The 993,144-nt window shown below is 46.4% G+C and overlaps 29 protein-coding genes, 3 long non-coding RNA genes, 5 other non-coding genes and 1 pseudogene across 144 annotated transcripts; 17 read left to right on the forward strand and 21 right to left on the reverse strand.

The window, feature by feature from the left end:
* Positions 1-83,151: 83,151 nt before the first annotated feature.
* On the forward strand, positions 83,152-133,356 carry DCP1A (decapping mRNA 1A). 2 transcript variants are annotated; one of them, XM_010969038.3, is made up of 10 exons: positions 83,152-83,324; positions 85,784-85,824; positions 88,088-88,215; positions 107,708-107,774; positions 113,322-113,460; positions 116,492-116,605; positions 124,364-125,116; positions 127,084-127,149; positions 128,849-129,067; positions 129,372-133,356. In XM_010969038.3, the coding sequence occupies exons 1-10, from the start codon at positions 83,190-83,192 to the stop codon at positions 129,450-129,452; spliced, it is 1,743 nt and encodes a 580-aa protein (XP_010967340.2). In that variant the 5' UTR covers positions 83,152-83,189; the 3' UTR covers positions 129,453-133,356. The 2 variants fall into 2 exon arrangements, with proteins under 2 accessions (XP_010967340.2, XP_010967341.1); XM_010969039.3 differs by lacking the exon at positions 116,492-116,605.
* Positions 106,248-106,350, reverse strand: LOC123612579 (U6 spliceosomal RNA). Its single transcript, XR_006719867.1, has one exon. It is a non-coding gene; the product is annotated as a U6 spliceosomal RNA (small nuclear RNA).
* Positions 133,357-141,733: 8,377 nt separating the features above from the next.
* Positions 141,734-164,237, forward strand: TKT (transketolase). The gene is made up of 14 exons (XM_074344664.1): positions 141,734-141,975; positions 150,684-150,801; positions 151,377-151,490; positions 152,229-152,326; positions 155,835-156,026; positions 156,923-157,041; positions 158,379-158,572; positions 159,258-159,422; positions 160,805-160,961; positions 161,085-161,215; positions 161,771-161,854; positions 161,963-162,056; positions 163,130-163,252; positions 163,942-164,237. The coding sequence occupies exons 1-14, from the start codon at positions 141,869-141,871 to the stop codon at positions 164,115-164,117; spliced, it is 1,872 nt and encodes a 623-aa protein (XP_074200765.1). The 5' UTR covers positions 141,734-141,868; the 3' UTR covers positions 164,118-164,237.
* Positions 164,238-183,626: 19,389 nt separating this feature from the next.
* On the reverse strand, positions 183,627-212,258 carry PRKCD (protein kinase C delta). Of its 3 annotated transcripts, XM_074344666.1 has the most exons (19): positions 212,002-212,139; positions 208,643-208,751; positions 196,077-196,210; positions 194,713-194,912; positions 193,423-193,483; positions 193,088-193,250; positions 192,927-192,958; positions 191,711-191,796; positions 191,332-191,461; positions 190,594-190,694; positions 189,830-189,926; positions 189,563-189,660; positions 189,226-189,399; positions 188,831-188,922; positions 188,235-188,297; positions 187,101-187,239; positions 186,757-186,945; positions 186,011-186,139; positions 183,627-184,142 (listed from the first exon to the last, which is right to left on the reverse strand). In XM_074344666.1, exons 3-19 carry the CDS (start codon positions 196,189-196,191, stop codon positions 183,984-183,986), a joined length of 2,028 nt encoding a protein of 675 aa, XP_074200767.1. In that variant the 5' UTR covers positions 196,192-196,210; positions 208,643-208,751; positions 212,002-212,139; the 3' UTR covers positions 183,627-183,983. The 3 variants fall into 3 exon arrangements, with proteins under 3 accessions (XP_074200767.1, XP_074200768.1, XP_074200766.1); XM_074344667.1 differs by lacking the exon at positions 208,643-208,751 and having other exon boundaries at positions 212,002-212,258; XM_074344665.1 differs by lacking the exons at positions 208,643-208,751; positions 212,002-212,139 and adding an exon at positions 199,171-199,191.
* Positions 212,259-212,929: 671 nt separating this feature from the next.
* LOC123612569 (uncharacterized) lies at positions 212,930-216,910 on the reverse strand. The gene is made up of 3 exons (XR_006719856.2): positions 216,638-216,910; positions 213,991-214,166; positions 212,930-213,244 (listed from the first exon to the last, which is right to left on the reverse strand). It is a non-coding gene; the product is annotated as an uncharacterized LOC123612569 (long non-coding RNA).
* A 20,085-nt stretch (positions 216,911-236,995) lies between these two features.
* RFT1 (RFT1 glycolipid translocator homolog) lies at positions 236,996-273,095 on the forward strand. Of its 2 annotated transcripts, XM_010969043.3 has the most exons (13): positions 236,996-237,115; positions 240,694-240,779; positions 242,482-242,598; positions 243,714-243,903; positions 244,478-244,579; positions 248,216-248,353; positions 254,640-254,718; positions 257,948-257,998; positions 258,696-258,826; positions 259,902-260,046; positions 264,675-264,780; positions 269,638-269,887; positions 270,221-273,095. In XM_010969043.3, exons 1-13 carry the CDS (start codon positions 237,053-237,055, stop codon positions 270,386-270,388), a joined length of 1,626 nt encoding a protein of 541 aa, XP_010967345.1. In that variant the 5' UTR covers positions 236,996-237,052; the 3' UTR covers positions 270,389-273,095. The 2 variants fall into 2 exon arrangements, with proteins under 2 accessions (XP_010967345.1, XP_045361928.1); XM_045505972.2 differs by lacking the exons at positions 254,640-254,718; positions 257,948-257,998; positions 258,696-258,826.
* A 17,903-nt stretch (positions 273,096-290,998) lies between these two features.
* SFMBT1 (Scm like with four mbt domains 1) lies at positions 290,999-389,606 on the forward strand. Of its 11 annotated transcripts, none has more exons than XM_074344668.1 (24): positions 323,834-330,177; positions 330,631-330,770; positions 331,320-331,618; positions 334,053-334,205; positions 339,947-340,101; positions 346,825-346,919; positions 357,486-357,726; positions 364,801-364,889; positions 367,714-367,960; positions 368,627-368,721; positions 369,226-369,327; positions 370,577-370,727; positions 372,653-372,735; positions 375,075-375,201; positions 376,249-376,362; positions 378,139-378,181; positions 380,256-380,326; positions 382,494-382,633; positions 383,353-383,462; positions 384,211-384,386; positions 386,560-386,738; positions 386,920-387,165; positions 387,999-388,127; positions 388,940-389,606. In XM_074344668.1, exons 5-24 carry the CDS (start codon positions 340,074-340,076, stop codon positions 389,078-389,080), a joined length of 2,607 nt encoding a protein of 868 aa, XP_074200769.1. In that variant the 5' UTR covers positions 323,834-330,177; positions 330,631-330,770; positions 331,320-331,618; positions 334,053-334,205; positions 339,947-340,073; the 3' UTR covers positions 389,081-389,606. The 11 variants fall into 11 exon arrangements, with proteins under 11 accessions (XP_074200776.1, XP_074200775.1, XP_074200773.1 ...); XM_074344669.1 differs by having other exon boundaries at positions 331,497-331,618; XM_074344670.1 differs by lacking the exon at positions 331,320-331,618.
* LOC123612580 (U6 spliceosomal RNA) lies at positions 342,034-342,137 on the reverse strand. The gene has a single exon (XR_006719868.1). It is a non-coding gene; the product is annotated as a U6 spliceosomal RNA (small nuclear RNA).
* A 6,384-nt stretch (positions 389,607-395,990) lies between the features above and the next one.
* STIMATE (STIM activating enhancer) lies at positions 395,991-447,516 on the forward strand. 2 transcript variants are annotated; one of them, XM_010969053.3, is made up of 8 exons: positions 395,998-396,297; positions 429,792-429,840; positions 431,634-431,729; positions 435,101-435,222; positions 439,852-439,964; positions 441,053-441,130; positions 441,884-442,033; positions 443,833-447,516. In XM_010969053.3, exons 1-8 carry the CDS (start codon positions 396,138-396,140, stop codon positions 443,947-443,949), a joined length of 885 nt encoding a protein of 294 aa, XP_010967355.3. In that variant the 5' UTR covers positions 395,998-396,137; the 3' UTR covers positions 443,950-447,516. The 2 variants fall into 2 exon arrangements, with proteins under 2 accessions (XP_074200849.1, XP_010967355.3); XM_074344748.1 differs by lacking the exon at positions 443,833-447,516 and having other exon boundaries at positions 395,991-396,297; positions 441,053-442,024.
* LOC141573777 (NADH dehydrogenase [ubiquinone] flavoprotein 3, mitochondrial pseudogene) lies at positions 404,768-406,458 on the reverse strand (annotated as a pseudogene).
* A 1,400-nt stretch (positions 447,517-448,916) lies between the features above and the next one.
* On the forward strand, positions 448,917-450,889 carry MUSTN1 (musculoskeletal, embryonic nuclear protein 1). Of its 2 annotated transcripts, none has more exons than XM_010969052.3 (3): positions 448,917-449,239; positions 450,291-450,423; positions 450,611-450,889. In XM_010969052.3, the coding sequence occupies exons 1-3, from the start codon at positions 449,231-449,233 to the stop codon at positions 450,715-450,717; spliced, it is 249 nt and encodes an 82-aa protein (XP_010967354.1). In that variant the 5' UTR covers positions 448,917-449,230; the 3' UTR covers positions 450,718-450,889. The 2 variants fall into 2 exon arrangements, with proteins under 2 accessions (XP_010967354.1, XP_010967353.1); XM_010969051.2 differs by lacking the exon at positions 448,917-449,239 and adding an exon at positions 449,937-449,978.
* ITIH4 (inter-alpha-trypsin inhibitor heavy chain 4) lies at positions 450,765-500,307 on the forward strand. 18 transcript variants are annotated; one of them, XM_074344729.1, is made up of 28 exons: positions 452,582-453,372; positions 454,553-454,713; positions 456,754-456,858; positions 456,995-457,157; positions 457,288-457,398; positions 457,890-458,018; positions 458,710-458,826; positions 459,097-459,265; positions 459,366-459,491; positions 459,643-459,824; positions 459,922-460,107; positions 461,671-461,810; positions 462,035-462,192; positions 462,461-462,487; positions 462,769-462,822; positions 462,960-463,013; positions 463,243-463,380; positions 463,899-463,964; positions 464,161-464,187; positions 464,274-464,390; positions 465,476-465,650; positions 467,269-467,423; positions 467,560-467,656; positions 468,100-468,279; positions 474,706-481,088; positions 489,506-489,619; positions 490,675-495,811; positions 499,414-500,307. In XM_074344729.1, the coding sequence occupies exons 1-24, from the start codon at positions 452,665-452,667 to the stop codon at positions 468,167-468,169; spliced, it is 3,435 nt and encodes a 1,144-aa protein (XP_074200830.1). In that variant the 5' UTR covers positions 452,582-452,664; the 3' UTR covers positions 468,170-468,279; positions 474,706-481,088; positions 489,506-489,619; positions 490,675-495,811; positions 499,414-500,307. The 18 variants fall into 18 exon arrangements, with proteins under 18 accessions (XP_074200839.1, XP_074200838.1, XP_074200836.1 ...); XM_074344738.1 differs by lacking the exons at positions 489,506-489,619; positions 490,675-495,811; positions 499,414-500,307 and adding exons at positions 450,765-450,903; positions 481,938-483,431 and having other exon boundaries at positions 453,247-453,372; XM_074344737.1 differs by lacking the exons at positions 489,506-489,619; positions 490,675-495,811; positions 499,414-500,307 and adding exons at positions 450,793-450,930; positions 481,938-483,431 and having other exon boundaries at positions 453,247-453,372.
* Positions 471,870-488,392, reverse strand: ITIH3 (inter-alpha-trypsin inhibitor heavy chain 3). Its single transcript, XM_010969046.3, has 22 exons — positions 485,247-488,392; positions 484,604-484,624; positions 483,515-483,681; positions 483,327-483,431; positions 482,898-483,060; positions 482,244-482,357; positions 481,111-481,236; positions 480,681-480,797; positions 480,294-480,462; positions 479,567-479,692; positions 479,113-479,294; positions 477,693-477,878; positions 477,396-477,535; positions 476,510-476,664; positions 475,873-475,890; positions 474,787-474,810; positions 474,530-474,565; positions 474,259-474,372; positions 473,566-473,770; positions 472,713-472,885; positions 472,430-472,541; positions 471,870-472,115 (listed from the first exon to the last, which is right to left on the reverse strand). The coding sequence occupies exons 1-22, from the start codon at positions 485,337-485,339 to the stop codon at positions 471,986-471,988; spliced, it is 2,676 nt and encodes an 891-aa protein (XP_010967348.1). The 5' UTR covers positions 485,340-488,392; the 3' UTR covers positions 471,870-471,985.
* On the reverse strand, positions 488,534-501,990 carry ITIH1 (inter-alpha-trypsin inhibitor heavy chain 1). 3 transcript variants are annotated; one of them, XM_010969056.2, is made up of 22 exons: positions 501,834-501,989; positions 501,590-501,610; positions 501,170-501,336; positions 500,675-500,779; positions 500,160-500,322; positions 499,493-499,606; positions 498,004-498,129; positions 497,802-497,918; positions 496,930-497,098; positions 496,715-496,840; positions 495,612-495,793; positions 495,179-495,364; positions 493,977-494,116; positions 493,227-493,381; positions 493,115-493,129; positions 492,720-492,740; positions 492,179-492,259; positions 491,947-492,060; positions 490,697-490,898; positions 489,678-489,850; positions 488,968-489,079; positions 488,534-488,812 (listed from the first exon to the last, which is right to left on the reverse strand). In XM_010969056.2, exons 1-22 carry the CDS (start codon positions 501,933-501,935, stop codon positions 488,683-488,685), a joined length of 2,721 nt encoding a protein of 906 aa, XP_010967358.1. In that variant the 5' UTR covers positions 501,936-501,989; the 3' UTR covers positions 488,534-488,682. The 3 variants fall into 3 exon arrangements, 2 of the variants coding, with proteins under 2 accessions (XP_010967358.1, XP_074200840.1); XR_006719859.2 differs by lacking the exon at positions 489,678-489,850 and having other exon boundaries at positions 488,674-488,812; positions 501,834-501,990; XM_074344739.1 differs by lacking the exons at positions 500,675-500,779; positions 501,170-501,336; positions 501,590-501,610; positions 501,834-501,989 and having other exon boundaries at positions 499,493-499,643; positions 500,160-500,298.
* LOC123612573 (uncharacterized) lies at positions 501,330-513,774 on the forward strand. 2 transcript variants are annotated; one of them, XR_012499983.1, is made up of 4 exons: positions 501,330-501,753; positions 505,682-505,806; positions 510,763-511,020; positions 512,532-513,774. It is a non-coding gene; the product is annotated as an uncharacterized LOC123612573 (long non-coding RNA). The 2 variants fall into 2 exon arrangements; XR_012499984.1 differs by having other exon boundaries at positions 505,685-505,806.
* LOC123612572 (uncharacterized) lies at positions 504,230-506,238 on the reverse strand. Its single transcript, XR_006719860.2, has 2 exons — positions 505,789-506,238; positions 504,230-504,841 (listed from the first exon to the last, which is right to left on the reverse strand). It is a non-coding gene; the product is annotated as an uncharacterized LOC123612572 (long non-coding RNA).
* A 39-nt stretch (positions 513,775-513,813) lies between the features above and the next one.
* Positions 513,814-552,986, forward strand: NEK4 (NIMA related kinase 4). 2 transcript variants are annotated; one of them, XM_074344741.1, is made up of 15 exons: positions 513,814-514,353; positions 515,910-516,176; positions 517,108-517,305; positions 517,489-517,596; positions 518,843-518,997; positions 520,335-520,476; positions 522,435-522,842; positions 526,940-527,110; positions 527,885-528,031; positions 528,502-528,568; positions 529,316-529,425; positions 530,629-530,717; positions 532,088-532,293; positions 532,899-533,032; positions 552,946-552,986. In XM_074344741.1, exons 1-15 carry the CDS (start codon positions 514,261-514,263, stop codon positions 552,949-552,951), a joined length of 2,301 nt encoding a protein of 766 aa, XP_074200842.1. In that variant the 5' UTR covers positions 513,814-514,260; the 3' UTR covers positions 552,952-552,986. The 2 variants fall into 2 exon arrangements, with proteins under 2 accessions (XP_074200842.1, XP_074200841.1); XM_074344740.1 differs by lacking the exon at positions 552,946-552,986 and adding an exon at positions 543,535-544,735.
* On the reverse strand, positions 546,813-548,538 carry SPCS1 (signal peptidase complex subunit 1). Its single transcript, XM_010969243.3, has 4 exons — positions 548,381-548,538; positions 547,969-548,028; positions 547,802-547,888; positions 546,813-547,307 (listed from the first exon to the last, which is right to left on the reverse strand). Exons 1-4 carry the CDS (start codon positions 548,414-548,416, stop codon positions 547,182-547,184), a joined length of 309 nt encoding a protein of 102 aa, XP_010967545.3. The 5' UTR covers positions 548,417-548,538; the 3' UTR covers positions 546,813-547,181.
* On the forward strand, positions 547,383-558,745 carry GLT8D1 (glycosyltransferase 8 domain containing 1). Of its 5 annotated transcripts, none has more exons than XM_074344744.1 (10): positions 547,383-547,405; positions 552,946-552,999; positions 553,085-553,183; positions 555,036-555,249; positions 556,586-556,703; positions 556,935-557,019; positions 557,183-557,295; positions 557,683-557,849; positions 557,965-558,077; positions 558,217-558,745. In XM_074344744.1, exons 2-10 carry the CDS (start codon positions 552,984-552,986, stop codon positions 558,405-558,407), a joined length of 1,116 nt encoding a protein of 371 aa, XP_074200845.1. In that variant the 5' UTR covers positions 547,383-547,405; positions 552,946-552,983; the 3' UTR covers positions 558,408-558,745. The 5 variants fall into 5 exon arrangements, with proteins under 5 accessions (XP_074200845.1, XP_074200847.1, XP_010967360.2 ...); XM_074344746.1 differs by lacking the exon at positions 547,383-547,405 and adding an exon at positions 548,728-548,873; XM_010969058.3 differs by lacking the exon at positions 547,383-547,405 and adding an exon at positions 548,932-549,082.
* A 258-nt stretch (positions 558,746-559,003) lies between these two features.
* Positions 559,004-565,686, reverse strand: GNL3 (G protein nucleolar 3). Its single transcript, XM_010969059.3, has 15 exons — positions 565,522-565,686; positions 564,798-564,856; positions 564,233-564,370; positions 564,000-564,113; positions 563,685-563,765; positions 562,797-562,929; positions 562,062-562,174; positions 561,703-561,820; positions 560,950-561,037; positions 560,268-560,442; positions 559,997-560,139; positions 559,779-559,915; positions 559,508-559,689; positions 559,205-559,268; positions 559,004-559,110 (listed from the first exon to the last, which is right to left on the reverse strand). The coding sequence occupies exons 1-15, from the start codon at positions 565,532-565,534 to the stop codon at positions 559,025-559,027; spliced, it is 1,644 nt and encodes a 547-aa protein (XP_010967361.1). The 5' UTR covers positions 565,535-565,686; the 3' UTR covers positions 559,004-559,024.
* Positions 560,502-560,578, reverse strand: LOC123612577 (small nucleolar RNA SNORD69). Its single transcript, XR_006719865.1, has one exon. It is a non-coding gene; the product is annotated as a small nucleolar RNA SNORD69 (small nucleolar RNA).
* Positions 561,935-562,017, reverse strand: LOC123612578 (small nucleolar RNA SNORD19B). The gene has a single exon (XR_006719866.1). It is a non-coding gene; the product is annotated as a small nucleolar RNA SNORD19B (small nucleolar RNA).
* Positions 562,679-562,755, reverse strand: LOC123612576 (small nucleolar RNA SNORD19). The gene has a single exon (XR_006719864.1). It is a non-coding gene; the product is annotated as a small nucleolar RNA SNORD19 (small nucleolar RNA).
* Positions 565,687-565,741: 55 nt separating the features above from the next.
* Positions 565,742-666,466, forward strand: PBRM1 (polybromo 1). 42 transcript variants are annotated; one of them, XM_074344679.1, is made up of 33 exons: positions 565,777-565,913; positions 568,771-568,896; positions 570,554-570,706; positions 571,689-571,786; positions 579,914-580,061; positions 584,605-584,748; positions 587,322-587,438; positions 590,801-590,869; positions 591,898-591,996; positions 594,310-594,395; positions 598,498-598,593; positions 599,389-599,480; positions 604,279-604,492; positions 607,985-608,126; positions 609,265-609,362; positions 611,624-611,668; positions 616,518-616,794; positions 619,123-619,228; positions 622,446-623,088; positions 626,695-626,906; positions 635,056-635,241; positions 636,135-636,292; positions 636,919-637,182; positions 642,045-642,205; positions 644,243-644,400; positions 649,954-650,137; positions 650,704-650,914; positions 651,536-651,737; positions 655,108-655,272; positions 658,633-658,788; positions 661,776-661,846; positions 661,958-662,174; positions 663,633-666,466. In XM_074344679.1, exons 2-33 carry the CDS (start codon positions 568,849-568,851, stop codon positions 663,803-663,805), a joined length of 5,193 nt encoding a protein of 1,730 aa, XP_074200780.1. In that variant the 5' UTR covers positions 565,777-565,913; positions 568,771-568,848; the 3' UTR covers positions 663,806-666,466. The 42 variants fall into 42 exon arrangements, 41 of the variants coding, with proteins under 41 accessions (XP_074200791.1, XP_074200819.1, XP_074200780.1 ...); XM_074344684.1 differs by having other exon boundaries at positions 642,060-642,205; XM_074344681.1 differs by having other exon boundaries at positions 635,059-635,241.
* Positions 666,467-670,257: 3,791 nt separating this feature from the next.
* Positions 670,258-673,588, reverse strand: UQCC5 (ubiquinol-cytochrome c reductase complex assembly factor 5). Its single transcript, XM_010969063.3, has 2 exons — positions 673,167-673,588; positions 670,258-670,362 (listed from the first exon to the last, which is right to left on the reverse strand). The coding sequence occupies exons 1-2, from the start codon at positions 673,315-673,317 to the stop codon at positions 670,271-670,273; spliced, it is 243 nt and encodes an 80-aa protein (XP_010967365.1). The 5' UTR covers positions 673,318-673,588; the 3' UTR covers positions 670,258-670,270.
* A 2,147-nt stretch (positions 673,589-675,735) lies between these two features.
* NT5DC2 (5'-nucleotidase domain containing 2) lies at positions 675,736-684,557 on the forward strand. 3 transcript variants are annotated; one of them, XM_074344743.1, is made up of 15 exons: positions 676,016-676,034; positions 676,193-676,278; positions 679,772-679,956; positions 680,140-680,214; positions 680,477-680,532; positions 680,642-680,735; positions 680,955-681,083; positions 681,195-681,255; positions 681,337-681,439; positions 681,557-681,658; positions 681,856-681,937; positions 683,663-683,749; positions 683,835-683,975; positions 684,061-684,125; positions 684,214-684,557. In XM_074344743.1, exons 2-15 carry the CDS (start codon positions 676,260-676,262, stop codon positions 684,473-684,475), a joined length of 1,461 nt encoding a protein of 486 aa, XP_074200844.1. In that variant the 5' UTR covers positions 676,016-676,034; positions 676,193-676,259; the 3' UTR covers positions 684,476-684,557. The 3 variants fall into 3 exon arrangements, with proteins under 3 accessions (XP_010967367.2, XP_074200844.1, XP_074200843.1); XM_010969065.3 differs by having other exon boundaries at positions 675,736-676,278; XM_074344742.1 differs by lacking the exons at positions 676,016-676,034; positions 676,193-676,278 and adding an exon at positions 676,385-679,538.
* On the reverse strand, positions 684,450-713,123 carry STAB1 (stabilin 1). 4 transcript variants are annotated; one of them, XM_074344678.1, is made up of 70 exons: positions 711,774-713,123; positions 710,819-711,087; positions 706,693-706,829; positions 706,258-706,373; positions 705,980-706,065; positions 705,817-705,886; positions 705,318-705,413; positions 704,927-705,037; positions 704,483-704,679; positions 704,094-704,224; positions 703,817-703,944; positions 703,443-703,522; positions 703,090-703,227; positions 702,810-702,950; positions 702,597-702,659; positions 702,185-702,298; positions 702,053-702,106; positions 701,730-701,810; positions 701,203-701,361; positions 700,776-700,838; positions 700,446-700,541; positions 700,112-700,198; positions 699,503-699,614; positions 698,857-699,043; positions 698,663-698,756; positions 698,394-698,552; positions 696,984-697,079; positions 696,219-696,314; positions 696,038-696,085; positions 695,741-695,871; positions 695,457-695,568; positions 694,981-695,058; positions 694,794-694,892; positions 694,565-694,663; positions 694,295-694,426; positions 693,953-694,081; positions 693,722-693,778; positions 693,319-693,402; positions 692,627-692,822; positions 692,408-692,503; positions 692,272-692,317; positions 692,084-692,160; positions 691,756-691,881; positions 691,481-691,554; positions 691,269-691,343; positions 690,886-691,008; positions 690,552-690,599; positions 690,262-690,339; positions 690,018-690,164; positions 689,490-689,630; positions 689,342-689,401; positions 688,812-688,988; positions 688,642-688,728; positions 688,378-688,527; positions 688,219-688,275; positions 687,926-688,127; positions 687,413-687,562; positions 687,215-687,319; positions 686,960-687,067; positions 686,678-686,871; positions 686,438-686,582; positions 686,224-686,357; positions 685,969-686,134; positions 685,780-685,889; positions 685,570-685,689; positions 685,339-685,488; positions 685,158-685,262; positions 684,933-685,079; positions 684,727-684,843; positions 684,450-684,643 (listed from the first exon to the last, which is right to left on the reverse strand). In XM_074344678.1, the coding sequence occupies exons 2-70, from the start codon at positions 710,897-710,899 to the stop codon at positions 684,587-684,589; spliced, it is 7,710 nt and encodes a 2,569-aa protein (XP_074200779.1). In that variant the 5' UTR covers positions 710,900-711,087; positions 711,774-713,123; the 3' UTR covers positions 684,450-684,586. The 4 variants fall into 4 exon arrangements, 2 of the variants coding, with proteins under 2 accessions (XP_074200779.1, XP_074200778.1); XM_074344677.1 differs by having other exon boundaries at positions 702,810-702,953; XR_012499979.1 differs by lacking the exons at positions 684,450-684,643; positions 684,727-684,843; positions 684,933-685,079; positions 685,158-685,262 and having other exon boundaries at positions 685,348-685,488; positions 685,969-686,058; positions 702,810-702,953.
* A 149-nt stretch (positions 713,124-713,272) lies between these two features.
* NISCH (nischarin) lies at positions 713,273-746,027 on the reverse strand. 3 transcript variants are annotated; one of them, XM_074344720.1, is made up of 21 exons: positions 745,755-746,026; positions 743,528-743,611; positions 742,673-742,855; positions 734,436-734,484; positions 733,292-733,455; positions 732,827-732,922; positions 731,483-731,578; positions 730,110-730,262; positions 729,394-729,462; positions 728,707-728,892; positions 728,413-728,541; positions 727,190-727,303; positions 726,754-726,865; positions 722,521-722,645; positions 721,350-721,399; positions 719,123-720,529; positions 716,822-717,188; positions 716,221-716,377; positions 715,590-715,718; positions 714,908-715,069; positions 713,273-714,508 (listed from the first exon to the last, which is right to left on the reverse strand). In XM_074344720.1, the coding sequence occupies exons 1-21, from the start codon at positions 745,848-745,850 to the stop codon at positions 713,898-713,900; spliced, it is 4,539 nt and encodes a 1,512-aa protein (XP_074200821.1). In that variant the 5' UTR covers positions 745,851-746,026; the 3' UTR covers positions 713,273-713,897. The 3 variants fall into 3 exon arrangements, with proteins under 3 accessions (XP_074200821.1, XP_074200822.1, XP_074200823.1); XM_074344721.1 differs by having other exon boundaries at positions 716,822-717,182; positions 745,755-746,025; XM_074344722.1 differs by lacking the exons at positions 713,273-714,508; positions 714,908-715,069; positions 715,590-715,718; ... (3 more) ...; positions 721,350-721,399; positions 722,521-722,645 and adding an exon at positions 725,149-726,214 and having other exon boundaries at positions 745,755-746,027.
* Positions 746,028-747,888: 1,861 nt separating this feature from the next.
* On the forward strand, positions 747,889-750,865 carry TNNC1 (troponin C1, slow skeletal and cardiac type). Its single transcript, XM_010969067.3, has 6 exons — positions 747,889-747,984; positions 749,446-749,476; positions 749,698-749,844; positions 750,128-750,242; positions 750,450-750,586; positions 750,672-750,865. Exons 1-6 carry the CDS (start codon positions 747,961-747,963, stop codon positions 750,701-750,703), a joined length of 486 nt encoding a protein of 161 aa, XP_010967369.1. The 5' UTR covers positions 747,889-747,960; the 3' UTR covers positions 750,704-750,865.
* A 4,923-nt stretch (positions 750,866-755,788) lies between these two features.
* On the forward strand, positions 755,789-767,128 carry SEMA3G (semaphorin 3G). Of its 2 annotated transcripts, none has more exons than XM_074344749.1 (16): positions 755,789-755,963; positions 757,735-757,895; positions 758,010-758,072; positions 758,298-758,417; positions 758,684-758,774; positions 758,893-759,009; positions 759,243-759,388; positions 759,523-759,637; positions 759,730-759,799; positions 760,061-760,205; positions 760,503-760,734; positions 760,830-760,921; positions 761,561-761,602; positions 762,327-762,555; positions 762,867-763,006; positions 764,343-767,128. In XM_074344749.1, the coding sequence occupies exons 1-16, from the start codon at positions 755,855-755,857 to the stop codon at positions 764,790-764,792; spliced, it is 2,322 nt and encodes a 773-aa protein (XP_074200850.1). In that variant the 5' UTR covers positions 755,789-755,854; the 3' UTR covers positions 764,793-767,128. The 2 variants fall into 2 exon arrangements, with proteins under 2 accessions (XP_074200850.1, XP_074200851.1); XM_074344750.1 differs by having other exon boundaries at positions 764,346-767,128.
* A 7,678-nt stretch (positions 767,129-774,806) lies between these two features.
* PHF7 (PHD finger protein 7) lies at positions 774,807-786,597 on the reverse strand. Its single transcript, XM_074344751.1, has 10 exons — positions 784,594-786,597; positions 783,798-783,850; positions 783,334-783,425; positions 778,936-779,037; positions 778,437-778,561; positions 777,808-777,967; positions 777,138-777,244; positions 776,563-776,679; positions 776,140-776,264; positions 774,807-775,942 (listed from the first exon to the last, which is right to left on the reverse strand). The coding sequence occupies exons 1-10, from the start codon at positions 784,635-784,637 to the stop codon at positions 775,716-775,718; spliced, it is 1,152 nt and encodes a 383-aa protein (XP_074200852.1). The 5' UTR covers positions 784,638-786,597; the 3' UTR covers positions 774,807-775,715.
* Positions 786,598-786,852: 255 nt separating this feature from the next.
* On the forward strand, positions 786,853-795,857 carry BAP1 (BRCA1 associated deubiquitinase 1). Of its 2 annotated transcripts, none has more exons than XM_045506018.2 (17): positions 786,853-787,019; positions 787,118-787,147; positions 787,257-787,311; positions 788,285-788,417; positions 788,801-788,920; positions 789,559-789,620; positions 789,702-789,844; positions 790,113-790,191; positions 790,654-790,777; positions 791,080-791,215; positions 791,715-791,899; positions 792,348-792,481; positions 792,986-793,464; positions 793,578-793,738; positions 793,991-794,083; positions 794,213-794,285; positions 794,464-795,857. In XM_045506018.2, the coding sequence occupies exons 1-17, from the start codon at positions 786,983-786,985 to the stop codon at positions 794,595-794,597; spliced, it is 2,178 nt and encodes a 725-aa protein (XP_045361974.1). In that variant the 5' UTR covers positions 786,853-786,982; the 3' UTR covers positions 794,598-795,857. The 2 variants fall into 2 exon arrangements, with proteins under 2 accessions (XP_045361974.1, XP_010967373.1); XM_010969071.3 differs by having other exon boundaries at positions 786,854-787,019; positions 791,080-791,227.
* Positions 795,858-796,406: 549 nt separating this feature from the next.
* On the reverse strand, positions 796,407-866,790 carry DNAH1 (dynein axonemal heavy chain 1). 11 transcript variants are annotated; one of them, XM_074344756.1, is made up of 77 exons: positions 866,455-866,790; positions 865,305-865,377; positions 862,944-863,118; positions 862,359-862,515; positions 861,271-861,403; positions 858,586-858,747; positions 857,767-858,019; positions 844,488-844,645; positions 843,436-843,647; positions 842,443-842,741; positions 840,836-840,986; positions 839,894-840,087; positions 839,574-839,799; positions 838,972-839,091; positions 838,512-838,594; positions 837,265-837,406; positions 836,776-836,931; positions 836,210-836,408; positions 835,877-836,130; positions 835,074-835,286; positions 833,389-833,553; positions 832,789-832,910; positions 832,553-832,658; positions 831,809-831,988; positions 831,044-831,184; positions 830,274-830,437; positions 829,919-830,032; positions 829,058-829,246; positions 828,665-828,770; positions 827,828-827,941; positions 827,267-827,416; positions 825,685-825,771; positions 825,408-825,594; positions 823,575-823,666; positions 823,219-823,373; positions 821,983-822,160; positions 820,938-821,132; positions 820,731-820,850; positions 820,326-820,484; positions 820,069-820,176; positions 818,805-818,945; positions 818,494-818,654; positions 817,920-818,077; positions 817,401-817,574; positions 816,588-816,626; positions 815,243-815,421; positions 813,956-814,186; positions 813,085-813,281; positions 812,494-812,629; positions 811,787-811,995; positions 811,411-811,582; positions 810,445-810,636; positions 809,994-810,104; positions 808,954-809,139; positions 808,337-808,528; positions 806,956-807,123; positions 806,674-806,865; positions 806,349-806,480; positions 805,731-805,856; positions 804,970-805,089; positions 804,699-804,848; positions 804,446-804,606; positions 803,383-803,608; positions 803,041-803,236; positions 802,565-802,716; positions 801,704-801,900; positions 801,311-801,455; positions 800,905-801,063; positions 800,690-800,821; positions 800,131-800,301; positions 799,859-800,038; positions 799,607-799,783; positions 798,693-798,863; positions 798,401-798,531; positions 797,691-798,042; positions 797,134-797,368; positions 796,407-796,571 (listed from the first exon to the last, which is right to left on the reverse strand). In XM_074344756.1, exons 1-77 carry the CDS (start codon positions 866,788-866,790, stop codon positions 796,450-796,452), a joined length of 12,801 nt encoding a protein of 4,266 aa, XP_074200857.1. In that variant the 3' UTR covers positions 796,407-796,449. The 11 variants fall into 11 exon arrangements, with proteins under 11 accessions (XP_074200857.1, XP_074200856.1, XP_074200855.1 ...); XM_074344755.1 differs by having other exon boundaries at positions 811,411-811,995; positions 825,408-825,486; XM_074344754.1 differs by having other exon boundaries at positions 803,140-803,236; positions 811,411-811,995.
* GLYCTK (glycerate kinase) lies at positions 866,691-896,212 on the reverse strand. Of its 4 annotated transcripts, none has more exons than XM_074344765.1 (5): positions 891,952-892,641; positions 891,559-891,710; positions 890,767-890,942; positions 889,969-890,448; positions 866,691-866,824 (listed from the first exon to the last, which is right to left on the reverse strand). In XM_074344765.1, the coding sequence occupies exons 1-5, from the start codon at positions 892,326-892,328 to the stop codon at positions 866,777-866,779; spliced, it is 1,233 nt and encodes a 410-aa protein (XP_074200866.1). In that variant the 5' UTR covers positions 892,329-892,641; the 3' UTR covers positions 866,691-866,776. The 4 variants fall into 4 exon arrangements, with proteins under 4 accessions (XP_074200866.1, XP_045361915.1, XP_045361914.1 ...); XM_045505959.2 differs by lacking the exon at positions 866,691-866,824 and adding an exon at positions 896,135-896,212 and having other exon boundaries at positions 889,211-890,448; positions 891,952-892,367; XM_045505958.2 differs by lacking the exon at positions 866,691-866,824 and adding an exon at positions 894,463-894,527 and having other exon boundaries at positions 889,211-890,448; positions 891,952-892,367.
* Positions 896,213-907,174: 10,962 nt separating this feature from the next.
* On the forward strand, positions 907,175-923,747 carry WDR82 (WD repeat domain 82). The gene is made up of 9 exons (XM_074344769.1): positions 907,175-907,606; positions 911,670-911,767; positions 914,336-914,402; positions 918,521-918,620; positions 919,115-919,231; positions 920,010-920,165; positions 920,613-920,682; positions 921,342-921,484; positions 922,531-923,747. The coding sequence occupies exons 1-9, from the start codon at positions 907,446-907,448 to the stop codon at positions 922,558-922,560; spliced, it is 942 nt and encodes a 313-aa protein (XP_074200870.1). The 5' UTR covers positions 907,175-907,445; the 3' UTR covers positions 922,561-923,747.
* Positions 923,748-927,293: 3,546 nt separating this feature from the next.
* PPM1M (protein phosphatase, Mg2+/Mn2+ dependent 1M) lies at positions 927,294-932,086 on the reverse strand. Of its 2 annotated transcripts, none has more exons than XM_074344768.1 (10): positions 931,738-932,086; positions 930,973-931,096; positions 930,577-930,831; positions 930,021-930,133; positions 929,554-929,638; positions 929,339-929,457; positions 929,113-929,176; positions 928,785-928,892; positions 928,526-928,674; positions 927,294-928,069 (listed from the first exon to the last, which is right to left on the reverse strand). In XM_074344768.1, exons 1-10 carry the CDS (start codon positions 931,971-931,973, stop codon positions 928,042-928,044), a joined length of 1,281 nt encoding a protein of 426 aa, XP_074200869.1. In that variant the 5' UTR covers positions 931,974-932,086; the 3' UTR covers positions 927,294-928,041. The 2 variants fall into 2 exon arrangements, with proteins under 2 accessions (XP_074200869.1, XP_074200867.1); XM_074344766.1 differs by having other exon boundaries at positions 927,294-928,186; positions 931,738-932,070.
* A 7,978-nt stretch (positions 932,087-940,064) lies between these two features.
* Positions 940,065-959,523, forward strand: LOC105080186 (twinfilin-2). 3 transcript variants are annotated; one of them, XM_074344772.1, is made up of 10 exons: positions 940,065-940,263; positions 943,794-943,871; positions 946,154-946,332; positions 946,727-946,822; positions 947,031-947,135; positions 947,284-947,409; positions 948,164-948,314; positions 948,450-948,571; positions 949,995-950,001; positions 953,476-956,693. In XM_074344772.1, exons 1-10 carry the CDS (start codon positions 940,239-940,241, stop codon positions 956,559-956,561), a joined length of 3,975 nt encoding a protein of 1,324 aa, XP_074200873.1. In that variant the 5' UTR covers positions 940,065-940,238; the 3' UTR covers positions 956,562-956,693. The 3 variants fall into 3 exon arrangements, with proteins under 3 accessions (XP_074200873.1, XP_074200872.1, XP_074200871.1); XM_074344771.1 differs by lacking the exons at positions 949,995-950,001; positions 953,476-956,693 and adding an exon at positions 949,006-949,607 and having other exon boundaries at positions 940,089-940,263; XM_074344770.1 differs by lacking the exons at positions 940,065-940,263; positions 943,794-943,871; positions 946,154-946,332; ... (3 more) ...; positions 948,164-948,314; positions 948,450-948,571 and having other exon boundaries at positions 949,169-952,615; positions 953,469-959,523.
* Positions 959,524-962,319: 2,796 nt separating this feature from the next.
* ALAS1 (5'-aminolevulinate synthase 1) lies at positions 962,320-975,280 on the reverse strand. The gene is made up of 11 exons (XM_010969077.3): positions 975,123-975,280; positions 973,945-974,163; positions 970,568-970,795; positions 969,607-969,756; positions 968,964-969,186; positions 967,897-968,081; positions 967,181-967,360; positions 966,663-966,827; positions 964,678-964,946; positions 963,814-963,976; positions 962,320-962,629 (listed from the first exon to the last, which is right to left on the reverse strand). The coding sequence occupies exons 1-11, from the start codon at positions 975,271-975,273 to the stop codon at positions 962,469-962,471; spliced, it is 2,094 nt and encodes a 697-aa protein (XP_010967379.2). The 5' UTR covers positions 975,274-975,280; the 3' UTR covers positions 962,320-962,468.
* Between the last annotated feature and the right edge of the window lie 17,864 nt (positions 975,281-993,144).

Below are 993,144 nucleotides of genomic sequence, written 5' to 3' on the forward strand. Positions count from 1 at the left end.
TGTGAGACAGATAGTATCTGGTGCAGCCACGAACCCAGATTGCTAGATTCATCTTCAAGATGAATAGGGCTCTGGCAGATCAGATCTGCCACTGGATATGTGAAGTGATTCTTTCACATTATTTTTCTCAGAAAGGTCTTAGGTATGAGAAAACCTTGAGAATAAACATATTTTCCCAATGCTGAACTTTAGCACTGCTGCAAACCTCCTACTCATACACCGTTTAAAAGGCTTAAAGGATGATACTTTTCCTGAAACCAAGGAGAGCATTCAGCCTTGCCTATGAAAAGATTTTCATCTCTCTCTCCGGATGATCTACACATCCCTGAGAAAGCACAAAGGGTAGCTAGAGCCCTGTAAGAAAACTGGCTAAGTGGGCCAAGAGCAGTGGTTCCAAGAAGGCAGGAATGTTGAAGTCAGTTTCTTGGACAGCAGCAAGTCAAACCAGCAAGAAACACAGACACCTTTCGGAGAGCTTTGTGTGCCCAAAGCACCTGGATTTCAACATGCACTTTGTTAATGTCGCTCCTATAAATGCACGGTGTTGAGAGAACACAAAATAGAGACTGTCCTTGTCCAAGAAGAATTTACAATCCAAACATATTTAAGAATAACTCAAGAGACTTCAGGTTTCAAGAGGACCAGGTAAAGATATGCTACCTTCATTCTCCTCCCAGAAATTACTATAAAAATAATAAGGAAAAATATTCAACTTCGATGAAACTTAAAGACATTTGTAACCCTGAATCACAATACATGAAGAGAGAAAACATAACAAGAAAGGTAAATGACTGAGCAGAGCAGAGGAAGGTAAAAATTTGGTACCTCCAGAAAGACATTTCAACAGGAAGCAAACTAATACATACAAAAGAACAGAAAATCACAGGAATTGGGTTACCAGGTAATGTAAAAAGCTATAGTTGAAGTTCAATCTGATTACAGTAGAAGAGCTTGATCAAAGTGTTCCACCTACAGATAACTCCTAGGAAATGAGGACCAAAAAACTGTTTTTGTAACTATGAAAATATTGGAGAGTGACCAAAAGGAGGCAGAAACTGGAGGAAAGTCAATCCTTGAAAGATGGGAAATGTACTGGCTGAGATTTGATGTATGTGGCTTTTTGCCTGAGGACACTCCTTATCTGTGCAGTCTGGGCTGGCAAAAAGCTGTAGTCTTACTGCCTTGAGGTTTTAAAGGACAGAGTTCAGAGAGGTTGGAGAATTATAAGGGAAACCCCAGAAAGAAGGGCTCCACAGAGGGTACAATCCCAAAACTGAGTATAAACTCTACCCATATCCTTTGCTGACACTGTACTATTATTTCATGAGGGAGACTCTAGGAGAATAAATGCTCCCTCAAAAAAAAAAACAAAAAAAAAACCACCTAGGTATATCATGTTTAAACTACAAAAAAAAAGTAAAACTAAAGAAAACATCCTGAAAGAAGCCAGAGGAAAACTACACCTTCCCTATAGGGGAGCAAAAATAAGAGTTACAACTGACTTCTAAGAAACCATGAAAGCAAGAAAAGAGTGGAGTGAAATATTTAAAGTGTTGAGAGAAAAAACTACTAACCTAGAGTTCTGTACTCTGTGAAATTATCCTTCAAAAGTGAAGACGAAATAAAGATTTTCTCAAACAAAATTGAGGGAATTTGTTGCCAGTAGACCTGCCTTGCAAGAAATGTTAAAAGAAGTTCTTTAGAGAGGAGGAAAATGATATAGGTCAGAAATTCAGCTCTATATAAGGAAAGGAAGAGCAGCAGAGAAGGAATAAGTGAAGGTACAATTAAAAGTTTTATTTCTCTTATTCTTAATTGACCTAACAGATAAAAGTTTCTTCAAAATATAATAAAAGCAATGCATTTGGTTATGTATGTTCATGTATCTGTGTATGCTTAGGTGTAAGTAAAACAAATGAGAGCAATGACACCAGGGATGGAAGGGAGGAATCAAGATTATTTTGTTATTACAAGGTACTCATGCTGCCAGTGAAGCAGTGTAGTGTTATCTTAAAATGAACTTAGATTAGTTATAAATGTATATTGCAGACTCTAGGGCAGCCACAAAAAAGGGGTTTTTTAAGGTATATCCGATATTCTAGGAAAGGAGAGAAAATGGAATCATATAAAGTGACCAATTAAAACCACAAAAAGCAGAAAAAGTATGGAAGACAAAATTATAACAAAGAACAAGGGCAACAAATAGAAAACAGTAGCAAATATGGTATCTATTAAGCCAATTATATCAATAATCACCTTGAATGTCAACAGGCTAAATGCACCAATTAAAAGACAGATGGTCAGAGTGGATCAAAAAACAAAACCAAACTATGTTTTCTACAAGAAGCCCACTTTAAATATGACACACATAGATTAAAAGCAAATGAGGCTATATACTTAAATAAAAATATATTAATAAAAAGTAAATGAACAAAAAAAAGTAAATGGATGGACTTTCTAAAAATACAATATAGTTCAACTAAGAAGCAATGACATAATTGGACCCCCCAAAGATCATACATTAGAAAAATAATAAAACACATGTGTGAATAATTAATAAGTTTTTTAAATTATAATAAATGTCATTAAATAATTAGAACTACTTATAAAATACAGCTAAATTAATACTTAAAGGATGATTTATAGGCTTGAATGCGTATATTAAAACATGATAGGTATTAAGAATTATGATCTACACAAGCAATTCAAGAACTTAGAAAAAGAATAGACTAAACTGAAATAGAAGAAAAGAAATATTGAAGGTAATATAAATTAATGAAATAGAGAGTACTATCAAACACAGAAGATGTTTCTTTAAAATATCAGTAAAACAGATAAATCTCTACCATGGTTGATCAATATATTTTTAAAAAGGGACCAGATAAATTAACAATATTAGCAATGATAAATTTATTATTTAGGTAATGCTAAATGCTAACTGCTAGTAAACTTCAAAATGTCAGTGACTTAGCCAAATAAATGTTTATTTCACATTCATCTAACAGTTAAGCATAAACATTCTGGTTAACAGGAGGTTCTTCTCCACTCACTGATTTAGGGAATTGGAGTTGCCACATCCCCTAGGGCTTAAAAGTCTTCTTCAAAAAAAAATAAATGGATGAAGAAAAATAAACCATACTAACAGTAATTTTTAAAAGCTAAATTTATTCCAGACAGAGCAGACTTTAAAGGAAAGATATCAGGGATAAAGAGGAGCACCATATAATGATAAGAGTCAATTCTCCAAGACATAACAATCCTTAATGGGTATGTATGTGACAACAAAGCATCTAACTATATGAGGCAAAAACTGACAGAATTGCAAGGGTAAATAGATAAATTCACTATTATAGTTGGAAATTTCAACACCCCTCTTTCAGCAATGGACAGACTCAGCAGACCTATCAGTAAGGACATTTAGATCCAACAACACTGTCAGTCAGCTGATATAATGTACTTCACCCAACAGCATCAGAACACACATTCTTCTCAAGCTCACATGAAATATTCACCAAAATAGACCACATTCTGGGACATAAAATACATCTTAACAAATTTAATAGGAAAGAAATTATACAATGTCTGCTGTCAGACTACAATGGGATTAACTAGAAAGATAGGTGGGAAATCCCAAAATAGTTGGAGATTAAACAATGCAATTCTAGGTAACACATGGGTTACAGAAGAAATCTCAAGAAAATATTTTAAAATAATTTGAACTAAATGAAAGTGAAAATACAACTTATCAAAATTTGTGGGATGAAGTGAAAACAGTGCTTAGAGTGAAATTTATACCATTGAATGCATATTTTAGAAAAGAAGAAAGGTCTAAAATCAGTCATCTAAGCTTCTACCTTGGGAAACTAGAAGAAGAGACAATTAAATCCAAAATAAGCAGAAGGAAAAAATAAAAATTAGAGCAAAAATCCATGAAATTGAAAACATGAAATCAATAAAGAGAACCAATACAATCAACAGTTAGTTTTTAGAAAAGATCAATAAAATTGATAAGCCTCTGGCCAGGCTAACTAAGGAAAAAGAGAGAACACAAATAACTAATATCAGAATGAAAGAGGGGCCATCACTTCGTGATCCTATGGACATTTAAAGGTTAATAAAGGAATACTATGAACAGCTAACTCTATGCTCACAAATTTGATAACCCAGATGAAATGGACCAATGCCTTGGGAAGGAAGAAATAAAACTGTCTTTGTTCACAGATGACATGATCATCTGTGTAGAAAATCCAAAAGAATAAAAAAATCTCCTATAGCTAATAAGCAATTATAGCAAGGTTTCAGGATGCAAATTTAAACATAAAAGTCAATCATTTTCCTATATACCAGCAATGAATAAGTAGAATGTGAAATTGAAAACACACCACCATTTTCATTAGCACCCCAAAAATGAAATACTTAATTGTAGGTCCAACAAAACATGTACGAGACTTATATGAGGAAAACTATAAAACTGTAATGAAAGAAAACAAGAGGAACTAAATAAATGGAGACATATTCCATGTTCATGATAGGAAGACTCAATATTGTCAAGATATCAGTTCTTCCCAACTTGATCTATAGATTTAATTCAGTCTCAGTCAAAATCCCAGCAATTTATTTTGTAGAGAACAATGAACAGATTCTAAAGTTTATACGAAAAAGCAAAAGATCCAGAACAGCCAACACATTATTGAAGTAGAACAAAGTCAGAGGACTGAAACTATCTGACTTCAAGACTTACTAGAAAACTACAATAATCAAGAAAGTGTGGTATTTTAGTGGAATATCAATGGAGCAGAATAGAGAATCCAGAAATAGACCCACATAAATATAGTCAACTGATCTTTGACAAAGAAGCAACAGCAATACAGTGGAGCAAAGATAGTCTCTTCAACAACTGGACAGCCACATGTGAAAAATGAATCTGGACACAGATCTTATATACTTCACAAAAATTAACTTAGAGTGGATCATATACCTAAGTGTAAAACGCAAAAATACAAAACTCCTAAAAGACAACATAGGAGAAAATTAAGATGACTTTGCACAGGGTAATGGATTTTTAGATAGAATACCAAATCCACAATCCATGAAAGAAATAATTGACAAAGTGAATGTCATTATAATTAAAATTTTTGGCTCTGTGAAAAACAATGACAAGAAAATGGGAAGACAAGCCACAGACTGGGAGAAAACAGTTGCAAAAGATACATATGATAAAGAGCTGTTATCCAAAATATGCAAGGAACTCTTAAAACTCAACAATAAGAGAAGAAACAATGTGATTAAAAACAGGCCAAAGAACTTAACAGACATCTCACCAAAGAAGATATACAGATGACAAAGAAGTATATGAAAACACGCTCCACATCATATGCTATCAGGGAGATGCAAATTAAAACAACAATGAAGATACCACTTCACACCTACTAGAATGGCCAAAATCTGCAACACTGACAACACCAAAAGCTAGCAAGGATGTGGAGTAGTAGGGATTCATTGCTGGTGGAAATGCAAAATGATACAGGACTTTGTAAGACAACTTGGCAATCTCTCACAAAACTAAACATACTCTTACCATACGATCCAGCAATCACACTCCTTGGCATTTACCAAAAGAGTTGAAAACTTATGTCCACACAGAAACCTGCAAATGTATGTTTATAGAAGCTTTATGTAGAATTGACAAAATTTGGAAGCATTCAAGATGTCTTTCAGTAGGTGAATAGATAAATAAACTTTGGTACACCCAAACAATGAAATATTGTTCAGCACTAAAAAGAAATGAGCTGCCACATGATGAAAATACATGAGGGAAACTTAAATGCATATTACTAAGGGACAGAAGCGAATTTGAAAAGGTTGCATACTGCATTATACTGACTATACAGCATTCTGGCCAGCTCCTTCTTGATTGCAATTGCATGAAACACATGGACTAGAACCAGCCAGTCAAGCCCTTCCCAATTCCTGACTCATAGGAACTGTGGGAGAAAATAAACTGACTGTAATTTTTTTAAGCCATTAACTTTTGTGATGATTTGTTAAGCATCAGTAGATAACCAGAACATTGACAATAAAGTTAACCAAAATTGGTTATAAGTATATCAGATTACAGGAGGAGGAGAATAGAGGAGTAAAAAAGAGCTTAAAAAAAATCTTCATCTACCAACGTTTAGGTTAGTATATAATGTATAAAATTGATAAACCAGAAGATAGTGTATTTGTTTGTTTGTTTATTTGTTTATAACAATACCCAGGAGGGGGAAACAGTTAAAGATTTGAGAAATGGTTACTTCTAGGGAACAGATTCTAATGTGTGGTTGACAGGGAGTACTCATTTTATAAGTTTTACTACTATTTAACTTTTTAATGTATCTTCACTTATGACTTTGTTAAAAATAAAAAAATTTAGAGAATAACAGAACACATACAGAAGACACTTCTTTCTAATCTTCAACAAAGAAAAACATGGTCCAGCACTGCAATACCACACATTTCTGGTGCCAACCCGGTACAAATCAAGATAATATGCTATCACTATGGGATAAAAGACATGCATGATATGGTTCCAGACTTTGAAATACTTGCAATTTGGTAAGGGAGAAAGAATGTGAAAATTAAAAACATAAACAGCATTGATTACCCTGATTTAATCACATAAGTGGTATGGATAGCTAGTGCTATAGGAAATGAGAAACTGCCAATGGGCTTTAAGATGAGGGAGACTGGAGAAGGCATGCTAAGGAAGACAGAGGGTCCTAACCTTGGGCTAAAGATAGGACCTAGTGTCCGAGTCATTATATTCATTAGCATACTCACGTTCTTTGGCACCTCGTGTACCTCAGCAGTACTCTGTCACTCTGTCTCTCTCAAATATTCTATCAGTACCTTTCCTGTGTTCCAGTGAGCCAGTCAATCTCAGGGCTCCATAAATACATTATTATGATAATATTGATGGTAAACTCCTGGAAAATCAGCGATAACTAATAATGCTGACAAAGATCACTTACATGTATATAGAGCTTTACATATCATAAAACATTTAATTTCATCTTTGTAACTGTGAAGTAGGTAAGAAATTATTACATCCATTGAACAGTTAAGGAATCAGGAGACTCAAGAGAAGGTAAGTGAACTCCCTGATATCCCACAGCAAGTAGATGGCAAATTGGAATGAAAATTCATATTGTGTGACTCCACGATTGGTAGATAAATTTCAATCCATCTAAAACACAAAGTGGTATAATTCTATGCATGCTACCAGACTCCCTGGTCAAGCCAGAGCTATAAGGTTAGATATGGAAAGAAAGGGAATAAGGCAACTCTTAAATTTTCATGACGTCAAGAGGGTCGGAACTGAAGTAGAGGAGTTAGGCTATAAATAATGCATGTTGAAAGAACCATGGTGTCCAGTACTCACTGGATCTAACTAAAGGTGAAGGGGATTCTTGATGGAAGCAGCAATGGTTATAAAATTAGACTAATAGAGAAAAGAAAAGGAAAATGCAGAAAATGAAAGTCAAGCAGTGTACTCAATTCTGAAAATACAAAGAAAAGCCTATCTAGGAACGAGCAAGCAGTCTCCTTAAAGATCTTGGAGGAAAAACAGAACTCAAGAACACTCCCAGCTGGAGATGGGGAATTAAATGAGTTTTCAAACTTAAGAGGCCTCAAGGGAGAGCAGAAGTAGAAAGTCAGAAACATCAACACCACTTCTGGGAGAGAAAAGCGGGAAAGATCTGACTCAGCAGTAACTTTTAAGCATGGGAATTAGCTTTCAGGAAGATAGCATGGCCAGAATAAAAGCTCATCAATGGTTTTAATTCTGCCCTCAACCACCTGGAACAGGTACAAAAACCAAATGACCAAAAGTAGCAGAAGTCTGACCAGATTCCAAAGCAGCTGTGAACTGTGGGCTATTTACCAGGATTCAAACCACAGCATGAATGATGCCATCTAATACAGCTGTTTTGAAATCATCAAGTAATTAATATACATTAATTGCATGAATGCAGTCTTTCTCGTGTTTGATGAGGAAACTGTGCCCCTGAAATAAAATAACTCATCCAAGGTCATATGGCTATTTAGTAGTAGAGCTAGAAATAAAACTCAGAGCTTTGGAATCTCAGTTGACTTCAGCTTGAAAACAATTTCTTGAAAGACTTTACTTGTTTTAAAGCTCAGAATTCCACTTTTCTAAGCATTGGAACAGGTCCTGTTTTAATTGGATGGCTGAGTAGTGCCTATGTAAACTGGCTCATTTGTACACATAGGTCATAAGAAATAGCTGAAAGAATGATCTGGAACACATAGAGAGGAAAACTAGGCAGATGTAGAATTCTCAGCCATTTGAGGAAATGTAAACTTGATAAGCCAGATGAATTCTTAGAGGAGAGAGTGAGTGAGCAAAGCCCTATAGGGAGGTGAATGTTTCCATGGCCTCAAAGTCATTCAGAGACCACTACCATGACTTCAGAGCTCATAAACCATATTCACCAAACAAAAATTTAAAAAACAGAACCTCAATTAAATAGTCAGGAGACCAGAAGGGGGAGCTCTTTTGCCCTATCATGAAGTAAAGCCCAGGAGAAGAAGAAAGACTTTTTTTTCCTAGTAAAGACTCAGCCAATGAGAAGCCATGGATTCTGTTCACTATAACCCTCCCAGCCTCCTTTCCCCTCTATAAAAGTGGTTTCCTTGCCTTGTGTAGGGGAACTTGAATGTGATCTGTCATGGCTGCAAACCCTGAATTGCAGTTCTCTGCTACTCCCCTAATAAACCTATCTTTGCTAGAGAAGTATCTGACAATCTTTGTTTTAGGTCAACAACCACTGAACCCTGCAACCCAGAGGCTCATAGGTGGCAGAGCCAGCACCAGGCAAAAAGCTTGGATCCTGCATCTCAGCTTCCCCTGAGAGCAATTTCTCCCTGTGCCCATGCCATCACTGTCTTCTGACCCTCCTCCCCTTTCTCTCAACAAAAGATATATACCTTTCTCTCAGAAAAGACTCTAGCTTCAGTGATTTGCACCTTACTGTTACATAGAGCTTTGTTATCTTCCCCCAGGAGTTTGCATTTTAAGCCTTTTCTTTTATAGAAGAAAAACATTATACTATTGAAAGGAATTTTCAGCATTAGCCAACCCCTTTTAGGAAAGTCCTCTCCACATGCCCCCCAGCAGAAACACATCCTAGCTAAAGAATTTCTTGGTGCCCCCAAAATCAAAGCTATCCTGTTTTCTGTGGAAGAAGAGAGGAAGAGTAACAAAAATTTGTAACATAAGGGGAAAAGATATATCTGTACAGGCTCTCCTTGGCATTAAAAATAATGAACCAGACACTTGAGTACAAGAAAAAAAAAGTAAGTTTGGAAATAATACACAACAATACCTCTGTACCGATGCTATGTTCTGGTCATGTCTCCTGTTCCCCAGGCACCCTGCCAAATGCAAATAAATCTACCCTCTATAGCTGCTCCTTGTGGCCTTGATACAAACAGTAACACTGTGTCTGCCAACAGGTAAATGCTTCAGTTTAAATAGCTCTTGCTCTTATGTCTAGAATCTCATGTTGATCTTTCCTTGTGAAACGTAAGGTCTCAAGGCTGTTCCTCTCATACATATACTGAATTCCTACAATGGGCTCAACACTGTGTCTGGTGCCAAATATAAGAATTTGGAGTCTATTAGGGAAGACATACACCACGATGAAATTTACAAGAAATAAAGAAGAATAGTGTATCTTCTAATTTTAAACAAACTCTTTCCTCTATTCCAATGCAGCAACCTACCTACTCTCATGATGACATCCTGGACCTCATCATTACACTCACACACTCACACTCACACACATTGCTTCTGTTTTTCCAAATTCAAACTCCAATCCCCCAGTCTTTTGATCTACTTGCTCAAGTACCTCAACTAGAGCAATTCTTCAATATCACTTTGGAACTGCAATGCACTTTCTCACAACATTCCATTGTTTTTCTCTCTCTCCCTCACTAGTTTCCTCCTATACTCTTTGGATTCCATGTTCCATCTTAATAACCACGTCCTTGCAAACGCCCTCAATATCCTTGCCCCTCTCCTTGTATTGTTGTACTCTCCCCACCTCAGACAAACCTCCCTGCTTGCATATATTAGGCACCTTCCTTCACCATGTCTGCCCCTGTGTTCTGGAAGCAGCATATTCCACATCTGGAAATACTGTTCAAACTCATTTCCTAAGTGGCACGAAGACCACAAGTTTTACGTAGGTCCAGAGTAGGAAAGGACTCTATAACAAGTCCAAGCAGTGATGCATTCAGTACTGTAACTTAACCATCCGACCTGGCAGAACCTGTGATTCTAGAGGTGTATTTGGTAGGGGGAAAAAAGGCCAGGAGGAATTTATGGTAAACTCTTGCAGGAGAATCACAACAGAAATCCCAAGGGTTCTGGAGCAAGACCATGATATCTGCAGCAGAGAACTATATGCTATCTTAAAATTTTCTAATGTGCTAGTGGGCTGTGAGAGAGATGGAGTGTCTTGTCATAAGACATCAAGTGACCATGTAGCTGAAATTGCCCAGCATATACAGAGTTCTGTGAGATCCACCAACTCATAGGATGGGCACAACAGTGACACATCGTAAGACTGAAGTAGTATCTCTAGGGTTGAGCATGGGTAGGGACAGAGGACACAAAAAATGAAGCAGGTATAGTGAAATAAGTCAGAAAAAGAAAGACAAATACTGCACAATATCACTTGTATGTGGAATCTAAAAATAAAACAAACTAATGCATATAACAAAAAAGAAACGACTCACAGATGTAGAGAACAAACTAGTGACTATCAGTAGGGAGAGGGGGGGGGAAGGGGCAAGTTGGGGTAGGGGATTGAGGTACAAACCACTATGTATAAAATCAATAAGCTACAAGGATATATTGCATAGCACAGGGAATACAGCCAATTTTTTAATAATGAGTATAAATTTATTTATTTTTAAGTAGATGTTTTAATTTTTTCATTGAAGTATAGTTGATTTACAATGTTTCAGGTGTATAGTAAAGTGATAAAGTTTTATATATATATAACTTTTTCCAATTATTTTCCTTTATACGTTATTACAAGATACTGAATATAGTTCCCTGTGCTATATAGTAGAACCTTGTTGTTTATCGATTTTATATATAGTAGTGTGTATCTGTTAATCCCAAATTCCTAATTTATCCCTTTCTCCTTTGGTAACCATAAATTTGTGTGTGTGTGTGTGTGTTTAAGTATAGTCAGTTACAATGTATCAATTTCTGGTGCACAGCACAATGTCCCAGCCATACATATATATATATATATATATTTGTTTTCATATTCTTTTTCATAAATTTGTTTTCTATGTCTGTGAGTCTATTTCTGTTTTGTAAATAAGTTCATCTGTATCATTTTTAAGATTCCACATATAAGTGACAGCATATGATATTTGTCTTACTTTACTTAGTATGATAATCTCTAGGTCAATCCATGTTGCTGCAAATGGCATTATTTCATTCTTTTTCATGGCTGAACAATATTCCATTTTATATATGTATCACATTTTCTTTATCCAATCATCTGTAGATGGGCACTTAGGTTACTTCCATGCCTTGGCTATTGTAAATAACTGCTGCTAAGAACATTGGAGTGTGTGTATCTCTTCAAATTAGAGTTTTCATCTTTTCCAGATATATGCCTGGGAGTGGGATTGCTGGATCACATGGTAACTCTATTTTTAGTTTTTCAAGGAACCTCTGTACTGTTTTCCATAGTAGCCAATATTTTATAATAACTATAAATGAAGTATAACCTTTAAAATTGTGAATCACTATGCTGTATACCTGAAACTTACATAACATTGTAAATCAATTATACCCCATTAAAAAATAAATTTTTAAATTAAAAAAATGAAGCAGGTAGTCCAGACACCCATGTGCTCCACCACTGTTGTAAGCATTTCTCCCTCAACTCACACCTATGGCCACCTGGGAGTCCTTTGTGAACTGCTGACAGAGGAGGAAAAAGGCAGAACATGGTTCACAGGTAGAATGACTTGATACGTAGCTACAAGCCAAAAGTGGAGTGCTTTTGCACTCTGGGGTGACACTGAAAGATAGCAGCTATGTGTGTTGTACCTGGTCATCCACTGTACGCGGAAAGAGAAGTAGCCTGCAGCACGAATACATATAGACTTCTCAGCATCAGTGAATGACTCGACTGGGGCATGGAAGAAAAATGGAAGGTCAAGGACAAGGAGGTCTAGGGAAGAGGCATATGGATGGAACTATGGGGAGAAACAAAAGTGTGGAGATATTTATATCACATACTAATGCTCCCCAGATAGCATCCACCCCAGAAAAGATGTTAAGCTATCAAGTAAGCAGAAAGATGTAGCCAGCTGATATCAGCCAGCCTGTCATTGGCTACTCCAGGGCTGGCATGATGGGCTCACAAATGGAGTAGCCATGGCTCAGGGATGAAGGATATACGTGTGTCCAACAGAATGCATTCAACAAGCCTAATCTTGCTACTGAATCTGCCAAATATCTAACTTGCTAGCAACAGAAATCAACACTGAGTGCCTGATGCAACATTATTCACTGGAAAGACCGACCAGCCACCAAGTTGATTACACTGGACCCCTTCACCTTGGAAGGGGCAGCAATTCATCTGTTGCAATTTGACAGTTTACCTTTGTCTTCCATGCCTACAAGGCCTTGGCAAGCATCACTATCAGAGGACTTTCAGAGTGTTTGGTCTACCAATAGGATCCTGCACAACAGTGCACAAGACCAAGGGACTCCTTTTATAGCTAAGGAGGTGATGCAGTATGGCACAAAATCTTGAAATCCACTGGTCCCACTACGTTGTTCATCTCTCTAGAAGCTGCCACATTGACAGAGTGACAGAACAGCCTATTGAAGGGACAACTGAGGTGCCAGCTTGGAGATGATACCCACAGGTATATATATATATATACACAGCTTATACTGAAAGCAATGACCATTACATTGTGCTGTGTCCCCAAGAGAAAGAATGCATGGGTCTGGGAACTATAGGGGAAACATTGAAGTGTCCCTCTTTGCTTTCAGCTGAAGAGTCCCCAGCGAACCACTAAGGGTATATGTTTTGCTTTTCCCTGCAACTTCAGACTCTGTGCGTCCTGAGGTCCTGTCTTGAGGACACTTCTGTCGGGGAGACATGAGAGTTCCATTACACTTTAAGCTACAGCTTCCACCCAGTCAAAGACCAGCAGACAAGGGAAGGTGTCACCATACTGGCAGAGGTCACAGATCTTGCTCATCAGCAGGAGGTAGGACAGCTACTACACAAGAGGGACCCAGTGACCATCATCTCACCCTTGGTATTCCACTGCCCAATGTGATGATACATGGACAAGTACAGCAGATGTGGATCTCAGATATTTCAGGAATGACCAGGGGTTCAGCCCTCCCCACATAAAGTAAGCCAGCAGCTGTGCTAGCCAAGGGGGAGGGGAATTTAGAATGAACACAGAGGAGGGACACACTGTCAGTTGCAGCCTTGAGACCAGCTACAGTAGAAAGGTATTTCATCCCTCTAACTTCACTCTTAAAGGTTTTCCCAGGAAAAGAGGCCAACCAGAACCTCTTTTCCCAGGAAAAGAGGCCAACAGAAGTACCACATGTAAGTGGGGGAGGAGTTTACTTTGAATTAGATGTCAGGTTGACTTGTAAGCTTGCCTAAACTGTATTTTAACCACTCAAATTGATTGGAAATTTATAGGATCTGCCAAACATTCACTAAAGGGTAGGAAGCTGGGTGAACAAGATTGAAAGCAGTCACTAGGAGAAAAAATTAAGCTGTTTCAAGGTTATATAAATCCAAATGAACTGAGAATCCACGAACTGTTTATTCTTGTTACTTGTTTATTGCCTGTCTCGCCTACTCCTTTTTAACATCCAGGAGGGCAGGAATCACTATGTCTGCTTTGGTCATCTAGCTCCTGGTACAGCCCTGGTAACAAAGCAGTTACCAAAACAGAGCTGTGGCTATTGTACTTATGAATGGAGCCATAAATTTTGTGCAGAGGCTGTAAGATCTGAAAGCCAAGGGAGAGCAATGAACACTCAGGTGAAAAGAGAAGCCTTCACAGGATTGAGCTGGGCTCTGAAATGTATCTAAATCTCCCTTCTTTCTCCTTGTAGAGTAGGGCAGTCCCTCTTTGCTTTCAGCTGTAGTTTGTTTGTTTGTTTTAACTGAAGTACAGTCAGTCACAGTGTGTCAATTTCTGGTGTACAGCACAATGTCCCAGTCATGTATATACATACATATATTCATTTCCATATTCTTTTTCATTAAAGTTTATTACAGGATATTGAATAAAGTTCCCTTTGCTATACAGAAGAAATTTGTTTTTTAATCTATTTTTATATATAGTGGCTAATATTTGCAAATCTCAAACTCCCAAATTTATTTCTTCCCACCTTCTTTCCCCTGGTAACCATAAGATTGTTTATTATGTCTATGAGTCTATTTCTGTTTTGTAGATGATTTCATTAGTGTCCTCTTTTTTTCTTTTTTTTAGATTCCACATGTGAATGATATCATATGGTATTTTTCTTTCTCTTTTTGGCTTACATCCCTTAGAATGACAATCTCTAGGTCCATCCATGTTGCTGCAAATAGCATCATTTCATTCTTTTTTATACTGAGTAGTGTTCCATTGTATAACTATACCACAACTTCTTTATCTATTCATCTGTCGATGGACATTTAGGTTTCTTCCATGTCTTGGCTGTTGTATATAGTGCTGCTATATACGTTGGGGTGCATCAGCCATAGTTTTTTGATCCCACATAGCTGCACAAACAAGTTGTTCAAAAAAGGTCAATGCTTTACAAAATATATGGGAATTCTTTGGAAATATAACAGCATTGCTCCCAAGAGATTCATCCGTTTAGGAATCACTATATATTAAACTCTTCCTATGCATTTAGTGTTAACTGCCTTTCAGTGACCAAACCTCCTTGTGAAGGTCCAAAACAAACTGAGTTAATACTGAACTCAACTTTACAGTTGTTGTAGTGGGGCTCTAGGATGATCTGTTTTATATTTAGAGATCTGGGAACAGGATTTAATAACAGAACTACGGAAATGCTACTGTCATCCCAAACCTCCCCTTTCAAATAATGGCTACTGCCACATGGATCCAAGAATATTAAAGAGATGCTAGATCCTTCAAAGTCAAGTCAGAGAATTAAAAGGTCTGGAATATGGAAGCTCTAAGGTGACTAATTCAGAAATTTCACTCTGATCAGTAAAATTTTCTCAACAAAAAAAACAATTTCAAGTGTTTGAAATATATAAAAAGAGAGAATATCACCCTTTTTAAATTAGTCCATTTCTATATTTTTAACTGAAGTACCTATGTCTAATATTTCTACCAAACAAATCCTCCCATTCTTTGGAAATGCAGGGAAATTCCTCTCTCCAAGTGTGCAGCAGTCAACTTCCAACTTTCTTGGGCAAAGAAGTCTGATACAAAACCATGGTTGTAACAATAAAATTCAAGAGGAATTCCAAAGGAGGAAAACCCCTCTATTCCAAAAAGCTAAATGCCCAAAGCAGAAGCTCTTTCCTATGGCACCTACCCATAACTTTATGCACTCTCTACATGTCGACCTGTACCACAACATGGTACAGTGAATTACCCTGAGTTGTGAGCTCAATCATGAGCTCCTTGGGGCCATGAGTCTCACATGATGCCTTAAATACTAAGATGCTCAGTACTAATATAGGAGAGAGGAAGGGTGGAAACAGATAATTGTCAGGCCATGGGCGTGTGAGAAGCTCCTCTGGAACTAGAACAGCAAATGCAAACAGATAGTATATATCTCCCTACCTCCATTTTTAAGGATAGAGGGGAGTGGAGCTTGGAGGAGAGAAAGAGCAAAACGAACAAGAGAAAGGAAAACAAGGACAAAAAAATCCTAATATAACTTTTTCTTGTTTTTGCTTTTGCTTCCCCCAAGGGCAAAGAAGTACTCCTAGAACATTCTTAGTTACTATGCCTGTGAATTGGGCAGATGAATGCAGGCTGAGCATGAAAGTTCATTGTGATGATTATTTCCTGAGCCATAACACTTCCCAACATCCATTTTATGTAGTGAAGAGTTTAGGTTCAAGAACTGACATCTTCGCTAAGTAAATAATTTTCCCCTGAATTAAACTCTTCAAGCATTGATAACTAATATTAGAGTACTTGTCATCTGCATACTCTAAAACTGTCCTACATGCTGAAGAACTTTTCTATGAACTTAACGCACTGATTTTCTGTGCAGTGAACATTGATGAGCTTTTCCAAATTTGGTTAAGAATAGGGCTTTTTAAAAAGTTTAGCAGACTATTGGAAAAAGTCATTCTTTTAAAGTATGTACAAAGATTACTTTGGAAAGCTGGAAGGTAAAGGCTTATAAGTTTATCAAATAGTCTGAAGGAAAGGTAATTGGTTTCCTTGAAAAGGAGCAACTGCTTTATTCCCTTTCACATGTATCTGTAGGAGCAATAGGTACCTAAGAAAGAACAGATGCTTTCTGTTTTTGGTATTTTCTGGTGCATATAACATTCATTTTGTGTATCTCATTAACTGTTTTTCTAAAATCTTTTTAACTGGTTTAAAATAAATTAAATGGCTTTTCATTTAATTGTACCTTTCAAAGCTCTCTTAACAATAAACATAATGTATATGCATCTTGTTTTTAATCATTTAACATATTGTGAGCTCTTTCTTATGTCATTAAACAGTCTTTTAAAATCTCTTTTCTTGACTTTTTAGAAGTATCTTCAGAAATATCTCTCTTAATGTCTGAATAATATTCCAGCGAAAGTATCATATTTTATTTTGCTCTGATTTCTATCATTTTGACAGTAAGACTAGCATTGTGATGAACATAATTATATTTTTTAATCCAAGTTTCTGATATTCCTTTAAGACAGAGTCCTAGAAAGGCAATTACAGGGTCAAAAGGTATGAATTATCAGAACTGTTGACTGTAGAGAGTACTTCTCACTTTCTCCTCCAAATCCATTTAACACTTAGGTTATCTGGTATATTCTGGAATATCTGGAATGGGTTGTATGGCTCAGAGTCACTTCTACATAGAGTTAATTTTTTGCTTTCACTTCCAATTTAAGAAAGACTTCCAGGAATGTTCCTACTGTCCACTTGGCTGGCTGATCTGGTATCTCTCATGGTATGGAGGTGCAGAAGTAAGGCCATATCATGATATGAACGTGTCCTGTATCCTCCAGCCCCAGAAGTATGTGAGTAGTGGTGGAGAAGCAAGGTTTGAAATGTACACAAGTAGAAGCCAGCCTATGGAAAATTCTCCCAACCACCAGTCATGTGAAACTGTGAACAAAGGATAAAGTTTTCACTGATGCCAAGTCAAAAGAGAAGTTCTCTCCTAAAAGAAACATACTTGATAATAAGGCCAATATAAATACAAAAGACCCATTTTTCCCCCTCTTTTGGTGGGAATCATACAAAATAGAATTTATCAGAATTCTTGTCTTTAAATTTTTTGCTGACTTAACATGAACTATGACTTTGATGAAGATAGTGCTTATTAACATTAAGCCACTACAACAAGAACGTCAGTGACAAAGTGGTTAATGAGTATTGTCAATTTAAGGACTATTTATGATTGGTTACTGTATAAGCTATTGGTTATAGCTTGCATATAAAAGAAACTGGAAGTTTCCTGGATTTGATAACAATCTTAACAATTTACATGGTAACCAATAATGAGCTATGAAGTTAAAAGAAACTTTTCTAAATTATCACTAATAGAAACAAAACTTGATCAACCATGTTAAGGGAAAGACAGAATTATCCTTCCTTATCTCTATAGAAAATAATATGCATTGTGATGGGAAGAGATGACCAGAGTACATTGCCCAAAATGTAGGGAAGAATTATTAGGTGTGACAGGCAGTTTATTAATTTAAAAAAATACTAGGTGCTTGTGATATTTGTGACACTTACCAGCTTTAAAAATTTTTGTATGTTGTTGCTGTTTCTTTTCTTATTGTAAATAAATGCCCAAGTTCTACCTAATTTTGTAATTTTGATTCTTTGTTTAAAGAAGGGGACCCCAAACTGAATAAACTCTGTGCCCTACAATAACTGGACCTGCCCATGATAGAGTCTCTGCAGACTTAGAATATCATCTAGTTCAGTAATTCTCAAGGAAGGTAGTACTGCCATCCCTTCCCCACCTCCAGCATGTGTTCTAGAAACTGTGGTGAGTGTTTCTGTTGTTTTTGCAGGAATTTGGAGAGAAACTTTGGTGGCATTTGGTGGGGGCTAGTGAGGAGTACTCAACATCCTGCAATACAGAGAAAAGTCCCACCCAGAGGGAATAGTCTCACTTCTCCCCTGACTCCCCAATGTCCATCCAGTAAATTACCTAAGTGAAAAGTGTGTATGCAGTTATCTGAGCCTAAAACAAAAGCTCCTTTCTACATATAAACACACGGTTTTTTGTTTTTAGAGGTTTTTTTTTTTTTTTTTGCACAGTTTAAACATATACTGGATTTTTTTAGGATAACAACCCAGAAGGGAAGATCATGCTTTATTTTGTTTGGAACTTTACCAAGAAACTTTCACATTTTGGAAAATCACATCACTGACAACAATGCCACTAGTTGTATTTGATGGCCAATAAAAATGATAAATGAATGTCAACACCACACACTCATAGTTGTAGCATTTGTAGCTGTCACATTTATGGTGATTCTATATATAGCTGCAAATATCTGATGAATTTATATCTTCTGGTGTATGTGGGCCTGAGCACTTAAATATTGAAATACATATTAATTTATATAAAATACTTTCCCTTTATTTTTCTGTTAAAGTTAAGGTACTGTATTGATTTTTTAAATCATGGATACAAGTAACATGCTATCTATGAATTTCATTTCAGAATAGTAAAAGAAGAGCTTCAAAAAGGGAAGACATTGATATGGCTGAAAATCACTGATTAAGTTTAACTGCCTCATTTCATAAATAAAGAAACTGGGGCTCTACCCATTTAATCTGTACAGGTTTCAAAGTCTGTCAATCACAGTGTGAGGGACAGAACCCAGGACCTCTCTCTACCTTCAGGGGCCATAACACTGGAGCAAGCAACTTTCCAACATTCTCAGATATTACTAAGAATCTATTAAAATAGGAATGCCACAGAGAAGAGAGGTAAGATAATGTCCATCATTAACAGCTCTGTTTGAATGGTATGATCTTATTCTTGTCAAGTAGCCCAGAAGTTTAGAGAAGGTTCCTGCCCAGATCAGACACTGGGGAGCATGTCTAAGTGGGGAAGGCCAATAAGAAAGGATGTGGAGAGAAACAGTGACCAAAAGTAAAGCCACAGACAAACGTCCTCAGCAGTACTCTTTAGCCAAAAGTTAATCCTGACAGCAGTCCTACTAGAGAGGACATTTCATTTGCCGTCTGACCTAGCAGTGGCATTGCCATGACCGATGAGTCCCACTTCTGCAGTCTCAGCACACATATGACCCAGGATGCAGGGAAGGAAGGTAACATCACCAGTCAATATCATGACACTTGAGAGGACTCTTATGGCAATGGGCTAAATTCCAACACCTTGAGTCAGGCTCACAACATTAACTTCCGGGGGAAACTAACCATAAAATTAGCTTTAGTAGATAATATTAAACATGTGTTTATCTAAAAATCAAACTTTTATCCCCCTACCACTGCCTCCTAAACCAGCTCTTCCTTCTGACTTCCCTCGTTCCATTCAGGGTGCCATTATTCTTCCAAGCTCAAAACCTCAGCCTTTAGAATATTCCTGGTCCCTCAATCAGTTGCTAGATTTCCTCTGAAATTTTACGTCCCCATTTTGTATTCTTTCTGCTACTAATTTAAGCCTCCTCCTTTTCCCTCTGGATACCACAGGAACTGCCTAACCCATCTTTCTCTTTTCTCCATTCATCTTGCCAGATAAGGTTCCTAAAGTACAGGTCCAATTATATCATTCCATCCATGAATTTATTTGTTCATTCTTTCTTTCATTCTTATATCAAATACTTGTGTCATTAGGTGCCAGGCAATGGGAATACAGTGGTGAGCACGTCACAGTCCCTCCTGAATGGGCTTACTATCTGGAGACAGATACAGGACATTCAGCAAGTGTTAGAGTTCAAAAACAGGTGGTATGACAGGGTGACCATGGGGCAAGGGGACACACAGGACCAGTGTCCAACTCAGCAGGGGAGAGAGAAGACTTTTGAGGCAATGATAGGTGAAACCTCATCATAAATAAAGGGATGGGAGAGAAAGTAAGACACAGAAGCAATAGAACAGGGACTGCACGTAGCTTATCATTTCACTGGGTGTGTGCCTGCGAGTGGGGATGTATAAGGAGTGAGGCTAGAAAGAACTGTAGAGAGCAGATCAAGGATATTATAAACTCTGCTAAAACTCCTCAAAAACTTACCAAATTAAATGTATTTTCCTTCTCCTGATACTCAAGGCTCTATGGAATGTGACTCAGTATTCCTCCTGGTCTTCCTTCTCACTTGCTAGCCTTTCACCCTGACACTTCCTGTTCTGTGATGTGGCTTGCACTTCTTCCTTCTTCCTCACTCCTGGGCCACTCCAACCTTGGCATTGGTTCTCAACACACACATACACACACACACATACCTCAAAGGTGGGCTTCACTTTAAGAAAATTCAATATGGGAAACCCAGGAGTGGTAAGTAGATACATAATAGGTTGAGGAAAGAGACAGAATAAATCATGCCCCAACGTACTAAAAGTTAACCACAGTGACTCTAAGTAGCAGTTCTTTAGTATACTACAGTGTTAGCTTTTATGCTATGAACTGCTTTGCAAAGTCCTGAGCTGGGAGGGAAAAACTTAAAGTTTAAAATATAAGGAATTACTTTTGAATCAAGGGCAAATTAAAAATAAAGATAGTCATCTTTCTTCTTTGAATGGGAAATCAAGAAGAAAGTCACATTCTATTTGCTGAAATTCATTTTACACACCACTTTTTAGAAATGCATTTCTTGCAAAAGTAAGATGTACTTAAATTATTCACTAATACCTTCATTCATCCAACATTTAGTGGATACATCCATGTGCCAGGCAGTACAGTAAACAGTGAGGATACAGCCTTAAATAAGGTGGGCTTTCAGAGCATTTTTTTAGTGGGAAAATAGTCCCACATCAGAAAATACAGTACTGATCTTGGCAGCTGGTAAGGGTCAAGGAGAAGCCATTTCAGATTAGATGGTGAAATCATGTGGTGGGAGTTGGGGAGACTATCTGAAACTCAGGTTCTAGTCCTAATTCTGCCAATAAGTTACTATAAAGTTTTAGGAAATGACACATATTTTGGGCCTCAATTTATCTACCTATAATGTAAAGGAGTGGATCAGATGATTCTAAAGTCCTTTTAATTCAACAGGAATCAAAACAGAGAATAATTATCAGAAGCTTGGTTTTAAACAGTTGGCAGACCAATGAATTATGCAAGTAAAACTAAGTCTCATCACTGGAGTGTGGAAATGATGATGATATTGTGTTTGATGTGATTGTGTGTATACACATTATGGAACATGAGCATGATGAAGAGATGAAGAAGCATTGCAAAATCAAATACCCAAGATGATACCAGAGATATGCTGCAAAATGCACAAATAATTTGCATGAGATTGTTTACTATATTATTCTCTAATTGGTCTCCACTCATTCTCCAAAATGAATGATTGATTAAGAATTTACATGTACTCAAGACTGTTCTTATCACTTACCACTATCTGATATTAGATTATCCATTTGTTTGCTTTATATATTGTCTGCCTTTCCCACTAAAGTAGAAGATCCATGTGGGCAGGAACTGTATCTCCCATGCCTTGAACTGGATCTGATACAGAATGAGTATAAATATTGTTGACTTGATAGATAAATGTTAAGTGCCCTAAGAGAGACAAGCAACCTAAGATATTTTCTCAACTCTGAAGGAAACTATCACAAGGCAGTTGGAACTATTGAACAATACAGAATAATTTATAATCAAGAACCAAGTTCTCTGCAGACATAGAAAACAAACTTACAGTGACCAAAGGGAAAAGGCGGGGGGAGAGGGATGAATTGGGGATTACTACTCAGGAGATTTTCCACAGAACTAGAACAAACAATCCTAAAATTTATATGGAATCACAAAAGACCCAGAATTGCTAAAGCAATACTGAAGAAAAAGAACAAAGCTAGAGGAACAACCCTCCCAGACTTCAGACAATACTACAGAGCTACAAACAGCATGGTATTGGCATAAAAACAGACATATGGATCAATGGAACAGAATAGAGAGCCCAGAAATAAACCCACAGACCTATGGTCAATTAATCTTCAACAAAGGAGGCAAGAATATACAATGGAGAAAAGACAGTCTCTTCAGCAAATGGTGTTGGGAAAACTGGATAGCAGCATATAAATCAATGAAGTTAGAACACTCCCTCACACCATACACAAAAACTCAAAATGGCTTAAAGACTTAAATATAACTCAAGACATGATAAATCTCCTAGAAGAAAACAGGGAAAACATTCTCTGACATAAATCTTAGCAATGTTCTCCTAGGGCAGTCTACCCAGGCTATAGAAATAAGAGCAAAAATAAACAAATTGGACCTAATTAAACTTACAATCTTTTGCACAGCAAAGGAAACCATAAACAAAACCACAACCTATGGAATGGGAGAAAATATTTGCAAATGATATGACTGACAAAGGCTTAATTTCCAGAATATATAAGCAGCTCACACGACTTAATAAGAAAAAAACAAACAATCCTATCCAAAAATGGGCAGAAGAACTAAAGAAGCAATTCTCCAATGAGCACATACAAATGGCCAATAGGCACATGAGAAAATACTCAATATCACTAATTATCAGAGAAATGTAAATCAAAACACAATGAGGTATCACCTCACACCATTTAGAATGGCCATCATTCAAAAATCCATGAACAATAAATGCTGGAGACGGTGTGGAGAAAAGGGAACACTCCTACACTGTTCGTGGGAATGTAGTTTGGTGCAGCCATTATGGAAAAGAGTATGGAGATTCCTCAAAAAACTAAAAATAGACTTACCATATGATCCAGCAATCCAATTCCAGGTATATATCCAGGGGGAACTCTAATTCAAAAAGATACATGCATCCCAGTGTTCATAGCAGCACTGTATACAATAGCCAAGATATCAAAACAACCTAAATGTCCATCAACAGATGACTGGATAAAGAAGTTGTGGTATATTTATACAATAGAATACTACTCAGCCATAAAAAATAATAAAATAATGCCATTTGCAGCAACACGGATGGACCTACAGATCATCATTGTAAGTGAAGTAAGCCAGAAAGAGAAAGAAAAATACCATATGATTATCACTCATATGTGGTATCTAAAAAAAAAAAAAGAAGAAAAAGGACACTATGAACTCATAGACATAGTAAACAATCTTATGGTCACCAGGGAAAGGGTGGGACAGGATAAATTTGGGAGTTTGAAATTTGCAAATATTAGCCACTATATAAAAACAGATTTTAAAAAAAAAGTTTCTTCTGTGCATATAGCACAGGGAACTGTATTCAATACCTTGTAATAACCTTTAATGAAAAAGAATATGAAAATGAATATATGTATATATATGCATGACTGGGACATTGTGCTGTACACCAGAAACTGACACATTGTAACTGACTGTATTTCAATAAAAAAAAAGTTTTTAATAAATAAATAAATAATTTTTAAATAATAAAATAAAAATTTAAAAAGGAGTTGGGGATTTGCAGATATAAACTACTATATATAAAATAAACAACAAGGTCCTGCTATATAGCATGGGGAACTATGTATTTAATATCTTGTAATAACCTATAATGAAAGAGAATATGAAAAAGAATGTATATATGTATAACTGAATCACTATGCTGTACACCAGAAATTAACGTAACATTTTGTTTTGTTTTGTTTGGGGGGGGTAATTAGGTTTTTAAAATTTATGTATCTATTTATTTTAACAGAGGTAATGGAGATGGAACCCAGGACCTCGTGCATGCTAGGCATGCCATCTACCACTGATCTATACCCTCCCCCTCAACACAACAATGTAAATCAACTATGCTTCAGTTTTAAAAAGAACCAAATTATTTAACAGAGACTCCTGCTGTAGCGTTGAGAAAATAGACTGAAATGATCAGGAAATGCTATAGTGATCAGAGAAGCTTCCAAAAGAAGTGAAAGCTACTTCTTTGGAGTCCGACTCTGAAAGATGGAAAGCTTGGGGTCTGGAATGCAGGAGCTAGAAAGCAATGAGTGAAGGTCAGTGAAAATGACCCAGAAGACCAGACAGATTTTAGAAGAGTTCCTTTGGGGGAAGAAAATGGGAAGTAAAATTAAAATGGCAAGTGAATCACAGGTTACACAAGCTCTCCAAGCAAAGAGAAGGATTCCGACTTGATGTGACAGATAGGAAGCCTAGAAATAACAAGATTCAAATCTTCCCTCTCAGATTAGATTGCAGCAAGTCTTTTCTGGGGTCCTCAAAAAACAATGACCAGGGCTGGTTATATAGTAGGTATTAATTAGCACTTCTAATTAGAAGAATCTCAATCAAAGACCTGGGTCTTTCATCAATCCTTTATTACTCACAGACCCTGTGAGTCCCTGTGAGGAAAGGGAGAATTGCATACTTTTGTTTCCCATCCATCTTCTGTGCCTTTTTACATGTCTGCTGCTGTTTACAGTCCAGGGGAAAAAAATGTGTTACCAACTAAGTCGTTGCCTCATTAGGAAGCAGGGTCTGATCTGAAACCAATTTTTCAGAACAAAGACTTGTTAAGTGCTGAAAAATGCAGTGTTTAGTCATGGAGAAAATAAAGACAGATTCACTATGCAATTTGGGGTTTTTTTATTACTAAAAGATGAGAATTTTAACAAATGGAGGGGACGAGTCCATTATCAAGTCTCTGCTCCTTCAAAAAGGGATACAGAACACGCTCCTTAGTGCACAAACAGAAAAGGCTTTCTTCTCCCCCACTCCCCATATTTTCTTACTTAAAATTCAAAATGAATGTCATCCTCGTAAGAAGGGGAGGGAGCTCAGAGAGGAGGGTGTGTAAGGTTCAAAACAAATCTCTCCGTGAAGGACAAATTGGGTGAGCAATTTCAGGTGAGAGTGTAGGTTAGCAGAGCCCTCTAGGGCTGCCAGCAGCTGCTGATTTCCTCAAGGAGAACAGCAAGGTCCAGATGCTGAGAGGGGGATTAGGAAATTCAGTGAGTGGGAAATCAACTGCAAACATCAACATGAAATGGACCAGAGGTGATGCCAGTCCTACTTAATAAGTACCTCAGAATAATTCAGTGGGAATAACTCCCATCCTATCAAGTATTTGGTCTCTGAAAAATAAACAAACAGCAAATGGAAAGTATGAGACCCCATCCATTAAGAAGACCACTGAAGGAAAGGAGGTAGAATACTAATGCTCCAATACTGTTTTAGCATGAAATAGAAAACGTCCCAAGATATTTCTTAACATGGCCTCGGGTTCATTCCCTCTGTGAACTAGTCACTTTCTTCTGCTCCTCGCCACAGATTTGAACCATAGCTCTAACAAGTGAGTCAGCAAATGTGTACCATGCGTCACAAGGGAGACCAGATCAGAGAGTGGAAGTAGTTTTACTCAAATTTATGTTCGCTCTTGAAGATAGTATCTAAAACATAAGTTCAAACTACATCCACCATATCAGATTCTTATCTTAAAAAATTATGTAAAACGAAGAAAGCAGGAAACATCCCTGACACAGGGCAGTCTTTCTAGAGTTTGGAATAGTTGCCACTTCTTTGTCTCAAGTAGTCCCAGGCTGATCTTGTTGAAGAGGGTTGTGGAAATGCAGGCTTTCAGGGGCATAGCCCTTTAATACACATGCATCCTTCCCTTCCCGCTCTAAAAGTGTGTATCACTGTAGAGCCTCTTTTAATTTAGTGCTGCATGGTTTGGCTCTTAATTATAAGCTGTATTATAATTATGGTTTAATGTATGGAGGTTAATCTCATTGCCTCATCCACTGTAAATTATAAATTCTTTGGAATGAGGGATTATCTTCACTTTCGTATCTTCCAAAATGCCTATAAAAATGTCAAGCATACATTTTGGAAAACAGCTTGGAAAACGGTTCTTCATAGAGTTAAACATAGAGTTACCTTCTGACCCAGCAACTCACTCTTCTCCCAAGAGAAACGAAAACATACATTCACAAAAGTGTGTACACAAATATTCAGAGCAGTATTATTCATAATAACCAAAGAGTGGAAACAATCCACATGACAATCCACTGACGAATGGATAAATCAAACATGGTATATCCATACAAAGGACTATCATTTAACCATAAAAAGGAGTGAAGTACTGATACTACAACATGAATGACCCTTGTAAATACTACGCTCAGTGAAACAAGCCCCACAAAAAAGGCCATGTATTGTGATTCCATTTATATAAAATATCCAGAATAGGCAAATCCATAGAGACAGAAAGTAGATTTGTGGTTGCCTGGGATGAGGCAGAAGGGAGGAGTGGGGAGTGATTGCTAAGAAGTATCCAGTTTCTTTTTGGGGTGATGAAATGTTCTGAAACTGTTGTGGTACTTGTACAACTTTGTGAATATAGTAAAAACCACTCAATTGTATACTTTAATAGGTGACTTTTATGGTATGTGAATTATATCTCAATTGTTTAAATGTCAGGCATATAGGAGAATTTGTATTTGAAAGTGAATTTTCCAGAAATATTTTAGGGAAAAAAAAAAAAACAGAAACTATGCCTAGTGTCTTGGGTACAATTGTTCCTTCCTGTTACCATGTTAAACTAGAGGCCCTTTCCACTCCTGGATGCTTCCTGAGAGAGGCTGTGCAGCAGCCAGGAAAAGTGCCGAGGCCCCCTGCTGCAGGGAGCATCACGGACTGACGGCTCAGCTACTCCTCCTCTAGATTTGCCACCACATTTGTGCCAGGCTTCTGCTGGCCACTCCCAACCAATGACTGAGCACAGCAGGGATACTAAGGCAGGCTCATTTCAGCAAGACAGACAGGCAGCTTTGGCTTGAGGACTCCCCATCCACCTGGCGTCACTAAGAAGCTGAGTGATGGTTCTCCTTGGCAGGTCAGATCTCATGATAGGAAAGGCCATCGCATAGGCAGGCTCATTAATATCTATGCGAAGGATGAGGCCCAAAGTAACAGTGGCTGCAGGGACCAGACACGCAGAGTTTTAGGGACAGTTAAAGGACCTAGGGACATTTTCTCATGTGATTATATAGTGAGATATGGAAATTTCCAGACTTTCTGAGAACTATTGGACACAGAATCTGAGTTAACATTGATACCTAGAGACCCAAAGCATCATCACTCCGCCCGTTATTATTTTAGGTGGGGCCACATAGTAAATAGAGTCCTGGCTACTGTCCAACTCACAGTGAACCCACAGGGTCTACGGACCCACTCAGTGCTCACTCCCACAGTGCCTGAACATATGAGTGGAACTGATATACTCAGCAGTCAGAGTAATCCTTACATTGAGTCCTTGACCTGTGGGGTAAGAGCTGTCAGAGTGGAGAAGGCCAAGTGGGAACTCTGAAAGTGAGTCCCCGCAAGCCGAGATAGTGAATCAAACATAATATCACTTGGCAGGGATGGAGATTAGTGCCTTCATTAAAGACCTACAGGATGTTAAGACCTATCATTTTTTCACTCAATTCACCAGTCTCACCCCTGCAGAAGCTAGATGGCTCCCAGAGGATGCAGGTAGACTACAAGCTCAACCAAGTAGTTGTCCCAACTGTAGCCACTGTGCTGGGCTTAGTGTTAATGCTAGAGCAGACGAATAAGGTCTGGAGTATGGGACTTTATTTAACTAATGCATTCTTTTCCATTCAGCATTCATGTGAGACCAATGACAATACAATATTACACTTACAGTAATGCTTCAGAGTTATGTTCATTCTCCCGCCTTCTATTGAGATAAAGTCTGAAGAGATCTGGCCATCTGGCCATCCCACAGAACATTATGCTGATCCATTCTATCAATGACAAGATGAACAAAAGGTCACTAGTACACTAGAGGTCTTGATAAAACACATGTGTGGCACTGGTGGAAGATAAACCTTTGAAGCACCAGTGGCTTGCCACTTCAGAGAACCATTTAGAGGTCTAATAATAAGGGGGTGCCTGATTGGGTGGAGCTCAGAGCAGGAAAGGGCTACAGGACAGGTACAACAGACCTGTCCTGCTATTTGGGCCATACTATCCAGCAGATCCTATCATGTAGTGGGTGTTAGCAGGAGAAAAAAAGATACATTGTGGAATCTATGGCAAGCCCCAGTTGGAGAATCACAAAGCAGGTCCCTGGGATTCTGGAGGAAGGCCATGCCATCTGCAGTGGAGAATTTTATGCCTTTGAAAAATAGTTCCTGGTGGGACCCTGACAGAGACAGAATGCTTGGCCCTGGGGTAATCAAGTGACCACACAGCTGTCCACTAAGAGCTGCATGCTATTGGACCTGCCAAGTCGTAAAGTGGGACAGGCCCAGCCACGGTCCGTCTTCAGATGAGATGGTACATCTGTGACTGAGCCGGAGCAGGAGCAGAGGTTATAGACGCCCGATCACCCACCATGGCTGCACCAATGCCTCTCTCTCAGCTTGCATCTATGGCCATACAGGGAGTCCTACACCACCAGCTGAAGAAGCAGGAAAAGACCCAAGTTTTGCTTGCCAATGACTCACAAATTTGTATTGTACATGAATTATATCTCAATTTTTAAAATGTTGGTCACAAGCTGTATGTAGATACAAGCTGAAAACGGATCGCAGCTGCGTTACAGGCACATTCAGAATTGTCCTAGAAAGATAACAGAGAAGAAAAACCTTCCCAGTGGGTGAAGATACAAGCTGAGCTCTTGGTCATGCACAGGTGTCAAAGTGGCCTGAAGTGAGAATAGATTCCAGAGCTGTGACCAGTAGCTGGCTCTTTACTTCAGGAAGGAAGGGAGTCAAGTCGTGCTTACTGGAACTCCCTTGCCTTATAACTGTAAACAGATATTTGTAGCAACACCAGCCTGAGAAGGGTATGATTACTAAGAGCTCAGGCCCCTTGAGATGAAGGTTTGGGTCACAATACTGGGAATTACCATGACCTGCCAAGGTGATGGCTGAGAGTGAGGGGAATTTGGATGGATGGTGGAGGAGGGAGAGGATGGGCCATTAAACTCTTCTAGGTTTCCTCTCAGGAAGAGAGGCTATGGGGAACTATGCAGAAGCTGCTCCCTGAGCTATGGAAAGAAGTAGATCTGTGCAGTGCATGGCCTGGACGCTTGTGGTGACGAAAACGCACAGCTCAGAACTCCTGCTGTGGGGTGTGTAATTGACAATGATTAAGCACAGTGAGGAGATTAAGGTAGGCCCAGTCCAGCAAGATGCAGGACTTCCCCAGTGTATAACCAGCTTGAGGACTCCCCATTGGCCTGGCTGAACCTCTTTTGCAACTGTGCTGCAAAGACTCTTCTTACCCAGTCTTGCTTCCTTCCCTTCTTCCTTCCTCAGGTGTCAGACCTGCATCACCATGTCTGCCTTCTCCTGCTCCCCACTGCCCCCTCAAGAAATCACTTGGGCTTCTCATGCCACCTTGGAGTCTGCTTCTCCATGGACTTGAACAGACACAGGCGGATTTTAGTTGGGCTCTGTGAGCAGAGAACAACGTTGCAAACAGTCTCTTTGTGGATGCAAAGGATTTTTATCATTATCCACTCTGCCAAAAATAGGTGTCATTATTACCTCCTGCCAGGAGTTGAGGAGTGACTGAATGGAGTGCACTAGCTGTAATCTAAAACATTAGAAATGATGAATGAGGTAAATTTTGAGACTGTGTTTTATCAGTTTGCTTTTTCCACTCAATTTCTACTGAATAGACAGTGAGCAATTCCTGTCTATTCATACCTGCCCAGTCCCTTACACACACTGCCAGGATTGCTAGGATTTGGAGATCTCTGAGGGACTCTGGGTTCCTGCAGAGTTCAGTAGACTTGAATGAAACTTAGGTGAGTTAGAATCTAACTGGAAAAATGGGCAAGCCCTTTCTTGCTGTAGGAGGGCTCCAAGCTTCTCATCAGAGCAAACCAATAAGTGACAGCCCACTCATCCCAGCTAACCCAGCCAGCAATGCAAGTGTTGATGCAGAGCCAGGGCCAGGCAGCATATTTTCAACATTCTCACATATCTCCTTCTTGGGACCCCTCTCTTTACATGGGGAGGCTCCTCCATACATCCTAGGGTGTGAACCAGCGATAGGAACTTAATATGCTTTCTTTCTCAAGGGTTTAGCATTCTGAAAAGACTTCCAATGAAATAAAATTTTAACTGTACGGAAACCCTTTTGGATAAGGGGGTCCTGCCACCACTTATTACTTGTAACAGGTCCTACTATGCACAGGGAACTGTGCTAGGTTGGCTGAAGTTTTGAAATCAGAGATCACGTTCAAATACATTGTCTAAAATGGTTAATGAGACCCTGAATCAACAGAAGACAAGCAGGGCAGGGACTGGCATTCTAGTTTACAGAGAGGGAAAGAGGCTCAAAGGTGAAGTGATTTGCTCAAGAACATAGAGTCCAGTCCTGCTCTTATCACTTCCAACTAGCTTGCCCAACCTTAAAAGAGCATTTAGTCTATAAGTTTACTATTTATTCTTTACTATTAAGACAATGACATCTATTTCATCAACAAAGGCAGATGAGGTCTGGGGATGTCACTTGCAAGATTTTAAAAATCCTAACTAGTGCCTATATTTAAATAGTGTGATGCTCCACACGGATCTCCCTTCTGGGATGAAAGTCACTCCCAGCTCCTAGGAGTGCTGCCAGCACAAAGCCCTCAGCTGTCAGGCCCTACACGCATCACCGTGGCCAAGACAGATGTATTGCCAAGGTCATGGGCCCTTACAAACCATCCTGCATCCAATGACTCTTTGATATGTGGGGTTTAATACTAAACCCTATTACCCCAGCTTGGGGTAATCATAAAGGGCCATGCCATCCCAGCTTCTGAACTCACTCTGGGATCAGCTGAAGCTTCCACTAGGACTGCACAATTTCCCTACTTTTCCATAGATTTTGATCCTAATAGCAATTCCTAGCAAATCCCTTGCACGCTAATCTTCAGTTGGTACCAGGGGTAGTCAGAGAAAGTGGACGTTAGGATTTTGAAACTGGATCACCTAGTTGGCAATGAGTATCCCAACACTGGTGGGGTTGTATGGTACTGGGTGGCATAAGGTAGCAGTGTAATTCTTACAATTTTTACCTGGGGTGAACTGGGGTACTATACTGGTGGAAAGAAAGGCATCGGCTGGCATGATGTATCATGCATTGGAGAAATTTAAACAAAATAGTAATAATGGAGATAACGAAATTGTGAGGCTGTTGCTAAACACAATGGACACTGTGGGAAAAGATAATAAAAAGCTGAAAGTAATTAATCATCAATGAAAGGCTAAATGTAAAAGCCAGATGGCATCTTTCATAGTGTATGAAGAGGCTGTCATCACCTGCAGTGGGAGGGCAGAAAAGGCTGAGGGTCAGTCCCAGAACTTATTAGTAAGAGCAGCTGAACACTGAGTAGATTAAACTCCCCACCCACGTAGAGAGTCCTGGCTGGAAAAGAACCAGATCACAACACATGGGATGGAGGCATCTGGGTTGATCCACCTGAAAATGCCAAATTCCTATACTTCCCCTAACCTTCTGAGCCTGCAGGAGTGGCCCACTCCTCCTTCTTAGGGGCTGGTACCCTCCTCTTGCTTGGAGGTAACACTGAGGCTTCTCCCGATCAAAACAACGTGTGTCCCCTTCAGGACTGACCCTCACCTCCCCTTCCAATCATTAGGCCAATAACAAGGTTGAAGTTACAACATAATCCAACTGTGTAATCATAAATAGGAAATGCTGTTTAAGTGTAGGCAAGCTGGGAAGGAAGGGAGAAAAAAGGATCTGGCCCTGGAGCCTGGTAGGAAGGAAGGGGCCACAAAGAAGCTGCAGGGCCCAGTCCACACGCAGCAGCAGGGGTGAGGAGGGCACACAGGGCCTGGACCCTGAGCATGCTCCATCAAGAAGGGCAGAACGTGAGGGTGAATAATGCAGAGTGTATCACTTTGGGAACACACTCTTTGGATACATGATATAACACCCTGGCAAGGATCCCAGGAGATGTGCAGACACATTCCTAGGATGGTTCCTAAAAGCAAAAGAGCAGGTAGGGTAATAGCTCAGTGGAAGAGCACATGCTTAGCATGCATGCTAAATGGTTCAATCCCCAATACCACTATTAAAAAAAAATTCTTTGACATAATTGTAGCAATATTTTTTTTTGAACCAGCTCCTAGAGTAATGGAAGTAAAAGCAAAAATAAACAAATAGGACCTAATTAAACTTAAAAGCTTTTGCATAGCTAAGGATACCATAAACAAAAAGAAAAGACAATCTGCAAAATGGGAGAAAATATTTGCAAATGATGCCACTGACAAGGGATTAATTTCCAAAATACACAAACAGCTCATACAGCTTAATTTAAAAAAAAAAAGGCAACCCAATCAAAAAATGGGCAGAATACCTAAACAGACATTTCTCCAAAGAACATATCCAGATGGCAACAGGCACATGAAAAGATGCTCAAAATCACTAATTATCAGAGAAATGCAAATCAAAACTACAATGAGGTATCACCTCACACCAATCAGAATGGCCATCATTAAAAAGTCCACAAATGATAAATGCTGGAGAGGCTGTGGAGAAAAAGGAACACTCCTACACTGTTAGTGGGAATGTAAATTGGTGTAGCCTTATGGAAAATACCATGGAGTTTCCTTAAAAAACTAAAAATAGATTTGCCATATGATCCAGCAATCCTACTCCTGGGCATATATCTGGAGACGACTATAATTCAAAAAGACACATACACCCCAATCTTTATAGCAGCACTATTTACAATAGCCAAGACATGGAAACAACCTAAATGCCCATCAACAGATGAATGGATAAAGAAGATGTGGTATATATTACTCACTCATAAATATTACTCAGTCATAAAAAAAAGAATGAAATAATGCCGTTTGCAGCAACATAGAGGGACCTAGAGATTATCATATAAAGTGAAGTAAGTCAGACAGACAAAAACAAATATCATATGATGTCACTTATATATGGAATTTTAAAAAAATACAAATTTTGTTTATAAACCAGAAATAGACTCACAGACATAGAAGACAAACTGGGATTACAATGGGGGAAGGGGGTAGGGATAGATTAGGTGTTTGGTATTAACAGGTACACATTACTATATACAGAATAGATAAAGAACAAGGACTTACTGTATAGCACAGGAAACTATATTCAATTTATTTTAATGAGCTGTAATGGAAAAGAGTCTGAAAAAATATATATATATATGTATAACTGAATCACTTTGCTGTACATCTGAACCTAACATTGTAAATCAACTACACTTCAGTAAAAAATAAGAGTTAAAGACCAAAAAAAAGCATAGGAAAGTCAATGGGCCACACTAAGTGAAGTAGAAATACCAGAACTTCCATGGCAGATCATGGAAGAAGGGTTGAAAGGCAGGGGTGAGCCATGCTAGACAGATCTACCACGGAAGGCCAGGAAACCCCAGAGGGTACAGCACTTACCAAAGCTGAGAAATTCAATGGTGGCTGCCTTCTGTGAACCAGGGCTGATGGTACGGATGCCATCACAAAACCACTCATGGATAACAATGAGAATGAAGATGAAAGGGCCCACGCCCAGCACCTTCCCCTGCCTCCATAGCCAGGTAGCAATGCTTAACAGGCAGAGGTCAGGTGGATGTAATTATCACAGTGACGGGCAAGTTGGGGGATAGCCAGAAGGCCTGAGACACAGAGTTACGGAGACGATTAATAGAACAAACAATCCCTAAGGACAAAATAAGTGGAATGGTGACAAGGGTATTACTCAAACTATAAAACTATAAAATCAAAATAAATCAAGGATGGATAATCAGGAAGCTGAGGTCCGAGGTCCCAATAAAACGTCATGGTCCTTTGCTTGGTTTCTGAACCTGAGCCAGTGTTCAGATACAGAAATACTTGCCTGAAAGAGAAGCCAGATTCCCAAATGGAATGCTCCTGTAACATAACAGCAAGCGAACACATAATGTTTCCCCATGTTTTCTCCCCACGTGGGCCTCTGTAGCCATTACTCAGGTAACCATGCACTGAGGAAAGGGACTTTCCAAAAGGACTGCTGGACACAGGGTCAAAACTGACATTAATTTCCGGAGACCTAAAACAGCACAAGGTCCCCCATTACAGTGGGGTCATATGGGATTTAGTAAAAACTGTCCTAGCCCAGATCCTATTCACAGAAAATCCCCTGGGTCTGCAATACCCACAGCAGTCATTTCTTGGATCCCCAAACGTAAAACTGGAAGGACACATTTAAGATTTGGTAGATCCTCTGTATCAGTTCCTTGGCCTGTGGGGTAAGAGCTATCATAATGAGGAAGGCCAAGTGAAAACTCTGAAACTGACCCCCACCCCTTGGCTTACAAACAAGCCAAGATAATAAAGCCAAATCAATGTGGCATCCTGGAGAAATGGCAAAAAGTAGTGCTACCCTTAAAAGATCTAAACAATGCAAAGAGGGTGGTCTCCATCATGTCTTTGTTTAATTTACTAGTCTGGCTCCTGAAAAAAAAAAAAAAAGGCAAGTCCTGGAGTATGAAAGGAAATCAATGCAAACCCAACCAAGTAGTATCCCCAACTGCAGCTGCTGTTCCAGATGTGCTGTCTTCGGTAGAGCAGATTAAGGTGGTTATGAGACATTTATAGCCTTGTCCCAGAGCTATATTAACTCTCCCACTCTCTGAAGAAACCTGGTTGTCTGGCTGAAAACCCCACAGAACATCACACTGATGCTCTATATAGATGATGATTATATTGATAATAGGATCAGATGGACAAGTGGCTAGCATATTGGAGGACTTTTAAGACATATGCTTTCCACAGGTGGGAGATAAAGTCGACAAAAATTTACTGTCACACCCGTAAAATCAGCTTACCCAAGAGGACAGTCTAATTAGAATCCTGGGGGAGTTTCTCCCAGACCTTACACACAAATAAAATGGATCTGAGCAGCACAGAGCTAGACTCTTGTGAACACTGAAAAGGAAGGAATTACACCATTTTTTGTCCCTCCCTACCTGACCCTTGCCCCTGGAACTACCTTAGATGGAGATGGCCACCTCCCCCAAGGTCATTCTTCCTCACAGGGGCAGTCCTCATCCAATCACTGAACAATGGGAGGTGCATAGGCCAAGCCTCTGGCCCCAGCTCAGGAGACAAGCTTCAGAACTCCCTGTGTGATCAACCACAGCATCCTCTGAGATGGCACTAAAATTTCTCCCTCTGTCCAATCCTGCTTTCCTCCCTCCCCTTTTACAAGTGTTAATCTCAGAAGCACTCCCTAATAAACTTCCTAAAGGCTATTATCAGTTGCAGAATCTGCTTCCCAACCTAACCTGTAGCAGTGACAAAGCTGGAGCAAGCCTTGAGAAGTGATTCCAAATCCTGACCGCGACGTCATTATTTGAGAAGGAAACGAGCCCACCCCTACCATAGTCCTGGAGTCTGGATGCAGATGGAATACAGAACTCTTGCCAGTAATTTTTAAGCTTTGGGGGGAGGGAGGTGGCTATAGACTCCTTTGAGATTCTGATGAATGACCTAGACCCTTCTGCCCTCCCCGCCCCAGAAAAAAAAATACTACTGCATGAATTTTAGACAGTTCCTAGAATTCCTAAAGATCCCAAATTAAGAATTCCCATAAAGAAGTTGTGGTATGTATATACAATGGAATACTAGCCAGCCATGAAAAAGAATAAAACAATGCCATTTGCAGCAACATGGATAGACCTGGAGATCGTTATACTAAGTTAAATAGGGCAGAAAGAGAAAGAAAAATACCACATGATATCACTTATATGTGGAATCTTAAAAAATAACACATGACACAAATGAATTTATTTACAAAGCAGAAACAGATTCACAGGCATAGATCACAAACTTATGGTTAACAGCTGGGGAAGGAGGGTAAAGGGATAAATTGGGAGTTCAGGATTTGCAGATACAAACTACTATATATAAAATAGATGAACAACAAGGTCCTACTATGCAGCACAGGGAACTATATTCAATATCTTGTAATAGCCTATAATGGAAAAGAATATGAATATACATATATATTCATACCTATATATATAGAGAGAGAGAGAGAACTGAATCATGATGCTGTACACCAGAAACTAACACAACATTGTAAATGGTCTATATTTCAATAAAAAATAAAAACCTTTTTAAAAAGAATTCCCAAGTTATATCATCTCTAATAGACCCTAAATTTCTTGAGATTAAACCATACATCCCATAGTGAGACATATTGTAGGCATTCAGTAAAAGTTTGCTGATTTGCACTTTGTAGGTACTCAGCAAATACTTGCTGACTTGTGACTTCAGATATAAGGTGAAAGACTAAAACTAAAATTTTCTTTCTCTAATTGTGCTGCCTGCCTCCCATTCAACGGTGGTAACTGCTAGAAAAGTCCACTATCACATACCTTTATCTCTTCAGCTTGAAGCTTTGCTTTAATCAAATGAATATGCTTCTGAAAGCTATCAAAATGGCTTATCATAAATCAGTTTACCCTAACATGCATCAGTCACATTCAACCTTGAACACTGGTGTTGCTTAAGAGTGAGGGAGAGTCCTGAAGAGGGCACTGGCTACCAGACGGGACTCAACGATTGAAGAGTTAGGGATAGATGAAGAAAGGGAAACTGCTGGCAGTGAGAATTAACTTTAAAACTTCAACTATTTTGCTTTGGAGGACTAGTTCTGCGCCCAAACCAATGTTGTGCCAAATGTAAGCCCAGCAAATTTTGCCTGATAAAAATATACAAATACTTCATGACATTTTTTTTAAGGAAAAACAAGCCTGTTATAATAGAGCCATGGTATCAACATATTGATTCTATATTAAATTTAATTTCCTAAGAGGTATGCAAGATTTTTTTGAGGCCATGTGATTCTTATCTGCCACTCTTATTTTATTTGCTCCCCAAATCCCCTCTTCAGGCCCCCTAGCTAAGTCTGCCTGGATGCTAAAAGCTTTACACAGAGTCTCAAATGAAGCAGCTTGTCCTGATTCCTGACACACTGTGGGTAAGGAAAAAGGCACATGGATAACACAGACCTCAGTTCCAGGCCTCCTGGATTTCTTTTATATGAAACAATTCTTATATACAGAGAGATAAGGGGATACAGGGGAGAGAATTCTGGACTAGAAATAGAAGATTTGGTCCGAAGTTTCAGCCTAGCATTTACAAACAGGATTCTCAGGCAAATCACTTTCCCTCTATGTCCCCTAAAATGCTACCCAGTAGTATTCTTTGAGGACCAAATGAGATAATATATATGAAAGCACTTTGTAAACGAATATGCATTAACACTCAGGTTATTTTTATTTCTATCACCTCTGAGAATACCTCTCCTTCTCTTCCTCTCACCCTTTAAGCCCTACCCTCTTCTCTGAGGTCTCACTAATCTCTCCTACCTTCTTTATCCAACTCTCTTCTGGGCTCCTCCTCTACATCTAACACATTCCAAACAATACTGCACTTTACATACCATCTTATGTTCTTCAATGTTTCATGAATATTAATCCTCTCTACAATTTGAATGTAAGCACATGATAAATAAAGACCGTATCACATATTCTTAAACCACTCTTCTTCAGCTGAAAACATGATAGGTCCCTCATACATAGGAATTTGATGAGTGAGCTGATTCTAATATATATATATATATAAATATATACAGAGGGAGACAGAGAGACAGACACAGAGACACAGAGAGAGAAAGAGAGAGAAAGAGAGAGAGAAGCAAAGGTCAAAGACCAGCCAGGACACTCTTGAAAGAGAATCATAGTATGAGCAGACTTTCTTACCATATAGCAAGACTTGGAAACTTATAGTAATGAAAACAATGTTTATTGGCACACAGATAGACAAAATAACCAGTGGAATAGAACAAAACAACCTGAAAGAGTTAGATGCATATGTCATATATCTCAAAACTGACATTGGAGAAAAGATGGACTGTAAATGGAGCGGACACAACTGAGTATCCATATGAAAACAGGAAATTGAATTCCTACCTCACACCAGGTATAAAAATCAATTCCAGATCCCTTAAAGACTTAACAGGGGAAGGTAAACTTAAATTTTTAGAAGAGATTATTTTTATGACTTTGTGATAAGAAAAGATTTCCTAAAGAAGTTGGGAAAAGCACTATCCTTAAAAAAAGAAATGAAATTTTACTGCATTACAATGGATAGAATAACTTCTATCCACCAACATGTCATAAAGAAAATGAAAAGGCAAGCCATAATCTGAGAAGATGTATTTGCAACACATTCGAGGAACAAAGAATTTGTACCCAGAGTATATAATCTAAGAAAAAGACTACTTAATAGCCTTGATAAGATCTGAGAGGAAGACATAGTTTTGGAGTTTGAGTCCTGCCAAGTTCAAGGGGCTGGGTGTGGGCTTGCCACAGATACGGGCTTTGTTCTAAGACATCATAAAACTAATTTTGCACAAATTCAAGGTGACCTGCCAGTAACTGAAACACCTGATAGAACAAAAATCATCGCTCTTCAGATGAACACAACAGTATTCAGGGTCTCTACAATGTATCAGGAACAACTTCCAGTATGCAATTCAAAAGTATTAGACATGCAAAGAAACTGGAAAATGTGACCCCAAGATGGCACAGATGTTAGGTTTTGCAGACAACTTTAAGAAGCTATAAGTATATTTTATGACTTAAAGGAGCATATGGTCTTACTGAGTGAACATATAGGGAATCTCAGTGATAAAACAAAATATTTTAAAAGACCCAAATGGAAATTGTAGAATTAAAAGGAACAATAACTGAAATTAAAAATTCACTGGATGGACTTGACGGAAGAAAATGTTAGCAAACTCAAAGACAGATCATAAAAATTATCCAATCTTAAAAACAAAAAAATTCTCATCCTTCTCTTTACCAAGAGACAGGAACAAGAATGTTCTAACAACATTGTTAGTAAAAAACTGGAAACAACCAAAATGTCCATCAACAGAAGAATGGTTAAAACGCTGCAGAATATTCACACAGTGGTATCACACAGCACTAAGAATAAGTGAACTACCAGGTACACACAAGAACATTAAAGTCTGAAAATCATAAAGCTAAGAAAGATACCAAAAAACAAAAAACCAACCTGTATGATGTAATTTATCTAAAGTCTAAAAATGTAAAACTAAATGACACATTGTTTTGTGATATATGCCTATGTATTAAAATTACAAAGAAAAGAATTCAGGATAGTGATTCACTGGGGCAGGGTTGGGAAAGCAGAGAAATAAAGTTAAGGAGAAATGCAAAGGTAGTTTCAAAAGTATTGGTCATCTTTTATTATTTAGTTGAGTATCAGTTTCATTGATATTCATTTTACTATTAACCTTCATGACTTTCATGTAGGTTTGTGTGTATACATGCATATATATATATACATATACACACATGTAGGTATATGTCAAATATTTATAATAATTATTTCAAAAGACAGAAAACCATGTTTTCTAGCTGGACCTTAATTCTCTGCCTTTCCTTTAGGTGTTTCAAAGCCCCTACAAAAGGAAAATAGTTCCTTTCAATTAGAAGACACAAGTAAGAGACTGTCCCAAGAATAGCCAATCATAACTGTAATATAGACCAAATGTGTCAGAATATCACTCTTTCTTACTCTATGAGACATAGAAAAGCACAGATACATTTTGCAAGGGAAAGTGGAGAAGATAAAAAGTTATAAAAGTGTTGTATCTTAGCACATTGTGCTACACTCTGCTTGAGAGAAAAGAAGCCTACAATTCAGTTGTGGAAATGAGACACAGTACAAAACTGTGTGACTTGAGACCTTGAAGGCTGGGTTCCATAGGGAAGAGGTGGAGAGATCAGGAGTGATTGGGAACATGAAGAAGCCTTCTCAAAGGAGAGGAGACTGTCAGGACCTTGAAGGGTGAATGAGATGAGCCTCCCTTTCCTAGAACCTGGGAGCCCCAATTCTGTTGATGACTTGCTACTTGATTCAAGCTGGCCAATTCATATCTATATTTCAAGTTCCACCTTATAGGGGAGATAAAGCCTGTCTGTTTTCAAGAGGTGTTTAGGAGAAAATGCCTGGTGACATGGAAAATTAAGAAAATCCTTTATTGGGAATCCTCCTACACTGTTCATGGGAATGTAAATTGGTGCAGCTACTATGGAGAACAGCATGGAGGTTCCTTAAAAAACTAAAAATACAGTTACCATATGATCCAGAAATCCCACTCTAGGGTATATATCCAGAAAAGATAAAAACTCTAATTTGAAAAGATGTATGCACCCCAATATTCATAGCAGAAATATTTACAATAGCCAAGACATGAAAGCAACCTAAATGTCCGTCAACAGATGAACAGATAAAGATGTAGTGTGTGTGTGTAATATATATATATTTCCTCTTGGTAACCAGAAGTTTGTTTTCTATGTCTGTGAGACTGTTTCTGTTTTGTAAAAAAATTCATTTGTACCATTTTTTTAGATTCCACAAATAAGTGATATCCATGTTGCTGCAAATGGCATTATTTCATTCTTTTTTATGGCCGTGTAGTATTTCATTGTGTGTGTGCAACATGGATGGACCTAGAGATTATCATAAGTGCAGTCAGGCAAAGACAAATATCATATGATATCACTTATTTGTGGAATCTAAAAAAATGGTACAAATGAATTTTTTTATAAAACAGAAACAGACTCACAGACATAGAAAACAAACTCTGGTTACCAAGAGGAAAAGGCATGTGAGGGATAAATTAAGAACATGGGATTAACAGATACATACCCCCATATATAAAATAGATAAGCAACAAGGATTTACTGTATAGCATAGGGAACTATGCTCAACATTTTGTAATAACCTATAATGGAAAAGAATCTGAAATACACATACAATTGAATCACTTTGCAGTACATCTGAAACTAATACAACATTGTAAATCAACTATACTTCAGTTTTTTTTAAAAATGGGAAAAAAAAGAAATCACATCTTTATTGATGTGATCAAAAGAAAGAGAAAATCATATACCAAACACTAAGAACCAGTGACCTTGTTCTCTGAATTCCTGGGAAGTCATTAAAGCAACTCTAGCTTTGCTAGGGAACAGCGGCTTTTGTGCAGGGTGAGGCATCCTGCAAGGCCTCCCAGGGAAGTCCCCTGCTTCTGTCGTATTGATGGCAGTAAAGATGATAGGGAGAGTGCTTTTAGATCTGGACTCAAGGCACAGCAGAGAACCTTGAATATACTAACTGACTAATGCTGAATGAATGAATGAATGAATGATCTCCCAGCTGGCAATACACAGTATGAGATGCTTCCTTGGATACAAACTGCATGGGATTCAACACACCCAGATAAATTTAAACCATAGTAATGTCTAGGAACTTAACTGACACATTTAATAATTCAACGTAAACACATGCAAAGTGTGCAGCAAATGTTTATATAAAGGATCTGGTTCTTGAAAATCATATATTTAATGCTTCACAAGTTATATTAATGTTCTCTTCTTTTTTTTTTTATAGGCTAAGGCCAAATTAATCTTTCAACAGCCAAACTTCAAAGATAACTCAGTCAATGGGCCATCAAAACAGCCTTATTTGTGCAACCTAAGGGGCCCTGGGAATCTGGGTCTTGGTAAAGGAACGCAGCTCATGCGTTAGGTCACTGAGAGTGTGACACACCGATCCCATGGTGAAGTGGAGTCTGAGCATTCCACTTTACTGAGATGCCAGGTGGCTCAAGGATGGAGACTTAATCGATGTGGGAACACAAAGGGAGTGGAGTCAGATCAGGCCAACATGAGCTTTTCCAGTAGCCCTGGCTGTGAACACTGAGCCCTTTCTTCTCTAGATCAGCACATCTGCTTTATCACTCTGCAGCTGGTAATCAGATTTGTACTTGAAAATCACAGGAGGGAAAATAAGTGAGGCAAAGCTCGCCTCACTCACCTGTTTACACCAAGATCAGCCAACTTTGTGGGTGAGAACTGACATTCTACTTAAAGATCCTCATACCTGACAGTTGAGAAAGTAGCTTTTCTAAAATACTATCCCTTGTCTTAATTGCTTAAGATTCCACTAAACACAGGCTACCCATGAGACCTACCTGGAGCAAAGATCCTCTACTCCAGGCCAGTAAAGGATAGTAATAACTTACATGTTTCTTCCCCCTTACCAGCCTTCACCAGTGGGCTACAGGAGCTGCATATTGTAACTACATTCTTTTTATTGTGGTAAAGTATATACATATAATATTTATCATCTATGTCATATATCTGTATATATAAAATACTGAATTTGCCATTGTAATCATTTTAAGGGTACAGTTCAGTAGCATTAGCTATATTCACAGTCTTGTGCAACCATCACCACTATCTATTTCCAGAAAATTTTCAACACTCCAAAGAGAAAACTCTATACCCATTAAGCAATAACTCCCAATTCCCTCCTCCCCCAGCCTCTGGTAGCACTGCTCTACTTTCTGCCTTTATGAATTTTACTTTCTAGGTACCACATTTAAGTAGAATCATACAGTACGTGCTCTTTTGTATCTGACATTTCACTTAGCATAGTGTCCTCCATGTTGTAGCACATGTCAGAATTTCTTTCCTTTTTAAGGCTGAATAATATTCCCCTGTGTGTATATACCACATTCTGTTTATCCATTCAACCACTGATAGACACTTGGGTTGTTCCCACCCTTTGGCTATTGTGGATAATGCTGTGAACATCAGTGTACAAACATCTGTTCAATCCCTGTTTTGAATTCTTTTGGGCATATATTCAATTCTTTTGGGTACATTTTTGTTTATAATGTTTTTAGTAATATATATATATATATAAACATCACAGCCTCTTAGTGTTGATATTTTCAAGTTAAGAGAAGTGTAGAAAACTTACTTCCATTAGATGGCTTTACTCTCCGCATTTTCAAATACTAAGTATTTCCTCTACGTATATCAAGCACCATATCAGATGATGTTATAGCATATTCTATTATCTTTATATCTATTTTTACCCGTTCTACTGTTTTTCTATCCTTTCTGAAGGTCTTCTGTTATCCTTTGTTGTGTTTGTAGAGCTTTCTTTATCCATTCTTTAAAGGCAGTTCTGCTAGCAACAAATTCTTCAAGTTTTCCTTTGAGAAGGTCATCATTTCCCTTCATTTTCTGAAGAATAATCTATCTGAGTATAGGATTTAGGGTTGGCAATTCTTTTCCCTCAGCACTTGAAAAATGTGCCACTTCACCCTGTACCCCAAGGTCTCAGATGAGAAAACTGCTATTATTTAAATTAGTGTCATTTTATAGGTAGTGTGTTCTCTCTGGCTGTTATAATTTTTTTTTCTTTTTCTTTTTCAGAATTTGGTAGATTTCAGACGTTGGTGTGGACTTTTTTATTTATCCTATTCAAGTTCACTCACTTTTTGAATATGAAAGTTTAAGTCTCCTACCAAATTTAGGACATTTACAGCCATTTTCTTTCAAATACTCTTCTAACACTACTGAGTTCCTCCTCCCCTTCTGGGATTGTGATGATGCAAATGTTAGTTCTTTTGTTAGTGCCCCACAGATCTCTGAGGCTCTGTTCATTTCTTTTCAGTCCATTTTCTCTCTGTTGTTCAGATTAAGTAAATTCTATAGCTCTGTCTTCAAGTTCACTGATTCTGTCCTCTGTTTGCTCCACTCCACTATCGAGAATATCCAGTGAGTTTTTAATTTCAATTATCACATTTTTCAATTCTACTATTTCCATTTGGTTATTTTTATAACTTTTATCTCTTTGTTGACATTTTTTTACTTTCTCACTTGTTTCAAGAGAATTTGTAATTGATTGCTGAAGCATTTTTATGACAGCTGCTTTAAAATGCTTATAATAAATTCCAGCATCTGATTTGTCTCAGTATTGGCATCGGTTGTCTCTTCTCATTCAAATTGTGGTTTTCCTAATTCTTAGTATGATGAGTGATTTCTTTAATCACTGGACAATTTGGTTATAGTGTTGATATTCTTGATCCTATTCAAAGCTTTTTTTTTTTTTTTTTAAGTTTCTCTTTAAGCAGACTGTCACTCTGTTTAGGTTTAGCCTATAAGTGCTAGCCTACTTTGTGGGCTTTAGATCCAGTGACAATTCAGTTTTGAGAGCCCTTACAATGCTATTCTGGTTTTCTTGTTTCTTCTGGAGCTGCTAGGGTTCCTGCTCAATTCCTTCTGGTGCCATGTGCAGGGGCAGAAGGCACTTCCTTCAGCCACTTCTGTCACCGGATGATCTTCTGGGGGAGGAGCTGGAGCAGAAACAACTGGGTTTGGGTCGTCTTATGCTGATGGATAGAGGGCAGGGAGACACTTCACTGCTGTGCTGCTGTGCTGCTGTGCTGCTGTGCTTAGATCAGACTGCCTCCAGTGCCCTGCTTGTGGAACAGTGTCTAGAATGGCTGGGGATTTTGCTACTGGCATTGTTGCCAACAGATTAGACTGCCTACTGGTCCGAGATGTAAAACAGAGATTGTGACTCCCCATTGGGTCTCTGTTGGGCTTCCCCTTTCCTGGACCTTTGGCCAGAGAGGGCAGGCTTTTTTTGATTTCTTTTGTCTAACCTTGTTGGTGGTTCCAGATTGCAGGCCCCTGTGGCACCCAGGCCAGGAGTATATAGGGAATAAAATGAAAACCCCAGGAACTCATCATGTTGTCCTTCCTCATGTCGTAACGTTTCCTACCAGTCTGCTTCTTCTTTCTAGCTTTCAGAGTCTTGTTATCATTGTCTGTTCAATAACTCCAAGTGCGTTTAGTTGTATTTGGAGGAAAGAATCAGAGAAACGTGCATTTAACCCCCCACCCCTACACCGTCCCGCATCTTGTTCCAGAACTAGCAGCCCAAATCAATTTTAATAAATTTGTATTATTGAATCAAGATATCACCTCTCAATTACATAAGAAGTGATTAAGTTATAGGCAGAAATGTCAACACAGAGACAGTGTCTATAATAAAAAGCAATGACTCTATGGAGTCAATCTAGTGTTTTCAGAGTGCTATTTAGGTAAAACCAAGACCTTCAATATTACTTTACTTAGAATCAAAAAAAGAGACTCAACTAAGACAAGATCAATTGCTAGCAAAATTCCAACATGATCATAGTCAACTTCTGGATGCCGTACTGAGTGGTACAGGAAAAAATTGAACACAGCCACTTAAAAATACTTCTGGGTGCAATCTCTTCTAACCCAGTGGAATTGGTACAATTCTCTCCAGAACCATAACTTTTATGTAGCAATATACATTGATTTAGGTTCCCAAAAGTGAGGCCTCATTCATGAGATGGAAGAAAACTAGGAAGCCAAGAGATAGCTAGACTCTTCTGCCCAGAAAATAAAGAGAAACTTAGGGATGAGATTAGGTGGAGAAGTAAGAAAAGAGAAGTGGCAGAGAGGGCTAGGAGCAGCGCTAGCAATGTGATGGGAGAGAGGGAACCCCCAGGGAGGAATGGCAATGAAGGACAGCAGTCTCTGAAAACTAGTTTTAAAAACTGCCATGTAATTCTAAATCTGTGATACACAATGCTTTTTGCATATGGCATTTGGGGACGTGCAAAGAAAAAGTGTTGTGCGCCATGTCTAGGCAAGCATCAAGGAGAGAGAGAATATCTGAAAGGAGGCAAGAACTGAGTCAAATCTAGAGTTCAAAGGAACAACCTAGAGGTGGCCACGAGAACATAACACCTGGAAATTCACAGGCCAGATGGGAGATAAGGGGTCAGGATAGTTTTCTGCACATCACTAAGGATAAGGTACTCTTGGCTGGTACGCTTCTGTGCTGTGTGAGCTCATGCAGTTGGAAGACAGAGAAGCATAACTTCAGTAATTTAGACTGGCCCCAAAGCCACAAATCCATAAACCAGCTGCTAACATATGATGCGGTCTAGCATAAAATATCTGCTCACTGGGCCAATGGCTATTGAGTAGGTAGACACTCAAAAAGAAGCAGACTGAGGGAATAGAGGAGCCAGACTTCTGGGCTACAGAACAGACTTAATAGAGCAGAAGCTCTTGCTCTTACTTTGAACACATAGTAATGCTGACTAATCTACTTTAAATAAATTAAAAACAATTAGAGCATCTATAAAGCAAGAAAGGAAAACATCCAGATGCCAGAAGTGAAAAATAATCCCAGAGCCATAGCAATGAGCAAGAGTTGAGCCATGTTGCCTCTGGGAGAGTAAGGCTATATGCACTTGAATTTTTAAAGCTTCATGCAAAAGTTGGTTAACAACAACAAAAAAGGCATAACTGACAATCCAGTTGCTTTTCTCATATATAGCATGGTCAGCCATGAGACTGTAACCTGAAGTATCTCACAGATACAGATAATAAGGAACACAACAGAGACAAAGGGCAGATTATTTGGACAGAAACAACAGAAAGGGAAGGAAAAGTGTAATCTTTCTGCAGACATGACACACTTGAACTTCTGTAGATTGAGGAACATCACAGATTGTTTTGGAACCTTCTTAAGGCTTGTTTCCTGTCAGTTTTCTAGAGGTACTATGAATTCATATTTTTATATATTAGACACTTTAAAATTTAATGCAGAAATAAGAGTCTACTGAATCTTTGAAATTTTTAACATGAATTTGATAGATCTTTATCATATATGCAGAGAACATGAAATGCAAAAATTAAAATTCAATCTGCTTAATAAGACAATAAATATTGACAGCTTTGATGTGGTTTTTAACTTTAAATGTAGGTTCTTGTCTGAGAGTAAGGAGAAATTAAGAATTATTTTAATATTATCCCAAGAAAATCCATCTTGATGGAATAAATTTTCTGCTGCACATTCTGTCAGTAAACCTCAGCAGTGTGATCACATAGGAGGAAACATGCACCAGGTAAAAGTCAAACAGAATTCCAAATGACTGCCCAAAATTCCATAGCTGCAAAGCTAATTATTTCAAAGAAATGGTAGAGATATTCCTGCACAGAAAAAAATGTAGATCTGGCCTCTAGAGAGTCCTGGATGGACTGGAGTTGTTGTAACGGTGGCTGACCTTGTCACATAGGAGAAATGGCTGAAAGGTGGAGGTGGAGTGGGAGGGGGGCATGACTGGGGAGAATGACGCAAAGAAAAAGAAAAATGGAGGCACCAATAATGGATCATCTGCAAGCTGACCCTGTCTGCTAATGTTAGTACTGCCTGGGTTGATGAGTAGGACTGACTCACTTGGAGAATGATAAATAACAGCAATCACAAATATTTGTAAGAGTATTGACTTCCCAGAGACTTCCACAAGTTTTCATATGAATTATCTAATTTATAACCAAGCAGTTCCTGTGATGAGTCTGATGAACCTCCTGTATGAGTCTATGGTGTTCCTCACATCTCATAGAAAAGGAAACCAAAGAGAGAAGAAGGTACAAGGCCTCCTCAAGGCCACATGGGACCTATACTAGAAGAATGGTCTCTGAAGGATACTAGAACAAATGGTTCCAGATTATAAAGATGACCTATAGTTAAGCAATTGGATGCCTCCAACAGACCTCAAATCTAGTTAAGTCTGAATAATTCTTGTTAATATAATTCTTGTTAATGTAATTTTAAATCTGAAGGCAATCATCAAAATGGTTCTTGAATGGAATAATACACAGTGTAAAATGATGATTTAATAACAATAAAGTAAACACTTATATCTTGTTTACTATGTGCCGGGTACTGTTGTAAGTACTTTACACATGTAATTGTCCCTTGGCATCCATGGGGCATTGATTCCAGGATCCCTGAGGATACCAAAATCTATGAAGACTCAAGTCCCTTATATAAAATGGCTTAGTATTTGCATATAACCTACACACATCCTCACATACACTTTGAATCACCTCTAGATTACTTATAATACCTATTACAATGTAAAAATTATGTAAATAATTGTAAATACAATATAAATTCTACACAAATAGTTGCCAATGTGTGGCAAATTCAAATTTTACTTTTTTACTTTTTGGAACTTTCAAGAATTTTTTAAAGAATATTTTTAACCTGTTGTTGGTTGAATCTGCAGATATGTAACCCACCAATATGGAAGGCCGACTGTACTACCTCATTTAATCCTCAAAACACCCTTTGATAAAGGTATTATTATTACCTTCATCTATCAAAGGAGGAAACTGAGGCAGAGAATGTAAGTAAGCAATGTCATCACACCGTTGATAAGGGAAAGAGCTGGAATTCAAACCCAACTGGTCTGGTTCCAAAATCTTAACCACTATTCTAGACTTCCTCTCAGTACTACTAACAATAATCCAAAGTGAGATTCCTGGAGTATATCTACAAAAATTAGTGATATCAGGGGAAGGAAAGAGAAAGTAAAACAGGCTTTATTTTTTCATTTTACTCAAAAGGAAATCAATTTTTTTCTTGAATTTAATCATTTGAGGGAAAATATATTCCGATTTTAGAGAACTGGAAGGAACATAAGGGCATTTGGGGGGTGATGTTAATGTATATCTTGATACAAGTTTGAGCTCCACAGGTGTATGCACTTCTCAAAACTCAGTGAATGTACACTACAAATTTGTGCATTTCACTTTATGTAAATTTTACATCAAAAGAAAAAATTGTAAGTCAATATTAAACTCTGATTAATGGTATCAGAGGACTGAAGTACTTAGGAGGAAGTATACAAATACCTGTAATTTACTTTGAAATCATCCAAAATTAAGATGGATTGATGGATGGATGGAGGGATAGATTTGGCTACATATACGATAAAGCAAGTATAGCAGTATGTTAATAATAGAACACTGCATTGAAGTATGCCCCAGGTGCCTCAACTCCCCCTGAAAATATAATCCCCTTCTTGTTACTTTATGGTTTTATCACCCAAGTGGGCATATTAGTTTAGTCTACTTCTCCTTTTAACTTGGTATATCCCCCTCTGTCCCTTTCTTTCCCTTACACTATATTTGTTGAAGGATCTAGATTGTTTCACCTGTACAGTTTCCTCCAATTTGGACTTTTATGACTGCTTGCTGATGGTGCAGGTCAGCATGTTCCTCTATGCTCTATATTTCCTGCAAACTGACTGCTGGATCCAGAGGATTGAAGACACTCAGATTCTGTTTCTTTTACAAAATGAAGTGGTGGTGTGTTCTTTCACCAGGGGGTACATAATGTCTAGTTTTCATCTTCTTTTAATGTTGGCTGTTGTTAGTGCTCAATGCCTGGGTTAATTAGTTCCTTTGAGATAGTTAGGATGGTGATATTCTAATTCTATCATAGTGTTTTCATTTATTGGCTGGAACTATTTCATAAAGAAAGACTTTCCCTCATCTTCCATTTGCTTACCCACTTGGTTGCACAATTCATAAAAGAGAGGCAAGATGAACAGTCAGTTTTTTGTTTTTATTCGTATAGTTTTCACAATAATGAATTGGTTATCTGCCAGCCTCAAAAGGTGACCTAATTAGTTTTCTTTTAAGATACTATTATGAAATCATGGATTTAAATATATATAAACATTATTCTCATTAAGGCTCAAATTGTTTCACCTTTGACCTGTGGGAATCTCTTCAAAATGGCCCCTGAGCCTTCTATCTGCCCCTCTAGTTGACTTTGGTAGTCTTCCTGCAACATGGTAGGTCCAGATGTCCCAGTTCATCTTGTACTTTTCCTACTCCAGACCTAGAACTAGCCATTTCTCCAGGAAACCCTAATTTCTTTTAGTGGAACATAGTATTTCAAGGCCATAATCTTGGCACTAGAGCTACTCATTGTTACTAGGGGATTGAACACTTTCTCCCATACCAAGAATCCTAGTTCTCAAGGACCCAGAGGGTGATAGAACTAGAATATTACATCATTTTCTCTAAGCTATAATAACTGTACACTAATCTTGGAGTAATAACAACAGCAATAATAATAATACCACCATAAAATACGATTAGAGAAAACACTTTAAAAATATTTTTCTTGGGCTAACCTCACTTTCCCCTTTTTTAATGGTTGTACTAGTTCAGTGCTGAGAGATCATATAAACTTTACAGATTATAATATCCTTCTTTTAACCCTAATTAAGTCTTAGTTCTACAAGCAACAATTTATTTCAGGTTCACCACAAATTCTTGCATCAGTGTCTCTCTAATGTTTCTGGTGGACTTGATCTCTAGTAGACACTTTAACAAGGGCCCATGAGAACAATATTCCCTGAGTTCTTGCATGTTGATCACAGTTGGTGTCAATCTTACTGGATACAAAATCTTTTGCTCACATTTTGTTTCCTTGAGTATCTTAAGTATATTATTCCATTTTCTTCTGGCATAAATCTTTGCTGTCAAAAAGTCTGATAATAATCTAATTTCCTTTCTTTCATAAGTCACATGCTATGTGTGCCTTAAGTGTGCAAAGAAATTTTTTTATTTTTCTTTAAAGCCCAGCAATTGTTCTAGAATGTGTCCTGGTGTTTGTGGTTCTGGGTCAACATATTTAGGTACATGGTGTGCTCTTTCAATCTGTACTGCAAAATATTCTGGGAAATATTTCAGGAAAGTTTTCTTGACTTTCAGGGGTTTTTTTGTTTTTTTTAACATTTTTTATTGATTTATAATCATTTTACAATGTTGTTTCAAATTCCAGTGTTCAGCACAATTTTTCAGTTATTCATGGACATATACACACTCATTGTCACATTTTTTTCTCTGTGAGTTATCATAACATTTTGTGTATATTTCCCTGTGCTATACAGTGTAGTCTATTCTACAATTTTGAAATCCCAGTCTATCCCTTCCCACCCTCCACCCCCCTGGTAACCACAAGTCTGTATTCTCTGTCTGTGAGTCTATTTCTGTCCTTTATTTACGCTTTGTTTTTGTTTGTTTGTTTGTTTTTGTTTTTGTTTTTTAGATTCCACATATGAGCGATCTCATATGGTATTTTTCTTTCTCTTTCTGGCTTACTTCACTTAGAATGACATTCTCCAGGAGCATCCATGTTGCTGCAAATGGCATTATGTTGTCGGTTTTTATGGCTGAGTAGTATTCCATTGTATAAACATACCACATCTTCTTTATCCAGTCACCTGTTGATGGACATTTAGGCTGTTTCCATGTTTTGGCTATTGTAAATAGTGCTGCTATGAACATTGGGGTGCAGGTGTCATCCTGAAGTAGATTTCCTTCTGGATACAAGCCCAGGAGTGGGATTCCTGGGTCATATGGTAAGTCTATTCCTAGTCTTTTGAGGAATCTCCACACTGTTTTCCATAGTGGCTGCACCAAACTGCATTCCCACCAGCAGTGTAGGAGGGTTCCCCTTTCTCCACAGCCTCTCCAGCATTTGTCATTTGTGGATTTTTGAATGACGGCCATTCTGACTGGTGTGAGGTGATACCTCATTGTAGTTTTGATTTGCATTTCTCTGATAATTAGTGATATTGAGCATTTTTTCATGTGCTTTTTGATCATTTGTATGTCTTCCTTGGAGAATTGCTTGTTTAGGTCTTCTGCCCATTTTTGGATTGGGTTGTTTATTTTTTTCTTATTGAGTCGTATGAGCTGCTTATATATTCTGGAGATCAAGCCTTTGTCGGTTTCACTTGCAAAAATTTTCTCCCATTCCGTAGGTTTTCTTCTTGTTTTATTTCTGGTTTCCTTTGCTGTGCAGAAGCTTGTAAGTTTCATTAGGTCCCATTTGTTTATTCTTGCTTTTATTTCTTCTAGGAGAAAAATTTTTAAATGTATGTCAGATAATGTTTTGCCTATGTTTTCCTCTAGGAGGTTTATTGTATCTTGTCTTATGTTTAAGTCTTTAATCCATTTTGAGTTGATTTTTGTATATGGTGTAAGGGAGTGTTTTAGCTTCATTGTTTTACATGCTGCTGTCCAGTTTTCCCAACACCATTTGCTGAAGAGACTGTCTTTATTCCATTGTATATTCTTGCCTCCTTTGTCAAAGATGAGTTGACCAAAAGTTTGTGGGTTCATTTCTGGGCTCTCTATTCTGTTCCATTGGTCTATATGTCTGTTTTGGTACCAATACCATGCTGTCTTGATGACTGTAGCTCTATAGTATTGTCTGAAGTCTGGGAGAGTTATTCCTCCAGCCTCTTTCTTTCTCTTCAGTAATGCTTTGGCAATTCTAGGTCTTTGATGGTTCCATATGAATTTTATTATGATTTGTTCTAGTTCTGTGATGAAATATGTCCTGGGTAATTGGATAGGGATTGCATTAAATCTGTAGATTGCCTTGGGCAGTGTGACCATTTTAACAATATTGATTCTTCCAATCCAAAAGCATGGAATATCTTTCCATTTTTTAAAGTCTTCTTTAATTTCCTTCATCAATGGTTTATAGTTTTCTGTGTATAATTCTTTCACCTTCTTGGTTAGATTTATTCCCAGATATTTTATTACTTTGGGTACTATTTTAAAGGGGATTGTTTCTTTACTTTCTTCTTCTGTTGATTTATCGTTAGTGTAAAGAAATGCAACTGATTTTTGAACGTTAATTTTGTAACCTGCTACCTTGCTGAATTCTTCAATCAGCTCTAGTAGCTTTTGTGTGGACCTTTTAGGGTTTTCTATATATAGTAACATGTCATCAGCATATAATGACACTTTTACCTCTTCTTTTCCAATTTGGATCCCTTTTATTTCTTTCTCTTGCCTGACTGCTGTGGCTAGGACTTCCAGGACTATGTTGAATAGGAGTGGTGATAGTGGGCATCCTTGTCTTGTCCCAGATTTTAGTGGGAAGCTTTTGAGTTTTTCACCGTTGAGTACTATGCTGGCTGTAGGTTTGTCATATATAGCTTTTATTATGTTGAGATATGTTCCCTCTATACCCACTTTGGCAAGAGTTTTTATCCTAAATGGGTGTTGAATTTTATCAAATGCTTTTTCTGCATCGATTGAGATGATCATGTGGTTTTTGTCCTTTCTCTTGTTGATGTGATGTATTACACTGATTGATTTGCGTATGTTGAACCAGCCTTGTGTCCCTGGGATGAACCCCACTTGGTCATGATGTATAATCTTCTTTATGTCTTGTTGGATTCTATTTGCTAAAATTTTGGTGAGGATTTTGGCATCTATGTTCATCAGTGATATTGGCCTATAATTCTCTTTTTTTGTAGTGTCTTTGCCTGGTTTTGGTATCAGGGTGATGGTGGCTTCATAGAATGAGTTTGGGAGTATTCCCTCCTTTTCAATCGTCTGGAAGAGTTTGAGAAGGACTGGTATGGATTCTTCTTTGTATGTTTGGTAGAATTTCCCGGTGAAGCCGTCCGGTCCTGGACTTTTATTTGTAGGGAAGTTTTTAATTGCTATTTCTATTTCCTTTCTAGTGATCGGATTGGTCAAGTGTTCAGATTCTTCTTGATTCAGTTTTGGTGGACAGTATGTTTCCAGAAACTTGTCCATCTCCTCTAGGTTATCCAGTTTGGTTCCATATAGTTTTTCATAATATTCTCGTATGATATTCTGTATTTCTATTTTGTTTGTTGTAATTTCTCCATTTTCCTTTCTTATTTTGCTAATTTGTGCTCTCTCTTTTTTCTTCTTTGTGAGTTTGGCCAGAGGTTTGTCAATTTTATTTACTTTTTCAAAAAACCAGCTTTTGGTTTGGTTGATTTTTTCTATGGTCTTGTTAATCTCTATTGTATTTAATTCCTCTCTGATCTTTATTATTTCCTTCCTTCTGCTGCTTTTTGGGGCTTTTTGTTCTTCTTTTTCTAATTCATTCAGGTGGTGGGTTAAATTGTTTATTTGAGATTGTTCTTCTTTTTTGAGGAAGGCCTGTATCGCTATAAACTTCCCTCTTATCACTGCCTTTGCTGTGTCCCATAGGTTTTGAGTGGTTGTGCTTTCATTATCATTTGTCTCAAGGTATTTTTTAATTTCAGCTTTGATTTCCTCACTGATCCATTGTTTTTTCAATACCATATTGTTTAATCTCCATGCTTTCCTTTTTTTCTCCTTTGTTTCTCTGTTGTTGATTTCCAGTTTCATGGCATTGTGGTCAGTAAAGATGCTTGAGATAATTTCTATCTTCTTAAAATTGTTGAGGTTTCTTTTGTGTCCAAGTACATGATTGATCCTGGAAAATGTTCCATGTGCACTTGAAAAGAATGTATATCCTATTTTTGGGGGTGTAATGCTCTGAAAATATCCACCAAATCTAGTTTTTCTATTGTAGTATTTAATTTCTCTGTTGCCTTGTTTATTTTCTGTCTGGAAGATCTGTCTAGTGATGTTAATGCAGTGTTAAAATCTCCAACTATGATTGTATTCCCATCAATATCCCCCTTTATCTCTGTTAGTAATTCTTGCACGTACTTAGGTGCTCCTATATTGGGTGCATATATATTAACGAGTGTAATATCCTCATCTTGTATCACTCCTTTAATCATTATAAAATGTCCTTCTTTATCTTTCTTTATGGCCTTTGTTTTAAAGTCTATTTTGTCTGAAATCAGTACTGCAACACCTGCTTTTTTGGCTTTTCCATTTGCATGGAATATCCTTTTCCATCCTTTCACTCTCAATCTATATGTGTCCTTCTCCCTAAAGTGGGTCTCTTGTATGCAGCATATTGAAGGTTCTTGCTTTATTATCCAGTCTGCCACTCTGTGTCTTTTGACTGGAGCATTTAGTCCATTAACATTTACAGTAATTAATGATAGATGTGTGTTTATTGCCATTTTGAACTTATCTTTGCAGTTGAATTGGTATATCCTCTTTGTTCCTTTCTTCTTCCTTTTGTGGCTTGGTAATTTTCCTTTGTATTATCATGGATTTTATTTAATTTTTGTGACTCCTTTGTAAATTTTTGGCTTGTGGTTACCCTTTTTTGTAAATCTATCAACCCATTACTGTAACTGTTTTTATTAAACTGATAGTAACATGATCTCAAACCCATCCTACTGTTAAAAAATTTTAAAAAAGAAAGAAAAAAAATATTCTATATTTCCCTGCCTCCCTCTCCCACTCTCAGTGATTTGTATGTCTTCTTTTATAATTTCATGTTTACTTTATTTGTAATTCATGAGTTATCACCTTTCCAGTTGTGTGTTTCTCATTTCTGTAGCATCCTGCTACTTTTCTATTTAGAATAGCCCTTTCAATATTTCTTTTAGCATGGGTTTAGTGTTGCTAAACTCCTGCAGCTTTTTTTTTTTTTTTTTTTTGTCTGTGAAACTCTTTATTTCTCCTTCTATCCTCAAGGATAGCCTTGCTGGATAAAGGATCCTAGGCTGCATCTTTTTTTCATTCAGGGCTTTGAATATATCTTGCCACTCCCTTCTGGCCTGTAGTGTTTGTGTAGAGAAATCAGCTGAGAGCCTTATGGGGGTTCCCTTGTAACTTACTCTTTGCTTTTCTCTTGCTGCCTTTAGAATCATTTCTTTATCCTTGACTCTGGCCATCTTGATTATGATATATCTTGGTGTGGGTCTGTTTGGGTTCTTCCTGTTTGGGACCCTCTGAGCTTCCTGTACTTGGATATCTGATTCCTTCTTTAAGTTTGGGAAGTTTTCAGTCATGATTTCTTCAAAAACCTTTTCAATCCCCTTTGATCTTTCTTCTCCTTCTGGGACCCCTATTATGCGAAGATTGGGACGCTTTATATTATCCCATAGGTCCCTTATGCTATTTTCATTATTTTTTATTTGCTTCTCTTGTAGTTCTTCTGAATGGGTGCTTTCTATTGCCCTGTCTTCTACATCACTAATTCGTTCCTCTGCATTATCTAGTCGGCTTTGCACAGCTATTAGATCATTCCTCATCTCTGTCAATGAGTTTACCCATTCTACTTGGCTCTTCTTTATAGCTTCAATTTCATTTTTGACATATTTTACATCTCTAAACACTATCTCTTTTAATTCCTTCAGCAATTCGATCACTCCTTTTTTGAAATCTTGATCTAGTAGGCTATCGATGTCTATTTCGTTGATCTTTCTTTCAGGGGATTTCTCTTGTTCTTTTAATTGGGAAAGGTTTTTCTGCTTCTTCATCTTGCTCATACCTCTTTGGCACTGTGGTTTATGGATTATCAGTTGTTTATTTTGGTCCTTAATGATTTTATCTATCTGATGACTATTTAGGAATAGAACTTAGGAAAAAAAGAAAAAAAATAAGAGAGAGAGAGAAAGAATTTTAAAAGAAGGGAGAAAGAGGGTTTGAAAACAGTGTATAATGAATAATAGAAGAGTGAGTTGAAGCAGAGTATTAATCGGGTTGAGACGTCCTTTTGAAACCTTTACAAAAAAGGGGGGGGGGAGATGAATAGATGTATTTGAAACCTGTGTGTAATCAATAGCAGGACATCAAAACCCAAGAGAAATAGAAATGAATTAAGAAGTAAAGATTAAGAGAGTAATAGAAAATAGAACAGGTAAAAACAGATTTAAAAAAAAAGGGAGGGGTGGTTTGTCGGTGTTCTCCTGGAGTCTGTGTGCTTTTAATGTGAAGTCTTTCTGTCTTCGTCCTGTTTTGGAAGCTCAGCTTGCTGTTTTCAGAGGCCCTCCGTTGGCGCCCTCTTCTGTGCTGCTCCCAGCACCTGTCGGCAAGCAGATCGCGCCTCCTCCTAACACTGGGTCAGGTGCAGGTCTCTGCTGTGGGCGGGCGGGTCGCTGCCCCTCCGGATGCCGCAGTCAGATGTTGCAGACTGGCCGGGTAGGAGGGCGGGTCGTGCCCCCTCCCAGCACCTCGGCCAGGGGCTGTGTTCCTGCCCGAAAGGCGGGGGCCGCTCTCGCTCTACCTGCGCCGCCGCCGGTAGCTCCGCTGCTCTGTGCGGCTGCGCGCTCCGCCCTGGTCGGCGCTCCGCCCTGGTCGGCGCTCCGCCCTGGTCGGCGCTCCGCCCTGGTCGGCGCTCCGCCCTGGTCGGCGCTCCGCCCTGGTCGGCGCTCCGCCCTGGTCGGCGCTCCGCCCTGGTCGGCGCTCCGCCCTGGTCGGCGCTCCGCCCTGGTCGGCGCTCCGCCCTGGTCGGCGCTCCGCCCTGGTCGGCGCTCCGCCCTGGTCGGCGCTCCGCCCTGGTCGGCGCTCCGCCCTGGTCGGCGCTCCGCCCTGGTCGGCGCTCCGCCCTGGTCGGCGCTCTGCGGGTGGGCTGGGGAAGACCGAGGGACAGCCCTGTCCCTGCTCCGAGCCAAAACCCAGCTCCTTGTTTGTCTTTGTGGAGCAAGTTCTCTGAGGGACCAGGATGGAAGGATCCTATCTGCCACGGGCTGCAGGCCAGTCTCAGTCTGGCCTTTGAGGCTGCTAAGCCCTTCGGTGGGGATCCAGGTTTCGCCCCCGCCCCCGCCTGAGTGCTCAGCGCGGAGGATATGGCGGCTGTGCCTGAGCCCCGCCTCTCTTCCCCCGAAAACTTTCCGCGGGTTTTCAGAGATGGGGGTGTGCACCCTTCCCCCGAGAGCACATCAACCTTGCTGTTTTATGGAGGGCTCAGGTTGTTCTGCCCTGTGCACCCACAGCCACGGCGCGCAGCCCCTTGCGTTCCCCCGGGGCTGCCTCCGTGCAGCCACTTCCGTCCTCCGCCCGGCTTGTGCAGCCTGGCCCTGCCCGCGGCTGCCGGCCCGCGTCTCAGGCTGGGTGTCGGGGGGACGCTCTGTGCCCGTTTAACTTAGTTCTGTTAGTCAAGGGCTGCTCTGTACAGATCCGAGCCTCGGAGGCTCCCCCTCCGTGCCGCTGGCCTCTCAGTTGGAGAGGGGAGACCCAGCGAGCGAGCGCCAGTCTTCCCCTGCCGCTCCCTCCCCGCGGGACCCGTCCCGCGCTGCTTTGCCTTTTGTTCTTTCTTTTTTCCTTTTCTCCTACCAGATTTTTGGCGTCTTTATCTTTTGAAGAGGGCGATGTTCTGTCGGAGTTCCACAGGTGCTCTGGTTGGCTGAGTGGGTCTGTAGTTGTGGGTCTTGGTGTATCTGTGGGAGAGGGTGACCTGCGAGCGTCCTTCTACTCCGCCATCTTCCGGACGACTTTCAGTTTTAACACTTCTTTTTTCCCTTCCTTTGGTCTTCTTCCCCTCCTATTATCTGGTATAGACAGGTAAGTCTCAAGTCCTTTTCATTTCTTTCTTCATTTCTTTTTTATTGTTAAATTATACTTCTTTTTACCTTCTATTATCTCTGTTCTACTGTTTCTTCTATCTAACTGAGTCTTTTTTCTAAAGTGATTTTTTTCCCTTTTATTTCTAGTTCTTTTTTGAATTCTGTCACCTCATTTGTAAGTTTTTCTAATTCTGATGAATAAGGTTCTTTTACATCTTTTATCATTTTCTTAATGTCTCTTAGTCCTTCTGAAACAGTATATGGCTCTACTTGACTATTCTTCCAGCATGTCTTTCTGGTACACTTTCATTGTCTATACTCCCTTTGTTTTTGCATAAAAACACTGAGGCCCAGAGAGTGGTTACTCACACAAGTTTACTTTCTGAAGCATGAAAACCAACTTAATTTTAAAAACAAATTTGCACTGTAGTGTTTTCTTTGAAGAAGAATAAGGAAAAGCAGTTCACAACACCCTGTCAACAACAGACTAAGAACTCCCAGAGTCAGGTCATCTTTGCTCCTGAGATGGGAAGTTTCTTTCAGGTAACTAACTGTTTTTCCCTTTCATACTTCAAAAGCAAATAAACTATCAATTTAGTCAGAAGAAAGTGCACCCACACAACATACCTTCAAAAAGGCCTGATAAATTTTTTTTCATTTCTTCTGCAGTGTCAGTTCAGTTTTGCTTTTGAAGTCCTCCCTACAGAAAAGACTCATCTCTGTTCCTTTGTGTGAGTCAAAGAGAGAGATTGGTGACATATTAAATTAATATGAAAGGGAGTTTCAGATGCAGACACCATCCAACAGCAACACTGGACATAAAACTGTCTTCACTGAGATATTAGATCAATTGTTTGATGTCAAGGAACATTATTTAATTAGATACATGTCTCTCTTCACGTAAAAAGACCAATTACTGTATTATACAGAGGAAGGAGTTTAACAACTTCCTACCAATAAAATAAAACTTTGCCCTGAAAATGTTTTAACCTCTTGAACTTTAACATGCAAATTGTCTCCACAGTTGTTTTCTATTTTCTTTGCATCAATAAAAATAATTTAATATTAAGACAAATACCTTTGAAAGCTAATTATCTTGCACAGTAGTGTAGAAAACACCCAAGCATTCCTTTGATTAAAGGACAAAAATCTCTGAGCATTTGCATCTAAAAAAAAGAAACTGTAAAACTTGGAAAATTATGGTTGAAAACCTCACATTAGGTTCTGCCACCTGGTTAAGAGCCCTAAAACCCAGAAAAATCCTTCTAGATTTTTTGCAGCAGTAATTTCCTGGCCATCACCTAACATGCTCCCTAGGCTTAGTCACTGTCATTCCCAAAGAGTAACAGACTGTGGCCCTGTCCTCAAGCTACCAAGTGCTAAGACATACATAAGGGAACCACCAATAATGTTAAGATATGAATTGGAGTTGGGGGAGGGAGAGAAAGGAATACAGAAAGGAGATAAACTTGCAGCAACCCTATAAGGTAACTATTCCCGTTCAAAACCATAGACTGATTTGTAAATGAGTGCTCATGGCAGGGTTATTCATACTAGCCAAAAAGTAAAAACAACCCAAATGTCCATCAACTGATGGACAGACAAAATTTGGCATATCCAAACAGGAATGGTATTCACCAGTAAAAAGAAATAAAGTATTAATACCAGCTACAGCCGGATGAAAGTTGCAAACATTATGCTAAGTGAAAGAAGCCAATCACAAAAAGACCATATATTGTATGATTCCATTTATGTGACCATTCCAGAATAGACAAATCTATAGAAACAGAAAGTAGATTAGTGATTGCCTAGGGCTGGGGGCTGGGGCAGGGGGAAAATTGGGAGTGATGCTAATGGGTATAGGATTTCTTTTTTGGGTGGCGAAATGTTCTGACATTGATTATAGTGATGGCTGCACAATCTGCACATATATTAAAACCATTAAATTATGCACTTTAAATGGGTGAATTGCATTGTATGTGAATCATAATAAAGCTGTCATTTAAAAATCACAAATTGAAAAAAAAATCATAGATTGATTATACCAATCACATCTTGAGGGAGACAAGGATAGATCTGTTTAAGTATAACAATAGGCCCATTTCTGAGATATTTAAGGGGCCCTAAAAATACGGTAGAAAAAACTTCTCCCCACCTGGGCTGGGAGCCAGGGCTCTGAGTTCTAGTATTCTTCACTAGTCTGCTGGTATCTTTGAAAAAGCAAAATCTTGAAATATAGGGAGGCACGAAATCTGGTGTTACTAATGAAAATATCATGTATGTACTGCCTTGTAGGTGCCTTAGTTTGTAAGTCCGACTTCCACCTAATCATCAAGTACTGGACAGTCTGTTTCCTTAACTCCTCTTCCATTCATTTCTTTTTCTCCATTTCCACCACCCACTGTCTTAACTTGGGCTTTCATCATTTCTGGGTTGCCATAATCACTCCTAACGGGATCTCTCTGCCTCTACTCAAGGTCTGCTTCCATTTCCCCAACACTGGGTGCAAAGGTGATCTCTTTAAAATTAAAGTCTTAATCATTGGGGAAATGAAAATCAAAACTCTGATGAGATACCACTTCATACCCATTAGGATACTATTATTAAAAAAAAAAGAGAAAACACCAAGTGTTGGCAAAGATTTAGAGAAATTGGAACACTTGTGCACTGTTGGTAGGATTGTAAAATGGTATAACTGTTGTGAAAAACAGTATAATGATTTCTCAAAAAATTAAACAAGGAATTACCATACAATCTAGCCATTCACTAGATATATACCCAAAAGAACTGCAAGAGTGTCTTGAATAGATATTTATATGCCCAAGTTCATAGCAGTATTATTCACAATAGCTAAAATGTGGAAGCAACCCAAGTGTCCATCAACAGATAAATGGATAAGCAAAATACATTTACACAAAACACTGAATACATACAAAGGATTCAGCCTTAGAATGGAAGGAAATTCTGGCATGTGCTACAACACAGATGAACCTTGAGGACATTATGCTAAGTGAAAAAAGCCAGCCACAAAAGGATAAATACTATATGATTCCACTTATGTGAGGTATCTAAAGCAGTCAAAATCATATGGAAAGAAAGTAGAATGATGGTTGTCAGGGGCTGGGAGGAGGGGTGAATGGGCAGTTATTGCTTACTGGGTAGAGTTTCAGTTTTGCAAGATGAAAAGAGTTCTGGAGATGGATGGTGGTGATGGTTGTAAACAATATGAATGTATTTAATACCACTGAACTGTACACTTTAAAATGGCTAAGAGGGTAAAGTTGATGGTGTGTGTGTTTACCTCAATAAAAAGATGGGTAATTTTTTAAAACTTTAATTAGATAATAATAATAATAATAATAATAATAATAATAATAATAATAATAATAATAATAATAATAAATACACTGGTCTTAGTACCACTACCCTGCCTGAATCCCTTCCATGCTACTTTGTCTTATAGGATGGAAGTTGTTTGACTGCCCATCCCAAGTGACCCGGCTCCTAGCCTCACCTCTGTCAAACTTCCATCCAATAAAGATGATATGGCTTCAGCCCCAGAGATACGATAACCAAGGGACAGGAGGTCCCCTACAAATAACACAATTTCTCACATCTCCATGCCTTTGCAAACTGTTTCCTCAGTAGAATTGCCTTTCCTCCCTTATTCTTGGTGTAAATTCCTAGATCGAAGGCAATTCATCTGGTTGCCTATGAGGTGGTGGTTAGGACAGGGGTGCTAGCTGGAAAGGAGCACAAAAGAACTTTCTGTGGTAATGAAAATGATTTGTATCTTGATTGGGGTGGCATTTCCATGGATGTATGCATTTGTCAAAATTCACTGAACTATGCTACAATCTGTACATTTTATTTAAATTGTTTATAACAGGAAGCAACAAGAAAAGATTTAATTCAAAGTGTCATTTCCCTAGGAATAGACTTACCATATGACTCAGGAATCCTGCTCCTGGGCATATATCCAGAAGGAACCCTACTTCAAAATGACACCTGCACCCCAATGTTCATAGCAGCACTACTTACAATAGCCAAGACATGGAAACAGCCTAAATGTCCATCAACAGATGACTGGATAAAGAAGATGTGGTGTATTTATACAATGGAATACTACTCAGCCATAAAAACTGACAACATAATGCCATTTGCAGCAACATGGATGCTTCTGGAGAATGTCATTCTAAGTGAAGTAAGCCAGAAACAGAAAGAAAAATACCATATGAGATCGCTCATATGTATTTTTTTCTAAAAACAAACAAACAAACAAAGCATAAATACAAAACAGAAATAGACTCATAGACATAGAATACAAACTCGTGGTTGCCAAGGGGGTGGAGGATGTGAAGGGATAGACTGGGCTTTCAAAATTGTAGAATAGATAAACAAGATTATACTGTATAGCACAGGGAAATATACATAAGATCTTATGGTAGCTCACAGAGAAAAAAATGTGACAATGAATCTATATATGTTCGTGTATAATTGAAAAATTGTGCTCTGCACTGGAACTTGACACAACATTTTAAAATGAATATAAGTCAATAGAAAATGTTAAAAAAAAAAAAAGTGTCATTTCCTATAGGAAGTTTTCCCTAAGCCCCACTTCTAATACCAGCTGATTCAGATACCCCTGCTCTGTACCCGCATAACACTCTACAAATACTTCTGTCACAGGACTTAACTTACGACACTATATGCACACAACTGTTAAATTTATTTGTCTCTCTTCACCAGGACATAAGCTTTAGTGGGCAAAGACCATATCTTAACAGCTTTAATTCTCTAGCACCTACTGCACCTTTGTGGCTTCTCCAGCACCACCAAAAGCACTCAGTAAACAAATGTCTATTGAATGGATCAAAATGAGATATGATGATGGGCAGAAGATGGTGGAGGAGACAAGAGGGAGACAGGAAAAGATCTCTGAGGTTGTAACATAACTAAAAAAATACTATATCACAGTAAAATCTAATCACCAACTACAGTTAGGGTCCGCTAACAAATCACCCCCACTACTGGCTACCATCTTCTACCTGCAGAAGCACGTAAACAACCCCTCACCTTCTTTATCATTCCTTTTAAACAGTTCACACCAAGATTAACATGTTTGAGGTCATAGAGGACACTTTCCCAGTGTGATGTGAGACTTAACTGTTTATTCCCCTCCAACCTCTATCGACAATCCTGAAGAAAGACATTTAGAAGCCATTCCCACAGTAAACTTACATGCTGTTGAATGATCAGCAGGACTGATGGCAAATCTGCTTTCCAGGAAAGGCTCCTCATTTCCTGCTCCTCATTTAGGGAATTCAACTCTAATCTCCTCAAAACATATGTCTAAGTGAGCTTTATCATCCCTATAATTAAATTGATTTAGATAAATATTAGCCTCCAGAAGTTTTACATCATAAACTTAGCTACAGCTGAATGCTCCAGGAAGGCCCTAATGGGTTGCAGGAATCAATGAAATGTTAACAAGCATTGACAGCTCAACAGGTGCCATGGAGGAGAGAAGAATCCAAAGAAGGCTTGTATTCCACCAGTCATCTCTGCTCCACCTCATCAAGGTTACCTTCTTGCAACTCTTCCACCTCCATTTACTGACTCAGAGGCACAGCCTCAACCTAAGCAGATTGTGACACCCCCTGCATCTGATACCTTCGCCCATTCCCCTGACTACTCAGCACCTCTGCCTACTGAAACCTCTGTCCAGAAAGAACTGGGACTCATTCACTTAATGGTAACACTGACTGATACTGATCCATGTTCTCTCATGAGCAACTCCACATTCCCAAACTCTGAAACCAAAAAAACCTTTTGAGCTTTGATGCAAACGCTTTTGACAGCATGTCCTGGCCTGAACTGACATGACACCGTTTGTAGTCCTTATCCTACTCAGTGTAAATATTCATCATTGTCTGTTGCAGAGAGCTTCCCCAAGCCATGTTGGCAGTATTACATAATATACGGTGTATGCAACTCTTATTACATAATATATGGTGTATCACCTTTCTAAAACCCCCAAATGCCTGGATGTCAAAATACATCTGGCACCAAGTATTTTAGGTATGAGATTGTGGGCTCAAACCCATTAACAAGCCAATCAGATCTGCTTGTAGTGGGCACCCATAAGGACATTTCTGGGCCCAGGTAGAAAGGGCAAGCACTATGGTGGGTAGCTTCTGGGTGTCTGACATTGATGACAGAGCAGGGAGTGGGGCACGCCTGCCTGGCAGCTCCATCCCTGACTCAGAGCATCACCTCGTCTAGGGGTCTTATATTCCAACAGCCCCAATGCACAGGAGCCACAGGTTAGCCATGACCTTGCTCTTGAAAACAATGATTAGGAGATGGTGAAGATACACTCACTGCCTTAGAGACAGGGCTCTGATGCAGAGCTCAGAGAGCACTTACAGAGCCCTATCCATGGAAACAAACTTTCAGAATGGCTCTGGCTAGATGTCATCTCCAAGGCAACAGGTCAATTCAGTGACTTCTGGTCCCCATTTAATCACAGCAGTTTGTTGATATCATAAACACATATGGAGGTTAAACTGAATTGTTCTCTTGTTATTGAAATACTACAAATATGCAGAACAGGGCACATATTATCAGTGTACCATTGGATGAATTTTCACAAATTGAACATACCCATGAACCAGCATCCAAATCAAAAATTACAATATCTACAGTGCTACAGAAACCTTCCTCATGTTTCCTTCTGAGACACCATTATGCCTTTTCCCCTGGTCATCAAGGGCAAAAAACCACAATCCCAACCTCTAAGAGCCTATTTTCTCCAGCTTTAAACCAAATCCATCAAATGTTTTGCCACTATGCAGACCCAGTTTTGGTGATGTCCAGGTTTCCCCCTACCTTCTGAAGGTTGTACTATAGAACTAGCCTGGCAGGAGTTGAGGCAAAGCAACCACAGTAAAAGCCTGATACAACTCAAGTAGCACATGCCCTAACCCCAACCTGGCATTGCCTTAAAATCAAACTCTGACAGATATAAAAAGAAGCAAAGCTTGCTTGCAATAAAGAGCACAGAAACCTAATTTCAATAAGAAGATTCAAATATGTGAATCACTTAAAGCTTGTAAAATGCCATTTGTTTCAACTGAGATAAAATTCACTTGACATAAAAGTCACTGTTTTAGCCATTTTTTAATGTATAACACAGTGGAATATTCACAGAGTTGTACAACCATCATGACTATCTAATTGCGGAACATTTCCATCACACCAAAAAGAAACCCCTTATCTGTTAGCAGTTCCTCCTAACTTCCCCACTCCCCCCACCCCTGGAAAACACCAATCTACTTTCAGTCTCTATAGATTTGCCTATTCTAGATATTTCATATAAATGAAATGATACAATATGTGGCCTTTTCTGCCTGGCTTCTCTCACTTAGCATAATGCTTTCAAGGTTCATCCATGGTGTAGTACGTATTAGTATTTTGTTCCTTTTTATGAGCTGGATAATATTGCATCATTTGGACACACCATATTTTGTTTATCTAATGATCAGAAGCTGGACATTTTCAGTCATTTCCACCTTTTAGCTATTAATGCTGCTGCTATGAGCATTCATGTACAAGTTCTCATGCACTTGTTTTCATACGAAAACATACATTTTCAACTCTCCTGGGAATGAAATTGCTGGATCATATGGCCACCAAAATAGTGCTTTAAAGCTTCTTGCCATTTGTCTCTGTGAGGGAAAGACAAATTCAGACAATTCATTCACTTATTCCATGAAAATATATTGAGAGCCTATGATATGCCAAGTACAATTCCAGATGCTGGGAATATAGCAGGGAACAAAATTAAGCTTCCATTCTAGTGGGGAAGACAGGCAACAGACAAACAAGTACACAAGTGGATGTACATGTGTGCACAGATGTGAGCATGTGGAAACATATACTTATGAGTGTGTGTATGTGTTAGTAGGTAAGTGCTTGGGAAACAAAGGAAAGCAGAGAAAGTGGCATAGGGAATGGGAAGGGGTTAGGTGCAAGTTATTATTTTAAACAGAATGGGCTTTATCAATTAGGTGACATATAAACACAGAACTGAAAGATGAGGAATTGAGGTATCTGGAGGAATAGCATTCTAGCAGAAAAACGGTAAGTGTGGAGGCCTTGAGGTGAAAACATGTGAGTTGTCTCTGAGGGAGAGCAAGGAATCCAGTGAGGATGAATCAGAGGAATCAAGGCAGAGAGTAGCAGGAGGTGAGTGTGATGGGGTGAAGGGAGGACACATCACATAGGGCTTGGAAGACACTGTAGGAACTTTGGCTTTTATTCTGACCAACGTAAGGATCCACTGAATAATTTTGAGCAGAAGAGACACATGACTTAGGCTTTAAAATGATCTCTCAGGCTGCTAAGAATACACCATAGAAGGGTGGCAGCAGGAACAGCAGTCAGGAACTTATTGCAGTTATCCAGCAAGAGGTGACGGGGGCTTAGACAAGGGGTTTAGCTATGAAGTTAATGTGAAAGAGCTGAACTCTGGATGTATTTTGAAAGAAAGGCCAGCGGGATTGCTGACAGAGGTGACGTGGGGAGAAAGAAAAATAGTCGAGCACGACTACAAAGTTTGGTTTAAACACCTAAAGGGAAGATTGTGGGAGGAACAAATTGGAAAGCAGGAGGGTGTGGTGACTCAGGAGTTCAATTTTGGACATGTTGCTTTTGCAATGCATATTAGATTATCCAAGAAGAGATGAAGATTTAGCTCTGGAATTCAGAGGAAAGTTCCTGGTTGGGGATCCAGATTTAGGAGTTGATGGCATACCACATGGGATGTAAACCTATGAGACTGGATGAAGGCGCCAGGAGAGTGAGTACAAAGAAGAGGTCTGATGTCTGAGCGCTGGGGTTCACCAACATTAAGAAGACTGGAAGAAAAGGAGGAGGCATCTAAGTAGACTAAGAGATGTAGGCAGTGTAGTAAGAAGAACATAAGAGAGAGGGTGCTCCAGAAGTCAAAAGAACAAAGAAAAGTGATCACTCGTGTCAAATGCTCCTGATAGGTCAAGATGAGGACTCATGATTCATGCTAGAACATGGATGAACCCGGAAAGCACAGTAAGTAAAAGAAGCCAGTCACAAAATGCCATATATCATATGATTCCATTTATGTAAAATGTCCAGAATATACAAATCCATCAAGACAGAAAGCAGATTACTGGTTACCAGAAGCTAGGGGAGGGAGAAGTGGAGACTAACTGCTAATAGGTATGAGGTTTCTTTTGGGGAGGTGATGAAAATATTCTGGGATTAGAGAGTGGTGATGGCTGCACAACTTTGTGAATAAACTTAAAAACCCACTGAATTGTATACATTGAAAGGGTGAATATTACAGTATGTAGATTATATCTTCATTTTTAAAATATCTTTTAAAAAGAGAACCCAGAATTGACTATTGGATTTTGTGACATTTAAGCCAGTGGTGACATTGACAAGAGTGGTGGGGATTACTGAAATGAGTTTAAGAGAGAGTGAGAATGGGAAAATTTGACCATCAATATGGATAAAATGTAATGGACTAAAACACATCTAATATGTTTAAATACAAGAAAGAGTTCATAATGATTCTTGAAAAAAATCACACACACACAAAAAAATCCAAAATCAAACTGGGGATGCTAGGTAACCAACTCATTATTCTGAGACTAGTGATTAAAAAAAGAATCGAGAATTTATCCTGATTTTCTTATATAAATTATACCATTGGGTATTCAAATAGTAAATGAAAGTAAATTTCTCTTTTAAAAGGTACTCCAACTAATAAATAAATGAAAAAAGAATGATAAAAGTAGAATATCACCTAATATATTTTGGAACCCCTAATGAATTAATAGAAATAGGCACTGATCACCAAGAGAGAAACAAACAAGACTTTATAAGCTTCCTGATGGAAGAACACACCAGCACCTATGAAATCGTCCTAGCTCCACACCCCCAAAATCAAACCTGTGTCTGATCAAGGCTCTAGATTCAGCTACCAATTTTTAGGAAATACAGAAGGCACATTAAACTACACCACAGGAATGCAATTGGCAAGATCCAGACTATCTACAGGATAAGGATCATGATTTCTTCAAAAGACAAATTACAAGGGAGGGAGGAGTGAGGAAGAGAGAAGAAATACATTAAATGGACATTATCTGAATCCTGTTTCAAACATCGTAAAAAAGTTATGACATAGATGAAACCACTAGAAACTTCAACACTGACTGGATATTTAATAATATTAAAAAATCATTAATTTTTAAGGTATTGGTTATAATAAAAGGGTCCTTATTTTTTAGGAACACACACTAAAATATTTACAGATGAAGGAATATGATATATAAAATTTGCTTCAAAATATGGGGAAGGAGAAGTGAATAGGATATAGGCGAAACAAAAGTGGCGGTGATTGCTCACTATTAAAGCTGGGTGAGGATATCTAGGGGTTTCTTCTACTATTCTCTCTGCAATGACATCAGTTTAAAACTCACTCACTCACAAGTTGAAAGAGAGAATGGGAAGAGAGGACCTGAAGACAGCAAGTACGGACTACATTTTAGAGAAGCTGGGAGAGAAGCAGAGAAATGGGGTAGCTGCCAGAAAAGAACTTGGGATCGACGTTTTCTGAAAATGGCTGATGTTAGAGAAGGTTACTATTCGATGAGAGAATGATCCAGAAGGAAGGGAGAACTCTGGGAGATGGGACAATTGCTGGAGCCGTGCTCTAGTGAAGGGATCAGGCTGTTACCTGCAAATAAATCCAGCACAATTCTCACAGTCACTTTAGGCAAGGACATACCGTCTATATACAGGTTAGAGAGGAAAACCTGTCTCCAGGTTCATCCTATTTCAGGGACCCAGCGAAGTGAGTCTGAAGTACTTCTTCATCCTTGGGAAGCATCTTCCTGAAAACACCCAGACGGGTGATCAGGCCTTAAGTCAGCCATGGTTATTCTTCAGTAATAATAATTTCACCTAACACCTCCAGAGCACTCTCTTCCCAAGGGTCTTTCATCTTCATTTTTTAAATTTTTTTTAGTTTTTTAAGAAAAAATAATAATTTAAAAACACCTCACAATTCCATTGCTCAAATAACCCATTTATATTTTTAATTGGGTGGGGGTGGGGCAGGGAGGCGGCGTGATGCAGTGCAGCTTATAGTGGTAGAGTATATACTTAGCATGCACAAGGTCCTGGGTTCACTCCCCAGTACTTTCATTTAAAAAAAATTTTTAAGGTAATAAAAAATATTTTAATACAAATAATAATAAAATGAAAAGTAGACGCTTCCCTCCCCATTCCTAGTTCTATTCCCCCAACAAAACCAGTTTTTTATCTTTCTAGTAAAAAATAATAATGCTGTATATTATCAGCATATGCGTGTTTGAATAAAAACTCATACATGAAACCATTATACTATAACTCTGCACCTTACTCTTTATGCTTAATAGCACATCTTAGCAATCCTTATCAACACAGCTATTTTAATGGCCACAATGCACTCCTTTAAAAGCGCTTTGCTATCTATCATATCTTAGTCTCACTGAACACACTGAAGCAGAATTCTCTATTTTGCAGATAACAAAACTGATCCAGGGTAAGACTAAATGACCTGCTCAAGGTCTCACTGGTGTTGGAAGCTGAGGCCTTATCAGACCGGGGTTCCTTTCACTCTCTGTGCCACAGCGCCTCCTAGTGGCACTCAGGTGACATTTTCCACCCACAACACCAGGGCTTCCATCTTTTCAGAGTCCACCAATTCCCAGGAAATTTTTTATTTGAATTTATTAAGACCATCTCCCTAATTACCCCCTAAAACAACAACAACAACAAAGACCATCTCACACCTTAAGACAAGGCATCTCTTTTTTAATCAAGCTTCTCTGTGAAATAATTTTATAATTATTGTATTCGGATTTAAAACTCATACTAGAATAGTAAGTTGTATATCCTATAATATATAATTTCTAAGCCTTTAATGTAGAAAGAACGTATAGATGCCCAGAGAAATTTCTTTTTCTCAGTTTTTAAAATTTAGTCCAGTGTACTGAGCATTTTTTATATTTGTGGTTCTTATTCTTTTCGGGAGATATGGCCCCTTTTGAGAATCCGATAGGAGCCACCAATCCTCTCCTGAGACAAAAACACAGATACACAAAACATTGTTTCTAATCCCAGGGCAGTCACAGAATTTCTAAAGGCCATCTAAAACACTGCAATCATGATTTCCTCTCCTAGTTTTTCTACACCCAGGTATGTCTACAACATTTTAGTCAGTGTCACAACATGCTTTTAATTCAATTTAACATATGTGCCAAATCTTCTCAGCCTGACTGGATATTTAGGGATATCTCAGTATAAGCTCAACTACCTCAGGCTATCTGAACACTGAGATGTTTTATTTCAAATGTTTTTTAAAAGAACAGAATTACATTTCAATTTCAATTTCCAATGAAAAAGTTATTCAACAAAAAAGATATTGAAATTAAGGTCTGACCTACATTATACAGTGATAACTTGATGCTGAGTCTTCACTTACACTGAAAACCAAACCAAAACAAACAAAAATCCAGACTCTGGATATGGTAGGAGGGGTGGAGGGAATAGAGGATTCATTATAACATCAATTAATCATTAACTTCAGAAATATGACCCTTAGGGGCAGAGAAAGTGTAACCTACCTATGACTTTTGGGTGGAAAAACACCTCCTAAAGAAAATCTTTCTTCTACCACGTTTCAAATCCTCTTCTCTCCTTAGGGTTCCCTTTTCTGAGGGGTCTTATGGTATCGCTCTCCTGAGGCTCAAATCCCTATCGAAATGGAGTCTGCATATAACAACATCAATAAGTAACAATAAAGGATCATATCCATTTTTTCTTCACATGGTTAAAACTACCTTTAATTTCCCTTTTCCACAAAATGACTATCCAATTTTCCAGTCCAAAGGCCACTCAGAACAAGAGTTTAGCCAGCTGCCTAAAGCATTAAAAGGCTATTTTCAAGCATTTCAAAAAAGCAACCCTCTTTTCACTATTTAATAAGGTGAGAAAAAGAGGGAAAGAGGCCAATAACAATGACATCATTTTCTCACCTCTAAGAACTTCTCTAAGGCCCTGTCCCCAGCACCAACTCTAACCTCATCTCCCAAAGAATAAATACTTTCTTAAACATGAATCCAGTCCCTCTCTACCGATTCTCTGAGTGTTCAGGGGAGAAATAGAGAATAGAGGCCCCTGCAGACTTGGAAGATGGTGGCCTTGCTATGCCAGAGATGGATTCCCAGTAGAAGCAATTCCCTCAGAGCCACAAAAGGTCCTCCCTTCCTATGTTAGTAGTAAACGCTAAAACTTTTGGGCTTTGAGGGGGGTTTTTTCTTGGATCTGTTTTTCTGACTGGAAGTATTTTGTCATTTGTTGTTATCGTTCTTGGTATTATTGTTAATACAACAGAAACCCTGGAGCATAAAGACACAGGACTGATAGTGTGCACCTGATTCACTCTGAAATTATATTTAGCTTTCAAAGGGATGTTATTTAGCTTGCTGGGGTGCCTGTGCTAACGCAGCCTCCCACTTTCTAAGCTCCCAAACCAGATTCTCCCCTTCATAACAGCCACTTTCCCAGTAAGATGTTTTAATTAACTAAGACGATCACTGAGGCCATTTCTCCCTCTCTGTCTGCTAATAGAGAGCAGGGTTAACCACTGCATCTGCCCCATCTGATGGCACTACCACAGGATTTTAGAAGGCTGCCCAGAAAAAAATCTATGCAAGAAAAAAACCACTGTAGCTCTGTCCTGTGCTAGCTCACTGGGAAACTTCTAATTACCCAGCAATATGCACCTGTCCTTGGCTAACAGCTGTCCACACTTTACCATAAATGCCTGGCCTCAGCACTTTTCAGTCCTAAACTCGCCCTTTAATCCTCTTGACAGTGTGTGTGTATTCCAGGGGTCTCAATGGTTGTGGATGGCAAAGTACCAGGAAGTGTGAAGCATTGTGCCCCCACTTATTTTCCAGACAGGGATAAGGGTCTGTGGGCGGCCACCTGCAAGAGGTCAGCCTTAGGTTTCCAAGAAGGCTGACCAAAATTCTAGAGACAAGCATTTCAGCAGAGGTATCACATTCTTCACATGCTGCCAGGAACTATGCTGGTTGTTCCCTACTCAAAAAACAAATCTATCGTTTATGGCCTACGAGGAGGAAGGAGCACCTCGTCACTGACTGAGCCCTTATCATGCGTTAGGCACTATGTTAGTTAATTTGCCCACATTTTCTCAATGTGGGCAAATTTCTCAATTTCTACAAGCCTGGGAGGTAGGTATTATTAACCCTATTTTTTCAGATGAATAAACAGATCCAGAGAAGTTAAATGACTTCTCCGGAGGCGCCAGCCATTGGGTGGTAGAGTCAAGACTGGAGTTCTCATTTGACTTTCTGATTTAGAATGCTCTATGTTGGGTGTCTTAAAGCTACTGGTGAGATACTGCTTTAGCATATCCCAGCAAATAGGAGAAAAGGAGAACATTCTTTCCAAGAGTGTTCCAAGAAATATTACTCGAGAATGTAACCACAAAGAGAATCCATATGGTTTTCTTTGTAACAAAATATGTAGAAAAAGAAGGGAGTTGGCATCTCCTCTCTCTCAGCCTATCCTAACCCCACCCACCACCAAGGTTCGGTGCCAGTCTTGCCTCCTCCGCTGGCTCCTCTGAGTGCCCTTCATCTGGAACTCAGCCCTGGCTAGCAGTACCACTCATTTGGCACTTACCATATACTGCTTTATGTTACTACTTTCCTTTCTTCTAATTATGTTCTGAACTCTTAGCTACCTAATGGAAATTCTAATAAGCAGAGAAATGCTAAGAAAAAAAAAGTAAATCTCTATTGATGGATGAATGGATAAAGACAATGTGGTATATATACACACAACAGAGTATTAGCCATAAAAAGAAGGATGTCTTGCTATTTGCGACAACATGGATGGAACCTGAGGGCATTACATTAAGTGAAATAAGTCAGACAAATATTGTATGATCTCACTCGTATGTGGAATCAAAACAAAACAAAAACAAAACTTATGAATACAGAAAACATATTGATGGTTGCCAGAGGCAGGGTGGAGGAGGGGTTGGCGGGGTGGTAAAACAAGTGAAGGTGGTCAAAATGTACAAATTTCCAGTTATAAAATAAATAAGTCATGGGGATGTAATGTACAGCATGGTGACTACAGTTAAAAATACTGTATCGTATATTTGAAAGTTGCTAAGAGAGTAAGATCTTAAATATTCTCACCACAAGGAAAAAAAATTGTGACTATATATGGTGATTGTTGTAATACTATTGTTGTAATCATTTCACAATATATACAAATATCAAATCATTATGTTGTATACCTAAAACACAGTATGTCAATTATATCTCAACTTTTTCAAGGTTGAAAAAAAAGTAAAGATCCTGGGCATTCCACAGATTGTATCATCAGCCCCTGTACCCAGAGTTGGACGGGCCCTGTGGCGGTGGATGCCGGCTCCACCTTTGTGGAGGCAGGCTCTGTCACTTCATTTATCAGAGCACCCATTTTCCCCTAAATGAAACAAGGATAAACATCCTTGCCTTGTCCTGGGTTGAGTGTTAAAGGAAATAATATGTATGGATGTTCAATGGAAGAGACAAATGTTTCTCTGGCAGTGATAGGGTTCAGGACATGCTACCCCAAAATAGGGCACCTTGAATATTTCAAGCTGAAGGAACTTGAGAAATGGCAGGTGTAGGAAGAACTTTCTGACCTTTCCCTAAAGCAGGTCATAAAACCCTCATGTGAGAGGTGCCCTCTCAATGCCCAGAGGAAAGGAGTATCAGTATCTCAGCAGACAAAGGGACAGAGAGGAATTTGAACAAACAGTTCAGAATTTGCTGAGTTTCCTCCAGTTTACAACACTTAGCTCATACTCTTCATCCCATCATCTTTCCATGGCTTCCATTCTTCCTCCAAACTAGCACAAAAACACTCAGCTTTAATCATTTCTTTGGGTCCTCATTTCATTATGAAGTCTCTTGTGTCACATAAAACTTAAATAAATCTGTACACTTCTTCTCCCGTTAATCTTCATCAGTTTAATTTTTAGACCCAGCCATGGACCCTAAAAAGGTTGAGGAAAACTCTTTCCTTCCCTACAGCAAGGAGCATATTAAAAGACCAAAGTGCCAGAATTTGGTGCTATTTCATCACGGCAAAGTTCAGATGTAGCTTATCAATGTCCTTATCCTGGAACTGTCAGGTCAAGGTTGTTTGGTCAAATAATTCTATACAAAATCAAACTGCTTAAATATTTATTGGAAGCAATGCAACTGAGTCCTCAAAAGTTTGTTGTTTATATTTTCAGTTTAAAGTTAAAAGTATTTTAGTGTACATACATCTCATGGTTATGGTTTTAAATAAAATTGGATTCGAAAGCTAGATAGAAGAGTGAAACAAAGCCTTATCTGTGTTTTTCCCTCAGCTTTCAAAATGCTCTTCTCACCCCATTTGCATCTTGGAGGACAGGTGACCCTACAGCAGAAGGCTCAGCCACACCATGAGATTGCACAGTCAGCAGCTAGTTTTGCTCTGCTCAGTCCTATAAAATACTTAGGTCTAATAGATGCAAGCCTAACCTACCTTTTCATAAAAGGTCAGTTCTCTTCTGTTTCACTCTGCCGGACTTAAGAAGAATGGCATGAACTCATTGGCTTTGCCTCTGAAACCTCTTTTGCACTACCCATCTCCAGTTTGAAGGATGACATCCAAAGACTGCTCCTTTTTCATGGTCAATGATAACTTTAAAAAAAAAAAAAAACTTTCCAGCTCACACCAGTAAAGATCCATGCTATTCCAAACACTTTAAAAATGAGTTGACTTCTTTGAGGGGAAAGAAAAGACTCCTGGCTTATTCTGAGAAGGCATGCCAAAATATGACATTGAGATTACCTGTCAGTTTGGTTCAGCTGATGTATTTCTAGCAATTGCAGGCTACACGGCTCATTTCTCTGATGTGCTATGCCTTTCAACAGATCTCTTGGCTGCTCTCTAAGGATGATGTACCTCCATTCTCAGGGATTCACTGACTAAAAATTTTGAGATTTTTATTCACATATATTCTATTGGCATAAACTGTAGATGGGCATTTTTTCTTCCCAAGTCTCAGTTTTCAGTAGATTAAATGCAGAAATCTGTGGCAAGCAGAAAATGCCTGTGCAGTCATGTTTCACCTAAGTAATCATATTTCCACTACCTTTACTAAACCATAAGGCGATTTAGCTCAAAACAGATCAATGGAAAGTTTGAAACTGTGTATGTTCTCATGTGTTTCATTATTGAAGAATAAAAGGCCATCAAAGGAAAACAAAGATAGGAAAGGAGTCACTAAATAAAAAACAAAAAACCTTCTATATAAAAGCGTCTATCAACACTTAGGAATCATATGATTTTTAGACATTTGCAAATAAAATACCCCAGTTTCCTCCCGAATCCATTAAAACCAAGTTATGTCTATCACCAAACAAGCCCACTTAGATTATTTTCCAGCATTAAATATTACACAAATATACCTGCTTTAAGGAACTCTAAACAACAGACTTAGAAGTATCTGAAAGGTTAAAGAAACATTAATAAATAACTTTTCAAAACTAGGTATAGCTCTTTTAATAATTAATTTTGCCAGCTTTTGCTACTGGAAGATATCACATAAAAATAATTCTATAGTATTTTCATACTATCTTATCCAGAAGGATATTTATATTCTAAGATATTTTAATGCCATTTTTTATTTCTTCTTCACTTTTTTTGTCTTGTACTTATCAGCAATATAAGTAAAATTAAATTGTAAGTATATAGAATATACACAAAATGAAATTCTATTTGGTTCACATTTTAACATTACCTTTCTACACCATCTGCCTCTGGATTTTCAATAAAAAATCCTTTGCTCTGAAAATCATCTTTGCCAAAAGACAGTTTGGAAAGAGCTTTGGAAAGTTGTCACACCAACACAATCACAAAATGAAATGGCACAGAGCAGCTTAGGAAGATACAGGAGAGTTGGGTGTTTTATTACATTTCTGTACCAGATCATTGTTTCTAGGAGGTAATCTATAAATTTTTAATTCTTCTAGTGTTCTTTAGCAATGTAAAAAGAACTGTTCCTGACCTAGTTCAACCTCTTTTATCACAGTTGTGGCAATAATTTTATTGTGCAAGAGAAACTGGTTATCCTATTATCTTTTGGGTTAATGCTTATTGAATGGCAAAGTGTAATTTACGCCCTTCTCTTTAGATAATGAATTTTGAGATGGCCTTCAAAGCCCAGAACAGGTAATATTCCTTAAATTCAAGGCTGCAGGCAATGTATAGATAAGTGAATGGCTTTTCATATTGTGACAGTTAATCTCCATTAAAGTTAGAGTGCTTCAGTTGAAAATTCAGAGTGATTTTTAATGTATCCTGTTTAACATCAATGTCTATCTCATAAGAGCAATCGAATGGGGAAAGAGAATTTCCTAGTACTTGAGGCTTTAGGACAAATGAATTCAGGTTTAACATAAACTGTATCTGGACCACATTTATTATTCCACAAATCATATAACGAGTGGTTTACACAAAAAAAGACTCCCAATGAATCCTCCATCAGTTTTGCCTCAAGTAGACCACATGTTAGAGACTCAAATTAAGACAACGTGTAAACAGAAAAACAGAAAGCATTGAACGATTTAAGTATGTAACACTGTGGTTTTATCTCAAAGTGGGAGGGTAGAATGAAGATAAATAATTCATTCCTACAGGTATTTCTGTGCAATTTCAATCCGTAGGAGTTCTACAACTTGTTAATATGCCCTAGCCACTGAACAGTCAAATTTCAGATTCAAGGGAACTAAAGCTTATTAAATGAATTAAATGCACAGGTATAAATGATTAGGATGTTAATCTTGCCAGATAAATAAATATTAGTAAATAAATAATGGTAATATAAGACTAGAAGCAACCCAGGAGTAAAATTGGGAGCTACAGAAGAGAATTCATGAAGAGAATCTATAGGTTCTGTTATCAGTACTTCTTGAGTTTTCATATTTATCTAGAGAGTGAACAACAAAGCTTTCAGGTTTCAGAGTTGACACAACAGATAGCTACCTAACTCAAACTCCTCACGATGTTGACTTAAGAGACACTTGTATTTTAAGGGGGGGGAAAAGGCAAAATTAAAAGAAATCTGAGAGTATCTGTGGAAATTCCCATGTAGAAGTGCATTTTACATGGAGAAGGACAGTTTCCCACTTGGCTTAGCAGGTTACTTCACGATGCAATTGCCAAATCAATTGCCTAATGGTATACATAAAAATACTTTTGGTCTTTAGCCACTTTGTGACTCTGCAAATCTGTGCCTATAACTGACTGTAAATGCAGAGCTCTGGCTGGAGTTCTTTTAAAATCTTGACTTGTCAAAGCACTAAGCAGTGTTCTAGCAAATCATATGCTTCCTTTTAATTTTACTTCAGAAGGCTGAAGTGTTACTGCTGACTTTCTAAACAATGTGGAGGAGTAAAATTAATTGGGATAGGCTAGACTGAGCTAACAAAAAGACTCCAAAGTATACAATCCCTCAAACCCAATAGAGTCTGCTTCTCATTCATACAATAGTTTGAGAAGGATGCCCTGAGCAGCAGGCAGCTCTCCTCTTTGTGATTCAGGGTGTCGGCTCTTTTCATTCTGTGCCTCTGCCACTCCTCTTGGTCTCCCAGTGGCCTGCAACCCAGTGCAGGGGGAGAAGAAAGTGAGCAGAATCAACGTGCTCCTTTAAGCCTTGGCCTAGAGAAGACACCCAGCACTTCTGCTAACATTCTACTGGCCTGACTTGGGTCATAGAGACAAACCTAACTCAAAGGAGCTTGGGAGATGAAGCCCAGCTATGCCTCAGTCAATGGAAAGGGATAAAAATATGGTTGGTGAACTGCAGAAAATCTGCCACAGGCAGGTCAATTAATTTTGTGCCTCTGACTCCTTTCACTTACAAATGGGTGACAATGATCTATATCCAAATACCAATGTTGAGAGCTTATGAATATGTATCATCGACAAAAAAAAAAAAAAAAGGCAGAAGGCAGAAAACAAGAAAAGAGTTTATTTGAGGTCTGGAGAATCTAGGAGACACAGATTCAGGAAAAACTGAAAGAATGTTCCATGGAAAAGAAAGAGTCAGGGGCTTATGAAGACAAAAGCCACAACGTTGTTAAAGTTGCCTGGTAAGAACTGTGATTGACTCTGACGCAAGTCATGAAATATTTGTCCTTAAAGAATAATGAGTTATTTTAGGGTAAGGTTCTGATAAGTATCTTGAGTTCCTGGCAGATGTTTCAGATGCTTGCATTAGGACAGTAAGTGGTCAGAAGGTCAGATTCCATACAGTATGAGAAGTGCATAAGTCACAATTGCTCAGTGGCCTCCAGGCTACATTTTAGAGAGCTTTCTTAGCAATAGTGACTCATTTTCATTTTCCTTTCAAGGTCTGCCTGTGAAGCACTTTGAGTTCCATGGATACATACTGCTACAGTTTATGCCACTGCTATGCTATTGTCAGTTTAAACATTACATTGCGTAAAGTAACAGTAAACAACATAGAATTTTCTACCAAAGAACATTATCAAAAACATTATGTTGAAAGAAAGAAAGAAACAGGAAAGGGAGAGAGAGAAAGAAAGAAGGAAGGAAGAAAGGAAGAAAGAAAGACTATTTAAATGAAATCTTGCCTGGCCATAGAGGGGTAAACTATATGGTGTTCTAATCCCACGTTCTTGTATTCTCGTTACATTACTCCATATGGGACAGCTATTTATTTCTTCCTAGATGAAAGTATAATTATTTCTGCTTCAGAACTGACAGACTAAACTAGTTCAACATATCAGAAATATTGTTCTAGAAAACATTTAGCACCACTTAAAATACTTCCATAAAGTAAAAATACAGAGGAGTGAGACCTTTCTGGAGAAACCAAAGAAAAGAACTACCATCCTAACCACGTGGTAAGGACGAGGTAATAAGTTTTATAGTAAGTCCACAATCTTTCGGTATCAATCATGTAAAATAAGTATCAGTAGTGACACAGTAGCACAAGGAAAACAAGTTTCCCTAACGTGTAGACAGTGTAATTTAAGAGTGTACCTGGCAGGCTAGAAGCAAGATACATGATCTACCTGAAAACCAAGGCTGGAAGATGCTAATAACCAGCTCAGCAAATGAATCATTATATGACCTTGAGAAAATTAGTTAGCTTGGTTTCTTTGCCCAAAAAGGAAAGCAGTAATAAGCAGATACTTCTAGAATAAATCTTTAAAATCTGAGAGAGAAAGGGAGAGGGAGAATGGGGAAGAAAGGGGAGACAGATGGGGAGAAAACAGATGGGAGAAAGTTGCAAGACTGAAAAAGTGTTGAATGACTGTTCTGAGCTATACTAAAAGCAATAAGCACAGAGTCTAAGAATCAAATATATTAATACAAGTAAATCAGGCATGATTATTTATTTAGCATTTATGACAAACGAACGCTTTGTTGGATGTGGAGCTGAAACCAACCATCCCTTCTCTCAGGTTTAATGTGACAGATAGACAATATCTTAACATTCTATTTAATCCAACAAATATTTGTTAGGCCTAGCCTCTGTGCCAGAATGTGATAATAAATAAGACAAACATGGTTCCTGCTTCTCTGAGCTGCTGAGACAGAAAAAACATAGGTAAACAAAATAATTATGGCTCATCTGATAAGTGCTATGAAGAGAGCAAGGATATGAGCCATCATTAAATCACAGGGATATCAGAGAGAAGAACGTTCCAGAAAGGGAGAATGACAAGTGCAAAAGCCCTGGGGCAAGACTTGTTTGGCACATATAGGTCAATGGGCTGGGATGGAAAAATTGAAAGAGCAATTCACAGAAAAGATGAAAAGATGAAAAGATGGAAAGATAGCAGATGACCAAGCCCAGCAACATCTCCTCCTAGGCCATGACAAGGACCTGGGATTTTACACTGGAGAAGTGGGAAGTCTGAGATGGACAAAGCTACACAGCTGGCAGATTTGGAACCAAAACACTGATCTTCTGACTTGGTATTTTAGTATCCTTTACCTTAGACCCCACAATTTTCAATGGCAAGTGTTATTTTTTACCACAAAGCCACTCAGAGTGGAAGAAACAGGGGGTTGGATTGACTGGGTTTTAGGTTTTCATATTTTATTTATTTATTTATTTTTTAAAAAATTGTCACTCATGGGACACAACTTAAAAGTGACTGAAGGTTTTCCAGGGCAGTGTAAGACTCCTTCCCACTCCTGATCCCATGATTCCAACCAGGCACCTCCCCTCCCCTCCCATTAGTCTTCCTAAAGGAGTTGGGTTTAAGATGACAATCTTTCACCTGTATGTATTGTCTACGCTGTGCCAGATACTATGCTAGGTACCAGAGACATAACAGACTAAGATGCAATCTCTGACCTCTCAAAGCCTGTTGTCTAAAATACACAAGAAAGGTCATAAGGTTTGATTCACAAATATAAAGTTAGGCCTCCAAGTAAATGAGAAACATTTTCAATTCCAAAATATTCACATTCTTTTTAATATATCTTAAGAGCTGTATAGCACATTAAAGTCAATGTTAACATGTTTGGAGCCATGAAAACATGTATTTTGAAGCAATTTTCTAGTCTGAATATGAAAAATCCCTAAAATACCTTTGTGTTCTTCATTAGTCTGGCCCTGTTGAATCAAAAATAATAAATAAAAAAGGAAATGTCTTAGATGACTTTAGGTAATCTATTTAAGAAAAAAATTAATGAATAACTCACAAGGATGTAACATACAGCATGATGACTATAGGTAATAATACTGCACTGCATATTTGAAAGTGGCTACAAGAGTGGATCTTGAAATTTCTCATCACAAGAAAAAAAAAGTGTGTATGTGTGGTGATGGATGTTAACTGGACTATTGTGGTGATCATTTTACACTATGTACAAATATCAAATCATTATGTTATACACCTAAAATTAATATAATATTATGTTAATTATGCCCCAATTTTAAAAAAAATTTAAAAATTAATTCAGTTTCAGGTGTGCCTTTGAATTTTGTACCAAGGGAATGTATTACCTATTCAAAAAACACATTAAAAAAAATCAGGGTACATATTGTTTAAATGTTGAATTGAAAGTACATGAAGGGGAGTAAGGCTCTGTCTCCGGGACAAAGAAATGCAGACATGGTGTGGAGGAAAGGACTCAGGTAGAAGGCAGTAGCCCTGGATTCTAATACCAGATCCCCAGGGAGGAGTGTCGCACTTTTGAACCAGTGACTTCTCCACCCAAATTCAATTAAAACATCTGTCAAATGAGAACGAACACATTTTCTCTACCATTAAACTGAAATGAAAGGGAGCACTTGCCTTTCTTCTCTGATGAACTCCTACTCATCCCTGGAATATTAATTCAAACACCACCACCTCCATGAAGCCTTCGTGCCCCTTCCTGACCAGATGGAGTTAGTGACTTCATCCCCTGGGTTTCGAGAGAAAGGTCTCTAGCATTGCCCCAGTTTCCTTGCATTATCCTACTTCTTTCAGTTTCTCCCAGGGCCAGGAAGTTGTCTTAAACAGTCTTGGAAGCTTCCCAGGGGCTACCAGTTCAGTAAACACGTGCTTAATGAACGGTCAATGAGTGATACATGTTTCCTTGTCTGCATCGTGCACGGCTTCTTCACAGGATTCTGAGAAGAACGTTAAGACATGAAGTCTCCTCCCATTAACAAATGGTCCTGGGATGTAAAATCATAAACAATACAAATTTATAGCCGTCTTTTTCTTTCAAAAAATTTCAGTTCCACTGGGATATCTTTTCAATATAAGAAAATATTTTTAACAAGTCTGGTGGGAGGGGTCGTGGAAGGGGCCCCATATTATAGACTCCATACCTTGTTTCACTCTTTAGCTAGTAGTTGGCTCTCGAAAATCCCTTAAAATGCTCAACAGATGTTTGCTAAAAGAATAAGTTCTCTTTTCAGAGCTTTAAACAATGCACGACAAGTTCAAGCCTTCACCGGCTCGTCCCAAGACTGGATGAAATGATTTACGTGGAATTCAGACGAGGAAAATAAGGAGCAAAAATGGATAGTAGACAACACTCCCGAGTAGTTACAGGTGGGTTAGTTTGGCTTTTTTCAAAAATTTCCCTCAGAAAAACACCAAACTTCTAATGGTGGTGATCTAGCGAAATCCGAGATCTGAGGTAATTTTCGGAATTCCCTCTGACCTCTCCGTTTCCCTGCTCTTTCTAAACGGCCAGTGGAGCCCTGCCTTGCCACAGCGAGATTTTCATTCTGTGGCCCCGGGAGCCTCCACGGAGAAAGCTCCTGAGTAGCCTTGATCCTGGCGCCAGGACCTTTCAGCCCGCGAAAAGGAAGCACAGGGCCCCGCATGCCAGCTCGGACGCGCAGCGGCGAACGCTGTCCATGACCGTTGAGACAGTGGAACCTGACGACGCGGAACCTAGCGCCCCGGACGTGGGAACAGCGGAGCATAATAGCTACAGTACCAACCCGCCGCGAGGCCCGGCGAAGAGGCGGAAGTGGAAGGCCTGATGCTGCTGGGGGAACTTTGCCTAGATGGCACCTTCCTGTCCACGACTCCGCCCCCGCCAGAGGGGCTCGGCTCCGGAATTCAAGATGGAGTCTCTGAGTCGAGCTGGGCAGGAGATGAGCTTAGCGGCCTTGAAGCAACACGACCCCTACATCACCAGCATCGCAGACCTCACGGGCCAGGTCGCATTGTACACCTTCTGTCCCAAGGCCAACCAGTGGGTGAGTGCGGCCAGGCAGCTGAGGTCGCCCGCCCGTCCGCCGTCTCTTAAAGGGGCCGTGCAAATCGCCCTGGGTGGGGGGCGATGCTGGAGGCCAGGGCGGCGGAGGCGAGATCAGGGACTGGAGGAGAGCTTCTCCCGCTTCTGAGGGGTGTCGGGGGCCCCGGGGAGCCGGAGAGGGGAGCGAGAGAAGTAGGGCTGAACATCCGGGGGAAAAGCCGATAGAGGGGAGGATTGGAGGAGGATCAGTCCCATGGGGTCGGGTCCGAGGACGTGGGCGACCTGCCTTCTTTGCAGGTGTGTTCGAGAATTTGAGACTGGTGGAGTCAGAAAGATGCCTGAAAGATTGTGTTTGATGCTTTGAGGATTATTAGATAAATTATATATACATAATCTATAAAGCAAACACTCCTCCCCTCAACAGACACATAAATAAGAGCCCCCTTCACAGAGGTCATTTAGATTTAAAGCTTGAAATCCGGTGATTTAAATTCTTGGAAGAAAAGGAGTGGCGGTAAGTCCCGGTTTTCTCGAACTACACAGTATTTCCAGAGTTTGGAAAAGACTTCAAGGCACTTAGTTAAAGGGCTTCCATGTTAGTTGGATTACCTTGAAGCCTTTGAAAAAGAGACCCAGTAAATGTGTCCGTTCCGACTATGCTAGTGGTGATGTCACGTCTGAATACTCCCATCAGACTAAGTACTTTCGGACTTTTTTGCAAGGGAGGGGATCCGAAAAGTTACATTCATTCTGTTCACTGACTTGTTGGCTCGTCTGAAGCTTCGTTTGTTGTTTAAATGACATAATTTCCCTTTTTTAAAATAGTTGAACCTTCTTAACTCATTCAGCTATAGGCATTCCTTAGAAAATAATCCATGTTTGTTGGGTTGAATTAATAAATGACTGACGTTCACGTTTCAGTAAGAAATGAAATCTTTATAATAACAGAACTCTGAAAGATTGTCATCATAATATGTCCTTTACAATGTAATGCAAGATACATAGATTATATTTAATCAGTAATTTAGTGAAAATCATTTGGCATTTATAAACAGTTAATCCAGATGAAGAGAGTTTTCAAAATCATCTTGCTTTATTTTATCTTCTTAAGTGTAGCTGTTTTAAGATATCGCTCTATTTCGAATTGTTCTGAATCATTTTTCTTTTCTTGCTCTTTATATAGATTTGTGGAATATAGATGGCAGACAAGTGGTGAAGATTTGCGGCAGGGACTTATTATTAACAAGCTTTTATTTCTAGTTTGTCACAGACTTGAAATATTTTGGAATCTTAATTGTGGAGTTCTCCTTTGAATATGAAATACAAGCTATAATAATCTGAATTGAAAAATAAGCTGCCATTGTTCATTTGGATTATGGCACGTGGAACATAACCAAATTTTTTTCCTTTATTATTTCACAGTGAGTTGTAACTTTTGCACAATGGTTTATTTCTTTCATTGTGAAACAGTTGATTAGCAATTTCTTATATTAAAAACTTAGCATTTGAAATGCAAGAAAAATCCTCTGAATTTTTAGGAAGGAAAATTTCCATGATGTTATTTAAGCTAGGGCAATACTGTAAGAAATCAAGATGGTAAATATTTAAAAAAAATTTTTTTTTTCATCTCAGCAAATTCAATTTAATATGACTAATATTTAACTCTCCTGACTGTTGGTTACATTAAAATATTTAGGTTCTGTCTGAGCTTTGAACTACAGACTAATGTTTATTTGGTTTTTTTTTTAAAACACTGTAGCTTTGTTTAAAGTCTAGATACACTCTAGTCACAGCAAATGAAAGATGATACGAGTTGTACTTTTGATCAAAACATTCACCTTAAGCTAAAAAAAAGTTTTTAATTATTTGTAAGCCCTACAAGAATTACACTAAGACAGAATACAGTTAAATATTCATGATTCTTCAACAGAATTCTAAAAAATAACTAATTGTGTTTGATAGCAATTCTTAACTAACCACAATATTTGCTGCTGATAAAAATATACCAAAATACCCCAATGATGAAACAAAGTAGACTATAAGGTAAAATTTCTCATTTTTTCTATTAACTTTGATAAATTTTAAAGATGAAGAAATTGCTGTACACAAGACCTTAGCTTTAAAATTAAGAAAGTTGGCTAAAACATTTCAGTTTTAAAAAGTGAAATCTAATCCTAGGATTTTCTTCTTTAAATTTTAAAAAAAGAAAAATGCTGCAGACATAGGCATGTTGCTGGATTGAACATTGCATATCCATTAATATGCATCAATAGACTAGAAAGGATACAAAAGAAACTCGTAACTCTAGTTTGTGGAGTAAGAGAGACTTACTTGACCTGTTCAAAGTGATTGATTTTAATATAAATAAGTTGTTCCTAATCATGGAGTATTTCTTCTCCTTTGGGACTATATGGGTTGGATTATGGGAAAAAAAACTAATTGACTCATTTTCTATTATAGGAGAAGACAGATATAGAAGGGACCTTATTTGTATATCGAAGGTAAGCTTTTTTAAAAAGCTTTTTTTTTTAATGTAATGATGAACAGTGTCATATGGAATGATTCAGCCCTACTGTATGTTTGTCTTTGGAGCTTTACTGCTTTACCATTTGAGTATTCATCCATCCCTAGCTGTGTGATCCTAACCAAGTAATGTCCCTTCTTTGACCCTTCCTGTGATTCAGAATCAGACAGAACTAGAACTTACTTAGAAACCTAACAGAATCAAAAACATTTTCTAGTAATAAATAAATCTAAAACAGATGCCTTCTTCCCCCCATTTTAGGAAAACAAAGATACATAGTTGAGACAAATATAATGCCTGGACTAGCTGTTGTGTGATTACTGGATGAGAGATTATCTTCTATGACTCTGGTTCTGTCCCCTTTCCAACTCCCCCACAAAGTTCTGGATTGTATACAGTGTCTTTAGTAGTGTATATTTTTAGTTTGAGAGTCCTTTAGAAAGCCTAGATTATTCATAATTGCACATTTTTTATTTTTTACTTCTCTGAGAATTAATTATCATCTTAAAATATGATTGTTTTGTAAGTTGCAACTTTTGTTTTGTTCAGCAACTTTCATGGCCTAAAGGCAGCTGACAGGGTATATTTGTCATTGGAGTTCATTGTTTTCCTATATCCCTCTTAGGTCTTACTCTGACTGGGGCAGATTCCTTCCCATGGTTTCTACAGCTTAGGGAACTCAGCAGGAGTTATTAGGGACATCTGGTTCTGTGTGTGTGTGTGTGTGTGTGTGTGTGTGTGTGTGTAGTTATGTTTTTAGGATTGCCTTCCTTCATTTCTTCATTGATGGTTATTAACAAGAATTTGTCAAATATTCTTCTAAATTTTGTTATATAATTTTGAGATCTTATCTAAAAACACCAATCTTTTTCCTCCTTTATAACTGCTTTGATATTACTCTTTATTTTTTGACAATTTGTCCCTTGTTAGTCATATTCTCCTTTTAAAAGAAAAAAGGCCTTTACCCTTTACTTACTTCATTATTGTTCATTACCAATATAAATCTGTAGAAACTCTTGTTAGAACCTTGGTATTTGGAAAGTACTTTCCTGGTGTTATTGTTACAGTAGAGTACAGATCCACTGATTGTAAAAAAATGTGAAATTTAGCTTAATGAGTGACTTAAAAAAAATTATGGAGGCTTACATAGTATTAATTATAATAAAAGGAGACTAAAGAAACTCTATTTGGGAAGTGTGTGAATATTTTATGTTCTTTGGATAAAGATATATCAAGATGTCAGAAAATCGCTTTGGAGACCTTAATGAAGCCTGGATTTGGAATCAGAAAACCTATAGCTGAATCCTGGTTACATTATTTATGTGACTTTGGGTGCAGGCCTGAATCATTCTGAGCTTATTTCCTAATCTAGAGATTAGGATTCTAAAATCTCCCAAGTACACGGAATGAGAAACCATGAAGTGTCATATACAAGTGAAGAATTTCTAAAGGATCATGTACTGAATCACCCTGATGTGAGAACTAGGGATGTTCTGTATTGTAGGATTCCAGGCATTTTTTTCTAACTCAAGTCTTTCCATAGTTCTCATATTTGATGCAATAAAAATCATTGTCATGAGGGGCAGTAATTATTATAACCAAACCTGTACCATATTGTAAGTAAATGATATTTTCATTGAGCAAATGGTTATTAAACATCTACTTTGTGTCTATCTTGGGACATATCTGGAAAAATAAGGCAACCATATTTGCATGGAGCTTATTGTCTAGTGGAGAAGGACAATAAATATAAAAATAATAAGTGGTATGAAAAAAGAAAAGAGGTTTAGAGGTATTGAGGTTGGGAGCATTAAAAAGGATAGTTCTCAAGTAGGCCTCAGTGAGAACGTGACATTTGAGCAAAGGCTTATGGTAAGTGAGATAACTGTAGATACTGGGCGAGTAGTCCAGGCAGGGGTCTTTAGGTCGAAGCATACCTGTGGGGAGAATGGCAAGGAGCCCAGTGTGGCTGGAGCAGGAGGAGTGAGGGAGGAGGCACAGAAGATGAGGTCAAGGGGCTGCACATCAACTAACGCCTTGGTGGCTTTAATAAGGACTTTGGCCTTTACTCTGAGGGACTGAGTCCCTTGAAAGCTTTTGAGGAGTGGTATGATCTGACTTAAATTTTTTGTTTACAATTTTAAGTTCTGTAACATACTCATTCTTTGAAATGGAAATAAAGAGGTAGATAACATTTCTGCAAATAAAACAACACATTTTTTTCTTCTGTTAAATCGAAGGTCGGCTTCACCTTACCATGGTTTTACCATTGTGAATCGACTGAATATGCACAATCTAGTTGAACCAGTGAATAAAGATTTGGAATTTCAGCTCCACGAACCATTTCTTCTGTATAGAAATGCAAGCTGTAAGTATCTGTTTATTACAGTTCATATATTTGCAGTTAAAACTGAGTGACTAGTTTCTATCAGCACATTATTCTTGGCAGTTGAAGGTACAATAAAAAATATGGTCTGTATACTCATGGTTATAAATGAGTCTCTTACTAAGATCAAAGCTTTTAAAGTGGGTTTCTAAAATTGAAACACTCTTGTATACAGTGACATTACTTTGGTTAACTATACTATTCCATGTAATAGCATTACATTATATTCTTGTTGTTTGTTCTTTGAAAGTTCCATCCTTTTTTTCTTTGTTATGATGTGAATTATTGGCTGCCCATGCCCCTGAGCTACAGAACTTAGTTTAAGAGACATGGAATGGGGACAGATACTAGTATTTCTGTCCACAAAGAAAATACTATCTTTGTCCTGACTATGGTATTTTTCAGTCTGTTGAGTGTCTATTGGGTATGAGCATTGGGCCAAGAGCTATTGTACTTTAGTTTTAATGATGCAGTAACCTATGTGGAGTAGACAGGAAGTTAAGCTGAGACTCAGGGGTTAGTGGTGACTACTCAGTTGGAGAGTGAGGATTGTAATGCTTTTTTCTGCTTCCTAGTCCAGGGTCCTTTCATGCATTTTACAGACTCTTAAAAATGGTTGGATGTGGCCAGCAATTCTAGAGTGGCCCTTTCAAGAAGTAAAGTACTAAAAAGTATATGTGGTTCCAGTATTTTTACATGGATATTGAAGGTATGAGTATCTGAGGACAGAAGACAGAGGTAGTAAAGAGATTTTATTTCACTTAGATACTTAAAAGTGTGCTAGGGAGAAGAATTTGGGGTTTCTAGCTTCAAAATGACACTTGTCATTTCTCATTCAGGGAATTAAAAGATGCATAATTTCTAGTAGTTTTTTTTTGTTTTTTTTTTTACATTTTATACTTACAATCCCTTCATGCCAGTTACCTTGCAGCCAAGTGAAATTCAAATACCATAACTTTGAAAGTTAGAAGCAATGTATCTCCTTAGAGGCTAGTTCCAGTACAATTACCCTACTACTATAGCCAGTTTTGATATCCCTACCATCAATGCCAAACAAACTGCCTGTCTTCTGACTAATATTTACTACCTCTGTGTGGAGGTTGAGATGGATTTATTTAAACTAATGTTAACAGTAGAGTTATTTCAGATGGCTGTTTTCCTTTTGCTGACTTTCTGTTAAAGGGGAAATTCTGCAAATGAACATAGATTTTTTTAAAGGAAAATTTGCTTAATTCTGCTCTTTATTATTTGGAAACTTAATCTAGGTGTTGTCTCTAAGAAAAGTTTGATTAGTAGTCAGTAGCGAAAATTATCAGAGGCTCGTGAACTTAATTACCATTTAGCATAAGCTGAAGTGAATCATTGTATTTCTTTCACAAATAAAGTTCATGAAGTCGAAAGTGCAAGATAACACAAATATAGCTGAACTATGATTAACCAAAATTTAACTAACCAGAGCCTGAAATATCTGGAAATGTTTCTATAGTCCATGTGTGGAAGAAATGAAGGCAAATTATAAGGAAACAAGCTAATGTTTGGTTTTATTTTGTGAAAATTTAGTAAATTTTTCAAGTGTTACTTGGGGTCAATATTCTATAACTTTAACCCCACTATAGTATCATAGATTAATTTGTTGTAAAGATGAGGTAAGACCTTAAATCATCAGGAGAGTTTCTTATGTTAATTAAAATATTCTTCAGCAGAAAAGTGCAGTAATGCATTTTATTTTAGAAAGATTTTCAATAAGAGGTTGAAACAAAGGTTTCCTTAGTTAAACAGAAGACACACTTAACCAGTCATTCCGTTCCCCAGTTAATTGAGGCACTGAATCATTTCCTAAGGATCATACAGTTTCTAATATTGCTAATTAGAAATTCAGGAGCACGTCAGCTTGTTTTCAGACCAGAAAAAAAGCCTGAAAAGGTCAAGTACAACACTCTGGGTATATTAGAAACAGTCTAGAAGAGGAGCTTGGGGAAAGTATTTAAAGGAATAGGTATATAGGGGAGAAGTGGCAAGACAGCATATACTGATTCTGGAAGTGTTAAGACCTCTCTTGAGTATATGTTTTGTCTACCTAGTCTTAATAGTAGAAAGTAGTCTTGTCAGGTCAGCAAGCTGTAGAGTTATTTAGGGATTTGTTCTTTAAGTAAAAATTTAATTAGGGTCTGATTGTGTATAGGTAATTATACGTGATTCTGTAGCTGCTCTTCTGTCATTTTCTTGTGGGAAATACCACCAAGACACCTGACCCATTTTACTCAAGTTACAACCTTCAGATCCAGCTTCCTCCACTCAAATCAATTTTTAGAGTTAATATAATAAAATATTGAGCTATAGCTTTTTCCAGTTCTAAATTGTTTGTTTTGCTTTACTTTATTTTTATTTTTTTAGTTTTTCTTTATACAACCCTCCCTCCCCCTAAACCAAGCAAAAGGTGAAATCTTACAGAGGAAATGCTTACACCCACCAGAGGCTTAGGTTTGGATTCTCTTGAACCTTTTGGGAGCAATCTATTTTTATACACTGTGCAAGGACCTTTTGGTAGCCACAGGACCCCAGTGAGGCTTCAGTGAGGGTTGAGGAGACTGCAGATTCTGTAGTTATTAAACAGAAGTGATATTCCCAGCACCTTTTTTCTGATTCCCAATTTACAGATGAGGAAACAAGAGTCCCAGAGAAGTTAAGAAACTTGCTCAAGAGTCACAAAGGTTATAAATGACAAAGACAGAATTCAAATCTAGGTCTGTTGAGCTTCAAAGCCAATGTTCTTTCTACTTTATTGCAACTATAAAATTACTTACTTCATCAGTCCACATTCTAGAACAATGCTGTCCAATAGAACTCTGTGATGATGTTCTATATTGGTACTGTCCCATATAGCAACCATCAGCCAGCCACATGTGACTGTTGAGCACTTGAAATGTGGCTGGTGCAGTCAAGAAAAAAAAAATCCGAGTTTATTTAATTTAAATAGCCATATGAGACTAGTGGCTACCATATTGGACAACAGAGGTCTAAAGCATGGATCTGTGCTGAAATACACCCTTTTGTTGTACCATACCTGAACTGAATAAGCACTTGGGAAGCTTTGGATTAGATTTTTGTGCTTCCCATTTAGTCATTCCTTTTTAAAATTTACAAATGATTTCTAGATACAAAGGCTGCAGAAGATATCCCTGAGGGTGGCTTTGCCATGGTAACACTCTTTGGCGTGGAATTTAGTTTGCAGACAAGAATTCTGTTCTAGGCTTTGCCATTTTACCAACTGTAACCTTGGATAAATCACTGAAACCACTGATCTGACCCACTTATCTTTAGAGAGCATCATATGTGAAGGTATTTTGTTAGGCATTTACAAATACAAAATATATACAGACTGTGTCTACACCTTGGACGAAAGCCAAATAATCTTATTAGTGAAAGAGTCATAAGGACTTTAATATTATCTGGGCTCTCTTATAACCCAGGCCCATAGTGTGCTTCTTCCCATCCATTCTGATTAGCACCATGACAAACTGGAGGTTTGTTTATCTTTACAAATATTATATCCAAATGTTGTAAGGGCAATTACTAGACAGCCTGAGATATGATAAGTTGAAAATATGTTTATATTAAAAAGAGAAATCTTAAAGCCTTCAAATTTTTTAAAACAACAGAAGCAGTTCTGATCTGTGGGTCATGGTATTCGTTTTCATCACAGTGCTGGAACACAGCACACCCCTGGGGCAAAAATTTGTTGGATTAATGTATTGTTGTTTTAATCTGTGGGCACGTCTCCCTAAAAAACATTTATGATAGTTTTAATTTTACCTGTGATTAGTTGAAAAACCATAGTTCTTTTGCTGTGTAAACATGCATTACTACCAGTCTGCTGATCTTCTATTTTCATTTGTGAACAGAACCCATTTTACTAACTGGATTATAAAATCATTCTTTGGAGACTGTGAACTTCTAGGAGTTATGGCATAGGCACTTTAAAGAAAATATTCTTCAACTCCTGTCCAGCAATACGATGTCAGAAAACCTTCCTCCTACAAACACTTAGAAATCCTATATAAAATATTAACTGTGTAGCATAGCCTAAAAGGGAATCGGGGACATTTCAGTGGATCAGCATCAAAGTGGAAACTGAAAGCTAAAGTGGGAAGCTTGTATGCTGGCATTTGCTGCCAGCTGGCTATGGGGTTCTTGGGGATGGGGAGCTCTCCTTAATATGAGGACTCCATTGTAATTTCATGGGATCAGGAGGCAAGACCTTGAACCCTCACAAAGTGGCACATTGGAACTGAGATGCAAATACCAACATATAGCCAGGTACCCTAATGGGTTATATATTAATAAATTAGAAAGATATCAGGCCACTAACCTAGGGAAATGACAAGCAAGCTTATCCATCTCAAGGTAGGCTACGAGTTAAAAGAAAAATGTCTCTTCTGCAAATGTAAACCATGAGCTTTCTCTTGTACACATTTGGGGTTCAAGTTATACCATTCATTTGGTATAATTTCTTACCCAGACCAAAAAATTAACATAAAATTAATCCTTAACTGTTGGATATTCTAGGACACCTGGCAAAAGCGAATGCAAAACCTTTCTGGAGAGAAATATCCTTAATCCAGATTGCCCAGGGATCTTGTTGCTAAGCCTTCTGATCCAAAATTACTATATGTACAAAGAAATAATTCACAGTCAATGAAAGATAAGGTACAACAAACAGCAGGAGTAGCCAGTGCTTCCCCAAAACTTTAGTTAATGAAATGATCAGATAGAGATGTTAATGAATATAAATATCAGGTGTAGATTGTAAAATAAAATGACAGATTTGAAAAATAACCAAGTAAAACTTCTAAAAATTAAAATTGTAATTATTGAAATAAACTCTCTACCTGGAGTCAACAGTTATTTTATAACAACTGAAAAGAGAATTGGAGAACTGGAAGAGACATCTGAGAAAATTATCCAGAATGCACCCTAGAAAGGGGAAAAATGGAAAATATGACAGAGAGGATAGACTTAGAAAGTCTTAGAAAGTCTAACATATGACAGAGAAGAATTTCAGAATGATAGAATAGATTTAGAGAGGGAGAATATTTGAAGAAATTATGACTGAGAATTTTCCAGAATCCATGAAGGACATAAATCTCAGACTTAGGCAGTAAAATAAGGCCCTAAACAAAATGAATAGAAATAAATACACACCTGGACACATGGTAAAACATCAGAAGCAAAGAGGCAGAAGCAACCAAAGGCTGCTTGAGATTGATTATTTACAAAGAGCACCAGCTAGACTGACAGCATATTTAGATGCAGCTACTGAGCTTGGAAGACAAAGGAATAATATTGTCATAGTATTGAGGAAAAAACAATAATTCAGTAATTCAAGAGAACAAAATAAAGACATTTTTCAACAAAAACAGAACTTTTGTGTCCAGCAGACCCTTGCTGTAAGTGCTTCCAAAGCAGTATTGCCCAGTACGGTAGCCAGTAGCCACATGTAACTGTTGAACACTTGAAATATGCCTAGTGCAACTGAGCTTTTAACTGTATTTAATTTTAATTAAACTAAGTTAAACTGTTTAATTAACTTTAATAGTGCAGTTCTAAAGGCTATCATTCAGAAATAAAACAACATAGACGTAATGAGATTTAAGAAACAATAATGAGCAAAAAAAAAGGAGGTAAATCACAATAAGCATTGACTGTATAAAATAATAAAATGACCAGTTTGAGTAGAGGTATTAAAAAGATGAAGCAAAAATACTAGACAGCAATAACCTAACATAAAAGCTTTCCAAACCTAAAGCATCCCAAGACTGAAGTGAGGGTAAATAAATTGATTAATTTAACTAGACTTAAATCAAGCTATGTATGTTCAAAAGATTCAGGGTAACTACTGCAGAACAAAAATAGGATGTCTTAACTTTTAAACCGGTATAAAATTGGGATAGAAAAAAGGTAAATAGAAACCATGGGAAATAGCCCAGAATAAAATGGCAGAAACAAATAAATCAGTAATTAGAACAAAAGTTAAGTGAACTATACTTGCTAGTTTAAAGAGATTCTGAGATTGGATACAGAGTATGGCAATAATGCTGTTTAAAGAAACTTAAAACTCAAAAACCAGAGTAGGTTGAAAGTGAAGAGATGGAGACATATCAAGCAGCTATTAACCAAACAAGGCTAATGTAGCTATATTAATCACATATGATAAATTCTAAGGTAAACAACATCAGGAATAAGTTACCACATAATGATAAAAGGAGTAAATTACATTGAAGATCAAACAATTCCCAAACTGGTATATACCTAGTATAGGTCAGAATTACATACCCAGTGTTTAAAATCTGTAATTATAGAGGGAGATTTAAACAGGCCACCTCAGTAATTAACAGATAGAGCAGACAATTCGGTAAAGTTATGGGATATTTAAACAATACAGTTAAGCTTAATCTAATGGATACATAAAGAACCCTGCTTCTAGCAATTCAAGAATTTGCATTTTTTCAAGTACACATAGAATTGTATAAAAATTACCATGTGTAGGCCACCCAGCCCCAAAAGTTAAAAAGAAAAAAAAGAGAAATCTGAGTTACATTGAAGGAAAATATAGATGAGTAGAGATTAATTGCAGAAAGTAGGAATTGCCATAGAACAGTAGAGCAAATCAGTAAAACAAAAACTCCCCTATAGCCTGATTGATCCAACAGCAAAGAGTAAGGAGAGACATAATAGGCAATATTGGGAATAATACATATTATATATATTGCAACTAAAGATGATACAGAGTTTGTGAAAACAAATTATAATGAAGAACGATTATATGGACAGTTTCTTGGAAAAAACATGCTGTAATAAAACTTAGGAATAAATGGACTCACAGTAAAATAATTGGTTTAAAGTCTCCACTTCTGTGGGTACCTCTCAGAGTAAACGTGGTAACCTGGATCTGTTATTTATATATATGCTTACTTGTGACTTAATTATGAGATGCCTCAAGAATATTTTGTAAGATTGGTTCTGAGCAGTTCTTTAAAAATCCAAAATTTAATGTGTGTATCAACAAGAAGATAAAAGCAAGCAAAACTGGTTTTTCTCTTTTCAGCTAGACAGTCTACAGTATAACCTAGTTAATCAAAATATTAAGATAAAGATTTGTAGGACCATTGAGCTCTGTAAAATCAATTCTGGCATTTAATGACTTTCTTTTGCAAAAACTATTTGTTTTGTCCTTTACTTTGTTTTTAAACAAACAAGGTAATTATTTAATTCAGATACACACCCTAATTCATTGATGTTTATTAAATGTCATTTGCTAAGCACTTTACCACGTGCCATGTCATTTTGATTAAAACTATTGTGTACTTTCAAAGAGTTTTATTTATGTTTCTAGTTCTGAGGTTCTGTTGTATTTTCTTAGAAAATTATAAGCAAAAGTCATTAAATTGCTTTAGAACTTTTCACGTCAGAGCTCTGCCTGAAACAACCCTGTTAATTAATGGTAAAAATTAATGATTTAAGATCTGTGATTTGAGATTAATCAGTAGCCAGTTTGAATGACTAAGCCAGTTATAGTGAAAATGTGATCCACTGGAGAGATTATGAGGGTATTTATGTGGCTTTTTTCCTGTTCATTTTTAGCAACAGTACTGATCCATGAATTAGAAGGAGTAACACAGTCTAGATTTTCTCTTCTCACACCTAACTATTCTGTCCTCAGACAAGTGTGTGGTGGTGGTTTTAGCCAAAAGAGAAGTGACTGTTTTACTTTGTTTGCATGTTAGACTTGATATCTTTTTACTGAAAGAAAATGATTTTAACAAGGACAGCTCTTTATGTTTCCCTCACCCAACCTTAAGGCATGGATCTCTACTAAACACCACTTTTTTTTATATTTTAAAATGTTTTCTTTAGTCCAAAAGTACTTTTGGGAAAGTCAACAAAGTTTCACTCTAAAACCTGCTTAACAGCAACAACAAAATCATCATAACAAGACCAATTGAAAATAAAAATATAATTGCTACTGAATATTTTTAAAAACTTACCTCCAAAAACCTGCGCGAAGTACCCCTTCGTTTCCGCTTCACTTACAACTTTTCCTTTGTATCGAGCATCAGTCTTTTGATATAGAGCATTTTTAATTAAAATTAGATCACTAGAAAAAGAGAGATTCATTTCCATAGTGTTGAAAATGCAGCTGCCAAATGGAAGGTTTTAGCAGAAGAAGTACTGTAGTGTGTGCTTCCCCCCTCCCCTTAGTCTCTGCTTGTCCTTTCTCAATTCAAGGGCAAAATTCAGAACAGTAGAGATGGTAGGTGGCTGTTGGCATGTGGCATGAATCTTCAGACTTAAAGCATACTGCAGGAAATTTCCTTGCAAGAGAAGTTTATAATTTGTCAACTCAAAAAAATGTGAGTTCTACCTCCAAACTGAAAGAGGAATTTATAAACAATTTTTAAAGTTCCACAGTTCATTCTTTGTGATGTTTGAATCAAGCACAATGCTTCTTACTTAGCCTGAAGAAAGGCAGGCAGTCTTCCACCATCAGCAGCAGCAGGATTGCTGTGGTTGGTATGATTCTGCAATCAGTGAAAGAGAAAGGATCTGTGGCACTGCATTAGTCTGGCCTTCTGGACCAAGATAAGGAAAGAGCCTTGCTGTTGTCACATTTGTAGATTGAAGAGGTAAAAACACAATGAAAACATAGTGACTTAGACTCCAAGGCTGTCCTGGTGACACTGTTAGGTCAGACATTTCAAAAATCTTTCATGCTTTCTGTCATAGGCTGCTACTGAGTATTCTAGTAGAACCTCCATCAGGTACTCTCTTATTAACTTTGTGAGTTCATGAACATTTCAGAATTTCCAAAGCAGACTATTTTCATTATGCCTCATTAATTACAGGCTTTTCCCGCCTAAGGCAGTGTTGTCAGGTTTTTATGAAAGATAAAAAAGAATTTTTATCTTTTTTGTGTGTGTGGTGTTATCTTAATTGTAAAGATTTTAAAAGTTAACCATGCGTGCTCCATTTATCCCTTTTAGATAATTAAAGTTTTCTCTTTTGAGAATTCACAAAGGAAAGCAACGATTACTTGTATCTAAGTGGCAGAAATGTGTTCTTAATATGTATGTCTGTAGGTTTTCACCTTGTGTTAATAAAGTGAAGTGCATTGTGGAGGTAAAAATTGAAACACAGAGTAACCACTAGTCCAAGAACATTTGAAGCTGCTCTGGAGTGAGCAGAATAAACCGCAAGACAGCCCTCTAAAGAGGGTCCAGGCAGATCTGAGCTACTTACAGAATCAGTGCTTCCAGGCATGTTCAGCTTTTCCTTTTTGTTAAAGGAAGGCTTAGGATAAGCATTTGCTGCCGACATTTTAAAATTAGGGTATTTTCACACACACATCTGGATATCTGCCTTTTCTTCTTGTGGCAAAATGGCATGTATGGCCACACAGCACCTGCATTCCTGCAAGCACTAATAGCCATTATGCCCACCCCAGCCTCTCTGATCTGCCACTGCCTGAGGTCTCTTATACCCCTGTCAGCATTTGCCTTACAACCCTGGTTTGGATGATCCCTTAGTAAATTGGTAGAAAACCATGTAGGAGAGAAGTTAGGGAAAGGAGAGAAAAGAAGTTGCCTTTTTTTCTTACACCAGTGTCTGACCTATTTCCCAAAGCCTTAAGTGTAGGTTTTTGGAAGCCTAGGAAACAGGATCTCAACTGCACGGAGGCCAAGGGCCATGCTTCCCACCCTTTGTTGTCCCTCATGATACATAGAAATGATAATACGAATCTGTATGGGACACTGGGGTGAATAGACCCCTAGTAGGGATTGGGTAGATCCAACATTTGGCACTCCCCTAATCACTTGCAGCATACATTTAGGGGAGGCTCTGTCTTAAGGAGTGGCAAGTGCTATGTGACAAGAGTGGCAAGAAATCCTAACAGCAGAGGTAAACCCTAGTGTCATTCACTGTTTTTTTTCAGGGTTGCCCATGATTTAAGAATAAAAAGTTTATAAATAGGAATCATCAATTGTGATATTTTGAGGTTTATTTTCCTACTCCCCAAAAAAGTTTAGTGGTCATTTCATGTGTCTGAATCCTATACTGAAATTACAGGATTAAAGGAACTGTGGAAGCAGCATTGCTGATGAATATTTTCAGACTTGATTTAATTTGGAGGTGGGGTACCAAATTTAAAAATAATAAACCAAAGAACTTGCAGAATGCATTTAAAAAATTCCCTAGCCTGTCTTTTGATCAATTTTCACTAAATAGACATTATAATTTAAATTTTAGAAAATAGACTTTTTCTCTACCATGTTAGTGTTCAGTACTGTTTTAGTATGTGTGTTCTCATATCCAGAAAAGGTAAGCTGCTGAGGTACCCAAGTTACGTTTACCAGCCTTAACTTACAGATTCACGGCATTTCCTCACCTGCTTGTTTGCTGTCTACCACAGTCTCCTGTCGTAACCCCAGGTCGGTCAGTCTTTGGCTCTGTCCTTTTTTGCTGTAAGTGTGTATTCTAACCCCCGCCTCAGAGCCTTTCTCTTCTCTTTCTTTCCCAACATATTGATGTTGATGTGGAGCCACCAGGTTTATTCTTGCCTTAAAGGAAATGATCTGTCAAGGCATCTGCTTTTTCACTTGTGAGGGCAGGCTTCGGTTTTATCATCCATTCCATTCTTATAGTACTTTTATAATCAGAAAGGTCTTCCTTGCTCTAGAGTAAATGTTTTTGGCTATGTTCAAAGTGCATTTTCATGTTTGTGTTTCCTGGTCTAGGGGATCTTTGTTGGTATCCTCCTTAGAAATTGTATAACTCTTAAAACCATTGCCAAAAAGCTTTTATCAAACCCCCTTTTCTGCTTGGCACCATAGTGAGAAAATCTCCAGTCTCCTCTAATCCTTTTAGAAAGTAGGTCAGATCTAAATAATAAATGAATCAAAAAGACAACATGTGCATGAGAGTGATTCCCAGCTCTTTTTTTGTGACATTTCACAGGATGTCTAGAAATCTCAAGGGACTTTACAGAGGCTCCAAATTAATTTGGATTTTGTGTGTGCCATATACCACTTGATCTTGATCTTGATCTTATGTGTGCCATATACCACTCAAGATGAGAAGCAGAGTGAAGTATAACGTCAAATCATAGTAGGCTGCTGGAACTTCAGATGGGTTCTCTAGGGAAATGGGAAAATCTTGTTCCTCAGCTTTTCAAAATTTCTCGATATCAAGTAATCCAATAATTTTAATCTTTGTCAGTCATATTTTTTATACTTTCAAAAGAAAAGGGCAGTCATTTGAAAAGCAATGGAAATATTTAATTTTGATTATACTTTCTGCATTTAGTATTTTTCAAGGAAATACAGCCTAAAGGTAATTAAATGTCTTGCCACACCCCCTGACTCTTCAGTGACTTGCCAATACAGCATGATTTACTTGGGACAACTATTAATAGTCATGCTATATGACGGGTGTCCAATAACTGGATAATTTCCTTTTATCTTGAGAAAAGCCGTTTATAAAACAGGATGCCATCATTACTATAGCAAAATAATACTGTATTGCCAAATCCCTAAGTCCTCTGTGATATAATTAGTCAAGGAAAATTATTTGAGGATGTTTCAGCAAGCAAATTTTTGGCAGAATGTGTTGGGCCTTTGAGTGTGAGTTCTCTTGAGGGAAAAATACTTAGCTTTGGTTTGGAGACAAGGTCCTCCATGGTTTTAGCTATCTGGTAAACTTGTCTGTCTTTCCTCACCAGTGACAGTGACAGGCTCAGTGGCAGCTCCCTGGCCCTCCTTGCCAGTTGCATGGACTGAGCGTTTGATATGTTGGCAGACAGAGCTGATTCTTGGATGCGTGTCTGAACCTCTACAGGTCTGCTTTTGGCAGAATCGAGTGTGACTCTTATCCTTTACCCATTAAGCTATCATTATGGCTTCCTTATCTTTATTTCTTCTGCAACATGCCTTTGAAAGTGTTTGGCTCTTTTTTAGCAGTTTACTTGATAATGTACAAGAGTGGAAAGCATGTGTCTTATTTCTAAATTATACTGTGTTTCTTCAAAGGAGCAGGACATGGGGGCTTAAGTAAAGATTTGTCAAAATAAGTTGATAGGTCTGACGGGTTTATTTTGATTATCAATGTGGAATTCTTTCCTAAAATTTGGCTTGCAAATCCCATATGAAAACATACCTAAATAACCTCTGTTTAGCTCCCTAGAAATGTTGTGTCCTCTCTGAGCCTGGTGTATTGCATATCATCATTTTTCTCATTCCTATAAGTTGTATGAGGTGTCCATTAGAGAAAAATTGGAATCTTTTGGTTTTGGTCTCTTACGTTTTGTATGTTCTTTAGCCAAGGTTGGAAGAAGCATACTTACAGAAAGGTAGTTGTATGTAATTGCCATATATGGAGTCTTTTCAGAGCCCCAATCTGATACACTCTAAGTTGGAGCAATCCTTAGCTGCTAGAAACATTAACTAAGACCCTGCAGTAGATAATGCTAAGTAATTATCTCCTCTGTAACAAAGCTTCTTCTGTGCTTCTTCCATTGGGATGTCAAAACTAAATTTAATCTGTTGACTTGTGTCCCATGTAAAATATTCCAGAATTATCCATTATTAATTGGACATTGATTCTGTTTGAAGTATTGGTAGTGTTCTGAAGTTCTGTGAACAGAAGAGGGGCTATAAAAATGGATTCTGAACACAGGGGACTATTAGCAGTGTGCTGAAGACTCAGAGAACAGAAGCAAGCATGAGCTGCTTCATGGTAGTACATGCGGTCACCTGTAGGACACATGGCCAGACGTGGGGTCAGAAAAACCCCCTTGTGAACAGGATAGAGAAAAATATCCATGTTTTTGATCTTCATTGATTAAAATGAAGTCATTTACTCACTCTGTATATCAATAATGTTTTAACTCTACAGTGACAATAGAAAAAGCCAATTAAACTTTTATTTCCATTGAAAAGGAAACTTTTAAAGTTGTGATTGGCCATAGTGTCTCCTGAGGAATATAATGACCTTAATTCAGGGTGAGACAAAAGAAATTCACCCTTAGGATTTTTCTTAATAATAAAAGGTTTTTACCCCAGCATGAAACTCTAGTTTGGATTAGTCAGGGGACCTAAACACTCAAAATAAATCTTCAAATTGAATTTTAAAAAATCACCATTAAAATAGCTTTTAGTGTACCCTGGAAACTATAAGACATTAATCAAAAAAATTGAGGAAGACAAATAAATGGAAATATTCTCCATGCTTATGGATTACAAGAATTAATATTGTTAAAATGTCCATACTACCCAAAACAATCTACAGGTTTAGTGCAATCCCTATCAAAATTCCAATGGCATTTTTCACAGAAATAGTACAAACAATTCTAATATTTGTATGAAACCACAAATACCCTGAAGAGCCAAAGCAATTCAGAGAAATAGCAAAGCTGGAGGTATTAACACTCCTTGATTGCAAACTATATTTTAAAGCTATAGTAATTAAAACAGTGTGGTATTGGCATAAAAACAGACACATAGATCAATGGAACAGGATAGAGAACCCACAAATAACATACACATATGTGGCCAATTAATTTACAACAAGGAAACCAAGAAAAGATAATGGAGAAAGGACAGTCTCTTCAATAAATTGTATTGGGAGAACTGGACAGCCACGTGTAAAAGAATGAAGCTGGACCACTGTCTTACTCCATGCACAAAAATTAACTCCAAATGGACTAAAGACTTGAATATAAGACCTGAAACCATACAACTCCTAGAGAAAAACAGTCAGTAAGCTTTTTGACATTAGTCTTGATCATGACTTTTTTGATTTGACACCAAAAATAAAAGTAGTAAAGGGAAAAATAAACAAGTGGGAATATATCAAACTACAGAGTTTCTACACAGCAAAGGAGATCGTCAGCAAAATGAAAAGGTAACCTGTTGAGTGGGAGAAAATATTTGTAAATCATACCTTTGATAATATCTGACAACTTCTCAATAGCAAAAGAACAAAAATTCAAGAAAAATGGGCAGAGGATCTCAGTAGACATTTTTCCAAAGAGGACATATAGATGGCCAACAGGTAAATTAAAGGATGCTTAATATAGCTAATTGTCAGGGAAATGCAAATCAAAAGCACAATGTGATATTACTTCATATCTGTTAGAGTAGCTAATATCAAAAGACAAGAAATATTAAGTGTTGTCAAGGATGTGGAGAGAAGGGAATCTTTGTGCACTATTGGTGGGGATGTAAATTGGTGCAGCCACTATGGAAAAGAGTATGGAGGTTCCTCAAAAAATTGAAATTAGAACTACCATATGATCCAGCAATTCTACTTTCTGGGTATTTATTTGAAGAAAATAAAAACACTAATTCAAAAAGATTTGTGCACCCCCATGTTCACTGGAGCATTATTTACAATAGCTAAGACATGGAAGCAACCTAAATGTCCATTGATGGATGAATGGATAAAGAGTGTGTGTGTGAATATTATTCAGCCATTTAAAAAAAAATGGAATCCTTCCACTTGAATGGACTTTGAGGGCATCATGCTAAGCACAATAAGTCAGACAGGAGAAAAAAAATACTATATGATCTCACTTATATGTGGAATCTTCAAAAAAAAAAAAAAAAGAATAGAGCTCATAGATGTAGGGAACAAATTGGTGGTTGCCTGAGATGGGGAGGCAAAAAGGTGAAATCGGTGGGTAGGTGAAGGAGGTACAAATTTCCAGTTATAAAATGAATGTCATGGGGATGTGTAGTGTACAGCATGATGACTGTGGTTAATAATACTGCAGTGTATATTTGGAAGTAGCTAAGAGGGTGAATCTTGAAAGTTCTCACCACATAAATCTTCTTTGTGATTATAATATGGTGATGGATTTTAAGTGGGCTTATTGTGGTGACTATTTTGTAATATACACAGATATCAAATCATTACTCTATACACCTGAAACTAATATAATGTTATATCATTTATACCTCAATTTTTTAAAAAAAAAAAGCTTTTATTAACAGTGGCTTTCTAAATTAATGTATACTGGTAGTATAAATGTATATTAATATGTATTGATGGAATTCAAATTGTAATTATAAAAAGGGGATTTTTAATTCATTTGAAATTTCTTGTGCTTGCATTTGTATTTTCTACATTCTGTCATTATTTTGGTGTATAATTTTTAACTTCTTCAATTATTTATACTTTATGTGTTGCTTTAGCCTTCAAACATAATTGAAGGTTACTAACTTCTTGTTTCTACCAAAATATTTTATGTTATTTCAACTAATGAGGCATTGGGTATGTAGTGGCAGGATTACTGGCCTAGGAATGAGAAGGCTGAGTTCTAGTTCTTCTCATAAGACTGTTTTTCTCTGGTTTTGTTAATTAATAAGTCTCAGTTTTCCCATCCTTTCAAATAAAAATACATAATAAGACTTCTGATCCAAACAAAATGGCATAGGTTTTTCTTCCCTTGCTTCTCCCCTGCTAAGTACAATTATAAAAACCAGAAATAACATAAGAGCCAATCAGGAAAACTCTGAAAGGTAGAAAGAAGACTGGCTCAGGACCCAGAACTAGCAGAACACAGCAGCAGGTTGTCTTACAGCCCTCCCACCCAGCAGAGGATGGGGACCCAGGCCTGGAGTTTCTTGACCTCCAACATAGCAACAGAAGGTATCCCAGCTAGGCTCATTCCTCTCCTAGACCGAATGGGAATCCTGCCGACAACACCGGGTGAGCCCAGCAAGATTGGCAGGAAGGAGTGGAAGTCCTACTGACAGTAATGACCACTGGGGTAGTATCTTCCCTCCTTTTCCATGAACGGGAGGTGGGAGTAGGGGAGGAATCACATCACAACTAGCCTTGCCTGGGAAACACTCTTCATTTTTGAGGGTCAGATCCTTCCTTCCCCACTGAAGGCACACCTGGTGACCTAGCCATGGGAAATTCCTCCCATTCCTTCAGGCAACACTGACTGAGAGCCTACTAAATTCCCCCTTGAAGAAATTAGAAAAAGAAGAGCAAATAAACTCAAAGCTTACAGAAGTAAGGAAAGAACAAAGATGAGAGCAGAAATCAATGACATTAATAAGAGTATGAAAATAGAGAAAAAATTAATGAGACAAAAAGTTGTCTCATTGTCTCAAAAGTTCTTTGAAAAAGTCACTAAAGTTGATAAACCTTTAATAAAGACTAACAGAAGTAAAAAGACGGCACACATTACTAGTATCAGGAATGAAATAATGGATATTGTTACCCGAAAACTGGGTTCACCTCTTGGTGGGTATTGAGCCAAAAGACACAACCAAGCCAAAGACTGGAGAGAAGGAAGATTAGGAGAAGGAAGGATTTATTATTACTTGCAGCAAGTAAGGAGAATACCAGGGCTCTTTCCAAAAGCTGGGTCTCCCCAGCAGCAAAATTGGGGAAATTTTAAGGTAAGGATACATGCATATTCATGATGGGGCTTGGGCAGTCAACAGAGTCCAAGCTTTTAGTTGATTGAAGTCATGAGGGTCAGAAAGGGTCAACATCATCATCCCTTAGGTTCCAGTCGATTTGGTGGTTGAGTGCTTCAGGCTAATCTTTTCATTGAAACAGAATTGGGAGGCTTTACAACTGATATATTGTCTTTCCTGTTACTTCTCTTGCCTGATAAGAGTTTGTTTCTGCATTCTTTTATTCTCTTAGGGTCATTAATAACTGAGACCTCTTCAAGGGCAAGCATTGTGGCCAGGCTTAGATCACAAAATGGCTTAGGCCAAAAATGGCTTCTCTTCTGTCAAGAAGCTTGGTTCTCTTTCTCTGGGAACCCTCTACTCTATCTACTTACAATGTTACTATATGTCTTCTGTAGTAAGAGAATGCTATGAACAACTTTACACTCATCAGCTTGACAGCTTAGAAGAAATAGACCAATTCCTTGAAAACAACAAACTAAAATTCAACCAAAATAAGATAGATAACACGATTAATCCTGTAGCCATGAAAGGAATTGAATTCATAATTTTAAAGCTCCCAAAAAAGGAATCTCCAGGCCCATATGGGTTTTACTGGAGAATTCAAAGAATTAACATGAATTTTAACACAGTTTCTTCTGGAAAACAGAAAAGGAGAGAACTCTTCTCAACTGATTCTGTAAAGCCAGTATTTACTCTAATACCCAAACAAGACAGTACAAAGAACTACAAACTAGTATCTCATGAACTTAGATGAAAAAAAATCCTTAACCAGATATTAGCAAAGCCAACAACATATAGAAAAGAAATATAAATTATGCCTTAAATGGACTTTATTCCATATCTGCAAAGCTGGTTCAGTATTAAAAATCAATCGGTATAATCCACCATTTTATAAGTGAAAGGCTGAATGTTTTCCCTCTAAGACTGAAAACAAGCTGTACTTTTGGGCATTTAACCCAGAGAAATGAGAACTTAGGTTCACAAAAACCTGTACGTGAACATTTATAGCATCTTTATTCATAATAGCCCAAACTGGAAACACTCCAGATGTCCTTCAGTAGATAAATGGTTAAATGAACTAATACATCCGTACCATGAAATACTTCCTCAGCAAAAAATGGGAACAAACTATTGATGCAAGCAGCAACTTAAGATGAATATCCAGAGAATTGTGTTGAGTCAGAAAAGTCAATCTCAAAAAGTTGCATCCCCTGTAATTCCATTTATATTGCGTTCTTGAATTGACAACATTATTATAGAGATGGAGCACAAATGTGTTTGCCAGGGGTCAGAGAGGGGGACGGGGACCAAGGGAGATGGGTGTGACTATAAAGGGGCATCAGGGATCCCTGTGGCTATGGAAATGTACTGTATCTTTTTTTTTTTCATAGTCTTTGTCTCTATAGGTTACTACAAGATGCTGAATATAGTTTCCTGTGCTATACAGTAGAAACTTGTTGTTTATCTATTTTATTTATAGTGGTTAGTATCTGCAAATCTCGAACTCCCAATTTATCCCTTAAAAAATATGGACACTTCACAAATTTTCATGTCATCCTTTCGCAGGGGCCATGCTAATCTTCTCTGTGTTTTTCCAATTGTAATACGTAGTATATGTGCTGCCAAAGTAAGCACTATACTGTATCTTAATTGTATCAGTGTCAGTAGTCTGGCCTGATATTATGTTATAGTTTTACAAAATGTTACCATTAGAGGAAACAAATTAAAGGGCACACAGGGTCTTTTTATTTTTTACAGTTGCATGTGAAGCTACATTTCAAAACTAAAAGTTTAATTTAAAAAAAAAAAGCATAATTATACCTGCCCTTCCTGTGCCAGAGACTCATGGTAAGTATAGAAAGGAGTGCAGTCTAAGATGCGCTTTGAGTGTCATGGTGGGTGCACATGGTACCAATGAGCCATGCCTATCCATATATCTGTTTTGATGTATATACTCAGTATTATAATCTGCCTTATCCAGAAGCTATTTACAGTGGTTTTTATGTATAGTTATCTTTAATAATAACACTCATCTATCCATTCACGAGTGTTTTGGGGGGCTATCTATGGTGATCTCCATATTGGGAATAAAAGATTGGTGAAGTGTTACACAGAGCTCAGCCTTGGCACTTCCATTTCACGTGTGATTAGGGTTCATCATAGGATGAGTCTGGAGCTTGTATTTGTTTTTAAAGCTTTGTTTTTACTGTAATATAGTATCAATTTTATACTTTTAAGTTTCAAGAGACTCGTAAAAATTCTGATGTTTGGTTTTAAAACTTGGTTTTCAACGATTAAGTCATTTTTTCCCCCATATTTGACTATCAATTTGGAAGTTACCTTAAAATTGTTGACTGAAGAAAAACACACAACCCAAAGGTTGCAGGTTAAGTTTTGTTCAGGGACCTTACTGGGGACTGTAGCACAAGAGACAGCCTCTCAGCTCTGAAGAACTGTTCTAAAAAGGTAAAGGAGGAGCAATGATATATAGAAGTTTTTTTACTGAAACATCAAAAGATGATCACAAAAAAACAAACATCTCAAGTATGGGAAGATTTAGGAGTCTAGGCTCATTGAAATTATTCCTTAGATATGCAACTATCTAAGGCCAGTATCCAGAGCATGGAATGTTTCCTGTTTGTCTCTATCCTGAATTTGTCTTATAGTGCATTTTACACTTTAGTGGCATCTTAAGTTCAATGAGATCTGGTAATGATGTCTGAAACCAACTGTTCTTACAGTTTTCATCTGAAAATTTTACCTGTCCTAAATGTATTAATAATTTTATTATTATTAAACAGTTTGGGGGGAGGATTTTGGGGGGGTTGTGTTTTTTTGTTTGTTTTGTTTTGTTTTGTTTGAGGAACTGTTAACAGTTTGAGGATCTGATGGTAAATTCTGTGATATATAATATATTACTTACATATACCCAAATACTGAAACCTCATTTCCCCTTATCTTGTTTTCCTTTGTTTTTCAAGTGTCAATATACAGTATCTGGTTTTACGACAAGAATGACTGTCACCGCATAGCCAAACTCATGGCAGAGTAAGTATTTCTATTACTCCATAGATTTAACTAATTATATATGGGAGATGAAAAAGACTCCCCCCCCCCCTTTTTTTTTTGTTACTAGAGTCTACTAACTCATGTATTTTCCCTCAATTTCCTATTTATTGACAAAAATTTGAAAAAGAAAAGCTTAAAGAAATCTAAAATTATCTATAATCCTACTAATACCAGTATTGTCATTTTTGTCTGTTTCATTCTAGTCTTTTTCTTTGCATGTACTTTGGTTGAGGTGTGTGATTATTTCTTACATCCAGAAAGAAAAATGCACATAAAAGCTGTGAGTTAATTTTTATTCAGTGACCTTACTATAACCTGGGAGACAGCCTCTCAGATAGCTCTGAGGAACTACTGCTCCCAAGAGGTAAGGAAGGAGCCAGGATACACATGAACTTTTTTGATGAGAAAAACACCTAGTCAAACATCAAAAGATTACTGCTAACAATAAAGGACAGATATCTCAAGTTAATGATTTTAGTGCTTTGCTTTGAAGATGCAGGGATCTGAGGTCATTGAAATCATTCCTTTATGCATCTTAATTATCTAAGGGCCAGTATATCCAAAGCACAGAATGTTTCCTATTTTTATGCATACTGAATTCCTCTCAGGGTGTATTGTCAGTGGGCAACTGCAGTGGCCAATGGCTTGATCCTTGTAGAATTGGAATTGATGGGCAACACTTTTTTCTTTGCACTTACAAAAAAGGATCATACTGTACATCCTACTTTTCATGTCAACAGCATTTTTCCAGGGCATTATATAGTCTTCTCTAGTATTTATAATGACTACATTGTATCCAATCCTACAGACAGATCGTAACTTAACCAGAACCTTACTGTTAAACATATGGTTAGGGCCATGGAGCTGCCTAGCTCCAGAGGGTATCCTGTACATCCAGTGCACAGCCTAACTACCACATGCAGTGCATCTGACTTGGGTTCTTTTCAGATTTCCACCAGAGCAGGTGGAGCTGTGTTTAGTGGCTCATCTCACACAAATCCATGACTGCTTTCTTTAAGTGAACTTTTTTTTTTGTCCCCAGGTGTTTTTTTTTTTTAACATTTTTTTTTATTGAGTTATAGTCATTTTACAATGTGGTGTCAAATTCCAGTGTAGAGCACAATTTTTCAGTTATACATGAACATACATATATTCATTGTCACATTTTTTTCCGCTGTGAGCTACCACGAGATCTTGTATATAGATCCCTGTGCTATACAGTATTATCTCGTAAGTGAACTTATTTTTGATACAGATTCTACGTTTAGTAATCCCCAATCATCTAATGGATTATATTCCAATTGAGTTTTTCTAAATCAGAATCTTGAAATTTGGAAAGTTAATTGTCATTGGATTGATGTTCTAAGGGATGGTTCAGGTTCATTGTCCTTTCTCAGAGTGGCCCACAGAAGCGCCCATCCCCATCTCCCACCCCTGTGGCTTATCTGTATTGCTGGTACTGCCAGTCTGCAGTCCAGTTTCTGGGAGCCCAGGCCACTTATATGCTAGAGGGGCCCTGAGGTGCTACAATGGGCAGTGAATTCTGGTGCACTTATGTTTCCTTTGCAGTTTTTGCCTGAATCACCTCAGAAATGCGGACCTCTCTTCCCCTTCTGTCAAATCAAGATTCCCTTTGCTTACAAGGTTTTTACCTACATGTTGGGAGAAAACAGTCTTTTTTTTTTTTTTTTTTTTAACAGTGTAATTTTTAACTAGTTCCTACGGAAGTGTAAATAAATGATTAGGCCCCAAATCTCAGTTCCAGGTATTTTTGCATTTTAAAACATGTGTACATGACTACAACCAAGTTTTAGTCCAGGACTGCTCGTATGTCTCAGTTGGATGTTCATCAGCCTCCTGCTTTGTTTGCTCACTGGCAGGCCAGATTTATTACTGTGTGCACCCGGAGGACATTGTTCCATGTGAATTTGTATTGTTCATTTGAAAATATATTGGCTTTCTAGAACCAGACTTTCTTTTTAGAAGGTTTCTCTAAAAAAGATAAAAATTACTTCTTTACAAAGACATTTATTTGCTGACTGCTTTTTTGAAAGTGATAGTAGAGGCAGCTTACTTCTGATTACACAGATTACTTCTGAAGACACAGATTTGTTGAATCTTGGTTATCCTGAAATCCAGAATATTTTTCTTAAATATCTAAACTTTGGAGTATATTAATATATAGACTTTCTCCTGCAGATTGAGAGCTTTTGGAACCCAAATGAGAAAATATGGTAACAGCTATTCACAGGAAACTATTTTGAGCTTTTTTCTCTATCAGGACAGGTGGTATACCCCTATGGCAAGGCTTCAGATGGTAAATGAAGCAGAAATCTGAAGACCTATGTGAAAATATTGTATTGAACCTAGAAATAGGATGAGAAATTAGAAACAGGAAGCAGAGAGGAAAAAGAAGGGCATTCAGGATTCCTTCACTAGAAATGCTCAAAAAAGAGACATTTGCTTAAGCTTTTAGCTTGTATTACTAGAAGCAGGGGTGGTATTGAAAGTGATTAACAAATGCCCTGTGTAAGTGTTGATAGTGAGTTTTCAAGTGTCTGGCCTATTTATGGCAGAAGAGAATACCTAATATGTTAACATTAACTTTGTGATAAATGACATTCTGGTCACCAAAGATAAAAACGTGTACTTTATCTTTCTTTGCTCTAACTTTGCCTGCATACAGCTTCTGTTTGCTACATATTTCAGAATATTACCTCTGTTAACCTGAAATACAGGCAGAATTGTTTTTGGCACATTGTGTGTCTAAATGAATGTGCCTGTCATTGCCCATTCTATTAAATTTAGTTCTTCCCATCACTGTTTTGACAGCTGCAATAAAATAAAAATTCTCCAAATAAAAAATCGATTTATTCCAAAAGATATTAATAAGAACTGAGAAGCTATATAGGAGAACAAGCAAACTTCTAGACCTGTACTTTATCTAAATTTGGAAATTCTCTTTGATCAGTGGCAAAGTTGAAAATCCACTAAACTTGGAAAATGTTGACTCTCCTAAAAGAGGAAATTCAGTCTGCCAGAAACTTATTTTAACAAGAACTTATTTGAATGTTTGCCTATACATAGACTATAAAATTTGGAGAACTCATGGAAGTGAGCTTTATTCCTGATCTTACAGAAGTCTTAGGGGCATATTTAGGGATTCAAGAGGAAGGAAGAGAGGCAAGATTACTCTTCACAGGGTGTGAATTGGAAGAGGCCTTAAAGTCCAAGCCTGGCTCATGCTATGGTCCCTTCCACACCACCCAGTTTCTGCTTTCAGCAGTGGTGAGGTTTTTAAGGTGACCTTTTCCTGAGTGAATAGCGGTGATTATTAGAAATGTTTTTCTTTTAAACCAAAATCACAGATCCAGTCCAGGTCAGGGGAGAGGTGAATACCAACATGGGCAAGCCAGGCAGCATGGCAGGTGTTGAGTAGAAACAGGCTATGTGACCCATCCTTGATGAAGGTGGATGCAGGTTGATGTGGCCTGTAACTGAACATTAAATAATAAGCTATTTTAATAGTACTCTTTTTTCCTAATTATTAAAGGGGAGTGCCTGTTAATTATGGAAAATGAAGAGAAGTACAAAAAAAGAAAGTGAAATTGCTTGTAATCTACCATCAAAAGATAACCAGTGTATATCTCTCCAATCTTCTTTTCCTTTGCAGCAGGCCTCACGGTCGTCACATACAATATTTCTTTCCCAAGAGTTGACTACCAGTATGAACAGAAAAGAAGCAATATTTATTGTAATCGGTCTGGTCCTCGTATCACATGCTAGTCTTCGTTGAGTCTGCCATTAAGTCCATGATTCTACATTTGTTTTAGAAATAATAATTCTACTAAGAACTGTAAGACTAAACAGAGAAACGATGCCATTATCTTAAAGCAGCATTTTCCAAATATGAATCCTGCTTCAAGAGAAGATTCTATGGTCAAATAAATTTGGGGAAATCTAGAAACCTATCCTTAGAGAATCATAATACATTTTAGCATGTTAAAAACTCAGAATGATTTTGCTGTTTAAAAAAAAAAACTGTTTACTATTGTTTAACCTAGTGTTTTCAAATAAAAGAACCATCCCACACACACTGATGGGAGTTCCTGGACAGGCTGTTTTAAGGCAGTGAGCCCACACTGGGTGGCCTGTTCTTGTCCCGTTCCTCTTATTCCCTAAGAACAAACCTTTTACTACTGAATTATTTTATTGCCTGTCATCATCACTGTCTGGAAAGTTCTCAGTTATTTATCAAGTTGTGACTGTGCCCATAATATCCTGTGGTAGGTAGGCCTCTTCATTACAGTTGGGATTGAAACCTAAATGGATCTTTAAAAGAAAAAAAGATTAATTGCCTTATTAAAGTTAATTGTTTTTATTTCAAGCGTAAAGAAAAGTATAAGAAACAAGAAAATATCCATGTACTCACCACCTAGCTTTCAGTTTCTCACATTTTGCTACAACTGCTTCAGCTCTTTTATGCTGGGGAGAGAGGATGTTCCTAAGAAATGAAACCCCTCAGATAGATTTGAAGGCCCCAGCCCTCAACTGTGCTTGCTTCATATGTTTTCAAGTGCAGAATTTAGCTTCAGCAGCACCAGTCAGAATAAAGAGCATTGCCACAATCACGCTGACCTCAGCCACCCACTTAGTGATTTTTAAGGCAAGATCAAGGGAAATCTTTAGTTTGCTTGCAGTGCTATCATTAACTTTTTTTATTATTATTAAAGTATAGTTGATTTACAGTGTTGTGTTAGTTTCAGGTACACAGCAAAGTGATTCAGATATACATATACATATGTACATATCTGGGTTTTTTTTATTCTTTTCCATTATAGTTTATTACAAGATATTGAATAGTTCCCTGTGCTCTGCAGTAGATCGTTACCTATTTTATGTATGGTGGTGTGCATCTCTTAATCTCAGTTTATCCCTCCCCCCACTTACCCTTGGTAAGTTTGTTTTCTGTGTCTGTGAGTCTGTTTGTGTTTCGTAAATAAGTTCATTTGTACTATTTTTTAGATTTCATTAACTTTTGAAGACTCACCAAGACCTCCATTTTTTCTTTCTCCTTGTGCCAGCCCAATATTGATACCCACTTTCCACAGAGGTTGTTCAGCTGTGCAGCCCTCTTTTATCTCGGTGGCATTGTCTATTTCAAATTTTTTTCCCAGTTAGTTTGACTGGTTTTGAGATACTTTTGAAAAAGAGAGAGAGAGAGAGAGATGATGATGATATAATTTAGTAGAGTTTTTAAGGTACCTACTTCTACCAACTCTGGAAAGAAATTTGGAATTTTGGGCCTTCTGATAGTGAAATATATTGTTATTGTTGTGAATGAGATGGTGAAATAGTTAGTCATCTATTCCTGGGATGAGATAACCAAGCATTGTGTTTTGTATTGCAGAGACGGTGTTATCATTTGGCATTCTTCCTGTAGCCTTGGAAGATGGACACCAAAAGATTTCTTAGGTCAGATTGTGTTGAAAGTGGTCTTTTTAACACCTGGTTCTCCTCCTCTAGTGTGGTAGAAGAGGAGACAAGGCGGTCCCAGCAAGCAGCTCGGGATAAGCAGAGTCCCAGCCAGGCCAACGGCTGCAGTGACCATAGGCCCATCGACATCCTGGAGATGCTGAGCAGAGCCAAGGATGAGTATGAGAGGGTGAGAATGCATGCTGACTGGGAGGACCAGAAGGGAGGAGGAGACCTGCAGGGGCTTTGTGGACTTGGGGAGCCAGCTCCAGGCCAGCAGAAATAAGTAGTTCAAAAAGAAATAAGTATATGTACCTTATAGTTTTAAGCCTAAAAGATAGGGAAAGAGATTTTCATACCTTAGAAAATTTAGAATGTTCTTTTTCTATTTCTGTAAAATTACTATGGGAGAAAATGATTTTGGACTGCAGGAGTTAGTTCTGGAAAAGTTTCACGCCTCTTCTTCCCCGCTGTAGGCTCTGCTAGGTCTTAGAAATGTTTGTAGTCTTTGAAAAGTACTCTAATAATTTGCACCCTGTAATACTAAAGCATATATCTACAGTCTGTTGTTGGTGTTGGATGCACAGCCTTCATTTAAGCATCATTTGGAATTTTACCCAAATGAGAGGCTTTTCTAGAATTCTTTTTTTTTCTTTCTGTTTTGTATTTTAATTTAAAGTTAACTGATAACATCTCTCCCCAAAGTTGAATAAAATGGAAGTTGTGATGCATTCATTAATTTATTCAATACATATTTATGAACTGTCCGCTACGTGCCAAGCTTCTCCTCAGTGGTCTTCAAACCTTGTGGCTTTGGAACTGTCCTGGCTTTTCATTTGACATCAGCCCTTCAAAGCTTCACTGAAGTGGGAGTGAAGGTTTCCACTGCTGCAATTTGTTTCTGCATAATTATCATTTTCATTTTACTCTTTACTGACATTGGTAGTTAAGCTTTTCTTGTTTAAGCCTCACCACACCCAGTGTTCAAGGAGCAAGGTGTATTAATTAGTATTAATTTCCTCTTAAGATAAGTTACTTGAAGTGGAATTGGTAGATCAAAAGATTTTGACATTTTTAAGATTTTTACCAAATATTGCAGAATTATCTTCCAGAAAGTTTGTTTGTGATTGTCCGTTTCCCTCAATCCTTATAAACACTGGTTACTCTCATTAACAAACAAACACACAAAAAAAGCCTTCCAAGAATGGCCCTGCAAAACTGTAAGAAAATATTTGAAGTTCTGGAAACCTTTTTTTGATTGGTTGGTTGGGTTTTTTGGGGGAGTGTGGTAATTGAGTTGGTTTATGTATTTGTTTATTTATTTATTTAATGGAGGTACTGGGAGTTGAACCCAGGACCTCATGCCCACTAAGCATGTGCTCTCCACTGAGATATACCATCCCCCACTGGAAACCATTTAAAGTACAACCCATCTTCTAGCTCCTGTTGAATTAAGTATTGCAAACTCCAATGTCCTCAAAACCATGTGGGCCTTGATGGTGCCCACAGTGGGCCAGGGTGGAATTGACTCGAATGGAGAGCCTGCCCCCTGTGTCACTGGGTCAGTTGTAGCTCAGTTCCAGCCAGTTATTACCAAATGGGTTGGTGTTGCCAAATTATCCAGCTTCTCTCTGAAAATGACAAGCAGGGATTTTTATATGAAAATTCTCATTTTTTAAATTTTTCCTAAACATGTACACCTTCCATTTTAAGAACAGTGTTTTGAGTTTATATTTTCTCTAATATAATTCAGTTACAAACATTCCTCATAAGGTATTGATACTGGTTGATGATTATGTTTCACAAAGAGGTATGTTAAAAGATAAGATGTTTCATAAGCTTTCATAGACGATTTCACTCCTATTTAAATGGGGAATGTTAAATAAATAATATTCTAATACAAGGATTAACTTATTTGAATAGGAAAAAATGCCTGTTATCCATTCATTTAGCATTCAGTACCTACTCCTATACTAAGCATATATCTTCATAATATGGTATCAAGAAAGTTATGTGTCTCTGAAGTTCAGAACTGCTTCTTTTTTCTTAAGCCACTTAAGCCAGTCTCTTAAGTGTTCTAAACTGTTTTTGGTGTCTGTTTTGACACAGATAGTGCTCACTAGATGCTCGGTCAGATAGCCCAGATATAACTTAAGTTTCTAAAAATCCCATGTCCATCTAGTGATCTTTTTTTAGGATTCTTCTTAAGAACAAAAATACAAGTTAACAGGAATTTTTGTACACTTGACAACTGTTTTGTCATCTGTGATAGTAATATTTAGAGACCTTTTTAGTTTAGTTTTTAGCCATATATGGTAGTGTTAGAGTAATTAGATATCCACATATCCAAAAAAAAAACCTCAACTTAAATGTGACACTTTGTACAAAAATCAACATAAAATGGATCAGTAGATCTAAATGTAAAACATAAAACTATAAAAATTGAGGCAAAATCTCTATTTACCATATGACCCAGAAATACCACTCTTTGCAATTTACTCTAGAGAAATGAAGCTTTTGTCCACACAAAAACCTGTACATGAATGTTTGTAGAAGCTGTATTTAATCACCAAAAACTGGCAAAAATACAAATGTCCTCCTATGGGTGAAAGGTTAAAAAACATAATGCAGTCATATGGTAGCACACTACTCAGTAATAAAAAGGCATGAACATTAATACCATACAACAGCTTGAATGAATCTCAGTGTCATTATGCTAAATAAAAGAAGCCAGTATTCCATTTATCTGACATTCTCAAAAAGACAGAAATGTAGTAATAGAGAATAGATCACTTGTTGCCAGGAGTTGAGGGAGGGCATGACTGCATTTGGGATAGCACAAAGGGATTTTTTGGGGTGATAGACCTGTTTTATATTCCTGATTGTGGTGATGAGTACACAGAACTGTACACTCCTAAAGTTAACTTCACCATATGTTAACTTAAAAAATAAAATGGAAAAGAATACATGATAAAGTAGTGCTGTTGGTTTTTCCTTAAAGGGGTTACAAAAATAACAGTTGTTACTAACACTGTTGTCTGAAATCAAGTGTTCAGCTTTCTAGAAATTTTATTGTTTGTGTTATTTACACGGGGGTCCAAAGCAAACATTTTGGAGGATTTTTTTGCTTGATTTTTAAAGTAGTGTTTCTAATAACCTTGAATACTCTTTTTTTGTAAGCCAAACTGTTTCACGTGATGTATTTTTCCTTTTAATTTAAGAATCAGTTGGGTGAGTCACATATCTCCAGCCCTGGGTTACAGCCAAGTACTCAGATCTCTAATCTGGGAAGCACTGAGACTCTGGAAGAGACGCCATCAGGGTCACAGGATAAGGTTTGTACAGCTAAAGCCCTAGCTTTGTCCGAGGTAACCAAACACAGAGTTAACATTTTGTAAGGATTTTGTTAACACAATGTAAGTTTGATTTGCCATTCATCTGTCAAGGTATATATTTATGTACAAACAGCAACATAATGTCATCCTTTCATGTCATATCCCCTGGTCCATGTAACTGCCTTTCATCTGGATTTTGCAGTAGCCTCCTATCTGGTTTCCCAGCTTTTGCCCTTGATGCTCTTCCCTGTTCTTAACCCAGCAGCCAGCATAATCCTGGTATAGCGTAAGTTAGATCACGGCATTTCTTTGCTTAAAACCCTCAAATGGTGTCTTGTCTCACTCAAAAGCCAGGGTCATGGCAGTGTCCACAAGGCCCTTCCTGATCTGGGTCCCCTACCCCTAGCCTCATCTACTTCTCTGCCTTGCTCCCAGTCTCATTGTCTTTTCTGCCTTTCCACAAATGTGCCAGACCTGCCCCTGCCTCAGGGTAGGCCTTTGCACTTACTGTCCCGTTGGCCTGGAGGACTTCCCTCCCAGAGGTGGCTTGCTCTCTCTTCCTTCAGGTCTCTGGTGTCTTCCATATAGGTGAGGGCTTCTCTGACTACCCATTTTAAATAACAATCTTCCCCTACCCCTGTCCTCCTGTGATTTATTTTCTCCCAAAGACTTCTACCCGGCTAACAGGGTTTGTGGTTTTCTTGTTTACTGTCCATCTGCTCCCCACCAAAATGTAAGCTCCTTGGCGGTATGCAGCTTCATCTACCTTGTTTGTTGCTGTATCCTCAGCATCTAGCATTGTAAATATTTGTTGAGTGAATTAGTTCTCTTCATAACTGATGGCTTGATACGTGAATAGATATTAAAAGAAAATCATAATTTTTCATTAATTTTTTATTTTGAGATAATTGTAGATTCATATGCAGTTGTAAAAAATAATATGGAAAGGTCCATGTCACCTTTACACATTGACCACACTGGTTATAGCTTGCAAAATTGAGTACACTGTCACAACCAGGATATTGACATAATGTGCCCATCTTGTTCACATTTCCTCAATTTTATTTATATTCATTTGTGTGTGTGTGTGTGTGTGTGTGTGTGTGTGTATCAAGTTCTGTGCAGTTTTATCTCATGTAGAGCTTTGTGTATCTACCACCACAGTCAAGATACAGAAGACTTCCATCTCCACAAGGAATCCTCCGTGTTGCCCTTTGTTACCACGCTGACTTCCATGTCACACACCCCCATCCTTTATCCCGAGCAGCGACTGCTCTTTCTCCAGGTCTAAAATGTTGTCATTTCAAGAATATTCTATGAATGGAATCATATAGTATATACCCTTTTGGAATTGCCTTTCTTCACTCAGCATAACTCCTGGAGATTCATTGAAATTGTGAAGTATGTCAGTAGTCCCCTTTTATTGCTGAGTGGTATTAATGTTTTAACCATTCACCTGTTAAAGGACATCTGGGTTGTTTTCAGTTTGGGGCTATTATGAATAAAGCTTTCATGAACATTTGTATTCAGGTTTTTGTACATTAATTTCCTTTTCTCTGGGATAAATGTACAAGAGTGCAAATGTTGGATAATCTGGTAATAGCATGTTTTAGTTTAATAAGAAACTGCCATAGTGTTTTCCAGAGAGGCTGTACCATTTTACATTCCCATCAGCAATGTATCAACAATGTCTTCATGTGTGTAAATGATAACTAATTTAAACCAAATTTTATACAATACATTCCTGTGCTCCATTTTTACTGTATTTGGATTTAGAATCTTGAAGGTCAAACATGTATTAAAAGCAGTGCTATGTAAAATTTAATTTTTAAAAAATGTATTTTAAGAGAGGCAGGGATGGAATGGGCAGAGTCGCCAGATTCCTTCTGGTCTGGTTTTTCAGCCATGAATGTTCAGTGGGCCAGTCACTTCCCTTTCCTTTCTGAATCGTGGGATTAAGGATTCTTGCACTGCCTAACTCAGACTTACTGTGAGGCCCAAATGAAGAAATGGACCCACAAAAACTCCATTTTGTAGGCTAGACTGACAACATTTCGTAAAATATTGAAATCAAGATCTGGATATTGTCAGATCGAGATCTGGATATTGTCAGAGCCATGTGATCGAGTAAAATTAGCTTAAATCCATAATCAGCCCCTGCACACAAATAGTACATTGGTTTAGTAACACTGCCATCTAGTGCTGAGGAGCAAATATTGCTGTCAAGCCTTAATAGTATTACATTTTATTTCAGTTTCATAATTCATGTATTAAAATTCACTTGGGACTAGTTCCCTAGTTTGTTTTGTATTGTTTTTTGGTTCCTGTGGTTAAGAATAATCTTACCTTCTAGTGTGACCAGTGTACTTACTGTCAGGTAGGAAATCTGACCTGGAAACAGTAAGTCCAAACAGAAATAGGAAATCCTCTGAACAGCAAGAGCTATGGGGAGAGGAAGGAACAATGTAACACCTGATGTAGTTTATTAGAATTTTTTGTGTACCAGATGTGCTGTCACTCACTGAACTCCATTTCCGAAGGGAATGGTCAGACTAAAACTTGATAATCAAGTGAGGCATTGCCTAACTCAGAATCCAGACTTTAAGCATGTTCAGACATGAGTAAAGAATAAAATTTCAGCTTTTCTGTGGATGATGGAAGATGAATCCATGAATAAATAAGCTCAACTACTAGAGGAATGTGGCCAATTTTTCTTGTCAGTGTGGAGAGAGTCCTCTCCAACTTCCAGGCTATGAAGCTTTGGGGAGCTCATGTGGACACACATGCTGTGCTCACTCAGCCTCTTGTGACTGATTCAGCCAGTTAACATATTTCCAAAAGTTGGTACATTTTGACCTATATTTACCTCTTCATTATTCAAGCCTTAGCTGCACCTCTGTTTTCCAGGGGATCATATCACTGGTTGATTAGGTAGCAGTCTAATCTGCTTCATGGACATCTCAGTGTGGTGGCATAGTGGTTGAGAATGTAGACTGTCTTGTTAGAACTAGGTTGGAGTCTGGTTCCGTTGTTGTTCTTGGGCATCATCTACAAAATGGCAATAATAATAGTACTGCCCTCACCAATTAGTTGCGTAGTGCATGTAAAGTGTGTAGCATGGGGCCTCCATATAATGAGCTTTCTGTCTGTGGTAACTTACTGCCTTTGCAGCTTCACTTACGTGAGATACCTCTGAAACCCTAATGCTTTGCCACACACCCTATTCCACAGAAAGTCTGAGAACCTGTTTCTGGCCTGGCAGAAGTTGCAGGGAGACAGCATGGAGAAATCTGGAAACTTTCTGCTGCTTTTGTAGTCAGGGTTCAGTATTCCACCATATGTTTCATTTTTAATATGAAGTAGATTTTAAACCATTAGAAATACCTGTTTTTAAGTATAAGTGTAGGAACATTTCACATGTAAATGTGGGTGATTTTAGTTGTTCAAAAGTTGATTTGTGTTCCTCTGGACAAGTGAAAATTTCTACATGGATCATGTCATTTTTGAAGCCTAAGGTGTATTTTATGATGAAGCTTCTCCATGTCCTGTTGTTTGATAGCTCCTTTTCTTAAAACATAAAGTAGTATCCTTACCTGGAAAAGACTTAAATTTCTGCAAAATAGTCCCATTATGGTCCATGTTTTTGTTGGTTTGTGTGTGTGTGAAAATTTTCTGTAAATAGATAGTGGTGGTAGTTACACAACATTTGAATGTTTTGAATGCCACTGAAGTTTACACTTAAATATGTTTAAAGTGGTAACTTCTGTTACATATATTTTACCATAATTTTTAGAAATGGGAGGGGGAAGAATTATCTCTGTGCTTATCAATAGACACTTATGATGCTAGGGATCTGAAAGTGAATAAATCATAGTGTTCAGCTTTGGATAATGGAACCTATGCATTCTACTACAGTTAATGTGGCCTGGACAGAGAAAGAGACCTCTGTCCCAATTGAGGATTCATTGTCTATTTTGGATTACGTTGAATGGATTTGAAATGTTACCAGTGAGTTTTAAACAAACAGCTGTCTTTAATGACTCCTTGTATCAGGGAACAATGAAGGTGATTTGTAATAGTACAGCCTCAATATTCCATCAAGTGGTTTTGTTGTTATTATTTTGCTTTATGGGGTATGACATTCCGGAAGGATTTGATGGATTTTTTGTATTCCAGTATATTACTTGATGTTTCTTAAAATGTATTCAGTATAATGATGATAATAGCTAACTTCCAATTATTGAATGCTTGTCACGCACCAGATTTTATATTGAGAATTGAATGTTCACAACAGCTCTGTGAGATGATTAACCAGTTGCCCCCATTTTTGAATAGAAATCCTGTTATTTTCCCAGTTAACAATTGTGAATTGAACCTAGGTATTTTTTAACTATTTTTTTTAATTGGAGTATAATTTACAATGTTGTGTTAGTTTCAGATGTACAGTAAATGATTCAGTTATACATATATATTTCCCTTTTCAGATTCTTTTCCATTATGACTTATTACAAGATACTGAATATAATTCCCTGTGCTATATAGTAGATCCTTGTTGTTTATCTGTTTAATATATAGTAGTATGCATATGTTAATCCCAAACTCCCAATTTATCCCCACCCCTCCACTTTCCCCTTTGGCTATTTTCTATATCTTGAGTCTGTTCTGTTTTATAAATAAGTTCATTTGCATCACTTTTTTTTAAGATTCCACATATAAGTGATATAAATTTGTCTTTGCCTGACTTCACTTGATATGATCATCTCTAGGTCCATCCATGTTGCTGCAAACGGCATTATTTCAATTTTTTATGGCTGAGTAGTATTCCATTGTATATATATACCACATCTTCTTATCCATTCATCTCTCAGTGAACATTTAGGTTGCTTCCATGTCTTGGCTATTGTAAATAGTGGTGCTGTGAGCATTGAAGTCAAAGTATCTTTTCAAATTAGGGTTTTCTCTGGATATATGCCCAGGAGTGGGATTGCAGGATCATGTGTTAACTATATTTTTGTGGTTTAAGGAACCTCCATGCTGTTCTCCATAGTGGCTGCACTAATTTACACTCCTACCAACAGAGTTGGAGGATTTCTTTTTCTCCGCACCTTCTCTAGCATTTATTATTTGTAGACTTTTTAATGATAGCCATTCTAACTGATGTTGAGGTGATACCTCATTGTAGTTTTGATTTGAATTTCTCTAATAATTAGCGATATTGAGCATTTTTTCATATGCCTGTTGACCATTGGTATGTCTTCTTTGGAGAAATGTCTGTTTAGATCTTCTGCCTATTTTTTGGTTGGGCTGTTTGTTGTTCTTTTTGCTTTATATAATAGTTTGTCTGATTTTAAGCTGTACGAGCTGTTTGTGTATTCTGGAAATTATCTCTTGTCAGTAGCATTGTTTGCAAATATTTTCTCCCAGTTCGTAGGTTGTCTTTTCATCTTGTTTATGGTTTCCTTTGCTGTGCAAAGCTTTTAAGTTTAATTAGGTCCCATTTGTTTCTTTTTATTTTTATTTCCATTACTCTAGGAGACGGATCCAAAAAAATATTGCTGCGATTTATGTCTTAGAGTGTTCTACCTGTGTTTTTCTCTAGGAATATTATAGTATCTGGTCTTACATTTAGGCCTTTAATCTATTTATTTTTGTATAAAGAATGTTTTAATTTCATTCTTTCATATGTAGCTGTCCAGTTTTCCCAGAGCACCACTTAGTAAAGAGACTGTCTTTTCTCTATTGTGTATACTTGCCTCATTTGCCATGGATTAATTGACCATAGTGGTTGGGTTTATTTTGTGTCAGGGTCTTTTGTGTTTCCATACAAATTTTAAAATTTTTTGTTCTTAGTTCCATGGAAAATGCCATTGGTGATTTGATAGGGATTGCATTAAATCTGTATATTGCCTTGGGTAGTATGGCCATTTTAACAATATTGATTCTTCCAGTCCAAGAACACAGTATATCTTTCCATCTGTTTGTGTCATCTTCAGTTTCTTTTATCAGTGTTCTTACAGTTTTCAAAGTACAGGTCTTTTGCTTCCTTAGGTAGTAAACCTAAGTATTTTTGATTTCAGACCCCAAGCGCTACCATTTTTCCAGAAATAAAAATGTAAGGAAATTAAACCATGTAAGATTTTTTGCATTTTTTTATATCCACAGTTTATAGTTAGGTATAAGTGCTGCCTAATATTTGAAGTGAGAGTCTGAGTCTGGAAAATCCCTGGAAGTGCTAGGAAGTGTTGTGACAAGATAGTCTTGCTAGTCTCACTACAGCATTATTAGTGGGGGGGACCTAAATTTGCCATTTGAGAGTTCCTTCACTTAAACAAAGCCTCTTGTCACATTAACTTGCCAAGATATATTATGTTAGCTTTTTAATATTAAAAGAATTCTCTTTATTGAATATTTTCTATGCTATGATGGTCTGGTGTGAAGTTTAAATTTTTTACAACTGGAGGAGACTTCTGCCTCTTCCACAGTTATTTCACACCATCTACAATCTCTTCAGACCTGCTCTGCTACGTCTCTCTCACCCCACAGGTGATGCTGTCCTCACACCAGAGAAAATATACAAAATCCGCGAAACTTTTCTGTCCTTCACCTGTAAAACTCCTTTGCATCCTTAGTCCTCAGTGCTGACCTCCTTTCCCTGTTGTTTCTCTTCAACAGAGGGGATCCCTAAGCCCCCTTCCCTTCCCTTCCTGCTGCCCAAAAGCTCCCTGTCTCTTCTTTTCCCCACTCCAGCCCTTCACAGTACAGTGGTACCTGGTTAATGCCACAATTAGTTGTCAAGAGGGTGCAACCAATGTTTGGGGGAAAATGAGCTTGTTTTCCTGTAGAAATGTGATCATACCATGGTGCTATCATTATTACATTTCAGATGCAGTGTACTTTAGGACCTTTATAGACTTTCTGAGGCCCTGAAAATCATGTGTTTCAGTGAATTTTTTTTCCATATAAACATATATATAAACAACTAAGTACACTTAGTCCACACACTTCAGGAGTAAAACCGTAAGTTGAGGCTACTTGTGTTCTCAAAGTACTTAGGTTTGTCTCCCCCCAGAACATAAGCTCTGTCAGGGTGGGGCTTTTTTTTGTTGTTACTCCCTAGTATGTCCCTTGGGCCCAGGTCAGAGCAGGACCTGTCATTCTGTGGGTATTCAGTAAATGTTAAATGAATTTGGCAATACTGCTTGAAAGGAAGGTGCAGAAAACTTGAACATTTCTCCTTTGAATCACTGCAGTAGTATCAATAAGCCAGATCACTAAAATATATATAAATTAAACATTTTTAGGCTTAAATGCTTTGCTTTTTCTTAAGAATTCTGTGATTTGGGAGTAGGAAGGAAGAATGGCCTGCAATTTAAAAACATGGTTAAATTGTGAGGGGCATAATAGGGGTAGGGGATTAAGAGGTACAAACTACTATGTGTAAAATAAATGAGATACAAGGATATACTATATAATAGGAAGTATAGCCAATATTTTATAAGAATGTAAATGAAGTATAAGCTACTTGACCTGGAATCCCTGACATTTGAATGTTATGACTAATGCATATTTCTATCCATCAGGTAGAGGGGACTAGAGGCACCTTGGCCTTAATCCTGAGGACATCTATAGTTCCATTTCCTTATTTTCAGACTCCATCCGTCCTTGCCTCAGCAAATTGTTTTGGTTGATAGAAAAGAAGTTTAGTTACACTAGTTTGCAAGAGATTTCTTTCATTGAGTGGTTTGATTTGTTTTTCAGTCTGCTCCATCTGGACACAAACATCTGACAGTGGAAGAATTATTTGGAACCTCTTTGCCAAAGGATCAGCCAACAGTTGTGGGTCTGGATTCAGAAGAAGTGGAGAAACTGCCAGGAGATGCCTCCCAGAAAGAGCCCAGCTCGTTCCTACCATTTTCCTTTGAGCAGTCAGGAGGGGTCCCTCAGTCAGAAAACCTGGGTGTCCATCCTGCTGCCCACCACTCAGTCCAACCTGAAGTCACCACCCCGGTGCTAATCACTCCTGCCTCCATCACACAGTCCAGTGAAAAGCAGGCCCCAAGCTATGCGATCCACGTACACCCTGTGCTGAGTCCCACTCTACCAGCAGAAGCTTCTACTGCACAGGCTCCTCCCAGCCTACCCCGAAACACCACCATCATGCAGGCAGTGAAGACCACGCCTAGACAGAGGTCTCCACTCCTGAGTCAGCCAGTCCCTGAGCTGAGCCACGCCAGTCTGACTGCCAACCAGAGTCCCTTCAGAAGCCCGCTGAGCATGGCAAACACAGCTGGGACACCCCTCCCAAACGTTGATCTTCTCCAGAAACTCAGGTTGACCCCACAGCATGACCAAATACAGACACAGTCACTTGGGAAAGGTGCAGTGGCACCCAGCTTTTCTCCAGCAGCTGGCCAGCTGGCCACGCCTGAGAGCTTCATAGAGCCTCCCCCTAAGACAGCAGCAGCGAGAGCCTCAGCCTCCCTGAGCAACATGGTGCTTGCTCCCCTTCAGGTACTGGCGGGAGGGTGGGTGACCATAACTAGACGGAATGAAACTATAATAACCTAGATTTTGACTGACATGAGACAGTCATTCAAAGAGACAAATGTTGAGTCTGGCAGGGGCTAGAAAAAGGGGGAGATGAGAACCCCTGCAGTGATTAACCAGATGGTTGATTGATGGTGTTGTAACGCAGTTCCACTTCGCAGAATTACTTCAGCTGGTAAAAGCTAAGACACGGTATTTGTATTTTCCTTCCAGGGTATGTATTTTAGGGGTTTTGTTCATTTTTACCTGATAGTTCCAGGAGTCCTTATTTGACTCAGGGCCATGGACCCAGAGTATCCCAAGCTTTGTTCCACTCCCAGCTCCCTCAGTATTCTCACTGAGTGCCTGCCTTGTGCCCAACTCCTTAGGGGTGCCCTGAGAGCATCTCAGATTTGGAGCTGTGAGGTCAAGTAAAGCTTCCTGGTGAAACTGATGTTCAGCTGAGATCTGAAAACTCAGTAGAAATTAGCCAGCGGTAGGAAGAGTGTGTGGAGGAAAACAGTACATGCAGAGGCCTGGACATGAGAAGGTGTTTTCTGAACTTAAAGGACTGTAGTGCTGGTGGATCTATGTGGTAGGAAACTTGAAGGAGCAGGTATTTGGTTGATGAGCAAAACTTTGTAAACTGTGTCAAGGAGTTAGAGGTTTCTTCTGAGGGCTCTGGGTAGTCTTTCAAGGGCTTTGAGCTGAGGGTGGCATGCTGGGAAAGGAGAAGACGGAAGTGGGACAGCTCTTAAGAAGGAGACTGGAACAGTCACCCAGGCTTGAGCTGATGGGGCTCTGCAATGGGGAGTGTGGACAAGTGGATTTGTTAAGTGTAATCGATGGGACTTGGTGGTAGGTTGGCTGTGGGGGTGAAGGAGAGGTTTGCCCATGATAATTTATAAGGTTGTTGAGTTTACAAATGAGGAAATCAGGTCAGAGTTGAAGTGACTTATGCAAGATCACAATATTCATTGCCTTCATTCAGGGTTTCATTCTCATGCCCTTTAATAGTAATAGTCTCCAACTCTTAACATTTTGCCAAATAGTATTATATAAAAGAGCCTATCATAATAATTGAACATTATTTCTTAGTTAAAGGAGTATTTTGTTCCATTCCTTTGAAATTCTGTACAGAAAGAGAAAGAACTTAATGTCTTAGCTTCATCATTAAATTGTCAATTTTTGCCATTTCTGTTGAGGCGCTCTGCAATGTAAGGAGGAGAGAGAATGTTCTGTGTAACAGATAGGAATCCCACCCCTGAAGTGTGCCTGCTGCCACTGTTCCTACTGTTCTGGAAGTACAGCCAGCAGTCTTGAGTGCCGCCCCCTCCAGATTCTGACCTCTGGGTCAGCACCCTGCTCTCCGGCATGCCTCCTTGCACGGAAGCTTGCATACATGTATGTTTTCATTTACATGGCAGTGGTGAATTTTAGGACCTGGGGCTTCATTGAGTTCTAGTGTGTTTGCTCTACAACAAGTTCTCTGTCTCCCAATGAATGAGGATAGAATTTAGCACATGGAAGTGTAACACTGGATGAAGACTATTTAGTGCCACCTGTCCAGAGCTTAATCACCTTATCAAGAGAGATCATGCTGCCAGTATCTTGCCAGACTCAACAGCACAAACGTGCTTGTGCTGTCCCTAGCTCTTAGAAGAGACACAGGTTTCAGGTTTTTCCTTAGAGACGCCGTAAAGGCTTTGCACACACCCCTGCTCTCAGGTGCAGCTGGAGGAGGCCGGGGGCTGTCCTGAGGCTCTCATCCTGCAGTCCAGTCAGTGGTTGCGCTGTCACAGTTCTTGTCGGCCTTTCCCCTCAGGAATCTAGGATCTAGTTCATGTCTGAACTGTTCCTTACTGCTGCTAAGCTCAATTTTTCCCCAGTAACTAAGAAATCTTAATTGAAGCTTGCTACATCTATTTGACTTTTCTTTTTAAACATTGCAGTCTATGCAGCAAAACCAGGATCCTGAAGTTTTTGCCCAGCCTAAGGTGTTATCCAGTGCCATTCCGGTAAGGATTCCCTTTTCCTGAAGAGCACATTATGTTTAAATTCTTATGCTGTGTATGAAGTAAAACATTGTCACTTGAGGGAAAAGTTTTAGCTTTCAAGCCTAGACCTGTCTTAGATGCCCGCTCCTAGAGCAGCGCTCCTTGCCTCCCCCAGGCAGTGTTCATTGCTGAGGCCTTTGTTGGCCTCAAGTCATCTCTGTAACGATGTCTTTCCTGACTATGTGTGTGCGAGGGCAGGGCCATTCACAGGGTGGGCACTCATCAGTGTTCACGAGTGGGCCACGGCTGAGAGCATGTCGGCCTGGTTTCTGTGAGTAGCTGTGGTGAGAGCTGTGGTGTCCCGGTAAGCAGAGGGCAGTGTGGCTGCCCTGCTCTGGTTGGCTTTCCCATTGCTCTGATGGCAGAGCCTCCCAGGCCTGTCCTCTGTCCCTTGCTGCTTCTCCCCCACCTTGTTTTTTAAAAGTTGTCCCCATCCTCCATTACCTACCAGCCTTGACATGCACACTTCTTTTCTTTTTCAGTTCCTAAACTTTTGTGTTCCATTTGCCTTTGAGTCTTTACACATCTCCTCAAGTCTCAGAATTTAAACTAAAGCCAGCTCTCACTGGCCTTAACTGGTCTTTTCTGTAACTTGTCCTGCTGCTTGGTGATTGGTGGGAGCGCTCAGCCTGGCGTTGCACCAGAAGACAAACTACATGGCTCAGAACCCAGAAACTACGCTTTTAAAACTCTTGGTTCTTTGTAGATGAGGAGGGTGGCAGGAAAAGAAAAATTTAGATCTCTGTTGATTGTATCAAAAGTGAGGATTATTTGTTTAAAAACTCATTACGACTGTTTGGTATCTTTTGATGGTTAGCCATTATTAGCCTAGAAGTACATCTAAGTCGGGGAAGGAAGTAGATGTTAATTTTTTTTAATTGTATCTTTGATATCTGTATGATGTAATAAATATATTGAACACCACAAAAGAAACTAATTCTTCATATAACTGGGTTTTTTAAAATTCCATTTTTATTGAAGTAAAACTTACATACAATAAAATGCAGGGGGGGAGGGTTATAGTTCAGTGATAGAGTGCATGCCTAGCATGCACGAGGTCATGGGTTCAATCCCCAGTACATTAGTTAAATTTTAAAAAATACTAATAAATAAATAAACAGTTACTTCCACCCCCCCAAAAAAATTTTTTTAATAAAATAAATTTTAATGAATAAATAAATAAATACAGGTTTTTTTTTGTTTTAACATATGTATATCCCTTGGGTAACCATCCAATCAAGATAAATAACATTTCCATCACCTCAGAAAGTTCCTTCATACCCTCTTCCAGTCATTTCTCTGCCCCCTCATAAATCAAAAACCTTACATTTTTGATTTCTCATAGGACTGTTCTTATTGTGCATATCCTGCTCTTATTTATCAGATTCCCCTTCTGTGATGATCAGACTTGGCTTCTGATAACAACTGTAGAGTGTCCTCATCATACAAATGGGCTCTTCATCTTTTAGCTAACAGGCTTCCTAACCAGATGTAAAATACTCAAATGCTGCTCCTGAGTGTTTATCTGAATCCCAAATGGCTAGCATTGGACTCTGCGCTCCAGTCTCCTACTGCTCAGGCTTGTTGTCAGGTGTCCCACTGTAGGGCCTGGCTGCTGGCTTCCACACTTCCGTGCCGAATGACTGTTGTTCCCCTGCAGGTGGCAGGCCCCCCACTGGTTACTGCAACAACCACAGCAGCGTCCTCAGTCCTGCTGTCCCCAAGTGTTTTTGAGCAGACAGCTACAAGGTCCTCAGACCTTGAGAGGAAAGCAAGCTCCTCTTCTCCTCTCACTGTTGGAACATCAGAAAATCAGAGAAAGCCTTCTATTATCCTCAGCAAGTCTCAGCTCCAGGATACACTGATACATCTAATCAAGGTATGTAGGATATCAGTTTAGTCTTTGAATTTTCATTCTTTAAAAAAAAATTGTATGAGTTCTTAGAAAATCAGTTCATAAGGAAAATTCAAGACTAGCCAGGACTCATGTTTCTCTCTTCCTGAGCATATGCTCCTGGTGGAAAAATACCCGAGTGAATTCCAAAATATTAATCATGGTTGTCTCTGGGTGGTGGAATTCTTTGGGTAATTAGTTATACAAATCATTTATACAGCTTTTTCCTAAGGTGTTATTAAGGAAGTAAGTTCTAATGAGGAAAACGTGACATTACCATCTCTTCCAGAATGATTCCAGCTTCCTCAGTACACTTCATGAAGTCTACTTGCAGGTTCTGACCAAGAACAAAGAAAACCACAACTTATGACTGGAGCAGAGTAAATCTGAAGGCAGTGTTGACCTCAGAAACAAATAGGCCTCATCATGGAAACTTCTAAACAGAACACTGAGTTTTGAGAATCCTGAAATTGAGCCTATGAGAGACTCATTCCTTAAGAATGTTTTCCAAGTGACGTTCTCAGTGATAATGGAGATTTCACTGTGAAGCATCACCAGCAGACCTTTGTTTTGACAAAAAAAAAAAAAAAAAAAAAAAGACCATTGTGTTAAGTTAAGTTGTGTGGGTGTTTTCATCAGCTCTAAGCAAGTTTGTGAAATAAGAAATCTGATTTTCAGCTCGCTTTTACATTCAAGGTCTTGGGGAAGAGGGGTCACCACCAGCCTTGCAAAAGAGTTCAGCCCAACCCACACTCCTCTCCCCTCCAGTCCCCCCTAAAAACTTGAGTGTTAGGCTGGTAGTCAGTTTCTGAAAAGAGCAGAAGTCAGCTCTGTGCAAAGTAGCTTCGAGTTTTAAGGATCAGAGGTTAAGTTGAGAAATTCAGACTGCTTTGTTCAAGTGAAGTATATTTTATGTGACTGCCCCATTTGGGCCTTAAAAGTTCTGAAATTTCTTAATTGTGTTTTGTTTTTAAGTGTTCCCAGTGCTGCCATGCAGCGGGCTCCCAGTACAGTGATAGCATTAGAATTGGGCCCTATTGGGCCATGGTGGTGTGGGAGCAGGCATGGCACACCTTTGAAGTAAATGCTGGGTTAAAGCCCAAATTCTATCAAAAATCTTCACTATAAGTTAGACTCTCCAGTAGTTTTGAAAATGTTAAGTTTGTGTGTGAATCATAGCCTTATTTTCCTTTTCTGTCTAAACACAGTTACAAGTCATTGTTAATTGTTTTCCTTATTAACACTTGGACAAAAAGACCAGTGGACCAATCTGACAAAGCCATTCTGGTTCCATTTCTCAAGTCTACTGAGACTAGTTTTAAAGCTATGCAGAAAAGGGAACTGTTACTCACACTGCCCTTACGTTATTGTAGAATATGGAGTTAAAAACAAAGTGTAAAATTCAGAACTTTACCAATGTATTCCTAGGCTGAGTACTTTTGCAGCCCAAAGTGTGAAAATATGTAAAGATGCTTTGTTATGCTGCTATTGATCTGCCATGATTTATATTTATTCTTTTATGGCATGTAATGGTGATTAGTAATATTTTAATGTAGATTTTGATTTATTTCAGCAATAGTAATTTTAAGATATTCTTTGAATGAAAGTGTCTTCATTTCTATGATACAGGTCATTTTGTAGTATTTAACCAATTAAGATGCACTGCTTACTTTTCTGAGCACTATTTAATGATGGGGTCAAAACCCAATTGGCTCAACCAGCTAGCGTAAGGATTAGCTGTGAATAATGCTGACAGATGTGATGGTTCCTCGGGAACAATCATTTAAGCTTTAATGGTAACTCAATCATAAATCCATAGATTTTTTTTTCTAGCTGAGATTTTAGAAAATTACTTGTGAATGACATACTTGTTTGAGTTTGATCTTAGTTTTTTAGCATAAAGAATACTTTGATTGGATTTTGTTAATCTAAACACACTTCCTGTACAGCTTCTCTGCTTCCCTATTTAGTGTCTTTTATTGCTGTCTGCCTAGTTATTTGTGAATTGTGCAGATGTCAGGGAAGCTTCTAAGTTCTCATATTCAATTAGGAATAGTTTGTTTTCAAAGGTAGTATAAATATTCAGCAACCAAAAATGAATTGCTCGTGCATCAGCGGGGAAAGAGAAAGTTACAGTAAGATAAGGAGTGTTGCTGACGCCAGGAGGTGGTGTCCATGTAGTCACGTGACTGCTCTCAGAAAACAGTTGCACTAGTAGGTTTGCTCACCCCCAAGTGTAGTCTCACTGGGCTTTGGTAAATGGAAGAATCAAAGGGTTCTGTTTACGATAGACATTTGAATTGAAATGATGATTTGAGTATGTGTAATAGTATGATAGAGTTAAGAGAGAATATCCTGAAGGGGGTCTGTAATCAAATCTGTTTAATTCCACCCTCTAATCCAAGGAATGAATATGATAGACAGTAAAGAGAATCTGTGATAAGTTTTCCTTAGTGTGAAAGTAAACTTTTAAGTGCCCGAGTCATGGAGGCTTGAAAAGGGTAAACCTGTTTCAACTCCCAAATTTATATATTCATTAGGGAAGCATTTAGGGAAAATTCAGGAGCCAGAAGTTCACCGTCATTATTACCAGGAAGTTCAGGCCAGAATGAGTCCCTAGAGAAGTCAGGCCAAGCCTGAATAGTTGCAGTTGGATGACCCTGGCCCGAAAGTTGTGGTTCAGTTGCCTTATTCCTTTTTCAGGCTTCTGTCCAGAACCTCATGCTCGTTTAGGTTGCATGTTTACATTACTGCAGTGACTTTACTGGAATCTTAGTTTTAAACCTTAGTTGAATCAAAATGTACACCAAAACAGATGCTTCTTGCTGGGTTTGCAGGACTCCAGGTGACCGGCGTTTAGGCTCCCCTATCTGTACACCCACCCTCACCCCTGTGGATGGCACTACTCTTTTGTTGTAGTAAATGTGATGTCTTTGAATGGACTCTCACCTCCCAAACAACCTGTTCCTTTAAGGCAGAAGCTCCTCCTCATTGTGCATCTCTCCCAAGGTTTATAAGGTTTGACTTTGAATCTGAAGTTTTCAAGTGACTGTCAGTGTCAGGAGAAGCATTTCATGCCATCTGCATGTGAGCGTGAATGTCCACAGCTTAGCATCGAAGGCTTTTGGGTAGCCATCACCAAGGGGTTTTGTTAAGAGCCCTAAGTTGACCTGGGTCCTTACTTGCCAGAGGATGCACAGGCTTAGTTTAGAATATGACCCGATTTTGCATGTGAAGTATTTGTTCTTTTTCCACCTATGTTTTCTTGTAAAAATTGTAAACCCCATCAGATCTTCTACTAGGTAAATATTTTTAAACCATGCAGCTTTATTACTCTCCTCCCCAAAGAATGTAGTTTGAAACTTTCTCATTTTGGTAGTACAGGCCATAACTGCCATTGTATTACTAACAATGCAACATGAAATTGAAGGTGCCTACCTGCTTAAAAAACAAAATCAGCCATCATACTGTATCTCTGGGCAAGACGTAGAACACAGAGGGATGAGAGGTGGCACAGGCACAAGTGGGCTCAGCCCGCGTGAGCGAAGACGAGGAATCACAGAGACGTGCGTCCCACGTTCTTGCTGCGCATTTGCTGCTGAGCATGTGTTTCTTTCTTACCTGTCTTTGGTTTTCTTCATTTGTATTCAGAGGGCCCTCTGGAATCAATGGTGCCCTGTGTGTTCAGGTGTCTAAAATGTTAAGATCTGAACCAAGTAAAGCAACTTACACTGGCTTTTTAAAAGCTGTGCTTGAGAACATTTCTCTGAGTGGGCCGGGGCCTCAAGGAGCCTGTTTTTCAGCAAATTCAGCAGGAGAGATGTGTGCAATGTTTCACTCGGTTTTGTATTTGACATCTTCATTTGAAATGCTGAGATGCAATATCGTTCACTTTGAATGGGGAAAATGCACAATTGTGTTTCCCTTTTATCTGTGTGATTCCTTAAGAAACGTGTTTTTAAAATATGTGTTCTAAATGGTTTTTTATTCTGTATTATTGCTTTGGCCATGTGGCTCCCATGATTTTCAGTGTACCAGAGTCTCAGCTCCCTGCAATGTGGGGGTGAGCAGCTCTGACTACAGCAAGATTTCTGTTCCATGAGCGCAATACGGCATCATTAACATTTTTAATGGTATGGATTTTATACCATCTGTGTATGTTTGCAAATATTAAGTTATTACCTGTTTTCAAATGAGCATTTTTCATCCTAAATTTTATATGTTTGCAAATATATTTTTTTAATAAAAGTTCAAAACCAAGTTTTAGCACCTACTATATTTTCATTGTGTTTTTATTGCATTTACAGAAACAGGAACTTTTGGATGAGTTGCTGCACTTTGCCAGAGCCTCATACTGTGAGGGGGTGTGGGGTAAGAGAACAAAACCAACAAACTCTTGTCTCCCTGTTTCCAACCTGAGCCCCAGGGTTTCTGCATTACATGAGCACTTCTCTCCCTGGTAGCTAAATTTTCAGTGTGTAACTCAAGAGGAGACATCTAGAGAACTTTATTTATTCCTCTAAGGTGTCCCCAGATCGAGGGTACAGTTCTAATTACGGCCCAAAACACTGTTTTATAGGGGCTTTCCAGCCGGGTCATTTCCCAGATTCACTCAGTTCATGTGTAATGAGCTGTCATATGTGCCAGGCATCCAGGATGAGAAGGAAGGAGGAAAAGAGGGTGGGAAGAAAGTAAAATATGATTATTATGGGAAATAGAGGGGGAAAAAAGCGTTAATCCTGTCTCCCTAATAATTGTTCACATTAAGTATGTTTCCAAATACTTCTCCCTAAAATATTTGCTATACCTGCCTGCTTTCTCGGGGCAGAGCATAGGCTTAACTCTTGCTGTGTGACTATGTTGTACACACATACCAGTCATCACTAATGCAAGCTCATTCACCACTGAAGGATTGCTGTCGTTATTTTCTTGATCTTCACAATAACCCATGTGAGGGAGAAGGGAGTTGAAGCTGAGCGTGACTGAGGACGTGCCAAAGGCAGCTGCTCATTAAGCCAGTGGTGAGTGGAGCACCTAAAGCCCAGCAGACCGGAGAGCTGGTCTAGAATTTTTTCTTGACTCTGTTGCCTCCATGACAGATATTCTAGATTGCTTTTTATAGTTCCTTAGGTCACTCGTTACCACTGTTTATTCGAAGCTAGAGTGACTTGCTCACCTGCTACTTTTCAGCTGTCATGAGCTAGGAAACCAGGGAATCATGTTCATCAGGATTTCATGAAAAACTAAGGTGACCGGGTCCTAAACAAGAGCTGTAGGGGTTGGGATTTTAGGCTTCCTGGTTGTTTCTGGTGATGTTTTCACTCACTGTTTATGGATCCTGCTTCATAAGAGCAGGAGGGCCAGCGGGGCTCAGAGGCATCCTGCCAGGACACCGGTGGAGTGAGGAAGCCGAGGCCCAGGGCAGAAGGTGGGTGCAAATCCAGCACTCCTTTCTCCTCCACCACCATTGCTGCTTTCCAAGTCAGGGTTTTAAGATTTGAAACAAGTTTATTGTCTCAGTCCCTCTCACCCATCCCAGCTTGACACAGGTACAGTTTTGTGACAAGGAATACTGTTATTTCAAAATGTGCTTTTGATGGTCACCTCCTCCTTGAAGCCTTCCCTGATCTGCAGCCTTAGCAGGCAATTCTTTGTACAGATCACAGGACAGGGCCGCAGGACACACAGCCCCTGCTGACCTGTGACCTGTGACCTATGAACCAAAAACCGAGAGAGGATCATCTTCCCTGAGCATCTAGCACAGTGCCAGCACACAGGCCTTGGTAAATGGAACGAACAAGTGAATTAATGAGTGAATCAAAGGGTCAGTGATGGCAAAACCATGTCACTGTCTTGCCTGGGTGACCAGCACCAGCAGTACGTTTCTGTCTGGCTCAGTAGCATAGAGCAAACGCTTTTTGGAGGCCTTGGAGTCTCTAAGTCACAAGAACAGGATGGCTGGCTAGATGTCATTGCTAATTCTGAAGGTGGGGGTGGGCTGAGAGATAGTAAAAGCCATTGTGTTTGGAGGGTAACCCTCCTGAGCTTGGGCCTTCCCAAAGCTCCTCCTCCTCCCAGCCAACCTATGAGGGAGGCGCTGGTATGGCTTCACGTTTCCCAGGAGGAGCTATGTGGCTCAGAACAGGGAAACAACCATGCCCTTCTCCAGAGTGCTCCAGCCCTACCCTCAGTAACCATCACCTCAGCTATTCAACAACTGTGCAGGAGAAAATCCACTTCATCTCCCCACAGCAAAGCAAAAACGTTCATCTTTAATATCCAGGGGAACAAAGGCCACCTCCACCACGCCAGCTTGCCCAGGGAAACCAGGAGCTGTCAGGAGAGGGAACAGGATGGTGATCTCTCTGCACTCCCTCCCGCAGGTGGTGCAAGTGGGACCCAGCTGGCCTAGAGGCGCCAACAGGGCTGCCCTAGCCAGCCTGGCCTGGCGCCCCTAGGCAGCAGCTGATGGGGGCTGTTGAGGCTGCTTCCTGCTCCCTACCCAGGGAGGTGCCCAGGCTCCACTCCTCAAGTTACAAGCTACAGTGACTAGGCACTTTTTCTTTGTGAGCCAGGAAAGCAGGCCCAGCATAGCTTGGCCAGGCTCCATGCTGGTGCTCACCTTTCAGGAGTGCCAGGTGTCTCCAGCCTTGGCCCTCTGAGATGACTCGGAAGGTCAGCCACTACACCTGGTCCTGGGACTGGCCAAGGGACACACAGTGGTGTGTGACCAGAAAAAAGTCCTCTTTTCCGGAAGCACAATGCTTGGTGGAGTGAAAGCATGAGTGATATTTGTTACCATACAAACACGATAGCAACACAAATGTCCACCCAAGGTGGGACACTGAGTGACCTTCCTCTTCACCAGTCATATTCCTGGGAGAGAAAAGCACATGGACTCTGTAACGAAGGATTTAAGATGCCCAGCAATGTAAACTGGCAAGACGTACAGAAGGGTCATGACTTCATTTGAAACATTCATGTTCATGGATAGAAAGGGGGAAAAAAGACTAGAAGGAAAATAACCAAGATGTCCGTGATGACCCCTGGATGGTGAGATTATGGAGAATGAAGTTGTCTTCTTTGTGTATCAGTCAGGGTCCAACCAAAGAAGTAGAACCTGCAGACCTCAGTTAAGAGATTTGTGGCAAGGAATTGGATTGCTCCATGGGGGGGCTGCAGGGCAGGCTGGACCCTCAGGTGAGCTGCCACAGGCAGAATACCTTTTCTTCTTCAGTCTTTCAGCTAACTGAATCAGATCCACCCAGGTTATCTAGGATAATCTCTTTTACTTAAAATCAACTGATTACAAACTTTAATCACACCTACAAGAGATACCTGCACAGCAACATTTAGGTTAGTGTTTGATCAAACTGTGTCTGTAGCCCAGCCAAATAGACACATAAGAAAGACCATCACATTATTTTTGTTAAATTCTCAAATTTTCTACAAGGAACATGTGTTACTTATATAATTTTTTTTTTAAAAAAATAGCAGTAAATGACAAAACCACCATGAGATACCAATTTGCACCTACAAGGCTGGCTAAAATAAAAAAGATGAATGTTAACAAATATTGACAGCCAAGAAATCAGAACCCTCATCCATTGCTGGTGAAATTGTATAATGGTGCAGCCACTTTAGAAGACAGTTGATCGTTCCTCAAACAGTTAAACGTGAAACCATCATATGATCCAACAATTTCACTCCTAGGTATATACCCAAGAGAACTGAAAGTATATCCGCACAAAAATGTTTGTGTCAACATTCGAGCGGCATCGTTCACAATAGCAAAAAGGTAGAAACAACACAAATGTCCAGCAACCCATGAATGGATAAACAAAATGGATGTTATCCATAGGATGGAAAGTTATTAATCAATAAAAAGAAGTACTGATACAAGCTACAATATGGATGAGCCTTGAAAACTAAGTGAAAGGAATCACTCACGAAGACCACACATCATAGATGAAATGTCCAGAATAGGCAAAGCCATGAAGACAGAAAGCAGGTTAGAGGTGGCTGGGCCTGTGGGGGAGGGGGAAATAGGGAACTACCACTAACGGGTATGAGTTTCATTTTGGAGTTACGAAAATGTTTTAAAATTAGATCATGGTAATAACTGCACAAGTCTATGAATATACCAAAAAATCACTGAATTGTACCCTTTAAAAGGGTGAATTTCATGATATGTTAATTATATCTCAATAAAGCTGTGATTTTTATTTTTTTTTAAGCAATAAATGAGAAAGGAAGGAGGAGAGAGCGCCGCATGTACCTGGGTGAGTTGCTTCCCAGCAAAGTCGAGTTGCTGTTGAATTATCCTGTCTCCCGGTTCCTTTTCTCACCCTTACCTCCCTGTCATGGAGCTCTTGCCCAGGGCCCAGGACCCCAGAGTCTGCAGCTGTCCTGAAGAAAACCATCTACAAAACTCATCCCAGAATACTCTCTTCTCATTGATTTTCCCTTTGCTCACTGGCCACGGGGGTTTCAATACCTTCCGCTGCCTACATACCACTGCTGGGAAGAGCTTCCTGTCCTGTGAAAATGACGGCAGCCTTCCACCCTTGAATTTGGTTCCCTCAGGCAGAGAAGGGAAAATGAGAAAACACCTCTGTGTGTTTCTGAGAACATTTTACAGATGTGATGAAACAGCAGCCCAAAGACATGAAGGGATTCCACCCAAGGCCTCCCCTCTCCCCCAGCACATGCTGGGACCTCTCTACTAAGGCAAAGGTCACAGAACCAGACTTTCTAGAGAGCTCATTGCCAAAGATGGATCAAGGGCATTAGAAGGGTCGCCACCCTCTGACCCAGTAGAACTCTGATTAGGAGATGACCTGCCAGGAGGACAAGGATTTAGGTACCACATGTTAACTGCAGGATAATATATCCTGGGGAAAAAACTGGAAGCCCTCACTAAGGGATGGTTAGGAAATGAAGACACAGTTCCATGATGGAACAATAAACGGCTAGTAAAAATGACATCTTTGAAAAATTTTGGCATGCTAATGGGAAAATGGAAGAGAAAAATTATAAATTGTATCTGATCCTGACAATGTGCCCCCAAAAATCCCACAATAGCAAACACATTGAGAATAACCCCACTTCGCTCAGCCCCTGACCTTTGACCTTGTTTTATTGTTTCATAACAATTATAATAAGTTGATCTTTGTCAAGTGAACAAATGACTTTAACAGTGGTCCTCTTTGGGTAGGATTTGGGATCAGGTACAATTTGAATTTACTTTTTTTTTTTTTAGTGGAAGAACTGGGGCTTGAACCTAGGACCTCATGCATGCTAAGCATGCACTCTGCCACTGAGCTATACCCCCATCCCCCAATTTGAGTTTACTTTTAAATTTTCTATACCTTTCAGGTTTTTACAATGAGCATATTTTACTTTTATGTTTAAGGGGGAAAAGTGCTTTTTAAAAAACAAGAACAAAAACAAAAGTCAAATCAAGAAAAACAGGAGGTTCTGTGAGTTGAACTGTGTGTGTGTGATCTCACTTTCCTGGAGACAACGTTATCAAAAGAAACATCTCCCCCAAAATGCCTCTGGAAGGAAATTTCAGGCGTTGAGAGGAGAAATGGGTTCATTAAAATTCAATCATGGGAGGGTACAGCTCAAGTGGTAGCATGTATAAGGTCCTGGGTTCGATCCCCAGTACCTCCTCTAAAAATTAAATAAATAAATAAAATTACCTTCCCCCCAAAATAAACAACAACAACAACAAACGAAAAACAAAAGAACAAAATAAAATTTAAACTCAATTAATCAACCTACAAGCCTATACAGAGTGTCCAAGAACAGGCCCCTGCAGGCCTTAAGCCTTGGATATGAGTTAAGAAAAGTGTGTTGAGGACCCAGACTGGGATGTTGGCTCCACTGCAAGCCCAGTGCTGGCTTGGGCCCCCAGTGCCAGCCCAGGCGTGCCTCAGCAGCACACAAATAGGCCTGACCTGCCAAAGTGATGCCCAGTGCTGTCACTCAGGGACACAGCTGCTTAGGACCCGTTCACGCCTCATCGGTGTCCACTCAGGGAACGTGCCGGGGCACATTGGGATGGCTTTGCCCTGAATTTCATGCCATTAGCAAAGCAAGGGCAGGAGGGGCCCTCACTGGTGAGCGCCCACCGCCTGGGGGTTTGCTCGCAACCCGAAAACATCCAGGACAGGCAGCAGCCTGGCTTATAAAACACAGGGGCATCCTTACATAATCATGAGAAATTACAAGAAAAAAGCACATTCATAAAAGTGCACCTCCCAATCTCAACAGTACTTTTTTCAAGATGGAATTTCATTTTGCTTTTTTGGGGATTATAAGAGTCAACAATGTTCAGTAGCACTAAATTCAAACAAAAGAAATTTGTGAAGTAGAAACCAAAAGTGCCCCTCAACCCAACCCTGCGAGTCCCCCATGGCTTGGAGCTTGTCTTGCAGCCTCTGTTTAGCCCGGGCACACTTACAAACATGCACATGCATGGGTGCACACGCACACAGGCATATGTGCACATGCACACACGCTTTTATTTATTTTTAACAGAAATAGGATATCACACTCTACCTGCTGTTCTATACCTTGCTTTTAACTCATTAACATCACAGACATCTCCCCACCACATGCTGAACTTTCAGCTCTTCATTCAGCCCACGGGGCACCCAGCAAGGCACTGATCTCAGGTCTGTCCAGCTCCAGAATCCAAGTCCTAATGGTCTTCTAGTGTTTTCCTCTGAAGAGTTCTCAGAACCCCAAACAGAATTGCCTGAGGATCTTCTTAGAAACGCAGAGTCCCAGGCCCTGCACCGAGATTCTGATTCAGAAGGTTAGATGTGGTGCCCCGGGATCTGTGTGTGGAATAACTGCTGCAGGCAATTCTATGACCCAGCCAGCTAGGGGACTGTCATGTCTGGTGATTAAGGACACTAGGAGCTACAGTTCCCCGCAGATCCCTCCAATATACTTCAGAATATACCCATGTCTCAGGAGGTATGTTCTTCACACTGATTGGGTGAAATGACCAGGCAGGTGGCCACAGCCCCTGCCTTCTGCCATCACAGACATGCTTGCAGGCGGAGCTTCCCTCAGCATCATCTCCCAGGCACAGAGTTCCCAGTGGAAGTACACAAGCATGGTGGGAGCCTTTGTGTCCGAGGGTCCGACAGGTTCCCAGGGCTGAGCAACAGGAGGAGCTGGACCTAAGCTCTGCCCTGTGCCTTAGCTGAGGCACCCAGGCTTTGTGGTGACACCAAACTGGGACTCATTCACCTGGAACTCCAGGATGAGAATAAGCTGCCTCAGGGGTTCCTAGAGCCCCAAAGTAGGGCAGGTGGTGGGGCATCTTCTTTCACCACTGCTGGGCCCTCAGCACCATGGAGAGACCTGTACCACCATTAGAGACCAGGGTGGGTGCAGAGTGGCAAGGATTAGTCCCACTGGGCAGATGGAAGAATTGAATTTTGGAATAGGAAGCTACTGCTCTAAAGGCCAGGTAGGCAGGTCTCCGTGGGCTGGGCCAGCAGGAGCCAAGTGCTATGGGATGCACTTGGCTTAGGGTCTGGCTGGGCATCTGGAAGCCAGGCCAGCAGAGGAACAGCCGAGGAGCACCCGGAGGTGGGGTGAGGCATTCATATTCAGTCCATTGTCCCTCATGACCCATGGCTCAGAGTGTGGGTGATGCAAAGGACGCAGAGGGAGCACAGACAGCGCCTGGCCACGTGCCTCCCTTGGTTCTCTTAGTGCTCCCTCAGGGGCTCTCTCTGATGCAGGCCCTGCTCAGCCACTGACTTGACAGGCTGTCTTTCTCTGTAAAATGGAGCTTCTTCCTGTATGTGGTAAATGGTATCAACCTCATGGGGCCTGTGGGGTGGGTGGACTCCACCAATGTGTCTGTGATGACAGTGCCCTCCCTACCCCTACTCTGGGGACCTTCATCCCTTAGAGGCCAGATCTGGTAAGAGCAGAGGTAGGTGCTCCTGGAACCAGACCTGGAACCAAACCCAGTAATCTCCCTAAGAGTCAGCAGGGCTATTAAGCCCTAGTAACTTTCAAAGGGCCTGACTCTAGTAATTTCTTAGTTAACACGAGCTGGTATCACCATTACTATTATTCTGTATTCTCATTTTCGTTATCTCCATCATCCTTACAGGCCCCTCGAGCCCTGGGTTCCTTCTCTTGGGGCTGGGACTTGCGGATGGGCGCGTCTGCTAGGGCAGAGCCTCGCACCCACCAGGCCCGTGATCTTAATTGACCTAGCCAGCCTCAATTTGCTCGTCCATAAAAAAGGATTGTCAGTGAAGCCTCCGCTCTCAGTTCCACCCAGGCCTGTGTGGAGGAAGGCGAGTGGTCTGCAATGAAGATGCGAGTCAACAGACAAACCCTGAGCCAAGCCTAGAACCTGGAATTACGGTCACATTATTAGTGCGTGAGGTTAATCCCGGCAGGACAGTCACTCACAGAAGCCTCGCAGCCCGCAGCTGCCCCGCAGATTTCGGGGGAGGGAGAAAGAGATTAGGACAGGCTGAGTCCGGAGACGCCTAAACTCACAGTTTCCTTAACAGCGCGGGAGGGCTGGGGCGGGGCGGGGAGGGAGGGGCGGAGCAATCTGGGGTGATGCGAACACCCCGCCCCGGCGGGCGCTTGGGGGAGTGTCTTAACGCGCGTCCGCGCGTCGCCGGCCCTCCGGCGCTGTCCTTTGCTGCTGAAGCCGCCGCGCGGCTCTGCGTCTCCACGTCTTCGTCCCGGTCCTCGGCGTCTCCACACGCCTGCTCGCCCGGCCGCGCCATGGAGGCCTATCATAAGCCTGACCAGCAGAAGCTGCAGGCCCTGAAGGACACGGCCAACCGCCTGCGCATCAGCTCCATCCAGGCCACCACGGCGGCCGGCTCCGGGTGAGGGGGGCGCGGGGCGGGGGCGTCAGGGCCGCGGGCTCCCCGGCTCCGTTTCGCGCGCTGCACGGTGCTACCACGAGGGAGGCTGCCGGGGGCGCGGTCAGATGGCGGAGCACGCGCCTCGCAGGCCCGGGCAGGAGGCGCCTTCCGCCGCGCCGGCTCTCAGCCCGGCTTCCGCCCGCTGGGGCCCGGCTCCTGGGCCGCCTCAGGCCGGCTCGCCCCTGTTCCCCACTGCTGTAAGGCGAGGGGTACGCGGCTAGGGCATCGCAGAGGCCCCTCGCCGGCCGTGCCGGGAAGGTCACCATGAGTGCGCTCGCTCTCGCCGAAAGCCCGGCCCAGTGCCGTGCGCTCTGCACACGCGGCCCCAAGACCCGTTCCACCCACACGTGGGGAAACCGAGGCTCAGAGTTGGTTATTTGCCCGAGGTTGCACTCGTTGAGGTCTGGAATTTGAACTCGTCCTGCCCAACTCGAGATTGCCTATTTTAACGTCTCATCTTGGAGGGAGCCTGGGGCCCGGCCTTCTCCCTACTTCAAACTACCCCTCCCCTTCGCCACTGCACATTCCTGCCACCCTTGGATTGGGGGCCGAGTTTGGAGCAGGGGTGCTGAGAAGCCAGGCGATGGGGAGTAGTCGTGGGGAAGAAGGTGACCACGTGGTTTCAGAACTCTGGCACCTGGTGTGAAAGAAAGGTCTAAGATCTCTAGGGCGGGGGCGGGAGGTGGGCGAGGGGTGGAGGAGGGGAGACTTGCGAGGCCAAGAGAACCGAGGAACGAGTCCCAGGGTTCTGGGGTGAAAATGCAGGGCGTGCTTCCAATACAGCTTTCCCCAATACAGGAGCCCAGCTCCAAGCCAGCCTTTCTGGCTCAGAAGGTAGAGAAAGGCTGTTACAGATCCCAGGAGCCTCCTCTGAAGGTGGCTGGTGACAGGGAAAGTGATAATAACCGGCCACCATGCAATGGGGGTAGTTTAGAGCGTGAGCCACCGAGTTACTTCGGAACTTGTTTCCCTTTCTGTAAAATGGGAACAACGGTAGCTCCTACACACTGTATGGTTTCAAGGATCGAGCCCCTCCTTTGGGGCCTGGCATGAGGCTGCCAAGACAGTGATGTGCTGGGTTCATGAAATGGTTGAGTTCTGGGTGGGGGATGGTTTCCAGGAACCTTCCTAACCGAGTCTTTTCCTTAACAAAGACTAGGTTCTAGCCTCTGGCTAATTTCATACAGGATATGTTATTAATAAGTAAACCTCCTTTGACCTTCAGAGTAAGTAGCCACTCACTCTGTGTGCCTTTAAGACACCCATTCTCAGAAGGGATTAGACTCTCCTAGCAGATCATTGCCCTCTCATCCCCCCAGCACCCCCCTCCCCATGCACACTTGGGAACCTTTATCTCCATTGGGTTTATGTAGTCCTACCCATTGTGTGAGGAATACCCTGCCCCGTTGGGAACGTGGCTTACTCTTTGTGCCCTGTCCCCCAGCCTGTCACACAGAGGTCTGCACACCTGTATTGCTTGATGAGTGCTCCTTGGTCCCCTTGACTGTTTCAAGGGATCCTTCACACTGCAGAGCCTTGTTGAACCCTACTGTGTGCTAGGAGCTGTCTGGCCAGATTCCTGAGGATCTAGCTAGAGAGACACAGCAGTTACCCAACTAAACAGTGTTACACGTTTGAGTATCTTACAGGGCTAGATACAACCTATAGACAATTACAGGGTCACTGAGTGACCAAATAGGAATCCTGGTGTGACATAGAACATCCTTTGTTGCTAATATTGTCTAGTGCATTTTGAGAATAACCCTATGAGACAGAGGCTGTTATATCCCATTTTATAGATAAGGAAACTGAGGCTAGTGGGTTAAGTGACTCGCCCAGGCTGGTCATTGGTGGCTATTCCATGCTGTCCAGTTCACATCAAGGAAGACTTCTTGGGCAGGTGGGCAGCTCCAGGTGGAGCCAGTTTGAAGTCACTTGGTAAGATATACAATAAATAAATGTAGGGAGGGCCTCCAAAGGGAGAGGTTGTCCAGTGGGTTCGCTGTATTTTTTTTTCGTTAAACTTGGATTTCTATGAGAGTTACACTCAGATTTACATTGTAATGCCTTGGGGAAGAACTCACTGAACTCAAAAAAGTGTCCATTTGCAAAAAGGAAATGTGTAAAATACAGTGATTCCTGTGTGTTGTGAGCATGTGTCAAAGATGCAGAAAAGAAATACTTAGGAAAAAACCTTAATTTTTCAGAAGGAAGTAACATTGCTGTGCAATCCCTGTCACAAGAGGGATTTTGAAAGGTATGTGCCAAGAGCTCTGTGTGCACAAAAAACAGTAAAGGAAGACTTGAGAACATGGCAGTGCTCCCATTGCCAGATGTTTGTCTTGAGGCCCTGGTGCTGTTCAGTCATAGCCAAAGTGATCACCCTGTCAGGATGTCCCCGTTCTGGGGGCACTTACTCCTAGTGGTGATACAGCACTTTGGCCAAAGTCTTTTCACAGTCACTGCCGAGGCTGGACTCAGACACTGGATCAGTGAGGACCAGGCCATAGGGTTCAGGATTTCTCGGTAGCTTTCCCCTCCCTGTGCCATCGCTGACTGAGTGTCAGTGGGCCTCACCAGGCCCCAGGAAGTGAAGACACTGGCCTCTGTGTCACAGAGCTGAGGGACAGAGCCCGTACAGAGGGCTTATTGTGGAGGCAGCACCCACAGCGGCCAGAGCTGCTGCAGGTCACCTCCCTCTGCGTGCTGGGGAAGCTGTGGCAAGGGTCCAGCTCATCCAGGCTTTAAAAAGATGAGCCCTGATGGCCTTGTCAGAGGGGGCCTGACTCCTGGGGCTCGTGGTGAAGATTCCAGGGCTAGACTGTGGCATTATCCAAACAGTGCTAAGTGTCATCTGAGGACGCCATCAGAATCAGGCCTAAATCTGGAGGTGCCAGCTGTGCTTATAGGTCCCCAGGGCTCTGACCCACAGTGTTGGGGTTAGAGACATAAGGTCTGGCCAGACCTGACTCGTGGGCACAGGAAAAGAGATCTAACTCCGGCTCTGTTCCAAGTGTCTGTGCTCTTGTCAGAAAGGCCCTTCCCATCCCAGCACCATAGTTTCCCCATCTTTAAAGAAGAGGTTCATACATATGTGGTTTTCAAACTGGGTCCCTTGGAAGTGGGGCTGGAGGATCAGAATGAGCAAGTTCTGGGGTCCTGCCACCTGCTATTGTGGGTTTCACATCCTGGGAGTCCACGTAACTTTGAAGTGGCTGGAAGTGCATCTGTGCTGCCCAGCTCTGGGTGCAGGGAGGCTTTGTCTGAGAGCTCAGAGGGCCCCTTTGGGTCTCTGGCCCATGTAGGCCAGCCTCTCTGGACAGAAAACCGCCACCTCAGCCTGCTTCTCCATTTGGGCTTTCTTCACCCCAGCCCAGCCCCGGCTGAGGCAAGAGCAAGCCCGTTGAGATTACCCCAGCAGCAGCCTTTCCCAACTCGTGCAGATACCTGACTGTCCTGAATGACCAAGTTCTTTACCTCTGATCGCAGCAGGCCCGATGATGGGCAGTGTTTCCTGAAGCTGGGATCCTGGTGCCACCACCTGGTTAGGGTCTGGCAGAGACATTCCCGTGAGCTGACCACACTGTGGCCCCTGTTGCAGCTCTGACCCCCTGGACTTTGCCCATTTAGGCAGGCCGGTTGTCACTAGTCCCAGTCCCACAAAATCAGGAACTCCTTTTATTGCTGCAGACCACACACAGCTTCTTGCCCTGAACAGTGAGGCAAAGCCCACTCAGTGGGGTGGGTTGTGGGAGCTGACGATTCTACCAGCAGATGGATCTGGCCAACCAGGGCCTGCGCTGTTTGGCTTTCTTGCTCAGAAGTCAGCTGCACCCATGGCCTGGACGTAATCTTTGAGGGCTGCACACCTGGGCAGGGGAGTGTGGACAGTAAAGAGCACCCTCTACTGGGCTTTCAGCACCTTTTTCCTCCTTTTAAAGACAAATCTTTTAACAGCTCTAGTGAGGTCTGATTTCTACATGTATGTTCAGTGGTTTTTAGTAAATGTATGTTGATGGTGATTTACAGTAAGTTTTAGTGAATTTGCTACATCCCATTTTAACTCTTCTGGCTATTTCATGTTAATAGAATCCTACAAAATGAGGTCTTTGGGGTCTGGCTTCTTTCACTTAGCACAGTGTTTGGAAGGTCATGTTGTAGCATGAATTAGTGCTTCATTTCTTCTTGTTGCTGAACATTCCATTGTTTGGATAGTGCTGCATTTTGTTTAGCCATTCTTTACTTTCTCCTAGCGTTTTGCTTTTATCCTAGCTGATGGCAGACTTGTGACCCTAGGCGAGGCACTTCCTTCTGTGGACCTAGGTGGTCACATTCTCAGATGAGGAGGAAGTTAGACTTCATAGCCGATATTTTACAAGCGAACGCTTATTGAGTAATTGCCATTTTTCTGTGCACTCTGCCCAGCTCTGTTTTACACAAACACTACCTCAGTCAGTCTGCTTCTACTACTATCTCCATTTTACACTGAGGAAACTGAGGCTCAGAGAGGACACATCCCTAGGCTCTTGGAGCCAGGTTACATCATTTATTCATTGGTGCACTCTTGCTTGTGCCAGGAGCTGTTCAGACTCGAGGCTACGACAGTGAAGAGGCTCAAACTCCTTGTCCTCCTATCCTAGATGGAGCTAGAGTTGGCACCTCGGATAGACAGGCAACAAATCGCCATATAATGTTAGGTGGTAAGTGTGAGTGAGGGAAAGAAGAGGCATTTTAGATAGTACAATCAGGGAGGCCTTCTCGGAGGAGGTAGCTTGGGACCTGTTTCTTCGCAATCTGAGATGTGGAGACTATCATCCTAGGCGCTAGCTAGCACAGGTGGTTCCAGGAACAGGAAGAACAAGGACTGCTTCTGAGGTTACTCCCTGGCATCCTGGGGTTCTCACCTGAGTATTTCTTTTTATGGTAGAATATATGCCTTAAAAATAATATGAATGATGTACATGTTATAAATAATGAACCTGGGTGTATCTACCACCAGGTTTAAGAGCTAGGACATTATTGCACTTTAGAACCTCCTCTCCCTCCTCATAGAAGGAGGGTTTCTTCCAGAAAGAACTATACCCTGAATTTTGCATTTTATTGTTTTCCTTATAGTTTTATATTGTTTGTATATATTCATCATCAGTATGGTCTTCCGAACTGCCGTACAGATCCTTCTGTGATGTGCTTTGTCCACATGTCGCATTTGTGAGATCTTGTTGAGGTTGGGTCTGTGCAGCTCACTCATTCTCGCTGCTGCATAGTATTCCACTCTGTCATCAAATATTCTCTTGTGGTTTCACTGTGGGTGTGAACCCACCCAGGGGTCGAGTTGCTGGGACTGCTCATTTGCAGTCATTGGTTTGGTTTCTTTTTAGCAGTTACAAGATGTTTCAGGTTTCCTACTTCTTAAGCTGATTTTGGTACATTGTTTTTTTCCTAGACATTTTCCTGTTTTCAAATCTGTTTGCATCAGGTTGTTTGGAATATTTTGTCATCTATTCTTATATTCCTCCTTCCACTTCTAATACTATCCTTTTTTTGGATCCTGCCTTATCAGAAGTTTGCTAAATTTTTAGTCTTTTTTTTTTTTAAGAGCTTCAATTTTTAAAAATTGTATATTTGCTTTCTATTTCATCAATTTCTATTCTTTGTTATCTTTCTACTGTCTTTGAGCTCACTGTTTTCCTAACTTTTTAAGTTGGACCTTAGCTATTGGTTTTCAACTCTTGTGTTCCTTTTTCTTTTGGGTACTTATTTCTTTTTCGTAACATTATTTGTCTTTGTATTTTTAAGCATTTTATCGGAGGCTGTTGTAGGTGCTCACCTCCCAGGTTTGTTCATTTGTTGGGGCCTTGAGACTCCTCATGATTATTATCTCTCTTTTATTTTTTGATAATGTAGAGGAGTCCAGTCAGAGGGGTGAGGGATCTGCATTTTTTTTCTGTGGGGCAGCCCGTGAGCAGGTGGAGTGAGTGCTGTAGGGAAGAGGGCGAACATCTGGAAGAGTATGTGTCCTCCCCTGGGTGGGGGGCCTTTGGGAGACTTGGCCCAGCTGTAAGCCCTCAGCACCACCTTCATAGATTGAACTAATTGGGAGTAAGTAAGGCAGGGTTTTGGAACAAATTGGTAGCCCCCGTGCATCACAAAGAGTTGCAGATCAAGTTCCCCACAGCCTCCCTCCCTGGCCCCACCCATCCCTGCTCTAGGGTGTGTCCTTATGTCCTTATGCAGCACCTTGGGGTGGGGCCCCCACCTGCAGTTTTCTCCCGGGGCAGGCTAGGGCTACAGGAGAAGCTCAGGCCCTTTGTGATGAAGTCCCTCTAGTAGGTTGAGCTTAAAGGTAACTGTCTCCCGTGTGTTCAGCACTTGGAGTTTGCAGAGCCCTGTCTCAATCCTCAGCTCATTTCTTCCCTCTTGCTGGCCATGTGGTCAGCAGGGGGTCACGGTCCCAGCGTGCAGATGAGGGGTTGGAGGCACTGAGAGGGGTAGCATCTGGTCTTCCAGCAGATGATGGTGACTGATGGACCTGGGCACTTGGCATTGTTTTAGGGACTCCTGGGCACTCCGGCATGGCACCCCATTTACCAGTAAGGAAGCTGGGCCTCAGGGAGGTGAAGCACTTGCCAAAGTGGCAAAGCCCATGTGGCCCCTATTCCCACCCTGGGGTACCTCGCAGAGGTTCCCTGAAACCTCTGGGGTGGGGCAGACAACTGGCTTCCAAGGAGCCCTAATTCTGTATGTTTTTTTTTTTTTAAGTTTTTTTTTGTGGGGGGGGGGATGCGGGTAATTAGGTTTATTTATTTTTAGAGGCAGTACTGGGGATTGAACCCAGGATCTCATGCATGCTAAGCATGCGCTCTACCATTCAAGCTATACCCTCCCCACTATTCTGTATGTTTTTATTTGGCGGATATGAAGGTAGGGCCAGCAGTATGTCTAGGATGCAGGCTTTGAAGGGAATCAAATATTGTAGGCTTCCCTGCCCAGCAAGGAAGGCCTAGCAAGGAAGGGTTAAAATCGACTGCTTTTCAACTTCTGGGGTCTCTTCCTGGCTGACCTCCCTCCCTCCACCTTGCCCAGGCTGGGATGTGCTCCTGCCACCTGCAGAAAGTGCTTATGCCACGGCCCTTTCTCCCTGAAGCCTCTGACCTGGGCCTGCCTGCCTTCTTTCTAGCAGTTTGGCCCGCTCTCCACCCACATCCTTCCCCTGCTCTTCTCCTAACAGGGTCATGACTTTTGTAACAGGATTCCTCGGGGATGGGGCTGCTCTGGGAGGGAAAGGGGAGGAGGTCAGCCTGGCCAGTGTTGGATGTCCCCCAGCCAGCCGAGGTTTGGCCCTAGGGACCAGGGAGTTGGGTCCCTGCCAGGCAGGGAAAGGTTTCTTGTTTACGTTTCCTCACCTCCCTTTTTCAGGTCTAGTGTCTTTCCCCATGACCAGGAGTTCATAGAAATGGTTAAGTATAAGACAATTGTGTGCTGGGGACGTGGGTACTAAACCAGCATGGACAGTTCTGGATTTCTCTACTAATGTGTCTGCTCTGGAAGTGACTCACCCCTAACCCGTGCGGGGAGCCGGCTGGCAGGGAGGAGGGAGGCCCGCGTGAACTCCACGTGGTGCATGTGCCCTTGGGTTTGGCAGTGGGCATGTTTTAGTGTGAAGGACCTCAGCAGCGTCAGAGGGCTGTGCTGAGCTGCATGGAGGGGGCGGCTGGGAGGCACGTGCCCTGAGGCTGAACCAAACTGTGGGCCAGAGGGCTACAGGAATGTCATTCCAGGAACCCCAGTCTCCAGCCCCACTCTTGGGGGCTGGAACAAGATTAATCAAGTGGGTCCTAAGAAACCTGAACAAGTCTCACCTGTAAGACGTAATCCTTATTCTATGGTTAAGTCCTTTGCCCATTAGCCTTTCAGATAACTGTGTAGTGACTAGAACAAGAGCCTAAGAAGGGGAGACCCCTTGACCCCACCTGCTCCAGGGCTGGAAGGGCAGGCCCTTGCTCTTGTCAGCCCTATCCCAGCCCTGGTCTCTGGCAGAAGGCATTTTTATTTTTTTCATAATTGTAGCCTTTGTCGAAGATAAGAAGTTGCTTTGCCTTTTAAATTCTGTGCAAACGCATGGTTTCTAGTGGCTATACCAGCCCTCAGAATGCCCACTGGAAAGCTGCCGTGTGGCCCAGTGGTGCTCTGGGAGAGCCCGAAGCCCCAGTTTTCAGACCACCAACCCTGTATGTGGAGGCTGCTGGGAGCCTCAGCCCCTTACAGCCCCTGCCTGTGTCCTTGAGGCCCAGCGCCCCTGGGGGCATGAGAGGGCAAGTTACCCCAACAAGTGGGCAGAGTTCTGGGCAGTCTCATTGGGACTTAGCTCATTGGTCACGAGGGGACCCCTCTTCCTTTCTTCCTCTAGTCCAACCCCAGAATTGTTCCATTGCCGTGACCCTGAGGGTCCAGACTGTTGGCCCCTGGGAGGGTACAGCCCCCATGCTGCCAGTGTGGCCTTGAGACCCCATGCAACCCTCTCGGGGCCAGAGCACATGGCTCTCTGACAAGCCAGGCCCATGACTCCTTGGGACGTGCGCTCCTAGGTCACTGTCCGCGGGCCTGAGGTGAGCCCTGTCGGTCAGGGGCCCAGAGCCGTGACGCACATGTCTTTCTCTCCTGGGCCACAGCCACCCCACGTCATGCTGCAGCGCCGCCGAGATCATGGCTGTCATCTTCTTTCACACCATGCGCTACAAGGCCCAGGACCCCCGGAACCCTCACAATGACCGCTTTGTGCTCTCCAAGGTAGGAGGCCAGCCTGCCACCCTTCACGTAGGGGACAGTGGGAATGCTCTGGGTGTTCCACCCACTTTTGGTGTTGACAGGCAGGACTGGGTACAGCTTGACAGCTCTGCACGCGTCTGTCTGTGCTGAGCCAGTACCCTGGGCCGAGGCTCGCTTCCTCAGGAGTGCTGGTGCCCTGTCCCGCCCCTCCTGCACAAGAACCATGGCCACAAACCCCCGGAATCCACCTGTCCCCAGGCCTGGCTCCATGGCCTCTGGTTTCTCGAGGCGGGCATGAGCAGTTAGAAGTCTATCCAAGTCTGCTCATATGCCAGAAACCAGGGATTAGGGCAGCCGGCTGCCTGCTGGGGTTTTGGCCTCAGCGGCCTCACAGCTGTGCTCCCCCTGCACCTGTCCTAGGGCTCAGCCTTGGCTGTGGGAACCTCGGGCTGGAGGGGGATCAAAGCTGAGGAAGTAGCCTTCTCTTGCTTCCTTCCTTGAAAGGGATACCCTGGCCAGCAGGCTCAGCTGGGCTCTGGGTCTCAGTGTGCAGCTCCTCATCTGACCCCCCCTCCGCCGCTGTCTGTCCCTGGCAGGGCCACGCAGCGCCCATCCTGTATGCCGTCTGGGCTGAAGCCGGCTTTCTGCCCGAGACAGAGCTGCTGAACCTGAGGAAGATCAGCTCCGACTTGGACGGGCACCCTGTCCCGGTAAGTGTGCCCCACCAGGAGCCCCGCCGGGCCTCTGCCTCCACTTCCTGTTTCCTGAGGCATGCGGGAAGGAGGGCAGGGTACCCACCAAGGAGTCGAGGTTGCTGGGAGTTGGAGGAGCGCACTGATGTGAGGAAGGAAGAAGTGGGTGTTTGGGGGGCATACTCTATTCACCCCAAGCACCAGAGACCCAAGTTCTCTTCCACACTGGGCCTCCCTGGCCACTGACACAGCCTGGGAGGGGAGTTCATCAGGGAATGTCTAATGAGGTCACAACAGGTTGCTGGTGACGCCCCAGGGAAGGGGTCCAGTGTGCTCCTCAGGGCGCTAATCCCTGCAGTTGTTTGGAGTTCATGTGTCACCATGAAAACTCACCTCTCAACCCCCATTGGAGCACCCCCTAGGGCCAATTACTGAGTTTTGTCATGAATTCTCCCAGCCACTGTGTGAGGTGGATTATATGGGCTTTGTTTACAGAGGAGGGAACTGAGTTTCAGTCCCCAGCCAGAGGTCGCACAGCTCCCTGGTGGGCAGAGCTGCTATCTGAACCGCACCCACAATTACTGCAGTGGGAGAATGGGGAAGTCACACTCTGCCTTCTACAGACCTCGCCTGCACCCCCAGGCCTGGGTCGGGTATGGCTGTGTGGCTCCCACAGGACCAGGATCTTGGGAGGGGCCTCTGGGAAACACTGCTTCCTCCTGCCCGTGAGTTAACTGGGGTCTTCTGTCGTGACAGAAACAAGCTTTCACCGATGTGGCCACTGGCTCCCTGGGCCAGGGTCTTGGGGCTGCTTGCGGGATGGCCTACACGGGCAAATACTTCGACAAAGCCAGGTAACACTCCCACTCCCCACCTCCAGCCCACCCTGGAAGGGGTCCTGACGACCCAGCCTTACCCGCCTCCTGCAGGCACCTCCTCTGAGTAGGGGCTGAGTAACTAAGGTGTGGCCTGAGGCTGGTGCCAGGACCAGCCCCGTTTTCAGATGAGGAAATGGGCTCAAAGGAGTGAAGGGACTTGCCCAGGTTCCCTTGATAGTGACTGGCAGGGCCAAGTTTGCATCCAGAGTCCGTGCTCTTCAACCAGAGTGCTTTGGCTTGAGTTCCCCCTGCCTGGTGCCCGGACCCTGAAGTCTCAGAAGGCCCCACCCCCAGTGCCTGATGAAGCACCGTGAACCCAGGCCTGAGCCCCTCGCCTTTACCTTGGGAAAGGAGAAGATGGCGTGTTCTGGAGGGTTCTGGGCCTCCCTGAGCCCCATCTATCAGCTAGGGAAGAAACAAACGCTGAAGAACTTGGCCTGTGGAGGGTGGGTGAGCAGCCTGATCAGGAAGGTTTGCTGCTCCAGCACCAGGCAGTCTGGACAAGACCCCGTTGAGGCAGATCTCAGCCACAAGGCTGTCCCCTACACCTGCAGACAGGTCTCTGTTGCAGAGGGAGAAGTGTTGGCTTCAGGCTGTTAAGGAAAGCAGATGGTTTCCTCATTCCTTTACTGTTTGGGGCTTTATACTCACACTGCTCAATGCACTGTGGGCTGAGTGGTGTTAATTATCCCTCCCACAGGTGGGAAACTGAGGTAAAATGCTTGCCTGGTGGTGGAGGCAGGATCTGAATCCAGGGTGTCCATCCAGAGTCCATGTTCAGAGTCCCCATGCTGCTCTCAGGGGCCCAAGGGAAGCACAGGAGGCCGGGGAGCCCAGTGGGTAGGAAGCTTCCTAGAGAGATAGAGGGAGCCTGGCCTGCAGGCAGCGGGAAGGGCCACGGCGAAGGCAGTCACAGGGGCCCACTGAGGACAGGTGGTTGTGGGGAGCCTGACTGGATGCTCCACCCCAGTGAGCGCCTACTGAGTGCAGGGTAAGCAGCTCCTGAGACTGCTTTCCAGGTGGGCTGGGGCTGGGAGGCCTTCCAGGCTCTCCGGCCAGTGTCACTGGCAGCACAGCGTTTGCCTTCCTCCCGGGCTGGGCTTTGGGGCCGGGCTCTGCTACACCCAGCAGTGATTCACCACGAAGTGAGAGAAAGTCACAGAGAACGGGATGTATGTTTAAGAGTATTTTATTTGGCACAGAACCAGAGCTGTGAGTTAATTATTCCCTACAGTTGCTTGAAATAATTCCTCGTGAAGAGTCATTTCCTGACCGTAACGCGATGGAACAAACCAGTGTAGGGAGAGGGGGTTCAGCTGGGTTCCCAGCGGCTAGGGTTGGCTAAGGCTCAGGCCCTCAGACTGTACCTTGGGGTCAAGGGAATTATTAGGCCATGCCTGCTGCCAGAGCTGGCGTCCTGATAGAGCAGAGACGTCCAGTCACGTCTCCCAGGCAGCACCCGTCAGATTGGCTCTCTTCCGTTTCTCTTTTCTTTCTTTCTTTTTTTTTATTATAAAATACCTACTCATTTATAATACAGAAATGCATTACAAAGAAACAAATATTTTTCTTATTCTTAACCATTTCCCCCCATTTCATTCTCACTTAACAGTGTATATCATATTTCATCCATATTATTGTGAAGAGAAATTTATGGATTTGTAATCCTAGTATTTGTATGATTTTACTATATGCTTTTTAGAAAAATCTAAATGTGAACACTTTCTCGCATCGTCAGCTGTCAAACTAGTTTGAATGAGTGCATGCTATTATGTTTTACGGGGCTTCTTCCACACATTTAGACCGTCCTCTGTTGTTGGATATTTGAGGTGGTTTCCAAACTCATAGGCAGCAAATGTTGGCCGTCTCGTTAGAGTCTCTTTTCCTGGTGGTTCAGGACTCTGGGTATTTGCAGCCTCCAACCCCATATCTAACAATAGCTTCAGGCAATGCGGCTTCTGTGGGGCCCCCTTTTCTGTTCTCAGGCTCCCCCAGGGTCTCCTCAGGATCCCAGGCTGCCCTCCAGACCTGAATCTGAGGCTATGCCCGGACTCTGCTCTTGGACCCACTTCAACTTCCTTGGAAGTGGGTGTAGGGTTGGGAAGGCATCCAGTCTGCTTCTCAAGAATCCCTTTCTGGGGAAGTCGGAGTTCCCTATAGGCCTTTCTGGCTCAGCCCCATCAAGTTGGTCACTTCTGGGAGCTCCTGTGCCAGAATCCTCCCACCCCCTGCAGCATCTCTGGGCCCCCCTTGCAGCCTGCAAGGCCCAGCTTCAGACTAGCCTCTGTGAGTGTGGGTGCTGGGACCTTCTGCTCCTGGCCAAGGAGCCAGTGGCCCGGGTGCTGGAGGCCACAGAAGGGAAGGCATAGCACTGGCATGGCAGGGGAAGGAGGCCGGAGCCCTCCCTGACTGGAGGCCTGCGGGGGTGCTGAGTCATGCTGACGGTGCCCTGGCTGTCCCCGCCTCTTCTCCACCTCCTCCTGCCTTAGCCTGGTGGCCCAACCCGCTCAGCTGCACAGCTCCTGTGTCCCCTCTGAGCTGTCCAGGCACCAGCCTCACTCCCCCCGCCCCACCATGTGCGATCCTAGGCAGCAGGGAGTGGAGTCTGGGCTGGGCAGTCAGGCCTGTGTTTGAATCCTAGCTCAGCTGCTCCCCAACTGCGTGGCCTTCAGACAAGTCCCTTGACCTTTGAGCCTGTTTCCTTGTCTGTGGTTTTGGGGAATAACAACTGCACTCACCTTCCTGAAAGGATTACTCAGCACTAAGCAGAGGTGGAGGGGAGAGGGGGTGGGGGGTCAGAGTCCCTGAACTGGTCTCCTGGCCTCCAGCCAGGGAAGGTTCTGTTCTGCTAGATAATTTATCCCAGCTTCCTTATTCTTTCTACCATGTCACACTGCCTTGGAACCATCATGGCTGCCTGTGTTGAATGCAGGAGATGGCCCCTGGGGTAGAGAAAGCCCAGGCCCAGCTCCATTCCTGGTCAAGAACCAGCCCTAGGACCTTGAGAGGACCTTCCCCAACCCTGGTCCCAGCCCATTCTTCACCTGAAGCTTTGGGTGCTGCCTGGGCCTCCCCCGCCCAGCTCCTCTGAGCAGAAGGGTCCCAGGGCTCCCCCAACACTCCTGGTTCATGGTAGGGCAAAGGGATACGGGTGCACCCCTGCAGCAGGCAGCTCCAGGTCCCCTCTACCCCCCTGCCCATCGTGAGTAGTTAGTTCCCGTGAACGATCACCATTCTCTTCACGTCCTGACAACCCCCAGTTTTCTGGGTCTGTTGTCTCGGAGCTCTGTTTCTTGGCAGCCAGTACTTCTTTCTGGAGCTCCTGACAACTTTCTTCACAGCCACTTTCTCGCAGAGTGTGGACCTGGAGTGGGCACAGCTGATGCTGTTGCATGTGCGTGTCTGCTCCTTTTCCAAGAGGGAAAGGCCAGGGGCTTGTGGGCCAGGGGAGGGGGCCGGGCTCTAACCCACCCTCTGTCTGCAGCTACCGCGTCTACTGCTTGCTGGGAGATGGGGAGCTGTCAGAGGGCTCCGTGTGGGAGGCCATGGCCTTCGCAGGCATCTACAAGCTGGACAACCTTGTCGCCATTCTTGACATCAACCGCTTGGGCCAGAGCGACCCCACCCCGCTGCAGCACCAGATGGACGTCTACCAGAAGCGCTGTGAGGCCTTTGGGTATGTACGAGGCCGTGGCCTGAGCACGCACATGGCACGGAAGACCTCTGCGCTAGAGGCCTTGCAAGTGCAGGGGCTGAAGCCATCGCTAACTTGCTTTGTGACCTTGGGCAGGTTACTCCACCCTCAGTGTCTCAGTTTACTTGTCTATAAAATGGAGGCAACAACAGGCTTAAATTGGTTAATATGTGCAGTGTTCAGCCCTGTACCCACACAGAGTATGAGCTGTTACTTCTGTTACTATTAATATGCCAAAAAGAGTCCAAAAAGGGATTGCCTTAAAGCAAAAGGCTCCTTCTGGTGGGGGGGTAAGGTGTAGCTCAGAAGTATAATGCATGCTTAGCATGCATGAGGTCCTGGGTTCAATCCCCAGTATCTCTTTTAAAAACAAATAAATAAACCTAACCCCCCTGCTCAGCCACCCGAAAAAAAAAAGTTAAAAAAAGAGAAATGCTCCTTCCTCTGGATATTTGACAACATGGCTCATTTTATACAAGTTTCCAGCACCATGTTCAGCTTCTGTGGAGTGATCAGTTGTGTCCCTTAAATAAAAATTGGACAAAAAATTCATCAAGAATCTAGTAGGAGATTCCAAACCCAGTTCATTGTCCCCAAAGCAGCTTTCAGAAGGAAATGAATAGCTCAGGAATGAAAAACAATAAGTGAAGTAAGCTTTGCATTACTTAGGAGAGAGAAAGAAAGTCTGTTCAAAGGCAAACAAGAGGAAGTGAAACAATGTGAAAAGAGAAAATTAAACCCAAATTCGAAACAGGCACGTTTGAGGCTTCCCAGCCCCTCCAGCTCTTCACCCACTCACAGCCCTGCCGTGGAGCAAGGGCAAGACTTTCCCCGGGCCTCCCCTCGGCCCTCACCCCTCACGCCCCCTCTCTCCCCAGCTGGCACGCTGTCATCGTGGATGGACACAGCGTGGAGGAGCTGTGCAAGGCCTTCGGGCAGGTCAAGAACCAGCCAACAGCCATCATTGCCAAGACCTTCAAGGGCAGAGGCATCTCAGGTCTGTTTGTACGACCTCCCTTCCCACCCCACTCCCAGGACTGGGCCCTGCGCTGATTGAAGAGGTGGGGGCTTCCAATGGTGGGCTGGGGGTGCCTCTGAAAGCCTGTGTCTGGGAAGCACCAGCCCTTTGTTTCCTCTGCAGAGTGCACCCAGGCCAAGGAACGGCGGTGGGGGGGAGGAGACCCTGTGCTGCCTGCAATGACTGGGCAGCGTGGCTGAGCCAGGATTTAGACCCTGGTCAGCTAGCCTGGACTGGGGGGCGTGCATAGGCAGGAGAAGAGGAGGGACTTGGTGAGGCCTGTGGATAAGGCAAGAGGACACTTTCCCCAGCTGGCATTTGTGGAGCATCCTTGACAGTGCCAGCTGTCTACTGAGCCTAAGGGTTGATGCAGAGAGTCCCAGAGAGCCTGGGGAGACCTCGATCCTCCCCTGGGAGGTGAACAGGGTACCACCTCGTGCAATGGAAAAGTGATCCCAGAGGCCTGTGTGGGTGGGGAACCTAGAAGGGTCTGAAAGTTGGTTCCTGCACCTGGCCTGAGAGCCATGCAGGGATAAGTCCCTCCCTAGTACCCAAACACGTGCTCCAGACCTCAGGACCGGGATGGCCCTTGCCCATTGTAAAGATGGGGAAATGGGCTAAGAGTGGCCAGGAACTTGCCCAGAGATATAGGGAGTCTGGCACTGGAAGGGGCTAGCTGCAGGCTCCGGGCCGGCTCCATCGCACTCCTTGCCCTGGCTGTCCCCTGCCCACTGGGGGGGCACATCTCCCTCTGCCTGTGTGGGCTTAGGGACATTCTCTGCTATCTGGGAGCCTTCTGGAAGAGGACTCTGGGATACTGTCACAGCCTCAGCGCTGCTGCCTAACACTGACCCCTCAGGTGTTAACCACTGCCACCTCTAGGGGCTGCCTGGGACGGTTAGTCCTTGGTTCTCCCTGGGCTGTGGTGACATCTGAGGTGACCTTGGAGGAGAGGAATGTTAAGCCTCGCTGGTCCCCACATAGCAAGACACCAGGGCAGGGATGCACCTAGAGGCTCACAGAGCCCCATCTGCTGCTCGCCCTGCCCTGGGCCTCAGGGCTTCCCCTCCCGACCAGTTCAACAAACTGATTTCTATAGCAGACAGACCATGTAGGTTGGGGTGAGGAGGTGACGTGGGGGAGAATGGGATGGGGTGGCATGCCCCCTCCCCACTGGGAGTGCCTAGAGGACTGGGCAGCTACTCAGTGGGGGCCTGCAGTTGGGTGCTGTCACCGTGGTCCTCCTTTCCTGACCCCGTCGTGGCCTGCCTTCTGGGAACTTTTATCTTACCTGCCCTCCTGCCTTGTACCTGCAGGGATAGAAGATAAGGAGTCTTGGCATGGGAAGCCCCTCCCCCAGAACATGGCTGATCATATCATCCAAGAAATCTACAGCCAGATCCAGAGCAAAAAGAAGATCCTGGCGACTCCCCCACAGGAGGACGCCCCCTCAGTGGACCTCACCAACATCCGCATGCCCACCCCACCCAGCTATAAAGTTGGGGACAAGGTACCCAGTTGGCCCTCACGTTTCTGGACTGGCTGGGCTGGGGTGGCAGTGGTTCTCCAGCTCCTCAAGGGCTGGGAAAGGGAAGAGAGGGGTTAGTTCAGGGTGTTCCTGCTGGCTCGTTATCTCTGGGATTATTGACCTGAAGAGGCTCAGAGAGGGCAAGAGACTTGCCCACAGTCACACAACAAATCTCTGGCAGCACTGGGATCACAGCCCACAGGTCCTGCTTCCCCACGGCCCTGGTTCATCCTGGCCTGGACCTGAGCTCAGGACCTTCCCACATCTGGCAAAGGCTCAGCAGGGCTGCCCGGTTCCAGGCCCTTCCCTGTGTGGACCCGATGCCACCTTAGTCAAGCTTTCTGACTCCCAGGCCCTCAGTGCAGAGTAGGGCGAGACCACAGGCGTCTGTCATGGAGCTGGGGGAAAGGGGAGTTAGGACATCTTTTGAAGCTTAGATGGTTCACAGCCCGGCTGGGGACAAGGGCCTGTGGGGACTCCCTAGACAGTCATTGTACCAGTTCTTGGCATCCTCACAGAAGTTTCTACAGGGTCATAGGCTGCTGGCCTTCCTTTTTCTTTCCCTAATTTATTCTTTTCCTCCCTGAAAACTGTGGCCCGGGGGGCTGAGCAGGGCTGCAGGCCACAGGCCCGCAGAGGTGCTCAGCCTTCCCACTTTCCTCCGCAGATAGCCACCCGCAAGGCCTACGGGCAGGCCCTGGCCAAGCTGGGCCATGCCAGTGACCGCATCATCGCCCTGGATGGGGACACCAAGAATTCCACCTTCTCAGAGCTCTTCAAAAAGGAGCACCCGGACCGCTTCATCGAGTGCTACATTGCCGAGCAGAACATGGTGGGTGCGGGGCCAGTAACAGCTTGCGGCTGAGGTCTGAGGGGTGCAGGGGCAGGGCTGAAGCCCTCCTGCTGCTTTGAGGGGTTGTGGTGGCAGTGCTAGGTGCCTGTTCGATCCCAGGAACAGCTAGGATCCAGCACTGACTCTCGACCTCAAGTAACCCCCCGTGGTGAGGGCAATGTGTGTGTGATACCCAAGCGCTGGGTGAATGCAAATAGGGGAGCTGAATGGAGCTGCGGGTGCATGCAGGGGATGCTGCACACAGGCCAGGCATGGTGGACTGGCTTTTTTGGGGGATAAAGGGCCCTCCAGGTGGAAGGGCAGGCACAGGCAGGAGGCTGGAACATGTGGGTCTAAGCCAGAGTCTGCTGAGCCCTTTCACGCACAAGGCTCTGGCCCTGCTACCCTGCGGGGTGCAGAGATAAGAGACTCTGTGGGCCCCTGCCATGCACACAGTTGGGTTAGCAGTCCTGTGTCAGGAACTGAGATTGTGAAATAACGAAGGATGTTTTGTCCTGTTTTTCAAAATATCTGTCCCTTCTGGCCAAGGAGCCCAGCCTGGCCTGCAGGCCCCAGGGACTCTGGGAGGCCACCAGGCTCTACTGCATCCAAGGTTCTTCCTCCAGCTGAACCTGAAGGTGTCTGGCTTCTAGCCTTGGCAGCTGGAGGGTCCAGGCAAACTGGTGGGGTGTGGGGCCTGGGGAAGGAGGCCTTATGTCAAGTGGCAGGGTTCAGAGCCCAGTGCTTCTGGGTCAGGGATTTGGGGCCTCCTCAGGTATACTTGGGGTGGTGAGGGAGATGGTAGAGGGACCATCCACCTGGGAAGGATGACCATCTGTGCCCAAGCTTAGCCCACTCTGTCAAAGGCTTTGCAAGTTGCTAGAAGTGTTCCCCAGGGAAATGGCCTTTTGGGGGGGGTAGTAATTAGGTTTGTTTATTTATTTATTTTTAGAGGATGTACTGGAGATTGAACCCAGGACCTCCTGCATGCTAAGCATGCGTTCTACCACTTGAGGTGTACCCTCCCCCAAGGAAAATGATCTTAAGAAGACTTTTTTTTTTATTTTATTTTCCATAGTCTGTTTCCGAAGTCCTTCACCTTGAAATAGCCATTTCAAAAGTTCTCTTAACTACTAGCTATAAATATAAAAATAAAATACATAGAATAGTTATGAGAACTTTTGAAATGGCTGTTTCAAGTCAGAGGACTTTGAAAACAGACCGTGAAGTCCGTGGGCACACAGGACGCTTGCATGGGAAGAGGAGAATGAAGCTCCCAGGATGACTGAACCCCCCACCCTTGAGAAGTGGCCCTGGGGGGTCCTGGGCTCCCCGGCCACCCTCTCCTGCACCGGGGCTGACACCGCCCACTCTGCCCCCAGGTGAGCATCGCCGTGGGATGTGCCACACGCGGCAGGACCGTGCCCTTCTGTAGCACTTTTGCAGCCTTCTTCACGCGGGCCTTCGACCAGATCCGCATGGCAGCCATCTCCGAGAGCAACATCAACCTGTGCGGCTCCCACTGTGGCGTGTCCATCGGTGAGTGGGGCCGGGGCGCTTATACCCATAATGTCCTGAACTTTGGAGGAGCTGGGGGGTAGGGCCAGGAGTCCATTCCATGGATGAAGTCTTAATCTCACCATGTCCTTTCCCACACCTCAGGGGAAGACGGGCCCTCTCAGATGGCCCTGGAAGACCTGGCCATGTTTCGGTCCGTCCCCATGTCAACTGTCTTTTACCCAAGTGATGGGGTGTCTACGGAGAAGGCAGTGGAATTAGCAGCCAACACAAAGGTGGGTCACATGGCTGTTCTTTCTTCTGCTGGCAGCTAGCACTCCCCTAGAGGGACAGGAGGGGAGGCCAGCAGGAAGGCCCAGAGCTGGTCATTTGCTGCCTCAGAGTGGTGTCCCCTGACCTGGCCCCTGGTGTTCACCTGCAGAAGTTAGACCAGGAAAAATGGAATACACACCACCCTTCCTGCTGCTCAGCAGACATGCTAACTGATCAGCTCACTCTTTCCCCTCTGAACATCTTACCCTGGCAGCCCCTGCCAAGCTGGGGGTTGACGCCTCTCTGCCATACCTGACAGTCGGTTTCTCCAAGACAGAACGAGCGGAGCTACGTGGTCCTGACAGGGGTGGGCTGCCATAGACCAGAGTGCCCTGTGTGGGCTCCTCCCACTCCCCAGCCTGAGGGCAGGCGGTGGGCCCTCTTGGAGACATCATCTTCTGTCTGGGGCTTCTGTCTAAGGATGAGTGTTTGGAGAGGCACACGCTACAGAGGAAACACTTCAGTCTTCGAGACTGGACGTGCTATGTCCTGGATCCTGTTATTCTGTTTCATTCCAGGGCATCTGCTTCATCCGGACCAGCCGCCCGGAAAACGCCATTATCTATAACAACAACGAGGATTTCCAAATCGGACAAGCCAAGGTCAGCGTGGCTGGTGCCCCAGTGAGGCCCCTTAGAGCGAGCCCGAGGTCTGTTCCCACCCCAGGCCACCAGTTCCTAAGCCGCACTGATCCCCCATATCACCCCCAGGTGGTCCTGAAGAGCAAGGATGACCACGTGACTGTGATCGGGGCAGGGGTGACCCTGCATGAGGCCTTAGCTGCAGCTGACCTGCTAAAGAAAGGTAAGGAGGGTGGGACCCAAGAAGTCTTAGATGGTGCACTGGCTGTGGACCAGGTCTTGGGGGTGAGAAAGAATCTCGTGTAACTAAATGATGACAATATTAATAAGAGCTAGGCTGGGAGCCCTTCCCAGGTGCCCGGCGTGGTGCTCAGTGCTGGGGCTGCAGTGGCACAGCCCCTGCCCCACGGCCTGGGGATGACATGCCCGGCACCTGTCCAGATCAAAGGCCCTGGGGCCAGCAGGGCTCAAATCACCACTTAGCGGGCCACTGGTTAAGTGTGCTTTTCAGCACTGTGGTGCCTCAGTTTCCCCATCCACAATGGAGGTACTATCACCTTCGCCATGGGGCTGCCCTGAGGACTTAATAAATGTGACTGGCATTGTTACCATCATTTCAAGCTTCATGTGGTAGCTAGTGACAGGCATTCGCCTCCCGTGCAGAAAAATCACAACAGATGCCACGTTTCAGCCATGCTGAGTACACAGGAGAGGGCAGACGTGGGTGTCCTCAGTGTGGGAGGGAACTGATGCCCAGGCTAGAGAACCGGTGCATACAGAGCTCTGAGGAGCTGGGGGAGGGCCAGGTGGAGATCCAGGCTGAGAGTCTGAAGCAGGCGTGGCCGTTTGACCTGTCCCCCTGACCTGAACCCTTAGTGCCTGCAGCTGCAGCTCCCCTCCCCATCTCCCCACCAGCCTTACCTTGGGCCAGAGCCTTGGAGCCTTCCCTGTGACTTCCCCTTTATCTTCAAAGGCACCTAGGAGGATGGAGGGAAGTTCTCTGACAATCTGATGGCTGAGATCCCGCAGCCCAGGGCGTCCGGGAGAGAGGGGCTCTCTTCTCTCTTCCCTGAGACGAGCTGCTCCTAAATCAAGCCAGGGCAGGCTCCCAGGTGGAGGGGTGGGTGCGGAATCCCAGAGGACGCGGGCATCCCAGGTCAGCAGGGAACAGGGTGAGCCATCAGGGTGGGCAACCATGAGCCCAAGGATGGGGACAGGCTGCGGGCTGAACTTATAGCTGTGCAGGAGGGGGGCACATCAAAGGGCAGACCCACAGTGCATCTCCTCCCCTCACAGAGAAGATCAACATTCGTGTGTTGGACCCCTTCACCATCAAGCCTCTGGACAAGAAACTCATTCTCGACAGTGCCCGTGCCACCAAGGGCAGGATTCTCACTGTGGAGGACCACTACTATGAAGGTAATGGCCAGAGAGCCAGGGCATGGGGCTGGAGTCTACAGGCTAGACATCCTCCCTTTATCCCAGCCCCAGGAGGACCCCGCAGCCCAGGAAACCCAGAGCAGCTGGGACTTGGCCTCTTAATTGACCTCAGGCTTGGCCTCAGAACTCAGTTGCTGGAATGGCTCCTTGCAGCCCCTGCCACCCAGGAAGCCTATGAGGCTTCTGACCTTGCTAAGAGTGCAAGGTGGCTGTGTCCCTGAAGTAGGTGAAAATTAAGGCTGTTGCTCAGAATCAAACTGGGAAAGCAACCTAAACTCCCGTCTTGATGAGTTCTTCACAAAGCCGCCATCCCCCATCACACATCGCCACTTCCTCCAAGGCAGGCCCCAGGGGAAGAGATGGGCTTAGACCCTGATGTCATGTGCAGATGCTCATTGGTTAACAACAGCTGCCTGGAGGATAGTGTTAAAAATGATCTGAGGCCACATTTGAGCTTGTGAAAAGTATAAGTACTGTGATTGGTGGTGGTGTTTGCTCTGGCCCCAGGCACAGGCAGGTTGGAGTATATGCTGTCCCTCCGTCCTTGAGAAAGGGAATAAACTCAGACTGATTTAGGACTGCAGGGCCAGCTGGGGGCTCCAGGGGGCACCCACCCATCACTCACCCTGAGGCCGCATCACCTCACTCACCTTCTTTCCCCTGTGCAGGTGGCATAGGTGAGGCAGTGGCCTCTGCAGTAGTGGGCGAGCCTGGTGTCACTGTCGCTCGCCTGGCTGTCAGCCAGGTGCCAAGAAGCGGGAAGCCAGCGGAGCTGCTGAAGATGTTCGGTATTGACAGGGATGCAATTGCACAAGCCGTGCGGGGCCTGGTTGCCAAGGCCTAGAGAGGGCGCGGGGTGCAGCAAGGGAGTTCCACACATTCCTAAGATCCTGGCAAAGGTGCTCAAAGATGTCCTGAGAGGAGTGGTAAACATGTTTTCAGTAAAATGAATTGACCCCTGAAATGTTTTTCATTTTCATTCACTGAAACCCTCACCCTCAGCTGGCCTGGCCCCAGGGGCTGGGGAGCGGCCTCACCTTCCCCAAGGCCCCTAGGCCCAGTGGTCAGAAGTCTCCTGGGGGAAGGAGGGCACTTGCTTATTATCCCAGCTCCTCCCCACGCCCTCTTAACCAGTGACCTGGGAGAAGCAGAGGAAAAGAGGAAGCCCCATCCTGGGGAAGAAGGTGGCTCTCAGGTTGGCATCAGAGCTGCACAGCGGCAGGAAAACCAAGAAGGTCCAGCTCTACCCGGCACCACAGGCCAGGAGTCTTCAATCCCAAATGTACAGAACTGCCTCCCCTCAACGTGTCCAGTGCAGCTCTTCCAGGAACTTCTGGCCACACCTAGAAAGCCGTGCAGGCCTAAGCTCCAGCCCCTACCCACTGCTGGCTCACTCCACTGGTTCCCTCACTCCTGTGACCACAGCTTATTTCACCCCTGCTGCCTGGGATCAGTTGGGGTGGGCCTTGCTTGGAGCCAGATGCATAGAACTTTGTCCTGGCTTAGGACAGAATAACACTGGGGAAAGAGGGCTAGGTGCTCTCAGCCACTGGTGGGGTTCCCAGGAAATCCTCAGAGTCCTTGGGGAGGATGAGGCATATTCACAGACATGTCTGTTTGTCCATCCAACAATCTGGACAGTGAACCAGTCACACCCACAGCCAGCAAACCGCTGCTCACACAGCTACGCAGCCAGGTTTGGCTGTCCTCTGCATTCATCCGCACCATTTCCAGAGGGTGCCAGAAAGACCAGGGCTGGGGAGGAGGCCTGGGCCAGGGCTGCTCAGCCTACTGGCACCAGCTGGAGGCGACCTCAGCACTAGAAGCTGAGGTCCAGGCAAACACCAGGGAGGCTGGGGGCACCGGGCACTGTAGGAAGCCCAAGTGGGTGGGGGAAGAGAGGGGAGCAGGCAGGCCCTCTCTTCCTGCCCAGGACCAGTGGGGTGGGGGTAAGAGGATAGTTCTCAGCCAGAGCCCTGGGTCCTGACACAACTGTGATGCCTCTTGTATAGTCCAAAATAAAAACAACAGGAATCTAAAAAAAGATAAACTTATTTACAAAACAGAAACACTCAAAGAAAACACTTATGGTTACCAGAGGGTAAGGGGGTGAGAAGGGATAAATTGGGAGTTCTGAGATTTGCAGATACTAACTACTATATATAAAACAGATAAATAAGTTCATACTGTGTAGCACAGGGAACTATATTCAATATCTTGTAGTAAACTATGGTGAAAATATGAAAATGCATATATGTATATTCATGTATGAAGCATTATGCTGTGCACCAGAAATTGACACAACATTGTAAACTGTACTTCAATAAAAATACATATATACAAAAACCAAAACAAAATAAAAACAGTAAACTAAAAGGAAAGTAAAAGAAATCCCTGAAGTTCTGCAAGCAGCAGCCTGGGGATGGGGAGCTGGGGGCAGGCGCCACCTGGTGGTCACCACTGGTACTGTGATGCCTGGAACCGAGCCTCTATGTGGAGCTGAGCCCGGGAGTGAGGCGGGGGCTCGTCTGAGGACTGAGGGGCCAGCCAGGGACGGTGAGGAGTGGGAGGTGAAGGTGACATTGCTGAACACCTGCAAGCCAGTGCTTTATGTGAACACGTCTATTTAGCCCTCCCAACAGGATTATCCTCATAAATGAGGGAGAACTGAGGCTCAGAGGAGACACCAGTTACTCCAGCACAGTGAGTAAAACGCAGAGGTAGGATTGGAACCTGGGTCTCTGACTCCAGCCTCTGCACCCTACTGCACCGCAGTCCCCTGGAGAAGGGCCTTGGGTCCTGCAGGACAGTGGCCATGGGGAGTGTACAGGAAGCAGCTTGGAGCTCGGATTCTATACAACTGTCAACGAAGCCACCTGTGGTCCTAGGGGCCTACAGGCCCATGCAGAGAGGTTTCTAGAAGCAAATGGTGGTACAAGGACACCTGAGCCATGGGCACAGGTCCAGGTCTGCAGAGAGGCTGGGGTAGGCCTGCTGGGCCTGACAGCATCAGCTGTGGCCCCAGGGACCTGGGCAGCCCTGGCTCATCCACGCAGAGGGACAGGAGAGGTGGCTGACCTCAGCCCAGCCTGCCCAGCCTCTCAGAAGCCCACACATCTTGTGAAGGAGAAGACAAAGGCCAGGTTGGGCAGGATACGGAGGGAGTGACAATATTCCCAAGGTCTCAGACCCAGTCCTAGGACATCAAGGACAGAGGAAACTGGGACATTTAGGGATCCAGGGGCCATGATGAGCCACTGGAACCCCGCTTCCTCTCTTTCGCTAAGAAGACTTAGTAAAAAATGTGGTTGGTAACGATCATGCAGGAAGCCCAGGCACCTGGGCCCTCTTGGGAGCCGGAGGAACCATTTCCCCCTCAGCCCTTGGCCTGGGGTATGAGAAGCCAGGACAGTGCCCAAGTCTCTTTGGCCCAAACTCTCAGCCAGAAAGTCCTGGCCAGGACTCATGGCTTAGGTGTCAGAGTGGGAGGTCAGCATGGCCTAAGAAAGGCCAAGGAGGCAAGTCAGCAGGGTCCCCCAACATCCTCAGGACAAATTTCTGGTACCAGTGAAGGGCCCCCCAGCCCAGCTGGTAGGGGGGGAGGCCAGAGACCATGTGTCTTCACACCACACCACAGCCATGCTTGTGTGTGGGCTTTGGGGATGAGGGTGCCCTGGGGACTTCTCAGTCCTCCTACCATTCAAGTGAGGCTGAGCCTGACAAAGGGGCAGGAAGTGCCACACAAAGCTCCACAGGCCAAAATGCTCTGGCCTAACAGGTCTGGGTTCTGATCCCACCTCCACCACTCTCAGCTCTGTACCATCTCCCCAAGCCTCAGTTTTCTCATCTGTTAAGTGGGAATAACAGTGACACCTCATAAGGCTGCTGTATTAAAGAAGGGCAGCATGATGCTGGGAATCAAGGGCTCAGAGGACAGTTGTGATTCTCAACAAGTCACAGCAAGGGTGCCTGGCAGGGTGAGTGAGTGGCATTTGGCACTAGGCTGTGTGGCTGCGATGCTTAGGAAGAATCCAGATGTTGAAATTCTAGTCCCCAGTATGCTGGAATTTGGAGGTGGGGCTTCTGGAAAACAATTAGGGTTAGATGAGGTCATGAGAGTAGGGCTCTTATGATGTAATTAATGCCCTTTTCAAAGAGAAAGAAATCTGTCTCTCCTGTGTGCACACAGGAAGGTTATGTGAGGGCATCACTAAAAAGGCATCTGCAAACAAGGAAGAAGGCTTTTACCAGACACCAAATCTGAGGGCACCTTGATCTCGGACTTTCCTGAACTGTGAGAAATGAATGATTGTTGGTCTAAACCACCCAATGTACGGTAATTGATTACAGTAGTCCAAACTGACTAAGACAAATTTTAAGAGCTCTTTATATATTCCAGAGACACGTCCCTATCAGATTTATGATTTGTAAATATTTTCTCCCATTCCAGGGGTCTGCCATTTTAAAAAGTCTTTCTCATTTGAAATAATTGTAGACTCAGAAGAAGCTGCAAAAAAAAAAGGTCTCACCCAGCTTCCCTCAAGGGTGGCGACTTACATGAACCCTTGTGCATTACCAAGACCAGGACATGTGCATTTGCACAGCGTCTCAGATGACCACAGACCTCACTCAGATTGCACCAGTTCCTGTCTTACCATCTTGTCCTTTCTGTGATGAGGACACGGCGGCAGAGTGTGGGGTGCCTCACTGCAGCCAGGAGGTTAAGCACTCCTTCCCCCTGAACCCCGTGAGGACCCTTATGATTCCAGAGGGCTGGGGTCACAACTGTGCCCTCATCCCACCAAAGACCCCCCCTTTGCCCATCGTGTGCGTAGAGGGGGATCCAGGTTCTGCCACAAAGAGAGCCAACACCTGCATCCTCAGGGGGGTTAGAGGGTATTAATAATTAAAGCATTTCAAAGGCAGGTTCCAGTCCTCCTCCCCAAGACAAGGCCCTGCCTGGGGCTCCCCTGTGCCCTTCAGTCCCTCTCTGGGAAGGGGGAAGAAAATAGGAGAAAAAGGGGACACTGAATGGCAAGTGCCCTGGACAGGATTCCAGAAATCACTGATCCTCGGGGATCTAGGTGTTACAGACATGTGGATTTCAAATATGAATCTGGGAAAATACGTAAGTACAAAAAGTAGCAAAGGATGAGGCAATAAAAGGATGAATGACAAGGCTCCTTCCCCCACATATGGTGGCTTAGTGGGACCCCCAAGCCAGGTTTCATGTCCCCACTGTCCTCCAGAGAAAGGAGGTCATGTAGATGTGTCCCTAAGGGCAAGAGGAGGGATGTGTCTCCTTCGAGTCTAGTCCTGGATGGAGGCGCAGGGTCTGCAGCTGTGCCGGGCTGGTGCTGCCTCCCTCTAGGTCAGGCACAGCCTCGACAGAGTGAGGCTTTGGTCCAGCTGGCAAGGCAGGTAAGGGCTCTCGGGGTCAGGGGTTCTGCTACTGGCCCTACAACCCAAGCCTGAGACAGGAGGTGTCCTGTCCCCAGCCCCCTGGGAACAGGGAGGGACAACGTCAGTAAGGAGGGCCCCAAGAGCTGCTGACACCCGAGTCTAAGCTCGGGCTGCCATTAAAAAAAAAATACCCCAGGCTGGGTGGCTTAAACAAGACACTCAGTTCTCCCTGTTCTGAAGGCTACAAGTCCAAGATCAAGGTGCCAACCAATTCAGTTTCTGGCAAGGGCCTGCGTTCTGGCTTGTAGACGTGGTCCTCATGTGGCCTTTCCTTGGTGTGCCAGTGGAGACAGAGCACTCTGGTGTTTCTAAGTAAGAGGATGCTAATCCTGTCAGTCAGAGCTGCACCCTTATGCCATCATTTAACCTTAAATACCTCCATCTCTAAATACAATCCCACTGGGGGTTAGGGCTTCAACCTATGACTTTTGGGAACAACACAATTCAGTGCATAGCATCCTCCAAATCTGCCAAGTTCACGGTTCACCCATCATCTCCCAAGGGCACACTCATCTGGACATTAGAACTTGATGTTTAAGAGAAAAAGGAAAATATTTGGGATAAATATATAGGGGAAGAAGGAAGGTTCTTTAAAAAGGAAGAAATTCATCGACAGGTCACTGACCACCCCCAACATACACCTGGGCCCAGGGCGAAGGAAGCCCAGAGGCCCCATCCTTCATCCAGGACTCACTTAACTGTTGCAAAAAAGAGCAACAGTTTCCAACATAAGTAAATGCTTTTCTGGGGAAAAAAAATGTCTCTTTCTGCCTCAGTCCTCATCGAAGTAACAAGGATAAATTTATTAGTACATAAATTGTGCATGGTGCATTTTTATGTTGCCATCAGTGACTTCAGAGCTGAACATGCAATAAATACGTTTTTCACATATCTTCATGGGGCAGGGGGCAGCTGACCAGAGTTTTACCAAAAACTTCCTATCCACATGCTGCACCTTAAATTCAGGAAGTTTCCATCTCTACTCCACAAGGCTGAACAGTCTGGGGGAAAAAATGACTGGGGAAACCACCCCACAATTCAGAACTGGATGAGAAGCTCTACAAGAGGTATTTGGAGACAAGCCAGAGGCTCTGCACCTGCTTAAGCCCGGGTCCACCAGGCTGGGGGTGGTGAGTGGGACTGAAGTTTAGAACCACCAAGAATTTCATCTGAGCTGATCCCAGGGACACAGACCTCAGCAACTAGCCTGTCTCTTCATCGCTTCACAGAGCCCCAAGTTGCATCACTGGGGGAAGCAGTGGCCCAGGTGGGAGAGGAGCCTGCACCCCTACCTGTAGGGCCAGGGAGGGGCTAACTTACGGACCAGAGACCCTGGCTGCAGCAATGCCTCCCAGTAGTCACACCACACTGACATTGCAAGATGCAAGCTGGGGCGCAGAGGGAGCTTTGGGGCAATTACTCAACCGCATGGGCCTGGACAGACTCTGCCCCAGTACGTCCAGGCCCCATTGGTTTAGCTTCCTAAATGATCCCAAATATGCCACCTTCTGCCCTCATCCCGGCCCAGACCTCCACCTCTCCCTGCACGGAGCAACAGTCAGTGGCTTCCAGATGGCTTCCAACCTCCACCCCTCTCTCGAAGGGAACCTTCTAGAACTTGACACAAGCACATCCTCTCCCCCATGACTCCACCTGGATGAAGCCCAGCCTCTGGCCCCAACGGCCTCCTCCTGCCCAGCTCCAGCCTCACCCCACACCCGCTCCCCCTGGCTTCCAGGCCCTGGCGCCCCACTTTGTTGCTTCCTCCGTGGTCTCTCCCACTCCCTCTTCTGCCTCCCAACCCTCCCCAGTCCGGGTGAGTGATTGAACCCTTAACACCAAGGAAAATAAGGCAGTTTGGCAAGAGGAAGAAAATGCTGACTGAAGAGGAGGAAGAGAAAGCTTGGGGGGGAGGTGGGAATCAGAGAAGACTTCTGGGAGGAGATGGTGCCTAAGCCAGGCATCAGGGGCAGATTGGGCTTTGACTGCAAGTGAGCTGGGGTGGGGGCAGTGGTGAAGGCCTCCCAGGAGGACAGTGCAGGCTACTTGGGTGACAGTCCACGTCTAGCTTGACTAGAGGGCACATGGAGAGGGTGGAAGGATGCAGCCTTGAATGCTGACTTCACTGATTTAGATATCAACGATGCCTGAAAAGACTTCCAATTTTACCTTTGTAGGAAGAGGAATTTCTTTTTACGTCTCCAACCAACATTTTACTGAATGCTTTCCACTGACCCGGTCCTGTGCAAAGAGGAACCCAAAGATGGACCAGCCCTAATTCCTGTGCTCCAAGCCAGTGATTCCCCAAACCTGGCTAATGAACAGAATGGGAGATTTCCACACACATCAAGCCCCAGGTCCAAATCATCACCTTTCTGTGGCTTTCCTGAGCAAAGACAAGACAGGCTGACATTCTCAAAAGAGGGTTCATTAAACCAAGAGAAAACAAAGGGAAATAAACTCAGAATACTTGAAGTATAAAATGAATCAGAATTTTCCACAGGTTCCAAACCTCCCAAACTAAAAGATCATCTTTCTATTCACATCCCCTGCACATCTCAGAAATCTTCCAGCCCAAATTGCAGTCATAATTTCCAAGGCCACTCACCCTCTTACCAGCCACCTCTGGAGATAACTGAGATATTCTGGTGGTGGAAACAATCTTCCTCCACTTTGCAGGCTCTCCATTCATTATCTGTTCTCTCTTCCCCTCCTCATCCTCTCCCCTCTCCAGTTTAAAACCTACTAGGGCAACAGAAGGCAAGAGGATGAAGCAGGAGGAGAAATTTTCTATTTTAACCATAAGTTTAATGTTTTAATCAGAAGTTGCCAACAAATGACAGATAAGAGGCAACCTTTCTTAACTAAGTATTTCTAAAGTCTCATGCCTTGGAGGGTGACGTAGGAAATGGCCTTCCTTAGCTCCTTGGGTGGGAGAAATCCCTGCCTGCCCTCTTCTGTATTTCTTCCTTTCATAAGGGAGTTGTATTTGTTACCTTCTTTTATGGCAATTTGTTCTAGATTGTGAAATCTGTAAGCCCGGGTAATTTTCTGGTTCATCTTTGAAAGACAAACGAGTAGCAAAAGAGTATTAATGAATCTGAGAAACTTCATCGCGGTGGTCAAGGAAGGTGCACATACAGATGCGTGGCTAAGTTCCTGCCCTTCATTATCTGCAAAAACAGTTTTCCTGCCTTGTGTCCACCCCTGAGAGCAGTAATGATGTTTTTATAAAGAAATGTTAAATCATGTGACCTCTGAAACTAACTGGCCTGGCCTGCCTTTGCAATTCCAGATAACAGTTCCCCTAAACTTCATTACTCTACCAGGCTGCCTGTAATGGTACTATTTCTACTAGTCATTGTTCCTTTGTGTTCCAGCTGGAATAATTTTCCTTCTGATTGATTGATGGAGTCTTCTAATATTTTCTATAAGTGCTGGAGATGAATTACTTTAGGTTTGGATGTCTGAAAAACTCCTGACCCCATTGGTGGCCATAAAATTCTGTATGTGTGTCTTTCATTATTTTAAAGACTTGCCCCATTGTCTCCTCACTTGCATTGTTTCCAAAGAGAAATTTGTTGTCATCCTTGTTTTTTTTGTTTCTCTGCCTATAACATGCGTTTTTCCTTTGCATACTTTTAAGGCTTTCTCTTTATCATTGGATTTGAGCAGTTCAATGATGATGTGCTTTGGTGTAATTTTCCCTGTGTCTACTGTGCTTTAAGTTCACTGAGCTTCTCAGAGCCATGGATTTATAGTTTTCTTCAAATCCAGAAAATTCCCTGCCATCATTTCTTCCAATATTTTTTCCTGTACCATCACCCCCTCCTCCCTCAGAGATTCCACTTATATATATATTAGATTGCTTGAAATTATACCATGAATCACCTGTGGTGGTAATTTTTTAAATCCTTTTTTTTCCCCCTCTGGGTTTCATTTTGGATACTTTCTATTGCCGTCTCTTCAAGTTTACTCATCTGTTTATCTTTATTGTCTAATCTGCTATGAATTCCAGTCAGCATATTTTTTTAATCTCAGACATCATTGTGTGACTGGGCTGTTTTTCTGTATCTTCCGTATCTCTGCTTTTTTTTAAAAAAAAATAGGCCTTAAAAAAAAAGTTTTAGGTTCACAGCAAAATTGAGTGGAAGGTAGACTTCCCATATACCCCCTGCTCCACACATGCATAGCCTCTGCCACTACTGACATCCCCCACCAGAGTAGCACATTTGTCACAATTGATGACCCTATATTGACACATTATTATTGCCCAAAGTCCATATTTACATTAGGGTTCACCCTTGGTGTCATACATTCTATGGGTTTGGACAATGTGTAATGGCATGCATCCATCATTACAGTATCATACAGGGCAGTTTCACTCACCGCCCTAAAATCCTCTGTGCTTCACCTGTTCATCCTCTACTTAATTTTTTGAACATACATAATACAGTTATAATAACTGTTTTAATGTCCTTGTCTTCAAATTCTAATGTTTGTGTTGGTTCTGGGTAAGTTTCAATCGGTTGATGTTTCTCCTGTTTCTTTTGATGCCTGATAATATTTGATCGGATACCACAAATTGTGGATTTTACCTGATTGGGTGCTGGATACTTTTTATATTTCCATAAGTATTCTTTTTTTTTTTTTTTCTAGGGTGTGGTACCCTCTCAGTACTCTACACAGTGACTCTGAGGGGCTGATCATGAGGTTTTCTAGTCTGGCTGCTGGGAATGGGCACTGTTCCCAAGCCTGTGTGAGTTCTGAGAATTTCTCCCTCTCATCCACTCAGATGATCCTTTCCCCTGCCTTGGTGTGTTTCCTCGCACATATGCATGGAAAAGTACTTCGCTGAGTACTCCAGAAGGATTCTCTGCAGATCTCTGGGCTTTTCTCTCTTGTCTCCAATAGGCTGCACTGTGAATTCTAGCCACCTTGGTTTCACTGAACTCCTAGCTTTGTCTTCTCAACTTGAGGAGCCCATTGGGCACCACCTGGATTCCCCTCCCTGAGCCTCAGCCTGGAGACTGACTGTCTCCAGGCAGTGAAGCTGGGCAATCACAGGGCTCACCTCCATGTTCCCCTCTCTCAGAGAGCATTGCCCTTTGTTGCCTCATGTCCAGCATCTGTAGAACTGTTGTTTCATTAATTTTACCTTAAAAAAATTTTTTTTTCAGATAGGAAAGTAAATACAGTCCCTTTTACTCCATCTTCGCAGGATGAAAGCAGGATTCTGCATCAATTATTTGGATAAATAAAGTGCGGTAAATTTATGTGATGGAATATCATATGCCCATGAAAAGGAATGGTGTAACCAGTCACAAAAGACTACATATCATATGAGTCTATTTATATGATGTGTCCTGAGTAGGCAAATCTATGCAGTCAGAAAGTAGATTAGTGGCTGCTAAGAGCTACAGGTCTGGGAGAAGTGGGATGCTGATGGCTAAAGGATATGGAGTTTCCTTTTGGGGTGATAAAACTGTTCTAAAATTGACTGTGGTAATGATTGTATGACTCTATGCACATACTGAAAACAATTCAATTGTACACTTTAAATGGGTGAATTGTATGGTAATATGAATTACATCCGAAAGCCCTCACAAAAAGAAAGAAAATACACTTGAGCTACAGGGTTAGTAAAGGTCAGTTTCAAAAGCATGTGGGGCGGGGTTGGGAGGAGGGAATCGGGCAGCAGAAGAATCCTCTGCATCAATACTGTTTATAAAGAAGATTAAAAACGTGCAAAACAATACTCTAGACAATGTTCAGGGATGCCTATGGCACAGAAATGGTCCACATACTAAAAGCAGGTGCTGGTTCCCTCTGGAAGGATGCAGAGGAAAGGAGGGGGTGTCGGGGAGGGAGGCACAAGGGGCAGCACTTTTATCTCTAATGCTTCATTTCTTAGTCTGGGGCAGGATCATTCTCTACACTGTTCTTTAAGAGTGCTCTTAGTAAGATGACTTGTCAGATAAATCCCCTACATTTCCCGCGATGCCAGTGCCCCTCCTTCCCTGAGCAACCCCACGGGGTCTGACTTCCCATCGCTGATGCAGAAGGAACGCGGGAGAGTTTAAGAAATAACTTTTCCCCTTGAGGCTTGTTTTTTGCTTCCGCTGGGAAAACGTGACAGTCCCACCATCCTTGCTCGCGTTGCGTCTCCCCTAACCTTCCCAAAGCCCCGGAGAAGCCTACCGAGCTGGTGCAGGCGGCCTCAGCGGAACCTCGGGGGCTCAGCGGCAGCTGCTCCTCGGCGCCTCCGCCCCGGACGCTCAGCCCTCTCCCCGCCGCGCGGCCACGCTGCCACGCGCCCGCACCAGCGCCGCCGCCTCCTGCCAGGCTTATAATCATCCCCACCTGCAGGCCGCACGCCCGCTTCTTACCACACCTGGAGGGGGTTAAGCCACTCCATCAAGCCCATTGCCTCACCTCCAGCGGACTCCCCTACCCTGAGAGCTCACTTTCTACAGAGCCTCCCTCAGGACTGAATCAGGCCTCCCACCCCCGACCCCCACCTTCCTGTACCAGGCGCGGGGCGCGGGGCGGGGGGCAGGCCACCCGACCACCCGCAGGACAGGCCTCCCCATCCCTTGTACTGTAATTGTCTGCTGACCAATCTGCCTCCTCCAGGAGACCGCAAGTCTGTTCCCTGTTTGCACAGTTCCCCACCATCCTGCAGAGCCCCAGGCACGCAGTCAGAGCTTGCTAAATGCCCACAAAGTGAACTGACGAGTCTAGCCTTCACTTCAGAGTCACCACCACAAATGTACCAGAAAAGCGTCCAGTGCAGTATGTGACCTTAGTAGCTGCCCAAGAAACATCGTTACAACCCACGTGTCTGTGCCCCAGATGCTACCAGTAGGGGATACATTTGGGGGGCCCCCTGAGGGTCCTCCAGCTCTGCCTCTGGAACATGCTGGGGAAGGTTCTGGGGGTCGAGGGAGAGATTTCAGTGTGGCCAGAAGAGCAAACAAGAGGGAGCATAGGAGGGGCCCCACTCCAGGCATCTGTCGCTCTGTCTGCTGTTGTGGCAACTTCCAGTGAAACCTTGTGACAGTGGGAATTACTGCCTTTCATATCATTTGTTTTTAGTTTGTGCCAAGAACTGAGGCATCTGACATTCAAATATTCTTTTCTATAATTTAAAACCATACAAGGCCCACCTGCCATTCATATCAGCCTTCGACACTTAACTTTCCTGCTGTGGCTCTGGCTGGTGGCCCCAAGTCCGTGGCGAGGGAGGGCGGGACACACCCTGCTGCTGTGTCTGGAACCCACTCCACTCCCACCCAGGAAAACTGTGTCCTCTTTCTACAAGATTCTGGGCACTAGCCTGGGCCCCGCCATGCCTTGTACTTACAGCACAGTGATGCGGCAAACGTGCGTGAAGACAGAGGTAAGGTGTTCATAGAGTTAAGAATGAGAACAATCATCGATTTCATGAGTACTTACTGTGAGCCTTAGCCTCATAACCATCCTGTAAAGAGGGTACAATTATGCACAAGCTGCAGGTGAGGACACTAGGCTCAAAGAGGTGGAGTAACAGCCTGGGATGCAGCGGGCAGGTTTAGCCCCACATCCAACTCCAAGCCTGCATCCCACAGCTTGTCATCAGTGCTGCCATCTCCTGACCTACGCTGGGGTGAGTCTGAGTGTGGGTGCACTATGCACTTGTGATACCCAGCTATTGCAAGCCTGAGCCAGGGTTTAAAGACAATCTTTCTTTTTAACATACCTTGTTTCCACAAGAACAATTAAGCTAACAAGATCTGGGGCTGGAAAGGGATAGACTGGGATTTCAAAATGTAGAATAGATAAGATTCTACTGTATAGCACAGGGAAATATATACAAGATCTTATGGTAGCTCACAGAAAAAAATGTGACAATGAATATATATATGTTCACGTATAACTGAAAAATTGTGCTCTACACTGGAATTTGACACAACATTGTAAAATGATTACAAATTAATAAAAAAATGTTAAAAAAAAAGCTAACAAGATCCACTTTTCATGGAGTGCACACCTTCTGTGAAGTGAGTTATTTTTTATTTATTATTGATGCAAAGTGGGTCTAATTGGCTTAATTGTTTCTGAACTCCTGATTTAAAACCCAGGAAGTGGCTCAGAGAGGTCTAGCTGATACTACTAATGGCGGGTTTCTAATAGGCTGTCTTGCTCTGGAACCAGGTCCCAACCCTCAGCTGGGGCAGTGGGCCAATGCCACCCACCAGCTGGAGGACATGGACTTCTGAGTTCCTTGGGTTTAGTCACCTGCTACTGCTAAAGCCACAAGGTAGGATTGGCAGCTACCCCTGTTTTTACCTACTCCTTACCATTACCAGAGCAAGGGGAGGCAGGCAGATAGCAAGGGGCAGGAGTAAGCACTGGGGGTGCTGGGAGCTCAGTAAACTCTCAGTGGACATATCCTGTCTGTCACTCACTTGTGCTCATTCATCAGCGTTTAATGATCACCCACCGTGAGCCTGCAGTGGGCAGAGAGGAGAGGGAGCCAGGCTTGTGCCTTATGGCAGGGAGGATGCGGAGGGTGGACCTCACTGCGTCCTCTGAGGGTCTCCCTGTGCGACCTGTTCCAGCCTCTCCCCCTCTCTAGCCTGTTTTTCCCTGTGAATTCACAGAGATCCCCAAAGGCCCTTCCAGCTCCAAGATGGCCTACCTGCACCTCATCCAAGCTGCCCTCTGCCATCCATGCCTTCCACCAGGCTCAGCGTACCTCTTCCTGGGGCCCATTTGCTCTCTCCCTGAGAGCGCCTGAACAAGCCTGGGGAACTGTGGGAGGTGCTCATCTCTGGAGGAGCATCACAGGGGAACCTCCAGCCCAGAGCCGCTGGGCACCTTCCTTAACCTCTCAGAGCCTCAGCTCCCTGACTGGTAAAACAGGGAGACTAACTAGCATTTCTTTTCCTCACAGGGTTGTCATGAGAATTAACAGCAGTCCACACCACAGGGGTGGCATCAAGCACAGTGTGGACCCAGAGGGTCACTGTCATGATCCGTTGAGCCACACACAGTGATCATGCCTGTTGAGTGACAGTTCCAAGTGATACCCACCAGGCTCCTGGCACAGCAGGCACCTGATCTACCAAGGGATGTACGAATTTGGAAACAGAGCCCGACATTGCTGCCCCTCCCGCAGTGCATGCGCCTCTCATCCCAGGTGAAATCAATAGAAGGCTAAATGTCCCTCTTGGAAGAAGAAAAAAGAAAAACAGCTTCCCCAAGAGGCCTTGGGCTTTGTACAGTGCTTCATGTGGGCTGAGCAGCAAGTGTCAGGGCCTTCAGAGTATGTGTTTCACAGCAGAGGGGTCTTCTAATGCCTCTCTAAGAAGCCTGATTTGGGGACTGGTGTTAAAGTTTCAAACACAAGTCACGGAGGCTACAGTTGGTGGGGGTTGCATTCAATCATATGAGAGACCCAGGGAGTGCCCCCAGCCCCCCAAACCAGCTCTCCAGCCTCTAAGCTCACAGAGGGCAGTCTGAGGTAATCTGCTGGGCACAGTCAGGGTGCAGGAACGAGTCGGAGGCCCCATAAGTTTAGAGGTGCCTGAAGAGGAGGCAGGTGCACAGTGGGCTGCAGTGGTGGAAACCCCAACCTGCTGGAATGAGGCCAAGGGCAGTAGTGGGGACGATGTGCTGGAGTCCAAAGCCCCTCCCACTCTGGCAAATAAATGTGGCACACCCCCTCCTGCTATTAACACCTGTGGTAAACGGAGTCCCAGTTCATATCCGTCATTCACACCTTAATAAGGAATAAATTGGGGAAATGTGACTCTAGTAGTGTGATGGATGCTAGGGAAAGGGGTTGAAATTTGGGGCAGCCCAGAGACTCTCTAATGACAAGGGAGCCGTCTAGATGTGTAACCTCCACATCTCTGAGTCTCTGAAAAATGGTCTTCAGGCATCTTGCGGGAATATTTCCCCAGGGACTAATGACAGGGAGTAGGTTGGTTAAGAACCCAGTACCATACCTAGCACAAAGTGGTCCTCCCTGGGTCTGCAGCCGCTGCCCACCAGAGGGCGCTGTAATCACCAGGGCCGCGGGCTCCTTCCGCCTTTGGTCCGCGCTCCAGCAGGGTTCCCGGGGGCCCACGGTGGGGCCTTCCATGAGCTGGGCGGTACTGGCTGCTTCGCCTTCCAGGGTGTGAGCCGCTCAGAGCAGCATCTCCCTGCTCCACCAAGACTGGGCAAAATGCAGTTTTCCGGACCTCAACCATCTGGCTTTCAATGCTGGTGCACGCATGTTGTACTGTGGTGAGCTTTAACAGTACTGATGTGAGGCCTCCTCCAGAGATCTTAGAAATAGACCTGGGCAGCATGGGCATTGGGTTCCAATGCAGCGTCAGGGCTGAGACCTGCTGGTTAGAACTTGGCATAGTGGACCTTATCAGTATGCTTAGCACACGGACTACCAGTCACTGCCTTAAAGGGATTGGGGTCTGGGCAGCCCATTCATTCACTCATTCATCCTTCATCTCAGCAGCCCTGCCCTGTGCTCCCAGACCTTTGGGTGTCCTCACAAGCTGGCACATGGAAGCACAGGGTGGAACCACTCTGAACTTTGGGTCTCTAACCTGCTCTTCTTGATCTCTTGGCCCTGGACCACTTTCTACAACAGGAAAATCAATCACCTCTGCAACTGCTGGATGTTCTTGCTTCCAGTTTTTCTCAGTTAATCCGTGCGGTGGTAGATATCCTTGGCCAGCCTTCTGGGGCCTGTAGGGGAGGTTCCTCTGGGTAGCTCTGTCTGGGAAGGGGGATTGCTGGGCCATGGGGTGGGTGCATTTTAGGTTTTAACTGAAACTGCCAAGGTGCCCTCCTGCAATACAGTTCAATGTACAGTTGGCAGGCCCACTACCCTGAACATTTTCATCCCGTTGAGGAGATGCAGTCACAGTGGCTGCTGTTTACTAAACGTCTACTGTGTCCTGAGCCAGTGAGGTGTGCTTACAGAAATCATCCTAGTCCACAAGCAGCAGCATGGTTAAGGCACATCTCGGAGATTTTGCAGGTTTGGTTCCAGACCACTGAAATAAAGCATGATTTCACATGAAATTTTGGTTTCCCGGTGCACATAAAAGTTATGTTTACACTATACTGCAGTCTGTTAAGTTTGCAATAGCATTAGCTCTAAAAAAAAAAAAAAAAAAGTACAGACTAAGCCCCCTGTTCAGGAGAGAGGAATTCCTTTTGCACTCCTGAGAATAAAAGCTTTTTTCACTGTATGTATGGCTTCCATACTCAGGCCAATAGTAGCCAAGACTCTCGACGGTGATCACCATTAATCCTCTTTGGGTGGAACCAGATCTCACGAGATTTGCCCTTTTCTCGCAGGATTCAGGCCGCTCTTCAGGGGAAAGTAATTCCCGTCATTGGAAATCAATTCTGATCTTTTTGCAAGGTAAGAACTGACTCCATTTCTGAGTGGTGTCCTTCATCACTCCCGAGACTAATTCCTTTCCTCTGTGAGGATGCGTTTTCTTCTGAAACGAGCATGGATCCAGTTTCCCTCGGCTTCATAAACACAAAACTTCTCATAGAGCCTCCGAACTCTCGCGAGATTAAGTCCCCTGTTCAGGGGAGAGGAATCCCTTTGGCAGTCCTGGAAACAAAACTTTTTTTTTTTTAAACAGTGTATTTGTCTTCCCTTCTCAGACGAGCACTAGCCCAGCCTCTCTCAGGTGATCACTACTAATCCTCTGCAGGTGGAGCCAAGTCTCGCGAGATTTGCCCATTTATCGCGGGATTCAGGCCGCTCTTTTGGGAAAAGTAATTCCCCTTACTGGAAGTCAATTCTGATCTTTTTTGAAGGGAAGAACTGACTCCATCTCCAGATGTTGTCCTTTATCCCTCCAGACACTAACTCCTTTCTTCTGTAAGGATGTGGTTTCTTCTCAGACGAGCGTGAATCCAGTCTCCCTCAGCTCTTATCATTCTTATCATTGGTATGATCATGGGAATAGCACGTTTAATTTCCCTCAAGAACTTTTCCTCTGCATTCACAGCTTGGCTAACTGGCACAAGAGGCCTAGCTTTCCGCCTGTCTCAGCTTTTGACACGCCTTTCCCACTGGGCTTAATCATTTCTAGCTTTGAATTAAAACACACAACTTTTCCTTTCACTCACTTAGCGGCCATTGAAGGGTTATTAATTGGCCAAATTTCAAAATTGTTGTCTCAGGAAATAGGGAGGCTGAGAGGAGAGCGAGAGAGATGGGGGAACGGCCAGTCAGTGGAATAGTCAGAACAGACACGTTTATCGATTAAGGTTGCCACCTTATATGGGCGTGGTTTGTGGTGCCACAAAACAATTACAACATCAGAGATCACTGATCACAGTTCACCATAAGAAATAGAATAATGATGGTAAAGTTTGAAATACTGCAAGAATTACCAAGATGCAACACAGAGACACGAAGTGAGCAAGTGCTATTAGAAAGATGATGCTGATGGACTTGCTAGATGCAGGGTTGCCACACACCGTCAATTTGTAAATAACACGATGTCTGCAAAGTGCAATAAAGCAAAACACAACAAAGTGAGGTCAGCCTGCATCCCCATTTTACCGTAAAGGAAACGAGCCGCAGGAGGTTGTCACTGAGGTCACACAACTAGGGACATGCAAGGTTTGAACACACGGCCATTTGACAGCAGTGTCCTGCTCCTGCCCCCTAGGCCCTCCTGCATCTGTATTAGTCTGCCTGGCACTGAGTGAGGCCTGGCACACATTTCGGGCAGCAGGGACCAAGCTCATTGCTCTGCTGGCACGTTTACTTGGTGGAGGGCTATTTGCCTGCTTCCAGACCCCCAGACCCCAGTGCAAGGGTGGCTCTGGGCCCAGCCCAGGTATGATAGGCATTTCCTGAGGCCACCACTCAAGCCTGGCACCTACCCAACTCTGGGAACAGGCCTGGAGCTGCACAACCTCCCAGGCAGTTTGGCAGTGTCCCCGGCAGCTGCTTCCCCATCCCCCAGGTTTTGCCCAGCACCACGGGGTACCCAGCATCAGTCCCCAAGGGACTCCCTGGAGCTGGGAGCTCAAGGCAGCAGGGAATAATGGTCCCGTTTTACAGATGAGGGAACTGAGGCCCGATGAAGAAACCATGGTGACAATGTGTGGGTGGCAGAGTGGAACTCACACTCCAGGCCCTCAGTTCCAGGCACTGTGTTCTTCCCACCATCCTCCACTGCCTCTGGCTAATAAACTGTTTATTCCCTCTCTCCACACAGGAGGAAACTGGGGCTCTGGGTGCAAGGCTCTGCTTTGGAGCTGCAGGATGATGGTGAGAGGCTCTGATTCAAACACCAACCATATTTCTCTTCTAAACTCACACTGGACAGCCCAGGGGGTTCTGGGGCCTGTGTGTTGCAGCAGAGGTACGGGACAGGGATCCCCAGGCACCTCCTGTGGGCTCCCACAGCCCCAGCGCCCCCCCAGCACAGCCCACGCCATGCTGTGTCTACACCTCATCAGACTGTGAGCCCAAGGGGACAAAACCCCACTTCTGGGATTTTCACTGCTGTATGCACAGCACGGATTCAAACATTTCCTGAGAGGGTGGCAGTGGAGAGGGGAGGGGGACACTTGTTCTCTCTGGGAAAGGTTCGGCCCCCATCCCCCAGCCCCCTCCCCTGGCCAGCACCAGCCCCACCCCACCTCACCAGACTCCTCTCCAGCTGTGGAAACTTGTACCTCAGCCCAGAAAAATGAACTTTCTGGAAGTCAGCTGCTTGGCTGCCAGAGCCAGCCAATCAGGCGCTGGGGCACCTCACCTACCACCAGGGACCAGGGCGGAGGGCTGGACCAGAGGCGCTGGAGGATGGGCCCGCCTGAGGCCTGTGCCCAGAGACAGCCAAAGAGAAAGAAACAGGAAGCTGAGAACGGGACATTGAGGAGGTGGGGACAGAGAGCTGCATGAGCTCAGGGGGACACCAGCAGTCTCCTCACTGCAGGAGGGCACATGGGGAGCTCGGCTCCCAGCCTCACCCAGCCAGGTGGCAACTTCTCCCTTTCTTCTCCTACCCTGCTCCTTCCCCTTCCCAAGTAGGCAAGGGCTCCTGAGAAATACATTCTAGAACTCAGACACAGACCCCTCTGGCAAGGAGGGGGATAAACAAGAGATGAGAGATAGAGTTACACCGAGTACCATGTGGCCTCATCCCCATTTTACAGATGAAACGGAAGTTTCAAATGATTAAGTGACATCTTTAAATGCCACATTTTCTGGCTACTCTGCGATTTGAATCTAGATCTGCCTGAAGCCTGAGCTGTATTTCCGTCCTCCTCCCCAGGCTGGGCCGCCTCCACGCCTTGGTGCAGGTCTTCTGGCCAGGCCTTCCAGCAGCCTTCCCTTGCGCACTGAACCCTCTCTCTCTTTGGAGACATACTCTCTGAAGCTGGTCCCATCTCCTCCTATCACCCCACAGAGACATCTGGGGCTCCCTCAGCCACCCAAAGGTTTCTACTTTAGGCCGAGGGCCCTGGAGCCAGAGGAAACCCATAAATACAAACACATTTGCATGAAAGCCCAGGGGTCTGCATCTGCCACTAACAGCTCAGTGAGTTTCCAGGACAGTTACCAGGGGTGGGAACAGCTGCCACCAGCTTCCTGGGGCAAACATGTCCCAACAGCCAGGTTGGTACCAACTGGTGTTTATTCAGACACACAAATAAAAGAACCTGGTGGTTCAAACAGCTTGTGCTCCTTTTTTTTTTGACGGGGGAGGAGTGCAGGGAGGGGTGACACATCATATATATAATATATATATATCTTTAAAAGATCAACATACCACCAGTCCCCCACATGCTTTTCTCTACTGAGCAATATATACAGCCTATTATATATATATGTGTGTGAGTATATATATATGTATATATAAAATATATATTTTTTCAATAGATAACTACATTCAAGTAATGAAACACAGGATTTACAATTTCCCTCTGAGAGCAGAGGAAAAGCAAATTCACACACAATTCACAGAGGAAGTACCACAAAAGCCCAGCCAGATGGGAGCCGAGGCCTCCTTGGGGGACGGGGGGCATGGGCCACAGCAGAAATCACAACCATCACGCTGTTGCTTATCGTGGTGGGCAGGTGGGTGCCGATGACGTGGGGGGGTCCAGCCTGCTCTGCCTGGGCTGGGTCGGCAGGCCCTGCTGGCTTAACCCAGGCTCCCTGGCTGGGGTGGGTGGGGCGGGGGGAGTGGCATGTCTGGGAACCTCAATTTTCCAGGAGCCTCTCGAATTTGGGGTTCACAAAGGAGAAGCCAGCAAATGCTGTTTGGTCCATGGAGTCAATGAGGTTCTTGTCGCTGTAGGAAAGGTGTGGCTTCTCTTTCAGGAACTCCTGGTCGAAATTGCTGTAGTCTCCAGGGGACTTCTGCAAGCAGAGGGCAAGGATGCATTAGCAGGACCCAAGGGGCAACCTTCTGAAGGTTCCTGAGGTTGCGGGGACCTGCCCCCGGGGTCAGAATCCCTGCTGGGCTGGGCCAAGACAGAACTGTCTTTATTGAGAACAGAAAAGGGAGTCTCTCCTTTGGAAAGTAGATGCTGTTTTCCCAGGGGGCTGAGGGATGCGGGCTGGGGGGTCTGGGTCTGGAGGAGGAGAGGTGAGTACCCTCCAGAACCAGGTTCTGGCAGCCTATGGCCCGGGGCAGAAGCCCACCTGTCACCTGTTTGTGTAGGTCCCACAGGCTGAGACTGGCTTTTATATTTTTTAATGTTCAAGAAAAAAAATCAAAAAGAGTACCATTTCAGGACATGTAAAGACTAAATGAAATTCAAATTTCGGCAACCACAGTTAAAAATTTTATTAGTGCACAACCACACCCACTCATTGACATACGAGCTATGGCTGCTTTGAGACTATCTGGCCTGCAAAGCCTGAAATATTTACTGTCAGGCTGTTCACAGAAGTTTGCCAACTCTCTGCTTCTGAGGGTACAATGAAAGGGTGACAGAAAGAGGTCTCAAGCTGGTGGCCCTCAGGCCAAACCCAGATGCAGGTACGACCATTTTGACTACCAGTGGGTTTTAATAGCATTGAGCCAATATTTTTAAATTGGGCAATTTAACATACAAATCCCGATTTCTGGCTTCTTTCAGGCTGGTAGAGCACAGCAGCCTTGGGCCTGTTTCCTGACATGCCCATCCATTCTTGGTGCTGAGACCCCCTTGGCCAGCTCACCCCAGGCTGGTCTGCAATCTCGATAAAATAAGTCTATCCCTCCTTCTATCAAAAGCGGCAGACTGATTTTTCCTACAGCCAGTCTGGCATGGTAGTCACACGCCCAGTGCATGAGGCACCCAAGCTGAAACCCCTGGAGTAGGGTGGGGGTGCTCTGTAGCCTCAGGACCCGAACATGGGGGCAGCTCAGCAGGAACAGCGTGTCCGGACAGAGGACGGGAAGCAGAGGAGAGAAAGGGAGTGGGAGGGAAGAGCTGTGTTCAGAGAAGGGCCACAGAGTCCAGCTTCTGAGGTGTTTGGGGTGCCCTGAATTCTGGCCCCGACCTGTATCTACTTTCCTGCTGGCTTCTTGGTGGCCTCTCTAGATTCTGGGCCTTTGTGCAAACCATCCCTCTTCTACCTTGAATGCCTCCCATCTGCCTTATGCCTGGCCAAGTCTCCCCAGCCCTGCCTATATCCACTTTCTCTCAGAACCCTGCCCTTCTACCGGCCAAATCTCTGTATCTGGGGCTCCTGCCAACAGACCCTCCCAGAGGCATGATCATGTGTGGCCTTGTGACATCTCTTGTACTGCTGTCATTTATCACAAATGATCATCAGTGTGCAAGTTTCTTATCTCTCTGAGGAGCCGGGGCTCCTCCAGCTCTGAGACTGGGCCTCCTACTTTGCTGTGCAGCTTGGAACAGTGCTCTGCACCCAAAAGGCACTCAGCATGTTCAATGTTTATGGGAAAATGGATTGGATGGATGGATGGAAGGAGGAAAGTCTTAACTCTAGTTTCCAAATCATAGTCTCCTGCACAGTGGGTGCAAAAGAACATATATCAAAGGATGAGTGGATCCACAGTCCCCCCATTTTGCTGAATGACTGAGTGAAGAGAGAAAGTGAAAATATAAGGATAGAGGCTGTGACTGTGCCAGGGTGGCTGGGGAAGCAGGTTTGCTAGAAGAGGGGAGAGGAGGAGAGCATTAAATGATGTAGGAGAGAGGTAGGACAAGGAGGAGAAGCCACCCTGGAAGGCAACATCAGGTGGGCAGCCCCCACCGAGCAGGATCACATACCACTCTGGGCTTGAAGGGCGGCTCCACGCCACGTTTCTCCAGCAGAGTCCAGTTGATGGTCTTGAAGAAGGGGTGGATTTTGATGTTCCCTGTCACTCCCAGCCTCCTGGTTGTGTCCCTTTCAAGCAGCTGCAACCCAGCAGGGGCCCCAGTTAGCAACCGAGGGCTGTAGGAAATCGGAGCCTCAGAAAACCCCTAAGCAGGCCCAGGGGTGCCCAGGCTGGTCTGGCCCAGGGGTGCCCAGGCTGGTCTGGCCCAGCCTAGCATCACAGCCCGGGGCCTCTGGGGCTGAGGGATCCTCTCTGGCCTCTGTGCTCCCACTGGAGAAACAAGGCGTGGACTGGGCTGCTGGGACTCTTGGCTGCTGAGACTCATGAGTAAAAGCAGTGGCCATTTGTTGGGTGTTTACTTACTATTTGCCTGGCACAGATCTGAGCATCATGTTTATGTTTTTTCCCAAAAACTCTGTGAGATAGGTTCTCTCCTAGTCTCACTTTGTAGATAAGAGACAGACTCAGAGTTTAGCCTCAGGTCCAGCTATCTCCTGACTCCAAGCTTGTCACTGCTGGGCCAGATTGATTCAGTGCAGGGAACCCAGACAGGCACAGGGCAGGAGAGTGATGCCCCAGTGTGTTAGGACTGGAGCATTAGTGAGGCCCCCTCCCTCAGACAGGAGGCTTCTGGCATTCCCGTGACCTGGTGTCTGCCAGCCCCTGCCCCAGCCAGCCCTGCCTGGGGCCTTGCACCTTCTCCAGGATGTCCTTGGACTCCCTGGTGATCCAGCGGGGATAATATGGTGTGTCCATACGGATGGACTCGAAGAGTTCGTCTTCATCATCACCATGGAAGGGGGACTGACCAATGAGCATCTCGTAGAGAAGGACTCCAAAGGACCACCAGTCCACGGAGAACGAGTACTTCAGGCCCTGCAGGATCTGGGGCAGAGGGGGTGCCGGAGCTGAGGGGGGCCAGGAGCATGAGCCCTGGCCAGGCCTCCTCAGCCTCCTGGCTGTGGCTCAGACATCTCTGTCCCCACCCCGTTGAGATAAGGTGTCTGACTGAGCTGGTGGCCGGGAGGGTGCCCGCTCACCTCAGGGGCTATGTAGTCAGGGGTGCCACAGAAAGTGCTGGCCTGTTTGTCCCCTAACATGTTCTCCTTGCACATCCCAAAGTCGGCGATCTTGATGTGGCCATCTTGGTCCAGCATCACATTGTCCAGCTTGAGGTCCCTGCAGGGAAGGGACAGGAAATGGAGTCAGCAGGGGCCAATTACACTCCTGCCCTCAGCCCCCCATGCCCCATTTTCAGCCCTGTAGGCATAGGACTCCTCCACGGGGACGAGGGAATGAGGAAGAGGAGGGGAAAGAGGTGCTAAAAACAGGTGCTTCCTGTGAGCTGCCTACCGCATGCCGTGTGTTGGACACACTGTCCTACTTCCTGAAGCCCAAAATGAGACTCAGAGAGGTGGCGTCCCTTGTCCAGGGTCACCCAGCTGGAAGTGCCCCAGGTTCAGGTTTGTCTGATTCCAGAAGGGCAGGGAGCCTATCTTTTATGGAGTTAGTTGTTTGAGTAGATAACTTAGAACGTGGTAACAAGTACCAGAAAAGGTAAATAGCACAAGGCCCATCTTCCACTAACCTCGCTCATCAGGCCCTCCCTAGAGTGAATCCAGGCAGGGACGGCACATTATGATGTGCATCACTCCACCTTTTAAGGCCTGGAGCCTAATATTCAGTACACATTGTCCCATGGATTGGTTTCCCACCTGACAACATACCCTGGCATCACCCCACTTCAGTACATAGAACACGGCCTCAGCTTTTTGATGGGTATATATTAATCCACTGCAGGATGGGGCTGTCATTTATTGGGTGAGAATTTATGGAACCAGGCCCTATTGGTGGAAACTCTGCACTTGGATGGGGCTTCAGAGGGAGCTCAATGGCTCCAAGGGAAGGAGACACCATACTGGTCAGTGCTGTGCTCCCACCAAAGGCATCAAATATGGGCAGGGAGTCCCCAGGCCCCAGAGCTGTGACAACCTCAGCCGAGGGGCCACAAGGAATTCTAGTGGTAGAGTAGGTGGTTTAGGCAAATACTGAACTGAAGACCAATTCCAAGCAGAGATGGAGCCATAGCTGGACCGGGCCCCACTCAGAGCATTTCAGAGATGATAGGGTAGGGCCCCTCCTCCTAAGCACCCCCGACCTCCAGACCCCCGCACCTGTAAATGATCCCTTTCTGGTGCAGAAACTGCAGTCCACAGACTATCTCAGCTGCATAAAACCTAGATGAGAGAAAGACACACACAAAGAGCTCTGAGATTTCTGTAAGGGGCCTCAGCTTCTCTCTGGGTCCTCATCCCTACTCCTAGGGGCAGGAAATGCTACAAACAACTCCACAGATAACCTGGGCCTGATCAAGGCACATCTTATATCAGGAAAGTAGAGGCTAGCAGCCAAGGCGGAAAAGAAAATTATGAAGATAAAGCTCTAAATGAGGCAATTCTCTGTCGTAGCAGTATACACATCCATATAGATATACCTGTACACACACACGCAGTTTGGGGGTGCATGCTAGTCTGGGGACCACACACCAGGGTCCTGCATTGTGCAGGACCACCATCTGCAAGGCTGCACTGGCTGAGGCCCAAGGAGGGGACAGGACCCAGCATGTCTGGGCGGTATTCCCAGCCACAGCTCACCCACCACCCCTGGATTCCCACCCAGGGCAGGCGAGAGCCCTGGCTGGCTTCTCCAGGGAGGGAAGAAATGGAAGGCAGACCAGCAGAAGGCCCTTTCCCCACAGGGCCTCACGTACGTGGCACGGTAGAGCTCAAAGCGGCCCTTGTCCTGGATGTGATACATCAGGTCGCCCCCATTGAGGAACTCCATGACGAAGAACAGGTGGTCCTGTGGGGGAAGGAAGGTGAGCAGAGGCACAGAAGCTGGAGGGAGGCTCCCTCACTGAGGGCCACAGAGGGATGGGCAGGGGGGAGTTGTCCAACAAAAAGCAGGGACAACTCTGTCCTGGGGGATGTGAAGGAGGAAGAATGGCCCTGCCTTGAGGAGTCTGAGGAAGGGGACACAGCCGTGCTGTAAGTGATCAGAGAGGGCAGACGGGCCCTGACCTTGTGAGTCTGAGTGGGAAACTTGGCCCTGACAGGAGCAGGTTGGGGTGGGGGCTGTGGCAAGGACAGTGGGAGGGCCAGGCACCTTGGTCTGGAAGGTACAGAAGAGGTGGGTGAGGAAGGGATTCTCCCCGGCGAGCGCCAGCACCCGCTTCTCCACCATGGTGCACTCCACGTCGTCATCGATCAGAACCACATCCTTCTTAAGGGCCTTGATGGCGAAGAACTCCTTTTTACCCTTCAGCTCTGCAAGCAGCACCTGATGGGTGGGCGGGGGTGCTGAGCGGGGAAGGGCCAGACCAAAGGCCAGGTCGCACAGCCCCACCCAACCAGGAAGCAGCCAGGGAGGGTGGGAAGCAGGTGCCCCTGGGCTCCCTGGGCCTGGGATCTTGGGGCTACCCTGAGGGTGGGGGGCCCCTCACCTTTCCGAAGCTGCCTTTGCCCAGGACCTTGATGAAGGTGAAGTCCTCAATCCTGCACTTGGTGCTGCTCTCCCAGATCTTGCCGTAGGTCCCAGTTCCTGCCCGAGAGATGGCCCTTCAGGCTCAGGTCTCTGCCCTGGAGCCCACAGGGTGGCTCTCCCCTCCCTAGTCCTTCCCCACCAGGTCTCACTCGACTGCACAGGGAGGCCAGGCCCCATGCTGGTGTGGGGAGTAGGGGCTCTCCTGGAAGGAATCGGCATAGCTTACCTGGTACATCATCTCCAGAAACTCCTGGTTTCTTCTCAAAATTCTGGTAGATCCCAACAGCCTCTGGAGGCTCTGATTCTGACTTGCGGGAAGGTCTCTGGAGGAGGGATGGAGGTTGGGGGCCCAGAGGTCATTCCATGGTCAGAACTCCCAGCCCAACCATCCATCACCATGCCCTCAACACCAAAGGGGCATAGCAGGGGCAGAGCCTGGGACCCTCAGAGCATGTGCATGCATGTGTGCGAGCGCACACACACACACACACACACACACACAGTTCCAGCAGCATGGGGACACTTTGGTGGTCTGGAAGGCACTGATTAAATACAAGTTTTGCAAATTGAACCCCACCTTCTCAACCACTTACTCGACAGATTTTTATTCATGTTGCCTTCACTTGTGATCAATTCTAGAATTTTAAAGTTCTGTGGCATCCCTCGAGCCCCACCCATTCCCAAACACACACACACACACACACACACACACACACACACACACAAATATATATATACACATAAAGGCTTTTAGTTCCAAGTGTTTCAACCTTGCAGTCCTCCAGGTTCACTCTTAAGAACTGCTTGAATAATTAATTTCTCAGGAGAACAAGCCTACCACTCTCTAACGCCTAATTCTTGAGCAGGATCTTCCAAAAGTGCCATCTTGTATAAACACCCTTCACTGCTGTTCCCCAGGAGTTGGAGGTGAGCCCTGACTGGCCCCCACCTCACCACCGTCTATCTAGGGTTCCAACAGCACCTTCCCACCTGAGTAACTTGGTTCAACGCCTCGGCCAGGAGCTTCTGGTTGATGCCGCAGAGGTTGGCCACCTTCAACTGGCACTTGTGGTGCACGTTCATGCCACAATCTGGGGTGGGGGAGAAGCAGGGCCATCAGGACCCCTGCCCAGGCAGAGCCAGACATGCAGTCAGGAGGCTCCAAGAGAATTGTGCCCCTTGCCTTGGGCCCAGCCAAGGGCAGGGAGGCATGCAGGAGAGAGGAGAGAGGGGAGGGCTTTTGGAGGGTCTGCTGGGTTTCTTGCCTTTAGAAAAAAAAGGTATCTGAAGCCATCATAAGCACCTCAAATCTTTCATTTTTAAAGAAAAAGAAAAAGCAAAGAAGTCTGGGACAATGTAGACAAGTCACTTTTTCTCCTGCATCAAGAGGTCTCTTGATTCAGTGAGGCCTAGGGTGGGAGATGGCCTGTGAAGAGCATTTGCTGAGCTGGCATGAGACAGGCCTTGACTGAGCACCTTCTGCCCACCTGCCCCTCAGTGACTCTCTGAGGTCTACTCTACACTGACCCCCTGTTTCACACTTGAGGATGGAGCAGTGGGGCCACCTTCCAATAGTCACATAGCAGGTAAATGGTAGAGCCAGTTGGGCCAGTGGGGAGGGGCCATGAGGCCTCACCCACGTGAGAGCCCCTGAGCAAGGGGGCCAAGCAGGAGTTTCCATAGTCCCACCCCTGCCCCAACCCCGGCTCCCGTGCTGGGGGCACGCACCTTCACACTTTAATCCCTGCTTCACCAGCCCCCAGAGCAGGCTGCCACAGTGGTCACAGAAGGTGGGGCTCATGTAGTTGTAAATCTTGAACCGGTGTGGCATGTCGATATTGAAACGTTCTTTCTGGAACTGGGGTGGGGGGTGGTCATAGGGCAAGGATTACATGCCAGCTCCAGCCTCTTTCTCACCCCCAACCCTCCCCCACCCAAGCGCATGTGTGGCAAGATGCCCAAGAGGGCTCCACAGGGACTGGGAAATCCAAGGGTCCCAGGGCCAAGCCAGGAGAAGGGTGGACAAAGAAAAAGGGGGGAAGGGTGAACCACCCCAGGGAAGGGGTAGGGAGAGCCAGAATCCCTCCCACCCTGCCCCAGGCCTCACTATGGTATCCCGGCTGTTGGCTGCAGTGCCCGTGCACCGACCGATGATCTTGTCGATACATTTCTTGTGGATGGCAGCGTTGCATTCTTGAGGAGGCGCAGGCCCGGGAGGGGGAAGGGAAGGCCCAGAGGAGCAGAGTATGTGAGCTGGCGCCTGCAGGCCAGTCCAGCCCTCTACACAAAGCCACCGTTCTCACCGACGCCCACACCCTCATCTGACACAGGCCTCGGCCTGGAGCCTGAGTTTTCCCCCCTCCAGCTAGGGGCTCTCGGAGATGAGGGAATGCTCCAGGAGTCCCAGTGGGCATGAAGCAGGGCAGAAGTGAGGGGCAGGGGGTATGGTGAGAGAACTGGAGGCAGGGGAGCCCCCCTTTCTCTTTGTGGTCCAGGCAGCAAACAGCTCCTGAGCTCTCTCTCACCTTCATGTGCACAAACATACACAAACACAAACACACACACACACACACACTCCAACACAAAGACCCCTAGACACACATACACAGCATATGTGATAGTGACAAGGCTTCTTACACAGAATGCTTACCTTGCACCAGCCACACTTAAAATACAGCTTTATGTGTTTTATCCTATCTGATCTTTATAATGACTCTATCATCCCTATTCTATAAATGAGGAAACTGAGGCCCAGAGAGGTTGAGTAACTTTGCCTAAGGCCCTATAGCGAGGAAACGGCAGAGCTGGGATTCACACTCAGGCAGGCTGGCTCCAGGGCCTGCGCTCATCCCCACCAGTCCATGCTGCCTCGTGCATGCACCGCCGTGGAGAAGGGTGTGCTCAGATATACACACATCTGAACAGAAGCACGCACACAGCCAGGGGTGGCCTGGTAAAGGTCTAACAGCCTCTCTGTGGGGGAAGAGCCCTGATGGGTAGCACTGGGTGGGTTTCTGTGTAAATATTCCACTGAGGCCTATTTCAGGCTGACAGTGTGATGTCGCTGAACATGAAAGGTTGGGAAGAAACACATACAACTGGCTTTTGTGAGCAGAAGCCAGCCAGCTCCAGTGCTCAACAAATGCAGCCACCGCACACACAGGCACTGCAACGTGGAAAACCTCACATGCACACTCAGGCACACACAGGCTTCATCCAGACATGCCGTCCCAACACAGGGACATAGGCTTTGCTGTAAATGCACACAGGCACTGGCAGGCGCACACGTGTGTGCATACAAACCGGGCTGTGGGGACACTTACGCCTGCACTTGTATCCTTGCTTGTTGAGACCCCTGAAAGGCAAGCGCCCAGGCAGGGTGAGTGGGGGGAAGCACCAGGGTGGGGGCCTCCCCTTCCCCTCCGCTCCCGCTATCCACCCCACCACCCCTCTCCCCCACAGCAGCAGGCACAGCCAGCCTTACCAAACAAAGTCCTTGCACACAGAGCAGAAGGTGGGCTGCCCAAAGAAGGTGGCGATAAACTCGTGGTTCTTGATGTAGTGGATTTTGGCCTGTTTGATGGCTCCACGGCGGTTCATCGTTGGGAACTTGGCCTCGTCTTCACCCCGCAAAGACTGCTTGCAATCTGGGGGCCAGGGAGCAGTGAAGTCAGCCCCAGCCCCTGGAAGAGGCCACACCCTTGCAGTCCCTTCCACGGTGGCCCTGAGCAGATGGCCAACGGGGGCTGCTTCCCTAAACCTCCATTCTGACTCTGGCCTTGGAACCTCCGTCCCCAGCTCAGGTAGGGAGGGGCTTACCTATGTCTTCCAGGAAATACTGCACAGACATCAACACCTTGGCCTGGGGTTGCAGGTCCAGCTGCAGGGGTGAGGGTGGGGGAGTCAATGAGGGCGGGCCTGGGCCAAGCCAGACTCAGAACCCGCCCCCATGGTTGGTTCCTCAAGGCCCTAGCTGGACACCTGTCTGCCCAGAGTGGGCAAGGCCCCACCCCTGAGCCCCACCCCCACCCCTCACCCAGGGGTATTATTACATTTGGGGAAGTGAAAGGATCCAGCCCACACCCAGCTCAGCCACATGGCCCCGGGAAGAGAGTGGGAAAGGAAACTCCCCACCCCCAACCCCAGCTGCCCCTTCACGAGGATCTTAGAATAGAGGCACCCCTGCACATGCAGACAGACTGACACCGCCATGCTGGTTCTCTCTCTGTCGGGGGCCCTGTACGTCCAGTCTCCTCACACAGACTGGCTGGGTCTGAGGGGAGGATCCTTAGCTTCCCCAGGGCCGGGGCCTGGTGACTGACACTGCCCCTTGGGATAGTGGACACAGAACACATTAAGTGTCTCTGCCTGACTGGCTGAGGATTAGGACAGCAACTTCTCTCTTGGCCCAGCCCCTTCAGCACTCATTGGAGGCTGAGCACAGTTCCTGTGGCCAAAGGGTTTTTCCCGGCATGGATATTTTGGCTGTGGGAGGCCACATGTAACCCCAGGGAGCAGGGGCTGCTCTGCTAGCGCTGGACTCCTATGGACACAAAGGGCTCATGACCACAAGCACGTGCAGTCCTGGTTTCGGCAGGTGAGTGGCGGGCCATGAGGCTTCCCCTTCCTCCCCTCCTCACTGTGGAAGATCGTAACTGTTGTCCCCAGTGTCTGCCTGGGCCTAGAATTCTGCAGATTCCAAACAGAACTGAGAACAATAGGAGCCCCTGAGAAGGGGGCCTGGGGCCGGGTGTTGGGGCCAGGACCCACCCTTTCATACAGCTGGAGAAGTTCTACTATATGCAAATCCTCCCTTTTCAAAATTAAAAGGGGAAAAAGTAGCCACAATCCCACGGAGGGCTCTCTTTAGTGCCTCCTATATGCCAGGTTCTGCAGTGAGCCCTTCACATCCAGCTGCTCATTTCATTGGAACGCCTGACCCTGAGGTAGGCCTTTTAGTAGCTTCTCCTTTTACAGATTCAGAAACAGGCTCAGAGGGGCTGGGGATCTGATGGATCACAGAACCAGGACGCAAAGCCAGGCCGTCAGCTGCAGAGCTGCACCAGTGCCCACACACACGCATGCGCACGACCATGGCTATGCCCTCACCCAGAACTCGGCCTTGCCGTTGTTCTTCTTGCAGCGTTCGGCCAGCACTGACACACCCACTGTCACCTCGCACATGGGCTCCTCCGCGGCTCGCATCAGCACGATCTGGATGACTCGGCCCTCATAGATGTGGGCATCAAAGGTGGACTTCCACTCCGGGTACATAGTGGGCTTCTTCTGTACCAGCGTCTTCCCGCGCTCTGTGACAGGCCAGGCAGGCAAGGTTGGGCTAGGGCCCCTCTGCCCCTCCCTCCCTGGTCTTCCCACAGCCTTCTGCTCCATGGAATCTACCTGGCTCTCTACCTGAGGGCCCACTGTGGCCTCCCAGTGTCCTTGGGCCCAAGTCTTCAGTCCTTAGCCCTCACAACCAAGCTCTGCTCACCTCCCCAACCCCATCCCACAACATGCTCTAGAACACAGACCTGCCAGCAGTGCCCCCAGGGCTCTCTGCTAGGTCCCACCCCCAGGCCTTTGCTCTTGCTGTTCCCTCTTCCTGTGACCTTCTTCCTCCAGCCCCTCTTAGATGTCACCTTCCCTTATTCATTCACTCAGTGAATGCTGCTGCAGGCTCCCACGGGCCAGCCACCATACTGGAGGTGAGGAACGTGGCAGAAAGAAAAATTAAACCCAGTATCTGTCTTCCTAGAGCCCCAGTCCCAGGTGGAGACATGAACCAGTTCATCCTCAAGTGAACATTAAATCACAGCAGTGATGAAATTGGAAAGGGCAAGGCCAGTGGTTCTAGAACTGCCTATGGTCAGGTGGCCTGCCCCAGCCTAATGTTTGGGGGAGGCTTCCGGGAGGAAGGGACAGCTCAGCTAAGACCTAAGGATGAGCCAATAGTTCACCAGGTGAGGGTAGGAGCAAGGACTGGTGTGAGATGTTTACTTCTTCTAGGAAGACCTCCCTGACTGTGGCCTGGGATGGTACCTCCTCCGGACTTCCCTATCACAGGCTTCATTGTCTGGCTCTCCTGCCTGACTGTGAGCCTCATGAGGGCAGGGCCAGGTCAGCCCTGAAGCAAGGCAGTGTCCTCAATGCCCAGCATAGGGCCTGCCACAGATGGACACATGGAGCTCCCATAGGGAGACCACTGTTGGGTGAAACAACCAAAGGCAGAGGAGCCAGGAGCCCTGAGCCTCAGAGAAGGTTCCATGTAGCCAATGAAGGCAGCCCTATGGGCACTGGGTGACTTCTGCTGTCCTCCATCACCAGCTGGGCTGGGCAGGGAGATGAGGAAGAGAAGGAACCCTCAGAGGTTCTAGAAGAACAAGGCACAGCTTCCTCCACTGTCTCCTCCTGGCTTTGAATTTCCAGCCCCACTGGCTGCTGCAGCACAGGTAGGATCTAGCCTCCAGCCCTACCTGTGCTGAGCGCTTCCTTCATCTTCACAGCACAAAAGGGCTGGCTTGCTTCATCCTCGGTCTGCAGGGACCCCAGCTCATAGGAGTTGAAGGCAATGCGCAGGAATGGTGCCATGTTGGGACCTGCAACAGGGCTGTGTAGACAGAAGGTGTGAGGTGGGGCAGCAGGGACAGCCCTGGGAGGTGGCCAGGTATCTGCTCCCCCCAGGGCTCTCACAGCATTGAGTTGGTGCTTAAAATGCACTAGTCCTAGTTGCTGTTAGAACTGAGAAGTTTTATTTAAGTCTGGATTTGTGGTATCCCTGATAAAACTGGAAAATGTGACATCAGGCCCACCAGGCAACATCTGGCTGGTACTACCCGCCTTGTGGGACAACGCTGCCAGTCCACTCCAGGCCAGGGGCCCCCTTTCACTCCTCTCCAAATACTACCTGAGCCCTGGAGGTATTTGAGTCTATGATCCCTGAGTTATTCAATGCCTCCTTTAATACCCAAAGGCTGGGCACCTACTTCGTGCAGGTACCTAGTGTGTGCTGGGCTCCAGAACTTCAATGCTGGCCAAGATGGATGGGACAGCACCCCTACCTCCCCATACCCTGCCCTGTGCAGCCCTCCTTGGTTTCCACAGTTTGGTTTTTGCTCATAACTACCCAGGCAGACAAGCAGGGCCAAGAGGACCACCCCATTTTTCAAATGGAGAGACTGAAAGCCTGAGGCTGAACCAGAACCTAAAGCTGGGATTCTACTAATTAAGCACCCACTCCCTCCGGGGACCAGCGTGGTAAAAGACCCCACCCAGATCAGTGTGCCTTACTCTTCTGAACCCCAGCCCCCTTGGGGTCAGGTACCTCTCGCCTACCTGGAAGGCTGCCTGTACTTTCAAACTAATTTTTTCCAAATAGAAAACTATTTTAATGTTGAATGCATGCTGAATTTGCTTTTAAAACCACACAGGTTGGCCCCACACACCCCCGTTACTCATAGTTCCTCAAATCAAGGGTCACTATGGGAGGTGACCCCAAGGGTCTTTTGGGTTATCATGCAGGACGCTCACCGGTGCAAGCCCACAGGCACACACTCATACAACTACACAGACACTGGCTCCAGGTCTAGGCCCCACAGCAGGGAGCTCCAAAGCTGTGGCTGCAGGAATGCTCACTCACATACATGCACATATGTACTCTCTCCATCCTGAACATTAACTGGCACAGAGGCAAACTCAGACATGCACCCCTACCTACCCACCCATACACATGTCTGTGTGCACATGCAACAGCCCCCCTGCCCCTGGGACAGCTACCCCCAGCTCCCCCATAAGGCTGCCAGAGCAGCAGCCAGCTCTGCCGGGAGCTCCCAACCCAGATGAGCTCACAGGAAACACTGACCTCAGCCTGAAGCCCAGCCTAGTAGCCTGGCCAGTCCTCTGAGGCCAACAGCCAGAGTAGAGGGGAGGGATCAGGCGGGACAGACTCCACCATGACCCCTGCCCAGGCCTGGCTCTTACTCGGAGGGAGTGAGAGCGGATGTGTGAGCTCACGTCTGGGCCCAGGCACCCAAGCCTTCAGCTGGAGACCAGCCAGGCCAGGGAGGGAAAGCCAGCTGTGGGCAGCTGCTGTCTCGTCCGTGGGCCCAAGCAGGCATGAGTGTGGAAGCTGGTGCATGTGGTGCGGATGCATGTGGATGTGACTGCACACCAATGGAGATAGGTGCCTGTGAGGACGTGTGGATGGGTGGCAGGTAGTGGGCACTCAATCAGCGCTAAAGCGGAGAGGGAGCTGCATGGGCCTGGCCGGGAGTGTGCATAGGAGTATGGGGGAATGTGCTATACACCCAGCAAAAGGGCATCATGTCTTTCCTGCCACTCTGCCTGACCTGGGGGTCTAGAATGATCAGCAGGGCCCCTGCACGAGCACACACTTGCCACATGTCTGCACCCACATTCCAAGGGCCTGGTCCCAGCAGATGTGGCTCAGCCTCATGCTTCCCAACAAGATAACCTCGAGACCCAGGTGGGGCAATGACGGACTTCCTGAGTATCTCAAAGGAAGAGGTCGAGCAGGCAGGCAGGCAGGGACAAAGGTGGAGCAGCTGTGCTGCAGGGGTCTGGGCTCCTGGGGGAGATGGGGTCAGGGCAGCCCCAAGTAACAAAATGATGGTCAAGCTTCCTGGGTGCAAGACCCTGATACCCACACCGCCTTGGCTGTGGGACTCTGCAGGTCACTTGGCTTGAGCCTCGGTCACCTCCATCTTCCAGATGAGGAATGGTCCCTTGGTGCAGGGCTGCCATGATGATGGAACTTGTGTAGGACAAGAACCAACACCAACCCCACAGGCCTCGGTGGGGGGTCTTCTTACAGCTATCACCCCTTCTTGCTAGCAGCACCCTTCTTTCACCCATACACCTCCCTTCACAGTTTACAAAGTACACTCACATCCCCATCACATCCACTCCACGTCCCAAGAGCCTGGGGAGGCGGTGCTGATAACTGACCCCATGCCTCAGATAGGGAAACCAGGTTCCCAGGAACAGAGCTGCTCATCCTGGAGCAGCGGGTGTGCTCAATGCCTGCCGGCCAGCTCTTCCTCACCACCTCCCGCTGGGGCTCAGTCCAGGTGACCCACAGGCTCCAGGTCACCCAGAAGGTGTCCATGGGACCGCCCGGGGCTGCACAGTGGAGACAGGGTCACCAACCTGCCCTCCAGCTCTCTATAGGCACACTCAGAGCAGCTGCTGCTCACAGTCAGTTAGAAGCCACCAGAGGGAAAACCACAACCACAGCAGACCCAGCCCTGGCCCCAAACCTGCACAGACAGGCCACAGCGCCATGAGGAAAGGGACACATGGGCGGCTCTGGGGCTACTTGACAAAACACTAGGGTTAGGTCACTAGCCCCAACTACCCAGGCCTAAGCCTAGAGCATGGGCCCTGGCCAGATTCTACCACCTCCTCCACACCAACTGCACTGCCCAGACCCCCGGAGGGAAAAAGACACTGTGAGGCATCTTCATCCCTCACCACATGACCCTGGGGGAGGTCCTGGGACCCTGCACACTAGGTCCCCCCTGCACAGAGGAGCCAGAGTCACCCACCTACCTTGTAGAGCATCTAAACACCGGCGGGAAGGCCAGGGGGTGGAGTGAGCACAAAAGTGAGGTGGGCCAACTATTTATAGCCCCCATGCAAATTGGCTCAGGCCCATAGGCCGCAAAGGAAGGCCACTGGCTCAACCTCGTCACCACTCTGCAGGGCCATGGAGGTGGCAGGGGCTGGACCCCACACAGGCCTCCAGGGGACCAGCTCCTTGGAACCAGCTGAGGCCAGCCAGGCCTTTCCCAGCTGCCTGTGGGCTTCTGGTCTCTACTCCCTTCCTTCTCCAGCCTACAGCAGAGGCAGCCCCATGAAGCAGAGAGCACCAGACTTAAAGTCAAAGGGCCTGAGTGTGAATCTCAGTGCCTTCACTTATAAGAAGGATTGTCCTTCTCTGACGCCAACACGCACCAGACTAAGCTTGTTATGGCATTAACTCACTTTATTCCTGTGCAGGCCCCAGAGGTGAGTGTTTTACTGATGAAGAAACAGGCTCAGAGAGGCTAAATGACTTGCCCAAGATCACACAGCCAGTAAGTGGTAAAAGGATCTGAATCTGGGCCTGCCTGATGTGGCAGCCCACGTTCTTTCTGGTTTACCATGTCAGGAAGAAGAGACGAAGGGCAAGAGGGGGCAGAGGCAGAGACAGATAAATGTGCCAGGAGCAATACACACAAACACAACCAGGAGAACAGAGAAAACAAGGAAAGGAGTGAAGGGACCAGGAGACAGTTTCCCTGTGCTTGACCAGAGTCCATCCCCACCAACCTCCTTCAGGCTGGTCCTAGACCTGACCTTGGGGACTCCCCTCCTCCCAACTACTGTACAAAGAGGGTGGTACAGACCCTGAACTGCTACTTTCCCTCCTGTCCCAGCCGCTTGGGCCAGACTACAGTTCTCAAAACCTGGGGAACATCTGGCTGGATCCCAGCCCTTGGGGATGAGGACTCGCTGGCCCTGTTACCCACTGTGCCCAAGAACAGCAGCCTAGGGAAAAGGAAAGGCAGGGCCAGGCCGGGTGGGATCAGGCGGGCTTCTTCCTCCAGGCAGTAGAAACCTGCTCCTAGCCAGTCCAGGGTAGTGGGCAAGGCCGATCTCGAGGTGACCAGAATGACTGCACCAGTTGAAGCTCATGGTGCAGAGGACAAGTGTGCACGTGACACATCCACGTGTGTGTGTGTCCCAGTAAAGCAGGGTGGGGAGGCATGGCCTGGGGGGCGCCATCAGGAATAAGAACGCATTTTCTCGTTTTTCTACAACAATCACATGTAACTTGTTTGATAACAATTTTGTTAGAGGTAAAAATAAAACCCATCAAGCCAAAATGTCTCCCAAAAGGTAGGCCTTCAGAAACGGACATGCCCAGCCCCTCTCTGTACACAGGGGAAACCAAGGACAGGGCCCTGCAATGAGGGTCCCCAGCCCCTTTATCCGGCCTGGTCCCCTGAACCCCAGCCCTTCCCTGGCATTTGATTCTGTCTTACAGGCCACTGGGGGATGACTGCTGGACACAGGAGCAAAGTGGGGCCCAAGAAGAGAGGCCTTGGCCAGGCTCTTGGGGAGAGCGTGAGAATGGGGAGGGAGGCTCCCTCAGAAAGCCTGCCAGGTCTGCCTGTAAAACAAGAGGCAGCAAGCTGAGGTCAAGCAAAGCAAGGGTGAGTAGGATTAGCCGAGGCCCTCAGGGTCTGGGGTCTGGCTCCCTTAAAAAGACCACTGAAGAGTGGGGGACGCACCCCTCCCTTGCAACCCTCTCCCACACACACCTGCCCAGCCCCGGGCTGGCCTCTGCCTTCTGCCCACGGAAGGTGCCACCTGCTGCCAGTCAAGGGTGGTGGTGGTGGCAGCAGAGCAAAGTAGGGCGGTGTGGACCTAGGCCCTCTAGGGATGCAGACACCACCTAGAGAGAACTCAAGGTCCAGCCCATATCGGTCTTCAGAGATGAACAGAAGGATGAGGAAACACGGAGGCCCAGGCAGTGAGACGGAAGGACAGTGAGAGGCAGCGTGATCAGCAGGAGGGAGCAGGACTAGCCCTGGCAGGGTTGCAACAGGGCAAGGGGGCTGGGCATGGCAGAAGCTGCCGGGCTGGGCAGGCAAGCGGGCGGCAGCTCAGCTGTGAGGATGGCTTCCCCAGATGGCCTTGCCAGACAGAAGCAAGTCAGCGAGGCCACGGGGGTTTCACAACCCAGGAAATAGGCTCAGCAAGAAAAGCAGGAGGTAGGGGAGGGGAAGGGCTAGAAAGACCCTTCCAAGGCCTTCCCCCAGGGCCTGTGCCACAGCCCTCGTGTCCTGGGAGGAGGACCAGCCACGGTCTCACGTCATGACCAAGTCTCAGCACAGGGGATGCTCCCCACACCTGCTTTCCCCTAGCTGAGACTGCCTTCTCACCCTCTCCCTTGCCACACACAGACCCTCCCCTTCCCCAGTGACCCCTTCTACACGTCACCACTCTTGGTCTCTCCCCCTCCATTCTCCTTCCAGTCTTCTCATAGCTTGGAACCTCCTGGGCTCCCACTGCCCTTGGAGAAAGCCCATATGTTAGCCTGGCCCTGGCCTGCACACCACCTCAGATCTCACCCCTGGCTACCCTGTGAACATGTGCCTCACTTTCCAGGCTCCCTGCTTTTGCACATGCTGGTCCCTCAGCCAGAATGTCCTCCTGAGCTCCTGCATATCCTTACAGATGGCTCTAAAGTCCAGCCAGAGAGGATCCTTCCCCACTTGCCAGAAAGCCAGATGCTCCTCCAACTCACGTGCCTCTGCCAGTAATCTGTGCAGGTGTCTGGGATCATGCTCACACGGAGGACCTGGGTATCTCTGCTTGTAGCTCAGCCTTCTCAGCCCCGGCCACACATCTGACTGTCCTGGGGACATTCAAAAATTCCACTGCTGGCCGATCTGGCCCACTGGAATCCAATGAGAATCAGAGGTGAGGCCCGGGCAGCAGAATTGAAACTTTTGCTTTTGCCATACACTCAGAACCAATAAAAGACCTAGCCCCTCCCCCAGGAAAATCCATGCCTGTGATGACATGATTCCGCACATGATAGGGTGGGGGCTGTAGGTCTCAAAGGCCCAGCCTGGCCTCAAGTGGCCCCTAGCCTCATCCAGCCCAGCCAGTGGGCATCACAGTTAAAAGACATACCAGGTCCATGGAACTCACAGCCCAATGGGGGACAGTCACTAAACACGTAATTACAAAGGAGGACATGACCACCACTTGGGCGTGAGCAGAATGGGGGCTGGAAGGGCCTGTCGGCTGGGAGTGTCAGAAAGGGCTTCAATCTGAGAGATGCCCAGGAGTGCCATGGTCCCACTGGGCCAGAAGGTCTGGAAGGGTCTGAGGGGCAGGTTGGGACCTTGGCTGTCACTGGCTCACGCTCATCTCTGCTAGCACATGTGTGGTGTAGAACTTCCCTGGGGACACAGTCCATACCAGGCACAGGCTTGAGTCATTCAGCTGGCCCTAGTATGGGGGAAGCCCTGGGCTCAGCCAGAAGGAAGACTCCAGGTACCCCAAAGGGAGGAACAAGAGCCCCTTCATGGCAAGACTGAGGACAAGGGGGCCTCTGTGAGAAGCATGGGGCGGGGGGACTTCAAGGCCTTCCCCAGAATAACCACACATGTGTGCACACATGGGCACACCCACCAACCCAAACACACAGTGACACGTGGGGAGCCCTGCTTGCAGTTGGAGACAAACACACAGCTGTAACCACAGGCACACACACTCCTGTAACAACTCAGAGACATACACTGAGAAACACACCCCTGCTCACTGGCTCTTGCCTGCTGACAGACATCCAGGCCCACACAGATCACACAAGACATCCACACCCACATGCATTCACCAGCACAGAGAGATCTGTGTGCATACAGGGAGCTGCGAGCACATAATGTACGAACAGGCGCAGAGACACTCCAGGCAGGCACCAAGATAAACTCACAAGCCTGGAAGAACCCACACGTGCCTGACTAGGGTCTGGCACCAGAAAGTCCAAATGTAGCTTTTTCTACTGCAACCCCTGGGGCACAATGGCAGAGGAGGGAAGGGCAGCTGGGCATTGGGCAGCTGGGCCTCCTCACTGAGGCAGGTGGAACAAGTCCCTCCTGGCCCAGGGCAAAGTCCAAAGTGCACAAGGGAAGGAGTGGGCCAGTCAGGCTCACCGTTGGGCGGCCTCCCCATCTGCAGGGAAGTCAGCGGAGGCTGAGGCTGGGGCCGGGGGTCAAAGGTGCAGTCACAGGAGGCACACACGAGGAGGGGAGGGCTCACACCTGTGCAGGTGGAGCAGCCACACGTGCACCCCACACAGGACATCCACTTAGCTCCAGACTTATTGGGCAGAACCTGACAAAGAGGATGGGTAATTCACCCAAAGCCATCAAGCCAGTGGGGCAGCCCCCAGAGGGGCAGAAAGGGACACTCTGGTTCCAGCCCCAGAACTGCTCCTCTGGCCTCCAGTAGGACAAGGGCATGTGCTTGGGGGAGGGGACGGCTCCTCCACCAATCCCCACAGAAATGAGTCCCAAGTCCACTCCTCAGCCCTCTCTCTGGGCCTCACATCCTAGAGTCCCTGTGACTTTCCTAATTGCCAACAACAGCCTTTGTGTTTGGGAAGAGGAGAGATGGTCACCTGAGGCCCAGATGATGCCTCCCCACTTTAGGATCAGGAGAGAGCTGGAGAGAGGCAGGACCGTGGTGTGCCAGCCCACAGTGGGCAGTGAACAGAGGATCTGGAGAGCAGAGGCCTGGGTGTGGGCTGGACAGGTCTAGTTCAGGTCTGGCCTGTCCAGGGTGCCCTGTGAGCTTGGCCAAGGTCATCCAGTGTCATCTATAAAAGGGATGATCTTGCCCTGTCCAGGAGGCAGTGCTGAGTGCAGGACCTGGCCCCATCGTCCTTATTATCACTGTCATCCTCACACCTGACCCTCTCCCCACCTGCCCACTGCCCATTTCCAGCTGTCCTACAGTCATAGGGGCCTCCTTCCTTGGATCAGTGGTTCCAAGGGCTCTCTCAAGCTGCACAGCCCTGTGATGCCCTGCTCTGGTCTGCTGCTGCAGGAAGAGACTGGGCTGGGCAAAGGCAGCCCAGGTTCACTGACAGACCCCAGGCCAACTACTGTCTTTCTTGGGGCCTCAGTTTCCTTGTCTTGACAGTGGAGACCTCTCAGCTTTCTCCAGCCCTGATACTTACAGACTTTGCAATTCTCTTCCTATCTCCCCCAGCCACAGCCCCTAGTCTCCACAGCTCACACCAAGTGGACACCTACTCTGGCCTCGGGTCTTGGTGACTGCCTACTCCACTGAGACTGTTTACCCAAAATAGCCAAAGACATGATCCAAAGCTTCCTGGGTTGTTGTGAAAACAGCAGCTCAGCCACCACAAGCCTGCCCTCCCAGGCACCTTGGCAGGGACCTCTGAGGGACAGCCAACCTAGCCCTATACCCCAGGGCCTCTCAAACTCCCCACCAAAGGCCTGCTGAACCCTCTTGTCCCCAGTCTGGGCTTTACATGATACTTCTTGCCTCTCAGGTCTCCACTTTCTCCAGAGCCTCCTGAACTCCAGGCTCATGAACCCACCTGCCACCCCAACCTCACCATGTTCTGGAGGTGCTCTAACATGTCCAAACCAGGCCTACTGATGTTCCCCACACAAGTGCCCCTCACCTCCTAGCTGCCCCAGCACTCAGGCCAGACACCTGGGGGTTGTCTTCATCCTCCCCCCATCTTCCCCACACAGCAATGCTATCATTTCTGCCTCCTGTCTATCCTGAAGTCCTCTCTTCTCTCCATCACTGCCCCATCCCGGCACCATCACCTTCCCCAGGCCTGCACCAGCCTGCTCACTGCCCTCCAGCCTCTGCTCTGGCCCCCACGGTCCCTCGGCCCCAGCAACTAGACAGATCTTGTCAACCTCTGCTCAAGTCCCCAGTGGTTCCCACTCCCTTCTGATGAGCCCAGACCCCTCTCCCCAGTCTTCTGACTGCACCCCACCCTGCTCCTTGGCCCTGCCACAGTGACTCCTTTCAGTTCCGTGAACAGCCGAGTTCCCTTCTGCTCAGGAGCCTCTGAGCTTGCTGTTCTGTCCTCTTGCTCCTCTCCCAAAACACACACTGGCTCTTTCTCATCTTTCAGGTCTCGATGGACACCCTGATCTGCCCATTTCACAGATGAGGCAACTGAGGCTCAAAGCAGTCCATTCCCTGGCTCAAGAGTATACAGTAAATTTGAAGGATTTGAAGCCAGATCCATCTCATGTCCACAGAGATCTTGCTCCTAACCCTTCAGGATGCCCTCACTCACACTGCTAGCCCAGGGCTCTGCCAATCTCCAGCCTCCTGGCCCCTACCCACTACACTGCCATCACTATTACTCACCACCCGAGGCCCCAAGCCTCTTGGCCCTGGATAATGAAAGCCAAAGTTCTGCTCCACCTCATTGGGCTGACCTTCTGTGTGTTCCCAGGACAGGCAGGTCCTTGCCACCAGCTGCCACATGTCAAGAATGTATATATGGATGTGGGGTGTGTTTAAGGGGGATTTCTAGCTCTCCCCACTCCTCCAGCCTCCACAGCCCCAGATGTCTGCCCCTTCCCCAGCATAAAGGCTGACTCCAGGGGTCTGAAGGGTAGACAGGCTAGCAGGAGGGCTCACCAGCCACCCCCTTACCGCCAGCCTCAGCTTCTCCAAGCCCAACGTCCCACAGGGGGCCAGAGCGGGGGAGGGGCCCAGGGGAGGCCTAGCAGGGCAGCAGGCAGCTGCAGCCTGCCTTTCCCTTCCCTGCATCCATTTGTCAGATCTATTTTTCTCCCTTTGAAAGGGAGTGAGGGGGAGAAGAGCAGGAGGGGCTGGGCTGCTGAGTGGGCACAGCTGCTCCACTGTGTAGCTCCTCTCCTCGGAGGACGCAGAACATACTGAAAATACGGAACCCTCTCCACCCTGCAGCGTCGCTGCTGGAGGCAGAATCGAGACCTGGCTTCTCAGTTGGGCTCCGCAGCCACTTGGCCCTGTGACACTGGGCTAGTGCCCAAGCCGTCAGACGATAATAACCCCATCATCAGCACCACTTGCTGTTCTTTGAACAGTTACCATGAACCCAGTGCTAAGTGCTTTATGTAACTACAGTTTCTACTCCCTAAACATGAGCAGCATGCCAGGCACTGTGTTAGCTACTTTGCACACGTTATCTGTCGTTTCCAGCACAACCCCGTAAAGATGGATGCTGTCATGGTCTCATTTGTCATAGGGCAACACTGAGGCACTAGGTGTCAAAGCCACTTGCCTAGGTTCATTCATATGGCTGCTTGGAGCTGCCAAATCCCAGAACCACTCACACACAACGGGCCATCCTTGCCAGAGCTCATGTTCTGAGCCTTGGCTTACAGCTTGGAGGAAGGGAGGAGCTCCGGTCATGGGGGCTGCAGGGGACTTTGTGGCCTCAGCGTCCCCACCCCTCTCCTTGAGTCTCTGTCAAGACCTGGCCAGCCCTGACTGTGGAAAGCCTGTTCAGTCGGCCTAATCCACTGGCCAGACACTGCTCCCCTCGGAGGCAAGGCTCAGGCAGAGCAAGCCACAGATGTAGAGCTGGTCAGTCCCATTCTAAAACCACTTCCTGGGCAGCCCAGAGGAAGTGAGCCTCCGGAAACACCTCGGACGGTCTCTCCTTGGGCCCAGGCCTTGGAAAGTGCACAGACCACCCCAGGAGAAGTACCCTGGCTGCCTCCCAGACCCCAGAGCCCAGCAACTCCACTTGCACCAGGCATGGACACTGCAGGGGACAGAGGAGCTGACAAGACCCCCGCACCCGCCTGTGCGCACCTTGGCCCCATGCCCACAGGCAGCCCACTTCCTCCTCTCTTGCAGCCACAAACGGTGCTGGCACAGCTGACAGGGTCCCTCCCCCACACTCATGCCCTCCTCTCCCCTCCAATGCCAAGCCCTGGTCAGCCCAGGGGCCTGGCCCAGATGAGCAGGATAGCTGGTGAATGCCTAGGCAGAGCCCACCTCCCAGTGTGATCCAGTCCCCTGGAGTGCCTGTGGTCACAGCCACAACTCAAACCTCACCCTCAGTGCCAGATGCAGGCTGGGCTGTGACCCTGACCAAGGACCCCCCCTTTCTGACCCAGAATGCGCACAGTGTGGTATGTGTGGGCAGGCGTCTGAGTGCATGGATGACTGGGTGAGCATCTGTGTGCGTGTTTGAGCGTGCCTGTGGGTGAGTGTGTGTGCACATGTGTGGTGCGTCTGCAGGCAGTCACGGGTCTGTGGCTATGGGTGCTGAGTGTAGCTCCGTTTCTGTATCTGTGTGTGAGCGTACATACATCTATGCTGGAAAGGTAGGTGATGTTTGAGAGCTGAAAGTAGGCTGGCTCCAAGGCTAATTAATTGAACTTCTCAGGGAATGAGGCTCTGTGGTGGGAGGGTAAGGCCCCATGACTTCACCTAGCAGAGGCCCGCAGCCAGTCAAGGATACATACCTCCTCCCCACCAGGTTCGGGGGTAGCTGATCCAGTGTAGACCCTGCCCTTGTTCAGCCCCAACTCCCACTCCAAGACTGAGGGCCCTGACCCCTTGCCTCCACTCCCCTCCCCGGAGTTAGGCTCCAGGACGCCAGCTCCACTGTCTATTCACTCTCAAGACCTGTAGGTGCCTGACCGTAGGGGTGGGAGTGAGGGGTTGATTTGAGAGGACTCCTGGGGGGAAGAACACTTTTTCCACCCTCAGCATCCCCCCAGGGCCCCCAGAATCCTGTTCACTGGACTTCAGATACTCACTGGCTAACTCTTACCTACCTATCATAATGAGGGCGGAAGGAGGCAAGTCTGGCCCCAAAGGAAGAAATTTTCAGCTTTATAAGGGGCCTGAGAGGGTGCAGACTTCCCCAGAATTCCTTAGAGACTCCCCAGCTCACCCTGAACCTGGGCTGGAGAGGCAGATTTAGAGTCTCTCCTCTGGCCCCAGAGAGGTTGGGGAAATGGGAAAACTGGGGTGCGGAAGAGAGCTTCGTTGTGCCAGAAGCTGAGAGACCTTGTTCCATTTCCCGTTCAGTGTCCAACCCCTACAGGGCCTAGGGCAAGCCTCAGTTTCCCTGCGTGATGATGAGGACAGCCTGAGGCAGAGATAAGGGGCCATAAGGGAAAAGCTGATACATCCACCCTCACCCTTGGCTCAGACACCACCTCCTCTCCAACTGACCAACTCCATGTCATCACTCCTGGCACCAAACCACTGGTGGGCCCCAGGCCTCTGAGCTCCAAGGCCAAAGCCTTCCCTGGGCCAGAGGCCAGGTCCAGGCAAGGAGCTCTCAGGGGCAGGGAAAACTGCTATCCTCTCTGGGCGCCCAGGCCCCACACCTAAACCAAGGACTCTGTGTGCCACCCCTACTCCAGTCCCAAGGCGGAAGGGGAGGAGCCCAAAGAGGAAGACCATCCCTGTACAGAGAACATCTGTCCATCTGCCTAAGGGGACCCTGTCTTACCTGGGGCTCCCAGCTCCCCTTTGCCTTTAATCCTGGCTCCTGCTGCCGCCACAGCCTCACAACAACCACCAGGAGAAGCAGGCCTCACTTGGGCAGGTTCCCAGCACACCTGCAGGAACAAGAGAAAACAGCTGAGCCGGGAGGCGCCACCAAACAGGCTCTCCCCATCAGTCAGCCCCAGCACGGCTGACACAGGCCAGGCTCAACCTCACCTGGCTCTGGGACCTTGATCTCTTTGGATATGGCTTTCTCTTTTGTGAAATGAAGTGTTGGGCCCAACTTTTCCAGGGCACCAGCTATGTGTCCACTCCATGCTAGGGGTCAGAACACTATGTCTTAGCCCTGGGAGCATTTCTGCACTACAGACACAGCAAGAGAGCTGTCCCTAATCCTTCTGTCTTTAAGAGCCTGCCCTGTGGGCTTGGAGACCGAGGGTGCAATGAGGTACCACCACTTTCTGGCCCAGGGCAATTCCTCTGAGCCTCAGCTGAGACAAACATCTCATCTTTAAATTGGGGAGAATACATCTCCCCAGGTGGTTCGGAGGCTCCAGTGAGGAGGTGTGGCAGTTGCTGTGCTGAACTCCCACTGGGAGTGCCAAATGAATAATGACACTTTTTTACTTCTTGTTTTGCACCTTCTAGTTCAGGTGATTCACACATTACTGCCCATTTTACAGCTAAAACACCAGAGGCCCAGACAAGTCCTAAAAGGAAAGAACAGCAAAGGCAGCAAGGTGCCTTGGGTCTCCTGGCTGAAAGACCTGAGCACTTTCTCTGCAGGCCACGCCAGGCCTCCACAAAGACTCTCATCCCCAAATGTGAGGCCCTCCTCAGCTGAAGACCCCCATCACCATTCTCTGGAGGCTGAGGCATCCTTAAGCTTTATCTTTTTGTCTGCACTTTAAGTTATTCTCATTTTAATTTAAACTTCAATTAGCTGCACCAGCAAAATGGTGTCAGTGCCCTGCAGTCACAACTCCAAATTACCCCCACCACTCTCTCCCCATCTCTGCTACTGAGATTGGGCGGGGAGTGTGTCATGTGGGCTCAACAAGGCTGGATGTTGGCAGGGGTCTCTGTCAGCTGCCTTCCCTTTCAGGCAGGAAACTGGGTTGGGACTATCTGGCCTTTTATTAGCTCCAGCTCCCAGGAGGATGGGGACTATACAGTTTGGGGGGAGGTGAGTGGTCACCAAATGAGACTTATCATGTGCTGAGCATTCACTATGGGCCAAGGCTATGCTAAAGGACTTTTGACACAGGACTCACAGCTTTCTCCATTTTACAGATAAGGAAACAGCCATAGAGAAGCTAGCTCCCGTCTCTTGCTCTTAAAAGGCACGGGGAGTATTTGAGCCCAAACCCTTCTCAGCCCAGAGCTCTAGGTCTTGGTCACAACACTGCAAAGCCCAAGACTTGCCCTCAGGTGTCTGTGAACTTGGGGGAGTGGAGGAGGGTCAGAGATGAGGCCTTTCCAGTCTCCCCAGGAGTCAAGGATGGGCTTGAGCATGCTGTTGCCTCCCACATGCTCACACACACATACACACTGGGCCATCACCTTCCCTCCCAGCACTGCCACCCCAGGGCGCAGGCACCACACACCTTGTTGCATCTCCTTCTGCTACTGACACCCACGCCCAAGCATTCTCGGTTCCCCACAATCACAATGACTCCCCAAGCACACAACCTCAGTTTCATACAGTCAGACCGTGATTCTCCCACCAGTCATACCCTCAGTCTTGCCCCCAGTCACACACTTGTCACACCCCAGATCCCTCATACTACCCTTCAGCCAGGTACAGCTGTCCAAATACCTCCACATCACACACATGCGCGCACACACACACACACACACACACACACAAACTGCCCTCTACCGGCCAGCCCACCACACCCCAGTTCAGTCCACAGCAGGAAGGAGGAAGCCCAAGGGACCAGTGCCCTCCCTCAGTGACCAGGTCAGCCCAGTCACAGCAGCTCAGTGGTAGAAAGAGAGGAAGAACATGTAAGTCCACACACAAACACACACTCATACAGACACACATGAGCCTAGTGGGCTGACACTAATACTGTGGGCTTCCACAATTAACAGTCTAAATGTACTCATGGCCAGTGGGTCACCATTACACACCCAGTGTGCAACACAGGACCCTCCAGGCACACAGGGACACACATACACCCCTCAACACATAGAGGGGAATCTGGTGACAAAGAACACAGTACACACATAGCTCCAAAGGGCACACAGAGACTCAGGACACCCACACAGAGATACACACACACACACAAAGAGGCAACTCACACATATTTAAAAAGACACACAGGGGCAAATCCCAGAAACAATGACAAAGAACACACAGGGAGATAGATACACAATGTATCTACATGGGGCAACTCAGCACAAGACAGGGTCCACGGATATAGGGTAGGGGCCAGAGGAGAAAGGGACGTCCCCCAACTTATACCAGATCTTTCTGACCAAGTTTAAGTCGGGGGCTCAGTAGGGCTCTCCCCTCCCTGACAAGGACAAACAGGGGGGTGGGGAAGTGAGGCAGTTCTGACGGTGCCTACCTCCTGCCTCTTCAACCCTGCTTTCCTCCACCCCCTCCCCTCTCCTGGCTGGGCCCCCACAGGGGTGGCATCTGGATTGGGAAGGGGCTACCGGAGGAGGGGGCTCAAAGAGGCATAGGCGCGGGACGGGAAGAGGGGGATGGTGGAGACTAGAGCCACGCCCAGCCCGGAGATAGATGGGGGAAAAGACTAAGAGGCTGAAAGAAAAGAGGGAGCGAGGAGGAGGCGCCGCTCCGGCTGGGCCAGGCAGGGTCTCAGGGGCGGGAGGCGAGGCCCGGCGGGAAGCGTGGCCTCAATCCCGCGGTAGAAAAGAAGAGGCGGCAGGACAGGCAGGGGGCGGCGAGCGTGGGCCCGGAGTGCCGCTCCAGGGGGACGGGATCTAAGGGACGGCAGGAGATGGGGGTAGGGTGATGGGGCGCTAGCGGGGCGAAAGACAGACGGACGGGGACTAAGGAGAGGCGGACGGGGGAACACAGGGGGTGGGGACGGAGGGCCCCAGAGGTTCGGAAAGGACAGGCGGACCCTCGGAGCGCTGAGGACATAGGCGGGTGGAGATGGGCCAGGGACAGACGGGAGAGAGGCCCTAGGCCCCTACCGCTGGACAGAGAGACGGACAGACTGACGCGGGGCACCGAGGCACCGGCGGGTCTCGGAGCGCGGCGGGACTTTCGCCGGCCGCGGCTCAGCTTCTCAGTTTCGGAAACGGGAACCGGAGCGGGAGGGGAAGGGAGGGGTGGCGCTCCCTCGGGACTGCCCGATCCCACGTCTGGGCCCGGCCCTCACTCACCTCCGGGCGCCGGGCCAGGCGCCAGGGGTCGCGGCGGCTGAGGGCCGGCTCCCTGCGTGGCTCCCGGGAGCGGGCGCGGATGGGGGTCGGTGCGCGCCCGATCGGGACGGGCCCGGAGGTCGGCGAGTTACCACCCGAGCCTCGGCGCGGCGGGCAGACGCCGAGGGTCGCTCAAGGGATTCCCGGGCCACCGCCTCCCGCTCCCGCGCAGAGGCACACGGAAGTGCAAGGGGGCGGGGCGGGGCGACCTCACCCAGGTGCCGGCCCGACCGCCGCCCCGCCCCGTCCTGGGCCCGCCCCCTATGAGGCCCCGCCTCCGCCAGCCGCTCCCCCGGGGTCCTGAGGCTCAGCTTCTCCTGGCAGGCGACTTAGAGTCTGGGCCTCTTCGCCCGCCCCAGCACACCTCGCCCCCGCCCGCCATTAGGGCACATAGAAGCCCTCGAAAGGGGCCTCAGTTTACAGAGGACGCTGAGATCCGGGAGGCTCTCTCCCAACCCCACGCCCCGCACACCGAGCCGGAGAGACGTCGGCGGGGGTTCCCCAGCTCCCAGCGCTGGCGCCCGGGACTCCCCGCCCGCCAGCTGGCCCGCCCGCCTCGCCCGGCCCTCGCTCTTCTCTTCCTGTTGGCTGGAGTGCGGACGCAGCCCGGCTTGGTGCCCGCAGCCAGGCCAGCTGGTCCCGGCTCGCCCCGACAGACGAGTGGGAACACTCCAGGGCGAGATGCTCTAGCTGGCCCACCGCTGCTGGTCAAACGATTCTGGAGTAGCCCCTACCCAGATCCACAAGTATTCCTCTCTCCTGCCCCGCCTTTCAGAGTTCCCCATCGCCCCTGGGAGGCTCCTGAGCTTCCTTTCCAGACTTAGAACTGGGTTGTCTGGTATAACTCATTAATTGATTCATTCATTTATTCACCAAGTAGCCTCTGGACTTCAAATCTGGGGATAGAGTAAGGCCCAGGGAGTACATTCCCTTGCCCCCAAGCTCAGAAAAATCAAGCCAATGACTCCATACTTCAAAAAATGTCACTTTCCGTAGGCAAAGAAGAGGGTTCCAGGTCCCTAGCCTCCAGGGGGACCACCTAGAGGTGATGAGGACTGTCTGAATAGCTCTTCCCAGCTGAGACCTGCTTGATGAAAATGGGGGGCAATCCTCAAGGAGGCCTGAGCTGATAAAGGGGGCCATGGCCAGGACTTCATTCTTCTCAAGGAGCAGGTGGTGACAGCTGTTACGATGGCGTGGGCTCCTGAGAGGAATGGATGGGAAAGAGTGGCTGCAGAAGGGAGGGGCTGGATAGGGGCAGAGGGGCTCTCATGTTGTCCAGGTGGGAGGACCCTAGGTTGGGGAAGATGGGTGGGGAGAAGGGGCCAGACCAGGTGGGTTACAGGGCTGCAGGAGTCGGGGGACAGGGTGTCCACTGAGACCTCCAGGGTTGGAGAGCCTTGGTTGAGATATGGATTCTGAAATTGTTTTAAATGTTTGTGTGTGGAGTGGTAGGTGTCTGGGCTGAAAAAATAAAAAAAATGACAATGATTCTTCCCAGCACATGGAGGGTAGGGGGAGTGGCCTGCTACCCTACATTTCAGAAGGAGGATCTAATTTGAAAATTGGCTAATGTCTAGGTTCCCAGCCCTGATGCCTGTCCCCTACCCCATTGGGGTAGGCTCTTTCGACCAAGATGGACCCTTCTGGTCACACTGGACTACCATTTGGGAAATAGGTCTTATGCCTTACTCCTTACAACCAGGCTTTTGTACACACTGTTCCCTGGTCTTGAATGCCATCTCCCACCCATCCCTATATCTCTACCTGTCTTGGTTGTGTCCATTCAAATGCCTGTCCTCCCTGACGCCCAGCTGTGAATCCCTGGCACTTCCCTGAGCTGTGAGACTCTATTCATTAGTGTGTTTTGTGTCCTAGTCCCCATGGCTTCCCTGGGGTTGGGCTGGAGGGAAGGGTGAGCAAGATAAACTTCAAGTGACCTTTGCTTACCTGTGATCAAATTTCCTTTCTGGCTTCTCCATCCAGGACCATAGTGGCCAACCCATCCTCTCCTTCTATATTCACAATAGGCCCAGCTTGTGCCAGGGACCACCAGAGGGAGGGCTGCCCCTTTGCGAGCTCCAAGTCCAGCCACCAGAACTTTGCTCCCACACCCTGAGGTTCACCTTGAAAAATGGAAAACAATAATGGCTGTCACTGATAGAGCTTCCTCAGTGCCAGGCCCTGTGCTGGGTAGTTGATGTGTGCAATCTGATCAGTCCTCAAGACCCCTTAAGGTGAAGGCCACTGTTAGTGCCACTTTTGGTGATGAGCAAACTTGAGTCTTAAAGAGAGGTGCCCAAGGAGACACAGCTAGTAAACAGCAGAGGTGGGATTCAAACCAAGGTCAGCCTGGCTCCAAAGCCCATGTTTTACATCAGGGGTTCTGATTCTCAGAACTACTGACCTTTGGGTCAGATAATTCTTTGTTGTGGGGGCTGTTCTGTGCAGCATCCCTGGCAGGCCAGTAGTACTCCCCTCCCTCAAGTTGTGACAGATCAAAATGTCTCCAGACACTGCCAAATGTCACCTGAGGGGCAAAATTACACCTTGTTGAGAACCACTTGCTTTAGAGGGGGCTGGTGTTGCAGGAGGAAGAAGAACTTAAAGTAGACACCAGGAAGCATCTTCCTGGCCCCCAGGATTATGTAGACTCATGAGCTCAAGAGCTACAAGTGCACACTGGCCTCAGCCAGTTTTTCTCCTCTGGAGACTCCAAAGGGGAGCAAGATGTACTCAGAGAGAGGCAGAGAGGCTGAGGCTGTGCAGGCCACACTGTGGCAAAAGAAGAGAAGGGATGCGGGTGGGCTTCCCTCCAGAGACAGGCCCTGGGACCAGGGGCTTCAGGGAGAACAGGCTTATGTAGGGTCCAGGGAATCCAGGCCAAGCTTGGCTGGAGTCACTCTGAGTGTTGGAATTGCCCTTTGGTGCCACATTGTGTGGGCCAGGCCATGGTCCAGATGAGCTTGCTTCTGTGCACCCACAACCTGACTGGTACTGACCTTAGAAGGGCCTGCTGAGGCATGGGAGTAAGCCTTGGCTGTGTCACGTGCTAACAGTATGACCCTGGGCAGGTGACCACACCGCTCTGATCCTGAGTTCTCACCTGTGAAATGGGCTGATGACAGACCCATGCCAGGAGCTAAGTGTTGGGTGAGATGATGTGTGTGGCGCCTCAGCCAGGATGGACACCTGGCAAGCCTCAGTTCACATTAGCCAGGGGCACAGGTAAGGTTACTTTGCTAAGTCACAGGCTGCAGCCTTGGAAGAGCCTTCCATAGCATCTCATGGCATGGGTCATAAATCCCTAGGCAGGGCTGGGTCCACAGCAGCCACCAGAAGTGATACCTTCCCTTCTTCCCTTTCAAGGTTTTTAGCCAAGGAAACAGGTCCATCAGAGGTAGTGCTGAGCAGTGTCCAGACTCCTGCCCTCAGCAGCCACCCAGGGCTGTCCCCCTGCAGGCTCCCTGGAGGGTTGGTCCAGCCTGACCCCTGCAGCCCCTACCCTACCCAGAGTCCATGAACTCTGGGGGCCCTCAGACCCCTCCACAGGAAATCCAGGACTCAGCCAAGTACCCTGGAAAAGGCCTGGACCTCCCTGTCTCTGGGGCCGCCTGTTGAGGGGACAGGATTGGTTCCTATACTTGATCCCTGCCAAGAGTTTGTCCCTGTTCTGGCTTCTTTACCTCTTGCTCCCTCTCTGTTTCTGCTTCTCTGTATTATCATCCCTGTCCCTGAAGCTTTGGCTGCCAGTACCATCCCCATCACACCTAGAGCACTGGCCTGGCCAAGGGAGAGTGGGCTCATGTTTCTGGAGCAGGAGGCCCCAGCCAGCAGAGATGGTACTCCTGGGTAACTGCTCAGGATGGCAGCGTCTAGGAGAGTCCTGTTGGGGGCGGTACAGGCGGGAAGGGCACTTGGAACATTATCCAACCTTCCGCCATGCTTCAGGTCACCAAGATGATCATGGGCAGAGATTTCAGCCTCAGGCACTGGTAAGGGGCAAGTATGGGCAGTAGCCTTGGGGCCACATGGTGGGGAAGAGCTGGCCCAGGAAACTAGAGGGTCCGGGTTTATATCCTGGCTCCCCGCTGGACCTGTGACTTAACCGTGTCTCAGATTCAATCAGTGTTGGTGTTAATTGCCAAAGAGTTGGTGAAACGGGTCTGACAGTCCACGAGTTCTGCCCTCAATACCTTTGTGTTTGGGTGAAACGAGAAATGCTTGGGGTAGACAAGGGGAAGGTGCTTTCTGGGAGTTCAGGGCATAGGGCTTTCCTGGGGCTCTCACAAGGCAGGCAGCCCCTGGACTGCCCCAGTTCTGCACTGACCACCGCACAGCCCTTGTCCTGAGTCCCCTTTTCCAGCTCCTCTACACCTTGGTCCCTCAAAGGGCACGGATGGGCACTGGTGTTGTCAGAGGCAGTCACAGAGTAACAAGGATCCCCTTGCACAGAGACCCAGGGGACCCCCTAGCTCTCCAACACCACCTCTACCTCCTCCATTACCCGCCCTCAGCAGCACCCCCTCTGCGAAGATCTGCCAGGTCCCACACTAGGCTCTGACACCTGGGGAGTCGGAGGGGCTCAGTCACTCACAGGGCGGGAAGGGCCGCGGGCCTCACCAGCTCCCTCGCCTCCTCGCCTGCCTCAGTCTCCCTCCACAGCTGGCAGCTCACTGAGTTCACCTAGGCCCGTGGGAAATGGAGGGGGGCGGGGAGAAAGGCGGGTAGGGGTGGCCCGGAGCTGAAGAGGGTCGGGAAGGATTGCTAGGCACACCCCTACCCCACCCCACAGTCTCACTCCGCATCCGCCGTCTCGCACACGCCCCCGCAGGCACGTCTCCCGCGCACGTCTCCTGGGAACCCTTTCCCAACCCGGGCCGGAGGCGTCCGCCCAGCCACGTGACTCAGGCCCGACTATAAAAGATCCGGCTCTATTCCCGGGTCGGGCCGCCACCTGGAGGTTGGAGTGACGCTGCCACCTGGGCCGGGGCTTTGGGCGGCGCCTTCTCGCCCTTCGCTCTGGCACCATCCAGGAAAGTCTGGGAGACTTGAGCACGCCCATTTCATGGATGGCGCAACGGAGTGCCTGTGTGTGAGTGTCGTCCACAGCACCTCAACCTGCCCCCTAGCTGGGAGGATAGGGGGAGGGATAGGGGATGAGAGATGGGGAGGGAGAGCCAGAGAAACCTGGAAAAGTAATGACATACATTGGCTGTCTGATGAAAAACAGGGCAAATAAGGAAAATAAAGACAAGTTTACAGAGAAAAGTAGAAACCTCTCCTAACTGCACGGGTAATTTCATCTCCTCAGAGAGACCTATCCTCCACACTCATTGTATTTTAGAAGTTGTCCTGTTGGAAGGCACAATCATGTCAGGCTTTCTGAGGAGGTGTAAGGAGGTGGCAGAGCATTCGGGGCTCAGGACCCTTTAATCATTTTACCTTGGGACCAGGTTAAGGTTTCCTAGGCTCCTGACCCAGACCTCATACAGGGTTTACCGACAAACTCTTGGCTGTGAGCAGGGGCAGTGAGAAGTGCCCCCAGGAGAAGTGGTTGGGCCAGTTGGACCAGCAGAACAAGGTTCCTGCACAGCCAGCACTCTCCATCTCAGGTCCTCCAGGGGTGTGAGAGGCGCTGGGGCGCCAGGACACCCTTGCCAACCCACCCACCATCCCTCCACATGGTGGTCCTCAGAGCCCCTATCTCTGTTTAGGTCATGCTTTGCTCTTGGAGTGCAGCCCCATCAAGCTCTTGGCCGTCTAACAAGGCCCCATGCAAAAAGTCCTCCTCCAGGGAGCCTTCCAGGTACCTGCCCCTAACTAATGAGGTCCTCTGCTTCCTATGAGCCCTCTCCTTAATTCTAATCTACCCCCACCCCCAGTGTCCAGTGCTTCTCCTGAGGCACTAAACACATGTGCAGAGGCTCCAGAGTAGGAAGAACTAGCATGCAGCTTCCACACTAATTGGCTGCGTGACCTTGAGCTTCAGCTCAGCCCTCTCTGAGCTTCAGTTTCCTCATTTGTAAAATCCCCAGCCCTTGGGGCTGCTCTGAGGGTGGATTAAAATGCTGAATTCAGAGGTTCCAGCCTTGTGCCCAGCACTGGAAGCAGGCAGCTGGGCTGTTCAAGTCCATCTCCCCCAGACTGTGAGCTCCCGTGGCAGAGATACGCCTCCTCCCCAGGGTCCAGCAGCCTGTAGTGGGCAGAGGCAGAAGTTGGCAGGAGAGGGGCCTCCCCAGGGAGCTGAGTCTCACCCTCAGGCTACTTGCCCACCCCACCACCTTCACATGCCTGGGCCTTGCCTCTGCCCACAGGATTATGCAGGCACGGGCTGTGACCATGTTGGCCACAGCAGCTAGGCAGGTGGCCAGGCTGCTGGGCAGGCCTGGGCAGCAGGAGTGGTGAGCCCTCGGGGCCAGAAACACAGCCAGTTCCCAGGCCAGCCCCTCAGGGCCTGTGGGCACCAAGTAGTCATCCTAGGGCAATAGAAAGAGGGGTGGAAGAAGGCTGGAATTTCTGGATGGAGATGGCATTTGGGTCAAAGTTTGGGCTATAATCTAAGCCCGCAGGTGGGGCCTACATGGGGCCCTTTACACCCTCACGGTAGGCCAGTGGGGCGAGGACTCAGGCCAGCCGAGTCCAGCTGTACCAAGTTTCCCCAGGTGGGCATGGGAACTGGAGCCTCAGCTTTGGGCACCAGGCCTGGGATCACAGGAGCTGCCAGCAGGGAGACCTGGGACCCTACCTGGGGGCCTTGCAAAGAAGATGAACTAGTTTCAACTTGGCCTCAGGTTTCACAATCTGGAAGCCTGGGAAGTTCACGCTGATGTCTGCTCTAGCTCCATCATGTTGTAGAGCAACATGCTGCTCTGTCCTGTGGGGTGGAAGGGTAGCTTCCTTCTGTGGGGGCCACTCTTTGCCTTGGGCATGTCTCTAGAGGGAAAGCAAAAACATTGAGGAGGGAACTTGGGGGAAGTGTTAGTGAATTTGAGAGCTGGGCAGAAGGGGCTGTGGTGGGAGTGTTCTGTGGAATCTGCCTTCGGGTTCTTGTGTGTGCATCCAGGTGCCGGCTGGTGTATGTGCCGGAGGAGGGGCGGGGGGGGGGACAGGGAATGGAGTAGCAGAGATGTCCAGTCTTCCCTCCTGTTCCTCAAGCTCCCTCCCTCCACACCACCCACATGAAGCCACTGGAATCTAGAGAAAGCCCCAAGGAAGCCTCCACTGTCCCCCAGGCTTTGGAGAAGGCTGGTGATGGCCAAACCACAGCCACCGTGGGGGGTGTTGTGTGGGTGTGCATGGCACAGCTGTGCTACAGGGAAGAGAAATGGACTTTCTTTCCTCAGGCAGAAGCTTTGCTCCAAGAGAGGAGGAGGGAAGAAAGGCTCCCCAGCCCCTGGGCTGGATCCAAGTGGGCCTGCACTGGGTAGCTTCCTGCCCTTCCCTTGCTGCTCACCCTCCCCACTACACAATGTCACCATCCTGGCCAGGCCCCAGGTCACTGTGGAAGCTTGTACAGGTCTTTGTCCCCTTGGTGCCTCAGTCTCCCCATTCTGAATTCTCCATTCATCTGTCCCCACTGCTACCATCCTGGCCTGGGCCGCCAGCATCTCTTGTCTGGCCACCTGCAGTCCTATTTACTCAGGACCCCACCTCCCCACCCCCCAACAATTCTTTCTTTTCACAGTAGCCACACAATCCTCCTAAAGTGTCAGGGACTTCTCACTCCCAGTCCCAAAGTGACCATGGAGCTCACAGGATGAAAGATAAAATCTGAACATGGTGATCAGGCCCAGCATGGTCTAGCCCTGCCTCCCCGGCCCCTGCCAACCCTCCAGCTCCTGTGAGAAAAACTTCTTTTACTTCCTACCAGACAACTTCCTGCACTTTCTCACCTCTGGGCCTTTGCCTATGCTCTTCCCTTTGCTTGATATACCATGCCTGGCTAACTCCTTCTCAGTCTTCAGGTGGGTCCTAGCTTAGTTACCACCTCCTCCAGGAAGCCTCTCCTAACCCCTTGTAGCAGGTTAGGTAGAGCTCAGAGATCAGAGCAGAGCGTGCCCTCTATCCCCGGGGAACATCAGCACCCAGGGATGGGGGGATAGTCCTCCCACCACCTCACCCATCCCTGCCCAGCCTACATGCCCCAGCCCAATTGTCCACCTGAGCCCTCAGGTCTCCAAGGAAGAGAGAACAGGGTGACCAGGAGGAAGTGAGAGTAGGGGACAACCAGGGGGTTTCAGGATGACTCCTGCAGCTCTGTCCCACCTGCCCTACAGGGCCTTACCTGGGAGCTGGTACCTCCAACTGTCCCCCAGTCTGCCTCCCTCAGGGCTTCTAGGACTTGGGGTGCCTGGACCCTCAGGCTCCCCCACTGATCAGGTCCCTGAGCTGAGCTGCAGCTCAGAGGGAACCCTTGTAGGAACCCGGTGGGCCCAGCATCCTGGGTCTGTCTGCTGGAAAGTAGGTATGAGATGAAGCTTCTGGAGGACGAACCACAGGGCTGGGTGGGCACACAAGGGAGTGAGTTTGTGTCAGGGTGGGGGTTGTGGCAGAATGGAGGTGGGCTCCTAGTGGGCATGCCGGAGTAGACACCTGGGCGAGCCCCACCAGGCAGGGTGATTGGCCTGTGGTGGCTCTGACTTCCTGCAGGATCCGAGCAGGCCCCTGCCCATCCCTGCAGGCCTCGACAGCTCCAGCGATACAAGAGAGGCGACAGGATGGGCCATATTAAGTAAACACTAGGGTGATGTTGGCCCCTGCCAGGGACAGGCTGAGCAGTTAAAAACAGCCTCTCGTTTAGTGCTCCAGACAGCTCCAGTTTACAGGCGAGGAAACTGAGGCTCAAAGAGGTGAGATCTTGCCCAGCAGCCACTCGGCAGGTCAGGAGGCAGGCAGGCCCCCAGGTCTGTGTGAGGCTGCAGCCTCTGGGCTTTCAGGAGGACGACCTGCTGCTTCAGAGGCGGGGGCATCTAGTAGTTATGCCTGGGCCCCGGGCTGCTGGTTTTGCCTCGCAGCTCAGCCCTCACTGGTGTGTGACCTCAGCCAGGTAGCTCAGCTTCTCGGAAACACGATGAAGGATGAAAAGAGACCCAGCCCTCGGTGGCCACAAGAATTAACTGACCCAGTGAGAGTAAGGAGAAGGACCCCTGCCTTCCCTATTCCATCTCCCCTCCTTCCCAGTATGCATGAGGACCTGGTGGGAGCATGGATGGGCATGGACCACTCTGAGGGAGGCAGGGAGCAGGTCCTGAAGCTCCACCCAGACACACTCCTCTTTACCCCTTGGCTAGGAGACTCCCTCAGGCACCAATGGTGAGCTGCCCAATTACTGTCTGATTGCCTACACCTGGGTAGAGCAAGCATTCTGACCCCATCCCACAGATGAGGACACTGATGCTCTGTCAGAATCAACTGGAGGGCAACAGAGCCAGCCCCCACCACAGCATCCATCCTTTGTCTAGGGAAGGGGCCAGGGGTCCTCTGCAGGACATGTGGACCAGCCAGGCCTTGGACTTCTACCTCAGTCTCCTCCAACACTTTTGTGGCCTGTGGGGCTGGAGCATGGGGTGCACAGAGTACCCCAGGGGTCAGTGGGAGACCTACATTCTCAGTGGCTTTGAATGCCATGCAGAGGCCTGGGCCTGCATTTGGGCCTGTGCTGAAGATCATAGGAAATGACACCTTGGAAAAGGGGTTTTCCAGGCAGAAACTGGAGCAAGAAGGTTGGGAGGACTGGCCTTCTAGGCAGAGGACAGGGCAAAGACCTGGAGGCAGGCATGACGGCAACAGGCACCTTAAAATGAGTGGAGGAGTGCAGTATGGGCTTCGTCATTCGTGTTAGTGACGCCTGGCTCTGTGGGGCAGGTAGGGCGGAGACAGGAGTGCCCTGCCCGGGGCTGGTGATGCAGGTGCAGGGGTGGAGACACCGAGCTGAGGGAGACCTCCACCTGCCCGCATGCCCAGCTTCAGCTTCCCTCCCCCTTTTCAGTGCCCAAGGCTGATTACAGCCTGCTCCCTGAGCACAGGGTTTGTCCACATGGAAGGGCATACATGGGTGTGAATCTAGAGACATTTCTCCAATCTTTGCCCTTCTGACTTTTGCTCTGTGAGCTCAGCGGCACAGCACTGAAGGGTGAGCTGCTAGGACTCCAACCAGCAGACTCGGGGGGGAGGGTGTAGGTGTTAGTGTAGGGGGCTCCTAGGCCACCTGGAGCACCCTTCCTTTCCTTCAGCATCAGTTCTAGACCCTTTGCCTGTGGGTCTCTAGGCTCCGTGGTGCAATCATTCTGGCACGTGACCTTCTTGGGGCCGGTAGGGATGAGCTTTAGACGCTGTATGTCTTTGTTCCTTCCCTAGCTGCAGGGTCACACCTCCTTGAGGGCCATGTCCCCTCCTCCCAATACCCACCCCTGCCATGCCACCACACACATGGCCAGCACTTTGCGAGGGTCAGGTACACCGTAGGCACTTAGTGAAGATCAGCCTTCCCAGGGTGGCACCCCGTGCTCAATGGCAGTGCTCAGTGCCATCTGTTCATTGCATGTTTGTTGGTTTCCTCTGTGCCCTGAGCCTCTACGTAGCAAAGGGCCAGGGAGCGCCAGCACCCAGGAAGTCAGGCTGCAGGGTTGGCCTGAGTCTCTGGGGCCCCCTGGACCATATGGCACTGCACTGCTGGCAGGCCCTGCCCTGGAAGCCCCTAAGAGACACCTGAGCCCTGCCCTGGGGAGAAAGATGCAGTAGGCGGGGATGTACCTAGAAGAATCAAGAGCAGCAGTGCATAATAAAGCAGCTCCAGGCAGGCCTGCCTGTACTTGCACCCGAGTGCCAACAAGCGCTCAGACGCAGGATCCTTCCCCCACCTGAAGCGTGACTTGTGGAGTCCCCAACTCTTGCTGCTTCAAGATGGGGAAGTTTGGGTGAGAAGTCACCATTACTTCCTCCATCATCACCCTGGCAGTTGCTGACATGCTTGAGTGTACTGTGTATGTGCATAAATTCTTGTTTATGAGAGGCCTGGAGTGGCGGCAGCAGGGCGGGAGGACATGAGGGTACAGGTGCATGGGGGCAGTGAGAGGAAGACCTGGCTCCAGCCAGCAAGGGTGCATGACCTCCAGAGATGGCTCCGGCTCAGGGTTTGCCCTTGTGGCACCCTCATTCCCAGCCACCCCCATGGCCAGCACCTTCCCTCAAAAGCCAAGGCCTGGGTGCCTGAGAGGAGGACTGAAGGGGGACAGTGGGGAGGAGGACAAGGATGGAGAGTCCACTGTGGGTCCTCTGGATCCTCCACACTCTGGCTTCACACTGTGTCCCAGAGGTCCTGGAGTGCCCGTCATCTACTCTCCTGGCAGCTCCAGGCTCCCCAGAGCAGCGTTTGCCCCCAGGGCCTAGGCAGAGGTGGGTCCGTGATGACTGTGGGATCCTGAACTCTTGTATACTGCACTCAGAGGTCAACTTCCTTGGATGGACTTCCTTCCCAAAAAGCTGTCTTTATCTGTGTCTGGCAATGGCCCCCCGACATGGGGCTGCCCAAGGGGACTGACTGGGCATCAAAATAAAACTTGACAGTTGCTGCCTCCACCCAGTGCCACAGAGCTCTGCCAGAAGGTGGCCTGAGATGGCAGACTCTGCCCACAGCCCAGAGCTCTTCAGGCCCAGGGGCAACAGGGCTGCAGGGAACCCCTGCCTGCCCCATCTTGCTTTGCCCCAGGCCCTCAGGTTCACAGCATCTCCAGTCCCCAGTTCCAGGGCCCTCCACCAACCTACTTGCCCACAATCTCAGAAGAAGTCCCCTGGGAGTACAGGTAGAACTAGGTCTCTGCAGAGGATGTGGTGAATGTGAACTTGGTCTCAGATTAGAATCATAATAAGAACCGCCCAAGGCCCAGTGAGAATGCCTGCATCTGCCAGGCATAGGAGCCTTGGGCTTGGCCTCCTCAGCACAAAGCCTCACTACCTGGGTCCTTGCCGAGATTTATCTCTGAAATTTGCCTTGGAAATCTCCTGGTTGCTGCTGACTGGTGAGGGCAGAGCTGTGCCTGGGTTCAGGGATCTCCGTCCACACTGCCAGGAAGTTCTCAAGGGCATCTGTCTTCTCCCTTACGGTCTGTCAGTCTGTCATTCTTTCCCACTACTGTCTCCCTGTTCCCTGTCTGGTTCTTGCAGACACGATAGTAAAAAGGCCCTGTGTTCTCATGTCCAGCTCCAAGAATGACTAACCCCAGATGACTTCTGCACTGACCTTGTCAACGATGAACCCTCGTCAGTGATGAATCAGTGATGAACCTGCAGACCTGTATTTGGTCCCTACTCTGTGCTGAGAGCTGAGGAGAGGTAAAAGGGGGGACTGACAAATTCTATGCCCCGCTTTGTGCCTGTAGCCAGTATTGCTAATTGATCACAGCGCTTCTAACAGAGCCCGGAGGGATACAGCTCAGTATCTTTCACACAGCTTCAGGGAGCCATTGCCACCAGCTGGAATTGACACATCAGTCCAAACCCATTTACCCTCCCTTCTGCAGCCCACCTCCTGCCGAGAATTGAGGCCGGGGTCAGGCCAGGGCTTCTTGTGCAATGCTGTCCTTGTCCTGTCCCACCTCACACTGCCTGTGTCCTGATTTCTTTGTCCTCATTCTCAGTGCCTGACACAGGATGGGGCGAGGGCAGACAGGATCATCTGTCTTTGCGTCTCAGGTTCCTCCAAGGCTGCAATGGCCTGGTTAGGGATTTGACCCCAAAGTGGTGTGGTGCCTTTGGATGGAAGACATCTATCTGGGTTGCTGCATCTAAGCACCTTCTAAAGCTGCCTCCACCTGGGACCTGAGACCCTCCCCAGACATGCATCTTCTTAGAGCTTCTCTGGGGCCCAAGGATCATAAGTCCCCTCGCCTGGCCTCCTGCTCCCGAGTTGCTCACTGTGCATTCCTTCCCAGGTCAAGGCGAGATCCTGGCTGCTGCTTTGCCTTTTGTAGCCACACATTCATGTGGATTAGCATCCACCAGGTGCCAGAGCCTATGGCAGGGGTCAAGGGCCTCCCTGAGCAGAAACAGAGGGTCCCTGATTCAAGGAGCTTGAGGTCTGCAGGGGAGAGAGATATGCTCCCAGATGGGTTATTGAGAGAGCGTTAGACTCAGGATCAGACAGGCGGGAGGTCAATCCCAGTACTGCCACTGGGCCTCAGGTTTCCTGCCTGTAAAATAAGGATAATAGTAATAAGAAACACAATAATGCCTGCTCCACAGACTTATTTAAAGATGAAACAAGACAATTTATTTTACCCTTCAACATTATTTTTTGAGCACCTACTATGTGCCAAGTTTTACTTTCAGCTCCAGGGATATGATTGTTCTTTCAGAGCTGACAGACGGATGGAGAGTAGACAAGTCACTAGGAAATAACCACACCAAGTGAGCACATGCAGGAAGCCTAGGCACTATGAGAGCCAGGACTCCTGACTCCACCCAGGAAATCAAAGAAGGCTTCCTAGAGGAGGTGACTCCTGAAGGAGGAGGATGAATTAGTCAGCCTTGTGGAGAAAGGTGTTGCAGGCAGAGGGAGCAGCCTGAGCAAGGACTAGGCAGTGAAGATGGTACATATAAAAGTGCCCAGCACTGGGCCTCAGCATTTGTTTAAAAAATACAAAGCAGGAGAGAGGCCCAGACAGACTTGCCTGGGTACTGGATGTGGGGCAGATGAACTGGATTGGGTGTATCTAGGGAGCTGCATTATTTACTGTCCCAGCTACAAAATATTTATGCGGTCTTCCTGATGATTTATGGTGTTGTTTTCCTACCTCGGGGCTCCTGGCAAGTAAACCATGCGCTCTGCAGCTCACCCTTGGGAGGAGATCCGTGGTGCCAGCGCCCAGCACCTAAGTGGTCCAGGAGGAGGGCTCAGGTCCAGCAGGCCAGGCCATTTAGCAGCTCTGAGCTCTTCTAATGAGGCATGAGCCCCACACGGCCTGAAGTTCCTGCCCCAGAGTCCCCAGGGCAGAGCTAGGAATCCAGGATGACAGAGGTCCAGGCTGTGGGGAGAGGATGGCACAGTGATCCCTGTCTGTGTGGTTTTTAGACAAGGTACTAGACCGCTCTCATCCTGTTTTCTCCCCTGTAAAATGAGGTTCACTGTAGTGCGGTGTTTTCAGGGACAGATTGAGATCACACAGCACAGGGTGTGAGCTCAGTGACAGGAAGCTTGAAATTCTTACATGTTTCACTAAACATCTGCAGAGGGTAATATTAGGACAACGTGTCAACTGCAGCACACCTCAGAGGTGAGCACAACTCATAAAGTGATTCAAAAGTGTTTTATGTGGGAAGTAGGTGTGTTTTAACTTACTCGGGTTGAGAGCCAACAGTCTGTGGAAACCTTAGAAGGGCCTGACCTCAGCCTCCAGCGGAGGGAGACCTGTCATCCCCTCTGCTCGGTGCCTTTCTTGGAGTGTTTCTAGAAATCTTTCTTACAATCTTTCTAGAAACTGCCCTGGTTTCCTGTTCATTTCTGGAATGGAACAAAGGAAAATCCCCGGATAGAGGGAAGGGTGGAGGGCTCAAGTGAACCTCTACCCAGTCCAGGTGGTGCCTCCTACTGCTCTGAGAGGGAGCAGCCCTCGGCCAGGCGAATGTGGAGCCCTGACAGCAGGAGTGGGAGGTCTGGCCCATGGCTGATGGACTGGCAGGCTCATAAAGACTGGACTACAGGGGAAAGTGAGCACAGGACTGGGGGCCTCCAGCATGGGATGGCAGGATGGACAGGACATCAGATGGGCAGGGAAGGTGATGCCAGCATATTCCTGAGAGGGGCTTCTGGAGACTTACAGCCTGGATTTGAATGAAAAATCAGCCCACACATCCAGGGTCTTCTTCCAGGGCCCTCCTGGACCAGCCTGACCCACCCCTCCATTGAGCAGGTGGCCACACTAAGGCCAGAGGGAGGAGGGATCAGAATATCACACAGGATCTGAACTGGGACCAGAACCCAGGAAAATCCATGCCCTTGTTCTGAGAGTCACAGATCCATGGAATTTCAGAGAGGAGGTATCCCCAGGAACCATTGGGTCTGACCCCTGCCACAGCAGACAGAGGGGGAACGTGCCCATCCTGGGCCTGTTTGCCTCAAATCATTCCTCACCCTTCCCCTGCTCTGATCTTTGTCTACAGCAGAGGGGTCATCCTCTTCAGGCTGCATTCCTCATACTTCTGGGGCTTGGTTTAGCCCTTGGGGGGCACAGGGGGAAAGGTGAAGAGAGATGGGAAGACAGATGCCCTAGGCAATGTTTCCAGGGTGACTGCCTCTCTTCTGTGGCCTCAGATTCCCCTGGACAGGCCCAGTGAGGTTCTAGCTTCTTCTGGATGACCCAAGTATCAGTCAGTAATGCTTTAGTGAGAATCAACTGATGAGGTTCCTGAAGTTCACTGCAATCCCAGGCAGCCCTCCGCAAAGGAGAGGGAAGCTGACCCAGGCCTAGGGTGAGGAAGGCAGATCTCCAAAGGGAGAGGGGGCTGAGGAAGCAGAGGATGGGTGACGCAGGCAAGCCCTTTGATTCTGGACAAGTGGTTTTACCTCTCTGGACTTCAGGGTCCAACAGAAAAAGAGAAGCCCCTCTATATATGTCAAATAGAGGGAATTGATATAGGGAATCCATTACAGCTATCAGGGAAGGGAAAGGCAGCCTAGAGAGTTGCACCAGCAGGAAGCCACCACTGCCTCCAGACTAAAGGGACAAAGGAGGAGGGAGTGTGTCCCTCTGCCATCCCCGGAGGCCCTCCTCCCTGGGGCCCAGCAGCCTGTTGGATTTCCCCCACCATGTTACTCAACCGGGTGTTTGCAGCAACAACTTCCCCATTGAGCACACATTTACCTCCCTCAGCTGCAGCTCTGGGGCACAGCTCTCAGGAAAACCTGTGGCTTCTTCTGCCCAGCTTGTCTGAACTGGAGAGGCTGGGCCTGTATATCACCCCCACAGTGCCTGGTGGGAGAGCTTGGGAGCTGCTGGGCCCAAATCAGGGACTGAGGGAGAGAGCTCAGGACTGAGGCCCTCTGAGCAAGGCCCTGGAAACCCAGGAAGCTGAAATCTCGACCCCACCATCTAGACTCCAAACAGCACCCCCACTGCCCTCAGGATCTCAAGGCCAATGCCAACCAGTGGACCCACAAATCTTTACTGAACACCTACTGTTTGCCAGGCACTGTTATGTCACCTTGGTTTTATCTGAATCCAAACCTATGAGGTGGCTATTATGATATAACCCCATTTTACAGATGGGGAAATCAAGATTCTGAAGGGTTAAGTCATTTGCCCAAGGTCCCTCCACTAAGATGGGACTGTACTATTTCACACCTGTTCTTTCAGAGCCCTGAGTTATAGATATGGAGAACCCTTGGCATTCACCATTTCAGCATAGAGGTTTCAAGTGTTTGAGAGTGACCCCTAAAGTTGGGGATTTTCTATCATTTGTAGCATTCCTGAGGCATGAATTTGAACCCTGCATAGGTCAACACTGGTGGTGGGAAGAAGTCACTGATTTTGAGGCTTAAACAGAGTGAAGCAGGCTAAACATTCCACCAGTACCCTGGGTAAAGGCATGGGGCCATCAGGCTCTGGGATCAGGTTACCCACCCATCTCCATAGCTGCCTGATCTTCAGCCCCAGCTGGAAGATGAGATAGATAATCCTGACCCTGAAGAGTTCTGGTGAAGAATGCAATCATGTAAAGTTTCCAGGACTCCTGACACTTAGTAAGGGCTGTTAGGACAGTGATGTTGATTGTGGCCTTTGCAGATGGTGGCATAATTCAGGGCTGTGTGGTAGGTAGTGAGGCCTGAATTGGTAGGAGCTTCAGGAGCAGGCAGGGTAACCTCGGGGGGCAGGGTGGCCAGGAGGGTCCACATCAGTGTGATGTGGCAGGCGGGGTTGGAGTGTGTGCTCAGGGGCTCGGCCTTTGGGCAAGTGGCCAAAGGCCTGGGTGCAAGTGGCAGCTCTGCCCCTTGCTGGTGGTGTGGCCTTGTGCAAGTTACCTCACCAGGGACCCACTTTCTTCACCTGTAATCTGGGGGCAACATCAATGCCCACTTCTGAAGGTGTGTCGAGGAGGCTAAATGCAGCAATACACCTGAAGCACTTGGTATGTGCCTGGCTCATGCTAAGACCTTAACAAATGTCAGAAGTTACTGTTATTTAACATCAGCGGTGACTATTAGCTTCATGAGGGTTGGCCCAGCGCTTCAGGGTATAAATGGAGTTCATGGTTCCCCCAGGGCCCTGACGGTGATTCCCAGGCCCCAGCAGCCTTGGGCCCCTTGCTTCCCAGCCCTGGCCTTCTCTGAGGGAGGATTTCTCTACTTCCCATGGAGAGGAGGTTTTTCTCCATCACTTACTGTCAGAGTTGGACTGGGGGAGTGGTCAAGGCCTCCCAGCCTGTGGCACTTCTGACAGCTCCACCTAAGGTCACTTAGAAAATAGGTCTGGAGCCCCAGCTGTGAGGAGCTGGCTCCCTGACCCTCACCTCAGCTCCAGTGTCGCTCCTCAGAGGCCCTCCCTGACCACCCTGCTGAAGTAGGCCTCGGGATCACATCACGCTGCCTGTTTGACTTCGAGGCGCTTATCGGGATCTGGAATTATCTTACCAGCTTGGTTATTGGTTTACAGTCTACCTTTCTACACTGAGAGGAAAGCTCCTTGAGGTAGGGTCCTGGGCTGTATTTTAGAGCTCAGTTTGGCACCTAGTTCTTAATAGGTACTCAGTAAACATTTGCTGGATGAATGAATGAATGGTGGTGACCAGGGAGGCAGAAGGGGTATTTTGGTGGGAGCCACAAGAAGAACTGGACAGAGAGGCAAAAGCCCAGTTCTGTCCCCCAGCAGCTGTGGGCCTCAGTCTCCTCACGGGTACCATGAAGTCTTCAGGGACAGGAGCTCCAAGTCCCTTCAGTTTCCAACCCTCTGTGCCTCCGAGAGGTCCCTGCCAAGCAGCAATTCTAAGAAGCCTTATTGCCCCTCCGGGTAGCAGGAAGTCTCCATGACAAATGCAGCTGGGTCTGTTTTGAAATTTGTGCTTGGATTGGCTGAGAGTGACTAAGCCCAGAGAATTATCCTTTCCCTCGGGATCACCTCCACTAGTCCGTGACTTGGGGCACCGCCCCCACAGGAGCATAGGCACACACACTCCCCCCCACACTTACACACTGTCACACCTCCTCATATACACTCAGGTACACTTGCTTACATGTGCACACCACACAACACAGGCAAACACACACACATGTACTCAGACACGCTCACATACACGCTCACACACACAGATGCTTACTCACACATTCACACATATGCACTGGCGTGAATACATGCACACAGTCACACACATTTGCACTCACAGAGGCTCAAGCTCATTTGCACACTGTCATGTGCACTCATTTGCACCCACTCATGCACACACGTGGACTCACACAGTGCTTACACACTCATACATGCACACTTGCAGGGGCTCACAGACTACACCTTACACACAAACGCATTCACACACTTAACCTGCATACACACACTTATACATACACTCACGCACATTCAAACATACCCACTCACACATACTCACATTTACTATCACACAGGCTCTGTTGTGCAGTCACTCTTAAATTCAGTCACACGCACGTGCACACACCCCTTCTGTTGCACAAGCCCAACCAAACCCATCTGCAGCTTGGCCTCCAATGATGGGTGCTCTCTATGCTCTTTTCCCTCATGGTTCTATTTATTTTTCGTGGCCACAATGAGCATATTTGGAGAAGGCTCTATTTTCACCCTATCTGGAAACATACTTCCCCTCAGCCCTGAGCTTGGCAGATCAGCGAGCAGGCGCCTGGCTGCCATGGGCTGGGACGGGTGGGGAGGGCTGAGGCAAAGCCACGATGGAGATCAAAGAGCCCCAGAGGCCAGAGGGCTTCCTAGGATGGTCTGGCTGCCCCAACCTGGGCCACTGCCTCTGAAATTCTTTTTGAGTAACCCTGAACTCAGGGCAACTGTTCCCCATAGAGGTAGCTGTGGCCCGGAGTGTCTGGACCCCCTCTTTGCTCCTTTTATCTGACGGTGTGCTCCTGACTCCTTGTCACTTCTCTTTTCTAGGAGAGAGTTGAGCCTTTAAAGATCATCTTGTCCCTCTCAGTTTTCAGATGACAGAAAAGTAACATGAATTATATTTAGTAAACATTTCCTCTGTTCCAACTTGTGTAAACCCCTTTGCATGCATCATTTCATTTCAGCTTCATAACCATCTCAAGAGATTGTGCTATAAGTCTCTCATTTCACCAATGAGAAAACTGAGGCTCAGAGAGGTCAAGGGATAAGCATAAGGCACACAGCAATGGGGAACCAAGCAAGGTCCATCTGTCTTCCTATTGTTTAGGCTCCAGCAGCCTTGCTGTCTCCAGCAGTCACCCTGCAGAGCTATTTGGAGATAGCTAGGGATTGTGTGGCTGGTCCCAGTTGGGTGGCTGTGGGTTTAAATTGGGACTCTCTGAGGGTGCTTACCCAGGGGTGCCTCCTCTGTTGGTGACCTGGGTGGCTGCCACGCCCAGTCACCTTCTGGCTGCCAGTTATGGTATCAATCACACTGGTGTCAGGTGTGGCAGGGCAGCCAATGGGCAAGGCAGGCCCCTGGGAGGGTACATTGCACAGACAGAGCCTCTGAAACCCAAGGTCCTTGTCCAGTCTGTGCCTCCTCCCCTTTTGGACCAGTATCCCTTCTATCATACACATGCTCCAGTGTGACAGCCCTGGGAGGCAGAGCAGGGCCGCTTTCATACCCCAAGCAGAGTCCATGGCTCTTTGTATCCCTCCCAATTCCAGGACATCAGCACGCAGGAGGTGCCCAGTAAATGTTGGCTAAAATAAAAACAATTTTTAAATGAGCAAAAGATTTGAAGACACATGCCTCAAAAAAAGATACACAAATGCTAACAAGCACATGAAAAGATGCTCAACATCATCAGTCATTAGGGAAATGCAAATCAAAACCACAGTATCACTTCACACCATTAGGATGGCTGTGATCAAAAATATGGACAATAATACATCTTGCTGAGAATGTGGAGAAATTGGAATCCTCATACATTGCCGATGGGAATGTAAAATGTTACAGCCACCGTGGAGAACACTGTGGCAATTCCTCAAATGGCTTAACACAGAGTTACCACAAGACCCCAGCAATCCTGCTTCTGGGTACATACCCAGGAGAACTGAAAATGTATGTCTGCACACCTTTGAGTCCCCACACGTTCACATGCTTTGGGCACTGCACGTGACTTTACATTCATGCTTTCACATCCATACTCACATGTAAACTCACAAGCATGCATGTGTTCATGTACATGTGCACCTGCACCCACACCCAGACTTTATGTGTCTGAAGGCAGGCCCTGGCAGACAGGCCTGCCCACACATACAAATGCACGCATGTCTCTCTCCATGCATATGAACACATGTTCCTGAATTTGTGTTCATTCACATATGCATGTCCGCACCCATGAATTTGCTGTTCTCAGGGCCATAAGTCTGGCACTGGCTACAGACCAGTGAGGAAAGAACTCCTGCACTCTTCAGCAGTCAGAGCCAATTCCTGGGTCTTCCAAAAGGCTCAGGCTAGGTAAGTTTCCTCCTCTGTGTTCTCTCTGCCTGCAAGTCCCTCTGTTTGACCACACCCTCTCGCCCTTCAAGGTGTAGCTCAAAAGCTTCCCTGATGCCCCAGCCAGAGAACTCCAACCCCCACCCTGAGCTTCCCTTGCCTTCCTGGGATCAATCTCATGTTGTCCAAGAGGGACCGTGAGCTCTGAGAGGGCAGTGATTGTGGCTTTTTCACCCTTGTGCTCCCTCCCGATGCTCAGCAAGGGTGGTGACTCTGGAATAGACATGGCGTTGAAAGGAACCAGGCTGATGAATGGGCATCGCAGGTTACTTTCTTATCTCTGCACTGACTGATTCCCTGAGGAGCCAGCTGAGGTCTAAAGTCCTGCTTACCATTGTTTCCACCCTGCCACCCCGCCCACCAGCAGACTCCCTCCCTCTCTTGATGCCCCAGGAGTCTAACTGGCTTGGCGTCAGCCCTGGCACTCCCTCCAGCTTTGTAATAAAATAGCCAGCTCAGGTCGGCTTTCCCTGGCAGGGAGGCTACCTGGCACAAAGAGCAGGAGGGAGAGGAGGAACGCCTGAGGAAATGGCTCTTTCACTGACCACCAGTCACAGTCCAGTGTTCTCTAGGGGTCACATGCTCCCCAAACCAGTGACCCCCAGGAAAGAACTCTTATCATCATCATTAATCATTTTGTTTCCTGCCATGGGCTAGTAAACCTCTTCAACTCTTAAAAAAAATTTTAACTGAATTTAAAATTAATTAAAAAATTCATTTATGCATGCATGCATTCATTCAATATAGAAATGTTTACTGCATCAGGCACTAGGGCTCAGTGGTGATCACCAGGATTGGCCAGCTTTTCTTTAAAAGGCCAGATAGTAAATAGTTTCAGTTTTTTAGGCCAAACTACTCCACTGTTGTAGCTGAGACTGAGCTGTAGACAATAAGTAAACAACTAGGTGGATGTGGCTGTGTTCTAATAAAACTTTATTTGTGGGGAGGAGCAAGATAGGGGTAGGACATTAAGAAGTACAAACTACTATGTATGAAATAAATAAGCTACCAGGATAGATAATACAACACAGGGGATAGAGCCAATATTTTAGAATTATTATAAGTGGAATATAACCTTTTAAAATTGTGAATCACTATGTTGTTCACCTGAAACATCTAATACTGTACATCAACTATACCTTAATTTAAAAAAACAATAATGTGAAAATACAGTAGAAAAAAACACATATGATCCCAATTTTCTAATTTAAAAGACCCTTTATTTGCAGACACAGAAATTTGAATTTCATGTAATTTTCATGTGTCATGAAATAGTCCTTTTGATTTTTTCCCAACCATTTAAAATTTTAAAAGTTATTCTTAGCTTACAGGTGGTATAAAACAGGCAACAGCCAGTGGGCCACAACTCACCAGCCCTCCACACCAAGACCACGAAGTGTGCCAGGCCCTGTTGGTGCCAATACCTCTAACAGAGACAAAGCCTTTGGAGAGGCTCAGTGCACAGGTGAGGGACGTCTCCACTGCAGCTCAATCACAGCAGCCCTCCCAGAGTCCACTCCCTCATAGGTCCTCTGGGGTCAGATATGGGAACTCTTAGGTCTCCATGGGGAACAGAAGCTCTTTGAGGGCAGGACATCGCTCTTCACCAATCTAGAGTCAGAAAGCACCTCGGTTTGAATTCCAGCTTGACCACTCCCTGCCGAATGGCTGTGGGTGAGTTACCTAACATCTCCTCGCTGTTCTCACCTGTAGTACCTACCTCATGGGTTTCTGAGAGGACAGAGGAGTTGGGACATGAATGTGCAGTGCTCACACAAATGCCTGATGTGGAGTCAGTGGTCACTGCTCTTTGACTTTCATCACAGTTCCTTCTCTTCCATCCACTCCTGCACCCAGCATGGCTCTGGGCACAAAGTGCTTGTCCTGTCTCTCCTTGCTAAATCCTCCCCTCCAGAATAAGAGGAAAAGATCCTTGACTCCCTGCCCAGGAGCCCCTTGGGGGTCTATACCCTGGACTCCTGGGAGGCTTTGCCTTTTGGACTTAGGTTGGAGCATTTCCCTTTTGGCTTCTTTGCCCCCAGTGAAATGATTCCCTTTTCCTTCCCAGGCCAACCCACCTAGATGCCTAGGGTTAGAGTGTGTTGATATGAAGATCTTTTGACTGGTTATGCTCCAAAGAGGAGCTGTGGAGGAGGCAGCTGCTTTGCCGGGGATAAAGTGGGCCAAAGCCTGCCTTGCCTGCCAGCCCAAGGTCCATGGGGGCAGGCAGGCAGCCTAGGTCACGGCCTTGGGCATCCCAGCCCATAGGCCAAATACCTGGACCCTCTAGCATTTTGCTCTTCTCTCTCAGGTGGATGCCTAGTTTGCTCTGCCTTCCAGAACAGCAATCCCTCTTCCCCTTCTAAGAGCCTCTATTATCTTATCTGGCTTAATTTTTGCATAGCACTTAACATTATGTGAGATTTTAATATTTGTTTACTAGGGTTCTTTTTTTTTTTTTTTTCAGTTTCCCATTAGAATTTAAGCTCCTGAAGAGCCAGACTTTTGCTTACCTTAATCCTTATGATTGCCATCACAGGACAGATAATATCCCCTATTTACTAGTTGAGCATATTGAGGCCACCTGGTTAGTAAGTAGCAGAATGAGGATTCAGGGCCAGGTCTGTCTGACAGTCAAAAGCTTACATTATGAACCTCTGCCATAAGACAGAGCTTGATTAAGCTGGCAAGTTGGGGCTGGGGTTAGTGCATAGGCCTTGAGCCCAAGTCTGTTTCCAGCAGCAGCAGCAGCAGCAGCAGAAGCAATATAACAGGTCAGGAAGCATTTATAGGGAGTCCTAGGATCTTCTCTATCACTGCTGCAGGAGACAAAGCCAAGTGGGCTTCATTTCTGCCTTCTTGGAGTTCATGGGCTGCTTAGGCAGAGACATATTCTAATCTCTTCACTGTAAAGCAGACTGTGCTAAGAGATTTAAAGGGTTACAAAGTGCTTTACAGCTTCTGTCTTTGTCTACTTAAGCTGCTATAACAGAATACCATAGATGGGCAGCTTAAACAACAGGAATTTATTTCTTGCAATACTGAAGGCTGGGAAGTCCAAGATAAAGTGCTGGCCAATTTGGTTCCTAGTGAGAGCCCTCTTCCTTCTTGCCTTAGCCTCACATGTCCAGGAGAGAGTTCATTTCTCTCTCTTGTCTCTTCTTAGAAGGGCGTTAGCCCCATTCATGAGGGCTCCACTCTCATGACCTAATTACCTCCCAAAGGCCTCACTTCCAGTTACCATCTCATTGGAAACTAGGGCTTCAACACATGAATTCCGGGAGGACACAGATATTTAGTCCATAGCAGGTGCTTTTGTACTCACAAAAGTCAGGAAACTAAGGTCTGGCAGGATAGGCAATGTTATCAGGGAAGGCACTTTGGGAAGAAATGGCAGCAGAGCAAAGGCCAATTAGGGGTTGTTTGAAGAACAGTAAGGGCTCCGAATGGCTAGAGCCTAAAATGTATTGGGAAAGGGCAGTGATAATGTGAAAGGTGGTTGAGAAGGTAGGTTGGGGGTCAAATCACTGAAGGCTTAAAAGAGATAGATGGGCTTCCTATGGCCTGTAGAGCAGATGCTAAGAACGTGGACAGAACAACTGCTGATTGTGCTGGGCGCTTTACATTTTATTAAGTGCTTCCCTACTATTTTTCTGCTCTGTCCTCACAATGGGTAGCATGAAGGCAAGAGAGGCAAGTTTAGGATCAGGAGCCTGGTGTCTGCTCCACCCAGGTACAAGTTGTGTAGGTACAAACAAGACACTTAACGTCTCCAAGTCTCACCTTACTTATCTCTGACAGCAGGGTCCAGTTTTCAGTACTTTAGAAAGGATTACACAAAACTACACATGTGAAAATGGTGTATTTAACTTCTGGTCCTGAATTCTTTCTTTATAAAATTGATACAATCCTTATTTAGGCGGCCGTGACTGCGATTTTGTAAGCGAAGACCGAATGGCAAGAATCGTATTACAGAGGCCAGTGAATAGTTTGTTCCCTTTGGCAGATGTGGCCAGGAAAGTTAGTGTTTCTTGGTTGGTAGACTGGGAGCCTCAGGGAAGGGGCTTTGGCTACTTTAACAGCGTCTTTTAGTGTGGTCACAGTATTTAGCTTACTTGGCATAGGAAGAGAGAACCACAAAGAGAGAACGAGACGCCGCGCAGTTACAATGACGTATCCGAACCCCGCCCGCTTTAAAGGCCAGAACGCCTCATGCCCCGCCTCCGCCGTACTAATATAGCCAGTCAGCGAACGAGTCGCTCTGTGACGATATCTTCTCGCGACCACGCCGGCTGGCGGCTGCATTTCTTGGGGACGGAGCCTGGGCGCCGAGGCTATGAGGAGTCAGGAGGTGCTGGGCCAAGCGGCCCGCTTGGCCTCCTCCGGTCTGCTCCTCCAGGTACTCTGCCCGGCCGATTCCAACCCGTCCCACAATCGGGTTTCACGGGGAGGCGGCCATGGGGCCTTTGAGAACCCACCTTGGGGCAGATCCAGTCACGGCGGGGACTCCGCAGATACGGAGGGTTTCGGCAGGAGGGGCTGGCGGCGGAGAGGGGACACCTGGGCCTAAAGTTGAGAGCCTACGTTCAGAGCCATGGCTGGGAGACTGCAAACAAGCCATTCTCCTTTTGAGCATTGTATTTCCCATATGGCAGTAGGAAGGGGTTAGGTCAGGTCGCAGGGGTGCCTCGCATTCTAGAATCTCATACCCTTTGAGTCAGAGGGTTTATTTTCTCTGTGTTCTACCCCTACCCTCAAACACTTAACTCAAATTCTGACTCCCACTGAGTTCAGAGACACAATATGGCATAGCTAACAACAGGGACCTGGGCTCAGGCTTGAATTGGAATCCTGGTTCTACCCCATGGTTGCTGAGTGACCCAAGACAAGCAACTTCACCTGCTAGGCCTCAGCTCCTCATCGGAAAATGGGGGTAATAATAGTACCTAGCTCATAGAAGTTGCTGTGAGGCCAAGTTAGGGTTGTTGGATAGTTGCATTTAACACGGTAGTATGCTCTGGCTCTTAGTGTACACTTAGTACACGTTGGCTGCATCTTCCTTCTGGCTATGTGACCTTAGACAAGTCACTTCCCCTTCTTGGCCCTAATTTTAATCATTTGTGAGATGTACATGCCACGTGGTCCAAAAGGTATCATAAAGATTCTTTTAATCCTAGGACCTCTCACTCTTGAGCTGTTCAGCCCTTCCTCACAAGTCCTGAATCCACCCCCACCCCTTATATTAGAGAGGCAGCATTTCACATGGGAGTTATGAGAAAGAATCAGGCTGACTAGGGCTCAAGTTTGGGCCTTGTCACTTGCTAGATGCCTGCCCTTGAGAAAATCTCTTAACTTCTCCAAGCATCAATTTTCTCATCTTAAATGGGAACAATAATGCAACCTCATAATGTCATTAGGGAGATTAGATGAAATGTCTGAGTGCCTGGCATAAAAATATGAATTTTTAAAGTGGTCATAGTAGGGATGAAATGAGGCAGTCTATATGAAGCTGTAGAAGAGTTCCTTGCACAAGATATGTACTTAATAAACATTAGCCATTCATCTAACCCTAAATTAGGTGAACCCCAAGTTACCTAGTTGTGTTGTTTTTCTATTTCACAACATAAATAACTGTTTGAATTCAGTGCTTTATCCACAATGTTGATTGTTCAACCTTTGACTACACCTTAGTACTGAGATTGGCTTCATGAAGAGAAAACAAGTCATAGCAGAAAACACACTATACTAGGAGGCAGGTGGCCTTACCTGTAAGGTCAAGCCGGGTCATTTGCTTGCTGTGGGGCAAATCATTTTTCTCTGAGTCTTACCTTGCTTCCCATGCATTTACCCAATTGTTTTTAGGGGTCAAATAATTAACAGATGTCAAAGAGCTTTTTTTTTTTTTAACTGTCAAGTCCTTTACAGAGTAAAATGAAGACTGTTAATTACCTTTTAAAAACAGTCAGTGGGATTGTTACTCGCCTCTTAAAAACAGTCAGTGGGCCTTTTGCACTGAGCCATCAAGAAACGGCAGAGTGAAGACACCGCTTTTGGCTGAAGTGGCAGCATGTTGTGTTGTTTCGCTTCATTTGGTGGTGTCTGATCTGGGGGAGGACTAACTGTTGGGGAGTGTGAGTGAAGGGGAAGGCTTTGGAAGTGTTGGGGAAATGCAGAACTGCCTCATAGGCCCTCAAAAAAATCCATTTTTGTTTACATCCTTTAAAAAAAGACTTACTAATAAGGGCCACTCTGTGGAGGAAATACTGGGAGTGTGAGCAACCTCATAGCTTCATTAGTTCAAACCTTTATTCAAACCAATTAGCAGATAGGGTTATGGCCTGAGACATTAAGTCTCTTAGGCAATGATAACTTTGAAGTTAACATAAATATGTGTATGTGTGTATGTGGGTTTTTAAAAATAGCCATAATCTTTAGATTTCTTGGAATGTTTTAATTCAGTCTTGTGTGTTTTCTTAGATTACAGTGCAGACATTTAAGGTTGCTTTGCAATTACATTGTGTCCTGCAAGGATTTGAGAGCTTATTCTCTAAACTCTGAGTCAGCCATAGTGAAAGCGTTAATGCCTTTCAAAACTGCTTTCACTTCTGTGATGTTTGACCTTGTTATCAACTCTGTTTGACCTTGTTATCAACTCTATGACGGTAGCCTCACTTGGCGGGGATGAAAATTGAGGCTTTTAAATATTAGAAGATGATGGGTTTAGATAAATGGTGAAATGAGACTCTCAGCTGAGTACTTTTTCCATTAAGAACTGTGCAAATAGTTTTCAGATCTCTAAAATTGAGTGCGTAATTTGGTGTGTATGTACATACCTGTGTGTTTCTAAGGAGAGGCTGCAGGACTTTGATCAGACTTATGGAAAGTCACCTTTGACTCCATAAAGGTTAGCGCTGTGATACGTTGGCTTTGGAGACCTTGCTGCTCTGTTATGCTTCTGGAGCAGTGTTAGACGGCAGTCTCCTTTTTGGTCATACCTTGCCCCAGAGATTTGCAGACTGCTGTGATCCGCTGATGTACCTAGATTGAGTCTTCCAGATTGCAACTGTTCACGTGTAACTCTGAGGGTGTTTGACAAAGAAGTGATCTGTCATTTGCTCTGGAGTGACCCTGAGTTACACCTGTGGTGCTTCCAGGATGCAAGGGGGAGTCACTTGGTGAGTGAAGCTTGCGCCCTAGCCAGTAGCCCCATTTGGCAACCTCACTTAATGGCAACCTGTTTTTCTCTGTCTAATGGGAAGAATTCTTTGCTCAGGTGGTGTTCTTGAATTGGCAGGCTTGAAAGTCTCAGGATATACCCTTTTCAAATGGCATTAGTTAGCTTCTGTCTTCCCTTCTCCCCTGTTTTATATTGTCTTATTATTACAGTTGTCATTTAAAAGGTATTTCAACTCTCTGGAAAGTGACAAATATTCGGCAAATAAATATAGCCTCTTCTTTTTTTTAATCGAGAAAACTGAAGTTCAAAGAGATGAAATGTCATTGTTGGATCCTTAGCTATTACTAGGCAGAGAAGAAGGAGAAATTAGATTCCATGATTCCTAGTAAGTCTGCTCTGTCCTGCAGGCTCCCACTTGCTGAGTGTGTGCTATCTCTAAACAGGCTGGAGGGAGGGCCGACGTGAAGCACTCACCAGAGTTCCCTTTCTGTTTCCTGGAGTGCCTAACTTTTAACCTGAAAAAATTGGGTGAATCTCTCAAGGCCTTCCTCTTCTCATCAGTAAATTAGGGAGACTTCCAAGTGCCCTCCAGGGTTCCCTGACCATTGCACAAGGGTGCCGAGAGACCCCAAGAAATGAAATTTCAGAAACAGTGCAGACAGGTTAAGCATTTGAGAGAGAATCTCCCTGGCAAAGCTGCTGTATGTTGTTACATTAAAAACAGCAACCACCTTGTGTTCATTTCAACAAAGTAAACCCTCCCAACATAATTTATTCCTATGTATTTTCTGGTTCTGTAGGTGGTGTTTCGATTGATCACCTTTGTCTTGAATGCATTTATTCTTCGCATCCTGTCAAAGGAAATTGTTGGCATTGTGAATGTCCGGTAAGAAGCTACGTACCCTGGCATTGTCTACCACTCACTCCCCTAATCGGGTTTTCTTCAGACTCTGTACCTTTGTGTCACCCTTGGATTTTAGAAGCATGGACCTTTACCGGAAGCTGAGTGTTTTATCAGTGGGCTGAGGAGGAGCGGGCTGGGGATGGGGGATGAGCGGGCAATGGTGCTTTTAATGGACCCATGGAGTGTTTTCCATTAATAGCCTCCAAAGGCACATTTCTCTGCCGGCTGTTCTGGTGTGCCTGCTCTTAGCACCCAGGAGAGGAGTGGGAGTAATTCACTGCAAACTCCGTCTCAGGTATAATCGTGTGTTCTTGTCCTGCTGACAGCAAAGGAAGAAGGAATTCTGTGGTTCGTGAGGATGTGCTTCACAATTGCAGGGCTGGGCCAGCCACCTTCCTTCCCTCCTCAGTGAATTTTATAATTGCAAAGTGGTCGTGGGATGAGAGCTCGAGTCCTTGTCATTAGTTCCTTGGAGGCTCTTAGAAAGCCAACTTGCTTTGTCTTTTAGATTCAGTTTGTTTATTCGACTCTCCTCTCTGTTCAAGGACACCCACACATATTCTGTCTTCACAAATGACACAAAAATATACGAAGTGATGTGAGTCTTCAGTATAGCTCAGCTTCTCAAGTGTACCTTCATGTCCTGGTAAACAAGACAGTATGATCCAGATAGCATTTCACATCTAATGCTTACCAAACAGATGCTCTTGACTCTATTCTTGGAGCTTATTGAAGGCTCTCGAACTTTGGTGAACAAAGAAATCATCTGAGGAGGTTAGCACTAGGTTGGGCTGAGGAGGCGCCCAGGAATATGCATTTTGATAAGTTTTTCATGTGATTTTGAAGTAGGGACCATACTTTGAGAAATGCTGTTACAAAAGCAGGAAGGAAGAGGGCCAAGTCCCCTTAGGTACTTAGACTTGAAAGCAATTTGGGTCTCTCCAGCTGGCCTCCCCCAGATTGGCAGGTCCCTGCGCTGACAGCCCTTGTCTGGCCTGCCCACCTGCTTAAGGTACAGTTCAGTCTTCTCATTTGGACAGAGGCACTGGGTTGCAAGATGATTCTTGACAACCTCAGATACCTTAGCCCTGGACCATCCCCATTCTGGCTTCATCCATGCCACTGCCTGTTGAGGAGGGGGAACCTTAGCTACTCTTTGCTGAGGTGCAGGGGGGTCCACCTAGGAGGAACACAGGCAAGCCTTGCCCATCTGGGCTGCAGCAGCCTCTGAAGCGACTGCCAGCCTCATTGTCTGTGCCAAGATTCTCCACTCAGCAGAGTCTCAGCTTCTCTCAGAAGGGCCATTGGGTCACCAGTCTCAGGGTGACCAAGAGGCCCCCTTGCTGTGTAGAGTCATAGCTTATCCTTTTTTCCTCTTTATACTCAGAGCCACACCTCTGCCTGTAGCCACAAAGGCTGCAGGCTTTGGGGGCAACTGTGACAGTTCTGTCCTGGACATAACACTGTAGGCACACACTTATATGTCTTTTGTTTGATTCCTAACTTTGTTGTTCACGTGGATTGGATTAGTGGCGGGGGGAGTCCTATAAGAAACCATTGCCTCCCACATCACCACAGTGCTTTATGACCAAGACTTTTTCTCTTCCTCATTGCTGGCAAAACCCCAGAAGTTCTCTCTGTGAAAAAACTAAACATCATATTGATTTCCGTTTTTCCCTTACAGGCTAACACTGCTTTACTCAACCACCATCTTCCTGGCCAGAGAGGCCTTCCGCAGAGCATGTCTGAGTAGGGGCGCCCAGCGGGACTGGAGCCAGACCCTCAACCTCCTGTGGCTAACGTGAGTTGTGCTTTGGCAGAGACAGTTTCACAGAGGCAAGTGTGATGAGTGTGACAAGCTAAACAGCAGCACTTACCTAAAGCTGAATAGTCTCTACACTTTGGTTATCGGTGGGTTTCTGGGCCCTTGGCGTGGGGCGGAAGGGGAGTGTCTGTGAAGGAGCTTCTCGGCCGTTTCCCTCTGGATGGCCAGGAGCCAGGAGGAGGTGCTGGGCAGCAGTTTCTGTGCCAGGTTTCTAGCCCCACTTCTACCCCCTCTGGAGGTTGTTCCTGCTGTTTTGATCCCCACTGGGTCTGAACCATCTTTTTTATTCCTAATCTTTTCCCTTGCAGTGTTTTCTGCACTTTTAACAGCCACTTACTATTTTTTGAAAGCTTTTCTTCACATCTTTCTTCCATTTTGTTATGCTGATTTCAGTTCTGAGCCTTTTAGAATTGTCTTGAAGACCAAGTATATCAGCTAAAAATTGTAATGGCTTTTCTGCAGTTAGATCCCCTCCTGGAGGGCTGGTGGTTGAGGTGATTCCTGGTCCTGCCCTTACATAACTCCTCATTACCTCACAGAAATGACTGTCATAAGGGCTGGTAGGTGTGCATTTTATTAGAGGAATGACTGTTAAGTACCCGGTCATATTTAAGTGCTCTCTGGTCACATGTGAAAGAATACTGTGTCCTGGACTCAGATATTTGAGGTACAAGAGCCAGCTGTATACTGTCCTTCAGTCATTCTAAGTGCAAACAACAGGTACCTTCTGGGAGTTTTACTTACAAGTCAGTGTAACACAGTAGTTGTGAGTGCAGACTTTGGAGTTAGATTAAGATTGGGTCCTGCCTCTCTCCTTGACTAGCTGTTCATGACCTTGGCCAGATTCCCCAGGGCCAATCAGCCTTAGTTTCCTCATCTTTTAAATGGGGGTAATGCCAGAGGATCACTGTGAGGAGTCAGTGAGATAAAGGAGGTGAATCATAGTGCCCGGCATGTAGCAAGTGCCTTAATAAGTGGTAGCTGTTTTTATTATGTCTGTATTTTCTGTTCTAATAGTGTTACTATTTTAATACATATTTATTTTTATTTTTATATTTAGCATATCAAGAAACATTTTTCCCCTCTTCTAGAGTCCCTTTGGGTGTGTTTTGGTCCTTGTTCCTGGGCTGGGTCTGGTTACAGTTGCTCGATGTGCCTGATCCTAATGTCATCCCCCACTATGGAACCGGAGTGCTGGTGTTTGGTCTCTCAGCAGTGGTGGAACTTCTGGGAGAGCCCTTCTGGGTGTTGGCACAAGCACATATGTTTGTCAAGCTCAAGGTCAGTGTGCCTTCTGCTGTGAACGAGAAATGTGAAGAGTAAGACAGAGTGGTTTTTTAAAAATGCTTTTATAGGAGGGAATGGTCTTTTCAGATTTGCATCTAAAAAGATACTTGGAAAAAGGTAGCATGATCAGTTCAGTTCATTCACTTGAAATTTGACAGATGAGCTTGGCTGAAGTTCACCTAATGCTATGCTATTAAGGAAGAACAGGTTTGCTAATAGGAAAATTATTAGATTAAATAAGAATTTAAGAGGACTATAAAGGTTTTTTTAGATTTTTATAGTGATTATTTAGTTGTATACTAATATTTTCATCTTTTAAGATATATTATCTGATATGTACAAAAGAATATATTATCTAACGTATATGTAAATCTTAAAGCATGATAATATGCTGAAGGTCCATGAACCTACCACCCCACCCAAGAAGCAGAACATTATTGATAGTATGTCTGAATGTATGCCCCCCTCCTCCACCAGGGTATCCACTATCCTAGGTTTTCTGGGATTCCTTTCCATCTTTAGTTTTTAATAATGTTTGTAAAATACACCCTTTACCGTGTGTTTGCAGGTGATTGCTGAGAGCCTGTCAGTTATACTCAAGAGCATCCTAACAGCTTTTCTTGTGCTGTGGTTGCCTTACTGGGGACTGTACATTTTCTCTCTGGCCCAGGTAAGAGTTACGGCTTTTAACTTTTGTATAATCTGTGTTCCTCCGTCTGTTTTTCACTTCTTGCTCCTATTACTTCACAGTTTACATATGCATGTGGAGAATCTGGAAGCTCTAGAGAGATGTTCTTGGCACTGCTTCTCCTCTGGCTGCCATGTCCATCCTGCTGCATGCACTGACACCACTGGTGTACCCTGGGGACCTTGTGAGGGTCACATCTTGGGCTCATTGTCAAACATAAAAGCTCCCTTAGACATTCAGTGGGAAAGCCTGCCTCAAACTGATCTTTGATTGTCTGACAACAATCTTGTGGACGACACAAAAAGCAGTAATAGGGTGGGGTGGGAATCAAATTGCATGTGTGTTATTTTCCCTGGATTTCAATCAGTTCTTTTCAGAATAGCAGGAAATTCTGCTAACCCTGTTTCAAACTGAGATTGAAATCTCTTGTAATTCAGAGGGCATGAATCATGTCATAGCAGATACATTTTCGGTTGTAGCAGTTTTGACTTCAATTTATCTTTTAATTTTCTACTTTTAGTTCATGTTTCTAGTTCTGTTAAAATATAACTAGAGTACAAGTGCTAATTTTAAAAACGAAACCTAAGATCAGATAGTTGTCAGACCATTTTATAGTAGAATATAATTTGTAATTTTTCTTAATGTATAGGAAGACAAGTTAAAACTCTTAGCAATGATTTATGTGAAAATATTTCCCATGTCCTAGGCAAAAACTACAGATATTTTTGTGAAACACAGAAGAGCTAAATTTAAAATTATAAAGAATGAGATTTGCTTCCTAAAAGCCATTTCCTACAATTGCATATTTTAGAGAAGTTACCTGTGACTATTTCTGCCATGTTTTATTAGATCTAGAACTACAGTTCTCAGCATTCATCATTGTTTTTGATCCTAATAAGATAGGAGGGCCATGAAGATGCCCAGTCATTGGTTGATTCTTATTGAGAAAGATACTTGCATTATGACTTTCTGTCATAGCTCCCACCCAGGATAAGTCATAGATCATAGGTCAGCTTGGCCAATTCTGAGTGTGTTTGCATCCTTATCATAAGACTTCTGGGAGCTCTTCTCTGGTACATTCTCTGTCTGTGTCTGTGGGAGAGGTCTAAGAGCCAACAGCACTCCATATCAGCAGGTGAGCCACACCTACAGCCCTGGGATTCCCCTTTGTCCAGCCTCCCTCCAGGTTCCTCCTTGAATTGGCCTCCTGCCCCATTGCATCATATCTCAAATAAAAGAGTCACTCTAGATATATAAAGAACTCTTCCATCTGAACAACAAAAGACAAACCACTTAAAAAGTGGGTAAAGGATTTGAATGGACATTTCTCCAAAGAAGGTATACAGATAAATGGCCAATAAGCACGTGAAAAGATGCTCAACATCATTAGTCATTAGACAAATGTGAATCAGAACCTTAGTGAGATATCACTTTACACCCATTAGGATGGCTGTTATCAAAAAGATAGAAAATAACAGGTGCTGGTGGAGACAGGGACTAATTGAAACATTCATACATTGCTGGTGGGAATATAATATGGTGCAGCTGCTGTGAAAAACAATGTGACAGTTCCTCAAAAAGTTAAATGTAGAACTGCCATATGATCCAGCAATTCCAGTCCAGAGTACGTACCCAAAAGAACTGAGGACAGGTGTTCAAACAAAAATTTGTACATGGATGTGCATAGTAGTACTATTCACAATGGCCAAAAAGTAGAAACAACTCAAGTGTTCATCAGTTGATGAGTGGATAAACAAAAATGTGGTATATCTATACAACAGAATATTATTGAGCCATAAAAATGAAATACTGATACATGCTACAACATGGATGAACCTTGAAAACATTCTGACTGAAAGAAGCCAGACACAGAAGGCCACCCATTATACAATTCCATCCATATGTAATGTCAAGAGTAGGCAAGTCCATAGAGGCTAAAAACAGGTTAGTGGTTGCCAGGGAATGAGGGAAGGGAGAATGAGGGCTTAATGGGTATGGAGTTTCCTTTTGGAGTGATAGAAAATGCTCTGGAATTAGATAGTGGTTGTACAATATTGTGACTGTTCTAAAAGCCACTGCATTATATGCTTCAAAATGCTTAAAATGGTCAATGTTATATTATGTAAGTTTTTCCTCAATTAAAAAAATCAAGAGGAATCATCTAGTTAGGAGACTCTGCATGAAGAGGTGGTTGTTATTCCCCAGGCTCTGGTCAGCGGGAAGGTGGAGAGAGGCAGAGAACGGAGCTAGAAAAGTGTACTTGTTACAGAGGACGTTGGCATCAGATGGTGTGGCTTGCTGCAGTGCTGCTGTGTCTTAAAGGCCTTGAGGAATGAAGGAGGAAAAAGTAGGGTGGATGGTGGGTGTGTCCTCAGGTGTGGCTGGGTGTGGAGAGCAGAGGAGCCTGCACCTGCCAACCTGAGACTCCTCTCTGTCCCTGCTCTGTGCCTTACTGCAGGGTAGCCTTGGTGTTTCCACACTGAAAGTGGGGCCTGGAGGTCCCACTCCTTCTTAAGCTAGTGTATACTGGTCTTATGGGAGAGGAGAGAAGGGAGCTCATGCAAAAGGGCTCTTTGGCTACTCCTCTTCAACCTGCAGACAAAATGCCACACTGCTTCTCCTGGCCAGAAGCCACCTTTGGTCCCACATGGGAGGAGAGAGGGGTAGGGCTTCTTATCTCTCCTTCCCTCCCCATCCTGTAGTAGCTCTCGTCCTGCCAGTGTACTGGGCAGAGGAGAGCCAGCAGCTCAGTTCTGCTTTTTAAATCATAATGTCACAGGTTTCCAGGGTTCATGGAAAATCTCTAGCCCCAGATGATGGCAAGTCCCTGCATACTAGCACAGCTGGACCCGTGGATCCTCACTGCATGCTGTCTAGGCGGGAGAGCCATTCCTTTAGCCAAATACAGATCTTTTGAGAACGTATCTGACATTGCTACGGTGGTTGCATGAGTGAATGTCTGTCATGGAAGTTATGTTCTGCCTGCCTGGAAGAATTTCTGTTCTCCCCGTGAGGTGAATTTGGAATACCTTCCCCAGAGATGCTGCAGTGGAGCTGGGTCTTAGTGAGTAGTGCTGTTTTCCAGAGGGTGAGGCATTGCTCGGTAGAAAGTACAGCTAATTAAGACAGTTATATTTCTTTATTTTTTATTGAAGTGTGGTTGATTTATAATGTTAGTTTCAGGTGTACAGCAAAGCAATTCAGTTATACATATACTTACAAATGTGTACACATATATTTTCAGATTCTTTTCCATTATAGATTATTACAAGAAATGGAATATGGTTCCCCATGCTATACAGTAGGTCCTTGTTGTTTAGCTATTTGATATATAGTAATGTGTGTCTGTTAATCCCAAAGTCCTAATTTATCTGTCCCTCCCTTTCCCCTTTGGTAACCATAGTTTGTTTTCAGTGTCCATGAGTGTATTTCTGGTTTGCAAATAAAATTTGTACCTGTTTTTAGATTCCACATATAAGTGATATCATATGATATTTGTCTTTCTCTGTCAAGACAGTTCTGTTTCTTGACTGGACTTTGAGGTCAAATTTATAGGCGTGTTTTAATTATGCCTCTGTTAAAACAGTGTAATTTAAACCCATTATTTTCTTTTTTCAGCTTTCCTATACCACAGTTCTGGTGCTCTGCTATGTTATTTATTTCACAAAGTTACTGGGCTCCCCAGAATCAACCAAGCAACAAGCTCTTCCTGTCTCCAGAATGACAGATATGTTACCCAGAATTACAAGAAGTAGAGTAAGTAATGCATTTTGTCTCTTTTCATTTTAATCACAGATGCTGGTTACCCCCAAAGGAAAGAAACGACAGCTTTACTGTTTATTGTTATAATACTAAAGATAATTTGATGGCTCATGTTTATTGAGTGCTTGCTGTGTGCTCAGCCAGGGTTTCTAAATCTTGGCACTATTGACAGTTTGGGCCAGATAGATTTTGTTACGGGGGCTGTCCTCTGCATCATAGAGTATTTAGCAACATTCTTGGTCTTGACCCACTAGATGCCAGTAGCTACCACCCCCCAGTTGTAACGACCAAAAATATCTCCAGACACTGTCAAGTGTCCCCTAGGGGACAAAATTGCCCCCAATTGAGAACCACTCTGCTAGGCCCTGTGCGGGATGATTTACATGCCTTATTTAACACTTATAACAACTCTTTGGGGCTGGCATTATTATTTCTATTTTAGGGTTGAGGAACTGAGGTTTAGAAACTAAATACCTGCCCAAGACGAGGGTCAGAGTGAGGACAGGAGCCTGGAGTGGTGTGAATCCCAGCAGAGCATAGGCTGTAACCACTGTGCTCACTCTCTCTGTTCTGCTGTGTCTCTTGGTTTTTCCCAGGACTGACCTTCAGCACAGACAGCCCAGAGGGCTGACAAAGCAGAGATGGCCCCTGTGTGGTTCCTTTCTATCAGGCCAGTCTCTCAGATGATCCCCTTCCCCACATAGACCAGTGAGGATTCCAGAGGCTGATGTGTAGGAGTGAGCCATGAGCTCTTTCTACTTAATCCTTCAACTCTCGGTACATTTGACTTTTATCTCCTGACTCTTGTGGGGTCAGGGCTGTTGCCTCCAGCCCAGGGCCTGCACACGTGATGTTTTACCACATCACCTCTGCACGGATGCTCTGTGCCCTGCTCCATCTGGGCTGACCCAGTTTCCCTTTCTTCTGTTCTCATTTGCTTGCTGGATGAGGTGCACTTAGTTGAGGTAAGGCTTTGACTGGACTTCTTACTACTTTTTTGTGATTACTGGAAAATGTAAGAGAATATTTGGGCCTTAATTCTCAGAACGTAAGGAATCCTGTTATACAACTTTTCAAGAAAAACCAGACATTACATAACCAAGCCAGATATGTTCTCATTTGTTAGATGAGAGTTCTCCATTCTGATCAATTAGATCTTACTTTTAACCTAAATCAGCATGACAGTTTTTGGATACCCTGATGCCTTATCTGCAGGCTTAGATAGTTCAGAACTCCAGATCACTTCTCTTGCCTGGAGCTTCTGCCCCTGCCCACAGAGTGGGCCTGAAAATGCAGAAGAGTCCCCTTCCCTGAGTTCTCCGCAGAGCCCACCTGTGTCAGACCTGGCCACCTTTTCATACTGGGCCAGAATCTGCGCCCCAGCAGTGTTTTGGAAAGGAGCATTTGGATCATTAATTCAGTCAAAGAGGGAGGATAAGGAAGTCTGTCGAGAGTGTATTTAACCCTATGATGGGCTCAGAACTCCGACCTTCAGCTTCCTTATCTGTCAAATGGGCATAAGAGTACCTCCCTCCTAAGGTGGTGGTGAGAGTGAGATGAAATGGGGTATGTAAGGTGCTTAACAGTGTGGCCTGGCATAAGTGGGCATCCATAAGTGACAGCTCATACCATCACCACCACCTCACTGCTGCTCTGAGAGTAGGAGTAGCTCCACTGGAGCCTCCTAGCCAGGAGGACACTGATGCATTGGTAGGAGAGCTCAGTGGTTTAGTTTGGCAATCTGTCCCAAAAGTGCCTATGCGCATTCTGCTGGGACATAAGCCTTGACCATGAAAAGGCTGGGTATACCTGTCACATGCAGTGGCACCAGTCCTGCTGACAGAGCGCAGCCCCTCTGTCCCCTAGGTGCTTTGTGGGATACGGACACATAGGTGACTGCCAAGCCTCAGGGAGCTTCCTGTGCCTCTGGGAGGTGGTAGGGACTCTCTCCAGACCCCAGAGTCCTCATTTTTAAGGTGAGATTGTTAGTCCACATGACCCTTGAGGTCCCTCTGAAGACTTAGGGAATTCTGTGTAAGTATTTGAACTTTGACAAAGAACCGTTGATAATAACTGCCATTGACGGCCAGATGACTTGGTGCCTGGCACTAGGCTAAGCACTTTACTTGGACTTCTGTCCTTAATCCTCAGAATAATCCTGTGAGATAAATACTATTGTCTCCCATTTTACAGATGAGAAAACTGAGGTTCAGAGGAGTTAAGTGACTAACCCCAAATCATACAGCTGGCTTTGGACCCCCTTCCCTCTAACTTTTGTCTGTGAACTAACCTTAGTCTATGTGTCTAACTTCTATGCTGTGAAGTCTTCCAAAAGAAATGGGCTTATTGCCCAGAGTAATTCTTTATTTACTTGAAGATTGGGAGGTTGCAGGTAGAGCAGTTAATTATTCAAGTTTATTTTTTAAAAAATAAGAAAGAAATGAGATGACTCTGAATGCAGTGGATGACGACACCGCACATGCTTGACTTGAATCTCCGGGACAGCTTTCTGCCCTGGGGGCTTCTCCTATGAAACTGGTCAAACAATTACATTCAAAATTACCTTGACCAAATTGGGAGATTTCTTTCCTCCTCTTGTAGAATTCCATCTTCTTTAAAGATACTTATTTAGCCTTAAAATGATACCTGAAATATTGGTTTCCTTTTACATCTTTTCTACTCTTCAACACTTCTGAGTGATATAGTATGAGAGATCGGCTAGTATTCAAGTACAGCTGAGGAATTTAACACAGCAAACATGTATTAAGCAGTATCCTGTGTTAAGCACTGTACCAGGTGCCCTGGGTGGGATCCCTGCCCTTAGAACTTGGATTGTGATGGGGAGATAAGATGTGGACTCTGCTAACTACACTGGAGTGTATATGTCCAGTTAATATAATAGAGGCACAGAGAAAGAACTGATGAATTCCATCTGCAGGTGTCAAGGGAGGCTTCGTGGAGGAAACTGCTTGGGTGGGCAGAGGTGAATGTGCATGTGTGGTGGAAATGAGCATTCGTGGCTGTGGGGAGGAAGAACATTTGCTCGGGGCCTATTATATGCCCACCACTGTGTTGGAGTTGGGATTGCAGAAAGGACTGGGTTCTTAGGTTGGCTGGATAGTTGGGGAGGGGAGAGGAGAAGAAGCAAAAGGGGGAAGGAGGTTCTGGCCTGCTGGGTCAAGCCAGGGAACATGGCCTCAGTGCTGCAGGGCGTAATTCAAGGGCATTGGAGCCTTCTGAAGGTTTTTGACCAGTACCATGATCTAATTGCTTGTGTTGAGGAGCTTATCGTCTGTTAGAGATTTATTGTGTCTCGTTTTCTCTCATTCAGTCCTCATACCAGCTCCAGGAGATAGGACTTATGCCATTTTGCAGTTGAGAAAACTGAGGCCTAGCAAAGTTAAGTATCTTGCCCATGGCCTCCACACTCCATAAGTCAGAAGCTGCAGTTTGTGCCCTGGTCTCTGAGCTTAACTCTAAAGCCTGAACCCTACCAGGAGGAGGATGGGCTAGAGAAACGGTTGGAAGTGAAGGAGATTGAGAAGCGGTGGGGCAGTCATCCAGTTGAGAAGTGATGAGGAAAGTGGGAGGTGGGTGGAAACGGGAGCGTGGACAGAGCCGGGGCAGTCTATAGCCCTGAAACAAGAGGGAGAGGGAGGAGTGCTGTATGGGGTGTGGAGGTGATGGGAGGGCAGGCGACAGGACCGTGGCCCCTGTGACTCCTGATGTGGCAAAACAGCTGGTTGGACCATTCTGAGTCATAAGAGTTTGGGAAGTGGAAGAGTGACTCAGATTAAAGCATAGTGAGCCCCGAGTTCTGATTCCAGACCTTCTCCAGAGATACTGCCTGTCACCTTTCCCTATCCACGCCTCAGTTTCCCCATCACAGGAAGGCAGTGGAGTGAGTGGCTTGTTGGTCAGGGGATTCTGGAAAAATTCATAACCATGTAGACCAGCTCAGCAGTACCAGCCTAGCTCTTGTGAAGAGGCCTCTTTTGACCTTCCCAAGGGACAAGTCCTTTCAGAACAGAATGGTAAAAGCCCAGAGAATGTGCTGCTTTTTCCTCTCACTTAGCAGTCACCTCTGAGAAGAAGCTCAGTCTCTAATCAGACTTCCTGCCTCTGTGTCCTTAATGAGCATTTAGAGTTAGTAAGTGGTGTGGCCATTCCTTCCAAACCATGAATCCATTGAAATTGAAGCCATTAGGAGAAAGGAATGCTCAAGTATGAGCTTTCAGATCAGATACACTGTCATGATTTCACCCTCCTAAAGAACTTTTTTTTTTTAAGAGCTCATCTTCCCAAACCCATTCACAACCTACTGGCAAGTAGACTTCACAGAAGCCTGTGGGCCAGCCATAACCGTTCATTTTCTTTGAAAAGAGCACAGTTACTGCTTTGCAGACCCCTTCCTCCTCCAGAGGACCACCTTGCACAGAGGAAAACAGTGAGAGAGAGAATGTGCTATGAGGTGGCTCCCTGAAGCTAACTATGGGTGGGCTCAGTGAACGAGGGCGACATGGTCTACAGTGCCCCCTAGTGGTGTGTGCTCCGGGAAAAGGAGATGCCCAATTTCCTTTCCCATTGGGGAAAATTTACTCCTGTACTAGAGCTACCCCTGGCATCTGCTCCAGGTCCAGTGATGACTGAAGGCAGCGTAGTTTGGGAGGATTCAGACCTGTCCTCCAAATCTGGAAGAAAGAGGTGAGGAGATTGAGGACCGGAAATTGACCTATGCTTTCAAGGAGTACTCTAGACTTGCCCTGTTCTAAGTGGTGAGCACCAGCCACATGTGTCTGTGGAGCATTTGGAATTGGGATGAGCTACAAGTACAAAATACACACTGGATTTCAAATATTTAGTATTAAAAAAATAATGTGAAATGCTTCTTTCTTTTCATGTTGAGGTGATATTTTAGATTAAATCAAAATTAATTAATTTTAAATCAAAATTAAAATATTAAAATTAATTTTAGGGCTTTTTTTGTGGGGGGGATAGTCAGGTTTATTTATTTACTTACTTTTTTAAGAGGTGGTACTGGGGATTGAACCCAAGACCCTCTGCATGGTAAGCATGACACTCTACCACTTGAGCTATACCCTCTCCCTGTTAAAATTAATTTTACGTGTTTCTTTTTACTGTTCACTGTAGGCTGCTAGGAAGTTTAAAATTACGTATGTGGCCTGCATTATATTTCTACTGAATAGCATTGCTCTACACAGATAGGCTTTGAGCCAAGAGCTGGGGCCTATGTGCCTGGGACAGGTTTCAAGCCTGCCCTTGGGCCAGCTTTCATTCCTAAAGCTGACCTTTTGGAGAGGTGGGATGGGTTTGGCCTTGTGAGTCACCCCTTTCCTCCTAAAGAACCGCCTGCAATCCCACCTTTCAAAAGTCGTCACTTTGGTTAATAAGAACTTTTCAAAATGCAGGTACCCTGAGATTAAGAACCTAACACGTAAAGGGAATTTTCTGGAATCCAAGGATACCTTCATAAGAGAGGAAAGGCCCCTCGAGGAAACTAGGAGGAGGTAGAAAAAAAAGAAGGCACATGCAGCTAGCTGCCCTACTCCAGCATTTTGTGGTCAGCTCTCTTGCTTCGAGGCTGCCTGTGTCTTACAGGTTGACCTCTGTCCTTCCTAAGTGTTTAATTCCTTCTTACCCTCCTTGTCCTTAGGAAATGATCAATTTGGTGCTACCCCAAGAGTTCTGAAAAAGCTGTATCAGAAGTTTGGGGTTTGTTTTTTTCTTTCCTCTGTCTTACCAATTCTGAGTGGTTTAACTGACCTGGAAGGCCTAGCTTGCTTTTGAAATCTACAAGCAAAGCTCATATACTTTGTGTAAAGGGACCCTGGATAGCTAAATAGAGCGTTAAGATGTGGAGTACCTGGAGCAGAATTTGTCCTGTAAGCTTGGCATGCTTTAGACCTCTTTTAAGGAAAGAAGTGACTGTGAGCTGTGTGTGTTCGGTGTGGTCCACTTACTCTCTGCACAGCAGCAAGGAGACAGCACAGTTCTTTAGGGGTCTCAGTGAACGAATCTTGAGCAGACCCTTCCAGGGAGGCTCTTCTACCTAGAGACTTTGCCTTCATGTTTAGGAATGTAAATTCTTTGCCAGCATGTGTCGATGTCTTCTGCATGCTTAGCAGTAAATGAAAAATTAGTGGGAACTATCTAACTTGGGATTTGGAGACCAAACTGAGTTTGCCTCTCATGTAGTGTTATTGTATTCTGAGACTGGCACCACCTGGGAGGTTTTGTTTTGTTCTGTTTTTTCTTCTAGGCTTTTGTAAATTGGGAAGAGGCTAAACTGACTTGGAGTTTTTTCAAACAGTCTTTCTTGAAACAGATTCTGACAGAAGGTAAGTAAAAGGTTGCTCTGAGCAGTCAGGAAGTCATAGGATAAGTGAGGGGATTCCATCTAGGATGGAATGCCTCCATCTAGGCCACCTGGCTCTCTAGAGCCCCCGGCTCAGAGGACCCTCAGAAATGGGAGCTTCTTAAATAAGGGGAGGAAAAGTAACATTTATTTAGTTTGATACTTAAGTTGTCTAGTTTAAATTTCTCCACAGCCTTGTAAGAGAGATTTATTATGGATGAGGACACTGAAGGTCAGTGAGGTTACATAACTTCTGCAGGGTCCTATAGGGATGAGGCACAACTTAATCTGAATCCAAGTCTAACTCCAGAGTCCCATGTTATGTCATTTAAGTATTCTATCAATTACTGAAAGTTTGGAAAATACAGAAAACTATCTGTAACCTCATTATCCTAACTTTTATACACTTTCTTCCCTTTTTTGAACTTTTTAAAGAACCAGATTTTCATTTTATTTTCTTAAACAATAAGATTCACCTGTGGGACAGTTTGGTCGGCCTTCTGACTTCTCAAGGCTTTCCAGTTTCACTTTGACAGTGACAGCTCTCGATGCAGAGGAGCTGAAAGTATATCTAGTTTTTCTATACGTATATATTGGTTTATTTATACCCAGCACTGTTTCAAAAAATGAAATTGGATGCAACTATAAGCTGCTGAAGGTGGTAGTTTCTCTCTATATATAAATTTCACATGTCTATACATCTATATATATTACTGAACATATTTTAAAATATTAAAAAAATTCTTTTAATTATAAAAATAATACAATCCCATTACAAAAATTTTGGAAAATAGAAAAGTTTCCTGTGTTTCTAGCTTTCTAATACAACTGGCATTATTATCTTGTTATTTTTCTTTTTTCCATCTTCTTTATTTTTATTCATTGTACTTCCAAAGAGAAGTAACTCCCCCTAAGACTCACTTTCCTCATCTGTGAGTTAAAGGAAAGGACCAGGAGGCGTCTGAGGGCTCTCTGAGCTTTGAGAATGCATGTTTCTAGCCTGAGCCCTTATAAAAATGAAACTGTTCCCAGGACTTCTGGAGGAAGTAAGGGTCAGAAGCCTTCGGAGAGCTGAGTGAAGCTGCTTTAAGTTTCTTGAGAGCAGGGAAAATGTTCACCACTGTCTCCCCCAGCACCCTGCTGGGCCTGGCACGTGATAGATTTTCAGCAAGTATTTGTTGATAAAGAAAGGTAACTGTAATGAAACCGTATATCGTGATAGTTCATATTATTGGCAGGACAGACAAATCAGTGTAGGCAGTTTGTAGGGAGGGTAGTTGCTTAAATGCACTTTTTTCCCTCTCAGAGTTTAAAGGGCAGTTTGGATGAGTTGAGGAATGGATGCAGTCCAAGCAGTGGTCCTAAGTTAGTTGTCAGGATTGCAATGGCTCAATGTGTGTTTGCAGCAGCAGGTGTCAGCCACACCCAGCCACTCGAGCTCCCGAGCTGGGTCTGCTCCAGTGTTGGGCCATCCTAGCCTGGCCCTCACAGGACCCTTAGGAACTTCCCAGGGCCTCCATGTCCATGGCTGTGAAATAAGGATGGGGCTTGACAGGGACCCCTAAATTCTTTTTATCTAAAAACTATAATTCTAAAAAAGTTGAAATCAGTCATTGTTATGGCAAAAATGTGTGTGTGTGTGTGTGTGTGTGTGTGTGTGTGTGTATACCGTTACCTTCTGCCCCCACATTTCCTGAACACTGTACCAGGTGCTGAGAATACACCGTTGAATGAGGAACAGGCTGCGGCGTCATTCTTTCCCCAGAGACGCAGGCATTTGTGTGGTTAACTCTGATACAGGGCAGTGAGACCTGTACTTGGAACATCAGCTGATTTGCCAGACATCTCTCTTTTTTAGGGGGGAGGGGGTAATTAGGTTTTTATTTATCTTTTGGTGGAGGTACCAGGGATTGAACCCAGGACCTTGTGCATACTAGGCATGTGCTCTATCACTGAGCTATACCCTCCCCCCATCGCTAGACATCTCTTGAGTGTATTCTCATTTCTCAGAGCTCTGCTGGGCAACCAAGGATAGAGAGATGACCGAGACATGGTTCCTGCCCTCAGGGAGCTCACAGAACTTGAGAGGGAGAGGCCTGGTGTGCCAGAACCTAGGGCAGCCCCTGTAGAAAAGCCTTTGTAAGTGGTGGGACTAAAAGGCTCCCTGTAGGGTGTAGCAGAGGATGATGATCGAAGGTGGGAGGTGAGGGTGAGTTTGGTGAAGGGACGCAAAAAGATAGCTTGGAATCAGTTTCTAAAAGGCCTCAAATGCAGAATCAAGGCACTTGAACTTTTTGCAAACACTGCAGAGCCATTTAAAGATATGAAAACATGTATTGACTTAAGATATATATTTGCAAAATCTAGAACTGTTATCAGTGAGGATGGAGCAGAGCAGAGACACAGATGGGAGCTAGTGAAGTCCTGTGGGTCCGTGCCTGGGACAAGCTGCAGAGGTCCCTGTCACAAATGCAGTGGCTGGGAGGTTGTAGGGAGGCAAGGATGGAAGAGAGACTTGAGAGAAGACCACCACTTGCTTCTCTTAATACTGCTTTCCTCTTTGAGCAAGGTGCTAGGAGGTGAGAGTGGCCCCTCAGGGCTGTGGGCACTCTTCAGTGCTTCACCTCCATAGTGGTCAGTGTTTTCCACTCACGGGTAAGTGCATTCATGGAAGCTAGGGGTGGACAGTAGGACTCTGGGCCAATGTCTTCACCTTGAAGACACTAGATTGTCTTAGACTTGAATCTTGAATTTGGGCTCCAGAGCCTTGCCAGGCTCCACAGACCTTTCTCCACCCGAGAGGAGAGTTTTGATGACTGTGCACTTAATCATGGACCTTTCATTTCGCAGAATTTACACTCAGATTATCTGACTTCCCTGAAAACTTAAGATAATCATTTTCATTATTAACATTTTAGAAACAATCCATACTTTTAAAAACACTTATTAGACTGGTTTTACTGATTTTTGTTTTGTTTTTAATTTAACTAGTTTGGAGATTTGCTGTCAATAAAGTCCCCAGCACTTTCCAAATTGGTATTTTGAGATTATTTGAAATCAATATTAGGACAAGAAACATGTCTTTAACTGATTATCTAATTTTTCTCCTTTAAGAGCATTTGCCAACTGGAAGTTGATAGACAATAAGAGAAAAGGAAATGAGAAAATAATGTGCATTTGAAGTGCTAATTATTTTGCTTTTCCATTCTTAGGCGAGCGATATGTGATGACATTTCTGAATGTGTTAAATTTTGGCGATCAGGGTAAGATGAAATTCTGTAGTGTTTTAATTAAAGAACTATTAGTAGACACTTTCTAATATTTTTCTCCATAGTTTGACAGATTCAATGAAAAAATGAACCTGAAGTTTGTAAGAAATGAATCCTGAAGATTGAAAATTATAGATCTTTGTAAATATATATCTGACTATCCCGCCTCATGTGTCTTGCGTGGCAGATTCTCTCTTGAGATCCCCTGCCCTTACCCTGCTTTCTCCAGAGCTCCAGTCATTTTGGGGCTCAAAGGTCGCTAAGAGGAAAGGGAGCTCATCCCAAGTCACAGAGATTTGCCCCATGTTTGTGTGGTTCAATAGGTCTTAATACTCTTTTCAGATTTTTTTTTAATATAATCCCAAAGTAGTGGAAATAAAAATAGAAAAAAATCAACTCGACATTAATGACTTTTATGAAGTGCTGGTGAAGGAAATGTTCTGTATTTGACTGTATCCAAATCAGTATCCTAGTTGTCATACTGTGCAATAGTTTTGCAAGAACTTTTTATTTGGGGAAACTGGGTAAAGTGTACATGGGTCTCTCTCTTATTTCTTACAACTACACCTGAATCTATAATTATCTCCAAAAGTTTAATTTAAAAATTAAATTAGAAAAAATTTTAATAGTGCTGTGAAAATTCAAGTTAAAAAACCATTGAAATTGTTATTTCTTCCTTTTTGTTTTGTAGGTGTATATGATATAGTGAATAATCTTGGCTCCCTTGTGGCCAGATTAATTTTCCAGCCAATAGAGGAGAGTTTTTATATATTCTTTGCTAAGGTGCTAGAGAGAGAAAAAGACGCCACACTTCAGAAGCAGGTAGTCCTGGTTCTCATCTCTCAAGTGAATTCTCTCTCTATGTGCAGGATAGACAGACAAAAATATGGAGATGTTTCCCTTCTGTTTGATCTGAAATTTTCTTCTGTTTTCATTCTTCTATCACATTCTGAATGATAGCAGGACCCTGAGTCACTTCTTCTTTAGCACCTTCTCCCTTTCCCCTGGACTGGCTCTTCCTTCTCACCCTTTGTCTTTCTATGTGACATTATTCTTGTCCCAGCCCTCTCTGAACTCTCTACGGCTGTCCCCAGTGCAGCGCAAACCCCCTCCCTTGGTCTAGTCTTAGGTATAAGAATGAGATTGCCTCTCCCATGCTTAGATTCTCAAGAACCAAAGGTGAGTCCAAGGATGCAGAGACTGGAGCAGAGCTCACCAAGGGCGTGGGAGGAAAGCTCTTATTTGGTCTCACTCTCCACACCAGTTGTGTACATCCTGACCATGAGAATCTACATACTCCAGCTGATAATACAGAAGAGATTTTAATCCAGGAGTATTTGGTTGTAGAAACTTCCTTTTTTCTAAAACCATTGAAAATGTCTGACTTATCTTAGAATTAAAAGCAAGCTGAGTCAGCCTCTTACATGTCTTAGAAAACATTTTAAATATAGTTTATGCACAGTATCTCAAATGAGCTAATCTGGTTTTCAGTCTGATTTCGGAATGTTTTCCTAAGTGTAGATTGACAGGAACATTGGCATTTGGCGTCATTTGTCAAGAAGAGCAGGCTGACAGAGCTGGCTAGCAATGTAAAAACTTGTCCACGTAAGAATAAATGTCAGAGGGGAGAGTGAGTGTTTCTTAGGCAACATTTGAAATAGTTTATCCTACACGACTTAAAAGCTAACCCTCCCCTGCACTGCCTGAGGAGGCACACATTGTCTTTTCTCCCCCATTTGCTAATTGACGTGGAAACAAATCCAGGCTACAGAAAAGCAGTGATGGCCCTCGTCAGTTGAAAGCATGACCAGTAAAACAGCAAAGGGAGAAGGCCTCATGTGAAGTTTTTCTTTAGCTCATGATTCATCCCACTTCCTTCCCTCTTCCCTGGCCCCAGGAGGATGTTGCTGTGGCCGCTGCGGTTTTGGAGTCCCTGCTGAAGTTGGCCCTGCTGGCTGGTCTGACCATCACTGTTTTCGGCTTTGCCTATTCTCAACTGGCTTTGGACATCTATGGAGGGGCCATGCTTAGCTCAGGATCAGGTATGCACAAGAGGTTTTTCCAGACTTGTTCTAAGTTCCAAACTGAAATAGAAGAGTCTTATGAAACTCAAACACATGGTTGACATCTGTGTCAGTGTAGGGAAAATTGCCAGTGGCTACGGCTGTGGGACAGTTCCCCTCACCTGAGGTCAAACCAGCTCAGGGCACAGTTGGGTCTTTGGCACCAGGTGGATCAATCCCCCAACCTCACTTGGAGAAGTTGTTGGGAACCTTTGGCTTTCCTCTCAGGCCTAAAATGTTTTGCCAAATGCTTCCCTGTGCTCCCTCTGGGGCAAGCGAGGAAGGCAGAGGGCAGGCTCTAATGAGTCTCTGCTTGGTACTAAACACATCCAAAGATAGTCAGTGCCACATAAATCTCACGGCCTGATGCATAAAAGCCTCTGAAGGGTAACCCAGAGCCATTTGCAGAGAATGAAATTGATCTCAGCAAATAAAATGGTATATTTAATCCAGTGACTCTTGGGTTTTGAAAGAGAAAAGTATTGAATGTGTCTAACTTTGAAACACCTGGTGCCCAGGACACTGAGCATCTTACGACATTACTGGGCCCTATGGACTTCACTAGTTTCAAAATGTGCTGGATTGTGGGCTGGCAGTCCATATGTAGTGTTTCATCTTGGGTAAAGCAAAGATGTTTTTAATTCGTCAGGTCACTAGACAAGAACCCTGAAGACTTTTTTCTGCTGCCCTATCTCAAATGTAAAGGGCCTTGTCAAATGCCATTTTACATGTTTTAATCTCAACTATAGTGGGCTCAAACTTTTGGTATTAGGAGAAGAAGGGCCAGGTTTCTACACTAGAGCAAACACTAGGTCATTAAGTTTGAAGAAACACCTACCATGAAACCAGTGGTGTGGTTTGTGGCTCCCTGGGGCTTGTGCCATGAGAAGTACATCTCCATCAGGCAACTGCAGGGAGACCTCATTAGAAGGCCATTACCAAGTTAGGGTGCAGAGATTGGTGGCAGTGGGGGACAGACTACTTCACAGCAGCTCTGCACCTTTGGAAAGGTAATCACCAAGGAACAGCCTTTGGAACGCAGTCACAGGACAATGCCATAGGCAGAGAGCTGTCCCATCGATAAAATGTTCATTTGCTGGAGTTATTAATCATAGAAGATATATAAGCAAACCACTGTCACCATGTGGTCTTCTTACTCAAGTGAGATGCTGGTGCCAATCTTGATAAGTTTGTTGCTTAAAAAGGTCAGTGTTAGTTGACTTCTAAGGTAATAAATTCTATCTCTAATGGTTTGTGTCCAGAATCATTAATAATTTTAGACTCAGAAAGATAGTCTCTTGGTATCATCTTCAGAGAGAGCGGAGTCTTGAGAATGATCTGGTTTCTCGGTCTCTGGAAAGGATGTGCGGTTGGTGTGCCGCTGAAGGATCTTTCGAACCGTTGTGGCCTCTCACCTGGCCGGGCCCCCTTTCACGTCTCCTGTCCCAGCAGGGTCTTCAGCATTTGTCTTCTCATTGCAGCTGCCTCTCATTTTGACCTAACTTCCAGCACTCTGGAAAGCTCGCAGTGGCTTCTGGGAGGGTCAGAGTGTCTCCCCAGGGTGCCCGCCAGCTCTCCTTCCCTCACCTCCACACCACCCCTGTTCTCCTTGCCCTGCTCCCGGCTCTTCAGACTAGTGCTATGTACTTGAAGCCTTTCCTGTACCAGAAAATATTAGCACTGCTGCTCTCCGCCCCCCACCCCCACCACAGTCTTTTTTGTTTGCTGAAATACCTCCCAAAACTTGACTTTCTCCAGAAAGTCTTACGAATCAGAAAAGAATGGGAACTTTCCATGGCTTAGCCCAACCACTTCATTTTGAAAGTGGAACTTGCAACACTGCTGTCCTCAGTTGCCCCCGTTGCATGTTGGTTTTTGTCCTCACCCGTGGAGGGGCTCACCTGTGCCCTGAAGTGGCCTCTTAGAGTCTCCACGCTCTGTGCTGCTGTCTCCAGACGTGGGACTTGGATGCAGCAGAGGCGGCCTTCCGTGGGGCACTGTGGTTTTGCTTGCATTACTTGGACTTAGCACTGTATGTAATTAGGGGCTTTGTGAGAGCTTAGACTTTTCTCAGAAGTCTTCCTCAAACCTCGCTTTTCCACGCTAAAGAGAAAGAGAAACATTGGATGAACTTCCCTGAGATTTGTTACACTTATCTCCTACATGCTTGTCTTTTGCTCTTTCTTTTGCTTTTTAAAATCTCTTTTTCTCCTCTGTCCCCTTACATTAGTTTCCTAGGGGTGCAGTAACAGTGTACCACAAGTTTGTCTCACAGTTCTAGAGGTCAAAAGTCCAGACTTCTGGTGCCCCAGGGCCGTGCTCCCTCTGAAGGCTCTAGAGGAGGAATCCTTTGCCTCTTCTAGCTTCTGGTGTTTGCCATCAACTCTTGACTTGTAGATGCGCTGCCCCAGTCACTTGGCTGTCTTCTCCCTGTGTGTCTCCACATCGTCTTCCCTCTGTGGGTGTCTGTGTCCAAATTTCCCCTTTTTATAAGGACACCAGTCATAATGGATAAGAGCCCACCCTAAGGGCCTCCTTTTACTTGATTACATCTATAAAGAACCTGTTTCCAAATAGTTCATACTCTAAGTTATTAGGGGTTAGGACTTCAAATTACTTTTTAAAATTTATTTATTTATTTATTTGGGGGGGGGGCAGGAGATAATTAGGTTTATTTATTTACTTATTTTCTTAATAGAGGTATTGGGGGTTGAACCCAGGACCTTGTTCATGCTAGGCATGCACTCTACCACGGAGTTATACCGTCTCCCTCAAATTACTTTTTGGGGGATATAATTCAACCCATACTGCCACTCAGTTCAATCCATAGTTGAAGGTTCTATCCACGAATTCCTCAGTTTCAACCTTTTTCCCCAAATTAACTCAAAGCCCTTATCCTTGAATCATTGTTTCCTGTGAGAATTTGTGTTTTCCATGTCGCAGAGCAGCTCACTATCAACCTTCAGGTAGACCCACACGTGCCATCAGCTTTCAGTTACCAGATGAGAGGTGCAGGTGATGAGGGGAGCATTCCTCCCTGCCGGGGAGAGGAGGATGGAGAGAGGCAGGAAGCACGCTGAGCCGAGCCTCCAGCCACCCCAAAGCAGAGCGTGTCCCTGCCTCCTCAGCTGCTGTCATCCCCCAGCTGCAGTGGGGGCCAGGCTACTTTCTGCAGCAGCTTGGGGAATGAGATGCACATGACATGATGGAATGTGGAACCCAGGAGAGGGTCATCTGTGGAAAATAGTTTTTTGTTGGGCATTAGGGCTGCCCTGTTAGTATTCCTTTTGGTAACTTTTGACTGCCGTAAAACTGTTCAAGGATCCCGTGGCATGGAGATATTTCAGAGGAAGCAGCTTTCATAAACCATGAATAAGTTTCACATTCTGAGACTCTGGAACTTCAGCCCTCCCCACCGTTCTCTTTTTGTGGTTTAGTTTTTTCTTTATTGAAATCTAGTTTACATAAAATGAAATGCTGTTCTCTGAAGAGTACAGTTTGATGAGTTTTGACAAGTACATATACACTCAGGTAACCAAAATCCAGATTAAGATACAGAACATTTCCATTACCCCAGAAAGTTTTCCTAGGACCCTTTCCAGTCAAGTGCCCCCCACCCTCACCTCAGAGGTAACCACTGCTCTCATTTCTTAGTATTGCTTTTAAAAAGGATTTCCTATAAATGAAATCATACAGCATGGGCACTTTCCTGTTTAGCTTCTTTCCCTCAATATAAAGTTTTTGAGATTCATCCATGTTTTTACATGGATTGGTACTTTTCTCTCTTTGATTGCTTCTCAGTATTTCTTTGTATGGTTGGCCCACAGTTGGTTTATCCTTTCCCCTGTCAGTGATCACTGTGGGCTATAATGAATAAAACTGCCGTGGGTGTTTTTGTGAAACATGTTTATTTCTCTTGGATAGATACCTCGGAGTGGAATTGCTGGATCATAGGTTGGGTATATGGTTATTTTATTAGCAACTGCTTGGCTGCCTCTTAGTAATGGTCCTTCTTAAGAGAGGATCAATTCCATTTTGAGGCTCCCGATCTTTTGTTAGCAGATCTTCCCGAAGCTTGTTAGTTAGTTGTGGAACCACATCACTTTGTTTTAGAAGAAAATAACCTTGTGGGCTCTGATCCTCCCTTCAGGGTTGTGGGTGTTCTGTCTCCGTAGTTTCCTGCTGCTCCTGAGCCCTGGGCTTCTCCCCAAGGTCTTTTCTTCAGGGCCTCTTCAGCTGAGTTTCTCTGAACATGCAGGGCCACCTGTGTCCCTAAGTGCTCAAACTAGCAGACTTCTTCAAGCTAATTTAAAAAGCAAGAAATTTCCTTTCTGGACAGATCAGCTTTTAGTTGTTAAGCCAGAGATCTGTACGTTTATTCGTAATTGTCCTTTTGTTTGTAGCTGGTTTTTTTTTCAGTCAGTGCCTGGCACATTGAGAGTCCTTCCAGATAGTTAAGACCATAGGCTCGAGCATGCATCTGCCCAGTGACAACACCAGCAGGGCTCATGACCCAGTCCCAGTGTTCTGTGACCACTCAGCCCAAGTCAGGGTGCATGGGGGCCTCCCGTTTGGGCTCTGGAGTCTCAGTGGTTGTTTCCTTGTAGGTCCCATTCTGCTGCGTGCCTATTGTCTCTACGTCCTCCTGCTTGCCATCAATGGAGTGACTGAGTGTTTCACATTTGCTGCCATGAGCAAAGAGGAGGTTGACAGGTGGGTAATCGTTAAGGCACACCTTTAATCATGGCCTTCAGTCAAAATGAAGTAACTTCTTTCTTTTCATCCTGAACATGCATTTTCAGAAGGCTCTTTTAGAGCTAGGAGTGTGGCTTTCCTCGGGCACCATTCAGTGAGTCCTCCTCACGGTAGGGCTGGGAGTTGGGGGCAGCAACTGCTCCTCACCTCCCCCTGTGAAAGACGAAATCTGGGCCCTGAAGGGTTGTGTCGGTCCGGGTGGCAGAGGCAGACACGAGGCAAACTCCACTCCTGCACTCCTTGCCCAGTGCCTCAGAGGGTTACCAGAAAGCTTCTCCAAGCTGCGCAGCTATAGACTCTGATGTGAAGGTGTTGGAGAATCTCAGGGATCTGTGACATCTCTCCTCAGAGAAAGGCCCAAGTGCACATACAAGTTTTGCCACATTTTTTTCCATCCATTGACCCAGATCAGGACCTCTGCCCTAGAACTTCAAGGAGTAGTTCTTAACACTGGTTATGAATCAAAATGCCCCATAGACTTTGTTAGAAATGCAGATTCCTGTCCACCCTGCTTCCCCCACTCTCTCTCCCGCTGCACCTGCAGAATCAGCAGGCCCCAAGCACTGAAATGTCTTCAAAGCTCCTCAATGACTCTGACGTGAACTTCTGATAAAAGCCTCTGACCCACACCCAGGATCACTCATTTCTCGTGTCTCAAATGCCAGAAGGTAGTAAGGCAGTAAGTGAAGGCATCACTGCAGTGAGCGTTTGAGGAGAAGAATTAAACTGATAGGGACAAAGAAGAGAGAGGAAGGAGGAGAGAGGAGGAGGAGTGGGTGTAGGTAATGAGGTGAGTGGCCCTCGTTTTCCCTTTGCTCCTGAGGCCTGGGCCCCCAGGGGGTTTCACGCTGCCTCGGCAGTTCTTCGAGTGCTGTTGAAACCACTCAGAGGCCTGGTGGTGGTGGATATGAAAAGGGGAGCTCAGAGAGCTGGGGACGCCTTCCTCTCATTCAGAACAGCCTCTGTCTGCTTCCTACCTGGGCTTGTCTCACTCTTGGTGACTTGGCTTGGTGACTCTTTGTGCGACACCACAGGTGAGACCTAGAGTCTAGAGCAGCAGTCCCAGCCCGGACTGATGAGACTCCCCGAGGGGGTCCTGGCCCCCTCCCACTCCAACTGAACTAGAATTTTAGGGGTGTGGGCCAAGGAATCTTTTATCACACAGTTCCAGGAGATTGCTGAGGATAGCTAGGGCCTCAGAAACCACTGGTCCAGACCAGTTTTCAGAGTAAAAACTACACTGAGCACTGTGACCCAGGGCATACTTAGCTGTGGCTGAAACAAAGCTTTCACAAAGCAACAATACCCCAGTTACATGCAGGACACACTGATGGTTTTTAATTCTGTTCTGTTTCATTTTTTAAACTGCCATGTCATGACCCACTAAATTGATTTCCCAGCCTACTTTCAGGTCACAACCCATAGTTTTCAAATAGTGGTCTAGACAATGGTTTTTGCTTCAGACAGTTAAATTTGTAGCTATAAACTGCTTTGAGTTCATCCTTTTTTTTTTTTTTTAATGGATGAAAAGGTCTCTTTAAGTTTAATTTTGAAAACACTGTGTTTTTACTTGAAAGGTGCTTCTAACATGAAATAATTTAAAACTATAATTTGAAGCCTACTAAATGAGGTACTGAGGCCTAGTGGAAAGAGCTCTGGACTAGGAATCTTTCTCTTTGAAGGGAATTTTGTTATAATTTCAGCATTAGTGTTGAGGGGGAGAGTCAACACTAGGCCTGTTTAAAACATTAAAAACATGTCTTATAACCAACTCATGAGGGAAAACAGGCAGTGGCTGGTTGCTTTGGTTCCTCTTATTGCATTGAACCGAAGGAAACAACTTTCTCAGTTAGTTGTAATGGGATCTTGGCAGTATATTAAAATCTGGAAAATTATTTTCGTGGTATTAGTAGTTAACGCAGAGAAGAGACAGAGACACTTTCTCATCTGGAGTAACTCACTCCCCTTAAGAGTAAAATGTGACTTTAAGCATGGTCTTCAGATCTATATTAAACATATACCAGCCCCCTTTCTGTCTGGGCCCTTGGCCCCAACCCCTGGCCTCTCTGAGCCCGTGGGCTCATCATAGACCCCAGCGTTTTTTTCATCTTTATGAGTTTAGCCAGATAGAAACCTCTAGTAAGGCTTCTTATAGTAGATTTGAACAGTTTAGTGAAATGTTATGATTTATTTGCATTGGATGTTTTAGATTCTGAGTTGAAGAAAAAATATTTATAAACTCATGGGTTTTTCCTTAACCAATTTCAGGTTAATTGGTGCTTTTCTAAATAAAAATAGGGCATTTGGTTGGATGTGAAATATTAGAATGTCCTTTGAACTGCAAGTGGCCTTTTTGTTAATAACCTCATAATATATATAGGATAAGATTGATGGATTTTACATTATGTCCTATTGAAGAATTTTCGTACTGTTTTGTTAAGGGTATCTCATTTCTTTTGTTCATTTGACAGATACTTTTTGAGCATTTACTCTCTAATGGGCTTTGCTTTAAGCTCTAGGAAAACAGCAATGAACAAAAAAGATCTCTGCTCTTCCAGAGCTGACAGTGCAGGGAGCAGATAGCAAACAAGTAAATAAGAAAATATTACGCTTTGCAGAGAACTAAAATGGTTATGTCATGAGAGTCAGGGCCTTTTAAGTTCGGGGGGCCCCTCTGAGGAGGTGGCATTTAGGCTGAGGCCTGGATGACCAAGAAGAGTCTGCCTTGCAGAGATGCTACAGAGCCTTCCGAGCAGAGGGGACAGTGATGCTGAGGCCCACAACTTAAAGCTCCTTTGTCTGCTTTGTTGACCCTTAAGTTCCCAACATGGAGTCAGACTCTGTAACCGTTGAATGAAGGGTGAGCGTGATCTTCTCATGTTGGCAGATTAGAGACATGTGCCATCCTCTCCATGGCTGCAGAGGCTGCATGACATGGCTTTGTCTTGACATATTCAGCCAGCACTCTGGGGGACGCTTCAGTTGCTGCTGCAGTCAACATCCTTGACCGTCCATCTTTAGATAAGCCTGATCAAATGACTTACTGTTTATGTCAACCAAACCTTGGAGAATAGTCATTGTCACTGACTAATTTTACATTGATTTTAAAAAGTGGTATTTTAATTTTATCTTTAAAATTCTCATTTTTTCCTAAAGTAGATTATGCCTTTAAGGGTATAGATTTGTGAGTTCTGGGAAGTTCAACAGCTGCAGACCGCTCTTCAAGTGAAAAACAATGGACTTGGTCATCATCAGCTCCTCCCAAATGGCCACACCAAAGAAGCTACACTGTGGAACTTGTCCCTGCTTAAATGAGCATAAATTATCTGCTGGTTTCATTCATTGTTTCCATTCTACTTGGAGTTGGGAGAGGATGACTTTGAAAGTTTGTGAGCCTATGGCTCTAAACCATGGTCTTGGTAGACCTTTCTGAGATAGTTTCTGAAAAAAACACAAACAAACCAGATTACATATCTCTGCTTCTTTTTGGAAAAGAGGTCAGAGCACTGGCGTATAATGGGTCCCACCCTCAGTGATTTTTTTTTATGAAGTTGGACATTCTGATCATTGATAGTAGTTAGTGAGGAGACTTCCCCTGTGAAGATGTGGGCTCTTATATTTCCATTACTTATTAAAAGAAACAAATAAATTCTCTCTCTGGAATTCTGCATGAAAGCACACGTCCGTTGTTGGAGTACAGTTGTATGCGTGTGTTAGTCTTACCACCCACTCTGATGAATTGTATCTCTATTACACCTTGGCCTTGCTCAGCCCCAGGACCAGAACCTGGGCATTTTGGGGACACAGGAGCTTTCTTACCACCTCTCCCTCATGCACAGAACCTTAGTGGTGGCCTCTGAGGTTTCCTAACCCAGCTGACACAGCTTGGGGACCTAAGGGGTTTGGTTCCCTCAACAACTATATACTTAGAATGCTTGCTGTGTGCTAGACAGATACTGAGGAATTTTGTTTGTGGCTGTACCACAAGCCTTTTGGAGGACTGTGGCAGCTATTTTATCTTTGCTGAGACTCAGTTTCCCTTGCTAAGAACTGAAGATAACTAAGAGGCATGCTGCTCTGAAAAAGGGAAATGAAGGGAGCAGAATAAGCCATCCAGTCATAGAATCCGGAGAGCTCTGGAGAGCAGAGAGCAGAAAAAGGGACATGTAAGAGTCTGGGAAGCACTGAAGTGGGGCCTGGCCTCTCTCCCAGTTTCCATTTCATCTTGGAAGCTGGCCACTTGCTTTGAGTGAAGTCCACTGGCCAGGGTTACAGGGCTTCTTCCTTTTCCAGGGGAAGCGATGTGAGGTGTTAAAGTTTAGGGGTCAGGGGTTAGGTTGGGGTGTCAGCTCACTCCTTAGGCAAATCACTCACCTCTCTGTCCTGGTCTCCTCATCCATAAAACAAATCCAAGCTCCACGGGGCAAGGGCCGCATGTGTTCATCCACCAGGGCATCCTCAGCACCCCTTACAGTGAGTGAGCGTTCACCTGTGATTGTTACCTGAGTCATATTCTTGTGCCTCACGTTGAAGTCTTGGGCTGAACGGGATTTTCATGTGTTCTGATCACAAAGCGTCACTTAAACTGGCCAGTTATTAGACTTACCTTAGACATGATAAATATCTTGAGTTGTTCATTTTCTTTCTCTTCTGTAGGGGTGAGGGAAACAGTGACATTTCCCTGTTATCCCTTTAGCATCCTTTTATTGTGAAAAATCAGCTAGGTCGTGGGAATGCAAAGGTGCTTTCTGTGAATTTGTGTTCATGGCCACTTTCTTGGCAACTGCCCTGTGTCGCTTGCCTCCCCCTCCCCAGGTACAATTTCATGATGCTGGCCCTGTCCTCTTCGTTCCTGGTGTTATCCTATCTCCTGACCCGGTGGTGTGGCAGCGTGGGCTTCATCTTGGCCAACTGCTTCAACATGGGCATTCGAATCACACAGAGCCTCTGCTTCATCCACCGCTACTACCAGAAGAGCCCCCACAGGCCCCTGGCTGGCCTGTGCCTGTCGCCAGTCCTCCTCGGGACATTTGCCCTTAGTGGTGGCGTTACCAGTCTTTCAGAGGTGAGACTCCCAGCTGTCACACCACGTGCTTTTGCAGCCTGCCCGCTGTCCCTCATTCTAGGCGTCCCCTTCCTGCTCTGCCTGAAGCAGCCAGACAAGTACTTGCTACCTCTTCCCCCTCCCATTAAGCTCTGGGACATCATCTTATGATAGACATGGCTGAGCAGTGTTACTCATGGGAGCAGAGTGAACCCTAGTACGTAGCAGCTGGCACGCCTTCGCTTTATCTGACTTGAAGCTGGGACAGTAGGCCCTCTGCTCTCCCTGGCTTGCCCCTGAGGAAGGAGGTACAGCTGGAGGGGCTGGGACAGTGATGGTGGTTTCTTTCTGCAGGTGTTCCTCTGCTGTGAGCAGGGCTGGCTGGCCAGGCTGGTGCACGTTGCTGTGGGGGCCCTCTGTTTGGGAGCCACTCTTGGGATGGCATTCCTCACAGAGACCAAGCTGATCCACTTTCTTAGGACTCAATTAGGTATGTCCAGACTCGCTGACAAAACGACGTGACCTCGGGGCAGCATTGGCACTTGGACCAGCTGTGGGGCGGTTTTGTGGGTGGAACACATTTTCTATGCAGAAGAGCCAAGCTGAGGGGTCTGCAGTGGAATGAGACCTGCCCAGGCAGGTGAGACGTCAGCAAACCACCGGACCAGACACTTACATCCATTTGAGGTTTTAGACAGAAGGAGGAGTTCCATTTTCAAGGGAAGACCAAAAAAGCTCTTTTAAAATAGATGTAATTATTTTTTTCACCATTTTGTTGTAATCAGCATTTTTCTTTTGAGTCATATGTTAAATCCTTTTGGATGTCATTGACCTTACGAGCTACGTCCTCCAACAAACTATATCTTGGATGTTCATAGTTAATAATCATCTGGACTAGAAGAAGAGATGTAGCCATTTTACCCTTCACAGGAATATTTCATGGATCCTGTGAAAGCCGGAAGGAGACTTGGTGTTACGTGATGTCATGCACCAAACAAGAACAAAGTTGGCCCTGGTTGTGTAACTTTCCCCACATCAGCACTGTGGCCTGGGTTTTTAGAGAAGGAGAAATGTTGCTCAGTGAGAAATCCAAGCAATGAAAGCATAAAGTCACATTTCCCACAGTTAGCCCGGAGGGCCACACCTCTCATCTCAGTGCTGTGACCCCCAGGCCAGCACGTGCCTTCCCAGAGCAGGTGTGAGCTGGCTCAAGACTTCTAGCCTGGCCACCTGAAAGGGGGGCTTTGAAGGACTCTGTGATCCAGTTTGAGCTGCCTTGTACCCTGAAGGGAACACTGCTTTGCAGCTGGCTGACAACTTCTCATGTGGAGATTGCACAGATGACAGCTGAAGTTGAAGAGAGATATCTTTTTTTCCTCAGAATAAAATAGAGTGAATTCTATCTGGCAAGTGTCACTCAGTCACATCCCTCCCACTGACCCATCACTTCTAGCACTGGTCAGTATACCTGAATTCCAGCCCCAGAACAAGAGTGACAGGCCTGTGGGTCTGGTCCTCTGGGCCATGATGTGAGCCCCGGCTAAGGTGTTTATGTCCCTGCCCTGCACCCAGCAGGTGAGATCACGAGGCATGGTTCTAAGGCAGCAAAGCATTTTTCTCCTCATTAATGTATTAATTAATTGGACGATTGACCTTTGGAGCTATGTGCACAAACTGTATCTTGGATGGTAATAGTAAAATCATCTGGCCCCAATGTCCCTGAACTTCCTATGTTTAAACCAGAGAGCAGAGCAACTTGTATCAGATGGTGGTTTGGCTAAAATGTATGTGTTTAAATCCACTGGCCCAGAGCCAGGAAGTCCAAAGGTAAAGACCCACCAGCAAACTGAGACTAGGACCCAGTCACCTTGACACCTTTTTTTGTTGTCAGAGAGAGAATGCTTTGTATTAACTGAGGGAAAAGTGGTTAAATACAAGATGTCACTGGGCCCTCAGAGGCCCTCCAGAAGCATGACCTTGATCATGTTTTGTAAGGCAGGGCCAGCCTAGCTCAGAAGAACTGATCTCCTTGTGGGGTAAGGTAGGTGGTACCCACAGGAGGCAGCGCTCCCTCCCATGTACTTTTTTTGTTTCTTGAATGCACAGAAATGGGCTTCCAGCCCTCACAAGTTCCCTCTCTACTGCCCTTGACCACTCCTCCCTCCCCTAGAACCTTGTCACCCACCCCCTGCCCACTTGACCCCAGACTTAAACTGTGGTCCTGGGACTACCTGTCTCAGCATCACCTGGATTGCAAGTTAGAAATGTGGGTTTCCAGGACCCACTCCTGACCTCAGGTGCCGGGCTCTGGGACAACTTTTTCAGCAAACCAAGATTGGTGCACCCCGTGGCCCTTAACCGGGTTTAGGGCCCAGGCCCTGTTGTGCTCACGTTCATGGTGTCTGTTGTGGCTCATGCTCTGCAGCCTGGAGAGGCTCTGTCTGACAGCGAGGGCTCAGGCTCATCTCAGGCGCTGCTGTGGGCACCAGGCTGCCGCAGTCAGGGCCAGCCTCTCGAGAGACAGCCAGCTGGGATGGCAGCCTGGGGCTCCCTCCTGTGGCCTGCTTCCCCATTTCTAGGAAGAAGAGTTCCCATGGCCCAGGGTTTGGGGAAGAAAAGAAGGTGTTTTCCCCTTACTAACACCTGCCTCCTGGACTCTAGCATGTGGGCAGGAAGCCCTTTGCTACCCACGGCCTCTGCCACTGCCCCTGGCTGCTCCCTGAGCCCAACCACTGCCTCTGGGGCTTTCCCCAAAGGCCCCCCAGAGCCACACCTGTGCCTCAGGGTGCTTCCATCCATGGGTGCTGAGCTGCCCTATGTTACCCATTTTAAGGGGGAATCACACTTTGAGCTTTCAGACCACTTAAAATATAGTGTGGCTACTTCATGGAAATGAGTCTCTAAAGCACATCCATTGATGATACAAAGACACTTCTGGTGCTGAGAATAACAGCATTTCTTCTTTCTGTGCTGCTCTGGCCACACGTGTGTTGGTGACTTTAGAGCTGGCCTGTCAGGGCCCCCCTTGAGGCTGCTGCGCTATCTAGTGCTTCCTCAGTGGTGCCTCCTGGCCTTGGAGGTGCTCCCTACTCTGCCCTGCTCCCTGCCGCTTACCAGCCTAATTCAGCAGGGAGCCTCCTTCCTCCTGTATTTAAAAAAAAATCATGTATTCATATTGCTAGTTTCATGTCAATTCCCTGGTTTTAAAATGAATAGATTATTTTCTTCACATCTTTGTAAAGTGCTTTCTTTCTTACCCCTTCTCCTTCCAAAAAAGAAAAATTCTTACATTTCAAAAGGAAGGTGGGCAGGTGCCTTGAGTTGTGTGACCCATTTTTGGTCCTCATCAGAATGTTTCTGCCCATGCTGACATAACTGGACCGTGATTCTGACTTTGAAAGGGGGCTGGCTTCCTAGCGCCTGTGATGGAGCCGTCTGTGTCCGGGCCTGACAGACCGGTGGGTCATCCACTGCTCTTCCTTCTGCCTGACGCAGCGTTTCCCATTGTCAATCGCACTGTTCTCTCTCCTGTCTTCTCCGCCCCACCTGGTCTTTGTCTTGGCCTGTTTATAAAATAAGCAGCCATTCTTTGGTGGGTCAGGACTAGTATCAGGGCAAGGAGAGCAGGTGTGTGACTTTAGGCATGTGGTTTTTAGGGAGTGCAGGGTGTCTTGCTTCACTTTCATATCTTCCTCAATCAGGTACTTATGTTCAATTTGGAAATGAGACTTCTGAACCAATCACAAGCAGGTGGAAAATTATTTGTTTTATTGTTATTTATTCCACCTAAGTGAATTAGCCCTTAATGTTGTAACTATTTCATTTGTTAAATAACTTTCAAGGGCAGCAAGGAAGATGTTTTATTTGAAGAGTTTGAGGGGTAGGTCACCTCATCAATCTGGCTCCAGTTACCTTGGCAGAATTCACCCTACAACTCAGTGTCTGTCAGTCTTAACCAGAACTGTCCGGTATATCAGAATGAAATTGGGAAAATGGGCTCCTAATGTAGTTCAGCCTCCTTTAAGGGCCTAATAAAGGAAGTCTTATAAATAATTCTTAATTATCCTCCAGGTTAATTAGCAGAAGTTGCTGGGTACCCCCATCCCAAAGTGCAGTCGCTCTTGGCTTGTCAGCTTCTCCATCCTTCTGGGGCAGTGTGGCTTAGAGGGAAAGTGTGCAAGGTGAGCAGTGGGGATTTGGGTCTTTCCCCTCATGAAATAGGTCCTCACGAGAGAAGGTGCACCCAGAACTCTGTCCCCCATGGAGACCCATCCCCAAGCCTTGTCAAACCTATCCCATGTCCCACACTGGACACAGCAAGTATGTGAGTATACCAGAGTCATGTTTGGCTAGTTGGTGTGGTGTTATGTTCTGTAGACATTTGGGCATCAATTTTGAAGCTTTGTGTTTTGGAGCCGGTAAATTTCATTTCCATTTCAGTCATTTCTGTAGGTTCTGGGAGAGCTGAAGGGTCCTGAATGCCGTGCCTGTGAGGCCGAATGAACAAGGGTCCCGGGGGCTTGGGAAGACAGTGGGCAGTCTGGCTGGTGGGCAGTGAGAGGAGTTCCCAGAGCCAGGTGCTGCTCTGGGGATAGAGGCCCAGGTTCTTCCACTGATGAGACAGCCTCTTTCACCACTTTTATCCCCTGCCCCAATCTCTCCTCTCAGCTTTAAGCTCCGTTCTGAATGCAAAGCCCCTGAGAGGAAATGGAACTGGCCCAGGTTACTGTCACAGGGCTGCTGCTGTGGATGGAGGGTCATACGTGAGCCAGTGGATGGGCCACCCTCTCGGGGCAGGTGAGCACCCCATTCAATCAGCTCTTGCTGGGCAGGAGCTGGGCAGGGTGGCATGGTTCATCCAGAGTTGCCCCTTCAGCCTTGGAAGAGCTGCATGAGGGCCTGTGACGTAACAGCTGACTTGTGAAGGAATCTTCTAGTCCACGATTTACTGGTCTCATTACCTCCCTCCCTCCAAAAAATATGTCCCAAATTTACAACCCTGTTGACTCTGCTGTCAAAATGTGGCCCTTACCTGACTGATGGCATTTGACAGAGGCCACCTGGGTTCAGAATGCTTAGTGGGAAAGGGACCTGAAAATCTGGCAACTCTCGGCCCTTTTATCTCACCTGCACCACAAACTGGGGCCTTGAAAGGGGGCTCTGATGCTGTCAGTGCAGTGAGCAGTGACTAATTAAGACACGACTGCATCAGTCATGTTGGAGGTGACAACTGAGCAGCATGTTTCTGGTTCGCATCTGGGAGATCCTGACACACTTTTCAATTATGTGGAACTAATAGTGTGTGGCTTCCATGCGGCCTCATCGGGCAGGAGAGAAAGGGGGAGTCTGAAATGAAAACATGACTCATGGTGGCTCCTTACTCAGTCTTTGGGGCTTCCTTTTGAAGATCATGAAAGGAGACCCCAGGGAGAATGGCATCAGGGGTACCAGAGGGCATCTTTCAGAAGACCTTATGGTTTCTGACTGTTCCTCGGAGAACAGGGGACACAAGAGCCTCAGTCGTTTTAATAGGTGCCTGTTGCAAACCCCGGCATGGACGAGCTCCAGCCTGCCCTGTCTTGGTTGTGTGGGCCAGGCAGGGAGGGCCATGAAGACCCAGGAGGACCAAAACACTGTAGCCATGAGAAAAACAGGAATGTTCTCCTCCACACAGAAGCCCAACCCAACTAGGGAACATTGCTAAAATAGCTTTTCTTTTTGTCTTCCCAGGGCATTAACACAACAATTTTATGAAAAGCCAGATTAGTGTAGTATGATTTTAATGTTCCCAGGCTAGAGCCAAAGATTCTTTTCTTCCTAACATGGCTTGTGAGACCCCCAAGTGGCATCTCTCCAATGGCAGGAGAACATTCTTGCAGGTGTGCAGATGTCAGGCTTGCAGGGCAAGAGAAGGGATGGAGCTACTTGCATTTTTTTCCCTTATATCTTTTGTAGCCATGAGTGACATCGTGCAGGGCTGATGGCATGATGCCCAAGCTTTGATGGGTACTTGTCCTTGCCTCCTCTCAGCCTTCCCTGTAGAAAACCTGCAAATGCAGGGCTGACAGCCAGGCTCTGGGTGGAAGGACCCCAGAGGAGTCCTGCCGGCCATGTTTCTTCCATCTGCACCACTGCTGCGGAAATCCGCTTGCGTCCATGTCTGCCTTCTGGAGTACACGAGCCAGGTTTTGCTTTCTAAGTGGCCCATGGTGTTGCATACGTGGTTATGCCCCAGCCTGCCTGCCCTTTTCTGACTCCTGTGTGACCTTAAACAAGTCTCCCTTGGTCTACCAATTATAGAGCACTGAGCATGTGCCAGGCACCATCTACCTCTGGGCTCCGTTCCTCCCTCATTAACAAGGAGCTGGATTTGATCTGTGGTATTAACATTGAGCCTGAGAGGATAGAGGGGCCATCCTGCTCCTACTCCAGCTGTTCTCAAAATTGGGGGTCAGTTTAAGAGTTTGCTTGAAAGAAGGGTTGTTTTTGTTAAAAACCACCAAATTTGAAGTCCACAGGACTTGAATGTTTTAAACCTCCTTCCTGACCTTCCATGACTTTTTCTCCCACAGTCTCTCCCCTGCCTCAGTCTTCATCCCATCTTAAAGAATTTAAGGTAATCGTTTTGCACTGGTATTAGCACAAATAAATATTTGGGAGAAACAAATCCAGCCAAAAATTATGTTGCATTACAAAAAAAAATTATCTGTGCAGCTTGGCAGCCCAGTCTGTGGGTGGCCTTGACCCCAGGTGACCTCACCAAGGAGTGGGAAAGCAGCAGACTGGCTTCTCACACCACTCCATCGCTGTAACAAGAGGCAGGAGATCTTGCCTCCCTGTGCCTCAGTTTCCTCATCTGCTTCCAGCTCACCTCACATGGCCCAGGGAGGATGGAAGGAGAACAGAGGTAGGACAGGCAAACAGCTCAACACAACCCATAGCAAGGCTTCCTAAAGGTCCTGTGTACCCGCCTCCCTGCCAGCTTTCTCTCCTGCTTCTCCCCCTCAGCCAGTCCGCCTGACGCCGTCCACCCAGCCCTCCCTGGCCCAGGCTCTGCGCTCCCCACCCCCACCCCTACTGACCCAACTCTAGGCCTTTTTATGGCTGGACTGGGGAAGGAGAGAGAAGCGCAGACGTTAGAACTACTGGTGATTTAACCACTCTTCTTTAGCCCTGTCCCCCACAGAAGGCACTAACCCAGAACACATGGCCTTTGTAAACACAGGTCCTCATCCCTTTCCTTGGCTTCTGCCCAGTCTGGTTCTAAGGGTGCCATCAGGAGCCCGGCACCACCTGCTGTGGAGTCTCCAAACTCATCTCTCTCCTCACCACCTCTTCCCTGGGCCCTGGGCCCTGTCAGACTCAGGTGCCTAAGCTCTTGACCCCACCACGTGTCCTTCCCTTTCTTCCAACAGCTCAATCTTCCTTCTCCCCTGAGAATTAGGAAGGCAGGTGGTGAGGAGGGTTCCAGAGAGGGTCTTGGAGCAGACACAGCACCACGTCAAATGGTGTGGCCTTGAACAAGGTGATTAATCCTTTTGAGGCTCAGTTTACTTGTCCAAAAATGGGCATAAGAGCACTTGCCTCATAGGGTGTGAAAGGAATATGTGAGAGGATGTAGGGGCATGAGCAGGGGTGCCTCGCACCAGCCCAGTGTTCTCTCCGTAAGTAGTGAGTAGAATTATAAATCTGCCAGAGAGGAACGGTGGCCCCTGGGAACATTTGTTTCACCCCTACCTGCTCCCTCCTCCCCACCTAACCCCAGTCCACAGACATGCTAGTGGTTAAGTCTTTTTTCCTTCAGTGGAAACACTTCTTTCCCCTTTCCTTGAAGGCAAAACTGCAGGTGAAGAGAAAACGAAAGTTCCTTTTCAGCCTCGCTTGCCTGGAGGAGCTTGGATGGTGAGGTCCTGGGTCAGGGAGACTGCCAAGGCCTTCTGACTCCTGGCAAACACGGGGAGCCGAGCCTGGGGAAGTAAAGCCGCACTTTACCGGGAGAGCCACTAGCGGCCCGCCCATGCCCTCTTTCAGGCTCAGTCTGAGTGGCTCCCCAGATCAGGAAATGATGCTTCCAAAGCTTATTAAATGATTTTCAGCAATTTCAGAAATTGCCTCAGCTGGTAGTTTAGATTTTCCTGTAGCCTTAGATTAAAGCAGAAAGGAAAAAGGCCCCTGGTGATATAAGACAGTGTGGCTTTGTCCAAAGAGGGCCAGCTATTGTCAGCAGCTTCTGAAGAAAAGGGAAAGGTTTGAGTTGGTCCTGCCTTGCGGGTGGGCAGCTGCAAGTGCTGGCTCTCCTGGCCTCAGCTTTTCAGCCTGGGCCGTGGTAGGCACAAGGTCACTCATGCTCCAATTTGCCAGTGTCTTCACCTTGAACCCACTCATCATAGCTAATCTGAAACTTGTTGAGTTCTTCCTCCTCACCCTCAAAAAAACCCAACAAAACCCCATCATTGTCTCTGCAACTGGCCTCCCAGACCAGGTAACATCTATCAACTCTTCTAATTACAGTTTTGTTCATTGTTTTTCCTTCTCTGGACTGGGATGAAGGACACGAGGTTCAGGTCAACTGGCTTTCCGCTTCCAGAAGCAGCTGGGAGGAAGAGAAAGGCCAGAACCTAGGGTGTCCAGAGGGTGCTGTCTGGAGTGCTACTGTTAAGGTAGGATTTTTCTAAGAAGGAAAGTGTGTTCTGCCCACAATTAGGACTCATGGACAGCAGGGGGACACCAGATGCATCTGGATCTGGCACCCATCCTTGGGGAAGGAGAAAGGCTGTTGACCTTTGGTGTCTGGGTCATATCTGTGTGGTGGGGGAGTCCATCAGGTTTTCCTCTTGTTTCCTTTTCTCTTCTTGCTCCTCCTCAAAAGGCTGTGACCTGGGTGTGTCTGATTCTGATCCACAGAGCCTGTTGCTCCAGGCCACCCGACTCCCATCAGCCTCTGTGGACCACTTCCCTGACTCTGCCAGGGCTCCGGTTGCCTTCCCAAATTGGGAGAAGGGATCCAGATAAAGCAAGAGAGCCAGAGAGCCTGAATATCATGTTCTAATTCCAGCCCTGCCCCTGTTTCTTCATAAGATCCTCTTCTCCATCTACACAAGGTACTGACCCTGCCCACTGTGACTCGGGGGCCATGGCAGGGACCCAAGGAAATTCACTGTGCAACACTCTTTGGGGCTGCAGTGGAGAGTGGGAGGGTGGTGGGCCTGTGCACTTCAAGGCTGGACCCTGGAGCCTGGAGCATGAAGCCTGAAGCCTGGAGACTGGGCCTGCGTTCAGGCAGGGGAGTTAGGCTAGAGCAGAAGTCATCACGGAGTCTAAAATATCTCCATGTATTGTTCTGCCTGATAACGATCTTCTCTCCTGATGTATTATGTATCTTATGTATTTCTTATATTAATTTATAAATTGTGAATCATGAAGTAAGTGTTCTAGGGCAGCCAGTACCCTGTGAATGGGCATTTCTAACTGGCCTTTTTTTTCCCTTTGTATGTGGTACACACATCCTCCTGTGCTTACACTGCCCTCTATATTGTTCTTTTTTTACTACACTTTGTCCCAGTCCAAGTTGTGTCCAGTTTTTTGCTATGTTGAATACAGTGTGGAAGAGAATATCCTGATACCGAGACCTCTGAGTGCGGTCCTGCTTCTGCATTTTGCCTGCCTGTGACGCCTGAGAGCGCTCCTGCTGTGTCAGAGCAGGGCACTGCCTCTGGACCCAACTTCACCCCAGAGGGAGCTCGGGGTGGAAGGCAGCCTGCCCGGGTTACACCATGTTAATGACCAGCTGGCCCGGAGCCCAGACTCAGGACCTGCTGGCCAGTGGGCCAAACCCCTCCTTTCACATGGGTTCCACATCTGAAAAGGGCTTTGCAAAATGCCGGGCACCCAGGCAATGGTCAACATTCACTGTGAGGTCACAGCAGCCTGTTACTGGGTCATTCAGTTGACTGTCTTCCCACTGCAGATACTGGGAAGGTCCTGGGGGAGCCATGGACCTTGGTGTCCCTGGTGGGCACAAGCTGGCAATGAGGACCTGACCCTCTAGGCTCCACTGCCTCCTCGGCTGCAGGCTGAAGGATGCGCCCATCTCAGTGCTGAGGGTGTGTCTGACACATGGACCTGCTTCCCAAGAAGTATCAGGAAAGGCATTGATGCCCCAGGCCTTGCCCTGAAGAATCTGATTCATCAGCCTGGTTGGGGCACTGGAAACAAAAGCTACCAGTAAACAGAAAGGAAGTGAAACAACCTGGGCAGGCATCTCCACCCGCTGTTCCTGTTCCTCCTTCGGGGTGACATGGCCTCCTCTGGGAAGTGGCTTTGGACTTTGTTCCCTTGCCTGAAGGCCTGGTGTGCAGCCCACTAGGTTCAAGGCCCATTTGTGCCATCTTGGTGGGCGCTTGGTGAGCTGCCAGCCTGTAGGTGGAGTCCCGTGGTCTTGACAAGTTCACTCCAAGTTCTTGTGCCTTCGGCCACAGAGCTGACTGTGGAACCCCCCAGGCTGTCTCCTGACCCCGCAACCCTGGATGAGTTACTCCACCTCTCAAGCCTCAGCCTGCTCTCTGTCTAAACTCGACTTATTTTTATTTTCAGATTTTCTTTTGATCAAAAGAATACAGGTACCTAGTTTTAAAAGCTGAATGACCCCTAAACGGCAGGTTCTGTCCACGTACCAAGCTTCCCCTCTCCCTCGCCCATCGTTTTAGTTTTTTGGTCATTTATTCTTCCATTTCTCTTCGTATTTCTAAATGATTTGCTTATATTGCTGTTTCTTGATCCCCCACCACCACCACCTTTAGAACATTGACCTCCTGGTATGGAGAAATGAGCTCAAACAGCCACCTCTCCACACACTTCCCTCCCCCATCCTTCCAGTGTTATGATCTGGAGTAAGTTGATACTCAGTGTTTACATGTTTCAAACTATAGAAACATTGTTCTCTGCTAAACCAAGTAGTACCCTATTTCCTTTCTACTACAATCTGTTGTTTTTCCTCAAGCTATTAATTATCTCATTATTTTATTTGCTTTTTTTGATACTTTATCATAAAACTCTGAGTCAACACTATAAAGCTCTTATCAAGATGACTAACCTCAGCAGGTATCATGGATTCTGGGTTTTCCCTGGAGACCTTGCTCCGGGAGCCCCTCACCCACCTCCTTCACTCCCACCATCCCATCTGCAGGCCCCTCCCTTCCTCAGAAGGAAAAGGCTCAGAGAAATTAAAGAACTTTGCCCAACATCATAGCAGTAGTAGGATGGGGGCAGAGATGCAGATCTAGCCAAGGAGATGCAGTTGTGATCAAGAGCCACCATCCCCTCGCTTGAGCTTGTTGTAGTCCAGTGGGGGTAGAGACAGCATAAACAGGACCATGCCATGGGTTTAACCTGCAGCAGGATTGCACATTCTACAGAGACCTCAGCCCTGACTGCAGAGGGCAGAAGCTGGTCTCCCTGCTCATCCTGTGTGACCCTTCCTGAAATGTTCTTTCATACCCACATCCATCCCTGTCCTGGGCAGATCTGAGAACAGGCTAGGCAGTAAGTCTGCCTGAGAGACAGCTTTGCTCTGACCACCCGTGGCTACCTCCCCTTAAACATGCTAACGGTCCCTACCCAACTGCCAGGCGGACATGTGCCTCCCAGGACCACCAGCCACCCCCTTATCGCAGACAAGACACTCTCCCACCTCCCCAGGTCTCCGTCACCAGAGGGCAGCCAGGGTGCTGAGTTCTGACCCCAGCTTCTACTCTCTGCACTGGAGACTACTCCTTTCCTTCACTGATCAGAGTCAGCTAAGGTCAGCTTCAGGGAAAGCGAGGAGGTTATGGTGGTTCTGAGGAACCCAGGGCCTGGGGGCCTGTCATCCATTTGTTCACACATAGGCAACTCCTGGCTGTGGCCGCCCAAGTCCCTAAAGGCAACACACACCCCTGAAGGGGACAGAGAACCTCCTGCACCCAGAACTCTTGCTGGAAACCCTTTTGCCTTATATAGAAGAGGTCTGAGCATCATCTGGGGCCTCCGATGACCAACATCTAGCTTGCCCCTGTGGCTGCACAATGGAGTGTCCTGCAAGCTGGAGGCCAGGCCAGCTGGGGGTTCTGCCACTGGGTTGAGACCACCCCAGGGGCACAGGCACTGGTGCAGGACACATCTCCCTGGCCTCAGCCATCAGAAAACAAGGAGTGGGTATCAGAGGCACTTGGGAAACATAAGATGCATAGCTCTCTACAAGCAGCCACATCTCTTCCAAACAGACATCTAACCAGGATTTAATCTGCAACTCAGATTCAATCTGCTAAGTAGGGAAGAAAGTGTGTGGTTGTCATGGCAACACCGAATTGCCCCGGACTGTTGGTCTCTCGGGTGGAGATGGGAGGGGAGCAGAGCCAAGCCTCTGCCCCCTGATGGGATGTTCTGGGGCGTGGGAGCCAGGCTAGACATACCTGCTTTCTTCCCACCACCCCAGCCTGGGGTTGAGGGCCTGAGCCGTGTGTTGTGGTGTAGAGGGGGCTGCTGGGCTCAGGGCCTGCACCCTGGGGTCTAGGGCCCTGGTGGCTCAGGCATGTGTGTTCCAGCCCCACCTCAGAGCAGCTTGGGCTTGGAGCCCCCTGTTCCAGCTGCCCCCGAATCCTAGAACTTCCTAGCAGTGCTGGGCCCACAGTCATGATTATGGACGTTGGCACAGCTGGCCTATCCTGAGTCCAGTCTGAATGGCTGAGGAAACAACAGCCTCACTCAGAGAGTGCCAGCCAGGGAGGGGAGGTGCCGCAGGGAGGAAGATATAGGGCTGACCCTTCTCTTCTCCTCTCCACCAGGAATGGAATGAAGCCAGCCCAATAGGTTGCCCCCTGTGGTCTATGCCAACCTGGGCCCAGGCCTAGGTAGGGGTAAAGCAGTAGAGGAGGAGACTGCTCAAGTGGAGGGGTTAAGCCCTAGGAACCCCACCTACCCTCAGATCCACCGACCCCCCTTCTCACTGGCCTGCCTCTGACCAACCAGTGCCCCCAGGACAAGGTCTGGCCTCCTCAGCAGGCCTCCAAGGCCCTGCTGACCAGCTGCATGTCCATCTCTGTGGTCCCAGGGCCTGGCCAGAGGAGGCTCCATGGACACTTAATGCATGAATGAATGAGTGAGTGGATGACAATTAGAGTGAGGACTTGGAGCAGAGGAAATGGAGAGGCCAGGTTGGGGTGAGGAGCTGGTGGGAAGACCTCAAAGGGACGTGTTTGTCAGGGGCCCCATCCCCAATTTGGCCTCAGCCCTGGGGAAGCCTTGTCTTCCAGAGGGACCACAGAGGTCCCTGGCAGATGTGGCCCTGTCACTTGATCTCCCTTCAGAGAGACAGGGACCCCAGGGCCCACCCCCAAAACCTAGCTAACCTGGTCCCTGCTGGGGGCTGCCTCCTGGGGACCCTGTAGACCTGACTGCTTTTGCTACATGGTCTCTGAGTTCTCCCGCTGTCCAATTAGTGCTAATTGGGAGCAGGAAGTGTGTGCATGTGTAGGGTTAGGCCTGGAGCTCCGATGTCCTTGTCAGAACCTAGAGACTTCCTGGGATGGGCTCTTGCCAGGGCCGTGGGGTCTTTGTGGGACCTGGGTGGGATTGACTGGGCACTGAATCCTTCTCTCTAGGGACTTGTGCTGTCACAGGCCATCTCCTCCCCCAGGCACCAACTGCCCCAGGGCCAGTCAGGCCCACCTTGTTCATGCTGAATTCCCCAGTGCCTGGCACAGAGCCACGACTCTTCACAGTTTCAGCCTCCAGAAATGAAGGGAAGAAGGCCTCAGGGCTTGGCAGGAGAGGCATGGAGGGGCTGGGGACTGACCTGGCCCCAGCCTCAGCCCATGGTTCAGTAAAGGCGAGGAAAGACTTGCTTATCTGATGGGTTCACACTTGGGCCTCCCTTGAGGGACAGAGGGTGCAGAGGCCCTGGATAGAAAGGTGGAATTTCCCCTTAGTTTCCCCTCCTCCCCCATGTACCTACCTCCTTTCACTTGGGGCACAGATGGGGGTGTCCAGAGGTAAAGCACCTTTTGTGTCAAGCCCTAAGCTAAGTTTTCAAGTCCTGTGGTTCTCCCCCCACCCACAGGCACTGGTCACAGCCTGATACAGAGGCTGTAATGGGGGGAAGCGTGGGGTGTGAGCATTTGGGGAGCCTGGGTTAAGGCTCTCCCCACCTCCTGTGGTGCTTGTGTTGACCATGGTCCCTGAGGGCCCTCATCCTGGGCACAGTTAGGCCTCCTTCTTAGTAGACTCAGACCTGGTGACCCTAGGATCCTGAGACCACTCAGAGCCTCGGGCTCGGGGGCTCACGTCTGGAAACAAGGCCCTCAGGGCTCAAAGGTGCTCAGAGGTGAAGATTGCTTGGTGCCAGTTCCTAGGAGTAGCCTCAGTTTCAGCTTGTTCTTGAGCAACAGAGGGGGGGCACCAGGATCCTCTGAGGCCGGAGATCAGAGAGAAGAGGCCTTACCGCCAGCAGCCACTAGAGGGCAGGATCCTCCCGTGTGTTTCCTCCAAAGGGCAGGTAAGCAGGGCGGCTGGGAGACAATGGGGTGGCGGGTCCTGGACTTGGTGGCCAAATTCTGAGCAGCTGCCAGTCGGGTCCAGCGGAGGCTGGAACACTGAGCAGAAGTCTACGTGGGCCCTAGACCCAGAAGCCCTCGCTGAGCCTTTCACTTCCCGACAGCCCGGTTCCAAGCTTGCCCAGCACCTCCCCTTCTTAGAACAGCAGTGGCAGAAGAGCCGTTGGGATTACTCCAAGCCTGCTTGGAGGAGCGAGGCCAGGCAAGGGCTCAAAAGCGGGCCCTTAACTCCTTTGGCTGCAAGCACAGCCTCAAGAGGAGGGCAGGGCCGCCATTAATCCCCTTAATTGGCACCCACTTCCCCAGCTGTGCCAAGTGGCCCTAAAGGAGGTGTGGTCACAACATGGACAGCTTCTTACACAGGAGTGGGGTGGGCATCCTCACGGAGCATGTACCCCAGAGGCAGCCACTCCTGGGCTTCTCTGCTGGCCAGGTCTGGATGAGGCAGAAGCCTCTGGCTGGGAGAGGCAGGGTGCAGAGAGACACCCTGCAGCTACCAAGGGCCCCGTGGGCACACACACATTCATGTCAGGAGGGTTACGGGAGGTTTCTCTGCACGAGTGATGGCCACGCTGTGTGGTAGCTCAAACACAGGCTCTGCTGTCACCCTGCCCAGGCTAGAGTCCCAGTACCACCCTTGCTAGTAGGCCTCAGGCAAACAAATGTTCTCTAAGCCTCCGTTTCTTAATCTAAGAAAGCTGCAAGAGTCTGGCTGACGTGGACAGGTATGGGTTCTACCCCCTGGGAGTCAGCTGGGGAGAAGGGAACTCACATTTGGTGAGCCCCAACTACAAGTTGGGCATCACACTAAGGCCTTTACATGCATGTTCTTACTTAATCCTCTGGGTGCTGGGGTCCTGCCAGGAACAGCACACAAGGCATTTGCTGTCTGCAGAAAGCCTGCCCCCACCTGCCAAGGCTGCCTGTCCCCAGCAGTGCCTCCCCGGCTGCCATATTGAATCTATCACAGGACCCAGCACAAAGGCACTTGGGAAGGTCTGTAGAGCCATTTCCCCATCCCCAACTGCACAGAGGAAGAACCAGGCCCTGGAAGAGAAGGGACTCCACCCCTACAGTTACAAGCAAAGTTGGGCTAGACTTAGGTTTCCTGCTCCCAGCTCAGGAGAGGAAATCAGGCCTCCTTTCTTGGAGAGAGTTCCTTTCTATGACCCCCTTTCATGGAAATCACCCTACGGAGAGCTTCAGTCAGCTGGGAGCATTTCTGGGTTGGCCATATAACCGTGCTATCTGTGAGCCTCATGCCCACCTGTGTAGGCACACAGCCCGTATCAGCGAGAGGAAGCATGTGTGAGTGATTTCATCTGGCTCTGATGCTTGGAAAAATGCTAGAAAACTCCTCTAAAATATTCACAACTGTGTTCACAGCCCAATCCCACATCTCAGAGCTGAAAAAACCTCTAGCCATCTTTGGATGCATTGCTGTGCTTTCAACAGCCAAATGCTACTAGCCAAATTTTAAGGATAAAGTAATTGCTATCAGGAAGTTAAGTAACTATCTCAGGTTTTGTGCTTCAGACCTGTCTGAAGACAGTGAAGAGTGGAAATTGGAGGCCCTTAGGAGCAACACTTGACAGGAATGAAGATCACACATCTCAGGAATTATAAAGTAAGTAATGAGAAAATTAGAATTCAATTGGCCACACTTCATTTTTTACAAAGCTACTGGGTAAAGCAAAGTCCACTGGCATTTTCCCTGATTTTGTCTGTACTATTCAGAAATCTCTTTCCTGCCAAGTCCACCCAGTGCTGACAAGCAGGGACCAACCTGGGGGCCTAGAGGTGGCACCGCACATTTGGCTAGAAGCTCAGCCAGGTAACTCTGAGGCTCTTGTTTATCAAGGAGATTAAGCTTCCCTGTTGCTGTAACAGCATCAAGCAAACATATTAAATGTCCTTGCTAACATTTTATAGATTCATACCAATATCCCAATAGTTATTGAATATAAACTATACCTTAATAAAAAAAAAGGAAAAATGGCAGCCTGGGAAGAGGCAGGGAGTGCAACTGAGGGCACGGGACAGGCAGGGACTGTGGTGTCCAGTCATGGCAAGCAAGCAGGGTATGGAGGGAGGACTCTGAGCATCAGAGGGACAAAGGCTGTGCTTGCCCAAGCCCAGCAGGTGGCTTTGGAGAGAGACTGGGAGGGTCCAAGGTCATTTTCTCCCTCTACCCTTTCCTTTCCTGCAGGGCTTGCCCTGCCAATTCCCTTCCAAGAGCCCAATGGCCAGCTCTCTTCATGAACCTCCTACCCCTGACCCTCCAGGAGGAGCACAGTGGGCTTGGAGAATGTTCTATACCTGAGCTGGCCCTCCTCCCTCCTCCCTCCTGGGCTGCAAGTGGCCAAAGATAGGAGCCTGTGGCCAGAATAGTAATCCTTGGTGTCTTGGTTCTAAATGTCAGCCCTTCAGCCCCAACCTGACCCCCAGGTCTTGAAATTGGCCTCTCTTTAGGCTGCTTCACTCAGGGGTAAAGCCTGGCTGACTGCTTTTTTTCAGTGTGGTGTCTAGAACAGATGGATAGAGGACCACAGGGAATGGGGACTAAATGTCCCATCAAAGGCATACACATTAGATAAAGGTGTGTATGTGTATTTATCTATTTACATATATATGTCGATGTGTGATATATATATATGTACATATACACTTTTTAATGTGTATGACTGTTGATGGGTCATTTATTACATATGTTCAAATATTCAAAATATTTAATACATGTCATATTAATTATTTTATTATATATTGAAAATTATGTTTACTTACATGTTACACATTTCATATCACACATACATTTACTATTTCATATTATGTTTTATTATGTATATTTTCATAGATCATGTTATATTACTAATTCATTTGAAAATTTCTAAAACATTTAATATTTAATATATTATATAATACATATGCTGTTAAGAGGAATGAAAACATATGTCCTCAGAAAGATCTGTGCCTAAATGTTCATAGCAGCATTCTTCATAATAGCTCTAAATTGGAAAGAACCCAAATGCCCATCAAGAGAATGGATAAATGAATGTGGTATATCCACGAAGTGGAACACTATTCAGCAAGAAAAAGGAATAAGCTACTGTTACATGCAACAGCATGTAACTCTGACCTCTTGGTCAGTGAGGACAGGGGGTCATAACCTCCACCCTCCAGAGCCAGTAAAAAGTGAGTTGGGAATGGCTGGGATACCTCATGGGTGTGCCAACCTCTGGTCTTGGATGTTGCCAGCTGACCCACTAGCTACCCTCTGGTCAACCTGCTGCCTCTCAGGGAAAGGGCTAGCCCCATGGTGACTGAGACAGGCCCACAGGGCGACTGATGTCTATGGAGTTAGATTAGGGTGACAGAACCCCCCAAAATGACCAACAAATACTAATATAAATTATAAATACCAATCATGAAGGAAACAACTGCAGGAGAGAGAAACCTGTTCAGATGGAGTGGGCAGGGAAGAGTTCTCTGAGGAGACAACCTCCTTCAACAGATACTGGAATAATGAGGTGGTACCACCTACCTGAAGGTCAGTGCCCGCGGTGGGATGGAGAGAGTGCCGGGCGGTGGGAACAGCATGTGCAAGGGTCCTGAGGTGGGAAGGATCTTGACATAATTATGGGGTAGAAAGGAGACAGGGACAGGTAAACTGCAGCAAGTAAAGTGGGTGAGTGCCTATTGAGTTTGTAGGGTGGCCAGGGCCAGTTTTACAGGCCAAAGTAAGTCTTTTGCCTTTTTCAAAGTGCAACAGGAAGCCCTGGGAGGCTTTTAGGCAGATGTGTTCTGAGACCAGAGATCAGTTCTCTCTGTGCTCCTCAGGGGGCTGCATCTTCTGTAACTACTACCTGAATTTCTAAGCAGCAGAGGTGTCAAGGAGTTAGCACACCTTGTTTGTGGTCTAGCTCTGCCTCTCACTGAGTGACCTGGAAGCTCCCAGTTTGCTCTTTGTCCATAGAGAATGCGATGACCTACCCTGGGGGATGTTGCAAGGGGTAAAGATTTCCTGCCTGTGCATACATGCCCACACCCACACAGGGCCCTGCACAAGGGAGACTCTTAAATGGTAGTTTTCAACTGTTCCTTGTGGCTCTCTGCTCTTCTTCTTCCTCAAGGGTCACGAAGGTGAGCAGTGGAGAGAGGCTGCAGTCAATGAAGGACCTAGCTTCTGTCTGAGGTTTAAAATATTTGAGTAAATTGAAAGATAGCACATGTCCTGGTTGGGAAAATAAAATATTATAGAATATTTGATCTGTTTAAATTAATTCATAGGTTTCATGTAACTCCATGCAAAATCTTTATTTTTTTTGAAATTAAAGTATCAGTAAAAACAGCTGACATTTACTGAGTTTACACTGAACTTGTGAGGCAGGTGTTACTCTTACCCCATTTTATAGACCAAGACTTTAAGGCCTTGAGGGAATAAGCAGCTTGGCAAGTTCACACGGCTGGTGAGTGTTGAACCTGGATGGTTCCCATTTCCAAAGCCAGCACTCTTAACCCCTGTATGATGTTCCTAGAATGTGTCTGCTCTTAAACCAGTTTGGATATTAAGTGATATTCTGAACTAAAGAAGACCTCATAAGGGGATTCTATCCTCGCCAGATGTGAGAATCTATTTTAAAAAGCCAATATTTAGAGCCACGTGGTATTTTCTCAAAGTCTATGAGAGGAAATGGAGAATTCGGAAATAGACCAACCAAAATCAAAAGCATAAGAGTAGATTTTACTAAACAAAGAGGAAGAACTATTTAATAAATGATGACTGCATAAGCAATAAAAATGGTGAGGGTTGTGGTGAGTTAAATTCATATTTTACCCTACACAGCAAAATCAACGTGCCATGGATAATCATCGAAGAATTAAATTTAAATGAAACTTTAGGAAACAAGCAGAAAACAGAGTATCAGATGGGTGGAAGAAAGCTCACTTTGTCATCACTGAAGCCATATAAAAAAATCACAAAGGACTAGAATGACAGATTGAATAAAACAAAAAAGAACAATGGACTGGGAAATATTTGGATCAGTGACGACACAGGAACAATATCTGTAATATAAAAAATGCTTATTCAAAGTTAGAAGAGGTGCAGGTCCCCAACAGATGAATGGATATGAACAGATCATTCACAGAAAGGGAAATACACATAGTAAATGCAAGGTAAAACATTTAAAGTCATCTAAGAAATACTAAAGTAACCTTGAACTACTAATAGATACTATTAATATAGGGGAGAAAAAAAGATGGCACCAACTCTTAGAAATGTGTATTGAACTCTTTACACTTGTTCCTGGGAAGCGTGGAATGAGTGGGTCAGCTCTTTGGGAAGTCCTATGGCAGAGTGGGGCAAGACCATCCTGTTTCTTAGCCTTCTGCCTGGTTATTTAACTGCCAGTTATTTGTCCCAAGTGCAGAACTAAGAAATATGTTAGCAATTTTATGGGAACAAAATATGCCATATTAGGATACTGAGTGAATGTATGAGGATACCAGTACACATTAAAAAAATGACTCACGTGAACAAAAGAAAAATGTTAGCAAACACAAGAGTTGTGTGTTTGCAACTATGTAAAGACGTGTATATAGGCGAATGGTTTCACCTGAGGAAAGTTGCATTCGGTAGTAGTATCACGGATAGTAGTTTATTCGTTTTCTATTTTTCTTTCTCTCTGGTTGCTACATTGTCTTTTCAGCGGCAGCTTAAAAATGTATGTATCTGGATTCAAATCCAGCCAGCAGTGTGACTTAAAGCAACTTTGTAAAGTGGGATAATAGCTCCCAGCGCGGTGGTGAGGTCAGTGTGGGAAGTGACTGGGGTCGTATCTGGCACCCCAGACCTCCTTCTTGAGGTGGAAGCGCTTTCTCCTCCCTGAGAGGCAGGAGGCATCAGTGCCCTGTCGGAGACCTCCTCTTTGCCCGGAGTCCGGGCACTCCTGGTCTTCGTGGGTCGGGGACTCCCTTCTGCAGGGAACTCTCCAGAGCAGGTGGGGAGGTGGGGTGTCCCATCGGCACCTGCGTTCGCTGGGGAAGGGGCGACCTCGAGGAAACAGCACCTCGGGTTGTTGGGCCGGCTTGTAGCCACCTTCGAGTTTCTGTCTCGACCCGCCCTCTCCCCTCTAACCTCCTCCCCTGCTCTCCTGCCGGAATTCGGCAGCCGTCTTGTGCCCCCTCGCCGGGGCCCCGAGCTGCAGGAAAACTCGGATTTACAGGGCGCCTCTTGCGGAAGCCTGGAGACACCGGGTGTGCCGGGTGGGTAGGGGGAAGCGGGGGTTCTGGGTCTGACTTCGTAGACAGGGGGCATTTGGGTGCCTTTCTAGGTCTCAAGGGTCGCGCCAGATCCCCGATGTGGGCGAGGCGGGCGGACGCAGCCCTTTCCCGCTGCGACACGCGCGGATCTGGGATGGAGCCGCCGCTCCGTCGGCTCCCCAGCTAACGCTACCTTGCCGGAGGCTGTCACGTGCGGACGACAGCAGTGCGCTTGGCTCCGACCGGGAAGCCAAAACCGACCCAAGGACGCCACCTGGTTCCCTTGGCTCTGTCCACAATCCGAGGTGAGGCGCGGGGGCCCTTCCCTCGTGGGTCGGAGCAGGGACAAGGTCGGCGCTGGGTCCCTGGCGGCGCTTCTTCCCGTCGGGGCCGGTCCGCTCCGGGCCGCAGCGCCGTCGGGTGCCGGAGGCGCAGCCGCGTGCCCTGCGCCACGGCCTCTGGGGGAATCCTCGGCAAGTTGTGGGCTAGGGGCACGAGGGGAGGGGGCGGTTGGAGACGCTAGACCCCCAGCACCTCAGTCTTGCGTCTCCCTTGCCTCCGGCACGGACCCAGCGGGGCGCGCAGACTAGCGGGCGAGCCCAGGGAGGCCCTGCCGAGGGGCGCCACGCGCGCCGCGCGAGGGGCGCGGGTTGCCGGGAGGAGCGCTGGTGGGGGGGGGGGGCGCGGGCGCATGCGCTCTGCGCCCGTGCCATATTGGAATGAGTCGGAGCGCGGAGCGCCGCCACCGCCGCCTCCGCCGGAGCGCGGGTGGAGGGGGGCGGGGAGAGCTGCCGGCCGCCCCGCTCCGCCGAGCCCAGCAGGAAGGAGGGCGCGAGCGGGCGAGCGCGGGCGGCGAGAGCGGAAAAAGCGCCCGCTCGGAGGAGCGAAAAGAAGGAAAGAAAGAAAGAAAACGAGCGCGAGAAGGGAAAAGAGAGCGATCGAGGGAGCGCGCGCGCGCGAAAACTCCCGGCAGGTAAAAAAGCGGGGCCGCCAGCTGGGCCTTCCCGCGCGGCGGCCTGAAGGGGCGGCGGCGCCGCCGGGGCGGGGGACTGCACAGCGGCTCCCTCGAGGTGGCCGCGCAACTTTGCCAGCGAAAATCCGCCAGGAGCGGGCGGGCGGCGGGCACCCGGGCTGAGGCGCCAACGGGCGGCGGCGGCGGCGGCGGCGGCACGTTGGGGGCGGGGGCAGGGCGGGAGGGGGTAGCGCGGCGCCCGCGCGCGGCCTGGCGCGCCCCCGCGGCCCCGCGCGCCGGCCGGCCGGGCAGCAGGAGCGAGCCCGGGCGCCTCGCCGCGGCGGCGAGCGGCGGCCTGCTGCTTGGGGTGGGCAGCACGGCGCGCGGCAGCCCCAGGGCGTGAAAGGAAAGTGGCGGGGCGGCGGCACCGCGGGCGTCCAAGTTCCTCGGCGCGCTGGGCACGCTGCGCGCCCCTCCCCGCGCGTCCAGCGCTCCCGCCCGCCGAGCCCCCGCGGACCCGCCCCCCGGGCTCGCTCCGGGGCCGGGGCGCGAACCCGCATCAGGACCCGGGGGCGCGCCGCCCGCGCGGCGGTCCGAACTTCGCAGGGCCAAGGCTGCTGCTGCGCGGTGGCGGAGCGTCTAGCGGCCGCCGCAACCGGTTGCTTCGGGCCGGCGAGGTGGAGTGCTCCGGCCCTCCCTAGCGCCGCGCGAACGGGCCGTGGGCTCGCCGGGAACCCGCCGCCCGACCCCGGCCGGACCTGCCGCTCGGGAGGTCTGTGACCGTTTCGATTTCTATTCTTAAAAGTCTCGTTTTGAACCCTGAGAAGGAAGCTGCGGAGAGGCGAGCAGTGTCCTGAGAAGCCAGGCCTGCTCTGTGGGGAGCAGAAATGCCTTGTGAGAACACAGATTCCGGCGGAGAGGATGTGTATTATGTTAAGTTTTTCACAATATGTCAGCTGTTCCTTGGGGTCTAAAACTGAGCCGTAAAGCACAGGTCACCTGCACGCCTTGCTATGCGGCGGGAGTTGGGTAGGACACGCTCACCAGGGACAGGCTTTTTATTTAGGGGGGTTGTTCCCAGCCGGTAAGTCAAAGCCTTGCGGGTGGACTGCTCCGAGCGAGGTTTCGAGCGAGGTTTCGTGAGTCCTCCTTAGCAGTGATATGGTCTTGAGAACCAAAACACCGCCAGAGATTTGAAAAAAAATAAGATGGGTTTTTGTCAATCCCTGCATATGCCTTCTTCTCTTGAACCACATTTTTAAGATGTCACACTTCATTGCATCGCAGGTAAAATGCCTGAAAATGTAATTGTTCACTTGTCAACTGTCTTGAGAGGAGGAAGGTGAGTGTCATCTTGTGTACACTTTGGGGCCTTGTGTTTTGAGGGACATGTTGAATCTTTCTAGGCCACAGGTAGATCCAGAGTTGATATTTGCTTACAGTGTCAGAAAAGTAACGGCCTGGTGGAAACGGGAGTGGCCCAAGATCAGGAAACAGTTTTGTGACTACTGTTGTCATTGACTAGCTGTCTTATCTTGGGTATGTTTCTTCCCCTTTATAGATTTGGTTTTCCTTGTTTGCAAAGTTAGAGGATGAATAGATCATCATTCTTTGTGCTTTCAGTTTTAAAATTCCATGAGTTTTTAAAGTGAAAGATTAAAAAAATCTTGGTCTGGACTTTAAAAGGTTCTATGTAAAAGTGCTTACAATGTGCGTCTTTATTAAAATACATTTGGAAAAGATATTTTGGGAGCTCCATCTAGGATGATTTTAAGTAATTTATTATCTGGAGAGATAGTTACAAATGTATTGCAGTGTTTTTGAAATTTTCTATATATATTTATTTGTTTATTGAGGTCTAACTTACAGTAAGATCTTAAGTACATGGAGTTCACTGACTTTTTACATACATATATGCCCTGATGGCTACACTCAGGTCAAGATAGAAATAGAACATTTTCAGCCTCTCAAAGGGTTCTCTTTACATTCCTCCTGTTCAGGAAACACCTTCCCTCTACCAAGGTGACCACTGTTCTGACTTCCATCAGGACTGCTTGTGAGTTTTGCTTCTCAAGAAAACCCTTTTGAGGGTGAAAGGGGGCAATATTAATAATTAAGCTGAAGGACAACGGATGTTAAAAACCTGGAGTTACAGTCATTTTCGGCTTGATCTTAATGCTTTTATAACAATTCTTAGGATTTTTACTGTCTAGAAAAACTGAACATTGTGACTTGAGAGACTTCTTAGTCAGAAGGTCACTTTTTAGCTGAGGCAGTACTTTGCAGGTTTGGATCTGTCGTTCTTGGGAGTCCTTGTGAACATAGGCCTGATACTAATCTGTTACTTCCCCTTTTTGGAATATAAGTATATTTCCAGTCAGTAGGTTTGAAGAATGAATCATGCACTTTCCCAATAAGTCGAGTTTAAGGTGTCAGTTGAATCAGTTCTTTAAAGCCTAGAATTTGCTGACAAAGTTAAATAAAAGTTAATTTTTTGAATTTCAGTGAATTAAAGAATGTGGGCATAAGGCTTTAACAACCTTTTAAATGACAGCAGATGATTTATATATGCAAGATATTCTTCGTAGTTTATCATATCATTAAAACTCTAGTGATGAAAACAAACAAAAGGTAACTAAAAATTATGTTAAGTGTGGGTTTTTTTGTTTTGTTTTGTTTAGATTTCAACATGTTTAAGGTATCTTTTTGTGTTAGACTGCTAGGAAGTTGGTTTTTTTGTATTTCCCACTGAAGTAAGTACTTCAGCAATTTGTTTATCTTTCCCAAATGCCTTTTGAGATATTTTTGTACTTTTTCTTGTTTCTGTTGCTTAAGGCGAGGAGTTAGAGGTTATAAGCGAATTCTTGTTCTCACAAAGGCCTGTGTTTTTACTGCCAGGCCATCTGTGTGGGATGGGTTGGGAACTGTCTAGGGCCTGTGGTAGGAATGTATGGAGCATAGTCCACAAAGTTCAAAGGTTTTGTGAAATGATTCTGCTGAAAAATTCTGTTTTTCTGTGACTAAATCAGTCAGTTGGCCAAAAACTAAGCTGGATTTGGTCACTCTACCCCAAGTTTCATAGCATTATTAGCAAAGAAGGTAATTGATCACTTAGTTATTATTGAACCTCCACTCTTTCTTCCTTCCTTCCTTCCTTCCTTCCTTCCTTCCTTCCTTTCTTTCTTTCTTTCTTTCTTTCTTTCTTTCTTTCTTTCTTTCTTCCTTCCTTCCTTCCTTCCTTCCTTCCTTCCTTCCTTTCTTCCTTTCTTTCTTCCTTCCTTTCTTTCTTTCTTTCTTTCTTTCTTTCTTTCTTTCTTTCTTGCTCTTTTTAGATATCTTAGCTTTTGTATTATCAAATTTTAACTTAAAATTTGTTAAATTTTTGAGAGGTACAACTGAAGAGATGCCAAATGAGAAACAAAATACATATGAAAGGAAATTCCCTCTTTTGCTGTTTTTTTTTTAAATAAACCCTGATATTTCTCTTTAAAAATGCTTTTCTTATCTGTAATCTTGCTGCTTCTGTAGAGTAATTTTGCTTTCACAGTGGTAATTAGACTGGGTGTAGTTATAGAATGATGGTGTAGAAGCTGCTGTCTTTTAACTCTGAAGTCTGTGGACAGTGTGAACTGCCAAACCTCATTGGCCTTTTTATTGTGACTTCGTGTCATGTGCACATTAAATAAATGAAAACAATCCAAAAAGCAGAAGACCATAAGGCAGGTATTTTGAATGCTAAATATTTTTATATTAAAGTTTTTCTAGATTATAATTTTTTGAAACTGTTCTTTCTGGAATTATTTGGCTGTTAATACTTCAGAACAATTTAAATGAGAATAAAAGAACATGTAATCAGTAAATATTATGGCAGGGTATTTTTCTTTCAGTAAATAACATTTGTTTTGTAACTGTAATATTTTGTAATTGAAAAAAATGTTTCTTCTTGTACATAGTTGTTAAGTTGGATGAAAGTCTCTGGGGATGTTGGTTACCTGGGAGATTTTGAACCATTAGACTTCAGGGATTGGGACTTTGCTATGACTGGATTTCAAGTGGTACTGGCCCCACTGGAATACGTTTAAAATAGAAAGGATGTGGTCAGGTTGTTACAAGTTCATTTTTAAACTTTTCAAAAGTGGGAGAGAGGATAAGAACAAAGACAAGTTATTAATAGAAAAATTATGACTTCACTGTTAAAGTTTTAACAAGTTTGATTCTAAACCTTTGCCTCTTGCTCAAAGGTACCTAAGGATTTGTAATTATTTTCTAGTCACTTTTATTCAAGAGGATGTTTATACATTTATTCAGCTGTCATTAGATCGTCACTCAAGGACATAACTAAAAAAAAAATAATGTCTATATATTGTGCTAAAAGTATTGAGTCCCTACTGAACTTTATGGTTTGATAGTCAAAACTTCAGAGCCAAGCACTGGACTGTGCGGGGAAAGGCTATTCAGTGGCATTTCTAACATGATGTAAAGTGCTGCATACAAGTTCCTTTCTGATGTTGCTTAATCTAGAGAAAGGTTAATCACTAGACTGATTTAGGGTAGATAGGGCAATTGAGAGTACTTGCTTGGTCTGGGAAAGTTGATCATGGGCTGAGATGACATTTGGAGAGTGGGGTCTTAGATGAGAGATGGAGGCTGGTTTGTTGGCAGCTTCACGTCCAGGACAGTTGTATTTGGAATGACAACATGAGATGGAATGAGAACTTTAGCAATCATTAAAATACCTCAAGAGTTTTCCTTGCTGAAATTCTGTTAAAAGTGTTAACCAACAAGTCCTTTGATTTGAATTCCAAATTATTATAGTTTTTTTTTTACCCAGAATGGTTTTAAGTATTTGAGGTGGCTACTATGTAATACTTGCTCAGTGGTAAGGCTGCCTGTGAGTTGTCACTAGTTTTTTACATTAATTTCAGTTAATTTACTACCCAGACTAGAGTGCTTTCTTGTCTCTGAATTTTTGCTAGGGTTCTTTCTTATCAGTCAGTTCCTATAAAACATGTTTTTTTCCATGTTAAAGATAATATATGATAATTGTGAATCATAGTTTTAAACCACTTTGGCTTATTTTTACTTATGTCATTATAAAATAACCTTCTTGGAGTGATAATGATAACACAGATGTACTTAATATATCTTCTAGAACATGGTAAATAATGAGAAAGTAAATTTTCATTATTTTGAAAATTTTTAATTTTTTCTGTTGTAAAATATACGTAACATAAAATTTACCACTTTAAGGTGGACAATTCAGTGACATTAAGAACATTCACAGTGTTGTGCAGTTATCACCACTATCCATTTCCAGAACTTTTTCGTCTTCCTAGACTGAAATTCTGTACTATTGACAGTAATTCCCCATTCCCGCTTCCCCATAGCCCCCGGCAGACCACTTCGCCTCTGTGAATTTGACCATTCTGGCTACCTCGTGTAAGTGGAATTGTACAGTATTTGTCCTCTTGTGAGTGGTTTATTCACTTGACATGATGTCCTCGAGGGTCATCCATATTACAGCATGTGTGTCAGAATTTCTTTTTGAGGAAATGCATTTCCACAGCAGGTAAAATAGGTCACGGAACCCTGTACACTAGGACTCATTTACCTCCTTTGGAAGAAGTCTGTAGGTGCCAGCAGAGCTGTGACAACGAGGTACCTTTTCCTCAGAGGTAGTTCTGACACATGTGGTTATTGGAACGAAAGAGAGAGATGGAAGCAGGATGTGACAGCAGGGTAGAAGACAGGGAAAGTGTAAAAACAAAGGTTCCTACAGTCTAGGATCCCATTTGGATTGGGACAGAGAGCCGTGTGGGTCTTAGGATACCACCTTATTGTGTAGTCACTGATGTTAACAGTTATTGGTCTGAGTCAAAGCATTCTACCCAGAATAATTAACCAAAAAAGTTTCTGTTCGAAAGTTGTAAATAAGCCTTCAGTCATAGTTATACAATGACTCATTCCCAGCTGTTCTGGTTAGTTGAGGTTTTGCCATATATCACTTTTGTTTCTGTATTAATGGAAAACTAATGAGTATATACAGCAGCTTAATAGCTTACATAATAATACCGCCACATAATTAGTGCTTTGTATTTTAGCTTTATTATTATATTACTTTAACTCTGTATTTGGGAAATATCCAGTCATAGAGAGAAAGCAGGTTTGACAGAACTATGGAGTATGGGTTGAGCAGTTAGCACTTTCAGAATAGCTGAAGAAGTGGAAGGCTTAAAAAAATTATTATTGTTTTCTTTACTATTATTTTTGATGCCTGTTTTGGTTAGTAGACATGTGGTGAGTTTCCTGAATACTGTTTGTTCCCATAATGGTAGAGGACACCTTAGAACATCTCTTTATCATCCCCTCCCCCCGTGCCTTCTTGCAAGGGTACTTTTCACTATCTTCATGACAGTGAGTGTCATGAAGCCTGATTGTGTGTGTGTGTGTGTGTGTGTGTGTGTGCGTGCGCACGCACGCCTTAAATTACTGCTCAGTTCTTAAGAAAATCAGAGTAGTTAGTTTTCCTAGAGTTAGTAAGGCTTTACTGAAAGTATCAGTTTCTTTGCCAAGATATTGTCCCTTGGGCACTAGGGAGCACGTATTTTACACAATCCTGTCCCCATTGTGTATCATTGAAATTCCTGAATTGCCAGTTAAACATTCTGAAAATTTCAGTTTATATACCAGAGTCAGTTTGTTAATTTTTAATGTAAGAATTGGTGGTTTTAAGTAAACTGTTAGAAGAGATACTCTTTTTGTAAAAAAAAAAAAAAAAAAAAGGTAGCTGTTCTTTCCAGGAGTATGGTTCCTTTTGGTTAGTTTTCATTTTTATTACTGAGCAAAATGGACAGGGGTAAGTGGTCTAGTAGCTAAAGCTAGAAATATGAAAAACTTTGGGTATTTGTTGTTATGGTCATTTATGATATCTGAACCCTTTGACCTTTTTAATATAGTTAATGTTTATTATTTTAATTTTGTTTCCCTTTGGAAGTTGATTTTCTAGTCCTCAATTTTGCATTGTATTTGCATTTAAAATATACTTAAGTTTTTTTTATTGTTAATATGAGTAACACTACACAAATTGGGAAACAGACTTAATCTGCTCTTAGGGATTATCTGCAACTGGTTTTCCTTAAGGACACAGAGGAGCTCCTGGGTGAAGTGAGAGAAACTCTAAGTGACTGTTGCTAGACCCCACTGCAGAGGGCTGAGTGGGCTCTTCTGACTTTGCCTTCTAGGGTGGACCTCCCTTCTCTGCAGTGAGTTCTTGAGGAGGGCTCTGTGGCTCCAGCAGCCAGATCCAGGGCCTTAAGGCACAATGGAATTCTGAAAATGCTGCCTCTTCTCCCTACTCACCCCTTGACCTTTACCCTGATTTTGGCTTCCTATTAACTTTGAGAGGAGCTCTTTCCAGAACATTCTACGAGTGAAATCTTAGGTTCTGGTGTGGTTTTTTTTTTTCCCACAGCCTTCTTAAGAGGCTTCCCTACTCTCTGTGTCTCATCTTGTGACCTCATTGCGACCTTTCCCACTCAGAGAGTTTCACCCCCTTTAGGCCCGGACCCATTCATTGTCCAGTCTTTCATTTGCTTCTTGGCCAGTACACTTTACTCTGGTCCCTTTGCCCTTCTACAGCCTCTGCTCTGTAGAGCACTGCCTCCACCAGTCCAGCCTGTGCCCTCTCTGCTGTGGAGAGACTACCCCAAATTCAAGGTCTCCTTCTGAAGTGGCTGTGTGTGGGACTGGCTCCACATGGTCCTGTCTTGATGCAGACCCTTTTCTTTTTGCCTTCTGGGACCGTTTCCGACCCTCTGTTGTTTGTACCTTTCTTGTTGAATCCTTTCCTGGTGGATTCACCCACATTTAGACTTCATTTAGCTCTTGTGTCCCCCTAAACTTTTCTGCTGAGCTTCAGATCCGTATATCCTCTGCTGTCTGGACCTGTCCAATTTGGATGCCTCACTGGCCCCTCAAAATCCACAAGTCCCAAACAGACCCTCACAGTCTACCCAAAAGCTGCTACTTCTCTCGCCAGCCCATCTGCCTAGGGCACTTTTTTTTTACGTTCCTCCTCAGTGATGATGTCCATTTTGTCCCCGGCAACTTTCCTCTGGAACACAGTCTTATTTTTGAATTACCAGCCTCTGACCATAGAATATACAGTTCTGACTCCTTGGTTTTCAAACATTTTTAAAGCTGTGGAGCCCTTTGTTAAGTAAAATCTTTCTGGGAAGCCCAATATATAAAATAAGTAAAAGTAGCATCCTGGTGGAGGGGGAGTGAAGGGCTGGCATCCTTTCCTGCCACTTAGACCTCCCGGTGCTGCTATCTTCCTCCTCTGAGGCAGAACTGGCATCTGGTCCTTAGGCTATAAGTGGAGTTCCCTGGAGTTGCTGTCAGTACTGTCCCAAGGCACTCGAACTCTGCATTTCTGAAAACCACTTGGTCTTTTCTGCACCCCACCTCTCTCCCATTGGTTTTATTTTAATTGTGACTGATAAATATAAAATTAGTGCTGTGATGAGTCTTGCCAGGGAAAATGAGAGCCACTTTTGGAAGTCAAACTAGATATTAAAAAGAGCCAGCTCCATTAAATGCAGAAACCTTTGAAAGTGCCCAAGAGTTCCTTTTTTACAGAAGTTTTTATTGAGTCTTATCTTTCTTTAAAAGTACTCTTCTACAACATGAACAGTCAAGTAAACTTAGTTTTACTGTTTTTGTTTTGTTCACTTACCAGTATAGCAGGTTTGTTCAACCCATAATGTAACTTAAATGTTAAGTATTTGCAGTGAGAAGTATGTTCTGTTGCCTCCAAATGGTTGCCCAGCCCCTCCACCCCCTGCCCTCCCCCTCCAAACCATCCAGCGCACTGTGGCCAGATAGATCTTTCTAAACAAACGATTTTATCACAAAACATCCTGCTGCCAGCAGGGTAAAGTCTGGCTCTACAGGAGTGTGCACAGAATCCTTGAAGAGCTTGTGCCATCACTTGCCCCGCTCATCTCTCTCTCACAGGTACCCTCCCTCCAGCCATGCTGAGACCCTGCCCTTCTGTACATCCTCTCATGCGCAGTCCTGTGGGTCCTCCACTATCTCACGGCTCTTCTGATGTCAGTCTTGCATGTGCCACTTTCATACTTTTTGCCTCATTTGATTACCATAATTATTCTTTTACTATTTTTAAAAGTTACTTTTTTTTAAGTTTTTTTTTTTAAATGGAGGTACTGGGACTTGAACCTAGGACCTTGTGCACGCTATGCATGTGCTCTACCACTGAGCTATACTCCCCCTAAAATTTTATTTTTAAAATTTGATTTTTTAACTTAATTTTTATAAAGTATTATTATATTTTAAAAATAAAAATGGTGAAATACAAGTAATAATAAATCTAATCAGTTTATTAAAATACATTCCTTCAGTAAGGTTCTTGACGAAACCTTTTGTGCTTAAAATTTTTAAAAACTATGTATAATAGGTGATATTAAGGAATTGATTTTTTTTTTAAGGTGTGATAGTAGCATTGTGATTATATATGAGAATGCCCTTATTTTTGGGAGAAGTAGGCTGAAGAGTTTAGAGGTGAGCTGTGATATCTTCACTTCCAAATTGCTCGTAAAGTATACATATATGCACATATATATAGAAAGAGAAAGCAAATCAGAAAAATTTTTAATAACTTTCAAATCTTAAGTGGAGAATATTTGGAATTTTTTCCAAATCTTTATATTTGGAAATTTTGATAAAAGCTTCTTTTGGCACAAGTTAAAATGGCTGCAAAAAAAGGCTGCGAAAATAGTTGGTATTAAAAATATTTTTAACCCCAGTTGAAGTAAGATGATGTTGTATCTGGATAAGGACCTGGGGTCCCTGAGACCAGGGTAGGCATCCACAGAGGTGGAAGAGGGTGAACCAGGCCTAGACTTGGCCTATAACCCCTCTCACCCTCCAACCCATGTTTGCTTGGAAATGGAGAAACTTTGGAAATTTTGAAGCTATGGGGGAAAAACTCTCTGGTTTTTTACCTAACTGATTTTTGGCTGGAGGAAGTTTAGGAAATTTGGGCTCTTCAATAATTCTAAAGTTCTTTGTTAGTTTAGAAACAAAAAGATAATTATGTAAAATTTTTTACTCATAATATGATTAGTATATGATATTAACATATAAAATGTAATTGAACTTTTAGTTGCATACTTATTAATATGGTTGAATCATTCAAATTTTGGTTACAATGGAGCCAAACATGTAAGAGATTTTTCCATCTTGCTTTGAGGAGCAGATACACTTTTTTTTTTAACTGTTATGGCGGAAAATTGAAAGTTACTGTGAGTAGAATGGACCTCTTCATATCCCACCCCTCCACCCACCCCTGTTTCACTGAATTCAATTTCTGCCGCAAAGAATTTAGAGATAGGTAAGAAAGATGAGATTGCTATTAATAGGCAACACTTTTTCATGCATTGCTTTATATTTATCATAATCACAGACTCAAGTACTTCTTAATTTATTTTTTTGAGACAGGGATACATGTACCTAGTAAAATATTTTTTGAATAGTGAAAAAGAGTATACTCCTTTACTGAGACTCCTAGTCCCTCAGTCCCTTCTGCAGGCTGCTGTTATTCCTAGTTTCTTTTGTTTTCTTCCAGAAAAATTCTGTTTGAATAAAGATATGTATTTCCCCACCCACTTAAAAAAAAACAATTGGTAGTGCTCTTTTCATTTAAAATGTCTTGGATAAAAAGAATATGAAAATGAATATATATATATATATATATGCATATGTATGATTGGGACATTGTGCTGTACACCAGAAATTGACACATTGTAACTGACTGTACTTCAATTAAAAAACAAATATACCTTGGATATACCCGGTACCCAGAGATCTGCCTCATTCTTTTAATGATTGCCTAGTATTCTGTTATATGGATGCACCATAATTTATTGAGTTGGTTCCCTATATGTATACATTTTGGGTTATTTTCAATTTTTTATGCTATAAACAGTATCATGGGCTAATGATAACTGAACTTGCTTGGATTAAGACAAGCTTTCTAATACTTAAATTAAAAAAATATTTTTAATGAATTAGTGTATTTGTATAAGTAGACCATCCTCTGGCACTGGCTGCAGTAGAGTAAGAGGAGTTGGAGGTAAAGGTACACAGGGGCCTTCCACACATCCCACCACTCCTTCCCCTTCCCATGTGGCAGGAGTGGGAGGGGGCAGAATTCCCACCCAGCGTGATAAGCTGTGATGTGTTAACCATGCCTTTAAAGCTCGAGGCCTGCTGCTTGTTATCAATTTCAGTAATTTGTGTTTGTGTTTCGGTTTTGAGAAAATCGCAGCAGCATAGATTGGCTAACAAATTATATCACTTTCTGGAAATTTTTTTGTATTTTGTTTACTGGCAATTAATACTGCTAAAGTTTTTAAAAGATTGGATAAAAATCTTGATAAGGAATTTTAAACAGAGTGCTCTGGTTCCAGTGCAGTAATTTCTGAAGAAACTGTATTTGGAATCCTGATGCATTCTGTAGTTGAATCCTACAGTGTTAATATATTTCAGTAATCCAGGTTCTTAGTTCTTACCCTTTTTGGAAGAACTTCAGAACACTCCTAAGAGCACACATCCATACGCACGTCATTATATCATTATATCCTCTGCATACTGCCATTGCCTGTAAAATACTTTCCTCACAAAATGTGTAACAATTCATGGTAACATATTTCTAACCCAGGCTGTTGTGGTTGCTCAGAGGGCACGCACACTGCGCCAGCGGCCGGGGTGCTGCCGCTCGGGGAGCACTTGTGCACTCCTTGCAGGGGCTCACAGCCACTGAGTGCACTACTGGGCTTTCCTGAGTCAAGTGTGTTTACTCTGCTGTGGCCTTCTTTCTGCCATTTATGTTGTGTTCTAGTGAGTAGGTTTTTTTTTCCCCCTAGTGAGTAGTTTTGACCCATGAAGGCAGATAAAAGGATGCAACTTGTAGACTTGGACTTGTGGCAAAGGAACAGTGTCACATGGTATGTCAAAAAGCAAGTTTTATGGGTTGATAAGGTGCTTTCAGAAAGTGATCTGAGAAAAAGAAGTATAGAAATCTCAGGCAGTTATGGTGAGTCAAGTTCCTTGTATTGTGTGATGTGTTAGAAACAGCAGGGCTTCCTGGCAAGTTGGACCATTCAGTGTTTAAAGAACAGGTGGAAGAAACAGTGATTTGAAGGCATATTTTAACTTCAGAGGATTTGAAGAGGCCTACGGAGCAAGCAAGTTGCCTATGGTTAATGCCTAGTAAATTTACACAGGAGTTCTGCCTAATGACCTCTCAAGTGAAAAAAGCACTCCTGATTGGCAGTGTGCACACAAGGGCTAGTCAGAGAAACTGACCTCAAGGCAGATGGGGGGGCGTGGAATTTCCTTCTCTGCTGAAAATGACAGTACCCCTCTCTAGAGGCAGGAATGTTATTGCTGCGCTATAAAGCTGTCTGTGGGTTTTTTCCCTCTTTAGTGAATTGGAGGTACCGTGATCTGATACCAGAGAAATTTATTTAGCAAACTTTATAAAGCAGTGGTGCTAGGAGTTTAGGGAATGCAAATTTGAGTAAGTTTTCTGCTCTTAGGAAGCTTATAGTACTGGGATAGGATGAGATACAGAATAGCTAGTGTTTAGGTACCATCAAAAAGGCACAGAGTGCCTCCTATGGAAGATGTTTTGACAGGGATGGGAGAAGGGGCTAACATTTTTGTAGGGTATTATTTTTTGAAGTGGTTTTTATGGGAGTAAAGGTCAGAGAGTGAATGATCTCTGAATAATTATTCATGTACCATATTGTTAGTGTAAGACTTTCTAAAACAAAAAAATTTATTTTTTAATGCAGAAAAGACCCAGTGTAAAATAAGAAAATAACCCTGAACTTTTCCTTTTCAAATCCCTTTCCAAGCCTTTATCTTTAGTACTTCATCCAAAACCTTTGGTAAGGTTCCTGCTAACTCTTCTTTGAGAGTAGTAGAAGCAAAGAACTAGCTGCAGTGATCTGTGGGCTCTTATATCTGGAACTGTAGGCAGTCCCATTGGGACCCACCTAGAACTGGAGTGAGCAGCAGTCAGGATGTGGGGGATGGAGGGGAAACTGTTATCTTGTAGCCATAAGCATGCAGCTTGGCAAGAATTATGGTATATCCTAAATGGGCCTCAAACTTTTTACTTTATATTATCTGTTCAGCTTCCCTGTTAGCTCAGTAATTGCTGAGAGAGGTTGTTATGCTGAGTGCTTATATGTGAGTCATTTGGTATTTTGATTTATTAAAATTTTTATAACCCTTGTATGTTATACATTATTTTTCATTGAGTTTTACATTGACTATTGCAGAATGTTAATTTGCAATTGTAATATTTTCTTTGGCTAATTGTATGCTCACCTGGTAGGAGTCCTATAGAAATTTCTATTGGTGTGAGTTTCAGCAAGATTCAGGGACCAGTTCCTGAGTTTTTAAGGATCATTTAGGAGTTGAAGATATATTCAGGATTTGCTCAGCGTCCTCACTGTCATTGCTTTGGTCTTAGCTATCATCCAGTCTCATCTAGATTATTGCAGTAGCCTCCTAACTGATTCCCCTCCTTCTGCCCTTGCCCCCTGCAGTCTACCCTTGATGTAGTGAGATCCTGTTAACAGGTAAGTTGGATAATATCACTCTTATGCTCAGAATCTCCTGCTGTCACTCAAGCCTTTGTTGTGTCCTGCAAGGCTACCTATGGCCTGGTCTCCCCACCTCTCAGACTTCCTCCCCCCATCTGCTCTCCAGCAAGCCAAGGGGGCTCCCTCCTGAGGATTTTTGCACATGTTGTTTGCTCTACCTGGAATGCCTTCCTGTAGTATGTGCGTGACTAGCTCCCTCACTTCCTTGGGGTCTTTTCCCCCACATTACCTTAGTGACCCATGTACTTAAAATTTCAACCCTCCTGGTATCATGCTTAGTGAAGTAAGTCAGACAAGAGAGGCGAATACTGTATGATATCACTTCTGTGTGGAATCTACAAAATAAAACAAACTAGTGAGTATAACAAAAAAGAAACAGACTCACAGATATAGAGAACAGACTAATGGTTACCAGTAGGGAGAAGGAAGTGGGGACAGGCAAGATAGGGGTAGGAGATTAAAAGGTTCAAACCACTATGTATAAATTAAATTAGTTACAAGGATGTATTGTATAGCACAGGGAATATAGTCAATATTTTATAATATGTTTATGTTTATATGTTATAATATTTTATAATATGTTGTCTACCTGAAACTTATCTAATGTTATAAATCAACCATACCTCAATTAAAAGAAAAGAAAGAAAATGTCAGCCTTCCTCCAACATTTCATGACCCTGCCCATTGCTTATTTTTTTTCTCCTTGGCATTTATTATCTAACACTTTGTATTATCTCTCTCTCCTACTTGAATGTTATCTCTTTGAGGACAGGAATTTTTGTCTGTGTTGTTTACTGGTATATCTCCAGCACCTAGAACAGGGTCTGGCATATAGTAGGTGCTCAGTAAAAATTTGTTGACTGAATGGATGAATAAATATTTTATTGCATAGTTCCCCACCATGGTTTGTGAATTATGTAAATTCTGAATTTGGTAGGCTATCAGTCAGTGTCTAGTCAGGAAACCATTCCCAAGTGCTTCAGTCAAAAGGGAATATAATTCTAGGAACTGGATACAAAAGGAAGGGCTGGAGGAGCCAAGGGGGAAGATGGTATTACCCAGAGCCCACAAGCCCTCTTTTTCCATCTATGCTGCTGGAGTTCATTATAGCCAGGCAGGAACCAGTATGCTTGTCAGGGCTGCTGCCAGAGGCGGCTTAGAACACGGCTTACTTGGGGGCTGAGAATGCACATTTCACTCCTGGTGATTCAGGGAGCGTCTGGAAGGGTGAGAGTGGGGCTGAGCACCAACACGAACTATCTAGCACAGGTGGTACTTATTTAACTCATGTGTAGAGACAAACTTAGATGTAGGACAAACCAAATTAATAGCACAGGGTAAGATCTGAGATCATGAGTGAAACATTAGAAAGCTAAGAATCAAATCCCAGCGTAGGTTATTCACATCCATGTGTTGAACCAAACGTAAACTCAGCCTCTAGAAATGGAACATGACAGGAAACATATCTTCATTGTGGCTGTGATCTCTTAGTGTGATTAAGTGCTCATTTCCCTGAGTTCAGTAAATCTGTGTTGAGGCCCAATTGTGTCCCAGATTAGATCTCTGTCACCTAAAGGATCATACTTGCCTCTCCTAATCTGATTACAGAGTCATTGCTCAGGGCCCTGCTGTCAGTTATGGGTCTAAGATGTGACAGGCTTGTATTTATGGTACCTCTGACTAAATGCTCCTCCCTTTACTACTCAGATCATCCCTATCTCTCCTGTCCCCTAGGACGCATTGCCAGCAGCACCTTGTTGCTCCTCCTCTCCGTTATGAACAAGGACACCAAAGTCTACATATACTTGATTGCAAACTATATTTTTGTTCAGTGCTCATCAGTATTTGTGACATGAATCCATTATCGATAAGCTTATTTTTGATTAGGGGTGGCAACATTTTAATCTCTCAAGATAGGGAGGGAGATCATAGTGGAAATGGTAGGAATTAGTGGGACTTCTGTTTGCCTTGCCCTTTTCTCTGTTTCCCCAAGCCCCAATTAAAATTGGACTAGGGATTTAGATTGAATGTCTCTTTCTTGGATGTGAGGTCTGTCATTGATAGACCAAAAAATACTTCCTCCACCCACCCCCTTGTCCCCCCAAAAAAGGCAAAATGAAATCCTGTGCAGTGATTACATTTATGGATTTAGAATTCTGCTGTAATTTATTTATTTATGAAATTCACATCCTTGCTTTTTTCCTTAAAAACTGAAATTGTAAGGGCTTTTAATGTTAAAAGTTATCTTCAGGGAGTAATTTAGCATGTTTTTGATGAGAAATAATTTATATTCAAGTACCAGCTTATTTCATTCATCGGGTTATTTTGAATTTCTGTAATGTTAATTACTTTTCTTAAAGGATAATCCTGTGCTACATGGAAACATAAATAAATGGATCTTTCATGTGCTGGTTTGGATCCACATGTAAGGATATAATCAATTTGTTAAATTGTACCTAGCTGCAGTCCCTTACTTTTTTGATAGGATTATTTTCTTCAGTCCAAATAAACTGAAAATAAACTTCTATTTTTTCCCCCATAGACTAAAGTATTTCTGTAGCAAAAAAAATTAACAACCACCAGAGCAGCTTAGATTCTTTTCTCTGTGCCACCTAATAAATGAAGCCTTCATATTGGCATCTCCAACACTGATGGCAGCAACATTTTATCTAATGCCATAGAGAAGGAGTCCTGGGGAGAAGGGCTGCTTTCAGTGGGGATGCTGGCTTCTGGCGTATTTGTATTTAGTTTTCTGTAAGTCTCTTTCAGAATCTGATGTGCTACTTTAGAGAGAAATATTACGTCATTAAAATTCTAGGAGAAAAATGTTTGAATTTAAGCAAAAATCGTTTATTTTCCACTTCTTTGTGCTTCCGCTACTTTTCCCTTTTAAACGATTTTATTTCTCCCCTAAAGTTGCTCTGTTTTTGAGCTGTGATTATTGGAGACTCTCACCAAAAGATTCTGGGCTGGAAGGCTGACACACCAAACAGGTGGGAGGGCCCCCAGATACTCCCAAGGAGCTGATGTCTTATGAAAACAATGGTTATCAATTCATTTAAATTAAGTCTCCAGATGGCAACAGAGTACACTTGAGCCAGGAAAATATCTGTGATCTAGAGATACTTATTTGCTTTTGACTTCTTAGAGGGATTTACTTTTATTTATTTAACTTTTTATTATGAGAAATTTTAAACATATACAGAGATAATAACATAACTCCATTTACTGATCACTCCTCTTTAACATTTTGCTTTTTTAGAGGCATTTTCTAATGAATTTAGGCATAAAGCACTTAAATTTTATGATTATCTTTTCCTCTTTTTGGCATTATGTTCTAAGAAAATTTTTTTCCTTTTTCTTTCTTTTTTTTTTTAATGAAGTTACCTGGGATTAGAACCCAGGACCTTGTGCATGCTAAGCATGTGCTCTATCACTGAGCTGTTACCCTCTCCTCTAAGCAAATTTTTCTCCTCATTTACATTGGCAAATTAAAGTGTGCCTAGTAGGGTGGGAAGGGATAGCCTGGGATTTCAAAATTGTAGAATAGATAAACAAGATTACACTGTATAGCACAGGGAAATATACACAAAATGTTATGATAACTCACAGAGAAAAACATGTGACAATGAGTGTGTATATGTCCATGAATGACTGAAAAATTGTGCTGAACACTGGAATTTGACACATTGTAAAATGATTATAAATCAATAAAAAATGTTAAAAAAAATAAATAAAGTGTGCCTAGTAACTCCCAAGACTAGTTGTAGAGAAGCAGTAACTGAATTTGATCTTTTGATAGAAATGCACTGAGTATAAAATAAACAGATTGCTGCTAGACCTGTACTTTACGAATAGGTTAAGTTCTATACTGAATAATACTGTTAGGCTCAACTTAGCCAATGGCGAACCTCTACTTTCACTTACAATGTGGAAAAATCTGTATTACAAAACTCTGATGGAAACCTGGGTATAGATTAGAAATGTTTTCTTCCCTTCTCTTTCTCCTTCCTCCATCCTTGATTTACAACTTCTTTTCTGCCATTCATTCTACAAATATTTATTGGCCCTGCATATACAACCTAAACAGAGGGAAGCTTTTATAGTGGGAAAGTAGGGAGATAATAAACTATTAAGGAAATAAATAGAACCTAGTATTTGTGATAAGTACCTGACTGGTAGACTGAGTGATATGTTAGCGAGTGAGATGAAGATATGCTCAATAGGGTGATGAGAAAAAAATCTTTTTGTGCTAGTGACTTTAGACTTAAGAGGTGAGGGGCAGGAAGCAGCTGTGTGAAGAGCACTTTGGGCAAGGGGATAGTATTTGCAAAGGCCCTGAGGTAGGAAAGAATCTGTGATGAGTTAGGTAATACAGGGAGTATGAATGGAAGAAAGATGGAGTGATAAGTAGGGATCACATCCTCCAGGGCTTTGTAAGGAGTTAGGAGTTTATTAAACTCCTGGTAAGGAGTTTGGAGTTTTATTATTTAGGAAGCTACTGAAAGTCTTTAAGTAGGATTGTGACAGGATCTGCTTTGCCTTTTAAAAAGATGTCTATCTGCTGTGTAGAGTCTAGACTTCCAAGTGTGAAAGGGGAGGCAATTTGGAGGCTACTGCATTAATCGAGGTGGCTTGGATTAGGATGGTAGCAGTGAAGATGGAGAGAAGTGATTGATTTCAAGATATATGGTCACAGTACACTCAGTAAGATTTGCTAATGGATAGAGTAAAGGTGAGTGGGCCATCAGTGTGGTTTCCAAGTTTTTGTCTTGGTTGGTTGTGCAGTACTGAGATGGGGAAGCCTGAGGAGAGTTGGATTTGGAAGCAAATATAGAGTTCAGTTTTGGCTGCCTGTGTGGCATTAAAAAGAAGATTCCAAATAAGTAGTTGGACATGTGTGTCTGGAGCTCAGGGAGTAAGTCCTTGTAATATCGGTCGTATTTATAGCCATGGACTTTCATGCTATCATCTTTGAAGAGAATGTTGATTGTGTATGGGGAAAAGAGAGCTCAACACTCAACTCTGAGGATTTCCAAAATTTAGAGTTTGTGTGATTCTGGAGGAGCCAGCAAAAGAGACTGATATGGATTGGCCAGAGGGGAAGAAGGAAAACCAGGACAGTAGTGTAGTAGTAGTAGCTGAGGGAGAAAATACTTTGAAAAGGAGGATTTTACCGTGTAGATGGGGGACCTGGTAAGATCAGAGAAGAGACCCTTGTATTTGGTGATTGGAAGGTCGTTGGTGACGTGGCCAAAAGCAATGTCACTGTGTTAGAATAGATGGTAGCCAGGTTGGGTAGGAAGAGAGGAAATGGCATGAGATGAGACTTCTTACTGTGAAGGGAGAGTAGAGAAATGGACAAGTTCTTGGAGGGCATGCAGGGGTCAGGAGAGGTTATCTTTTATTATTGAGATGGAAGCATTGGAGCATATTGTATGCTCTGATGGGACTAACCCTGGTGGGGAGAGATGTTGTACAGAAGGAATAACTGATGGTGTTATGTTATTAAGTGGGTGGTGGAAGGGGTGGGAGGGAGTTTCTTTTGCCTGAAGGATGGGAGCAAATGGGGACAGGTGGTGGGAGAATAAAGGAAAGTCTTGGCCCCTCACAGTGTTCTTCATAATTACCTTTATTTCTCTCCTAGTTCTTGTATTCTTCAATTTTCTGAATATGCACAGACATCCAATTTGTATTAAAGAAATGAAGCAGAAGTTTATTACTACTTATTGTACATTGAAATGCATCTTCTTACAGAGAGAAGGAAAAGGGTGTAGAAATAGCACAAGATGTATATGGATGCTTACAAGAAGTCACACTTTGCTAAGGTAATTACTTTTGAAATATTACTAATATTTTTTGAAAAGTGAAGGTATAAGCTGCAGGAAGCGAAGAGGCATGGGGATGCTTTATTTCGTGGGGTTGTGTCAGTATGAAATGCTAAAATTTCCCCAAGTTGCTATTTAAGTTCACCCCTAAACTTGATAGTGCAGCATGTTGCAATCCTGTCACTCTGCTATTTGAGATGGTTTTCTTTATTAAATGTGTAAGACTGAGTCATGTAGAAGGAGCATGGGAGACTACTTATGATCAGGTTAGACTGTAAGCCCCCAAGAGGTTAGGGACTTTGTTTTGTTCATCATTTGATCCCTAGAGCATGGAACAATGCCTGGCAGGTAACAGGCACTCCATAAATATGTATTCCATGAATGAGGAAACTGTTAAAGTAAGCATCATTGTGTTAGTGGACCTGGAGAGTAAAGTGGCTATAGCATCCTCAAAATGAAAATGTTTTCTCTTTTATGCAGAGTTTAAATTCTTACCTCAAACAGTGTGGTATGGTAGAAGGAACACAGGCATTAGATTACACAGATGTGGATTCCATCTTTGTGTTTGAATGCCTTGCACATATTTCTTAACTTCAGTTTCTTCATTTGTAAATGGGAATAGTAATAATGTACTTGTGCAGAATTATTGCATATTTGTGTAAGATATATAAAATATTCCTGTCTGGCATAGTAGGTCCTCAGCAAAAAGAGGATCTTGTTAATTTCCTGTTTTGCTCAATGATTGAATCTAGGTACTAGAGTCAGATCTGGTTCCCCATAATCAGTTTTCCATGTGGGGAAAAAAATGAAGTTGAATCTTTCCCTCATATCAGATGGATTAAAGAACTGAATGTAAAAGGCGTAATTAAAAAAAAAATTAGGCGATAAGAGATCTTTGTGACCTCAGGGTGGGACCTCAGGTGTTTTTTTTTTAAAAACAAAGTGCAAAAAGCATTAACTACAATGAAAAGATTGATAAATGTGACTATATTAAAATTAAAACTGTTATCAACAGATACCATAAAGAGAGTGAAAAAATGAGTCACAGAGTAGGAGCATACATTTTAATCACATATAGTTGCCAGAATAAAGAAAGAGCTCTTTCAAATCAATTGGTAAAAAAGACAGCCCACTAGAAAAACAACTTCAACAGGCACTTCCCAGAAGAGGAAATCCAAGTGATCAGTAGACATAAAGATGTTCAGCCTTATTTTAACTGGGAAAATGCAAATTAGAACACAGTCAGATACCATCACACACTCACTAGGTTTGCAAAAATTAAAAAATCTCACTGTGGGAAGTGTGTTTTTGGAGCCCTGGGAGCTCTGTTCACTGCTGGTGGGGTTGAGATGCGACAACCACTTTGGGAAGGTTGGACATTGCTTTAAATTGGATATAAGCTCATCCTGACCTCAGCTAGACTGACAAGTCTGGCCTGCAGTTGGTACTGCGATGATCAAGATCAAGGCTGTGACTGTATGGTTACTGGAGCTCAGAGTGGGCCTTGGTGCCTGATAGTGAGCAAATTGCTCCTACTTTGGAGGTAGGAGTGTGAACTTACAGTTCTAATGGTTGTTCTTCCTTTGTCCTTTAATTATTAATGACTGTGTTCTGGATCAGAGTAAGCCCTGTATTTTCTTTTCTTTCACTGCTAAAAGTAGGGTGCTAAACAGACAGCAGTCTAAATAAAAGAAAAATGATTATATTTTCATCAAATATTTTTGATGTAGTAAGTCTTCCCTCACCACATATCTCACCATCTGAGGCAGAAAATTGAAAAACAACAATTGTAGGCCTTACTTATTCTCTTATTCTATTTTTTAAAAGATATTTTTATTTTTAAATTTTAAAAATTTGGGGGGAAGGAGATAATTAGGTTTTATTTATTTACGATGGAGGTACTGAGGATTGAACCCAGGACTTCATGCATGCTAAGCATGCACTCTGCCCCTGAGCTATACACTCCCCCCTCTCATTTTAAAAATAGCTTTATTGAGATATGATTTACATATCAAAGTTCACCCACTCAAAAGTATACAATTTAGTGATTTTTAGTATATTTGCATAGTTGTGCAACCATCATTATAATTTTAGAACAGTTTCATTATTCCAAAAAGAAATTTATGCCCATTAGCAATTATTCCTTATCCCTATTTCCCTGCCTCTTCATCCTAAGGCAACCGTGAATCTACTTTCTGTCTCTAGATTTGCCAATTCTGGATATTTTACATAAATGATATATAATACATGATCTTTTGTGATTGGCTTCTTTAACTTAGCATAAAGTTTTTGAGGTACATCCATGTTGTAGCATGCGTTAGTGTTTCATTTCTTTTTATCACTAGATAATATTCTACTGTATGGTATATCACATTTTATTTATCCATTTGTCAGTTGATGAACATTTTAGTTGTTTCCATATTTTGGCTGTTTTAAATAATACTGCTGTGAATGTTCATGTACAAGTTTTTGTGTGTAATATTTTTATTTCTCTTGGGTTTCTATACCTTAAGAGTGGAATTGCTGGGTCATATGGTAACTCTATGTTTTACTTTTTGAGAAACTGCCAAACTGCTTTCCAAAGTGGTTGCACCATTTTACATTCCCACCAGCAATCCTTGCCAACATTTGCTGTTCTTCCCCCCACCCCTTTATAGCCATTCTTTTGGCTTTAATTAGGGAAATGGAAATTAAAATACAGTGAGATGCCATTACACACTAATCAGATATGCAGATATTTAAAAATCCCAACTGCAGGAAATGAGTATTTGGATATCTGTTACTTTTTATATGACTCAAAGATGGTTTTGGCTTTCTAAATGACCTTTGTAGAGATGAGGTTGCTTTATGCTCTCATTTTGAGGGTCCTCCAGCTTCATAATTTCTCTCTGCTATATATATTGAAGTTTAGGCTAGCTGTCATTATTCACTCACTCCATCAGCACTCATTGACAGGGCCTGTCTGTTTTCAAGGATCCAGTCCTGAGAAAACCTAGGACACCTGATTTTGTGATGAGAGTAAAGAATATTGTAAAAGAACTGTACAATTGTAAGGTAGATTAGATATGCTGTTGTTCCCCAGAGCTTTTTACAAAGGAATACCTGTTACCAGCAATAGCTCTCAGAGATTTTATTTATTGTTAGCTGATTCATTGGGTGGTGATTCTAAAAACTTTCTAAGAAGTGGTCTGTTTTCTTTCCTGAACTGAGGCTTTAGAATATGCAGTAAAATGTCTAACAGGAAATGATAGAAGATGAGGAAGTCTATTTTGGTAAAAGCTTATATGTAAAGATTTTGTTTTTGAATGGAGCTCAGTATTGGGGAGACACAACATGGGTTTTGGGTTTTGCTGTCCTTATTAGTTTTGTAGCCTTGGGCAACTTAAATGCCTTCTCTGATCGTTTCCTGGCCTTTAAAATGGGACTGTTTGGAAGGATGATTATCACATCACAGAGTGCCTGGCATGACAAGCACTCACATGTCAGCCCTCTCCTCCGTGACCACAAGACTGTTTTTGAGGAAGATGATCCTTCATTAATAAACCATGGTCCTTCTTGAAGTAATTAAAGCTCTCAATTAACTGATTATTATCTAATAGTAACAAAACTATGAGAGCATTTTGGCAAAAGAAAAAAATAAGAGTGAACACACACACACACACACACACATATATATATATATATATATATATATATATATATATATATATATATATATATATATATATATATATATACTTAGTTATAATCATTTCCTAGAATGTAACAAAGTTGATACAATTTTAAATCACTCTTAATTCTTAGAAGTTACACTGTTTTTAAATCAATTCTAGATTCTTCTGCTATTTCAAGGTATAAGTAATTAATTCTTCAAAGGAGAAGATTTTTAGAAGTCATGATTACATTCTAAAACAAAATGTACTTTTTTTTGCAATAGTAATTTGTAAGAATGTTTGTAATATAAGGCAGAGGGAAATGATTATAAATGCAATGTTTTATCTTCCATCTTTTGTTGAAAGTCGTATGTCCTTAACTGAAAAATCTGGTTTTTTTTATATAAGGTATAAATGGTATATGGAGATGGTATCAGGTCATGCTTTGTAACAGATGAAGTTTGCATCCAGAGTTAATGGCTTAGTTAAGTGTAGTACTGTTACACTATGAATTAATTTAAGAATCCAAAAGGAATCTGTTGTCCAGAATTCTTTTATCTGGAAGCATAGTTCTTGCATTGTGTTCAGTATTATTAAATTCTAAAAGAGAGAATTTTAGCAGAACACTTGCCTCTGGTCAGCTTTGAACTCAACCATACATTCCACCAAGAATTGTATTCAAGATGGCATATTCTTCCCATTTTAGGTTTATCTGTTACTTATGGTCCCCAGTGTAGAAGAGTTTATTCTTCAGAGGAAGGATTGAAGAATGAATGCTTTTATTATTTCGAGTACAACCTAATGTGTAAGTTGTAACTTAGCAAGTTTTATAATTGGGTTGGACTATCTCCGTTTAAGGCTAAGTAAACACTGGAAGCAGATGGAAAAATATTTTCCATTGAACCAGTGAGTGTTTTTGCCGACACTGTAATCCTATAGCGCTACAATTCCTATAGCAAGTTTCTGGATGATTGTGATTGGTCTTTCAGGTGTTTTATTTATAAAAACATGGCTTAGGACTTGGGAAAGGTAGTATGAAATATCTGTAATTTTTTTATAGCTTAATCTCTTTGTATTTTTTTTTTTATTAGTCTCTAGCACTGAAGGCTTTTCAACTGTAAAGCAGGTGGAATATACTCCAATCAGTATATGTTAATTTGCCATATTTGTAGCTGAACTCTATTTGTTGGTCATGGAATTGAGCCTCCAAAGACTAAAATGTGTCTGTCGTTTTCCTTTAATTCTAGCACTTTAAATGATAAGAAGTATGGTTCGTAACCTTTGACTTTTGAATTTCTTGGTCAGTGTTTTCCTAATTACTGCAGTGAATGAAGGATTGTGAGAACCACTCGACATTGCTGCCCTTTTTAAGTGGCCATTAAATCTTGTTCGCTTGCTGCTTGTTCATATTATATCTAAATGTATGCTTACTTTTCATTCATTGCATCTCCTCGTTCTCTTCTCAGCCACCCATATCACAGCCTCTGCTTCTATCACATGACTGGATGGCTCTCCTAGGCATTGCCAGTGGTTTTTGCATTGGCAGGTCCTGTGCCTCTTTCTGTCTTCATCCTCCATTGAACTTCCTTTCATATTTGGCTTTGTTGATGGTGCACTCTCTGTGAGAGGACATTTTCTTGACTTCCTGCCTTTAGATTTAATATATACAAAGTGACTTGAGCAGTGGATAGCAAAAAGCATTAACCTTTCCTCCTCAATGTTGCCTCCTTTTCTTCTCCTTGGTTTTGTTTTTTTTTTGGTAAGTAGCTTCCTGTACTTGCCAGTTGACTTGTATCTACAGCCCAGCCTGTCTAATACTGTCATCTGAGAGCAGCCTGATTTTCACCTACTTTGGGACTCTTCACCAGATGGCCCAGAACTCCATCTCAGTCACAATGGATATACCAGTCTTTGACATGTCCCCTACCCCCAAATCTCAGTTCTTCATCACTACTGTTTGGCCTTTCATGTGATAGAATTTGGAATCATCTTTGATTTTTCTCTGTTATTTCCTACTTTGAAATGTCTCTTAGGTTTAGTCTTTCCTCACCATTCTGACCACTACTTCTCTGTGCCAAGCCCTCAGCCTTTCATCCCTGGGCTAACCAGCTCCTTTCTGCTGGTTTGCCTCTAGTCCTAATTATCCTTTAACTGTGTATATGTCAGCTGACAGATAAACTTTAAAATGTTGTATTCCTCAAGTCTTTCCCATTTGGTGCCTTTTGTGTAGTATATAACTTCTGCGTGTTATGTACACCCTTCTGTGTGGTCCTTGTTCTCCTGTGCACCAGCAGACTGATCTCTCCTGTCACCTTGCGTGCAACCCCCCCGCCGCCACCACCCCACCACTGGCTTATGCCAACCTCATGCCTGCCTTGCTGCCTTTTTGCATGCTGCTTACCCTGCTAGGAATATCTTCTACTCTTTCCTCTACCGCTCCAAGGTCTGTCCATCCTTCAAGAAGTTCCTTTACTTTTGCATGCAGGGTTTTTGTTTGTTCGTTTTTTGTTTGTTTGTTTATTTGTTTGGCAGCTATCTTGACCTACAGTTAACTCTCCCTTCTCTGTGCAGCTAATTTTCTAATGCCTTGCATTTCAGAAATTCCCCCAGTGGCTCTGTCCCTAACTGTAAAATACTTAAGGGCAAGGCTGACTTTTTGTATCATGATCTTCCATCCCTAGTGTATTGCTGGGAATGAAGGAGGTGCTCAGTAGTGAATGGAGGTCAGTTTTGAGAATGATCAAGAAAACATGGTAGACATGTGGGCTTGTAATTGTAATGGTAAATATTGGAAGACAGTTCTAAAGATAAAGATATAAAACGATGTTTGTAAGGTTAGTGGTCTTTCCCTAGGACGGTTTTATCTTTCACCTGGTGTCGTTTTGTTGATATGGTATAGCAAATATTGTGGAATTAAAATTCAGTGGGGGAAACTTTGAGCAAATTATTTTATTTAGACATCTTGTTTTATAAGTTAAGTTCTATATACAAAGAGACATTTGCCACTTTCTCAAGTCAGCTACTGTAAAACAAATACTATGCTATAAGTAAAGTGTCTTTAGCCAGACATACTGTATTTTGCTTGTACAAATTAAGTGAATGTTATCTTTGAAACATGGCTCGACTTTACCCCCTTGTATATTTTCCTATCTACATTATGTAAAGAAAATAAATATTTCTTGCTTAATTTCTTCTCCCAAAGCTATCTCTGGACTAGAAAGGGCTTACCTGCTCTACAGAGGGTTAAATCTGGATCCATGAGCTACTTTCCCCTGGCTGGGCAGCGCTGTCCAGTCACTGCCGAGCTGCTCCCTCTTGATATCTGTCTCCCTTTGCTTTCCCCTGGGCTAAGGAGGGGCTTCCACACACACATCCCCACGTGCCCCCACCCCTAGGCTGTAAGAGCAACTGAGAGCTAGAATAGTTGCCTGATTCTTCTCCCTTTACCCAGATGAGCCTTGTTTCTTTAAAGCGAAAAGACAGAATCTCTTCCTTGTTTGAGTTCAAAAGTTTCTTTTGTCCTCCTTTAGTCCTTAAGACATTCTAACCTTGTTACTTGCTTTTGTCTCCTTTCGCACTAGTTTGAGGCAAAGGGATAATGTTTTATCTTTGTTGCTGCTTCACAGTACAGCACAGTACAAGAACTAAGTAAATATTTGTTGCATGAATAAGTGATTCCTGTATTTAAAAGCCATACTTCCCCCCTAACCCCCCCACCCCGTATTCTCTCAAATTCTTAGCAGATTAACAGCTTTGTTGTTCAAAACCAGGGGTTCTTGAGCTTTTTTCCCCCATGTACCCCTTTGGTAAGCCATTGAAGTCTGTAGACCATTTAAAACCATTACTGGTTTTAAAGAAATGAAATACATAAGATTAAAAAAGAAATCAGTCATATATGTGTGTATCAACTATAATGTGATAAGAAAATATGTTCTTTCTGTCATGACAAAGATACAGCACTGTTAATATTGCTGTGATTTGTTGCCTAAACTCATATTTGACGGAAATCTTAAATTTCAATTTGAGGTTTATGAAAACGGATGTAAAAACTTTCTCTCTTTCAGATGCACCCATCCCTGAATTCTCTTCATGGACCCCAGGGCTCCAGGTGAAGAATCTTGCTCTAAACAGTAGAAATAAGAGAAACTACTTAAAGTAGGAAGACATTGTAAGAAATTTGGCACATGCTGATTTTTAGTGAAGAAGTCTATGATAGAAGAGTGGATGAGATTATTGTAAATTGCTGAGGATGTTGATGGACAAAGACTTAGGGGTTAAATAATATCTGTTTTACAGTGATAACGTAACAAACGGGGAACTATGGGAGTAAGGGAGTAACTTCTTGAGTGCATAGAGTACAGAAAAACCTTTAAACATGCATGTGGTGTCTTTCTTAATCACGTTTGGAAATAATAGGGATAGCATTTAGTGGGAAATTCATGAATTTTGGAGTCAGAAATGTGAATTCTGAGTAAGTTTCTTAATCTTGCTTGAGCCTTGGTTTTCTCATGTGTAAAATCATTATAATGTCTGCTTCCAAGTTCTATGAAGATGAGATGAGAGCCTGTCCTAGTGCTTGGAGCTCCCAACCAGTGCTGGTTTCTCTGTGACAGGGGTGGTTCACCATTGCCTTGCCTCTTAAATCCAGGGTCTCATTTCTTTATCTGTAAAGCAAGGGTACTGGAGTAAATGAACCTTAATATCCCTTTAGCTTGAAAAGTTGCTTGATATTAGGAAGCTTTCTTTTTTTTTTTTAAATGCATTCATGTAATCTTTTTTAATTGAAGTATAGTCAGTTACAATGTTATGTCAATTTCTGGTATATAGCATAATGTCCCAGTCATGAATATATATACATATATTCGTTTTCATGTTCTTTTTCATTAAAGGTTATTACAAGATATTGAATATAGTTCTCTATGTTATACAGAAGAAATTTGTTTTTTATCTGTTTTTACATACAGTGGTTAACATTTGCAAATCTCAAACTCCCAGATTTATCCCTTCCCATCCCCTGTCCCTGGTAGCCATGATTGTTTACTATGTCTGTGAGTCTGTTTCTTTTGCAGATGAGTTTGTTATTGTCCTCTTTTTTTTTCTTTTTTCTTTCTTTCTTTCTTTCTTTCTTTCTTTCTTTCTTTCTTTCTTTCTTTCTTTCTTTCTTTCTTTCTTTCTTTCTTTCTTTCTTTCTTTCTTTCTTTCGATATCACGTATGAGTGATATCATGCTATTTTTCTTTTTCTTTCTGGCTAACTTCACTTAGAATGATAATCTCCAGGTCCATTCATGTTGCTGCAAATGGTATTATTTTATTCTTTTTTGTGGCTGAGTATTATTCCATTGTATAAATATACCACAACTTCTTTATCAGTCATCTGTCGATGGACATTTAGGTTAGGAAGCTTACTTCTTCGGCTTACTAAGATGTAAACATATTAATTAGATGCAGGCTGTAAGATTGCTTGGAAGTGGAAGAGAGTTAGTTTTGAGTATAATTTGGAAGCCATTCTCAAAAGCACCATCTTATTTCATCCTCAGAGCCACTCTGTAAAGGTGGTATTCCCACTTTACAGATTAGGATATTGAGACCCAAAGAGTGAAAAATCTTCCAAAGTCATGGAATTGTATGTGATGAACTCGAGTTTGAAGTCAAGGTTACAACATGGAAAGCTTGTTTTTTGCTTTTGTTTTTTGTTATGCAATACTATTACACACTACTTTCCTAGTGATCAAATGCAAGCCTCTTTTAGTACTTTTCCTGCAAAGACAATACTCTTGCTAGAAGGAATACATTTGGTAAGTATTAAGATTATATTCATTACATTAATTTTGGAGAGAAAACTAATCATTTAAAAATATTTTTTAAAATTTGAAAAAAAGTCAAAACCAGAGAACAATTATAAGTACAATAGAGAAAGCCTTTTTTCCCCCAAGAACCCTAGAACCCTTGGCAGTAAGTTGTCCATCTGATGCTCCATCACTCCAGAATACCCTAGTGTGGTTACCCTTGTTCTGTGGTAAGGACTTTTTTTTTTTTTTTACATAAGTAGAATATAATCATCAAAATCAGGAAATAAACATTGGCACATTATTACCATCATATATGCCTCAGACCCCATTCAAGTATGACCAGTTGCTTCGGTAATGTCTCCCACCTTCCCACTGCCCCTTTTTTTGGTAAGAGCAAGAGGATCCAGTTGAGAATCATGCTTTGCAAATAGTTGCCAAGTCTTCTTCAGCCTTCCTTCTCATTTTCATGGTCTTGATGTGTTTGGAGATTATAGTCCTGCTGTTTTGTATAATGTTCCTCAGTTTGGATTTACCTGATGTTTTCTCAAGATCAAATTCAGGAACATCACAGAAATGATGCTGTTTCTCATTCTACCGTGTCTGGTGGCATAGATCAGTTTGTCCTGTTTCTGATAATCTGCTGCTTATGGTGATGTCTGCTAGGCTTCCCCACTGTTAAGTTACTCTTTTTCCATTTGTGATTAATTAGTATTTTGTGGATGAGTACTTTGAAACTATGTAACTATCCCATTCTTCATCAGACTTTCAGTTTATTGATTCATTAATTTATATCAATATGGACTCATGGTTTCCAATTTTATTCAATGAGCTATAGTCTTGTTATTTTTATTAATTTTATTCATGTTTAAAATGTTCAAGATTTGGCCAGTGGGAGCCCTGTCAAGCTGGCTTTTGTCCTTTTGATATATTGTCATCATGTCTCCATCATTCTTTGGAGCATTTTCTCACTTACTGGCACCAAATGTTCTAGGCCAAGATTTCTCATTTTTGGCCCTGTAAGTGCTCATGTGCATGGCTATTAATTTTAGTATCCATTCCATTCTGGAAGAAAATAGAACATTTTTGAAATTTTTTCAAAAATTTCTACTAAATGTCAACTTTTTTGTGTCCTTAGTAATGTATCATTTAATGTGACTTTCTGATACTACTGTGAAGGTGTTAGAGAACTTGATATTCACTTTTGTGCATTTTTCCTTTCTCCTACCTAGGGGTAAAAAGAGGTCTTCTTGTTGAGGGACTGCCAAAAAGAGGTATTATGATTGTCTAAGCTTTTCTGTTGTCAGAACAATCATTAAACAAAGCAAAACAAAAAACATTTCAGTATCATTTGCACAAGAGTGGAAGAGGAAATGTGCTCTTCAGTTATTTCATTGCTCATCAATCACATATTTAATGAATATCTCCTGGGATCAGGCACTGAGCAGGCCTCTTTGCAAGGCAGCTGCGATTCCAGGGCAAACAGGAATCAGTGGTCCCTGCATGCTCTTGAGGAGCTAACAGTTTAACTCCTGAAAGGAGACATGGACTGACAGTCATACAAGGGAGTGCCCTGAGCAGCAGTTCCTTACTTATGAAATGTGACAGATACTCTACTTTACAAATTGTTCTGAGGGTAAAATCAGATCATTTAAGCGAAACTCTTTGTAAACTGTAGACATCTTATATAAATGAAGTATTCCTTTCCTGTCACTCATCTTGTGTTTCTGGTGTTCCTTTTAGAATGACTAAAGCAAACATCCCCTGAACTTGCTTCCAGGCTCTTCCTCCCCACTCCATCCTGAGCATCATTGCCCATCTCTGTATGTACACTGCTGTTTACTTTCATGGCACTTAACCCTGTTCAGAAATTCTGAGTGTTCCTGTATTTCCTTCAGGTTGAAATGTAGACCTTTGATAAATAAGGCCTCCAGGTTAGCCTCAACCTTTTTCCAGTCTTGTCTTGTCACTTGTGTTGAAGCCCTCAACCTAAACCAAATTTGTCTAGTTGCTGTGTCTTAGACACACATTGCACTTTTCCATCTCTTTGCTTTTGCTCTTAACCTTCTGCCTGGAATTATCTCCATCTTCTCTGTTTTTTACAGTTACTTCCTCATTCTGGACCTCTCTCAAACCCAGGCGTTCCTCCACTTTACTCCCATGGTGTGTGGTCTGTCCAGAGCATTTGGTAGTTATCATTTGCTCTGTTAGGTCGCTATTAGGTTTTACCAGCTGGCATTACATGCTCTCAATGTATAGGGACCATATTTAGCATGTGTTTACATTTCCCATGTTTATGTAGTGTTCAGTAAATTTTTTCTAATAGAAAAGTGACTAATTCAACTCAACTCCCAAGAATTTAAAACCAAAAAAAGCCTGAGTTTTCAAAAACACAAACTGAATTTACATTGAAAATAAGTTACCACTCTTACCAACTTTGCATTTTGTTAAAAATTATTGCACATCTGACTTAACTTGTCCCATTCCTCCACAAAAGATGAACACCTTTGTGCTGTGAGTACACTGTAGTCAAGAAGGAAGCTTCAAATTTTTGTCCCTCTCTTTTGACCCATTTTGGTACCAGGGATGCACTGCTTCAGCTTAGCAGTAGATATGTTGGCTGGGATCTAGCTGGCTGCCCAAGGTGACATAGGTGACTGATGGTGCTGCTGAAAGGAGCTCAAGACAAGACCAGCATTTCTCTTTTGTACCTGAATGATAAAGAAGTTGTGTCTCAAAATCTCAGAAATCTGCCATCTGATTATCTACCATAATTAAATGAAATTCAGACTAAAACTACTGAAGTGATTAAAAGCAATTCTTTCTATTTAAAAAGAAAAAGGAAAAGAAATGCCCCTGAGAGTGCTATGAAGGAAAATATCTCATACTATGAGCACATGAAACAGGAGAGACCATGAATTTAGGTTTCAGTAACCAAATGTGAGCTAACAATGGTTGATATTGCTGCTTTTTGAGTTAAAATTCCATGTTATATCTGTAACTTCATAAGATGATTTTTTCAGTGTTAGACTGTTTTTTCCCCCTTACTGCTCTAGCTTCAGCAGTCACTGTTTAAAGAATGGGTTGTTGAAGAAAAGAATGGGTTATCAGAAGCTGATAATATCCAGGTAACGATCTTTTAGTCAATACATACTTGTTAAATATCATTGATTTTCCAGAAAGATCTCTAAAATGCAAAATATATTGTGGATATATATTGTGTTTTGGAGGTGATGTCATGTAATTTGGGATATTAGTTATGGGAATCACCTTACTCTGCTGAAAATACAGCAAGCTTTTTCACAGTGGTAGTATCCATGAATATCAGGATGTTACTGTGCACAACTTTTATTTGTGTTTGAAACAGTCAGTGCAGCTGCTTCTGCTTCTTCGTTATAGCCTCTTAAGAAGGCTGATTTATCACTATAATTTTATTTTATGATTTACTTTTTATTATGATAGTATTACACAGAAAGACCCATTACTTGGTTTCTACAGTTATCAACATGTAGCTAGCTTGTTTCAGGTGTACTTTTCTCTCTGATACATACACAATTTTGCCTCCTGTATTGTTTTACAGCAAAACTTACTTGGGTGTTATATCCCTTCATAAGTAATTCAGTATTTATCTTTAAAATGATAACTTTTTAAACCATAATATATTTATCACATGTAAAAATCAGTTAATTCCTAAATATTATTAAGTATCTGGTTGGTATCACTATTTTAAGTTCTCCATGTGAAGTTTAGGATTTGATTTGTGGTATTGGCTGTTATGCAGAACCTCTAGAGGTTTTTTCCTTTTGAAATTGAGATATAAAAAGAATAGCTCTGTTTCTGAAATGAAAATTTAAATGCCATAATTTTGTAAAATATTTTGGGCTAAGACCAAAAAAATGAAGAACAGTCAGCCATCAGAAATCTATGTATAAATAAAAATTTTGATTAAATTAACTTGAACCATTGTATTTTCCCGTTGCTTTGGTACTTCATGAATACCATATACCTTGTTGGAAAAAAGAGGAGGCTGTTTTGAAAATTTGTGCTCCAGGTTTAGCAAGCTGGTGCTGACTAGGTGATAAGTTTGTGAGCTCTCGAGCCTGTTGGTTCTGGGCGGCAGTCACTGGTCTTGTACTATGGGATTTAGAGGGCTCAAGACAGGCATCCAGTTATTCAGTACAGTTCACTTTAGCTTAAATGAGTCTGTGCAAATTAAACTGAGGACAGTACCTCCTAACTCCTGAATGTTGAGTTAATTTGAAATAATTCTCTTTCTGTTGTAGTTCAGAAATAACACAATACATAGTGCAGATAACATTTGAACCTTTTAAAGAGTAAGTGACTGCTCCATAGAAAACAAATTTTAAAATAGTAAATGATCTTTTCTGTGCTCGTTTCTTTCCTTACCTAGAGCAGTGTTGTTCCTATATTAGAAATGAAGAACTGCTTGCTGGTGAGAGCATAGTGTGAGCTGCCATCCACTTTGTATTGGATGTTTGAAAATGAGAGATTTTTCTGCTCAGGATGACCTTGATGATTTAAGAAAAATTAAGCTTTCTGGAACCTTTATATTTATTTATATTAACTCATTCGTGTAGTATTAAACCCCTCACTCCATGCTGATACTATTAATTTAGGAAAGAAAGGAGGTAGAGGATCACTTGTAAAGAATTCTGTCCTTGGCAGTTATTACCTCACACACATCAGAATGGCCATCATCGAAAAGTATACAAATAACAAATGTTAGTGAGAATATAGAGAAAAGGGAACCCTTGTACACTGTTGGGGAGTGTAAATTGGTCCAGCCACTGTGGAAAACATTATGGAGGTTTTTTAAAAACTGGAAATAGAACTACCACATGACCCAGAAATTCCACTCCTGAGTATATAGCTGAAAAAAACAAAAACACTAACTTGAAAAGATGCATGCACCCCAGTGTTCATAGCAGTATTATTTACAATTGCCAAGGTATGGAGGCAGCTTTAGTGTCCATCAACAGATGACTGGATAAAGAAGATGCCTATATATACAGTTGAATACTAAGCTATGTAAGAGAGATTTCACCATTTATAGCAAATTTATAGCAACATGGGTGGACTTGGAGGGCATTATGCTAAGTGAAATAAGTCAGAGAAAGTCAGACATCATATGATATCACTTATATGTGGAATCTAAAATGCGACACAAATGAACTCATTTGCAAAACAGAAACAGATTCACAGACGTAGAAAACACCCTCTCCAGTGTGTATTATTTGTAAACTTTTTAAATGATAGCCATTCTGACTGGTGTGAAGTGTATAGAGGCTTTTTTTTTTTTTTTAAGGAAACATTTAAGAATTCATTGCAGACATCATGACACTTCTAATACTTCAGCTTGGATCTCTTAAGAATAAGATTTTCCTACATAACCCGTAATACATTCATCATACGTGGGGAATTTAACATTGATATAATACTGTTATCTCATTTGTCCATGTTAACATTTTTCTAAGTGTCCTAATACTGTCCTTCATAGTTTTTTTTTTTCTTCCATCCGTTATCTAGTTAAGGATTGTGCATTACATTTGGTTGTCATGCACTCCCAATATTATTTCAAAACTAATTCCAGATATCAAGTCAGTTCATTGATAAGTATTTCTGTATGTACGTCTAAAAGTGAAGGACTTTTTGTTGTTAATATATAAGCACAATACTATTATTGACCTACTTTTTTTTCACAGTCTCATGACATCAAAGTCCATGTAGAGCTCAATTCCCATTGTATCAATATGCTGGTTTTTTTTTTAATGTGTTGCACAACAATGTGAATGTACTTAATGCTGCAGAACTATACACTTAAAAGTGATTAAAATGGTAAATTTTATGTTATGCATATTTTACCACAATAAATAATTTTTTAAATATTGTTTGCAGGATCCAAAAGGCATTGGCAGTTGGTCTCCTAATTCTCTCTTCTTTTAAAAAATTAAGTTTTATTTGGACATATTTTATACTTTTAAGTGAACACCTTGATACATTTTAGTAAGTTTATACAATTAATTGTACAACCATCACCACAATTTAGTTTTCGATCACTTCCATCACCCAAAGGAGTGACCTTATGACCATTTACTGATAATCCCTGCCTCTGTGCTGGCCTCAGGCAACCACTGATCTGCCTTTTTCTCTGCAGTTTCTCCTTTTCTATACATTTCATGTAAATAGGGTCATTCAGTATGTAGTCTTTTGTGTCTGGCATATTCATTCAGTGAGATGTTTCTGAGACTCATCCTTACTATTGCTTGTATCAGTAGTTCCTTTTTATTTTGCTGAGACATATTCCACTTTATAGATATACCATATTTTGTTTATCTATTCACTAACTGATGGACTTCTGGGTTCTTTCCAGCTTATAGCAGTGCATGCTTGTGTAAAAGTCTTTGTATGAGTATGTTTTCATTTCTCTTTGGTGGATATTCAAGAGTGGAATTGCTGGATCTAATGTTTTATAGAAACCACCACGCTATTTTCAAGCTGGTTGTACCATTTTACATTCTTTTATATTCAGACCAGTACTGTGTGAGATCTGCAGGTTCTCCACATCCTTCTTCACTTGTTGTATTGTTAGTCTTTCACTTTAACCATCTTCGTTGGTATGTAATGATATTTCATTGAGGTTTTAATTTACATTTCCTTAATGACTACAGAGGTTGAGTATCTTTTCATGTGCTTACTTGCCATTCATGTATCTTTGTTGAACAATCTCTTCACATCTTTTGCCTATTTTAAAAAATTGGATTGTTTATTGAATTTTAAGTTTTTATATACAAATCCTTTATTAGATATACATTTTGCAAATATTTTTCCCAGTTTGTGGCTTTTCTTTTTCTTAATGGAATCTTTGAACAACAAAAAATTGTAAACTTTGATTCAGTCCCAATTTATTGATTTTTCTTTTATTGTTTGTGCTTTTTGGGGAGTCACATCTAAAAAATTTTTGCCAACTAGATCAAAAATATTTTCTCCTGTTTTTCCTAGGTGTTTTATAATTTTAGCTCCTACGTTTAGCTTTATGGTTTGTTTTAAGTTTTTATGCATGGTGTGAGGTAAAGGTCAGGGTCACCATGGTTCTGTTTACCATGTTCCTTTGACTTCTCTGTTGGATCTAGAAGCTCAACCCAATTCAGGTTTGATTACATTTTTGTTGTTGTTGTTTAGACTGTTTCATAGTTGGTGGTGTGTTTTTCCGTCAGGAGGCATATAACCTTTCAGGTTATTTTTTGTTTTCTGATTAATGTAAGCTGTTTATTGATGGTCAACACTTAGATCCATTAAATGATTTTATTAGAGATTCTGCCATTCCTTCATTTGTTAGCTGGATTACTTTTATTAAAAGAACTCTTTATCATCTGTTTTGCTTCAGTAGTATAGTTGTGTATGATCTCTCTGGTTACAAATGCAGTGACTTATTAACAAGTCATTTGGGGTAGGTATTTTTCCTAATGTACCATTTCCCAGTTGACTTGGCAGACAAAGAGTTTCAACTGATTAGCAAGTTGAGGGTTCTTTTTTGTTTTCTGTCTGCATTAATGGCTTATGAACAAACTCTTCTGTTGGAAGCTCTGTATAAAACTGTTCTCCTTGGCTTCTTTGTAGGTAAAGATTGTGTGTATACTAAATTATTGCTTTATAAGAGCAAATTGCAATCTTGACCTTATCTTTTTCCAGGATAGCATTTTGTAATGAGTATATAGTAATTGCTTGCTTTCTTTATAACCTTGATTTTTGATGCTGCTGCTGTCTCTTATGCTGCTTTATGGTTATGAAAAGATTTTCTGTTCTTTCCTTGATCCTGAGTATAAAGAAAAGTTACAAAGTTGACATAAATCCTGTTGAACTATTACTATTTTTTTCATTGTATCTTAGTTATTAACTCTGTTTTCAGAATTCTTCCCTAATAGGATTTTTTTGGCTATCAGTGTATCTGTTTTAAATACTAATCTTATGTCACAATAAGTTTGAAGTGTTTTGTGTTTAATGAATGACTGGACAGAAGTCAGCCTCCCAAGACAGCTATGTGAAGGGCTCTCGTGAACGAAGGCACAAACTCATTCTGAGTGGACAACACCTATGGGTACAAACCATTGGGACTTGGGGGCAGTTCCAGGACAGACTGTGTTGTGGAGCTGCTCAGAAGTAGAATGGATTGTCACGGGAATGGATATTCATGGGGATTTTCTATACTGTATCATTGATGGTATTGGAACACAGAATGGACAACTTCCTCCTCAGAGATGGGTGGGGAAGAACTTGCTAGAGAAGGACCACAGGTTAATGGTGAGTTATTTGTGGAAATGTTGGGGCATGAGAATGGTGTATAGCCACAAAATGATGAGGACTGTTGGACTAGATGTGACCTATTAAAGTTTTTTCTAATTTTTGGATTCACCCATCTCATTTAGTGAAACAAAGAAAAATTTAAAAAAGATCACCCAGGATGTTGACTTAATGTATTATAAAAGTGTAGTGCTGGGTATAGTTCTTGATGGCACTAAGGAGATGTTTGAAAATGAGGTAGTGATGTGAGCATAAGGTATTTAATTATTTGGGGAGAAAACCAAATAAAGGGAAAAAGATTTGTATGTTGAACTTCATCATTTGAGTAGAGTGGGAAAACTATTTTATTCTTTTCTTATTTTACCCCACTCCATCAATATCCCTCCAAAATTGCAAGGTTGACTGGGCAACCCCATAGTAATAATTTTTATTTATTAGTTTTATTCACTTGTTTTGCAAGGTGTGCTGATGTCTAAATTCTCAAGGCCAGAATTCCATGATGTTTAGTTCTCATCATAGACATACCAAGTTGGAATTTCATGCCCACCATCATAGTATTTGTTAAAATGGGGAAAACTTTCTATCCTTCCTTTTCTTGACAAGACTTTTTCATGAAAGTGGCTCTTTGAAGTCTAACTGCCAATCTGAATTTGTTTGACATTTTGTTAAAGATTCAGGCCAGAGTAGTACTCTGGTATTTGAATGACTTACTGATTTCTTTTCCCCCTTAAAAGATCGCTTTAAGAGGAATTTGAAGTAAGCTAATGACTTTTTGGTAGTTAGATTTAACAGTAAGCCTCTTCAAGCATTAGATTTTGGTTTCCAAGTCAGCAAGGACTGACTGAGTGTCCTGTCTGTCATCTGACTAGTGGACATGAAATTCCAACTTGATATTGCTAAACCTGGGATAATCTTCAGATTGTTGTTTTGGAGGAATCTAATGTGAGAAACAACTGAATTGAGTTCTCTTTTTTACTTTAATAGAGAATAATACTGTATTTGTAATCTCATATCCTGTAAGAAAATACTGAAGAAAACATGTTAATGATACATAGGGTAGGTGCTTTGAGTTGTTATCTTTGTGATGATGTTTTTCTGGAGTAAGTGGCTACGTTTTGACTAACTAGCTCATTTATTTTCTGAACAGTTTAAATACAGTTAAAATAATAACCTTGTCTACCACCTACCCACCCCCATCCTGAAAAACAACTGGCCTTTGGAATGTAAGTAAGAACAGTTTTCGTAGATGGTGCTGGAAATTTTTTCCCTCAAAAAGAGATACTTATAACCAATTATTTGCCTCAAACCTACCTTTTGTTAATTTGCAAATAGCAAAGTTTTGATTTCTTGTCAGTTTGTTTTGATGACTTCAGGCACTTGTTTCTGTTTCAAACTGAAAGAAGTTTTATATTTTATAAAAGCTATTTTTTCTTTTAAAATACGGAAATTAGTGTAGCATAAATCAGTGTTTTTAAGGATTTAATATTATGTAGATAATTTTGTACTACACACTAGAAAGTGGAATTTGTAAGTGCTTATCTTAGAAAACTGGCAACCAATAGTTGAATGGTAGGAAAAATAACATTTTTAGGGAAAGAACAGAAAAGGAGAGGAGTCATTATTTATGTTTAAAATATTTAGATACTTAACCAAGAATTTCTGTATATTTAACACAGGCACTTCTAGTTTTTAGAGGATGTTCACTGCATAGATTAATATTTGTGGGTAATGAAGTCTACAAAAGCAAATAACAAGGTGCAACTGATTTCTAGTACTGACCAAACAAAAGGCTGCCAGGCCTCCTGCTGAACAACAGGTAAGTAGACTGTTCTGCCAGTTAGGGTGTTGGTTTTACATCTTGCAAATGAGTTTAATTGTTGGATTCCTAATTAATTAGCATAATTTAGGCTGTTTTTCTTTTGTCTAATTAATATTTTATACTGAATTATTTTATAGATTTCACGTGTTTGCAGCATATCTCCCATAGTAACCAGAGATTTGCTCCTTTCTGGAAGCACTTATTTTAAAAGCTACTGAAAAGTTATTTTGTTTTCTAAATAATTTATGCTTTTTCTAAATAACTTATACTTGTTCCTTGTATCATTCTTATTAAATGTGCAGCATGCTTCTTTGGTTTATAGACCGCGACATAACCGCCCAGTGTTTTGCAGTAGACTGTCGCCATCACGCTGTTTCCTGGGGATGCCCCAGGGGGCAGCAGCATTGCCCTGGAGTTGGGACGCATACTTAAGAGACTGTTTTTTTTTTTTTTTCTGATCATGCTATGTAGGTGCATATAGTGATTTTGAGGAGTTGTAGCCTATCCAGAGTTCCTTGGCATTTACAACTGATAATCTTTTTTTAGGGCCTTAAATTCTTTTTAAAAATTCCAGTGAATTAATTGCACAGCACATATGATTATAGTCCAGGAGACTGCAAATCTGACATAAAGCTTTTAAAAATACCTGTGAGCTTAATATAACAAACAAAGCAACAAAACCCCCAAAGCACCCTGCCTTTTAATCACGCCCTCTGTCGAAAGCTTTGAGGACAAAAATTGAAAGTTGAAGTTTGTTGACCGATTGGACAGAAGACAGCCTCCAAAAGGTCTGCAGACATCAGTCATTACAGCTTGCCCTTGGTTTTCTTCTTGAGGCCTCTGGGGTAAGGTCAAAGCCTGTTACTCTCTTGGGACAAAGGTTTTGTTTGTGTGCTTACCTGCTGATTCTAAGGTTTTTGGTGTTGCCTGTTGATCACTAATTCTTTTTTAGCCTTTTGACTGTTCTCTAAATTAAGTGTCATTCCATTCCATCAAAGAAGAATTAATAAAGGAATATAATTTTTAAAATATATACTATGTATAACTTTGCTAGGAGGAGTTACGATATTTGATAAGAAGAATGAAGAGGGTATTTCAACTACTTATGGACTGGGAGTTATGTTAGAAACAAAACATATCTTCATTCTAGTAAGAGGCTTGTTAAAGCAATAATAACTAATATTCTTTGGGGGCTTACTGTGCTATAAACTTTACATGCATTAATTGATTGAATAACCAAAGTAGCTTTACGGGCTAGGTACTCCTGTTAACAACTCCATTTTACAGATGAGGATCCTGAGGCATAAATTGCTTCTGTAACTTGCCCAAGGCCACACAGCAAGCAGCTGTGTAACTGGGGCTCAAGCCCTAGCAGTCTGGCTCCTGAGGCCACATGCTTCCTCACCAGGACTGCCCAATTACTTTTGATATGGTATTGATCTTTCATACATCTTGATTTTCTTTCTTTTAGAGGCCTAAATTAATCTCTTAAAATATTTTGTTAAACTTACTGTACTTTTGAAAGTTGTAGTGTAGGTTCATTAGCCTCTAAAATTTACAACCCCTAACTTCCTTAACTGGGAAGATGTGGTTGTATGGAAACATGAGGGTGTAAACATATTTCTAATATTCTAATGGGTAGGATTTATTAGAATTATTTATTTATTAAATTATCATTTAATCTTCACAACAGCCCTTCGCCGTATGTATATTCTCTATTTTAACAGGTGAGGAAACTGAGCTAGTGAGTGGGTAGCCTGTGGAATTTAAGCTGGGTCTCAATGTAAATTTGATCAAGTGTCTTGGAGTTTTAGGCCACCTTTACCAGATGCCTAGATTATAGTTATATGACCCATTCTTCTCGATCCTGGTAATTGGAGGGAGAATAGGGGAATAAGGATATCAGAATCCATAAATAATTTAAAATATTCATTATTTTGTTCCCAGCTCCATTTTCCCTTTTTATCTCTTACAGTAGTTTTTGTTTATTTTTTGCTTTTGGGGGGCCAGAAATCAGATTTTGAATTTTGACTTAAATCTTCATTGAGTACTTCTCTGTGTTTAGTGTACTCTTTAAACTTATTCCTTAGAGGTATAGCAAAATTTATACTGAAGGAACACTTTCTCTTTCAGTTTACACACATATATCTTTTTCTTGAGAAATTGGAAATTTTCCAGTTTGCTTAAAAGTATGATTTGCCTGCCAGGTCTTTTTACTTAAATATTCTTTGGGATCAAAATATATAATTTATTAGCTATATAACAAAAACTGCTTGCTGTAGAGGTACAGTATATGAAATTATCTGAATATTAGTTTAAGTTAAATTTATTCTTTTACAGTTTAAAAATAATTTATTCTATCAGAGTTTTAGTTCAGTGATTAATCATTTGATTTTGTAATTCATTAATGTTATTCATTGCAGTTCATAATTAATGTTAGTATTGATTGAGTACCAACTATGTCTTAGGAGCAGAGATTTTTGTCTGATTCATTCATACTCTGCTCTGGTGCCCAGCACAGAACCTGGTACATACTAGATGTTCAGTAAATGTTAGTTGAATGGAACAATGCATATTATTATGGAGTTTACTTTCTAGTGTATGTTTATATATAGCATTGCAGGGACCCTAAAAAGTAGAATACATAGTCTGTAATCATTGTAATGGGATATGTTTGCTGACCAGAGCTGTGGCAAGGTGAACACTGGGAGATATTAAAGACTACAGCTTTTGAAATTATCTTGCTTCTCTTAATTAGGAATGAAAATAAATTTCCCAGAAGCTTCCTAGTAAACTTTCTCTTTTTTTTTTTTAGCCAGGACTGGGTCACATAGCCATGAGGAAGGCTCAGAGCAAAATAGTTGTCTGACAGAGAGGAATGAGACTGCCTAAGCATGATGTATTATGTGGAACAGGGGGCTTTTCCACCCTGAACAAATGTGGGTTTGGTGGCGAGGAAGAAGGAAAAGCATATTAGGCTGTATAAGTAGTGACCATTACAGAATTGGAGAGAGTCGAATCTGGACTGGGCATAACTTTGTGCATTGCTGTGAAAAAAGTAGTTTCTAAGTGTATAAAGGAGTAAAGTGGGAATTTAAACCTGTTTGAGAAAAAACTTTAATCTTAACACTTTAAGCAAAAGTCTCAGTTTATCATTCATTTAAATAAGTTTATCATTCATTTAAAGACTAAGAACATTATATTTCTTTTTACATGTGTTCATTAATTTAGAGTTTTTGTTTTAATTAGGCTTTTATTCTTTCATATGACTTAATCTAGGTAAGAGCCTACTAGAATAATGTTTTGGAAGAAGTTCATTAATGGCAGCACCTATCAAGATACCATCCAGACTCCTGGTTACTCAAAATTCTAATACAGCAGTGTAGAACCTTGAAGTTAAATAAATGAGTAACCAAAGAACCAAGAAAGAGTGTAAGTCATTTATGGCCATCACTTTGTGGTACAGGATACAGACACCTCACAGTCATCCTTACAGTCATCCTCAGCTCCAAGAAAAACCAGGAAAATTAAAGGAGTTCAGGCTCAGGAATCAAGACTAGGGTTTAAACACTGCCTCTGGTGTTTTTCTAGCTATATTTAATTTCTCTGAACCTCAGTTTCCTCATCTGTAGAATGGGGTTATCATCTGTGGGGTAAGTAGATGGTTAGGGTTAAATAAAATATAATTTAAAAATGGTTAACGCTTATATTATGCTTACCATGTATCGTTGGGCAGTTTTATTTACCGTAGAACACAAAAAAGTGCCAGGCACACACATAGTAGGTATTCAGACATTACTTCTTTCCTTTTTTTTTTTTTTTAAATAAATGGTTAACAAACATTTGTTGAGTTAGAATGAAGTTTCTGGTCTGTCATTTGACATGAGAAGGCTGAGAAACAGCAACCATGAAATTACAGTTTCAAGGCTTTTCATAACCAAACGTAGTCTGTTCCTGTAATCCTTTTATAAAATTAATGAAATTGGTAAATTTGACTGTGTTTGTGTTGGTGAATCAGTTACCTCTTTATTTAATCAGAATAAAGACATATTGACTGTTTCAACATGTGCTTATGTTACTGGCTCCTTTAAGTAAAGCCAGTAAATCAATGAAAAACGTGATAATATTTGAACTCTAGAAGACCTGCTATTTCTGCAGCTTACAGGATAATATAAGGATAAGTAAATGATTTTTAAATGCCTCTGCCATATTTTGATACAGTGAAAGATAATTTCAAAACCTTGGTTTAGCATTTCCTCGATTGCTGAGGAAACAGGACTGTGAAGTGGCCTTACAGCTGTGAACCAGGGATTTATAAATTGGTTTACATGAAATTTCCAACCTCATAGTATGATTGATTCAGTTTAAAAAATTATTTATGTCTGAAATTTTTGAAAGATGCATATTTAAAAAGGTTTAGAAAAATAGACATTTAAGTGCTTTTAATGGAAGATTTGTGGATGTTGAAATTGGGGTTTTAAAATAAGACAATAAGAGAGCGTAAATTACTAAACTGGTATGAGGAAATGTGTTCATGGAGGATTAGTGAACCTAGTAAGACAGGTGAAGTGTAAGAGTGGGACTGAAGCTGCTAAGAAAGTTCCCAAGGTGTGAAGTAAGGATTGAACCTCTTCTAGGTGTCATAAAGAGTTGTTATTTTGCTCAGATGAAGGATAGCATATGAAAATAGCTTATAAATTGGAAACACTGTACATAGTGATAATTATACTTTTGTTGATTGAAAAAAAAACTTCCCTGAAAACAGAAAGAGCAATCCTTTAATAATGAAGAAAGCAATCATACTGCTGTTTCGCACTGAAAACCCTAATTTTTCTTCCTCAAACAACCTCTCCTTCAGATCTCCCTTTTTCCCTAAGTAACAATTACATCCTTTCTATTGCTTAGACCAAAAACTTAAGAGTCAGCCCAGATACTGCTTTCTCTCATACCCCACATCCAGTGTCTCTTCTCCTCTTCTCAGCATTTCTCCTGTTCCTGTTCTGGTTGTAGAAAATGCAAGTTAAAATTTCTCTCTAAAAGGTCTGTATCTATTTGTGGTCTTCAACTGGTGATGACAACATTCATATCTCCATATCTTTACCCATATTGGATGTTATTGATTTTTTTTTGCCAATGACTTAATTTTGGCTGTTGATGTTAAACATTTTCATATGTTTGTAAGCTATTTGCATTTCTACTGTAAAATTTTTGTTCATATCTGACTTTCTCCTACTAGATTTGGTCTTTTTCGTTATTGATTTATAAGTGCTTTCTGTGATTATGGCTATTTGTATATTATCTATGCTGGAAATGTTTTCTTCTAGTCTATAACTTGGCTTTGAAAGTTGTTAATGGTGTCTTTTTCTAGAGTTCTAAATATTTAAGTAGTCAAATGCATCCATTTATAGCTTTTTTAAGAAAGTCTCTACTATACCAAAGTTATAACCATATTCTCTTATGTTTTCTTTTAATTTATTTGGAGTCTTGTTTTTCATGTTTTGCTCTTTTAATTCATCTGGAATTTATTTATTTTGCAGCATGAAGTAAGGATCTATTTTTTTTCTTCCCAGAATGGATAGCTAATTCTTTAACATTATTTATTTGTTCATCCTTCCACGTATGATATGGGATGCCATTTTATCACAAACTATACTCTCATATACATGGATCTATTAACTTCATTCTATTTTATTAATGTGTTTGTCTTTTCTTGCACTAATACCACACCATTTTAATATTTTGATAGAAGAAACTAGCTTCATCATCTGTCATCTTTTACAAAAATGGAGCTGGATTGTACATTTTTCTCTTTGGATGTATTTTAAAATTAGCTCATCTAAGTGAATGAAATGGTCTGTTAGGATTTTGATTGGGAAGGAGAATATTTCTCTAACAATTTCAATGGCTATGTAGTAATCCATGTGTGCCATATTTTACTTAAAAATTTCTCATTGCTAGTCCAAAGTAACCCTTTTAAAATAATGCCTCATAATTTGACTTTTATTTCTCTTTTAAAAATTTTTTTGTTTGTTTTATGAGGGGGAAGTAATGAGGTTTATTTATTTATGTATGTCTGGAAGAGGTACTGGGGCTTGAACTCAGGTCCTCATGCATGCTAAGCAGGCACTCTACCGCTGAGCTACACCCTTCCCTGTAAATAGTCCCATTTTAATCTAATTTTTTAATCTACTGTTTTTTATTTTGATGCCTACATAAGTGTAAGTGTGGCGAGCACACAAACTATATAACCTTGGAATTAACTGCATTTTCATTTGATATGGTTTTTTTTTTTTAATTTTAACTCAATTTATTTGCCTTAAAAGCAAATGGAAATGGAATTACACTTGAAACAAGCAAGAATTAGAACACTATACACGGAAATAGAAACCCAGATACGATGGTGTTTTAAACACTGTGCTTCCCTCCTTCCTGAATGGATTAAGAGCACGTTCTTAGGGGTTTGTAGCTGGCATTGTATAGTGACCATGCTAGTCATACTCTGTTGGCTGGCCAAGTTTGGGTATCATTCCTTTTCACAGAAGAGGGGACAAATCCTGGTTAGGTTCAGCCACTAACGATAATCCCTTTCTCATCGCCAGCAATTGGTTTGGAGTGGTCATTGGAGGACTCAATTCTAGAGAGATAAAGGAATAACTAATGGGTTACTACTGGAAAAGGTTTCTTCAGAGATTCAAGGAGTCCTGCAGGGTGAAGTGGAATCTTCCTGAACATTTCTTTATCTGGATGTGATTCCTGGCTCTGTCTTTCAACAATGAATTATGATTTGCGTGTGGCAGAGCAGAAAGATGGGAAGAGTCTGGGACCTGGGTGATGCTGTTGAGTCACTGAGCCAGCTAGCTGTCTCTGCACTGTTTCTTTTGTGAAAGACTAAATTTATTTTTAAGCCAATTTGATTTAGGTTGCTCTTAGTGATAACTGAAGATACAAAGTTGCACTTTTATAGGAGTTAATGCAGTTGAGAAGTAGATGTTAGGCAAGTCATTTATTTTGAGGTGTTGATACAGAGATTATCTTATTTTCTGTAAATTTTTGTATAAATAGTTTGAGCATTAGGAATCAACCTGAAACAATTAAATGTGTATATTTTCTTTAATATTACTGAGCCAAGAATGTTTGAAACTGATACAAGATCAGGTGTATCTTTCTTTGATGATGCATGACATAAATTTTGTTCAGGTTAATTTATGTTATTCACGGATCACTGTTACCCATCACTTTCCTCCATGTTTGTCTTGACGATCGTGAGTGTGCTGCATATCAGGAATTCAAATTTTGGTAAAGTGTATAGTTTTGTGTAGGAACTATATATTCATAGTATATTTGTAAATATCTTTTCAACAAAGGTTTCCCACACTAGTGGGAAGTGGCCTAAATACACAGTATGCATTTTAAGTAAAATATTTGAGAAGTTAAAAAAAATAAGCATCATAGTGCGGGAACCATGTCTCTCTTGATTGCTTTACTTTTATCTTCTAGAATAGTGGATGGTAATGGTATTTATTTGGTAAACGAGGAGGGGTGAGTGAGTTAGTAGATGGAATGGTACAGTTTGAATGTCTTGGGCTTGTAGAAAAGTAAACTGAGAGAAGAGAGCATACTTAGAGGCTTTAAATCTCATTACCAAGTTTCTATTCAATTGTTACTATCTGTGAAAATGTGAGTTTCAGTGCTTATGTTACATGAAGAGATTTGGAATAACTGGCAGTTACCTCAAATGGGATACCCATAATTTAAGTTATTAAAATATTCTCTATGCTTGTTATGAAATGTAATTTTAAAATCTGAAAATGATCTTACACTCATTTTACGGATTTTAAAAATGGACATAATAGGGTTTATATAAGATTGCAGTTAGTTAGCAGTAGAGCTGGAACTAGAACCTGGATTTTCCTGTTACCCAGCTCACTCTGTTGTACTTTAGGTAGCTTATACCTTTTCAAAGGGTACATTAAAATTTAAACTAACTTTTTCTTACTGTTTAAAAGATTTTTATGAGACTCTATTGCTGGAGGTCTAATACACGCTCAGAATCTTTTTGAGAGGTTCAGTGGTGTTTGCTCCTGTAGGTATCACCCTTGCAGCTGTGGCTGTTGAGTTCCTGTCCCACCTTGACAGTTTTCTGCACTGTCCCCCTTGCAGTTAGTTCATGTCACCCTTCCTGCAGCAGTTCCTTCCCCCCTTTCATTTACTCATTCTCATCTACGAGGCATATGTATAGGCCTTAGATTGTTTCACATGTATGTAAAGCAAAAATAAATAGATTCATCCATGCTGGAACATGGATAAACTTCAAAACATGCTAAGTGAAAGAAATCAGATGCAAAAGACCACATATTGTATGATTCCATTTATGTGAAATGTCCAGAAGAGGCAAAATCTTTAGCGAAGGAAAGCAGATTAGTGGTTGCCTGAGGCTAGTGATGGAAAGGGGAAGTAGGAATGAAGTTTCTTCCCAGGGTGATGGGAATCTTCTAAAATGGGATTATAGTGGTCGTTATACAACTCTCTTAATTTACTAAAAATTACTGAATTGTACACTTAAGATGGGAAATTTTGACACATGAATTATATCCCAATAAAGCTGTTTAAAAAAAGAATAGTTGGTTTCAGAGCTTATTATGAAGGGTTTGGGCTCTCTTTATAAGTGTAATTTTAGACAAATGTAGTTGATACTTTTTGGTTCTGCATAATATTCTTGGTAAATGGAATGGAAAGCTAGATAAAGTAGTATGCTGTATCCTGAATCTTATTCACTGGGGAAGACAGATCATTGAAAACTAACTTCTCCCCCAACCGGAATTCATTAGAAATTGAGAATAGGAATTGTGGTAGTCAGTATTATAATCTAAGTTGAAAGGGTAGTGATTCATATATCTTTATTTGTTGTGATTTTTGGATAACTTATCAAGATCTCGATAGCCCTTTCTCTCTGCCTTTGTCTCTCTCTGTCTCTCTCTCTCCCTCTCTCCACACCTGCCCCCCACCACACACTGAGTCTTTAAAATTAGAAAAGGTGTCAAATTTTTTTCTCTTAATTCCATCTATTCTGCCCGTATGTTTTTGTTTCATCTACCCTCTTAACCCACTGTATAACCCAATATATAAACATTGGGCTGCAGCCTGTTTTATGTGTTTTTTTTTTTTTTTTCCAGCTCTTTCATTTGGACCCTTGGATGCCCACTGAAGAGATGCTTGAGACCTGCAAGTAATCTTCAGATTGTATCGGAACCATAAGGCCTGTCCTTTGTGTGGGGAGGAGATAGCCCATGTGCTGTGGAAATGAACGGGGAGCAGCAGACTGATGCAGGTATAGGCTTTGCTGAGCAGAATCCATTCAGATGCAGGATTACATTACTTACCTGTGTTATGCTGTCTGGCTTGTCTTTTCTGCCACTAAACAGGGAACTCTTTGAAAACAAGAGTTGTCTTTCTTTGAACCTGGTAGAGAACCTGGCACTAGGTTCTCAAAATGTTTGCTGAAAAAGTAAATAACTTTTATGAACAGGCTTTGTTTAAAAAAAAGTTACAAATGTTAATTTATTTTGAAATAATTATTGATCCATTAGAGCTTGCAAAGATACTGACAGTCCTTATGTACCCTTCACCGAGTTTCTACCATAAGTTACATCTTACCTAAGTATAGTACAATATAAAAGCCAGGAAGTTGACATAAGTATAGTGTGTGTAGTTCTCTGTCGTTTTATCACATGTGTAGATTCCTGTAACCACCACCTCAGTCAAGACACAGAACTATTCCATCACCACACAGCTCCTTTGTACTGCTCCTTCGTAGTTAAACTTACTCCTCTTCCCCAGTGTTCCCCAAACCCAGATAACCGTTAAAATGTTCTTCATCTCTATAATTTTGTCATTTCCAGAATGTTACATAAATAGAACCACACAGTATGTGACTTTTTGAGGTGGACTTTTTTTTCACTTAAAATAATGGCCCTGAGATCCATCCAAATTCTTGCCTGTATCAGTAGTCTGTTCCCTTTTAGTGCATGGCAGTATTCTGTGGATATACTGTGGTTTGGTTAACCACTCATCTACTGCAGTGCATTTTGGTTGCTTCCAGTTTTTGGCTTTTATAAATAAAGGTTCTATGAAAAATCCTATATGTAAGATTTCATTTTTCTGGGATAAATGCCCAGAAACACAATTACTGGATCATATGTTTAATAAAGAAACTGCCAAACTACTTTCCAGAGTGGCTGGCTGTTCCATTTTACAATCTTACCAGCAATGTATGAGATACAGTTTCTTCACATTCTCACAACCCTCTGGTATTGTCACCATTTTATTTAAGTCATGCTGATAGATGTGTAATGACCGCTTATCCTGGTCTTACTTTGTATCTCCCTAATGGCTAGTGATGCTGAAGAGGTGTTTGCTTGCCATCCCTATATCCTCTTCAGTACAATGTCTTCATATCTTTGGCTCCTTCATTAATTATATTGTTGGCTTTTTAATTAATAATGAGTTTTTAAACTATTGAGGTTTCTTCAAAACAGCTTTTCGAAGTACTTTTTTTGAGATATAATTCACATACTATAAAATTCACCCTTTTAGAGTACCAATTCAGTGGTCTTTAGTCTATTCACAAAGTTGTGTGACCAACGCTACTATCTAATTCCAGAATATTTTCATCACTCCTCAAAAGAAACCATTAGCAGTCATTTCTTACTAATCCAGTCTCTGGCAACCATCTCTACTTTCTTCCTATGTAGATTTACCTATTCCTACTTTCTTTTTATTTATGTTTATTTGGTACATCTTTCTTATCCTTTTGCTTTCAACCTGTCTAAATCATTGTATTTGAATTAAGTTTCTTATAACAGCGTATAGTTGTTAAAATTTTTTTCTTTCCCATCTTGTAATTGGTGCATTTAGACCCTTTACACTTAATGTAATTAATGATATGTTTGGGCTCAAGTCTGCCATTTTTGTTCATTTGTTTTCTCTGTTTTTTGCTTCTCTCTTTTCCTGCCTTCCTATGGGTTACTTGAACATTTTTTTTAGAATTCCATTTTGATTTGTCTGTAGTGTTCTTGAATGTATCTCTTGGTATAGCTTTTTAGTAGTTGCTCTAGGTATTACATTATATATACCTAACTTGTCACAGTCTGCTGGTGTCATTTTATTAGAGTGTAGTGTAGAAACTTTACCTAATTTTTTTTAAATTATTTTTTTATTGAAATATAGTCAGTGTACAATGTTGTGTTCATTTCTGGTGTACAAAAATATGGAATGCTTCACGAATTTGCACGTCATCCTTGCACAGGGGCCGTGCTAATCTGTATAGTGTTCCAATTTTAGTATATGTGCTGCCGAAGTGAGCACAAAACTTTACCTACTTTTATATCTCTTTACTTTCTCTTATTTGTAATACAATTGTCTTAAATATTCCTCTGCATGCTTTGAGAACATCAGACATTGTTAAAATTTTTGTTTCAACTGTCAAGTATAATTTAGAAAATTTAAGAGGAGAAGGAAAATGTGTCATAGTTTCCAGTATTTTACTCTTTCCTTTGTTCTTTATCCCCTCCTGATTTTCCACGATTCCCTCTTCTGTCATTTCATTTTGGTTTATAGAATTTCCTTTAGCCATTTTTTTTAGAGTAGATCTGTTGGTAATAAAATTTATTAGTTTCCCTTCATCTGAGAATATCTTGATTTCACCACTCATTATGGAGGGATGTTTTTGCTAAATATAGAATTCTGAGTTGAAAGTTCTTTTCTTTCATCTCTTGAAAAATATTGTGCCTTCTGGCCTCTGTTTCTGGTGAGAATCCTGTCTCCTGCTACTCCCCTTAAGAGAGGTATTGTTTCTCTTCCTGCTTTCAAGATTTTTTTAGCTTTCAGAAGTTTGACACTGGTGTAACTTTGCACAGATTTCCTTTTGGGTTCCCTTTTGGGTTTACCTTTGCAGTTTTCTTAGCTTCTTAAAACTATATAAGGTTATGTCTCTTGACAAGTTTGGAACATTTTCAACCATTATTACTTCTAGTACTTTTTAATACCCTGTTCTCTTTCTCTTCATTTGGGAGTTTTTTTGATGACAGTTTTGTTAGATCTTTTGTTACTGTTCCAACAGCTTTGTGAAGCTCTTTTCATTTTTTTTTTTCAGTATTTTCTCTTTGTTGTTTAGATTGGGTGTTTTCTGTTGCTCTTTAATTTTAGTAGTTCTTTTCTCTGTCTTCCCCATTCTCCTGTAGAGCTTATCCATGGAGGGTTTTGTTGTTGTTGTTCCGGTTATGTATTACCAGTTCCAAAGTTTCAATTTTATGCTGGGAAGGAATGAAGGATGGGGATAGCTCCAACTTAAAGTGCCACAAACCTGACTTTTCTAACAGAGGTTTAGTAACTTGTCTTGGGTGGATGCTTTTCAGTTTGTTCTGTGCCTTCAGTTAATTTCAGAACTTTGAAATGGTCAGTTTTCATTGTTAAGCTAGTATTTTGGCTGCTTTTCTGGAAGAGTAGGTTCACTGAAGTACTCTGCCATTTAGGAAGTTGATTTGTTTTCCTTTGTTTTAAGTGGTATTATTAACTCATATATATTATTTATATAGATGTATATCTATAATGTAAGTATATGAGTTTGAATCCATTGCTGTCATTGTTTATTTGATGATAAATGCCCCAGTCTAGAGCAGTGAGAGTTCTTTTAGATTGGTTCCTGTGTTCTTTTGATGTGATGCCATGTATCTTTGATAGTTCTAGTCCTTGCCTTCCGGTGTGATAAGATTTCGAGGTTCCTCCTGCATGTTTCCTGCCCCCAAACTTGCAATCTGCCATTTCTCTGAGGAGCTCTTTTTTTCCCCCCAAAGTTCATATGATATTTAGAGACTACAACCCAGGTTGTGGGGTGCCCATTGATAGCAGATTGCCATTTCTTCTACGTATTATCCATAACCATAGCTGGAAAGTAACACATCTTTTGAAGAGCAAAGAAGATCGGATGGTTTCATCTAACCTTTACAATTTTAATTTAAAATTACAGGGTTTTTATTTCTTTGATATTATACTTGTGTCTCTTTTCTTTTGGAAATGTGTTGTTTTGTAATTGTGTTAATATCATTACTTACTTGCTTTTATCCTATAAAATTCCTATAGTTTTTTCACAATAATGATACTAACATTACAAATACCAATAGAATAATAGTGTGCAGTTTAAGGTTTCTTTATGATTTTTGCCTTTAAATATATTCCACTGGGGTTTGCAGTCACAATTTTGTGTTTTAAATATGACAGCTTTTCTTTGTGGTTTTGCCACCAACTGTTAAGGATATTTGTTTAAGTTCATTTTCAATTTTTAGAATTTATTTGATTTAAATATTTGATTTAAATTGTGTAAGTATATCCAGAGTACAAAGTCAAAGTGACATAACAAAATTCCTACTTTCAGCCTGATAGTATTCATCCTTTTTATTCTTCTCCATATATATAACTAGTTTCATTACTTTTTATGCTTCTATTCATTTTTTAAAATGTAAAAATATGTTCATATTGATCTCTTTCTCACCTTATACAAAAAACAGAAGCTATAATGGAAGCTGCTCTGTATTTTGTTTCACTTAATATATACTGGAGATTATTCCACATCAGTATGTGGAAATCTCATTCCTTCTTACAGCTGTGTGGTAGCCGGTTCCTTATTGATGTACCCCTGGATTGTTTCCAGTCTTGGTATTACAAATAGTGCTACAGTGAATAGTTCTGTACATGTGTCTTTTTGTATTTTTGCCAGCATACCTTTGGGGTAGATTCCTAGAAGTGGGATTGCTGAATCAAAAGGTAAATACTTATGTAATTTTTCTAGATATTACCAAGTTCTTTCACTAGGGTTGTATCTTTATGCTTTACCTGCTTAATTACAGCCTCACCATGGAGTATGTTGCCAAACTTTGGGATTTTTCCCAATCTGATATCTCAGTGTAGTTTTCATTTGCATTCTTCTAAAATGAATAAATCTGTACATCTTTTCATATGTTTAAGGGCTGTTTGTATTTTTTTAAATAAATTATCATTTCATGCTCATTTTTCTCTCATAATTAGTCTTGTTCTCAGGTTTTAGGTAATTTTTGATGTATGAGAGATTTTAGTCCTTTAACTTACTGTTTTTATTGTCATTGTTTTTTTATTTTTAAATTAGTATGCTGTTTGATGGAATAGGGTTCTTGCTAAGGACCATGACTGTCCAGCCCTGTTATGTTTTAGTGATGGGATAATTTACTTCCTGCTGGCTCACACCTCAGGGATGCTCCCAGTAGTCTTTGTTGGCTTGTTGTATTTCTAATGATAATGTATTTTTCTGCTTTTTTTGATTATAGCCATCCTAATGAGTGTGAGGTGGTATCTCATTGTAGTTTTGATTTGTATTTCACTAATGAGGTTAAACATGTTTTCATGTGTTGTTTCATTTTTGAAAAGAAATAAAACATAATACAGTTTAAGCCTCTTTTGTACTTTCCTTCTAATTCTCTTCTCTCTGTCCACAAAGGTAGCACTGTTAAGGTTGATGTATATTCTTCCCATCCTTGTTTTTATACTGTTATTGATATGCATGTATTTATAAATATTATACTGTAAAGTTTTGTCTTGAAGCCTAAATTGTATCTTGTGCTTTTCATTCTGCATCTGCCATTTTCACTCGATGTGATTTTTTTTTTTGAGATTTATCTGAGTCAATATAGTTCATTCATTTCAGCTGCTATATAGCAGTACTCCATTGTAGGGTTGCCATAATTTATCTTTTCTCCTACTGATTGCTTCTGTCTGTTGCTGTTAGAAACAGTGCTGTGATGAGCATCCTTGTATTTGCCTCCTTGTGTTTGTGTGAAGCATGGGTTCCCCAAGGGTATACTCATTCAGCAACTGTTTATTGCAGACTTGCTAGCGCCAGGCATTGTTTTGGGCAGTGGGGATACATCAGTGAACAAAACCCCACTCTTAGGGAGCTTATGTGAATTGGGATTGTTGGATTCCAGTAGATTATCTAATGGGGAAGATAAAAAGACATGTGGTATACTGTCAGGTAGGAATGAATGCTATGAAGATAATGAAAGCAGAGGCTGCGAGTTTCTACTTTAGATGCATACTTATGGAGGCCTTTCTAGTAGCCTTTCTGGAGAGGTGTTTGAGTAGGGCCCTGAAAAGTGAAGCTGTGAATAACACTGGGTAATGAGTCTTTTATTTTTTTAATTGAGTTATAGTCATTTTACAATGTTATGTCAAATTCCAGTGTAGAGATAATGAGTCTTTAAGCTGAGGAAATAACAAATGCAGAGGCTTTGAGGAAAGAACGTGGTTAGAGTGAGCAGTGTCCCTCAGTGCCCCTCAAGTGCAGTGAGCAAACGAGGCTGTTTGGGGTGCAGCAGCAGGGTGTGCAGCTGGGGTCAGATCACATAGGGCCTTTGCAGTCTCCCAGAGATTTTAGGTTTTATAACAAGATGTGTAAGGTGATACTGTGGTTAGGCCTTGGACTAGAGAGACAGCAGAGAAGTGGTAGGAAGTCATTAGATAAAGGTAATAGGTCTAGAATTTTCTGATGGATTGGATGTAAGATGTGAAAGAAAGGGAAGAGAAAAAGGGTAACTCCACATTTTTTGGATTGAGCCAAAGTATCAAAGTATCTTTTACTCAGTTGGAGAGTACTAAGGAAGAATCAGATTGAAAATTTAAGTTTGAAATGCCTATTAAGTATCTCAAATATTTGGCATTATATACTAAATTATAATCCAAAGTGATGTGATAGTTATACTCTCACTAGCTTTTTGTGATCCATTAGGGTGAATCCCAGACGGATCCCAGCAGGAGACAGCATGTCACACTTCTGCAGTGTTGAGGTTGACTGATAATCAGTGCACAAAGGGAATGTATCATTTAAACAGGACAATTATTTTGTGTGTAAAATCAATAACTTGTGAAGTAAATTGTACATTGAATTTACTAAGTTTATGCTGTTACACCTTGAGTTTTCATTAATTAGATCTTACCTGTTTTTGTTTTGTATTGTTTTTAATTCCAGATGCTGGATCCGGTGTGGAAGAAGTGGAATTAAGCTGGGAAGATTATCTAGAGGAGACAGGGTCCACAGCAGTTCCCTACGGGTCTTTTAAACACGTGAGCAGTAATTTTATTTGCTTTACTGACTATATCTCTTTTTCTTTGACTCACTGTACCATCGTTAGAGAGTTTAGAGTTATTTTAAGGTTGAGTACTTGAAAGAATCTGAGTGCTTTTTCTTTTTTCTTCCTTTTACCACTCTTATTAAGAAAATGACTTATTGTAAAACCCTTTTTGGTGTTGTGTATTTTCTGCCACTCAAAGTGAACTTGTCTTTTTGGCCAGTCATGAATATTCCTTTATTTTTGGCCAGTCATAATTTGAAGAAAATGGTTTATATTCTTGTACAGGCATGCCTTGGAGACATTGTGGATTTGGTTCCAGACCACCACAATAAGGCAAATATCTCAATAAAGCGTGAGTCACATGAATTTTTTTGGCTTCCCAGTACATATAAAAATATGTTTAAACTAAACTGTAGTCTTTTAAGTGTGCAGCAGCATTAAGTCTTAAGAAAATATACATACCTTAATTTAAAAATATTTTATTGCTTAAAAATGCTAGCCATTATCTGAGCCTTCAGCAAATTGTAATGTTTTTGCTGGTGAAGGGTGTTGCCTGGATGTCGATGGCTGCCGACTGATCAGGTGGTGGTTGCTAAAGGCTGAGGTGACTGTAGCAGTTTCTTAAAATGTGACAGCAGTGAAATTTGTCACATGGATTGACTCTTCCTTTTATGAATGATTTCTCTGTAGCATGCAATGCTGTTTAACAGCATTTTATCCATAGTAGAACTGCTTTCAAAGTTTGAGTCAGTCCTCTCAACCCTGATGCTCTTTATCAACTAAGTTTATGTAATATGCTAAATCTTTTGTTGTCATTTCAGCAGTCTTCACAGCATCTTCACCAGGAATAGTTTCCATCTCAAGAAACCACTTTCTTTGCTCATCCATAGGAAGCAATTCTTCATGCACTGAAGTTTTATCTTGAGGTTGCAGCAATTCAGGCACATCTTCAGGCTCCACTTCTAACTCTAGTTCTCTTGCTGTTCCATCTCATTTGGCAGTTACTTCCTCCACTGAAGTCTTCAACTCCTCAAAGTCACCCATGAGGGTTGGAATCAACTTCTTCAAAGTTGTTGTTGTTCTTCTTCTTTGACCTCTTCCCATGAATCACAAATGTTCTTAAAGGCATCTAGAATGATGAATCCATTCCAAGAGGTTTTCTATTTTCAGATCCATCAGAGGAATCACTATCTATGGCAGCTATAGCTTTATGGAATGTATTTCTTGAGTAATTAGACTTGAAAGTTGAAGTGACTCCTTGATCAGTGGGCTGCAGGATGGATGTTATGTTAGCTGGCATGAAAACAGCATTAACCTTGTTGCCCAATTCTGTCAGAGTTCTCAGGTGACCAGGTGCATAGTCAATGAGCAGTACTATTTTGAAAGGAATCTTTTTTTCTGAGCAGTAGGTCTCAACAGCAGGCTTAAAATATTTGGTAAACCATGTTGTAAACAGACGTGCTGTTATCCAGGCTTTGTCGTTCCACTTATAGAGCACAGGCAGGGTAGATTTAGTATAATTCTTAAGGGCCCTAGGATTTTCATAATAGTAAATGAGCATTGCTTCAGCTTAAGGTCACTAGTTGCATTAACCCCTAACAAGAGAGTCAGCCTGTCCTTTGAAGCTTTGAAGCCAAACATTGACTTCTCCTCTCTCACTATGAAAGTCCTAAATGACATCTTCTTCCAAGACAAGGCTGTTTGCTCTACACTGACAATCTGTTATTTAGTGTAGCACCTCCATTAAGTGTCCTAGCCAGCTCTTCTAGACAACTTGCTGCGGCTTCTACGCCAGCACTTGCTCTTTCACCTTGCACGTTTATGTTACAGAAATGGTCTCTTACCTTCAACCTCGTGAACCAGCTTCTGCTAGCTTCAGACTTTTCTCCTACAGCTTTTTCACCTCTTTCAGCCTTCATACAATTAAGGAGAGTTAGGGCTTTGCTCTGGGTTAGGATTTGGCCTAACCATAAACCTGAATCAGCATATGGTGAAGGGCTACCAAACATAGTAAAGATAAAGCATGGGTATAGGAAGATACTGAGAAGGGATGACTGGCTAGCAGAGCATGGACAAAACTGGTAGAACTCAGATCTCCAGAACAATGGAAATGGATGTACAAGCCACTGGCAAGAGTTTTACAGGACCAAATTTGGCATAAAGGAAGGAGGGAAGACAAGGCTGAAAAAAGAATTAGATATAAACCACATTTGCAAAGAAGAGTCTAAGATAGTGAAAAAGCCTTCTTCAAGGTGCATGTCTAGTGGAGAGAACTGTACCCACTATGGGAAAGGCATAAAGCTTTACCTGGGGCTTCTAGAACAAAAGCTTCAAGCTGATAGGGGAAGGGATGTAAACCCTATTAACCTCAGGGTACAGATGAGGACTCATTGCAGCCTGGGGACAGAACAGAAGAAATCCCACCATCCCTGGCAGACAAGCAGGAATACATGCTGTAACATCAGAGGTCCTCTACAGTTGGGGGAAGGGTAGGATCACTGAGAAGTTTCCACCCTCAAGACCAAGGGACACAGAGTCTTGCTAAGACTGAGACTAAATCTCAGAATGCTTGTCTCCCACTAATGAGTTAGAAAATTGTGGGTAACAGAGGTCTATTTGTGGGGGAGAGTGGAGAGACCGTCATTAAGAAAAGTGTAGTCACAAAAGAGGTATAGTCACAAAGAGAAGATCTAAATCTGAGGGTGGAGCATCAAACACTGAGAGAAAATACTCTATGGTGTATATGAGCTTACACTTTAAATACTAGAATTACACTAGAAAATCCTAGTGGAATTTGAAGACTCTGGTATTTTGTGAATAACCATAGCAAAAACAAAATCCAAACCCAGCTCCACTCCTAACTAGATTGTTTTAACCTTTTCTCTTGAACTTAAGACCTGAGAAGAAATATGCTAATTTCCAGGCGTAAATGCTATTTGCCTCCGTCTTGATTGTTCCACACAGGTTGTCTAGCTTTCAACCAGAAATTGTGGGACACACAAAGAAGCAAGAGAGACACAGAGAAGCAAACTGTCAAGAGACAAAGCAGTCAACGGAATCACTCATATGACTCAGATGGTGAAACTATCAGAGAGAGAGTTTTAAATAACTGTGATTAATTTAATATGTTAAAGGTTTCAGCAGAATAGGTGGACAACATACATGAACAGAAAAGGAGTTTCAGCAGAGATGGAAACTATTAGAAAGAATCTAATAGAAATAAAGAAATGAGAAACATGGTAACAGATGCTGAATGCCTTTGACAGGCTTGTCAGTTGCCAGTTGACTTGACACAAATGAGGGAGGAATCAGTATACTTGAAGGCAACTCAGTAGAAATTGCCCACACTGAAATACAGAGAGGAAAAAAAAGAGTGGGGAAAAACTAGACTAGAATACCCAACAGCTGTGGACAATATAAAAAAAAGTCTAATTTGAGTGTTACTGGAATCTCAGAAGGAGAAAGGAGAGAAAGTGAGGAAGAGATAGTGGCAGACAGTTTTCCTAAGGAAATACACTATACCACAGACCAGAGAAGCTCAGGCAGTGCGAAGCAGGGTGAATAATAAACAGCAAACAGAATGCCTCCAGGTACATCATATTCAGTTTACTGAAATCTGACGGGAAACAGAAAATCTTGAAGGAAGCAAGAGGGGGAAAAAGAGAGGCACGTTCCATATAGAGGAACAAATATAAGAATTATAGTGAAATTCTTTTCAAAACTGTCCAAACTAGAAGACAGTAGAGTAAGGTCTTTAAAGTAAAGTGTTGAAAAAAATAAACCTATCAACCCAGAATTCTAGACTCAGCAGAAGTTTCTCCCAAAAGTGAAGGAGAAATATAGACCTTTTCAGGAAAACAAAAATTGAAAGATTTCATTACCTAAAAAAATATTAAAGGAAGTTCTTAAGGCAGAAGGAATTTGATTAAGACAGAAGCTTGGGTCTACAGAAAGAAATAAAGAACAATGGAAATGGCATACATACAAACTAGATATAAAGTTCATTTTTTCTGTTTTTTTATGTCTCTAAAAGTTATCAGTTTGAAACAAAAATGGTAGCAATATATTATGTTTATAGCATGTATAAGTACAGTAGCACGAAGGATGGCAGGGAGGATTTGGGAGTGTATGGTTATAATGTCTATGCAGCACATGAAGTGGTATGGTATTATTTGTAAGCAGACTGCAGTTAATTAAAGATGTGTATTAAAACTCCTCAATTTTAAAGATTTTTTAAAAATTAAGTGCTTCCTCAGTGTTGTATACTAGCATTCTGCATTTCCAGAACTTTTGCATCGTCTCAAAGAGAAACCCTGTATTCAGGGTTTCTCCCCCTACTCTCCTCCTCTCGCCCCTAGTAACCTCTGTTATGTTTTCTGTCTCTATGAATTTGCCTGTTGCACTTAAGTGGAAGCATACAATATTTGTCTTTTATGTCTGGCTTTCCTCTTCCATTTAGCACATCTTTGTACTTGTAAAGACTTTTTTTAGTGGTTGCCCTTGTTTTTGCAGTATTATTTTACAACTAATCCAAGTGCTCTTTCAAGTAATATATTCCACTTCATGATAGTGCTAGTGCCTTATAGCAGAGTATTCCCAATTACTCCCTCCTGGCCTTTATAACATTAGCATTCATTTCACTTATGCATAAGCTATAATCACCAAACAGTTTGTTGCTATCATTATTATTTTGAGCAAACAGTTATCTGTTAGGTCAATTGAGAATAAGAAAAATTAAAGATTTTATTTTGTCTTCATTTATTCTTTTATATATTTATTCTAATGCTCTTCCTTTATGTAGATCTAGTTTCTGACCTAGGTCCTCCTTTCTGAAGAATTTATTTTTAAATTTCTTGTAAGACAGGTCTACTGGTGACAGAGTTTCTCAATTTTTATTTGAGAAAGGTCTTTCTTAATTTTGCTGAATGCAGAATTCTAGGCGGTGTCTTTTTTCTTTAAGTAATTTAAGTATTTCATTCCACTATTTCCTTGCTTGTATGGTTTCCAAAGAGGAGTCTGATGTAATTTTTATCCTTGCTTCCCTATTGGTAAGGTGTTCTTTCCTGTCTTCTTTCAAGAGTTTTTCCTTAGTCTTTGTTTTTCGGCAGTTTAAATATCATATGCCTTGGTATAGATTTTTTATATTTATACTACTTGGTATTCTCTGGGCTTCTTGGGTGTGTGGTTTGGTATCTGTCATTAATTTGGGGAAATTATCAGTCATTATTGCTTCAAATATGTCTTCTATTTCTTTCTTTCTTCTTTCAGTATTTGCATTACTCGTATGTCACACTTTTTATAACTGTCCCACAGTTCTTTGGTATTCTTTTCTGTTTCATTCTTTTTTCTGTTTGCTTTTCAGTTTTGAAAGTTTCTATTGACATTTTTTCTAGCTTACTGATTCTTTGCTTGATGAGCCTAGTCTTGTTGAACCCATTGAGGCATTTTTAAAAAATTGAAGTATATTTGATTTACAATGTTGTGTTAGTTTCTGGTATACAGCATAGTGACTCAGTTTATATATATATATCTTTTTCATATTCTTTTTCATTATAGGTTATTACAAGATATAGAATATAGTTCCCTGCAGTATACCATCAAGGCATTCTTCATTTTTGTTACAGTGTTTTTAGTGTCCAGCGTTTCATTATTATTTTTCCTCAGAGTTTCCATCTCTCTTCTTGCCTTATCCATCTGTCCACTCTTTTCATTTAGAGTCTTTAACATATCTCTGCCATATCTGAGTCTGGTTCTAATGTCTGCTCTATCTCTTTAAACTGTGTTTTTGTCTTTTAGTAGCCCTGTAGGTTTTTGTTGAAAGCTGGGCATAATATACTGAGTAAAAGGAATTGAAATAAATGGGTCTTTAGTGTAAGCTTTGTGTTCATCTGGTTAGGAGTTGGGCTCATGTTACTGTTGTAGGTGTCAGAGGCTGAAGTTTACTTTGTGTCCTTTATTTTGTCTCCTCTGTTGTACAGGAACCCTCTTGATGTGGTGGTAAAGGTATAAGGGGGAGGGAAAGCATTCTCTAGTCCTAGGATTTGGTCTTAGTGTTTTAGTGAGCCTGAGTTGTACAAAGCCTTTCCCCTGTTTCAGAGGCTAGGTAGGGGCTGAAGTTAGGAGTTCCCTTTACCCTAGAACAGTTAGGCTCTGGTAAAAGTATTGTTGGTTAGGGTCTTGTAAAATAGTTTCTCTTGTGGATTAGTCTTGTTAAGAAGAAAAGAATGCTTTGGGTGTATTTCAGAATGCTGCTTCCTCTTCTTTCTGCCAGAAGTACAAGGAGATTTTTCTCTGATCTTTACTATGAAAACCTGATAGGACTCCCAGAGGAAAACTCACAAAATTGTGTGGGCCCCCTAAGAATAGGCTTCCATGGAGTTTTCACCTCTCAGTCTTGTCCATACTGAGCCTCCAGCAATTCATTCATTACAGTTTGAGTTTTCCTACCTTCGTCCTAGTCCTGCGGGGGTTTCTGCTTTCGGTCTTCTACTTGGTCTGGTATGGTGTAGTTTTCTGTATTTGTCTGTCTGTCTCTCTCCAATTTTGAGGACAGCAGTTTTGCCTGGTGACCTCAATTCTCTGCTAGATCTAAGAAGAGTTCTTGATATATAGTTCAGGTTTTTTCCTGTTAGAACAGGAGTTCCAACATCCAAAATCTTTAAGTGTCAAGTTGAAAACCAGAAAGAAGTTCTATATTGCTTCTCTGTTCTCTATTTCATTTATCACCACTTTTAATCTTTATTATTTCCTTCCTTCTGCTAGCTTTGGGTTTAATATACTCTTTTTCTAGTTCCTTAAGAAGTAGTTAGGTTGTTGACTTGAGATTTTTCTTTTTTTTTTAGTGTAGTCATATACAGCTATAAATCTCCCTCTTAGCTGCTTTTACTGCCTCTCATAAATATTGATGGATTTTTGTTATCATTTGTCTCACAGTGTTTTCTAATTTCCTTTGTGATTTCTTTTTTAATCTGTTGGCTATTTGAGTGTGTTTAATGTCTACATATTTGTGAATTTCCTAGTTTTCCTTCTGTTACTGAGTTCCAGTTTTATTCCATTGTAATCAGAAAAGATATTTTGTATGATTTTTGGTTTTTGCCATAACATTATGGTCTATCCTGGGGAGTGTTCTTTGTGTGCTTGAGAGGAATGTGTATTCTCTTGTTGAATGGCATGTTCTCTATGTCTGTTAGGTCTAATTGGTTTATAGTCTTGTGCACATCTTCTGTTTCCTTTCTGTCTGATCGTTCTATCCGATATTGATTGTTGGGTACCCATTTGTTTAGAGATCACTGCAACCTTGATACAAACCTGATAATATTTCAGAAAAGGAAGATTACAGGGAAGTGTCAATCATGGCAACTGATGCATAAATAGTTTCATACAGAATAATGCCAAACTGAAAGTAGCTATATTTTAAAAGGATAATACATCAATAAGAAGTTGATTTTTCTAGGAATGCAAGGTGGTTTAACATTTGAAAATCAACCAGCCTAATTCACCATAGTAGTAGAATAAAGGAGAAAAATCACATTATCATCTCAATATATAAAGAAAACTATTGATAAAATTCCACATCCACTTATGATAAAACTCTTAGCAAACTATGAATGGGAATTTCCTTATTTTGATGGAGTATATCAATAAAAAAATCTACAACAGACTTTATTAATGGTAATGGTACATCTTTCTTTTTAATATGAAACAAGACAAAAATGCTGCTTGACATGATCTGTTTGATATTTTTTGGAGGCTCTAGCCAATACAATAAGGTAAGAAAAACAATGAAAATGTATAAGAATTAAGAAGGAAGGAGGAAAAGTCATTATTTGATGAATAAAATAATTTACAGATATATTATTAGAATTAATAAGTAATTTAAGCAAGATTTTTAGATACAGGGTCAATATAAAAAACTCACTATACTTCTGTATACTAGCAACAAACAAAAATTGAAATTGAAAGATGTGATTTACAATAACAGAAAAAACATCAAATGACTAGGAATAAATGTAACAAATATTTGCAAAGAAACTTCAAACCTTTATTGATACAAGTTAAAATAAAGGCATATACCTTTTTCATGTAATGAAAGACTCACTATTATAAAAATGTCAGTTCTCCCCAAATGGATTTGTAGATTTACTGCAACCCAAGTCAAACGCCTAAAAAATTTTAGGTAGAAATTGACAAACTGATTCTAAATGTTTATGTGGAAAAAAGGAGCAAGGATAGCCAGACACAGCTAACAAATAAGACAGAATGAGAAGACTTAAAAAAAAAAAGGAACAGACTTGCTATACTAGATGCCAAACTTAAGACAGTGTTGTGCTTCTCTAAGGAAGGGCAAATCAGAAACATCCACTTTTGTGGGACACTTGATTTAACAAGGTAACAATTTACAGTGGTGAGGAAAGGTGCTGGGTCTTGAAACAAGTAAAACCTGACCCCTACCTAATAACACACACTGAGATTAACTCAAGATGGATATTAGTTCTCAGTATGAAAGGCTTCTAGAAAATTATATACTATTGTATCTTATGACCTCTAGGGTAGGGAAAATTTCTTTAAAAATACAGAAAAAGCATTAACTTTTTAAAGGAAAAATATCGGTGAATCAGACTATTAAAATTAAGGCCTTCTGTTTATCACTGTCAAGAAAGTGATATTTGTACTACAAGTAATTGATGAACTGAAATCCAAAATATAGACTCAATAAAAAATTGACAATAAACATAGGCATTTCCCAAAAGGAGAAATCTAAATGGCTAATAAATAAAAAGGTTCTCAACTCCATTAATAATCAGAAAGTGCAAATTAAAATCACAGTGAGATAATACATGTTTCAAAATGGTTAAAAAGAAAAAGGCTGAAAATCAGTAATGTTGGTTAGGATGTTGAAGCAACAGGATTTCTCATACACTACTGGAAGAGTAAACTGGTGCAGCACATTGGAAAACAGTTTGGCTGTATATTTCTATTACAGGAATCCATGCATCAGGTGACACAAAAATACTCATATAATCATGACAGTATTATTAGTAGTCTTCCAAAGCTGAACTACCCAAAGTACCTACAACTAGGAGCATTAGAATGGATAAATTATAGCATTTTGTATAATGGAGTGAAATATACAGGAATATATACAAGAGTGAAAAGAGATAAAATACTGTTACATGCAGTAACATGAATGAATCTCAAAAGCAGTGTTGGGCAAGAAAGCCCCATGCCGAAAAACAGTCATACTGCGTAATTCTAACATAGTGATAAAACAGAGGCAAGGTTAAACTGTAGTGGTGTAACTCAGGTTAGTGATTACCTCTCAGGAGTACAGCAGGTAAGTGATTAGAATGGGGAGGTGGTTTTACACAGAATGTGGGACTGTCCTTCTCTGTCCTCTCCTTTCCAGGTTCCCTCACTTTCCAGTGGTTGTGATGGCCACGTGCATTTAGTTGTCATTTCTCCGTAGTCTCCTCAATGCATGACAGTTTCTCATTCTTTTTCACGGCCTTGACACTTTGAAGTGCATGTCACATACCAGTTAATTTGTATAAAGTTTGTCATTTTGGGTTTGCTTTTTCTCATGATTAGCTTGAGTTTATGCATTTGGCAAGAATGTTATAGAAATGATGTTCTTTTCTTATTTAATATCAAGGGTATATGATATTGGTGTTTTAGGACTGTTGATGTTAACTTTGATCAGCTAGCTAAGGTGGTGTCTGCCAGGTTTCTTCACTGTAATGTTATTGTTTTCTGCTTTGCAACTAATAGGAATTTTGTGGGGAGAATATTTGAGATTATGCAGGTATCATAGTCATCATGGTCACTTCAGCATCCATACCTCTTATTTCAGTGCGTCACCACAAGGTTCATTCTCATCTTCTCCTTTTCTTATTTTTGCTTCTTCCTCCCATAGTGAGAAACTTGGCTCTCACTATCCATAATACATTTATTTAGTTTTAGTATACACATCAGTAGTTTCAGAATTGCAGACCCATACTTTTGTGACCATATGATTTATCATGTATATTAAGACACTTTTGAGAGAGATAAAAGGTGTTAATATTATTCAAGGATAACAGGTGTAAACACAGGCTGTTTGAGGGAAACTGGGAAGTATGGCTCCCTTGTATAATAATAAATATTATACTAATTTATTACCAGTATAACTTATTTTTGTCCTTTACCTTTTCTAGCTTCATAAATTTTCATTTTAATGAACCAAAAGTCACTCTTGAAAACTTAATGTGTTGAAGGTTGTTAGAATGGTAAACATTCAGTGATTTATATACTTAATAGAAAACATTTTCTATAATCATAATCGACTGCTTTGGTGAAAATATTGAGTTCTATTAAAACTCCTTCAGGTCAAATGGAACAGAGCATTATTACTGTTTGTCCCCTGTTTTGTTTGGATCACTCCTATGAGTTAAAATTGAAATTTCTCAAGTTTCTCTTGAGAAGAGTTTTTTGCATTTAGTGTTTCAGAATTGTGAATGTTGATCAAAAAAATGCTCATTTGAGATGCTTTTATGGTGGTTAATAACATTTTCCTGTTCAGGTGGACACACGTTTGCAAAATGGATTTGCTCCTGGGATGAAACTGGAGGTAGCTGTGAAAACAGATCCTGAAACCTACTGGGTTGCCACCATCATTACCACCTGTGAGCAGTTGCTCCTCCTCCGCTATGATGGCTACGGGGAGGACCGGAGAGCAGACTTTTGGTGTGATATCAGGAAGGCTGACCTCTACCCCATTGGGTGGTGTAAGCAGAACAAGAAGACCCTTGAAGCCCCAGAAGGTAATGAGATACTTCCCATGAAGACGTGGTATGGTACTGCTGTAGGAAAATTTGGACTGTCCACAATCTTAAGGTTTTTAGTCTCCCAACCACAGAGGTCTCCCTAACTTCTTTGGGTTAGCATTTTGGATGAAAATATTTATAAGGAATTATGTACGTTTCCCTATTTTAAAAAATTATTTTCGGGGAGGAGGGTATATATAGCTCAGGGGTGGAGCACATGCCTAGCATGCACAAGGTCCTGGGTTCAGTCCCCACTACCTCCACCTAAATAAATAAATAAGCCTAATTACTTCCCCCCAAAACAAAATAAACAAACAAAAAACTCAAAAAAAAATTATTTTCTGTGCTATGTAAGCCTCAGGCTTTTATGACAATCATAGGGAGCATCAGTTGCTTATTACCCCATAGGACTGTGAGGTTCTCTGAGTTGGAGACTTGCAGGTCTGGTTGTCTTTTAAGTACACTGGGCCAGATTGAGTCTCCTTCTGGTTTTATTATCCCTCCTTCCTATCACTCACAAGTGATCTGGGACCTATGAACTATTAAAATAAACCAGTTGAAGCTCCCTTTTGGGAAAGAGCAGTACTGGGAATAGAATCCAAATTAAGCAAGACAGAACAATAGGACAAAAGAAAGAAGAGTGATATAAATGCAGAGAAAGGGAATAGAGGCTGCAGATTTAAGAAAACTCAGGACCTTACATATTTTTCTTTCAAATTCTTATTTTGATATAATTTCAGATTTACAGAAATATTTTAGATTTGCAAAAATAGTATAGAAAATTCTTGGGGACTTATTGCCAAGTTTCCCCAAACACTGACATTTTACCACATTTACCTTATCCTTCTCCGTCACTCCCTTTTCTCTCTCTTTCTCTCTCTCTCTCACACACACGCACCACACACATGCTTTTTTAATGAAGCACTGAGAGTCAGTTGTAGGTATGATTCCCTTTTACTCTTAAATACATAAATATACTTCTAAAACCAAGGACCTTCATGAATACAATAAAATAACAAAATCAGGAAATTAACTTGATATAATACTGTTATCTAATCTATAGACCTTGTTCAGTTTTATCAATAATGTTTTTATAGTAAAATGTTGCTACAGTAAAAGAAAATCCCAGGTCATGTGTTGCAGTCATTTGTTGTGTCTCATAAGATTCCTTTAATCTGTGATAGTTCTGCAGGCTTTCTTTGTCTTTAATGACTTTGACATTTTTGAAAAGGCCAGTTTTCCCAATAATATTCATTATGTCCTGGGCCCAATACTGTTCATTATTTCCCATTTCTTTTCCTGGTCCAGGATTTAGTCCAGGATCATGTATTGCATCTGGCTGTCATGTCTTTTTGGTTTTCTTAGCCTTTCTTTTCTTGGTGTTGATGTTTTTGAAGAGTACAGACCAGTTATTTTATAGAATCTCTCACAATTTGGGTTGGTCTATTTCCTTAGATTCAGATTGTGCACTTTTGGTAGGAAAAATATGGAGTGATGCTGTGTCCTTCTAGTGCAGCATACCAGGAGACAGATGCTGTTGGTTTGTCCCGTAACTAGCTGGTTATATTAACTTTCATCACTTAAGTTGGTATATGCCAAGTTTTTCTACTGTAAAATTGCTTTTATGGTTTTTAATTAAGTATCTTGTGGGAAGATACTTTAAGATTATTACTCTTCAAACTTTACCTACTCTTTTTAGCATCCATTGATAATTTATATCTGAAACAATTATTACTCTAATGATTACCAAATAGTATTTTATAATTCCTTCTACATTTCATAATTGGCTTTGTACTATAGAAAGAGCATTCCCTTTCCCCCCATTTACACACATACATTTACATATGCATGTATGTATTTAGATATATATGTCAGTGTAGACGCATGTCTTACTTTATTCAATATATAGATTATTTATAATCCTTTACTATCATTTATTTATTTATTTACTTACTTACTTACTTACTTATTTTTCTTTAACATTTTTTATTGATTTATAATCATTTTACAATGTTGTGTCAAATTCCAGTGTATCATTATTTATTTTGATGCTCATACTGTCCTAGACTTGGCCAGTGGACACCCCTTCAGGCTGGCAGATGTGTCCCTTGTTCTCTTCCCGTTATTCTTCAGTAGTTTCTGGTTCAGGAAACTTTTCCCTGCCTCAGCCCTGAAATCAGCCATTCCTCCAGGAAATCTTGGGGGGTTTTTTGGTGAAGAATCGTATTTAGAAATGCAGATCTGGGAGTTAGGGTCCTGGGGCATCGGTGGGTTTCTAGTTAGCTAGCTAGCAACATTTTGTGAAGAAGCAATGTAAGAGGAAGCTCTAGAGACAGGATGCTGCCTGGCCTCTCATCTCACTTTAAGAGTGTAGGAGACTTCACCTCATTTAAACATGTTGAAAATGATTTCAGTTGAGTCTTATACAATGTAGGTTAAGTTATTATAACAAAAAAAGAGGAAAAAAAGGTAGAATAAAATCCTTCCAGGGAAACATAACCACAAAAGAGATGAACAATATGTCATATGAACAACAATATGAACAAAAACATTTGAAAACAAAGTAAAATAAAGTAGTAACAATGATAGAGCAGTGAGAAAGTCATAAGTAAAATATAAAAATTTAAAAATGAGATAATTGGAGAAAAGGAAAATTTGAAAAGAAATAAAAGTAGAAGGTAGGCAAGAACTAAATATTAAAAAAAATACTAGAAATAAAGACTAAGTTAAAATGAACACAGGAAAGAATCAATCATGAATAATATCTGAAGAGAAAAAGGTGAAAAGAGGAAAAAATTTAAATACAAAAAGAAATGAAGAAAGAAATAAAAAGGACTTGGAAAAAATAACATAGGTTGGCAAAATTGGTTCAAGATTCATAAAATAGAAATCCCTGAAGATGAAAATGAAAGCAATGAAACAATAAAATATTGTAAACTAAAATTCAAGAAAACTACTGAAATAAAATAGTACTTAAAATGCATATTGAAACGGCTCATTATGTACCAGGGGAAATCAAAGGAGGACAGCTGCATCAAGGTGTGTGTTGGACTCTAAAGCAAAATAAAAATCCCTTGGTTATGTAGGCAAAAATACTAAGTTTCTTGAAAAGGAAAGAAAACAAGATTGTCATCAGACTAATTGACAACACTGCTTTATGCCAGAAGACAATAGGGTAACACATGTAAGAAATTCAGTGGAAGAAAATATGAAGCCAGGATTTTATGTCTTGCCAAACTAAACTTCAGGTGTAAAGGACACATATAAACTGTTAAGAAGATGTCAGGATTGAGGGAATGTTGTTCCCATGAGCCCTTCATAAGAAATTCACTAGAAAATGAGCTTCAGGAAACCAAAGGAGTAAAGAAGTATTAGCATAAGAACTGTTAGTGAAACACTAAATCTATATACATTGTAGAACTTAGAACTAAATGGTGGTTATTAAGGAAGACAGTATAGTATGTAATGGCTACCTGGTCTGACAACATAAACACTGTATACCTATAAAAAATATGGGACAACAGTAAGGAGAACATGTGAATAGTGGTATAAGCTTACTCATTGCTCCTTCTTTTGTTTGAACAGGTTTATTGCATAGTAATTTAACTAATTGCCTTTTAAGTGTTAACTGGGATAAAAGGCTATTACCTGAAATGAGGTGCTGAAGAAGAGGAGAGGTTATAGCTAACTTTAGTATTGTTTATTAAAGAAAAGAAATAGAAAATAGTCCAAAAGTAGAAGAGACTAAAATTGTTATATAAAGATATTACTGTAAAGGTAACCAGAAGAATAAAACCTTTGTAAATGCCAGAAGATTGATTTTTAAAAAGAAAAATTATATATTCAAATAAAATAGATCATATAGTGAAAGACTGTACACACACACGAATAATTTATATAATATTTAACAGTATTACAGAATTGAGGCCTGACATTCTGACAATGTAAAAAAGTTAATGGGCTTACTCTTCTATTAAAAGTATAGAAACAGTCCAGGTTGTCTCACAGAGTAAAACTCACTTCTCTGCTTTGTACAGTAGACATACCTAAATGGAGAGATTCTGAAAGAGTAAACATAAAAGGAAGGACTAAGATACACAGACAAATGCAAATAGAAGAGAAAGTAGGAGCCTCAGTCTTGATATCTGACAAAGGTAGAATTCACATCAGAAACCATTATAAGAGACAAAGAAGGGTACTTTATAATGATAAAAGTTGCCATTGCTGATTTAAAAAAAAGAAGACAATCCATCTACAGACAGCCAAGGAATGTTCTCCACACATCTTAACAGTATGAATAAAATGTGCATAGAATGAGGGAGGAGGAGAACGTATGAATGTGTGTGTGTGTTTGTGAACTTCATTTTTTAAAAATAAAGGAATAAACCATTTAAAAAAGTTAACCTGTGGGGAAAGAAGGGAACAGAATGAAGGGGACAAGGATAAAAGGCAGATTTTCTGCATGTACCTTATTTTGTAGATTTTAATTTTGAACCCCATATTTTATATAACTTATAAAATAAAATTTAAATTTAAAAAAGCACTTTCTAAAACACAAAAAACAGATAAGCCTAACTGTGTATGGAGCTTGTAAAGTAACTACACAGAGAAGAACTATTTCAGTGACTTTCAAATGCAGTTATTTAAAAATATATCCCTAGTAGAAATATGCCGGAAGGAACCAAAAAAATGCCAAAACAACAACTCAAGCTGTTTTTAGTAATCATATTGTTGATAGTAGAGTTGATGTTATTTTGGAATTATTTTTTGTATATTATGGGATAGAGCATATTAATAATACAGTATATAATTGAGAACTAGGATTTTCAGCATGAGAGAAAGGAAACAAAACTTAGATGAAGTTAAGTGAAAACATTCTCTTCCTGAATTTGTATTGAAAGTATCTTAAGATATAATTTAGGGAGGGATGGTGTAGCTCAAGTGCTAGAGCCTGTGCTTAGCATACACAAAGTCCCAGGTTCAATCCCCAGTACCTCCTCTAAAAATAAGTAAGTAAACCTAACTGCCTCCCCCCACAAAAAATAATAAATAAAATAAAAATTTTAAAATTTTATTGTTTCTAGACACTGAAATGGCTTAAAAACACTAAATAGCATTAAGCACCCTCAGCACCCCAATTATGATCTCTAAATACCATTTTCACTGAAACCAACTAGGACTCCTAGGAGGAGTCTAGGAGCGGATTCCTGGACTGGGTCAGGACATGTACAAGATGGTATATCTTTTTATACCAGAAGTGAAAAAGAGAGCAATGACTGTTTGCTATGGTTATGTAAAGGACTCTGGAGCCAATCTGAAGAATCTCCTTAAAGATAAGACACTTTTTTTTTAATAGAATGCAGTATTTTTTGAAGTTTTTAAAGAGGGAGTGGTAATTAGGTTTATTTATTTATTATTATAATAATAATTTTTTTAATGGAGGTACTGAGGATTGAATCCAGAACCTTGTACATGCTAAGCACATACTCTACCACTGAGGTATACCCTCCCTCTCAAAGATAAGACAATTTGAGCATCAATAGGACAATAGCTGCAGTGGCCTGGAACATATATGTGATTTAATCTATAACTTCATCGTGAAACTTCTAAGCAAAACCCTCATTGATCACCTTTGGAGGATGCTAGGGAACTGACTGATAATTTTGAAGGCTGGTAAATACAGAAAAAGAATAAAGAGAATCAAGCAAATATCCTGTCTTCTTTTTGTGATCAAATAGTTAAAGAAGAGAAAATTTTCTTTGTGAAACTATTTCGGTTAGTAAATGAAGAAGGGGGATAGACTATCAGTTTTTAGCCTGCAATTAATCATTGTATCTATGTAGTGACCATTAAAAGCTGCTAACATCACAGAAGAAGAGATAACAGGACTGAAGTGCCTCTTAATGAAAAGATACAACTCTACTTATGAAGTAATCTTGTGGTTTCCCCCTCCCACCAAAGAGTTGAGTCTGAACTCGATCAAGCCTCTCGATCTAAATTCTGAGTTATAAAAAATGTAGAGGACAGTAGAGCAGCTGGTTACCACAAGGAGTGAGCAGTAAAACCAGACTGAAAAGTTCTATATAGGACAGAAGGCTAAGCCTCTTAAATATTGTGATAAAAAGAGGGAGCGTGAGGAGGAGAAAGAATGTACATATTAAAAGAGATTTAGTTGCTATTTTAACCATTTGCAATAAAGAGATCTCATTTGAATCATGATTTGACCAAACAAATTGAAAAAATCATTTTTGAGAAATTGAGAAAAGTTGAACATGGACTAGATATTTGATATTAAGGAATTATTGTTAATTTTTTAAGGTTGATGTTAATTTGGTTATGTTAAAAGTTATTTTCTTTTAGAAATACATACTGAGATTATATTAGATGAAATTAACACAGTATCAGGAATTGGTTTCTAAATAATCCATGGTTGAGTGGGGGTGAAATATGTGAGAATATAGATCAAGGTTGGTAAAAACAGCTGTAAAAGACCAGGCATTAAAGTATTTTAGGCTTCCCAGGCCCTGTGGTCTCTGTCACAGCTGCTCAACTCTACCTTTGTAATGTGAAAGCAGTATGTAAACAAATGACCATGCCTGTGTTCCAATAAAACTTTGTTTACAAACATAGACAGCAGATTGTAGTTTACTAACAACTCCTGATCTAGATGGAAGGATTGATTATGAAGTGACAGTTGTTGATGCTAGTGTACGTGAGGATTTATTATACTGTTTTCTCTACTTTTCTGAATGCTGGAAATTGTAATGAAAAATAAGTAGGTACCTTTTGGATAAAATTATACTCACAGGGAGTTGGAATTAGTCTCTTTGTTTTGGATACAATTCTTATTAAACTAACCAGGAAATAGCCCTAACTGGAGGAGGATTTCTTTTTTTTTTTTTTTAAGCTTTCAAAGAAGCAATATGTTGGACTCTTATTTAAATATTAAAATGACAAATGCATGTCTAAACCATTTTCACTTGTTTAGTTTCTCTGTATTCTGTTTCATTTAGTTTCTCTGTGTTTTGTGACTGACAATATGAGTAATAGCTCATTTATTTCTTCTTGTAGGCATCAGAGATAAAGTGTCTGATTGGGATGCGTTTCTGCAGCAGACCCTGATGGGAGCATGTAGTCCTCCTGTTCCGCTGCTAGAGGGCGTGAGTATTATTGCTTCCGCAATCAGTGTGGAAAACCCTTCTAATCTTCAGTGATATATCCTGTCCGAGGAATCTTAAAATTCCTCATTGTTTACCACTCCAAGGCAAATAAACATTATCACTACAGACATAGGCATGGGTATTGGGAGGTTTAAACTTACTCTCAGAGGTTGCAAACTGGTGGCTTGTTCAGTGCCAAAATGTTTTTGAATTAGTTGCGAACACATAAAAACTTAATTTTCCAGATTCTTTCATGCAGTGAACCTTTTTGAGCTCTCACTTGGAACTGAGCAAGACGTTGACTCAGCTTCAGGATGGGCATATTTAACTCCCTCACCAGGTGACTTGAGATCCCCTTTTCTTTTGCTCAGAAGATACTGGACCACCACCTACCTGCTTTCAGAAGCTCTTTTAAATTAGTAGAGCTTTTGAGCTTGTTGGTGAATATAGATTTCTTGTTTTGTGAAATTGATTATTGATTATGACATTTCTAAGTTATTTTGTTACTTTCTGTCATACCAGCTACATTTTTTGTAGCATGTGTTAAATGCAGTTTATGAAGGTTCCAATTTCTTTACATCTTTGCCAATGCTTTTTTTCTCTTTTTGGTTATAGTATCCTGGTGGGTGTGAAGTTGTCTCTCACTTTGATTTGTATTTCCCTAATGACTAATGATGCTGAGCATCTTTCTGTGTGCTTCTTCTCCATTTGTATATCTTTTTTGCAGAAATGTTTGCCCATTTTAAGATTGGGCTTGTCTTTTTATTACTGAGTTGTAAGAGATCCTTATAAAATTCTGGTTAAAAGTCTAGAATGGGGCGTCAGCTTTATTGACAGACACGTATATGTACACGTGTGTTACAGAACAGGACACACCCATAGGGAAGACTGAATGCTCATGATTCAAGGGATAAAAAAAAGCTCTGTGAACCAGCATCGGGGGGCCAGGGCCTGGCATACACTAGCTACAACAGAGAGGCCGCGCCCTACCCTTCCTCAGGGCTCGGTGGCAGGAGTTCATATCCAAGATCAGATATATGATTTTCACATATTTTCTCTAATTCTGTAGATGGTCTTTTTACTTTCTTGATGATATCGTTTGCAGAACAAAAGTTTTTTATTTTGATGTAATCCAATTTATCTGTTTTTTTCTTTTGTTGCTTGTACTTTTTGGGTCTTATTTAAGAAGGCTTTGCTTAACCCAAGTCATGAAGATTTGCCCCTTTATTTTCTCCTAAATGGTTTATCATTTTAGCTCTTCAGTTTAATTCTATGGTTTATTCCCCTTTAAAACTCGATTGGTGAACACTGTTTTGAGGTGATCTTTACGTTTTATACAGGCATACCTCTATTGCACTTTGCATTATTGTGCTTTGCAAATACTGCATTGTTTTACAAATTGAAGGTTTGTGGCAACCCGATAAGCAAGTCTGTAGGTGCTATTTTTCCAAGAGCATTTGCTCACTTTGTGTTTCTGTTATATTCTGTTACAACACTTTGTGGTACATTTTGGTAATTTGCGCTATATTTCAGTCTTTTTCATTATCATTATATTTGTATGGTGATCTGTAATCAGTGATCTTTGATGCCACTATTGTAATTGTTTTTTGTTTTGTATATTTAAATTAAGGTGTTTGCATTGTTTTTTTTAGACATAATGCTATATTGCACACTTAAAGGACTGCAATATAGTGTAAACTTAACTTTTAGATGCACTGGGAAACCAAGAAACTAGTATTACTCACTTTATCGAGATATTTACTCTATTGTGGTAGTCTGGAATCTAAACTACAATATCTCGGAGGTACGCCTGTACTCTGACTTCTTTATGTTTAATCAGGGCCTGGCTAAACACTCAGTAACTTGAATAAATGAATGAAATCATGATCAAAATGAATTAATAAATATTCTGCTCTACATTGACCTTGATTCTGCCATCCTAATCTTTAGCTGTGAATATGTTCCTTCATTTGTTCATGTTTTGTGTCATAGAGTAGTTCTTACTAGGAAAAAAATGTAAGTTTGAATATTAAATATTTAAGTGATGATATTAGAATCAGCTTTTATTTTTATTCTTTTTTGTAGCTTTTAATATGTATCTAGAGAGAGAATTAAACTTATCATTTCCATCAGTGTAATCAAAATGCTTACTGTGTTCATAAGAACGTTGTGAAATGAGTAAAAAATCAGAAATAACTGAAATGCCATCAGTAATAAGTAGATAAATTACTGCCCATTTATAATATAGAATATCAATAAAACAGATTAAAAGAATTTATATCTGCTATAATAGACAGATAGCTATGAAGTATTAAGTGACAGACACACGTTGAAAAACAGTATATACATTTTTCAAAAAATACAAGAGAAACAGACACTGGTGGATGTTGACTTGTATGTAGAAAATGTGTTCTCAAAGAGCATATGCCAAAGTGTTTATCATGATTCTTTCTTGGAGGTAAGATTGTTGAGGATTGTGATTTTTGTTGTGTTTGATTTTTTTAATGATGATCATATTTGGTTTTACAGAGACTAAGTAGTAATGATATTTTGAAAATTCTTTCTAGGTGAAACTGTATCACATAATCATAGAGATCTGTTAGAATAGTTTTATTGCATTATTGGTAAATTTTCTTTAAGGTAAATATTTTTGTATCACCAGAAATAATAAAGACTTGTATAATATTAGGCGATTCACTGTCACTGGCTTTGGATGAGTAAAAATATAAAGGCTAGTTTGAGTTCATTTAAAACTTGAGTTTTAGAAATATGTTTCCTCTCTTATTTAATCATTTCACTTTTTTTTTTTTTTTTAAACCTATAGCTCCGTAATGGGAGGAATCCTTTAGATCTCATTGCTCCAGGTTCCAGGCTGGAACGTCAAGCTTTCCAGGACTCTTTAAGCACTTGGATTGTTACTGTAGTAGACAACATTGGGGGAAGGCTGAAGCTGCGTTACGAAGGACTTGAAAATTCTGATAATTTTGAACATTGGTTGTATTACTTGGATCCGTTTCTTCATCATGTTGGTTGGGCTGATCAACAGGGATATGAGCTTCAGCCCCCATTAGGTGAAGAGCAGTTTATCTTTTAGTATTACATAATTGTTGTATTATGTTTTTATTAATATCTATGAGACTGAAAAATACATTATTCTATATATTACAAAAGCCTTTGTTAGTTTGCATAATAGATTGGTAAAAATGTATATGGAGTAGTTAAATGCCTATTTCTCTTTCAGTTTTGTTGCTTTAACTGTCATTTGCCACGCATATTGATATTTCCTTCAGCCCCAATTCATACTGACCCCTTACCAAAATTAAAGAAAAATTCTCTGTGTAACATTCAGGTAGAGGAGTAGGACAGGCCTTCAGTTCAAAGCAAATTGTTGATTAAAAGAAATTCCACTAACATTAAATCAGGAGTTATTGTTTAAATCAACTTACATTCACTATGTGCCCCAATTTGGATGTTACATTGTTTTGTGGACTACAGCAATCCCTGTGATCTTACTCTAGGTGTTTTCACCAAACTTACTACCCTGACTCGGAACAGAGGAGACAAAGTACTGAAGTTAAAGTGCAGGTTCTTTGAGTAAAGATGATAAAAGTGGGCTTGAATTCTTTCCTTTTCCCAGTGGAAAGTGACTTTTTTGTTTATGTGAATGCTTTCAGAAAAGTTCTAAATTGCGTAAGTTCTTGCATCATTTAAAGCATCCTGTCTTGTTTTGACTAAAGCCATCAGACATCTGAAAAATGAAGCTGAGTGGCAAAAGGTCTTGGCCAAAGTGAAAGAGGAGGAGGAAGAGCCATTACCATCTTACTTATTTAAGGTAAGAACAAAAACATGATGGAGGGGTGCTCATCTTCTCATAGCAGGGTAGAACAGTGTGGGGAGGTGCAGAGTGTAAAACAACCCCTGGCGTCAGTGAGAGCCTGTCATGTCTGAATGTCTGAGGGAGGGAAGAGGTTTGAAGGCCAGAGTGAAGATCATCCTTTTCTTTTCTCTCCCTAAAAGTAATCTAGGTTTTCTCCCGAATTGCCCTTAAAGTATTTTGAGGCTTTTCTACTCTTAACTACATAGCCCTGACTTGTAATAAAATAAACTTATTTTTCCTCCAGATGGTCCTTGTGTCCAATATGGAGAGTAGGAGCACTTCCTGTGGTTTTTTTCCTGAATATTTTCTTCCAGTCCAGGAAGAAAATTTTAGGATTAGACTATTTACTAGAAGTTGGACAGTTCCATTGTTTTAATTGAGTAGTATTCAGCTGTATATGAGTATAAAAGTAATGTGCAGTTAGTATATTTTTATTCCCTCTTGGTATTTGCATTTTAGGACAAACAAGTGATTGGCACTCATTCATTCTCTATAAATATGAAATTGGAAGCTGTAGACCCTTGGTCTCCTTTTGGGATCTCTCCTGCTACAGTTGTTAAGGTAAAATGGAGGCAACTCTCTTGGTAAGAATTCTTGTCAGGATGACTGGTGTAGGAAATTTGTAGTGTTTTGATCTTGAGGCTCTACTACTAATTCAGCCCATTGTTTCTCCCAGGCTGTGAGGGTAGAATTAGTTCTGTGCACATTTTACATTTTCAGTGTCCAGTTCTCTGTGGCCCATTCCTTTTTCAGAGATTGGTCACCCCAGTCAGCCAAAGCCTGGGGCACACATTCTTTGGGGCAGCCTCGCTGTACATAACTAGAGGAGATTTAACAGACAGGTAGCCCATGGTATCTGGAAACTGTGGAGGCAGGCAGCATCATCAGTGTGCACCCAGGAGCAGGGCTCACTCAGTGAGCAGATGTGTGGGAAGCATTTGATAAGTGTCCCAGGATTGGCCAGTAGGGTTGTTGTAGCTGTGGATTCCAGATCCAGACTTTAATCTTTTGGGTCACTGTCCAAAGTAAGGCTCTTGTTAGAAATGACCACAAGAACTGGGCAAGTTGTCAAAGCCCAGTTACTCAGTTACTTAGGACTGAGGCATAAGGGAGAAAATTTTGTTTTAGGACTAGAGCAGAAGCCCATTTACTGAAAGTAGAACCAAATGTGTGGTAAGAGGGATAGTTACTTGGAGGCTGAATCTTCTGACCTGTTGAGATTTAAATTTTTCATGCCTTAGAAGATTATCCTTAGATGAAGGAGGGATTCTGAACCTGTAGCGGGGCCAGAAAGTCCTTTCTGGAGTCTGAAGGGTGGGTGGTAAGGAGCCAGAGAAGTTCATAAAACCTCTTTGGCATTTGAAACTAGGCTAGAGTCTGAAAATCTAATAAATTGGTATAGTTGACTCCTCACTCAGCATAAACTAAATTTCTTTTGGAGCTCAACTACTTGGATTTGAATCTAGGTTCTGTTTCTTCCTGGCTGTATAACATGGGGCAAGTTATTTAACTGCTTTTTAAACTCTTGTTTTCTTATCTGCAAGATAGGATTGATAATGGTACCTCATTAAATTATTAGGAAGATTAAAACTGAATTAATACATGAGAAGTATTTAATTAAAACATTGCCTGACACAGAGAGAACATTTATTGAATGCTTAGTAGAATTACTAAAACACACTCAGTGTTACTATTAACGTGGCTATGAGTTTTTATAACATGCTCAGCTATGCCGAAGAAATGACGTGTGTATGTGTGTATGTATACTCAAAACCATTTATCTATATTATGTGTTAAATTGTACATACAGGTTTTTGATGAAAAGTATTTTCTGGTGGAAATGGATGATTTGCGACCAGAGAATCGTGCCCAGCGATCCTTCGTGTGTCACGCTGACAGTCCTGGTATCTTCCCGGTGCAGTGGGGTCTGAAGAACGGTTTACACATCAGTCCCCCTCCTGGTATGTATTCGTTTGTTCTGATTTGTTTGCTTCAAAATGAGAGTTATCAGATGGCGTTACCTGGATGTTTTGTCCCCCTCTCTCCTCACGCCCCAACCTGTCCTTAATGTATTAGGGGCCCAGGACATAAACGAAGGCCTAGATTCCATATATCTGCAGTTTAAAAGTTATAAATTTAGCTTAGAAACTAGTAAATAAAGTGTGTTCTGTCCTACTGCCTTGATAAATGTCTTCATAACAACCTGGGGTTCCATGCAGCCTCTTTTTAGTCCATTCCATCTGTGTCTGTTGAAAGGTGGCAGGGCTAGGAGGTAGATTGTTGATAATTTTTAGGTTTCTGGGCCTCCTTTTGGAGGGAGACTCTTTGGACTTCAGAGGAAGGTTTATGGTCAAGAGTAGAACTCAGCCTGTAGGTAGGAAAATAAGCAGCTCGTTTTCCTTGTGTTTGCAACTTCGAAAAATGTATTCTTTGACCCTTTAATCAAGGCTGTTAACTATGACTTCACTGAGCTGAAATTTTAAATATTTTTAAACATAGGCTATCTGTAAGTATAAGGTGTTTATCTGATTTTTATGTCAGCAAATCAGATTATTTGATTGGCAGCGTATGTACATTTTATCGGTAGGCTTTTGGTAAAGCATAGCTTCAGTTTCTAAATGGTGACTGCTGGAACACTGAACTGGAAGTATTCTTCTGTTAACAAGAGTCACAGACTCAGAACTTTTGTCTTCCATTCAGCCTTCATTCATCCAACATTTGTGGAATGTTTGCTTCGAGCCAGGCATTGGGCCTGTCACTGGGGAAATAAAAGTGAGAATGGCAGTTCCTTCAATGAGCAAATGGGGAAAACAGTAACAGAGCCCCCAGGTTCTTCTTCATCAGTGAACAAAGTGGGAGTGCCTACCTGATGCTGATGGTGGTGAGGGACACATCTGTAGGAGCAAGATCTTGCTTTGCAGGAATGCTCTGGACATCCCAAGTTCCTTTTCCTGCCTGCTGCCTTTATGTGAAAAGACAATTTTATTTAAGATATTGGAGCTTTCAGCATTGTTATAGACAACTCAACCATCTTGGTAAAACAGAAGGAAAATAGTGGGTTATAGAATTGAAAATGGCAGATAATTTACTATCAGGAATTGAGGTGGAAGCAGAGAGAACATGGTGCCAGTCTGAGGTGGGCAGACAAAGTGATTACAGAGGCTGCTTGGCTGTGGGATAGAATGGTCTTGAGAGTGCGCCTGTGGAATATTGAGCTCTGGGGAGCAGGGAAGAGCTCAGACACAGTGGGGCAGCTGGACTCGGTTCAGCTCCTGGCACACAGATGGTGCTGTCAAGATACCAGATTAGTGGGGCTTCTATCAAGAACTTTGTAGACGTAAGTGGGGAGTTAAGCTCTATTTTTTATCTGAAATGAATTCGTGATTCAGATTATAAGAGCATTGAGATTCTGTAGATCATGAAGACTGTGCTGGGAGTATTGTATCAGTAGTAGTTAACATATGCTTAAGGAAATAGTTTTATGAAAGAAGTCTTCATTGATTAAATAGTGCTGTAGGTTATTTGCTGTCTCTTTTCCTTTAGAGCCTAAGTCAAAATATAATGATAATAAGATTGGATTTATTAGTACAGTCAAATCCACTCATAACTGTCTTAAATTCTTTTTGTAAATTATCAGCAACTAATTATATACAATATTGCTCAAATAAATGCTTGATTTGAAGTTTTAAAGTTTTAAAATTTATCTAGAGTTGCTCTATTTTATAAAGTTAACAATGCTTTAGATTTATAGGGTGTTTTTTCCCTCCTATAAAATGACCAAGTCCTCAAATTAGTGAAATTAGAAGTTGTGGGTGGATACCTGGCAGGGTGGTAAAGCCAGATGAGCACGTGTGGTGTGAATCATTGCTCTTTCGTCCCTACCCAGGCTACCCGGGCCAGGACTTTGATTGGGCCGACTACCTCAAACAGTGTGGTGCTGAAGCTGCTCCCCAGAGGTGCTTCCCTCCGGTGAGAGTCCTGTCCTCTCAAGACCACTGCTTGGGGCTTCCAGGCTGCTGTGCTTTCATAATTTTTACTCTGAAATCAGTTCTCTCATGCAACCCAAATAAGCCTCTTGTTGATTGTAATAAAATGATACCAGGAAAATTTCATTTACTGTGGAAGTTAATTAGTTTAAAAATTTTTATCAGTTTATTTCGTCTTATTAGCTGAAATCATGTGAATTTTAAATTTTGGTTTATGATTATTTTTGATGGCTCATTAATCTGAAAAAAATTGAAATATTAAGGAGAGAAAAATTATTAAACTTACTTATGGTTTACCAAAGCCAAACAGCAGCAAAAAGCTTAGAAAATAAAAACAACAGTTTTCTGCTCTGTCCCTTTTCATGGCTTCCCTTCCCAGAAGTGTTCAGGTCCCATTCTCCACACTGTTATTCTGATACTTAATTATAGTTCCTCATTTTCAAAATAATATGCTATCTTTTGAGTCATTAACTTTAGACTTATCTCTTGATTCTGTATTATGGTAAGTGAGCAATCTAGCTATTTTACCTTACCTTTCTCCACCATCTTACCTATCTCCTCTTCCTTTTAGAATGATACTACAATTTTCGGTTAAATCTGAATATGAGTATTTATATTATGTGCATTTAGATATTATTGACAGGTGAGCATTGCAGTATTGTATGATTGTTTTCTTTTTTAGTTTGTCCTCAAGTTAATAATTGCCTTGTTTTTCATAGCTTGATTTTCTTTGTTTCTATTGCTAGCTCTTCCTACAGCTGCCAGTAGACTCAAAAACTACTTGCACTTTAGGAAATCTGTGATTTCTAATATATTTATTTAGAGACAGCCCTCTTAACAACCTCCATTCCTTCTTTCCAGATGGGATACTCTCTTGGCTTGCTGTGTAGTTTTAATTCTGGAAACTTCCCTTCTGTGTCACCCAAGGAATTACTTTTCCCTATCTAAGGATTTGGGGATCCCAATTTTGTATATTCCATGGCCTCTTTTTTGGTTTACTCCCTTGTTTTGATGGAGCCTGTCTCTCAGTAGCTTCCTGAAATGGGATGCAAGGAATGTAAATTTTTGTGGACTTTTTGTGTTTGAAAATATCTTCATTGTACCAACTTGATTGATAGTTTCACTCATTGTGGAGTTTTAGGCTGGAAGTTATTTCATTTTAGAATTTTGAAAACATCAGTTTTCTACCTTCCAGAAAACATTGTTTTCTACCTTCCAGTATTGCTGTCAAGCAGTTGAAAGCCATTCTTACTCTTGATCTTTCGTACATGAGCTGCCCTTTTTTCTCTCTCCCTGGAAGATCCTAGAGTCTCTCTTGTCACTACATTTCAGTGTCCAGCCGTGGCACGGCCCACGGGCGGGTGCATGGCGAGCACATTCTCTCTGGACACTTGTGCCTCGCTACGCTGGGAGGGTCTCTTGAATCTCTTCTTTCGTTTTCTTCCTTTTCTTTTCTCTTTCTAGAATTTCTCATTTTGTTGGCCCTCTAGATCAGACTTCTAATTTTCTTTCTTTTCCCTTTTGTTTTTGTTTCTCAGGGTTTTTTGGTTTGCTTACTGGAAGATTTCCTAAACTTTATCTTACAACACTTATTTTGAATTTTGAATTCTTGATACCATGTTTTTAATTTTTTAAAACTATTTCTGTTCTCTGAATATTTTAAATAACATACTGTTCTTGTTTTAAGGATGCAATAGTTTTTTCACCTTTCAGAGCATGTTAATTACTCCTGCCTTTGAGGACTTTTCTCCTCACATAATCTGCTTTCCCTAAGTTCCTTGTTGTGTCTGTTTTGATCTGTAGTTTTCATATCTTTAGATGTCTGGTAGTTCCTTGGTGGAATTTGTTTGTTTATATTTAAGAAATAGGGGATTACAAGAAAAAGCTTTGAGCACTTGGGTGGGACTTGTTAACTTTGAACTTCCCTGTGGGGCAAGATCTGGCTGGCCATTTGTTGGGTAGACCTTAATCTGTACATTTATGTGTTCCTCCTTGTGCTGTCATATCACCACAAGAAGTCTCTTCCAGGCCCTTCATGGAGGGCAGAGGTAGGGGCTGGGCCTCTTAGCATTCCGTATGCTAACCCCTGTTCTCAGCAGCACGCATGCCCTCAGCAGTTCCTGTGTCCTCCTGCCCGGATATTTCCTCCTCCCTGGAGGATAAATCCCATCTCCTGTAGGACAGGGAAGAGACAGCTGTCCTGGGGTGTGGAATGGAGGGAGGAGTTACTCTAGGGTTAAATGTTACTTGGAAAAGTTCTCTCAGTTGAGCACATGAGTTAATACTGAGTATGTATTTAGATTTGATTGACTTATTTTCTAGTCGATTTCTGAACATGAATTTAAGGAGAACATGAAGCTTGAGGCAGTGAACCCCCTTGTCCCTGAAGAAGTGTGTGTTGCCACCATTACTGCAGTGAGAGGCGCCTACCTGTGGCTCCAGCTGGAGGGTAAGTGCTGACACCCCTGCAAAGCCTTCCTCTGACCACTGTTCTTTGCTTTCCTGCTTACCCCTGTAATGTGGCTTGTTAATAAAATTAATTGGTTAGCTAAATAGGGGTCCTGTTCTGAGACTTCCAGTTTGTCATATAAGACTCTAAGCTAAAGATTTTATCTTTCTGTCTTTGACTTTCAAGTTCTAGGAAATGAATGTTAATACATAGCTTTCACTATAGGATCCCCTATTTTCTTGAAAGGGAAAGTATATGTCAAATAGCATATATTTTGATGTGACCAAAATATACAAGTGTGAGCGTTAATACCTAGCTTATTTGAGAGATTATATTTTGGTACCAATAGTACCAAAAGTATGTAAAATCAAAAAGATACATTATACTAAAAGTAATATTCAATGGTGGAACAGATTTGCGGACAGAAAGCACCATGTGAGTACTCAGACTACAGCTAACTGTATTTGGCTTGGGTTTCTTTTTCATTCTGCTGCCAAATAGTCAAACATGGTACCTACTGTTGTTCGTGGTGTGTAGACTTGGCCTTTAACGTAGACATCAAGGACAGTGTTGGATGTAGATGTTTATGCAGCATCTGCTGAGCAACTTGTCTACATGGCTCTCTGAATTGAGCTTACCCATCTACCTTCTAGGTTGTTCCTGAGTACGAAAACTAATGTTTTTGTTGGGTAAAACTGTCACTTTTGCCTTTTATTTTCCAGTTATTTCATGGAGTTGACTGTCATATTTTGTCAACCATTTGAGTGATACTACTGGTAGTTCCAATTGCTTGTTTGCTATTCCCTCACTAAGGGTCACCCTGTATATTCACTCCCCGTTTTAGTCTTTATACAAATATGCATGGGTGACAGTTGTCTTTTTTTTCTTAGTGTTTGTCACACATTAAGAAGTATGACTTCTGTGTAAAGGAAACTAGCTTAAGAGACTTGTGTCTGTATTATTGTAACCATAGAACATTGTCTAGGAAGTAGCTTGTGAAGAAAGCTATTTAATGGTCTTAAATTTTTTTTTTTTAAAACTAAACAGGTTCTAAGAAACCCATACCTGAATTTATTGTGAGTGTGGAATCCATGGATATATTTCCTCTGGGCTGGTGTGAAACCAATGGCCATCCCCTCAGCACTCCTCGCCGAGCACGAGGTAGCTGCCTATTTCTGGGTCAAAGGATTGATTGCTAAATTAATCTGTTGTGTGGCTGTACCAAATAGGATGAATCTCGACATTTCAGAGAAAAATAAAATGATCTAGTTATTTGTTCCCACATAGGAAATTATTTATTATAACAAAACATTTATTATAGTTTCTGTGGATCAGGAATCTGAACACAACTTAGCTATGTCCATTGGGTCTGAATTTCCAGTGAGGCTGCATTCAGGTGTCTGCCAGGGCCCTCGTCATCCCAGTCATCTTAAGGCCCAGCTGGGGGAAGATCTATTCCCACGTTTATTCAGATGGTTATTGGCAAGAGTTCATTTCCTCTTGGGCTGTTTGACTAAGGGCCTCAGTTCTTTGCTGGCTGTTGGCTGGAGGCTCCCCTCAGTTTCTTGCTGTGTGGGCCATTTCATAGGAGGAACCCACAGCCTGGCAGTTGTATTCAATCAGAGCCAGCAAGCCGGAGAGTAAGAGGTTGAGCAAGACGCAAGTCAGCATGTTTTGTAACCTAATCTTAAAGTGACATCCCACCACCCCACCACACCCTTTTAAAAATAGCTTTATTTATCATTTATATACTATAAAATTTGCTCTTTTAAAGTTCAGTTGACCCTTGGACAGTATGGGTTTGAGCTGTGTGAGTCTGCTTAAACATGGATTTTTTTCAATAAATATGTACGACAGTACTACACGATCCTGGTTTGGTTGAATTCACAGATGGAGAACCGCATATGCAGAGGGTGGACTGTAAAGTTATTCGTGAATTTTCTACTGCACAGGGGTTAGCACCCCTAACCTCTGTGTTGTTCAAGGGTCAACTGTATTTAAAACCTGGTTCTGTGTATATTTAACTAGCCAGTACTATAAATAAGTATTGATGTATCTTTATACAAAAACCCAAAATAATATTTTCAGGCCTCCCTGGGTCAGTCAACTCTTACGAACATTTTCTGGTGGGGATATAAAATGGTTCAGCTGCTTTGGAAAGCAATCTGGCAGTTCCTCAAAGTGTTAAACATAGAGTTACAGGCTCATGAGAAGTGAAAACGTATGTTCACATAAAAACCTGTACACAAACGTTCATAGTGGAAGCAGTCCAAATGTCCATTAACTCATGCATGGATAGACAAAATGTGGTGTCTATACAACAGAGTAGTCCTCAGAAATCTAAAGGAATGAAGTATTGATACACACTGCAACATGGATAAACTGAGAACAATATGCTAAGTGAAAGAAGCCGGTCACAAAAGAGCATGTGTGGTATGATTTCATTTATAGGAACAGGCACACCTAGAGAGGGGAAAAGTAGATGAGTAGTTGCCTAGGGCTCGGGGGTGGGAAGAAGGTGGGAAGATGATTGCTTCAGGTACCAGGTTTCTTTTTGAGATGATGAAAATATTCTCAAATTGATTGTGGTGATAATTGCCCAACTCTGAATATACTAAAGACCAGTAAATTGTGTGTAGTCGTCCCTCTGTATACGTGGGGGATTGGTTCCAGGACCCAGCACAGATACCAAAATCTGCAGATGCACAAGTGCCATAGCCAGCCCTCTGTCTCTGCGTTTCTGCATCTGTGGATTCAACCAACTGCAGACTGCATAGTACTACAGCATTTACTGCAGAAAAAATCCACGTATAAGCAGACCTATGCAGTTCAAACCCATGTTATTCAAGGGTCAACTATGTGCTAATGTTAGCTTAATGTGTAAGAAACTTTTCCTTTGTTTATTTTGTTATTTATATTTTTGTTTTCTTTTTACAGTGAACAAACAGAGGAAAATTGCAGTGGTTCAACCAGAAAAACAGTAAGTAATATAATAGTATGTTTGAATAATTGACATTTGAAAGTTAGATTCTAGAAAAAGAAGTAACTTTTTCAGAGAGTGTATCTCCTCATCTATTTTCTCAGATGGAAGCAAAATCCTTTAATTCAGCTTTTAATAGTTTACATACTTCTCCTTACAGTATTGCATTTTCTAAGGTAGTGTTATATACAGAAGGGTAAAGTGCATTCTCAGGATATTCCCCAAATTGAGTTTTCTTTGGCTTTTGGACCCTGAAGACATTTGAGTAAGAGAGGAAAGTCTCTATGCTGGTATTTGTTAAGAAAGAGCAAAGATTGTGAATCAGGATATGATTTGTCACAGTGAAAAAACAAGATGAAGACAACAACTCTGCAAGAAAAGCCACACCCAGAGGAGTGCCTCTGTCCCATCAAGGAGCCCTTTGCAGCATTCCTTCATCCACGCTTTGGAGAAGCAAAGATTTAGTGGTGCCATAAAAATACAATGGTTCTGTGTGTACATGTGTGTTTTTAAAAACTGGGTTTTCAATTCTATCTTAGCTCAGGTTGCCAGAACAAAATACCAGAGGCTGGTGGTTTAAACAACAGAAACATATTTCTCACAGTTCTGGAGTCTGGAAGTCTAAGATCAAGGCACCAGCCCAATTTGGTTCCTGGTCAGAGCTCTTTTCCTGCCTTGCCAATGGGTGTCTTCTTGCTGTGTCCTCACGTGGCGTGGTGAGGAGGAAGGAGATCTTCCTTGTTCTTCTTGTAAGGCCACCATCCTGTTGGATTAGAGCCCTACCCTTATTTACTGCCTAAAAGCCCCATCTCCAGACACAGCCAAGGAGGAGGGCAGGGTATTAGGGCTGCAGCATATGTATTTAAGGGGACTCAGTTCAGTCGGCAGCAAATTCTGTAGAATTTATAGCTGCTTTTGTGACTATGTGAATAATAAATATGATAACTGATGTGGAGAGAAAGGCTACGGAATTCTGTCCCAGGTAGAGAAGTGAGAAGATAGTGAAAAAATACTGGCTTTGGGTTTTTCCTTGACTTAGTTGTCGAGACTAATCCAACGTTTTAGTCAGGAAGTATTTTAAAGATGAATTAGCCATTTTCAGTGATTGCTGCATATGGAGTAATTCTGTATTTTTATAACTTAATTTGTATTTACTTTTGAAACTGTTGGAAGAAGGAAGCAGGCCTGAGAAGTTTCTGTTCTTCATCTTAAAAAAATGAATACAGATCTTCCTCAACTTATGATGAGATTATGTCCTGATAAATCCATCTTAAGTTGAAAGTATCTTAAGTTGAGAATGTGTTTAACACACCTAACCTACCAAACATCGTAGCTTAGCCTACCTTAAACATGGTTGGAACGCTTACATTAGCCTATAGTCAGACAAAATCATATAGTACTAAGACTACTCATGTAATTTACTGACCACTGTATTGAAAATGAAAAGCAGAATGGTTGTAAGTGTATTGGCTGTTTACACTTGTGGTCTTTGGCTGACTGGGTTGCTGCCCAGCGTCATGAGAGAGGATTGTACTCTACAGCGCTAGCCAGGGGAAAGATTAAAATTCAAAATTCATGAATATATGTATGTATATGCATGACTGGGACATTGTGCTGTACACCAGAAATTGACATATTCTAATAGACTATACTTCAATAAAAATTTAAAAACAAAAAATATTCAAAGTATGGTTTCTACAGAATGAATATTGCTCTTGCACCATCATAAAGTTGAAATATTAAGTCGAACTACTGTAAATCAGGGACCATCTGTATTTTACTTGTGGTTTAAGAATCCCACAAGGAATTCTATAATTTGTTGCTCACATGGATGAAAGTTCACTTGAACGTGCATTGTCACAGCACTGTCTATAGACTTGTCCCTGTAGAATATGCACACAGTTTTAAAGACAGTTGCTGGTTTGTTTTTTTAAAAAAAATGTGATCAAGGAAGCACCTTTTGTTATAGATTTTGCAATCTGCCACATTTGCTTTCTTCTTAGACTTGAAGGAAACTAATCCTCACATTTTACTGACTTTAAGGATTATCTCATTATTTTGTTGTATTTTCTTGGCCCAGAATACCATCCTCGAGGACTGTCCATGAGGGTCTGAAGAATCAGGAGCTGAACTCCACAGACTCAGGTATAACTGCTTGTAATCTTATGGAAAAGAGGATGTTTAGTTTCTTTTAATGGACTGTCTCTAAAAATAGATTAAACAATATATTTGATTTATGGGCTATAGCTTTATAGAGGGGTCTCTTAATTGTGATTTTAAAGAATTATAATGGTCCAAGATGTGTTTAGCTTAATAATTATCTTTAGGCTGTTTTTTCTGTCCATTTATAATAATTTAGCTATTATTTACTGATAACTTGTCAGTGTTAAAGGCTCTGGAGGCCAATGTTATCATCCCTGTGTTTAAGTAAAGAGGCTTTCCAGGTCATGCTCTTTTTTTAAGCCTGATGGTTGAGAAGTAGATATTTATTCTTCTTTAAAACCTTTGTATGCTGTACACACTTTGTAAATGTATTTCACAATTAAAGAAAAAAATAAAACACTGGAAAAAAAGATTGTCCCAGAGACAATGCCTGATAAATAAGACAAGGATCCTTGCTGGAGGCCTGAGACTTTTGTCCAGGAGTCTCTCGTTGGAACTGCTTTTGACTATCATTTGCTGGTTTTATAATGCTTAGCATCTTGGCTGTTACGTATTTTAGCATGGATTAGGCATTGGGGTGGTATTTAGTAAATGCCTAGAAAAGAAAAGAAACCAAAGCTTGGAGAGGTCACACAGCTTATGAGTAGAAGAGTCAAAAAGGGAACTCAAATTTTTCTCAAGTTCAAAACCTATCATTTTATCTCTTCTATACCCACTGCCTTTTATTTATGTCATATATAGAGGATCAGGGCTGTAAGACTCCCTATTTTTGATGTATTACCATTCTAATACCTACTGAAACTACAGAATTAAGACATTAATATCTTTTGTGACCATAGCCAAATTCTTTTTGGTTTGGGTTTTGTCATAGGTCAGGTTACCTTGGAAATAGAACCTGAGACTCTGATGTTTGCATGCAGGAGTTTCATTGAGGTGGGGAGCTTTGGGGAACACTCCTGGGAAGAGCAAAGGACACAGGATTGGGCAGAGGGAGATGAGCCATGATGCAGCTGTAACAGAAGTCCCGTCCAGTCCCACAGGGAGCCTTAGCACTGGTGTAGAGCCGTTCTCCCGTGGCAGTGTGGTGGCCGCACCCCTGTACTCCCTCACGGGTTAGTTCTTGGAAGTGGGCTGCTGCTCCTTCCCCATCTCACAAAGGGACCTTGGGCACAGTGGCTGTCTCCTACAGAGGGGCGGTTCTGGACTAAGGGTAATTCTGGGATAGACTTAAAACTGAGAACTGTAAACTGCCAACATTTCCAGTAGCAGGGAGCCTCCCCAGAAGGGGATCTGGATTTAGAGTTCAAAATGGACAAGTGGGTGCTGACATGCTGACTGCTGTGCTAAGACTGAGTTCTTAATTAGAGAGTGAACAGTGTGTGCTGTGGGGTCCTAACAGCAGTGGGCAGTGAACACATCTTTCCTTTGGATTAACAGGGCAGTATCCATCAGAAGAGCTTCTCTTTGCTTATAGGAAAATGAAAACGAAGATGTTTTAGTTTCTGAAACTAAAACAGATGTTTTAGTTTTTTACGCTTAGTAGCTCAATTGCCAGCTACTTATATGAGAGGATTTAAAAAACATTCTGTTGGAGTACAGTGTTCACAGTTATACCCCATAATAGCTAAAGAATTTAAAGATGTGGTCACAGCATACTTTAAGCCCTCTGAGGAACCCCAGAGGTGGGAGGGTTCCCACATCATCAAAGGCTGCCAACACACTAGTTCGGTGGTTTTAACAGGACAAATTGTTTTTCTGGATAATATTCACCATTACTCCCTAGAGATACTCCAGAATAGATTATTGAATAGTTAGTTGGTCTTCAGGAATCATCATGAATTCTTGAAGTAAATCCTCCACTTCCTGTAGTGATAGAAGCCTGGGGCTCTGGAACAATGTTGCATTAACCAAGAGTTAATCTGCAGTAATTAAGAATGTTGTTTGATTTCAGCAAAGTGATAGCTCTGTAATAGACTTGTTGTGAGTATTAGGTATTTCATGCTCAGACAACGTGTTAAGCTTCAAAATAGGTAGTTCATAGCTTTATATAATGGTGAATATCTGTGTTTTTCCTCCCACTAATCCAACTTTGGAAACATGGAGTAAAAGATGATTCTGTTCTGAGTATTTGTTTCTCTTCATTTCTTAGTTATGATTAATGGAAAATATTGCTGTCCAAAGATATACTTCAACCACCGTTGCTTCTCAGGGCCATATCTTAACAAAGGAAGAATTGCAGAGCTGCCTCAATGTGTGGGACCCGGAAACTGTGTCCTGGTCCTCAGAGAGGTAAGGTTCCTGTCTAGAGTAGAAGAACTTGGGAATTTCACAGCAGTCTCGTGGATTCATTCATATAAGGATCTACATGCCGTGGATGTGACGGCTCTAGGTGTTATCAAATGTGACTCACTTTCCTCATGTATTGGACAATGAACTGGGCACGTAATTATTTCTGCTCTGTAGAGGGCAGTTCTTCACCTAGCAGGTTCCCCTCTGTCAGTGTAGAAAAGTGTTCCATCAGAGACCTCATGAGGACCGTGCAGCAGTGAGCGTGTGAGAGTAGTCTTAAGCCTGAGAGGCTATGTGGCATTAACCCAGGACCACGCTAGAGCTGTGTACGCTTCTGCTGGACTTCCAGGGCTGCCCAGCCGGGTGCCGCACTGGGTAACAGATGTGAGGTTATTGAACTTTTCAGAAGCCTTAGGTAGGCCGGAGCTTCTGTGTGTACCTTGAAGGGGGAAGGATTTGGAAGCATATGCTAGAGTAATTTTTAATTTGTGGTGCCTATTTCTCTTGACCATAATGTTTAGAATATTTAAGAGGGTCTCATTACTGTCTTACTTGCAGCTTTGGTCAGCTGTCGTATCTTCAGTATTTTTATTTATTAATTTTTTTAATTAATATGACTAGCATTAACCACCTAGGTGACATTCTAGGGGATGGCAAGGTTCTAATGGTCTGCTTTTCCCCTTCCCAACCCATATTTCTGCTTTGAAAATGGAGCGCAGGTCCTCACTTTACTCATCAATGCAGCCTATAAACCCAGTCGTGTCCTTCGGGAGCTGCAGCTGGACAGAGACTCTGTGTGGCATGGATGTGGGGAAGTCCTAAAGGCCAAGTGAGTGGGCCCCTCTGCCCTTTATTCTTATTTGTCCTTAACAGGTAACAGAATTGGTTCTTTTATGGATAATATTAGGATATTTATGTTCCCTTGGACAGTGCTGCTTCAACTATTTGTGGTAAGGGACCGGATTTGTTTTTGTTTTTGTTTTTGTTTTTGTTTTTGTTTTTTACATTGCCATCCTGTTGGTGGCCAATACTGTTATAAAATATGGTAAAAATGGGTTATAAGAAATAAAGAATTTCAAAGAAAATACAGGAACAAGTTTTTTGTTATCAGATTTAAGAGCCATAAAATCACTTATGCAAGTTACTGTGAAAGATTATAAACATTTACTTTTGTTTTCTGACCTGATCTTGTCATGGACGGGTGACAGGTTATACTGGTCCATGGACCACACTCTGCTCATCACTGCTCTAGGGGAAAGACAGATTTAATGAAAGTCACTTTTCTTTTAGTAGTTAGTGTAGAATTTATTACTTGAAAACCTTAAACTTAGGAACAGAAAGCAGGAACCTTATTTTGCTAATATAAAAAACTCAGCTTTCAGTTGTCATAACTTACTAGATTATAAATTTGACTTAAGTACAATATAAATTCTTTATTTTTTTCATAGTCTTCAAACTGTAAGGGGCATAGACTATTCCAAGAAGTAAAAATATTTTTCGGGACTGTTAATATACTTGATTTTTCTCTGTGTAATCACTAGCCCAATAAACTTGTATCTGATGTCTTCCAATGGCAGATACAAAGGAAAGAGTTATCGAGCTACTGTTGAGATAGTAAAAACAGCAGATCGGGTGACTGAATTCTGCCGGCAAACCTGTATCAAACTGGAGTGCTGTCCTAATCTCTTTGGTCCACGGATGGTTCTGGATAAATGTTCTGAGAACTGCTCTGTACTTACAAAGACCAAATATAGTGAGTCAAGTTTTACAAATTTGTTAACTATAGCAGCTGATCATACCTTCTATCCTGGAAAGTTTTTATTTTGCAGACATTCAGATATAGCAGAGGTACACAAACTTTTTCTGTAAAGGGCTAGATAATTAATGATATTTTAGGCAACAGGTCAAATAATCTCTTTTGCATATTCTTTTTTGTTTTGTTTTATTTTGATTTTTTAAAAGAACACTTTAAAAAATGTAAAAACCATTTTTAGCTTGAGAGCCATACCAAAACAGGCCATGGGCCACATTTGACATATGGGCCATAGTTTGCCAGCTTTTATATATAACATATAAAACATAAATTAGTTATTGTACCTCATAGGTTATATAATTTATTTATACAATCTGCAAGTATTTATTATGTGTCCACCATGTGCCACCATTGTTCTAGCACTGAAATACAACAGTAAAGAAAAAAAATCCTATCCTCTTTGAGTTTACATTTTGATGTGGGAAACAGATAATAAACAAGTGAACAAATAGAGATAAGTACTGTGGAGAAAAATGAAGCCAGGTGAGTAAAGTAGGAGAGTGAGGAAGGCCAGGAGGAGGGGTATTGTTCATACAGGTGGCCAAGGAGTCTTCCTGACAAGTAGCAACCTGTTAACAGCAGCACTATTTATAATAGCCAAGACATGGAAACAAGCCAAATAAGCCAAATGTCCATCAACAGATGACTGGCGCACGCGCGCGCGCACGCACACACACACACACACACACACACACACACACACACACAATGGAATATTACTCAGCTGTACAAAAGAATGAAATAATGCCATTTGCAGCAACATGGATGGACCTAGAGATGATCATACTAAGTGCAATAAGTCAGATAGAGAAAGATAAATATCATATGATATCACTTATATGTAGAATCTTAAAAAAATGATGCAAATTCTATTTGCAAACCAAAAACAGACTCACAAACATAGACAACAAACTGGTTACAAGGGAGAAAGGGTGGGGAGAGGGGTAAGATAGGGATTGGGGATTAACAGATACACATTACTGTATATAAAATAGATAAATAACAAGGATCTACTGTATAGCTCAGGGAACTATATTCAATTTCTTATAATAACATATGGGAAAGAATCTGAAAATATATAAGTATAACCGAATCATTTTGCTGTGCACCTGAAACTAACATTGTAAATCAACTGCACTTCAATAAAAAATTAAAGAAACAAGAGGAAAAAACCATTTTAAAAAATGAGTAAAAGACTTGAATAGACATTTCCCCCAGAAAAGATGTGCAAATGGCCAATAAGCACATGAAAGTGTGCTCAATAGCATCAGTTGTCCGGAAAATGCAGATTTAAACTATGGTGAGAAATCTCTACACATCCACTGAATTGGCTAAAGTGAAAAAGACTGACAATCCCACACTTTGCAAAGGTGTACAGAGCAGCTAGATCTCTTGTACATTACTGACAGGAATGTAAAATTATATAACCCTTTTGGAAAACTTAGCAATTTTTTAAAAAGTTAATCATATGTCTATCATATGATCCAGCAATTCTGTTCCTAAGTATTTACTCAAGGAAAACAAAGACATGCCTACTAAAAGCCTTGTACAAGAATGTTCACTGCAACTTTAATAGTAGCTGAAACCTGGAAACAGCCCAGGCACTTGTCAACAGAACGGATAAACTGGTATATTCATACAATGGTATGCGCTTCATCTGTATAGAGAAATGAACTCCTTAGATGTTCATGCTTAGAACACAACAGCACAGATGAAACTCAGAAACATGATGCTGAGGGAAAGAAGCTTTGTTGAAAAAAGTGTTTACTGAATGTTTCCTTAGATGAGGTAAAACTAATCTATAATGATGGAAATTAGAATAATGGTCACTTCTGGTAAGGGGGCCTGACTAGGAAGTGACCCTGGGGACTTTCTAGTTTGATAGGGATGCTCTGTATCTTGATAGGGGACGATTATTCAGGTTTAGCATTTGTCATTACTAATCAGACTGTACATTTAGAATCTATACAGTTAAGATTCTTCCACTGTATGGAATCTAAACCCTAATTAGGTACAGTGTACCCATTTTCCACTATGGTAGTGGAATCTCTTGTGGTTTGAGGTGCATAAAAATAATGAAGCTGCTTCATTTTTCCTTGTCATTCACATTTAGCACACTACTATGGAAAGAAGAAAAATAAAAGAATTGGGAGGCCACCTGGTGGGCATAGTAACTTAGCATGTGCCCTGAAAAAAGCCAGTAAGAGGAGAAAGAGGCGGAAAAATGTTTTTGTTCATAAGAAGAAACGCTCCTCTGCGTCTGTTGATAATACCCCAGTGGGCTCCCCCCAGGTATGAGATCTGTGGTGTACCTATAATGTCTAGAAGCCAGGAGATCCTTGCCTTACAGTACAGACAGAAATAATACCTGCAGGTCTTTCTGATTCGGATTTCTGGCCAATAGAATATGGGTTTGTGGTCCAGGAACTGATTTGCCCTGAATTTCAATGAGACTTCTCTCCTTGTCCTGTAGGGAAGTGGGGGTGAAGATGAGGATGACCCAGATGAAGGGGATGATGATTCCCTAAGTGAGGGCAGTACATCTGAGCAGCAGGACGAGCTACAGGAGGAGTCAGAAATGTCAGAAAAAAAGTCATGCTCCTCCTCTCCTACCCAAAGTGAGATCTCCACATCGCTGCCTCCAGACAGACAAAGAAGAAAAAGAGAGCTTCGCACTTTTTCATTTTCTGATGATGAGAATAAACCTCCTTCACCAAAGGTAGACATTTTAAAACAACAGTGTCATTTTTCCTCTCTTGACATCATTGCCCTCTAGAATCTAATTGTTAATGATGTTGGCATTACATTTATTTCAGCACAGGCTTCAGTTGAATTTCCTGGGTCTCTTTTTAAAAGATTCCAAATTCAGTGATTTATTTGTGTTTCAAGGATGATTTGGAGATCAGCTACTTACCAGGAAGAAGGTCTCCCTCCGAATGGCTTCTTGGTTTAAGAAAAAAAAGTTTCATTGGTAGTTTATTGATAGCCTGTCATTTAGTTTAGGAAAAACTGCCTTTTTTTGTATTTTTCATAATATATATGGTTTTGTAGAAATAAATTATTTATCCTTTTGGTTCTGGTTAAACCAATATGTTTAGTATATTCATATATGCATATTATATATACACATTACAAGAATGGCAGTTAAGTTAGTGTTTTAAAATTGGATTGCAGTAAATGATTTCTCCTGATAATTTAGTTGTCTTCTCTCATTGGAAATACCATCCCATTCACTTCTGCACTCTACCAGATAGTGTGCTGAACTACACCAAGGAACAAATGGGAGATTTAAAAAGTATGTTTCTCTGTTAAAGTGTTTAAATTATTTGTGCTGAAACTTTGAGATAAATTCTTGTCCACTGATATTTATTATAAAAGACAAACATTTCCTGAGTACCTAATGTGTACGGGCCTTTGCCATCTTTGCTGGGAGAAGTCATGTCCTAAACCACTTTAAATCCTGCCTTAAAGGGTTATGACTTCATGTAGAGATTTTCTTAGAATGGAATAGCTCTTCCACCATTTGATTTGCTTTTGTTGTGGGGAATAAAGGAAATAAGGATTGAAGTTGCTGAAAGGCTTCACCTGGACAGTAACCCCCTGAAGTGGAGCGTGGCAGATGTTGTGCGGTTCATCAGATCCACCGACTGTGCTCCGTTAGCAAGAATATTCCTAGACCAGGTAATCACAGAGACCTTTACTTTTTAGTAATGTGTCTTTTTAGCATCCATTGTCCTATGGATGTAATAGCAATTTATTTACAAGTCATAGGAGAAATATTTCTATCAAAAAGGAAAAAATTATCTCCCTTTTTAGGAGTAGAAATATAATAAAAAGTTATTTATCTGACTTCCTTCATAGTTGAAGCAGATTATCATTGCATGCTCATTTTCCCAAAGAGTTTGTTTCCATCCAGCATTAAATGGCTTAAAATCAAGCATGCCATGCTTAATTGTCCCCCTCTTTCCCAAAATTAATGATTTGCTTATTTTAAAAAATAATTAATATCTGTAATGTGTTAGGCTCTAATGGAAATAGTCTCTGGCTTTAATACTGAAATAAATTTTGTTTTGATAATTGAGGAGATTCAAAACTGAACATCTTTGAAGAGCTTGTCAGGCTTTTGTGAATGTTACAGAGTAGGAAAACATAAAGTTTATATGCAATATTTTCTTTCAGATTTAGAAAGACTCCTCAAAAAACATGTTTCTTTTGGCACGTTTAGTTGCTAGTTACAAGGCATTTACTAAATTTCTGCTGAGCAAAATGGATTCTTATCCTTGATAGAACTTCTGTTACTAATTCTGAAGATTAGTATGGTGGATTATGAGAGGCTTTTAAAAGGAAATGTGTGATATTTATTTAAAGGGAAAAAGTAATGAAAGGTGAAGCACAGGGACTGATTTTGACAAAGCAAGGTGAACAGGTGCTGTCATGATCAAGCTGCCAATAATGTGTACACCATAGATAATTTGTATTTTATGTTTTAACAGGAAATTGATGGGCAGGCCCTGTTGCTCCTTACCCTTCCCACTGTTCAAGAGTGCATGGACTTAAAATTGGGCCCTGCCATCAAACTTTGCCATCACATAGAGAGGATCAAGTTTGCTTTTTATGAACAATTTGCCAACTGAGAAAGACAACCAAAGTGGGCTGTATCTTTGAAGCACAAATGCAGCATATCCTTTGCTCTGCTTTACAAGTGGAGCTGAAATAGTCCTGGGGCTCTGGGCCCTGCAGGTGTCGGCTTGCTCTCTTTGCACTTTCAGGGAAGGAGGACCCACACTGAGGAAGCAAAAACTGCACAGAAGTGCTCTCCTGCCAGTGAAAATGTGGGCATCTCTTGTTCAGCAGATTGCAGTTTAAAAAAAATTAAGATTGTGAAGAAAAGACTCATATAAGAAGAATACACATTTCCACTGGTGTGGCCTGAAAACGAATAATCTAGGCTGCTGGAAAACACCCTTCTGGTTTTCTTTTTGTTCTTTCTGTTCCTTCCCATTGTAGATTGAACTTTGTTCTCTGCTTTCTCTTTCTTGGAAAGAGAGGACATAGCTTTAAGTCAGCACTGATTGGGGACTGAGCCTAAGGCACATCAGTGCTTCATTGTCATTGTGTTTTTAAACTTTTTAAAATTAAAACAGTTCATTTTGGGGATGATTATGTGGCTCTAGGGTTTTGAATGTACAGTCACACTTTGATCCATTTTAAAATCTATTCTTAGTTCCTTTGTTTTACTACCTCTGTTGATAATTGAGCTTATAGCCATATATGAGGTTTTTTGTATGATACCATTTTTAAACTACATGAACACTAAAACTATGACAGAAGTTGGAGGGAGGAAAAACACTGTTTGCTTTCTTAGAAGCATTGTGTGACACTTATACCAATTCTTTAACTGATGTGATCTAAGAACTCTGTCATTGTTTTCCATCTTGACCTCAGCTTGGGCTACCTGTTGCAAGTAGTATCGCAAAGATGGTTGCTATTTCAGTTGAAATGCTCTCTTCCCATTAGTTCTCAGAGAGACTTCGGTAGCTTTTCTTTTTGTTTGCTTTTTTCTACAGTTGTTTGTCTACTTTCATTCTGAGAGTCCTCATGTTGGTTAAAAATCAGCAGGTGTTCCCTGGACCCACAGGAAAGCCCATTTCCCCTTCTTTTGTGGTGTCTCCAGGCAGATAGTTTAGAAGCACAATAGAGAAAACGTGTTTTGGGGGTGATGTAGAGCATCAGGTTTCTGTGACGGTGTGTCCTCAGTGGCTGGGTGAAGATTAAAAGGTGGTTAGGATTCTAGAAATGTCTTTGCCTAGTCACGTGGACACTTTTCTTTGGTCAAACCTTTAGATCAAATGTAATCTACAGTCAATTCCCACTTACTAACTTGCTTTTCTTTTAGGTGTTTCTTTTAACCCAGCTCAAGTTGACATTAAACTGCAGATGAATTTTCACTTATGATTGCACTGCTAGCTACTATAGAGCAACAGCATTTGCTGTACTGTTCCAGACATGGGGAATGAGGAAAGATACATACATAGGGGGTTCCTTTAAATGGTTTGCTTTGCTGAGTGGTGGTTTTTTTTGTTTGTTTTTTGTTTTTTGTTGTTTTTAATTATCCTAGTCATTTAACCAGTCATTCCTCTTCAAGATTTGAAAATGTTTTAAAATCACAAATTGGGTAAATGCTAAACAGCTATACAAATATAAGGTAATATTACAAATTTAAACTGATGGAGATTTCTTTCCTTTTTTCCCTCCCCCACCCCACCTGTTTTTCTAGACCTTGTCAGACATTCTGTAGCCTGAATCCTCTCTTCATTCGACAATTTATGAACCATCTTAACTCAAGACCTCCAACCAAACCATGTATTAACACATCAACTCTTTGCCTAGATTACTACCAGATATACCTGGAAATAAGCTTCATTTAAGTAAAAGTTAGTATGTTTGAACTCATCAGAGAGCCAGGTTTTAAATTTTTGATTGAATCTATGCCCATGGGAGAGAAGCATATATAAGATACTTGGAAACAGTTAGCACTAAGTAGACAGAGGGGCAGATCTTGCGTAGTAATATTCCTGAGAGCTTAGCAGTGAAGGCACTAAGGCAAATAGTTCCTTAAAGATCAGTGGAACGAAAAACACCCAGAATTAGTTAACATTGTTTTCTTATTTAAGAAAATGAGATTTTTTTTTCTAAGAGGGAATTTATCAAATGCAACACTGAGTATGTTACATTGTCTCTCTCTTGACTTCTTCAGAAACCATAGAATTTAGAACACCTCCTTTCACAGGTGAGGGGGACAAAGCCCCTGAAAGGTGAAACACACAGCCCTAAGTAGTAGTCTCTGATCAGGTGGAATCAGGCCCAACTATGATTATTCAAGCTCAGCTTTCTCCTAGAGAGAATGACTCTAAATTGGACAGATGATTAGGGTTTCCCTTAATAATATTTCCTGCATTCTCATACCAAGCTAATAGTTTATTAGGTAACTACATTAAAGAAGTATATACCCCCAGCTCCTACTCCCAGATGTCACATAAAAGAGGATAATTGAGAATTTGGCATAGGGCATTTTTTTTTTTAAGTATAAAATTTAGACTCCATTCGCCTCATCATGTTTCTGGGGCTGGACTGGACAGCAGTGACAGGCTGAATCTTGTGATTCTGAAACAGATTTTAAGCCTGATAATAGCTCACCATGTTGGGGTAAAATTGTATGTTGCACATAGGTACATGAGATTGTTTTTCAAAGATATCAGCCTCTTAAATTTATGAGAGGTACATTGTAAGGGACTGCATTTGTCTAAATTTCACCTTCAGCTGGCCCCTAAGGTCAAAGTTTTCCGTAATCCATTTTTGACTCTGGATTGACAAGCTTGGAAACAGGTGACTGGGTTATATCATCCTCCTGGACCTTAAAGTTGCCTGACCAGTATAAGCCTACTGCTTAGTGTTAATGTGTTAAGGAAACCTTTTATTGTACGTGAAGATTTGCCATGACGTTTTGACTATTTTGTGGGCTTGTGGGAATTATGCTATTTTCCTTTATAAACTACTTTCATCCCTCTTGTTTGAAGAAGAGTTGAGGAGGCTAATGCAGGGAATGTATTAATGGGGGCTTTTATCCTAAATGCCTTTGTTTAGTGATGTAGGTGGCTCCTAGCATCTACATTAAAGATATGAGGTCAGGGAAGGGTAGTTACCAACCTCTGGAAGAGATGGGCTTCTTGGGTAAATGTATTTAATTATGATAGAGGCAGACATAGAACAGTTCAAAACTTGGCCTTTACATGCTGCTTCTCCTGGAAGTAAAATTCTCACTGTGAGAGAGAGGACATTGGACCAAAGCTTCCTGAGGACTTGAATACATTTTACTTGTTCTCTTACACTGATTCGGTCACTGATACAGTACCTGAATACAGAGTAAAACCTTTAGGAGGCCCTAAGTTGAATAGGACTCAGAACCATCCCCCTCACTCAAGCCAAAAAGTATTTCTGGGTGATGCAGAGAACATCAGGGAATTGTAGGTAAGGTTTATCTAAATGGGGACATTGGGAAAACTATCGTAGTAGGCACTTACATTTACTTGGCATCTATCACCAAAGACTATTGATATTTAAGTCACCATGTGCTGGTTTGATTGATTCCCACAGATGCTCTGAGAAAGTTGTTACGATCATAGCCTCAGCAGTGAAAATACACACTGGGTTTGAAGTCTGGTCCTGTATATTGGGGATGGTGTGTGTGTGTAAGTTCAAAAGTAGTCTGTATTATCAGTTGGCCTTACGAAAGTGAAGGAGAAGGCATCACTAACAAATGGAAGTATAAGTCTTGGAGGGGACTGGGTTCCCCCTTTAAAAATGTGAATGTCTGATCCTGCATCCACTGTAAGTAACCATGTGACATGCATGGTGCTGGCTCAGAAACCCTGTAGGACAGAGCCTCCTGCAAAAACAAAAAGAAATCAGTCACTTGCACACAAGTATAATTCTTCCTTGACTTTATTCACCTTACAGTGTTTTGCTAGTGAATTTTGATAATCCCCAGCCATTGTATGAGAATGTGCATACTTTGGAAATTTGAATTTATCTAAATAAGTCATCCGGGGACTTAGAGCTTTGGCAGAAGAGTTCTAAACTCCAAGCGCAGTCCAAACAGATCTAGTTCCAAGCCTGCTGACCTGGGGTTTCCTCTGCACTTGTTCCAGGTTACACAGGTAGTTCTGTTCCTGAGGGCAGCCTTAGGAGTGAAGTTACAGAAGGTGGTAGGCCATAAGTGCACTGGAGGTTGACTTTCTTGGATCTGGTGTTTCCAAAATCTTAGATTTTCACAAGAATCAGCAAAACCTAGAGTTAAGGTTGGGAGGATGGAGAAGTAAGCTTAAAACTCCCTCCCTTTGTGTCTTTTCTGACTTGACACACCATTTGGTTCCATCCTGGTGTCATAATCTATCACAGAGGACTGTCTTAAAAGGGTAAGAAGCCACAGCCTTGCTGGACACATCTTTTTAACACCAGTAGTTAAGTGTGGACCTGGAGCCCTGGGAGACAATGGTGTCGGACTATCTCTGGAGTCAGCTGATGATGCTGGCTAGTGAAATGAAGCTCCCATTTCTAATGGGGGTGCCTATTCTCAGGATGTGTGAAAACACAGTCCTAAGTGTTTCTCCATGTATTAGTTAATCTAACTGCATGCCTAGCTTGGCAGAATGGACATGGGCAAATGGTGCTGAAAGGATGAGGGTAGGTCTTTTGGGCAAATTAAATTACAAAGCGGATGACTGAGGGAGGTTACAAAGTTAAAACTGGGCAGTTCCTTTGCTCATTTTGCAAGAAGTCTCTAGGGAAGTGTAGTTTGAATGTTTCTCTTGAGATTTTAAAATGTGCATTTCTTTTCCTCTTCTTTTCTTCTTCTTTTTTTTTTTTTTTTGGTTGAATATTCTAAAGACAATCAGGCCTGCCAGGGCAAGACTTCTGGCTGGTTCCAGCACTGTCCTTGGGCCTTTTTCTAATACTAGCTTCTTGGAACTGATGCACTTTGTTTAATGTGTGTTGTCCTTTTTTTTTTTTTTTTTTAGCTGCTTGTTTGGAACAAAATGAAATGCATATTGCATTGTATCCCCCCTGCTTGCTGTTTTTCTCTTAATTTTAAAAGTTATGCATTGAGGATAAAGTATACTTAAGGAGAAACATACACAAGAATACCTATTAAAATAACTTCCATCAAGTTTGATGGTATAACTTCTAAGGATTAAAAAAAATATTTTGGATGAATATTTTGTTTAGGCCTTAGGATTCCTCCATATCTGGATGTGCAGAGCACTGCTTTGTCAAAAAATTCATTTTTTAGTTCTGTGTGCAATTTTCCTTGAACTGTCTGTGTCTTCAAGCAATTAATAATCTCCTTATGCCCAGCCAATCTCATCTGCTTTAAGTACATATCCTCTTGTTTGATTCTCCCCGAACGTGGACTGTAACTGTTGAGCATACCCATGAGGGACCTTCTTAGATTTAAAGACAGTAAAGCAATTTTCCCATACCTATTTATTTTCTAAACTTGATTTTCTGTATTTTCCCATGGTCAATACTTGTGGAGAGTTTTAAATTTTTATAAATTAAACATTAATTTAATTTAAAAAGCATTTTGTTGCATGCTCTCTGTGCCCAGCACTATGTTGGATTCAAGGGTGAATAAAAATCAGTTCCTTCCCTCAGAAGGCTCACACACAGCTGGGAGAGAGAGGTATGTATGCCCGTCTAATTTAGCAGTCTGAAAAGTCCTAGTGGAACAGCACACAAGGTAATGTGGATGCACGGTGGGGAGAGGGAGGTCAGGCAGGCCTTGAGGCATGAGTAGCAGTTCACAGAGCAGGGAAAAGGGAACAGCATTCCATGCAGCTAGAATCCCACATAAAGGCACAGAAGCATGGAAGGTGTGTTATAAGAGAACTGCTGGAGAATTGGCTCCAGGGAACCAATAGCATTTTTGTTCTCCTGATAATCAAGTTAATATTTCTTGGTTAATGAAACCTTTTGGATAGCATTTAACCCTTTTATGTAGTTGGAATTTCTTTTTATAATTGGAATTTCTTCGTGGTTATCTTCAGGGAAAATTTCCTGGGATATGGTATTTATTATACAACAAATGTATCCCAGTGTCTACTGGAATAATAAATACCGTGAGGGCACCGGCATTAAGTGGATGCTGCAGTAAGGTCAGGAGCTTGAGGGCACCAACAAAAGATGTCTGGAGAGGATGCTGAGAGGGTAGATGACAGAATGGGGACTAGCGGCCACGGTAGAGGCAGAGAGCAGGTTCCAAGGAGTGAGAAAGGGTTAGGTGAGAGTAAATTGTGTGTGAAGGGAAGGAGGCTCTGGAGACTGATACCAAGAACTTGGTTTTCTTTTATAAATCATGTTCAAAATGAACGAGATGGGGATATGTTAACATATTTACAGTATAAACCCTGTATATTTTGAAGTGAAGGCGACTGAATTGAAATATCCGTTTAAATTAGGCTTAGTAGGGGAAAAGTCCATTAGGGGCCTGAATAATGATTCTAAGATAAATAAGTCTTTGGCCAGGATATTAGTACTAACAAGGGAAGTACAAGGACGCCAAACGTCTGGATTAGAAGGAATCTGTGTGCAGATTGTTTTCCTCAACGACCTGCTTCAGAGAAATCCAGCCTTATTGCCGAAAATGCAGACTATTGGCCACCCACTCAAAACAACTGATTTGGAATCTGAAGGTGGAATCCTGGATCATTTATAATAATTATGCAGGTGATAAGGACTTTATCTTCGGGGGGGAAAGAATTTAGTTACAGACCCCCCTGTTCCTGCCCTCTGGACCTGAGCTCGGAATCCCAGGGCCCTTACTCCCTTCGGCACAGCCGGGCTCACCTGGTCTGTTACCTGTAGTCTGGACCACGGCCCCGCCCCCTCACCGGGCCGGGGCCCCGCCCCTCTGGCGGGGGGAGAGCGGGAGAGGCCAAGGCCCGCCCCCACGCCGGGCCGAGCCAATCAGGCGCTGCGATCTCAGACGTCGGGTTACGCGCCGTGCCGAGTCGGCCGTGGGGCGGAGGTACCGGCTCCCGGCTCGGACTCGGGGTTCGGCGGCGCGGCTCCCGCAGCCAGCGAGGCCGGGCGGGCGGGCGGTGGCGCCCAGCGCCCCTCGCCAGGCCCGCCATGCAGGGCCCCGCCGGGAACGCGAGCCGCGCACTGCCAGGCGGGCCGTCCTCCACCGTCGCGTCCGGGGCCGGCCGCTGTGAGAGCGGCGCGCTCATGCACAGTTTCGGCATCTTCCTGCAGGGGCTGCTCGGCGTCGTGGCCTTCAGCACGTTGATGCGTGAGTCCGAGACCCCCGCCCCTCCTGAGGCCTTGCGCCACGAGCCCGCGGGCCCTTCCCGGCCTCGGGGACCCTCCTCCCTGAGGAGTTCAGGCCTTGGGGACCCGGGCCCTTTGGCGGGAGGTGTCCTCCTCCCGCGAGCCCAGGCTGAGCATTTCCAGACGATGGGGAGCTCTGGCCCCCAACCCAGGATCCTGAGCCCCTCGCCTTATCGCTGCAGTCTCTAGCCAGGGGTCACCCATGCTCCGCTCCTACTACCCGCGCACACCTGTCTTCTGAGATTCCCTTCTCCAACCGTGTCATTGCGAATGAAAGCTACCTCACTTTTCAGCTTGCGGCCATGACCCCCCCCCCCCGGTGGCATATTCCCTTCTGCCAGATCTTAAAGGCTCTTCTTAGCCTCCACTTCGCACTTTGAATCCTCATCCCTAAATGCCCAGTCTGATTCTGAGCTTTCTTCTTCACCTTCACTCCTCCAAGATTTACTCCCGTTCTCATGTAAAGCCTGCCACCTTGCAGTATGTGGCTTATTAGGCCGTGCATTCGGTTCCCAGTACTATCCCCACTCTCGACATCCCTACCCCGACCCCTCCCGCCCCGTCCCTTCTCAGTTTAATTTTCTGTTTTGGTCGGAGCAGGACCCACCCAGACTGCCTTCTTCCCCACATCTCCGTTTTCCTCTCCTCTTCCTAAACAGGCCCACCTTTTCCGTCTCTGTCCCAAGCTTTCCTAATTAAGTTGTATCTCGTCTCCCCTGGCAGTTTCCTTTCCCAACCCACTCCACCTCCCCCCCAATCACTTTTATTTGTATTTCAAGTATCCTTCCTTTCCATAAGACTTGGGCAATTTAGGAGCTTAAAGGAGAAGGAGACTCAAGAGTCCGAGGAGGTCTCAGAATCCTTGTGTTAAGTCACCAGTGACCCTTCCTTGAGAGTTTCATGATGAGGAAGAAAGCCCCAGATGGCCCTTCTGGAAAACAAGAAGTTCCAGTGTGTTATGTGTGCCACATGGTGAGGGGTTATGTTGTTTTCTTAGTGCATCCTTCCCTTTATTAGAAGTAACAAGAAACTTCAGTTGGCTTTTAGGCCTAGTGCCCCTGTGATTGCATTTTAGGGGAAGGAAGGGTTATAACTATTTTTACAGAGGCATTAATTCCCAAATGACAAGTTCTCAAAACTTCCCCACTGTGCTCACATGGGCAGAGTGGGAAGTTCCTGCAGGAAGTATGCTTCTTGGCATTCGTGAAGGATCCCGCAGCTGGGTGCATGTGTCTTGTAGGGTCCAGTAGCTGGAGTTACAACTTTGCTTGTTTATGATGTGGGACTTGTTTTGGTCAATTCTCCCAGGCTTTAGGTAACCCCAAAGAAGCTATTATTGGACACCACTTTTTTTCTGGTTGCCTGGCCTTCAGAAGTCTTGTAACAGGTCCCAGGCTGTATATGTTTGCTACTTTTTCTCTCCTTTTCAGTCTTTATTTGCCTTGCTATTTTCCCTGCTGAACAAATACTCACTTGTTCCCACAGTAATAATTTGTGCCAGCTTAGCCAAAATCAGCTGCTGATTTGGGTGCATGAACTGTATGTGTGTGTTTTCGAGACATTGTGCGTGGGTCTGCACTCCCCTCCCCACTTCTCTCTCCTCCAGCTGGCCTTTCTTTCTCTCTGAATGAACTCTAGGCTTAGTTTTTATCTGTTCCCTAACTTAAGATTTCTTAGCATATCCCTGGCTGTTTTCATGGGTTTGATGCTGATGGCCCAACTTATTCCCTAGGGCTTGATAGGTGTGATTCAGAGAAGGAAATGTGATTATGACGGGGCAGAGTTGCTCACAGCTGAGAAGTGTGCCGAGTTGAATGTGTTCAGAGTGACGGTGCTAGTCCTGACAGTCTTCAGGGACAATCCCTTTAATCTTCAGTGAGAGCACAAGTGCAAATCTTGCTGTGGTCGGTATTTTCTGTATGCAAAGACAGGACTAGGAAGTGGTCTCTTGCTCAGTGTAAGGCTAGATGTGGAGGGAACTTGTGGCGATGGGTAGTAGGTCCTGGGACAGTGATGAATAGGGGTGTTAGGGAGGTGAGTTGGAAAGGCTAGAACTATGCCTGCCCTGGACACTGACATGGGGTTGAGCCCTATTCCCCCACCTAGGAGCAGACAGCAGGTCAGGGAGAATCCCACTAACTGGGATCCTTTCTCATCTCTTAAACTTGTTCTGATGAAGTAGGACAGTGGGGCTTTTCCATTTTGCACTGCTGGGAAGAAAAGAAAATCTCTAAGGAGCTGCTTTACATTTTGGAATGGACTTTGTGGGGAAAGGGAAGAGGATGGAGGTGGTCTCCAGGAAGTGTACCTGCAAGCTCTTTGGCTTTGTCTGGGCTTTTGGTCTTCCCAGTCACAGCACCTGTTCCTCAGTCTGGCAGAGCTGCTGTCAGGAGTGCCAGGCTCCCAGACAAGACTGTTCACTTGTAGCCCTTGAGGGAGGTCTGGGTTTGTTAAAGTTAGGCCACTCCATTCCGTTGTTAGTTTCATCAAGTATGTCTTAAATACCAGTCATCTCTCCTGAGCAGTTGAAACTAACAGTCCCTGTGTCCTCTTTGGAATCTCAGTCTTTTCCCTTCCAGGCATTTTCGTTCCCCTGGGCAGTGGGCTCGTACACTTCCGACACTTACTCAGTTTTGAAAACAGCAGATACTGTTCTGTTTTCCTGTTGGACCAGCTCTGTTCTATAAGATAGACCCATTTTTCTGCCAGACAGGCCGTGTAGTATTTATCATCACTTAACATCCTGATTTCGGTGAATCCTCAGACCGCTGCCTTTATGTTTCTTTTTCTACCCAAATAATCACTTTTTTCTCCATTTACAAGTTGCTGTGTTTTGTTTTTATTTTTTTATTGAAGTGTAGTTGATTTACAATGTTGTGTTCATTTCTGTTGTACAAAGTTGCTGTGTTTTTTACCTGGAGATAAAGGCTCTTACACATCATATATCTCAGGAGAGGATTTTGATTCTCAGGGTTTCTTATCCTGGCACTTGGTTCACTGTGTGTGGATTTTCAGATATCTCAGTCCAGGCAGTTGAGAGTTGGTATGCAGGTTGATATATCTAGCTGATTCTTTATGCTACATAAACATACAGACTATTACAGGCCACTGTCCGTGGGCATGTCCCAGTGTCAGCTTCACCTTGTTCAGGTGGTGAGCTTTCGAGAGGCTTCAGCTAAGGTACCCTTTGTGTGTAAGGAAAGCCCAAAAAACCCAGAGGAAAGCTTATAAAGAGACTCTCCCCTCTGGGTTTTCTAGAATGTCATTTGAAAGGCATTGGGTGTCTAAGTAGAAAGAAATGCTTTAAGCGAGGGACCTTTGTCATGATCTCCGTGCCAAGCGGTTCTCTTGCTTTGGTGGCTTTATCAATAGTCTCTTGACTCCACGAAGTCACAGCAGACAGAGCCAAGCTATCCTGGAGCTTGTAAACTGTCCCAGCGCTGGTCAGTGGCTCAGCCGTCAGCCAGAAGTCAGTGTTGGCCAGTATGTGTGCTGCCATTTGTGGTTTTTTACTCTCAGGACCTGTGAAGGCAAACTCAAGCCCCCTTCACCATGAACCATCAGTCCTGGGCTGAAGTGTGGATAGAATTGGCTTTTAACAAAACAAGCATTTTGAGAGCTCAGGATAAATCTACCTATCTATTTTCATGTTACAGATTTGAGGATTAGCCAGCTGGGAGAAGGTGTCAGTGTTTTACAAGAACACTGCTGTTCTTGAGAAATGATAGCTTTTTTCCTGAGGCCCCAAAGTAACATCACAAACCAGTCAACCCAGCTTTGAAACCTTAATCTCAAGTAAGAGTCCCTGCTGTTTTCTCCCGTGGTGAACTGGCCTCCCTCTGTGTTCTGCACAGACATGTTCTTGTTGGGACAGCCTTTCCTGGGATCACCTCTCTCCACCTCATCCCAGTTTTTATCTTTAAAAATGTCAGCAATACAGAAAAGCTGAAAAATAATGCAGTGAATACCTATCTGTCCTCCACCTAGATTCAGAAATTGTTCACATTTTGCCACATTTATCTCTGTATACTTTTTTGGGTGGGGACAGGGGGAGGCTGATGCATTTGAAAGTAAGTTGCAGCCAACATCACACTTTATCCCTAAAAACATCAGTTATCTCCTAAGAATAAGGACAGCTTTCTGCATAACCAGTTTTGTGATCACACCTAAGAAAATTTATAACTCTACAGTATCATTCCAATCCATATTCCCACTTCCCCAGATGTCACAGGAGTTTGTTTTTTAAATATGCTCTGATCAAGGTCTACACATTGCATTTGGTAATCTCTCCTAAACACACACGCAAACACACACTTTTTTTTTTAAACACTGCCTTTTGAAGAGTCCTGGTCAGTTGTCATGTACAGTGTCCCACCTCCTGGAGCCGTCTGGGTGTTGCCTTATGGCGTTTAGGTGGTTTCTCTGACCCCTGTACTTCCTGAGTTTGGTCTGGAGAAGCTGTTAGATTCTAATGACCTTTTTTTTTTTTACACCGAGAGCACTCCATGAGCCGCACTGTGTGCTTCGTATCACACTGTTCCAGGTGGCACGTGACATCAGGCAGTCCCACTATTAGTGATAATTAATAAGGCTGATTACTGGGCTGAGGAGGCAGGACTCCAACTCTCTCCCTTGTAAATGTACATTTTCCACTTTGCAATTAATGATTATCTTTGTGGTGGTGATACTTTGAGATCTTGTCAACATTCTGTCCATCAGTAACTTTTCACTCCTGGTTAGCTAATGAGACCCAGTGATGGCTGAAATGGAGCTGGAGCTTGTGGGCCTGGCACTTAACACACACTTAATAAATGTCGCTTTCCTTTTCTGCCCACTGAGTGCCAGCCAAAACACAGGCAGAACATCCCTTTTCTGTCCCTGGCTGGTCTTGTGTCCACAGGGGAAAGGAATGTGGCCGACATTAGCCCAGTGGCTGGTTAGGGAGTTTTGAATTTTAGAAAGTTTTCAGGTTTTCTAAATGCTGACTTTTGTGGTAGCATTTATCCATAACGGTGACTTACTTCTTTATTTATGATAAAACTTCTTTAATTTGGAATGAAATCAGAGCAAGGGGAAGCTGTCTGAGTTATGGGACAATCTGAGTTGTAGAATAAAGCAATGAAATGCATTTTTTAGCCTTTTAAATACCTCTGTTTGTCAAATGTTGCCCTGTAAGGGCCTGCCAAGCCTCTGCTGCTTTAATGATCCTGCATTTAAAATCCTTTGCAATTAGTATAACATTTGCATGAAGATGAAGTCCTATGAAGGAGATTTACAAGTGGTTAGAAATAGCAGGATGCCTGGCTCTGGAACCGATCGACCTGGCTGTCATTTCTGCTTCTGCCAGCCCCCAAATTTCTTGAAGCTTTGGTGTTCTCCCCAGCAAGATGGGGATGATGATTTTTCTGAAACTGCAGGGATTAGAAAGATTGTCTGTAAGGAAGCTGGGTCAGTGTCAGGCACACGTTGGGCCCTCTGTAGTGTGTGTGTGTGTGTGTGTGTGTGTGTGTGTGTAGGCGGTGGTGAGTGGGTGTCATCACCTCATTGTTATTACAGCATCTGCATTCATGAGTTCAGTTGGAGAACGTTTCACTAGTGCTTGAGTAGCTTGTTTTCTGAACTAGGTTAAACATTTCCCTTTCTATCTTATTTGCTCAACATCTTTACCTTTAACCCTCTTCTCTTAGACCGTGTAATAGTAAAAGAAAGAAACAAACAAAAGTAACCCAGCCAGTGTAGCCATTGTCAATTCCAAATTAGCATGCACCCAAACCAGGTGGCTTTTGGTGTAAGTAAGAATCTCCTTCCTTCACCTGACCCTTCCTTGTGTTTTTGCCTGCAGAGTCTCACATGGGCCTTGAGAGAACAGTGAGTGGACTGGCGCAGCCCACTTATAGGTGATGAACCCGCATCTGAGTGCCTGGCTTCACTGGCCCCAGGTCCCGTGGTAGTGGCTGGTGGCACCGTCCACTCCAGCCAGCTTTCCTGCCACTAGCTCTTTACTGAGTCCCTAGTGTGCTGTCTCTTGTCCTCAGTACTTGACGTGCTTCACAGGAACCTGGGAAAGAGGGGTTATTTTCATTTTACAAACAGAGACAGTGAGCAGGTGAAGTGTCTAGCACAGGGTCCCAGTCGGTTGGTACAGAGCTGAGATGTCAGCCTGTCCCTCAGATCCCAGTCGTCCTTAGCCACTTTTTCACCCGTTTCCACAGATATACTTCTGATTACTCTGTATAGCTGGCTACTTCATCTCATTTTTTTTTCTATTTGAACAATTCTGATTTTCTTTCTTAATAATTATTTTTTATGTCCAGAGACAGTCTGGTACCTCAGACTGATTTGTGGCTATTGATAACATTAAACATATAAATTTGAAATGACCTACCAATCATTTCATGCATGTGTGAGTGACATCGTAGGTTTGCTTTTCTGGCCTAGGTCTTTGTGCAGGTTTTCCCTGGCTGTGTGGGGATGTTGATCCCACCCTGGGACTGAGGTCCAGTGTCTGAGGTAGAGCCTCCCAGAGCAGCAGGGGTGGGTGTACCTGAGTCCATTCAGTAACTGTGAGGAGGGATTTCCAGGGCCCTCAGTGGTTTTAGGTTACCTGCTAGTTTTCACAGAATTTGTTTCCCTGGTGCTCTTTGACTGTAAGGATAGTAGTTAATATTCTTAAGAGGTAGGGATGGCCCTTAAGAGTGACCCTTCTCTTCATATTTGCATAGAAGTGGTCCATGTGCCTCTTTTATTAGATCATTCCACTACTAGGAAGTTGTCCATCTAACCCAAGATTTTTCAGCTTGACACCACTGACACCTTGAGCCAGATAATTCTTTGTACTGGGGGCTGTCCTGTGCATTGTAGGATGTTTTGCAGCATCTCTGGCCTCTACCCACTGGATGCCAGTAGCTCCCCACCCACTCCTCCCATCGTCCATTGTGACAACTCAGACTATTTCTAGACATTGCCCAGTGCTCCCTAGGGGAGGAAAATCACCCCTGTTGAGAACTATGTTTGTTCAGTTTGTGGATTAGTCGGCAGACTCTCATATGATCTCTAGCAGAACAGATCAGAAGGTCAGTATGTTGCCCAGAAGGATGAGAACGGTGAACTGTCAGGATCTGGGTGCCAAGCATGGTGCTGGGTGCTACCTTGTTAAAGAAGAGCCGAGACCTAGTCCCCCATCCTTGAGGGGCTCACAGTTGGAGTGGGCTGCAGGCATGCTGACAGATTATTCCGGTGCAATGTGAGGAGGACTGAAGATGCTTGAAGACACTTGAAAGTCAGGAGAGGGATTCTGCCAGGAGACCTGGGGAAGCGCCCTGAGGAAGCACTGGTAAATCACAGCACTTTAGGTGAAGGAGATATGAGGGGCTCTCGACAGAGGTGAGGGCAAAGGTCCATGTAGGAGGCCATGGGTGTGGCCATCGGTTCTGGCGACTGGAGAGTGTGCGGCCAGAGGCTCCCAGGGCAAGAGGCAGTGTAGGGATTCCAGAGAGCCTTCTCTTTCAATGGTGGTACTAGGGATTGAACCCAGGACCTTGTGCGTGCTAAGCATGCGCACTACCACTAAGCTATACCTACTCAAGCCTCAAGCCTTCTTTATTCAATTTCAGGCCTATTTTCTACAACTTGCACTTAAAAGGATGGTAAGTTAAATTAATGGATGGCAAGTCAGGTTCTGCATTTACCTCAGACTCCTTTTGGATTGTTTCTTTGAGAACCTTTGTTTTAAAGCAGTTTCATCACGTCCCTTTAGATGTCATAGGGTCCCCCTGGGAAAGGCCTGCTGTTTGTGTCTTTGGGGCTGCAGGAGTATAAGTGGGGACCCAGTGACCTCCTCCCAGCCTGCATCCTGTTGGCATTGCCTCCTGAGGTAGGCGGTGTGACAGGAACGGCTTGCCGCTGGGTGCCAGGCCTTGTGTGTAGCCTAGCTAGTCCTTGGCCACCCTGAGCAGTGGGTGCTCATGTTATCTCCATCTCATAGAAAAGTTCAGGGAGGTTGAGTGACCTGCCCAAGGTCACACAGCCAAGTGAGCGGTAGAGCCAGACCGTGTTGCTCTGGAGACACTGTTTTCAGCTAATGAGGGAAGCAGCCGCTTGTTGTCACCTGGCTCCCGTTGACGGTCGCCACACTCCACTGGAGTGCAGAGGAAGTGGAGGTGCTTCCACCGTGGGTTTTTGGTTCAGCCTCGGTTGTGAGCAGCTGTCCGTTGTGGTCACAGAGACTAACGCCCAGGTGGACGAATCCTGGGAACCTCCAGCCCCTCGCTCTGTGAGCGTGGCTCCAGGCTGTGGTGGAGCTGGGCTGTGCTGAAGAACATCGCCTCTGAGAGCTCCAGCCATCAGCACAGCACATTCTAGAACTCCTGCACCATCACAGCAGGATTGTCAGCCCCAGAAATGGCCTTGCCCGTGAGAAGAGGGCTTCTCGCTTGAGTTACCACAGTCCCATCTTCCCATCCGACATGGCCTCCCCTGTGTCCTCTCCGTGGTGAGGGGCATTTTGCGCCGGAGCCAGTTCCCCGAGCCGCTCTGTTGGGGGGAGGGGGGCGGCGGCAGGAGCTGGCGAGGCCGGGCCTTCCCAGGGCGCCGAGTCCCACGGGGGCGGCGGGGAGGAAGGGTCGCTCAGCCAGTGTTTTCCTGGGCTCTAAAATTTCTTCTAAAGGCTTGGTGTCGAGTATCTGTGGTTTTCCCTGTCACCAACAAGTGACGGGTGTCAAGAACTTTCGTGCTTTTCCTTTGTTTTAATCCTTCACGGTGCGGCTGTATGCACGGTAGGCTGGGACACGTCAGGACCAACCTGCGTTTTCATGTGTTCACCTTTCTCAGGGTGCTTTACTCCCCGCCCAGCTTTTGTTCCTGGGCTTTTCCCGCCTCTGAAGTGCATCAGTGTTCTTCGTGGGCTTTTCTGTTTTCTGAGGAAACGTTTTCACTCAATAACATGAAAAATGATGCAGAGAGACGAGGCAGTGACAACGCCTGGGTTAAAGGACACAAGCTGAGCGGCAGTCCTGTAGAAAGAGATGAACCTTGCGCACCACGCCTCCTCCAGCCCCGGCTGCATGAACGCCTTGGTCCAGGTGACATCAGAGTAGGGAAGTAGTTTTCAGTCTGGGCAGCGGGTTGGAGCTAAAATGTTTGCAGGTTGTTCCAGCAAGCACGGCCGCCTGCACCCACGTGTGTGCCTAGTCTGCACATGGAGCCGAGACTCAGTAGGCGCTCCCTTGACCTGACGTGCAGCACACATGGGCTGCTCCTGTCTGGCCTGGGTTTGCTGTTGGGGATTCCAGGCAGCAGATCTGAGGACTGCAAGTCGACTGTTTCCACCACTTCCCCACCCTCAGTCTGAGCTCGGGAGCCGCCTGGGATCCAGAAGCACAGGAAATGCTGGTGATGAGAGGCAGGTGTTGGGGTCCTGCAGGCACAGTGCAGGGAGGCTCAAATGAACCTGTCAAGAGTCCTCCCTATTTCTTTTGTTTTTGTTTTTGTTTTTTTTTAACTGGTGAGCAGATTTTATTTTTGCGGCAAGAATGCAGGACAATGGAAGATTTATCTTTAAACTGGGCTCTCAGTGGTGAGGTGACTCCCGTCCTGAAGAGGGCTGAGGCATCCTAAATTTCAAGAGGTCCAGGTTGAGATCTAAGATGCTGTAGTCATGATGCTGGAGATTCTTGTGGGTGATGGTGTCAGATGGCTCAATGGGTAGGGCCATTTGCGGCGACCTGTAGAGTCCTTTTTGGTGGACTTTGCTTCTTGGGATCCGGTGGCAGTCCATTTTCATTCTTTCCTGATTCTGCAGAGAGAGAAACTGTAGAGCAAGTCCTCAAAATACTCGTGCTTCTAGCATGATCTTCAGCGCCCCAGCTCATCCTTGCCGCAGCAGAAAGGAGGCCACCATGGCTGCGACTTGGTGAGGGCCGGGCTCCTCTCTGGTTTTACAGTTCTGTCCCCAAATTGCTCTGTGAGAAATTTCATCAGTTACTGGCAAAAAAAAAAAAAAAAAAAAAAACTAATTCTCTTACATGAAATTAGAGTAAACAGGAATGTTAAATTGCCTCTCAGTCCACTTAGCAAAAACAAATACTGGTTTGTTTTTCTCAACGTATGTTTAAATGAATAATTTACCAATAACCAAAATGGGTAGAAATCTCCAGAAAAACATCAAACAAACACTGTAGTCTTGCTGAGGGCCTGCCTGAGTTTGCTGCTGCGGCTGGGACAAGTGTCCTGGGCACAGCCATTTCACAGTGACCTTGTTCTCCCAGCAGTGGAGGTTCTCTGGCTGGGTCAGTGTGGACCTGACTCAGGCTGATTTTGAGGCATGCAGGCGAGGAGAGATGGGGTCAGGGGGTGCTATCTGACCCTGCTCACAACAGATGAGCCACCAAACTGTACCAGGAGCTCCTGGGTCCTTGCTTCCACTGGCCATGGCTGCCAGTGGTGTTATGTGGTGGGTCCTTCTTTGCCTGGGACTATGGTGGGGTCCTGGTGTCCTGAAGGACAGCCAGGTTCCTGCTCCTGGTGCCTTCATCCTCCTTTTCTGAGATCTTGCTGTGCTGTGGACATTGTAGCCACCACGATCTGCCCTGCAGCCCGGGCCAAGGGAAACAGCCATGATAACAGACCCTGTGCTGCGGGAGGATGCCACCTGCTGCTCTTCTCTCATCCCCTATACCTGCCAGACCTGTCCCCGCTTCCTCACTCTTACCACAGTCCTCTTTCCCCTAAATACTTTTCCTTCTCCTCCCCACGTGCTCTGCATCTTGCAAGAAGCACCCTCTAATGATCTTAGCCCATACTGCTCTCCTTTGAAGCTATAGGACATGCAGTCTGTCCTGTACAAGTTAGGCCTCTGCATGGCTCTGCTCCTCACTCAGCTGGGCTGGATTGGCTGCCAGGCTGGTAGCTGGCGGTCTGGCTGGGTGCTTGAGGTCACCACAACTTTAGACAATTTGTCAAGCTGGAACAGCTGGTCATCCTTTCTTTGTCTTCTTATTGATGCTTTTATAGAATTCAAGCCAGAATGTCCTAGATTGGGTTTGTCTGATGTTGTCTCATGATTATATCCAGATAATATGTTTTGGTAAGGATGCTACATTAGTGATGATGGGACTGCCTCAGTGTGTCAGACCCAGAGGCAGCTGGTGTTGGTTTATACCAGCATTGGTGGTGTTCCCTGACAACTTGGGTAAGGTGGTTCCTCCAGGCCACTGTGAAGTTAACCCTTTTCCCTTGTAATTAATAGGTAAATTGTGGGCAGATGTTTTGAGACCATGTAAAAATGTAGGATCTGTTTTCAGTCTTCCTTGTAAAGCCTCCTCTGGTTGGGAGGTCAGAGCCACAGGTTCTGAAGGTGCTTTGGATCTGGTGACAATACCGAGTCACATTTGTAGGGTGATTATTACATGCTGAGCCCTGTTAGTGCCTTACTCATTTACTTCTCACATTAGCCACATGAGGTGGGTACTCATGTTTTTCTATTTTATACCTGGAGAAACTGAGGCACAGAGAGGTTAAGTGAATTGTCTAATGTTGCAGTGGCCACTCAGCGGAATTCTGGAATTCATACCAGATGGGTCTCACTCCAGTGCTGGGGCTTTCCAGGGCTGTGTGTGCAGTGTTCACATGCAGTTCGTGACTCAGAGATACTGCCCCTTTCACCTCTGTGGGCTTCCCATCTCCTGTGTATCTGGAGTTCTTCAACACCATTTGGTTCTCCTTGTCCCTCATCTGCTTGGTTTTTCAACAAGAGCATCATTACGATCATTTTTCTAGGCATAATAAGTGGACCAGGAAGAAGCCCAAGGTTTTTCATTTTGAGACAGGAATCCAGTAGGGCTTGTCATTGAAGCCGGAGGAATCTTTCCTATGTGGATAAATTTAACATTTGAGCCTGTGCAGAAGTAGATGAAGAGGTTTTTGCCAATGAAAGGGCCACTGGTATAGAACTCACCCTTCTCTCAGCAATCAGAAAACAGACCACAATATCATGAAACAGCTGTTTGCAGAAACTGGACAACAAGCAGCTCAAGAAAATAATGAAGTGAGCCCTCTGGTCTTCCCTCCCACTTTCTGCTGGATGCAATTTCCAGATCTCAGAATAGTGAGGAGCAACACAAGCAGAGCCTGGCAGCCTTGCTGAGTTTAGAAGACAAAGTTGAAGAAGCCAAAGCAGTTAGAATTTTCAGGGACAGTGTGGAGAAAAAAGAGCTATGTAGAAGAAAAGCTCAAGACATTTGTTCAAGGGTCTCCTCAAGTCCTTTCCTAGACAATAATCTGTGCGTGCATAGGTGAAACTCAGGCAAAGGGAAGAACAGTGCTGGGAATCTATGAGCCAAATTATTTAGCATGGGGAGAGGTTTTTATTTCCAGTTGGAGTGAGAGACTTTGTTGAACACCAGGGGCATTTGGTAGACACCTCAAAAGAGTCACGTCTTATCTAGCCCTAGAGGAAGGGGTACATAGTTTAAAAACAAGCCTGATATCATATATAGAAACTGAGTAGAAATATAAATCACAGATCTAGATGTAGAAGTAAAAACTATAATACTTCTAGAAGAAAACCTAAGAGAAAATCTTTGTGACCTTGGGACAGGCAAAGATTTCTTACAATACAAAAAGCTTGAACCATTAACAAAAAAGATAATTGGAGTTCATCTAAAATGAGCATTTCTGGCCTTCAACTATAAAGAAAACGAAAAGGTAAGCCACAGACTGGGAAAAAAAAAATTTGCAGTATGAATATCTGACAAAGCACTTCCATCCAGAATATGTAAAGAATGCTTACAATTCAGTAAAAAGACAAACAGTGCCATATAAAAATAGGCGAAGAATCTGAATAGACATTTCTCTAAAGAAGATACACAAATGACCAATAAGCACATGAAAAAATGTTCAATATCATTAGTCATCAAGGAAATGCAAATTAAACAAGATGCCACTGTACACCCACAAGAATGACTAAAATTTTAAAAATTGACAATACCAAGAGTTGAAGAGTATGTGAACTTTGGAACTCTTACAACACTGCTAGCAGAAATATAAAATGGTACAACCACTTTGGAAAACTGTTCAAAAGTTTCTTACAAAGAAAATTACCTCTATCATACAACCTAGCAATTTCTAAGAGAAAAGAAAACATATGTCCCACAAAAGGGCTTTCATAGCAACTTTATTCATAATTACCCCAAACTGGAAACAGTCCAAGTGTCCATCAACACATGAGTGGATAAACAAATTGTGGTATATTCCTACAGTGGAATACATATTAGTAGCTAAAAGGAATGAGCTACTGATACACAAAACAACATGGTTGAGTATGCTGAGCAAAAGAATCCAGATAAAAAGAATACATACCATATGACTCCATTTGTATGAAATTCCAGAAACCAAAATTCTTATCTATACTGACAGAAAGCAGATTAGTGATTGCCTTGGGGTGGTAGAATTGGGACCAACTGCAAAGGGACATGCGACTTTTTGGGGTGATGGAAATTACTATATCCTGATTGTAGTTAAGGGTGCACACTTCAAAACTCATTGAACTGTGAATTTCATATGGGTGCACTTTTGGTATGAAAATTATACCTCAAAATTTGTTTTAAAAAGAAAGGAAAGAAAAGACTTAAAATGATCAAGTTGTTCTACAAACATAACTGCCTGGCTAAACACACTTCAGGACTCATTAAAGGAAGACTATTAAATCCAAATACTTTGACAGTGTAGCAATCATAATGTATAGCATCTAATCAAAAAATTACTAGATATGTGAAGAAGCGGAAATTGTGACCTATGCTCAAGAGAAAAATCAGTCGATATAAATAGACCAAGAAATTACAGAGATGATAGAATCACCAGAAAAAGAGTATACAACAGTTATGATCAATATGCTGAAGATTTTAAAGAAAAACTGGGTCATGATGAGGAACACAATGGAAGATATAAAAATGAACCAAGTGGAATGTCTAGAACTTAAAATACAATTTCTGAAGAATTGACTGGATGGACTTAACAGGAAATTAGACTCTATGGAAGAATAGATTAGTGAAATTGAAAATATAGCAACAGATGCTTTGCAAATTGAAGACATACCAAAAAAATGAACAGAGCCTCAGAGACTCATGTGAAAATATCAAAGGTCAACATATAATTGGATTTCTAGAAGCGGTAGGAAGAGGAGACGAGATAGTAAAAATATTTGAGGAGTAATGCTGAACATTTCCCAAAGTTGATGAAAATTATAAACAACACAGATGCGAGAAGTTTAATAAACCCCAAGCAGGATAAACACACTAAGCCACATGATAATCAAATTGCTGAAAAACAATGATTAAAAAAAATTTGTAAAAGCAACAAGAGGAAAAGAGACATTATATGCAGGGAAATAAACATAAGAACTAATACAGACTTTTCATCAAATTATTCAAGCCAGAAGACAATGAAACAACATCTTAAAAGTGCTGAAAGTAAAAACCTGTCAACCTAGGATTTTATATCCAGGGGGAAATACCTATTATAAATGAAGGCAGAAAAAAATAGATGATGCTTCCTTACCCAAAGCAAGTGGCTCCAGTCCTTACATACTGCCATAGCAACTCAGCTCCCAGGCCCTTTTACAAGTTTTGTCATCTTTAGCTATAATCTCCAGACTTAAATCTGATGGTAGCAAATTACACAAATTGGGGGGAAACTGAGTTATTTTCCTAACTTTAAGAATTACTGCCACCATATTAACAACAAGCAGTGCAGCAATGTGGCTTTGGGCTCCTGGAGGCCATGATGGGAAATCGTGTGATCCCAGTGCCTCCTCTTTATTGTTGGATCCTCTGCCCTCCCCTGCTCTGCTGAGGCATGCACTGAGTGCCAGGCTCTAAGCCCTCCCTGGTGCCCATCCAGGGCATTATTTGGGTCCATGCTGCCCTTGTCAGTAGACTTCTAAACACTGAGAGGGCACCTCCTGGTCTGGGTGAGTGAGAAACTGAATTGAGCTTCAAACACCTTGGTTGTTAAAGTAGAATAGGGGAAGGGAACGCTCCTGTAGGGATGAGCAGAAACACTGATCAGTGCATCTATTACCTTGTTCTTTTTTCTTGCCTTGGAGGCTGCTAGCCAGCTAGGTCAGCAGAGAGCATGAGAGTGTCAGCTAAGACTAGATTGAAAAGTAAAGCAACAGCTTCAAGTTCCCCCTTGAAAGGTTCATCTGTTGCACGTTCACTAAAAATTTCCTGAGGACTTAGAATGGCAAATGTGGCTGCCAGCCTCCAGACAGACCCCTGTGATCCCAACTCCTGGTGGTCATGCCCTTGTGTAGTCCTCTCCCACGCTGTACCAGGATTAGTCTAAGTGACCAGTAGACTATGGCAGAAGTGATGGTGTGTCGCTTCTGAGAGTAAGCTGTTAGAGACTGCAGCTTTCGTCTTGGGTGTGCTCGCTCATTTGCTCCCTTTTGGATCGGTCATTCTGGGGAAACCCAGCTGCTGTGTCTTGAGGACCCTCAGGTAGTCCTGTGGAGAGTCCTGAGGGCTCCAGCCAGCAGCCGTGCTTGTGAGCCTTCTCAGAAGCCTATCCTCCAGCCCCAGTCAAGGCTTCAGTTGGTTTGTAAGTTTGTAAGTCTTACAAGAGACCATGAGCCAGAAGAGCTAGCTAAGCTGATAGTAAATATTCATCGTTTTAAGCCACTAAGTTGTGGAAGAATTTGTTGCACAGCAGTACGTAACTAATATAGTGAAAGTGAATACAAGAAAACTTAGGAGACTTGATTCCTATTCTCTAAGAATCTGTGATCTATTTTAGGAAGACAGATCACTTAAATCAGTAACTAACGATGCCAGGCTTGTATGCTGAGTGGCCAGAGAAGGTTGATTCGGGTATATCTACGTATTGGGTAGATAAGTGAGCACTTACTGATTGGATTTCATCTTGGTGGGCAGGGCTGCCAGAATCCCACAGAGTGTGCTTAGAGCTCCACTGTTCCTTCTGAGCTCTCAAAGGTGGTTGAAACAGGCTTAGAGACACCAGCGTGCATCTCAGCTAAGATGGAAGTTGGCTGCTGCCTCAGTCTAAAAGGCCTCAGAGAGGCAGTTTGTCATACAGGCAGACCTCAGAGATATTGCAGGTTCAGTTTCAGACCACAGCAGTAAAGTGAATATGGCGATTAAGTGAGTCACACAAACTTTTTGGTTTCCCAGTGTGTATAAAAGTTATGTATACACTATACTATAGCTGATTAAGTGTGCAATAGTATTGTCTTTAAAAATGTACATACCTTAATTAAAACATACTTTATTGCTGAAAATGCTATCACCTGAGCCTTCAGTGAGTTGTAATCTTTTTGCTGGTGGAGGGTGTTGCCTCAGTGTTGATGGCTGCTGACTGATCAGGGTGGAGGTTGCTGAAGGTGGAGGGGGGGCTGTGGCAATTTCTTCAAACAAGAAAACAATGAAGTTTGCTGCCCTGATTGACTCTTCCTTCCACTTGAACACTTAGAAGCCTCTGTAGGGTTATTAATTATTGGCCTAACTTCAATATTGGTGTGATTCAGGGAATAGGGAGGCCTGAGGAGAGAGAGAGATGGGGGAATGGCTGGTTGGTGGAGCAGTCAGAATGCACATGACATTTATCAGTTAAGTTTGCCATCTTATATGTATTCTGCTCATGGCCCCTCAAAACAATGACAGCAGTAACTTCACAGATCACAGATCACCATAGCAAATATAATAATAATTTTAAAATTGAAATATTGAGGAAATTACCAAAATGTGATACAGAAACACGAAGTGAGCAAATGCAATTGGAAAAATGTCACTGACTTTTCTCGACAGAAGGTTGCCACGCACCTTCAGTTTGTAAAGAATGAGGTATCTGTGAAGCACGGCAGAGAAAGGTCTGCCTGGATTCTTTTATTTGCCTTGCCTTTAGCAAGCCAGCTTATTTGCTCACTGCTTGTATTTCAACTGGTAGGAAATCAAAGTTTCTACATTTCACACTGGATTGTTGATACAAGATACATTTCAGGCTAATTTGCTGTATAATGAGCCTTGGAGTTATGTGTGGGAGTCAAACAGCAGCTAATAATTGAAGTGAAGCCTGCTCATTCTGTGCACGGGGACTTTTACACATTGTCAGTCTTTTCAGTACCTTTTTTGTAAGGAGGCAGTGGCTGGATCTTCCTTTTCCTTCCTCTTTCAAAGAGGAGCTCAAATCTCAGTGCAAAGGGAGAGGAAGCACTTGAGTTCTGACTCGTATACAGTATAGAGCTTTGTTAGATAGTCTGTTTGTATAGAATCTTGTTCACTGCCCTGAACGCTCAGTAAATCTTACCCCAGCCACCTGCTCTTCCTTAGGCACAGTCAGCACTACCCTGTCTCTTGTTTGAGGTCGTTTGGTCATTTCTGGAGTGAGTAAGTGGGTCCTGTGCTTGCCCACTCACATCAGGGGTTCAGCCTCTCACTCCTCTTGTACAGAGTCGGGTGTGGTAAGATGCCTAGCTGAGTTTCCTGCAGGTAGCTTGGTTGACAAGCAAGCCCAAAGGCAGCATTTTCCCAGCACTGTTGCTGGGTTGGAGAGTGTCGGGACAGGTAGGCAGGCCCGACCTGGGCCCTACGCCTCCCTTTTCCCCCAAGGTCTCATGAATTGTGCCTGGCCTTTCTGATCAGGACCTGGCATAGGCAGGCCTGTCTCAAAAGAGAAGTAGTAGGGCCACAGCCTGCTGTTTCTCTTGGGTTGGTTTATGTTCATTCTAGACTTTTAGGAAGGCTGGAACCAAGGAGGATGCAGTTGTGAGACAACCCCAGAACATCACCAGACAGTTACTTCTCCAAAACACAGGATGCTCAGGCAGTTTCCCTTCGCTGCCTGAGGTGTGGTTCGTGGCCCTTGAGGAAAGAGATGGAGGCCGACTTCCCTTTCACCTTTCTTTTCAACCAAGCTGTCAGCCTAACCTTCGTCCCTGAGGCCACTCACTCTCCATCCTCACAGTAGGAAAAGGGATGCAGAAAAACTCGATGGCACCTCTCATGACCACCATGCCACGTGATGTGAGTTTTTCCAGCACCCTCATGGAAGGGAAATTGGAGGGATGGATCCCAGTAGATAGACGAGCAGAGAGAGCACTGGGAGTTCAGGAGTCCTAATTTGATTCAGTCTCGCCTTTCCTAGGGCAGCCTGGGGCTCCCGGTCCTGATGGTCGTGGTTTATTGATGTTGTCTCTCCCCCTGTCCTGGAGGACACATCTGTCATTTGTCACTCCTTCCTATCACCCAGGCCACCTGTTCTTCCTAAGTGGAGGAGAGGCGAAAACAGCTGTGAAGGGAACCCAGGGTGCCCAGAGCACCTGTCAGACTGCTCTGGATGGGATTCCCACTGCAGCCAAGGAGGACTTACAGATATTTTAGCTCATAGGGGACTGATGACTTCTTCACTTAAGGTGCCAAGGCTCCCTGGGTTCAAGCTATTATTGTAAAGTTAAGGCTTCCTCGGCTGCTCTCTGCTGCCCTGCCACCTGATTCCCAGGCTTTGGGACTGAGGAAATGAACTCTGCTGCTTCTATTCTGCTCAGATTCTGGTTGGTTATGCAACCTGTATTGAAAAAGAGAAGACTCTGGGTGCCAACTGCCCTGAGTTGAGAAGCTAGGGAAAAGGTCTTAAATGTAGTCTTTAACTGGTTTCAAGACAACAGCCGATCTTCTACTAATTTTTCTGCTAAAGGTGCTAATTAATTAACTTCTGTCAATAAAATTCGAAGGTGACACCCCAGTGCATTCTCAGAGGAAGAGTCGTCCACTGGGTAAATGCATGGGACTCTCACAAAGCAGCACCCCTTATTTGCACAGGCAGTGGGAACCTCTTTGGAGTCTGGCTAGCCGCCACTCTGGTGGCAGCCCCAGCAGCTCCCTCTGATGGTACAGCAAGTGCCACATTGGCTCTTGTCTGTTCTTCTCAACAGGTGAGATGAGGCCTTTTGAAACACTAGGGAACTGGTCATTGGAACACCAGGTTTTCCTCCTCTTTATGTAGCTTTGTAAAAGCCAGTTTCTCTTGGGTTTAGATGTATACCCTTGGAAAAGCAGTGGAGGTTTCTATCCAATGCTGTCAGTACACAAGTGCATTTAGGGAGGCTGTCAGGACAACCAGGTAGCCGAGTGCGTGTCATCCAAAGGGAGGACTCCTGGACCAGGGAATGGAGGAGGAGGTACATCTGGGAGCCGAGGGTTCCCAGACCAGGGACAGCAGTGGTAAAGCTGGGAATGTAGGGTTCCAGGACCAGGGAACAGCAGCGGTATGGCCTGGTGGTCAGGTGCATGGGCTCTGGCATTGAGCTGCCGGAATTTGAGCCCTGGTCTCTCATGACCACCATGCCACATTGTGATAGTCTTTCCAGTGCTGTGTGACTTCCTCCCAGGTGACTTTATCCCTCTGAGATTGTTTCTTGTCCTCAAAATGAAGGAGGTGATTCCCTGTCTTAATGGGTTATTAGGACAATTAAGTGAGACAAGGTGCTTAGCCTGGTGGTGCCGGGTAAGTGTCAGTTGCTGAGGCCCACCTTGGCTCACCAGCCTCTGTAGTAGATGATCCTGGGGAGGTGGGCCAGTTCACACCATATCGTCAGTTATTTGAATTGGAAAAATACTGGTAACTTAATCTGAGACTCCATGTGCGGTAGAACTGGAGGGATTGAAGAGCTTGCCTGGGACTTCCCAGCAGGTCAGAGGCTGAGCCGGGGCTAGAACCCAGTGTCCTGCCTCTCAGGCCTCAGTTCTTTTCCCACGACCACTCAGCTCAGTCTTGCTTCTGTTTCTTTGCCTCCTCACATCTCCCTGACACATGTGCTGATGCTCATTGGTTTGTGCAGGGCATTTGTTCTAGAGTGTGGCTGAGAAAAGGAGCTCTTCTTGTGAACCGACCTTCCTAACCATGCCACTTGGCTGTGACAGCCTCAGAGCACCGAGCCCAGGCAGCAGTGGAGGCAGGGAGGGCCATCGTGTTGGTGGAGGGATGCTGCACAACTGGGGAAACCTGGGGCTTTCCTCCTCCCGACTCTGGCCGCTTGGGTTGGTCTGAGACACAGGGCTGCCCAAGAGCCTGAGCTGTGCTGTGGAAGGCGGAGTGGTGGCAGGAGCAGCCAGCCATGGGCAGCACTCGTCAGAGGGGCCTTTTGTAGCCTTAGCCGGTGGGGCCTTTTGCAGTACTAGCGAACTTCAGTGGCCAAACATTCTCACCCGCTTTAAGACTCGAGCTGATTTCTTACCATAAGCCTTGAGATTTTGGATGATGCATGTGTTGTAGATATAAGCACTACTAGCTACCTTCAGTGTAGAACAAAGTTCTTGAACTATTTTTCTATCTAGCCTTAAGTTTTCTGAGCTAATTCTCTTTTGGGGGCTCTTCTTGACTTTTGATAATGTATGGATTGCACGTAGAGGTTTACATTTCACAGGCTTTGAGATTTATACCAAAAGGCCAAGCCCAGTCAGTCCTGATGCTGAAACTCGTTTAACAGGGGGTGACGGTCCGCAGTGGCCTGGGTTTTGGTCCTGACCACTACTTGCTGCCTGTGGGACTTTGGCAGGTTCCTGCGCTGAGATCCCATTTCTTCATCTGAAAATTGGGATGATACTATCCACCTTCCAGGGTGTATATGAGGAGTGATTGAGTAGGTCTGTTGCCAGTCTTCAGTATTGCAGTGATGCTAATGATATCTCATCTGATTAGATTTTCTCAGAAACCCTCCTAGGAACTCAGGTGAGTAAGTCATGCACGGTGGCTTTAGGTATGAGAGGAGCCTATTTTCCTTCAAAGGTGAGGCAGGGTGTGATTGGAGACCCTGCTGGGTGTGAAGCTATCCTCGGCCAGTTGCCCTCCTGCGGGCTGCTGGATGAGGGAGGTGCTGGGCTGGGTGGACCCTTCACCACTGCCAGGGAGTGGCACTGAGTGTGTGACCTGCAGAAGGTCAGAGGGCAAGTGTCATCTTTATGAGAGAAACACAGCACACTGGGGTTTTTATCCTAGTGAGACTCTTGGAGTTGAGTGGCCCAGCAAAGTGTGTTGAAAGCTTGTGTTCAGTCCTTTGGCTTCTGTGTCTAACTCTAGGTGGTGGATGTGTAGCCGGATCTCCACCCTTTCCTTCCAGGTTCAAGGTGTCAGCATGACGTCCACATCCCCATCTTCTGCTCTCTGCCAGGTTTGGATCACCCTAAGCAGTTGGAATCATTTCAGAGCCTTGGGCTACAAGGATGAAAACCCATCCTGCAGCCTGCAGCTCATCCCTGCGCAATGGGGCAGTGGGTTCGAAGCAGTGGAGAGACAAGTTTCCACTCTGCCTGAGCCAACCATCATCTTCTGTGGTGGAGTTGGTCCATGACTGCAGATGTACCTCTGAGAAACAGACTCTGGGGCCGCCACGCCTTTTTCTGTCTGGTTAGCCATGAGATTGCGGTGAAATGCAGTCCTTTGAATTAAGAATGTTTGCAGTCAGAGGCCTCTTATCCAGCACAATCAGGATTGATTGTTGGTTGGTCAATTTTTAAAAGGCAGGGAATCTGGGGAATCCTACAAAATACAAACACACGCAATAAACATTTTATTTTAACTTATGCATGTGGGCATCAGCTGTGGAGGGAACCCCTGGCCTGGCTGGCAGGACACGGTGGGACATCTTATCCACCAGGATGGTAACTAGCTCAGCAAGGATCCTCTGCCTGACGTGGGCTAAAAGGGCTGACATGACAGTTTCCATCTCTAGTGAGTCCTGCTTACCAGAAGTTTTTCTGTCAGAAGGAAATTTTCTGAATGAGTTAGGTTTGAGGAAGGCTGTTAATTACCTAATGAGCAAAAATTGTATTATTGTCATTTTTTAACTGTTGTTTTTCGGCAGCAGAAGCTTTTTTCCCAAATAATCTTTTTTAGGCTTTTTTACTTCTTACCACAAAAGTAATACATGCTCTCTGTAAACAACTAAAACGTTAGGGAAATACATAGTATAAAAAGTGAAAGTTCCCTATAATTCCATCCTCTAGAGGTTAACAGTTTTGTGTGTGTGCCTCCAAATTTCTGTATGTACGTATATCATTTTTAAAAAAATTGGCTCACATGACATATTACTGTTTTGGTGACCTGCTTTTTTTTCCCCATTTAATATAGGCTTTTTTCCATGTTAATGCAGATAGATTTACTTCACTTTTTAAATAGCTTTATTGAAGTATAACTTACATAGCATAAAATTCACCCATTGCGGGTGTACCGTCTCTCCCTCTCTTTTTAATAGGTGAATTCCATTGTGTGATAACTTACCTTTAACCCTTCCCCCATTGATAGACATTTAGGTGGTTTTTAAATCTTCCACTCTTACAGAGAGTGCTACAGTGCATTCTTTTACACAGACTTTTGGATATTTGTATGAATGTAACTATAAAAGAAAATCCTAGAAGTGGAGTTTCTGGGCCACAGTGTATAAATATTTAAAGTCATAACAGATATTCTCAATAACTATGTGTTAAGTGACAGACTAGATGAATTTCTTTGTTCGACAAATATTATATAGTAATCTGTTAAGGGCCAGGCCCCCTCAAGGTGCTAGGAACATGGGGGTAAACAGAACAGAAGTTCCTGGTCTTACAGAACTTACTTTCTAGTGGGGAGAAAAAAGACAGTAATCAAGAAAACACATCAGAATTACTGAGATGAGAAGCGTTTAACGCTGTGAAGAAAAAGAAACAGGAAAATGAGACTGAGGGCTAGGGCAGGACAGGATGCACACAGCAGGGGGTGAGGTGGTCAGGAGAGGCTTCCAAGGAGGTGATCTGGAAGCTGCAGCAAGAATGAAAAGGAGGTCGGGGCAAACTGGGACGAGAGTAGAGCCAGAGGTTCTATGGCAGGATGGAGCCTGGTGTGTGTGGTGCAGAGAGAGGAGGCAGGTATGGCTGGAGGGGATGGGGTCTGAGCAGTAGACAGGGCCGTGAGTCCTGGGGCTCCTTGGCCACAAGAAGGAGACGGACGACATGGTATTCTAACTGCTGTGGGAAGGCAGGGGAGGGCTTTGCATTTGTTTTATTTTTAATATGTTTATGGAGGTATCATTTACACAAAGTAAAATGCACAGCTCTGAAATATGAAGTTTGACTTTAACAGACTTATTTGTCTTAGGAGTTTTAAGTGGCGTGGAGGGTGACCTAATTTTATTTATATTTTGAGACTTCCCCCAAGAGCTGTGTGGAGGGTGGATAGGTGGATGGCCGGATGGACAAGCAAATGAAGAAGCAACGGTCTTATTCTGTGAAACATAGTGTGACTCTGAGGGGTATGTTTTGTGGTAAGAGCCGTTGCAGGTGGCCTTCGGCGTGTCCCCCTTCCTCTGCCCCCGCGAAGGCTAAGGGGTGGGCGGGGCAGTCCCTGCGGGCTCCCCGCAGCCCTCGGACGCAAGTTCCGCAGTTCCCAGCAGCCTTTGCGGTGGTTTCTGCCCCGACGAGCTGTGTGCTGGTCGCAGTGAGCACCCCCAGCCTGGGTCCTGCCCGCTGACCAGGCCCAGCTGATGCTCTGAGTCGTGAGGTCAGAAGGGTGATGGCGTTCACCCACGGGGTGTGATTTCTGAGGGTGTTTAAAGAGGTCTCTCTTCATAGAGCTTTTCCAGCACTCTTTTTTGGTTCCTGAAATTCCGCCACTAAAATGGGATTTTGAGAGCGTGGGGCCACCCAGGAATCGTTCTCCCGTGGATGACAGGAGGTGAGAGATTTGATTCTGTTGCTTCCTAGTGTAACAGAGGTGGGAACGGGACATCGGGCAGGTGGGTTTGGAGGTCGCTGGAGGCTGGAGAGAGACGCAGGGCCTGAGGCCCTCTGCTGAGTGCCCGGGTCAGGGAGAGGCTGGCACGGAGGCCTGGTGACCTGCGGGGAGTGCGGGGGCGGGGGGCAGCGGCCGCAGGGAGCACCGGAAAGACCTGGGGCCCATTTCCCCATCTCCCTGTCTCCCAGTAGCTGTTCCCCCGCCAGCTCCCCAGCCAGTAGCGCCGGCCTGCTGTTCCTCCTGGATCTGAGTGTGATAACCGCGGTCTCATTTCACGGTGTTTCTTGATTCGGTGACGTGTGGGTTCAAATTTTTCCCTCATTGATTATAGAAGTTCTACGTCCCCGACGATTTCACAGTGCATCTCCCATCCTCAGCTCAGAACAACCTGAGATGTCTTGATGACAGCCAGCCCTTGTCCCTGGTGATCTTCTGAGCCTTCCAAGTTGGTCTAGAGCCCTCTTTCCTGTCAGCCTTTCAGCATCTTTGAGCCCCTCCCATGTTCCCCACCTGCTGGTGGTGAGACAGGACCAGCCCTGCTGCCTGCCCAGGCTGCTCTGTCACCACCCTCAGCTCTCACCTTCCAGACCACCAGCAACTGGAGAGTTCTTCCAGCTGCCAGCCTTTGGGGCTGCTGGAGGCTGACTGACTAGAGAAAAGAGAGCACAGCCTGATGCAGCTTTGTTCTGGTCCCACATGGGACATCCGGGCCAGAAGGAGATTTGAACCAATGATTTATAATCTAAAAGAAAAAAGGAAAACTTTAGGGAGGCCCTGGATCCACAAATTATAATCAGATGAGTGCTTTCTTGCTGTCTGTAGCTGGGGTTTCCTGAGGATTTACTCTTCCTCTAGCAGTAAGTCCTCTGCTCCTTCTTGCTGTGATGTGCACAGTACTTGCTAAGTAGAAAGCACAGTTTTAAATACTCCAAATATATTGTCTTGTTAATGCTCCAGTGAGATGGGTGCTGTAATTTCTTCCATTTTATAGAGAGACAGAGTGAGGCCCAGAAAGGTCAGTGACTAAGTTGCCGACACGAGGTTATGAGCCCAGAGCTCGCACCCAGAGTGTTAAGCTGTCACCTCCTCTGGCCTTTGACGGAGTCCAGTGTGCTCTACTCCTTTATTCAAGTTAGTAGTTAGTGCCTGCTTCCTCCCAGGTGCTGGCTGGGTGCTGAGTGTGTAAACGTGAATAAGAACAAGGTCCCTGTCTGCCTCCTTAACTAATTGTCTGCTGGGAGAGACAGGCAAATCCTTAGCATTGCATGGGAAGTGTTAAGTCTCCAAGGGTGTGCATAAGAGACTTTGGGGAGCCAGAAGGAGGGAGAGAGACTTAGCTTGGTTACAAAGGAGGCAAATCTTAAGAGTTGTCTGAACTAAATCTGGAAAGATGCCAAGAAGTTATTCAGGAGAAGAAATGTGGCGGCCCTCCCAAGCCAGAGGGACAATGTGAGTGCTAAGTTGGGAGATGCCAGGCCACGGGACCTTGTTTGCCAACTTTAAAAGTCTTAATTGTGTTTCCTGAGGAAGGAGACTTGGGGGACTCTGAGAGGTTTTAAGCAAGGCGCGGCATGCTCAACTCACTCCAACTCCAGTGCAGGAGGATGTTTAAGGGAAGAGGACCAGAGTCAGGAGGACGTGTTGAGGGAGGAGGTGAGCTCTGACCTCGGGGATCCTCTCAGCCCTGTGGTCCAGCCCTACCAGAGCCAGCGTTGTCTTGGATTAAGTTTCTTCAAGGTGGCAGGGGGGAAATGTGAGCTTTGGAATCGGGTAGATGTAGATGTACATGTTGGTTGTGCCGCTTTTGGCCTTTGCCAGCTCCTCTGACCTTATCTGTAAAGTGAGGATGATACGTTTCACGGTTGTTGTGAAGGCTGGAAGTGATGATGTAAAATACCTGGATTAAGTTCCTGATGAAGGGTGGCAGTGAGGCAGCTACACCGCTCCCCTACTGCGGCTGCTTTTCTCCCCACGTTGACCCTATTAAATAGAAAACTTAGACCCAGAGGAATTAAATGACTTGCTTAAAATAATAAAACTTTTGATAAAGCAGGGACTAGATTTCAAGCTACCCCTAGCTGGACTGCCTTTATTTCCTTGCCATAGGAATCACCTGGCTTTTCATTTCTCCTTGAAACATGGTCCAGCCTGAGTGTAAAGCTCTCCGAGTCTAGATCTTGGTCACATGGCTGTACCTTGCTATGGGGGAGGCTGAGAATGCTGTCTGTGACTTCCTTAGTCAGAAAGAGAGGTGCCAGTGGGTCTGGGGAGGCAACCAGCAGGCTACCTCAGTGTCTTCCTGGAACTTTTTCCCTGCCCTGAAGATACTGAGTGTCTCTGGGGTTTTCACATCACTAGGGGGCATGAAGGAGGCTTGGGATGGGGCTTGCCTGTTGAGATGATCGTTTTTAATTTAGGGAAAGTGCCGAAACACTTCTGGGTTTTTCCTTTACTGCTGGTTTGGTGTCGGTGAGGGTGGATTTACTCACCCCCTCAGGAGTTTCTGTCCTTTGGGATTGGGGTCCTAGGCTCATAGAACCAGTAAAATGTGGTTTGATGTCACTGTCCTAGCCAGTGCCAGCTGAGGAAAGAGGCTTGTCTCAGGTAACTCAGATTTCATCCCAGCTCCACTGTCTTCGTGATCCTGGACAAATCACCTCTTTCCCCACTGATTTCCTCACCCTTTACACTGAGAGGGTTGGCCCCTCAAGGCCCCTTCTGGTTCTGACTCAGAGTCCAAACTGCCTTGTTCATGATCTGACCCCCGGCTGGCACTGGTAGGGGTTGCTTGCCATTTGCCCTGGTAAACAGTCTGTTATGCTCAACAGAAAGCCTGTGTTGCATGAGGTGGTGGCCCGTGATACAGCTTGAGAAATGAGGCCATCAGGGGTGTGGTCCAGGTCAGCAGTCTCTCACTGGGCAGAAGGCTCCAAAATTATGGGGGTTTTTTTCTGGCTGCAGGTCACTGGAAGGAAAGTATCCCCCCCCCCCCAGGGATGAACAAATGCATACAGACTTCTATAGAGAGTTCATGGTCTCTGGAGCTCCCCTACCCAGGAGGTGGAAGCCTGCTCATGTCCCTAGGCCCATGATCGCACTCAAGGACCAGTGGTTTTGTGATCCCAGTGAAGAGCCTGTGACTCTGATTTCCCGTAGCCTGTGAGGTGACACCATCCAAGGTGTCTTCTGTTGTATTACTCTTTGAAATGCCAGACACTAGAGTGGCCGTTATGTGGCCTGTGATCAGCTTCCAGCCTCAAGATTACAGTTTGGTCGTAAGAATACAAACATTCCACACATTTTATATCATAATCGAATTGCCTCGATGGATTTTCACAGCAAAGAGAAGCTCTCTGCCAAGAACCCTCCAGGTTCACGAGCCTCTTCTTGTACCATAACTGCAGCAGGGAGTGATTTTACACCCTCATCATGCTGGTTTGGGAAATGCTGTCAGATAAAGAGGGGCACGGGGGCTGCCACTCCTGACAACCACATTCACAGAAGCCCAGTGTGCCCTGTCTTCATTCAGCCTCAAGCCCTTCTTTCTCTTTATCCCACAGTTCTGAGCCTCTTACTGCCTCTTATGTTCCTCGTAACTGCTTCTCTCAGGCCACGCCCAATATTGGCCAGACAGCGCTCTTAAATTGTGTGATTTAATTCCAAAACAGTTGGGCTTTTTATGACTCAGTTTCAAAGTAGGGCTACAGTGGCTCTGTGGAAATTATTTCCCTTCCAATTCCTATGATTTGGCTTTTAATGCCACCTCTTATGTCTTTTTTGTTGTGCCATAAAAGGAAACACCTGTGTAACATCCGAGCTCTCTTCCTCCATTCAGCAAGTCCCCAGGGAGCATCAGTTGGGCAAGGCTCTGAGGAGGGCAATGGAGTGGGGTGCTGGCTCAGAGAGGTGTCTGCAAAACCAGGTGACAGCGTTAGGCATGCAGTCAGTGACGTGGCTAACCATGTGAAACAGGTAGAATCCAATCATCCACATTGCCTTCCTGTTGTGTGGCACCAAAAGCACAGAACTTCTGGAAGAGTGAGCACAGTGTCCCGGTACCCTCAGGGAAGGGTGTGAGCTGAGGCCCAGTGCCGGAAGGGTTGAGGGCACACATCAGAGAGGAGGGCAGGTGGGAGCCTTGCCAACCCGCTTGAGCTGGTGCGGGGCGTACACATGACCTGGTGAGGACACACTGTCACCACACCAAGGCTTCCTTTTGAGTGATCAAGTTGTCAGGGCAAGAAGGTTCGCTCAGAGCAGTGCTGGCAAGGACATGGGGAAACGGGCACTTATGAGTTGCTGCAACCTCTGTGGAGGACAGTGTGACAAAGTCAGCTGCACAGAAGCTTTGACACGCAAGTCCACCATAGGAATTTACCCACACAGGCAGAGACGGCACACCACAGGGACATTCACTGCAGTGGTGCTTGTAGAGTGACTCAGAGATGACACGGCCACACCGTGGGATACCATGTAGCCTCTGATATAAGAAGGAGAGCCAAGTGTACAGTAGCTGAAGCTCCAGGGGGCTTTTCAATGAGAGCAGCAATGGCCTGTGCTGTAAAGTCTGAGGCCACCTGTCTCTCTCTTTAAAGAGACATTTGTCCATCTTTGTGCTCACTTAACACATCTTTGGAAGGACATACGAGGTCCAGGTGACAGTGGTTGAGAGGGGAAACTGAGGGACTGGGGTCAGTCTCAGTTCCATCTGAGGGTTTCAGATGGAAGGGAGTGTTTTGAATTCTGAATTTTTTCCTAAGAAAAAGAAAGAACTTGCCATATTAGTTTTCTAGGGATGTCAAATAACCATAAACTTCTTGGCTTAGCACAGCAGAAATGTAGTCTCTCACAGTTCTGGAAGCCCAAAGTCCAGGGTCAAGGTGCCAGCAGGGCCACAGCCCCTCCAGTGGCTCTGGGGGGGAACTTTCCTTGTCTTTTCCACTTCTGATGGCTTCACAGGTTCCTAGGCTTCTGTCTTCACAAGGCCTCCTCCTTTGCCCCATGTCTTCCACTCTCCTCTCCCTCCTAAGGATACTTGTAATTAGATTTAGGGCCTACCTGGTTCATCCAGGATGATCTCTTCTCAAGCTCTTTAACTGAATTACATCTGCAAAGACCCTTCTTCCAAGTAAGGTCACATTCACAGGTATTGAGGATCAGGATTTGCACATATCTTTTTGAGCACCACCATTCAGCTCACTATAGTTACCAACCAGATTTGGGGATGGGGGAAACTCACCTGTATTTTGCTTACAATAGACCTACCTTAAATATAAAGTTGAAAGGGGATTAAAAAGAGACAACATACAAACACTAACCAAAGAATATACTCTCTGAATTTTATACACTCTGTATATTTACCTCTTTCAAAAGATGTATTTTAATTCAAAAATGAATAAGATTGGAAAAGAAGGTAGCTATGTTTTAGGAAAGTTAAATTATGTAAAGTGTAATTAAACTGAAAGTTTCTTGAGGGCAGGGACTGTGTCTGTGTGAGAGTAAATGCTCAGTGTAGGTGGGAGGGAGGGAGGAATGGGTGGATGAGTGGAAAGATGGATAGATGAATGGGTGGACTCGGTGGGCAGGCGGATGGGTGAGGCAGTTGGGGAGATTGGCAGCAGGGAAACGTGTTAGGAGGCAGTCTCCTTAGCACAGGAACGTAATCATGAGGGCCTGCACTAGTTTAGTGGCAGAAACGGGGAAAGGGGCACATCTGGAAGACTCCTCAGTTGCAGGATTGGCGGGGGGACTTGAGGGGGAGTTGACTGAGTTGGAGGAGGAGAATAAGGAGCCCCAGAGGTGAGGAGACATCCATTCTGTGAAGAATGGGGAAGCCAGGCAGGAGTGGCAGGGTGGGCAGGACATACAAGTGTGCAGGGCCAGCCTGCAGTCGGGTCACAGGGCCGGGGCTAGGGGAAGAAGCTGATGAGCCCACAGCATAGAAGCCCTGAGAAGGGGGTTTCTCCCCAGAAGTCAAGAGGAAGAAGGGGAGCCTGTGGAGGGAGGATAGAGCCATCCAGAGGTAGAAGGGAGCCACAGAGGAACTCTCAGGACATGGAGGGGATGGCCCAGGGAGGAGAGCGAGGTTGGGGAATCCTAGGAGCCTCCTAACATTTGGGCCCCTGGGCTGCCTGGAGGCACAGGAGGGAGGCTGGTGGGGATAGGTCAAGTTGTAGCTGGCAGACCCAAGGCCCCACACTTCCCAGAGACCAGGACCAGGACCGAGGCTGGTACGGAGTAGCTCAGCCCCAGGACTGGGAAGTGTGGACACAGAGGGGAGGAGAGGGAAGACAGTCCAGGGCAGGGCTGGCAGAGTGCACTTTGCTTTCCTGAGCACATGTTCAGTGCTGACCTCTTCCACCTGTTTTCCTCATTTAATCCTGAGGTCAACCTGGTAGGTCATAGTTCTCCCTCTTTTTTTTTTTTTTTTTAGCACAGAGTTGCATAGCTAGTAGCAGAGATAGGACTCAAAGCCACGTCTCTCTGGCTCTTGGCCACCACTGCTTTTCAGGTGACAGGGCCCCCCATCTGCCTTCAGGATCATGTACATAAAGGCAGGGACCCTGCGTGGGAGCCCCTGCAGGCTACACACCCCCACAGCCCCCTTTTCTGTCTCCACTCCCCACCCCCAGTCTCCTCTTCCTTGTCCCCTGAGGGCCTCTGTCAGGTGCTGCTTCGTCAGCCTTGGATTCCAGCAATGGTGTGGCTGCGTATCCGGGGCCTGACGTGCACTTGAGATGGGCCTGCTCCCCCTCCACCAGCCCTCCCGCCTCAGAGGACATTGGTAGATATGTTAGAAAGGGTAGATTGCCCTTTGCTTTGGCTTCTTGCTCTGTCTGAGTTCTCTCTATCCTGCAGAAGCACCGTGAATTAAAAGATTAGTCGTCCTGGGGCCGTGCCTGAGCCGCTGTCTGGAGCTTCCGGTGGAGCAGCTGCTTATTTCCATGGGGCTGGTTACAGATCTACCTTGTTGTTTTTAGGAACTGCCCGATGTTGCAGTGTACCGTATGTGTATGTGTATGTATATACCCAACCCCATATTGGTTGGTGTTGCTTTCTTTCTGGGTTCTTGTTAGGACAGTTTTACAGTGAAGATCTATACGTCTTAGCACACGCTGGAGTGAGACCCGTAGAACAGGAACCTGGCAGTGCACTGCAGGTTCAGGGGCATCACAGTTATGACAGATACTGCCAGATTGCCCTCTGAGCGCTTGCTTGCACTGGTCCTTTCTTCTAGAGTGTGTTTTCCTCCCAACTTTTTATTTCAAAAAATGTTAGACCTACAAAAAACCTCTAAATAATGATTTCATGAATACCCAAAGGACACTTCATCTAGGTTTACCAGTTACTGTATTGCCACATGTATTGGTGTGGTAGGGGCTGCCATCACAAAGTACCGCAGAATAGGTGGCTTAAACAACAGAAATTTGTTTTCTCACAGTTCTGGAGGCTGCAAGTCCCAGGTTAAGGTGTCAACAGGTTCAGTTTCTCCTGAGGCCTCTCTCATTGGCTTGCAGACCACGGTCTTCTCACTGTGTCCTCACTTGGTCGTCCCTCAGTATGTGTGTGGCCTCTTCTTGTAAGGACACCATTCATGTTGGATTAGGGCCCATCCATATGACGTCGTTTTACCTTCATTACCTCTTTCAAGGCCCTGTCTGCTAATCATCACATTCTGAGGTATTGGGGGTTAGGGCTTTACCATATGAAATGGCCAGGGGTGGTGTGGGGGAGCTACAGTTTGGCCCATAACACTACATTTGCTTCTCTTGTAATATGTATCATGTTAATGTAAATAATAGATGTATTATGAAATTACTTTGTTGTATTTATTATTTATAAGTATAATGTAATTATATATAGATTATGCCATTTATAATATAATTGTACATATCCCCTGAACCATTTGAAAGTAAATTGCACCCACCCTGATACTTCAGCATCTATCTCCTAAGAATGAGGATGTTCTCCTTGGGTTATGTTTTGATGTCCTATTTCATGCCGATGGGGACAGACTCCCCATCATGAGGAGTGGCTTCAGCTCCGCTGGGGTTCTTTCCCTCCAGACTGCTTTGTCCTGGCCCGAGTACCTTCATATCTCCCTCCTGAGCCCCCAGCACCTTAGTGAGCTTTGGATGCTCTGGGGAAGGAGACTTCCTGCCTTGAGAGCCATTTGGGGGAGTGGGACTCTGGGCCTCAACTCCAGATCCTTGGTCTTGTTGATGTTTTGGCTGTGCGATGGGTCAGCAGAATGACAGACGTTCTCACAATTTCACCTGCTTCTTAGTCTCTCTCTGTCTCTCTCTGTCTCTCCCCCTCGCCCCCTCTCCCCCCCTCCCCCCTTCTCTCTCTCAAAATGTCTGTAGACACCAGACGTTTCATTTATGTGTATAGACAGTTCTTGTTCTGCAATCTGGGGACTGCTTGTATTTATTTAGAGAAGCGGGGTTTATTGATTTGGGCACCGTTTTCTTCCTCCCTATCTCCCTCCTCTTCCTGCATCCTCATCACAGCTTGGGGGTCTGCCAGATGTCAGGTCTTGCCTGCTGCCATCCTGTCTGTTTCTTCTCAGTACTTTTGTGTGGGAAAAAATCACACCTGTGGCACTATCATGGTTTTAGTAGATAGAGCTGTTCTGCAAACAGTCTGCCTGGGGCTTCAGTGGAGGACAAGACACTTAGAAACTTTTGTTTCCTTCTGTTTAAATGTCAGTTGGGGAGCCCTTTGCTGTCCAGTGTTGTCAGGCCGTTGCTGAGTGGGCAACCCCCGACCCCCACTGTTGTGCAGCTGGGAGTTCCACAAGGATGCCAGCATCCTTGCTCAGTCCTCTCCACCCCAAACCCACCATGTACACGATTCAGAGCCGCTTTCCACCATTCCACCTATGTTCTTGACTGTTTAGTGCTCTCCTCTGGCTCTTCCTCCCCTGCAGGATTCATCCCAGGCTTGGCTTGGCACTGAGGACCCTCATGTGGCCCCTGCTCCATTTGTTTCCCTTGTTACCTGCTATATTAAAGCCAAATCAAATCACGCCACACACACCCTGCCACATTATGTCCCTGGACCCATGAGCTCATGGTGTGTGCTCTGTCCGAAACATGTCTTCTCTCCCCTCCCTGGTCCACTTACTAAACTCTCCCCAGCTTGCAGGACCTGGCCCAGCCACTTCCGCCATGGCAGCCTCTCCTGACTGGTGGGTGCCCTTCCTCCAGGCTTGTTAGCCTTCCCTGTGCCTTTGCTCTGCCTTAGGCTTCTCTCCTCGAGCACTTGCCACAAGCGTGCTTCTGTGTCTGCCCCCGCCCCCCAACAGTACTTCGAACGTTTGGGTGGGTGGACGGATGGATTTGTCGTTGGATCCTGAAATTAGAAGTAGGTACGTTCCCCTTTGTGGTTTCGAGTCCCTCTCTCAGAGAGCCTTGTCACAAAAAAGAAAATAGTTTTGCATGCACTGTGTAGAGTCCTTCTTCCTAAGTGTCCAGTTCTGAAGAGTCGATACTGGTCGGTAGCAACAGGGCCTCTGTGACCTTCGTGGCTTATTGTACATCGTCACGTGTTAAAAGAGCACGTACCTACCTAGACATCAGTATAAACACCAAGTGTAGTGATAACCCCTAGCTTGTTAAATGCACTTTGCTTTGCTGTTGCTGTGCAAAGTTACTGATTATCTGTCTTTTCTTTCAGTCAAACGCTTCAGAGAACCAAAGCATGAAAGACGTCCGTGGAGGATATGGTGTGTATTTGAATATTAACTCATTCCTAGAATGCTTTTGACTACCTTGGGCTTTTTAGGGGATGGAATGTGAGCAGTTATACAGAAAGTGTTGGAATCCATTAGTCAAATTAATCATCAGGGACTGTGTAATATGAAAGCACTTCTGTTCGTCCAGGTAACTGTTGAGTGGTAGTGATAACCAGGTGGCAGTGAGTCTGTCATCACCCCACTGTCCAGTTTTAGAAGACAGAAAGTAATACAGATCCATCAGTCCATGCTGCAGTCTTCCTTAGTCATGTCTCCCTGTTGTTAGACTATGTTAAATCCTTGGATTCTGTAGTCTATGTGTGTAAACAAAAAAAAACCTAAATTTGGAGATGAGTCAGCTGTACCATGTTAATGCTTCTCTCCCCAAAACTAGTCTTTTTGGTCCTAGGATGATCTTGGGCAGCAGTTTTTCCTTCATAGAAATCGTGGTTAAAGCAGCTTCAGACATAGCTTCCAAAGACAAAACTCCCCAGAATAAATCACTTAGAGGGAGACAGCCAGCTCCTTAGGACAGCATGATCCTTGCACCCATCTAGCCACTTTCTCTTCAGAGGAAACTTCCCATAAATCTCTGTGATGGAGACCCCTTCATAAAATTTTAAGCGTATTGTTGATTGATCTTCAGTTCTTTATTTCTGAATGTTGATCATCTTCATTTTTCTTTTCCCACAGTTGGTTTCTCTCAAGCCTGAGTATTTAGCTTGGGCAGGGGACCTGGAAGGACCCAGAGTCAGGTTTTACACACGGTCCCTTTTGGTGACTCCTACTTTGCCATGATTTGAGGAAATCATTTTCAGGCTTTGATCCCAGGGTTGGTCTGGATCTCTAAGGCCCGTTCCAGCCCTGAGACCCCATGCCTGTGTGCCCCTTCTTCACTCCTGTCAGTGGCCCGGCCCAACTCTGGATGCCTAGCCTGGGAGGCTGAGAGTGGTGGCCAAAATCCACAGGTTCCTGGGCTGTGGACTGTGAGTGGTCCCCAGGTGTGACGGCAGAGGAGAAATTGAGGGCCCATGCCATCTCCACCACGCTTCTGCCCCATGGATAGGGGACAGGGTATCCCAAAGACTAACAACCTTGTTTTATCTTTTTTGAAACCCCTGTCCTCTAGCGCAGGAGATGGCAAACTGTATCCCACAGGCCCAGTCTGGCCAGTGTCTGTCTCCATGGCTAAAGTGTTAGTGAGATGCTAGTGACTGGCTGCTTACACAGTATGGCGGCAGAGGACGATGGCCCACAAAGCCTGAAATACTTACTCTCTGATGCTCAACGAAAAAGTATGTCTGCCCCGATCCAGCCTGTTGTTTAAACGGCAGCAGGTGAAGGTTGTTAGGGTCCCATGGGCGGTGCTGGGCCCGTCCTTGTCTCCTCAGTCCTACACATCTTTCAGCTCATGCACAAAGTTGGGTAGGAGCTTTTTAAAGTAGAGGCACCTTGGACATCATCCAAAGCTGTGATCAAGCATTTTGTTTTGAAGTAACAAAAAATGAGAACGTAAAAACACACTTTAAATGTGTTTAGTGTGTTTAAGTCTGTGTTATTAATCAGTGGCCTCTCAGGCATGTGGTGTTTCTGAAGGTTTTGAAAGGTAGCTGAAATGCCAAGCCTGAGTTAGTACTGATGCCCCAGGAAGAGGTGACTGGTAGTTAGAAGACTGGGGTCTCCCCAGTGGCTTTTCTTTTTCCTTTTTCAGATTTAACATTTTCCCAAGTTGGTTATGACCCTTCTGTCAGAGTGGTAACAAGTGCTGGTTCTATTCTGTACAGGTTTTTAGACACTTCCAAACAAGCCATAGGAATGCTGTTCATCCACTTTGCAAATGTGTACCTAGCAGATCTCACTGAAGAGGACCCTTGTTCATTGTAAGTGGCCCATATTTGAGTGCAATCATCACCTGCTCCTCTAGTCATGTTCCATCTAGCTTGGGGAGGGGGCAACTCCCCTTTATCCCCTGTGCTCCTCTGAGTAATCGTGTGCATGCCGAGCGTTAAGGCTTTGCTTGGTGACAGTTGCCCAGTACACTGGCTCTCTGCTGATGAACCTAAGTTCTGCCCCTTGGCTTTCTAGTACCCTTGTCTCTCCCCGTTTCGAAGCAGCCCCTGGCAAGGCAGCATAACATCCTGAAGGGTCACCTGTGCTGGAACAGGACATATGAGGGCTTCTCTGTGGTGTCAGCCACTCAGGGTCCAAGCCATTGTTGACACCATCAGCCTCTTTGACCGGAGGACTGTGGGTTGTTCCGCTTGTCGATGCCATCAGTGCGCTGTCCACACAGCCCCTGGAGCCATCTGCCTCAAACCCCATTTGGGTCATGATACCTGTCCTCCTGGCTAACAGCACCTGAAGAGCCCCTCTTAGCAAATGGAGTGGAAAAGTACCTGCCTTATCCTGGCTCCATCTGCTACCTTCCTGGCTCAAACTTGGTGCTCCAGCCGTACCAGGCTATTCCCAGTGGCCCTCAACCCCACAGGCTGTCTCCTGCCTCTGTGCCTTTGCTCCCACTGCCCTCTGCCTGGAATGCCCTCCAGCCTCTGAGGTAGAGAGGGGCAGAGGTCTGGTGAGTCCCTTGCCAAGAGGTTTAGTGTATAATTAAGATTATTTGGACTGGAAGATTCCTTTAAGCTTCTCTTGTTTGGTGGCAGTGTACCATTTTGAGGTTTGGTCCAGGCCCAGATTCAGAAAGAAGTTGTAAAGTCTCCCTCCCCAGGGTCTTTCCTTGAGACGTGGGTAATTTTGTTCTGTTTGGATATGATCCTAAAGCCGGGGACTGGAAGAGGGATCCTCCCTTAGGGGAGATGGTTAGGAAGGGGCCTTATCCTCCCAGCCCTGAGTCCAGCAGCAAGCTTGCATCATCACTGGTGAATCCTCTTGGTTGGCCGAGATAGGCTGAGGGCCAGCTGCTCCACGGAGGTGAGGAACCCTATCTCCTGGAGCCATCTTGGCCACTCCACTCCCTGTGTGGCTCCATTGCCCATCTGCAAAAAGAAGATGATCTGGCTCTAAGGGGGCTTGACAAATCCTGGGGGATGGAGAAGGGGCTGCTGACAGTCTCGCGTGCTCAGCCAGAGGAGAAGAGGCCCAAGGTGGAGCTAGTGTGGTGAAAGGAGCCCTCGACTGAAAGGCCCAGCTACAGGAAGGCGGCGTGATGTCTCTGAGCCTCCATTTCCTCATCTGTCCTGTGTGTCCTGCCAGATCCCCAGGATGACCTGAAGGTTTCACGGGATGATGAGCATCTGCACCGTTGGAAGCCATAGGGCACTTATCAACGAAGAGGTTAACAACTCAATCAGAGGGTATTGTCGTTAAAACTTAGGAAAGACGTGAGAGCTCCAGCAGTGGCTGAAGAGCTGCTGGGGGCAAACTCGGAAGGCAGGGCAGGCCTTGCTCCGCAGACAGGAGAGGTCCTGGCCCGTGGAAGACCCAGTGCTGCACTGAGATCCACTCCAGCTCCACCATCCTTTTTGTGCCCTGTGACTTTTTACAGATGGGAAGGGTTGGGCTGGACCTGGGGCATCTTGGGAGTCTGCAGACTTAGAAGGGAAGCCCCAGTCAGTTCAGGGAGAGGGGACGCTTACAACCAGAGGGGGGCAAACTGCTTCCTGTGGCTGCAGCCGTCCCTTGTACTGGGAGTTCAGCTTTTGTGATGTCTGAGGGGCTATGATTCTGACATGTATAGCTTACTGTGTGGCAGTCACTGTTCAGGTGCATTGACTCATTTGCTCCTCTTAACAGCCCTGCAGTTTTCTTTGATTATCCTCATTTTACAGTTAGAGGGCTGAGGCACAGACGTTGGATAACTTAATCATGCTCACTCAGCTCAAGAGTGATGAAACTGGGATTTGAACCCAGCCGATCTGGCCCTGGGGCCCACATGATGCCCTGTTGTCTGCCAGTCTCACCTGTGTTGAATACAGGGTCTAGAGCTTTCTGTCGTCATTCCCAAGGCCTGGCGCACAGTAGGCTTAAATCAGTTTTTGATAAGGGAATGAATGAACTAATGCAGGAGTGTATATGAGATGTTGTTGATATTTTCAGAACAGGCCTCATGTCAGAACCACTTGAAGCCAATGTGATTTAAGCATCTGAGAGCATTATTAGCCTAGGGCCAGAGCTCGACCTTGAACTTGGAGAAACTGCCTGGGAAGCGGTTGCTGTGCCTTCTTTGGTCTCCAGTCTCTGGAATGAGAGTGACCCCTTGTGATTTTAAAGAGGAAGGGCAGGCGGGAGGAAAAGGCCATCCCCTCTGTCTGCTTTCCCTGCCACCCCAGGGCTTTGGCAGGACCATGAGCACAGTGGAGGTGCTCCCTCAGGTTCCAGAGCACTGTGTGCGTCACTGAAGCCAGACCTTGGAGTGGGGGCAGTGGGTCTAGGGCCTCAGCAACTCAAAAGGTCTGGCTGTGGTATCCAGAACTTCTGAGCCCTGTGGTGTCCTGGAGGACTGACATCAGACCCCAGGCCTGTGTGTCTCCTGCCTTGTCTGGAAAGCTAGGACCTGTGGGGAGTGGTACCCAGCGAGATTCTTCGAGGCAGGGCCAGTGGGCAAAGGCCTTTCCTTGGCGAGGGAAGAGGTGTGTGTGGGACAGAGGGAAACAGACCCCACAGGAGTGGGGGGTCAGGGTGGGTGTGCTCTTCCAACCCTCTCTGCTCTCCACCATCTTGCCTTCTCTCTCGGGGTTTAAGCTCTCTCTTTAGAGATGTTTACTTGCACTGACCTCCATGAGGGGCTCTGAAACATGGGGGCTGAGCAAGGGCACGTAGCCCTGCCCTCTTGAGTCTTAGAAACCTCAGGCCGTTTCCTGAGCCGCTCTGGTGCAGCAGCACTGTCTCAGGACCTTGGGAAGCCTAGGCCGTCAGGAAGTCAGCAGTCACTGAACAGATTTTGTTTATCGGTTAAGTTCTGTTTTCCCATAAAGCCTCCTTGGCTGCACCCAGGCACTCTGTGTCAGCTTCATTTGGCAGGAACACTTGAGGTCTTTTCAAGTTTCCCTGTCGATCCCCCACACCTTCGAGCTTTGCAGGCTGACAAGTGTCAGTGCACTGTCCTTGGGAGGGGGCCTTCCTGGGCTCCCGGAAACAAGCCCCCTTCACAGGCTCACCTGAGTCTCCTGCCTCCCCAGGACCAAAGTGCTGGGTCCCTAGCCTTGACCTTGGCTCTGGAAGCACATGAGCCCAGCTCCCTGGTGGGGGCCCCGGTGGTGCTTCCTAACAGTGCCCCCATGCCCTCTCCTCACAGGTACCTCATCAACTTCCTCCTGGACGCCACTGTGGGCATGCTGCTCATCTACGTGGGCGTGCGTGCCGTCAGTGTCTTGGTGGAGTGGCAGCAGTGGGAGTCCCTGCGTTTTGGCGAATACGGTAACTTACCACGGACTTCCTGGAGGGGGCTCTGCTCCTGCCGCATGCAGCCCTCTAGGCCAGTAGGTTCAAAGAAGGTTTAGGAGCTGGTGGCTGTGTCCTCTGTGTGGTGGAGGGACTGGTTCTGGGGCCCGAGCTCCATCCTCCTGCCACATGTCTGAGGTGGGTGGGTGCCCACCTCACTGCCAAGGCTCCCTTGATGCAGGGCGGGGCACAACATTTGCCTCTTCCACCACAGAGCACTGGTGGCCCCACCTGCAGGGCTGTCAGGCCACCTTCCGCTGCCACACTTCTCACCAGGGTCACCCTCTGCCCACCTCGCCAGAGAGATGGGGGCCACTCTTGGTTTGGGAGGTACTTGGTAGGGAACTGCCCCACTTTCTGCTGCGTGTCTGTGCTTGTCCTGTTGCTGGGCCATTCCATTACTGGGGCACACAGGGTCAGGACGAGGGTCCATTCCTCCACCCTGGGGCGAAGTCACTTTGTTGTCTCCTGACTGTGGGCTGGCGCCCCAACCCAGCATCTGGCATATATGGTCACCAGAGACACCAGGTGCATCCTCCCTCCCAGAAGCATGGCCTAAAACAAGCAACTCATGGAAGCTTTGAACTAGGTTTGACCCATACAATCTTGCCAGACCCCATGGGGTACACTGTGGGTAGGAGGCTGACAAATGCAGTGGCTTTTACATTGTACCCCCAGAGAAATGGTGGATGTGGCCTCAGTGGGGCTGCTGGTGAGAGGGGCTTCTTTGGGCCTTGCTGCCCTCTGGGAATTTAGCGCTCTGCCACTTCACAGCAGGCTCTGCTGCCTGGAGCCTGGAGCTCCTGTTCATGGGAACAGCATCGATGGAGCCTTTGCCATAAAGTTGGCACATGGGACAGAAGGGAGCGTTCTGGTCCCTGCTCTCCTTTCCTGGTCACACCTCCCAGAGAGCTCACGGCTCTGGGCCCAATGGCTGCTTACGCCTACATGGCTGAAGACCACCAAGGGACTGATATTTAAAAGGGGAGCTGGTTCGTGGAGCTGGCTGTGAGTGCCTTGGGTATTTCTAGAATTCTTAAGTAATTGTTTGTCTCCATTGAGGGGAGATGAGCTCAGGAGAGGGCTTTTCTTAGCCTCGTTACTTGATGCCTGATGAGTCACTGACTTAAGATAGTGTCCAACACACGGTATGTGCTCCTGTGGCTCCAGGGAAGGCTTTGGAGACGCTCCAAGTCATTGACTCCTCAGCTTGAGGGATGGAAATGGACCACGGCACACGTGGACCAAAGTGGAATCATCCTCATTTATAGAAAAAGCACCCAGAGGGGTTAAGTGATGCAGGAAGCTCACCCAGACAGTACACAGCTTGGAGGGCCTCTTGGCTGCTATGCTGGGATACCCGATCCTCCCACCATTTCCAGAAACAGGGCTCACAGCTTCTTCTTTGCTGATAAGATCCCTTCTGGAAGGCAGGGCTCTCAACTCAACTGTAGCTGACTAGTGCACAGGAGATGCATGCACAGCCAGCCATGAGCCATGTCACTCGGTGACCTGGGAGTGGAGATCATCCACTGAGTCTGGTCCTGATACACCGAGCATTTATGATACCACCTATTTCCAGCATGTTTTGTTTGTGTCCCCAAAGAGATTGAAAGGAAGAAGGCAGTGGTTGTTTGAGCCTCTTGTTTCCATGCCACCCTCTCCACCCACGTAGCCTGCCTCGGCCCCTGCCCTTGGGTCATCCCACCCCTGCCTTTGGGAACCAGAGTCTTCAGACCAGGGTGTTTCCAGATGAAGCTGCCCTCTATCCAGGACCACCCAGAGTCCTCCCTCCCTAGGCTGAGGAAGGATAGTGTATGTCCTCAGTTACCTGGTTTCTATTTCTATCAATTTCTATTGTTATAACTGCTATAAAAAAATACCACAAAATTTTAGTGGTTTGAAACAACACAAATTTATCACCTTAACAGTTCTGTAGTTCAGAAGTCAGACATGGGTGTCATAGACTAAAATCAAGATGTCAGCAGGACTGGTTCCTTTGGAAGTCTCAAATGGGAGAATCCACTTCCTTGCCTTTTCCAGCTTCAGGAGGTTGACTATGTTCCTTGACTCTTGGCCCCTCCTCCGTTTTTAGGACCAGCAACAGAGGTTGAGTCTGTCTCACGTCATTATCACTCTGACCTTCTGCCACGTCCTTCCACTTTGAAGTGATTACACTGGGCCCACCCGGATACTCCAGGATATGCTCCCTGTCTTAGAGTGAGCAGATTAGCAACCTTAGTCCATTTGCAGCCTTAATTCCCCTCTGCCACGTTACCTACCTAGTCACAGATTCTGGGGATTAGGATGCGGACATTAATCTAACTACTGCTCCTGCTAACTGGCCCATCTGCTTGAAGCAATAGTTCTAGGCAGACCCCATAGCTCTCCTCTCAGGTGAGTGAAGAAGAGGGTTTTTTTCGGTGCTTCCATGGTTCCTAGAAGAGAAAGTGAACTTGCTAACAGGTCCTGGGACTTGAGGAGTAAGTCCACACAGCCCTGAGGGGCGACGGAGGGTCCAGGTGGTATGTGGCATCTGCAGTCGGAAGACCAGGCTGCTCTTCCCTCTCCCTGTGTGGAAGCCCTGAAGGCAGGGTCTCTGTGCTGTGGGCATCAGTGGTGTGTGGGCTTTGCCACCCGTCCCTGTCCTTATGACCCCTCTGGAGACCCCTGTAGATGCAGACGTGTTCGTCCCTTTGATCCCATCCCCGTGATTTATCCTGAGGAAATAATCCAACAAAAACAAATGCCCACGTACCTGAGGGTGTCTGGTGTGGTAAAAAGCAGGGCACGCTAGAATGCCTGGCTTGTCTGTCCTTCAAAGGTGAGACCGTGGGGAATGTTAGAAAGACTCTCACGTGAAACAAACCAGCACGTGTGTGGTCACTCCAGCCCTGGCCATGCAGGAGGACATGGGGTGTGAGAGTGGTGTCGCATGACTTACTTTGGACTTTATTAGGCATTTAATGATAGAAGAGGCAGCTGCTGCTGAGCAGGGATTCTGCAGCTCAGAGCAGTGAGACGCAGCAGGGCAGCAGGAGGTCAACGGGAGGAAAACCTGTTTTCCTCTTCTGTCAGCACCCTAAAACTACGAGCAAATGGAGTGATCGTACTCCAAGCAAGTAGATTTTCTTCTGATATTAAACGTGTTACCATTCGTTCTGTTGACTTTTAAACGCGCTAGTCCCAGTTCAGAGAGAACGTCCTACAAGTGCTTCTGACTGGCTGTCCCCCAACTTAACGGTTTTAACAAGGACTTCGATCTGTTGTTTCTGAGAACTTTTCTCAATAATGTCAGGTGGTTTACTGAAAGGATTACAAAACTTCATTAAAAATCTAGCTAGGAGAGATTGCTTTTCTGAAATGGCACTTTGGCTCAGATGTGTCTTATCCCAGAAGTGAAAGTAAACAGATCAGCGCAGAAAAGGCAGTGGTACCGCTCTGCATGCTTTCTGTGCAACTCTCCCAAGTTTTCCAGAAAAGGGAATGGCCTGAGCTTGTGTCCGTTACAGCTGCAGGAAGGCATCCAGTAGGCCTCCACTGCGTACAGCTGGCAGCTCAGGCAGGGCTGGGGGCCTCCAGCACCCATGCCTGGACAGGGGTTGCTGCAGAAACCATGGAATCGAACGAGAAGCTGGAGGTTCCTTTTGAGGCCAAATGGTCCTCATGGCCTGAACTTGGGTCTCTGCGCCCCTGCAGTGGTCCTCTCCAGCCCCTCTTCTGGCCCAGAGCAACCCCTGGTGGCTCCCCCAACCCTACTGGTCACCTGCTCTGGAGGCACGTGTGGCTCCCCAGGAACCCATCCCATGGGTTCTGCCTGTCACTGAGAATGTAGGACATTCCCTCGAGGGGTTGATCCTCCACCCCTTCATCAAGTCCCTTTGGAAACACCTTGGAGGCACTTGAGGGGCTGAGTATCCCCCAGCGTGGATTGTTGGGCTCTTCTGTTTCGCAGGCGTTGTGACTGATGGGATCACAGATGGACCTTTGTCTCAGCCCCTTACTGCTTGCCTGGAGGGCTCCTCTCTTCTTCCTTGTCCCCAGCCTAGGGTGTTTGGGGTGCCCCACCCCCCAGACAGAATCTGAATTCCTCCAGAGCCAGATTACTGCTCTCAGGGTTGAGGGCAGCAGGAATGAGGGTGGGGAGTGGGGTGGGAGATGGACAAAGAGGTGGTTTGCTGCCTTCGCAATTCAAAAACCTCAGTGCTCCTGGACAGGAAAGGATGGGTAGCACCACAGCCACTGGAAAAGTCAACAACAGATAATAATAGCAGTCTTGCTTCACACGGCTTTGGCTGCCAGTGGACAAGACGAGCCAGCTTTTCTGAGCTCCAGCAATGGGCACTTACTAACTTTAGTGCTTTGTAATTATATCTTAGAATCTCTTAAAAGAAAAGCCACTCTGGTATCTCCAAATTAGGAATTCTCTGATTTTGCTTAAAGCACCCACGTTTGTCTGTCCGGGCTGAGCTGATTCTTGGTGTTCTGGAGGGCGTATTTAGTATCTCTGGGGTGGGGTGAGTGTGAGGGCTCACAGGAGCTATGGGCAGTGGTGGGGGCATTGATGTCTGGGCCCTTACATGACCAAGCCTGCTGTCCCTGCAGGAGACCCTCTGCAGTGCGGAGCCTGGGTCGGGCAGTGTGCTCTTTACATCGTGATCATGATTTTTGAAAAATCTGTCGTCTTCATCATCCTCCTAATACTTCAGTGGAAAAAGGTTTGCCTCTTATTCCCTTCTTTCTCAGCTCCTCTAGATGCTAAGCAAGACAGTCCCCCACCCCGCCAACTAACCCCAACCCTACTGGGAAACAAAATGGTCCCTACTGAGAAACAAAATGGTTCCTTTTTTTTTTAACTCCATGAAATACACTAGGACTTGATCCGATAGAACAGCTACTGGCCACCTACCAAGAGCAGTAACTTGTCAGTTTTTTACGCAGCATTCATCCACTTCAGTTACACATGTGTCTGCTCTAAGATTAAGCCTTGGTGTATGTAAAGCCCATGAAAATACAGTCCCTGCCCTGGGGTTGCTTACGGTCTGGTATTATGAGACTTCAGGCCTGTAAGTGTCAGGACTGTTCTCTGCACTTGCCAACAGCCTCCTCACACACCTCTCTTGGCCAGTGGTTTAATGGAGCCTTTTGGTGCTCCAGGCAGCAGCTGGTCACACATTCCCATGGTTCCCTGGCCCTGTCCTCTGGCCCCACGGCTGTGTAGATAAGCCTCCACCCACAGGAAACTAGCCAAAGAGCCTTTGGGAACAAGTAGCTCAGATCTTGCCCTGCTTTGGTTTTATTTGTGGCCAAGTTTTATTTTTTAAGAAAATAAGCCAATGCTTTGGGGAGCTGTAGTCCTTCAGAAGGTGGTTGGGTGTGGTATTTCTGTTAAAAAGTGGTCAGTGCCTCATTGCTAGTATCTGTAACGAGCGTCCACCAACCTCACTATCTTAGACTCTCCAAAGCCCCCACTCCATCCACCCTGTGCCTCCAGCAGGCGGAGGGCCCTGCTTTGTAAAGTGCTTCCCACCTTTCATCCCCTCACCCTTCTTCACTTCTCAAGTCACAGGGAAAGCTGCTAGAACACTGACTGCTCCAAGTAGTGTCCAAGGGGTCCCTCGTTAGCAGGCAGATCTGGGGACTGTGCGGCTCTGGGTATGAAGTGCTCTTCTCATCAGCGCTCCACGGCAGTGTGTAATCTAAGCCCCCTCTCAGGGCCTCGTGGGTGGTTTCCCCTGCTGCCCCTACCCCCATGCACTTTCTCTGTGGTCTCCCCCCACCTCACTGAGTTTCCTTCTCTTCACAGGTGGCCCTGTTGAACCCCATTGAAAACCCAGACCTGAAGCTGGCCATCGTCATGCTGATCGTCCCCTTCTTTGTCAATGTCAGTGCCTTGTTGCATTTTTACCCCCATTTGCTCCCTGCCTTCCAGTGTTCCTGTCCAGCTCTGAGTCTGACAGAGAAAACACTTCTAGCCCTCAGGTCCCTCCGTGTGAGCATTTGCCACCCCCCTCCCACCCCAGACCTGGAAACGGCAGGATCACTTCCTCAACAGGCAGATCACTGCTCCAGGGCCTCTGTGCAGCATGGAGGGTCCTCCCTGCCAGGGGACTGCCCGCTGAGGAGCCCCACCCTGTATGTAACAGCGACTTCTAAATTAAGATCATTAGGGATTCACTCCCATCATTTATTCCTGACCACAGGGCTTCAAGAGAGACTCACAAGCACACTGGCTAGAAATTAAGAAATTAGATGAGAAATGGTAGAAGAACCTGGGTTTGATAGATGTGGTGGGGTGTGCCTACCGACTGCTCGACCTAGGGAAGGAGCCCCACCAGGAGTCTGGAGACCTTGGTTCAGGCCCCACTCTGCCAGCTGCTGGGGCAGCTGGGGCAAGCTGTCGTCATCAGTCACCACCAGAGAACCCCTTAGGATGAAACAGAAGCAAAGGACTTAGAGTTTGGGAGTCTCTTCCTAGACTTCTAAGAGAGAGCGAGGGGCCCAGATGAGGTTTTCCCTTCCCTGGTTCTAGATGCTGTGATCTGGAACGAGGGTGGGAGGGTTGGATGTGGGGCCTGCTCTGCTTTGCTTTCACAAATGGCTCATCTCAGACTAACCTGCACCTTCCTTCCCACAGGCTTTGATGTTTTGGGTAGTAGACAATTTCCTCATGAGAAAGGGGAGGACGAAAGCTAAGCTAGAAGAAAGGGGAGCCAGCCAGGACTCAAGGAATGGGAGCAAGGTCCGCTACCGAAGGGCCGCGTCCCACGAGGAGTCGGAGTCTGAGGTAGGGCCAGGCCCTCGTGCCACTGACCCCAGAGGCCTTTGGTCTTGTGTTTGTGTCTGGCCTTCTCTTGAGTGCTGAGTCCCAGCGCCGGCCGGCGGGAGGGAAAGGAGGCTGACAGCTGCCATCCAGCCGGGAACCCATTCCTCCAGCAGGGATGTGGAGCATCGGGTGGGGGTGGCTTGCCTCCAACAGTCCGTCTGTCGATGGAGAAAGACAAGAAAGTGGGGAGCTGCCTTGTTCTGGGGTAGCTGGCAAAGACGCATGGGCCTGATCGTCGACCTTCAAGCATAAAGGCATTTGAATCCCTGCCCCATGGCTAAGGAGCAAGGGAAGTGTTGGCTAAGCCAGCTACAAACTTCTAAAGTGTAGGCGTGGCCAGACCTCCCAGGGAGAAGCTCATCTCCCCCTCTCCCCGTATTTTCAAGTTTCCTAAGCTCAGAGGTCTGGACTTCAGAGAGGATGGTGGTCATAAATGGGAGCCTGGAGGCAAGATGGTGTGTCCCAGGAAGTCCGCAGCACGCACTCTGCACCTGCACTGGGTCGGGGTTGCAGAACGGCTGAGGTGACGTCTTCCAAGAGAGGCCTTCAGGCTTGTGGATGAGGAAGACGAAAGCCTGAGCAGCCCCCTGTAGCCTTCTGCGATGAGTCCTGACAGAGCCCTGCAAGGGCTTGGAGCAATCTGTTTAGCTCCTGGGGAGTCCTGGAGGGAGCTTTGAAAGCCGACTAGATGGAGGACAGAGGGGAAGTTCATCCCTTCTCTAGGTGGTCCTGGAATCTGGCATGGGGCCTGTCATGTTGGAAGAGTGCAGTGAACATGAGGTGAATGACAAACAGCATTACAGGCAGAAGCAGCCGCTCCTGAGCAATCGGGGTCATGTGGTTTGGTGTTTGGGTGATAATGTGACATTCGCTGTGGCCAGAGCAGCGTATATTCTGAAAGGTGGGAGGGAAAGACAAGAAGTAGGTACAGGCAAAGGTCTGAGCTCACTGGGCAAGGTGTTTGTGATCCAGGGCATGGAATGGGGGTGCACTTGTGCAGGCGGCAGGGAGCCAGAGAGTGTTTAATCTGGGGACAGAGACTAGAGGCAGGAAGCCCTGCGGCAAGCGGTGGTGAGACCGCCCCGTCCTGGAGTGGAGTGAGCCCCCCTGCACAGGTGCGCCTTGGGCCTCTCCATCGTGACATGGGCTGTCCCAGTCCTTCCCTGGTGCTCTGGGGTCTGAGGAGCCAGGCGTGTGGGCAGTGGGTGAGTGTTTGCCCAGATGCCCTGGCTACACTGCTGAGGCGTTCCGGAGGCTCAGAGAGTGAAGGGCTCTTGTTTGTCTTCAGAAGTTACCAGGCTGGTTCTGAGCAGCTACTCTGAAATCACTCTGCCTCACGTGTGCCCCACAGAAAAGGGCTTTTCACTTTTGCTTTTGCTGTATTAGAGACAACATCAGGGACCTGAGACTCCATGTGTCAAGACTGGGCTTTTTTTCCAGAATGATCGTAGGCTGAGTTTGTTCTGATGGGGATTCAGTCCCAGCTAGAGGCTGGGTGAGAATCAGGGAGCGCAAGCGGAGGGGAAGGTGTTCGACTCAGTGCTGGTGTCGGTAGCCTATGAAAGCATCTGGCGTGAATGAGATCTGGGGTGGACAAGCTTGTTTCTCTCTGTACAGGGAGCCTCCCTGTATCCTCTTCTAAAGAAACCTGAGACTCAAGGCCTCCTAGACAGGCTGCCATCCCATGCAGGGGTCCAGGGCAGGCAGGTAAAGAGGGCACTGCTGGTGATGACTCAGGGCCATGCCTCTCCGCCATTTAGATCCTGATCTCGGCCGATGATGAGATGGAGGAGTCCGATGTGGAGGAGGACCTCCGGAGACTGACCCCCCTAAAACCCTCAAAGAAAAAGAAGCACCGCTTCGGGCTGCCCGTATGACGCATTCCCAAGCCGGGGTTGGGTCGGCAGAGGGTCGCTCCACTGCGTCCTTCCTCCCCTCCTCTCTCTGCCCCCTTCTACCTCCTCTCCTCTCGCTGTCTCCGCCTGCCCCCAGACTGCTGTGACTCTCGAGGGAGGTTGCCAGCCGGGCCTTGGCAGCTGGAGGTCCCCACGTTGCACTACAAACACTGACCAAATATGGAAGCAAGGCGTGTTGTTTGTTTGTTGTTGTCCGAGCGGTGTTGTGAGGGACCCAGAAGCCCTGTCCTGCGTCCTGCGTCCTGCTGGGTGGCCTCGAGGAGGAAAACTCTTGTGCACACAACCAGTGGGTGGAGCCTTGCCTTTCGGGGGAGTGTGAAGACATAACGTGTTTGGGGCTAAACGTTACTCGTTGACCAAGTTGGAACCGCGACGCTTTCTTAATCAAAATGGCTTTTGTAACTATTGATTTCTATAGCAGGTTTTATGAGCTGTCACAGTGTTAATGTTTTTTGAGTATGTGTTTATTTCCTATGGGACTAATGGGCAAAACATAGATTTTTAAGTCTTCCGTATGCTGTTGACTTTTATATTTTTAAGTTATATTTTCATACTATTGTATTTAAAAACTCTTTTTAATCCCCAAATAAATGGGTTTGTTTGCCTTTCATGGGACATGGACTGGTGGGAGGAAAAAGTCGGGAGTCTTTTATTTGGAACACTGTTAGGTAATCTATAATCAGATGAGGTAAATGATTCCGGTAGGAAGGGAAATGGGTCCTGTCTGATCTCAGCAAACCCAGTGGTTCCGCGAAGGTCAGTCCTGAGCAGGAGGCAGCTGGTCTGGATGTAGATTCAGGGGCCTTGTGTGTGTGGAACAGGAAGGGCCCTGCCCAGGACCCAGCAGCTCCTTGGCATTTCTGCTGGCAGGTTAGAAGTCTTAGTTAAACGTGACCAAGAAAGGAGTGTGAGAGGACGTTGCTGAGTCTGGAGAAATGGACATTCCAAAGCCACTCTTGTTTGTCCCCCTCCCCCCCGCCTCTTTTCAGAGCCTCCAAATCTGAGTTTAAAACGCAGCCTGGGCCTCCTCGCCTCCCACTGGTGCAGCCTTCAGAACCGGGCTCTGAACCCAGCTCCGGGGACCTCCTCTCTGGCTCCCCAGCGCCTGTCATTCTAGTGTCATTGACTTGTTTTGGGCAACAGTCTAGAGATTGCCTGCCTGACCAAGTGATCCTGTTTTTCACAGCCTCCAAAGTTGCGGGGTGGCTGGTGGTGGAGGTGAGAGAGCTCACACTCTGCGCCTACAGGCAGGACGAGGTGCATCTAAGCTTGTACCCCCATTCCTCAGCGTGGGCACAGGCCCCTGTAACTTTGGGAGTCTGCTGCCCGGCCATGGAGGGGGCTGACCCAGGGACTTGCCCTGCTGTGGTGGAGCAGCCCAGTGTTTTGTCCCAGCCCAGAGGCAGCCATGGAAGTTTAGGAATAGAAAACTGTACCACTAAGGTGCAAGCTGGAAGTGAGACCAGTGCAGGGAGGCCACACCACTCAGAACCTTCTTTTTAGACCTCCAGGAAAAGGTGTCCTACTCAAGCAGATTGGGTCTGAGTTGTGGCATGTGAGCCATGCTGTTAAACCAGGCACCCTGGGTTTGTCCTCTGCCTCCTGCAGTCCCTCCTGTCTGGGACATAGGGCACAAGCCTTGGGGAGGCCTTCCCAGCCCATCTTCTTCAAGGAGTCCAGAAGCAGGGGTGCTGAGAGGAGCTGGGACCTGAACGGCAGTGGGAGGTGACTCTCCTGGATTAGGTGTCTGCGGCCTGAGGGGAGAGGCGAGGCCAGGCCAGGCAAGGCGGCTTGTGAGATGAGAGCCTGTTTCTGCTCTCATTTTGTGCTCTTCCCCTACCCTACCCTAGGCCGTTCCCACCAATGAAGACCAGGGGCACAGGCCCCTGTCACTTGGGTCCTGGTGGATGACAGGCATCACTGACTTACCTTAACTTTGCCCTCCTGTTTCATTTTGAACAACCTGTGGCTGCAGCTGTTTTCTATACCTCGCTGAGCCCAGAATCAGAGCTTCACTTTCAGTCTTGAGCTCCTAATGTTTCCAAACCAAGGCCTGCAGTGTAGGGGAGCCATTGTCTGTGAAGGCAGGAAACTGGGTTATGCAGACCCCAGAGGATCTGCTCGTCTCAAGGCTTGTCTTGGCACCTGCTGGGCAGTGGGTTTCGGCAACAAAGAAGTAGCCAGTGAGTGATGGTTTCTCCCTGTATCCTGATTTTCTAAGGGCTTTGGTTTCTGGGCCGTAGTTGTGCAGTTAACCAATAGGGCATAGATGACGTCTGATCACACAAGGCCTTATTGGTGTGTGGGCCTGGATGGTCTGGCCTCATGGGTGTGGCCTTACCCTCCTCCTGACATGCACACACACACACACAGAGTTTGTATTCCCTAGGAGTGGCTCCTGCAGTTACTGAGGGCTTTTCTGTGGTACACTGTCCCAGTAGCAGAGGGCCATGGTCAGGACTTCCTTCTGAGCTGTCCTCCCTCCCTGGGATGAGTTTTCTCACCACCTGCTCCAAGGTGCCTTAAGAGGGGCAGCTCCTCACCCGGCCACATGGCAAGTATCACTGTGCTTGAGAAACCACAGAATACCAGCTGGGTACTGTGTGCCGTCTGACTGATTTGTCCAACTCTGGGCCTCAGCCAAGCCACCCATCATGGAAACTTGTAAGTCAAGGTCATGAACAAGTTTCTTGTAACTAATGGAAATAACTCAGTGAGGTAGAACTGCCATATCTGAATGAAGAGATCATGGTTGCTCCTTTTTCCTTCCATTGCCAGTAGATTGTTGACAGTGGCAAGGAGGATGTTGGTGAGATCCTGGGCAGCAGTGACTTCTTGGTCCACTGAGCCCGCAGACCTGCCATGTGAAGGCCTGTGGCCCATCAGTCAGCACACAGGGGGCCCTCCTGCCTCAAGCTTTAACCTGGAACAAGGCATCATGGGTTCGTGTTGCCCTGTCATGCCTTTAAAGGGAAACAATATAAAGGCTCAAATCCAATTGTAGGCAGTGTGGGCCTGGAGGCTGCAGCCCAGAGTCCCATCTGAAGGCTGCCCCAGGAGCCTGGAGGGAGCAGCAGGCTGGACTTCACTGGCCTTTTTGCAGCCAGGCCAATGTAAATGGCTCTGGGAACCTGCTGTCAGCCAGAGCAACACCTTTTGGGGTGCAGGGCTGCCTTTAGTAGCTTCACATGCTCCCAACTAGGAGTGGAGAGCTCTCTGCTTTATCCTGTGGAACACGGGCAGCTCTGAAGGGCTTTACTCTCGGGGAGGGACCTTGAACTCCTGAGTGGGTGGGTGGGTTGGTTTAATTTGATTTCTCCTGTGAAGTTTATTAGAAGTCAGACCAATGTGAGCAAACCATGGCCTGCTTCCACTGCCCTCCCCACGGGGGTGGTTCATTAGTGGTGTTACGATGCACAGAAACACATTTTTGGAATGAAAGGGAAGACGATGTACTCACATTGTAAAATGGTTTACAATAAAGTTTGACATCTTATTACAGTTTTTTAAAAAAGAAACTGTCACTTTTGTGCTTGTTGGTTGTGTGTTCTGTGGGGTTGCACCCAAGCTTAGTGAGATGAAGAAAATGTCCCCAGTGAGTTAGAAGGTTCTCCCCAGAAAACAGTGAGAATGAACTTGCATTGCCTCAAGGCAGATATGGGAGCCAAAATCTGCCAAGGGAAAAAATGCAAACATACTCTTGCCATTTCTACTTCCCAGCTAACTCAAGTGAAAGCTACTCTATCTCCCCCTGAGGAGCAGGAGGTGCTGGAGAGATGGAGTGTGGGGAGTAAACACCCCACATCCTTGTTCCTGAGGCCATGTTGCTGGAAGGCAGGAGCCTCGCTGGGCAGAGCGGCTGTGGAGCAGAGCTGGAGCACCCGGAGCCAGCAGCAGGGCCCTCACAGGCCGGGCCTGTCCTCAGTGCCTCTTGGCCCCTGTTTGGGGCCCTGGGTTTGTGCCCGCGGTTCTCCTAAGGCATTCCTCATGTCAGCACTTGTCTCAGATGGAGCCTGGCAGGCCTCGTGTTGGCCTCCTGGGGCCAGGACTGGGCAGGGGGGGATTGAGGTAGGATGAGGTCTGACAGCAATGAAGTGGCATTTCAGATAACCCAACGTCAGTGCCTGGTTGGGTTCTGTCTGCCTGGAGCCTTCAAGGATAAAAATACTCCCCATCACAAACTGACAAGGAGCTTGGGTTTGTCTGATCCAGCGGGGTTGGCCCTGACCTTCTACCCACGTCCACTCCCACACCCACCGCAGGCTGTGGATGCCGTGTGCCCTGAGGTCCTTCTCTTCAAGGATAGGGTGTTAGGAGCTAGCAGAGGAGTGCTGACTGACTTTAAGGGAGCCTGTCCCTCCACCCACAGCTCAGTGCCTGGAGTGGGCTTCACTTTCGCCCTCCCTTTCACCACCTAAATGTCCTCAGGCTAGGCGCCCTTCGGTGACCTTGTCCCAGTTGGCAGCTGTGTGCTGTTTCCTGCCTTCAGCTCACAGGTATCCTAACCACAATACATGGTTTCCTCCCAGCCCTTCCTGGGCACTTTGCCTCCTCCTTTGCCCCTTTGTTAAACATGCAGTGGGAGCCAGACAGAAGGTGAGGGCATCAGCAAAAATGCAGCCACAATCTCTCCACCTGTGGGCCAGGGGCAGTCCTTGAGTCCACTGAAGGCCCAGCAAGCTGACCATGAGCATACACTCCCCAGCAGCAGACACAGGAAGCCTCTGCCCTGCTGCTGTGCAGGGCTGGAAAGTCTCCTCTGGAGTCAAGGGAGGGGATAGAAGAAAAACAAGCTTGGAGCTGTCCACCCTGGCTCAGGGCCCTCCCTTTCCTCGGGGACACCCCCCCCCCCACTCTGGGATGGACTGTCACAGATGGATATCTCAGATTCCCACACACACATTAGAGGACCTCCGTTCATAAACACACATCGCTGCCAGTCCGAGCACCTCCCACCTGCAAGACAGCGGCTGTTCTGGCAGGTACGGGGTCCCCGTAGCTGTCTGCCTCCACCAGGGCCGCAGCCCCCTAAGCAGCAGTGCTCCGTGAGCCCCCATCATCTCCAAGAATAAACTCTGAAGCCAGCAGCTGCGTGGATCTGAATCATCGTGGAGCTTTTGGCAGAGGGGGGTGACTTCCCAGGACAGGCAAGCGGACTATATAAGCTCCAGAGGGCCGGGCACTGCGCAGATCGTGTCCTCAGCTGCTGCCTGCCAGGAAGCGGCTGTCCACAGCACCCACCATGTCCCAGGTAGGAGGGCCCAGCACAGGCCAGGCGGGCGCCAAGGGGGCGGGAGTGGAGGAGGGACACTGTCATCTCTGGCAGCTGTGACTTGAGCTGAGCTCCAGGCATAAACACAAGAGGCTCTGCCTTCCCTGGGAGGGGCAGGGCTCTGGGAGGACAACCAAGGCCCAGCTTACCCTAAGGAATCCCTGGTTAGCTTAAGTTCGGTAGTATTCCATGGATTGTTAGAAGAGGTAGGGAAAATGCATGGTACTTCGAGACCTTTGTGTGTGAGGGAGCTGCTCGTATGTGTGGAGTTGTATATGTTTGTAGCCATGTGTTTGTGTGTGTGTACGTGTGAGCCTGGGTCTGAAGGTGTACAATTGTACTGGCATCTCCCCAGCAGGCTGTATCTCTGTGCAGGCATGTAATGTGTTGTCCCAGAGCCCAGGCTCAGGGACCGGGGAGTTCTTGCACCTGCCCCCAGGGCTGAGGCCTGGAACCCATAGGCTCCTGGGAGTTGAGGGGTAGGGTAGGCACTGAGTCTGAATGTCCGCAGTCCTGGAGGGACAGACACACCAGCCTGCCAAAGGGAGGGTTGTCCTTGCTGCCTGCTCTATGGGTGGGTACTGATTTTGGACTGTGACTTCATGGGCACCTGATTCCTCTATCCCATTTTCACCCCAAAGCACACAAGGGAAACACTGGCATTCTGGAGGGAGGGGGCAGTCCCTAAGGAATGGACCTTGTGCCACCCATTGATAAGGTATTGGAATTCAGCCTCAAAGCCAGTCCCTTTCCCCTTTGCCCATTGTGCCCAGACCTAAGCTTGGCCAGGCAGACAGATGGTGTGAGGTTGCAGTGACCATGGCCCCAGAACTCCCAGTCTGTGGGAGAAGGGTAGAGACTCGGTGGTGGGTGTGAAGTACAGCAAGGAAGGCTTCTTGGAGGAGGAATGCTTTGAGTTGTCTTGAATTCAGTGAGCAGGGAAGAGGGGTCTCAGAGCCAAGGCACAGAGTGGGAAAGGACTCTCAGCCTCCAGGCCTCAGGTTGTAAAGTGAGCTCTGGGCTCTCCAAGGCTGGCATTCAGGAAGCCCCCATCAAGAAGAAACGCCCCCCTGTGAAGGAGGAAGACTTGAAGGGGGCCCGAGGGAACCTGGCCAAGAACCAGGAGATCAAGTCTAAGACCTACCAGGTCATGCGGGAGTGTGGTGAGTGTTCTTGGGACGATGGGGGCGGGGGCAGCACAATAGGAGGGAGTTGGGTGGGGATTCCCTTGGGTCCTTTACTAAGAGCCGAGCTCCTGGGCTCAGTGGGGTATTCCCACAAAAGGGGTCTTTCCTCCATAGGAAGCCAGGCCGCACCCTTGACCCCACCTCCTCCCCATCCTCCCCACAGAGCAAGCTGGTTCTGTCGCCCCGTCGGTGTTCAGCCGCACCCGGACTGGCACCGAGACCGTCTTTGAGAAGCCCAAAGCCGGACCGGCCAAGAGCGTCTTTGGCTGAGAATTGCCTGCCACCCCCATCACCACCACTGACACCCAGACACAGGACCCTTTCCCAAGAATTCTTTTTTATGCCAGAATGTACCTTCTCACCTGCTGCATCTGGGGCTGCCACCCCTCCCCCACAGCACCTGGGAAACACCAATAAAGCAGATGCCCGAGTGGCTCCAGCATGCGGAGGGTGTTGGTTGGTCACTGGCCGAGGCCACTAAATGTAGGGGAGGGGTGGGCAGGGTGGGTGTGGGGCATGTTCTCTACCCTTCGTGGCTGTTGGGGGGGTCCCAGAGGATAACGCAGGTGCTGTTATGGCCACTGTCACAATACTAGAAAGAGATTTGAATGGGGAGACCTGGCACTGACTTTCTGTGTGACTTCAGACCATCTCTCCTCCTTTTCTGAGCCCCAGTTTCCCCTTGTATGTGACAGGGGAGCCTGTTGGGTAAAACAGGCCATAGTCACATTGCTCAGTGAGGCTCATCCCTCCCCACCTCCACAGAAGCCATGGGCATGCGTCCAGGGACCCCAAGGCTCTGTGGGACTCAGGGTCCTCAAAATTCCCTCGTTGTTTATATTGCCTCCCTGCCAGCTTGCATCCCCTCAAAGACAAAGCCAGGTTGAGGCTCCTCTCTGGCCCGTGGCAGTCCGCTTCCTGAGCTTCTGTCCCCTGTCCCAAACTCAGGGCGAGCCTTCCCCTTGCCATTCCCACAGCTCTGACTGAGCCACATGAACACCAGGTTCTCAGCTCACCTTCGATCCCTTCCACTTCAGGCCTCAATGTCCCTGTATGCATGGAGCCATCAGACTAAGGGGGCCACAGAAGCCTGTCCAGCTGTGACAGCAAGAGCAAGGACAGTCTGGGGCTGGACTGGCAGGGTCTGGGATTGCAGGGCCTGGCTCAGGGCTGAAGCTTACAGGCGAGCTCCACCACTCCACTGGGCAGGTGGAGTGGGCTGCACAGAGCCCTTCCCACAGTCCCGGCCTCCTTATATAGCTGTTTCCAGGCTGGGCCTGTGCTCTGTGCCCCAAGGGAGCAGGCCTGTGGGGACAAGGCCTGGGCCTGCTCGCTGGACTCCTTAGGAAGCTCCTCCCCAAGAGTGCTGAAGGGGTGTGTCCTCCCGTGTAATCCTAGTCACCCAGAGCCAACGGGAGAGCAGTGCAGATGCATGCAAAGATGCAGCTTCTGGCTGTAGTCATGCTCAGGAAGGGGAGTGTTTACATGCAGCCACAGACACAGCTCTGGAGTCTATGATTCCCTTCCCTTGGGGCAGATGCTGCTAGTGTTGACCCAGGTGGTTGCCAGCCAGTCGCTGCCGCAGGGCCCCAAGTTGGCCCTGAGGATGGCACCTGCCCCCAGCTCCCAGCCCCTGGCCACCCCCTGGCTAGTGTCACTGAGTCCTCCTTCCCTGACCCAGGATTTGGCACCTGGCCACTTTTCTGAAGCATCTTTACCCCATCTGTGGCCCCAGACTCAGGAGACAAGCTTTCCCAGAGCCCCAGGGACACAAGCACCGGCTGCGTCCAGATCCCCTAATACTTATTCACTTTATTGCTATTTGTTATGAAAGCAGGCTTTCAATTTTATTAAAGGAAAATTGGAAAAAGTCATCAGTAATCCCACCCCAGGCCCTCCAGCCACCCGTGGGTCTGCTTCCAACACTGCCACTGCCTTAGTGTGCTGACGGATCAGCATTCTGCCCTTTGTCATTCAAGCAGTGATTCACAGGCTCCCTTGGCACAACTGACCTCCACGCAGGCCACCTGGGTATACACGCCAACACCCCGAAGCTCTGTTCTTTCTCTGTTCCAAGCTTCCCTCTTAGGAAATTACCTGGAGCGAGATCTGGGCCGCAACATGTGGGCGTCTTTATGGCTCTCAGTTTGTGTTGCCAAGTGCAGGTCTTGTTTTGGAGGCCTTGCTGGAATTGCACTAAGAGTCCTAGCTAGAATAATGGGGCCTGAACAGCAGCCGGGGGCCCCTGCAGAGAGAAAGGGGGCTCTTTGGCCCCACCTCTCTCTCCTCAGAAATAAGGTGTATCCATCCTGCCTTGACCCCAGCAGCTCCTGCCCCACTCAGACACCCCCAAGGGCTGTTTGGTGTCTTTGCAGCGGCCCCACTGATGTGGTCACACTGACATGGCCTCCAGGCTTCTGCCTCCCAGAAGCCGCCCTCTGGCCCTCATCTTCCTGGCCACCTCTCTGCTTCTCCCAGGCTGGGCTTATGGAAAATGGGCTGGTTCACCACTGTGTCCCCAGACCCTGGGGAACGTGGTGGCGGCATCTGACTGGTGTGAGGGGTGGTGGTGGCCTAGTGGACCTTCCAGAAGGGGTACCAGTATCCACCTCCCACCTGACCTGCCTCTCCTCAGGACACATTCCCGTCCCCAGCCAAGGTCCACAGGACATTGACAGTTTGCCTCCTTATCTGAGGCCACTGCGAGTTTTGGCTTACAGATTCCAGTTTCCTAGAACCTACCCCCGCAGGGGCGGGGCAGCCAGCAAGTTACTAATTCATTCCCCACTTCCTCTCAAGTTCAGAAGCCACCTGCCAGGCACTGGAGCCAAAATGAAGACTCCAGCCCCTGTCCACGCCTGGGACATCGTGCTGGTCCTGCTCTCGCTACTACTGGCCATCCTCCAGACTACCACAGCCCAAAAGGTAGCAGTGTCTGGGGCACCTGTGTGTGCGCGCGCCTGAGCATGAGTGGGGCAAGCTGGGGAGCGAGTGAAGGGGAGGAGAGCCTCGGTGTGCACAAGTGTGTAAGTGCAGGTGAGCGCGGGTCAGTGTGCCTACAGAGAAGTGTGCTGCCCATCCAACAGGCACTACCCTCAGGGCTTTGTGGAGTGTCCCCATTTACTGGAAGGGTGATCTTGTTATTTCCAGTTCACAGGGGAGGAGATACAGCCTAGCAGGTTGTCCTAAAGGGCGGCAGGAGGTGGGGTGTGTGGCCTCAGGAGCCCAGCTTACCTCTCCCTGGCTTCTTGAGTTCCCAGAAGTTACTGATGCTTTATATGCCTCTGTTTCCGTATCTGTAGAACAGGGTGATAATAGAACCATTCAGAAGTTTGTGGTGAAGATGAAACCTCTAGTGCTATAAAGTGCTGAGTACAGGGCCCAGCACAGAACAGACACACGTGTACACAAGCCACTCGGCCCAACACGCAGTCTCCGTGCTAAGCACAAGTGTGCCATATGCAGGCAGGCAGCAGAAGTGTGGGCTCTGCCTGTGCGCAGCCCTTCGTTGGGGACCGCAGACCTCAGGCGAAGTACACATGCCTGGGGTGGGCAGTGCCTCGTGGGGATGGACAGGGCAACAGAGGAGGCCCCACGGCTGCAGGGGTAAAGGGGCAAAGCGGAAGATGCCCAGCCTTAGAGATGGACCCTCCCTGCCTCCAATTCTCCCAGCTCCTGCAGGCCCCTGGGGGAAGGCTGGCAGGAGCTGTTTTTCCCAGGCAAAGGGCTTGTTTACTGCCCTTTCACTGGGCAGAGCTGAGATGGCATGGAAGCTTCCTGATTCGACAGGACCCTCTGCCGCTCACCCCTACCCCAAGGATAAGTGAGTCCCCCACAGACACACCAGTGCACAGGCACCACCCCCCACCCCTTGCCTGCTTGTTCTCCGAGGGGCACTATGGCCCTGTAGGGTGGGGCATGAAGCACACAGCTGCCTCTGATTTAAGTGGAGGATTCACATATGAAATGGTTCATGGGATTTTGCCTGAGGCCTGGTCAGTGGCTTGATCGGAGTTGGGAGCCAGGCTTGGTCTGGGACCAAGGTCAAGGCCCACTCTTGAAGAGCACTGGAACAACCCCACTCCTTCTTCCTTCACTGTTCCAGAATGGCATCAACATCTACAGCCTCACTGTGGACTCCAAGGTCTCATCCCGATTTGCCCACACAGTTGTCACCAGCCGGGTGGTCAACAGGGCCAATACTGTGCAGGAGGCCACCTTCCAGATGGAGCTGCCCAAGAAAGCCTTCATCACCAACTTCTCCATGTAGGTGTCCTGCCTTCCCCCGCGTCCCTCCTCCCCAACCCAGCACTGTGACACCGTGGCCCCTGTGCCCCAATCAGGAAGAGGGCCTCTTCTTGGAATATAGGCCTGAGGTATGTGTGCTCCACCTGTAGGCAATACAGGGAACAGAGGTTTTACCCAGGAACTTCTCAGAGATGTTGCCCTCCCTCTGTCCCTTCCTCCCTGCCTCCCTCCCTCCCTCCACTGGTCACTCCCACCATCCATCTCTCCCTCCATTCATCCATCCACCATCCCTAAGTGCTGCCCAGGTGGCAGGTAGAGAACCGCAGCATGTTTGGGTCTTTGCCTTTGAGAAGTACAGACTTGGAGCATCCTGAGGCCAAACCCAGGCAGGAGAGAGTCACCAAAAGGCAGATTCCAGCTCAGAATACAGGAAACTTCCTAACCCCTGAGCTGCCCTACAATGAAGCAGTGCCTCGAGGAGGGGGACCACCTCCTTGTCACAGAAATTCTAAGCCAGCTGGTTCCCCCCACCCTCAAGTGGGATACTGCAGGGTTATTCTGCTCTGGGTCAGAGCCTGCATTAGGAGGCCCCTGGGGTTTCTGTGGACTCTGTGAGCCAGTGATGATCCTCACCTTGTCCTCTACTGTCCTCCCCGACCCTCCCATCTCAGTTTTGCAATGTTTGCTAAATGCAAGAGAACTGTCTGTCCGTCCCTGGCCCCACAGGAGAGGCAGTGGTTGAGGACAGGCCAGAGAGGCTGATCCCAGAAACTTAGGGAAGGCCACGAGTTGTGCAGAGAGCGAGCACCTCGGGCAGAGTTTCCAGTGTACCCTGGGACCTCTGAAAACCTGCGTCAGGGGCCGGGTCCCTGTGGTTGCCTCCTCCTTATCTCTCTGCCCACCCCTCTCCATCAGCCCAGCTTTTTTTCACCCCAGAGCCAGGCCTGTGCTGCCCAACTTGTAGCATGAGCTTCACAGGCTGCACCCCACCTCCCATGTGGGTGCCACAACCAGCAAGTTGCAAGGCTGTGGGCCTGTTGAATCTGCTGAGAGCCCAGCTGGGCCCAGCTCCTGCTGCTCCATGAGGCAGGGAAGCAGAGGGCAGGGTGCCCTGCTCCTTGACCTGGCCAGGAGCTCCAGTTGGGTATCTGGTGGGAGGAGCCCTACAGCCCAGCACCAGCCCCATCCCCATCCCCAGCCCACAGTTAAATTGTGACCAGGAAGGTCAGGAAGGTGGGGAGGAGGAACATTCGGTCCTGGCGTCCTGGCTGCCCCCTTCCCACCCACTCCTGGACACTCTCATCCTCTCACATCACCCCAGATGGAGCAGTTAGCCTGCTGCGTCCCTACTCACCCCATGAGGAGGTTCTAGGGTGGTCATTGCCTTCCAGAGGAGCAGCCCAGGCAGTTCTCTCTCAGTCCCACAAAAATGGCTGCTAGGATTGTGTCCGGGCCCCAAGGAGCCCCATTCACCCGTTGTCCAAAACCTCCTTCCCTAGAGGCCAACCTCCCTGCAGAGGGGCTTGCCGCGTGTTGGCAGGTAGAAAGGGCAGCCTCAGAGAAGAGGGGTCAGAGCCTTCTCAGCACCTTGTCTCCCCTGGCCTGGGAGCCAGCATCTCCCTCCTCCTCAGCCTGCGCCTCACAGCTGGGCACAGGGCTGCATGGAATGTGGCTCAGAAAGCCCTCCCTGGTGACTGACCGGTTCATCTGGGAACAGTCCGTGGGATGTGGGTCCAGACAGGGAGGGAGAAGAGAGGCTGGGTCCTGGCTCAGCCCTGCCTCCTCTGCAGCCTCCATCCCAGTTGTTTAGTAAAACGCATGTTTACCGACATGGTGTGTGGCTCAGGGTAGACGCAGGCCTGCGGCACCCCACCCACACTGGAGCCCCACACAGAGCCCTGTCCACAGTAGGTGCGTAATAAACAGGTGGGCTCAGGTAGAGATAGGAGTCACTCTGTCAAGAGGCACACAAAGTTCCGGATAGGCTCCTGGGAGAAGGCAGGATTGCACTGGGCCGTCCCTACTGGGCTCTCGACAACCCTGTCCCTCCTGCCCCAGGATCATCGATGGTGTGACCTACCCAGGGAACATCAAGGAGAAGTCTGTAGCCCAGAAGAAGTACAGCGCTGCCGTGTCCAGAGGAGAGAGCGCCGGCCTCGTCCAGTGAGCCCAAGGCGGTAGGGGGGACCCTGTTGGGGTAGGGCAGAGGCTGCCCCTGCCTTCAGCCCTTTAGCCTTGCTCCCACCTCCAGTGGCCATACCTCCCCTTGAGGGGAAGGCCTGATGCCTTCTTCCCCCAGGGCCACTGGAAGAAAGACAGAGAAGTTCCAGGTGTCGGTCAGTGTTGCTCCCGCTGCCAAGGTCACTTTCGAGCTGGTGTACGAGGAGCTGCTGTCACGGCGTCTGGGGGCATACGAGCTGCTGCTGCAAATTCATCCTCAGCAGCTGGTCAAGCATCTGCAGGTACCTGGTGCTGCCTCCTCTTAGAAGGCCTCCTAGATCACCCCACTCTGCTGAGGGCGGTCCCTCCTTCCCCCATGCCTCCTGTGAGGGCAAGGCCTAGCAGACCCAGTAACCCACTTCTTGCCTCTAGATGGACGTTCATATCTTCGAGCCTCAAGGCATCAGCTTTCTGGAGACAGAGAGCACCTTCATGACCAATGAACTGGCAAAGGCCCTCACCACCTTCCAGAACCAGACCAAGGTGGGCCTGCTATGGTCTGTGGTTGAGGGTTCCAAGGGGCCTGTCTTCAGGTTGGCCCTATGAGCCTGAATTTCTAGAGTGGGACTATTGGACAGAATCTCTGAGCTGGAAGGACTCGTGAGGTTCCTGTGTTCATGTTGTCATTTGGCAGACAGGGAGGGCAAGGTGCAGGGAAGGCTGGTGGGTACTGGTTTGAACCCTTAGATCAGGGGAGAAGACTGATGTGAGGGCCCCAGGACCAGGTAGGGAGGAGGAGCTGCCTAGATCACATCCTGAGCCCAGCCCTTCCTTGCACAGATCTAGGAGCAGGGGATTCACTCACAATCCCTGCCCTCCAGGGAGGCAGTCTATCTGACAGATCAGCCTGAGAGAAAATTCCCTGGAATTTGACCCAAGGCTGCTTCCTGGAGTTCTCTCTTCAGATGGGGATGAAGGGTGTTGTTAGCACTGCCTCATTGCTCCTCCCAACTTCAGCTTGGTCATTTTTCCAGGCTCACATCCAATTCAAGCCGACGCTCTCTCAGCAGCAAATATCTCCAGAGCAACAGGACACAGTCCTGAATGGCAACTTCATCATCCGCTATGATGTCAATCGGACCTCCTCTGGGGGTTCCATTCAGGTGCGTGGGCTCCAGGCAAGAGAAGGGCCACCAAAAAATCCATCCACCGTCAAGGGCCTGAGCCCTATTCTATTCTATTCTATTCTAGAATAGGCCCTAGCCCTATTCTAAAAGAAAAGACAAAATAACCACCCCTAGTTATCAGCATGCACCAGGGGCAACACAGACAGAAAATAGGCAGTTTAGTTGTGTCGTCCCTGAAACAATTCCCTTTCAGAAGCAAAAAATTTCATCTCTACTGAAGAGCTGTGCTACAGAGTTTCCCTTGTTGCTTTGGCTGCCAGGAGGCTCACAATTCAGTTTTATGCTCAATTGCAGTAGCTTCTTTAACACAAGTTTCTGGCATCTTTTGATGGACCTTGTTTTTGGAGTCTTCACTTTTTTGATGGATCTCAGGTTTATTATGTCTCAACCCTTTAGTATGAGCTACCTCAAATATGAAAACAAATAGGAGGTAAAGTAGGCGTAGAGTTCTGGTGGGCCATGCATGAGCAGGGAAGCCTTCTCTGTAAGGGAAGGGCTGGACTGAGCCCTAAAATATGGCAAGGATTTGGGCAGGTTAGCAGGGGAACAGGGGTGGAGGGGTTGGAGTGAAGAGAGCATAGAAACGCCAGGACTCGGGGTGAGAAGGCTGGTTGGGGTTAGGGCAGGGCTGAAGCTCTTATACCTGTGCATCTCACTTTGGTCACAGATCGAGAATGGCTACTTTGTGCACTACTTTGCCCCTGAGGGCCTGTCCACGCTATCTAAGAACGTGATCTTTGTCATTGACAAGAGTGGCTCCATGAGCGGCAGGAAAATACAGCAGGTGAGTCCCGTGGGCCAGAGCAGGGTCCTGAAAACATACCGACGTAAACATACAGACACTGTCAGCTCTGGTCCAGCAGGCGGACCTGCCCTCCTCCATCTTCCTGGGTAAGGGTTTCCCCCTCACTCTGAGATGGTCAGAGTTATGAGGCAGGACCTGCCTCTGAAGCATTCACCACGTCCCCACTCCAGATATGAGCCCCAGGGTGCAGCCCCAGGGTACCTGAGGCCCCACTGAGACACCCACCTTGTGTCCCCTTCCCCTGACCAGACTCAGGAAGCCCTACTTAAGATCCTGGATGACCTCCGCCCCTACGACCAGTTCAACCTCATCAGCTTCAGTGGGGAAGCAACCCAGTGGAAGCCACAGCTGGTGCCAGCCTCAGCTGAGAACGTGAAAGAGGCCAAGAGCTACGTTGCTGGCATCCAGGCCCAGGGAGGTGAGGCCCTCTGCAGCCCCATGTGGCCGGGGCTTCTGGGGCACCAAGCCTGGTCTGGGGCACCCGGCTGGGAGCCACCCTGAGAATGTGTTTCCCTCAGGGACCAATATAAACGATGCGATGCTGATGGCCGTGCAGCTGCTGGAAAGAGCCAACCGAGAGGAGCTGCTGCCTGCAAGGAGCGTCACCCTCATCGTCCTCCTCACTGATGGTGACCCCACTGTGGGTGAGGCACTGCCAGCACCTCCAGCCCGGCTTGCTGTGGGACCTGGGGCTAGGAAGGAGGTGGCTGAGGCCTCTCTGGTTCTGAGATTCCAGAAATATCCATTGACCAAAATCACTCTTTTCTCACCCCCTTCCCAAACCATGGAGTCCAGGGGAGACCAACCCCTCGAGGATCCAGAAGAATGTGCAGGAAGCCATCGATGGTCAGTACAGCCTCTTCTGCCTGGGCTTTGGCTTCGACGTCAGCTACGCCTTCCTGGAGAAGCTGGCACTGGACAATGGCGGCCTGGCCCGGCGCATCTATGAAGACTCCGACTCCGCCCTGCAGCTCCAGGTGCCCACGTTTCCCTGCTGGGCTACATGAGTGAGGGATGGCACAGACAGGCGAGCAGACCCCAGCTCGGCCCTAATGACATACCCCTACCCTGCAGGACTTCTACCAGGAGGTGGCCAACCCACTGCTGACGTCGGTAGCCTTCGAGTATCCAAGCAACGCTGTGGAGGCTGTCACGCAGGACCACTTCCGGTTGTTCTTCAAAGGCTCCGAGTTGGTGGTAGCTGGGAAGCTCCGGGACCAGAGCCCTGATATACTCTCCGCCAGAGTCAGGGGGCAGCTGGTAGGTGTGACCAGCGCTTCTGGAGGGGATGGGTAGCAGGGGCAGACAGTCAGAAGGACTAGGTTCAAACCCCAGCCTGCCAGGCCCCAGCCAGTTGACCTTGAGCAAGTTACAGAGTATCCTCTGCCACTTGCCAATGATGCGTCCCCACTGTGTTGGCTCCTAGTGGAGATTCAACAAGATGACATGATTTTCTGAGAGCACCTGTGCAGGGCCAGCATGCAGTAGGCGCTCAGTGGTCAATCAGTGCTGCTGCTGCTGCTGTTCTCGAGGGCACCAGGTGCTTGGCATCCCCTCCTGTCCTCACACCAGCCCTCTGAGGTTGTCGTCAGGCAGGAAGGGCTGCTCCCATTGACAGATGAGCAGACTGACATCCAGGCAGGGCAGGCGTCTTGCCCTGGACCCCACTGCAGCCGAGTCAAGAGCCCATCTCACCACTTCATGCCCTGTCCCTGCCCAGCGTTCCCTGCCTCTGTGCCACAGGAGGCCCTCTCGTTCTACAAAGAGAAACAGCACTTCTTTAGGCCCTGGGGATACTGCCTTCATGGGAGAGATGGTGTGGGTAAATGGTCACACAAACAAGGTGCTGCAGGCTGATATGTCCCTGCAGATAAACCCGAAGACTCAGGGGAACAGCACTGGGTACCCCTACCTGGCCTGGGGATCAGGGAGGGCTTCCTGGAGGAGGCTCAGCTGAGACTGAGGGATGAGTAGGAGGTGGCAGAGGCCAGATGGAGAGACATAGGAATGTTCCAGGCTTGCATGGCAGGCAGGCAGCACGTGTGGGGAGTGTGGCAGGTGGGCAAGGCAAGCAGGCATGGGGGAACCCAGGGTCTTGTCTCAGGGGAAGTAGTCAAGTGTCATGATGGGCAGGGCATGTCCTTTGACCAGTCTGCTACCTCCCGGAGGTGAGACCTGGGGCAAAGCACTTACCCTCCCTGTGCCTCAGTTTCCTGCTGTATACAGATGGAAATAAGCCACCTTACCCACCTTGTAAGGCTGCAGTGGGGATTAAGTTCTCGAGCAATGTGAACACTCCATACAGTGTAGCAGCTGAAGTTATCCTGGAGGCCAGTGGTTCCCAACATGTGGAACCCAAGGTGAATTGGGGTAGTTCACAGCAAACCTGTCTTTGTTTGAGTACTTACGTATCGATTTTACTGTGTTCTAAAAAATAATTCGAACCCCAGACCTAAGATTTCACAGGTATTGCTGCTAGGGACAAGGCCAAGAGTGTTAGTCTATTTAAAGTTTGTTTAAGAAAAACCATCAAACAAATAGCTATACTCCTGGAAGAGGGCAAAATTCTTGCCGCTCCTGGTTCTGTACCCGCTGTATTGCACTAGGATAGTTTGCTACCTTCTGTTTCCACCTCCTTATCATCCTTGGAGGCTCTCACACCCCTAAACACCCTCCCTACCCTCCATTCTACTCAAAGGAAACATGGTCCTTGCAGCCCACGCTGCCCCAGCCAGGTTTCTTTTGGAAGTGCAGGGCGGCGCCGGGCCAGGCGCAGATGTCAGGCCTTCACTGCTGCTGCCCTGGTCGGGCCCCTCTTTCCAGAACCTGGAGGACATCACGTTCGTAACAGAGTCCAGTGTGGCAGAGCAGGAGGAGGCGTTCCGGAGCCCCAAGTACATCTTCCACAGCTTCATGGAGAGACTCTGGGCGTACCTGACCATCCAGCAACTGCTTGAGCAAATGTGGGTGTGCACACCCTCAAGGGCCCCTCAGCACCTCCCCAAGCTCTTCCTCGGTGGGGCAGGCACAGCTGGCACGGGCATCTCCTAGAGATGGAGACGGGGTGGTGGTGTCATGTCTGAGCTCCAGACTCTCAGCAGGAGCTCCCAAGAAGGGTCTGGAAAGGAGAGAGAATCTGACTGGGCACCCAGGGACCTGCAGAGCCACTGGTGTCCTCCACCTGCAGGGTCTCGACGAAGTCAGATGCTGAGAAGCAGGCCCTTGAGGCCCGAGCTCTGAGCTTGTCACTCAACTATAGCTTTGTCACCCCCCTCACATCCATGGTGATCACCAAACCCGAAGGCCAAGAACAGTCTGAAGTTGCTGAGAAGCCTGTGGAAAATGGTGGGTGTGGCAGCGGAGTTCTGACCCAGCGTTCTCCCCCATCCCTCCCCTACACCCCACACAAGACCTCACCCCTGCCACCCACAGACTCTTAGGAGCCCCATTTCATTGATGAGGAAACGGAGTCCAGGTCTCCTAACTCCACCAGGTTCACTGTACCTATGTAGTGGTATGGGTTGGGAAGAAGCTTAAATAGAAGCACTTCACATATATCAAAACCACCCTGACAGTGTATCTCTCTCTCTCTCTCTCTTTTTGTTTTATCCAGAAAGCAGACACAGGAACGTCTACTCAGGTAAGGGCCTAATACCCTCTAAGACTCGCCTGGGTGACTGTTGGCTGACCCAGGGCCTATAGTACAGTGACCATAAGGTTGCTGGCCAGGGCCTCTCCAACCCAGCCCTGCTCAGGAGGGAGTGTCATCTACCTAAGTACGTGGGTACATTTAGTCACCTGTTTATTCAGACTGGCTGCCACTCAGGCCCTGTCCTGGGCACCAGGGACACAGTCCCCATCCCCCTGGGGGCCCCAGAAAGGTATGTCCAAGAAGCAAACCCAGGTCTCTCTGATTTCCAGGTCCTGCTCTCTTTGGAACTCATTCCATGAGAGACAGAATGTCCAGAATAACAGGTAGCAAAAGAGGAGAGGGTAGAGGAAGGGGATACTGAGCAAACCCTGACCCTGCCCCTGACTGTCAGGGGATGACTTCCCTGGCTCGCCTGACTGATGGTGGGGCTGGGGCTCAAATTCAGTTGTGTCCGATTTAGGAGACAGTGGTGCAGACCCTGTCCTTTCTAAAAGAAGAGGCTGGAGAGGACAAGGTAGTTTGAGGGGCACTGCCAGCGGGGGTGGGGGTGCCCATATCCCAGCAGAGAGGCATTCAAGAAGGGTCCATTGTTCCAGCTGTGAATTTCTCCCAGGGTGCTGGGTGTGGGAAGGGGAGCCATCTGCCCTCTCCACCTCCCTCTCCTGGGGTGGGTCCCAGAGCCCTGGCTGTGGGGACCCAAAACACTGCTTGAGAAAAGACTGCATGTGTTAACTTTTCCAAAGCCGGAGTTTTCGGGCAGGGACCCGGCTTCCCAATGAGATTCGGACAACTTGGACCTTCTGGACCTATTCATCCTCCTTATCTTCCTGATCCATCCCACCACACGACCTGGGGAGCAGTGCTACCAGACATTGCATTAGGTAAGCCTCTTTCTGATCCTCTGAGGGTCTAGTTTCCTCAAGATGCACCTGCCTGTGCAGTTCATGGCCTAAGCACCACCCACAGGGCTAGGCACAGACCAGGGAGAGCTGCTCTAAGGCATGATGTTAAGAACTGCATCCTTTTTTTTCACTGAATTGGCTTCATTCACTCTGCAGGCTGGCTCAGGATGGAACGTTCTAGAAAGGGAAGGTTTCCTCCTTTCCCAAAGCCAACAGTAGTCCCTTGAGCTGTTTCTCATCTCCAAATCTGGACTCGGACACAGCCGCAGAGCCATGCTAGATCCTGTCTCCTCAGCGTTTTCCCTAATAGCATGCTCTTCTGGTTGAAAACTCTCTTTGCAAAGGCTCTTCTAGATTGGGTGCATGTGAGGCAGGGATCGTGGGGTTGGAGCTCGGTGGGTGGCAGGTGGCAGTGAAGGCTGGCAGGCATGCCGATTGCTTTGAATCCTGACTACCTTCTCCCTTTCTGTTTCTGGCTGTTCCTGCACTAATTTCAGCTTCAGTGTCATCAGCTATCTCAGTTCCTGACCAAGCATCTCGTGACCTGGATATAAGAATCAAAGGTGCCCCCAGGCCAGAGCCCCTGCAGTAGTAGTAGTAGGGAGAGCCTGGGAGGGGAGAGCCCCGGGAGCTCTACAGCCCTGCCGGGTGGGTTTCTCAGTGGAGAAAGAATCAACCACACCCTCTGCTGCTCCACTCCTCAGCCCGCTACTGCTCCCCGGAAGGGGCTGCCTAAACCCAGACTTTTTCTTCTTTCAGAAACAACCACGACAGCCCCACCCCCAGGTAAGTGCCAGCCCCCTTCAGCCTCCTCCCTGTCCTTGCCCCCTAGCCTGCTCTACCTGCCCCTAAAACCACACCTGCTGTCCCAGCCCCCATCCAGGCTCCTTCCGTCATCCTGCCACTGCCTGGCCAGAGCGAGAACCAGCTCTGTGTGGACCTCAAGCACTCTCAGGGTCTTCTGAACCTGCTCTCAGACCCTGGCCAAGGTGAGAGGTGCACACCGTCATCCGCTCAGACCCAGACACCACGCACCCCAAGCTTCCCACCTCGGAGACAACAGTAGGACACCTGCCTGCGAAGACTCCCGGGCAGACCTGGTCCCAGGTGGTAGCCTGGCCACGCCCCTGAGCACCGGCACGTGCACTTATACATCTGCGCCACGGACCTTTCACTGGGCACCATGTATGCAGGCCTGGGTGGCCTGCGCCCCAGGGTGACCAGATGTAGGCTTGCCCTCAGACACGCTTTACTTCAGGGGTGGGGAGACAGACCTGGGTACAGAGCAGCACAGTGCCCTGTAGTCAGTGCCCAGAGCACCGTGGACATGAGCACAGAGGAGGAGATAAGAGCAGTCTGAGGGGCAGGGGAGACTGCCCAGGATCATATGGGGTTGACTGGGCCTTGGCAGGCAAGTGGGGGTCCACGAGGCAGAGGAACGGGTAGGCCGAAGCACTGAGCCCTGAAGTGGGCTGTAGAAGGCGTGGAGGAGGAACATGGGGGGAGGAGGTAGGTGTACTGGCCCCCCAACCCCCAGGAGGGTCTTCCTGGCTGATCTGAGCTCTCAGGTCAGATGTGGGGACGCACAACCCTCGGGATGCTCACACATACACACCTGCAGAGCCACTTAGAGTCCACGAACATCCATGGCCCCTCGGTCCCCCCAGACCCACACGGTCTCCCTCTTCACCATGCCAGGCCCACAGTCTATTTGCTCCCTGAGGCCACCAATTCTCCATCTCTCTCTTGGCCACAACACCCAGCTCAGGGCCAGGCACACTACAGGGGCTTTACGTACGTTTCCTGGCTTCACACAAGACCTGCCTCCTCAGAGGGCTCACCTGTAGGTGGCCATCTCCGAGGACTTGGGGGCCCCTCCAAAGCCACAGGAAACCAAGGGATGAGTGGAAAGACCATGGGAAGCAGGCCTGCAGTGTGAGGGGTGCCAGGGAAGGGGTCGGGGAGGTGAGTGGGTGAAGAGCAGCTCTGGGGGATGTAGCTGGGGGGACCTCCTGTTCAGGCCAGTGCCCAGCCAAGGCCACAGCTCCCACCTCTCTGCTCCTGGCCCTCTCAGGCGTTGAGGTGACTGGCCACTATGAGATGGGGAAGGCCAAGTTCATGTGGATTGACGTGACCTTCAAGAACCCCCAGCTGCAGGTTCGTGCGTCCCCTGAGCACGTGGTAGTAACTCGGAACCGGAGAAACTCTGCGTACAAGTGGAAGGAAACTCTGTACTCGGTCGTGTCCGGGTAAGCCGCAGGCTGGGGGCCGATGGTTACGTGATGCCACGGGCCTGGGGAAGGAGTGGCTGGGCATGAGTCCTCTGCAGTGGGCCACACCCACAGGAGGGGTAGAAATGCAGAGAACCCTGCACATACCTCTCCTGCCCTGGAGGGTGCCAAGGGATTGTCCTGAGGACCTGGTTACCCTCACCCAGCCCAGGTCACTGTCCCATGCAGGGGACTGTATGGTTTGAAGCTGCTCTGCTGCTAATCCTGCGTGACCCTAGGCAGGCCGCTTAGCCCCTCTGAGCCTCCGTTTCCTCACTCCTAACTAGGGATAATCATCCTAGCCCTGAGTTGGAGGGCTGAGGGGAAGATCCAGTGAGAGAATGTGATTGGGAGCATTTGCCCATAGGCAGTGTGATGCCCACTGGGCACATGGGAAGGCGCACTTTCTATGTGGTGAGGTAACCATGACAATAGTGAGAGGCTGGAGAGTGCTGTCCACCAAGGGAGGTTACGAATGTCATCCTTAACCAACTCTTGAAGCTCTTATGTGGAGAGACACGTCCCCCTGGCATCAATCCCAGGCGACTGGGAGTAGAGGTGGATGGTGACCTCTTCCAGTGGGGTTGCCCCACCGTGGAGCCTTCCAGAGGTAGCTCTCCAGCTCTGGGTGTCACAAAGGGCCTAGGAGAGAGGCCGAGGACCCTGGCTGTCTTTGATCAGTGCCCTCCAAGCCCCCGGCCTGTGCCAAGTATGGAGAGCCTTGTCCACTCCCTCTCCCCAAGCTCCTCTGCAGACTGGTTTCCACTTGATAATGTGAGTGCACCCCTGGGGAACCTGAGGCGCTCACCTGAAAAGCTCCCAATTTCATAAAAGATCTTCAAGTTTCCTATTATCTGATAAATACGCAAAGATCAATAGGATTTCTGTGCATTGGGGCATACACACTAGAGGATAGAATAAAGAATTCCTATCAACCGTGGTGATAGAAAGTCCACACACTTTCATGAGCTACAGAAGATAACACGTAAAGAAAAACAGACCACAGCTTTTATGTTGAACTGTGTCAACAACAAGACAGTGTAAGTTTAGGGCAATTCCATTCTTAAATAACCTCAGAGTAACAGCAGGGCCTTATTCAACGTGCTTAAAGGAGTCTAACGTTCCTAAGAAAACCAAAATGGTAAGAATTTCAAAGATGATTTTAAGTAAAAAGGGAGGGCATAGACTGAGAAGGACTTGCCCTTCCTGGCCTTAAAACACACGATTAAACACTGATCATCAGAAGAAAGTGGGGCTAGCCATACAACCAGAAGGGACAGAGGAAATGTATCTGAGAACCCTCAAGTTGTATAAAAACTAATTCATGAGAAATCAAATGTAAGAAACCAGACGAAAAGGGACTATTATTTTATTTTATAAATAATGCTGGGATAAGCAGGTATTGGTAAGTTAACTTTGGTTCCAGTTGACTGAGGAAACTGAAGCCCAGAAGATTTAAAGGACTGCCCACCAAAGGCCACACTAGGAAATCCTGAGGACAGGAGGGCAGCCCCCGCCCACTACCACCCCACTGCCCAGGTCCCCTGTGGGTGTCTCCATGCCTCCCTTCCTGCTCAGGACACGAGTTTCCCCACAGCCTCAAGATGACCATGGACAAGGCAGGGCTTCTGCTGCTCAGCAGCCCAGACAGAGTGACCATTGGCCTGCTGTCCTGGGATGGCCCTGGGGAGGGGCTCCGGCTCCTTCTACGGGATGTTGACCGCTTCTCCAGCCATGTCAGTGGAACCCTTGGTATGCAGCCCATGGCCTGGGCTCAGGGCATCCTCAGAAGCCACTTCTGCCTGTGAACAGGCAGTGCCCTCAACTCTGCATGTCCCCCAGCCTCCCTCTATTTTTATTCTTCACTGACCTGCCCTTTATGTCTCAGGCCAGTTTTACCAGGACGTGCTCTGGGGGCCCCCAGCAGCAGCAGATGACAGCAAGCGAACCCTGAGGGTTCAGGGGCGTGACCACTCTGCTACCAGGTGACTCGGCGCAATAGGCCACTGAGCCCAACCAGGGATGGGGGCTGGGAGCTGGGCTCTGGGACCCCGACTCCTCTGTCCCTGCCTGGGAACTAGACAGTCAGGTGACAGATTCATGGCTTAGACAAGTCTGACCTAGCTTTCAGTAACCCCACAAAGGGAGATCAGCTCAGACCCACAGAAAACACACAGCGCAGAGATCATCAGGGTGAGCTGGGGGCAATAGGAGTGCCCCCTGGGTTCTCAGAGCCCTGGACCTTGGAGACCACATACAACTGGGTCCCCTTGGGTGGCCAGCCTTTGTCAGCCTGTGCTGGCAGGAGCTCTGAGGGGAGGGGCCCCAAGACCATCCACCTTCCGTGTTCCTACATCCAGCTGTCTCCCTCTCTTCCCACCACACCTGAGACAAGCTGACCACCTATCTGTCTGTGTGTTTATCCTAGAGAGCTCAAGCTGGATTACCAAGAGGCACCCCCGGGAAAAGAGATTGTCTGCTGGTCTGTGGAGCTGTAGTCCTGATGGGAGGAGTAATGCCCATCCCTCATGCCACCCCCCTCTATGCAGATGGCTGCCACCCTGCAACTACAAGGCCACCTTTGGGGCCTGAAACATCATGGGGAGAGGTACTTGCACTCATTAAAATAAAGAGAGGTGGTATGAGCCCAGGGAGTGGGCGTCTCTGGTTCCATCTGGCCAAATTCCAGGGCCTCGGAATTGTACCTTGGACACAGAGTGTCGTGTAACATTAGAGTCTTCTGCCATCAGCCCTTCCAAGGCCTGTGGCCAGTAAGGCCCACAGAGAGCTTTTAGTCTAGTCCCTTCATTGTACAAGCAGGAAAACTGAGATCTAGAGATATTAAACTACCCAGTTAAAATGTTGCTCTAATCGGGGCCCAGGACGGGAGAACATTCTCTGGGAGCAGGGTTCACTCTGCTATGTGGTTACATGGTCTGTGAACACCAGTTTTGACTCAAAAAAAAGAGAGTGACCTGAGTAGAAGTTCATTATAGGCCAACTCCCCAACCTTCTCAGCAAACTTTGGGGCCCTTTGCAAGACACAGTCTGATTTTCACACCTGTGCTCAGAAACAGGCCTGTCTCACCACCACTTTGCAAAGAAGTTGGCTCTGGAAGACAAAGGAGACAGAGGGGAGGCCCCCATCCCAGGAGGGAAGCCAGGGTCTCTTTCCAGGAGCCTGGGCTGTTTGAGGGTCTCCTTTCCTGTCCACACCCCAGGGTTAGGCACCCCAAAGATTCCACCCAATTCCTGCAAAGGCAAAGCACGCTTTAAAACCATTTATAATTATTCCCCCTACTTCTTCAAATGACACAAGTCTTTGGCTTACAAATAAAAAGCACTAGGAGAATAAAACCAAAGACGATGAGGATGAAAATAAGAGAAAAGAGCCAAGCTGGGGGAGAGTTAAATCAGAGACACCAGGGTAGGGGAAGCTGCAACAGCAAAAAGCTTTGCTCTGAGCTTCCTGGCGGCCAGGGTAAAGCAGAAAACAAGCTCATTTGCTTGCTAAGAGGGAGCGAACCAGATCAGGGAAAATATCCTTTTCCCAGCTCTTGAGCTACTCTGTTTACTGAGTGAGTCTTTCCAAAAGGGCAGAGGAGAGGCTGGTGGGAGGGGTCTCCATCAGCAGGTTTGCCAAACACTCAGGAACACGCTGCACTGCTGCTTCTGCATCAAGCCTGGGTGGCAGGCCGGAGTCTGCGGCTGAGTCACTTTGTGAAAGTTACTCATAAGGCTCAGACAACAGCTCAGTGCGACTAGGGAGCAGCCTTGGGGGCTCCGTCCGACAAGCTTTGGGGCTAGCTCTGACATACTGAGGTGAGAGAGGACTCCCCCAACCCCTGGGCTTACCCCTCCAGGACACCACGACCTGGATTGGTCTGTGGAATTTGTGCCATGCAGAGGGGTCATGGGTGACTTCCTGGCCCAGCCAGCACCTGAAGGGCATGAGTTCTCTGTGAACAATTGGAAGTGGTCCTTGTCCTTCAGTGTTTTGTCCACTGCGTGCTTTCTAGTGCCTGCTTGGGCCAAGCCCTGGGCTGAGTGCTGTGAGTACATTCGGCACCATGATAGACACAATGCCTCTTGTGACAACTGTCACCCAGAGAATTACCAAGTGCCACAAGGAGGCCAGAGGGAGACATCTTGCCCAACCTGAGGAATAGCAGGGAAGGCTTCCTGGAAGTGGCATGGTTGGGGCTGGGTTGGGATTGTGTTTTGAAAACTAAAGAGAAATTAGCACAGTGGGAAAGGAAGGCAGGACACCAGGCCTGGAGCCAGGACACCAGGCCTGGAGCCGGGACACGGCACTGAGCTGAGGAAGGTGAAGGGCAGCGGCACCGTGGGCTGAGGTGGAAGGGAACGCTGGCGAGGTGGGGCCAGCTCCGGTTGTGTACACCTCGCCTTGGAGTTCTGCCTCTATCCTGAAAGCCCAGGGAGCCATCAGAGGTGGTATGCAGGGACTGGGGAGAGGACAGAATCTGCCTAGTTTGGGCCTGCATGGAAGGCCTCCCTGGCTGCGTGTTGGAGGAGGGGGCAGAATTTGGGCTGGGGATGCCCTCCTGCCTTTCTTCCCACCCACTGGGCTTGGCTGCTAGCTGGAGCAGCAGGACAAAGATGGGCACCTCAGGAGGACCAGAAACCATGATGCTGATGCCTCTTCAGAAGCTCGATCTGGCAGGATCCTTCTCCCCATTTCACAGATGTGAAAACTGAGCTCAGGATGGCTGGTTTTAAGCCATGCGTTTCCTCAGCCGACCTGGGATTGAACGGGTGGCAGAGTCTGCTACTTTAGGGTGTCCCATCCCAGGCCTGGGCCCTTATTGCCAGCCCAGCCCGGACCTCTGCCACATTCAGTCTGGAGCCTTATCTCTTGTGGCCCTCTCCCTAGAGCAATAACAGCTGCCAGTCCACCTGTAGACTCCTGCCCACCTGGTTCTCCTCTAGTAACAAATGTTTCCTCCTGGGCTACCCTCCCCAGTGTCCTTTCCCCCAGGCCAGTGTGCCCCCTGAGCAACCCTCTTCTGGCTCAGGAAGAGGCCCCTGAAGTGGGAGGTAGGAGAACTTCCTGGTGACACATGACCAGACCCCACCCCACCCCCACCGGTATTTGTGACCCTTCCCAATCTGACTGACCTCCTCCAGTCTCACTGTGTCCCTTGCTCTGCCATAAGCAAAGCCGCCCACTGCTTCCTTCAGCAGGGTTCCCTCTGCCCAGCATGCCTTTGGACCCTCAGGCAGAGAGAACAGCACAGGCAAAGGATCTGGGGAAGGAAGGATTATGTTTGCAGAACTGGAAGCAATTTGTGTGTCTGGAACCTAGACAGTGAGTGGAAGGAAGCACCTGATGTGGGGCAGAGAAAGGACTTCTGTCTCTGTCCCAAGAGCCCTGGGTGGGAGATGTCATTTGTAGAGTTTCAGGCAGAGAGTGATGATCAGTTCTGCTCTGCAAAAGGCTCTCTCTGGAAGCGGGAAGGCCACAGAGGAGTGGTTGCAGTTGTCTGGGTGGGAGAGGGTTGTCCAGGCTGACCTGGAACCTCTGTCCGACCTCCCACCCAACCCAGGACTTATTGTTGGGGGGTGGGGTGGTCACCATGAGGAGGAAACTGGAGGATCCCAGGGATCTCCAGCCCAGCTGAAGGCAAACTTGGGCACCCATGGAAACAAACTGGGTTACTAAGCCGTGTGCCCCCAGATCCTAGCCCAGAATGTTGGCTTTACCTGCTGAGTGGATGGCTCGCATAGGGTGGGTGGACAGATGGGTGGATGAGTGGGCCAGTGGATGCCAGATGATTAGAGGGTGGCGGGATGGGTGGCCTGCGTAATTAGCTGCAGACTGGGTCTGCCCTAGGGCTCTCTCTGCTCCTGAGTCATAGAAGGATATTTAGGCCTGAAGGTCTTGATAGGAGCTGGTGAGCCATGACCCCTGACTTTACCTCTGACCCTCCTGAACTCTGAAACGCAGTCAGTCCTTCCCGACTTCTCAGGCACCTTTGCTCCTGCGTCAATTCTTGATTTTTTCCTTTCCCAGCCATCATATGTTTGACTCCCCATAGTACCACCCTAACCAACACCATCTTTCAGCCACATCGGTGGAGAGGCCTGGGAAGTTGCCTTTCTAGCAGCCAGGCCCTCCTTCGAGCTACTTGTCCCCTGGAGCAGGGGCTCATGGAGGCACGCAGAGGCTGGTGGCAGTCTGGTTTCACCTTGGTCTTTATTGTCTCAGCACTCCCTCAGGCCCCACTCTGTGCCCCTGTTCCAGAGGCCAGCCAGGCCGGGCCAGCCGTCTCAGCAGGAGCTGGTGTGTCCACTCAGAACAGGTCAGGGACAATGTAGTCGCTGTGGACACCGTCGATCAGCCCTTGCCCATTGTTGTGGACGAACCAGCAGGCAACCTTTGTGCCAACACTGATGTCCTTCCTGTAGTCTTTCTGGGAGCCCCTGGAGAAAGGAGAGAGATGCTGTGATACACAGGGTGGGCAAGACGGCTGCTGCACTCATGGACCTAAGGTGGAAACGGGCGTGAAGTTGCCGGTTCTATGAGTCCAGACTCTGGTCAAGAATGAGGTCATGTGGTTACTCCTCCTAGGGTTCCAAATATAGCTTCTCCCTAATTAGAAGGGGCCAAGACCCCAGAGGGAAATAAAGGTACCCCACAGAGGACAGGAGCCAGCCGGGCTGATATGCGTGGTTGGAGAGGGCTCCCTCCTATATTGTTACCAGGCAGGGTGAGGATGTCAGCGGAGTCCCCTCACCTGGTGACGGTCAGCCAATGGTTCTTCACCACCATTGTGGCATCTGGCTTTGTGGGGTCAGAGCCTGGGTGGATGTCAGACACTTCAAAGTCAAAGGGGTGGAAGAATTGTCCTGGGAATAAAAACATTCACACTGTCAGCCTTGCCATCGCCATAGGCGACGTGGCCACTGGCTTTCCAGGATTGAAGCAAAGGCTGAATGGGGTTGACTAAGATGGTACTTCACGTGGCTTTTCCCCTCCACCATGTGGCCTGAACAACCTGAAGCTTGAACATTTCATACCCAGCAGCCCATGTGTCTGTGCTGACATCCGGCGACTGTCCACCACATAGAAGCCCAGGAAGTCTTGGTGGACGGGCTCCTTCTTCCACACCTGGTGCAGGATGACCACAAAGGTAACCCCATCTCCGAAGGAGACCACTATGTTCTTCTTCCTGTTGATCGTCACAGACAGTCTAGGAGAGAAGAGGAGGTCAGCAGAGGGGCCCAGTGGCCATGACTTCAGGCATCTTAATCAAGGGCATCTCGGCAGGAGACATGACACCAGGACATGACGCCTGGGAGCGCTCAGGCTCCAGAAACTATGTCAAGGGTTTTGAAGAGAAGATGCCTCATGCGTGTTGACTCTGCCCTCCACTGAGTGAGTCCCTGCTCCTCTCTCCATAAGCAGGAGGGTGGGCTGTCCTGGGGGTCTGGAGATCTGGGCTCGAGCCCCAGCTCAGCCACTGGCTTCCTGTGTGACACTGAGCAGGTTCTGCCCCTCTCTTAGCTTCAGCGGAACTAACACTCCTACACTGCCTACCCGGTTGGGGTGATCTGAAGACACAGAAGAGGCTGAGGAGTTTGAGAACCAGCAAGTTTATCCAGAGACACTGTGTGTGGGACTTCTCGTTATTAGATTGCCAGGTCCATTTAATGCTTTCATCCACGCAGCCCTTCCCTCAAGGTCTGTCCTATGAACTGTCCAGCTCCCAATTCTGCCTCTGATGGGGGCCCCAGGGATTGGTTAGGGCTGACTTCTGAGGCCACTGATCTTTCCTGTGACCCCTGTGACTCCTGTCCTGGGGTTTGTTCAAATTGCTCCTTAGACCCTCGCACTGTCGTGTCCCCCAGAGACCCTGCAGCCGGGCTTTACCCATCCTGTGTGACTTTGACTGTGTCCAGCCAGCTGAACGTGCTCTGTGCCACCCCGTTCCATAGCGTGATCTTTGCCGGTGTCACCTCAATGCGGAAGTCCATCTGAGTGCTGGCAATGCCCAATTTGCCAAAGTAAGTCTTTCTGGTCTGGGAGTTCAGGCTATCTCTCTTCTCACCGATGATCTGCCCATTAACTGTGAGGCCTGCCAGAGGGACAGGGCATCAAGAGACCAGCAATACCTTCAGAATCCAGCCTGGTATTTAGGGACGCACCTTCCCCTTCAGCCAGACCTACTGAGGGGTAGCACAGTGGGGCCCCGAGGGAGAGACCAGGACTTCAGAGCCAACCCTGTCTGTTCCTAGACACTTTGGGGTCAGGCTGGAAGCTGAGGGCTCACATTGTGGATCTGCCCCTTGCCTGAGCCAGGGAGTGTTGCTCAGAGAAAAACTATTCCCCAGACACAGTCTGGGTCTTGCCTGCAGGCTCAGGCCACTCTTGACTCTGTCTCCCCAACACTGCTGGCACCTGGGGACTTGGTGAGCCTGTAGCCCTGGACAGCCCCCTGCAGGATGTAATCTGCACATAAAGATGGGTACATTATGGGCCTCGTGATGAGCTGGTCCACGTGCCTACCGTGGGGGGCTCCAGGCCTTCCCAGGAAGAGCCCCTGGCCCCAGCCTGCAGCCCTACCTGTGACAGGGTCCTGAATGAGGCGCAGCACTGTGCCTGGGTCTTCATCAATGTTGAAGCAGATGGCATCGTCCTTCTCTGGAAGTTGGATGATGAAGTGGGGGTCCCCATCCACTGAGGGCACATAGAGAAGGGGCTGGCTCCCGGGGTCTCTCACTGTTCCAGGGGCCTCCCCTTGCCTCCTGGCCCCTGTGGGATGGCCTCCTAGACAGGCAGGAGGCCCTGAGCCCTGCATCCTGAGCCTCCCCCCAGGAGGAGCCAGAGAACTCACCATAATAGTAGGGTGTCTGAGGAGGCTGGTAGCTGGCTGTGGACACAAAGGGAAGGAGGGCTGAACCCATAAGTAGACCTGGGGAGGCACTAAGTTCCCCAGCCAGAGTTTGGTTCATGACTCTCCCCCTCCCTCTCCTTAATGCTCTTAACCCACCCCACCCCCCATTTCCTCAGTACCCCAACCATCTGCCTGACCCAGTGAGCTGATTCAGGAAAGACTCCAGAGGGAATGGTGGACAGCCAGATGATACTCACTCTGGTAAGCCATGGAGGGGATCACTGAAAAAAGCCAAAGGGCAGTTGTGAGCAGAATCTAGGAGGTCCCTCCCCCTTACAATCCCATGCCTCCTGCTTGACTTAGTGCTATGTGTCCCCAGTGGGGCCCCAATGCTGATAGAAGGCAGGGATGTGACCCCTAAGTTTAGGCTTTAGCAATGGGGCATGCCCAGGGAACTCCTTTCTAGGGTTGGTAGTAACATGGTTGTAATGTTCATGCCAGGGGCTCAGTATTTTGATGTGCTTAAACGCAAGCCATTAGGTCATCAGCTTCTCTGTCGTGAGCAATGCTCACAGCAGATGCCGCCCCCCACTCCTGAACTCCCGCCCCTCGGCTGGGTGGGAGGAGCCTCACAGCTGTCTGTTGTCCTTGGTAGTAAAACGCCCGCCCACACGCACAGTCACGCACGCACATGCGCACCGGCGACTACACTTCGCAGGGCTGTTCTGAGGGGAAAGCCATGACCCAGTCCAAACGTGCTGCTTGGATAGAGCAGCCTGTATGGATGGAGGTGGGTACGGTAGGAAAGGGTTGGGAGGCCTTGCATGGTGGTGGTAGGCTTGTGGGGCGTGAGGTTCTAATTTTATGATAAGAGAAACCTGGAGTGCTGTGAATTCCAGCCCAAGCCCTGGAACCAGGCTGCCTGGGCCAAGGTCCCGGCTTGGCCACCAGCTGACAAGTCCTTGAGCAAAAAGACTTAACCTTGCTGCCTCAGTTTCCTCACTGTAAAATGGGAACCGTAAGAGGATACCCTCAAAGGGTTGCTGTGGGATTAATCAAGTGCTAATTAATCGAGTTGCTAATTTTTGCAGGTCATGGAATACTCTCATATTGATTGTCCCTTCTTGGGCAGGGGAAGCCACCCTCAGTCAACTGACGAGAACCCTGAGGCTCAGAGCGCAACAGAGCCCAGCCAGAGTTTGGCAGCAGAGCTGGGGCCTGAGCCCAGGTGTCCTGAGAGCCCCTCCCCTGGTGGCACATCCCCAGGTGTGCTTGGAAAGGCCTCCTTAGTCCTCTCTTGTCTCCCTCCTGGGACACCGACCCAACTGATGACTGAAGCTCACCTCCTGCATCCATAGGCCCTACGAGGAAGGAAGAAGAGAAATGCATTAGAAGCCACAGACTCCTGGTATCAAAGTGAGTGTGACTGACTGACCACCTGGCCCCCACAAGAACCAGGAGCTCCTGGAGGCAGAGGCCTGGCCGAGACCAGCTCTTTATCTCTATACTTCCCAGTGCTGCACCCCATCCCCGACGCCCATTGCAAGGACACTCAGGACTCCTCTCTTGGGATCTGATTGAAAGGGCCTGGTCCCAGCCTCCAGCTCTCAGGGTCTTTTCCTCTCACAATCCCTAGGTGCCTGCTCCAGGCCTAACTTTCAGGCTGGAAGTGCTTCTTCTTGTCTAACTAAACCCTTCCATGCTGCAACCTAAGTCCTCTTCCTGGAAATGACCCTGGGCAGTGTGCCCCTTTAGAGACTCAGAGGTTTCTATTCACTCCCATACCCCACTGTCCATGCTAGCAGCTTCACTCCCTCCACAGTGCCCTACCCAGCCTTTGGCCAGTTTTCCTTTGATGCCCCCTGGACCTGTCCCTCTCAGCCAGTCTGGTCTTCTCAGCCTGGCCCAATTCTCAAGGCACTTGAGGCCTGAGTCCTGGAAGAAGGCCTCTGAGTTCTGGCCCCTGCTCTCCATGCGCACCTTCCCCAGGCTTGTCGGCAATGTCCATCTGGTTCTCGTTGTCCTCAGGCTTGGTCACCACCATGGAGGTCAGTGGAGTCACGAAGTGGTACTTGAGGGACAGGTCCAGGGCCTGGGCTGTGAGGTTCTCCTTCTCCTTGCCATGGGCGTTCTTGCTGTGGAGAGGGGTGGAGTGGGAGGGTCAGCCTGGAGAGCAGCTCGCACTTGCCTTCCTGTACTGTGGCTTGGAGCCACAGGCCAGGAGCCACAGAGGCAGCCCAGGATCCCTCCACCTCTCCCAATGTGGGGGCCCCCAGGATGGAGGCCACGAGCATTCAGAAAAAACTGGTTCACCATCTCCCTGGGACAGATGGACAGACCCTGTTTCCTCCCTGGGCCTCAATTTCCCCAGCTGTAAAATATCAGGGGCTTGAAATGGCCACTAGAACAATCAGCCATGACGGTGTTCATATGCCAAGCGCTCAGCTGTTCCCAACCCTGTGCCAGGGGCTTTCCAGGCCAATCCCATGGACAGAAGGCTGCACAGCCCTCTCGCATGGGCGCAAGCTCTGCCCTCTGGGGCTGAGGGCTGAGTTCCCAGCCTTCAGTTCTGTTCAGCCTCACCATCTCTGCGTGCCCATGCTGGGTGCAGGAAACAGGATGCTGAGGCCCACCCCTGCCTTTAAGGTGCTCCCAGCCTGCCCCTTGAGCCCCAGATGACAAGCTAGGCTCTGCTTCTGGAAAAATAGGCCATGGGGCCAGGCCACGAAGAGGGCAGGGCAGCTGGCAGTGGGTGTGGAGGTGCACTTCCCAGGGCATGGCCCAGTTTCCTCCTCTTGGGCTCCCCCAGAGCATAGGCAAAACAGGTAGGCACAGGTAGGCTATGTGAGGGGTGGGCCAGGGTCACCGTTTCTCCAGCAGCTGCTTGATGGTGAGGTAGGCCCAGAGCCGCTCAATATAGTCCCCGAAAATGTAGTCCCTCTCCTGCAGGGCCTTCTCCATCTCCTTCATGTCCACCTCCTCAGTGAAGGTCAGGTCATTGATGGCCTGGGGCAGAGGAAGGAGGAGGAGGGAGGCTGGAAGTTTGGAGCCAGCTGGTCCTGGTTCCAGGGCTGCTACTGCTGGACCGTCACCCAGGAGGCCGGAGCCCCATTGGTGTGGATCTCCCACCCTCAGCACACAATCAGGCCCCAGACCAGCTTACCCCGTAGCCCTTCACATCCGCCTTAAAGTTGTTTATGTCCTCATCTGCCAGGCGCCCAGCCACCACAATCTCAGAGCCGTCGTAGAAGTGCTGGTAAGTATTCTGGGTGAGGTCCTGGATGGCGTTCTTGGGGTATTCTACCTCCACATCCGTCAGTAGCGGGTTGGCCACCTCCTCATAGAAGCCCTGGAGTCCAGATAGGGGATGTAGTAATATCAGGCCACCAGGGCAGACATGGAGTGGAGGGGCTGGGCAGGCTCCCACTGGTGCCTCCGTGAGTTGTTGAGTCCCCCAGGCTGGGCCGGTCCTGGCTTCTGGTCTCCACTTCCACGTGGCCCAGACTGTGCCCTTCAGTTTGGGGGAGCCCTTCCTGCCCCCCCCCCCCCAGGTAGAGACTGGGAAGAATAAAAAAGGAAAGGACAGTTCTTGGCACATAGAAAGGACTCAAGAAATGTTTGTTGGAATGAAAATAGAAGGAAAGAAGGATGAGCAGAGAGGCCGACTAGGGGCGATGTAGAGCTAGAGTGTGAGACCCAGAGACCGACGGGAGGGAGGCCGGGGGTCCACTGCAGAGGCGAAGAGTGGTCATCTGCGCCAGGGAGGCATGGGGTTGCCAGACTTAGCAAATGAAAATACAGGACATGTGTTAAATTTGAATGTCAGGTAAATGACAAGTTATTTTTGAGTATAAGTACATCTATTATGGGGTGAATTGTGCACCCCCAAAATACATAGATTAAAATCCTTACCTCCAGTACCTCAGGGCATGACCTTATTTGGGGATAGGGTCTTTACAGAGGTAAATGAGTTAAAATGAGGTCTTTGGGATGGACCCCAATCCAACATGACTGATGTCCTTATGAAAAGGGAAAATTTGGACCCAGAGACAGACATACACACAGGGAAGATGATGTGAAGAGACAAGGAGAAAATGGGTGTCTACAGGCCAAGGAAAGAGGCTGCAGCAGATCCTTCCCTCGCAGCTCTCAGAAGGAACTAACCCTGCCAACACCTTGATTTTGGACTTCTAGCCTCCAGAACTGTGAGATAATACATTTCTGTTGTGTAAGCCACCAGTTTATGCTAATTTATTACAGCAGCCCTAGCAAACTAAGACAGTGTCCTGTACAATATTTGGAGCGTGCTTACTGAAAAACTATTGACTGTTGATGAGAAATTCATATTTAACTGGATGTCCTGTATTTGATCTGGCAATCGCATGGAGGAAGTAGGTCTGTTCTGGGTACCCACTGGAAGTGGGTGGACAAAATAAAGTAGTACTGATGGGAAAGAGGTAACCAGAGGTAGATTTCAACCCAAAAGGAAGTTCTTTTTAATAACTGAAATTGTCACTCAGTGGACCACTTCCTGAGAAAGTAATGAGCTCTTCATTCCCAGAGGTATGCAAGACAAGGCATACCTGTAACTGCAAGTTGGCATCGGAATCCTCATAAATGCGCCGGGCAAGCCCATGGTTCTCCAAGGCCATACTCTCCAGGAAGTTGTAATTCAGATTGTTGCCAAAGCCCAAGTTATACAAGGGGAACTTGCCCCCAATAGCATTCCGCACATTCTCTTGGATTTTTTCAGGTCTGCTTTCACCTGCAGGAGAAGGTGTTTGCTCTCCAGTCACAGCCCTGGTGACTGTCTGGACCAGCTCTGTCTGGAGAGATCTGACACTCACACATATAGAGCTGGTGGAGTCATGGCCACAAGCCTGTGTTGAGGTGGGGGGATGGGGAGGAGCCCTGGCAGGAAGCAGGGTCCTGCCCTTTAGGGGCTCACAGACCATGGGGGACCCTGGGGAGAGCTGCCCAAGATCTTGCAGCACACTGGCTACAAGCTGGGATTCAGAGCCATACCCGCTGCCTCACCTGTGTTGGCGTCTCCGTCAGTCAACATGATGACGATGGAGGTGCTCCTCTCTGGGACTATGTGCTCCTCCCGGGCCTTGTTCAGCATGCTGATGCCCCTCAGCAGCCCATCGTTGATGTTGGTCACTGGCACACAGACAGACAGCACTGTGGGAGGGTGTCCTCAGGGTGCCAGTGTAGAGGACATAGGGACAGCAGGCCCTGTTCCTGTGCCCAAGGACCCTGTCCACCCTACATGCTGGTACTCAGTAAATATCAACTGAATTGCTCAGTGAGTGATGAATGAATGACTTAATCTTTCAAATGGGTAAAAGGACCAGCCTCTCAGGGCTGCTGGAAGGATAGACACACATGGTGATTGTAAAAGCAGTTTAGAAGACAGTCAGCTGGACTCCCAGCCCCTCTCATGGGAAGAGAGGGGAGCAGTATAGATGTCACTTGTCATCTTTCATATGAAACTGCCAAGGGTAAGGGTTCTCTGTGGTGTTATCTTGCTGGGACTTGTGAGGCACCAGGATCATGGGTTAGAAACAGAAACAATGGGTTTCCCTAGACCACAGAGAAGAAGCCTGGATATCAAGCCTGAGGACTCCCCACTCCCACCTCTACCCCCAGCCACGGTCTGCAGAGCCTGGACCAGCAGAGTCTCTGACCCCAGGCAGGAAGGAAACAGGCTGCTCAGGCAGAGAGAAATGGCAGCAGGTGGCTCTCTTCCCTCTGTTCTTACATCCTTGATCGTGAATATTCATCACAAATTTCCTGGCCTCCTGGATGTTCTCAGGAGTGGCTTGAACTAAACTATCTTTCCAAGTGGTCACACTTCCACTGAACAGGATGAAATTCAGGTAGTCATCCTCTTTCATATCCTCCAGAATTTTGAGGAGGGCATCCTTTGTCTAGGAAAGAGAAAGGCAAGGAGACAAGATGTCTTCCCAGCCTGGGCTGGCGGTGGGGCCTACCTTTTCTGCAACAAAAGGGGCAGATGCTTTGTGCCTTTGAAAAATCCCTGTCCCCCTTCCTCCTCTTTCACTGGAAATATCTGCTTCATCCACTTGAAAAAAATCTCTCTCTTCTTCCCACCCATCACTCCTAACCCCTGCACCAAGAAGAGTACCTGCTCCATTTTCCGACCGTGCATGGAGCCACTGATGTCAATCACAAAGACCACATTCTTGGGCACCACCGGAAGGCCTTGAGGTGCGAAGAAGTGCACAAAGTAGCCACTGACTATCTGGAAAGGGGAGAGAGAGACTGGAGGCCAGTGGCCCTTTAGCAACCTCGCACTGGCTTCTCCTGCAAATAGAAGCTGGACATTTACCAGCCCCAAATAAAGATGTCCTTTCCCCCCAACCAGGGGCTGCCACACAAAGGCCCTGAACTGCCTATCGTCCCCACGCCTGGTGGGAAATTCGTCCTTGGGCTGAGGATCAAGGGTGTCGCACAAGATGCCACTGGAGCCCCACCCGGCATCAGCCCTCACCCCACCATGTTGGGGAATCAACCAGCCCGGCAGAGCTATTTGGTGAGTACCTATGAGTACCTACCTGTACATTGGCTGGAGACTCTCTGTTCACATCATAGGTGATAATGAAATCTCCTTTGAGGAGGGAGTCCGTACAGGTTGGGCATGAGCGCTGTTGGTCCAAGCTGGGCTTGAAGGACACATGGCCCTGAGGGAGGATGATGGAGGGCCTGGCTCAGCTCGACCACAGCCTGCCTTCTGCAGACCTCAGCCTGGTGCTGCCCTGGAGAGTGAGGCACAGCCCTCACGGGGAGGAGCCTGAAAGTGGGTGCCTGGGCTGTGCAGAGAACCCCCATCTGGGGTTCTCTGGCCTTTCTGAGCTCCTCTTTCCCTCTCAGAGATCAGGAGCTGCTTGGAGGGCAGGGGTCTTGTATGAGGCAGCCTTTCACTCTCCTCATTCACTGGGCCCCACAAGTCCCTTCGCGCAGCCTACCTTGGAGCTCAGCGCTGAGAAGCCACTTAGGGAGGGGAGATTTGCACCATGAGAAGGAACTCCATGTTGGGTGGTATTGGATGTGTTGTTGCCAAGAGGAAGGGAAGGGAGCAGAGCAGGGAGCGGGGAGAGGGCTCAGGGCAGGGGCACTGCCTGCAGAAGCCAGCAGCCCCCTGAGTGTGTGTGCTTCTTGGGCCTTTCCCTGGGAGTCCTGAATGACTGGGGTTCGCTGTTTGTATAAACATTTATTCATTCCCCCGCCCACGATCAGCAAGGCCCCTGGAATCGCTGGGGGCCTTAGGGACTGGAGCCAACCACCAGCACTGAGAATGAAGTTCCCTTTCTTCTTTCATCCCTCATGTGGAGTCAGATCTAAATGACACCCTCTAGCCTCTGTCTCCTTGTCTATAAAACAGGGACAGTAACCTGCCCGGCCCACTTCGCAAGGTAGAATGGGACCAGGCTTTGAAAATGGTTTCCCTGTCCTCCGGTGCAGCTGAGACCCCAGTTCCTCTGGCAGGTCTCATCAGCAAGCAGCCCCTGCCTCCAGCATCCTCATTCCTGACCAGGTGACCTGGGAGACAGGTGATGGTTGTGGCTTCTTCCCCTCCCCCTCACACACTCACTTGCATCAGCCAGACCCCCAGGTTCAGACTTGCCCTGCTAGGGTCAGAGTTCCTACCCCTGCCCCCCAACCCTGGCCCAAGAGGCATCTACGCCACCTTTTTCCCTGAGAAGGACTTGGTGAGGGCACTGCCCAGGAGGTCATTAGTGATGAATGAGGCTTCAGCATCCAGCGTGCTGATGCCCTGGGGCTCGAAGATGTCTGCCTTGATCTGAAATGGCAAAAGATAAGATGTCATTCAATGGCAGTGCAGAGGCCAACCTCCAGGGCAAGGAGCTGGGTCAGTGATGGTGCAGGGACCAGCCTCTAGGACAACTCTGTGAAGGCCAATCCTGCTGTCTCCCACCAAGAAAATGACCACAAGGGTTTGTAGACAGGTACTCTAATCCCAAAGCTCTCCCACTAGCTGCCATATGGTGCTCACATTCCACCACCAAAGCGTTTCCTTTGGCTTTCTACTCTGTTGTAGATAAGATGCCTGTGTACCTGGTTACAAGCATTACAGAGACGCTTTGTAATGTTGTCCCCAAGGACCCAGCTCCCAACCTGGATCTGCGAGGTGCAGCCCAGCCTCCTCCCCTTGGCCAGGTGCTGTGTCCAGAACCACCGTAATTCCCTCAAGCCCCCTGAGCCAAGTGGTGGGGCCTGGACTTCTGCATTCTTGACCCTGCTGTGGGCTCTGCCCAGGGGCCCTTCCTGGCACCCCAGCCCTGGCAGTTTGAGCAGGGGCTGCAGGAGAGCAGCTGATTACCTCAAAGTGCTTGACGAGTTGCTTGGGCTGGACCTTGAGGTACATCTCATACTTGCCCTTGTGCCTCTTCAGCAGCTCCTCGTAGGTTAGCTCAAAGGTGACCTTGCTGCCTGAAGCCACGTTGACTGAGACTGTGAATTTCTCCAGCTTCCTCCCAGAGGCCCTGGACAGGGATGTGAGACAGTGACTGCATGAACCCACCCTTCCTGGGGTTTTAGTTCAAGCCCCTTCTCCTTGGGGGAAGACCTCCACCCACTCTGAGCCTTGGTTGCCTCAACTTCAAAACGATTAATGTTGTAAGAATTATAGGCGCATTAATGAAACAGTAGCTGCTGTTCTGTTGTTTGAGTTCTGAGGGCCTGGACAGCCCTGGCGTTCTCCCCAAGGCATGGGAGGGGGGGTGTTGGGGAGGAGGTGGGTCACACTTACTTGACCAAGCCGGCCGTCTTGCCCTGGGACACGGCCTTTTCATACTGCTTCTTGGCAACTTCCTTCTCCTTGACATTCCCAGGGTACGTAACGCCATCGATGGTCCTGTAGGGAGACAGAGTTGAGGTGCTTTTGCTGGGCCCGCCTCCCCTCCTGAGCCCAGAGCAAGCAGCTGTGGTGACACCCACAAGGTGAAATTGGTGATGAAGGCTGTCTTGGGCAGCTCCACATTGAAAGAGACCTCCTTGGCCGTGTCTGCATGGTTGACGGCCCTGGTGGTGACAACATTGTGAGCGAAGCGGGAGGTCACCTTGCAAGTGATCTTGGTGCTGTAGACCTCGATGCCATTGACCACCTGCAGGAGAGGGGTCGTGAGCAGCCAGCCTGAGGCACCTGGCTGCTCCACTTCCAAGCTCCTCTCTGCAGGCTCCAAAGCTCCTGCATGGTAAGTGGCCCCTCCATTCTCCTAGTCACCCATGTCAGAGGCCTGAGTGGTGTCCCCCTGTGTAATTGGCCACCACTGTTCTGATGGCCACTTTGCCTCCTTAGCTCTATGGTCTGTTTACGTGCAGCTATAGCCACTGAGATCTTGTAAAAACCCATGTCTGACCCTTGTCCCTCTCCCACTTAAAGCCCTCCCACAGTCCCCACCACCCTCAGGACAGTCCTCCCCATGGCTATGGGCTCCTCCAGGCAGGTCCTGCCTCTGTGCATCCTGTGCTGCAGCCATGCTTGGTCTCTGCACCAGGAGCTCCCGCCCTGGCTCTTCCTGCTCATCTCCACACCTCAGCTTGGAAAAGACCACATTCACACACACCCCAGCCTCCCTCCTGTGTCTTTTGGTAATTGTCCCATTCTGTCTCCCAAACAGGCATTTATTCCCTGTGCCCAGGGGGTTGTGTGGGGAGGACCTTCATGCCCCCAACACTCTCTTTCCACCAGGGCTCCAGGGAAGCATCTGGGTTAAACATGGATATAAAGATGCTTTGTGAGGGTGTGACAGGGCCATTTGCTGCGTATCCCCTGCCCAGCACCCAGAGCCTGGTAAGTGCTGGGTAAGTGTTTGTGGAAGGAAGGACAAGTTGAAGTTGGTTCTGTGCTGCATTGGCCAGTCCCTCCGGGGCGCCCTTTCCCAAGGCTCTGGAGTTGCAGAGGGGCTCTGCTATGGCAGGGCGCCATAAGCTGTTTGCCAGCTGGAGGGCCTGCCATGGTGGCCCACCCCTTCAGCTGTTGCACAACCAGCTCCGCCCTGCCCCATCCCTGATGAAAGTTCTCACCCCTTCCGGGAGGCTCCGTTTCTGCAGAAACAAAGACAAACACAGGGGTCAGGCCAAGGCCAAGGTTACCATGGCCGGAGAGCCAGGGTTCAGCAGTGATACCCCCACACACACATACACACATCTTGAGGGGTCTCTGGGCACAGGAGTAGGAAGGGCTTTGAAAAGGAAGAGAAGGTCTCCAGTTCAGCCAGGGGAGCAGGGCAGAGAGAACCAATGCCAGAGTGCTCCTCCTGCCTCATATACCCCGACTCACTGCCTTTCCGTGGGCCCAGGCCCCTGAGGCCTTCTCTAGGCCCTCACCACCACTGTACCCGACACGGCTCAGCTCAGCCTTTCCTAGAGGCCTCTGCCCTCGTCTCAGATGTGGTCCTTCACAGCCCGTCGGGGAGGTGAGCTGTTTGTGGTGCATCGCCCATTTGACAGGTAGGGAAACAAGCCCAGGAGATGTAAGAGCCTTGCCCAGGATTAGACAGCAGGTCTGGAGCCCAGTCCTCCTACCCCCAGCCCTGTCCCCTGCAGCTCACTGCCCAGCCTCTGCCTCGTCCTCACCCTTCGTAGTGGTCTGCCCAGCCTAGTGCCTCTACCTGTAAGGGCTAATGTCCAGCCCCCCTTCCAGATGTTGAAGAGGGGGCAGACTTACCCCAAGCGGCCAGGGCGGGCTTCTCGGGAAGCCAGAGACTGCCAAGCTGGAGAGCAGGGCCAAGACAAGGCAGGGCCACTGAGCAGATGCCATCACTGAGCACCCTGGCCTGGCCCGAGCTCCTTATATGAGCAAGCCTGGTGTTTTCCAAGTGGGGTCATCGACCTGTAGCGCGGGCGGGAGGAGTGGGAGGTGGGAGGCTCCCCAGGGAAGCTAGAGCCTGGCTAGAGTAACCAGCCTGGATCTGCCTGTACTAAGGAAGCCCAGTGGGTGTCATCAACAGTGTGGGGACTTCATTCCCAGTGGCTATGGGACATGGAGGCCCCTGGGGAAAGCAGAAGCTCTGTGTTGACAAATGGGTCACGGCATTCCTGAGATGGGGCAACAGTGAGGGGTATGGAGTCACATTTAAAGCAAATGGCATCTCAGCATCATTGTTTCTGATCCATCCTACTGACGTGGGCTCTGGTCTGGCCTCCTGGATCATAGCCACCCCTTCTCAAGGCAGCCAGGGCACAAAACCAGATTCATCACCCTAAGGCTTAGATCTCCATTCATTACCCTCTATAGTTCCCACGGACCCTTGGAAAAGATGAACCCTGAGTCCTATGGTCCAGCTCCATTGTGCTTTTCTGAACTTCACTCTCTTCCCACTGGCATGACCTCCCCTTCTCTGCACATCACAGCTGTCATCTCTGCCAGCTCATGTGCCCCCTACAAAAGTCTTCAGCTTTATTTTTTGGCGGGGGGAGGTGATTAGGTTTGTTTATTTTTAGAGGAGGTGCTGGGGATTGAACCCAGGACCTCATGCATGCTAAGCGTGCGCTTTACCACTTGAGCTATACCCTCCCCAAAAGTCTTCAGCTTTTATCCCCACAGACAGCCCAGCCCCAGGCTCCATGCTCCCGAAGGGCCTCGATTGTTACCTTTGGTTGAGGTTTGCATGTTTGGGTCTGATCACCCCCTCTAGACTCCAAGGTTCTGGAGGGCCAGGCCATATCACATCCATCTCTGTGTTCCCAGGGCCTGGCCAGGAACTCAGCTGCCCTCAGCCTCTTGGAGAAACATTCTCCCAAAATTCTCCAGTGAGATTGGAGCTCTGGCTCCAGAACAATGGGAGCCTTATGGGCAGGGTCTTATCCTCTCCTAATGGGGGCTGGGTCCTTCTGGCTGCACCAGGTCCCTGGCATTCCTAGACTTTACAGACAGCCACCATGTGCCTGCCATACCCAGGCTCTTTTGAGCAAAGCCACCCAGTGACCTCCCACTCGGCCACTGCTGAATGGAGTTGATGAGGATGCCTGGGCCCAGGGCAGCGAATTTACGGGTTGTACCGTGGCCTTGGTAGAAAGCCCAGACTGCACTTGACTGTGAGATATACAGAGAAAGGTGACTGCTGAGGGCAGAGAAACAGTGAGAAGGCAGAAAGCAGAAGTCATGAGGTGGCAGGAGCCATGAGGTGGGAGCAGACTAGTGATTGGAAGAGACAGGCGCCACGGAAGCAATGACAGAGTTGCCGAGTAAGAAAAATGATGGTGGACCAACAAAAGGAGCGGCTGAGGCGGCAACCGCCTGTGTGGGCCCAGCTGGGGGTCCCTGTTCTCCTCAGGCCTCCTGACTCCTCACACTGGCCCTCAGTGCTGGCAGGCCCCAAACTCAGGGCTGACACCTGGGAGCAGAGAGAAGAGCCTTGCAGTCTGGCTCCCAGGACATCTCATTTGTGTGGGCATTTTCAGTGTCTGTGGTCACTGACTACTGGGCCCTTGAGGCTCTGGCAGAATTAGCCTGCCAGTGTTGTCCAGCAGCTCCTCCCCATGGCCCTGCAGCTGCCTGTGGCACTTCTCCCAGCTCCATTCCTCCAGATTACTGCTTCATCCCCAAATATTTGGAGTCTGTGGGAGGGACAACTCAAAATAAGAAATTCTGAGGTTGCTCAGGAGGTCCCTGAGGGATGGCTGGGGACTTGAACAGACCCAGAGTCATCATACAAAATCTAGAATTAAATGGAATCTGAAAGATCTTCAGCTTCACCCCATTTCTGCTCTTTAGGATGGGAAAATAAGGCCCCAGTGGGGCTGGGCCTTGCTCAGGGTGACCAGCCAGCTGGCAGCCCATGGCTCTCCCTTGAGAAGCCCAGGATACTCCGGACCAACTCCACTGAATGTCCTTAGCCTGCCATCCAGGGCTCTGTGTCCTGGGCCTGGGGCAGCCCTGGATCTCAGCATTTGTGTTGTTGACCTGGGCCCTCACCAGCCTCATTTGGAGTGGGAACTAGACAGAAGCCAGCAGAAAAAAAAAAAAAAAAAGCAGAAACCCTTTGGAAAGGAGCAGGCAGAGGCCCGTCAATCTTCACTGGGAAGGCCAGGGGTTGCCAAAGTGCAAGCTCGTCTCCCAGCACCTGGTGATGTTGCACTTTAACTGGGCCCCAAGGCAAAGCCCAGGGAAGGAGCATGGAAGGCGTAATTCCAGGCATCAGTGTGAGGAGTCAGAGAACTGCTATTCCTGGTCCCTGAAATCACAGCTTCTGGGCAGTGGCCGTCCCTGCTTTGGGGAAATACCATGTCTGCTGTCAGAGGTTGCAAACCCCCAGCTGAGAAATGGAGTGGAAGGTGGAAGCCCAGGAACTGCCCCCTGAGGCCCTGACCCCAGTGGGTAAGCCCCCAGCTCCCGGTAGGACTTCTTCAGGCCCCCAAGTCCATGTATAGTTCATGTGTTTCTTTCATATGCTCATTTTAAGTATACTTTGGGCTATCTAGAAGCAAATCCCAACAGGCTTTGGCCATCAGCCCCCTAGCCTGACAGGAGTATTTACATGGGCTGGTTAAGCACGCAGATGTTGATGCCAGACAGCATGGGTTCAAGTTCCAGCTGCTCTGCCAATTACAAGATGAGTGTGATTTGGGACAAATTACCTAACCTCAGCTGTAAAGGTTGTGATAAAAGTATCCCCAAGGGCTGCTGGGAACATACATTTAGTTAATTCAGCTGAGGCACTTAGAACGGTGCCTGGCTACAGGAAGCACCTAGTCAGCTGTGGCCATTGCTGGTCCTTCCTGTACGTGCTGCCAGAGTGTCCTTTGGTCTCTGGACCTGTAGGGGGAACTGTGTGCACGGGACCCTCAGGGCACTCAGAGGGCATGGGGCCAGGCAGCTACAGAGAACAACAGGGTGGTGTGTGGGCTCCTTCCAAGCCTCCAGGTCTGCTGTGTCTCCTGAGCCCTTCTAAGGGGCAATATCTTGAGTTGCCTGCCTGCCATCCTCTCTCCCCAAAAGCAGCCAGCCTGGACTGGACATAGCCTCTCTTTAATAGAAGTCATGAGTGCTTTGACATAGGGGACCAGCTTGGATAGAGAGGTGTGGCCTTGGTAGCAGGTCATGATGCTGCCCTCCTCCTCTGCCGTGGTCCCAAAGGAAGACCAATGTGCTGACCGGGGGCTCAGAAGATGTCAGGGACAATATAGTCAGTGTGAATGCCGTCAATCAGTCCATCCCCATTGTTATGGATGAACCAGCAGGTCACCTCAGTCCCATGCCGGGGGTCCTTGCTGTAGTCTTTTTGTAAGCCCCTAAGGAGAGACAGGCCAGCTGGGGTCACCTTTTGGACCCAGCAAGACTGTACCTTCCCAGGAAGCCCACCCCACCCATGTGATCCCTGGAGGAAGCCCTGGACCAACGCTGGGAAACACCAGGGGCAGAGATGCTGGGAGAGCAGCTCACCTACCTAGTGACTGTTAGCCGGCGGTTCTTCACCACCATTGTGGCGTCTGTTTTTGTGGGGTCAGTGCCTGGATGGAGGTCGGACACTTGGTAATCAAAGGGATGGAAGAATTGTCCTGGAAAGGCACATGGAAGGCAGCCATTACCACTGGGGGCTCCCATTCCTGCCTGTAACCAGTAGGTGCTCACTGGAGGTTTAGAGTTGTTAAAACATTTTTTTTCAAGGACTTGACTATTTCTGATAAATTTTGGCATCAGGAGCCACCTTTAGTTCACCTACTATAGAGAAGCAGATATATTGCCAGGTGGTTGTACCTCCTGTCTTTTTGGACCAATTTCAAAGGAATCTGGCTGAGGAGGAGGTTTGAGAGGTAGGGAGCAGGGTCTGCAGGAGGCCACAAGGAGAAGTGGTGTGGCTGATGACCCATCCCACCCAGGAGGTCTCTGGGAGTCTATTGAACCTTTCCATTTGCTAATCGGACCTCTTCTCACTCGATCCCAGGCTCACTTAAGCATCATTTTCACTGTGTGTTTGATTGCAGCTTTTTTGAGAGGTAAGACCCTCAACCAAGACAAGTCCTCTTGGAAGCTCTGAGCCTTGGAGGACACGTTGGAGGTGGACCTGTCCTGGTGCCTGGCTGCACTGCTGACCCATGGTGAGTCCACTGGCTTCAACACCCCACCCCACAGCTCTGCAATTCTAGCCAGCCGTACCCAGCAGCCCATGCGTCCGCGCTGACATCCTGTGACTATCCAGCACGTAGAAGCCCAGGAAGTCCTGGTGGACAGCACTCCCCTTCCATACCCGGTGCAGGACGACCTCAAAGGTGCCCCTGTCCTCCATAGACACCACCAGGTTCCTCTTCCTGTTGATGGTCACCACCACCCTGTGGGGCCAGGTGGCCATGAGGGCAGGTGCCGCTTCACTGCACCCCCTCCAGCCAGCCATCTTTGTCCTCTGGGACCCAGCTCTCATGTCTCAACCCCTTATCTCCATATAGTTGGGTGTTACCTGCTCCATGCTCCTTCCCATGTGTTGCTATTATGTATGGGGCCCTTATAGTGTGTTAGATCCTGTGCTAAGCGCTCTGTGCAAACTGCATCATTCAATTCCCACTCTTATCCTATGAGAACTGAGGCTCAGAGAGGTTAAACAACTTGCCCAAGGTCACACAGCTGGTAAGCAGTAGAGCCAGGACTTGGACTCCAGCCTGTCCGAGTCTGTGTTCTTTGACGCCCACTCATTATCTGTGTCCTCCACATCACACTCTGCCCACCTCACTCTATAGCTCTGCTACCTCATGTTGGGCTCTGGTGCTCAGCAGAGATTGTGGAAGGAAGGAAGGAAGGGAGGGAGGGAGAGGGGGAAGGAGGGAGACATGGCAAGGCATACTAAGACAGATGTTGCAAGAGAAGCCCAGAAAATGCTGGAGTTCAGCAGAGGAAAAGACTAGGATGGCTTCACGGAAGAGGTAGGCTTTGTTTGGTGGAGATGGGGGTGGACTGAGGGCGGGAGTGTCATGGGAGCACGGACATCTAGGCAGCCAGGTCCAAAGCACGTGTCCAGGAACCACAGGGCCCGACATGTCTGCACAACCCACACGGACATCGGTCACTGACACAGCTCAGGGGGATGAGGGCCCAGCAGGCTCAAGCAGCTCTGGGCCTTTGTCTTGGCCCTCACCGCACCCACCCCTGCCTTCCCTCCCAGGCCGTGGCCCCAGCCCAGATACTCGTCCTGCCGCAGTGAGGCCTGGTCCCTCCAGGAGAACACGGGTCCACCGGAGCCAGGGTTCAGCGTAATGTTCTGAGGAGTCACTTCCAGCTGAAAGCCTGTTGCGGGGTTTGCGATCCCCAGCCGTCCAAAGTACGTGGCCTCATGCTGTCCAGGGCTTCGGGCCTCCTTGCCAATGAGCTGCCCATTCACTGAGAAGCCTGCAGTGGGTGCGAGGTGGGACATCCAGGTCAAGGAGGCCAGCTCTCTCTAGAGCCCCACCAGCTGGCCTTTGCTCCTGCCCAGCCTCCTTCCTGGGAGATGCTCCAGTCTCCACCCACTCCACGCCCTCTTTGGTCTCTGAGGGTCTCCCCTTCCCAAGGAAGGAGGCCTTTAGGACTGGTGCAGGATGCACGCAGCACCATCTCCCTCCCCTCCCACCACGCTAACTCTCCCATTCTCAGCACCCTCGTTCTGGGCCCCAAAGGAGGTCTTGCCTCCCTGAGGACAAGCCTTGGGACGGCTCCTTCTCTGTGACCCCAGATCCTGACACAGGGACAGATCACAGTAAGTGCAGGTGAATTTGTGGGGCCTCTCTGCAGAGGCCTCTGATCTGAGCAGCCAAGAAGCCCCCTCCTCATCTTCACTATCCGTACACAGCACATCTCAGGCTCTGAAACTGTCAGCTAAGAATGTGTCCACCTGTTTATCTCCCTTCCCTAAACTCCATGGGAGCAGGGACTTTGTCTCGGTTCCCTTGTCCCCAGCCCTTAGGAGGCATTCAACAAACATTAGCATGGCCTGACTGGACTGGGAGGGTGGGAGAAGCGGGCGTGGCTCCCATCAGCCAAGCCCTGCTGGGGAGGTGGGCTCCAAGGCCCCCACAGGCATGAGGAGGGGAAAGGCGGGGGCAGGGCTGCTGTATAATTTGCAGGGCTCAGTACAAAATGAAAATGAGGGGCCCCTCATTCAAAAGCTGTTAAGAATTTCAAGACATAACAGTAGAGTATTAAACCAAGAGTGGGGCTCTTCTAAGTGTAGGGTCCTGTGCGCTGCACAGGTCACATGCCTATGAAGCAGTCCCTGTATAGGGCCCAGACAGGTGGACTGGACTTGAAGGAGGCAGGTTAACTCCAGCCAGGTGATGGGTACACCGGGTGGGACGGTAGAGTCCCCAGCCACTGTTCTGTTCATGGCTGAATGTTGGGGGCAAGGGTGGAGGAGCCCAGGCCCCACCTTGTCTGGCAGAGGGTGTGATGTCACCCCTACCTGTGTCAGGGTCCTGCACCAGGTTGAGGACCACTCCAGGCTCCTCGTTGATATTGAAGCATAGGGCGTCCTTCTTCTGGGGCACGTGGATGATGAAGTGGGGGTCAGTGTCCACTGGGGGCACAGCATGGAGTCCATTAGCTTGAGCATCAGGCAGAGGGGGCCAGCCAGGGACAGGGTTCAACCAAGCAAGGGTGTCCCTCAGACCCCCCCCAGCCCCTGACGGACTCACCGTAGGTCACTTTGTTTGGCAAATGTGGGGTGTTGGAGCTGGGGCGCGTTGGAGAAGGCTGCGAGGCCGCTAACACAAATGCTGACCGGCAAGAGCGAATGGCATTTAGAAAGGAGGCAGCTGGGCCTTCCCTGGAGCTGCTGGCTCCTTTTCCAAGGTTCCTCCCACCCAGGAGGGCTGGCCTGAGGCCACAGGGGCGGGAGTGGACACAGAGCCTTTGATGCCTCTTAGGGGGTGGGAATGGCAGTGTGTCCCAGCAGGGTGGCCTGCCCCGTCTCTGTCTCCTTCCACGGGAACCTGGTGGATCTGGTGGCATAAGGTTGGGGAGGCCAGGCCCAGGTCAGGGTAAGTGTTCTGAGGGTTCCCAGTGGGAGGCCGTGAGGAGCTCTGGAACAAGGGAGGAAAGCCTTCGGCTATCATTTCCTCATCAGGCAGATGGGTGATGCCCTGGGCTTTGCTCAGGACTGAATGCACAGCCTGAGGGACGGCCATGTGGAGTAGAGGGGTAGAGATGTGTGTCATCAGAATGGCTGCCACTTACTCTTTCTGGGTCCCAGCATCTCTGTAAAGGACAATGATTGAGGACAGCGTCAGCCTCCCTACCCCACATGGAAGGCACGTGCCTCATTCCCCAAGCACGCCCAGGCCCAGAGACCAATCAGGCCTGGGCCAGCCCTCTTCCTGGAGGTCCCAGCCCTCCTCATAGAGCTCAACGCTCACACATAGGGCCCCGATGAGATGAGGGTGAGGATTCAGGCTACTTGAGGGCCCCCAAGCACACAGGAGGGAGCAACTTGTAGCAAAGTGGGGAAGGGCATCTTGGGGAAGGAAGAGACCACAGGGGTGGAGCAGAAGAAATGTGGGGGCGGGGAGCATGTGCCACTTGCTTGGCCACCTGAAGCCCCTCATGAAAATCAACATGATTTAAAAACTCACCCAAGGGTGGAGAATCTGGAAAGGAAAGAGAGGAAAGAGAATTAAAGCTCAGGGGTTTTTGGATCTCAGAAGCCTCTGCATGCCCACAGCCTCCCCTCTGCAGAGCCCATACCCTCCAGAGGCTTGTCAATGATGGGCTCATGGCCGTCCTGGTCCGCCATGCCCCTGATGGTCATTGAGGTCAGCGGGGTCACGAACTGATAGTCCATTGACATCTTCAGGGCCTTGGCTGACACATTGGCCTTCTCCTCCCCCTTCAGCTTCATCCTGCGAGATAGACGCTGGCCCCAAGCCCACAGCTTGGACAACAGTAGACTTGCACTCCCTCATCCTTTCAGTCCTTTGTTCACTTATGCAACAAACCTGCACTAAGCACCTGCAGCACCCCGTTTGGGGGCTGTCTTCAAGGACCTCATAGTTTAAAGACCTCTCACAGAGAAAACCTGGAGATCTGGCCGGGCTTGGGGAGCTGCCTCAGAAATATACAGAGAATTTAACAGATGTGAGATTCCGGCAAGCGGTCTAACCTCTCTGAGCCTGGGCTTGCTCAGCATGTTGTGAGGATTCAATGAGTGTCTGGAAACAGCAGCCCCCCAGTAAAGGGCAGCCTCCCTGACTGCAGCTCAATAGGGGAAACAGTGGGCTGCCCTATGCCCCTAGTAGGCCTGCCCACGCTGTTGACTGCCTGGTTGATATTAACTTAGCAAGCAAAGTTGGAGGACAGTATATTTGACCCGCTTGCAACCTCGAAGGCCCAGAACAGCCCCTTCTCAGTCCAAAGGCCCAGAGGTTGAGGGTGCTCTGGGGTGGTGGTTCTCTCCAACACACCACCCCACTAGCCCAGCAACCACTGGGCTCATACCGCTTGTCCAGCAGCTCCTGGATGGTGAGGTAGGCCCATAGGCGTTCGACATGGTTCTCCAGGATGTGGCCCCGCTCTTGGAGCAGTTTCTTCATCTCTTCCTCATCCACCAGGCAGGTTGTCTTGAATTCTTGGCCCTCCTGAGGGAGGTGATGGGGTGAGAGGCTGTACACCATGGAGGGCTCTGAGGGGCGCCACTGTTGTCTGGTCTCTGTAGCTCCATTCTTAGCACCCCCCTCCCACCTTTCCTGAGCCTGCTCTCCTCATCCTCATCCATCCACTCCTTCCAGCAAAAGTGCTAAGCCCCTTCTAGAAGCCAAGTTGGCCAAGGCCCTGGGGATCCCAGGGACGGAGGACTAGCCCTGCCCTCATGGAATTACTATCTCTGGGGGATGCCAAGAAGCACCCGGCCACTCCACGGTGTAGCTGTTGCCACTACACCTCACACCTCCAAATGCCCACCATGTCCCTGGGCACCAATCAACTTGTCACAGCATAAGAATGTGCCTTTCCTCCCCAGCTACAATAATGGAGGCACCGCTTCCCAAGGGCATTGCATGCACAAGGCATGGCATAAGTATATTAAATGGATTCTTTAATTTCCTCCACACAGCTTTCTAGTGCAGTGTTACCCCGGTGGTACAGAAAAGCCTAGAGAGCTGGACCCATTTGATCAAGATCACCCAGCTGGTCAGAGTGGAGCCAAAGTCTAGCTCAGTGGTCCTCACTCAGAGCCAGAGTTCTGAACCCTCTACCACACTGGACGGCTAGTGTGCATGCCCTGCAGGGCAGGTCCAGCTCTCACACCCCCGTGATCCCCCAGTGTGCACATGCACACGCGCTCTGCACTGTTGCACAAAGCTGCATGCGTAGAAGATACTTAGGAAATGGCTGTCACTTGAGAATGAAGAGGCTGGCCTCTCGCTGTCTCGTGTTTTTGGAGGAATGATGTGAGGAGTAACAGGTGGTCCATTTGGGGCCAAGGGACTACAACTAGTCAAGGCCACGTAGGCCCCACTCTAGCCTGCCTCCAGGACGCCTGCATTGGAGGAATGTTCGCCTGTGAGGGGCTGTGGCATGGTAGGGTGAGGGCACTACTCTGGGGAAAGAGAGGCCCCTGGGGGCACGGGGTGGGGAGCAGTGTGGATTTGGAGCTTCTGGGTGCTGCCCAGCTTCCCCACCCTCCACCGCTCACTGTTTACCCTGTAAGCCCGCACATCTCCTTTGAAGCTGCTCAGTTTGTGGTCAGCGATGCGCCCAGCCACCATGATCTCCGAGCCTTCATAGTACTGTTTATGGTGGTGCTGGGTCAGGGCTGAGACGGTATCCTGGGGGTACAGCAACTCCACATCCGTCAGCAAGGGGTTGGCTACCTGGTCGTAGAAACCCTGCAGGGGTGGTGGGGGGTGCAGCCTCAGAGCCAGTGGGTTACCCTAGACATCTAACAGGAAACCCACTCACAAAATGGGGTGTCAGGATCACAGGCTTAGAATTTAAGTAACTGGCTTGATGTCACGCAGCTAATTCACACCCCCGCCAGAGCTTTATCTGTTCCTCTAGGCTGATGGGTATATGGCTGCCAAGGCTGTGCTCCCGTGGCATGCTGTGCATCAAGGGGCTCAGGGAGGAGAAGACCTGCAGCTGCTGGGTGGCATCATGGTCTTCATAGATCCTCTGGGCACGTCCGTTGTTCTCTAGGGACATGACCTCCAGGAAGTTCAAGTCCAAGTTGTGGCCGAAGCCCAAGTTGTAGAGCGGGAACCTGCCCTGGATGGCCTTGCGGACATTCTTGAGGATTTGAGAACGATCCGTCACCCCTGCAGCCACACATCCAGGTAGGGAAGGGATACCAGCTCACAGGCATGTGGGGCATGAGAGATCTTTGGGGCACACTCCCTGGGACCAAGCCTCTCATCTCAGACCATCTCCAGCCCCCACTGGCATCTTGAGGCAGTGCCTCTCACTGGGTCTCCTGCGTGACTGCAACAGCTACTAACAGCTCCTCTCAGACTTTGCTCATCTTCATGAATCTGATTATGCTCTAAACCCTCCCACGGCTCCTCGCCATGGCCTGTGAGGTCCTGCTGACCTTTCCACTCTGTTTCACCTACTCTGCACATGCCTGCAGTTCCTGGGCAGGCCCTGCCGGTGCACAAACCTTTTTTTGCTCAAGCTGCCCCTTCTGCTAGAGATCCCTTCCTGCTTCTCTCCACCATCCAGACTGAGCTCCAGGGTCACCTCCTCCAGGAGGACTGCTGGGACCCTGCCTGGCCCAGGTGTCTCTTTTCTGTGGTTCTACAGCCTCCTAGCACCCTGTTCTTTCGGGGCTCCTGACAGAGCATCTGCTCTTGGGTCTGTGGACGGTGAGCTCCTTAAGGGCAGAGACGTGTCTTGCTCTCTTAGTATCTCTTTAGTCCCTAATTCCATGCTTGGCACTCAGTCGGTGCTGAATACATAGTTCATTAAACTCAACCTAGGAGTCCTGCCTGTCCTCCTGGGCCCTGTGCAACCCTGTGTCATGCAGAAACTTCCCGTTTCCCAACTCAAGACAGAAGAACACCTCGGAGCTCCTGCAGACTTTATGATCTGAACTGTTTTTAGACCAGTGCTTGCTTGGCTTTACCCTGAGCCTTTCTACCCCTGACAGCATCCCCAGTGGTTGGGTTTCCAAGTTCAGCTTGAATGCCTTTGGTAATGTAGAGATCACCACCTCCCAAGGTGGCCCTCGGGGCACTTACCCTCTGTGGGCTCGCCGTCTGTCAACATGATGAGAATGGAGGCATGGTTGCTGAGTTCTGGGAGGCTTCCCTGAGCTTTGTTCAAGATCTCAATTCCCTGGAGCAAACCATCATTCATGTTTGTAGCTGTAAAAAAAGAGAAAGCAGATCAGTGTATGCCCTCAATCTGAGAGGACAGAGGTGACATCAAGGTGGCCCCAGACCCCTGCCCTTACACCCGGCCAGGGAGAAACGCCGCACGAAGTTCTGAGCCGCGTCCAGATTGGCGGCGGTTGCCTGCACCAGCGAGTCCCTCCATGACACCACTGCAGACCCAAAGAGGACCAGGTTGAAGTAGTCCCCTGGCCGCATGTCCCCCAGGATTTTAAGGAGTGCCTCCTTGGTCTGTAAGGACAGGACAGTCAGTAGAGGGACAGGGCCCCAGGATAGTGCCTCCTGTCACCTCCAGATACCCATTTCAGAGGTCCACAGGGTAGAGTTACATAGTGGACAAGCAGGAGGGGATGGACAGGACAGCCAGGTGGTGCCAGGAGAGAGGCGTCCTGCTGGGCCCTGGGGTATCTGAGGGGGATGGAGAATGTCAAGGGATCCAGTGTGGGGAGAGGACATGACCAGGAGTTCGAGTGGGGCAGGATTAAGACAGAGGACCCCAAGGGGCTGAGTTTCTAAAACTCTGCTTGTCCAGCCATGGTTACACTGCACCCTAGGGTACGCCAAGTGCTGTGGGAGTGGGCTGTGCCCTGCTGTGAGCCATCTTCCATGGACCACTATCATCAACCCCGCTCGCCTAGGGTGCAGGTCTCCACTTCCAAGCACACTCCCACTGGTCAGCCCCATGACCCTGTGGGAACTGTCAACATGCCTGTTTTTTGCCATTGAGGGGAACGGAATGCTCTCGCCCTCTGTTGCACAGGGAGGAAGTGGCTGATTCCAGATCCCCCCACCAGGATTTCCTATTAAATCAACCTGCCTATGATCAGGAGCAGAAAGCCCAAACCCAGACTCTGGAGACAAAACCAGTGTGGGGTGGGTGATGGAGCTGAAGAAGCTTCTGCTGGGTTGACCATTTAGAGGAAGCACAGTTTACCTGCTTCAATTTCTGGCCTTCCATGGAGGAGCTGATGTCAATCACAAAAACCACGTTCTTGTTCAGTTTCGTCAGGTTTTGGGGGGCAAAGAAGTGGGCAAAGTGGTTATTGGTGACCTGAAACACAAAGGGATGAGTGAAGCCTCTCTCCCAAGCTCCCTTGCCGGCCTTCTGAGGCTTGGGCTGGAAGCTTCCGGCTCACCAGGAGGTCGCAGAGCTTGTCCCGATTGACATCATAGGTCACCTTGAAGTCCCCTTTCAGCAAGGTCGTAGAGCATGAAGGGCAAGATTGCTGCTGGCCCACTGTGGGGCGGAAAAGCACGTGACCCTGGAACCAGCAAGGGTGTGAGCATTACTTGTTTGCAAAGACAACATAAGATGTGTGTGCGCGCGTGTGCGTCTGTGTGTGTGTGTGTTGCGTAGGCATAGGAATGAGTCTGGTGGGAGGTACACCCCTGTAGCTGGTGGGAGAGAAGACCTGTTTCTTTTGTTAGATGCTTCTGAATTATTGGGACTTTCTACACTGAGCATCATCACTTTGGGTACATGATATAAACAAAATAATAGTGCGTGAGAGCCCAAGAGACATTGGTCAATTCAAACTGTCAAGTGAAAAAAGCAAATCTATGGCACTGTGCTGGAAAACGGAGCCTGCCTGGATAGACCAAAAGCAGGTGCTGGAAGGAAGGCCCAGAGTGGGAGGTGAGGTCTGGCTGGACTTGGTGCTGGTGCTCAGGGAAATTAAGGGTGGTTTGTCCTCGATACATTTCTATACTTCTGTACTCCTCCCATTTTATTTAAAGAACTTTTTATTTTCACTTCTTGTTTGGTATAAAAGTAAGATATGCTCATTTAAAAATTTTTTGGAAAGAATTATTAGGAAGACAAAGACTCATCCCCTTGGCTCCCTGCTAAAAGCAAGCCTGTTTGCTAACACTCTAGGGTGTCAGATCTGTTGCTGTTGTTGTTTTTTGGGGGGAGGAAATTAGGCTTATTGATTGATTGATTGATTAAATGGAGGTTTTGGGGCTTGAGCCCAGGACCTCATGCATGCTAAGCACGTACTCTACCACTGAGCTATACCTTCCCCACTTAGGGTATCATATTTCGTTTCAAAGGAACCCCTCCAAAACTGTGAGAAACATTTCTTTTAAGTGAGTTCTTATGGAGTCACTGCCAAAAGTGGGTGGGAAATAAACAGTTTGCTCCTGGCTCCAGTTGAGTGCAAATTAGGGCACTAGCTGGTATCACCCACCCGTGTGCCACACTCCTCTGGTACCCGGGATAGGACCAAGCAGGGGGCTTCTGGAATTCCTGCAGATAGGTGGAAAGTGATGAGTGGCAAGTGGCTGGTAGGCCAAAGGCCTTTCCAAACTTAATCGTGTTTCCGAGAACACTAGAGTTTGGAATCCTGATCACAACAGCACCTGAAGTTTGCACGCATGCCCTATGCTTTCTCACGGGCAAAGAGGAAACTGAGCCATCAGGCAAGGCAGCAACTCTCCCCAGACCAGGCAGCCGGCATCAGCACCCTCCCCAGCCAGAGCACACAGGCTTTGGCCAAGTGCTCTGAGAGCTAGGAGGGTGGAGTTCCCCCATCTCTCACCCCTAGGTTGGCCTGCATCCCCTGCTTGGTTGGGCCAAGATGAGAAGTCCCTGAGGGCTTGCCACCCCCCAGCCATCCCACACACCTTTTTCCCTGAGAAGGACTTCTTGATCAGTTGGGCTGCCTGTTCCTTGCTGAGGAAGGAGGCCTGGGCATCCAGCTTGCTGATCCCCTGGGGCTCGAAGATATCTACGTCAATCTGTGGCATTGAAGCAAATCCTGCACCAAGGCTCCCACTGGGGAGCCATCATCAAGTCTCAGCCAAGAGCCTACGTTTATCCCGGCCACCTCCTGTGTGTACCATCCACCCAATTCTCAGCATAGGGCCTGGCATGACATAGGCACTCCAAAAACATTGGCCAAATGAAGGTGTGCATGCCTGTGCCCCTCAATTCCACCACCACTAAGGTGCCAGTGACACCCACAGCCCCTCAGGCTGCTCCAGACTTTCTGGTTTACAAACTACCTGGACATTCAATATCTCTCATGATCCCTGTGGCAGTCCTGGGACAGGCAGAACCCTCATTTATAACAGTTGAGCAAGCCAAGGCTCAGAGAGAAGGAAGAGGTTGGAGTTCCCTGCCCACGAAGAGCCATCAGAGCCCACTCTGAGGAGCCAGTCCCCTCCCTGCATGCTCAGCCCTGGGACAGCACATGGTGGGTGCCAAACCAACGCTCGGAGCCACAGTGAGGGAGAGGCAGGGGCTCAGATCCTGCGACCTCGCCCCTGCATGTGGTCACCTGCGATCTACCTCAAAATGCTGCACGAGCTGCTTGGGCTTGACCTTGATGATGATGTCATACTGCATAAACCGTCGCCTCAGCACCTCCTCGTAGGTCAGCCGGAACGTGGCCTTGCTCCGGGGACCGACAGTGATGTGGATGGCGAACTGCTCCATCGTTCTCCCCGAGGCCCTGGACATGCCACCAAGGGCAACAACAGACAGGCAAAAGGTAAATGACTTGGGTCCTTGTCACCTAAAGCATGGTCCTCAGAATCAACTTCTCTTATTTTAGGGCTGCTCCCAGATTTCCTTGACCCGCGCCCTTGTCTTAGCCGGCTGGTCTGGGTCAGGCCCCACTTCTCCAGTGGTGGGTCTGGGAGACGGCAGGTCAACACCAACCTGTGGCAGCAGTGGGTTTGGGCTGTTTGCTCATTGCCCATCAGCCTGGGGCGGCTCTCTACCCAAGACCACCTGGCAGCCCTCAGCTCTTTCTTGGCGGGGAGGCAGCACCAGAGACTGGGCCAGCAGGGCCCAGAGCTCACCTGACGAGGCCGGCGTTCTCTCCTGAGATGGCTGCTTTCCGGTACTGCTTCCAGGCAGTCACTTTGTCCTTTATGTCCCCAACAAATGTGTTTTCATCTGCTGTGCTACAGTGGGGAAGAAGCCCTCAGGGAGGTGCCCCTCCCTGACCACACAGGGCCTTTGTATCAGGGGAGCTCCCAGCCCCGAGTGCTGAGGAGCCTCCCACTGCCCCAAGAGTTGCTCAGGGGCCCCACGGCTGGGAGATGGGGGTCATGGGGTCCAGCAAGAAGCCATGGGTGCTGCCTTTGTTCCTTGGGCCCTAGGCTGAAAACAGACTGTCAGAGATTCCAGTTTGCTCTCCAAGATGGGAGCCCAAAGCAGACCTAAAGGGTTTTTCTGGACCTCAGAGCTGGAGGTGGCCTGTGGCCCTTGGGGCTAAGGGGGAGGACTGCACTATCTGGCCATGCTGAGCCATGGTCTCAGGGTGGGCCTGGTGAGCCAGGTGGGGCACGCACATGGCAAAGTCACTAATGAAGGCTGTCCTGGGGATTTCCACATCGAAGGCCACTTCCTTGGCTTCATTGGCGCTGTTGACCACTTGGCTGGTGATGACATAGTGGGCAAAGCGAGAGGTGACTTTGCAGTTGACTTTCAAACTCCGGATGACCACGCCGTCGACACTCTAAAGTGAAATGGGAGGGAGGTGACCTGGGATGGGGCCTCTGAGCCGTGAGAGACCTCGGCACCCAGCTCTCACATGGGGGCCGCTCTGGATGCTTGAGACTGGGCCGTGGGGCTTGAGGTGGGTGGGAAAGCCCCCATTTCCAGGAGACAGGAGTCCCTCTGCCCAGGCACACACCCCTGAAGCAGGGTGTGGGGGACATAGGCGTAAGAATGGCCCTACCACAGACCCCTTTGCCAAGACTCTCACTCACTGTGTCCACAGGCTGTCGATTCTGTAAAACAAAAGCAAGGCAAATGTGAATGTGAATGCACAGGGGACCATACCCTACCTATTAAGGGATGGAAGTGGGACACAGCCTCTGCTCCCCTCCCGCATGCTGCTGGGAGGTCTCCTCTCCATTCTGAGGAAGTCGAGGTAGGTGGGGATAGTCTCAGTCCCTGGGGCCCCATCCAGGCTCAGCTGCCTGTTCCTAACCCAAAGGTTTACCCACATACCTTAATGCCTTTGGGACTGCCTGTGGGTGACCCCTGAGCAGGCACGGCCTGCAGGGCGAGGAGGGACACCAGGCACAGGCAGAACAGCCCCCGCAGCCCCATGGTGCCGTCCACGGTCTCGAGGCTCCTTCTGCTGCCTTGTTACTTCACTCAGACCAGTAATCAATAAAATGCTGGATAAACATGGATTAAACATTAGACAAGGTAAAGGCAAATATTATACTTGGGAGATCAAAAATTGACAGTGAAAGCTTTCTCCTTGGTTGGGGGGGTGGGTGTGGTTCTCAGTTGTGTAAACTCCTGACCAGACTCAGACTGTGCCCCTTGGTGTAGACTGCACTCAGCCAACGTGAACTGTGAAGACCCAGATGGCTCATTTATTCCTGGGTCTGGCACAGGGGCAACACCAGTGACACGGTGGCGGGTGTCAAGAAGCCACAGTTTAAAAATGGATTTCTCAGCTTCATTAGGTGTTACTTTCAAAATCCTTTAAGCAGAAGCAAAACTTTTGGACAGTCCCACTTTGGCCCGGGAAGGAGACACAGTGGCTTGGAACGTGTCTGCCCACATCCTTCTTTCTGATGGCACCAACTCTAGTAGTTCATAATGGGTGCATAATTGGTGACCCATGCTTTAGGACAGTTGTTTTATCTCTCTGGACCTTCTTGCCCAGATTTGGAAAGAAGAGTGGAAGTAAGCCTCATTGTTCATTCTGGGCAGGGGTGCTTGGCAGGTATGGTGAAGACAAAGATGAATGCCATGCTTTTGTGATGGAGGGCAGATTATGAGCCATGTGTTGCTCTAAGCCCTTTATGATCTAATTTTATCCTCATGATGTCCCTGGGACATCGGTCCCACAACAAGTAAAAGAGCAGGTATTCAAACTCAGACCTTTCAGACCCCAAGGCCCAAGCCTGTCATGTTAACGACAGGTAGGCCCTCTGCATTATTACGAAGAAAAGAGAAGCAGTCAAAGACCCTAGAGACTCATCTCGTACCTGCAATTTCTTAATTTTTATGCACAAACCCTCCCTGACCCTCATAAGTCTCAGCACACTGGACAGACATGACCCCTGGTCAATCCACTCTGTGGCCCTGGTTAGGATGGACTGGTGGCCATGACCCCGATATGGTGACAGGGCTCAGAGGCCTGTTTGATCTGTTTGCTTGTCCTGGACTTTGTCTCACAAAGCAACTACTGGGAAAAGGTTTATTGTCCCCAGGCCAGAAATGCCCTTCTGGCCTGTTTTCTGGCCTTTATGGAAGATGAGAGGGATCAACATGAAATTATACATTGGAGTTTCTGCTGATTTCCTGCACAGTATCAACTGAGCCCTGTGTTGGGCTGGGCACAGTGCCAGGGACCATAATGACAAAACTCAAGTGCCTTGATGCATTCAGTGAGCTGATGCCTTGGGAAAATGAGTCAGACAAGTTAGAGGAAGCCCAGTGAATCCCAGGAGTGGCCAGAAGCTAAAGAGGAGCCTGAGGGAGCTGTAGAAATCTGGAAGAGGTGAAGCCCATCTCCCACAGGGCCTTGAAGAAGGCTCCTGGAGGAGGTGTCTGGGAAACAGAGCTGTGCTTGGGAAGGAAGTGAGGGTGGGGGGACAGGAAGAGAAAAGCAGACGGGTAAGTGTGAAGCGCTACTGGGAAAGGTTCAGGTGTCTGTGTGAAGAGAGTGGGGAGGGAGGCTGGGAAGTAGTTTGGGATGGGTCTGAAAGTGACCTGTCTTTTGGGTAGGAAACAATGATATTTGAGCAAGTACATGGCAAGATCAAGACTGCGTTGTTAGGAGATGGCTAGCACCCAGTCTGCTTCATAGAAGGTGCTAGAAACACATGTGTATGACCTGGGGAGGAGAAAGGGTATGGAGAGCGCTAACAGTGACTAGCACCTGGCCCACTTCTCCTCATCTTTTGTGTCCTAATTCATTTACTGCTTATACCTACTCAGTTCCTCCATGATCTGGCCCCTACCGACCCTTCCATCTCACCCAGCCCGTGGCCCTCTGTGACTCTCAGCTGCAGCCGTAGAGGCTTTTTCCTGATCCATGTAGGTGGGTAATCTTTCACCCATTCATTCATCAGCCCCCAGTTCATCCACTCACACCTGCTGTATGCCAACCCCATGCCAACCGCTGGGTTTGGGGTGTTGAAGCTGGCAGGCCCAGCCTAGTGCTCAGGGAATTCACACTGCAGTGTGGAGGTGAAGTCACAAAACAAGTCCATTGGGCCTTAGCACATGGTTGCTCTCTCTGCCTTGAAGAAATTTTCCTTCAAACTTCAGCTCATGCAATAATTGCTTGAGACAACCTCCGCTGGAGGTCCAGGCTGGACCTGGTGACTTTTCTGCATGGCATTGCCCTCAGCGGTGTCAACTGAAATAAATGCACAACCTTAAAGTTGAGAGTTATGTTTTATTCAGTGGACAATTCTGAGGACTCAGCCCAGGATGACAGCCTCTCAGATTACTCTGAGGGACTGCTCCGAAGAGGTAGGGGAGGAGCTAGGATATATAGGAGCTTTACAACAAAGACCAGGTAGTTGGAACATTAAATGATTATTTGTTAACTTAAGAAAACCAGATACCTCAAGTTAAAGTATTTAGCGCTTTTCTATGTATGGGAGGAAGCAAACATTTGGGCTCATTGAATTCATTCCTTTGACAAGCACCTAGCTGTCTAGGGCCAGTATCCTGTCCTTTCTTATTCTGAGTCCCCTCAGAGGGCACCATTGTGAGTGGCTGCAGAGGCCGGGCTGCAGCTGGTCTTTGCTGTGGGATGGCGGCAGCGGCTGATGACTTGATGGCTTCAGCATTCTTTGTTTACTGATGTGGTTTGCAGTATTTTCCGTTCACAGAGGCAAGGATAACTTGTTAGTATGCTTGTTTGGTCAACGGCCTTCTCCCTCTTCAGCTGTAAGCCCCACAGGGGCAGGACTTTGTCTTGTTCACTCTGTGCCTCCAGGGCAGGGCACCCATCTTGCATCATGTGGACCCACTCCAAATGTCTGTCAAGTGAATGATAGATTTGATGAAGAGCAAATTAGAGAGGTTAAAGCAGAGCACAGAACCTTGCAAAACCTCAAATCTGAGGGGACCATGAGAACACAAAAGAGAACAGGAGTAGACAGGGAAGGTGGAAGAACCTGGAAAGGTCTAGAAACAAGACAGGAGAGGATACCCCAGAGGAGTAAAGGCTGCTAAGGGGAAGAGGGATGGGTGGAGACTAAGAAAAGCATTTAGGGAATCTGGGTCATTTTCCAGGAGGCTTTCCTGGGGACAAGTGGGACCAAGTGATTACAGAGGGTTTAGCAACGAGCAAGCCCTAAGTCTTCGAGAATATTGTTTTGAGTTTCTTAACTTCCCAGAGATTTCTTTAAGTGTAAAATGAGGAGGATAATAGTTCCAGCCTCACAGGGTTGATATAAGGATTAAATGAACCAGTGTACCTGTCTCTGGGAAGGGGTTGGGGATTAATTGGGAAGGAGCATGAATTAACTTTCCAGGGTAATAGTGTTAAAAACAAGGTAACAGGCCCCAAATGGAGTCACTTATGATAAGCCCTATGTCACCAAAAGGAGACTTAATTACAGTTTCAGCCCCTCCCAGAAATGGAAATCTTAAATGCCCCTCATCGCCTAAAGGAAAGTGACTTTGCCACACCCAATCTACTTTTTGCTACTATAACTTCCTTGTTCCCACTCCCTTTTGCCTATAAAACTCTTTAATTTTGTACAGCTCCTTGGAGTTCCTTTCTGTCTGCTAGATGGGATGCTGCCCAATTTGTGAATCATTTAATAAAGCCAGTAAGATCTTTGAAATATACTCGGTTTAATTTTGTTTTTTAGCAGATTTGGTGGCAGTGGTGGGATCCAAAGGAAACTTCTGATGGCTTTGGGGACAACAAGAAATACAAGCATTGGTACCCATCAACCCTTTGCATTCTCTTTCTCACCATTTCCAAGGGCCATGGGTAAGTTCCTCTTGGTTCTGAGCTCCACTCTTTTTGTGTCAAGCTCCTGATTTAATTGGCTTTCCAGTCCAGAGCAGGTCAGCTTGAGCTAGCAGATGGCTCCATCCACAGCTCAAGCCTCTACCCTTGGTTTAGTCCACAGCTCTTCATTTAAGGGGAATCCCAGTCCACAGTCCTCTTTTGTTGGGGTCTGCTGGTTCTGTTACTGGTGGATCCAACCGGTGTTCCAGGTTCTTGTCCCATCACAGAAAGAATTCAGAGACAAGACATAGAGGTTAAGAAAAGTAAAGTAAGGATTTATTAAAGGATGGATAGTACATTGTCAAGGGAGAGCAGGCAGGCTCATGTGAGCAGCTGCGCTGAGTTTCTTTGGCAAGTTAGTTACATAGGGTGTAAAATGAATGGGCGGAATATTCATTTAGGAGGGAAGGGCTTGGGGTCATATTTCCTGATTATCATCCCAACTCCACCTTCCCAAAGGGAGGAGGGACTTTTGTCCTTATTTAGTCTGGATTGGAAGTGTCATGGCATCGCTGCATGATGGGTACTTCTGATCTGCAAGGCTAATTTTATTGAAATGAGGGCATAATGAGCAAAAGGTTACATTCTGACACTGGAAATCCCTGCCTTTTCTGATCTTTCTTTGTTGGTCTCCAGGCCAAAAGGTGTGGCCCCTTATCAGCCCAAAGATTCCTGCTTTTCTTTCTCTGCCCAGGGGCCCCTGGTGCTTACATGATGTATGTGTTCCTGCATTTGGCTTGTGCCCCTCCTTTTTGCCCAATTCCTGCCATTTGGTCTGTGTCCCCCTTTCTCTGCTCATATCTAGCTATTTGCCTGCTCTAACAGTTCAATCTTTTCCCAAGTCCCCAGTTCCACGTTGGGATTTGCTGGTGGTGTGCAATCTTAACCAGGTTACTGTTGGTTTCTGTTAATGTGCAGATGAGGCCAAGGCTATTGCTAATAGGAATCTCAGAAGCCTAAATGCCACAGAACTGATGGGCACAGGTGGAGCATTTAAAAGCTGTTAGAAAAAAAAAATGGCTGTTAGAGCACTCACCACAGTCTTATAATAAGTTGGTCATGGAACTGTGGGTTAGATTGGCACTAAGTCACTGGCGAACCTCAAGAAAATTTCTGTGCAACGAGGTACACTGTAAAACAGCACACAGTCTCCAACCTGACAGCACATCCCTCTCAGGTATTAATTTGGCTCCAAGAAACCCAAGGCTTAGGTAAAAAAATGAGATCGAGTTTCAAATAACTGAGTGCGCCACCTACTGGTACAACTGCTTATTTAATATCTAAGAACCGTGGCCCTGGAAGCTGTAAATGTCTACAAAACTGGCAAAATCATACAAAGAGAATCTAGAATTACAATGGTCATTATGATAAAGGGTCCAGTTAGACAAGAGCATTTATTTAAGAAGTGCATTTGAAAGCAAGGGTTCCCAAATCAAACAGAATAGGATACCTATTGTAATTGGCATACAGAAACCTCCAAAAGGCTTCCAAATTCCATAATCGCTTCTTGAAAGATTCATTGCAAAAGGCTGATGAAAAATTAAAGGCACAAGAGGCACTTAAAAGAAAAGACTATACAAGACTGAGGCAACTCTTAACTGCTGCCCTCTATGCTCCTTTACTTGGGTACCTCTGAGTCAACTTTCCACTCTGAAGAGACTACAAGACCATAAACAAAAGTCCACCAAGTCAGTGGCCTTACAGATGTCCCCACATCTACCCTCAAAGGAGGGCCCCCCTTGTGGGCTCCTCCCAGTGTTGACAGGGTTCCTGAGGGATTTTCTAGTACACTGCAATTTTATTCCCTCTAACAGCCTAGGGGAAATTAAAATTAAAATTATTAGACAACCTTGAGAAATTCTGGGAGATACTGGAGCCTGAAGATGGGATCCTGAGAAAACTGATAAAGTCAGTGAAGAGTGAGAATTATTATCAGATTCCACTCTCCTGAATCTCTGTCTGTAGCAGAGAGAGAATAAAACTTGATGCTGTACGTACCTTTACTGTTTGTCCTGGTTGAAAATTGACAAATTTTCTTAAAGGAGTTTTTTTTGTTTTTTTTTTCCCCAAAGTAGCTCTGTGGTTAGATATTGGCCAAACTGGAAGCTGATATTTAGAGCCTGATAAGAAATTTGTTTAGGCCTTCTTTAAGCTAAATGTACCCAGAGGGAAAGAAAAAACAAACAAGCAAAAAAACTTCTGAAACCTTTGTGGAAGGATTTACTAAAATACTTCAAAGACATATAGCTCTAAATCTAGAACATAGGAATACTTTTGATTTCCATCTTAGTTGAACATCTTCTCCCTGATAGAAAGAAGCAAATTGAGAGACATGGAGTTGGATGTGTGGATCAATCTATGATGTCATTTAAGTTACAACTCAATTCCTCAAGGAATTGAAATAAATTGTCCCTACCTTACAGATCTTTGCAAAATCAGAAATGTGGCTCCAGAAAAAATTCAGTCCACCTGTCCTTTTTTTTTTTTTTTTTTTTTTTTTAACCAATCCCTCTTCTCCTTATCTCAAAAGGCTTATAAATATTGTAAAAATTCTGGCCTTAGAAAACAAAAGTCCTTGGGGAAATTACATTCTTTCCCTGTGCCTTTGAGATGTAAATATTCATACCTGGTCTTCTCTATGGGTTCTTACCTAGGTCATCTCTCTGAAATGCAAACTTCTGGGGGATAACTCTTATCAGAAGGAAAACAAAAGTTTAAAAGGTTATGTGGAACAGAGGCAAATGGAAAATCTTGTCTCTTCTCCACAAATATTAGTAAAAAGCTTTGGTCATCTGAGCAGATAACCTTAAATTATTCCATCTACCAAAAACACAATTTGGTTCCAAGTTCTTTTATAACTAACTTTGTATATTCATACTTGATCCATGGCTAAAATTTTAGAACAGATGCTATAAGCTCTGTTTACATCAGTCTGTATGTTTATATGTGTCTACAGATATATGCTGTAGATGTGTGGTATTTTTCTATCTTAAGAAGGTATTGTCAAAATTAATTTGTAAAAGAATTCTATTTGACTTAGAAGAAATTAAGCATGTCAACCAAAGAAAAACACAACCTAAAAGTTATGAATTAAGTTTTATTCGGGGATCTTACTGAGGACTCTAGCCAGGGCAACGTCCTCTCAGATAGCTCTGAGGAACTGTTCTGAAGAGGTGAAGGAGGAGCCAGGATCTATAGGAGTTTTTGCTGGAAAAAAGACAGTAGTTGAATATCCAAAGATTATTGCTAATCACAAAGAACAGAGATCTCAAGTTAATGATCTGAGTGCTTGTCTATGTATGGGAAGATACAAGAACCTGGGTTCATTGAAATTATTCCTTAGATATGCATCTTAACTGTCTAATGCCAGGATCCAAAGCACAGTTTTTCTCCATCCTGAATTCCCCTCAGGGCACAGCACGGGTTGCAGTGGCTAATGGCTTGATCCTTGTAGAACTGTAATAGCAGGCAACATTCTTTGTTTACTGGAATGATAAGCAACATTCCTTGTCCACAAGCACTTATATGAATTAAGGATTCCTAAAACTCTCAGAAATATAGAAAGTAATCCAAATGTTTTTGAAGTTCATGTGCTCAGAGATAATCTTTGGTAAATAAAAGCTAATTTAAATTTGTTGGTTTAATTAAAATGAGTATGTCTTCAGAGTTATTAGCATTAAAAATAATACAGGCATATAACTTTTATTCTGAGTACAGTAGTCAAATAAGTTTATGTTGTTTCTGTTACAAATTTGTCAGCAAGAAAAGCAACTTGGTATGATGAAATTTTCATGACTTGTTAAGAACAAGTGAATTAAATAGATGTAAGTGGGATAAAAATATTTAGGTAAATGTTTCAGCAATAATTATATTTTATATCTACTTAAACAGTTTCCAGAATCTTCTTGGTTACTTAAAACCTTAAAGTTACACTGAGATAAGTTAAATAATGGACATCCATTAAATATTTAGATCATTTTCAAGTAAAAATCAAATACTGGAACATTAATCACTGCAATGCACAGAAGGAAATATCACATCTTGAGACACACAGGAGTCCCTGGGCCCGGCTGCCTAGTGAGGGTCCTTAGCTTCATGCAGGAAAGAATTCAAGAGTGAGCCAAAGTAGAGTGAAAGCAGATTTATTCAGGGAGGTACCTACTACACAGAGTATGGACTGTCTCAGAAGGCAAGGAGGCCCCCAGGTATGGGGTTTTTTGTTTGTATGGACTGGGTAATATCATACAATAAGGAGTAGGAGGAATATTCTTGCTATTCTGGGAAGGGGTAGGGATTCCTAGGATTTGGACCACTCCCCACTTTGATGGTCAGCCCCAGAACTGTCATGGTACCAGTCATGGCATGAGGGGAGTGATTTTTTTAATATTATAATAAAGGCATAATGAGCTAATGACTGGGCCATCTGTGGTGTCTTCTTGGTTTTAGCTGGTTCCAGCCAGTTTTTGTTGTGTCCTGTTTTTTCCAATAACTGTGTCCTCCTCTTCATTCTTTTAATAGTTATGCCCTGCCTCCTTCCTTCCTGTCTCAACTGAACATAGATTTATCCACTTTCGGTTTCCTTTTACAAAAACCAAAAAACCAAAAAACCAAACCCTAAATATATTTGGGTTTATTAGTAAACATCTTTTGTGCCACATTGGAAAATTTACTATAAGGAAGGATATTATCCTAAAAATTATGAAATGTGTAAGAATGCTAGTGTAAGAGAGTCCATGATTACTTACTTTGTAGTTTTCACTAGAAATAGGATTCTAAGGATTAAGAATTCTAATTAATATATGTAATTGAAACTAATTAGAAATAACGAGGATGAATGGAAACAACTGTGTATGAAAAGCAGGTAAAGAAAGAATGATTGGCAATATAATTAGTTATTTGTATAAGTTCATTAAAAGTCTGTTCTCCTTATAACAGGACACAATTGGAAACCATTGGCTATATTACCAAGACTTTGACTGGACTGTCATATTTCAGAGAGATGTGCATAGACTCATGTATGACCAGACAGTTTAAGGACTGCTTGGAAAAATCTACCTGGTATCTTGCTCACAGAGTTCCTGGCAGCATTACCAGGTGAATAAGGAAGGTCACTTCCTGGCAGGTCTAGGAAACACAGGATATTTGGGGGGACCACAAGAAGAGAGGAAATCATCCTAACTATAGATACTGCAGGTAAAAATCTGATGATGACTTCTTGACTTCCTGGCCTCAGAGGATTTTAAGCATTCAATCTAAGATTCCTTATGAAAGTTCCAGTAAAGCAATCTTTAAAAGAGCTTATATGGCCAATCACTATTCTTGCTGCACTTACATAACTAGCCATGCACGTTTAATGCAAGAGTATTAGCTTTACTCTGATTATCTTTGGTTAAAAGAAATGGGGTGATTGTAGAGAGAAAAATTAGGTATTAGATTCTAATCCTTCGTCTTTGAGGTTGTAGTACATGCCTATAAACTGGACTGGATCCTGAATTTTTCTGTTTCCTCAAATACCTGGCTAAGATTCTCCAAACTAATGTTTCCAATTCTCTCTTACCCTTCTGATTTGGAATAACTAAAAACAAAGACTGCCCTTGAATTCCTTGGAAGGGACTATAACAGGTCCTCCTCACTACTCAGATGGCAGCCAAACTTCAGGGACTTGAACAGTGCATCCACATGTCCCAATTAAAAAGGGCTCCTTCACATTCTGAAGTGCACACCAGCTGGAGACCTCAAAATCAAACTGACTAGAAAAAGAAGTGGCCAATATTGAGGTAGACTGCCTCCTGTCAAGACACTAGATTAAGGACAATTTCTATTCCTCCTTCCCTCTCTGACCATCCTTTTCCTAATTCTTATATCATGAAGGTCTCAGGCCCCTTCAAAGGGAGGTAATCCAAAATCCAAACAACTGTTAGACTTGCCACATGCTGATGATTCTGTAGTTCTGCCTGCCACAAACTTCTTCCTGATTTCCAATGCCTCAGTTTCTCAGGAAAAAACTCAGCCACCTCTCTATCATGTCAGACATCGTAACCCCGGGAGTCCATTTCCCTGTGTCTGATTGACAGCCCCAAACCTGGGGAAACTTGCATCCAGGCTCTGGACAAAGAAGGGGACACAAGGGAAGGGTAGCCAGAATAAAAATGCCTGTGTGGTCTACAGACCCTTAAGTTTTACTGGTCTCCATGACTGTCACCTTTCCAGTCCTGAGTCACAGACTCAAATGGGAATTAACACAAGGCATTCATGAATCAAAATTAGTTTCCTTTGATTCCCTTGGCTAGGAGTAATTGCAAGTGAGGCTATGATCAGGTATCTCTTCTTAACTCTTGAAAACATTGCAGAATCTGCTGCTAAAGCAATAGCTGCCCCAAAAAGGTCCCTAGACCCTCAGGCCAAAGTAGTTTTTGATAATGTGATAGCCTTTGATTATCATTTAGCTGGGCATGGAGGTGTCTGTACTGTGGCCAACACTACTTGCTGCACCTAGATTAACATTTCTGGGGAAGTTGAGACTCAGCTACATAAGATTGCTGAACAAGCCAGTTAGGAAAATGACTCCTTCAACAGGGTCTCTTTTTGACTTACTTGATTTTTATTGGTTTGGGTCTTGGAGACCATGGCTCTAAAGTGCACTACAGACATTGGGAGTTATTCTGCTTATAATAATCGATTGTCTTCTTGTATTCTCTCAAAAGCTTTAACTGGATGAATGCAGCTGCCAACCACCATACAAATGACCTCCCTAAGACTAGAATGTCAGAAGAGGAACAAAGAGAATGACTGCAATAAAGAACGTGAACTTGAAGTTGTCAACTGTGAAAACCACAGAGATATTCAGCATAAAGACATCATGACCTGTGACTACCACACAGGATCAGCAGAAACTGGGAAAACTTCAGAGCAGTAGTTGGGAGTAGCACTAATGGCTTAAATTTTGATCACATCTCTCAAGCTGAGAGTCTGATCAAAAGGGGGATATTGCTGAAAACAAGAAAACAAGCCCCAAATGGGGTCACTTATGCTAAGACCCATGTCGCCAAACTGACACTTAATTACAGTTTCTGCTTCTCCCAGAAATGGAATCTTAAACCAGTCAGTCATGAATTACCTGGTCAGCACTAGTGAGGTAATCTGCCTGATAGACCCCTGGCATGCCTTAAAGGAAAGTGATCTTCCCACAACCAACCCACTTTTTACTGGTATAACTTCCCTATTCTATACTCCCTTCTGCTTATAAAAGTCTTTCATTTTGTATAGCTCCTCAGAGTTCCTTTCTATCTGCTAAATGGTATGCTACCCAATTCATGTTGAATAAGGCCCACAAGAGCTTTGAAATTTACTCAGTTGATTTTTTTTAAACAAAAGTATGCTCTGTATTATTCTTTCTCAACAGGGGCAATATTGTCCCCAACTGGGCAAAAATTGGTTCTTGGATATAGGCAAAAGACAAAACAACAACAAAAAACACATTTCAAAGGGTTGGATTTTAGGTCCTTAAGAAAGATACTCCTGAGTTATAGGATATATATATATACACATACATACACACACACACACATATATGATGGATTCATAATTTTAAGCTTTTTAAGGTAATTGTTCTGGTAAGGGAGGTGTTGGCTGGAACAAACAAAATTCTCTTGGCAGTTCTGAGCTTTTACAGGTGGGCTTTGAGCTTTAAAGGTGGACGGCCCCTCTTAGGGAAACTGCTTTAAGCTATTAGAAACCATGCCAGAATTTGGTCCAGTCACTACTGCAGGGGTTTGAATGGAGTTCTTCTGAGAGTTCTTTTCAGTTCTCAACATGCAAGCTTAAGTATTTAGGGATGAAGGGTACTGGTATCTTCAATTTATCTTTCAGTGCGTGAAAAATAAGACGGATTGCTGGATGTAATAGAGCAAATATAACAAACATTACTTAAAAGAATTTAGTGCCCCCCTCGCCCCTTCCCATGAGAATATGAGCTCCTGGAGGGCAGGGGTTTGGCGGCCTGAAACTTGGTAAGCAGTCAGTAAATAGTTGCGGAGGCAATGAACAATACTTCAAAGAGCTTATAACAAGTAAACGCTCAATGAGCGGAAGCGTTCATGATGCTATTGTTGCAGGCAAACCGCAAGTTCCGGCAATGGAACCGAGGCCCAGATTGCGCGCGCAGGCCCGGCCGAGTCGCTCTGGCCGCCTGGCGTCTCGGCTCTGTGGTGGGTCCTCCGGGCCGTGGAGCATGCGCGTGGCTGCGCCCTCCGGGATCGATCGCTATGGCAGCGGCGTCGCCGTGGGTCGGGCCTTCGGTCTGGCGCCCAGGCCCTGCCGCCCCAGCAGCCGCCTGCACCATAGCCTCTCGGGCATGAGCCGGGCCTCCCGCTGCCGCTCACCGCCCCGCCCGCCGCTGCTGCCGTATCCCGACTGTGGGCACGCGCCGGGATCATGCCCCTGACCGCCTACTGCTACCTACGGGTCGTGGGCAGGGGCAGCTACGGGGAGGTGACGCTCGTGAGGCACCGGCAGGACGGCAGGCAGGTCGGCGGGGTTGGGAGCCGGCAGGGGACGGGGGCAGGCAGCGGTTCGCCGACGGCGCGGTCCAAAGGCTGGGCCCGCTTATCTGAAGGGGACGCATTTCGGTTGGCACTTCCTCAGGGGAATCGTCCCAGACCACCAAAACTAGGCCAGGCCTTCCTGTCATATGTGCCCCCCAAACTCCCTGAAGTTCTCTTTTGTGGCACTAGTCGGTGCACACCTTCCCGTCACTCCTGACTATTCCGTGAGAGCATGCATTCCCAGGACCTAATGGCCCTTGGCCAGTAATCCTCCGTCAGTGAAGGCCCTGTATTACGTTGACCTGGGGACCGCTGGACTCTCAAAACTCGGCTCATCAACCTTCCCTCCAAACCTGCTCTCACGGTTTCTATTTCGGGGAGGAGCACCACCAACCAGCCAGTTGCCCAAGCTGGGCACTTGGGAGTCATTCTGGGATCCTCCCTTCCCTTCCCCTACCCCACCCCACTCGCTATTCGTCTGTCCGCTTAGCCAACTGGCCTCTTCTTCATTTCCACGGGTACCTCCCCAATCCCGAATATCATTATCTCTAGTTAAGCTATGGCCATGGCCTCCTGCTGGCCCTCCCTGCCACAGGACTTGCCCTTCTCCAATTCATCACTTTCATTGCAGTCTCAGTGATCATTCTAAAATTTGCCTTTGATGTTGCACTTTGTCCCATTACCCTCAGGGTAATGAGCCAGTGCTTTAATGTGGTTTATAAATAGTGTGACCGTATAATGTATTGTACAAACTGGACATTCCTCTGAAAGGATGCACTATTAATATTACACCAGGACAATGGGACTGCCCCGGACAAGCTGAGAGGAGATGTCCCCATAAGTGTAAGGTCCTCTGGCCTATTTTTCCGTCTCAGGTACTGATCACTCTGCCTTGAACACAAGCTCAGGCATAAGAGATTTATTCAGTAGGCAATGGGGAGGGGATCATTGGATTTGAGCAGGAGTTTACATTTTACAAAGCACATTTATGATTGTGTTTGTTAAATAATGAGTTGTATGTCTGTTGGACGATACTGATTTTTTTTTTTTAAAGTGAGAATAATTTTTGATGTTGAGGATACGTGGTATTTAGCCTTATTGGGCCACAGATCCTTTTGTGTATCCAGTGCAATCCATGGACCCATTTTGTCTGCAGATGTATATTCGAGCCATGTTATATGCATCTTTGTAGGGAGAACTTAGAGGTTAAAGAATCTCTACCACAGATTTTATGATTGATTCAGTGGTATGTTAACTTGGACTCATTTTTAGCCATTAATGAAATTGTAAAATACAGAGGGAAGGGTATAATTTTTTGTGCCATCCCCCCCACCCTGCTATAAGTTTAATCTGCAAAAAGTATCATGAGTGATAACAAATCTTTATTCCAGTTTTGTGCTTTGTGAATAACAAAATGAGTAAGTTATGTGGCAGGCTCCAGAAGTTTGGTTTTGAGGACACTCAGGAGAACGCTTAAATACTTTTGAATCTGTAATACTGTTTGTTTGCATGTTGTAAAAACACGTGTTTTCCTTGTAGTATGTCATCAAAAAGCTGAACCTCCGAAATGCCTCCAGCCGGGAGCGACGAGCTGCTGAACAGGAAGCTCAGCTCTTGTCCCAGCTGAAGCACCCTAATATTGTCACCTACAAAGAGTCATGGGAAGGAGGGGATGGTCTGCTGTACATCGTCATGGGCTTCTGTGAAGGAGGTGATCTGTACCAAAAGCTCAAAGAGCAGAAGGGGAGGCTTCTGCCTGAGAGTCAGGTGGTGGAGTGGTTTGTTCAGATCGCCATGGCTCTGCAGGTACTTGCAGAACTCACAGCATCCCACTTGCTCCCAGGTGACAGGTGGATGGCTGGTGTATTTTAGGAAAATAATTCCCCAAATGTTTACAGGGAAAAAAATGTATTCTTTTAAAAATCCCTTTATGAAGTGGACTTAGTCCCTCTTGCTGTAGCATTAGAATGTTTCTGAATGAGTGATATCTATGTTGAAGCAGACATGGATTTTGTCTGATTGTCAGAGAAGCCAGTTCTGTGTTCATTTAATATGTATAGTAAAGGGCCCTGAGTTGGTATGACCATGTTTGTTGTCATTGTTGATAACATTGCTATCGTTGGTCAGCTATGTCATACTGAATGGTGGTTGGGCTAATTAATATGCCTACACTGTGGGGATCTGGGCTTTAACCCTGCTGTGTAGAGTGAGTGGAAATGTGAAACATGTTTGTGTTTTAATATACACATATTCAAAACTGAGACTGTTTATGAAATACCACTCTGGAGCTGGGCAGACTTGTCCAGAATTAATTGACCTTGTTGTTTAAATCCTAAGACACTCTCTCTAAATAAAAGTGATCTTGTTATATTTGAAAATGTATTATGCTGAAGATTTCATGAGTCTGATAGAGATGTGCATCTAACCTTGTATAAGTTGTCTTTCTACCTCAAGAGGGACTTTTTAAGCATATTTTTAAACTGGATCCATATAATGCTAAATGGTATAGTTGTCAAGGCACCAGGGAACAGTTGTGAAGGAAATTGGGCAAAGTAATGCATGGAACTTAATTTCTTACTTTAGAAAGTTGTAAATTAAGTTTTTAATTTAAAGATTATAAAACAGTATTTTGATGTATAGGTAACTGAGGCCCTTTAACTTATACAATTGTTGATGGTATATAAGAAGTCAGGAATAAATAAGTAGATATTTAATAAAATTTTATTTCTGTCCTCAGTATTTACATGAAAAACACATCCTTCACCGAGATCTGAAAACTCAAAATGTCTTCCTGACAAGAACAAACATCATCAAAGTGGGCGACCTAGGAATCGCCCGAGTGCTAGAGAACCACTGTGACATGGCTAGCACCCTCATTGGCACACCCTACTACATGAGCCCTGAATTGTTCTCAAACAAACCCTACAACTATAAGGTAGGATTGAGCTATGTACGCCAGCTCACCTCGTCTCTAGGACAGTATTCATAATTTCAGAACCCATCAGAATAGTCAGAAGAACTCTCTGAATTGGTTTAAGGCAAATGCCTTTTTTTTTAAAGAGGAAAAAAGTAAATAAGGCATTCTGATATTTAACCACTTACTATTTTTATTTTCTAGTCTGATGTCTGGGCTCTGGGATGCTGTGTTTATGAAATGGCCACCCTGAAGCATGCCTTTAATGCAAAAGACATGAATTCATTAGTTTATCGGATTATTGAAGGAAAGGTAAAGAGTTCTGAAACTAATTGTTTTTCATATTTGGAGCAAGGTTAATTTAATGCAGCTTTGTACGTAGCTACTGGCAAAAGGGAGTAATCATTGATGTTGTGTGGACAGTTAAGAATGATGGGTCCGTTCTGTGGGGAAGGTTGAACAGGAAGAGAAAGGATTGATTTTTTTTTAATATTAATTTATAAAGGTGGCTCTGTGGCTCTGAAGTATTGGCTTCTTGAAAACCACCACCTGGTAGCCACAGGATTTGCAGGTGCTCTGAGAGACTATTGGTAGCTTCTTCTAAGCAGTTTATGGTTATTTTTTAAGCCCCATTTAAAATGAGTCTACTCTGTTTGAACTTGTTGCTCCTTTGATAATTGTCACAATCACTAGCAACCAGTTAAAAATGGCATAAAGCATTGTCTGTGGTATAGATGCTAGAATGACCAACTTTGTATGTTAATTTCATGAGGCTGGTTGCCCCTTGCAGTGTTAAGTTTTAAAACTATAAATCACAAACTGATTTTAATATTGTACCAAGACTCATTTAATTTTTTAACTTGAAAAATATTAAACAATCCAAAAAAAGTAAAAATTGGCCCATAATTCTACTACTTAAAGAATTGAACAAGAAAGGAGTGAAATTCCCTTTTCTGTCCATTGATTTCCATCCCCTGATGATAACCATTGCTAACAGTTTGGTGTGTAGCCTTCCTTCCCGGCTTCCCCCTGTCTTTATACAGACATAACTCTGGGTGTGTATATGCATGTATACTTTAAAAAAGTGACTGAAATGGAATCAGGCTACACACACTGATACACAATCTGCTTTTTGGACTAAATATACGAGAGACATCTTTCTAGGTCATACCTGTAAGTCTTTTATTTTTTAAAGGCTGCCTAGTATTTTATTACAAGGGTGTACCATACTCTATTCCACAAGTACCCTATGGGTGGCCATGTACATTGTTTTCAGTTGTTCCCTGCTACGAGAACAATACTGCAGTGAATATCCTGGTACATAAATCTTTAGAAACTCCTACTCTTATTTCTGAAGGAGAGAATCCTCAAAGGAACTGCTGGTTTGAAGGATATACTTTTATAATCTTACAACTTGCTATTGTAACCAGGACACATAAACTGGTATTTTCTGCTTCTGTGGATAATGATTTTAAATAAATATTGGGAAACCTCTGCTTTCTTTTACCTTGCTTCACAAGACCATTAGTCATAATTGTGGTATTATTTCTCTTTGTAGCTGCCACCAATGCCAAAAGATTATAGCCCAGAGCTGGCAGAACTGATAAGAACCATGCTGAGCAAAAGGCCTGAAGAAAGACCTTCTGTGAGGAGCATCCTGAGGCAGCCTTACATAAAACGCCAAATCTCCTTGTTTTTGGAGGCCACAAAGGCGTAAGATACTTCCCTTGCTAATAGCTGGGCTAAGTAGATGAAATAAAAGAGGGTGGCTTCTATAATTTTCATAACATTTCCTATCATTTTAATTTATAGTGAGTTTTTTTTTTTTAAACATGAAGTAGAATTGAATGATTAGACAAGTGTTGAGTTTTTTTGTTGTTGTTGCTAAAATCAGAAATCTAAGGAACCTTTTGGAGAATCCCTTTCACATTCCTCAGAGTTCTGAGACATATTGAGTATGATTCTTTTAAGAGGACTTATGTTTCAGAAATCTTATTAAAATGAGAGATTGTCTAAGAAGCCTGTTGCATTATGTACTATGTAAGATAATAGCCACATTTTAAGAACAGTAGCCGAATTTCAGAGAGCTTTTATAAGTTTCCCTATTCACTGCTGTAACTTCTCAAGGGGATAAGAATTCTTTATTTGACTTGCAAGGCCTACTTTTGCTAAATAGCTAAGAGCTGGATGAGACCATCACAGTCTGTGCCTTTTGACATGTTAAATTTGGGAGGCAAAGCTAGAGAGTCCCCAGGGGATAAAGAAGGATCATCTTTTTGTTTACATTGCCTATAACTTCCCACCAAACAGACCTTTGGCCTTCTGCAGCTCTGGTGCGCTCCTTTGAATTCTCCAGAGGTTTAGCTGAGTTGTAAACTATCACACTTAAACAGCTGGGGACATTACTCCTGTATACATTTATTTTGCAAGTCAAAGCTGAGTGTACCAATCATTTGTACTCTCACACTCGGCAAAGTAATTGTGGTATTAATATAATGTGAAACTTGAAAATTATCCTGGTACTTCTGATTGTGAGGCAATTTTTCATAGATATAAAATTTTGGAATAATATATTTATAGAAACGTTCCAGAGATAGTACAGAGAGTTTGTGTGTACCCCTCACCCAGTTTCTCCTATCAATGTCTTACGTTACCAAGGTACATTTGTCAGAACTAAGAAAACAACATTAGTTCCTTATGTTGACTCAACTCTAGACTTTATTTGGGTTTCATCAGTTTTTCTGCTAATGTCTTTTTTCTGTTCCAGGATCCAATCCAGGATACCATATTACATTTAGTTCTCATTTCTCCTTAGTCAACTTGGGTCTGTGACAGTTTCTCACTTTTTTTGTTTTTTATGACCTTGATTCTTTTTGAAGATTGCTAGTCATGTGTTTTGTAGAATGCCCCCTGGTTTTTAGAAGACCTTTCTTTCTAAATGGAGCAGTTCTATAAGGGAGTGTAATACTTATGCACATTTTCCTTTTATACATAGAAACCTTTAATCTTCACTGTATTGATAATAACTTTTTCTTTTCTCCCTCATAAAGAAAAACCTCCAAAAATAATATTAAAAATGGTGGCTCTAAATCCAAGCCTGTGACTCCAGTGGTTTCTGGAAACACTGAATCAAATCATGAAGTAATTCCCCACCTACCACAATCTTCTGAGGGCCCCAAAACATATATAATGGTATGTTTCTTTTTAAAGGATATATGTTCTAGAAACTTATTAAAATGATAGGTTATGTAAACTAATTATTCTATGTGAAATGATTAGGCTTCACTAGAGATTCTGTTGTGTAATTAATTTGTATTTTAAGGAAAGAATACCAGTGGTGATTAATTTAGCCCACTTTATTCAAAGTGGCCTATTAAAATGTTTATGGAGTTGGTTCTGTAATAACTTTGACTTTTTTTTAATTGAAGTGAAATTTATATAACATAAAGTTAACCATTTTAAAGTGAACAATTAATTGTATTCCGTACGTTCACAATATTGTGCACCCATCACCTCTGTCTCGTTCCACAACTTTTCATCATCCAAAAGGAAACCCCATACCCATTAAATAGTCACCTCTTATTCCCTCCATCCAGCCCCTAGAAAACACCAGTGTGTTTTCTGTTTGTATGGGTTTGCCTATTATGGATATTTGATATAAATGGAATCATACAGTATGTAACCTTTTGTACCTGGCTTCTTTCACTTAGCATGTTTTTGAGGTTCATCCACATAGCATGTATAAATACTTCATTTATTTTTCTGTCTGAAAAATACTCCATTGTGTGTATATACCACAATTTGTTCATCCATTCATTCATTCGTAGATATTTGGTTGTTTTCACCTTTTGGCTATTGCTGTGAACATTTTTGTACAATATTTATTTGAGTACCTGTTTTCAGTTCTTTTGGGTATATACCTAGGAGAGGAATTGCTGGGTCATATGGTAATTCTATGTATAACTTTCTGAGGAATGGTCACACTGTTTTTTTTGTAGTGGTTGCACCATTTCACATTTCTAGCAATCCATGAAAATTCCAAGTTCTCTACAACTTCTCCAACTCTTGTTTTTTTCTGTTTTTCTGATTCTAGCCATCCTATTAGATGTGAAGTAGTATCTCATTTGGTTTTGATTTGCATTTCCCTAATGACTAATGACATAGAACTTGTTGACCATTTAAATGCCTTCTTTGGAGAAATGTCTGTTAAGTCATTTGCCCATTTTTTAATTGTTTTTTTTATTGTTGAGTTCTAAGAGTTCTTTCTACATTATGGGTACTAGACCCTCATCAGATATATGATTTACAAATATTTCCTCCCATTCTGTGGGTTGTCCTGTTACTTTCCTGATGATGTCCTTTTATGCACAAATGTTTTAAATTTTGATGAAGTCCAGTTTATCTGTTTTTTCTTTCATTGCCCATGCTTATATTTAAGAATCCTTTCCCAAATCCAAGGTTGTGAAGTTGTATGCCTGTGTTTTCTTCTAGGAGTTTATAGTTTTACCTCTTATATTTAGGTTATTGATCCACTAAAATTTTTTTATTATGGTGAAATATATATAACATAAAATTTGCCATTTTGAACTATTTTTAAGCATCCAATTCAGTGCTCTTAATTACATTCACAGTGTTGTGAAGCCATCACCGTATCTTCCAAAACCTTTTCATCATTCCAAAAAGAAACTCTGTACCCATTAAGCAATAACTCCCTATTGTTCCTACTCCCAGGCCCTGGTAATCTCTAATCTACTTTTTGTCTCTGTGAATTTGCCTGTTTTAGGTAACTCATATAGATGAAATCATGCAACTTTTGTCCTCTTGTGTCTAGCTTATTTCATCTAGCAGGCTTTATAATATTCCATGGTATGTATATACCACATTTTGTTTATCCATTCACGTGCTAATGGACATTTACGTTGTTTCCATCTTTTGATCATTGTGAATAATGCTGCTGTAAGCCTTGGTGCACCAATATCTGTTTGAGTCCCTACTTTCAGTTTTGGGGGTGCATACCTGGGAGTGGGATTGCTGGGTCATATGGTTATTCCATGTTTAACTTTCTGAGGAACCTGTTGTTCCATTTTGAGTTAGTTTTTGCATGTGGTGTGAGGAGTGATAAAATAACGTGGAAGCATGTTTTCACTCAGGATGAAGATAAATGTTTGTCCCAGGAAAAACCCATAATCGTTGGCCCCTTGAAGACACCTACAGGTCTGAAAGGCCATACCTGCAAACCAGACGTGAGCAATACCACAGAATCACTAGCCACGATCAGTAGGGTGAATATTGACATCTTACCTGCAGAAAGGAGGGACTCAGTGAACGACGGCTTATTTCAAGAGAATCAGCCAGGACACTTAGATGTCTTTAATCAGCTGGACGGTAAATGTAACATTTCTCAAGCGAAGGAAAGGCTGCAAGAAAACACTAAGTCCAGTGTTCAACCTGGAAACCAAGTTCCCACAGGGTCCTCTAACAATGTCGCTGAAGAAGGGAATGTCCCAGTGAAGCCTCTGCAGCCCCTAAACAAAGACCAAAATTTACCAAAAGACCAGGTGAGTGATAAGAACAAGATGCTGGTTTCAGAGAGAAGATCGGGAAGTGTGTTTACAAAGGTGTGCATTGTGTTCATTGGTTGTGCTTTTAATTGTAGTGTTAGGAAAATCAGTTATTCCCATGTAAGAGTTTAAACTTAGTAGAAGCCAAAGAATAGGACCCTTCTCTGCCCTGGTGTAGGGTACTTGCCATTTACCATTTGTGTATTTTTTCTTATTTCTAGAACATTCTTCCTTAGTCCTTCAAGTGGATGGGTAGTTTCCAACAATTAGATAATATAATATTCTTTCTTGCTTTTGAAAGTGGATTGATCTGATTTTTTAAGTTATGGAATTTAAAAAATTATGTGTTGGAACCACAGGAGAAGGAAGAAGAAAAGAAAAGGAATGGAACAAAAAGATTTTGATACTAAGAGACTATTCTGAGTAAATTTAAAGTTTATTTTCTACTTGAATTTGGAAAGAAGCCTTAATTAGATGAAGCATGGTAATAGCTGAGGATTGGAGAGAAAGTCAGAATATTTGATTAACTTTACATTTTTATGTGTAAAATGTTTAAAAATGCATTTAATATGTCTATTGACTATATTTTATAATCTATGCTATATATATTTAAATTTTATATATTACGTATGTTTTCATATTTAACATCCTCATATATAAAACTATTTTATACATTTATATTCAGATGTTTTTAATAAGGTTTTGTTTTTATGGAAAAGTACAACTGTAATGCTCTTTTCGTTTAAACTCTTTGGTTTGAAACCAAAATATAGTCTTAAGTGTTCTCTGAACACTGGAATCCTTAGTACTTAATAGATAAAATTATATGTGTCCTGCTTGTTCTGCTTGACTGTCCAATTATATTCACATTTGCTTCTTCTATTTCCTCTGTAATTATTAAAAAAAAATTTTTAAGTACCAATTCAGTGTTTTTAGTATATTTATAAAATTGTACAATCATCACCACTATCTAATTCCAGAACATTTCCGTCACCTCAAAAAGAAACCCCATACTCAATATTGGTCACTCTCCAGTCCTCCTTGTCCCCAGCCCTTGGCAACCATTGTCTGTATGGATTTGCCTATTTTCAATATTTCCTATAAATGTAATCATACAATATATGGCCTTTTACATCTGACTTCTTTTATTTAGCATAATGTTTTCAAGGTTGTATCCATGTTATAGCATATACCAGTATTTCATTCCTTTTTATTGCCAAATAAAATCTGTCATATGTATATTTCATATTTTATTTATCCACTCATCAGTTGATAAACATTCGGGTTGTTTTCACTCTTCACTGTGGATAATGTTACTTTGTACATTAATTTACAAGTTTTTGTGTGGACATGTTTTCAGTCATATCTTGGGGTGGAATTGCTGGGGCATATTATAACTCTAATGTTTAACTTTTTGAGGAACTGCAAAACTGTTTTCCAAAGCAACTATATCACTTTACTTCCTATCAGCATTGTGTGAGAGCTGTAAATTCTCCACATTCTCACCAATGTTTATTTTCTGTTTTTTTTTTTTTTGTTTTTTTTTTTTTAATTCTAGCCACCCTAGTGGGTGTGAAGTGGTGTCTTACTGTGGTTTTGATTTGCACCTCCCTTATCACTAATGTTGTTGAGCATCTTTTTGTGTGCTTCTTGGACATTTTTGTACCTATTTTTGGAGAAATAACTATTCAAATCCTTTGGCTGTTTTTAATTGATTTATTTATCTTTTTATTATTGAGTTGTAAGAGTTCTTTATCAATTGTAGATGTCAGTCCTTTATCAGATGTAAGATTTGAAAATATTGTCTTCCATCTTGTGGGTTGTCTTCACTTTCTTGATCATGTCCTTTGGAGCATACACTTTAAATTTTGATGCAGTCCAATTTTGTCTATTTTTCCTTTTGTTGCTTTTGGTTTTGGTGTCGTGAAGATTTCTCCCATAATTTCTTCTGAGTTCATAATTTTAGCTCTTACATGTAGGTCGGAGATCCATTTTGAATTAATTTTTGTGCATGATGTGAAGAAAGGATTCTACTTCATTCTTTTGTATGCAAATATCCAGTTGTCTCAGTACCATTTGTTAAAAGATTATTCTTTTCCCATTGGATTTTCTTGAGACTCTCATTGAAAATCAATAGACCATAAAGATAATGATTTATTTTTATACTCTCAATTCTGTATCACTCATCTATTTGTCTGTCTTTATATCAGTTACACACTATCTTGATTACTGTAGCTTTATAGTAAGTTTTGGAATTGGGAAATTTAAGTCTTCCAACTTTATTCTTATTTTTCAATATTATTTTGGTTATTTTACATTTCCATATGAATTTTAAGATTAGCTTGTCAATTTCTGAAAAAAGGCTGGAATTTTGATGGGAATTTCATTGAATCTGTAGAACATTTGCAGAATATTGCTATCTTAATATATATCTTCCAACTCATGAACATAGGCTAGGTTTATATTTTCTTCAGGTCTTCTTTAATTTCTTACGATGATGTTTATTGTTTAAATATATAAATCTTAAACGTCTTTTGTTAAATTTATTTCTATATATTTTATTCCTTCTGATAGTATTGTAAATGGAATTGTTTTCATGACTTCACTTTCATAATGTTCATTGCTTATGCATAGAAATACAATTAATTTTTATGTATTGACCATGTATCCTACAGCCTTGCTTAACTCATTTATTGGTTCTGGTATCTTTTTTATAATGGACTGCTTAGAATTTTATGAATATAAGATCATATCATCTGCAAATAGACATAATTTTACTTCTTTCTTTCCAGTCTAGATTTCTTTTATTTATTTCTTTTCTTCCCTAATGGCCTTGGCTAGAACCTCTAGTACAATGCTGAATAGAGGTGATAAGAGTGGACATCCTTGTCTTGTTCTTGACCAAATTTCTTCCTTATGCCAGGCTTTTAGAACAGGTTTTCTGTTTATTTTCTTTGATAGAATGTCATATCCAGCATTTCCTCTTTTTTTTTTATGTCATTATTGTTTTGTTGTTGATAAAAGTGGAAGAACTTTTTTTCAGGATCACTTGGATTTCATGGAGAAACTCCTTAAGTCATTTGTTCAATTACTCATCTATATGTAAGCTTTATTTTGAATAGCCTATACTTAATACCAGCAGAGAAACATTTATTTCACTCTTCAGAATTGTATCAGTCATTGTTTATTATCTGGGTATCCTTGTTTAACTAGCATATCACATTGCTCGTTTTTCTTTTTGAAATGCACCACGTAGTGGGCTCTTGATAAAAATGTGCGGATTGAATGATATTCAATTACCAGTGTCCATCTACTTGAAAACTTAGATATTCTGATAGTCAAAAATTATATTAAAAAATTAATATAAGAAGCAATTTTATTTTAATATTTGATATACATTAGTTTCTAAAACCAGCTATTCAAATAAAATACTGAGTCGGTGGTGGTCTTTATAATTTTAAAGTTAATTTATTTGATATTTACTACTGCTAGTAATAGCTTCTGGTTTCTGAGCATCTAATATGTGCTAGAAATATCCTAAGTACTATAGTGTACCATGTTCTCTAATCCTTCAGCAGTGTGTGTGAGGCATTATACCCATTTATAGATGAAGAAACGGAGGTTCGGAGAGATATGACTCCATCTGCATCCTAACTCAATAGTCTTTTCATGGTGCTTTTTAGAATACATCCAGATAACTAATGTTTACGGGAAGTATGTGTGTATTAAATTGGATTTCATTTAAAATATTTGTTAGTTTTCTGGATAGAAAACCTATTTAAATTTATAAAAAGATTTAAAAACTAAATTGAACACCAGTAGTTCAGGTTAATAACAATCTGTGTATTTTAATTAAAGTAATAATTTTATTTAGGAAAAAAGAAAAAGAGCCAGAATATATAGATAACTGATGTCAGCATTTTATCTTTATCTGTCAACACTGAAAATAAGTATTCATTTTGAGAAAGACAGTTCCTTCTTTCATTTGTAATTTTTAAAGTAGATACAGAGGGTTTGACCGTTTGGAAGTTCAAAAGACTTAATTATTCTATTTTGGTGTTTTTTTTTTATTGTTTCAATTTATTATTTTTAAGGATCAAGTTGCTGGTGACTGTGTTATAGAAAAACAAGGCAGAATCCACTTAGGTTTACAGCCACACAGCTCTGGGTCTGAACCTTCCCTGTCTCGACAGCGGCGGCAGAAGAAAAGAGAACAGACTGAGCACAGTGGGGAAAAGAGACAGGTCGGCAGAGATCTCTTTGGAGTAAGTGATTGTGCTACTGCTTGGGTAATAGACTTTAGGAAGCTCCATTCCTATTTAGAATGATTAACAGTTGCCAGAAAGGTACATACAAAATGCAAGAAGCATATGAAAATGGGTGGAAATGGCAAGATTCTAAATATTAGTTTTCAAATGTCAGTGAGTTGGAAGCAGAGTAAGGATTTTATCTTCAGCAAATATGGACAGCTCATTTTGAGACTTAAAGGAACAGGCTACGGTAAATCTCTGATTTCTCTTGTGTCATATTGATGAACAATTTCTCAATTTCTGCATAAGATCGTGTCAACACCTCATTTCTGGAAGTAACTTTCACAGGCACCCTCTCTATAAGTTTCTTAAATGGTCCTTCACTTTTTTTTAAATTGTTTCATACTTTTGAAATATATTTTAAAATGCCATATAGCAACAGTTTTTTAAAAAAATTCATTTTTATTGAAGTACAGTCAGTTTACAATGTTGTGTCAGTTTCTGGTGTACAGCACAATACTTCAGCCACAAAGGAACATACATACATTCATTCTCATATTCTTCTTCACCATAGGTTACTACAAGATACTGAATATGGCTCCCTGTGCTATACAGCATAAACTTGTTGTTTATGGTCCTTCACTTTTGACAGTCTCTTTCGCCCAAAATGCAATGTTTTGAAGTTTTTGAGAGCAAATCACTGACAAGTATATAGATTTACTGATAAAGGGCCTTTCGAGGTGGATGTTATGAAACTGATAATCTCCCCCTCCTTTTTCATTATTTAAGTTTCAGGAAACTTCTCGTCTTTTGCCTTCTCTTCTTACTGTTGAAAAAGTGGATGTCACATCAACACAAAAAGATGCTGAAAACCAAAGTAGAGTGATCAGTGGGTGTGCGAGAAGATTGAGGAGCACTGAGATATCATCATCGAAGGTTCGTGGGAGTATGTGTTGGATTTTTTTTCAAACCTTTTATAAAGCTTTTTGGTTGTAAAATCCTGCATATATTATGAAGTTCTGTGTTAAAACATCTTAGCCTTGCTTTTCGCCATCACTGGAAAGCAACAAATTTGTGATTCTCAACAGAAGCTTTGATTGAAGTGGACAGATTCTATAGTCCCAGGGCTGGTCATTTTCAGTTAATTAAGGAGACGAAGAGGATTCTGAATATAGGAAATGCAAAATTCCCCATTTCCCCTTCGAAAAATGAGTATTTCCTCGAAATGAGGGCTGTGATCATTCCTAGCTAGTAGCTATAACTATAATGTGAACTGGGTTCAAATGGATACTCTTTTAAAGGCCTGTGCAAGGTCTTTTCCTGTAGTGCTGGCTGATACGTTATGCATTGTAGGTGTTATAAGAATAGTGAGTAGGAATGGAAGTAACTCTGACTTTCTTTAAAAGGACCGACCATTATCAGCAAGAGAAAGGAGGCGTCTAAAGCAGTCTCAGGAAGAGATCTTCCCCTCAGGTAAGGTTGTTCTCTTTCCTTCATCTATTGAAGGTTGTTGGCATGGCTTGTGGACATAGCATTGGTTCTGATTGTGAGGTGTTAAGGATTTTCAGCATCAGTAATCCATTTGGGAAACCAATTTGGAAGAATTTTTGAAATTTACTAGTCAAGCCTTAAAAAAATCAGCATAGTATTGGATCTGAAACTTGTATTATCAGAAGAAGAGGATATTAAAGAGAGCAAGAGGGACTCAAAGTGACAGTAACTCTTGGGAGATTTCAGACAGGAAATCAATGGGGTGAGTGTTTAATTTGTTTCCATGTTCAGAGTCTATTGGTCAAACAAGTGCTCTCTTCTCAGGAACAGAGAGAGGAAGCCAGGAGAATGGTACTGCCCTCGGCTGAGGGCTGTGATCATTCCTATTACTATTATCTAAAGATAATATATTCTGGCAGTTTCCACTTACTGAATGCTGGCTGTTTCAAACATTATGGTAAGCATGTTAAGGGCATTATCTCATTTCATATTTTGCAGCTGAGGAAACTGAGGCTTAGAGGGGTTAAGTAACTTGCCCAAGGTCCTGGGGCTGGTAGACATAGAGCTGAGATTTGAACTGCGGTGTCAGATACCAGAGTGATGATGAATATGCTGTTGAAGTTCCTTCTAGGCTGGCTCTGGCAGGGTATCTTCTACACCCAGTGCAAAGCCCTCTTCTGTTGAGGCCAGCCTGCCATGAATAACCACTGAGGATGGTCACTTTTTCAGGTCCTTCAGTGAGGACAGCCTCTCTGAGTCTAAGGGGGCCAGGGAAACCACAAGAGGAAGGCCATCCCACCCTTTCTCGATGGTTGTCTTCTGACTGCAGCGTTGCTCAGGTACATTACATAGTCCTAAGGGAAAAGGTGGGCATGTCTGTATCTGGCAAGCCTAATACATTAAACCTCATAAATACAAGCTCTGTTTATTTCTGGGACAGTCCTGGCTTAAGTTATACCTTTCACTCTCCTCTGATAAGGAAAAGAACTAGTCAATAGTAATTAAAAGGATTATGTTTGCTTCATTTAGGAAATGAATTTTTCAGACACTCTTGTAAAGAATTGGCAGCCTAGGTTAATATCTTTCTTAGATAGTCTTTTAAACAAGACTTCCAAACGGTTTCCACTAGGCAACAGTTTGTTTATTCTGCTGTGTTACTAGTATACCTACCAACCTGGCCCGATTTTAGGCTCATTTGCTGATCGTTTCTTGGTTTCCTGTTTATCAAATTACCTTACCTTTCTGCCTAGGGATGATGTAGGGGCACCATCTGGTGGCTAAACGGATAATTGCAAAGTTTTAAACTCATGTTTACTTTTCTGTGTAATAATACCCAGGGAATAAGTATTCATTTTTCTGTATTCTAGTTTTTGATGTTATTTCTAGGAGCATATTATTTTAAAAAAGAAAAAGAAAAATTCTTCCCTTTAAAGTAATGAAGTTTTTTTTCTTTAGCAATAGTCTGTGATTTAGTTGATTTACTAATTAAGATGGTCCTCTTTATTTTCCCAAGTTATAAGGTTTGTGTGTAATTATATCAAATAATCCTTTAAAGCATTTAAAAAAGAGTCTCACATGTGAGCCAACTGATGTTGCTTTTATTTAGATGGCATTGTGTTTAGTTTAAAATGCCAATATTCTTTATGGTACCAGCCTTCTGCTTAGAAGTTGGAATAGCAGAACTGTTTGTCCACTCTCTTCTGGAAGGGAAATTTCTTCAGAGCTGAAACTTTCCAGGGTCTTATAAAACTTCACCTTGATGGGGAAAAAAAAACTTAACATCTTTAGACATCTAAAATTTTTTTAAAAGCAAACAAACAAACAAAACTTCACCTTGATGTTCCTCAGGCTTCACTTATGAACTTCATGGGTGAACTGGGACATCATTTGGGTAAAGTAACTTAAATTTTTATATCCATTAGTTCTCCAGTGAAATTGGACCTAGGTGCACATTGTGTCTAGACATTACCTCCAAGACTGTCTCATGTATTACATTCTAGTTATGTTGTAATATGGAATTTTGTTTTTCCAAACATTAATAGGAAGGGAAACCTACCCATTGTCTCTCTGAGGATGAATTAAGTTCTTCTACAAGTTCAACTGATAAATCAGATGGGGATTCCAGGGAAGGGTAAGTTCTTGTTTTTCTGTCTTCCTTCATAAATTATTTCTGTTTAAATTAACTGTAAATGTACATGTATAGTAGCATTCAGACCTGTAGTACTGCAATTGATAATGTTATAAATGATTTTTGGTATATACTAGAGCTAAAAACCTCTTCTAGTGAACACATCTGATTTTCATTCAGAATTCTTACAGAATGTTTCCTTAGATCTGTGGGTTTATAGGTTTCATCAGATTTGGAAACAGTTTGGCCACTATTTCTTGAAAATTTTTTGGATTCCCTCCTGCTCTAAGGATTCTAATTACATGTGTATTAGATTGTTTAAAGTTGTCCCAGTTCACTGATGGTGTTCATTTTTTTTAGACATTTTTTCCCTCTGTTCCATTTTTCATAGATTCCATTGCTATATCTTTGAATTCACTAATCTTTTCTTCTGCAGTATCTAATTTGTTAATCCCATCTCATGTATTTAACACGTTATACTTACCACTTATAGTTCATCGTGGGTCTTACTTATCTTCATTGCCTCTCCTTAAAATGTTAATGCTTTCTCTACCTTGATCATATGGAATACATTTATAGTAACCATTTTAATGTCCTTATTTACTAATTCTCTCACTTGTGTCACTTCTGGATCTGTTTCTATTAACTGGTTTTTTTTCTCTTCGCAAATGTGTGCTATTTTCCTGTTTTGTATGTCTTTTTTTCTTTAATTAAAAAAATTTAACACCTTTATTGTGATATGATTCTTGTATGGTAAACTACACATATTTCAGGTGTATAATTTGATGAATTTTGATAGATGTATACACCAATGAAACCACCACCACAATCAAGATAGCTAACATTTCCATCACTCTGGTACTTTTGATTGGATGCCAGACATTGTCAATTTTACCCCATTAGGCTGATATTTTTATATTTCTTTAAGTATTCTTGAACTTTGTACTTGATGTAGTTAAATTACTTAGAAATAGTTGAGCACAATTTATACACAGAACCCAGGGCCTTTTCTTTCTGGCTCTCTCCAAGATCCCTCTCTAACTTTCCAGTGGCAGTGGTGGTCTCGAACTCTGTCCATTGGTTCTGCAGGCCAGAAAGACTGTGGGTTTTCTGTTGTACTTTAGCTGCCCTGAGGCTAAAAGGTATTGACTCCCCTCCAAAACCTACTTGCAAATTTTGTACATTCTCCATTGCTTTCACATAGTTGATTTTCATATTTTGTCCAGAGTTTATACTTATTTGTTGAAGGGTCTATCTGTAGGAGCTTACTTGCCTATTTGGAAGCAGAACTTCCTAGAGGTTGTTTTGTGTCTAATTTCTGTGAAAAATTCTCATGAAGCCAATTAAATAACAAGAGAATTTCTGTTTTCCAGAAAAGGTCATACAAATGAAATGAGTGACTTGGTACAGTTGATGACTCAGACCCTAAAGTTGGACTCTAAAGAAAGTTGTGAAGATCTCCTAGTACCGGATCCAGTGTCAGAATTTAAACTTCATCGGAAGTACCGGGATACGCTAATACTTCATGGAAAAGTTGCAGAAGAGGCAGAGGAGCTCCATTTTAAAGAGCTGTCTTCAGGTGGTCACTTTATTGTTTTATACCAAACTGGGGAGCATATGTTTATTGGGGAAATGTGTCAAATCAAGGAGTTAATGCTTATAATTTTGGGTTTTTTTTTTCTTATTTCATTTCCGTATCTCCATAAAAGATATATCTTATTTTATGTAGCAGTTGTGTTCCTGAAAAATTACATGAAAATTGATTTTTAAAAATAAATACAAATATACATGCTTGAATTTTTCAAGTGGATTTTCTTTAGACCATTGTAGGAGAGGAGGATAGCTCTGTGGTAGAGTGCATGCCTAGCACGCACAAGGTCCTAGGTTCAATTCCCAGAACCTCCATTAAAAATAAATAAATAAATAAATAAACCTAATCTCCCCCCCCCCAATAAATAAAATAAAAAACATATATTAGACAATTGTAGTTTTTAGGTTTAGGAGATAGTAGTGAGACATGAAGTTCATATATACATTTCAGTCATTAAAAATATGTGAAGTTATTAAACCAAACTCTTGTCAAAGTGAAAATCTTACCATGACAAAAATTTTTTTTAAACCATTGTGTTCTTGCTGCAGTAATGAAAGTATTTATTTTACCTTGTTGTTGTTATTGCTTTTTAGCTCTCATGCCAGATGCTGAAAAAATCAGAAGAATTGTTGAAGTCTTGAGAGCTGATGTAATTCGGGCCCTGGGGATTCAGCTCTTAGAGCAGGTCTATGATCTTTTGGAAGAAGAGGATGAATTGGAGAGAGAGGTGAGTGTCCCCATTAGCTGTGTCAGCTGTTTATGCTATGGAGTTTTTTTTAACAGCCTTTTGAAATATAATTAACATACCATACATTTTACCTATTTAAAGTGTACAATTTAGTGGTTTTTAGTATGTTCACAGCCATCACCACAATCAATGCTGGAACATTTAATTACCCCCAAAAGAAACCGTTTATTTACAGTCACTCCCCATTGTCCTCCAGTCCCTTCACCCCTAAGCAACCAATAATATTTCTGTCTCTATAGATTTGCTTCTTCGGGACATTTCATTTCATTTATTTATCTTTGTTTGTTTGGGGGGAGGTTTATATTTATTATTGTTATTTTTTATTTAACTGAGGTACTGAGGATCCAACCCATGACCTCATGCATGTTCAGCACGTGCTCTACCACTGGACTATACCCTCCCCCACTTCATTTCATTTAAATGGAGTTATATAAAACTATGTAGTTTTTTGTGATTGATTTATTTTATTTAGCATGTTTTCAAGATTTATCCATCTTGTAGCATGCATCATGTACTTCATTCCTTTATATGGCTGAATAATATTCCATTGTATGGCTATACCACATTTTGTTTATCTTTTCATTAGCTGATGGACAGTTAGGTTGTTTCCACTTTTTGTCTATTATGAATAATGTTGCTATGAACATTCATGTACAAGTTTTGGCGTGGACATATGTTTTCATTTTTCCTGGGTATCTTCTCAGGAATGGAAATTACTGAATCATATGAAAAGTCTATATTTAACATTTTGAAGAACTGCAAGACTGTTTTCCAAAGTGGTGGCACCATTTTGCATTCTCACCGGTAATGCATAGGGTTCTGATACCTCCACATCCTTGCCAACACTTGTTATTGTCATCATTTTGATTACAGTGATCCTAGTAAATGGGAACTGGTATCTCATTATTGTTTTTATTTGCTTTTCCCTAATGATTAATGATGTTGAGCATCTTTCATAGGCCTGTTGGCCACTTGTATATCTTTTTGGAGACATGCCTATTCTGAACTTTTACATATCTTAAAATTGTTATTTATCTTTTTATTCTATCTTTATATATTCTGGATACAAGTAATTCCTTTATCAGATACATGATTTGCAAATTTTTTTTCTATTCAGTGTTTTTTTTTTTTTAACTTTCTTGATGATATTCTTTGCAGCCCAAAAGATTTTAATTTTGTTGAAGTCTAATTTATCTATTTTGGGTTTTTTTGTCACTTGTGATTTTGGTGTCATATCTAAGAAGGTTTTTGCCTAACCTAAGGTCATGAAGACTTATTCCTATATTTTCTTCTAAGAGTTTTATCATTTAAGCTCAATTAGGTCTATAATCCATTTTGAGTTAATTTTTTGTATTGTGTAATTTCATTCTTTTGCATGTGGATATCCAGTTGTCCTAGCACAACTTGTTAAAAAGACTATTCTTTTCCTATTGAATTGTCTTGGCACCCTTGTTGAAAATCAGTTGACCATAATGCAATGGTTTATTTCTAAACTCAGTTATGTTCCATTGATTTATATGTCTATTCTTTTGTCTATACAACACTGTCTTGATTACTGTAGCTTTGTAGTAAGTTTTGAAATCAGGAAGTATGAGTTCTCCAACTTTGTTCTGTTTCAAAATTATTTTGGCTATCGGTTGCATTTCCTTGTGAAATTTAGGGATTTTGATAAAGACCCTATAGAATTTTGCTTTGACTAAACTATAGTTTAATTTACCTGACTTTTCTGCTTAAAGTTACGTGTATTTTTTGTGTCATCTAATAATCCATTGACAGATGCAAGGTCATGCAGATTTATCCCCATGCTTTCTTCTAAGAGATTGATAGTTTTAGTCCTTACATTTAGGTCTCTGATATATTTGGAGTTAATTTTTATATATGGAATGAAGTAAAGATCAATTTCATTCTTATATATGTGGCTCTCCTGTTATCTCACCACCATTTGCTGAAAAGACTATTCTATCACCTTGTCAAAAATTATTGGCCTTATATACATGGGTTTATTTTTGGATTCCCAATTCTATTCAGTTCATCTTTATTTCTGTCCTTGTGCCAATACTGCACTGTCTTGCTTACTGTTGCTTTGTAAGAGTAAGTTTTGAAATCAGTTGAGTTCTCTAGCTTTGTTCTCCTTTTTCAAGATTCTTTTGGCTGTTCTGGGTCCCTTGCAATTCTATATGAATTTTAGAATTTCCTTGTCAATTTCTACAAAGAAGCCAGCTGGGATTCTTATCAGGGATTGACCTGAATCTGCAGATCAGTTTGGGGAGCATTGCCATCTTAACAATATTGAGTCTTCTGATCCATGAACTTGGGATGATTTTCCATTTATTTAGATCTTAAATTTCTTTAAAACATGCTTTGAGTTTCTAGAGTATAAGTTTTATACGTCTTTTGTTAAACCTATTCCTAAGTATTTTGTTCTTTTTAATACTGTTGTAATTGGAATTTTCTTATATTCATTTTGGATTGTTCACTGAAAAAGCATAGAAATAAATTTGATTTTTAAAATACTGACCTTAAAAAAATATTGGCCTTGTAACCTTGCTGACCTTGTTTATTGGGTTTAATAATCCCCCACCTTTTTTTTTAGTAGATTTCTTGTAATTTGCTATATACATATAACCATGTCATCTGTGAATACAGTTAGTTTTACTTTCCAATCTGGATGCCTTTTACTTCTTTTTCTTGTCTAACTGCCCTGGCTAGAACCTCCAGTACAATGCTGAATAGAAGTGGTGAGAGTAAACATCCTTATCTTGTTTCTGATCTTAGAAAGCATTTGGTGTTTCACCATTAATTATAATGTTAACTCTGAGGTCTTAGATGCCCTTTATCAGGTTGAAGAAGGTCCCTTCTATTCCTGGTTTGCTGAGTGTTTTTAATGATGAAAAGGTGTTGGGTTTGTCAAATGCTTTCTATTTAGATGATCGTGTGGTTTTTGGTTTTTATTCTATTGATATGGGTGTGTTACATTAACTGGTTTTTGGATGTTAAATCATCTTGCATTCCCTCTTAGTCATGGTGTATACTGCTTCTCATATGTTGCTGGAGTCATTTCTAGTTCTTTGCTGAGCATTTCTGTGTCTGTGTTCACATGAGATATTGGTCTTTAGTTTTCTTTTCTTGTGATATCTTTATCTGTTTTTGTTATCAGGGTAATACTGACCTCATAGAATGAGTTGGAGAATGTTCATAAGGGATATTAGTCCATGCTTTTCTTTTATTGTAGTGTCCCTATCTGGCCCTAGCACCAGGGCAATGCTGGCCTCAAAAATAAGCCAGGAAGTAACCCCCTCCTTCTTAACTCTGAAGAGTTTGAGGAAGATCAGTTCCTGTCCAGATGTTTGGCAGAATTCACCAGCAAAGGTCCAGGGTCTTTACTTGTCAGGAGATTTAAATTACTGATCAGTCTCCTCGCTAGTTATGGATATATTCAGACTTTCTACTTCTTATGATTCAGTCTTGGTAGGTTTTATGTTTCTTGGAATTAGTCCATTTCATCAAAGTTGTGCAATTTGGTGGCATACAGTCATTCATAGTACTCTCCTAGAATCCTTTTTATTTCTATAGAGATGGTAGTAATGCCCCAAATCCATTTCAGAGGTTAGTAACGAGTCTTTTTTTTTCTCAGTATAGCTAAAGGTTTGTCAATTTTGTTAATCTTTCTGAAGAACCAACTTGTAGTTTTATTGATTTTTCTCTGTTTCTGTAAACTCTTATTTTGTTCATCTCAGCTATAATCTTCATTATTTCCTTCCTTCTAGTTTTGGGTTTTGTTTTTATTTATTTGTTTTGGGGGAGGTAATTAGGTTTGTTTACTTATTTTAGTTTTGGGTTTAATTTGTTCTTTTTCTACTTCTCTGGTTGATAAGTTAGTTTGTTGACTTGAGATCTTTTTTCTTTTTTAACATACGCAATTACAGCTATATATTACACCCTCAGCACTGCTCTTGCTGCATCTCATAAGTTTTGGTATATTGTTCTCATTTTCATTTGTCTTTCAATATTTTAAATTTCCCTTGTGATTTCTTCTTTGATGCATTGTGTTGTTTAATTTCCATAAATTTGTGAATTTGCTCGTTTCCTTGTGTTACTGGTTTCTAACTTCATCCTGCTATGGTCAGAGAAGATACGTTTTATGATATCTGCCTTTTTAATCTATTGAGACTTAATTTGTGGCCTAACATATATATGTCACTCCTGGAAAATGTCTCATGTGTACTTGAGAAGAATGTGTATCCTGCTGTTGTCAGGTAGAATGTTCTGTATATGTCTGTTAGATCTAGTTGGCTTTTGTGTTTTTCAAGTCCTCTGTTTTCTTACCTTCTGTCTAGTTGTCCTAGCTGTTATTGAGAGCATGTATTGAATGCTCCAACTGTTTATAGAACTGTCTATTTTTTCCTTCAGTTCTATCAGATTTTACATCATATATTGTAATGGTGGGTTATTAGGTACATAAATGTTTTTAATTATTATATCTTCCTGCTATATTGATCTTTTTGTTAATATATAATGTCCTTGTCTCTTGTAACCTATTTTGTCTTCAAGTCTGATTTGTCTGATATTAGTATAGTCACTCCTGCTCTCTTTTGGTTATTGTTTGCATGGGATATCTTTTTCAGTCCTTTCCCTTTCAATCTGTGTGTGTCTTTTGTAGACAACATTTAATTTTGTTATCCATTCTGCCAGTCTCTGTCTTTTGATTGGAGAGTTTAATTCATTTACACTTAAAGCAGTTAATGATAGGGAGGAACTTCTGTCATTTTGCTATTTGTTTTCTATATGCTTTCTAGCTTTTTTGTCCCTAATAGCCTACATTATTGTCTTATGTTTAGTTCCTTTTTTGTAGTCAAATGTTTTAATTCCTTTCTCATTTCCTTTAATGTATATTCAGTAACTATTTCTTCATTGTTACCATGGGGATTACATTTAACATCCTAGTTTTAATACTCCAGTCTGAATTTATACCACCTTAACTTCAGTAACATACAGAACTCTGCTGCTTTAGAGCTCTGTCTTCACCCCTTTCAGTTACTGATGTCACAAAATTACATCTTTGTATATTGTGAATCCACAAATATTAACTAGTAATTGGGATTTTTTTTTTAAATGCATTAGTCTCTTAAATTTTGTAGAAAGCAAAATATGGAGCTACAGACCAAAGTTGTTACATTAGTCCTAGACTAATAACTTTTTAAACTAATAATTTTTATAGTGTATTAGTCTCTTAAATCATGCAGAAAATAAAAAATAGAATTATAAACCATTGTTATAATACTATTAGCTTTGATAACTGCCTGTGTATTTACCTTTATTGAGATCTTTATTTCTTTATACAGCTTTAAGTTACTGTCTAGTATACTTTCATATCTACCTGCATGACTTCCTTTAGTATTTCTTGCAGGGCAGGTCTAGTGAACCTTCTTCATCATTTATTTGGGAATGTCTTAAGTTCTCCCTCCCCCCATTTCCAGTTTTATTGAGATATAATTGATGTGTAACATTGTGTTGGTTTAAGGTGTACAACATGATGATTTGATATATGTATATATTGTGAAATGATTACCACAGTAAGTTTAGTTAGCATCTGTCCCTGTCATAGATTTTTTTCTTGTGATGAGAACTTTTAAGATCCACTATTAGTAACTTCCAAATGTACAATAGAGTACAATTAACTTAGTCACCATGCTATGTATTATATCCCCCAAACTTTCTTATAACCAGAAGTTTGTACCTATTGATCACCTTTACCCATTTCCTTCATTCCTGCAACCCACCTCTGGCAACCACCAATCTGTTCTCTGTTTCTATGAGTTGGTTTTTTTTTTGTTTGTTTGTTTTTTTAAGATTTTGGTGGGGTTTTTTAGGGGGGAGTAAGGAAGAGGGGGTAATTAGGTTTACTTATTTATTTTTTAATGGAGGCACTGGGGATTGAACTCAGGACTTCATCCATGCTAAGCATGCACTCTACCACTGAGCTACCCCTCTCCCTGAGCTACACCCTCCCCCTGAGCTACACCCTCCACCAGTTTTGTTTTTAGATTTTGTATGTAAGTGAGCTCATACAATGTTTGGTTTTCTCTCTCTTGATTTATTTCCAATAGCATAATGCCTTGTAGGTCCATCCATGTTGTTGTAGATGGCCAAATCTTTTTTCTTTCACTTTTGAAGGACATTTTTGCCAGATAGAGGATTCTTGGTGGACAGTTTTTTTTTTGTTTTTTTTTTTTCACTTTGAAAATACCATCCCACTACCTTCTGGCCTCCAATGTTTCTGATGAGAAATCTACTAATTATCTTATTGGAGAATCTCTTGTATATGATGAGTTGCTCCTTTCTTGCTGCTTTCAGGATTCTCTTTGTCTTTGGCATTTGACAGTTTGATTATAATGTGTCTGGGTGTGAACTGTTTGTGTTCATCCTACTTGGAGTTTGTTGAGTTTCTTGGATGTTTATATTCAAGTCTTTCATCAAATTTGGGAACTTTTGGGCTACTAGTTCTTCAAATAATCTCTCTTTCTTTTTTTCTCTTCTTCTGGCACTCACACAATACCTATATTGGTTCTGTCAAATCCCCTAGAAGTTCTTTCAGCTGGAAGGTATGGTGTTTATAACATTGTTAATGAGAGTTTGAACAGTGGTTGCCTGCCTCTGTCTGCCCCTCTGTGATGAGAAGCAGCAGTCAGCTATTAGTACGCAGATAGGTCCCCAGTTCTTGGAGGACACGATTCTTATTGCTTACCCTGGCTCCTGTGAGCTATGTACGGGCTGCTTCAGGAACATTGCACAGCTGCTTGTATCCAGGTGAGGGGTACTAAGAGCTGAAATTAACTTAAATTAACCACAATTTACCATTCAAGCCTTACCCTGGATATTTGAAGCCTTTAATAGACTTCAGAGTTCCAAAGTAATTACATCAGGCAGATTCTGCCAGTACAGTTTTTGTCCATGTGAGGAGACAGATTTCTGGTGCTTCTTCCTTCACCATCTTCTGTACATATTGTATTATACAGTTGCTTTTAAAATCAGTTCCAAGAAGAAAAGGAAAATCAATTTACATTTATATTGTTTTTTTATTTACATAATTACTTTCATCAGTGCTTTTTGTGTTTTCATGTAAATTGGAATTATTGCCTGGGGTCTCTTGCTTTCAGCCTGATGAACTTCTTTAGTAGTTCTTATAAGGCAAGTCTGCTAGCCACAAATTCTGTTTTTGTTATCTGGGAATATCTTTATTTTGCCTTCATTTCTGAAAGATAACCTTACTGGATATGGGATTCTTGGTTGACAATTTGTTTTTGGAGCACTCTGCATATGTTACCCCACTGCTTCTGACTTCCATTGTTTATGATGTCAGCTGTTAATATTATTGGGGTTCTCTTGTAAGTAATGAGTAATTTTTCTCTTGCTGCTTCAAGATTTTCTTCTTATTTTTGGCTTTCAGCACTTTTACTTCATTGTTACTGTTGTTGGAATATTGCTTTTATTATTTTTTTTAACTTATTTTTTCTTATTGAGGTAACATTGGTTTATAACATTATGTAAGTTTCATGTATACAACCTTGTATTTTAACTTCTGTATACATTACAGCATCAGGACTTTTACTTTAATGTGTCTGTGTGTGGCTCTCTGAGCTGATCCTGCTTGGGATTCATTGAGATTCCTGGATGTGTAGATTGTTTTTCAAAAAACTTGGGAAATTTGCAGCCATTACTTCTTTAAATATTTTTCTGCTCCTTTTTCTCTGTCCTCTCCTTCTGTACTCCCATTACACGTGGTATGTTTAATGGTGTCACATTTCTCTGAGCCTCTGTTCATCTTCTTCATTTTCTTTCCTCAACTCCAGAATTACCATTTGGTTTTTTTTTTTTTTTTGTATATATATATATTTTTTTTTTAACTTTTTTTTTTCAGTTATAGCCATATATATGTATTTTTAATTGAAGTATAGTCAATTTACAACGTGTCAATTTCTGGTGTACAGCATAATGCTTCAGTCATACATGAACATACATATATTTGTTTTCATATTATTTTTTACTGTAAGTTACTACAAGATATTAAATATAGTTCCCTATGCTATACAGTATGAATTTGTTGTTTATTTTATGTATGTTAGTATCTGCAGTATCTGCGAATCTTGAACTCCCAATTTATCCCTTCACATCCCCTTCCCCTCCTGGTAACCATAAATTTGTTTTCTATGTCTTTGAGTCTGTTCCCATTTGGCTCTTTTTATACCTTCTTTCTCTTTATCAGTATTCTCTATTTGATGTGACATTGTCATCATAACTTTCTTTACTTCTATAATCATGGTTTCTTTTAGTTCTGTGAACACGTTTTTAATGGGTACTTTGATGTCTTTGTTAAATCCAACATCCTGTTGCTCTTGCCTGCTTTTTTTCCAGTGCATGTGTCATACTATTCTGTTTCTTTGCATATCTCGTAACTTTTTATTGGAAACCGGACATTTTAGATAGTAAGTTGTAGCTCTGATTCTAGCCTCCAGTGATGGGGGATTGTTATTGTTATCTGCTTGTTTGTTTAGTGATTGTCTGAATTATTTTAGTAAAGTCTATGTTACCCCTCACCCCAGCCCTCACAACGTAAAGCCTCTGACGTTGCCCCTCAGTGGGTGCAGCCTTGGGTCTGTCCACAGCTACCTTGGAATGACAGTGGGTTTGGCAGAGCTCTCTTGATGTTCCCTTCCTCAGACCTCACTCAGATGTTAAGTTTTAGTTGTCAGCTGATTGCTTTTATTGTTTTCAACAATGCCCTGGGGCACACATTGCTCTACCAACCAATCCAATCAAATTTGGGCTCCTTTGCAGGGGTAGTTCCCAAGGTCAGCATTTGTGATTTGTTCTGAACCTAGGGGGCCTCTCCAGCTGCTTGGTTCTTTCCATTTGGCCTACAGTTTAGCTCATATATGCAGTGAATCTACAAACCTCCTTCCAAAGAGCTTTCACCAGTACCTCCAGTGTTTGAGAGCACCCTTAGGCTTGAATTTCTCCACTCTCTGTTCCAAATGAAGTCAGTTCATTGAGAACTTGGTGCTATTTTACATGTTGCTTCTACCCTCAGGCAAAATCTTGATGCACAGCTTTGGAGCTGGAGTGGGAACAATAGCATGCTTGTCTCTGAGTGATACTCCCACCTTGGAAACTCAGAGAGCGTGACAGGCAGTAGTATTTGGTCTTCTTGGCATTGTTTCACCCAGCATGGAAATTTTGCCTTATGGTCTGGGGCAAAGGTGTTTGGGGCCCCAATATTTTCAGTGGCCCTATACCCAAGATAGAGCCTCCATCCTGAGTCTGAGCTGGACGTAAGAAAGAAGCTCCCACTTCTTGGCTGCACTCTCCCAAAACTTATTGTTAAAACAGGTATTGGGGGCAGGATGAGATATGCTGATACCCTGCCCCTCCCAGGAAGATAGCCTTCCAGCTAAGAGTTAGCAGGAACGGTTCTTGACTTCATCAGTGTGGTGATGTTTTTGTCTCACTGAGCTGGGAGTGGGAAGGGAGATATTTAATCTTAATTCAAATCACTTACTCTCACTGTTCTTAGTAGTTTTACTGTTTTTACTGAGTTTTAGTAGATTTTCTTAAAAAAAAAAAAAAGGGTCCCTGTTTGCCCTATACCCTTTGGACCATTTCCAGAGATGTTAAATGGTTGGTTTTTAAAATAATTTTCACCAGTTTCACTGAAGAAGGGTCTGCAGAGCTCCTCATACTGTCATGCTGGGTATGGAACCAATTAGGATTACGTTTTAGAGTTAGTTATGTCTCTTTTAATCTGCAATAGTTACTCTTTGTTTTTCATGACCTTGATATTTTTGAAGAGTATATATAGGTCATGTGTTTAATAAAATGCCCTCGGTTTGGACTTGTCTGATGTTTCCTCATGAATAGATCCAGATTATGCATTTTTGGCAGGAATACCAAAGACGTGATGTTCTGTCCTTCTGAATGTATTGTCTCAGGAAGTATATGACATTTGTTGAACACATTATTAAGTGTTATTTTAATTTCAGGCATTCTTTCCACAGATATACTTTGAATGTCACATAGTACTTTTTTTGGATTACTAGTCAGGTTGAATTTTATGTATGTTAACTGATCATTTGTATTATTTTGTAAATGCCTATGTTGAGTTATCTATGGGACTGATTTTGTTTTTATCAATTCTAATATTCTAATAATGTGTTTTATTGATTCTGAGTGCTCTCTCTGTATATATATGGTATTAATTCTTGGCATGTATGTTATATTTTCCTTAGTTTATTGTTTGCTCTGTAATTTCTTATGACTTTATTTTTTGATATGTTGACATTTAAAATTTTTATGTAAACAGAACTATTAGTATTCTCCCATAAGGTTTCTGCCTCTGGTTATCATGCTGAGAAAAACCCTTTTAAGAGTACAGAAATATTTTTTTCTATTACATATTGATTTTTTTGTTTATATTTCTCAAATAGGTACGTTTGCGGGAGCACATGGGTGAAAAATATACAGCTTATAGTGTGAAAGCTCGCCAGTTAAAATTTTTTGAAGAAAATGTGAATTTTTGAGAATTTATCTAATTTGCTGCCAGAACTAAACTATTTTCAAAGGTTTTTGGCTTAAACAAAAACAAACCTGTAATAACAATGACTGGAGGCCATCCCGTCCTTATAGCTCTTTGGGGTTTTATTTACCGGGAAAAAATTGGACAAAACAGTAATGTGAAGCAAGCTCACAAAAGAAGAAAGCTTTGGCTCTCTTATTCTCTTGAGGAAAAATCTGTTATACGATGTTTGTTTAGTTACTGTTTACTGAGCCTTAAACCACCAACTTTATATGTAGAACTATTTTTTTAAGGTTCTAATTAGCTTTAATACAGGAGCATAAAATATTGGATTGGAAGTTTTATATTATAGTGATAAATGCAGTAGGGAAAATAACCGACATATACTACTTTTTATTGTTAACAAACTTAGGTAGCAGCTGATAAATTATTTTTTTATAATTCTGGGAGTAGATTTAAAGAATATGAAGTTGTATCTAGTACTTGAGCAACTGAATTCCTTTTTTGCACATTGATGGATGTTTAGCATTTTATTTACATTTAATATGAATTTCATTCAGGATATACAAGAATTGAAACTAGAATGTATTTTGACCCTGTAAATCAGTTTTTACATACTCTAAGATGTATTTTTCCATCAGCAAAAACATTTTTGAACTCTTAATTTCTTTTCTGATTTAGCAATTTTTAAGTAAAGTCCAGATCCTTTTAGTTATGTTGGACATATTTGTCTCCTGAAACTCATCTTCTTGTACTATCAAAATACTGGTTGCCTTCTCATGTTATAAATGTATGTTTGTGTATCACATATGTTATTAGTTGTTTAATAACGGGTAATGCCCTTCTAGGAAACAGTTTTTATAAAATAAAAGTCTTGATTAGTAAATCTTCACTTCTATATTTCAAAGGACAAAAAATGTCTGTTGCTCCATAAATATTTTCAGTTTTTATAATTAAAAATGTATCTTACCTTCCTTGAAAATTACACACACATAAAATAATAAAATGTTCCCTCTCTAGTCCCTTAACAGACCTTTATGTAGTTTGTACTATGTGCCAGAAACTAGGCCAAGAGCTGGGATACAGTGGTGAATAAAACAGTACTCCCTGCCCTTACAGTGTTTATGGCCTGGTTTCTGAAATCTATTAATTTTACTTTGAAGAGTTTGTTAGAACTCAGCTCTAAAGCCATCCAGTCTCAGTGCCCACGTAGGGGCAAATTTTTTGCAAACTGTTGATCTTCCAGAGCTATTTACCATTTCTTGTATGTTTTAGAAATCTACATCTTTCTGGAAAGTCATGTTTTACTAAAGTTTTCTAACTTATTGGTATAAAGTTGTACATATTTTTTTCTTGGAATTAAGAAATCTCCCCATACTTTTTATTCCCATTCTGTTTATTTTTGTTTTGTTTAAACATTCAATTTCCTCCTATTATCTTTTGGTTATTTTGTAGTTTTTTTCTTGAGTACTTAATAATTTTTCAGCTTACTTATTTAACTATAATAAAACACATTTTTTAAGACTGAATTTTCCTCTCAACCTGCCTTTGGCCACATTTGAGAGACTCTTGTATTCTTTTTGACATTAGTTTCTAAGTAGTCAATAATTCTGGTTTTGATTTTGTTTTAGAAGTGTTTCTGAATTTCCATACATTTAGAAAGCCACGGAAATTCTATCTCCTTGCTCCAGCTACATTGCAGTGTTGTTACTGAATATGACCTGCACAGCCTCTATTTCTTGGAATTGTTTCTCCCTGTAGCTCAGTACATGATCCATTATTGTGCATTCAGTAAAGGTGAATTCTGCTACGGATAGGCAGAATCACTTGTCTACTAAATACTATTCAAACCTATATTAAGACCCGATCAACAGAATTTTAAATGGAAATGTTCTACATCTGCATTGATACGGTAGCCACTAGTCACATATAACTGTTGAGCCCTTTAAATGTGGCTAGTTTGAGGAACTCAGTATTTTAAACTTATATACATGACATTGCATCATATTGCACAGCACAGTTCTGTATCATTCACTCAGTAAATACTGAGCACATATAATGTGACATGTACTCTTGCGGGTACTGGGCAAACAGTAGTGAGCAAAGTAAGGCCCCTGTTCCCATGGAGCTTATATTCTAGGGAGGGGAGTTAACAGTATATACTGAGATATATTAAATGCCATGAAAGTGGGTATAGAATGATGGGGCTTACTAATACTTTGATAGGGCAGTAGGAAATGCATCTTTGCAGTGGTTTCTGGATAGAGATCTGAAAGGAGAGAACAAGTCATGCGTACCTGAAGGAAGATATTCCAGGTACATAGAATAAGTGCAGAAGTCAATCTCAATTGCCTTTCCACTTGATCTATCAAAGTCTGAAAGGTAGAGTGTTGGGTCTCCTGCCAAGAGCGCAGCTTTGCCCAGTTCTTGTGTATTTAAGTCTTTGCTTTATACATTTCATGTTTTATTCAACGCATGATTCATAAGTGACATCCTGTAGCTATGAAATGTCCTTTGTCCAGAAGTAATGGTTTCTGACTTTCTAACTATTACCCCTCCTTTCTGCTTGCATCTGCCTAATATATCCTTGTTTCTGTTTTCTACCTTTGGGTATCATTTTGAGAACATGCAGTAATTTGATTTTTAACCTTACTGGGAGCTCTTAGCTTTTTAATCATCTTTATTATACTTATTGATATGCTTGGTCTTATTTCTGCTGCCTTTTATTTTTCTTTCTCTTTTTTAAAAACCTCTTCTGACTTTTGCTATATTAAGGTCTTTGCTTCCTTTTTTTATAACTCATAGTCTGGAAGTCCTATATCCTAGTATTGAGAAATAGAATATTACCTGTAATAACCCTTCTACTCCCAACCCTCATACAAGACCTTAGAACATTTTTCTCTTCAGCCCTCTGGAAAATTTAAAAGGAATTTACAGCTTTATAGGTTTTCACTTTGAACCACTTAGAAGCATGGATTAAATGTTTTTTGCTTAACAACAGCCTTATTTTAGTGGTACCAAAGTACTATTCTACCACAAATTTACGTTAGTTTTATATAGGTGTTTCCTGTCAAGAAGGACATGTAACAGAAGTGGTGCTTCCTGACACTTTCAGAAACATGAACTTCTAACTTTAGCTTTTACTAGTAGTCATGCCTGCAGGACAATGAACAAAAGACTCTTTAGACATTGACTTGCACTGTGAGTTTTAATTGAAAACATTAAAACAGCCTGACTACTCATAATGAATTATAAAACTTTGGTAGTTTAATTGTACTATAATTTATGAGGCATTTATTTTTCATTATTTTGTAGACCTGAAAGAAACTTTGCATACTTGTGTTTTCTGTTCTCCATTTCAGAGAAGGACTGTGAAGAGAAGGTCTAAAATATTTATAAATCAAAACCCAACTGAGAAGTGAAATATAGAGAACAAAATTTGAACACAGCTGAGCATAGGTGATTTTTAGCTCATGTTTGGGGTATGAAAACTGTTTAGCTCATCTCACACAAAACAAAAGCAGGTGCAGTAGTAAAGATGAATCATGAAAACCCCAATCAATTATTTTTAGCATGCCTCTTAATTTTTCTTTCTCCTGGTTTCTTGTCTTCTGTGCCTGAGTCTTGAACAGGTAACCACTTGAGGGGGTGCCGGCGATAAATGGGCCATGGAGGAAGTGTCAGCTAGGCCAGAACAGAGAAAATGCATCAATTATGGCCATTAGAAGTTTAAAAGAGGATTATGTATAATGCCTGGTTCTCAAATGACTCCTATGCTAAAGGTAAAAACTACAAAACTGACATTCCTAGGAAAACTCTGTGCCACCACCCAGACAAAATACTGTAAGTGACTGGAACAAGCCTCATTGTTTACACATATGGCTTTAAGAGCAAAAGAAAGGTGAGGAGGCGAGGAGGCAGCAATGTGAAGACCATAAGGTCTTGAGGTCTAGCTTTGACTAAAAATCCTGCTTGGAGTGCCTGCCAAAAGAAATGAGCTGTATCCTTCAATGCAGTTTCACCTCATCTGACACTATTTGGCATTTACTTTTCCAGTGATAGCAAGGGAAGGATGAGGGAAAAGTTGGTGCCAGTTCTCACTACTAGGTCCAACCAAAACAACGCAATTCGGAAGACCTAAGTTGCCACTAACATCCAAACGCCCACATATTTCTTACCAAACACGAAAAAGCAAATCCTGCCGTAACTATATAGACAGTCCACCCGAACTGTTCAGCCACGTATCCGTAGATAAATCCAACTACCTAGAAACAAAGTATATTAAATACAGTCAAAGCTGGGGGGTGGGGGGCAGGGGAAGAGATCATGCAAAACCAATACTTACTGCAGAAAAAAGAATAATTCCCTGAAACATCTGTTCAGCTAGCTTCTGGCCCTTGTAATCCTAAAAGGAAAGGAAAGCAAAACAAGAATTGGTTCCACCACTGAAGAGGTACAATTCCTGCCCTGACCTCACAGCTTTGGCACTGGGTAATCCCAATATCAGGGGCTCCCCCAAGAACCTGAGCAAGTAATGACATTCTCGGTTTCCCGGAATAACTGAAGCATCCTTACAGAGACTGGGCAGGGGCCTCCTCGTTGGAGAAGAAAGAAGGGGGTATGATTCGGGGGTGAGAGTAGCCATCCCGGTTAGGAACCCGCGCTGCGCCGGGTGGGTCTCGGACAAGGGCTGCGGAACTGCCAGGCTTGCGAGGAAAGTGCAGGGATCTTGGGGCCGAGGCGGGCCGCATCCTCACCATTTGCGTAGGCAGCGAGGTTAGATGCTCCAGCATGACTGGCTGAGGAGGCGGCCGGCGGAGCGACGGCGGCCAGGACTCAGGAACAGGAGGAACCGGGGTCAGCTCTTGCGTACAGCTCCGCAGGCCTCCCCAGCCAGGGTTTGCGATGGCCGCGGCCCCGGAAGCGGATGTCTCCCACACACCCTGGCGGCCCGAGGCCCCTCCCCGTGCCCTCGCTAGGCGACTTGCTCTTTCGGAGTTGGCTGTAGGCCGGCGCCCTGTCCGCGAGGGCTGAGACGCTGGCTGTGGTGGCCGAGCCGAGGCATCACGCGCCCGTGAAGCGTTCGCCTTCAGTGCTACTGGGTCCCGGGAGCCGCAGCTCGGGTCCCCCAAACCGCCCTCTACTGTGCCTGCGCGGCCTAACGGCAGCCGGCGTGCGCCCCGTCTCCATGGCGACGGGCTTTTCTCGGCGAGGACCCCAGCGGCAGGGCTGCCCGGCGGCGCCTGCTCGGTGCGACTTTCGCAGGCCCTGCGGCGGGCGGGTTGGGGGCTGCGGGGCTGCGCCGCGGCCACAGGGTTAGCGGGCGAGCAGACTCGGTCCGGAGAGCAGGGGACGCGGGCGGCCGGGTGGCGGGCTGAGCCCCGGGGCCTGCGGCGTGGGCGCTGAGCTGGCGGGGCGGGCCGGGGTGTGGGCAGTGGCTCCTCCTCCTCAGGCTGCAGGTAAGGACGGCCGCGGGGAGCGTCTGAGGGGAACCGCTTGCTGGAACCCTAGCCCAGTGCCTCCGAGCCTGGGGGTTGGGGGACCCCGGATCGTCGCCCCTTGTGAAACACCCTTAAGGGTAAGGGGGCGTTACTGACCGCCAGAGTTTAGAGGGGACTAACCCAGAACCCATCATCCAGAGAAAAGGGATCTCCTCGGAGTGGGGACCATCTTCTCCCGCCCCTTTGCACCAGTATGGAGAGAGCGCCTACCTGGGGAGTCTCCTGGTTGGCCCGCCAGGCTGCTCGGCGGCTTCGCTGGCCCTCCCAGTAGAGGCCAGCCAAGGGTTCGCACTGCCTCTCTGTCAAGGCTGATGTCTATCTCAGAAGCTTAGGCCCTCCATTGTTACTCTGAGCAAGGTGGAGTACCCACGTTCCGGACAGAAACCATTTTGGGGAACCCGAGTCTGTGGGTTCCCGCTGGCACGCGCTGCTATGCTGTGTTGCGTGTCAGGGTCACAGACGGTGGGATTCTAGGTACTCCAGGGTAGGTGTTACGTGGCTGCCGCCCTCATTCATGCATCAAACATTCCCGGCACTTTTTTTTGTGGGCCAAGATATGCCTGTGACCAACACCAGGCCCTTTCTTGACTCGAGCCCAGAATGCGTCAAGGGAGACAGCCACGTAACCCCAGAAATATAAGCCGGATTAACTCTTGGGTAGCGAGGCCCGGGCGATGTGAGAGCTCAGGGGAGGTGCTGCAGAATGTGGGGTTTGAAGGAGGTTCCTTGTCTCCTGAAAGCCACGTAGGAGCTAGCAGGATGAAGAGGCAGGAGAAGGTGGGTGTATATCCTTAGGGCCTTGTCCACCTTTCAGTCTGGCAGAGACTAAACAGACTTTTTGTTGTAAGTAGAAACAGACATATCCTTCTGTGTTCTCCCTCTTTAAATGCACTTCATGGGGTGGCAGTTGCTGTAGAGACTATGGTATTTGAGCTATGAGGATATGGTGAGAAAAGGAGATTGCCTGTCAGTTTCGATTTGAGATAGATCTGTCGGAATCCATGTCTTTTGTTTGAATTTGTTTTCATGATTATTATCAAAGACTGTTGCCTGTCTGAGCTGAGAACCAGTCTTGCTCGTAGGTTAACAAGATCATTCAACAAACATCACCTATCTACCACCATTTACCAGACATGGTTTTAGATGGCAAGAATACAGTAGTAAACACTTTTCACTGGAGTCCCTTACATTCTAGTTAGGGAAGAGAGAAATAAATAAATAAATGAGATAATTTCATAATAGAGGAGGGGGACTGGTGTACTTTCCTGATGGCCTCTCAGGGGATGGCTAAGGGGACAGAAAGATGACTTTAGTCTTTTGTGACCTCGACAAGACCAGTTTGAATGGAGAAGTATGGACAGAAGTCTGGTTGGAGGAGGCTAAAGAGAGGACAAGAAGAGTGAGTAGAGCTAGAGACTTTAAATCCTTTCAAGCTTTTAGAGTGAGAGGGAGCAGAGAAAGGGGTCTGTGGGTCAACTAGGATATGGGGAATGGTGTCTTTTTTTTTTTTTTTTTTTGGAATTAGCTGGAAGATAGCAGAGTATGCTTATAGGCTGATAGGTGTGTGATCCAGCAGAGAGGGAAAGAGTTTGCTGGTGTTGCACCAGGGAAACAAGATAGGTTGCAGAGCATGAATAGAATGGCCCTCCATGGGAGTATATAGCAACAGGAAGGAAAGCAGAAAAGGCTTCTGAAAATGTGGGTATTAATATAGATAGCTAGCAAGTTTGAAAAAATAGTGTTCTTTCCCCCTAACGTTTCTTCACCATATTTCTGGGTATGCCTGCTGTGTGTGTGTGTGTGTGTGTGTGTGTGTGTGTGTGTGTGTGTGTGTGTGTGTGTGTGTGTGTGTGTGTGTGTTGAGTGATTTGGGATGAAGTGAAGGTTTTATTTCTTAACAAAACAGAAACTTTCATAGTGAATAATTGAATATTACTCATCAAATTGTTCACAGTTGTATACTCTTGCAAAAATATAGCCACTGTTACACGTCCCAGGATGTTACATGCCATTTTGTTTTGAGAATTCCTTCTAATCAGATCAGTGAATTCCATCACGAGGAATAGTACTAGGAAAGGAAATACGGATCAGACACTCCATAATAATTGGCATTGTGTATATTGATAACCGAAAGAGTTTAAGGAACAAGCAGTTTCTGCCATGCTAATCTACTTAAGTACATCAAATACCTGCTAGGATTGTGTTTTTCTTGTGTCTAGCTAACTGGAATAGCACAAATACACCTGCCTCTCGATCCACACACTATTTGTAAATAATTGCTACTGGATGTTCTTGAGCTAAACCACTGCCCTTTGTACCAGTAACTAAATGAGATTTACTCAAGTAAGATCATTTTCTCCAGTCTTGATGGAAGTTGGCTCCAAGCAGGCAGATGTTAGAACTTTGAGCAGTCCCCAGTCTGCCAGTTTCTATGGATAAAGCTCAGCCCTCAGTGAGATTGAGGCGCAAGGCTCTGGTCTATAATGATGTGTATTCTTTAGAGAGGAAGTTCATTGGTATAATATATTTTATACTGTTCTAGAGAGAATGAGAGTGAGAGAAAGGGAGAGTGTGCATGTGCATGTACGTGTTCATGTGTATTTTAGATTGTTTTTTGGGAGTCTGAATTATGTTCTCCCGAATTTGTAATCTGGCCTCTCATCCGAAGTTTTCTTGATATATTTCTCGGCCTTGAGAAACCAAGTGATATGCATACACTTTACTTAAGAGGAAATTAATTCAAACTTACTTTGGTTTTGAAAATACGTTATATTTGAAAGTGCTTTGTAAAATTCATAGCCTTATGTTAGGTACTCCCATGGGCCAAGATGAAGTACAAAAGGATAAAAGTCTCAAATGTAGGCTCACAATATCCTGGTTGCATAAAAACCTGTTTTGAATGAAATATTACCCAGAGATTGTTGTAGAAACTGTTTAATTTAGCTCCACCTACAATTTTATTTCCATTGAATTATTTGTTTTGAAAAAGTGAAGGCTTCAGTTGAGCTGGGGAGCACAAACCACTGGCAGAGTAACAGTATTAGACATCTTTTCTTTCTTTTCTTCTCATTCTTTCTTTTTTAAGACACCACTTTCTTTTTGTTGTTTTTGGAGGGGGGGAATTAGATTTTTTTTTTTTCCAATGGAGGCACTGGGGATTGAACCCAGGACCTCGTGCATGCTAAGCAAACACTCTACCACTGAGCTATACCCTCCTCCTCAAGACACCACTTTCTTAAGAGATGGATAGTTAAACAACAGATAGGAAGCCCTGGGAAGAAGCTCATTTTTTCTAGGAGCAGATTTTTAATTTTGGAGACTCTTGAGCTCTAAACTTCTGATAGCAAAATTGGATTTTATGAATTTTTGTAATTATCTTTCTCTGCTATAGTTTTAGATGATTTGGGAAAATTTTTTTTTCTCTTTTAATTCCAGTTAAAGGTGAATGGGATACAACTTGGAACAGGGATGTTTTGTACCAATGAGTTGACCTTAGTTATAGACAGCTGGGTCCATGTGTAATTTAATTAGGAATTTTAAGTAGAAATTCATTCAGAAAACTTCCATAGTGGTTAGATCCAGGTGTTCCTCTTGGTAGAATTGTATAATATACAAGGCTATCTATTTCTCTTAAGTTATTTGACATATTTTATTATTATGATTACCATAAAAAATTCAAACCCCAAATTGGGTTCTTGGAAACTGTTAATTCAAAATGAGTTTCTGGGAGCATCATATACCACATGAATAAAAGTGTGTAGGCATCTTGATGGACATTCTAATGTACCTACTGACTTTGGGGCCTTGTTTTTGTTTTGTAGGGTTAATAACTAATATTTACATAAGACAAAAGAGAAAGATGTCATTCCGTAAAGGTATGTTCTTTCTATAGTTATGTGGTTTTTATACCAGGTCCAAAGATGGAGAGATGTAATGTAGACTTTCTCCTGTGTGTTTCAGTAAACATTGTCATCCTAGTCCTGGCTGTTGCTCTCTTCTTGCTGGTTTTGCACCATAACTTCCTTGGCCTGAGCAGCCTGCTGAGGAATGAAGTTTCAGGTATGAAAACCCTGAGTAACGCCTTGGTATCTGTTGAGGACCTGGAATTCTGTGTCCCACATCCTAGGTCACATCACTAGATTTAAGGAAAAGAAGGCCTTCTTCTTGGCCATATTACAGAAGCTACTAAAGACTCTGGGAAAGGCAGGTGGTATGCATTGGGCTCTTGCAACCCCACCCTCTTTCCCCTTCTTGGGCAGTTGTTTGCTAAGGGTTTGATCTCACAGAAGATTCCTTTTCACCAAATCAGAGGCCTTAAGAGGAAGGAGCCTCTGTGGGCTATCTGCAGACATTTCTGTAGGGCAGGGCATCAGAAGGTGCGGACAGGTGTCATTGATTTTTGATGCCTGCTCTGTGCACTAGTGTGTCAGTCCTGTAACTTTCCTTCACCTGTTACTTTCCTTTAACAAGTGGAATCATATCAGTAGGACTAGTAGTGAAACAGAATCATTGTCTTGTCAACTGATTAAAAAAGTCACTGTTGTACAGTTTTGCTGCCAGTTCAATTAGTTGTTCATACTGCTTTACTTTGGTTTTGAGGGATGTTTGAGGCTTCAGAGTGTGTATCAGAAATCATTTTTGTACTGTTACCCACTATATCTTTATTTTCACCTACTATACTTGATCAGAGCAAGAAAAGACTAATAGCTTTCCTTTGACTTTCACTGAGTGCTCTGATAGCTTGTTTTATAATTGTGTATATACGTATGTGTATTTACATATATATACACACATAAATGTACATAAAGTAATGCATGCTCCTGGTAGGAACATTTTTGAAAAAGAAAACAGCATTCAAACTCTATGAGGGCAGTTGTGGCTGGTACATAGAAGGTACTCAATAAATACTGAATAAATGATTCATTGCCTAGAGTTAACTAAAATTTTGCCTTAGTAGCTTCCAGTTTTTTTCTGTGTATATTATTTTTTTCTATACAGTTGAGATTATGCTGTATATACACTGCACATATGACATGGTTTTCCAAATAATTATATCCTAAGCATGTCACCATGACTATTGAAACTCTTCATGTATAAATTTAATGCCAGTTTACTTGTTGCCACAGGAAAGTCTTTTGGTACAGTGACTTTCAGACTTTTTTGATGGCAGCCCCACAATAATGAATATTACATACAGCACATACGTGTATTTGCTTCTTGTCTATCTGCCCTTCACAGTGGTAAAGATTTCACAATTTTATTCATGGCTATAACTCCAATGCCTCTATATTGCTTGGCACATAGCAGGCACTGTGTTCAGTGCATGATGAATGAGTAAATAAAGTATTACAAGAGGCAAGAAGGAAGGTTTACAAAACAATACTTGCAGTTGCTGTATGTGATGCAGTCTGGTATTTTCTAAGTCAATGTTCTATTCCAATTCAGGAAGTTTTCATACTCAAATTCTAATTGTGACCAACTAAATTGATTTCATGCCTACTGCATGATTTATGGCTTGAAAAACTGTTTTTAGTTTTCTTGGTTTTTACAATTATAAATAAAATTGTGACTTTTGATTACCTCTCAGATTTTGTCCTTGAGACAGACAAGGGGAATTAATGAGTCAAAGGCCATGTACCCGTTCAAGGGTCTTGATACAAATTGCCAAACTGTAATCTAGATTGTTATATTCCTATCAGTAGTAGTGTATCAGAATTGTCAACTTTTTTTTTTAATGCTTTTTCTAAAAGCCTGGTTACATATGGGAAAACAAAATTTCTGGGCTGTATGCTTCACATTGTAATGAGGGAGAATGAAGTGTCATAATCCTCATTTTACCTCCTTTCACACCTTGGGCTTTGTCAAAAGCTCATGAGATTGGATCACAGTATCTTCTTTGTGTTCTTTGCAGATTCAGGAATTGTGGGGCTTCAGCCTGTAGACTTTATCCCAAATGCTCCCGAACAAGCAGTGGATGGGAGACAAGAGGAGATTCCTGTGGTCATTGCAGCATCTGAAGATAGGCTCGGGGGGGCCATTGCAGCCATAAACAGCATTCAACACAACACTCGCTCCAATGTGATCTTCTACATTGTTACGCTCAACAGTACAGCAGACCATCTCCGGTGAGCTCTGCTTGCCTCATGATTCTGCTTCTAGAGGATGCTCTAGAGCAGGCCAGCTGCCAATCCAGTAATACTCTTTTTCAATGTTTACTTTTTTATATAATTGGGATTATACCACTTATAAACTACACGTTTTTCTGTGTGTCCCCATGATAGCAGAAACATGTTAAGGAACTTGTGTCCAAGATGTAAGTCAACTGTGTCATTATGCACACTAATAATTCAAGCTATTTTTTTTGGTAGAAGACTTTCTCAATGAAGGAAGCACCATGTTGATTTATATTCTCTTACAAGTTCCTTATCTCATGGACATGCTCTTGAGTAATTCTGGTATAGAGTGGGAAGGGATGTGGGAGCAATGGCAAGGTAGTGTGGTGGTGAGCAGACACCGTTCCAAATCCTGACCCAGTCTTTGGGGAACACTACCTAACCCCTTGGAGCCTGTTTCCTAATTTATTAAGTATGGAGTGTAAATATCCAACTTAGAGGATTGTTAAACGAGAAAATACATTAAAAAAACACCTACCACATAATAATCGGTCAGTAAGTGGTCCTTACCAGTATAATTGTGATTAATAGAAACCTAATCTGATACAAGTCTTAACTGTGTTTTGAAGATGTTTTGAATCAAGATTTACATGGTTTATTCCAAGAAACATTGTGTCTAAATTAATAGTGGTCAAAGTTCTAAGACATTTCTGTCCCTTTGCCTTTCTCTGGTTCATGTTTAGTTTATGAAAGTTACTATGAGTTATTTTTCTGCATTTAAAAAACTCAAACTATCTAATATAGAAAGAAATATATTGAAATAAACTACAGAAATAACATGTCTACAAAATACTAATCTGAAATGGAAAAATGTACAGTACTTCTTTAGGGAACACTGACTTTTCCTACAGGCAGTACCTTAGACTTGGTAGAATTACTTGAAGTCATCACAGCAAATTAATGAGTGTATAGATTAACAGACTGACTTACCAGCTTTGTTGATAGCTTTCACTACTATCATACTTTGACTCATTTTGTGTTTTTGGAGGAACAAAAATTGAAAGATTCATGGGATCTTTTCAATTACATAATGAAATTTTCTATAGCAGTAGTAATCAGAAGTATGAGCCTTTGCGAGCACTATTACCATATAATCTTGGTTCAGGGAGGGGCTTTAGTGGTGTATCTCACCGCAGAAGAGGAAACCAAAGCTCAGAGAAGGGGCTTGAAGATACCATGCAGTCCTCAGGATTTCACTTCCATTATGGCCTCACTGGAAAGCACAGATAAGGCTGCAGTATGGGACATGATTATTTAAAACTGATATTTGGTGCTTTATGTTCATCAGGTCCTGGCTCAGCAGCAGTACCCTGAAAAGCATCAGGTACAAAATTGTGAATTTTGACACTAAGCTTTTGGAAGGGAAAGTAAAGAAGGATCCTGACGAGGGGGAATCCATTAAACCAGTGAGTTCCACACACTCTTGTTTGTAACTGGCAGTATTAGGAAATGACTGGAATACCTGAGTAACTGGGTACAGTGCAAGTAGTTCCCCGGGCACCAGGCCTGGGGACTTCTGAGACCTTCAGATGTCTTCTCCTGCATGGAAACTGAGAGCATTCTGGGAGTTTCTAGTAAACAAAAGCACAGCCACTGACAAATCCTGTGCCAATGCTTCTTTCCTTTTACTTTTCCAGTTAACCTTTGCAAGGTTCTACTTGCCAATTCTGGTTCCCGGTGCAAAGAAGGCCATATACATGGATGACGATGTAATTGTGCAAGGTACCAGAGAATGTCACCATCAGTGTTGCTCTCTGCCCAGTGTAGGCTGTAGTGGTTGGTTGTCTTACTTATGGTATCCTATAAAAGGTCATCTTAAGAGGTGGGAGGAATAGGGAATCTTGGGACAACTTCCATTGTAAATCTTAAACCTTATCTATTTCAGGTGATATCCTTGCCCTATACAATACACCACTGAAGCCAGGACATGCAGCTGCATTTTCAGAAGACTGTGATTCAACCTCTACTAAAGTTGTCATCCGTGGAGCAGGGAACCAGGTAAGTTACTTATTAGACCCTTTGCACAGACACTTTGCTCCCTATAATGCAGGTTAATGGGGTAAGAGGCAACAAAATCAGGGAACTCTTAATTCTTTTTTTGCTACATTTACATTCACCAGTTATTTCATCCAAAACTCAAGGCCACTTTCCTACAGATCGGTTCATGGATTTGACAACCTAGTTCTCTCTGAACATCTGGCTTAAGGTTTATTCTAGGTTCCTACTGTCTAACTTGCAATCCCAAATGTCACTTTTATTTGCTTTATGTAGAGCCCTTTGCTAATAATCTGAGAAGTCATAAGTGAACAGAACAGTTATCCAATCAAATTGTATCTATCCTGTGTGAAGCAGTAAACGTACTATATATCCCATTTGTGTTTTCAGTACAATTACATTGGATATCTTGACTATAAAAAGGAAAGAATTCGTAAGCTTTCCATGAAAGCGAGCACCTGCTCATTTAATCCTGGAGTTTTTGTTGCAAACTTGACAGAATGGAAAAAACAGAATATAACTAACCAGCTGGAAAAATGGATGAAACTCAATGTAGAGTAAGTATGTAACTGGCATACCTGTGAAAACTCTTGTATTTCAACCCTAAGTGTCTTGACCAATGGGAACTGGGACTCTTTACTAACATCATGTTTTTTTATCTGTCCCACCAAGAGAAGGATTGTATAGCAGAACACTGGCTGGCAGCATCACAACACCACCTCTGCTGATCGTATTTTATCAACAGCATTCCACCATCGACCCTATGTGGAATGTTCGCCATCTGGGTAAGCAGAAATAACTAACCAAGGGCCTAAGCTAATGAAGTGTCTAAAGAACTCTCCTCAGGGATGGGATATTTATCATTTTCCAGTTTGATGTGGTATGACTAGTATTATCATTTGGCTCTTTTTCTCTCAATGTAAGGTTCCAGCGCTGGAAAACGATATTCTCCCCAGTTTGTAAAGGCTGCCAAGTTACTCCATTGGAATGGGCACTTTAAGCCATGGGGAAGAACTGCTTCGTATACTGATGTCTGGGAAAAATGGTATATTCCGGACCCAACAGGTAAATTCAGCCTAATCCGAAGACATGTGGAGATCTCAAATATAAAGTAAAATATAATTTATGCTATAAGCATTTCTCAGGAAATCCCAGAAGACAGTGTATGTGGGAAGTAACACTTGCTAGGTTTCAACGCCTGTCTGCAGCAACCCACGGAAAAAGACATTTCAGCTGGGTAGAGGGCAAACTGCCCCATCTGGCAGTCAGCTTCCTAGACAGACTATTAACACGCCTCCGTCTGCCTTACCAAGCATTTGCTTACTGACAGTGCTGAATGACCAGAGGTGAATGGACTTAAATGGCAGGTACAGCTAGTTCAACACTGCTGCTTGGTTTTCATTTTATAACCATAGGTTATCTATAAATAAAGTGAATACTACATTTTTCTAAAGGTATGGTTTTTACTTTCAGGTAACTACTTCTGCCTGCTCACTAAGAGATGAGTTGTCTTTTTATAGAATTGAGACACTTTCTAAGTTGACTGATTTTTTTTTCAATGAATGTATCATGATACATATTCAAAATTTATACAGTTTACATCATACCATAACAAAGTGGCACATGACACACACTGACACACACACACACACACACACACACGTTTAGCAGTCTGCTCAAAATGTGAAAAACAAACCAAAAAAAAAAACCCTTATAGAAGAACAAGGTTCTATTATACATAGTCTGTACTGAAGTCATAAGCATCATCTTCCTCTTCAGTTATTTTATCCAAGACAAAAGACTGTGCAGACTGCTCATCTATATTGGAAAGAAAAGTGAGGTTTAAAAAAAAGCTTTAAAAAATAATTCTATACCATGCTGTTTTGTTAGAAGACCCCTCCACCCAACTCACCTGCCTGACACTCAGGCAGTGCCTCACAGGCCTCTTCGGCAGGGGACATATCTGAGCTCTTCTCCTGTGGGACAGAGAAAGTGTTAGATTAGTAGCCCTTGTCTGCTCATTAATCCAAGTAATTACCCAGAAAAAGTCCCTGGAAGTATCAATGGGATGCACAAAATCAAGCCTTAAATATCTAAATTGGCTTCTTTTAGTCATGAAATAATTTCTATTTTTGCCTTCAGCCCCTTTCTATTTGTACATTATAATGCTAGAAAACTTACTAAAGCTTAAACAACCCATGTACAATATACTTACATCACCTTCTTCATCAACACTTTCCTGATCAGTGTCGACATCTTCAAAGTCTTCCTCTTCCTCCTGCTTCCTTTCCTTCTGTTTCGGCAGTTCTTCAGATATATCCTTTTCCTCTATTATTCCATTTGTCAGACCTGAAGACTGGAAAAGGATGCTGCTGGCTAACCGAGGGCCCTTGATGGCTAGGAAAGGTAAATAAATCCGGTGTAAACAGATGAAACCTTTACTGGCCGGTCACTTGACAAAGCAGTTAAGCAAAAGCCTTGTGTACCTTGTATGCTACGTGCATTATTCTTTTCCAGTTCTTCCAGATTAAAGCCCCATTTCATGTTTATCATAATGTTCTCATTAAAATGTGGAGAAGGAGTCCAGGGTGTAGGGGGATGGCAATAGTAACCTAAGGTGGCACTGGTATTAAAAATAAGATTGGTCAAAAACCAGTTCCTTTATTCTATGTGGTCATCAAAATGCCAATAAAAGAAGTCTTACCCTGTCCACTCAGACCACAGCAGTTTGGCAGCAGCTTCTACATTTGGGCTTCCACCCTTTTGGTGCAGTCCTCTTCTCTGAGCAAATGAAGTAAAAAATTCCAGAGAATTCTTAAAATCTGGAACAGTAAATTTCAGTACTACCTTTACAAAAAAAAAAAAGCCAGACAGAAATTCATATAGTACAGATATTAAAAAAAACTTGAAAAAAAATTTAAGATGATTACAATGAAACAAAGAAGATGGAGCTCAAGGGAAGGGGATTCTTTTACCTGTCGAGAATCAGCATGGGACAGTATCGCACTAGCAGCCTCCACTGGTTTTACTACCTCAATACTTGCTGGACTTCTCAGAGCAAGTGCAGGAGCAGAGTTAAGTGGAGACACAATGAAACTTGGACTATCTATGATTGTGATTTGTTTGTCCAAGGGAATAACCTGCATACACCTGGAACGAGAAAGATGGTAATTGAAAGGGACACTCATTTACCTAAGGACAAGAGACAGAACACGAAGCTCAGGGTTGGATTGAACAAACTCAGCACAGTCTGTCAGATCCAGTTTATCATCATTTGCTTCATGTTTATCTAAAACCATTAACAGCACACCCCCTTTTCTAAAGAGAAACACTACACCTTACAGCTTATATACACATAGGCCTAAACACATGCTGTTACCTTTGTCATAAATATTTCGTCTCTTCTAACTGGCAGACTTCTATTCATTTCAAGTTCAGGTTCAAGCATCACTTCCTGAGGCAGCTTTCCCCTTTCTGAATCTACTTGCTTATCTGTCTTTCAAACTAGATTGTGGGTAGCTATTCTACTCCAATTCTTCCCCAAGGCTAACGCTGTCTTAACCCTCCACCTTCTACAGAACAGAAAACAGTGATAGAAATAGATCATATTTACTCATCTATAATGAAATATTATAATTACGAAACAATTCAGTTTACCTTGTAAGCCCCATGGATACACCAACATGACATATACGTTCTTGTTTTAAGCTATTGATGATGCTGCTTTTCCCCACATTTGGAAAACCTACAAATGGGAAACCCATAGATACAAAAGGTATTATGTGCTGGTAATTATAAAATTTTCACTGCCTTTAAAAAAAATTTAAGTATAGTAGATTTACAATGTTAGTTTCAGGTGTACAGCAAAGTGATTCATTTATACATACATGTTCTCTTAAACCTTTTTCCATTATAGATTATTACAAGATGTTGAATGTAGTTCCTTGTGGTATTATACAGTAAGTCCTTGTTTACTTCTATTATATATGGTCGTGTTTGAGATTAACATATACACTCCTAATTTATCCCTTCCCCCACTCCACTGCCTTATTTTATGCCAGCCTGATGTTTAGAGCAAGATCAGAGTTGGATCTGAGCGTCTTCACTTCAACACTAAGACCACTCTTAGCATCTTCATTTCTTGCTCAAGTAACAAAAGGGCAGGAAAAGACTATTAATTCAAATAAACCAGAACTTTCAGATGCTAACTTTATCTACAATGCCTGGTTGGCAAAAAACTGAATCAGGCAGCAATTACTTAAAATTTTTGTCTTTACACTGTGTGTGTGTGTGGCAAGAAGCTGATGTCTGAACAAGCCCTTTCTTTAGCAACAACCCTATACACTGTTAACCTGAAAGATTTCTTGGCGCTTACTGAGAAAAGACAAAGTGTGTTGAACTGAAACTCACCAATTACCCCAACGTGAATGGCTTTGCCGTAAGTCTCCTGAAAACCTCGAAGAAGTTTCCAAAGGCCTTCTTTCCCAACACAGACTTCACTTTTGAATGGAGCAGCTTTCTTCCCTACCTTCACATGTTAAAAATCAAATAATTAAACTACTTCTGACAACTCACCAGACAAAACCCAAGCAGTCTGGCTCCAGAACCCATCTATTAAAATCACCACTATTGCTTTTCAGATCTCTGGATGAAATCAGAGTTGGATCTTATAAGTTTTCACCTTCTTAATCAAGATTTTGTACACTCATCATATTTCACCCATCTGAAAGATGAAAGTACCACATTTCCCACCACTAAGTTAAGGGTACCTTGATTCTCTTCCCTTTGTCCTTCAGCTTTGTTGAGGCTTTGAACACCACTGTTGGCAATTCTTTCTTCAAATAAATAAGCCAGTTCTCCAGATTATCCTTTGGAACCAGATCTGATAGAGATTAGAAATAAAATACTGCTCTAATCTGGTCATTTTGTTGAGATGAATTTGCAAAGTCGAGTAAACTATGGATTTCATTCAGGTTTGCCTTTTCCCAGTTTTTTCAAAAGTACCTGAACTGGAAGATGCGGAGAGGGTCAGATCCCTACCATGCTTCTGTTACTAGAATTCAGTATGTACTGTATTTCTTCAGTTCTCCTCTGCCCACCCTTTCAGGATTACACCAACCTCTAGATTATTACCCTACTAACCTTTGGGCTATGTTTCCAGAATTTACTATCAGGTAATAGCCATGTTTACTGACCCCCAACAGTAATGTTAGATTACATTCTTACTTTCTGCTTTACCAGTCTCTGTTCTGGGTGTTCCTGTCCCCGCTGCTCCAACCCAGATGTACTGAATGGCAACAGACAGTACAAATCAGTAAAATCACTTACAGAAAGCATCTCCACCCCACTGCCCAGCACTGTCTTTGGCAACGAGTGCATATGCACTAACTCTGCTGAGGTCAGAGTTGGATCTTATCAGTCTTCAGTGGCAATCAGACTGTTCAGATGTTTTCCTCATACCTCATTAGTGCATATGGAACACAAAAGGTATCCTTCTTGCTTACCTGACTTATTTAATACAAGTACCAGCTTTTTCTGTCCACCCTCGACAATGGCGGCTTCTACCTGGGGACATCTGCAACCAAGGGGATCTCTGGCATCCAACACCTCCAGCACAACATCTGAGGCCTCAATCACCTTACAAAACAGAAGCTATTAGAATAGCATCGCTTGATCTGGCACCACCCTCCACATAAGTACACTGGTGTTATCCACTTTGCAACAGGGTGAGCTCAGAGATGGATCTCGTGTCTTCACTTTGGTATGAATGTTTACAGATTCATCATTTTTTACAGGAAAATAAATGTAAGTTTAACAGCCTCTGATCAAAGTGGATTTCAAGACTAGAAACACTCCACTATCTAAATACATAGTCCTCCCATTGTGAATTATGTAGTTTGAAAGGCCCTTATGCCCTGCCAAGAGCTGAAAAGCATAGTCAGGGTCTATTCATAGGAGGGAGTGAGCTTAGGAAAACAGGTGATGGGGATGGGAGTGCTGGGGAACAACCACACCAAAACATCCCCTTGACCTCCTTCACTTAGGTTTCAGCATAGTATTTTATAGAGACTAATTTTTGCACTGCTTATGCTAATGTACTCTCTTTGTTTAAACTATTACTATTCTCTTCTATTTAAACTATGGCTTGTGTCAACATGTTACAAAATGTCACTTTTTGCAAATCATGCTTATGCCCGCCTGCAAAAATTTAAAACCAGAATATTCCTTCAGCTAAACATAACAAAATAAACCAACTTGCTGAAGGATTCTTCCAGCTCAAGAGAACTCTACTTACACAAAGTTGGTGTCATGGGGAAAAAAAAAAACAACCAAGAAACTCTAGTTTTTTAAACCTCATTACCATTTTTAGACACTGACCTAGACAAAGATACCTTTTTAAGTTCCTGACAATACAACTTCTTCGGATTCTGTTTGCTGGACTTGGCTTTCTTAGCTTTGCTCTGCCCAAATTCCTAGGGGATAAAGACAAAGGGGAAAGGACACAAAATCAGAATGTCAGTAGATGTAACCCGTTTCTCCATTTTTCATAACTAATTGGGGTACTGTAGTTAATATTTAAATAGGTAAGACAGAAGACTGAACTCAGTCTTTTTCTTCCCAAGAGGCATAGCAACCCCTGCCCTAAGGATGTACTTTGACTTTTATGTCAGAGCTCCTCTCTCGCTCACAAACAGGACTAATCATACCTCTTTCACCAGTTCCTCATTAGATAGCTCCACACCAGGGTTAGTTCCAAGTTTTCTTTTCTTGTCCTGTTCCTTCTGCCTGTCAAGTTTCTGCTGCTGTTTCAGTTCTTCAAGCTGTGTCCAAGCCACAGGAGAAACGGGTGAGCCAAAATGATGTGGTGTTGTTACTTTACTTTGAAAAAACACTCACACCCACACATCACTCGTTCAAAGTTTCAGTTAATGCATCTCACCCGCTGTTTCCTCAGCTCAGCTTCCCTAAGAAGAGCCTCCTTAAACGGAGCACTGTTTGGAACTCCAGGGTCTTTCCTAGGCTTCTTTCGACCCCGTTTTTTCGCCTCTTTCCTCAATTTTCGATGGTGCTCTCGAACCTATTATAATTTTAAGAATTTATTAATTTACAGAAATACTAAAGAGAATTCATGTGAGAAGCCAATCTGGCTACAGTTTAATTACACCTATAAAATGACCTAGAAAAATAGAGCTCTAATCATAATACAGAAGCCACACATATTTATGTATAAAACAGCAAGAAAGCATGACCAAGAGATTCTTTTTGTAACGACTGTTACCATGCTGATCAAAGTTTAGTTTCTCATCACTGAATTACTGCACTTTTCTACAGCTGTACTTCTGATGCCTAAAAGCTTGTGTCTATAGTCTATCCAACTCCCGTTTCCTGAGATGAAATTATATTAGTCCAGACCTCTTTCTGGAGGCGGAATGGGGGTAGTTCATCGTTATACTGGATATAACCTGGGTATACCTTGGTGTAACTCTCCTAAGAACAGGACTTACCTTTTTTTGGATTTTATACCGCTTATGGCAGGTCATACGTTTACTTGCTTTCTTTAACTCTACAAAGCAACACATTACAAAAGGATTAATTTTCTATCCTTTTAAAAAAATCCATTTTATCCACAAATGATCAGTTTACTTTCTATGACTGTACTCGGGTCACGTCCCTTTTTGCGTTAAGTAATTAACTAGCTCTTGACACCTAATTTTAGAATCTTGCGGAGCGCGGAGTAAAAATAAAAAATGCCACTTTCAAGTCCCAGAAAATTTGACTAAATAGAGCCGTTGTAGAGCCCAACTTCCCCGCTCCCACTCTTCCCAGATTCGACTGGGAATGCATACAGGGGAGCGTGTAAGACCCAAAACGACAACCACTTCTTGTTAAACACCGCGAATCCACAAGGAGGAACGAACAATGGATTTGAGAAACGGCTCACAGGCTTCACCAGCGCCGGACTGAACGTGGCCCCAGAAGGGAAACCACGGGGTCCTCACAGGACTGTAGCCTGATTGTCACCCTTCGGGCCCAGCCTTCCTTCTGTACGACAGGCCAGCGGCTAAAGTGCGGCCTTCTAACCTTCGGATGTAGGCGGACCCAGGGCAACGGCCTACCAGCAGACCCCTCATTCCCGTAGAGACCAACCGGCAGAGGAACGCCCTGGTGGGTTCGTCGACCATCAGACACAGAAGCCCCTCTAAGACCCAGCCCCCTCGCCCCACTCACTTGGCCGCTTCATATTGGAAGCTGGAACGCCAGGGCCGACAACCGATCACTCGCAGCTGCAAAGTACCTCCGCTGGCAACACGTGCGAACTGAGGCCACGAGCAAGCGTTACGCACTCACGCTGCCGCCGTAAAGCACGGCGCCGCAGGCCCGCGTGCGCGCGCACGCAGTGTCGCGCGGAGCCGGGTTCGCTTGGCGGCCGCGGGGCTGGTTTTGCGGCGGTACCGGGAGGGGTGAGGGCGGTGAGGGCGGTGAGGGCGGTGAGGGCGGCGGGTGCTGGAGCGACGGCGGCGGCCGCGGCCGGAGGAGCAATAGCAGCAGCCGTGGCGGCCACGGGGCGGGGCGCGGCGGTCGGCGACCGCGGCCGGGGCTGCAGGCGGCGGAGCGGCTGGGTAAGGCCGGGCCCGGGGCGGGCGGGGCCGCTTCCTCTCGGCCGGCTGCGGGGCCTTTGTGTGGGCCCGGGCGGGCGGGAGCAGCGGCAGAGGCCCCGCCCCGGCCGTGGGGACGCGCCGGTCGGGCCGGGCGCGCGGGGCGGGGCACGGCGGCGGGCTTCGGGACGGGCCCGGCAGCCTTGCCGCACCTGCCGGCTGGGACAAAGGCGCGCCGCGGTCTGGAAACTCCCCGCGTCCCGTTTTCCCGCCCCCGGCGGCTGGCCAAGCGCTCGTAGCGGGCAGCTTCAAAGCTGTCAACGTTTCCCTTAGTCCCGCGTACCAGTGACAGGTCGGGAAAGTCTTTCATTTCCCCCGCACCTCAGGGCCTTCTTTTTTTGTTTGTTTCTTGACGATTCGGACACGAATTCTTAGTAATTTTTTTTAAAAAACATTTTCCAGACGATTGTGTTCCGGATGACTGAGTATTTTTTATCAATGGGACGTGTATTTCTCGTAGAGGCCAAATATTTAAGTTTTTGATCTGCCGCACCACAAAAAAACGAGGTTTTATAATTGTGTACATTTCTGGTTTTTAGTATTTTTCATCTCAACATTTTTTACTGAGAGAGAAGTGAGTTTTGTTAATATAGGGTAGATATTGATGGCTTGAAAGGGAAGGAAGATTGGCAAAAACGTAGAAGGAATCCTGAAAAACATGACAAAAACAGAGTATAGTGGATATAGAAATTATTACTACAGCTTTAGAAACGTATGTAGGAGTAAAGCTTTTTTATTAACTTATTTCCAAACAAGCTAGGACTCCTCAAAAATGATTTTTAGGGTTTTTTTTTTCCATGTAGTAGTGCACTCTTTTCCCAAATATAATACAGAAGCATATTGGATTCAGTACAAAAGAGTAGTATAATTTCTGCTTTATCACTTGTTAACAGATTAACCATGCTTTAAGATCCACAGTAAGAAGGAAGGTATCTTTTGAAGTATGTCAAATGAGTAACAACTATGTGTGTGGATAATTGGAGGGCTTTGACTACTTTCTTTGGCTTTGGGAGTGTACAATACTATCAGTATTAATATTCTACCCAAATTCCCAAGATTAGTAAATTGGTATATCTGTATGATAGACTACTATCAAATTCTCCAACATTATGTGAAGAATGTTGACTCAGAAGAATCGTCCCTAAGTTAAAATACAGGCTGCAATATCATACATACGGTTTGTTCACACTTTTGTCAAGAAAAAAAAAAAAAAAGGCAAACAGGGCATAGAATAAATACTGAAATCTATGAATGCTGTTAAGGATGGTTTTTCTTTGGAAAATAGGATTATAAGTGATTATATTTTTCCCCCTTTGAATCTTCAGTTTTCTAAGATCTTTGTTTTAAACGTGTATCATAGTGCTAATACAGGAGAGTACTGGAAATACAGGAGAGTACTAAAAGTTCATAAACTGTCAAAATATACCATTTGGCTGTACTGAATAAATATTTTCCCAGTTGCACATTGTAAAATTATTCATTACTATCCGTTTTAATTTATCATTGGTTGTTAGGCTTTTGGGCATGTAACTGTAATCAGTGGCATTTTGAAACTTGTAATTGAGTTTCAGAATCTATTTCTTTTCTCTTTATGGAAAAAGAATTTCTTAAGGGATGCTCACAGGCCTTTGAAACCACACAAACTTTTTTTTTTTAATGTTCCTCTTAAGTGCACTTTTAATACATTTATCAAACAGATAACTCGATCACCCAAACCATACTGTAAGTCAGGCTACAAAAATGGATAAAATGCTTTTCCTATGCCCAGGGGAGCATGCAATTCTAGAGTTAAAACTTAACATTTTTGTTGTTTTGAAGTTTCAAAGTGATTTCATCTACATTTTACTGTCACAGCATTCCAAGAGAGATATGTACACTTCACTGTTTTCATTTTAGAAATGAAGAAACAGATCTGAGAGGTTGTGACTCAAGCAACATCAAACAAATAACTAGAGATGGAAGACCTGAGTTCAGGTCCTGTTGCTCCTCCCACCCACCTGGCCACAATACCTTTCTTGCCAAACTTCCAAAATACATTTTAAAATATATTTTTTGGATAAGAAAATATTTGGAAATTATCTCTAAGTTGAATCTTTTTTCCCTTTATTAAAGTAAATTAATGATTCAAGGAGTTTTAGATACTGTATGGTCTAACTATACACCCCCCCCCCCAGTGATCCACATTTTTTCTGTCATTTTTTAGTGGATTATTTATAAAAGCAATTTTGACCTCCTGCCAAATGGTTGAAGCCTTTTTTTTTTTTTTTTTTTTTAATCTTTCTGAGGTTGAATGTGGCTTTTTTTTTTTCGATGCTGTTAGGACTTTTAGGGAAAAAAAAATGTCTTTCTTTGAATTTTTGTGATGGGGAGTTTTCCAGACTCTGCTCACATAAACCATTCTTGGTTTGTTCTAGCTTGTCAACCCTTGGTGTCACATGTGAGCCTTCCACATGTGTTCATTTTCCATTCCAGCTCTGTGATTGAACTCTGTTCTTATTCACTAGGGGGCACATTGGGCAGGCATGCTTCATTCCTGGAATTGACAGTCATTCCATGTGAGTAAAAGGGAACCTCAGTGAGACATCTTTAAGCATGTGAAAAACAGTTGGTTTTAAAATGAAAGAAGTGTCAGGTACCGCTAGTGCCTGAGCCTTTGTAGCAGTTTGATTGGCACAAGAGAACTGATGTGCCTATTTTCTCCAGTTTTCTTATCTTTCTTTAGCAGTTCTGCTTGAATGTTTTCTATCTATTCGTACTCAGTTTTACTCCGTCTGACCCTTCTCTTTATTTCCCCTTTCTCTGCCTTGTTCTTCTCTTTCAGTTTTGAATATATTAACATTGAATCAGCACTTCTAAAGCCCTGCCTTCTCCAACTGGCTTCACTTGGCCTTCAGACATAATGAGGAGACTGGCTTTTCGAGGCGCTGGTTGTGCTCTGGTAAAGCTGGTAAATTACTGATAATCTACACCCTTTCCCTTTTCTGTCCTTCCTTGCCTTTTCCCTTCCACCTTTCTTAAATTTTGTTGTCCTTTACATAAAGATTCCCACCTGATGTTTATCACATTCACTTGTGTCCTCGTCGTAAATTGTTTACCAAAGCTTGGTCCTTAGTTTCTTCATTTTAATGAACTGAGTCCAGTTTACCAGCCTTTTATAAAACAAACAAAAATCAGTCACACTTGGCTGGCTTTTGACCTAAGCTTTTTGAAGCTTTCGCCGCTTGTAGCCAATTGCAAACTATACAGTGTATAACAAACCAAGTCCTAGAGAAAGGAACATAATCACGAACATCATCATGTTAGGCTCTGTTTTTAAATACCATGTGGACTGTAGTTCAGAGGAAGAGATAAGAGACTCCTCTTGTTTTTCAGTTGGTTACCAGAGTTTTTTATTTGTTGGTTGGTTTTGCTTCTGCTTTCTATTACCTGGAAACCCCCAGTTTTTCTCTACATACTACTGACAACTCATTCTCTCAGCTGCTAGTGTCTTAGTTTCCTGAAGTTGAATGTTGATAAGTGACACTGGGATCAGTGTTTCTTTTAGCTTTAGAGAAAGACCTTTGAAATCACAGCGTACTATTCGACACTGTTGTTAAATTGTATAAGCATTGTAGGATTATCTGGGGTATACGCCCCTTTCCTCTAGCTGTAGCAGATCATTTCAGTGGTTGCAATTCTTGTGTTGTATAGTCAAATATATATGTTTGTAAATTTATGTTAAGATTAGTTACTTAGCAACCTTCCTAAAACTGAGAGCGAATATTCATGTTTCGGAAAGGCCGAGGAGAACCTAAAAGCTCACTTCTGAGGCGCTCTTCCAGATCATCTACTGAAATGTAAAGCTGTGAATTCACAGGGATAGAGTAACTCATATAACTGAAAAGAAGGTTGTCTGGATTGACAGAAAAATTTCAAAACGCGGTTTTACTACTTTAGCATAAGTATGGCAAGTCATGTTAAGTGTTTTCTGGCATATGTCTTATGGATCCTTCTTTAATGAATGGAGAAAAATCATTTTCAGTGTGTTAATTTTAGGGCACATCTAAAATACTAGGTTAGTCCTCTGTTCCCTCCCCTTTTGTACTACTCATTGCCTCAGACTCTCCTTCCTGTTCTTTTTCACATCTTGGTCTACCTGGAAGGTGAGCATAATTGTAAGAAACACTGGGGAAAATGGATGAGGCTGTTGACTCCAGAGGTGACCACCTTGGGGCCTCTGTCCCTGAGGCCTTCCTTGCTGCCTCAGGGGCTGAGGGATTAAAACCTCCAACACACTGGTATACTACAACATGTGGGTTTCCAAACTCTGGTCTAGGGTAGATTTGGGACCAGAAGTGGCTGAGTCATTCAAAATTAGTAATATACAAATGAGTATACCTTTTTGAATTTGTCCCATCCAAGTTGAAAGTGTAGCATTTTCTAAGTGAAGGGGCTAAAGCAAGGTCCAGGACTTGTATTAAAAAAACGAAGTTAGCTAAGCTTTGCAACAGTGAGGATATCCTCCTAAGTGAACCAGAAGCCTGGTAGCTAGCAGGTGGCCAGCTGAGGGCTTGGTGGCAGAGTGTAAATTTAAATATAAGAACATGGCTAATTATTTCTTACAGAAGAAGTTGGATTCCATGGGTTCCAAGAGAAGAAGAGCTACCTCCCCTTCCAGTAGTGTCAGCGGGGACTTTGATGACGGGCACCATTCTGTGTCCACACCAGGCCCAAGCAGGAAAAGAAGGAGACTTTCCAATCTTCCGACTGTAGACCCTGTGAGTAACTTGGACACAGGTTTCTGCCTTCTGCACAAATTCCCTACTCTCCCTTTAATGATAAGCAGTTAAGATGCAAGGCCACTCAGCTTCTTTTTCCTCTGGCTTGATATTCTTAACCTTTCTTTTATGAAAAGTGTGTATTTAGCCAAAAGTCTTACAGTTTAACTCTATTATGAAATAATAAAGAATATCAGTATGTCACCTTATATGTTCACTCAGGTAACTGTGTGCTTGTCATATGCTGAGCACTGTTCTGGTAATTGAGATATAGCCATGTGTAAGACATGGTAATTTTTGACGTGGTGCTTAGATTCCATTTTGGAGGAAGCAGAATGTAAACAGATGAACAAATAAATAATAAAGTACCCTCAGCTAATGATGAGTGCTAAGAAGAAGTTGGGATGATTTGGGCTATTTTGGCCCATACCTTCAGGAAAGGTTCTCTATGATCAGAAGGCATCAGCCCTATACAGTGCTGGGGAAGTGTTCCCAGGCAGAGGGCCTGGGTGAGGAAGGGTTTTGGTGTGTTGTGATTACAGAGAGATGGTTAAGAGGGAGAAGGAAACTGGCAAAGTCTTCCCAGCCAGAGTGTACCCTACGTGCTCTGTGGGCAATATTAGGAGTTTAGATTTTATTCTCTGAGTAGTAAGAAACCCCTACTTGGATAATTTTTAAGCAAGAGTGATGTAAACTAATTTAGTTTCAAAGGAAAGGAAAGTCACCAGTAGCATAAATCTGATGAAAAATTTAATCATTTAAATGATTTTAATAAGGAGAGATACTGTCAGCATATTTCAGACTTCCGTTCCCATATGGGAATGCGAATTTGGGGATTCATCCTTTTTCTAATCTACTAGCATTTTATGAGTTTTTGCGTTTATTTTTTTGTTTGTTTGTTTTTGTTTTTAAGATAACCCTAATGCCTACACTGGCTTTCTGTTCACTTTTCTGGTGATTTTTCTCTTTTTCATATGTGTAGATTGCTGTGTGCCATGAACTCTACAACACCATCCGAGACTATAAGGATGAGCAGGGCAGGCTCCTCTGTGAGCTCTTCATTAGGGCACCAAAGCGAAGGTAAGTGGAAGGGGTTTGATCCCGGGTCCATGTCGAAAATGGTAATTGAGTTTCCTTTGGAAGGAATGGCTTAAATGATACTGGGGTCCATATTTTAGTTTCAGTTGTCAAGATGTAGTAAAGCATATTTAAAAAAATTTTTTTTAATTAAAAAATTTTTCACTGTCAAAATCATACAACATAAAATTTAGTCTTAACCATTTTCAAGTGTACAGTTCAGTAAGTGTTAAATATTGTTACATAGCAGACCTTCAGAACTTTTTCATATTGTAAAATTGAAACTCTGTGCCCATTAAATAACTCCCCATTTCCCCCTTCCCCACCTTCAGCCCCTAGCTGTCACCAGTGCACTTTCTGTTTCTGTGAATTGGACTACTTAGGTATCTCATATAAGTGGGATCATACGGTATTTATCTTTTTTGACAGACTTCTTTCACCTAACATAATGTCCTCAAGATTTATCCATGTTGTACCACATGAGACAGAATTTCCCTCCTTTTTAAGACTGAACAATATTCCATTGTATGAGTATACCACATTTTGTTTATCTATTCATCCATTGATAAATACTTGCTTCCACCTTTTGGCTATTGTGAATTATGCTGCAGTGAACATGAGTGTGCAAATGCAAATACCTCTTCAAGATGCTGCTTTCAGTTCTTTTGGATGTTTACCGCGAAGTGGATTGTTGGATCTTACAGTAATTTTATTTTTAATATTTTGAGGAATCACCGTATTGTTTTCTATATTCCCACCAACAGTGTATAGGAGTTCGAGTTTTCCACATCCCCACTACACTTGAAGTTTTGTAGTATTGAAATCAAAAAGCATGAGTTCTCCATGATGGTTAATTTTATGTGTCAATTTGACTAGGTTAAGGGATGTCCAGATAGCTTGTAAAACATTATGTCTGTGAGGATGTCTCGAAGAGATTGGCAACTGAATAGGTAGATTGAGTAAAGAAGAGGACCTTCACCAGTGGAGTTGGATATCATCCAGTTCCCTGAGGGCTTAAATAGAACAAGTGAATTTGTGTTCTCTTTTTGAGCTGAGACATCCATCTTCTCCTGTGCTTGGAGCTCTTGGTTCTTGGGCTTTCAAACTGAATTATATCACTGGCTTTCCTGGTCTCCAGCTGGCAGATCCTGGGACTTCTCAGCCTCCATAATCGCCAATTCCCATAATAATCCCTTTCCCTCTGTTTTTCTCTCTCTATATATATATCCTATTGGTCTGTTTCTCTGGAGAACCCTGACTAAAGTGATCTTCCAACGTTGTTCTTCAGGATGGGTTTTTTTTGTTTCTGCAAAAAATGCTATTGGAATTTTGACAGGTTTTTGCATTGACTCTGTGGATTGTTTCAGGTAATATTGGTGTCTTAACAATATTAAGTTTTCTAATCCATAAACATGGGGTGTATTTCCACTTAATTGTTTATTCTTTAATTTCCTACAGAAATACATTGTTTTCAGTGTTTAAGTCTTTCACCTCATTGGTTGGATTTATTCTTTAATCTTCTTGGATTGTTCACTGTTAGTATATAGAAATGCAACTGATTTTTGTGTATGTTGATTTTGTATCTTGCAATTTTGCTGAATTTGCTTATTCTACAAGTTTTTGTGTGTGACGTGTTTAGAGTATTCTGTGTAAGTTCTTATATCTGTGAACAGAGATGATTTTACCGCTTCCTTTCCAATTTAGATGAAATTCTTTCTTTTATTTCTTTTCGTTGCCTAATTGCTCTGGCTAGGACCTCTAGTACTATGTTGAAAAGAATTGGTGAGAGCAGACATCTTTGTCTTTTCACCATTTTTAGTATGATATTAGCTGTAGACTTTTCATATAAGGCCTTTATTTTGTTGAGAGAGTTTTCATTTATACCTAATTTGTTGAGAGTTTTTACCCTGAAAGGGTGTTGAATTTTGTCAGATGCTTTTTATGCATTAGTTGAGATGATCATGTGGTTATTTTCCTTCATTTTATTAATGTGATTCATTACTGTTACCAGTTTTCATAAATTGAACCATCCTTGCATTTGAGGAATAAATCCCACTTGGTCATAGTGTGTAATCCTTTTAATACGCTGCTGAATTCACTTTGTTGAGGATTTTTGTTTCAGCGTTTGTAAGGGTTATTGGTCTGTAGCTTTCTTAGCATTGCTAGCTTCATGGTTCCCTCCTCCAATTTTTTGGAAAAGTTTGATAAGAATTATGTGAGTTCTTTAAATGTTTGGTGAATTCAACAGTAAAGCCAGGAGGTCCAAGGCTTTTCTATTCCAGGAGATTTTTTGATTGCTGATTCAATCTCCATGCTAGTTGCATATCTATTCGAATTTTCTGTTTCTTCCTGTTCCGTCTTTGTAGATTGTATATTTCTAGGAATTATCCATTTCTTCTATGGTAGCCAATTTATTGGCATACAGTTTTTATAGTAATCTCTTTCAATTCTTTTTATTTATGTGGCATTGGTTGTAATGTCATTGCTTTCATTTCTGACTTTGTGAGTCCTTTTTTCCTTAATTAATTAACTAGGGGGTTGTCAATTTTGTTGATCTTTAAAAAAAAAAACAACTCCTAGCTTTATTGGTTTTCTCCCCCCTATTTTTCTGTTCTCTATTTTATTTAACTCTGCTTTATATATCGTTTCCTTCTGCTAGCTTTGGATTTAGTTTGTTTTTCTTTCTCTAGTTCCTTGAGAGTGGAACATACCTTTTAAAATTATTTAAAAGCCTTTAGGGTAGCAGTGAAGTTGAATTTATCATAGTTAAAAAGAAGCAGTTTTTCAAAATATGCAGAAAGGCCACAATTATTATTTTCACCTTGCTTTTGCTCTTTCCTCCCTAACTTTTGGGCTTGACTTCTGTGATCCAATGAAGCAAACAAATTACTGGTCCCAGTATGCACCTTGCACACACTTCCCTTTGAAGGCTATGTTACCCCTGACTAGGGCTTCTTTCCTCACTTGCTGTCAGAATAATATCACTATTCTTTTCAAACTCTGGCAGTTGAAGGTTTTGTTCTGAAAACACACATGAATGTGGTAGATAGAATAATGGCCCCCAAATAGATTCATGTTCTAATCCCTGGAATCCATGAATGTCTAGAATTACATGACATAGAGAAATTAAGTTTATTAGTCAGCTGACTTTCAATTGAAGAAATTATCCTGGATTATCCAGGTGGTCCCAATGTAATCACAGGGGTCTTTAGACAGGGAAGAGGGAAGCAGAAGAGTCCAGTCAGAGAGATTTGAAGATGTTGTAGTCCTGGCTTTGAAGATGGAAGAACAGGGCTCCAGGCCAAGGAATGCATGTGGCCTCTAGAAGCTGAACAAGGCAGGGAAGTGAATTCTTCTCTAGAACCTCCAGAAAGAATGTGAACATCTTGCCTTTTAGCTTAGTGAGACCCTTTTTGGACTTCTGTAAGATAACAAATTTCTGTTGTTTTAAGCCATTAAGTTTGTGATAATTTGTTATAGCAGCTATAGGAAACTAATACAATGAATTAACTAAAGATTTAGATCAATTCATGAAGGTTGATGCCACAGTGGGTAGCCAACAAGTTATAGGTTGAGTTGAAGGCAAACGTCTTACCTCAGAGAGCAGAGCCACCATTGCAAGGATGCAATGTCATCATCCAGAATTAGAGCTCTGTAAATTAGTATGCCAAAAAAGAAGGTTTTTGTTTGTTTTAAATGAGGTAACTGTCTCCACATTTCACTAGGTTTATCAGTAACAGTCTCTTAAGAGTTGTCGTTTAATTAACGTAAGTTAGTAGAAGCTCATATTTGTTGCTTACTACATGCTAGACCCAGTACCAAGCACTTTCCAGGCCTTATGTGGTTTAAACCTGTGCGGTATTGTTATCACAGTTCATAGATGAGAACTTGTACAAGTTCTTAGAACTACTAAAGGGTAACCAGAATTCAGACTCAGTCTTTCTGATTGTGTAGCCTGTGCTCTTAACCAGTACGTTGTATAAGGAGCAACATCATATTAGAGTACACAGACACCTCATGGAAAAGGACTGCCCCTCTGCTCCTGCTTTCCACCAGCAGGCTAGTGCTGAGGGCTGGAGGGTGTGGGCCTTGGGTGCTGGAGCTCTGTTTTCTAGTCTCCATGACGCAGTACTGTAAGGGCACTGTTGCCTTCCCCCCGTTGCTGTGCATGAGTGCATCTCTGCCCCTCATGGGATGCGTGTTTTCTCAAGAGTTTGTGGGAAGTAGTGTTGCTCAGAGCTACATAATTGTGAATCTCTTTTTGAGATTTGTTTTCATTAGTATATTAGGCTGCTTGTACTAGGACATTCAGATTAACAATGGCTGAAACAGGAACGGTTGCTTTCTCTCATGTCAGAGTCTTACTCTGTGAGGTCTTCAGGGCCGAGATGTTGTCTCTTTTCTGCTGTGCTTTGGGTATCGCCCTTGTCTGCATGGTCTGAGATGGCTCACCACCACAACTATCATCCAGCCCACAGGAAAAATGACTTGGACATGGTACACTTCAGCTCTTGCGTTGGCTAGAACTTAGCTGCAACAAGGCTGGAAAATTTGGTCTTTAGTACCCAGGCAGCAGCTAGAATGCTGTCATCTTGGGAAGGAGGGAAAATAGGTTTGAGGGTAACCAGCAGGCTCTGCACATCAGGCAAAGTGTTTCTCACTTTTCTTGTTTAAACTCTTAGTTGTGCTTTGACTATTCTGTGGCCATATGATGGCAGGGTGCCCTCACCTATTGTTGAAAGAGAGAAGCTGTTAAGATGTGTACTGCACAGTCCTGTATGTGTATATGTATGCACAGAAGTCTGGAAGAATACTTTTAGTGCTTTTAACTCTAGATGAATAGGGACAATTTTTACATTTTTATGTTTTTTTCTATATTAATTTAAGTGGAAAAAATTAATAAGAGCTATTTCATTTTCAAAGGAGGTGGGTACTTATTTTGACCATCTTATATAGAGGGACATGTTGGGATCCTGATCCCTTCTGTCTGTGTGGTAATTCTGAAAACGTTTGTGAGGAGCCCTCTAGCAGAGTTTCTGGGAGATAGTGTCCTTTGTAGATATGTATCCTCATTGGGTTCTCAATTGTCTGCAGATAACACCCCAAGCTTGAGAGACTGCTGAGGTCCAGCCTCAGCAAGGAGCAGTGTGGCCCATCAGGCCCAGGTGGAGAGAGCCATCTTGGATACCAAGTTAACAAAGCCCTAATGCTCACTGTGAGAGAGGCCGTTGGTGCCATGACGACATTCATATTAGGCCTAGATGGTCCTTTGTTGTTACTCAATGAGACCTTTATGTTCTTACACTTTCTCTGGACAGTAGATTGAGTACTCTTTTTATGCCCTCATACTTAATTTTGTAGTTCACTAAAATTGTAAACAGTTGGTGTTTTAAAAACTCAGTTTGTTCTTCCTCTTGCTTTCCCTTCCTAGAGAATTCAATCCAAAGCCATTAGGTCAGGCTGAGGTAGGTAGGCAGCTGCAAAGGAGATAAGCAGTGGGGAAGGGCAGGGTTGTGAGGGGCATAGGCATTGTGGACAGTAGTAGTGTCAGCACAGGGTGTCAGAGTCTGGGCATGGTAAAGAGGGGGTTTATACAGAAGGACTTCCTGGCACAAGGTATTGAGGCCTAAGTGGGGGAGGGAGGGTATTCATGTTGGGGGAGTGGTGGTGGCAGTGGTCTGTCATAGGAGGGGGAAGGAGGGCATCCGTTTGGGGTGGGGCCTAGCCTGAGGCTGTGGGGGAGGGGATGGCACAGGTCATAGCCTGAGTGAGATGAGGGACCATTGTGGGGTAGAACAGCAGCAAAAGGAGATTGCTTACCCTCAGGACAGTCATTTAAGTAAATACATTGTGAATAAAGGGGCTCAGGCTTCTCATTATTGCAGAAAAGGAGTACAAATAGGGCAAGGAAACTAGAGTGAACCCTGAGGTGCTAAGTTAGAATTGGAAGTATTGGTATGAACTCATCGTTTCCAATATATGTAGATACAGAAATAAACGTCGATATAAATGGGAGCATATGTCTCTTCCATAGCTCTGTCCACTGAGACAGCTAGGAGCAGCAGCACCCAGTAGAAATAAACACAGCTGCTAGCACCTCAGTCTTGGTTTTTAAATATTATTTACCATTAAAAGGAACCAGAGTTCTTTGGGTAAATAGCTGATTTCAAGGGCAGGGAAAGTACACGATGAGTCTATAACACTTCATGGTGCCAGAAAATAAGCATGTGCTCAAAGGGTGATTGGAACATGTCAAAAGATCTTAGAAAATAGAAGCCATCTCAAAAGGATGCCCTCTACGGGCCAAACCTGGAGCAGTTTGAGCATCAAAATAATTATAATAATGGTTTTTAACCCACTGAGTAAAATAGGAATCCAGAAATCCACATTGATATAAATAAGTGAATAAGCTGATGAGGAATGGGATTTTACATAGTCTGGAGGTACCTTTCCATAAAGTTCAAGGAGAAAAAGAGTAACTTGGTTAGTTGAGAAGCTTGGCTGACCATAATCAAGTGACCAAAACCAACTTCATCCAAGTAATGGGACAAGTTGAAATCATGTGCCACCTGATAGGGCTCAGTGAGATGAATATAGCATCATTTCTGTCATAGTCCTGCCAAGTAAGTTTAACCTGAATTTATTCATCAGGAAAACAGACAACCCCAGGTTGAGGGACACTCTGCAAAACAACTGGCATTAATTTTCAAAAGTATTAAGATCATGAAAGTCAAGGAAAGACTGAGGAATTATTTCAGATTGAAGGAACCTAAAGAAATATAACTAAATGTAATGTGATTCTCAACTTGATCCTTTTGCTATGAAGGACAGTTGTGGAACTGTTGGCTAAATATAAATGGGGTCTGAGGATTAGATGGTGGGACTGCATCAGAGTTAATTTTCTGATTTGGTGATTAAACTGTGGTATTTTTTTTGTAGGAAAACACTAAACTCCTCTGGGGTAATAGGACATCCTGTCAGCAGCTCAATCTCAAATGGTTCAGAATAAATAGTCTTTGTTCTATTCTTGCAATTTTTATGTCAAAGTAAAAAGTTTTAAAAAATTAAATATATCATACCTACATGGCTGTCACAGGTCAGCCAATGTCCCAAAAGAGATTAAAGCCTTAATGACCATGACATTCCTTTTTTCCTTTTTTGAATTTTTTTTTAAATGGAGGTACTGGGGATTGAACCCAGAACCTCTTGCGTGCTAAGCATGTGATCTGCCACTGAATTATACCCACCCCTCCCATGACATTCATTATATGTGATAACTTATCCTCTGACTCATCTAGTCTGAGGTTTATCTATCCCTAAGGGAGAATTAAGAAAAATGTCACTTAGGTAATTGTTCAGAAAGTTTACTTGTCTCATTGAACTCCATTTGAAAAAGTCGTAAAGAATAATAATAAACATCCATGAACCCAAAACCCAACTTAAGAAATTAGTATAACTACCTTTGAATAACTACCTTCACAATCCCTTCCCTCCAGGAGATAACTACTGTTCTGAACTTTGAGTTTATCATTCCTTGCTTTTTTTTTTTTTTAATAGGTTTGTCATGTTTGTTTGTATCTTATGCCTTTTTATCTTTGGTAGACTTGTGCCAAGGGCCTCATCTTTCTCCTTTGTTATTTTAGCACTTGATATTAAAGTAGCATATATACTAGGCAGTTAATAGTACTTGTCAGAGAAAGTTGTGTGATCACTAACTGAAGAAAAGACAGTTTATTTAAAGAAAAAAAAAAAAGACAGTTTATTTTTAAGTTTATAAGGAGCTTTGAAACATAATCTGTTTTCAACCACTATTGAATACCATGAAAGGTAAGTCATTTTCATTTGCGGAAGATGCCATTGATATGATTTTGGTACTGGTGCCCTAAATCTTAAATATTTAGCATATAAAAGACCACAGATCCTAATTTAGGTTTTATATCACTAATATGTGTTTTGAAAAGGGCATGCATATACATCTTGCTTTTGCTATCCCCTTTCATTTCTAATAATGAGAGCAGATCTAGTATGTTCTGTCATTTGGAATATTGGACATTACTACAGATAGTTTTGATACATAACTTTTTATAGGCTTTCAATTAATACCTTTTAAAAACCATTAAATTGTAACAGAAATCAACCAGACTATTATGAAGTGGTTTCTCAGCCCATTGACTTGATGAAAATCCAACAGAAACTAAAAATGGAAGAGTATGATGATGTTAATCTGCTGACTGCTGACTTCCAGCTGCTTTTTAACAATGCAAAAGCCTATTATAAGGTAAGAAAGCATCAAATTTAGAAGGTACCCAATATGTTAATTGTATGGCTTTTTAAAATTTATCAGTCTGGTAGGGAAGTAGTGGTTTCTCATTTGGAGTTTGAGTTTGCATTTCTTTTATTAGTAAAGAAACTGAAGACTGATAAGATTATGAACCATTCTTATTTCTTCTGTGTCTGCCCAAACCTTTTGCCCATGTCTCTTGGGTTTTTTTAATTTTCGTATTTATTTTTAGAGATTTTTTTTCTTCTAGATACTAATCCTTTGGTTATGTGTGTTGCAAATATCTTCTCCCACTGTGTGGCTGTGTTTTGACTCTCTATGGTGTCTTGATGAACAGAAGTTATTTTTATTTTAATATGGTCAGATTTATCAGTCTTTAACTTTGTGATTTATCCTCCTTTGTGTCTTGTTTCAGAAATCTCTCCTGCCCCCAAATTATAAAGATATTCTTCTCTTATTTTTTCTAGGTGTTTAATAGTTTTGTCTTATATATATAAGCTTTTAATGCAACTGGGATTGATATTTATATCTTCTGTGAGGTAGAAATCTGTTTTTTGTTCCACCAGTATAAGCAGCGCTTTGAAATGACCATCCTCCTCACATTTGTCTGCGGTGTTAGTGTTGGCATCGTTTGTTTCTATGTGCTCATGGTTCTCTTTCTGGTCTTTCATTCTGTTCCTTTTCTTCTGGCCAGTTTATCTAAAACTGGGCTATTCTACTTCTACCTTAATTGCTATGGCTTTGTAAATATTCTTGATCTGTTAAGGAAAGTGCCTGATTATTCTTGGTCCTCTCCTTATACATTCTTGGTCTTTCCTTATACATTTAAATATTAGTGTGTTAAGTCAACAAGCAGAAAAAAATTTGAATTTTTATTGGAATTGCACTGACTATATCATATTTTGGAGAATTGACAGAATTGTGATGTTGATTATTTCAATCTATGAATTTGGTATATCTTCATTAATTTGTCTTTTAAAATGTATTTTAACAAAGCTTTTTATTTTTTTGTCAAGATTCTGTAAAGTATGTTGTTAGATTTATTTATTTATTTATTTATTTTTTTTATGGAGGTACTGGGGATTGAACCCAGGACCTTGTGCATGCTGAGCATGCACTCTACCACTGAGCTAAACCCCACCCCTAATCCTGATTTATTATTAATACTATGTGTATATATTTTTTTCTTTCATTGAGATATAATTCACATACTCATTAAAAGTGTACAACTTAGGGGTGTTTAATATATTCAGAAAGTTATGCAACTATCACCACTATCGAACTCCAGAATTTTTTCATTACCCCAAAACGAAATCCATACCCATCAACAGGCATGCTTCATTTCTCCCTCTCCTAGCCTCTGGTGACCACTGATCTACTCTCTTTTTGTATGGATTTACCTGTTCAGGACATTGCATGTGAGTGGAATCATACACTATATGGCCTTTGATGACTAGCTTCTTTCATTGAGCATAATATCTTAAGGTTCATCCATGTTGTAACATGTATTAGTACTTCATTCCTTTTTATGACTGAATAATACTCCATTATATGGATATACCACATTTTGTTTATCTGCTTCCTAGTTGATGGACATTTGGGTTATTTCTGCTTGTAACTGTCATGAACAATGCTGCTCTAAATCTTGTGAATATAACAAGAGTGCTTTTCACTGGGTATAATACTCTGCATATGTCCATTAGACCCGGCTTGTTAATTATGTTCTAAAATCTTTTATATCCTGACTAATTTACCTGCATGCACTGTCTACTTACCAAAATATGTTTTAAAATCTCTAACTCTGATGATAGATTTGTCTGTTTCTCCTATTTAGCTCTAGTGATTTTTTTCTTGGTTTTTGAAACTATGCAAATAGAAGCATACAAGTTTAAAATTTTTACATTGTTTAGTAAATTGAATGTTTTTTGTGTTATGTAGTAGCTTTTTTTAAAATAGACTTTATTCTTTTAGAGCAATTTGTAGTAGCTTTTTTTATCATTAGTGTCTTTTTGTTTGAAGTCTTTCTTATCTGATATTAATACATGTAGAGTTATATCATCTTTACTTTTGTGTTTACCTATTTTTTCCATTCTTTTATTTCTAACCTTTTCATGTCTTTTTTACTGCTAATGTGTCTCTTGTCAACCAAATATAGATGAATTTCTGTTAATCCAGTTGATCATCTTTACCTTTTAACTAGAGCATTTCATCTCTTTACAGTTTCAGTAATTACCATTTGGATGTATTATTGTTTAAATTTCTACTTTCTATTTATCTCATTTTGTAATTTATTTTGTTTTCTCTTTGCCTTCTTTTGGTTTTATTTTATTTTTAATTTATTCCCTCTATAATTTGGAAGTTATGTAATCTATTGATTATTAGTTCTTATCCAAGAAGTTTTAATATGCATAATTAATTTATCAAAGTAAGAAGTTGATTAGTATCTTAAACCTCCTTCATAACAATACAAAGACCTTAGAATAATTTAAATCTGATCTGTCTTTTTAGTTATGCTACTGATGTTTTGTAAAAGTATTATTGTGGCAAATTTTCAATCCCATAAAACAGTATTATTGTTTTATATGGTTAGTATTTTTACTCAGAAGTGCATTACTCCTTTATACTTCTATTCTTTTATTGCTGTTGTTTCATTCTGCTGTTGAGAAATCATCTGTCAGTATAACTGTAGTTCCTTCAAAGGTTATCTGTCTTTTCTTTAAAGCTGTCTTTAGTATTTTCTTTTTGTCTTTTATATGCTGCAGTTTCACTGTGAAATGTCTATATATGAATATCTTCTTCTTATAGAATTTGGGAGTTGTATATATTTTTAAACCTTTAGGTTGGTGTTTTTCATCAGCTCTAGAACGTTTTCAGCCATTATGTCTTTGTATACTGCCCCTGCCCTATTTTCTTACTTCTCTTTATAGAACTAATTGGATGTTCTATTAGAACTCTCTTAGGTTTCCATGTCTCTTAACCTTTCATTGTCCTCTTTTTTGTGTCTGTGTTTCATTTTAGGTAATTTCTTTAGTTCATTTTTCTTTGAACTCTGCTCTTAAACCAATCTGTTGAGTTTTTACATTTTAATATTTATGTTTTTTGTAACTTGGAAGTAGTTTCTTTTTTAGGGTTTTCCACACTTTGCTTGTATCATCAATCCTATTGTTTATTTCTTTTTTTTCAGTTGTTTTTTTTTTTTTAATAGAGGTACTGGGAATTGAACCCAAGACCTCATGCATGCTAGGCATGAGCTGTGCTACTGAGCTCTACCCTCCCTCAATCCTACTGTTTCTTTAGACATATTCAGCATACTTAATTTTTACTCTGTGTCAGATAACTCAATATCTAAAGTATTTGCATGTCATTTTTGCTAGCTTTCTCTTGTGATTCTTTTATTCTTATTTGTTTCATGATTTTTGACCATGAGCTTATATTTCTTGGAACTTTATCTGTAGAGATTCTTTGAGACTTAGATTGAAGTTGGGTTCATCTAGAGATTTGTTGCTTATCCCAGGCACCTGGCATCTCTTTGCTAGATCCAGCTTGTGTTGAAGAGTTCTCAGAGGAGATTCACTTAATGCCTCTCCTCTCCACACAGTGCCATGGTTGAGCTGGGTAGAGGCTGAGGTGGATAATCTTCCTTGTTCCCTGGCAGCATAGAAACTGACTTGTTTTGAATTCCCACTTACTGCAGCCATGCCCTTTATTTCCTGTCCTTGAAGCCTCAAGGAACCTTGAAAACTATAGCTTAGGTTTATCTTGTCTTATAGATGCCCTCAAGATGAACATTGGCTTCAGTGTTCCACTTGCTCATCTGAGTTCCAGCGTTTACTCTATTCTTGCTTTTATGAACACTGCTTACTCCTTATAAAGTGTTCATTTTTTTAGTGTCGTAGCCAGTGTTGTTCTTACTGGAAATTTTCGGTTAGTTTATCCTCCCTAAACTTCAGGAAAAGAAAATATTCAAATAACGTATTAAATAGTTTAAAAATAGAAGTGATATCAGAATAATCATGAGCTTCTATCATTTATTTATTCATTTGGGGGGAGGGGTAGGTAATTAGGTTTATTTATTTATGTTTAGAGGAGGTACTGGGGATTGAACCCAGGATCCTCGTGTATGCTAAGTATGTGCTGTACCACTTGAGCTATACCCACCCACCATGAGCTTCTGTCCTTTAGATTTGTATCCCTTAAATTGGATCTTATCCTTTAAATTGTCTTTCTTAATGTGCTAGGAATAGTCTTAATTTAGCAAATCATTTCTCTTCTGCCTCAAGTCTTTCTATAATGAGATAGGGCATAAGTAAATAATAAAACTTGATTTCACAATGCATTTAAAATATACACTTAGTTCTTCAGAAGAGTAATTGAGGCCTGTGTATCTTCAAATCATAAGGATTTTTAAGTTTGTAATAGAGTTTTCAAAGTTATGTCTTAGAATACTAGTCTACTGGAACGGGATACTTCAGTGTAATAGTTGAAATATAATAAAATTCTAAAGTGATTTTTTTTTTCTCTTCTCTTTGTTAATGTACAGCCAGATTCTCCTGAATATAAAGCTGCTTGCAAACTCTGGGATTTGTACCTTCGAACGAGAAATGAGTTTGTTCAGAAAGGAGAAGCAGATGACGAAGATGATGATGAAGACGGGCAAGACAATCAGGGCACAGTGACTGAAGGAGTGAGTGTGCCACTGGAATGGGTGCTAGATAGGCTATTGGGAGGTGGATAGACCCCTGCCTAGGATTTCTCTGGGCCATCGTGGGCAGCTGCACTTCCTATGTAGTTGTGTTGGAAACTGTGAGCATAAAATGACTTGCAGCCAGAAAGCCCCAATGCAGTTACAAGGGATCCTAGGACATCAACATCCTGGACAGCATGTACCATGCATGGTTGCTTTCATTAATTGCTTTTACATTAATGCATTATTTCCTGCTCAATTTTAAAGAGAATCTTCATATTATCAAGGACTGGGCCAATATTGCTAAATTGAGATATTATGTAAGGGTAGCTAGGCAGTGTTGTGATTGAAGCTTGGAGAAGATCTGGCATCACTTCAGGAATATTTTTGTAGATTAGGCTGATTACTGTTCCTAGAACATGGCTAGTATCTTCCTGCCTCTGGAATTTTGCAGTTGCTCTTCTTAGAACATGCTTCTTTTGGTCCTTTTTCATTATTCTAACATCAATTGAAATAACTGGGAGAGGCCTTTCCTAACCACTCTATCAAATTATTTGCTCTGTGTTCCTCCTTTCCCATTATCATGTCACTCTCTTCTCTGGTCTTCCGTTTTTATCACTATACATGAAATAATGCATTTAGTATTCGCTTACATGTTCATTTCCTGTCTTCCTCAAGTAGAACGATAGCTCTACTAAAGATATCACCTTGGTCACCTATTCTGACATCTAGACTCTGGCATGCAGGTACTGATAAACACTTGCTGAATGAGCACACATGTTTAAAAGGGGGGAAAAGAACAGTAAAAGGAATTGCATCACTCTGCTGCAGCTAAATAGTAAGACACCAAAGCAGAGTTGTCTCCTTTCTTGCCCAAGTTACCTAGACAGACGTTTTGCTGAAACTTCCAACACAGAAAGAAGCAGTGGTGGATGAATTTCTCAAAAACATAATTTCTTGGAGTCTCAAATTCTAATTCCTAGGCACTTTGTCAATTTCTTTATAGAATTAAATGATTGGAATTAAATAGAAGGCAATTAACTAGTGATTCCCTGGAATTTTTCTGATATTAATATAGGAACAACAACTTAAACCAGGCTCTTCTGGGGAGAACATTGCCTGTAGAGGGTTCAGCCTTATAGGTCTTCAGGGTTCTAGTCAGAAAATGAAAATGACTATGTTTAGGAGTTGACTGTGTTTCTTTGGTAAGAAATCGAAAAGATCTTACCCATTTATAGTTATACTTCCCAAGCTTCTTTCTAGCCCTAAGTTTCTTGTGAAGGCAGAGGGGATTTTCAGGCTGCTTATTTTAAAATTAAGAATGATTTCCTCGTAAATTTTCTCAATTGTGGGAATAAGTTATGTGAAAGCATTCATTCACTCTGCTCCCTTTGCCACCTGCAACATGTTCCCAGAGTACCTGGTTGGTTTGGGAGAAGAGGAATCTTGGCTATAGGAGGTAACTCTCCTCTTTGAAGCTAATTCTGTGGTGCCGTGTTTTAACCAGGAAGTAAATGACTTAAACTTGGGTATTTCAGTCTGCTTTCAGTGTTATGTTGATTCTCTAAGCTTATGTGTTTGGGGAATCTCAGCTAACTTAATGTCTTATATGTTAAGTATTTATTGCATGTCTGTTATTGCCAGGCACTGTACTAGGAGGCCCAAGAGATGTTAGTGTTCTCTCTGTGGAGTTAATGTTGAACTTCAAAATCGAGACTGTACTAAATAAAAAGCCCTTCTGTTGGATTAAGACAAAAATACTAGTGCTTTTATAATTTAAGCCAGAAATAACCATTAACCTTTATATGTACAAAACATAGTTTGGACTTGAAGTACCATCTAATGTAAACCTAGACTGAGACATCCTATTTCTGACTGTAGAAACTGGCTTCAGACTCAGACCCTCCCTGGCCAAGTACTCTTTGGGGCATATACTTTCCAATGTTGAAACAGTGACTAAGGTAGGAGTAAGCCAGCCAGTTTGGAGAGCAGAATGATGCGTATTAATTGGCTTAATTTCCATTCAATTTTGATATAACTTGAATTCTGTTGTTAGATCTGGCAGAGCACCCCATGGTTAAAAGTATATAGCTCCAGTAGTATGTAGCTGTTCTGTTAGAATACCAAGACTTCGGTAGATGTGGACAGCAGCTATAGAAATGGCCAGGTATCATGGGGCATGTTTTCTCTGTCTCAGTTGCTCTTGACCCTTACAAGGTAAACATTTCTGTCATTTCACACATACGGCACTTGAACTTCTGTGTTACAATGTTTACTCTGAAATAACGTTCAGTAAAAGGACCTGATTCAAAGGATATAGTTACTGAAATAATTTAAGGTGCCTCATTAGTTTCACCTATGCCATTCTGGGAGTATAACCCCCATATCCAGCATTGGAGCATTTCTGTGGTATTCTTGAAACCTGTGCTTAAGTAAGTACTATTTAGATGTTGCTCTTTTGAATTAGCTTTAAATTTTGGAAGCTATTTAATATCCGCATTTATTTCTGGATTTCTCTCACAGAGTACTTATTTCTCCCCTTCCTCTCCTTCCTCATAACCCCCTCTTTCCAGTCATCTCCAAGTTACTTGAAGGAGATCCTGGAGCAGCTTCTGGAAGCCATAGTTGTAGCCACAAATCCATCAGGACGTCTCATTAGTGAACTTTTTCAGAAACTGCCTTCTAAAGTGGTAAGTGATGCAGTTAAAGACAGGTGGATTAAAGTGTTTTTGTTGTTGTTTTAAGTACTTCAAAAATTTTATTAGTTCTTAGTAAATAAAGTAGGGTTAATAGAAGGCATTGGAGGTAGCCAAAAGAGCTTCCTCATGGCCTTAGGAGCAAGCACAGGCACATAGGATATGTTCTATCATTTTATTTCACCAGAAGGTTATGGGTGTTTTATTTTAATTGTGTTTTTCATTCATTGGTTATTCTTTTTGTTGCTTTTTGTTTTTATTGTCATAAAATACACAATAACGTAAGATTTACCTTTTAACCATTTAAAGTGTACAGTTCAGTGGCATTAAGGATATTAATATTCACCTGTCAACACCATCCATCTCTAGAACTTTTTCGTCTTCCCACCCAGTAAGCAATAACTCCCCACTCTTCCCTCCTGCCAGTCCCTGGAAACTGCTATTCTGTTCTTCTCTCTATGAATTTGACTACTCTAAGTACCTCATGTAAGAAGAGTCATATGGTATTTGTTGTTTTGTTTCTGGCTTATTTCACTTAGTGTAATGTATTCATGGTTCATCCGTGTTATAGCATGTGTCAAGATTTCCTTCCTTTCAAGGCTGAATCCATTGTATGTGTAGACCACAACAATATTCCATTGTATGTATATACCACATGTACTTTACCACATTTTGTTTAGCCATTCATTTGTTGTTGAATATTTGTGCTGTTTACGAAGGTTGGTAATTCTAAAATGATAAAATAAGCCCCTAAACTAAACCTTTTATTTATAAAAGAGAAGAAACATTCTCTTTGCTCAGGAGACAGAGTGGGAAAAAGATAAATGAGTTCTTCTCTTAGTTCTCTTGATCTTCTGGTGATGGAGAAGAGAGAGAGACCTGATAAGTACTCTTTTACACCAAAGAGGAAGAGGTTTTCTAGTCCCATGAAACCCTTTAAGAGTGTTAGGGCCCCTTGTGACTTCACACCCAAGAAGCAATTAACATAGCGAACATTCCACTTTAGCCTTTGGAACTACAAAAATTTCCATAGCCTCAGTATTCTTGTATTTCTAGACAAGGATATACTTTTAGAAGTACTCTATTATAGCGCTTAACTCCATTGTGATCATTTTCTTTTGTATCTTCCTGTTAAAGACAAGGACTGAATTTCTTAGGGAAAAGGACTATGACATATATGACTTGCATGTCCCTGTTATATAGTTGGAACCTAGCATGTTAGAAGTTTGCAAGAAGTGCTTGTTGCCTGATGAGTGGCACACAGCTTTCCCCATCAGTCACGAGTGCTAATTTATAGCATGACTAGTTACAGGACAATTATGACATTAGAAATAAAGCATATCTGACCACTGCTGTCTGTCCTAAGCGTGGATTAGATGATTAGAAAAATATAATGATTAGTAAGACAGTTCTTCAGAAATTAAACACAGAATTACCATATGATCCAGCGATTCTCCTTTGGGTATATACCCAAAAGAAGCTAAAGCAAGATCAGAGAGAGATTTGTACAACCATGTTCATAGCAATATTATTCACAGTAGCTGAAACATGGAAGCAACCCATGTGTCTCTTGATGTGTGAATGGATAAATAAAATGTGATATATACACAATGGAGTATTACTCAGCCTTTAAAAAGAATGAAATTGTGACTCATGATACATTAAGAATGAACCCTGAACACATTATGGTAAATAAATAAGCCAGTCACAAAAGAACAAATATTGTATGATTCTTCTTTTAGGATGTACTTAGAGTAGTCAAATTCATAGAGAGACAGTAAAATTGTGGTTTTTCAGGGGATGGCAGGAGGGAAAGGTGGAGAGTTACTGCTTCATAGGTATGGAGTTTCAGTTTGGGATGATGAAAAGTTCTGGAGATGGATGATGGTGATGGTTGCACAACAATATGAATGTGTTTAATTCCGCTGAACTGAACACTTGGTAAATGGTAAATATTATATATCTTTACCACAATAAAGAAATAAGAAAAGAGTACAATCTTTACTCAAGATCTATTTTTGCTCTGCATGGTCAGTAGTGGTCAAGCCACCAAGGGTAATTTGGAGGAGTAAAACATTACCACCTAGTTCCCCCATTCTGGAAGCGTTTTCAGGGACATCATGCAGCAGGAAAGAAGGTTCCCATTGGTCCTTTGGCATGTGACAGTTTGAAAGACATCAGGGACTGAGACCTGGAGGGGAGGGCAGGTTTTACCTTTCCTTTATAAGTCCTCCCTAAGTGAGACTGGCTAGGTGGGAGAGGTAGTTTGGGAATACGTGGGTTAGCAGCTTAGATTACGCTGTACCCTAGCCTGGGTGGCCCTGCCATAATTTGTCTTCTAAACTATTTCTCAGAAATAGAATTTTTGAAGAGAAGGGGCAGGGAAGGGGTTTGTTCTAAATACAGAAAGGAGTAGGCTTAAGAAAACAGAGAGGGGCAAGCTGAAGGATCAGAAGAGATGAAGCATCACTGAGATCATCCCTTCAACCCAATAGTTGAGGGAAAGCTCTGACCTCTTGTTGTTGTTTGGATTCCAGGGATATGAACAGGTAGGAGGAGCCTAGACAGCACAGTCTGACTTCCTCTGACACTTCTCCCACTTGAAGAGACCAGTATTTGGTTTTGGTTGACTTCAGTTATTTTCTCCAAGGAACAAAACCTGTAGGAAAGATTCAGGGCAGTGAATGCACTCCAAGCTTTGTAAAACCCTTTAAGGATATTTTTCTAACAAGTTTAATTTTTTTTTTTCCTTGCGATGAGCTAGTATTTGATAAGAAATCAAAAATTGTTTATAATTTTGCTTTTTCTCTTTAACATAGCTTCATTGAAACTGTGTTTTATTTTGAAAAGAATTATTTTGACTGAAATAAGTACAAAGATTAAGTTAAACATGAAGCTAGTAAATCTTACAATCTGATTTCTTGTAGATCCTTAGTACTTTATATGAAATATGATACAGTTGTGTTATTTAAATTGCTAAATTAAAAGAGCTTATAACAGACCCTTCAGAAACATTCTTCTTCATTTCCAGGTGTAGATATTTTGGGACCTTAAATTTAAAATTGTGTGATCTGTGAATTTTGAAAATTTAAAAACATTAAATTGTGGTATGTGAGTTATATAAGGATAATTACCAAATACTAAGTCCTACAACATGCTGTGGGTATCTCATGAAGCTTGTAAACATCAAATGCTTTCTGCTTCAGATATAACAGACAGTATGCTATACAGCTGTATCTTTAGCCTTGAGTCTTACAAAGCTACTCGATTGAGTAATAGATTGACAGTGTGCTTCCTTGTTTTCTCATTAGCTGGATACCTTCACTTACTAAGTGTGCCTGGATTTTGTCTTCCAGCAATATCCAGACTATTATGCAATAATTAAGGAGCCTATAGATCTCAAGACCATTGCCCAGAGGATACAGGTATGAAGGTGACCATATGTTAACATATGTGGTTTAGGGCAGATTGGCTCATGGTCTTTTATGGGGGCTTTTAGAAAACAGAGAAGCAGATATTTCTGTAAGGGGTTTTTAGCAATAAGATGTAAGCCTGTAAGAAGTGTTACTGAGTATAGCATAGGAGGAAGCAGCATAGAATCCCTTTTGCATTGTTTTGTAGGAAGGAAAGCACATTTTTATTGGCATAGTAATTTGATCTTAGGACAGAAATTAAAGAGCATTGATCATGCACATTTCTGATTTTGAAAGGTACATTGGCAATAAAAACTTTCTTATTAATTTTTATCTGCTTCCAAATAGTTTTAGGATATCTTAGAGTAAAAGTTACCTACAACAGACATGAAGAGTGTAAGGTCAGTGAAAATAGAGACTTCGTTCTCTTTGAGTGCTCCCCTCCCTGTATCTTTGGCAGCAATAGCAGCAACTAAAACTCACCTTGGGTTTCTAGGTACCTGCTCTGTTCTAAGTGCTCTGTATGTGTTAGCTAAGTAATTCTTACAACACCTCCATGAGATAGTTACTGTTATTGTTCCCATTTTACAGATGAGAATACTGAAGCACAGAGATGGTAAATCACTTGCCTGAGTCATCAACTAATGAGAACAGTTAGGATTTGAATCCAGACATTCTGGTTCCAAAGTCTGTGCGATTTAATGAATTAATATTCATGAAACACTTCGAACAATGGGTAGCACAGAGTAACCACTATGTATTTGCTAAATAAAACAACTTTTACCTTATTTGATTTTTTAAAGTATAAGTTGTTTTTATGAGAATAATGTAGCTCTGGTTTTGTTACCTATCTCAAAAACTTTTTGTAAATGGACAATAGTAATAGTTTATAAAAGAGAAGATGGCGTATATTGTTCACATGTGTACTTTCCAATAAAGTCTTAGAGTATGGTGACATGAATATGAGAAGTTTTTTTTTTTAAGGTCATATTCATTAACTCTCTGTAAAAGGAATTGATGTATTTTGTTATTTACTATAGAATGGAAGCTACAAGAGTATTCATGCAATGGCCAAAGATATAGATCTCCTAGCAAAAAATGCCAAAACTTACAATGAGCCTGGTTCTCAAGTATTCAAGGTTAGTTTTTGTTGTTGTTTTTATTGATAAGAGTAGATACCTTGATTTAGAGCCAATATTTTTATTTTAACTTGATTGAGTTAAAATTCACATATCATACATTTCACCCAAAGTATATAATTTAATGGCTTTTAGTAAATTCACAAGAGTTGTGCAGCCATCACTACAGTGAATTAGTAGTCACTCTCCATTTCCTCCCAACCTCCTCCACCCTAGGCAACCACCAATCTACTTTCTGTCTCTGAGAATTTACCTATCTCTACATTTCGTGTAAGTGTAATCTTATAGTTTGTGGTCCATTGTGACTAGCTTCTTTCACTTAGCGTAATATTTTCAAGGTATTCATGTTGTAACACGTATCAGCATATCATTCTTTTTATTCCCAAGTAGCGTTCAGTTACATGTATGTACCATGTGTCTTATACCCAGTCATCAGTTGCTAGATACTGAGTTGTTTTCACTTTTGGGCTATTATAAATAATGCTGCTATGAACATTCATGTGTAAGTTTTTAGGTGGACGTATATTTTCATTTTTCTTGAATGCCTACCTAAGAATGAAATTGCTGGACCACTGGTAACTGTATATTTAATTTTTTTGAGAAACCAGCAAATTATTTTCCAAAGCCACTACACCAGTATTCCCACTAGCAATGTGCAAGTATAATTTCTCCACATTCTCACCAACACTTGTTTTCCATTCTTATTTTTGTTTTTATTATAGCCATTCTAGTGAGTGTGAAGTAGTATCTATTGCGGTTTTGATTAGCATTTCCCTAATGATTAGTAATGTTGAACATTTTTTCATGTGCATATTGGCTGTTCATATATTTTCTTTGGAAAAAAAAATTCAGATCTTTAGCCCATTTTTAAATTGGGTTACCTATTTTTATTGTTAAGTTGTTTGAATTCTTTATATCATCCGGACGTTAAACTGGACATATGATTTACAAATATTTTCTCCCATTCTGTAGATTTTTTTCATTTTCATGATAGTATCCTTTGACACACAAAAGTTTTAACTTTAATAAAGTTTTAAATTTTGATAAGTCTCATTAATCTGTTTTTTCTTTGTTTGCTTATGCTTTTTGTATCATATTAGTGAAATCATTGCCTAATCCGCAAAGATTTACACCTGAGTTTTCATCTAAGAATTTTATGATTTTAGCTCTTACATTTAGATCTTTGATCCGTTTTGAATTAATTTTCTTATATATGATGTAGGTGTGAAGTAAGAATCCACATTCATCTTTTCCATAGGATATTCATTTGTCCTAGTGCCTTATATTGAAAAGCCTGTTCTTTCCCCATTGAATTGTCTGGTCAACCCTGTTCAGAGTCAGTTGACTATAGATATATGGGTTTATTTCTGGATTCTCAGTTCTAATCTGTTCATCTATGTCTGTCTTTATGCCAGGTAAGGTTTGTTCTTGACCTACTTTGTAATTTTGATTTAGTCCCTGTATTTAAACCTCATTAATAAAAAAATCAGTCTGTGTAGTATAATACACAGTGTAAAATGACTGTTTCATTGCTTTGCAATTCTCTTAGAAGCTTTGTAGTACTTTTACAAAATGAACTGTAATGAACAGTTGCTTGTAGCAATTTTTTGAATTAATAATATATCATTGGGAATTCAGCAAAGGATGCTTAGAAAATCTTTTGGAAGTAAAATTATTTAGATTTTCAGAAGGCTCACTCTATTACAGTTGCTTTTGGTAGTTAATTTTAACTTTTGTCTTGCATCTTTTAAGTAACTGAGTGAAAATCAGATGTGAAATCCTTGTTTGCATACTCTTTGATAGGATATTTTAATAGTATAGTACCAATTCTTTGTTGATACAGTTAAGAATTTTACTTTTTGGTCTGATAATTTTTCTTCAACTAAACTTTAGAGAGAAGGAAAACTCTGAATTTGATATATTAGCATGCTGTTCATTTAAACAAGTATATTCATCCTAAATTTGTGTGCCTAGTCTTTAATCTTAGGAGTGTATCTTTGTTTCAGTTTTTAGATCAGTGTTCACAGGTAAAGTTCATTATGTTTTCACCCCTGTTTTTCCCTGTTCAGCATTAGATCTTTGTTACTTGACTAATTGTGAAAGAGCTAGGAGGCTTTTAAACTTGTATTTAATTATGGAGATATTTTAGAAGCTTGTTGGAAGGGTTAGAGGATGCAGGTTTGAAAATATTAAATGAAAGGCTATTCCAGATGGAAGAAGTACCATGGAAAATGTTCCGTGCATGATTGAAGGCATTTTAAACTGTCTTTTTTTCCTATACATTTTCTAAGCCAAGTAATTTTATCTTAACAGGATGCAAATTCTATTAAAAAAATATTTTATATGAAAAAGGCAGAAATTGAACATCATGAAATGGCTAAGTCAAGCCTTCGATTGAGGTAGGTTAAAAAAGTGTCTAAAATCCTTGTGCTTTTATTATTTGCCAAATTTTCTAACTAGTAAAATCAATACAGTGGAAAACAAGATATATATTGCTTTTCAAGATTATATTTACAGTTGGTAAATATGATTCTGAAGAAAAGGGGGATAACTCTTACCCAATCCCTTCATAGCAGCTGAAGGGGGCTTTATTTAAAAAGAAAGTTTTTGAGACTTAACACTGCTATATACTTTTATTGCTTTATACAAATGCATATATATTTGTATATCATATTTGCATATACATATACTATACATATAATATATACTATATATAATAAATATATTGACAGGCATACCTCAGATATTGCGGGTTCATTTCCTGACTACTACAGTAAAGTGAAAATCACAATAAAGTGAGCCACCCAGATTTTTTGGTTTCCCAATGCATATGAAAGTTATGTTTACATTAACTGTGGTTACGTGTGCAATAGCATTAGGTCTAAAAAACCAATTAATTAAAAAATACTTAATTAAAAAATACTTTACCCCAAAGGTGAGGGTCTGGGTGATAATAATTTGAGTGTGTGACCTTGAGAAGGCCTTTCCTCCTAGCCAGGTCCCCTTACCACCCCTGGTCTCCCAGCCCCACTCCTATCCTCTTCAGTCCCAGAGGTGTCTCCCTAAAGCTCAAAACAGACCCGTCCCTCCCCCACTCAGACTCTGCTGTGGCTTCCCAGTGCCTCCAGGAGGAAGCCCATCTCCTCACCACAGCTCTGCACAGCCTGGCCTGCCTTGAGGCTCCTGCCAACTGTGCTTCATTAGTGGGCTGACAGTGTACCCTTCTCCTTCTGACCCCTGCCTTTGCCCCTGCTGCTCCCTCTGCCTGGAATGCCCAGTTCCACTTCTTTTCCAGCCTCCTTCCTGTTGATTCCTCTAAACCCAGCTCAGGGGCAGCCCATGAGTCTGTACCTGTCACCCCACAAGCCCAGGGCCAGGCTGAGCCCCTGGTATACACAAGGCCAGTCTCGGGGTCTTGGGGGTCTGGGCTGATGGGGAGACTGCAGGGGCTAAGCTTCTTCTGAACCCTGTGGAGAGGTCAGGGGCCCTAGGGTGTCTCCTGGGCACCCCGCTGAGGCTTCCCTTTGGGTCACACAGAAAAAAAAATTTTTTTTTTATTGCTTAGAAATGCTAACCATCATCCAAGCCTTCAGTGAGTTGTAATCTTTGTTGCCAGTGGAGAGTCTTGCCTTGATGTTGATGGCTGCTGACTCACTGATCAGGGTGGTGGCTGCTAAAAGTTGGGGTGGCTGTGACAGTTTCTTAAAATAAGACAGCAGTGAAGTTTGCCGCATCAATTGACTCTTCACTAGTGATTTGTTTGTAGCATGCGGTGCTATTTGATAGCATTTTACCCACAGAACTTCTTTCAGAGCTGGAGTCAGTTCTCTCAAACCCTGGTGCTGCTTTATCAACTAAGTTTACGTAGTATTCTAAGTCCTTTGTTGTCATTTCAGCAACCTTCATAGCATCTTCACCAAGAGTTGATTCCATCTCAAGAAATCACTTTCTTTGCTCATCCATATGAAGCAACTCATCAGTTTTTACCATGAGAAGGATAAGGGTAGAGTGTGTGCTTAGCAGGCATGAGGTCCTTGGTTCAAACCCCAATATAAATCTAATTATCCCTCCCCAATTAAAAAAAAACAAAAACAAACTAGTATTTTACCATGAGATTGTAGCAATTCAATTACATTTTCAGGCTCCACTTTTTTTTTTTTTTTTTTTTTTGCCTCCCCCACCCTACCTTGTTTTATAAGGGGGAAGTAAGTGGGTTTCTTTATTTGTTTATATTTGGAGGAGGTACTGGGGATTGAACCCAGGACCTCGTGCATGCTAAGCATGCGCTCTACCACTTGAGCTATACCTTCCCCAGTCAGATGCCACTTCTAATTCTAGTTCTCTTGCTATTTCCACCCCATCTGCAGTTACTTCCTCCTGAAGTTCTTAAACCCCTCAAAGTCATCCATGAGGGTTGGAATGACTTCTTCTAAACTACTGTTAATGTTGGTATTTTGGCTTCTTCCCATGAATCGCTAGTGTTCTTAGTGTCATCTGGAATGATGAATTGTTTCCAGAAAGTTTTCAGTTAACTTTGCTTAGATCCATCAGAGGAATCACTATCTGTGGCAGCTGTAGCCTTATGAAATGTATTTCTTAAATGATAAGACTTAAAAGTTGAAATTAATCCAACCCATGGGCTGCAGAATGGATGTTGTATCAGCAGGCATGACAATAACATGAATCTCGTACATCTCCATCAGAGCTCGTGGGTGACCAGGTGCATTTTCAATGAGTAGTACTATTTTGAAAGGAATCCTTTTTTTCCTGAGCAATAGATCTCAACAACAGGCTTAAAATATTCAGTAAATCATGTTATAAACAGATGTGCTGCCATCCAGGCTTTGCTGTTCCATTTATAGAGCACAGGCAGAGTAGATTTAGCATAATTCTTAAGGGCTCTAGGATTTTTCAGGATGGTAAATGAGCACTGGCTTCAACTTAAGGTCAGCAGCAGCATTAGTCCCTAACAAGAGAGTCAGCCTTATCTTTTGAAGCTTTAAAATGAGACATTGACTGCCCTCTCCAGTTATGAAAGTCTTTGATGGCATCTTCTTTGAAGATCAGGATACTTCATCTACATTGAAAATCTGTTGTTTACTATAGCTACCTCTATTATCTTAGCTTCTGGATAACTTGCTGCAGCTTCTATATCAGAACTTGCTGTTTTACCTTGCACTTTCTATATTACAGAGATGACTTCTTTCCTTAAACCTCATGAACCAACCTCTGCTAGCTTCAAACTTCTTCTACAGCTTCCTCACTTCTCTCAGCCTTCACAGAATTGAAGAAAGTTAGGGTTTGCTCTGGATTAGGCTTTGACTTAAGGGAATGTTGTGGTTGGTTTGATCTTCTATCTAGACCACTGAAACTTTCTCCATATTAGCAGTAAGGCTGTTTTATTTTCTTATTCGTATGTTCACTGGATTAACACTTCTAATTTCCTTCAAGAACTTTTTCTTTGCTTTCGCAACTTGACTAACTGGCACAAGAGGCCTTGCTTCCGGCCTGTCTCAGCTTTCAACATGCCTTCCTCACTGAGCTTAATCATTTGTAGCTTTTGATCAAAAGTGAGAGATGTGTGGCTCTACCTTTCTCTTGAACGCTTAGATCCATTGTAGGGTTATTAGTTGGCCTAACTTCAATATTGTTGTATCTCAGGGAATAGAGAGGCCTGAGGAGAGGGAGAGAGATGAGAGAATGGCCAGTCGGTGGAGCAGTCAGAACACACACAACATTTATTAAGTTTGCTGTCTTATATGGGCATGGTTCATGGTACCCTCAAAGAATCAGAATAGCAGCATTAAAGATTACTGATCATAGATTGCCCTAACAAATACAATAATGATGAAAAAGTCTGAAATACTGCAAAAATTACTAAATATGACACAGAGATACTGAGCAAATGCTGTTGGAAAAATGGTGCCAGTAGACTTGCTTGATGCACGGTTGCCACAAACCTTCAATTTGTAAAAAATGCAGTATCTTCAGAGTACAGTAAAGTGAAACGCGATAAAATGAGGTATGCCTGTAATATTTAGATATTTGTACATGATGTATAGTAATATATATTTATATTTGCTGTAAGAGTACTTAGCCAGGAGTCAGGAGATCTAACATCTCATCCTAGCTTACCTTATACTAGGACTGTGACTTTGAATACGTCTTACTTCTGGGATTCCTTTTCCTACTAACTGAAATGGTGAGATTAAGTGGCTACTTTCAAAGCTCTCTTCTGATCCTGGCATTTGCTGTGTTGCCAGATCCTCTGGTCACTGCAGTAACCATAAGCTGTCTAGCATCAGCCCTGGTTATTCTTTTCCACAGAGTCCCAGATTTTAGAATGAAGCCTGCTGCACAAATAGAAGCTCAGAAATATTTGAGTGTTTCCATTTAGAAAAGAAGAAGAAAATGGTTGTTTCTTTTTTGTGTACCCGTAGCATTCTGATTTCAGCTGTCAGTTTTCTGAGGTTTTTTTTTTTCAACCTTATCTCTGGATAGGACTCCATCAAATTTGGCTGCAGCCAGGCTCTCAGGTCCTTCGCACAGTAAAGGCAGCCTTGGTGAAGACAGAAATCCCACTAGCAAGTATTACCGGTGAGAGAGAGTATGTTTAGTCTGAGAGCTGACTCAGGTTTATGAGGATAAGCATGCTAGTGTTTTCTTGATGGCTATCTTGAAGTATTATTTTTGGGTATAATTAGGTTATTATGAGAATTTGTTGTCAGATATTTTATTTAAAAGGTTGGGGTGCTGTAGTAGGCCTGACCTCACCTCTGAGAAAATGCTTAAGCAGAAGTTATTTATCAGGTAGTGTTTAATATTACCAGTAAAATGTATGATAAAGGACAAAAAGATTTTTTGTTTATAATAGAATTTGTTGGGGGAGGGTATAGTTCAAGCAGTAGAGCACATGCTTAGCATGCATAAGGTCCTGGGTTCAATCCCCAGTACCTCCTCTAAGAATAAACAAACAAACAAACAAACAAACCTAATTACCTCCCCCCACCAAAAAACAAACAAACAAAATGAAAAAAAAAATAGAATTTGTGTTCATTGTAAAATGTGAGCATCATTAGAATTGACCAGTAATTATGAATGAATCTTTATTTTTCATAAAATAAGGAGTAGTGCTGCATTTAAATAAAAAATGCAAATAGCTTGCTTTAGGCTTTCTACCACCACTCTCTCTTTTCTAAGAGAAAAAAATTAGTCATCTTGGTTAAGATTGATTGTGGGGAAAAGAAAAAGTACAAAGATAAGTTGAGGAGGCAGTTGAATGAAACTTTTTCTTTGATATGAATGCCTTGTTAACAGTTCCTATTTCCTGTAAAGTAACCGAATTATTATAACATCTTTTTCTGCCTTCTAATTGCTTGTTTTTCTTTGTAGTAATAAAAGAGCAGTCCAAGGGGGTCGTTTATCAGCAATTACCATGGCACTTCAGTATGGCTCAGAAAGTGAAGAGGATGCTGCTTTAGCTGGTAGGCATTAGGTTGTGACTAGTTAAATGTCTTCTAGGTGGATCCTTCTGGTTAAGGAAAATTGCAGTTACTTTGGTTCAGCTGGGAGTTTGTTTTTGGAGTACATGCTGTTTTGTTGCATTTTGATTGCACTCTTGGTTGGCAAACTTATCAAGAGCTTATTACTACTTTACTTTGTGTTAAAGCATGTATCTAAGTAAATAAATACTTCTGTGAAAACAATTGGTTTGATAGCCTTAGCAGATCCTGGTTTCAAACCTGTGGTGATAAGCAGTGAGTACTAGTGACACCATCAGGAAATCCCAAGGAGACATTCACATCATCTTATGTTTCTGGTCATTGGATTATATTTTCAGTAGGCTATAATTTCTTCCCAGCTGGAGCTTATGATTTAAAGATTGTATATTACAATCAGAGCAGGATGGTAAATTGTCATTTAAACAGGTCAAAGAAAGGGCATTGGGCACTACAAATTCATGTAAAATTTATAAAATAGTGAAAAAGATCATTGATTTCATTGTCTGTCTTCCTAAGTGATATAATCTTTTTTATTTTTTACTATAGATATTTTTTATATGTAGAGGTAAAAAATTTTTCTTGAAATTACTCTGGCATTTGTTTTAATTTTTATAATAAGTGTGACATAAGATTTTTCTAGCAGTATCTTATTTTCTGCTAGATCTGTAGAAATTCATAATTACTATAGACTACTTACTAGAGTATGAATTTAATTCTTTACACTCATGTAAGAATTAACTTTTTTTTAATGTAAATCAGTTTTATCCAATATTGAAAGAAAGTTTATCTTTTCATTAGTTTTATTTTGTGCTAGTTGTAAAAGTGACACACATGTTATCTTAGCTTTCCTTTCCATTTGGTTACTTCATTAACCTTATAGTAGCATAACAAATTGAAGGAAGACTATACCACTTACAAAATTCCTAAAAAGCATTTATTGCCTTTTTTTCCTAATAGATAGTATCTTTGTCACAAGAGGATTCTTATTTAGTAACCTGAGCTATTAAAGAAAACAAAGTAGATGCGACCAGCTTTGTATGTAGTAGATCATTCAGACTTACTCAGAACCTGTTTATCTTAAATTTAGTCAAGGTTCTAACAAATTTGATTTCCTGCTTCTTGCTCCTGGAAACAACTTAGGGGTAGGACAGTGAAAATAGCAAAGAAAGGTTAACTCATGATCTCGTAGCAACAAGAAAGTGCTGATGGAAAGAAGGCGTAAGAACTGAAAAGTGTGGCCTGGCCTCTAGAGATGATTGTTTTAGAGGCCAGCCCACACATGGCATCCCTGAGGGGGTGGGGAAGGGAAGAGCACCCACTCGCAGTCAGCACAAGAAGAGGAATGAGGTGGGCAGTGGAGTAAGAAAAACAGACAAAACTTCCAGTCCTCCCCCACCAAAACAAAATAAGGCAAGAAGGCAAAACGAAACAGAGAAACTGGGATAAGTAGAAAGCATATAGATGAGAGAAACAGCTCGAAAAATTATATCAGAAATCAGTATTAGTGGCCTAAATTTGCCAATTAAAGTTTGAGTTTGAATTTTTATAAAATCAGGTTATATGCTGGTTACAGGAGACTTACCTTAAACAATATAAAAGTACATTCAGGAAAGCTGAGTATAAAAGGATGGGAAAAAACACCAGGAAAATAATAACCAAAAGGTAGTTACATCAGCTTCAGTTAAAATGTACTTTTGAACATTAGCAAAGGTAAAAAATATTCACCTGATAATGATAAAAGGTTTATTGCATTAAGAAGATAAATTATAAAAGGGCTCAAAGTATGTAAAACAAGCAGTTGGAACTTCTTGAAGAAAGTAAAAACATTGCCATTAGAGTGGGAGCCCAGTTCTCTCAATTGCTAGATAAGCAGCCAGAAAACCAATGAAGACAAAGAAAATTTAAATACACTTCCTCACAAGTATATTTGTATTCTTTTGCTGCTAAAATAAAACAAAGTATCACAAATTTAGTGGCTTGAAACAACAAATCTATTCTCTTCAATTCTGGAGATCAGAAGTCTAAAATCAGGTTGTTGGCAGGCCAGTGTTCCTTCTGGAGGCTTTAGGGGGATAATACATTTCCTTGCCTTTTCCGGTTTCCAGAGGCTACCTGTATTCCTTAGTTCATGGCCCCCTCCTCTACATTCAGAACGCAGCACTCCAGCCTCTGCATCTGTCACCCCATCTCCTTCCGTCTTTGATCTCCTTACCTTTCTTTCATAACCAGAGATTAATCCAGTATAATCTTCCAAACTCAAGGTTCTTCTCAGTTATATCAGCAAAGTCCCTTTTGCCATATAAGGTGATACTCACAGATTCTGTGGATCAGGACATGGATAAATTTGGGGGCCTATTATTCATCCTACCACAACAAGATGGATATAACAGACAAGTATTCTGTAAGTAGAGAATACATATTCTGCCCTGGTTCACATGGAATATTTACAAAAATTGACTATGTACTTAGCCATGAGACAAATTTTAACAAATTTGGAAAATCGGGTATTATATAGGCCGTATTTCTGACCACAGTGCAGCTATGATAGCAACTAATAATGAAGAGGTAAGATTTTTTTTAAAAGAGTAATTATAATAGAAACTTAATTACTTGAAATTGAACAATAGCAATAATAAAAATAATACATATCAAAACAGTGGGAGTACAGCTAAAGTGGTGCTTTGGAGGGAAATTTATAGGTCTGAATGCTTCTGTTTAGAAAGAAAAGCAGCTGAAAGTCAGTGGACTAAGCATCCAGCATAAGTGAATAATAAAGCAGAGATACTGGGAAAAAGAAGATAGAAAGCTAGGAGCAGAAATTAATTCATTAGAAAGAAAACCTATAATGGAAAATATCAATAAAGTCAAAAGTTTTTCTGTTACAAATATTAATAAAATAGACAAATCTGTGGTGAGATGATTATCAAGAAAGAAACAGAAGGCATAAATAAATATTAGAAGAAAAGGGGACCATACAGAGATTAAAAAGAGAATGTAAGGGCTGCTTAATGCAAATAAGTTTGAAAATTTAGGTGGAATAGACAAATTCCTAGAATATGATAAATGCCTACAACTGATTCAAGAATAAAAAAGCTGATTGCTCATATCACCATTAAAGAAATCAGATTACTAATTGCTGATCTTCCCACATGGAAAACACCAGGCCAGACATTTAGGGAACAAATTATATACAAATTTCTGCAGAGAATAAAAAGAGCTCCCCAGTTCATTATATGAATCTAATATAACCTGTGTACCAAAACCAAACAAAATATAAGCACGCTGTATCTAGCAGTATATATAAAAGATAATACATGATAACACAGTTGGGTTTATGCCAGGAATACTTGGTTAGTTCAACATTAGAAAAGATAAAAGTATCCTTCACTACATTAGTAGATTAAAGGAGCAAAACTATACTTTTGGCTCAGCAAATGCATTTGATTAATGCTTCAGTTTCCATTAATGATAAAAACTTAGCATACTGGGACTCTTTCCTAATTTGATAAAGGGTATCTCCATGTTCATGGGAGAAATATTTGTAGCATTCCCCTTATCATAAAAAACAATGTTGTTACCTCTTGGTCAAAGTACTAGCCAGCATTCAGTGATAACAATAAAGCTGTAAGTATCAGAAAAGAAGGATTATAAGTATTGCAGTTAATAGATTGTTTTTTGAGTTTTCTACTTAAAAGACTACTGATAAATTATTAGAATTAATAAGAATAATAAGGTGCTAGATGTAAGATTATTGTACAAAAATCTTCATTTCTGGAATCAGCCACAAAAAGGAAAAGTAATTTTTTTTAAAGATACAGTTTACGTAGCAACTAAACATACGCCTAGGTGTAAATCCAATAAAAGATGTGCAAGAGCTTTATGGATAAGATTGGAGGTAGTAGAGTCAGAAAAGACTACATAGTTTCAAATCCTATCTGCTTCCTGCTCCCTATCTCTAGATCCCTTCTCCACTGCTTTACAAGCTGGCTGACTTTGGGCAAGTCATCAACCTCTCATGCCCAGTTTTTATATTTGGAAAAGAAATAATAATACTATGTGGTGATGTTAGGATTACCTGAGACTGATAACTTGTCAAGCTCTTAATATATAATTAAGTACTTACTAAGTGATTATCATTCTTACCTGGGAGCATGTAGTGATTTTGGTTATCCTTATCCACCAAGGCAAAGTTTAAATTAGGTCCATATACACTGTTTGAGTTCAGAGAAATTAGTAATATATTTTGTATTTCTATAAAAATGATTACATGTTTTGTTTTTTGGGTTTTTTTATGGTTAGCTTCTACCTAAGAATTTTCTCAGTAAATGAAAACCCAAGGGATGCTATAGATCAGTGGGGCAAAGTCAAAGAGATTTAAGGCTAAGTCAGGTCTCCCAATATCAGCCCCATCTACATTTTGTGCTATCCTAAACTACATACTATTGCTTTGGTTCTGAGATCTGTGAATGGCTGCTTGCTTTTTTTTTCTTGTCCAAGCACACATAGCAGGGAGTCTCTGATGATGGCACATTTAAAAAAAACTATTTTTAACCTTTAAAAGACAGTATAATTTTTACTATGATACTCTTTTGTATGTCACACTCCTCTAAGTAAACATACAATTATACTAAGCATAACTAACATCATCTTTAATGAAGGCTAGAGACTATTCTTTTAAAATAAGTATTGTCAAATATATGTAGCCCAATCTGGAAGGTTGTAAAAAGACCTTCAGAGAATATTTTTTCTTCCCCTTATAAGTATTTTTATGTCTTTGTAGCTGCACGTTATGAAGAAGGAGAGTCGGAAGCAGAGAGCATTACTTCATTTATGGATGTTTCAAATCCTTTTTATCAGCTTTATGACACAGTTAGGAGCTGTCGGAATAACCAAGGGCAGCTAATAGCTGAACCTTTTTTCCATTTGCCTTCAAAGAAAAAATACCCTGATTATTATCAGCAAATTAAAATGCCCATATCACTACAACAAATCAGGTAAGATGTCTTCTACATCACTCCGTATAAATCGATCTTCTTGTGACTGAGCCTCCACATGTGTCTTCCTTCCTAAAATGGATGAGGATATTAAAGGTGAAATGTTTTTCATATGGTCTAAAGTGTACTTAAATATCACTCCTGTATAAAAGTGAGATATAAATTTTATTAACTATAAATGATATTCTTTGTACTGCAATAAGAATCAAAAGGCAAATAAACAAGGTGTTTCAGCTAGGCATTTGTGTCAGATTATGGATTATAAAAGGTCATGAAGCTCAAAATAACTGTTCATTTTCTTGTAACTATGCAAAGTGAAAAAATCTTTCTGCCTATACCCTTTATTGATATTTTGATTATAACAGTTTATCTGTACTTAAATTTTGTATTTGTAGCTGAACCCGCAGAATAACCATAGTCAGCCCTGAGAGTACTCATAAGCTGAAATAGTACATGAAAGATGGCTCATCATGGTGTTTCTTTTCTGTTTAGAAAATGTTAAAAAAAGATCATTGGGAATTCAGCCAGACAGAATACTGGAACCACCACAATATCATTAGAAATAGTAGGAAATAAGTAATATTATAAAATTTGATGTTTTGTAAATCTTAAAATGCAGATTATGTTTTGCGGTATAACCAGATAGAGGCAAGAAGTAGGTAAAAATATTTTAACTAGGCAAGGTCAGAGTATGCTGGTGTTTACATGATGTTTTCATAGCAGGTAACTAACCTTCCAAACAACAGTAGGAATTAAAATCCTTGTACATTACTGGATTATAGGAAATAAGTTTGGATAACAATGTATGTTTCATGGTTTTGCATTTGTAACTTCTATTTTCCTCTTTTGATCAATAAAGTTTATAGTGTTTTTATTTAATCCAAACTTTGGAGGTTTTGTACACGAATAGGATCTAGAAAGTCAGTTTATTTGGCCCTCTTAAAAATAACATGGAGAGAACTATATTCAATATCTTATAGTAACTTACAGTGAAAAAGAATATGAAAACAAATATATGTATGTTCATGTATGACCAGAAATTGGCACACATTGTAAATTGACTATACTTCAATAAAAATATATGTATTAAAAAACTAACATGGCAATTAAGGCAGCCATTTACTAAGAAAATAGTCTAGAAATTTGTCTTTTACACTCTTTGCCTTGGAAAAGATGGTGACAGTGCTGTTGATACTGAGAGGTTCCTTTTTAATTGAATGCTTTTTGTCCTTAGTTTCTTTTCTCCCTCATGAGTTTTTTTTTTTTTTTTTTTTAATTCCAACAGTCTAATCAACTGGTTAGTTTTAAAGAAGGCAGATCCTCAGCCAGCTCAATAACCTGGCCAGCAACCTTCATCCAAGTTAGAATTTTCTAACATAAGCCTTGCTTTGTTAAGTCAATAATGCTGTACCTTTCCTCCCTTTTAAAATTTACTCTTGACAGTTATGTGGTACACAGGTAGGGGATTGTGAGGAATAGAGAAGTGGCTGAGATCTGGCTTGTAGCACAGTAGAGTTTTGAAAGGTCAACTTTTAGGACATCTAATCTACTTCCTTTCCAAGGACACTTGCTGGCCAGTGGTGCCTGACAGGAGCTGGGCTACCTTCCATTGTGCTCTATACATCAGAGCAACTGGGAAAGCTAGAGCAGTGTTGTCCAATAGAACTTTGTGTGATGGTGGAAATGTTATTTTATCTGCACTGTCTGCCATGGTAGCCACTAGTCACATGACTGTTGAGAACTTGAAATGTGGCAAGCGCAACCACATAGATTTTTAAATTTTATTTCATTTTGATTTAAAAAGCCACTTGTGGCTAGTGGCACAGTTGAGGAAGATTTGCTAGCAGAAGGAATATAGTTGAGTGTCATCAAAAGCAACAAAAGTGGAGGAGTGGGCAGGAGCCGGACGATGTTGTTCCGTTTTCCACCTTCCATTGTGTTGGGCTTGTCATCCCTGTCTTTTATTTCCCCTCTGCCCTTCCCTCCCCCCGTCCTTGATTAACATCAGTCTGATAAATATCTTCAGATTTATTATAGATTGTCATTTACAAATTTGGATTCTCTGTCTCTTCTTTGTGGGTGTTGAGAATAGCCAGCACATTATCCTTGGAGTTAGTAGGAATAAGTCTAAGGCTGTAATTTAAATTCTGGGTGCTGGTTGTGTGAGCTGGTAGTGAGAGCGGAGTTTATACTTAGTTGTAGCATAAAGTAGTTTGCTTCATCCCTTTCTCTAACGTTCATATCACTTTAAGCACTATAATGAATCTACATATGATTTTAGTAAATTTTAAGTAAAACTTTTTATGCAAAATGAACGATAGATTCTAAGAGAAAAGTCTAAACTCTCATTCTGTGAAGCTGTGCACATATTGTGATTCTTTACTTAATACTGCTTTTGTGACTTTGATGGATAGCATACAAGTGCTTCAGTCAGAAGATTTAAAAGTCAGTCTGTACATTGTTAGGGTAAACCTAACTCTTCACCTTGTACAAAATGTATAGGGATTTTATTAGAGTTGGTGTTAGTGACAGCCACAGTATCTGAAAGAGCTTTCGGAGTTTTTAAGACTCTTAGATAAGGTAAATAAAAATTAAGCCATCATAATTAATTACAAATGTATGTATTAGAGGAACAGTAGTGAATAGACTCAGACTTACCTGCTTCTTGTTTACCATCTTAAGACTGCTCTTCATTGTCCATATACTCCCCTGGAGGTAAATTTATATTATCCTACATGCTCTTTCATGGAGTTGCCAGTACTTTCTCTTTTCTTTAACCCTCATGACATGAAATGGCCTCTTATTTAAGTATAGTTGATTTACAATATTATAGTAGTTTCAGGTGTACAACAAAGTGATTAGGTTATATGTATGTATGTATATATATTTTTTCTATTTTTGATTCTTTTCCATTACAGTTTATTGCAAGATACTGAATATAGTTCCTTGTGCTCTACAGTATAGCCTTGTTGTTTATCTGTTTTATGTATAGTGTGCATCTGTTAATCCCATACACCCAATTTATCACCCCTCCACTTCCCTTTTGGTAACCATAAGTTTATTTTCTATGTCTGTGCCTCTTATTTTCTGAAATTGGTAGATCACTGTGATTCTTCATTAAGGTAGCTTAAAACCTCCCTGATTTTCTTAAATCTCTTCCTAGGGTTTTCATTTTAGCCACGAACAGGGTTTTTCCATTAGGATTTTGGCTAATACATTTGCTTTGTGATTGACCACCTTATGGGGTCGTCTTACTACCTTTTATAGTATTTTAGTTTATACTTTTGGATTTTCAGTTAAATTGTCATACTGCCTAACTATAACAGTGCCTCTTTACTTTATATTTTGAAATTGTCACTTCTGGGCCTTTAATCAGTGTCAGTAGTAAAGATACCTTGTAGTATTTGTCAGGATTTTTGCACTGGGGTTTCAGGAAGAGTGTTTCATAATTTTAATAATGGAAAACTCTAGCCATGTGTTTGTCTTTCACAGAACAAAGTTAAAGAACCAAGAATATGAAACTTTAGATCATTTGGAGTGTGATTTGAATTTAATGTTTGAAAATGCCAAACGCTATAATGTCCCCAATTCAGCCATCTACAAGCGAGTTCTAAAATTGCAGCAAGTCATGCAGGTATGATTTCTTGGTTTTGCTAAGTTGTATGCATAATTGAAATAATTTTACACATTTTGAGGAGGTTCTTTTAAGATGTGTGATTTCCCTCCAGCAATATCACATGATTCTTTTCAACCACAAGTACTGCTGAAAATTTCTTTAGAGTTGTCAGAAATAATAGTTTAGACTGGGTTAGCTTTGTGACTGGAAGAAGCAGGGATTTGTCTCTGGGAGTAATTTTAGGGTTGTCTGGAAGTTTCCCTCCAGTTGCAGATGATGGGTCTGTCATTTAGATTTTATTTCTTTTGTTCTAGACTTTGTCTCTCTTAAGGTAGGGTTAGTCCTAGGAGAAAGGACATCTTAAGGCTAATTAACCATTGTACAGTGCCCATGAGTTTATTGAATCCTTTCTGAGAGCACACCTTGGAGGACATCTGAGGTCACAGGTGATCTAGGTGTTTTGAGACAAAAAAGCTTAGATATGAAGTACAAATTGTGTCAACCTGTCAGTTTTTGGTAGGGTCTTTGTGGAAAGACAATCTCAGGGCAAGGAAGCAAGAAAGGCAATTTTAGGTCACCTGTAGAATCTTCATTTTGTATGGTCAAAACTGTCATCAGTGCTGTAGATTTCAAGTATTTCCTTTTCATTGCTCTGTATATATTCCCTTAGTCAGCTGTGGTTGGGCTTTTAGCTCTGTTTGGCGGAAGGTCTTTAAAAATGCATGTGTTGATAAGTAGATCTTCTTTCACCTCTCACATTAAACTTCTCCTTAGTCACACTGTTGCTTAAGAAGTCAAGGGTACAAAAGGCTGTCTGAGTTGGTTTTACTTAAATATGGTCACCAGAGAAGGATGCCCCTACAACTTGCCTCAGTATTTTTAACGAGCCAGTGCCCTTTGTAGTCTTACATGCAGTTGAGCTAAAGTTGATTCCTCAACTTTCTGGATCCATTTTTTTTTTCCACTTACTTTTCTGTCATACAAGCTTTTGTTGAATTGAGTTACTGAAAAGGTTTAATGACTCTTTCTGATTTTGTGTATCCTACATGTGGTTGTATCTTTCTGTGAACCTGATGTTTCTAGCTCTTTAATATTCATATATTCTAAGTGTGTTCAGCAGAGTGAGCTTAACTCCTGGGATCTGCTCGGTTTTTAGGCAAAGAAGAAGGAGCTTGCCAGGAGAGACGACATTGAGGATGGAGACAGCATGATTTCGTCAGCTACCTCTGATACTGGTAGTGCCAAAAGAAAAAGGTATATATACTCTTCTTATAGCTGGAGACATCTCAGTTTCTATTTATTTTATCTTAGATTTAAGTGCAGAAAAATGTTTCTTTAAGCTTTCAAGTATGAATTATCTTATAAGCTTTAAATATTTTATATCATTTGTAAATTGTATTGTTAGCACTTTTTTTTGAGCGAATACTATATTGCTTAAGATAACATAGATAAAAATAACAACTACTTATACAACTTGGAAAATCATGTTATTCTTTTTGCTGTCCAGGTTATTTTGTTTTAATGTGGCATTTTAAGAGTGCCCCCTAAATCTAATTTAGGTAATTTCTACATGGTGAGTTACCAAAAAATTGGTATTACCACTGTAGTGAAGTAAGTCATTACTCTTACCCCTTTGTTTTTCCTTGTTAATCTGTTCTTTACTTGCATTTTTTAAAATTGAAGTATAGTTGATTTACAATGTTGTGTTAGTTTCTGGTGTACAGCATAGTGATTCAGTTATACACATGTATTTTTCATTATCGACTATCATAAAGTATTGAATAGAGTTTCCTGTGCTATACAGTAGGACCTTGTTTATTTGCCATTTTAAGGATGTCATTGTAAAATACCAACTCATAACTTCAGTTATGAGTTCGTAAACAGTTAAGCTAGATATTTGGTTTTCTTTTCTTTCTATCTTTTCTTTCAACTTCCCTAACCCTTCCTTTTTCTCACGGGTTTTGTGGAAGGGACCTTACTGTGAGATTCTGAAGCTGGACTCCTTTAAAGAATCATGCAAGACCATCTCTTTTGTCTGTGCCTCCCACACGGAATTTCTTTGACTTGATCTTTGTGGAACATCATATTCTTCCTCAGCCTTAACTGTCTCACCAGCTTTATAACAGTAATCAATCCAGGGAGGATACCTTAAACAGGCTACTCACTAATAGCAGGGCTTGTCAGATTCAAAACTGAATGAAGAAATAATTATAACTGTTAACATAATTATATTCATCCATTAATAGGTCCACTAAGATCAGAGGATTTTAAGAAGTGGTTTAGAAAAGGAAACTGTCTTATCTTTCCCTCTTATAAATAGCATTTGGGAAAATTTTTTTAGTTTTGAAAATAACTTTTCTATGCTATGCCAAGGTAATTAAATTGATTGGTGTGCCCTGAGATGTGCGTCTCCTCCATTACTGGCCTATGAATTTCATCCTTCCAAGTTCTTAATTCCTTATTATACCAGGGACAACGGAGGAAAAATGTGAAACCAGATCAGAGACATCAAATCAAGAACACCTTTGAGTGTAATTATATAACTACAACATCACCTGTGTTTTCCAGATCAGTCACCAATCAAAAATAAAAACTTCTCAGGCAAAAGAAGGTAATGGAGGCAAAAGTGATGGTACAGTTAGTGCCATCACTGAATGAAAAGAGATCTTAAACTAGTTGAGTGTTAAGAAAACAGTTTCAGGGAAGCATTAGCCCAGGCCAGATCCTTAAAAATTATGTATCTCTGTGGCTTATAGTTTGTGGGACAACCCAAGTAGATTAAGTGAAAGTTATTACTCTAAATAAAACCTTCCATGAGGAGAAAATGAAGCATTATTTTCTTGAAATAATAAAATCTCACTTTAGACAAAAAAATCTCTTTATGAATAGGTTTCCTAGGAAGTGTTTTGTATACTAAAATGGGAAATACAAATAAGAGAACAAATACAAATCATAGCTAACACAATAAAGGAACATGTCTGGGTTTGAAATACAGGCATGAGTGCACAGTAAGAGGTTGAAAGAAGCAAGTCCTATACTGTGGACTGTGACAAAGGAAATAACACAATGAGCCTTTTAGAAGGTAGTTACGTTAAGAGGTTTTGGTAATAAGAAATAGTCTTCTCTAGAATTCAGGCAAACATGACAGCCTAGTAGGTTAAGCTAAGCTTATCCAGAGAAGTGAGAGCCAGGTTTTCCAGATACCACTCAACTTGACTCCTAAGTATTGTGTATGATTCTGTCTTTGCCTTATTTTTTTCATATCAAAGATTGTGAGAAAGATTAATGTGGGTATATTCTCTTCATTCTGGAAATGCATTCTTCTCCCCAACCCCTCTACCCCAAAATCCACCTGCTGTCTTCCATGTTGAAATGTTCCAAGTATTCTTAATACCTTTTATCCTTTGGATTGAATAATCCTCTTTTTTTCTCAATTGTATTTGGTTTATACAAGACTCTCCAATGTTGCTTGTTTTGTTTCTCTTCACGTGTAATGTTTGTTTCTGCTTTCCCAGGAACACTCTTGACAGTGAGATGTTGGGTCTCAGGAGGCTATCCAGGTGTGCAGTCCTTTTTTTATGCATAAACGTATTTTTAAAAGTGTAACTTCTGTGCCATGGTCAGTACTGATTAGGTGAAAAGTGAAGCCGTAAGCATGTGAAATAATGGTTTTTATTTGGGTGTCAGTTTATTTCATGAGTAAAGAAAGCAGTATAGTTTAGAAGTATAGTTAGTAAAATAAATTCAGAATTAGCCTTGATATGTTCAGGAGCCTTAATTTGTTGCCAGCTTTACCAGGGGCAGCAAGCCCTCTCACCAATCAGTGTGGCTGTGCTTCTGCAACAAAATATGGAGAGGCTGAGAATATGGTGGCATTGCCAATATCTAGGGGCTGGCAGTGCTGATTGCCTTGCAAGGATGTCTTTTACAGATTGTGGGGTGGTGGAGGGATCAAAATCAATATTGACAATCCAGGTGATGTCAGCTTATTTGGCACCTATGCCTTGGGTTAGTGCTTCTTGAGCATGAATACGTTTCCTCAATCTCTGATCTTGTCCATGTTTTATTTCTTTAAAAGCATCCATGTCTTTTGCATGGTATTTATGATTTTAAAATAGCCCATAAGTTGCTGTGTTATATTCCTAGTAATCATTATGTGGTGCTTTCATTTTCACCTTTGCCATCTGGCATTCGTGGAGTGTCAGTTGTTTGCAGAACACCAGACTCTGCTCTTAGGTCATAAAGGAGAACATTTAATCATTCCCTCTACCTTCTAGGGACTTACTGGCCAGGAAAAGAGGCAGGTTGAAAACAAATTAAATTATGTGGGAGCAATGTGGTAAAATAATTACGTAAAATACACAGTTGTAGAGTTGTATGGAAATGTGATTGCCCATATAGCTTTGGGAAATATGATTTCTCTGTCATGCTTTTCCTTGAAAGTTAGATGTTCTACATGTTGCTGTCATATGTAGTCCACTCTACAAAGTTAGTGTGTTAGTATCTTCTTCCTAATATTTTCCTTAAAAAAGGTTGTCTTAGTTAGGTGGTAAAATTAAGAAAAAGACCATGGATTGTATTTCTTTTTTACCATTCATAGTGTATGGCACTGCTTCTGGGTAGTAGTAGAAGAAATAGAAATATGGGGCATCATGGAATAGTTTATAAGCCCAGGCTTTAGAGCCTGACTATCCAAGTTCAAATCCCAGTTGTTCTTAATTAGCTTTGTAGTCTGAGCCTCGTCTCAACTTCTTCATCTGAAAAAGGAGTTGATGAAATACCTACATAGGATTGCTATGAGGACCTGATTGATTAACATGTTTAAAGCCCATGAAACTGGGCCTGGATTTAGTGAGTACTCAATAAATGTAGTTCTGATTTTTTTCTGGAAGTATTTCCCATTAATATCAAGTCTTGGTAGATTTCATTTTGTTTTTAGTCAGATGTTACTAATCTGGAAAAACTCATTAAAAAGATAAATAAAAAGGTTTTGTTCCTTGAAGATTTGAAGATGAAATGTAGCAAGCCTTGTAAAAGAAGAACCTTGGATTTACTTGGCTTCATAGCAGACACCACTGAAGATCTAGAGCCAGGGAGTTAAATGCTGGGAGACCTTGAAGCCTGTGAGCAAGGTTGACTTTGATTAGAGAGGCCCTTTGAAAGAGATAACTTTTTATCATCCACTTGCATGATAAAAGCAGCCTTGTAATTATCAGCTGATTCAACTCTCAGTTCTCATTGCTTACTTTTTTATGGCCTTAGGTATTCACTTGACTTCTCTAAGCCTCTGTTTTTACATTTTCAAAGTTGGAATAATTGTACCTGGTTCCTAGAATTTGAGGATTAAATGAGTGTTCATAGACCCTGGCACATGGTAGAAGTGTTAGCTGTAACTGTAAATAGGAATCTCGTGTGTATATCCAAATATGCATGCATATAATAATAATTAATAGCTTCATACAAAGAATAATGATAAGGACATATGAGAAAGTGGTCAGCCACAAACTGTGAAGGTTAAGACTAACACCACAGCATGAAAAATTAAATGGAAAGGTTGCATCTAGAAGGTCTGTGGAGGTCCTCTAGAGCTTTGTGATAAACTTAAGAAAAACAAAAAGTGACATTGATTCCAGTGTTTTAGGCTAGGTTGATGTTCAGGAGGATGGTAAGATGGTGGCCCTGGAAAATTAGAGATTCAGAGCAAATCCTCTACAAGCTCATAATCTGTGCAAATTAGAAAAAGCACCCATTTCTCAAGATGCTCGACTTTCATTTATTGGAAAATTGCTGTAATATACCAGTTTTGTTAGCACAGGACCATTTATGGCCCATCTCCTGTAAAATTCTAAAATTGTATATTTATTATAACACTGTCTGTGATCTGTATTGATATCCCCTTAAATGCATCCTTAAGTGCAAATGATAAACAACCCTGGTTTTGAACTCCTTTAAGATGTATTTTGCCTAAGTATGTTCACAGGTGCTGATTAAAAAAAGAGGAATGAGTATGCCAGTTACAAGGTCTGGGATTTAATTTTATGCAGCTCTCCCAAAATAGGGATGAGTAAATAAACTGCTTATAGTTAATGATGTGAGATAGGAAGAGAGGTAGGATGAATATAGACGGGTTATAAGAAGAATGTAGAAATCAAAGTGACATTGCAAACAAAGTATCAAACAGGGGAATATGGTAACTATCTTTTTGTAGTAGCGTTTATCTCATTTCAAAAAATATTTGAAGTTACTTTCAAAAGTAGATATAAAAAGATTCAGCATCATACTGGAAAAAAATTAAGTAAATATGCCAGCCATCCAAGCTAATACAGTTATAAAAAAATATGAAGTTTAGCTATGATTTTTTTCTGACAGTCAGATTAAAAGTAATGGACCAGTGGTTCTCAGTCTCAAAGGCAATATAAGGATCTCAGAAAATGTAAACAAAATAACAAAATGATTTGTTCAGAGAAGATCATAAGTGACCGTAACAATCAAAGTTTTGCTTACCTTTGAAGATGGAAACCAGTTATACATCACTGTCTTAAAGAGTGAATGATATAAATGGAGACAGGATATTATCAATAATACAATTCCTAAAACAGTAAATTTTAGTTATTAGAGCAGTTATTAAATTCTGTGGTATCAAATTCAGGTTCTGAATTTTTCTTTAGAGGCTTCTTGAAGGCTGAAGTCATCTGTGTTCTAATCTCTGCCTTGATGTGGAACTCTGATGTTGAAGCTTTGTCCCGCATTCCCCTTCCATTATTCACTTGCTAAAGTCCTGGACTGAGAGAGCTCTGCCTCTCACATCAGCTCCCAAGCCTGCCTCTTTGAAGAAATAGTTTCCACTAGATGAAACTTCTCCTAGATTGCCACCATCTAATAATCCCTTACTTGTCACAGACACAAAAATACTGAGAGGAGGAAATGACAAGAATGATCTCAGAGCCACCAAGGGAAATGAACAGTCTAAGTGAAGACACAGGTGACAAAGATGATCCCAACCCTAGGAAAGTCTCCTAACTGGATCACTTCCAGGTTGCCTTGAGCTCCATAATTTAGGAAAATACGCATTCTGAGACATTTTAAAATCTTGTCTTAGGATATGTATTTATTCTCTCATCTGTTAATTCTTGATTTGAGTTTTGTTTCTTATTTTTAAAAAAGCATATTTTGAACCTAGTAGAGAAAATATCTGGCCTTTGGCTTCTTTATGACCCAGCAATAGAGTGAGTGAGTGGTCAGAGGACTGGACTAGGAGACCCATTTGGCCACATAGTTTGTTTGAGGAATGAACTTCCTTCCATGTATAAGACACGAAACAGGTAAAAAATATTTACTTCTGAGTACTACATTATTGAATCTTAGTGTTTGTTGAAGAGAAATTAAAGCACATTTTATTACCTATTTTGGAGACTGCTGATTTTATTACCTACTTTGGAGATTCTGGCTAGAATCTCTTTATCTGTGTCCTGAGGACATATAACAGTGGGCCAGAAATCCTATTGGAAGATCATCTCTTCTAATAATTCACTGGACAGCTCACCTTGGGCAAGTCATTTAGCCTCTTTGAGCCAGTTTCCTCAATAATTAGGAAGCTAGCCCACGTTTTCTTGGGCCCCTTTGTAACTCAGGTTCTAACCTGTAGTCCCTTGTACTTTGTTCTATAACACTCACATCTGTTTCCTAGCATCACATCTTATGGGAGAATTTAGAGAACAGGACAGGGATTCACACTCAAGGATAAAAAATTTACACAAGAGCTCAGATGAACCACAGATCATTTATTCTTTAAGCTATGTTGGGAGTATGGAATAATGCTGGAGGAGGGAGTCAGTAGAACTGACCCTGACAGGATAAATGCAAGAGAGACTTGTACCCACTATAGAGACATTAGTCTGACAGACAACTCCTCTTTGTTTTCTGGTAACCAGGGTATGCAGGTGTTAAGGAGTGGTTGTCTTAAGAGATGGAATACTTTTCTTTTTGTTTGTTTTATTTGTTTGTTTTAAAGGAGGACTGTTAGTAACAGAGAGTCAGCAGTTTTATTCCATTTTCACTCTATTATTAAAAATAAAAACTATTTCAATTGATAATAGAATTTCATTTTCTTTGGAATCAGACAAGATCTTTTTTCAAGCACTGCATTTCGTAAATATTCTAAACAGGTTTGTCTGGTGTTCTTGGCTACTCCTGGCAGAGTCACTGTTTTAACTATTTTGAACATTTTCCTAATATTTACTTGTAGCTTCCAGCATGTTTACTGTGATTGTGGCATACATAGTCAATAAATTATAATCATTGTGAAACACCTTCCCACAAAATTAATTTGTTTCATTTCAAATTTATTCTTGTGTCAATAAAACTGAACCTGTTTTCATTTTCCCCCTTTTCTATCTCCCCCCTCAATAGTAAAAAGAACATAAGAAAGCAGCGAATGAAAATCTTATTCAATGTTGTTCTTGAAGCTCGTGAGCCAGGTTCAGGCAGAAGACTTTGTGATCTGTTTATGGTTAAACCATCCAAAAAGGACTATCCTGATTATTATAAAATCATCTTGGAGCCAATGGACTTGAAAATAATTGAACATAACATCCGCAATGACAAATATGCAGGGGAAGAGGGGATGATAGAAGACATGAAGCTGATGTTCCGAAACGCCAGGCACTACAACGAGGAAGGCTCCCAGGTAAGGATGTGTGGGAATCCTTGAGTGTTTTCTTTAGAGCTGCTCATGGAATAATGCATTTTGAGAGACTAGGTCTAGAGACCTAACTTAGGTTACTCTTCTCAGTGAATAGCTTAGTATTTTGTCTTTTCTTAATTGTTTAATATGGGAGGCAGGACTTTATAGAGGTCAGAAAGTTCATACTCTGTACAGTCGTCCCTCAGTATCAGTGGGGGATTGGTTCCAAGACCCCCGTGGATACCAGAATCCACAGATGCTCAAGTCCCTTATATAAAATGGCATAGTACAGTTGACCTTCCAAACCCACGGGTTCCACATCCATGGATTTGAAGGGTCGACTATATTCTGACCTCCTAGATTTGAATCCTGCTCTGCCAATCCCTATGTAATATATCTTTTCTGAACCTCATCTTTGTCATCTGTAAATTGGAGATAATAGTAGTACTTGCATCTGGGTGGTTGTAGATTTAAATGCCGTAATGCCTACAGAGCATGTAGCACAGTACCTGATGTTTGAAAAAGCACTCAAATGAAAAGCACGGACATTAAAATGTTTCATCATCATTATTATTATTGTTACTACGATCCTCAGTAGCCATGCTTCTCTAAGGATAGTCCATAAAGTTGTGTAATTATGTAAGTATCAGGATATTCCCATAATGTACCTCTGAATAATTCTGTTATGAAGCATCTTGATTTTCAGTTCTTTATCAGTATAGCTAAGATACAGTCTTCCTTCTTTTATAATTTTTTCTATTTCATATCCTTTATCTTTTGAATTGAGGTATACTTGACATGTTTCAAACATACAACATAATAATTTGATACTTGTATATAGTGAAAATGATTACTGCAGTTAAATCTTAATTAACATTCACCACCATATATATAGTTTTAATTTTTTTTATGATTAGAACTTTTAAGATCTCCTCTCTTAGCAGCTTTCAAATACGCAGTACAGTATTATTAACTAGTCACCATGCTGTACATTACATCCCCATGACTTACTTATTTTATAACTGGAAGTTTGTAGCTTTTAACTCTCTTAACCCATTTTTCCCATCTCCCACCCCTGCCTCTGGCAGCCGCGAATCTGTTCTCTGTATCTATGATCGTGTGTGTGTGTGTGTGTGTGTGTGTGTGTGTGTGTTTGTGTGTGTGTGTGTGATGGGAGGTGGTGGGGGTTTTGTTTTTTAGATTCTGCATCTAAGTGAGATAATATGGTATTTATCTTTGTCTGATTTATTTCACTTAGCGTGATGTCCTCAAGGTTCATCCATGTTGTTACAAGTGGCAAGATTTCATTCTTTTATGGCTAAATAATATTCCTGTGTGTGTGAGAGAGACATTTATTTTATTCATCCATTGATGGACACTTAGGTTGTTTCCATATCTTGCCTATTGTAAATAATGCTGCAGTGAGTATGGATGGGGTTGCATATATCTTTTCCCAATTTCCTTTATCTACTTTAAATCTCTCAGAAATAAAATTACATTTTCAAATCATTTATTTCTTTTTTGTGTTGTTAAATTTTAAAATAAAATAAAGTAGGCACTGAGGGTACTTGTGATCAAACAAACGGTTCTCGCTATCATAGGGATTTACACTGTCCTTGTTGTCATTGGCTAATGTCTGCCACTGGTAGAGAAAAATCTACCTTAAGAGAGGTTGCCAGAGAAGAGAGGTCACTTATTCCCTCAGCCTCTCTGCTCTGGTGGCAGTCAGGGAGGAGAACCTCTGTAGTGGGAATGGGAAGAGGTAGCTGTGGAGACGAAGCCATTAGGTGAGTAACCTTGTCATTGACTATGTATTACCACCCTTGGCTCAGTCTTCAGAAAGAGAGCCTAAGCAGGGATTGTTGGTTTTCAGAGGTCGAATTCCAGACTGTGAACTCACACTGATGTTAAATCCGTTTTAATAGCATTTGAGATGTTGCTCTCCAACTAACAGATATTTTTAATTTTTCATTTCCATTGAGCTAAGTCTTATCATGAGGGTCCAGTGGAAGAGAGGTTTGTGAAGAAACAGCACATGTAAACATGTTTCAGAACTTCTGCAGAAACTTGAAATAATTCTACTGCAGTAGGTCTCAAACTTCAGACTGCATGTGTGCACATCAGAATCACCTGGAAAACTTTAAACAACAAACCAGTTAAGGCCAAAGCCCACCCCACAGAGAGATGATTTTGTTGCTCTGTAGTGATCTCAAGCTTTATTTCTTTAGTTCCCAACTATCCTACCTGTGTTTTTAAAATTTCTTTGTGAATGTATATTATACTTCAATAAAAAGCTTCTTAGAAAATAATTATATTTATAATCAAATATAGGTGTACAATGATGCGCACATCCTGGAGAAGTTACTCAAGGATAAAAGGAAAGAGCTGGGCCCACTGCCTGATGATGATGACATGGCTTCTCCCAAACTCAAGCTGAGTAAGGCGGCTGCACACTTCATTGTTCAGTTCAGGCTGTCAAGGATAGATTACTGATTTACTGAAATAATATTTAATAATTGGTGAATATAACTGAACTTGTACTCCAGCATGGAGTTTCTTCCCTCCTCTCCAGCACACTCTTTTGTATTTTAAGTTAAACGTGAAAGCATGTGAGGAATAGAAAACTATAATGTCAAAGGTTTTGTTTACTTTCTTGAATGCGGTGGACATTTTGTAAATGTTAAGTAGTAAGAATAGATACTTTTTCTATATGTGATGCCCAGAAGAGTAAAGTAGCAAGATTTTCTTTTTTCATTTCTTCCTTTTTTTAAATTTTTGTATGGATGTTTGCTAATTACTAGAATTAAAAGTGAATCCCATCTCCTTCTAGATAGAATTTGAGGGGTTAGAGGTGTCCAGCCACTGCTCTGTAAGTTAACTCGACTGTCTTTTGAGTGTGGTCTGTGGATGGTTGTTTTGTTAAAAATTGTGAGAGAAGAAAAGACAGTAAAAACAATTAGTACCATTGGGCTAAAGAAGAGGTTTCTGCTTTGTTTAAAAATATATTAATAGGGGAGTAGGTATAGCCCAATGGTAGAGCAAATGTTTAGCATGCATGAGGTCTTGGATTCAATCTCCAATACCTCCATTAAAAAAGAAAAGAACCAATCCAAGTTAATTAATTAATTAAAATATACAAATAAAATAATTACCAAAAAGATGATAGTGGTGGTGTCATATATTCTTTAGAGCCATAATTGCTAAAAAAGGGAAAAACAAGCAGACCCTGCTTTTTTATATGAAATGATTGTAAATTGAATTTTGCAATAGCTTTGGGTATGACTTATTGCTAAATTATGATTTCTTTGTCTTTTCATGGAATTATGAAAGCATACAGAAGTTTTGCAGAAATGGAAACCTACCTTTTAGGGACCTAATGCCTTTTAAAACTAGAATTAATTCCATAAGTTGAGTTAGGAAACTAATGATAGATAGATAGATGGATAGGTAATTTAGTAGTTACTATCTAAATATAAATAAATACATATTAATGTATGTATTTTAAAGTTCAGGGAAAGGAGATTTTAACTTGATGTTAAGTTCCTTTTCATTTCTGTTTTATATTATGAAAAATTTAAAACATATACCAATATAAAAAATAGTACAACGAATCTCTGTCTATACTTGTTACTCAGCATTTATCAAGTTTGTCCCATATTTATTTCCTGCATCCTCTTTTTTCTTCTTTTTCATTTGCTCTGAGTTATTTTAAGCCAAGTCCAATCATGCCATTTCACTTCTGCAAAGTTCAGTATGTATCTCTAAAATATGCAGATACTTTCTTAAATAACCATGAAGTCATTGTCACACCTAACAAAATCTGCAGTTTCTTGGTTTCATCTGATACCTGACAAATTTTCAGATTTTTGTGATTGTCTCACAGATACATTTTTACAGTTGGCTTCTTCAAATAAAGATGTAATTAAGTTCTGTATATTACATTTGATTGTTATGCCCTTAAATTCATAAAGTAGAGCAATTCCACACTTATTTTATCCTCATGCCATTGACTGTTGAGAAACCTAGTCACTTTCTTAATACAGTCCCAAGTTACAGATTAGTCAGTTTGCTTACTTCCTTGTGATACCAGTTAACTTTTTCCTTTATTCCTCTTATTTCTTATAAATGGAAGTTAACTTTAAAGGCTTGATTAGATTCAGTTTTAGCTTGGCAAGAATTCTTCATAATAGGTTTTCTGCACTTATATTGGGATAATGTCTGGTTAAGGTAGAATCCAAATAAGTTCCACACATTTCATTTAATTGATACTTCTTTTAATCTGTAAATTCTCCTCCATCTTTCTTAGTTTTCCTTGCAGTCTGTTGAAATTGGGTTTGTACTATGGTTTCCAGTCTGAGTTTTGCTAATTGTATCCCTTTGCTTTAGTATAATATGTTCTTTCGTCCTTTGTACTTCCAGTAAATTGGTAGTTGGAGCCAGAGGCTTGATCACATTTAGATTTAAATTTGATTCTCATCCCTCCCTTTAGCACAGAAACTGACTTCAGAGGTGATATATCATCTTCCATCAGGTGGCACATAATATCTTGTTGTTTCTTTCCAATATGTTAATAGCTATTGATGCTACGTTATTAATTCATGAAAGAGATGTAAAATAGTGATAGTTTTAATTTTAAAGTTCCTTGCTCATTTACTAGCTGGAATACTTCAGTATAGAGAGTATTGCCTCATCCAGTATTTGGTTACCTATTAGTGCAGTTGTTTGTATGTATTGTTTTGATTTTTGAAAGGATGAAAGTTAGATTTTTTCCCTTTTATTTGCCAATTTTCAAATTAATAAAATACAAAGAAAATAATACATTGGTTTACTAACATAGTCCAACATTTACCCCATTTTTTGTTTTTTAGATGTGACCATGGTAAGAAGTCATTGATAGATTCTTTAGTATCTTGTGTTTCAAGATATATCAGGCTCATCCTGTATAATCAGCCATTTATCAAAGAGCTACTGGCATTAATATTTGAAATCAGTATGCCAGAGCTATAGTCTATATTGTCAAAACTGTATTAGAATATACTGCTTCTGGGTTGGTCTTTGTTTCTAGGATTTTGGACAAGCTAAGAAATTTTATGTGTGTGTTGTATTTAAGGAGAAAATATATCATAAGTTCACACTGAGAGGGGAGGGTATAGCTCAATAGTGGAGTGCTGTGCTTAGCATGCACGAGGTCCTGGGTTCAATCCCCAGTCCCTACATAAACAAACAAAACTAATTACCTGCCCCCCCCCCAAAATTTCACACTAATACTCTCAGTTGAGATTCAAAGCAGCAAGGTTTTTGTTCAATGTCCTCTGTTTTAACATCTCTTTTTCTCCCTTGATGAAAATCTCAGTTCTCAAGGATAGCATAGGTGATAGAATTAGAGTGTCACATAGCTACTCATTTCCTTTTTTCCACCTTATTCACAACTGTCTCAGCATAACAGTACTTACTGTCCCACCAAAAATATGAGTACTGAAAACAGTTTGATTTTTTTCTAGTTGTTTGTTGATAGGATATATTCACTAGAGACATACTAATTACTGTATTTTATAAGTCACTTGAAATAGTCCCAAGTTATGGTTGTGCTACCAACTGTATACAAGTTTAGGTTCATTTGTTTTATCTCTTTAACATTAAATCTCTTTCTTTAGGTAGGAAGAGTGGTATTTCTCCTAAAAAATCAAAATACATGACTCCAATGCAGCAGAAACTAAATGAAGTCTACGAAGCTGTAAAGAATTATACTGATAAGAGGGGTCGCCGCCTCAGTGCCATATTTCTGAGGCTTCCCTCCAGATCCGAGCTGCCTGACTACTATTTGACCATTAAAAAGCCAATGGACATGGAAAAAATTCGAAGTCACATGATGGCCAACAAATACCAAGATATAGACTCCATGGTTGAAGATTTCGTCATGATGTTTAACAATGCCTGTACATACAATGAGCCCGAGTCTTTGATCTACAAAGATGCCCTTGTCCTACACAAAGTCCTGCTTGAAACTCGGAGAGACCTAGAGGGAGATGAGGACTCTCATGTCCCAAATGTGACCTTGCTGATTCAAGAACTTATCCACAATCTTTTTGTGTCTGTCATGAGTCATCAGGACGATGAGGGAAGATGCTACAGTGATTCCTTAGCAGAAATTCCTGCTGTGGACCCCAACGTTCCAAACAAACCTCCTCTTACTTTTGACATAATTAGGAAGAATGTTGAAAATAATCGCTACCGGCGGCTTGATTTATTTCAAGAGCATATGTTTGAAGTATTGGAAAGGGCAAGAAGGATGAATCGGTAAGTTTTCAAAGCCATTTCTTTTTGAGAAGGTGTGACATTTAATGCAAAACAGAATAAAGAATTTTGCTTTGATGTGCTATTTCAGTGTAGGTACATTGATTACAGCGGATGGGGTACTATTTTGAATTTTAATCAGCTGAAACTTCTAGATAACAAGTATATTCTGTGGAGAAGAGAAGGCACACTGCTCAATCATCTAGATTAGGGCCAATGAGAAGAAAGAATAGGACAAATTGAAGATCTGTTTAAAAAGCATAAACTCTTAAAATATAGCCTTTTAATAACAAATATTTTTAGGGAGGAGGATATAGCTCAGTGGTAGAGTGCATGCTTATCATGCTGAAGGTCTTGAGTTCAAGCCACAGTACCTACATTGAAAATAAATAAACCTAATTACTGCCTGGTCCAAAAAAAATTTTTTTAAGTTGAATGTATATAGAAATTCAAATGACCTAAAATAGCCAAAACACTTTAAAAATTTTTTAATATAATTTTTAAAGAATAAAATTCTTTTAATTAGAGATAATAATATGATTTTCTTTCAGAGTTTGAGTTTAATGCAAGCATACTTTAAATAAATTAAAATATCTCTACGATACTGATCTGAGGTTAGAGTGATTTAAATTTGATTGCCATTTCAAATACCTAAAAGGGTTTCTTTTTCATCTTAGATTTCTCACCTTTTTTTGTTTTTTTGTTTGTTTTGTATTTTGGGTGGGGTGGGGTAATTAGGTGTATTTATTTAATTGTTTTTTAAAATGGAGTTACTGGAGATTGAACCCAGGACCTCGTGCATGCTAAGCATGCACTCTACCACTGAGATATACCCTCCTCCGGATTCCTCACTTTAATGTTCATTCTGTAGACAATAAATATTCGAAAAGAAGCTGTTGAATCTAAATTTCAATGTAACTTAAGTTCCCTTCTAATTTGATCTGTGGTGTGTATCTACCACATAACAATGGTATATACTCAACTGTGAAAACATTTTCAGTTCAGCAATTACATTGTCTTCTGTGTGTTCTTGGGGTCACATGGGGGGAATGTTAAAAGTTAAAAATACTAATCCTGCCTTACTGGGGTTTATAGTCTATCATGCTGAGAGCTGGGCTTTTCAGTGGGCATGGGGTTATTCCAGCTGGGGTACCTGTGAAGCCTGCCTTTGCCCTGGGTCTTGAAAGAAAATGAAAAGTAGCCTTTGCTGTTTCTATTGAGCACCTGCTCTTTGTAAAGCACCACCCTAAGTACTTTACGCAGATAACCTTTAACACTTATAACAGCCATTCTGGGTGTGTGATAATCTTCCCAGTTTGTATATGAAGAAGTGCACAACAGAGAGAAATAAGTTGCCCAAAGTCACACAGCTAGTAAGTGGGGTGGCTCATCTTGTTCCTCACTGCAGAGGGCCACTGCTGAGCCAGTCACCAAAACACCGGTCATGGAGCACAGCCATGGCTTTGAGTGCTGTGCTCTAAGAGCTTGATGTCTGACAGTTGGCAGAATGCCTGTGCTTAGGGAAAAATAATTCCAGGTATGAGATATCGTATAACAACTTGATTTTGGTTAAAGAAGATGGAGTATGTAACTGCATTACAGCTCTAAAAAAGCATGAAGCATCAGGGAAGAATGAGAAATGGATGGGATTCAAATAAGGTAAATTGGTATGTGTAAAAGCGTAGGGATAGGAAACGAATAATGTGTGTTCAAGAGACTGATGGAGTTGGTGTCAAATTGGAGAGGCCTTTGAGTGACACATTTAGGAAATGGTCCTTATTCTTCATCAGTGGGGATAGAAATAAAGAGAAAGGTGGAGAGACATCTTGCAGTCAAAATCTGCATTCATTTATTCATAAGTTGTTTTCATTTATTCAACAAGTGTTTACTGAGTGGCTACCAGCTATGAGCATGTTCTGGATACATGGGACATACCCATAGACAAAACAAACCCTGCTTCCAAGGAGCTTAGACTTCTGTTCTTATTCTCAGATTTATGTAAATAGCCCTTAAGTCTGAACTCACTACTCTCCCTCCCCACCCCCAGCCCCCATTACATTTTGGGATTAGTTCCGAGTCTTCCAAAATGCGTTTGTCTCTTAGATTATTAGCAACTTTGTTTCCTGCATAGATGACATGATTACTTTAAGAATTAAACAGATTTGCATCTCTAGGAAATGAGCTCTTTCCTTCTCTCATTGTTGATATGATTGGCTTTTGCTTTTGAGGCCTAGGAGATGGAGTTCAGGGTGCGAATTGCTTACTGTTCTGAGCACGTGATGGAATTATGAATCTGCCCTTTCAATGTAAGATGGATTACCAAGTGTGTCTTTAGTTTTTTGTTTGTTTGTTTTTAGTTTTAATTTTATACTTAAAATTCTAAGCTCTTATTAATTTCAAGTCAACAATCTTTAGAAATCTCTTTTCAGAAAATAAGCATCAAAATATTGTGATAGGAGTTTCTTCCCTTGGCCAGTTTAATTTTTATTGCTTTCCTACAAGTGTTAGCATTTCTATAACCTGAAGAGATTTTTAAATCTTTCCAGGAACATCCATTTAGGTTGTTATTGGCAGTATTATAGATTGCCAGTTCACCTTTGCTGATGGGGAGAATCATTCTGGAGACTTTCCTAAAGTTTGATGTTCTAGTTAGTGGTCAGTGTCAACAAACAGCTGCTGGGAGTGTGGCTTGCTAGACTAGCCACACTCCCCTGACCAGAATGTCTCCATAACTGCTGCTAAATCTTTGTCTGTGGTTACCTTTGGGAACAATTTTTCAGACCCCGATAATCTTAGTTAATAGAATTATATTTAAGCCTTCCTCAGACCAACAGTGGATTAGAAATAGTAATAAAATTTTTTTCAATCTAAGTTCTGAAGTTTATTTGGCCTAATCCTCTCATTTTTAAACGGGGAAAGAGTCTTTACAAAATTTTCAATATGACACAGATAATTTTTTTCCGTCTTTCAGTATGTCGTCTCTGCTAGTTCCCCAGAATTATGTAGTTATTTCTGGGAAACTAAAATGAACACTGACCCTGAGGCCTGTAGCCATTATAGGATTCCCTCAGGACTTTGCAGTTTAGATTCAAATAGTCTCTTGAGGCCTACCAACCTAGACAGCAATGATATAGATCCAAAAAGAAGTGGACTGAACCTTTTGTTAACACTTTATACGATGTGTGAGTCTCTCAGTTAAGAGAAAGTAAAAATTAATCCAAAGATTAGCTGCAGGTAAGTGTTGCACATGGTGTGGAGCCTTTGTATAGTCCTGGATTCTGGCAGCCCTCTTCTGTTACAAAAAACAACTAATGAACATGCCATGTTTCTCCCCAGGAAACTGTATGAGAGGCCTTTCCTTTTACGTGAGCTGTATAAGGAATGAACCTTAAGGAAAGAGAAACTGGTGGGCATGAGGTTTTACCATGGTAAAATGACACTTCAGATTCTATTCTAACAAATTTTAAGGAATACCCCTTCTTAGAATGTACAGAAGTACCATTATATCAATTAACACATTAAAGAAGCATTTAATAGAATTTAATGTATAATCAAGATGTTTAAAAGAAGCAATTTATATGTCACTGAATACTCTTAATACTATTATAGGACAGATTCTGAAATATATGAGGATGCGGTAGAACTTCAGCAGTTTTTTATTAAAATTCGTGATGAACTCTGCAAAAATGGAGAGATCCTTCTTTCACCAGCACTCAGCTATACGACAAAACATTTGCATAATGATGTGGAGAAAGAGAAAAAGGAAAAACTCCCGAAAGAAATAGAGGAAGATAAACTAAAACGAGAAGAAGAAAAAAGAGGTTGGTTTCTTTCATTTTACTAAATACGAAGAAATATTATTATACTGTGTTTTAGCTTGTCTCTTAATTAGCTGTGGAGTAGAGTCCTGTTTGTATAAATGAAAACTCAGGGTGTTGGCTCTTTCAAAATAGACATGATAAGATGGAAATTTTTTTCTCATTATCAGTTAGGTCATCAGACTGGAAAAGATTGAAAGTTACACATGACACAGCAGTTATCCTAGTATTTCAGAAACAGAGTCAGTTAATTCACAAATGTGGGAGCTTAATACCCCTTAATACTATTGGTAGGTAATAACCTAAGGGGCCTAGCTGAAGCTAGAAAGCGTTCTCAGCAGTGAGTACATAAAGTTTTTGTCCCATTGTTCAACGGTATGGCTTTCCTCGTTCGGACTCAACCAGATAAGATGATATTTTGGTTGAACGACATGTGTGGGAGGAAATTTTTATTTTAAATGTATCAGCCTAAAAATGTTACTTTGAGTCACTTACCAGAATTTTGAAATACTGGAAAATGGGAACTTTTATTAGAAATGTAATCGTTTTCTTTAAGAGTTAGAGTTTACATAAATGCCTAGAATACATAACTTTCCAAGAGTTATATTAGTCTTTAGGATCAAATTTGCTCCTTAGGGTTTTTCCCCTTAGGCAAGAAAACAAAATAAGTTGATTTGAAGCAAATTCTCATAAGCAATGACACACAAAAAAGAAGAAAAAAGAACCTGTGTGGTGAGAAAAATGATTTTACCAGCACGGGGCTGGCTGCAAAAACCAGCAGCTTTGCTGCCAAATGGGTTGTACTCATTCAGAATGGTGAGTGTGGGTTTGTTGTGCTGGGGGTGTGCAGGGAGGAGGGTCTTTTGTCTTTGTCACCTAAAAGTGGTTGATGCAGGAATGCACAGGGTAAACCTGCTGCTTTGCTAGCTCAAAGTAACAGTTGGGGGTTGGAGAATATCCTGGAAATTAGCCGTAGAAAGGCTGAGATAAGCTCTCTGTACATTCTTGGCTGACTGGAAAATTGTGCATATGCAGGGGAGATACAAGAAACTGATGGAAAACAAAATGCAAAGGATACTTGAAAGTTGGTCACAACTTTGAAAGCATCCCCCAAGCCACATAACAGATCATTCAGCAGAGGGTGGATCCTTTCAGGTTTGAGGGACTTGAATACAGTCTTCACCTAAACCATTGGCTGACTTTTTAACTGTGCAGACTTAGGAGCAACCCCTCATGCCATGTGTCCTGGTATACTTATAATGGAAGTCTCTGAGAAGAGAAGCGAGACAAAGGGGGAGAAAAATACTTGAAGAAATAATGGCTGAAAAACGTCTCAAATTTGATGAAAAACATTAACCTACAGCTCCAAGAACACCATGTAAGAAAACAGAACCACATCTAGGTATATCATAATCAAACTGCTGAAAGAGGATATCTTGAAAGCAGCAAAATGACTCATTATGTCCAAGAAAACAATAATATGGTAATGACTCATAAGAAATAATGGAGGCCAGAGAGCAGTAAAAAGATGCTCAAAATGCTAAAAGGGAAAAAAACTGAACCATGAATTGTGTATCCAGCAAAACTATCTTTCAAAAGTGAAGTTGAAGTAAAACATTCCCAGATGAATAAAAATGGAAAGAATTCACTGCTGGCAGATCTTCCTTATAAGAAATACTAAAGGAAGAGCTTCAGGCCAAAAGAAAATGACAGCAGGTAGTAATTCATGTCCATAAGGACCGAAGAGTATTGGAAATAGTAAATAAGTGGGTAAATATAAAAGACTATGTCTATATTTTTTTCATGTCTCATACTTTCTTTAAAAAACATTAGATTGTTTAAAGGAATAACAATAACACTATTGTTAGGCATATAAACATTTATAGTTGTATATATGTGACATTACTAGCACAAAGGAATGGAGCTATGTTGGAGCAAAGTTGCAATACTCAATGAACCTAAGTCAGTATTAATCTGAAGTAGATGGTGACAGGTTAAAGATGCATATTGTAATGCCACTAAAATAGAAAAAGTCAACACAGGAATTAAAATAACACCAGAAAGACTTGCTTAACACAAAAGAAGGCAGTAACAGAGGAAAAAGAGAGCAAAAAGATGAAAGACATGTAAAAAACAAACAGCAAAATGGCAGATTTGAATCCAGTCATATCAGTAATTACATTTTGTGACATTCCAGTCAAAAAGCATTGAATATCAGACTGAATTTAAAAAGTAAGATCCAACTATATGCTGTCTATAAGACACTTATTTTAGAGTCAGACATAAATAGATTGAAAGGAAAAGGGAGTGAAAAGATACATCAAGCAAATAGTAACCAAAAAGAGTTGGAGTGGCTATATTAATATTAGACAAATAGAATAGATTTAAAGAAGATGAAGGACTCCAGAACTGTGAGAAATGAATGTTTGTTGTTTAAGCCACCCAGACCATGGTGTGTCTTCTTACAGCAACTGAGCTAAGACAAGGACTGTCAACCACCTTGACCTGACTAACACTTGTAAAACACTACACCCAGTGACAGCAGAATGCACACTCCTGTAAAGCCTACATGGAAGATTGTCTAGAATGGATCATGTATTGGTTCATAGAACAATTTCCCCCAAATTTAAAAGGATTGAAATCGTATTAAGTTTGTTCTCTAAATACAGTGGAATTAGATTAGAAATCAACAACAGAATGAAATCTAGAAAATCCCCAAACATTTGGAAATGAAGCAGTACACTTCTGAATAACCCATGCATCAAAGCAGGTATCACAAGGGCAGTTAGAAAAATCTTGAACTGAATCAAAATGAAAATAACATATTAAAATTAATGGAGTATAGTTAAAGCAATTCTTAGGAAATTAATATCTTTGAGCATGTACATTAGAAAGGGTTAAGGTCTAAAATGAATCTATGTTTCCATGTCAAGAGGTTAGAAAAAGAAGAGTGAGTCAGACCAGAAGTAAGGAGAGGAAATAATAAAGATCAGAACAGAAATCAATGAAAGAAAAAAGCGGAAAATGTCATTGCTGTACTGAGTATGACGTTTAAGACACATGTTGTTTCTACTGACAGAATTTTATATACTTGGGATTTTTTTTTAAGTTGATTCTTTTCTTGGCAATGCAGAATTAGTGACACCTGCTCCTTGAATTACCCTAAGGCAGTTCTTGAAGTGTGGCCTCTAGGCAAGCAGCATCAGCATCACCTGAGAACTTGTTAGAAATGCATATACTCTGGTCCCATTCCAGGCCAACCAGTTCAGAAACACTGAGAGTGAGACCCAGCAGTCTGTGTTGTAACAAGTGCTGTAGGTGGCTCTGAGGTAGTTAAGTCTGGGAATCACTGCTCTAAGACCTTGGGTGTAATGAGTGGAGGAACAGGGACTTATGGCATCTGCCTTCCTTCTTAGTGGATTAGCAATGATGTGTGAACCCATTATCTTTTATGGTGGTACATTCTAAAGAAAAGGCGATACTGACATTTTAAAGACTATTGGTCACTGCCCTTGACTGTTCCTTTGATCAGGAAATATTTCCAATCATTTAACCTGTGAAGAAGACCTATGGCAGAAAAGCAGAGCCACATAGAGAAAAAGACAGATTTTTGTTCCTTCCCATCACTGTGCCTATCTCATGGGCCTGGGAGCCTTATGCTGACTAGAGGAAAGGGAGCCCTGCTGCACAGAGCTGCTTTCTGAGGCCTCCGAAACATCCCTATTAAAAGTTACTCATTTTTACACTAACTCAGAGATTGTATTTCTACCATGAGACTGGAAGGTAGAAGTGGTGCTTTGCTGTAGCATGTGCGGTCAACACTAGAAGAACTAAGTAGGAAAAGCTATATAAGCGGGGTATTCAAGGTTATTGTAACTAGTTATTTCTAGTCATCCTATGTCAAGGTACTTTATGAATACTAAAAGACAACACAACACCAGAAAGGAGGGTGGTTGTGTATGTTGGTCACCCCTCTCTATCTTTAAGCCATCAGAATGGGTTTCTTAATAATCGATCGAAATCAAGGGACACTAGAGCTCACAGACTCCTTTTTATATTAAATGCCAAAACTAAATACTCATACAGGGTAAGTAAACAAAGATAAAACAACATAGAAGACTTTCACTTAAATGTGGATAGATTGTACATAAATACCCACTGCTCCTCCTTCCCAAGCCTCTAAAATGGGGATTTTAAAACAAAAGAAAAGGCATAAACAGAAAAGCATTCCCCTCCCTTAAAAAAGAAAAGGAAAACAGTGGAAGAGGAGATGATGGCGGTTAAAATTCTGAAACTAGAAAACAGATGGATAAGTTGCTAATGCTGGCTTCAGTGCTAGCATTGGATGAAGACCTTAAGCAGGCTAATTCCTGTCTAGAAAGGTGCAGGGATTAGAACACTGTGTACTCCTGAAAAGTGGAGGTCCACAAGCGTCTGGAAACAGAAGAATTAGTTCAAAGTCTAAATTTAAAGGAGTTGAACCTCCAGATCACCTCCCTACCCTTCCAGTGACTGTTTATCCCTAAAGATGTAGATTCAGGGACAACAGGCAGACTTCAGGGTGGGGGTACAGTTCTGAAGAGGGGGATTATGAAAGGATTTATTCTAAAGAGTGAGACCCCTGACTCTCTTAACTACTTATCTCCTAAAATGCTGGGAGTCAGGCTTATAGTTTTGAGAAAGGAGATTTTTTTTCTTGAGAAATGGACCAGGCATTGGGGAAAAACTGAAGATAACATCTGGAGGTCCTCAATGAAATCCATCAGTCAACCAGCTCTGTGTACATGTAGAGAGCTTCTGGCCAGCTTCTTTACCATTTTACTTTCAAATAGGAGCAGATATTTATTTAAATAGGACTGGATATTTAAGGAAAATCTAAGATGTAAGAGATAGAACAAAACAAAAAGAAAAAAAGGACCTTTGAGGAAACAAAGTGAAGGCAGCAGGAGAAAAAAATTTTTTTTAAACCAACTAAACTAAAATTTAGACCTTCAGAGAGATGACAGGCTACTGCCTCCATAAAACAAGAACAAGAGGCCATAAATAATGAACATTCACAGAACAGAAAATTTCTTAGAATACGGCAAACCCACAGAGTGAGAGAAAATATTCACAAATCGTTACATCTGATAAGGGTCTAATATCGAGAATATTATAAAGGGCTCCTTCAGTTCAACAACAAAACACAATTCAGAAGTGGACAAAGGATTTGAATAGACGTATCTCCAAAGAAATTATACAAATGTCCATAAACATGTGAAAAATGTTCAACATCATTAATCATTAGGAGAATGCAAATCAAAACTACTGTGAGATACCACTTCATACCCTTTAGGATGGCTGTTATCAAAAAAAAGGAAGATATACAAGTGTTGGTGAGAATGTGGAGAAATTGGATCCCTCATACATTGGTGGTGGGAATGTGAAGTAGTATAGCCACTGTGAAAAACAGTTTGGCAGTTCCTTAAAAAGCTAAACATTGAATTGATCTGTCAGTTCTATTCTTAGGTGTATATCCAGAAGAACTAAAAGCAGGGGCTCAAACAGATACTTGTATTCCAATGTTCATAACAGCATTATTCACAGTATCCAAAAGATGAAGTGACCCGTGTCTATCAGCAGATGAACGGATAAACAAAATGTGGTATTTACATGCAATAGAATGTGATTCAGCCATAAAAAGTAATGAAATTCTGATACATGCTACAAAGTGGATGAACCTTGAAGATATTGTGCTAACTGAAATAAGCCAGACACAGAAGAACAGGCACTGTATGGTTCCACTTATCTGGGTACCTGGAATACCAAATTCATAGACAAAGGAGATTAGAGGTTACCAGGCTATGGAGAGGAAAGATAAGGAGTTATTACTTAATGGTTACAGTGTTTCTGTTTGGAGTAAAGGAAAACATTCTGGAAATAGTGGTTAGGGTTGCACAACATTGTGAAAGTAATAAATGCCACTGCATTATACACTTAAAAATTATCAAAAAATGGTGAATTTTATGGGATGTATCTTATCAGAATTTTAAAAATTAATGTAATATACCAAAAAAATCCATTGAATTATGCACTTTAAAAAGGTGAATTATATGGTATATTAATTATATCTCAAGCTGTTTAAAAAAATGATAGAGTAGGATAGGGGGATATGTTGACATTGTTTAACAGAACAAACTTGAGTAGTAAATAAGCCATAGAGAGCTAATGCACAGTATGGTGAATATAGGCAACAGTATTGTCCTGTAATTGTGTAGTGTGATAAATATCGCTACAATGGCAACAGTATATAAGTAGATCAAAGTAACACATTATATACCTTCAATTTATACAATATTATGTGTTAAATATATTCAATTAAAAATTGTTAATGGTAGCAGAAAGAAAATGTTTAGAGAAGGATTAAACGATACAATTGAAGAAATCTCCAAGGAAGTAGAAAAATAACAAAGAAAGAAAAAAAAAGATAGCTAAAAGGTCAGCTCAGGAGGTCCAGAGTCCACATAACTGGAGGACATGGCTCTGCTAAGCTTTCTGCCACTTTCCAGTAACATTTCCTTCTTTTTGAGCCTTCAGTGTCAAGTCTTTAGTGTCCATTTTCCTACTAATGTCTATTCAAGGCTACCTAGGCTTTTTCTGTCGTACTCCTCAGAGTTCTTCTAGTCTCTCCTTGCTGCCCAATTCCAAAGTCACTTCTGTATTTTTTAGATATTGTTACAGTAACAATCCTTCTATTGGGTACCAAAAATCTCATCTAAATACCATCAACTCAAAAGTCCCAAATCTCATTATTTAAATCATCTAAATTAGTGTATGTATAAAGGTCTGGCTATGATGCATCCTGTGACCCAATTCCTCTTCATCTTTGAAACTGAAAAAACACATTCTTTACACTTAGAATATAGTGTTGGAACTATATATATATAGTTTGAATAGACGTATCTCCAAAGAAATTATATATATATATAGGATAACAAAGACATTTCCATTCAAAAAGGGAGCAATGAAAAAGGAAAAGAGTCTTCATTTCCAGGCAATTTCAAGATCCAGCCAGGCAGATTTCATTAGGCTTCAAGGCCTGGAATTAGTTCTCTGTGGCTCCACGCTTTGCCATCTGGATCGTCTTTTTTTCATGAAAGGTAGCACATACTTGCAGCTGAGTTGTTTTATCAGCCTGTTTCCTATCTCTAGAATTTTGGGAGATTTAACAGCCTTCGTTCATTTTATACTCTATCTTTTTCAGGCCAGTTGACAGTGCTCCTGCTTGTATAAAATTCTCAAGAACCTTGTGAATCTGCTGCATATGTCACAGGGATTCGTTTGGTTAATAAACTAACTACTAGATAACATTTTCTATCAAAATTAGGAAAAATTTACCAATATTAGAGAGGGAATGGAGAAACAGATCCCCTTGTAGCCAAACAGTGAGGGAATTAAATTGGTATAGACTTTTGAGGGTTAGTTTGGAACATGCATTTTAAAAACATTCCAGCTCTTCCACTTATGGAAAATTATTCTAGGGAAGTAATTGAAGTGGGCAAAGCTTTTCCCTAAAAAAAAAACAAACTATGACGTTTGCAAATGATGGCTTGTTTGGGAGCCATTAAAATGTCTTATTGAACAAAAATTAAAATCTTGAGAAAAGCATTTTATCTCAGGGAAAGTGTTAATGATACATTAAGTGTATGCATATATAGTTTACAGTATATTGTATGATATTCATATTCCATATCTCCTAAATTCTAAGATTCCATTAACTGTGACATAACCATGTAATGACTGTTAGAGGAAAAAAATTTCAAAGCCATTAAGATGAAGAAGGTATATAGGAGATTATCTCTAGGATTACATGATTTACAAGTGACCTGTTTTCTTCTTTATACCTTTCTGTATCATCCAAAATGACTACATTGAACATATGTTATTAAGGTTATTATTTTTATTCTGTAGATCCTTTATTTATATATTTATTTAATTAATGACGGATGGTTGTAATTCGGAAAGACAGTTTTGAGTACAGGGTATTGGAAATATGGATGTCATACTATTTGTCCTGAATCCTGCCTTTAAATGTATTGGTATGTGTTGTTTGAATCCTATAGCTGATTCCAGCATCCTTTTCATGAGAACGTTTTTCTTATTTTTACCCAAGAAGCTGAAAAAAGTGAAGATTCCTCGGGAGCTGCAGGCCTCTCAGGCTTACATCGCACATACAGCCAGGATTGCAGCTTTAAGAACAGCATGTACCACGTGGGAGATTATGTCTATGTGGAGCCCGCAGAGTCCAATCTACAACCACATATAGTCTGTATTGAGAGACTGTGGGAAGATTCTGCTGGTACGTCCATTTTAAATTGAAGGGCAGATTGGTGAAAAGTGACTATATTACTCCTCCTTGGTCCTCAGGGGAAAAAAATGTAACTCAGACATTTTATGTCTTCCAATAATAGTTCTACAGTGAGTCAATGTAAGTACCTACTATATGAAAAACATAGGATTGAGCCCATTTGGGCAGTGACACATTTGAGTTAAAATAAATGCAACTTCTGGAAGTCTAGTTGAGATTCATTCTTTCAACTGATAATTTATTAAAAACACACCGTGAGCCAAACTCTGTAAGATACCAGAGATTCAGAAGAACAAAAGGCTCATGTTTGTCCCTGACAAAACCACTCTGGTAAAAATCACAAATTAAAGGGATTATTATAGAGAGAAATGTGCCTTGGCTTATAATTTGATTTCAGAAAAGCTTCCTAGAGCAATTGCCTTTAGCTTGAAACATAGAGAATGAATAGGAGTTAAAGAAGCCAAAAGCAGGCAAAAATGAGATCCAGACAACCAGTTCTTTCAGCTGTTGATCATGTAAAATACCTTTGTATTCCTTCGTCCAAGTGCTAAATACGACCTTTGGTATATCTTATGTCCTTATACGCTTTAAGTGTGTCCTTACCCAGCAGAGTAGAGCAGTTCTCTCATCATCTTCCTCATTCTCTTTATTATACATTTTTTTAATATGAGGGGGAAAGTAGCATGTTTTAGACCTCATTACACTTCATTATTTTAAAGTATTGTTTCTTCTAAGATAATTATATTAAGGAACCATGGCCTAAAAAGCACATTGCTAGGTTCAGGCCATGGCAGGATGGATAGAGTATTGCTCATTTTGCAAGAATGTGTAATTTCTGTTAATGGTAAATTTTTTTTCTCTGTCTCTCTCTCTTTGTTTTTGAGGTGAAAAATGGCTGTATGGCTGTTGGTTTTATCGGCCAAATGAAACATTCCATCTGGCTACACGAAAATTTCTAGAAAAAGAAGTTTTTAAGAGTGACTATTACAATAAAGTTCCTGTTAGTAAAATTCTAGGAAAATGTGTAGTCATGTTTGTCAAGGTAAGAAACTCATTAGTCCCCAAAGAATAAATTATTCCATGGGAATGAAATTCACATACACAAAAAACTGATATTTACAAAATTGATAGCTCTGTTTTAAATTGTGTGACATTTTTTTAAAGCTGTGTCTCTGGCTGTTTGTAAAGATTTGGGGAGAAATTAACCTGAACATGATGATGAAAGCCCATTTGCTGCCTACACTGTATAGCTCTGTGCAATTAGCTTTAATTTTGTTATATTGCCAGACAGACTTTTAAGGAGGACACTTTCTGAAGGATGATTGTAAGTTTTCAGTGTGGTTTTTAGGTAATAAGGTGTACTTTTTGTTTGTCTGTCTAATATATGCATGTTCCTGAAGCTTTAAGGAAAATTAAAGCTGTGTGAAATACTAATATATTATCAAAGGGAAAGTTGGTAAGCTAAATAAGCTAAACAGTATGTATTGAGTAAGACAATTCTGTGTAAGGAAATACTCCTAGATCTCCAGCCGTTTACCATTTGTTGTTAACTGTCCAAAGGTCTTACATTTTAGCTTTTAATTCTTCGCTTGGTTGTTGTTTTTTGTTTGTTTTTTTGGTTGATTGGTTTTCAGAAAATTCTCCTAACTATGTTCTTATATCCACCAGGAATACTTTAAATTATGCCCAGAAAACTTCCGAGATGAAGATGTTTTTGTCTGTGAATCACGGTATTCTGCCAAAACAAAATCTTTTAAGAAAATTAAACTGTGGACCATGCCCGTCAGCTCAGTTAGGTTTGTCCCTCGGGAAGTGCCCTTGCCTGTGGTCCGAGTGGCCTCTGTATTTGCAAATGCAGATAAAGGGGATGATGAGAAGAACACAGACAACTCCGAGGACAGTCGACCTGAAGACAGTTTTAACTTGGAAAAGGTATGTAGATAATAGCCATACAGAAAACAACTTAACATTTCAAAGTATTGATTCCAGAAAATAAACGAATAAAGTATTCAAATTAAGAAGTAGAAAAAGAGCAACAATATAAAAACTTAGCCAAATAGAAAGAACGGAACTATAAAGGAAAGAGATTAATGCTAAGGATACAGAACAGTACAACTGAAAAGTAGACTTTGACAAGTCCAGTGAGATAAACTACCAACTATCCTAATAAAGGAAAAAGAAGGGGATTAAGCTTGACATACAATGTGGAAGAAGTATAAAGACTTGTACATTTCTTTAGTAAACTTGAAAACCTGAGTAAAATGAATAACTTTCTAGGATAATGCAAATTACCAAGGTGGAATCCAGAAGAGAGAACACATGTAAGTAACATGAAGAAAATTCTTTTAAATATCAAAGAGCTCACCCCAGAGAGTACTCAGGTCAGATAATTCTACAGGTGAATTCTTTTAACCATTTAAATTATTTCAGAGCATGGGAAACAAAGAAAGCTTCCTGGTTTGTTTTACAAAGCCAGAATAATCTTGATTCCAAAGCCTGATAAAATAAAAATAGAAAACTATAGTTCATTCTCACTTTATGAATATTGATGCAAGAAAAATCTTGGGGGAAAAGTGTTCTTATAAGTGAAATCAAGTTAGTCATTCAAGAATAACATAACCAAGTAGAGAGGAGTTCATTCGAAGAATGCAAGAATAGTTCAAAATTTGGAAAATTCAGTAATATGCTTCATTATATTAGTAGATCAAAGGACAAATTACTTGATCAAGTACCTGTCTTGACTGATTTAAGACTTTAGAAGGATATTTCCTCAAAGTGATTTTTTTTCCTCAAAGTGATTTTTAAAAATTGTATTTGTATCTCAAGCCTAAAACCTGTAAAAGAAATTCCTTTTAGTTATACACGTGACAGAAGTGCTTGCTATATTTTTCTGAAAATAGCCAATGTTATTGGACAAATAAAAGTAGTAAAAATATTGACAATAAGAGGCAAAATTATTTTTTTGCAGATAATGGAGAAATTAACTGAAAAGTTTTTGAAAACAGAATTCAGCAAGTAGAAATTTTAAAATCCATATACAAGTCAGTAGTTTTTTTATACAAATATAATAATAATTTATAAGACTTCTAAAAGTAAAATGAAAATGTTGAATACATTTTAACAACTGTTGGAAAAATCATATGGAAGATAATACCCTATTCACATGAACAACAAAAAAAATACATTAAGAAATTATCTTAAAAGGAGAATATGGAACCTGTGGGAAGAAAATCTAGAAGGGCATAAAATACTTGAATAAATTATTTTGGAACTTGGCAAAATTATTCTAGCATTCTTATGAAAGAATAAACATGACAGTTACCAGAAAAATTGAAGAATAATCAAGAGTGCTTTACCCTGCCAAATAGTATTATATTTTATAAAATTACATTAAAAAATACTGAGATATTAGCTCATGATCAGTCAATGAAAGGAATAGGCTTTTCACAATTAAATTCAAAACATAAAGATAGTAATTTGTTTATTCATTTATTTGTTTATTATAGTTTTACGTATTTTATTTTAACTTATTTTGAAATAATCTTAGACTTAACAAATGTTCAAAGTACTTAACAAAGATAGTACGAAGACATTCCTTACATTCTTCATTCAGTTTCTGCAAGTGTTAGCATCTTGTATAAGCATGATACAAGGATCTAAACCAGAAAGTTAGCATTAATACCGTTTACTAATCTAGAGGCCTTGTTTGTATTTCCCCTGTTGTCCCCCAGTGGCCTTTTTCTTTCTTTCTTTCTTTTTTTTTTGACTAGTTTTATTGAGATATAATTGGCATATAGCACAGTATCAGTTCAAGGTGTACAGCATAAGTGATTTGACATATATATCATGAAATGATTACCACAGTAAGTTTGGTGAACATTTATCATCTCATATGGATACAACATTAAAGAAATAGAAAAAAATTTTTTCCTTGTGTTGAGAACTCTTAGGATTTACTCTCTTAACAGTTTTTACATAAAATGAACAGCAGTGTTAATTACATTTATCCTGTTGTACATTACACCCCTAGTACTTAACTTATCTTAAAACTGGAAGTTTATACTTTTTGACTGTCTTCATCCATTGCACCCTCCCACTACCCCCTGCCTCTGGTAACCACAAATCTGATCTCTTTTTCTGAGTTTGTGTTTTTGAAGTATAGTTGACCTACAGTACTATGTTTCTGGTACACAACATAGTGATTTGATATTTCTGTACATTCAAAGTGACCACTATGATAAGTCTAAATGTTTTCTATCACCATACAAAGATATTACATAATTACTGAATATATTCCCCACACCATACATTTCATACTTGTGACTCATTTATTTTATAACTGAAAATTTGTATAAAGGTAGTACTTTAAATCAGCAAGAGAGGATGGAATCAAATGATATTGGAAAAACTGGTAGCCACTTGAATAAAAAGAAGAAAATAAAACCACCTGAACTCTCCCTCATTTCATATTGCAAAATAAGTAAGATATAAACATAAAAAAAGAAATATAAGTTGCTAATACAAGTACATTTACTATTATTTACTTATAATGTTTTATTCATTTGTAAGCTTGAAATGGGTCCTTTATATGCATGATATAAAACCCGGTAGCCATGAAAGAAAAAAATCGCTTTACTGATTTACAACTGAAAACATCAATTAGTTTAATAAAACAGTCTAAGGACTACTATTTCTAATGTACAAAGAGTTTGAAGTCTAGGAAAAAAGTTAACACTAGAAAAATGGGCAAAGAACCAAATAGATCATTTATAGAGGATCATTCAAAAACATAAGAAAATCTATTAATCTAAGTTTTTAAAATGTTCAACAAACAGATTAGCAAGAGTTCTAAAGACTAATAATACATGCAGCCTGGAGTGGGTGTGGGGCAGCACACTCTCATCTCCCATCAGTGCCATTCCCTTTGACCCTATCATCTGATGGCAGGGAATGTACTCCAACATACTACTCAGATCGGTACACCAAAAGGTGATGTCAATGTTGTTTGTAGAAGCAAAACCCTAGGCTGAACCCAAATGCCCATGAATAGGAACTTAGTTGTCTACATCCATTCATATAATGCAAACTGTGCAGCCAATGAAAGGAGTTAACAGGTTGCAGAATGGAATGTGGTTCCATCATTACTCAAAAAAACCAAAAATGTATGTTTACATATATGAATGTGTAAACAACATGGAAAATATACACTAAACTGGGTGGTTATCTTTGGGGTTGGATCACAGAAGATTTATTTTTAAGACTTTACACATGCTAATGATTGAATTATTTCCAACAAATATACTTTTTATATAAAAAAAGTTTTTAATTTTTTTTAAGATAAAGTTTTTAAATTGTTAATGTAAAAACTGGAAAAAATTGAATTTTTGGTGTCTTAGGAAAAAAATATCCATTTTAGTGTTACGAGAGAAAGGGAGCTTGGAAAAGAACATATTTTTTACATTTTACCAGTATGTCTGGGAATCATAGAGATACTAATTTTAAAAGAATAAGAAATATCAATGGAAGTCAGTGTGGGAACTAACTTAGATTTGTTATTATTATTATTACTAGAATTCTTAAGTCCCCAGGGTCCTCTGTATGAGTCACTTTTTTTCAGTCTCATGTCTTTATTTTAATATTGCATGGCATTCCAAGAACTTGTTGAAAGAATAACTAGAACAGAACCCATTCCTAAAATGAAAAGATACTCTTAATCTCAGGACTTCATAGCTTCCATTCCTTCAAGTGCCCCTCACCCATCATATATTGTGGGATCTCTCTCATTCTTAAGGATTTTCCAAGAAGACCATTTCAGTGTCACATTTGAAGTCATAAAGATCAAAACATTAAATTATTTGGGCATTCTAAAGGAGACTTTTTTGAGGTTGACGTTTCAGATATTCTCAGAGGACAAGGAGATGCAGTAGAAAATTTGAGGGTTCTGGAGTTTCCTCAGCATTTATATGCTTTAGAGGTATATACTCAAAACACCTAGTGCTGTGCTCGTTATCTGCTAGGTTCCCAGTAAGTGACATTTCTTATTTCCATTAGTCAGAGTATGTTTTCTTTTTTTTTTTCTGCCAAGACTAAAACAAAAATAATGTTTGTTAACTGGTTTGCATGAGTCAGGCATTGTTCTGTGTGCTTAACATGAATTGTTTCATTTAAGTAAGCTTCCTAACAACCCCATCTGAAGGGCACACTATCTTCATTTTACAGATGATGACCCTAAGGTTTAAGAGGTCAAGTAATTTGCCCAATGTCAGAGCAGCCAGTAGGTGACAGACACTAATTTATTCAAAAACAAAGTGTGTGTGTTTATGTCACAGGGGCTGTACTGTTTCTTTCCATGTTGGAATAAATCAAAATGATCAAGATGTTAAATCTATCCATTGTTGATATTAAGAAATTGAGAACTCAGTAAATGTGGTGAAGAGAAAGCTTGTATAGAATTTGCTCCCCATTCTCTACAACAGTTGATGAGGCTGCTCATGAACACTGATAAGTCTTCTCAAGTGTTTTTTGGCTAAAGCAGTGCGAATGGGAGAGGGAAGGAGAGGGGAATAAAAGAATCTTGGAGTAACATTATTTTAGGAAATTAATGAGAAATTTAAAGTAGGTACAATATTTGATAAGATTTTCTTATTTTAGTAACCTATTTTGGTTTCTTGTCTTAATCTGAGCTTCTATTTATGGTTATTTTTTTTCTTTTAAGTTAAAATGAAGGAAAGCTTGCTTTCCTTTCTTACCTCCTCTACCCACTTCTTGATTGTCAGCTGCCTATCTTCAATCAGTTTCCTTTGCCACAGGAGAAAGAAGACGTCCCTGTGGAAATGTCAAATGGTGAACCAGGTTGCCACTACTTTGAGCAGCTCCATTATAATGACATGTGGCTGAAGGTTGGTGACTGTGTCTTCATCAAATCCCATGGCCTGGTGCGGCCTCGCGTAGGCAGGTGAGTGTTATTGAGGTGGGGAGGATGAAATTGGGTCTGAGAGATTTGGAGTCAGTAGAAATTCATCATTTTAGGCTGAAAACAAATGTCCTTTGGCAGCTTCTTCCACTTCCTCTCACACCTTACTCTCCCTGCTTGTGCCTCTAGCCACACTCTTCTTTCCCTCTTTAAGTTCCTCCCATGAACTTTTTTTTTTCTTTTTCTTCTACTATTTACTGAAGTCTCAATCCAGAAATCTTCTTGCCCACTTCATATGGTGAACTTCTTTAGCTTAAATTTGAAATGGCTCTTCCTTAAGGAAGACTTACTGTCACCTTCAGACTGGGTTACATCTCTCTGTTACACATTCTCAGAGCACCAGGTTTTCCTTCTTAGAGCACATATCAATCATATTATCAGGTTTCCATAATGAAGCTGCAAACACCCTGGGACCCTCTCTTTTTGAGCAAAAAACAGATATATACCTTTATATCCCATGCTTCAAACAGTACATGAGGCTCAGATATTTAATGAACAAGTAAATGGGTGAAAGTATGGTTGAATGGCCTAGAACAGCAGTGAAGGAGTCAGGGTACAGGGCTGGGCAGTAGAGGACAGTAGATAAGGACAGTAGTTGGTTCCAAAAGATTTTGGTGTAAGTCCCAGCCCAGGTATTTAATATCCTTAGGCAAATGATTTACCTCCCTGAGCTTCAGTTTCCTCATCGTATTTGTTCATCATTCAATAATTGTTTATTATAAACCTACTGCTTACCAGGCTCTGAGGGTACATTAGTGAATAAAACAGACAGGTATCCTTAGTCCCATGGATCTTTATTCTGCTGGGAAGACAAATAATAAACATCATGAATAAGTAAAGTATATAGCACATTAGATCATGATAAGTGCTATGGAAAAAAATAGAGCTGGCTATGGGGAATCAGGAGCATCATAGTCAATGTGGGGAGTTCAAATCATTAAGATGGTGTGTAAAGCCCCACTGAGAGCTGACAGTTGAGCCAACACTTGAAGAACCCAAGGAAGTGAGTAATGTGAACATCCGAGGAGAAAGCTTTCCATGGAGAGAGAACAGCCATTGCAAAGACCTGAGAGGGAAGCATGCCTGGCCTGTTCAAATCAACAGAGCTTATTACAAGGGGAGTGAGCTATGCGCGAGTTACATAAGATATGAGGGCCGGGAGTGCGGTGCAAATCTTGTGGGCCTCTGAAAACACTGTAGGGATGTGGACCTTTACTGAATGAAATGAAATATCATTGGATTATTTTAAGCACAAAATGACATCTGGCTTAGGTCTTAGCAGGATCGCTCTGTCTACTGATTGTTGAGAGTAGACTGTAAAGAGTCAAAGGTAGAAGAGCAAGGAGATCTGCTACAAGGCTGTTGCAGTAATCCAGGCAAGAATGATGGTGGCTTAGGCCAGTAGTCAGATGAGGATGAGGTTACTGCTTCATGTCAGGAACCACAAGACTATGGGGATGATAATAATACCAACTTTATGGTGTGGTTGTGAGAAATGGTACAGTATCTTACACAGAGCAGTCAGATGTTAATTTTTTTTTCTAAGAAGATGTTATCTTGATTTCATCAGATTCTCGCAGAGTAAAGAGATATTAGGCTTGACCTTCTAAAAGGTTATAAACCATAGCCTTAATGTGACCTGACCCCAAATGTTGATAGTCTGTGCTTTTATTGAGCTTACAATTCCAATAATAGATGCTTACATCTTAGGAAGAAAACCTGGGAGCCAGCTTAAACTATTAAGTTACATGCCTTGGTAATATGTTTTAAAAAAATTTTTCCCCTCAGATGAGTAGCCAAGTGTTCACTTCTTTTTTTCCAAGTGTCTTCTCATATGATTAAAGGGGGAAAAAAATCAAGGGAATTGTCTTACTATCAAAACAACCAATGGAGCTCCTCTAAATAGTATATATCATTAAGTTTCTGGTTAACAGAATTTTTGTTAGATTAATCCTGTCATAGGAGTGAAATCCATCAGAATTCCATTTTAATGGAATTTCTCCATTTTTTTCCCCCAAGAATTGAGAAGGTATGGGTCCGAGATGGAGCTGCATATTTTTACGGCCCCATCTTTATTCACCCAGAAGAGACGGAACATGAGCCCACAAAAATGTTCTACAAGAAAGAAGTGTTTCTGAGTAATCTGGAAGAAACCTGCCCCATGACATGTATTCTGGGTAAGTATTTAAGCTTTTATTTAATCGCATTCATTCCACAGTTGGTTGAATAGTTCTTCTGTCCTAGGCACTGTTCTAGGTGGTGTACAGCAATAAACAAACCAAAATCTCTGCTCGCTCAGAGACTTAGAATAGGGCAGAGGTTGGGGAGTCAGTAAGTAAATTAAAATTAAATTATAGAACATCAGATAGTAATTAGGGCTATGAATGAGAATAAAGCAGAGGAAGACGATAGAGAGTAATGTTGAGCGGAGGTCTTCTTTTAGGTAATGTGGTCAGCAAAGCCTCTCTTATAGATGACATGTAAGTAGAGCCCTGAAGGTAGTGAGGATGAGGGAGAAAACCATTCAAATATCTGAGCTTTTCCTCCTTTAAGGCATAGCAAACACCAAATGCAAAGACCTTACGGCAGAGTATCTGGGCCTGTTTGAGACACAATAAGAAAGCAGGGTGGCTGGAGCAGGGCAGGGGGTGTGGTAGGGCACTGAGTCATGGTAGGTCTTATAGACAGTGCAGAGATTGAGTTTGGAACAGATAGGAAGTCCTGTGATGAGGGGTCTGAGCAGAGCAGCCATGTGAGCCGACATACATTAGAGGAATCCCTGCGGCTGCAGTACGGAGATTGTGTTGTAAGAAGCAGGGAGAGCAATTAAAAGACCTTTACATTGTCTTTTGGATTAACCCTGGTAATGTTATTGTTCCCATTCCAGAAATGTGAAGGAGTCTTGTTTTGGTTTCTGTTCAGTCATCCTACTGAGTGTTCACAGTGGCATTGCTTCTCAGATCTAGTTATATGCGTCATACACTGTCACGTTTCCAGCTATTGTGTTTCTTCTGGCTCTGAATTAACTCGACAGCATACTTACACCAGCTACTATTTACATCTTTTGGAATGGTTTTCCAAAAGCTTTATATTGATTACATAGGATTATAAAGATGAAGAAGCCACCTTGCTTATGACCAAAGGAGATTTGCAGATGAAAAAGTATTTTACAGTTTATAGACTTTGTTTGATCTCTTTAGTGTTTACCTAGGTTGGTTTTGGTGCTTTGAATACTCAGATAAACTATTAGAATTAGTGAAAATATCAAGATCATCTGTATTTCTATTTATCATCACTAAGCAACTGGAAAATTAAAAATTTTAAATAGGAAATTTACATTTAGTACCAAGGAATAAATATTTTAAAAGATACCTAAGACTGACATATACACACACTAAAACAAAAAAACCAAAAAACTGTAAGAAAGTTATCGAGAGAAATTAAAGAAGACCTAAATAAATGAAGTGACCCATCATGTTTATAGCTGAAAGACAGTATTATAAAGATGTCAGTTCTCCCCAAGTTGATATATAGATTCATTGCAGTTCCAATCAAAATCCATTAGGTGTTTTTAATTTTTTTTATCCTTTATTAAATGAAGCCTCCTAAACTCATGTCTTTTCCCTATGTTTTGGGGACCTGGTAGGAACCTCAAGTCAGGGTAGAGACAACACATCCATTCCAGGGCCACTAGTCATTTTTACTCTTTAGTTGTGAGGAGAAATTTTACCTTTTCCAAATCCCCATTTTTTCCTTCTGTGAAATATGGAAAATATTAACTGTCCCTTCTCTGAATTGAAAAGCCTTGGGATTATATAAGTGAAGTGAGGTGTAGGTCCACGTCAGTGATAATAATGATAGCTATTTTAAGCTTCTAAAATGTTTCTGACCTTTTTTTTATGTGTTTTACATTTTTTGCATGTAAATGTTTAATAAGTAGTTAGCTATGAACACTCCTGTTAAGGTCAAGAGCAAAATAGGAATGTCCTTGTTGTTGTTCTGAAGGCTCTAGCCAGCACAGTCAGAAATAAGAAACAAATCTCAAATAAGGAAATTGAGGAGATGAACATTCAAGAGAATCAACCAGGAAATCATGGCACATAATAAAAGAAGATGGTTGAGTATAAAATTAATAACAAATTAGTTGCCTTAAAAGATTCAATAATAATAAAAAGATAAAATTACCTTGGAATATATTTGACAAGATATGTGCCACATCTCTATAAAGAAAGTTTCTTATGCTACATTTAGTGCATTTAAAAAGGTATGCTTGAACAAATTGAAAAGCATATCATGTGCTTGAATAAGAAGTCTCAGCATCATAAAGATGTCCATTCTCCCTAAGTTAATCTTTAATGTGATCTCAATAGACATACCAATAGGAATTTTCTTGTGAGGAATTTGAGACTGAATAAACTGATTTTTTCAATCATGTCAAATAAGAAACAAAAACCAGGAAAATTCCGTAAAACATAGTGAGGGGGGGTGTCTATCTTTACAGATACTAAAACATAACATTACTGACCCAAACTTGAGTCCACCTACTGCAATAAAGCCAGTCTCCTGACACCCAGTTGTGGTGAACAAGTGCAATGTTTATTGCAGGTCACCAAGCAGGGAGTTGAGGCAGCTGGTGCTTAAAAGACCCAACTCCTTGATGGATTTCAGGGAAAGGTTTTTAAAGACAGGGTGAGGGTTTCAATTTTAAAAAAAAAAGACGGGGTAAGGAAGAGGGTTGTGGGGTATATAGTCAGCTCATGGACATTCTTCTGACTGGTTGGTGGTGAGGTGGTTGGGAGTCAACATCATCAACCTTCTGGTTCCAACCAGTCGGGGGTCTATGCGCTTGTGGGCAGCATACAGATAACTTTCCACCTGGTGTTACACCTCTGCAAAACAGCTCAAAGGGAATGGCGCAGAATATTGTCTGTAGCCCTTGAGGAGAAACTAAAGGTCCTTAACTTTGTTTAATGGCCAAACTATTATTTTGTCTTGTTTGACTGTTTTCCCTTCTTTCTGTATTTTTCTCCCTTCTCTGATTAAATTTATTCTTTGAAACTCCAGAAAGGCCTAGGAGGCAAAGATTTTCTACAGATAAAAGGCAGGCGGAGGACATGGGGGGATCTGACCCAGGAAGACCCCATAAGGCCCTGCTTGGTTACAGTAACACTATAATAATTTAAGTTGTTTATGATTTACAAGTAAACATTATTTGAACAGAATAGAAAGTTTAACAGTAGACTCAGATATAATTTAATTTATGATAAAAGTGGCATCCCAGGTAAGCGGGAAAAGATGGATTTTTCTCAAAGTAGTATTTAGATGCTAGTAGCTATTTGGAAAAAGTATCCATTCCTTACATAAACTTCAAAATAAATTCCCAGATAAATAACAGGTTTAAATGAACATAAAATGAAGTAATAAATACACCAAAAGAAGTGACGGGGTAGAAATTTTTATAATCTTTGACATAAAACCTAGAACCTGTACAAGAAAAGATTGGTAAATTCAACTGTGTAAAAGGTTAAAATGTTTGCATAACCAAAACTGGCAGAAGCAAAGACAAATGACAACTCTGAGAAAATATTTGCAATGTATATCATAGACAAAGATCAAATTTCCCTCATATGTGAGCTCCTATAAACAATTAGGAAAAAAGATTAACATCCAGTAGGAAAATGGGCGGAGATTAAGAGAGAGCAGAGAAATGTTACCAGTGGGTCTTAAAAGAAAATAATGTACAAACTCAGCCAATAGAGAAATGCAAATTAAAACTACCCATATGCTGCTTTTTTTTTTTAATTACCTGTCAAATTGTCAAAGATTCGTATGTTTGTTACTAGTTGAGAAGAATATAGGGAAGTGACATTTGCCCACTTTGTGGTGGGTTTATGAATCAGCATAACCTCTATGGAAGGTAATTTGATAATACCTATAAAAATTAAAGTGTACATACCCTTTGACCCAGCTTTTGTACTTACAGAAATTTATACCTCAGATGTATTCATCCATGTACAAATTGATACATGTCTATATCAACATTGTGTTGCTTCAGTGGGAGAGCAAAAATTTGGAAACAACCTAAATATCCATCAGTAGGGAACTAGTTGAATAAATATATTTATACTAGCAGTGCTCCTCAAGATATATTATTTTGCAACAGAATTTAGGTATAAAACAGTATGTGATATGCTGCCATTTGTAATTGTGTGTGGTAAACATACCATGAAATGCAACCTTTTAACCATTTTCAACTGGACAATTCCAGTAAGTCCATTGACAGTATTTTGCAACCATCACTACTATCTATTTCTAGAACTTTTCATCATCCCAAATAGAAACTCTATACCCATTAAGCAATAACTACCCATTTCCGCCTCTTCCAGCCCCTGGTAAGCACTGTTCTACTTTCTGTGTCTGAATTTTGCCTATTCTAGGCCCCTCATATAAATAGATGCAAAATTTGTCCTTATGTGTCTGGTTCATTTTACTCAGCATAAATTAAAAGTTCTCAAGGTTCATCCATGGTGTAGCATGTATCAGAATTGTATTCCTTTTTAAGGCTGAATAGTATTGTATGTATATATAACATTTTGTTCATTCACCTGCTGATGCACATTTGGGTGGTTTCTACCTTTTGGCTATTGTGAATAATACTGCTGTAAACATTGGTATGTGAGCATCTGTTTTGAGTCCCTGCTTTCAGTTCTTTGGGATGTATACCTAGAAGTAGAATTGCTAGATCATATCACAACTCTGTTTAACTTTTTGAGAAAATGCCAAATTGTTTTTCACAGCAGCTATACTATTTTTACATTTCCACCAGCAATATACAAGGGTTCCAAACTCTCCACATCCTTGCTAGCACTTGTTATTTTGTGGGGGGTTTGTTTGCTTGCTTTGTTTGGCTTTTTTCCCCTTTATAACAGCTATCTTCATGAATATAAAGTGTTATTTCGTTTCAGTTTTGATTTGCATTTCCCTAATGACTAAAGATGTTGAGCATCTTTTCATTAACTTATTGGCTATTTGTATATGTTCTTTGGAGAAATGTCTATTTAAATCCTTTGCCTGTATTTTAATGGAGTTACTTGTATTGTTATCATTGAGTTGTAGGAGTTCTTTATATATTCTGAATATTAGATTCTTACCAGAGATATAATTTGCAAATATTTTCTTCTTATGTGTTGTCTTTGTGTCCTTTGAAGCTCCAAAGTTTTTAATTTTGATGAAGTCCAGTTTACCTTTATTTTCTTTGGTTGCTTGTGATTTTGATGTCACATTTATGGAACAATTGCTTAATAGAAGGTCACAAAGATTTACACCTATGTTTTTCTTCTAAGAGTTTTGTAGTTAATAGTTCTTACATTAAGGTGTTTGATCCATTTTGAATTAACTTTTGTTTATGGTAGATGGTAAGCTTCTAACTCCATTTTTACATGTGGAAATCCACTTGTCCCAGCAATAGCTGTTAGAGACTGTTCTTTCCCCATTGAATTGTCTTGACACCCTTGTTGAAAATTAACATAAAACCCAATTGTATGGGTTTATTTCTAGATTTTTAATTTTACTCCATTGATCTATATATTGTTATGCCTGTGTATAGCCTTTAAATCTTCTAACTTTTGAATCATGTGAATATATTAATTCAAAAATAATATGACTTTAAAATAATTGTTAGCTATGACCAGAGTTTACTCCTTTAATTTCTCTCCAATTTTCTCTTTCAGGAAAGTGTGCTGTATTGTCATTCAAGGACTTCCTCTCCTGCAGGCCAACTGAAATACCAGAAAATGACATTCTGCTTTGTGAAAGCCGCTACAATGAGAGTGACAAGCAGATGAAGAAGTTCAAGGGACTGAAGAGGTTTTCACTCTCTGCTAAAGTGGTAGATGATGAAATTTATTACTTCAGGTAAACTTGAAAAATTAAGGCAGAAAGAGCACTTCAGTTCCTAACAGTAAAATTGATATCAAAACAGCATAGTCCAGGGTAGGTTTTTTGGTTTGTTTTTTTTTAATTAGGTCTTAAACTAAAGCAGTATACATTTCAAATAGAAAATATTAATTCATTTAGAGATTAAAGGAAAATCATCATCTGCTGAGACGTGGTAACTGCTGTAATAGTCCTTTTGGTGTAGACTTCGGTAATTATAACGTGGAGGCAGAAATCCTTGGTTCTGGGACACAGCCTGTCTATTAAGAGATTGCGCAGTTCCTCAAACTATGAAAATTCTTTTTACTATGTATAGGCAACTAGATCCCAATTTTGGATCCAGTGCCTTTGTGGGTATTGAGCAGAATCCTTTAAAAACAAGCATTTGTAAGTAGGTGTGACTTTGTAAGTGCACGTTTTGATTCTTTAGTGGATATTGCAGATTGCAGGAAGTTGTTTCTAGATATTAAGGCAGAGCATTGCATTCTGATCGATTCTGCAATAATGTTAGCTGATTTCATTTTATTTTATGTCACTTCTTTTAGAAAACCGATTGTTCCTCAGAAGGAGCCCTCACCTTTGTTGGAAAAGAAGATCCAGTTGCTAGAAGCTAAATTTGCTGAGTTAGAAGGTGGAGATGATGATATCGAGGAGATGGGAGAAGAGGATAGTGAGGTCATTGAGCCTCCTTCTCTACCTCAGCTCCAGACTCCCCTAGCCAGTGAGCTGGACCTCATGCCCTACACACCCCCACAGGTGAAGGTGACAAGTTCCGGTTACTTATCTCATTCCCAGCTTTGGTTTGCAGCAGATTCAAATTAAGAAGTAAAGAGATATCTAGCTCCTACATTATGTGACCATCAACCTAGAATTCTACAGGAAGGAACAGATTTTTTTTCCTTTCTCGGTGCTATTAATAATTTAAAATTTAATACCTTATTTAAATTTCATAGGTACCTGTTTTTAATGGCAAGTTTAATTAGAAAGCTCACCTTGCCTTGTATTAAAAACAATGAAGAACTGCATCTCCTGTTACTCTAGCTTTTATTACTCATATCTTTTTAGTCTCTCCTTTAAGACCTCATCTTCTGGTTGAGGTGCTCCTGGTATTTTTTTCTCATTCAGAATTTTCTCAAGACTTAATTGTGAGGTCACCATTACAGATTGCAGTCATGGAATTTAGTGAAACTTTCATTTATTTCTTATATGGTAAGAGGCAAGGAAGAGCTGTGTTTTGAACAGGAAAATGGCCAGCTATAAACTGAACATGTCTATAAAACAGTAGCTGTTAAATCACATGTTCCTGGGTTCCAGAAACTTTGAGCAGTTAACCAAATGCAGTGTTCTGATGCACTATAAGAGCTTTCTGTCTTACAGTCTACCCCAAAGTCTGCCAAAGGCAGTGCAAAGAAGGAAGGCTCCAAAAGGAAAATCAACATGAGTGGCTACATCCTGTTCAGCAGTGAGATGAGAGCTGTGATTAAGGCCCAGCACCCAGACTACTCTTTTGGGGAGCTCAGCCGACTGGTGGGGACAGAATGGAGAAACCTTGAGACAGCCAAGAAAGCAGAATATGAAGGTAAATAGAGCCTAGGCACAACTGTCTTCGGCTTTCTAAGCAAGGGGGCGTTTTCAGCAATGCACGTGCATAGACAGGTTTTACTCTCTTGTTCTTACCACTTGCACATGAACTTTGTGTTGGGGACTGTCTCAGATGGCTCCCATCCAGCAGTTTAAGTGTCAGCCTTGTCCTGACTGAGCAAGCGCTGCCTCTGACTTGGCCTCTGATGCTGGTGTGGTTTTTTTTTCCCCCAAAAGTTTTCAAATATTTTGCTATTAAAAATTGCATGATTTTCTTCTTTCATCGAGTCCTGTAAGCTACACATGTGTTGAGCTGGGGAATGATTTTGTACAAGGATGTTAAATATAATTTTGGTTAAAATTCATCCGAAAGGGGGCTTTCAAAATCAGTGATCTTCTATTACGGCTCTTGATAAGCCATATGTATAAACTCCAGACTGAGGCTTGGCTGAAGCGCTTGGTTTCCTAGGCCATTCCTGGCCTGTGTCGTGTCTGCATCCATAGCTACTTTTAAGTAAGGTACTTGGGTTCTCTTTGATAAAGCTCAACTGCCTTCATTTTCCTGTTCTCTGTGATTACATTATTTTGGGTTACAAACTATCATTCAAGGATTTGGTGGTTCTTAGCCACTAGGGACAATTAGTTAACAGAGATTTTGGGGTTTTTTGTTTTTTAGCATGTCAGGTATGACTTTAACAAAGAAATGAATAGTAAACATTAGATTAGGCAGGACTGTTGCCCTTACAGCTGTACTACTTTTTCCATTTGGAGTTGTATATTTTATTTTGCCAGTTTAAAGCCTCTCTCAACGATTGACCACATCGATCATCATTATTCTTCTTGGCTGGGTTCAAATCCATTATTTTCCAGCCAACATAAAGAAATTAATTGTTAAGGCTGCCTCCTTCATTAAAGTTTATGGAGTTTCCAAAGAAACTCTTTTAAAAAAAAATTATTCCTTTCACTTATTACAGTTAGTTGAAAATTATCTGCCAGGCTTCCCCAAGGATCTTCTGCAGAACCCTAATCCTACAAGATGCTCAGCCAGAAAATATCTGTGGAAAAACCAGTTTGAGAAGCACTCCATACACTCTCTCTCTTGGAAACTTACATTGCATATTGCCTTTAATATCTTTAACCTTGTAGTACAGAACCTATTTTTCTCAGCTGGCTTTTCCTGAAACTTGATCAGGTATTCATATAATACCTGCTAATATCTTGAAGAATGAATATTTCACAGAACATTCTTTGAGAAACCCTTGTCAGTTCTGTAAGAACCTAGAACTTTGGAGAGCTTTGATATTTCTAACCTTAGTGGAAGTTAAGACCAGATATATCATTAAGCTGGAGAAATGTTAGAAATGAATCTCACCCCACATAGCTGGAAAGCCTTGTCCAGGACCAGCAGAGCCAGTACTGCATAGCTGGTTATTTAGAGTAGAGCAAACAAGAGTAAGAAATTGTCTGGAGAAAACATAAAAGTAAAAATGCTAGAGCAGAAAAGAGAAGGAGAAATAATGGCTTCTGGGAAGTTCTCTCAAATTCAGAGGGGAGTCTGAAATTCAGTGAGAACCTAGTGAAAGGAGTTATATGACTCAGCAGTGTCTGCCTATGATAGAAAACCTGAACTTTTGGTGTTTTGACCCATTGAATTCAAAACGCAAAGTTTGTAGTTTGGCTGGCTTCATTTAATAATTCTCTTTCCTAAAACAGCCCAGTTGGGCTCCTCCTGGAAGGAACAGGTAGCCAGTTCAATATTCGATTCACAAGGCTGAATTTTTTTTCAACTTTGTTTTTTTTTTTTGCTCTCCCATTTTATTGTGTCATTTGTGTAATGAAAATACTAGAACCAATGTAGGGGTCTAGGTCATCAGTGTTTTTTTACTGATAGTTCAAGGAAATGGGTTGTTCAAATGGCCTTCATCCCTCACGCTCATTGTACGGAGGATCTGTAACCTGGGACAGTGTTAGTGAGTGATGATGAGTCTTTGCAGGCAGCTCTTTCACAGCCAAGGAAGCTTTGACTTGCTTGACTTTCGCTTTCTTATACAAAGGAGGACTGGAGCTGTTGCTTCTTGAGTCTCTTTAAAGCCATGTGACCTCGAACTATTTTTCCCCCTCCTCAGATCAGCCAGTGGTAGCCTTTTGAATTCCCTGTTGGAGGGTTAATGCGTGGCAGTTGGAATGTGGTGCCAGGAATCAGGGCCACAGGTTGCTGGTTCTCTCTGTATATTGGACAAGTCACTACCTGTCTCCCAGCCCCTGTTTGCCCATCTGAGGAGTGGAGAGGATTTCCTATTTATGAACGGTGAAGCAAAATAAACCCTGTATGGTGGGAGCTTTGGGAATGCACATTTCTAGAGTTCTCTAGTAATTACTGGCTACTGGTTACTGGCTATGGAGATGCAGACAGAGTAGCTCAAAAGAGTGAGGGGTGTAGCAGGGATGTTCCACAGCCCATAACTGGCACAAACAAATGCTCCGCTTGCATTTTGGTTGAAATAAGTATGAATTCTGGAACTTTTGCTGATTTAGGATGATTTATGGTCAGTATTGAACTGCTCAGCTTCAGGAAACCTGGTTCTTTCAATACATTGTCCATTGCTTCATATGTGTGTGTGTGTGTATATATATATATATATATATACACACACACATATATATATATATATTATATATATATATAAAATTCCCTGCTTCTGATGACTGTAGCCTGGAGTATTATGCATTTTTTTCCCTTGGGGTTTATTAAACATGACCTCTATGCTTCATTAGAATATACAAATTAGCGTTTATTTTCCCTAAAACCTTGAGGAGGCAGTAAGCTATTTTTCCCTTACAGAGTTAATTTTCTTCAGCTGCTAAACCCCATGACACTAATGACAAGAGTCCTCAAATCTTAGTAAAATTGGGTGCAAGGAATCAGGAAAATATAGTAAGTAACAATTGTGCCAAAAATTATAATGGGCCATGGAATTGCTTCATGTTGAAATTATAAATAATTTATAATGCTATTAATACTAGAATAATGGTAGCGCTTCTCATCTTCAGGGTGCCTTGTGAGATTAACCGCGTTGGTTACTCTGGTGACGTGTTTAAATAAAACCTGTGCTTTCTGAATGTGTGTTGCAGTCTTAACATTCTTGAAATCTTTGCAGACCAGTTCTCAAGATGGGATAGGAAAGCTGGACTCTAGGTTACCAAGTGAAATCGGCCCGACTCCTCCTGTGTTGAGACTAGTCATCTACTGTTCCTTCCATTGAGACAGAACTGTTGCCTGTGTTTTAACTAGTCCTGTTGAATGCAATGGATGGTATTTTGAATTCCTGGGTTAAAAACAGAATTGAAAATCTGAAATGCCTTTACAGAGCGGGCAGCTAAAGTTGCTGAGCAGCAGGAGAGAGAGCGAGCAGCACAGCAACAGCAGCCGAGTGCTTCTCCCCGAGCAGGCACCCCTGTGGGGGCTCTCATGGGGGTGGTGCCACCACCAACACCAATGGGGATGCTCAATCAGCAGTTGACACCTGTTGCAGGTAAAAACAGGAGCTAAGACCATTTTTTTCCACTTTAAGAAATTCCTTCATTTTTTTTTTTCTCCAACAAGGAGTAGGCCACAGACTCTAGACTTTTCTCATGACAGATTCAAAATTTGAAGTCATCCATGTTGTCCTTAATATCGCCTTTCCCATATGGGCAATGCCTCCCCTCTGCCCCAGAAACGGGCCCTGGGCCCAACCCTGGAAATTGGTAGGGAACAGCTCTTCCCTGGCTGTGGGCATGGTCTGGCGATATTCTCCACCTGAGACTGCTCTTGAGAGAGCGCTATAGCAGGAAATAAAAATAGATCCTGAATTCTGTTCCAGAGGGACTCCAAGAGAAAACCCAAAACTAGTCTTTAGGTGATGGTGATTTTCCCGTCTCATTCCAGTATTCAGTTTGCCTTGTTCTGCTGCAGCCATCCTTAAAAGACTGACCATTTAAAAGGATTTTTGACAGTGAATTATAAATCCTTTCTTGGTCACCAATGTGCATGACTGCCTAATGGAATACAAAGTCCTTATTCAATTCATTGTGCCCACTCTGTAATGCTTTTCTATTTAATTACATTAAACTGCATTTTCTGTTAGTATCCCAGTCACATATTTTTTAAAAAAGAAAAGAAAATGATGAATGTGGTTTGCTTGTGTGTGTTGTCTCTGGTTCTGGTAGCCATAGAAAATTTGGCCATTCTTGATTGAATATCCTTGTCTGATGTGTCTCCAATGAGTAGCCGGTGGACCACTTCTCGGATCCCTCCTTTGTGATCTCTCTCAGCCTGGTGAGGTCCATTCAAGCCACCTGTGTTTCTTCTTAAGCAAACAGTCTGACCTCTTTTTTGCAGGGAGTCTAAGATAATGTTGTTCAAGGCAGGCTCATTAGGATGCTGTTTTTGGTTTTGCTTTTTTTAATTTGCTTTTTAAGGCAGAGTAGCATAGGATAACTTTTCCATTGTCGCTCCTACCTTTTGTGATGGCAAGTTCTCAAATGCACTGTCGCTGAATTCAGCAGTTGCACTCGCCAGAGCACATCTGAATCATGGCTTTTCAGTACTTTCAGTATAACTGATGTTGATCTAACAAATCTCATAATCGCCTGCTCTATTCCATGGCCCATTTTGGTTAATGGGGTTCCAGAGGTTTTTAGAAATCAGGCCTTAAACATGGGGACTTTGAAAGTTAGAATTCCCTCATTGACATTCTGTTTTGTTCTATTTGATATGTGGTATTGTAGCACTGTGCCCTTGACTAAAAAGCCCAGGGACACATTCATAAAACAAATTCAAACAGCTAAAAACATTAAAAAAAAAAACAGCAGCTGCAGCATTTTAGCTCCCTGTTGGGGAATAACGTCATAGAGCTCTGATGGGTGAGGAGGGTGGGCCCCCTTCAAGAAAGCCTTTGGCTCCATTATTAAGCACGTGCTGCCCAGACTTCTGGGCCCTAGGAGTGAAGGGCAAGCATTCTCTACAGTAACCAGTCTGTTCCACAATAGGAACTTCACAGCTAAGAGGGTGATTTTTCATGGGTTTACAGGTTGCATAGGGCCTAAGTCTTAGCCTTGTTGCTGTCTGAGCCCAGCTTTGCTTACAAGCATTGAAGCTCATTTGAACACATGTGACTGGGATAATAAATGCCAAAGTACAGTTTAATGAAGACAACTGTCATGTCTTTCGGTTCTTAATAATTTCTTCAAGCACAGCCCATGAAGGCTGCGTTCAGATGGGCTTTTGTAATTGAAAGCAAAGCCTCCTAACATTCTTAAGTCCCACCTACTTATCCCTAAAAGCTCTATCTAGTGGTGTGGTTAAAGAGCAGTTTGGTAGTATTGGATCTCATGTTTAAGATGATGGTGTCTGTTCAAAAGCAGTTTTTGCTCTCAGCTCTTATTTTTAAAAAATGAACCTCATAATCTTTTTTTACATATAGAGGTATTATTTAAATTTTGTTTTATTGGTCTGTGTAATTGTAAGTTTTTTTAGTCAGCTTAGAAATGATGAAGCGAGCTGAATCAATCTCAGAATTTTGAGTAATTTTATAGCTTCAAAAGACTAAACTTTTATAAATAAATACCTTTCAACTAATTATTCAGGGAAAGTCAGAGTAAAATTCTTAGAATCTGGAGTTTTCCACTGTTTCCCAGAGTCCCTCTGCAAAGAATATTATATAAAAATGAGGTTTGGCACCAATCCCTCAACCCTGCATTTGTGCAACAAGCTGTGATCAAAGGTGATTGCATTTTAGGGGGAGTCTTGTGTTTTTTTCATTGTGATCATTCCAAGTCCCAGAAAAATCAAGTTGTTTTTCCTAAGAAATGTCATGTGGCTTTAAAGTTGTTTTGATAGGTGAGTCTTTGACATTTTGAAATTATTTTCGTCCTTTAACTCTTTTTGCCAAAAATACTTGTTTCTTGAAACTCTTCCCTAGCCAGCAGAAAATATTTTGTGTTGTGAAATGCACTTTGAAAATAAAGGTATTAAAAACCTCTGTTCACAGAAATTCTGTACCTCATTTAAAATGTTCCCTGTTAACTGAAGGTTTATGTGAGGACATTTGTGAGCTTGGAGACAATGATGACAGTTGGCATTTTCTCATGTCAGCAGAGCCTGATTCTCCAGCCGTTCCTCCTAAGGTCTACATGCAGGCTGCTGAGTGACCTGGGCTTAGGTTGGCTTGGGAAGGTTTAGGCTTTATCTTTATTTTATCATGTTTTGAGATCTAAAGATGAAAAATCATTCATTGTGATGGCTCTTCACTGTTCCCCAGCTCAAGCCCGAGCATGATCCATTCTTACCTGCAGTGGAGGTCTGGAAGGGAGGAGGAGTGGATATAGAAGACTTGAAAAATTTTTGCCCACCTCCCGCATGCTGGAGAACCATGCTTTGTGATCAGGGCTGTCCGCCTCATTTCCCTCCATTCCAGTTTCCCCTCATGTGTACCCATGATAGGCATATGAGTGTGGGCAGAGTGGAATGATGGTTTATACTGTTCAATAGAATTGCAGTCGGCAGAACTGGTCACCCTGTTTGAACAGCTTGCAATAATATTGACCTTGGGAAGGCTGTTACTAGAACTCTTTATTATTATTTAACTGAAAACATGCAGCATATTTATCCCAGGGAAAATAACTACAAATAATAATATACTAAGTACTAATATATCCAGAAATGTTGTATTTCATATTTGTAACTTTCTATTTTGTTCATTATTGCAACAAAATAATTGCACTAATTGCCATTATATCATGCAATACTAAGGGCGCTTTATTCATTAAGTAGTGCATGTGGGGGGTTTGTTATTACTTAGGTCATGTTGCATGTTAATGATGCATGTCTGAAATTTGTTGTGTCCTTCAAGGCATGATGGGTGGCTATCCGCCAGGCCTTCCACCTTTGCAGGGCCCAGTTGATGGCCTTGTTAGCATGGGCAGCATGCAGCCACTTCACCCTGGGGGGCCTCCACCCCACCATCTTCCGCCAGGTGTGCCTGGCCTCCCAGGCATTCCACCACCGGGTAAGAACTTCATCCTCATTCACTCATTAATCTCATCTTCATATTCTCTTTTTCCTCCTTCAGCCAGTTGTTCCAGGAGGTACCTGCTGCCCATGTGGGCAGGCTTTTCCTCACTGAGAATCTCAGGGATGTCACAGCAGGGCCTGTCCTGTGCGTTGAGCAGGTGGCTTAGCATCTGTGCCCTTGGGCACCTGGCTGCCTAGCAGCAACAATACAGGACACATGGCAGAAACCAGACTTAGCAGACCAAGGGGCAGGAGGCGTACTCTAAAATCACGCAAACAATTTGACAAATGTTCAGAAAGCCAAACAGCCTGGAAGGTCATGCTGTGCTCTCTTCATCAGTGAATGAGGTTTCCCAAATTGCTAGTTGAGAATGAGTCACATATAAACAACAGTTTTTGCTCCTGAGTGCATTTCTTCCTTCCTCTGCTTCAATTCTTATCTCACAAGTACTTTTGTAGAGTCCCTGCTCCATCTCTTGCTTTTCAGACAGCCCTTCTAAGGGGAATGCAGCGTTGCTAATGTCAAACTCTTTAGAAATCCTTCAGTCATTCCTTCTAGGAACAAAAAAAGTGGGAGAGAACAAATTCGCACTGAACTAGTTTTTTGTATCTGAGTCCCCAAAGAAGCATGACATAACATTTTAAAGAACAGCATAGCCCACCCTACTAACTGTAGACACTGGTTTGTCAACAGAAGCTCAGAAGTTACTGCATATAGAAACATAAATGGAGTCCAGAAATAGCTACAGTTTGATTTTATAATTAATTAGCAAGCTGAAAGATTATTATGAAAGGAAAAGCACCAATTCCTATATTAATTGCTATCATATGCAAAAGAACTGACCCTTAGCCATAATCTAGTTGGAAGGAATGTGACTTGAAATAGCATGGCCCATTATCCAAAATATTAGCTTAAGATCCGGCCCAGATGATAAAATGTAGAAATGTTAGATTCGCTTACAACAGTACTACACCTACTAATCCTAGGATTTTAAAGAGTCCCAAACAATACTTCAGAGGGTGTAACTAGCAGTGTGTAGGATGAGGGAACCTGGTGACTTGGCCTAGAGCCTCCAGTGACACTCTTTGTGATGTGAATACTGCTTAGAGAATGGCCACAACTCCAGCGAAGTGTTTGATCCAGACATAACCTGTGGGAGGGAATGTTTGTGGGAGTGGGCGCTTCGTTACAGAAATGGTGACCTGTGTGTGAGTTGCTGTTGCAGCAGATGTCAATCATAAAATTGGTGTGCCCCTGTGGCAAGTAGAGTTGGCCTTAATTCTGTGCCCTCTCCCCTTGGAATAGAGTATCTGACTGAGCAGTCAGACTAGGTTGGAGTTGCCTTCTAGGTGCGTGTGGTATTCAGCAGGAGCCACACCTAAGGCTAGTACCCTCTAGATAGCAGGTCTTTTGGTGGCCATTAGGGAGCAGCTATATCCCTTTCCCCTTTCTTCAGATTCTAAATTGCATTTGAGGGAAGCACAACACACCTGATGATAGGGAGACAGGGAAGAACTCTTCTTAGTGTCTGCACATGCACAAGTCTGATCAGGCTTTAAGGAGAGGAGGATTCAGTGAGCTCCTCTGGTGACTCTGCCCACATTCTCACTGGCTGCTCCCTGGCATGGCATTTGTAGAAAGAGGAAGCATAGCGGGTTGGTTGCTTGGTTGCTGATTTATTGGTGCTGCCCTGCAAAGGTTGACACAGGCAGTTCAGTGAGGCCCACTGAGGTGGGTGAGTATCCTGGAGTGGGCAGGGGTTAATGATACGTTGCTGGAGCAGTTGCTTACGCACCACAACCTCTTCACTCATTCACAAATAATCATTAGGATCCTACTATTGTGACCCAGTACCTTTCTGGGCCCTTGGAATATAAAAATCCCTGCTTTGTCAACAGAAAGCTTGTTTTCACTTATTTTCTCTCTAACAAATGTCTAATACTTCTCAGAAGTGATATTTAGCAGTTCTGAACCTTAAAATAGTGGGCTGGTTCTGCCTGGTCAAAATACCAACATTTTGAATCCAGAGAAACTATGGGATGTAAAATTAGCTCCTCTTGATCCTTCTGTGCAGCCAGCTGGACTTATTTAAGGTTTAACCAGTTCACCAGGGTTTCGGCTGTAGTTAGTTTTTAACGAATTGAACCTCTTGCCTATTTCTCTGTTTTATGAGAATAGGAACTGGACAGTCCTGAGATTAAAATAGCCCCAGACACTAAATTTAGGACATCCCATTATTATCATCTGGTACCTGTGAGACAGAAATTGCTTCTGAGGAGTCACCAAGGAAAGTTTATACATAGTACAAATATAGTAGGACCATGAAATCTTTCTCTTCCCTTTGTCATTTTGCATTTGAAGTGATAGCACTAAAGCTGCTCTGCTTCCAGATGACCCCTTTTCAGAGTGCTGCGCTATCAGATGGCAGTGTCCTCTGTGAACATTAGCAACCCCAGTTAGAACCAGAGGTGCTGTGCTGCTGGCCTGGGAGGGGACAGCCTCCACAAAGGTCATCTAACTGTGCACTTGTGCAGCCCCTACCCTCGTGTCCCCATTGTCCTAACACACTACATATAGCTGAGCCTGGTGCCATGCCATTACTGCTGAAATTAAACATGGGTTTCAGTTGCAGGAAAATGTGTTGTCAAAAGAAAATTCCTTGAAAATAGAGGTGTGTTCTGACTCTAGGTTACCTAAGGAAATACTAGAATTTTATGCAGTGTTCAGATAATTTCTAAGCCATGAATAATTAGTGTACATCTGACAAATTGTACTAGCTTTGTCCTTAAAATATCTAAAAAAGGAAAGACTATGAATTTTCTATATAAGTGCTGCATCTTGGGTGTTTAGGGTTCCCATCCACAAAGACTCAAGGGTAGGGATCATAGGTTTGCATTATAAATAGCTTTTCTTATCAGACAGTAGTTTTTCTGTCTTCTCAACCCAGAGCCTCTAATTGTGCCTATAATTCTGAATCATAGGTGTGATGAACCAAGGAGTGGCCCCTATGGTAGGGACTCCAGCACCAGGTGGAAGTCCATATGGACAGCAGGTGAGCCTCCAAGTTGGATTTTCTAGGACTCGACAGAATTCAAGTTATTCTCTTTCTCAGAGCATGTGCCAAGTATGTTTTTCCCTCACCATGTGGTCTGTGCTCTTTCAGGTAGGAGTTTTGGGGCCTCCAGGGCAGCAGGCACCACCTCCATATCCTGGCCCACATCCAACTGGCCCCCCTGTCATACAGCAGCCTACAACGCCCATGTTTGTGGCTCCCCCACCGAAGACTCAACGGCTTCTCCACTCAGAGGCCTACCTAAAATATATTGAAGGACTCAGTGCTGAATCCAACAGTATTAGCAAGTGGGACCAGACCCTGGCAGGTAAGGAGAGTCCTTCTCAAGAAGCCTTTGCTTTATCAAAGGCTTCCCACTGCTATCGGCATATTATATCATAGGATGAATATCCATTTTTCTTATACAGGCATACCTCATTTTATTGCACTTTGCTTTATTGCACTTCTCCGATACTGTGTTTTTTACAAATTGAAGGTTTGTGGCAACACTGCTTCGAGCAAGTCTGTCAGCACCATTTTTCCAACAGCATTCGACTCACGTCTTGTCTCTGTCATATTTTGGTAATTTTCATAGTATTTCAAACTTTTTCATTATTATTATATTTGTTGTGATCTGTGATCAGCAGTCTTCAATATTACTATTACAAAAAGATTGTGACTTGCTGAAGGCTCAGGTGATGGTTAATATTTTTTAACAATATAGTCTTTTAAAATTAAGGTGTGTATGTTGTTTTTTTAAATATAATGCTATTGCACATTTACTAAAGTATAGCATAAACAACTTTTACATGCACTTGGGAAAAACCAAAAACTTCATGTGACTCACTTTATTGTGGTGATCTGGAACCAAACCTGAGGAATGCCTGTATAAATAAAGTAAGTTGTGAAAAAAATAAAAAATAAAAAAAAATAAAGTAAGTTGTGTATTTAGTTGAAGTGTTTGGATCTTCTTTGTATATTGACATCGCATACTGAAAATGGGTTTTTTTGCTGAGTTTCAGAGCTTAGTTTTGTCATAAACATCAATGCTTAAGTATATTCTGAATTTTGTCAATTATTTTTCAGGCATAGCAGAGATGCATTCGGGTAAATTAAAGATTATATCACCTAAATTTTTAAAAAAGAAAAAAATATTGGAAAACATGTTTCTATTAACCTATCAAGTTATTCATTTAATTCAGCAGGCTTAACATATATTTTCAGTACATACTAAAATAATTTGCCTAGTTTCTGGAAATAAATTTGAAAGTTTCTACTTATTCTTCATTTCTAAGCCAAATTTGATAATTTGATTTCTTTTAGGAGTAGTAGGTATGTTTTCCCTTTCTTCACCTTTACCTTTTTAGGAATTTTTATTAATATTGAAGTAATTATGTAGTATCAGGAGGGTCTACAACAAAATAGTAATCAGATCTTTTAAGTGTTTGTGCAACTCTCATGTTCCCATTCTAGTGATCATGTTACATTGTGCAGCTCTTTTGTGAAGTCCTTGTTACAAATTAGATAATCTGGAAAGCATAAAACGAGACATCTTGGCTAGGTAGTCTCATACCTAAGTGAAATAGTTTTCTGAAAACAAGATGCCTAATAAAACAATATAAGAAATTTGCTTGGAAGTACTCTGCAGAGTTAAAATTCATTATATTTAATAAATAATAAATATTTTTAATGTTTTAATAAATCTAACAGACCTTAGGACTAAGGGAAAATTTGTTACCTTAAAATTCCTATTTATATTTCTCTGTCTGCATTTTTTAATTTTCAGCTCGAAGACGTGATGTCCATTTGTCAAAAGAACAGGAGAGCCGCCTACCCTCTCACTGGCTGAAAAGTAAAGGGGCCCATACCACCATGGCAGATGCCCTCTGGCGACTTCGGGATCTGATGCTCCGAGACACCCTCAACATTCGCCAAGCATACAATCTAGAAAACCTTTAATCACATCAATTACATTTCTTTTATAGAAGCATAAAGAGTTTTGTGGAACAGTAGCCATTTTAGTTACTGGGGGTGGGGGGAGGAACAAAGGATGATAATTTTTATTGCATTTTACTGTACATCACAAGGCCATTTTTATATAAGGACACTTTTAATAAGCTATTTCAATTTGTTTTTGTTACATTAAGTTGACTTTATCAAATACACAAAGATTTTTTTGCATATGTTTCCTTCGTTTAAAACTAGTTTCCTAATTGGTTCTATATGTAGACTTGGAGTTTTATCTTTTTACTTGTTGCCATAGAACTGAAACCATCAGAGGTTTTGTCTTGGCTTGGGGTTTTTGTTTTTTGTTTTTTTCTTTTCTTTTCTTTTCTTTTTTTTAATAAAAGAACAAACAAAATGAAAAAAAATCACACACATGCAAGAGTTTACAGATTAGTTTGACAAATGTGAAGTTGGTCTTAGTTTACTTCTTAGAGAGGGGAGTGTACTTGTGTCTGTTTCATGTGCCTAAATATCTTAAGCCAGTTTTGCAAAAACTGTTCCTTACAGGAGAAGTGAAAGGTTGTTAGTTAGGTTATAGATGTTTGACAGACATGGTACATTTGCTCTGTTAACTCAGAAGTCTGAAGTCAGTGCTGTGCATCCTTCTGCAGCTAGTGCATCTCCTGGACACCTGGAGGGAAAGCACTTTTTCTTGTGCTGAGTCAGACACCTGTGGTGTCAGTTACTTTTGCAGAACATATGCACAACCCTGAATTATATTTAGTCTTAGCAGGTAAGTTTAAGGGTACTTTTGATCTATTTATAATGAATTCACAATTTATGCCTATACATGTTAGATGATTTAAACCTTTAAATCTCTTACATTGAAAAACATTGAAGTTCATCTTGAAGAAAGCATTGAGGTGTGCATGGAGGTGGTTTATTTCTAAAAGTAACACCTAACCTAACATAGGGAAGGGAGTGCGTTAACTGTCTATGAGCTGTGTCAGAAGCATACTTGTAAAAGGATAGATTGCCTGCAGACGCAAGTATGATTTAGTATTCTTTATTTCCTCATCAGATGTGGCTTTTTTTTTCTTCTAAGTTTCAGGGTTGTAATTCTCAACCAGAAATTTAAGACTTTCTAAAGTAATTATTAAATTTAGCTTGTGCTTTTGAATTTCAGGAGAAAGGAATCATAACTTAAGAAAATGCTCACTAAAAAGACCGTTACAGATCCCAAACACCTGAGTTTGATGACCCTGTCTCTCTTATATGACCGTAGAAGAAACATTTGGAGCAGTATGTTACACTCAGACAGGTAGAAAGCATCAAACATGGAAGAATATTTCACTCAGCATTTTTGAAACCTGCTTTATTGTAACAAGGTAGTTGCCATCGTGGTGGAGTTTCCACTGTTGTAGGTTGAGAGAGTGACTCTCAGAGGATACTTTTTTCTTTTAATCTGGTATGAATCAATACCTGGATATTTAATTACCATTCTTGCTAAATCATGGTGACAAAAGAGTGTAAAATGAAAAAAAGTCTCTTGTATCTAGATGCTTGAAATACAGGAGGCCCTTGTAACTTAATTGCCTATAGTCAACCACTGAATCCCAATTTGCATGAAGTATTTTAAATCTGAATTTTTTTTTAGTGTATTACGGTGGTATGTCAGTACCTTATTGTTAAACTGAATCAGATAAAGAAATCTTCAGTTCCTGGTTTTTTGGGCCATTGAATCATCATGGACTGTAGAATACAGTCAGATTATTTCTAGACATCCTTGAATTACACCAAAGAACCTGAAATTTAATATTGGTTAAGTTATTTATTTATTTCATGCGCCCATTTTATTTCCCTTTTTAAGGTCTGGATGAGACTTCTTTGGGAAGCCTCTAAAAACTCTTCACTGTGGGCTGTGTGGGGCATTAGAAGCCAGAGCACTCCTCCTCCAGGCTCCTTCCCAGTGTCTATAGAGGCGCTGCAGGTACCAGATCCAGCCAGGGGCTTCCCTAAGGCAGTGCATAGCCAGGCCAGGGGGCCGCTAGGCAGGCCCTAATTAAGTTAAAAAAAAAAAAAAAAACTATGTATTTATTTTAGAATCATGTCTTTCTGTATATTAACTTGGAGAATATCAGTTAATATTTAGTATATAAGATTTGAGGTCCAGCCATCTTCCAAAAAAAGAACCAAAAAAAGAAAAAGGAAAAAAAAAATCCTGACTTAAGAAAGTACAAGTGAACTATAGTTCTTTTCTTTCATGAGTTTTAGGAACTGTGGTGATACGGCTTAGAAAGTATAATGGCCTAGATGTTTTCAAAATGTAAGTTCATGTGGGAAAGAATTTTGTTTATGTGGGGGAAAAAAACCTATAGGTTTAAAATAGTATGTCAGTCGACTGATTTAAAAGGCTCTGAACTGCTTTGTTTTTGAACCCACCCTTCTCTTCCTATGAGGAAGAATTGAGAGGGAACGCTTCTTTGTGTAAAATCTCCAAATTGGTGTTGTTGACTTTTGAACTTGAACATTTTCAGACCTGATTAAAACTTGGTTTATTCTAATTTCTGTATCAAAAGAGGTTTAAGTGATAACTAGTCTTATATTATGTATGTATCATGTTTGTTCATCTAAAGCTTTTTAATCCAAATAAAAATGGAGTTTGCAAAGTGATTTGGATTAACCAGGTTTGGTTGTTCTGTTAAACCTTGTGTCAGATATTAGTTTCAAGCAGGTTTAATTCCTGCAAACCTTAATTATAGGCTGATAGAGATATAGCTGCCAATTTAAGGGAAGAGAGCTGCTCGGGCAGAGGCAAAAGTCAGCATCCAGATGTTGGTTCAGGCTCAGGCTGCATTAACACAGAAGCTGAATGTAGTCACACTGCAGGCTGAAGTTAAAATTGCAGAAAGTTGCTAATGATAGTGGAAGGAAAGGAAAGCATGTCCTATATCATAAAGCAGTGTAACCCATTTCAGATAGTCAGCTGTCTGTAGCCAAAAGAGACAGGTGGCCCAGATTATGTTTTATCATGCTTATAAGCTCCTAAAACATGACCACACTTTTAACAGAAAGTGTTGGTAAAATCAACCAACTGTTTTCCTCTAACATCACTTTGCAAATCCCTGTGGTTCTGTTCTCCTCTAAGAGTTCAGGGCTGTACTGCCATCTGTGCTCATGAGCATATTTTGAATGATCATGATGTATAGTTAAACATTCCAGCTGAACACTCTGAGCAGTACTAAGTATGACTCTGTTCCTTTTTAGTTTGAAAGTGTGCTAGCTCAGCCGAATGAAAGTTCACCTGGAAAAATAATAGACTGTTTCTATCCCCCAAATACATGTGGAATTCACATCTTGTGGATTGCACATAAATGTGGCAAGAAACTCCAAATTTAATACACGTGTGTGGAAACTAAGAACTGATACTGCTTTACTAGGGGAGAAATTGTTTCGGGAAATACAGTGGTCTAAGTTTGTAGGGGTTTTGTTTTTGTTTTCTAAAGAGAAGTAACTCGGAGTGGGGCGGGTTGTGGGGAGCCTATAGCTCAGTGGTAGAGTGCTGCTTAGCGTGCATGAGGTCCTAGATTCAAGCCCCAGTACCTCCATTTAAAAAAGTAAACTAATAAAGAAAAATAAACCTAATTACCTTCCCCATCCAAAAAAAAAAGTAACTCTGTGAAAAAATCCAAACTTCAAAAAGAGAGATTTTAAGTTATAACTTCAGATTTTTTTTTTTCGGTTTCCAAAACAGAACTGCTAGATGAACAAAGATAGCCAGCGTATTTACTCTGTGAGTACTTTCCCTATCAGTTTAGATGATAAGGTGAGGCTCCAAAACCCACGTTCTTTCCTCAACACCCCACTGGAGGAATATTTCTAGCAATAAATGCTAATTAGATTTTTGTCCTAGAGTAAGTATTGTGGTTTTTGAAATGTGGGTTATTAAATTGTTTGCCTTGTAGCTTACACTAGGGGGCACTGCAGTTCTGTAAGCAGCACATAAGAGCACTTTTTTTTTTTTTAAACAGGGATATTTCAAATAGACAGAAGAATCTAAGTAAGTCTGAAGAGAGAGACAAAGAGATGAATTAGAGTTAAGCTTAACAAATCCATTCTAAGAAGCTTGTTTTTGCTTAGGGTCCAATTCCCACAGAAGTTTACCCTTTACAATTTTGTTTTCAGAATCTGGCCACTGGAATAAAACAACCTGCTGAGTTCTTTGGATTCTCTCCATCTGGGGAGCAGATTCAAATTACCTCGGCCCAGAGTACCTTCCAGGCAATGCGAGCAAAGTCCCAGGAAACACGGCACCATGGACCCGTTCCTGTTCCGCAAGGGTGAAGTTGCATTGGTTTCTGGGACATCTGTCAATCTGCATATAACAGGCAATTCAAACAGCTGTATCTTAAATAAGACAGGATCTTCTCCTCCTCTCCCTCAACAGGAAGTCTGGACACAGATCAGAGCTGGAACTGGCAGCTCCGCATTACCTTTTAGAGTCTCGTCACCTGTGATGATGGGCAAGCAGCCAGAGCTCCACCATTATAATAAAGTTACAGGATTATTTTATTAAAATAAAAAGGGAATGGCAAGAGAGACTCACATGTATTTGCTGAGTAAAAGTTATACTCCATTTATAGGTATTATAAAATACTAGCTATATTCTCCATGTTGTACAATACATCCTTGTAGCTTATTTTATACCTGATAGTTTGTACCTCTTAATCCTCCACCTCCATCTTGACCCTCCCCCTTCTCTCCCCCCACAGGTAAGAGAATTGCTCTTTAAACTTTAATAAAGTTCCCTTAAATAACCCTACTGTCTGGTAAGTAGGGTAGTCATATTCCTTAGTAAAAGGGTTAAAAAATTGAGGCAAAGTTAAAAGGCTTGCACCTTGGTTAACAAAAATTAGTTCTTACTGTAAGGCATCCAAATTAATGTGCTCTGAAAGTGTCAATTTAACACAATACTTGCCTTGCTAGTCTGCTGTGAAGTCAGACATCGTCTTGTCATCTTCAAAGGTTTGTTGTCTTCAATAAATTGGCATTCTAATACATGTATTTTTAAAAGATGAAGAAAACTCTAGGAAAGTTTAACATGAATTTCAGACTAGAGATTCTCTCTGGGGTGGAGGCAGAGGTGTGGGCCAGGGAAGAAAACCACAGCAAACACAGAAGTCAGTTGGTTTTATTAGTATTTACAACTATTCTTTATAAAAGGTGTGCATGTTACATATTCTCTGTATGTATAGAATATTACTTAAGCTTCTAAACCTGGGGTTAGGGGAACAAATGGAATTAAGTCAACAATTTAAATTTCTTATGCAGCAGTCTAGTCACTAAAATGCCTGAGGTTAGGGTTACCAGGAACTCTCGAGGTGACAAAAGTGCATGTGAGAACCACTTTCCTCTCCCGGGTGCTGTTGGTCATCACTGGTCTTCACGCTCAAGCCATCTGAGCAGTGACTCAGTAGTGCTTTAATGAGATCTGAGTAATCAGTGGCTCCTTATACTGAGTTGGTTCTAACATAAATGGACTGACTTAAATTGGAAAAAAAACAATCCCTTAGAACAGTTTGGGGCAGAGATCATTAACTTGAGGATAACCTGTGGCCTTAAGCATATGCTTCCTTATTCATGAGGAAGAGGTAGAAACTATTTTGAAACTTAGTCTTTAATATGTAGATACTTTCTTGTTTGAAAAGATGTTGGATGTGGTTATCCAAGAATGGAAAGACGCCTTTGCTTTTTCTACCAGTTGACCCAAACTTACTCTGGGTCAGGTTGTAGAATCTCTCCCAACAGACTGGGCCTCTAATTAGGTGAAGTCTGTGGTTGCTTTACACTCTGAAGATTCACTTTCTTTGGGAAGGAGCAGTGTCTTTATCTTGAGGAGCTGGATGAAAGCAACATCTTCATCACAGAGGGGAGTGGAAACTGTTGCTCCCCCAGTCCTCATGGAATTCCAGCTCTTGTATGTTAGTAGAATTAGGCAAGGGAAGGGCTGTTTCTATTCCTAAGAGCACTTACCGTGAGTCGTGTGGTCAGGAATTCCCATCATTCTAACAAAACGTTTGCAAATTGGTAACTGGCAGAAATGTAGTCTGCATAATTATTCTGGTTTAAATGATCCTGCAATAGAGACCTTAATTTTATTCATATTAAATCTAAATTCTGCAGAAAATTAAACAAGGTTATCCTTTGTTGTCTACAACAGAGGACTCCACAAACAATTCAGACCGCACTGAAAAGCATCCTGATTGATCCTTGAATTGCTTAAGAAATACTTCATGAACTAGATTCAATGGGTAGGTGTGTTTTTGGAGGAAATAATTTTTCCACAAGTGCTGTCCATCAGTGACTTGGGAAGTATTCAAGGAGAGGCAGAAAAACAATAAAAATTCTTTGTAAAGGCACAAGAGATCTGAAAAGTACGTTTTTAAAGGAGTTGAAACCAGTAGTAAAGTTTCATATTCACTTTATTGACTGCTGAAGTTCAGTCTCTGATGCATCTTCCAGCCTTCTCTGATACTGCCTTTCTGCGGCTTTTCTACGGTAGACATCGTCTGTATCAAACAAAGATTTTACTTAGATTTTTAAAAAACTAAGGATTTAAAAATACTCATATATTTAAGTAATTTAGCCAATAGCCTGGTCTGTCACCTGAATCTCAAAGGTAATGTTAAATTCAACGCCAAAATAAACTTAAAACGATTTAAATGAGGACTATGTTAATGGAGTTCCCGATACCAATAGCAGGGTCAGAGTCAGTGTCTTCAAAGATAGGACCATGTCCTAGCACACCTCTCAGCAATTTCTATTCTCTCTGAAATCATTCTTTTTCACTGGCCCCTCAAGGGCACTTGCCCTGCAGCTCTCTGCTGCTCCCTCTGCCACACCCAGGAACTCAGGGTGGGGACTTGAGGGCAGCTTCCTTGTTCTCAGCTGCTGCTTTCCAGATACTGACTCTTTACCCTTTTTCTCTAGGGCTTCTGCCATTTGCCACCATCTCCTCACTGGCACCTGCTGTCTATCACTTCTCTTCAGTTTCCGAAAACGCTGGCATCTAGCTCTGGCTCCTTGACCTGTGCCATCTTCCCAGGCAACCCCACCCCCCACAGGGATGAAGCGCCAGCCCTTCACCTTCCTGACTTCTCCAGTCAACTTCTGCCATGTGCTTGCAGTGTTCCTCTGAAGTAATAAATTCATTCTCCTCTGACCTCAACCTCTACTACCTTTCTAGCCTCCTGATCTTGGACCTCTGCCAACTTCCCCAGGCCCTTGGCCCCTGAATATCTCCTCAGACCCTCTTGTTCTCTCTTCCTGCCCAAGTCAGCTGAAATTCTCTAACTCATCAATATCAACTTTTTGACACACTCTCAAAACCACAACTGCAGGTTACAACTTCCTTCCTTCTCCATGCCTCGCTCTGCTGCTTTGCAGCATAGGACCAACTGTTGCATCTAATTGGTCCACTGTGATGCCTGACAATCCTGTTTCCTCAGCTGTCACCCTGACCTTACTTTACCAACCCCCAAATAGCCATGGACTCTTTCTTCACAGAGAAAAGTCATCAGTAAAGAACTCTTCCAGCTCATTTCCAAGAGCTACTCCTTGCCCTGCTCTGATCCCATCCTGTTCCACCTTCTCTAGGGCCAAGGTATCTCCAAGCCCCTCTCCACCTCCTCTTCCCTGGTTAGTATCTGCATATCTTCGAGTCTCTCCTGGTAGGGGAGAGGGGGCTTCCCTCCCTTTCACTTAGTCAAACTTCCTGAACCTCTTGTTTTCTTTGATAACATACCCTTCTGGTTTTCCCCCTGCCTCTTTGGCCACTCTCAGTCACCCTTAAAATGTTAGAGTTTCACTGACTTTCATCACAATCTGCTTGTGAATGACCTACAAGCCTAGATCTAAGACCCAGATCTGCCTTCTGAGCTTCAGATCTTTATAACCATCTCCACCTCAGCATGTCCAAAATGGAGCCCAGGATTGTCCTGCCTGTGTTCCCCCTGTCCCAGGTGCCCTACCAGAGCCTCTGCTCCTCATGAGTCCATTCAGTCACCAAGCCCTGCCAGTCCCACCTCTGGAGTGTCTCTCAGCTCCATCTACTTCTTGGCATCCCTTCTGTCCCCACCCTAGACCAGGCCACCATCTTAAACCTGGATAACCACACAGCCTAAGGAATCCTGCCAAGCTCCTCTCCACATGTGTTAATACGCTGCTGCTTAAAACCCATCAGTTCTTTGGGATACATTCTTGGTTCTCCAGTCCCTTTGTGGCCCTGCCCAGGCACCTTTCTAACCACTTCATCCCTCAGTCTGCTCACCTGCTTCAGTCCCTCAAACACAGCACACTTTCACACCTAGGCCCTCATGACTGTGCTTACCACTGGCATGAGACACTTTCAACTCCATAAACATTTCCCTCATCTGGCTGACACCTACTCAATCTTCAGGTCCTACATGACGTGGTAACTTCTCCAGGAAGCCTCCCTGCACCACCTAGTCGAATTAAGGTGCCCCACAAAAGACTCCCATGCCCCCCCCACCTTTCCCCTCACAGCACTGATCACACTTGATAGTAACTGTATGATCTAGCTCTCCCATTAGAGCTCTTCTGGGGTGGGGAACCCTCTGCCTTGTTCATTATATCCTCTCACCAGTGCTCATTAAATATTAGTGAATGGATGAACAGAAGGACTAAATATCTTTAGAAAGCGCTTTTTTTTAAAAATGAGGGTAGACAATTTACAAGTAATACTGCATTTACGGAGAGGGAGAAAACAGAAAGGGCCTAGGAGTTAGGGAAATTTCCTAGCCTGTCCTCAGCTAGTGCTCAGCAAAGCAATGCCAGGCATTCTTTTCACAGTGCTGGGCCCTGGTGCCAATGACTCTAGCCTATAAAGCTAAGCAAGGCAAACTAGCTCCCTCTGGGATTGGACTGAAGAGTCCAGAGAGGACTAGGCAATTAGCACGAGGTTCCACGGACCCTCAGGATCCCACTCGCTACTAGGTGCTGTGAGTAAGTCTATTCCTTACGCCCAATCTCACTGGCATGGGCAAAGGAAAAGCCTGAAAGGAGGGCGTCCTGAATGGAGAGAAGTGCCCTCCCCTCAAAGTGCAAGGAAGGTCTCAAGGTTGGATGCCAGTGTGCCTTTGTCGCCCCGTTTCCTGGAGAGCCAGAGAGGGTCTCTACAGCCCAGCGAAGGGAACTGCACTCGCCCTTCCAACCAGGATAAAATCAGCTCAGCGCTGAGTGGAATGTGCGGTCTGCAATCTAAGGATATCTCCCAGTTAAACGGCTCTCTTGCCGCCTCCTGCCTGTCTGAAATGAAAGAGACTGCTACACCCCCCCCCCCGCCCCCACTTACAGAAGGTCTCCTGGCCCACGCGCACTTTAATCATGATCCACTCCATCGTTCCTCCCAGGACAAAAAAGAAGGGCAGGAACCTGTAGACGCCGAGTCTCTGCTTCCCAGGCACCCGCTGCAGAACCCGCCTCACTTGGGCCCTGGAAAACATGCCCGACCAAGGTCGTGGAGAGGGGAACGGCGGCGGAGTGTGGAGAGACGGGAGCTGTCTCAGCCCCTGGACTGGAGCGCTCAAATGAAGCCGAAGTTGCCCTACCGGTCCTTGTGGAACTCAGATGCCAAGCTGCTGTCGGAGCCTCGCACTGCTCCGCCTCGGAGCCAGCGACGCACCCAGAGCTGAGCCCAGGACCCAGAGCTGGGGCGGCTCCGCCAATGGGGGGCGGGGGTGGGGAATGCAAGCGAGTCGGCCAATCAGAGGTATCAGAATTTGGCGGAGTGCGCGTGCTCGATGAGGCCGAGCCCAACCCGAGAAGCAGGCGCAGGGGCCTCGGCTCTGGAGGCGGGGCCTCCCACGTGGCGCCGGCCCGGCCCCGCCCCCTGGGGCAGTCTCTGTGCACGCTGGTACTCACAGTTGGCAGCCGCGCCCCCCTACTCTACCACCGCCATCTTTTTTCTTAAAAGTCCTGATAGAAGTGATGACTATGATGGACTAAACGTGTACTGTACCACACTCTAAAATACAATTACACAACGCCTTGAATTTATTTCGGGATCGTGACTGGTGCCTACACTTCTAAAAATAACAGAACTTGATTGCATTGTTGAAAGCTGAACTTTATCACAACAAAAGCCTAAGCATCTTGTGACAACCAACCATAAAATTAATAAAAGCTATACTGTATGGGACACTTACTGCTATACCCGAACTTGCAGGAGCTTTTTAAACATAACATCATCTCTTTATCACAATAATCATAGACGACCAGAATGGTCAGAGTTTGGGCTTTGTCAAACCACATCCCTGCTCCACACATAGTCTCTTAGCTGGCCTGTGCCTCAATTCCGTAATCCACAAAATAGGGATCTTTCTCTGATGCTGTGAGGATTTAGAGAGTAATACAAATAAAACATTGAACATAATGCCTGGAGCATAGTAATCGACCCATTAACATTAGCAATAATAATAATAATATGATGATGATGATTTATTGAGCTCTAGCTCTTTACATGTACTCCTGAACTTGCTGAACTTCGCCTCTATTTTCATTATCTCCTTTTTTCGACAGGGAACTGAGAAGTTAAAGAGCTTAAGCCAGGTAAAAGCAGAGCCCTGACTCCAGAGCCTTCACTCTCGCTGAGCCCCTGTGTTCGAAGATGTCTATAAGGGGCTATCACCTCATTACCTAAAGGTAAAAAAAAACTGGGGGTATCTTTGAGGAAGAGAAATATTAGACAATCTAAGAAAGTCAAATAACAACTTAGAACCAATAAGAGAGCTCGGTGATGTGGACACAAAATATACAAAACAGTCTGGAGAACAGATGGAGCAAGCAGGGCCCCTAGAAAGGGTTGTAGGGTCTGCTGCTGCCTGGATAACCTGCTTTCTCCCAGGGCCAACCCCACCCAACCACACACATGTGTGCACACACACCTGCTTGGTATTCACTCCGGTTTCTCTTAGTGCCTCTGCGGGCTAGACACCGCAGAGCACCCATCTCCGTCCAAATGAGGCTTACACGTGGCCAGGTCCCCAGTGCCCACCTAGCTCATTGGGGCCCTGGTGGGGGAGAGGCCGCAGCCACCTACCCACGGGCCCACCCCCAGCCTGCGTCAGCACTTGGCCCAGGGGCTGGCACACTGTATATAGGTCCTCAGCCAAGGTGCAGCGAATACTGGAATGTACTCACACCCTTAGACCCAGCAAGGCCACCGTGGGGAGCATCCCAAGGAAAGAGTGCCCAGCTGGCCAGTTCTCTCCACTGACAAGACCCACTGGTGCAGGGAATGGCCTGGTACGCATGCGGAGGACTCAGAAAACGGATCTGAGTGGTAGAGTTAGCGGTTCCCAGCAGGTAAGAGTAATTTCGTTCGAAAGTCTGGTAATATTGCTAGAACGGCAAGAAGGGGTTCTGCGCAGGGAAGCGAGGAGTCGGGCGGGCCGGTGCGGCCATTTGCTGAGGTAGGAACCAGGCAGGCGCAGTGAGCCCTGGCCCACCTCCCCGCTCCAAGTTAAACGGGATCATCTGTGTCAGGCACGAGGAGGGAGAGAGAAGATACTTCAGCGGAAGCCGGCTGAGCTGCAGGCTCCGGAGATCTCACTCAGCGTGGAGCTGGCACCAGGAAGCGCGCGGGAAGGGCTCTTTATTCACTAGATAAGTGAGTGAAACGGCACGGCGTCAGGTCCGCGCGCAGAGCCAGTCACGGACAGTAGACGAACACGACCCTCGCTGCAGAACTAGGGGGAGGGGCGGAGGATCTGAGGTCCGGAGGACGGTAGGTGGAGGAAGGGGCGGGAGGACTCGAGAGCTGAGGGGGAGACAGAGGACCCGGGAAGGGGTGGCGCGGGGTGCACCCACCGCGCTCCCGCCTTCTCTCTTAGCCCTGGAACGTCGCGGGGACGGGCGTTCTTAGGCCCTCGGGCCTCCCAGAACGGGGAAAGAAGAACCGGGCTCCGCCGCAGTAGATACCGAAGGGGAACGCAGAGTCCTCAGCCGCGCGGCTGGCGGGGGGAGGGGGCCGCGGAGCCCTCCCCGCCCCGCCCTGCCCGGGACCTCCCGCCCCCGCGGGCCAAGGGGTGCGCCCATTGGCCGGCCAGACTCCTCGCGCCGCGCCCATTGGCCGGCCGCCGTGAGGAGCACGCGGCCACCGTGGCGGGCGCTCAGTCGGAGGGCGGCGGACGGGCCGGAGGGCCGAGGGCTGTGCGGGCAGCGCGCAGCGGGCATGGCGGGTGCGGGGCTGCGGGCGGCCGCTCGGCGCTGGATGCCGCGCCGAGACCACGGCGGGCCGCGAGGCGCCTCATCCTCGCCCTCCTGCCCTGGCTGCGGCCCCCCAGGTCCCGGCTCCCACTGCCCGGGCGCCCCGCGCTCCGCGCCCGCCCCGGCGCCCGCCGGTGGCGCCGAGCCCAGCGCGCACCTGTGGGCTCGATACCAGGACATGCGGAAACTCGTGCACGGTGAGTGAGCCGGGAGCGGTACAAGAGCCGGGGGTGTAGCCCTCGCGGCGGCACACGAGTGCCTGGGTTTCGGACAGACGGACCGAGCGCCAGGGTAACGCTCCCGAGCCGTCCTGGTCATCGTTCCTCTGGGGAAGCGCCATGGTGGGGCTTGCCGGAGCCTCGGAGCCCCACGGCCGGGCGGCTCTTAGGGAGAGGCTCTGGCAGGTGGTCCTGGGAGCCTCGGGACACCGGGAGGCTGGCGAGCGCGAGATTTGTTCCTTCGCTCAGTCTGCAGGAGCTCAGGGTTCCAGAAGCGGCCGCCGGAAGGCGGGGCCCCAGAGACTTTCCTCAGGGTCCCGCCTGCTGGGATACCGCGGCGGAAACGCCCCCAACCTCTTGTTCTCTTCAGGGCCCTTAGCTGGGGCGGGATTACTGGGGACAAAGCCAGCCGGCCGGCGGCGCAGACCGGAGCGGGCTCCTAGGGACTCCCGACCCAAGGATGCCGACTGGACTATTCGGACACCTCTAGATTCCGCCCTGGAGTCTGGCACTATGAGCCCAGGAGGGGACGGTATTGGTTGGAGTCGCCTGGGTCCCCTGGAATCCAGCAGGGTTGTTCCTCTATCCTCCCTCAGCAAAACGAGCTGATGAGGCCCAGGGCACCCTGGTGAGGCCAGAGGTCTGGGAGGGGTGGATATTTGTTCAGGTCTCTGGCCCTGCCGTTTTAGCAGAATATGTGGTTGGGTCTTGGCCCCATCACTGACCAGCTGGGTGGCTCATCAAGCCTGGCCCTTGGACCCTTGGTGTTTTGCATCGTAAAGTACAATTCTTGAGCCTCTGTCACAGGGTTGTGGTGGTGACTCGGAAAGAGGCCAAGAAGGGACAAAGGAGCTTCCAGAGGAGCCCCCCAGGGGTGACATGGCTTTCATTGTTTGATAAGACAAAGTGATCCTGTCTGGAAGATTCCTATTGACTGAACGAGGGCTTCTACTCCAGCTGTGTGGAGACCTGAGAGTGGTGGGTGGACAGGATTCACCTTTTGAGAAGCTGAAGGCAGAATAAGACCCCTGAGGAATGGTACTTTTGAAGCCATTGAGTCTCTTGTCAGGACCATCCCCACCACACACACCCCCTAGTGGACAGGGCACACTTGGGAGTGCTGTTCAAGGAGATAGTTTTCCTCTGGCCCTTGAGAAGACCCCCCCTGTAGAGCAGCCTGAGAAGCCTGCCGTGTAGGTGTTGGGAAGGGATGTAGGGAGGTCTAGTGGGCTTTATTTATCACTCAGGGCCCACCTAGATCTTCAGATCCTCACAGAGACACTCCCCCAAGCTCCTCTTGCTGTGACAGGGGCAAGGTTGTTTCCAAGATGCCATGATGAGTGCCAGGATGGAGCAGCCTTGCACCCCCGAGTCCTGACTCTCCCCTCTGGGTTTTCTTGGGGGAGATTCCGGGCATTGAGGTAATGCTGATGCCTATGGGCAAACTATGACAGAAAGCCCGGCCTGCCGCCCCCACCCTCGCCCCTGTCTCAGCATGGTGACGTTAGAAGGCTAGGCCAAGGGGCAAAGTGATTGAGGCAGTTGGGTGACCCAAATTCACATCTCAACTCCATGGGCTACTGCTAGATGGTTTGGAGCAAGTGACTTCACCTCCCTAAGCTCCAGTTTCTTCCTATGGACGATGGAGGAATAAATATGACCACCTTACGGGACTGGAGTCGGGATTGAACAAGATGAGCCTCTAAGGCACCCAGCAGTAACTGGGTGGTGGCCCCCGCCGAGACTCTCATGGCTGCCATGAGGAGGAGTTGGCCTGGAACCTGGAGCCTTGGACAGGCCTGGAAGCTGGGGGCTGGACAGTAAGACCAGTGGACTTGAGGGGCCAGTGTGGGTGGAGGAGCATGTCTCCTCTCCTGGCCCTGTGCACCACCACAGCCCTGCAGAAGAAGGTGGGATCTTGTGGACCCTGGAGCTATGATTCTCTCAGTCTAGAAGCTGGATTAGGAGACCAGGCCTGTGGGCTGTTTCCCTGTCCTGCTTTGTTCCTGGGAGGATTGTCCATCACTGAGAAGGAAGAGTAGGCATGAAAGCCTGGACTTGGTCAGAACTCTGTGTGAGCAAGGGGCTATACTGCCAAGCAGACCCTCCCCTCCTAGGGAGCTGCTGAGCATTGAACCAGGAGTCACAGTTGGCACCTAGAAATTCAGGACGGTGGGGAGAGACATCTCAGAAGCAGTTCCCTAGAGAGCTGAAGTGTCTCATGTGTGCCCAAGTGAGGAGTGTTCCGTCTGCACCCGTAAGTCTGAAGCAGCTGCTCCACCAGGCCTGGGGCCACCAGAGGAACCAGCCACACCTGTTCCCCGACCCACGCTCTGCACTTGGCTCCAAAGGAAAGGGGGTAGGGGAGGAGCCTGTGTTCCAAAGGGGCCTTCATGGCAGATGTCTGCAGCGTGGCCAAGGGCTTCTGGTTCCAAATTATGATGATACGGCTGAGACAGAAATTCACTGGAGGCTCGGGCAGTTTGGGCCTAAAAGTCTCGGGAGCAGAGCCACCTGAAGCCCCTGCGAGGCAGTGCCTTGTGCACCTAGTCCTCCCTGCTCCCCTCTATCTCCCTGCAACCCGTTTCCTTGAGGGATGTCGGGAACGGGGAAGTGTAGGTTCCAGAGGCACACTGCCCATTTAATCCTACATTTGCTGAGGGTGCAGAGTGGGAATACTGCCCAGAGCGTTGTTCTGTATGACCCTCTTAGTAATTCTGTAGGTTGGTACAATTTTTATTCCCCCTTTAGAGACAAGAGGTGATCACAAGAGGTGATTTTCCTGAGATCATAGTCATGAGAGGGAAGGCTTGATCTGGTCTCTCTGGCCTCAAAGCCCATGCCCTTTTCCCATTTACCTCACCCACTGCACAGATGGGGAAACCAAGGCAGACTAGCCTCAGATCTTCCACCTCATCTGCCTCCCTGAAACCCCGGAACGTGCTCTGCGCAGTGTCCCACTCAGCCCTGCGGGAGCAGCAAGGGGCTTGGGATGGCTATGACTGTCCTCAGAGGGGAGCAGCCTGGGTAATGGCCCAGAAGCTGACATTACACGTCCAGCCTGTCGTAATTAGCAATGTTCCCTGGCTAGAGGCAGCGAATGTCATTACGTCGGCCGGTGGGCGGCTGAAATCCGATTAAGAGAGGCCTAGCTATGAGGGCTGTGGCAGGTGCGCAGAGCTGGAAGCCTGAGCAGCGGAGGAGCTACCTGATACCCACCATCCCAACCCTACCTTCAGGCAAGATGGAAAGGGTCAGAACATAGCCAGGTGTCTGATGGGGCTTATGAGAGCATAGGAGGCATGGCTCAGAGCAACTGGTGGGCTGCAAGCGATGGTGTAATTCAGAACCCACAGGGTCCTTACCCTACCCAAGTGACCCTGGGGAGTGACTTCTCTCTGAGCCTCACTGAGCTAAGAGTACCATCCGAGTGTTTCATGATCGCCCTCATCATACTTGCACCTCCTTGTAGATCTCCTGCCTCCTGAGGTGTGCAGTCTCCTGAACCCAGCAGCCATCTATGCCAACAACGAGATCAGCCTGCGAGATGTCGAGGTCTATGGCTTTGACTATGATTACACCCTGGCCCAGTACGCAGACGCGCTGCACCCAGAGATCTTTAATGCTGCCCGTGACATCCTGATTGAGCATTACAAGGTGAGGCTAGACAGGCAGGGGGCCCAGGTCCTGGAGGCCGGCAGGGCCCAGCTTGGCCTAACCCCAGGTTGGAGTCATGGGGCTCCCCTGGGCGGGTGGCTGAATTGATCCCCTGAGGCAGCTGCTCAGCCAGCAGGTCTGGCAGTGCTGCTGGCTCAGGCCTGGCCTGATTCCCCCCAACAGTACCCAGAGGGGATTCGGAAGTATGACTACAACCCCAGCTTTGCCATCCGTGGTCTCCACTATGACATTCAGAAGGTGAGTGGCTAGACCACTGACTCCCTGGCCCCTTCTGACTGGATGTGGATTGGGGCTACTTCCTTAGCACCCCATCTCCTTTGGGGCGGTCTTTTCATCTGTCTACCCCCTTGGCCTCAAAGCTATAGCTTCCTCTTGATGTGCACGTGATCCCCTTGGTACCATCCAGTTGGGGCTTCAGCATAGGGGCTGGAAAAGGCTGGCTCAGAACCAATGGCAAACTTCCTCCTCACCACCCATCTTGCTCCCTTGGTGCCCCTAGAGTCTTCTGATGAAGATTGATGCTTTCCATTACGTACAGCTGGGGACGGCCTACAGGTCAGTGCTGACTCTGCCCTGACCCCACCCCAGCCCACTTTCCCCCACCCTACACTATGGCCTGGGCTCAGGACCACTTTGGACTGGTGATGTTTGTGCATCCATCCAGGGGCCTCCAGCCTGTGCCAGATGAAGAGGTGATCGACCTCTATGGGGGCACCCAGCACATCCCACTCTACCAGATGAGTGGCTTCTATGGCAAGGTACTTGCTCCATCTGCCATCCCACTGAGGGCAGTCAGCTCAGTGACCTCACTATGGGTGCTGGCTCCCTGGGAGGTGGTGCCCACATCCCTGTGGGCCAGCCCTAACCCACAGGCTACACCCTTCTGCCAGTGTCCCAAGACAGAGTTGGAGCTCTTGGTCTCCAGAGCTTGGGGTGGTGAGGCTGGAGGGGTTGCCAAGTCAATGGTCCCTCCCCAGGGCCCTTCCATCAAGCAGTTCATGGACATCTTCTCACTGCCAGAGATGGCACTGCTATCCTGTGTGGTGGACCACTTCCTGGGCCACGGCCTGGAGTTTGACCAAGCACACCTCTACAAGGATGTGACGGTAAAGACACTAGGCCTGCCTTTAGGGTGGCAGGGAAGATGAAGTCCAGCCACAGCAGGACAGTTCCTCCTGGGCTCCACTGTACCCTCACTGTCCCTCCACTGCCCCCAGGATGCCATTCGGGATGTGCACGTGAAGGGCCTTATGTACCAATGGATCGAGCGGGACATGGGTAAGGGAGGACATTCACCCTGCTGCGGCCTGCCTGGGCAGGTGCAGGGCTGGCCCTCACAGACCCATCTCCTCCTGTCAGAGAAGTACATCCTGCGAGGGGATGAGACATTTGCTGTCCTGAGCCGCCTGGTGTCCCATGGGAAACAGCTGTTCCTCATCACCAACAGTCCTTTCAGCTTTGTGTGAGCCCCGCCCCGCTGGGAGGAGGGAGCGGGGCAGGGGCCCTGGTTGGGGTGGATGGGCCTGGAGCCTCCCTCAGACACCTGCCGCCTGACCCACCCTGTCCCATCTCTGCCCAGGGACAAGGGGATGCGGCACATGGTGGGCCCTGACTGGCGCCAACTCTTTGACGTGGTCATCGTCCAGGCAGACAAGCCCAGCTTCTTCACCGACCGGCGCAAGTATGGGCCTGATGGGGCAGTGGGCCCAGGGAGCGGGGAATGGCCTCTGTTTACTGCACTGTGTGCTTGGAATGGGGACAAGCCCTTGCTGACATGTAGCCCATGTGAGCAGGGGGGCCTTTGCAGAGCGGAGAGGTGCCTGGCCTGGGGTCCTGCCACAGATTGAATGAAAATTAGCCTCTTTACCCCGACCCTAGGCCTTTCAGAAAACTTGATGAGAAGGGCGTACTGCAGTGGGACCGTATCACCCGCCTGGAAAAGGGCAAGATCTATCGGCAGGTGAGCACCGTCTAGGTGGGAGTTGCACCTGGCAGGGGCCCCAGGGCCTAGCCAAAGCCCCAGGCTGTGGAGGGGCAACCACACAGCCTCCTGGGTCCTGACCAGCCACCACACATATACTGTGGGTCTGTCCCCTCACAGGAAGTGGCTCCCAGGGCCCAGGCCTGGGCAATGTTGAGGGCTTGGCCTCTAGGCCAGGCTGCCTGCGTTTGAATTCCCACTCACTACTGGATAGCAGAGGGAGCCTGGCCCAGTCGCTTGGCCTCTCTGTGCCGTGCTTTGTTCGTCCGTAAAAGAGGTATAATACTCAGCTTGAGTGGCGGTATAAGCTCTCAGGTGGGCCGGACCTTCGCTAAGTGCCCAGTAAATGGCACTGATTTCACTTGAGGCTTGAGCACTCTGCTGCAGCCAGACAAGCCTGGTTGGGGCCCCAGAGCTGGGCTGGTGGGGGGTGGTTCACAGGCCTCTAGGGAGACCCCCTTTCCTGGCTGGCTGGGAAGATGAGAAAGGAGCCTTGTGCTGGGAGGTAGATATTAGGTGGCTGTTAGCAGGAGGTGATTAAGGCATTTGGCTCTGGATGGAATGCGGAAACCCTGGTGGAGATGGGGGGCGGTTCCAGAAAGTGTCGGGACGGAGGAAGCCAGCAGTTCAGCCACTGGCACAGCCACAGGGAGCTGCCTCCAGTTACCCAGTGTCAAGGCCCAGGCCTGGCTGCAGGTACTACTCCCACCCTGCTGGCCCCCTTGGGTGCAGGCTCTTCCCTCCATTCTGAGGGTGACGCTCTCCTTTGTCTCTAAGCCTGAGGAGGGTCACACACCTTTGTGGGGAACATGCAGTTTTCTTCTTTGGCAGGTTTAAGACTTCTTTATGCCTGATCTGAAATTTCACTGTGTGCTTGCTTCTCGGCTTTCTTAGCTCTAGTCCTCTCCCTCCCTCCGTCTGTCTCCTGTTGCTGGAGCCTCCATCCTGCCTGACTTGGCACTGGCACCACAAGTCTGTCCCTTGGCACATCTTCAGTATGTGGGCTCCACCCGCTCATACTTCCGTCTTCCGAGGGGTCCCCTGTTCCTCAGCCTCTCCACTTGAATTTATTTCAACAATTAAGTCCTTCACAGCCACCTGTTCGCCCCCCAGCTTTCCTCCCCTGGGACTCGTACATGCAGGCTGCTCCAGTAACTCCTTTCTGCTGGGTGTATATTCACTTCTGGGCTGTGGGCTCTCGCCCTGGAGGCAGCAGGACTTCCTGCTCTGGGCCTTCCTCCTCCACTACCCCACCCCACCCCTTCTGCTGCCCTCGGAGCTTCCTCTGCTGTGTTTGAGCCTGGCTGAGTGTTTTCATCTTTTCTCTGGCTTTGGTGCAGGAGGGGCAGGCGGCCTCAGAGTAAGCGCTGCCATTGGTCTGCTGGGTCCCTGTGGGGGTCACGCCTGCTGTTTGTTTCCCACAGAGACTGGACTCAATCCCTAGCCTGGGGTGGGTGTGAGGCCACAGGGAGGGGAGGCTCAGGGCACCAGGCCAGGCCTACAGGAGACTTCCCTGCAGCAGGCAGACCCCCTTCCTGAGTGTGAGGGGGGAGGTGGCGAGGGCCGGAGGGGACAGCGAGGCCATGGGAAGGGGCAGCCCAGCATCCGGCCCTGCTGACTGGGGATGTGGGAGGACTGGGGGTAACAGCCCCGCGGGGTTGCCCTTGGCACTTTGGGCTTAGTGGCCCCCTCCCTGTCCTCCAGGGAAACCTGTTTGACTTCCTGCGCCTGACGGAATGGCGGGGCCCCCGCGTGCTCTATTTCGGAGACCACCTCTACAGTGACCTGGCGGTGAGGGCTGTGGGGCTGGGCCACAGTTGGGGGTGGGGGGAGCTCCTAGCCAGCACTGAACCCTGTCCTCCACCTTGCCCACCAGGATCTCATGCTGCGGCACGGCTGGCGCACGGGTGCCATCATCCCAGAACTGGAGCGTGAGATTCGCATCATCAACACGGAACAGTACATGCACTCACTGACGTGGCAGCAGGCGCTTACCGGGCTGCTGGAGCGCATGCAGGTGCGGGGGCGGCTGATCGTCTGCAGGGAGGCGCAGGGGCGGCCGCCTGGGTGCACAAACCCAGCACGCACCTTGTCTCTCCTAGACCTACCAGGATGCCGAGTCGCGGCAGGTGCTGGCCGCCTGGATGAAGGAGCGGCAGGAGCTGAGGTAAGCAGGTGGGGCCTGGGCAGGAGTCCCAGCCCAGCCCCGCCCCCTCCAGAGTCCCCCTCCTGAGTGCCCGTGTTCCCCTCTGCAGGTGCATCACCAAGGCCCTGTTCAACGCCCAGTTTGGGAGCATCTTCCGCACCTTCCACAACCCCACCTACTTCTCACGGCGCCTGGTGCGCTTCTCTGACCTCTACATGGCCTCTCTCAGCTGCCTGCTCAACTACCGCGTGGACTTCACCTTCTACCCCCGCCGCACACCCCTGCAGCATGAGGCACCGCTCTGGATGGACCAGCTCTGCACTGGCTGCATGAAGACACCCTTCCTTGGTGACATGGCCCACATCCGTTGAGGGCACCTTTATTGTCTGTCTGGACCAGGCCCAGTCCCTCCTGTCCTGCCCACTCTGGGCAATAAAAGCCATCTCCCTCCTGCTTGTTCCTCTGCTTCAGTCCCAGCCACATCACTTGACCGCGAGGATCCTCTGGGTGTCGGGGCAGTCCTCCTCCAGGAGCGAGTCCTGCGGGGAGGACTGTTTGTTAGTGCCTGGGCCGAGACCAGGCCTGGGTCCACTTTCCCAACTCCCCTGCCTCCAACACTCACGTCAAAGGGCTCACAAAAGGCATCTGGGCTACCGAAGACCGGGTTAGGGACAGAGACCAGGGTTGGGCTGGTCCCTTTTTGCCAGGGGGAGAAGTCATCAGCAGCGTCGTCTTCCACCTGGCAAGAGGGGTGAGTAGTGAGGGGCCTCAAACAAGATCAGTGGGCCCAGACCCCCACCAACTCCATCAGGCCCCCACCCAACCTACCTGGAAGGCAGAGAAGCCAAAGCCTGTGGCCCTGCCTCGGGCGCGGAGGTAGAGGGCTCCGGCCACCAGGCCAAGGAGTGCTCCAGCAGCTACCACAGCCCCCACACCTGCTGCCACAGGTGGGGCCTCAGGTGCTACCACTGCCCGCTGCAAACAAGGAGAGCATCAAGGATCTTTCCAGAGCAGTCCCCTCACCCCCTGCAGCTCCGCCCCCAGCCAACTCACGGGCTGTGGGGGTGCCAGGAGGGGGCTGGCCAAAGCATGGATGATGCCATTGAAGGCCACGATGTCCCACATGATGACACGGCTAACTGCAACTGCTCCTGGGACCTGTAGGGAGACCAGTCAGGCCCAGAAGGTGAGTGAGGACTAGGGCCAGCAGGGGAGGGGCAGCCACCAGACTCACCACAGGGGCCCAGGAACTGTTGTCGGGGCCCACACTACTGATGACGAGGCTGAGGCCCGAGTGGGCAGGAAGCAAGGTGCCCTGGCTGGCATTGGTGCTCAGGAAGGTGGTGTTGGAGGCGTGCAGCTCCAGGTCTGGGCCACTCAGCGTCTGGGCAAAGCAGGGCCTTGTTGGCCTGGGCCAGACGGAGCAGAGTTGGGCCCTGCTTTGCCCACGCCCCCTGTTAGTTACCATATTGTCCACAAAGCCTTCATTGACAGGAACAAAGAGTGTCTTATAGGTGAGCTCGTCATTCAGGAAATCCAGAAAGTCGAGACCCCTCTGGGTAGCATTGGCGTATTCCAGTAGCATCTGGGAGAGTGGGAAATCAGGGTTGTGGGTGGGCTCCCTCCCCACGGATCCCAGCTACCCAACACCCCCTGAGGATGGGCTCCTGCACACCCCATAGAAGGTGGAGAAGTTGGCAGTGGTGGCCAGTACATCAAGCAGCTTCCCATTGCACACACTGGTTCCATCCCCCACAAAGCCATCGCGACAGCGGCAAGCCACGTCTGCAAGAAAGGTGGCTCAGTGGGTTGGTAGGTCAGTGAGCAGGGACAGCAGGGACAGGGGCGTGGTGGGTGGCTGCACCTTGCACACGGTAGCAGTAGGCATCCCAGCGCTCTGACAGGTTCTTCCGGGCACCCAGGCTGACCACGCCCACCTGACCATCACCGCAGTCTGCCGCGGGGAAAATGACGGGGTGGGCAGCCGAGCCATTGGCCAGCCAGCCCACAAGGCAGAGGTGGAGGCCCAGCTATGGAGGCAGAAGGGGATGCTGAGACCCAAGGCCCAACTCAAGGGGTCCCCCACAGGCTTGGCTTCAGACTCCTGGGCCCCATGCACCTGCTGGGCAGCAGAAAGCTGAGGGAGAGAAGCAAGGTCAGCCCCTTGAGCCCTACAAGCTGCCTCCGCCTCTGAGAAGTTCAGGCTGTACGGGCCACTGGTGGCCTGGAGGTGGAAGACACCAGCTCGTTTCTCTGCAGAAGGGAGGGGCGCGTGGTCAGTGGGCTGGCACCAAGGTAAAGCAAGGGTGCTGAGAGTGGGCAGGGAAGCACACCCTGGAAGTGCAGGTCCGTGCACACGGCATCCACATGACACGGTGGGGGCTGGTCCAGGCAGCGGTCCACAGGCGGCTCGGGCTCCTCCAGACAGTGCAGTCCGTCACCCACATAGCCGGCATGGCACACACAGCGTCGGGTGTTCTGGGACAGGAGAGCAGGTAAGCCCCCTTCAGGGACTGGGACAGCTGCTTTTGGGGGGCCTCCCCACCTAGCTGCTTGGCTCCCTGCCTGCTCACCGGTCCTGTGTTCAGGCAGTCTGCATGCTCGCTGCAGCCTCCACGGTGGCCGTCCTCACAGGGATTGCGGGCCCGGCAGCTCCAGCCGTCACCTTCATAGTCAGGTAGGCAGGTGCAGGCGACTCTGGTGCCTACCTGGCTGCAGTTGGCGTGCTCACTGCAGCCACCACGCCCATCCTGGCACAGGTTCACCACTGGAGGGCAGGGAGAGGTAGTTGGGCCAGGTGACAGGAGAGGAGGGGAGTGGGGCCTCCCACCTCACACCCCCGTCCACCTGCTCACCTGTACACGTGTAGCCGTCCCCTTCATAGCCCAGGCTGCACTCACAGCTGTTGCCCACGCGGCACACGGCCTGGGGTGCGCAGGGTGGGGCACACACGGGCTGCAGCTCTGTCCCCCAAGGCCCACCCCACATATCCAGATTAGTGGCTGCCTTCCTGGGGTCCTCCCCCACCTGAGGGTGCAGTTGGGGCATGCACTGGTGTGTGCGAGTATGTCCAAGTGTGCAGGGTAGGCACAAGCACAAGGCCCACTTACCCAGCTGCACCTCACAGCGTGGCCCAGTCCAGCCCTCATCACAGAAGCAGGAGCCAGAGCCCCCAAGGCCTTCATCACAGCGGCCATGGGAGGTACAGCTGCAGGCTGAGGAGACGGACAGGCAGGGGGACTGTTGGCATGTGGGTCAAGGGAATCGCGAGCAGCGTAGGGCAGGGTGGATGGAGCAAGACAGCTAACCTTGGCAAAGGGGCCCAAAGGCACCCGGAGCGCAGAGTTCACACGCTGTCCCAGCAAACCCTGGACGGCACCTACAATACCCGGTGCCACTCATGCCGTCCATGCACACGCCATGGTCACTACAGGGGCTGCTGGCACCACCAGGGCAAGCTAGGGGACAGGGTAGAAGAAGTGAGGTGAGGCAGGGCGCTTGTCAGGACCCCAACAGGTGCATCCCCAGCCCAACCACATCATCCATCCTCCACCCAAGTCCCCACGCTGCTAAGAACTCTCCAGGTCCCTGTGCCCTGGAGAACACCCAGACCCTCGGTGTAGGAGCTGGCACCATCAACACACCCACCCCAGCTCTTAAGAGTGTTTTCTCTGGGTAAAATCCACTCACCCCTGCCCCAAACCTGCGCCAGCCCTTGACCACCCCGACACCCTTTCTGAGGCACAATGGCCAGAGCTGTGCCCGTGGCTGTCTTGAGAGCTAAAGGAGCCAGTCAGCATCTGCAGCCTCAGGACGCTCACCTCGGCACTCGCTGCCATAGTGGCCAGGGCAGCAGCTGGGCTTCCAGGTTGTGGTGACACAGTTGCGGTAGCATCCCCTGCCCAGGCCTTGGGGCTGACCCCAGTGGCTGGGCCGGGCCCAAACACTACGCAGTGCCAAGGAGTGCAGCGGAGGAGACGTCCAGAACTTTGAGAAATAGCGCCAGCAGGCCTCGGGGCTGCCCTGGGCCAAGAGGAATCAGGCTGAATGCCTGAGTTTGGTGGTCCCTGGGCCCTGCCCCACCCTCAACCCTCCCCAGCTCACAGCCCCTTACCTGCTCCTGTGAGCCCTCAGGACAGGGTGGTTCCAGCCCACAAATGCTGCAAATTTTCTGGAAAGAAGGGAGGCCAAAACATAGCAAGGTCAAGTAGTTGGACAGGACAGGTGGGCTTAGGCCCCTCCCCATCCACCTCTGGCCTGTGACCTCCCTCACCAGCCACAAAGGCCGAGTCTCAAAGCGGTCACAGCGGGCACCAAGACCAGGTGGCTCCAAAAGCTGGTCAATGCCATAGGCCAGGCCACCCTCAAAGGGCAGGTGCCGCTGAACAATTCGGGCGTCTTCCTCTCCCACGGTGAGCTCACCCTGCAGGTGGAAGATGTGGGGGTACATGAGGGTCACAGGTGTACTGCAGCCCCCCACCACTGCCAGGGCTCCTGCCTCCTGCTTCCCTCATTCAACCTTTCTCCCCAGACTCACCGGCCGGGCACGGCTGCAAGAGAAGGAGATGGGGGTCCCATGCATGGTGCGCAGTGGGCCCAGGTTGGGCAGGTCAGATGCCAAGGCCTGAGCAGACGGAGCCACAGTTGGAGCTGGGTGGGCTGGCTGGGTGGCAGGCAGTGGGGACCAAGGTCTGGGGGTGTGCCCACCTCGATGTTGCGGATCACGTGGCCCCGCAGAATGGCTGCCAGCTTGTCACGGTGGTCCTCATGGTACAGCCAGACCTGGCGATCAGGAGGCAAGGCTCGCAGGGCGGAGTCTGTGGGCCATAGCATTGTGAGAGGCCTATGGGATGAATCTCGAAGCAGGGGCAGGAGGCCAGCCATCTGGTGGGACAGAGCAGATGTGTGGCAGTCAGCCCAGTCAGAGACTGGTGGGCAGATGGAGGGGGCTGACTATAGAGACCAGGCAGGGGTTCCAGGGACCCAGGTGACATTCCCACTGGCCACACTGTAGCCATCCCAGGCAAGAATACATGGACACACATGCATGTTGTCAGCTATGTAAGCACACATAAATGCACCCTTGTGCTCCACAGATTCTCATGGACACAGTCTGTGCATATAGATGTGCTCACACAGGCAGGTGTGCACAGACAGGTGAGTGCATACATTGACAGTCACCTGCATAGACACACTGGCATGTGCACATTTGCGCACACTCTCACATGCAGAAGTACCGTAACAAGGCCGCTGAAGATCTTGTAACCGAAGCTCTCGGCAGCAGCGGTGATGTTTCTCTGGAGACAGAAACTCGTGAGCAGTGAGGTCAGACAGGATAGCAGGATCCCAGGCCCCCAGCTCCCAGGCCTGCACCCAGGGTCATACCCGTGGGGTGGGAGCCATGTCAGGCTCCCAGTGCAGGGCTTCAGGTGGCAGCAGGACGCGGTCGAGGAAGTGCAGGACACCGTTCACTGCCTCGTGGTCACTGCTCACCACGCGCGCGAAGTCATTGATGTAAACGCTGCCCTGGGGGGTGGGGGGACCAGTACTGAATGAAGAGATTAGTGGGGTGCTTGTGAGCTGTGGGCGGGGCCTGAGGCAGGGGCAGAGCCTGGGTTGGGCAAGTCTCGTGGCAAGAAGGCGGGGTCAAGGCAGAGGGAGGTCTTGCCTCCCACCAGGACTTGGTTGGTGGGTGTGGCACCGGCACGGGGCCAGGCTGGGAAGTCCTGAGCCCAGCACCGGCCCGTTGTAGTGAGTGGGATCTGGGGCCAGACCCATGTCCCTCTCATTCTTTGCCCTGGCCATGGGAAGGTGAGAGGATTCTAAAGGCATGGGGACAAGGGCTCAGGCCTTGAAAGCACCTGAGTGCTGGGTCTGTGGACGGCTCATGTCAGGGGTGGGGACTGGGCCCACCTCCCTCTCGTTGAAGCGCAGGGGGTGCCCGGAGAGTGTGGTGGCATAACCCGCCTCCAGCAGCTCTTGGCTCCGCAACTGCCGGCAACCGACCACGTGGTATCGGAACACCAGTTGGCGATTTGCTCGAATCCGAGCCAGCTCATCCTGGAGTGGGGATCGTGAGGGTACAGGGGGGCTGTGACTGCCCCTCTGCCCAGGCAGTGCCCATCCCTCCCCAGCCTTGCTTCAGGGGCTGAGTTACCTGTGACAGGTTGGCCATTAAATCTGCATGAGGCACGAAGATTGTGAAAGGCCCTTCCCCCTTGAGCTCCTTGTATTCCTGGTGGGGGAGAGGGGAATACTCTGAGTGGAAGAAGGGCAACCTGGGACCAACTAGGGCTTCCACTGATCTTTCAGGAAAGATCTGGACTCAGAAACCAAACCAGCTAGTTCTCTGACCAAAGGAGACTATCAAGGCCCAGAGACAGGGAGGAGGTGCAGGTCAGCGAGGCCCCAGGTGAACCAAGGAAGCGAGGCCAGCCGGTCACTCACCAGTAGGTGGAGGCTGAAGAATGAGGCATGCTTGTCCCGAAGGAGCTCCTGGGGCAGGGGAGGCAAGGGTCAGCTCAGATTTTGATTGGCCCCCATTCAGGGCTGGTGCCTGTCCCAGCACCTGTAGCCCAAGGTCTGGCCAAGGCAGAGACGAAGAAAGGAAAGCCAGGGTGGTCTGAGCACAGGTCAGGCCCAGAGTGGAATTGGGTCAGGCTCTGGGTCATGTTCAGGGTCAGGATCAGGATCAAATCTGGGGTCTTAACCATTATCATGGGTCAGCCCCATGGGGGGCACTGCCAAGGCTGGGTCAGGGATTCTACTTGGGTGTCATTACCAGGCCGACTCGGGCACGGCAGGTGAAGCCATCACCCACGGTGTGGGCTGCACTGCAGGTGCACGTCCTCTGGCCGTCCCCTGTGCTTTTGCACACGGCGTAGGGGCTGCAGCCTCCGTTGTTCTGAGTCACGAACAGGAGAGAGAGGTCAGTGACTCCTAGGACTCCTCTGCCCCAACCCTGCCACCACCTGCCCTGGGGAAAGGGCCATGAAGTTCTCTGTCCAACCCCCAAAACTCTGTCTTACTAATCAGTCAGCTTGAGCTTGTGCTGAGGGTAGTTCACCCTTCAGAGGCCCTTAGGACCCTGCTTGGGGTGAGGAGGGCCAGCTCCTGCACCAGTCCCCTCCCTCTGTGAAACTGGGTGGGGCCTGGGGGTCTGACCTGGGAGCAGGGGTCCAGGAGCTCACAGGTCCGGATGCCGTCCCCACTGTAACCCTCACGGCAGCTGCAGGAGACCTATCCCAAATCATAATCAGTGGGGCTGCTAGGACCCAAGAGTGGGCCCACTGCCTGGGTAGGAGCACCCCCTCCCTGGGTCCGGTCTGAGGAGGGCCGCGCCCTATGAGGGAGTGGCACAGCCCTGTTGTGCTGACCTGCTGGGGGCCTGTGGGGATACAGTCAGCGTGCGTGTGGCAGCCCCCGTGGTGGATGAGACAGCCATTAACTTCTGAGGGAAGAGACACTGGGGTGAGGAGCGGCCCTTGGCGGCCCCCTCTGTTCATCTGTCCATGCAGGTACTCTTCCCCTACCCTCTGAGCACCCTCAGTCCCGCAGCCTGTGTGCCCCTCAGCCCTTTCTAGTCCAACGCAGATCAATGAAGCCAGACCCACAACCCTGAATACACCCCAGTGGGGGACCCCAGCCTCACCCTGGCACAGCTCCCCGTCGCCTGTGTAGCCATCCAAGCACGTGCATGTCCGCTGACCAGGAGCCACCTTGGTACAGTTGGCGTGGGGGGAGCAGCCCCCGCGGTCATGGGCACAGGGGTCCACCTCTAGGAGTAGACCATCCCACAGAGTTGTGAGCAGCAGGTGAGGGACAGAGTAGGACAGGGGAGGAGGGCATGGAAGAAAGGAAAAGATCAGAGAGACCCAAAAGGGGACAGGGATAGAAATGGACCTAAAGCGAGTGGAGGGGCAGTGTGGAGAAATCCACCCCAACATTTCAGGGGCCCTGGGGCATTGGTGTGGCTGGACCTGAACAGGAGATGCCGTTGCCTGAGTACCCCGCGGCACAGACACAGGCAGGGGCTGCAGCTGAGTCCCGGATGCAGCTGGGAGGGACGGGACGGATGGCAACAATTTAGTCTGTGTCTGTCCAGCCCCTGCCCTAACCCCAGTCCCTCCACCCACTTGCCCACCTGCCCCAGGCGGAGCTCACTCACTTGGCGTTGGGGTCACACTTCTGTGGGCACTGAGGGCCAGTGATTTCTGTGGGGGTAGGAGGATCGTTCTGATCATTCAGACCACGGAACTGCCTCCCCAGGAATCACCCGTCTCCCTCTTGGGGCTGCTCCTCACTCTGGTCACAGCGGAGGCCGTGCCAACCCGCGTTGCAGACACAGCTACCATCTCCTCGAAGCCCCTCCTGACACAGCCCGTGGGCACAGTCACACACTGGGAGCAGAACAAGGGAGGACAGGAGTTACCCGGTGTCCGTCCTGCCCCTGCTGCAGTGTTTCCACAGCTGCTGTCCTCTGCCAGCTTGCCCACCATTCCTGCCCCTTCCCCAGCCCTCACCTCCAGTGCAGTTGGCCCCATAGCGGCCCAGCTCACACATCTCACAAGCCGTTCCGTGGAAGCCCTCGTGGCAGCGGCACTCCCCACTGCCCAGGAGCCTGTCCTGGCACTGCCCGTGGCCTGAGCACACACCACCCAGCCCCCCTGGGCACGGCTCACAGAGTGTGCCAAAGAAGCCAGGGCAGCAGTCAGGCACCTGTGGGAGGGGTGCAAGGAGAGGCCCAGCACAGGCTAGGACAGATGTCAGGGGGCAGGGAGATGGCGGGGGTCAAGGGAAGGCATCTGGGGGCCACAGAGCCATCGAAACAAGGCAAGTTGGGCCCAGGGAAATGTAGCCCGCCTTCCACAAGCCTCTCCATGGCAGGGCCGAGGAAACAGACTCAAGGAGGGAAGGGCTATGCCAGGCCCCACAGTGAGGGGCAGAGCTGGGCCCTGTTGCTTCCCACAGGGTTTAGCTGATGGTATCAGCTCCAGGCTGAGCCCCTTTCTCTCTCTCCCCATCCCCATCCCCTGGAGGTCTGACCTCAGCCCTCTTTCCCTTCCCCTTCCTCCAGGCCTTTGCTTCCCTGGCCTCACCATAGTCCCAGCTCTGCCTCTGCCCTTGAAACCCCACCCAGGCTCCTGCCCTGGGCCCCTACTCTGGCCTCCTCCCTGGTTAAAGACTTGGATTTGGGGGTTGCTTCAGGACAAACCTGGATCTTCTTGGCACACGTGTAAGAACAACCCCGGGAGAAAGAGTAACCAGATCGGTAGACACAGCTCTTCTTGGGGGTGTCCTGAAAATGGGGACGGGCGGGAGGGCTCAGCCAGTGGCTTAGGTAGGGGCAAGGCAGTGAATGGGGAGACAGACTCCAGGTATCAGTGGGTGAGACAGACGAGTAGGAGAGGAGGAGTCAAGGAAGGACCAAGACAGACAGACCTGATGAGGAGAGGGTGGCCAGGACCCGGGCGTGGGCCGCAGGGTCACCGGCCTCCTGGCCTCTACCAGGGAAGTCATGTGGCCCACACCGTTCCAGGTCCCCACGCCTGGGTGAGCAGACCTGGGCACAGTGAGAGCAGGGGAAGCAGATGGAGTTACGTGAAGCCCCGCCTCACCTCTAGCTGGTAGCCCTGAGTGCAGCGGAATTTCCGGCTGCAGTTGACACATTTCTCCTGGGCAGGGGAAGGGGACAGAGTGTCAGGTAGTCCCGGAGCAGGGGCCCCCACACCCATCTTCTTTCCCCCTAGGACCAGCTAACAGCTCGCCCACCCCTGACTAAGTGCCCCTCCCACCAGCCAGGCCAGCTCTTAACTTCCCACTGCCCTCCCCCGGCCCCAGCATCTTACCCGCAGGGCCTCTGCATGGCTATGCAGGCAGCGGCTGGAGCCCACCGTCAGGACCCCTGAAAGTCCGAATAGAGAGCGGCCAGGGGCCCCCAGCACAGGGCCTTCCAGTGGCACGTGGTTCACCTCGGGCTGGGGGGGCAGGGCAGGAGGCTGAACCACACCCCCCACAGTGCCCTCACTCTGGGGGCTAGAGGCCAGGGAGGCACTCCAGGGCTGGGGGTATCTTCACAGACAGGGGTCCCCCAGGATGGGCCGTCCCTGGAGCAGGTGGGGGAACTCCCGAGATAAGTGGTATTCAAGAGAGGGTGCCTGAGGTAGGGTCTCCTTGCCCCCTCAACCAACCTGGCCACTATGGTTGTAGAAGACAAGCCAGTGGGCAGGGCCCAGGAGGGAGTTGCGATGTCCTCCCCTCCGCAGAGCTTCCATGGAGAGCGCCTCCCCCAGGATCACGTGGTGTCGCACTACATCCACGTCCTAGAGAGGGGAGGAGAAGCTCAGGGGCTCTAGGACTACCGAGTGCCCTGCACAGTGCGTTCTGCCCACCGTGGCCCTTTGCCGTGGGATGGGAGGCTCCCCCTCCCCCTTCAGTGGCCCCTGTCTAGGTGATCTCACCAGGCTGCTGCTGTTGGCCTGGGCCTCCAGAGAGCGGTTTGTTGGCACAAAGATGGTGTAGGCAGTGGCGGCCTCAATCTGGGGCACCAGCTTGTGGCGCTAGAGGCAGGGGGCAGGGATGGGCATAATCGCCTTCCATCCTGACCCTGGGAGCCAGCCAACTCCGGCAGCACCTGGGAGAGGGCACCCCGACCAGGCACTCACTACCCCCTCCACCTCTTGTCCTTACCTGCAGCAGCTCCCGGAAGAGGTGGAAGGCAGGCACTGAGTCCAGCTGCTGCAGCAACCCCTGCCCACTAAGCACATCCCCTCTCGGAGGCAGTAAGACCTGGAATGGAGCGTGGGGGCTGGTCGGGACATCATGGCCTCTCGGCATGCCTAGGAAGTTCCCTGCATATACACCCCTCCAGCCATACCTGGCTGAGAATGTGTAGGACACCATTGGTGGCAAGGAGGTCAGCCACGTCCACGCTGGCATTCTGCACCCAGACCCTCTGGAAGGCAGCAGGCAGAGTCAGGTATACACTTAAGAATGCGTGCACCAACAGAGAGGCTGCTGGGCACACAGGTACCCACTAGTGGCCCCAGCCTGGCCCAGATTCAGGACCTAACAGATGGGCACACACAGACCCTCACTAAGGCCCATGCATGAGAGGGAGGGACAGGTGTACACATGCAAAGATGGACAGACAACCCTGGCAGGGGAGTCACTCTGGTCCAAAGACACTACCCAGCAACAAATGTCTCCTGAGCACATTCTCTGAGCTCAGCCCTGGGCAGGGTGAGGGGACCCAAGCTCAGCCCTGGGGACCCTGGGTTGAGAAGCCTGTAGCCACTTGAGTGCCCCCATGCCTCATAAGGCCCCCTCTTCTGCCCAGAGTTCACCACGTACCCCACTGATATTGTGAATCTCCCAGCGCGTGGTGGGGCTCAGGGTGGCCACACTCTGCCCATCCAGCCTGGCCAGCTCCTCCTCGGAGAGGGCACCCTGGAGAAAATGGGCCCTGAGGGGGCACAGTTTGGAGGGGCCATAGAACCAGGTTAGTGTACCCTGCAGAAAACCCTAGAACTAGGATCCACCCTGAAGTGTGGACAAAGGCCAGGCTGAGAACCTCTGGGGACAGGTTGGGTCTTGCACAAAAGCCCCCCTCCCAGGGTCCAGCCCCAGTTACTCACCTGACCAGTTGTGGCAGCATCCTTGGCTGCAGCCAGAAGGCCTGGTCCTCAGGGCTCAGCCTACGGATGGCAGACTCTGAGGGCACCAGGGCTGTGACTCGGCTGTCAGCAGGAAGAGTGATGCCGGCACCCTGTGCACATGGGATGTAGCAGGACGGGAGGAGTGATGAGGGCAGCCGCCACGTGAGACTACATCTCCCAGCTTCCAAGCCTACCTTCCACTATCTCCAGCTCTTAGAGCTATTCTGTGGGCTCCTGGATTTGAGCCCCCAGTCCCAGCACTCTGCCCTATCCTACCTTGATCCACTGGTAGAAGACAGAGAAGTGGGCATTTGCCTCCAGCTCCTGAGGGGAGGGAAAGAACTGAGGTCACTGATCTAGGGACAAACCCTCCCCCGACTCCTCCCAGGACCCCGAGCACTGCCCCTTCCCACGAGTATATGAAAGGACTCCTCCCCAAGCAGAGGGAACCACTCACCTGAAAGATGTCTCCGTAGCAGCTGAAGCCATCACCCCCATAGCCAGGAGGGCACGTGCAGACCCGCTGACCTCCCCCAACTGCCCGGCAGGTGGCCTGGGGGTGGGACAGAGAGACACAGCCTCCATGCAGCGGCCATATGGCCAGCACGCATCCCCCACCTCCTATTTACCCTTGTTGCCCATCGTCCTACTGTTTGCTTGTCCAGCCACCCGTCCCCACCATCTGTCTCCCCATTCATCCTGTCTGCATTCAGTTTGCTCCTTTGGTGCGCCTGGCCCTGCTCTCCAAGACCACTTAGCATTTGACATGAGTTACCCAACCCCATTATGAAAGATGGGTCAGGGAAGCCCAGGGCTGTGGGAGCACTCAGGAGGCCCCTAGACCCTCAAGAGAGGCCTGACCCAAGAGCAGGAGATAGCCAGGCCAAAAGTGTGGCACAGGGAGGCCTTTTGGAATACTGAGGCAGAGGTATGGTGGTGTTAGAGCAGAGTGAGGTCAGGGGACGGCAAGGAGCTCAGAGTGGCCAGGAGAGCATAGAACAGGTGGTGGGGGCACAGGCAGGGGACAGGGGCTGGGCAGGGGTGGGGCCCTTCATAAGGAGTTGTGAAAGCTCTGTCCTGGGCAGTCGGTGACAGGATTTGGATTTGGAGTTTAGAAAGACCCCAATCCTGACCAGAGACAGGGACACCAGAGTGAGAGAGCTGCAGCCAAGGCCCACCCTGGAGAGGCTTCCCTGGGCCCAGAGCCCTCTCGCCCCCTCACCAAATCATGGCAGCCACCGTTGCCTGCCCGGCAGGGGTCAATGGGGCTGCACACATAGCCATCCCCTGCGAATCCCAGCTTGCAGGTGCACCGGCTCTGGAGAGGCGGGGGAACAGAGGGCCTCATCTCACCAGGAGCATCTCCTCCTCCACTCCTCAGCTCTCGATGGCCACTCTCCCCTGGGGAGGCCTGCTCGGATCCCAGAGGAGTGTCTCCCAGCCCCGCCCTTGGAGGTCTATTTTCCAGATGGGAAGACTGAGGCCCGGAGGGGAGACTGGCTTTGGGGAGGAGTCCAAGAAAGTGATGGCATTGGCAGGAGGCATCCATGGAGACTCAGTGCCTCACTGCCCTCAGGCCTGAGCCCTGCAGGGCCTGTTGAGGTCAGCAGTGTTTGGTGCGTGGGCCTGCTTTCCAAGGCCAGCCCCAGGGGTGGTGGCTCAGATCCCACCTCCAACCCCGACCCCCTGCTTGGCTGCTCTGATCCTTCCTGCTAAGCGCCAGTGTCCTTGGGCTTGTCCGCACCGCAGGTGAGCAACTAGTGAGGCTCCCCAAATCTCAACTGCCCTTCATTGCATGTGGGGGCATCGCCACCTGCTGACTCCACACTCAGTTCTGAACTTTAAAGAGCTCCAGCTCTTAGGCCCCTCTGAGTTCTCACTGCTGAGGCCCCACGGGCTGGTGGTCCAGGTCATGGTCGGGTAGGAGCCCCAGGGATCCCGGCACAGGCCTAGGCCACGCAGAGGCTGACCCTGAACCAGCCAGACCTGGCTTCCCAGTTGGCATATTAGACATTCTTCAGTGCCAACTAGTCCCCAGGCTCACGCGGAAGGCCCCAGGTTCTGTGATCCTGTGACTGGAGTCTGAGACTCCAAAGTTCCACAGCTGAATTTTTATGATTTGGGGATGTCACTCCCCTTGGGCAGGGGTCTCTTCCTGTTTTGCTCTGCATCGAATTCCTAAATCTACTACAAGGACTAGCACGTAACAGGTGCCTCGTGACATGTGGGAAACCAATGAGTGAATGAGCTGTCAGAAGACAGCAGCCCAGGGGCCCAGGAGGGCAGGGAGCTCACGGATATATTGGTTACAAGTCCTCATTGCTGGGAGATAGGAGGCATAGCCTTCTGACTGGAAAAAAATGCCGCCTTAGACTGGCCCTGGAAACACACGATCCTTTAAAACTCTCAGAGACTTTACATTGCTGCCAGCAACATATGACTCAATGTCTGCTGCTTCCAGAGTGTACGACTCAACATTTCAGAACTGGATTCTCATTTGTGTCTGAGGTGTGAGACCCTGAGCTTGAGTTCTTGGAGTGGACGTTCCTAGAGTCAGACGGGCTAGGGAGAGAGTCCCCCAGCACGGAGAGCCCCCGCCTCACCCACTCTCTCCAGGCCTGCGTAGCCTCACCTGCCCGGGCCCCACGTAGCTGCAGAGAGCATCAGCATGGCAGCCGCCTCGTGCATCCAGCTCGCACTCGTCAATGGCCACACAGACACGGCCGTCCCCACTCCAGCCTTTGTGGCACGTGCAGTGGTTAGTGCCCGGGGCCCCGGGGACACAGTCAGCCTGTAAGAGCAACAGATAAATGACTCAGGGCTGCGGGGAGGCAGGCAGAGGGCAAAAGAGTCCCACCTCTCGCCCCTGAGTCAGGACTTCAGGGAAGGGGCCAGACTGACGTTCTCTGAGCATCCGCCACGGTCTGGGCGGGAGCAGGGGTTGCTGGGTGTGCAGGAGAAGCCGTCACCCTCAAAGCCATCGAGACAGAGACACCTGGGAGTGGGTGAACGAGGGGCTCTGGTGAGCCTCTAGAAGCTCTGAGCAAACTGACAAGCAGTCATGGACGGGGCAGGGAGGAAGCGCGCGTCCTCACCTGGCCACACCCCCCCGGTTAACGCAGCGGGCGTGCAGGTGGCACGGCTGGGACTGTTCTGTGGGCCCACAACTCCCCATGGACTCGTTGCAGAAGCGGCCGCTGAAGCCTGGGGCACATGTGCCACGCTGGCACACACCCATGCTGCCTGGACGGTTGTCACATAGACCATGGACACAGCCGCAGTCTGCAGGGAGGAGATGGAGCAGGGAAACTGAGGTGGGGCAGGGCTGGCTGGGAGCCAGGATGCAGCTGGGGAAGAGGTGGGAATGGGGTAGCCAGCAGAGATTTGACTTCAGGGTCACAAAATCAGAGGTCATCCCAGACGTGATGGGAGAGAGGAGGAAATTCAAGGAGGGCATTCAATGCTTTCAGTAACCTTATTCTAGGTACCCTGCTCCCAACACTACCACCAGGAAGTTCTTCTGTATGGCTGACCTAAACCTTGCATGCTTTAGATCAAACCGTGGTTCTTTTCCTGGCATGGGTGAAAGAAATATCTACTTCTGTTTCCAAAACCTCTTCCAAGCCCTCTGGGCTTCACCTTTCCTCCTGAGGCTCAATTTCCCTTCTTGGGAGTCCCCATTCCCCCTTCCAAGCAGACCCCTTTTCTCCCTGGCAGGCAGCCTGGGCCAGGACCACCTACCTTCTTGACACTGGTCTCCATGCTTGTTTGGGTTGGAGCAGATGTGACAGGCGATGCCCTTGTAGTCTGGGAAGCAGAGGCAGGCCCCATTGCCCTGGACTCCATCGCTGCACTGGGGGTGGGCAGGAGGCATGATCAGTCATGGGGAGGGGACCATCCAATCCTCTCCCCCAACACCCCTTCTCTCCATAGGCTAACTCTGAGCTCCTGCTTCCCCTGGAAGTCCTCCCCCGGAAGAGACCTTCCAAATCACTGATGCTGCCAAAGAACTTGTCCCCTGAAAGGCACCTGGCCCTGGAGGCTCCATGGGCGGCTTCTACTTAACCTAGAAACATGTAACTCCTGTGTTATTCCATGGCCAAGTGCTAATGTTAGCCTGGTATTACAAAGTAGCAAAAACATGACAAAACTATCGACAAAAAAACTATGTACTTAATTATTTCTAATTAAAACAGTGAACATAATTTGGTCTAACTTCTACTACCTAGATGTGAAGAAGCCAAGGGCAGAGAGAGGCAGGCTTTGCTCAGACACACAGCCAGTCATCGGCCAACTTGAGGAGAAGCCTCTGGTTCCTCCACCCCTCACCCCAGGGCAAGAGGGACTCACATTGCCTTTGCCGTAGCAGGGGTTGGAAAAGCCACCAGGACACTGTGCACAGTCAGGCCCGAAAAACCCTTTGCAGCAGCCAGGTTTCTGGAGGAGAGAGCACGTCTGAGGGTCTGTCTGGAGCCATGCTGTTCCCCCATCCAAGCTGCTTCTGCTCCCTGGTCCCACGTCTAGAGCAAAGGGGTGGGTTAGGCCCCTCTATGACACCTTTTCCACCATTAGGATACAGCACAGCTCTCTGAGGAAGACAGCCCACCAAGCCCCGGCCTGGGGGCCCCAGAGGAGAAGCAAGTGCCCTGGGTCCCCAGGGAGTGAGCTCCCACGCCCGGCTCACCAGGATGGTCTGGTTGCAGTAGTGGGCGCAGCCCTTCTTCAGGACGTTGAGCCCGATAGGGTCATGGGTGTAGATGCATTCCTCAGGGGACATGTCCTGGGTGGGCAGTGCCAGATGGGTCAGCAGGTATGGGCTCTGGGCTGGCCGCCTTCACCAAGCAGCCCTGGTCCAGGGATCTCAGCCCCTGGTCCCAGCATTCTCACTGTCAGCGGGGCTGAGCCTCCAGGTCCAGCCGAGCCCCCCAGCCCTACTTCCCCACCCTGAGCCAGGGCAGAAATCTTGCAGGGCAGTCAGGAGTCGGCCCCAGGGGCTGAGCCTGGGGATGCTCACCAGCTTCACACTGTTGGGAGGGCACATGCTGCTGTTCAGGGCTTGGCAGTCCACACAGGAGCCCTGGGCAGGGCAAGGGAGGTGGGGAGAAGGCTGAGTCATGATTTATTTACTCAGCAAGCCCTAAGAAGGTGGCACTGAGCCAAGGCCTGTGGTATGAGAGTCATGACAGCGGGGCCAGAGGGAAGAGTGAGGGCAGAGGCCCTGCAATGGAGAGCATCATGGGCCTCGGCAGGCAGGCTGGGGACAGGGCACAGATAATGGCAAAGGGACAATCAGTAGGACTGCTGAAGGCTGGGCATGGGGCATCCAGGTGGATCCCAGAGCTACCATCAACCCACCCACTCATGTGAGGGGAACTAGAAAAAGGCACCCTCCCTGGGAAGGTGACCCCAACACAAGCAGCACTGGGGTCCCGAGCACTCACCACCACCACCCTGTGCTGCTCCTCATTGCAAAGCTTGGGCAGGATGGGCAGGATGGTTGGGGGCAGCAAGATGCCCTCCAGCATGTGGATCACACCGTTGGCAGCCTGTATATCCACTCTCCGCAGCGGGACACCATCAGGTCCCAGCAGGATGCGGCCCTGTGGCGGGGCCCCGTGTGCGTCCTGGGCTCCGTGCACTGTCAGAGGCCCAGCCTGCCAGCCACCTTTTGTCCCCTCTCCCTGGCCACACCTCCTGCTCTGGCAGAACCACTCCAGCCTCTGCACCCCCTTCCCCTTGCCCATGTGCTCGCCTTCCTCCTCTTTGGAGCCCTCCTGTGTTATTCCACATAGATGGTTGGGCCCCAGAAGAGGGATTTGATCTGAGCCTGCTCCTGCATGGCCCCCACCAAGGCCTGCCCACCACAGGGCTTGGAGCATGAAAGTGGGTCTGAAAGAGGCCAGACAACTGGCTGGTCATCACCAGCCCCTCCGTCTGTCCCTCCGCTCCAGGTGTTTGTGGAGCTCACCTCCTCGGAGATATTCACAGCCAGGACCTGGTTTGCCATGGTGAATACCCGACCCTTGGAGATGAGCTTCTCAATGGTCAACTGGGGTGGAGGAGACGACGGCCTTAGGCTGGGCACTGGCCACACCGTGGGGCCACGCCCAGGCCAGCCCAGGTGACTTGCAGCTACCACCTTGGTCCCCAGACTCTCCTCTGTGCTGTAGAGTCCAGTTGGGCCAGGAGAGGAGAAGGGGCCCCCAGGAAGACCAGCACACACAGACAAACTCCCAGACCGACCGCCCAGCAGCGGGTGCAAGCCGGCCGCCCTTCCAGAAGACTTCTCACCTGGCTGTGGCTGTGGATGTGGTACCTCACCAGCTCCTGCAGTTTGGAGAGACCCTGGCAGGAGAGAGAGGGCTTGGCTGCTAGAGGCTCTGGTGCGCCATATTCCCAGCCCCTTCTCCCCAACAAGCTTACCATTGTGAAAAGGTAGATGAGGCGGCCATCACGCAAACTATCCACTGCCTCGTTGCTGGGGGCAAAGACCGTGAAGGGCCCAGGCCCGTCCAAGAAGGAGGGCAGCCCACAGTTCTGTTTTAGTGAGAAGGAGCCTCAGGAGGGGTTCCATGGCCAGCCCCGACCTCTGAGCCCTGCCTGGGCCCTGCTGCCATTGGCCTGCAGAGAACTCCCACCGGGACTAAGTGGGACACACTGGCGATGGGTCCATGCTACCACAGAGCCTCAGGATGGTGATGGGCAGGGTCTAGGATGGGGTCGTGGACAAAGGCCCATGCTACTCCCCACCAGATCACTGTGGGGCAGAGTCTGTGTAATGAGGGAGTCCTGGACCAAAAGATCAGGTAGGCGAGGATCTTTTCCCCAGACTTACCTCCAGAATGGTTTCAAACCGGGTGAAGACTTCAGTGGAAGCAAGGATCTGGCCAATGGTCCTCTGTAGGAAAGGACAAGCAATGAGGGCTCCAGGGGGGTTGGAGCTCTGCTCCAGCCCTGCCCAGAACTGCCCCTCCCCCTTCTCTGAACTTGGTGGGTGTCTGAGGCCACCCAGTGGCACAGTGGGATGGTGGGGAGGGTATTAGCTTACCTTGGGGTCCCCAGGGAGCTCTAATGGAGGCCTCCCCTGCAGGGCACTGACCATGTGAAAGACGCCATTGGCTGCTGGGTAGTTGGCCTTATGGACAGTGAATGTCTGTTGGGGCTGATCTTTGTACTTGTAGGTGTATTTCTGCTGATACATGAGACCTCTGGCTCAGACTCCACATGCCCACCCCTTGTCCTGAGGCCCTGTCCCACCTCCACACTTTGCCCAGGCTGTGCTCCCCACTTGTGACTCCTCTGGCCCCCAGGCCGAGGTCCCTACTTACCCTGAAGATATTGAAAGTGACGGTGATCTCCTGCCCAGCCAGTGTCCACCACCTGCGTGTAGGCTGGGTTCCTGACTCCTCTAGCATGTGCTGCCCTGCGATGATGTACTGTCTGCAGAGTTGCTGGGCAACGGATGCCTGCGGGCACAAGGGCATCTGGGTGCCAAGTGGGCCCAGGGTAGGCAATCCTCCTCATGCCACCCTGCCAGAGCAACGGAGGGAACAAGAGGCTTCCCAGGCCTCAGTCCCCCAGAGTATGCAACTAGGGGTGCTCTCAGGGCCTGGCAGCCTGGGGCAGGATTCAGGGAGGAGGCAAGAGCCGGAAGCCAGCTCCTTGATTGGCTGGGGCTCACATTCATGGTCCTGGAGATGCCAGATGCCACCAGCACAGTGAATGGGCCCGACGTGGTGAGGATGTCCCGGCAGCCCTGGTCTGGGGGTGGGAGAGTATGCATCAGGATGGGTCTGGGGAGGCCCTCAGGCATCAGTCTTGGGTTTTGGAGAGTTGGGGTGTGGGGCTTTGGGTCTAGATCTAGGGTAAATGGCGACATCAGGATCTGGGGGGCTATCTCCCACCTCCATCATGCGCCCCACCACAGCCCATTCTCTGCTTGCACAGCTCTTGGGCAGAGAAACAAGGCATTTCTGCAGAGTCTGGCCCCCTGTCCCTTCCAGCAATTCTGGGTGCCAGGGGCAGGGTCTTAGGCAGGTGGTGGGGGTCACGCACCCATCATGGCGAGGGTGACTCTCAGCCTCGTGAACGTTAAGCCCATCTGGCTGGCCTTCTGCATCTCGTGGAGCAGGTGTCCGTAGCAGGCACGCCCATCTCCCACCTGGCCCTCCTTGCACACACAGCTGGGGCAATGGTAGAACCAGTCGGGGCAGGGGGGGTGGCCAGGCCCCCTCCTGGCCCTCACACACCGTCCCCACGGGGCCCTTGATCTGAGCCCCATCTACTCTCCCTGCTATGTCCCTGGTGCCCACCCCGAGGCCCCTGTGCCCACCTGGTCCTTCCATCAGGGGTCACCTGGCAGGTGGCTGACCGGTCACAGGAGTAAGGGTAGCAGTAGGCGAAGCAGCCCGCAGAGGGATTGTGGTTGATGCTGACCAGGCCTGGCTTACATGAGCAAGAGGCCTGGGTCCATGCAGAGGCGGGAGGGTGACACCATGTCCATGAGAACTGTGGTGTCTGCCATACCCACAGAGCTCTGTTAGGTTCCCACAACCACCCTCAGAGAAAAGGGATGTCATCCTCTTCACATTTTATAAAAGGGGCAGCTGAGGCTCCTAGGAGGCTCATGATTTGCTGCGATTTGTGGGCCCTGGGTCCCACAGTCAATGTGGGTGGTTGGACCGTGGGGCAGGGCAGGCCCAGCCCAGGGCCCCAGCTCACCTGGCCTGGCCTCTTGTACAGACATAAGGTGGAGTTGCCAGGGCAGCCACCATTGTTGGTGGTGCACGGGTCCTGGGGCAGACACACTGTCCCATCGCCATGGTAGTTCTCGGGGCAGTGACACTGTGCCTGTCCCCGGGGGCTCACTGAACACTGGGCCAGTGGGGAGCAGGGCGATGGCTGGCAGGGGTCGGGGGCTGCCAGGGCAGAGAGACAGAAAGAGAGAGAATGCGCCAAAGTGAGCCCAGCACCCAGGAGCCTCGTCTTCCCCAGAGCCTCCAGCAAGGGTGACCCAAAGATGGGGTGAGCAGGTTGATCTAGTCCCGCAGGGACATTTCTCCTTCCCTGTAAGTGGCCAGATTACACTTGCTGGTTTAAAAGGATGTCTTCCCAGCGCCTGCTCACCCTGAGCTGGGCCCACCGGGCTCTCGATCATAGACTTACCTCGGCATTCGCTGCCCTGCTGGGTGTAGCCAGGCAGGCAGCTGCAGGTGGGGGCCTCTGCAGAACACTGGGAGTTCTGGGGACAGTTCAGGGCCTGGCAGATAGGCAGTTCTGAGTGGAGAGGGGAGAGCATTGCAGGTTGGGGAGGACACAGGAGCGAAGATGCTCCGCCCAATTTGCTGTGTGACTCCGGTCAGGGCCCCACCCTCTCTGGGCCTCTAGGCAGTGGAGGTCTCAGATGATACCCCCTCCCCCTGACCAGTTGTGTGCCTCTCCCACTTAGAAATTAGGCTGCAGGCAGAGATCCTGCTGAAGCTCAGGCCCCATCTTTCACCCAGTCAGCCTCTTCTGCTCTGGCCACTGAAGACCTGCTGCTCCAGTAGCTGCTCACCTTGGTCACATCGGGGTCCAGTGTATCCGGCAAAGCACAGGCAGCTTCCATCCCCGAGCGGCCCATGGCGGCACATGCCATGCACACAGCTGCATACTGGTAGGAACACACAGGGACAGGTGGGACCCCAGCCTCTCCCAGGGGCACACAGGGACATCGAGTCCCGGCCCTCTTCTTCTAGAACTCAGCTCCAGCAGGCACAACTTCAAGAATACAAAGCTGTGATGAATGATCACAGGGTTGGTGGGAGCCCAGGGGAGGCACCTGACCCAGGCTGGGGATTCAGGGAGGGCTTCCTAGAGGAAGCCTCCAAGAAGAGGCCTCCAAGAAGAGCCCATGCAAATGCCAGAAATGTGATGAGGCAAAGCTCGTGTCCTGGGCAGGAAGGGTGAGACTGAGCAGTTGGGAGGGAGTCTGGTAGGAGCTGGGGGTAGGGACTGGGTCTCCACTGGCCCCCAAATGGACACTGGCTTTGCCCTCCTGCCCTGCCAGCACTTACCTGACTGACAGTCAGGCCCGAAACGGTTGGGGTCTCTGCACTCCTGGCAGGCTGAGCCACTGAAGTTTTCCTGGCAGAGGGATATATTGGAAAAGATGCACGAAGTCAGTTAAGTCAGTGCAAACCCTCCACTGCCCCTACCCCAGCCCCACCCGGCTCTTACCTGGCACACGCAGGTCCCATTCCTGTCTATGCCATCCAGACACGTCCCATGGCCGTTGCATGGGGTGTCAGCACCCCCGGGGCACTCTGTGGACACCCCCCCCAGAACTCAGCTCTGCCCCAATTCACCCAACCCCCACAGCTCTGGGTGGCCCCAGACTTGGTCCCTCCCCCAGAGCAGCCAGAGCCAGGTGGCCAAGCTGTGCATTAAATAAGCCATTTGAAAGGGAATGTGGGTGGGCTGGGGTGTAAGGAGCAAGGCTGGGATCCTCCCCCTACCATAGCACTGGGACCCCCAGTAGCCAGGGCAGCAGGCCTTCTGCACCACGTCCTGCCAGCACTCCAGGCTGCAGCCGCTCATGGACACCAAAGAATCTCCCAGCTGCACCTCGTATCTGGGGACCAAGGATGGGTAGGACGATGGGAGGAGCTCCCCCCTGCAGCCTCCCCACTGGGTTCTCGTGCTCTTACTCCACTCCCTCTCTGCCTGGCCACGAGCTGAGCACAGGGCGTGGCTCACAGCAGATGCTCAGTAAAACCACCTGCCCCACACTCTCACTCCTTCCTGCCCGCCTCGGCCCCACTGGAGGGGCCAACAGAAGTGTGGATGAGTGAGCCCCTGCCCTCACTCTCCAGGGCTGCCAGGCTCTCCTGGTCCCCTGCCACCCCATAGGACACCCCTGAAGCAGGCAAGGATGGGGTGAGGGTCCGCACCGGCAGTCCTGTGGTATCTTCTCTGGGGACTCCCGAAGCCAGCCTAAGGGGCACGTCCTCTTCTTGATGGCGGAGCATGGGGTGCAGGGTACATGCGTGACAAACTTGGTCTTCACATCGCAGTGCCTGGACTGCACCTGGGCCACGGGCGGGGTTTAGAATGAGGGACCTGGACCCCACACACAGACCTGACTCTTGACTGCAGTGAGGCCTAGCACCGCTCTCTAGGCCTTGGTTTCCTGCCTGTTAAGCAAGGGTGAGCAAGGGCAGGGAAGGCCCTGAGTCTGGGGCTGTCACTGCCACAGCGTGCCCCTATGTCTACAGCCATGTACCTCTGCCAGGGACCCTAGAGGCACGCCCAGAAGGCTCAGAGTCTCTGCCTTGTGACATGAAGAGAATCTGGCCCCCTCATTCCACTCTGGCCTATTCAGAGGAGGAAATTGAACACCCCGGGGGGGGGGGGTCCTTGCCCGCAGCTGCCCGAGGACCTGAACACAGACTCTCAACCTAATGCTCATTCTCACATTTCATTTAAAAATAAACACTATGGAGAAAAGGGAACCCTCCTACACTGTTGGTGGAAATGTAAATTGGTGCAGCCGTTCTGGAAAACAGTATGGAGGTTCCTTAAAAAAACTAAAAATAGAGTTGCCATATATCGATCCAACAGTCCCACTCCAGGGAACCTGTCCGGAGAAAACTCTAATTCGAAAAGATACCTGCACCCCAATGTTCACAGCAGCACTATTTACAGTAGCCAAGACATGGCAACAGCCTAAATGTCCATCAACAGGTGACTGGATGCAGAAATAGAAGATGTACTTTCTATATATATATCTCTAACTATCTATCTATTTATCTATCTATCCGCAGTAGAATACTACTCAGCTGTTAAAAGAGAGGAGGAAGTAACGCCATTTGCAGCAACATGGATGGACCTAGAGATTAGCATAATAAGTGAAGTTAAGCCAGAAAGAGAAACAAAAATACCATACATTACTTATATATGGAATCTAAAATAAGACACAAATGAACTTATTTATGAAACAGAAACAGACTCACAGACATTAGAAACAAACTTATGGTTACCAAAGCAGAGAGAGGGTGGGAGAGGAGTGTATTAGGAGTTTGGGATTAGCAGATACAAACTACTATATACGGAACAGACAAACAACAAGGTCCTACTGTATAGCACAGGAAACTATATTCAATACCCTGTAATAAACCATAATGGAAAAGAAAAAAGTAAACACTAAATGACAGGCTGACACTGTTGAGGAGAACACAGCGACGTGGTCCCCCATCCCTGAGCACAGGCAGGACACAGCTTCCGAGGAGATGGCTCTCCAGGTGTCACTTTGCTTTGAGCATATCCCCCCCCACCCTTGCTGCCAAAGGACCCCCTCAGCCAGCCCAGGGCCCTCTGGGCTGCGCCGGTGTCAGAGACCCAGGAGTCAGCCCCAAACCCCTGCAGCTGACCCACGTGAGCAAGCACATGCGAGGGGGTCTGAGTGAGTTTGAGCCAAGCAGTCACGTTCCCTGAGCCTTGGTAGCTCACAGCCCCATACACCAGCCAGGACCCAGCGGTCCACTGCCCATCCCTGGACAGGCAGTGCTGGCAGTGAGGCAGCTGAGAGGACCTAGGTTGGAGGCAACCACTGAACTGGGACCGGAGGGATGCATGAGAATTGGTCGGGGTAGTGCTCCTAGCAGAGGGGACAGGAGAGGCAAAAGCCAGGAAGCGGGAACGAGCAAGCGGCCATGGATGATGAGGCAGAGACAGTACAGGAGAGGATGGGAAGGGGCTGGTGGCCAGGCCAGGGAGGGGAGGTGGAGTCCAGAGCAGCCCGTGGGCTCATTTGTGTTTTAAATGGGCCCTGTCTGCTGCCTGGAGAACAGAGGTGGCGACAGGGGAAGACATGGTCACCTGGGTGCCAAGAAATCCCCGGGCCTGCAGTCCCACTAGCTGCCCTGTCACAACTCCCCCAGGTCCACCATCATTGGCCCTACTGTTACTTACAGCAACAAAGTCCCAATAACATATAGCACTGACCCTGGAGGGATGGAAGCCAAACTCTTCGTTGTCAGTGGGAGAAAAGGCCACAGGAAGGTGCATTTTGATGAGAAGAGGTTTGGGAGGCTTGGGGCACGGCCTGGAGAAGCTGAGAAGTTCCCATTTAAAAAATGCTGACCACACAGCTCCAAATGGGGTGAGCCCAGAACATCTCTTTCCAAGAATCCATCACAGATGTGTGGCTCTCAAAGCCAAAGAAAAGGAGAAACAGCGCCTCAATACTGTCTTTTGGTGAACACAGGGCCTCTCCCACAGCTGTGATTTGGTCTTTTCTGCTCATGCCTCTGTGGTCTGCAAAGAGGGAAGTTGCTATGATCGGCCTCAGGCTGAGCTGTGGGGCTGGATGTTGTGGTTACATTCCACCCCCCTCCCAAGGCTTCATCTTTGCTGAGCCAGGGAGCCACTAGGAAGTTGGGTAACTCCAGGGCTGAGCAGCTGCTGGCTCAGGGCAAAGGCTCAGCTGGCGGTGGGCTCCCCCGAGGGCCACCTGGCCAGCCATCGCCAGTGGCAAGGGGACCAGCTCTCACAAGAATGTTGGTCAGCCTTGCATAAGGGCTCGGGGCAGTGAGAGAGCACTGTCCTCACTCTCAGGTAGAGGGGGGTTCAATGAAGTGGTGGGTGAATTACAGGCCCTGTGGTGGATACTCATTCACAAGATGTGTTCATAAAAGTGTGATGGAAAAACCAGCAGGCAAATCACACTTCTCTCTGGGGACCTCACCGGAAGTGGGCACTCAGCCTTTCGGCCAGGCGGCCTGAAGGCAGCATCAGCTCCAGCCCACAATCGTCGGCCCGGCAGGTGGAATGAGGCTGGATCACGGCCTAGTGGTTAATCAGATTCCCTTCTTCCCGAGGGCACCTCAGGACCCAGCTGAGCCAGGTGGGTGCTGCCTTCCACCCTGTCCCAGTCTAGAACTGATTTTGCAACATCTGCTTCCCCCAGAGACACAGCTGGAGAAGGTGAGGAGACATGAGGTGTTAAGCCTCTTGTGAAAAGGTAGAATCCCCCCAAAGCTGGGGCCCAGGGCCCAGAAATCAAACCCCCTGAGAGAGGAAGGGACCCCTAACTACTTCCCCAAGAGTCAGATGAACTTGGCCTCACAGGGGAGGGTCCCTGGAGGCAGGCCCCAGCCAGATGACACTACCTCCATCCCCAGGGTGGGAGGCTCTTTCAGAAACTTTAGTTGGGACAATGTCCCTACTATGTGGCCTGGGTGGACCTGCAGACAGGCAGTCCAGAGTGGGCAGGCTTGCAAGGACCAGACAGCTGCACACTGAGACCCTGCCAGCTCCTCCCTCATGGCTGAATAAGGAACCAACTGCAGACAGTGGACTGGAGCACAGCTCTCAAGTTGGACTGACCCGTGTCATCTTTGGGCCTTGGCTTCCTCAGGCAGAGAACAGGGTCTGCCACTCAGGGGCTGGGATGATTGGAGGGGATAATGCCAGGTGTGCCCAGAACTGTATAATCAGCTGTTCTTAGGCTCAAGGGTACTGCTGTTGGCTGCCGCTTACCCAGAGGGACTGGGGGTGAGTAAACCTCATTCTGCCTCTGGGCACCCTTGGGGCAGGACACAGGCACGCACATGTGCACACACCCAGCACGCCTATGTGTGTTCCATGTGAGTCTCTCGGCTGGTTAGCCCCATGAGGGTTGGGGGTGATCACATCTCCAACCCCCAGGCCAGGGCCACACAGAGACTGGGCCTCAGTCTGGGCACGGAGGGCAGGAGGATGAGCCGGGCTCTGTACCCCCAACCCACAGGCTGGGGAGCCCTGGGACGGCTGTCCACACGGCTGGCTGGCTAGCCAGACACAGAGGAGGGCAGACCAACACATCCCCACATCCCTGCCCCTCTAAGCAGCCAGACACAGACCTCAGCCTGAGGAGGTGGGCATAAGCCCTCTGTCCAGCTCAGAGAAGGTCAGACAAGGACCAGCTGCCCTGTGTGTCCCCAGCCTGTGTCCGATCTGTGGCCCATCCCTCCCTGCTCCCACCACTGGCCAGCGGGGCCTGGATACCAGGTACCCCTGCAACTGGCTCACACTCACCTTCTGCCCCGTGATGAAGCTGGAACCTGCTAGGCAGAGGGCCAGGAGGCAGAGCAGGAGGCAGCCCCGAGGCCCTACCATGGCCGGTGGTGACTGGCGGGTACACTGTCCAGGACAGTCAGGACAGCCGGCTGGGGAACAAGCTCCAGGAGGCAGGCGCAGTGCAGGCAGGCAGGACGGGGGCGGGCAGGCGCTTTAAAAGCCGCTGGGAGGCCCGTCAGCTCACCCCCACAGGAACCCGCCAGGATTTCCTCCTGCATATCAGCAGCCTGCAGGCGGAAGGGAAGGTGCTGGCCACTGACCCCTGCATGGATGCCTGGGCCCTGCTTGGGGCTTCCTGGCCCAGGACCCTCCTCCTGGCATCACAGCCTCCTAGCCCACCATTAGCTACAAGCCTGGGGCCTATGAGAAGTCATGAAACACATTCAAGTACAGATGCAAACAACTTCCCACCCCAAGTACCTGCAAGCCCAGCAGGCTTCATTCAGAGGCTCTGGGGGTTCTGGTGGTTGGGGAGCAGGGCAGCCCCTGAATCAGGTCTGTCTGCCTCCACCTTTCCAGCTGCTGAGGGCACTTGCAGGCCTCTGACTCACTGCGGGACTTCATGCTAAGGGGACAGCCACCAGACTGCTCCTCCTCTCACCTGCCCTAGCTATCCCTCCGCCTGGCCCTGCCCTGCTTGGCACCCGCCCCACCATGCCCCACAATCTCTGCCTCTCTTATCTCCCCGAGGGGCCTCCTCCCTGGCCTCCCTGCGACCTGTAGCCCTCCCTCCCCAGTTCATTCTCCATTCAGCCCTGAGCCTTCCCCATGCCCTCCAGGACCCCCTCCAGGCCAGACAGGCCTCTTTGACCTGCCCCACCCCCACCCCCTACTTTTGACCATGCGGGCCTTTCTAAGCACAGAGCGAGCTCCCTTGGCACTGCTGTTACCCCAGATCCTCATGGAGACTCACCACAGATCAGTCTCAGGTCAAAGGTCTCCAGCCTTCACCTTGTAGCTCTGGCCACCAGCTGACAGTGGTTTTAGTTTATTTTCTCTCTTGCTGGAATGTCAGCTATGGGAAAGCAGGGACTCTCGTGTCTGGCTGGTTCACACACAGATGCACAATTCAGATTGTGGGATGAATGAAAGGTAATTACTTTTATTATCCTGTTACTGGTGCCAGGGAGGCTCAAAGGGGTTAGAGAATTTGTCTAGGGTCCCTTACACTGGTGTTAGGATCCAATCCCAGGTCTGCTGCCCACAGGGCCCTCTGCCCAGTCACTATACTGCAGACCTCCCCCGACTTGGTTCTGTCTACCCGGATCCAGGGTGGGGTCAGCTGTTATATGTTGGGCTGTGGAGCCTGGGGAAAACAGCCCAGGTGGTGAGCCCTATGCATGCCAGGCCTGAACATGGTGGACCCTGCCTCTGGTAAGTCAGTCCCCATTTAGGGATGACATAACTGAGACAGAGACAGGCAGGTGGCCATTTGTACAGGCCTTTGGTAAAGGCCTGGTTGGGGGCAGCCTTATCACCTGCCCCCTCCTCCTGCTCAGCAGGCCCCCCTCCCCGCACCTACCAGCTGAGAGGCCATGGGTTGGTCTTTGAGATCTGGCTGGGGGGATGTGAATGGGGAGACCCTACCTTTGGTGGCTCCTCTCATCCCCCCACAGCCTTCCTGAGGGTGATGGGTCCTCCAGGCCAGGATCCCCACTCCACTGGCACCGAGGGATGCCAGAGAAGCAGAGAAGCTGGTGGGTTGGCTGCTCCCCTCCCACCCCAATTCTGCCTGGCCCAAACTGCCTTGCAAGCTTAGAGCCTGAGGCTCCTGACTGGCCCAGGATAAGAGGGGTAGTGGGCCTCCAGGGCCCCGCAATGAAGATGGGAATGGGCTGAGGAAGGATGGGGCACAGAGGCTGGCTCCCAAAGAAATCCCATGTCCTACCTCAGCAAGGCTCCTTGAGGCAATCATCTCTCAGGTCGTGAATCCAGACACAGATGGCACCGGGACCTCCTCCTCACTATCCACCACCAGGGCCACCTCCCCACAGGCCTTTCCCCCTGCAGGCCATCCTGCTGAGACCCCCAGACTCCAGGCCTGACCCTCACAACAGGCCCAGTGCGACACTCCAGACTGGCAGGAGGCAGGGCAGCAACAGTGTGCCAGCTGTGCCTGAGGAGCTCCATTCCTGTCTACCCTGAGGCTTGTGCTTTAGCCACAGCCCAGTGCGGCCCTGTCCAAAGGTCCCTTCCCACATCCCACGACCCCCACCCCAGGCTCCAGGGACATCCAACCAAAATCTGGCCCTGGGAGAGCCGCTCCCTTTACCCTTCGTGGCCTCTTTCCTCCTTCCTTTCCCTTAATCTCTCACCTTCCTGCATCTCTAGGACACCCTCTACCCTCATGCAACCAACCCTGCACCAATGCCCTGCTGGGACCCCAGCAGCCCTTGAAATAAAAGACCCAGACTGTGTCAAACTTGGCTTTACTGGAATAGAGAAAATGGACAACAGGAATCACACTTGGTGCTGGCAGCACTGGGTCCCCTGCCCCCATCCCTCTCAGCCTCAAGGCCTGGGGGACTCCAGCCCCCACGGGGCTCTCCCACTTGTCTGGACCAGGAGGCCACCCCTTTGGAAAACCGCACGGGGCGAGAGCTTTCAATGTGCATTTTGCTGCCAGCTTCATAATTAGCAGCAAGTACCCACAATGACAGCAACAGCAACAAGACTGGACTTGACATCTCAGGAAAGGATGTGTAAGAGTAAATCAAACCCACGGTGCCACGTGTTAATGATGGTCCCACGACAGAAGACACAACACAGGTGTGCCTGGCCGTGCGGCACCAGGGGCAGGCAACGACCCACAGGAGGCTGACGGCACACGGAGGCCCCGGAGGGGTCAGCGCTCTCACTCCCAAGGTTAGAAAGAACCAACTGAACACACACGTTCACATTCTCTGGGAGGACAGTCAAATGAAGGTACAAAAAGAGAGGAGAAAACATTTAAAAAGAACAAAGAAAGCCTGCTTCCCCGCCCTGAGTGGATGCCAGGCCAGACACAGCGGGCAGCAAGGACCGGCCATGACCCAGGCTAGCCGGTGAGCTCAACAGGCAGCTCTCGGCCGCAAAGAGCCTCCCACTGGCGGGCCAACAGCGAGATGAGCTTCTCTCGGCTTTCAGCGCTGGGGACAAACACCTGCCACTGGACCTCATGGCCCTGACCAGCTCTGGCTGGGCCACCTGGCACCTCCCCAAAGTGGTCCAGAGTGACGTTGCCCATTAGATCGTGGCCCTGCACATCATCAAAAACCAGGGTGAGGGCCTGCGGGTAGGTCTGGTAGCCCATGAGCACGCGGTCCAGGTCCCGGACGCGGCGGCTGTCGTCCAGCCGGTACCGGTCCCTCTGTGGCGGCTCTTTGGCGAACTCGGGCAGTGGGTAATGGACGAAGTCCTCGTCCAGGAGGAAGATCTCGGCGCTGGTGAGCAGAAGCGTTTTGGGGCGCAGCATACCCCTGCAGCGCCCCGGTAGCGGCGAGCCCACCTGGAAGGCCTGCACATACAGCAGGATGCTGAGGGCCGGCGCCTTCTCCGGGTCTGCCATCTTCTGGGCCAGGATGAACGTCAGGTCCCCGATCTCCTCCTCACTGGGGTAGGTGAACTTGACGTGGCTTGAGTGGATCAGCTCGTAGTTCTCCATCTTCCCTGCAAAGAGAGACACCACCAGGACTGGAGCCTGGAACAACTGGCTCATAGTGTGGTGGGACTGGGAGCACCAGCGGCCCCAAGCTACCCAGAGATGGCAGCACGAGCTGCTTGTCTGTGAGAAGCAGGAGAGCCCACTCCAAGCCCCCATGCTCAGGCGGAGGCCCAGAGAGCAGCAGCTCATAGCAGAGCAGACACTTGAGATGCAACTGCTGGATGGTGCGGGTTTGCTGGAACGGAGACTGCCATGGGAAAGCCCATGGAAAACCCAAGCTCACTAAGCAGGAGAAGAGAAAAATGTGAGAGAGAGAAGCAGAGGGATCCGAGGCACAGAGAGGTTCCTCTGGGGCTGCTGCGGCCCTTGGGGTTGGTAAGGAGACCCGAGCTAGGTGGGGGTACCTGTGGTCTTGTTTCCAAACTCAGAGTAGAAGTCTTTGTCGACAGGCTCAGGTGAGGGCGTGCGTTCCAGCAAGGAGAGCACAGCCATGAGATGCTGGAGGAAGCAGTGTGTCAGGTAGCTGTCCCGTGTCAAGCAGGTAACCACCTGCGCCGGGGAGGAGCCTGTGGGAGACAGGCCGGTCACCACTGCAGGTTACTGCTCCCCCAGCCCCGTCCCCGCCCCTGCAGCCATCTCTAGTCACTAGCAGGTCAGCCCGGACCTGAGGATCACAGAGCCAGGGCCAGGACGGACCATGTGGGAAAGCATCACGGGGCCTGGGGAGATGGCCATTTCTCAGCCCGGAAAGGCTGTGACTTTTTTCCGGAAGGGAATACAGAGGCATTAGGGAAAGAGCTTAGTTTTCTCTCTTCAGGAAGTGTGAGTCAGAAACATCCTGCCTGTGAGCCCAGGGCCCGCTCTGCCTGCTCGCCCAGCACTTCGCTCCTGGCCTCCCGCTCCAGGCCCTGGGGGGAGAGTTCTGCACTCTCAGCAGTTCCTGAAGCTGCTTCCTCCCGCTCTGGTGAACTGGCTTGTGAGAGGAGAGATAATCTGCCTGTGATAGTGCACCCACAAAGGAAGGTGGAAGCCCAATGGGGACACTGGACTTCATTCAAAATAGGACAAAGCATAGTGGTCACTCACCCGTCAGCCGGAAATACTGGTCGAAAAGCCCAACGTTGACTACCTGCAGGTCGCTGAGTTTTAAAACAAAACACTGAGAGATGTGGAAGGGACTGTTGTTGTAGTCAGTGTTTTTCTGATGCCAGAAATCTGTGAAGAAGAGAAAAGGATCAAATGTGGTGGTGGCCATGCTGGGCGAGTACAAGGGTCCCAGGTGCGCAGCTGTGTTGAGCAGGAATGGGTCCCCTTGACTGGCCTGGCCTGCTGAGACCTGGTGAGAAGCCACCACCACCTCTACACCAACAAGGCCTCGCGGGCAATGCGTTCTTTGGTCTGACTCTTGCCTGGAGGGTGGAGCCACTAGGAGCCCTACGACTGGCCACTGGCTAAGGCTCCCACTGAGGCCCCAAGGAGCAGAGGCTGCCCAACATCTCCTTGTCATGGACAGGTCCTGGGCTTTCAATGGGCCCTGGCCGGTCGCTTTCACGGCTGGCCTCATACCCCTTGTGACAGCTCCAGGGGGAAAGTGCTGTTACCACCCTCAGTCCTCAGGAAAGAGATTCTGGGCCCAGTGCGGTCGAATCACTGCTGCCTCAGGCCACACAGGCACTTCAGAGACGGAGCCCCCCGCCCGGCACGGCCGGGTGCCTACCCTGCAGCGGCTCTGAGAAGTAGCGGCGGAGGCCATCGTGCAGCACCAAGTACACGGCCTTGGTGGAGAGCAGCACGCAGGCAGTCACCTCCAGCCCCGGGCTCTGGTAGAACACCACCGACGACCACAGGAGGTGCCGCAGCTCCTCGTTTTCCACCTGGACACAGAGGGGCCAGATTTACGGCTGCAGGAGAGGTCAGCCAGGGCAGGGCATGCAGCTCCTCCTCCAGCCCTCCAGCAAGGGCACCCTCTGCCATCCCCACTGCCCAAAAACGGGCCCACAGCCTTGGGTAGGAAGGTGCAGGAGCTTTTCCACATCTCATCAATGTATTATAAACTCAGAAGCAGAGAGGTGTGTGGTGGGGTTGGTTTAGGGCCTGAGATTAGGAATGGCCGCAAGGGGAGGCAGTGACAGGGGACAACAGGCCAGGGAAGGGCAGCCCAGGACCTCCCTAACTCAAGCCCTCAAAGTTGTGAACAGCTGAAGCTGGGGGGAAAGCTGGCACAGAGAAGTCAGGAATCTGAGGCTGACCCCAAGGCGAGCCTATAGCAGCCCCAGGACACCTGTGCCACCTTCCTTCACACGAGCGCCCAGCCCTACCTCGGCAATGCTGCTGTGGAAGAACTCGACAATGGCCCTCCCCTGCAGGCTGGCGATGTGCCGGAGCGACGGGCAGGCAGGCAGGTGCGAGGGGATCTGATTCTCCTCTGACGTGGACTGGATCAGGTGCTCGCTTGGGTATTGGGCAGGAGCCTCAGCTTGTGCTGGGGCCTCAGCTTGTGCCAGGGCTGAGGCCTCTGCTGGGGTATCCTCTGGGGCTGAGGCCTCTGCTCGGACCAAAGCTGGCACTGAGGGCTCCGCCAGAGCTGGGGCCTCTGCCGGGGCCAGAGCTGGGGCCTCCGCTGGGGCCGGGACCTCTGCTGGTGCCGGAGCAAGAGCCTCCTGGACATTCTGGTCATTGCTGCATCTCCCAATTCCCCAAGAAACACCATATTAACACATAGACCCCAACTGGAGATTCGCACCCCATGTATAACATCAGAGTGTGAGGGAACGCATGCACCACACACTACCTCTGAGGTCACCTGGGGATTTTACCCCAGCTCCCTATGGGGAGAGAAAGCAGCGGAGGGAAAGCGCCCGGGCCCTTTCTCTTGGGAGGGAGATGGGAAGATGGGACAGCACTGAGACAGACAGACACATGTGGCCCAAGGACTGAAAAATCATTCTGAGATGGTGGTAAAGGTGTCAGAAATGCCACTCCAGAGTCCAAAGCATGGACCAAGGTGCCCAGGGCTGGGACCTGCGGGCACAGAGAGGTGAGAACCAAAAACTCAAACTGCTCCTCAGTTTGCCTTTGGGGTCTCCTCAGGTGGCTCAGGCTCTCACCTGACTCGGCTACCGCTGCACGTGGCCACGCTGGGTTTTCCCTGGTCTGTTCCAAGCACAAGATCAAACAGTGCTCAGGAAGAACCCTTAAAGCTCACAGAGGTGGGGAGGGCCCTCTGCAAGCAGCCCACATGCCCGTGCCCGAATTGGTGGGTAGTCGTGGATGTCGTCCTCTCAACTGGACAGCCCAGTTGTTGAAAGAGACCCCTGGGGCCCTGATCTTGCACTGGGCCAAACGCCCCCAAGCCCTCTGGCTGTCCTCCTCCTGTCCTGGGAAAGAAATACGTCTCTTGGTGTAAAGCAGAGTGCCTGCTTCCTGCATGCTGTTCCCACTGTGGGCAGGGTCCAGCCAGGCTTGGGGATGACAGGGAAACTGAGACAAGGTGTCACCATCTGAAGTCTCATCACTAGGGTGGGAGACAGGGAGATGGCCAGGCAAGACCACCTCCAGCACAAGGAGGCATCAGGAGTCTCTATGGAGTGCATGGAACTTTAGTTGGGCAAAAGAGGGGCCCCTGATTCAGCCAGGAAGAGGCTAGAAGCCCTGTGGGAGCATCAGTTGAGGGGCTGGGCTGGAGGGAGAAGGCAGGCCCCGTGAGATGCTGCAGTGAGGACTGTCCACCAGGATGGAAGAGGAAGTGAGCCAGACCGGGCCTTAGGGGACAGAAGGGCTGACAAGCCAAGAGCTTTCTTGCCCAGGTCGGGGAAGCCCCAGCATGCCTGAAACTGGGGCAGCAATAAGAGAAAGGGGCACCCTCTAGGGCACAGGGCCCCTCGAGCCCCAGGCACGAGTGAACTGTAGGTCTGACCACAGCCCCATAGGCCCCTATATCCCAACCCCAGGTAACCCTGAGGGAATCCAGGCTCAGGGGGCAGGAATAGTGGGAGGAGAGGAGAGCACAAAAGAACAGGACAGGGTTGCCAACTCCTTCCTCTGCATTTCAGTCTCCCCTTAGAAAAATAGGACTTTGCTCAAAATGACCACCCAGCTCACACAGACAGGTTCCGCCAACAGGTTCCTTTGAAAGGAACTCACAAAATTACATGTAGAGCAGGCCCCTGAGCAACCCAGGTCTTCCTAAAAAGGGGTGTGTGGCTCACCAACAGGGTAAGGCATGGAGCTGGGGGTCAGAGGCAGGTGGTGCCTGAAGCAGTCCTCTAGCTCACAGAGCCAGTCATAGGACTGTGAGCCCAGGGTGTGACACCTAGAGGCTATGCTTGGGCCCAGTGGAGAGGGCCAGAAGCCTGCGGACCCAGCCATGCAGGACTCTTAAGTGGCAGAGAACTGGGCCAGCCCAGCACTGTGGAAAGACAGCTTTCCAGGGCCTCCTCTGAAGCCTTAGGAGATAAGGAGCAGTCTAGCACCAAGCCTAAGGGAGCCACAGGCAACGCTGAGGGGGTTCAGGAGCCAAGGAGGAGATGCTAGAGATCTGGGTAAGGTGAGGGGTCTCAGGCATGGTGTGCACACCAGCCCCCTCCCCCAGTCCCCAGAGAGCCCACGCTCTGTCTCACCTGGCTCCGCCCTCGGCGGGCTGGCCATCCACAAGGGGGCTCTGAGGCCTGCCCCCGGTTGCAGGGCTCTTGGCGATGACCACAGTCTTCAGGTCCTGCAGTGAGGCCCGCAGCTGGTTGTAGATGCGCAGGAAGTGGAACTTCTCATGGGGCAGCACAAAGATGGCGGTGACAAAGCGGTAGCCCACCAGCAACTCGAGCACGTGGCCATCGGCAAAGGCGCCTCGTGGCTGGGTGCAGCTGCGCGTGGGGTCCAGCAGCACGGTGGAGAGTGGCACGCGGCTGAGCTTAAAGCTGTTGCGGTTGCGGCAGTTGTGCGTGCCGCGGTTGGGCATGGGGTTGAAGTCGGCCTTGATGACATTGAGGTGCTGGGGCGTGAGCAGCAGCCAGTAGGGGATGGCGGCAGACTTGACGGCCTCAGAGGGTGCGCAGCAGGAGCGCCGCACGGCAGAGCAGAGCGTGCAGCTGGCCCACTCGATGTTGCCCGAGTAGTCCCCAGCGGCTGTCTGCACCATGCGCTTGTCGCTGTAGACCAGATAGACAGGGAAGCAGCCCTGGCTGCGCTCCTGGCAGCCACCCGCTACCTTATAGAAGGTGAGCAGCTGGCGCAGGAACTCCTGCAGGCTGGTGTGGCTGCCGTAGAGCACGGGACTGCACAGCATAGCCATGTGCTGCGGGGCGAAGCACGAGCGCAGGTCAGCGTGGAACTCGTGCAGGTTGGCAGCGTCTGAGATGATGAAGAGTGTGTTCTCACTGTGCCGCACCTTGAGCACCAGGCACAGCTCCGGCATGAGGAAGCCAAACTCGGTGAGGTCGCCGTGCGGGAAGCAGAAGACGAAGCGCAGGGACGAGAGGATGTGCTGGCTGCTGCCCCGCGACTCCTGGTGCGGGATCTCAAAGACGGCGATGCCGAAGTCAGTGAGCACTAGGCAGGCTGCGAACTGGCGGATGCTGCCCTGCACATGGATCAGGAAGCACCAGAGCACCTTGAGGATGCGGATGTGCTCCAGCAGGAAGTCCTCGTCTGCGCCCAGGGCCCATTCCAGAGCCAGGCGCTCCTCCTCACCCTCCTCCTCCTCTTCCTCCTCCTCTTCCTCTTCCTCTCCAGGCCCAGCCTCCTCCTCCTCCTCCACATCTGGGGGTCCCATTTCGAAGTAGCGGTTCTCAGTAACGTCCTCCTCCTCCTCCTCCTCGTCATCCTCGCCCTGCTCGCCCTGGCCTTCCTCTCGCTGGTTGGCAGCCTCGATCCAAGCAGGCAGCTGCCGCTCGATGGCCTGCCGGATGAGCGTGCTCAGGCGCTGGATGAAGTCCTGGTTGGTGGCAGTGTAGCCAATGCAGGTGAAGGGCAGGAAGATGATCTGGCCAGATCCAGGCACCACCTGGACCTCTGGCTCCGCATGCTCTGGGCTGTGTGGGGAGGGGCCAGGTCAGTGGCATGCTGGGCAGGGACAACCCCACCTCCCACATCTGAATCCTGCTGCAATCCCCTGGCCCGAGGAACTAACCAACAGGTCTCCCGAGCCTCCTACACAGTTGAGACTGCTCCTAGGACAAGTACCCTGGGAGGGAGCTGAGGAGCTAGAAGGCTGGGGCTACCAGTCTAGTCAAGAGTCCACACTTTCAAAGGCCAGACCCAGCCGAACCGGCACAACCCTGCCCACACCATGAGACGCCTCAGTCCTTTAGACACTGGCTGTGAGCTCCAAAGGCAACGAGTGCTCACTTGACAGCAGATCCCCTCAGGGGCACCCAGCAGCCTTTGCAGGTGGGAAGGGTGGGGAGTGGACTAGGTAATTCAAACTCCTCCCCGCCACTACTGCCCTTGGGCAAAGGGTATGCAGAGTGGGGATGGGAAACCTCTTCTGTAAAGGGTCAGAGAGTAAACACTTCAGGCTTTGGGGGCCACCCCACCCACATCATTATTTAAAAATAACTCTAAGAATGGAACAATCATTTTTAGCTCATAGGCTGGACAAAACAGGCAGCGGACCAAACTGGCCTTGATCTGCTGACCCCTTGTGTAGGATAATATGTGTCCAAGCAAAGTTTAGGGATTAGAACTTGGAAAGAGACCAGAGCCCATCTCATCTGTGTTTATTTATTTAAAGGAAGAAATAGTTCTATAGGACTCAGAACAGGCTTTTAACAGAATCTTAGCTACCACTAGCCCACAGCTGAGCATGTGCAGAAGGCCCAGAATGCCTTCTCACAATAACCTCCTCCTTACCTTGCTCCGCCAACAGCTCCTGGCACGTCCCTTAAATCATCAGAAGGTACCTGACAGAGAAGGAAACAGTCAGCCACCATCTGCCGCAGCCATTCCCTGGCATTTACTGGGTGCCGGGCCCTGAGCCAGGTGCCCCACCCTCATGGCCCTGCAGGTGGCTCCTTGCCATCCCCACATTCCATCCTGGGGTGGATCCCAGGGCCTGGAGAGGCAGACAGACTCACCTAGTCACCCCACCAGTGCACAGCAGGGGTGAGATTCCCAACTGTGTCTGATCCCAGCCCACGCTCCCAACCCCTGGGCCAAAGCCTCTTGTGCCTCTGGGTCTGGCACCTGAGCGTTCCTTGTGCCATCCCAGAGGGTCCATGTGGACTATCTACCAATTTGATAATGGGCCAGCAGAGGACAACGGTGAGCAGAGGCTGTGCAGTGTCTGGCAAGGCCCACCCAATGGGCAGGGGGAAGACTCTGGGCTCGGGAGCCTCCTACCGTGACCCTGGGGTGGCGGGGTCAAGGAAGAGAGCCGTGGAGTGCCCAGACAGAGCAAGGGCTGTCCACTACCCTAGTGCCACATGTGCAGAAGGCCCAGACCCTGTGTTGGTAAAGAGGGCTGGAGGAAGGCGCAGGTACCAAGCACACTCCCCATGCACACAGCAAACAACCCCTCACACCACACTTGCCATCCTCCTCTCTTCCTAGGACACAGTGAGCTGCTCAGGAACCCTCAGCAGCAGCCACAGAGGAGGTACCAGAGTCATGCCATGTCCAGACTACCAGGGTGACATGCAGGAATGGGCAAATTGGCCCAGGGATGCCAGGCAGCAGGGCAGAAACTCTTCCTGATGGGTCTGGAACCCAAACAAGCACCCCTCCAGGGTCTTCTGAACTACTTTCCCCAGGGAGTCTGCTCACATGTGCTAAGGGTCATCTGGCTTTGTCCCCCAAGGCCCAGTGAGAGAAAACCACCTGTTCCCATCAGCCCAGAGAAAGACAGAGACAGACAGACAGATGCTGACTGAACACAGACCCCTTAACCACAAAGCAGAGTACACCAAGCACTGGCAGCGCCTGCCACAACTCCAGCCAGGCCACCTCCTACTTCCAGACAGCCTCAGGCAAAAGAGTTGGCTGCAGAGATAACCAACCCCCAGAAGCAGGAAGAGGATGTTACCTGTCCCGCAGGGATGGACTCTAAGGAATCGGAGCATCCCCGGGCAATGGGCCGGTCCTCGGGAGTCAGACTGTCAGTGGATGAGAGGCTGCTGGCCAAGGCCTCCTCTTGCACGAACATGATTCCTGGAGAGACCAGGGGCAGGCGGGTGGGGCAGGCGGGGCAGGGAGAGCAGCCATTCAACAATCAGGGCTGGGCCCTTGGGCTATTGGCATGGCTGGGGGCTAGCGAGACCCCCAAACCCAGCCACGTGGATTACAGAAGAAAATGTTAAAACTGAAATCGTACAATAACTGGAAAAACAAACGAATGCTTATCTAATCTCACGGTAGGGAGAGACTTTCTGAGCCTAAATCCAAAGGAAGTAACTGAGGTGTGACTACGTAAAAACAACTCCAAGTAAAAAAAAAAACCCTAAGATAAATCAGTCAAATGAAGTGAGAAATAAGTGCTTGCAACATTTGACAAAAGCTTGTATCAGTAAAAAGCTCTTATAGATAACAAAAAACAAGGGGAGAAAATGAGAACTCCCATTAGGAGACTGCAAAGAATGAACAGACGTTCCACACAAGAATGGCCAATGGACTTAACACACAATACAAGCTCACCCTCCTGAGCCATCAACAAAGGGGCAAGTTTTGCCTCTCACTTTGGCAAAGGTCAGACTGCGTGGCCTAACTGGGCGGAGGCCGGCACTGGGGTGCAGGCGGCCCTGCCCGTTTGGAGAGCAGTTTGGCAATATGTCCACCAAGAGCCTTAACTTAAACATCTTCACTCCTAGAGCCTCTTTCTGGGGAAATGGCTGAAGCCTCCAGCCCACCCGCTGCCTCCCACCATCTGACACCGCTACAGAGCTTCATAGACACCAACACACCGGCCCCTTCACTGGAAGGCCAGGCCTTCTTGCGGGGTCCGGTTTCCTCCAGGACTGGTGAGGACAACCCACACCCGGCCTCCCACAGGACACACACCACTGACCCTCCACTAGGCCGCCTCCCATGGACAGCACCCCGAAAACACATGGTGTTCTTAAAGCCTGCTGAGGCTGTTTTATGCTTGCCTGGACGCATTATTTTGCTCCAGACATGTTCTAGACTGGTTGAGGGTAAAGCCTTTTTTAACCTTAAATGCCGCTGGCTGGCTGAATGCTGGGCGTCAACCCCTAGTTTCCCAGAAATCTGGAGAAGACCAGGGCTTGCCTCCAAAGCTTGGCTTCACCACCATTCACCATGGCCCAAGAAATGACTCAGAGAACTCAGAGCCCCAGAGGTCACAGACCCTTGCCCAGCTCAGCCACTGCCCGGGGACAGGACACTCACACAGCCCAGGTCCTCTGCCCATGGGGTAGGCAGGCAGATGGCCCAGGCCCAGTCACCCCCCAGGGCGCAGCAGCAGGGGCTGTGCCCAGGCAGGACGGGCAGCAGGCTCTCAGCCAGTCATGAAGCATGCTGTTCTCTCCTGCAATCCACCCGCTCCTCCCTCACACACTCAGACCCTACCATCCTCCAAGATTCACCTCACACACCACCTCCACTGCAAAGCCCTCTCTGCTCGAGACAGACCTCTCCCTTCCACAAATGCCCCAAATCATTCTGCCCCGTTCTCCGTTAGGCGTACAGCTCGTCATCCCAAGAAGCCCCAAGTTTCTCAGGGTCTCTGTCCCGGTCATCTGGAAACCCTCCAGTAAGGACGCGGGGAGGACAGCCCTTCCTGACCACGTCTGAGCCAGGAGTAGTGCCGAGCACCTCCCCAGAGTGAGCTCACGCATGCCTCCCATTATTTACCACAGTTCATCAAATCTAAGATGTGCAGAGGTGGCACCATCCTGGTCTCAGCAGGTGTCCACTGAAGGTTTTCATACAACTCTCACGAATACCAGCTGGCTGACTGCAGCTATGAGATGCCACTGACTGAAAGATGCACTTCAATTTCAGAGAAGTCACAAGGGGGAAACATGTGCATCTTAGAATCGACGAAGTAGGCTGGAGAAAACAGAGCTTCGGGAAGCAGCAAGTTGCTTCAGGGAATGAGGCCAGGGAAGCTGGGACGCAAACTCAGGTGACTGAGTCTGGGTGCCTGCTGCTAACCACTTCTCGACAGCCTCCTCTCAGCCCTTGAACCTGGCTGGAGAGTCAGCTGGTCTTTGCACATCAGCCCCTGTTGGGCATAACTGTCCATGGCTTCAACAAGCTGGCTACCAGCTCCTGAGATGAACGCAGGCCTGGTGCTGACTGGACAGCGCCCCCTCCAGGCAGGCCCCTGAGGGCGCAGTTTATTCACAAGTATGTTCACTTCTACAGCATCAGGCTGGGAGCAAAACTGCTCCCCCCAGGGAGAAACCCTTGCCCATCCAGGCAAGACCCAGTAGCACATAGCTGAACACAAACATCTGTGGATTCCTCCACATTAGCGAGAAAAGGCAACATTTTCCTGCCACTACCCACCCAAGCCCTGTTTGGAGCTGAGGAAATGTGGACAGGGACAGTCTTTCTGCTTCCTTCCTGGATTGTGGTTTGTACAAACAAGTGGTCAGAAAGGGCCAGAGGATGGGACAGGGACAGCAGAATTCTCAGACAGGGGCCCAACCTTTGCTGTTTCTCACAAAAAGGAAAGAGATGTGCACACAGAGACATCCACTGCAGTTTTATTTATAAGAGGTGCAAATCTGGAGACAACGTCTCAATGTCCAGTAGTGGGAATGGGGGCAGACTAGGGAGCCACGCCATAGCATGTCCCTAGGAGCGGGGGCAGTGAGGAAGGGGGCTGAGGCCTGGGCCTGGCTGGTACAGGGGCTTCACCACCAAAGGGGGTGCAGCCTCCAGCTGTGGCCTCAGGGGCAGATGCCTCACTCACTGCCCGCAGCTCGCTCGTTCACTCATGCACTCACTCATTATTTGACTCCACAAACGCTGACCGAGACTGGCTGGTCCCCGAGGATACCTGCCATGTCTCCCTGTCCCCAGAGCCTAGTCACATGGTTCCCCACAGGCCCCCAGTGCTGTGACCAGCAGCTCAAGGTGGCAGGAGACAGGGTTAGGGAAGCATCTTTGCAATGATACAAACCCCCTCCTGTTATACGTAAAAAAAAAAAAAAAAACAACAACAAAAAAACAAACCCGAAATTGCTCAGTCAAGAGTGTTACAAAAGAGGATGGAGAGCAACCCCGGCACTAACGTCCCCTCCACTCTCAGGAATGCTCGCTCACGTCTCACGGTGGTAACCTTGGTGGCTGCCCTGCAGCGGGCTCTCTGACTTAACCAAGCACTTCTCCCTTCTCACCCAGTCTCCCTCTCTCTGACGTGATGGCTGCAGGGTATTTCGGACCACAGCTCAATCCCCCTCTCTCTCCGATGTTCGCCACATCCCATGTTTTGCTAGCATAAATAGTGCTGCAGTGAGCATTTCACCTCCCCCTTCCCCGTTATCTTATCCTGTTAAGATAAAATCCCCACCAGTGGGGTTACCGGGTCAAGGGGTGGGAACGCTTTTCTGGCTCTTGAAACATAGGGTCAAACTGTTTTCCCAAGACCTCACACCAAGTTCTCCGTCTCCAGGAGCCCGGGCGGGCGGCGTTCTTTCCTGTGTGTCCCGAGCCTCGGCTCCACTCGGGACGGCACACCCTCCCCTCTTCCGTGGGGGCCGGGCCAGCAGACACTCATGGGACCTGCTTCACTCACTCATCTCCGAGGATGCCTGGGTTCAGAGGTGAAAGCCCTTTGAAAACGCTAAGACAGTGGGTGGGTGAAAGGGATTGGTCTTCGATGGGTCCACAGACAGCCCATCTCGGCCCCACCAACAGTGTTTGGTGCTGGGTCACACCACACTGGCCACAGCGATGAGGGATTGGGGCGCCCAACTTAAGGAAGTAACAAGGCCTGGCTTCCCATTAACAAGGAGCCTGTCTGCCCATACTGCCTGTGGGGAGTGGGGTCTTTAGGGGCCAGCAGCCCTGAGCCTGTTCAGAGAGCACACCCCGTGGTCTCCTAGAGGAATTGGACATGGGTGTCAGAGCAATTGGGATTCTTCACTAAGCAAACAACAGGAATCAAGCCAGGCACCCCCCAGCCATCTGCCACCCCAAGAGGGGCTGGCATGTAGACAGCACCACGCCCTCCCCGTATCTGAAGCCTGTAGGGAGCAGGTGCCAGCATCTCCCCCCAACCCCAGCCCAGTGGGGGGCCCAGGCAGGGCATGTGCAGCTTTGCTAGGCAGTAAGGTACACACACGATTACCTTGGTTGGAGAGGATGGGCTGGGGCAAGGAGGCAGAGGTGGAAGCCACGGTAGTGGGGGAGCTGCTGGGTCTGACGCAGGGGGCAGCAGAGAGCCGGGGATCCTCACTGACCTGAGGAGGAGTGCTCGTATCAGCGGGGGAGAGGAGAAAGATCCGGAAGAACAGAGCCAGAGATGTGAGGAGTTCTTACAAACATCAGTGACAAGGAAGGTGATCTCGACTAACCCTCAGCAGCCCCATGTAACAGGTCTCACCACCACCCCCATCTCACAGATGAGAAGGGCATGACCTGCCAAGGGCACACAGCCTGGGAGGGGTGCAGCCCGGACTCTGTGGCCGAGTCCTCCCCCAGCCCAGCTCCACGGCAAGCCAGCTCGTTCCTTGGCTGGCTCCTCACTGCCCATGCTCCCGCCTCCCTCCCACACAGAGACCCACCTTCTTCTCTGGGTTGCTTAGTTTGGACTTGACCTCCTTGGCTTTCTGAATTGCTTTTAGCACTTCCACTGTGTCCAGCTCCTTCTCTGTGGTTGCTATGTTGTCCAGACAGACCTACAGTGTCCAAAAAATGGCTATTGGTGTAGGGGCCAGCCAAGAGAAAGGCAGGCACCCCAGTGAGGAGTGGGCCCTGCCCTGTAAGGACAAAGGAGGCTCCGAGCTTCTTGTCACTGATGGAAGTGACCTAGGAGCTCCTTGGTGTGGCCCAGGCAAGTCCCACACTGTCAAGCCCATCTCTGGGAGTCCCTCTCCAAGAAGGGAAGGCAGAGGGAAGGGTCCTCTGAGAAGGCCCTCGGATGGCTGGGAGTGGAGGAAGGTGGTGCCTTGAACTAAGCTCCCAATCATGGCAGAATCCAGATCTGTAAAGAGCGAGGATAGGTTTTCTGGGCTGGGAAACTAGGGGGCAAAGGCATGGGAAGTACATGGGGGGGGTAGGGACCCCAACTGCAAACATGAGGGAGCTGTGGGCTGGCAGGCATTGGGCGGGTGGCAGTATGGTCGAACAAGGGAAGGTCCTAAGGGACTGGAGCAGAGCTGGGGAGGGAGGACGAGACATCTTGTGGATACTGTCTTGGTGACAGTGTGGAGAAAAGGGCACTTCGGGCAGAAGAAAGGAGATGGGGGTGGGGGGTAGGGTGTGGAAGGACGAAAACAGACTCCCAGGTATCTTCCGGACAGGAACTGAGGGAGAGGTGGAGAAGGGCCTGCTGGAAGCTGAGGAGACAGGAAGCTGGAAGAGGAACTGCTGGGCTGGCGGGGCGGCAGGAGACCACTCAGCAGGCAGTAGATACTGGCTGGGCGACACTGGCCAAGGTGGGCAAGCCCTTCAGGTTTGTAGTTAGACTTTATGTTTGGAAGTTGTCCAGGAAATGTGATTATTACCTTATTCCTGACCTTTGCCTAAATACACATTACTTTTTGGCGAGTTGAAGACAGCCCCTCCACACTCAGGCTGTGCCTGTTGGTTTGTGGGAAGCACCCTGGCCTGAAGCGCTGACAAAGGTGACGTAAGGTAAACCCGCTGGGGAACCACGGCAGCCAGCGGCCCCCGAGGAGAGAAGCGAGGGAGTCTTCTCTGGGGGAGGCAGAGGACATCCCAGAACTGCAAGGCCCCTCAGGGTCAGCAGGGACTTCTGAAGCGGACACCACTGCCAGTAGCTTACCTCAGAGGCTCTCTCTCCGAACTGAGCCAGCACCTTGGTCCGGTAGTCAGGGATGATGCTCAGGGGGTTGTTCAGCAGAGCCACGTGCTCCAGACACGGGAGGCTGCCAATGCTCCTGACCTCCTCCATCTGCAAAGCACGGGTCCCATTCCCCCCATCCCTTCTTTCAACACTTCAGCAACGTGACAACATGCTTGATGGCCAGTGAAAGAAAGCCTATCGTTCTCTCTAAAGCGACAAACACCCAGGCACAGCCACTCCAGAACCCCGAGACCCTCCTGGGCTGCAGCTCACCTGTTCGATTCTGTTGTTGCTAAGATCCAGGTTGACCAGGGAGTAGAGCTTGTGCAGGCCACTCAGACTCTCCAGGAGGTTGCCCGCCAGGTTCAGGGTCTTGATGTTCCCGAGTTTGGTGTGAACTCCTTCCAAGGAGGAGAGCTTGTTGTAGGACAGGTCCAGGTGCACGAGGTTGTACAGGTGCTGCAGCGGCATTGAGAACAGGGTAAAGTAGTTCACGTCAAGGCTCCAAAGAAAGGGGCCTTCCAACCTCAAACGACCAGTTCCACAGGTTGGCTCCTCTGACAGTCATCTGCAAGGGAAGCCCTTCTTCCTGGCACTGCTCAGGGGCACCCCTGCAGGGGCAGCATGGCCCACAGGGTAGGTGCAGGCTTTGAAAGCAAGGCTGTCACCCCCATGATGGAGGCACATCATCTTCATCACATTCGATGGTATTTACACATCTTTTCTAGTTCTTGGGAACTAGATCAAAAAACGCTCACAGCATCATGGGGACCCTAAAGGGACGGCAGTAGCACCTGTCTTTATAAACCTCTGGTGCACCCAGACCCCTTTTGAGCACCCGTGAAAGAAACCCCAGAGTATGGCCAAACTCCCAAGGCTGCATCAGCCTCCTGAATCTCAGGAGAACTGGACCTTGTGAGACGCCTGCAGGCGGTGATGGTCTCCCAAGACATAAATTACCTGCAGATTGTCCACGACCTGTACTCCATTGTGACTCAGGTCCAGGAACTCAATCTTTGGAATCAGTTTCTTGTGAAAGAAAATACAACACCTGACGTTACCCTAGGAGGTGGGACCCTACATGGCCCCTGCACACAGTGGACAGACACCCTGGGATGCTTTCTCCTGACCATGGACTCCTGGGCTGGCCGTCTTCACAGGGCCCCTGATGTGACACCTCCCAGTGCCTACCAGCGGCACGTCCTCAGGAACACACAGGGGCTCCAGTGCTGAGCATGACCCACCATTTTTATGGAACACTTGGCTTGTAAAAATGACAAGCAGCAAGGTCCCAGACAGAGAAGGAAGTATGTCCCCCTCCAAATCTACCCACGCCATGGAGAGGCACAAATACAGGCATCACATTCTTACTGCCCAAATACCATCTGGATGTCATTCTTTTATGGGCACATCTGGAACCTACAGAATGAGCTTTCTGCTCTACTCCTCGGGAATAAACTTCATCACTTACACGGTGTTTCTGTTCTATCAAACGTACATGCAAAGAATATGCTTCATTTGGTTCTACGCACACCTCAGTTTAAAGAATCCCATTTTGAAGTCCACTTTTGAGAAATGGCAGGCAATGCACAGAGCACTGGATACAAGTTTTCGGTGGTCCTTTGAGAAGGTTAAATACCCAACCCAAGGGTCTGGTCAGGCCTTGAAGGACGTACCACGGACTCGTCGATCTCTGAGATGCTGTTGTGGCTCAAGTCTAGAGCGGTCAGCGCCTGCCACGTGGGGATGACAGCCGTCACAGGGCCCTCCAGGGCCGCGCCTGCTGGCTCCCACTCATCAAATTCCGAGGCTTCAGGAACGAGGACTTCCTGTGTAAGAACATCTGGTGAGCACCACATGCAGGCCGTCATGCAACACTCACTGGGAACACAATCATTGCAAAATTTCAGGAAGGGCTGGAGCATATTTAGTATGTGGAAATGAAGTTGCATTAAAAGGAGGTTTTGGTTCATATGCCTTGAAACGATTGTGAAATAACTGAAGAGCTTAGCAACATAACAGCCACTTGGAATATGTTCCAGCTCTACTTGAGAGGCAAATGCTTTTCCAGCCCACAAGAGCCCTTTGTTATATGGTGATGTCTTTTCTGGCTTAAATCTCGGAGGCTGAAGGTCAGAATTTGCAGTGTTTCCAGGCAACTGTGCTTTACAAGCTGGCATTGTGGCCCCCATGGCGGACAGCAGGCCCTTTAACCATTACTTCACGGGCTAAATCCAGCAGTGCTGAGACAGGGGAGCAGCTCGGAGCACAGGGGCACCATCCAAGGGCAGGCAGGCAGGCTTCCTCATTTGACTTTTGATGCCCTTTGACAAGACCTCTCCTCTCTCAATGGATCTTCTTGGGCTCCTTGAGACAAGTGGCAGGGAACCCCTGCAAGAGGGGCAAGGTTGCCTGACACAAGCTACCTTCGTTCATGCAGTACCCTCAGGACACAGACTTTTCACCTAACCCCAATCTTGTTCAGACACTGTAAGTACTAGAAGTACCACTATGGTTTCTCCATATCTGCAGAAGGATTTAACATTACTAAGATGCATCCCATAGAAGGGTAAATATAGAAGAAACGTGCAGTCTCAGTCTGCACGCTTCTGCTGCTCACACACAAACAGGGCCCAGTATACACAAGCCCACCTGGCTCCTCCAAGTCTGCTGAGCACAAGGTACAAGCAAACGCTAAGCCAAGGCTTTTTATATTTAGAGAAACATTTCTGTCAATTCACCTAATAAACATTCTGCCACTTGCCACTGCTAAATAATTCTGTTTATCAAAAACCAGTGACTTTTTGGGGGGTCGGGAGGTTACCCAGTTCCTTAAAAAATTGTTAATACTGTTGACTTTTGATGAAGACATGGCCTAACACGTCTCAGGGACTATCAAACACTGGGAGGTCCCACACGACCCCCAAGGGCAAGTCTAGCCTCTGGCTGCTGACAGACAGCAGTGCTGACTCCATCCTCGGTGCAGGGACTGTGGCGCAGGACCCTGTCCCTGAGACAGTGCCCCAAGTGGGTAACAGGTGGGGCTTACCTTCATGGAGGTTGCTGAGAAGCGGACGCTCATCGTGGCTAAGGTGGGCTTCGACGCGACCAGCCCCCGGATGTGCTTGGCATCACAGTGGCTTATCTGGAACAAGGAACAGCTACAGTGTCGTCGCTCCACCACAAGTCCCAGGACGTGGGTATTCACCACCCACGCACAAAAGGAGCACAGCCATTGGTGACCTTGAATCCTTTGAGGTAGGTGGTGACTCAAACCCTAGGTCTTTTCCCCAATTTTTAGTGCTAGCTAAACATTCGCTGAAGCAGCTTGTAAGCCTATGAACCATGAACTCCATTTTCTCTGAAACGCTGCTTGCGGCTTGGCAGGTGGACAGAGTGAGGGCCAGGGACACCAAGAGCTGGTGAGCGCAGGGCCTCTGCAACTTCGCTGGCCTCGGCAGACCTGCAGGAGGAGAGAGGGGTACCGGCCAAAGCACCCTCCCTCCAACCACACACCCGCAGACCCCAACCAGTGGAGCTTCAGCCTACCCAGAGACTCCTCTGACTAGCCAGTCGCCACTCGCCTGCCCTGGTCGAGGTACAAATCCCATCAAGGGAAAGGGTCCTCGAGGTCCAGAGTGCTGCAGGGTCAGACTTGGCTGAATTCAGACACCAGCTTCTCCCTCATTAGCTGTGTAATCCTGGCCAAACTTCCTTACCTCCCTCAGCCTCAGCTTCCTCAACTGTAAAATGGGAATAAAAGTGCCCATTTCACATGGCTGTTGAGAAGATTCCATCAAGGAGTGTATGTCAGACACCAGGCACAGTGCTGAACACAAAAGCCATGCTCGAGAAATCAATGCTTTAAAACATTTCTTATTATTCACTACTGAGTTCCTTCTTGTTTAAAAAATGGTAACAAAACTGGTACTGTGAACGCAGAAGTTTAGTAGTGAGTGCTACAAAGTATTTATTCGGTATAGGCACACCAAAGCACAGAGAATCCTCCACATCCTTGGCTGTCTGCCTTGGGAGACACAGATTTGAAATTGGCTCTGCCTGACCCTCAGGATGGCTTCCTAGCACTTCAACTCGCCCAGAAGAAGCCAGTGCTGTTGCTCCATCCTGTCCAAATGCTGCAGGGGTCAGGCCACACAGACCAGTCAAGAGCAGAAGCCCCTCTTTCTCTGCCTTCAGATGGGCCTGACTTACCCAAACAGAACCTGCCACGTACTGACAAACACAAAAGCAACCGTGCCTTATGATTAAATCCTGACACACACCCCCCCTCCAACATCAGGAACACTTCCAAGACACAGATAGGATGGTCAGAAGCAAGACCATCCCCCACAGGGCTCAGCCCTGCCGGCATTCCAGGAGCCCTGGGCCTCACCTCCACCTGATGAAGAGACTTGAATATTGACAGATCGAAAGGCAGGAGCTGCTCCTGAATGTTGCTGGTCCCAAAAGGTCCTTCTGTGCCAGAAACCTGCAGCCAAATAAATGGCTTCAATTAGGGCTGCTGCAACCACTTTCCAGCCATGTTCACAGAGCAGTACTATAGCAGCTACCAAACCTCACTCGAAGCTTTGCCCAGCTATGTGAGACAGACTGGGCATGTGCCCCCAGTCATGGTTTCCACGGCCAACAAGCAGGCTCAAGTCGAGGTTTAAGGCAAGGGGACATTGGGTTGTGACTGCCCCCTAGTGCTCACAGCCAGAAGCACAGTGCCAAGATCACCAGATGCAGCCTGCCTTCCCTCAGGGCCCACACCAGTCTCCTTTACACACACTGCCAGCTGAGGAGCTGCGTGCCCACGACTGAGGAGCTTTCCAACACCAAGTTGCCCCAGCTTTACCTTAAGGTACTTAAGGCGACAGGTGAAGTCCAGGATGTGTCCCAGGTCAGTCTTGGCATCCCCACTGGCGCATGTGGGCTTTCCCTGCTGCAGCTGCTCGGTGACTGCATAGAGCTGCAGGGGCCGGATGGCAAAGACCTCGCCAGCCCCCAGGAGCTGTTCACCTGCAAAAGCCACACCCAAGGGGTGAGCACTGAGCCCCAGCTCTGTAGTGTGGCCAGGACATCGGCCCTCCTGGCCAACAATGAACAAGCACTTGGCCAGCACCCATTATGTGCACAGCATCAGGATGAAGTCATGGTCTTGAGCACCAGGAGCAGCTCCTCCTGAGCTCACTGGGCACAGGATTGACCCAGAACACATGATTACAGAGGGAAGGGCATCAGGAATTTGCAGCTGGGGAGCCTCCCTGAGATGAGATGGAGTTACAGTCTGAGGCACTGGGCCAGGAGGAAGCTCATGCAGGCAGCAGTGTGGGGAATGGGCCCATACTGGAACCTCCCTGATGCAGACGTCTTGAGGTTAGGTGAGGCCTCAGGTGCCAGCACAGTGCAGGGCCTGAGAGCAGAGGGGGTTCTGAGCCAGACAGAATCTAGCATTTGGTCCTCGTTCTGCTCCTTTCTACCCTCAAGCAGGTAACTGGGTCTCTCATCCTCAGTGTCCTTGTCTGCACCTCCTGGGGGGAGGCAGTAAGATGCGAACACAAGGCAATACCACAAGCACTCATTACATGTTAGCTACTGCTACTGTGCTCTGGCAGCACCGAACCCACAGTCGGCTTCTGTTTGCCATCCGAACCATTTCAGGTAAGGACAAACCCAGGGCAAAAGGGCATGCCACCCACCTTCCAGAACCCCACCATAAGGCTCAGCAATAGATCCGGAGCCTGGAGTTAGCCCCCGACACAGGGAGCCAGGAGTCCTAAAGTGAAGGATGTAACTCCTCAGGCCTGCAGATCAGGTCGGTGGGCAGGCTTGGCTGTGGACCAGGTGCCGGGATTTGGGCTACCCCAGGGAGATGGGCCCTGGCTGGGACTCACTTGGCAAAGAGCAACTGATGGGACTTGCGTGCCACCCTGGGCCCCCGGCCACCTAACAGGCCCAGGCAACTTGCACCCAGTATTTCAAGGACCCCAGACATATACCTTTTTCAAAGAGCTCCTCAGCCAGTGCTGCAGTGATGCCATTAATCTCCTGCAGAGAAAACAAAACCCAGTCAGAAAGTCCACCTGCCCTCCAGTCACCGGACTTGCCCATATCCTGCTATCTACCCCTCTGCTGGTGCGATGCCAACTCTCCAGAAAGCGCAACAAAATGGAGAGAACAAACCTAAAATGAATCAAAGTGCTCAGAAAAGGAAACATTTCCAGTTACATGGACTTTTGAAATGACTCCTCAAAAGGAGAATGGGACAAACGAATGCTGCAACTCCAAGCCACTTGGGCACTAGCTGAGAACTCCAGGTCCAGGAGGCCTGCAAAGCTTGGCCATGTCAAGGGCTGGCCGGGAAGCCAGCAGCTCCCCAAACTGGCCCTGGGAGATTCCCAGGAGGCTGTGGTAGAGAGACAGTCCCATTCCTTCTGGCAAAGAGGCTCTCGTCACCCTGGCGAGAAAAAGGGCCTCCCATGCCAGGCGTGGGGGCGTGGGTCCACAGTTCAGCTACTTGGGAGGCTGAGACGGGGGGAGGAAAAGACCCCCCAGAGACAACCCTCCCTAAGAGCGACCACTTCCACTGACACTCACGCCCCAAAGTGTCTCAGGTTGGAGCAGCACCATCCTCTGTGCTCATCCCTTGAAGCCCTGCAGCAGTACCACCCGGCCCAGGGTCACGTTAAAGAGGCGGGAAGATTTCCTTTCAGAGTGAGGGGGTGCAGGTGGCATGACAAGGACCAGCCTGCAGTTACATTAACAGCTAGCGCACTGGGGTCTTAATTTGTGCCCCGCGGAACAGCTCACTCCATCCTCCCAACGCCCTAGGCCAGGAAACCATTACTCTGAATTCTGTTTCACAGGTGAGCAAACTGAGGTAGAGAGGTACTGTCCTCCTCCCTGTGACAGGGCTAGAAACTAGCGAAGCCACACTCCCAAGCACTTGGCCTTGAAGCCTCTCTGTACACAACCGATTGCCTCAGTACTTCTATGGTGTAACCGTGGGGCTGGCAGGGCCCCCGCGCCCTCAGCCCCACATCCTGCAGGTAAGGATTTAAACTAACAGATGGCAGCCGACAGGACATTTCGTAAACAGGTCCAGATGGAGACTGCACCATTGCCTTTGTAATTCACAGGAACACCTCTGCCACCAGGGCACACAATTCACATGTCCACGAGCCTGGAAAGGCACCCAGCTGCAGGAGACAGGGTGTCCTCTTCCTGTGTTTCTCTGTTGTTTGTCTCTTCCCTACCTCTTATACATAATGGATATTTTAAAGGTTGTTTATATGCTGCAAACACTTTCTCCCTGTCTGTGCACGCTTTTCACCGGTGTTCACAGTGATTCTGACAGAGAGGTTTGTCAAGTTTATGTTGTTTAACCGGTGATTCTTTTCTATTGTGACTTCTGGGACCTCTCCCTCCAACCCAAGATTGTAAGACATTCCCCTAATTTCTTCTTTTAGTACTTCAAAGTATCTATATTATTAAGGAAAAAAAAGGTGTTTCTTTCATCAGTTTATACATAGTAAGAGAATAACTACCCCCTTCCTCTCACAAACAAAAAGCTAAAGGGAGAAAAATAAGCAAACACAGCTCCAGCGTTAAGGGGCTCAAGAGTCCGGCAAGACTTAGGGTCAGATGTCAAAGGGCCACCAGAGGGACAAAGCAGGATCTGAGCAGGAGAGGATCCCATTAGCGAGGAGAGGCCTTCAAGTTCAACTTCAGTCTCTTGCAACAATGTAAATTTGCTTATGTTTTCCTTGGCTACTGTGAAGAACTGAAGATCAGTAAGACCTTGGAATGATCTGAACGCTTGTTTCTCTACCAAGGCTTTTAAGAACCGAGCCCTGTCTCCCCATCAGCACTGTCCCATCCTGCCTGCAGTCAGAATCGCCTGGAAACATACAGACTCCTGAGCGGCACCCAGGGGCTACGGATCTGCCCCCACCTCAATCCCCAGCCTTTCTGGCCCCGTGTCATTGACACTGGGGCTCCTAGAAGGTCTCACGTGGGAAAAGGGCTCCCTGCCCACCATCAGTACCCAACAACCCTCACCCTCAAAGTTACACTCCTTCGGGCAGCTGGCGTCAATACGAAGGAGATAGGGCTGGAATTTCCGGAAGACACAGAAAGCTGAGAGACAGTGACAGCCAAGGACTCAGGCTAAGCAGAGCACATGTTCTCACTTCCCAGCAATCTAAATCTAATTTAAACTACGTAACAATTTCTTTCCTGCCTCTTGGGCCACAGGAAGTCCGCCCCCCTGCAACACTATCTACTTAGTTTCCCAGGCTGAACTCTTAATCAGAGGGGAATAAAGAAATGCCTCAGCACCCAAATCCAGAGTACTGCTTCCTCAATGCTCCTGCTCCTGCTGAACTGTGGCCATGTGTGCAAAGGTAGGCAGAGTCAGGATGACACGGGGCCTCAGTGGGACCCCCGTCTAAGCTGCTGCCGATTCTGCACAGAGGTCACCTATGGAGACAAACGACTCCCCACACAACCCACCCAATCTGTGCTGAAGGGACCTGAAGTGCTTCGGGGTGCCACAAATGTCTAACTGAAGTAGAAAAATATTTTAAAGACCATTTTTTATACTTCAAAAAAATTTTTCAATTAAAAAAATTAGCTATGCTTAAAAACTATAACACCCACCCCCAAATGCATTACAGACCAATCAGCCACTGTAAGGATCACGAGCAGGTGTGCAGCCTTGGGCAGTGGTGGGGCTGCACGCAGACACGCCATGGCCTGGTAAGGCCATGGCTCAGCAACTAATGTTCCGACTGAGCACGTCTGTGCGCACGGAACCCCACAACCAGGTGCACCCTGCAGCCCAGGAGCCTACTCAGCGAATAACCCCAGGCCAGCCTGATGCTTCTGCCTGGCACATGCTCAAGCACAGAATACATTAACAAGGAACTCAACTACACATCACTGGGTGATTTATACACACATATGCAAGCGTGTGTGCTAAGGGCTGGGGGTCTTTTTTTAACATTTATCTCAGGCCTGTGATGAGGCATTCTGGCGGAAGTCAGATACATAATGTGTGTGAGAACTTCTGTACAGAAAAAAATCCCCACTGAAAGATTCAAGCCTAAACTTGGACTGAAGAGAGCTCCAAAATTTTAAGTTGCAAAGGAATCTGTTATCACTTACAGCCTCCTTACTCTGCAACTAAGACAAATGACAGATGCAGGTGCTAAGGCTGCCATTAAGATGGTAACAGTTCTATGGTAATAGTTGTACTGTACCTCCTGATTTGAAATTTCAAAAAATGCCTTTTTTCTAGCCAACTAGTTTTAAAATAAGAAAATGATACAAATGCCCCAGGTGACAAGAAGTGAGCGCTTTTCTGGACTGGGCTGACTAGGACAGCTGGTACTGGCTGGGACCTGGTGAGCCCCTGGTCACTCTTCTAAGCCCCTCCCCTACACTGCACGGTCTCCTCAAGGGCCCTGGGTCATCTCTCTCCAGTTCTTAAGAGGAATGGGACACAGGTTAAATGACTGACCTGGAATAAACTGTTAGAAAGCAGCAGGGCTGGGAGACAAACTTGGCTCTGCCTGTCTTTCAAGTCCACTGTTAGACATCCTGACCCAAAGCGGCATGCTAGAATTCTCCATCAGATTCCACTTCACTGAATTTGAACACCTCTGCTCTAGAGGTTCTGGGATGAGGTCTGTCCCTGAGCGGGCAGGAGTACCAGGGCACAACGATCTGGAGGGAGACAGCACAGCAGCAGGCCGGGCAGAGGTGTGCCCTCTCACTGCAACACAGGGCTGCACAGGCCTGGGACACCCCAGCGCTGCTGGCTGGGGAGAGAAGCAGTGCTTCCTTGCCATTAAAATCCACACTGCCGAAGAATGAAACTGGACCCCAGTCTCACACCATATACAAAAATTCACTCAAAAGGGATAAAAGGACCTCAATGTAAGAGCCAGAACTATACAAACTCTTAGAAGAGAAACACAGTTGTAAATCTCTGTGACCTTGGATTAGGCAATGGTTTCTTAGATATGACACCAAAAACACAAGCAACCAAAAGAAAAAAATAGATAAACTTCATCAAGATCTAAAATTTTTGTGTTTCTAAGAACAGTATTAGGAAAATGAAGACAACCCACATATCTTACTTCTGATAAGGGTCTAATATCCAGAGTATATGAAGAATTCCTACAACTCAACAAAAAAAATTAACCTAATTTCTTGAAGTGCAAAGGATCTGAATACATTTCTCCAAAGAGGATATGCAAATATCCAATAAGCATTTGAAAAGCAGCTCAGTATTAGTAGTCATTAGCCAAATGCAAATTAAAACCACACTGAAACAGACACCACTTTTTGCCCACCAGGATGGCTACCAAAAAAGTGGGCAGTAACAAGTGTTGGCAAAGATGTGGGGAAATGAGAACCTACCTATTGCTGGTGGGAATGTAAAGTGCTGACACTATGGGAAAAAATGTGGCAATTCTTCAAGCTAAACAGATTTACCACGTAACCCAGCAATTCCATTCCTAGTATACACCCAACAGAAATGAAAATATAGGTCCACACCAAAACTCATATATGAATGTTCACAGCAGCAGTATTCATAAAAGCCAAAAAGTGGAAACAAATGTCCACCCACTAATAAACGGATAAACAAAAGGTGGTATATGGTAAAAATACAGCATTACTCAGCCACAGGATTGAAGTACTTATTTATGCTACAATGTGAATGGACCCTGAAAACACTACGCTAAGTCAAAGAAGCCAGTCACAAAAGGTCACATGTTGTATGATCCCATTATTTATGAAATGTCCAGAATAACACAAATCCATGAAGATGGAAAGCACATCAGCGATTGCTGACGGGTATACAGTTCCTTTCTGAGGTGATGGATGTTCTGGAATTAGATGGTGGTGGTGGATGCATAGCTCTGTTAATACACTAAAAACCAGAGACATACACACTTTAAATGAATGAATTTTACGGTATGTGAATTACACCTCATTTTTTAAAAAAAATCCACACCTCAGCCAAACAGGGTTCCCTGGGTCCACCCTGTTCAAAGTCAGTCCCACAAGACGTGGAGTGTGTTGGGAACCGTTTCAGAGAAGACACTGATGGGGCATAGGTTACCAGAAACACTCCCTAAGGGCTCCCAGCCTGTAAAAAAGGCTGACAAACCTTCTGGGGTCCTGTCTGTTGAAATTCACCTGAAGATCAAGCATAGTGATTCTCATTCAGGTACAGTGTGCCCCCAGGTGGATATGTGGCCGTGCGTGCAAACATTTTTGGTTGTTACAACTTAGTAGCGGGTGTGAGGGAGGGTGCTCCTGGCATCTAGTGAGTAGAGGCCAGACATGCTGCTTAATAATGTACAGGATAAAATTCCCACAACAATCGTCCAGCCCAAGATGTCAATAGTGCCACAGCCGAGAAACCCTAATTTACCTGAATGATGGGTCAATCACTTTTTTTAAAACATTAGATTTATATAACCCAGGAGCCCTCCTGATAACAGTAATTTCAAAGATGTCCAAACTGCTCCAAGCAGTAGAGCATGCCTCAGATCAGAACCACAGGTGTAGGGCAGGCAGCAGGCCTAGCTCAGGCAAACCTATCTCAAAAGAGCAGTCCAGGCCTTCCCATGCTCAGAGCAAACCTGAGGTAGCCAGGAGACCTCCTCCAAGGACCAGGTCTTAAGCAAGGCTTACAAAGGGCTGCCCATCAAGTTTTACCCTTAAATAGCTAATCAAAGCTTTCTGAAAGTACAGCGTTTCTTAAAATATTAACCAGTTAAGTTTATCTAGAAGACTCACATAAGGAAAGAAAATGTAAAAAAAAAAAAAAAAAAAAAAAAAAAGTCTACAACAGGAAACCACTGCTAACCACATACACTGCTGGTATATGCCAAATGAAATCCAAAGCTATATATATATTCCGACATACATACGTGTATATATATATATCTCCCATCTGTAAATGCCACCCTTTCCCCACACAGCTTCTCCAAGCCGAGGGGCCCACTGCTAGTGCTATCACCAGACTTCTATGCTCTAACACTTCAAGAAAGGTTCAGCTGTCTTACTCAGAAAATACCTCAATAGTTATTTTTTTAAACAAGTTTGGGCCATTAAGACCACAACCCTTCCTAAAAGGTGAGCCTGAAAAGCGAGTGGGTTTTTTCCTATCTTCATCACATAAAGGGAAAACAACTGAATGTAAATTACCCAAAAATCTACCACCCAAAGACAACTACTTCTAGTATTTTGATGTACAACCTTCTAGAATTTTCGTAGGTAAACCTATTCACACAACAGTCCAGAAGGGAGTTGCAAGATATACTTTAAAATGATGAAAGGGAAAAACCTACAACCAAGAAAACTCTATATAGCAACGCTCTCGCTAAGACAAGAAAACTCTATATAGCAACGCTCTCGCTAAGATTTGATGGAGAAATCAAAAGCTTCACAGATAAACAAAAGCTACAAGAATTCAGCACCACCAAACCAGCTTTACAACAAATGTTAAAGGAACTTCTCTCGTCACCAAACCATAAGAGAACAAAAAGAACAAAACAAACAAACAAAAGACCTACAAAAGACTGCTTTGGCAGTTCAGGGTCTTTTATGGTTCCATATAAATTTTGGAATTGTTTGTCCTGGTTCTGTGAAAAATGTTGTGCGTACTTTGGCAGGGGCTGCACTGGATCTGTAGATTGCTTTGGGTAGTACAGTCATTTTGATAATGTTGATTCTTCCAATCCAAGAGCACAAGATGTATTTTCATTTCCTTGTATCATCTTCAATTTCCTTCATCAATGTTTTAGTTTTCAGAGTATAGGTAACCTCCTTGGTTAAGTTTATTTCTAGGTATTTTGTTGTTTTTGATGCAGTGAAAATGTTTGTGCCAGTTATAAAATTCTGGTTTTTGAAGTAGAAAAAGAAGTGAATGAAGGGCTGCAAATGGCAAAATATCCTTCTTTCTAATGAGTGAGTTGTATTCCATTACATATATATGCTCCATCTTCTTTATCCATTCACCTACTGATGTGCACTCCAAGATGCTTCCGTATCTTGGCAATTATAATGTTGCTGTTAATAAAGGGATGTATGTATCTTTTTGAATTCTTATTTTGTTTGGCTTTATTCCTTTGATAACTATGTAAGTTTAAAAAGCTAAAGTTCTAAATGTTCTTAGAAACAATGAACAGTATGTATATGTAAATTTTAAAAAATACGGGCAGTATATTGTGTATATGCATTTACATGCAATATATTGTGTATGTGCAGTCAAATTGTAACAATTCTACCTAATAAAACTGAAAAATTTAAAAAAAGGAAGGTGAAAAAAAGTCTATTCACACAAACTTTTTAATAAAATTTTCTGGCCTGCTCTTTTCATACAGAAATATACTAGTTTTCCTACATCCAACAAATCCACTACACCACTATTTTCCCAGCAGCATAATATCCAAGTACACGGCTGCACCCTTTGTTTTTTCTTTTAAGTCACCTCCTGTTAGGCTTTTGATTATCTTCAGTATCTCATTATAATCCTGGGCTGACTACCTTTGTACCTATATCCTTTCCTCAGTTGCCCAATTTTTTCCTTTAGAATAAATTCTCAGAAATGGAATTGGCTTTTTAACGTTTTGGTTTCACACTGCCAAACTTCCCTCCTTGAAGTGTGACAACTCATCCTGTCACCAGCAGCCCATGAAAGTTGCTCCCCCATCCAGAAGGGAGTTCAGAGCTGCTCAGAGACATACACTTCCCTCGGAGGAAGCCATCTACCCTCACTCAGCACCTGGACTCCGACAATGACCTAAGATGGCAGCATTCTGCCAACACAGATCGATCTCTGAATTAGTCTTGAGCCAGGAACCAACAACTCAACAACAGTCTCTGTCAGGCGTCAGCTGTTTCTAATCTAACACCATCCATTTGGATGGAAACCTAGCTCAGACACCCGCAGGCTGCTTTTGCTAAATAAAATGCCTATGGTGGAGAAAAACCTCTCTGTGGCCACAGCCAGTCAGTCTAATTTAACACAAATCTGTCGATGACTGTGCCGCTGTCCATACCCAACCCCCTAAGTGATGTTCCTCCATCTTCTAACCTCAGGGTTGAACTCCAGCCCACCTCTCCTCAAAACTGAGGTCTATAAGAGTTTGCTGCCTGGAGGTCTGGTGGCTATGGGCTTGCAGGCGAAGGACAAAACCCAAGAGGTACTTACATAGAAGTGAAAATGCAAGAAATGAGCCAGCACCCTGGGGGCCACATCAGGGAAGGTGGCCAAGAGTGTCTGGAGGTAGACTTCCAGGTCCTTCTCCCTCTTTTCCACCAAGCTCCTGGAGTTCTTCCCAATTATCTTTTTGGGAGGAAGCAGACTCTTATCAATCTTCCTCTCGGCAACGAGCTGTAAGAAACATAAGCATGTGAACCACAGACCAAGAGGTTCTACAGCTGTGCAAGGCCAAGGCAAGCAGCCTGGAGGCAAGTACCCCTCTTGGCAGTAGTGACAAGATTAGTTATCAAACGAGTACACCTGGAATCTCCAATTCAATTAGCACTAGAAATAGCAATTCAATTCTAGATGAGGAGCTCCACCTGGAGACATTCAACAAAATACCCTAAATCGAGGCCCCTAAAATCACCATCTTCTCCAAACCAGGATGAAACCCAATCAGGGCGGTGGCCTATCTTTAAAACACTCTCATGCTGCAAGTGACCCAGACAAAGGTAACTCTCGCCAAAAGCAAAGAAAGAAATGGAATCACACCCAAATGTTAAAGCATCGGTATAGTCACGTGCATCAAGTTCAAACCTGTTCCCTCCTCAGCAAACGGTCCCAGCATCTCACATCCAAGCTAAGACTGGCAACTTCAAAACCAAAGTTCAAATATGCTCCTTGTACACTGTCTCACGCTAAGGTTGAACTCCCAGGATCCACAGTCTTCTTGCCAGTTACATTAATAAAACCTTATTAGTGTAACTGGCATAGAGCCTATTTTGCCCTAAAACCAATGCATGGCATAATGGGAACTTGGTCTAAAATCCCCCTAGCCCTGAGACAGCTATCAAGGGTTACCTTTTCATGTAGATCATGGAAATCGCTGTAGCGGTGCTTGACTGTCCACTCATGGCTGCCATCAGTGACCTGGATGATGTAAACCTAAAAGAGAAAATCGACAGCCCTTGCCGGCCAGCAACAAGGAAAGCCCCACCCTACCCTCAAGGATAGCTGCAGAACACCCAGGCCCTCCCAATCCCCAGGCCAAAGTTAAGCTGCTCTTGCCCACCAGCCTCTGCACCTGACCCTTACTGAGCAGCAGGACCCCCTCTCCACTTCCTCCACAGCCCTAGCACTGGATCTGGCAGGCACATGGGACAAATCTATGGCTCTATCCAACAGTGAGGATCAGAAAAGGTGGCTATCACAGCAAGAATCTTCAGTTGTTTCACTCCAGCCTTCATGTAATTTAAAGCCCAATCCAACCCGAGCTGCAGGCAAGGAAGGCCATTCCTTCTAAAGAAGGCAAAACAGGGTCAGGTTTGGTAGGACCAGCTTCTCTAATGTAACTTTTTCCTAGGTGCCCTGACTATATCCTGGAAGCAAGTCCTTTTCCAATGCTTTCAGCTGGTTCCCAGCTGTGATTCCTGCTGCTGAGCCAGGAGTCAAGGCACTAGGAAGCTGATGGGAGGCAGTGATAGACAAGCCCTAACAGAAGGGAACAGGCCTTGGAGTCAAGGAAGACCTGGGTTCAAAACTTGATTCTGCCATTTCCTGGCTATGGTTTATGTATGTCACTTACATAAGTGACTGGGAGCCTAAGTTCTCACTGAGCCTTAGCTCCTCCATCTTAAAATCTGGTAGGTTTAAGATCAAATAAATGCACGCACAGTACTTTGTACGGGGCCTTACATGTAGAAAATGTTCAATCAAAGGTAGATGTGTTAATAATATTCAACTCAGTGTAACCAGACACAAGACGGGCTGGATCATCACCTCCCCCACACCCATTCAGAGAAGGGGATCAGCCCTGCAGAACAAAGAGAGCTTTTTGGAGCTGACCCCCTAAGCTGAATGCAGTGCAGGGGTGACAGCCATCCAGCCATCAGCTCAGAGACCTCGACCCTCACCTGGTGAGGCCCCCTCTGCTAGTGCCCCGCCCCTCTCTGCAGCACGCAGGGAAGGGGAGGAGAAAATAATCAGCTCAGCTGAAGCCAGGTTGAAGGAGCAGCCATTTCCCCAGGGCCAGCCTGTTGCTCCAGGATCCGCCCCCAGCCCCTCTTCCCAGCCTTGCAGCTTCCCTCCTCCTCCTCCGGCCCAGGAAATAAGAAAGAGCCAGAGGAATGACCCTCAGGAGGAGGGTAAGGATGAGGGCCAAGGGCTGGGCCAAAGCCCCCCACCACTCCTCACCCTCCGGGAACAAAGGACAGGAGGCGGGAGGTGCTGAGGATGCCCCTACCCCAGGGCCAGTCCCTGCCAGGCAGCCTATCAGGCCCATAGGCCTGGTGTTCAACCCCATTCAGAACCAGAGGAGCCTCTAACTCCATAACAATCTGGAACTTACCCCCTTTTCTCTTCTTTATCTCCCCCATAGCTTTGAAGTGTTCGTGGGCAGACTGCTGCCCCAACTCACCCCCACAGCCCAAAGCGAGGAAGACCCCTAAGGTTCCTGGGTCTTGGACTTTCAGCCCTAAGGGACTGCCTCAATTCCCGGTTCTTATCTCTGAGCTCCCCCATTCTTATCTGATCCCCAGAGCATTCCGGGCCCCAGATCCCCCGTTCCCTTACAGAGCAAATTTCAATTGCAACCTCAGCTCCCCCCTCCCCAATCAAGGCCCCGCCCCCTCTCCTTTTTGACCTGCAGAGGCCTGACCCTTTCTCCTGATTCCATCCAGGAGACCCTCCCCCCCTTTAATCCCCTCTTCCCGGACCCCCTGTCATGTCCTCCCAGGCCGACACCCTTCCATGGCTAGAGAATCAAGAGGGGCCTCCCCCTCATCTAGACTCCCGTCGTCCGCAGACCCTCTTTATCCCCTGACCCTCCCCAACCCTAGCCTTTTTCTAAACGCGTACCCTTCCCAAGCCCCTTCCCTGGGCCCCAACCACGACCCTCTTTCCAGACCTGCGGGGCCCAGGGTCGTTCCCCAGATTCTGCTATCCCAGGCCCCCTCCTCCAAGTCGCAGCCCCTCTACCCTATCCCCTCCGGTTCCCGGGCCCAGACCCCCTCCCCAACCCCCCACCCCCCGACGCAGACTCCGCGTTCCAGCCGCCACCCAAGTTCGGGCGTCCGAGCCCCCAGCACACCGTATATGTGTCCACGAGCTCAGAGCCCACGACGCGCGCCTCCTTGGCCGGCTCGGCCTCCCGCTCGGGGCCGAAGCCGCGCGCCGCGGCCGCCATGTTCCGGGATCCGTCTCCGCCGCTGCCGCCGCCGCCGCCGCAGCCCGGCGCAGACTGGCAGCAGCAGGGGGCGGGGTCAACGTCCCATCGCCCCCCGGCTCCCACCGCCCCCCGCCCCCGCTGCGCGCCGTGCAGCCATGTTGGCCCCACCAACTCCTCGAGCCCCCGCCCCGCCCCTCGCGCGTAATTGACAGCAGCTGCGAACAACGCGCGTGCGCAGGCCGCCCGGGCCGGTCTTGCGTAATCTATACCTGCGTGGCACCACACGCCCCACTCCTCGCAGCCTAGGGGAAACTGAGGTCCCAGGCGGGGATTGCTCTAGGCGTTGCCACTCGGTACCCGGGAAGGGTACCTCCTAGGCTGCCCGAAGCAAGTGACTTGCTTCACCCGGCCTCAGTATCCCTCTCCGGAAAAGACAGTAATCACTTTTCACCTGGCTCTTGGGCTTATTCCCTGTAGGGCACGAGAAGGTTGGAGAAGAAAGGTATGAGCTGTGCCTAAAGCCCAAGCAGGACAGAATAACTCTGGTCAGTTCTTAACCTTGAAGACTCAGAGATCTCCTCTGTCACATGGACTCCTGCAATGCCTGGCAGGCAAGGCAAGGAGCTGCTGTGGTTATCAAGAGGGGTATCTGTATGAAGAAGGGGGTGAAGGGTTGAAGGGTGAGGTGGAAGGAAGGGAAGTGTGCGGGCCATCCAGCACAAGATGGTGTCCTAGCAGAGCTTAAAATGATGGGGGAGGAGGGTTGGGCAGCAGGAACTACAATGCTGGAAAGGGGAAGCACAGGCATAGAGAAGGAGCCCTAACCCAGGGAAAGACCCAGACCTAGAGAAGGAAAGTGGTAACCCAGCTGGAGCAGGAGTCTCACACAGATAATGTAATAGAAAAGAACAAATCTGACTCCATATTAGATCTGTTCCTTTGACTTTAACCTTGTGCTCTGTTTCTTAGGCTTAGTCTTGCTGGTTCTGCACCTTTTGTAAAATAATGTTGCCTATAGCCTGAAATAAACTGGATAGCCTATTCTAAGGCTCTGACCTTTAAGTATATTAACACTTCTCCATTCCTACAAAGGTAACAAACTGCAAATAGAAAATAACGTTTGTTTTGTTGGAGGTTAATAGGGACACCATGATCTGACCCATGTGGACAGCTGCAAGAACAAAGAATTCTTACATCCAGAAGTTTGCAGCAACACAACATACCCCCTCCCCTTTTTAGTATAAAAGGATCCTGAATTCTGACTTGGGTAAGATGATTCTCTTGGACATTAGTCTGCCATCTTCTTGGTCTGCCGGCTTTCTGAATAAAGTCGCTATTCCTTGCCCCAAAACCTTGTCTCCTGATTTACTGGCCTGTTGTGCAGTGAGCAAAACAAGTCTGGACTCAGTAATCATAAGGCATCTGTAGGTGTGTTTGTTGAATGACTAGTTGAGTGCGGTCAAGCCCAGAGCTAGTACTACTCTCTCCAGGGAGATGAAATCTTGGGCATGGCTCCTCTGGGACACCTGGCAGAAGGGCTACAGACCACTCTCTCCTAAGGTAGGTCAGTGCCTTCCTTCCCCACCAGTTCCACAGCACCATACTCTAAGCTTGGCATTGAAGGCTCCTCTTGGAAAGACCTTACACTTCTAGCCTCTCCCTGCATACTGCTGCCCCCCACTTCAGAAAGGTTTAATTTAAGGCAGGGGATGCCAAGCCAGCCAGACCTTGAGCAAGTCACGACCACTCCGGGAGACTCACCCACCTCCCTGGTTGGGTAGGAGTTGAGCTGCTGTGTGTAGGGACCTGGCCTGGGACCCACTACATTGCAGCTTCTATCTCATCCTGGGCTTATGTTTTCATTCATTCAAAAAACCTTCCTAGAGAATCCCCTGGGGGAATGGGGGACAGAGGGAAAGAGACCTGGTCCTTGCAGCCCTTCATCTGCTCCTTGCCCTGGGCAGAGGACACAGGGATTCAGGCCAGTGTGAGATCACCAGAGCTGGGGGAGGGAGTGGAGGATACTGCAGACAGGGGTGGGCTGGGCGGGGAATGTGGCGGGGCAGGGCTATTTAAGCCCAGGGCCGCTGGCAACCCCAGCAGCCTGACTGCCCTGTGAGCCGCCAGTATGGATGACATCTACAAGGCTGCGGTGAGGGCTGGGCTGGGGCTGGGCTGGGGCAGGGCTGGGGTGGGTGGGTCCACGGGGGGCTCATTCAGCTCAGGATGGGAGGCAAGCTCAACCCAAAGAAGTGATGGGGACCCCAGGTACTTACAGCCCAGGCCCTCAAGGGGATGGTGGGTCTAGAGTTCGGGGGTGCGGGAGGGGTGAGGAGTTTAGGGTTTGGAAGGAACTGTCAGGGTAGGTGGAGAATGACATCATAGCTTTAGCATTGAGTCTGCCCCTGTCTCCAAACACCGCTGTAGTCCGAGTCACAGCCACATCTCTGCATTTGAGTCTCTAGTCTCTGGACCTTTGCCTTTCCCAGTCTCTTTCTGTCTCTTTGTTCCTCCCAAATTCTCCCTCTGAGGCTCTGTTGCTGTTTCCCTGTCCCCATCCCCCATTCCTGCCCCTTGTATTCTGTTTCTCACATGCCCCCTTTGCTAGCTGAAGATGCTGTGGAGGGCGGGCCGGGGTTATGAGGAGGGGGTTGCAGAGCTGGTATCCTGAGCTGGAGAAGCGGCTTTGAAGTTTGAGGGAGGCAGGGAGGGACCAGGAGGGAGAGCTGGCAAGAAGGAACAGAGAACTGGGGCCCCAGCTCCCAACTGGCCTAGCAGGCTCAGGGCTCAGTGGCTTAGCCAGGGGTACAGGCTGGAGGGGCCACTAAGGGGCTTCAGATGATATTCCATCATGAGAAGGAGGTATTGTGGACCTCCCCCCACCACAGAGACAAGGACATCTGACATAGACAGCTGTCCCCAAGGGAACCCCTCCCTCAGCCCCAGAAAGTATGTCCCCACCCCTGGGCAGGGAGGGGCTAAAGCTGGTTCTGGGGGCCCCCCTGCCTATCTTGCAGAAGTCCATGGAGCTGGGGGTGGGGGAAGCCCTCCGCCCCGTGCCCATACAAGGCCTGACAGGGCTGGGGACTAATTTTGGCTCCTGAGGCACCAGCAGGCCAGGGGGCCAGATAATGCTGCCCCACCCCCTGCATGCCAGAGTCCCCAGAACAATCACCAGGTTTAACTTTGTCCCCCGTTAAAAATAGCCCAGTGGCCACCCCGGTCAGGTTACAGTGGGTGGCTTTGCCCACCCCCACAATGGTTTTATTGTCCCAACCTGAGGGACAGCTGTCTCTCAGGCCACTCAGCTTGGGCTTCAGCAGGGGGGCTGAAAGGGCATTGAGTGGTCACTAACTATTGTCACTCAGGGTCACCTTGGTCCTGGAAGGGGTACCCACCTGTCACCCTGGCCCTGAGCCCTGCCTCAGTGAGGCCAGCAGGGTCATCTCAGGGCTTTGGGGGCAGGGAGAGAGAACGAGGCCTCTGCTCTGTGACCTGGGAATGGCCTACCTCTTCTTGGCTTCAGTCTTCCCACCTATGGAATGGGTTAGTTTCCTCAACAGCAGCTAAGGCCTGACTGAGCCTGAGTCCTGAGACCTCTTTTTCTCTCCAGGTAGAGCAGCTGACAGAAGAGCAGAAAAATGGTGAGTACCTGAATATGCATGTGCAGGAACAGCAGGGTGGGGCTTGGGGAGCATGAAGACCCCAGGCTGGAGATCAGAGGCTGAGGTCCCCCTCCACGTGACCTCATAGGTCTCGGAGGGAAGTTGGTAGGTTAGCAGGTAGCCCAGGTGAACTGGCCTTCTGGGTTCCTGGCTGCTGAGCCCCTGCCGCTTTGTTCCCCTTCCTCCCCTATCGGACACAGAGTTCAAGGCAGCCTTTGACATCTTTGTGCTGGGCGCCGAGGATGGCTGCATCAGCACCAAGGAGCTGGGCAAAGTGATGAGGATGCTGGGCCAGAACCCCACACCTGAGGAGCTGCAGGAGATGATTGATGAGGTGGATGAAGATGGTGAGCCCCTTTGCACCCCCCACCAACCCCGACCCAAGACCCATAGCACCCCCAGCTCACTGGGAACCTGAATCCCAGCTCTGCCACTTGTTACTCTGTGCACTTAAAGAAGCTGTTTAGTCTGTCTGAGCCTTGGCTGCCTCATCTATAAAATGGGCACAAGGACCACACTTGCCTCTCAGAGTTGGCATAAAGATGCAGTGAGAACACTGGGGTCTGGCGTCAAGGGCAGTGCCAGCCATTCTGACCATCCCTCTCGAATGGTTGTGCCACCCACCCCCAGGCAGCGGCACAGTAGACTTCGATGAATTCTTGGTCATGATGGTTCGGTGCATGAAGGATGACAGCAAAGGAAAGTCTGAGGAGGAGCTTTCTGACCTCTTCCGCATGTTTGACAAGTGAGTGTGACCCTTGACCTCTGACCCCCACTCTAGCAGAGATGGGGAGAGGGGGATAGTCTTGTGCCCTTCAGGCCTCAGTAAGGGAGTAGGCTGCCCCATCTCCCAGTGGCCCTTCCCTGCCCCCCCGGGGTCATGGTGGGGCTGCCTTTTCCCATCCATCCCCACAAACTGTGGGCTCTGAGACCCTCCTCACCCACTTGGCAGAAACGCTGATGGCTACATCGACTTGGAGGAGCTGAAGATAATGCTTCAGGCTACTGGTGAGACCATCACAGAGGACGACATTGAGGAGCTCATGAAGGACGGTGACAAGAACAACGACGGCCGCATTGACTATGATGGTGAGTGGGGGTGGCGCTGGATCCCCTGCTGCCCATGCCCTGCCCAGCCCCCACCGCTGACCTCCGTCTGCCCCTCTCTCCACAGAGTTCCTGGAGTTCATGAAGGGGGTGGAGTAGACACTGATCTACGCCCAGAGCTGCCTGTGCCACCTTCCAACTCCAGCTGGGCCCCGGGGTGGGGGTAGGAGCCCGGGGTCCCCAGGGTGTGAACTTGGGCCCTCCCTGACTACCTCTCCCAGCCCTGTCCTGGGGAATGCAAATAAAGCCCTGCTCCCTGGAGGCCTAGTGTCTGGCTTTCATTCCCGACTTTTCTGCAGGGTTCACGCCAGCTCATGCTCTCACCATCCTGCCTTCTGCAGGAGGGGTTAGATTAGATCAGAGACCACCACGCTCCATACCCTACTGGCTCCTCTCCGTAACTGCTGGTACCCAGGGCTCATCTCCAGTAATTCCATGTCCGGACTCTGCAGTGGCCCAAGAATCTGCATTTCACAGGCTCCTGAGGGCCATGGCTTTAGTCAGCCAGTTGGCAGCCGAAGGGTCCTGTACTTGGAGAGAGCAGTCATTGCAGCACTGGGCTAGGCCTGGATGCCACTTGGCACAGCAGGCCCAGCCGCTTCTCAGTTCTGGCTGGGGAGAAGCAGGGCACTGCAGGGGCCCAGCAGGCCTGCAGCTCCTATCTTTCTGCCCACTCACTTGGGTTTCCTGCTGGCAACATCGATTCCCAGGGACCAAGGGGCATATCGTCTACTCTACCTCCCCTTGCCCATTTGACAGGTAAGTACCCTAGGGTCCAGAGGCTTGGGGGCCTGTCAAGGTCACCAGTGAGTCTGGGGGAGAGCAGGGCCACCTGGCTCCCAGCCGAGGATTCTGTCTGATGGAATAGGTCCACATGGGCATAATTTCCAGTTCTCATGAACCTCAGCAGCTCCAGCAACCCACTCTCCCTCCCTGACAGGGAATGGAGGCACAGGGCCTGGTGGCTCTCAGCTTAGTCGGGTTAGTCGGCTCTCAGCTTAATCAGGCCAGAGCTACAGCCAGAACAGTGAAATTGGCTTTGGGGAGGTGGGGGGCTGCAAGGAAGTGGAGGTGTCAGCAGTGGTGCTTGTAAGAGGGACAGCTGCCACTGTGCCTAGGCTCCAGCCCGAATGTCAACAGCTGTCCCTGCTCCACTCAGCCACTCCACAGCTTCCCCACCTGTGCACCAGCCTTGGCATCCCCCAGACAGGCCCAGCATTCCAGAGGCAGTCTTTGAATTCTGGAGATGCCTCCAGTGGAGGCCAAAGCTGTCAGGAGCTGCCTGGTCCCTGGAGAGACCTGGGGGGAAGGTAGAAGTTCTCCTCAGGCCTGCTCTTAGGAGCTGGAAAACTCAAGGACCTACATGTACACCAAGGAATGATGACATTTCATGAGAGGAGGCATGGCCACAGTGGGCACCAGCAGTGCACCATTCCAGGGTTTAGTCACAGCCTTACCATGTGTCCAGCACTGGCTGGATGCTGGGACCCTTCAAAAGGAGGGCAGACATTGATTTTGTAGGAAGACAACTCAGGAAGACAAAGAGGGGGATGAGTGCAGTGAGGAAACCAATGTGCTGGAAGGGGGATGGTAGTGGTGTGGTGGCCTTGAGATAGGGTGGTCTTGGAAGGCTTCCTGGAGGAGCTGGCACTGAACTGAGGCCTGAAGAACCACAGGGAACCAGCCTTGGAAGGGCATGGGGAAGATGCCCTTCTCAGCATTGGGCTGGGTGCAGAGCCCCAGCAGCTTTAGGATGAGAAGGCCTGGTGGCGCTCAGCACAGTGGAGCGAGACGGGTGGATTCAGGGCTTGTTTTGGAACTAGAATTGACAGACCTCACTGAAGGATTGAATGTAGCAAGTCAAGGATGACCTTTCATTTCAAGAATGAAACTGCCATTTCCTGAGATATGGAAGCCTGAGGGAGGCACAGGTTCTTGGAGTGGGGTATTGGGAAGTGGAGGTTCCTTTTTCCCTTTTGATTTCTTTTTAAAATTTCTAACTTTTCACTTTAAAATTCCAGGCTTTCAAAAAATAGTGGAAAGAAGTCCCACTTATGCTTCACACAGCTGCCCCAAATGTGAACATTTTAAATACCCACAATGATCAAACCCAGGAAATTAACACTGACACTCCACCACTAACTCATCTGCTAACCTCACGCAAATTTGTCAGTTGCTCTAAGAAGTCCTCTTCCAGGACCAGGATCCAAACAAGGATCACAAGTTGTGTCTTGTCATTCTGTCCTCTTACTCTGGATCCACGCTGGGCAAGGAGAAAGGGGGGCTCAAGGAAATGATGGCAGAATTGTGGCAGTGGGAATGCTGAGCACAGGAGGAGGCATCAGAAGAGGGATGTTCTGAACAGAGAAACTTCTGAGCTGAAGGCCACGTCCTCATTGGTGGTGACTTGGAGGATGGGTGGCTGAGGTGGGGGAGACAGTAACTGGCAGTGAGGTGGACAATGACTGGGTGAACCCAGGGCATATGGGATGATGATGGAATTGGGGGAGGAGAAGAGAGAAACCCCAAGAGTTAAACCCTCTGCGAATGAAACAGAAGGAAGACTGGGCCAGCTACAAAGAGGATACAAGGAGAGGGGTGGCTGGATGATGCCTTAAAGAAGGGGTCCACAGGTAGGGAGCCAGTGGGATTGTCCCAGTATCTCTGTTTCAGAATTATGTTGGTGGAGGAGGGACTGGGGGCATCTATTCCTTCCAGGAATGCCCACCCCAGAACTCTAGCTGGCAGAGGCTGGGCTGTGACCCTCCACATGCCTACCTGGTGGCACCTGGTGCATGACAACATTCACACAGATATACAGCCAAGGGCTGACAAGTTCCCACCAGCACATAGCACTGCACTCCCCTCCATACATAACCCAGTTGTGACTATTTTGTTGTGTTCAGTCCTCTCCATTTCTTCTGGGCTGAATTATCCTTTGCCTAGATGTGCTGCCGCCATGAAGCCTCCCTTGACTTTCCCCATCAGAAGAAATCACTGGAGCATCTCCCACTGCCCCTGCCTCTTCGTGTTATAGTTTCCTCTTTTCTGCCTGCCATCCCAAGAGGCTGTGGTTTCTGCTGGGTGGCCCGATTGTCCATCACAGGGCCTGTTGCAGCAGGCAGCTTTAGGACCTCCTGCAATTCCTACTTTGTCCATTAGATGGCACAAGATGCCTGTAGCTGGGCCCATTGGTCCCAGATCTCAGGGGTATCCTTGGGGTCTTTTCCCCCTGTGCAGCCAGCAAGCAGAGATCTTTACAGAAGATCCTTACCCCTGTCCCAGACTGGGAAACAGGCCCAGAGAGGAAAAGGGCCTGCTCGAGGCCATAAGACAAGTTTAGAGCTCAGGCTCCCAGCCCCTACCGCAGGCTACTTTCCTGCAGTATGAAATGGGCCATCCCCCAATCCTGCTTCAGAAGACCAGGGCCGCCCCTGCAGCCCCAGCTGGGGACCTGGCTGAGCTTAGATCCCCAGGGTGAGTTGGCAGGCTGAGGAGCTGTTGGGGCTGCCGCCCACAGCTGGTGGCCACGTGTTGACTAGGGGCTGTCTGCCTCAATCTCCAGCCTAACCTGGACTATGGGCCAAAACATCTCCCTAGGGAAATGGACACAGAGGGCCCAGGATATGATCGCCACCATGGCAGACCTTGCACAAGCACCCCTCACCAGTTTATAGAACCTATTACATTCAAAATAGTTGGTCCCTGGCTCTGGAAGGAGACTGAGACCCAGAGAGGGAAGGGCCTTGGCTAAGGTTCTTCAGGAGAGCCAGAGGCAGGGTGGCCTCCCTGAGTAGCCCCTTCCCCAATCCCAGGTCAGGAGGCATGTATATGTCAGGGAGAGATGGAGGCGGGGAGACAGGGTCCAGGTCCTGGGGTCCTTCTCATGCTGATTTAAGAGGCTGATCTGTTTCCCTTTCAGGAATGAGCTAGGAAAGGAAGTGAGGTCTCAGTACCCTCAGGAGCCTGAGAAGCAAGAGAGTCCCAGGAAGGGGCAGGGCTGAGCAGGACCTGTCCTTACCCTACTATGTGGCCTGGGCCTGGTCCTTCCCTCTCTAATGCCCCAACATTTTCTGACCACCCTTTGAGGGCTCAGGCTGGTCCATCTGGGAGCATCTAACTTGCAGGCATTTCTAGAATCCTGGGAGCACAAATTCTGACTCAAGTTTGAAATCTTAGTACCCAGGGCCTCAGATTCTGAGGGTAGGAGTCTGGGGTGGGGCAGCTGTAGGAGGTGGAGACAGGGGCTACTATCGGGGAGGGGCATAGGGAGGTCTCCTCACTTGCCCTTATTCAGCCCCTCAGCCTCATCCCCACCTTGTTTCTCTTCTGTGATTCTTCTACCCCTAAATCAGAGCTCAGAGCAGAGGTCGTGGGGGTACGAGCACGCTCCCTCCACCCTCAGTCTGGAGGAATCATAGGCCAGCAGACAGGAACTCGGGAAAGAACCCACCACTCACCTGGTGACAATCTGGGCCCTGGTAGGACTGGAGGACTGAGGGAGGCAGGGTAATGGGGGGTTCCCTGGCATGGGGGTAGACCTTGTCCCCTGCCCCAGTGAGCTGGGATGAGACCCAAAGGCCACACAGGAACAGGTCTGGGTGGAAGAGTCTGGGCATTCATCTCTTGCCAATATCAGATCTGTGAAGTGTGGCCAGACCTCAAGCCCCCATCCAAAACATGGAGCCCCTTGGGCTGGAATGACCATCACCGCCCACCCCCCGCCCCAGGCAACTTGGGCCCTGCCAGGGGAGCTGGGGTGCCAGGCCAAGGATTCAGGGGTCTAGACCCTTGGTGTCAGGGACCTGAGTCCAGAATCAATTTGTGGGATTCTCTTTCATGGGCAGTGGAGGGGCAGGGAGCAAAGGAGAGCCCAGCTAGACTCTCACCCAGCCCAGCAACCTCTGATCTCTGATTTCCCTTTCAGGCTATCTCCCCCTTGACATTTTGCTGGAGGCTGGGGACTTGGATTTGTGGACATTTCTGTATAAATCATCCACATCCCAGCTGGGAAAAGAGTCTCCCCAATTAGGAACCAGCCAATCTGACACAGAGGCATCAACTGGGCCAGCCGAAGTGGAGGGAGAGGCTGCAGGTGGATGACTGGGCACTGGTCCCCTCCCTCTTCCTCCCCGCCTTCCTGGCCTGGGACGGGGTGGAGCTGCTGCTTTATAAGTGGCAGGCCTGGCGGCAACCGAGCAAACTACAATCAGCGGCAGGACCAGGACCTAGGGCAGCTCTGCAAGCAGCATGGCCCCCTCAGCCTGGGCCATCTGCTGCCTCCTGGGGGGCCTCCTGCTCCGCGGGGGCTGCCCCAGCCCCGGCCCCAGCGTGCCCCGCCTGCGGCTCTCCTACCGAGGTACAGGCGGTGCGCGCCCCGTGTGTGTGTGTGTCTGTGGGAGCCCCGGACCCCGCGATACCCCAGCTGTGGGGCCCCAGCCAGCTCTGGGTGGTCTATTCTGCCAGCCAGAAAGATGCGGTCACTCCTTAAACAGCCATGGGGGAAGCACTTTACCTTCACTCCCCGGCATGGTGCTCCCAGCTGGCCGCCAGGGGCAGGAACCCAGGAGGAAGGCGGGGGAGGAGGACAGGTTCTGAAAGACAGGGCCAAGGTGGAGGTGGGAGAGACAGACAAAGCAGGGAAACCTGAGGGGGCTGTTGAGAAAAGAAGAGAGACCTCAGCAGAGTTGGGCAGAGAGAGATGGGGAGGGGGCAGAGAGGGCAGGTCTGGACGATTTGTCTGCACTCAGCCCGGCTCCTTGCCCAGGGCAGACAGTATGGGAGAGGGCAACATCCTGTCCCTCTCGTCCTGCCCTTCAGTGGCGTCCTTCACCCTATCTTCGTGGCCCTGTTCCCTGACCTTGGCAGTGCTGACCTTGCCTTTTCCCCTCCATCCAAGAGGCCCTTTGTAGCCCACGGAGGATTCCGGTCTCCCCTCTTTGCTCATCCTGGTCCAGGAGGTTCCCCTGCAGATCTAGCTTATGTTATGCTTCAGCTGGGACACAGTCTCCTCTGAATCTGTGGAGATGGTCCATGGGAAATGTCCCTAAGACACAGGCTCTCCACAGATTCTTCTTGGGGAAGCCAGAGGGGTGATCATCTTCCCTCAGGAACCCCAGTCCAAGAGGGGAGACCCAGGACTGCTCTGGAGAGTCTGGAGGAGGGAATGTGGCTCCACTCTGGAGAGTCTGAAGAGTCAGTGTGGTGGGAGAAATGTGGTCCTGCCCTGGGAGCTGTGGGTTTTAGAGGGCAGTCAGGTTATAAGAAAAGGCCCAAATAGGGCAAATCCCTCCCAAAGTACTGTCAGCCATGGAGGGCTTCCTGAAGAGACTGTTGATGAGTTTGGGGATAGAGTAGGTGCTGGGCTGAGGATGACCTTTTGGGCAGACTTGGATACCCGGTATTCCCAAGGATGGCCCTCGCCCCTTCCCACCACAGCCTGCTGCTTTCACTTGCCCACCCATCACCTCCACCTACCAAGCTGGACCCCAAGGACCTATTTGAGAATCCCCACCTTCAGGGATCATTGTCCCCAGACAGCCAACCCCTGGGGCCTGGGTGGGCAGTGTCTATGGAGGAGAAAACCCTCTTTAGCTACATCCCTGGACCGGAGCCTACAGATCCACCTGACCATACCCAGCCTCTCCCACACCCAGGCCTTTGCCAGGTGTTCCCTCTGATGGGAGCACTCTTCCCTACTCGTTCACCTGTCCCACTGAGTCAGCCTTGCACGCTGTTCAGATCACCCACCCTTTCTCCAGGCTCTCCCAGCCCTTTGCCCAGCTTGCTGCCATAAATCCTGTCAGCAGAGCTATCTTTCCTGGGGACTGGATAGGGCTCAGATGGGCCAGTGGGAAGATGTTAACTGAAAAACCAGGGGGCCAAGGAGTGGGAGGGGTAAGGGACAGGCTCCTGGGTGGGCTGAGCTGGGTTGGGGGTTCAGAGTCCCCGTCCCACCCACCCCCAGGAGCCATTTCCCAGAAGCCCTCCAGCAGCCCTGTGGATGGAAACATTTTCCAGATGTAAGTGTGTGGGGGGTGAACGCACAGCTGGGACCCTCCACCTCCACATGTTGGCTGGAGAAGTGGGCTGCGCAGCAGGCTCTGACCCCCTCCCTCGCTCCCTCCTAGACCTCCTTTCTGCCAACCGTTCTGCCATCTTCCTGGGTCCCCGGGGCTCCCTGGACCTTCAGGCCCTGTACCTGGACGAGTACCGGGACCGCCTGTTTCTGGGTGGCCGTGATGCCATCTACTCCCTGCGACTGGACCAGGCATGGATGGATCCCCGGGAGGTGAGCTGGGCTGACCGGGAAGAGGGTCTGTCTCAGAGCCGAGCAACTCTAGATGGGAGGCCTGCTGGGGAAACCGAGGCTGTGAGGTCAGGGGTAAGCCAGGCTGTATTTTAGGTCCTGTGGCCGCCGCAGCCAGGACAGAGGGAGGCATGTGTTCGCAAGGGAAGAGATCCTTTGGTGAGTGCTGTTGGGAGTGACATCCGTCCCCGCTTCCTTGACCAACTCCCAGGCCTTGACCCTCAGGAGAGCCTGGGGCCACTGCTACCCTAGTGCCGGTGCTGGGGACACTTGGAGCAGATCCTGAGGGTTCTTGATGGTCTGGAAGAATCTCCCCCCACTCTAGATCACCGGAGCTGACCAGACAGGCAGCACCCCTCATGCCCTCCACTCCCTCCTCCCCAGGTGGACTGCGCCAACTTTGTGCGGGTGCTGCATCCCCACAACCGGACCCACCTGCTGGCATGTGGCACTGGGGCCTTCCAGCCCACCTGCGCCCTCATTGCAGTTGGGCATCGTGGGGAGGTGAGCCGGGCAGCCCCAAAAAGGACTGGGAAGCAGTGACATTTCCTCCTTGCCGCCTGAACGCTCCCCATTGAGCCTGGGCCAGGGCAGAAGTGTCAGAGCCTGAAAGGCGTCTTTGTGGCAGGGAGCTGACCCCACTGGTGAGGCCCGAATAAGGGTGCCTTCTGCCCACCCCCACTCTCCAGCCGCACGCGATGGCCACTGCCCGGGTGGGGGACTGCCCTGCTTTCCTATGTGACATGTCTGTCTCCCTCCTTCTCCCCCAGCATGTACTCCACCTGGAGCCTCGCAGTGTGGAAAGTGGGCGGGGGCGGTGCCCACATGAGCCCAGCAGTCCTTTTGCCAGCACCTTTGTAGGTAGGTGATGCCCAGACCGGGGCAGGCATGGTGAGGGTGGGAGCTGGCTGGGAAGGAATGGGGCCTGGCTACAGGCCTGGCCCTCCTCTCCTGACCCTGCCTCCTACCCCTACCCCAGGAGGGGAGCTGTACACAGGCCTCAATGCTGACTTCCTGGGGCGTGAGGCCATGATCTTCCGGAGTGGGGGACTCCGGCCAGCCTTGCGTTCTGACTCTGACCAGAACCTTCTGCACGGTGAGCCCAGGGGTCTGCTGAGGGCCAGGCTGATTGGTGTCTGCCTCTGACACTGGCAGGGAGGCGGGAGAGCTGACTCTGGAGTGGGGACCAGAGGGCGGCCCATCCCTACTCTACTCCCTGGGACTCTAGCCTCCAGTGGGGTCCTGCGCTTCTTTCCCTCCTCATTAGTTCAGCCTCCCCCCATCCTCCACTGTGAGGGCCCCCACCAGCTTCACCCTTTCACCTCCCAGAACCCCAATTTGTGATGGCTGCCCGGATCCCGGACAATCTGGACCAGGATGATGACAAGGTGTACTTCTTCTTCTCGGAGACAGTCCCCTCGCCTGATGGGGGCCTGGGCCGTGTCATCGTCAGCCGCGTGGGCCGCGTCTGTGTGGTGAGAGCTATGGAAGGGGCAGTGAGATTCAAATTCTCCTTCCCGGACCTGTCCCCACCTGCAGAAGTAGGGAGGAGGAGCAGGTGGAGGGGCCTGCCCCCAAGGCACAAGACTGACTGGCCCCTACCCACTAGAATGATGCAGGTGGCCAGCGGGTGCTGGTGAACAAATGGAGCACCTTCCTCAAGGCCAGGCTGCTCTGCTCCGTGCCTGGCCCTGGCGGCACCGAGACCCACTTTGACCAGCTGGGTAAGGCCGTGGCCAGGGCAGGTGGGGTGTGAGCTGGGGGGGGCTCAGAGCCAGTGAGTAGGGGGCATTGGTGGTGGCCTTCTGTCTCCCAGAGGACGTGTTCCTGCTGTGGCCCAATGCAGGGAAGAGCCCAGAGGTGTACGCTCTGTTCAGCACGGTCAGGTGGGCACACAGCCTCCTTCACCCCTGCCCCGGCCCCATCTCTGCACCCTCAGCCTCCTCCCCTGAGCTTCTGCTTTCTTGTCCCTGCCTCACCATGGGTCCCTGTCTTTGTCCCTGACCCAGTGATTCCATGGCTGTATTCTCTGCCTGGGTGTCCTCGTTTTCTGGTCTCTGCTGACCGCAGTCACCATCATCCTCTGTCTTACTTATGAAACCTATGACAGCCACCCTGGCCTGACTGTCCCTGTCCCCCCTCCGCAGTGCTGTGTTCCAGGGTTACGCTGTCTGCGTGTACCACATGGCGGATATCTGGGAGGTCTTCAAGGGCCCCTTTGCCCACCAAGATGGTCCCCAGCACCAGTGGGGGCCCTATGGGGGCAAGGTGCCCTTCCCCCGCCCTGGCGTGGTGAGTATCTGCCTGCTGCCAGGCCAGGGAAGAGGGCTGAGTAGATGCCAGGAGGGTCTCCGCCCGGGGACAGGCTTGAGTCCGTATGCAGCCCCAGAGAAGCAGCTGAGCTGGGGCTCCACAGAGGCTGGGCGGGTTTAGGAGGGGAGCAGAGCCCTGATGACACTAAGAGTCATTCCTACAGCAAGAGCGGTCCCTCTGAGGTTGGCGTGCCTAACCAGTGGGCCTCGGAAACACACTGGGGTGGGATGTGACATCCCAGGAAGCTTCACGTGCTCCCTTTGCTGCTGCCCGCAGTGCCCCAGCAAGATGACTGCACAGCCAGGACGACCCTTTGGCAGCACCAAGGACTACCCCGATGAGGTGCTGCAGTTTGCCCGAGCCCACCCACTCATGTTTCGGCCTGTGCGTCCTCGGCGGGGCCGCCCTGTCCTCGTCAAAACCCACCTGGCCCAGCAGCTGCGTCAGATCGTGGTGGACCGTGTGGAGGCAGAGGACGGGACCTACGATGTCATCTTCCTGGGGACTGGTGGGTGGGCTTAGTGGGGTGGCCTCACTAGGGGAGTGTGCTGGGACCCAGGCTCTGCCTTCCTCTCTCACTGACCTCTCCCTTCCCTGCCTCAGACTCAGGTTCTGTGCTCAAAGTCATTGCCCTCCAGGTGGGAGGCTCGGCTGAGCCTGAAGAGGTGGTTCTGGAGGAGCTCCAAGTGTTTAAGGTGAGCAGGGGGACTGATGGGAAGGGTCCCCTCAAGCCCCGTCCCTGGGTCTAGGCCTGACTACAAGGAAGCAGGAACAAAGCACAGGAGGGAGATTGGCTGGACTTTACTGAACCCTCAGCTGGTGGGGAGTGAAAGGGGTGACACTGCTGCAGAGGCCTTACTGATGCTTCTAAATGACTGTGGGGCCTGGAGACGCAGTCTAAGCTGAGAGTTGGGGGGCCCAGAGAGGAATGGCCAAGGTGATGGTCCCCTGACAAAGCCCTGCCAGGCTCAAGTTGCAGTGAGGGGTGGCTGAAACCCTAACTTCCCTGTGGGTTCTGCTGGCCCCTCTATAGAGTCAGGCAGGGGATCTGTGTCTGGGGAACTGCCATGCCTCCCCACAAGGGATGGGTGATTTGGGAGGGCTGCCTTATTGCTAGGGAGCAAGGTTGTGGCAGGAGACCCCAGAGCTTACTTTTAGCCAAGCCTTGGAGGCCTGCCAGGGTGAGGGGATTGTTCTAGCAACCCGATGAGTGCGCAAGACTGTCTGGCCTTAGTTGCCAGGGAGGGAACTGACCTGGTAGAAAGGTGGCTTCCATCCAGAGGCTGGAGGAGGCTGAAAGCCGGGATGCAGGGGAGCTCTTGCTTCTTCCCCAGGTGCCAACACCCATCACTGAGATGGAGATCTCCGTGAAAAGGGTAAGAACAGCTGCCAATCCTCCCCAACTTCTTTCCTCTCCACCAGTCTCCTGAAGCTTCCCTGAGTGCTTCCATCACTGGGAAGCCGAGCCACAGCAGGCCCTGGGGCTGCCTGATAAGGCCCTGCAATGAGGGATGAGAGCTGAGATGCCATGCATGAAACCAGTGGGCAGTGGGAGACCCCGAGTAAGTGAGTCTCTCTTCAGATCAGGGGAGATCCACAAAGTGCAGTTCCTCAGGGGTAGACCAAAAGTGCTTGAAAACAAAATCCAGATTTTAAATCACTCTTAGAAGCCACTTTTTAGAGGCCTGCTGTGTGTCCTTTTGCAAGAGGCAAAATCTCCCCAAGTTCATCTGCCCCAGTTTATCTTTGGGTAAATCTTGACTTTTGTACTGGGATCACTTAAAGCAGACTATACCTCTAAGGTTAATGGCAAGACAGGATAAAGGCTATGGGGGTAGAAAGCAAAGGTCAACTGCAGGGAGGGCCTGGAGAAGCCCCCTAGAGAACCTCAGGGGTTCCTTACCCCCTCCACACCCTAGCACAGGATCTAATGTAGATCAGGTGACTGATAAATGCTTTTTGGTTTTGGGAATGCACCCAAGAGGCTCTGGAAGACTCTTGCAAATGGCAGGGGTCTCAGGAAAGCCAAAGGGGCTGAGAGCCTAGCCGCTTCGAGAAGGAGTGCAGGCTCACTATGAGCTCTGCCTGTGTCCCTTCCAGCAAATGCTGTACGTGGGCTCGAGGCTGGGCGTGGCCCGGCTCCAGCTACACCAGTGTCAGACTTACGGCAGTGCCTGTGCAGAGTGCTGCCTGGCCCGGGACCCGTACTGCGCCTGGGATGGTGCCTCCTGCACCCGCTACCAGCCAGGCACCAGCAAGCGCCGGATCCGCCGACAGGATATCCGGCATGGCAACCCTGCCCTGCAGTGCCTGGGCCAAAGCCAGGAAGGTGAGTGGCAGCAGGCATGGTGGCGCCAGTTGGGCTCCCACAGGGCCCCCTCACCCTAATGGCCTGGGTTCCACCCCTGTGAGGTGTGGCCTCAGGCTAGTCCTGTAGTAACAGACCGTCCTTGGTTTCCCTGTGCGTGCAGCTCTTGTCAGTATATGAGTATAGGGTCTTAGGGCAGAGTGAGTGGCTTGGGGGTTGATAGGCACCTAGGTCCCTGGCACATTTGTGGGGGCTCCTGGGCTGGGGGAGTCTCTTGATGGTCCCTGGGGTCCCCTAGTTCCTGAGCTGAGCCTATCTTCAAATCCCTCCAGAGGAGGCTGCAGGACTCGTGGCAACCACCGCGGTCTACGGCACGGAGCACAACAGCACCTTCCTGGAGTGCCTGCCCAAGTCCCCCCAGGCCGCTGTGCGCTGGTTCTTGCAGAGGCCGGGGGACGACGGGCCTGACCAGGTGAACCTCCAGCCTGCATGTGTCCTGAGGTCATACACCTCCTTGAACCCAAAGCCTTAGGAAGGGCCTCTGGGGGGCACCTGCTAAGATCAACTTAAGTGTGTATTAGGCCCGTGGTGCGCCTAGAACGAAGTGTCCCTGTTCCTGCCATCTGAGAACACCCAGGCCACATGTGGTAGAACTTATCCAGTGATGGAAGCCCACAAACTCCTAGGGACTGAGCCAAGCTCTGTCTGAGATGGGGAGTAGCAGAGACAGAAGAGAGGGAAGGAGGTCTGGGCTGGTCAGGAAGCCCTGCATGCTTACACATATGGCTCATCTTTGAAGGGGTCTCTTCCTCAGGGGTTCTTGGTCCTCCTCTGCCCTAAGCCTGTGCCCCTGACCATTGGCCCTTGCACATACACACATCCCCCCACCACACACACTGCCTGGCCCCACACTTCTTCACTAGAGTCCAGCTGTCTGCCCAAGCCCTCTCCTCCCCAATCCAGAAAGCTCTGTCAACCCCAGAGATGGCTTCAGTCTGGGGCCTGAGGATGGATGTCGGTGGGGCAGGGTGAAGAACTGTTCTCCAGCTGCTCCCACGGGCAGGGAAGGGGAGGCAGTGGGTTGATTACAGGAGGGGCTCTTTTTCCAGCTTGAGAACTGGGGGAGGCCAGCCTTGGGCCAGCTGTTGGGCTGGGCACTGAGAAGTCTCCCCCGGAGGGCCAGGGGCGGGGGAGTGATGAGATGGAGTTACACAACACTCACCACCCAAGCAGGGCAGCCTTGGTGTACAGATGTGCAAACTAAAGCCCAGAGAGGCTCCAGGCCAGAGATGGGGCCAGATCAGAACCGTGCTCCCACCTCCTACACTGGGATGGGGCTGTGGGCCCCGCACTATGCAGGGAGTGACCAATGCAGACCAAGATCTGGAGGACTGTGTGTGTGTGTGTGTGTATAGAGTGGAGGGGAGTCCTAGTCCTGGAGCTAGGAGGTATAGTCCCTCTGAGTGAAAGCCCATAGATCCTCTTTAACACCCTCTGTTCCCTGGGAATGTGTGCCAGCCCCCCACCTCCACCACCAAGGCCAAGATAGGGGCCCCAGAGCTCTGACTAGGGGAGAGACCAGTCAGTCAAATCTTTGAGAATCCCCCTTTGCAGGCCCTGTCCTGGGTTATGGGAAGGTGAGGCCCTGCCTGCAATTAGCTCACAGTCGAGGAGCCTGAGCCTGCCAAGCTGCTGGGAGGGGAGAGTAGGCTCTGAGATAGCAAATATGGAAAAGTAGGGGGCAGAGAAGTTGATGGTGCAGGCCCTGCACCACCCTCTGCCCCACTCATGCCCTCCCACACCCCCAGCAGGTAAAGACAGATGAGCGCATCCTGCAAATGGAACAGGGTCTGCTGTTCCGCAGGCTCAACCGCCTGGATGCGGGCACCTACACCTGCATGACCCTGGAGCACGGCTTCTCCCAGGTGGTGGTCCGCCTGGCTCTAGAGGTGATCGTGGCTGCGCAGCTTGACGGCCTGTTCCCTCGGCAGCCCAGGCCAGAGGAGCCTGCAACCCGGGGAGGCCCAGCCTCCGCCCCCTCCAAGGCCTGGTATAAGGACATTCTGCAGCTCATTGGCTTCGCCAACCTGCCCCGGGTGGATGAGTACTGTGAGCGCGTGTGGTGCCCCTCCCGCAGCCGGAGCCGTGGCAAACAGGCCAAGGGCAAGAACTGGGTGGGGCTGGAGCTAGGCAAGAAGGTGAAGAGCCGGGTGCAAGCTGAGCGCAATCGGACACCCCGGGAAGTGGAGGCCACATAGGAGAGGGATGAGGAGAGGGTAGTTGGGATAGGCCGAGTGGCCAGCATGAGCCCCCAGCATCTCCCACTCACCCACCCGGTTAGGGCAGAGGAGGCCAACGTGCCTGATTGTCTCTTAGAGATGGGAATTTCTGCCCCCAGACTCCTACCAGGTCACCCACAGGAAACGCTGGGGCCTGATGGAGGGCCCTGTGTCTGAGGCCTATTCCCTGCCCCTCTCTGTGCTCAGTCCCAGGCTGGAACCAGCACCCTCTGGCTGCTGGCAACCCCAGTGGGACTGCTATTTGTTCTCAGACAAGGCCCCCGAGCACATTTCCGCTTGTGCCCGGGGGCCAGAGGCGAGAGGGCTGGGTGGTTCTCACCCAGCCTGCAGAACAATGGCCATTCTGAGTGACCCTTCCAGTGGGTGTGTGGGTGCGTCTGAGGAGGTGCCTGGGCAGGGGGCCCTCAGGCAGCCAAGGAGGGTAGAAGTTGCCTCCTAAGCTAGCACGGGGGAAGAAGACCTATCCTGCGAGGTGGGTGGGAAAGTGGAGGCACTGAGAAGACGTTACAGCAAGACCCCCTCACACTCCATGCCCTGCAATCTTGGTGGTTCCCTGCCACTGCCCACCACCTCTTCTCCATCTCAGAATCGTAGAAGCATGGACTGCGAGAGCTCCCTGGGTCCTGGGGATGGTCTGGACCTCAGGCCCCACTTCACAAATGAAAGCAAGAGAACATTTCACAGCCTGACTTCCCTTCCCTAAGTCCCAGAGCTGCCAGGCCAAGTTTCCTGGGATGCCCACACTCCTGATGGGATTGGCCCTCCCTACCATCAGGGTCTCCACGCTGATGAGCAGGGAGTGGGGGGATTCTAGGAGAATGTTATCCCCCATCTCTGTGGACTAGAGATAGGGAAAGGGGAGCTGGGAAAGTGTGGGGTAGTTGGAGGAGTGAGCTGTCTTTCCCAGGGCAATGCAACCTTGCCCACAGCCTGGAAGGGTGGGAATGTGACAGCTCTGTGAGCAAGCTACAGCTGGTGGGCAGGACCAGGGGCAGGGCTTTGCCTGGTGGGCCACAGAGGACTGAGGCTTTTGAGATGAAAGGGGAAAGGGTGGGAGACCCTCGGATGGGCTTTGGAACCCAAGGGCAGGCATTCTCAGGGACCCAAGAAGGCATCGGTTAGCCCAGGAGCCAAGTATTTCCCACCCTGGGATCTTTGGTTTCTGCTAAATAAGGGTTTGTCATGGATGGTTCATTTATGAAAATTTTTCTCTTTTAAGGGAAAGAAATGTAGGGGAGAAGCTGCTAAATCCTGCTGGCTCTTGGGGGCGAGGCTCAGGTGGCCAGGATGCATTCTGTCTGGGCGCGTAGGGAGGTGTTTTTGCCATCAGCGGTAATGTGTTTCTTGGGCTGGGGAGCATGGAGGGGGAGGAGGAGGACTAAATGAAAAGTTGTTCCCAGACTGCGTATGAACAAGTCAGTGACGCACAAAACCGACAGGAGGGAGACAAGAGCATCAGGTTCGAGATTCCCTCCATTAAAAAATCAAGATGAAGAGAGGAAGGAAAAAAAAACACAGACAAAAAGCAATACAGGGCTTCCTGCCCTGTTGAACTCAAACCCAGACTGTGTCTGCCTTGGATTTTATCCAAGACCCCCATGCCCCACCACCACCTCCAGAGAAATGGAATCTGAAACAGGCCCTTCTTTCTCCCTTTGGAGTAAGTGAAACAGAAGCACTGAGATTACCTTGATAACACTTTGGGAAGCCGCTGGCCTGGGGTGGTTGTGGCTGAGATGTCAGCAGGTGAAAGCAGAGGAGAGGACTGTGGGGAGGGGCCTGGAGAAGAAAGGGGAGGAGGAGGTAGAGGCCACGGAAGAGGGTAGAATGGAACAGGTGTCAGAGCTGCAGCCAACTCTGCCCCTCTGTCCCAGGAAGAAGCAACTGGGCCTCTAGGCTGGGTCCATGTGTGGCCGGCTCCAGGCAGGGTCCCCTAGGGAAGTTACTCTGGAAAACAGAGGGAGAAGGAGTTAAAAATCCTGAACCAGGAACACCAGCATTTGGAAAATTATGGACAGCTTCTACTGATTGCCCACCCCTATCCCCCATGGTACTGTGTGTTATTAACGCCTGGAAATGCCTCTATGTGTGAATTCTATTTTTGTATTCATATGTTGAGATGGGCCTTGTGGTTTCTCTGTCTTCAAAGCACAGTTCTCATAATTACTATTGTTCCTTTGTCACTGCCCCTCAGTGCTGGTGAGGACAGCACAGTGGTTTACCACACAACCTACAAGGAAAGGGATGAAGTTAATATTTATATCACATAATTATATCGTTATTGTACCTGTGTATTTCTGTACTAAATTGTCTGATGCTATGTTTGTGAGCTGGAAATGAAGAGCCTTCCCTGACCATTCTAGGAGGGATAAGCCACTCTGGGTGGTATTTCCTAGAAGAGGAGATAGGTATCAGGGGAAGGAAGGAGTCAGAGGGCTTTGCCTATGAAGTGGAGATTGCTTGTTAAATTAGGAAAATCCTGTCCCTTGGGCTTCTGAGACTTCTTGGAACTTCAGGAATATCTCAAGCCAGGAAAAAAAATGCTGGCAAAGGGTAGCTGGGCACGTAGGCTGCCCTGCTCCTTTTTCATAATAACACTTGACTTTTTGATAGCAACACTTGGCCTGGTGCCTGTCTTCATCAGCCACATACCAACGTGTATTAAGACCACCGTGTTGACGGGGAGGGGATAGCTCAGTGGCAGAGTGCGTGCTTAGCATGCACGAGGTCCTGGGTTCCATCCCCAGTGCCCCCATCAAGAAAAATAATAATTAAAATATAATATAAAATAATTAACATATAATATAAAAATAATAATTAAAAAATGAGTAAACCTAATTACTGTCCCCCCACCAAAAAAAAAAAGGCCACTGTGCTCTTGCTGGTGGGGGCGGGGGGGCTGGGCTGTGTGGTGAGAGCTGCAGCTTCAGCAGAGGAGGGGGAGCCCCAGAGTCTGGCCTGCTGGGCTGCAGGAGGTGCCTCTCCCCCACCTCCCACTCCCCTAGTGACAACATGCTCCTGCCCAAAGAGCAGACTCCATCGGGGCTGGAGGGAGATGGAAAAAGCCAGGGGTACTTTAAAGATGGGAGGGACATCACCCCACATCACCAGGGAGAATACCTTCTTGCTTGGATGGGCCCCTCAATCCGTGCTATAGACTAGGGGGTGCTTAATACAGGTCAGTCATCCATCCCATCTTGCACCCTGGCCCTAGGGTGGGACCCATGCTTTTGCCCCCTGGACGCTGCACGAGCACCCAGGCCTGACAGAATGTGAAATCCTGTTGCCCTGCCCCAGGTCATCACCACCCCTTCCGAGAAGCCTCATCAGAGCCCCACTTTGTGTGGAGTGCTGGGCTGGGAGGGTGCGTGAATGCAGCCTCACAGCCCCTTCTCCCATGAGGAGCACAGCATCTCTGCTCCCACATGGCCACTACCCATGCCCCGAAGACCACTTGGGTCTGGACTTCCCCTGGCCCCTCATTCCCCCTCCCTCCTCCCATCTCGAGCCCTATTTCCTGCCTTAAGGATTTCACTCTATCTTCCTCTCCCAGCTTTTTCCTCTAAGTCTCACACTTCCCCTGGTCTTGGGGCCTGTTTCATAATTTCCCAAACAGGTTTAGAGCCGGAAAAGGGCTTCTAGTCAAATGTTTTCCAAAATGGTGTTCTTTGGAAAAATTGTCCCATGAGATCCTTGACAATGGTCAAATAAACACGAGATTTCTGCCCCCTTCGCCCCCACGGAGCTGTGCACTGGCTGCCTGCTTGCCCTGTGACATCCCCGAGGCACCCACAATGATCTGTTAATGTGCATGCCTACTACATGCTACATGATCCTCCAAAACATGTGGTCCTCTATCCCTTTTTTTCCCATGGAGCAGTTACCATCTCATGTTTCCAGTGTTTTAAAGAGCATACTTTGGGAAAATGCTGGTTAGAGTAATCTCCTCCCTTGACATGAGAGATTAATCTTTGCCTCCTAAGCCTGTAAACTCTGGAGGCCCTGACTTTCTGGATGGAACAGCCACTTCTTGGTTTCCCATGGCTGGTACCAGAGCAGGGCCTGCCACCCCAGGACCAGGGCTGCCAAGCCACCTGCCTGCTGTCTCTCGGACCTGGACTCTGCCCTGCCTCTGGTTCCTGTCCTCCCACACCCAGCTTACCTCCTCAATCCACTTCCTGCCCCTCCTGTGTCTAGCAGGGTCCTCTGCAGAGGCTAGGATTCACCCCAAGACTGAGCCTGTCCTGCAGTCCCAAAGACTAGTTTCTAAGGAAGGATGGCGGGCAGGGTGGAGGCAGAATAAGGGTGAAAAACAGTCCTTTCATTTCCTTAAATGGCTTCTATGCTTCCCTTTCATTCAGTTAAGCCCGGGTCAGGTCCCAGAAGCCTCTAGAATCCCCCAACTGCAGGAGTGGGCAGGCAGCAGCCGTCAGGAGCCAGGCCTGCCTCCTGCCCAGTTATCCTCTCTGTGGGCTGGCAAGGGCCCCAGATGCAGTTAGAGCTGAGTAGGTCCCAGAGAACTCTCTCACGTGCCTCTGCCAGTCAAGCAAAGTGGGGGCATCTCCAGCTAGCCACATCTCCTCCTTAAAACTAGCAGACAGTTGCTCAGAAACAGCCCAATTTCCACCCGAGTTAAGGATCCACCCCAGCCTCACCCAAGTCCTGGTCTGCAGAGGCTCCCCACAGGGAGAAAGTTCAACACACGCCAAGGTCAAGTCCCCTGGGTTTTCTGAGATTACAAACTTGGCCCTGGTGTGCTGCGAGAATGGGTGGAGCTAGGTTTGGATATAATAACTGATAAGGAGCTTAAGGATTGTTGGTCCCCCACCCTGGCTCCTCTTCCGGACTCACCCCCTCCTGAAGCACAGGAGATGAAGTAACACCAGCTGCGAGCCCATGCCCACTTCCCACCACCCAGCCCCAGCCAGTCTTTGCCGTGAGTACCACTGCTGGGCCTCACAACCTTGGAGGCTGTGTCCTAATGAATCCTTTCACTTTCCCTGATGGATTTTCTTAAAGGAAACTCCTAGTTCCTCAAATGCAGCCTTTTAAAAAAATCGCTCTCCACTGAGGACGGGAAATGCTGCACAGTCTCCAGGGGAGGCCTTGTAAGTGATGCCCACCCCCATCCCCACACTCAGCCTCCAGTAGTCAGCTAGTAACTTGCACTCAGGGACTCTGCTGTGAGGAGAACTCAGGGAACCAGTCTTGACCTCTCACCCGCAGGGAGAAAGATGACTGCAGTGTACCTTAGTCCATCCCAATGTGGTGTGTTTCACTGCCAAGAGCATCCCATTGGGTAAAGAGGGAAGACCAGGGCAATGGGACAGTTGGGGGCTAGAGAGGATTCCAAATTAACAGAGGCCTGGAGCAGAGTCCAGGTGTCTGTCATCAAATGGAGGAGATAGTATTAGAGACACTCAAAGCTTAGATTTGCCTGTTAGGAGGACAAGGGGGGCTCCACTCTCAGAGATAAAGGTATGGAAGAATGACGTGGCAGAGCAGCAGCTTGCTGTATGGGCATGACCTCATCTCTTCACTCTGCACCCCGTCAGCTGATAAGAATCTGGTGCTGTTTCCTGTAGTCCAAGGGTCTCAGACAATGGTGTGAACGGCTGGCCCTACTGGAAAGGACATTGTTCAGGGAAGAAAAAACAACACACCAGCACAAAGCCAGGGCAGGACCTGTCTAAACGTAAGGGCTTGTTTACAAATCTATGATTTCCAAGGTAGGGGGATACAATGGGGAATTGTTTCTAGTGAGGCCAGAGTCCCCTCCAGAGTGCTCCCGGGGGCTGGGGATGGCTTTGATGGCCCAGACAGATCTCAGATGCTCTGTGAGGGACGGACACTGATGGCGTAAATGCCTTCCTGTTTATCAGAGGTGCACGCAGGGCAGGCTTAAGGAACAAGTTTACACCAAAGATGAGGGGGAGGAGCTCCTGTGCCTCCCTCCTTCTACTGGGGCCTCATGCTGTCACGCTACTCAGGGACTCCAGGGCTAGAGGTGGTTTACTAGGGAGAAGCCAGATTATTTCCTGGAAAACATCAACTCTTTGGTTTATGGCCTCCAACTGCCATGTTGTTTTTTGGAAAAGATGTACAAGGCATGAGACCCTTGCAAATAGCCAACCCCTCTGGAATGGGGCTCCCTGGTTTAGTCAGTTAGGGAGTCTTCTCAAACCAAGAGGCCCCTTTGATGCTGCAACTCACCTCCAGCCCCTGGGAGCACACAGGGAGCTGACAGTATCCCCGGGGTCAGGATCAATGGAGGTGCTGTTTCTCATAGCAACCTCTGGCCCTGCCCACAGGAGTTTAGAGCCTTTTAACCACCAGCCAGAGACCCCAGATGTCACAGAGAGAGAGAGAGAGAGAGAGAGTGTGTGTGTGTGTGTGTGTGTGTGGTAGTAGGGTGGGGCAGAAGAGGAACAGAACCATATCACCCATTGCCCTTGGGACTTGCAGTCCCCATTTTTAGGGGTAAGAGGAGGACAGCTGGGGATAGAAGGATCACTTTGGGTCTGGAGAGACCATGAAGGCAGTCCTATCTGAGGATCTGACCTACGATAGAAGTGTCATTGGTGACTTTTGTATTAGTCTATAAATATAACAGGAGCACAACTCATGAATAAACTCGAATGGATGTGCTTAGAATAAGCAAAGAGCAGTAAATCGCGTGCAATCCCAAAACAAAGCAAGCTTATAAGCCTTTCTCAGCCTTCCAGGTCTATAGCATTATAACCGTCTTCCTCAACATGCTCACAGCGCCCTCTGGTGTCGGGCAGTAAAACAACAGGCTTATAAATGCAGGGTTTGAGCACATTCCTCTAACTGCCTCTGAATGGGGGTCCTGAGCCAGACACCACGAAGGGGAGAAAGGTTAATAAGACAGACAGGTCCCTTCCCATAAGGGGATTCCAATCTAGTGGGAGAGACAATCATAGGACCAGATGGAGATTGAGGCAGGCTATAATAGGGGTACAAGCAGAGCCCACAGAGAGTGCCTAGGGATGAAGACGTGGCCCTTACACTGGATTCACCAGGCTGAGGGTAGAGGTTATGGTCCACCCGACTGCAAATCTCATGCTCAGGGCCCAGTATTCAAGGGTAGTCATGGCAGAGTGCCTGTGGGAGGAGTTTCCTGAGAGGTGAAGCCACATGTGGGGACACATCTGTGGAAGCCTTAGATGCTAATCCTAGCGGGGTCCACCTAAATAAAGAGCTAGCAGATGTTTTATGGTAATTAGCAGAAGGGAAGAGGGTGGATGTGTCAGCAGAGCAAGTGGACAAAGGAAATCATGTGGAGAGAAGGCTTTTGCTGCAGTCTTGTAAGTCACAGGGGTCTTAGCTGAGCACTGGCTGTGAGATGGAGACAAGACAAACATCTGAAAAACAGTCAAATTGACAAGAAGGTGGTTGGGCAGAAAGGGAAACATAAGGAGATTCTGAGGTTTCTGGCCGTAGTTCATAGTTCCCACGAAAGTAATGATTAGAGGAAGGAGAGCAAGTGTTTTGGGGAATTTTTGCTTAACATCTATTCCTACCCTCCCCAAGTGAACTATTTGTTCTAGGTCTTAGGTTATAAAGTGGTAATTAATTCTAATAGGCTTATGATTGTGAAAACAGGTGATTAAAATAGTCAAGGTGAGTCTGGGGCATCTTGTAGTGCCAAAAAGTAAAGAAGTTCTCAAAACCAAGCCAAGCCAAACAAAATGAAGCACACTATAATGGCAGTATGTGAAAAGGACATAGGAGTCCCAATGGCCAAAGCCAGAACAATCTGGGCAACAAAATACAGCAGTATTGGATTATAACCCAAAGTATAATATACATATCCCTGAGTACATACTGATACAAATAATTGAATAAATAAGTAGGAGAGGATGAGTAAATCTCCCACGCAGAAGAACTCTGAATAATATATGTAGATACTCTATCCTTAAAGAGGGAGGGGGCATAAATCCCCACTCATTAACTATGGGCTGCAGAGAGTGATTTCTTTCCAAAATTTACAGTATGAAAAGGGAGGAAAAAAGAGTAACTTTTCTCTTTCTGGAAAAGCTTGACAAACTAACTTAGCCAGGTGACCAAGAGAAACATCAACATCAAGATAAAGTGATGCTCTGTTGATACATGTAACTTTGATTTGATGTAATGAAAATGGTCCTTCACCTGTGCGGTCTTACTCCCTCAAACCTATAACCCCAGTCTAATCATAAGAAAAACATTAGACAAATTCCAATTGAGGGACACCCTACAAAATACCTGACCAGTACTCAAAACTGTCAAAGTCACCAAAAACAAGGAAAATCTGACCAACTGTTAGAGCCAAGAGGAAGCTAAGGGCACATGACGACTCAATGCAATGTGGTGTCCTGGATGGGATCCTAGAACAGGAAAAAAAAAAAAAAAAAAAAGACATCAGGTAAAAACTAAGGAAATCTGAATAAAGTAAGGGCTTTATTTAGTTGATAATAATGTATCAGTATTGGTTCATTGGTTGTGACAAGTGTACCACACTTATGTAAGATGTTAATAATGGGCTTGAAGTCTCTGCAATATGTTCACAATTTTTCTTTAAATCTAAAATTATCCTAAATTAGAAGTTTAAGAAAAAAGCCCAGTTATTTACTGGAGAATGACTGACTAGGTCCAGATGAAGAAGCGAACATTTCAAAGTTGGATTTCCCAGCCTACGAGAATGGAGTTAGCTATTAACACTGATGGAGAGTAAGGGTATGCAGATTAAGAAATAGCTAATAGAGGTGTGTGCCCACATGTGCACTACTCTGATAGTTACCAACTGCACAGAGGCCAGGCAACTGAGTGTCTGGGTGACAAATGCATTCCCCATCTTCCCACCCCCGCCAAAAGCTCCACCTCCTACCCACTGCAGCTGGAGTCCAGAGGGCACTGTTAAGATGGTATTTCTAACACTTTAGTAGTATACAAATGGACTCTTTTTAAAGGAAAAGATACTACCGCAAATGTCTGAGAATATGCCTGGTGACCCAAGGTATCGAAACTCTGTTAGACACTAAAATCTTAGTTTTGGAAGTATCTTTCAGCTGTGAATTACTGCTGCAAGTGTTGAGTCTTTAGGATTGGTAAAATACTGTTTTCAAGATGAAAATCGACAATTTAAGAACTCTCTTCTCACTTGCAGAGATCTGACAAAGTGTTCTTGGATGTCTAGATTAGGAGGTGCAACACTGAGTCACCAAACCCATGGAGAGAAAAATGAAGGAAAAAGTCATAGTCATGGGGAGCCCTGGGCCCCTGTGTAGTGGGCCCATTGGTCTTCCAGAGAAGAAATGCAACAGAAAGTGATCCGGTGCCTGGCCTATGAGGAAAAGTATATTTTAAGGCAATTGATCGTGTGGAACATTTGGGAAGAATTAGCCATAGATACATAGCAAATTGAGCAAATAAAAAGAGGTATTCACTTAAGGAAAAAAAAAACATGTATAGGAGAGGAAAAATAATCATAGTGTGCTGCTTGGCTCAGTAGTGAACAGTGTTTATATAGTTATAAACAAAAATTGTGGTGCAATTATAAGAGATGGAGAGAATAAAAATGGGAAGGTTTTAAAGGTGCTAGATCTTTATGCAACATAATAAGAAGTCAATAAGTCTAAGATGAATAAATCAAGAAATGGCTAAAAAAAGTAGAAAGTATTTGCCTTTAGGGGGTAGGACTGGGGGTAGGACTGTGGGTAGGGAAGGGTGAGTCAAGAGAATACTTTTCATTATAATCCTTTTAGTACTTCCTGATTTCTTTTTAGAGTATCACTTTGCCACCCACGCCCTTGTGATTCCAAGTGAATCTGGTCAGATCCAAAGGTGATCACTGTGGCACATTTTGGATATTAAATCTCCAGAGGTCATTTGAATCAAGAACCCCATCCTCTGCAATTAGTGACGATGACTCATATCCTGAGAACTCAGTGCCTCTATCAGTAATGGTCCTGAGTTGCCCCAACTCCTGCAAATCCCACAAAATCATTAAAAACAAGCAAATATGAGATAGGTTCTATTCAATTTCTCCCAAGGACCAGCTGCCTTGCCTAATGTGACTGTCTTGGCATGGTCCCCTTACCCAAGCTGGAAATGGTCGAGCCCCTGAGCAGGAGGGCTTGAGTGGAGATGTGTCCTCATTCATGCTGGGAGGCACGCTGGAGTGAGGACACATCTCTGCCCCATGTGAGCACGGCAGGCCCCGGCCTGTTTGAGTCTAGGGCCCAAGCCTTGCAACAATGGCCTAGTCTCAGTCTAGTGTGGACTCCTTTGCTGGCTCACCTTCCTGATGAGATCCTGTGTGTTTATTTGCACAACGATGAAATCTCTGTCCCCGTAAAATCCATTTCCCTGCAAACTGCTTCCTCCAAAGCAATGTGTCTAAGTTGAAAGTTCTATATTTAATTCACTGAGTTTCATAGATTAGAAGGATGAGTTTTCCTATTCCCTCACTCTACCCTGCAGATTCCTTAGTATGCTAGACAAATTCCAGAGTGAATTTGTAAGGAGGCACCAATGGAGAGAAAACCTTTATTTGCATAATAACAAATGTGGGTGAGGTAAGAAGAGGAATGTGAGAACTGATTAAGGTGGAAGGATCTCAGTGGAAAAAGAAGAGAAGAAAGAGCCTTTTGAGAATCAGGCAGAAAGAGCAGAGATGCTCTCATAGCCCCAGACATGCTCCACGGTTGGCACCAAGACTCCGCTCTGTCCTCATGTTCCCCTGGGACTTCTCTCTCCTTGGTTCAGAATCTCACTGCTGGCGCCCTTGTCTCACAGTCCCAAAGTGTTCTCGCCCCCAAACCGGATGGAGGAGCACAGCTTCGTACCCAAATGTGCTTGGCAGCGACTACTCAGAAACTGTTACTTGGACTTTTTGCAGCACTTAGTGATTTTGACATCCTTGGATTGCCAGGAGTGGCCCCTCCTGCCACCAGAGGACTCTGGTTTTTCTAATAAGGAAGGTTCTGGCCAATCAGTCCAAGAAGGGCCTGGATTCTCTTCTAGGCTGATGTCTCTGCGGAAATGCTCCCTGGAGTGGAAGGTGCTGCTGCAACAGGGTATGTCACCTAAGTTTTCAGGTGTGTAGTCTACGGTGAAAGAAAGGTAGGAAAGGAAAACTCGGTCTCTCTCCCAGGTACAGGTCCTTAAGCCCCTCCCTAGCTGCTTTCCTTCCCAAACTAAAGGCACCAACCAAAAGTCCCCATCTGGTAGCACAGCCTCCTCCTTTCCCAGGCACCGCAAGCCCCACTCCAGTTCTCAGACCAGACCGTCCCTCCAGTCCCACCTGTGGCTCCAGCAGAAGGTGCACACTCCTCACACTCCCATTTCTTACAGTTGGATCTGAGAAAGGAGCAGTCCCTATGGGTCCCGTGGGATCCACATGTAGAACACAGAATGAGGCGCCACCTCCTACAGGAAGAGCCAAGGGAAGGTTGTGGGACAAAAGTAACAGCACAGCCACTCGCAAGGTAGACTTGGGAAGGAACTGGCCTGAGCGCTGCTCACTGGGCACAAGGGGAACAGATCCTGCAGAGAGATCTGTTCTCTGTACATGAGTGAGTCCTGGGCGGGTCAAGGATGGGAGCTAGCAATTGTGCTCACCCTGAGGTCTGCAGACATAAGTGCGTTTTTTGCTCCTAATAAATGTGCCAAGGTCTAAGATGGCCCTTATGATGAGAGATCTTTCTAGCCAAGAGCCTTTCCCTACCCTTCGTCCTCAAAGCTGTCTCTTCCTTGTTCATACAGACACATGGGAGCATCACAATGCCGATAGCGCTGATAAAGCTCTGAGAAAGCCCCTGGCTCAAGTTCCCAGGCAGCATCTCTGCAGTGGGAGAAGAAACAGTGAGTAAGGGACACGTAACTGGTTGGTAAAACCTTTGTCCACCTGGGAGGAATGAAGGAGAACTCAAGCTGGTCCAGCAACAAGTTCAACAGGCTGCCTGAATGCTTTCAACATGGTGGGGTGAGAGGCCTGGCAGTGGGAGAGGCTTGAGGCAGATGAGTGGAACACTGGGGTTCCTTCGTCCCATAGCGGCATTCAAGAACTCAAGGGATTCTGACCCCCAAAGCATCCTTTTCAGAAACATGTCTACCCACCACCCCAGCACCCTTTCTTTTCTTTTGATAGTTGAAAAGCTTTCTCTGCACCCTCCCCTCTTCTTTGTATATCAGTGCCTCTGCTGCTGCGTCATTCTCTGAACCATCCTTACATCCATCTCCTCTCTAGGAATCTAGGCAACCCACTCCCTGGCTCAGTTCCTGCCCTAGAGTTTCCACTACCTGTCTGGAATATGAATTCCCATTCTTAGCATTTCTTGAGGGAACTCTTCTCGATTGTTACATTGCGGACATTTGAAGAAATGCTTTGCTGATGTATGGGCATATTTCTGTAAGAGAAACAAGGAAGAGCTCTGTGTTTGTAAAAAGACTATCTTTGGTCCCGTCCCTTCCACCCCACCCTCACCTCACAAAGAGGATGCTGCTAAGAGAGCTTGACTGAGGGTTACAAGACAAGGAATTTGAACGGACTAGGGTGAGGCCTGCAAATCCAGGTATCACACCAGGGACCTAAAGCTCCAGAGAGCACCCAGGAGTGCCTCAGCTGTCGCCTCCAGCCATGGGGCCCGGCAGCACTTGACCCAGTAGGGCTCAGGTACCTGGATATATGTTTCTCTTTCCTTCCACCCTGGGAAGCATGGCTGAATTTGAGGCTAATTCACTCATTCTAGAACGAGCTTACTTGCTGTAGCCATCCTAAGGATTTTGTTGAGTTTAAATCTTATGGATAAGGTCCTATATATAGGTCAAGGAAGACCAGAGACCAGGCTGTCTTTCTTCTGACTGCACACAGACCTCAGCATGGAGTGCAGAAGCTGAGGGAACCTGGGCCTTCCCAGGGTGCCTGGAACTGGGCAGTCGTGGAAGGGCCCCCGGGGGGAGAAAGCCCCACCTGTATGCACTTGCGGTGGTAGACTGTTTGACTACAACACGGGCTCTGGATGTTTTCAACACTGGCTTGGGATAAGTCTTCACAACACAAGACACAGCTTTCCTTCCCCACATTCCCCCGTTGGATGTTCTGTGTTGGGCGATGTTTCCCACAAAATGATCTGTGGCGGAGTAAACAGACTTGGTTTCTGGTTTGTCACTGATGCAGTTTTCCAGCTGCCCAGCCTAGGAAGGGCAATCAACCACCCAGGCCGGTGCCCAGTGAATGTCCACGCTCATGGGGAGGAGGAGGGGCGGAGTGAAGAATAGCCACATGCCTTCTCACAGCTGCTTTCCCACTGAGCAAAGCTCCCGGGACCATCTCCACAGCCTTCCGTTCCTGAAAACCCCGCTTTGTTCGGAGCAGCTGTCTAAGAACCCAGCTGTTTGTAATTTAAGGAGGGGATGGGAAGCAAGAAGTAACCCCTGTGAAATCACCAAGTCAAGACACTGTTTCTCATTATCCAATGGAAGGACAGATTCTCGGCTGAATCCAAACAGGCCCGTGAGAACCGGACACGGGATTTCGAGATGCTAAAAAAATTGCAAAAAAGCAAAAGGGCAGCCCAACTTCTCCCCTTTGTCACTCACTTGTACTCTCCAAAAAACTGTGAAAGGCAACCCCTTTCTTGGCCACAAGGAAGATGGAAGTTTCTGACGCACTGATCCTTCTGGCAGTTGATGGCAGCTCCCTTTTTCTTGCATACAAAGCAGATCTGCAAAATGAGATCCCAGGCAGTGCTCAGGGCCCCAGGACAGATGGACAGACACTCTGTGGCATATGGAACAGAAATTCTGTGACGCAACAGCCATTCCCTTTCTTCAGTGGACCTGGATGCTCTAGGGCACATGAAGCTGAGCTTCAGGCAGCACTGAACGTTTTTTGGTTTCTCAGGGGATGTTGTTCTCTCTTCTCACTTAGGACACTTTACCCTAGAGAAACATGGAACTTAAGAGAAGGACCAGTTGGGAAATCCAAGAGTTCTTTGCCTTCTAAACTAGCAACTAGGGAAAAGAACAGAAACAGGGGCAACTGAATGAAGTACAAGAAGAGGCCAACCCCAAGGCCCCCATCTCAGGGGACTCTAACCTTCCTAGAAGCCCGGGCTGCCTCCTTTTTGATGTCTTCAGGCAGGAATCCATGGAAACCTTTGTTGGACAGGCCCCTCTGAAGCAGCTTGCTAGACAGGATCTAGAGGTGCAGAGAACCAGGCTGTCAGCACTGATGATGGGTGAAACAGTGCAGTGGGTGAGGATGATGCTGGGTAAGAAAGTTACAAACTAGAGCTTGGTGGAACATATATGCATTTATAGGGTAATTCACTTAACAAAGGCTTACATAGCATATGTGTTGAGTGCTCTAAGTGCTTTTCAAATATTAACTCATTTAATCCCCGTAACAGCGTTAAGACGTCATCCCCATTTTATAGGAGACATTATGTGACTGGTTCAAGACCACAGAACTCCAGAACCCGGGCTCTTCCCCTTTTTGTGCTATGCTGCCTCTCATCTACCGAGGACTGCTTTTGTGTGCCGAGCACTTGGGAGAACGACTCCCTGTGTACTGACTCATTTTCTGCTCACCACAACCCTGTGCTACAGACGCCACTGTGATCTTCATCTTACAGAGGCCACCGAGGTGCAGCGCGGGAAGTGACGTGGCTGGGGTCACACAGCAAGGGGATCAGCAGAGCTGCACTCACATCTGGGCCCACAGAAGCCACACTCACCCTCCCACGGTCCTGCCCCTCAGTATAGAATAAATACTCTTCTTTCAGTGTATTCTCTACAGAAAGAGAAACAGGGCTTTAAAATCTCCTGATTATAGTCATTCTGCCTTATAGGGGAAGGGAAGGAATTGAACTTTTCTTTAAAAACATACTTTAAAGGACCTTTTGTTTCTGAAAAGCCCCCAGTCTAGAATGGGAAATTAAGGATTAAGATGCTGAACTATTACATGCCCATGCACAATGAATGTGTACATACTTTGGAAGAACATCACACCTAAGCCTCACCCCTAGAAGCTTCCAAAAATATTAAGGAGGGTGCTGGACTTCCTGCAGTAATTACATGTAATGTGTATGGGGGCTGAGGTTATTTCATTTTAACATCATAGGAAGAGAGACCCTACAAGGTTGCATGACTTGAGGATGCTTGGATTATAGCTATATGCTCCCAATTGGGCTTAAAACATACCTATTTTAGCACTCTCTCAGGGTTTTATGATGATATGAGTGATTTCTATTTATACTTTTAAATATTAATGTTTTCTACAATAAACATGTATAATTTCTATAAACAGAAAAATGAGTAGTGAAAGATTAAAAACAATCTAAATGTCCCTTAATAGCAGTTTAATACTTTTTGGCACACCTGCACCATGAAATACCAACTAGCTATTAAAAAAACTAGATCAATACGTTCTATATGGAAAGATCTCTAGATGGAAAGTATAAGAGGTAAAGAGAAGTTAAATACAAAACACTATGTATAGTATGTTTATTTTTATGTTGAAAATGTATATGTTTATAAATGCATTGAAATTAAACAAGACCTAACAGCCTCAATGTCCATGAACAGATGACTGGATAAAGAAGATGTGGTATATTTATACAATGGAATACTATTCAGCCATAAAAACTGACAACATAATGCCATTTGCAGCAACATGGATGTTCCTGGAGAATGTCATTCTAAGTGAAGTCAGCCAGAAAGAGAAAGAAAAATACCATATGAGATCGCTCATATGTGGAATCTAAAAAAAAAAAAAGAACATAAATACAAAACAGAAACAGACTCATAGACATAGAATACAAACTTGTGGTTGCCAAGGTGGGGGTGGGAAGGGATAGACTGGGAGTTCAAAATTTGTAGATACTGACAGGCATATGTAGAATAGATGAACAAAATTATACGGTATAGCACAGGGAAATATATACAAGATCTTCTGGTAGCTCACAGTGAAAAAAAGTGTGACAATGAATATATGTATGTTCATGTATAACTGAAAAATTGTGCTCTACACTGGAATTTGACACAACATTGTAAAATGACTATAACTCAATAAAAAAAAGTTTAAAAAAAAGAATGGATAAAAAAAAGGATAATATACCATGACCAAGTAGAGTTTGTACCAGAAATGGAACGTTAATTTAACATTAAAGTATTCAATCAGTGTAACAGACCACATTAACAAAATACAGGAGAAACATCATGATCATCTCAATAGATGCAGAAAAAACATGACAAAATTCAGCACACATTCACAATACCCTCAGCAAACTAAAAATAAAAGGGAACATCTTTAATCTGATGAAAAGCAGCTAAGAAAAATCTACAGCTAATATCATATTTTAATGCTGAAAACTGGATGCTGTCCTCTGATGTTAGGAACAAGACAGGATATTCATTTACATAACTTGTATTCAACACTAGATTGAAGGTCCTGGCTAGTACAATAAAGCAAGAAGAGGAACTGAAAGACAAAGATTGGAAAGAAAGAAGTAGAACTGCTTTTATTTCACACATGATTGTATACACAGGAAATCCTAAGGCATTTACAAAAAATTTAAAAATAAAAACAGCTACTGAACTAATAAGTGGATTTAACAAGATTGAAGATATAAAATCAATATACAAAAATAAATTGCATTTCTATTACCAGCAACAATCTTGAAAATGAAATTAAAAAATACGATTTATAGTAGCATAAAAATCACAAAACATTTATGATTATGTTTAACAAAATATGTGCAAGATTTCTTCCCTAAAAAAAAATTGCTGAGATAATTTTAAAAGACCCAAATAAATGGAGAAATACATCATGTCCATGGATTGGAATATTCAACATTGTTTGTCAATTCTTCCTAATTTTTAAAAAATTCTTCTTAAATTGATCTATAAATTCAAAGCAATCCCAATCCCAATCCCAACAGGCTTTTTGAAAGAAAAATTGACAAGCTAAATTTAAGATTTATATGGAAAAGGAAAGCACCTGATAGCCAAAACAATCTTGGAGAAGACTGCAGAACTTAAAATACTTAATTTCAAGATTCTATAAAGCCACAATAATCAAAACAGTGTGGTACTGGTATAAGGATCGACACGCAGATCAATGACATAAAACAGATCATCCAGATCCACAGATACATGGTCAACTGATTTTGACACAGGCAGAGGTAAAGTCAATGGGTAAGCAAAGATTTCTTGGGACACACTAACAAGCACTAACTGTAAAAGGAAAAATTGATAAACGGAACTTCATCACAATTAAAAACTTTTGTTCTTCAAAAGACATCATTAAGAAAATGAAAATGCAAATCAAAGACTGGGAGAAAATAGTCACAATACATATATCCAAAAAATTATTTGTAGCCAGAATATATAAAGAGTTCTTATAACTCAGTAAGACAAAACAACCCAACTTTTAAAGTGGACAAAATATTTGTACAGACACTTTGCAAAAGAAAATATGTGAATGGCCAATAAGCACACAAAAAAGCAGCTCAATATTTTAGGTCATCAGAGAAACCCAGATTAAAACCACAATGGGATACCAATACACACCTAGTAGAATTAAATTAAAGAGACCGACAATATCAAGTCTGGACAAGAATATTGTGCAACTGGAAATCTCATAAATTGCTAGTGGCAATGAAAACTGGTACAACCACTTTGGAAAGTGATTTGGCAACTTCACATAAAGTTAAGCACATAGTAATTCCACTCCTAGACATTTGCCCAAGAGAAGTGAAACCCGTATTCACAAAAAATCTTGCAGATGAATGTTCATAGCAGCTTTATTCACAACAGCCCCCAAATGGAAACGATTCAAACGTCCATCAACAAGTGGGTAAATAAGCAAATTATAATATATTCCTACAGCAATAAAAAGGCACAAGCTACCGACACATGCAATGTGGATAAATCTTCAAAACACTGTGTTGAGTGAAAGAAGCCAGATTCAGAAGAGTACAAATTGTATGTTTTCATTTATATGAAGTAAAAGAATAGGCAAAAGTAATCTATCAATCAGAACAGTGATTATCTCTGAGGGAATTGACTGGAAGAGGGCAGGAGGGAACTTTCTGGGGTGATGGAAATATTTATTTTGATTGGAGCAGTGCTTATCAAAACTCATCAAGCTGTACACTTAAAATGGGTGCATTTTATAGCATGCAAATTATACCTAATAAAGAAAGAATACTAGGGGAAAAAACAACTGGAAGGACTGTTGGTAGCATTTGCTTCTGGGGAGAGGGAGGATTGGGAATATTGTTTTGGGAAGAGACTTTTTATTGCACATACTTTATGTCATTAGGATTTTATATCAGGCACATATATCTTTAAAAATTAGATTTTAAAAGAAAAAAGCTATTAAGAAAAACAAGCAAACAGGGCAATGGATCTGAGGCTGGATGCAAAAACAAAGAATAGACTGTTCAGCAAAGCCACAGGACATTCAAAGCAAAGGAGTCCTTATACTCACAAGACAGAAATAATGCACACTGAGATTGTCTTTCTGAAGAAATTCCCCTAATTTTTCGGGATCCCCAGGTTCTTGAAGGCATAGCCGGCAAACTGGAAGAGAGAATGTTAAAAATTCATCTTGGGGTCATGACTCTCTAAGTACAAGGAGGAGTGGGGTATTGGGAAGTGAGTAATTTTGACAAGGAGGAGGCTGGGATGAAGTGTTATTTGATATCAATTAGGTTTTGTATCATCTTGGCCATATTTGAAGAAGTTGGCTGCAACTGCTCACTTCGCATACTTTTGCCTCAACTGTCTTGAACTTTGGATATGACACTTAAAAATTACACACCCTGAGTTCTTCAGGATCTTAGAGAATCTGGGAAGGAATTGACAGTGAGAGGAACAAGTCTGCTGCCTACACGGGTGGCCTTTGCTAAGGAGGGGAGGCAGTGGCCAAACAGAACCTCCAGTCTTTCTTACCAGGCCCTGAAGAAGGCTTCCTCTCGGTTACCCTCCTTGTCTTGGCAGATTGTCTATACAGGAGATGAAAGAAGTACAAGGTAGTCTTTGAGGATCCTGTTGACACCTCTTGTACCATTTCCCTCAAAATGCCATCCATGGGTCTGATGAAGGACCAAAACATCTCAAGGCTAAGACATCGGTTTTCTTTTTCTCTTTCATATTTTTGAAAGCACAAAATATCCCACTGAATTATTTGAATTATGGGAGCTCATAGCCATCTTTCTTTTTGAGTGCCTGTAGTGACTAAATGAATGCAAAAGCAAACTCCATTGGACTCTTGTACTGTTTCTGCCACCTACTCTGAATCTCAGGTGGTACCATGTTCACAAGCATAATAAGATGATACTAAAATCAATTAAGAATTTTTTTTATTGCTAAGCAATATTCTCGGCTCTTTACGTGTATTTGCCCAGTGAATCTACAGAATACTCTAAAAAGCAGGTGCTATTACTCTGTATTTTCCAGATGAGGAAATTCAGGCCTAAAGAAATGAAGTAACCAGTCCCAAGCCACCTAGTCAGCAAGTATTAGAGCCGGGATATGGATTTAGGCAGTGGGGTCCAGGGCCAGGACTTTGCCAGCAGGGACAGCCCTGGGAGGATAGGTTACTGGGCAGCTTTCAAGGGGCCACTGGTGTGTGCTTCCGCACTAACAAACCCTAGCCCCCAAGACTATCAAAAGGGACAAAAAGTGCTGCATGCACCACAGGCCATTGGATAATTCCTCCCAAACTCTCTTATGTCGCCTACTCTACCTCAATCTTTGATGTTCCTTCTTCTTTTCTTTTATAGTCTTCATTCGCTGCTATCTCTCTCGCCTATCTTGAATTCTTCTATACTATTTTGAGTACAATACAGGCTCTTCCAGCTATAAATATAAATAAGTCAGCAATTTAATTCTATATTTGGTTATCAAGTTCCAGAGGGTCAAAGCAATAATGCACTTCACTTAGCCCCACCCATGTGACAGAATAAAAGGGACCCACCCAGTATCAATACTAGTAATAGCCAATAATTATTAAATAGTGTCAAGAACTGTTCTGAGTATTTTTATGTAACTCACAAAAACCCCATGCAATAGGTACCATTTAATCCCCATTTTCAAGATGAGGAGACTGAGGCACAGAGAGGTCACAGTAAGGCACTTGACCAAGATCAGAGTTACTGCTATCACACAACAGTATGAGAACTTGGAACCATTGCTTAAACTGGCTAAATGATTCTTTGTTTCCTTTGTGCCTACTAAGCACTGTGAGGTAGCGCTCAGGAAAAACGGCTCCTTTTGCCCCCAAGTATAGGTACCTTCATTCTCAGTAAAAGCTAGATTAGGTAGCTCTTTTCTAGAAAGAGGAGCCTGTGAGATTTTGGCTGCCTAAAGCAAGAACTCCCTCTAGTGAGAGAAAAGAGAGAACACTGACAAACCAGCCCTGGGCACGTATCACTTCTTTTCACCAGGATCAGATGGTCACTGAGGTTTGGCCCGTTCTCAACATTTGTCTGGATGTGAGCCAAGAATAAAAGGCCCCAGAGTGGAGCAGACACCCTGCCAGTCCTTCCTGTACCAATGTCAGCTGACTACAAGTTCACACAGTTTTCACTGGTTAAGGGGGAAATTCCTGAGTGGGAAGGGAGGCAAAAGAAATAAAATCCACTTCTATGAAGGAAGGACTGTGTCCAGTCAGGGGAGAGAAGGACAGCGTTTCTTAGGAGAGTTGAGTGAATTAAGTCACTCCATGGACACACATTCCTGCACCCATGTCCTCATGGCACAGCTGGAGAGTGTGAACATCTTTAGGGACCGTCAACTATTCTGCATGACTGTATCTACTCAGGCAACTAGCGGTTCAGAAAACTAAGGCTCTATCTCCTCTTCTAACCCATGAGTTGCACTTGCATTGGTAATGACACTGGATGGCTTCTTATTCAACAAAAGCACCTGGACAGGCTGGAAGAGGAGAGAGAAGGGCACGCATTGGGGGATCCACTTTAGCTGGCTACTGAGCGGTTCCGAGTCTGTGGGGGAATCCCGACCATCTAGCAATAGAAACAAAACCTTGAAACTTCAATTCTTTGCATCGCTGGACCAAGACGTTCCTTGAATGAGATTCCGTGCACGCTGGTAGTTATAGGAAGACACAACAATCTTCAAAGCATGTGAGGAGGGACGTTGCAAATGCCGGCTTCTACAAGCAGCTCAGTCCGAGATTTCCTAACCGAGCAGATGCTCCCTTGAAACGGTTACCAAGTTGTTTCACTGGATAAGTGCTGGGTAAACAGCTTGTTGAGAAATTTTTAAATAAATAAGCTTGTTCGGCCCCGCCGCCGCAAGAATAAACAATGATTTATTTGGGAAAATACGTGTCGGTGTGGCCACAACCGTCCCCCGGAGGTAACAGCTAGAGAAGGGGCTCAAGGAGCATCCCGCGGTTGCCAGACTAGGCTCATGTCGCGCCTGCTGGGCGGCTAGTGCGGGGCCGGGCTGGAGAGCTCCTCAGCCGCTCGCTCCGCAGGGTAGCGCACGGGCTGCCGCTCCCGGCCGGGGCCGCCCGCCCAGCTGTCACCGAGGGCGCCGCTGTCTCGGAGCTTTATTCGTTGTCACAAGCCGTGGTAGCTACCTCCCGGGCGGCCGCCCCGCGCGGTGACTGCGCCGGCGAAAAGGGCGAGCGCGCAAACCGGAGCCGGGTCACGCGCACTGAGACCCAGGGAGACTGCGGCCGCGGGAACCATTGCTCAGCTGACCGTTGGCAGACCGGGACCGCTAACGGCCGCGCGCCCGCCCCGCCCCTTCTCGCTCCATCCGCGCTATCGGCCCGCCCCTCACCTCGCCCCGCCCCGTCTCGCCCCGCCTTTTCCTCTCGCGCCACCGGCGCCCAACATCGCCCTCGCCCCGCCCCTTCCTCTCGCCCCGCCCTCCTGAGAGAGCGCGCTGGTGTCTGGAATCAAGCCCGCGGAAGACAGCCCAGAGGCGGGGCGGAGACCGTCGCGCTGTGGTGACGTACTGCCGCCGGCGCGAGCGGGTGACGCGACAGGGCCCGTTGTCTGTGTGTGGGGCTAGGGGCCCCGGGGGCGGTGGGGGCTCCCGGCGGGGGCGGCGGTGGGTCGGGAGGGCCTGGACATGGCGCTGAGGGGCTGCCCCGCGGGAAGATGAATAAGGGCTGGCTGGAGCTGGAGAGCGACCCTGGTGAGGAGGGGACCGGGCCGGCCGGGAGCTGGGTAGGCCGGGTGGGTATGGGACGCGCCTTTCTGATCAGCTCCCGCTCCTCTTGTCGCCCCACCTAGGCCTCTTCACCCTCCTGGTAGAAGATTTCGGTAAGAGCCTCTCCTACCCGCCGGACCTGGGCTGTGGGGGCCCATTCCTGCGCTCTCTCTCCACGGCCAGGGGCTGCCCTTCCCGACTTCTTTCCTTCCCTGATCGCAGGTGTCAAAGGGGTGCAGGTGGAGGAGATCTATGACCTTCAGAGCAAATGCCAAGGGTGAGTGACTTGGTGCCAGGGACCCCCTCTTAAACCTCGAGGGTTAGGGAGGAGCCTGGGAGAGAGTGCCTTTCCGGGGAGGTAGTATCAGAAGCCCCAAATTGTAAAATCTCATATAATGAAGCATCCTTCTTATTTGGTTACCCTCTTGATGAAGCTAGTACTGTATTTCTGTTTCTCCCAGTTCCCCCTCAGCACTTACCTTTATGTGGTAGCCTCTTCTCCCCCAAAATCCTAACCATCTTTTGGATTCAATTCAGCTGCTTTTTCTGGCCTTTCAGGTGGAAACCTCTTCTTGACCCAGGTCACACAGTGTTTTCTGTGCAGCAGTAATTTATTAATTACTGCTTTAATGTGCCCTTGTGCTGGTGGTTTTAACCCCCACACAGTGGTCTTGTATTGATTGGTTTACGTGTGGCAGCTGACAAGGCCTCTTCTGGGTGTCCAGCCTCAGGGCTTGTCTTGGTGATCCTACACAATAGAGGTGTGGAGAAACTGCTACAGTGAATAATAGGAGAAGTTTGTTTTTATTTCCCAGGAAAGAAGGGACTGATATGAGTGTTCATTTACTTCTCTGACTGCCCTGCGGCCCAGGCCTTGGGCTTCACAAGTGAGAATTAGAGTTTAAATTCCTCAGCAGAGTTTTTGTTCTTGGTTTACTCTCTGTTTCTACCCTGTTCTGGACCATCAGTTCCAGCTTTTCTTATCCCAGAACCATAGACTTCATAAGGACACTGGGTGGACTCTTGGAGCACCAGAGCCAGAAACTGATGCTTGGCTCTGCCTGCAACAGGTTTCTGGGGTATGAGGGCTCTGGGCCGCTTTGGGCAGTATTGGGAAGTCATGGGAGAGGTAGGGTCATAGGAAGTGTGCCTGAGTGGTAACACAGTGCAAAGGAATAGGGAAGAGGAAAAGGGATGCTGATTGCCTTCCTCCACTTGACTGATGTGTCTCTGTCCCTTACTTTCCCCAGCCCTGTGTATGGATTCATCTTCCTGTTCAAATGGATCGAAGAACGCCGATCCCGTCGCAAGGTGTCTACCTTGGTGGATGATACATCCGTGATTGATGATGATATAGTGAATAACATGTTCTTTGCCCACCAGGTCTGCTGGGCTCTGTTCTTTCTGATGGGATGGTGGGATGCTGCCATTTTCTTTGCTTGGGAAGTGCAAGTGGGAGAAGGCAGGTGGAGGAGATAGGCAGATCCCACAGGATCTTGGCAGAAGGAACTGAGCGCTTATTCATTAAAAAAAAAAAAAAAAAGAAGAAGAGGGGAGTATTTTTAGAGCAGGGTGGTGTCCCAGTCCATTCTCCATGTCCCCGGACACCTGACGGGTATTTACTTGAATAAAGAAATATTGGTTAAAGATGAGGGGAGCTGATGAGGGTTGTCCAGATATGATTGTCCCTCTCTGAGTCCCTATTCCTGATGAATATGGGCTTGGGGTGGCATGCTGTGTGTGGCTGACTGTTACTCATTTCACAGCTGATCCCCAACTCTTGTGCCACTCATGCCCTGCTGAGCGTGCTCCTGAACTGCAGCAGTGTCGACCTGGGGCCCACCCTGAGTCGCATGAAGGACTTCACCAAAGGCTTCAGCCCTGAGGTAGGCTGCAGTGCCTTAATCCTGGCCCACAGCTGCTCCTGGTTTTTTTTTTGAGGAGGGGAGGTAGGGGGAGGTAATTAGGTTTATCTGTTTATTTTTAATGGAGGTACTGGGGATTGAACCCAGGATCTTGTGCATGCTAAAGCATGCATTCTACTACTGAGCTATGACCTCCCAATCCTCGCTCACAGCTGACCAGGCAGATCTGACCACAAGGGCCACTGGTAATGCCACCAGATGGCATTTGGTACTATGAGGTTTTTTTTTTTCCCTTTTCAAATGATGTATATGTTACATTTGACCCATAAATTAATTGTGTAAGGCAATTTTTAAGGCCAAATTATCAGGAAAGAAGACAGACTTGGGGATGGAAGGAACATTCCTTAAGTGACACTTTATTTGAACTTTGTCAGGGCTTTATCAGGCTACGTTGTTCCCCAGGGTCCACTGACTACTGTGCGTGGCAAGTAGAGCCTATCTTCTTGGGGCTCCAGAGCTCCCTTCTGCCCCCGCTAGGCCTTCACCTGTGCTGCTTCAGGTTCCTGGAATGCCTCCAGGCCTGCTCTCCTGAGCTCTGTTTCCCACCCAAGGCCCACTTGAGAAGTTGCTCTGATGTGGCCTCATTTTCTTTTCTCTAGAGCAAAGGATATGCGATTGGCAATGCTCCGGAGTTGGCCAAGGCACATAATAGCCATGCCAGGTGTGTGGAAGCTGTGGGAACTGATGGGGATGGGGGCGAGGAAGGATTATCCCGTCCTGGGCCTTGACTGTCCTTCCCCAGGCCTGAGCCACGCCACCTACCGGAGAAGCAGAACGGCCTTAGTGCGGTGCGGACCATGGAGGCATTCCACTTCGTCAGTTATGTGCCTATTACAGGCCGGCTTTTTGAGCTGGATGGGCTGAAGGTCTACCCCATTGACCATGGTAGGCACTTGGCGCTGGGGGCCCGTTAGGTTTCTCTTTTTGCCTCCAAGGGAGCTGCAGCTCAGGGTCCTCACGTGCTTGGGACCCAGTGGCGGTGTGTGTGTGTTGGGGACATCTGGTTCTGGCTGGATGGCACCCTGTACTGCATTCTGCATTGTCCACTTAACCCCTAACTCTGGCTCTCCTGCTCTCCATCTTCCTTCCTACTCCTGGCCTCCCTGAGCTCAGGGCTTCCCACCTGCTGACTCCTCATCTTGGTCTTCCCCAGGGCCCTGGGGGGAGGATGAGGAGTGGACAGACAAGGCCCGGCGGGTCATCATGGAGCGTATTGGCCTCGCCACTGCAGGGTAAGCGCCCTGCACCTGGCTTACCCTCTGGAGATGTGCCCCTCATTGGGAGGGATGGAGAAAAGGGAACCAAGGCAGAGAGAGGTCAGGTGGCTTGTGCAAGGCCACATGATGAATCTGGCAAGATCAGGATTAGATCTTGGGCTCCCAGTGCCTTGACCTATTTCCTACCCAGGCTGCATGTGGCCTGCTTCAGGATAGGCTAAGGAGTGGCAGGCCGTGGTGGAACCCTGGGTGGCCCAGGTGTGCTGGCTCACTTCCTGACAGGCACCTTACACAGCTTGTTGGAAGGCACCAGCTCAGGTGGCTGGCATGCGTGGCCAGCTGCTGTCCGCCTGTTGGGGTGGGGCCTATACCTGTGGCTGCAGGTGTGACTTCAGGGAGCCCTGCCAGGATATCTGCCTCAACCTGATGGCGGGGCCAGGGCGAGAGCTGCTCTCACGGCCGCGGCTGTGACTGCAGGGAGCCCTACCATGACATCCGCTTCAACCTGATGGCGGTGGTGCCCGACCGCAGGATCAAGTACGAGGCCAGGCTGCATGTGCTGAAGGTGAACCGTCAGACAGTACTGGAGGCCCTGCAGCAGGTGTGTACCTCTCCTTCCTGGTCCCTCTGCAGCCACCCCCTCCTTCCCTCCACTGGGGCATCCGTCTCTGATTTCCAAATCACTCTCTAGTGTGGATCTGGGCTTCAATTAACCACACCTTTCCTTTGTTTCCTTTGTGGGAAAGGTGGGACTTGGCATGGGGAGGGGAAGAACAGCCCCTAAAAGGAGGTTCAGTTATTGTATTTCCCTTTGAGTGAGTGGGTAGAGCCAAGGCCCTTAGCTGTCCAAGGTAGGAGCTAGGGTCTGCCTTCACTCCTTTGTGCCTTGGATTTTGTTTTCAGTTGATTAGGGTTACACAGCCAGAGCTGATTCAGACCCACAAGTCTCAAGAGTCACAGTTACCTGAAGAGTCCAAACCAGCCAGCAGCAAGTCCCCCCTGGCGCTGGAGGCAAGCAGGGCCACGGCGGCCTCTGAGGGTAACCACACAGGTACTGAGGGTTTGGAGCCTCTTGTGAGCCTCAGAGCCACCCACTCATAACTTGATGTGGAGGGCCGGGCAGAGCAAGCCTTTCTATGGAGGTGCTTGCACAGAGGTTCAGAGGCTCCTTCTGGAGGCCCCCTCCCCTTGGAACATGGACGGGGAGCAGTCCTGCCCTAAAGAAAGGCACCTGTAAAGGGCTGCCATTACCACAGGCCCCTGAGCTGTCCCTCTAGTGAATGTTCCCTTTCTGCTTTTCTCTAGAGGCTTTTCTTTCTGCTCTCTTTTTTTTTTTTTTCATCTTGTTCTTCTCTTGTCTCACTGTGGGCCTGTGACTAAGAGCTTGCTGACTCTCAACTCATCAGCTGGCTCGGCCTTTCTTCTCTGGGAAGGGAAGAGAGCAGTGCTGTGTCCCAGGACTAGGGAGACAGTGGGCTGGGGCCAGCTTTTCTTAAAGGTGTGGCTGAAAGTCCTGCCTGTGCTCCTTGCCCTCTCAGATGGTGTGGAGGAGGTGGCTGGTTCATGCCCACAAGCCCCATCCCACAGTCCTCCCAGCAAACCCAAGCTGGTGGTGAAGCCTCCAGGGAGTGGCCTCAACGGGGTTCCCCCCAACCCTACTCCTATTGTCCAGCGGCTGCCGGCTTTTCTGGACAATCACAACTATGCCAAGTCCCCCATGCAGGTAAGCTGCGAGGATTCTCTTGAGAGTTTGCAATAGGCAGTTTCCTCGGTTGGTTCATTGGTGTTTGCCCCCTGTCCAGGCCTAGGTAACCAGGTTTTTCTAATATGCAGAAGCCCTCACAACCACAAGGACTTAAGGAGGCAGAGAGAGCACCTCGGACTTTAAATTCAGTCACATGGCTATGGGATTAAATGTTTAGGGCATAGGGTGGGTTCTACTGGCAAAATAAAGGCAGGTATTTCAGGGCACTGTTTCTCTTAGAAGCCCCATGTAGGCAGGTAGTATGGGTGTGCTGCAGCTTCTTAGCAGCCAGGGGTGGGCTCTGAAGCACCCGGAGGGGTTCAATGGACCCAGTCTGGAGAGCCATGTTGGCTTTCTGGCTGTGATTGGTGTGCCCAGCCTGGGCTGACTAGCCCCTGCTCATGGCCTCCCTGGGTCTTTGCCCCAGGAGGAGGAAGACCTGGCAGCAGGTGTGGGCCGCAGCAGAGTTCCAGTCCGCCCACCCCAGCAGTACTCAGATGATGAGGATGACTACGAGGATGATGAGGAGGATGACGTGCAGAACACCAACTCTGCTATCAGGTCAGCCCTTGCTCTGTGAGGCCGGAGGCTGAGTGCTGCAGGTTCTGTGTTCCAGCCCTGAGAATGCCCTTCAGCAGATAATGCTGAGCACCTGCTGAGTGTGGGGCCTGGGAGAGGCTGACATGAAGGGGCTCCTAAGAAGTTTTTGGAGGGCTTGTTGGGAGGGCCATGCACAGTAACTAGACATCAAGGCACGTCCTGTTGGGAGGTGGCCTTTTGTCTAGGCTTTGAAAGATGAAGCAAGGATGGAGGAGATGAGGCTAGCTTTGCTGGAAAACAGCATTGGCAAAAGGCTGGAAGTGAGGCATCTGGAATAGAGGTGTCCTTTGAGGACCCCTGGCTGTAGCTTCAGAGCTCAGGGTGCCAGGCTTGGCATGGCCGGCCAGGCTGCTGGAGCTGCAGGATCAGTTCCCAGAGGACAGGCTGTGTTCAGGTCATTTTGGGCACTGCTGGGTGTGGTCACCTGGCCCATTCCCTTGGCTCACCTCTCCTTGGGCCCCACAGGTATAAGCGAAAGGGGCCGGGGAAGCCAGGGCCATTGAGTGGCTCTGGGGATGGCCAGCTGTCAGTGTTGCAGCCCAACACCATCAACGTTTTGGCCGAGAAGCTCAAAGAGTCCCAGAAAGACCTCTCAATCCCTCTGACCATCAAGACGAGCAGCGGGGCCGGGAGTCCGGCTGTGGCAGTACCCATGCACTCGCAGCCCTCACCTACCCCCAGCAATGAGAGCACGGACACAGCCTCTGAGATCGGCAGTGCTTTCAATTCGCCACTGCGCTCACCCATCCGCTCGGCCAACCCGACACGACCCTCTAGCCCCGTCACCTCCCACATCTCCAAAGTGCTTTTTGGAGAGGACGACAGCCTGCTGCGTGTTGACTGCATCCGCTACAATCGCGCTGTACGAGACCTGGGTCCTGTCATCAGCACAGGCCTGCTGCACCTGGCTGAGGATGGCGTGCTGAGTCCCCTAGCACTGACAGGTGGGCCTTGGGCTGGCTCACTGGCCTCTTGTTGGTGTACTGAGGAGGGAAGTGGCCAGGTGACCCCAAGTGTCCTGTACTCTGATGGGTCTTCTTATGCCTTGTCTTCCCAGAGGGTGGGAAGGGTTCCTCGCCTTCCATCAGACCGAGCCAAGGCAGCCAGGGGTCTGGCAGCCCAGAGGAGAAGGAGGTGGTGGAAACTGTGGACAGCAGAGAGAAGCCTGGACTGGTCAGGCCTAGTGAGCCCTTGAGCGGGGAGAAGTACTCACCCAAGGTGAGCCCCTCTGTGGTTTTCCCTTCTAATCCTGACCAGGGCAGGGCCTAGGGCAGTGCTGCCCAGGTGCTGGATTCCTGGTTGAAATTTCGGTGTGAGGGGTGGTGGCTGAAGCCGGGTGCCAGGAAGCCCATCTGGGTTGGGTAGTGGCAGGGGCCTCTGGCTGCTCGTCCTTGTCCGTAGCTGCTTCCTGGGAGTGAGGCTTCGGTGCTGGTCAGCCTCCTCATGGGTGCAATTGCTGGGTTTCGGCAGGAGCTGCTGGCATTGCTGAAGTGTGTGGAGGCTGAGATTGCAAACTATGAGGCTTGCCTCAAGGAAGAGGTGGAGAAGAGGAAGAAGTTCAAGGTGGGCCCTCTCTCCAGCTGCCTGTTTCTCTGACTGTCTTCCCAGAGGTGCTACCTGCTGAGGTCAGCTGGCGGCTGCTCTGAGGAGATGGCTGCAGTGTCCTCATGTCCTCATCCTTCTCTCCCACAGATTGACGACCAGAGAAGGACCCACAACTACGATGAGTTCATCTGCACCTTCATCTCCATGCTGGCTCAGGAAGGTGAGGGGTCTCACTCCTGCATCCTACCTGGCAGGCCCTGCTCAGAGCCGTGGCCCTCAGGCCCCTTCCTTCAGGTCTCTCTGGGGACTTAAGCAGACTAGGGTCTCAGGGAGGGCTGAGAGAGCCGGCAGCTGCTGGGCATCTAGCCACCTGCTTAAGGGCCTGTGCCTCTCCGCAGGCATGCTGGCCAACCTAGTGGAGCAGAACATCTCAGTGCGGCGGCGCCAAGGGGTCAGCATTGGCCGGCTCCACAAGCAGCGGAAGCCTGACCGGCGGAAACGCTCGCGCCCCTACAAAGCCAAGCGCCAGTGAGGACCGCTGGCCCTGACTCTGCCACCTGCTCTTGCCGCATGGCCCTCCCCAGGGTCCCTCCGCTGCCCCACTCGCCCTCTTCCCAGTATTACTGAGTAGTTGCAGTCAGAGAGCCCAGACCTGGGGGATGGGAGCCAGGCTGGGATTCTCTGCATCGTGCTCCAGGGCTTGGCAGGGCAGGTTGGCCCTGTCATGCTCTGAAAGCAGCAGTTGGAGCTGGGCACAGTGAGGTGCTGCAGCTTCCTCCACAGCTGGCTGTGGAGCAGCAGGACCTGTCCTTCCTGCCTGGGCAGCAGAATATATATTTTACCTACAGAGACGTCTATTTTTTTGGGCTCTAATCCATCTTGGCACCACTGTGTTGACATAGTCAGCTTTCTGACTCTGTGCTCTCTCCTAACAGCTGTCATCCTGAAGGGCCCAAGTCCCTGCATCATGCCAGGGTCACTACTGCAGGGTCACCACTGGGGGCCTGGGTGGGCAATGGGCCCTGCTGCTCTAGCCCATCATTAGTTGTCCCTGTTGCGAGGAAGCCAGGTTTACTCTTCATTCCTCCTGGGAGAGCTCCAAACTCAGGGACCCGGCTGCTGGGCTAGACTAGGAGCAGGATGTCCCAGCAGGGATGGGATGAACAGCCTGCTGGGGTCCCATGGCCTGAGCAGAGAGGTGTTTGAACTGTTTGGTGGCCTGTAAACTCCCTTCCTGACTCCAGCTGGGCTTGTCAAGACTTCTCTCTGGCAAGGCCCTGGGCTCTTTTGTCTTCAGTGTTGTGGCCCTAGCAAGGGGCCTGTCTTGGGCTCTATCCCTTGGCTGAGAGGAGCCTCTGCCCAGCCCCTCAGTATTACTGTGTCTCCCTCCTCTTAGGGACAGCAGAGATAGGGCTGCTTGCAGGAAGCTGGCACCACTCAGCTCTCCCTGCCATGCCAGCTTTCCCAGCCTCTGCAAGGCACTCAGGGTGGGGGGCAGCAGGACCAAGACAACCAGTTGGAGCCCCCGTGTTCCCAGAGGGCCTGATGCCAAGGGCTAATGGGACCAGCACTGCTTTTGGAGCTCAGGCCCCAAATATAGCCTGATGGCCTCTGGCAGGTGGCTTTGAAGGTGACCCAAGTACCTTCAAGGCCCCTTATCTGTACATAGTGATCAGGGTAGGGGTTGGCTGGCAGTTATGGTAGCTGCCTCTCTGCACTGAGCACAGCCTGACCCCTCTGGCCCCTGTAAATATCAGATCAATGAATGAATAAAACTCTCCTAAAAAAATGAGCCCTCTTGTGTTTGCTGTCCTGAGGTTTGTAGATTAGGCTGCGGTGGGACTGAGGACCTACAAGTCCCCAGTGCCCTTTGTGTGACCAGAGAGGTAAGAAGTATGCACGCTTAGGCATCCAGCCTCCCCTTCTGGACCAGAGATTCTTGGGGCCCTAGGCCGGGGATTTAGGATCCAAGCTGAGGAGGGCTTTGGGTGGGCTATGGAATTTGAACAGTTGTGTGCAAGGTGTACTTTGGGAGGAGAGGGCCATGGCTCTCACCAGATCTGATGGCTTTGCAGTCTCGAGAGGTGTTGGGACTCAGTGGAGGGGGCAAAGCTGCCTCTAGTCCTTCCTGGTATGCTGTCACTGGAGGGACCTTGGGACCTTACAGGACTCTCTTGCATTTGGACACATCCAGGAGGTCAGGCTGCCACCTCTGCCGCTCTTCCCCCTGCTAACTACATTCTCTCTTGGGGGCACTGCAGCCCCTCACCCCCGCTGTTTCCATGGCAGTGGGTCCTACAGGGGGTGCCTGGTGTAAGCAGTGAAGGCTCAGCTGGACTGCTTCGGAAGTGCAACTTTAATGGCTCCAGCCCTTCTGTCTGGGTCTAGTAGTCCAGGGCACAGATTAGGGCCACACCACGCTTTATCCAGTGTCTCTGGGGCTGGTCGGTGGGGATCTCCACAGCGATGACGTAGTTAGTGGAGTGGCCTGTGGTTGATAGTGTTCCTGGAGCAGGCAAGAAGTGCGAAGGTTAAATTGTCTGCTTCAACTCGGTCAGGAACAGAGTACAGAGAGAGGCAGTGGACTTGGCAGACTGAGCTCGGGTCAAGGAGGGCGCCCTGACCCAAGAGGAAGCCTGTCTGGCAAGTGTGGTCAGGGCTTAGGCCTGCCCCGGGTTACTGCACTGACAACTGAGGATGGGAATGGGAGAGCTGATGCCCCTGCTTACTCCCTGCTGGACCCAACCCAGGCCCACCATGCCTCTTCAGGTCTATTACCCTCTCTGAACCTCTGTTGCCTGGCTCCCAGGACCCAAGGTGGGTCTGCAGAAGGAGGCAAGAGGACGTGAGCTCGGGGCCACTCACTCTGCACAGATGCTGAACCAGCCCCTGGGCATCACCCTCCCTGCTGCTGGCCCAGCTCTGTCCTAGCCTGGTCAGTTCCAGGGGTGCCGACTGACCTCTGTCGGCCATCCTGTTCAGCTAACCTGGGTCAGCCTAACTGGCCTGGGCTGGCTCAGCCCTGGGCCCCCACCTGTGGTGTAGAATCCCAGCCCTGGGCCCCATACCAGCACGGGTCAGCGTCTTATAGATGGGGCACAGGTAGAAGGCCTGGTCCTGGGCCTTGCGGTTGGGCGTTGGCAGGAGCCAGATAATGGCCATCTCTGTGTAAAGCTCCTTGGGCCGAGACTCAGCCAGCTGAAAGGCCAGAGGGTCCCATCGGGCACCTTCCAGGAACAGTCCGTGGATGAAGCACCCATCTTTGGGCCTTGTCTTGAGCTCCGACACTGACTCGTGCATCACCTGTGGTTGGCACAGAACCCCCCCACCTCAAATGTGTAAACACCCACAATCTGGGTTAGGATTTGGGTCAAGAGGCGCAAGTTCCCTCCTGAGGGCTCTGCCTCCTGCCCGTCACCTGCCATTTTAGCTGGTAGCCTATAGTCTGTGCCCTGCCCTGATGGAATTACCTGGGGCTTATGGTCTCTTCTGGCCTGGGTCTCCCTGTCCCCCAACCCCCGCTTAGGGGTCCCCTGATTCTGCCAGCCTGCTGTGGCCACAGTGCTCTGCCTGCCTGGGCCACACCCCAGCCTGTCACCTGACCTGGCCCTGGCTGTGTCCAGACCTTGAAATCAAAGGAGATGGTGTCAATGGAGATCACAGACTTGCGGGCATAGTTTTGCAGGGTGCCTGTCAGGAAAGCCTGAGGGAAGAAGAAGCCACTGATCCAGAAGACAGCGGGGATGCCTCCATCTATCCAGGTCTGTAGGAAGTCTACGCGCTGCAGCAGGTCCATGACCCATGAGGACAGTGGCTTGAGTGATGGGTAGGCCTTGGCATTCCAGAGCTCGGGCACAGTGTTGTTGTATAGGCTGGCAGCCATCAGCTCCAGCTGCGAGGACATTACCACCAGCCCCTTGAGTGCCTTGAGCAGGTCTCTCAGCGTCTGTGTGATCACTTGCAGCAGCCGGTTGTACCTATGGAGCCAGTGGCAAGGAGGAAGGCAGTGGTCAGAGCCGTGTGGACCACTCTCCCCAGCTGTAAGACATAGACCAAAAAATGATGGCAGAACATAGGGCCTAAGAGCATAGAGCAGGGTTGGGCGGCCTAGGTACCAGTCCCAACTCTGGCTGTTAGTACACGTATGACCTTAGATAGGTCACTTAAACATTTTGGAACTTGATTTACTCATTTGTAAAATGGGAATAATAAAAATGTCGCTGAGTTAGAGGATGAGTTTATAGCACTTGGTGTGGCATCTGGCCCCTAGTGGCCCTTGCTGCATTTCTCTACAGTGGCCTGCTGACTCAGGGCTGGGGGTAGCAGGGGGATTACCGTATGACCTCCTGTACTAGCACTGTGTTCATTGACTCCTCATACAGCACGGGGTACTTGTTCATCACCTGCTGCAAGTTGATGGGCTCAGGCAACTTGAGCAGAACGATCTGGGCCACATCTTCCACTACCTGTGGGGACCAAGGGACATTGGGGGTCAGGGCTGGTCCCCCTTCACACTTAACAGGGTTCTACATGCACAGAGTTCCTTCCCACAGGAGAGCAGGCAGGACGGTTGGGTAGAAGACTGGCCCTGCCTAACCACGGGGCCCCTTCCGCTACAGCCACTGACCTCCTCCCAGCTCTGGCCACCTATAGAGGACGATTTGGGTTGCAGCTGGACGATGGTGCCAAGCAGGGTGTAGGTCTCATTCTGGGCGAAGGTGATGTTGGCATTGTCATGCAGACCGAAGATCTCAGGCATGTCGTTGAGTGGGAGGCTCTTGATGTAGGAGAGGTAGCCCTGGGAGGTAGGAGGATCACGCTGAAACCCCTGCCCTGTTCTACCCTCAGCCTGGAGGGTGGCCCTACAATTGAGCCCATCCCTGACACGTCACTCTTGGTTGCAACCCTTACACATCTCCCTGGGACCTTTGGGACTCCATGATCTCTGCTCCCTCCTAGCCCCCTTTTCCCTGCTGTGCAGCATTCTGCTGCCTTTTTTTAAAATTGAAATATAGTTGATTTACAATGTTGTGTTTCTGGTGTGTAGCATAGTGATTCAGTTAAATATACGTATACCTCTTTTTCATTATAGGTTATTACAAGATATTGACTATAGTTCCCTGTGCCATACAGTAGGACCTTCAGCATCCTGCTTCTTTATTCAGCTGCTGAAACCTATCACAGCCCCTCTTGCCACAGGCCCTTTACACTGTGGTGCCCCACCCTGCCCTGCCTGCTCCTCACACATCTTAGCTGAAACATCATTTCCTCAGGGAGCCCTCCCTGATCGTGTGGTCTGGGTTGGTTACCACCTCAGCGCCTCTGCTGGCAGACTCAGAGGAGCCACCCTCCTTCTTTACAGAGTAATTACCCTCAGGCAGGGGCTGAGAGGCTGGAGTTTGCCTCTCCCCACAAAACCTGAGCTCCGGGGATCAGTCAATGAAAAGGAGCTACTGGAGGGCAAGGCCAGGTCTCCCAGCACCCAGGTGTTCATGGCACCCCACAACCCCAGCCTGGCAGGCCACCCAGGTGTGTGCTCACGTTGAGGTCGTAGGTGGGTTGGATCTGGTGGTAGATGCCCGAGGCGCTGTAGCTGTGCTCTGGGAAGAGCACAGAGGGGCTGTAGAAGTCCTCCAGGATGTTCATGACGCAGCGGCGGTCCCAGTCGTCGGTGACGCGGCCCCCATAGTTGATCTCCCCTGCCGTGTACTTGAGGACCTACTGGGTGGGTGGGTGGGTGAGTGAGGCCCCGCAGGCACCCAGCCCCCCATCCCCAACCCGTCCCCAGCCCACCTTGTAGGGGATGTGGTCATACTCGTCCAGGAACATCTTGAGCTGGCTGATGCAGATGCGCAGGTCCCCGTCGGTGAACTCGTAAGGGATATTGAAGCCCAGGGGCCCAAACTTACGACGCTCCAGGGCGTTCCCATGGAACAGGCACAGAGACAGCAGCAGGCACTTGAATTCCATCACCTGCAGGAGGTGGGGGACAGAAGATAGGGGGCATAAGGGGAGGGGCTGGAAGCGAGGCAGGTAGGGTGGGGCACACGCCGAGTGTGTCTCACCTTGTGACAGGAATTGAGGAAGTCATCACTGAGGCTGCTGTAGGACTTGAGCAGATTGGCCTTGACCCCACGTGGCGGCTCAATGGTCATCTTGGAGCCGTTCTGCAGAATTGACACTGGGAACTTGTTGCTGGGCAGGCTGGTGAGCCACAGGCGGAAGTCCCGGTGCACCTGGTGGCCACACTCCACATGAGCACTGAGACTCGTCCCTGGTGGCTGTCCCAACACCAGGCTCCCACCTACCCCAGGACCCTGGGCCACCCTCAGCCTGACTCCACCCCTGGGTTGGGCCAGGCCAGGCTGCACGGACCACTGGTTAATCATATGGGCTTCAGCAAGTCCCAGGGTCACTGGTCTGTGCCAGGTGGCCGTGGGCAAGTCACATCACGACTGGTAACAATAACCTGGGAGGGCACTGGAAAGATAAATCTAGTTGATGCACGTTGTGTGGTACTTCCCTAGCCCACTGCGAGCACAGGACTGGGCTGAGTGCTTTGCGGGATGACCTCATTCAACCTCATTAGTCCTGGGCGGGCAGATTGGTATTCCCTTGGCGCACCTTGTCGGGATTGATGTGCTCAATGAGACGCTCCAGGGCTGGCATCCAACTCGGTGCCAGGTGGCAGTTCTGGAAGAAGACCCACTTGCCCCTCTCTATGGAGCTGCGCATCATGGCTTCTGCCCGAGGACCCTGTCAGGACAGGAGTGTTGAGTAGCGGGGGAGCAGCTGGCTCAGCCAGCCAGCCCCACTCCTCCTGCCCAGCCTGCCTTTACCTGGCCCTGGCCCAGGGAGATGGCAGAGAGCTTCTTGGAGAACTTCATCTCCTCGGCAAACTTGTAGAGGTCAGCAGCAGGGTCAGTGCCAGGTGACAGCACAAAGATGAGGGGCATGGTGGGGTTGGAGTCTTTGAACACTACCGATAGGTTGGCTGTCTGCAGGGCAGGGAGAGATATTGGGGCCACCTATAGCTTCTCAGGGATAGGGTACTAGGGAAAGGGAGGGTGATCCTGGGGCCCCCAGAGAGGTCCCAGAGGGGCATGCTGGTGGGGCCTGGAACCTCCCAGAGCCTTCTGGGAGTGGCTAGGAGTCCTGGCCTAACCAAGGCTGCAAAGTGATCTGTCCAGGTGCAGCCAGGACCCAGGGTGGGGATTATCTAAAATGCTGGTTGGCAGCACTTGCCTGGGGCTCAATGAAGCGTGGCTCCAGGTTGGTGGCCACGAAGTCCTGCATGGCATTAGTAACCTTGTCACCACGTAGACAGCGGAGGACCAGCAGCTTCTGGAACTGGTCTAGGTACTGGTCCCAGATGCCAGGCAAGGGCTCCCTGCAACAGTGCCCACGGCTCCCTGAGAGCTGACTGGTAGGAAGGCACTGGCCACAGGGACTCTGCTTGCTGGACAGCAGGGGAGAGTGGGGTGTCCAGAGGTACCCAGCCAGGGATATGGAAGAGATGTAGCCACAGCTGCAGGGCAACCCTGGGTGGCCCCTCAGAGAAGGCTCCAGGGCAGGCCTATTCCTGGCGTCTCACACTTTTGATGTGCTCACCCAGCTGTGCCCTGGGCCCCAGCTCACCGGTGGGGCTCAAAGCTGTCAAAGATGGCCCGGAATTCTGACAGGTGCTTCACGAAGTCCAGGGCGAAGGAGGAGAAGGCTGGCAGGTTGGAGAGTGCCAAGACATCTCGCCAGGCCCGGTCTGACAGCCAGTCCGGGGCAGGGTTCTCGCTCATGACCGGGACAGAGCCCCCGGACAGGAGGTAGCGCCACTCACTCTGGCAAGGGATGGGGGAGGCTAGCGCCCAAGCCCTGAGGCCTGCCTCCAGCACCCCACACAGCAGTGCCCCCCTACCACCCTCAGCCAGAGAAATGGAGTCCCCTTGGGGTGGCAGTTGGACAGGTCTGAGTTAGTGTCACCTCTTCACCTTTTCCTGGCTGTGTACCCACAGGCCAAGGATTTGATCTTTCTGAGCCTCAGTTTCATCATTTGGAAAGTAGGAAGAATCAGAACTCTGCTTTCCAGGGGGTTTTGTAGGGGTAGGTGAGAGTGTAGCCCTGAACCCACTGCCTGGCACACAGTGAGGACTCAGCAGTGGTGACTGTCGCTCTCATTACATGGTCAGTGCTTTCCAGTGCACTGTGAAATACCTGGGGTTAAAGAGACTGTGTGCTGGGCAGCTCGGACATCTGTGCTCACCTGCACTCTCAAGGCCCTGAGAAGGCCTATGCACAGGACCTGCTGGGCCACCTTGAACCTGGGGCCTCCTGGCTGTTCTCCAGCAAGGGACAGTTTTGGGGCCTCTGCCCCTCTGTTCTTGCTGTGACCTTTAGCCTGGCCTTCCCTTCCCTTCCACCCCGTTCTCCCAGGCCCTGAACAGGGCCACTCCTCTGGCAGGCTGACCTGGGTGGCCAGCCTGCAGCCTCCTCTCTGTCACGCACCTGGTTGACCTTGCCCTCGTTCATCATGATGCGGGCACACAACAGGAAGGCGAACATCAGCTTGTGCTTCTCGAAGAGGCTGCGGCAGATGTTGCTGTAGAGGTTGTAGGTCAGGTAGCGGTTGATGTTAGCGATGCGCTTCTTCAGGTTGTCTGCGGGGCGGACAGATGACGGCAGGGACAGGAGAGGGGAGGGAAGCGAGATCCCAGGGGACCCGCCCCGCCCATCTCCCCAACAGCTGCAGGGGCCATCTGGACACCCCCGTGGGACATTTGGCATTCCCACAAAAGGGGTCCTGAAGAGGGTAGGAGGGGCATATGTGTTCTTATGCAGTGTCTGATATGAGGGTGTGTACAAGTGAGCGGGGGTGTGAGTCTATGTGTGTCCCCACTATAGGAACATGTCCAGGTGTGTCACATCTGTGCCAGGCTGGAGCCTGGTGTTTGTGTCAACATGTGCATCTGTGCCAAAGCTACCTGCCCTCTCTGAGTTGGCGATGCCTGAGAGGAAGATGTTGAGAAACCACTCGAGGGAGTACTGGTACATGGGGTCCACGTTGGCCAGGTCAGACATACAGAAGAAGAGGATCTGGGTGCGGACGGCCACAGGAATGTACTCCATGCGCGTGAGGTCAATGTCCTTTTCTGTCTGCTCTGCAATCCTGACCTTGGCCTGGGGGTGCAGTAGAGGGGTGCTAGTCAGGCCCAGGTAGCCTGGCAAAGAGCAGCAGGCAGAGGTGCACGGGGACAGGGGTGAGGCCTGGGGCAGGCAGGGAGAGGCAGGAAGAGGCAGGCAGGGGTGGGCAGGCAGTGGCTGACCTGGATCTCAGCAGCCTTCATCTTGGAAGCCTCCAACACCTTGATGAGCTCCATGTCATCCACAGGGTTGCCCTCAGAGGAGCTAAGCCGGTACAGGATCTGGTCCTCAATGTCCTTTAGCTCCTGGCGCATCTTGGCATTACTGACAATTAGCTGGTTCTTGGCTTCCTCCAGGTCGGGCCGCTCCTCAGCAATGACCTGGCCCAGCAGCTGGTCCTCTAGGCCACTGCCAGGGGCAGGGGACACCATGTCTGTAATATCTGATGGGCCCTGGAGGGCCAGCCTTGAGCCTGCTCACCTATCAACCTGTACTCCTGGGGCTCCAAGAGCTCACATCCCTGCTGGTGTCAGCCTGGGAGGCCTAGCCTCTGTCTCAGGCTGCAGGGCTAATGCAGAGCCTGATTCAAAGTGACCAGTTCTCAGTGAGACCTCAGGTAGCAGTCTAGAATCCCAGCAGAGGCCAGGCAGTTGAATGTGTAAGCTGCTCGGGTCTCTGAAAAACTCCCTCAGCAGGAGGGGGCAGTGGGTGATTGGGAGGGACAGGCGTTAAGGATTTTTCACCCCCTGGTCTTAGGAGAGAGTCACAGTGACCACTGGCATGGAGGCCTTAGCACAGAGCAGGCCTGTGGGCTCTGTGTGGGTGGCCAGCAAAAGCCATAGTCCCTGGGCTCAGGGCAACAAAGGCAGGAAACGGGGCTTGGGTGCAGGGAGTCAGAGTATGCCCCAGTCAGGGCTCCAGGCAGCACTAGGGGTGAGTGGTCAAGGGTCTAGCAAGGACTGAGTGGTAAGGAAAGGGTACCTGGACGAGGTGGGCTAGTGCTGGCCAGGGAGACTGGGGGTGGGGTCCTGACCAGGGATCAGATTGAGTTGGGGGTAGAAATGGTGGCAAGTAAGGGGAGTTGATAGAGGAGGGAGAAAAGCCTGGAGTGCAGGGTGCCCGGGAGGAAGCTGGCGGAGCCTCTGAGTGGGAAGACCCGATGAGTCCTGGCCTGGGGGTGGGAGGGGACAGGCAGGCAGGCCAAAGCAGAGCTGACTCGTGGGGGCCCGGGGCACTGAGGCTTACCTGGGCGACAGGGTGAAGTTGATGAGGGTGAGCTTGGTGGAGATCTCGGGTGTATAGTGTGGGTTGGGCAGCTTAGTGGTGATATACATCCTGAAGTCCTCGTGGTAGGGGATCACTGTGTCCCCCAGCTTCAGCACTGTGTTCCCCTGCTGTTTGTACGTCTGTGGCGGGTGGGATGGGCAAGCACTGTGGCCTGGGCCCCAGCAGTGAGGCGGGGGAAGGGGGCCGCGCCCGCCCCCCACAGCGGGCCCACCTGCTTGAGCAGCACGGGCTCCAGGGCGGGATCCAGCTCCTCGCCCACGTTCTCTAGGAGGCAGGGCTTGCCAAAGCGGATGGCATTCTCCATGCTGCGTAGGAAGTCCCGGTCACTCAGCTTGAACACATCCAGCCCACTGTCCTTCTCCTGTGGGTGTGGGAGTGGGTCGGGGCGGTGGGGGCTGAGAGCCAGCCTTCGGCTCAGCCACTCCCCATGCACCTGCTAAGCCCTGAAGGGTGGGGTGGTGGCACCCAGAGGGTGGGCTCACCATGTTCTTGATCCATTTGTTAGCTTGGCTCTGAGGGTCAATGAAATGGGTCCAGCGCTGGGAGAACTGGTTGATGACCCCATTCTCCACTGACAGTGTGTCATTGGGGAGGCCAGCGATCTGCAGGGGACCAGGTGCCGGACTGGGTTGGGGGTCTCACACAGCAGGGGCAGCTAGGCCATCAGCTACTCCCAACCTCGTGCTTTAGCTGTGTCTCCCCCTCCACACTGCACCCCCTTGAGGGTGGGGACAGGTGACAATGTACACAAGGTCTCAGTCCCCAGGAACTGTCTCCCTCCTGTTGGCTGGTTCCCAACACCCTCCTTCACTGGGTCTCTCTTCCTTTTGCCTCTTGCATCCTCGTGCAGTCAGACCATCTTTGTGGAGCCCACAGCCCATCTGCCCTCCCCACCCATGTTCATACTTGGCCTCTGCCTGCAGCCTCTTGGTTCTCTCCTGGGGCCAACTCTACCTGTCCTTCAGGGTCTAGCTTGGACAGGAGTTCTTAATCCTCACTCTGGACACTGCTCTCCCACTGACCCCCAACTCTTACAAGCCCACAGGTAGCCAGTATCTGTGCCACACTCTGCACAGCTTTCCCCTCTCCTGCCCACTACCCTCTGACTGGCCCTGGGTGGGTTAAGGGAAGCCATCTCTAAGCAGACCCAGGAATGAGGGCGGGAGGGAGGCAGGAGCCCCTGGCCCAGCCTGGACCACTCTGCAGGCCCAGCCCAGTTGCTCCAGCCCCCCAGGGTGCGCACCTGCCACGAGCGGATCTTCACCGGGTTCCCCAGCGTCCCGATGAGTGTGGGCTCTGAGGTGTGTGGGATGTGGTGGGTCGTGAGCTGCTTGACCCAGGTGTCATAGAGCACTGTGCGGTATTGGCCCTGGAGAGATGCCAGACTCAGAGCCACCCCACTATGACTCCCGAGATGCCCTCCCACTTCCCCCTGCACCCAGCACTAGGCAGCTGTGCCAGAGCTCAGTTGTGGAAACAGATGCCTGAGCTCCAGGGCATCCTGGAACTTCCTTGGCGTCCATAATCCTCAGCCCCTTATCTGTGAAACAAGGGTAGTAACAGCAATGCCCACCCATCAGGCAGCTATGAGGACTGAATGAGAGGCACCCAGCAAGCACAGAGGTGTGAGCTCATACTTCTTTCTGGAAGGCTAGCCCCGCCAGGGTTTTCTGGCTGTTTCGTGCACTGCCATATACACAGTGCTTGGAACAGTACCTGGCTCAGATGGGGAGCCTGATAAGTGCAGGTTGGATGAGTGAGAAAAGAGCCACCCTCAAGCCTCACCTTGTGGAGGTGAGGCCTCAAGGCTGGGACTCTTTGAGAGGTGAGGCTCTCACAGGCAAGGCTAGGGGCTCCTTACCGTGAAGGGGCCCAGGTAGGCCACAAAGCCAGCAGCCACCAGCACATCTCCAAAGATGTTGTCAAGCATGTGTTCCAGGTTCTCCACCGTCTCCTGCCAGCGCACCCGCTCGTCTGACAGCCCATTGATGAGCTGCAGGGGCAGCCAGTGGGATGGGCTCTGGGAGGCTGGGCCGGGGGGCTGTGTCCCTGCCTGGTGCAGTCCCCAAGGTGGCTGGGGAAGGAGTGTGCACAGCCACCCCAGGAATACCCCCAACCACCTGGGCCCTTCCAGCCCATCGGGGGCAGACCACACCAGCAGGCCCTGCCTGGAGGGACACTCGCACCTTGTCAGCGCGGCCCAGCCGCTGCTCGCACTGCTCACACTTGAGCTCCAGCTCCTCCTTCTTGGCAATGCACTCTCGGTACTTGGCCTGCATCGTGGCAATGCCATCCTCCACCTCATGCAGGCGCTGCTTTGCCTCCTCTAGGATCCTCTGTGTCACCTCCAGATCATCCTGGGCCTCTCGCAGGGCTTGCTGCGGGCAGAGGGCACAGGGCCAGCTTGCCCAGAGTCCAGGGGAGCCTGCACCCCCCTCCCCTGCCCCCCAGGTCTACCCAGCCCTCACCCGCTTGGGCTCCACAGCCTTGGCCACAAAGTGATATTTGTGCATGGCGCACACCCACTGGCAGATGGAGGTGCAGGCCTTGGACACCTTGGCAATGGCGGCCGGCTGGAACTCTTCATTGTCAATATATGGCTGGATGGCTTTGATCACCGTCTCCCCAATGTTGTCCTGGGGATGGAACCTGTGAGCTCAGGTGCTGCTTCCCAGGGAGGACTGAGAGGGCTCTGTGGGGCCTGCTCAGGGATACCCTGACCCTGCCTTTGTGCCCCATGCCCCGTGCAGGCCTCGGCACAGGTATCTCCCTAGGGAATAAACACAACCCAGAAAGGCTGGCCAAAAGAGGAACTTCTGTGTTCCAAGGTTTCAGATAATACGACTGGAGATTTCCTCCTCAAGCAACAATACAGCCTTAAGATCTGATAATACACAGACCCTATTTAAAACCCACTTAAAGATAAGAGCTGCTTCCTGGCAAGTGTAGAGAGGACTGAGTGGTTCTGATGCCCAACCACGGGCTCACGTTCAAGGGTAGTAATCCCCACCCTGAGAGCCCATCATTCCCTTGGGGCTCTTGTCCTGGGAGAACTCAACTCTGTAGTTCAGGATGAGCCCAGAAATCTGCATTGTTCCTGAGCTCCCAGAGGTCAGAGCCTGGGACCAGAGGAGCTTGAGCACTGGCCATGAGCCTCCTGATTTGGGCTTAATTAGAGGGATGAGAAAGTCTGTAGGGGGTCCACCTGCCACGGAGATGGGCCATTGTCTCTACCCACCCAGTGCGGCCTGGGATATGCATGGGGCTCTAATACTGATACATGGTGGTGGGCGGTGGTCTGTGTGGGACAGGCCCGCTAGCTAATTTCTGGGCTGGAGAGAAGCCCTCCAAGAGGGCCGTGGGCCCCAGGTTGACCTAACCACAAGCAGCCCTGTGAGAGCACATGCCCGTGTGTGCTGAGCGCCCCAGACAGGCAGACAGAGAAATCCAGAGACAGACAGGGGAAGCGAAATCTCAGGTGTTGAGGTAGCCAGTGAAGGTTTTAACCAGGGTCATAGGGGTGGTAGGGAGGAAGGTGCACAAGAAAGAATCCCCAGGCTGTGGAGCCTTTGAGTGACTGTGGGTGATGCCTATGAGCCTTCCCAAGTCCTGATTTCCTCAGTACTCATCTGTTGGGGGGTCTGTTACCCCCACCAGTGAGAAAATTCCTTTGAGCGGGGATCTGGTCCCAGTCAGCTCTGTGGCCACAGGGCTGTGTGTGTTGTAGGCACAGGGAGACAGGATGGAGGCCCCAGCACTGGGGTTGGGGGGGCTTCTCTCCCTGCTTCCCCGCCTGACTGGGTGCTGCCCTTACCCACTCCTGGCTGGTCAGGTAGCTGGCCTGCTCACCTTGTCGAACTTGAAGAGGTTCTCCAGGAATCGGCCGGGGTCCTGAAGCAGCCCCTTGCCTGGCTCCCAGTAGTCATCCACCTTGGTGCCAGGCTTTTCTCCAGGGACCTTCTTTGGCTTGATGCCCTTCATGATGCACACAGCTTCTATGACCAGCTTCACACCTGGGGGTGGCCGCTGCATGGCACGTACCTGCAGGCCGGGCCAAGAGTTGGGGAGAGGGAGGTCTATCACAGAGTGGGTAGCCCTGAGCAGAGACAGCCGCCAGACCAGGTGGGCTCCACCAACCAGGTCCCTGCCACTACAGACGAAGGGCATGCCGGGGGATCCCCTGATGTCTGCCTTAGCCTGTGGCATCTACTATTCCCCAGGTACCCAGGTCTGGCCACAAAGTCCTGGACGCTCATTTCTCAGGGCCCAAAGCCCTCCCCATGGGCCTGCCCAGGCCCTGGGGGCTGGTACACGGAAGTAAGGGCAGGCAGTTGGGTTCAAGCCCTAGTTCTGCACTCACCTCTTGGCACATGACCCCCAAGGGATGTGCAGAGGGAAAGATCAGGACCCAAGAGGGCACCAGGGAGGGATGCCAAGGGAAGCCTGGAAGATGCCCAGCTGCCCACCTCAGTCACATCATTCTTGTTGAGGTTGCGCAGGCTGGCCAGGGCAGCGTCCAGGGCTGGCAGAGCCTCATCTAGATCCTTCTGGGCATCGTCGGCGATAGCTTGTGCCTTCCTGGCCTTCTCATTTGCTTTGATCTCCTCTGCTTGCACTGAATTCCGGGTCTCCTCAGCAATGGTTGTGTCCATCTGGGGACCAGAGGCAGGGAGGGCCCAGCTGGTGGCCAGTGTCAGGTGTGTCCCCCTCCCCTGTCTCCTCTTTGTGTCTCAGTCTCCCCAGATGGAAGGGAATGAGGGTGGGAATGCCCTATTCTCTGAGGGCCCTCTAGGCTGTGACAGGCCAGGGAGATCTGGAGTCCCTTCCAATCCCAAGTACTCACCATGGGCCTGGCATGGGGCTTGGAGGGGTTTCACATGCTTCAGCATAACCGCCCCACGGGCAGGACCCCCTAAACCCACAGGGCACCTCCATGCAAGATAGACAAAGGGGGTCCTCCCACAAGACTCTTTCTTTCTGTCTGCTGGAAAAATCTCAATACATATAAAAATACATAGAATTTTTTCCAATACATGGAAAAATCCCAATACAAATATATCTCCTGACTTTGTAGAGCAGGACGTGACAGCCTCTGCCAGAGAGCTGCCATCAAGAATATGCAAACCTGTGCCGACAGCTGTGGGGACTGGCCCTAGAATGTGGGGGCCCTCGTGTAGACTCAGAGGACCTCAGAGGGAGACTCAGGCAGATTCTCCATGGCTGCCTGTGACAGCCCTGCCACTGGTCCATGTTGTGATTATTGGGGTTTGGACTTGTCTGTCTTGCTCACCCCTATGTCCCCTGCCCAGGACAGTGCCCGGCATAGGATAGAGTCTGAGCAAGCTTTTGTTGGATAAACACATGACTGAATGAAGGAACTGGGCATCAAGACGCCAAGCAATCTGCAGAGGCCGGGCAGCTATCAATCCTGTGATTGCGTGGAGATGTCAAGCATCCTCAGATGCAGCCAGCCATCAGGGAGAGGGCTCCCAGAGCACCCCCCAACCTTGATCTGCTCCATGGTGAGTGTGGTGTCCTTGGCAGCCTCCTCCAGCAGGGGGCGCACAACCTCCAGCTCCTCCTGCATCTTGGCCACATCCTCTGAAGTGCGTAGCAGCTGGGGAGTGAGGGGCAGGGAGAGGAAATCAGATGTAATGGGGACCAGAGAGAGAGCTGGGCCTGGAGGGGGTTTCATGAGTGAGAGGCTGTGGCCAGCAGCTTGAGTGGCCCCCAGGTTGCCCAGCGGACCCCAGAGGAAGGAAGTCCCTTGAAAATCTGTGGGGTGACCTGCTTTGACCTGCAGCTTTTGCTCTTTTGGCGAGGAAGGAAGCTACACATTTAAACACTGTGGGCTGCCAATTGAAAAGCTAGGATGGACCTCCAGGGCCAGGGCTGAGACAGAGTGGGCAGAACCACAGGCAACTAACCACTGCCCACAAGTCCCCACCCTGGGCCACCTTGTCAAGGCCACTCTTCATGCGGTTCTTGGCGGTTTTCAGCTCCTGTTTCTTCTGCCCGATGAGGATGGAGAAAATATTGAGCAGCTCCAGGTAGCTCTTGGGGGTCACATAGTTGTGGCGGGCCAGCTCAGCCAGGTACTCGACACACTTCTTGGCCACCGATTGGTGGATATACACACACACTTGAATCTGTGGGGAAGGAGACCACTGATGCCAGCCTTGTAGAGCCCGCAGCAGAGATGATGCCCTTGAAGCCACTGCAGCCTGGTCCTGGGGAGGGAGCCATGTGCAGGAACCTCAATGCCCCTAACACTCACTCTCTCCTGTGATCCTTGTGACCTGCTGGTCAAGGTCACTTATTCTGTGGATAAAAATCCCACAACCCAGAGAAATCAAGGGGCTTGTTCAAGTAAACACAGTTGTCAAGGGCAGAGTTGGCTTTGAACTTGGACCCAGGTGTCTCCCAGCCCTTGGCCCAGTGCCCTTGTCACAGCCACCATGACCTGCCTCTTTTGGAAAGCCCTAAGGTGGGGCCCCTCTCAGAGGATGGATCTGGGGGGAGGGAGGGCCCAAGGCCTCAGCACAGCCAGGGAGAAATAGGCTCACCCTAGCTATTGGTCCTCATGTGACCATCACTTTCTCAGCTTGGACAAGACAAATCTAGCCCCCCACCTCCAATCTGTGATCTCTGGGTTTTATCAGGGGGATCTTTGAAGACAAAGCCCTCAGGGAATAAGATAAACAGTGACTGTGTAACTGTATGCCCAGCCTCCTACATCATTGTGACAACCTTATGACACTCCCATTATACAGAGGAGGAAACTGAGGCTTAGACAGGTAAAGCTGTCTGCCCAAAAACTTACCATCAGTGTTGGGCCTGGGACTCTCAATCAGGCCCTGGGGACCCCAAGCCCAAACCTAAACAGTTCCCTTCAAAGGCTTGCTCCTCACCGAGAGACCTACCAGTCCTTCAGTTACTTTGGAGGAGGCTTCCAGCTCTGGGATCTCATTCAGGAACGTGGTGGCCACAGACTCCAAGGCCTCTGCCGGCCACTCATTAAACCAATCGATGGTGCAGCAGTTGACCAGGGAGGGGAACTGCCTCAGGCGAGCTCGGAAGGCCTCTCCAATGGGGCTGGGGGATCGGGGTCTAAATGAGGCCCCGAGACCCTGACTTACACCCCCAGGAACCAGGACCCAGGGCTGCTGGAACACAGTAGCACAGCAGCCTGGACCCAAGGGCATGGTGGCCGGGCCCAGGCCACTTCCCCCGGCGTCAGGTCCAGCTGCAGCCCTGCCCAACCCGTTGTCCCTGTGTGGCTGTGACAGTTGCCTGTACCTCATGCACAGTACCACGTGGATGTTGCTGCGTATGTGCCTGGTGTAGGCGGCCATGAGGTTGGCCTTGGTGGGCTGCAGGCCCTGTTCCTGGATGTAGGGCCGCATGGTGTTGACAATCTGGTCCTGCTCATCCAAAGTGTAGAGGTTGGGAATGTCACCTGAGTTCAGGACATTGTTGATGTCTTCCAGGAAAGACTCATTTTTAATCTGATGAAAGACAAGGATGGAGGAGCTGAGTCTTGATGATGGCCCCTGGGTGTTAAGGTCCATGATGGTGGTCTCACTGGACCTGCACAGCAGCCCTATTCTCAGACCATGCACCTCAGACTCAGAGAAGCCCAGGGTCAAATAAGTGACTCACCAGCTGTGGTCTAGCACTCGCCCTAGGCCTGCCCTGCGGCAGAGACTCTGAACATCACCGTCCCGGAGGTGGGAAACCGTTGACCAGTGAGTGTGGTCCTGCACGTGGTCAGCCATGGTGCCAGGGGCCTTCTTTACCCTTGGGGCATCACAATGATCTATGTGCCCCCAGCTCTGCCAGGCTGGGTTTGGCCCCCTCCCCCAAGTCCTAGCCATTCCTCCCAAGATCTACTCTGACTGACAGTGATCTGGGCAGGAAGAACTGACCACTTTCCAGGATGCCACACTGGGGTGCATTGTATCCAGCCCACCCCTGATCCTGCCCACTGCCCATGGTGGTGGCACCTGGGTATCTGAGAACAGGAAGGTGATGGGCAGGCTGTGCAGACCAGCCTTGAGCAAGACCTTCTTGACATCATCACGCCACTCAGTCATGCCATAGTTCTTGGACAGCTCAATCTGGAAGCACTCGTACTCGGCCCTGGAAACAGGTGTTTGGGTGGAGGTGTGCCAGAGCTGGAGGCCAAAGGCTGAGAGGCTGGTGGTGCCCACGCCCCGCCCCAGCCATCCAGAATCTTGCTCCCATCTTGGGCAGACTACAGACTCTCCCAGCCCTGAACCTACTCTCTTGCCTCCAGACCTTTGCTGAGGATACTTCCTCTGCCTGGAATACCCTTCCCTTCCACACTCCCAGCTCTGATTCAGAAAGAAGACCCAGGGCCACCTCCTTCAGGAAGCCCTCTTGGATGCCTGTGGCCCCCCACTCCTCCCCACAGGACCACAGGGCACTGCTGCTGCCTCTCCTTGGAGCCCAGGTTCCACTCTCAGGACTTCCAGAAGCCCATGGCTGGGTGGGTCTGCCTCAAGGCAGAATATGGATGGAATGGACAGTCTGACACCAGCTACCCACTGCCCACCATGCCTGAGGGCCCTCACATGTGGGAGGCCAGCCGCGTGAGGGAGCTGCGGCCGCTGCCGCCCACGCCCAGCAGAAGCGCATTGCCCAGTGCCTGGCGCAGGGTGCGGCTGATGCGGCAGATGTGGCTCATGGCGTCCATGAAGAGGACCAGCCTCAACTTGGCTGTGTTGATCTGGTTGTAGTCCTCCATGTACTCCTCGATCACCTGCATCATCTGGGCGACCGCAGAATGGGGAGAGCTGGGTCCTCCCTCTGTCCCCATGCACAAGCCCCTCCCCAACAGGGAGCACACCCCCTCCCACAGCCAGCCCTGTTTCTCTGTGCAGAGGGGTGGTGGGCCTTAAGAAGCCAGGTCCACCCGAATGAGGCCTGACTCGTCAGACACACAGAGGCCTGAGAGTCAGGGTCAGAGATTTACCTGCTTTCTCTGGGGCTCACCAGGATATAGCAACCTGGAACCCCATGGGAGCTCCTGGGAACTAGGAAGGGATGTGTGTGTGGGGAGAAACCACCAGGAGGCCCACCCACTCCAGCCTAATCCTGCCACCCTGGGACCTTAACTCAAGACTCGTGGCCCCAGGGGTCCTGCTGCCACTCTGTGGGTGGGATGGTAGCCCCTCAAATGGATAGAGTGTGTCCCTGTTTACAGAGCCTGTCTCAAATCACATACTTGTCCTCAGAAAAGGGCCAAGCAGGGCCTACTGCACCCACTTAACAGGCAAGGAAACGGGGACGCAGAAAGGAAATTGCTGGCCTGAAGTCCCTGATCGGGCCTTCTAAATCAGCATCTGACCCTCCAGTAATACTAGCATGGTGGTCTCTTAGCAGTGGCTGCAGAGGGCCCAGGTCCCAGGGAATTAGGGGTAAGGCCCCAGCAGGCCCCCTTACTTTCTTCTCACTGGTGATGAGCTCGTAGGACTTGACATCGGAGCCTGGCGACATGAAGTCCCCGTAGAGGATGGGCTGGAAGGGGCAGACCTCTTCGAAGGCCACCTCCCACTGCTCCATGTAGCTCTCCAGGAGCTTGTCGAACCAGCTGCGGTCCTCCTCATTCACCAGGCGATCACGGAACACGCGGCAGTTCTCATGGTACCACAGGCGCAGCAGCTGCACCTCGTCCTGCGGTCAACCCAGCATCAGTGGCCGCCTTGGCCCTACACCCTCAGTCCCCTCTCAAAGCATCAGAGGCCCTGACCTGGGCCTGACTCCCCCACCGAGACTCGGCCAAAGCCCTATGTGTCTGCTGACTAATGGATGGCGGAGTCCACACGCTGCTGCCTGGGCCTCTCCACCCTCAGCTCCAGGCCCAGCTGGCCAAGTGCCTACTAGGCACCCGGCTCCTTTAGCTGGTCATCACTTCTCCCCTCTGAGGGTCCTCACAGCTCTCTAAACCCCAACCCTGGGAGGAATGCCTGATTCTCCTTATATCTCCACATCTAACCATTCAGCAAGCCCCACTCGCCTGACTCCCAAAGCCCCGTCTCTGTTGCTACCTCCATGTCAGCTTCCCTGCCTCTCCCTGGGTGACTTGACCACCCTCAGGAAGCCCCCAAGCTCTTCAATCGACTCCCTTGGCTAGAGCTGGGCAAGGCCAGGGCTGGAGTCTGTTCTGCTCACCCTATCCCCTTGACCCTGGACTCCACACACACTGTCCCTTCCACTCCCCATCCCAAAGTGCAAATCTGCCTCCCACCCACCCCCTGGCTCCCTTCACATCTTCAGGATGCTGCCCCTCTGCAGCCCACAGAGCCTGCCCCAACTCACCCAGCACACCTGACACTCCACTTCCTGCTACACTTCCTGCTCCTCCCACCTGGTGCCTTTGGTTCCTGGAAGGCATCCCAGTCACTCTTATCCCCAGTCTTCTCACAACCAGGGCCTCCATCAGGAACCTTCCCTCCCTTGTCTTGTCCTTGCTCCTGCTTTTGTGTGACCACATCACAGCCACCATTCTAGGCATGGATTTCATCTGCAAGATGGGACTCAGCTGCATGAAGGCAGAGCTCCTGGGGGCTTGGCGCCTGCCACGGCATGTCTCCAGCTCTGCTCCCTGCCCTAGGGCCTGGCCAGATCATAGCTGGGGAGGGTTTGGGCAGGAAGGCCTAAAACTGGGGGCCGAGGAGGACTGTGAGGGCTAGTGCTGGACACTGGGGAAGGGGCCCACCAGGTCCTCACCTCAACCTTGGCCGGGTTAGCCATGAGCATGCCCTGGAAGACCTTGGAGAGGTCCCTCAGGTTGAAGGTGTAGTGGGACTTGGCCGGGGTAGGCAGAAGCTGGGAGGTGATGGTGGAGTACACCTTGATGGTGGCTTCTACGAGGGGATCCGTGAAGTGGGCGATGTTGGGGGCCCCAGCTGTGGGAATAGAAGAATGGGTCTGGGTCACATGGGGAAGAACTCCCTGTGCAGTCCCTGCAGATCCAGAGCTGTGCTGTCCGCAGATGCCCCTTCCCCGGCCTGCAGGCTTGGATCCTCCAACCCTGCAGCCCTCTCAGATGCTACTCCCCTACAAGATCTTCCTGAAATCCTCCATGGGGTGAGGGATCTCTCGCATGGAGCTACCCCCTTTTACATCCTTATAACTGACATAGCCTGTCCATGTGTTGGGGCACTGGGACACATTCATGGAATTGGTGACACTAACAAGGTCAGTGCTGGTGGGGCCTTTACTGCCTCGCCCTATGGGGCCATGTCCCAGACCTGAAATGTCCCCTCTGGGCCACGTGCAGGGAGAGTCCCACGGCCCACAAGGGCTTCAGGAGTGCACGGCCATGGACATGGAAGCCTGGGGCTCAGCCATGACCTTGGGGGCTTATCACCCCCTTCCATTTTCACCACTAACATAACCTATTTGCTTGTGCTTTGAAAACTACCTAATTCTTTGCTGGGAACCAAAATTCTGTCAGTGGGAATTTGGGGCAGAGGGAGCCCCAAGAAGAGGGAAAAAGGGAAGAAAGGGCAGGAGGGCTCACTAGCCCCAGAATGGGGCTCATCCATGAACACAGGGACTGTTCGAGGAGCCGGGCAGAGCAGGCTGTCCCAGCACACACACTCCTACTCCCAACAACTTGACATTCTTGTGGAGAGACAGACTCTGACCAGATCAGGGGATGGAAAATGTATAGAGAGAGGTTTGGGGAGAGCCAGGGTTGGGGAGTTTGACATAAATGCTGGGGAGGCCTCGTGAGAAGGGCACTCAAGGCTCATTCACCTGTTTATATGGCTGGTCAGTCCTTTGTTTATGCATTCAACCGGCATTTATCTTGCATCTACTATGGGCCGGACACTAACCGGGCACTGAAGGATTGACCAGCCATATGAACTGGTGAACGAGCCTATGAAGGCTGTTGGTGCCAGGGTGACCTTTGCTCTAGCAGTGGCCCAAGGCCCCCTCAGGATGGTTCAGTGTGGCCCCTGGGACTCAGCCCCAGCCACATCCAACTGGAGTCCAGGGCTCACCCTGGAACCCATGCCTTCACCCAACCCAGGCCCTCCCAAGCCCCACCCGGACCTGCACTTACATACGGGCTCCCGGTAACTCTTTTCTCCAAGAAATCCATCTAAAGGGTTGAGGGAGACACATGGGGCTTAGAGTTAGGTGGACACCTTGCCACCCACCTTGGCTGGCTGCATCTAGCTGGCAGCCCCAGAGCAGCCACTGACCAACCCCCTACCCAGAGCCACAAGACCCTCACTCCCAAGCTGGGCATGTAGGCAAGTCCTATAGGCCCTGGGGGGCAGGGCAGGCCAGGTCAGAGGAAGGAAGGCCTGACTCCCAGCGCCCACTACCTGGCATAGTGCCAAGTGGAGTTCAAAGTTCAGAGAATATGTGAGGTGGGAAGTAGACTGGTGCATCCTGGGGCAGATTTTTCTTCAAGCCCCATGGAAGATCAGGGCCACTCTGTCCATTCTATCTTGGTGGCTTTTCCTGATTTACAAAAGTCACACTCTTCCACTAGCGTTTGACATATGTATGTGTACTTACATGGGTGAATGCATATGTATACATATGTATAAATCATATATCTAGCAGTTACAAGTGCCAGGCCTTATGCTAGATGCTCTACATACAATGTCTTACTTATTTAATCTTCACATATATGGGTGGTGGGCATCCATATTACCAACCATTTTACAGATGAAGAAACTGAGGCTCAGAGAGGTTCATGAATTGGCCAAAGGTAACACAGCCAAGTAAGGGGGGAAGCCATGGCTGAGGTCAGTGGTCCAGCCACTCCACCCTTTTTAGCACTGCCCCGCTGTCCTTGGTTAGCTTACCCAGCCTCGGCTTCTGCCTTAGTCCACGGCTTCCCCAACTCTCGCCCAGTACTCACCCATCCAACTTCCCAGGATGGTGGAGAAGATGCGCTTCTTGCTGACCTCGTCCATCTCAGCAAAGGACAGGTAGTTGAAGTGGCGGGTAAGCCGCGGGGTGATGACATTCCTGCCTCCGCCGGGGGGGCCCATGGCACAGACAAAGTTGATGTCCACCAGGTTCTTGAAGGCTCCTGAAGAGGGGGCAGGAAGTCAGAAGGCCCTGCTCAGGGCTACATGAAGACTTCTGCGGGCCCTGGGCACTTTTGCCTTTGTGGGCCTCCTCCTCCATTAAAAAAATATTAAAAATGATTATTTACAAGAAGTATTGATACATAGACAAATATATTAATATTATACATTTAAAATGTTCTTTGACCTAAAAGTTCACTTTCTCCTGAGTTTAAAAGAAATTAAAACATTTCTGTGGACCCTCTACAAGTCCTGTGGGCCTAGGCCCTGTGCCTGACAGGTGAGGTGCCCAGCCCTGCCCAGCACACCCAGCCCCGCCCCGCTGGCCCAGGCCAGCTGGCACGCACCAATGATCTTGCGGTCATACCAGCCGCCATGGTCCATCCACTGGCGCAATAACTCAATGGGTGGCTGGGCGCCATATGTCTCCAAGGCCGGCATGTTCAGGTCATCGATAAAGAAGATGAAGTTACGCCCCAGGGGCGGCCCGAACACACCCTTCCGCCTGTGGAGTGGAGCCGTGTGAGCGCAGCACCCATGGGCTCCAGGTCCTAGGGGAATCCCAAGGATGGCAGCTCCGCCTCTGGGAAGCCCTAACTTCACTAACTTCAGCCTCCTCCCAATTGCTGGACCTCTTGAACAGCAACTTATCCCATTCTCAGCAACCTACGACATCACACCTGGCCGCCTTGTGTCTGGCCTCCAGGCAGATGGATAGCAAGCCCCACCCAAGTGGCCAGCCCGGGGAGGGTGAGCACCCACAGAAGAGCTCAGCAGGAATTCCTGATGGAAGAAGGCTCCAGAGCAGTCTGCAAAGGAGCCTAGGGCCCACCCCTAGGCAGAGGGGAGGGGAGGGGAGACAGCAGCTGGCTGAGCCAGGGTGGGGGACATCGGGACCCAGGAAGGAATGAGGGTGCCTGCCTCTTGTCCAGCTTGCTGTCGATGAGGTCCTGGGTTTGGTTGGCCGAAGTGCGGGCAGAGAAGGTGAGGAAGTGGCTGACATATTCCAGCGGCAGGTTCTTGAGAAGCTTGTTGGAGATGGTGAGGGTCTTTCCTGTGCCCGTTGGCCCAATGCACAGCACCTAGGGAAGCAGGGGTTGGGCACGGAGTCAGAGCACTCTCACAGGGCCCTGCACGTAGTAGGAGCTGCCGCCCTGTTGGTGTGGGAGGCCAGCCACTCCCTCACCCAGGCCCCGGTGTGGGGCGAGGCAGGGCATGGCAGGGGCACTCACAGGCTTGTGGTTGGTGAGTAGCATGTCCAGCAGGTAGGACATCTGCACGGTGTCCATGGTCGGCACGATGATGTCGCAGTAGCTTGTATCTGGCATCATGGTGAACGAAGCTGAGGAGTCCATCCACTTTACCCAGGCAACCTGGAACCAGAGGTGGCACAGGGGTGGGCCTGGAATCTCTCCCCATTCCTGCATCCCAGCCAAGTGCCCCAGGAGGACAAGGAGCTGCACTGCTGGGCCTTAGCAAGACAGTCCAGGTGAGGGTCTGCTTCTGATAGAAGTAGGAAGTCCCACGCCCCGATCTCCGCACAGGTTGGAGGACTCCCAGAACAAACCACCAGGAATGAGGGGCTCCCTCTGCACACAGCTGCCCAAGTGAAGGCTTCCCTGCATCCAGCTGCTTCCAGTGGTGGGTCTCTACACAAGGGAGGTACTCTGGAAACTGGACAATCCAGAATAAAAAAGTCTTTGCTGTTTAGCTGAGGTTATCCAAGCGTGTGGGGCCAGAACCAGGGGTGCTGGCATCACCTGGATGATGAGAGGTCACCTGGTCCAGTCTCCCCTATCATCCCCAACTGCAAGAATCCCTTCACCCACAGCCCTGACTCAACTTGCACTCCTCCCTAGATGGGGTTGCTCACTGTGGTCAAACCAACATGTCCCACTAGGGGCAGTTCTGATGCTTAGACTCAAACATGCCCCATGAGACCCTGGCAGATTTTGTGCGGTGACCATCGCTATAGACCCCTTTCTGCCCCCTCCTCCTCCTGGGCTGGGCTGAGCTGCTTCTGATTCCAGAATGAAGGAAGGCTCCCAGACCCCTTAATGGCTGAGAGGGACAGAGACACAGAGGCAGGCTGTGGGGGCTTGCTTCCTTGCTCTGAGGGAGCCTGGCTCCTGAGGAAATGGGGCTTTTAAGTAGGACCAAGTTGATTAATCCTCAGGCTCAGTATCAACATAGGGGAGACACTGCCTATGACTGGGGAGGGAGGCACTCTGACATCACCCAGTCCCAGGTTCAAGTCCAGCTCTGGTACTGACTAGGTGGGTCTGACTATTCTGACTCAACATCCTTGTCTGGGAAATGAGCACAATAACAACTAGCCTGTGGGTCTTTGAGGATTCATGAGATGATGCAAATAACCCCAGCCTGAGACCTATGGCCAGCAATGTGTCCCCTCTGTAGCCATTACTCATCGAGGAGGACAGCCACCTCCCTGGGGGGCCCTCCCTGTCCTGTCCCTGGGGGCAGGCCTGCAGTCACCTGTCTGCCCTCCTCATCTTCATCCTCATCGTCATTGGTGCTGCTGATGCCACCGTCCTCTAGCCTGTAATCGAACACCAGCCCCTCCTCCGGGAAGAGCAAGGTCAGCTGTGAGGCCAGGAGGAAAACCAGGCAGTGAGGCCTGGGAGCTTCTGTGGCTCCTTGTGCCTGGGGGCCTGGGCCTGGGGGACAGCCCCAGCACTCAGCCCTCGCATCCTAGATCTTGAAGCCCAACCCCAGGTGCTGCCGCCTCTCACATTCTCTATTCTCATCTTGATTCTGAGCCAGTGGCTGAAGCCCATGCGGCTGGCGCCGTCCCCCGTGGCACCCACACTCCAGACTAGGGAGAAGATGAACCAAGGCTCGATCAGCTCTGGGATGCGACTCAGCTTTTCAGGAGGTAATTTCTTGAGGCCCTGGGGACAGAGGCAGGAACAGAACTGAGTGGCCTAAGGAGCATCCCTAGGCCTTTGCTGCAGTTTTGCATCTGCAGCAGATTGGACTGGGCATCCCGTGACCCATGTGAGCCGAACTGATTCTTCTCTCTTCCAGGAAGTTGGACTTGGGATTCAGGGCCTTCAGGCTGCTCAGGTGAAGAGAGACGAGGGGCAGGAGGGAGCTGGGCCCCAGCCCACTGCTCAGAGCCCTGCTCAGAGCCGTACCTCTTTGGCCAGAAAGGGTTTGAAGAAGCAGTCCAGCAGTTTGAGGAGACTCATGGTCAGGTTGCTATTGGTTGAGGTGATCGCCTCCTTCACCGACAACCGGACAAAAGCGATGGATGCCTGCAGGGTATAGGCACCAGCTCTGGAGGTTGGTGGCCACAGTGCCCTGCTGCTCCACTGGGGCTGGCACACCTTGGCCTCACTCACCTCCAGGAAGCTAACAAAGAGGGCCTTGAACTGTTCCTCAAAGGGCTTGAGTAAGGCAGGGAGACGCCTCAACCAGCACTCGACAAAGGGCATGAGTCCCAGGATGCTGGGCTCCAGGTACACCATACCACAGCGGGACACTGTGGCTGGGGAGGCCACCGCCAGGTCCTGCACCTCAAACATCATGGTCATCGCCTGGCACCAAGATGAACTGCGTGAGTAGGCAGGATGCCAGCCCCCAGGGCCAGGGAAAGGGCTGCAGGGCCATGGGGAGGGGTTGCCCACCCTGCGAGAGTGAGCAGGCCATGGAGGTGATGGGCCAGAAGCAGTGCTGAGGTGGGGAGAATGAAAGAACCTTGGCCCTTAGCTGATAATGTGGCTTTCACTGGAGCCCTGAGGAGGAATCAAAGTCGGGAGATTCCTGGCAGCCCTTTGGTCAGCCTGGGTTCAGGGCATTTTGGGGTCCCTGGAGCCCCGGGGAAACCTGATAGAAGCTGTGTGCTGTGCTCCAGAGCGCCACACCTGTGTACAAGGACACAGGATCACACTGATTTCCAAGTGTTCTCAGGACTCAAGAAACTTGTTGCTCTTACCCACAGGCAATACCATTCCTTCTCTGAGAACTGCCCTTTACATACCAGGCAGGTGTCCCTGCGGCCAGGTATGTACCACCTGTCCCACAGACTCCAAGCATGCTGCCAGGATGCCTGACTCAGACTGGACTGATACGGCTGCAAATGGGCCTGGGAGGCACGAGGCAGCATCAACTGCAGTGGGGTGGTCATCTGGGTCTTGGGTTCAGACCATCACAGAAAAGGGGTCTGTGGAAAGGGCGAAGCTGAGCAGTTGAGTAGGTCATGCCCGAGGTGCAGGAGCCTGGGGACCAGAGGGCACTGGGAGCCAGCTCCTGGGGGGGCCGCGGGGAATGCCTGAGATGGAGTTGTGGGCCCAAGAGGGAAGGGTGATGAGGCGTGGCCAGCACGGTGCAGCCTCTGGGCCCATGCAGCTGTGGAGGGGAGCAGGGTGAGTGAAGTGGTGGACACACCTCGGTGAGCTTGATGATCTCCCCGGAGCTGAGGCACAGCTTCTTGTTGTCGTCCAGCACCGTGTTCATGTTCTCAATCCAGACGGCGTCCACTGGCCCATCAAACATGTACCATTTCTTGTTGGTGTCGGAGGCGATGGCCCCCGCCCGGATCAGGGAGGAGAAGATCCCATCCGTCCTGCAGCCACCAGGGAGGACAGCGTTGTAGGCACAGGGGAGGCAGGGTGGCAAGTACAGCTGGCTCCCAGGGATCCAGGCTGGCTCTGCTCTGCTTTTTTTTTTTTTTTTTCTTCTTCTTCAATATCTTCCATTCAATTAAAAATTATAGTAGGGAAAATGGGACTTTCTTACATAATATGATGTACTGAAAACGTGTGGTTATATTCTCTCCCTACTGATTCCTCACTAAAGATATAGTTAAAGGAAGATGAAAAGTAATATCCCTAAAAGAAAAGGAAGATGGGGGAGAAGACAACACAGAAATGGAGGTTCCCACAGCCCTGGAAGACAGGCAGAGACAGAGAAGAGGTAAACGACCTGGCAGAGAAAGCAGGTCATGAGACATATCTAGTTTCTGCCACAGAACCCAGGAAGGCTCAGACTTCAGAGGCACCAAATGCCAGGGAAGGGGGTGGGTAGGGGGGCATTTTTCTAGTCTTCTCCCCAGGCCCCCACCTACCCACACAAGAGCCTGAGTGGGTGTGGGTGAGGCCCTTCACCAGAAATGGGGGAAGCAGGACAAGCCCATATTCAGAAAGACGGGTGCTAACTGCGCCTCTCAAGTGCCCATTCCCTTCTGGGTTCCCAGGACACTGGGACCAAGCAGACACCCCAGCAGGAGACTGGAGACTTCTCTAGAGAGACAGAATAGCCCCAGAGAAAACCCACAGATGCTGATGCTTGGAGGGCCTCTACCCCGCTGCCTTCTCCCAGCTTAGCACACCCTTCCTGAAACGCAGGCCTCAGCCCGGGGGCAGAGGCCCAAGGACCACCAGCTTCTGGTGGGGCAATGACAACAGTCAGCATTTACTGAACACTTGGCATGTGCATGTTGTCCTAGGAACCCTCCATGTGTTAAGTTCATTTTCTCCTTTATCCCCACTTTGCAAGGCCCAGGGGGGTGAAGTGGGTCACGCAGTGAGGAAGTGGTAGATAGAGTCCCAGGCATTTGACTGGGGGGTCGGGTAGGTCCTGGCCCACAGCCTGCAGAGGTCTGGGAACATGGGCACCACTCACCACTCATGGGTAAGCAGATCAAACTCCCCATACAGCTGGCCCATCGTGATGGACTTGGGGTTGAGCACGTAGTAGTTGACGGCCTCGTACACACCGCCGCTGATGGATGGCTGTCCTTTCAGCAACGTCATGGCAGCTGCCAGGACCCTGTAACACTGGGGAGACAGGCCAGAGGAGAGTGAGCCTCCTAGCTCCCCAGAGAGAGGGCTGGAGCAGGCTGTGGGCCACAGGGAGCAGGAGGGGGATTCTAGAGGGGAATTCTACAGGTACAAGTTGGGGCCAAGACCCCTGTTGAGGCCACACTGTCCCCAGGCCCCCCGTCTGGGCACTGGGCTGCCCAGCTTGGCTCTGCTTACATTACTCTTGCCAGAGCCCGTGGGCCCGACGAGCATGAGGCCGTGCCGCACCAACATGGTCTCATAGAGCTGGATGCACTTGGTCAGGAAGCCTGGAGGGACATGGGGGGTAGAGGGGCGGAGGTCAGAGGAGGAGTCTGCCACTAGCTTGTGTCTTGACTCTGCCACTAGCTTGCTGGGTGACCTCGGGTGGGTTATCTCACTCCCTGAGGCTCAGTTTTCTTGTCTGTAAAATGGGGATGGCAGTAGTACCAACCTCATAGAAGAGGTAGAGACAGATGAAGCCCTGAGCACAGAGCCTGGCACGGAGCAGGAATTCTTTGCTAACGGCCGGCCATGATTTCCACTGTGACTATTATTCCTTAACATCCACTGATGCTGGCTCGGTGTCAGCTGTCACAGGCCTCCAAATCAACCTCAGCCCCAAAGCTTCCACCCAGTCATCTGACAGCACTAACTCGACACCAGGCCTGTGGCTCCACAGGGAAGTGACCAAGTTCTGCAGGTGCAGCCGTGTGCTCTGCATGTGGGTGGAGCCCTCGCTCCAAAAGAGGTGGAGATTGGCTGGGATGGGATGGGACGGGGCAGGAGGTGTGGACAGGCCACAGCTCACTCTCTTCCCCTAATCCTGACACCCAACCCCATTCTTGCCCCAAGCAGGTAAGGATGGGGCAGAGGAGATCCTCTGTCAGGGAGGAGTAAGGGTGTGGTCCAAGCTGTGACTGCACCTCACTCAGGGTGGAGGGGGTACAGCAAGAGGCCTGGGGGCAGGGCAGCACCTGCTTCCCCACTGCAAAATCATAAGCAATACATGTATTGTCTCTGTCTCTGGTTCCTGACACACAGCCCCTCAAACCCTTGTAGACAGGGGTGCCAGAAGAACCATCCTTTTCAATATGTAGTCTCTGGTTCCTAACACAGAGCTCCTGTGTAATTTCCCAAGTGTTAGGAACATCTTGTTGCCCAATGAGGCAACTCTTGGTGGTGAACTCCTAGGAGGGGGCTGTTTACCAGAAAGACTGAACCATGATTAGAAGCTTGGAACTTTCAGGCCTACCCCTGTTCTTCGTAGACAGGAGAGGGTCTGGCAGTGGAGTATAATAAGTGATCATGTCTACGTCATGAGTCCTCCAAAAAAAAAATCCCCCAACTATGGGGTTTGGAGATCTTCCAGACTGGTGAGCTTCCAGATTGCTGGGACTCACCCCAATCCTACGGGGACAGACCTTGCTCTATGTATCTCTTCATCTGGCTGTCCACCTGTATCTTTGATCACATCCTTTATTATATAACAAACCAGCAAAGGTACATGTTTCCCTGAGTTCTGTGAGCTGTCCTAGCAAATGATCAGGCCTGAGGAGAGGGTCACAGGGACCTCTAATTTGTCCCAAGTGGGACAGAAGTTATGGGTAACCTGGGGACCCAGTACTGGCAACTGGTGTCTGAAGTGGGAGCAGTCTTGTGGGACTGAGCTCTTAACCCGTGGAGTCTGTGCTAACTCCGATTAGTGTCAGGATTGAATTGAATAGTAGGACACCCAGCTGTGCCTGAGAATTAATGAATGTGGGGAGGAAAACCATACACCCAGTGTCAGAAGTGTTGTGAGAGTGAGAATGAGGGAAAAAGAGTTTTTTCCTAGATTACCTCACCTGAAGGATCCCAGTGGAAACAGGGCCGGGCACCTGCATTGCCCATGGACTGCTTGGCAGAGAGCCCCAGCCCACAGCACCTGGCCGGCTATGAGGGAGCCTGAGGCTGGACTGCAACCCCAGGGAGACCAGACCCAGCCCTCCTCTGACACCCACAGGACTGCGGGGCAGGACAGGGGCTCACCGTCCACGTCCTTGAGGTTGTTCTTCTCGCAGGCCTTGCGGATGGCCTTGTCCAGGATGCCATAGTCAGTCTCCTCCTCCTTGATGGTGGGGAACAGATCAGACACGATCCCAGAGAAGAGTTTGAGGTCCTCCTGCAGGAACTTGGGCACATTCACATCTCTGATGGCCCGGAGGCAAATCAGCTCCTGCAGCAAGGCCCAGGTCAGATGCCCCTCCAGCTGCTCCGGACCCCCCCGGAGCCTCCCTCCCCAGGCACCTCTCTGGACACAGCTTACCTCGTTCATGCTGGGGTTTTCTCGCTTGAGGTTTCCGGCAGCCGAGATCACGGTCTTCACAGCTCTCATCCCAAAGTCATAGTGATCCTGTCACCACCATACATGAGGAGGGATGGGTGGGCACTATGTCTCACGGGGCTTCTGACTGCAACACTCTCCCTCCCACCTGGCACCTAGCCATGCCTCATCGCCTAGCTCATAGCAGAAGTGTCACTTCCCTTGCAGGCCATATGCACCTACCCGCACATCCCTGCCTGGGCTGGGTGCCCCACTTCTGACTCCTCTGGCGCCTTCTATTCCACCACCTCAGAGGCCCTTTCCCTTTATCAGGTAACTTATCCTGCATCCCTGCTTCACTCTTCACCTTCACTCTGAGGGTGAGGAGTCTGCCTTGACCACAGCTAAATCCCTGTGGTCCCCGTAAAGCACCAAGGGTAGGGAGGCACTCAAGTTTTGTTCAAAAAGGGAATGAAAGAATTTCCAATCTGTGCCATAAACAGGCTGGCCTCGATGGTCATTGAGCTTCCTTCTGATGTTCATCACATCTCTCCAGATCTACCCTTTTGGTCACATCACTGTAGCTTTTCCTGCCTTTGCTGTCAGTTCTATTGGTCTCCATTATATAGCAGGTGTGTTAGAGATGGTTAAACTTATCATTTTGCCAGACCCTGAGAGCTACACCTGGATCTGACCCACAGACAAGCACATTTCCCAGAAATCTTGGACTTGGAGCTACATGAAGAGACTGGGTTTGGCTTTGGGTCACTAGCACTTGGGAAGGGTTGAGTGCATTTCCAGAACCATGTGAGGATAGTTGCTCTAATGAAGTTGCATTTTTGAAAGTGGATGGTTAGAAAGGAGGGTGTGTGGAGGTGCTGGCAACCACAGTGCACTGTGGTGGACAGAAGCTGTTTTTCCCAGTAACAGATTGCTTCTCTAGCCCATGGGATGCAGCAGGCCGCACTTGACCAAAGGCAGTATGGTCCCCCAGGCCACAGTGATGGGTATTCATGCAGGAGCAGGTCACCCAGAGAGCGCCTGTTAGGGTGATACCAGGGACTTTTTCTGGAACCATTAAGAAAGAGACACTAAGCTGTTAGCATGTAGGCCCAGAGCTGGGGCTCATCTCTGCCACTGCAAAGGGGGCGCCTGCCTGAGATTGGAGTCAAACAGGAAAGCTCACCCACCAGTGCTGGTGCCTGTACAGTGCTGGCCCCTAGAACCTGGGCTCCACATGCTGAGGGGAAGACCCTGGTGTTGGGAGGCTTGTGTCGGGGTGGGCAGAGGGAGGGGGCTGGCTATCTCATTCTGGTTCCATGAGACCCTGGGACACTTGCTCCCCAGCCTTGGGTTGTGTGTTTCTTGGTCTCTTACTGGTTGACCTTCCCTGGCACCTGAACTAGTCCATGTTCCTAGCTTTTGTTCCAGCTCCCCTGTGCTGCATAAGCCTGGCCGGGCTCTTAGCTTCTTAGAAACTCAGGGTCCTCAGCTGAGAAATGGAGATGTCATTCCTATCTCCTGTGGTCGCTGAGGGCAGGCAGCAGCTATTAGACCCTAGTACTGGGTTGGGGCAGGGCCTTACCTGGGAACTGAGCTGCTCTGAGGACAGCTTGAAGGTGGTCGTGATTTTCTTGGCCAGCACATTGGCCTCACTGAAGCCAAAGGAGTAGAGGGAGATCTCAGCGATCATGGCATAATCTGGAACCATCATGGCCACGGGCCGGAAGAGCGCCTGGGGCACATGGTATACGTGTGACCGATCTCCCCTCCCAGAGCACCACCTGCTCCCTGGACTGTCTGGTCCTCTGAAGGCAGCTTTACTGCCCCGATGATGCTTGGATTCTCCCTGCACCACACCTGCCACAGCTGATACTCCCCTGCAGGGGGACTCCTCTACCCATCAGAAACCATTCCTTTCTGTTGAATGGAACCTGCCCCTTACCTTCTCCCAAGCCTTGAGGACAAGCCTGGGCCCTCCCGTCCACCACTGGGCAGGAGCACTGCCACGTGGAATCTCAGTCCCTGATGCCCAGTAGCTGTGTGTCCTTGCATAAATGCTTTAGCATCTCTGAGCCCAAGTCACAGCTCTGGTGGTTCCCATTGCCCTGGGCAGCTTCTTGGGCTAATATGGGCCTGAACTTACCTTCAGGTTATCGGGCAGCTCAGTGCGGCCGGCATACCCCGGGTTCATGGTGATAAACACTGCGCAGGAGGGCACAAGTGGGATCTCAACACCTTCAAACATGAAGCGTTCCACCTATGAAGGTGGGAGGGGTTGGCTCACCTGCCCCCTCCTCTGGTTGCCCCTCCCCCACCCCTCATTGATGCCCCTGTCCTGGCTATAGCTGGTCAGCCTAGACTGGACCCCTGACCATGGGTTGGCTCCTCTCTCAGGATCTAGTCTAAGACCTCTGGTCCCAGTGGCCTCCAGGTCCTGGCTCCCTGAGGTCTTCACACATCTCCTGCTTTCCACTCCTTCCACCCCCAATCCCTGGCACTGATTCCCCCAAGACCTGAGCAAGTCTGGCTCTGACTGGGACCCAGGGCCCTACTGGGGTGGGGCTGGGGCACTGCCCAGCCTCCTAGCTCTGATCTCCGGAAGAAGACCTCTGACCACCCTGAATAAGGCTAGAGGAAGGAACAAAGGCTGGGGCTTTACATTAAGCTCAGGATGTGAGGAAGGACCCCTTCATCCACCACAACTTGGCCTGGGAGATGTGCCCAGAGTGAGGTGGGGATGTGGGGCTCCCTGAATTGCTACAAAAATCCCCCAGAGGCAGCTCTGCCAGAGGGGTGTGGGGTCACGCCCAGGCCCCAGTGAGAAGAGAGAGGTTGGGCCCAGGGCAGGCCCAAGTGCCTGGCTTCTCACTCTGCCAGTGTGGGGAGTCACATGGTGGTGTGAGCGTGGTGGGTCTAACTGAGGTGAAAAAATGGCAACTTGAAGTAGGTGTGGAGGTGGGTAGCACCCCCGGAGGCTCACCCGCTGCTGCTGTGCCTTCTGGATGGTGGTGATCTGCTGTGCCACCACGGATAGCACCTCGATATCAATGCGATTGAACTCATCAAAGCAAGCCCAGGCCCCAGCACTAAGTGAGGGGAAGACATTGGGGGATATGAGTTCAGAGCCCCCCCGGCACCTCCAAGGGTCCCCTCTGACTCTGCTGGGAAAGAAGCCCTCAACAGCCATCTCCATCAGCTCAGCCACAATCCTGTCGCCCACCACCCCATCCCAGTGCCCTCCAGGAGCCGAGCCTTTGACTCCTGTTATCCTGTCCCATCCCTCCACCATCTCGTGAGGCTCCTCTAGGACGGCGTCCCCAGGAGAGCTCAGCTTCCCTGCCCTGTTCTGTGCCACCAGCATGCCCAGCCTCACCTGGCCAGGCCCTTGAAGAACTTGCCCATGGCCATGAAGTCGAGCTGATCGGAGCAGTTGAACACAACGGTCTGGATGGCCAAGGCCTTGCCCAGGTCTTTTGTGGTCTCAGTTTTCCCTGTGCCAGCCGGGCCAGCGGGGGCACCCCCAAACTTGAGGTGCAGGGCCCCAGTCAAGGTCAGGTAGCACCTGCAGGAGTGAGAGGAGGTCGGCATGAGCCATGCACCTCCTTTGGGAGTCCCACAGACATGGGGAGAGAGAGCCCCCTACCGTCTTGGACCCCATGGAGGGGCAGATCCTGCTCCTCCCCGACTCTCCAGGCCCCAGATGTGCCCAGCCCTGGTTGCTGGGGTTAGGAGTGGAGGGAGCCCTTGGTCATCTGACCAGTGTTCCCCCACCCCACCCCAAGGCCCTGTAGTACGTGGCTAAATGGAGGTCACCAGAGGAAATGACTACTTTAGAAAAGAAGTGTTCACTTTATAAAGGGACTCACCCACTGTTTCTCTCAAGATCAATTCCCCTGGCAGGTTGGAAGGAGGATCTGACTGATAAAGTCAGCGAAGCCCACACCCGTTAGATGCAAACTGAGCACCACGAGTGCTAAGAGTTTTACATGTCAGCTCATGAAACTCTCATAACCACTCTGAGGAGACTGCAGAGGAAACTGAGGCACAGAGGGGTTAGCTACCTGCCCAAGATTGCTCAGCTTGCAGTGGGCAGAGACAGTTTTGAACCCAAAGCCTGAGCTCCTAACCTTTGAAGAACTGGTTCATCGTGGACTGACGGCACCGTGTGAACCCCAGACTCCTGGGCCAGCCAGAGCTGGAGGGAGAGGTCCAGTGTGGGAAGGAGAGTGCTCACCTGTCTGTGAGGGGCGTGATCACCAGCCTCCCACTGTTGCCTAGGTACTCATAGCCATAGATGAACTCGGCATTCACGGCCCGGATGTACAGGTTGTTATTGGTCCAGTAGTACCTGGCATTGCGAAGAGATGGGTTCCCAGGCCGTGTGGACTGTGGGCCACTGGGCAGGGTACGTGGTTGAGGAGAGGTGGTTCTCTGGGGGAATAAGAGCACCAAGGCACCCCACCCAGCTTGCCCCAGGACCTTTAGGGCAGGGACCAGCCTGTTGTAGTTGACTCTCCACCCTCCCTGGCCCCCTCCTGCTGCTGCTCTTGCCCTGGACGTGGCTGGGCCAAGGATGCCTGCCTCCTCACCTTAGCTGAGAGATCCACTCAAAGTCATTCACACTGACCACGTTCTCCTGGATCAGCTTGTACACCACATCCTTGGCGTGGACCTCAATGACGATTAAGGCCGACAGCAGAGCTCGTTGCATGCGGGACAGCTTCCCCCGCACCAGCGCCACCAGGTCACTGAGCTGCAGGAGTCAGGGGACACCATCAGGGGTTGGCAGGGCCACGCTGCAGGTGGGCTTCCTCTTTCCTTGCACACAGGATGGGTTTCTGTCAGAAACAACCCTCTACCTTGGGGGTTTCTGATGGCCTGGGATGTGAGGGGTACAGAGACCAGGCAGGGGGAGGGAGGACAGGGCACTGGTCATGTGGGAAGTCTGGTAGGGAAGTGAATAAAAATAGAGACACACACATGGCACCTGCCTCCCTGCCGTGTACAGTGTTGAGGCCCAGGTTGTGGGGCCTCGGGAGGAGCTCAAGGAAGGAGTATGGTGAGGAGCTGGTGCACAGAGTGAGGACAGGCCATGGGACAGTCCAGGAGGGCTCCAGGTATGAGGCTCCCACCCTGACCATCGGGACAAGGGTACCTGCCTGGCCTCAGAGCCCCCATCCCTCCCACGTGACTGGTCATGAGACACTCATTTTAAGGGTGTCTGACCTTTCACTCTTTGATTCTAACCCGGGACCTCTTCTGGGATCATTACAGGACAAAGCTCCTGTAGTTACTGGGCTCCTCCAGGGTGTGGGGTGTTTGTGGGGAGCAGATGGTGACCCCCCTTCTTGACTCCCACCTGCCGGGCAAGCTGGGGGAACAGCTGGTTACTGAGGTTGCTGGCCTCCAGTGCCTCTGCCACCTCCATGGTCCAGTAGGTCTGGCACCCAGCAATGGTCACCTGGCCAGGCCAGTTCAGAACCCACTGAGTCCTGGGCATCTAGGAAGACAACACAGGCAGGGTTAACCTAAGCAGCCACCAACCTCGACCCTGCACTCTTTTCCCCTTAAATGTCATCTGTCCTTATCGGCTCAAGTTGTTAATTCCACCTCAAAAGCATTAAGCTCTGGGCCTCTTGGGGTTGGGCAGAGTTATCACCTCCTCAGCAGAGGAGACCTGGAAGCAGAGGGGTTGGAACCCAGGATTGGGGAACAACAGTCCTGGGTACAAATCCTGACTGCCACCTGCCAATCACATGCCCTTTGGGCAGAAAACAGAAAACATCTCTCAGCAGATTTGGCAGGATAAGGCTTAAACCCCAGGCCAGCTGCCAATTGTGGAGCTGAGAGAGGTACTGTGGGTGAAGCCCCAGCCCAGGCCCTGGCACACAGTGAGCACTTCAAAGTCTCACTTTCTGGAGCATGTTTCCAGATTCCTCCCTGAGTGGGCTCAAGGATCCCCGCCCCCAGAGACCTTCTAGCTGACTGGAGTCAGGGCTGTAATCTGAGGATGAGGCAGGTAGGCAGCCCGGCCCCTGTGATGGAGCGGAGAGGCACTGGGAAAGGGGCAGATGGGAGGACGAGCAGTTTTGGAGGCTGCGCTGGGAGGGGAGGCACAGCTCACCGTGGGGTAGGCCTTGATGGCCCTCTCAATGATGTCCCGCACGCTGGCCTTCATGCTGTGCTCCACCTCCCGCAGCCAGTCCTCCACATTGTTGGATGGGTAGATGGAGAAGGACAGCTGCACCTCCTCACCCTCTGCCGAGTACATATGTGTGATCTCCAGGTCCTCCTGGAACAGCAGCTGTGGGCAGGAGGCAGCGAGAGGGGTTACCGCAGGTGTGCCCAGAGGCCCTGCCCACCACAGCCCCACTGCTGACACCAACTGTGCCCTCCACCTTCAGAAGAGAGTTCTGCCCCATGAGCATCTACCTTGGCTGAGACTTCCCTGACTGCTTGTGGGCAGAATGGGTCTGCCTTGTCCCCAGCTGTGGCCTAGCCCACTTGGAGAAGGAGGCTAATCCTGCCCTGTGTGTCACCCTCCTGCTCGGGCCTGTGTGGCCTCCCTTGTAGATGAGGATGAGGGCAAGGAGAGTCAGGAACCTCTGGCCTCATGGGTCTCTCAACCTAGCCAGTACCTCAGTGTACTGGGGGGACAGGGCTCCCCGAGAGGAGTTGCAAGCCAAGGGCCCCCCAACCCTCAGCCAAGGTTTCTGCAGTTGACTTTCCTCCCACAGGCCCTAGGGTATGTCTCCTAGGGTCAGGAATCTCACCTGCCACCTCATTTCCTGCTAAAAAGACTTAGGGTGAGAGAAGAGGTGTCCTCCCTGGGAAGATGCCTCCATGAGCCCCTGGCCCAGTTACCCACCTGGGCAATGTTCTCAAAGCACTTGCGCAGGTGGGGCTGCACAGCTGTGGGGTCCTTCGTCTGGGACAAGATCTCTAGTAGCTCATCGTCAGACAGGAAGTAGAATCTGCCAGGGGAAGAGTGGGTCGGGCAGCCCCTGGGTCCCAGCTGCCCCAGTACTATTGACATCCTTGCATCCCAGCCTGGTGGGGTGCACTGGACCCCTCCAGCTTGTGGGTAGGCCCAGTGGTGCCCACCTGGGGAAGGCGCTCCGCTTGGTCTCCAAGTATTCGCTGAGGCCCTTCTGCACCATGTCCAGCAGCTTGTTGCAGTCCCGCAAGCTGTCCAGCAGCCTCTGATCAGAGCACACATTGATCACCTGTGTGGCCGGGGAAAGAAAAACTGGAAGTGAGTGTGGACCAACTGGGAGGCAGCAAAGTGGGCTCAGAGAGCACCCATGCATGCCACCTAGAGACCCTCAGTGGGACTTGGGAAGGGGTGGAGGCAGAAAAATGTCCCCAAGCCAGGGGCTGCATCCATCACCGCTGTCGGTCCCACAGAAAAAAAAATCTATGGCCAAAAAAACTAGGGTTAAACAAAGCCAACGAGTTTGATTTTGCTACAGGACTTGTCAGCGCCTTTGAAATACTAATGTGGACTGCAATTCTCTAAGAGGAAAATCATCAAGTGTTGTGTTTCTGAGGAGTGTCTCACAAGACTGGGGAGCTCACTCAGGGGGACACAGGCCAAGACCAAAGCCTTGGACTTGTCCTCCAGTCTTTCTTGTTTGGGAGAGGTGAGACCAGGAGGTGCCCCGGTGGTCCCAGCTGCCCCCTCCCATCCACTTGCGAGCTCACCTCCCGGTTCTCGTAGGCATTCTTCATGATCTTCCTCCAGATCCGCTCCATTGTCTGGTAGCGCTTGCTCTCCACTGGCAACTGCCGGTTGATGTCCTCAGAGCTGAAGATGGGCTCCAGGTAGAGCCAAGCCCGCTGACAGTTCAGCCACTCCTCCAGTACTTCCTGGACAGGGCATGGACTGTTAGGGCTTGGAGTCTAAGTTGGGTCCTGTCCCCTACAACCTAGATATTTTATCCCACCAGAGTTCTGGGCAGAACACTGGGCACCAGAGCCAGTGTCGATGGGAAATTTCCAGATGGTGTGTCAGTCACAGTGCTCCAGGGAACAAAGAGCCTGCATGAATGCCTGTCCTCCAGAGATACCCCAAGGCCCTCACAGGATGCTCACGCCTCCAACAGAGCAGAGGATCTGCTCTTCCCTATGAGAGAACTATGCCTGAACCAGCAAACCCTGAAGCAACAAGGAGAGTCCAGTGCATGAAAGACCTAACCAATCTCCTCTCCTGGGAGGACTCTGGGTCTATGACCCCAGCATTCTTTGAGGTATACTGGGACTTGAGCTTGAGATCCCTAAAATATTCTCTAAAACATCAATCCAAGAGTGAGACTTCTTTAAAACAAGACACTTTCCCCTCTGCCTCTAAATTCCCCTTTCTGAATTTATCTGTTGTCTTTTCCTCTCAGTGCAAACTCATTCATTCATTTGTTCATGCTCTTTTCCATAAGATGCGTTCTGTGGCCAGCTCTGTGCCAGGCCCCTGCCAGATTCATGTAGGCACCAGGGAAATAGAGGAGAATGGGGTGTGGTTCCTGCCCTTGAGGAGCCCACAGTCCACTAAACGACCAGTTCTGCCTCTGAATCACCAAAGACCCAGCATGTGTGATGAGCTCTGTCAGAGGCATCAACCAAGGGCCTCGACGGGAGCACTGTGCAGGTGGGTGTGGGGGAATCAGTGAGGGCCACTTGATGCTGAGCCCTGGAGGAGTTGCAACTCTAGTTGGAGAGGACAGCATGAGTGAAGGACAGAGACTCAGGGACAATGCTGGCAATCTCAGGCATCCCTGGGTGATCCGAGGGGCACACAGGAGGCCCCCCTCACTCAGCTACTGGCCTTCACTGGAGGTTTCTGAATAGCTCCCAGAAAGACCCCAGGGAAGGGGCTGTCGGAAACACACCTGGAGGCCTGGCCCTGGGACTGACCTCCAGGGCTCTGCAGGTAGCCTGGCCACCAGTCTTGAGAGCCCTGAGCAGCAGTCCCCAGTGCCCTGGCACCTTTACCCCGAAGCCAGCTCCAAATAAGATGGGAGTGGGAGGCTCAGGGCATCATGGTGTCCAGCCCAAAAAGTCCTGAGACTGGAAGCACTCATTATCTCAAGCCCAGGCAGCCCTTTAGGGGTGTGCTGGCAGCTTTCATGCCCCTTCGTAACTGCAGCTTTGGACCAAACACTGGGGGGAGGGGGCCTACCCCCATGTCCTGAATTACCTCCTCCAGCAGCTGAACCTCAGAGATAGGGAGCCCCCTTCTAGTCCCCCTCCTCTGACTGAGAGGCCTACCAGAGAGCCAGGGCCTCTGCAAACCTGGGCAAGGCACTTCACCACTTCCAGACCCACGCAGACACCACAAAGAGCCATCTTGGGACAGGGTGTTTCGGGGGAGGTGGGGGGGGACAGGCAGGGCCCACCTGGGTCAGCTTCAGCTTGTTCTCCCAGGAGTTGATGCGCTGCTCGAAGGGCTTCTTGTAGGGCGAGAAGGACATGCTCTGGGTCATGACGATGTGGTCATCGAGCAGCTGTGAGGCCTCATCTGGGCTCTTGAGGATGTAGGTCTCTGTCTCCTTGTAGGGCATCACATTGAACAGGATGGTAGACCACTCCTTCTCCATCTTGTCCAGTGCCTGGGGTGGGACAAGTCAAGACTGGGTCCCAGGAAGGAGCTAATCCACAGTCTGAGTGGTGCTGGGCAGGGAAGGGCAGGTTCTGCCCAGCCATGACCTTCACTTGGGCCACATTCTGCCAACTCTCAGCTTGTCTGGTCAATGAATCCCTCTACAGGTCCTCGTCAGAATCCAAGGCCAACTTGCTCTCACACGTGGTGCATTTGTATAACATGCATGTACAAGTGTGTTGGGAGGCAGCTAAGGCACTGGGTAGGAGCTCTGGTCCCAATTCTAGCGCTTACTGGCTATGTCACTCTGGCCAGTTACTGAACCTCTCTGAACCTTAATTTGCTCACCTGTTAAATGAGGGTAATGCTATTGGCTCCTTTGTGGGAGAAGAAGCACTCTGAGAGGAATAACTGAGTAATAACAGGGATGGTGGACACTGTGCCAAACACTTCACATACATTATTAACTCACTTAATAGGCTGCACCTCAATCCGTGCGCCTGGTGACTGACCCCAGGGATGGGGCCGGGGACTGTCAGCCTCCTATACCATTGGGCAGCACGTGGGTGGGGCAAAGCAGGCCTGCTGGTGGCTGCCCACCTGCTCGATGGCATACTCCTTGCCAGCCACCTCGGCCACCTTGCTGATGCTCTCGATGTGGTCCTGCAGGTTCATCTCAAGACAGCGGGCGAAGGTCAGGTTGGCCTTAGGCCTGACATTAATGTTAATCTCATTGGACAGCACGTCCCAGTGCCTGTTCCTCATGCCAGGGTTGCGCAGCCCCTGGATCAGCGGGATGTATGGCTTGAACTCCTCGATGCGGGCCCGGATATCTAAGGCCACGTCCTGGCAAGCTGCGGGGCAGGGCAGGCAGGGGTGAGAGGCAGCTGGCAAAGGCCGGGAAGGAGGGCACAGGTGGGTTGGGCTGCCTACCTGGGACATCCTTGAACTGCTTCACGCACTTGTGCATGGTCTTGAAGGACTCGATGACATTTTTCTCCAGCTGCTCCGCATCAATGGCTGACAGGGGATCATCCATCCAGCTCTCAGACCAGCGCAGCCAGTCGGAGGCTGTGGTCCAGAGGTCCAGGTAGGGCTGGAACTCTTTCACCATCCTGGAGAGCTTGTCATACTGCAGGGGCAGAAGAGCCAGGGCTGTGTCAGGATGCTCCCCAGTCTCTCCAGGTTGCTCCTTCTTGGGCCCCCTCCTTGCTTCTGGCTGCTGTCCCTGTGGACTCAGGCTTCACCTCCCCTCCACCTTCCTCTATGGGCTCTGGGCTCTGAGTGGCTGAGCAAGGCCTTCTGCTTGGGTCCAGCCAGCCTCCCTGACCTGGGGGCCAGGGGTGTGTGAGCTCCTCTCTGCAGCCTGCTCCATCCAGCCCCACAAATGTCAGGGCCCTTCCACCTGGCAGCTGGCCTCACATGTGGCTGCAAATACCAGGGGCTCTTCCTTGAACCCTTCCCAGAACAGGGGGCCAGCGTGCCCAGGGGAGGCCTACATTGGTGATGGGCAAGCCAAAGATGCGCTCGCGGTTGTTGTAGAGCATCGCCAGCTGCTGGCAATCTTTCAGCTGCTTCTTGACCCGTCGCACCTCATTGGCGATCTCATGCGCTCGCACAATCTCCACGTGGGTGGAGAAGCCAGCTACCACCAGCTGCAGGCCAAGGAGCCAGGGGTCAGAGGCCTCCATGCCCCGACCTAGGCCCATGCCTCCCAACGCACACCCAGGGAGCCTGAGGACCCCAGGACATCATCTCCCAGTTCTGAGGGGGCTTTCTTTTCCTGGAGCAGTTCCTGGCCTGTCACAAGCAGCTGACCACCCCACAGTAATACAGCAAGGTCAGAGGCAGACCCAATGCCCTGAACACCCACTGGGCCACGAAGACACAACAAAAGAGGTGGGGTGTGTGTGTGTGTGTGTGTGTGTGTGTGTGTGTGTGTGTGTGGTGGGGAGCCAGTCCCCACAGAGCCCTCAGCCCTGCCCCACCTGCAGCCCTTCTAGTTTCTCCTGGAAGTTGTTCTGATCCATGATCTGGATTTTCCGGAACTTCTCCTCATCTTCAATGTGCTGCTGCCGCACCATCTCTATCTGTCCAAGGATCTTAGCAGGCCAGTTGCTGGCAGCCCATCTGGATAGAGCAGGGGTAGGGAATGGGGGGAGGGGAATGTCACACTGAAATAGTGTGGTGGGCACGTCAGGGCTAAGGGGAGGATGGGGGAGCTGGGTGGTAGCTGGAGCCAGTCAGGGCCAGGCAACTGGGAAGCAGACGTGAGCTGGGAGGCAGTCAGTATCACCACTGCCATGCAGGTCTGCCTGGAAGGAGAGGCAGTTCCTGCTCTGGGATTGTGGGCTGGGAGCTATGGTCAGCATCCAGGGAGAGGCACACCCAACGTGCCCACTGCGGTGTTGGGACAAGGAGAGAGTGGTGTCCGAAATGAGAGAAGGGATCCTGAGTTTCCGTCTTAAATCTCAGGTCTGAAGGAGCCTCACCTCAGATGAGGCAAAGGGACAGCCTCTAGCCTGCACTTCCTTTGTGCCCAGCCAGGGCCCCCAGATCAGCTTCCTTCATGTCAGATCAACTCCCTTTGCTGGCTGACATGGGGGCCCTATGGGCTTCAGGGATTCTGCCTGCAGCTGGCCTAGGGCTTCAGATCCTGGGGTAGGCCCACCATGAGTGCTCGGGAAAGCAGCTGCCTTGGGGCCCCTGGGCAGGGCTCCCAGGAGAATGCCAATCTCTCCTAGGCCCTGGTGACCAGGAAGCATCCCTGTCTGTGAGGCAGGCCGGTCAAGGGGTCTCTGGGCCTCAGTAGGGCGGTCCCAATCTGAGGCTGTTTCCCATGAGGCTCCTCAGCTGAGTGGGAACAAGTGCTCCTCCCCAGGGACTGACCACTGGGCTGGGCTCTGCCTTCTTTCTGTGTTCCCCAGGACCTCCAAAGGCCCTAACCACAAGCAAGGGTATCCCAGGCCCAGCGAACATGTGTGTCAGGCAATGACAGAATAGAGAATGGAGACAGGGTGGGGGGCACCAGAGTCCCTCGACCAAGAGGCCCAAGTGATTTTCTTCTGCCCCACTGGCCACCTGGCCCTGGCCTGCGTGAAGCCATGGCCTCTGGCATCTCCGCAGGGCATTGCTGGTGTGCCCGCATCGCCCTTGGCCGCCATGGCTCAGCAATTCCTCCCTCACCTCCTCCTCTCCACCACCCGGCTGGTGTGGGAATCCAGCTCCCACTCACTTGTCATTGAAGTCATCTGTGCTGAGGTTGTAAAGGAATTCATCCATGACCTGGTAGTCATCCATGATCTTCACGATCCGCTCCTGCAGGGACAGGCAGTGATGAGTACTATGTGAGCTTAGGAAGTGGGGGCTCCCCAGAGTGGTTGGGTCCTAGGGAGAGGCTGCTCTCTTTCAGAGATAGGAGGCCTGGGGCAATGGCAGAGGTGTGGGATGCAAGGCCAGCATTGGGCTCAGGGCTCCAAGGGCCGTGGTCGCCAGACCTCCAACCTCCAGCCCCCTAACCATACCCTCCACCTCCCTGACCTCCCCGACACACAGCTCTGAATCTCCATCGTGCACCCAGTCTCATTACCCTCAGAGCCCACCCATCCTCTGTGTGTCTACCTCACCCCCAGCCTCCCAGCTCCTGCTCTCCCAGCCCCTGTCCCTAGCCCCCAGGCCCCATGTGCCCGCCTCACCTCCAGCCCCACCAGTTTCTCTGGGATGCCCTTCATCCACTCACGGAGCTCAGCCAGCTCCTCGATGCTGTTGGGCTTCTCATAGATCTTGCGGCTGATGCTGCGGAACTCCTCACAAATCTGGCAGGAGGAAGAGGGCGCTAGGGAGGCCGCGTGCCCTTCCCTTGCCTTCCCTGAGGCCTGCTCCTCCTTCTTGGTTCCAGTGTCCCTGGACAGGGAACTGCCCCCACTCCACCACCTCCTGCAGTGCATCCTGAGAAAGGGCACTCCCAGCCAGCTCACTGCAGGGCTGAGGGCCACCTAGCGTGCTCTCCCCTCCCCAGCCACCTGCACCTGCACACTCTCAGCTCCACAAAATGACCCAACTCAGGGTGTCCTCTGAGGGGTTCCCAGGTCTTTCTAAGTCCAGGGAAAAACATAGCAGCCCTCACTTCCTAGGATCTCCCATTTGACCCCAGGCAGGGTCAAGGCAAGGTGACTTCCAGATACTTTCACAGGCTTGGATGTCTGCAGACACCCATGAGCCTCGCTCGTGGGAGTTCACTGTGTATGTGAGGGGGCGTGTGGGTGTGGTTGCTGCGGCCTGGCAGGTGGGCACTTACATCATCCACCTCCTTGTGCAGGTTCTTGGCCAGGATGTCCAGCATGGAAGTGGCCAGGGCCTTGCACTTCTTGGACAGGCTCTGCTTGACGTTGTCGACATTGATGTAGAAGGGCCCAATGATGATGCTGCTGGGCAGCGAGCTGTCCAGGACCTCTTTCTCCTGCAGGTGGGTGAGCACCACCTCCCGCACCTCCTCAGCTGACGGGCACTGCATCTGGGAGGCCCTGTGGACAGTGGGCACCCATGAGGGGCAGGGAGTGGTGAGAGGGTTGGCAGGGGTCACACAGACACGCGGACACACTCAGGACACGCACGCACTTGAGGAAAGTGGCCACATCGTTGTTGTTTAGCTCCAGGTACTTCCTGTACTCCTTGGCGTAGGCCTGCAGTGGGATCATGGACTTGCGGATAGCGTTGGCGATGATGGCCCGCAGCTCCTCCACCAGCGGCTCGTGAAGCCCCACCGACTCCAGCAGGGGGTTGCCGCTGATGAAGATGTCCTCCATCACCAGCTGCAGAGGAGGGGGGAGGGGCACAGAGCTGGATGAGCCATGGGGGAGGCGGGCAGAGAGGTTGGAGGTGTGGTCCAAAGACAGTGGGCAGCAGTGTGGCCAAGCACGGAGAGCATGGTAAGGGGGCAGGAGAGAGGGTTTGCTTCCGTGTCTCTTAGAGGGGCTGGGGACTAATACAAGACGAGGGGCCCACCAAGGGGCAGCATCTTCCTCTGTCTTATCTGGCTCAGCCCCATGCCAAAGAAAGGAAAAGATGGGGCAACCAGGTCACTGATGGCTCTGAGTGACCAGCAAAAGAGGCAGGAGAGGACAGGGGTTATAGAGGCTCTTGGGCCTGGGGTAGCGGACTGTGCACAACTGTGCTGATGAATGGGGACTTTTGAGAAGCGGTCTCGAGTTCGGAGGTTGGTCTATGTCTACATCTTGAGCAAAAAAGAGAGATCAGGAGCTGGGTGGGATCTGGATCACACACGCCTGTGGCAGGAGTGAGTGAGTGAGACTAGTTCAAGTCGCAGGTCTGACTTTTAGCAGCTATATGACCTTGGGCGAAACTTCTCCAAGCCTCATCCACAAAATGGGGATGTTAATGGTTCCCAGTTCAGCTTGTGGTGAGGATTAAATGAGCTATTCAAGAATTACAGGGCTGAGCACACCGCCAGCCAGGTGGTGGGCTCATTATTAAGTTGAAGTGCTCTGACATTGTGGCAACCCTGGCACGAGGGCCCCGGGCCTCTAACCGTGGCTGTACCTTCTCCAGCTGGGGCACCGCGTGGGTGGCTAGGATGCCCTTGTCAAAGAGGTTAAGCAGAGAAGTCTCAAACTGCTCCAGCGGCGTGCTGTAGTGCACCCCTGAGGTGTCCAGCACTAGGTCCACGATGAAAAGGGGATTCTTCCGTGGCCTATGGGAGAAGTAGCGGGGTGGACTGTGGGCAGGGGCCCGAAGAGGCTTGCACATGGGAGGCCCAGCCCTCAGACTTTGCTTCCAGCAGGATGGTTCTTGAGCTTCTCCATGCACGAGATTTGCTTCTACTCTTTTCCCAGAAACCTCCCACTTACCAGAGAAAAATACCCAGACCAGCCAAACAGCCTCCTCCGTTTCTACCCCTTTCCAGGGGCCTATGGGCACCAGGGAGAGGGAGGACCTCCACGCGGTCCAGAGGTCATTAGGGCAGGTTGGCCAGACCCTGGGCACTTGCGATGCCCACGCTCTCCCTGGGAACACACCATGCTTGGCTCCGGATGCCCGTTACACGCCAACAACCCTCAAGCCTAGACCACAGACAAGCCTCCACCTGCGCTCTGGACTGCCAATCACTCACCACCCTAACCTCTAATGGGCATCTCAGATATTCTGTGTCCACTGACTCCCACCAGCCCCGCCAGGGCTCGGTGCTGGGGTGGACCCTGGGAGTCAGCCCTGTCTCCTCCTCTACTTGCCTCCCCCTACACGTCCTCCTGCAGCCGGGCCGCCCAGCACTGCAGCCCATGCACTGCCCCAAATTTGCCCACAGTCAGTCCCAGCCCCCTCACCCCTTGTCCAGACAATGGTAAGAGCCCTGGTCTGACTCCTCTTCTGCTTCACTCGTCCCCACAAATCCAGAGCATGGTTTTGGAATGTAATGCGGATAGTTACTTCCCTCTGATGCTGCTGACCATACTTAGAATAAATCCAGCCCCCAACCATGACCCCAGGAGGCTCTGGGTGACCTGGCCTGGTCCCTACAACCTCTCCCATGTTGTCCACCAGCCCTCCTTGCCCTCCCCACTCCAGCCGTAGCTGCTGGCTTTCCCTTCCTCAAGGCCCCCAAGTTCTTTCTCCCCTCCATGGCTCTGCATGCATTGGTCCCTTCACCTGGTGTCCCCTCCCCAGCATCTCCTCACGGCTGATTTCCTCTCAGTCAGTTCTTGGCTCAGATGCCACCACCTCCCTGACCCTCATGCAATTCCTCCCCGCCCCAGTCTGTCACAGCCCCTGCCAAGATCAGCAATGACTGTCTATTATTTATTTGCTTGCTGTCTGTGCCCATGTGAGGGCAGGGGCCATGCCCCTCTTGTTCCCCTAGAACCCTGCCTGGTTCATGGCAAGTACTCAAAAAATTTTTTTTCCACTGAGGATTTCAGTGACTGATGAGAGGTGCAGGCCACCAGAAGACATGCCAGCCACAGCTGGTAGGACATTCCCAGCAACTAGGGTGGGAGCCAGGCTCCCCCTGCCATCCAGGACCCTGCAGTGCTGGGCACCCTGACCTTGGCTGCCCCCGTCCCCTGACTCTGCACCCAGCACCAACATAGCACCAGCGCTTGACAAGGAACAGTTCTGGTGTCGACAGGTGCCTCCGCCCAGCCGTGCCCCACCTGTAGGGGCTGATGATTAAGTCTTCACCCCAGACCATGTCGTCGGTGCAGTCCAGCACACTGCAGCAGGCATCGCTGACAAACTGCGAGAAGCTGGTGAGCGAGTCCTGCACCAGGAAGCGCAGCGTGTCCTGCAGCATGTACTTGAGCAGCTCCATCAGCTTGCGTAGCTTCGACATGAGGTATACCTCCCAGTTGGTCTCGTACAGGTTGTACCAGCCCTTGCTCATGTCGTGCAGGCTGCTGCGCATGGCCACCTTGAGTGTGCTGATCCAGCTGTCCTTGAGGAACATCTGCACCTGTGACAGCCACAAGTGGTATCGCACGGCTGACCGAGGGGCCTACTACCCGCAGCCACCACGCTCGGGACTCTGTGGAGTCAGATGACCACAGAGGGATCTCTCCCACCCTAACTTACTGTCAAGCCTGGCCAACGAACACCCCCTGTGACCCCTGGGGACCAGGGCTGCTCGGGGATGGGAAAGGGGGGAGGGAGGGGCAGCAGAAGCAGGGCTTTCCCTCCAGCCAAGGGAGAGACACAGAGACACAGAGAAGGAAGCAGAGAGAGACAGAGAGTGACCGAGGCGCAGAGTGGAGCCGAGAGGAGGAGCTTTCCTCCTAGGCCAGCTGGCACCTGTCTCCCACAAGGCTGCCCACCAACCCCCTACCCCTCCAATCTTCAGGTAGATATGGGGGTGCAAGGGTTCTTGCTCCCCTTTTCAAGATCGGGAGTCTGCTTCAGGGGCCACCAGTGTTGGGACGGAAGATGACTGGAAAGGGAGCCCAGCCTGGTTCTCCTTTTCTCTCCAAGATGAACCACCTCCCTTGGCGCCCACCCCAGCCTCCACAAGGTCTAGGGAGAGACAAGGGCTGGTTTTAAGGAAAGCACAGGTTCACAGCCTCACCCTGAGCTTCCTGGGGCCCCTGTTCTGTGCCCATCAGCTCTGAGGCCCTGGCCCGCTGCCACCCTCCGTGCCCGGGATGCCCACACACCTGGGAGAAGGTCTGTGACTGAATTTGCTCAAACTCCTCCAGACGGCTGTACTTGGAGAGGCTTGAATGGAACAGGGACATGGCAGTCACCTTGTTGCACTCGGCCCGCACCTTGCTGAGGGCTGTGATGACCTCCGACCGTGTAAGCAGGGATACAAAGGTGAAGTCCGACTTCTGTTCCTGGAAGGGGTACTTGGGGACACTCACCAACCCTGCGGGGGTGGATGCCAAGGGCCAGCGTCAGTATGGCCTTGGACATACCAGAGGTCAAGGCAGATCTAAGGGGTGTTGCTGGAGGGAAGAGATGCCTATGTCCCCAGAACCCTTCCTTTCCCACAGCTTACCTGGGGACCCCAAGGGCCTGCAGTGAGGTGCCCACTCTGGGATGGGTAAACAAGTTCCCTCCAGGTCCCTGTGGGTCACAGGCTCCTTCCAGGTGGATGAGAACTGTGGGCTTCCTCCCCGCACCCTCCCACTCATCCTGCACACAACCCCTGGAGCCAATCTGAGGCCTCCCCTGGAGCACCAAGAAAGGAAGATGTGGGCACCAGGGCCCTGGGAGAGCCCACAATCCACAGTCTACCCCGGCTTCCAGGGCACTTCATGCACGTGGAAGCTGGGGCTGGGAAACGAAATTCGCAGGGATCAGGGAGCTCAAAGTAAGGAGAGCTTGTGCTACTCTTGAGACTCAGTCTACCATGGGTCAAATGGGGCTGCAGCAATGCCAGCCTACTCTCATTACCGGAGAAAGAAAGGGCTATAAGTCTGTAGGTCAGCAAATCAGAGTTCTTTTCAACCACTTCTGGACAATTCCTTTCCTAGTCCACATTTGCCCTGATGCTTCTATACCACTCAGACCACTGTTCTTAAAAGAGCCTTCTTCCTCCCCACCCACCCCCAACCCCCACCCCCAGCTCTCCAGGCAGCTGGGGAAAAAAGGGGAGGAATGCTGGGGACAGGAGAGGTGGGTGTTGGTTTATAGGCCCCAGAGGGAGGGGTGGGAGGGGCTCGGACAGGGGTGTGGCCATGGGAATGCCTTTGTCCAGCCATACCTTGCCTGGGCACCTTCTCCTCCTCCTTATCAGGCAGGGTCACATAGGAGAATGTCTCAGGCTTGGAGGAGACAATTTTATCAAAGTTGATCTTGTTCATGCTGCGCTCATAGTCCAGGCTCACTTCTCTGCACAGACTGCTGAGGTGCTCCAGAACCCTGCCCATGGAGACCGGAGAGAGCAGGGTCAGGGGGGCTCCACACACCGTTTCCATGCTGCAGGCCAGCTGGGGCCCAGGCTCTGCTCTGCCGTGGACTTGGGGACATGAGTTTGGGGCCTCCTCTCTGCATTCATGGGCACACCTCCTACCCAGCCCCCCACCACCAGTACTCGTCGTGCCTCTTTAATGCCACCCCCTCAACCCTGCGTCACATCAGTCCCTGAGTCTGCTCATTTTGCTTCCCACTTCTCAGTGTCATCCCTAGGGCTTGGTCCCTTCACTCCTACACCTACCCACAGAACTCAAATCTGATCACATTTTTTTTTGGCTTAAAATCCATCCCTGGGTCCCTTGGGTTCTAGGGTAAAGCCAAACCTCTTACTGGGACCCAAGAGGCCCTTCTAGCTGGCTCTGGCCCCTCCTTACCCTCCTCTCAAGCCGCTGTCCTGTTCCCACCCAGCTCCAACCATAGGCAGCCCTCAGTTCCTGGAGGCACCGAGTTCTCACTCACCTCAGAGCCTTTGCGTACACTGTCCCCTCTAGTGGCCACATTCTGATTGATCCAGCCCCTACTGACCAGCCAGGGTCCTCCCTTCGGGTTTCTGTCCTGAGCATATTTTGCCCTCTCTGGATGACGGCACGCCCCATCTATGCTCCCAAGTGCTTCCCGTCTCTATACTCTTGCTCCCCACTGGTCCGTGAGCACAGGGTGAGGGACAGTGTGAGGGAAGGTTGTGTCCATCTCATGGTCACTCCTGCAAATCCTGGGACAGGGCCTGGTATTCTAAGGGATTCCCAGTACACAGGTGTTAAGTGCATACATAACAAAATGAACAAAAGCATGTCTGTGGCTCAGAGCCCCATGTGACCAGCTGTGAAGGCTGATGGGAGGAGGCCCATGCTATCCCAGAGCCCCACTCTGATCCACAGCATCCTTCACCTGGCCTGTCCTCTCTTTCTGTGTTTCTCTCCTTCCCAGCCCCACAGGCTCAGCTCAGGTGCCACTTCCTCTAAGAAGCCACTCCTGACTTTCACCTCCTGGCCCTGGGTTTCAATCACTCTCTGCATCCTCACCTTCCTGGTTCTCACACCCCAGCTAGGATGTGGACGCAGGTGGCATGGATCATGAGGAAAGGGCTTGGTGGTCTGGCCTTTCACTAATGGAGCAAGAGTGGGCAAGTGACCCGATCCGCTAGGCCTCAGGCTCCTCCCCGGGAAATGGGGAGGTGACACCACGTTTCTGGAGGAGTGGAGGCCCTGCCCTTGGGAGGCCCAGAGCCTGGTGCCCGGCAGGCTCCCACTGAGGGTCTGCTGGGTAAACAGTGAGGCAGTGAAGATACTAGAAGTCAGCCATGAAACACTTGGAAAAAGCCTCTGTTCCCCCAAACTGGCCACTCAGACACTCTGCCCAATGGCTGGCTCAGCCCCACTGCAGCCTGCCCACTAGTCCCTACTCTACACCTATGCTGGTTTCTGTTCAGGAACATATCCATCTTCCGTTGCCAATGCCAGTCCCTGAGAGTCAAGGGCAGGCCCCAGAGCAATAGAGGTATGGGGCAGGGAGCCCTGGGCCTGGAAGCACTGGAGTGCTGCCTACCCGCTGCCTGTAGCTCAGGGCTCTACAGGGGCACTTGCCACAGAGTTCCTTTGCTTTCATTTAGCAAATGTTTACTGGGTGCCTACAGTGTGTCAGCACCTGGAAGACTGGTGCTGAGAACCCAGGCTAAGTAAGGTGGCTGTGACACCATGACTGAGCCCAAAGGTGGGTGACCCCAGGTGACCCTCCACCTCACCCCTAAGCTAGGCTCTGAGGTCCAGAACACTGGGCCTGGGGTAAGCTTGCACATCATCTCCATGCTCTTCACACAGGCAGACCCTCTGAAGGCACTTCATTCACTCATTCATTCATTCATCACGCACTTACCGAGCACATGTTCCCTGTATGCCACTCTGTGCCGGGCACCTGACTGGGCTCCCCCCTCCCTATGGACAGCCTCTCTGTTCCTCGACATCATCCCTTCCATTATGTCTCCCTCCATCCCACCTCTGAGATCCTGACCACCTCAGCTCTGGTAACTACACCACCAGGAAATCTCAACTGCCTGCAGCCCACGTTTCACCAGAACAGAGGGACTTTGCTGGAGAATTTCACAGGCAGGGGACAGGTCTCACCTTCAAAAGGCTCTCAATATGGCCTAGAAATGCACTCCATCCCCCAAACCTAGAAGAGACTTTCTCACCTTCTCTGCAAACCCCACACTTGCCCATCCACTCCAGAGGGATGACTGCCTCATACTTCACCCCAAAGTCAGAACCCAACAGACATAAACAACGTCATCTCCGCCCACCTGCCCACTCGAGAACTGGCCTGTTTTCTGGACACTCCTTCCCCTACAATAGAAGGCAGGCCCATCACAAGCCTCCCTTAGATCTGGGCCCCACTGGCTCCGCCTCTTTCCAGCCACCTCAGTCCCTCCTGCTTTTGCCGGCCCCTGCCAGTGACCCCCACACACTCTGGTGTCTCCCATCATTAGGAATGGTCCCTCGGCTGCAATCCCTCCTGTGGTTTTTCCATCTCTTTTTGTCCCTTTATGACAAAGTTAGCCCTCTTCTCTCTCTCACTTCCCAGTCTCTCCTCCCCAACCTACAAGGCCATGCCAGCTGAGCATGTCGTCGTCCCAGCCTTGTCCCAGCAGAGGTCACTGATGTCCTCAGCTCACTGGACATTCAGCACTTTGACTCAGAGGCTCCCTCCCCATTCCTGCACTGCTTTCTCCACACAGCTCCCCTTCTGCCCTCACCTCCTTGACTGCTATGGTTGGCTTGTCAGGGACTCAGCCCTGAGACCCTTCCCCTTCTCTGGCTACTCCTTCTCCTCAGGGGAGCTCACCCAGTCCATGAAGTCACTGAGAACCTGCAAATCTCCCCTCATGTGTCCACAGCCCACTCAACATCTCCGCTGGGAGGTCTCCCCCGATGCCAGATCAAGCCTTCCTTGCCCCCCACCCCGGCCCACACCCGCCCCTCCCCAGTCTCCCTCAGCTCCATCAGCAGCAGCACGCACCCAGCTGATTAAGCCAAACCTGGGTGAGCCATGCTGCCTCCTCCTCTGCTGGGTGTGCACTTGGCACATTCACCCAAGGGCCGGTCTCTGGTTCCACCTCAAAAAAACCCCTAAACAGATCTGTTTCTCTCCTGCTCCTCAGCCATGGCCCTGGCCCCAGCCTCCAGCCTGCACCACCGTCTCCAGCCTGAATGATAGAGTTAGTCTCCTCACTGACCTCCCTGCCTCCCCTGTTGCCCTCTTACAACCCATGCTCCACTTGGCAGAGAAAAAAAAGGATATTTTAAATGTGTCAGTGGTCAAGCCAGTCCTCTGCTCAAGGCCCTCCACTGGTTCCTCTCACGCCGTGGGCCCCTGAGTGTGCTCTTCATCATTACCTACACACTGCTGTCCGACCTCCCTCTCCAATGATGTCTCCCTGGCCACCGCTGCCCTCTCTGCTCCAGTCTGACCACATGAACTCCCACTGCTCCTCACGTCCCACCAACAGGTCCCCACCTCTCGGCTTCAGGAGGCACCACACCTGTGTCAATCAGAATCCTCTTCTCCCCTTACATTATGGGCCTCAGCTCAAATGTTCTCTCCAGCGAGACTTCCCTCACCACCTGATGTCAAGGAGCCCCTCTGAGACATCTCTATTTCCTTACCTTGCTCAGTGGTCACAGTACCTCAGAACCCCAGATAACCCAGCTTTCTCATTGCCTTTCTTCCTAGATAGACCAAGAGCTGGGAGAGCGGGCCCTTTGTTGGGGGTGTCACCACCACCGTGCCCCAACCCTGGCACAAGACAGGTATCTGCCACACACATGGCTGGCTGCCTGCCATTGTCTCCTAACTGCATCTCATTCTTGTTCCAGGATTTGCTCCTTTCTCACTTGATGTAGAGCAAGATGAACCATCCCCAGCCCCAGGGGTACATCTCAACCAGTCTATCTAATCAGCTGATCGTGGTGGGGTTTGTCCCAACGGTAACTGTTTAAGAGTGGTGACGCAACCCAGTTGTGACCAACGACTGATACAGAGATACAGAATCAAGTCTCCTTGTCCTGTCTCCCTCAGGGCAAACTCTGTGGTGTCATTTGTGTGCCAAAGTTCCCCATGGAGTCAGAGGCCAGACTTCTCCTAAAACCCCATCTGTCTAGCTGCTTCCTCCATCATATTCTGCCATATTGGATGGGGAATCCAATCCACACCGGGACTCAACAGACCCTGGACTTTGTGCTTCTGAAACTGCTGTTGCCATCTTCCCTGAAGACGAAGCTAGTATACACCAAAGGAAGCCCTGATGTCCCAAGCCTGGGACGTCCTGCACCAAATTTCTTGTTACAGGTAAAGTAATGAGTTTCCCTGTTTTCTAAGCCAATCTAAGCCCAGCATCTTTGTTACTTATAGCCAAAGATACTATAAATGATATGAAACTCAAGAAATGGAATTCTGGACAACCAAGGTTAGGTAACGATGGTTACATCAATTCAACTCCCCCAGCACACTTTCAAAAAAAGAAAAGGAAAGAAAGAAGAACGAATAATATTACCCAAACCTACACCTTTAGCATAACTAGAATAAAGAGAATGCCCAAAGTCACGTTATCTTTAAGTAGAAAAATAAACATCAACTCTCAGTGTACTCTCGCTCATATTCCAGCTGCAGGCCTCCATGGAGAACAAGGGCAGTCTGAGAAAAATTGTGCAGGAGAGGGAAGTATGGTATCCCCGAGAATGATCTAAAAACCTTCCAGAAAAGAATCTGAAAATATATATAAATGTGTATGTATATGTATAACTGAATCACCTTGCTGTACACCTGAAATTAACATCATAAATCAACAACAGTTCAATAAAAAGTAAGAATTAAATAAATAAATAAAGTTTAGTATGTCAAAATAAAATAAAATAAAATCCTTCCAGAAAGAGAATGTCTCTCCTAACAGTAAAAATACTGAACAAGAGTCCTGGTAAATCAGAGCACTTACTACCAGGAAGGGACTTAGCTGCATGTGTTCGAGGTAGCATCCTCTGAAAGGTATGACTTATGAGAGGGGAAGGAAAAAGGAAAGAGGAATCCTTTGGAGACTAGAGGATAAGGGGGAAATAAGCAAAAGTGAAAAAATCCTGTAAGAAGAGAATTCAGAAAACTTGGAGGACACACAATCCCTCCCCTCAACACACACACACACTCACACACAGCGCCATTTATTTTTTTAAAAAAACAAACAAAAAAAATTTTGCTCCAGTAACAGAAGAGGGAGCCCTGGAACTAGGAAACATGTACATCATTCCAAATTCATGAAATGAGTAGGTAAAAGTAGACTACATTTATATAAAGCTACTATACGAAAAAAAGAAAACACCTTAACTGATGAAAATTCTCCCCTATCCCTCACAAAAAAAAAAAAAAAAAAAAGACAAAGCAGAAGAAAACTAATACAATACTTCAAACTAAATCTCTTCAAACAAGTATTTGGGCATACGAAAAAATAAAACACAGAAATAGGCAAATAACAGGAAGAAAAGATACTTAATTGGACTCAGGGAAAAAAAGGAAGAAACAAAATTATCTCATGAAGGAAAGCTAAATTACAGGGTATCCAAGGAGAATGGAATCAAATAAAAAAAGTAATAAAATACATTGAAGAAAGTCAGGAATGTAACCAAGAGAATGAAAATGAGAAAAAGACAGTATAGAAAAGTATCAGAAAATAGTTGAATTAGAAATAGGCAAAGAAACAGCAACATGATACATAGATAGATAGAGATAAATAATAGAATCTCTGATGAAGAGAAACAAAACAATGGAACAGAACTAATATTTAACTACAACTCCAGGGGAGAGGGTATAGCTCAAGTGGTAGAGAACATGCTTAGCATGCACAGGGTCTTGGGTTTGATCCCCAGTACCTCCTCCAAAAATAAATAAATGTAATTTACCTCCCCCTCTGCCAAAATAAAATAATCAAATAACTACAACTCAAGAAAAAATTCCAGAAATAAAAGAATATCTGAACTTACATTTTTAAAAAGCCCACTGTGTACTTTGGAAAAAATACCCAGACATACCCTAGTAAAATTATTAGACTTTAGAAATTAAAACAAAAAAATCAAACAACTTACATGGGAAGGGGACCTAGACTGACATCAGATGTCTCAAAAGCAGCATACAAAGCAAGGCAACAAGAGAATAGTGTTAAAAAACTCAAGAAGTGAAAAGCATAAACTAAGAATTTTTATATCCAGTCAAGTTCTCTTTCAAGTTTTAAACATGCAAGAACTCTAGGAACACTATACCCTTGAACCTTTTATGAGGAATCTACTAGAAAAGGAGCTTCAACCAACCAAGAGATTGATGAGGTTCAGGACACACTAGCCAGAATATGGTACCTTGGCATAGAATGTTCCTGAGAAACAACAGGTGCAGGAAGGATTCTCTGACCTTCCCCTGAAGCAGGTCATAAGACCCTCCTGTGAGAGGTGCCCTCTCCGCACCTGGAGAAAAGGGACATCCTTGGCTCCAAGATGGAGGAAGGCCAAGAGCAACCTGAATGAACTGGCCTTGCTAAGTTTCCCCCAGGTTACTTACTTGGCATATACACTTTAGTCCTTTCACACTGCCTAGTATAAAAATGTCTAGTGTAAAAACCTAGTGTAAAAATGCTCAGCTTTAACCTCTTCTCAAGTGCAAATGGAACATTCACAAACACTGATTACATACTATCACAAAGAGAACATCAGCAAGTTCTACACAGTAGAAATATTATAAATAACATTCTCTGATCTCAGTGCAACAAAACTATAAATTATTAATGAAACACTTTAACAAGTCCTTCCCCATGGAAAATTCTAAAACCTTACATTAAACTCTTTAATAAAATGGGAAATAAAAACCAAATTTTTGAAATTTAAAAAATGAAATGCTACATATCAGAATTTATGGACTACTGTATTTTTAAAGCAGTTATCAGAAGAAAATTCATAGACTTAAACACATTAATCAACAAGAATGTAAGTAACTGTATTAAATTCCTAGAACATACAAAGCCACACGTGCACAAACTATAAACATAAAACATAAGCCAAAAGAAAGCACAAGGAAGGAAATAATAAAAATAAAAGCAGAAATTGAGGTGGATGTAGAAAACAGTCGATCAAATTAATAAATCTAAATCCTATATTTTTTAAATTAACAAGCCAAAGAAATCACAAGTCAGACCAACATCACATATCAATGCAAAACTTCTAAATAGTATATTAACCAACCTAATAGCACATTAAAAAATTATACACCATAGCTAAGTAGGATTTATTAAAGGACTCCAAGGTTGTTTCAATATTAGGAAATCAATTAATATAATTAATGTAATTTACCATGTTAATAGATTTAAGGAGATAAACATATGATTATCTCCATCGGTACTTAAAAAGCCTGTGACAAAAAAAATTTAAGAAAATAGAAATCAATGGATACGTTATTAAAAAAAATAAAATCCTAAAGCTAGCATTTTCTTAAGGGGGAAACACTAAAGTAATTTCCACTAATGTTATGAACAAGATAAGGATGTCTACCATCTCCAGGACTATTCAACAGTGTACTAGAGATATTAGAAAATGCAATTAGACAATAGAAAGTAATTAGAGGAATAAGAGTTAGAAAATAATAAGTAAAACTATCTGTTTACAGATAATGTGCACTTAGAAAGCCCTAGAGAAATCATAATAAACTCAACCATTAAATCATCTTCATAAAGTAACAAGATACAAATTATCATAAAGAAAACAATAGATGTAATAGTAGAGAAAGCCCATTTTAATAGCAACAAAGAAAATAAAATACTTAGTGAGAAATATGTAAAACCTACCTGAAGAGAAACTTAAAAGCACTCCTAAAAGACAGAAGTGACTTGAACAAATGGACGAACATTTCTTGTTCTTGGATAGGACAGTTCAGAATCCTAAAGACGTCAGCTATACCTAAGGTAATTTAAAAATATAACACAATCCATACACACACACACACACACACACACACACACACGTGTGTGTGTGTATAATGTAATTCCAATAAAAATATCAAGCTTTTTAAAAAATAGAGCTAGACAAGTTGATACTAAAGCTCACACAGGAAAACAAACATGCAAAATCCCTATCAAAATTCCAACAACTTTTTCTGCAGAAATAGAAAAATCCATCCAAATTATATGGAATCTCAAGGGACCCCAAATAGCCAAAACAATCTTAAAAAAGAGCAAAGTGGGAGGACATATCTCTCAATTTCAAAACTTACTACAAACCTACAGTAATCAAAATAGTGTGATACTGGCATAAAGACAGACTGATGGACCAATGGAAAAGAATAGAGAGCCCAGAAATAAACCATTGCATACACAGTCAAATGATTTTTCAACAAGGGTGCCAACATCACTCAATGGGGAAAAGGAGGCTTTTCAACACATTGTGCTAGGAAAACGGGGTATTCACATGTAGAACAATGAAGTTGGACCCTTACCTAAGACCATATACTAAATTTAACTCAAAATAGATCAAAAATCTGAACGTAAGAGCTAAAACTGTAAAACTCTTAAAAGAACACATGGGAGAAAGCTTCATGAGATGGGATTTGGTGATTTCTTATACATGAAGCCAAAATAGACAAATTGCACTTCACCAAAATGAAAAACTTTGTGTCCTAGTTACACAAAGGATGCTATTAAAAGAATAAAAAGGCAACCCAAGGAATGGGAAAAAAATGTCTGCAAATCATGTATCTGATAAGGGACTGATATTCAAAATATATAAAGAACTCCTAAAACTCGACAACAAAAAACAAACAACTGTATTCAAATATAGGCAAATAATTTGAATAGACATTTCTCCAAAGAGGAATATACAAAAGCCAAAAAGCACATGAAAAGATGCTCAGCATCACTAATCACTAGAAAAACACAAATAGAAATCACAATGAGATGTCACTTCACACCCATTAAGATGGTTATTATCAAGAAAAAAAATAAGAACGTAACAGGCATCAGTGAAGATAGAGAAAAATTTGAACCCTCATGCTGCTGGTGGGAATTTAAAATTGTGCAGCTGCTATGGAAAACAGCATAGTGGTTTTTCAAAAAATTAAAAATACGGCTCTTCCGACGTCACCAATGTCACCCAGAACCAACCTGCACCACCCCACCGTGGTCAACTCCACAGTGTTCTTCAATATTCACTGTTGATGCGAGCCCTTGGGCCATGCCTGCTTTGAGCTGTTTGCAGACCAAGTTCCAAAGACAGCAGAAAACTTCAGTTTTCTGAGCAGTGAGGAGAAAGGATTTGGTTATAAAGGTTCCCACTCTCACAGAATTATTCCAGGGTTTATGTATCAGGGTGGTGACCTCACATGCCGCAGTGGCACTGGCAGCAAGTCATCTACTGAGCATCATCCTGAAGGATATGGGTCCTAGCATTTTGTCCATGGCAAATTCTGGACCCACATAAATTGTTCCCAGTTTTCATCTACACTACCAAGACTGAGTGGTTGGGTGGTAAGCATGTGGCCTTTGGCAGGGCAAATGGGGGCAGGAAAACTGTGAAAACCAGGAGTGCTTTTGGTCCAAGAACGGCAAGACCAGCATGCAGCCCACCATTGCAGACTATGAATAACTCTAATAAATTTGTCTTGTATTTTATCTTAACCACCAGACCATTCCTTCTCCCATTTGCTCATAACAGCCTATAATCTTTGTGCTCTCACTGCAGTTTTCTGAGTTCATGTTTTCCTTATCCCCTCCTCCAAGACTAGCTGGATTACAGAGTTAAGTTTAGGATTATGAAATAAACTAAACAACAGCAAATAGAATTACCACATGATGTAGTAATTCCACTTTGGGGTTTATACTCAAAAGAACAGAAAGCAGGGACATGAAGAAATCTTTGTACACCCATGTTCACAGCAGCATTATTCACAATAGCCAAAAGAGGGAAGCAATCAAGTGTCCATCAACAAATGAATGGATACGCAAAATGTGGCATATACTTACAATGGAATATTACTCAGCCTTAAAAAGTAAGGGAATCCTGACATGTGCTATGACATGGATGAACCTGGAAGGCATTATGCTAAGTGAAAGGAGGAGTCACAAAAGGACAAATAATGTAATGATTCAACTCGTGTGAGGTGCTCAGGGTGGTCAAAGTCATAGAGACAGAAAGTGGAGTAGCAGTTGCCAGGGGCTGGTGGACAGGGGAATGGGATCTTACATTTCAAAGGGTGCAGAGTTTCACTTTGGGATGATGAGCAAAGTTCTGTGGGTGGATGGTAGTGATGGTTGGACAACAATGTGGAGGTACTTAATGCCGCTGAGCTGTACACTAAGAAATGGTTAAAAAGATGAATTTTGTATTATGTATGTTTTACCACAATTTTTAAAATATAATTTAAAACAAATAAATGTGCAAGTATAGCCAGGAAAACACTAAAAGGGAAAAACTACAAAGGGGGCCTGGCCCTACATGACATTAAAACATACTGTAAAACATCTGTAATTGAAACTGTAGTACGAGTACAAGTTATATGCAAACAGACAAACAGAACAATGGAATAGAATAGAAACTCCAGAAATAGACCCAAGTACATACGGAAATCAGTGTTATGACAAAGGTGGCATCTCAAATCACTGGGCCAAAGATGGCGGTTTCAGTAGAGGCTGATGAGTATTTAATAAACAATTTAGTAAATGCTAGTCATTTGGAAAAAGATAAAATTGGAGCCATACCACACACCATACATAAGGATGAATCAAGGTTATAAAAGGCAAAAACACAAAGCCATACAAGTTCTAGAAGAAAACCTTGATATAGGGAAAGGCTTTCTAACTGTGACTCAAAATCCAGATATAATAGAAGAAATAATTAATAACATTGTTTACATAAGTATTTTTAAAGTTATATTGCAAAAATTACCATAAGCAAAGTCCAAATAAAACTAACAAGTGAGGAGAAAATATTTACAACATATATCATAGATAAAGGATCAGTGTCCCTACTATATAATGAACTCTTAAAATTAGAAGGGAAAAAAGCCAAAACTCTAAGTGAAAAAAATATGAACAGACAAATCACAAAAAGATATAAAAATTGCTCTTAATCATATGAAAAGGTTGAAAAGACATCCAACCTCATTTATAACACTTACAGACTTACCCTCCAGACTGGCAAAAAATTAAACAGTCTAACAACATGCTCTTGGCAAAGCTGTGGGGAAACAGGCACTCTGTCATATGGCTAGGGGGCATGCAAAATGATACAATCATTATGGAAGGAAATTTGGTGATACCTAACAAAATTACGTATGTACTTATCTTTTGACCAGCAATTCCACTTCTCAGAGTTTACCCTAAAGCTACCCCTCCATCAGTATGAATATACAAATGCACGAGGTCATTGTACCATTATTTGTAATTGCAAAATACTGGAAATTACCTAAATGCCTATATATGAGAAAATGGTTGAGTAAGTCATGGTAGACGGTACACCCACACAATAGATTACTATGCAGCTGTGAAAAAGAATGAAGGACATCAATGCACTGATAAGGATTGATTCCCAGGATGTACTTACTGAAAATGAAAAAGGCAAAATGCAAAAGAGTATCTATAGTGGGCTGCTACTCATGTAAGAAGGGGGAATAAGAAAATATATATGAAAATATCATTTGTGCAAAAAGAAATATAGAAAGGAAAGCCAGAAACTAGTGATATTGGTTACCTATTGGCATGTGGTGGGAATAGGGTAGAAAAGATAGGAAATGTGAATAGGACAGAAGGAATAGGGGTGAAGAGTGACAGATCATATGCATTAGTGAGTATATTTTATATATGTGGGTATTATATATATAGAAAGAAACATATACATATGTATATATATTCTCTATATATTTAATATATACATATTATATATAATGTAGATACATTACATTATGTTATATATAACTATGTATGCATATATTATAATATATAATATACATGTTATACATAGTACATATATTTCCTATATATTCTATATATATACATATTTCTTTATATTTATAAATGGACCAAGCTACAGTTCATCAAATGAATATATCGCACGGAAGTGGGTGGAAGAACTAAATCAACTTTTGAATATAGTATTTGGACTATATTCAGGCTAAAGAGAAAAAGAAAACTAAACAAATATCAAAGTCTACTTACTAGAGTTATTCCTGCAAAGGGTATGGATTAGCAATTGAAATTACTTTCTGTGTGTTCTAGACTGAGCAAATAAGTAAATATATTATGAACAATGAAAGCCAATTTTCTTTTAGGAAAAAGAAGTAACAAATATGTATAAGTGAGAATGAGGCCTGTGGTTTGAAGTCAATGTGAAGGTATCAGTATGAACTTATGGTTTTCAACAGATCAACAGATAGGTATGTAATAGATAAATAGAGACATGTACGTGGAGGTTAAATATAACATAATGCAGTATAAGGATATAATATAAAATAAATTAATAATATATATATCTCATATTTAGCTGCTCTAAGAGCCTCAAAGCATTGATTTCTCAGTAGCAGTGAGCACATCTTATGACGAAATCTTGGCTGCTAAATACCGGTTCCCACTAAGAGGAACCAAGTCTCCTCAGAGAAATGGCTGATTTCAGGGCTGGGTCTGAGAGAAAGTACAAGATGAGCCTGGAACTTCTTGCTGTGCCAGAAGGTAAAGACATGCTCAAAGAACAAGAACATATCAAAAGGACACAGGAATCACTCAAAGAGGCTCCCACTGGTCAAATCTGGGACAATTTGATCATCAAAATAAAAAATGGTAGCAACAGATTATAACCCCTTGTATATAAGAATTGATAAATTCCTATTGATAATGGAGATAAACAAGAAATTGTGGCCCAAGCAGTCCATAGTGCAAGGGGCAAGACTGCCCCAAACAGATGAGCATGGAGGGAGCACCCCCTTCCCTGGGCAGCACTACTTCCCCACTGGACAGCTCCCTGGACGAGGTGATGCTCGTGTGTGGGGGTCTGGGGGGAACTCACGAGGGTCCTTTGCGCATCCGGGGCGTGCTCATGGCCCACTGCTTGATCTTGCTCAGGCTCTGCTCACTGATGAGCCGCTGGCCCTCAGAGGGCATGCAGTCCACATACAGGTTGTATAACAGCAGTGCCTCTGTGTTCTTGCGCAGGGCGTTGGCCCGGACCACACGTTGTGTGAACACACGTGGATCCTCAGCACAAAAGAGAAGCTGAATCCTTGGCACCCAGTACTGGCAGATCAGGAGGGGCGGCCTTCCTGGGGTTGAGCGGGAGGGGGAAAGGAACATGCCGTTGGGCTCTTTCAGCAGGAGAACCAGATACCAGCCTGGATCTGCTGCTGGTATGTGGTGGCCTTGAGCAAGTGACCCCATCATATCTGCAAAATGGGTATGACAACACTCCCCGACCTGCTCACGACACAAGTTGTCATGGATGGATGTGAAAGTGCTTTGTAAACTGCAAAGAGCTGTGCACAGACAAGGAGTTACACAGGGGTTCAAGTGCCCATTCCCAGATGTCACACCCAGGGCAGACATCACTATTTGATGGGCCTCGGGCTCCTTCTCAACATGATGCTGAAAGCAGCACTGCCAGCTGCTCAGAGGAGGCATATCAAATAATGGCCAACTGCCCTTCCTGGGGTCTCTGAGTGATAGGTCCTCTGGTTCTCACTGATCAGGGGGCAGACAGCCACAGGACAAACAGAGGAAGGAGAAATTCAGACCTGAGCTGGCTATGCCCTGGGGAGGGGTTGGCCTCCGTCACAAGCCAGGCCTGGCCTGAGCAGGGGTTCTATCTGAGGCAGGGGCAGAGAGCTGGTACCTTCAGTGGTGACCCCTCCATTCAGGATGGGCTTCCCCATGTCATCTCGCACCAAACCATCATCATTTGTCTTGTGCACCAGGTAGAGCTTCTTCTCCTTGTCATAGTCCAGGACACCAACATTGCACCATTTGTATTTCAGCTTTTGACTCTTAGGGTCCTCTGAAACAGGAAGGGAGCCTGTTAGTGCTCCCTGCTGTGGGCACGGATGGGCCTCTGCATGTGGGCAGCAGGTACTGGGAACGGTCTCAGTGGTCACTAGTCTGGCCTCTTTCCTACCAAGCTCCAGCTGAGCAGGGGGCCTGATTCCTCCCAGCTGAGCTGGCCTCTGGGAAGCCCCTGATGGCAGGAGGAGCCAGAAGGACCAGGCCTCTCTGCCCTGTGCTCTGCATGACTCCATGCTCTCCATTGGGGCAGAAAGAGACAAAGGACAGCAGGGTTGGGACAGGAGGCAGGTAAGCCCCAAGCAGAGACCTATTGAGGATCTAGGTGGGTATAAAGCTCTTCAGGGTAACCAAGGCCAGGGGGAAGTCCTTCCCACAGGCTGCACGTGGCAGCTGATCCCCTCACATCAGAACAAGGTACAGCAGGGTAGAAGATTGCAGCCCTGCAATGGCTCCAAGCGGGTCTCAGGACCTATACGGTCAGGATGGGCCCCCTACCTACTCCCTAGGCTGAAAGCCTTTGCCTACTTCTCCAGCTCACCTCCTGCCCCCCTTATTCATTCCTCTCCAGCCATACCAGATGTCTGGCTATTCCTGTGACTTTGGAGTTTGTTCCTGCCTCAGGGCCTTTGCATTGGCTGTGCCCTCTGCCTGGAACAGACTTCACCCAGGTCACCTCATTGTTGGCTTGTTCCCTGCTCAGTGGCTTATCCTCAGAGAAGCATCTCTGCCTAAAATGGTGCCTTTGCCCCAGGCACTCTCTGACCTGTTACTCTGTCTCTCACAGAGCCTAAAGTCACACTGTGTGTGTATCCTCTCTGGTTCTAGTCAGCCTCCTCATGCTACTGTCAGCTCCCCAAGGACAGAAGGGACTTCATCCTGTCTTGATCACAGCTGTGTTCCTGTCCCTAGAATGGACGCTGGTACCTAGTAGATACTCAATAAACTTTTATAGAAGATACACTTGGCAGAGTGCCCAGCGGAGGCCTCAATACACTGCGGCTTAAAACAAACTGATGGGTTCTATAATCTGGGCTGACAAAGAAAGAAGGGCTCGGAATTCCGAGGAAATTCTCTCCCTAGTTGACACCAGGTAGATGAGTAAAGGAGGTTGCTGTGGTTTATACCTCACCGGTTTTGGTTCTGTTTTGCTTTTCCCATCTCTTCCCAGTTAGTTTCCTTTTTGAAAATGCTGACTTTGGCTTAACTCAACTTAGAGGAAAAGATGTCACAAGAAGTTCCCAGGAGAAAAAAAGATGTCCCTGGCAGAAACATTCCTGGAGAGGCCCTCTCCCACCAGTGTTCCCCGGAGCCCCAGCCCGGGGTGTAGGCAGAAGCACTTCGGGGGAGGCTGCTACCTGGTGCGTTTAAGGTGAATGCAGCCCCAAACCTTCTGGTTTGATCACCAGGAATTGGAGATCTGGGAACAATCGAGTTAAATTATTTTTGTAATTAAGTCCAAAGTAAAGGGAACATCCTGGCTTCTTGTCTAGTTCAGAGAAATTGATTCCAGCATTAACGTGTTTTTAAATGGAAACGTAAACTTACAGCTTGCACAGCAGACTCACTGTGGGCCCCCTGGAAGCTGAGCAATCTTAAAACCAGCACGGCTCTCACAGTCCTAACTCCCACCTGGGCGATGGCCCGCTGGGTCCACTCCCCACTCCACAGCACTGAGCAGGGAGCAGAGCAGCCCTCAGCCCTGCACGGGGGACCTCCAACTCCCAACCTCACGATCCAGACCTTCCTAGGATGCCAACATAGAGAACAGTCACGCAGGCCAGGGTGGCAGCTATGGAAGGTCAGCCTGGCACTGACCCCCAAACCAGCAAAATGGAGAGAGTTTCTGCAGCCCCAGGGCAGACCTGGGGCAAAGGAGAGGCAGACACAGACAAGAGCAAGATGTGGCAAATCTGTGCGACATCAGTGCAGGGAAGTACGTGTGGGTGTGATAGTGGTTGTGCATGAGTAATGGTAGGCATGTGTGTGTTTGTGGGATGAAATGTGCCTATAAGTGCAACTGTATGTGTGTGTGAGTACATGGGGTGGTGTGTGTGCGACAGAGTGTGCTTGTGACTGTGTGTTTGCCAACAAGCGTGTGATAGTGTGTGTTGTCCATGCAGAGATGAAAGCCGAGAGGCCTTAGCTACAGCTAGAACAACAGGGATTTCTGGATGATGGGATAGAAGGGCTTGAATGGTGCCCCTTATGCATATTTGAACATTTCCAATAAGTTTGCATATTTTTTGTTACCAACAAAGACTTTCTCTTTAATATTGGACACACTATCCAGCTGTTCCTTCCCCAGCCCACCTATCCATGACATCCCTGGTCCCTGCATTTCCTACTTCTGTGTGGCTAGCTCGTTCACCTATATCCTAGCTGGGAGACCTCAAAAGGTAGGGCCCTCATCTTCCAGTTGAGCCCCCAGAGCAGCCCAGGAGTCCATGGCCATGCGGCTGCCAGGACAGGATGGTGCAGACCACAATCCTGTCCCCTCGCCCCCACCGGCACTGCTCACCATGCCCTAGGAAGTCATCGGTGGGCAGGAGGGCTTTTCCGGGGACAGGTTTCCTGTTCTGAGACCCCGGCTCCAATCCCATGTTGATCCACTCACTGGGAGTCCGGCAGTCAAACTCCTCATTGTCAAATACCTGGAACAAAGCAGCGGACGCTGGGAGGAGACAGCTCACTCCCGGCGGGCCCCAAGTGATCTGGGCATGCCAGAGGGTAGGGGTGCCTCAGGAGTTTCCTCCCCAGATGCAGGAGCTGAAGACCAGGGACCAGATGGCTGATCCCCTGCTGCTCACAGGGGTCTGTTGGGTCTGGCTCTGTGAAACCTTAGGTCCTCATCTAACCAAGCCACCCTGAGGTGCAGGCAGAGGGGTATCTGGGGACTCAGAGCAGGATATGGTCTCTCTTTCCCATTCCCCAGGATCATCCAGCTCAGACTCAAGGGAAGAGGAGGCCCTTGGATTTTCCTGAGCACCCACCCAGAGTCAGAAACAATGGAGACTCAGGTTGTCAGGAAACCATCCTTAGTGGGGTGATGTGCATCTGGATTCAGCTCTGCTTCCCCACTAGGAACACCAGGCAAGAGATGTACAGGGCCATGGAGAGAAAGGGCAGGGAGGCGGGTGAAAACCAGAGCAGTCTATGCTCCCTCTCTCTCCTCCCTGGACTGTTTCCCCACTGGTACCCTAAAGGGGCTACAATGGCGCCCTCCTCCACCCCAGGTCGCCCTGTCCTAGTGAGCTCAGAAGCAGTGGTCAGGGAGGCCTGTACACTACTCCACAGTCCAGCTGGGTTGCTTCTTGATGCCCATGCATCAGGTAGGGACAGAGATCACATACACAGGCTCCCCAAGCTTCCAGGAAAGAAGCAGACAATCAGCATCCCAGGGGTCCTGGGGACTCTCCTGCCCCAGCACAGAATGCTTGAAACCCCTGGCAGTGGAGCGGGGACAGAGGCAGCCCCTATTATGCAGTTATCCAATTTGACGAGTGAGTTCTTGTGATATCATGGGATCGCCTTTTGCGTCTGACTCTGAAGCTCATGTCCTGCACTCCTACCCCCTGACCATCAGCCCTCCATAGAAGCTGGGCTCACCTTCAGTGGGAGATAGACAGGGAAGAGCGGGTCATGACCTTGCTCGATGGTCTGGGGGTTGTGGGGGTCGGGGTGCCTGGGCATGAGCTTGTCAGAGTCGATGCCCTCGCTGGCCAGCAACTGCTCGATGTCCAGACTCAGGTACAGCCGCTTCCTCCTGGCCGAGGGAGACGAGAGAATCTCAGGACAGCTCGGCTCATGTGATGTGCCTCCATGGGTGTCAGCAAGGGCTCATGGAGTTGAGGCGGTAGGGGTGTGGCCCAGGGACCCCTGCAGGCCCTCTGCCCCTCTGGGACTCATCAGGAAGTGCTGTGATGGCTGGGGCTGGTGTCCTGGGCCCCCACTGCCCTTCCATCCTGCCTGGCAGTTCCAGTCCCTTGACTTAAATGCCATCCTCCCTGATTCCACAGCAAAGAAAGCAATTTGTTCCTATTAAGACACCAAAGGGCTAGAAGATTTTATTTGAACACTTGCACACAGACCCCTCGTAGTAACTTCTGTTGTGAGGATGGTCACCGAGTTGCCTACTGTCCCTCACCCCTTGGGTTGGGCAGATGCCACCTCCCAGAGGACACCCAGCCATACCTCTCAATCTCAATCTTGCGGGGGCACTGGCCCGGCAGCACCAGGTAGGGCACCTGCACCTTGGGCTCGTAGGCCTGCAGTGGGAAGTCAGTCTGGGTGAGCAGCTTGGTGGTGGACCTGATGCGCTGATGCTCCAGGCGCTCCTCAAAGTCCTCAGGAACCTCAAATGTTCTGACTGCAGAGGGGCGGGAGCAGGAGCTGCAGGGGGCTCAGGCCGGGGCCCAATACCCCAAAGACATAGTGCCAGGCAGGTACCAGATGTGCATGCTTTGGGACATAGGAAGCTCAGCGCTGGTCTGTGGCTGGGCAGTGGCAGGGAGAAGCCAGATGTGGCACTAGGCACCCTAGGGAGCGAGAGCCTGGAGGACAATGGCCTCTAGAAGGTTTGTTTTGGTCCTGTTCTTTCTGCCCAGAGCCAGCACGTCTGACCATCCCTCTCCATGCTGCCCACGACCCCGGTGCCAGGGGCCTTTGCTCAAGCCAGATGTTGAATCAAACTACCATCGAGGATTACAACTGGACAGGAAGGCAAGGTGCTAGCTCCCTGCACATCTGGGATGAGTTCCTGCCATCTCTAGCCCAGAGGCCCTCCTAAGCATCTCGGAGCCTGAATACCATTCACTCATTGGGACCATTTCCAGACTCAAGGCATCTTGGATTCTGTAGGAGTGGGCAGCACTGCCACCATGGACCCAAGGGACCCTAGAGTCACAAAATGGCCACCCCTCCTTAGACAGGCTTCCCTTCCAGATCCGAGGCCAGGGGAGCTGGTGGAGAGAGACCCATTAATAGGGTGACATTCCAGTTTCCCAGGACTCAGGGTGTTAAGTGGGAAGGAAAGTCCCAGGCAAACCAAGACCATTAAGGTGGAGAATGGGGTGCAGGAAAATGCTTCAGGAGATAAGCCCCTTTCCCAGGGCCTGGGTGGGCTCTGGACAGCTTGGTGACGGCTCCCATGCACTCCCCGGGGGGCCCTAGTGAGCCCCTCCTTGGGCCTTACGCCTCTGAGGTCAAGATGCAGTCAACCATAGGAGGGCCCCTTGGGGTTACCCACTGGGGCTCTACAGGAGCTTCCAGAAGCTCAGCAGAGGCCATCCACCTTCAGCTAAGTCAGCTCTCTTACCAGAGGGGCTGGGGGAACCCCACCTACCAAAAAAGTCTGGCCCAGAAGGCAGTTTTCAGATCCCTGGTCATCCACTCCAGGGCCTGTGGGTCTGTGACACATCCCACACCTAGGATCATGAAATTCTCGCCCTGGCCCTGCATCTGAGGAGCCAAGATGGAGCCAGCGTGAGGACAGCATACCTGGCCCCCACCTCTGCTAGTCTGTGAGCCCTAAGCAGGATTCTCAGGCCTCTGCTTAGCCTTCTGTAAAGAACCCTGACTGCCCCACCCTGTGGCCTTTCAGGCCGCTTTTCCTCATGTGGGTGGGGCTGCAGGGCAGCTGACCATCCCCCTGCCCACCCCCACCCCCACCGTGGATGGTAGGAGCACCATTCCCAGCTCTCCCATAGCCCTTGATTTGTGGTTTGTAACCATTTTCTGGGCCACAGATACTAGTGAAACTGCTGAACACAATTGGCTGGGTCCTCAGATCACTGCACAAATGCACATACGTGAGATGTTTCCTGTGCCACTTTTGGGGGTTCCCAGACTCCCAAGAGGTCCATGGACCCCTAGAGGACTAATATAAACAGAGCCAGGCCTCTCCTGGGGGTAGACTAGGGGACAGATAGCTGGGACCCTGGGGCATCTGGGCCCAATTGAAGGGGATGTCCAGTCTGCTAGTCACTGCCTCTCAGGGCACCCCCTGCTCACTGCCTCTCCTGGAGTCAACCTCCTCTCCCCTCTGCCACTGGGGACTGCCCTCCCTTCCTCCACAGACCTGCCCCAGGCCTTACAAGACTCACCACGGAGCCTAATGGGAAGGTCCTTCTTCCCCCTTCAGCAAAGATCTCCTGGGCGCCTTCCTGTGCCAAACCCTGTTCTAGGTGATGGAGCCTGAGCTGGGTTAACAACTCAGACACAATCCTGGCCTCCTCCAAGCCCACGTTGCCCAGGAGGCAGGAAATACACAGGTCAATGCCCTACTGTCCCCAGCTGGGCAGAGAGAACTGGGGTCCTGCCCTCAGCAGCCCCAGCCCCACGGTGTCCTGGTCACAAGAGTCATGATCAAGCACCTGTAGTTCACTGAGTGCTCACCGCAAGCTGGGCCTTGCAAAGCATCTTGCCTCTTGTTAGTCCCATTTTACAGTGGAGGAAACTGAGACCCTCAGCCAAGAGGAGGTCATCTCCCTAAGGCCAGAGGCCTAGCTTCAGAGGCTAAAGGCACCCAACCACCCAGCCCTCCTGGGCACTGACCTTTTGGGGTGAACTTATCCAAGTCGGCCTGCCGCAGAAGGTCCTGGTTCACGCAGGGACCACGACATACTTTCTGAAACCAAACCCCACAGCCTTGAGGAAGTGTCTACATCCCTAGGATAGGCAGGATCTAGAAGGACCCCCAAGGCCAGATGTATCCCCCAAAGACCATCAGGGACCAGCCCAGGGGCTCAGAGACAGGGAAGAACCAGTGAAGAGTAATTCACACAACTCCCCATTCAGAGGCCACAGAAGGTGACAAGCTGTGGCCACCTGAGACACCCCTGGCCCTACCCAATTCTGGTTCTGCACAGCTCCCCTCCTCACTCTGAGAACACTCATGAAGTGTGTCCAGGGGCTGAGTCACAAGACACACATCAGAGGTACGGACGGGCCAGCAGGTGTCTCTGTGTCTTCCTCCACTCCCAAGGGCACTCTGGACCCCTGGCGTAGTGGCTATCAGTGGGTCCTGCCCTATCTCCCTTGGCCCCTCCCCTGCCTAAAACTTTCCTAAGGCTCGGTGATCTCTGCCCTAATTACATCCCTTCTTCAGCTTCTCCTTGCCCTCCATCTCTCCCCTCCTATCTTTACCCTTCTCCTCCACGTGGGCCTGGCCTCTGTTAGGGACCTCAAGTCTTTGTACCTTCTGTTCTCCCTACCTGGAACATTCTCCTCAGCCCCTATCTTGCCCAGCAAACTCATACCTATCTCATAGATCTCAGTAGTACACCACCTACCCAAGGACCTCTCTCCAATCATAGGTGGGGTGGGGTGAGGAGGTACTTCCCCACCAAAGCCATTGCCCCATGACAACTGGGACATAGATGTCTCATCCTCACTGTCACCAGGGCTTAGTCCAGGGCCTGTCACAAAGCAGGCGCTCAGAAATGAATTGTTGAATGAAAAGACAGAGATGGATGGTCAGAAAGATGAGCAGATGGGTGGGTGGGTGGAAAAGTTGCTAGACTGACAAATGGATGGCTGGATAGATGGGTGGATAAATGGATAAGTGAACAAACGGAAGGAAGGAAGGGAGGAAGGGAGGAAGGAAAGAAGGAAGGCAGGAAAGCAGGAAGGCAGGAAGGAAGGGCGGGCAAAAGGAACCTACAAGGAAGACTCGGGCTTAGTAGGGTATGGCTGCCACAATTACCCCAAGTTTATCCAAGCTTCCAGGGCTGAGGATGTCAGAGTAGAACCCACGCTGCTTCATCAGAGGGTACTTCTTATCAGTGCCTGTCAGGGGCAACTTCTGGGGCTGCCCCAAATCTGAGGTCATGGGTGGATCCAGGGGCAGGGGTAAAGGTGGGGTCTTGGGCTCAGGGCTTGGAGGAAGCTTCTCCAACCCAGAATCTGGTCCCAGAAGAATCCTCTCCAGGTTGCGCTCTAGGTCTCTCAGACTACAGTCTTGGCCTGCAGGAGTACCACTGCCCTCTGGGCCCTGAGGGCTTCTTCCTGGGTTGTAGCCCTCTCTGTTAGGTTGCTCCATGCTGCTTCTCAGGGCGATGCCCCAGCCAGAGCTCCTAGGAGAAGATACTGGTGTCAGTGGGCCCTTTCCAGCCTCTGCTCATCCCCCAGGATCACCAGGATACAGGGTCGCCTAGTCCACCACCCACAACATGCCCCAGCCCTCTATGCATGGATAACAGAGGGAGTACTACCTGATCTGGACAGACACCTAGTGCCAGGAAGTTCCCACCAGGAGACAGTAGGGACTTCCCTAGATGCTGCATGTGAGAAATAAGACCCCAGAGTCAACGGCTGAATGATCTCCAGACGCCCCCCACCCCCATGCATCCTTCTGTACTTTCCCACCCCCTTCCCCATGTTAGAGAGCAAGGTCGGCTTCTCACAAGTAGAGATAAGGAGGGAGGCCCAGAGCTCACCCACTCAATGAAGGCCCTGTTTGGTTTTCCCCAAAATGACTTTTAGCCAGATCCAGAGGCACCCTCAGTGCCCCCCAACCCCCTCCCAGCCCTGCCAGACTGCCCTGAGTGTGGGGCACTGGGCCATGCCCTGCATCCCCCACCCATGCCTATCTCCCCTATCCTACCCCAAGAGCCAGAGGATTAAACTGCCTCCCCCGAGGGACCCTGAGCCTCTGTTGGCCCCCAGATCCCTCTGCCAGCAACAGAAAGATATTCACCCACCCTCACTCTCAGAGTCAGCCCAGCTGATAAAACCTACACCCTTTTATCTCCCCAAAGGAACAGGAGACACGCCATTAGATTGTGCACATATCCCGAGGACAAGAGTTTGCAGAGTTTTTATGGTGGGGCAAGCAAGCCCTTGCCAAGCCACTGTTGCTTTTGGCTACCTCAAAATGCATCACTTGGGGGAAACTTTGGTCAGGGGAGCATTATAGAAAATTGGACAGGGGTATGAGAAAGAAGAGATTTGCGTGTAATGCTGGTGTAAAAATAAAAAGAGAGTCAGTTTACAATTTTCTCGATAAAAATGTCAATTAAAAAGGGAAGGGGCATCTTAACAAAAGGAAATGGAGACCTGGCCTGAGCAAGGCCCCATCCCCCTGCCCCCCACCAACACACACTGGAACAAAGCAACCAGAAGCTTGCAGTACAGACTGCTAAAGCTGGGTGATTCGTGACTCATTATCTCCATTTTAGACATGTGGTGAGACCAGCCAGTGCAGGCCCCTGTTGGACCATGGCAGGGGAATCTTGCCTGGACTGACCTGAAGGGTGGGGAGTATGGCCAGGGCTGTCTGGGGCAAAGCAGTGCTGAAGCAGCCTGCAGCTGCTGAGTCTATTTCTAAGAAGAAGGTGGTGAGTTGGCGAGATCATTTGAGGAATTGTGAAGCGCAGATGGGGCTCTGGCAGGATATCCCACATTTTCAGCCCAAAGGCCCATCAGCTTCCAGCCAGCCAGGCACGTCCCACCAGAACTCTGCTCCCTGAATCCCTCCCTAGTGGCCAGCCGCCTCCCAGGGCTGGGGTTGCAAATGATACTGGATCTGGCCCACCTGTCTTGACATAGCCAGCCCTTCCCAGGCACCCTGAATGACAAAGGACCCACTGGAGCTTGGTCCCATCATGGCTGCAAACCCACAGTTGTCTGCTTCATCTTTGAACAAAATCACCAAATAGAAAGAGCAGGCCTTGAAGAGGCCAGGTCCCAGCCCCACAGGAAGACATTCTATTCCCCTGGTCTCTCTGGCTCTCAGATGGGTTTGAATATGCTTGACTGTTTCCTGGGCTGTTATAATACTGGCAGAGATAACAGAGGCAGAAATGTCCAGGAATCTGCAGGGTGACTAGGGGCAAAAGAAGTCTGTGATCTGTGGATGTGCTGCCCCTGTGAGCCCTTTCCTTCTGAACAGGGCAGCATTGGGGGCATGCATCCAGGCCTGTCCCAGGAAGGAAGATGTGAGGGTGAGCTGCAAACTCAGAATTCTGTTTCCCCTCCATCCCTCAGCCCCTCACAAGGATCGACGTCTCCCTTCCAATCTCACCCCAGCTCCAGGCACCTGTGCCTTGCCAGTGTGGACAGGATCTGTGACAGACAGACAGACAGACAGACCTCTGCCTCCTGTCACAGCTCCACATATGATGGCAGCCTCTGCACGGAAAAAAGTGTGCTGGTAAGTGGGAGAGGACGTGGCCCCCAGCATGGCCTCTGCTGGGCACCCTCTCATTTGTGGAAGGGAACCAGCCAGTACGATGGTGGGGTGGCCCTGGAAGGCACAGCGCTGGGAATGGTGAATGGCAGTGGGGGCTTAGATGTAGTTCATGCAATATCTCATTTAAATCTCTGCGGTGGAAATTGAGCCTATTCTTAATTCTCAGAGGTAGGGAAAACGAGGCTCTTGGACCAGGACGTGGACCCTGGGCCGGGAGGGCGTCCTTCCTGTGGCACTCGCCCTCCCAGCCTTATACAGGTCCCCCAGAAGGCTCTCACCTCGCCATCCCTTGGGCCCACCGACCTACCTCCCACCTACGACCTACGGACCTACCGGTCGACCTACCCGCTCCACCGCTGGGTGTGGGGTCTGGCGGCCCGTCGCTAGGGAGAGCCGCTGGGCTCGTTGCTAAGGGACGGGACCATCCGGCAAGGCGGGCGGGAGCTTCCGTCAGTGAACCTCCGCAGGTCTGCACTGGCCTCCCCTACACACTCCGGAACTTGGTTCCTCCCACCCCGACCTGCGTCTTCTCCACCCACGCCTGGGACTAGCCCCGAGCCTGGGGCGCCAGGTTGGGTGCCGGCCAGGTTAAGGGCCAGCCCTCTAGGCTCTCCAATCCAGGCTCCATTACCCATCTCCTCTCCCAGACTCTTTCAGAAAAAGAGACAAAAGAACCAAAATACGTTTTCAAAGTGCGACGACTTTGAATCCTGGTTTAAAAAAAAAAAAAAAAAAGCTATGTAAATAATATGGGGAAAATAATTGGGGAAATTTACGAATTGGAAATCTATATTTAAGTCACAGCTGCAGGCCCCATGGTCAGGTCACTGCAGAAAGGGTCTCTTCTGTTCTCAGGGAGACTGCTAAAACAGCCACAAACACCCACAAGGCTGCAACTTCACCTCAGCCCTCAGCCATCCTCTGGGTGAGCAGTAGATACAATTGCCCCCATTCCCTGGTCTCAGGCCCCCATCTGCTCCAAGACCTGGCTTGAGTTCAGGCTTTGATCCTCCTTACTGTCCTGGATATTGAATTATTGTTAATTTTCTCAGATATGATAGTGCTATTGTGGTTATATAGGAGACTGTCTCTGTCTCAGCTGATGTGGGCCAAAGAATTTCAGGACAAATGTCAGGATGTCTGCTGCCTCGAGTTCCTTTCACATGGTTCAGAAAAATTTATATATAGGTAACCACAAAAAGAAAGGAGATAAAGCAGAAATGGTCCGATACTAATAATTAGGGAATCTGAAGGTTTACAGATGCCCACTGTACCAGTCTTTCCATTTTTCTATAAGGAAAAGAGGTAGGTTACAAACCAAAAGAAAATGTAAAAATCACCCCTGCCCAGAGCCTTCTCACAATTGGCCCCATTTCATAGACAGGAAAACTGAGGCTTGGTAAGCCAGGTTAGTGTTAGAGGGAAATGGTAGGTCCTGATGCTCATTTTGCAAATATCCAATTTTATTTTACACCTTAATAATGCTGGCTTGGTGCCAGAAACTGTACTGGAGACTAAGTAGCCAGATTTGAACTGGACCCCTGTCTCTACGATAGAATGTCTACTAAGTGAGAAAGCCACAGAGACCAGGCCACAAGCTGTGATGAGAGAGTAATTCACTCTTTACACTGGCTTCTGCTTCCTCTGTCAAGAACATCTCTCTCCACCAATTCCTACTTCTGGCCAACTCCTATTCATCCTCCAACACCCAATTCTGATGCAACCTTTCCTGAGCCTGAATCATGGTTTACTTTGCTTTTCTTGTTGGCACTCACACAATAGGTACTCAGAGACCCTCACAGAAGGAAAGAAGGAAGGAGAAGGAGGATTGGAGGCAAGGGTGGCCACAGCTCTTAAGAGGACAGACACTCCCAAAGCCCTGTCCTGGGCAGCCTGGCTCCTCTGTAGGTCTAGGGATAGGCATATTACTCCACTCACCCTGTGGAGAGACACCTGTTTCTCTGTTTTTGCCTGTCACTTCCCACACTGGGTATAGCTGTCCAAAAAGCTGCAATACCCATCTGGTTGCCAGGGCAACATCAGCCCATGGTGGGACGTCAGGGATGACAGGGCAGAGCACTAATCCTGGAAAGTTGCCAAGCAACGCAGCAGGTTGGTGACATCATAGGGACCACGGCTTCTGGACAGATGGACGGGCCACTGCGGGAAGGGTCCACTCTCAGGAGATCTAGCCCCCAGAGTCACTCACCCACTGCTATGCAGTGGTCACTGCTGTGTCCCTCAACTGGTGGGTTTGCATGGCAGGGACCAGGGGGTGCTGCTTTTCCAGAAGCCCTGCCAGCTCCACTTTGCCCCTCTAAAGGGGTGACTGCCTCCTTCCTTGGCAGGGGACTGTGGGTCAGTCCCTGATCTCCTGAGTCTCAAGTACCCACCCTCAAATGCCACCTTCTCCAATGGTTGGACATGGTTTCAGACTTTGATCTTCCTGCCCTGCTCTGGAGGCCACCATGTCTACCTATTTCGTGGGAGAGGAACAAAGGGCTGAGCTATGACCCCACCCTGGGCTCCTGCCCCTCCTGTGTTGGGGGGTGTCTTTTGCCCTATATGGGCTGGAAGGGAGGCCAGCCTTGCTCTTGTTGAAATGGGGAGAGACCACATCCCTGCAAGAGTTTGGGGGATGGGGAGAGGTTCTCTGCCCATCTCTAGTGGCCTGGAAACTTAGGGCTTGGGCAGATAGGCTGCTCAGGGCACCCTGGCCCAGGCCCATGACTTCGGGCACAGGGTCTGAGGGGCATGGCAGGCCTGGGCTACCCCCTCCCCTGTGCCTTCATGTTGGCAGCACTGAGGCTGGGAGGAATGCTTCACTAGCTGCAGACATGAAAGCCCTGTGTGAATGGGTGGCAGAATGGGTCTTTCACGTGGCCAGCCAGCCAGAACGGAGGACGACAGGCATCCAGATGGGGTGGCTGGAACTAACCGCTCCCCACCTGCCCCCAGCTGGCTTCTTGGGCCCCAGGATATCCCTCTGGTCTACTAGGCCAGGAGCTCCAAGCTGCTGCCAAGAGAAACAAAGTCACAAGCGTGGAAGGCATTAGAGGGCTAGGCCAGGCCTGAGGCTCCCCTTCTCCCCAGGCCTCCCCATTCCTCCCCTTCTCTGCCATTGGCCAACTGGCCTCAGCAGCTCTGCCCAGTGCTTTCTCTGATGAATAAAAATGGAGACAAATTAATTCTCCTTTCATCCACATAGTCAGTTTGACAGACAAGACCTTGAAAGCGCAGAGCTCAGGGAGGTGGAGTGAAAAGGAGTTCCAGGGGATTGAGGACCAGTCACCCATGAATGCTTGCCCTCATCCCAGCCCCCAGCCCAATCCCACTCCCATCTGTATTCATATGGAGCTTCCTGAATGGGATTTCCTCCCTCTTTCAGTTTTTCTACCACTTTCTATCTATTCTCAGGCTTCAACTCCTCAGGAAGCCCTCCCTGATTGCTTCAGTCCACAGAACACACTCACATTCCTCTCCTCAGGGGACCATAGTGAGTACTCTTGGCAGGCAACCATGCAATGGTCACTGCTGTAGCCCCCAACTGAAGGATGGGTGTGAGCGGTGGGGACCAGGGGTGCTGCTTTTCCCAGCAGTCCTTAGTCCATCAGTCCTGAAAGGACCCATAGGAAATCTCTAGAAGACAGAGCAACCCATACCAGCCCATCACCCTGAAGATGGTGGCCACTGACAACCACCCAGCTACATGTGACCACACTTCACACCCCAGCCTACCTCCTCCCTCTGACCTGCAATTCCAGACCATGCCAGCAAACCGGGTCCAGGATGCTAAGGCTCAGCTCTCTAAGAGCAGCGACCAGGAAGGGTCCCCACCAGCCCCGACCTGCCTGGACTGATGCTCCAGTGGCAAGCCCCAAAACAGTGATATCTTCCACAGGACATTTCTGTGGGGCCCCGAGCTGCTGCAGAGAGAGTTTATCATAATTAGGCTCTGAGCACCTCTGATTTTCCCTCCGTCCCAAGCAGCTCAGTGAACATTGCTGAGTGATCTCTTGGCAGAGTGGGTGGCCTCGTCATCTCAGCCCTGCCACCCATGAAGTACCCTCACCCCACCCACTCCAGGGAGCCTGAGTTCGCTGAGTCTGGGGACCAGACTACCATTCTGACCTCTTGCCCACCTCTAGAAAGGTCCATGAACAGGACAGGAGGCCCTGGTTCTGCCGCCAACTCACTGGGAGAGTCTGTTCCCTTGAGGGGCCTCAGTTTTTCCATCTGCACAATGGGGAACACAAAACTTGCCCAGCCCTGCACCGGGGCCTCCTATATAGAATGGTCTGAGGGACACGAGGACTGTTACCCCACCCCAAATACCTCCATTCTTGGCAAAAGCTTTGCCCTTGCCAGACTTCTGGGAGGAATTGTGTAAGAAACGCTAGACAGGTCAGCAAGGATGGTTTGTTCCAGAATGGGGGGTTCCTCATTATCAGAGAGGTGGGGCCGCCGTCAGCAGTGAAGGCTGGGCGTGTTCAGACAGCCAGAGCGGCAGCTGGAGCAGGCAGTCTCCCTGGAAATCTGCTCCCACACTCCAGGTTGGCAAGCTGATGTGGCAAGAGGAGAGGGGCTTTACTCAAGGTCACAGCAGAGAAGGATGGGAACCTGGGGCTGTTCTGCAGGCTAGGAGATGCTAGAATGTAAGCCACAAGACAAAGACCAGTGGCCGGGGAATCTCCTTCCTTTCCAAGATGGGGAGGGGCATCCTCCTGGGCCTCCCACTCCTCCTGCCTCCTCCATCCCACCATCCAGTGGTGCGTATCAGAGAGCCTGATGCTGCTAGTTCTTAACATCTCAGTGTCTTCACTTGAACTGAACTATTGGATCACCAGGGGCCCCCAGGCCATCCTCTGGCAGCATTTACTGTTTCCATAGGGGGTCCCTGCCCCAGTGTCCTCTTTCCCTGATACTCCTGATAGGCCACTCAAGAACCTGGCACCGATGAGTCCCCTGCCCAGTTCCCCTATACCCATGGGGGCCTCTTGGAAATGTCATCTCTGCCTCTAAGCAGTGACTCTTAAGTGTGCAGAAGGCGTTCAGGTCTCCAAGTGGCCTAACAGGTAGCCCTAAGAGTGTGACCCAGGACACCCCCTTCCCTCTCCAACTTAGCTGTCCACCCTGAGCCAGCTCTGGTGACATCCTGGCTTCAGATCTTCCAAGCAGAAGGAGGCCCTGAGGGCAGGAATAGTTGCTTCCACTTTACAGGTGAGGAGAATGAGGTCCTGGAGTGGGGGCCTTGTCATGGGCACACACACTACTGGTTGGGCAGAGCTGATTTGGCAGCTAGATCCTCTGCCCTTGCCCAGGGCCCTCCCTGCTACCCATCCTGGTTCTACAACCCCTCTTGGCTGGCCCTCAGAGCAGGCAGCTGGGCCTGGCGCTAAACAGGGAGTGCCTTGGGGAGGGCGCCTGAGCTGGGGAGCAGGTGTGGTGGGGGGGCAGCAGGTGCAGGATAATGGGGCCACCAGGGGAGGCCCAGGGAGCAGGTGCTGCCATGGAGGGGGTGAGGTTGTCATTGTTCGCCCAGCTCTGGTGGGCCCCGAGCAGGAGGGGCATCCCTGTGAGCCCCTGGGCCACCCTGGCTCATGCTCAGAGGTCGTCCAGATGCCTGGGCTCAGGCACACAGCCAAGGCCCTCCCCTGGGTCCCAGCAACCCACCAGGTTGCCATGACAACCAGCACTTTCATCCCTGTCCCTTTGTCTGGTCACGGTCCAGCTTTTGTGACCAAGCCTTAATTGGGGGGTGGGGAAAAGGGGCCTTGCCTCCGGACACACTCAGCTGGGGTGGAGCTGTGAACCCAAGGCAGAGGGGCCTGGAGGGCAGGTTAAAGAAACCTAGAAAAGCTGTGTTTTGCTGGCCATCCACCCCTGCAGCCTCCTCTCTTGGCTGCTGAGCATACCCTCAGAGCTGGGTCTACAGGCCTGTGAGAGATCTGTACCTCAGGCTCTCTTGTCCCCTCCCTGTGCCTCATTTTCCCACCTGTGAATGACCACTCCTTCCCTCTGCTGCACTGTGGCTCTGGGAGGCAAAGGAGCATGGCTGAACCAGAGTGTGTTAACTCCCCTGTACAAATGGGGAAACTGAGGCACAGAGTCAAGCTGGGCCTTGGCCTGGATCATGCCATGGTGAGAGAGAGGCAGAGCTGAGCCTACCCAGGACCCAGGACCTCAAGCCATCAGACCCCAAATCAAACAGCAAATTGAGCCCACAGTCATCCCTCCTCCAGACACCCCCATGGTAAGGAGCCTAGCCACAGGGACTGGGCAGGGCTGGGAGCAGGCTGTGGTGGCCCCACCAGCTGTGTGACTGTGTGCAAGTTCCTTCTCTTGGAGCCCAGTCTGTAAAATCAAGGTAAGTCTAGAGTAATGGGGAGCCCTCCCACCCACAGCTGGGGTGAGAATGAAGTCAGGCACCCTCTGCACAAAGCTGACTCCCTGCCAACCTCACAAACACCTCACATCCTCCACTTCCCTGCATCACCGTGGCACACCTAGAGGACTCAGCATTCCCACATGGCCACCGTGCCACCCTGCTCTGAGCCTTGGCACCTGTGGTCCCTCCCCTGTGGCACTCTCCCTGCTCACACTGGAATCCGGAAGTCCCGAGTCACCAGGAGCTGGAGAGCATGACCGCTGATGTCAATTCTATAGAAATCCTCTAGAGACAAGCTCTGATGTTCAACCCTGAAGCAGAAGCAGAGTGTGCTCCTGGGATGTGGATAAGGCTCTGGGGATGGGACAGCACAGAGGATGGGAGCAGGACAGCTTCAGAGACTAGGCTGCAGCACCTCTTCTCCTTCCTTCCTGGGCTGGCCCTTCTGATCTTTGAGGGGAGTCAGGGGTTCCTGCAAGACTCTGTCCTAGGCTCACCACCCCAGTCTCTTGGGAGGAGTCTGGGCACCTCGACAATGATCAGCACAACCTCGAGGATTTCGAGTGAGCTCTGCAGGGTCTGCCACCTTCCATGGGATCCAGGGCTCTGCAAGCCCCTCAGGCTCAGGACAGACCCTCACCACCAGGTCTGGTGGGTCTGGTGGTGTGCCCGAGACCCCTCCAGGCAGACACCTCAGTCAGGGTGGGTCTGTGTCCTGCCTTCTCAGCCACCACTGGTCCCCCTGATTGAGAGACCTGAGAAGCAGAGGGCCACTGGGGAGGAGCTTGGGCTCCCCTGCAGTGAACACTGAGCAGAGAACGATTCAATACAGCAGGGCTGGCCCCACATCTCAAAACGGCTCAGCCATCTCAAGAAAATGTCACTTCCTCTTCCCATGCACACCCTCCTCTGGTATTAGCTCTGCACATGCACTGGAGGTGAGAGGGGATGGCAGTGGGGTCTGTGACCTGAGGCCATCAGGTGAGTTCCAGGACCTGGGCTGAAGCTGTGCCACTGGGCAGCCCACGCCAGGAGGAGGACAGTGTCCATCTCTGTCGTTACTCATTGTTAGGGGTTAGGAACCCATCATGAAGGAATTAGTATGTGTTGTGAGGTTTACACACATCATGTCATGTAATCCTCACACCAGTCCATCAGAATGGAAACAGAATCCCTGTCCAAAGCACATGAGTCCCTAAGGTGTCAATCCCAGCCCCACCCCAGCCCTGGAGGGTGCAGAGAAGGTAACACCTCTTAGGTAGGGGTTGAAGGATGGAGGGGGACACACCACCCAGAACCGTCCTCCTGCTGCCCCATCTTCAGGAGTGGCTTCCACTTTCCAAGGTATGTTTCTAGTGAGAAGGTTCAGAGGACCAGGGGCAGGGCACAGGTGGAAACACAAGACTGAGAGTGAATACCCCGAATTTTGCATCCCAGGCACCTCACGTGCATCGTCCTAGTCCCAGCCCTGTGGGGACATTTCAGAGCACAGCTCCACTCCCAAAGCCCCTCCCTAGGCAGCTGACAGCCCTTCTTTCCCCACTCCTTACCCCCAACCAGTGCACCCAGTCCCATCAGTTCTACTCTTAAATATCCCTCAAATTCATCCACTTCTCTCCAGATCCACAGCCATAGCCCTGGCCACCTTCTCCTTGGCCTCCCAGCCATCAGCCAGCAGCTTCCTACTTAGAAGTAGGAAGTTCCTACTACCTAGCAGCCCTGCTTAGACCCCTCCATATGGCCCATCTCGGTCCTCCCTAGTCTGGCCCCACCTTCTCCCCACTCGGCACCTGGTGCTGCCTTCTGGTCAGAGGGAGGCCCTTTTAGTTCACACACACACCCAGTGCCTGCCCGCTCCACACCTGGATCATGTTCACTGCAGCTCAGACATCTTTCCTCCCAGGTTTGAGTTAAGCACTCCTGTGCTCCCATAGCCACAACACAACTGTGTGGCCATGAGCATTAACGTGTCTGCCTCCTCAGAGAGACCAAAGGCACCATGGGGAAGCGTCCAAACTGTCTCGAGATCCTTGTGTCCCCAGCCCTGGCTGCTGCCTTGCAGAGAAGAGATGCCCAGTGAGCAACAGCTGAATGGTGAATGAATGAGAGTGTGGCCAAGGCTAGGAGGGCCGTTCTACATAGGCAGGTCCTCCAGGTCTGCTGGGTGTAGAAGCTGAGGCAGGAAGTGGGCTGAGGGAGATGCCCAGGGCAGAAGACTGAACCAGCAGGTCCTCTGCGGAGGCCCCGGATTTGTGTGGCCCCAGTCCTGCCCTGAACTGCGAAGAAGGGGCATTTCTAAGAGCCACATATCTGCCAGAAAGGGACAGGAATTGGGGCTTCAAGCCAAATGGAGAGGGTGATTTAGATGGATTCCTAGAGGTCTCACCCACTGCCTCTGAGTCACATATTACCTTTCAGCAAAGCTACTTGACAGTCCTCCTGGGGACCACCATGGTATGAGGGAATCCAAAGGACCAGCCACTGTGCACCCACTCTGCTCAGCCGAGGGGAGGATGCCTGTTGGTGGCTTTGTACAATCCCGCCCCCGATCCCTGTGTAGAAAGCAAGCAAGTTTGCAAGTGCAGGTTTCCCTGTGCTTGGCTGACCTTGAACCTCTGGCTACTGCTCTATGTGGGTGGCCCCCAGTCAGCCCGGCGGCTTGTATCCCTCCCAGCTCAGTAGCAGCCCCTTGAACTCCCTGGCGGGCTTCCAGGCCTTGGAGGAAGCCACTGCCTTTGCCACCATCATTACTGCTGCCACCATGGCTGCAGCAAAAACACAATTACAGTGAACAGCCGCTGCCTCACTTGAGCCTCGCCAGCCACACCTGGAACTAATTAACTTAATTAGGCCTTAATGAGCTACACTGGTCGGAAGGCCTATTTTTACTTAATTATCCCCTAATGTGCTTGGCATGGAGGAGCGCGGTATCAGGAGGATGGCTTTAGCGGTGGCAGCCGCTACCTCTTCTCCCTGCAGAAGGGATGCCCAGGAGTGATGCCTGTCTGCTGGGAGTGGGCCCCAAAGAGCCGAGATTCTGGGGGAGGTAGGGCCACAGACCACACCTGTGGGGACAGCGTCCCTCCTGCAGCCTCATCCTTCTGGCTGCCCTGCCTCAGCTGGGGCTGAAGCCATCCCAGCCCCGCCTCAGCCCAAGCAATCGTCCTGTTCAGATCTGCATCACACCTGCATGACACTGTTCTCGCTCTCCTGTCCCCCTCAACTAGAGTAGAATTTCCACCAGGGCAAAGATTTCATCTGTCTTGGTCCCGACTGAATCCCCAGCCTAGAACACCATCTGCCTGGCACACAGTAGGGACTTCTTGTTGAATGAATATTGGGAGATTGCTTTGACTCTTGCACAGCCAGCCCCGCCCTCAAGTTCCCCAGAGTCCCCAAACACCTCACACCTGAGACTGACATCCCCTCATCCCACTCTGGCCTCCCAGAGTACCACTGTGAGCAGAGGCTGAAGTACATCCTCTGTGGACTGAAATCCCTGCATGTCCCAGGCCCTACAGGTGCTATGTCTCCTGACCAGTGAGGAAGAGTTGGGACCTCTCCCTGTTTGAAGCTGGCTCTTCCTGGCCTTGTCTCTGCCTACCTTTTGGAGGATACTCCTTGGGCCTGGGTCTGTCTGAACCCTGAGGCCAGGAGCCCCTGGTGGTGGTGACCCTCATCTCTGCCTGCCCGATGTTCCCCATCTAGCCCCAGTAGCCAGGCCCAAGGTGCTTGGCCCATAGTCCGTGATTAGCAAACAAGTAGGCCTCACCATGACCGTATGGCTCTAGACCTAGGGAGGGGCTTGGATGAGTACAGAGTACAGCCAACTGTGGGTATTGCCTATAAGATGGGGCCCCAGTAAGTGGGAAGGTCTGGGATGGCCCCCAGAGCCCAGGCCTCCCAGACAGGATACTCCAGTTCAGAAATGAGAGAGTCCCACTGGAATTGCCAGTCAGAGCTGTCTCCCTAGGGGAACTGACCCCCTGGCAGGGCATGGGTGGGACATAAAGAGGGGGACAACTATGACAACACAATCTGGAGGGAGGGGAGACAGATGTCATGTGTTTTGGGTCCCACCTCCCTAAGGAATCTGGACAGTCCCAGGATTTTAGACTCTTCCTTCAGGCAGGGAAACTTGAGGCCTGAAGGAGAGCATCTGTCCAGTCAACCCAGCCAGGCAGGGAGTGGAGTTCCTGGGGCCTGACTTCGGTTCTAACAGCACCCCTTGGAGGCCCTGGAGCCTTGGCTTCCCCTTGCGCACAGTGGTGGCACCGACTCCCATCCTCCCTCACTTCCCTGCCCACCTGCCCAGGAAATGTGTGAGGCTCACTGAGAGGAAGGCTGTGGATGGTCTTGGTACGGTCAGGGCCCTGCCTCCTGGCCTTGTGGAAGGCAGGGGGTGGGGAGGGCAGAGGAGGCTGAGGGAACAGGACTCTGGGATTCCCTGCCCCCTCCCAGGGAAAGGAGCGATGGGCAGGAGACCTCCCTGAAGCTGGAGGTGAGGTACCTGGGCTTGAGGAGTGTCTAGCCACATTGGGCTGCCTCTTGGGTCAGCACTGCCATGATCGGTTCTAATGCCTCCCTTGCCTCAAGCCTCAGTTCCCCTCCAAGGACACTGAAGATGATAATCCAAGTCCTTCTAGTTTGTGGCCTCGAAGGGCCACTGTGAGGGGCCAACAGGCCAGTGCCTCTCCTGAGCAGCAAAGCCCTGAAGAGAGAAGAGATAGCCCGCTAATGTTGGCATTTCAGGCAGAGAACCTGGGGGCAGAGGGTCCTAGACTGTCCAGGCCCCCAATCTCAGCCACCCCAGCCAAGCCCTGGTTGTGGGAGACGGCAATACCCATCTGTGACGGAAGAGGCTTGGTCAGGGACACCAGCAGCCCTGGAAACGGCCTTTCTGTCCCCACTGACTCTCCTTCGTAGATAGTCTGTTGGTTGCTGGCAGCCACTCCACACACACACAGCGGCCGCTGCCTGGCCGCCTCCCTCCCAAGCAGAGGCAGCTGCTGCGGCCTCCATGCTGGAACCAAAATTGAATGAGCATTTTCACAATGTCGCCTCCCGCTGACGGCTCCTAATTGCATGTTGAAGCCATTCCATAGAGCCCAACTTATACTAATTATGTCATTACCCTAATTAAGTAAATACTGTATGTGCTAATTGGCTGAAATCTCTTCGAGGGGAGGGCAGGGGAGGAGGAGGCCTATGTGCCCTGGGCTTTCACATGGATGGGCTGGTGGGCAGCAAATTTGAAGCAGCGGGGCATTCCTCCCTCAGTTCAGCAGGTCATGCGGTCACCGAAGTGGGGTTCTGGGAGAACCCTCAACCACTGCCTTGGTCAGTCTTGCCCATGCTCCTGGAAAGAAGCGGAATGGGCTAGATAGGTAGTCAGAGACCCCAACTGGGGGCTGCCTTTGCCCTGACAAGGCTGGTGGTCTTGAACAACCTTCTTCCTCTTTCCAGCGGGTCACCTTGCCCACCCCCAACCTCAGCCAGCCCAGAGCCTATGGAATCTCAAATATACAGGGCACAGGGGCATCAGAGGGACTCAACATCCAGATAGGACTAACCAAGCCACCGTCATCCATCTATGGGATGTCAGTTACCAGTTACATGCTTGGCCTGGGGCAGCAGGAGGGAGAAAGGTGGATGACCAAACAAAGCCCTAGGTTCAGGGAACAGCAGCAGTGTGAGCCAGCAAAGGAATAAACATGCTGGCACCTGAGGTAGAAGGCAATCTAAATCTGGAAGGCTTCCTGGAGGAGGAAGATCTCACCTATGAGAGAAAGAGATAGGAAGTTGGGGCGTCAGAGCTCAGATCATCTTTCAAAGTGTGATTTTTTTTTTAATGCCAGACTTCCTATTTATTTTTTTAATGGAGGTACTGGGGATTGAACCCAGGACCTCAAGCACACTTAGCATGTGCTCTACCACTGAGCTACACCCCACCCCCCAATTCCAGACTTCTTAATCATAACCTTCAGGTGGCAGTTGGGAGGGATAAGAAAGCAGTCACCTGAAGGAGGGCCCCCAGATGGGACTCCAACCCATTTGGGGGCACTAGGGAACACAGAAGGAATGCCAGCCCTGTGTCAGGGACAATCATTTCAGCCTCATTATGACCAGAGCCCTCATCTTGCCCTCTCTAAGCTGATCACCATGGACCAGCTGTCAAGCGGGGCCTCCATCCCTTCCCTCTCAGTAGGGAGGATCCCAAAGGCAAGAGTTCGATGCCTCGGCACTGGGGCTGGGCCTACAAGCAGCTGGGTCTTCTGAGCCACTCAGGGACAGGCAGTGCCCAGTCTCTTGAGCAGGCCCAGGTGCCGCAGTGTGGGCATCCCTGTTCTCCCAGCTCTACCCCCCCGCACCCCGCCTGCTGCCACCTCCATAGACATATGCTGCGGCTCCACACCCGGAAAACACCACATGCTCGCTTTGGTGGGCAACTGCGCCCTGCATCTCAGGCTGGAGGAGAGATTTAACGAGGACTCGGGCCCTAGCCCTGGATTGGCCCAGCTCCCAAGAGGGCCTCGGCCAAACCCCTCCAATCCCCAGGCCTCAAGGCTCCCAATAGATGATGTCCACTCTTTCACTGCCTGTCCCAGGCCCTCATTCACTCCACACAACATGGTCTGGACTCCCCTAGGCTAGCTCCAGGAGACAGAAACAGATAAGAAATCATTCTTTTAGCCATAACACTCATAACTTCCTCTCAAATGGCTCAGGAAAAATGTTATGGATGCACACACACAGAACAAATACATATCTAGGGAAGGGAAGCAAGTGAGGCAAAATTAATAACAGTTGATAATGGCTAGAGGGTATCTGAGTGTGTTACACTATTCTTATTCTGACAACTCTTCTGTGAGTTTGCACTTATTTATAAATAAGTAAAAGGAAGGAAGGAAGGGAGGAAGGAAGGTCCCTTTCTTTTATGGGATTCCAGGCTACTAGAAGAGGCAGCTAGACCAGGGCAGCCGAGTTGATATGTCCCTCCTTGGTGGGGCCAGGAGGGCTTCCCCAAGGAGGTGAAGGGAATTTGGCTAAGATTCTAAGGGTATCTAGCTCTTCTGACCCTTCTATGCAGGGTGGGATGGGGGCTGACTCTGCCCCATTCCCTGTCACAGCTTTAGGCAAGCTCCCTCCCCTTTTCCTGCTCTCCAGAAAATGTTGGTTCTCTGGACTTTCTATAAGGAGTCTTCAGTGGGACAACAGGGGGAACTTCCCTTGGACAGAAGGTTTAGGAGGGCCTCTGTGCCTCTGAGCAAGAGAGGAGACTGGAGCAGCCCCAGGCGCTGTGCCTAGGACTAGAGAGGGATGGGACAGCTCTAGTCAAGGCCACCCTACCTCCCCTGCCCCCATAGCAATAACAGACTGGTGCCCCTGCAGCCCAAGTTGACTTCCCTGGTGCCCTTGCCTGTCACAGCAGCACTTGGCAGCAGGAGGGTAGCAGCAGGGAAGTGGTTCATTATTCTATCCTTCATTAGGTCTGCATTAGGCAGCCCAAGAACCATGTGGTATGGAAAGGGAGGCCTCTGCTTTAGACAGGCCTGTTAAGGGGCTGCAGCTCTGGACCCGCCCTTTGCAGCCTCCTTCCCACCTCATCCTCTCCCCTGCTTCCGCACTCCCTTTATCCTTATTCCTCACCCTCCCCATCATGCCTACCATCCTCCCCATTCCCTTGGGGACCCCAGTACTCTTCCCTAAAAGGGGACTTCCACTATGTAGTTCTCAGTCCAGGCTTTGGATCCCATCAACCACCCCCTCCCCCAGATACAGTGACACCAGCATCCTGACATGTGGTCAGTCACGGCAGAATGAAGGGGACCCCTGCCCACTCTCACGCCTCATCCCCTCTCCTTGACCTCAGGCTGCGACTTCAGAGCCTGGACCACCTCAGAATGGATCTGCCCTCCATTCAGGAGACTGTCCAGGATGCTCCAGACTGCGGCACCCAGAGGTCAGCAGGGGCCGGTTCCTCCATTCGGACACCTTTGTTCTTCTCCCGCCTTTGTCCCTGGCCCATCCTCCCAGCCAGCCCACAGCCCAGCGCCTTACCCGTCGCCTGGCTGCTCACCTCTCCCTCCCATTCCCCTTCGTGGCCTTTTACCCACTCAAGTAGTGAAGCCTGGCATGGGACAGGGGTGGGGCCCCTCTGCCCACCAGCCCAGCCCCTGCAGCCCTCCTCTCACACCGCTCCCTCTCCTGCCCACGCCCCTCTCACTTGCCCACGTCCCGCCCCTCTAACAATCTCTTCTCTCTTGGTCTAGCCCCCTCACCTCCTCTGCCCCCGCCCCATTTCCTCTTCCCTCTTTCCTTGGCCCATCAGTCCCTGGAAGTCAGGCTCTCTCTCTCTACACGGTCTCCTCCCCTCCCCTCTTCTCTCTCATCCTCTCCCTTCTCTTCCCCCTCTAGTCTCCACTCCTTCGCCTGTTCACTCACCCTCTCTCCCTCTCCCGCTGCCCCCCTCTCTCTCCCCCACCTCTTTGTTTCAGCTGAGAACCGGCTCCTCGGGACAGTTCTCACACTGCAGTGCCTCTGGTGAGGAGACAGCGCCACCGAGGTGAGCTGGGGGATCGGGGCACCGCCAGGCGCGGGCAGCCGGAGCTCTGGGGGGCGGGCAGATGGGCAGAGGGGGCAGCCCAGCCTGCCGCTTCTCTGCCCAGGGCAGTAAGACCAGCAGTCGGAGTGCCAGCTTCAGATTCCCGGTGGTCAGCTGGAGCAGAGGACAGAGGGGCAGCCAGTTGGCTGCAGGGGGCAAAGCTAGCCAGAGGGTGGCAGGCTCTGTCCCTGCCCTGGTGCCTGGCTTCTCTGGGTGGCCCTGGGCTGAGGGGGACCCAACTGGGTGGGAGGGGGCTGGGCTGCCCAGAACAGCCATCCTGAAGGTCTGAGCGCATACCCAGTCCGAGAGCCCAGGGCTGGGACCTTGCCTCTGGCTGGTCTGTGGCTGCGAGGTTGCCGGGTGGCAGCAGTGGCACTGTCCATCGGGCTGTGACCCCACAAGTGCCAGTGCCTGGGGGGGGTGTGGTTGCTATTCAGGGATGTGCTGGACTGCTTCCACTGCTCAGGTGGGGGTGTGAGCAGAGGAGAGATCTGCCCCCTGCTACAGCCTGGCTGCTTTCATCCCAAGCTACTGACCAGACCCCACAGAGCCACATGGGGGAGGGGCACATCTCCCTCCCCTAAGGGTCTCTGATCAGCTCCCCCCAGATAGGGCTCCAGGATAGCTTTACCCAGGGCTGCAAACAGTAGGGATCCGGGTCTGAGCCCAGATGTTGCTGTGGTCAGCTTCTTGGGGTGAACAGAGCAAGAGAGGGAGGAATGCCTTGGGTGGGGGGCAGCAGGGAGAGAACAGCTGAAGACAGAGCCCTGGCTCTTGAATGAGACTACAACTGTGATTACTGGAGATGACCCAGGGATACACCGAGATGATGTTGGGCAGGTGGGTGGGAGTCAATGGAAGGGGCAGAAGCCAGTGCCAGGGGCTCCGCCCCCTTCTCAGCCGGAGCTGGGGATGGAGAGATTGGGCTGGATGGGGACAGGGTGTGCTACTCACACTTCCCCGGAAAGGTGAGCAGGGAGGCTCTGCTGGAGAAGGGGCAGGAAAGGCCAGGAGTGTGGGGGAGACTGAGGGGGAAATTCCCAATGGGGTGCATCTTGGGGGCCAGCCCCTGGCATTACAGCTAGGGCAGAGTCAGATCCTACAGCTCCCTGAACCCCCAGGGAGCCAGCAGTGGACAAGATCATGGTGGGTAGTGATCCCATGAGGCAGAGCTACTAAGGGGCATGTGTCCCCCTAGGACTGGGCAGATGGGGCACTTGCATCTGGGGGCCAACTCTTCCTGGCCCTCTTCCGTGACTAGAGTCTCCACATCTGAGCTGGCAACAACCCTTCCCAGATGGAGTAACATGTACAGAGAGGGGGAATCAGAGCTGTGGGCATCAAGTCTTAGGGGCTGAGGTGATCACCCTGAGCCCACCTCCCACCCCCAGGCTCTACAGGGCAGCCTGAGCCAGGGGAAATGGGAGAGCAGAGCTTCAGGACTGGCCCCCTCACTGCCCAGGGAGGGATCAACCCTCAGACATCCCTGTCTCAGGGAGAAAGCCATCCCTCCTGACCTGAGCACAGATCACCTCAGCTCTGTGGCCCTATCTCTCTGTGGTAGCCAGCCTAGGCCACTGGCTTCCCCACCACTCAGAATGTGTCAGTGCCCCCCCCCATATAACCCCTGTCTTCCCCTAGCACACCTGAATCCTCCCACCCAACTAGGGACTCTTGGGGTCAAGCCAGTTCTCCCCTATCCAGCCTAGGCCTGATCCTGTCCCTCACTTGTAATCCAAATACAGAGGGATCAGGCTGCCCCGCCCACTTTTCTGAGATCAGAGGGGGCTCTCTCCCAGGCTGGGTCAGCTTACTCCAGCTCCAGCTGACTCCCCCACCACTGGCTCTGTGACCTCCCAGGGCATTGTGTACCCCAACAGCCATTAAAAACTCAAGTACCACTCCTGCCAGTGCCAGTCCAGTGCCAGACAGCAAGAGTCACTCACTAGGCCTCAGTCAGTGAGCAATAAGGCCTCATTGACTCAACCCTGGCCCTTCCTGGAAGAGGGGGGCCTCCTTGAGCCAAGAACTCCCTGAGCTTCTCCTTGGAAGAAGTCAACACCTTTCCCTTCCTTCTCTCCCCCTCTGAGCTCCCTTCCACAGAGCTTTCCTACCCACATCCATCTGCTGCCGACACCTCCCCAGAGAGGTGAGCAGAACAAGGATGCTGTCCCCATTAGACAGAGGAGAAAACCAAGGCTTGGAGAAAAGAAGGTGGCAAGGCCAGAATAAGGACCTAGGATGCGACTCCCACTCCAGTGCTCCTTCCAGGTTTTTTAACTGCCACCTTGGTGAGAGCCTACATGAGGGTGGGGTGCCTATGCTCACCAAAGTCCACCAGTGGCCCAGCCTCTTTGTCTCCCAAACTCTCATGCCCTGATGGCATTCCCAGGGGCAGAGGGGCTGAGTGACTTGCAGGGACGTTTAAGCCAGGGCTTCCAGCCTTCGTTCCAAAGTGGGCATCTAAAGGGTCACCTGGGCTGGCTGAAGGCTGCCGGGATAAGGCTGCTGAGCACCAGGCAGAGGGGAGGTGGAGAGAGATTCCTGAGCCTGGTGATGCACCTCCCTCCCACCTGGGGCACCTCCTGCACCTCCTTGAAGGTCCCCAGCCCCCGCCCTATGGTAAGGAAGGCCACAGCATCAAAGTCCTAAGACAGCCTCATGGTACCCCTCCTTGCTAGGAAACCTCAGGGGCCTGCCTCTGCTGTCAGTGTGAAATGTGACCCTTTCACCCGGGCACTAGGCCCTCTGCCAATTGGCCTCAACTAGCCTTTATGGCCTCCATGCCAAACTTGCCTCACTATCTCCCCAACATCCTAACCACACCAAACTGTGTGTGTCCCCCACCCCAGGGTGGAGCAGAACACAGCTCAGAGGCCCACTTAGTGATTGGTTGTGGGTTGAACTGGATACACACATGCCCACACATGTTCCCCTGTGCATACACACACATACAGATGTGTATACAGATGCACACACCTTTGTGCAGAAGCCCACCATTCAACCACACGTGGCTTTCTGCCAAATCACACACACAATGGAGCTATTAAATCTGAGCCAGAAGGGACTGACAAATCTGTTCTGTGGACCCCTACAGAGGCCAAGTGTGGTCATGTCACCATCCCCAGGCCCTTGGCAGGGCAGCAGGGAGGCAGGATTAGATCCCTGGCTCTGGCTGAACCCCTGCAGGGTCCCAGGGTCTCTGAGCCCCAGAGGGTAGGCAGAGGATGATCAAGGTCTCAACCAGGTTCTCATTCTGGCTCTGTGGCAGACTTGCTGTGCAGCCCCAGACAAGCCACCTTCTCTCTCTGTTTCACCAACTATCAAACAAAGGGTTTGGGATTAGCAGACACCTAAGGGCTGGCCAGGCCCACTGCCCAGCTGCTCTCAATTCACACCAAGCACAGAGAATGGAAGGGCCTGTGTAGGCAGCAGCAGTTTGGGGCAGGCACCCTAATTGGTGAAAGCCTCCCCCACGCCAGGGAAAGCTTCTGGGGATGGAGACGAAGTGGGTGTGAGGGCAGCAGGAACCCGAGCCGGGAGAGACAGAAGCCAGGAGCCATGGGATGAGAGCAATTATCATGATCCATAGTTGACACTGACGGAGCAAATAATAAGTCCTATTAAACACTCACCACATAGGCTTTATCTAGACTGCAGCCAAATATATGCTTTCTCACCTTGGGGTTACCAAATGAGCAAGTCTAATGGGTTAGGCCCAATCCAGCCTCTTGCCTCCCAGACCCCACAAACAAGAGGCACAGGGCAGGGGCCAAGGTGGCACAGGAGCCTCCAGCAAGACCCACACACTCAACCCCTCAGCGGGCATAGAAGGAGCCAGGTGCACAGGGAGCAGCACAGCCCCCGTGCTGAGGGTCTATGCACCCCCCTCCCAGTATGCCCACACACACCTGCGTGCTCAAGTGCCACCACACACACAGGCACACACTGGGGACACGGCAGATGGGTCCTCGGCCACAGCCCTGGCCCAACTATCCTGCTCTTGCTGGCAACTTGACACCCAGTGCTAATACTCAGGTCCCGAGGGCAAGGACTGAAGCAGGGACAGGGCATATCTAGAGACTGCCAGAGGAGCACCAGGGCACAGGCACAGCCATATGGGGACAGGATCCCTAGGACTACGACCCCTCCCACACCCCCTGCCAGGACAGAAGGAGAGGAAGTGGAGCCCCTGCATCACAGAGAGGTACAAATCCCCCTTTCCTGAACCCCAGAGCCCAGTTCACACTGCTCACCTTCCTTCCCATCCCCAGCCCACCAGGAACCACCTGTAAGCTGCACTGTCCAGAGCCTGAGTGGAGAAGGGACTCTTCCCAGGGGCAAGGCCTGCCAGCCCTGGTCCAGGGCCTCTCACACTCTCAGAGAAGAGGGCACGGCTGGGGTGGAAGAGTGGGCCAGCAGGAGCAGCCCCAGGCCTCGCTGTTCTCTATGGCTTTTTATTCCTATGTGATTCTACTGCTCACTCATATAGGGATTGGAGCCGTGGCGCACGGCGGGGGCAGCCAGCGGAGGGCTCGGACATTGAGCAAGGAGCCCAAGGAGAACCAAGACAGCGGCCCCTCCCTCTCCCAGCTCAGGCTGCTAGCCTGGCCAAGGGAGTCCCTCATCTGTGGTTCCCCTCCCCACTGGCCTCTCCCTAGCCAGCTAACAGGGGAGAGGGGAGAGGCTGATAGACCCCAACACTGCCCTAACCCACCACCCCAGCACTGGGGACCCCCACCGCAGACTGGCAGCAGGAACTGGACTGTATCCCAGAGAAATGGCTGAAGGACCTGGGAGCATTCAGCCTGGGAAAAGGAAACAAGACCCAGTGTCCTGTGTGGAAAAACAGGGGGGAGCTCAAGCAAAGAAGGTACAGTCTATGGCTAAGGGTTGTCCAGAGACAGAAGGGAGGGACATTGTTGGTGGCAGGCAGTAAGCATGTACCCAGTGAGGCATACGACAGAGATTGGAGAGATCACGGCAGGTGTGTCACAGGGGAGAGTAACAGTTAGATGGGTGGCCAATCCCTCCCGGACCCCACGGAGTGTAGGCCCTAGGCCGTCCTTCCTGGGCTCTCTGCTCACCCACATCAATCATGTCCAGATCCAGGCCCAACCCTCCCAGGCTCTTATTTAAAAGAAACAAAGGTGTGCCCTGCAGAGAAGGGCATAGGGAACTCCTGTGGGGCCCTGGTGATGGGGCTGCTGCCGGACCCCACTCCCCTTCCCTGCAGCTCACTAGTCTTCTCTTTGAGGGAAGATGCACTGAGAACCCACAGTGTGGTCCTTTTTATTTTCAATCCTCTTCACCCCACAGATGAAACAGGCTTAGGAGCTCAGCAGAGGGGCTGCCTGGGAGAGAAGACTGGGAACACCAAATTGGCCCAGGGGCTCATCCTGATCCTCTGGGGTACCTGCTGCCATGGCTGAAAGTAGGGGTGGGAGAGGGCCCACATCTGCCTGCCAGGTTGAGGAACTGGACACAAGCAGAGGCTCTGTTTGGGAGGTATGAGGGCCAACCAAGTAGCCAGGCCCAAGGAGAAGATAGACCCTAAGGCTGGTGAGGCCCTGGGGACCAACCCCACTCTGCCCCAGGATGCTGCCCTGTATGCCCCCTCTAGACTCCCAAAACATGACCCATGCCGTCACCATGGCCACAGAAACAGGAAGTGGACGTCCATGACATTGGTGCCAGTCAGTCCTGTGTGCAGCAGGTGCGCCCCACCCTGGAAGCGGCAGAAGAAGGTATGTGAGTCATTGTGGGCTAGGAAGGCAGCCACATCTAGACCCTCAGTGGCGGCCTGGCTAGCAAGCTCAGGCCTGACCCAGGCCCCGGCTGCCGCTGTGGGCCCATCCTGCCCATCAGTGCCACCACTCAAAAACAGCACATCAACAGGCCCCAGCGGCCATCGTCCCAGCTCTGCTCCAACACGCAGGGCCAGTTCCTGGTTCCGGCCACCCCTGCCTGAGCCCTCCAACTGCACTGTGGGCTCGCCACCAGCCAGCAGGCAGACTGGGCCCTGAGCACATACCACAGCCTCCAGAGCCCCCTTCAGCTGCAGGTCTGGGAGCTGGAGCTGGGCCACCAGCTCCTGGAGTTGTTCATCCTCTTTCACAGAGGCTCCAGCCCCATGCTGGGTGAGGCGGGCTCCAGCCACTCGGGCCAGCAGCCCATAGAACTGGGCTACACTTTTCACGTCGCCCTGTATGGCTGTGCTCAGCACCACAGCCCTGTATCCCAGGGCCTCAGCCTGCTTCTGAGCCTCAGCCAGCGCCAGTGCATTGGAGCCAATGATCACATTGAGTACGTGACCACAGGTGTGTGGCCTGTGGGGGTCAGAGTCAGCCTGAGCCAGCACAGTCTTCACGGAACGTGGCAGGGAAGCACGAAGGCCGTAGCGGTTAAGGATGTACAGACAATCTTGCACGTTGTGGACACTGGCCACAGTGGGGCCGCTGGCAATCACCTCCACAGGGTCCCCCACCACGTCTGACAGAATCAGGCTCACCACCTGGAGAAGGGTCGCAGAGGCAAGGCTCGGTCCCACCTGGTCCTTGCCCCAGAGCCCACGAGTACAAACTGCTTCCGATCCACACATCCTCACGCCACTCCATGCATTTCCTCACCCACTTCTAACCCCTCTCAAGTGGATGTGCAGAACTTGCCATGTGGACACCCCTTCCCCCTCTCTGAGGTCCCCAACACCCCCAGCTGGCCCTATGGACTCCCATACGAGATCTGTATGCTGTTCTAGGCTTTCATCTCCCTGGCACATGTGGGCCTGGCTCTACCAGCCCAGGGCTGTCTGGGGAAGAAGAAACCCACATACCTGGGCAGGGTAAGCGGCTTGAGCCAGCCCCCCACCCTTGAGCTGGGACAGGGCCTTCCGAATGGTGTTTAGCTCCTGGATGGTGGCTCCACGGGCCGCCAGCAGCTTGGTTAGTGTCTGCTTCTCCTCCAGTGTGACTGGTGGGATGGGGGCAGGCAACAGAGCCGAACCCCCACCTGCAGAGACAGTGAAGATGTCAGGCAGAGGGGATGGGATGGCAAAGGACGTCTCCACCCAGGGAAGCAGACAGACATTGCCCACATTAGGGAAACGGAGGCTAGAAAGGTGTGGTTAGGGTGCCCCCGTGTGGACATACAGTGAATGCGCGCACAGTCACCACAACCTGGGCACCTGAGGTTGTCCCCTGCCTTGGGATAGCCCGTATCCCAGCAGACACTGGAAGAACTATTCCTTTAGGACTTAGAATAGGGGGAAGACCAGGAGGAGTCAGCGGAGGGACAGAGAGGAGGCTCTGAGGGAGCTGGAGTCTGGGGTTCTAGCCCCAGGTGACAATGGTGCAGACAACAGTAACAGCATACACACTTTCCCTGCAAGGCCCTGAGTGAGGTGCTCCCTATGCATCCTCTCACAGTTACCTGACAAGGTCAAAGGGAGGACCCCCACAGCTCAGGGGAGGCCAGACAACTGGCCCAGGGCCATCCAGGACTCAGGCATCCAGACTCCTTATGACCTCCCTTGCTCTGTAATGTTGGGGGCTCAGACCAATAATTTCTTGCTGACCTGACATGTGGAACCCCTCCAAACTTTCCTGAGCCAATCTGGCACCCACACCTGAGATGAGCACAAGCAGCAGGTCATCAGCTGTGAGACCTTCAGCCAGCTGCCGGATGGCCAGCGCCGCCCGCAGCGCATCTCGGTCTGGCAGGTTGCCCTCTGCACCCTCAAATACCTGGATGCGGCTGTGTGGCTTCAACAGCATCTCCCTGAGGGGAGAGAGAAGAGAGAACAAGAAATGGGGTGGGCTCACCCTCCCACCTGATTTCCCAGATGTACAAGTAAAGGAGACATGAACAAGGAGGCCCAGTGACACCCACCCAGGAGCCAGGCCAGACTCAGAAGAAAAGGGAAACTGGTGAAGGAGGGAAGCCCGGACCCAGCCTGAGCCAGACCCAGGTTCCCCCCCCCCAGATGGACAGTGGGGAGCAGCCCCCCCAGGCTCCTTACTGCTTGCCAGCACACTCCATGGCAGCACGGATCCCCTTGGGAACGCTGATCACGCCCTGCACGAGGTGCTGGCCCAGTAGCTCCTCAGCTGCAGCTGCCATGCCCAGCACAGCCTTGCCAAAGCCCACCAGGTAGAGGTTTTGCTGCAGCTGAAAGCTCCGGTCCCGCACCTTCAGCTGCCCAGTATCAGGGTCCAAGGACAGCGCCCGCTGCAACAGGGGGCCCGGCAGCATAGCACGCACAGTGCTCTCAAACAGCTGCCGCACCTGCTCTGCCAGGGCCATGCTACTGGCCAGCCTGGCCAACGGGCCCCTCCAGAGGAGCAGGCGCAACGGGGCTTGGGCCAAGTGACGCAGGATCTGTAGGGCTGTAGCCATGCCCCAATGCTGTCAGCACCACCCAGCATCCATGGCTGCCTAGGGGAGAGAAAGCACCAGTGAGATCGTTGCAAGGCCAGAGACAGGAGGCTCCCTGCAGCCACAGCTCTGAGGACTCAGGGCCAGTGGACCCCACAGCTGCTGCTGCAAGAATAGGCCATCTGCCAGTCTAAGAAGATGTCCTAAGGCCCACAGCTGCCTGATCTCACTCCAGTCTTCAGAGCCCAGGCCTGCCACCCAACCACATCCTCCTCTTCTGCAGGCCACATGCCAGCCCTCTGGACACTCTGCCCTGAATCCAAAGGTTCTGTTAGCTGAGCCCTCCTCCTAGATCACCCACTTTGGCTGAGAGTTAATCATTCACAGAGGGAGCAATTACTACCAATAGTCTCCCACTCCTCCCCTTTCCCACCCACTGTACTTCTGAGCACTCATCCAAGGCAATGCCCCTTTCTGATACTCCTTCCTTGCCTCTTTACCAATTCTGTTGCTAGGAGGCTGCCAGCTGTCCCACCAACTGACCCCAAGCCTAGTCAGTGACCTCCAGCCTGCTCTATTTCATTAGCTCATGAGACTGGGTTGGGAGCCTGGGAAGGATAGGTCTGTATAGGGAGGCTGTAGGTTTGCAAGGACACTGACAGGCAGGCCCAAAGCAGATCCTCAGGACATACAGCCTAAGAATCCCAGCACTCAGGGCCAGTCCAGCAAGAGGTTCAGGTTCAAATCAGAAGTGGCAGCAAAGTCTGGCGCATAGCAGAATCTTGTTGAAGTCCCAATCTGCAGGACAGACTTCCACCTACACAGCCAGACCCAGCCCTGCCAAGAACATGCCTTTTGGCTCTGACATAACAAGTCTTGGGTCATACTATCCACGTGGGTGAGAGAGCCAAGTGGCTGGAGCAGGCAAAGGTCAGGCTCCCACAGGTGATGCCAAATAATCATTTTCAAATAATCATTTGCCAAATAATCACCGGACAGGATAAAAGCTAAAGAAGACTTGAAGTGAAAGTCAAGAGACTGTAGAGTTTAGGGGCAATAAAGCCCCAAAGAGTTCATCTCTAGAAAGGCATTACTTTAATAATGCCCACCATAAATGCTGCCAGCTGGCTGCATTAGCAAGTGTGGACAGAGCAGGGGACAGAGGATGGGAATCAGGCTCCAAATCGACCACAGGGACAGCTCCATTCCTCTCACTGGGCCTCATATGCAAAAGGAGAGGCAAGATGAGATTAAGACTAGTACTTGCCCCTTGACATCCCTCAGCTCTCTGAAGCGCCACTAGTTAACACTGAAAACCTGGACCCCAAGCGTCACTTTTTCCCACACTCAAAAAACCCTGGCAACTTCTAGCCTTCAGTCACTTAGCCTGCAAGGAGCTCAGCTTTCTCATACAAGAAATCCAACTGTGCCCAACTCCAGCTGTTAAAGTGAATACAGAGGGCGCCGCCAAGGGGGCTCAAAATGTGCCCAGCTGTGGCCACAGGCCCCAGGGGCTGGCCTATTAGGCTTGAAGCTAAAAGCGTCTTAGTATCTAGCAAGAGCTGATTTTGACAGCCTGGGCGAACTTTTTACCTGTTTCCCTTACGAATAAAGGCCTAGAGGATTCCAGCGTTGCTAATGGATATCAGAGCCCAAGGCAGGGGGCGCCCAAGCCTAACACAGCCAGATAAAATACAGGACGTCCAGTTAAATTTGAATTTCAGATAAACGAGGAATTTTACAATGTAAGTATGTTCCGTAAATATTTACGACATACCTATACTAAAAAATTGTTTTTTATCTGAAATTCAGATTTAACTGGACGCCCTGTATTTTTATTTGCTATATCCAGCAAATTTACTTGTAACACCATCTCTCCTAAATTCCCAAGAGCTCCGGCGCGAAAGCCAGAAATTCTGAGAAGACCCGCCTTCACTCCGCCCCGCCACCAAGCGGGGCTGGAGCCCTTTCCTAACTTCGCCTGCCCGCCCAGCCTCGGAAGTGACGTCACCCTGGGCCGGGGCCTCAGGCCTTCGTTGGGGAAATGGGTGCCGCGTAATATTTGGTGGTGACCCTAGAAATAAGGGCCCTCTGCCACCTTGGCCCGCCGTGGCCAGGCCCATTGCTTCCAGAGGCCGTCGCGGTGCTGACTTACCGCCTTACGACTCCGGGCCGCGGCTTCCCGCCCCGGAGACCGGAAGTACTCGCGGGTGGGCGGGGTGGAACCCGGAAGTGGGTGGGTGGGTGTGGCTGGGGCGACCCGAGCGAGCTGCAGTGGGGAGCGGGAGGTGGGACGAGGGCATTGGCTCCGCCCTGACTGCCGAGAGAACTGGGTAGGGCCACCTCCAGGCCTCAGTGTCTACATCTCTAGAAGGGAATGATAATCCTCGCCTCACCGATTGCTCTAATGCATCCTCTTCTTTATTCTGTACGGTCCAGTCAGTCAGCAAATATATTCTGACCTCCTAGTTAGGTGCTAGGCACTGGACTAAGCGGGCTGAGAATCCGTATTTCCCCACAACCCACCCCTCCTGGAGCCAGATTAAGTTATCCCCGGCCCTCCTCACCGCTGTAATCCCAGAACTCACTGGTGTTCCCCTCCTTCCCCTTTGGGCGACCAAATCACAACTCTGAGTCAGCAAGAGAGATAAAGTCCGTGATTCTCCAACACACTAGCTGCGTGTAACCTCTAATGACCCCGTACTTCCCACACTGTCCCCGCTTTCACCATGAGCCCAGCTGATGCCTAACCACATTCAAAAGGCAAATCCTGACCAGACTCAAAGACACAGAAGAGTACATTGTTTCTACTGATGTTTTCTTGGGGATATGGCGGAGGGAGTAACATCACTAATAACACAGCAGACTTTCTAAAAATCTAAAAATATATTTCTTCCCACCCACTCCCTTTACTAGATTCCACATCTCTCCATAAGACTCAAAACCACGCCCTGCTCTTGTTAGGAGCTCCCGCTCCCCTCTTCCTAGCAGTCTCCTGTATTTTTCTTTCACTTTATAATATAGGACCTTCTGTTCCCTATCAGCTCGTCCAAAACGCTTCCCCATCCCATCATCAAAACCAAGGAAACTTCAGGAGGATCTGCCCTCTTTAGGTGTAGAGAGATTGTAACTACATAAAATTTCAGTTTTTCCCTACTTATAGAAAGCTGTCTTCATGCATCCATCCATGCATATTTATTAATTCCTCCAACATTCAACAGGCATTTCCTGAGTGCATCCTATGTGGGTCAAATGTTCTAGCTGCTGGGATGAGTAAGAGGTGGTTACTTTTAGTTGGGAAACTTACTCTGCTTTTGTAATTACATTCCCACACTGCTGGGGGTGGGGGGAGCGGGGTGTGGTGTAAATTTAAGCACCTCTCGTTATTTAGTCCCAGAGGCTTATAAACAGACACTATTTACTGTGCCAGTGCTGTCCTTTCAGACTGTTAGCAGGAGACTGATTATATCCATTTTTTTTAACCCCCATCCCACCCTACAGCTACTCACTCACAAGATGCAGTTAACAACAAGGTTTAAATGCCCACTGGACTATGAGATCCTGGAAGGTGGTAACTTGGTCTAATTAATATTTGTATTTCCACTGCCTTGCATAGGACCAGGCACAAATACAAGGTGGAATTTGTTTGTTTAATGAATTAATAAGAGAACAGTGAAATGCTCAGCTGCAAAGTGCTGCAGACGGTAGGTAGAAAGGATTTTTCAAAAGGGAAAGAGATGATGGTGAGTGAAAGTAGAAGGCTTCACAGAGCAGTGGGATTTGGGTCTAAAAAAACAATTAATGCTCATCAAAATACTTATACATACCTTGATAGTAGGCATTGATAGAAGGGCCAACTGGCATCCTTCAAAGTGCAACAACCCCCATTCCTGGGCTCTCAGATGTCTGCCTGCAATCCTTCAACAGATAAAGTACATTCTTTACTGGGAATGTTTGCCCTAACAAACTAATAGCCCTAGGTAATGCCTAATCTCACAATAGCTCAGGCTGATTTGTTTCAGCCCACGTCTCCACCTTACTAGAATCATAAACCTCACTGTCCCTTCATGGCCCCTTAACTTCTTACCTCATCTACAAACAATCAAAAATTTATGCGCAAGCTGATCACGCAGTCCCCAGCCCATTGTGGTCACCAACTCCTCCCCCCTATAAAAGACCTCAGAGCTCATGCAGGGTCCTCTCCTCTGTGTGGCCCGCTCTTGTCTAGGACAGTGTAACCTAATAAACTTCTTTACTATGCTCCTCCTTCGTCTTTGGTAAATTCTCTTACCTCCCATGATACTGTCCCGCCTTGTCCCCTGACAGGCATGATATGTTTACAGTCTTAAGTGTACTTTGGCAATAAGTATCAATGTCAAAATGTGACAGGCAATTTCAGTCTAAGGAAATAATTAGTTATGTGGACAAAGATGGTGTAAGGGAGGAAAATCCTTTTTCTTCTATTCTCTTAGGTTCATTGACTGAGACCCTACAAATTAAACTGACAAATGATCAATTAACAAGAAAATAAGGTTTATTTCATGTGAATAGGAAGGGTCTCCCAGAAATGAAGTCAAAACCCCAAAGAAATGATTAAGTCTGAGAGTTTATATACTATTTTTAAAACAAAGAGTGATAAATTTTGGAGATGTGACAAAAGAAGTTTGAACTTCTCAGGGCAGTAAATTGTGGGAAAGTAAATAAATGGGGAAACTAATGGGAGATAAGGATTGCTGTAGTAATATTTGTTTGTAGAGATTCATCTCAGCCTTGGCTCCCCGTCTCCTGGTATGGGGAAGGTGTCTTTCTCATGAAAAAAAGCCCCCCCAAAACTGAATTCCCTTACCCAGTTAATGATTAATCTCTCTATCCAAAACTTTATTCCTTTTCTTGTCCCCTTTGACCACAATCTTTGCTGACTGAACACTAATCAACCAAAGTTTGATGGCTAAAATGGCTGCTGTTGAGAACATTATTGATGTACTCAAACTGCCATTGTAGATATTATCATTGCCTTGCAAACTCAGGTTGTTTCTCCAGGGCAAGACGAGTGAACAGGACCCTGAGCCATGGACCACCTGACTAGAGAATCATAAACCGGAGACATCCTGACTCTGGAATCTACAATTAAGAAACGCCACATTTACGTCCCAAGAGGATGATTAATCCCAGCTTCTTTGTTCTTTCCCTTGAAAAACACCCCCAACTCAAAGACCAAGTTGGAGTGAATCTGAGACCTGACTCCCATTCCTATGCTTGGTACCCTGCAAATAAACCCTTACTTTGCTGCAAACACCTTCTGTCAGAGTTGGGCTTTCTGCCCCACAGGCACACAAGCCCTTACTCCATACACTCACAAGAAATGAATGTCCTGCTTTTCAGTAGAAAGGAGAAGGGCAGGGAGCCCTTCCTGCATCTGCTGTCTCTCATATTCCTTCAGCTCAGAATGATCCTTATGCCAAAGTGGCATGTTTAGAAGTGGCACATTCTTTTTTTTTTTTTTTTAATTTGAAAAATTTCAGGCAGGTAATTTTATTTATATATTTATTTTTTTAATAAAGGTACTGGGGATTGAACCCAGGACCTCGTTCATGCTAAGAACTCACTCTACTACTGAGCCATACCCTCCCCACTAGGGGTGGCATATTCTGATCCCCTTTGATAGACATGAAGAGATATTCAGCCCAGAGAGTTTATGACTATAAAGCAATCTCAACATCCATTGATAACAGAATTTATACAAATAAGTTATAGTACTTCTAAACAGATGTTAAAAAATAATATAAATTCTAATATTATTAAGGCTACATACATGCTACCTTTCGTAGCATGACTATTTTATGACTAAAAAGACTATTGAAAAGGCCATTTAAGTAGAATTTCAGCCTTCCTCATTATTCAAGCAGGCTGAAGGAGAGAAGGCTATGGATTGGGGTATATTAGTTACACTCTGTTGGAAGAGGGTTTACTAAATTGATTCCTTCAGGTTAAGCTTTCACTTAAATGTTTCCTTTTAGAGCAGAGGAGGAGGTCATTCTTGGCTGATGTTGAGCAGTCAGTGACCAGGGAAAGTTGGTAATAATGGCCCCCATCCCCAGTAATGGTGCTGAATATCTTGACTTCATCATGGATAAAGTAGTTGGTACCTGTAAGTCTGAAATCTTCCCCCACCACACACAAGCTCAAGAGGGTCACCAGGGATAGTGAATGGTGCAAATTTGGAGACTAGTGCTCAATCTTGGGCTTTCTGACCTGGAGCTTTGCTGTTAATAAATCCTGCTTCTTGAGGAACCTGATCACAGATAATGTGCTGTCATTTGAGGTTTCAAATGCCTGCAGAAATTTGAGGTGTTCGTCCCTGTTGTCAGCACAGCAGAGCCAGCAGTCATACCTCTAAAGTACCTGCTCCTCTATTGACATTTGTCCTGTTGTCCTCCAACCTTAAAACGTGGTGGTGGTTAACAGTGTCGTGGAAGTGCTGTGGGTCATTTCTGGGTACTTCATTGCCCAAGTAAGACCTTCCTGAGCATTTTTTCCCTTGGACCGGAAAACTGGCAACATTCAAGATGGTGACTTCTTTGCCACCCTGAGACCTGAGTGACTCTGATGGGACGAGCCACCCTGCCAAACCACAAAGAACTTGTACTGAAACTGGAAAAAAAACCTTTGATGTTTAAAGCCACTAAGATATGGGGTTTGAGTTATTGCACCCTAACCTAGCCTATCCTGGTTGATATGCTCACTTTATCCTATTGAAACTTAGTTTCAGAAATCAAAACTTGCATCTCAGAAGTTTGACCTACTCTTGCTGATGTCAGATCATTTGGAAAATGTTAGTTCTCATTGGCATTCAACTTGCCAGATATACCAACACACTTCAGGTTACCCACTGTCCACCCTTGCACATTTTTTCATAAGGTATGTGGACAAAGAATGTCGCTTGCCATATCAGTAAACAAAGGATGTTGCAACCATCAAACTGTCAGCCATTGCAGCCAACCCCCCCACCACACCCCACACTGTGCACCCAGAAGAGATGGAGGTGGGGACAGGATACTGGCCTAGACAGTTAAGGTGCATATCAAAGGAATGATTTCAATGAGCCCAGATTCTTGCATCTTTCCAAACATAGAAAAGTGCTACATTCATTAACTTGAGATGTCTAGTTTTCTTTAATTAACCATAATCTTTTGATGCTTGATTATTTGGGGGGTTTGTTTGTTTTTGCATAAACTCCTCCCTTACCTCTTTACAACAGCCCCTCAGAGGTACCTGAGAGCCTGTTTCCCGAGATTAAGTCCTCAGTATGTCCACTGCATACAATATAATTCTCAACTTTTAGGTTGCATGTTTTTTTTTCAGTCAATAAGTATATAACAATATTGAAGAGATCAAGATCATTTTGCTATTTGTATTCAAAAACTCAGGAGAGTCTTGTGCACTAATCAATACCACAAAGCAGGAGCACAAAGCAGAAAGCAGCTTTCACAAGGAGAAATTTTTTTGCGTTAGTCTTGGATTACAGAGGTGGAGCAAATTTTTATTCCATCAGTTCATGTGTCTTCTGGGGTCCCCTTCCTTTACTGTATTTTAATTGTGACTGGACAGATACAAATGATAGTAAGAATTCAGGACCAGCAGGAAACGTAATACTGATTTAGAACCAAAAATAAAAACAGTGACTATGAAAATAAAGCAGTGATTTTTTTTTTTATGCAAAACCTAAGATAGTCAGATGGTGTCAGTCATCACCTCCAAACTGGAGACAGCTCCCTTCCCAGACAGGGCACTCCTGGTCTCTGTGGCCTCCCTCCATTTGTCCTTGACATCCTGGACCTTGGTGCTCAGCCCCCTCTTCCTTACCATTCAGCCCTTAATGCCTCACAGAGTTTGCACCAAGGAGTGGAAGAGCTCTCTTGGGGGCTGCCAGGGTCGGCTCTGCAGTGCGCTTTTATTTTTTACTTTTTAAATGGAGGTACTGAGGATAGAATCCAGGCCTCTGGGCATGCTAAGCACGGGCTTTACCATTGAGCTATTACTCACCCACCCCCGCAAAGAGCTTTTAGGAGCCTGCTCTTCCATCTCGCCTCCGCTCTCCTCACCCTGCCTTTGTCATTGCCACGCTGAGCACTTCTCCAGAGCAGGCCCAAGGCAGGGTGCTCTGGGGGATCCAGAGTTCTAGAACAGGAAAGTGAAGAGTTGCTCACTCTTGGAGGGAGAGGGTCAGGCAGTCTGGAAAAGACTAGAGTGGAACTGTCTTAAGTAAAGTCTATAAAACACCCTAAAGCTATTTTTCTTGGAAGGAGGGGTTGGGGTGAATATAAACAAGCCCCAGGAAGCAGCTCAACTTTAACTGATGAGGGCTGCTAAAGCAGTGTTGGTTGGATCGGCAGAAAGGGTTTTTAAGCCTTTTCAAACAGTTCTATAGTTTTAGAAGCAGAGGCTGTATGGCTTTAAGCAGTTCTTCCTGGCTCTGGGCAGTCCAGGCTTATGTGGGAAGATCCCAACCCTTCCTTCCAAGAACAAGAAGGCATTATTTACCAACAATGGACTTTGTTAAATGTGAAGATTATCTAACCCTTGCCCTGGAAACAGAGCTGGAGCTTTCCAGTCCAGTGTGAATCCAGACTCTAATGCTTATTGGCTGTGTGACCTTGGGAAAGTTACTTAACCTCTCAGAACCTCAGAGTCTTCATCATTAAAATAGGGTTAAAAGCAGTAAATAAATACGTTTAAAGTGCACGTAGAAAGGCTCACAGTTGTGGCTGGGCCAGCTTCATGAGTGTGTGACCTGTGCAGTCACACAAGGAACGAAGGTCATAAGGGTCCTACACTTGGCTGAATATTCTGATGTTGCTACCTTGCAATTCTTAACAATTTTTTGAGGAGTCTGGCTTGTATTTTTATTTTGTCCTGGGTCTGCAAATTATGTAGTTGTTCCTGCTACTAGGGGAAGATGCTGTCTTTTCAATCAGGCCCCCTAGTTCTGAAGTTTCAAGATCTTTCTAAGGAATTCCAGCTGTCAGGAGAGCCAGTACTCTACACTGGGAGAGGCAGAGGTGGTACTGTGGTTCCCGGGCAAGACTGAGGCTGGAATGAGAAAGTCTGAGTCCCCCTGCTACTACAGGCATGTCCTGGCCACTTGGCCCAGGAGAGTTCTTTAAGTAAGCAAGAGGCCCAGAAACCCTAGGCTTGGCTCAGTCAGTGGCTGAAGGCCATAATTTGAGTCTTCCACAGGCTGATCCCTGGATCAGCATTAATTCAGGGGTGGTACAAGCTGCATGAATTATATGAAATCAGCCACGGGTTCCCTTGCAAAAACAAAAAAGAATTAAAATGTTTTAATCTTTTAAAATGCTTTGCAGCATATATTAATTTCATCATCAGGAAGGAAAACAACAAAGAAAAAACCAAGAAACCAATGGAATTGGTTTCAATGAATAAAACCATTGCTGAGGTTGCCTTTAACTCCATGGAAGAGATTTGTAATTTCCATTTGATGTAAAAAGTTACCTCTGCACATGGCCATCATGGAATATTTATTTTCTCTCAGTGGTAAGTGAAATGAAGCATCATTTAGCAAATCAAGGAACGTGTCAGGGAAGAAGTGGTTATATGGGTTATATGTGAACTGCCTATGATAATAGAAACATGCTATACAAAATTACCATGGGTTGCAATTGTGTTCCAAGCACGTGTGCACGCACGCGCGCACACACACACACAGCCTTCCCAAAGAAGAGAGTCACCTGACTAGATATTATGAAGGCTTGTGTGAGAAGTGGAGGGGGTGGCAGAATACACCACCTCAAAATGTGCCACTTTGGCATGTGGCTTGTTTTGAGCTGAAGGCAATTAAGACCCATCAGACTCAGGAAAAGATTTTTACCTCTCCCTTAACTGCCTAAGAGAATTTAGATAGGGGGACTGTACTAGGAAGAAAGCCACTCCCAGAGATAATTTTCTCTATCAGGAAGACTTATCTGCATGGCATGGGAAACATTTGTTCTTCTCCTCTTGTTGTGAATTGTCTTCCTCCCCTTTAAAGCCCCAGACCACTATCCCCTTCTCCTTCGCTCAGTATGATGTATAAGCCTCAATTGCCTGACTATCTTTGAGTCTTTCTTTGTGGGGCTGATGTACAACTTCCATAATTAAATTTGTTTTTCTCTTGTTAACCTGTCTAATGTCAATTTAATTATTGGACCAGCCAATGAATCTCAAAGGGAAGAAGGGAAATTTTTTCCTCCCAAACTTAATTCAAGCTCCAGGGAAGTACCACCGAATACTCTAACTCAGAAATTTATCTTAAAGAATTGAAATTCATAAGGAGATCTTAGTTTTGTTTTTTTAACTTTTTTTTTTAAATTTCCTTTTTGTGGGGGGTGGGGAGGTAATTAGGTTTATTTATTTATTTTTGGAGGAGATACTGGGGAATGAACCCAGGACCCCGTGCATGCTGTGGATGCTAAGCATGCACTCTACCATTCAAGCTATACCCTACCCTCAAGGAGCTCTTAGTGTTGGAAAGAAGATATATTGCTTAGGTCAGGTTCTACTTTTTTTTTTTTTAATAGAGGTACTGGGGATTGAACCAGGGACATCATGCATGCTAAGCATGTGCTCTACCACTGAGCTATACCCACCCCGAGTCAGATGCCACTTTAACCTGCAGCATGAAATGTAGAAATTTAACAAGTGGTTCAATACCAATTCTATTAAGTAATCATTTCACAACACATAAGCGTATCAAATAATCACACTGTACACCTTAAACTTGACACAATGTTGTATATCAATTATATCTCAATAAAACTGGGAAATAAAACAAAACAAAAACCCTATCCAACTAGCTTAAGAAAGAACTGTTTTTTCATATAACAAGTCATCTCAAGATAGGACAGTTGTATGGTTGGTGTATAGATCACAAAGACCCTGTGTGAGTTTCCTAGGACTGCCATAACAAAGTTGCATGAACTGGGTGGCTTACAACAATAGAATTTTGTTGACTCACAGTTCTGGAGGCTAGTAGTCCAAAATCAAGTTTTCCGCAGGACTGTGCTCTCTCTGAAACCTATAGGCAAGAAACCAATCTCTGCTTCCATTGTCACATGGCCATTTTCTTTCTATATGTCTTCTCTTCTTATAAGGACATCAGTCATACTGGATTTAGGGATCACCTAAATATATATATACATAGTCATCTACAGACAAGTCTATGGTCTACCACTTGCTACTGGAATGCCTCTCCTGGCCTCCATTTTCATCTCTCATAGGGTCGTTATGAGGATCAAGTGAGATCATGTGTATAAATAAAAATGTGCATGGATGTAAAATAATTGTTATTAGGGCTAGATATGCTTTACTTTTTCCATGCGTAATGTTGTCAACTAGCGATTGATTCCAAGTGTTGGGATGAGTAAAATTTTTAGAGTATATTTATACTGCATGATTCTAACTAGATGACATTTGGTAAAAGGCAAAACTACGGAAATGGTAAAAAGATCAGTGGTTGCCAGGGTTTGGGAGTTGGGGAGGGATGAACAGGCAGAGCACAGAGGATCTTTAGGGATGTGAAATTACTCTGTGTACCATAATGATGGATACATGTCATTATACATTTGCCTAAATCCATAGACTGTATAAAACCAATAGTGAACCTTAATGCAAACTATGGATTTAGCAGTGATTATAGTATATCAATGGATCAGCCATTGTGACAAATGTACCACTCTGGTGAGGCACGTTGATAATAGAGGAGCCTGTGCATGTGCAGAGGCCGTGGGCCTACGGAAATCTCTGTACCTTCCTCTTTATTTTGCTGTGAACCTACAATTGCTCCAAAAATTAAGTCTTTAAAAAGGGGAGAGAGAGAGATAAAATGGGAAAAAATGGTCCAATCAAATATCTGGAATCCACTGGCTAAATTCATTCACTCAATTAACACAATACATTGAGCTAGACCTTGCCTGGGCTCTGGATAAAGTGGGAAGCAGAGTTGCTTTATATATTTACTTCTTGTTGGGGGGGTAGATAACTAGGTTTACTTATTTATTTATTTTCACAGGAGGTACTGGGGACTGAACCCAGGACCTTGGGGATGCTAAGCATGCACTCTACCACTTGAGCTACACCCTCCCCCTGAAAGGTTACTTTACAAACACATAATAGAATAGTATGTAGCCATTCAAAATGATTGTGTAGTCCTGTATTTATTGACCTGGAAGATGTTCATAGTATCCTATGAAGAAGGTAGGTTATAAATAATATTGTATTATGAACGAATTAAAAATATATTTCAGGGGGACAAGTCTTAACAGTTCTATGTGAAAATGGTAAAATGTGTATTATGTATATTTTACTATAATGAAAACAAATGTAATAGTGGCTACTTCTGGACACTTTTTTTTTTCATTACTTATTGGTATTTTGTAGTTTTTCTGCAATGGATGTGTATTTGCTTGCATGAAAACTAAGTCTGTAAATAACTGAAATAATGATTAAAAGAAAAGGAAAAATAAAAACTTAATTCTGATGCTCTTTAAGGCAATCTGATTCACTTCTGACTACAGCTTTCCTCTCTGTCCACCCCTAAGTGGAGCCAGCCTTTCTGGGTCATTTTTTAAAGTCCAGCCTGTAAGGCACTGTTGGACTAGAAGCCAGGGGAGCCCCACTATAACAGGGCAGGGAGCCAGGCTAGGAATGTGAAAGAGTGAGAATGTGAAATAGCCTGAGCCATTTCAGGACGCTCTTAAAATATGAAAAAATGACTTTTTCCATTCCAAAAATAATTCAGGAAGTCAAGTCTTGGGAGGAAGCTTTCGTCTTAACAGTAAAATTTGCAAAAGGTACAGGAAGTAAAAAACTTGAAAGATACCCTGCAAAGATTTCTTTTGGCTTACAACACTCAGCAGATTATGGCTGTTTCTGTGGTTATTTCTGTAGATTAAGAGGGACCAAAAAATGGTATCTCCCTGGGTGTACTCACTTCCCAACAGTTCTAGGACATGGCAACAGATCTATCTTTGTTGCCATCTAACCATTCAAAGGAGACTCTACATCAGCCTTTTTAGCCTGTGAAATAGAAAAGCAGGAATTGCAGGGAAGTGCGTGCTCTGGGGCACAGAGAGCTTTTCTTCCACTGCTTTGCAGTTTGGAAAGTTGCCATCCACTCAGATTCCACTCAGTCTTTTTCCAGACCCCAGAACAAATTGTAGCCAGAAGCTCTGCTCTTTGTTGGGAGGGAACTGCAGCTCAGTCTTAGCCAGGATCTTGCCCTCTCCTTTCAGAGAACAAGTTCTCTTTATGTGTAGCGATCCTGGTTCTTCTTTTACCTGCAGATGGGACACAACCCCTAGTTCTTTCCAGAAAGCCCTCAACTGCCCCAGGGTTTCTATTTTGTTTTCACCATTGTCCAGGTTATGTCTGATCTTTGGATAACATATCTTCCTGGTATCAGTGATGGAAATGTTTCAGTCTTTCCTCTTCCTTTTTCTTCCTCTTTCAGCCACTCCAGTTTAGTGAAGCAAAATAAACAGGCCTCTAGCTCCAATGTTGGAGACTCAGGCAGTTAAAATTTTGAGGGGCTGTGCACAAATTAGAGATCTATGAACCCTCATAGGAAGTTAAAGCCAAGGTCCCTGATATCAATTTTGTGATCCAATATTGCTCTCCTTTGTTAGGGATCAACTTTCCTCCCTTTTAAGTTAAAGAATCCCTAATACGAACCATCCAAACAATCCCCTTGACTAAAAAGAGGGTAATGCAGTTGTTCTATATCTTGAATGTAGTGGTTGCATAACTGTGTATGGATGTCAAAACTCATAAGCTATCTATAAAAAAGGCTGATTTTTCCTGTACATAAACTATACCTCAACTGAGAACACTAACAACAATCTGGTTTAAGTAACATGGGAAAACGTGTAAGGTACAATACAAAGCAGGGGGGGAAATGGTTTTGGATCTATACTTTATGTTGATATATGAATAAAGAGGAGGATATTGGGAGAAATTAATACTGTGTTTTGTAGATCAAGGAGATCATTTTCCCTTTAAAAAATTATTTGTAATTGGTACTACGAGTTTTGGAGTTGCAAATACGTTTTAAAATTTAAAGATGAGTGTTTATAAAAACAAGTGGAGCTGAATTTTAAAATTGGTTCATTTTGGGGGGGTAGGTAATTAGGTATTTTTTTTTATTTAAATGGAGGTACTCGGGTTTGAACCCAGGACCTCGTGCATGCTAGCTAAGCACGCATTCTATCACTGAGCTATACCCTCCCCCCTAAAATTAGTTCATTTTATGCACTTCATTTACTTATTACCCAGCAATTTAAAAGTTTCTAAAGAAGACTTAAAGAAAAGTTCTGGGTGGTGGTCACAAGACCGTATATTCAAATGAAAAAAAAAAAATTCATTCACTTAAAATTTATGCAGCCTATTGTATGTTACGCCTCAATAATTTAAAAAAAGTGTATATAAATTGAAACCTGTTAGCTCTGCAGTGGACCAACGGTCAAAGTCCGCCAGCACTGAGGTTCACCGACTCATGCCCAGAACAGGCCTCCTGGGGCGTAGCCGAGCTCCGCAGTATCTGCTCCCGCTCGGCCTGGAGTCGGGGCGCCTGAGTCTCCCAGGGGGGTTACAATCTCGCACAAAGGCCCGCGACTGCCGGGCACCAGGGGCCTTAGGGCCCACGGGGGAAGGACGTGGGACTCGCCAACCTTCCCGCCCCATAGCGGGTCGGGGAATCGCAGTCTCGGGCCACTCTGCCACTCCACTCCCCGCCGGCCGCGCTAACGTCACCGCCCCGCCCCTTTCCCGGCGTGCGCCGCGGTGAGGCTCCTCGCCCTCGGCTTCTGCCTGTCGCCTCAAGATGGCGGACACAATGAGCCGGTGCCGCGGCGGTTGGCCCTGAGGAGACCGTGAGAAGGAACGGTCGGCGAGGCCCCACAGTTCGGAAAGAAGAGTGTTGCACGAGCAGGAGGAGGGAGAGGGGGAGGCGGCCCGACTGTCGACCACTCTCCCGCTGGCCGCCGGCGCGGCGCCCGCCCCGCCCCGGTCGGCTTCTCGGCAGCCCGCCCGCCCGCCGGGCCCCGCCCCGGCCCTGCGCCGCCGCCGCCTCCAGCAGCCGCCGCCATGAAGCTGACCGACAGCGTGCTGCGGAGCTTCCGCGTCGCCAAGGTGTTCCGCGAGAACTCGGACAAGATTAACTGCTTCGACTTCAGCCCCAACGGCGAGACGGTCATCTCGAGCAGCGACGACGACTCCATCGTGCTCTATGACTGCCAGGAGGGGAAGTGAGTGCGGCGGTGGCCTTGGGCCCGGGTCCCTCCCGCCCTCCCTGTCGTGGCCCAGCTCTAGTCCCGGGGCCCGCCCTCCGCCCCGGCCCGGCCCCCAGCCTGTTTTGCACTCTCCTGCCAGGACCCCGTCTATTCCGAAGACGTCCGGGAGACTTTTTCTTTTTAAAATAATGATAATGATAATAATGATGATGATGATAATAATTATTATTATTATTTTGGTTTGCCTTCGGCCTCCTCAGAAAGCATTTTTGCATCGCTGGCCAAACCCCAACTTGACCTTGACCTTTAAACGTCGGGTCCGCCCACCGCGGCCCCAGCTGGTAGCTTTTCCGCTCCTCGGACTCCCGTCAAAGGTGGCGGTCGGCTCTGGACCCCCGCACAGAACCGTAGAGGCTGCTCTGCTGCTTCATTCAGCAGCGGCCGCTCGCTCGCTCTCTCTGCCCTCTCCTCGGTGACCTCGATTCAGCCCTGGCACACCGCCCATCCCCTGCCCCTCAGCTTCCCGCGCCGGAAGGCCGCGTGGGTTGCAGTTGGTAGCTGTCAGGATTTATTTGCTGTGCCTCTTTGGGCCCCTCTGTCTTTTCTTTTCTGTTCCAAATCATTCTCTTACTCCCCCAGCCCAGATGCCCACGTTTATAGTTAACTTTTTAACAACATCCGAAACTTTTCCTTTTTGCCAGACACAAACGAACTTGGCCGTCCCATTCCGATATGAATGTGAACTTCCCCGTAGAACAAAGAAAACTTCGTCTAACAATTTCATGTTTCCGTTATACCTTTTTTTAAAAGTTACATTTTATGGTCCATTTGGATTTATCAGAATTCCGAGTCTGATCATGACATTTCTAGCTTGCCCCAAAAGTACTCTGGAGACTCACACTTGTATCTCTGCAAAATCTTAAAAGCACAGCATTTTGCCTTTTTCCCTGGGACCTGTCAGCTTCGCCTCATCCCTATGGACTTGCTTTCTCCGAGTCCTTGCTAAATTGTGAGCTCCTGTGGAGCAGAAACTGATTTATGCTAAGTTTTGTTTTCCCTCAGCCACTTTGCCCAAGCAGGGTTGTGGATGTTTGGCTTAAAGCAGGCTACTGATTTTGTCAGACTTCATCTTGTTACTTTGTTCTCCATCTTATTTTTTGAATCCTTGAGTTTTTCTCTATTTTCTCCATCTGTTCTTTTGCCTGTTTTGTTTAAACTGGTGTCATTTATAAACTTTCTTTTGGAACTTGTCTCTGTGAATTTGGTTATCTAAAGTAATGCTGTATTGGTCTGAGCTATAATGTTCTCCCCAGTTTTTTCCCGCTGGGGCTGCAAGAAGGTATTATGTAACTGGCTTTTGCTCTGCCTGCAGTATGTGGAAAGAGTGGTCTATAGTGGTGGTCATGGGGCACGAGAATTGTTAGCTGGACCAATGTTGAGTGAGTGGAGTCAGTATTATTCATTTCCAGGTATGGCCACTTCCATTAGCTTGGAGGAGAGAGTAACGTATAAAGTTGAGGTGGGGATAGAGGTTATAGGGTCCTGGAAGTAGAAGTAATTTGAAGCTGACTTTCTTGAAATGTTTAGTGCTGTGCACAGATTAGAACCTCTCCCTGGAACCTGAGAATGGCGATGTATATCCTTGTTAAGAGGAAGTGAAGGTTGTAATAGCATTTCTTCACAGTTTGTCTCCAAATGTGGCATAATTTACACTTGTTGATAGGAATGACTGACTTGAAGTCTTTGTTAAAAGTAAAATGTTAATGTTATGACATAGTGGAGTTCATTCGTGTAACACTTTTACATAATTACAAACTTAAAGGAAAGTTACAGCACTGTTTCAAAGAAATCCCATTTGATCCAATAATTGGTAACATTTTGCCCCTTTTGCTTTATCATTCTCTACCTAAGTGTTTATATGTATGCTTTTTTTCTTTCCCCCTGAACCATTAGAGAGTAAACTGGAGGTATCCAGCCCCTTTATCCCTAAACACTTCAACATGGATTTCCTAAGCACAAGGGCATTTTCTTACATAACCAGAGCATAGTTATCCAAATTAGGGAATTTAGCATTATTTTCTTTTATCGATTAATGGTGACCTTGTTTCATTGTGATCTTTGGTAAGAGAGTGGCCTGATAGTTAGGAAACCTGGGTTCTAGTTTGGCCTTGTGACCAGGTACGTGACATTGGTCAGATCACTTCTCTGGCCTTTAGGAGTCCTTGATCCTAAGTGGTAACGTGAAGGAAAAAATTGCCACTTGTGTAGGTCACTAACTTTGGAAGAAAAATAATGTTTCCTTGAAAGGCATAGTATCTTTGTTAGTTGGTACTAATGTTAGAATTTGGGAGTTTGAAATGGCTAAAACAAGATTCTTCATGCTTAGTATTTTCTATGTTTACTGTTCATTTAAACTTTCTTTATAATGGAGTTTATCCATTGTGTGATTTTTCAATTTGAAAGAATACATATGAAGGGTATCACTGTGGTAGGTGATGCAGGTTATTCAAATAGAAGACTTTAATATTGTTTCTTTGTACCTGATCACCAGAATCATAGTTTGTGCAGAGAAGCTTACCACAGTATTTGTAAAAAAAAAAAAAAAAAAAAAAAAAAGCTTGGGCTTTTTAAGATCCTCTGAAATGGATGCATTAGGATCTTGCTTTCAAACTAGGAGATAATATGTGGTAAAAGATTTTTGTTATTAAGAACAAAACTTCAGGTTCATATTATTGATAAATTTGAGACAAATAGGCCATATATAAGTGGAACTGGAATTTTTCCTTAGATTATACCCTTTAAAATTGATTCTTCAGGCTCTGTTCTTCACTACTGTAGACAGACTGAAATACTAGGATGAGTAAGCTTCTCTTTCTACTAGAGGAGCAAAGTCAACTCTTAATTTTTTTTATTTTTTATTTTTTTGAGAGCAAGCACATGTGTACATGCTCACTCGCACGCTCACTCACTCCTCACTGGTTGCCACATGGCAGAGCCCAGGATAGTGAACTTGACAAGGTGGTCTTTGAGCTGATCTGTTTATTTACCCGATCTTTCAGTAAAGGTGAGAATATGGAAAAAAAGTAAGTGCATTTGGAGTGAGAAGTCTTGTTTGTAAACAAGTTTAGTGTAGGGAAACCTTTGACGTCACTGACATTAACGAAAATTGAAAGTGCAAATGATTGACTTTTTGAAGCTGCGTGAGTCACCTGATTGTTTAGGTTCCAAGAGGATTTTACATTGCGAAGGTGAACTTCTTTTTCATTAATTCTTGGTAATCATTGGTATAGGATTTATGAAATCCTCCTACACCTAAATGTAGTTATTATGAAGGTTTTGATTAAATATTTTGCTGAGATCAGTTTTCTTCAGAAGTCCTATAGAAGAAACATTTAAAGAGCTTCAACAAATGGATTGCTGATCTCTAGCTTAGAAATATGTGATTTTACATTGAAGTAAAAAGAAAAGAACCAATGATTGATTTTGCTAGGGAGGGTTAGATTTGCCTTCTAAAAGGCTCAGTAAGTGCTTTGGACCTATAGGACAGAGGGGATGGAAATAATAGTTTATATGAGGAAAGGCAAACAGTTCTGCATCTGGTTTCAGTTTTGATAAATTATTTCTTTTTTTTTTTTTTAAATCATTTCTTGAAGAAAGAGCTTCTTTCTAAGTGAATGGCTTAAGAAAAGTTCTGGCTTCATTGATCTGACATATTCCTATTTTCCTTTTTCTTGTAAATTATGATTTGTGTTGTTTTGGATGTCTTTCCTGCTGAATAGGTGTACCTTTTCTCAAAGCTTACTTTTGAACATTGTAATAAAGACTGAATTGAGCCCTCAGATTGACTTCCACTTCCTAACTTTGGCATTCGGTGTACGGAGGTGAAAGGCTATTGCACTTAATTGATTCTGTTTGTTTCCTCCCTTTTGGAAGAAATTCTGTTTGTTTCCAGTATTAGAACTTACTGCAGATCTTCACCCTTCCCACATCATTCAAGTGCTTCTCTTTATGTGAAGATCCTAGATTTTGGTGATGGAGAATTTTGATGGTTTTCTTTCTCTGTCCATTTCCTTGTTAGACCAAAGAGAACCCTGTACAGTAAGAAATATGGCGTGGACCTCATCAGATATACTCATGCAGCAAACACAGTCGTTTACAGCTCTAACAAAATAGACGGTAAGCAAGCCTTCTTTTTAGGAAGTTTGGTTATGGTTCAATAGTTCACAGAATCTTTGATTAATTCTGCTTTGGTTATATAGTTACTTTAAATTTTTGTATGTTGTTAACTATACTAACATTGTTATGACTTAAGAGATACTGGAAGCAAGGGATTAGTACTTTTGAAGGACTTGAAACTGAGTATGAAAGGTCTCCAGTTTAGAGTGGAGAGTGGAAATAGGGAGCAACCAGTTGTATTTACAGTTTGTACTTTTGGAAACTTGAAAGAACTTTAGAAGAAGTGAAAGGACACTTGACACACAGCAAGTGGGTAAACAATCCTACCTTCCCATTCAAAATATATAGATTTGAGAAAAGTTTCACAAACGCTTCAGTTTAGGGGACCTTAGAAAAGTTTTTGGTGTGTGCCCAGCCATTTATGGTCTGTGTCACAAAGGACAGTATACTGACCTCAGTTACTTGGATTTTAGAGACTTTTTGATCTGAATTTTATCCCTTTTTCCTTTTAAATAAAGGTAATGTCTTTGAAGAGTAAAGAGTATTTTTAGAAATTAAACTTGTGAATTTCTTTCTCTATTGAAGGATCTCTTTTTACCTGCATTCCCCTGGGATAAGTCATCCTCAGTTGCCAGTGGTAATTGAGCTATAACACTTTCATGTTGGGACTCTTTCTTTTTTCTTTTTTTATTGATTTATTGGTTTTTTTGTTTTTTTTTTCACTTTTTGCAGTAAGATTTTTCTAATACCATTCAGCAAAGATTACTTTGACTACTATTTTGGCTATGCCTACCTCAGAGCAGATGGGTAGAAAGAAGTCTTTTTTTTTCTTTCCTTATGAGACTTTTCTGCCTATACTTGATTTTTAGTAAGTATATCATTCTACTTTTCATGCCTCTATTTCAGAAGTGGTTTTCTAAGTACGCAGTGCAATTGATGCTTTTGGACAAGAATATAAAACATTAGGATCTTGAAACATATCTCTGTGATCATCTGAATGACTGGTATATTTCTTCTGTTGGAGTGTTTTTCTGGGTGATTAAATGGGGATTCTCCAAATATGGTGCAAGATGAGGCAAATGTGTGGCACTTGCAGCTTTGCTGCCAGGCCTCTGCTGTGAGGATGTTGCCTTTCCTGTCCTGAGTGCATCCTGAAGAGTTCCTCCAACGCTCCGTATCCTTTTGCCTGATTCCAGGCTGAGGTAGTAGTTTGTACAGTTTGAGGGTCTATGATACCACCCGGTACAGGAGATAACTGTACAGGCCACTGCCTTGCCAGGAACAGCGCACCAGCTACCAAGTAGGGCGGAGAGGATGGCGACACCCTGCTCATCTCTGGGAAACCAGGTAATGGGAAGTCTTTTTCTGCATAGGGCAGGTGAGTAGTTCCCAGCAATAGAACAACCAGGAAGGCTTTGTCATTGTCATTTGAGAACTTTGAAGATGTTTTCAAGGAAAACCATGTTCAATTGTTGAAAAACCAGAGTGCCGTTTTCCCTCTCTAAGGTTAAATGCCCTGTTACTAGTACCTTTGTTAACCACTGGAATGACCTGGTGCTTTTGGCCTCTTTGTTCTTGTGTTCTATTTGCCTCCAGAATGTTTTCTCTACCTTTTTTTTTTCTTCTGTATTTTGGCACCATTTCCTGTTACCTCTTTCTCAACAACTGTTCCTTGTTCCTAGTCTTCTCAGGGGCATAATACTTTCCAGTTCTGTTCTCTATGGCACTTCATTCCCTTTCCACCACCATCATTTTTTTGTTTTACTTTTTCAGAAGGAATCATTTGGTTTTAAGAGTGTTTGTCTTATTTGCCCCAAGCACAAATCTCTGTGATTATTTTTTTTCCTTGATGTTGTCAAAATCTTACTGCTATGACTTGGTATAGTTCATGATTTTGCTTTTTAAATGTCTTAAAATCTTTTTAACCCCAGTTTCCTTACTTCTTCTTTTGGCCACTTTATTATTATTATTTTAACTTCTCTACATAAGGGACCAGTGGATAGTTGGTTAATTAGAAAAGTAGTAGAACATTACTTCTCTTTCCATTTTGTTTAGTTTTAATGTAAATTGTATATCCAGTTTACATTCAAATGAGGTGAGTGGTGACATGCTGTCGGAAAACCCTGGACAAAAATATTATGCCAGAGTCAAGTTTGATGCTCAGCTTAGCATGGCTGCTTCATTCTTTGAGCCTGTTTCCTCAGCAGCTGTATGTTTTTCTTTAAGGCTTGCCATTCTGTGGGCACTAAAACTATTGTGAGTTTTTTTTTGCAGGGCGAGTGGTAGGGCAGGGCATATTTGTAAGACAGGTTTCATTGTAACTGCAGAAGCCAAAGATTGGTAGCAACAAGATTTTAAACATTGCTCTATATGCTGTCTTAAGAACTCTGCTTTTGAATTACATGAAATCTCTAGTGCTGTGGAGAGGAGTTATTCACCGTTATTTATTCATACCTTACTTGGGTTGTGGAAAACTATGAATTCTTTGACCTTGTCTTTTCGAGATGAAAATGCAAATTAAATTCCTTTAAAAATAGTAGGATATCATTATACTTTGTCTTCTTACAGATACTATTCGTTACCTGTCCTTGCATGACAACAAATACATCAGATACTTTCCTGGACATAGCAAAAGGTAAGACTGAAGTGTTATAGAAGCAGATAGTTCTTTTATACCTGAGGTTATCCAGAGAATGAGTGGAGAGGTTTTATTAGTGAACTGAAGTTAGTTTCTCGCCGCTGTTTGACATACCTCTTAATCTTCTCTCGTTAACCCTCCTTAAACATTCAACTCTTGATTAATTGAGGTTGTGGAGGCCAGGTTAGGACTTCATCGATAAACCAAAATCTCAGTTAAAATATTACTAGGAAAAATGAGGATTAAAGATAATCAGTGGAAATCTATGTAGTAAAAATTACATTTTGCATTTAGGAATCCCGGATATCAGACATCCTTTAATGGGCTTAATGTATGAGGCCTTCTGGTATAGGTGGCCCCCATTTCAGCAGGCCCCTGTCTACGTAAGCATGTTCCACATGAAGATCTTAATGAGCATGAAAAAAATTAGTAAATAAAATTTGTCCTGTGTAACTTTTGAAAGTCAAGAAGCTTGTTTCCTCATTCTATTTTGTAAGGCAGGTTGCTTCTTTGTCTCTTAAAATTCCCCTGGTATTTTTTCTCCAATTTTTCAAGTTTGAGTTGAATGTTAAACTCATTTTCTCTTGGATGATATTTTAATCACTGGTGCTTTCCTTTGCAAATGTACGGTAACCCAGTACGGCTTGGAGTGATTCAGATCCTTGACAGGAGGTGGGCCGAAAGCACCGTTTTCAGCTGCACTTCTGATTAGGCAGGGCATTTCTATGTTGCTGAAGATAAGATGTGGCAGCTGTTGGTTTCTGTGCAGTTCCAGAGGGAAAATGGCTTGGGACAAATGTTTTTGCTTGTTTATAGTTAAAGTGATGTTCACAGTTATACTGTATGTAATTAAGAGTTGATTGCAGTTGTTTGAAATCTTTCCAATCGTCCTAGTTGCCCAATCTCTTGACTTCCTGATCTTAGTAGATGACTTTGTCCCTCCTTTTTTGAGAAAATGAAGGCCATCCAAAATGAATTCTTTTCAACTGTCTCTTCTACCTAAATTCCTCTCTTCCTTAGAATCCCTTCCTTGAGAAAACCAACCTCCCTCTTTTTACTTGCTTCCATCTTCTTACTGGACTTTGCTGCCTACAGACTTACTCAGTCTTTCTTATCTTAAATTTATTTCTTGAGCATATCCACGCACTTCTTTTTACCATCAAACAAGAATAATCTGCATATTCCCATCTTCAGCTCCTCATACTCATTCACGGTTTAACTCAGTCATCTATGGTGTAAGCCCTTTACTCCCCTTTCCCTGCTGCCTCCAGGTAAAATCCACCGCCTTTGGCTTTTCTTTTGGTGCTCAGCTTCTCAGTAAAACTTTTTTTCCCCTTTGACAGCTGACTTTCCATCTTGGTTCTGCTCTTGCTATTCTTGGCCTGTCTTTTTTCTTTTGTGACTCTAAAATAAAATAAACCAGGTTCTACCGTAGCTTTTGTTTCCTCTTGGTATTTTTTCAAGTATCTCCATCACTGATTTCATTCACCTCTGCTCAGATGGCTTCCCAAATCAATATTTTCAGCCCATGATTTCCAGACTCAGCTTTCATCTGCAGGTTTTATATACATCTGTGCAGATGTCTCTTCCATGCCCCCACCTGACATATCCCACACTCCACCTATCACTGTTTTGTTACTTGGGCCAGCTTCTCTGTCTGCCTCGTATTTCTTCATCTCTGCCCCTTCCAGTTCTCTCGACTCAAAGCTTTTGTTGTCTGTTCTTGTCTTTTCCCCTGCCTTCCCATCCAGTGAGTTGTTAAATCCTATTGATTCTACCTAGGGTTTAACCTCATGTGTCACTCTCCTCCTTTGTTTCTGTCCTAGCTCATGTCCTGTCAGGTAGATTGTTGTCAAATCCTAATTTCACCATCCCTCCCCATCCTGCTTCCACACCCTGTTTTACAGTTCTGACCACTTCATAGCCTTCCTCAAGAAGTCTTAATGGTTCTATGCACCTGCCTGCTCCTTCCCCTTGGAGTCAGATTCTCCTCCCTCTGTCTCTGAGCCATTTTCCCAGTGTTATCTCCCACCACTCCAGTTGAGGTGAACTCTGGGCTGCTTCCTGAACATCAACCTCATGCCTTCCTATCTGGCACCTCTGGAAAGGCATTTTACATTGAAACTCTATTTACCACAGGTGCTGCTGCTTTTGGAAAGCCTTCTCTGACCCTCTCTGGAGTTGTCTGGACTAAACAGTTAAGCTTCCTTGGAGTCGAAGTCTTGCTCTTCCTTGTATTTTCTGTACCTCTCATCATAGAGCCTTGTGCAAGATAGACTTCCTCTGAGCTTTTGACCTGAATGCTGTGGCGTAAAAATTAACATGCTCGTGTACATTCTGCTCACACTGTTTTATTACCACCTCAGCATTCCCAGGAAATTTTGTCTTATATTATCTTTTAAATTTTTAAGTTGAGGAGCTAGTGAAAATGTTAGTTTACTTATAATGGAAGAATTTTTTTTTTTGGTCAAAAATTTTATTTTTAAGGAGAAAAGTACATTTTCTCATTTTCTATTCATGGCATAAATTTTAATTCTCTCTAGTAGAGCCAAAACCTCTTGAACCCCTTTCAGTGTCATCTAAAACTTGAACTTTCTCTGTTTCTACATTAAAAAAAAAAATCCATTCACAAATGACTTGTGCCATTTGATCACCTTTTTTGACTTCAAACTTTTCTTCATCAAAATTAAACAGTACATCACCAACATTTCCTCTATAGTTGTCACCTGTGACACTAGCTCCTGTATCTGTGAAGTGTTTTGCAACCAAGCAGAAGGTGGAACTACTATTCCACAATTCCCAGAAGGAAGAACCATCTGAGTGTTCATTTTCACAAGGGCTTCCGTTATAGGTGATTGTGTAGAGCCATAGGCACTATACAGGTCCCCCTTGGTCAGGGCCATGGCTTACTCTAAGAAGCAGGTAAAGTGGAGTCACATGCCGCCGTTCACAGTTTTCCTTCAGTTTCTGGATTCAGTTGGATTCAGCTGGGACCAAAATGCTGTGGAGATGGCGGGTATCTTCATTGCAGGACATAGCAGAGCAAGAACATGAGCAGATGGTACAAGAAAGCTCCAGATTAGCACTTGGGAAGAAATGTTTTTCAGTGAGTGGCTCTTAATGGTATAACCATAAAAGGGATCCATATCAGAAATACAGTTGCTGGGGGAAGGTATAGCTCAAGTGGTAGAGTGCATGCTTAACATACACAAGGGCCTGGATTTAATCCCCAGTACCTCCTCTAAAAAAGTAATAATACTAAGTAAGTAAACCTAATTACCTTCCCCAACCCAAAGTAAAGAGAGAAGGGAGAACCACTGTCTAATTCCAGAACATTTTCATCAAACCCTGTACCCATTAACACTCCCCACTTCCCCTCTTCCCAGTCCCTGGCAACCACTAATCTACTTGCTGTCTCTGTGGCTTTGCCTGTTCTGGATATTTTGCATAAATGGAATCAGACCATTTGTGGTCTTTTGTATCTGACTTCTTTCACTTCATACATGTTGTAATGTGAATCAATACTTCATTTCTTTTTATTGTCAAATAATATTCTGATATGGAGATAACACATTTTGTCTATCCATTCGTTAGGTGATGGACATTTGGGTTGTTTCTCCTTTTTGGCGATTATGAATAATACTTTAGTGAACATACATGTATATTTCTGTATGGACATATATTTTCATTTTTCTTGGGTATATACCTAGGAGTGGAATGTTTGGGTCATATAGTAACACTGACTTTTCGAGGAAATGTAAAACTTTTACCATTTTACATTTCTACCATCAGTGGACGGTTCTAATTTCTCCACATCCTCACCAACACTTAATCTTTCTTTTTGATTATAGCTTTGCTAGTGGGTATGAAGTGGTATCTCATTGTGATCTGATTTGCGTTAGAATCATACATTTGTATGCTGTAGTTTTAAGTTGCTTTTTTCATTATACTAATTGCCTTTGGTTGTTCCAGATTGCTTGTGTTACGTGTGTTTCTTAAAATGGCATTTTTAGGAGAACAGGTATATATAAGTAGGCAGGTAAAGTGGGTTAGAGTTCACATCCAATTTTTGCAAATATTTTACTTCATCTCCTATTTATCTTGGTGCATTGCAGGGTGGTGGCTTTGTCCATGTCACCTGTGGATGACACTTTCATTTCTGGGTCTCTTGATAAAACCATTCGACTCTGGGATCTCCGATCTCCTAACTGCCAGGTAATGCTACCTCACAGTTACACTTTAAGTGTTTTCTATGGTAGGCACTATCATCAACTTTCCCTTTCCTTGAAAGGGAAAGTTCTGCATTCTGGGATCCTAGATTCTTTTTAAATTTTGAAGAAAATCTGCTTTCCTGGTAGATAGCTGGTAGTTAAGCTAAATCTTAATCCAGTGCATATTCGTTATGATCTGTGGCTTACTGCTTTAAAAATAATTTTCCTGGAGCCTTTGAGCTATAGGTTTTAGACTCCAAGGATTTATTTTTATTTGAATTCAGTGTCTGTAAAATTATATAGTTAGGGTTGATCTGAAATCAGTTGTATGGAGACCTGCTTTTAGAAAACTTCATTTTAGTTAGTTTTATGTTCGCTTTTTCCATTTTGTAGGTAGGATGGTATCTTTCTGTGTCCTTTTCTTAGGTTTTATTGAGAAAAGTAAATTATATAGTGGTAGGATCCAGGGTTCATTAACTTTGATTTCTTTTTTCTTAGGGTCTCATGCATCTACAGGGCAAGCCGGTTTGTTCTTTTGATCCTGAAGGATTAATTTTTGCTGCAGGTGTCAACTCTGAAATGGTCAAACTTTATGATCTTCGCTCTTTTGATAAGGTGAATCTTTGAATCTTTGAACTGTCTTGATATTATGGAAGTTTTGAAGGGTGAGATGGACATTTAAGAGCCTTTTCTAGAGTATTCAGGCACTTATGGCCATTTCAGCTACTTTCTAGATGCTAGAAATTTCAAGCCAGAAGTTTCTTCAGGGTTTGGTGTATCTCATTGGGAACCTTATGGGTTTGGCATTGGCTGTTTATAAGTGCCAGTCAGTGGGACTGGTGCCTCCACATGCATCAGATTAGTTAGCCTTCATTGAGCACCCTGAGAGGATGGAGTTCAATGGTAGATTCCTTTTGTGAACTTGAGAAAGCAGCACGAAGTGCCTATGTATTTGGATCTCATTTATAACCTTCTGTATGCCTAGTGGCTCCTCCTCAGCATACTAACCCTTAACATTATCACTTGCTGAAAAGAACCAAAAGCTCTCTTTTCTCCATGGTGAGGAGACAGATCCTAAAAAGACAATGTACATATCACCACAAACACAAAGAAATTATACAACCCTTGACCGAAAGTCATGTTAGAAAACTTTGTGTTTCCAGTATAGAGCAAAACAACAAATAAAACCATAACTATATAAACAACAACAACAACAGAAAGCCTTTTCTAGCATAGAGGAGTGTGTGGTAGATATAGAGGGTGTTAGAGCAGTACTTCATCCTCTGCTTTCCATGGTCAAAAAGGAACCTAAAGGGAGAGAATGAGATTTGGCTCTAGCAGAAGGAATTATTGATGTACCTTGGGCCTTGGGCTGCTGTTTTATCTTTTGCAGGGTCCATTTGCAACTTTTAAGATGCAATACGATCGGACTTGTGAGTGGACAGGACTTAAGTTCAGCAATGATGGTAAACTCATCCTCATCTCCACCAATGGCAGCTTCATTCGTCTCATCGATGCATTCAAGGGAGTGGTGATGCATACATTTGGGGTGAGCTGACAGCTTTGGAGCATGGTTTTTTCCCATGCTCATACCTTCTGGGCTGAGAATTGTGTTAGCTAATTGATGGAGACTGGCAGTTGTCCTTGGCTCACTGATCAAGGCATGAACTTATGTTTTCTTCTTGCATATGATTTTATTTCTTGTGGATTCTGAGACATAACTTCTCACTCAGTGACCCAAGTTTAGTGTTTAGATATTAAATAATTCCTGACCATAAACATTTTCTTGCCTCCTTAACTATGGAGTTGGGGATAAGGGGTGAATTGTAAAGGATGGTAGCTGAGTTTGGAACCTTGTTGGCACTATGCATGAAGAGAGGGTTTCACAGAAAGGGAGGTGATGTGTATGCTGGGTCAGTATTTGTAGGCAGTTACTTTTTGTTAATGGCAATATAATGAGAATTACTGTTCTGCTTTTTTTTTTTTTTCTTTTTAGGGTTATGCCAACAGCAAAGCTGTCACACTGGAGGCCTCATTTACTCCAGACTCCCAGTTCATTATGATTGGTAAGCTTCCTTTATCACCTTTGGGGGTTACTCTGGTACTGTGTATTATATAATTTTTGTTAGTTTTAACTAATTAATATATTATTTATTCTCCTTTTGATAGATAATCTCAGATTTTTGTGTAGCCATTACGTCAAGGGTGTAGTGTCTTTAAACTGTCTTTACTGGGAAGTGGCATTAGTGTTGTTCTTCCCTGGACCAACATAGAATTAAACTCTACAAGCACTATCTTACTAACTTCCTGATGTAACTTGGATTCAGTCATCTTAGTGTAGATGTTGGTAGTGTGATGATATTCAGTCCCCCTTTTAAATGAGAAAACTGAAGTTAGAGGGGAAGTGACTTGGCCAGGAACAAGTAGCTAGGGTCAGAATCAATTCCCGAGGTGTCTTTTCTTCACTGCCTTTCCTACCTCTCAACCTGCTGAGGGCTGGGTCCTGAAGCTTGGCCTCTCTCCAAATATTAATCCACGTCTCTTTCCCACTTGTCTTTGTATTATGCCTTGAGCTGTTGTTATATTCCTTGATCATCCTTTTTTTTTTTTTTTTAATGTATTTATTTTAATGGAGGTACTGGGGATTGAACCTAGGACCTCGTGCATGCTAGGCATGCACCTTACCCCTGAGCTATACCCACCCCACCTTGATCATTCTTTTCAGGTTCAGAAGATGGCAAGATCCATGTCTGGAATGGAGAGAGCGGGATAAAAGTAGCTGTGTTGGATGGCAAACACACAGGCCCCATTACCTGTTTGCAGTTCAACCCCAAGTTTATGACCTTTGCCAGCGCATGTTCCAACATGGTATGTGAACAGTGGGAGATGTCCTCCAGCTGGGGCCCCTTTCCAGTTGAGGTGGTGAGTGGTTCAGTGAGCACAGCAAGCTGTGTTCTAAATAGGTACATTACAAGCACCCAAGTTCATGTTTCTCAGCTGGTGACTTCCCTGTTTCACCTCTATCTGATCTCTGGTCACGCTGGTCTTTTCACTTTTGCTTTTCTTTCCATGATCTGGGATCGCCTCTGAGCTCCCGGGAGATCTTAGGCCAGTTTTTGCTCTAGTTCCTGGTTTTATGCCCAGATTACCTGGGGATGTGCCTCACAGCTTTTTGGCTTCTTGAAATACTTTGAACCAACCTTTTGTGGCTGCAACCTTTCAGTTTTCCATTCTTCTCAGTTTATGCCGAGTTCATCAGAAATTCTTATAGTGGATTACAACTCACCACTTAGAATTTCCTCCAGGCCCCTATGTCTTCCTAGACAACATTAGCAGAACAAAGTGTCAGTGAGTCTTAGCCTCCAGTTTCCTTTTGGCATCTCCTAAGAGCCTACCTGAGTATTTAGGTATGAGGCATTTCATTACTAGCCTACCCAGAACACATTGCCTCCATCTCTCTCTGTCTCTCTCTTTTTTTAACTAAGAAAACGGTATCTGAAAAAAAATGCAGCAAAATAATCCAATCCAGTTCCTCTCATTTTTCACAGCTCAGAAATGAGAGGGCCTGTCTGAGGTCACTTGGTAGATTAGCAGTGAGGCCAGGTTACCCAGACATCCACCTCCAGGACAGCACTTCTTTTTTTCCTTACCACTGGACTACTGTGGTGGAAGGTAGACGGTATTGGAGGGAAACAGAACCAGCTTGCTTTCATGTAAATGAGAGATTGTTTCTCCACAGACTGCATAGACTCCATAGACAGAGTCATTTGGTCAGGAGGGAGGGCCACCAGCCATAACTCCTCCACCTTTGGGTTTGGGAACCTTGATAGTGTGGGAAGGGCTAAGAAAAACCCTCAGCAGTGAAGAGAGAGGCTTGGCTTTTTAAAGTTGACTTACGTTCTCCTTCCATTCAGGCCTTCTGGTTGCCCACCATTGATGACTGACCCTCATGCTGCTCAGCTGTTTTCTGTACAGTGAGGGTGGACAGCAGGAAAAAACTTAAGAGAGGACTACGATAATAGTGGGATTGAATCATTTGACTGGGCTGGAGAGCATCCTTCCACATGGCCTTCCTAAGGATGTACTGTACATCTGCTCAAAAGAAAACAAATTGCTTTGCTGAGCTTCTTCAAAAGGACTCTTGGTGTGGCAGATTCAATTGGGACTTGGATTTTCCAGCTGTCACTGCACTGAGCTCCTCCAGAGGAGTGACCAGACTCATGATTAGGGTATGGTGGGGCCCACAAGATGCCTCCAATTTTGAATGTATTTGCTGATGAGGAGTCGGTAAAGTTGTCAATTCGCACATCCCTTCTCCCACCCCCGTAGATGCATGGGAAGCCGCAGTTCTGGTTGCTAGATGCTAGGGCAGCTCAGTGCCCCTTGTCCTCACCCTGCATGTCTTGTTACTGGGTCTCCCTGTGTCGTTGTGGCATTATTCCACAGCCATCATGTTACTTAGGTGCCAAATATTTACAGAAATAAGTCTCCATGTATCTTAGGGTCAGAAAGGGACAGGTACAGAAGGACCTTGCTTGCCAGGAAGCCCTGCAAGTTAGTCATGTGAGGGTGGGTGATTTGGGGGTGGGTGATTTGGGTATGCCTCAGGCTCTGGGTGTTGGGCGGAAAGAAGGCCAAGAGCCTGAAAGGGAGGGAAAGGAGGGGTAGCAAGTGAGTTCCTAGGGCCGGGAGGTTTAGAAGCAGCCTGGTGTGGTCCCCCATCATCAAAACAAACCTGCGGTCCTTCTGGGTGCCTGCCAAGCTTGGTTGTATACAAAAGCAAGGTGGGCATCTATTTTTGTACATGAGCTACATCACGCTTTCCTGTGGGCCAGTATTGTGGAGTGAGTCTGAGTTGTTTACACTGATGCCTTCCCTGCCCACCACAAATTGTGTACATAGTCTCCAAATGATACCACCCCTTTCCCAGCTCCCAACTAAGAGCTGGCTCCAGGCCTGTGTTATATGTTCTATTTAGCCTTTTTATATATGACTTGGGATTTCTGTTTGTATTTTAGCACAGTGTGTGTACACCTTCATTTAAATATATCATGTGTGCATACATATATACGTATATGTATGTATGCATATCTATCTATCTATATATATATATTTAAAAAGTATCAGTTCAGCTGAAGGAGATGGAGTCCTGCGCCCTGGGAGAAAAACTGCATCCTTGCTAATAGTGTTTGCTACAAGTGTTAGTGAGTCTTCCCTATTACCTTTTTCCCTTTGGGAGACTGAACAAAAGCAAAGCTTTCAAGTGTTTGCTGTCCCCATGGCAGCTAAGCGAGGGTCTTGGAATGACTCCCCTGTGTTCCTCAAGCCACACTTTGGGGCATTCTCTGCAGTATTAGCCCCCTTTTTGCCCGGTGATGCTCTGTCTGCGCCTGTCTGTGTGTGACAGTCACTTTTGCATGCCTTTTGTGTCTGATTCCCAGCATTTGGGGACAGGATGCTGGAACCAGAGCATTTTCAGCTTGTCTGAGGCTTCTTTGCCAATTACAGGTCACTCCTGTTTACCTGGTATGTCTGCTTCCTTGCTTCTTTTCCTTGCCTTCTCTTGGGGGAGGGAGGGTTCCTGATCGGGACTGAGGTGAGCTGTGGCTAGCTCAGAGCCTTTTCTTCCCCTGCATGGCTTCTTAGGGCAGGACAAGTGGCATGTTATCTCACTAAGTTCTCAAACATTTAAGCAGGTAACACATTCCTTGCAGATCCAGAAACAGGCTCAACAAGGTTATGTATGACTTGCCGAAGAGTATTTAGCCACTGGGGAGGAAGCAAAAGCCATTATAGCCTCTGTTCAGCAGCAAGAATAGGCTGTGAATTGCTAGCAATTACCGTTTTGTTTGGCCTTTTTAGCATTTACTTTTTGACTTGTTCCTCAAACTTAAGGGCAAGGGGCATACATCTTCCCCAAACATAGACTGGAGTCTGCAGCTTCTGCAGTGCCACACTGTATAGCTCTGCATTCCCAGTAGAGGGACTTTTAGAAACCAGCTGATTTGAGCTATTACTGTCCACCCCAGCTTTCCAGGGTAGAAAATTCACGGTAGGAATAACTGTTCAGAGAGAGTACCTGGAACTGTGGGTTAACAAGAAAGACTGTCTAATTCACGTATCTGCAACCAGAGCAGCCACCAAGCATGACTTGTCTATTAGCAGGAAAATGTATTGAGTTCCTTTGTGGCCAGAGCTGAGGCACTGTGTCCTTTGAAAATATGTACTGCACAGTTTCTATTTATGGGGACCTGTGGCTGCAGAGCTAGCTCCTGAGATGGAAGAAAAGGGAAAGATGCAGCCGGACGTGACTGAAGATGATGTGAGAATAAGGCAGAATTAAGGGAAAAAAGAGTGTGGGTCAGAGAGGCTGAGGAGGACTGGGCTGCAAGGACACTCAGTGGGAGCCAGAGGTGCTTAAGCTCTCCTGGGAGTAGGGGGCATAGCACGCTCTCAAGAGTCAGGGCCAAAGCCACTGATTTATATATGACAGTGATGCTGCACTGCTCAACCACCAGCCAGTGGGATATTTTTTTTAGGAAAAAACTCCCCGTTGCAATCATAATTAATGCTTATTAAGAAAAATCTGGGAATTTTAAAAAGAATCACCCAAATGTTTGCCACCCAAATGTTACCACTGTTAATCTTTTGGTGTTAAATGTTCCTCTAGACATTTCTGTGCATAGATTCTTGGTGTGTTTACATAGTTGTTACTCTACTGTATATACAATTTTATGTCCCTTTTGTACTTAACATATAAACATTTTTTCCATGTTATCTGTCTTAAACAGAATTTTATGGCTGCAACCTCTTCCATTGAGTTTTCATAGCATTGTCTGCCTGGTTCCTAGAGTTGGGGAGGGGGGCTTGTCTCCTGTTAGTCCTCCTGGCTCACATTGGGACTCACTGTAATGCTGTGTGGGCGGGCTGTTGGGCTCCCTGGGACTGCCCCTGGTGACTAACACTTGTGGGCTGGAGAAACCCCTTGACCCAGCTCTCAGTGCATGGCAGCCTGGGTCTTCTCAACCTCAGGCTCTAACAAGCAGCCAGAGGGCCAGAAATGAATGACTGACTGGGAAGGGCCAGCCTGAGCCAACCTTGAGATCTTCAACGACTGCATGTGGCAGGTACCCCAGGCTGCCTTTCATCCCCTCAACCCTTGAGATCAGATTGGCAACCTCCAGCTGGAATGAGGTTTCATCCTGCTAGGTACTGGCTTCTGGGGGACAAGGATAGTGGGGCCTCTTTGAGGCTCCTACACCAGTTTTGGCAGAAGGCCTGGGCCAGTTGCTTGGTAACCCCATTGCTTGGGTTGGTGAATTGGTAATGCCGTAGTAGCTCAGCATCCTCAGAGCTACACCACCTTGGGCCTGCCACTTTGCCCACGGTCATTGGAGGTTGGCCAAAGGCTCTGGAGGGCAGGAGAAGGAGCATCCCAGCTTGTGAGTGGTAGGCCATGCAGACTCTCCACAGGACTGCTCAAGGAGGAAGAGATCCCCTCATGGCCTGATGGGAGGGCAACTGTAGCATTTGGCTCTGCTGAGAGACATGAACATGTAAGTCGGTGTGGCTGCCCCTGCAGCAGTTACTCCTGTCAGTTTGGCTTGCTCGCAATTGAGAGACCCACTGTTGCTCACTCCTTGTGCTTCAGCCTGTGAGGAGCAAGAGCAGGCTGGGTCAGAAGGAAAGCAGACTGGGCAGGCGAGTTGGCTCAGTAGTTGACATGGGTGATTGATTGGCAGGTACAGGATGTTGCCCACGCTTTGCTGGGGAGGCAGGGAGTAGGGACTGCTGAGGAAAGAGGAAGTAAAACTCCAGCAGGCTTGTAGGGCACACTCCTGTCTGCCAGCTGCCTAACTAGAGGAGTCCTGGAGAGGCTACGTAGTTTGTCAGGACCCAGCTGTGGATAGATGTAGGCCCAGAAGTGCTGGGCTATGGAATATGACTGAAAAATGAGTAATTTTGTAGTTTTTCCTATCTCTTCCCTAGAGAACGAGTAAATGGAGTCTAAAATGAGTTAATGGGCAGGAAGGGAGGTCTGAGAGCTTCCCCAGTGCATTAAATATACAAGCTTAACCATTAGTTCTGGGGCCTACTGGCCCTTGTCCCTTTCTGGCTGCAGTCTAGGGCTATGAGTTGTCTGGTAAGGATTAATCTCAATTGTAGACTAAAGTAGAAGTGGATCAGGGAAGAGTTAGGTAAGGTTGAGGTTATGAAATTCAACAAATAATTCAACAAATACTTCCCAAGTATTTGAGCCTTGGCAAGTGCTAGATGATTAAAAAACAGTCTTGTGGGGAAGATGAAGAACTAAGCTACTCATCAAACAGCAAGCCCTGGAGCCCCACCTGACTTGTCTCTGGTAAGTCTAGCTTTAATATAAATGTACTATAAACTTTATACTAAAATTACTGTAATTTGCATTAAAAAACAAAGGCATCCCATCTGGTATCTCAAGCCCAGAGCTCAAAGATGGTGGTGGAGACCCTTCTGTTCCCTGGGTAACAGTTTTCTCACTGGGGCTCCCCCCAAGTTGGGAACAGAGAAATCACAGTGCTGACTATGGGCAAACTTGTAAGGCAGAGCTAAAGCTAAGATTGATTTTTTAAGACAGGAACAAGGAAAAGCAGGTATACTGTAATGCCAAGTTGTACAGCAATTCATGATTCACAAGGGCTCTTCTGCACAGAAACATTTAATAGGAAAGCGATGAATATCAACAAAACAGCATTTTTGAGGCATCAGTCTGGGGCAAGGTTGAGGCCAGAAAGTAGCAATGAGGAGACCAGGCTAGAGGCAGGAGGAGAAATGAGAGCATTCTCCACTCAGCCAGCTCTGCCCCTTTTTGTTCTCCCCCTACTTTAGCCCCTGGGTTTATGCCCCTCCTTCAGTACAGAGGGGAGCAGGGCAGGACTTGAGCTGGTCTCCCCACGGGCTGCTTCAAGATGGCTGTTCAGCAGGTATGCATAAGACTTCCCAGAAGGCACCCTGCATGTGTTCTGGGGGTTGTTGAGTAGATATCCTGCTATTCATGGACTGGAAATCTGGATCCAAACATAGGCTGTTTGCCCTTCCTGGCATCTTTGGCCAACTGTCCCCATCACAGAGTAATATATTGGGCTGTTAAGGATCTTGTCAGAGAAACCTCGCATGGGTTTCCTAAGTTGTAAAGTGTCTGCCAGACGTTATTGTTGACATTAGAACTCTGCCTGCCTGCCAAAGCGGGGATCTGGGGAGCTGGATGCTCCATGTTCTTCCAGCACTGCCTGGTAGAAATGCTTTCCTTGAAATGGGTTGGGGTCGAGGGTAAGAGCCCTTAGGCTGTGTCTTGGGGTGGGGCAGGCAGACCTGCTGTTGATGATGGTGGAGGGATGCCCAGACTGCACCTGGTTTGTAAGTGGTTCTGGGATGCGGTGTATGAATCCTCAGTGGCTACTGCGCCCTTGGTGCTGGCTGTGCAAGGGAATCACGAACACAGAGATGTCATCGTAGGACACCTGCCCTTCCTGTGTAGGATTGTCGTCCTTCCCCTGTGTGCTGTGTATCAGCATTTGGGCCAGCTCCGAGAACCTGTGGGGACCGTCCTGCAGATGTACTTGGGGGCCAGAGAAAAGAGGCAAGGCCAGCCATCAGAGAGAACTCTACACGGGGCTGGACACTAAGGACCCAAGCAGTGCAGTCCAACCATAGGGCCAGACAGAGTCTGGGAGAGTCACAGATTGGACCATGAGAATCAGGACCCAGAGATTTTTGAGACCCACAGTCACCTCTGGGAAGCCTGAGGCAGCCCTAGTCTTGGCCACCTGCTCTGAGCTGGGCTTATCTGCAGTATTGTCTTCTTGGCCATACTACGTAGTATTACTGCTGGCACAAACCCAGGCCCAGGCAGATCACCAGCAGTAACCGTACCTGTGTGGGTCCTCTTGGTTGCCAGGGAGGAAGCTTCGCACCAGCCGTGCCACCTGCTCGTTGGACAGGACGTCCCAGAGCCCATCAGTTGCCATGACAACTAAGTCATCCTCCTGCGGCTCCAGCTGGTCCACATCCAGCACAGTCACCTGCAAGTTAAGCCTGAGGTTTCCTCAGCGCTCCCTTCCTGGCTCCCACCAGCCTCACTGCCTTCTTGGGCAGATAGAAGCTGGTGTAGGTTGTTGCCCCCTCATCTCACCTGTGGGACAGAGAGCAAGAAGGGCTTGAGCTGAATGTTTGTGTCCAGTACTCTAAGCTGATGGTCTCCTAGACCCCGGGAGACGGCCAGTGTTCCCAACAGCCGAGCCTGGAGACAAGGGAGGTATAAGGTGACAGCAAACAGCACCAGCAAAAGTACAAGTAAAGCACACAGAGGCAGACCATGGTCACCTGGGCTGAGGGAGAAACATTCTGTGAACTCGGAGCAGACCCCAGGACCCCAGCCACAGGCCCCAACAGAGAACAAAGGAACTCCCACCTCAATGGGGCAATTTGAGAGGGATTCTTGGAGGTAGCCATTCACTGACCTGCCTACCCTGTCCATGGATCAGTGGGTATTTGAGATCTGACTTCTCCACGCACTTGTAGCTCCTACCAAGAACAGACCCAACATCAACCCAGGCCCTATTTCCCACCTTATCCCCCCAATACAGAGCCACTCTGCCCAGGTGGAAGGGGACTGCCCCAGGCCACACAGCTGAGCCTGGACCCCAGGGCTCTTCCCATTGGATCCCCCAACCCCACCTTGCTCACCAGCCACTCATGTGGTGATCCCTGAACAAAACCTTCTGCCCCAAGTCATCCCCCTTCAGTCGCCGAGGGAACTCCAGTCGGGTGAACTCACCAGCCAGAAGCTCGGGGTAGACAAAGGCCTAGGGTAGGGAGGCCTTGCTCAGATCAGGCTCCCTTTGGTGGCCCTGAACGCAGGAATTGGGGCTCCACAGCCTCCCTCTGCCAAGGGCACCTACCAGTTGCTGGATCCGCTGACGTTCAGTCTCTGGTGTGAACTCAGAGCTCAGGGGCCGTACCTCATTCCTCCGCACCAAGATGGCTCTAATGGGGTTTTGAAGGAGAGGGAGAGGTCTGTGGTGGAGCAGCCTCCATCCTCACCCGTGGCCTCCTTCCTGCCAGCCCCTCCTCCAACCACCAGGGGTCAGCTCTGTCCATGCCAATCCCTTGCTCTAAATCCCCCATGACTGCCTAACCTAGGGCCTGCAGGGTAAAAGCTCAGTCTTTGGCCTGGCATTTGAGGTCCCTGTCCTCCCTGGCATCCACTGTCTGCCCTCCCACTTGACACATGCCAGGTATACAAACAACTCAGCCAATCTTGCCCATTTTTGTCTCTCCACTTCCAGCCCCGTTTCACTCTCCCCACTGCCTCAGCTGCCTGCCTGCACACCCGTCCCACCCTGCCCACCCTCCAGGGCTCACTCACCTGCTATCTCCAGCATTGGCCACATACAGCTTTCCCTGCAGGGACATGGCCACCAGGGCTGTACAGCCTCCCGCCTGGCCTGAGGCCTCCAGCTCCCGCCCGATCACCTCATCCTGGGGCAAACCGAGGCTGCTTTAGCTGCTGCTTGTCCTGCCACCATACCACTGTCCCCAGTCCCCATCCTACAGTCCACCTCCCCACCAGCAGCATGCCTGAAGTCCCAGCCCAAAGTCTAGCTATGACTCTAGGATCCCTGTGGTCAGGAGATCTAGACACATGCCTTGGGAGGGAGAGAATTCCTATTCAAAACAGCGAGAAAGGGAAACCAAGGTCCAACAAGGTGTGCAACGAGATGATGCAAGTAAAATAGCACCTAGCACATGGTAGGCGCTGGATAAATGGGAGGAGTTGTGATGACAGAGATGACCATTTGGTAACGAACAAACCAACCCAATCCTTCCTACCAATCTAAAGATCCTCTGCCCCACAACCCAGAGCCCCTCAGGTCCCTGGGCGTAAAACTTCCCCTCCTGCCCCAGCCAAAGGCCATACTCACACATTCCTGGAAGGCACTCTCCAGAGCTCCAATCACCAAGTCTTCAGCCCTAATGCCCTTTTCCTCCACAAACTGAGGGTCACTGGGGCAGACGCAGTGGCCACTGAGGTGCATGGGGGGCTGAGTGGCCACCATGCCCTCTACCACGGCCTCCAGCTGTCGGCGCAAGCAGGAGTGCAGGGTATTGGCAGCCAGGATAGCTGCAGCTGGACCACCATGCCCATCAAACAGTGCCCAGTAATGACCTGTCAGGAACTGTACAGGAAGGGCTTGGCATCAGGCTCTGCCTGGCTTCCCCAGTTGTCCCCTGGCCCAATGTGGGGCACTGGGGCAAGAACCTCAGCCTGCAGTCCTGGCCCCAGACTGTAAGAGGGGCTCAGGCTCAGTTGCACTCACTTCCTCTGGGCACAAAGTCAGCCACTCTTGGTCCTCTTCAACCCCAAACTCGTATCTCCGGATGCACAGCTTCCCACAGGCCGCCTGATCCTCATTGAACTCAGATTTCTCTGCATTGATGATCCTGAGGCCAGGAAGTGATCAGTGACCCTTCAGGGACGCACCTATGCCCCCGTGGGCACACAGAAGAGAGCTGGAACACAGAGAGGAGTCCCTCCCCCCGCCCCCCAGCACCAGCTCCCATGCTGTCGCTGAAACACATCTGGACAAATGCTGGAAATCTAACCGTTCAGTGACCTCAGGCCTAAGGTAAAATTCAGGGCTCAACCCTTCTGGAGCCTACCAGCTGACTTGGGCTAGGAGGTGAGGGGAAGGCTATCTGGGGAGATGTGGGGCTTCCTTGCCCATCCCCTGCCCCATCTCAGCCAGAATCCCTGTCCCATGCATCAAAGGGCATAACCCAGGGCAAGGTGGGGGATCTTTAAAGCCCAGAACGCTGGAACTCTACCCAGTGTCCCTACCTCTTTTAGAAGCCCCAGGGGTGCAGGATCTTCCCGACCTGCAGCGGGTTAAGGGAGACTGTCAAGGGTCCAGAAGATCCACTAGGTTGGGGAGGGGAGGGAGGATCCCTTACTCAGCTTGGCTTGTTTTCTCGGTCAGCACCGGACCCCAGGCGGGATCACAAGAGTGGGGGTCGCGGCGGCGAGACAAGAATCGCCCAGAGAGGGGTGTATCGGCGGGGGCCTCTCGGGGCTGGGCACTCACTCGGCGTAGCCTGCATTCCAGGGCAGCGCGCGGCCCCGCGCGGGGCTGCGCACCGGCCGGGCGTCCGGGCGGCGCGAGGCGTCGGCTGCGCTGGGGCTGGAACTAGAGCCGCGCAGGAAGCGGGGCCGCCGGTACGGCACAGGGCTGCAACGGGGCCGGGGCCGGGGCCGGGGCGGCCCCGGTGCGGGGAGCGGACCGCCTGGCAGGAAGCGGCGCCGGAACCAGTCGGCAGACATGGCGCGGCGGCCGGGGGCTGCCCGCAGGGCGCCGGGCGGAGGCTGGGCGGACGGCACCCGCCGGGCCGCCTGGGAGGAGGAAGCAGCGGGCCGGGGCGGGGCGGGGCCGGCAGGGCGACGCCCCCAAACCCCAGTTTCCTGCCACCCCCAGAGTCGTGCGCAGCCTGGGTGTCATGCGGTTCATCAAGTCTCCTAACAAGCCAACAAACACTGTTTATCACCCCCATTCTACAGGCAAGAATATTGAGGTCTAGAGAGGCGAAGTCAATGTCCCGGGTCACACAGGAAGCTGAGCGGGCTGACGCTCACCCACACGTGAGCCTTTGAGAGGGAAAAGCCCCTCCTCCCCACCCAGTGAGGCTGGAAGGGTTGATCCGCACAGGCCTGAGCCTCCAGGCTGGATCAGTGTCCGTGGCAGAGCCTCAGGCCTCCTCCTGCTGGACGCGGACCTTACGCAAGGGGAAGATGGGAACAAGATGTCCTTGGAGGTGAAAAACTGACACATTGAGTAAGAGTCTCAGAGCACAGTGTTCCCTCAGGTGACCTCCGTGCCTCACCCACTCGGCCTGGCACCCTCCACCCCCAGAAGGGGCTTGATGGTTACCCTGGCCTTCCTCATCCTTGATCCTCAGGGCCAAGCCTTATAAACTGCTGCTCCTTGAATCCAAATGTCCTCTCTGGACAGACAGCAGGCTCCTCACTAGAGCGTGAGTGACTGATGGGCAAGAGGAATCCATGGTCCCCAAAAAGGCTCCAACTGGTCAGAGTTCAGATTTGCAACTAAGAGAAGTGAATGACTTTCATCTGGGCTGGAGGCAAGATGTTGCAGCCTCTTAACCCCTGGCTAGCTGCCACCACAGAGTTAGCGGCAGTGTCCCCCTTCACATCTGCATGTTAACAGAGTGCTTCGTCACCCTCTATCACTAAGCCCAACTCCATGTGCAAAACAATTACTTCTATCTCATAATGAGGACTCTGAGGTGCAGAGGGGAAGTGTCCTGACACCTAGGGTTGTGCTGTTTCCATTATGACAGTGCAGCTGACTCAGAAGCCCTGTGGGGGATTTCTCTTCCCCTTTCCTCCTCCAGGAAGGCAGGCTTACCAGCTCAAAGCCCTTGAGGCCCCACAGCCCAGGGCCCCCGGGGAGGGCTACAGGAAAAGTCCCTACCTTAGCCTCCACACCCAAGCCCAACATATGCTCACTAGGCCTTACTTCTTCCTAGAGGCCAGGCCTGCCCTACTGGGAGTCGTTCTCCCCACCCCCCCCCCCCCACCCTTAGGAGAAAGGTTTTAGGGGCAGGAAGCTGTGCCCAACTCCTCTCCTTCAAATGACTCAGTTCTAGGGTAGCCTGGGAGCTAATTTACTGACCCATTATGTATGCCAGGCCTCACATGCTGGGCGCAGAACAGCAGCGCCGATCAAAATGCTCTTCCTTGCAGTGATGGTAGACGTTCTGGTGGATGGCACTGGATCCGGCTGGTAAGGGGGAGGGGGCAAAGTCAGAGAAAGCTTTCCAAAGGACCCCTAAGCTACCACCTGTCATTGGGACGAAATGGACCAGGGATGAGGGGGTGGGCAGATGCAATTCTGTCAGTGGGGTAACCTCCTCATCCCACAAGCCAACAGCTCAGAGGCTTTTAATGTCTAAAATTAGATGAACCAATGCAAACAATCTATTCTCTCAACCCACTGTCTTGGACTCCCCTGGGTGGGATGAAGGTCCTGTTCTCTAGGTGTATTCAGAGAAGCTCATGGTAGCCAGATGTCACAGGTGGTCCAGTCTAGTCATTTTATGTTTTCAGACCCATGTGGGGCCCTGTGGCAATCCCATCCTTCCTGTTCCAAGATGGCCTTAATTTTCCTTCAGTGCCACCATGGCTCCTCTGGCTCCCTAGGCTCCTGGGAGCCTCTGCTCTTGCCTGGATCCCAATCCTGACTCTTTTGGTTTGCTCTCTCACTTTGCTGAAGCACATCCTCTAAAAACTTTCCAACAAAGGATGACTGGAAGGTAATTTTCTGGGTCCCTGCAAGTCTAAAAGGGTTTGTATTCTGCCTTTGCTTTTGATTGGTATTTTGGCTCTGAATTCTTTCTGACTGTTTTTTGGCTGTTGCTGCTGCTGAGATCCAGTGCCTCTCTCATTCCCAGACCTTTGAATTGGCTTGTGTTTGTCTTTTTTTCTCTCCAGAAGCATCTAGGCTCTGCTGTCTCCAACGTCTGAAATTGCAAGGGATTTTCCTTGGGGTGGGTCTGCCTTCATTCCTGCGTTGAGCCCTCCTGGGAAACTATGTAACTTCTCACCCTTGCATGACAACCTTCTCCCAACTACTACAGTGAACCCAAGCCTGCCCTCTCCTGGCTGGAGACCTCTGCTCAGCTAACTCAGCCAGCACACGAGGAATGGAGGATAGGGAAGGAGCAAGCTTAGAAAAAGGAAAGGATTTTATGCTACTTTTTTCTCATTTACAATAAAAATAGCTTTTGTTGAGTTCCATATCTGTTCTTAACAAGGTCTATTTAGATTTAATTTTTAAAATGTAATACTTTCACATTACTCAAAATTCCAAAGGTGTAAAAATGTATTTAGAAATAAGTCTCTCCCACAGCCCCATCCCAGTTCCCCTCTCTGGAGACAACCAATATTACTAGTTTCTTGTGGATCCTTCCAGAGATGTAAGGGGCATTCTGTGCAATTTCAAGTAAAAAAAAAAAAAAAAAAAAGAAAAAATTACATGAAAGACAAGAAGTAACAAGTGCTGGTGAGGATGGGGAAAAAAACGGAACCCTTGTGTATTGTTGCTGGGAATGTAAATGGGTGCAGCTGCTATGGAAAACAGTATGGAGGTTCCTTAAAGAATTAAAAATAGAACTACTGTATGATCCAGCAATTCCATTTCTGGGTATTTATCTGAAGAAAATGAAATCACTACCTCAAAAATATATCTGCACTAGCATATTCATTGCAGCATTATTTACAATAGCCAAGACATGGAAACAACCTGTGTCCCTCAATGAATGAACGGATAAAGTTTTATATATATATATAGAGAGAGAGAGAGAGAATTCAGCTGTACAAAAGAAGGAAATTCTGCCATTTGCAACAATGTGGATGTACCTTGAAGGTATTATGCCAAGTGAAATAAATCAGACAGAGAAAGACAAAAACTGCATGATCTCATTTTTATGTGGAATACGAAAAACAAAACCCAAACTCATAGATACAGAGAACAGATTGGTGGTTGCCAGAGGTGGGGGATGGGAGGTGGTGGGGGATAGGCAAAACGGGTGAAGGGGGTCAAAAGGTACAAACTTCTAGTTATAAGTAAGTCCTGGGGATATAGTGTACAGCATGATGACTATAGTTAACAATATTGTATATTTGAAAGTTGCTAAGAGAGTAGACCTTAAAAGTTCTCATCACAAGGAAAAAAATTGTAACTGTGCTGATGGATGTTAACTAAACTTAATATCATTTCACAATATATACATATATCAAATTATTATGTTGTACACCTTGGACTAATACAATGCTATATGTCTATTACTTTTCGCTTTAAATAAATGAGTAGCTAACGGCTGTATATATATGTTAAATCTTTCCTCTTCCTCTCCTTTTCTTTACACAAATGATAGGATACACTGTATCCTGCACCTGAAGTTTTCATGTAAGATACCTCTATCTTTTTGTATTAGTCCTCGAAGACCTGCCTTGTTCTTTGTGAGGGATGCAGAGCAGTCTCTACAAATGTGTGGACTTTATGTAGCTAGCCCCCAGTGAAGGACATTAAGATTGTTTTCAGATTTTTGCTTTACAATTTTTTGGGTGTGGGCATGTTGTTAGGATCAGTTCCTAGTAATGGAATTGCTGGGTTCATAGCAACACTATTCATGACAGCCAAAAGGTGGAAACAACCTAAATGTCCTGGATGAATGGATGAACGAATTGTAGCATATATGCACAGTGGAATACTGTTCAGCCCTAAAAAGGAGTAAAGTGCTGATATAGGCTACCAGATGGATGAACTCCCAAACCATCACACTAAGAAGCCAGATACAAAAGGTCACATGTTTTATACTTTCATTCATATAAAATATCCAGAATAGTTAAATACATAGGAAGCAGACTGGTGGTTGCCAGGGCTGAGGAAGTGGGGAATGGGAAATAACTGCTTAATGAATATGGAGTTTTATTTTGGAGTGATAAAAACGTTTTGAAATTAGATAGAGGTGGTGGCTGCACAACATAGTGAACATACCGAATTGTTCACTTTAAAAAATGTTAATTTTATGCTACGTGAATTTCACCTCAATTTTTTAAAAGGGAGGAAGGGAATACACATTAATAATTTTGTAGATATTGTCCTACATGAAGATTGCACCCATCAGCCTATTTCCCCATGCCTTGACCATAGCAGTTTTTTTTTGTTTTTTGGAAACAATCTGAGGTTTATTTGAAGTCGGTTTTTCATTACAAACATTGAGAAAAATACATTTTCAACCTTAATAATAAAACATTAAAGTAAATCCGTTTCCTTGAGGAACTGCTCATGACAGAAACGTTCAGCGTATTAACAAGTTCTAAATATGTATGGTCTCTATTTTGTAATGTTTTATTTCACTGAAATGAGAAGTACGTATCCATGGGTCAGAGGATTTGGATGTTCAATAATTTTATTTTGATATTTTGCTACATTTTCTAGAATTCTTAGAATAAGCATGATTTTTTTAAATAATAATGAAAACCATTAACTATTATAAAAAATGTCTCTGAGTGTTTTCCAACTTTTTGACAATTCAGTTTGTCTTTTAGTTTGTTTATTTTCTAGAAATAATTTTGTGGCTGTCACAGACTTGTTTGTCAACTATCCTAGGTAGAACAATATGGGAAGTTGATACTCTCACTGAGTCATTTATATTTTACTTACAATAACTTTGGATTTACATGCTACATCTTACCAAGAATTGAAAAGTACATAAAACAGAAGTTCATTATTCCCTTAGTGCTATTTTAGTTTTATATCTTTATTCTATCACTTTATTTTTCCTTTTGAATTTTGCATATAATGTGAATGCCATGGAAGTATTTCAGTGTTTAATTGATATATTCACATCAAAATGCATCTTATTTAATTGAAGAAAATTATAAACAATTTTAAAGTGCAAAAATTATTTTAAATCAGCTAATGAGATACAGGATAATAATATTGTAATAATTTTAGGTTTTTAGATGACCATAGCAGTTTTTAATTAGTTTTTCATCTTTAACCTCTAAGTAAAAAGTATGCTAGTTTGATTTCCATTTATCTTAATAGGAGAGGATAACTAACTTTTCCTAGGTTTGAGAGACATTATTTGTATTTCCTTTTCTGTGGATGGTCTCTTTGTATCCTTTGCCCAGTTTTCTGCTGGGCCATTCGTCTTTTTCTTAATTTACAAGAGCTCTTTACATATAAGGGAAATCAGCTCTTTATTTTGAAGTTACTTACAAGTATATTGTTTGTATCCAGTTACAGTTTGCTGCTTATGTTTTGGCTTTGGTTGTGGGTTTTTCCATATAGACTTTTATTTTTAATCTCAATGGATCTGTTGATTTTTTTCTCTTACGGTTTTTGGGTTTGGTGACATACTCAGAAGGACTTCTCCACTCCAAGATTTTACAAATTTCCTCCGTTGTTTCTTCAGTATTTTTATAGTTCATTTAGAAAAAAAAAACATTTAAATCTTTGACCCACCTGAAAAAAAAATGTTCTAATAATTTCAATGGCTGACTCTGTGTTGAGAAACAGCAATAAAGGAGCAACCAACCTGCTCCTGGACACTCTGATTATCCCTGGATCCATTTGAGGAGCTGTATGTAGCTTTCTCGTCTTTCTGTCTGAAACCAGATCTCAGCCAGAGATGGAGTCTGGGTACTCTGCTGGCCCTTGGGCTCCTTACCTGCATCCTAGGCTCTGAAGGTGAGCAGGACTAGGCTCCAACCTCAGCCTCCCAGGAGGTTCCCTCCTCTAGTTAAACCATCACTGAGGTGTGAGACACTGATGGAGGTGATAAGGGCTGCTGCCCAGCAGGATTTCTCATCCTTTGACTGTTCCAATGTCTTGAGTAAAGGAAACCAAAGTTCTTGGGGATACTCACTACCACGTGACTTTGTTCAAATCACTTTGGCTCTTGGAACCTCAGATTCTTCAGCTGTAAGGAGACAACACTTATCTTGTAGGGCTGTCATGAGGATTAAATAAATGTGCCCTGCCATAGTTAAGTGTGCAACACCTTAACTCTTAATGGTTCATTCAGATTTTTTTTATTTGGCAAATATTACTGAACACCTACTAATCCTGGGCACTGTTTTAGGTGATGAGGATGCAGCAGGGGCAAAAACTTAACTACTGGTGGTGGAAAGAAAATAAGCAAATAAGCAAGTAAATATATGTATCAGGTAGTGAGAAAAACAAAGAGAATGATGGAGGGTGGGGTCAACCAGGTAGCAGGGGAGACCTTGAAGTTAAGGTAGTCGTAGTTCATCCAGTGATGGACATTTTTACAGGGAACATAACCTTTTTTTTTTTAGTTTTGTAAAAAAAAATTTATTCAAGTGTAGTTGATTTACAATGCTAGTTTCAGGTGTACAGCAAAGTGATTCAGTTATACATAAACATACATATATTTTTTTTCTTTTCAGATTCTTTTCCATTATAACCTTATTATTTTTCACTAATCTGTTTTCTTGGTTAATTCCTGTTTCCAAGAGGTCGAGGTTCTTATGGTTCCATGGAATTGCTGAGTGCTCCTGTGGTGGTAGCCAGGTCTGAGAGCTGATGAAACCAGTGGCTCTGTGTTGCTGGCCTCACCTGGGCTGTGGCAGGTCTCAGAGTTGGGGCACTTACCTATGAACCATTCTCTCAAGGGCAGGCTGCAGGGCCATGAAGAATTTTTGTGTTTCACTGTAAGTGCCTGGGTGACCATGGTGATCCCACTACACAGGCCTAGATCTCAGGGTGTTCACAGGAAGATAAATAAGAAAAGCATTCAATTTTGTGTGTGCTGGACTCTCAGGACACAAGAAGCCCAGGGTCTGGGGCACACAGAGAAAGGCTCAATGCTGCCTAGTTATGGTGAGGCATAGGGACAGGGAGCAGGGAGCTCAAGCTGAGGCCATATACCAGGCAAGAAACTCCATCATCAATTCTCAGCAACCCCAGCCCCAAAGGCTGCCTCCTTTCTAATCTTCCCATCCAAAGTCCCAGGACAGGTTCTGATTAGATGGCCTGGGGTCATGTGCTTATCCTGACTCAATCACAGTGACCTGGATGATACATTATGTTGATTGGCTGGTAACAGCGGGCAGGGGCTGATGCCAGAGAAGGCAAGGCTGCTGGGTGTGAAGCCAGAAGTTGACAAGTTGGGAAGTTCCGCAGACTCACCAAGCTCTGACCCTCTTTTAACCTCTGGGCCTTTGCACATGCAGTTCCCTAAACTCAGAAAACTTTTCCTTCCACTCTGCCAGGCTTTCCTCCAGGTCTCTACTCAGATTTCACCTCCCCTTAGTGGCCCCTTACTCTCTTCTCTGCACAGGGCACTCACGGCCACAGACACTGTTCATTTGCTGGCTGACTAATAGAAGGTGGTCTGGGCTCCCACTGTTAGGGCAGGGTCTGTGGGTTGGACCGCCTCGTGGTGCCTAGGCCCCGGAGGAAGCGCTAAGGAAACATTTCCAAGGAAAGGGGTGCCACACAAACACACGCGCGCCCATCCACACACAGACCCCCAGCTTCAAGGCCACAAATGGGCATATGCACGGATCCCACCCACCTGCAAACCCACCTGACCGGGATTCACAGACGCGCGTGCGCGCGCGCTCACGCATGTACAGGCCCCAGCCACAGAACACTCGGGTCAGGGCGCACAGACACTCGGGCGCGTGCGCCCACGCACGCTCGGCCACACATGGGCCCAGTTCTCCGTTATAAACAAGGCACGCGCAAGCGCGCGGACACGCTGAACAACTCCCAGCCATGGACCCACCCGGAACAAGGGACCATCTGCGCGCACGCGCAGCCCCTGAATCCCCGCCCCGTCCTGACCGGCCTCGCCCGTCGGGGGCGGGGCGCTCTGGGGGCGGGTCCTGCGGCACCGCCCGGGAAGCAGCGCGAGGCTGGGCTGCTGCCGCCACATCCTTCTCCTTCTCCTCCTCCGGGTTTGAGCGAGCCGAGCCGGCCGGGGCCGAGCCGAGGGCTCCGAGGGCGCGAGCAGAGCAGGGCACGGAGCCATGGCGCACCAGACCGGCATCCACGGTGAGGGCGGATGGCGGGCGGGCAGGGGGCCGAGGGGCTCTGCTCGCGGCTGCGCCCCCTCCCCGGCTCTCGGCTCCTGTTTCCTCCCCGGCACTAGCCTGGGGAAGCTTCCTGTTCTCTTTTGCATCCGCGGGTCGCCTAGGGTGAGCACATCTTGGTGGGGTGCAGACTTACTGTGCACAACTCGGGATGAATGTACATGTGTATGCACAGCTGGGGTGGAAATACCTGCGTGCCCATCTGGGGGTGGATTGTGCCTGTGTGTGCCTATATATATTTGTTCCTTTCTGGGGGTGAGTGTACCCGGATGTGCATATCTGAGGGAGTGTGCATGCATGTGCACTTGTGTGTACAGCCCTGTATGTACATCTGGAACTGACTGCTTGTGTACGTCTAGGGTCATTCATGCATATGCATAAATGGCTGATTGGACACTGTCGCGTGGGACCATCTTTAGGCATCAGTGTTTCATGACTGTGTGAACATGTCTGTGGGTGTCTGTGCGTGTGCACAATTTGAGTGCATCTCAGTGTGCATTTGTTACCGTGGATGTTTGTATGACTTATATGGGTTTGTGTTTGTGTGAGGAGAGGGCCCTGATCTTTGGCTTCTCCCAGGACCCTCATAAACTAGGCTGGGGAAAATCTGGGACAAGGTCCTCTAAGTGGGATGTGGAGAGACGCCAATCTGACCTTGACCTCTGATCTCCCTGCCATTTTCCACTCTGATCTCCTGATGCCCCAGTCAGGGTTGGAAGGTCGCAGCTCCAGGCTGGAGGCAGGGAAGAGGGTCCAGGTAAGGGTTTGTTGGGGAAGGACCTGACCCTAGAGACTCCCGTCCGCCTCCCCCCATCCCCAAGCTTCTCCAGCCCAGAGCATCACCCACCTTGGGCCTCTCCTAAGTGCCCGGGGTTTAGGATGGAGAAGAAGCAGTGGCCAGGAGCCAAGTGTCCTGACCCAACCTGGGCCTTAGAGTCCCCCTGTGTCACTGGCCTGGGAGGGCTGCCTGGCCTGTGGGGAAGGCCCAGGCTCCTTGCCCAGATAGCCCAGTGGTTTGGCTATCAGCCACTTCTCTTACCACACCAGGTTCCCCTGCCCAGGGCCATCACCATCGACCAACCTGACCACCTGGATCTCTGCTTGTGGTTGTGGCCGCTTGGTGGCTGGCTCTGAGAGGGTTTCCCTAGCCCTGCCCCACAGGACCAGAAAAAGCAGGGGCCTGGGTCTGGGCCAGCTGCTCTCCAAGAAGAGCTGGAGGGGCAGCTTCATAACTCAGACCCACAGAAGGGAACAGCCCCTCACTGGACCTGCCCCTTCCTTCCCCTTTGCCTGGTCATTGCTGCTGCCTCCAACTGGGAGGGAATCAAAATTAGGGCTCCTCTTCCCCTCTCTGGCCTGACAGGTCCTGTGGCCTGGGCCCTCCCTCACTCCTTCATTTCCCATATGCTGAGATGGGCCTGCCTAGGGGAATCTGGGGGCTGAGCAACCCCTCGACCCTCCTGCCTGGGAGCAGCCCACTCCTTCCCATTTCTGGCCTGGGGAGGTGGCAGGAGAGATCACCCTGGATTCCCAGGTGCCAGCCCTATCCTGGTGTGGCTCTGCTGACCTCAGAGCAGAGCAGAGGAGGGACCTGTAACCTGAGGCTTACAGGATGGGGGTAGGGGGAAAGGCAGCAGAGGCAGGTGGAGAGGGTGGAGGGAGCATGAATCTTTGATGATCGAGGCTCAGGTGTCCCAAGCCTGGCCTCTGGATTATTGATGGTGGCTGAGGAGGCATGGAGGAGGATGTCTCTTCCACTCCTGGGGTGTCACTTTGTGCTGGTAACACTAGAAGGGGCGTGTCAGCCTCTCCCTTTGGGGAGGTCTGAGCATGTCGAAGGGGTGGCTCAGCACAGCCTGCCCCACAGTCATCACAGTAATAAAAACAGATAATTGTTATTTGTAAAGGCCCCCATTACGGAGCACTTCTCTTTACTCCACCATGTGTCAAGTATTAGCTCCATGTTAGAGACGAGTTTGAGGTTCAGTGAGGTCAGAGATCATACACAGCTATGGAAAAGGTGGAGCTCCCGAGGCCAGGCTCTTCACTGGGGACGTACTTGGGGTCTGTGGAGGGGTATCTCTGTCCTGACTCAATAGGGCTGTCTCCATGCCATGCTGCTTGGAGCCCCAAGGGCCGACCGGGCTCAGCTGGGACCCTGCGCGCCCAGCGGCCTTGGAGTGTGGTATACAGCCTGTGGTTTCAGGCTCAGGGTCACCCTGCATGAGGGGCACCTGAGGACATGACCAGAGTTTGTTTTCCTAAAGCCCCCCCACCCTCAAGCTGCCCAGTCTGGGCCCTATAAATATTCTCTGACCTCAGCCCTCCAGCTGTGTTCCTGCAGAATTCTCCTGACCCCTGGGCAACCCCAAGGTCACACTGGCCTGGCTCCGTGCACCCAGAGACCCAAGTAGGACCCTTCCCAACTGGGACCTTGGTTTCCCCATTTGAACCACCAGTGGATCTGTGACTTCCCATGATTCCCTTGCTCTGACCATAATCCTCACCTCTGCACTTGAGTCCTTGGTCATTGGCTTTCATCTTCCAGCTCCGTGTCCCAGGGACAGACAGGGCCTGTCTTGGAGAGTCGCTGTGAGCCACTTTTTCCTGGCCGCCTGAGGGTCGGGGGCTCTTTGCCCCCTGGCAGGGCTGTGCCGGGGCTGGCCTGGCTCCTCAGGGCTTCTCGGCGTCAGGTGGCCTGGCTGGTGGGCTGGGGCTGGGTGTGCACATGTGTCAGTGTGTACCTCTTATTTCTGTGTATACTTTCTACAGCCTCTTGCTTGCACACATTAGCCACGCTCTGCACTTGTCCGTCTGTGAATTTACTAGCACCCCGGGGACGTGTCCTTGTGTGTGTATGTGTTTTCATGTCTAAACGTGTGTGTCCATTTATGCTTGACCAGCTGAATGTGCGTTCATGTATGAGGGTGCTTGTATTTCTGTTCCTCTCTCTGTCACATGTGTGTTATGTGCTGGACTGAGTACGTACCTGTTGGCACATGTAACATGCAATGCATGTGTGTGTGTGCGTGAGCGCGTGTGTGCCTGTGTGAATGGACATAGTGGTCAGTGCACACTGGGGGCAATTGTTCATGTATTTCTGGGTGTGTAGATGTGACATTGCCAGGCATGTCCCAGACCAGCTCAGTCTGGGCCTTCTTGGGGGGCAGGGGACAAATGGGGGCCGTTCACTCTGGCTGGCTTGGCCTGTCCCAGAGCCCACCCCATTTTCAAGTGGGCTGTCCCATCCCCACGTGCCCTGTCACCAGAGCTATCCCAGCCAGCCAGCCACCCGCCTGTCACCTCTGCTGGCTAAATTTGGGAGCTTGTGTTCAGTGGCTGTCTCAGGTTCCTGGTCACATGGGGGGCCATATTTAACCCGGCTCCCAGCTCGGCCACCAGACCCCCGGGACAGAGCAGGTCCTGAGTGTGTCCCTGGCCTCCCTGCTCCCTCCGCCTGCTCATCCCCCACCATGTTTCTTGTTCTCTTAGCCACTGAGGAGCTGAAGGAGTTCTTTGCCAAGGCACGGGCTGGCTCTGTGCGGCTCATCAAAGTCATCATTGAGGACGGTGAGTGCCTCCTCCGGGCGAGGGTGAGGGCTGGACCCAGCTGCTTCTCTGGGAGGTGGGGGGACTTTGGCCTCCACCACCCTCAGGACCTCAGTTTCCCCATCTGGGAACGGGAGGTGCCTTGTAGGAGAGCATGGGAGGTGGGCATGCTCATCATGCCTGTTATACAGAGCAGGAGACCAAAGCTGGGGCAGAGCGAGGAGAGTCCTGCTCCGGGGGTCCTGCCCAGCCTCCCCAGAGGCTCTGTAGGGTCAGCTGGGCCTAGTTAGGAGGCTGAGCTGGGTCAGGCATGGGTCAGGGGATGAGTAAGGCCTAGCACTGCCCCACGTGGCTAGTGCCACTCACCTCCCTCTGTGGTCGGCAGGCTTGACCTGGCCTGGCTGCTGGCTGGGGGTAGTCATGAGAAGTGGGGCCTGTACCCTTGGGGAGTGGCCTCACAGTGGGGAGAAGGGACATATGTCGGTCTCTCTGAGAGCAGGACCAAGGGATTCCAGGTTTGGTTGGACCTTGACCTGGTCCCTGGGGACCTGGGACTTACACAGTGGGAGGTTTTGGGGGTATAGGGGTTGGGGGGCAGATGAGCTTGAGCTGAGGCCTGAAGTGGGGTTTGAGGAGGCAGAGGGTTAGACTGAGGCTTCTGGGGGCTGAGGGTGGAGGACTCCTCCCCCTTTCCTCCATGCTGAGAGGCTCTCCCTGGAGGTGAGGGGTATAGACTCCAGGACTGTGGGTGGGCTAGGCCCCCCATGAATCCTTCCAGAACTTCTTGGTAGCCATGCAGTGGTGGGCCCTTTGCAGGGCTCCCTGAATGGGTCTGGCGCCCAACTGACTTTTCTCACACTGATTTGGAGCACAGCGGGGTGTGCCCAGACCCAGAGTTCTCCCCAGGCTTTAGTGCCAGAGCCATGCTGGGCTTTGTCCAGGGTCTCCAGATTCAGATGCCCTCAGAGGCTGGGTCAGGGTCATGGGCTAGGTCAGGAGTGAAGGCTTCCTGGGGTGGCAGCCACTGCAACCCCATCATCCCCCCAAAGAGATAGACTCATGGACCCCAGTACTTAGCCTTCCCTGCTGTCTCCCAGACAGGATGTCCCTGTGAATGTTTGGCAGGGCAAGTCTGTAGGGGAGCCCTTGTCTCCACCCTTCACTGTGGCCGCTGGGGCACCCGGGAGTACCCAGGAGGGTCCAGGCACCCTGACAGGCAGCCACTGCCTATCTCCAGCTGAGTGTAGCTCGAGTTCCTGATTTTTCTAGAGAAGCTGTAAATTCCATTTCTTATGTAAAACTTCCCATTTTGAAAATGTTGGCAACAAATTAAACAACTTTGGCTGTCCTGTTGGGCCCCACTCAGCTGGTTTTCAACCTTGATCCCATCTGAGTTCTGGGAGGGTAGGTGAGGAGAGGGGAGAGCTGGGTGCTGGGCCTGGCTTGTTGGGGCTCCCTGACAGCTGGGCCCCTTGGACAGGTGCTGGGACTCCTGGCCAGGTGATGATTGTCTCCTTGCCCCAGTTCTTCCTCCAGCCTGGGCTGGTGTTTGGTGCCCCCACTAAGGCCCAAAGGCCTAAGGGCTGATAGGTCAAGTATATGTCCAGCCTCGATACTCCTTCAGCCACTATGCACCAGCCAGAGAGGCTGCAAGGCTGGTCGGCCCCAGGCATTAAGAGATTGGCTGCTTTTGATTTGTTTCTTCTGGGGAAGGGGACTCCCCAGCTGTTGGGTGGCAGCAGGGAACCTGTTTATACTGTGTCTGATAGAAGCCCCTGTCTTCCTCTTTCCCACATGCCTTTGTTCCTGCAGATTCCTGTGGCCTGACGCTGTGACCCCACTTCTCACAGCATATTCATTCTGAGGAGGGGGTGCTAGGGGGTTCTACTGGAGCCCCAGGCTGAGGGGGAAGGCAGCAGGAGGTGGCGTGGTGGGGTTGGGCCGGAGGGGTGAGGTCTGAGTGTGTGGGTGTTCCTGAGGGATGGCCATGGGCACATGGCTGCGTGTCTTCATGTGGTTGTCCATGTTGGGTCATTCGTGGGCATATTCTCAGGGCCATTTCTATGCACATCCATGTGCATGTGTGGAGGGAGCAACCTCTGGCTGGCAGCTTTGTGCCCTCATTCATTCATTCACTCATATGTTGATTCAGTCTCACAGACATCCTTCAGGGACTTGGGGACTCTCGGGGCAGGTGGGGTGGGCAACCAGCAGGTCTGAGCCACAGCCAGAGGCTGAGGCCCACAGTCAGAGGCGGGTGTGGGACATGGCTACTCCTTGGCTCACCTGGCCTCTGCCCCCAGAGCAGCTCGTGCTGGGTGCCTCTCGAGAGCTGGTGGGCTGCTGGGACCAGGACTATGACAGGGCCGTGCTGCCGCTGCTGGATGCCCAGCAGCCCTGCTACCTGCTCTACCGCCTGGACACGCAGAACGCCCAGGGCTTCGAGTGGCTCTTCCTCGCCTGGTCACCTGATAATTCCCCCGTGAGTCCTAGGGACCCCTGCCCAGCCCAAAGATCAGAGGAGGGGAAGCTGGGTCTGAACAAGATAACACAGCCCTGCCCTGGGGAGTCTGAGGAGGGAGACATCAGATCCTGCTCCAGAGAGTATGAGGGAGGTACAGGACCCTGTGTCTGGAGCCTGGGGTCTCGGGGAGCCTTCCCAGCAAGGTCAGCCTGGCTCTGGGAGGCAGAGGTTGGGATGGGCAAGGGCTCCCCCTACTGTCCAAGCCACTCCTACTGCATCCTCACCTCCGTGCTGTGCCCTCTGCTGGGTGCATAGACACAATGTGGTGACCAGGCCCCAGGCTGAGGCTCCTGCCTTCCCGGAACAGGCATCTGTGTCTAGAGGGTTCTCATGGCTTGGCCCTGCCCTTCAGGTGCGACTGAAGATGCTGTATGCAGCCACACGGGCCACAGTGAAGAAGGAATTTGGGGGCGGTCACATCAAGGATGAGCTCTTCGGGACTGTGAAGGTAGCTCCCTGAGGCCAGGATCCACCAGGCTAGGGTCACAGGCCCACAGGGAGCGGGATGCTATGCAGGGTCACAGAGCAAGTGGACGCCGGGCTTTGGGATGAGTAGGGAGGGCTGAGAGAGCCTGGGGGCTGCCAGCTGGGGTGCTTAGTGGGCTTCTGGCAGTCCACCCCAAGGTTCTCATTTATGCCTCTGCATCCCCGGCCAGGATGACCTCTCCTTTGCTGGCTACCAGAAACACCTGTCATCCTGTGCGGCACCTGCCCCACTGACCTCAGCTGAGAGAGAGCTTCAGCAGATCCGTATTAACGAGGTGGGCACACTGGGCAGGGTGGGCAGAGTCCTGGCCTGAGGCCCCCGAGGTCATGTGAGGCCCAGCTGGCTGAGCCTGTGCTCCCCAGGCAGGGTACATCCTGGTTTGGGCAGGTGAGGGCCTTGCTCACTGTTTACCTTTTCCCCAGGTGAAGACTGAGATCAGTGTGGAGAGCAAACACCAGACCCTGCAGGGCCTGGCTTTTCCTCTGCAGCCTCAGGCCCAGCGGGCACTTCAGCAGCTCAGACAGAAGGAGATCAACTACATCCAGCTGGTGGGTGCCCATTCCCTACCCAGACGCACATATGAGACATGCTGCACCCCCACACTGTTCCCACCCACATGTACACATGTGCAACACCCCCATCCTGTTTATTTCAGCTCATCCATGTACTTGTGGGAACATGGATGCTGCCTCCCATCCCTGCAGTTCTTGTTTAGGGGGCAGCCACCGTAAAAAATGGATGCACTCTGTTCCCCTGCCCTGCCCAGCCCCGCTCACTTGCAGGGACACCTATGAAACACTGGGGAGGGTTGTGCATTCTGCCCTCCCCACTGCATACACACATCACCTCTGCGTTCAGCCCTCAGCCCCTTCCTGTCCTAAATTCCCTCTACAGCCCCCTGACCACCCCCTTTCCCCAGGCATGGTCCCTTTGCCCCTGTGGGAGGCCCACCCAGCTGTGGGCCAATGCTGCTCCCTTTCAAGCAGAGTGGCTCCTCCCTACTAAGGCGTGTCCTCCCAGAGGCCTCCCAGGGTGATGTTTCCCTGAGATTGAGACCCTCCCCACTGTCCTATTCACCACCCTTGGTGAGACCCTCCTCTAGCAGAGCATTCAAAGGGGCAGAGTTAGGGCTGGGCCCAGAAGTGACCTCTTTAGAGGCACCCCCTTGGTGAGATGGCTTCTGGGGAAGGGTGTCCTGGGAGAGGTAAAAGCAGGTTCCTACCTTAGGGAATTCTTGCTGGAGAGGGGGGCCTAGGCCCTCCCCCGAGCAGTGCCCTCCCATCTCCCCCTGCCCCTCTGCAGAAGCTGGACCTGGAGCGGGAGACCATTGAGCTGGTGCACACGGAGCCCACGGATGTGGCCCAGCTGCCCTCTCGGGTGCCCCGAGATGCTGCCCGCTACCACTTCTTCCTCTACAAGCACACCCACGAGGGTGACCCCCTGGAGTCTGTGGGTGAGTGGCCATAGCAGGGCCCCCGTGCCTGTGGTGGGCAGGAGTAGCTCTGGTCTCAGTTGGGTGGGTCTCCCATAGCGGCCTAGGGGCAGCAGGAGGCCCTGCCTGCTCGGCTCACCTCCCGGTCCCCCACAGTGTTCGTCTATTCCATGCCGGGCTACAAGTGCAGCATCAAGGAGCGCATGCTCTACTCCAGCTGCAAGAGCCGCCTCCTTGACTCCGTGGAGCAGGACTTCCAGCTGGAGATTGCCAAGAAGGTGGGCGCCCCTTCCCCAGGGCCTTGCCTCCCAGGGCCCTGCCACCCCACCCTCCACATGGAGCATCCCGGTCCCAAGGCAGAGGCTGAGCAGGGGTTGTTGCCCTGAAGGGTGGATGGGGCCACTGAGGCCCAAGGGATAACGTGCGTCGCCCAAGGCTGCCCAGCTGATTGGTGGCATGGACAGGCCCCAGCTTTGACGCCCGTGTCTCTCCTTTCCTTGGGTCTGGAAGGCAGGGGGGGGCCAAGGCATGCAGGGCAGCAGGCCCCAGGCTCTTTGCTCCTGGAGGTGGTGTTTTAGGAGGGGATCTGGGAGGACACTGCAGAGCTGGAATGTGAGAGATCAAGGGGGTGCCTCAGGAGTGGGGGTGACCAAGGGTGGTGTGTTTTGGCGTCCTTCCACCCTTGGAGTGACCCCTGCCTTGCCCCACACAGATTGAGATTGGTGATGGGGCAGAGCTGACGGCTGAGTTCCTCTACGATGAAGTGCACCCCAAGCAACATGCCTTCAAGCAGGCCTTTGCCAAGCCCAAGGGCCCCGGGGGCAAGCGGGGCCACAAGCGCCTCATCCGTGGCCCCGGTGAGAATGGGGACGACAGCTAGGTGGCGGGACCTGAGCCCTGCTGGCCTGTGGACTATGGGGCCTCACCTAGACTCCCCACCCCTACCCACTCCATGACCACCTCCCTCCTTCCCAGCCTGAGCTCTGGGGTGGGGCTTGCCTCCTGTGGGGCAGGAGTGCTGGTGACTGAACACTCTTAAAGCTTCCAAGGGCCACTGGGCTGGCATTTTGTGACCCTCCCACACTGCTGTCCCTGCCTCTCATCCAGGTGCCCAGGGCATCGGGAGATCCTGCCCAGCTGGCTCAAGGAACTGGGTGGGGGCCTGACATGAACCTGGCACCTGGGGGAACTGAGACTGGTGTCCCAGCACAGCCCAGAAGCCTTTGGCCACAGTGGGGCTGGGGCAGGGGGGTCACTGCAGGATGAGATGGTTGAATGCTGTATTTTTTAAAGAATAAAATATTTTTAAATCAACAGCTGAGTCTAGCCCTGAGGGACTGGCGTGGCGGGTAGGGAGGACCTGGGCATAGAACTGCCCCATCCCGACTCAGAAGAGGCCGGTTGGCCTGCTCGGTGGAGCCCCGGCCCAGCTGGCTGCAGGCATGTGGGAGAGCCTGTGTCCGTGTGTACCAGGGCATAGCCGTGGAGAGGCCCCCTTGCTGATGGGAGTCCGTCCAAGAGGCAGGCACACCTCTGCCCTGATATGGGGGATCTGGTTGGGTTCATTTTCTGTGTCTGCTGTAACAAAGTACCACAAACTTAGTGGTTTAAAACTACATACATTTATTCTCTTACAGTTCTCGTAAATCTGAAATGAGTTGACCGGGCTGACATTGAGGTGTCTGCAGGGCTGGTTCACAGGGAATCTGTTTCCTTGCCTTTTCCAGCTTCTAGAGGCTGCTTGCATTCCTTGGCTTATGGCCCCTCCCTCCATTTTCAGTGCCAGAGGCATGGCATCTTCTGATTCTGCTTCCTTCTGCTTCCCTGGTCACATGGCCTTAGGTGGTCAAATCTCCTCTCAAGGACTCTTGTGATTGTTTTCACCCTTCCCGCCACTCCCCACCCCCATACTCCAGAACTCCCATCTCAAGATCTTTAACTTCCTCCCACCTCCAAAGTCCCTTTTATCATAAGGGAACGTACTGAGAGGTTCTGCGGAGTAGGACATAGACCTCCTTGGGGGCCTGCCACACTGGGTGAGCTCTGCCCACTAGGTTTCCTGGCTGCTATGGGGCTAAGTCATGGTGGGTGTTTCTGTGGACTTTGGGATCTTGGTATCTCCAGCCTGTGTGTACATGTGCAGACTTCTCTTCAGTTCATTGGCCCTCTCCTGGGTACCTGCATTCCTATCCCAAAGGGCCTGGGTCTTTGGTCCCACGGACTCCTGGAGAATCTCCCTCGGGCTTAGGGTTCAGCAGGAGCCAGAACTTCATTCTAGCCTCTGAGAAGTGGGTGGAAGACCCCTCCTATCCCAGATGGGAGGTGTGCAGGGGTGGGGCGGTATGGGGTCCCTGATGGAGTCAGCTCCTGGATGGGCACTGTCCTTTCTTTTGAGAACACATCTTGGCCTGGGACTCAGGGCAGTGTCCCATCCCTGGGGCCTCCCTCAGCCCTTGCTAAAGCCCTGTAATTGAAGGGAGAAGAGCTGGAACCCTAGCCAGGACTCAGAGAAGGAGGTCTGTCCTTTCTAACACTGGTTCCCAGGTGGAGAAGAAGACAGTGCCATCACCTTTATGCTGCTAAACCACCTGGGCCTGTGCACTAGCTGGATGCCCGGCAGTTTGGAGCCTACGTGCCATGACACCCACCCAGAGATGGGCATGGAGAAGTAGGGTGGCAGATGTCCAGCCCTGCTTCCTCCCAGCAGAAGCTCTATTTGTTCATTCATTCATTCAACCATCACTCAGAGACACTCTCTGTACCTGCCCAGAGCTAAGTACTGGAGACCCATGGATTCAGCAAATATTGAGCACCTACTATGTGCTGGGTACTATGCTGGGCACTGGGGACACAGACAAGAGCCTTGTCATCAAGAAGCTGACATTCCAGCAGAAGAATAAGACAATATCCAAGAAACCATGAAAAATCAGTGACATAGTATGTTACCAGGTAACACTGTTACGACAAAGAAGAGTAGATAAAAGAGCTCAGGAGTACCTGATCCGGGGTAGGGGTTTATGAGGAGGCCAGGGAAGGCCTCATTGAGACAGTGACGTGTGAGCAGAGATGTAAAGGAGGTGATGGAGGGGGCCATGTGAGTAGCTGGGAAAAGAGCTTCCAGGCAAAGGGTATGTTCAAAGGCCCTGGGATGAGAGAGTACATGAGTGTGTTCAAGTGACAGCAAGGAGGCCAGTGTGGCTGGAGACTGGTCAGGGAGGCAATGGCAGGGCAGATCCCATAGGACCTTGCTGGCTATTATGTAGACTGTGGCTTTGACTCCAGAAAGGGCCATAGAGGGATCTGAGCAGAGGAGGGACCTAATGTGACGTAGGGGCTGAATGAGAATAGGCTGAGGGGTTTGAGAGCAGAAGCAGGACCCCCCACAGGGAGGTGACCATGGCACTTGTGTGGGTGAGAGGTGCTGGCAGCTCACACCAGGTTGGTGGATGTGAAAGTGGTGGACAACAGGCAGATTCTGAAGGCAGAGCCAGCAGGACTAGCTGAGGGTCCTGGGTCAACTTGAGGTTTGGGCCTGAGTGATCTGTTTCTATCACCTGGGTCAGAAGGAGCATGGGAAGAGCCAGGAGGTCCCAGCTGGCCCAGCTGTGGGGTTTGTGCTCTGATGTGCACTGGGAAGGCAGAGGAGGCCCTGCTCCTAGAGGAAATGGCACCTGCGGTGGGGCAGGGTGAGCCTGGGTGAGACTAATGCTGCCCCCACCCCCACCCCAGACGCTAGGCCCTGTGTGGCACGCAGAGCTCTGGGGATGGGGCGCTAGGGGCAGGAAAGGGCAGTGCTGGAGCCACTGGCCTGAGAGGGCTGCCTAGGGGCAGGGGCTCCGAGGGCAGAGTCACAAGGGTGAAAGATTCCTCTCGGGTCGGGACAGCCCTGGCATGTGTGTCAGCCTGCCCACCTAGCTCTGCCCCTAATTCCAGTCTCTCACCGACCTCAGCCTGGGCTCTGGGCCGTCATTTCTCCCCAGACTTCCCAGAGGACAGGTGTGAGGCCCACACGTGATGCGGCAGATTGTTAGGACAGGCCGTGGGCTGTGGTAGTTGGCGGGAGTGGAAAGAGGAAGGGGTGAAGGGGCCGTCAGCCATCTGACTATGCAAATGGCCTCAGACTCTCTGCGTCCCCCACCCCCGAGCCCTGCCATGGGCATAGCGGGGAAGGAAGGGGACTATTAGGTTACTGTGAAATTCTCACTTCCTGTTCTCTGAGCCGGCACCACAGGAAGGTGCTGTGAGCACGAAGCGTCTTTCCCCGCAGCTGCTGCCCAGTCTGCACGCCAGACCCTCCGGAGAAGCCCCCGCTCCCTGTCATGGTAGGAGCCCTCAGCCGCCTGAGAAGGGGACAGTGGGAGGTGGCAAGGAGAAAGGTGGCTTGGTGGCTGCAGGCAGTCGTAAAAGGGGCTGTCATCCAGGTGGCTCTGGGGACATCCACTGAACCCTGAAGACGTCAGAGCAGAACTCTTCCTTAAGCTGTGAGACCCAAACCCATTGCTTGGGTGAGGAGGCTGGGCCCTGTCTGCCCATTGCCGCCCAGCCACCCCTCTAATCCATTCTGACCCATGGCAGATTGTGTGCTTGGGCTGGGGGAGGTGGGCAGAGGGGAAGGTTGCTGGGCATTGCCTGCCCTGGCCAGGGCCCTGGGGAGTAGCCAGCCTGAACCCCAGCAGGAGACCCTCCTTCCCACCTGGGTCTTGGCCAAAGGGAGAGGGAGGGGTTGAGGGGAGTCTGGTAGAGAGTAGAGGGGGCTTTTCAGGGAGGCTGGAGGGAAGGGGAGGTACCTGCCTTGCGCAGGAGGAAAGAGAAATGGCCTCTGCGGAACAGAAGTGGAGAGTGGGGGAGACCATGTGGGGCTGTGGACCACCTGCCTGACTCTCCTGTCCAGCTGGGGTTTCGTTATGAGTGGAAAGCTCTAGATCATGAGTCTGGACTCTGGGTCTCAGAACCAGCTCTGACTCCCCAACTCTGAGTCGACAGCTGGGTCTCAGACCTACGTCCAAGTTCTCCACAGGCCTTGGAGCTGGGATGGGCACCGGGCAGAGAAACAGGAACCTCCCTGGAGGGCTGGGAGGGAGAGGGTTGGCAGCCCTGCTGGGATACCCAGGAAGTGGGGTGGGTGAAGGTGGAGCTGGGGCCGTGCACTCACATGGTGCCCAACCCCACCCCCAGACCCCAGGCCGCGGCACCCTGCACCCTCTTTCTCTCCTGGTGCAGACGGCGGCACTGGCTGCAGCCCTGGCCCAGGGCACCCTGCCTGCCTTCCTTCCCTGTGAGCTCCAGCCCCACGGCCTGGTGAACTGTAACTGGCTGTTCCTGAAGTCCGTGCCCCACTTCTCGGCGGCGGCGCCCCGGGCCAACATCACCAGCCTCTCCTTGCTCTCCAATCGCATCCACCACCTGCACAACTCCGACTTTGCCCACCTGTCCAGCCTGCGGAGTCTCAACCTCAAGTGGAACTGCCCGCCGGCTGGCCTCAGCCCCATGCACTTCCCCTGCCACATGACCATCGAACCCAACACCTTCCTGGCCGTGCCTACCCTGGAGGAGCTGAACCTGAGCTACAACAGCATCACGACCGTGCCCGCCCTGCCCAGTTCCCTCGTGTCCCTGTCGCTGAGCCGCACTAGTATCCTGGTGCTAGACCCCACCCACCTCGCCGGCCTGCATGCCCTGCGCTTCCTCTACATGGATGGCAACTGCTACTACAAGAACCCCTGCCCGCGGGCGCTGGAGGTGGCCCCGGGCGCCCTCCTGGGCCTGGGCAACCTCACACACTTGTCACTCAAGTACAACAACCTAACGGAAGTGCCCCGCCGCCTGCCTCCAAGCCTGGAATCCCTGCTGTTGTCCTACAACCACATTGTCACCCTGGCACCCGAGGACCTGGCCAATCTGACTGCCCTGCGTGTGCTTGACGTGGGTGGGAACTGCCGACGCTGTGACCACGCCCGCAACCCCTGCATAGAGTGCCCCAAGGGCTTCCCCAAGCTGCACCCCGACACCTTCAGCCACCTGAGCCGCCTCGAAGGCTTGGTGTTGAAGGACAGTTCTCTCTACAGACTGGACACCAGATGGTTCCGTGGCCTAGGCAGCCTCCGAGTTTTGGACTTGAGTGAGAACTTCCTCTACACGTGCATCACCAAAACCACGGCCTTCCAGGGCCTGGCCCGGCTGACCAAGCTCAACCTGTCCTTCAATTACCACAAGAAGGTGTCATTTGCCCACCTGCACCTGGCATCCTCCTTCAGGGGCCTGCTGTCCCTGAAGGAGCTGGACATGCACGGCATCTTCTTCCGCTCACTCAGTGAGACCACGCTCCAGCCGCTGGCCCACCTGCCCAAGCTCCAGACTCTGCACCTGCAGATGAACTTCATCAACCAGGCCCAGCTCAGCATCTTTGAGGCCTTCCCTGGCCTGCTTTACGTGGACCTGTCAGACAACCGCATCAGCGGAGCTATGAGGCCAGCGGCCACCACAGGCAAGGCAGATGGCCGAGGGAAGCTCCGGCTGCCAACCAGGAACCTCGCTCAAGGCCCACTGAACACCCTCGGCTCAGAGGACTTCATGCCAAACTGCAAGCCCTTCAGCTTCACCTTGGACCTCTCGCGGAACAACCTGGTGACAGTCCAGCCAGAGATGTTTGCCCATCTCTCGCGCCTCCAGTGCCTGCGCCTGAGCCACAACAGCATCTCCCAGGCAGTCAATGGCTCCCAGTTTGTGCCGCTGACTAGCCTGCGGGTGCTGGACCTGTCCCACAACAAGTTGGACCTGTACCACGGGCGCTCGTTCACGGAGCTGCCGCGGCTGGAGGCGCTGGACCTCAGTTACAACAGCCAGCCCTTCAGCATGCAGGGCGTGGGCCACAACCTCAGCTTTGTGGCCCAGCTGCCTGCCCTGCGCTACCTCAGCCTAGCGCACAACGGCATCCATAGCCGCGTGTCCCAGCAGCTCTGCAGCGCCTCAGTGCGGGCCCTGGACTTTAGCGGCAATGCCCTGAGCCAGATGTGGGCTGAGGGAGACCTCTATCTGCACTTCTTCCAAGGCCTGAGAAGCCTGGTCCTGCTGGACCTGTCCCAGAACCACCTGCACACCCTCCTGCCACGCAACCTGGACAACCTCCCCAAGAGCCTGCGGCTGCTGCGTCTCCGTGATAATAAGCTGGCCTTCTTCAACTGGAGCAGCCTGGCCCTCCTACCTGAGCTGGAAGCTCTGGACTTGGCGGGAAACCAGCTGAAGGCCCTGAGCAATGGCAGCCTGCCATCTAGCACCCAGCTCCGGAGGCTGGACCTTAGTGGCAACAGCATCACCTTTGTGGCCCCTGGCTTCTTTGCTCTGGCCAAGGTGCTGCAGGAGCTCAACCTCAGCGCCAATGCTCTCAGGACGGTGGAACCCTCCTGGTTTGGCTCCCTAGTGGGCACCCTGAAAATTCTCGATGTGAGCGCCAACCCTCTGCACTGCGCCTGTGGGGCAGTCTTCGTGGACTTCCTGCTGGAGGTGCAGGCTGCTGTGCCTGGTCTGCCCAGCCGCGTCAAGTGTGGCAGCCCCGGCCAGCTCCGGGGCCGCAGCATCTTTGCGCAGGACCTGCGCCTCTGTCTGGACGAGGCCCTCTCCTGGGGCTGTTTTGGCCTCTCGCTGCTGACCGTGGCCCTGGGCCTGGCTGTGCCCATGCTGTACCACCTCTGTGGCTGGGACCTCTGGTACTGCTTCCACCTGTGTCTGGCCTGGCTGCCCCGGCGGGGACAGCGGCGGGGTGCAGATACCCTGCTCTATGATGCCTTTGTGGTCTTCGACAAGGCGCAGAGCGCAGTGGCCGACTGGGTGTACAACGAGCTGCGAGTGCAGCTGGAGGAGCGCCGTGGGCGCCGGGCGCTCCGCCTGTGCCTGGAGGAGCGTGACTGGCTACCTGGCAAGACGCTCTTTGAGAACCTGTGGGCCTCCATTTACAGCAGCCGCAAGACCCTGTTTGTGCTGGCCCACACGGACCGGGTCAGTGGCCTCTTGCGTGCCAGCTTCCTGCTGGCCCAGCAGCGCCTGCTGGAGGACCGCAAGGACGTTGTGGTGCTGGTGATCCTGCGCCCCGACGCCTACCGCTCCCGCTATGTGCGGCTGCGCCAGCACCTCTGCCGCCAGAGTGTCCTCCTCTGGCCCCAGCAGCCCAGTGGCCAGGGCAGCTTCTGGGCCCAGCTGGGCATGACCCTGACCAGGGACAACCGCCACTTCTATAACCAGAACTTCTGCCGGGGCCCCACGACCGCTGGATAACACAGGGGGCAGCCCAGCACGCCCCGTCCCCTTTGACCTTGCCTCTCTGCCTGGGAAGCCCCAGCCTGCCTTACTCTGCAACACTGCTGCTCTGCCCCCACCTCCCGCCCCTCTGGCATATAGCAGGTGCACAATAAATGCTATCAGAGGGCGAAACAGCTAACCCTCAGTTCACTGGAGGTGTGAGTGGGAGGAAAGAAGGGAGAATTCTCTAGGTCTTCCTAAAATGAAGCAGGTCAAGAGGTGATTTGGGGATCATTGCTATGGAGAAAAGGGGAGGGCTCATGGGGAACAGGTCTGCAGGGGAGGGAAGCTGCCAAGGGCAGTTGTGTTCATAGGTATCTTTTCAGGAGAGTCTGAGGAAGGTCACTGAATGTGGTCTTGGTTCTACCCAGAGAGCAGGCTGGGTCTCCTACCCCTTTCAACCTCTCCCCACAAATGCGCAGTCCCACTGAGCTCAGCACTTCTCTGTTGTAAGTGGTCTTAGGATCTGTCTCCCTCACCTGCTAATGCAGGACTGAAGATGCTTTAAGGGCGAAGAACCTGTAGGGGGGGCACCCTCCCACCCCTCTCCACCCCCAGCTTCATTTCTGACTGCTGCCAAATTCCTGAGAGGTGGCAGGCTGGTGGAAGGTTCATTCCAAAGTAGATGGAGAAGAGGGTAGATGGAGGTTCATGTGGTAGAATGCATGCTTAGCATGCACAAGGTCCTGGGTTCAATCCCCAGTACCTCCTCCAAATATAAATAAATAAACCTAATTACCTTCCCTTCATTTAAAAAAAAAAAAAAAAAAACAACGAAGTAGGTGGGGAAAGATTTCCTGCAAGTTCAGAGGGACAATTGCGCCCTCTGGTGGTCATGCCTGTGCTGCACCTAGGAGGTTGGCCAGGTTGGGGAGAGGATACAGCCTGCGGGTATATCCTGACACAGCAAGCTGAGAGCCACGGAAAATTCTAGAGTGAACTCACAATCCATCCTTTTCTGTTTCCACCTAGAGTGCATGCTGGGTCTCTCTGTTCTGACATCAAAGGGATATCTAGGTGAGCTGCTACCTGGCTGCAAAGTGGCCACAGCTGATTACACTTAAGTGGGGGCTGCAGCTGCACCTGATCTGGTTGGAGTGTGTGTGTGTTTCTAGTTTTGATAGTAGATTTCAAGATACTGGAGCCTCGATGACCAGTGTTTGGGGACAGCCTGTTCAAGTTCTCCACAATTGTGTGGTGAGTTGTCGGTCACGTCAGGCTTAGAGCCCTTGAGGTGCTTTGCACAGGCTGGCTGCCTCACTGCCCATCCCCACAACTAAACCTGCCCTTTGAGGAGCAAAGGAGACGCATTAGCCTGACAGTCAGAGCTGGGGCCTGGAGCATCAGGAGGGTGGGGTCAGCTTCAATGCCCAGGCCAGTTTGTGGCAGCTTGGCTGTTAGGAGCCTCTGGGCTGGAAGGCTGGATTTGACTGCACACTTGGCTAATCCTGCAGCCCGATTGTGGGCAGCCCTGGTCAGGGCGGGGGCTGCTTTTACCCTCTCTGCAGGCCACATCTGAGGCCTCCTTCCCCTGACTGGGTATAAGGGCTCCTGCAGGGGGGTTAGCATCCCCTGTTATCTGCCTGCCTGAAAGAAAGACAGAGGAAGGTCTCTGACCCACTGATCAGAAGATCAGAAGCCCCATGAGGGCTCTGATCTGATCTGACTGAAGGTATAGTAAGGCCCCATGCACTTCTTTAACCAAAGCCTATGCCTGGGGAGAAACGAAAACAAGAGCCATCCTTCCCCCAGGCTGGAGTCTTGGGGGAGGCTCCAGCTGAGGCTCAGAGTCTGTTCCAGCCACATCCAGGAGCAGGAGCAGGAGCAGGAGGCAGTGTCCTGTCCCAGGCACCACATTTTGCATGTGGGAAGCACAATTTGCCCATCTCAGACCAAATCTGCCCTGGGGCAGCACCAAGCTAGAACCTCCACATGCACACCCACTCACTCGTGCTCACAGTCCTGCTTTTTTGGGGGGCTGTGGATTCGGAAGAGGAACATTTTGGAGATGAAGAATGGGGGCTACGGTATGAGGACTGTTGGGCTCCACTTAAGTGAGTCTAGGGGTTCGTGACACTTGGTTTGGCTTGTAGGGAAAAGCTATGGGGTCAGGGGGCAGAACCACAATCCCAGGCCCTGTGGGGAGTGTTAGGAGCTAGGCTCAGGTGGGGCTGGGTGGGAGGTGGTGTAGTCAGAAAGGGTGCTTGTGGCTGGCTCCAGGCCCTCTCCTCCACACTGCCAGACAACCTTGACTGTGAATACTGCCTGCAGCATGGCTCTGCAAGGCCAGAGAGGAGCTGGGACTCAGGTCAGATTATCAGGGATGGTCATCAGCTCTGCCATTTGGGTTATCCTGGGCAGGTGCCCTCTCCTGTGGAAACTTAGTTTGCTCATCTGCAAATAGGGATGGCCAGAGTTACTCTGTAGGCTATTAGAAGGATTTGTGGCAATGTGTGTGAAGCCTGGGAAACCTAGTGGGTCCTCGGTCATCATTATTAGGTAAGGGATTTATGCTGAGGACAACCAGCTGATGGGGCTTCGAGACTGATCCTGTTGAGCCAGTGATCCCGCTCAGAGCACTGAACAGAGTTCAGAGGCACATGAAGCTGTGAACAGGACTGGGGCACCAGTGGACCCTGGTGTGGCCTCCGGGTGCCTTTTTTGCTGTAGGAGAGCAGCGAGTACTAGACAAGTAGAGTTCTGGGCACAAGACTTAGGGAAAGTTATAGGAAGAAATATAAATGTAAAGAAATTCTACCTGCTAAGAGCTTAAGCTATGGCTCTCCCTTTCCCCTCTAGGACACTTTATTTAATGCTCTTGGCTTCTAAGTATTCTCAGGAAAACTTCTATGACATCGTACATTTTCACACTTGAATCCTTATTAGAAGCCAAGCTTCTCATTTTTCAGCGGTTCATAAAGCCCATCCACTTCCTGCAGAACATTCCATCATCCTTTGTTCTCACAACCCCTCAGCGGCAGTGAATAGTCGAGCTAATGACCTGGTTGACCCAGCTGGCTGTGAGTCTTAATAAGAAGAAAGGTGGGTCTTGCTAAGCGTCTTAATAAGAAGGAAGGTGGGTCTCGCTAAGCGTTCGGAGAGAAACATGACCCAAGGTAGAGGGCGAAATCGCACTGGGCGGAAAGGAGGTGGAGGAAGTTCTAGGCGTGGGAATGTGCGGGACAATGGAAAGGCCCTGAAAGCTCTCAGGAGAGAACAGAGCTGGGAAAGCTGAGCGAGGCTCATTTTCTCACCAGAAAGGAACCGCGTGATGGTTCCAAGCGGACGTGACTTCCACCATGCCCAGTGGCCTGCCTGGATGTGTGGTTTTATCTGATGGGACCAGGACTCAGCCAGCTATCTCAGTGCCTGGCCCGATAAGGGTGCATGTGCCCACCCCCAGCCTCTTGGGCAGGGGCCCCAGCACAGCTCTGTCCAGAGAGGAGAGAGCACACTGCCCCCTCAAAGCTAAGAAGGCAGCAAAGCCAGAAGTTTATCTGTCCTCTCGCTGCTTGGTTGTTCTCGAGCACATCTATTTTTTCTGGTAAAAGAGCCTTGGGTGTTATCCTTGGTCCCTGTTACGGGCTGAATGTTGGTGTCCCCCATCGGTTGAAGCCCTAACCCCAAGGTGCTGGCACTTAGAGTTGGGGCCTTTGGGAGGTAGATTGAAATGAGGTCATGAGGTGAGCCCCTTATGGTGGGCTTAGTGGTCTGAGAAGAGGAAGAGAGAGCTCTCTCCATGTGCACATACCGAGAAGGGGTCACGTGCATTCATAGTGAGAAGGCAGCTGGCTGCAAGCCAGGAAGAGGGCTCTCATCAGGAACCCAATCTGCCAGCACCTTGACCTGAGACTTCCAGCCTCCAGAACAGTGAGAAATCAGTGTCTGTTGTTCCAGCCCCAGGTCTGGGGTGTTGAGTTACAGCAGCCAGAGCTGAGACAGTCCCCCTTTGTTCATTCAACATGTTTGCTTAGTTCTTATGGTGTGGCAGGTCCTGTGCCTGTGAGGAGAAAAGGAAATGAGCCACAAGGGAAAAGTCATTGTGAAGTGCAGCCTGGTGGGAGGCCAAGCGATGGTGACAACACAGGAGGGGCTGCCTTAGACCGGGGCTCAGGGAAGGTCTCCTAGGGGACCCTTGTCCTGCATGAAGACAGGAAGCCCCACCAGGATCCAGGAAAGAGAAATCCAGGAAAAAACAATGGCTGACACCAAGGCCTAGAAGCTGGGGAGACCCTCCTTGGGTATTTGAGGCCCAGGAGTATGTGGCCACACGTGAGGCCGAGTGAGGTGATAAGGGTGGGATGGGCTCCGGACCCCAGAGAATGTTGTCAGCCCGTGTGACAATCTAGAATTTAACAAGTGCAAGGGGGAGGGTATAATTCATATGGTAGAGTGTATGCTTAGCATGCACGAGATCCTGGGTTCAATCCCCAGTATCTCCGTTTAAAAAAAAAGAAGAAATTAAATAAGTAAATGAACCTAATTACCTCCCTACTCCCCCCCCCATCAAAAAAAACCTAAAAAAAAAAAAAAGGAAAAGGTAATAGAATTTAACCAGTGCAGTTTGAAGACCTGGAAACGTTTTCTGCAGGGGAGTGGCACGATGTGATTTGTACTTTTAAGGCTCTCTCAGGCTGCTGTGCGGGGCTGAGGCTGGGGCAGATTCCAGGATGGTGGTGGCCTGCCCGCAGTGGTAGCAGCGGAGGTGACAGGAAGGGGCCTGGCATGAGACGTAGCTTTAAGGAACTGACAGGACTTGCTAAATCTCGCGTGGGGAGGCCGGGTGACGCAGTGGGTGATGGGAAGATGGGAGGGGCGGGCAGGCCCGGGGCGCCCTCAGGACCCGCCTGGCTCAGGTGCGTGTTTGTGGGCAGCCAGCGACAACGTGCTGCTGGAACCGAAGACCAAGGCTGGGAGAGATCCTGTGCGCGGAGGGGAAGCGTTAAGTGCAACTAGAGATGAAGCTGGTGGGCGCTCCACATTCTAGGAAGCCCCGGCTCAGGAAGGGGGAGGAAAATAGTCAGGAGAGGCTGGTGGCATGGAAACTGAGAGAAAGCCGTAGAGAGGCTGAGGGCAACCATCTCAAATACCACTGGGAGATCCAGTGAAAGGAACTCAGAACCGGCCCCTGGCAAGACAGAGAAAAGCGTGGCGAGAAGGAGCAGCCTCGGCAAGGACGCAGGTGGGGAGGGCTGAGCAGAAAAGGGGCAGGACAGGGGGATGCGGCAGCTCCTGGCCTTAGAGGAGGGTAGAGACTGAGGGGGAGCTTGTTTATTTTTAGGATGGGCCAGCGCATGCTGCAGGCCAACGGGGAGAAATTCAGCACAGAGAAGACAAGAAATGGTTGCAGGAATGTACGAGAAGTGACAGGACCCAGAACACAGTGGCAGCAGTCTGGCAGGAGTTAGGGTAAGGAGCACGACCCTCCGCTGTTCTGGGAGGGTCGAGTTACAGACAAGCCTGATTGGGACCCACCAACCGGGAAGTATAGGGGGAAGTATGGGGTTGGGGCAGTGGCTGAGAGGGAGGGCGGGAGGGAGGCGGCCACAGCAGGACCACCGCGCAGCACCCACTGCCCGAGTCAGGTTGGAGGGGAGACAGTGAAATAGCTGCTGCTCTGGGGTGACCGGGCTAGTTCGAGCAGAGTGGGAGGGTCTGCATTCCGCACTGTCTGAAGTTTAAAGGGATGAAGAAAATGACTTCTGGATTCAGGAGCCAGAAACAGGAGGACCTGTTACTTAGACAAGATTTTATTTTCAGGACTATGTGTTTACTATTGATTAAATTTTAATATAATTTAATTCACACACAAAGACAATTGTGGAGAGCCTATCTAGATGCAGAGTGGCCTGGGGTTAGGTGCAGTGACTGAGGTCACGATACTCAGGCCTGAGCAGACACCAACTTGCTCATACCGGAGAAGTAGGATTTCTCTCTTTCACTCATCACTTCAAAATGCAGTGGCCGCCTGCAGAAGTTGCACTCGGCTGAGGAATGTGGCCTGAGTTCCAGCCCAACTCGCTTCCACGTGGCCAGCAGATTCTCTGTGAGGCGATAAAGTTTTTAAAAATTAAAGGGAGTATGTACCCAACAGAAATGGAAATATATGCCCCCAAACCAAACAAAAACTTGCACACAAATATTCACAGCAGGATTATTTTCATAATAGTCAAAAAGTGGGAACCCCCCAAACGTCCATCAACTGATGGACAGACAAAGTGTGGTATACGCATTACTTGGCAATAAAAAGAAATGAAGTGCTGATTCATGCTGCAAGGTGGATGAACGAACCTTGGAAACACTGTGTTGTGAGAGGCCAGGCATAAAGGACCACATCCTGGACAATTCCACTTAAATAAGATGTAACACAAAGGAAAGTCCACAGAGAAGGAGAGTGGTCAGTGGTTGACGGGCTGGGGAAGAGGGGCTGGGAAGTGGCTGCTAAGGGGTGCAGGGTTCTCTTGGAAGTGATGAAAATGTTTTGGAATCAGAGTGGTGACAACTGCACATTACCTAAAAACCACGAAACTGTATAATTTGAGAGGGTGGAATTTGTGGTATGTGAATTCTGTCTCACTAAGACTATTATAAAAATAGAGAAAACCCAACTCTGGCTTTACTTTACATGCCTTCAAGGAAGTAGTTGCTCCTGCATGGCTCCACTAGGTCGAGGTGAGCATTCCTAGCAGAGTGGCCCTCAAGGCTGAAGGCAGCAGAAGCCCCTCAGGTCAGGTAGGGACTCAGGAGGGCAATGCAAATGTGAGGCAGAGGCCACCTTAAGAGGCCCATTCAGTCTCTGCTTTTAGGTGGACACGAGGGTGGAGGATTGGGTTTATAGAACTGTGAGAGGCAGAATACCGAGCAGGTACCCTCATCGAGAGGGGTCAGGGGTGGAGTTGGCTCAGGGGACGGAGAGGTGCAGAGCCGAGCTCAGGAGGCCTCTCCTTTCCCCCGCAACAGCTGTTGCTGAGCGTCCTCAAGTCACAGGGACAAGGGGGAAGGGGAAACGATGAGGGGATCAGCAGGCTCCCGCAGAGCTTCCCAAACGATCGTACCATCCTGAAGTGAAATCAAACAACTAAATAGTTTTATACCATTTGAGAACACTCTTAATTGCTTGGAAAAAGAAGAAACAAATCTGAATGCCTCTGAAAGGTTTAACTCTAAACACTGCAAAGGCAGCTTCGTGCCGCTCTCCCACGAGGTGCCGGCAGCCCTCGGTACTCACCGAGGAAGTAGTTCATCATCTGCGGTGTGTGGTGAGGCGTCGGGGCGATGCGCAGCAGCTCCTCCCCCCGGGGCACCGTGGGGTAATTGATCGCTTGGACGTAGATGTTATGTCTGCTCATTAGTTCATCACAAACCTCTGTGTTTTTAGCAGCATCTGCTATCTGTTTGATGAGAACAGAAGGTAAGGCCAGACCAGGATGGACGACCTCTCAGCAGAGACTAATGGACACATGCCTACGTGGCTCAGGCTGGAGCACCATATGCAAGGCTGGCGGAGGTAAAGCATTGCCCAGATGCCTGTAGTTTAAAGGGTCCAGCGTTGTTCAAGACAGACCAGAGAGCTAAAACCACGTTAGAGGTAAACTGTACACTGATCTCCCTCCCAGACTTCAATGGGGAAAATCGGAGGTTCTGTGACCCCTGTATGATGGCAGTTGGACATGTGCACCCTGGGGATGAAGGCAGCTTTGGTTATACCAGCTCTACTAATTAGATGAATTCAACTGTGACACCAACAGGGCTACCCTTGTAGTGGGGAGGGGAAGACCTGTTTCTAAATGAAATGAATAGAGAGCCATACTTCAAAGCTAGCCAAGCTCAGGCTTCCGGAGCTTCCCAGATACAAGCCCTGTGTTTAACCAGTGCTCTGGAGGAGGAACCTCCACTCCAGCCTGCTGAGTTCAAAGGCCTCATTCTCACTGTGAAGTCAACCAAAGGTGGAAACATGGCAGAGGGCCACTGGCTACAGCCCTTTGCCCCGGCAGTCACATTGCCCCAGCCCCACTTCAGGAAGGACTGAACCAGAACATATGACATCCTGTGCAGAGGCCCCCAGCCAGTTCAGTCATAGACAAGTCATTACCCGAACAGGGATGATGTGGCTGGGGCAGTGGACGACGGGGAGGCCGGCATCCATCAGCATCTGCCTCATGAGCTTGACGTTGCGCTGGTGCTGGCGGCGAAGCGCCCGGCCCTCAGCGCTCTTCAGGATCCGCACGGACTCCAGCGCTCCAGCCAGCAGCATGGGCGGCAGGGAGGTGGTGAAGATGAAGCCAGCCGCGTAGGATCGGACAGTGTCGATCAGAGAACTCGTGCTGGCGATGTACCCTCCAACACAGCCAAAGGCTTTGCCTGGGGGGAGATGGGCTCATTTATTATAGCAACTGCCCCTAAGTGCACAGCCAGGTGCTGCAGAGCCTCAGAACATTTACTCTGCTCTTTCTTGTCATAACCTGCCCTAAGACTCAGGTAAAGGAATGTTCACCCATTTCCAAACGGGAAGAAGCTGAGGACGTATGAAAGGGGCTTGCCCAAAGTCACGTGACCAAGCTGGTGTCTGACCAGGATCAAAATGCAGGTGCAGTGCTAGGACACCAAGTGCCGCCTCCCTTCCCACCTCCCTTCTCAGCAGGCCGGCTGCATCCCTGGCGTCTGCACTGCCTGTGCTCCAGGAGAGGGTCTGAGCCCAGTGCCCTCCGTGAGCGTTACCCCTGAGGCCGGAACAGAACCCAGCTAAGGCGAGAACTGTTTTGGCGTGACTGGTTTTATTTTCTATTTCAGTAATCACAAAACTAAGAAAGAGCATTTGCTGGATGAATATGAGAAGTCAGAACCTGTGACGGCTGATTTAGGGCCAGCCTCATTTTTCAGTTCTTGTTAAGTCCACTTATGTAATCGGTATCTCAAGTTTCAGGACTAACAACTCCAGGAGAGTCTTTGTTGATCTTAATGTGATGTTCTGTAATTAACATTCTTGCTTGGACCCCACGCACGGCTGGGTTGCTCTTACACTGGAAAACTTCTCTCTCCAGCCTCTTTCATTTCACAACGACCATACCTGCATGAGAACTCTTTACAAGAAAAGGGCTGCTGGAATTTGGACGTGTGAATGAGTGCTTTCCTCCCAGCAAGGCTCAGCTCTGTGAACCCCCAGGCTCTCCGGGTCTGCAAAAGGTTCTCACACCCCTTGACGGTGCTGAAGGACGCTCTTTTTTGCCTGCCCTTCCCTTACCAAGTGCAGGCTGTAAATGGCATTTTTGCTAATTGTTACATGGCTCTCTAGCTGCCTAACTTCTGACATCCTCAAGTTGGTACAGGTTGCCTTTTTACCACACAGACACTGTCTACAGTAACTGTCTGCACACAGTTCACTTATCTTCTTCAAACTGAGGCAGGTTCTGTTGTTATCTCCATTATACTGACGAGGAAGCTGAGGCACAGAGAAGTTGACCACCAACCCAAGGTCACACAGCTAGTGAGTTATGCAGGCCAGGATTAACACCCAGCAGGCAACATGGCTATGGATTTGGAGGAGTCTGGAGTCTGGCTCCAAGAGACACTGCCTCTCAAGTAGGAGGAGCCAAGGAAATACAAAGTAGCCGAGTGAACTGGCATGGCTCCCATGCTATAGGCACAGAGCTTAGTACTTCACAACACAATGCCTCAGCCTGCAGGTCCTGACAACTGCTCTAGGAGAACAACACTAAAATTCTTTTCCTTTCTTTTTTTTTAAGCATAAGGGAACAATCTGACGCACAGAGAGTAAAAGCTGTGGCCGTGGTGTATAGCTGGAGCCACAACTATGCTTGGAATGAGCTCAAAAGGCAACAAGTGGCACTTCTGTCATGTTAGGCTGTGAGATTTACTTTGATTCTGTGGACTATGCCTCTGTGATTCAAGGAATTCTGCTAAGCTGTGCCACTTACTTAGATAATAAAAACTCACTCAAAAATGTGGCCCAGGCTTTAGATGCTGTCACACCATCTCCTCACCTGACCCAGCAGCCCTTGGCCTTGTTAGGGTTATGTAATTTTAGTGCAGATTACAGTCTGTGCAGAGCATACATACCAAGTGTTCCAGAAATGATATCCATTTTAGGCATAACTCCATCCCGATCGCCAATTCCTCCGCCTCGAGCCCCATACAGCCCCACTGCGTGGACCTCATCCACGAAGGTGATCGCTCCAAACTCATGGGCCACATCACACAGCTCTTCTAGTGGGCACACTGCCCCTGAGGAGAGACCACAGACCACTCTGAAGCACTTGGTATTTCACAGATTTTTGTTTTGGTAAGAGTTAGAACACAACAACTTACGTTCTAAGGTATCATTTTTACTATTGGGGAAAAAAATTAGCTTCCCCTAGTTTCTAGGTTACCTTGGGGTCTTAGAGCCTAATAAAAGCCAGAGTAGAAAATCTACATTCACCCAAATCCATACAGTGTCCCCCAGTTACAAAACCCTGGCAGTGAAAAAAAAAACAAAACAGAAATTGCAGAAACAAAATAAACATCACACTTTTAACAAGTTCAGGCTTTGTTTTCATTTGAGATTTCATATTGGCCTCTACTCTATGTAGACTCACCGTCCATTGAGTGGACAGTTTCAAATGCAACAATCTTGGGGACCGTGGGGTCAGCTCTCTGCAGCAGTTCTCTGAGGTGGCTGACATCATTGTGCCGGAAGATGTATTTTGGCACTCGGCTGTTCCGAATCCCTTGGATCATGGAGGCGTGATTCCCAGAATCAGAGTAAATCTCACAGCCTAACATGACAGAAATGCTATTTACTGCCATTTGCACCAAAAACAAATTACTTCTTTGACAGTCAAGGACAACAGACTTCGCCCTGAAAATGCTGCTTTTGCCCAGTAGGAAAAGACACTGCACGCCAGTTTCTTCCTGGCAAAATAAACTAGTGCTTCTCCTCTGAGAAGGCCCGTAAGTGCAGAATAACCCATGGTAGGCAATTAATCTGCTTTTAAATCTGGCTGCCTTACTCCAAACTCAATTGAAAGATAACTACAAATGATTAAGAGAATTCTCCAAAGGATTTTCTTAGAATACAAAGCACATCTGAATTAATTAGCTTAAAGATGAGCCCTGCAAATCTGACTCTTCACTGTTACCAAGTTCTACTGGAACTTGTACAGTTAGCACTTCATGTTCAATTCAAGAACAAATGCTCCCAGGTGCCATCATGACTCTTGAGTGGTTTTGTAAGCCTTCTTTGCTACCGATATCCCTGTTACTACTAAGAAACCCCCTCAAACTCAAAGGCCCCCACCACAGGCTTCCTTACCTGGCATCATCTTAGCCAGAGTGAAGAGGGTCGAGTCATTGGCCACAAAGCACGAGGAAAACAAGAGTGCTGCATCTTTCCCGTGGAGGTCAGCCAGCTCCTGCTCCAGGTCCACATGGAATTTACTAGTTCCAGAAATATTTCTAGTACCGCCTGCTCCAGTACCATGCTGTTTCAAAGTGTCTCTTGAAAAAAAAAAAGGGCAGACAGAAAATATATCTCATGGTTCTGAATACTGTGTAAATAGTTCCTCTCTTCAGGATCTAGGGACTGAAACTTATGTTAAACTAGTAACTCTCTCCCTGGGAAACCTGGGGCCAGAAGTTTCAACCAACTTCATCTTTAGACTCAGCACTACGGTGATGGCACCTCTAGGGAGCATCAAGAACAAGGGTTCATCTAGCAGTCAGTTGTTGTAGTTAATTTACTGAGGGTGCTTTTCTCTGACAAACGTCACTCTCTCCAATAACACGACATGAGTCTCTAAAGGGACATCTTAGATGGTGGTTACCTGAACCCTCTGCCAACCAGTCACATAATGGTAGGGTATCTCTATTACTCAACCTCAGACTGTGCTCTCTTTAGCAAGCCTCCGGGGGGAGTTTGAAAAGCAACTCTCCCAAGCATCCCTAGCCATGGCACACACCTCCTGAAGGACATGCATGACGGGCTCTCCCCTCCTTTTTAATGTCTTTCTGAAGTAGCTTTCTCTTTGCTGCTGTGAGATTTGGATTTCTCCAACCACAGCCATAAGCAAGGACGCCTCTGTGCAAGACTGCCTGGTGTCAAAGGGGCACTCGCTGGTGGAGAGGTAGAAGTGAGCGGACCCACGCAGTCAATGAGCCCATAAACTTGAACCCTCTCACGTACAGGGGCTCCACCAACTACTTACACACTAGGGCTTCTTTCAAAGTAATCTGTAAATAGTTGTAAAGGCTAAGAATAGTACTTCACTGTGACACACTTTTAGTTGCTGAATATTACCCCCATAAAAGATCCAACCCCAATAAGCCATCAATGTCTCATCAAATCACGTCAGTGGTAGCTGAAAGCTGAGGGCTACTTACATGACGGCCCCACACACCCGTGGATGGCGACTCATCCCTAGGTAGTCATTGCTACACCAGACAGACACCTGCTTTTTAGTGATAAGCGAGTCTGAATAGTCATCGGCCATGGGGAAGAACTGTGCTTTCCGGTTCACAGTTTTGAAAACTCGATAAGTATGGTCATTCTTTTTCTCATCAATTTTCTTCTCGAAGAAACGATCATACTGAAAAGTGGAAACAGCTAAAAACCAAACAAAAGATGGTACAGTCTGATGGTTAAGAAGCTCATCCAGAATTTGGTATAAGACCTGGGTTCCAATCCCAGCTTGGTCACTTGATTGCAGGGAGATTCTGGACAAATTAATGAAGTACCCATTTGGGGAAGTTACTTGACATCCTCATCGTGAAACTGACTGTGTATGTCTCAAATGACATGGCATACGTCGAGTGCTCAGCACAACACTTACTGTGAGCAGACCACAGGTACTAAGGGAGAGGAGGCAGGCTCCGAAGAGCAATGGTATTCACTACAACCAAGAGCGCCTACCTGCACCAAGCAAGGGATATGGCTTTTAATCCACAACTCGCCACACAATTATGTTTAATTCAACGTATGTTTAAGTTATAAATTGTGCTGCATCAGGCAAATGATGAGACTCACATTTTGGCAGGTTATCCTGAAGAAGATGGGACACTCGTTCTGGTCTTTGCTTTCGCATCATGTCCTGAAGGTTCTTCAGCAATCCACTCGGCTCCCTTCCGTCGGTCTTTACACTAATCACACTTGGGTTCACTGACGTTTGGGCAACCTCTGAACAAAAGTAACAAGAGAAAGGGGACCAATGTTCTATTCTGAGCTGATAATACCTTCCAGACATCTTGTCAAAAATGGCTTCCTGCCTAGTGCACAAAAATAACCCATCAGAACCAAAGTTGGATGGAACTGAGTGCATGGAGCTGCTCTTCTTCTTGAGTTACTGTCTGGCTTTGTTTTCAGGGCTACCAGCCAGCTCTGAGGAACATTAAAGCCCAGAGCTTTCTAGCTGGTGGGCATGCCTTCCCCATCTTACCCCTGACCCTAACTGAGATAATTTTCTTCATGGACGACAATTCCAGCTGTGTGTATCATTTCTGCTAGTGAGGATTTTGGGGGACACTGTGTGTTCCATGGATACAGCCACAACTGGAATGAAGGTTGCCACTCCATGACCATCAGTAAGACACACAGCTTGGGAGTCCTAAGACCACCACTTACTGCAGTGACACTGTGTCTTACCTTTTACCCCACCAGATGGTGGGAAAGAAACAAGGCACAAGTGGTAAGAGTCTATGCCTGTAGGGCATTTTCAGAAACTAAGCAATTCCTATAAAAGCTGGTTACATCACACACACACACACACACACACACACACACACACACACACACACACAGAGGAAAGAAAGTCCCACATTTTGCCATATAGTCCTCTGACTGTCTATCTTGATGACCTTCCCCCTTGGCCCTAAAAGAAGAAGGTGTTGACACAAATACTTCCCTAATAATAGTTCATACATAAATCTGAGGGCCCGAAAGCGCCCAAGGACCCGTTCACTCTTCCTGACGGCTCATGCAGTCTGTTTACCTTTCCTCACGGCGTGCATCTCCTGCACATCCTCCTGAAGCTCTAGGCTGGCTTTGCGGAAGACACTGCTGCCCCCTTGGCTCATCTGGGCTGCCAGGAAAGGGCACTTGCTCGCCGTGCCCTGGCTCCCGGGAAGGGAGGGGTGTCCGGGTGGAAGCTGCGTGCCATCAAGAGTCCGCTGGGGTCCATCAGGAGCCTGCCCAACCTCAGCTTTGGCAGTTTTGTCCTCTGAGGTGGGGAGATGGAAAAACAGACGCATCAGATCTGGTCGCACAGCACACAAGAAAGCCACTTGTTTCTTTCACTTCTTGCCTCAAAGACAAAGTTTATACTTACTCTGCCCCATGATCCAGACACAACTGTATTCTCAGTAGGTTCTGCCAGTTCACCTGTTCTTTCATCTGCCCCACTGGAAACGCTCCTGTGAAGACTTCACTGGCACATCCACCTACCTCTCGAAAAAGCCACCGTATTTCTCCCTTACAAATCCCTGAAGTAGTTTTCTACTTTTAGACAGCCCAGAGTCTTTGAGTTGGATTATTTCCAGTAAATCTACCCCAAGTATGCTCCACATGTTTCATGAGAGGACACACTCTTGAAGGTAATTGGCAGTGGTCATACAACTTTTTCTCTGCTAATGTTTCTAAACAGATTCTTGACAAAAAGGCTTACTGTTGCTTAACCTATAAACTACTGGTTTTCTTCTTAGCAAGAGAAGCTAGGCTAAAAGCAAGGTCTTTGGATTGTTGTCTGCTAGAGTTCAAACTATCAGTATGCTAAGCAGAGGCCACAGGGACATCAGTCACCTTCACACACCTCTTCCTTCTCATCTAGATCCATCAAAGCTCATAACTTAACACAGTTGGCTGGTGATTATGATTCTAGTTATAATGACTTCCCTCTCCCCTTGAGCAAATGCATTCATCTTCCTTCTAGAAAAGTCTTTCTTCATCATCCTGGAATACTCCTGTGAGTCATAGGCTGGGCTCTCCTACAACTTGGGTAAGCTGTCTCAAGACAGCTTTATTAAAATCTTCTATGAAGAAAAGTAAAAAAAAAAATTGCTTTCAAGTTCATTTCATTCACTATAAAAGTCAGTAAATACATAGTCACTGTAGGAAGTCTAGAAAAGTAAAAACAGTTCTATCATTCAAAACATAACTATTGCAGACAACTTGGTATATTATCTTATTCCCCCCATGTACAGGTTTAAAACAAGTTTTACTTATTCTCATGTACATGTTTATCCTGCGTTTTTCATTATAAAGATCTACCTAAGCTAGTAAATAGTTTGTGAATATCATTTGTGATGTTTGCATGCTAGTCTGTAAAAGCCACATTTTACTCAACCAAGACTAGAAGAGAGATCTATTGCTAGGGACAGAATGGTAAAAGAGGATTTCGATTGTTCAGTAAAAAAACCTGTAACCAACTCCTGAACAATGGTAAAGAGGAAAAAAAAATCCTACAAAGGATTAAATCCTTTCTACTAAAAGAAAAAAACATTCTTCTCTTGCAAGTCCACATTCAGAGAACACACCTGACACGGCCTATAACGTAAATTATTCTCTAGAATTAAGTAGAATCTGAAGAGCCTCATCCTCTCCTGGCAGAGGTAGACTAAAACTAAATTTAACTCTGATCTCTTTATTAAAAACAAAAATTTAAAAATCATATACAAAATAATATGCATGTCAAAAAAAAATCACTACTGCAACAAGTTCTGCATGATTCCACTTATGTGAGGTTTCGAGAGTACTCAAATTCCTAGAGACAGAAAGAGGAATGTTTGCCTGGGCCTTGGGGAGGAGGATGGGGAGTTAGCACTGAGTGAGTGTCAGTTTAAAGAGACTTCTGGACACTGGCTGGGGGTGATGGCTGAAGAGCAATATGAATGTACTTACACTGCTTACACTTAAAAGTGGTTCCAATGGTAAGTTTTACATTAGTGCATTTTGCCAGAGTAAAAAAAAATAATTTAAAAAAGAGAAAATGAATAGCATCCTTGCATTTAGTGGGAGTCATGTGACCAGTCCTGGCCAACAGATGTTATATATTGCTTCCTGGCTAAAATACCCAAGTGCTGGTGGGGCTAATGTAATATTTGACATTAGGAAATTGTGTCATGTTTGGGGTGTGATAATGGTATTTTGATGGTGCTTTTTAGGAAGAAGCCATATCTTTTGAAGACATATACTGAGATCTACAGAGGAAATTTCTGGAACCAGTTTCAAAATAGTCCAGTGAGAGAGTGTGTGGGGATACAAGTGAAGCAAAATTAACCCTGGATTGATTACTGTTGTACATGAATGAAATTTACTGCTACGAAAAATTTCTAAGATAAGCTGGTCTGAGACCCTCTCACTTTCCCCTAATGCAGCAGTGACGCAAAAGCCACCTATTTCAGAGGTAAAGCTGTAGGACACCACAGTGTGGAATCCCAGGTCGCTGCCTAGAAGAGAATTGTCTTGATTACCCAAAGTGGATCTTGTGTGAACAAGATGCAAATCTTTATGTGTTAGGCCCTTGAGATTTGGAGGTTGCGTGATACCTCAGTACAGCGTCAGCTAACTGAGTAACACATAGGTAGAACTGACTTTGAAGATGGTTTAGCCTGCAATAGCCTATATGGTCTGGAGCCAAAGATATAATGTATAAGATAACTGACTACATAAGAATTTAGCAGGAATTTGGGAAGGCACAGCACAGAGAAATGAATGAGGGCAAAAGGCACAGTCCAGACAACATAGCAAACGCAAGGGGAAAAAAAATCACAACTTGCAAAAGCTAAAAGCTTCTACTCAATTTTGCTGTGAACCCAAAAGTGCTCTAAAAATAAAGTGTGTTAAAAGGAAAAAAAAGCCAAAGGGCCAAATATCTAGTGAAGGAAAGGCTGGAACAGAACATTGCAACTTTATGTTTACATGAATGAGGCACTGACAAACACTAAGACTCCAACAGACATTGCCGTGCAATCTATAAGGTGGAACACTGGCCACTGCTTCATCTTTTTTTCATCAGATGGGAAAACTGAGTCTGCTGGAAGCCTTGCAGTTGGGGGCTGCCTTCTGTGATGGAAGGAAAAGGACACCAAAGCCAAAAGATATTCAGCAAAGTCTCAGTTCAATGTCTCAGAGTCCTGTTCTGAAAGTTTGTAACCGTAGTAATAACACATATTCATAAATTGCAAAAAAAAAAATGTGGGAAAATTGAAAGTGCCTATTTTGTGGGGTTAGGATGGTTAGGATACAATCCTGGCACAGACTAACCCCTTTGATAATGTGACCCTCATCAGCACTGTAGACTAGAACTGCTTCCGGCATCTTGTAATGAATGCAAACATCGCCACCCTCGACTTCACTGCTTGTGACACTTACTCTCATTGGCCGGTGGGGTTTCTTTGACCTGCTGGCAGAGTACTGCTGAAGTGGACAGGGCCCGAGGGGCTGGCTTGGCCCCAACTTCCATCATCTTAGGACAATTTTGGGCATAGAACAACAAAGATTTGCCTGCCTTCTGCAGAAAAGCCTGAGGCACGCGGGATAAGAATGGGCAGCGGCGAACCACAGTCTCCATGTCCGGGAGGTGCACTGATCCTGTACAGAGATGATGAGTGACACCAACACTTGTTAATAATCAGGTAAATACCACTCCAAGTTCCCTGGTTTTTCAGGTGTCACCTGAAGTTGACAGCAAGGGTAACCTGAGACACTAACAAGTCTCACTCAAAAATGTCAAAGGACAGCACCGATGAGGGATGCAACTAAGAAGTGACCACACTCTACCCAAGTCACCAACTTCTTCACTCCCCAGCTAGGTACAAAGGCACCTGCGAAGCAACTTTACCAAATACAGTAAATACCCATGATTAATAACAAAGGAGGTGGGACACAACGGACAAGTCAGGAACAGGTTTGGGAGGTCAGAAGCTCCTTAAGGATGATGCACAGTGCAGATAAGACACCTTGGCACACACCCAGGTGGAGAAGTGAGGCCAGGGAAGAAGCCACTGTCATCCGTCCAGGCAGAGAGGACTCTTAGGGATTCTGATCTTCTCCTGGTCTCCACACTCCCAAACTCGAAGAAGGCATCCAGCCCAGCCCTGGGTTCCTGAGGCCAGGATTTTCACCGAGATCATGCCCCTACATCTTGGTGAACTGGGCATAACTAAGAAGGGGGCATAAAGAAGGCCTGGGGGACAAGGGGAAGTGCTCCTGGGACTAACTGGTAAAAGGCAAGGGCTAAAAAACGAGGGCCTTGGGTCTGGCGGTAGGTGCCGGTCCTGGGCACGGGAGACGAGAGGTAACCCGGGGGTCGAGGGCTGGAGAATAACGGGAGGGGTATGAGAAGGGAATTCTAAAGCGGCCGGTTAAATGGGAAATGTCGGGAGGGGGCCGATCAGGGAAAAGATCTGGCATATGAACGCTGACCTCGAGGCTGTGGGTCATTGGGGCGATGGGGGAGGGGTCCCAACGGCTAAGGGAGCAGGGCGCGGGAAGACAGGACACGCGGTGGGGGTCCCCGGCCGCTCCGCACCCTGAGCGCGGGTCCTCACCTGCGCGGAGAACTCTGCGGAGCTGGCGACAGCGGCGTTGGCCGAGGGTACCCCAGCTGATGAGCCGAACCAGCCGTTGCCCTTGTCGGCGAGAATCCTCAGGCCGGGACTCCAGTCGTCCTAATATACAGCGGGAGAGACAACTGCGCATGCGCCATGGGCGATGGCTGTCCCCGCGCAGGCGCTCCGCGGCGAGCTCCTGGAGTCGGAAGGGCGGAGCCGGCGGAGTGGCCCTCCTGTCTGGGCTCGGTGGGTGAGGTTGCCGCCACCGCTTCCCGGGATCACCTGCCGGGAGGACGAAGGGCACGGATGTGGACGGGTGACTTCATCCTGCACCACCTTGTGGTTCCTCACCAACTACTCTATGCTTCAGAACCCTACGCCCCTACGGTGGGGCATTAAAGGGCAGAATCCTAGGGGAAGCGCCACTAGAGCCAACTGGGGGGCTGGAAGGCTGTAAAGATGGGTATTTGACATAGAGGAGAGAGGGGAAACAAGGGGTTCCGGACCAGGATCTTAAGCAGGATCCGCCCTACCCCAGGGCTTGTTTTCACAGCAGAGGACTTCCCGGAGGAGGTGGGGCTGGAGTGACCAAGGATGAAGTGGTCTTGGGGCTGATTCGTTGGGGTCTGGAGGGAGGTGAGTGAGGAGGAGCAGAAGGGGAAGGAGACCTAGCTCTGGCACTTTATGGTCCGAGATGAAGGGACTTCACCTGATTCAGAGAAGGAACACAAGGAACAGGGCTGCATGGAACCCATACACCACACACTGGCAGGGGAGGGTGGAAGCATGGGGCCTGACACATAGTTGGGGTTTAACACATATTAGTTCTTATTTTTATTTTCCACTGTGGGCTTTCCAAAGTCCCTTGCTGGCCACTCTGGCTGGGAACCAGCTGGATGACTCAGGACTCTCTCCCGAAGTTCACAGTCAGACTTACCTCCTTTGAGTCTCCCCCAAACCACACCTGCAGGATAGAGCTTGGCAAACCCCTCTCAGGAACGCCAGCCTGGCCTTCCTCCACACCCTTCCCAGCTTAACTTGGGTTTGGTTGGGCTGGACCTGTGCCAGGCTCAGAGCTGCCCTCCTCCACCTTGAGGAAAGGGCCGTCCAGGTTGATCCTTCTCCAGCTGAGCATTAGTAAGAGGAACAAAGTCTGGAGTGATGATGACCAAGGTGTGTCCAGGTCCTTCCCAGTACCCTCTCTGGGCCTCTGACCAGCTTCAAGGCAGGTGAGATGAGTCCACCTTTAGAGGAGGCCTCTGGGTCTAGAGTGGCAGTGGGACCAGTCCAGGGGTCCAGAGTGAGGGCTTTGCCTGGGAATCCAAGGCCCAGCTCTGCCTCATCCTGCTGAGGGGCCCTGGGTAATGCCCACCAGTCAGAGAGGAGGTAAGAGAAAAGGTCAGACCTAAGTGCTGCTAGAAACAGGATAAAGATGGTACTGAGTACTTTTGCCAGTCTCAGGGCCTCACTTTCCTTATCTGGGCAATGGACCCATAATCTCTGTTCTGCCTGCCTTGCAGGGCTATTTGAGTGATCAGAGGCTAAGCAGAAGCAGAGCTGGATATTGGAGCTGGAGAAGCCCCAGCTCTGAATCTTATTTGGTCTTAGGCAGGCCACAACCTCTCTAAGACTCCATTTCCTCATTGTAAAGCTCTCCCAGCCCTGCTTGTGCTTGGCAGGAGGGTCAGGTGAAGTCAGAGGCTTATTGCTTAAACCAACAAGTTTCCAGCCCTCTGGGAGTTTCCTGTTTAATAGAGGGAAATGTTGGGAAACAAAGCAGACCCACATGAAAAATGAAAGAGAATGTTGTAAATAATTCCAGATGGAGGAGAAGGCTATTACTCCAACAGGCGCTGAATGAGAGGGGGAATCCCAACGATGAGGAAGGCTTCCAGGAGAGAGCTGCTGGCTGGAAGCGTGGGCCTCTATGGGACTGGGAGACTAGTGGGTCAGGCCTTCAGTGGAAAAGGCCTAGTTCTGTTCTGGGGGTGGCAGGGTGAGTCATCCTGAGTAGCTGGGCTGTGGGGGTGCAGCTGGGATGTGGGCTAGGAAGTCAGACCAGAAAGGCCATGAAAGAGCCACAGAGCTTCCCAGTGTCAGGGTTCAAAGGACCATCACCAATGAGGGCACTGAGCAAAATGCGTAATCCTGGACCATTCCCCTTTGATTCTAACCTAGGAAGCTGCATTTTAACCAGGCCTCCCTCCCGGTAATCCAGGGATGGTGTATCTTGGGACCACATTTTGGGAAATGCAGCCTGAATGGTTTCCAGTTTGAGACCTTGAAGGGCAAAGGCTAAACCCATGAGTTCTCATCTTGACTTGGCTATGTTCTGATTCTGGGATTTGGGGCAGTTTACCCCATGCCCTAAGCCTCAGTTTTTGCATTTGTGAAGTGGGAGTGCCCCTCCTGCCTCAGGAATGAGGCTGGGTAGGCCCCATTCTGGCAGAGCTGTGATCCCTCTCCTGGATTCAGCCTTCACCCTCTCCTCCTCCTCTCTCTCCTCTTCCCCCCCCCCCCATGCTTTTTTCTTCCCTCTCTTTTCTCTCCCTCACTTCTGTCTTGCTGCCCTCCTCAGAGCCGCAGTACCAACTCATCTTATCACCCTGGCCCTGGGCAGGGGATCCCAAGCCTCCAGAGTTCTGGCAAGGTCAGGCTCCATTTCTGGAGATGACGCTGGGACCTGGCCTCCCCCACTTCCTCCCTCCCCCTCAGTCTGCGTCATCTTCACCGTCAGGGTCTGATGTATACAGCACCTGCCCAGCGGTCAAGGCAAAAGAAAAATGTTAACCCTAACCCAAGAATTCATGCTTTCCCACTCTGGGCCTCAGGAGCTATTTCTAGCAGTGCCCTTCTCTAAGGGTCATGCAGCCCAGGGACCTTGAGGAGCTAGCTGACTGCTTTCCTCTGGGCCTCAGTTTCCACGTTGGCCGGCCAGGTGAAAAATCTTGCCAGCCTTCCCCTCAGGGAGACCCAGATAGACATGGGACAGTTTTGAAGGTGGACAAAACCTCTAGCCTGTGCTGCTGCTGCTCAGTGTGGCCTTGCCTTGAGCCAGCAGTGCTCTTGGGGTGTCAGTGCCTGTCTGAATAGTGGTGGGTGGGGGGCCAGCCTTGAAGAGTGGCTAGAGGTTCTGGAAACCATTCAGCTCTGCCCTGGAGGGTTGGAAACATGAGCTCCAGGGTTTACAATGATAGGGCACTCGAGTTATGATAGGAATTTGGAGATTAGGCGGGGCAGGAGAGTTCTGAGGCCCTCAACACCTGCCTTGTGCTGGTTCTACATTTGAAAACCTCTCAGGCTCTGGCCCACTTGGGAAGGCCTAGTCCTGGGTTTGTGAAGCCAGCTGTGGGGCAAGGGGTGGGCTCTGATTGACTAGAAGAGGGGCCAGAGTGGAGCAAAGCCATCCGGTGCTCCAGGAGGCAGGTCTGGGGTGGCTCACAGGGAGCAGCAGCCCCCAACCCCTTGCCAAAAGAGAGCAGGAGAGGCCTAAAGAACAAACACTATCCTTTTAGAGAGCCCCAGAGGACCCCTGAACCTAGCCTTCCAGCCGAGCACCCACAAATTGTGGCCCAGACATGCTCTATTTGACCCATGCAGTGCTTTTTAAAAATGCGAATTGTCAACATTTAACAAGCAGAAGATTGTTAAATTGAAACTCAGAGTTCCACCTTCTCTTGAGGACTCAGGAGGCCTGGAGCCCCTGGGTTGGCCCAGGTGGGATGGGCTCTCTCCACTTCTCCACCGCGCTCCCTTCAGTGTGTCCCCAACCCTGTAGAAACGTGATGCCCAAGCAGTGACACCTGCCTGCCCTTGCAGACATCTGAGTGTGTCTGTAGCCCTAATCCATTTTGGAGCCAGGACGACTAAGACCCCGAGAGTAGAGGACTTGCTCAAGGCCACACAGCAAATGAGGTTTGGGCTGCAAAAGGTATCCTGCTTTCCAGCTCACACACTGGGCTCTTTTGCCCTCCGCCTTTGGAGGAGGGTTTGGGGTGGGGGGCTAGGGGAAGGATCAGACTGACCTAGAGGTGAGTTCCCCAGTGCTTGTCCTCACCCCAAGCCCCTGCCTGCGGATCAGGCCAGAGCAGGCCCCCTGCAGTGATGGGGTGGTGATGGGGTGGTAATGGGGACATGGGGTGGAGTGAAGGGACCAGGCTGAGCCCACCTCCTCTGGCTGGTGCTGGGTGCACAGTGTGAAGGAACATCGCTCCCTGCCCTGGGCTGCTGGGGAGACAGATACCAGGAATGTAGCCATTACAGGCTGAGAACTGTGGGTATGGGTGAGGGTGCTGGGACAGATCTTGGTGGGGAGGGGCACCCACCTTGGAGCTGGGACCTGGTGTCAAATAGATACTGCCTCCAACGGAGCAGCCAGGCTGCAGGGCCCTCAGCAAAGGCTAGAGGAGCCAGGGATGCAGGAGGGATGTTAGGGAGTCAGGGAGGCTAGAGGCCAGAGGCAGAAGGAGAAGGCACGTGGCGGAGGAGGGCAGTTGGAGTCCTGACCATGGCTGCAATCCCACTGTTATCAACAATGTGGTTATCAACCAAAGCAGGGGCTTTCATTTCTCTCTGGCCCTGGAGGCATTTAAAGCACCCCTTCTGGCCAGGGGTGAGGGGGGCTGGAACAACGGGGGGAGGAGCAGGGAGAAAGTTAGTGAGGCCCAGATAAGGGGTGCTGGGTGGATAGGGGCAATAAGGAAAAGGCTGAGGAAGATAATAATACAATCAACAAGTATGGCAACAAGTCACAGCTCTATTCAGATGTTTGGCCTGGTCCCCCGAAGCAGCCCTATAGGTCAGTGCAATGATTAGCCACATACATTGGACAGAAGCTCCGAATGGTTAAGTAACTTGCCCAAGGTCACATAACCAGCAGGTGGAAAGCATGGCTGACCTGCCCGCCTTCTGCCTCTGATTTGGTGCTCCACCCCGAGGAGATTAAGGAAGCTGGGAGGAATGGGGCTATGGCTGTGTCTAAGTTTCAGGTCACCATGAAGCTTTTCTCTACTTCCAAGTGTAAGTCCAGTTTGGGTAGGCAGATGGGAGCAGCCAACCAAGGAGCCAGCCACCTGATTCTTAGGGGAAGTCACCCACCCCCAGCAACATCTGGGCAACCAGCCACAGCCTCAGGAGGCAAGACGCCTTTCACACCACACACCCTGGTGACACTGTGCTCTCTCTCTATTCCTTGCACCTGGGTCAGAGGCTCTGGGCCCGACTGCAAAGCACCAGGGCTCACAGCCTGGTGGAAGCCTTCTGCCCTCTCCTTTCTCCTTGGGTACCCTGGGGGCTGTAGGTTCTCTGCCCTTCACTCTAGAGCTCATCTCTGATGCTGAGGAGCAACCCTCCTCTCTGTCTCCTCTCCCACTTCCCACAGCTGTTCCATCCTTCTTCGATACTAACAGTAATTCCCTAATAACAGCCATGGCCCTAATGAATTCTGTCCCTCCTGGAGACATGATCCCAGGCACGTCTATGTGTTTTCATATTTAATCCTCACATGCCACATGAAGTAGCCATCTGTAGCCCCATTCTCAGAGTAGCGGCAGACTCTTGCTTTTGTTCAACTCCCAGCTCCATCCCTCTGTGTGCTCCTTGGCCCTAAGTAGTTGGCACAGCCTCTCTGAGCTTCAATTTCCTTGTGCACAAAAGGAAGTCATTCATGCTGTGATGATTCAATTTGTACCAACTTGGCTAGGTGATGTTTCCTATTGTTTGTTTAAGGATTGGTCTAAATGTTGCTGTAAAGGTATTTTGTACATATGAACGACACTTGCAATCAGTTGACTTTAAGGAAGGGAAGTTATCCTTGATAATGTGGATGGGATTTATACAATTAGCCGGAGGCCTTAAGAGTAAAAATCAAATTTTCCTATAGCAGGACTTTGGCTATGAGCTGTAACATAGAAACTCTGCCTGTGTTTCCAGCCTCCCAATGTGGCCTATAAGTTTCAGATTTGCCAGCACCCACAATCGGGTGAGCCAATATCTTAAATCTCTCTCTCTCCATGTATGCTGAGTATGATACATGTATAGCTTATTGGTTCTACCTCCTTGGAGAACGCTGACTGGTATACTTTTTCTAGACACAGTTGACATGAGAAGTCACTGACACACAGTCTCCATGCTTGGGGGTGGGACCTGCACCTGGAAACAGCATACAGTGAGTGTTAGCTGGTGGCTATTGATAGGGGAACTGAGGCTTGGAGAAGTGACTTGTCCAAAGTTTCAGAGCTGGAGTTAGGATTCGAGCCAGCCCTGCCTTCTCACCTATTTCAATGTGTCCTTGTCCTGTCACCCACCTTCTTGCCAAGATCCTCAGGTCAAAGTGCCCAAGGGACCATTGTGGGCTCTGTCTCTCCAAGGATTCCCTTTGGGTTAATTAAAACTCTCAAGCCCTGGTGGAGGGTGGGACCAGAGGCACTGTTGGGTCCCAGCTTATTAACAGATTCTTGTGCAAGACTAGCAGGATTGTGACATGTCAACATTCACCAGCCCTAGAACTGAGGTGGCCCTGCTGTGGCTTGGAGAATCGTTGTGAGTGAAATCAGCCAGGAGTGATAGCTAAAGTAACCACCCCTTCATCTTGCAGAAGCCTTCTCAGCCCCACTCTGCACCCTGCAGACCTTGCAAGCTAAGCTCTTTGCAGCATAGACCTGGTTTAACCACACAGAAGCCCCCAGGGGCCAGATTGGGCAGGGCAGTGTGCCTCTTCTGCCCCCGGGGGTGAGGGGCAGCCCCATCTCAGCTCCAGCCATTGTCATCCCCAGGAACACAGCCCATTGTGACTAGGCCTTCCTCCCATTTTTCAAGAAAAGCCTCACATACAGGTTTTTAGGTGAGCATTCTGAATTCTTATTGTTTTTAAATAATAAAAGCATATTTATTGGAATAGATAATGTTTATATGTGCTAAAAATGCAAATAGTATGACAGAGAAAACAAATAAATTCCCCTCATCCAGGTCTTTCCCCAGACACAGCCACTGCTCCTAAGTTCTCATGAGTCCTTCTAGAAAGATCCCAGATCCCACTTGTTAATTCAACATTTATCAGTTGATTGTCTGCTACATGTCCAGTGCTGCACTTAGGAAACATACTCCTCTTTATTTGCTCTTTGCTCTTTGTGCTTATTACAACAGCTTGGAGAGGGCCCATACGTGAACAAGGTGCCCATCATTTTTCATGGTCACATAATATTCCACTGCACTATGGCTCACGGTTTGCCCACCTACCCACTGACTGATTGTTTGATGGTTTCTAATAGGTTGCTGCTACAAACATTCTTGAAAATTCTTCTTCATATGGGGTGAGGAAATGAAATCACCAGGTCAAAGATCAAGTTGAAGATCAAAATCTTGATTCAACTTTTTTTTTCTTTCATATAAAAGTGTATGTGTTCTTATAAATAGCCTCAGATTCTTGATGGAGTGACATGGCTTTCAGGAAGTAGATAGGTAGGTTTATTCATTCAGCACATACTTATTGTGCACCTGTTGTTTACCAGGCATTGAACTAGGCTCCAGGATGGCAGCTGTGAACAAGACAGATGTAGTCCTGCTCTCATGGAGTGGACAGTCTGATGGGGGAGACAGATGTAAACACAAGTCCATCCAAACATGTGATCACATTAGAGTGAGAGGTCACATGGGTGGTCTGAACAGCACAGAGACTGCTTTATTTGGGGGCTTGGAGAGGCCTCCTGAGGATGGGATAGTCAAGATGAGTCCTGAAGAATAAGAGCCAAGCAGGTGATGGTTGTGAGTGGAGGAGGCCGGGCTGGGGGTCCATGCTCTTGATTGCCTCCATCTCTGGTCACTATGCTTCATAATATGGGAAGTTGGGAATATCACCCATTGTGCCCAGCACCAAGGAGGCATTGGATACGTCTCATTATATTATTATTATTAGGTGTAAAATGGGAGCAAGGAAGCATAAACAAGAAATTGGGGGAAGTAGGCAGTACTAGTAGGCAAGGCAGACCCCGGGCTACAGGCAGAATGAAGTACCAGACCCATCCGGGGAGCCTGGGGTCAGGGGAGGGCATCTGTGACATTTACCCAACCTCCAGAGCCCATCCGGCTTGGTGCAGCCACCTGGTTGGGACATCAGCTCAGAGCTTCCTTCTAGCTAACGGCCACCATCCCACCCGGTCCCTAGGTTCCTCTTTTCTGAGCAATGTACATCGAGGTCCGTTGGGCTTTGCCTTCATTGCTTTGACTTGGGCGGCTTGGGGAGTTGGAGGGGCCCAGCAGAGCTGGTGCAAGACTATCAGGATTGTGCTCAGTGAGCATTTGTTGAATGAATGAGCAAATGAACAAATGCATGCATGCAGGAATGAACAGAGTGGGCAAATACACCAGGATTCTCAGTAGACGGTGTGAATGCAGGGAGATGGGCAGGGGAATCTGAGCAAGGTCATTACCAGGCACCTGGCTGCTTGGGCATTTGTGGGAGTCTGTCCCAGGGGCATCCATGAGCACCATGTCACCGCATCTCCGCTACATAGGCTCACGTGGGCCCTCCCAGGTATCCATGCGATCTTCCTCCATGCCTTCCTCTGTGTTCACCCTGGAGCTGACTGCCTCTCATCCCGGTCCTGGTATGTGGCCTACCTATGTGTGTGGTCAGGACCCCACTGAGGACCCGTGGAGCTGGACAGGGGTAGGGGCTGCAGGACAGACGTGGGGCATGTGGCAAGTCTTCCCCATCCCAGACCCCAAGCCCCTTTCCTTGTCCTTCTCCTGCTGTCTTCTGTGGCCAGCACATCAGAAGATGACTGTGGCTCTGAGGCAGGAGGGTGCTCACTTTATATCTAGGTAACTACATTTAGAAAATAGTTTTTCCACAGCCTGCTCATGTCTTAGCAGACAGAAAACTGCTGGCAGCCGTGAAGTGACAATTCAGGTTTGGGAGTTCTTAGGGCCAAGTGTCTGCCAGAGCAGCCTGCTGGTTGCATTCAAAGTGCACACACTGGCTATCTCTCAGATTCCCACGTGGTTCCAGGCGCACAGGTGCCAGCATCACTAACACCCCCTCGAGCATAGCTTCTAATCATAGGGACGGCAACACACATACCCCATGTAGCTGCAAAGTCACATTATTACAGGCTGACATACAAGGACAGCCACAGTGCACCATGGTTGTGACATCATGATACACGGTGTCACACACATGTGGGCTGAGCAGTGTAGGGTCACAGCTTGTGTGTGCAGCTTTACCTCTTGCCCTTACTCCACCCCTCCCCCAAGTGCTCACTAGCTCTCTGGGTTGTGGCATCACTGTCCCTCCCTCCACCTGCATCCCTGATGAGATCAAGGGCTATCATGAGCCTCAGCCTGCCTCCTCTGGGGCCATCCTGCTCAGGGACGCCCCAATGACCCTGTACACTCTGAAAACTACCGAGGTGACCAGTGTGGACCCAGGGAGCTCCCTGGGGCGTTACAGTCAAGCCGTGTGACTATAACAATTCCTTCTTCTTTCGGGGTCTCGGTTTCTCCACCTGTTTCATAAGGGTATGGACCTGGTGGCTCGGAGTCTCTTCTGGCTTGCGTGATGGGGACAGCTCTGATCCTGTGGCCCCTCTAGCATTTCCTGGGCCATGGTCTCCTGGGAGCAGGGGCCATCTGGCTCCTGTGTCTCCACTTGAACCTTGTGGCCCGATGCCTCTCACTAATGAGCGAGTGCCCAGCAAGGCTTCCTTGTAGCAGAGGAGAGCACAGGGAGCTCACAGGGGCTCCCGAGGCAGACCTGATGCCTGGCTATCTGCAAAGGCAGAGGAGAGGCTGCCCAACTTGAGGCTGAAGGGACTGACCTCTAGGACCAATTCCCCCAAACCTTCTACAGCTAGTAGGCCAAAAGAACTTTCCAAAGACACTGTCTTATAACTCAGGCACAAGTTCAGGCTAGGTGTGTGCTCGACACCAGAGACAGTCATTAATCCAGGAAGGCCAAGGCGGCTGCCCCTTCTATTCTTCTTCTTGTTCCTGATCCTCCCAGACCCCTGGGGTCCCAGGGCAGCCCAGGAGTCAGTATGTCCCCTTCGGTAGCTCAGGAAAGTCAGTGGGTTTGTGAAACCACCCAGGTCCAGTCAGGGTGACTGGGGGAGATTCGTGCACTTTCCAAAGGGCAGTTGCTGAGAGGTCACTGCATGTGAGGCACAGGCAGTTGCTGGGAGAAGATACATCAGAGTACACTCGAGGTGGCATTGGTCAGCGTACAGGATGTTTGACAGGTGTTCTCTGAAAAAAAAAATGTTCTCTGGTCAAGTGGGTTAGGCAACTGTATTATATAAACCAGTTGGACTGAGCAAAGGTGAGCTGGTTTCTTGTGGGTTTTGGCAGAGCCCTCAGCAGGCTGTGTGCTGCCAGAGCCCTCAGGGGTGTGTGGGTATGGGGCAGCGGTAGCTTGAGTCTCATTTCCCACCCTGCTTTCTTCTCAGAGCCTCTGGCGGGCTGGGAGCACTTGAGCAATGCTGCTTGGGGGGCACCAGCGATCCCTGGACCGCTCTGCATCCCACCACAGGGTTCCAGATTCAGCAGGACACCTAAGAATCTGCATTTCTACAAGTTCTCAGGTGCTGCTGCTGGGACCACACCTGGAAAACTGCTGACCTTAGGGGAGCCAGAGGGGCCTTTTTGAAGCAAAAAACTGAATAGTGTTCCTCCTCTGCTCACAGCCCTCCTACAGCCCCCTCTCATTCACAGAAGAGGGAAGCCAAGTCCTTACAGGAGTCTGCAAGGCCCACCCACCTAGATGATCCCCCTACCTAGTTTTCCTGTCCCTTAAGCCCACCCAACAAGTCCTCCCCTTGGGCCTTTGCTGTTTCTGTCCCTTCTGCCCCGAAATGCTCCTTCCCCAGATCTTGGTGGGGACAACGCCTCCCTCCCTGTCCCTTACTTCTCACCCCCTATCCCATCATTATACCCCTGCTCTTCCAAGAGGCCCACCGTGACCACTACAGCTTCTGCAGCCCTCCGCGTCTGCTCCATGAGACCAAGGCCACGCCATCTTGCTCTCGGCTCCATTCCCAGCGCTGAGCACAGCACCAGGGGGAAGGAGGGCTGGGTGCTGTTAAATGACAGACCTGGAGTAGCCCAGTGGGCCAGCAGGGCTGAAGCTTAGGCCTCCCCGGCCAGCCAAGCCTGAGCAGTTGGAGCCCAGACATGGGACAACACCAAGTGGGACTCTCTGGTCCGATGCCAGATCTAGTGCCCTGGGAGCGGACGGGAGGAAGGGAAAGGTGCCCAGGCTGGGGCAGCTGGGAGCGGCCCCGCGGGCAGCCAAGTTCTGTCGCTGCCTCCATGACCTTATCAGTGCTGACCCGTGTCCTTTCCTTGGAGCACTCGGTGTTCCTGACACATCTCCCCAGAGGTCATGGTAGTGCGGATGAACTCAGCTCACCCAGCTGCCCACAGTTACCTGGATGGAGCAGAAACCAGAATGTTCTGAGGATCTGGGGCCAGGCCTTTTCTCCCCATCACACCCTCTACTGCCTTTGGCCTGGCCTAGGGGTGGCCCTAGTGGGCAGCTGGGATAAGAAGGGTTAGTCTAGGCCTGGCTGACTGTCACATGCTCAGGAGTGACGGAGAGAGAGTAGGGGAGTGGCAGACCCCCTCTCTGACCTCCTCCTCTGTAGGTGGCCCCACTCCTCAGGGGTGGCTGCCCAGAATCTGCACTTGGGTCCCTGGGGCCTGTCTGACTCTGCATCCTGCCCGCCTTGAAAGTAGCTGTGCTGGCTGTACTCCTCTCTCATGCCAAGGCTGTGGGTATAAGTAGCCTTAGCCATGAATAGTCTGTGAAATTGCCCATGATGTCAGTGGTGGCCTTGCTCAGGCTTCCCAAGGAATTTTCTGATGAGCAAGGCTATGACTTTAGAGGCCTCCTGCCCAGGGAGCTGACATTAGGCCTTGAGTCTTGCTCTGAATGGATCTGCCTGGCAGGTGGGCTGCAGGCTGGGGTCCCTGGGTTACCTGTCCCAACCCTCCTAGGTGGAACTCTATGGGCAGCGTTCTGCTTCTTGTGTGCTCATATCTGCCCCTACACACGAGCACCTGCAGGAAAAGTCTGCCAGTCAGCTCCCGCAACCCCAACCCTCACCCTTCTTTTTTTTAATTGACAAAACATTGTGTTAGTTTCAGGTGTACAATGCATTGATTTGATATTTGTATATATTCCAAAATGATCACCACAGTAAGTCAGTTAACATCCATCACCAGATGCAGTTCCAAAAAAATTATTTTTCTTGTGATGAGAACTTTTAAGAGCCACTCTTCTAGCTACTTTCAAATATGCACTGCAGTAATATTACCTATAGTCACCATGCTGTATGTTACATCCCCAGGGCTTACTCATTTTATAACAGAAAATGTTCTTTTTTAAGCTACCATTTATTGAGAACTTACTATGTGCCAGGCCTGGAGTCTAATCCTAATGCAACCCTATGCCCTAGGGTTGTGTCCCCCTAAAAGATATAGTCTTAACCATCCCCCACCCCGTACCTATGAATGTGACTTTATTAGGAAATAGGGTCTTTACAAATGTTGGCAGCAAGGTCCAGACAGAGGAGGCCCGGTTCTAGTCCTGGTGCCTTCTCAGCAGTAGGGCCTCCCTCATGGCCCTTCCCCCAGCCAGCTCTGACCCCTGGCCCCCACCCTGGCCCAAGGGCAAAAGCTGCCACTGACCAAAGCAGATACAGGTCTGTTCAGCCAAATTTGGTTCAGGCCTGGTATGATTTGACAAACTCTGAGCTGGCCTGTTTAGGGGAGGGAAGGAGATCAAGGCCAGAGCTCGCTTGATGTTGTGCTGACCTTTGCCGGACCAGTGGATATTTGCACAAGGAGAGGTCATGGGAGTCTGTGTGTCCATGTGACGTAATGTGGCAATGGCTCATACACATAAACACAGACACGCAGGGTAGCAGATGGTGTCGGCACTCTACCTGGCCTGTCCCACTTACTGGTTTGGGGAACCCAAGCCTGACTTCTTACTGCCAGTACCAGAGACCCTGTGTGTACTAAAGGTTTTCTTTGTCTCCAAAGCCCCTAGGCCTGGTGTTGGACTGGCTGGAAGTGCCAGGCCTCAGCCACAGCTGTCGAGTGTGGGTAGATAAACTCCTTAACTCCCCCGCCTCAGGTGAGATGAGCCTAGGCATGGTCTGTATGGGGTTTCAGGCTCTCCAGGACGATTGGGCTCTGGCCCCCTGCAGTAGTAACTTCCTTAATGACACCCGCCATGGCTGCTCTCCCCACTCTGTCTCACTTTCTCACTCCCTACTGGTGTCCTCTAGAATCACCTCCCAAATAAATGAATTCCCTTTGAATCCTTTCTCAGCTTCCAGAGGACCCCAAACGAAGGTATGCAGGCACAGGTACATGCATTGAGAGTCTTCCATAGGCACGCGCACATGTGTCACAGACACAATCACAGGTAGCACTCAGAGACACCGCCGGGCGCACACACACACAGTCACACCCCTTCATCCACCCCATCTGCTGCAGAGAAGTGGCTAGAATGAACTGATGGGATCCTCCCTCTGGAAGCACATGGCTCCTCAGAATAAGACCCAGGCCCAGTAGCAGGCAGAGGGTCTGGCCTGATGGAGTCTGAGCAGCCTGAGCCCAGGGTGGGTGGGGGGCTGTCTGGGGGCAAGGCAGCCACTCCTTCTGCAGATCCAGGGTGGGGGCATATGAACCAAGGTTAGAGGGCAGGATCTCCCCCAGAGGCCTGGATGCAGGGGTGTCCCAGGCAGAAGGAAGGTGTAGAACCGGCAATGACTCTTAGGTAAGTGATAATTGTCAGTTATTCTGTTGCCGGCACTCTTCCAGGCTGGTTCACCACACCACAATTCAGGGCTCCCTGGAGGAGGGAAATCCGATTATCCTCTGGTTTCTTGGGCACCTGGCCCTAGCTCCCCACCCCAAATGCTCTGTGGGCAGACAGCAAAGATCTGCTAGGGAGCCTGAGGAGCTGTGGCCTGCACCCTTCTGTCTTGCTGCAGGTCACTGGGTTTGGGCTGGTGTCTCCAAACCCCTCTCAGCTGGGCAGTGGGATATAGGGACAAAGGGTTGCTCTGGACACTGTGAACTGGACACTATGCTCCCCACAGCCTCACTGGGAGACTGAAGTCCAAAGGGCTCAGTGACTTGTCCAGGGCTACAGAGCGAGTCCCCAGTCTAGGACTGTGCTGTCCAATACAGTAGCCACTAGCCACATATGGCTATTTATGGTTAAATTAATTAAAATTAAATAAAATTTAAAATTCCACTCCTTAGGCACAGTAGCCACATTTCAAAGGTTGGATAATCACATGTGACCGGTGGCTACCTTATTGGAGAGTGCAGATGTAGAACATTTCCAGCATCCCAGAAAGTCCTCTTGGTCACAAGAGGTCTAGAGAGGCAGTTCTCAGCCTTGGCTGCCCAATGGACTCACTTGGAGAGCCTTTTAGAAACACTGGTGCCTGGCCCCACCTGCAGAGGTTCTGAATGCAGCCAGGGCTGAGAACCACTGCTCTGAAGCCCTGTCTGCACCCTGTCCCCAGCGCATGTGTGCAGAGCCAAGGCTTGGGGGTGGGGTGGGGCTCAGTTTTATGGAATTCTCTCTCTTATCACACAGTTGGGCTGCCCTGGCCCCTTCCACTCTCCCTGAACAACATGATACGGAGGCCCAGCATCTCTGATGGGGTTGCTTGAGGCTATGGGAGAGAGGCCATGTACCATGCTTATGAGATAAGCTTCTCTATCTGACTTGAGTGGATAATGTGGAATGTGGTTACTGACCAGCTCTGTGTCTTCCAAGAAACTGGTCCCAGGGACCCCTGGGTCCATTGACATCACTGTCCCAGGAATTGCCATGACCTTTAGTCATACCACTCACTGTTTGCAATGTGCAAGGACAGGCCCAAGCTGGACGATTACCCAGAGTGGCCACTGCTGTTGGATGGAGGAGCAGGGTTAGGTGAGGTTGAAGGCTTGGGGCTCCCCTGGACCTCTCCCACTTTGGGGTGGGCCTGCCATATTGAAGGCTGACCTGCAGGGGCATGCCAGTTTCATGGTGGGCACCGCTGCGGCCCAGAATTGCAATGGGACTTTCTGGGGAGGGTCACCCTGCAGGAGTCTTTCCCACAACAGAAAGACCTGATACTAGAGCCCCATCTGTAAGGGATCTCCTTTGGCTCACCTCAGCCTCAGGAAGGGACATGTGACTTCCTGCCCCTTTGAGACCAATCCCAAGTCTTGTCTACACTTGTGGCCTTACCGTCTGGCCTTACTCCTGAGCCCTCCTGGTTTGTCCCTCCTCATTAGACACCCTCTGTTCAGTCCTGTCACCAGACCATTGCCTAGGCTGTCCCCTGCACTGAAACTGTCCTTCCTCTTCTCTCCTGTCTACCTATGCGCTACTCATGTTCCAAAGCTCAGATCTCCCTGCTCGCTCACAGAAGCTTTTCGTGATTACCCTAATCCCTTCTTCCCAGCTGAGAGCAAGTCCTGCCAGTCACAGACCCTATTACAATCTATGAGCAATCTTGTCAGGATTCATTTGTTTATTTGGCAAATATTTATTATGCCCCCTACTCTGTCTGGGTCCTGTGCTGGGTGTAGGAGTACAGTCACATCTGTTCCCTGGATTCCCTGGAGCTGATGTTCTCTGTGGGGAGAAGACAATGTAGCAAGTCCAGAGTGTCAGATGGTGATGTCACAGGCAGGAAACAAAGCAGAGAAAGGGGAGGGAGGGTTATCATTTTCCATCAGGTGGTCAGGCTCCATTGAGAAAGTAACTTTTGAACAAAGTCCTGATGAAAGTGATGGGTTGAGCCACGTGGACCCAGGGATGATAAGCCAGTGCAAGAGTCCTGAGGTGGGAGTGTACCTGACACATTCTTATTTAAGGAACAGTGAGAAGGCCAGTGTGGCTGGAGCAGAGGGAGCCAGGGGAGGGTGGTGGGAGTGGAGGCCGAGGGGTGTTGGCCAGATCACTGGAACGAAGCGGGTATGAGATGTTACTGAGGCGGTAGTAAGAAGTCACATGTATGTATTCAGTGGCAGCTCAGCATTGAGCTCTGACATGAATTAATAGTTCATGGAGTCTTCCCTCCCCCATCACAGCAAGTATATTATTATGATTATTTTATAACTGAGGCCACAGAGTCTTGGAGAGGTGGTGTGACTCCTGTGAGATCTCCCAGCTTGGAGCTGGCAGGGCCTGGACTCACCCCTAGATATGCCTGACCCTGGGAAAAGCCCTGAGCTGCCTGGTTCAGAGTTTCAAAACCAGGCCTCTGGCAGATGCCAGGCAGACTGAGAGCACTGATGGGGTTTTTCAGGCACAGGTTGGGTTGGGCTAGGTGGGAGGGTGTGATCCCTGGTTTCCTTCTTTCTCTGTCCCACCCTGGGGTAGCCATGGCCCTTGGGCAGGGGGTCTGGGAGTGAGGAGCGGGCAAGAGGCTCTAGTAAGGGGGTCCATGTGTGGGTTCTGTACCAGGACAGAGACATCTCTGACAGGGTGGAGGGGCTTGAAAAAGAAGCTCTCTTCCAGACCCTCAACGTGGAGGCCCCCTGACATTAAGGCTTTTCCAACTTTGAGTGCTCCCCTCCCAGGGAGGCCCCGATCAGAAATGGAGTTCAATCTGGTAGAGGTGGCATGGGCTGAGGACTGCTCAGTCAAAACATGGAAGCACCAGTGTTGGTTATGCAGGCTGTGCCAGTGGTGGATCCTGGGCTATCTACATGGTGTTGGCAGAGTTGACTTCTTTGCATTTTTATGGTGAGTAAATGACTAAGAGGAAGTGGGGCATCCCCAGCGCCCTCTCCCTGATGGGTAAGGACAGCAGACAGAGGGATTTGGAAAGATAGGGAGGATGAATAAACTCTTCCAGTGCCTCTTACTTTTAGCAAAACTGACATTTTACAGAAGGATTTCTCTAAATTCAGTTTTGCAGATTATGAACTCTAGACCAGGAGTATTCTATAGCTAAAATCGACACAAACAAAACAAAACACACTACTCAACAACAAGAATGAATGAACCTTTATGTGTAATAGATACAGTTTTCTGTATTTAATTTTTTTCTTCCTTAACTTTTTTCACTTTAAATGTTTGGCCAGTAGGCAAAAGAATATCTGAATAAGATGCAAATGTTGGTGGGAAGGATTAAAAACTGTCCTTTGAAAAGTGTTGAACAATTTCGGGGTGTGGGTGAGTGATACTACACTTGTTTTAAGGAAATTTCATAGTGTCAAATGCACCTGAACATTTCTAACACACAGGAACCAATTTTATGCCAAATCACAGTGAAGATGGAATTAAATGTATCTATCTCCTGTATCTGGCCCCAGAACTTCCAGGTCCAAAGAAGAGACTCCTCCATATTCCTGCTCCAGCCACATGCCAATTTCTGAGTTCACTGAATTGGCCTCTGGTTTGCAGGTCCAGGTACACACCATCTTAGGTCTCAGGATGTTCTAAGAAACCTCAGGGCCTGGCCAGATCCTAATCGACAATGGAGTATGGCCAATCCAATCTGCCCAGGGGAAGTGATGGAAGATTGCCAAATCTTGCAATCATCCAGTCCAGGTCAGGTCCAGGCTGGGACGATGTTCACAGTGAGGCGGGGTAGAGGAAAGGTCTAGAGACAGCAAAAAGTGAGCAGGGACGACCTCTGGTGGCCAGGGCCCTGAATTGTCTCCTTTTTTTTTTAAACAACGGCTTCCCAGGGCTGAAGGGTCCTGAGAGGGCCAGGCTGCGTCACACTATTAGAAATGGGAAACTTGAGGCCCACAGAACAGGGTTAATTTTCCCGAGGTCACACTGAAAATCAGGGTAAGAACTGAGACTAGAACCCAGATCTCTACACTTTGAGGATGTGATTCCAAAGGACTAGTGTTCTTTTAAATCGACACTTGTTTTAAGCGCTTTCGGAGGAGCGAACCATTTAAAGAATTCCGGAAGGACGAATAATTGGCTCTTAATGGGGTACTGAAAGAAAAGCTGGCCTAGCGGGCGCTTTAAGAGACACTT

Source organism: Camelus bactrianus, chromosome 17, assembly GCF_048773025.1.
Source record: "Camelus bactrianus isolate YW-2024 breed Bactrian camel chromosome 17, ASM4877302v1, whole genome shotgun sequence".
NCBI classification, from domain to species: Eukaryota; Metazoa; Chordata; class Mammalia; order Artiodactyla; family Camelidae; genus Camelus; species Camelus bactrianus.

Coding starts and splice junctions, on each gene's coding strand:
- DCP1A (XM_010969038.3), top strand. CDS start 83,190: ATGGAGTCTCTGAGTCGAGCTGGGCAGGAGATGAGCTTAGCGGCCTTG. Junction 85,825..88,087: donor ACCTTATTTGTATATCGAAG/GTAAGCTTTTTT, acceptor GTTAAATCGAAG/GTCGGCTTCACCTTACCATG. Junction 129,068..129,371: donor CACTGATACATCTAATCAAG/GTATGTAGGATA, acceptor CATCTCTTCCAG/AATGATTCCAGCTTCCTCAG.
- TKT (XM_074344664.1), top strand. CDS start 141,869: ATGGAGGCCTATCATAAGCCTGACCAGCAGAAGCTGCAGGCCCTGAAG. Junction 141,976..150,683: donor ACCACGGCGGCCGGCTCCGG/GTGAGGGGGGCG, acceptor CCTGGGCCACAG/CCACCCCACGTCATGCTGCA. Junction 163,253..163,941: donor GGAGGACCACTACTATGAAG/GTAATGGCCAGA, acceptor TCCCCTGTGCAG/GTGGCATAGGTGAGGCAGTG.
- PRKCD (XM_074344667.1), bottom strand. CDS start 196,191: ATGGCACCATTCCTGCGCATTGCCTTCAACTCCTATGAGCTGGGGTCC. Junction 189,661..189,829: donor TTCTGGAGATGATGTACCAG/GTAAGCTATGCC, acceptor TCTCTCGGGCAG/GAACTGGGACCTACGGCAAG. Junction 184,143..186,010: donor CGCCCTTCAAGCCCAGAGTG/GTATGTGATCCT, acceptor CTCTGCTTGCAG/AAGTCCCCTGGAGACTACAG.
- RFT1 (XM_010969043.3), top strand. CDS start 237,053: ATGAGGAGTCAGGAGGTGCTGGGCCAAGCGGCCCGCTTGGCCTCCTCC. Junction 243,904..244,477: donor ATATGTTTGTCAAGCTCAAG/GTCAGTGTGCCT, acceptor GTGTGTTTGCAG/GTGATTGCTGAGAGCCTGTC. Junction 260,047..264,674: donor CATGCTTAGCTCAGGATCAG/GTATGCACAAGA, acceptor GTTTCCTTGTAG/GTCCCATTCTGCTGCGTGCC.
- SFMBT1 (XM_074344675.1), top strand. CDS start 340,074: ATGAACGGGGAGCAGCAGACTGATGCAG. Junction 364,890..367,713: donor CTGTTCCGCTGCTAGAGGGC/GTGAGTATTATT, acceptor TTAAACCTATAG/CTCCGTAATGGGAGGAATCC. Junction 386,739..386,919: donor CCCCAGTGGGCTCCCCCCAG/GTATGAGATCTG, acceptor CTTGTCCTGTAG/GGAAGTGGGGGTGAAGATGA.
- STIMATE (XM_074344748.1), top strand. CDS start 396,138: ATGCAGGGCCCCGCCGGGAACGCGAGCCGCGCACTGCCAGGCGGGCCG. Junction 396,298..429,791: donor GGCCTTCAGCACGTTGATGC/GTGAGTCCGAGA, acceptor CTTTTCTTTCAG/TCAAACGCTTCAGAGAACCA. Junction 431,730..435,100: donor GAAGAGGACCCTTGTTCATT/GTAAGTGGCCCA, acceptor CTCTCCTCACAG/GTACCTCATCAACTTCCTCC.
- MUSTN1 (XM_010969051.2), top strand. CDS start 449,952: ATGGACCTTGTGCCACCCATTGATAAG. Junction 449,979..450,290: donor TTGTGCCACCCATTGATAAG/GTATTGGAATTC, acceptor GGGCTCTCCAAG/GCTGGCATTCAGGAAGCCCC. Junction 450,424..450,610: donor CCAGGTCATGCGGGAGTGTG/GTGAGTGTTCTT, acceptor TCCTCCCCACAG/AGCAAGCTGGTTCTGTCGCC.
- ITIH4 (XM_074344729.1), top strand. CDS start 452,665: ATGGGGCCTGAACAGCAGCCGGGGGCCCCTGCAGAGAGAAAGGGGGCT. Junction 457,158..457,287: donor AGCTGGTCAAGCATCTGCAG/GTACCTGGTGCT, acceptor TCTTGCCTCTAG/ATGGACGTTCATATCTTCGA. Junction 459,492..459,642: donor TGATGGTGACCCCACTGTGG/GTGAGGCACTGC, acceptor CATGGAGTCCAG/GGGAGACCAACCCCTCGAGG.
- ITIH3 (XM_010969046.3), bottom strand. CDS start 485,339: ATGGCATCTGCTCAGTGGCCCTGCCTTGTCTTGGCCCTGCTCTCCAGC. Junction 483,061..483,326: donor AAGACGGCCGGCTTGGTCAA/GTAAGTGTGACC, acceptor ATCCCTGTCCAG/GGCCTCTGGGAGGAAGCTGG. Junction 480,798..481,110: donor AGTCTCCAGCCAATGTACAG/GTAGGTACTCAT, acceptor TCCCCTTTCCAG/ATAGTCAGTGGCTACTTTGT.
- ITIH1 (XM_010969056.2), bottom strand. CDS start 501,935: ATGGGGCTGCGGGGGCTGTTCTGCCTGTGCCTGGTGTCCCTCCTCGCC. Junction 494,117..495,178: donor GAGATGTGCGGGCTTACAGG/GTAAACAGTGAG, acceptor CACCTCCCTCAG/GAGGGCCAAGAATTCAAGAC. Junction 493,382..493,976: donor CAGGAGCTGCTGGACAAGCG/GTATGAGCCCAG, acceptor TCTATCTCGCAG/GATGAAGCTGAAGGGGGAGG.
- NEK4 (XM_074344740.1), top strand. CDS start 514,261: ATGCCCCTGACCGCCTACTGCTACCTACGGGTCGTGGGCAGGGGCAGC. Junction 518,998..520,334: donor TTTTTGGAGGCCACAAAGGC/GTAAGATACTTC, acceptor TCCCTCATAAAG/AAAAACCTCCAAAAATAATA. Junction 520,477..522,434: donor GCCCCAAAACATATATAATG/GTATGTTTCTTT, acceptor GTTTTCACTCAG/GATGAAGATAAATGTTTGTC.
- SPCS1 (XM_010969243.3), bottom strand. CDS start 548,416: ATGCTGGAGCATCTAACCTCGCTGCCTACGCAAATG. Junction 548,029..548,380: donor CCTCGCTGCCTACGCAAATG/GTGAGGATGCGG, acceptor CTTTCCTTTTAG/GATTACAAGGGCCAGAAGCT. Junction 547,889..547,968: donor GAATTATTCTTTTTTCTGCA/GTAAGTATTGGT, acceptor CTTTGTTTCTAG/GTAGTTGGATTTATCTACGG.
- GLT8D1 (XM_074344744.1), top strand. Junction 556,704..556,934: donor AGGGGGAATCCATTAAACCA/GTGAGTTCCACA, acceptor TTACTTTTCCAG/TTAACCTTTGCAAGGTTCTA. Junction 557,850..557,964: donor TGGATGAAACTCAATGTAGA/GTAAGTATGTAA, acceptor TGTCCCACCAAG/AGAAGGATTGTATAGCAGAA.
- GNL3 (XM_010969059.3), bottom strand. Junction 562,175..562,796: donor ACTTGTATTAAATAAGTCAG/GTAAGCAAGAAG, acceptor AATCTCTATCAG/ATCTGGTTCCAAAGGATAAT. Junction 559,690..559,778: donor TAATGCACGTAGCATACAAG/GTACACAAGGCT, acceptor TACCTTTCCTAG/CCATCAAGGGCCCTCGGTTA.
- PBRM1 (XM_074344679.1), top strand. CDS start 568,849: ATGAGGAGACTGGCTTTTCGAGGCGCTGGTTGTGCTCTGGTAAAGCTG. Junction 598,594..599,388: donor CCCACTAGCAAGTATTACCG/GTGAGAGAGAGT, acceptor TTTTCTTTGTAG/TAATAAAAGAGCAGTCCAAG. Junction 637,183..642,044: donor ACAGTTTTAACTTGGAAAAG/GTATGTAGATAA, acceptor ATCTTCAATCAG/TTTCCTTTGCCACAGGAGAA.
- UQCC5 (XM_010969063.3), bottom strand. CDS start 673,317: ATGTTTTCCAGGGCCCAAGTGAGGCGGGTTCTGCAGCGGGTGCCTGGG. Junction 670,363..673,166: donor CGTGGGCCAGGAGACCTTCT/GTAAGTGGGGGC, acceptor TGTTTGATACAG/ACGATGTCTACCGTAGAAAA.
- NT5DC2 (XM_010969065.3), top strand. CDS start 676,047: ATGGCGGGTGCGGGGCTGCGGGCGGCCGCTCGGCGCTGGATGCCGCGC. Junction 676,279..679,771: donor CATGCGGAAACTCGTGCACG/GTGAGTGAGCCG, acceptor ACCTCCTTGTAG/ATCTCCTGCCTCCTGAGGTG. Junction 680,736..680,954: donor TGAGTGGCTTCTATGGCAAG/GTACTTGCTCCA, acceptor GTCCCTCCCCAG/GGCCCTTCCATCAAGCAGTT.
- STAB1 (XM_074344677.1), bottom strand. CDS start 710,899: ATGGTAGGGCCTCGGGGCTGCCTCCTGCTCTGCCTCCTGGCCCTCTGC. Junction 700,542..700,775: donor CTCCCAACAGTGTGAAGCTG/GTGAGCATCCCC, acceptor CTGCCCACCCAG/GACATGTCCCCTGAGGAATG. Junction 692,823..693,318: donor CGTGTGCCAAGAAGATCCAG/GTTTGTCCTGAA, acceptor CCCCTCCCACAG/GTGCCTGACTGCTGCCCTGG.
- NISCH (XM_074344720.1), bottom strand. CDS start 745,850: ATGGCGGCCGCGGCGCGCGGCTTCGGCCCCGAGCGGGAGGCCGAGCCG. Junction 743,612..745,754: donor AGCTCGTGGACACATATACG/GTGTGCTGGGGG, acceptor TTTCTCTTTTAG/GTTTACATCATCCAGGTCAC. Junction 715,719..716,220: donor CTTCTCAGAGCCGCTGCAGG/GTAGGCACCCGG, acceptor TCTTCTTCACAG/ATTTCTGGCATCAGAAAAAC.
- TNNC1 (XM_010969067.3), top strand. CDS start 747,961: ATGGATGACATCTACAAGGCTGCG. Junction 749,845..750,127: donor TGATGAGGTGGATGAAGATG/GTGAGCCCCTTT, acceptor ACCCACCCCCAG/GCAGCGGCACAGTAGACTTC. Junction 750,243..750,449: donor CTCTTCCGCATGTTTGACAA/GTGAGTGTGACC, acceptor CCCACTTGGCAG/AAACGCTGATGGCTACATCG.
- SEMA3G (XM_074344749.1), top strand. CDS start 755,855: ATGGCCCCCTCAGCCTGGGCCATCTGCTGCCTCCTGGGGGGCCTCCTG. Junction 760,735..760,829: donor TGTCATCTTCCTGGGGACTG/GTGGGTGGGCTT, acceptor TCCCTGCCTCAG/ACTCAGGTTCTGTGCTCAAA. Junction 763,007..764,342: donor GGGACGACGGGCCTGACCAG/GTGAACCTCCAG, acceptor CCACACCCCCAG/CAGGTAAAGACAGATGAGCG.
- PHF7 (XM_074344751.1), bottom strand. CDS start 784,637: ATGAAGACTATAAAAGAAAAGAAGAAGGAACATCAAAGATTGAG. Junction 779,038..783,333: donor GTGTGCATTATTTCTGTCTT/GTGAGTATAAGG, acceptor CTGCACCTCTAG/ATCCTGTCTAGCAAGCTGCT. Junction 776,265..776,562: donor GACAGCTTTGAGGACGAAGG/GTAGGGAAAGGC, acceptor CTCTTCCTGTAG/GAGGTGGCGCCTCATTCTGT.
- BAP1 (XM_010969071.3), top strand. CDS start 786,983: ATGAATAAGGGCTGGCTGGAGCTGGAGAGCGACCCTG. Junction 787,020..787,117: donor GGAGCTGGAGAGCGACCCTG/GTGAGGAGGGGA, acceptor CGCCCCACCTAG/GCCTCTTCACCCTCCTGGTA. Junction 793,739..793,990: donor GGGAGAAGTACTCACCCAAG/GTGAGCCCCTCT, acceptor GGGTTTCGGCAG/GAGCTGCTGGCATTGCTGAA.
- DNAH1 (XM_074344752.1), bottom strand. CDS start 866,790: ATGGAGCAACCTAACAGAGAGGGCTACAACCCAGGAAGAAGCCCTCAG. Junction 825,595..825,684: donor AAAACCCCAGCATGAACGAG/GTAAGCTGTGTC, acceptor GCCTTGCTGCAG/GAGCTGATTTGCCTCCGGGC. Junction 805,857..806,348: donor CCTACCTGGGCCCCTTCACG/GTAAGGAGCCCC, acceptor GCATCTCTCCAG/GGCCAATACCGCACAGTGCT.
- GLYCTK (XM_045505959.2), bottom strand. CDS start 892,328: ATGGCTACAGCCCTACAGATCCTGCGTCACTTGGCCCAAGCCCCGTTG. Junction 890,943..891,558: donor GCTGCTTGTGCTCATCTCAG/GTGTGGGTGCCA, acceptor CTGTCTCTGCAG/GTGGGGGTTCGGCTCTGTTG. Junction 890,449..890,766: donor AAGCCGCTTACCCTGCCCAG/GTATGTGGGTTT, acceptor ACCCTTCTCCAG/GTGGTGAGCCTGATTCTGTC.
- WDR82 (XM_074344769.1), top strand. CDS start 907,446: ATGAAGCTGACCGACAGCGTGCTGCGGAGCTTCCGCGTCGCCAAGGTG. Junction 919,232..920,009: donor ATCTTCGCTCTTTTGATAAG/GTGAATCTTTGA, acceptor TATCTTTTGCAG/GGTCCATTTGCAACTTTTAA. Junction 920,166..920,612: donor TGGTGATGCATACATTTGGG/GTGAGCTGACAG, acceptor TTTTCTTTTTAG/GGTTATGCCAACAGCAAAGC.
- PPM1M (XM_074344766.1), bottom strand. CDS start 931,973: ATGTCTGCCGACTGGTTCCGGCGCCGCTTCCTGCCAGGCGGTCCGCTC. Junction 931,097..931,737: donor TGGAATGCAGGCTACGCCGA/GTGAGTGCCCAG, acceptor TCCTGGCCTCAG/GATCATCAATGCAGAGAAAT. Junction 928,893..929,112: donor TCCATGGACAGGGTAGGCAG/GTCAGTGAATGG, acceptor CCTTGTCTCCAG/GCTCGGCTGTTGGGAACACT.
- LOC105080186 (XM_074344772.1), top strand. CDS start 940,239: ATGGCGCACCAGACCGGCATCCACG. Junction 946,333..946,726: donor GGTCACCTGATAATTCCCCC/GTGAGTCCTAGG, acceptor CCTGCCCTTCAG/GTGCGACTGAAGATGCTGTA. Junction 946,823..947,030: donor AGCTCTTCGGGACTGTGAAG/GTAGCTCCCTGA, acceptor ATCCCCGGCCAG/GATGACCTCTCCTTTGCTGG.
- ALAS1 (XM_010969077.3), bottom strand. CDS start 975,273: ATGCGCAGTTGTCTCTCCCGCTGTATATTAGGACGACTGGAGTCCCGG. Junction 974,164..975,122: donor CCGCAGAGTTCTCCGCGCAG/GTGAGGACCCGC, acceptor ATCTCTGTACAG/GATCAGTGCACCTCCCGGAC. Junction 969,187..969,606: donor TCAGGATAACCTGCCAAAAT/GTGAGTCTCATC, acceptor TTTGGTTTTTAG/CTGTTTCCACTTTTCAGTAT.